This window comes from Pezoporus flaviventris, unplaced genomic scaffold (genome assembly GCF_033815535.1).
Source record: "Pezoporus flaviventris isolate CSIRO_AGI_PZ_B2104156 unplaced genomic scaffold, CSIRO_AGI_Pfla_v1 ptg000001l, whole genome shotgun sequence".
Lineage (NCBI taxonomy): Eukaryota > Metazoa > Chordata > Aves > Psittaciformes > Psittacidae > Pezoporus > Pezoporus flaviventris.
The window spans coordinates 56,680,352-57,710,000 of NW_026892549.1; the positions used below are offsets into that span (position 1 = coordinate 56,680,352).

Consider the following 1,029,649-nt stretch of genomic DNA (forward strand, 5'->3'; position numbering starts at 1 on the left):
GAGCGGGAACAAAGGCCGCTCGTGGGCACCGAGGGAGGGGGCGCGAAGGGGATTTCGGCTCCAGGGGTTCCCGTTGTTGCGCGGGGTCACAGCCGCTCCCGGCTTTGTCCTGGCTCCATCCGTACCCCCTCCTCAGGGGCGGGTCTGTCACCCCTTCCGGGTCTGCGGGAACGAGGGAGCCGGGGGAACCTGCGTTCTCCTGCGGTGCGGGACGGGACGGGAGGGCACAACCCGGGCCAGCGATGGCCCTCGGGGCCCGTATTGGCGGTAGGACCCTGGCGGCCTCACGTCAGTGGGTTTTGGTCTGTGGAACCTGCACACCAAAATCCTTCAGTGAAGGTGAGGAAGGTGTTTATGATCGTTGTGTGCAGGAGGATGAGAGAGCATTATTGTCAGAAAAACAGTGGAGGTGGGGAAAAGAATAAAGATTTAGTTCTTCCTCCCTTCAGCTCATGTGCTCGCCACGCTGCACAGGTGATAGGTAATACTCTCCTGAATCCACTGTTTTGAGCTACAGGTGGTCATCTGGAGAGGGGCTTTGGGCAAGGGCCTGTAGGGTCAGGACAAGGGGAATGGCTTTAACCTGCCAGAATGGGGGAGACTGAGATGAGCTCTTAGGCAGAAGTTCTTCCCTGTGACGTTGCTGAGGCGCTGGCACAAGGTGCCCAGAGAAGCTGTGGCTGCCCTGTCCCTGGCAGTGTTCAAGGCCAGGTTGGACACAGGGGCTTGGAGCAACCTGCTCTAGTGGAAGGTGTCCCTGCCCATGGCAGGGGTTGGAACTAGATGACCTTTAAGGTCCCTTCCAACACAAACCAGGCTGGGATCTTTCAGTGAGAAAGGAGCTCCTCCCTGCTTCCTTTACCTACAAAGCCCTGAGCTACAAACTGACTAGAAACTACAACCACCACTGTGATGAGAATTGGGTTAAAGCAATATACAGGCCCCATCAATAGGGTTTTACCTGCTTTTCTCCCTCTCCACGTGGCGTTGGGGAGCCGTCACGTGTTGCGGAGTCACGAGGTGGCACAAAATTTGTAAGCAATCAGCCTTTGTGTTTCCTGAGAAATAGAACAAAATCTAAAAAGCAAGATTGCAGTGGCTCAAAACACAAAGCAGATTGAGCCAGAAAACAATGGTCAAAATCTTGTCATTTAAAAGCTAATAATTGATTGAGAGGTAAACTGTAGATAATCTGTTGAGAGAATTCCCGTGGTTTGGCTGTTTCGACATATTGATCCATAGTCTAAAGCTGTTGTAACAGTTTTTAACAGATAAATATCTTTTGATAAATCCATTTCAGCTAGATTGTTCCTACACCCTAATCCAGAAGATGGCACTACAGGAAAAGCTATTCCTATCGATGGCCCTGCCTGGAAGGACTCCAGCCTCTTGAAGGGTGTACGTGTATTCAGTGTGATGTAGTGGCAATGCAGAGAGCTGTCTGTCTGTCTACTTACAGCCAGAAGCACCCATGTTACTAAACCAGTTGCAGGCTGAAAACTTGTGCTATGTTTTCATTTGGGTCTGATCTCGTATTTTCAGACTTAGGCAGGAGGAAACCATGCAGGGGCAGTTGAGAGGAAAGAAGTGAAATAGAGTCTGGTGGGAATTACTGAATCTGGGTGCCAAGAGGTAAGATTTGGGCATTGTCTGTCAGATAGAGCCTCCTAGGGAGTGTCCTCCTTCGGCTGACATAGGCTACCAGGTGAGCCCATCACCTTGGCCTTCGGGCTGTTAGCAGGCAGGAGGCTGGCAGGGAGGTTCACATTCCCGGGGGTGCCAGGTCACCCAGTTCACTGCCTTGTACAGTCAGCTTTGTTACAGCAAAAAAAGATCTGTCAGGACCTGTCTCATCACCCATGCACAGGGTAAAGTGATGAAGGAACTGAGCGATGGTAGATCCTGCCCTAAGCCACAGAAAAGCAAACTGTCCAGGTTGCAAGTGTCAGTTCCTAGGGTCAGAAAGTACCTCAAATGGACAATGACAAACAGATTGACATTTTTTTTATACCATTTTTGGTGGGAGAAGGTTGGTTGTTAAAAATTGGTCATTAAGAATAATGTTGAGGTTGTTTTGGGTTTTTTTTTTGCATGTGCTTGCAGAAAACGGAGAAGAGATAGATACTGTAGCAAGGCAGAGAGTTAAAATGCATTCTTGGCCTTCTCCCAGATGCTGTTTCCAGTGCAGCAGCCTAATGGTACTTTCCAGAGACACAGCATAGCCAGTGTTAACTGACAGTGGTGGACCCCTTCCTAGTGCAGGCTGGTCCTGGCACCTCCATTGCTCATGTGGGTGAGCTTGTAATGCTGATTTTCCCCTTTTTCATGGTGCTGCCTTCTCTTTGTTGTGGTTATCTCCACACTAGTAAATGGCCTGTCCATTCTTCCTGACCTGTAGTATAGATGGATCAGGGGAGAGGAACAGTTTGCCATGTTATTGGGTGCAAATTCTCCTGAATTAGTAGCTCTGCTGCTGTCATATTGTGTGGTTAGTGGTAAGCTTTTTCCTTTGAGACTCCAAACTGCTGGAGATCTCTGTGTTACACTGGGAAACACTGCATTCCCCCAGTCACACCCAGAACTAGCAATATCCACCCCTCTCATATTAGAAGTATTGAGAGCCTCATGTGAAGGCACCAGTCAGTGGGCTCCTCGTGTACAGAATACTGCCCTGACCTGAGGACTCTGTGACATTTGGGCTTTGTTACAAATTAGTTTTGTTGAACAGTCTCTTTTGAGTAAGATACGTTCTTTTTCATGATTTTCAGTGTAAATAGCTAATTGCTACAGCTGGAAAGGACGTATCCTCTTCAGTGCCTGCTTTGTTGGGAAGAATGTCCAATGTGTTTAATACAGTGAAAGTAACTTAAAGCATTATCTTGCTGAAAAAAAATGCATGTCTTGTAAGACACAAAGTTAGCAAATAAGGGAGTTGTAGGTTACCTGGAGTAAAGGTGTTCAAGTAAAGCTCTGTGAGTAAGGCAGGTTGAAATGAAATTTGCTTTGGTTTTGATCAAAATCAGTGTTTCTGTTGTTCCTCTGAGGAGTACCTGTTTTCCAGACATGAAGACTGTACAAGTATATTCAGATCAGAACAGCCATAAAGGATGAATTGTCTTTTTTTTAGGAGAGATACTCTTTGCTGTATCATTCCTACAGCAACTCAAAGAAATGTTAAAGGAATTGAGCACACAAATCTCATTGCATGTTTTTTCTGTCAGATAAGTCACCTACTACTCTCCAGGTGTGTTCTTGAGCTGGGACATCATTAGTCCTATCACATCTGCAGCAGCATCTGTTCCTGTGGAAGAGTGTTCTCCTCCAGGGTTAGGTGTGTTGGATTTGGGTTTGGTAACAGACTGCTTAATGTGGAAAACTACCCTTGGATGCAAATGTCCTGTTTTTATTCAGAGCTTTTCTCGTGCCACTGGAATGTACTTGACTTCTAATAATTTTTGATATCCAAGGTACAAATCTGTAACGGAAGAACTGCTTATAGGTATGTTCTTCTTGGCTGATCAGTCATTTAAAAGAGATCCTCTGACAGTTGATAAACATCATATACAAGCCCTGCAGGTGATTTCTGCCAGATGGCTCTCTGTGTATTTGGGTAATAGAGACTCCTGTTAAAAGAGCCATGGTTATGTTTATTCCTGTGTGCTACATGTGATGATGATGCTGCCTGTAAAGCCAAGCTGTAGGATCTGACTAGAAGTTTTGAAAACACAGCAAGAGTCAGCACTGACTCCTCTCACAAAGCACTTTATCCCCTTTTTAGACTTCCAGTCTGTGTTGCGAAGAGTGTGTCCAACTGTTCATGTCTGATATGAATAGCCTAGAGGTCTGGTTTCTGAGGAGGTTATTTAAAGCTTATTTGCTGTCTTCTTTCGAGAAGAAGGGGACCTGTGTGCTCTTCATCCAACTTTTTTATGTTGGCATTATAGCACAGGGCAAGCTGCAATAAGATGCAGAACTCTCAGCTTACTTCTCCGTTGATACGTGACTCTCCTTAGGGTGCCTTTGCATGGGGTCACGCAATGTCAGTCATGTGGGTGTGACATGAGGTGGCCAAGAGAGATAGGCTGCAGCTGATGGCTTGTTCCTTCAAGTGGGTCTCCTTAGGGCACAGACCCCTGGTAACCACCTCACCTTCCTCCATCCTGGCCTCAATTCCAAAAAACTGCTCCATTTGGCTGGTTTAATAGAGCTGAAATGCTAACGCTGAGATTAGCCTTCATGGAGTGCTTTTTCTTTGTAAGTGATAAGTAACTTTGATGCTACGGTTTCCTAATCCTAAATTTTGTATCTTTACTGCTCTTTTAAGAGTCTTTTATGTTTAGAGCACATATGTATCCTTTCAGTCAAGAATCACTGGGGGTTTGGATATAATAGCTCTAGTGAGATGCTGTATCTACTACTGTGGTAGTTAGCTGTAATGGACTGCTCATCATTTCCTCCACATGTCTTCGTCTGAAATTCAGCCATTAACTAAAGCCATTCTCACCAGTTCAGAGTTGGTGTTGTGAAAGGAGCTTGAGAGGTCTCAGCTTCATTCCCATCCTTTGTGCTAGTTGTGTTACACACAGAGACCAGGAGTTGTTGAGCAGCCATGGCTGCACCTGTTTGTCCAGGCAAATAGAAAAGTTTTCTTATCCACAGTTTAGCAAGGGACTGAGAGAGAACTGGTCTGCGTGGCAGAAATGGTGTGAAGGAAGCAATTATTGAACTGGGTGAATTAATGCAATGGGTTTAACCTGCCCTGAGGAAAGGATTTCTTTAACAGGTGCTTTGCTGCTTTCAACAGCCTAGATTAGATGAGTACCACTCTTGCACAGGTGTAGGTGTTGAGCTCAGAGGATGTAGAAAATTATGCTGAATGGTTGCATTACTAATGTAGGGATTAGCAAGGCTGCCTTGTGATTGTAGGGATGTACTCTGAGCTTGTGTAGGTAGTGGCATGCCTACTTTGTGGGACTTGTTTCACAACCTTAGCAAACTTGCTGAGAAGGTAGATAACTCCTGCTCTTCTGAAAGCATGTTTTTGCTATGTGTAGTGTAGCTTATATGTATTCAACTAATCACTGGGTTTTATTCTATCAGGGATGTGTGGGAGATTCAGATTAGAAGATCAGATGCTTTTCTGGGTGACTAAGGAACAGACCAGAGGAAACTTCGTATGTTGAAGAAAAGCAGAGGTGTTTAGTTTGTTGTCTTCTGAAAATAACCTTAGCTTTTTAGATATACAGGAATGTTACAGATGAGAAACTCTGAATTGAAACCACTTTTTAAACTAATGAGGCATTAATAAGCACTGTCATTTGCATGGAGGAAAACAACTTGAAAAACGGTAATATTCAGTATAGCATGGAGTAAAAAATGGATCTGTTTCAGTCTCACAAAGAGCCAAAGAAAATGCTTTCCTGACCAAACAGTTAGGAGAGCTGATATTGAGAAAGATAAAGAGAAAACTTGTTTGGTTTTTGTGCCTCTGAATTGGTAGAGGTGAGTTGTGTAATAGCCTAAGGAGTGTAAAGAATATGAGAATTATTCGTGTCAAGAACTTAGAAATCATTGTTACCAGTGTACCTATGACGAGTGTACCATGTGTGGAATGTATAAAAAGGACCTTGATTATAATAAATGTTGGTGTCAAAGTAATGATGGGAAAGAAGAAGAAACAAGGGAATAAGCTAGTCCCCTCTTTAATCATTTAGACTGTTAAAACAATAAGGAACGCTTTCAGCTTCGTTTAGCTGCTTGAATGCTTTAAGGGGGTTAGGTAACCAAGGAGATGCATCCTGTTAAATATACGGGTCTAAGATTGTGGTTAAGCTTGTGATAGACATCTTTCTGTTAATGTATTACCGAGAAGTTTCAGTATGTTTCTTTACCTGGAGAGAAGACCACAGCAACGGGACAGAAACAAATGAAAAGGACCCACATCGAGTTTCGGGCAAAGAAGACAACAGGATTGGCTGAAACTCAAAACCAGTAACTGAAACCCTGGACTGAGAAGTATAAGAGACTGTACCCCAAAAACCCTGGTGTGCGTTGTTGGCGGAGCGGAGACTCCCCGCACACCCAGTGCTGCTTGCTTATTGCCTCTTGATATTAATCTATTGTAATAAAATAATTAAATCAGATCATGGCCAAGGCTAAATTTTTATAACAGGAGTGTGCATAAAATTCCCATCCTCACTTTCCCCTGGGGTACCAGGTGATTCTGGCGCATTAAAATACTCAATGCTTATGTTTTTCCTTGAATGATACCCAGTTTAGGATATGCACATCTTCTGTAACAAGAGCGTAGGAAGCAATTAATCCCTTTTACCTGGAATGAGGTGTAGCTTTCTCTCCTTTTTGCTGGGGCTTTTGGGATTCTGTGGAGCATGTGTTTGTTTGAGCCCTGGAAAAGTTTACTTAATGGGGACTAAGAGCGTGTGAATAGAAGCTTTCCCGTCAGAGCGAAGAGACCTTCTATGCGCCTTAAGTACCAGGAACTCTGGCAAAAAGCCTAGAAAATTTGCCTGCTTACTTTAGGAAGCAGATCTCTATACTATTCTGCACTTTAATGATGGGGTGGACAGCAGTTTCAGTTTTAGTAGCTATTTTAAAGCCTTATTCTGTCATAATTTCTTGTAAATTAAACTTTAGAACTGACCCACAGGTGCTCTGTAGCGTCTCTCTAAGCATTTAATACTGTATGGTATCTCCAGACATAAATTTACTGCAGGGTGGCTGAGGGTCATGTTGTTACCACTAGCTACTTAGCTAGATTGTAGGAAGCGCTCTCTCTCCAGCTACCTAAAAGGAGGATGAAGTGAGGTGGGGGTCAGTCTCTTTTCCAAGGAAAAAGGGATGGGACAAGAGGAAATGGTCTCAAGCTGCACTAGGGGAGGTTTAGATAGAGAATAGGAACAATTCCTTCCCCGAAGGGTGCTCAGACATTGAAACAGGCTGCTCAAGGCAGTGCTGGAGTGACTGTCCCTGCAAGTGTTCATACACCGTGTAGACAAGGCCCTCAGTGACATGGGTTAGTGGTGGCCTTGGAAATGCTGGGGAACAGTTGGACCTGATGTTCTTAAAGGGCTTTTCCAACCTGGTTAAGTCTATGAAACTAAATACCACCGTCCTCACTGTAGGTGTGGGCAGAGATGATCACTGTTATGTTGTTTTGGAGCATATGAAGAGAATATTGAACAAAGGAGACATCTAATGAGGTTTTTGTGATAATAAGCTTTAACTTTTGAGGTTGTGAACCCTGTGCTATACTGACCTTCCTATAAGCTACACCTGACTTCAGTATTTTTTTCCTTATATTCTGCTGTGAAAAGTTAAATGTGGCTGTGTTGTAGTGCTTTTTAAACTCGAGCAACGGTGCCAGTTCAGGAGGGGCTTTTATTCTGAAAATTAACTTCTTTTTTTAATTGGCCTTATCACAAGGCTCCTTCCATGTAGTGGAAGCATTCTGTGGCTCCCAACTGCAAGTCTACATAAAGTTTCAAGTGATTGGCTTAAATACACAAGACTTGGTTTTCCTCAGGTATAACGAATGATGGGTGCTTTGTTTCTTCACCTGTCCACTTCTAAGCCTGTTTCACAAGTTTAATGGCAACCATGACAGAGAGAGAGAGAGAGGTTTACTCTTTTTATTTCATGTGGTGCCTGTCACTTGTGACCTCCTAGTCCTTGTAGCTGAGAAAAATAACCTCAAGTGTGGCCAGATGTGTTGAGGTAGAAGCACTCCTCCTTGCTTCTGCTTCTCTTAAGGATCTGCCTTTGCGAAAAGTGGATGTGACCTGTACTACATAGCACTGTCCTGCTAACTATGCTTAAAAGTGGTTGGAAGTTGTTCAGACCTATGTGCTCTGATGTAGACCAGAGGCACAGCAGTCTGTCCCCGGCATACAACAGAGAGGCAAGGAAGGAAAAGGTCAGCACAGAGAACAGTGCCCCCAGGGAGAAATGTTCCAGATGGCTGTAGAGAACATAACTGAGGAGCCAGTTTGAGGTGCTGCTTTTTTCCTTGGCTTTCTCAAGATTTTGTGCTGTCCACCTGTCCTGGTTCCTCTGTTAACATGCTCCTCATTGCCCAGTTTTACTCATGAGACCATGAAGAGGCCAAGTGAGCTTCAGCAGATGGTTGTGAGGTTGGGCAGGAGCTGAATTCCCTCAGAGCCATGCCACTGGCTGCAGTTCAGCCCCTGACATTTCTCTGTGCCTGAATGCTTTTCACCCAGCAGAAAACTGTACGCCATGAAGGAAGTACACAACGCATGTAAACTGTGGAGACACAGTAAAAATAAATTTGTCTGTTTAAAAGTATAATGGCAAATAATAATCATCATAATTGTTCCTTTTAACCAGCATAAATAATCCCTCTTGAAATCTTTTTCATGCACATGCATTTTCATTGCTTTTATTCACCTCCCTCATTCACTTCTTAGTGCAAGGCCTTTCCAGAGGATTTGCTATAGCCTTTCTTTTACAACAAACAGTTTGATTTAGGAGTACTGCTGCCTGTTATTGCTACATTGGTGGAGAAATGAAATGTTTATGGACCAATCTATACCATTCTCCCAAACCATAGATTTTGGTAATGGAAAGTGCAGGTTAATGCTTTAATAAAGCATGGTCTGATATGTACTGTGCCAATTAATCTAGAAGGTAGATGTGAGAGCAAGATTTTATATTTTCAGCAGTATTTCAGATTTCATTTTGAAGTAAATGTAAGTGCCTTGGTAAATGAAAGTGTTGCGTTTTTCATTATAAAATAAAGGAGGAATAATAGGTTGCTAAGGAAGCATTTCTTCTTCATTACACATTTGAGCACTTCCTTGTACCCCTGTAGAAGTTAGCCTCCCCAGCATAAGAATGGAGTAGACTTAAAGCTGTAGAAGATAGTACTTGGAAGAAGACTGTTTGAATGTGTTGTGTTTAAAGCCTGAGATTTGGTTGAAAATCTGCTGAAGTGGAGCAATTGTTCTTGTAATAATGATATGAAATACCTGTAAGAGGGGAGCTATGGGAAAGGAATGTATTTTGGTATGGAAGCAACTTCACATCACTGTGAGGGTTACCCTTGTGGAGTTTGTTCAGACAGCAATCTTGTACATGCTGTGGCTTTTTAATACCTCAATAAAAATGGAGAGAAGATGGATATGAAGGCTTAGAGGGCTTAGTGGTGTGAACAGCCAAGTTTGCCTACCAGAAAGAGTATGTCTTTTTGCCAGACTTTCTCTTCTTGGTTTTGCTGTCACAGCAAGAGGGCATGAGACTAAGCAGATCTGTGTGAAGGACCCAGGTTACCTTATATAGTGATGTCAGACACCTCAGAAATAGGGAATAATCACGTATGCTGCTGTTGTGTAAAAGTATTGGAGATGTCTCCAAATAGGTGGCAAATTTTCAGGGCCTTGGTCAGCTGCTGTGAGGTGGCAGTGAGTATATACGCTGGTCCTGCACTGTTTGGGTCAAGTGTTCCTTCTTGCTCTAGGGAAAAGTGATGCATCTGTTGTGCTTCCTTGGTTTCTTATTTTGTAGTTAGGCAGGAGAGAGGGTTGTGAGGAGACATGTCTGAACAGCCTTTGCCCAAATGAGCTTGGGGCAGTAGGTGGAGTGTGCTGTGTACAACACTCAGGTGCTGTAAGACCAGTAAATAACTCCTGCACCATCAGGCACACCTGACAGCTGTGTTTTGTTGCCATGGATAAATTCGCCTTCCTATCCATCTGGTCTCTCTTTCTGCACAGAACTGCACCACCCACTGGCTGGAGACCATTCTTCTAAAATAAAGTCTGGTTCAAGACTAGGGAGAACATCGATGCAGTGCAGAAACAGCTCTTCATTTTAAGAGCCCAGTGTCCGTGATTTTGACACGCAACTCCTGCATGTAAGAGGGAAGCACCTGTAATGTAAGTGGGACAATGTGGACAGGTGACTGTGTCTGATGGTCTCTTTGGCGGGTGTTGATACTGTGGATGGCTGTGCAAGCCCATTTGGGTCTGGGATATTTCCAGAGCAAAGCACTGTGAGTAGTGCAAAACAGCTTCTGCCTTTTCCTAGCTGAGGATCCAGACCCTCAAGTGATGCTAGACAGAGGGTCACTGTTCCTCTTTGCAGTTCCCTGCCCTCTGAAATTCATCTTGCTCAGTGCATATGGATCCCCCTCTTGGAGGGGCTTCTTGGCTATCCCTGACCTGGCAGAAACAGCTGTGGGGATGTCTTTGCTCAAATGTGTGGTGGTAGCTTGCTCTCAATGAATACAGCCTGTGTCAAGAGCAGAGTTGCATTCTTGGGCTTGGTGACCACCTTTCCTCAATTGTTCTGACCTTTCTGCCTAGGTTTTGTAGAGTGCCTGTTCATGGGGCTGGTCTAGGGCTGCATACCAAGAACTGGAGTTCTGCAGCTTGACCTTTCTCTGGGGATTTAGCCCTGCTCCTGAGGAGATAAACTCAATTGTGCTGAGTAGTGGAAAGTATGTATATTAACAGTGTTCTATTTAAAATACAAAGCACATGGAATGATGGCAAGAGGTGTCAGATGGCAGGGACTGAGAATTACTTTTTCTATTTGGAGCCTGAGCAGATGCAGGGCAGCCTTCCCCAGCTGCTCTCTGTGGGTAAAGGAGGAGCTTGCTCAATGGGGCATCATGTGCTGTATGGGACTGAGTGGTGGGACTTGTATTTCTTTCCTTTGGTGAACAGAAAAGCAGCCTTTTTTGAGGAACTTCCCCTGTGACAATGCTCATGTTTCAACCTACTGTCTCCATACTAGAAATAAGTTCAACCTTTAAATAGGTTGGAGGCAAAGCAGGAGGTTTCCCTGCTCTCCTGTAGATGAAGCATTTCCAAACTGTACTTTCAGGTTGGGTATCTCCTGGATGGGATTTACTGATGAAATTCAAGCTGACTGCCAGAGAAGGTTTGGTGTGTTTCTCAACTAAAAAATCCCCACACCATGTCATTAAAGTTCAAAAATGCCTTGATTTTACATTTTCAAAGTAAGTAACAAAAGAAATTAGTTTGTGTTGGAGCTGTCCCTGGCTCAAATAAGCTCCTGTATAAGGAGTTTGTAAATGACTGAATTAATTAAAATCACACCAAAATGGTTTTGTCTTGTAAGAACATGAAGTTTTTTTTTTTTTCAGATATTTGCCTCTGTCTAAACTTGGGATCTTGTAAAATCGCTAAAACCTTTGAATAGTGTCAAAAATCTATTCGTTGTGCAGCTCTGTGAAATACTTTGAGACTCGGTTTATTGGGAAAGGAGTATTCTCTTTGTTTTCATCTGTTTTGTCTGTCAAAATGATTTCTGGTTTAATTTTGGAGAGTAGAGTGTAGGTGATGTTACCTTCATTCCTTCAGTTATCATTCAGAGCGATGTCTCGTCACCCAGTTCCAGCCCCCTGCCATGGGCAGGGACACCTTCCACTAGAGCAGGGTGCTCCAAGCCCCTGTGTCCAACCTGGCCTTGAACACTGCCAGGGATGGGGCAGCCACAGCTTCTCTGGGCACCCTGTGCCAGCACCTCAGCACCCTCACAGGGAACAGCTTCTGCCTTATATCCAACCTGAACTTCCCTTGTTTCAGTTTGAAAACATTACCCCTGAACGTGAGCTTTTACAAATGGGTGGCTTAACAACCTGTATACTTCTGCAGTGGTGAGGAGTCATCCCATTTTGCTTGTCCTGAAGGTTTGGGCCCCAAATAGTTTAGAAATTTGTAAAACTTGTGATTTCAGCAAGGAAAATACAACGGAAATTTCTGCCTTTCCTTTAGGGCTGTCCAGTCTCGGATTAGGCTGGTTCTGTGACTTCATGTCAATGCAGTGTGACGGAGCAGCGTAAAAAGGAGGCTGACAGCATATATGGTGAGATGTTTTGAGTTTTGTTTGTTTGCTTTCCCAGCAACTGAGATCTGTTTGTGTGTGTGTGTAGGCAATATGTTGAGGAGCAGCAGGGTGTCTAGCAGTCCCCTGAGAGAAACACTCTATAAATAACTTGCTTCAATGTGTATCTCACTTATTTTGGCTGCCTTTTCAGGATGAGGTTAAATAGCAACTTCTATCGAGTGTTACCCAATGTGCATGTGGCAGCTGTAAGCCCCTGTAAACTACCTGTCTTTGGGCAGGTATAATTCAGAGATTCATTTAGCCCTTCCTACCAGCACGGTGAGGGTTTAAATGGGAGGTGATTTTTGGGAAGTTTCAGGAAAGCTGCTGTTTGAACGGCTGCACCTGCTGGAACTTGAATTATGGTTATCCCATTCATAGTAACTTCAGATGAAATTGGAATGCAATAGAACAATCTTGACACTCAGATGGGGATTAAGGCGGTTTCAGGAGTGCTTAAGGAAAAGAGAGGAGCTACATTTAGGGTTAGGGTATGTAGGTAATGATTTCCCTGAGTGATAGGAGAGTGTCACTGGAGAAGAGGTAGTTGGACTCCTCTTGCCGTGGCCCAGGGAGTGATGGCCCCAGGGCTGGTCCTTTGGGGTGGTTGGCAACTCTGACTGCTTTTTCTAGTTGTCCATAAAGCTGTAAACAGACACAGTATCTAGGATCCTTTCGTAGTAGTGCTGTGGGCCTGCTGTTACAGCATTTTGGAGGAGGTTTTGTAAGGAAACCCCACAAAATCTCTTCATGGGCCACCCTGGCTGGGTCTGGGTCTTGCCTGGTGCACAAGGTGCCACACTGGGAGCTGTTCTGACACCAGCTACCAGGTCTCCTTCTCCTAAAACTTTAAGTGCTGATGGAGGTGATAGTTCCCAAATTACTCCTCTTCCCAGTCCCCAAAGAAAACACTTTTCATTCAGATTAAGTAGAGTGACCTGGAGATGTCTGTCTTTTCCTTTTTCCCTTTTTTTCTGATAAAACTTTATTTTGTGAGATACAATATACAGAGAAAACAAATCAGGTCCTGAGTGCATTTGAGCAGCTTTAGAGGAAAAAAGGTACTTTATAGCCACAAAATGACCACAGGGATGTATTGATGCTTTATTTTTTCCAAAAGATTCCATTGTTTCAATGCAAACAACATGGAAAGAGATGCTCAGGATGGATGGATCCTGGATGGCAGCTTGCCTTGGTGAAAGTTCATGTTTTTGAAATGAAAGTGTATGACCCAGAGGTGATACCTATGGATGCACAGGTAAAACTGGTGGGGTCGGAGGCATATATCATCCAGTTCTATCCAGTTTCCATGTCAGTGGTGACAGACTGAGCAGACAGGCAGATCTCGAGTGCCATCTGGTCTTCCTGAATTTGGCTTGTTCTGGGAAGGAATGGGAGAGTTGGACTTGAAGTTGGCTGAAAAAACATTTGCAAAATGACAAACTGAGCCCTTGATTTCTGTTTTAAGGCGTTTGTTGCTTCATACGAGAGTTGGCAATGTATCTTTCTTGGATAGAATAACTAATAGGTCAAATAAGACCACACAGACATTTTAAAGACAGCTGCTGGGTTTTACTTTGGACAAAATAGCGGCATATCAAGGTTGTGTGAGGGTTTCTGTTTAGGGTGTTTTTTACCTCCTACTTGTAGGACAACTGCTAAATGATTAGGTATTTTTGAAGCCCTCTTTTTGCTGTTGATCGTGCCTGTCAGAATACTCTTTTTCAGATGATTATTGAAGAGCTGTTCTGAGTAGTTCACACAACTATTCAGGCTACATAATTTGTTACAGATTTCTGTAACATTATCAGAAGGTGTTGCTTTGATTTCCTTTAGAAAACCAAGCAAACCACAAAATCTCAAGATGCTTATAGAATAAATATGTTAGGCTGTCAGTTTGCATAGCTCAAACTCTTGATTTTTTATGACAAGATCTAGGGTGATATTTAAGCATGAACATTTCCATGCTTGTGAATAAAAGGAGCATTTCTTTTCACAGTTTATGTATGTTTGAAAAACCCACTAAACAGTTTTCAACTACTTACAGAGCTGTGAACATGACCCAGGGATCTGCACTCGTTTGCTGTTAGACAACAGTCTCATTTTGTTCTATTTGGACTATTGAGGAGAAGGTGTCATCTTGGTTTTGTAACTTATACTTGGCCCATGGGCATGTAGAAAGCTTTAAGCATAGCAAACGTACCAGGTTAAGTGTGCACATGAGAAGAACATACCGTGTGGCATCTGAGGAAGTCCACTTAGACAGACAAGATGTGCTTTACAAATGCTGTGGCAAAAATACAGATATGCTAGTTAGAAAGAGCAGCAAATGTTAATTTGGGAAATACCTTTAAAAATAACAACTGTCCCTGAGCTGGTGGCATTAAAATACATGATCCTGATCATATTTGACCCAACAATGTGATAGAAAGTTGTAAGTGTCGTGTTTGTTGTAAAAATATATTCTCTTCCTGCTTAAGTGTGGTAAGACTAAATCTATAATGAATAGAGCACTTTTCCTAAGCATTAGCTATAGGGTTGGTTCCAATCACTGCAACTGCTCTACAGAAAGCCGGAGAGTTTAGAGATACAGTGTTGATCAAAGTAGCCTTCTCAGTGACTGAATCTAGTCCTTTCAGTGGTGTGACTGCAGGCTAAGCATGTTGCAACAGTCATTTCCACACATAAGCCTTTCAACCTAACTCAGCTGTAGTTGTGTATATTTGCCTGAGAAGCTAAAAGCAAACTGCAATGAAGCTCTGAGAGAGGAAGAAGAAATGTAGGATGAGAGGGTGTTGAGCTCTTGCACCTACCCTCGTAGTTGATGCAGCCGTTGGAGTCTTCCTGACCTTTCATGAGTTCGTCTACTTCCTCTTCTGTCATCCTCTCACCTGAAGAGTTGAGAAACCTCTGTTAAACCTACAGGTTTTCCAGGGGCTTTCCTTATTTCCTGAGTTAGTATCAAAAAGACCTAGACATGAACTGAGTGTTAGTAGTCTTAACTTTCAGTAGCAGTTTTACATGTGCTTATAGACACAGGGATTCCAATTATTCCTACAGAGTAAAGAAATTATGCAGCAAATCCTCTGCCTTTGTCCATGTGTGTTATGTCCCTGAGGTATAGAGCCTTTTCTCCCTATTCTTTATATAACGAGCACTCAATACTTCCTCTGAATTTAGAAGTAATAAACTAAGCCTTTTCCTTTGGGATTTCTACTGAGTTTTGTGTTTTGTGGGTTACCAGTTAGGAAACCCAGTTTTGTTTGGCTTTGTAGGCTCCTACTTCTCCAAACTGGTTAGAACATCCTTCCTCCCTCTCATGCCATCTACCAGAAGCAATTTTTAAAGTGCTTGTAATGAAGATAATCCCTTACCCAGAGTAGCCAGTACGTGACGGAGCTCAGCCCCCATGACTGTGCCATTGCCTTCCTTGTCGAAGACACGCAGACCTTCAACGAAGTCTTCATAGGTACCCTGCTCCTTGTTGTTAGCAGCTGCTTGCAACATGGGCAGGAACTCCTCAAAAGTGATTTTCTTGGCATTCATCTCTGGAAAGAAAGCATCAGTTGCTGCTACATGCTAGACACTTCAATGTGTGTTCTTTTGGCATATTTGCCCCGAGCCTCCCACCTCATTTGCACACCTCTTTCAGTCCTTTACTCTAGTCTTTGCCTGGGGGTTTGGCAGTTCCTCTGCAAAACCTGCATTCTCTCTTATGAGAGTTAGTTTTCACATCCATCTGATTTTTCACCTACTTGCTCCAGCGCTCTTCTCATATAACTTTATATGCTTACATGCACATCGTATTTCTCTTTCAGAAATGAAACTAGCTGGCTGAGTTGATCTTTGAAAGGATTTTATGAATGGGGGAACTACAGAATACAATAACCAGAAATCTTGAGCCCAAACAGTGGGGAAAAAGTAGAGAGTGCGGTGGACAATTGAGATGAGCCCCTGAGGTTGCTGGCATGTTAGTGACCTCTTCAGGGCCTCTTGGATGTGGTAGCAGAGACTATTAGTGTAAGAGCATAGCAACTATTAGCATAAGAGCAGAGACTATTAGCATAAACTAATTGAAAATATGAATGTCCAGTGGGGGTGGTGTCCAGATTTACTACTGACATCTTCAGTGTGGAGGCTTAAAGACTTGCAAGCTCAGTGCATCTGAGCCAGATGGTCTTATCTCTAAGAGGGGACAAAATGAAATGGAAAATGACTGCTACGTAAGTGGCCAGCATATGCCTCAGCATGCCCTGGTTTGTGTGAGTTTTGAGCAGACCACCTCAGCCAGCAGAAATTTATGGGTGGGTTTCCATTCCCAGGGCGTGTCTTGGCTCATGTAGAAGATCCTGCACTAGAAGCATCTGAAGAGAATCAGCTATTGGAAATGGACTTAGCAAGGGCTGGGGCATAAATGGACTATGTTGCACCTACGTCAGATTGGCACCAGAATGGTTCCTACAGGAACTTCTGTACATCTGAAGGAGGTTTTTCTCCTCATGAGCATGGATTTCATCCTCTTCAAAAGAAACTAGAGAATTTCCACTCCCTTTCAGAGCAAAAGATCTTCTCCCTCCTGCTGCGACTGCTGATGTTGCCTAATGACAGTTCCCAGCCTCAGGAAGGGCCCAGCAGAGACTATAGGGTACTTACCCTCTTTGCTGGGGTTGCCCAGGATCTTGTTGATCTCAGCATTTGTAGGGTTCTGCCCCAGCGCCCGGATAATATCACCAACCTGGCTCAGGGTGATCTTGGCATCACCAGTCCTGTCAAAGAGGAGGAAGGCCTCCTTGAAGTCTGCAAGGGAAGAGCAACGGTTAAACTGGGCCAGGCAGCTCCCTACTGACAAGTTGTATTGACAAAGACGTGAGCCTGTTGTCTCCTGGCACTGCTCCACGGGAGTTAACCAGGGGAACCTTTGGCCCACAGTCGCAAGAAAAACTCCTCCCCTCTGACATTTTGGTTTCACTATTTTTAAACTTTTATATCTACATTTCATGGCTCTAATAGCCATCAATAGCTTTCCGATTGACCCCATGGTTATTTCAGGCATGGGGCAAGATAAGCTTTCTACAGACACTGCCATTCAAAGACAGGTGTCTTTGCATGACACAGAAGCAGAAGGTACCTCACCAAGGACTGGGATTCTTCTGTCAAAGCACCTTGCAGTGCAAAACATCTGGCTGTTTCGATGGGTCCTGCCTGCAGTCCCAGCATTTCAACTACACAGTGCTAATGGGAAACAAGAAGGTGGATTTCAAATGCTTCTACTTTCGTTTGCCTTTAAAGTTGCCTTACAATAGCAGTTCTGCCCCTGTCTGCTCCCTCTCTTCTCTGCTCTTTGTAGTCCATCCCTGCTTCCTACACATGCACAAATATCCAGCTTTTCCAGTGGTAATACTTGTGTGATGCCTTATTCCAGTGCATTTCCAGTGTGTACACTTTGACACTTCGTTTCTTTCAGTGCTGCCAAATGATCAGCCTTCACTTATTTCCCCCTTGTTGCTGACCAAAGAATTGAGGCACACACATTTCTACTACAGAAATCAACCCAGGTGGTTGCCTCATTGCATTGCCAGTCCTCATCTTCTGTTGCAAAGCTCCATGTTAATCACCTTACTATATTTGTTGCAATGAATAAAGAAATGTGCTGAAGGGGGGCAAAATCCAGGGTCCAGCTGAAAAAGCATCCTTGAAACTCATATGTCAAGAGCATCTCAAGACTGCTGATGATCTTTCCTGCACTGCAGTATCTGACGCTGCTGTGTTTAAGCTCCAAGTAAACCAAGTGAAATGTCTCCTGTGGTTGTGATATGCTTCCAGCAGCTAGGCAGGCTTTGTTTCACAGCTCGTGTAGGTGGAATGTTCTTTCTGCCTTGGGGCATGTTTAGAAGCAATAAACCACATTTCAAATCATGTCTTCATTCATCTTGTGCTGGGGACAGGTGACGCAGAGGTATTTAGGTTCTTGCTTTAGCCATCCATATACCTATGCCTTAGTGGGGGTGTTGCTGGCACCAGTAAAGCTGCTGATACACAATGTTGGCCTGCTAGGCTGTAATCTAATACATCTGAAACTAACCCTCTTACTGTCTGATGTGAGAGACCTATAACCCTTTACTGTGAACCCTCTCCCCTTACAGCTTTTATTGCAGGGTATGAAATCAAGGCCTTCTGGACCTGTGTGGAGCTTCCCCTTACAATATATCAACTTAATATCACGGTCTGCTTTAGCGGCTGAGGTCGATAGGGCTGTAGTGATTTATACCATATGATCCCATCTTTCATTCAGTGCATTAATGACATTTAGCCAGACTGAGGTATAAAACAATGCCAGTTTGCTATTAGCAAAGCCATCAGGAGAGTTTCTCGTTTGTAAATCCTATGAAGTTTTATCTTCACTGGTTCTGAACACTGGGAGAAAAGGCCTGATTTTTTTTTTTGTGTGTGTCTCAGGCATGCATTTCATTGAGTTATCTTTGCTGTGGGGTTTATCTTTTTAGGTTTGAGTGGTGTGTGTATATATGTGTATATACATATCTATTCCTAGTTTATACCTCTGCTGGAATAAGCATGTCTCAAATCCCTCTCTGAGGAGGGTACCACCCAGCTGCTGGTGCATCAGCCTGTGTGGATGAAGATAGTTATGGAGGGTGGGACATCCCTTTTCCTGGGAAATTCTGCCTCTCAAGTAGCTTTAATTGCTCTGCTGCTTGGATCAGTTACCACAGCATTACAGCAGCCGGATGAGCTGAAATATGTAGGGAAGCTGAACAAAGCCTTTTTCTTTGTTATAAATGCCAGCAGCTTGGGGTTGATGGCATTTTTCCATAAACTCTCCCAACCCTTTGGTAAAAGTTTTGGAATTAAAAAGTGAGGAAGAGTCCAAATGATCTTTTTTGTGACCAGGAGTGTTCAGACTGCAGGAAGAGAAACATTTCCTGTCTCACTTACTGCGCTATACCTGTCCTTTATTGCTTTGATAGTGTAACCCAGAGCAGGCTGATGTTCAGGAAGTTTAGGTTTCTCCCTTAAGACCTGCTTCTAGCTATTCCTCTCCCTCTGGATTTCTAGTAAATCCCTGTATCTTCCTTTCTAAGCACTTTGTTCACAGTGAGAAGTCTACTATATTTGCTACTGAATTTTTGACATTTCTTTAAAAACTGTATCATTTAATATAGCCTAAATGCATCTCTTGGAATATTTGAAACACTCCAGTATAGATTTCCAGAGCTTCAGTGGGGATTTTTGTTCATGCCAGAATTTTCAATCTCTTTCTAGCAGATTTAAAAACCAATTTGTAACTTGCTGGTGAAGCAGAGAATATAGCAAGATGCTCAAGAATTGCAGCATAGCCACACCGCATTTGTAAGTAACAGTTTAGATAAGTCACTTATTTGCTAACTATTCTCATGCGTAATGGATGTATTTATAGTAAAGCAGCCCTTGTTCCTTCCTTCCACAACACCTTCTAGTAAAAGTGATGTACAGGACTCCTACATCTTCTGTTCATGTAAAATTGCAATGTCATTGGAGCTAAGTTAAGTTTTCAACCCACTCCCTTCTGCTGTCCTTCATCTGCCTATTCCCACTGTGACTTCCAAATGCAAGACTTGTTTTCAGCATCCTTGTGAATGGCCAGTACAGGAGCACAACTGAAAAATGTTTAGTAGGTAGAGCTGGTAACATGGCATAGACTTCTCAGCTTAGGCAGCATCTAAGCACCTAGATAAATGATATGTAAATCTACAGTCACATTCTTGTTCAGCATAAGTCAGGAGTGTGGTGATTTATAGCAGAAGTCTTAGCTCATCCCTTCATAAAGGTTGAGCTTCTGAGCTTGTAGCTCCTCTCTGAACCCATGTACATGTAAAACACATCAGGTCTCTTGTAACTTACCATCCTGTTGCTCCTTGGAGAACTCGATCTGTTGGAAGGAAATCAATCACAAAAAAATAGCTTAGGAGGGGGGGGCTGGGGGAGAACCTGTTTGTTTCCTAAAGCATCCAGCTCAATCCATGAGTCATCTTCCAAAACAGCAAAAATGGGTCTGTCAGATGCGCAGAAGTAATGCAGATAGCAACAGAGCTGTTAAGGCTAGTGAATATTAGCATTTGGTGGCCATTATATACCCCCTCCTGCCCCATGTTAAAGTTTAACTTTTATTTCACTTACCGTTAATTTGGTCAGGAGTGAAGGACTGCAGTTGGGAAGAAAAAAAGAGAAAAGAGAACTAGTACTGCTGAAAATGCACTGAGGGAAATCAAATAGCACAGAGTAGTTGAGTGCTCACATTTGTCTTGCCTGGTCTAATGAGGCCATAGCAACCTAAGCCAGCAACTTCCCTTGTAAAAATGCATCACCACGTCTATCTTTAAAGATTCCATTAAAATCTGCATCCCAGGGTAAGCCAGGGTTGTGGCTAGAAGTAGCAAAAGTCTAAAGTCTCTTAGCTAACAAAGAAGTCACTAATTAGCCTTTTACTGTTTTATCATAGACCCGTTTCCTTAAGACCATTTGAAGCAATATTGCTCAACAAGCAGCTTGGGTTTTTTACATGAACATAGCAATTAAACCAATCCTTTGAAGTCTGTGTTTCAGATTACTTTTTTGGCAGTAAATTGTTACATAAAGTACTAAAAATTACATTTTCTTATATTAAATATTACTCTGCTCCTTTGCCACTTTAGCAGGTTGCATCTGATCTCAGAACTAAACTAAAATGCGTAGCAGACAGCAGTAGCAAATTTTAACACTCCTGTCTGAAGCTATAGGAGCTGCACATTTACCACTGCCTGGTGCAGAACTTGAGACTAACTGAAGAACCTCGCATAGCCCTTTAAATTTAAGGAGGAAAGCCAAGCAAACCTAAGCTGTCTTCTGGTCTGTCCTTCCCCACCCCAGCACTACCTTGAGCAAGAAGCCTGATTTACTTAGGTAAAATACACTGGCTCGCTGCTAACCATTAGCTTTCCAGTGGACCCACCATAGTTGAGTTGGAAAAGCAGAGCAGCAGACGGGCAGGAGGGATTAGCTGAGAGGTCTCGAGAGTGGTCCTGCTTTTCTGGCCTTTCTTCCCCTTATTTATCCAGTGGCGCTGACGGCATCGCCTGGATTAGGTGTCAGAAGGAAGCAGTCCCTCCCCTTGGCGAGTTCTTTAGCTTTCTTAGGGCAAAGTGACAGAAGACTCCATGTCTTGATGGACATCTGATGATGGCTATTTTTAGGAGGCTGGAGAGGGGCAGGGAGTAGCAAGCAGTAAGTTTGATTCAGGTCAGCAGTTTCTGGATCCATACTGTCAAGAGGAGATATTTCTTGTCCAGGCCTAACAAGATTTCCTTCTAGGGAAGGACTCTTATTTCTCCAATAAGCTATAAAGTCAGAGAGCAAGGAGAACAGAAGATGAGAGGTGCCATGTGTTTGTCCAGCTGACTGGTTTTACACATGGCTTGCAGGTTGTATTAGATGCAGCTGGCTGGTCCTCATACCTTTGCTGGGGTTTGCTCGGCTTTACTCAAGCCCTTAGATGATAGTGCAGTGCCGAGAATTAGGTGAGTGGTGCTGCTGCTTGTCTGCTCAGTGTGATCCAGTTGTTGGCGTTGAGCAGAAGATTAACCTGTTGATGGAGGTGGTATCCAACTGTGAAGCTCTTCATCTGCACTCATTACATTGTCCTGTTTCCCAAAGCTGGAATGTTTAAGGAAGAATTTATCCAGTTTTGGACCCAACTGTTGCTAGAGGCTAGCAGCTGATGTGGTGCTGGGAGAGCCTGTGCTCCCTAGGACACTTCTAGGGCTGAGGTTAGGCAGGGCACCAGCATGCCAGCTTCAGAGCTCACTGGTGTGGTGAGAGTAGGTATTGCTGAGGTTTTTGTGATGTGGAGGCAAGGGAGAAACTGTGATAGGAGCTAAGACCCCCAAAAGCTTTGTGAACTGGGAGGATTACTATTCATGGTGCGGCGAGGAGTTGCAGAGTGAAAGGGCCATGGTAGAGCTATAAATGGTGAGTTTCTAGGTAGGTTCCAGGAGATAGAGTTTGCACTTTCTTTGGTAGCAAAGACCTAGTCCCACCGTGTAGAATCCTCCAAGGCCAAGGTCAAATCTCTGAACTGATGCTGTGAGACATTGTAAATATCTTTGAAAACCTTACTCCAAACTTCTTCCTTTCCCTGTCACCTCAACTGGGTCAAGCGTCTCATGGAGCCAGGGTTGGAATGGTTGTGTGACAACAACACACTCCCTGTTGCAAACTGAAATCCCCTCACTAAATTCTGTTAATTTATTTTGTTGAGCATTCCCTGCTCCAGGTTTTCTAATGACAAAATGAAATTAGTGAGGGACATTTTCTCCTGTAGCTCGCTTCGTTACCCGAAGATAAGCATAGTGCTTGTAAATGTCTCTTTGCAGTATATTGAGGTCTCTGAGAGCAAGAATCAAACCCAAGCACTGGTTTGGTTTGGTTGTTTTTTAAACCAAACAATCAAAGTCAAAATATTTAGTTGGATTTGAGACCTAAACTTCCTACCTGCTATTTTAAAACCTAAAGATACAACTGCAGAGAGTTCTCAAAGCTCAGCATTTTAGCTGGGAAACATTCTGAACCAACAGATTTAGTTGCATTTTTGAGAAATAGTTAGAAAATATGCTGAATAGGGAAAAACGCTCCACTGCCAACGTGCATGTTTGTGTTTTCTGCTATTTGTAATCTATGAACCTGTGGGACCAGGTATGCATTGAGAACAAAGCTTAGCTGTGACCAGGTGTGGTTGTATAGAAAAGGGCATTGATATTTTTGTCTGAATTGGCTAACATAGGTTAAGTTAACACAGTGCAGACCACCTGGTTAACGCTGGCTGGAACTCAGTGAGAAAGCTAACATGGATCTTGGCCATCAGTCCCACTGCATTAATAGAAGAGCTTTCTAAAGGCTTTGGCAGAGCTGAAATGTTGCCTGGGTCAGTTCAGTGTGTTGTCTTTGGCGGAATTTTCCTTCTGCCCTCAGTCTCTTGCCTCCCCAGTGCTGCTACTGGGAAATGTTCCCCTGAAAACAGGATTTAAACTAAATATATATATGTAAAAAATTAAGGGAAACTTAGAACAATTTTCTTCAATGTTTTTTCTTCCTTCTAGATAATCTTTATGATTGGCTACAGCAAAACTTGTCCCAGAGGACTTTAGATGCCAAGCAGAAAATAGTTTGGGTGTGTTTGGCTTGGGCATAGAAAACTGATACCTGGATTAGCCATGTGGCTTGAATGGGCTATCAAATATGTATAGATTGAGAGAAGCCCACATGTAAACTGTGAGACTTTGGCTCAGAATTTAGATGAGGAAATACTAGCACACCACATGAGCCTTTTATAACTGATTCTGAATAAAACCTCACAAGAGTTTTGTTGGGGAGAAATATTCTAACACGGGCATGTTGCATTCACTTGAATTAGGAACCACCTTGCTTTAAGCCAATAGAGTCAGTTGGGTGCTGAAAATGCTACTTGCTTTGAGTAAGGCCACAGTATAGAAAATATTTCAGCCTTAAAAAAAACTAAAGGTAGGGTTTCTGATCCTCTAAGGGTCTCTCATGAGCTTCAAGAGATAGAAAGAAGTATTCTGCAGTGATCTGATCTGTTTTAATCCTGGCAATGGCCTCTGCATTATCAAAGAATGTGTCTTGGGTCTTCAGGGAAGATGTTGAAAGTTTAGGGAGCTTGGCTTTACAAAAAAAGAATGCACCTCCCCCGGAGGAATAATGAAAGGTTGAAGGAACCACAACATGTGGAAAGATCACAATGACCTGGAGTTCTGTAACTTGGCGTAGCCCTTGTTTATGGGCAAAGTTATTATCCAGAAGGTTATCACCAAGGGGTGGGGGTAGGAAGTGGTGGTGTTTGGGTTGGGAATTTTGTGATTAAGGTTTCTTTGATGTTGTGTTTTAAGGCTTTTCCCTGTATAATATATGACCACCTTATAGTCATCTTGTTGCTTGATAGAAACATTTTGACCAGGTTTCAAGTTGTATAGGGTGGGGTGAATAGGGTTATATGCAACTCTATTGACAGCTAAGCAGAAGACCCAATCCACACACATCTTTATTTCCAAATTATTACCAAAGTTCCTAATTTCCCAACAGGTCATTAGTTCATGGGCCTTAGGGCCCTGACCCTTGCAGCATGGTGATGTGCTCACCTATTTACCTATGAGACTAATACAGGCCTGCTGAGTGACAGTCACTTTGTGCTCCTTGTAAATGTGTAGGTGTCTGGCCAGAGTGAAAAGCCTTGGGAAAAGATGCTGCTGGGAGTTAAAGCATTCAGCTGCTCCATCCCCTTGTTACCCTTCGGGTGAATATAAAGAAGGGAATCATCTTAGCATTTTGTTAGAGAGTCACTAGGTATTTCAAAGTACTCTCTCTGTAGAAGAGACCAAGAACGTATCAGATGCCTTGGAAAATCAGAGAGGGGAAAATTTGAGAGTCTGTCAGGATACTCACTGTATACTTAGCTTTCTGTTCAGGACTGGTGGGATTTCTCTATTTTTGGCTGGAGATAAGGTAGGATTGTGCCTACAGCAGTTCATGTGATACCTACTCACCATCAGTGCCTGCTCCATGATTACTACAGCTGCACATCTTTTCTAGTAGACATCACTGAGTGCAGGATTACACAGCTCTCAAACCCCTCTGCAAAGCAGGCTGTGATTCCCCTGTCCTTCACCCCAGTTTGATAGCTCTTGTGATCAATGCCACAGATCTAAGAGAGGCTACTTCTCATTTAAGTAGTAATCAATGGCCTGATGGATTTAGCCTCATGTCTTTTATGAAGCAGAGAAATATTAGGAGCACGTATGCCTTGAGAAAGAGAACTCTGTTTTGAGAACAGAGCTGCCTGGCAGCACAGTTGAAGAAAGAACAAAACCAACCACCTTTAATGTAGGTGAGAATATTGCACATGGAAGGCACCATGAGGTTTGGAAGAAGAGTTTGAAACCTCCTTGAGTTTAATGGACTTAACTGCAGATGAATTTGACCTTTTTTTCTAAGCATTCCATATAACTTCCCATTTTGTTTATTTTGAAAGGGTTTAGTATTGGTTTGATTTGTATCAATGCGTGTCGGTGGGAGGAAACGCGAGGCTCTGGAGCTCTGCTCTCCAAGGGATTTGTTGTTTTAACGTGCCTCCCAGCGGCAGTGTTGGAGTACTGACAGTATTTAGCCTACTGCTGCTTGACATTTAAGTGCTATGTGGCAAATCAGCCCGCTGAAAGTGCTTTTTGGCAATGGGTATAAGATGTAATAAAGCCTCAGTGACATGGGGTGAATTTCCAGATCGGTTGTTTCATATCTCCTTACAGACAACTTCTTTCTTTACTTGTCATTGGCTAAATTAAGTCACCTTCTTGCCTTCTGTAAGATGAACTCAGATATCTTGTTACTGTCTGTTACAATCTCTCTGTGCTCCAAGGGGGCTTAAAACAGTGTTTTAGATATACTGGGGGGTCGTTTTGATGTATTAGTTGATAGGAGAAAGGCTCTTCCACACAACTGGTGTTAACACTTGAAATTACTCGGTGAGCTCTTGAAATGTTACTAATTTGCTTTAAATTCCACACTTTATGCCAAAGTGTGTTGCTCTCCAGACTCTCCAAAGCCTATAGCTAACACTTTAAAATGCTGCCAAAGCTGTGAATTACTAAGAATGGATCCTGGAAACAATTCATTTCCAAATGATTTTTCAGGTTAGTGAAGTGTCTCCTATATGTATGGACATATATATAGTAGTATATATATAAATTGAAGGATTCCTTGTTTAGGAAGAAATGGAGGCAAAGTTCTTCTGGAAACCTTGTAAAGAAAACTAAGTGGTGGCTGTTCAGTTTGCTTTTCCTTCTGCAGTTTTCAGCAGTACCTGAAGGGACGTCTTGGTATGTTGCTGAGTCTGATGTCCAGGTTGCTTGTCCTGGGATACCTTCATGCCATGCCTTGCCCATGCAGTGATTTAACAACTGCCACCAATGCAGGTCTAGTATCAGTAGTGAGATTCATGGGGGCAAGGGGGTTGGCTGGGGTGGTCTGCTCTGGGTTGAACCCTGAATGATGCTGTACCTCAGTGGTCAAAGCAGTAGCAGAAAGATGGTCTGGATGGTGTCAGATAGGCACCTTTACATTTCTTAAGGCTAAGCCATGTTTGCCCTTGTCCCCTTCCTATCTGAAAGAGCACTTGGTACTGGTGACCTTGTGCAACAGGTATATCAGTCCTAGAGGATCCTTCTGGAGTCATTGCTGGAGCTATACCAGGCATAATCTGAAGACCTGAGCCAAAAAAATTCAGGGAAAAACCTGCCAGTTACCAAGAAAGCCCTTAGCACTCTGAGCAAAGCTGCTGTTACCATTCCTGTTCTGACACCACAGCTTCACACTGAGTTTGTCTGCAGTGTAATAGTGTCTTGCAGCTGCAAGTGCTCCTGCTGACATTTGCAGCCCTGCTTGCCCTCCAGCCCAGAAGGTTTCTGTCAGTGCATTTTAGTGAGTTTCTCTTTGGTTATACCCAATGAAATGTCTGTTCAGAGATGACCTACTTGAGTAGTGAATATCATAAGAATTAAGGACACTTGGTGGAACACTTTCTACTGCCTTAAGAGCTCTGTATTTAAAACCAAATAATCACACAGGTTTGCTTCCATGCAGCAGGCTTCAGCATGCATCACACAGTTATACAAGGTCTTTGCAAGCCTTTACTAGTTGATAGCTTCTAATCATTTTTCCCCTAAAGATGTAGGTAGCTTATCTGCAGTAGGCCATGGAGTCCTGGCATTTTGGTCTTGTGAACACCAGCATGGGAAGCCTTGTGTAAAGGCTGAAGTAGAGGGCCTGGTGTGACACCACATCCGGGTGCTACATATTCAGAGCACCATGTGCAGAGCAGAAGCCTTAGGAGCACTGCACTCAACATCTCCAGCACCAAAACATCACAGTGCTAGGAGCCTGGGCTTGGTCCAAGGATAGGTTGTGTGTGCTGGGAAAGGCCCTTAGATTTCCCATTAAAAAAAACCCCACATTTAACATGTTGGTGATAGGGACAGAGTTAAACCAATTTGGGCAATATGAAATTTATCCATTTCCTACTGCTTCTATTGGAAAACCAAGCATGAGACATCTCATCCCAGTTATTGCAGACACAGACCCATAGTAATGCTGTTCCTCAACTCAATGTTTCTTCTCACTCAGGCTCATGTGGGAGAATGAAGTTAAAGCAGATAAGCTGTCTTTTGGGGAATGTCCTTGGCTACAGTTTTAAGAGAACCCCAAGAATTCTGTAGTTAAGAAGAGGAACCATACAGTCGTTTTGCCTTCAGTTGCAGTTGGTTCCTGGTGGTAATGCTCAGACAAATCCATTACCCTGTTCTTTGCTTCTCAGTTACGATTTAATCTTTGATCTTTGTATCTATTGCTTAAATCCAGGCCATGCTAGTAATAAGGAAAACTGAAGATGTAAGTTTGGTCTAGACAGATTTGTGCAAAGCAGATTGAGTTTTATGTTATTTCCTGAGTAGGGGAGAAAAGGCTCTTTACATCTTCATTTAAACCCAAATTCTTCCACCCTGCCTTGCCTCTCTTCCTGTGATTGTTGCTCTGTAATCTGAAGTGAGCCGAGAAAGGGCTGAGTTTAGAGATTTGAACCCCTAAGTTACATCTTCCTGTTACTCAGTTTTATAGTCAATAGATGGTGCTCAAAAATAGAAAATCCGACACCAGCTGCTATCAGTATGAACAAATTACCAACTATTTGCTTTAACTGGGTTAATTTAAAGTGGGGAAAAAAGAACAAAAGAGGCTAAAAGACCTGCCACAACTTCTGCTGGTGACAGGCAATTGGGGGTGCCTGTATTTGCAAGAACACAGCCTGAGTCTTCTTAAGAGGGGAAAGAAAAAGGTACCTAACTTTCAAAGTGTGCACTTCAAAAGGCCCACAAAACCAGATTCCCTGAAGATGGAGGGGTACCGTTGAAAGAATGGCTACCCATGTTTGTAAACCACCTTCTTGTTTGTTTTGAAGAATATTATGATCTCTGCTAATTTAAAATGAGGTGCACTGCCAAATGTGGCTGCTGTGGCTGCTGTAAAACCCTTATTAGGCAGCTCTACCCTTACCTGCTCCAGCTGTAACAGTTAAAAGGGGGTTGGATGTCTCCTTATAAAAGCTAACAAAGCCTTTGTGTGTGTTTGCCTGCTGCGTGACTCCCTAGATCATCCTGGTGCTGCAGCCTGGCATTCCCAGACACCTCTCATCAGTAGCAAGCTCCAGCATGGCTGCTAACTCCCCTGCAGAGTGGAGGGGAGCCCCTTGATGCCCTTGTTCAAAGTGCTGGAGGCTCTGGCTCCACACCTGGTAAATCAGCGCAAGGAGCCCCAGGACAGGATCATTCACTGAATCTCAATCAAAAGCTTAGCTTTAAGTACTCCCTGGCTCCAGAGGTTTGCTGGAGGTGGTGCTGTGCCTTTTCTCATGCTGAGACTTTGGTGCTTGAGCAGAAGGCTTAATTAATGCTGATTAAGAGACTGGGCTAAGACTCTGCCACATCTCCCAGGAAATGGCTTACAAGAAGACATTGTTTCCCTTCACTGCCTGAGCTCCCAGAGATCGAAAAAGGATAACCCAGGCTGGCTGGCTGGGACCCTGGGCGGTTGTCCAGTCCCTGCCCTGCTCCAAGGCAAGGTGGAAAGCACCATGGTTGTTCCTCGTGCCTCTCAAAGAGCCCATCACTGGAGGTGCCACAGTCTGCCTGGGCAGCCCTTGACCATTGTGGGGTCTCAGGTGAGAGGAGGATCAGGGATAGAGGGGATGTGGGTTTCTGCATCACCTTGCAGCCATATGGTTGGGTAGAGTCCCCTGCTGAAGCAGGGGAAGTTCATTCACTCCTGCAGCTCTGAGGCACCCTGCTCCTTGCCTGGTAAGGGCATGATGAAGAGTGGAGGAGATACTTATAGAAAGAGATCTGGTAGTGATAAATATGTGGGGCAGGAGGCTGTGCCACCCACTGCATTGCAGAGTAGTACTGTAACCTCCATCGTGCTTCTCATGTCACAGAATGGTTTGGGTTGGAAGGGACCTTAAAGCTCATCCAGTTCCAACCCCTGCCATGGGCAGGGACACCTTCCACTGGAACAGGTTGCTCCAAGCCCTGTCCAACCTGTCCTTGAACTTATCTTCACTTATTCACAAATAGAAATAGTAATGTTTATGTGTTGCCATTAGTGTTAAAAGACTAGTTTTCCCTTACAAGCCAGTTCCTTACCTCCCTTTCAAGGAGAGATATATTTTGTCTGATATTAGCTTTCAAAAGAAAGAGACTTCAGGGAGGCTATCTTCCTTTAGCAGTCTGACTATGATAAAACCTGTGCTACCAGGATGCATTTCCTGCCATTACAGAGAGCTGTCTGGGTAAAGGAGTGAACAGAGATGTCTCAGGCTGCAGCCAGCCATTGTTTTTTTAGCTGGTAATGTGCTATTAAGCCTATTTATGTAAAGATAGATTAGGTAGGATCACTGGAGTTGAAAATTCTATTTTCTCCTAATGAACTGGCCATAGAAAGCTATAAAATCCCATTAAATTATTTAGTAGGAAATCTAGCTTGCATTCCCTTTCATTTCTGGAGATGAGTGAAATGTGAGGTCTGATCTGATTTTCAGACAGTATTCTAAGAAACCAGTGGGCTTTTTATATAGCCTTTACTATGATCACCCAAAGTGTTTCAAAGTGTCTTTTTTGCCCCCTCTTGCACTTATTTTACTTTGCCAGCAGGTTCAGCTTCTGTCTCATGGGAAGCTACAGACTATCCCAGAAAAACACTGACTGCTGATTGTGAAAATTAAAGTAAACTTCAAGAAATCTCATTAAATGGGTCATAATCCTGGCACTACATGTATTAAGATGCCTGAAACAGAATTCATCGTAAGATGAAAATGAGTATGTCCTATTAGGAATCTTTGTACTCCTTCTTTTCCCCTTAATAGGCATGATTCCTTATGTAGAGTTCAGCAGATAGGTCCCAGGACCAATCAGCTTGGTGGGTAGGTGGAGAATAGCTATTTATAGTCCTACCCAGAGAAACTGGTCTGACTTCATCTCTTTAACCATTTAACCTCCTGCTCCTCTTTCTCAAGTAAAGAATTGCCCAACATGGAGGAGTTTTCTTTGAAGGGGTAAGGCAGCAACCAGAGATGCAGGTTGGCATGCGAAGCTAAAGACAGCATGAGATCAAATAGAAGTTCAGTCAGAGGGAAATCTCCAAAAGACTCTTCCTCTTTGTTGCTTTCAGTTTGCAGCCAATGACAAATTCTGAGCAAATCTGTAAAGGTGAGAGGAAATCACTTCCATTCATGGCTTTCCAGCTCATGGTCTCGACCAACCAATGTTTGTTGTACAATGCAAATGGAAATAGGCAAAACTCCTAATTCATTGAATGGTTCCCTCCTCTTAAATCTGTTTTCTTTCTGCTTTTAAAGATAAGCCATGCTGACCTCGAAATACATGACCAAAGGGTCATCAGGTGCTAGCAAAAATTTGAGAAGGAATTGAGGGCAAACTGCACAACAAGATTTGGTTTTAGTACACCACTATGGGAAAACATTGTGCTTCAAGTTTCAATAGCCCCTTCCTGTCCTCATGCACCTTTTCTGGGGGGGGGGGGGGGGGGGAAGTGAACAGGGAATGGGGATGTTGTTGCTGTTTTTCATTTTCTTTTATATTTAGTTTTACCAAACAGATCAGACTGATACTGATTTGGTAAAAAGTTCTAAGGGCCACACTCCAAAATACCTTGGAAATCATCAGGTTTCCCTCTTGTGTTAAATCATGCGCCATGCCTTACACCCATCAGCTACTAACACAATCAAAAGCTCAGGCAGGTCAACAACTCCATCCACTGAGGTTACTCATTCATTTCACTCCAGTCCCCAAACCGGAACCAGCCACACACAACGTTTCACTGCAGGTCTCTGTTAGCTGGGACTCTGCTAGCTTTCCCCTTTGGAAGGGCTTTGGCTCCATGATCAGCACGCTTTCATCCATTTACCTTGATGCTCTTGAGGTCGATTGCGGGTTGTTTGGGTGCTGCTGGCGCGGGTGCTGGTGCTGGCGCGGGTGCTGGTGCTGGGGCTGCTGCTGGCTTCTTTACGTCCTTCTTTGGTGCCATTTTGTGTTGCTTAAACTTGAAAGTAAAGGTGCCCCCCAAAAAAACCCTGCAAAACCCCTAAAAGTGATTCCTGGGAGAGAAGCAGTGGTCAGAATGAGCTACAGCCTGTGCCCTGGAGGTGGACCCAATGTGTTAAACTCTGTAAGGGCATATATATATTTCACTTAGTGCCTCGTACAGTCCTGACACATCCAGCTGGATTGGACAGCTTGCTAATCAAGGGGGATGTCATTCCAGCTCGAGCTATAAATGGAATCTAAGAGTTCAGGGCTTCGTAAGATCAAGGGACTTCAATGGCTTTCCCCCCCCTCTTTAAAAACTCCAACCACCTCCCCTGTGTGTATATGTATATATATATATATATATATATATATATATATATATATATAATTATTTTAATGCAGGCAAAGGAGAGGGCAATACAGCAAACCCAGTTTTGGATCTGCTGTTGATATTCGGGCATGGATTGAACAGTCCTTTTTCTCATCAGAATTTCAGTTCTGCTTAAGTAATAAATCTTTCTTTCCTTCCCTCCTCTTTTACCCCCACGCCGCTGTAGTGGTTCAGGAGGATTCAGTTTCAAGTAGGAATTTTGACTTTCATGGCTGGGAAGATCATCAATTTCCACCCTCATTTGCCTATCTCCCCACAGCCCCTCACTCCTTCTCTGGTTCCTTCTTTTACAAGGAAGTGTTGATCAAGCAAAGGCTCTGCGTGTTTAAAAATAAAGCAGACAAATATGGAAAACACTGCAGGACCTTCAGCCAAGGCATCTGTCCTAGACCCAGAGTGTTCTTACTATTTCAGCTCTTCTTACTATTCCTTTCTATCATGTTAAGACTGTACTTAAAATTGAAAATCCTTTTAATGATTTTAATCTTTTCCTTTAATCTTTTCCTGTCACCTTTCTTCTCTCCTTATGGATAAGCTGTGCCCTGATAGACTGGAGATCAGCTGGACAGTATGTTTTCGTACACAAAGGCTTCCTTTTATAATGTAATTATGACTGGAAACTAGCCATGAAGCAAAGGAGGCACTTCTGTTTTCACCTTTTTTGCTTGCCCATCCTGTGACTTTTGTGTCTCTTTCCACTCCTAGGTCTCCTAATGGACCTCCCTGTTCCCCATGCTCTCCAGGAGACACAGCTTTCAGGAGAAGATGGCTTTTCGGGTTTCAGTAGACTTTTTCCAGCACAGCAAAAGAGCTTCTAACTCTTTAAAACCTGATGGCTCCCCCAGGTTGGTACATTGAGATTTCCTGCAGGAAAACCCAGGCCAGCTGATTGTTGCTCCCTTGCCCAGCAGTCTCTCCCCCATTTACTCTCCAACCTCCTGAAGTTCGGTGCTACTGAGTGCAAGGCTTTTGATGGGCTCCTTATTTCTGTCTTGTGAACACTGTGTAGTGTTTTGTAATGAGAAACAGAGCCTGAAGTCTTGGACAGACACTTTGCATCCAAAGGCTGGCAGTGTATCCAGGCACGTTCATTTTAGATTAATGGGCTTTAAGGAAGGAAAACTTACAAAGATGCACACCAAAAAAAAAGGATGGAGAGTGGGTAAAGGTGTATTTTCATGTAAGAAAACACGTGCTCAGGTTTAGCAAAATCCACCAGATCCTGGAGGTATGGAAAAATGGATCCTGGAGGTGTAATTTGAGGGTGGAAGTAGGCAGTGTTTACAAATCGTGGAAATAGATCTACACCTATGAGAATTTCAATTGCAAGGAAGAGCCAGTGATGATCTAGTCACTTCTACAGTCACCTGAGGTGACTTGAAGTGAAATAAGACTGAAAGCCACCATCAAATATATTTTGAAAGGAAGACAGGTTTTCAGAAATGAACTATGAACATAGTCCTGGCTCTGCACAAGTAAGAACTTGGATGTGTCTGAACATGCTTTATGCTGCCAGGAAAGGAGGGTTTGTGAGGAACTGCCATAAAATAAGTGTGTATTGATCAGGTGAGAAGATAAACAGGTACAGAGGAGGGTGGCAGGTCACTGCTTCAATTGCTGGGATAAGGATTTGGATCCAGTCAGTTTTTTGAGCTTGGGACAGGGTTTATCTGCCTGGTAAGTTTAGATGAGTCCCAAGACATCTCTGGGAGTGCATCGGGTCTGTCCCTAGGGAGCAGAGTTGTCCCAGGTGATGCAGAGATGTGTCCCCGTGCTCTCGCATGGAAGCTGATGTTGTTGTACCATCTCATCCAGGGCTGCAGCAGGAAGGCTCCTTTCCTGCTTTTAGCAGCAGCTTGGTGTGAGCAGAAATACAAGCACAAACCCCTCATGCTTGCTGGAACTTGCCCAGATCCACTTCTAAGGGAAAGCAGCAGCAGCTGAGGATGTGAGTTATCACTGGCATCTGCCTTGTCTGCTGCACAGCTCCTAGGGAGTGCATGGATGCCCCTCTCCTGCAGGAGAATCCATGTCAAGGGGAGGCATAACAAACAATGACAGAGCTTCAGATTTCTTAAGGCCCCAGAAAATCCAGTAGTGAGAAAGCTGCTGATTGGAAACCATGCCCTTGTAGTCCTGCTGCTCACTGAACTAGGGGTCAGCTTGCTTGGGGCTTGCCAGGTTTTTACAAATGGTTTAATTGATAAGGATGAAGTTCTGGTCAACACAAAACTTCCATGCATTTGGGCTGCATTTAGTTCAGTTAATGCAAGAGAAGTGTGTTTTCCACCCAGAGCATTGATAGGATTTATTCTGAAACTTCTGAAGTGGAATATGTTCCTCTTCTCAGGCTAAAGTCACACAGAAGTGGCATTGACTGCAGCGCCAGAATGGGAGTTTCATTGGACTGCTGGATTGCAGTTACTCTGAAGTCTCTGCGTTTCTGATCCAGTTTTAAGAGGATGCCTCTGTCTTCAGGTTTACTATAGCCCAGGGAGTCAGGCCCTCCTCTGTGAGGAGTGAAGTAATGGTTTAAATCCATGCAATGAAGTAGGAGTCTCGATCTCCCTATTTCAGGGGAGCGTGCAAGTCATGGAGCTGTTTGAAAGGGTGAGCACTGCTGCTTCTGTTTCACAATGAACTTTGAGACTTTTGCCTTTTCCTGTCCAAAGTGCCTAAAAAAGCAATTAACTTCGCATTTTGCCAGCAACTTAAAACCAAAGTGTTTGCTTTTTCATTATCCACATAGCAGCTTCTCTTTCCTTTTACACTGCTGATACGTCCACCAAGCCTCACATGCTATAGTGACTGCCCAGCAGACATTTGTGCTAGTTAGTGTTGTGCAGGGGTCAGAAGATAAAGCATGCTTCTTTCAGGGTAAATTTGCTCAGAGGAGCTTAAGCCAGTGATTTCTTTCTGGGCGCTTCACTTTGCTCAAGGTAGCCAGAGTACTGGTTTAGGAGGCCACAGAGGAAAAGATGCTTTTTGGGCAAGCACACGCTAATTTATATGCTATGACCAAAAGGGCCACTGCAAGTTTAGTGCATCTGTTTACCTGTTTCAAATGCGGTTTCCTTGCTTGTTGTCAGGTTGATCCCAGGGTGTCAGATCAAGCGGCTGGGGAAGTGTTGGTTACTCAGAAAGATCTGGTGGGAGTTTCCTTTCAGACAAGGTGAGTACCAGTGAGAATACAGACTGTTTATGAATACCAAAGAACAGTCAACCTATTCCGGTCTCTTCTTGGACCCTTTCTCCTGTCCCATGCACACTTATCTTCTATGTTTCAGCTGTCTGACATGTTCTGTCTTTCCTGTGATCAATTCCTGTCTGACACCTGTTGCTGTTACATATTTGCCATGCTCCTGTACTGAAGGTTGGGCGGCTGCAGTGTCAGCAGGAAAAATCCGAGTGTACATGTACCATGTGGCAAGTATGAGCTTTGAGAAGGACCGCAATGGTTTGGAGTTACGCCGTGGTACGACAACCTGCTTTATTCAGCCCATTAGTGGGAAGCAATGCCATTATCCAAAGTTACAAGTGCAGGGAAAGTGCACTTGTAGAAGTGCAGGGAAATTCATGGAAAAGCCTTTTGAATGCAAATAGGGGGAGGTTTAGTGAAATTGAAAACTAATACATGGGAATTGTTTTTTTCTAGCACCAGTGTCCTGGTTTTGGCTGTGATTGGGTTAATTTTAGATTGTGAAACTCATTGCTGGGGGACTATTTCAGGCAAAGAACCTAATAAGAAGCAGGAAGGAACTGGCCATTTAGGCAGTTATCGAGATTATCAGTGTTACTGTAATTCATAACAAATTTGGAAGGAACATATATTCCATTTCATTGAGCTTAAGCAGTTCTTGAACTTGATAGAGACTGGGTGCATTTTCCCAGATGATGTAGAGATCTCTGTGTTCTCTCTTAAACATGTGGGTTTGGTCGTAAGAGAGAGCTGACCACCTCTGCTGGATGCTCCTCTCGTTTGAGTCTCACACATTTCACCACACACTTCAAGGAACAAGGGACCTGCTGCCGGAAAACCATCTCAAGACCTGGGATCCAGGCTGTAATGCTGTGTGCAGCAGGGTGCCTAATTAACCTGCTAATGATCTGGATTTGTCAGTACTTACAATGCGTGAGGCACTGTCAACACAGAAAGGCAAAGCCATTTGCTATACAAGCTGCTCGCAGCTGCAGGACATCCTGATGAGTGTGGAAGCTTGTGCAGAAGAGAGTCAAGCCCAATAAATGGCCAGGTCAGCATGTTTCAGTGATCTTTGTCCAAAAAGGGTTGTCCTTGGGAAGGTGATCTGGGAGCAGGGCACAGCACAGGAGGTGGTGTACACTGGGGTGACAGTGCAGGAATGTCACCAGGAAACAGTCAGGGCACCATGGAATTTGCAGGTGGTGGGCAATAGGGCAGTGATGGATGAATGCTGGAGACAACATTGCATTTTATTCTTTCACTGTGAGGCTGCTAAAGCACTGGCACAGGGTGCCCAGAGAAGCTGTGGCTGCCCCATCCCTGGCAGTGTTCAAGGCCAGGTTGGACACGGGCTTGGAGCAACCTGCTCTAGTGGAAGGAGTCCCTGCCTGTGGCAGGGGGTTGGAGTTGGATGAGCTTTAAGGTTCCTTCAACCCAAACCAGTCTGGGTTTCTATATAATGCCACAAAGGCTGGATTATGTGCACAAGTGAAGGGCTCCGTTGGTTTGAGGGAGGTGATGAGTGTGTTCTGGACAGATTCACCTCTTGGCTTATTCAAGTGCTGTGTAAGGTGTTGGTAGCCTGAACGCAGCCAGGACCATGAGGAACCACTGGGCAGAGTAGGGCTGAAGGAGCAGGCGCAGGAATGAGTATGTGAAGAACGGGAAAGAAGGCACCAACTGGAGAGCCTCATATAGCCTGTGGCTGACTTAGCACTTGTGCTGCATTGCCCTCCTGCTCAAGGTTTTCTAATTCTGTCCCAGCCGATGTCAGTGTGTCCCAGCAACTGGCAGTGACATACAAGGCATTCCTTGGGCAGCCTGCAGCATCTCAGTCACTGGCTGATGGTTGGGAGCAGCTTGCTGAAGGTGTGCTGCTTCTCACCTCTGCTAGGTGACTCGGGGCTGCCTTCAGGTCACCTTCCCAATGACATCGTTCCCAGAGGAAGAAGATGCCACCCAAGTGCTCTTTGCAGCTTACTTTCCACTGCCCTCTAAAGCTTTCGATCATTTCTTTGATGTCTCGGTTTGCTTTGCATGAGCAGCAGTTTATAGATCACTGAGCAGCCAGGCTCTGAAGTACACGTGCCTGGTTGAAATGCAACTGAAATATGCAGGACTGTGCCTTGCTCCTGTTGCCCAGCTCTTCTGGCAAGGGCTGCTGCTGAGGGAGAATGTGTGTATCAAATCCTACTGCACAGGACTCTTTACCAAGTAAAACGCAGGCTGACAGGCCCAGAGGGATACTATGTAATTTTAAACATAAAGGTTAGGCACTACATAAGATGTTAATCTCTGCATGCTTTCTCACACTACATAGGACAAAATACCCAATGGCTGCATTTAGAAATTGGGATTCCTGCAGCTTCAGGGTCCCACAACCTGTGCGTGAGCTGAAGAGATTTGATGCCTTTCACCTCCTCTCTTTTCCCTGGAGCATGCGGCAGAGGAGTTAAATTGGTGCCCATTTAAAAGGAAATGTGTCTTTCTAAGATCCCACTCTTTGTGATCATACATTCTCTGTCCCTGTTGTTGAAATCCTGTCTCTGGCAAGCACGTGGTCTGCATTTGCTTAATATTGCTAAATGCCCAAACACTCCAACATATGTTCGATGTACCAGAACACCCTGCTTTCTAACAGCATGAATATGTCTTGCTGTTGTATTAGGGTTTAAGTAGCGTGTAGCTCAGTCATGCAAACCTCGAGACAGCCCAACAAGAATAAAGCTGTAGGAACTAAAATTTTCCAGCTATTTCCATGTCTAGAGGTAAGTTCTTCAGAGTTATGGAAGCTGTGTAGGTTTCAGACAATACCTGTGTGTTTTGAATCATATCCATGAAGATGATGTTCTTTGGGCAAAGTTGTTCTATGATCAACCGTATGTATCTCAGAAAACTATTTGAAGAATCTAAGTAGCATTGTCAAGGCTTAGTAAGCCTGATGAAGATCCACACAAATATCTAGAATATAACGTGTACCACGCTTATCTGAGTGAACACAAATGGGCATATCACATTTGATGAGCTCCTTCATTCTCATGAATTGCTATGAGAGTGTTTCTGAGCATCCAGTGTAAAAAGTGTCTGCATGTAGAGACTGACATGGAAAGATTCTATAATGCTAAGATGGAGCTGACATCTTGCTTTTGATGTTTGGGGATTTGAGGCAGAGTGTTCTCTTTGTCACTCCAGCTGCAGCATCCTTGTATAATTGACACAGCACCTTTGGTCCAGCCTCCCAGACAGGCTGGATGTGGTTCTGGGCAACCTGGTCTAGTCGAAGATGTCCCTGCTCATTGCAGGGGATTGGACTAGATGAGCTTTGAGGGTCCCTTCGAAGCCAAACTATTCTATGATTCTGTGGTGTTCAGCTCGATGTTATCTATGGACATGCAGTCTTCCATAGCATTAACAGGTGCTTTCTAATGGTACCGTGTCCTATTATCCTACTAGGATTTCTATTCTCAGTGCCCAGCCCGCGACTGGAGAGGCGTCCTCCAGCCAGCAGGCAAAGATGCTGCAGGGCCTGGCAGGGTTTCCTTGCACTCCTCTAGTCAGCCAGGGATAGTGACCATCAGCTTAGAAGTGTCGTGAGAAGATGATGTGGGTCCCTTAAGGATTTCGGTGGGAGAGGGGATACTCAGCAACCAGTTGTGCTGTGGACCAAGGGGACAGAGCACACAGTGAGCTTCCATGTGCTTCTTACAGGAGGCAGGAAGGTCTCCCTGCTGCCAGCGATAAACTGGATAAACCTTGCCAAGATGTGTAAAAGTAGCTGTGATAGATAGAGCTTGGCCTTTTGTGCTGTGCTCATGACACCTCTGTTCCCTCTGCATGTGAAAACAGACCTTGGTAAAGCACTGCAGAACCCTCCCATTGAAGCCGCTCGTGAGTGCGAGGCCGCTGTTTGGGGAGCAGTGATGCACACACGTGTCACGTCTGTCCTCCAGGATGTGTCAAGTAGCTGTGCTGGCTTTCTTTAAATAGCCTGCTACTGCTGCACCCCTTATTTAGCTGTAGGGAGGCAAGTGGCATGGTGATGCTCAAGAATGTCATTTTGCTGCTTGTTTGACCTATGAGATCAGAAGTGGTTCGCAGGAGATCACATATATGCTCTCACAGAAGCTGCTGCTGAATTGAGGACCTGGAACTCATGTGAGGTTGGGCAAGATGTCAGAGCACAAGGGCTTAAGGGGACCCTCTGAGAGGTCCCTCTGGCCCTAGGGAGTGACTGAGCACCATAAAAACCCTAATGAAGCTTTGTGTGCCCCATGTTTGGCAGCCAGTGTGAGCTGCCTCCGCCTCCATCTGCAGCTCCCTGAACTATTGTGTTTAAAGATGATATTTTGTAGAAGATGCATGGAATCAGGACTCTGGAGGTTTGCTTACAGAGTGCAATATGAGCAAGGCTTCAGTTCCAGCCACTTCTGCTTGAAGAGCCAGCCCTGAGAGCTTCTCTCCTGCTTGTTAAACCTCTGTCAAAGTCAGTTGCTTTGCAATATGAGATGCCTTCAGTGCTGCTGGTGAGAAGCTGATGACACACTATATGAAGACTGTTACCCCCAAAGGTAGTTCAGAAATGCCTGTTATTTTTATTAGATACCTTTCTCCCAAACTCATCTCCCCCAAGCGACTCTGCTGATAGAACTGTAGCAGTTGGCTGTGGGCCGCTGTGTGTGTACGTGCGGGTGTGACTTAACCCTTCTTGCTTACAAGATTCTTTCTACCTTTCTCCTTGAGAAATATTGGATCATAGAATGGGAACAGCAAGTGCAGCTGCACCCTAAATGCCAAGCTGATTTGGATGACTCTTTGTAGCAAGGACAGCTTAAATGACAGTGGTAGGTACTGTGGAAGAGGCTTTCATTCACACCTTTTGGGGCTTTGAGTTAGGTGAGAGATTGGATCCCGAAAGGTGATGCTGCCATGCAAGTCTCCTGATAGCAACTCCAACCTCATGATGTCGAATCAGTCAAATCACCCTATTTCTTTGGCAGCGGTCAAATTTGATTTCCTCCCCCTACCCCAATTCATTTTGGCAAATGAACTTTACTTTCCGGGTTTGTCAAAGAGGGTTAAACATAACTATTCACAACTGAAAATCCAGCCAGGCTTGATTAACAGGTAGACCACATAGTATTTTTACTTCCTGCCTGGTTTGTCTAACTCTCAGCATATGGTGATGATAAATTTCTGCAATAACAAGTTCATCATGAGTTTTAAGCAAATATTTTGAAAAGCTTTTGTCAAGTAAATAGATTTGGAGAAGACTTTTGCTGAAGAATATAAGACATTTCCACAAAATGGAAGTGATGTATTTAGTAGTGATTTCCCTGCCGCCGCCACCACCCTGTACTCAAAGAGCAGCATTATCTACGAAGGTATCTAGTGTGTTTTACAACATTCAGACACGCTTTTCACCTCTTATGTAGAAATGAATTATCAGTTTCTGATACTGACTTGCTATTTCAGTACCAGTCTGTGGCACCCTTCTGTCCCAAGAGAGCAGATTTCTGGTAGCGTTTTGCAACTGGTGTGATAAAATGAATTAAAGTTGGCTTCATCACAAAGGAGCTTCCTCCACCTTTGCCAGTAGCTCCCTTCCGTCTTTTCCCAAGTTGAATGTCAGTTTGGCACAGCTTTTAGGATAGCTTGGAGAAGGGGGGCTTTTCAGAACGCCATAGCTACCAGCCTGTGAGGTTTGAGGCTGTAATGTCGCTTTTCCTGCCCACTGCTTTTGGAGTTGGGAGCATCTCTCTTCCATTTGTGCTTTTTATGGTCTGAAATCAATTCAGTCCCTTAAAATCAGATGGCATATATGCTCCTTTAGAGCATCACTGTGGAGATGCCTCCAAGGAAGCCTCCAGTGTGGATGCAGTCCCTACCATCTTCTCTTGGAATTGTTTTTTCTTACTTCTTACAGTTCCCTTCTGTTGTCATTATGAAGGGAAACAAACCTTCCTGAGAGCTTCAATTTCCACAAGGATTTTGCTTGGCTTTTTCATCGTCATTTTGACAGCATTTAAAGAGGAACTGTAACCAAGTCCCTCAGTCTGCTGTGGGGTTTAGCATTTAATACCAGCAGGCTGCAGATCCTGGGTAGCACATTTGCTTCTCTACCTGAGGGTGGTGAATGCTCAAAAGCACCTTGCCTCAAAAGTCCCAGCACATCTCATTTAGCAAATCTGCTTCCTTCACAGTAGAGTTCAAACCCGACATTCGTCAATTCCTAATCCACTTGACAAGTGTGTTTTGTCCCACAAATCTGTCCCATAAAGGGAAGCAGAAACCCAAAGCTACATCACACTGTGAACACTTGTGGTCTGTCTGCTCTGTGGGAGGAAGAGGAGCTGTGTGTTTGCTGCAGCTCAGGATTAGACAGCTGAGGAAAACAGTGGCAATGGTAGCTCTTGGGAGAAGGTGACATCTGCTAGCAGGAACGTGGTGCTGGTAGCTTCAGCTGCTCTTCCCCTCTGTGTGCTCTGATGCAGACCCACTTTCCCTGTCAGCCTTTGCTTGGTAATGAGGATGGTAATTGTTATTTATTGGCCAAGGATTTCAGTAGTCACAAGTGATTTTGAGACCAATTCTGGCTTTTCAGACAGTGATGAACACTCTCCTCTTTAACAAACCCAAATCAAACTCCTCAAAGCCCCCCTGCAGCCTCTTTTCATGGATGTTTAAGCTGAACATCCTCCAAATCAAGGTGTCTCAACTCACTTCACTTAGAAAATCTGTTACTGCAGATGGGATTTTAAAGAGCAAGTGATAGCTAAGTCTGCTTCTAATGATGTCTCTGGGGCCATGAGGATGTGTAGTATACTATACATTGTATGTTGCATGATCAGGGTTCAAATTAAGGAGAAAAAGAACCTAATGGGAAACAGTAGTATGAGGAGGATGAAATCAAAGACATAAATACAGCAAGGCCTCAGGTAAGTGGGTTCAAGGGATAGGGAGAGCTAGGAAAATATGTACAAACAGGATTCAGGTACCCAGCACAAAGGTGTTGCCTGTGAATGCTTGGGTGCTGAATTGATGGGACCAGGTACACCTTTCCTTTCTGAGCTCTGGGCCCAGAGCAAGTCTGTGCAGTGGCCACACCGTGGGGCCTCAATTCCCATCCCAGTGCTTTCATGATTAAAACAGAAAGTGCTCTGTCCCTCTGGAAAGCAGAGATACAGGGCATTTCATTTCCAGTTCATTTTAAGATCACAGTTCAGTGTGGTTTCTAGCTCCCTGTTTTAGGGTCAGAAGAGACTCTTAGTATGCTGCCTTCTATTTCTTTTTAATGCATTTCTTACCACCTTCTGTCTGGTCCTAAAGGATGCCACTTTTCACCTTCCATGGCCATTGCAAAATGCCAGTCGGACTCTTTTCCCTCTGTGTGTTGTCTTTTCATCCATTCCTAAATTTGTGTTCATGCAGGCTCCCAGCTCTGTGTCACATCTAAAGGTTATGTCCAGTGGTTTAGCTGGAACTGAAGATGATGTGCCCAACAGCTACCGGGGCTCTTGGGATGCTGTAGAATGGATGGCCAAGAGAGCCTTGCTGTTTCTATCAGCTCTCTGACAGTTCTGGCTGGCAAACGTGGTACGCTTCATTATAACTCAGTTTTCCATGCAGGCAAGTGACCTTTGCAGTGGTTAAGTAAAGCCCCTCATGGTGTTTTTAAAGACCTGATGATAGTTTCCTTGCTGTGTGCTCTTCAGAGCTCCTATGGGGTAGGCTTGCATGTAGGCAAAGGGCAGGGCTGTGATCCATATCCTAACAGAGAATACTCCACCTCAGTCTAGTTTCCTGGCACCTACCTTCACTGAGCACACCTCCTGCAAGCTCCCAGGACTGGGCAATGCTGGCTGGGAGCAGGGGGTGTTCTGCCCACCTTTCCCCCCCTTCTAGCTGAGCTGGCAGGCCTGGCCAGAGGCAGGGAGAAGGGAAGTTTGCAAAGCAACAGGGCTGGCAGCTATCTGTGAGATGTGGGATGCTGCTGCCCTCCTGATGGCTGTGAATCCAGTCCCAGCTGCAGGGCATGATGGTAAAGGGTTAATCATAGGAGAAATGATTCAGATGTTTCTTTGCCTGGGAAATGAAGCACTTTTTTTCCCCAAGGTATTCTCTCACAAGACTCGAAAGGCATAATGTTGGAGACAGAGCATTAATTTCGCATTGCTTTCAGTTCTGTATTTGTACACTTGGGGTTTTGGGTACCGATTTCTTCCTTGGCAGCTTGTGAGCATTTTGAAGGTGCTGTAAAATTGTTACTATTTTCAATATAGCAAATGCAAATGTTTTCAGAGTTCAAGCTCTAGCTGGGGTCTCTGTGATGTGCAGACACCAGGAAATAATGAGAAACCCTCCCTCAGAACTGCTGGGAAACAAGCAATAGAAATGGGAGAAAACCAAAGCAGAGAGCATCTGAATCACTTGTTGGAGGAGCTCAGCTTGGCAGTTGCAGACAGAGGAAGTCGATTTGGCTGCTGAGTCCCAGTTGAAGGCAAAGCGCATGGAATCATAGAATAGTTAGGGTTGGAAAGGACCTTAAGATCATCCAGCTCCAGCCCCCCTGCCATGGTAAGGACACCTCACACTAGACTGTGTTGCTCCAAGCCCTGTCCAACCTGGCCTTGAACATTGCCAGGGATGGAGCACTCACCACTTCTCTGGGCACCCTGTGCCAGTGCCTCACCACCTTCACAGGGAAGAACTTCCTCCTTATCTCCAACCTGAACTTCCCCTGTTTCAGCTTGAACCCATCACCCCTTGTCCTATCACTGCAGTCCCTGATGAAGAGTCCCTCTCCAGCATCCTTGTGGCCCCCTTCAGACACTGCAAGGCTGCTCTGAGGTCTCCACACAGCTTCTCTTCTCCAGGCTGAACAGCCCCAACTTTCTCAGCCTGTCTCCATACAGGAGGTGTTCCAGTCCCCTGATCATCCTCATGGCCTCCTCTGGACTTGCTCCAACAGCTCCATGTGTTTCTGACGTTGAGGACACCAGAGCTGCACACAGTGCTGCAAGTGGGGTCTCACAAGAGCGGAGTAAAGGGGCAGGATCACATCCACTAGAACGAGCTGCCTCACCTGAGCAGCTTTCAGACATCACCTCCAGCCCCTCTCCTCCAAGTTTTTGTTCTTTTGGTGAAATTATGGTGATTAGAGCATCGTTAGGGCATCACATAGAAACTTTTTAGGCTGGAGCCCAACCCTATGGTCCCACATGCGTTGAGGCTTTCTCCCAGTTCCTAGTAGAGCTCCCAAAGCTGCCTTTGGAAGTGGTCTGAAGGCACCATCCTGAACTGATCATACAGAGAAGACAGCTGCTGGAGCAAACCTGAGTTTTCCATGTGGATGCTGCATCTCATTTGGATCAGAAGTGGTGGCAGGATGGGATGTGAAACTTCCATCATCTGAAATCATTAAAGGGCTCAGCTTGGCCTGCATGGGCACAGCATAAACCTTTTACAGTAGAAAATGTGTTTAGGCTACTAATGCTCCCAAATGGTGCCATTCACTGGGGAATTTATCCCTCATTTTATCTAAGGGAGATCCAAGCTGCACATGGATCACTGAAGAGTTCTGTTCAGGTACATCTAATACATTTGCTAAGCCAATAGTTTGGCTGCAACTTCCATGCTCAGAGTAATATGATTCACTGTTCTTGGCCTGGTTTCCTAAGAAGGTGAGGCTTAAGGACTTGCCTTGCTTGTCCATATTTCTGTATTCTCCCAGTGATGTTTGTGTCTTTTGGACTATTTCAGCCAATTTAGAAAGGACAGAAGTGTAGGAAGGTGATCACCTTTCTATAGGCTTTGTGAGAACTGCTGCTGGGAAGAGTCCCAGGTCAGGCCCTCTTATTATAAAGCATATATTTAAATCTTCAAGTGAGAAAAGCAGGGTAAGAGAATGTCTTATTTTACCCTTGCTGATATCGCCTGTCACAAATCAGGGGTATGGGAACTAAGTGCTAATATCATTGCTCGTTCGTTTTACAAGGCAGTAATTCAACACTGGCATTCATGGACTATGCAGTGCAAGGCTAAATGGTTACTGGAGTGAAGGGATGAGATTATTGCTGATGAAAACCAGGGAACTGGAGCTATTGGTATTGTGAAGATAATAAAAGAGAGGGGAAAGGCAATTGTCCTGTTTTAAAAGGGTCTGTGTGCTGACACATCTGTACTCATTTGGGATCCCTACATCAGTCTCTGTCTTCTCTGTGTGCTTGTAAAGCATGGGCTCAGCCCTGCTGGAACAGGATATTTCCCAGCTTTGGGTGGTATAAACACCCTGGAATTTATCCATCCTCTGTGGTGATGAATCACCAGGGCTTCCCAAATGCTTCCACTGGCAACTTCCCACTTCTGGTCCAGAGCCCAGCTTCCTGCACGTCAATTTGTCAGGCTTTTAAACACTCAGCACTGCAGTCTGGTGGGTGGTGAGCCCTGTTCTGGAGCTGCTGGGCTGTACCTTGGTGTGGCTTTCACCTAACTGCAACCCACTGAAGCTGCACCCAGATGGGGTTTGTCCTCTTTCCCACGGGGATAAATGAACTATGAATTCCTGATAAGGGTATCCCTGGATATAAGAGGTGCTCTCATCCAAAGCTTATGTTTCATGGTGACCCTCTTGCAGTCTCTTAGACTTTGTCTTCTGAGGTTTCTCTCTCTTAATTTTCCCAGCCACTTGTAATGATCAGATTGATCCCTTCCTGTTTACTACTGGGAGCATCAGCATGGAAGAGGAGCACCTCAGTGACAGAGCAAAGTGCTACAAAACAGCTCCAAAAAGCTTCTGAGAATAGGGAGTACCTCTGCACCTTAAGGGGTACATTGGGTATCCCCTGCAAGGAAGCTGTTTGGCACTACTGGGGTCTCCCCTGCACTAGTGAGGACTATCCTTAAGGAGGAATAATTATAATAGAACTCGGCCAAATGGTGGAAATATGATTGACTCCTCAAGCTGATCAGAGCCAACAGCCGTTATGTGGAACATTTGCTCCCACCCTGCATGCAGCTGCATGCTCCACAGTAACTATTTTTGGGCCCGGCTCCAATGGGATTTAGGGATGGTGAAGTACTACCAGTGGATTCAGTTACTGCCCGAGATCACTGCAAACGCTGCAGCAAACTGGCTGCAGAATGAGCTTTTCACAAGGGCTGCCTCACACGTGTCCTGCCAGCAAGAAATGCCCCAGCTATGAGGAGATGGAGCTAAATGGCTCCCCACATTCCCTTCCTAAGGCTTTCAAGTTGGTTTTGGTGCTGCCTCTGTGCCTTCTCCATCACTGGCTGGAAGGAAGCAGAGCAGTGTACTGCCATCCACAGGCTTCAAGGGTGGCTGTCCATTACAGGATCTGTTGTACTTTCTGGCTAGATTTGCCATCTTTCACCCTCCGGGAGAAGCAGAGGGAATGTGCCTCTGGAGTTGAGGGCATTGTGAAAAATAATCCTCTTCTCCCCTTTCTGCTGGCAACTCTTAGCATCTAGATGGCCCAAATACCGCCCTCGGGTGGTCCTGGGCTGTGTTCAGACGCTTGCTCCCTGTGAGATATGCAGGGAGGGCACAGGTTTCCTTGTGCTAAACTGGTTCTGCCTTCCTCCCGCATGGCGTTTTGCCTTCCACTTGCTGTTGTGCTGTACACTGGATTTGTGCTGTGTAAAATCCACCACCCTTTTCCCCAAAAAGGGCAGCATGGAGACAGAAACGAGTGGGTGAAGGGGTTGAGGAGAGAGGTAAAACCAGAAGTGTGTTCAGGCAGATCTGCTGCAGGAGGAAACAGTAGGGACCACTATGCTGGGAGTGAAACCAACACTTGGGAACACAAAGCTTTGTGGGTGAGGCAATAGCAAGCTTTGTCTCAAAGCTGCAGCTGTAATGAGAGCTTTTGTTCTGCTTTTCCCCAACAGCTTTTGAGGAAGTGGTTTTGATTCTGAAACAGCAAAAATCCTGTGGGATGCCAAGATGTGACGGTCCTCTTTGGCTCTCAGAGCAGCTGTGCCTTGTGCCTGACACAGAGACCTTCATCGTCTGCTTTCAAAGGTCAGTTGTGCCATTGGGTTGTACCGTGATGGTGGGAACCTGCTCTAAGGACATAGGACTCACTTAAGAGGCTATGCACTTTTGAGAGGTGTCCACGTTTCTCCCATCTCTGTCATCCCACGCAGTATTCCAGTACAGCCTCACCTGTGTGTGCTGTCTGGTTTGAATGACATTCCCAGGGCTACCCAAGAGCTGAACGACAACTCTCAGGTGGGATTTAGCTGCCAGGGGTGCTTGGCAGTGGCTGGGTGGCTCCTGCTGCCGAGCTGCATTGCTACCTGCTGGGTCCACCCAGCCCTTTCCAGAGGCCACCAGGACCCAGTGTTCCTGCTAGGGGCCAGCCCAGCTGTGTCCCAGCATGTTGACAAACCATGTGGATGACCCCCTCAGTGCCATGGGTTAGTGGTGGCTTTGGCAGTACTGGGGAACAGTTGGACTGGATGAGCTTAAAGGGCTTTTCCAACCTGATTGATTCTGTAAATGTATCCTTCCTCAGATGCTTATTTTGGGCAGATATGCTGCCTCCTCCTCTACTGGGTTTTGTCTTCAGTCACTTCACAATGTTGTAACTCTTGGGGTTTAGATTTCCTGGTCTGGGTATAGGTTTTCCATTCAGGCTTTTTTGATGCAGGGGACACTGTGGCAAAGGGGCTCAGGCATTCTGGGCAGGAACATGAGGAACCTGAGTTGTTCTTCCCTGTAAGAAAAAACTTATTTAAACATAAAATCTCTTGCAACAAATCAACTGCACGTGCTGGGACACAGGGAAAAATGTGAAATACTCTTCACACTCAGGGTGGGTGGGAGGCCAGTGAGCCCCCAGAGCAGCTATTGTGGCATCTCTTGATCTCTTTGGACATGAATCCTCATCATAAAGCTGGGGGTAAAAATAACACAAAGTTCAGTAGTTTTGGTGTTTTTATTAAACAGTGCTCCACAAAACACTTGTACACCAATACGCATGGACCCTGATGATCCCCTGACCATCAGTGTACCAACCCTGGGACTTGATGCTGCCATGGCACCAGGCTGCAGGAACTATTTCCTTTGCAGCAGCAGTGCCCAGAAGAAACCCAGGCTCAGAGCAGTGTCCTGCACTGCCATCACACCAGCCAAGCCGGAAGGTAACTGACAGCAGACCTCATGTCCTGCAGGATCCTACCCCCAAACTGTCTGATTAGCCAAATCCTGCCCTCAGGGCTGTGCTTCCTCCTTTCCAGTCACCTCCCTGTGTTGTTTAGGCTCTGTGAATGACAGGGAAAGGTTTGCACGAGCTTGAGGCTTCCAACAGGGATGCCCAGCCCAAAGCAGATAGAGCTTCTCTGCATTTCAGGCCGTCTTTGGATGAACTTTGAGAAACATGTGATGGCAGCAGGAGGCTGGGTTTTGAGGAAACAAGTAGCCTTCCAGGAATGGTTTCTACTCTTTGCTGGAGCAGCCCATCCAGGAGGTTCTTGAGGGTCTGCCTATGCTGTGGCTAGGCTACCTTGCATTCAAGCATGGGAGCTAGCTGTGTTAGTGTGGCAGGTTTGGTCCTTCTGCTTCACTGTCACTGGTGCAGGAGTGCTGGCTTGGAGGCTGCTTGTGCAGGCTGAGGAGCTGCTCTCAAACAGCATCAAGCACTATGGCTGCATCAGTAGCTTTTTCACTGTGCTCAGTGCTTAGCTTATGCTCAGTGCTAAGAATGTCCTTTACAGGATCAAGTCCCTTGCAAGTATCTGATCTGCTCAATGGGTCAAACCTATTTAACCTAGAGCAGATGTTCCAGGTGGGTAGATGTGTGGTTGCATATCAAACTACAAGAAGCAGTAACAAGGCAAACAAGTGATTCAAATTATCCAGGTTCAGAAAAGCTTATAAAAGCATGTAAACAACATCCATACAGGGAATAGGTTAAAGGTGGCAGAACTCAGTGGAATACGTTGCTTTTCCCATGCTGCTGCTGGTGGGCCTGGAACCACCTCTCACCCATCATATTCATATACAACTGTAACAAAAGACTTCATAAGAAACCTTCAAAGCTAAGCAGAAGAGACCACACCAGCAAGCATGCTTAGCTCACTTTTGGAGTTTACCATTAGATGATCAATGGCCTTTTGCAAGGTTTAGCGTAACATGGCAAATAGGCACAAAAGCCAGTGGATTATTTGTCTGTCACTGGGAAAAAGTGCACAGAAGTTATACATAGCCTTTGTCTTTAAAGCAGGTAAGTGGAAATTCAGGACAGACCCAGCTGTGCCACTTGCAATTTGATGTTTAAAAAACATATACAAACTCTCCACAGCCCATCACATTTGCTTTATGTGGAGCAGCCCAGATACTGAACTGCCTGTTCCCTGGGTGTTCAGGCAGGAAACTCTTACAAGCAACTTGCAGGCCAATAGTCCCAGTTTTTCATCTTTTGTTTTCCAAAGGCAACCAAATCCCTGCTAGTATTTGTCAGCACAAAATAATAAACAGCGAAAGATGCATTCAATAGAAAACTTTCACCCAGGAAACAGGATACAGGAAATGGGATACAAAAAACAGCAGAACACTCTAGCCAACAGAATACTGTGTATCTTCTCCCTGCTCCCACCTGCAGCCCTGTGTTTTTAAGACACCAGCCAAACCTGCATTCTGTCTTTTAAATGGAAACAATGCAATGAGATGACTAGAAGTATTAGAGAACTCAGGAGGATGGGTTTCCCTTCAGTTAGGTGAACAACAATGACTTCGGAAGGAGAAAGCGGATCCAAACTGCATTTCCAAGTGCAGACGGATTCAGGCATGAAACTGCCAAGCTCAGATTTAGAGTTCAAATGCAGGGAACTTGGCCTTGGTTGGCACCAGCAGGTCAGCAAGGAAATAAATCGTTCCAGCCATTCCTGAGGGTCAGAAAACACAACGTGCTTCAGAGAGATTCCCCATGGGCACCCTTCCTATCAGGGGCTGAATGGGTCATAAAGACAGAAGAAAGAAAGATGTTTTCAGATGGTCCTAAATGACTTCCGAGGTCTGAAGTTTCACAAACAATTTAGGTATGCCAGTGGGGAAGCATCTTGAAGTTCATCAGATGTTGGAAAGCACCTGAGGGATCTTCCCCCCCTCCTGCTTTACTTACCCACAGGTTTAACAATACGACTGTCTATGCAAAACTTTGGACCCTGTGACATTGCTGCCTCAGGTCCCTGCTGAGGTAACTGCCCTTGTTCCTTGGCCTGTGGCAAAGGCAGGGAGATCCCTGTTAGCTGAGGAACCTGCTCTTTCAGTAATACCAGGTGATGGTGGATTTTGGGGGGAACTGTTAGCAGGAGCCATAAGGTGCCAATAGGAACCAATGAGTCTTATAAAAGCAGCCCCATTTGTTACTCACTCACCTTTGGAATGGCACTGGAAAGCTCATGAAGGATTTTAATCCTTAAAAATGCATGGAAAAGAGGCTGTCCAAGAAACCAGGATACAGATTACTATAAGGCAGGCTTTGGCCTGTACCCATTACGGAATTCCCCTTGACACCTGCGTGCAGGATTTGTACAAGAGGCCAGAGAGGACAAGATGCTCCAGCTAAGACAGCCTGTGCTGAAAGCAGACTGCTTCTGGGAAAAAGGGTAAGAACAGGGAATACAATTTCCTCCCCATCTTCTATACTGACTTTTGCAAACACTTCAGTGGAGCATGTATTTGGGTTTCTTTGGTGCTGTACTGGCTCAGACCCAGGAGCAAAACACAAGCCTAGAGATGAAGGTTACCTTCAAAGAGAGAGAATGGAGTGTCTGGAGTCCGGCACCCATGCTGGCCATAGCTTAAACACCACTCTGCAAACTGAGGAAAGAGGAACAAAAGGTGTTCAGGTTTTGTTAACAACAGATCTTACAATACCACCTTCATCCTCACATTATTCCTTCCAGAGCAAGGCTTCTGCAGGATGTTCCTGCTCTACAGGCTGTCAGACAGTGACTGTGCTGCTGAAGGACTACTCTGGTGGAGCTGCTCAGATCTGAGCTGCATCTCTGCCACACTAGAAATCGGATTTCAAAGGCAATGGCAGTGATGTAAAAGGTAGAAGAGAATGATCCCCTCTCCCTTTCTCACACAGGCTCTTACCTTGCAGGCCCTGTAAAGGTATTTCATGTTCTGAGTGAGGTTATACAGTGCCAGGAAGCTGTAAGCATTGCCAGCTGTGCCATGGCACAGTCCATAACCTTTCTTCAGTAACCCATACTGCCAGATGACTTCTGCACACTGCAGGGCATCATTTAGGTACTGCTGTTCCCCAAAGACCTGTAGAGACAAGAAATATTCCCCCTTACTGAGGCAATCTCCTCTATACAAAGAGCATCCCTGTGTGATGGGGAGGCTTGGGTTAATTGGTCGCTCTCCTTCTGAAGTCTTAATGCTATGACTTTGCTCTCTACTTTAAAGGAGGATGGTTTTGATATGATGAATGGGGCTGTGTGATCATTACTTTGCACACTATTGTCACCAGTCAGCTGCAACAGGACACCCCATGCAGCTGATGGCCATTTTCAGATATAATTTTAAGAGACTGATTTCTCTATCAGCCAGTGGTCCCCATGGGATGATTTCATTTTAACCAGCAATCCTACTCTCAGGCAGGCAGGGTCTCAACAGAGCTTTCTCCATGATGGAGTTTGACATTTAGGGATTCCTAAAGGGTCTCTGCAAGATTTCCGGTACCTTGTAGGCCTGGAGAAGCATGTAGATAACACCTGGTGCTCCATGGCACCAGTGCACGAGTAGGTCTCTGGTGTCATTGATGCAGGGAGGGTAATTGCCAGATGGGAACTTGAGCTGGCAGACGTAGTCCACGCTGGGTTTTACTGTGTTGTGCAGTTTTACTTGACTTACTCCAAGGCCAGGCTAAGAGACAGAAAGCATTAAATCAGGCAGAATTACTGTTCTCTCTATCTCCAAGAGGCCCAAGATCTTCATGAAAGGCAGAAACAAAACCAATTGTGGTCATGGTCCCCTCTTGCTCCTTGTAAATGAAGCACCTTTTTCGTTCAGGCTTTCACACATCACAAATACTCACTTGGCCTGAGGCTGCTCTGCCCTTCTGAAAAGACTTATCTCCAGTCATATGCTTGCACCCTCAGAGACAAAGACTGCCCTGGCATGTAATCTAGCCCTCTAAGGAAGGGTGCTTGCTGCTGCTTCTCCTGAATAGTTTCAGGTACCCACACTTGGAGTAAAGACAAAAACTGTCTAAAATCAGAATTAAGTATGAATAGAAGGGCATCCTTTTACAAAGGCCTGTAGGGACAAGGGGAATGGCTTTAACCTGCTAGAGGGGAGATTGAGACGAGCTCTTAGGCAGAAGCTCTTCCCTGTGAAGGTGCCGAGGCGCAGAGAAGCTGTGGCTGCCTCATCCCTGGCAGTGTTCAAGGCCAGGTTGGACAGGGCTTGGAGCAACCTGCTCTAGTGGAAGGTGTTCCTGACTGTGACAGGGGTTGGAAATGAGTGAGCTTTAAGCAAGGGGGTGACTTCACTGCTGACCTCAGATGGAAGCAAGGGAGTGACTTCAGTGTCCTCTTCTAATGACACTGCTGCATATGCAATCTGTGCAGCTTAATTTCCCACTGCAGGCTGCACTGAGCACTCCAATCTAAGGATCACACTGTTCCCAGGTTGAAAACTTGAAAGTTAAACATCAATACTTGTGCTGTAAAACTATTACAGATAAAAGTTCAATGCTGTCCTCTCCATTATTTCCTGTGTTTGCTTCCCCCAAGGCTTTCTGTGCATCCTGCTTGGCTGATCCTGGTTCCCTGTACATCATACAGCTGAGAAGTGTGAAGCCCATGCAGTATTTTATGGGAGACTTACAATGATTTAAAACATCAGCCTGGGAACAAGTGCAGGGACTTGGTGCACATTTGAGCTCACAGTGTATTGCTGCCTTCCCTGTTCCCAACTAGCTCTTCTGTACAGCTTGCATCCGCCTCTTGTCAAATCTCCTTCTGTTTAAACACCACCAACCACTCCTTCCTCTCTGAGTCATGTGAGGGGGTTATATTCACAGGAACTCTGCTTATCCTGTGTATGGGCTTGAACTTTGAGGGCCCTGAAGCAAAGTACTTGAAACCTGGTGGCATATTTTCCACCTGCTGTGAGACTTGGGTCTAATAAAAGATCTCACCTATTTCGATGAACATTGCTACGCTAAGATCATCTGCCTTGCTCAGTGGGTGCTCTTAATGCTTTGAAAATGCAATGTTATTTATTGCTGTTGTTCTTCTAAGAGCTTAAGCACTGTAAATTTATGCACAGCGACCCACAGAGGGGAATTACCACCCTAGATACAGGCCCTGATTTGGAAACAAGGGCATTTCCCACATCCCTATGATGAACACAATCTCTGCTGGTATAATGCAGGTCACATTTCTCTACGCCCCTCCGCTCCAGTGCCTTTTACCTGCATCAGATAGTAGTAAATCCCAGCCAAGCCATGGGCTGCTCCTACATAGTACTCCTGGTACCACTCATACATCAGTGGGCTCTTTGCTGTGAAGTTCCTCCTTTTGGCCAAGCTCTCTCCTGAGGCAACAACAGCTTCACAGACCTGTGGATGGGAACAGGTGCAGGTGAGGGAAATGCTGCTGCCTTGGACACAGCACAGTCAGTATCCCGACCACAACAACAGAGTTGGTTTGCTGCCCAAGCAGAGGGAAGAGTGTGGGTGAGGGAGTTAAGTGTATGGCCTATGGATTTATATGGATGGGGGGGTGGTGGTGCTTTATCCCTTTGGAAGAGCAGCAGGAATACCATGGTGTGGTATATACCCTTGTTGCCACCGTTCTCTACATCTAGCATCGACTTTTACCTGCCCAAAGATGAGCTGCATAGGAAGGGACAGCTAAAAAGTCAGAGGAAGCCGTAGTACCTGCTGAATATGACTCTGAGGGATCTTTTCCTCTCCGAAGTGCTTGTTCACAAACATCAGTGCATAGAGATAGCCCATGCGCCCGTACAGCAGCTCATCTGGCACTCGGGGGTCAAGCTTGTGAAGGTGGAGCAAACTGCAAAGATAAATTCACATGGGAGAGATTAGAGGCCACTCAAAGCCACTTAACTAAGCAGTGAGACTGGAGCTCAAGACCATGGTTTGTTCCTTCATGCTGCCCACACCCTGGGAGGTGTCAGTCCCGTCTCTGGGTCTCAGCCTTCCACCTATGCAAGGTGTGAAATCCCTCCTTCCGCTCTGCTTTTTGTTTGGCTTATTGCTTTATTCTGCTCAGATTTTACAGTGTACTCATACTATGTGCTTGGTTACTTGTGGGGAAACCTGGGCTATAGGAAACGTTCAGCATACAGCTGCTGACTGCTCAATTCAGCATGAATTACCTCCCTATGGTGCTGTTGACAAGGCAGACCCTCAGCCAAAAATGACTGTTTTCAAGTAAAACTGCTATCTGTTTAACTTGGCTGTTTGAGGAATGCTAAAAAGTTAAACTAGTGCTGACAGGATGTGGGAAAACTCTCACCTCTTGTGCTTATAAATCCTGATAGGAAAGCGCCTTTCTCTCCATGCCTGCAAATAGGGCTCTACTGTCAGTGGAGAAATAGGTGTCTCCATGAGCTAAACAACTAGGTAAGAGGTGGGGAGAAGCAGCTGAAAATGATGTTTAACATCAAGCCTCTGTGGTACATGTAAGCAATTGTCTCTAGGAAGAGCTGAGCAGTAGTGAGGACAGCCTAGCAGTGAGTGCTGTGGGCTGTGACTGTGGTACAACCCCACACCGAGGAGGTTGTTGCAAAGGAAAGAAGCAACTAAACATTCAGAGTACCCTCAGAGCAGAGAGAGGATGCTGGGCTGTGACTCCCCACAGCAGGACACTTTCCCTTGGCAATGGACTCAAAGTGAGCAGGGATACTGAAGGAGAAAGCAATGTCCCAGAGTGGATGGGCCTTGTCTCCTCCTGTATCACTTGAGATGTGTATTGCTCCATTCAGGAGATTTCTCATGGATTAAACTCAAGAGACAGATTTTACATCCAAGACTAGGAGGAGTAAGCACAAGGTCCCTCTCTCAGCTGTGTGGCCTGCAAGGAAAGCCCTGCTACCTCCTCATGTGCCCTGTCCCCAAGTCCAAGGAAAGCAGATGAAGTTTCCAAGGAGGAATAGTGTTTCAACAGATGGACTCTCTTCTGGCTGGTGATGTTGTTCAGCTCTGAGATGTCAGGAAGATGTCAGGTGCAACAGAAGGAATGGATGGGTGGATAAACAGTAATACCCGCAGTAGGGATTTTCTGAGGTCTGGATGTGAGATCATTTTGTGGGGAGATCTGGAGCTACTGTCCTTGCTCTGTATGTGTTACTGCTTCTAACTCTAGCTGCTTTTTCAGGCAGTATCATCAGGGGAGGAAGCCTGCCAGTGATTTCTGGGTTTGAAATGTGGCGCAGGGCTGCACGGCATGCGTGCAGCAAGAGACTCCTGGGATGCTGCTGGACTGACTGCATGCACAATGCATTTCTCAGGTGTGAGGGGGTAAATCAAGGTCCCTGAAAGGAAGAGCCACTCCTGCTCACATATTGCCTCAACTGTCAAAAATCACTAGTTTCTGGCCCCAGGGCAAGCGAGGCAGCTGTAGAGCAGGACGGGATATTTGTATCCACCAGCTCTAAAAGCAAACCTTTGACCTTCTGAATTGGTGTAAGACTGGTGGGAAAAGAGGACTCCTGGACCATGGCTAAGATTTTCACAGGCTCTTGGAAAATGGGCTGCCCTGAAGCACTAGTCTCCAGAGCATGAAAACACATTTGTTGGTCATGAACTTATTTAGGCAAGAGCAAGGAGCTAAGGAAAAACAAGCTTCTGTCTATTCCACTGCAGGTAAAACCTGGCTGATCGATTCTCTCCTCGGGCTCTGTAAAGATGAGGTGCTTTAAAAGACAATAAAATGGAGAGAGGCCTTCCTTCTCCCCAGCTGCAATGGAGGGGAACTTTCTATGCACCTGCACTGCATAACTTAGCAACTGTTCTGTAACTAAACAGCATCCTCCAAACCCATTTAAGAGTTGTGATTAAGGACGCTATTTCTCAACAAAATCCTCTCTTTTTAAAGGTAGCATGGTCAGGTTAACTGCTCTGGGAATTGGTAGCACACAAGGACAGTCTAACTGCTCCTGTGAGAAAGCCACGCTCGTCTTACTGCCTCCCTTCAAAATGCATGAAGAAACCAGTTTCCAAGGCTCTGCCTTCATCCTGCCATTAGGTGGCAGTGCAGAATTAATCATGAGTTTCCATTCTGCCACAGAACTAACTGTAGGCAGAAGGGATACAGATACAGAAGGGAGAGCTGCTACAGCAAGAATTAGGGATTTTTCACAACTTGGGGCTTATGCATTGAGCACAACTGACCAGTACTATTTGACGGATTAGATCCTTTTTTGTTAGCATTTAATCATAGTGAGTCACACTACTCACTATGGGATTAAGCAAAACCTGAACAATAGATTATTTCAAGGACAAAGAGGAGAGTTCTGTCCTCAGACTGACCGTATCCATGTAAACCAGGGCATTAAAGGGTGTTCAAACCATACAGGCACCTGATTCCCACCCATGGCTTTCTTTAATTGCTACTATGCAGCACTTGCTCATGGCTGTTTAAGGGCACTCAGTGTGTTCTGAAGCGTCAGGGGTTTTGTCTTGGTTTTGTGCTGACCACAGGTAAATGGAAACTCTTTACAGGGCTGTTTCTCACATTCTTAAAGCTGATCTCCCTTAAGCAAGAAAAGCTTGCAACTGCATCTCCTTTACTTTCTTCCTTCCTCTGCCACATGCTGATCTGACTGTAGGACTGCTTTATTTGTCCTTTTTTTGTCTTAAGTACCCAACAAAAATACATTTGAAAATAGTTGAGGAAAGGCAGGAAATAGAAAGAAATGAATCATAACCAGCTGCATTCAGCAGTTGAAAGGATGCTGTCAATCTTAGGTTTAAGTCAAAGTCAATTAACAAATAGCAAGTGGAAGCAAGTGACAAAATTTATCTAATAATCCGACCACTTTCCTCCTCTTCATCAGAATAGCTGCAAAGCTAAATTGAAGGGTTCTGAAAATACATCAAACCTCACCTTCTGGGGTTTAATTCAGGCATTTTTGTCTTCCTGTGTTGATCGGAACTATTTTTAAGATAGCAATAGCAGCTGAACTTGCTCCCCAGCCTGCAGGCTGCCAGGCAAGCACGTCTGTCCTTGAGCTAGCTCTTTCCCCAGGGCACAACTAGTTTGTGTTACTGGATTATCCCACTCATAAGGTTACAAAAAACTTATCCAGGCTTGGCAGAGAGTGCCCGGTACAAGCCCAGACCAGCTCTATGAGCAAGAGGAACACTAGGTCCAAGACATAACCAAGCTTTTTACCGAGTGATACAGTCCTCTGACTGCTTCTGGTTCTGCAGTTTGTGGTAGACAACAGCAGCTACTGCCAGGGGCCCGGCATCTCCACACAAGAATGTGATGGATCGTCTTGTCAGACAGCTCAGGCTCTTCTTTACATACTCATGGGCAGCTTGAAGGTAGGCTGGGTCTCCATACACATCATAGAGGTGCAAATACAGCACAGCAATGCCTGCAAAAGGAACATAAAGGTTGCACTCGCCAGAAAAGTTTACCCTCCTTGCTCTCTGTCCTGGCTGTTGAACCTAAAAGCCCAGCCTCATCTAGGGCATAAGCCTTCTAGACAGGTTTCTTGAGCACATCCAGGGGCATAACCCATAGCTGCACCATCCACAGCTTCTTTTCCTGCTTTGTGACCTCCTTGTACTTGATGCTGCTTATGAGTGGACTGCAGGTCAAGACAATCAGCAGTGTGTGTGACCCAGGAGGATCTGATCACTGGTCAGTGCTGATCCTGGAGGACAGCAGAGCTTCTGATACACAGGTTAAACACAATTCAGCAAGGAGCAAAAGATAAGATCTCAACAAACCCACCTAAATCTATCAACTGTACCTGCGACTGTTGCTAAACAGTGGAGGGTAAAGAAAGAATCATCTCTGGGCAGGACAGTACTTGTGGCAGAGTAGAACTGGATTGTTATTATCCTTTATTTTTTGCCAGGCCATGAGGTACAGGGCTGGGTCTCTTAGCCTGGACTGGATTTTACAAGAAGTGACACATCATCAGCACTTGGGAGCAGCACCCATAAGACTTGGCTTTTCCCCACCACCTCACTCCCACTGGGAAGCACCAGTAAGGTTGTTACAGCTCTGTGGACATTACCCCCTGCTGCTGAGCAGGTCCCAAGCCCTACACCAAGGACTGGTGTGCCCTACAAAAGTCAGGGCTGCTTGACTCTCCTCTGTGGTACATCATTCATGCAACCAGCCCTTGGGTGAAACATGAATAGCTACCTGGAATGCTGGAAAAGGCTGTGTGGCTCTCCCTGGAGGTTTTCAATGGGCTGGCCCGATACAGAAACAACTCTGCTACATCAGTTGCTGTCCTTTGCCTGTCTGCAGCCAGCTCTTGAAGCTTTTAGTAGGTGACTGAGGAGTCCTTAGTCTGTGTCTGAAGGGTCTGCCACATTTGAACCATCCTTCAGATCTGGAAGGTATCCTCAGACACGCACAGAAGAAAGCTATTGGCCTACATTACTTTGAGAAAAGCTTATTTCTCCTTTTACCAGCATCCATTTCTAAGACACTTCAGCTCCTGCATTTAAGCCTAAATTAATACAGCCCATCTCTGCAGACTTTGCTGAGGTAAGGTAAAGGGGGACAAGATGCTGCAAAATTAATTTCCATGGTACTGAGAACAATTTTAAATGTAGGTTGTTTTCTCATTTTGCATGGGTAATCTCCAAAGGCTCATGCTATAGACAATTCAATTCCACGTGTATATTAAGGGCAAGTTTCTATTTCCTGCTGAAGCTAATAACCTTGTCCTCTCTCTAAGCAGTTCAGTGTTAGGTTAGTATTTCTAGAGAGAGCTCAGACGTACGGTGCCATCACTCAAGTGCATAAGGATGTGCATATGAAGCCCATCTTTAAAGGGGAACCCTCCTCTTCCAGCTTGCAGATGATTTATTTAGCAGCTAGCACAGCTTCTAGACTTTAACAGGCCTGAGAGCTGTCTGAGCACAATGTGCACTCTTGACTTACCTGCTTTAATATACAACTTTGTGCTTTGTAAGTAGCTTCTATTCCCACTGCTGTCGTACCACCCTTATTACATATGTAACTACCACACTAAGACCACTTCCAGAACTGAATTCTTAGAAAGTCAATGTCTCAGCATTGTTTTCCTCTGCCTTCTTTTGCCTCTCCTCTTTTATAGTGTTTCTCCCTCCCTTTCCTCCAGGCCCAAGCATCTTTGGGAAAGGCTCTGAAGAAACACTGACCTATACTAAAAGATGAAAGGGGTAAGTTGCTTCCCCAAATCATTCATTTTCCCTTTTACTTCAAAACCAAAGGCCTTATAAACTGAATCTAAAGCAAATTTCCTCAATTCAGTCCTGAAGGAATTCATACACCCAGGCTGATTAGAAGGCCCAATGCAGTGCTGCTTTCAGCCCACTGCGTGCTCTATTACTAGGAGCCCCAAAGTAGGGGAGGGCAGGCCCATGCATGAAGAGACAATGTTTAGACATGTAGAGGAATACAAAATGCAGTCAGCTGGGTGGGGATTCTCCTATATCCTGTGTGCCAAGATACAGGAAGTGTATTTCAGAGCTTGGAGACAAGAGACTTTCCACACCTGATGAACTTGGCTCAGTGAGAGTGTTGTTCTGCAGAAGCTATTCCACAGATCCCTCTAAAGTAATACCTTCTTCACTCTGACTGATGGGGTGTTTGGTATGCAGTAAGTGCTACGCAAACATAGCATCATCATTCAAATGTGGCTAGATAAGCAGTGGATCTGCTCCATTTCTGTGTTCAGCGTCTCAGTTGGAAAAGTGACCTATTTTTGAGACCTCTGAGTCTCCTGGTTGCTTCCAGCAGAACAGTGGCTGCCTGTGGCCTGCTACTGCCAAAGATGTATGGGCTTTTATCTGTTTATTGGTTACTCTTGGACCTTTTTCTATGTAGTTTCTCCAGACTTCCAAGGTTTTTTTGCTCCTTGAAGTGCATGAAGCCAAAATACTGCTACATAGCCACGTATGAAGGAGACTGTATCAGACATCACTTGATGGTGCAGGACTGCAGCAAACACATGTGCTACTGGCATATCCTTCAGCAGGGCTCTGATGATTGAAACTGTCACCTCTAGTATGCAGGAAGCCAATACACTGGAGTGTTAATGCTTGAGGTGCTTGCTCACTGCAGGGAATGAGGAGGCAAAAATGAGTTCTGCGTGTCTCTCACAAAACCTGTTTATTTAACATCTTCAGTAGGATAGTCAACATCTTTTGCCATCCTGTATGAGGAGTACTGTAGATGCAGAGGGGTGATTTGCCTTAGAGATTTCTTCTTAGGTGGGCAGAGGAGACTTAAATCTACATAGTAGAAATGGACTTGTCTGCACCAGTTGGCTAGAGCTGATGGCCCTGACTTTCAACATTGCTTTCAACAGAGCAGACATCACTGGAGGTACCAGAAAAGTTCTTGCTTGAGAGCTAAAGCTCTATAGCAGGGTGAAAGAGTAGCTCCTCCAGATGACTGTTCTGCTGATCAAAGCGCAGTAAAGATGCACCTCAGCTTCCTTGCATTACCACTGCAAACAGTTCTGCTGGTGGGAGAACAGCAGTAGTGAGACAAAGCTTCCCCTTCACGCTGAACAGAGAGGATAAAAGTGAGAGGTGTCAGCACCACTGCAGTCCCCTTGCTGACAGCACCAGCAGATATGTCCATTAGGCTGTTCTGAACATGCCTCCTTGTCCATTAGAAGCTAAGCTGCAAAGTGGTCCTTTCACAAAAGGCACTAGGTTGTCATAAGAGGATTTCTTGACCTAATTTGGACCATTTCAAAACCTGCCATCTGCAGTAATAAAGAGCTCTGAGATCTTGCACTGATCCAGGGAAGTAAGCACCCTCACAGCACAGTGTCTAACACAGAGAGCAAAAGTGGGAACCCATCTCTGCACATAGTGATGGAGCCTGATGTCATTTTAATGGGGTAAGTTACAGAGGGGGTGGCATAGCTTTACTGCCCAGCTCAAAGGAGAAGAAACATCTTTTCTGGTGCAGACACATGGGATATTGTATTTATAAATACGTGCCAAAGCCATGCTGAATGGGACAATGAGACATCTCTGGAGAACTGTATTATTCCATGTCCAGAACTGTCTGGTGACCCACAGGTGCATTTGACTACTGCTTACTTTTCTAGTGCACCGTGGGACATAGGGCATTCCTTAGGGTGCCTCAGCTTCTCCAGCCTTAAAACCTGCATAACAAAACTTCTTTTGTAAAGCAGAAGAAGCATTTCACTAAAAAAAAAAAAAACAAAACCAAATGAACAAACAAACAAACCCCAGCTCAGGCCAAATCAAAACTACCCATTACCTCATCATAGAACCCTGCAACATGTTAGGTTAGAAGGGATCTATGGAGGTGATTTGATCCAACCCTCTGAAAGTAAGGCCAACTTCAAATTTATATCCCATTGCTCTGATCCTTGTCCAGTCAAATACTAAGCCCAGAAACAGAGATGTCACAAAAAAACAACTCACCAAACACTTGGCAGCAATGTGGTTTATGTGGGTGACACAAGGCACTCTATTCTCTCTCATCAAATGCAGCCTCACTGGCTCTTACTCTGTAGGGATTGTCTGAGGATTTCTGTTTTCCTGAACAGAACTCTCTGTTGATGCAATTTCTCTGGGTTCCAAGATGAAAACAAAGATATTAAACTAAAATGAAGGAAAGGGTTTTTTCCAGAAGCTTTCCTGAACTGGTCTGGTCAGGATTTCTATCCATTCTTAAATGGCTTTTATTTCATCTGGTGTGTCTTTTGAATAGCCCTTTCAAAAGGTAACTCAGCCCTGTTCCTTGTCTCCACTTGTCAGCCAAAAGCTCTGGATGGGGCAGGCCAGGTGGACTCATCAGTCTCAGAGGCCCTCAAGCTCCAAAAGCCACAACTGCTAGAGAAGGGAATGCTCACATGGAAAACAAGTTCCCAAGGCACTGCCATAATGTGGAGGAAGGGGAATATATACCTTATATATACCCTTATATACCATTTCAGATGGCAGATCACCTCATTGTCTGAAAAGGACACAACAGTCCAGCAGGCACTGGACTTGGGAGCTTCCCAGGTTCTGCAGTCAGCTAGGTGACAGGAGTGAAGTCAGTCGCCTTCCATTCCCTTTTCATTGTCTCTGCTTCCAGCCAAGGTAGTCTTTGGTGCAAGGCCCCATGCACTATAAGAAATACCAGCACACAGAGTATGTGCTCTTCAGCATCCTCATGTGAAAATCGATGAGGTAGCTGTACTTCTGCCAGGATTTGAACTGATTCTGATCCAGGATTAGCTGATGGCAGTTCACCTTCCCTCAGTCAACTCTTTGATACCAGTGAAACAGATTAAGACCACAAAAACTCTTACAGCAGTCTGGCTAAACTGCTTAAAAGACAGAACATAACAGCCAAGTCTGGTCTATACCCAGCCACATACCTCGTGCTGCCTATGGACCTTAGTCTCTATGGAGAACTGAATGAAACTAACAAGCCAATTCAAATCTGTTTTGAGGGCATTCAGCCGTATGCTGGATAATCTTGATCCAAAATGTGTATTTACTGCCTCTGAGCTGAAAATATAAATTCTTCCCTCCCTCTGCTCCAACTTCACGTGCCAAGAAGCCGTGGCTTCCCTAACACAAATGCTGGCTGGAGGAACAGGGCTCCATCAAGTGTGTTGGGAAAGAAGCAGGCACCAAAGTAAAACGCCAGCATATGCTGTGTATTACTGGGTGTAATGTAGTATACTCAAGTATGTTACATTTCACGCAGAGTTTGTGCTGAGAGAGCCATATTTCAAATCTCTCTTATTAGCAGCCACAAGAGTGTGGGTTGATTTCAGACTGCTGGGCAATGATTTACATGAGAAGATACTCAACAAGCCTTTTCTACATAAGCAATTACAAGGAAAAGCTGCTGTCTTGGCCCAATTAATTTTGTCTCCAGGAACCAGCACTGAATAAATTAATGTAGCCACGATTAGAAAAGAAGGGAGGGTGGCAAAGATACAGTGTAATATCTGCAAACTTCCCTTCGCTGGCTGGGACCTGCAGGAAATCTGCCTACAGGGTTTTTTCTAATCCTATTAGCCAAGGTAGGAAGATTGTGTTCCAATGGGGAATGATCCCTAGGAGGAAAAGAGAAGAATCCTTCTTGAGAAACTCCCTTCCAAATAACAGTGAGCTGAAATCCTGACAGTGCTCTCAAACACTGCTTCAACAACTGCAGTTACTTTCCAATATGAAGCTCTTTAAGACACCCTAAGGAAAGGAATACAGCCTCTGGGCTTTCAGAGTACTCCTAACATCAGCTAATTGTCCTCCTCCTTTATCTCCTGGCGAGAGATAGACTACCATCATACCAAGTAGTACCCTCGTGACTTCAGACCATCTTTACATATGGGGTGCTTCCCATCTATGGGGACCTCAGAGCAGGGTCACACAGACTGTAGGACTGAACCTGCCTCCCAGTGTAAAATCAGCAAGCACTGAAAAATAAAACCCTTATAAATTAACAGGCAGCAGCAGACTGCTGTCAGGCAGCAACTGATGAAAACAGTGTTCTCCCACGCTAGAATTTAATACTAGCATCCTAGCGTTTCTTAGGAACTGCTCTAGAGTGCTCTCAGTCTGTCCACCTTACTAAAATTGTTAAGCTGTCATCGAGCTGCAGTTATTTTAGCACCAACACAACAAACACCATTCTGCCAAGCAAACTGTTGGCATCAAGTTCCACAGGATCCAAGCACAAGCCAGCCACACCCAGATCATCATGTAGAAAGTTGTCCTTTAGGATTGCAGTGCATTGCCAAAGGAAAAAGGCAGCAAAAAATCTCGCAGTAAGCATGAGAATAATACAGGATTAACTGCAAGCACTCCAGAGTCCCTCCCTAGAGTCTGGCTCGGTGCAGAAGTCAGGCAAGCTGACAAAGCACACAGCACTAGCCAAGGATCAGGCATCAGTGAAAGGTGCATGCTCCCTGGCTCCAGTGGTAGGAATAGGGAGGGGAAGGCAAGGCATGCTCCCAAGGAAGGAAAGCCAGGTTGAAAATGCAGAACAGGAGAAAAACAAGCTCCTGGAAGCTTTGCAGACAGAACTTAGCGTGAGGAAGGCTTCCATCCTTCATTATACTCACATTTGCATTTCTGCTCCCTCCAGCAGGTACTGGAGCAGAATTAGCCCTGGCTATGCGGAGGGGCACTGCCTGAGGAACAGGAATGCAGCAACCTGCCCATCAGACAACATCATGAGGTAAAATTCAGTCCAAACAGAGAAGGCAGACATCATCTCAGGCCTTAAGTTCACCGCTGCCATGTGCAAGGACTAAATGATCTACCACATGCATCTGCCTACTTCAGGGAGCACTGGTTTACTTGTCATCATCCTCACTGGGACCAGATTTGGAACTAGTCCCTTCGAAGGCTCCCATGTTTGCTCTCTGTTGTGTAAGTTTGACTCTATTAACCATGAGAAGGCCCTGCAATGCTACAGTCTCTGCAGCTTCAAAGCCGCTCCAGAAACAGGGAGTCCTGGGAAAGTCAGCCTCTTATTCTAATGGTTTAAAACACACAGAAGCAGCACCGTTCTTGACTGGTATCTACGCTGATCATTCAAACCCTGTGATCTGCCTTGGCCTGACCTAGAATTCAGCTCTGGAGAGCTCCTGCTCCACATGATCTGCTCGGCCGCACTACCTGCCCAGCCAGTGTATGCGGTGCAGTCCTGCGGGTCTGCAGACTTGAGGCCCCTCTCCATGTGCTGGAGCAGCTCCCGGATCTTGTTATTCAGCCTCTGCGTGAATTCGGGGGTCAGCTGTGGAAATAAAAACCCCCAAGCTACTAAATACGAAGGAAACACCATCAGGCGGGTGGGGTTTTGGTCAGCTGGGGATGCCCGCAGGGAGCACAACCGGGCGCTCTTTCACCTGACAGCCCCCAAGGGTACCTCAGGGCCGGGCTGGCTCCCGGCTCCTCAGCCTGGCTTAGCGGCCCGGGCGGGAGCAGGCACCTCCCGGCCCCAGCCCACCGCGGCCACACTCACCCTCCCGGCAGCATCGAAGTAGCCGGTGGCCAAGGACTTGTCGTAGTCGGCATAAGGGTTCGGAAGTGCCCGCTGCGCCATCATGGTTCCGCCGGCCCCGATCCGCCTCGCTCCGCTGCGGCCCGCCCGCGCTCCGCCCCGGAAGGCGGCGGGTGTCGGTGTAAGCCCCGTCGCTGCTCCCGCGCTCCGCCGTATTGAGGCGCCGGTGCGGGTCGCGCCCTAAGGCAGAGGGAGCTGTATGGGGGATAGGGAGCCCGGTGTGGGTTAAAGGCCTCTTGCAGCCGCCTCTGCGGGGTTTAGAGGCGGTTTTCGACTCGTCCTGTAGGGTTTAGGGAGTGATTTAGGGGTCCCTTGCTGCACCTCTAGGGTTTAGGAACACTTGTTTGTTTGCTGACCCTGTGGTACTTGGGGTCCTATGTTGCTGGCTCTGCGGTGGTTAGGGAGCTGTGTGGGATTTAGGGGTGGTATGTCAATGCTCTGTGGTGTCTAGGGGTCCCGTGTGGCTGTTTCTGTGGTGTTGAAAGTTCCGATGAGGCCAACGTTGCGGAGTTCAGGGAGCTCTGTGGTGTTTATGTTGATGGTTCTGTGAGGTTTTGGGGGTCTTGTGGTTGGTCCTGTGGGGTTTAGGGCTCCCAATGTGGCTGGTCCTTTGGTGTTCAGGAGCTCTGTGGTGTTTGGGGTTGCCATGTCATCAACTATTTGATGTTTAGGGAGCCCTGTGCAGTTTGTTTTGGCTGTCGTTTGGGACTTGAAGGCTCTGTAGGGGTTTGGGGCTTCTTGAAGCTGGCCTTGGGGGCTTTGAGGTCTTGTGGGAATCGGCACCGTGGTGGGCCTATGGGGCTGGTGGCCGTATGCATGTGGTGGCAGAAGGTCATTCCCAGGAGCGCATGTCGGGCCCTGCTCCTCTCAGCAGCAGTAGCTCCTCATGCAGGTAGGGCCTTGATGAGGGACAGGAGCTCTTCCTTGCTGCCCCTGCTGAGCTGCTCTGTCTCACTGTGTTGGCTGAGCCATGTCTTCCTTGTGAGGGCTGATCCCTACAACTCAGTCCTGAGCAGTGCTTTGCTCAAATTCCACTGGTGTTGGGGTTCTCCTTGCAGTCATCCTGTGGCAGTGTACCCCTGAGCAGCCAGCCATGTTGGCTGCATGGCAGCATTCACTGGGCAGTGTAGTCCTTATGAGCTGTATTTCTGGATCCAGGCCTTGCTGCCTTTCTGCTTAGTGTAACTGTGCCCAGCTCCCCTTTTCCTGACCCTGTAGGCCTGAGATGGGTTGTAACATCCCTGCTTGGGGTCTGGCTTGCTGAAGTGCAGCTCTGGAGCTCCCCAGTACTTCTAGTTCTGCAGGAAAGCCCAAATGAATGTGGCTGAGCTTGAAGCTCTTGGGTAGGTCTAAGTATAGTGATGCTGACCCTTGCAGGAGCTGAATCCATCTGGGTGGGTTTAAGGGAAACAGGTGCTGTAAGAATTTACTTTTTGGTAGTGATCAAGAGCACTCATGGGAATACTGCATTCATGCTTGAAACAATTGTATTATATAAGGGATTCTGGTTTTCTACCCATGTGTCAATTCTTTATTACAATCTGTAAAAATCAGAGCTCAAAGAAAAGAAAAAAAGATATTATTGCAGGAGGTGGTGACAACCAAGCAGCAAAGAGGGAATCCCAATTGGATTTGCTTTCAGTTCCTTTTCACTCAGCTGTTTCTTGTTTAGAGAGTTTCAATCATGTCATTGCCTTGCATTCAAGTCTGGGAGGAAGGTTATACAGCTCTAGCATCAGCAAAAATAATGTGGGGTCTTTTGCTTATGGCTAAATTCCCAGCCCTGTGGTTTCCCTTCCATCTGCAGGTCAAAACAATACTCTCTGCTGTCTTTCCCCCAGGCACAGTTCAGTATTAACTTCCAGCGCAAGGCATTTCACCTTTAGAGTCTTTCTTTTGTCTTTGATTCCTCTTGTATTCTCTTTTTCTTTTTCCAGATCACTTAACGACAAAGATACTTCTCCCAAATTATCCTGCCTGTTGCCAAGCAGTTTCGTTTCAGTATGTTGTTTTCTAAATGGTTATGGTCAGTTGGACCTGCTGCTGCCCAGGATAAATCCAAAGTACCTGTGACTGTCACCCAGAGCTCAGGTAAGTGACTCATGATTCATCCTTAGTAACCTGCCTGTGCAGAACAGGGAATGAAAGAAGGAAATGAGCCTGAGAGGGAAGCTGCTCATGTGTTCTCATTGAAGTCTGTGTCACATTGGGGTGTTTGGGGTGAGGAACTTGTTTGTTTGCTTTCTCTGGAAAGGGTCATGCTGGATTTGCTGAAAAAAAGACAATTAAAGCAGGTCTGCTCTTTTTCAGTCATCAGAGTGGATGGAGAAAATGGTGAGAAAATGGGTGCAGTAGCCTTCCTGGCAGGCCCGTCACAGCCCTAGAAAAACCTGATTCTGAAGTGACTCATCATCAGTGGTTGAAAAGATGTCCCAAAATCTTTCTGCCTGTGAGAAGAGTCATATTTTCTGCTCCACAGCATTCCCTGAAAGACAGATCCTTACTGAATTTTAACAGCATAATGATCCTGCCTGTTGGTAGTCTGTACTGCACTGGTAGCATGTCTGTTGGTCCTGGGACTACATGGGTAAAATAGATGTTTCACAGTCTTTCTTGAAGAAAACCTCAGGATGCTTGGGTGTCTGTTCCCTCCTCATTCCAGTGAGGATGCAAATCTCTGCCAGGTATACAGCTGCCTACAGACTGGCATCCTGCCTGAGGACTAACTGAAACACCTGCTTGAGAGGAGATGCTTCCTCCTGGTGTTACTGTCCTTCACTGGCTATGGGCATCCATCAGGTCTGTAATCTCACCTAGTGCTAATCTCGTCAGCAGGTGCCCACATCGGGCAATGCACATGTGGAATTGCAAGTGGCCTTTCCAAAATGGTGCTTTGGCATCTACCCCTCCTCATAGCCTCCTCTCAGGGTCGGATTGACCTGGCACAGAGGCCTCCATGCTGTGGGCCAGATGGGCTTGGCATGGTAATCCCATAATAATAAATGTGAAGGTTGCTTGTTTTGCCTTTGTGAGTGCATGCTTTATGTGAGGGGAGTGCAGTGAGCAAGGATAAGGTGTCCTTCATAGACTTGTCAAATAGAAAATGGGATTTGGGAGGCTGTGTGTGGAAGTGCTCTACAGAGCATAGCTCTCCTGGAAAACTGTACAAGCAAAGCACTTGGGCAGTGGGAGAGGTTTTACCTGCTGAAGAGTTGCTCCAGGGGTGTCTTGCCATGGTCACAGAACAGCTGCAGTACGGAATTTTTTGGACAGTTAAGATGTCATCAAACCTGGGGCATTTATCTCTCCGTCTCTCTTTGTTTTGTCTCTTTTTTCTGTTGAATTCTTTGTGTTCAAGCTTCAGACAGTGCGGAGTAGAAGTGAGAAGCTTCCCAGCTCCGTTTGTTAGCCTCTCTTTACACGTTGTTTATTCAGCAGCAGCATGGCTAAAGGTATTACGTATTTAGGGTGGATATCCAAAGTGTCCTAAGAAATATGAAAGATCAAAGGTGTCAGTTTCCTCTTTTAAAATAATAATTTTGAATATTGGTATTATTTCAGCTGTAATGCTCTGTATAAACCAGGAATGATTCTAGAAACTTTGCTGTGCTTTCCTATTAGAGCCATGGCTCACTGTATTTGCTCTCAGTAAAAACTCAAACCTATATTAAGAGATTGAAAGCCTTAGTGCCATTTGAAGCTAAGCAGACTTGTTTTTGGAACGTAAAACAAGTGTTATATCTTGGAATTATGATGGCAAAGTTTTTCATTTTAGGAGGATATCCAGGAGAGGGAAAAAGCCTCTTATTTTATTGGATTCTTTTTTCCAATGCGCAGCAGCCATGATTGCAGGTGGCATTGATTGTTTTAGCACCTTCTATGAAGAGCCCAAAGCCTCAATGTTGGTCACAGTAGCTGAACTAAGCTAATTGATTATATTAATAGTATGTGTGGGGCACAGCTCCCCTATATCCTGCCTGCATTTATTGTGGTCATAGGTTAAGCTAAGTGTTCAGTAACAACAGATTGACTCTGTATACACACCATAGTAGACTTTGAGCTAGCAATTCCCATTCACATCTTGGGGAACATAGTGGGTGATTCAGTGAAAACACCTGCTCACTAGAAGGTAAAAGAAAGTCAATTGACACTGGGAAAGGAGAAGAGCCGAAAACTAAGAATGCTGTTATGTATGTCTGTGGCTCACCTGCATCTCACGTATTTGTTCTGATCTCAAACAGGACAGCAGAGCTAGAAGTGGTACAAGTTGTAGAACTAATCAGGCCAAAACAAAGGTCATCAACTGTATGGAATGGCATATGTGCAAGCACTGAGTAGCTAGGCTAGGACTACTCAGGCTGAAAAGAGACATCTAAAGAGGGCTGTTGTAAATGTCTGTAAAGTCTTGAAGTGTCATGGATGTGAAGAGGGGAAGGTGACACTTTGGCTTTCAAAGCTAGCAGACATCAACTGAAATGGCTGGAGTAGCATTCAGGGGTGAAGGAGTTAAGTCATGACAGGTTGTCACTGTGCTTGTGTACAGGAGGTGCCTGAACCACCAGTTTCTGGGAGTTATGAGAGCATGTTAGGGGCAGCTTTCCAATATCTGAAGGGGGCCTACAAGGATCCTGGAGAGGGACTGTAGTGATAGAACAAGGGGTGATAGGTTCAAACTGAAACGGGGGAAGTTCAGGTTAGATATAGGGACGAAGTTATTTACTGTGAGGGTGCTAAGGCACTTGCACAGGTTGCCCAACGAAGTGGTAAGTGCCCCATCACTGGCAGTGTTCAAGGCCAGGTTGGACAAGAGCCTTGGGCAATATGGTCTAGTGTGAGGCATCCCTGCCCGTGGCAGGGGGTTAGAGCTACATGATCTTAAGGCTGTTTCCAACGCAAACCTTTCTATGATTATATGATTCTGTGATTTGGTGTTACTGCATGTGTTTGCTGATATACTGCCTGAGCATCAGACAGGAAAGGTGGTATTGGAGGATTTCCTCAGAGCTGGTGTGCCTGATGCTATGGGTTTATATTTTGCTTTATGGCATGTTAGCCTGAGTAGAGCAGTTAATGGCCTAACGGTTTTGTTTCCAACATCTGTCTCCGTGTCGGCAGCAGCTGCATCCCGTTTCAGCTACCAGCATATCCCTAGTCGCACGGTAGCTGCAACTTGTGTTGCTGTTGCTTTACCCTGCTCTTCTTGTTCTCAGCCGCTAGATGTCCCTGTCCCACAAGCAAGAAGCTGGAGGAGCCCTGCTCTGCCTGCCATCCAGGGAAGGCAGCTGTATACTGCTCAGTGCGGGCCATGTGGCTGGCTTCTGCTGCAAGAAGCAGAGGTCAGTGGTTCTGAGCATCAGGCCAGAACTCTTTGGAGAAACGCATGTAGCAATCCTCTGTGACATTCTGCCATTTTCTTTCTGTACCGTAGGAGATCTACTCCAATACAATGGGAATCCATCTTTCTTAGCAAATGAAAGGGAGAGGTTGGAAACTGAGGAGCTCAGTAAGGGCTATATGTGGGCAGGAGGAAAGAAAAACAGACAGGAAACTGCTGAGAGCTGGATTAAAGACTGTTTTGGTGATGAGGTCATCTGGAAGACAGTAGGGTTTGTTGAGACTTTGATACACTTTGATCCCTGGACAGGACTGACGTCAGATTTCTTTTGCTTTGCTGCAGTGACTAAAGCAGTCTGCATAGGGCACTTGCATCCTTAATTCTGTCTTTAAAGTTCAGCATGAGGACTGGATATGATTGCTGGTGAAAACATGATGTGGGTTACGGCTGATTGCTCACCCTGACTTTGTATTTGACATCCGTCTGCCCCTGCATTCACCTTTGCATGTCTACAGGACGAGCAGTGCACAAGCATGACTATTGACTTGTTTACTTAGTGATGTGAGCAGTTTGGAGTGGCAGTGACCAGGGACTTTGTGATACTGAGCAATAAAATTAAGCTGTAGAGGTGATCTAAGGACTCTGAAGGGCACTGAAAGAACCCTCTTTTTTCATTTGGTACCCTATGAAGGTACATATTATGCGTTCCTTCTAGTGGAATCTGCTATTGCTCAGAGTGTGCTAATGGTTTTTCTGAGGGGTGAAACTTGGGTGTCATGTTTTTAAAGGACCTTCAGTCTTGAGCATTGTCGTGGTTTAAACCCAGTCAGGTAACTCGTTCGCTCACTTCCCCCCCCCCTTTCTTGCCCTCCCCCTGCTCTCGGAGGGACGGAGAGGAGAATCGAAAAGAATGCAACTCCCACGGGTTGAGGTAAGAACAGTTTAGTAACTAAGGTGTAACACAAATCACTACTGCTACCACCAATGATAATAATGATAAAGGAAATAACAAGGGAATACAACACCTCACCACCAGCCGACCGATAACTTGCCCCCCCAGCCCCGACCAAGCACCAACCGATACCTCCTCCAACCCTGCAGTCTCCCAGCCCTTCCAGCTAACTCCCAGTTACATCCTGGGCATGACGTGCTGTGGTATGGAATACCTCTTTGGGTCAGTTTGGGTCAGGTGTCCTGTCTCTGCTTCCTCCTGGCTTCCCCTCCCCCCTGGCAGAGCATGAGGCTCACAAAGTCCTTGGCCAAACCGAAACATCGCTATCAGCTCTGTTCCCAGGCTGAAAGTCAAAACACAGCACTGCATCAGCTACCAAGAAGGGGAAAAATGACTGCTACTGCTGAACCCAGGACAAGCATCTATACCATCAGCAATGGAGACACCCAGGCAGCATCGCAAGGTCTGTTCTGATCTGGCAATGCTTTGGCACCTCTGCCAGTATCTTGATATTCATTCTCTGCCTCTACCTTTATGGTAATAGGTTTGTCCTGGTCAGGAAGTATGTGCCATCAGACCCCTGCATCTGGATTACCCACTGAGTTCACTCACTTTGACTCTTGTCCCCTGCCCCTGCAAGGCTTGTGGCTGACTTGTGTTTCTGTGGCTCTTTCCAGAGAGAGAAGGGTGGTGGCTGGCTCTGAGGAAGGACTTCTTCAGAGCTTCTCATCTCCTTCAGGGAAACTTGGTAGAGGCTGATTCATTTCATATTCCTCAGTATGAGGATGATGAGGCATTGGCACAGGATGCCCAGAGAAGCTGTATCTGCCCCATCCCTGGCAGTGTTCAAGGCCAGGTTGGATGGGGCTTGGAGCAACCTGCTCTAGTGGAAGGTGTCCCTGCCCTGGGCGGAGGATTGGAAGTGGATGAGCTTTAATGTTGCTTCCAATCCACACCATTCTGTGATTCTGTGATACTTGTCCCTTATAAATGTGTAATGCCACCTAATCAACCTCCTTTCCTACAGATTTCTGTTTCCTGTTGAATATCTCAGCGGCTATTAAGCTGTGAACCTTTGCTGAACTCTTTCTCATGGTTCAGATATTCAGAATGGCCCTTTGCAAACAATTCCAATGTCTGATATCCCCCATATGCAGCTGGGCACTTCTTGGAGTGAAGCTGAGCACTGTTTCATGCCTCAAATGTGTCCGTAACTCTACATGCTTTCATTTTCCCTACAAAAATCAAGCTGATGTGCTGAGGCTTTCAGAGGGAGGGCTTGTCCCAGCTGGTGCAGGGCCAGCACAGCTGTCTGTCACTCAGCCACAAGCCATGCTCCAGTGCCAGGAGACAGAAGCAGGCTTTCTTCTCCAGAGTGACATCTCTTGGTGGGTGGCTGCCTAGAACACAGGAACAGAGCTTGCCATGTGTGCCGCAGTTTCTTGCTCTCCTTGTCTGTTATATATTTTGGCACGGTTTTGTTTTCAGAAAGGCTTTATAAAGCTTAGCTTTTAAGGACTGAAATAGTTTGCAAATTCATGATGTTGCTCAAGGCAAAGGGGCAGTTTCCCCACTACATTCTCAACCTTGTGGCTTCCCACTGTGCAAGGATAATGTTTCATCTTAGTTACTTTCTTGTGACTTCTCTCAAGATGCAGATGAAAGGAAACTAATTGCTCAGAGTACCAGTGTACATGTTATACTGAAGATACTCTTCCTTTGGGATTCTGTTCTGCAATTACCTCATTTCTCACTTTCTAATTTTCCTGTTCAAGGAGTTCTCAAAACAGTATACAATGGAAACAAGAGGAGATCCTTTGCACAAGGAGGGAGCCTTCCAAAGTAAGTGTCCTGGATTTGGTGGTGCAGATGTTTGGCACTGAAAATGTTTGCCACTCTGCAGGTTATTGTGTGCTCATGACCCCATGTGCTAGATCAGTTGATGTGCTTCACAGAGAGTGTGCTCAGGTGCTGGAACAGGCTGCCCAGGGCAGCGGTGGGGTGACCGTCCCTGGAAGTATTCACGCAGTGTGTAGATGAGGCCTTAAGTGCTGTGGGTTAGTGGTGGCCTTGGCAGTGCTAGGTAATGGTTGGACTTGATGATCTAAAAGGTCTTTTCCAACGTGGTTGATTCTATGATTTTACTGCTTCCAGTTTGAACAACTAAAGATACATTGACAAGGCCCTTGCAGGCAACTCTGTGTGAGGGATATGAGATAGGACAGATTCCTGCATTTAGTCAGTAGCAGCACTGTGCTCGAGCCGTGAAGTTCATGAGCCTCTATTTTGGCCTTGTCTTGTTCCGAATGGTTCATGAATGCAGGCAAAGCAACCGCAGGCTTGTCTGTGAAGGACTGTCTAGACTTATGGTAAATGACACAGATGTGGCTTTAATGCTTATATATTCCTCAGCCATGGAGCAATATGATGGAAATGTCCCATCTGTATTGTCCCACTATTTTAAGCATGTGGAGGGTAGGGAAAGGGTGTGCATAACGCCCTTTGTGTTAGGTGGTGAGTTTGAAAGCTGATGACTGTCAAAACATAAAGAATTTCTTATTTTACTTGAGTGATTTTTAGTTATTTTTTTTACTTGCTCTCTGGAGAAGCCTAAAATGGGTTGTACTATGGCTTTTTCTTACTGAAGCAGGAGCCCTTCCTGCCTCTCCCTCCCTGTTATTGAACCTTCTTGTGCCTGTGAAATCACAGTCCATCTGTTGTAGGAAGTTGATGGGAGGGTGGTGGTAAACAGACAACTGGAAGCATTCACACCATACCAGCACTGCTGTTCTACCTGCTGGATTGCACAATTAAATGTATTGGGGTCAGAACTCTGATGCAAAAAGGTGTATTTTGCCAGGATGAGGTGCTGTAGTAAGGGAGATGAGAGGAGAAGGGCTAGGGCAAAGCCAGACATTTGTGTGGGTAAGGGTTTTGAGCTTCATGCGGATCAGCAGAATAAAGAGTTGGAGACTTTTCCGAAGTCATGACTTGAGACCAATTTCTTGTGCTGTTGATGGTGGAAATCAGACCCATGCTGCCTAAAATGAGCCTCTAAATTCTTCAAAGCACGTTCCTGAGTGTGCCACAGCTGCAGGGGGATTGCTAGGGGCGGAAGGGAAGCAGAGAGATAATTAGGTTGTCTGGAAAGATAAAATCTGATTGCAGGAGTGCATGACTGGCTTGACTCCCTGACTGAACAGGAAAGAGTGAAACTTGTGTAAAGCACTCTTTGCAGATGATGTCCCTACCATCATTTCCATCCACCCTGCCTACCAGCTGATAGGCTCTTTCCACTATATCATTTCTAAATGCCGTGTGCTCAGGTCAAATGGTGCTTTCTGTTTCTGTGACTTTGTGTTGCTCAGAGGCACTGTGTGAGGCTCATACAGTGGCAAGTTGTATCCTGGTTTCCTGTGGCTCTTCTGCATTGCTTGAAGCATTGCTGAGCTCTTCCTTTACAAAGCTGTCTCTAGATAAGCTTTCTCACTTCTAGGAGTCTGGTTTAGAGAACTCAGTTTAATTCTTTTCTGTGCCAGCCATGCTGTGACACTTCAGATGCTAATGCTGCAAATAATCACCTCCTCCCTTGCCTCTGCTTTCATGTATCAGCTTTGGTGGTCCTGTTCTGTAGCCTGAGAGTCTCCTGTGCAAGATGACCCCGTTTCTAGACAGTTGTCTGAGATAGAGAGCTTATGCTTGCAAGAAGCCTGTGTGGCAGGGAGTAAATGCAGTAATATACAGTTGTTTAGGCAAAGCAGCACTTCAGTGTATTTTTGTTCCATATTTGAACAACCTTGGCTAAGCTTGAACCAGAGATACAGCATGTCAGCTTACCATGGATGACAGCCAGTGATTTTGGATGCCTCACTGTATGGATACCTTCTATTGGAGGGCTTCCAGTTCTGAGGGGTCTGTATTTTTCAAGCCTTATTTTCTCTCTCAAGTTAGAAATGACAAACTGAAGCTCTTCTTGACCACATGGCCCATATGAGCCGGCTCCTTATTTTTGCTGTGAACTCCAAAGCACATGCTGTTGTTGAGACCTCTGTGATCAAAGTAATGAAATGAAAACTTTCCAGTTATAATTAACTGTCATGAAATTTCATCACTTTAATGCGATTTCATTGCACTGGATGTGGTAGTTTATGATTGCTTTGGTTATAATGGATTGTAGCATGATGGAATCCATGGGAAGTGGGAATAGGTGACTAGAATTTATTTTGGTTTGTTTATGGCAGTGGATAAAGATGGAAACCTGAGTATTTAACTTACTTAATCAGTACTGGCAAGTGAATAAGCTGCCTTTATACTATTCTCCTTTAAATTTGATTGCTCATTTTACCAAAAATCTGGTAATAGCTTAATCACATCTGTTCATGAAGTCAGCTATTTGTACAGTAAAACCTGTGTTTAGTGTTTTCCTCCCATGGGTTGGTTAATTTAAACCCTGCTGAACACCGGTAGGTGTCAGGGTGAAATGAGTGATGAGAACAGTACAATACAGAGTATCTTCAGGGAAAGGGCATCTTAACTTCACTCAAGGCCTACATTAGTGGTCCCACTCATTTCTGCCAGGGTTGTGTGTGATAAAAGCCCCTGATCCAAAGCACAGACTCTCTTTAAGCCAGCTGGTCTTTGTGGGCAAGAACCTGTTTCTGGGGGTTTTACTGGTGTGAAGAGCTGTATTTGTTGAAGTACAGCAATGTATATTGCTGGGCATAAAACTGTATCAGTGGTCATTGTCTTATAATTAACTTTCTTTGCTATTATAAGAAAACTAGCTGAATAGACAGTTTTGGAGTTGCGGGGTTAAAGTCCTGAACACAACCTGACAGCATCAATTACTTCTTCAAACATCTTTGCTTTCCTGCCCTAAAATGTTTTTCAGTCAGTCAAAATTGTGTCCCATCTCCTACTTCCCAATCAAATGACATTGCAGATCTATATAGCAAGAATTTGTTGTGCTATTTGAAGAGAGATCTTCATCCTCAGGCATGTTGTCTGCTTAATCTGTAGGTTCAATGAAATGCTTCTGTGCGTAGCCCAGTGTACAAGAGCCAAAACTTTTGTCTTTTTTTTTTCCCCAGGGTAACCACAGGAAGGTTATAAAAAGAAATAAAAAGACAAACAAGGTTTGCAGGTCCTTCCAATCTGGAGCTCCAGGCATGAAGCAACAAGGAAAATGCTGATTGACCAGGGATGCTGGATATATGGTGAGAGGCCAAGGCCATGTTAAATAGCTCTTATGAAATGTTAAGGCCCCCTCCCACCAAAACCAGGGATATCCAGCCCTTCATAGATGTGTGCCAAAGGGTAAGAAGCTAGCATGGGGAGAAATGTGATGTATTTCCTTTTCAAAGAATAAACATATTTATTCCAAAGGGAATATTAAATCACTTTTATTCACTTGAAGTTAGGGAAGGACCTTTGTGTGGAACACTTTCTGTGTCTTCTCATATAGAATACTTAAGTTGGAAGGGACTTGCTGTAAGCATCCAGTCCAACTGCCTGACCAAAAGTTAAAGCAGGGTATGAAGGGCATTGTCCAAATGCCTCTTAAACACTGACGGGCTGCGGCATCAATCACCCCTTTAGTAAGCCTGTGCCAGTGTTTGACCACTCTCTCAGTAAAGCAATACATCGAAATGTCAAGTCTGAACCTCCCCTGGTGCAGCTTTGAGCCATTCCTATGTGTCTTGTCACTGGATATGACATCTGTTGTAGTAAAAAAAAATGTTAGAGCACATAATTATTAGACTATTTCTTGTTCAGAACAAGCTTGATTGAATAAGGCTTACTGTCCAGAAATCCTGAAGGTACTAGCTCAGAAGTTAATCATCAGGACTCATCTTGTGCTCCACTACTGCAGTGGAGCTGCTTTTCTCCTTGGAATGAGCCTAGCTTTAGGCCTGACCCAATAATGTGCTAGGAACAAGAACTCTGGTTTTATTTGGGCTGTTTTATAGTCTGGGGAATGGGTAGAAGTTACTGTGAATCATATTCCATAGTGCCTACCTGTGATGACCTGTTGTTCTAGGAAATATATAGGTCTATAGCATACCCTTCTGATCTGGTGCTTACCATCTTCTGATGGATGTTTTATCTCTCTACTCATTTCCTTACTTTCCTTTTGGGTCACCCTAGTCATAGATCTGAGATCACAGGGTGGTGTGTGGTGCGTCTGGCCAAAATCTTCTGTAGATGTCCACCATGAAGGCTGGACCAAATGGTCTGTCCCAGGTCAAAATGTCCATGAAAACAATTTGGTCATAGAAGTTTTGATTTTAGCAAACTTATATTGCACTTGGGGGGGGTGGGGAGGAAGGGACTATCAAGTCAAATTAAAATGACCAAACTGTCCAGTGAACACAGTATGTGCCTGTGCAAATGCACATCTGCAGTTTTATGTGCATAAATTAGCAGTTTAGGGGCAGTTTCTGTTGTAGCCTTCATTCTAGGAAAAGCTTATTTACTTATCATCTAATCAAGGGCGAGTCAATTTTGTTTTCCTTTGCTACAACAAACACACTGGGCTATGATAACCTATCAAATAGTCACCCATGACAGGATGGCCACAGAAGGCAGCGGGTGGAACATGAATCCTGAGCAAATGTAGCTAATCTTGCATTGTAAGGTCATGTTATTCTTAAACTGTGTAAAGAATGTGCAGCATGGGGGAGCCGGTGTTTGTGTAGCCCTTTTGATTTGTTTTTATTTCATAAAGCCAGTTTGGCCTTTTTAGTGATCCATGGGAACAAGCCAGCGGAATGCCTGAGCCTCTGGAATCACAAGGGAAAAGGTATGACTCCTAATCCTGGCCCCTATTTGTAAAGATGTCTTCTTAGAAAATGTCAGGGAATGAGAAGTCTTGCTGCCTCCAAACATCTTCCAGTAAATAGAGTTGAGCTCTGGACTGAAGTCAGACAATGCAGACTCCTATCTGGCAGCTCTAAGATTCCTGGCCCCGTTTCCCTTGGTTGCATCAGCATGGACATAAGACTCGTGTCTGAGGTGTGGTGTTCAGTTGTGTCACTGGGAGCAAACTGCACTTTGTATAGTCATTATTACCCCTCAGGCAATGCTCTTCTGGCAGCATTCAGTTTTAGCTACCTAAGGGGTTTCAGAAATTGGCCTTTTGGAATAACATCAGTGTCTTTCAGTAATTGCAAGGGTTCTCTCTTATTTCTTCCAAGTCAGCTGAACTAAGAGGAACTGATAATCCCAGTGGCAATGGAATTTGACCCATTTTCAAGACATTGATTCTTTTTTCTCTTGCTGAAGATAAGGGCCTTATCTTTGTCAAGTTTGGGTGAAGCATGGGCTCTGTGTCCCAGACAGCAAATGAGTATACCCTGGGCTGCTCAAGCTTTAAGGAAAAGCTTTAATCTTCTTGAAAATGGATTTTCTGCGACCTGGGAATAGATACATAAGTCTTGTCAAGCATTATAGAAACTTTATTAGTCAAAAGGCGGTCTTGGTTACTGCTTATACACAAGATATGTAAAAGAAGAGATGTGCAAAGATAGGCAATTCAGAATCAATAAGAAATTTGCCCTTTTTGTTAACTCTCTTTCGCATGGCCTTGGTTTGAGATTTTCTTTTGTTACAGTACTTTTTTCATGTTATAAGATGAAAAGCCTTTATTAACTTTTCAAACTCTCGCATAAGGTGTGAACTGAAACTTTTTCACAGGGCCTGTTGGTTGATGGTTAACCCTTCCGCATCCTGAATCCCTTTGGTACTTGCAACCACCCCTGGATGCTTTGTTTTCAGGCATATTTCCTTAACTTCATAAAACTGAGCATTGGGCATGAGGGTCTGTTTCCACAACTGAGGATTTGCCTTGCAGAACTCAATTACTATTAGTTGTCAGACAGACTGAACTAATATTTGTGAAGAAAGGCAAAATTACATCTCAGTTTGAGTCTGATGCTTTTTGACATTTTAATTAAAGTCCTGAAAAGAAAGTCTTCATTTTTTTTTTTTTTTGTTTTTAACCAAAATTCACTTTTCAGTTTGTGCTTTGAAAACACACAAAAAAAGAAGGAAAAAAATAATGAAAAAGAGGGAAAAAATTGATTTAAAAGAGGAAAAACATGTTTCTCTAAAAAACCCAATCAGTAGTTCCAGTAACTGCTTGGAGTATGTCATAAAGTGAGATTTTGAGCAACTCTGTTTAAAACATGTCTTTATACTTTTTGGTTGGTTTGGACTCCCAAACAAAAGTGACATTCAGTCAGAATTAGGAAGATGTTTCAAGTTATAGTTACAGTATGAATGTAGTTTAGCACATCTTGTTCAAAGCACACTTGCACGTTGTGTTGTCCATTGATTCTTATTGTTGGCTTAGGGCTCAGTTCTTTGAGGTCTCCTTCACCCAGACATGATGTTTTCAGTGAGCAAGGACTGCAGGGCTGGGATTTAAGACTGTAGTCTTGTTGTGTTATTAAAACCAGGTTTCATGCTGGTTTTCATATTGATTATTGCCTTCTGCAGAAAATGGTTAAGGTTTGGTAGGATTTTTACTGTTTCTATTAGCAGACATGGCAGTCATAATCTGGCCTTGCAGGAAAAAAGAAAAGTATATGAAAACCAAAGAGAAAAGGTGTAAAGACAAGAATTGATTCTGCTTTTCAGGCTTATTTATATAATCCAATTACAGCTATCAATATTGTCTTTGGAAGCAGATAAAACTGTCCTTATATTCTTTGTTCAGTAGATACAGAGGATAAATAAAGGAGTGTGAAGACATAAAAAGGCCCCAAAAGGTTAACATCTGATGCTGTAACTGATCTGATATGAACTTGCCATCATTCTGGTGGCTGTGAGGTGATACTTGCCACGTACTCTTCCTAATAATTTTAACTCCACTGTGTTATTCAAGAGGTGCTGATCTTCAAGAGGAGGGCCTTTGTCAACATCACTTGGAACTGAAAAGAGCAGGATTTGTGACACTCTTGCAAAGTAAAATGGTTGGCATAAGGAAACAGTTCACTTGTGGATGAATGTAGAGTGTGCTTCCCTGAGACATCTGAACCTGCATTTAAAGTCTTATGGTTGTCTGATATCATGCTTGCAAAATGGAGAACAGTTCCTGGTGAAGTCAGCAGACCTATTTGTAAGGTAAGACACCAGCTGCCACATCAAGCTGATGTGTTACATATTGATAAATGAGATTTTCAGGGAATTACAGGAGAAATGCCTGCCACTACCACACAGATGTATATATAAAAATATATATTATAAAATGTGCAACAAATGGTTTGTTCACTCTTATTTTTGTTCCGTTCCTGTAAGTGAGTACTAATGGGGGAAACTGAACTTCTGTAGATGGGAAGGGTGATTTTTTTTTTTTTTTTTTTTTCCTTTGGAAGTGTGCTCAAGAGAAAGCAGCTTTCAGGACCCATGAAGTGTGATTGGCAGGAGAAGTCCCATCACGGAGCTGGGAGAATGGTATTCATGCAGAGAAACTGTGTAAGGAGGCAGAGATTAAAAAGCCAGGACTCGGTAGTAGAAAGGATTAGGGACCAGAGAGGAAAGGGGAGTTTACATCTCAGAAAGGCACTGAGTTGGATGGAAACAAGCTTCAAGCAGGAGCACACCTATAAAGACACAGTGGGCAGCTAGGAGCAGTCTATTTTTACTTCTTACTTCTTCTTGCCTTGTCACTTGGAATTGTTTCCATCTAAAAAATAAATCATGTGAGTTTATGTTCAATCATTCCTGTCACGGTCATGAGAGTTGCTAAGGGTGAGTCAAAATGCAGCACCCCAATCTAAAGATCTGCTATGAACCTCTCCCATTAAAATTTAAAATACCCTTTCCCCCAGACCTCCTCTAAAATAGAACAAACTGTATAGAAAAAACCCACCTGTTCTGGCTGTGGCTTAAATAACAGAATTAAGGAGAGCCAAAGGGCAAGATCTCCACTTGATTCTTATTCCTTTCATTTTCCTGCTATACACTCAAGCGAAGATCAGCCTTAGTTTTGGAATCCTTGGCTTGTTGCACTTTACGTTGCAATTACTGTGTTTCCTAGACATTGTGAGTTTTGTTTGAAATGCTTCATTTAATCTGAGATTGGCTCAAAGCCGCCCATCTGAAAGTGTACCTGAGCTTGCTTTCTGTCTTGGAGCAACCCAAGAGGGTCAAGTTATGGGGAAGCCTGGATGCTGTTAGTTCATTTGCATGTGAAAAAGAGAACTTTAGTTTAGTCCCCCCTACATACTGCAAAAAGACTAAGTTGTGGTCTCTGAGGTAGTGGAGTTGTTAGCCATGTGCTAAGAACAGAAATTGTTATCTGGCTCAAACCTATTCCTGTATCCATTGCAGTGATATTGCTTGATAAACTAACACCTGGTTAGAAAATACATAGCAAATCTTAATATTTTTCAGGTACTTCCCAAACTCTTCCTGAAAGTTCCTTGGAAAGCACGTGGAGCTTGCCTTAAAGGCAGGGTTTCCAAATCACTGAGGGCTTTTCTCCTAGCTGTAGGGATGGAGAAGAGCATTTATCTTATTCCCTGTGGCAGCAGAGGATTTCTGTTGTGCTGCCACCTTCAACTATTCTGCTTTTCCACTCAATATTTTTGAAATGTGTTAAATATGTTTTAGTTGGGGCAGGACAGAACCTGACAGATGGCAGGAGTGATTTCTGAAAGCATCTGAAGGACACTTAAAGGGGGAAAAAAACTCCTCTCTGATCTCACAAGAAGGAGAGTCCAAGCAATTCACATGGACTGCTTGTTACACTGATCCCAGTCCAGGAGAGATTTTAGCCTCTGGAGCTCCACTGAGCTGGAGGCAGTTACTTTGGTCTTGCACTATCATGAATCTGGGCCACTATGCCCACAAATTGGCCCTGATCTCTGGTCTTCCAAGCTTCTCTTCTGGAGTAGCAGTCCTGTGGCACCTAAGCAGGGCCGCAAGTGCTCTGAGCACTTCTGAAGATCAAGCAGTTTGCAGTTTGTTTTAAGCCTCTGAAATGTAGGCACTTAGCTTGCTTTGGATCTCTTGGCCCTGGGGATTTGCAAAGCCATAGACCACTGATTTTGTTTGATCTTTACAGTTCAGTGGGACTGTGTGACAAATTTAATTCCTGGTGTTTTTTTACTTGTAAACAGTAAGAAAAAGCTCCTCATTTTAATGAGCGCTTTGCTGTCCTTGTCCTACTTCCTATCTGTGTAGGATATAGTGTAAATGAATATGAAACAAAAGGTAGTTTGCCTTTTTCTAAACACCTATGCCAAGTGAAGACCCTGTTAAGGAAGCCTGAATTGTGAATAGTTCCCCCTCCACTGTTTGAATTGGTCTTACAGTTCACAGAAGAGTGACTCTTCTGCCTTTGTGGCTTTACGTTCCTGATTTCTCTGATGAGAATCCTTCTTCCGGAGCCCTGCCCAAACTTCCTTTCCTGAAGGGGTGATACAATTGCAAGTCATGTACTGGCAGGCAGGTTTTAAGCTCAGGCAGCATGGTTGCACCTCCATAAAACCATTTGGTTGCTGCTCTCCTTTTTCCACTCTTCTATGGTTGGTTCCGTTTTCCTTATTGATTCCCTGCAGCAAGCGAGGAATTCCAAAACTAAGGCTGAGTTTATAGAGCGAAAGTGAAAGGAATACGTGATTCTGCCTCTTCTGGTCTTTGTGTTAAGCAAAGCACATACATAAGATCTGCGCAAACCACAGAAGGCTTGTTTGTATGTTGACAGGTTTTTGTGAACTGGGGCTTCTCTCAGGAATACCTGGTATATTTTCCTGGCCTTAGAGTCAACAGTTCATCACCTCTTTTTAGCATGTTCGCAGTGAGACAAATAGCTTGATTTGCTGGCAGAGGGAAGTTCCTCTGTAATGGTGGAGGCTTTAAAAGGGAAGGTGGTTCATGGACTGGAAGGATAACCTTGCTAATCTCAGAAGGTCTGAGGTGGGCTTAATTTTGATAATAAAACGTGGGTGAATGAAAGGGAAGACAGCAGTGTCAAATCTATAGCAGTTGTCAGTGAGGCATCCTTGCAGTGGAGAGGAAAGCATTTTTTGCCTATTATTCCCCATATAGCATTTTGTCCTTAACATATATGTCTATGTATGTATTCCAGATCCATAACTGAAGCCAGTTCATTATGTGGTTATGCAGCTCTTTTCACCTGGCAAAAGATGCTGCTCTGCCAAAAGGCATGGCTCTTCTTCCCCTCGCTCCTTATGTTCATGAATGGCCTAGTGGCAGAAGGCAAGGGTTTGTTTTAAGCTGGATCTGTCTCCTTGTGTAGCCACACTGAAACTCAGGTGGTGGAGAGAGGATAGTTGGGAATTAGCAGTTAGGGTGCTAAAACTGCCAGTGTGAATTGGTTCTAGTTCAAGCACATCTATACCCAGGGCCAAAATAACTGCCTCATGTTGGCAAAGAGTAAAATGGAGTGCAGAATTTGCCCTTCAGTATGGCCATAACAAAGGGTAGCGTTTGTAACCTTCCAAATGCTGTGTCTGACATTCCTGGTGGTGTAAAGCTAACCGAATGTGAAATGTGACTTTGGAAGAAAGCTGGCTGCTGAATTGCATGTGTGAATGCACGTGTGCTTGTATATTCAGATGACCTTTCCAGTACAAGATACAGGTCTTTGCCATCCATTTGCTTGTAAGCATGGCTTTGCTTTCTGTACCTTCTGTCTCCTGTGTGTATCTCCAACCTGGATCTCTACAGGCTGGACCCAAACAAATAGAGCTAAAAACCCAAACCAACCCCCATTTCCCAGTTCTCTGTATTTTGTTGTTGTTGCAAAAAGCAGAATCTGCGTGTCTCGAGCTCCTTCTATGAATCAGAATGATTGTCAGGTATCTTCTTGTAGGAAAAACAGTTCTGTCTTTTCTAAACTGCACTCAGGTTACCAGAAAACATTGTGGACTTGCTTCTCCCAGCTCTGCACACATGGAAAGCTCATATTAAAGCAGTGAGCTCCTCCACACCCAGTCTGTCTTCCACCCTGTGTCTCTTTCAGTCACCTGGATTCGGGGCTTTCCCATGTGTCTTTCTCATTCAAGTTTCCAGTAAGCTGTCCGTGTACCAGAGAGTACCCAACCCCACTGCCCTCTCTTATTTGTCTTACTGTGTGCATGACTGTTCAACCTGGTGCTAGAATGAGCTGTGCAGGAAATATTTGTATGTGATGCTGGCATGAATTTTGACTAATCTCAAACCACTGTGTACAAAGAAGTCCTGATTATTATTGTCAATGATTAGAAAAGGTCAACTAAATCCTTTACAACAGTATGTGTCCAGCTGCAAAAAAGCTTATATCTCTTGGTTTGCTTTCTTTTTCCTCCTGTGTCTGAGTGAATTGAAGTTTTAATCCCCTGGGTTTCAAAACAGGCCTCACCAGTTTTTGTTCTTGAAGAGTATCAGTAATGTACATGTTTCTCCCAAAGCTTTTGCCTTCATTAGGCGTTTTCATGTCTGGATAATGAGCAACATGTTTCTTATAGTTTAGGTGTCCTGTTTTCAGAAGTGATAGTCACAAAGGTCTGTAGTCAATCAGGGGAAAGCATATGGAAAACTTCACCTTATTTCAGCTGCTGTCCATTGAAATTTACCAAGAAGAGGTTTTTCTCTTGTAGCCATTTATTTTTCGTGGTGATGTGCTTTTCATTTCTTTGGGAAGGGGCAGAAAGGGACCTGTGCTAGGGCTGGTGCCTGTCTGTTCTCCAAACAGAATAAAAGACTATGGCTTTCCACAGAATTTGGTGGCATTTGTACTTCCTTTAGTACAAATAGCTTGCAGCAGCCTCAGGCTGTCCAACTAGCTAATATGCAGACCCCAGATCGCACATTGAAGAGCACTCAAAAGCACACTATGAACAGACTCTTAATTTCCTCAGACCATGTGCTGTGAGGAGAACAAGTGGTGCTGTTGTCTCTTCCTGAAACATAAAGTGTTTATTTCAGAGTGAGAACTGTCTTCACTGCTGTAGCTGTGATTTCTCCAGCAGGTTTTGCCGTCTTCCAGCAAGCCTGGCCTATGATACAACCCCTGCAGCAGTGCTTAGAGACCAGCCTGAAGAACGTGTTGCAAGGGTGTCTAAGCAAGCCCCTCTCTGAGGGGCGGGAGGAGGTGGGGCTGCACCAGAGGTGTTTGATGGCAGAATAAATGGGAAGGTGTTGGGCAGCTCTGTACAGTCAGTCCACGACACTCTCTGTGTCTCTGTCCTCTTCTCATGTGAGCTGCAAGAGTGTATTGTCTGCACCAAACCCTGAAGAAATACCTACAAGCAGACTGTTGTTTTGTCTCATCTTCTGTAAACTTCAGCTGCCCATCAGCAACTTTCAAGATGACAAGAATTTTGACAGCTTGCAAAGTGGTGAAGACTTTGAAAGGCAGATGGGAGTTTTGCAATTTGTCTGCTGATCACTGGAGTTTCTCAAGGGCTGCTACGAGGTTGTTGAGCATCAAGGTAACAGTAACTGAGCTACTGTGGTTTAATAGATGGCTTTGGTATGCTGAGGGATAGCTTGCTACAGATAACTGGGCTTATCTGGACCAAAGCAGGTTTGTCTGAACCCTGAGCAAAGGAATTGCTTGGCTAGATGCTTATATTAGCAAAGCAAACACGCTTTTTGTGTAGTCTGGAATGGAAATTACAGGGTAAATTGCACCAGAAGGTGGAAGTTCAGGGTTTCAGTTAATTACTATATGGTATCTTCTTTAGAAACAGCCCAGCCTTCTATAGGACTGATAGCTAATAGAGCAGGTCTTTCAGTCCATGTTAGCATGAATCAGATTTAAAAACATGCATCACTTGAAGCATGTGATTAATCCCGTTGGATTCACAGAGGATTTATTTTTGATGTATTGGGAACTATGGTGGCTCTGAGATTAATTAGAGAGGTAGACAACTCTTTGTGAATGCACGAGTGTATCAGCTCTTGATTTACCGTGGCTGTGGTTATAAGTATGCTGTGGTAAAAAGCATCTTCCACTGGCAAAACTTTGTAGGCCATGGTTAGGATTGCTGCATCGCCTTTTGAACAGACACAGGATAATTCTGGTAGGCACCTGAAGTAGGCTGGATCTGATGAATTCTTACACTGACGGATTAGCATCTGAAGTTTGGATTTGGCATCTTAAATGACAGATTGATGGTGTTAGGTACGTGTTTTGTCACTCATTCAAGGACTACACGGTGGTAGACCTACAAGGTCACATTTCATAATGCTGAGGCATCCAATTAAGAAGTTTCATGCTTGTGGAAAACTGCTGCCCTACTCTGATGGAGTTAAAAGTACCAGCTGTTCTAGCATCTACCTAATTCTGTACTTGTAAAGCTAAAGACTGATGGCTTAAAGCCAATGACACCAATGCTGAAGGCAAGGAGAATGAATACCTGTTAAGAAAGCAATGCCAAGTGAAACCCCAAACCCTATTTTAACCTTGCTCCCAGCAATTGCAGATATACCTGAAGTGGGTCAGAATGAACTGGGCCCCTCTTCTGTTTCAAGGTGTATGACAGGATCTATTGCAGTGTGGCCAAGACCTGCTGTGCATCTGAAATGCTGAGTCTGGTGAAGCATCTGTCCTGGCACTGGGCTCACTAGATGTGGTGCTAGCCAGCCAGCCCCAGAAGTCTCTTTCTGACACGTATTATGTGACAACTCCTGCCTTGGCATTACAACTGGGGAAAGCTGTTTTCTTATTAGACTTGGTTATATGAGTTCAATACCTGCAGGAGTTTGTGCTGTCAGAGTGGATGCTTGTAATCACGGAGACTAAGAAGGCGAATACCTATTGTAGTTTAAGAGCCTGTGGCTCTTGAGATCTTGGCTGTGGATTTTTAGTACCACCTTTGCAGGGGCTGCATGATTTCATTTGAATACAGGATCTGGAATACAAAGCCGTGAAGCTTTCCTGGCCTGGGGATTTTGCTTTGAGAGAGTGACTGGCTTATACACTTTTTTTGCCACGGTAGCAGAAGTACAAGAGACTCTCTAATACATATATGAAGCAATAAAGCAGCAGACCTGAGGGAAAAGTTAAGGAAGAGGTCTTAAAAAGCCAACCTATTGCATGGCTTTGTGTCAAAGTGTGGAAGTTAACTGTATTTGTGAGACAAGTGACCAAGTAGTGACTTATGGCTGGGTTCGGGGTTCCAGCCATCATTAGAGGTAATAGATATGTGTAAGAAGTTTGGAGATGGAGTGAAATGCAAAGTAATTAAGATGTGTAGGCTAATGATGGTACAGGTAATGATCCCATTCTCTCATTATCGCAGGCTTAAATGAGCTTTAGTTGCCTTTTACTGCTTTTTCTCAGTAGGCTATTTTAGGGAGCATAACAAAATACAATGAAAATGTGTTTCTAACCAACATATAAGCTAAGTAAAGTATTAGAAAGCATTAGGGAGAGGAGGTAGTTATTAGAAAGCCTAATAATTCTTTTCCCAAGTCCCTTTTCTGTCCAGTTAACTCAGCCTGTGTGGGGAAACACAACTGTAGGTGAGCAGTCTGAGGTGTGGGGACACGCGGGTCCGTATTTCCCTATTGCATCCCACCCTTCAGTTGTAATGGAGAGATGAAGCATCCAGGAGTGAAAGAGGGGCACAGACAAAAGATCAGAGAGCCCTATGGGCTTTCTGAAGGGGTGCTTAGCATCACTGGTGTGGAGGTAACCAAGCTGCTTGCTAATTCAGGAATGGGCAGAGAGACTGCAGCTCAAAGCTCCTCTCATTTAATGCTCATCTGAGGCCAATATAGTTAAGTGGGGATGTAAAGAGTAGTACATGCAATAAATAGGTGGCTTGTAGGAGTATAGCTGGATGAGTAAGGAGAGGATTGGGAGAGCTATAAAAACCACCAGGAACAAGCTAAAAATATAGTTAAAAATGAAAGGGAGAAGAAGGAAATTTTTGAGCTCTGGCTGTAGAAACTATTTCAGGTTACTGTAAAAGGGGCTTTCACATGTATTTTGAGACAGGTGAAAAGTAACTGAGAAAATAACTCCACTATTCTCCCTCTGGAGGTGGGAGTGAAGGGGAGGTAAAACAGGGCCTGTTCCCTTAAAGACTGGGGGAACTTAGTGAGCTGCTACAGTGGGGACACAGAGGGGTGCTCATTTCCTTGGGTGCTGAGTGGCTTCTCTGAGGTGCCTCTACATTCCCCCTCCTCTGATTTTTGTCACAAATATTTGTGGCATTGGTGTGAACAGCCTTAAGAAGAGGTTAAGTTGTAGGAGCTGTGACTTTTCTACCATGGTACTCGTGTTGCCTTTCTGCTTTGGTTTGGATGGTAAAGGAACTCATCCAAAGCTTCTCCCCAAAGTTAGCATAAGCGACTCTTCTTTGGTTTATCCCAAGATCCATTCTTTAGTCTTTCCCTTTCTTCTTAATACTAGCCAGAAGCAAATGTGCCAAAATAAAACTATATATATATAAGGGGTTAGCAAAGGAAGTCTTAGCAATGTTCAGACAGTTTTCCAGAGTACTCACAAGAGGAGACATTTTTCTGTCGAAGAGAAATAATCTGCCTTTGTTGCTGATTATTTGGTCTTTAGACAGTGATGTAGCACAGTCCTGGCACCATCTTTCTACTGTAGAAGAAGTCTGGTGTCTTTTGGATGCTTCTGTACTTGTATTTTGGCTGTTGTGTAGCCAGCCAGAACTGTACGCCAAGAGGCTATCATCCTGCATGGAATCATGGCCTGCCTTAGACAGGAGATGTTTTGCCATCTTCTACTGGAAGGAAAGAAACTGGTCTGCACTGAAACCAAGACCCAGCTGTGTCTCTGCTGTACAGCAGTGTCCATTCTGGCTTTGGCACTCTGCATACACGCAGCTCTCCAAGCCAGCGTTCAGTATTTGGCTTGCCCTTGCCAAGATAAGCTGAGGGATTTCTTTGGAGGGGAAAGACGTGACTTCCTTGGCTGGTTACTTTGTGAAGCAAGTAGAAAAGAGGAGAAATAGCCTGTTCACTTTCCAGTACAGGGGGTTATAGCAGACATACTTTAAGAAGTAAATTGTACTGCAGATATTTTGAGCTGTTGCAAGTCTCCATTATCCATTGTGTAGATGGGAAGGGCAGGAAACTAACTGCAACTAAGTTAATCTGGTTTGTTACATATTGTTTTGGGTTTGTTTTTGAACTGCTACAGTGTTTACTTCATGTGGGAAGTCCTTAGTGAAGTAGGGCCTGAACTAGTTAACTTTGGAATCTGCTTTGACAAAATGCACCAAATATAGCAATGCTGTAGCCAAGACCATGACCCTTTCTGTTAGCCATCTCCATCCTCAAAGCTCTTCAAGAGCCCAACAGCCTCTCCATAGCACAGGGAGCTCTGCTAAAGGTAAAGCTACTGGCATGTGGGAGGGACAAATCAAGTTGCAAACCATGTCTCACGCTGGGGGTGTGTGCGGAAGAAACATTCCAGTTGAGACTACAACAGAGACTTGAGTGAAACTTCATGGGGTTGCTTCTGAGAAGGCTGGAGACAAAAGGTCCTCACAGAAGCTTTAGGAGCTTTGTTTATTTCTTGTTGGCTTTGTGAAAGCAAAAATCTCTCTCAGCTAATCCCTGACAGAGCCAGCTGGCCTTCTTGCTAGCCTGTAAATCACTTTCCACATTAAAACATAGGTGCAGAGGCAAGGTAGGCTGGCAGCGTGGGGAGATGCTAACACCTCCGCTAGAAATCTAAGCAGGAATAATTGCTTCTAGAATGCTCAACAAACAAACCAGCCACTTAATTAAGAATAATAAATCAAGTAAGGGAGGGAAGCATTTGAACATCTATCCCTTGCGATAGCTGAACTTGCAGGCAGGTTATGGCTGCTCGGGGACATTCTGCATTACTTAAACACTGTGTAGGGGATCTAATAGTACAATGGGGGTTTCTGTTCAACAGAAATGGGTTCTGTGCTAGTGTGTAGAAAGGCAGGTGGTCTGTGGTGGGAGTGAAGACATGCAGATTTGTGTCAAATACTAAAAAGAGAGTAAGGTTCTAGAGGTCACACTGATTGCACTAGGTTTTGGCCCCTCAGGATTTAGATGGATCTTAACTTTTCTGGTCATTCCACTATTATGGATGTTGCTTCCTGAAGGATTTTCCCAGCCTGTTTGCAGTTGGGACTGTGATTCAAATCATTATCCTAACTTGTGCCAGCAAAGGGCAGGACTTGCTTGAACTGGAGCTGATGTTTGGGTGGGCTCAAATAATGTGGCCTGTGGGGGGAAAGGGTCCATCTCTTCCAAGGCTGAGGAAAACCAGTTCTTACAGCCAGTCTCCCATGTCTGCAGCATGGGCTTGGCTTTCAGCAGGCTTCAGAAAGGGCAGGGGGCCTGTCCAAAGCCCAGTCTGAGGCACCCAAGTGACCTCTGTGCTTTGTAATGGTTTAGGCTTTCTGTAATAAGAAGCTTAGTGAAATATGGGAGCTGACCAAACTGTAAGTTTTATTTGGGCTAAACCTAGGGGACGTATTTATAACTGGGGAGGGAAGGGTTTTTGGCACTGCTGACACTTCAGTGATTTCTGAACCTTTGGAGAATGCCTGGATGTTTGGCATTAATGAGGAAAAAATGCAAGGCTAAAAGCATCCCAGATGCACAGAATTCAATTACCTGTTGGTGCAGTTTGATTTTTACTATGTTTTTCAGTACATTAGTAATTGATCTGTGCAGTATTTGTAACTGCAGAGGAGCTCGAGATGAATGTTTGCCATAATTGTTACAAAATGTTCAATGCTGGGAATGAAATTTCTCCTTGCTGTGATTGTTCGTCTGATTTATGGCTAATGGAAAGTAGTTCTGCTCCTTTCTACAGCAAATTGATCTTGATTCTTCTTAAAATCCCAGCAAGAGGAATTGTTCTGAAACAAAACCCTAGTATGAAGTTAAATCATGGTGAGAGCTGCTGCCTGGTGGACATGCTTGGCACATCCCCTGTGGGGTTTTGCACTGGTGGTCACTCTGTGACTGCAGCTCTGTGCCCAGGAGGCAGCTGTGCTGGCATTCCAGAAGAGAAGTTCTCAGGGCCCAAAAGGTTCATCATCAAGTTCTTTTAAGCCCGGATCTATAGAAGCAGATCTATTTCCAGCTTTGCTTTCTGTCTCCCCCTGCATGTCACCGGTGATGCTGCTGTGTGAGGGAATCTCCCAGCTCATTCTGTCATTTCTGGTGTACATGTACTCATTACTTTTTTGGTGGAAGCTGGAGTTCCCAGGTGGTTTCCCAACCAATATGTGGACAGGCTAAGCAAGCCTTGAGCAAAAACTGGGAGGAGAGGTGATCCTTTCTCTACACCTGGTTAATTCCAAGGTATAATGGGGGGAAGAAATTAAAGTGATATGGAAGGGTGATCCCACAGTGATAACAGCACATGCTCTGCTCGCGCTGAGGTTTGCCTTGCCCTCATTAGGAGCATGATGTGTCCCAAGTGTTGGAAGGAAAATGAGCATCAGGAGACTAGTAAAGGAAACTGTATCTTGGGAGCTGGATTGGGAAAGGGGCATGAATATTTGCCAAGTAAGGCATAAAAGGCAGGTTTCTTGGGTATTACCTCTATAAACATCAAGCCTGTTCTTGTGTTTGAGTCTTTTCATGTGCCTTTCTCCAATTGCAGACTGCGAACTTGGTGCTGGAAGATGGGATGAAGATGAAGGGCTATTCTTTTGGCTATCCATCCTCCACAGCAGGGGAAGTTGTATTCAACACTGGTCTTTCTGGGTAAGATAAAAGCAAATGAGTGATAAGCACAAAAATTTGTCTGGGAGACTGTTAAAGTGTGAAAGCTGCTTTTCCCAAGCTTGTAGGGTCCTGATGCAAGCATGTAGAACATACTCCAGTGTTGTGTATTGGGTTTCTATAGTGTGGGGCTACAGGGGTGGCTTCTGTGAGAAGTTGCTAGAAGCTTCCCCTATATCCAATAGAACCACTGCAGCTGGCTCCAAGATAGACCCACTACTGGCCAAGGCTGAACCCAACAGCAGTGGTGGTTGCCTCTGTGACAACATATTTAAGAAGGAAAAAAGCTGAAGTGCAGAAGAAATTGCAGCTGGAACATATGAGAGCAACAGCTCTGCAGGCACCAAGTGCAGAAGGAGGGAGGAGCTGCTCCAGATGCCATAGCAGAGATTCCCCTGCAGCCCGTGGTGCTGACCATGGTGAGGCAGGCTGTGCTCCTGCAGCCTTTGGAGGAGATACCCACCTGCAGCCCTTGGAGGATCCCATGCCAGAGCAGGGGAATGCCTGAAGGAAGCTGTGGCCCTGTGGGGTCCCCACACTGGAGCAGGTTTAGTGGCAGGAGCTGTGACCCTGCAGGGGACCCCAGCCTGGAGCAGCCTGTCCTGAAGGACTGCACCCCATGGAAGGGACCCACGTTGGAGCAGCTCATGAAGAACTGCAGCCTGCGGGAAGGACTTGTGTTGGAGAAGCTTGTGGAGGAGGGACCCCTTGCTGGGGCAGAGGAGGAGTCTCCCCATGAGGAAGGATTGACAGAGAAAATATGTGATGAGCTGACTACAACCCTAGTCCCTGTTCCTCCACACTGCTGTGAGGACAGGAGATAGAGAATGGGGGAATAAAGCTAAGGAGGGGAAAGGTGAAGGGAGGTGTTTCTAAGGTTTAGTTTTATTTCTCATTACCCTTTTCTCATTTGATTGGTAACAAATGAAACTAATTTCCCCAAGTCAAGTCTGTTTTGCCTGTGAGGGTTATTGGTGAGTGATCTCTCCCTGTCCTTATCTTGACACAAGAGCCTTTTGATGCATTTTCTCTCACCTGTCCAGTTGAGGAGGGCAATGACGCAGCAGCTTTCATGGTCACTTGTTATCCAACCAGGGTGAATCCACCATCTCCAGAGATATATATATATATATATATATATAGTGATAGTTAATGAAGAGACTTCAGACAGTCCATTTGTGTCATAGCATTTGTTGTGATGAGCAACTTTAAAGACTGATAGAGCTAACCATGATAGTGAGTTATGTGTGGATCTGATCACCTCCCATTGAAATGCAGCCATTGCAGAGGAGCTGTCTTTGTTCTTCCAGCAGTGCCCTGATCAAACAGAGGTTTGAATCATTTGCAGCCTTTTGAGTAATGGAACTTGGCTTCCAAGTTGGTCATGACCTATCTCTTATGACATTCATTGGCTCATACCACAGTTAAGGATGCATTTAAGCTCTGTGTGGTTTCCAGATAAAAGGTAGGATCAGCCTCATGCCTAACCTTGCATGACTCTCTCCTCTTGAGGGATAGAAGCCAGTGGCTGACTGAAGATGGCAGCCAAATACTGCCAGTGCTTTTATTGAACTGCTTGAGTGGAGGAAATCTGCCCAGAGGAATGAGTGTTTTGGGTAGAAGAGGGACATGTCCCTGGGGATGTGAAACAGCTCTGAGGTGGCTGGTGCTTGAGCTTTTCCTGCAGTCATTCATAGCTGTCTTTGTCCAGCTGCCTTGCATTTCCCAAGTTCTGCTCTCCTTTGGAGAAACCTGCACTCTGAGGATGAGTTTTTAAATGACCTCATTGATGAGAGTGTTCAATTGCTGTGGAGGGGAATCCGGTTGCAGGGTTTTGCATTAGAAGGCAATTATTTAAGTATTCTGACAGCACTAATTACTGACTGTGTTAATATACCCGCCAAAAAGCAAGTGTTTAATGTAGAGCAGAATGATGCAGGGCACCAGAGTTCTTTTCTTGGTGATAGATTATAGGCAATAAATCTTGTCACATCACAAAAGTCAAGGAGGACCTGGTGGGTTAATTTCCTCTCCACATGTTACTGTGGCAGCAGAAGCTGCATTTTCTCATTTTCAAATGATTTGGAGAAGATGCCTCTGAAAGAGATCTCTTCTGTGCTGGGGAGCATATGGGCACGGAGGGAACATTCAAAATGTAAGGTTGTATCTTCAGAGCGCTCCAGGAACATGATCTTGATTGATTCAGAGAAGAGAAAAAGTTTGCAGCATTGCTGCAGATCGTAGAAGTGACAGATTTGCTATTAGTCCAAGGATTGCTGTCATAGAATCCTGTACTGGTTTGATTTGGAAAGGACCTTAAAGCTCATGCAGTTCCAATCCTCTGCCATGGGCAGGGACACTTTCCACTAGAACAAGCTCCAAGCCCTTGTGTCCAACCTGGCCTTGAACACTGGCAGGGATGGGGCAGCCACAGCTTCTCTGGGCACCCTGTGCCAGCACCTTAGCACCCTCATGGTGAAGAACTTCCTCCTAATGTCTAATCTCAATCTCCCCTCTTTCAGGTGAAGTACACAGACTGGTTTGAGTTGGAAGGGACCTTAAAGCTCATCCAACTCCATCCCCCTGGCACAGGCAGGGACACCTTCCACTAGAGCAGGTTGCTCCAAGCCCCTGTGTCCAACCTGGCCTTGAACACTGCCAGGGATGGGGCAGCCACAGCTTCTCTGGGCACCCTGTGCCAGTGCCTCAGCACCCTCACAATAAAGAATTTCCTCCTTATATCAAAACTAAATCTCCTCTGTAGCTCTGCCCAGTGCTTCTGAGCATAGAGATCAAGACCTTATGTATCTAGAGGAACCCAGCTACCTGTTTACATTGACTGAGTCAGAGGCTAAGTGTCTGTGTGAAAGACGTGCCCAAGGTTGGGGTGTTCTACAGACTGTCGGGGTCCATAGTGATTTGTCAGAATAGAGAGCAAGAGGCTGCTACAGAGGTGCTTTTGCCATGGCTGCTGTTAAGCCTCAGACCATACTTCCTGTGAAGCAGGCGTTTCTAGATGCTGAGTGGGGTCAGCCTAAGCTCTGTGCTGGGATGATTAATATGCTGCTCTGCACCTTGTCTGCTTATCTGGGCTCCTACATTTTGACTCATGTCATAGAACTGAGAGACAGAACACTTTATGTGCATACAGCTTTCAGGCTTGAAGTAGCTAAAGCTGTCTGAAATGTTGTCATTGCTCTGGAATAGAGGGCAGAGAGCAGTGTTTTGGGGGTGAAATGGTGAATTTTCATTGGAAAAGCATGAGAAGGAACTTTTCAGAAAGATTTGCTCAAAAAGAAAATAAATCCTGATATTGCAGCCATCTGTTTGGTATAGGAAGAAAAAGGAAGAGAGATTTCCAATTAGGAAAGAAAAAGAATTACAACCTATAAAATGTCCCCATGTTTGTAACAGCTCAGTAAATGCATTTGCCTCTCATAAGTCTGTGTGTGTTCCCCATGATATTCTAGCAAGAGAACTGATTAACTGTAATTTACTGAACTCAGGCAGGCCTTTGGGCAGGCACAGCAAGGATTAGACCTTGCAGTATCTTTGGAGCTTGTGTTCCCATCTGCTCTTCTGTGCTGTACGAGGCGTTGTCCCTGCTTAAATGCCATTGTGTCTCAACACAGGGCTGTCTTCATGCCCTACCCAAATGCAGTGGCTCTCTGTACTCGCTTGCTGATTACCAACAGCATGCAAAGGTTAATTACATTAGCTTTGTCATTAACAGAGTCTTTTGGTAGCATAACCAGTTGACTTGGAAGGAGAGAGCAATGCCAAATGTGCACATGTCATGCACTTACTGCAGCATTGTGATCACACTGCACCTTATGTGGTTGTTTACCTGCAGCAGGAAGTATGGATCTGAACAGCAGGAGAGGCTTACCTGAAACTGTTTCATGGCCATTGTTCATTTGATGATTCATTTGTCAGAGCTGGCTGGTGTGCTGTGTTGTCTGTATCTGCCTGCAACCATTCCAGGTTTTGTGAAGAGTTTCCCAACATTTAGTAATGAATCTTCCGGCAGGACGTCTGATGTTCCATAAAAAATGTCTCTTGTGACTTGCTGATATCTGGTAGATGGCTGAAGTTGCCAATTATGTATTGTTTAAACAATAATAAATTATATTCTGTATAGGGCAGATTAATGCTGAATTGTCTTCATGCATTTGGCTGAATATTGGTGTGGATAACTTCATTTGTTGCTAAATTACAGCTGCTTTTGGGTTAAAAGACAGCAATTGTGTAATGGATTGCCATATCCTGCAGGATAAGGGAGAAAGTAAAGGACTGGTGTTAAGTTAAAGCTGAGGAGCAGGAGCATGGGCATGTAGACCATGTTTACTCTGTTCCCCTCTACTGGATCCAGAGCTGGTACTTTGCAAAGACCCTTGGTTTGCTCCTCCACTGCAGAACACTGTTTCACCACACTTCTAGATCTGTCCTTGCTGAGAAAGGTATTCAGGCAGGTGCTCAAAGCTGCTGTTCCTGAGGCTTCAGCCTGCGCTAGAGATACAAGGACATGCTCTGGGGACTTGTGACCAGGGAAGACTGCTGAATTCTAAAGCATTGCCTTCAACCTGCCTTCTTCCAAACCAGCTTCCAAGCAGTTAGGAGTCTTGTCAGGTAAAATGTATGGTGGAACCTGGAGATTGCTTAGGATGGAGGCCAGGCCTCATGCTGTGAGAAGCTGCAGAAGTGTTATTATGGCAGGGCTTGTTGACAGAGCAAGTAGGAGAGAACACAGAGCAGTAGTGAGGAATCACAAGGATGGTTCACAGCTGCCTTACCAATCCCCAGACAAAAAAAGGTAGGCACAGATTTGTCTACCTGCTTCCCCACAGCAAGAGCAGTTACAGCCTTGAACATCTCAAGACCTACAAGCTCCAGAGCACGAAAGGGACCAACTCTGGACAATTTACTCTGTTGGCTTTTCAGTTTGAGCTTTCTATTGCTGCTGAGAGGGATAAGTTCTTACACCTCATGAAGGGAAGGACACAGCAGTGCCAAAGTACTGCCCACACATGGGGAATGACCAAGCCCAAGCAATAGCTTGGGTGAAGCAGTGGGCCATGCAATTACTGCAGCTTGCAATGGCTCTGCACTTTGTGCATTTGTTCGCCTTATGTTATATCACAAGGAGCCTGAGTTTAACAGCTCTTGTGCTTTTCTTAAATGAAACATGAGAAGCCAAAGCCTTGCCTTGTTCTCAGTATCAAATGTTTAATCACAGATGGCAAAGTCAGAACAGATTCATGGATGTGTTTGCTTTTATACTGAGACTACTTTCACACAAATTCCATTTCTGACTTTTTGTCATATAGGAATTCAGACCTGTCTTGTTTTAATGGCTCTTTTGTTTTTCTTTCAACTCCAACAAAGGTATTTTTCTTCTATTGCTTCTTCATCTAGATACACCGAAGCCTTGACAGATCCCAGCTACAAAGGACAGATTCTTACACTAGCTAACCCCATAGTTGGGAATGGTGGCGTGCCTGACACAGCTGCTTTGGATGAAATGGGTCTCAGGAAGTTCCTGGAGTCTGATGGGATCAAGGTAACAAGGGGAGATGCAGACCTGATCAAACGGTGGTGTTAGCAGCCTGAGCATGTGTGTGTGCAAGAGTTTACTGCCAGCCTTATAAAAGTTAGAAGGAATCAATGATACTTAGCCTTTCACTTTCTTCTTCTGGATAGTGTTCTTTGGAGGAAGGTGGGAAAAGATAATCCATCTTTCTTTCTGTGCTGGGCTCTGTGCTGTCTGAAAGCAGTATATTTCCCGTCAGTGATGGACATGCTACAGTTCTTGTGAACTGCTGTCTTGTGAACTGTTGCCCCAGAGAGAACAAACGCCAGTGAGAATGAGAAGCTTCTGCATACTGAGACTTTCCTCTCTATGTCTGCTCTACCATAAACAGGGGAGGTGACAGTTGTGTGAAGAAGGCTGTATGTACTAGTGCAGGAACCAATATTTACACTGTGGTGACGGGGAATGTTGAAGTAGGGCTGTGTCCATGCAGTGGTGGCAGTACTGAAAAATGGAGCAAAACCGAGTGATTGCAGAACCTGAGGTGAAATGGCTCCTTTATAAGCTAACTCCACTGGAAAATGGAGCTGATGTTTGAAATGAAATGTCACTTCAAAGTGAAAAGCTTTCTTAAGCAAAAGATGAATCAAAATAAAACATTTTGTTTTGTCTTAAACTTCCATTTTCTTTCTGATAAGAAGTGTTTTCTCAGTTCCATGCAATTTGCAGCTTTGGTTACCTGGAAGCCCCATTACTCTACGAATTTCCTAAGTAAAATGGCCCAGCTACAATCACAGAATGGTTTGGGTTGGAAAGGACCTTAAAATCATCCAGTTCCAACCTCCTGCCAAGGGCAGGGATGCCTCATACTAGACAATGTCACCCAAGGCTCTGTCCAACCTGGCAGTCATGACAGAACATGAAGTCTTTAGCCCTTTGCAGGGTGCACTCTCTCTATGAAGACTCAGATCTGCTGTCTTTTTGTTATAGAAGAGCAGCCATGCCATGCCTAGCCTTGTGTCCTGTCCATGATACGGTTTGCTGTGGATGAACAGTGAAAACTCGGGAGGTGCAGAGCAAGTACAAAGTGATCCTTCAGTGCAAAATGACATTTCTTCTCTCTGTAGGTTTCAGGTTTGCTGGTGCTGGATTACAGCCATGAGTACAGCCACTGGCAGGCTGCTAGGAGCCTTGGAGAGTGGTTGCAGGAAGAAAAGGTGAGTAATCTAGGGGTAACTACATGAGAACAGAGCTGTATGCATGGGAACAGGGGGAAGAACTGCTGCCTTTTAGCTGGTAACAGCTCTTCTCCTCAGGTATCTTCACCAGTCTGTACTGGGTTCATTCTGTGCCTCTTAGTTCTCTGATTCTTCATCCATTTCTCTTTTTCAGGATGCCGTGGTATTTCCAAGATCTGTCTAGAAGGAATGTTAATTAAATGGGAATGTTTGCTTTTCCATGAAAGTGATACACATTAGCATTCTGTCAATTGTTTCTGTAGAGCTGCTCCTAGTAGTGCTGTTGTGGTCATAAGCACAAGAGATGTTGGCTGCCAGAACCCCACTGGCTTGGAGCCAAGGGGGTCAAGGATGTGTCAGTAGACTGCCACTGACTTGGGACAGCTGGGAGGGTTAGGTGCTTATAAGTAAGACAAAATGGGGCTCAGAAATGAGATTGCTACTTGCCACATGAGCTTTTTCATTTAGTGCTTTTTAGGGCAGAAACTAGACTTGAAGAACTAGGCTATTTTTGGGTGGAAATAGGGAGAAGTGTATAACAGGAAGGAAGGCAGCCTATGTAGGAATGCTGCTCTTGCCAGAGCTCCTTAAAGGACACGTTCTTCTCAGCAAAGTGAGCTGGCTGCTATCTTCTTCTGTCCTAGCTGCTTGTTTTCCAGCTTACCCTTCTCTTGTGTTTTCTTCAGGTGCCTGCACTGTATGGGATTGATACCAGAATGCTGTCGAAATTAATTCGTGACAAGGTATGATCTGCTTCCCTTGATCTGGTGTGTTAACCTTGCTACTTCTGGGCCTTTTTATTATCAGAGCAGCAAACCTGGGGTAGCAGTGTTACTGCTGGGCTGCCTTGACCTCAGATGCTGCTCTTCCTGTGCCCTGTGCTCTTCCAAAGGCTCCCTATCCTCTCTACACAATGGTCTGAGGCAGAGCAGATCCCAGGGAGGCCCCTCTTCTTTGCTCTGCTTCGAGTTTTCTGTTCCACATAAGTGAACCAGTGTAAGCTGATGTAGATGAAAGGCCTCAGGTAGCTGTGTCTGACTAGTGTGCCAAACACAACAGGTACTAGTGTCAACTGCATGTTGCCTTGGATAGTGACAAGAGAGAGCGACAGTTCTGTGAGGCATTTTGCATATTAGGTCACAGACAGCACCTTTGGTCAGTGGAACTACTCCTGCTCCTCAGAGACAAAAGAAGGCCTACAGTAAACTGATCTGGCTCCCTAACTCAGGCTGAAGCCTGTTATTATCTTTAATAGTCATTACTATTCTCTGGTTTCCAAGAGCTGACAATTGAAGGACATGAGCAGGTTTATGTTACTGAGTGGAGGTTAATGTTAAGGTACACTTCACACTGGTTAAAAGAGTGATCAAAGCCAGTCTGAATGTAAATGTGCCTTGGAGGATCTTCTGTAATGGATTATTTAAAGTTGCTTTTTTCTGTAGGTGATCAATTTGCAGTCTGTAGTTCCAGCCCACACCCCCTTTCATTCCAGAGAGCAAAATGTGAATGATCTAGCTTGAACAGATAAGTAGCAGGAATGAGCTCTGGCAGGAAGACAGATTACTGTCCTGCTCTTACAGACTGCAGACAAGTGCAGTTTAATACAATAGAAAATGGCAATATGTTTTCTACTTTCAGAAGACCTACTGTTTAATGGATCAGCGTTCCTTTCATCCAAAGTGAAAGCACTTCCCATGTTTACCCTGTAACTTAGCAGTGCATGGGAGTAATGCCCATTATACTGGGCCTCTGAGTGGTATTGGTTTATGGCTTTTAAAATAGTGCATAATGTAGCCTTTTCTCCCATTCTGAAAGAAACAGCACTTCACTCCATGTCTGTTTATAAATTGAGGGGTGAGAACAGGGATTCATTATGATAAATTACAGAAATGAGTGGTGACTTGTTAAATTAGTCTCCAATGGTAAATGCAGGGGAACAATCTGGCAGAATAACCTGGCAGCAAGGCAAGACATGGGGTTCCTGTTTGAGAGCAAGGGCTTTAGGGCTTTGTCATCAGTGTATATGGGACTGACTGGTGGCTCTCATCAGCTTCTGTGGGTCCCAAGAACCTGACTTGTTTAAGGTGATGCTGAATTTCTCAGCTCTGGTCCGTGCAAAGCAGCCTGGAGTTGCTTTTGTTGTGCTACTCAAGATGAGGTAGGATGTCAGATACTGATATACTGTCTTTAAAATTTACCCATAGTAGTGTGCATGGCAGTGCAGGATGCTGTCTCCATCTGGCCCTGACAAGGATATTTCAGGTATGGCCAATGATGGCAGTATCTCATGGAAGTGTCACCAAACCCAATGAATAATCCAATGAGAGTGCATGCTAGTGTGATGTCCACAGGGTGGACTAACATCTTTTATATGAAAGTTAAAAGTTACAACAAAACATTGACTTATTCTGTGTTACTTTCCCCTTCCATCCTTGAAAAGTTCTGTACTGCACACCCTGTCCCCATGCTGAGAAGAGGTTAACCCTAGGTTAATCCTACTTATTTCAGGAGTGGGGCAAAGCCAAACCACTGAGAATTTGAACGAGCAGAATGCTGCTGGCAGAGCAAGCGTGGCCTGGCTTCTGTGAGGTGCTAACAGCAATAAAGAGTAGAGCTTGTGGAGGTGTTTTTTTTAAGCAGTTTCTTCAGAAAACAGTGTGCAGACCTGCCTCCTACATAGCTTTGCCTTACACCAGCTCTACTTCCTTGTATCTATGCACAGGAGGTGGCTAAAGATCTCACAGTGAGTTTCTATAAACCAGAAAGCTTCAAACTGCTTTGTGGATTACTCCCAGATCTATGGGGATCTGAATTCTAACCCTCTTGGAAGGCAACCCATTTCACGCTCACTAGACAGCTTGCCAGGCTGCCTATTAACAAATGTTACTGCTGACAATGCCTCCCCTGAATGAAGGATTTTAAATAGGTTATTTGATACCAAGTAAGGTTCAGGAACTTCTCTAAGATGCTAGAAATGGTTGTAAGCTACCAAGAAGCCATCTCTAAACAGCTGTTTCAGTTGCTGTGCCTGTCAGCACCTTGTCCCTGTGTTCACAGCCTTTCCTTTGCTAGTGCTTTTTTGTTGACTGGTGTATTTCCACAGGGCACGTTACTTGGGAAGATTGAATTTGAAGGTCAACCCGTGGAATTTGCAGATCCAAATAATCAGAACTTAATTGCAGAAGTTTCAACAAAGGTGAGAAATTCTTCTGTGGTCCCAAGGCTGTACACTCCAGGTGGTAACTGCTCCCCATTTGCTCTGGGGATTAGCCAGTCAATTTGGGAACCTTTTATATACCATGTACCTTTCCAGACCTTTGAAGGACTGTTGTCTCAACATCGTCCTTGCAGAATCCCCATGGCTTCTCGGGTACAGAGCTGAAGCTGTAAAATGAGCTGCGTTGAGCTAGATGTAGTCTGAACAGTACTCTGATCAGAGGACTGTGTGTTACAAAGACAGGATTGAGAAGTATTAGTGATAAGTTAGACCTAGTATATAGTGGGCATTTTCAAATGGAAGAACTACTAGTAAAAAGAATGGTTGTTTTAAGTTTCAGGAAAGCTCACAAAAAGATTTTGATAATCTGTGTTCAGGCATAGCTTTGTTGAGGTGACTCCAGAAGATATTTCTAGATTTCAAAAAGAGACCAGGTGAGGAATCCCCTGGATCTAATATTACTGGTGTTAGCTGGTTTGTCTGTGGATGTGTACAGATAAGCAGTTAAATTCGTGCCTCTGTTAGCTGGATATACAAACTATCTTCCACCATGAGCTGAGAAGAACATTACCAATCATGAGGACTTAGGAAACCAGGCCCATACTAAAATTAGTAACTATTCTTGTACCAATGCAAAGGCTAACATCTTAAATTGTGGACCCTTTGGGGTTTAAAGTGGGATAAAGTGTGTGTTTGGGTGCTTAATCCCATTGAAGTGAGAACAGGGTGTATGAATCTCTTCTACAAATTCCATGCTTACTGCAGCTTATTCCATGCTGTTTGCAGCTCCTTCAAGATCAGTGAGGCTGTGGAAGAGCTTTGCAAATAGTTGCTTGTTTACTGTTCTGCACACAAGCTGATATGAGAGTGAGCATGTGTGAGAAGCAGTCCTAAACAGGCTGGTCAGTGAGCAAGTGGGAATTTGAAGCACAGTCTCCATTCAGGCTTGGATTTACAGCAGTACCTGGTTACCTAGGATGCTGTTGGAATCAATAGGCCACTTCGTGAATATCACCTTCAGGGATCTCGCCAAATCATGCCAAAGCCTCCACTGTATTTTGAGTCAGGGCCTTGTTGCTACACAGAAGGATGGCAATTGCTTATTGAGATTGTGATCTATGATTGCAAGATGCAGGTGAAGCCATTTTGAGCAGTAACTCAGGAAAAGGTAAGGTTGCTGATGCTGAACTCTGCAATTACTAAGACAGAATTGCTGTAAAGATGCTGAAAATAGCTTCTCAGATGGAGATGCAATGAGATTAACAGAGCCTTGGTGGTCTCATTATGTTCATAACTTTATTTTATAGACTTAAAAAGCAGCATTGCAAATAAAGCTGAAAATGAAGTTAGCTGTTCAGTGTTGATAATTACTGGACGTGATAATCTATATGTTGCCAAATAACTATTTTCATGTAAATCAGGATACAGTAAGATCAGGAATCTGCTTATCAACTGTATATTAGGAGTGATTGATTCCCCTCACCTCCCCACTTCTTTAGAAGGCTGATGGTATAGCCCATATTCGCCAACATTGCCTGTACAGGGTGGGGAATATAGAAAGCTGCCAGTATTCTGCAGGGACTTCTGTCAGAGACTTATTTTGGTGCACGTGGTGATCAGGGTCCCAGAGCAGATGAGAAGTATTTAACCACTTGAGCCTAAAAGGCTACTTCCATCCACACATAAAGATAGCCCTATTCCCACATCATCCTTTCAGACTGAGGCAGTTTCTTATAGGTTGTGCAGTGAACAGATGAGGGAAGTCCTCTTGCTTTAGAAGGAATATATTTGAACAGCTCCCTGATCCAGTTCCCAGTCTGGTTTCTGTCTAGGCATACTCTGGGCCGGATGCGGAAGTCAGAACTCTGCCGTACAGAGGAATAAGAAGTGTGAGAAGAGGGGCGAAGGTTGTGAAGAATTTGGCACCTACAATCAGCCTAGCTGCTGAAGGACATGTAACAAATCACAACCTAAGTAATTAGACAGGGAAGAGCTTAGAGAGTGAAGTAATTAAAGTATCTCAAAGCAGTTTTGTACCTCAACTCCCTCTGGCCATTAGAACAGCCAAGGAGAACATCTGAGAGAGATCTTTGCCTCATAATGTTTTGAGACTTTAAAGTATGGATGTTGTGAAGAGTTGGGGGGTCTCCAGAAGCCCTTTTGAAAGATAAGGTGAATTTATTCTAAGGGACTCTGGCACATGACAATAAATTAGTTTCTGTGGAAACTGAACACCTTAATCTTGAGATTATTGAAACCCACCTTCCAGAAGCCTGAAGGTCAGCAGGTAAAAGACCCGTACAATTCCTGTGCAGTGCTGCAGTTCCACCATAGACTATGGAAGTAGAATCTACTTGTGTATTGGTGACTGTGAAGACATTGTCGTATTTGATGTCAGGCATGGCTTCATGTCAGAAGTCTTGAGTGATCTAACAAGACCCAGTTTCAATATGATTTCCATTCTACTCATTCTCAAAAAGAGATTGTAGGGTACTTTGCCATCTGATGTAATAGCATGAACTACAAGGAATCTTCAGATACAAAATAACTCCTTTCAGCATTGCACAACAGGAATTATGACAGCAGTCATGTCCTCACAGGTCAGCTAGGGACCATTGGTGACTCATGTGTTGTGTTGCTGCTCAAAGCCTTGTAGTGAAGAGAGGTGGCTCTTTGCAACCCATCTCTTCCACCCTTCCTCCTTAGATGTCAATAAGTCACTCCTGTTAACGATCAGAGCTTGCCTCACATGGGACATGCTCTTGCATCCTAAAACTCTGCTTCTCAGTCTTTGAGCAGGTAAAAGTTCAAACAAAAACTGAGTTAGGAGAACACAGGGGGAGGAGTTGTAATATTCTGCTAACAACCTTCATCTTGAGTTCCCTGTAGGGGGGATGTCTCTCCTTCTGGCTGGTCATAATCCTCCCATAAAAGGTTCGGTTTGTCACCCTGCAACAGGTGTATTGGGCATGGATTTTAGCATCTCTTCATAAAGGGCCCAGCAGTGAAATATGAATGCCAGGGAAGCTGATTAAACAGGAGTTACTTAGTTTAAAAAATTAAATAGAGACTTTATTTTCAGTGGTGTGTTGCACGAGAGAAAAGCCACTTAAAGTATGCTTATCAATATCAGCTTGCAGAAGCTGAGTGTAACTAAAGGGAAGCACAGAGATTTTTACAAGGAAGAAGACTGCCTTATGTGCTTATTGATGAATAACATCCCAATGTGGTGATAACAGCAGTCATGTAACAAGTAAAGTATTTCAACAAGCTTCAGAAAGAAGCTGTCTGTAAATAACCTTATATTAGTGCTACAGCCATCTGTCAGTATATCTGCGTGTTGCAGTATCAAGGCCCATATGGTGGTTTGACCATTTTTTTTTTCATGACTAAAAGATAAGTGGATGTACAAAGCATAATAGTTCAGATTTGGGACTGGTGATGATTAACTTTGTGGACTGGGTTAAGGAAGAGTAGCTGAAGGAGGAGGAGAAATGTTGTCTGACATGTCAAACTGTCAGGCCCATATGAGCAAAAGCCGTGCTCTGTGACATGCTTAGCCTGGTCTGTACTGCTGTGATGCACTGGAGGTCACCCATAGGCGATCTCCAGCTGTGCTATGCTTTGGTCTTACTGTGATTGGAGGGTCAGCATAGTGTTGATGTGGTGGATCTGCAGCTGGTGTGGAGCAGCCTCACTCCACTGGCATTAGCAGGATGACTTAACTGCAGCTGAAAGTCTCTTGCTGTGTATCTGGTGTTTCTCTCGGGCTGCACTAATCAGTGAGAACTGGCTTGCTGCTTCACTGCTAATGAGGTAAAACACAGGAAAAAGCTTGTCATTAGCTATGGAAACAAGTGATTTCTTAGGAATTGCTGTAATCAAGAGTGTATAAAAGAGCATTATAACTTCTGGTCTCACAGAAAAATGAAGGAAGTGCTAATGCCTGCAGTGCTTCCAGAGATTTCCCTGTGAATTGATTGTTAAGTACTAGTTCTGGACGGTGGTGAAATGTTACTCTGCTCCCTGTCTTCCCTGTGTTCTGTGAGCAGGGGGTGATCGGTCATTTACAGCATGGTCTGTCTTTCTATAGGAAGTGAAGGTTTATGGCAGAGGGAATCCAATTAAAGTTGTAGCTGTCGACTGTGGGCTGAAGTACAATATTATCCGCCTGCTAGTAAAGGTAGGTCAGTGCTTTATGTCCTTCATCTCTTGTTTTGCTTTGTCAAAAGCCTAGACTGTTCTCATTAGCCTTCCTTCTACCTGGACACATCCATTCCAGTAGCAGTTGTGCTCCTAAAATGAGGTACACTTTTTAGGAAGATTTTTATGGGAATGTGGTGCACTGTATTGAGGAGGTAAGGAGCAGGACCTGTGCAGCAACCTCTCAGCCATGAGAGGAGTTCCTAGGTGAACTTTAAAAAAGACAAGGCATGGCTTCTGTAAAGAGCAAGCAAGGAAAGTCAAGCCAACACTGTAAATAACAAATAAATGGGGATAAGATTTTGCAGTGAGGGTAGTGAATAGCTGAAACAGGCCCAGAGAAGCTGTGGAATGTCTGTCCTTGAAGATAGTAAAAACTCAACTGACCAATGCTCTTAAGCAACCTGCCAGCAAGCTGAACTTACCCCTGCTTTGAGCAGGGATTGGAGCAGGTGACCTCCTGGAGTCCCTTCGTCCCAAGTTATTCTTTAAGCCTATGATTCTGTGAAAATCTTTTCCTGTTGTTAGCGCAGTGATTGAGCAGTCCTCACTTCTGTAACCACACAGGAGGATTAAAAGGGGTGTCCTCTCATTCTCCGGATCTACTGGGTTTCCCTGTTTTTGTTCTTTAGTTTATGTGGATATTCCCATTTTTCCCATTTTTCATGTGCAGGATCATTTTTCACATGGCACAGAATGAGGTTGTGAAGTCCTAATTTAGCATTTAGGATGAATGCACTGTGTAAAAATGACCATGTTTTACATGTGTGCATGTGTTCACATGTGTGTATGCTTTGTTTTTGCATTCCATTAGTAAGTTTTGATCTTGGTGAATTTCAGACAAACTTGACAGACATCGAAACAGCTCAAAGTTACTAAATCTACCAGTTTTGTGAAAATAATCTGGTCAGATATGGAGAGAAACCTTGTTTTTGTCCCTGGCAAAGGGATGACTTGAAATCCAAACTCAGCCTTTGGGACATAAGAGCACAAGAACAACCTCCTCACAAAAATGCATTTCTTCCCCCCCTCCCCATTTCTTGTTCCCTGTTCTTTTTCTCCTAGCGAGGTGCAGAAGTGCATTTGGTTCCATGGGACCATGATTTCACCAGCATGGAGTATGATGGGCTCATAATTTCTGGAGGTCCAGGAGATCCCATGAAGGCCCAGGAGGTGATTCAGAATGTCAGAAAGGTACAGTGTAATAGCCATAGGTCAATTGTTCTTCTTTGCCCCTCTTTTCAAGTGCCTGACTTCTATACAGTTGATGGTACTAACATGTTACAGACCAACTGTTAAATGATTTCATCTGCCTGGGATATTTCTCATCTTCATCCCCTGGAGTTGCCTTCAGACCAGTAGTTACAGTAAGGATATACAGACCTCGGTGAGCAATACATGATTACTGTGCTGACCTTGCCGGTGCCTCAGAGTAGCCTGTGCTCTTTCAGGACCTCTGTGACCTTTTGAAAGGACACTCCCAATTTCACAGTGTTCCCATTTGAAACAATGTCACACACTGAATGGCTGTAATGCAGAGTGTCACTGCATGTTCTCCTCGAGGAGACCGAGACATCAAACCGTGTTCTGAGGCTTCCCTCTCAAAGGAGAGGAGTAAACTTTTCCTTTATAGGCTGTTACCACCCATACATTCAGCTTTGTTGTGAGTTTGTGAGAGAACTGGCATGGTTTGTGCTGGAATTGCTGAACACAAACACTCCAGTGTCTCCTGAAAACCTTTTTGTTTTAGGTCCTGGAGAGCAATCGTCCACAGCCTTTGTTTGGAATTAGCATGGGGAATCTAATCACTGCGATAGCAGCCGGAGCTACTTCCTACAAGATGCAGATGGCCAACAGGTATGGCAACTCTTCTGCTTCCCAAGACCCAGACAAACCAGCTCAGCATTGCAAAAGGCCACATAGAAGCAGTGCATTACTTCTGAACTGACTTAATGAGAGCTATCATGTCGGTAACATTACTTCTTCATTCCAGCTGTTCTCCTTGCCTTTAATTTAAACTGCCATGTCATGTATTACTTTTTCTGAGGGTATTTTGAAAGTCTTTGATGTAATTGATCCCCATCAAACTGAAGAATAGCAGAACTTCTCCTAGGATTTATCATTTTGAGATTGGCTTCCAGTATTGAACAGCTAGTATTGAACTGCTCTGTATAGCCCCAGAGTTATCTGCTCTAATAGTGGCATTTGAACACATCTGACTCTTCTGCCCTTGGTTCTCTGATCTTTTATCTTTCAGAGGACAGAACCAGCCTGTCCTGAATGCAGTGAATGGACAGGCTGTCATCACTGCTCAGAATCATGGTTATGCTATTGACAGCTCTACCCTCCCACCTGGCTGGAAACCTCTCTTTGTGAATGCCAACGATCAAACGAATGAGGTGAGCTCATGCTTTCCAGGAACCTGCACATAGCAGCCCCTAGTGAATGAATACCCTCTCTTACTTTATTTCACCTCCTGGAAATTTGCTGTCAGATTACTATTAGTTATTAGGGCTAAACTTGGTGATCTGACCATCTGCTTTACTTGGGGTTTTGCCTGACAGGCCAAAAGGGGCTGAGCCATTACCACTGTTCTCCATACTAGCCCAAAGTGTAGGTTTGCAACACTGACCATGTGATTTCTCTTGAACAGCTGCCTTATTAACTTTTGAGATCTCCCTGCTATCAGTGATGCTCATTCAGTTACTGTCATCTTAGGACTGGTACCATAGGTGTCACAGCCTGGGTCATTATTCAGTTGTGTTGCTTCTGTGTTGCCCAGCACAGAAAAGGAGTATTATTGCAGTCTACTTTGGCCTGTTGTTGTAATTTATATCAGTTATTTAGGTATTTTCAAAAGAAATTTCCCCCATGGAAAGGAGCAAGGAAGTATCTGAGACAATCATTTTCATTCCTGCAGGGAATTATGCATGAGACCAGACCGATTTTCACAGCACAGTTCTACCCAGATGCAAATCCTGGGCCAAGGGACACAGAGGTACTGTATGAGGGCTGATATGAACTTGGTTTCAGAGGTAGCCTAGGGGGTTCAGATATGTATCAGCTACAATTACAAGTCTTTATGTTGGTGACAGTCCCAAATCTTGGGGTTTGAAATGTTGGGATCCTAACAGAGGGCCCAGTCATGCATAGGCTTGTGTCTGCTTAGCTTGATCCCCAGCTAATTCAATCAACAGCAAGGCACCTATTGACTTCTGTATGCTTTGGATCAATGATTCCATTCATAGGATGTGTATGCTTGGAGCCCTGATGGGATTATCTGTGTGTTCGAAGTTACTGAAGTGTTTAAGCCTTTGCAGGATCAGGCTCAAATCTCTTGAGGGGTAATTGCAAAAGGAAAAGGTTTTGTTTTTTTTTTTTACCAGGAAAATACGCTAGCCAGATGCTTTGTAATAAAACCATTAACTTTCTAGTATGTTTTAGTTCCACTTTCAAATCTTATAATTACCGTAGAGTTATGTAAATGGATTCACACTTCCTCACTCTGGTTCTCCTAAGTGAAATGAAATTTTAATCCCCCATCTGTGACTTTGCACAAACTCTGTAACAACTGGCTGTGTAGCTGCAGAGTATGACTAAGCAGCAACAGGGGATGTGGAATGCAAAGGGGGCATGTCTAAACATAAATAAACCATTTAGCATTACTTGAGATAGGAGGATGGAAGAACGTATCGAAGTGCTTATTTTAATCTTAATTTCATGATATTGATTAAACCTTCAAGTAAATATCTTGATATCAAGAAGTTTCATAGCAATCTGATTGACTAGTGAATCTTAGAGAACTCAAAACAACCCTCAGCTGTACCTTTCCCCAGTCTGTGCACTCTGGCTGCTGGCATGAGTTCTATAACACAGTGCCTATCGTGATGGTCATGCAGGACCCATCTGTGCTCCTTCCATAATTCCCAGCAGACAGCTTCAGGAGTGGTGTGGACAAGGCTCTGCAAGTGTGTGGTCAGATGGGGAGCCTTTCCCACTGTCTGTAGCTTCCTCTGGAAGGACAGTACTGATGTAGCACAACTGATGTTTAGAGATACCTGTTCAGATCCCAGATCTGCAGCAGGCTTCATTTGAGATGGTTCCTTTGAGCTAGTTCATTCATTGCATTGCCAGCCATATACAAGCAGAGGATACAGATGTGATTGATATGTGTTTTCTTCCTGATATGATCTCACTTCCTTGAATTCAGCTTTGTCAAATACATCAAACTTGTTAGACAAATTTCAGGCAATGATCCCCTCTTCTCTGATGGTGTAAATCTACCTTCTGAAGGCAGCAGAGCAGAGCTAAGAGCTTGGCATTTATTTAGTTCCACTTTGGTGATTAAATACATGTGTTTATTTTTCCTAGTTCCTATTTGATTCATTTATTGCACTGATTAAGAGAGGGAAAAGCTCAGTTTCCTCGGTCCTGCCCAAAGCTGGAGTGACAGCTTCCAGAGTGGAGGTCAGTGTATAGACACTCATTATTCATGCCTGTCAGTGAGGCACTTGTTAATTCCTACTGAACCTATGGTACAAAATGGCACAAAAAGCTGACCAAGGAAGTCAGAGGAGGCTTCCCTTGCAAAAGACTTGTCAGCTGCCTATCTCACTGTCATCAGGGGTTTCATGTGTTAACAACTCCTTTTTCTTTGAAGGTTGTAAGATCTGATGTTTCATGTGGGGTACTCTCATGGCAGTATTCGAGGTGCCCTGGGATAATCTGGCCTTGAGATTCTGTGCCAGCAGCATAATCTTGGTGTTCTGTTGCTTAGCAAATAAGTCTGCAATTCTTAGTGTGAGCTGAATTTCACAGTGTTGCTGTCTTAGAAGGCAGCTGGATTTTGCGGGCAGCCAAAGTTAAGCTCATGATACAACTAACAGGTTTACTGTATGCCCTGAATATAAGTCATGTGTTTCTCTAAGCAGAGATATACAGGACAAGTCCAGTAGAAATATTCTTGGAAGTAAAACTGCAGTGGTTTTGGACTTGACTTTTCTCTCTTTAAGACTTCTGTTTTGTAATTTGAGACCGTTCAGTGCTGAACAGTGTCTGTTCATTCCAACATCCTCTATGATAGGACTGATTTTTTTTTTCCATGCTGTTTGACATTTCTAGGTCTCCAAAGTGCTCATTCTAGGATCCGGGGGTCTGTCAATTGGTCAAGCAGGGGAATTTGATTACTCTGGATCCCAGGCTGTGAAAGCCATGAAGGTGAGAGGATGCTCTGAAAATACTGACTTCATGTGTTTCATTTTTCCCCTCTCCCAGCTAACTCCTCCTCTGACTGGGGCAGGGAAGCTGGTGAGAAAAAATGACTAGGAAAATCTAGTCATTTTTTGTTTGTGGACTTGTTGGTTCAGTGATGTGAATTAACCGCTCGGAATTATCTTCCAAAGAGATATGTTCTTAAGCTTTCCATTGCAGTCTTTGAGCAGTCTGTTGTTTGGGATATGTGACTGGTGACTCCAAGCTTGTAAAGATCAGTGGAAATGAATCACAGAATAGTTAAGGTTGTCAAGGACCTTAAAATCATCTAGTTCCACCCCCCCCTGCCGTGGGCAGGGACACCTCACCCTAGACCATGTCACCCAAGACTCTGACCAGTTGGGCCTTGAACACTGCCAGGGCTGGAGCATTCACCACTTCTTTGGGCAGCCCATTCCAGTGCCTCACCAGCCTCACAGTAAAGAACTTCCTCCTTCTATCTAATCTGAACATCCCCTGTTTAAGTTTGAATAGAAGGAATAGGGTCAGCAACACGTGAGCTGCAATTACTGAAAGTTTTGTGGTGTGCCAACACATTGCAATGCAGAGAAATAACAACAACAGCTAAGATGGTTGGCTGCTGTCAAGATTGTTATGCAAAAGATTTTGAACCCCTTATCAAGGCAGGTTTTCTAAATGCTATTTGTTTTAAATGGGATGAACTTTTTAAAGGTCATATATGCCAAGTTTTGTTTCCAGAATAGATTGATAATCTTGAAAGGAATGAATGAGAAGTCATTGCTTTGGGTGAATTGATGAGAACTTGATGATCTTTAAGAAAGTTCCTTTCAACCCTAACCATTCTGGGTTACATGCTATGGGAATTCTCCCAACTGTTCTGAATACAGGTGGGTTTACACCAAAAGAGGAATGGAACCCTCCTGGAGTATTAGTCATGCACTGTCTTAATTAAGTTGTAACAAAGGTCCCCAGTCAAGATGGGTGGCCGTTGTGCAGAGTGCCCTGTGTTTAAAAAGGCAGAAGTTGGAGGAAGGGGTTGCAAGGGCAAAAAGTGAGTGGATTAAAATCCAACATCCCAAACAATGTGTTATCAGTAAAATGTGTCCCTCTTAGCAACAGTGAGCATTAATTCTCTCATTAATTGTCTTCCTTATCACTGCTAGCTGGTCCTTAGACACCCTGCCCCAATAAGTAGGGAAGAAAGGGCTGAGCTGTACAGATACACTGTTGTTGGCAAGTGAGGTACCTCTCCCTCCCCCATTCATTACTACCAGAATTATAGCTATGAATTTCTGAATATGTTCATTAGAGAAGATACTTTGCTCAAAGATCTCCCCTTTTCCTTCATCACTGCCGTGAAAGCTACCCAGTTTGGGGTCATTTCTCTCAATTTTCCATAAGGATTTTCTCCCTTCTTTCCCTTTGCTGCACCACACATTTCCAAGGAAAGTGTTTCATGGGGCAAGAAGGTCAGCAAAAATTTACATCTGGTCTTCAAGGCAGTATTTGAAGTTATCAAAGGACAGAGCAAAAAGGTTATACCTGAACGGAGGAGTCAGAGCTTTGAGTGAGAATCCCACTGCTCTTGGCAAACTGTGTGTTTGTTCCCCCAAACCAATGGGTCAAACACTCACAAGTTTTAATCAAACACAGAAAAACCCTATGGCATTTTCATGCTTATTGTAAGCTGGGCAAAACCAGCAATTTCTGTACTGGTCCTAGGAAGACTTTCATAGCATTTACGTGAGGAATGGCTGACTGAATCCAGCAACATTCTTCCTATCCTTTATTACTCTTCACAATTCCTGTTTTTATTACAGTCACAGTTGTTTCTTAACCTCCACAACTTCCATGTCACAAACCTTTCTATTCAGGTGTATTTTGCATCTCTAATCAGCATAGTTGGCAAATGGTTTGTTTGTAGAAGTTTATTGCTTTCCAAGAAGTTGATGGAGATCAGAGTGAGTCAGAAAAATGAGGCCACAGCCTTTGCTCTTCCCAACCCTCCTTTGCAACAAAGCACTAATACACTTCTTTATCTGCTTGTGGTTAGCTTGGGTCTGTTTTTGAGCTTGGCCACATTCTGGTCTCATCATTATTAGTAAAACTTAGTAGGCTTCCTCATTACACTAATATTCACTATATGAGGAGAGTTGATCTCCCTCAGACTTTTTCTACTAATGAGCCAACTGCAGTGAATGTCTGTAACTGTCCTGGGTTCAGCAGTAGCAGTCATGTTTCTCCTTCTTGGTAGCTGGTGCAGTGCTGTGTTTTGACTTTCAGCCTGGGAGCAGAGCTGATAGCGATGTTTTGGTTTGGCCAAGGACTTTGTGAGCCTCATGCTCTGCCAGGGAGGAGGGGAGGCTGGGAGGAAGCAGAGACAGGACACCTGACCCAAACTGACCAAAGAGGTATTCCATACCACAGCATGTCATGGCCAGGATGTAACGGAGAGTTACCCGGAAGGGCTGGGATCTGCAGGGTTGGAGGAGGTATCGGTCAGAGCTTGGTCGGGCTGGGGGGGGGGGGCGAGTTATCGGTCGGCTGGTGCTGAGGTGTTGTATTCTCTTCCCTTGCTATTTCCTTTATCATTATTATCATTGGTGGTAGCAGTAGTGATCTGTGTTATACCTTAGTTACTAAACTGTTCTTATCTCAGCCTGTGGGAGTTGCTTTCTTTTCGATTCTCCTCTCTGTTCCTCCGGGAGTAGGGGGAGGGCAAGAAGGGGGGGAGTGAGTGAACGAGTTACCTGACTGGGTTTAAACCACGACAGTAACCAAGAGTGGTAAAACTCCCACTGGTATAGCAGGAAACAGATAAACTTTATCATCACCCTATTTCTTATATGTGACAGAGAAAATACAGTGTGAAGTTTTGGCTAACCTTTGTCCTGCGTTTAAAGGCAGAGTTTGTCTGTTGAGTACATGCAGTATCAAATAAAAATGTAATAGGACAAGATTCTTAAAGCAATGACACCGGGAAAAGTAAAGTATGTTTAAGGAAAGTCAGAGCAAACAATGTGGGTTTGTACTGTTACTAATTGGTACAAAAGCTGATAACTACCTGGATATCCCATCAAAGACCTACTGCTTGGCAAGAAAAGATTGGGTTTTCATTAATTTTTGGTGACTTCTAGACTGACTTTCAACAGAACACAGACATGAGAATGCTGGAGTTTGTTCCTGTCTCCCCTGTGTAACTCCTAAATGTACTAAGCAATTTCAACCATGTTTCTGAATAAGGTGGGAATCACCATTCCCTGAAGAGCCATTGACATGCAGAGGCACGAAAGTAAAGAATTTCCATTAGCTCAGCCTGTTACAAGAAACCAGGGATCCCTTATGGGAGAGTACATAGGGAACCGGACTTTTTAAATGCTACTGTTGGTAAACAGCTTGTTGAGCCCCATCTCTCCTTGCTGCTGCTGTTAGATCTTTTTCCACATATTCTTAGTTTTAATGCATATTTTCATTTTTTCAGGAAGAAAATGTGAAAACTGTCCTCATGAATCCCAATATTGCTTCAGTGCAGACCAATGAGACTGGCTTAAAGCAGGCTGATGCTGTCTACTTCCTCCCCATCACTCCACAGTTTGTCACAGAAGTCATCAAAGCAGAGCGTCCTGATGGATTAATTCTGGGCATGGGTGGCCAGACTGCTCTCAACTGTGGTGAGTACAATATAGGCATTTTGGCACTCCTTGCAGGCAAACTCATGGTTTTTACTATGTGTTCAGCAGGCTTTATTTGTGCAGACATGCAATACCCATGTGCGTGGTACATTGTCTAAGTTACTAAGGACTACAGGCAAAGATACTGACCATGGGGGAGTGAGTAATTGCTGAGTTGTGAACATAACATCGAATTGCTGATTTTGATACTTGTAGACCACCTTGAGGCAGAGATCAAAAGGAAAAGTTAGCTTCTTCCAAACACTGCACTCCTTTGCTTTGTGTTGGAGGTGATGGCCAAGCAGTAACTTTACTGATATTCCAGGTTTCATAGATATGAGGACAGAAACTTTCATGTTATGGTTCTGAGTTCTAATACTGACAACCTATAATAAAATAGCTGCTGAAGAGGCCAGAAAAGTTGTCAGCTAGTCAGCTACCTTTTGAATACTTTCTTCTTCTTCTGTTTACTCTGCAGGAGTGGAGCTCTTCAAGCAAGGAGTCCTACAGGAGTATGGTGTGAAGGTCCTAGGTACATCAGTTGAATCCATCATGGCGACAGAGGATAGAAAGCTTTTTTGTGATAAGCTGACTGAGCTAAATGAAAAGATTGCTCCTAGCTTTGCAGCGGAATCGGTAAATCAGATGATTTTGAAGATGTGATTACTATTACTGTTGTCCATTGGAGTTGCTAAAAACTAAATCTAGTTTTGTTGAGTGAAAGCTGAATACAACTGTGGCTACTGTAGTTTGTACGCTTTCACCATCACTCCCCACTGACTGATGCTGGTTCACCAGGATTTAGAATGAGTGCAAATGCAATTAAGCACTCATTTACTTGTTGACAAGAAAAAGAAATTGGGTTGAGGTGGCTTCTGTACTGCTCTTGTTGGAGTTTGGAGGAAACTGAACCAGGATGTTTGTTGGAGGGGTTATTTCATGCTAAAAGTCTGTGAAGCCAGACCAGATAAGGACTTTGTCAATAAGGAAGTCCACACATAACTAAGGACAGAAGCCCCTCCTTGAGTCCATGTTCCTGTTTCCTGCTGTTTGGCAGAACAAAGCAGTATTATAAAGCCAACTGTTACTCTTTTCATCTTATAGTGTCTTACTGATGTGATTTCCAGTTAACAGTGTAACCAGAGTTGAGACTTTGTTCATTTGAATTGTTATTATACCTCTGAAAACTATTTCCATGTCCTTCAAGGTTGAAGATGCTCTGAAGGCAGCTGAAAAGATTAGTTACCCAGTCATGATACGTTCTGCTTATGCCCTTGGTGGTCTAGGGTCAGGAATATGTCCCGATAAAGAAAGTTTGCTGGACCTTGGTACAAAGGTACGTCTGCAATTGCAAGCTCCAGGAGTAGACCTGAACATCCGGTTTTCTTAGATATTCTTCTGATAGTCACAGACACTGGAATTGTACATACCCCACCTTTCATCTTACCTGTAAATTGTTATCCTGATTCCTTCTCATGCCCTCTGTTCATGATTCCTGCTGACTCGGATAACAAACATGTTAAAATTACAGATCTATTCAATTCATGAGAAACAAGTCATTACTTGACTGTTTCAGCAATTTGGGTCTGAAAATAAACAGATTGGACTATATTCACCTACTTGCGGGAGTAAATGGCACATGAAGGCTGTCAAGGAAGTTGAAATGTTTTAAATGCTGAGTGACAATGCATTATCAAGGACAGAAGATAGGCTTGGGCCTCTGTTGTGTTTCTGTCTAAAGACAGCATTTTTGATGGTCAAAAGCTCATGTAGGGATTTAATGGGATGACACTTCATAATTTGACATCTACCAGCTGTCTCTGGCTATAGAAACAGCTCTTCCGTAGGAAATCTGGGATTGGTTTTATAAATTTGCTGTGAAAAGTAAGCAGATAATTGAGGAAAACAAAACGAAACCCAAAAAGCTTTTTCCTTGGCAAAAATGTGGAATTTTAGGAAATAAATCTCTGTTTCTTAGTTTTTTTCTTTCCCTGATTTGCTGAACCTCTTAATCTTTCATGTATCTCTAGGACAAAACACAGCAGTGTTTTGTCTCCAGTGTCTTACTGGGGCCAGTAAGATATGTCTGTGAAAATGCCATTTGTGTATCCTTCCATGCTGCTCCCATGCAAACGGACTTTGGGTTTAGTGTGCTTAGTGCTGAGCAAATATCTGCTCAGGCAGTGTCAGTTGCAGGGAGGCCCAGTGGACAGGACTTGACAGATACAGGAGGAGACATTGGGTGCAGTAACCCCACCTCACAGATTGATGGCTGAAGCTGGAAACACTTTGCTTGCCCAACACACATGGGCTTTGTTCAAAGAAAGCAGAAATTCACTCAGGAACTCTGGGAGTGCAGCTGTCTGAAAAAGTTGATATCCAAATATTTTTCAGTAGGAAAACCTGGTTTTGATCAGTGTTTCTTGGTGTTCTTTTAAGGTGATTTTGAACATCTCAGTTTTTCCCTGAGATCTGTAAACCAGCTGCTCTTGATAAGCATCTTATTAGCTATGAAACTTCAGAGTTGGGCAGTTCATATCTTTAGTAAGTGTTTCACAGTTCTGAAACTCTTTCTTTGAAAAGCCTGATTCTGTTTTACTTTCTAAATAAATGTTTTCATTTTCTCAAAAGTTATACTAAAAGAACTTCGGCATTTTGAATTGGAGTAGAACAGAGTATTTAAGTTGGAAGAGAGCTACAATGATCATCCAGTCCAACTGCCTGACCCACTTCCATGCTCACCAAAAGTTAAGGCATTGTCCAAATGCCTCTTAAACACTGACAGGCCTGGGGCATTGACCACCTCTCTAGGAAGTCTGTGCCAGTGTTTGACCACCCTCTCAGTAAAGAAAAGCTTCCTAATGTTAAGTCTGAACCTCCCCTGATGAAGCTTTGCAGAATTCCCATGCATCCTGTCACTGGATACCAGGGAGAAGAGACCAGCACCTCCATTGCCACTTCCCCTCCTCAGGCAGCTGTAGAGAGCAGTGAGGTCACCTCTCAGCCTCCTTTTCTCCAAACTAGACAAGCCCAAAGTTCTCAGCCACTCTTCATAGGACTTTCCTTCCAGCCCTTTCACCAGCTTTGTTGGCTCCAGCAACTCCTGTCCCAGTTTATGCTTGTGCCTGGCATTAGTCCATCCTGGGTGCAGAATCTGGCATTTCATCTTGTTAGATTTCATTCCATTAATCACAGCCTAATGCTCCAATCGATCTAGATACTTCTACAAGGCCTCCTGTCCTTCAAGAGAGGCAACAGCACCTCCCAGTTTGGTATCAACATTTCAAAATGTGCAGCGGAAAACAGTTTGGGTTAGAAACCTAGACTCATAGATAGGGTTGGAAAGGACCTTAAGATAATCCAGTTCCAGCCCCCTTGCCATGAGCAGGGACACCACCCACTGAACCATGTCATCCAAGGCTTTGTCCAACCTGGCCTTGAACACTGCCAGGAATGGAGCATTCACACCTTCCTTGGACAACCCATTCCAGCGCCTCACCACCCTTACAGTAAAGAACTTCTTCCTTATATCCAATCTAAACTTCCCCGTGTTTAAGTTTTATCCTGTTACCCCTTGTCCTATCACTGCAGTCTCTAATGAATAGTTCCTCCCTAACATCCTTATATGCCCCTTATAAATTAAATGAGTTAAATTAGCTCAACTTTGGATGCTCGTGTCTACAGTCCAGCAGAAACTCCCTTGTTCTCAATTACAAAGGTGATCTGTAGTAATTGTGTGAACTGGGTTTTCAGACATAGGACTCTGAATTGTATGTAATTCAGAGGACTGAACAGTGGATGTTTCATAGCCCACATACTTCAAGTAATCTGTTCGTGTTTCCTGAGACTGCTCATTTTGAGTGAGAGAAGGCAATAGACAGTAACACAGGAGCAGCTTGGATTGTTTTACAAGTGTGATTGGGCATTCCTGCTACATCCCCACAGATTCAGTGTTTGTGCTGAGTGTGAATGTGAAGTGCCACTCCTCAAACTACTTTTGCTTTTCATTTTCTGTGTGCAAGTTTGACAACAGAGCTAAGGGCAACAGCTGACTAACAGCTTGAGCTAACTACAGAGGGCACCAGGCTGCAGACTGATGGATGGGCAGCATTAAAACAAGAAGCTTTGCTAAAGGATGGATGGATAATGTAGCTCTTATTTTCTAGGATTTTAGGAGACAATTGATTAATGTTTTTTATCTGCTAATATTAAGGCCATTTATTCACTTTGATTATGCTTGTTTACCAACAAGCTGTATTTTTCATTTTGTCGCTTTCACTGAGGAGTGCTCTGAAGATCTGCTTAAGAATAGATCATGAATCTTGCTTCTGGTTAGTATGCCAATGATAAGCAGCATTATTAATACTATTAATTACATAGTGTTTGCTGGAACCCACATCCCCATCACTTAGTCAATTCAGTCTTCTGCAGTTCTGTTGAAGTCCGTGGGGCTACCCACATCCACAAAAAAAAACCCACGTGTCTGCTGCATGATTGAAGCCTTAGATGTTTTTATATTCCTGTTTGTTACTTACATGCCATTGCAAGCTCATGTGCCCTGCCTTTGTTTTCCCATCAGGTCACATAAATATTTTCCTGTACTTTTCAAATGAAGCTAATCTTTTTTTTTCCTTTAAAAAAGAGAAATATAAAGTGCTTGTTGTCAGTGCTGTGAACTTCACTTGCCTTTATCTTTCAATTTTCATGTTGGTCTGGGATGTCTGAAGATAAGCCATAGAAGTCTTAAATATGGAACATGGTCTAATAAGTTTTTCTTTTTTACTGTTTCTTTTCCCTAACATATTCCCAGGCATTTGCAATGACTAACCAAATTCTGGTGGAAAAATCAGTTGTTGGCTGGAAGGAGATAGAGTATGAAGTTGTGAGAGATGCTGCTGATAATTGTATTGCTGTCTGCAATATGGAGAACATAGATGCTATGGGAGTCCACACAGGTAGGCTTGGCCACAGGCTGGGTAACTGGAAATTAGCTTTTTTTATGCCATGCCCTTCTGGCTGCTGTTACTGACATAGGTTTGTGGTTGATGAAGTCACTCTAGAAATACTCTTCAGATCTTGGGTACAGCCAGCTACAGTGTGAAATGGACCCCTATGATCCCTTTTACTGTGTGACTGCCTGACCACTCCAACTCTGGGCTTCTGACTATCTGTGCTTTTCATCAACTGTGCATCCACAGGTTAGAATGTCTGTGCTAACTTCATTATTGCAGTGGGTTAGCAAAGAAAGTGACCTGTGTGGCTAGAATTTATCTGCCACTGAGCAGCTTCTTATTTTCCTTTTCTGCTACCTTGTGACAACAGGAGATTCTGTTGTAGTGGCTCCAAGCCAGACACTCACTAATGAGGAATTTCAGATGCTGAGGGATCGTGCCATCAAAGTCGTCCGGCATCTGGGCATTGTGGGAGAGTGTAACATCCAGTTTGCTCTGCATCCAACTTCCCTGGAGTACTACATCATTGAAGTTAATGCCAGGCTCTCGAGAAGTTCAGCTTTGGCTTCCAAGGCAACAGGGTAAGATTATTTAACCCCCCACCCCCCAAGAAAAAACCAACACAAAACTACAGAACAAACAAATGAATAGGCAAAAAAGGAGGGGAGAAGAACAGGAAGAGAGAATTCTGATAAGGAAATTGGATCAGTGTTTATTTAAATATATGGGAGACAGCTGCAAGGAAGAAGAGCTCCTGCATCTGCTTTCCATTCAGTTAAGACAAGGATGTGTAAGCCTGATTTGCAGCAAGGAAAACTGAAGTTGGTTGTTAGGGAGAGCTCTGGAGCAGTCAGGACAGTAAGGTGCAGATTTATGCATGAGAAGCTGCTAAGAACAACTCTTGTCAGCATCTGCTAGGCTTGACCCTTGGAGAGTCAGTCCTGCTGGGAGATGGAAGAAGGGGTTAGTGAGCCCTCCAGGTCTAATCCAACCTGCTGCTGCTGTTACTACAAGTGGAAAAACTCCCAGGAGGTGTGTGTGGGGGAGCCTAATAGCTGTCCTTACAAAGCATATCCACTGTATCCATATGTTGGCTGCAAATCATCTCTAGGACCCAGAGGACACAGTTATTAATGAGCTGTCTGTCAGATTGATGCAAATGGTGTTGCTAGCTGCCTTTGTTTAGTTGGCTAATCATAAACTAATCAAGATAAGGATGGTCAGAGCAGGCTATTTAAAAATTGGCTTAATAACACTTTGCAGATGCTGTAGAGAGGCACAAATTAATCTCTACTTTTCAGTTCTCAACAATTCTTGTGGTTGTTGAAGTGCCACAGCAGACTGGAGGTAAGCCATGATGTTGGATAGTGGACATTTGATTGGATGCCATTCTTTTTGGATGGTAGTCTTGCAGCAAAACAGATCTCTGTGTGTGGTCTCACTGTGGGCATGACAGGTACTTAACACAGGTGGCTTTGCAGATAATAAGTCCCAGATCTCGGTAGGTAGCTCTCCAACTTATTAAGGTAGGAAGCTGGATGAGCCTGCCTGCATTCAAGCACAGTAACCTTCTGTTGTGTTGAGGAGGGAAAATCACCTCACATGTGTTTAATTTGATCCATTCCTGGGATTTGCAAAAGCAAAGTACTTCCCACTCTGCTATTCTCTACTTGTCCTCTATGCCAGGTATCCATTAGCGTTTATTGCTGCCAAAATTGCCTTGGGGATCCCTTTGCCAGAAATCAAGAATGTGGTGACAGGAAAAACTTCTGCCTGCTTTGAGCCCAGCCTGGATTATGTTGTTACCAAGATACCCCGCTGGGATTTGGACCGTTTTCAGCATATGTCCAACCAGATTGGAAGTTCCATGAAGAGTGTGGGAGAGGTGAGTGCAAGACTCTCTTTTTCTCTTCTTTTCCACCACTTGGGAAACTCATTTCTTTTTCTTGGAAACCCTCATATCATCTCTTTTCAGGGACCTAATGGCTTTTGAAGGTATTTATCCAGCTCAAATAATTTTTATCCAGTACTATAATTAATGACAATGAGTTAGGATTGTGTAATCTTGGATATCACAGAGTGGATTCCTAAATGGTTTGATTCCTAAGGGAGGAGACCACTGCATCACCTGAGGTTGACTTCATTCATTCTTCATTCTTAACACTTGCTACAGGACTCTCAAAATTATTTTTGTTGAGGGTTCTGTAGTAGTGGTGAATTAAAATATAACATCAAGAGTTGTGGCCTGTTAAGATTACCGGTGATGCTGATGAGCTACAACTCTCATGTGTTCCCATAGTCATTTGTCCTCTCTGTTAAAACCATACGCCAAGTCTCAGCCTAATTCTGCTCTTGAAATGCACATGTATGTAAAAATACGACCCGAAATCTAGTTCTGAAGTCTTGACTTCTCTAAGTGATTAAGTCTCTTGTATCCTGAACATGACAGTGTGACTTTTAAACCCTTATTTTAAGGTGTCTGGGACAATAATAGCATTTTTAGGCCCTTACTTTAAAAGGAAAGAAATGAGGGAAAATGGCACATTACCCACTTTGTTAATTTCCTACCAGCTACCAAAGCAAAAGAATTAAAGTGTATTTTTTCAGCTGCTGTGTTTACCTAATGCTTTTCAAGTAGCTCTTTTATTAAATTGTTTTGACATGTGAAACCTTCCTGACATCAGTTCTACCTTGCTCAAGCAACAAGCCATCATACAACTGGAAGGATTAATTAGAACTTGATTTTCCAGTGGCAGTTTTGGCTTTTAATGGCAATGAGTTTGACTTTTTTTTCAGTGAGTTGATTCTTACTGATAATAACTCTCACTGCTTAGGGGTTGTTGGACTGTTCTGTAGAGCTGGGGTTCTTAAATACAGTTGCCTTGTGCACCATCAGCTGTAAACACTTCCGGGCCATTCCCATTAGGAGGAGGAAATATTGAGTCTTCGCAGGTCATGTATCACAAAAGCAAAACTGCGTGAACCCCGTGTCCTTCTCAAGGCCGTTTGCTGGGTAAAGGGAGGAGGGAGATGCAGGAAGAGTCAGTGCTCCAACAGTGCAGGTCTGTGACTGCTGGGGGGTGAACTGAAGCAGGGATGGAGAAGTTTAAGAGATGCAGTTTGCAGCTGGTGGAGCTACTCAGTAGAAAGGTTAGTCTGCAGGACCTGGGAGCAGGAGAGGGTGTCTGAAGCAAAGAGCTTCTTGCTGCTATGTCTATATTGGTATGGCACAGCCATCTCCCCTGGCCTGAACTTGAAGCCAGATTGCAGCCCCTACTGCTCTTTCATTAATCAAACAGCCTGGCCTGGTCTCTGTTTTTTTCCTGAACTCTGTTGGGCTGGGCAGTGGGCCTGGAGCAGTGGGAAAAGAGAGAACAATGTTATTCTTTTGACATTTTCAGTGCTGTGTTTGGGAAGGGTTTTATGCTGTGAGGGTTTCACTGCACTGGGAAATAAAAATGTAGAAACTGGAGAAAGAGCTCTGTTACCTCACAGATTTCCACAGAGAAAGGCTTGCTTTCCTATTAGATGTGATGTCAAGATTGAAGGAGGGAAACCCCAGTCCTGCCATGCCTAGGAGGAGTAATCCTTTAAGAGAGCCCTCACAGGGGAGAGTCACTGTTAAATGTAATTTAAAGGAAGAGGCGCAGATTTGATCTGAACCTTAAAATTCCCACTGTGAATTTCTATCTCTAACAGGTTGTTGAACAGAAATATCTTTCTATGTTACAACACCCATGCTGCAGCATATGTTTCCCTCTGTAAAGTGCTTCAAAGGAATTTACAGAGGAGAGCAGCAGCTTCCTGTATTTTACAGATAGGGAGATGAAAGCAGAAAGGAATCACTCATCCGAAACTCCCTGTTGGTAATGCTAGCAGTCAGGCCTAGAACTGGTACTCCCAAAGCTCAATCAGCTGTGCCTGTCTTCAAGTTAGCAGGACTATCACAGGGGGAAGGTCCAAAGGCTGTAATCTTTCTGAATGTCCATCTTCATGGTTTAGATCATAGAATCATAGAATGGTTTGGGTTGAAAATGACCTTAAGATCATCTAGTCCTAACCCCATGCAATGGGCAGGGACACCTTCCACTAGAGCATGTTGCTCCAAGCCCCTGTGTCCAACCTGGCCTTGAACACTGCTTGAACACTGCCAGGGATGGGGCAGCCACAGCTTCTCTGGGCACCCTGTGCCAGCGCCTCAGCACCCTCACAGGGAAGAACTTCTGCCTTATTTCTAACCTAAATCTCCCCTGTTTAGGTTTGAACCCATCACCCCTTGTCCTGTCACTACAATCCCTGATGAAGGGTCCCTCTCTGGCATCCCTGTAGCCCTGTGTAGGCTACTGTGAGGTCTGCACGCAGCCTTCTCTACTCCAGGCTGAACAGCCCCAGGTATCTCACTCAGCCTGTCTTTGTACAGGAGTGCTTCAGCCCCCTTATCATTCTTGTGGCCTCCTCTGGACTTGTTCCAACAGTTCCATGTCCTTTTTACATTGTCTTATGTTTTTAAATTGTCACTCCTCTGTTATTCAGAGGACAGCTGGGCAGCAGCTCAGCACTGCTAACATGGTCTCCATAACACTGCTCTCCATTGCAGGTCATGGCTATTGGACGTACTTTTGAAGAGAGCTTCCAAAAGGCCCTAAGAATGTGCCACCCCTCTGTAGATGGCTTCACTTCGCATCTGCCTGTGAATAAAGCCTGGCCAGCTGTTGTAGATCTCCAGAAGGATCTCTCTGAGCCATCCAGCACACGAATATATGCAATAGGCAAGGTAACAAAAGACAGAAAGCTCTTGACCTGGGCCCCCTGCATTATAGCAACTAGATTGGGCCAACTTAGGTGGCAGAGATTGAGTATTGTTTATCTCCTGGTTTGCCTCTGTAAGCACACTGGGACCACCTTGTGTAGGATCCTTGATTTTGAAGTACAGATATTCTGTCGCATGTAATTTCCTCTGCACAACACAATAGCAGGTGAATACATGACTTCAGTTTGTCCCACTGACATCTGTATTTTCCTGCATCTTCTGTACTCATGTAACATGTTTGTCTTTTGGTACAATCTTAGCCAGTGCTCATTGAATTCAGGTGCATTCCTGTGTTCTGGTACTTTTAGCTGAGTGTTGATGGAGACCTGGACCGCTTTCCTTTGTTTGTTCCTATGATATAATTGTTTGCTGAGTATTCAGCCCTGATTTACACTAGTCTTTCAGTCAAAGTTGGCTGTTTTTGCAGATTACCATTAATTTATAGGAAGGGAGGAAAGAGAAATTGAAGATGCTTTTGAGAATTGAACAAAGGATGATAAAGCATGGCAAGCTGCAGTCTCCTGAGAGCACTGCCTTTTTGCAGTTGCCGTGTTGGCATGGGCTTGAAACAAACAAATACAAAAAATATAATTCTATCTGAAATTTAGCATACAGGAAATTTCCTATTCCTTGAAATAAGATCAACTTCCTTTATATTCTTTTAACCACTCTCCTGTCGCACTGGGCAAATCACTTCATCTTTCAGGGTGTCTTGGTAAGAGGGGAAGCCTGGGTGTGAAATGACTTCTTCCTTCAGCTCCATGGTGTTTTCCTGTGTATATCACACGGCAAATGTGGGATTAGTTACTTTAGAAAGTAGGTGCAATTGCATGCTGTGGTTTTGCTGCAGCTAACTTGTCCATCTGTCCATACCCTCTATGAAGAGGATGGAACAGTTGCCTTTTATAGCTCACGCTTACCTCTTGGTTTTTTCAAGATTGCAAACCTTCCTGGCGGGGAACACCTATTCACCAGTTTTTGTGCCCCTAACTTTGTGTAGTGGAGTCTTTAAGCCCTTTGTGCTCATGTGTTGATATATTTCATTACATCCTTCACATGAGTGTAGGGAACTGAGGTTGTGCTGTATTTGTAACAAGGTTTTCACATAGCTTGTTCCTTTTGTGCTGCTTGTTCAGGCCATTTATAAGATGTTCTGTAAATGTGTGGCTTTGTCCAGCTGTTGACTCTTGGTTTTCAAGCTGGGGAAGTGCTTAAGTGTAGAACATCCTTCAGCAGCTGTGCTTGGTCTTTGTTATTGTGGCTGAGAGAGAAGTCTTGCTTCTTGTCTCTGCGTGGCTCAGAGAGCTTTTATGAAAGGTTAATCTTAGCCCCATTGTAACACAGGGGATCTGGGGGGGTAGAGGTGAGTTTGGGTCACACTGAACACTCTGGGTGTTCCCAGCTGGTGGCATTTTCCCTGGGAGCTGTTGAAAAAAAGCAAGATCAGAGTCTTAATCCCTCCCTGTAAAGAGCTGCCTGAGCCAGACACAGTGCATTAATTCATCCCTGTTAATAACAGGCAAGTAGTATCAGTGACAGGTAGTTCTGGCAGCTGGGGCTGCCTGCCTGGAAATCCCTTTCCAGCCTGCTGACATTTAAAAGCCAACAGTTAGTTTCCATTATCCGTCAGCTTTGTTTGGAACAGGATAGAGCTCCTTGTATGTCTTCTCTTCCCCCTTAAGCCCCACTAGTCAGCTCTCCAAGGCTTTTTACTTTTTCTCTCTCCTTTGTCTGTTGGATGATGAAAACAGTAACTGTTCAGGTGAAAGGGACGGGAGTTCAGCTGCCATTCAGAGCGATTGCTGTTGTAATGGGACTCCCTGTTGTAATGTGAAAGAAGGCACTAGGAAAGAGGCTGAAATAGATGAGACTTGTTTCTTGGCCAGAGTGGCTAACTCTGGGGATGGAACTGCCTGATGAGCAGGGCTGCTCAGGTTATATCACATCTTTTCTCTGCCCTCTTAAGGTTGTATGCAAGTGGCATCAGAAAACATAGGCTGTGGATTTGGTCCATGCTCTGTTTCACACCAGGGCTTTGGTCTTCTAGCTGTTCACTAAAGGAAGCTAAATACTTCCTTGTGTGAGGAGCAAGGATGGGACTGAAGGAGCAAGGGTACTGGCCCCAGACACAGCACAGAGCTCAACTGCCCTCCCTTGCTTTGCCTGCAGACCAGGCTTGCTCCCTCACTCACCATGTGAAGGCAGTCCTATAAACTCCTTTGCTTCCTAGCATGGGGCCAGTGTCTACTGGGTGGGATGCTCTTGAAGGTGAGGAGGGATCTGAAGTCATGCTGTCCTGCTGTGGCTCCCTCCTGTCTTTGGAAGACCAGTGGCTGGTGGGTGCTAAGCACTAGCTGAAGGTTCAGTGTGTAAGTGACTGGTTACTCTAAAGGAACAAAAAGTGCATTGGAGATTTTCACTGCTGCTTGTAAGCAAGCAGGATATTCAAGTCAGTACCTTCTTATCTCTCAGGACAAGAGAAAGGTTGTGAGAAAGATACTCGGCCAAGCTGCTTGGAAACCCTTTAGTTGTTTGTTGTTTTATCAAGAGAGTTGTAACTGTGCACCACTGGTGAGACCCAAGGAATATTGCTGGTAGAAAATACAACTGTATCATGCTAGGGGGCTCTCTAGCATATATATATATATATATATATATATATATATGATTGTAATCCACTGTCTTATGAATAGTACCTCTGTGGGGTTCCTTTTTACCCCATGCTTGCAAATAGTTGGATCAAAACAAAAAAAAAATTATTGCCCCAGCAAGATAATGCAGGTAAATTTGAATGATCTTGACATTAACTTGAGATACAGTGAGAGAAGCTCAAGTTATGCCATAGCTTTGACATTTTGCAGTGTTGCCTCAGGACTGGACTTACATAGAAACATAGAATCCTAGAATGGTTTGAGTTGGAAGGGACCTAAAGCCTCATCCAGTTCCAAGCCCCTCCCATGGGCAGGGACACCTTCCATAAGACCAGGTTGCTCCAAGCCCCATCCAGCCTGATCTTGTACACTGCCAGGGATGGGGCATCCCTTTCCCTTGCTTCAGAGGTATTTCAAGCCCACGTGCTTTGATTCAGCTTTGTATTTCGATGGTAAATCAATATTTATGCTCTAAAGCAAAGAGTTCCTTTTTAACTGAGAATCTGTCCTTCCTGCCTAGCACTTGCAGCTAGGAGGTTGCCAGAGGGTCTGAGATTTAGGCAACTTGACTGGGAGTAGGTGCAGGTGAAGGAGTCGGCACTGCAGGTTGCATATGCACCCCTGTAGTTTCTTAAGGCATATACTCAGTGGTCACCAAGCCTTGTTACCATCAGTTTAAGTTTGGCTGCTGACTGCAAATTACCTCTCTTGCTTAAACAGAAGCCAGCTTTTGGTACGTGGTGCCTCTCTACACTGCTTGAGGGCCCCATTTTCTGTTGCTGCAGGAGACAAGGTGGGTTCGATGAACCTTTATTTGTCCAGCTTATTCTACAGTACTTTCTATGTTTTTGTGCTATCCAGTTGCTCCTACCTATTTGCAGACTAAATCTCGATTTATGAAGCATGTATTAAAGGGGCTGTTTGGTGCTGTCTTTTGTTTGGCAGGCATTGGATAATGAAGTCCCAGTGGATGTCATTCACAAACTCACAGCCATTGACAAGTGGTTCCTGTATAAGATGCGTGGCATTGTGAACATGGAGAAAATCCTGAAGGAAGTGAACAGGTAAGAAAAACCCACCAGCTTTATCCTAGGACACAATGGTCCTTCTGGGCATCCTGTTGGGAAGCCCATGGGAAGCCCTGAGCACAGATGTAGTCAATGCTAAGAAGTTTATTTCAGTGCTTGGAGTAAGCAGTGTTGTCTTAAAACCCAGTTCAATGCCTCACCCAGGCAGAGGACATTTCTGAGAACACTCTTAGGCTTGTGCTTAGGCATTAGCTGTTCCTAGGGATTATGGAAGTTCTGGTTTACTTTGGAAAATCCTCATTGTATCTCTGAGACTGAGGCTGGGATTGTGGATGGCCTGCAGTGAGTAGTCTGCACTCATGTGCTGAGGGCAGAGCATCCAAACACAGGATTTGTCGTCACTTACTACACCTGAAGGTCAAATACACTGTCTTTTTCCAGCCTGGCCAGTTGATTTTTAAGCTTTTCTGCCTTGCTGTGATCATGCAGTATGTGCTGTTTTGTACTTTTAAACGTCTGTAATTCCAGCCATATTTAAATATAAATCTTCTTTCTTCAAGAAAAATGACCGTATAAAACTAAGCAGGAGAGGTAGCAGTAAATTAACGTGCTGGGCTGTATTTCAGTTCCAGCTTCTTGCTGACTTGAGCTTTGCCTTCATGGTTTACGAGGTAGGGAGAACCTCCTTGCTGAGTTATGGGTTGTGTGTCCGCCGGCTTTTCTGCTTCGGGTACCCCTTGTGTTAAGCACATTTCGCCACACGATGGCACTGGGAGCGCACCGTAGCCAGTGCGTCACTGAGGTGCTTGTTAGTTCATCTGCTGTGATTTTTGCTTCTTTGACCAGCTGCACGTTTTTAATTAAGCAGCCCTTGCTCTCCCTTGCCCCCCGGAACAAGCTGGATGTGCAGCTAAACAAAAATAAATGTGGAGGGAGGTGGAAGAGAAGGAGTAGCTTAGTTATTTACTGAGATCTGTTGTTTGGCCTTGTGCCCGCTAACATCTGTGTCGTGTTGCGTTTATCTGGAGCACCTTAAATATGTATGTGCAGCTCCTGAGGAAGAAGATCAATATATCCAGAATCACTTTGATTTCCTTACTGTTGGAGTGGCTCTGGAATGAGGTGCTTCGGATCCTAAATCCAGTATTGCTTCACAGGGGCTAATCAAGCTGAACTATCCTATATCATTGAGGCTGCTTTCCCTTTCTCTGCAGTGGGTGACAGGCCATAATACTACTAGTAATGTGACCAGTAGATATCGTTTTTCATCCTTCTGGTGACTAGGCAGCAGACTATAGGCAGCCTGCTACAGAAAGCCCTTTTGCATTATCCAGTCTTGCATTTGTATCATCCATAACCACAGTTGTGTCCCTTGCAAGTGGATTCATGCAGTTCAACCTGGATTGCAGACTGTGCAAATTAACTTAGTCTCACCCATTTATCAGTGAAGGTTTTCACTCTCCTATCCTTACCTAGACCTTCCCAAGGAAACTATCTTACCTCGCAACCTCCAGTGGAGGGAGGGGATGGACTGTCTGGCTGCGTTATGTTGAAGGCACATTGGCACAAGGCAAAGGGCCAGGGAAAACCACTGCTGACCTGAAGTAAGAGCCTAGTCCAGTGAGCCCCATCAGGAAACCCATCTCTGCAATAGCCGAGGGAAAGCTAATTGAGTGATGCAAATGAGACTTGGCCCACACACATGCTCTTCCTGCAGCCAGCTGTTTCCAGTCTCCGGCATGCCTGGCATGAGTTTTACCTGTGGTACAGGATTATTTCCAATTGAAAAGAATGAGCTGTGACACTGTCATTGCTTTAAATCTTTATGATGTTGAAATACAGTTACCAGAACCAGAACTAATTGTCCTGTTCCCAGGCACTGTTGCTGGTTACATGCTCACTCTCTGGTCAAATCCATCCCTTCCTTTTTGAGGTTTTGGTTGCAGTTGGAGTAACACCTCTGCCAGAAGTCTTGATTTGAGCCCTGCAGAGAGAGACTGTAGAGACTGATAACGAGGAGAATGTCTCTGCCAAGAGGAAATTTAGAGCTTGAACAAGTGGTTATGACAGATGTGAAAGGGGGATCAGAGGCAGGTGGAGGCCTTTGTGAGCAGTTCAGCAAGCAGCATTCACACACCGCATGCTGCCTCACATCCTGACCACATGGAGTGATTCAGTTGTGAGCAGAAGGCCTCACCAATTTGTGCAGGGAGTCTTCTTCCACGTGTCGAGGTTGTATGGGATAATGTTAAGGGGCAGAAAAATCCTTTCTGACCTATCAGTATTTGTTCTCAGTGGTGTGCAGGCAAGCCCAGTTATGTGCAGAGAGAGTAGAGACTGGGAAGGGCACCTTCTGCCCTATAGGCATTTGTCGCAGTGAACTTCTTTCCAAAGAAGATTGGACCTGGTGATGGTGACACGATATAGTTGTCATGCTGCAGCAATGTTTCCATTTGACTCAGCCTCTGGGCCCTCTGAGATGGTGAAAGAGTTGTTTTGCGTTGTGATATGGCTGCAGGGAAGTGAATGGCCTGAGCTGAATTGGAAAAAGAAAGCCATTTTGAGAGTACTTGTGGGAATATCCAGTCGTATCTCACACATGTCAAACGTCCCTCTGCTGTTTCCCCTGCAACCTATGTATTCTTCATTTTAAGTAGAAACTTACATTGTGGGGGGTTTTGTTGTTTTCTGACCATTTACCTTCATACCTTCAGTAATGTAATGTAATCTTAACCATTACCTTTCCATCACAAACACACAAAAAAACCCACATATACCTACACACACAGAAAGAGTAAGTGCCATCCTGTGCTATAGGTGATGGTGTATGGAACAGGGGAAATGCAATAGAATATGCTGTTTTCCAGAAATTTTTTCTCTGGATTTAGCCTCACCTGTCCTGTGAGAGGATAAAAGGGGAAGGGGGAACAGAGTGGAAGGGAATATCCCTAGAGTGATCCCACTGACTTAATCACACTGACAGATCATGAAGGAGATGGGAATTTGAACAGACCATGTCTAGCTGTCTGAGGCAGCAAGGAGGGAGATGTGACTTTAAGCTCAGGGTTATGGACCCAGTCCAGAGCAAGGCAAATTTGCAGTAGTGTCCAGTAACACCATCATCCCCAAGAGCACAGCTGAAGCCCAGACTTGGAAGTGATATCTGGGGCATATTTGACTCAAGACACTGATGGTGTGGGTGCAAGGGAATTTGCATCTGTTCTTTGTCTGCAGTGAGTATTTGTTTGCATGTGGTCATGGTTATTTTTGACCTGTTCCTGATTTTGTGATCCCTGAGAACTCTGGCTGAATCCAAGCAGAATGTATGCCAACTACCATTAAATACAGGTAATACATAGTATTATGTATTATAAATAGTTATTATATTATTATAATAATCATTATGGTACTATAAATTATAATGATAGCTATTATTATAATATTATAATAATATTATATTTTATTTTCTTCTTATATTATCTTTATTATTATAATATTGCTATAATTATTACAATATTATTATAAATAACGCGTAGTATTATGTATTATAAATCCATAGTAGGCAGCTATGGTGAAATCATCACTTATGCACAAGTGACACTCGGACAACTCCTTGTTGAAAATCAGTAGAACTTGTAAATCAGTAGAAAATAACGTAAAAATCAGTAGAACTTGTCCTCCTAAGTTGCTTAGGCATCTCCTTAGCAATTGAACTTGCAACTCCTTGTATTTGCCATTACTTGGGAGTTCTTGTGGGAAAAGGAGAGCTAATAGGGTCAAGTTCACTGCTGGAGAAAATCTGAGGGAAGATTGGGCTCTCTAGCAAGAGGTGTGAGTATATTGCCCAATGAGGAGCATTTCAAATTGATAAAAGGATGTAAAGTAGAATTCCAAGTGAGAAGAGGGGAGCACGATAAAGGCCCATTTTGCAGTTGAGAAACAAAGCATGGAGATGATAAGCTTGCCCAAAGCTCAAAGGCAGTCTGGCAGAGCAGTGAACTGAACTCTGCCTTCTCAAATCTTAACTCTTCAAATCAATGAAGAGTTAATTCATGAAAACAGAAGATCTTCCATTTGGTGGATACCAAATTAGCCAGTATGCTAACAGTGGGAAATGGTGGCACCAATCGTGTATTGGTAACTTTATACTTTGGAGCTTTGTTTTGGAGGAGAACATGTCCTCGGTCTGTGGGCATTGAGTGAAAACACCTCCTGACCTGTGGTTTCCTTGAAAGTGCAGTCCTGAGTATTGCTCTTGTCCTGCCTAAAAAGACAGAGGTTGATAGAGGGGAAAAGAAAAGAAAGCGGGAGGATGCAGTCCTGCTTCAACCCAGCATTTGTAGCCAGGTGCTCTGCTCAGTGGCCCGTGGAAGAGGTTGCTTAGTGTGAATTCCTTTTCGAAGCTCATGTCCTTGGGTGTGTGAAAGGTGTGCTTTGAAAGCTGCTTGCTGGAAGTGTGACTTGATTTCAAAACCTGATCGTGGTGGAGTAGCCACAGAAACACAGGTGCTGGCAATAAATCCCAGCTCACACAGGGAGTAAAGGTCAGACAGGCCATCAGTAACGTGCTCTTCCACAGCGGTGGTTGCACACCCTCTTTTCTCAGCAGTGGTGTTTCTGCTGACTTGTGCGCTCTTGGGACAGGTCAGAGATCCTAAGGCAGACCTTGTGTGAGTGTAAAGCAGAGCAGGTCCGGTGATGCTAAATGAGGCTACAGTGACTTACACTGAGGAGCTGTCACTGGCTTATTTATAGTACTTGCTTTTAACTAACTGGGAAGTTTACTTTTGTCTTCTTGGTGAACTGTGGAGCCGGAAAGACTCGGGAACAAACCAGGAATTCAGTACATTAGGAGAATATCAATTGAGCAGCTATTCAGCGCTGTGTGTGCTTTGGGTGGATCTGACATAAGATACTTTCTATTTGTTTTATGGCTCTTACTTGGTAATTATTGCCAATGGCTCTTTGTTTTATAGAGCCATTGGTAATAATTTGTCAGTTGCGTTTTCTTTCAAAGCACCTGTACATTTGTAAAAACACAGTATGCATTTTTCCCTTCATATAGAAGGCATACAGACATCACCATTTAAAAGCCATCGGGCAATCTCTGTAACCAGTATGTACAATACCAGAAGCAGGAATCGCATGACATCTCAGCAAAGACCTCAAAGCTGTCATTTGCTGAGGGTACAAAATAGGCTTTGAAGAAGCATCTATGACCTATTTTTTCACTATGTTTTGGTGTGAGCTGCTGCTTCAGCACATCCCTTAATCCTAGGTGTAAGTCATTTAGGTCTTAGGGGGTCTAAGATTCATATTACTTATATCAAGATGTCCACAATGAGATTTGTTAGCCTAGGAACCTGGATGTTGAAGATATAGAGTGCTGGAGTGATAGTTGTTCAGTGAGCAAGATTTGTTGGTTTACAGCTCCTGCTCCCCTAAACACTCTTTTGACAGCTTTTTGTCAGTCATGTCATGAGTTTCTCAGGAGGGGAAGAATGGTAACAATCTGTCTCCTTGAGAAGAGAAACGGGGAGAGAATTTATACGCCGATCTCATTATTTTAATTGTAGCATGTTCAAAATCTCGTAAAACATCAGGAGCAATCAAGGAAGCCACTAGGAGCCTTGGAGCAGAGCAGGACAATGAAGAGAAGAGGGAAAATATGTCATTGTACATAATCCAGCCTGAAATCAAGTAGGCTTTTGAAACCCTCCAGGTCTATGACTACTGAGAGAGGAAGAGCGCTCTTGGGACTGGGCCTGAAGCAGTGCTTCTTGCTTTTGGTTCGCTTTGCTTGCCATAGTGAAAATCTAGTCTGGGCTTAAATCCACTCCTTCCAGCTTTAGGAAGAGTTCAGTTTAAAGCTATTGGGCTGAGCTGAAGTGTGCTCATCTTTGCAGATCCTGTGTGTGTGTCCAAGCCACATGAACTGCTGCTGAGATAAACCAGAGGTGACCAGGGCTGAGCCTGTGGGCTTACTGGGCAGATGTTAACTGACACAATAGCTGTGTCCCAAAGGCTTCCACCTCAGGTTTTGGCCCTCAGTTCACAAAATATCCCAGATCCTTTTGATCAAGACCCATTAACATGCTCCTGAGTAATATGTGGATAGGCGTAATCTTCACAACACACCTAAAAAGAAGCAGAGCCTGACTTAGAATCATAGAATAGTTAGGGCTGGAAAGGACCTTAAGATCATCCAGTTCCAACCTCCCTGCTGTGGGCAGGGACACCTCACACTAAACCATGGCACCCAAGGCTCTGTCCTGGCCTTGAACACTGCCAGGGATGGAGCATTCACAACCTCCCTGGGCAACCCATTCCAATGCCTCACCAGCCTTACAGTAAAGAACTTCTTTCTTATATCCAATCTAAACTTCCCCCATTTAAATTGGGAGACAAGGAAAAAAGTGCTTTTTCCCATGTCAAGCTGGGCTTTCTGCTGGCATGTTTCTTTAGCATTACTGCTAAACTGGTGGATCAGATGAAAGCCAGTCAAGTGGAAGAGAGGGCTGTGCTGAAGCAAACAGGCTTTCCTGTTAATTGCAATGCTGCCAGTGTTCTTCCAGTCACTTACTGCATTTGCCCAGGTCCTCTGTGCCAGGTGAAAATTTCATCATTGGGGGAATTTATTCCATTTCCTTTTATCATTTGTTATTGAAGAAGTGAGTGGATGGAGTTCCAGAAACGACAGGGTGGAATCAAAACAACAGCAAATCAACACTGGAAGCTGAAATGGAGGCATAAGCAAGGATTGAGAAAGGCCCGTATTGTTCAGAAACTGCAAAATGTGCAGGGGACTTCAGCCTTCTGAGGAAGTGAGCAGCCACTTAATGCTCATGGCAATGTGCAAAAGTCTGTAAGGGTCTGATGCTCTAAAACATCTGACTGTCATTTTACAAAGGCAAATGCTAGGGAAAGGGAGCGCTGTAGGAGTCTGGAATCACAGCCACGTAATCGTCCCTTGTTTCAGAAGTGATTCTAAACCAGTGAGGGAGTTTAAGCTTTGGGAGACATTTTGCTCTGTGTTTGAAAAGTAAGTGACGCTCCAGGGGGAAGTGGGAGGCAGTGATGTAGGACTGGGTCATGTGTTTGGGAATAGCCAGAATAGAGAATTTTTGTCTTTTAAGTGCTGGATTTCTGGTGAGCTCTTGGAAGGGTTATTTGCACTCAAGCATTCAGAGAGATCAGCCTGGTTGTGCTCTTGCTGGCTTTAGTGTCTCCAGCAAGTCGGAAGGGCTTTCTTTGAGTAAAGGCAGTGGGAATGCTGGATCTTAAAAACCACCACCTCTTAACCTCTGCATGTCTCAGTTTTGCTATCTGTATGATAAGCATCACCCTGCCATGCTGTTTGCATCTTTTCTTATATTCTTTCCATGAAAGTTGAGATATAAATACTAAAAATTACCCTTATTACTAAATGGATATTATTCAGATATGAAGATGTGTGTCCAGTACATGCAGGGGGGCAGCCTGATTTCCATACCAGTGCTGAGGGTTTGCAGCTCTCTAATCCAGTTCCCTTTAAGTGTAGTGGAACAATTCTGGTGGTTTGTTTACTCAGCCTGCTCCTTCTGATTGTGCCTCTGAATCCCTGGGAGCTGCAGTTTCTCATCTCATGGTAGATTCTGGTTGCAAGTGCTTGGAAAGCAGCACTCCTGCGTGTTTGACTTTTGCCTGTTTTGTGTGAAGGTATTAAATAGCAAATAGAGTAAGAGAAAACCCTTCCTGTCTAGGTGCTGCTGGAATAGAGGTTCCCACTGCGTCTTTCCTATTAGCTACACTGAAAGCTACATCTCTTTACATCTCCAATCTTTTTCATTTGTCATGTGTTGGAAGCAGCAGAGGAAATAAATGTACAGTTTCATTTCCCCTTTAGGTACTCAGCTTTTCTCTTGCGCGTTGGTTGTCCTGTACAAAACCGGTTACCTTTTTGCATGGATTAGTAAGTGTCTTAACCTAATTTATCCTGCTAGCCCAAGGCAATAGAATCATGTCACCAATCACTGATTCTCTTCTACCCACCCTGCTGGGGGGTATGACAGTGAATGATACTCTTATAATGAAATACAAAGAAACTGAATTGAAACAAGCTGCAAATGAAGGCAATTTTCTTTCTCTGTCAGTAATCAAATGACAGCCAGCGATGTGTGTTTCTGAGGCAAAGAGTAAACTGCACTAAACAGGCTCATTTTCTTGGGGTCATCAGGTTGCTCACTCATACCTAGGGAATGCTGGATCTAGGAGGGAAATCTGACGTGGCTGCATTCTTTTTAATAGCTGGTGATGGCCAGTTTTTGTTTTGCCAGAGAACTGGTGGATTTTGCTTTGTTTCTTTCTATAAAAGACACATTCATGCCCTATGCAAAAACTCCTGCCTCTGAGCTGGGATCAGAGAGTAGAAAGGGCTGAGAGGAAGAAGAGGAGTTACGTGGTGGAGGCATTAGTGAATGGGAACTGCAGGCTTTAATGTACTCCGGTGCTGCAAAGTGGGTCTTACTTTGGGAAGTCTTTCTGCAACCAGGAATAAATCCAAAACCTGGGAATCTCAACCTGTTGGATTAGGTAGGACTCTTTCCTTCTGATGCTAGCAAAGAGCAGGATCTGCTGGACTAGAAGGGTGATGTGGTGGAGGGTTGTGGAGAAAACAAAGGTGTTATTCTGGCCTGGAGTTCCCTGAAGACAGAGCAGGCTGGTGTTAGTGCCAGGGACACAGTGCAGAGGACAGTAGTTACGAGGGCTTCCTTTCTGAAGATCCCCTCACTAGCTGCCTGCTCTTGCTATTGTAGGGAGGTGGAATACCCTGTTCTCATATTGCAGGGGAAGGAGAGGTGGCATTGGGGAACTCACAGAAGAAAACCCAGGGATCTGAACTGAACTCCAGCATCTGGACCTCAGTTCTGCTCTCACAACACCTGGTTTGAGGTCCCTTCCAACCCAAACCATTCTAGGAGTCTGACATTCCTGTGACTCTTGCTTGTTTTATGCTAGCCTGACTTCACCAAGGGCAGCAGAGCTGCTCTGTGCCTAAGCCAGAGTGGAAAATCCAATCCAGTGACTCTCTTTCATGCTTCAGCTTCCTGACAGATTCCAATAAAGCGGTCTTACCCCTCTCCTCCCACTCAAATAACATAATACTATTTATTTAAAAATACCATCAAGCAAAGGACACAATTCAAAAGCTCTGATTTAGGAAAATTGCTTGTTTGCTAATCATTTCCTTTTCCTGATTCAGAGCTTGCTTGCTCATAAAATATTGATATATTGGGCAGGCAGGGATGCTCTTGGCAATGAAGATGAAAAGCAGAAGTGCTGATAAAAATACATAGGCTTTTTTATGCTTGTGCAAAAGCTAAACTTTGGAAAGGTAGCTTAGAAACTGGCAGGCAGAAACTATGAGGGCTACAGGTGAAGTCAGACCAGAGTGGAACGAAGATATTGTGGGACAGAAAAAAGTGGAGGGAGTAAAAGGGGAATGGAGATGGAAAAAAGCAAAAGCAAACCGGGCAGGAAACTGTTGAGCTGCAGAGATGGCTGGGGAAAGCAATATGTTTGGAATAAACAGCAAAAACTAGGAGTCTTGAAAAGCCAAACCAGGAGAACAGAAACAGAGTTGAGAGAGCCTGCAAACATGAAAAAAAAGGTGTCCCTGCCTTACCCTGGCTATACCACTCTCCCCATTTTCATAATAGGAGAAAGAACACAAATGACATGGAAAAAAGTATACTTGAGACTGTCAGAAGGAAAAACCTACCTCACATGTGAGCTGTGCTGGTTGTTTCTGCTGTGTATCTCTGAAAGTCTGCTGCTTTCTCTGAAGAGTGGCTATTTCTGAAGGTAGAACATCCTCAACAACAGAAAGAAGGTCTTCTATGGAACAAATTGTAGGCCTGTATTTTGCAATTTAGACTGGGAGGAGAAAAGATGGAGTTAAAGTTTGGGCCTGGAAATGTGGGGATGCTGAATCCAAGAAAGGAATCTCTGCAAGTCCTCCATGGAGGCTGTAATGCTAAATGACCAGAGTTGTTACGGATATGGTGACCTTGTGCTAGCCTCATGAAGAATGCTGCCTAGGAGGTGATGGACTTCACCATGAATCACTCATTCTGTCTCAAAAATGCAAGGAAAGGAAGTGTTTCACTTCCTAGCATCAGTAGCCTGCCTGTAGACTTTCCCTTGTATGTGCTTATGGAGGGAATCCAGCACACCGAAGATCTTTTATGTATGAGGGCTGCATAAATGAGCTGGGTCTTCTTCCCTTTCTTGCCTTTATGTGTACTATGCTATAGCAACCCTATTGCAGTATAGAAGACCCAAGCACTCCTATATCTTCTAAGTATTCCTGTGAGGCCTCATGCAGAGGTGTTTTTCTTATTCAATCCCAGTGAAACAGTTCCAGAAGAGACACTGAGGAGAGCCAAACAGATCGGGTTCTCAGACAAACAGATTGGGAAATGCCTGAAGCTGACTGAAGTCGAGTGCCGTCAGCTGAGACTGAGGAAGGATATAGTGCCCTGGGTGAAACAGGTACGTGAGAACATCACTCTTCAGTGGAGGCCTCCAGAAGTGCAGGGGGCAGGAGATCTCTGTGTTAGAAACAGATGAGGTAAACCAAGTGGAAGCCCTGGCTCTGTTAACATCCCTGAGCATTTTGACATTGACATTAGAGAAGAACAAATTTCACCCATGTAGCTGTGACTTCCGTACTGCAGGCATCAATGTAATGACATGATCATCCCCATGGAGCGACTCAGAATAGTCTCGTTCATATTCTGTGTGACTGGGGGGAAACACAGCTCTCTGGCTTCAGGGAAAGGCTGAGTGAGAATGCTGACCCTCCATGGTGTGACCATGAAAAGTGTCATATGTCTTTTCTTTTGGTAGTAGCTTTTTACAGGCTAATACTTTATTTTCATTATGCTGTTGTTATGGGTTCATTTGCTGTTCATTGTGACAGCACAAGCATAATGAGCTCATCTAGTATTCATGGCAGTGTCATGAGTGCTTTGCCAGGTGTTCTGCTGCTGCATTTAAGGTATGTTGGTATTGAATTGCCATCAGTTGTTTTTTTTTTGCCCTTAAAAAGGGAGGAAAAAACCCCAACCCAAACTACTGAATGTATCTGAAAGAGCTCACATGTATCCTCAAGCCCAATTCCAGGTGACATGAAGTACAAGTTGCAGTATTAGTAACAGTGATGAGCAGCAGACACGTAGTGCTAATGACATAAGGTCACATTCTTCATTAGTCACAAGGATTGGGACAGGCAGTGGAAATTCCTGAGAATACCTGGGACAGGTTTTTAAATGGTATAACATGTAAAAATTCATGTCAGGACTGCTTTACTACAGCTTCCTGATCAGTATTCTGTGTAGAAATGGTTCAGCTCTTCATTCAGGGAACTTCAGCAGTCGCTGCTGACCTAGATGGGCTAGTTACCATGTATAACATGCAATAAGTAGTTGACACAAATAGATTGTGAGCAGTCTAGCAAGCAATTATTCTTCTGGGTTCTCTGGTGACTAATTGCATAAGAAATTGTTGAAAACTACATATAAGGGGTGGTTGAAAATCCCTCTTGCTTTGTGTACCATTTAATTATCAAAGCATGAGTTATATTGTAACATAAATACATGGTACTTGCACTGCTTGCTGCTACTTGGCATGATCTCAATGTAATATTGTGTGTGTGTGTTAGTATTCAGCGTGGGAGTGAGACGAGGTCAAGAGTATAGTGTGAAGATCCCAGAGCAGCTAAAGGGGGCAGGAGACCTGGAGGAATGGAGACCTGTGTAGTTAGTAATGCCAAACTAACTAGAGAATGAAGGCCTCAGCAAGAAGGGATGGGCGGGGAAAGTTCTTGGGCTGTGAAGGTATTTACCAAAGAGATGCAGAGCTAAAACTGCAGCTCAAAAAGAGGTGGTAGACTGTCCTGCTGACTGCACTGTGAGGTCTTGGGGGAAAGCCAGGCATATGCTGTGTTGCCAACCCAGATCACCACCTTTTGAGGAAAGACATGATGGGAAAATAATAGGGGAGAACTAGGAGTAGAAAAGGGTTAGTATGTCTGGGTCTCTGAGCAAAAGCAATCCCACGAGTGGGTTTGCGTTTACCTGAAGCAGGAATAACCCAGACTGCCTTCCCCAGCAAGTTCTTTATATGCACAACTGGGACTTTCTTTATCCTCCTTTATAGTATGTAAAAGTTCTGACTGGGCTGGGCCAGCCCTGTTGGCAGATCCTCTGGTACTGACCAGCCAGGTGGCTTTTGGTAAATGTGCATCCCAATACTCGAAAGTCCCACCACTCATTGCTCTCAGTATAGTTTTTAACAGCCCATTGTACCTTTCAGTTTTCCCAGAGGCTGGTGTATGGTTGGGGATGTGATATACCCACTCAATGCCATGCTCTTTGGCCCAAGTGTCTATGGGGTTGTTCTGGAAATGAGTCCCATTGTCGGACTTAATTCTCTCTGGGGTGCTGTGTCGCCACAAAATCTGTTTCTCAAGGCCCAGGATAGTGTTCCGGGCAGTGGCATGGGGCACAGTGTATGTTTTCTGCCATCCGATGGTTGCTTCCACCATGGTAAGCACTTGACGCTTGCCTTGGTGGGTTGGTGGGAGTGTGATATAATCAATCTGCCAGGTCTCCCCATGTTTGTACTTCAGCTGTCCTCCATACCAAAGAGGCTTTAACTGTTTGGCTTGCTTAATTGCAGCATGTTTCACACTCATGAATAACCTGGGCAATAGTGTCCATTGTTAAATCCACCCCTTGATCACGAGCCCATCCGTATGTTGCATCTCTGCCCTGATGGCCTGAAGTGTCATGGGCCCACTGGACTAAAATGTTGCAAGCCATGATGGGAAAATAATAGGACATGATGGGAAAGGGATAGGAGAGAACTAGGAGTAGAAAAGGAAAGAGGGAAAAGAAAAAACCCAAAACACTTGCATGTAAGAAAGATCTTGCACTGTCCAAGTTACAGTCCCTCCTCTTCTTCCCCATACAGATTGACACACTGGCAGCAGAATACCCAGCTGTAACTAATTACCTCTACATCACCTACAATGGGCAGGTAGGCACGTTTGGAAACGGCAGTCTCGTTGCTGTCTAGTTTGATCTCTTTCCTGTGTGCTGCATTATTTCTGGAGATCTTGCAGGGGTGTAAGTGTCTGTAGCAATTATTCTGGATGGTGTTACTTATGATCCCCTTACAGTGGGCCTGACGCCTTCTCTTGCTCAGAAACTGATCCAGTGCATTTAATGTTAATGCCCCTTTCTTGTTATGATCTCTCATGTATCACCTGTACTTGCATCCTCTCTGCACAGGCCAGGTGCTGGGAATACAGAACTCATGTTTCACTCATCTCATCCTAGCATTCATTTTCGTGTGAAGCTTAATAGCTTCTTGCACTGCTCAAATGGCCAGGTCAGTGATGCTGTGTCTCCTTCGGTTTGGGTGCAGCACTCTTAATTCCAGTAGGGTTGCACTTGACTTACACTGCAGTAAATGAAATCAGACTTAAAGCCTGAAGAATCAGACTGTTAGATATGGGCTGAGCACCAGAAACTGTTCTGAAAAGCATGGAGTTAGGTGCAGTGGAATACAGATCCTAATGACTTTTCTCCCTCCCTTCTCAGGAACATGATGTAAAATTTGATGACTGTGGGGTGATGGTGTTGGGCTGTGGACCATATCACATAGGTAAATCTTTCTTACAACTCCTCTGTTCTCCTTGTACCCTCGAGTCTTCTTTGGATATTCTTGTGGTTCATTTGCTCCTCCTCTTATATGGTGACAAAACCCTCCAGAGCACAGTGCACAGGACATCAATTCCTAACACAAGGTTTGCCTTTTACACTTACTTGGAGTCTTCATTTCACACCCTGGAAAAAACAGGAGAATTTTATTACTTTTCACTGAGTCACCAAGTCGTGATTTCCACAAAGTTTTAGGGATTTATTTTTAATCTCACTTTTTGTGCATGTTAAGGTTTTGAGAATCTGATACCTCGTGTAGCAGTTTATTGCTCCCATACCTGTCCTATGTGTTTACTGCCAGCTCCTGACTATGTTGTTACATACTATACGTTTTACTACTTTAAGTATAGGTGACTATGACAGTGTTTGGATACCTTCAGCTGCTTTTGTTCAAGCAGTTCTCTCTCTGTTGTTTTTTTAGCCCACTCATATGATTATGCAGCATAAGAGTTTCCTCGTGGCTATGAGTATTGAGCAGTCAGACTGCTGAATCCTCTCTATGGTGAATTTCACTTATTCTTTTAAAGAATCTTTCCAAATAGCTTGCAGTTATTGACAAGAAAAAAACTGCTTGTGATTCAGAAATATTTTTTGCTCTGCCTCTCACAAGCAGTGGTGATGGTGTTTGAAAGCTGAAATGGAAAACTGCATCCATTAGTTTCGCTTGGATGGACAGGTCACGTGCCACGCTCCTGGTGCTCATTGCAGGATGTGTCTTTTTGCACTCAGTTTCCAGTAGGAATGTTGAGATAAGTGAAATCAGGAGGAACACTCCATGGTGATGCTTATTTTTTTTATAAGCATTTCTGCCAGTCAGGTGGGGTTTAATGATTTGATCAAATGTATGTGAATATATTTTGCCCTTTTCACCTAAAACTCCCTATTCTGATCTTAGTCTTACCTGTTCTATAGCTTTGATTAGATCGAGACAATGTTTTGAAAGAGGTTACAACTAAATAAATGCTGCAGAAGAAAACCATTCCTTGAACCTCTAAAAGATTTCCTTTCTAGGTGCAATAGCCAAGTTGATTTTTTTATTCCTTTTGCAATCCTTTGAAGGCAAGTGAGCAGCGTGCTTTTCCTCTCTGCTTTCAGAACTGTAATCATAATTCAGTGAAATCAAGTTAGTGTTCCCTGTGGATTTACATTAACAGAAGAGGAACGGGTCAGAAAAGGGCTCAGTGATTTAGATGGAAGATAAACATGTGATGTTACTTTTATTTTAAACAAGATTCCTATTTCCTTTGTGAAAACTGAGAAACGTGATGTGAATCTGCTCAGCTGCACACTCTTGAACTTCAGAGCTGGCTTTGAGGCACCTCAAAGCCTGAGCTGCAGCGTGTGACCTGTGCTCCATGGCGTATTGCTCTTCACTTGCTGCCTGTCCTGGAAGGGGAGTTTGTTTGTGTGAAAGTCAGCCCTGAAAGCTGTGTAAAACTGTTTCACCAGCTGTGTGGACCAGCAGCATGCTCTGTAAATTTTAAGGTGTGCATGTAGGTTTAACATGGTTGAAACCTGAAAGTGAGTTCAAAACCATGACTGTATTGATGTAGCAATTATCTTCTGAGGAGCAGTGTCTGTTTATGTTGCAACAAACGCTACAAGTATTACTAATTATTTGCTGTCTTCCCTTTTCCTACTGTTTAGACTTGAGCATTACCAGATGTGACTGGAATATATTTACAAGTGTTCAGCTGTTTTCCCAGGTTGTATCTGAAGCAGTCAGATGGGGACTCCAGGTGACCATTGTGTCCTAAAGTTGAGGTTTCTTACGTGTATAAAGATTTGATTTCCCTCCTCTTCTGTGGAGTTTTAGCAGAGGCCTAGGCATGTTTTGAGGTTCGTTTTTGAAGGAAGTAGGGAAATAAATTTTGTGTTTGTGAGTGACCTGTGACAGCCATCTGTTTGTGACTAGGTACAATTAAGCACAGGCTGAATTTCCAACATATCTTGGCACACACTTACATAAAAATAGTATCGGTTGTTATCACGTAATGACTGTGAATGCATCACGATGAGGCCAAGGTTTGTTTTGTAGACTATAAGCATTACTATTTAGCGATGTTTTCTAATATGCATCATTCCGTGGTTGTGGTACTCCTCCTAGATGTTTGAGTGTTGAAATTTATGGGACAGTAGCTGTTAGAACAAGTCTGAAATCCAGCACTGCCTGAAGCCTGCAGCATTGCCTGAGTCTCAAGTCCTGCAGCTTGCCCAAGACCAAGCCTCAAGTTCTGGTGCTCACCTCGCCTCCCTCTGTGCCTCTTTCTTTAGAGGTGGCTGCAGCACTTACTCAGGGTTCAGGACAGTAAGGACATGCTTGCCTTTCAGTGTTGCCACAGTCACTGTGGCCTTTGAACAAAGATAAAAGGAGCACAGAGTGGCTCTAAAGGTGTTGTGCTACTGATTTGCCTCATCTAGGGTCACCACAGAAGTCAAACCCACTGACCTGCAGTTTTTCTGTTGCTAGGTTAGCTATACTCTGCTCTTCTGGAAGGTACAAAACACTTCAGTCTTCTGTTTTTTAAACCATATCTGTACAAATATTTTGTGCTTCCTGGAATAAATGTTACTATCTTAGAATAATGGGCACTCAATTTGGTCACCTCTAAGCTTCTGCCTCGTATCTCAAAGCTCATTGGTTGGGAGGCAATAGTAGTGGGATGGGCAACAAGAGCAGACAGAAGTATTTATGAGCACAAGATGACAGACATAAGTGTTTATGAGCACAGGATGACAGGCATGTTATAGAGGCCTGTCACTCCTGAGGAGCTGAGCCAACTTAGCAGTTGTGCTTGGAGGCTCACGTTTGTGGATCGTTAGTTTCCATGGGAGGACAATTAGATTTCTCGTTCTGAGATGACAGGAGGGAATGCTGTCCTGGTTCTTTTTCTTTTCTAAACTTGAATGCTGAAAATGTCTGCTTATGTATTCTTCTTTGCATCTTTCCTTTCCTTGCCCACTTTTCTGTCTCCTGGCAGGCAGCAGCGTGGAGTTTGATTGGTGTGCTGTCTCCAGTATCCGCACACTGCGTCAGCTTGGCAACAAGACTGTCGTCGTGAATTGCAACCCAGAGACAGTGAGCACAGATTTTGATGAGTGTGACAGACTGTACTTTGAGGAGCTGTCACTGGAAAGGATCCTGGACATCTACCAATATGAGGTAAAGGAAAGCAGAAGCACAACAAAAAGCCATGAAGCAAACCGAACTTCAGAATTCATGTCACTATCTTGCTTTGGTGGAGCAGCTGAGGGAGAGGGGGAAGAGCTTGCTAGTAAAAGCTGTTTGGTTTGGATCCCAGTGTTGCATTTTACACATCATTGATGTTCCTAGCAGCCTGCTCAATAATGAATGCCAAATAAATATTAAATTATTTTGCAAGATGCCATATTGTGCAATATTTACAAGCAGATTTCATTTGCTGCACAGTCATTTATCGCACAAATTGTTCTGCCCTTGTGGTGCTGAGCTGTAGCACTTAAGCATATCCTTGACTTTATGCACAAGTACTCCTCCTGAAGCAGTAGAATAAGTGATGGGCGTAACACTAACGTGTGCTCAAGAACCTGCAGTCTTGGGCTTGCAGTACAGTGGTGATGTGGTCCAATGTGCAGGCAGATCAGGCAGGGGCATTAGAATGGCCATCAAACAAAAACATGATCCAGCTCCTGATCCAGACATGGCACTTGTCTGTTAAGGAGTTTTCAAGTGTTCAGAAGTGCTGATACTAAGAGATGAAGAAGAGTCCCAAACAGATTTGGTCATGGGAAGATATATATTATAAACAGCTGGTACCAGTATGATAAATATTTCTAACTGGTAACAAACTCATTTTGATTTGTGGCTGAGGGTTTCAAAGGTATTTACAGGAATCTCACCTCCCTTGAAGTTCAGTGTGAGTTGACAGTATAACTTAGTGAAGCAACTCTGCAGAACCCAGCCCATAACCCAGGTTAAATCCATAACTTTTAACTTACGATTCTCTTATGCCTATTTTCCCCAATATATGACAATTTGAGCTTATCTCCTTTATGAATGGCTGCAAGTTTCTGAAGTGTTTTCTATATGTTTGGCTATGTTTGATCAATCCCAAATTTGGAACCAAGCAAAAGCACATCCATATTCAAGGCCCAGTCTCTAGGCTCTGTTCTTAAACAATTTGCAGAATACTGTCTAGGACCATCTTTAGATTGTGTGTTCACACTTTCCTATGTGTACATGTTGGTTTAGCTCTTTAGATTTTCATAAAATGAGACCGTCCTACTGGAAAGCATGGATTTAGGACAGGCCAAAAGACTCTTGTGGAGTCTTCAAGGCTGGTTTTTGAGCGAGGCTTTGAACTCTTGTTTGCTTAAGCAAAACTGAACTGCTGAACTTGAGGCGTGGAAGAAATTGCTGGGAGTTTGTCAGACAAATAACGCTGATGAAACACATCATCTAATTACTGCAGGATCAAAGAGGAGGTAGAGATAAGTGATGAGGGAGCAACTACTCATTTAAACACATAGTGCTAGTAATTAGCAAGTTGGGTAAGAAAAATGTGTGAAAAGAATAATGCATATATATTGAAACTTGCATCATCCTGCTTGTCACAGGAGAGCTTGGTGAGTTTGATGGGAGGTGTTGCAGATCTCAAGGTCTAATAGCAGCATCCTCTGGTACCCCAAGCTGAAGAGGAAGAAGACTCTGGCAGTTTCCACAGCTCAGCCAGCTGTGCTCATCAGAGGGACTGTACTCATGCTTCTGGGCATGCACTTAGCCTGTTTTGCTTGTGAAGTAAGCCAATAAGTGGTTGTAAGAGCAGAGAAGGCACAGAGAAGCCAGCAAGAGGTGGTGGGAATGAGAAGGGACAGAAGAGATGTGCTGAGAGTTAGCAGAGGATTCTCCTACTCTGACTTCAATCAGAAAACAGCCAATTTGATATTTACTGTGGAGGTGTTAAAGCCATCAGGGGGTCTCAGCCTCAACATCCAAAGTTAGGGTTGTGCAGGCTAATAAATCCCAAGATGAATAATAAACAGTTGTTTTACAACACTTAAGTAGCAACAGAAGGGAATGGCATCATTATGCCTAGTTTGTAAGTAGGGAAATGGGGTCTGTGAGGAGAGGCTGCAGAGAGTCATGTAAAAGGACATAGGCAGACCTGGGGACAGGCTTCAGACCTCCAGCAGAGTGTAGTCTAAAATACATTATTTGCTATGGATGAGCCAAATGCTAATATCCTGTTAACAGAATACTCCCTCAGGCAAATGCAGTTGGAAGCCAGTCCCTAAGGAAATGATCAAATTAAGAAGTCAGGATGCAATTCTGAGACTCCTCACCAATCCTGCAAATAACCATCTCTCCCAGCTTCATAGACAAAGCATGAATAATGCCATGCTTTCAGACTGATCTTTTAAATAGTCCTGCTCATTAGCCTCCTCTGGTGTTCCAGTCTACAGTGAAGAGAGAGAAATACTCTGAAAAGTCCTGGATCATTGGCAAAACGTAGGTAAAACCATCACAAAACCATGGAATCATAGGACCACAGAATGGTTTGGGTTAGAAAGGATCTCAAGATCATTTGATTCCAGCCCCCTGACATGATCCACTAGAGCAGGTTGCTCCAAGCCCCTGTGTCCAGCCTGGCCTTGAACACTGCCAGGGATGGGGCAGCCACAGCTTCTCTGGGCACCCTGTGCCAGTGCCTCAGCACCCTCACAGGGAAGAGCTTCTGCCTAAGAGCTCAGCTCAGTCTTCCCTGTTTAGGTTTGAACCCATCACCCCTTGTCCTATCGCTGCAGTCCCTGATGAAGAGTCCCTCTTCAGCATCCTTGTATCCCTCTTCAGACACTGGAAGCTGCTCTGACATCTCCACGCAGCTTCTCTTATCCAGGCTGAAAAGCCCCAGTGTTCTCAGCCTGCCTTAGTATGGGAGGTGCTTCAGCCCCTGATCATCCTCTGGACTTGCTGCAACAGCTCCACGTCCTTCTTCTGCTGGAACACTGGAACTGCACATAGTGCTCCCCATTTCCCTCTGTGCAGCAGATACATCAACTCCCTAAACATTTTTAGGTTAGCAGCAAACCTTTGACGACTGTTTAGCTCAAATAAATAGATGTATTCACTTGTTCCAATTTTTCTGATTAGATAAATGAAGCTCAACTGGGAAGCAAGGTAACCACCGGGATGGTAGGCAGGTTCCAGCCACCTTCAAGACATAGCTTCACACTTAGATCTAGTCCTACCACAGGGATTTAGTCAGCCATCCCTCCTCTTTCTCTTGTGTCCTCCTTTTACTTCTCCCCCTCCAGTCGACATTCATAGCTCCTGTGACACTGGGGACAGCACAGCCCTGCTTTGGAGGGAAGTTTAATTTACTGTCAATGTGCAATGTTAGGTGGCAGTCTATGAAGACAATAACTTATAGAAAAAAACTAATCCTTCCTTCAGATTTATTGGCTCTTTGTTTCCAGAGAAGATGTTCCCTTTTTATTTTAATATCTATCTGCTTGAGGGCCTCTTCTGATTCTTTTTCAGTTTCTAGGATCATTCTGAAACAATTCATAAAACTAAAGGAGGCTCTTAGGTACAATTTTAATGGTCTAATTTGTTTTCAAACTCATGGAAGAAGAAAACCCAACTGTATTACTAATGACATAAAAGCAAGGTAGTAATAAAAAGACTGATTTTTGTTATAAAGGGGAAAATAATTCTCTCCAGGCTTCTTCCACGAGATTATGTATAGCATATATCTTAAAGGTATCTAATGGCAAAGATGTTATTCATTTTCTTTATAATTAAAATATGGCTGATGACAAAGTGGTATGCAGTGAAGTCTATTTCTGCCTGTCCACATTCCTCAGTGGAGCAGTCCTGTTGCAGGGCAGTGGGCTGCTCTTTGTGTGAGAGTATACTTTGGGAAATAACAGTGGAATTTTAAAGGAAGATGGAAGCAGCAGCTGGGTCTCAATTTATGGTTCTTTTGGAGTAAAAATGAGTGTATGATTCTTTGCTATCTTCTTGAATAAGCCATCTCCTCTTCCTCCTTGGGGCTGGAGTCCCCATTGCCATTCCAATTTGGAAGTAGGCACTATTTGGACTTTAGAGGCTCAGTGACTTGAATTGTTTTAAAGGAAGAAATATGCAGCAACTGAAGAGAAACTGTTAGCTGGGACATTCACATTTCCAATGTGTTGAGGATAAATTAAGATGGTTGACCTTGGCAGCAAAGCTAGGTTGACCTGTTATCAAACAGAAACCATTCCAAGCTGCAAGAAGGGGGTTTGCATATTCACTGTCTGGTTCTTGTCTATGTGGGATGATAAGGGGCCCAGGGACTAGAGGTAAGTACTGTATTTTGGATGGGTCTGGAAGCAGTGAGGAATCGATTTTTCTTCTGAGTTGGAGATAGCAAGCTCTGATGTTATCAGAAAACCCCATGTGGGGCCAAAAGAGTCTCTGTCCTTGCTTCACCCTCTACTACTCCCTATCCTAAGCTCTTTCAGGTGGCACTGTTGGCTGGCAGCAGCATGTGTTCCCATGACTGCATGGTGAAAAGGAAAAGAAACTGTCTCCATCACTGTATATTAGCATGTAAAGCAAATAGTGATCTTGCAGACCTTTGGATAATAAGTGCTGCTTGAATGCCAGACTTTTTTAGTGGAGTTTTATTATGGTAGGAAATTAACCACATTAAAGTTGAGCAGGGTTTGTAGTAGCACTTATCATCTGGTTGTTCTCAGTCACTTCTAGTCCATCCTGCTCTCAGCTTACAGATCTGCCACTTTATATCCCTTTCAATCCCTCATTAAGAAGTTCCTCTTTCAGGAAGGCCAGTGGGGCAAACCATCTTCAGGAAAAACACACTTGTTAATTAAAAGAACACTGGTACTATAAAAGAAAGAGCCAAGCCATGAATCACTTGATTTATGTTTCTCATTTGCTAAAGGTGGGTAAAACTGTGAAATACATTTGGTTCCAAAGAGCTTTTTCACTGCAGTTGTCCTGTGGGTCTGGTTCTCCTTTGGGCAAAGCTTCACCAGCTTTAATTTGGAAGCAAAGTGCCTGTTATTGAATTACTCGTACTTATTACGCAATCTAAATGTAACTCAGGGCCACATAATTGTTGCAGGTTCTAAGGCTTTTTTTAACTATTGAAAGATTTCACACCAGACTAGGTTGTGCTTGAAAGCATTAGGGGCTCTGTGTAAAACTAAAATGCCCATATTTGCCCTGAAGAAATAGTTGTATTTGCAAGCAAGCTTACCTGGCTCGCGTTATTTGCTGCTTATTATTTCCTCCCTTAAAATGTGCTTACCCAGTGACAGACATGAAATGTGCCATCTGTGGCTGGAGGATGCTGTGCCTCTTGTCTTGCCTTGTTCAGTTCTGGAATTGATGTGCTTGCAAATAGCGGAAAAGAGCATATATGGTAGTTTGGCTGAAATAGTTGTTTCTAGTAAGTGTGCTACCAAAAATGAGGAGCGAGGTAGGAGTAATGTGATTGAATTAAAAAAAGGGGCTAAGTGTGTCCAGAGTAATTCGCCATCACAGGCTGTCTGATGGATTGGGCTCTATTGAAATAGACTCGTGCTTTGCACAGGCCAGCAAGGAATCAGCAGTGAGCACTCCTTAAAGACTGGCTTCTGGAGCTAGGGAAGGTTGGTTGCTGAGCAAAGTACAGTGCTGGCAGAAAAATAAAGATCCAGTTGTTTCCCATTGTCTGTCTGCTGGAGGTTACTTCCCTTGCAACTCTGTAGGGAAAAAAAACTTTGGGTGCATGTCTGTTACTGTGGAAGTCTCTGACCATGAGCATGGGAGAGGCTGTTTTCTTGTAAGAGCTTGACTGAGAAAGAAAGGGAACCTAAAGCATCTCGTTTGTTCATGCTGCTGGGTTCAAAGGTGGCAACAGGCGAGTGGAAACAGGCTCAGATCTGATGGTCCCCATATTCACATGTGTAGGAGAACACAGAAAGGAGACCTGACCCCACCAAGCAGAGTTTTGAGTTTCATTGTGGGATGTCACACTTTCATAGCACAGCGCCCTTTCTGTGTGAAGCAAGGGAGCATATGTCAGATCAACGCTGGGAAAGCAGCAGCAACACCTAAACATGACATGAAAAGAAGGTAAGTCTGGCTATAGCAGAAGTTATAAAGTCATGGCTTGGTGTCAAAAGGCTTGTGAACACTGCATTTTTCTTTGGTTTCCTGGGGAATTTGACCTCAAGTTACTGTTGGGTTTTGAGAGGATATTGCTGTTTTAGAGAGCCTACGCACTCTGAATCACACTTTGTAGCCTCTGGGTCAGCACAATTATGATCTACCTTTGCTCATAGCAACCTGAAGAGTGATATAATCTAAATATTGGATTCCTAGTTATAGCAGCTCTTAATGTTAAGCTGACTTGGACATGACTGTGCCCCTTTCTGTCTGCCAACAGGGATGCAGTGGTTGCATTATTTCTGTAGGAGGGCAGATTCCCAATAACTTGGCAGTTCCACTGCACCAGAGCGGAGTGAAGATCCTTGGCACAAATCCTTTGCAGATTGACCAAGCAGAAGATCGCTCTGTATTTTCAGCTGTTCTGGATGAGCTGCATGTGGCCCAGGCTCCCTGGAAGGCAGTCAGCACACTGGTAGGTTGGGATATGCATTTGGGAAACAGTAGAGCAGTGGGGCTTGTTATGAGCATCTGCTCAGGGTGGACCAACGTACTGATAAGTTTCAAGATTCCAAATACGTTTGACAGCTTTTTACTGCTGATGGTAAGGAACTTTTTGACCCCTGTAAAGTGGTGCTATAGCATCTCTGAGAGTGGGATGGAAATTGGAAAGGAAGTGTCTTTAAATCACCTTTACTCAACATGGCCTATAAAGCCAGCAGAAGTCAGCACCACTCTCAGGCTACTCTAGTTTACCCAACTGGCCTTGAAAACTGTTCCAGGAGGTGGAGGTGGCAAAGAATTGGAAATGTGTCAGCGCTGCTCTTTTTTTCCTGGTGAAGCTCTATGAACAGGGAGGATCTGAAGATGACAACTCTGGAACTAAGAAGTGATGTATTACGTTCAGGCCAGGCTGTAGTCCCTGATTTTCTCCCTCACCCCCCAAGTCTTAATGGCTGATAAAGTGCAAATGCAGCTAGAGGTGAAATTTTGGAATGACTTCAAAATATTTTCTTGTTCACAGCATGCTTTTCCTCCCTTTCTTCTAGAGAGATGCAGTTGAATTTGCAAGCTCTGTGAGTTACCCATGTTTGCTGAGGCCTTCCTATGTTCTGAGGTAAGGCTTAACCATCGGAGCTCATCAGTTTTGGGGTATGAACTACCCCAACTACTTTGAGACAATGGAGAGTAATTTCAGGGAATGTGTGGAACATACTGTGCTAGGTGCATGTGGCATAAATCTTAATGCATGTGCCACCATCTTAACAGGGATGGCAACTACATAAACCAATCCAGGAAGCCAGTGGATCCCTTATGTTCATCAGGCACAGATCAAAAGTAGAACATAAGTGTAAGAATGTCTGTTTAGCTGCATTATCTTTTCCATACCTTAAGGCTAAACCCACAAGCCATTTATGTTACTTAAGGTTCTTGAGACTACTACCTGTACGATTGAGCCAGAAGATTGTTTGGCACCAGGAAAACCAGAAGGGAACATGCTGAGGCCATTTTCTGGGGTTGGTATCTGTTTTCAGAATATGACTACACATCTTTTGAATTCAGCTTCTTATTTGCCAAGCTTCTCTGCTTACAGGCATGTTTTATGTCCCTAGATTGTGGCAGCTGCTCCTCATTAAATAAGCATTGTGCAGCGCCACACACTTCCAACAGCTTGACTTTCTGAAGACGTTACAGCAGCGCATACCCACAGCGAACTTGTGCCTTCTGAGTGATCACTCTTCTCTGCGAGGAGTTTCTTCAGAGCTGGATGACTAGGCACAGAGAGACAGTTTGCTGGGCAGTTTACAAGTGAAAATAAATTGGAGACAGGATCCTTTCCGCATGAGAAAGAGATGCATATCAAAATGGAGAGGCACTGTTCATTTTCAGGGGAGAAAAAACAAAACCCACACCACCTTTGTATTTAAAAAGAGAAAAAGGAGAAGGATTTATTGGGTGTTCAACCCTCAAGGAAATATCCTTTAGGAGAGACTGCTGAATGTGATTTTTCTATCCAGTTTCTCAAGTTTGCAGTGGGGTTGTGAAGCAAAGCTAAAAACCAGCACTCGGATAAAGGGGAGAAGTTAGAAACAGCTCCTGACGTAATTCTTCAGGTTTTTAGGGAACACTTCTTTTAGCCTGCTGTTTCCATCTGTCTTAAATCCAGTATAGGCCTTCTCCCTGTAAGTGTTTGCTAAAGGGTGTTTGTGCAGGTTAGGGCGACTTCAGGGAGAAAGATGGAACTGGAGGATGTAAAACTTGAGGAAAGAGAAAGTGAAAAGCTCTGGCACAGCACACTGCCTGGCCTCTTTTTGCAGAACAGCAGCAGGTCCACAGTTAGACTTCATCATCCTTTGAACAGATACAGCCTTTAATATCTGCCAGTTGCCTTGGAAAACTAAATGCATTTTTCCTACCAGTTATTTACTGTGTTTACCAGCTTGCATCCTTAGCAGTGCTATTGACATAGGTCCTTGGATTTAATTGAACACTATTGATTTACACCAGCTGAAGAGGTAGTCAGGTAAGTATAATCACACAAGTACTTGTGTCTATTTATCATAGGCTGAAGTGACTGATTTTGTAGGATAGATCCTTCCTGTACTTTTCGCCACAGCTTCTGTGAGTTTGCCCATCAAAACAAAGAGGAAGCTGAGCATCAGTGGTAGAAATGACCAACGTGACATCATTTTCAAAGGGACCTGAATCACTCACTGGAGGTTCATTAGGTATCAGCTCTGCCTTTCTTTCAGTTAAGAGTGAAACACGTGACAAGTCAGGAGCTTGCTTGGCTAATCTGTCATATAAAGGTAGTTGGCAACCCCGTGCTGTGGTATCTAACAAGCTGGTCTTCTCCCTCAAAGTCACAATGGAAGCTGATCTCGTTTCTTTGCCGTTCGTACAGTGGATCCGCAATGAATGTTGTATTCACTGAAGAGGAAATGAAGAAGTTCTTAGCAAAAGCCACCAGAGTCTCTCAGGTACCAGTCTTTGTGCTGCTATTGTGTTTTTTGTTTGCTGTATCTGTTCTGTCTCTGCTGCGTTTTCCATCTCTCTGTTTCTGTGTTGCATCTTCCTCACCCTTTCCCTTGCTTGTTTGGTGAGGAGGCAGTGAAATTAGAGTTTGACTCCTCTAGCAGGCAGACTATGGGAGCCTGTGCAAGCATCCTTAACTGACAACACTGAGATGCCCACATGGAGCAGGGGTGGAAGTCAGCTGTTGTACCCAGGCATCAATTTCTGAGCAGTTAATTATGTAAATAGATGTAGGGTAGCTGACTGGCACCCTTCCTACCCCATGCAAGCTCACTAGTAGTACGTTGTGCCAGCCAGCACAGAACTCATAGCATCTTTCACTCACTTTCTGAACTGTTTTGTCTGGCTTCTTTGACCAACTTCAAACTTCATCCTGGCATCTTCTCTCTCACCAGTCTCACCAATGACTTTTAATTTTTTAACCTTTTTAAACGCAGCAACATTTGCAAGCTTTTGCTGTGACCTTTAACTCTCCAAACCATGTGCTGAGAACTGTTTTCCTCTGATACAAAAGCAGGACTGCTGCCTGCTTGCTGTTAATCCAGTGGGATTATTGATCTGCAGAGTACACAATGCACAAGATGAAAGCTCTGGTTTCCATTTGAAATGTTTTTCAAAAGCTAATTTGGGGATTTTTAGGTGTCCTTTTTTTCCTATCAAAGGGAAGGATTTGGTTTAATACATTGAAATTTAGAAAAGAAAAATCTAAGTAATTTCCCAAAGACATAAATGCCTCAGAACATAGTAAACAACTCAAACCCAGAATTTCTTCTATACCTTCTGTCAGTGTTGTTGTACAAGGGATGTTTGGGGAGATGAGAATATGGCAGGAGAAGAAAGTTAAACACTTGAGGTTGAATGAAGACCATAAAGAATTCAACAGTCTGACCTTTCAACAGTTCAGAACAGTGCTGTAGCACCATAAACACTGCTGTCACAGGAATCTTGGAGTTAAAAATGAGTAAGTCAAAGATGAACTCTCTGAAAACACAATTGGCTGTGGAAGCCAGACATATTACTGCTTATTCAGGGGATTTCTTAGGTGATTAAAGCTTGAACAAGAGCAAAACCGTGTGGTTTTTAAGTGTATGAGGTAGCATTTCTGCAAGAAAAGATGGAATGAAAGAGAATTTGCAAAGTGATAGTATCCTGAAGGATAGGTAAGTGTGGAAGCAAGCAGACCCCTCATCACCATCTTTGAACAACTTTAAAGGGATTTTTGAAAGCAGAAGGGTATCGCTGTTACTTCCATCAGAAGGAATTCTAATTCTCAAAAGCCTACATGGTCAACCACTGGTGGATTCTTAGCAGTGCTCAGCCTCCCAAAACACCTTGCTTCCTTCTGTACTTTATCTTAAGTACTCTGCTTTGTGTTTCCAAACACATATACAGAAGCAGACTTTCTGTGCTGCTGGATGGCTTTGTGATGGCCATGGATACTCTATAGGACCAGGAAAGTGACCCTGTGTCAGCTTAACTTGTCACAGCTTGATTGACTTGAATTGGGCAGTGTTGTTCTGCATTGCTGAGGTGTTTTGTCCCTGGTACAGGAGGCCCTGCTGGGAGTAGAAGTTAATACATGATGTATTCCCAGGGAAGAGAGTGGATGTTCCCATGGGATGCTTGCATCCAGTTCTGCCACACAACATGGCACTGACGCTTGCTGCAGACATGAGTGGTTTTACACCATGAGTCTTCAGATGCTCTAGCCCTGTTCCTGCTGAAACTTACACTAGATTTCAACACTCAATTTTTCCTAGTGTAGTCAGACTGCTATGGAAAGACTCCTTTTTTCATCCAGTATTTCATATTGACAAAAACTATAGCATAGTTGAAGCTAAACCTGCAAAAGGAAAACCAGAACAAAAGTACTGTATTCTGCTTCTAAATTAGGGAGGTTTTTTTAGTCTCATCAAGTCTTTATGGCCTGTGAGTGGTCCCACTATTGTTAGCAGTGAGCATACAACTAAACCTAAGTACATGTTCAGTTTGTGGGACACTGGCTTCGTTTTTCTGCTTGCAAAGCTTCCCCTGGTTGTGCTCCATCCAACCGAGCATCTCCAGATAAAGTGCCTGACCAGCGGTGGTCTGTTGTTTTAGCTACTTTGCTGTTAGTTTTGTGTCATTATGGCATTTATGTTGCCAGTCATGTTCAAAACTTCTTGTGTGAGATGCATTGGAGTAAGCAAATGTCGTGGTTTAAACCCTAGCCAGACAGCTTGTTCACTCACTCCCAGTGAATGGTGCTGGGCGGAGAGCAATCGAAGCCCCCCTGCCTCCCCATCCCCCCCCCTTCCCCCCCCCCCCCCCCCTTCCCCCTCCCCTTCCCCGCTCCCAGAGGAACGGGGAGGAGGATCGAAAGAGTGCAACTCCCAAGGGTTGAGACAAGAACAGTCCAGCAACCAATGTACAACACAAATCACCACCGCTACCACCAACGACAGCAATGATAAGGGAAAATAACAAGGGAAGAGAATATGATACCACCAGCCAAGAAACGAGTCCCACCTGGAAGCCCGTGTCCTTCCAGGTAACTCCCAGTTACCCCCCACCCCAGGCATGATGTGCTGTGGTATGGAATACCTCCCTGGCTAGCCCGGGTCAGGTGCCCCGTCTCTGCTTCCTCCCGGCTTCCCCTCCTCCCTGGCAGAGCATGAGCCTCCCAAAGTCCTTGGTCAGGCTAAACATCACTTAGCAACAACCAAAAACATCGGTATCACCAGCACTGTTCCCAGGATGGAAGTCAAAACACAGCACTGCACCAGCTACCCCGAAGGAGAAACTTGACTGCTACTGCTGAACCCAGGACAGCAAAGTTCTATGGACATATAAAATCTTCTGGTGGAAAACTGTAGCAAGACAGCGAGTTACAGGACACAAACCCCAAAATTTATGAAACCGTGTAGGCTGTGGCATTGTCCTTGCCTGTGAATTTACCCTTGCACTGATAAATGTAAGGAATTGTCTTGCAACCTTTGGAGTTGCTCTGTTTTTTTTTTTCTGGAGGAGCCTTTTGAGCATGCACAGGCTGTCATTTAGTCCATTTTATTCTCTAATAAATAACAGGCAGTTAACAGTGGCTGGGACAGGTAAAATGTTGAGACATAAAGCTGGCCAGGAAGAATGTAGATTACATTTTTAACTGTCTGTTGGAGCCAGTGTCTGGAAGGATAAAGCACTAGAGGAGAGTGGGAAGTGTGTGCTAGCATCCTGGAAATAAGCAGGAAGAGGAAGGAAAACAGTGTATACTAGGCAACCTACTGGGAGTCAGGACAGGTTGCTCCTGGCCAGCTGTAATTAGGGCAACTCTCTCCCTGGGAGGCTTAGGAAACCCAGCAGAGAAATGAGAAAGGAATGGATTGGTTGCCTAAAAATTTCTTTAAAGTAGTAAGCACTACACAAAGTCATTAAGTCTGCTAAGAATCAATTACTTTATGAAGCAGTTATGTACAGGGAGGTGCTGGGAGGCTCAGAGGGAAGGAGAGTTGAAAATCATGGAGGTAAGGACCACTGGATCCATGCACATGTCCCACTCTCTTCTTTCTGCCATGATCTCACCTGAAAGCTCTTTGTGGCTTTTGTCCCAAATTTCTATGTCATTGTGACTTTATGGAGAACTCAGACTAATTCATCAGTGGCTTTGGGGAAATCACGACAAGTTCCCCTTCATTATTTCTTTGCAAAGTTCACTTATCTGTGGAAATAAAGATATTAATAGATTGGTCTTGTGCGATTCTGCTTCCAAAGGTTTTCTGGTAGTGAACAGTGGAGCACTTGGATGATCCCCTGATTCTCTCAAATAAAAACTGTCTTCTTTTATCTTGTCTTGATGACAGGATCACCCCGTGGTACTCACAAAATTCATTGAAGATGCCCGCGAGGTGGAAATGGATGCTGTAGCTAAGGCAGGAAAAGTAAGAACTTTGCTTTTCTTTAATATTAAGCTTGTTTTTCAGGATCAGAGATTTGTGAAAATGTGTGGTTTCAGTGATTTACTCTACAGCCATGGAGTCATGCTGAGAAGAGCAGAGAAACAAGTAAAGATGAATTCATCTTAGCTTCAAAAACATCGTGCTAGGAAAGCTCAACCTACTATATTGTATAAATAGGGGTTTTTTTTAAAGTATTGCTTAACCATTTGAAGGAATCCTTTAGAACATAATTTTTACTGGATTGACAAATCATTGGCTTCACAAATGACTTTGGTGGGGATTGTATCAGCATGTGTTACGATATTACCACAGTGTGTTAGAGAGGAAGGTAACTTTAGGAACTCCAGATGATGGTAGGTTTTATCATGTTTGCAGTTTGTTTAACCAGAGACACTAATATCATCCCCCTGTTTCCTATGTCTTGTGTCTGCTTCAGGCCTAAAATATTGGGAAATTCCTTTTTCTGTCCCTCCCCCCATTTGTATTCTCTTTTGAATACAGCTCTGTTCAGGAGACTGGGCTGGAGATGGGAAAACAGTTCATGGGAGAGGGTGAGGTGCCTAACTGCTGTCTTGTTACTGTCTGCAGGTTATTTCACATGCTATTTCAGAGCATGTGGAAGATGCAGGTGTTCACTCTGGAGATGCCACCCTCATGTTACCCACACAGACTATTAGCCAGGGAGCCTTGGAGAAGGTAGGCATTGGAGTAGCACTGAAAAGAGAGAAGAAAATCAGAGTTTGAAGCTGATTTCCCCTTTTGCTTGGGAGAGCTTGGTCACCAGCAGAGAAAACAAACCACCAGTGGTTTTTTAAAAGCCAGTGCAATAGGTGCAAGTGTAGGATGTCAGTGTGCTCCCTGTGTTTTGCTATACTGTACACAGGATCGTCTGATCATCCTTTAATTTAAGTATTAGACAGACACACTTTCAGACTCACTGTTTTTTTTTGTTTCATTGGCTTAAAACCAGCTCCTGTAGCAATAAAGGATTGTCTCATTCATTTATATGCCACAGTTCACTTTTGACTTCCTTTTCTCCCACAGTCCTTAAATGATTAGATCAGGTGTATGACTTTCTAGCTGCCTGCTTTTCCACAAAGGATATCAGGATGGATGAACTTCACCTAACATTGACTTTTCAGGAATAAGCATAGTGATACAGACTTAGTTGTCAAAATGCATTTTCTAAATGAAATGTGCCAGAATGAGGGTAGAGAGAAAAAATATGCTAGAGCAGAGAGATACAACATTTAAAGGAATCCAGATGTGAGGTGACTTTTTGACACGATGCTGTCTATTTTATGGATTGATTGATTCATATATATAGACACACACATTTTTATTTATTTTTATAGGTAAAAGCTGCTACAAAAAAGATTGCAAATGCCTTTGCCATCTCTGGTCCATTCAACATTCAGTTCTTGGTGCGAGGCAATGATGTGCTGGTAAGAGCTCTTGTGGCTATTGGAGGAAGTCAGGCTCTGCTTTGGCTAATTAGGTGCATGGCTCCTGCATTCCCTGCCATGGAAACTCTGTGGCACCTGTGGGTTTCTGACTGTCTTGTCTGATGATGTGTGGCTCACCTAGTCACACAGCTCTCCCTGTCTATGTAGGGGAGAGCATGGAGGGTGAAGTGAGTCTGACATTGTCAGCACTGGATTTGTTCACTGTGGGGTGCTGTCCTTCCCAAAATTATCAGTTTTGAATATGATGGACAGCAGTGGGACCCGTGCCTCATCCTATGCACTGAACATCATTGCTTTTAGATTTCTGATATCCTCTCTCATTTTTAGCTATTTGATCATTAAAATAAGCCTCCCATAGCATTGGAAAGAAAGCAAGAAAATTTAAGTGTTTAAGCCTTTAATATAAGCCATTAAGATGGTTATCTAAATTTCATAGTCCTAGTAGCTATCACCAGCAGAAGCACAGCCCTCTGACCCTTCATGAGTAACAGCTGACTTTCTGTTGTTAATGGAAGAAGGTCAGAGGAATGTGAGCAGGGTATGACTGAGGAAGTGGTGAATGGGAAGAAAACCTGATGTGTGGTATAGAAGAGATGCATTATTGGTGAAAGATCCTGTTTGAGCTATTGCTTGAGAAAAATGTACTTGCCATTCTTCGCCTTGATTCTGTTTCACACATAATTATTCAGAAACTCTACAGAGGGGAATGCTGGAGTATTTCCATCCTTACTTTCCCTCAGCTGTGCTTGCCATTCTATCTTAACTTACCTATTCTTGCCATCCTTCATTCTCACTCACAGAGATTTCTCTTTTGCTAACAACTCCGTGGTGCTCTTCTCAGCAGAATACAGAACTTCTTTGTTTCTTGCTTGGGTCACTGAATGACTTCTGCATGTGGATGAGGCACATTGGTAAGGATTCTTGTCATTCCTGAAGCGCCATTACCATGGAAAAAGTACAAAGTGGGCTTCTTAAGGCTGTAACTAATGCCTGTGCATAAGTTTCCATGCCTCTTGCACGTTACCTGAGGGTATAGTGCAACACATTTTCCAAAGTGAATTTTGGATTACTCTCAGTTCTAATTTTCATATAACAGAGATGAAACTCAGCTGCAGAACATCAGGCTCCTTGTATCTCAAGCTGGGTACTACCCATCCCTCACTGCTGTTTGTAATTCAGTTTCTGTGTCTTTTAAGTGGTAATCTGATGAGCATCTCTACTAAGAGGAGTAAGGACTAATTTCCAGAAATATGAATCAATCTATTTCTTCACTGCACAGTGTCTGACCCTGGTATTTCTCCTTTTTAATCCCGTCAGGTGATAGAGTGCAACTTGCGGGCTTCACGTTCCTTCCCTTTTGTATCCAAGACGTTGGGTGTGGACTTCATTGATGTGGCCACAAAAGTGATGATTGGAAAAGAGATTAATGAGTCATCCCTCCCCACATTGGAACATCCCATTGTTCCATCCAAATATGTCGGGATTAAGGTATGGTTTCCAAAAGAACACCAAGAAAACCCCACAACAGAGCATTAACAGGCAATTAGTACTTTAATGGCCAGAAAGATTAATTTACTCATTTGCCAAAGGCCAAATTGACCTTTGTAGTTTGTATGATGGTAATGTATGTTGGAAACTTTAGAGACAACTCTAAAGGGAAGGGAAATTAGCCAGTGATTATTAACAAAATCAATCTTCCTTTATCTCTTACTTCTGACCTACTCTGAATCATGTTTATGAACTACATAATGAATATGCACTTGCAGAATTGAACACTTAAGTTCAGGCTGTTTCATAATACTATCTAATATATGCGTGGACATGTGTTTTGAATGCCCCTCCAATTTTATCTTCAGGATCTGGGACATGGCCTGTTGAATGCGTGGAATCCCCTTTATATACACCACCAGTTAAAACAGGAGTGAGTTTTTTAATTTCAGGTCCTTTAATTTCAGCTAAGATTTTATTTTTCATAATTACTAAGCTTATATAGCACCCAAGGTACCAATGTATACTGTAGCTGTTTTGAATACTTAGTGGAAAAAAAAGACTGAGGTTCATCATCATAAAAATCTAGAACAGCAGAGCAGAAAATACAACAGATAATGAGAATTGTTTCTACAAACACTTTGAAGCTTTAATATCTTCCATATCAAGTGAAAATTAAGGGCATAGAAAGCACCTAATGTTCTTCTTCTGATAAAAGACCTATTAAAATATAAGCCAAATCTGTAGCCTAAGTCAGATCAGGTTATTGCCAAGCCAGTCAGTCTAGAAGTAGCTTTACATTTGATTTTGATGCAACAGATATGTATTATCTTAAATTCTAGTCTGAGACCTTTTTATTTTTGTGAACCTCATTTATTTTTATAAATGTCTAGTATTAAGAGCTGGGGCTTCTGCACTGTGGTTAGTTTAACAGTCAAGAGTTTTGTCTCTTCAGGGAATGCTGGCTACAGAGTGGAAAACCCAACTATATTCTGAACGCTTCCCTACAAAGCCTTTTATACAGCATGTATTCTGTGTGGATGTTCTGCTTCAGAATGATATTCCTAAAAATTATAGTGATAGTGGGCTACCACAGATTAGAAATCTGCCATCAGAGTGTGAGCAGGACTGCAAGAGTTAGAAGGATGATATATTGGTGAAATACATGTTTATTTGTTCCAGCCCATCATCAAGATGCTGAGGGAGCTCATTTGCCAAGTGCTCAGCTGCTTACCAACCTTGACCAGTGCTGTTTTTTGGATCGATTCATGTCTGTCTCTTTCTGTCATTTCCAAGTGTAGCTGGATTTTTATATTTTTAAATGATCCATTAAATTTTCATTCTCTCACTCTCCCCCCTCTTCCTTTCACCAGGCTCCAATGTTTTCTTGGTCCCGGCTGAGAGATGCTGACCCTGTTCTCCGATGTGAAATGGCCTCTACTGGGGAGGTAACTTTTGATTTGTTATTTTTTCTTAAACCAAGGGGCCTTAAACATCATGAATCTTTGAAAGTGATCTTATTACTGCCTGAATCATGATGGCATCTGTAGCTTCTTCAGAAAATTGAAAGCATCTTTCATAGCTGTAAAAACACATTCTCCTGGAAAACCCAGTTTATTCAGCCACTGGATGGCCCTCTTTACCTGCATGTCAGCTCCATGAGCTGGACCTAATAGGTGTGACAGCCTGTAATAAGTTTATCTGAGAGCTGTTGGGTTCTGGGAGGTTCTTGGTGGGTCAGTCTGTTTTATGAATCATCTGTTTCTGGAAAGACAAATGCTTACAGCTTTCAAATCCCTCCATTGACACATACCAGAAGAGCAGTATCAAGACTCCAGGTCATGAGCGTTTGGCCTTGGAACGTGCTGGTTACTTAAAGGCAACATATATGTGTGGTGATATTTTTTCTTGTTGCCTTGTAACCATCAAGGCATGTCCCTAGGTGCAAAAGGCAAGGAAGAGTGAATAAAATGTGATGGCTGCAGTACTGGCTGTCAGTAGGATGAGGGGGAGACTGGGCTAGTTTACCCACTCTTTCTATAGCAGGGCTGCGAGTTGCATCTGACATGTGTGCCAAGTGTACACCGGAGACACTGTGAAGGCACAAAGCTGCTCCTCTTCCTGTGTTGGCTCAGCACTGATGGGAGTTCTCACCCCTCAAGGGGTACAGGTTTCCATCTGTGTCAGTTGAAGAGATATTAACTCATGTAGAACAAAGAGGTTTGTTTATGAGTTATTGTGAGCTGTCAATAGTTTCTGTAGATAGACCCAAGCTATCTTTAGACTTGCTTGTTCTGTTACTTGTAAAGAAGAGTTGAAGTAGCAAGAAACTTGTTCTGGGTTAGAAAGCCAACTTGGGAAGTGATTAAATGCTGAGGCAATTAGATTAGGCTTAACTGTGCTCTAACACAGCTAGGCAGGTGGCAGAGCCTGGGCTGCTCCATTTGATGTGAGCTTGGGTATGTCTACATGAGTTGCTTTCATTAGGAAAGCCTTATCATTTTAGTATAAAAAAGCACTATACCCAGATACAAGGTAAGAACAGCCATAGGTTTTCTACATCTCTCTAGAATTACTTTATTTTACTCTTCAGAATGTGTAGGAAATCAGTACTGCAGAAGATTTCAATGTAGTTAATAGGCAGATAAAAGCCAAGTGACTTCATGACTTCCTTATTTTCAGAACAAAATTGACTACAGAGGCATCCCTCCCCCCCAAAAAAAAAGAGAAAAAGAAAAAAATGTAACTAAGGGCAAGAATTATTTTTCTGAGCTTTATATGGAGTTAGCAATTACCTTGGTCATAAAGAAGGGATTATTAACTTTTACGAGTTGGAAAGATCCATATTCACAAATGCCATAAAATGTGACAGTTATGAAAGTCTTTCTTATGAGTAAAGTAAGGATAATAGCTTGCTTTGGGTAAAGTGCTCAATTATTCCTCAAAGACTTTCTTCACACACACACGGCTTGGATTTGTCACATTTGTCTAGCAGAGATGTATTTTGCTGGAAGTCATGGTTCCCACAACAGTAGAAGACACAGTGCTTGGGGTCCCTTGGTGTATTATGACTGTTTTGACCACACCATGATAAACCTCTCCTGGCAGACTGGAAACCCCTGCTCCAAGCCTTACAAGGCTGTCTACTGCCCTGCAGTCCAGGACATATGTAGTCCCTCAGCCAGATACACTGCAGAACAGCCTGAATACTCAAGGATGAGTGTTTAGAGAAAAGCTGACATACTAGTTGTCATTATTTGAATAACCTGCTCTAGGGGAAGGTGTCCCTGCCCATGGCAATGGGTTTGAACTAGATGAGCTTTAAGGTCCCTTCCAACCCAAATCAGCCTGTGATTCCCTAGTGGGATGTTTGTTTGTTTCATTGCTCTTTTATTAATGCACAAAATCTGGCAAATCATCAATTATTGTTCTCATACCATGAAATACTGGTTTCTGCTCACCATGGTAATAGCCCATGAATGTGAGTGCTCACTTTGTGATGGGAAGGACCATAAGAGGAAAATGGGACAGCAATTCTTCATAAGCCCCTTTATCCGATCTCTGTGTGTAGATTTGTTATTTCAAAGGGAAAAATCTGTGGCAGTTTCTGCTTCTGGTTTTCAAGACATGTGTAACTGGTCAGAAAAAGTGAGGATTGGTTTGGTTGGCTTTTCATTTTGTTTTCTTTTTGTCATTTTTAATTTTCACAAACATTTGTGCATTCCTCTTTGTCATCAGAATCCCAAAGTTTAGAAAGGAACACACTTCAGTTCCTTCAGAAGATCATTACCACCTGTGAGCAACTGAGCTCCACAGGCAGTTCTGAATGATGGTGAACTGCTAAATTATTTGTATTGATTTCTTTATCAGGTTTTAGTTTATATAAAATAAATTACTATGATTTAGCATGATTGCTTTGTTCTTTTCTTCCAGTGCCTAAAGGGGGCCTACAAGGACACTGCAGAAGGACTTTTTACAAGAGCATGTAGTAACAGGACAAGGGGGAATGGCTTTTACCTGTCAGAGATTGAGATGAGCTTTTAGGCAGAAGCTCTTCCCTGTGAGGGTGCTGAGGCGCTGGCACAGGGTGCCCAGAGAAGCTGTGGCTGCCCCATCCCTGGCAGTGTTCAAGGCCAGGTTGGACACAGGGGCTTGGAGCAAGCTGCTCTAGTGGAAGGTGTCCCTGCCCGTGGCAGGGATTGGAGCTGGATGAGTGTTAAGGTCCCTTCCAAAACAAACCATTCTGTGTTTTTTACTTGAATTTCATACATCTGTGGACTTCAAATGGAAAAGGTATCTTTTTATAACGTGGTTTACTCACAACAAAGTCCAGAAGTACCTGGCAGCACCAGTGCCGTCTTAGCCCCATTTGCAGTGTGCACACAGTGCACCACCGTGCCTGCCTGCAGAACACTCACTGCTGTTTTAGCATTATGTAATGTTCAACAATTTGCAGTGTGCTCCCAAAGATCGAAGCTGTGTACAGCATTCCCATAACTCAGCAGAATCAATTGTTGTTACTCCTTGGTGTGCTGTTTGAAACTAAAGCGTTGCTGATTCCTCCATTATTGCTTCATTAAAATGATGAGATTTGTCTGCAGCAATTTTCTGATTCCTGCCCCCCCACCCCCCCCCCATGCAGGCTCCATACAAAAGCTGTCTGATTTTACATGGAGCAGTCAAAAGAGCCTATTTAAAGAATTCATCCTGTTTCTTTTTAAAGCAATGGGGTTGGTTTGGGTTTTTCCCCTCATGCTGCCTTCTTTGTTTCTTTGCCAGGTCGCATGCTTTGGGGAGGATGTGTATTCTGCCTTCCAGAAGGCTATGCTTGCCACTGGGTTTACATTCCCTAAGGAAGGAATTTTGATTGGAATCCAGGTGAGTCCTGAAAATCAAATCTGAGGAAGGACTGACACAGAGAAACTCAGTAACTGTTGCCTTGTTTTCATTCAAGTGTATGGCTTAAATGTGTTTCTCGGCAATCCATCTTGAAGAAGATACTCTTGAGTTCAGAGTAATGTCCTAGCTAGAACTCAGAGCCCCTTCCTTGCTTTCTCCCAGATGGGCACCCTGAGGATGCTACTTTCCAATCCTAATATATAAACTCCCTTCATATGCACATTGTCTCTTGCCTTTTGGAAACCAGTCCTCCTCCATCCCCCCAGAATGGTGAGGCAGTTTCCATACTGCAAAGCTAGACCTGCTGAGCTTTCCATTTCATTCCAGGCAGACCTGTAGCCTCATCTGACTATAGAAAACATGATATTGCCATCATGCCCTCAAAACAGGTTGCCCAAGGAAGGTGTGAATGCTCCATCCCTGGCAGTGTTCAAGGCCAGGTTGGACAGGACTTGGAGCAACCTGGTTTAGGGGAATGTACCTCTTCTGTCCATGGCAGGGGGGCTGGAACTGGATGATCTTAAGGTCCTTTCCAACCCAAACCATTCTGTGATTTTATGTTTTTAGGGTGTTATGGGATAGTTTTTGGTGTTTATATATATATACTATAGTTATAACACTGTCAGGCAATAAGACCTCCACCAGGTACGATGCTGTCATGATCCTCTCCTTGCTGGAGTCATGGTGGGAATATATTTGAGTGCAGTAGGGCAAGGGATTAAAGGACAGCAGTCTTCACCCTGCAGCCTGCTTTCCTGGCTGCCTAGAGGCATGGCTGCCACTATTCCTTTCCCTGTTTGGTGATGGTGCATGGCCAATATTGTTCCCTCCCATGCAGCTCCTGTCAGCTAGGAGTCAGTAGCTCAGAAAAGAAGGACCAATGCTACATTTGTGAAGTAGTGTTTCTGGTTTCTGTATCTTGCCTCTTTGAGACTTCCTCTCAGACACATGTTCTGCAGGTCCAATGATTCCATACCAGAGTAGAGCTTGGACTTTAGGGGGTTAGGTATTACTGCTTGTAAGAAGCTTATGTCCTACAGGATTGCATAAAGCCAATAAAACAAAAAGAATAGATGAATTTTCCTGTCAGACAACTGGGGTGTGAAAAATGTGTTGGGCTGCCTGTGCCAGCAGAGGATGTGAAGGAAGTGCATGAAAAGTGACCAGAATGGAACATGACTTCTGCTAAGACAGATTACTGCTTTGTCCTTAAATATACACGTGTGTACACACATCTGCAGATTGAAGCTGTTGCTCTAAGATACCTCAGGTTAGCAGAAAAGTCTTTGCTTGCTGCCTAGATAAAGTGTAAAAGTTCAGTATGAAACTCTGGGCAGTTGTTGCTGTATGTCTGCTGTATATCTAATCACTGCACATTTTAAACCAGAATTTGAAAAAGGGGAAAATAAAAGCCAGGAGAAGAAAATAAAAGGATAGAGCTCAGTGTTTAAAATTTAAGCTTATTTTCCTTATAGCAGCTAAAAGTGAGCAGGCAGCAGAGAGTAATTTTAGCTATAGAAAGCATTTATGTAGGTTCTGTGTCAGTATCTGCTAAACTGAGCCAAATATTTTTTGTACAAAGGTCTTAACAAAAATAAGAAGGGGAAGGAAAAGGTAAAACAACCCCAAAAGCTCAACCTCCCAAACCTTTTAAAAGGAACAAGATTTTGTCCTCTTTAATGAGTGGTTTACAGTTCATTTTCTTGAAAAAAAACCTTGGAAACAACAGATCAATCACATAAAGGTCTCTCTTCATCTCAGCATATTTCTTACATAATTAAACTCCAAAACAAGAACTGTAAAGTTAATGCTGAGAACCACGGATTGCTCCCTCACAGCTCTGGAGTTTGTCACCTACCTCCTTTTCAATGGTTTGTTTTGAAACAGAGGGGAAGCAAAGCCTTGTAAGAAGGGAAGGTTGAAATCCTGACCTAGACCTGAAGTGTAGCCTATGAGTGGTCTTCCTTGAATATTAAGGGCTGGAGAAAAGGGGAGCCTCTCACTGCAGAAGCAAGGAATGGGGCATAAGGTGGGTTGTGAACACCGGCAGCCTTGTTCTCATTTTAATCACAAACATGGGGTCATTTACCTCAAAGAGGCAAAGCTGTCAGTGTATCCTCAGAGGGGAAATACAGTCTTAGAAGGACAGATGCCAGGTCACCCCTCTCCACAATCAGTATTTAAATGTCATTGCTGTGAGGGGGTGACAGGGTGGAGGTGTCTCCCCAGGCAGAGGTCCTTGGCTTTCTAACTGCAGGATGGTTTCTGCAAGCTGTTCTGCTTCACTTGCGGCTGATTCTTATCAGGACCACATACATCAGACCACTTGGTTGTCCTTGAGGAAGGTGCGATGTTCCATCTGCAGTGGATGGTGAATTCCAAACATATCCTGCTTTTGGAGGTTTCATTGCTCCATGACTAGCAGCTTGCTCTGATTTTCAGACTGGACTTCTAACATTTGCAGGCAGAGAAATAAGAAGCCAAATGGGTGACATGGTTTAGTGGGAGGTGTCCCTGCCCACGGCAGGGGGGTTGGAACTAGATGGTCTTAAGGTCCTTTCCAACCCTAACTATTCTATGATTCTATGAAATGGTCTTGAACTCTGTTTCCCTTAAAGGTGTTTAGACTCAACGTATTTGTGTTGTTTGGTATCCTGCACCTTGATTACGTTGAGGTGAGAGGAGGCTTCCTTCTTGAAGGCATCAAATAGATGTAGTTAACCATAGTAGAGAGGGAGATCTTGATTTCCTTGCAAATATTTCACTCTGGGGTAGTTTGCAAATCAAGGGTCCAATGACTGTGCTGTGATCTGCACTCCAAACAGGTTGCAATAATGAATCCAGCCTTACTGAGGGGCTCCCACATTGATGTGCTTACAGGTTGCAGTTCCAGTGGTAATCCTACTAGGATTATGTTGCTAACAAAGCAATCCTCCTCAGGGTCAAACAGGCGAGCACTCACTGAGGTCTGTGGGACAGCACAAGGCAGGTTGGGCAGCCGGCCAGGACCATGAGCGCACTGGGGTGTCCTTCCCTTGTGAGCACTCTGACATTGCATGGGTCAAGGTTCCACTGGATTTTAAAGGCCTGAGACTCTCCCATGGTAAACGGAGAATGGCTTTCTCATTAGACAGATGAATCTGTGCCAGTTTATACAAGTTGATGGTCTGACCTCTTTTCACAATCTGAAGAAATCCATGATGCTGAAACCCTGAGCCTGCCATTAAGCAATTTATATTTTATGCAAGAGGAGTTGAAAAGCTCATTTTATTTTCTTCCCTGATTGGGCTATTCAGTGATATCTCTGGGATGGAATGCGTCTGTCTTACATCTGTGCTGGTGACCACGAGATGCAGAAAGCATTGATGGAGTATTTTATTTTTAAATCTCAGCACTCCCAGTCTGTTGTTTCAAGGTAACCTTCTGCCTTGGTTCCTTACACAGCAGAGTTTCTGCAGGCTCCATGCTGCATTTGAATACAGGATTCAAGATTATCACAGGAGATGAGTGGGCTTCATTTTGAGTTGAATCTCAGTGAGAACTGGTGTAGTGGTATTGAATTAACTGAAGATGTAACCCTTCACAAATAGCAAGGCATGCTGGAGAGAGGTTATATGAGATAGAATGTTTCTGATAAAGGAAAAGGGTGCAATTCGCCTACAATAAATATCTCCTACTACATAAATCTGCTTGTACTTTTCACCTTTAGTAACTAATGGTTTCTTACACAGGTTCTTTCAGGGAGCTTGTAAATCTGAGGCAGCTCGGATGCAGGCTGACAGCTGTAATTTCTTTCCATGGAGAGGCTGTTTTATGTGTCACAAGTGTTCAGTACATGTTTGATAGAAGTTTATAATAGTGTTGTGAAAGCCTGACCCTGACCAGAAGGCAGAACCATTCTCTCTGACTGGGAAGCTGCCAACCCTCTCACATTGTGTATTTATATTTTCCAGTTAGTGTACAGAATGAGGTGGCTTTCAGAATAAGGCTCTTTGCAGAGTGCTCAGAAAACCCTTTTTGTTTCCCTTTCTTCGTAGGAAATCATTCACCCTTCAGAATATCAAAATATTGAGCTCTTACCCATAAAGGTTAAGCTATGAATAGCTCCAGCAGTGACAAGGGAGCTTGCAGTAATCTTACTTGCAAATGGCCATGCTAGGCTAAGGGTAAAAGCAAGGTTTGCCCTGCCTTGGCGTTGAGAAGTGCATGTGTTGCATCCGATCTTTGCGTTGCTGCACCTCCAGCATCCTGAAGAATGTTATGCTGGGTGCAAATTTTCACTCACCTGTAGCTCCAAAATGGTTTGTTCAAGTGCAGATGCCTACATGAGGTCCTCTTATCTTTACTTCCAAATGCTGTTAGGTGTGGGTATGTATTATGAATTACATATTTCCTTTTTCCAGAAGTCCTTCCGCCCCAGATTCCTCAGTGTAGCGGAGCTGCTGCATAAGGAAGGCTTTAAGGTAGGTTCTTTCAGTTATTTAAAGCTAGAGTGTTTTCAAAATCTCAGATGACCTCAGCCTGCTACAGAAATGGAGAACACTGAAATTTATTTGGAGGTAGAGGAAAAAAAGATGTTTTTTTGAAGTATAAGAGGTTTTTTAGCCAAGTGATCCGTAAACCAGAAGTTTTCGTGATTGTTTAGTTGAACATAGGGGACTGTCATGAGGGAAAGAACAACCCTGGCTCTGCTGTCAGCCTACAGCCAGGATTTTGTTTTATAAACTTGTGGTTTAAGCCCAGCCAGCAGCTCAGCCCCACACAGCCACTCACTGCCCCCAGTGGGATGGGGAGAGAACTGGAAGGGTAAAAGTGAGAAAACTCATGGATGGAGATGAAGTAGGTAAAGCAAAAGCTTCCCACACAAGCAAAGCAAACCAAGGAATTCATTCACCAGTTCGCATCACAGGCAGGTGTTCAGCCATCCCCATGAGAGCACGGCTCCATCACCCATAACGGTGACTTGGGAAGACAAACGCCATCAATCTGAATGTCCCCCCTTCTTACTGCTCCAGCTCTATGTGCTGAGCATGATGCCACATGGTCTGGGATATTCCTTTGGTCAGTTGGGGTCAGCTGTCCTGGCTGTGTCCCCTTCCAACTCCTTGTGCACCCCCAGCCTGCTGACTGGTAGGGTGGTGTGAGGAGCAGAAAACACCTTGGCTCTATGTAAGCATTGCTCAGGTGTACCAAAACCATCCCTGTGTTATCAACACTGTTTCCAGCACAGATCCAAAACATAGCCCCATACCAGCTGCTATAAAGAAAATGAACTCTATCCAGGCCAAAACCAGCATAAAACTCCTCTAAGCGCTCTACAAGATACAAAAATGCCAACAGGATGCCACATATGGTAGGGGGAGAGGAAGGGGAAGCCTTTTGTGTGGAGAAGGTCTTTCCAATGCTTCATCTTCAGTACTACTCCCAAGCTGCAGACAGCTTTTGGTGGTGTTTACATCCCTCTTGTAACTCTTCTGCATAATTTTGCATCCATATCCCTACTGAAACATAACTGACAACGCAGCCACAGAAGATTGGTGAGAGTATTTGAGTGCTATTTTCCTCAGTGGCATTAGTGTAGCTACTGGATTTATGGATTTACAGCTCTCCCTTTCAAAGCTTGGTGCCTAGGCCAAAAAAGAGCAAAATTACAAGAGGCTGAACTTAAGCCCTGTTGAATGTCAGAGGGATTTAGGTTTTACTAAGCCACTTAACTGCTTCTGAATGTGTTACGACCATTCATTGACTATCATCCATTGGCAAATCACAGACAACAGAGAGATGGGAAAGTCATGCTGTTCTCTGTGTGTGTCCCTGTGTGGAGAGACACCCTTGTGATGAAAAATGCCCTCCAAAATCAGCTCTGACAAGCAGGCTGTGTATTGGATCAGACCCACATGCAGTAAATGAACAGTTTGGGTATTATAAAGCACACAATAAGTAACCTTTTTTCCCTTAACAGCTTTATGCCACAGAAGCAACCTCAGAGTGGCTCAATGCTAATGGTATCCCAGCAATTCCTGTGGCATGGCCATCACAAGAAAGCCAGAGTCCAAGCCTCCCTCCGGTCAGGAGGTAGGAGTAATACCCACCTTGTCAAACTTGTGTTAACATCCAGGACCGCAAATAGAAGGGGCAAATTGCTGGCTCTATGAAGATCAATGATAGTGATCTAACGGAACTTCGGAGTGAATCTAAAAGTCTTGCTTTATCTGATTCTGTCTGGAATTGCCACAGCAGGGAGTTTTCAGCTTAGTTAATGAACATCTTATTGAACAACCCTGTTTAACAGGGCTTGGATGTATTGCTCCGTGTTACATTTTCACACAAGGATACATGACATCTGTATATTTTAGTCTCTAATGACAGTCATTCATGCCTTTAACAAAATTGTGCTGAGCTTCTTGCAGGCTGAATATTGCTTTGTATCACCTAAATAGAACAGAAATAAAGCCTGAACTCCTGAGCCACAACTTAGTGCCTTTAACTCCTCAACCTTCCTCGAGACTAAGCTCAAAGGAACATTTTCAGTGTTGTTTACCTCCATGGCTGTCTTATTCATCATAGGTTTCCATTACACAAGACACACTGTGATGCTTTCTTGTGCATTGTCTCTTCAGGCTGGTAAGGGATAGGAAAATAGATCTGGTCATTAACCTGCCTAACAGCAACACCAAGTTTGTCCATGATAATTATGTGATCCGGAGGATGGCTATCGACAGCGGGATTCCTCTGCTCACTAATTTCCAGGTACTTCCCATGTTGCTCTTTCTCCTTTTAGCTGTAAGAGCTTTCAAGCACTTGTGACCTCAGATTTCAGTGTGTTGGGACCCTCATTATCTCTGACAAATAGCAGCGTGCATGCAAACCATGGCAACGCAATGGTTTGAATGTGTATTCTTTTTGCTCCTATACAAAATAACATTGCTCAAAGTTAAACAGTGGCACAAAATGAAGACAATCTTGAGTCCTGTAGTGCAGCTGTAATTGTTCCTGTATCATTTTGACTTCTGAGCAACCTTCTTGCAAAGGATTGCCTGTAACATGTTTAAATTATGCATAGGAACAGTTCTTTTGTGGGATGTTTTTCCCAGGATGGTTCTTAAGCCTTACAGCAGGATGTAGCAAGGCTTTCTTGAATGAGCCTTGGGGCAATCCAGTTCCAAAATGCCATCCAAGTGGAATTGCTGCCTGTGCTGTTGTAGTCCCCAGTTGCCAGTCATTGTGTGTTTGTCGATCCTGATAACCCCCTTTCATATACTGATAGGGGAAGAGATATTTAGTAATGCAAAGTGGGACTCCTGCTGCCAACAGTGCCTTGACTTCCTTTGCAAATGGCTTTGACTGTCACAAGAGCCTCATCTGGCTCTCATTAAGCACAACAGCCAAATTCCCATTGATTTCAGTGGGCACTGACATGGAACCCAGTGACTTGAACTGGTGTCCAGCTGTGCGAAATCTTCTGCTGTGATTGGAGTGAGTGGAGAGCATAGAGAATGCCAAGCTGCAAATTCATAGGCAGGATAATGCCAAACATCATTAGCAGGAATGGAAATCGAAGACCCATCCTTTGCCTACCAGTGAAACACACACTGACAACCAAAGCAGGGGTCCCCATCCAGAATTGATTACCACACCTGCTTGATGCATTTCATTGAACCCTTTTGATGGCGGAGTTTTAATTCCCTGAGCTTGAGAGAGGAAAACAACCCTGTTTTCTCTTTAAGGCTTGGGCTGTAGGAGGAAACAACAGCTCTCATGGGACAGAGCTGTCTTCCCAAAGCAGCCCAGCACCTCTACATTTCTCCAGCAGGACAAGCAGGCTCCAGAGGGCTGGAGGAAACAGCCATGAACAATCACCTTGAACCTGATATTGATTTGGAGGGACTCAAGGACTGAACCTTCACAGGGTAGTTTCAGGGTGACAGTGTAGAAGTGTGGACCCTGCTCTGTTACTCACCCTTCTGCAGAAGGCTTTGCAATGCTCAGTCCTCCTCTGCTTTATATTGACAGGTGACAAAGCTTTTTGCTGAAGCTGTCAAATACTCTGGGAAATTGGACTCCAGGAGTCTCTTCCACTACAGACAGTTTGAAAATGGAAGTACTGCATAGAAGAACTATCTCCAACCTTCAGTCTTACTGCTTCTGGCACCACAAAACAGAGGGGTTCTCACATCAGTCATGTAACTGATAATACATAATACATAACCATGTATTTTATACCATCTGTGCTGATTGTATTTCCACCTCACATAAGTAATTCCTAGCCAATACTTCAGATGGCTCAGTGGAAAGCCATCCTCTACGCAGCCGCTCCATCATCTTCTTCCCATTTCCACAGAGGATCAGGTATTAATTACTTGCTAGGTCCAGTCACCACCATAGGAGAGGAGATGAAAGGAGATACAAATGATACTACATGGGCTTGGTTCCTTCTTTTCATAACCAAGACTGCTCCTCCTTAGAAATGCCTTCCTTGGGCCTGAACTCCCAGCTATTCTCATGCTGGACTACTAGAGCCTGGCCCCAAACTCCCATAGAAAGACACGTATTTTTCCCTTTCCATTGCTGATTATTGAGGATGTTACGACTTTATGTAACAAACAGTCTGCTGTTTGATCCACCCAGTGGTACCATGGATACCTGCCACAATGATATATGATAGGAGCTCTTTAAAGGCAGGGGAACAGGAATTCCCCATGACTCCCTACAACAGCTGACAGACTTTATGCAGCTATGTTTTGCTTGGTTTGTAACCGTGGCCAAGAATCATCATCTTCAGCCTATAGATTTGATAGAGAAGAAGGCTGTTATGTGTGTGTCTTGGAATTGCTTCCAAGTTCTGCTCAATCCTTCAGGCTGTCGTTACCATTATTAATTCTGTTTCTGAATTCAGGTAGCTCTCTCTGTATCATAAAGGCTGTTTCAGCTTTGTATCAGGCTCCAGAAGTGGAGAACTCCCCCCAGACTTCTGTGTGTGGCTGTCCACCATTTTGTCATGACATGGGAGCTGGGTACCACCCAGCAGTGCTTTTTCTGAAGCTATCAGCTCTGAAAGCATCATAGAATACCAGGTTAGAGGGGACCCTAAGGATCATCTGGTCCAACCTTTCTTGGCAAAGCATGAGCTAGACTCGATGTCCCAGCATCCTGTCCAGCTGAATCCTGAGTGAGCAGAGGCTATGATGCCTTTGGGTACCATGGGGCTCTCTGAAAAATAGGTGCTAAGTGCCAAGACCAAATTTTGAACCAGGTGTGGACTTCAATTCTGATGTGGTTGATATCCCAAGTGCTCTTGTCATGGGCATTGCTTCAGTACTAACTCTTGTGGTGAACACAGCCCTGCCTGCCATGCGCAGAGCTTTGCACTGTTAGAGGTGTTACTGAAAAAAACAAAACAAACACACAAAACCCCAACAACAAAAAAAAAACAAACCAAAACCCATGCTTTGGGCAGAGGAGCCCAAAGCCATCAGTGTTCACCCGTTCAGTTGTGAAATGCATGTCTAATGGTGGTTGGAGAAGCAGCATGGAAGTGCATCCTGCATGTTATTTTCAGTGGCAAAAATCCCACTAACAGCTGGTGTCATCTTACAGCCCCCCACCCTGCTTTATCTCTAGGAGTGGAGAAAACAACAGTGCAACACATCAGAATTCTCTTGTTCTTCCTCTTCTATTTTGTCACTTCTCTTGTGAGCTGAAAATGAAATAAATGCCTTGGATTGTGACAGCTGCTCAGCTGGAATTCTGCATGGCCTGGATTCTCCTGTTTATTTCTTTAAGTATTTATTTATACAGTTTTAAGTATTGATGAGCACTGGCCTGATGAAAGACCATTATTCTTGCGTTTGACAGTGAATGCATCATTTAATGCAAAGCTGCTGTGTGCCTCAGGTGAGGAAGCGAAGGGGAAAGAGCAGCAGGACAAAATGAATACTCTTCCTCTTCAGCTGCATGTACACAAGGGAAAGGAGGAGCCCTGGTTCCCCAGGAGGGACAGTGAAATGTAAATGAGGAGCCAAGTGATAGAGCAGGGGGCAAGGAAACATCGGAGAGATGGGAACTTTAAAGAAGGGGCTGTCAGTTTTGGAAAATGGGAAAGCCTTTACTGCTTCTAATTCAAGTTCTTAAACATTCTCCTGCCTATACCTGACAGTGTCAGTGTATGTGTATCTGCGTATACATAGCACCATAGAATGGTTTGGGTTGGAAGGGACCCGCAAAGCTCACCTACTCCAACCCTGTGCAATGAGTAGGAACACCTTCAACTAGCTCACGTTGCCCAGAACCACATCCAGTCTGGCTTTACACATTCCTGTTGTTACTTATTGCAGCAGCTGCAGATACTTAAACTGCAGCTGCTTTGGTGTCCACAGACTCTCACATAATTAGAGTGGAATTTAGTAGAAAAATACACCAGGTCTGAATATGTACTGAGTACTCTGTAATTATGTAGTGATAATGTTTTGTTTCTGGTGCTAAACACTGGTCACTTCCCCACTCTCCTGAAGCAGGTGACACTAATGTCCTTCCACCCTTAATCAGACCCATCTGTATCTACACTACCCCCTGTGCTGTCTTTTCCTCCACCTCCCTTTGGTGTCTCATCCACTTCCCCAGTTCAAGAAGCTCTTTTTGCTCTGACTGATGCAAGATGGAACTCATAACTCCTACCATGGGCAAAAGGAGCCAAGAAACCATCTTCCAGTTTACAGTGTGCAAACATTTGAGAGCTGGTTGACTTTGTTTCTCAGTAAGCTTTCCTTTTTTGTGTAATGAAGGTATGGACACTATAGGGAAAGATTTTGAGGTATCTATTGTTGGGATCAGTGCAGAGCTGAAAAAAAAGGTTGCAATTAATATCCTTTGTACAAAGCTCAGCATTGCTTTCAACAGATCTTCTTTATAAATGTCTGTTTCTTATTAATCTTGGGGAGGGTGACAGTAACAGATGAAAGGGGATGCTGTTCAGAGCAAGAAATTCACTAATCTATGAGCAGTCAAGTAACTTTATTCTTTTTTACTGTTGATAAAGAGACATATGAAGATGCGGGAGACAGTCCAGAGCACAGCTTTTGAGATAAGCACAAGAAAAGTTGGCAAGAGCCATGGTGAAATGTGAAGGGACCTGAGTTTTAGTAAGAGAGACTGGTTTCTTTTTCTTGGTAGTCAGCCTGGAGCCATAACTCTCCAAGTGTGCCAAGGGCTGGGAGGCTCTGGAGACTCTGTTTCCCAGGAGGCACTGCTTAATATTGAGGCCAGGCCCTTTACCCAGTTGATCACCTTCTTGGATTTACTCTTCTGCCATTAGCACCATTTAAATCACATGGAGATGGCTCAGGCAGCAGCTGCAGGGTTAGTAGCAAAGCAGTGGTAGTTCAGCATGTTGAAGGCAAGAAGAAAAGAATGAAAGAGAGTGAAGACAATTTATTGCTGCCTGGTAGAGGAATTAAAACAGGGAGATGAAAGGTTATGCTTTATATAAATGGGGAAAGAAATAGTAAAGAGCTCTAAGAAACCTCTTTACTCTGAGGCCACTTGAAACAGTGAAAATCAGGTTTCTGAAAGTCCTGGGAAGTAGTCAAGTAGGAAAGACACCATGATCTTGGCAGTGAGCAGAGAAATAAGTCTTGTTTGGCTTGCAGGTCTCTGAGTTTTCCTGGACTGGATATTGCCACCAGGCTGGAAGGCATCTTTTTCTCCTTCCCCCACATACCAAGTGTATTTTGCACTCTCAAGGATTAAAAGCCTATTTGTGCTTTGGTTCTCTGTGCTTGCATCAAAAGCATCTTGGTGTCTGGCTGGGAGCTTAGCACCTCCGTATCTTGTGATCCATAAAAGCAGGGAAGGGGTTGGAAGCTGGCACTATACTAAACCCCACAACCACAGTGTGTGTGCAATACCAGCAGCTGGATGCATGCCTGCTGCCTGTATCCCACTCAGATGTGAACAACCACTAGCAAGAGGGTGGGCTCATGCAACAGCCAAGATGAGGTGGTAAAAGGAGACAGCATCTCTGACTCCTGCTGTTTATGGTGTTTGTAACACCAAATTGTAGTTAGAGTAGCCCTGGACCTTGGGAGCCTTTCAGCAGACAGAATTAGTGCTGTTGTCATCTCAACAAAGACAGGAGGTGCTGCCATGCTGTATGAAGCACACGAACGCTACTGCTATAGCCAGGACATTGAAATCTGCTATTCTACAACTGTCAACTGCCAAATAGTACCCAAAGCTTCTGCTTTTAGTTCCTTCTGCATCCCAGTGTCTAACATAGCCTAATGTACTTTTTAGGGAATAATCTAGTTACGCTGTAACATTTGTTTCACCCTTACATTGAAGAGAATTTAAATATGAACCTTTTAATATATCCTAATTAAATGGAGAACATGATATTCTGTCATTAACTTGGTGTAGGCTAAACTCTTACCCAGCCTCATAATTAAGTTATATTGAACCCTGCAGACTGATAATAACAGCTGAGAGAAACTCAAGGAAGTTTGTCATAGATGAAACTGAGAGACAAAACCATTTGTTAAGAATGATATTCAAGCTTAATGATAATGTACTTTGGGGAAAAAAGGAATAATTGCTAGGGAGCAATGTTAGTGCTTTGGGATTACCATAATCTTGGATAAATGCTCTGGATCACCAAAAAAACAGTACCCAAGAGTAGCAAGTGCCTCTGTTTCACGGGGAGCTGCAAGAAGTGCTAAGAGTTTGTAGTTCTGGCAGAATTCTTTCTCCAAGGGAAAGTTTCTTGTTATTAAAGGTCAAGTTTTTTCTCCTATAACATGGAGTTTCTTCAGCTCTGTGGATGTGGTTTTTTGTCAGTCTTCAGAGTTGCTTACACTACTGCAAAGCCAGCATAATGTTGCTGTGCTGATTTTTACAGTGCTTTTAACCTCTGGTATAAATGATTGCCCAAGATACTCATTGTAGAGAATCAGGTGCCTTTGCAGGAAAAACTTTTGCTCTTCCAGCTCTAGACAATCTTGTTCTTTTTCCTGACTTCCTGAGCATTACTAAATGCTGCCAAGCTCTTGCCCTTCAAGATCTCTTGTAGTAATGAGACCTCATTATAGCTTAAAACAGCCCTCTGCTATTCACTGTCTTTGAGAGGCATTACAATCCATCCCCTCATGACAGAAGCACTTGGAACAACTCTTAGGAAAGTGGGTTATGTTCTGACTAAGCATCATGGGGCATGGGTTGAAGTGTTTGCTGCCTTTCAGGATTCATGGGAGACAGAATGCTGGAGGGGAAGAAGTCAAATATGACCTTGAGGGTCAAACCTGAGCCTTTAGTCAAGTTCTGAATGCATTGATGTGGCCAGCTGGAAGCAAATACATAGTGTGTTCTTACTGCCAGCAGGTCTGAGTTCTTAGTAATAAGCATTGAAATCTTTCATAGTGGTCTTCCAACAGCTATAAAGGTACCAGTATTTATCTAGTTTGCAACTTGGCCTGAGCTGTTGATCCTGAAATGAGGGCCTTGGCAACTCTGTGCCATTTATATCTCATTTGAATACCCAAGCACATGATGCTCAGCAATACTACCTCATGGGGAATCCCTCCTATGCAGTTTTGATACAGACAACAAAACATGGTTGGCATGAGGTAAGCAAAAAAGTAACAGTGTGAGAAGGAAGTATATGCCCATGTCATCATGGACATCAGTAACGTATAGTAATGCCATTCACCATCTGAACACTGTGCAAACCACACAGAGAAAATACAGGCTCCTAAGAGCACTTGGGCACAGATAGAGAGTACAGGGGAAGAAGGATTGACATTGAAGTTGCTGGGCAAATCCCAGATTACTGGCTTTCATTTGTTAGTAAATGCTTTTAAGTCATTTCTGGTAGATATGATAGTCTCAGAGGCTGTTATACTTTGAAAGGGCTGGAAGCTATTCCAAGTGCAAGGGAAGTCATGCTCTGCAGTTAGCTGGGAGAGAAACAGATGGGTGCAGCATCAAAATCAGAAATACCAGAGTTCAACTGATAGTCCTTCTCCATCCTCCTGCTCTCCTCATGCAGTTCAGGCTGGATGAGATGTGCTGCTAGGCATGTTTCTGTTTGAAACTGCAGCAGCATCTGATACAGAAAGAGAGTGAACGTGGGCCACAAGCAACATCTGCACAAAGCAAATCACCTGGCTATGCTGTGGTCTGAGCTACTACCACTGTTACTCTCCAACTACAGCACCTAAATGAGTGCATGACAAAACAACCACTTTCAATTTCTGTTTTCACTAGCATGAATATACCTGAAATGAAGCTGGAGACATCCAGCTGTTCTGAGATGAAAGTACCTCTGAACAGTTAATAAAGATCTGAGACCTCAGTGGAGAGGAGAATGGCAATTATATAAAAGCATATCCAAGAGTTCCTCGAAGATTGCATTTCTGTCCTGTGGGATCTAAACTTGGCACAATATCACTGTTCTGTATATTAGTGTGAGCCTAGGCATCCTTAAGTAAAAGCTGATATGTTTTTAAATTAACTGCAGGAAAACCAGCCTCAACAAATTCTGCTCACTATCTGCCATCAGGAAAAGCCTATTAACAGTAATTGCTGGGGCTTTAGTTTTCAAAGAAGCCATAATTAGATTTTATTGTCTCATAAGTGATTAGAATTAATTGCTTCCACACTAGCTCTGGTGCTCTTTATCTGCTTTAAACTGGGAGTGGCTCTTCTGCAGAATTCCTTCATTTACCACAATCCTTTTCTGTTATGTTCCTTGCCAAAGAAAATCCATTGCAAAGGCTCTTCACTCTAAGGAATTCCTAGAAAGTGGCAGGTGTTGATTTAATACATCTTCTTCAACAGATCAGGATTAACTAAACAGAATGGGTTCTCCCACTGTTCAAACATGAATGTTTGTCAGAGAGGAGGGTGAGAAAGCCAATTCCACATTAGTTACACAGAGGGCTGTGTGTGAATTCTCTTTTAAAAGGTTTTCTGGTGCCAATCTGAGAACTAATCCTGTGTCGAGGGGAGGATGTATTACAGATTTACCCATATGTTACAATAAATAATGACAGTTGTCTTTAGCTGCTGTTATGCTGATTTAAGACCCTTTTCTCACAAAAAGGGCTTGAGTCTGACCTCCCAATCATTAGAGCTGTGACTTCTGTTAAGCTTGATTTGGACGCTGGGTGGCACTTGCAAGTCCTACAGACTTCCTAAAGGGCTACAGTATGCTTTGTTGGAGACCGCCCACATGTCATTCTCTGTCCATAGACATTCCTTGCCGGTTGGGATTTGCCCAAGCAGAACCCCTGGCCACTGGACTTGCAACATTATTCCCCCTTTAGCAATACTCTCCTGTAAGGGTGTTTCTAGCCAGCACGAAGGGATCAAGGTGTAACCCCTGGTCTCCACCTATTACACGACCTTCCTTTCGCTGCTCAGGGTTTGAGTTTGTTTTCCCTTCATGCACAGTAACTATTTGCATCAGAAGGTATTTGGAAAAGGAACTTGCTTTTATCCTGCATTAGTTCTCAGGTACTATGTGGCCAGGCCAAGGTCTCAAGCCTCATGTCCAAATGAATCTAAGCCATCAAAACACCTTCCAAAAGCTGCAGGTTAATGACTGTGCTCAGCAGCAGTGCCCCTGGGGCTTACCTGAAGAATAGGTCTCATCTTCTCATGACTCTTCTCGTGGGTCACTCTCTGAAACACAAATCCCACAGCCTTTCCCTGCCATGCACGGTGAAGGTGTTTGGACATGTCTCTGATATTAACCCCTAGCAATGGGCAGCTGTATAAATCCACTTATGCGAAGAACCTAATCCAAATCCAGCCTCAATTCTACCCTGGTGAGAGAATGACTTAGAGGATGCCCGCATCCTTTGAGGGCACTGTGTAAGGCATCTGGTGAATGGGCTTGCGTAAGAACTGTATAGATAGAATACTACAGTGCTTAATACAGTGTGACTTCACTCTTAGGCTGTATTTTTAGGGGGTTGGAGTGCTTCAGAGGATACATTTATAATAAGGACATGTTTTCTCTGAATTCAGGATGCTGCTTTTATGGAAAAATCCTATACAAATTTTGTACACTTGTCATTATACAAATTATAGAGAGTATGAGGCCCTTTGTTACAAACCTTGAGAGTTTAGCGGACAAAGACTTACTCCCTCTGAATTGTGCTAACTTCTGGAATTGAATGGATTTAATTTAATTATCTCTCATGGAAAGTTATCACTGTCTATTCAGCTCCAGGATACAGCAGAAGGTAGGAGCAATTTGCGCTGCAGAAATGGGAGAATTAGCATGTAGGTAGCGTAGTCACAGGGAATTGATGTGAACAGTGTCTAGTCCAGCTGAATTACTTTATGTATGTGAAAATATTAATGAAATGGATTTCATTAAAGTGTGTTAATAGCAGCAAAGAATGCTCTCAACTTCTCAGTTCAGCAGCTATATGTCTATAGGTGCTTGCATAAGGAAAAGCCTCAGGAAGGCCAGGAGGTTGTGCTCTATAGTGACCCTTGAAAGGCTGCATGGGAGAATGTGTACTTACAGCATTTCATAACTGATAGCACCACACATCACCTTGATCCCAGCTGGAGGGGATCACAACCTTGCACTCCTCCTCTAGGATGCTGTGATTTATGTTTCCCTCCTCTTATTCCCTGGGGAAGCTGGATGACCAGCTCATCAGGTCTGTCTGATCATAGCTGCTGCTCAGTGGTTTCCTTATATGCTCATGGGTGGCTTTATAGGGTGAGGGAAGATTTTTTTCTCCAGGCATGTAAATTGTGCCACTAGCAGCAATTCACCTTCTCTGCAAACCTGGCTCTGGGCAAATGACTCCTCTGAAGGACTGATCTGCTGTTCCTGGGGATGTACACCTGGTAGTAAGTGTAACCTAGCAGCTGGGTGCTAATGAGGGGTAATCCCTCTGATGACTGCTGCCTTGAGCAGGTCAGGAGTTTAAATTCATACCTGGGGTTGCAGAGATCTTTGTTACTCTGGGTAAGGATCACAGAGGAAACCTGCTGAGATTTCTTTGCTGGCTGGTTCCCAAGTGCCCTGGACACATCTCTTCATCCGTGGTACTTCCTGCAGGCTGCCGTGCTGGCGTGCCCCAGTGGGTCCTGAAAGGGGAAAGTATTCACACAAAGAAATCTTATTTCTTTCCATGGGCTTATTTCAGTGTTTCTTTTTTAGAAAGAATACAAGAAAAGAGGAAAAATATTTAAATAATACTTTCTGGATCATTTTTGTCTACAGTTGTGTTAAAAAACAAAGAAAGAAGCTCCTAAAACCAGACTCTCCTCATAGTAACCCAGGTAGCAAATAGTGCCACTTTGGTAAATGTTACCATTAATTTTTCAATAAATTACCAATTTATACTTCTGAATGTGGTAATAAAAAAGAGATAGAAGGACAGAAGAAGGGGGAAAACTTGGGAGGTTTATGTTTACTGCCAAGCATTTGGTTTTATGTTGATCTCATGGAAAGTAACTGTATATATCATGATAATTGACTTCACCAAGTGCCTTTGAAGAAAAAAGCTTTGCTACAATAGCATCTTGTGCTAGAGAAGGTTTTTTTCACTAAGTAAAACATTCTCTTTTGAATCAATGGTTTAAGCTTTTTGCAGTGTTCCTATTTTGTCATTCATTTGCCCAGTTGGTGGCTGAGAACAAGCAAGGTCATGGCATAAATAAAAGCAGAATGTTTATAGCTCCCTTAAACCCCAAACAAATCATCTCTTATCTACCATCACTCCAGCCTGAGAACTTTGTGGGGTGAAGGCTTCCCCCACACACACACACTTCCAGCTGTTTGCTTGTTGCCATTTTAACTGTAGTGATTCACAGGCAACTCTTCTGCACTCCTGATCAGGGATTTTGATCCACCAGACTTCTGAGGGGCCACCAGATTCTTCCTGGGACAGGAAATAAGGACTGTCAAGCAGCTGAGAGTCTGAATTTTTCCATCACTTAACACAACAAAAGCAAGTTTCATCGCTGATCTATTTTGGAAGCAACATTTGTGGCAGTTCCTCTCTGAGTCAGTCAGAAGAGCAGAGGATGGGATTGTGGCAGGCAATAAACAGCCCTGCTGCTACTATAGGGACTTTAATTACTCACATCATTCCAGGTGAGACCAATGGAGGTTGGCAGCAATGCCAGCTCCAACACAACTGTGAAGGATTTATTTTTCTCAATGAGGAGTGGAGAAGGCTGTAAAAATACTGTACAGGGTTGGCTAATAAACTGTATTTTATTAGCCATCCTTATTATGAGTGTTTATAAGCTAGTGTGCTGATAGGCATTTTGATGAGATAGTATTCCTTCATTGCAATTGTTTTGGGATTACAAAACAAAGCATAGATAGGCCAGAAAGCTGGAAAACATAGCATTTGCATATGTCAGGTCAAGATTTATAGGCAGATAGTGAGTAGTGAGCTTGGCAGCAGCTACTCTAAATTGTTACAGTGCTGGCATCGTCAAGGCATTTGTGGCTTGTTCTAAGCAGATTGCTAGTGCTGATTTGTGGATGTTGGTAATTGAGAGGAAGATGTACGTGCTTTATCCATGGATCTCCTTGGAACATCTTAGGCTATAAGCTATGATAGCAGGCCAGTGATCTGGCTGCGTTCCCTTCCTCTATCCCTGGTTCTTCTTAGGGTAGACAGCCTCCCCATGCCTTCTGATGTAACAAGCCCCTTGCAAAGTTAAGACTTAAACTTGGGGGGTTTGATTCCGATTCTAACACCACCAAGCTCTACTGTGGTTTTCTTTGTGTGGAGTTACAGCACAATTCCCATTTCGTAGTGCCTGCTTAGCAAACTGGCATCTGGCAGGTTGGAGCCATTTGCTGGAGTGCTTCCAGCCAGTAGTAGCAGTGCTCTTCCTAGAAATGATGCTTGGTTAGGGTTTACAATGTACTCCCCTCTTGGCAGCGTTACATCTCAGGCTGTGATACACCAATAATAACAGTCCTATAATCAAAGTAATGACAAGCTAGTGGGAAATTAAGGCTAATCTGAGAAGAGGTTCTGTGAAAATGCCTTTGTGCTTATTGTTTTTGGCTCTCTGTTGCCTTTCAGTCACCCAACCAAAAATGTGCTCTGCTTACAAGCAAAAAGGTTTTACTGATTTGTAGTTTTATTTTATTGTGCTTTCTTCTTGCCTTCCCCCTTTGCTGCCAAACCTGCAACTCCAACCAGATTTGCCAAGAATTATGCTGGTTTCTTTACTTTTTAGGTCTAATATCCAGTAGTAAATGTTCTGCAGGCAAGCCACATCCTCAGTGGTAACAGTGCCAGCCTGTTGTAGGCTGATCTGTCCAGTGTGTCCATGTGGTGCTCGAGTACAAGCTGTAAGTGATGCATGATGCATCACAAAGAAGCAACTTCATGCCACACTTAGCCCTGGTAGTGTGGCAGCTCTGACAGCCAAAACAGGGAAAAGGGCTGTGGAAAGCAGGGAGCATTAAGAGCAAGGGTCACCTAGGACCAAATTTGTCAGGAAATGAGGTATGTAAGGATGTAGGTCAGGGGAAGTTTCCTAATTGCATGCTTTTGTAAATCATGCTTTGTACCAATTTCCACTTTAGGAGTCTTAATCCCATTCAAACCTTGCCTTTTATTCCATTCCCTCCTTGATAAAGAGGAAAAACCAGGTATGCACTAATCTGTGGGAGTGCTGTAATAACACGTCTGTGAATATCCATGATAGTGATGAAGTTTCTGACTTCTGGCCTCCTGAATACTCTTGGGAAGCTTTCCATTAATTTCTTTAGGGCTGTGGAGATCCCAGAGGATTATTTCCCCAGATATGAAAGGATCAAATAGATTTGTGGCTTCTCTTCTTCTTTCCCTGAGCTCCCTCTCTTTTCATTGTTTGCATCTGGCAAAAGTAGCAAGAATACATATATCCCCATATTTTAGGACATAAGAATGGCTACCAGCCATCTTGAGAATGTAATGCCTTTATGAATGGCAAAGTAGGTGTTCTCTCTCTTTTGCCCTGAAACAAGTAGCATCAATGAGGAAGTCATCCAGCTACAGATGTGGTCCATGCTCCCAGACATCTCTGTGCTAAGGCAGGATAAACAGCATCCAATTGCTGGCTGAGCTGGTGGGGAAGTTGGATAGAGTGTCATTATGCTCAGCAGACTTTTACCAGAACACTTCTGCAGCATTCAGATGGATGATGGATACTCTCTCTGTTGTGAGGGCTTTTTTGTCTCCTTTTGGCAACATTTTAGAAATAGTATGTGACTACTCTGTTATTTTGAAAAGAAACTTCTGTTCTCATTATACTTCCAAAAGCAGTCATGAAAATGGTTTGGGTTTTACAAACGTAGCAGAAAAGCCCTCCTACAAATCTCTTGGTATGAGTAGTGTTAAGAGTGTTTGTGAGAAGAGGAAATATCTTGAAAACTGATAAATTAAAGACAATTTCAAACAGCTTTATAGAAATAATTTCTTTTGTGCCCAGTGGTTTAGCATCAGATCTTTGAACAATACAAGCAGGCAGAATAGCTTGACCATCTCACTGTCACCTTACCAAAACTAGTCTCCAGCCTACTGCAGACCTGGATACTGCTCACCATTAACTCTGAGAGTAAAGGAAACACTGTATTGAATCATTGATAGCCTATCTTTTAAATAATGAGTAAATGCAACCTTATGTAGTTATATGGCAGCTGAAGAAGGGTTTTTTTTTTGAGAGAATAGAGCATAAAAAAAGAGAAATCCAGCAAAATTGCCTGTCTGCATTTTGTGCAAATCAGCTGAGTGCTTATTTCCTAATGAACAGTCTTCCTGCTTCTCTCTTCAGTTCAGGGAGTGCAGTGAGTGCAGTGTTCATTTGTCTGGCTGAACAGAGAAGGAAAATAACAAGCAGGGAAATTAGGGTTAGGTCTGTCAGTCTGTAAGTACTCTAAAGCTTGAAGTTAGGAACGTGATGGTCTTGTTTGTTCGATGAGCACAGTGAGGATAGTGGCCATATGTGTTAACATCTGCACTGGAAGATCTAAGACTAATCATACTGAATGAATGAGACTTGCACAAATACAACTCCATCTCCCTCCATATGCTATATGTAAAATTGCAGGTGGCCATAATGATGTGAGAAGGGGACATATGGCAGAGGAGAGGTTTGTCAGACCTTAAATTTAGGATTGAAATTTAAGAGCAGGAAAAAATTGAGACTAACCCTTCCGAAGGTGTATACACTCAGTGCAAAAGTGGAAGGTCTGTCTGCAGAGTATGCTGTATTGTGTCTTGTGGTTCCCACCAGTGTTGACAGCAAGGGAGGAGAAGGGAAGTCTTCTGTCTCCGGAGAGATAAAGGGCTGAAACTTGCATTTTTTGAGTACTACTCCAATACTAATTCTAACAGTAATCATGTTCTGCCAGGAATTGCAGACCCACTTTTCTGTCTGGTTGTATACAAGGGCTTGAGTTCACAGGGCCTTTCTTATGCCTTCCTTCAGGAGCTTGGGGAGTAGAGCTCCACAGTGGCATTCATCCGGCTTAATTTTTGTTGTCTAAAAATTGCACATCTTGTGCAGAGCAAGAAGCTTTCACGTCTTGCTTACCTGAAACATGTCTTGGGAAGGGCCTGCCTCTATTCTGATGGTACAGAGTTACTCAGGGTAGGTGATGAAGCCTCTGAATATCTTCATGTCATGAAACTTTGTGACTGAGCAGTGAAGTGTGAGCTAAAACACAATGTAACGATGCCTTTAGAGAAAATAAATATCTTATGTAAACTGTTGGCAATTCCAAATGAGGGAATTCTGTTACGGAATTCCAAATTCCATTAGGGCTGCAGTGGAAAGTCTAATGCAAATTTCAGCCCAATGCTTTGCAACCTCCCCCAGAATACTGGCAGGAATGTGAGAGCATTAGGGGACATCTCTGTGGCTGTAAAAATCCATGGCTCATCCATACCTTGAATCCTGTAGGCAGCTCTGGTCTTTGTGTCTCATAAAGGATACAGCAGAATGGAGGAAGCTCAGGAAAAGGCTGATCAAGAGTTAAATTTTTATAAGAGGAGTAAGAAAGCTCTGATTTTCTGTAGTGGAAGCCATAAAAACCTGCATGGGAAAGAGAGGATGAGTGGGAATTAGTCACCACAGGTTTATACATATTCAAGGGAACTTGGAACATGTTCATGAGGAAGAATTCCGCTTCATTATAAATACACAGCAACCTCATGCAGTGCTGGAAGGTGATGAGCTGAAAATAGTTGGAGGTGCAGCCATGTTATGTTCTTACATTAATAACAAATTATGGCAAAAACCCACTGGGAGGTGATTCTCTGGCTAGATAAGGTTGTGCTCTTGTATGAGGAACTCGTGTCTGTAGTGGTTTGGTGGTTTATAGTTCATGAGGGATTAGTAGCAGAAACCATGTGCCTGGCTCCACTTAAGATCCCTACAGAATGCTCCCTGTAGAAGTCTCAAACATATCAAATTAAATTAAGCTCCTCTGATAGACTGAGTTTTTAATATCCCAGTCTGTGCTTACAGAGACTGAGTCTTGGAGCTGTTATAGGTTGTTACAGAGATGTCACGATTGATGTTGGCTTAATGGGACAAACTGTAGGGTCATGGGACAGATTCCTTTCAGGTGTGGATGACCTCCTAAATGTCTAAAGACAGGAGTTTGCCTCTGTGAAAAGGTTGCATGTCAAAGGGAAGGGGATGTGCTATTGTAAAGACTGGATTTGCAGAAGGTAGATACCGGGTCTGGACCTGGCCATGGGCTTCAGCAGCCTTCTCTCTGTCTGGTATTCTACATTGCAGACAAGCTTTGGGACTACTGAGACATTTTGAAACTGATGGTCTGATTAGATTTGAAATCCCTTCCCCAGCACTATTCCTGCTTAAAATTCCTCGCTATCAAACAGCTACTTCCTCACAGATTATTGGCTTTTCATGTTGCTCAAGTGCAGCCTTTTCATCACATCGCATATGTTCTGATCACTTTCTGGCAATTTTTCTTATTGTAAATAGAGCCCATTCAGCCACAGTTTATATAACTACTATCCAGATAATACCCTCCTAATGACCACTTTTCCTGGAGAAACACAATTATATCTCTTTCCCATTTCTGCCAGTTGCATTTGAGTTGGCCATGGAGCCAGCCATGGCCCCTGTATTGTACTAGTGCAGATGGGTGGGAGCCACAAAAGACTGAATTGGAAAATTCCCAATCCCTGGGCAGGAGCTTTGGTGTACCTCTTTCTGCTGTGGAGGTTCCACTGAATGAGTTGGACAGAAGAACTATTTTGTACTTCCGGGCTTTTTCACAAGCTTGAAGGGATATGATTACAAGGGGGTTGTGGAAAATTAGGAGGTTTGTGTTCAGGTAGGATTGCAGGTGGGAAATGTACCCAAAATCTTACCTTATAGTCTTGTCTGCAAATAACAGCATGGGCCACAAGCTCACTTTTGCCATAGGTACTCAGTGTTCACTTTTAAGACGAGTGGGGCCCATTTCAGCTGCTACAGATGCCTGCAACCTAGGGATCGGGGTCAGATAAGCATTGAAGGACAAGTGAGAGGCTATCACAAGGAACAGCCAATAGCTTTGCCAGCAGTTGGTGGGCAGTAACAACTTGTATTGGCAGACGTAGCCAAAATCCTGCTAAATTCTGTGGTATTTGATACTGCTGGGTTTCCAAAACATACCTCTGGAGTGAGGAGTGGTACTGAGTGTGGTGCAACTGCCTTCTGCAAGTGTTGACCCCCAAAGCTAATGTGCATGCTGGGTAATGTCTGCCTGCCTTTCTCAAGGTTTCTCTGTAAGTAATTTGGGTGATTGTGTGCATCTGTCCTGAGCCTTGTAGAGAAATGGGCAAGAATGTCCTTGTTGCTGCTTTCCTGCAGGCTTCCCTGAGCTCTGTGACATGGGGAGGGAAAGGGGAACACCACCAAGAGATGCTGAATGAAATGCACATCTCCAAGCCAGGATGTCAGTGTTCCCTCTCTCCACCTCCCCACCTTGTGCTAGGTGAGGCCAGTAAAGAGTAGGTCTTCGGCAAGATGACCTCTTGTGGCTTGGAGACTGAATAAACAGTTTGGGAAACCAGAGACAGATTTCAAAGGGCTTTCACCAAGCTTTCCAGGTGTGTGCATGTTCAGGCATCTGCCAGAAGGCTCAACACAGGGGCTGTATTTTCATAGTGTTTCCTAAAAACTGTTGCTGCTATGAATGCATTTGAAGTGAAGAATCTTAGTGAAGGTTGTTAGTTAGGCAGCAGTACTAGCCTGCAGATTTGGCTGCTTCAAAAGAGACATGAAACACTCCCAAGGCTGCTGCTGTTTCAACCCAAGTGATCTCGGGTCCCCCAGAAGACATCAATATTTAGCCATATATCAAAGGAGATGCAGCTGTTTAATTCTGTAACTTGTAGACTCAGATAGAAAAATTGAAGGAGGAGGACCAGAAAAGTCTGAGTGAGGATAGCGCCTTCCCTCGGATGGTGATGGATATGGTAATACAGGTTTAGTGTTGTTCTTGCACAGGTAAATGACATTTGGCTGGTTTGGGATAGACATGGTGACCTTGATCGGCTTACAAAAGATGATATGGCTGTATTCTAAGAATAGCCATAGGAATATGCACATGTACATACATGGACCTTCAGAAAGCAAAGTGTCTCTCAAAGAAGTACTGATGTGTTGAGGATTTATTTTGGTTTTAGGGAAAGAAGACAAATTGTACATTTTTTCCCCCTTCACAAATAACTATCACAGCTTAGATATATCCCAGTAAGGAAAGCTACCGGCAAAATGCAAAGGCATGCTCTCAGATCAAGCAGAACAGAAAGAAAGGAGGGGGAGAACCCAAAATGTCTTTCAAATGCCTTCATGTGAATCAGACGGACAGGAAGTTAATTATCCTTCTGTCTTTTTCTGGTGGGAATAACATTATTTGTTGCCCTTTGTGGAGAAAACTCCAGGCCCCTTGCAGGCAATGCATGTTGTCCGTGCTAGGAGAGCACAGCTTGCTCTTTTTAGCTGGAAGCACATTGACAAGGTGGAGCTCCCTGGCTCAGGCTGGATGCATGGCCCAAGGCTCCCTGTTTTGCCAGGGGACCACATGTACAACATAGACTGACAGCCTGGCTGGAAGTAATACATGGCAGAGGTTTCCCATTAGGCAGTGAGAGAGAGAAAGGGAAATCAGTTCTTGGTATCTTCAGTAGCCTTTGTTCAGCAGGAGAGCCTGCCCTTCCACTGCCCTTCCTCATGTTTCTTTCCCGGCAGTTCATTTCCTGCAATGATCTCATGGACTGAGCTGAATGGGTGGGTTGTGGGCCAGGAGTGCTCTGTGCTACATGCCATGCATAGACCCCAAAGAAGACCATTACTGCCCACAACACATGGGCAATTGAGAAATCACACACCTAGATAAACATACCCCGAAACTGTGCAAAATGAATCATCCATTGACTGTATTAAACTACAGGAGGAATCTTGCAGACTGTGAGCAGTGAGGCTTAATGTGAAATATTTATAAATTCTTTTATGTTTTTAATATTCTCTGGAGATTGGGCTGATACTGCAGTTCTTAAAATTGTACAGAAACATGCTCCATGCCTTATTCTGGACTAATATATTCGGTGGTCCAGAATATATCAGCATGTCTCTCCCAATCACTGCCAGCACACTGGGGATGTTTTCAAGGTAAGTCTGTATGGGAAAAATCACTGCTGGCTCAGTAAGTATCAATGCCAACTCCTGTGTCATTGGATCACAGCTTTCATTGCTTCCAAATGGCCTGATTCTGCTTTGTTCCATTGCCAGCAATGCCCCCTGGCTCTTTCTTGGACCAGATGGCCTCTCAAACCTGGAGGTCAGGCTCTGATCTTGCTGACATTAGGCTGGATCCACCATGGTGTCACGCCACCCTTCATCTTGCTTGAGTCACTCTGGGCTGATGTAGGTGGCAGAGAGTCCTGGGTTTGGCTGAATGCTCACTGAGGCCTTTGTGGCTTGCTGCAAAGCTTTAAGTCCCTCTGTGGGCCTTGCAGTGAATAAAACCCTGGCAGAACTTAGCCCCACATTACTAAAGTGGCTGGCTCAGACAAAGGAGTCAGCAGCACTTAGACTCTCAGAGAAAACAGTAGTAGGTTTTTGGTCCAGAAAAGAAAGGGGAAGCGAAGCACAGGACTCAAAGCTGACAGCCTGGTAGAGAAAATACATCCCAAACAGCAACTGATTTAACAGGCATGCTGATTTTGCTGCTCTCTTGTGTCAGCACCATCTATCGACTGCTTTATTTATTTATTTGTAAGTAAGGGATTTGCAGGGTAATGGCCAAGCTGTAGAAGCTCCCAGAGTCTGCAAAGATTGCTCGTGGCAGTGGGTCCCACCAGTTGGATCAGGCTTCGGCTGGGGAGCACTGGAATAGTAAGAGCAGAATCTGACCTCATGTTATCTGTGCTTTGCACTGTGTGGTTCACATTATGCAGGGTAGAAGCTTATAGCCACAGGTCAGCACAGTGATTGTCAGGCAGATCAATATCGGGCAGATGATGCTATGGAGTGTTTCCTGATCATCTCAAGAGGTGTCAGAACCTCTTCTGTACACACAAGTCTCCATAGAAGAGCTGTTTCTGGACCTCCCCTCCAGGCATCCCCAAGCCAGCTGTAAATTACCACCTTCAGGTGTTGCTACCAGTTAGCACTGCAGCCCTGGCACTGCCTGCATGAGGTTTAACCTTGATTTACCCTTTGTTTTATAAAGTCTACCCCTTATTAGAGTGCAGTGCCTCCAATCAATCCTGTTTAAGATAGGTACCTCTTCCCAGCCTTGCACTGGCTGTAAGAGAAATGAGTGATGATGAAAATACTGAGTTTGTCCAACCCTGTTTGGAATTTACAGCACCTTGTAAATGATTTATTGCAATTGTAATAATTGATGCCTCTGGAAATGGACTCCTATTGACAATACATTCAGACCCAGGCCTTCATTTCAGCCTCATGGTGGCAATATGCATTTAATGGGGAAATTGGTCCGGTTCCTTTAGGTTCTTATTTATGTCTTGAAAGGTGCTTATATACCTGGTGGTGGCTATTGCTTCTGTGAAAGGAGAACTGTGTGGAAGGTGCAGGAGCTGTAGTACACATCCTGCCTGTGACTGACCTGGACTGTTGCCCTTTTGTTAGATTCAGTTCCCATCTGCTTCCACCAGTGCCAACCACTCTTCTACTCACAGTCACTAAGTTCCTTTTTGCCTACATGAAACTACGACACTTTGGGATCATGGAGAAAGTGGCTCTTCCCCTGTAGCTGTGGTCACAGTTGCTCCCACCACAGAAAACATCAGTGTAGAGAACATCAGCATGGAAAACAGGGGGATGTTGCACTCATTCCGTAGCAGGCGTTTGTCTGTGAACTCACAACCACCGTGTGAACTGACTGCAAAAGAGGAATTCCAGGAAGGAGAGGTCCAGGAGGCACAGATCTGCTGAGTGAGTTGCCCATATCTGCATTCATAAGTCCATCCACCCTCTTGGTATCTAGAGCTTCAGCCACACAGACCTCTGGTCTCAGCTGTGACAGTAAGTGTAGTTCTGTGAAGCACATTGCTTATGTATTTTTGAAGTAAGGGTAAAAAGCTTGTATGGATTTGAGACTAAACGTGATAGAGAAATGATTCAACTTATCCCTCTGAGTCAATAATCCCAAATAGCCAGAGGCTGGGTGTTTCACCTAATGCCTGATTACAGTTTTCAGTCATCTCATTAAGTGCCTAGTTTCATAGAGATGGCAATGCATTGTCTCCAAGGGGATTAGCACACTCAAACCAGGCAAAGGCAGACATTGCCATCGTTCTGTCACAAGTATCAACAGAATGGAAGAAAACCTGATACCTTTTTTAAGCAAGATCTTCAAGGGAAGGAATTGCCTTCCAAAAATAGAAGCCAATACTTTCAGAAGTCACTTGTGATTTTCAGGTGTCACTGCTGTCTGATACGTGATTTGGTACATCTGAAGGGCTGCAGGTTTTAGAGAAGTGATGTCTGTCTTTACTGTGCTATTTACTAAGCCCTGTTTAGGGACCAAAGAGCAGTGCAGAGGGAACACACTTCAACTTCCTATTAGAAAGGCTGACCTTGGAAGGATGAAGTCTCTTCTAGGTATGACCCTCCAGGGTGCCCATGGCCTGACACTCTTAAGAAAGCCCTATATCATGTCTGGAGTTGCCTGAAACAAGGTGGGACAGACTTGATGCTCCAGATGGCTTTTTCCTTTCCTCTGAGATACTCCTAAAGCGAGGTATTTTTTTTGCCTTCCTTTTGCTTGTGGCTTAGAGCAAAGCTACCTTTAAGCCCACAGCATGAAGAGAGGAGCTGAGGTTTTCCTGATGGGGACCCTTCTCTCTCCCTTCTCCCTTGGCTCTCCTTTTGGGTTATTTCCTGGTTGATCAAGATCCAGTTTTCATTATTTTCTGTCACATGCGTTGTGCTGGTGGGTTCTGTCTTTATTGCAAGGCAATCTTCACTCTTACTAGGAAGACTGAGAGATGGTGATGTGCTGCTAAAGTCTTGGGATATGTTTGTGTGACTGACAGATGGAAACAGATAGGGTTTTAGAGGCTAATAAGGATGACATGACTGCAGGGCCTGCTGGAAACCCCTGCAGGGCAGGGGAGTCAAAGTGAATTCAGGATGTACCCAAAACCTAGCTGCAAAACAAGTTGGGTGAAACTGCATCACTAATCCAAGCAGAAGGGAAGGAGGAGGTTTGATGGCATTGCAGCTTCACAGGCTGTCAGTGACCGTTGTGCCTGAGTGAGCCAGCTGAAGGGCAGTGGGATTTAATTGTTCTTTGGAGCAGAGGAGAAGGGCGAGAGGGGTTGGGACTGTGAGATGCTTTTAAAAAACAGTTCAGGAGGTGAGGTTAGAAGGGTTAAAGGAATGGAAATGGATACGTGCCTTTATGGAGTGGGATGAAGCGGCTTTAGAAAGCAAAGGGAATGCTTTGAGGCATTTGTAAGTGGTTCTGTGGTAGGTGGTCAAGATGGGTGGTCAGCTGCCACAGACGGCCTTGGGAAAGGTGGAACAAGGTAGGTTTGCCCTGCTGAGAATCTGCCCCTCTTCTCTTTGTGTTCCATGTCCTTCCCACTCCCCAGGGCTCCTTATCAAGGCTGCCAGGTCCATGCTGCCTTTGGGCTCCCAACAAGTTTGAGACCTGGGGGACTGTTTCACACTGTGCAAGCCACAGAAATCACCCAGTAACTTAATGTGACTCCATCTCAGGTGATCTGGCTCTGTCTCTGCAGGAAGGAAACATCGGGGGTATTGGCAAGGCAGTGCAGAAGTGAATCCAACCCAAGCAGTAACAGGGAGCCCCTGTCCACATGGCATCTGGCACCAGCACCAGCTCTCAGTCTCCACCTTAACTCCCTCTTTCACGAGGAAAGAAAAAGAGACATCTTGGTTCCTTTCTCCCCAGCAAGCACCCTGGCAATGGAGAAGGTTACTACTGCTTTCCCTTCCTTCTTCTTTCCTCTTCCCTTTGTCTGACATGAGGAGCCCTTGGAAATCTCATTTATTCTTTCATTTTTAATTCTTGGTGGTGCATTTGAAGCACAAACTGGTGCCAGGGGAAATGAGCTGTGGTAGAAGCCCACAGGGCCCTGGGGTTGTGCAGGCATTGATGGACTGTGCAAGTCAGGAGAATAAGGGAGCTGCTCTCTTCATATTTAAAGGTATCTCAAAACACACTGCCCAGCATAAGCACACCTGATTTCTTCTTGGAGACATGTTTATCTCAGTTACAAATATTGATGGCTCCCTGTTTTGAGCAACTCTTGCAATTTCCCTTATATAAGAGCTGGGTAAAGGAAATTCACTATTAATTTGAACATTTGTTCCAAACAGATTAGTTTTAACATACTAATTTAAGCATTTATTCCAAACCCACTTTTTCCAACACAGGTTTTACCTACTTGCTTCTAGGTCATGGTTGCATTGTGGTTTGCTTTCTGGTTTGTTGATTAACTTCAAATCAAACCTCTTCTTTTTCCATCTAACCAGGAGATAATGAGTTTGTATGATAGTCTTTTATTCTGTCTGTCAAACACCACTTTTGAAGCAAGCTAAGCTAATGACACGGGTAATTAAACCTCACACTTCAGGACATTCAGATGATTGGAGGCAGACTCAGGATGGCTTTATTCCCTCCCCTCTTCTACCATCTGGCTATGCACAGATCCTAGGGCCAATGTGTAGGGAAGTGTCACCTTTCTCTGGAGCAGTGAGATTCATGAGGAGACTAGGGTTAACTAATACATACCCATGGTCTGTCCCAGTGTGCCACAATTCATGAGTGAGGTCTGGGTGCCTCAGCAAACCTCAGTTCCCTGAAATCCCAGTCTGAGTCCTGGCAAGGGGATGGAGTGAGTCCCACACGCTTTACTGCAAAGAAGCATCTTGGACAGGCCCTTGAAATTAGAGGGTGACTCTTCCTGTGTGAACATGAAAAGTTATGGAATCTCTATTAGCCGAAAACAGTCTTCTTGGCCAAAATGAATGTTTCCTTCCAGATAGCTCTTCACCTTGCTATGCAGCTGGATGTGCTCCTTTCTTTCCTCATCTTGCATTTGCTGGGCTGCACAGACATATAGGCACTGACATGTACCAGAAGCAGCCATGCATAGGCCAGGGATCAGTTGATGCTTTGCTACCAAGAGCAGAGCAGTGACAGTGATAAGAATTTGTGGAAAAATACGACCTTGGAGCTTCCATTTTCTGTCTGCTTCAGCTCTGAAATGAGAAAGAGGAGCTCACATTCGTAAAGCATTGCTTAGTAAATGGGTAGAGGTTAATTCCCATCCCACAAAAGGTGTAACTTCAGCATAAGAAGGCAGCAAGCAGATCATTAGCTGTTAGAGATACGATAAGTTACTTGATGGGGAAAGTCATATGTTTGTTTTCTTGCATATTTGCACACTTTCCTCTTACCTCCTTCCCCAGATAGTTAAGACTGTTTAAGGGCAGTTCTGTGACCCAAGTATGTCAGTGATGTGTGTTGGCATGAGCTGACAAGCACTCTGCAACATATAATGCAATGGCTTATTTTTGAAGAGCTCAGTTGTAGGGTACCTGTATCAAGCAGGCACTATCTATAGCATCATTTAATTGTTCAAAGCAAAGAGAAAAAACCCAAAACCAAAAAAAGCACAACCCAAGGGAAAAGATAAACTGTAGATAAGTTTATATTTTCCATTTTGAAAAACAGATCAGAGACCTGCTGTAACAACTGCATCAGCATTTACTGCATCTCTGATCCAAAAGCTGTCTGATAAATCCCAGCTGATCTCCACAAGTGGTTCAGAACAAAGCAGCAGTCTCTTCTGAACCTCTTTTCTATGCCCGTTTTTACTGTAAAGCCATAAAGTCATCTTTATTTTCTTTATGATTTGCCTTTTAATGTCCTGCAGCGTTTCTGCCTTTGCTCGTCCATTAACAGCCACCCTGGCCTGACACACTGCAGCCCAGCTCAGTTAATGCTGAAAGGCAGCACCAGTTGATGCTTCAGGAGCCACAAGCTCTGTTTCAGAGGTGATGTAAAATGTCACATTTCCATGACAGAGAGTAGACAGCCCTGGTCAGCAGGTCCTCTGCAGGACTGAACAACAGGCCCTCCTTGGCAGTGCCATTCAGGCTGTGTCTTCAAAGGTACTGACTGGACTGGGAATTTATAAGCCCTGAGGTGTGATGTGTATTCCTTTAACTGAGTCCTCCCCTGGCTGCAGCTGCTAGACACTGTCCTCATAAGAATCATACTCAATAATATTTCCTAATAAAAATAGCTGCAGTTTTATCTTGTCATGATTTCATTACAAGTACTTGCAGCAAGTATTTTTGGACCATATTCTGCTTTAAGAGTTTGTAATTAATTTGGCGTATTAACTCTTGTCATGTATTTTCTTAAATGATTTTGCTTTTCACAGTTATATGCCCCACACCTTGGAATTATCCATTATTATTATGATTTCAGTCAACTGTTCTTACCAAACTCTGTTTTTATTGTGTGTCTTGTGCATTAGCCCCTGGATTCAGGAGCCAAGTGTCTTCCAGTGTTGCAGCATAAGTGTTAAAACCCCAAAGTTTCCAGTTTGAAAACCCACTCCCTTTTCTCTGATTTTGTATGGGAAAGCCCACCAGGAGCCCCAGTCTGAGACCAAAGGGAGCACTTCCTTGGGGGCAGAGAACGCTGCTCACTGAGAACCCTGACTTGCTTGGGGGAAAGGACAGTGATTTGGCTGCATAACAGTGCCCTCAAGAAATCCAGGGACAAGAAATGAAGCAGTGGGTTCATTTGGAAGCCCCAGGCCTGCAGGCTGGCTGTTGGCAGTGTTGTGTTATCTATCTCCAAATGGCTGCAGTCTAAACACAAGATAAGCAAATGTTCTCCTTCCCCCTGCCCTCCTTCTCACACAGTCACTGAACACTTTCACAGGGGATTCTTCAATACTGGTTAAAAAATAGAATAAAGAGAATGAGCCCTTTCAAGGGCTCTGTTAATGGCCCAGGGACTGAGCTATATCCCAGGAGATGGAGCTATCTGTCTTATACCAGAAAAGCACGTGTACCCCAGAACATGGCCATTAAGCTCTGCACTGATAAGCTGAAAGATAAGGACAGAGTCAGGCTAGTCATGATTTCCCTCTCTTTCCTCCGGCATTTGTTTCCACACTGAAACCTGGAGCTCCTGGTGAACATTTTTAAGGCAGGAAATGTGGCAGAGCAAGTGATCCTGTGTCCAAGAGAAAAATCACCTTCTCCCCCTTGGTGGGAGGTTCTCACGTAAATGAGCGTGATTTTGCTGGTACCAGATCACTTCAGTGAAGAAGAATCTGATACTATTGAGATTCGGGGGGGAGGTGGAACCACCACTGATGACCTGTTGCTAAGGACATGTAACCTGATTAACCCTACTTCTCTCCCCCACAATTGGCTGAATGCATCAGCAATAAAGCATTTCTAATCATCCCCCTCATATTGCTTTGCAGAGTTCACATAGGTTCTTTGGTTTGGGAGTTCTGTAGTGCTGGGGACTGGGACTACATTAGCACAAGCTTCCACCTCGTGGTTCCAAGCCCTGGGAGAGGTGAGTGATAGTTTTCTTCAGCTGTGTATGAAAGAGATAAGCCATATATTAGAAAATCAGAGCGTTGGATGGTGTGAAGATGGTGTCACTTCGTATGTGATGAAGAAGTCTGAGGGAACCCTGGGCAGTCAGCGCTCGGAGAGCAAGGGCAAGCTTTTTGAAGTGCTCAACAAGAACATACACAACGTTCTGTACTGATGGCTATTCAGAGAGCCATGTTTCTGCTCCTGGTACCCTTCACCTGCAGGGTCCCTTAGAAACTCCTGGAGAGAACTGGAGTTCTTTGGATTGGAAGATGAGTAACAAAATCAATGCAGGGTGCAGAGGCTGAGAAAGAATAACTTTGTGTAACCCAATGTTAGTTTTGCATGTGGTATTTTCACATGGAGATAGTGATGAGCTGGTGATCTGGAAGTGGCACCATATCCAGTTTAGCTTAGACAGAAGTCCTAGACTCAGTGACATCAATAAAAAGCAGATGCACACTTTTTAATCTAGTTATCATAGAATCATAGAATCAATCATAGAATAGTTCGGGCTGGAAAGGACCTTAAGATATCCAGTTCCAACCCCCCTGCTATGGGCAGGGACACTTCACACTAAACTATGTCACCCAAGGCTCTGTCCAACTTGGCCTTGAACACTGCCAGGGATGGAGCATTCACAGCTTCCTCGGGCAACCCATTCCAGTGCCTCACCACCCTTACAGTAAAGAACTTCCTCATATCCAATCTAAACTTCCCCTGTTTAAGTTGTAGCCCGTTACCCCTTGTCCTATTTCTACAGTCCCTAATGAAAAGTCCCAAACCAAAGTTATCAACCATCTTTGATCAGATCAGTGGGTTCTTGTGAAAGACCTAATATAGTCTTGTGATCAGGTCTCTCAGAGAGAAAATATATACCTAGAAAACACTTTTCTTCCTCTCATTTTCTGCTGGTTAGTAATGATAGCAAATGAGAAGCAATTTGAAATGATTTAGGCTGTTATGCCATCATCAGTGGTGGCTATTTTGCATTGGATGTTGGGATAAATTTCTCTACTGAAAGGGTTGTCAAGCACTGGAACAGGCTGCCCAGGGAAGTAGCTGAGGCACCATCACTGCAGATACTTAAAACATGTAGAAGCAGCACAGAGACATGGTTTAGAGGTGGACTTGACAGCACTGGGTTAATGGTTGGACACAATGATCTTAAAGGTCTTTTCCAACTTAGTCGATTCTATGATTCTGTGATAGTAAAATGTCTCATGGTTGAAGACAGGAAAGTCTCGCTTTTGTAGCATGGTAGTTTGGTCCCAGTGCTGAGCTTGGGAGGGTAAGGCTGACTTTGAGCCTCGCTACTTATCATAGAATCGTAGAACCCCAGTCTGGTTTGTGTTGGAAGGGACCTTAAAGCTCATGCAGTTCCAACCCATGCCACGGGCAGGGACACCTTCCACTAGAGCAGCTTGCTCCAAGCCCCTGTGTCCAACCTGGCCTTGAACACTGCCAGGGATGGGGCAGCCACAGCTTCTCTGGGCACCCTGTGCCAGCGCCTCAGCACCCTCACAGGGAAGAACTTCTGCCTAAGAGCTCAGCTCAGTCTACCTTAATCTCTGTGTCTCATGAATGTTTGTAAATGGAATTCCTGGTGTGGCATTTCTGATTGAAATCTTTGGCCGTGTAGAGCTAAGAGTGGGACAGGAGGGGGGCTTAGGCTTTGGGAATGCGATTTTGCTTCCAGCTGACGTTTAGAAAGCAGAGTGTGTTCTCTGAAGCAGTTACTTCTATAGATAATAACCAGGTCTCACCCAAGTGAAACCTCCCTGTGCCTTAGGAACTGCCTTCCCCTCCCGGGAAATGATGGATTAAGTAATCTGTGGTGCGGTGCTGCTGCTGTAAGGTTGTAAATTGCATGCATGTGCTGCTGGAAAGATCCCACATTGGTTTTTAAAGAACTGCTGCCACAGTAATGCTGATAAAATCTCCCTCTCGCAGGGGGTTACGCGCTGAACCAGAGTCTGCTCTGAGACAGGCCCATGCATCAGTGGGTGATGAGCACACGCGCCTGACAGCAGATGCATCCCTTGAAGGGCTGCTGAGCTGAGTGAAATATCTCTTCCTGAGACATTTTGCGGTAGCTTGGCATGTTACTGTACGTGAGCTATTGCCGAGCCCACTGCAGGCAAACAAAAACCATTTAGAAATCAAGTGAGAATGGAACAAATCATAGGCACAAAGCCTCAAAAGGATGCCTCTGTCCCCCTGCCCTGGGCATCGCCAGGGTCAGGTCAGTAGCTGGTGCAGCAGTGTGTCGCTTTTGTTGGCTTCAAGCAGGTGATGCCAGTTTGTACTAGTTTTGGCCCAAGATATTCATGTCAGCAAAGCAATAGAAGTAGCAATGAGAGAGCAGCCAGCTCATTTTTACCATCCTTTAGTGGGACCTTGGCAACATCTGACTGGCAAGGAATAGGCTGAAGCTTTGAATCTGTGCCTCATGCTGAGTGCTGCCTTTCTCTGGCAGCAATAGGGATGTTTGCTACCTCCTGCTTAGTGTCATCCAAGTAATTGCGGGGCCCTGCTCTCCAGTTATAACTGTGCAGTGATAAAGGTTTCAGTGACCTTCAAAGACTTGTTGGTTTGGGTGTTTTTGTTTTGTTTCAGTGTTTTGTCTACAGCAAAACCTTGCAAGCTGTTGTACTGGTGTAACTGGGGAGCACAGTCAGGGGTGGGCCAGCTCATCCACTGACCTGATGTCAGGAAGAGAACAGGTTACTAAGTTGAGCTGAAAGGGAAGAATGAAACTTGCCTTGCCCTGTAAGCCCCGCTCCTTGGACAGACAGCTGCCTTGTCTTCTGAAGATGCTCTCTATTTGAAATGTGCTTCTCTTCCAGAGTCTTCCATTTGGGTTGCTTATTCATGGCTACATCCCATTTTGTCCCTGTGGTTGGTCTCCCATGTGCTAAATGCTGCATATTTCTGACCTGCTCAGAGGTCATGGTCTTACCTGCAGCCAAACTCATGTTTCAGAGGGAAGTAAAAGGCAACAGACATTGCAAGAAACCCAAAAGCCTTTACAAGGTGAGATGTGGTTTCCGCCCTCTTGGGTTGATGGAACCGTACCCAAGAGCTGCTCATCTCAAGCAAAGCCAATCTCCATTTTGAAGCCTGGCGGCACCCCCAACACTGACTCTCATTTTGCTGGAGATGGTGTTTTGGGCTGGCAGCAGGAGCATTGCAGAGCTGTGTGACAGCAAGGGGAAAAGGCCCCTCTTGGCATTTGTTTCTGAATAAAGTGCTGCAGGGCTCTTCAGAAACAAAAAAAAGAAAGCAATAACAAAGAGAACTGGCTCCAGTTTAGCTCACAGTAACCCCAAAGGTGTCTGTAGCTCAGCTGCAGCTTAGAGAAGACAGTACAACTTGGACTAATGGGGAAAGGGCGGTAACTCCATACTCTGGGGACTGGGGACATCATGGCTTTTTACTCAAGGATTGAGTTTTGACCTGGTTCTCTCTGGGAATGGCTCCTGGTGTGAGCCTGAGGGAGGTTTCCTGCAGGCTGGCCATCAGCCGAGGGGTTTGCTGTCCCCTGCCACCCAAGCGTGGTAGGACAGTTCCCAAGGGAAAGCCAAGCAGTCTATTAGATGCCTATTTTGCAATACAACCCAGAGGGGGATTGAAGGAGTCCAACAAACTCCCTGTTTGCATTAGTGATACAAGGTGGAGCGTGGCAGCAGCAGGCAGCAACCACACTGCCCAGTTGTCGCTGCTTTGCGAGAGCTGGAGCAGGTAGCATCCTGTGCCTGCCTTTGCTCCAGAATCACTGCCTGCTCCAGTGGTTCCAATGCTAGCTGGTGAAGGAGCTGCCTTAGCACTGCTAGAGGGGGAAGTGACAAAGCTACAGTCTAAGTATGGCTCTTTCGAGCTCTCTGAGTGACAGAAAACACCTGACATGCTGCGCTGGGGAAGGCTGGCTCTCTCTTCCCGCATGCTGACAGGGGCATTAAAATGTATTTATAACAGCTGGGGATGGCTTGCCCTGAGGAGTGAACTTAATTCTTAGTCTGCCAAGCACTCCTTTGTGAGTGACAGTGATTTGTCCCCTGTGTGTTTGTTCTTCTTCTTGCCCTCTTGCATTCCCTTTGCATTTTATAGAGCCGTATTTGACAGTCTAATTTCATATAGCTAATAACATTATGTAGTGAAATGAGCTCAAATGTCCGTTTACCTCTCCAGTGATGAACTACTTGGTTGGTAAACACTGCTTTTCCCACCTCTTCTGTTGTGCCTGTGCCGTGGTTCAGTTTTTATGATCTCCCTTTAAAACAAACATCTTGATGAGAGAAGTGCTCTGACTTCTATCTGCCGCATGACTAATCTGGGAAAGTGCTTTATACAACCAAAAGAGGCCTTTTGGTGACAAGCTGCAACAAATAACTGAATAAAAACTAACCTGAAATTGGTTATTTTAATTTGTTCAGGTAGAAATCTTGACAATGCATCTCAGCCCTCCCCCTCATCTTAGTGTGGAGCAAAATGAATGCAGGGAGATGCCAAGGCTGACTTTGACAGGCACCAGGTTTTGTCCCTGCAGCTTCTCGTCCTTCCTGTTTGCCCTTGATCTGGAGCCACAGAGACCTAGACTGCTCTGTCCAGCCGAGAGGGACCTTTCGGGTCGAGGACTTGGAGGCATACGTTACAGCCCCCTCTCAGTGGGGGCAATGTGGAAACGCAGAGCTTCAGGTCAGTGCAATATGCCTGAGACAACTGACTGCTCTGGTTGCCTAATTAGAGGGATTCTCTTAATAAGACTCACCAGGAGGTTTGTAGCTGAGGATATATATTGCACACAGGCTATGATTGCATGCAGGTTCCAGTCACCCAGAGAAATGACTAATGGGTTTTGTAACAGCTTTGTAAAAAGCTTTTGCTCTTGGCTACCAAAATACCTTGAGGCAATTAGTTCCACTGGGTAAATCTATAGGAAAACTTTTCTGCTGGTAGCTCATCTTAATATAGCAGACAGATACAGCTCCTTGGTGGTGGGTGGAAAAGGCACAGACAAGAGTGTATGTGCCATCATCAACTTCTTTACCAACTTGATCTTCAAAACCTGTGTCATCCCCTTATTGTCTTCTTTGGACATCCCCTCTCCATCCTCTCTTCCTGCAAGGAAGAGTTGATGCAGGTCACTTCTGTGGAATCCTACATTCTAGAACTGTTTTGAAGCTAACACTTTTAAAACCCTTTTTATTTTTATTTTGAATCTTTGCTTTTTCTCTCACATCACCACCTATGAATAGCTTATGGTGGTCAAATAGCCCACCTGTTTCAACCAGGGGAAGGAAAGCCCTGTGATTGAAAACTGCATCTTTTACACTGTAATCCTGGACCCTGGCCTCCTCTTTCCTCAGCCGTGGCTCAGCTGTGGTTTCTGCTGTTAGCATGGATTTTCCTGACAAAATGAATTCTCAGGAAAATGGAGGGAAGGGAAAGGGGGCACAGCTCAAAGCTTATGGCTTCACAGACTTCATCCATTCAACAGAATCAAATGACTCTGCTTATTACCTGGTTTGCAGAATACCATAGCACGTCCTTCAGAAATGGGGGAAGCAGATGTTTTTCTACTTGTTGCTTGTTCTTTTTGCACATGTGAATGAAACACCTGGTAACTGCAGCATAACTTACCCACCCGTCCTTTCTCGTACATATGAGGTGGGTTAGCCCTATGATTGTATATGGCACATGATAAAGCAAGTTAAAAGTGTGGAGGAAGGTCTCCCACGTAGTGGGGACCACCTCAACAGCAAAACTGTTTGCTCTCTCACTTGGCTTTTGCTCCTTGTCCACATGGGCTGAGTCCTGCACTTGGTGATTTAAAGCCAGGGGAGAAGAAATTACTTCAGTTTATGGTGAGGAAGCAGAATGCTAAAGGAAATAAATGACTACAGATGAAATAGCAGGTCAGTGATATATTTCAACTCAGACTTTGGAGTACTGCATCTAGCCCTAAGATCCTTCTGCTCATGTTTTGCCTTTTCTTTTCTTTACTACACCATCAAAGTGAAACCCAACCAAGGAACGGTGATTTCCCTTCAGGGTAGAGGAGGAGGGAGAACATCACATGGGTAGCAAGTGTGTATTCCTCATTCTTTCAGCCCATATGGAGTGCAAACTCAGTTCTGAAGAAGCCAGAAAAGTATTTAATATTTTATTTTTAATAATAAATATGGCCATGTGGAGTAATTAGAAAGATGGCAAGTGCTAGACCATGAAGGGTTTGCTTTCTGATGTTTCCACTGGCATCAGTTCTTTTGGCTGGCCTCAAAATCACAGTTGATATGGCCTAAATTAGCAGAATTGAGCAGCAAAACTGGGAAAAGCTGCAGATATTTGGCTCAGTGGGTTTTTTCCTCTCCTATTCATTATACATTTTAAATGCTTAATTTAGAAATGACTGCAGTCCTTGATCACCTTCCTGTTTACATTTTGACGTTGCACTCAGAGCAAAGGGACCCTTCCTGTACTTCTTCTCCCTCCTCCACTGTCTGAGCTTTGTCACCCTCCTTTGGGATCTCTTTTTCAAAAGATCAAGAGTAGAGAAAAGGCTTCAGATGCCATAAATATTGCAGGAACCAGTGTTCATCAGAGAACGGCCTCCTTTAAGATCAGTGTGTCTTCCTGAGGGGGCATTCAGTCCTTCAAAGTAAACAAGCTGGGAACATTAATTCAAATGTTTTTCTACTAAATACATATACATGAATTAGCCTGTGTGGCTGTGATAAATAAGTGTTATATAAGTGAGGCTTAAAGCAAACCACACCAGAAAAAAGCAGACTCTGCAAGGCTAGGCACAAGCCAGTCCTTCCTGCTCATCTCTTCTGATGGCCAAGAGAATGTTGTTAAAGGCCTAAGAAGAAGGTCTCTTCACCTCTGTGAATAGCCTGTTCTGGGCTATCAGAATCTTTTTCTGAGGGGAGGAATGCCATTATGCTGATGTGTAAGTCAAGATATTTTGCACAATGTGCTGAATCAACATTTTGGAGTCTGTAATTGCCTGAGTTTGGAGATGTGGTCTGGTCTTGGGATGGGGAGAGAAGTGGAGATGGGGCTACCTCCATCTCGAAGTGGGAAGCGATGTGTCCTTTTTTTCTCTATATCAGACATTGAAAACTGTCTCAGGCGGATGTCTGGCTGGTTATAACCTGCCAGTCCTCTCCAACGTGGGCAGCTTGTGGAGCTGTAAGTGCCCTGCAGTGGGACCAGGAGCCTGGCAGAGATGGGGCTTGAACTAGAGGTGGGTAACAGCATTTGTTTCTTTCATGACTCTGATTCCAGCTTCCTTCCTTCCAATGCCAAGAGAAATCAAACTTATTGGAGAAGAGGTCCATGGAAATTCAGGAAAATTGGGATGGTACCCAATTGACTACTTGGGTCTGTTCAAGTTCAGGATAGCCGCTGTCCCATAGTGAAACCAGAGCCTCCTGCAACCCTGGAGGAGGTCAGTGTTCTTCAGAACATTTGAGTCTCTAGGTTATTAACTCTGGATGATTCATTGATGTCAATGAAAGTACATATGTTTTTATCCCTTAAAAGAGTTCAAACCTTCAAAATAGTCAATGAATTCATTTTTCTGCACTATTTCATTCCTTTTCTGCGAGGTGCTTGTATCCAGGGTCTCTGATCTTGGGTGGTGGTGAGCAAGCATATTTGTATCACAGTATGGTGTGTTGAGCCACTGTGACATGAGGGTGTGCCTTCTGTGCCCTCAGACAGTGGTAAGTCCACCTATTTTTCTGGGTAGTTTCCTTCTGAATCATACAGTCTCCATCCAGCAGCCTGAGTACTGTGACTGAGACTCATGAGCACTAGGACTATGCATTGCACAAGGGCAAGCTTTGCTGGGTGGTTAGTAGAAAAGAGCTTTGTAAGGTGCAAATCAGGACAGGCAGCTAAAAGGTTGCAGCTGAGAGGCAGTCTTGCTATTCTCCATGCTATTCTTCATTGAAGGGTGAAGTCCACCTTCTAATTGCAGATGGTTTTGGTAAATGATATTGCCTGCTCACAAGTCCTAAGGCACCCTGAGGTTTCCCCAGCTAGCCTTGGAAATGGAGTTTCCATCTATCTTACTCTTTACCTTTGGACTAAGGGGCTGAAATCTCCCAGTAGCTTTCTTCTAGTCTTTCCAGTCTGTGGGTGTGATTCTCTGAAAGGAAGACTAAGTGAATGCAAAACTACCAGCCAGGAGGGTCAGTTTTCACGTGGGCATTCTGGTACTGCAATGCAACAGGTACAGTTTAAAGGGATTTCATACAGGAGGGATGGAGAAGCAAAAGGTAAATCCAGCAGGCCTGGTAAGGCTGCTGTGAGTTATTCCTTGACCTTGGGGAGCTTCACAATGTTTATGTGCACTTTGTTCATGGCCTTCCATCTCACAGATCCATCTGTGCAGCCAGTGTAATGGGGATAATAAAGACTCCTGAGACATTTCCCAAGGGCTCTGATACAGAAGCCACAACTCCTCTCCATCAACCTTGTTCAGCACTGTTGAAATTGGCCTGTTTGTTTAGGACTGCATTCACTCTTGTTCCTCTGAAAGTGTTTGACCCTGGTGTTCCTCTGAAGAGTGCAAAACCAGCCATGTTGTGCAGAACATGTGCATGATCAATTCAGGCTAATCAGGAACCAGAATAAAGCAGAAGTATCCAGACAACTTGGAAGTGAGGTACCTCCTGCACAACACATTGTGCAGGATAAATGTGCATATCTCCCTGAGCAGTGCATCATAATTTGTCCTTTCATTAACTCCAGCTCTTGTGCTCAAGTCATTGTTTCACTTCAGTGAAAGCTTTTGATAGCTGCAGTACTCCCCCTTCTTCCCAAACCAAATTCTGATCCACAGCCTCCTGTTGGCAATTCAAAGACCTTAGTGGATTTTTTTTAGACAAAGACATGCAGTTAGAGCTATTCCATCCCTTTGCCTACTCTTCCTCTTGGTGTTCATGGTTCTGAGCCTGCAGACTCTTCTCTAATGGGAACCTTTCTTTTTAAATGAGGTGTTCCCTGTGGTCCATACCATACCATACCATACCATACCATACCATACCATACCATACCATACCATACCATACCATACCATACGGACCACATGTCTGTATGGTCAATATTGACATGAAAAGCCAATTCTACATGAGCAATGGGCTAATATAATATAAGTCACCTGTCTGGAAGCTGTGAAGCAGGTGAAGGTGGGGTTGTGCTGAAGTGATTTAGTTTGCTGCTGGAAATCTGTTCCTCAGGTTTAGCAGAGCAGTGTGGCCCTGGTACCAGTCCACTGGAGAGCAGAGCAGGCTGCTGAAGTTGTGCAAAATGAAGCTGTGGTGTACTTAAGAGCTTGATGAGAACAGGGTGCATCACCTGTCTGGATTAGCTCTGTGCAATGCTTCTCTTGAAGCACAGCTTCATCTTCTGCAGTTTGGGATTTGCAAAACATAGGGAACTGGGCTCCCCAGCCCTTCAAGGCCAGGTGAGGCAGGCTGTTGCTCAGGAAATGGGACCTGGGGAAATTAAAAGTGCAGCAAAGGTTTTCCTGGAACTTCTGTTGTAATTCTGGTTTATTTAATTTGGCTCCTGCTGCATCTCAAGGTGGAGAAGACACAATGCAAGCAGGCAGGCAGCAGAAGAAAAGGTTAGCTTCAGAAAGAGCTGTGGGTCTGTGAACAAGCAGAAGCTGACACTGAAAAAGGTCAGCTGTTTAAATGGCCTGATTTAAGTAAGGCACACGTCAGGCTGTACTGCCCCCAGAGGAGGTTCTTTGTGTGGGTTTATGAACCCTGGGAAAGGGGCCAAGTTAGCCCTCATTATATTTTGTTTAATCAGCTATTTAAATAGCGAACTGTTTTCTTGGCTCTCTTCCCCGCCGAGATCACATCTTTATACTCTTGACCTTTTCATTTTATGCAAGAGGCTCTTTTATTGGTTTGGACCATACTTCTGAACCCCAGGTAAGTCAGCTGCCCTTAGCTTGCTCTTACATCACCTCTCTTCCTGGAGGAGAGAAAGCCCAAGGTTATTTATTTCTCATGTTCTCAGTATTAAAGAAATACAGAATTTCATTTTTTCTCCCCATTTTCAGTACGCAGACTCAGGAAGGCCCTCTGGGATAAAGGGAACTATGTTTAAGGATGTAACATAAGTAGATTTGCAGACAATAGCAGGAACATCTTGTGGTTTTGCTTTGAACAACGCTGGGAGAAAAACACAGCTCAGCTATTTTCAACATAGACATTACTCCTCTCTTCTAAAGCTCCATTTAGCTGTAAAGAGGTGACAGTAGGGAAGAGAAATTACCTCTCTGAGATGTCCATGCTGTGTGTTGCAGAGGACTGTTCTCCAGCATGAATACTGAGTTCCCTTGAAATTCAACAGGGTCTTGGTGTATATTGATTGAAGAGTAGAAGACTGAAATGATGCTCATGCCTTTCCCACTCCTCAGTTTGGGAAGGAGTGAGAGCTGGGCCATATACAGCTTCTTTTCTAAAGAGCTAGTATCATAGGTTTTAACTTAGAACCCACCTGTTATCGCTGGAAGATGGAAACAGTTATATCACAATTGTCGTTTCCTTCAGAGCATTTCTGAGCATTCCAGTTACTTTTCAAGAGCTTGGAAAACAATTTAATTGCAATTGTGGATTTAAAAAGAGCAAGGCAGTACCTAACAGCAGCCAGGTGGATTTGAGTGAGGAACATCCTGGCCCTTCAGTTTATCTTGCTTCCCAAGTGGACAAGGAAGTTTTAGCAGCAGCCTTTCAGCTCTTTTGCCCTTGGCTGGGAGCAGCTCCTCTGGCTTTCCCTCTTTATGTATGGCACCCTCACACTTTAGTCCCTGAACTAGCCCCCTCTATGAGAACTCTCTACCCTCTCACCTCCATTATGGTGTGTTTGTGGTTACAGACATTTTGCAGATAGGGTTGTCTAAAAGGTACCACTGATGCTGTGGAGACCTGTCTGACTGAACCCTGCTCCTTCTCTCGTGCTGATGTGCGCCCAGGAGTGGCATCTCAAGGAAAGTTAGTATTGTTTCTGCAGTGCTGGTAAATGCAGTTGTTCTACAAGGGGAAGGCCCATAATTCTTTGGCACCAAGTGCCTCTGTCTCCTCACCCCTACTCAGCTCATTTGCGCTCTGGTCCTGAGGGGACAGACAGACTGAATGGTAAATCAGCACCAGTCTTTCCTTGGCACATCTTGGCTTTAGGAGGAATACCTGAAGGCAAAGACAACTTGTGTCAAAGGGGTCCCTGGGCAGGGGAGGGAAGTATCAGTAAAAATCATCTGCATTTGGAAACAGCAGTTCCCCCTCCGCTGCACATTCCCCTTCAATGCCTCTGTCTCCCAGAGGGAGACAGCTCCACACATCCCAGATTGCGAGAGCCTGTATGAGTCAGATCTCCTTTTCCTTCTCTGGTAAGGTAGGGCGGGCTCTGGGATTAGCTATGCATCTGATTGTGCCTCTAATAAACTAAATGTAATTAAAAAATAGAGCAGGGCCATTGCATTTTAACAGCTTAGAGCTTTCCCTTTGGAAGGATCATCAAGCAGTGAAAGAATATGAAGATTCGGCTCCCCAGCACCTGCTGGGCAGCCTCTGTCAAGATTAACAGCATCTCACCAGGTTATTAGAGTGAACATGAATACTTTGGAGGCTCTGTGGGTAGTTATGGTATCACATTTTATTATCTTTCGCTGAAATGAAATTACTTATTGTAATTGCTTGTCAGTCACAGGCTAACAAATCTGACAAAGGAAAGCTTTTGTGCTGCGAACAGGGAGCAGGAGACAGAAAGGGGAAGGTGGACTGAGCAAAATCCTGCTCTGATTTTTTTGGGAGGGGAGGGGAGGATTTGAGCAAATGTAACCATGCTGTGCCTTGCATAGCAAGCTGTGGCAAACAGTCCTGGCCAAATCACCTGAATTGAGGAAGCATTTTAAAGAGCTGGGGAGGGAGTGAGTGAGCTAATCCAGTGTGATGCATTAGGCTGGGTGGATTCTTTGTGGGTAGTGTATCAGCCACATCGGCTCAGCAGTTTCTTGATAACATCAAATATTATATCTCTTGGAGACATGGCTGAAGTTTGATGTCTGGGGACCGTAAGTCAGCAGAAGGTAGAAGCTTTGTACGTTGCAGAGATCTGAGTCAGACAAGAAAATGATCCCTTTGGTTAGTTTGCTTATGATAACAATTGGACGGCTCAGTCTTTTATGTTAGGCTTGGAATTGAAGGAGGGAGAATGGTGCCTGGGAACAAAGGTGCTGGGAGAAAGGGGAGAGCAAGGGAGCTCTGCAGGTATCTGGAAGTGAAGATTGCTGCACCACTAGACAGACATGCTCTCTCAGCTTTGCACCAGCACAAGCCAAAGGGCTTAATGTGTAGTGAAGATGGAAGTGCGCCACTGACAAGGCAAATGGTACCAGTGTTTGCCATTTGCCACGAAATGACAGAAATCCACCAAGTAACCATGGTACTCAGCTGTTGGAAAGCACTATAGTGAACCCTAATGTGGTATGGAAAAAAGAAGGAGGAGAAATGAAAAATACAGGCCCAACCTCAAAATCCCCAAGTAAATGGGTGGCCTTGAAAGGACTGTCTTATGTGCAGCCATAGTCAGCACTGGGCACGTGACTTGGTAAGACCTCAGGAACAAGGCAATCATTCCCCACTTCCTTAGTCTCCATGCTGTTTTCTGGCATTTGGAGCTCCAACTTCCAACTCAGAGGTATTATATTTTCTTTTGTATCCATGATGTTGATATTTCATCACTTTTGGAATCTCTATATATTGTCGTATCTGTAGCCTTCTGCAATATTTGAAGTATATTTCTCCCTTCATGTATTCTGAACTTGTTACTTCCTGACTTCGATGCCTCCTCGTTGCTGCTTCAGAAGAGACTGAGCAGCTGCTCCTCGTGCTATGGCTCTTGCTACTCACAAAATGCTGACTCAGTGACCAGGTAAGTAAGTCAAAACAGTTATAAGAAAAGCAGGAGAAATAGCAGCTTCTGGCTTCATCATGGGCATAGAAGCAAACCATAGCAGTGAACATCACAGATCATGTTGAAAGTCCAACATCATGTAGATCACCCGCCCAGATGGTTCACCCATGCCACAGTTGAAGGATACAATCCTGCATTTACAGAAGCATAAATTTAGCAGGTTACCTTCCAGAAACAAATATGTTAAGCTCTTTAATTATGGTCTTGTCTACTGCATCTAATTTCCTAGTGCATGAATCCCTGTCTTGAGATAGGTTTTGTTCTGTAATTGCTGCTAACGATTAGAGCTCAGCATTAATTAAACAGATTGGTTTTCATTCTCAGACAGTTCAGTTAAGATGCCTTCAGGCTATTAGACTGGGAGGGGGGTCTTTTCTTAAGCTTGTCTTCATTAGAGCTTATGTCTCTTTTATCTGCAGATGAGGATTCTCTACCTCCTTTGTACTACAACATCAACCAGAGTAGCATCAGCTTTTCCTGATGAACTGAACTCCAGTACTTTATAGAGACAGAAAGGATGCCTAGTGATACAATTACAGCTCATACCTGTTCCTATTGTAGTTCCTGTCCTCCTGGCTGCTTTTTGAATCATGAATGATAGTATGATATTTACATACTAGTTTTACAACTTAATCTTAAAACTACATGTATGCCATGCACTGGTGTTTTCAGCTGAGTTTAACAATATCACTTCCTCTTTCAAGGTTTATTCTATGATGAAGCATCTAAATTTTGTTAACAGTAAAGGCAGCCATTGCAATTGTTTGGATATCATGTATAACACCAAGTGAAAAAGGTCATTTAAATCCTATTTTGCTTCTGTCTTATGTGTGAGCTACAACAGACCATTGGCAAAGTCATTCAATCTTTAGTCCGAGCAGAGGTGAATCCACCACATTCCTGGGTTCCTGTAGTTAACAATCTTCATCGGTGCAAATGTGAATCTTAGTTTGAATCACAGCCTGTGCATTTTCAGGTTTGGGGCCCTGAATCTTGAAATTTCCCTGCCTGATACATGTGAAGTGCCCTAACCTGATGGTAATCTTCACTTCCATAAAGATAATTATAGGTGCTCAAGTGTTAGGTCCAATTTGAATTTCAAAATGGAAGTGATTAAAACTCCTGTAATCATTAGTGAGGAGGTTTGAGCTGTTCTAGATGTTCATGATTTTAGGCGAGATGTTTCTGCAATGAGTTAATCATCATCCTTTTCTCAAATGTAGGAATTGGCTCCATAGGTCTCTGATCAGAAGATCGACCAAATGAACAGAGTCAGGTAGATTTCGTGCAGTGTATGCTGGTTAGTGTGAAGCAAGTGCTATAAAGGAAGGTAGGCTTTTATTTTTGCTGCTTGTTATCTTCATTTCCTACTGGTCTTTGGGCTATAGATGAGTCATTTTGCTCTGGATAAAGTATATAGCAATGTGGATGGGTGTTATTCTATGTAAAATAATCTGATAGCCTCCGTGGTATTACTTCATCAACTGTGCTTTGTGTAGCTTTTAGAATTTTAGCCTTGAATAAATTAATAAGAGCTTGGGTGGGACTGAGGGTGTGGAAGAGGGTCCAGAGTTTTTGCACTTAGCAGCAACACTTATCCTAAGAGTTCTCCAGCTGGCAGCAGATACCTCAAAAGCTAGTAGGAACGAGAAAACATGAAAGCAGCAACAAAATATAACCGTGCCTTGGTTTTCTCTAACAAAGGCCACCATGAAGAAGCAAATCACAGAGCTGGCAAAATAGTCCTGAATGCCACTTGTCCAGCCATTTGCGAAAATGAACGGTTCTCCTTGTCATGACAGACTCGGAAGTGCATCATCTTCTCTTGGGTGTCTGTAAATCCTTTAGCAAATCATTCCTGTTCCTTATTAATCACTTAAGCATATTACCTAATGCAAATCACAATTTATCTCGTTTTTGTTTCAGTCCTGCTACAACACATACAGCTTGGCCATATAGTGGGATTCTTCTCTTGAACAGTCATGGTTACTTATACCTTTATCTCAGTTTTAACCTTCTCTTCAACATGTCCTCATGCTTCTGGTCTTGACCTTTTTGGGGAGGTAGCATCAGAGTTAAATGATAGGTTTGGTTTTGTTGACATGGGACAAGGCTGGGTTACAATTTCCCCTCTCTCATTAATGCCAGTCTTTATGTTCACACCTACTTACATTAGCAAACAAACATGTCATACAGGGTTCCGATCCTTGCTTTGCCCAAACACTGTAACCAGGACAGCCTTCACCATCACAGTGTAGCCCTAGGGGCCTTTTTCAAGGCTCAGTTAAGTCAGCTGGGACCATTGATTTAAAGTGATGAATTGGCTCTTCATTGCTCATGTGGGTGAGGTTATTCATCTGCTTTGCAAAATGAAGTCCTGTGGATGGAAATAATGGCCAGGAGACATAATCCCACCCCGATTCCCATATAACTTTCCTTATTTGAAAAGATTTATGTGATTTTTCTTTTTTTTTTTTTAAATATAATTCCCCTCAGAAATGAAATTGTAACCAAATACACTGTGATACTGATTTCAAGGCTCATTTCCTTGCTTGATAATCTTAAATCTCTATTGCTGTAATTCTTTAACACTTTCAGAGTCAGTAAATTACGATTTGGAGACAGTAGGTTTTGCTCAGAAAGGTTTTTCCTCTGTAAGGTGTCTTCATAGCAAGGGGGCTGCAATAATATATTAACTGTGTGGTATTTTAAAATGACTGCTTAAAACTGCTTTACCTCATATTAAAGTGGGTTGTTCTAAAGAATGTTCTGTTTAAACGCTGTTTAAAAGTACATATTTAAAGCCCCTAGAAGAGCAGCTGGCTTTTTCCCCTCTACACTACCTAATCAGATTAAGTGTAATATACAATGGCTTTCTGTAAAGGGAAGGAGGATGCAGTTCCCATCGATTTCAGAGGAGCTCAGGGTAGTATTTGAAAAAGATAATCAAAATTACTCTGTTCAGAGAAGCCAGCCTAAAGCATAGATCCTCCTACGTGTCTTTGCATTTCTAAAGCCTGCCTTCCAGAGACACTTCTCCAAGATGCTCCAATCCAGCCCACTTGCACTGATGGTTTATAGGGTTGTCAGAGCAGCCCGGAAGGGCAGTGGGGGACCAGCCTCAATAGGGAACACTCTAGAGTTACTGGTTTGGTGTTTATTATAAAGCTCCCCCCTATTTTCCATCTTGGATCAGGAAATTTCACCTGGGAAAATGTGAGCATTTGTAAATAAGCCTCTTCAATGCCATCTGTTGCATGGGGCTTCAGGTGTTTGCTGTATCACTGAAGCAAAATACACAGCAGACTAGGCAGAAGTAGAGAGGAAAAGGCCAGACTGCATAACAAAGTGAATTGCACATATCTGACAATCAAGTGGGACTCTGAAGCCCTGAATTTCTCGTCTCAATGCTTTTGGGCATGGGCAATGCATTTGCTCCCACTGCTTTGAGTAGTGCCTGTCTCCCTGAAGGTAATGAGAAACCATTGCCGTGCTGTCAGCTGAGCATTTGGTGTCCAGAAAAAAGGGAAATAAACCAAGTCATTCAAAGCAGCTGGTGATTAAGAAACACCTCCTGCTTTTTATAGGATTTGATGCTCTTTACTGGCTTCTCTTTTTCTTTCTTTTCTTTTTCATTTTGCAAGGTGAGGTTGTGTTGTTGAAAGCATGTGACATCTCACTGCTGAGCGCAAGGGGACAAAAGCTGTGACTGAGAGATGTTTTCAAGGAGACAATGCAAAGAATGCATGAAAGGAGAGAAATCAAATAAGTGATCTATCTAAATTCAGTAGGTCTAGTGGGGGATCCTGAAGAGCAGCATGAAAGTGAAAAAAAAGCCAAAGAACTCGAGCAGCCTTGAAATTGCTCCATACTCCTCTCCTCTTCCTGTTCCAGGGCTGAGGACACTGCATTTACACCAAGCGGTGTTCTCTCTAAAAGGAAACTAAATGGGGCATGAACAGCAATTGAAGTCCCTGGAGAAATATAAGGAAACTAAATCAGATTGAGCATGTAGGAAAGAATTGTCAAAACCATCCCAGGTGATAGAGTTATGGGAGAACAAGGAAGGACGCAGACAAATGTGGGATGGAGAAATAGATGCTGAGTGCTGTGAAGCCTCCTGCGTCAATCCAGTTGCGACCAAGGGTGTCCTGACCTTCCCAGGAAGGAAGAAAGCTGCTCGAGAGACTGGTGGCTACTTGTCCTCAGTGTCTTCAAAAAACAAAGCTGGAAAAGACCTAGCTGAGAGCTGAGTACTTCTCACTGTGTACTAAATGAAGCTCATAGCCCAGGATTTGCTTGTGCCAGGTAAAGAAGTGGATCGGCATATTTTTCTTGTAATGGAGGGAATAAGAGGTTACATGACATTACACTGTCCCTAATCATGCCACTGTGAGAGTGAGCACTAGCAGGTCAAGTAAACCCATCTGAAACATTGCTCACTGCTCTGCAATCATTTTTGGCTTATAAAAAAGAGTATTTTGTGATGCAGCCAGGAACCTCAGTTAAGGGCTTCCTACTCATTAGCTGCCTACAGATCCAGAACCAAGAGCAGTGCATCATTTGTAGCCATGACTGGGAGCAAATGGAATTGAACAACTGTCAGTGAAATGTGTCCTTTGTACTGGAGTATCTGAAGACCTATGTGTCTTGTAATTACCACCTAAAAAAGGCCTTTGCCACTGGTGCAAGTTTTCCAAGCAGTGCTGCTTTATGTAAATATTCTAATTCAGAAAAAAATATTTTTTAGGAATGCCATGCAAACCCAATACAGGGAATAAGAAAACAAATGCCAAATAGGTAGTCTGTACTGGGAGAAGAGCATCCTAAGGTAATCCTAAGGTATCCCAAGGAATACCATTAATGGTATCTTTGGAAGAGAGGAATGCTGGGGAGAAAGAACAGCTAGCCATTCCTTGGGAGCTACTTAGAGATGACATTTTGAAGAAAACTGCCTATAATTGAAAGAGACATAAGAGAATGAGCATGGAAAAGGACCGTGCTGTAGGTGTAAGCAAGCAGGTGCAAAAATGAGAGTGGCAAATCCCTCTGCCTCTCCTCAGCATCCTCGATCTGCAAATATGTTACAAGATAAATTGTTTAGAAGGGAATAATGGACACGACAAATTAAAACTGAAGTAACAAAGGACAGAAAAACAATGCATAGGAAGGAAAAGAAATTAAACATACACCTGACTCCTGTTGTGTGAAGATCAAGATCCGTCGTCTAATTACACATCTGTGATATGTATAAGGGATGGTACTAGCAATGGCTTTCCGAGTTTTCAGTGTTGTGTCTATGTTCAGAGCTGGCTGCAAGCTGGCAATTGGGTCTTGCAACCAAGCCCATCTATGGGTGTATGTGAGATAGATAACCTTTTCTTTCCCATCAGAACTTAAATGAATGATAAAAGGCAGGTATCTATTCACACTCAGGGCAAGAGAAGCTCAAAATCTGGGAGGAAAATGATTGTTTTTCTGTGCTCAGGACACAGCATAGAAAAGGTACAAGAAAGGCAGAGAATATATATTTATGATCCCTGAAGGATAAAGGTTTTGTCTCAGTCAGCGTTTACTTTCTGGATGAAGGAGATGAAATCATCCCAAATGTACAAAGTGCTCTGTCTCTTCTTTTTGCCCTTTCCCATAGGTGCAGTCTGAAGTGATTCAACCTGCAATGGTGCTATTAAATTACAGAATACGAGGATTTTCCTGTGTTTCCTTCCCCAGCAGGGAACACACTAGGCCATGGAGAGATTGTTGCAGCATGGATAAGCTCCACAGTACCTAGACAAAGCGCTGCTGAAAAGCGGCTTAGTAGAGTGTGAATCCCTTTGATTCTGTTCCTTGCCCCAAGTGATTCATTGATTTATGAACAGGGAGAATCACAAGTCCACCTGTGACAGCCTAGCAAGTAGTTTGGTGAAATGTAGAAGAGGCTCAAAACCACCAGATTTTGTGTTTACAGGGATGCTTTCTGTTAAATATTTATGTCAAACATGCTTTCCTCCCCCAGAAAAATGTTCTTCTGTCAGTGTGAGTGAACATAGCAGGGGACTCTTGCCTTTAAACTGTCAGTTTGGTTAAAGGGTGATGAAATCCTGCAGAACTTCTTGGCTTTGCTGCTACATCTCTTGCTTTGGAGAATTGCAGGAAATTAGTCATGTGGAGCCCTCCGGCCACAGGGCTGGTGTAACTCATGTTCACCTGGTGCTTTTGGCTAGGAGAGCTGCTGGACTGAAAGAGCATGGTTAGAAGAAGTTTTTATACACTTACTGTAAAGCTGTGAACCAGATGTTCTCTCAAGTATGTATTTCTAGGTACTTTAATGTTGTTTCACGGCATTTGGATGTGTAGAGCTGTGCCTTGCTGCTTCTCTATTGCTGTTTGGATGGCAGAGTTGAAGCCAGCATAATTTCTTGATGATTTGTTGGTGTTGCTCATGTCCAAGAGGAGTGAGCTAAGGTTCTTTTCAGAAAGGTTCCTGAGGTGTGTGTTGATCACATGTATTTCAAGCAGAAATTTGCACCCAGTTTTCCACCTGCTTATCCTAAATACCCAAGTAACAAGATGTCTGAGAAGCAGCATGGGTTTTGTCCATGTTCTAGGCTGTGACTCTAACTATGCAAAGTCTGCTGCCCTGGTGTTTAAATAAACAGTAGATTATGTCATTGTACTACAGAGATAAAAAGGATTTCGGCAGAGGCCGTGGTTTTCCTAAGAGTTGGAATTATGTATTTATATGTATTTAGTCCCTGTCAGATCTCAGTGAGATTTTGGATACTCACAGATTCCCCAAAACCTATGTCTGAGTATTTCCCATGTTTGCTGCTGCTCCCTGGTCCAGCTACCTACTACTGCACCTGCCTGCACATCCCTGTGTTTATTCAAAGAGATCTCCAGGCTTTATCCAAATGAAATAGTTTGGAATATGCCCTGACACTTTTGAATTAGGATAAACCAGACCAGGCAATAGGAATGACTTGTAAAAGATGGTTGAATGCTGTCTATGCTGACACCACTGGAATGGTGAATTTTGAAGTAATGGGCTAATAGGGAAACATTTTCAGAGTTAATGTATTCATATAAATATTGTGCAGTAAATTATTTGCCAAATAGCATTCATTACTTTGCAGCAAAGGTCAAATAATGGAGAAGATGTATTTGTGAATAAATTATTCAACAATTAATGCAAAATGTAGCAGCTAAATTATTCACAGAGACTAATTCCACCAGTTCTAATTGATTTCTGCTTTGAAAGCGTTTCTGGGAACGTCAGCATGAGCATTTGTGCCTGCCTGTGGCAGGGGCTTGGACTAGATAATCTTTAATGGTCGCCTCCATCGCAGAGCGTTCTGTGATGCTGTGATTTCAGCTGGGGTCATAAGTGCACTTTTGAAGTGAATCTCCCAGTTGCCAGCACTCGAAGCAGCTTCAGCTCCCGTTGCTGCGCCACCTTGCAGCATGTGAACAGGATCTGGAGAGGCCACACTGGGAGTTGTGCTCCGGGAGGGCAGTTAACGTGTTTCCTCTGTGGCATGTGAGGGTCAGTCCTCCTCCATTCCAGCACAACCACCCTGCAAAATGGGTGTGATGGGGCTGCCATGTCCTTGGTGCTGGCTGCTTCCCTTGTGGATCTGTTTCTGTGGTGCCATGCGGCTGCTTAACTGGGATGTAGGCTGTGCAGAACCCACACACCACAGCTGAGTCCTATAGGAAAGCTGAGGTCCTGGAGTTCCTTTGTGGTGTGAAAAGGGAGGAGGAATGAAACGTGAAATGATGGGAACATGGGATTTGTGTAAGAATGCTGCCCTGTTTCACCCACCCCAGCACGGAGACCCCAGGTGATGGGAAAGGTGTTTAATGTGAGTCTAGAGGGGTGCTGGAGAGCCAACTTGCTGTGATACTCTTGTAGTGAGCAGCCAGCAGAGACCATTTACTCTTACCCTCTGCATGCTGCTGTTAACTGAATTTCATCCACTAAGGCCTGTGTGGAGCCTGGTAAGTTGTGCACAGCTCCATAAATCCATGAAAGTGTTTGGTTTTGTCTTGAAGACAGAGATAACCTATTGCTTGCCTGGATCATTTTTCCAACTGTTGACTACCCCAGTATTAAGAAAACCCCAAACCAAAACCAAACCACAACTGGAAATTATTTTAGAATTGAATTTGGTTTCAAAACCAACTTCACCAGAAGTCATTATGCCCCATCCCACCAGCACAAACCTCTCCTGCTCATGGATTCTAATGTTGTTTTTCAGTTAGGTGAGCGGTCTGACCTGCATTAGCTTCAACCTGAAGACCATTTCTTGATCCCTCGAATCATGCATGTGCAGAAGAGACTCAAACTCCATCGGGTATTTAATTACCTGTTTGACTACTAACATAGATCTGGAATAATGGCACTGGTTGTGCTAATTAGCTTTTCTTTTTCCTATGGCAGGGAATGAGCAGCACTGGTTTGGGATGGCACCATAGTCAGTCCCTTCACAAAGGACCCCCACATCAGGGTGGTTTTGAGGGGCTGTTGGACCCGCTTTGCAGTGTGGCAGCACTGATTGCAGGACCCGGGAAAGGCTGGGGTTTCCCTGTAATGCCAGTCAAGTTAATGGAAGTGCAGGAGGGAGGTAAGAATTACGTATGTATTAAGAAGGTTAAGACATATCAGCAAGATGACTTAACAAATGTCATTTTTCATAGATAATTGCAGTTTAGTGTAACAAAAAGTACCGCATACTTCCTGAGGTAAAATCTGAATGCAGAGAAACACAAAAGAGAAATGTGGTAAATTCACGTATTTTGAGCCCTCATGGTTCCTTCCTATGCTGTGGGAAAGCCACTGAGCAGAGTAAGTCAGGGGACATCAGGCTTGGCAGGGGTCTTTCACCCTGGTCAGAGGCACCTCACAGGCACACAGGGTTCACTCATGGTGTCTAGCATCTACCTTGAGGGTGGCTTTTGTTTGAATTTCACTGTGTGCAGTCATGATTTCTGGGTGCACATGCAGGACTGTGAGCAGGGGCAGAACGTGGTGTGGGTGAAGGAGGTGATGGAGGAACAGCAGGTGATGTGGATGCAGGAGGTGATGGAGGAGCAGGAAGTGGTGTGAGCGCTGGAGGTGATGGAGGAGCAGGGGGTGGTGTGGGTGATGGAGGTGCTTGGAGGAGCAGGAGGTGATGTGAGTGCAGGAGCAGCATTAGGTGGTGCAGGAGCAGGGTGTAGTTTAGGTGCAGATGTGGTGCCTGTCCCAGATTGCCTGATGGCCCAAGTGGGCTCAGTTGTGCACCTCTCCTCACCCATCCCTCAGCTCCATATTGCCCAGGCAGGCAGGAGGTAGCCATACCACGGGAAGGGTCCTTGGTGGGCTCACAAGTGGTGGGGCCTGCCTTGGGGTCACTGTCTCTGCAGTGGGGGCTTGCAAGTCACTATCCTGAGGGCTTCTGCCTTCCTCTCACCTCTCCCGACCTGAATCATCACATTCATGCAGGATTTGGGCTTGGAAAGATGCAAGAGTGCAGGTCAATCACTCCTGTGGCCGGTGGCCATTTGTTGGTGTGAGGCTAGGGAGATGGGTGGAAAAGGACATAAAATGGCACCTGAGGGTGTGGAGGGTTGTGGGGTGAGGTAGTGCTTGGGCTTTTCTGAGAAGAACAAGGGGGGGAAGCTTTTCTGAAGTGAAACTGGTACATTGGCAGCCTTTGCCATGATGGGGCTGCTCTGAAGAAGTGAGACACGGTGGGTTTCTCTCGCGCAGTATGTTAGTGGTCTGTAAGCAAGCTGCCCAGCAAGGGTATGAAAAATGCACCATTAAAGGAGGTAAAAGTTTCTGTGTTCCTTGTGTTTTCCTTCCTCAAGCAGCAAACTGTGATGTTGGGGGTAGTTGCTATCAGCAGGCTTTATTTCCTTTGGAGCCCTACTTAAATCAGCCTGCTAATGCTGCTTGCAAATAGAGGGCAATGTCCTCCTCCTAAATAAACCCAAACATTTTAACCCAGCCATTCTGCCAAAGAGCCAGGTTTGTAAGTTCAGAAATGTTTGAAAATCAGAATCTCAATGAATTTATGGTCTGTGACAAGGTGTGAGAGGTATCTGTTGATAGCTGCTTCCAGTGCAGATGGAGTACATCAAAAATACCCAGACTTTCAGGAGCTAGATCTGTGGTGCTTATTTGGATTTACTTTTGGAAGATGGAGTTTAACATAGTCTTTGTTTAATAGTGTGGAAGTCTTACCTGAAGTGAATCAACATCTTTTTCAAGGACATACTATTTTAAGATGGCTGTCTTTTAATATTCTTTGCTTTTTTTCTTTTCTAACATTTTTCTCCCATATAACCAGAAATTTGGAACAGGTCACTTGTTCCATTGACACCATTTCTTATTCCCCCTGAACTAGAATCCCCAAATCTGCAGTATTCGTTTACGCCTTCATTATGTGCCACTGAAGTGTAATGAATACACTGATGCCTCAGTAGCAGACCCAGGTGCCTTGAGAAATAATCATGAAATTTAACCAGCTCAGGCATAAAATGTACTCTTGCCCTTACCATGATCCTATTGGTATTAATCAGGCAGAAAAGAAGCTATTGACTGACTCAGAAATAGTATGACAGAAATTACTCATTTCCAGTGAGTGAGATGCTGGCGTTTCCACTAGAAATCTGTGTTTTATAGTCTCCAAAGGGTGACAGTGGGTGCTGATGCCCAGCCCCTGCCTGCTTGTGTCCATAGGGACTGGGGGTGAAGTTCTTCTGCAGGTGGGCCTGGGGTCTGGGTGTTCAGTGCCTTTGGGGCACCAGCACCAGGCTCGGGACTTGCTGCTTTGTTCCATGTTTTCATGGGAGGTTTAGCAACAACTTCTGCATGAAGCAAATGTGTTAGGCTTTGTAGCATTTCACACTGCATCTTCCCATAGTCTCCCAGGGCTAAGTCTGCTTTTGTGTTGCTGGAGTAACTGCCGATGTCTCTGGTGCTACAGCAATGAAGCATTTCATTGCACCGTGCACCTGAAAGAGACAGGGTTTGACAGAGCTCAGGCTCAAAAGCAGGTTGCCGTGGTTTAATGAATTATCGTGCGTTACCTGAGCAACGTGTACCTTTACCCCAAAAGTGAGATAAAGCCGCGTTAGAGAATGTCTCTGTCATGAAGGTTTAAAGCAGGTAACCTGCTGCTTGCCGGGTTTCGAATGCGTGCATGGCAGCTGTCTGCCTGGCGATGAACAAGAGATGGCAGTGTTTCTGTGCGGTGGCAGTGTTTCTATTGCTGACTCTTCATTTACCGCGGTGTCTGACAGAAGGGCGTTCTGACTACACAGAAATATACTTCTTATAATCACCTCTAAGAATATTATGACAGACGATTAATAATCTGACAGCAAAGTAACTATTTTTAATGGCTTTAAACGAATGCTTTATTTCAGCTTTGAACCAATCCTTGCTGTAATCCCATTACTGCAATAAAAGTTTAGGTAACTGAATACATGCTGGCCTTGCTCTGCCTTGCTGAGACCTGTGCTGGCAGGAGCAACGTGTCCAGCGCCAACACAAGAGCCCCAGGGCCTAGTTAACCCGCTGGGGCATGTAATGTGACAGCAACTTAGTTATAAAACATCTTAATTAGCCTTACAGCAGTATCTGTTTGGGTTTAGGTGGTGAGTTTTTGTTTGGAGAGAGAATTTCTGAGGATATACAGCTGGTTTATAAGGGGGGTCATGGAGGTGTGTACTGTATACTCCAGAGGTGCTAGTTTTCCCATTACACAACATAAAACTTCATCCAGGTTCTGCTGAACTGAGTTTAAATAGGTTGCAAGGCTAACTTGAAGCATTCACAGCAACTTTTGTGAGCTTCAGATGATATTTTGCATAGCTGACAACTGTGGGTGTGTAAGCATCCTTGGTGAGGCTTATTCTGCTGATCATAGGTACAGGCTTCCTTACTCCTAGTTTTCACCTACTGCAGTTTTCATTTGAGCATCTAAAACCTGCTGTTACTGAAGTCCAGGGGAAGATGGTGTCTTATTATTTTTCAAGAGCTATATCTAAGGATAAATAAAGTCACTCCTTGACTATAGAGAAGGCTGTATAGCATTCAGCTAAAACTATGGCACTTCAGCTAGATGTCGAACTGTACAATAAATTGTTTTTTCCTATACTGTGTGCTAACACACAATGTGTGTATTTGAAGGTGGGTTAATAGAATATTTTGAATGATCATTGGTAAATGTTACATTGTGCATGGCTTAAATCCAGTATGTGACAGATACTGCAGCTGGCTGTGATTCAGGTAAGGAACATGAATGATTCACGAGGTTGATAGAAGTGGGGTAAGTAATTCTTTCATCTTGATAATTTTCTCCCTGGAGCCAAATAGCTCACATATGGTGACAGCTTTGTAAAATAGTGAGATGGCCAGTAAGGATAGGGGGAGCTTAGAAGAAACCTGCTAAAAAAGATTTGATTTGGATATAAGAGATGGTGCCTGTGTCTGTGTTCCCTCCTTCCTTCCTTCTCCCTCACTCCCCACCCCCTATTTTTTCTTTCCCTTTCCCTGGCTTTCTCTTTGGGTATGCAGGGAATTATTAGGAACAAAAGGTAGCTGGCCCAGTATGCTAATATCTCTGCTTTGATAAGTCTGAGAGATGTTTTAATTAGGAAGAAGATGCAAAGACTTAGAAGAATGTAGTTACTCATGTAATTTGAAAACCCTGGAAACAATCCTGAGGGGCAATAGCCTGAGGAACAAACACATTTTTTTTCGCTGGGAAAATACAGCCGGATGTAGCTTGTATGTGGGCCTCTGATGTGGCTTTATAGGAAAATACCCTTGTGATTCAATTTCAGTTGGTGCTTCTCCAGACAGAAGAGCCCTAAAATGCACTTAGCATGTTTTCAACTGCTGCTACACTGGACCTCTCGCTTGCTTTAACAATATAGATAAAGAGCATCTTTACCTGAGCCAAACCAATAATCTAGTAGATGTGGTATGTAATCCACAGAGGAATCCTTGCAGTTAGCTGGAAGAGAGGAGATCACTTCTTATACTACCAAACATCAGTGTGATTCATTGCCAGCAGCTGAATCTTGCCAACAAGGCTTTGTAGTGCCAAACCTGGCCATACGAACCCACTGGGGTGCAGCAAGTCACATAAAAAGAGGAAAGACCGTTCTCTGTGCCAGCCCCAGCATAAGTGGCTAGAAGCTCCCTGTTCCTATGATCATGACCACCCCAAAATTGCAGCCAGACTTGGTACTCTTGAAAGGATGATTTTATCTAACTTAGAATTGACTTCAATACCTGTTTCTACCTTCTTTCCTCTCTGCATCTCTTTGTCTGTTCAGTACAGGGAAAGAGCAGAGGCACTGGCCTTTAAGCTTACCTGTATCTGTGTCCCTTATTGTCTCTGGCCACAGAGCCTTCTGCGTTGGGATGAAAGCTGACCTTACTGGAGAGAAAGCAATGTTTCTCAGCAAATCCACTTGCAAGAAAGCCCCAAAGCAATTACACTAGGTAAACAAGAAAGGATGTTGTAGATCTTGTTCCTTTTTCTAGCTGGGTACTAAATGCAAAGCTGATGGGATTATTTGATTTCACCCTTCTAAATCCTACTGTGTGTTATCTTTGCAGAATGACTTTTATGTAATCTTTAGTGTGCATAAATACATGTTAACGAGAAATGATGCAATGAAAGCAAAATGGCAAGCAATGAAAGCAACTCGTTATCCTGCAAACATCATGATACTAGGCTTGTGATTTGATTTTGTTTATTTTCCTTGTGAAAGGTAAACCCATTGGCTTGGGTACTACAGGAATTCATTATGTTCTTTCTCCAGAGTGCAGATTCCTAATGTAACACGGAAGCTGGACACATATTATTAGTTTAAAGGAATGAAGGTGGCTTTTTGTGGTTCTAACCATGATTTTCACCAGATCTAGTTGCATTTGTTCTCCTGGTTTCTATCAGGTACTAATCAAACTGGAACGAACTAGAGTGATTCTTGCTTTCAGAGCACCACCTCTGATTTTTTTTGTATGCGTTTGTCCTTGTGAATCTTGTCACTGTATACCATACAGCTCCCCATCTGATAATGAAATATATGCCCCGTTTTAGAGGGCATGATGAAAACTTTCGTCAGAGCTTGTCACCTTGTCTTCAGGGGGGTTCTTAGCCATCAGCAGCAGAGAAGGAAATGTAAAGAGCTGTGTAGCAACTGTAATGATTCTTCATTTCATTGCAGCTGCCATTCAGAGGGGCTGTTGTCTCTCATTTCACATACCAAATGGTTCTGTGGCTTCTGTCCTGAAATTTTGAGCCTCCTTAACACTTCTCATAGACATTTCTGAAGGAAGTAAATTACATCCTTTGGAGCTAGATGTGCAAGAGGAAATCAACTAGATCACTTCTCATTTCTGCATTTCAGGGAAAGCAAAGTACTTCAAGAATTTAAAAAGTGGTTAGCGACTTTGTTTCTATACTGGCTAAGTCAGGTGCATTAACCATTGAAGCAGTAGGCCAGCTTCTGCCTGTGACCCGCATTGTATTGCAGTGGGTGTGCAACCACTTTCTCGGTATTTGTTGTTCAAATACCAGCCTGGCCTAACCTTCCTTACCTACGGGCCCAGTGATGTCCGTAGGGAATGAGAGCACCCACTTTCAGGTGAAAGTTGAGCCTTACGTTATGTCTCACATTTCTGACTGTGAATTTACTTCTGTGTTTGTGGAATATGTTGAGGTGTAAGGGCTTGCAAAATGCCCTCTTTTCCAGATCGGAGTGCATGTTTGTTACTCATTACCTTGTGGTATGAAGTTTGCTGTACAGAGTAGCAGTAGTGCTAGCACTAATACCTAGTATAATTAACATTGGAAGGTAGGAACTCTGGAATCAGGCCATCTAAGTCTAATTTTGCATCTTAGAAATGATAAACAGGAAAATGGTGCCTGCATAAAAAAATGTCACCTTAAACTTGGGCAATTTTCTAATTATGGCATGATGGAGCTTCTGTTGTAGGAATAAATGGGGGTTCATGTCCCTCTTCTACCTTCACAGGTGGGAAGATACATCCTGAGTATCTCACTGCAGGAATGGCATCCCCATGCTTTTGCAGTGTTCAAACCATTCATAACCATGCTGTGCAATTGCATTTCCACTCAGCCCCGTGTGACATTTAGACATCTTGCAGTAGGAAATTCCATAAGGTGCCCACGTGCTGTGTAAAGTGGCATCTTTCATTTGTTTGACACTGGCGTGCTGGTAATTTCATTGCTTGAACTCCTGTTCTCATATTGTGAATCAGTAGAAAAAGGAGAGATGGATCATTTTCATATTATGCCCATCATAATCATAAATACTTTAATAAAATTGCTTCTAACTGTACTATGAAGTGAGAATGCAGATTTAATAGTGTCTTATAAGAGAGCAAAAAAAGGTTGTGTCTTTTAAAAAGAAATCCTTTATGATGGTTACAGAACGGGAGAAAGGATTGGAGATGTAATGTTTAACTTAATTGTAGCTGGAATGGAGTTAGTGAGAACACTGTGGATAAAATAACAATTCAGTCAAAATGTTATTCAGTCAAAGCTGGAGAGTTTTGCAGAGGCATTGCAGAGCTTCATACATGTTCTCTTAGAAAAACGTGCAAATGTCTTTCTTCATTTAGCAGGAAGGCAAGATTTGGCATGTCAGCTTTTACATTGAAATAACAATTGTTGCCTTTTGCTCCAAGTACTTAATCTTTTTTGGGTTTGCTGCGGAATTCTGTAGAGCTCTGGGAGGATACTGCAGCACATTCCCAGTACCAGGGTGTGTGTGTATTTAATTGTTTATGAAAGATTTCCATGGGTATTTGTTTTAAAGTAGGGCCCAGGCACAGTTTGGATTCAGTGATGCTACAGATGCTGCAGAGAAGGGTGTCCTTTTTCTGAGGAATCAGAGTTGTAAAGCAGATGAGGCAGTGCATGACAGGAGAGCAATGCTCTTGTTTTATAGAGATGTGGAGATGTATAATGATCACCTTCAGCTTCATGGGAGCCTGCAGTAGAGTTAGAATGGCAGATCTAAGGTTGCCCAAAGCTCAGAGGAGTCCTTCAGCCTCTCCTCAAGCCTGGGGCACTCCTTTGCCTCCTCCTTTCCCAGAGACAACAAGGTGCTGCCTTGCAGTGAGCCAAGGCAGGTGCTGGGTATAGAAGATGTTCCTTTTATGTTTAGTGCCTGTTTCCTCACGCTGAATGAGGTAAGTGATGCAGAGTCTTGTAAAGCTTCTAATGAAATATACTGCTAGATAGTAACTGTGCTTCACAAACCCTCCTAAGCATCAGGCTCTCATTTCATTAAGCGCTGTTCAAATGAAGAGTCTTACTACTACCCCAGAGCAGTGGAGCCCTCCACTGTTCTTGCTAGGGAGAGGACAAGGCAATATAACAGTGATCCACACCTATGAAACGGAGAAGTCTTAGCTTACCCCTTCTTGCGCCAATTCCTGGGAATCCTTTGTAGGCAATTGCCAGACAATGGAGCTCAATGCAATAGGGATTATTAGTATGATAGTAAACTATGAATATAATGCAAATAATATTTAATATAATAGACTGAGTAGTGCAACAGAAGGTAAAGACTCAGTAATGAATCCACAGCCTTTTTACCCCCATGTAGTGATATACTGAAGTTCTTCCACCAGGACACATCTGGCTATTACCCCCTATTGTGGACTACCAGTGTCTTGGTAGTCTGCACCAGAAAGACTTCTTATTTCTATGCTCAACCCTGCAAGAATTTGTCATGGACTTCACAAAGCCAAGACTGCAATTTTATGCATTTTCAATGGTGGTTAACAGCTTTCAGAAATCCTTAAGTTGGGTCAAGAAGCACTATGCCAATGCAGCAGTGCTTACAGACCAGGGGCTAGTCTTTCCTAGTGACACTGGATTATACCAAGTAAGGAGGGTCTTTGTCCTTTCACAAGAGCTGGGAGAGTGACAGCTCTTTGTTACTGATTCCAAGATACCAGTATTGATGGAGGGAGGGAGAAGTTCACTGCTGCTTCATTAGATTTGTGTTCTGCTCATCTTGCTTGGTGTGAAATTCTGCTTTGCTGCAGTCAGTGGGGCTGTTAGCACTGATGCTGAGATGACACCCTTGGTACTTGCAAGGTGACCAAGATTTGTGTTTGGTTTCCATGCAGAATGTTGAAGAAACTGAGAGCTGGAGGGAAGGCCTGCAAACCTGCTTCCCTTCTGCCTTTTTGCAGGGCTTAAGAGAAACAGCTCCTTCTCAAAATACCAGCTCTTCAGATTCATTGCCTCCTTGCTTAACATGAAATAGTCTTGATTTAAGGGACATTGAAGCAGCTGGAGTCAGGTTGATTTTTAGACCTTTCTGAATTGTTTCCTAAATGTAATGTAAGTTGCAGTGAGAAATTTACAGCAGTATGAGAACAGGTATTTCAAAATGTCAGATTGTGTCTGTAAATTGCTGTGTCTGGTAATAAACCCACCTGTCAAGTAACGGGCAGTCGCAGCCTCCTGGTGAATCTGATTTTGCTGTGTTCTGTTTCTGGAGTAAATCACACACAGAGCAAAACTAGTGATTCCTCCTCATAGTCTCAACAATTATTTGGAAGTTCAGGAGAAAGCAAACCCTGAGCTGTTAAAGCTAGATAAAGGCTGGTCAAAGGAGATACAATCTTAAAGCTATACAGTTGAACACTTAAATCAGGAATTCGTTAATATTTGTTCTTCAGACCTGCTCCTTAGCATGGTTATATGCATAAGAAACAGTAGCCTCCAAAATCTTCTTTAAAATATTCAGTTTGTCATATATTGAGTATTATACTTGCTGAAAGTTTTGAGCACATATCCAGTGTGATGTCTGATGGGCTTTAATTCTTTTGGCTCAGCCATCTGATCTGAAGAGGGAAGCAAAATTATAGCCATAAAACTGTACCCTCTGATTCACCTTCCTGTTCTATTTATGATTTCTGCAACCAGGATGAATAAAGTCCATACTCAGCGTTCAGATGGGTGGGTGTATAGTTAGCTCATTGCTCTGCACGTGTCCTCAGAACAGAATGGTAAATCTGGCTATTTTTTGAAAACACACTGCTGCAATATGGTAACTATAATTCTTTTGGCATGTTTGTGTTCAGGTGTGGTATATGGGGTGAATGAGACAGATGTTCCTGGAGTGCTACCCGTGAAGGTCATGTGGAAGTTCGTTAGATGTCAATTGTATTAAGGCACCGAAAAGTTATCAGGGGTGCAAGACTCAGGCTTCCAAAGGCTTGGCATCTCTTCCTCACAGGTAAAACCACAGCAAAACCCCTATCCCAAGCTGAGTGTGAAAGTTGTACTTTAGGTACCAGAGGCTAGAGGGGCTCAGCAACATGGTTTGAAGCTATATCCTCTCTGAGACTTCACCTGACTGGCGAATCTTAGTGTATATTACCTGGTGGGGAATGTTGTAATGTGTATCAGTTTGTGCTGGAGTTGCTGATATGCAAAGCTCTATATTCTTCCAAATAATTTGGTTTAGCACATCTTGATCCTGGAGTTTTTTTGACAAATTGCATGACTTCTGGAGCATAATTTACTTTAGCTTCCATCCACCCTTTGCTATGTGGTAGCTTCTAGAGCTCTTCAGATTTCCATTAGCATGTCCATGGGGAAATCTTCAGAGGAGCAGGGGAAAAAAGACCTGTTTTCTTTTTAACTCTGCATCCAATTTGGCAAGGAAACTTGATGTTTAACCATAGCTGAAGTATGCTTGTAACAGGCCACTAATGTAATACTGAGTGTATGTTGACAGGTATATTTGCTAGAGATTCGCGCTGGTGTGGATGCATGACAAAATAGATAATTTCCTTAAGCTGTTTTTAGCTTTAAGGTCATAAAGAATGAAATCACTTCTCGTCTTTTAAGTGACTCTGGTTTAATCTAGCTGAGAAACAATACTAGGCTTTATCGGTGTACAGGGACTTTTTGCCTGTATAGTTCCTGGTCTAGAAATCAATAAAACCCAGCAATATTTATGTGGCATCTAGAAGTCCTCTACACAAAAGCTCTTTCCAACAACAAATATATGAAAACTCCCTCTACTTTCTGTCTATTAGAGCCTTCAGCAGGGAAATCTCAGCGAAGGACTGCTCAGCTGAAACATGACCTGCAGTTTTTCCTGAATGAAAGAGACATTGATGTTGCAGAGTATTGATGCCTTTAGAAAGATGCAGTTAAAGAGCATTTTTATTTACTTTACAGCGTCAACCTTTGTGTCCATAAATGGAGTCATCATTTACAAATGACTCTAACACAGAAATAACCAGCTCTTGCAGCAATTTTCTCCTTTGAGAGTTGGGGAAGATCTGTGTTACTCCCCACTGGAGGAGCACTGGGAAGGAAGATGGGAAGCTTATTTATTTGGACTTTATTGGTAAGGACCTAACGTTACTAAAATGTTGCCTTGCGCTCTTGTTAAGGTTCTTGGTTTGGTCATCTTCTATGGCTGTTTTCCAACTGCCTCTTTAATTGTGTAAATTAATACTAACTGATGCTGATTCTGGTTTTTATTGAGACATTGCCAGAAAAGGAGGAGGCAGAAACCCCTTCATGTCCTCATGTTCTGTGTTCAACTTAGCCCATTAGTTCTAATGTTCTAAAGTGATTTTAGACCTAGCTCAGATTCAGCCATTACAGAAGAGAGGTGCAATATTCCTGTTTGTTCTTTAGCACATACTGTGGCATTCCAATTAAACATGACAGTGTGTTTTCAAAAGCTGCTGAACAGACTATTTTTAGATAAAGAATCTGGCACAGCCCACTAATGAGAAGTTTGTTCCTTGCTACTGCTAGCCACGGCCCCTATTTTCTTTTCAACTTCGTTTGAAAGCCATGTAAGTAAATATTGCTGGTCTCTTACCTTTTTAATCTGAAGATCAAATCATTCCCATGAGGAGCTTCTGCTTCTTCTGGTACAGCTGTACTCCTTCATAATCAAGGGCCAGTGTTTTAAAGTCACTGGTAACATTAAGTGCTTTAAATTCTGGGTGCTCCATTTGACATGTTCAAAACGGCTGATTTTGAAAAAGTCCTGAGCCACCCAATATTAAAACATGAGATTCTGCTAGCTGCCTGCAGAAAATGCCAGGCAGCATCCTCCTGCTTTATCCTGATACTTCAAAGCAAGATTCTTTAACAAGGAAGATGGTATCTTCTGGAAATGGTGCCATGGATTTGACTTTATCACTGAGGCTGCAATGCGTATCCTCTGGTTCTGCCTCCTTGTTACCAGATGCAGGTGAGGAGAGGGTGACCTAGAGACTGGGCTGAAGTCCTGTGGCTGTCGGCGGCACCACAGGGTGGCCGAGTACCAGGACAGGGAAGGTGAAGGGAGTATGCAGGAACTGAGGGCTGATCTATTCAGTAAAGTCAAACAGGGCAAGCTTGGGCAAAGACAGTTTTTGTCTTTTCATTTCAGTATCCTTGCTTTCTTCTCAAGCATACCAGTTAGATACACTTGCATATGTGTTTGTTTACTGCTCCGTTGCTGTTGTTCTACTATTCCCAGAATCTCAGTAGAGGAAGTAAGTTATAAACCGCCACTCAGCAATAGGTGGTCACAAGCAAAACTCAGTTCTGTGAGCAGAGCATGTCCATGCCAGTTGCTGTCGGTTTTGCCATCAACTTCTGAGGCATCTGGCAGTGACTTCAGTGGAGCAAATTAGCTTTTAGCCAGCTGATGGTTTGCTTTCTGGGCACTTCTCTTTGCAGTGCATAAAATCATCTCTTCTGGCAAGATTTTCACCTGCACTTCCATCGAGGTCAGCATAGTTGTGCTGATTTATGCCAGCTGTGGATCTGACCTTTGCAGTCCAACCTGCTGAATTTCTTCCTCAGCAGCACCTGAATTCTGAAGGGACACTGCAGTTGCAGAAGATGAGGGACATTGCTTATAGTCTGTTATAAAGAGTCCAAAACTTTCCAGGGAAAAGTCATTCATTTCAATTGCTCTCATATCTAACACTTCATAATGGAGACAGTCTGTCACTGGTGAGGCTTTTTGCTCATCTCCTGTTTTTCAGAGCTAAACATTAAGTGTGGCTCTTGGAAAGAGGCTTCTGCTGTTAGGGCTATGACGGTGATTTTTCAGTCTGGATGTGTTAAGATGAGCAGCTTTTAATTTGTCATGAAAATTAGTCATTTAAAATAGATGTTTTCATAGTTAAGTGGACTCGCTTAGTGTGAATCACTGTATGAAAAGCCACACAGAGCCAGCCTCACTTGATGTTCCATATGAAGCTGGAGCAACACTTCATCAACGTCAGTAAATTTAATTTAAACAAAGTAAATCCAATGTGAATGAGTCTGGAATCAAGTCTCATGTTTTCAGACATCTGCGGTAGTTTCGGACCTGACTGGAAGCTATTGAGAAACTGCCACTGGGTGATTTTAATGGCCCACAGGAGAGTGCTTCTATAAAAATGATGGAGTGGCACAACTCGTTAGCTGCAAGCTCTGAAGGTGAAAGAGATAAACTTCACAGAAAAAAAAAAAAAGTGGGTCTGCAAGTCATTTGTAGGATATGTATATACTATGAAGTTGAGGGTGAGAAAGCACCCACTGAATTGCCTGTCTGTATATATATACAGTGTGGGGCTGCTGCGTCTGCCATGTGCTGCTTCCCTGCGCTGTGGCACAAACTGGCTGTAGGCACAGAAGAGGTAACGCATTCAGATCCTAGATGGTTTGACTTGTAAAGGCAGCTAAGTTATGTTTGGGCCATAAGGTGAGATTTCAGGTAGATTAAGTGATTTACGGGCCGTGTCCTCACCACTTCAGGGACCACCACCATTAGCAGTGGGGGCTAAGTTTCCTGTGCTGGAACTTCAGGGCTAGAGAATATTCCTGTTACGTGGCCAGGAACATCTGTGTGGGCCTTTGATACTTATTAAATCTGTAACTCTCAGATTTCCAGATTTTCCATGCTGTTCACACAAAGGGATATTTCACAGGTACTCCATGCCTTGTAGGATTTATAAAGGTATCTTTGGGGGTTCTACTAAAGTGCAAGGGCCCAATTTACTAATAGGAGTGTGAAGAAAGTGAAAAAGCTGGTTATCCAAACAAGAGGATACAAGCTTCAAAAATTTGCGTATTCGTTTGAAAGTGTCTGCTACCACCATAGTTTCGTAGCTCCTGCTGCTTAGCCAGCTGGCAAGTGGATTAGTAGTCCAAGGAGCTCTGATGGCTTTTGCTAAGAGTTTATTAGTGAAGAGGTGCTGTGGATTTGTATTAATTTCTTCCTGCCTTGCTGGATGCAGCAGCAGAAAGCTGATAGCAAGGCAAAGCAAAGCATATTCGAATGCCTTCTTTTATGGGAGCAAACCAGCATTGCCAGTTTGTTAGAGGGTTTCTGGTTAGCCTTGACTTTTCTAACATAAACCTCCTCTCCTCCCAGCTCATGTCCACCACTTTAAGGATCTGGCATGTGTGGTTTTATTAGCTGTTTCACCTGTGATATTCATATTCTGTGTAAATAAAAAGCACTCTGATGGGGTGTCGTGGTTTAAACCCAGTCAGGTAACTCGTTCACTCACTCCCCCCGCATCTTTCCCTCCCCCTACTCCCGGAGGGACGGAGAGGAGAATCAAAAAGAATGCAACTCCCATGGGTTGAGATAAGAACAGTTTAGTAACTAAGGTATAACACAAATCACTACTGCTACCACCAATAATAATAATGATAAAGGAAATAACAAGGGAAGAGAATACAACATCTCACCACCAGCCGACCGATAACTTACCCCCCCAGCCCAACCAAGCTCTGACCGATACCTCCTCCAACCCTGCAGTCTCCCAGCCCTTCCGGGTAACTCTCAGTTACATCCCAGGCATGACATGCTGTGGTATGGAATACCTCTTTGGTCAGTTTGGGTCAGGTGTCCTGTCTCTGCTTCCTCCTGGCTTCCCCTCCTCCCTGGCAGAGCATGAGGCTCACAAAGTCCTTGGCCAAACCAAAACATCGCTATCAGCTCTGTTCCCGAGCCAAAAGTCAAAACACTGCACTGCACTAGTTACCAAGAAGGAGAAAAATGACTGCTACTGCTGAACCCAGGACGTGGGGTCAGATAAAACAGGTCTTTCTGGAAGCGTTGCTTCATGGAGATAATACGTAGCAAAATTCTTCCTCACCACTTGTCTTGTTGAACTCCATTTGGAGTAGACTGGATGGACTGGGCTGACACTGGTTCATCATTGTTATGTTATGGTCAGCAGAGGCCTCAAAAACCTACATGTTTCTGAAAAATTAGGTGTTTCTGAAAAATTAGGTGTATATACCACTGGCCTGGATTAAGTATGTGCTGGTGGTGAGACTGTTAACCCTCAGCACTGTTGAGTTAATGACATGAGTCTACAGAGGAAGGTTTGCATGTTAGGTCTCTGTTACCAGTGTTGACTGTGCTTTGGAGACCCTCCTATGGGAGAACCCGGTCAGTCGTCCAGACAAAAGGCAGAAAGATACAAGTTGTCTTCTCCTCACACATGATTGCTTCTTGGCACAAATGTTCCACCCTTGCATGCTTGGGTGCCTGGTGATTTCAGCAAGTGATAGACAGGAAGCAAGGGTCAGATTTTGACCTTGCATCTTATGCAGTTTTTCCTCTGTTTCAGTGTTAAATTCCAGGCCCAGTGGTGAGGTGAGCAGCTCCAGGGAAATCACTGTTCTTGAGTACCTTCTCCCTCTGTTATAAAATTAAAAGGCTCTTGAAGCTTCTGATCCTGCAAATGAGCACTACTGAGAATTTGAGTGCATCATTGGCTTTATTAGAGCTAGTCCTGAAAGTAAATTTACTTAGGTGTGTTAGTGTTTGCTAAGGGAGGTTTTGATCCTGTGAACTGTCATACAGGAGGAGAGGCCCTTCCAACCATTTCAAGAGGAATGAGCCAATAACAATTGCACCTCTAAGTGATTTATAGAAGCTTGTAGTCTTGCTGTAGCATTAGTACTCCAGAAGAGTGAGCTTCCTGTGCCCAGTGTCTGACAGTGCTTAACTCAGGGTCCAGTTAAATGCAGCTGGGAGGAAGGAGCTGGCTGAAAATGTCAGCTTGAAAACTGCATATGCTCTATTCAGTCTGGATATTGTTGACATGAATATGGATGATGAGTGTCTCTACAGCTGTCAGTCCGTTTACCCCAGTGCAAAACCAGCGTGACAGCTATGTCTGGTGTCTGTCATGAATCACATTGCTTAATTTTTTTCATGTCGGGGTTGTTTTTTCACTTTTGAGTTTGATATGCCCAACATTTCAACTTACTTATTTCTAAAAAGCCCCAAACCTTGGATGATGAAGGTGTCGTTCTAAGGGATTCTGAAGTGTGAGATATAGCAAATCTAGGGTGGTCGATGACTAAGATACTTCTGATTTTTCTGGGTCACTGTGTTATTTCTTGGAGTTATGTGTGGGCTGAAATAAAGCAGGTGTTTAGTCCATTCTGATAAGGAAATGTCAGCTTTAGTCTATGAGTACAATAAAATCAATAAGCTCAACAAAGCTATGAAAGGGAGAATTGGCCACATAAGCAGAGGGTTGATTCCCACAGCTCTGTTTGCAAAATAATGATGTGGATGTTTTCTATCTAGGCTTTAGTAAAGCCTTTGAAACCATTTACTACAGTATTCTCTGGGGAAAAACTGGCTGTACAGCCGTGGCTTGGATAGACGGGTCAAGGCCAATTGTATGAGGTTCAGCAAAATTCAGTGCTGGGCGCTGCACTTGGGCCACAACAATTCCATGCAAGCTCCAGGACTGGGGAAGAGTGGTTGGAAAGCTGCTTGCAGAAAAGGACCTGGGGGTGTTTGCCGATAGCCAGCTGAGTATGAACCAGCAGTGTGCCAAGAAGTTCGACAGCATCTGGCCTGTACCAGAAATAGTGTGGCCAGCAGGATGAGGGAAGCTACTATCCCCCTATACGTGTCACTGGTGAGGATGCAATTTAAATACTATGTTTGGTTTTGGGTTCCTCACTAAAACACTGAGGTGGCCAGAGAAAGGTAACAAAGTGGATAAAGGGTCTAGAGGACAAGTCTTCTGAGGAGCAGCTGAGGGAACTGGGGTTGTTTGGCCTGAGGAAAAGGAGACTCAGGGGAGGCCTTACTGGTCTCTACTGCTACTTGAAAGGAGATTATAGTGAGGAGGGTGTCAGTCTCTTCTCCCAAGTGACAAGCGATAGGATGAAAGGAAACAGACTCAAGTTGCACAAGGGGACGTTTAGAGCGGATATTAGAAAAAAATTCTCCACTGAAAAGGTTGTCAGGCATTGGAAAATGCTGTCGAAGGAAGTGACTGCAATCACTGTTCCCAGAAGTTTTTAAAAATGTGTAGATGTGGTGCTTGGGGACATGGTTTAGTGCTGGGTTAACAATTGGACTCGCTAGCCTTAAAGGCCTTTTCCAACCTAAACAATTCTGTAATAGCTGTTCTCTACAACTTCCAGGATGAGAGCGTATCCTGGGTGTTGCCAGGGACTCACAAGAGGGTGTGGGAAAGCTGAGCATGCAGCAGCAAACCAGCTGGCATCAGGCAGCATTTCAGCTCGGGTATGAGAAGACCTCTGAAATGCAGATGTTACTTCAAAGCTAATGCAAACTTCAAGATGTTGAGAGTATGGGAGAAGGCAAAAAATGTTCCACAGATGTCTTCTGCAATGCTTTGCGTCCCTCTAAAGCCAGGAAGTGCAGAGGCCTTTAAAGTAAGATCCTTTTTAAGGTTTCTGACTACATTTGTTTATAGCTTTCTAGAAAATACAGAGGTAATTTCAGAGCAATGGGTGGTGATAACAGTCTCTCAAGCTGTTCCTGCCCTGGAGAGGGAGCATGAATGCGGACTCATCTCCAGGGGATGCAAAGGGCACAAGCAGAGGGTAAGGACAGCTCTCAGGATCAGCAAAGGTCTCTTTAGAAGTTTGAGGGAAAGGACTTATGCTGGGTGTTTCACTGCTGGGCAGTCTCAACTCTGCTGCGTTTAGGCAACAGGGAGAGGAGGTAAAAAGCTCAGATCAGATTTGTTTTAAGGAAGAAACAACTGTTTGTGTCAGGTTTCAGGGTCTGCTCTGACGAGCAGAAGTTTGTTGCACTTCGTGTGACCCAACCATGTGGTTATAATGTGGCTTCATATAGGAGAAACCACCCTCAGCTGGTTATGGGTGGCCTGACCTACTGTTACAGAGCTCAGCACAGGTAAAATTCGGTCACTGAAGATGATTATTGAGCTGCTGGGGAAAACAACAGCTTAGGGCTAACAGTGACAATACATGTTATGAACCAAGGTTCTCCTGAAAGGATGGGTGCTGTGGACAGCAAAAGCGCTTGTGACTGGTATCTCCAGCCATCCATTTAACAGGAGAGAGGAAAAAAAAAATACCGCTTTTCAGGCCAACTCTTACTCTTGGCTTTTTATCTGTGTTTGGTTTCTGTGCATGGCTGGTGGCCTTGTTTGTGCCGGGGTTTTGCCTGCCTTGCTATGCCAGGTGTATCAGGTACCAGTCCAGCCACCAGCTCGAAGAGGTGGCAATGAATGGAGGCACCTGCTCAGTATGGAGGATGCAGCACTTCAACATGGAGTGGTGCTTGAAGGAGGGGTGCTTCAGATCCTGGCACCTGGTGCACACCTTGTACAAATTTGAGCACTGCGGTGATCTCCTTTCTAGTGTAGGAAGCTAAGGGGATTTCAGGAGAACTACTCACTTGAAGTGCATAGGAGGCATTCGGATGTGGGCGGCATTATGTCAGTTGACCCTCTCTCTCTGACTCATGACTTTGTCTCATGAATTTTTTTTGAATTTCACATAACAACTTCAAAGTGTGGATACAACTTCTTTGTTGTGGGTTCCCCCCTTCTTCCTTTGATAAAAGTCCTGTGGATTCTGTGTTGCATCCTGTGTTCACGTTCGTGAACTTAATGTGCTTGTTGCTATGTGGATAGCAAAAGCATTGCTCTGGTTCACTCTTGTGCAACTGGAAACAGAATCAAGCCTTTTATCTGTAGCTGGATTATGGGACTCCTGCCAAAATAATTGATTCCTTTTTTTTTTTTCTTTTTAATACAGTGCTGATCAGGGCCAAATTCTGGGATTTTTTTGTTCCTTTTTTGACAACCCTTGGGACAGATGCTACCAACCGCGTACAGCTTCTTGAAACAGTAGCGTAGAGTGTGTGGCTCCTGCCATCTGCACGGAGGGCTCTCAGCAATGTTCTTAGTGATATGCAGTGATTCCCTGACTTTCCAAACCTCCTCTGCATGGGGCCAGCACTCAGGTGAGCGTGTTTAGACAGCACCAGGCTTTGGTGAACCACTGACCACAACAACAACTTCGCTGAATTTACTGACCAGTTGGCAGTGCTGCATCATTTCTTGCCAGTGTGTGGTCTTTTGTATTGACTAGCTGTTGATGCCTGTGTGCACTTGGGATCACCCAGTCTGCAGCCGCTAGAAACATAAATGCCCAGAGTTTCATACACCAGAGTCAGGAGGATAGGTTTCACACGGTAGGGTTGTCTTAGTTTCTGTTTCTTACACTCTCAGTTCTGTGGGACTTTGTGTAGTTTTATTTAGTGGACTCTTTAATCTGTCATTTCTCATGTGATACACTCATATGCCTACAGAAGTGCTGTGCTTATGGAGCACACTCATAGCAGGTTTATGAAACACAGCTCAGTAGATTAGATGTCTTTGTTCATGTGAGGCCATGTCTGCTTTCCTTCCAGCTCCTTCATTGCTGCGCACTACTCCAAAGACATGTCCTGTTGTTTTCCCTACACTCGCATCTTAGGTAGGGTTTCTTTGCCTTTGCCTTTTTTCATTTACTCACCAGTTTCCCTTTCAGCAGGACTGCCTGAGGGTGGACGAAATAGTAATACAGAGGACTCTTAATAAAAGGAGGTATTATAGCTCCAGAATTATTCTCTGACATTAATATATCATAACCTCATTCTAATTTAGTTCCACCTTCTTCCTCTTTGCCTTCCCACCCACCTGGCCTCTTTTTATAATCTCCAGTGTTCTTACACAGGAGAATGTATGTGATTTCGTCACAAAAGCAATTTCTTCTTCTTGGGCAGTAGAGAATTAAGATTTCCCTCTGCATCTGCAGTAATAACATAATTAAATAATAATAATTCTGATGGGTTACTGTGAGAACGTGATGGCCATTGCTCGTGTGAGCAGCATGGAGATGTCCCTTGCTGCAGTTAAATACTTGTGATTAACACAGAGCTCTGGGATTTTGGGTTTGGGCTTTTTTTTTTTTTCCATTCCACATTAATTCTTTTATTCTTCTTTAATTTTATCTTTAAGAAATACAGAAAAAGCCAGTAGAAGACTTCCAATACTATAAGTATTGCCCACCTTACTCAAGCCATGAAAACTGAATTCCAGCCAGGTTCCTCTGTCTGTCCTGCTTGCTGGCTGCTCATGAACCTCTGTGGCATGAGGTCTTAGGCACTGACCTGCTGAAATTTGTAATGAATAGCCATTCCTTATGGATGGCCTGGATGTTTTTCTCTCAACAGAAGGCTTGAGTCATTCGTGTTTCACATGCTTCCCAGGGGACAAGGGGCTGGAGTGACCTTGGGCAGCATGTACTCTGTGCAGGACAGGTAATTAAAACCAAGAACTTAGCAAACATCTATGGCTGGTTCTCAGTCATGTGGGAAAACAACTCACAATTCCATGTTAGATTTCTTCGTGGATATGGAGAGTGTGCACAAGCTTAAGCTCAAGCTCATCATGTATTGCTGAATCCCCAGAGATCATCAGAAAAGATGATCTCCTTGCTCTCTGCTGAGACAGAGGAAAAGGTGATAGGACATGGGAGTCATGGGCCTCTGCTTGGAGAGAGGCATGGGCAAGACTGCAGCTCCTCTCATCTCCCATGGAAGCAGTGGGGTCTGGTCCCACTGTATGTGGAGGCACCATGGTTATACGTGTATCCAGGGGGTCTGATTTCCATAGATGCTGGATGTAAAGGTTCCTATCAGCCTCTGTGGTTGCTTTCACAGCTTAGCAGCTTTTCAGGAAAAGTCAGCAGGGCGGTGAATGGCCCACGTGGTGTTTTCCTTCTGCTGTGCAAATGAGAGGGACTGTGGCGAGGGGGTAAGTGAGGTGGTGGGGATGGGCAGAAGGAGTCCAGGCAGCTGTCTGGCACCCACTGTCCTCATGCCTTCAGTCTTCCACCTGCGTGCCAGTGCTGGGAAAGTGGGAGTCTGGCCCTGTAATTAAATCTCAGCAACTGTGTGTGCTGTGTTCAAGAGCTTGTCCTCCCAGCCCATCAAAACCCCATCACTCGAGAGAGATCCTGTTAATTGCCCATGGGGACAAGCAGGAGGCATATGAAGCAAGGCATGTTGAGCTTGCTGCTTCCAGCCCACCAAAATTTGCTTCGAGAAGGCTGCGTTTAGTCAGGCTGATGTGTGGGGCCAGCAAGGACTCAGAGCTCTAATTTGCACCTCCTATCATGATTCAACGGTAATGGGATGAAATGTTATGGCAGGGTATTGACCTCTCGCTGCTGCAGTTGCTCTGGCATTGGGAGTAAACAAATGTTAACATGGGGGAGGTGATTCTCTCATAAACAGGCAGCAGGGATGCTTGGATGCTGTTTTGTGACAATGAATAGATCACACTGAAAACAACAGATGCTGATTTCAATAAAATAATAGCATTTTCAGGCAATGGTTTTCTGCAACTCCAAAGAGCTTTGTAGGCCAGAATTAATAAGCTGGTGTTACTGTGGGTTGTTGCTGCACAGCAACAGACCTGTTTCATTGCTGTCTTTAAGCTTAGCCCCTGTTCTTCACTTCAGTTAACAGTAGAGTGCTTTGCACAAAGGTAGTTTAAAATAAAATGTACTGGCTTTTTGAATGAGCAGATCTCTGAATGACAAGAGGTTTGATGTGCATTATCTTATTTGGTAATCTGACTGATGGACAACCCAGTATGGTACTGAGCATGATGTACTTACCTGCAATTAATAGAGTGGTCTTTTACAAGTCCATGCATTTGGAGAACACTGATTGTTCCAGCCTCAGTCTGCAATCTGGACACTGCTTTCAGCTGGGTGAATTTGTGTACTGAAATTGTGCCCTGCCCTGAGTCATTGTTCCAAGATCTCTGAATCTCAGACATTCCCTGGAGAGCGACAAAAGGCTGAAATGCAGAATTGAGCAGGACAGTGGACTGGAGAAGACAGAATGAGAACATCTCTTTTTCCTGGTACCAACATGGCAGCAGGTTTTCTCCATTTCTGTTTTTCTATTAAGTTTGGAAAGGGACAGATAAACCTGCTCTTATGGGGTTAGGCTTTAAACACACTGCTGGCTGAACAACTGGTTGGTAATTAAGTTGGTAGAAAAGCCCAGTGGAAGACAGTTTAAAGCTGTGCATTACTGCAGGAAAAGAAAAGCATCAGTGAGTGTTTTCTTTTCCATGCACCATTTTACTCATCCCAGTGGTGTGGAAGCCCTCTATCTACAGTGTAATTGTTTTCCAATACCAACACCACATGGTTAGTGAGTCTCCACTTTCCAAGAAATGCCTTCTCCTCCCACATCTGTTCTACAATGTGAACACTGCGGGGATATGAATAGAGGACTCGGTATGATGTTTTGGGTCACCAAGTAAAGCTTTTTGTTAACACGAACTCCGTGTTCTGCAGTCCATTTTCTTGGCCATGAGGTAGATTTTCTGACCCTCCCTGGGAGGTTCTTCCAGATCCTCATTGCTGCAATGGTTGGAAAGCTTTCCCCTTTTTTCTTATGCTGGTGTTATGTCCTCTCTTCCCTAAATGGTGGTGGTGTGGCTTTTGAGGTGATTTGAAAACAAAATGAAATCATTACTCTCACTTTGAAAGGTCTCATGCTCTTTGTGTACTGACATCCCTCCTTTTTTGGTTTTCTTGCTTAAAGATCTGTCATTACTTGCCCTAATTTCCTTCAGAAGATGTGACCTGGTTTGGTTGTTGGGCAGCTCTCGTTCTGCACGGGGAAGTGCTCTTCTGCCACGGCAACAACTTTACCGGCTTTCAGAAATAGCAAGCTCCAATGTTTTCCGAGCCCTGCAGATGGCACTGCCTTCCTGGGCTATTGCAGTGCCCGGCGCACGGCCCTGTGCTGGGCTCTGAGTAATCTTCAGAAAGTCTCTTCTTGCAGCGGGAGTAAACAGTTAGTGCCACCCGTCCGGGCTTTTATCCCAGGTCTTCCAGCCCATTTTTACATCATCTTCCCTCCTATACTGGGTGCAACACAGAGAGGCTGTGACTTATTCAAACCTGCTGACATTGCAAATTGCAGACAAGCAAATTAAGATCTGTTTTTCTATGTATGCGCTCTCTGGGGCTTCATGGTGGGTGAGACAATTTGTTTACTGTTGGCAGTGTTTAATGGAGGCAGCAGCTGTCACATGTGAGGGACCTGCCATATTTTCCAAGAGTCAAACTAAAATTCGGCCATGGCGATGGGTTGTCGGTTGCTCCCTGTACGTAAATCCTCAGCTACCTTGCTTCAAGGTCAATGAGGTATTTTCATGCCTCACAAGTGGTTTGCATTGTCAAGCGACTGGGAAGTAATGCTGCCCAGACATATCAAATCTCTGATTTCACTGCTTCTATTTCTTCTGTGTGGAAACACTTGAATTGTGCTTTGCTTCATCACCAGTATGACTAATCACGTATGCACACCAGCAGCTCTGGCCAAGCTGCTTGCAGTCATTTGTAGGGAACTCCATTTTGTGATTGCAGGTGGAATGGCTATTTGAAATGCAGCAGCTCCTTAGCACTCTTCACTTGGAGTATTTGAAAGGGAAGTTCTTGGTCTGTGCTGCCAGCAAGCTTGGCTGAGCTGGCTTTTACATTAAGAAGTTTAACCTGCAGCATGTATGGCAGAATTTCTGGGTTTGATGCTTCAGTAGTTTTCTTGATTTCTAACTATATTTTTAGAGTAGTTCCGTACGTTCATACATGCAGTGTTAGGTTTGAGAGATTTTTTTGTGCATCTCAGTTCCCAGAGGCAAGTGATCAATGTTCAAACCTCAGGCCGGGAATAAAAGGAAACTAAATCTCTGGACTGTGAAGAAAAGCCTGAAAGCCAATGGATGGTTCAAAATATATAAGGCAGTCAGGTGTAAACTCAGAAATAATATTTTGGTCTGAGTGTAGTTCTGATTGTACAGCGAGACACAACGTATATTTCTGGGGCATGTACACATGCAACAGCGTGAGGTCTGGTTGGGGGAACATACACAGTCTGGGTTCCTGGCTTTGGTGCCCCAAAGTACACAAGCTGTGCATCAAATCTTCATGATGGGATTAATTAGCAAAACCATCATCATGTTACAGTACCTTTAGCATCAGATTATTGAAAACATCTCTGTTGAACATGGGTCTCTAATGTAGCCAAGTTGATGTTTTTATTAGAGTTGGTCAGTAATTAGAGGCTAGGTTGCTCTTAAATAACACTGCTTTACTTCAAAGACTTCATATTTCTTTGCCAGATTTAGGTGGGCAGTAAGCTGTGTGCCCCTGCCATGGTGGCTGTTTGAAGGGTATCAAATCCATGTTCTTTGATACGGCGATGATTGAATTTCCTGCCAGGAAAAGAGCCATTTCCAGAATAATTAGTATTATTTTTTAATCCTTATAACAATTTCCCCTCTTAGTACCACCCCACTTCAATCTGAGTGGTGTAGAGCTAATAACCAAACCAGGGCAATGGTGAAAGACATTGAGAAACATGAGCATGTGGAAATATGTATTTAGGGGTCCCAGTGTCTTTAGTTCTCCTGACACCAATCTCACTCGTTTATTTGTCCATGACCCTTGGCCAGGTCTGGTCTTTTCTATGCTCAGTGTGTAGAGTGCATGTAAATTTGTATAAATTTAATGTGGGAGCACATTTCACCACAAAATCCTCAGCTTTCCACTGCCTCCTCATTGTCCTTTCTTTTTTCTTGGAGCATGCACAAATAGCAGTGTGCTACTGCAACACCTTGTAACCTTCCTGTGATTCTTGCTTCCTGTCATAGCTACTGCACAGAGGCAGTATACACATTTCATGAAAGAAAACTGAATCGGCAAAAGAGTCAGAGTGCACAGAGGAGTTTCTCAGGAAGTTCAGCAAGAAAAAGTTCTGGCAAGCAGAGGGGCACCAGCACCATAGTTGTAGCTTCAGGGAGACTTCCACCAAGGCTGGATGTGGTGCTAGGCAACCTGATGTAGTTGAAGATGTCCATGCTCATTGTAGAGGGGTTGGCACTAGATGATCTTTGGGAGTCCCTTCCAACCCAAACCATTTTGTGATTGTACAATTCTATTCTATAACTTTCAGGTATTGGTGTTCAAGGGCCATTTCATGCCATGCTCATGTGAAGTTTCTAATGCAGACCTCTAAAGCACTACATTAATGCTGTAGCTTCAAGGCACTCCACAGCAAGTGCAGATAGGAGTAGCTGCAGGCAGGGCAACAGGACTCTCCCCATTGCCTGACAAACCAGTTCATGGTGGGCTTCGAGCTACCCATTTGAGGATAGGGATTGCCTCTCAGTGGTTCACAGCATATCTGCAGAAATGTGCCTGCCTTGGAGAATTTTTGATTTGATGCTTTGGGATGTTCCTGGTTTGGTAGACATTTTAGATGTCAGCAAATGGTACAAAGATGCTGACAGTGCTGGTATAGCCACAGGTATTCTCTTTTGGCTCTCAGCTAAATCCAAGGAAAAATATCCTTTGAAGAGTAAGTAGGACCATGCCCTTATTTTTATTTCTGCTTAAAATCTTGACTTATAAATGGGTTCCTATTATATACTACTCTAAAAGTTATATATATGCATTTGAGCTGCCTTTTGAAGCTGTTGACTTACCAGCCCTGTCACTAATCCAGAATTGAATCCAGCACCTCCTGATTGTTATCAGCTGTTCCTGGTTGGCTCCAGTGCATCTTGTGGGAATAAAACTAACAATGCTTTGGGTTTTGAATCTGGAGAGATATTTATCTTTTCATCTGTAACTGTCATTTTCTATAAAAGAGCATTTCCAGGTCTGTAAATTCACATGACAATTACACATTTCATTTTCTACCAATGATTTTCCTTGGAAACATTGGGCAAGATGGTGGGGTTTTGTTGTACAACTTTTCCCTCTGCTCTTTTCTGTTCCTGAGGGCTAATGGATATCAGTATGTGGGATACTGGGAGATGGAGAGGGGTAGAATAATTTTACACCCTAAGTCTTCATCATGTGTCAGAATTATATGATGATTTAGGTTTTTATTGCATATATATTTTATATTGTATTTGGGTCAGATGCTATTTAATGAGTTTACCGACTGTCAGGTTTATGGACCTATCAAAAAGGGAGGAGAGACGTGAATGTAATAAATAAGCATTAGTATTAGTTCATCCTATGCCGTGATGTTTATTCAGATGGGGGGGGTTGCATCAAATTTGATCTGAAAAAGGGGAGAGTGGTCAGAACCCTTCTTTTTTTTTTTTTTTTTTTTTTTGTCTCATTTTGTTCCTCTGATGCCAGGGGAGGAGATTCCTGGAAAATGGAGGGAATGGAGCAACTGCAAGGGAGGGGAATAGATCCCTCCAGGTTTGTTTCTGTTATCCTTAGCAATCCCAGACAACAGGGTGCTTCAAGACTATCTTACAGCTTTGGTGGGGTGAGACAAAAAGAGGGATCCAACCTGTTTGCTTTAGCTGCTGCTTTGATTCCAGCCTGGGAGAGTTTGCTGACCTGGATGAGTTGCTGCTCCCTTTGGTAGATTTACCTCCCTTGATTGCAGGGGCATGTCTTGGTGATCGTGTCATCCATGGGGTTTGTCTGCTTGACTTAGGCAGGTACAGGCTTGGATAACCACACAGGCCTGCATCAAGATACAGATACAGGCGCGCACCCTGAAGTATTTCAGTGCATGAGTTGGTGATAGGATCAGTCTCAGATTAATGGAACTTGGGATGTACCAAAAGATGGATCCTGGCTTAATGGTCATTGATATATAGTAAATAATATGCTGCTTCTAAATTCATGTATATGCGATAACAACTTTTTACTCATCTTATGCCACTTCCAGTGAATAGTAATTTAAACACTGCCTCCCAAAATACCAGAACAATTTTCTTGCTGACCTGTATAGAGAGAGGAATAGTAGCCAATTTTCTGGGAAAGGAATTCCCTGAAGTGTCAGTGTCCTGGAAAGATGCATATTATGAAAATATCATAAAGTGACCTTCATATCGCACAAAATGGAAGAACCTTCAAAATGTTGGGCTATTTTGTGGTTCAGATGAACAACTATAACATTATCACATGTCAGGAATTGACTGGACACATCCTCCAGATTATCACTACTGAAGGGACAGGAACGGTGGAAAATAAAGGCAGCGCTCACAGTTTTGTGGTGCACCTTTATATTGCTGCATAATGCTGTAAGATAGTCTTAATGATAAGCAAATCAGGGGGGAAGAGGAAACTGCCTGGAGGAGGCTGAGATAACAGTTACAAAATACCTCTCAATTCTGCATTGCTAATGTCTTGAGTTTGTTTGTATGCACAGGGAGGTGCTAAAACAAGACAGGCTAATCTGAGTAATTGCTGTGAATAGAAAAACATGCAGTGAGGAGATATAATGAGAGATAGATGGTACATTAGTGTGAGTTGCAAATGTTATCAAAAGGTTCTGCTTAGCTGCTGGAGCAAACACAGTGGAAATAGCAGCAGAGCTACTGAGATGAGAGCTAATGCAGGAGAAGAAATTAAAAGAATAGTCCAAGTTCCTGATTTTCCTGAGCTTTGCATGTGGACTTTGGGAATTCAGACAACTTTCCCTGTGTGAGAGGTTTGACTAATGAGAAAGGAGACAAAGACTATGTCTTATTGGCTGCTAAGGGAATTCCAGAGTGGTGATGCTGTGCTCTCTGCTGCAAGTACAGTGTAGGTCATTATTTGGTGAGTGCTGGGAGCTGTTAACAGTCTAACTTGCTGATAGTTTCATTGCCTATTGGTGGAGGAATAGGTTCTTGGGATAGGACATAATTACATTTGTAGGTTTTCCTTCAGCTTCATGGATGTTGGAAACTACTTTTTAATGAAAATGTAGTTTCCTAGTCCTGTGAGTGTAGGAGCTGAGGTTTCAAAACTTCTGTGAGAGCTGATGTTAAATGTGTGGCAATCAGGACCACTGACAATTAGCTGTGATCACTTTGTGTGTGTTCAGCTCCTATTAAGAGCAACCTCCCCTGTAAGAGAACAGCACGTAAGTCATAATACAGGCTGATAAACCAAGGTCTGTCCCTGCACTTAAGCATATATATCTCAGGCAGTGACAAAAATTTCCTTACTTTGCAGCACTTTCAGTGGGTAACTTGTACCGGAGTATTTAAGACAGGTAAAGGCAGACATAGTTTGGATCAAATCTTAAGTGAGGTTTCAGCCACTCTGAAGTGAAGTTTGATTTTACTTGAACTAGGCACCCAAAGTTCCAGAGTAAATATGCTGCTGTAAAGTTTAGGAGTTAGCATATTGACTCATCAAGCAAGTCTCAGGTTGGTTTCTAGCTTGGTCTAAACTCTCCTTTTGCTGTCACTACCAGAGAAATTTATTATCCTGGGGCAAGGTGTCCTCAGCCTGTCTCTGGTGTTGTTTTTTCAGTAATCAGTAGGCATTTACAGCAGTTGGTGCACAAGCTTCTAGGGAAGCGTCCTATTCACTGCTGCAAGGAGTCTTCCTCATGCTATCTCTTCATGACTTTCTCCATTGCACTGAGCCGGGGTGGTGAAGACCATCTCCAGCACTCTCTTGCAGAAGAGTGCTGTCATCCACACAGAGGTTAAAACACTCGGATGAAAGGCAGACTCCTAGGCAGAAGGCTTTCCTGATCTGCTTTAATAAAGTTAGTATTTCATTTCCATTTCACACAAGCACATGGAACAAAACACTTCAGAGCAGATGGAATGTCAAATGAAATTATTTGGTGGGGGGATTCTGTTTGATCCAGGGCTGTTTGTTTAACTTCTTATATCCACTCTATAGTTTTTTGGTTCAGCAGCTGAACCAGAAAACCAATTATTCCTCAAGCCGCTGCATAGAGAGGAGATACAGATGCAACAAAAACCATATCATTGTAATCTGAGCTTGTGATTTAGAGGTGGCACTAAAAACTTTAGAGGTACACAACTGTCCAAATACTACTTTCAAGAGAGTGATAGAAAACACTCATGTTTGGATTGTTGTCACTTGTAGATTAATTGCATATAAACAGATCACGCAGAAATCTTATATTTGAAAATGGGAATTATGGCATTTGATCCTGATCATTTAAATTAGTTTCACAGTCTTCATTATCTGACTTGATTGTGATCATACGCATGGCTTAGCCCACCCGAGAAAGGGTTGTTAGGCACAGAAATGAGGTGTTTCTGCAAAACACTGTTTTGTTTTAGGTCTCTGCAACAAATGGAGCACAGAGACCAAACTGAGATCAGTACCCTGCCTGCTGTGTTTAGGTGCAGAAGTGGGACCCTGGCCAGGTAAAGGATGAGGATGAGGAGACAGCTGCTTAGGTGGGATTATCAGGGGAAAGCATGTTCTAAAGACATAGGTTGCGGGTAAGGCTGGGAGCAGCATAGGGTTGTGGATTAGGGGTAGAGCTGGAAATGTATGGAGTTCCCCAGGTGCTATTAAGATCCCAGACAGGATCTCGGGTGCTATTAAGATGGGGCTATTAAGATCCCAGACAGGATCTTGGGTGCTATTAAGATGGGGCTATTAAGATCCCAGACAGGATCTCAGGTGCTATTAAGATGGGGCTTCCCCAGGTGCTATTAAGATCCGAGACAGGATCTCGGTTGTCCTTGTATGTTGGGTTTTTTTCAGTTTCATAATTGCTTTGTAATAAAGAAGCCATAATATATTTGTATTGAAAAGCCTGGTACCCTGTAGAGCTAAGTGATGCAGCCATGCAGCAACGCTGGAGCAGGGGAATCAAGACTTACTGGTCCAGACATCCCAGAGGCACAGGCCCTCTTTTAATCAATGCCAATTTTTTTTAAGAGTGTCTGTGGCTTCATTGTAGATAATTGCTTTGTCCCTCTTTTACAGCCTCTTTGTGACTGGTTTAGAAGCTCTTTAGGCTGTTAGTGTAACCTGCGGAGAGGATCCTTCGGAAGGGAGTTTCAGAATGTGATTTGTTTTCAGAAAGAAGCTGATTTGTCGACTGATAACAGTAGTAGTGTCAAGAAAAGCTGAGTGAACGCTCCCCAGAACAACCTTCTCCAGGTCTTTGTTGTATGACTTTTCCATGAACCTTTATGGCCAATCTTACCACTGGAGGATAGAGTAGTCTCACCAGGTTTCAGGTCAATATATTTGGTGTTTATAGTTTTGTTAAACTTTTTGCTACCAGGAAGCTCTTTAGCTCTTACCCAACCAGAATGCAGTCTAAACCGCAATGGTCCTCTCTTTCACATAGGTATTGGTGACCTCTGCTGGTCTCAACAACTGATTTGGACTTTCTGGAGCTGCCTTTAAGTGTTGGCCCAAAGGTGCACAGAGGCTGAGATCTATCCTTAGCCTAGTTTCTTCTCGTGCTCATGAAACACCTTTATCCAAGCAGTCAGTTGGTGGCCAGCTTCAGGAAGTGTCCCTGCTTCAAGTCCTTCCAACACGTTATGTTGGTGCCTGGTGTGTGTGGCTGCTGGCAGTGGTGTAGGCACTGGGTGTCGCTCGTGGGGTGGCTGTGAGTTCAGCAAAGCTTCCACCTCTTCTTTTGAAGGAAATGAAAACTTGAGCAAATAATTGAGCATAAAGAAGCACAATTGTTGGGTTTGGTTTAGTATTTTCCAGCTTAAATTGAGCTGTATGTGAGGGCAATATGTCACCCTGCTGGTATCGCAGGCAGGTAGGGTTTAGTCAGTGGCTTGTAGGAGAAGCAGTGTTGACTTACATTTTTCATCTGAGTCTAGAAATTCTGCTTGAATTCAGTATTCCAAGGCAACTATTGAAACCTGCAGAAGCGCAACTCCTGCTTGTAAGACACACTTAATGTAGTATAATATTCCCAAGTATAGCACAACTTACTGTTGGCAGGTCTTCCTTCACTTACAAAAGGGTCTTTTTCTTTTTAAAACCTTTCCATTACTATCTAACTACACTGGAACAAAAAAAAAAAACCCACAACCCTCTCTCTTTAAAATTTGCAGTGTACTTTAGAAGAATATTGTGTCATTTATAATGCTGTGAAAGCCCTATTATTGACTCATGGGTAGTTGCCATTAAAATGTGAAATTACAGACCATGTCTAAAAAATCGCGGGAAAGATGCATTAATTTTGAGTATTTAGATGGGTCAGTGTGGCCTTAGCTGCAGTGGTGTGTCACTGTAATCCCAATGCCATCACATGGCTTTTAGTGACAGCAATCCAGCTCCCACTTGATTGAAAAATAGAATTTCAACATTTCCAAAACTCAAAGCCCTTGGGAATCTTACCAGGCTCAGTGAGTTCAAAAGTTGGAATCTGTTGTTCCTCATTATTCTGTAATAATTAGTGATGCAAATCCCACTTGGGGAGGATCTTCCCTGTGCTTTTAGAAACTAACAACAGAAGACAGAGCCCTCAGAGCTCTGAGGTTCAGTGCTCAGTGACATGATTATGCAGTTAAGTTAGTAAAGGATTAGAAAGGGCAAGTAAGTTGCCTCTGCTGCTCCTGATAATGCACGAGATGGTGTTTTCTACTTGGGGTGATTTTTCAAGACAAAATGCAAAGTATTATGTGATGCATCAGTAATTTACAGCTGAGCAAGTCTATATGGACTAAATAAATGATCATTTTTGTCTTGAAATCTGCAGCTCCCACCCAAATTTATGATGTTTTACAATTAAAACTAATTAAAACTAATTGTAAAACTAACTAATTAGAATGATTTGATTGACAAAATCCCTCTGATAATGTTGTTCTCAATGATCTTAGCTCACATGATGCCTGTCAAACCCAGCCATGAGAGGATTTGGGTCCTCTGATTTCAGTATTTTCTGTAAATGTTTATCTGAACTTGAACATTGTTCTTGTAAAATAGAAAATTATACCTTGTTGTACAGTCACAGTAATTTACAGTATCTCAAGAGACATTGCGGCTCATTCAGAAAAGGAGGAATACTGTCTAGCAACAGTTATCTTTAGAGTCAGATTAGCATGGGTAACACTGGAAGACCGTGCATTTTGGATTATGAACTAAAAACTGTGCTGCTGTTCTTCTTGTTCCCAGGGAGAGGTGGCTCTCATTTTTGTGCTACAACTTCCAGATGGGTACCTGCACTGCCCTACCTCCAGTGTCATTGCCAAATATTTCTTTTCAGAAATGACTGTTGGGTTTTCCAATAGGGAGTCACTGCTATTGCTGTTTGGTCATGTCTGACCACCCCTCAAGCCCTTTTTCTGTCTCTCTTCAAAATTGCCTCTCAGTAATGTGCAGACATGATTAGACCCAGAAGTGATCAGCTGTCTAGCTTGCATCAGGGAATTTCATATTCATGAAGTAACTTCAACATTTTTTAGTCTCTCAGATGATTTACTTTCAGTGTACAATTTATCTTTGCGGTGTTTGACTCTTAATGTCTCATGAAAAAAACAAGAGGTCCCAGAATGGCAGTGGTGGCTGGGGGAGCTCTCTGCAGGGCTCTAGTCCAGCCTTCTGCTTGGAGCAGGACAGTTGCCAACCCTAGACCAAGCCAGCCCTGGCTGTCTCCAGCCAACTCGTGGAAATTCTCCAAGGGTGCACATTCCACCACTTTAGAGGCACCTATTTTAGGGCTCCACTGTTGTCCTGGTGAAACAACTTTTTCTAGTGGCCAGCCTTTATCTCCTAAGCTACATCTTGTGGCCATCATCCCGTCTTTCACTATCTGCCAGTACTGGGAAGAGTTTGGCTCTTCATAACTCCTTTCAAGTAGCTCTGGGCTCCACTTTGTCAGGCTAAACAAGCTTAGTTCCCTCCAGTTCTCTCTTATACCCTGAACCCTTATCCCTACCTGCCCTCCCCTGGATTCTGTGTTTTCTAAGGATCCAAAACTGGGCACAGCATCACAGTTGCAATGTTGAGGTACCATGTAAAGGACAGTATCCTGCCAGGATCAGGCCATCCTAGTAGGCAACTTGCCTTGCTTTTAATGGAAGCCCACCACTGCAACTTTGTGTCTGCCACAGCCCCAGCTGCCCTTTCAGGCAGTGGTGATGCTGCATTGGGTGATTTCACCCCACCTGCCCAAGACTGTCCTTCTACTCTCTGAATTTTGTGTGGTTTTCTTCAGCCCACTCCTCAAGTTTCTCAAAGTCCCCTTAGTTGAAACAACATGGGATACAGACAGGCCTCAGTTCTGCATTGACTTCTAGTGTGATGAGAATGAGCCTGATATCTTCATACAACATCATATGATACCAAGGGGAAGTCATGCTTGACCAACCTTATAGCCTTCTATGAGGAAGTAACTAGGTGGCTGGATGACGGTAGAGCAGTAGATGTGTTTTTTCTTGATTTCAGTAAGGCATTTGATACTGTCTCCCACAGCATCCTCATAGATAAGCTAAGGAAATGTGGGCTTGATGATCAGGTAGTGAGGTGGATCAAGAGATGGTTGAAAGGAAGAAGGCAGAGAGTTGTGGTTAATGGGGCAGAATCTATCTGGAGGTCTGTGACTAGTGGAGTCCCGCAGGGGTCGGTGTAGGGACCAGTGCTGTTTAATATTTTCATCAACAACTTGGATGAGGGAACTGAATGTACCCTCAGCAAGTTTGCTGATGATACTAAACTGGGAGGAGTGGCTGACACACCAGAGGGCTGTGTTGCCATTCAGCGAGACCTGGGCAGGCTGGAGAGTTGGGCGGAGAGGAATGTGATGAAATTCAACAAGGGCAAGTGTAGAGTCTTGCATCTGGGGAAGAACAACCCCATGTACCAGTACAGGTTGGGGGCTGACCTGCTGGACAGTAGCAAAGGGGAAAGGGACCTAGGGGTCCTGGTGGATAGGAGGATGACCATGAGCCAACAATGTGCCCTTGTGGCCAAGAAGGCCAATGGCATCCTAGGGTGCATTAGAAAGGGTGTGGTTAGTAGGTCAAGAGAGGTTCTCCTCCCCCTCTACTCTGCCTTAGTGAGGCCGCATCTGGAATATTGTGTCCAGTTCTGGGCCCCTCAGTTCAAGAAGGACAGGGAATTGCTTGGAAGAGTCCAGCGCAGAGCTACAAAGATGATTAAGGGAGTGGAACATCTCCCTTATGAGGAGAGGCTGAGGGAGCTGGGTCTCTTTAGCTTGGAGAAGAGGAGACTGAGGGGTGACCTTATTAGTGTTTACAAATATGTAAAGGGTGAGTGTCAGGATGATGGAGCTAGTTTTTTTTCAGTGATGTCCAGTGATAGGACAAGGGGCAGTGGGTGTAAACTGGAGCATAGGAGGTTCCATGTGAACATCAGGAAAAACTTCTTTACTGTGAGAGTGACAGAGTACTGGAACAGGTTGCCCAGGGGGTTATGGAGTCTCCTACGTTGGAGATATTCAAGGCCCGCCTGGACAAGTTCCTGTGTGATGTACTCTATGTTACCCTGCTCTTGCAGGGGGGTTGGACTAGATGATCTTTTGAGGTCCCTTCCAACCCTTGTGATTCTGTGATACCATATATATGTATCCTACTTGAGGAAGGTGAGCCATAGCCACCACTGTGCATGCAGAAACGAACACTATTTATTGTATATAGCATGCAAGGGCCAGTAAAATAGCAGGGCAAACATTTTCAATGCTTGTTTTAAGATTATGGTTCATCATCCACTTTCCAAAAGATGTCACCTTTGTGCTGCAAATGTTCTGGCTACCACCCTTGGCTTGTTTGAAGTGTATCTTAGCACTGCCTTGTGTTTTATGAGCCATGGCACATGAGGTGTCCACAGTCAAAATATCTATACAAGAAGCTAATGCTCGGTACTAGATGCACACCTGAAACAGTAACCATGGCTGTTAATTTAAGACAAACAAGAGACCTCCATCTTTGACTTGCTCAAGTTACAGGGAAAGTAAGTCTGCCTTTGCCTTTGGTGGGGTTTGGATCTGTGCAAGATCACCACATGAGGGGCTGATTTTTTCCTGTCCTTGTGACTTAGATTTTGGAAAACCTGAAATTCTTCATGCAGAGAGCAAGCAGGACACCGTGCTTTTTCACTTAGACCCTGAGCAAGACAGAACAGGGGTCATGCGATCAGAATCCATTGCCTGCATGTTACACAATGAACTTTCCTGCCTGCCCAGGTCAGCCTGGGCTTAGTAACCTGGTCTCTGATATTGCAGGCAAGTGCTTTAGCTGCTGTTTCTGCTTTGCACCTCTCTGGTTTTGATCAGCTATTTCATTCAGGACCTGAGGAATCCAGACAACCATAAGGCCCTGTTCAAACTTGCAGTGGTAAGTAACAGATGCAATTCCGATGAGTCAACATTTCTCTGACAAAAGCAAAATGTGATCAGGAAGTCCCTGACCTGATCTAAACCTTCCCAACGTTTTGGTCAGTGTATAAATTTTCTTCACTGCAGAGTTGTAAATCATCATTTTACTGTGGATGTTGAAAAATTCTGCTCTCCTGATGCAGAAACAGCACTGCCATCTCTTCCAATTAATTTTCATCATCCTCCTCATAGGAATTGTTGGTTTAAATTTCCTTCACTGAAATTCCTGTGACTATTGGCTTTTTTTATTGGGTTTGGGGGTTTTAGTTTTGTTTTAAGACATTTTCTACCCTTACAACAAAAGAGAAATAAAAACTCCAAAGCCCAGTTGAACTGTATGAAGCAAATTCCAAAGTACAAACAAGAAGAACAAATAGCAACTCTCCCCCTGGATTTTTCAGCCACTTGAAGACATTTAAATGTAGATACTGATATTATAACACAGTGTGGGCTCTATCCTCATACCTCCTGTTGGTGTAGGACTTGGATGGCAGTATAACCTGTACGTCACCTGCATCATCTGCATTTTACCAGACCAATGCTTTATTTCTCCAGCAAGACTGTGATGTTTTCCCTCTTAACTGTTCTTGCTTGCTGCTGGCTGGTTTGATTGCATAATAAATTATTAAAAGGGGCTTTTTCTGTCAAGGTATATGGTCCAGCCTTGGCTCTGCCCTGCTGCTGTTGCAGTGAAGTGCACTTCCACAATTAACCATTAAGCTGGGATGTAAATGAAGCTGCTGGACTAGCAGATAAATGAAAGTGTCACATGTATAATTGCTAGGCAAAGTGGCTACAATTTGAGCAATTTTCATTGGCCTATTATTGCAGCTTTCTATTGCTAAAACAATAAATCATTGTCTGTGTAGAAAGAGGTATGTACCATATGAGAGAGAGGTAGAACTGTTGCATATGCAATCAAGTAGGATACTGGGGGACTTTTTGAAGCAGTGGTTTTGTATAGGAGAGCTTTGGCAAAGCCCCAGGTCCATTGTAAGTTAGGAAATAGTTGTATAAATGGAGTGCAGTGCTGTGCTGGATGCTGTGTGTGTGTGTGTGTGTGTGTGTGTGTGTGTGTGGATAGCGTGCTTGAAGGAGATGCTGAAAGCTGAGCCATGGGGTGTGGGCAGGCTGGGGAAGCACCAGGCTGGTGCTCTACCAATGCCTGTTCCCTGGTGGGACCCAAGAGTGGGTCAGTAGCTCCACATGAAGTCATCCTGTCTTGTCTGTTCAACTGTGAGCCTGTTTAAGGGACCATATCTCACCATGTGCACATGCCAGAGTTCACTCAATGATTTGCATCAGGACATGTGGCAGTGCTGTGATATAAACCACAGCAAATAACTTTAATAAGTATTGGCAAGCTTTCATTTTTCCCCAAAGTAATTCTTCCTTAATGTTTGTTTCTGCTTAAAAGAAAGTATGGGTGTATTTCATCATTTCCTTTCTTGTATGACATCCAAGAGACTTATTCTTATGCCAGGTGACTAGAACATATCGTTTACTTAGAAGAGAAATGAAAACAACTTGGGACATGCTTTTGATGCATTTTTCAAATTGTTCTGTGTAACTTTGGCCTGTCTGTGATTGTGCAAGTGTTTGGAGCTGTCAATAGTACTTGCTTTGGTGTATCAACTGGATGTTTTGATTAGTTAAAACTTCCATTTGGGGGAAACCCAAGATTAGAAATTCAGTTTTTATTAACTGTGCCTACAGCAGAAAGTCACTGGAGTTTCAAATAGGTCTCATGAGCCCAAGAAGCTATAAATCACTCAAGCTCATTAGGAAGTCACTTAAGCTCTTTTGTTTACTATCCTAAAATATCCTGTTATGCACTGTTTTATCCTATATATGAGTCCTTCCAACTCCTCATTGTTATGAAAACCAGATCCAGGTCTTTGTTCTGTCCTCGTGGAGGAAACTTGAGATTTCACATGAAGGAGTCCAGGACTTATTGCACATTAAAAAATACCAACCCACAAACCACCAACACTTCGGGCATTTTTTGGACAGAGTTTCTGAGGGCATTCAGACCCTGTAAGATATGATAGGCAAGCGATGGAAGCCTCATCCTTAGTAAATCACACCACTGTAAGGAGTATCTGGTGGGTCGCTCAAATATGGTGTCTCCTTCTAAAAATACTGACCTCTGTGTCTCTCTTTAGCGTATCCTGGACTGAAATCCTTACTTTTAATTGGAGAATATCACATCTGTGGGCTCTGGATAGGTCCCTCAGAGTTGCAGATCCAATTCAATATAAGTGAGGTGTTTGGTCTTTCTGCGATTTCCCAATATTGCAATTTTTCCAGCAATATTAGCAGGTAAAGATAAAGCAATTGTAGCTGTTCCTCAGTGGCATCCTCTGTATGGATTTCAGGCTCTTCTTGAAATGCTAATATATCATCCTCACTGCTGTGCTCTTGCAGACTGTGCCCGAAGGGGATTCGGATTGCCTTCTTAGTAGCAGATTATTTCCTGATCACATTTCTCATATTAGGGAATCCATGTATTCAGCAAGAGACCAAAGTGCAATGATCATTTTACAATTTAGCTTTACCTAGTCATCTATTAGCAAGCCATATGATATTTCAAGTCATTTTAGCTTTGATGAGGAGGAGAACTCGCCAAGACATTAATCATCCAGTAGTTTGAATACAAAGCAAAGCAGCGCCTCAGTGCATCTAAATAAAATACTCTTTGCCTAAAAATCCAGCTATTCTTGCTATCAAGGGCACTGGAGAATGTTTACAGATGCCTTCATATGTCTACTTTGCTGGACCATTTAATGCTAATCTAGTGTTAGATTACCTTTCTGAAAGTGCTAATAAAATCTGTTACGTTACTGTGTTTAGCTGAGGCCCCAGGGCTTCAGAGACGAGGTTTCTATCCACTGACAAACCACAGCTGGGTGGAAACTCAAAGCAGATACATTTCTGCATCAAGTGTGAAACACACTTGCATCCTAATCCTACCGAATGATATGGTAATGCAGAGAGGTGCAGAAGGTTTGTCTATTCCACAGAATAGATTTCACCTGGGGATGAGGCAGGGGAAATATGCATCCTTGAGCTATATGCAATTGCAGGAAGGCCAAACTGAATGTAAAATGTTGTTTGGCATCCAGAGAATTCAGGTTTCAAGGTCTGTACACAGTACACAGAGTGGTAAGGGCCCTGTGTGTCTTCCCAACCCTGCTAGTCTCATCAGTGCAGACAGTCCAGGGAATTCAAAGAACACTTAATGCACCTCAGCAGAGAGGGGCTTGAGAAGAGATTTTCGGTAGCAGAAATCCATGTCATTCTCTTATGTCCCAGTGTAATTATGGCTGTTAAACTTTTGGGTCAAGGACTGCAAGAGTTGGTGAGTAGAACAGACCCTGGAGAGCACCTCTCCACATGGCAGCATGAGTGAAAGACTGAGATTTTTCCAAGACTAATGTGATCCATCAGAGATTTGTGCTCGTGTTATTGATGGAGTTACTCTATTGCATGTGTTGCCCAAATGTATTCTAACAAATTACAAACTGTATTTTACAACTGTTGGTATTCTTGGAAGATTCCCTTGGAAAACATCTCAAATTCCTTTGTGTAGGGTGCCTTTAGGGGACTTTAATGTTTTGGATGGATAGTGTTGGCTAATGCCCAATGGAAATGCAATTTGGAAGGAAGCTTGAGTTTGATTTTTCAGTGTTATATTTTGTGCAGCCCTTAAAATCTGGACACTGAGAGCAGGCAATAAAACACCTCCCATTCAGAAAACCACAGGAAACCACACAGACTTTTGTTCTGTCTGTGGTGCCACCCAAAACTGGAAACCAGTGGGAAAGAAAGCCTTCTCTTTTTGCTTTCAAACTAATGCATCCAATTCCTTCTACTTCGGATGGCAGCAGATGAGATACTTATCCAGACTTTATAATCACTGCTAAGAAACAGGCATTTCTAGAGCATGATTCATCTGATCTATTTCAGATGTTTGCCTTAGGAGGAGGTGGGATGCACTGCTTCTCTCTGGCACCTGTGAAGGGGGGCTCTCCAAGTCTAGTTTAGAGGTATGCATCTAATCTTAGCTGACAGAGATCCTAGCCCATATTTTCAGTCCCTTCCCCTGATAAGCTTAGTTGGTCCTTCTAAAGAAAAAGGCCTCTTCTGAGTCAGACTCAGTGTGAAGTATTGGCAGCCGAGTAGTGCAAAGACACAAAGCCCGGTGTATGTCCTCCAACATAGAACAGGCAATTCCCAGATTAAAACTACATGTTTCCAAGGCTTGCTTCTGTTGGAAGAAATGCTCAGTGATGATACTCTTCCACCAGAAGCACTGAGCTTTAGCACTTTTGTTGGGGACCACAAACCTGGAGGGACATTGGTTCTCTTTAGCTGCTCCTAAAAGGAGACAGCAGTTTCATTCCAGAAGCAAGTGTGAAAAGCAATCTAGGGCTTGGCTCCCAGTTGGCTGCTCTTATGGCAGCAAGGATCAACTCTGCACATAGCAGCCTTCTGCTGTACCTTTTGCTTCAGTTGCCAACCCTCTCTCTTGGGATATTTTGCCTGGGTGACCAGATTTTCAGGCTTACCCCTTGCTGTGACTCTAATGGGAGGAAAAATGAAGGATGGCTTAAAGGCACTAACTGTGAACAGAAGAGCCAAATAGCTTTGTTTATAAAAGGGGAAAGAAATTAAGAGTTTGTCTATAAAAACAAGGCGGGGAGATGGAATGAAGATAAACTAGAAAGCAGCAAGCAGTCCCTAAACTGGATGGATGAATATGAATACTAATGATCCTTGAAGGATCTCTTTGACTGGACTATTCTAACTAAGTGGGGAACACAGCAGCATACTTTTCATAGATCCTAGAGACAAGCCTGCTAGCACAGGCTCAGTAGCAGCTTGCATGGCTCTTTCTAACCTCTTTGCTCTGCTATTAGATGTTCTGGAGTCTGCCAAAGAAGGGATAATGAAAATCAAGCCTATAAACCTCACTCTATCAAGGCCGGTGTCTGCTGTGTCAATTGTCAGGAAAGGTTTAGATGTTGGCACAGTCTTTTCTCCTGGAGGCAGGACAGTCAGGCTACGGAATCCTCCATAAATTTTCCTGTCATTCATCTGCCAGGAGTGTTTTTCAGAAAGGCTTCTGTTCCATCCAGATATTCCCCTTATGTAATCGAATGATGATTTGTTATCCAAGCAATGAAGAAAAATATATTACCTTGGAATTTATGAACACATAATGATATGTAAGCCATAATAATAAATCACCCCTTTCCCTCCCCTCCCTTCCTCATGTATATTTGGATGTTTATTTCCATATGAATTTTCATTTATTTATGTCCTCCGAAGTTCTCCTTCACAAAGGGGAATTCCCAAGTTAAGGTGTTGGAGAGTTTGAGATATCCGAGTTAAAAAACAAGCAAACAAACATATGTCTTCCAGCTTTTTACTTCCTTGTTGACTTGCTTTCCCAATGCTTGCTTGCTCCCCTTGTCTGAGCTGTTAGTATTGCCTGCCTCCTTGCAGACTATTTCCTTAAGGTCTTGGTGTGGAGCACTGCCCAAGCCTGAGCACTAACTAAGGCAGGCCAAGGTCTTTCACCACTTTTGCTGCCATTGCTTGGTTCAGCAAGGACTAGTGCAGAGGCAGAGAAGTGCTAGATCCCCTGAAGGTTGTCCTGGTGAGTGGTGCCAAGGGGTGACTCCCAGGACAGCAGCATTACGTGCCTTAAAGTCTTTCTGTAGTCCACAGTCTTTGGTTTTCCTTATATTTGAGTAAACACAAAGGAGTCAGTGGTTTAATGTAATCCAGGATAGAGTAGGAGGAAAAACCCTGTTAAATCCTCGAGGGAGCAGTGTTAGAGAGAGAGACTGAAGACTGTCATGAAATAAAATGAACCTGATGACATAACCTGCTCGAAGTAACTCTAAATATACGTGCCGCATTCAGATGTTGAACTCTGCTATTGTGATGCCTTCACTGCAAGTTTGTTTTTTCCACTTTAATGCATTACTCCGTCTGGATCATGTTTGGAAGACATGTTCAAGACATCACTGTGGTGGAACCATTACAAAGTAAGAAGTCTATCTGAACAAGATTGAGAAAGGCATGGCCTTAGCCAGTGCTATATTCTACGAGATGGGGTGGATCAAGAGTAGTTCCATGATGATAGGTAGAGGTGACACCAGTTAAAGCATACCTGATTTCCTTGCCATACATTCCCCAAACCTCTGCTACTGTTTGCTAGAGAATCTTCTTGCTAAGCTGATGATTATGTTTATTTTCTAGAATGAGTTGCAAGTATTTGTGTACTATTTACAAGCCTCCTCAATTAGTTACTATTAGGCTGTGCCTGAAATGTGTTTGGCAAAATGCATTCTTTAAGGCTGAAGACGTTAAAAGAGCTTTGTGGTGGTTAGAGACCCAGATCTACTGCAATTCAGAAGGAGCTGGATATCTAGCTCACAGGAATCTCATTGAAAATCCCAGCGTAGGCCATTTATTATACTTGGTACATTCAGAGCATGTCACGGAAAAAGAATTGTTGCCCAGAAGAGCCATAGGGAACAATCCCACAGTTTTGGCTGCTCTGTTAAAGTCTCATAAGGCGCTCTCATACTGCAGCAGGCTTCCTCCCTCTGGGGCTACAACGTGTGGTTCTGAAGGGATTAATAAACCCACTGTATTTCAATGAGTGCTGTAACAAGACAGTATTGCAAAAGTGTCTCAACTACAAAGCAGGACTTTGGCCAGAGGCAGACTCTGTGTGTCTGGAACTGCACACACACAGGCGCTCTTGGCTCGCCCAAGACTAAGTCGGTCTTCAGCAAAATGAAGATGTTACTGGAAAAACATAAAACTTTATCCATCCTTGCAGGCTGCATTTACATTTGAATGGGTTTTATTCTTTTCATGCACATAAAGTGTTATATTAAATATTAATATGGTATTTTTCTTGTGTTACCGTAAGCTTTCCACACACCTGGAAATTAACTCCATTGTAACCACAATAACCCCCTAAAAGAGGACAAAAAGCCTGTTTATACTAGTGGAAGAATATTGCAAAAACAGATTTAAGAGTTTATTTTTTCCTAGAGCCTGCCACATTCCTTGACTGACATCACTAAAGATACAGGCATGACTATCTCGATGTTCCTTTATTATTAAAATGCAGCAGAATAACAGGGCAAGCAGTGCTTGGTAAAGCACAGAGAATGAACTTGTAAAAACCAGCTCAACACCTTTATCTTATCTCTGGGAGTTTTGCTCTCTCAAGGTGAGTCCAAATGAGCGTGAAAGCTCTGAGCTGAGCTGCAGGCTGGAGTGGGACATGTATGTGTGTTGTGAGATGAGATGGCAGAGGGACCACATGAACTCTTTTGCAGTGGCTGGTGCCTTGAAGGTACACCAGAAACATCCTCATTAATGTTGCCATGAACTCAAGGGCAGGCAGTTGCCACTGATTCTGGAGCAGTTCATTTTTCATTTACACTGTCTTGAGCACGATTTGGTGCACTTTATGTGGCAATACCTATGCTCTGATTGCTTTCAATGCTTTCAGCATTAGTTTCTGGCATTTCCAAGCCAGCTGTGAATGTGTGAATTTGAACTTGAATTTGGAGCAACACAAAAGGAAGAAGGAAATTTTCCATAGGTACAATGGACTTGAGACACATAATACCTAAAAGCACAGTAATTACATTTTCACACTGTCAGTATGAAGTCGACTAAGGTATCTTGTCTGTAGTCCCTCATTAAACTGCTATTTTATCTGAAGGTTTGTCATGGCAGCTCCATGTCAATCTTCAGATCTAAGAATGTAGCCTCTCTTCTTCTGAGGTGCAGTGATTTCTTAGGCTTATGTCAAATTCTTCCTGCCAGTTGCTAATGATTAAATAGGGAAAAGATTCTCTTGCATGGTCCTAAATGACTTTCTTATGGTGTTGCACAGCAGCTGACTGGTCATCTTATTGGGCTGACCTTACAGAGAAGGGACAAGCTGAAAGAATCTAGATCAACCCTACCTGATAAGACAAGACCCGCTGCCTCAGCTAAGCTAGGTGTTTGGATTGCACATGCTAAGCTAACAGACTATAGTATTTACAAGAATTCACTAAACACTTGCATCTATTTTGTAGACAAAAGGATTTTAAGTTAATTTATTTTGTTGAGTGAATAACTTAAGCAAGTTAGCATTGTGTTGACAGAATTATGGTGAAATTAATTTTGCCTACATAACTGATTGGGCAGTTAGCTGAATGCATTTTCTCCACAGAATCAAGTATGTGCCAGGACTGTCAAACAGGGTTTTCTCCATGGTTTCAAGTCAGTTTGTCAACAAAATGAACACAAAATCCTTTTGTCTACAGAATGAACTTAGGTGTTAATTGTTTTTCACTGAAGAGTGCAAAGCTAAATGATCCTCTGTCGATCACTGATAAATAAGGGGGGGGGGGGAGTGTGTGTACACAAACACACAGAGCTGTGTACCTTGTTTTGTTGTCAGAAGCCAAATGTCTCAAACCAACTGCCTGGCAGGGACCAGTGTCCAATCCGAGCTGGGACGAGACATGATGTGGATATCATGTTCATGTTGAGAGCACCACAAGGAATTAACTGGTGTGGAAATGCCAGGCAAGGGGGCTGGAAAACCATCAGTGTTGTTTCCAGCAGGGATTCAAAACTTGGTGTCAGCTCCAGTTCTACTTGGTGTGATACAAGCACATGTGGGATGCAGTGATTTTCCTACCTTAAAAGAATTGTATCACAGATAGATGTGGCAGATGAGGAACAGAGAGAGGATGTGTTGTATTCGGAGCGTGCTGGCTGGGAGCTGAGGCATAACGAAACAAACTCATTATCTGGAAGTCCTATGGGAAAACACATCTTGCAGACCAGAAATAGATTTGAGTCTTCTTGACCCTATAAACCACCCTCTCCTTCTGGACAGACGCTAATTAAGGTGGTACACCAGCAGCCATGTGCCCACCTGAGATGGAAATTTCCCTTAAACCTGGAATCAAAGCACAGCTGGGCTCATCTGAAGTCCACTGATGGCTTTATTTTCTTTTGCCGTTGTCATTTTTCCCCTGGTTTTGCAGGTACAATGTGGCTGTAAGTATTCCCAGGGCTCAGTTTTGAAGATGGCTTCTGCAGTGTCAGCTCTGAGCACCTCTTGGGTAGACGTGGGAACGTAATGGGAAAAGCTTTGTGTGTGTTAGTCTGAAAATATCATTATATTTTTGGAGCAGTCTGCTTAACATTAAATATCTGGAAAGGACTAAGAAAAAAATAAATAGTCATTAAATATGTCATGAAAAATTGCACAAAATCATTTTTTCCTCTTCCCTCTCCTCCTTTGTGCTTTTAAGAGGGTTAAAGTCAGTGGAGGGTAGGAAAAATACAAAATAAAGCCATTAAGAAGTATGACAGTGTCATAGTGCAGCATGAAAGTGCAGCCCTCTAATCTGTTTTCATGTTCATTCAGGAGGAAATGACCAACTAACCCCCAAGTTCATTTGTCCTGTTCAAAGTACCTTGGCTTTCAGCTCTGCTAATTGTCAGCAAAGCCAAAAGGAATGAAAATCAGTCCCTTTTCAGCTGTGTTTTCTCTAAATATTCTAGTCACTGCCAGAGTGTTGAAGTAAAGGAGAAGTACATTGGCAATGCAGAGGCAAGGTTAAAGGCATAAGCATTGTTTCTTTTAATGAGGTTTGTCATTTACAAGGGCATAATCATCTCTGGTTTCTGCAAGGGAACATTTATGTCAGGAGCACTCTGCAAGACGCCGTTTTCACATTCTGTTGCAGAATGTGACCTTTCAGAGCAATGCAGCCACGTATCAGAGGGTTTATGACTGCTCAGACACTGCACACATTGAAGCAGCTCTGGCTTGTGATGAGGCCTTCCAGTTAACATTGGACACAAAGAGCAACTGGCTTCCCATCAGGAGGCGACAGACTTGTTTGGGCTTCAGTGTCCACTGGTCTTTGAGCAATTTTTACAGTGCTTCCAAAATGTTTCCTTATTGGCTTTTGCCGTTTGCTTTCTGGTGTGAACAACTGACCTGTGGGGCTGAGCAGGAGCAGCACTGGTGTTCTGTAGCTCTAAGATACCATTTCTTCCTGCTTTTTCAGTTGAGCACATTACGCTGTGTCCTGCAAAGAGCCACAGTTGCTCTTGCTGCAGAAGGTAAAGGAAATCAGAAGTGTCAGACTCTCTTGTTGCTCAACAGTAACTAATGACTGCGGCATATGGTGCTTCTTCGCAGGCCACTGGGAGCTCAGTGCATCTGGTACTCTTCCAGGAGCCAAGTTCTCATTGTCGATACCATGATCCCCGTGCACTTAGTCAGCAGAACCGTGGTGGTGTACCTGGTTCCAGGCCAGCAGCAATGAAGCTTGAGAAGGCCCATGCTGGAGAGGGGATGGTGGGAAACCTAGGGAGAATTAGGTAACAACTGGGGACCATGATATGCTAATCTGTAATACACAAGCGATGTTAAGTGTCTTGCAGAAATCCCAACCTGGAACTAAAAAGGTTGCAAGTTGCAGATGTTGTATTAACAGGGGTTCATAAGGTACTGACTAGGGGCTACATGCATAAATTTTCCAGGTAATAAAAACCTGCAGTGCTAGTGCTGAGGGAGCTCTGGAAAGCCAGGATTTTCCAAAGGATGCAGTACCTGTAGCGTTGGATGTCTGTAAATCTGGCCAGTGTGCTGGGAATGTAAAGCTGGGAGATCACATTTGAGAAATGGCCAAACTGACAAAAAAAAAGCCTTTAGTCACCTCTGTATTTCAGATATCTTTTCACTGCTCACCACCTTACATATTTACATGCTTCCCAACAGATCCCACTGTATTTCCATTTTACCTTGAGGTCAACTCTGTGCTGTAGGCATTCAAAGTCACACCTATTCATAAAACTGATTTTGCATCCCAATAACTCTTCAGGGCCAGGAAGAGGAGCGTGGGATTTTAATGCAGGCAAAGGCATGACACGTGGCAAAAATCAAAGGTCTGTGCTATGTGCTATAAGGAGAGTAGGGAATGCTTACTATTAAACTTATAATGTCATACTGTATAATAAAACTGAAATTTGAGCCACTAGAAAGGCCAAACCCTGCTCTCTTTTGCCTACATGCATTTTCTTTGCTAATGTAGTTACTTCTGCTGCTGGCTCTAACACAATCATCTCCTAAATGACTTGGCCTACATTACATCTCACTTGTGAGGGGAAACCATAAGTGTCATTTCAGTATGTCAAGGTGATGTAACAGACATTCTTCATATGTAAATTATTATCAGCTTCATTTAAAGCCCTAAGAATGTAGTGCATGAATGACTAGAGATTCTTAGTAAGGTCTGTCTGCAAAGGTCACATAGGATTATTTTGAGTCTAAACTGCAGAAATGGTTTCTGGAAAGGTGTGTGGTATTTTGATATGAGGAGTATAAATGGCACTAGTTATTCCACCTATAGCAGAAAGAATCAAGATATATGTGGTTTACAGCTTTGACTGAAGTAGAGTGCTGTAAAGGATGCTTAGATCACCCTCACTACACTGGAGGCTTCTGCTGTTCAAGGTATTTGCTCTTGTTTTGTCCAACAGAATCCCAGACAAATGGAGCTGTCACTGTAATCTGACAGGTAGCTAACATATAAAAGGGGGAAGATACATGACTCAGAGCTGCACTTGTTTGGAGCTCTCTCATTAGTCACATGCAGGAAATCAGAGTGTGGTGGGGCTCTCATAATTCAAATGAAATAAAATATATGTGTGCATCATAGTCTATGCAGATAGCCATTTTAGAACTATGCTGGAGAGCTTTTCTGGCTCTGAGGCTATTTGTTGTGGTATTCCCACAGGGACTTCTGGGTGTAGAGATGTTCACAGTACCTCTGCTACTCTGCCTGTCCTTGAAGAAGCGACAACAGGGTGAAGAGTTGGTCTGAGTGCTCTGCTGCAGGAGCACAGAGGGAAGCGGGGGCAAGGCTTCCTTCCTGGGGAAAAACCAAGCTGGTTTATTGCACAGAAATACTGGATTTTAGGTAGCCTGAACCTAGGATGAGGGCAGACTGCCTAGGAGAGACCCTGTGGATGGGCAGAGCCAGGACTTGGGGCCAGCCTGGGATTCAGAACAGGGTTGCTCTTCTCCCATGGCCTTGGAACCAAGTCCTCGCTTGTCTACATACTGGAGCCCTTGTGTATGTCTAGGACGATTCTGTGCTGCACTTGTTCGTTTTACTGCTTCTAAGTAGTCTGGTCACCTTTACTCGCCAGCAGCCTCCCTTTTAGTCTCCCACTTACTTGGAGCCATCCATTAAACGCTCCTGGCACTCATCATGCAGCAGATGATTCCCTCTCTGGACTGCTCAGAGCAAGATGAAAGTCCTTCCACCAGATTCCTCTGTCTGAAAGGAGTAGATAGAGGTGCTAGAGATGTATTAAATTAAACTCCTATTAAAGCTTACCTTTAGCCTGATTGAGCCCCTGTTTGGGAACAGATTTCATTCTTAATGACCAAAGACAAATCCTACCTTTTTTTTTTTCCAGAGTTCAGTTGTGTCAACTGAAGGGGCAGCAGCAGCAGTGTTATCTTTCTTCTCTTTTTATAGCCTAATGAAAAAGCATAAGAATGATGCTTGGAAACAATAGGGTTGACTCATAAGGGATGACTGTATATGACTCATAAAATGTGAGATTATTCTAGAGACTTGAAGTACATATACATGCGCTGAGGCTTGGGCTTGTGTGTGGGGGGAGGTATTTTTCATAACCGGAAGAAGAACGTTTGCTGTGTATTTGAAGATGTGCCTGACACATAAAATAACGTGTCCTTTGCCATTGTATATGTGACTTTTAAGTGGCCTTTCTAAAATATTTCCAGACTCTTGAGGAAATCCAGAGGTAACTTTTTCTACATCCTTTGCTTTAACTTGGAAGGCTATGGCTGATAGCTGGTACAGTGGGAAATCAAAATCACCAGCTTTTGCTAGAGACAGCCTCAGAAGGAAGGATCCCAAACCAAGGATTCCCGGTGTCATCCTGGGATTTGTCACCGTTTGAAGTTGTCTCTGCCATTTTGTTTTGAAAACCAGTGAAGTCCAATTCAGAAACGCCTGTGCAAGGGACAGACACCCTGAGAATAAATGGCTTGTCCGTTTAAGCAGCACAATTAAGTACCAAGTATCCCTGAGTGACAAAGATGTGCACTTTCACTGTTACAGCCTCTCTAACAAACCCTTGTGATCAATCAGCTGTCCTGTTCAGTTAGAAAAGAAAGATGTCACTTGCTTTCCCTCCTTGCCAAAGGTGTCCTTGCAGTGAGCCAGCTGGAGGCACTAACCTGAGCCCTCCTGGAGCAAGACTCAGGGTCACTACCAGACAAGAACTTGTTCTTTGCCTGGGAAGCTTCATTGGTTTCCCAGGCAGCTCTTGGTTACTATGTTCTGATAAAAAAGGCAGTGTGATGGATTACTCATAGAATCCCAGCCTGGTTTGGGTTGGAAGGGACCTTAAAGCTCATCCAGTTCCAACCCCTGCCATGGGCAGGGACACCTTCCACTAGAGCAGGCTGCTCCAAGCCCCTGTGTCCAGCCTGCCCTGGAACACTGCCAGCGCCTCAGCACCCTCACAGGGAAGAGCTTCTGCCTAAGAGCTCGTCTCAGTCTCCCCTGTTCTGGCAGGTTAAAGCCATTCCCCTTGTCCTGTCCCTGCAGGCCCTTGTAAAAAGTCGGTCAGATCTCCTGTAGGCCCCTTTAGGCACTGGAGAGCTGCCTGATTGAATGGGGCTAGTAAGCTGTCAATGAGTTTCCCCTATACCTGCATTATTCTCCTGAATTATAAGCAAAGCTGGTTTTTCCCTTGAAATGAAGAAGGCTCTTGGGATTACACCTGCCAACGTTCTTTTTATCTAATACTGTGGTGTGGTGGCGTTTTGTCCCATTAATTTGCAACTTGGAGAATATAAAGATCTTACAAGAACATGATAAAAAGGGATGTTTCACACATCTGAATTTCAAGGGCCTGTTAGTCCACAGAGAAAGATCTCTCCTTCCAGCTTGATGGTTTCCTTTATTTGGCCACACATAGCTCAAAGAGCAGCTTTTCGTCATACAAAACTAGGTCTTTATTGCTACAGAACTCTCTCACATGCTCCAGTTATTGAAGTGCCTGAACAGCTTAAATTAAAAGAGCACATCTTTGGCACACTCTTTATTTAAAATTGATGAGTTTGATGTGTATCTTGTGCCACGTATGATTGTTTAACCTGGGCTGGGGGCATGCCTTCTGAGAACTCCCAGCAGCTTCACAGTTGCTGCAAGCAGATGAGTTGTTCCTCTGCCTTCTCTTCTTTCTGAAGAGCAATCAGGTGGAGTAGCAGGGAAGATGCCAGTGTAGCTCAGATGGTCCTTTAGGCCAGATCCTAGGTGATGGTCCTTTCCAAGATTATGCTTGCATGAAGACAGGCTGAGAAAGTTGGGGCTGTTCAGCCTGAAGAAGAGAAGCTGTGTAGTGACCTCAGAGCAGCTTCCAGTATCAGAAGGGGGCTACGAGGATGCTGGTTTGAGGGATTGTAGCGATAGGACAAGAGGGAATGGGTTTAAACTTAAAACAGGGAAGTTCAGGTTAAATATAAGGAAGAAGTTCTTTACTGTGAGGGTGCTGAGGCAGTGGAACAGGTTGCCAGGAGAAGTGGTAAATGCTCCGTCCCTGGCAGTGTTCAAGGCGAGGTTGGACAGAGCCTTGAGGAACACAGTCTGGTGTGAGGCATTCCTGCCCATGGCAGAGGGGTTGGAACTGAATGATCTTAAGGTCCTTTCCAACCCAAACCATTCTATGATTCTGTGTTGTGCTGTGCACATGCGTAGGTGGAAGGGGGCATTCAGCATTTTCTTTTGCCTCCAGATTAGCTATTGGGAAATCAGAGGTTGGAAGATTGTTTTATTGGGAAAATTTCACATTGTACCAGTCTAAAGAGCCCCAACCTGCTGAGGTGGTTCCCAGCACCCTGGGGCTGTGTGTCCAAGCACTGATCACCTATTCTTTCCATACTCACAGCTGTTTATCAAAAGGAATGTGAAGAGGTTGTCCTGAGAGCGTGCTGTACTATAAATAATGGATTTGCTGTGCTGAGTATGAGCCATTCAGTGACTGGAGCAGAGACAGCTGTTGACAGAAGGCTGAATTGTTCAGCAACAGCAGACACCAGGATTAAGTGTGAAATTTGGAAACCACCTCATGACTTGCATAGGAACATGTGACATCAAAGATTATTGGTGTTGGCAGGCGTGCATTCTCATCAGGAGCTTGCTTTGGGTAGGATTTTTCTCCTGGAAAAAGATAAGAACAGATTTGTGTAAGTCTTCCACAATTCTTAGCCTGTTTTGAAGCTTACAGTCTGTCACACCCCTCTATGGCTATGACTGAGAGAGACAAAGGAAAGAATAATGCCCAGGAGTTTAAGAGATGAATAATTATTGTTTGGAGAATTAAATCTCATTTCTTTTTAGTGTCCCACAGAAATGCCTGGGCTTTGCAGGAGGAGGGATTTTTGTGGTATGTTTGAAGTCAAATGCCTCTTCCTGACTGGGTTACTTCCCTTGAGTCCAGTGTGTGTGATTTAGCAGAAGATATTGCAATATGTGTAATGCATCATGTGGCAAGCAAGAACTTCAAAACAGGGATGGTTGCAAATGGATACTAGAAATGCAGCTCTACTGAATGGTTTGTCTCAACCTCAGCGACTGTGTACCTTCTGCCTCCCTGTTTTTACTGGACCAAAACTGGATCATCTGCTGCTGTGCTTGGTGGAAATCCTCTTTCTGAGGGACAAACACTCTTTTAGATCTTCTGAAGCTAGAAAGCTGAGCCACACATATCTTTGTGGGTCTTACACGACTTGTTCTGTGGCCTGCATTGGACACAGTCTTGTCAGCAGTGACTTCAGAGTCTGCCTTTACGTGCTCATGGTTTAAAGCAGTTCAAACTAGTTTCACAGTATAGTAAACCATGACTCTGTCATCTACATACAAGTCACATATTGTATTTATGTAGTTGTGCATGTATGTATTGATATAAGTAACAAAATATTTTCAAATCATAACTTTTCTCTTCCAAGCACATGGCTATGCCTCCGTATGATTTAATGATGTATTTACTATCTTAGCATGAAAGAGTAGAAGGCCCTTAATAATACAGGATGGAAGGGAGATGGAATTTGAATAAACAAGCCTTAATGGGAAAACTGCAGGTGGTATAAACACAGGGGGAGGAGAAGTGGCTCTGAAGGCCTTATCAGATGCTCCTGTTTCCATGAGTGTCTGCTCTCAGCAGATAGGCAGGGAATATATGAGAGCAGGGAAAAGGCAAATGTATTCAACTGGGATCCGATTATGCCATGAGTGAGAGGAGGATGCAGAACCATTCCCCTGGAGAAAGCCTCCGCAGCAGAAGTGACCTCTTAGTCCCACAGCTCATTCCCAGGACTCCTGCCTCGCATTTGCAGAGACGTCTTCGATCCTATGGAGGGCTTGACCCTGTAAGAGAGGATCAGGACTCAGGAAATTGATTAGGGACTTGTCTCCTGCTTTTTATGAAGGGTTCAGAGAAAGGCAGCAAGAAAACACCTTGCAGTGGGGGAGAGGAAAGATCAGGCTATTGCTCAGCTGTAGCCTGAGATGCTGGAAGTGCTAGGACTGTGGAGCAATGAGGAAGATCACTGCCTGCTGCCAGCTAGGGAGAGGCCCCCTTCCAAGCTCCTCTCCTTTTGGCACTCTAATGTTTAAGGATAGTTTCTCCCCTTGTAAAGGTACACAACTGCTGCTTGTGGCAGGGAAAATAGAATTTACATGTTATGTATATTGAGCTTCATAGTATCTTACCTGTAAGGGAACTGTTGTCTTGTTTTCATTGCAAAATTAGACAGTCCCAGATAGGTGAGGGGGTAATAAAACCTATGCAAGCAAAAATAGCTTTGCTGTTTATGCAGGGAATGAGGAGCACTGCAAACAACCGTGTGTGAGTTTACAATAGATATGTCAGATAGTGCTTTGTGACTGTGGTTTCCTGGAAATTGCAGGGCTGGTTTTAGCTGTTGATCATTTTGTCTGACTGTAATTGCTCGGGTTGATCTCTGCAAACACAGCTGTAGACTGGTCTTCTAAAATTACTATTGTTTTTGCCAAGTCTGTTCACCTGTTTTTGGAAACATGGCATTGAGAATGCTGCTTTGATCTATATGTAGTAAAAAGTGCTGGGAACCTTTCCCTGCACAGTTGGGGTGATGGTGGCTGTCACATCACATCCAGCATGTGGCTTTCGGCTCTGCTGCGCAGACTTAGACTAAGCTTGATGAGGTGTTTGGGGAATAAAGCTTGCACATGGTGAAGAGGCCTGTTGATTTTAGCAGGGAAAAACCTCCAAAGAATTGAAACTCTTGGAGCATGCGTCATCCCTTTCCATCTGCTAGCGGTGGCTGATGGGTGCAGGTTTCTGCCCCTGCTTCACCCAGGACTACAGTGCTAGGTCACTGAATTTACTGCAGATATCTGCCCTGGGGGGCACTTTTATTGCCTTGTGAGTTTGCATTTGTGCATCCTTCTTATGTCTGTACAGTGCAGGCAGTGGAGCTGTACTGTTCACACGCAGAGCAGATGTGGGGCAAGGAAAATTAGGCTTTAGTGCTGGTGTTCTGTGACCTCTGAGCGTATGTAGCAGTACTAATAATGATATTTCCCATGATCTGGAGCTCATGCACAGTCATGCTGGTGTCAGCTTTCAGCAAGTCATTTATGGTGCTGAAGTTCTTTTGAAGCAGCTGGAATGGGAAAGGGACAGTCACAGCTTCAGAACATTTCATTCACTTGTGCTGTATCAAAGAGGAAAACAAATTGAAATACACAGGGGATTTGAATTATAGATGTCCAAAAACTGCAGAAACCAATGAACCCATCTCACTTATCATTCTGTATCAACATATCAGAATGGTCTCTGATTCCTCAGAGAAGGTCCTGAACACATGTTGGTAAAATGTCAGACATGAGGAAGGTGTCCAGTCTCTCTGTCTTCTCACTTCTCAATATTGATTTGCTTGTTGATATTGCAGATGGCTTGAACTTTCTAACACACTTGCACTATGGATGGTGAGTGCCATTTGCCTGTGGTGGGATGGGTATGCTAACTCCTGCCACACACACTTGGCTGCTGTCTTCTGCTTGGCTGATTGTTCCAGATCAGCCCATTGAATTGAGTATCTGAAAACCCTCCTGAAAGCAGGAATATGCAAACTGTAATCCGTGCATGGGCCAGAAAGGAACTTCTATAGAGCCAGAGGAGGACTTTGCCTCAGAGGGTCTGTAGGTGCACAAGCTGAGTTTTTCACCTCAGACTGTGGCTAGCTGGGCAGCCAAGAGTCTGCATTCTTCTAAAGAGAGCACATGAGTGGAAACTCCTCATCACAGCTTTGTTTTCTCTTCTGAGGAAAGAGAGTGAATTGCTTTCTGAAAGGCAAGAAGAATGGAGATGCTAACCTGGCATTTCACACCCTAAAGCTCTGAGCAACCTCATGATATGTCATTGCTGACCCTGCTTTGAGCAGGGGTTGGACTAGAGACTTCCTGGGGTCACTTTCAGCCTGAATTATCCTGTGGTTACTACATGCAACAGCTGCCTTAGAAATTTCTGTCCCAGTTCACTCACCTTTTCTGCCACAGGCTTTGCATACTGAGCTGAAATGATGCCAAAGAAAGCTGGAATTGCAGGCAAAGTATGAGGGACTTTCACCAGGTCCTAGTTATCCTGGCAGCCAGAACCACAGGAGCATCCTACAGAGCCTGGTGGCTCTTCAGCCTGTGCTTCCCTATAGGGCTGAATTTATGGCAGAGATGGAGGAGAAATGGGAAGAGAGGTTCCAGTGCTGCTCCATACCCTAGGTGGAAATGGGTTTTGCTCTCTGCTACAATCTCTTCTCTTGCATCCCAGGCATTTGGTCTGATATTTGTGATGCAGCTGGATTGAGGGATGCACAATGTGATTATTACCTGTGATTAAACCCTGAAGGACAGGACAGCTGGAAAGTATGGGCTGCTGGTACCTTCTGCTGTGACCAAAAAGTTAGAGTTGACCTGTTGAGAAGCAAATCCGTCTGGATATTTGTCACCCTTGTGGAATATTATTTTCTGGCTCTCTGCCTGCAGTTTATTCATTCCTTTAGTTCCTATTCATCTTCCCTCCTTTCCCTTTTTGTAACATTATTTTTCAGATGCCTAAATGAGTGCCTTTGCAAAACGCACAGTGTTTTTCCCTTCTGTTTCTTGCCCAGGCTAAGAATAAATTATAGCTTAAACTTGGGAATGCTACATCTGTCACCAGTTGTAAAGCGGCCTTGGAAAAACTTTGCCTTCGCAAGCCATAATTGCTGATAACTGCTCCTTTCATGCAAATCCCAGTGTGCGTGGGACTGCTAATGTGGTGGTGGGCTCAGTGAGACATGCAGCTGCAGCAGGCAGGGCAGCCTCACAGGCACTGCTCTGCATCCCAATGGGATGCCCCAGGAAGCTGGTTTTTGAATGATCATTAGTTTACATACCTGCAACCAAACCATGTGGTGTTGAATCCACATGAGCTCCTGCTCATCACTAATTTAGTCTGCAGGATTTATTTTTAAATACAAGGAAATTGCCTTTTGAGCTGTGTTTACTTTTATTGCCTGGCTCCCTTTGCCTTTGATGGTAAATACAACTGCAGTGTGATCCTGCTGCCTGCCAGCTTGGCCTGTGGGACTCTCATGAAATACTACCCCACCTTACCTGATTTTCCCTTATCGTAGAAGCAGTTATTGCTTGACAGAAACTGCAGGTATAAAGTCAAAAGGCTGACAGCACCATCCTTGGCCCCCAGATGTGGTTATCGTGCTGGGTGAGCGGCCTTGCAGCCGCTGAGCTGTAGTAACCTATGTGCACCTTGCAGGAAATAAGGTTACTCACTCTTTTTCTGCTGCTTCAGCGAAGGGGTCACTGCTAAAGGGGTGGTTGCGGGGAAGAATATTAAGATAAGTCTACATGCTTTGCTGAGCATCCTATAGAGTAGTCTCTTCCTGCTTTAAGGCTTTACTGAAGCATACTCGCACCCCTGGGAATCTGACCACTCAGTTAACAGTCCCAGAGATGGGTACTGTCACAGCAACAACACTGAGCATAATGTACAAACTGTTAGCTAGGTAGCATCTAGCTGCTGAGGCTTGCACTGCCTAAAATGGAGTGATTACAGAGCACAGTGGGGCTCGGTGCAGCTTGTGAAGCATATGTTCAATGCTACATGGCTAATAGTACAAGTTGTAATACCTGACTTACCTGGAAAGGTCAGCAAGCAATGCAGCTGGGTGGCTGTCTTGCAGTTGGCATGGCTTTCTCTGCAGCCTGCTGTCAAAGACTGATTCCAGCACATGGATGCTCCAGTGGGGCTGGCACTCAGTTGGCTTTTCCATTTTTCTTCCAGATACCACAGAGGTCCTCACTCCCAGTGTGGTACATGATGCAGAGATGCAGAGCCCAGCAGAAGGCAGCCCAGGTTTGATGTTTGGTTTTGGCTTGTTAACAGGGGATGATTGAATGATTATTTGTTGTTTGTGCAGAAGTGGTACTTCCCTGGATGCTGATGTGGGAGAGTCCTCAAGCTGGGAGGTGTGATAGGGAGCATGGATGCCTTATTCAACTGGGGGCTGGGCACTGAGAGAGGGCTTTGTGCCGTCAGCCTGGGACTGTGTCCTTCAGCATGGCCTTGCTGGGAGGGCTGCTGACCAAAGTTTTCCTGCCCTGTGACCCTTTTTGACTGTGTGTAAGCTGGAGCACAACAGAAATCTCAACACTGTCCTGCACATCCACGTGGAGCAGCTGCCACAGGGAAGGAGATGAGGAGGTCACAAAGGGAGCCTGGAATTGAGCATCAGCTGGATATTTTGAAGGGAATATAAGCCACATTGTAGTAATCACTTAAAAATATATCGGCAGAAAGATGCTCTCCTTCTGTTTTACAAGTGAAGTTTTTGAAAGTTGTGCTGGCACTCTGATGTAACACTGAGTTGTCGGTTCACGTATCTAGGACTTCTTTTCAGGTGGCACCATGTGCATTACCAGCAGCTTGCAAGAGCAGTTTTGGAGGTGTGGTTATCAGTGCCATAGCCTGTGTGTGGGTCCTCTCATTTATCTGGTTTGTGGTCCTGCTACCATGTCATAAATTTCACTTGCTGAAGAAGAAATAGGGCTTTAATTGCATTGTTCAGAGTGTACAGGGACCATATAAAAGTGGAGAATTCCTGCAGGCTCCCACTCTGTTTCCATCACCTCTACTGCTGTGAGCTCCTTGCTCAGAGTTGCTGTCACAAGCATGTGTGACACCACACTGCAGACCAACTTGGAGTACAAAGACTGCAGTAAAATGCAAGTAACACATCTTACTTTTTCTTGGCTCTTTCCGTCCTTCTGGACAGATGTGTTTTTCCTCTCTGTTTATGGAACAGCTTCACGAACACTTTGGAACAGCAGGAAAACCGGATCTTCTTATGCTTTTATGATCAGTAATGTTGGGTTGCCTCCATTTTGAGTGCCTCTTGAGAGATGGGCTCACATTTCATATTTGCCACTTTTGGGTGTTTTGTAGTTCCTGAAGTCACTTTCTTCTAGAGGATGTTCATTGAGAAGTACAGAAACTGACACAGTCTGAGATCACTGGTGACTGTTGAAAGTTTGGGCTTACGTTCACTCCAAGGTCCTGTGGGATCCAGTATAGTTTGCTCTGCATGTGTATTGCCAGCTGAGGCTGCTGCCCCTTGGTGTTGGGCTGTACACAAATATGACTGTAGATATCCTCCATAGTCACAGGCAGTATTGAACAAGTCATCTAGTTAACAGGGACTGTACATCTGAAACTGCTTCAGCCACATGGATGACTGGGTCCTTTCTATGTATATAAATCTGCAAATGTGTTGTAGGTTGTAAAATTTATGAGCACTTTAGTCCTTATAAATTTTTATCAAGTGTGGCCTTTAAAAACAAGGGTTGTTATTAGTGTTTCATGCAGATCTTCATTATTAGTAACCTTCTGCTCACTCTTTGCCTTATGGGGGGTGAGGGAAGAGAAAAAATAAACCTTAAGGAAGGAAAGAGAAGATATAGTTCATTGGATGAAAGCAGTGAAATCACTTTCAGGTCCCCAGACTGGTGTAGTAGATTGGGTAGTAAAGATTATATAATCCAGATGGTAGTAAGGATGATATAATCCAGATGGGAGGAATTTGAAGGAGTATATTCCCATGAATTCTAACTGCCTAAATGCAGTGTTGCTAAAATAAAATATGTATCCCGTAAATCACTGTTCACTTACAGCAAGATGGAAATCAAATGGTTTTCTTGCCAGAATTTAACTCAAGAATGTGGGACATCATGCTGTTGAAATATGCTGGACTGACATTATGAGGAAGGAATTGTTAACTGCAGCCTTGATTCTGCTTCTCTGTGCCTCTTTTTCCCTTTGCCCATGGGTTGGATGTTGTCCATTGCAGTCCTGTGCAAGGCTGGAGCATGCCTGGGACCAGGGAAGGACGAGGGGCAATGCAGAGCTGGGCTGCAGAGCAGAGCCACTTTACAGATCTACAGGTACCCTGGGAGAGTCACAGGAGGACACAGGACTCCTGATTCTCATAGGCTTGTCGGTGGGATATGAGAAAGTATCCCAGTTCAGTGTAAGGGTATCCACATACCATTGCAGGCTTTGAACCAGTCCTTATTACCATCAGTGCACAGTTCTCACTTCTGTATTTTCTTCTCTCCTTCCATGCTTTCTTTTTTTTGGCATGGAGTCCTTTTTTTCTCCTTTTTTTTTAAAAAAGGAAAAAACTGCTGCTAGGATTATGTCCTATTACTTAAAGTGCTTGTTCTGCTACATGTACATGTAAATTTAATTATATTGGCCATATGAAAGATGCATGAAGGTTCACTTTTGGGAAGTATGCCAGAGATATCTTCTGAATGTGTAGCTGTCTGATGTAGGCTTGTGCGTGGTAATTGAATTACTGATCAAGTACTGTATCAATGAAATAATCTGGTTAAATTCTCTGTACTTAAGTAACTATAGCCTTGAGGTTGTGGTAACTAGAATAACCCTCTTATTGATTTTTTTTTGAATATGCATAATTTATAACTCTTAATAAGACCACCCATTACAAGCCGTTCCTGTGTCCTTCAGAACAGAGGTTTTTCTTTCAGTCATTTGTGAAGGGATTTCCTGTCACTGCTTATACTCTCATGTCCTTCTCACAGCCAAGGCAAAAGAAGTAGGATGTTCTCTTTCTCTTCTCACTGCTTTCTGTACACAAAAAGTCCTTGCTCTAATTCTGATGGAGTTTTGTGGAAAAGTCCATTTACGTCTTTCCATTGCTTCTTCATGGTCTATCCTTCCTTATCTACCCATCATATTGTCAGGGAGACTTAAGATCATGGGACTAGGCCATGACAGTAGCAAATATAATCTGTCCTTGGTATGTCCCAGGGACCAAGAGAAGTGATTCCATCAAGACCCTATTAATATTGTGGATTCAAAGTTAATTGGTTTGTCTTTCTCCTCCTTTCTTGTGTGTTTTTTGTATCTCCTCTCCCATAGGCTGCTCCATAGTTAATCTGTGGTCCAAGGGGCAGCTGAATTGGTGTTCTTCAGTGTTGCTATCAGTTTACAGGAAAAACAGCTGAAGAAATAGCGAGCATCATCTTAGGATCATCTTCTGCAACAGCTGGTGAAGGTGCTTTGAGACAGCATAGGATGGCAAATACAGTAATCTGTAACACAGTAAATCCATGAAAATACGTCCCCACCCACTTATGTAGAGGGACATGTACAGTACAGAGTGGATGATGGACCTGAGTAGAAGTTATGTTGCAGACCTTCATTTTGGAATCCCAAAGTGAGATCTCAGCATGTGCTTCCCACTTTTCCTGGAACAAAGCTGTTTGCTTCACCCTTGTCAGTACTACACATGACTTACAGTATAGATGGCAATAATATAAATGACTGATACAGGTCATTCAAACTTGGTTTGGTGTACAGGCATAATATATAAACTCCTATAGTATGGCATAAGAAAGAAGCTCAGACTTTAAAACCAACCCAAACCTTCTGTCCTGAAATGCATAATTTATGAAGCCCACTTAGGCAATTCCTTTTGGTGTTTTTGAGACTGACAATTTTAAAGCATTTCTGACTTGCCTGAGATCATTCATTGTTCACTGCATTATGCAAGGTATTGTTACAAGTTGGATTTGACATGCTCTGTTAGCAGCTGTAGTCTCCAGTGGCCTGTTCCAGCAATTCCTCTGTGCTTCCAGGAGGTTTTCCAGTGAAACTGAACCCAACATTGTGCTCAGGAGATGCGGTATGCAGACCCTGGCTTTGTTCATCTAGAGAAACAACGCTTGGGATGTATTAAGCTGGATTTGACCCAGCTGATGCATGGGGAATTGAGCAACTGCTGTTGAGTTTCACGGAGAAAAGCTGCATTATCACTGAAAGAACTCCCTCAGTGATCAGAGTCTTCTGGCAAGAGCTGAGCAGGTCTTGGACTGTGTAGCCTGGCTCACGAGGGAGGAAAAGCATCAGTAGATGTGATGAGACCTCTGCTAAGCATGCACTGCTCTATTCAAGGGAGAATCTCACCCTTCACTTTGAATGCTGCCAGTGTGTCTTTTCTGGCAGCTACATCTGCCAAAAGTAGAAGGCCGGTTTTACAATTATTCTCCAGGGTCTTTTGTGTCTTTTGCTTTGGCACTTTTTAATTTAAATAGAAAAGAAAAAAAAAATCAAAATCCTTGTACCTGCCTTTTTCCCAGTCTTGTGCAGTTCAATACTTGCATTTCCCTGACCTCTGCTGTACAGTTCAGCTCCAACTGCACTCAGCCCCAGCGACCAATTAGAATCATAGAATCATAGAGTAGTTAGGGTTGGAAAGGACCTTAAGATCATCTAGTTCCAAGCCCCCTGCCATGGGCAGGGACACCTCACACTAAACCATCTCACCCAAGGCTTCATCCAACCTGATCTTGGACACTGCCAGGGATGGAGCATTCACAACCTCCCTGGGCAACCCATTCCAGCGCCTCACCACCCTAACAGGAAAGAATTTCCTCCTTATATCCAATTTAAACTTCCCCTGTTTAAGTTTGAACCCATCACCCCTTGTCCTATCACTACAGTCTCTAACGAAGAGTCCCTCCCCAGCATCCCTATAGGCCCCCTTCAGATACTGGAAGGCTGCTATGAGGTCTCCACGCAGCCTTCTGTTCTTCAGGCTGAACAGCCCCAACTTCCTCAGCCTGTCTTCATACGGGAGGTGCTCCAGTCCCCTGATCATCCTCGTGGCCTCCTCTGGACTTGTTTCAATAGTTCCATGTCCTTCTTATGCTGAGGACACCAGAACTGCACACAATACTCCAGATGAGGTCTCATGAGAGCATAGTAGAGGGGCAGGATCCCCTCCTTCGACCTGCTGGTCACGCTCCTTTTGATGCAGCCCAGGATACGGTTGGCTTTCTGGGCTGTGAGCGCACACTGAAGCCATTTCATGTTAAGTTTCTCATTGTCCAACACCCCCAAGTCCTTCTCCGCAGGGCTGCTCTGAATCTCTTCGCTGCCCAACCTGTAGCTGTGCCTGGGATTGCTCTGACCCAGGTGTAGGACCTTGCACTTGGCATGGTTAAACTTCATGAGGTTGGTATCAGCCCACCTCACAAGCGTGTCAAGGTCCCTCCGGATGGCATTCCTTCCCTCCAGCGTATCAACTGAACCACACAGCTTGGTGTCATCGGCAAACTTGCTGAGGGCACACTCTATCCCACTGTCCATGTCAGCAACGAAGATGTTGAACAAGACCGGTCCCAACACCGATCCCTGAGGGACACCACTCGTTACTGGTCTCCAGGCAGACACTGAGCCATTGACCACAACTCTTTGTGTGCGGCCGTCCAGCCAGTTCTTTATCCACCGAGTGGTCCATCCACCTATCAAATTGATGTCTCTCCCATTTAGAGACAAGGATGTTGTGGGGGACAGTGTCGAACGCTTTGCACAAGTCCAGGTAGATGGCATCAACTGCTCTACCCCTGCCCATCACTTCTGTAGCCCCATCGTAGAAGGCCACCAAATTGGTCAGGCAGGATTTCCCCTTAGTGAAGCCATGCTGGCTGTCACCAAGCACCTTGTTGTTTTTCATGTGCCTTAGCATGCCTTCCAGGAGAATCTGCTCCAAGATTTTGCCAGGCACAGAGGTGAGACTCACTGGTCTGTAGTTCCATGGGTGATCCAATTTCCCCTTCTTGAAAATGGGGGTTATATTTCCCTTTTTCCAGTCATCGGGAACTTCACCTGACTGCCATGATTTCTCAAATATGATGGCCAGTGGCTTAGCAACTTCATTCCCCAGCTCCTTCAGGACCTGTGGATGGATCTCATCAGGACCCATGGACTTGTGCACATTCAGATTTTTAAGATGGGCTCGAACCAGTTCCTCTCCTACAGTGGGCGCAAGGTCTTCATTCTCACAGTTCCTGCGTCTGCCTTCCAAGACTTGGGTGGTTTGGTCAGAGCCTTTGCCAGTGAAGACAGAGGCAAAGAAGTCATTCAGAACCTCAGCCTTCTCCAAATCCTGTGTAGCCAGTTCTCCTGATAGTTTCCGGAGAGGGCCTACGTTCTCCCTAGTCTGTTTTTTATTTGCTATGTACCTGTAGAATCCCTTCCTGTTATCCTTAACATCCCTAGCCAAGTTTAATTCTAACTGGGCCTTAGCTTTCCTAACCTGCTCCCTAGCTTCCCAGACAACATCCCTGTGTTCTTCCCAGGCTGCCTGTCCTTCCTTCCACTTACTATAAGCCTCTTTTTTCAACTGAATTTTCCTCAGGAGCCCCTTATCCATCCAAGGAGGTCTCCTGGCCCTCCTGCTGCACTTCCTTCTGGTTGGGATGCAACACTCCTGAGCTTGCAGCAGGTGATACTTGAATATCAACCAACAGTCTTGGGCCCCTCTGCCCTCTAGGGCTGTATCCCATGGAACCTTACTAAGCAGGTTCCTGAAGAGACCAAAGTCTGCTCTCCTGAAGTCCAGGGCAGTGAGCATCACATGTCGAACGAGCCCTTCCCTGTTGGTGAGCACGAGCTCAAGCACGGCACCTCTCCTTGTCGGCTCCTCTGTTACTTGCAGAAGGCAGTTGTCTTCCACACAATGGAGGAACCTCCTGGATTGCTTGTGCTGGGCCGTACCGTCCTTCCAACAGATGTCAGGGTGGTTGAAGTCACCCATGAGAACAAGGGCCTGTGAGTGTGAGGCTTTTCCTATCTGTCTATAGAGTGCTTCATTCACAGGTTCTCCTTGATCAGGCGGTCTGTAACACATCCCCACAGTAATGTCTCCCATCACTGTTCTCCCTTTAACCCTGACCCACAAACTCTCTGTCAACTGCTCACCTGTCCCCAGACAGAGTTCCATACTCTCCAGCCTATCCCTAACATAAACAGCAACAGCACTCACCAAAACACAGCACTGCACCAGCTACCACAAAGGAAAAACATGACTGCTACTGCTGAACCCAGGACATCCCCCTCCCCACCTGCCGGGCCTGCCTTTATAAAAGATCAGGCAGCATTAGCTGAAGAGCAACTTCTTCCAGCTTTTTTGCCACAAGAAAACATCCCTGGTAGCCCAGACCTGGGAAGTGGGTGGTATGAAACTTCCCCTAAACCTTTGTTAGCCAAAGGGAAAGAGGAGTGAGACTATACCTGACTTGCACCCTCTTTGTTACATCTGTCCTGTTGTTTAGAAGAGAGGTGGATCCCTTTGCAGGTAGGCAATCTTGCTGCTGTAAGAACATGGAAGTTAATTTGCTCAGTGTTAATCAGATTTTGAGTCCCTAGTAAGTCATGGGCTCTCATTTTAATAGCAGCCAATTACCTGTTTTTGAAGAGGCCTCTTAAAACCATGCCTTCTCAGAAGATCTCTATGCTATTTATTTTTCCTCTGAATAACAGGAAAGTTTTCCTCAACTCCTGCAAATACTCCACAATATTTCCTATTGCCTTCTAACCAAAGAAGATGGAGAAGGGATGCCCAAGATGTTGAGTGCTGTTTCCCCTTGTGGAAGCATGATGAAGAGCGGGGCAGAGCTGGCACTGATGGAGCAGCCCCTGCTCTGGCCTGCAAGGGACCCATCTGTGCCCAGCAGAGATGGGTTAATGATAGGCTGCCCTTGAGGCATGATGTTCTTCATCATTATCTGCAGATTTTCCTGAAGTCAGGATGACTCCCATTCCCTCTCAGTGAGCAAACTGAATGTGTTTCATTTATACTCACATAGTTATATATGTTAGTATATATGTTAGTATAACATAGCTAACTTCATTAATTGTTTTTGAAGATAGAGGGAAGGAAAGAGATTGCAAAAATGGTCAATAATAGAGGAGAGGGAGAGGAGAGCTCCCCCCTGAGGAAAAGGTCATGAAGAGCAGTGGAACAGGGAATTGCCCCTGTATAGGAATTCGAGGGATCTACATTCTTCTGTGATTACAAAGCACAGTAAGAAAGTGTACTGAGTTTCTTAAAGATTCTATTGATGTTCTCTGCTTCAATTTCTAATTTAATTTTGTTTAGAAGTGCCATAAAAGCAATCCTTGAAATGTTTGCTAGTGCATATTGAAACATTTAAGAAAAGAAAAAATACCAGGCCTTTTATGTAATGTAATGTATAAGGTATTTTGCTTCAGAAAGATTATTTAAAGTAAGTGGTCATGTTTAGAAGCCTGTGTGAACAACACTCTTTAAAATGCTGTGGGAGAAAGGTAGTCCATGGAGATTACAAATATAGAAAATACTGTGCTACTAACACCCGTATACGCTTTCCTCAGTAAAATGTGGCTAATTGAGACCACTTCAGCTTCCAGTGCTTCCTGAATGCTAACTCCATTGTTAAAAACCCAACAAAAGGAGGAGTGGGACTGTTACTTAATAAGAATCGTGAGCAGTTGGTCTGTCCTGTGGAGAGCAGTTGCTGATGCAGAGTCCAAGCAGTGGTAACAGGCATGTTTAGTGAAGGGAAGTTATCATGAGTGGTTTAATTTCACATGCAGATTAATAACCTCATTTTCTATTCTTTCTCGTGACATTAAAACTGTTACAAAAGCAAATAATCTGTTTTTATGGGGTGAAAAAACAATGGCAAATAGAAGTTCAGTGCACACACAAAGAAGAAGGAGGTGAATATCTTGAAGTAACATGTGCAGAAGGACACAGTATAGTACAGGTAGAGGAAAGCAGTTAGCTTCTTGAGCTTAGATCTGACTCAGTATAAAAGTCTTAGTTAAATATATCCTTGTTTGTATGTATGTGTTTTTAATAAGTTATTTTCTGATGTTGTTCCTCCTTGCAGTTGTGAATCAAAGACTGGGATCACTGATCAAATTGAGGACAGCAATTTAACAGCATCTTGCATAAAAGATTTGGAGGCGAGTGAAATTAAATCGTTACTTGAATTAGATGTTTTTGTGGCTCTGAAAGCTCAAAAATCCTGATGTCACCTGTAGGCATGTTTTGGATATTCCAGAGTAGCAGGATCCATAATGTTGGGAACAGATGTAGAAATTAAGGACTGTGACAGCTCCTGGAGATCCTAACTGATGTTGAGGCTCCATTGTGCAATATCATGCTCTGGGCCTGGCAGCTTTTGGCTCTAGTTTCTGATTTACCACTGAGATCAGCTGATTAAAGTGACAGTTTTCTTCCAGTTTAGTGGCTCTGAAATGATTTGGAGCTAAGTTGAGCCTCAGGTCCTTTTGGCTCAGAGGTTACAGGGGCAAAAATAAGAGATTATAATGTCAGCTGGACTGAGGCAGACCAAAGATACCTGTCTGGATTGCCAGTTTTGGGGATCAGAGCTGGGAGGTATGCTGGAAATGTGACATGGTGGAAGGCTGTGACTGGGAGACTCTGGTCCAAACCCCTTTTTGCTGACTACAGGCTGCAGAATCTGAGTGATGCTGCATCCATCTAGGATGTAAATTGTTGCTGGAAAAAAGGTACAGTGCTCATAGAGGATGCTAAAGACAAATATTAAAGTGTCTAAAGCTCTGACAGCCAGGAAGTTAGGGCAAGAGTGTTTTGTGAGAGGCTAGGGTGGGGGGGGAGGACACAAAGGTGGGAGGTGCCTGGGATCTGGTCTCTAACCCAGCCAGTTACAGCTTTAGGAGAGTGGGGCCTTTGTGATCAGCACTGTGCTTGCTGTTTTGGATGGAGTTTGGTTTTAAGATGAAGTTGTCCCAGGAAAGCCAAGAACTGTTGTGGGCTGAATTTTCTTCAAAAAAAGAGTTGTTTGCATGTGGTTGAAAATGTGACAAGTGAGAGTGCTGATAATACAAGAAGATATACAACTGTGTAAATTGGGATGATGTTTAGCTTATAAACTCAAATATAAATTAAAATCAAAACTGGGAGTATTTTAGGGTGTGCAGGTGAATGGTTTTGCTATGAAATTTCTGTTGGTGCCCTTTTTTTTTGATTGCCGTAATACAGTAAAACATCAAGGGGCTACACGTTCAAAAAGTGCTCTCCATCTGTTCTCTCTGTTTTACTGTTTAAAAACCTTTCTCTGTTTAAAAGCTTCTGAAGTAAGAGTCTCAAAATAGCTGGAAATGCAAATTAGTGAAATTCTCTGTTGTATTTTGGTCATTCTGAGCAACTCCAAATTTCAGTGGTGTTACAGTCACTGCTCTGGTTCATGTCTGACCACTGATTATCCAAACAATAACTGCTGATCAATACAGTTTGTGGCTCTTCTGCATTTCTTGTGCATCGTTGTGCAGCATAACACCAGTTCACAATCTTTATATCTCAGTTCTCTATTTTGGGGCTTGAAAAATTAATACAACTTTCTCCTCACTAAATGCTGTCATCACCATCTAGTTGTCAGAGTGGTGTTAAGTCTGTTACTGGAGTCAGATACATTAAGAAATGCTATTAAAAATCTGGCATCTCCAAAGAGATATATACAGCAAACGTAATGACAGTCATAAGCATTTGATTTTTGGACACTGCCTTCACAAACACACCTCAAACACCATTTTGCTGCAAAACCGTAAGCCATTGTGAAGTGCAAACTTCATGTCTCTCTCCAAGTGATAGGAGGAAAAGAATAAAAAAGCCTATCAAATCTGGCACATGGGTAGGTAAATGATGGGTGACATTGAAGGCATTTAATAGAATAAATCCTGTTCATCAAAGCCTGCAGGCATGTAGTCTGGCTCAGTGTGGGTTAACTGGGGTCTTGTAGCGCATCAGAAGTTGATTTCTTTCTGCCTATGTGATACTTTGCAAGAGTGCAGGTACTTTGCATTAAGATCTCTTAGAGGACTATCAGTAATAACAGCATGAAAGGCCACATTTTAATCAGTACTTGCTGGCTCCCTAAACCCATCTGTACTGTTGTCTGCTAATTGCTTGTTCCCATTCCCATATGACTCACTTGTCTCAAAGTCCCTCAGTCACTGATGAACCGGCTAGTGAGGGATCCCCCACTGAAAGCATGTCTCAAAATCACCTTCTGCTTTTGCCTTTTGGGCTGTTTTTAAAGATCTTAGGGTGTTTTTACAAATCAGCAATGATTATTAGTCATGCTATCATATTAATGATGTTACTCATGTTCACAGAGAGGACCTCTTAGAAGCACTCCTTGCTATGGTCTTTCTCTTCTGTTGCAACTTCCTTTAAGGCCCTTATGTTGTTAATTTAGCACAGTGATAGTCCTTCAGTCCAACCTTTAAAAAGATGCAACAAATCAAATCTTTAGGCACTGTAAAAGATGGACAGGCACTGTAAAAGGTTGTTGAGCGAATGAAGAACAAGGGAGGAATAAGCTTCTCCATCAGTACCCATACCTTGTCTGCATAGGCTGCTTCCTGGTACAGAGCTGGGAGCCCCATTCTGTGCAGTGGGCTGCTCTGCCCTGTGTAGTGAAGCTGCACCTGCTGAAAACTGAGTCTGAATTTGTTCAGAGCCTGCTGGATTATAACACACTTCTCAGTCTGGAGGGAAAAAATCACTGTCCACAGGAAGCATGCATCTGATAAAATGCCCTTTACAGACTCTCACAGCTTTTCTTCATGGTATCAAGCTTGAAAAGAAGTGTTAAGGCAGTCTGAAGCAAAAGAGACCATTTCCAGTGGAGTTTGCATTTCTGTTGGCTGCATATACAATAGTAGGCATAGTCTGTAAGCCTAGTGGGAAGGGTTTGCTACTGAAAGGTTGTAAAAATAAAAGGATTTGTAGAGATTCTGTCCTCTCTTGTGAACTCACCGGCTTTGTGATCAACGTACTTTACATCCACTGCATGCTGCAGTAGTTTGTAAACATTGGAATTGCTTATTTGACCAAAGCAAATCAATTTTTTTTTTTTCCAGGTGAAACAAGAGAACTGAGCAGATTTAGGCCAATCCTTGTAAAGAGACACAGCTAAATCTGTGTGCAGAGCCTTTGTATTACCCTAGTTGGGCAGAGGGCTGAAGCTGTAGGACTGGGTCCTGCGCTGTCGAAGTGCTGTCCCTGAAAAGACATCAGGCAAAGGGCATTGCTGCTGTTGGTATTGTGGCCCTCTTCAAGAACTGCTGCTAACCTACTTCCCTCTCCCTGTGTATTACCAGAAGAAAGAAAAACGGCAAGAACTGCCTGGTCTTTAACTGTAACTTAACTGGCTTTAACTGTAACTTAAGCTTGGCATCAGTGTGTCCTGTTTTCCCTGTGTATTTTCTTGATTGCTTTATCTAGTGGTGTTTAGTATTCTTCATTCCCGTATCATCTGATCTGCTGGATGATAATAGCAGGCATCAAAAGAGAAGATTTTGTCTCAGAAACGCTATTGAGGACAGCATGGGCTTGATGTGGCAGAAGCAATAAGCTCTGCATCTGCTGGGATGCTCTCTTATCAATTTGCTCGTCACTCACAGGTTTGTGCTGGCTTCCCAGACCCACAGCGTGTGCTGGTGACAGCAAAGTAATGATGGAGATAACTCTGCTTTCTGTATTGAGTAAGTTATTTTTGCTGTAACTGTTTCCCCCTTCATTTTTCTCTCCAGCTTTTTGGGCAAAGGCCATCTGTGAATTGTGCAGAGGACAGTGTTCATCTGCTAAGAGTTGTGTGCAAAACACTTTGGTGGAGCTTAAACATCAATGTGTGCTTGACTTCAGGTCAGTTAAGTAGTCCTGGCCCCTCCTTGTTTAGCAAACCACCCCTACAAGAAATCAGGCTTAATCCCACACTTAACATTCATCACAGGCACAGGAGTTTTGCTGCACAGAACTTGATTCTCTTTCTGATGTAAATGGCAGATCCCAATATATAATAGACAAATTTGACAGAGGATGGGCTCTGCCAGGGGTTGGGCAGGTGCCCAAAAGATGGCAGGGCAGGGGTGGTGTGTGCTGTGCCCATGTGTCTAGGAGCTGGGAGTGCCTGCTCCTGCATCCCAGCACTAGCCCCGCTAGTGACAAATGAGCAGCCCTTCCTTGTGTCCTGGGGCAGGGGTGCCCCTGCAGGCTGGTTAGACCCTGCAGGTGTGTTGTTCATAAGCAGTGGTTGATGCAGATTACGGGTTAGAAGTGCCTTAACTATAAATGGTGTCTTGCAGTTTGCTGGAATGAGTGGCATTGTGTGCTCCAAAAGCCCTTCCCCAGGCCAAACATCCTGCACCAGCTGGGAATTAGGGACTGTGGGTAAAGGAGGGTATCACCCTTCTCTGTCCTGGGAGTAAGGCTTTGGGAGACAATGGGAGGGCTCAGGAGGTGCTAGAAGGCAGCTGCATGGCAGAGAAAGGCAGTCATTCATCCCAGCTGGAGCAAAAGCATTGGGGTTTGAGACCTATCTTCTATTTTTAGAAAAACGAAATACTGAATATTGATTTTTTTCTGCTTTTAGAAAATTGGCAGGTTTCTGACATGTTCTCTGAGGGTTATAACCTAGTAGCTTGGTTTTGTGGCCTTCAAAGAAGTAGCCTGTTCCTACCTGTAGTTTTAGTTCCTACAAGGTGAAAACCGTCACTTTCAGCATTACTGCATAGAAGAATAGAATGGTTAGGGTTGGAAAGGACCTTAAGATCATTCAGTTCCAACTCCCCTGCCATGGGGAGGGACACCTCACACTAAACCATGTCAACCAGGGCTCCGTCCAACCTGGCCTTGAACACTGCCAGGGATGGAGCATTCACAACTTCCTTGGGCAACCCATTCCAGTGCCTCACCACCCTCACAGTAAAGAACTTCCTCCTTATATCTAACCTGAACTTCCCCTGTTTCAGTTTGAACCCATCACCCCTTGTCCTATCACTACAGTCCCTAATGAAGAGTCCCTCTCCAGCATCCTTGTAGCCCCCTTCAGACACTGGAAGCTGCTATGAGGTCTCCATGCAGCCTTCTCCAGGCTGAACAGCCCCAACTTCCTCAGCCTGTTTTTGTATGGGAGTTGCTCCAGTCCCCCTGATCATCCTCATGGCCTCCTCTGGACTTGCTCCAACAGTTCCATGTCCTTCTTATGTTGAGGACACCAGAACTGCACACAATACTCCAGGTGAGGTCTCACAAGAGCAGAGTAGAGGGGCAGGATCCCCTCCTTCGACCTGCTGGTCACGCTCCTTTTGATGCAGTCCAGGTGAGGAAAGTATTTCTTCTCAGCTGAAAACAAGGGGCTGCAGGGTTGGGACTACAAACTGACCTACTTCAAAGAGCACTGAGCTCCCTTGAAATACAGTGGTTTATAGTGTTGGTCAATAATAGAAAGTGTCGCAGTGTAACAGTATTAAGTGCAGCTTGGAACTGAGCATTATGGGCTGCAGTCTAGACAAGCTTGCAGGCTTCCCCAGATCAATTCCATTCAATTCTATGCTGGTTTACAATGTTTTTTGTAGTTCCTACAGATTATATGTTCAGAACCTTTTGAAAAACATTAAAAGCTGAACTCAGCCAGGGTAATGGTAGACAGAATTCCTGCCAGAGTTTTAGTTGCTTTGGCTTACAGGTCTGTCCACAGAAAAATGCTGCAAAGTGCTTAGCCAGATGCTTATAATACTAAAACCACCATGGGCAGAGTTCTATCAATATAAACATGCTTGGTTTAGGATGGTTATTCCCCTCTCGTTGCAGGTAGAGGGTCCAATAAAACCAGTATACTGCTTGTTTTCTTCTTCACATCAGCAAGTGGTGTTGGCCCAGTGTGCTCTTTTAGTAGGCTGTCAGGGATCTGTCCCTGCTGTGGATGGGGAAGCTTGGGCTGCCTGCACAAGAATTACAGGGCTGGAGGCAGCAAATACTGGGCCCAAACACCTCTGACATGGTTGTTCTGCACAGGGTTACACAGGTTGCCTTCATGTTGCAGCTTGCTTTAGCTTGACTTTTGTGTCTTCAACAGGGAACTTTGGGCAGAATGATATGTTCCACATTTGAGAAGTACCCCCCTCTGCCCTGCTGTCTGGGGAGCTGAGGAGCTGGGTGGCAGCTATCTGTAATGCATAACATGCTTCTCAGCTGCTGCTCCTCTCTGTGCTGCAACTTGCTGCTCAGGGCAGTAAAGTCTTGAGTCCAGATCAGAGACCGGATGATCACAGCTAATTGTGAAATGGTCACTTTTGGTGCTGCTGGTGAGGATTCTCATATAGCACTGATAAAGTGCAAATGACAGACAGTCAAGGGAAAGATCACTTTCACCCCCTGTATGGATTTGTTTTAAGGATGTTGTGCTGGCTAAAGTTGTCCAGTGAAATGCTGGATGTTGCTGCGACAGTTACCAGGATTTACATAATTCTTTCTAGAACATCTGAATTCAATTGCTTATCTATAATATAATTTAGAATAATATCTCTCTGTCTGTTTTATTTGCCTATTCCATGGTGGTAACACTATTTCAATTCCAAAAGCAACCCAGTGGCCAGCTCTCTTCATCGGAGAGATGGTATTTGAGGAAGACTTCTTTGCTCTCTGTGTGTTCTTTGACCACGGCCATCCAGCCCACACTCCTGGCTAAGCTGTGCCAAGACATAACACAGCTCCATCATGAGCTCCTGCAAACATGCTAACTGGGGATGTGAGATGCAGGCAGTCCTCCCAGGAAGCTCATTTCCTGAGGCTGCATCAGGGTCTCAGCTTGTCCCATCTGCCACCAGAGCTGTCCTTCCTTGCATCAGAGCAGATGCCTGTTGTGCTAATTGCTGGAGACCAGAGCTGCTGCAAAGGTCTTCATTTGCTTTAGGACTGGGAAATCATCTTTCTGGGACACTACAAAGTCCTGCCTCAAAGGCAAGTGTGTTCTTTTCAAGGTGTAGAGGCTCAAAGCCTGCTGTGGACTCAGATGGCCATGTTCTGGTTGTTTGAAAGGAAATGGGGGGAGCGGGAGAAAGACTCTTGTTGGCAGCTTTGAAAATGTGTGTTGAAGACTGTGGAGTCTCGCTAATAGAATGTGTTGCATCTGTTGGCATGGAAAATGAGAGCCTTACTTTTGAACTAACTATTTGACTAATATGATGTGCTAGAACTAACTATTTGACTAATATAATATGCTTCCAAACTGCTTTGTTTCTAAATACCCAAATAACGTGAAATTTCCAAGGAAGTACTGTGACTTTCTGTAAAGTTTTCATGTCCTTCATGTTTTTCAGCCTATTTCCTTTCCCCTTTCAGGTCTGTGTTATTTGCCAAAGTTGCTTTTAAGCCTTCCTCTGTCTCTGATTCTGTGCACTAGTAATACAACTGTTTCACAACCCTGGTATTTGTTTGTGGGAGAAGCTAAAATGCTTTCCTGGCATAGGAGAATTCTCTGCCCCGAGGAGTTCAAAGACTAAGACTGGAAAGCCTGGACTAAGAAGATAACAGACCATTAGTGGTTTGAGTATTTCAGCCTTACTTGGGTGACCAGATTATATTCTTCCTGCAAGCACAAACCTGGGGCAGGTCATATGGATTGAATAGTTAAAAATATGCAGGCAGCAGTGATTTGGGCATTGTATCACCCTACTCCTCCATGTAAAATAGCTCTGCTCCAACCTCTGTGGAGTACTTCAAAAACAAATATGTTACCAACAGTAAAACCTCCAGACACTAGCAACAAGAAGCAGATTAAGTGCATGAGCTAGGATCATGGAAAGGGAAGCTCCTGCACAAAGGACTGTCATTTGTTGCAAGCTGGAATTAAATCTTAAAACACAATAGAGGTGCTTACACTGAGAGCTCCTTCACAAAACAAATTGGCATGGACTGAACTTCTGCTAGCACTGCTGAACGGCCTCTGTGCTGAAGGGATTCGTACCATGTCCACAGGCTGGACAGGAGGAGGAGGCTGCAAAAAAATGGCAGGAGTACAAGGCAGAAAAGTCCAGCTATGATGTGAAAACTCACAGGAAATGCTAAGGAGGGAGATGAAGAGGTGACCAGTGATTTTAATCCTTGAAAGGGATTTGTGAGATGTTCAAGCCAATGATGTATGCTCAGCAGAGGTCAAATCTTCTGCAATCCTCTATCTTTCTGTGCTTGCCTCAGTGAATTTTGATGGGTGCACTGCTGCAGACCCTGCCCATCAGCCTGGAATTGCCCGTGTTATGGTTGGACTTGATGATCTTAAAAGTCTTTTTCAACTTACTTGATTCTATGGGTCTAGCGGAAAATGATCCATACAAATAATGGCATTACCTTTTCAATCTAAGGATAATACTGTGTTTGAATTTCATGCTATGCAAGATACCTGTTCCTTTATGAGGCAACTTCAGAATGAATAGGGTTAAATGAAGGCCAACTATCAGGGAACAGATATGTTAATTTCTGTAATACAGACTGTCCTGCAAATCTCTTATGGGGAATGAAGGACAAAACTGGCAACATAATAGAATAGTAAAGGACTACTTAATCCAAGTAGAATGGTAGCACAAATAGGTCCAAGGCTAATGCTCTGCTTTTTATATATATAACAAGAATTGCACCCTCAGGACTACTAGGAGTAGCATGTAGGAGGTGTATCAGGATTTCAGTGTTCCTTTGAGCTTCCAGAGACGACTTATATTGGCTGGGGAGACACTGGCTGTGGTGAACAGGCTGGTGGACGATGCGAGATTGCCACTGAAAATCAGTATTTCTAGCACACTGCTCCCTCTTGCACTCTATTCAACAGCTCTGAGGATGAAATGGTTTTGAGCACTCTCCTGGTCTATAACAATTGATTAAGCATGTATTAAAAGATCTATTAAGAATGTATTACCCCTTCCTAAACCATTTGTTAAGGACTGCTTGAGTCTGTGTGATTGTGTTACAGTTGCTATCCATGTGCTCCAGCAGAGTTCTTTGGGATGTAAAGATAAACAAAGAATAGAAAGTCTGACATTATAGCCATATACATCTTGCTTGTGTTTTCCACTCTAGATGACTCTAGTTAGCAGAACAGGGAGGTTCAAGGAAAACATGCCTGCAGCAAACTGCCTCTCAGATAATGTTCCATGAAAGGGGCCTTCAGTTCTTGTTTTAGCGCAGCATGTGTGTGCAATGAATGAAATCATACTTTGGAGTGCGGTGTATTTAAAAGGGTTAGAAGGGACTAGAAAGTCAAACTAATTTTTTGGTGATATATGTTCCACTTCTACCTTGTGTTACTTAATGAAATATGGTGTTTTTGTTATGGTGTCTTACCCACTTTAACTATTAGTTACTTGATCTCATATAGGAACCTTTGAAATATCTGTTGGCAAAACCTGATGAGAAGACAGTGATGTGCTTGAAACAGAAATTTAAAGAACAAAAGCTGTGGCCATTTCTGGGAGATGATAAGAAGATGACGGGACCTATAAGTGTCTACAAGGAAAACGGGTAACGGGCTCTCTTATAAGAATTGATCATCACTGCTTTAATGATACAGACCCAGTGCCAGCACTGCACAAGCCATGAACACTGTAGCCTGGTGAAATCAGGGACACCTGCCCATTTGCCCTGGGAGTCTTCTGCTTCTCTTGGCACCAAAGAGTGGGTTGGAGTGTTTGCCTTTCCTAGAGCTCAGCTATGACTAATGGGACAGCTCTGTGCAAGCTGTGGTTTTAGTTATGCTGAACATTTACACAGAAATGAGCAAAGTGCCTCTCAACACAAGTTTTTCTGCCCAGCTGATGGGCAAACTGTGTGGTTCAGGGGTAAGAATATCCAGTCCGTCCTAGACGAGATCCTGACACCTACCCAACCTGCCCCTTAACCTGGGCATACTGAAAGGTGGGAAGGGGCTGGTCCCATGCTCAGTCCCCTTCCCACCCTTTCTTCCTCTCCCCACTGGTGACTGCCTGCAGGAGGTTCTGACACACTTCTCTTTACTCTTCCCCATAAAAAAAAACCTCTACCCACATGCCTCCTGGATTCACAGGGTCCTCAGCTGCCCTGTAATGCCTCTGGTTTTAGAGGGGCAGCTCTATACCACCATGGGCAATCTCTGTCCATACACAAGTTGCTCATGTTGCATGGGAGCACAGTGGTACCATGTGCTGCCATAGGTGGGCTGAGGTCTGAGGTACATCTTCTCTCTTATATAACTACAGGGACTGATGCAGAGGGACCTAAACTAAGAAAACAAGGAAAAACGTGTCAATTGCTCCCCCAGAATTTTATCTTAATCCCTACCAGAAACTACAGTAGTTCAGTGGTGTTGTTATGACTGACTCAGTCATAATCAAAATAAAACCCAACAAAACAACATAACATAAAGTTAGGAAAAGGTGTCCCTTCTGTTTTATTATGAACATGTTTCCTCCTTCAACATTTTCACCCACAGGGTGAGTTAAATCTGAAGTGCACAGAAAGCAGGTTTGCATCCCCTAAAGGGTTTCCTTCCTCGTTCTGCTTGAAAGGACTGTTATGGGATGGGAAAAACCTGCAGCAGTGCTGCCCAGGCCTTGCACTGTGCTGTAGGCACAGGCAACTTATGGCTGCAGCACACAGGCCACACCAGGCTGCAGTATGCCTTATGAGGCAGAGGTGGGAAGCATGTCATGGTTTGTCCATCCTCACTCTTCAAGGACTGGGGCTGTCAGGAGTCATACCCTTCTCCTTCTGGGCAAGAGCAGAAACAGCCTGTCATAATTAGATCTTCATTAGACATTTGCACAACAGAACTTAATTTATTGTGCATGTAAGTGTGTGAGTTTATCCTTTGAGTTTATTCCTATCTCTCTCTTTTAATGTCTTCTACAAAAATATAGCTGAAATCCAAGGGATTTTGGTTAAAACCATCAATGTAAGATGTTGGAGTGCAGAATGTGCTCTGTGAGGAGGCTAGCAGTGAAATATTCACAGGTTTGAGGTTATTTGAATCTATTGAATAACCTGCCTGAATTTCCAGCGCAGCTGATATAAACCAAAACAAAGCAAGCTGAAAGCAGAAGTAATTAAACCAGTAGTTAAACCCACACTGATGGAACTGTGGGGGGCAGAAAGTCACATAGCTTGCTTTTTTTATTTCAGTCTTCCTTTTGTTGCTTTCTTTTAAGTGATTTCAAAGGCTTTTCAAAGGGAAGATTAGTGCTGTTCCTGAGTTACAGTCCAAGTCAGAGCAGTTCTATAGGATATGCGTCACCTGGAGTGCCTTTCCCAGCCTCCCTGGGCTCAGGTTCCCTGCCTTAAAACCTTCCACACACCAGGGCATCCAGCTGTGTCACAAATGGTGCTGTGTTCCGTTGTCTCCCTATTTTCTGGGTCAGAAGAAAGGATTATGAATATATATCTGTTCTGGTTATGCCTCTTGCAAAGGAAGCTGCAAACAAGTTTACTGCCTATTACGGTTTTGAATCATAGATCCAAAATCCTCCTCTGACCTCCTCCTTTTGTGTGCTCTACAATAGCCTTTGCTAAGTTAGTAGCTGGAACCTTTAGGAAAACTGCAGAACAATATACCCTTTGCCTTCCTTACTGTATTTGCCCATATGGATAGTGCTGGGGCTTAAGGCATGGCAGTCACAAGGGGAGAGGAAAGAGACTGAATATTTTCTTGGCTTATAGGACTCAGTGTGCTCTCAAGGAAAAAAAAGCATCAGCAAAGCAGGAAGAACAGTTAATAGAGTTTGTAGGGGAGATTTACAGAGTACGAATTAGCTATTGTGCCAAATATCTCATTTGATTGTTTTGTCATGCACTAGTTTCCAATATTGCTATTGCTGGGACCGAGCAGGAAATAAATGAAAACAAAGATACAAAAGGAACATTTAAGTAGAACATTTATGTATGAGTTAATTCAGTTGCCTCCAAAGCTCAGGTTGTTCTTATAGTTCAAAGCTGCCAAAAATGCCTGAATCTTTCTTTTTTTTTTTTTACCCTACTTCTACAAGGTTATCCGTCGTGTCGTTCCCCCCCCCCCCCCCCCCCCCCATATATATAAGTGAGCAGATACTGCTTAACCAGTACAGAGGAGTGCAGCTCTTGCTGGAGATAACTGGAAAGAAACTGGTGGGATTTTATTTCCCTCACAGTGAAACCTTATTATCCCTTTTTGGTGCCAGAGAAGTGGTCGGGGGAAAACCACAAAAGCTTTCACAGCATCTCAAGCTATTGAGAGGTAGATGATAACTGTCTTTTGGGTGATGTCATTTTGGGTGGAGAAGAGATTCAGAGCAGCCCTGTGGAGAAGGACTTGGGGATGCTGGTGGATGAGAAACTGAACATGAGCTGGCTTCAGTGTGCACAACCGTATCCTGGGCTGCATCAAAAGGAGTGTGACCAGCAGGTCGAAGGAGGTGATCCTGCCCCTCTACTCTGCTCTCGTGAGACCTCACCTGGAGTATTGTGTGCAGTTCTGGTGTCCTCAACATAAAAAGGACATGGAACTGTTGGAACAAGTCCAGAGGAGGCCACAAGGATGATCAGGGGACTGGAGCACCTCCCGTATGAAGACAGGCTGAGAAAGTTGGGGCTGTTGAGCCTGGAGAAGAGAAGGCTGCGTGGAGACCTCATAGCAGCTTCCAGTATCTGAAGAGAGCTACAAGGATGCTGGAGAGGGACTCTTCATTAGGGACTGCAGTGATAGGACAAGGGGTAACGGGTTCAAACTGAAACAGGGGAAGTTTAGGTTAAATATAAGGAAGAAGTTCTTTACTGTGAGGGTGGTGAGGCACTGGAATGGGTTGCCCAAGGAAGTTGTGAATGCTTCATCCCTGGTGGTGTTCAAGGCCAGGTTGGATGGAGCCTTGTGTGACATGGTTTAGTATGAGGTGTCCCTCCCCATGGCAGGGGAGTTGGAACTGAATGATCTTAAGGTCCTTTCCAACCCTAACTGTTCTATGATTCTATGATTCTTTTCTGGTCTTGACACTATATTCTAGAGTCAAATACATCAGTCCAGCGAAACAACCAACCAGGTAATATTATATAGGTCATATGGATAGGGGCAGGAATATTTTGTACTGTATTCAGGCTGGTTTAAATTGAGAGAATGTGCAAGTAGAGTTTTATGGAGCTTTTACTGAGGGATGTTTGGGAGCAGAACTGGAAAGCTTGGAAATTTGTCTTGAGTTCATTTCTTGCCTGTTTGTTAGATAGTTTTACATTATTTTTGTCATAATGTAATAGAATTGATGTATCTTTATTCTCAGCTCTTGGCAGAGAATTGAAATTTAGTGGTGGTTAAAATATTTTAGTAGTAGCTGCCCCAAAAAATGTTTGAAAGAGAATTATTTAAACAACATCATTTTATTTCAGTAATGACCATGTATATTTTGTAGATGCACTTACCAATACAAAAGTGAAAGAGAAACGTGGTATTCAGAAACTTGTAATCTTTGGGTGTATCTGTTGTCAGTCTGTATTGGGAAGAAGACAAATGCTGACATATCCAGCCATTCTGCAGCCCAGAAATCCTATCGTCACGCCAGGGGTACTGGTTACAGGACAGAAAAAAAGAGAGAAATTAGAAAGTAAACCTGAATGAGAAAATCAAAGTCTGGGAAAGATGAGAGAGGTACAACAGTTACTTTTTATTTGACATTAATAGTCACAGTTAGGCAAAACAGCCAGTGAGAGAACAGTGTGGTATTCCCAGGAAGAATCAGAAGTTCAGTTCTGCATTTGTACCCTTTTTATGTCATAGCCAAAGTAGATATTTACCAGATTTATTTATTTCTTATTAATGAGTGGTGGCTGGATCCTGCCATGTTGCTTGCAACAAGTGAACAGCTTTACTGAAGTTGCTTTTCACTGACTCTGTGGTCTGTTTACATCAGCCCACTTAACTTAGATCACTTTAACACCCCCAAAGAGCTGGTAATAACAGTGGGAGACCCACAAAATACAGGTGAGGGAAGCAGCCTTAGATACGGTTTAAGCCAGAGGCTCTGCACTTCTGCCTGGCAAAGAGTGTTAAATAGCATTCAGGAGAGGAATTCAGTGTCCAAGGTGGGTGTTTGTGGATCTGCATGTCTCAAGGTCTCTTAACTCTCAAAATGTCCCCAGGAGAAGTTGCTAGCAGAGACTTCAAGTGGTAGAGTCAGTTTCAGCAAGTCATCCTTTCCAGAACAGCTCAATATTAGGACTCACAAAAAAAAAAAAGTATTAAAAGAAAAACTACTAATCCTTTTTACTTCTGACTTTTGAATGAAAATTGAGGTAATCTGCAAATGAACCTGATTTCTTGCATCCAGATGTCCTCTAAAATAGAAGCAAATGGCTCTCATCACAAGGGGCTTTTCCCCTGCTCAGTGAAGTGTGTCCATGTTGGAGGTACAGAAGCAACACATAGTCCTAGTTTCTGTCTGCTCTCCTCCAAATGCAGGTTAAATAGACAAGTGCTTCTTTCCCATGCAGTTCTCTCTTCTTTGCTTTTCTTGTTGCCCGTGTTTCTCTCCCTCTGCCTCCCAAGCAAGTCTGGTGTTGTGGAACTGGTTTGATAGAGCAGCAGTGGAGTTTTGAAGAACAGCGGGGTTTCTGGACTGTCTTTTCTTAGCATATTACAAGTTGATCACTACAAGACTGAATTGTTTCAGCTGAACTTCACACCTACCTGATGGATAGCAATTAGAAGTCAAAACAGGAATAAAAGGATTAATTTGAATCAAGTGGAGTTTCTCATATATTCCTTGATGACTGAAAACTGAGTGAGCTAAAATGAAACAGACTTCACTGGGCCTTGTCTATACTACAGGAAGAGAAATTTGGAATCTGAAGTTTGAGCGTGAGAACAATGTAGAGGATTGCTGAGGAATCGAAGAGGTAGGCCACATGATATCTGTGCCATGGTTATTTCTTATGAGGTAGTTTTCCTTCATTCTTGCAGTCTTGATTAACTAACCCACCCTTTTTTGAATGCTGTTACTCTCTTCTTCTCCCAGATTTATTTTCTGGGGGGGTTTTGAAAGGTTTTTTTGTTGTTGTTGTTTTGCTGGGGGTTTTATTCAGTTGTCCTTTTCATCTGAAGGTAGGGTGGCAAGGCAAGCAGTCATTACTCATCCAGGGAAGGGATAGACACTGAAGACTGTAGCAAGTTCCATGCATCTTTTTCTCTGCACAAGTGTAAATATATTACTTCCCTACATCCTGTGTTTCAGAGCTCTCAAAAAAATAATGTTTCCATCCTTTACAGCCCTTCTTTTTTGCCATCTGTTTCTCTCAACCTTCGCTCTTGCCGAGGGTTTCCTGCTTGTTCCTGGGAGTTCATGGAGAAATGATACCTACTTGGAGGTTGCTGCGGCTGGGGAGCCAAGTGGGGAGTCCATGGTGCATGGACCTGTCATGTCCATGTCATGGTCCATATTGGCTCTATGAGGACTGTGGTTCTTGTGTGTCACAGGGCAAGCCCCCATTTCCCCTGTCCTCTCCTTCTGCACAAACCCAAAGTTGGTGTTGCAAAAGCAAACGCGAACAAGTTTTGTTAGTTGCAGCCAGCTGGAAATCTGGCCTCGTACCAGATATCCAGGGTATAACTCAGACCACTTTCCATTCTCCCCTGCCTCCTCCTCCATGAGTTAGTAGCTGTGGGCAGCAGCAAATCTTTCTATAAACTGCCTTCCAGAACCAGGTAACAATCCAGGTTTCTCATCTTATCTCTCTCCCCCTTGTTCTTACTCTTTTTTAGGGACAGGTAACAATAATACTACACATCGCATGTTCTCCTTACGATTGCCATTGTATCTCTGCCAGAACTAGGTAACTGCAGCACTTTTCATTATCTATCTGTCTTAAAACCAGTAACAGCAGTGCTTTAAATTATGTACCTTTCTTCCCTTTCCTCTGTCAGGCAGGTAATTGTTATGCTCATCTTTATGTGTCTTTCCTGGAGCTGTAATAGTTTTCATTGTATCTCCTCAGAGCTTATTATGGTAATGTTCCTTACTGTATATTTCAGAGTCATAAGCTGATATCTTTTAGAGTCACCTCTGTAGCAGTTTGCCATCTGTATTTCTTACAATTTGGGTAATTAAAATAGTGTCCTTAGGTTAACAGCATTGTCATGGTTTAAACCCAGTCAGGTAACTTGTTCACTCACTCCCAGTGAGTGGTGCCGAGCTGACAACAATCGAAGTCCGTGTCCGTCTCCCCCCCCCCCCGGCACCGGGGCTCTCCCCTTCCCCACTCCCGGAGGAACGGGGAGGAGGATCGAGAGAGTGCAACTCCTACGGGTTGAGACAAGAACAGTCCAGCAACCAATGTACAACACAAATCACCACCGCTACTATCAGCTAAAACAATGATAAGGGAAAATAACAAGGGAAGAGAATACGATACCACCGGCCAAGAAAACGAGTTCCACCCGGAAGCTCCTGTCCTTCCGGGTAACTCCCAGTCACCCCCCACCCCGGGCATGACGTGCTGTGGTATGGAATACCTCCCCGGCTAGCCCGGGTCAGGCGCCCCGTCTCTGCTTCCTCACAGCTTCCCCTCCTCCCTGGCAGAGCATGAGCCTCACAGAGTCCTTGGTCAGGGTAAACATCACTTAGCAACAACCGAAAACATCGGCTTCACCAACACTGTTCTCAAGCTAGAAGTCAAAACACAGCACTGCACCAGTTAACACAAAGGAAAAACATGACTGCTATTGCTGAACCCAGGACAAGCATTCAGCAGGGTTATGCTTTTCCTCTGAGGAGCTCTCTATCAGGCTGTCTTGGGGTTAGAAGTGTCCTGTCCAGCTCACTCTTGATCTGAGGCTGAATGGGGCCATTCACCTTCTGGGCTTTAGCAACGTGTTACTGCCAAGGCTCCACGACTGTGCATTGAGCTATGGAATATGCTGAGAGGGGCTTGGCCTCCCCTCCTACTTGGGACCCACCTTCAAAAATCAGGTTGTCCTACATGTCCTCATTTTCATTTTTGCAAACTGAGATGCTGCTCTGTTGAGAGGAACAGGCTGCTCCTTTACACTGTCTAGCACCATTACTCCTGAGTTTGATGTCACTCTTCTTTCTTATCTCATAATATAGATCTGCTGTGCATGGGTAACTAAGGCAAGTCTCAACAACTTGGCTATGACTCCCTGAATATTCTTAGGAATTACCTTTCTGGGACCTCAGTGTTTGCTCTTCAGTTTTCGTGTGACAGTACAATGTCTTCTGTGAGGCCTTGATGGAACAAAAATAATAGTGTGTAGTTTAAGTGATTTTTCTCCTTGCAGCATGTACACTAAACAGGTTAATAAGCCAGTAGTTGTTGATCAAGTTATGTAAAATAACTCCAAGCAGCAAGGCCAATTTGAAAATCACTTGCTAAACTATTCAGTAAATGCATCTGCATAAATAACACATGGGAATAAATTTGAACTGGTTTGATAGCAGAAAAGGAGGGCTACATTTGCAGCATAATTCAGGGAGTGTAAATCAAATCAAACCACTTTTGTCTCCTGTTCCTGCTTTTATTAGAGAATCAAAATTCAGATCAGTCTCATGAAAACATTTCCTTTTACCTCTTAAATCTCGTAAGTAACCCTGATTCTACTTACAAGTGAACACCGCCTCACTGTGTTCATGCTGCCTGCCCGCAACCCCAACATGAAATAGCTGAAAACTAAAATACATCTCAAGAAACATTTTTTTTGAATTTTGACATAAACTGCTTAGAAAAGCAATGTGATGTTAGGGATATAACATACAGAGAACTCTTAAATTTAATGGGAAATTAATAGGTATAGCTGGAGTGGGTAATTTCAGGAGTGCAGCTGTAGAAGTTGATGCAGACCTGTGAATAACATTACATCCAGGAACTGTGTTATTAAAATTGCTACCTTCTTGACTAGCATGGAAAAAAATCACAGAGGAAATCAGTCGGCAGTATTAAGGTCTAATCATGACAAGCCAGTGAAAATGGAGGGCATTCTGCAACTGGGAAAAAAGCTGCCAAGTTCATTGCAAGAGCGCTGCATTTAGGAGAAGGGCTTCTAGCAAAGCCAATCTAAGTGAAGTTGCCTTCAGCTTAGATGAGAAAGATATGCTGGCAATATTTTTTCATATAAAAGAAAATTGAATTCTTAGCCAGAATAAGGAGGAGGAAAAAAAGTTGGTATCCAGCGTGATTATGAAATTCCCTCTGTGATAATCTGATCTGGAGACCATCAGCCAGGGGAGGATTTATCTGTCATTGCCTGACAAGGAGAATTTCCAAAAGAGTCAGCAGAGGTGATTGTGTCAGCAGCAAAGTCCATCGATTGTCATGAGAGCAGATCTGGGGTAGTGTTGAACACCTCCCAGTGCAATAGTTCATACATAAATGAATGTCATGAGGTATTTGGTATAAATTGGTGTAGATTTCAGTGTGTGTAAAACCAGCCCCTCATAAAAAGCTTGAAAGTAAGAGATAAGTAGGTGCTGTCCAAAGTGTTTCATTTCTCTGTGCCTCTGTTTCTTGGATGAAATGTTTTTACATCTCATTTCCCCATCCATAAAACAGGTGTGTGGGCACTCCTGCCTTTCCCTTGCATACTGAGAGGATGATGGGCAGTGAGAGGCTATCAGATTGCATTGTAACTTTAAATGTTCAATTTATCAAATTGAGCCAGGGAATGAGTGCTAATGTGGTATCTGCAATACAGTTTTGCACAGCCCATCACAGGCTGGTTTTAAGCTCCCCAGAAACTCAACAGACCATGAGTTCACCAGTACTGGCAGTGGTACACAACACCAAACAAGCAGGCTCCCTGTCTTAGATGAAGTCTTTCTATGTTACATAGAACCCTGAAAAAGCCCCTGCTTAGTACTTGTTACATTGCCTTGACTAGTTAAAAGAATAATTTCTGTCTACCTGCTAATATAAGGAAAAATAAACTGAGCCATTCTGTGTCTCACAAGGTCTATCAGTCTCAGACAGTAACATGCAGCACAGGCAGCTGTAATGAAAGCCAAACAACTTATCGACAAGGGGCTGAAGGATTCCATTTCTTGTAAAAAGAAATCATTTACATTGAGGCATTCCTTTAATTTGTTTCAGCTGATGTCAAATCACTTGATTCCTTCTTTGAACAGCTGGGAAGCTTTTACAGATTTCATAATGTGTTCAAGGTAGCTTATGCTTTTGCAAGAGAGCTGCTTTCAGAAAGCTGCAAATACTTATGTTCTGATGGAGGTGGTACTAAACAAAGAAGAGTTACATAAATGCCTTGTAGCATAGGCTTCATGTGTTAAGAATATTAAAAATAACTCCTCAATGCTCACAGGGTCTTATTTCAGTAAAGTGTGCTCCGTTTTCCATCCTGTTATGCATGACTTCAACTACAAAACCATTGTAGAATTGAAATGTATCTGCATATCCAATACACAATGCCCCTTGGCAAAACCCATGTGAAAATAAGAGGGCTGAAGAGGGAAAATACATTTAATATTCATATATGAATTGACTAGTTAGTCAGTACTCTGGCCTGCCTTTTTGCTTAGTCTTCAGTTAAGTGTAACTGTTTTGTGTCTCGTTTCCATCAAGCTTCAATGAAGCAGGATACAGAAAACAGCCTATTCCTAAACAGAAGAGGTCCCAAAGGTAAACTTGACTTCCCTACATTTGTGGTTGGTAAGATCCATAGTTTGGGGCTTACTGCTATGAGACCAGGCCCAGCTTTGAAGATCGAAAGGAGGGTCTTGAAGTCAGACTCTCTTAACTCTGCTTTCAAGTTTTATATGAATCCATAGCAAACCTCTTCCTGATCTTTTAGCCTGGCTTCTCATACAAAATGTCTCTCTGGATGGGACAGTCTGTCTTTCGAAAGTAGCTTTTGAAGTTGCTCAGTTTCAGTGTCTCCCAAGGAACCAAAAGCCTCAAAACACGGCGTTGCTACAAACATAATGAATATAAACAGCTGGATAAAGGAGAAAGAGAAACTATTCCCCACTAGAAAAATGAGGCTGCAATGGTCTCCCGCCTCACAGCCATCCAGGAGTTGTGAACCATGAGAAAAGCTCGGGATAGAGCCCTGTGCTCCTTAGACATCAAAAATCAAAGCACAAGACTGGGACTCTTGGTGAAATAGGCTCTTACTCAGCTAGATGGGAACTCCCGCTTGGTTTTTTTTTTTTTTTGCTAGTCTGGGGAAAGGTTTTTAAACCTTTACCGTAAGCTTTGCTCCTATCTGAGACTGGCAAACAGGATTTGCCAGGGTGGGATAGGAACCTTTGAAGATTAATGTGCACATGCAGACCAGATCCTCAGATGCACACTGGACACCTGATTGACTGAGCATGCAGGAGTGATTGCAGCCAGCTTGCACTCCTGAAGAAAATGAAATAGTTTTGTGAAGAGTTCAGGTTTGTTCTTTTGTTTTGTTGTTGTTGGTTTTAAATCTAATGAATTGGGAGGAAGAGAACAGAGAATGGGATCTATCAGGGCCTTTCAGCCCTCTCTGGAGAAGAGAAAAAAAACCCAAGCACATAAAAGCCTTGATTATTAAAGGCATTTTTAGGAGTTGCCAAGAAATTTGAATACCAGAAATGACTTGCGTGCAACACGAATTCCCATGTTTTTATAGTCACAAAGGTCTTGAAACTAATGTGGGAAACTAATTTTCCTTAATCTCACATACAGTATGTAAATCAAAGACAGACCTGTATTAATAGAAACAGTATTTCTGCACTTTGAAAACCTCTAATATCTTCTGACTGCTAAAAATTTCCCTGGTGCCTGTGTGTGTGCTTTCCTAGGAGGGCCTCTTATCTGTCTCCTCCCAGTGGCAAACACTGGGTGTGAGTTCCCAGTTTTCATCAGGTATCTCTGAGCCAAACTGCACTGGGCAGATTTCAGATGAGATGCTGTGCTCATGTTTAATGTACCAGCAGAAACCGTAATGGTATTAATTATGAAGTTTTAGAAATGTGAGGCAAAGTTAAAAGCTGTTTCATCTTATTCACAGCATGTGAGAAAGGGTAGAGAATACTGAAAGACAGATTAAAGGAGCAGCTTTGGGACAGTTTTGGTGGAGGTAGCACCTGGCTGGCATAGCTTACTCTCAGTTCAAGCTGGGTTCCCACTATGTCATATAGGTCTGGCAGCCTAAAATAAGGCTGAATACGTGTAAGGGGAAATCTTTCAAGCTTAGTGTTGCAATGGAAAATAGATCATCAAGATAGTTCAGATTAGGCACGGTAAATCTAGGATTTCGGAAGGGAAGGAATGAAGAGATTAGTTTTCTTCTGAGTATGTCATGGTGCACAGAGCAATGAGGAGAGGCAGGCTTTTTCTAGGGTTGCAGATGTGTCCATCATGATGATGGGTCTTTGAAAGAGAGTAATTGGACACCAAAATTTGCAGTATTTTTTTTGTGACCCTAAAAGCTAAACTGGGAAATGGCATTTGTAAGAGAAAATGGCTTTAAATGAAGTAACTTCTCATACAGCATTGTTCATTTAGGTTTCACTTATTTAGTGTTAAGGGTTAAGAATGGGATTTCTAAATGAAAAAAGGAATTTTTTTCCATATAGGTATATATATCTGTATGTATCTCCATATGGAATTATCCATATATATATAAATATATATAAATATTTGTTTATAGGTATGCATTTAGTCTTCAGAATTGCAATGAGAAGGGCCATTTTCCCATGTTTTCTAGCTCTTGATTCAGAGACTGGTTATTGTGGTGTAGTTGAAGTTAAGGGTGAAGGGTAGAGTTACCCCTGCAGAAAGGCAAACATGAGGAAGGAGTGTTTCTAGTGATGGGTTTACCAGCTATAAAGATAGCAGGAGAACAGCACATCATGGGAGGGCATGACTTGTTGTATGCCTTTGTAGAGATATTGCCGAGCCAGTAGATTTTCCTGGTTCTGAGGTTAGTATGAAAGCAGATGAGATTGTTTTCTGTAGAGTCTTAGATAGAGCTATTACTATTGTGGATATGGTTTTCTAGGTAACTAGAGACAAGGTTTTTAAAATGAAGGGATGTGCAGAGCAGTTTTCATCCATGTATGGTACTGTTTGGAGGAAGAACAGTCCTTGTAGAAGCAAATGCATTTATATAAAATTTTTGTCTGTAGACACGCCTTACCTGGATGTGTTTTTTGCTAGAGATTTAGAAAGAAGGCAATGAGGTGTGCAGCTTCCTACTGATTATGTTACAGCCCTTGGGGTTAGTAAGAAGAATGGTAGGATAAGGCAATCTCAGATTAGTTTCAGTGCACAGACTGCTTAACTGGTTTCTGCTAGCACAGGGGCAGCTAGAGCATGGTTTCTGGAAGAAAGCACTCAGGAGGGTGATCCTCCATGTGGATCCTATTGTGCCCAGGGACCTGGGTAGAGGAGTGGGATTTATACAAGCAGGAAGCAGTCAGGAGAGTAGGTTTTTTTTCTGATTCTGCTAAATTTAGATCAAGAGGTTTTCTAGAAGCAAATACTGAATTGCCCTTTTGGTTGGAGGGAAGAGGAAAAGGAAAGGAAGAGGAGAAGGAGAGGAGAGAAAGGTCTGCCGTCATTTTAAGGATGTTTACGGGAAAGGCTTCATGGTTCTGTCATAGCAAAAGCTGGTTTGGGTTTGGTTTGGTTTGCTATGGTCTTAGAAGGGAAACTCTAAGTGTAGCAGGTGCTCTCAAATTCTTTCACGGTCTATAGATTTAGAAAGGGGGAACGGGAGAGCATGGCTTTGTATCAGTATTGGTGTAGACTGGATTGCTTTCATTAAGTTTCATACATGTCAGGTTAAGGTTTCAGAAAGGTGACATCATGAAAAGTACTTTTTTTTTTGTTTTCTTTACCTGATGTTAGACTATGGAACAATGCTGTATACAATTGGATATATACTCTTTATTTTTCACATAGATACTCTTCATGGTGGTACATTTTGGTCCAGTAGAGATCAGGTTTTAGAAAAGAAGCAATTAGGAGAATGGTTGCCCACTGAAACTTTGTTTTGACCCACAGCACGGACCAGTTTTGACTGAAACCATGATCTTTACTTTCTGCATATGGTGGTTACCCAAGTGCCGTTTTCCTCAGAATTTAGGTTACGTGCATTAACCTTTAACATTTTGAAAAGCAAATATTAAGGAAAGACATAGGTCTGGGGTGAAGAATCATATTGGAAGGAACAAGTCATTTTGATTCAGCTCTGGGAGCAATATGTTTTACATTGGGTTTACGATTAACATTAGGTTTTCAGACAGGCAAGGAGGACTTCATCTTCCTATGGATTTTTCAATGTTTCACCAACATATGGTGGAACAGGGTAAATAGCATTTATTTAGTCTGAAGTAAATATCAGCTGCTTAGGTTTAGAATTAGTGTAAGACTAAGGCTCTAGACAGAAGAAAGCAAAACTCTGGTTTCCTACTGCCTCTCAATTGGGTAGGGAAGGCCAGAGAATGGAGAGATGCAAACATGTGAGAGTCATGGCATGGCTGAACACAGGAGTTGTTTGTTACTAGGACTCTTCTTAGATTATTAATTGGCTCTTGGGTTACTAAGATGCGCAGTGTGGCTCAGTAAATCCTACCCCATTAATGCAGGGACTCTGTGAGACCTTGAAAGGTGTGTTGCTGTTATAGCTCTACTTAAAAGCTTAGAGGTAGTAAAACTTCCACATTGGCAGTAGATCTCCAAAAGTACATCAGTAAACACATCCAGCAAAGGAACTGAGTTCACCTCTGTCCTAACCCCCATGATTACAACAGAGTAGCATCAAATGTGCTGGAGTGAAATAAGATCATAAAAAAATAGCAGTAACTGAGCAGCAGCAGATTTGTCAGCCTGAGGAGGTTGCAAGAACTACAGTAAAGATGGGCAGGGTGATGTGGGGACAGAGCCTGTGATACCTGGAGCTTGCGCAAATGGTCATCATTTTTAATGGGAACTGATGGAGCTCGGTGGCACTAGAGCTTGTCATATCAGAAAAATGCTGTACAGGTAATGTTATGCCCCATTTCTGAAGGAAACAGCAACAGTTTCCCCTTTGGAAAAGACTCCCCAGAGCCAAGTTGATGATTGAGTTTTGCATAAATTAAATGATATGCAGACTCATTCAGAGGGGCCACTGTACCAGTGAAGGGGAGGAATAAATCCCTCAGAGGCAGAAAATAGCAGAGACAGATGTGGTGTGTATGAGATTGGCAGCCCTGTACGATGCAGTACAGGCATGTGGCCTGCCCAGAAATGTATAGGCTGAGTCAGAAGGCTATCAGTCCTCATCACAGCACAGTCCTCATCATGCCTTGGAGATCAGAGGAGCTCTTAAGGATGGAGCTAGGCAGTGAACCAGTCTGCCAGCAACATTCTGCCAAAAATGCTACACCACATGTGCTTGCAAGGGTCAAATAGCATTGCAAAAATATCTCCAAAGGGAAACATCTGAGTAAAGAGAGATAAAATGTGTCAAGCATATAGGCTGTGTCTGAAAGAGCCCTTGGTGGCAGCAGGCTGCTTCCAAAGCATGGGGCTGGGATCTGCCTGAGTCAGGGTCTCTGCTGCCAGGACAAAGGTTGCTGACACTTTGCCATGGAGGCTTTTGATCCTCCACAGTGGGAAATCACATGCCAAAGGACCTGCGTTTCTGCTTCCTGCTGCATGAGACTTCCTAGGTTGTGCAGAAGGTAATGTATTCCTCCTGAAGACCAGCAATGATCATGGCAGGCAGAATCAGTGCCAGAGGGACACTCACACTCTGTCCTGAAGTGTGCTTCTCACCCCAGTGCAAACTGGGAATTCTGCCTTCTTCTATATACAATACTGGGAAATTTCTGTTAGAGATACCCCTACAGTGTAGATCACCTAAGCATTACAGAACATGCTGTATACACCTGTGGTCTTTAATACAACATTCCCTTCCTGGTTTTGTGCATTTCAGTGGGAATTTGTAAGGACTGTTCCAACAACACACGAGTAAGGCAGATAAATGTGTCTGTGATTTCGTGTAGCTTGTGCAGCTGGTTTTCTATAGAGGTTGGGTGTTATTTTGGATAATACTCATAGAATCATAGAATGGTTTGGGTTGGAAGGGACCTTCAAAAGTCATTGATTGGTGCTATTTTGCTTTTGAGACTGGGCAGGGTTTTGTAAAATGAAATGAAGTCTGTGTGAAATGAAGTCTCTCCTTTAAGGCTATGAAGGGCTGGAACAATGATGAAAGAAAAGACATTTACGCTTTTACATTCTCCACAGAGCTGGAAAGCACTGTGTGCTTCTCTGAGTGGAAAGCTCTTATAAGAGAAGTGCTTTTGTGCCCAAAATATGAAGAAAACAACCAAGCATCCTTTCTGGCTGTTCCTTGGGCTGGTGAACTCCAAGAGGAGCTTTCCGTGGGGAAAACTGAACACTGTCCCCAGTGAGGGGCACTTAAGGACAGTTCCCTTCTGTGTTGTTCCCCACTCTGCATGCAGTTTTCTTTATGCTCTGTTGCTTCTTCAGGCGTAGGTAAGGCTTTGGCTTGTTAGAGACTCCACGTCCTGTTTCAGCATATCCCACCTCAGCCTGACTTTGCAGAGGGGTAAATTTTGTTTACATCTGAATGGAGAACAACTTTAGATGGTTTTTGCATTACTTACATATGATACTAAATATATTAGTTGTACCTACAGCCAGTCTGTTTCAGAGATGTCTCATTTGGCCATAATCATCTGGGTAACTGATCTGTGATGTGTACATAAAGAGTCCTAGAAAATCTTTTATTAGCAAATAAGACTTAACTCTAACCTTAGCAACTGGGAAAAATGGAGAAAAGAACTTAACAAGTATGTATCTTTGTGGGGTTTTCAGTGGTTCTGTTTTTATTAACTCAGTAAAACAATTCTCAAAATCATATTTAGGGACTTTGACCACAGAGCAGAGTCTGGACAAATCATTGTCTTTCAGCAATTCAATACATTTGTACTGCATTTTCTGCACAGTATACATTTTTAGCTCTTTTTTTGTGCTTGTTGAGAGAAATACTGATTTAGCCAATGAAAATTAATTGGGGGGGGGGGATGTCATCCACAAGGGAAAGAGAGAGAACAGGAATATTTGGACAATGCTTATAGAGTAGAAAACATTCTTTGTGTAGTTGACTGGATTGAAGTTAGAGGGAGTATAGTTCCTCGCTGCTCTGGAGATTAATTTCATTGCAGACTGAATATAGGTTTCCTGTATCGTTTTATACATGGGCAGTGAGATGGACATTGAAATGCTGCTGATCCATGTCAGGGTCACAAATGCACTATATGTATGTGTGCATTTGGTGCCCAATCCGGTCAGTTGTGTCCTTCAGTGTGTTTCAGAGAGGATTTTAGCCAATAACTTGAGAAGGAAGGAGTGGAGGAAATGCTTCCCAAGCAGCTCCTTCGAAGGCTCATGACATGAAAAGTCATGACATTCTAAACTCCCAGGGGCTGATCGAGGGTGAGAGACCAGCCACTCTTCTGATCATTGCACCCCCTCAAGCCCCATTGAGTGGTCTGCATCCTGCGGGTTCAGACTGCTGGTCTGAGGTTATTCTTTGGGGTATTGTGCCTTCTAGTGGTTTGGGGTGGAAATGATGCAGGCAGGGAGGTTGAAACGGCCTGAAAGCTTGTTCTTGCTTTCACGTGCAGGCAGATGGCTGAATTTAAGAAGACAATGAGGTGCTATTAATCTGAATTATTGCTAATACAAAGTACAGACAGAACTTTAGATGTTGGTATCTATATGTATTTTAATATATAGATGTATTAAAATGCATATATATATATTATATGAATGTTCTTAAATTTGATCCAGCTTTGATCTTGCAAAATAGCCAGAAAGATCTCAGGTGGACTTTAAGGCCATGTAAACATCCATCTCCTACGTGGCTCTTGACATGCCTCTCCAGCTGGGAGATGAACTCTTCATTTGCATGCAGGAAAGCTGCAGTTCCAAGAAAACTTGAGCATGGTTCTTGTTTGTTTATATCGGTATAACTGGGATTGGCACTGAAGTCAATATTACCTGCCTACTTTGGAGGTGCGTATGCTTCCCACTGAAGGAATTTGGGAGAAGGATATGAAGAAGGGTGATGAGTTCATGAAAAGTCCTGTCTTGAGGCAACTGGGTTGGATCCTGAGGCTCACTGGCTCAAAGGCAGTAACTGGGTCTCTGAGAGCTTTGGGCACAGACTCCCCTTCCACAGTGGTGTGCCTGCAGTCCTTCTTACTGGGCTGGGAGGGGAAGAGAGTGATGTTCTATCAATCACATGAATCCCCTGCTCTGCTCACTCATGAGGTCAGTCTGCACAGCAGGCTTACTGGCAGCTGGAAACCAGGAGAAGAAATATCCTCCATGCCCTCCTGTACCAAAGCCCCCATCTTCACAAGCCATTTCCCCAAATCCCTGCATCTGAGCTCCACAGGTACCTGAGCTATAACAGAAAGTGCTGGAAAATTGTATTTGTCTTTAATTCTGTGTGTGTGTTGTCTTTTCTCTTCTTAGATGAATGTTTGTTCTGTTTTTCCTTTCTGAGGAGGGAAATTCTGTCTCCTGGAGAGATGAAACTTGACATGCTGCAATAAACAGCCAGTGGGCTTGCTATAGAGTTAGACAATTTTGAAAGCTTGTTGTACTGCTTGTATTTCGGAGTCATGCTATCTATCGCATCAGGTTAGCAGAGAAGTGCTCACCGCACACCAGGTGATCACATTAAAATCACCACAGTGACAATGGACACCAAAACATTTTCAAATGCAGTGTTTTAACGTGACCTCCAAACCAAACCTAAGTAGAGGAGCGTATGAGTTTAAGGCACAGTGCAACTGGAATGAGTGGCTCCTTAGCCATGCCCAGAAGCTCCTTAGTGCCCAACAGTTACATGGGCAAACTCCTCTTCTTCATCTCAGTTGCAGTTGTTGAATCTATTTAGTTTTGGTCCACAGTGAAAATAGCAGCCTAAGGGGACTGTCTCTGGGATGTATTTAATTTTGCTTTCTGAAACCAGACAAGATTTTTCTTCAGCCTGACCTCTAAAGCATAGTACAAAAATGGGGTTAAATTTGCTCTTCTGAAAGACCAGTATATGGTCCTCATTTGTGACCAGAACAGTTTCTCCTACACCTATCACAGTCCTGTGGAAATACTGTCACAGCTGACACAGATATCCAGTATTTAGGATGGGGCTTTGAGTGCCCTGATCTAGTAGGAGGTTCCCCTACCTGTGGCAGGGGATGGAACTAGATGAGCTTCAAGGTCCCTCTTAACCCAAACCATTCTATGATTTGCTTTCATGCAGATGGTTGTTTTTTACCTGCATTCTCTTGACTCCAGACCAGCACTTTGAGTGTCCCATCTTCCTCTGCAAATGTATGGCTTGGAGGTGTAAGAAAGATAATCTTTTTTCATTCCCTGAGATTCCTTTAAAGTGCCTTTCTCCAAATGGCTCCAACTATCTTTCCTACAATTACAATGAAAAGAAAACTAGCAGAAGTTTTGAAACACAAAGGCAAAGGAAAATGAAACAAACCCTATCTGCCTCTGCAAAGTCGCCTTGACTAAAGCACATCCTTTCTTATGAAATGTAATTTACCAAATATTCAGATAAACAGCAATACTTAGTCTGCTTTGCAACATCAAAGGATTTCCTACATTTCTTGATCTTACTTCAGCTAGTACCAGCTCCTCTCATTAATTTAAACCTGAAGGGACGACTTGCCTTTAGTGTCTAGGAATAAAAGTATTTTGAAATAATGCAGTAGATCCACTTTTCTTTCTAGTTTTGTGTGTATGAGACAGCCAGTGGCATGTGTCTGACCTGCTGAATCCATGCACCAGCTTGAATAGAGCAGATGGGCAGGGTCCAGTGGACTGGGAATGTTCTTAGTAGGAGCATAATGATGCCCAGGGGTTTCCTAGCCTTTTCCTTGGGAAGATTCAATGTGTCTCATGCTAGAAGACACATCCCCATTTCACAAGGGAAGGATCCAGTCTGTGGAGAGGGCCTTGTCCCAGAGAGCCAGCAACTGAGCGCATGCATCCTCTGCTGTTGTCAGCGAAGTTTAAATACTCAGTGACTTCCCGGGGAGAGAGGAGAATGCACTGGGAAACTAAATAATTTTGATGCATACTGAGGATAATAATATTTTTCTTCTCTCTGGGTCCAGGCAGCTGGGATATCAGGGCAGAATTCAGATGCTCATGGCCTAGAGCCTGGCTGATGTAAGTAACAGCAGCTCTCTTGACTTCAATCACAACTGCTCATGGCAGCTGAGAATTAGGGCTCTGTTTGCAGAGCTCTTTAAACAATAAACCAGCCATCTTTTCTCAGCACTGCTTCCCTCTGATGAGAAGCCATCTCCCAGGGAATGGCTGGGAAAATAAAAAACAGTCAATGTATAGAATCATAGGATCATGGAATCATAGAATCATTTAGATTGGAAAAGACCTTTGAGATCATCAAGTCCAACAATTAACCCAGCACTGCCAAGTCCACCTTCTAAACCGTGTCCCCCAGTGCCACGTTTACATGTCTTTTAAATACCTCCAGGGATGGTGACTCCAGTAATTCCTTGGGCATCTTGTTCCAATGCTTGACAACCCTTTCAGTGGAGAAATTTTTCCTAATATCCAATCTAAACCTTCCCTTGTGCAGCTTGAAGCCATTTCTTGTCCTATTGTTTGTTACTTGGGAGAAGAGAATGACACCACCTCAAAACAACCTCCTTTCAGGTAGTTGTAGAGAACAATATGGTCTCCCTTGAATCTCTTTCTCCAGGCTTAACAGCCCCAGTTCCTTCAGCCAAGGTGACAGGAGTGCAGAGGAGCTGCTCTGTCGTCAGGGGTGGCTGTGTGGGGAATGGAGTTTCTCTAAGGCAAACTCCATGGTCAACTCCTTTTTGCCATGCTGGAAAGCGAGGCACAGCCAAAGCCTTTCTGCATGTGGTTCTTGTGATATAGATGAATTGAGCTTAGATGCAGATACCTTCATGGCAATATCAAAATGCAACTACAGTATTTCCAAAGCAGAGGGTGGAAGTTACTTACAAAAGCTTTTTTCAAGGGTTAGGGGCTCTGTACCTATTATCCCATGAGCTTCCTCAGGTGACAGAAATAAAAACGACAGTCTCCTTTGTTCAGCAACAATCTGTGAATGGAATGAACTCAGGAGAGAGACTTTGCTAAGGCAGCACAGTCCTCAAATGTTATGGGCAATGTGCCAAGTTCAGAAGAGCAATTGCATTCACAAAGCGAACAAAGATAAATGATCACTTAGTGTACAAACAGTGCTTATCTTCTCTCTTTCTCCTTCCCTCTCTTTCCCATGAAGTGTGAAGAAATGCACTCTTTTTGTAATGTTTCTGCTACTTGTTTGGGTTTCTGCATGGAAATCTGAGGGTGTAAGGGTATTTCTTCTTCTTCTCATCCTAATGCCAGGGCGGTTGTCAGCTTAAGGAACATCTGTGTAGAAGTGAATTGAATCCTTTCTCTGTAATTAAAGAGTCAGTTTTTAGGAAGGCTGTGGCTCTGTAATGTGCTCACTGTTGTGCTACCCTGAGTTTTGCAGAAGTATTGTTATTAATTGGGAAACATTAAAAAATAGAAAGACTGGTGATTGCATCTGATGAATACATAACTTCTAAAGAGGCGTCTGTCTGCGGTTTGAAATGGCTGTTTCAAACTCCGGATTGTTGTGCTGGCTTTTTCCATTAGTTCAAAGAGTCCTTCAGTGCCTTAGGTTTTCTACCCGTACAGTGGTTTTTCGTATCCCTGGATCAGTTGTGAAATTAAAGGGAGTCTCCTCTCTGGCACTGGGTGAAGATGTAGCACTAGAGAGTCCCTCTTCCCTGGGCTGGTGCTGTGGAATAACAAAATATCTGAATCAGTCTAAATGGCTGGCATGTATCTAAAAACTCCGGTTGGATCCTTTGAGTGAACAGCCCCACTTCTTCCCTATAGCAAAGTGAATCCTCTTTTTAAGGGAAGGGTTAAAAGTTCACTCCCTTGACCTAACTGACTAGCACAAGAAAGGATTTATTACTTTCTGTTATTGAGCCTGTCCCAGCCTACATGTTCCCACATGGAAGTATTAAGTTCTGTATTGATTTGTGAGTGGCAGTTGCAGAAGTCAATGCATGGCTTTGGGACACACTTCTTAAAGAGAAGTGGCCACATCCTTCTGCTAATAGCTTGGGCACTGCCAGGCTGAAACCCCTCTGGTTTCAGTATGAAGGAGATGCTAGAACACTCTCAAAGGCATTTTGAACTGTCATACACTTTCTCCTTTGAGCCTATAAATTCTAGATGATCAGTTCCTAAGTATGCAGCAAAAGCCGTTTCCTCTCATAGGCAGGTATAAAGATGGGCCACAAGGCTTGAAAATGTAGTTGCCGATTAATTAGGACTGGCAGAAATGATTTTAATTTCTCAGCTTTTGTAGATTTAGACTGGTGAGTTTTGGTTTTGACCCCTGGTAATGAAAAACTATGAAGATTTCAAAGGACAGTAGTTGGGTGTTTGATACTTCATTTCAGCTCTCCTTTGTGAACACCATCAGGGACTGGTCCATATTGGATCATGTCTGGTTTGGAGGCTGCAGAAGAGAAGCTGGTAAGCTGGAGGTAGTCCAGTGGAGAACCATGTAGATGTTTGGAAGCTGGAGCTCACAAGCCAGGGAGTGCTTTACAGGCTTGTTCAGCCTAGAGGAGAGAAGGCTTTTGGTGTGGGGGGAGCTGACTGCAGACTCTCACTACTGAAGGGGGATCGTTATAGGGGTGGAAGTGTTAAAGCCTATGCAGGGGTGTGCAGCAACAGGACAAGAGGTTGCACAGGTTGCAACAAGAGCAATTCTTGCTGGGTAGAAATAAAAACTTCCGACAACAGGAGCTGTTAACAAGGAGCAGGTAGTCCCATGTGTTAGGCGTGGCTGGCACAGCTTGGTGCAATTTCTGTTGCTGTAGGTATGAGAATTTGACTGGAAAATGTGCTGAGCAATTGGTTCCAGGTTTGAAATTAGCCCTGCTCAGAGCAGGGGATGGACTAGAGACCTCCAAAGGCCCCTTCCTACTTTGACTATTCAGTGATTGCATGCAGTGTATGCATTGCACACATTACAATTATGCATGCTTGGCAAAGGAGAATAAAATCTTAAACCAGTATTATCATCATTCCTATTGAATTCACTTGTATGATTATTTATAAGCATTCAGTTTTCACTATGCAGTATTGTATTTTCCTGAAGATCTCTGGTTAGAAACAACAGCATTAAGAGCTACCCTGTCCCTGCTTAACATGGCACTCTTGGCTTGATAGCAAAACCTGCCCATTGAGTGCCCATCTGTATTCGTTCTGTCCTCCTGAAGTGCTAATCCTGTTTACCCTCTCGCCATAACCTCAGTAAGTCTGTTTGTTTGCTGATTAGCTCTAGCCTTGATTATTCCCTTTAAGCACTGAGAAAACATGCTGAAAACAAGGTGTACACATGACAAAACTCAAATAAACAGAATTATCAAGGAAATGCAAGAGAAAGTCCAGAACGCAGTACTGAAGATGCAGAGACGTCCGTTCAAAGACATTAGTCTTAGATGGAAATCAAGAGGAGATTTAGGTGAGTAATGTGGAAAACCTGGGAAATATATAGGTGCCTGTGATAAGGGATTTAGGTTTTTCATCTTATGATAGCTTATCAAACACCACTTACTTCAGTGGAGCTGCACTGATTTATTCTGGCTCATGGCCTTGTAGTTTGTAAAATCAGCAGCAAATACGCAGTGGGCATGGTTTGGATTTCTTCAGGCAACACGCAACCTTTTAAATAAATACTCAACACAGTATGTTGCTAGAGGAGGACCAGTTGCAGGAGAGCCAAAGGGCTTCACACAGTCTCACACAGTACAGCTCATAAAAATGGTGCCACTTTATTTTACTTATGACTGATCCCATGAGTAAAACAGCCCATAGTATTTTGTCCTATGCTTATTCCTGTGTTAAGCTGATAACCCTTGTTTAGTTGCCACAGAGCTTTTGAAAAACATGTCCTGCCTAGTTTTAAAGATATCAGGTGCTTATATCAAGTCCCTAGGCCAATTGTTTCAGTCGTTAATTACTCCTCAGTATTAAAAGAAAGCAGTGCTTAATGTGGCCTGGATTTATGCAGCCTTATTCCCTGGCCATTGGATCTTTCTGTGTCTTTGTGTGCTGGGTTAAGGAATTGCTGGCAACTGAAATGTTCTCCCTGAGAGTTTAGAGACCAGCAAGATTTGCTGAAGCTTTTAGGTTTCATTGTGGCTTTCTTACCAAAGTCCATGTTTCCCAAGACAATAGTCTAAACAGCTTTAAAACAGACTCTGCAGCCCATGTTTATCTGGCTAGCTTTCCCCTGAACCCTTGTTCCTGTTGGCTTCACCATCTCTGTTTCTACAGAAGTGTCTAATTGATGAGAGTGACCAACAGAGCTGTAGAAGGAGTTTAGGCACACTGCATTCGAGAACATCTTTATAGAAGGATATCAGGGTCTATCCTAAGCAGGGTTATGTGTAACAATATCTGGGATTTCATTTGATTATTATTGCTGGTTTAGTTACAAATAACACATAAAATAAGTTTATGAGTATACGTACAGACAGTGTGCAGTAGTAATGAATTCGTATCATTAGTGTGATGAAAATAGCGGTTGTCTAAATGAATATGGAAACATGTTCATTTAATGTGGACTTCTGGTGTCAGATGGCTGAAGTTTTTAGAAGTAAGTATTAGATGTGTGTTATCTGCCCAACACACTATCTTCTATTTTCACTTGTCTGGTTTCTTTGGTAAATTTATGAGATTGAATGGTAAACCCTCCATGGCGGGGGTTGGAACTAGATGATCTTAAGGTCCTTTCCAACCCTGTTTATGATTCCATGATTGGAACAGTTTCAGTCTGTCCTATAGAGCAAAGCTGAATCTTATAGGTGTTCTGCTTTGCCACAGACCTGTCCAAGGGTATTAGCACATCTTGCCTACTTACACTCGTATTGTCTGTTAATGCTGTTAACAAACTTCTAAAGATGTTCCCTGCATATGGTGCCACCTTTGGAGTCAGTGCTCAAGTCTGTTCCTATTGGGCCATCACTTGTTTGTAGCAGAGCAGCTGATAAATACCACAATGCATTTTTAGCAACATGGCACATTGTTCTCCTGCCATGTGTATGAGGCAGGAGAATGCTGATCTGCTCTCTGCACAGTAGTAACTCCCCCAATGACTGTTAGGAGTAATTAAAATGGCTTTTCCACAATGAAAAACACATTGTAATACCTAATTAGGAGAACTTTTGGACAAAGAATCTCATGCCTGATGCTATCCCATCTCCCTCTGACAAAGGTGGTACTGTGGGACAGGCTTTGCAGCTTTTTAACTTGCACACAGTCCAGCCTCTCTGGCAGATCAGCAGCAGGCTGCCTGCCTGCAGGTCACAGCTGCCTCTGCCTCTTAAAAATGCAGCACTGCTGGAACTTCAAGTGCTAATTGCTGACACAACCTGAATTACAGAGTCATATACTGAGAACTTCTACTGTTGCACGGGGAATTATTTACAGTAGAGAAGTGTGTGAATACTGAATTCTCTGAGTGATTTCTGGGTGGATTTCATATTTAACTTACAATAACTACCTTGATAAAAGCCCTGAGAGAATAATTTTATCTTGTAGCTTTTTCATGATTGCTATTGTACGGGTTATCGATCTTGCACTTTTCATTTAGATATGTTAAATAGGTTTTTTCTTCCATTAATAATAAGAAAAATTCCCCTTTTTTGCATACTTTTCAGAATTAAAATTACTATTAACATTATTTGGCTCTCTGGTTGTGAAGGGAATTTCAATGATGTGAGCAAGAAAGTTAATTTCAGTTTTAGAAGTCACTCAAAGGAGAATTGGTGGGATGGGTCTTGCCTCTGCAGATACATGAGTGGTCTGCAATGATAAAATCCTTTTATTTTTGCAGAAAAAAAGTTTTGGAAACTCCAACAAGTTCCTGCCTGCCCTAAAATTAATGTTCTTATCCTGTTAAACTCTTAACATTTGGGCTGTTAATGTAGCCACAGTTCTGTAGACTCTTTAGAGACTTGAGATTAGTGGTGGTAGAAGGTCTAAGCATCCCAGCAGGAATGAGTGCAGCAGTTTGCACTGCAGGACAGCAACAGGTCTGTTCCTGGGCTTTCCAGACTGACTGGGCGGCTTCTTTTGCAGTTCATGTCATCTTTGTGTCCCTGTCATCAGTGCTCTCAAGAGGCAATCTGCTTCCTGTGACATGGCTGGCATGGTTTGAACTAAAACAGCAGTTAGGAGATACGGCAAACTGGATTTTGGTTTTCTGTTGTGAAACAACTGACTCTACCCCTCTGCTCTTTGTCTGGATTCTTCTTTCAGCTCCCATATGGAAGCTACAATTCTTCTCTTTTTGAACCTTGTCTGGTCCCAAATTACTGCACAAGCCTGCTGCCCTTTTTCCTCCAACACCAACCCTACAGCAGGCCCAAATGGGCTTACAGATATAACCCAGGTGAAGCATTTCTAGAGGCCAACTTTACCTTAAGGAGGCTAATCTCACAAGGTACCCTGTATGGTCCATGGAGAGAAACTCAAACTCTCCCCAAGGAGCCCAGTGGGGAATGTGTTGTGGGGTTAATAGTTACTGTGTTAGTCCAGTGCAGTAGCCTCTCTTGTTCGTTCTGAACCCCTCTCTGAAAGGCCTTGCCGCATCCATCACAGAAGTAGAAAACTGAGATTCTACCATAGATAAAGAATGTTATTGGGTCCTATCTCAGTTTTCCCCTTTTAGGTAAAGTATGCAAATTCTTGCAGTGATTTCCACATAGATTTTGGTTTTGGGATCTCTGATCCTTTTCCCTGCTCCCTGCTGAAGAGAGCAGGAAGATTGTTTCATGTACCTCACAGTCAAAATAAGGCCTCAGTCCTATTTAATTTTGTGTTAATAAACAAGTCCTGTTTTATTTTGGTGATTGGGGGTAGAGCTTTCATTTGTTGAATTGACTCATTGAATTGAAATCATTTTCAATTCCAAGTCTGTTCTCTGATGGATGTGTTGCTCTTCCCTGGTTGGTGCAGATTTAATAAGCATGCTATCTGTTTTATCATCCATATCATTAGTGGAAATATTGAATAGTCCTAGACCCAGGGTAGCTCCCTGTGGAACACATGGGTCCATACTGCTATTTTAATGCTGAAACATTCATAACTGCTTTCCAAGTACTGCTTTTAACCACTTTTGCATTCTCTGTGCAATGTGAAACTCCCATGCCTCTTTAATTCAGCTATAAGACTACTATAAAAAACAGTGTCTAAAGTCAGGATATGTGACATCTGCTCCCGTTCTTATACCTACAAAACCTATCACCCTCTCACAGGAACAAATTATTTTAGTTTGACGCAATTTGTTCCTATGAAATCCGTGGTGGCTGCTGCTCAAGCCCCACTTCCTGCTCGGTGTACATATTCAACATGCTCGGCTATTTGTTCCAGTTTGTTTTTTCTTTTCCCAGGATTTCATGTTGCTTTTATTTCTTTTTTTTCCTCTCAGAGAAGGAGACAACCAAGAGCTGTGAATCTGGAGAAGCTGACACTGATAGTGCCCATCCCACACGTGAGTACTGTTTGAGATAGAGGGAGGGATGGTTTTGTGTGAGGACCCGAGGCAGAAGCTCTCTCCTTCAGTCTGCCACGTTTCCAGAGTGACAAATTTTAGTGACCCAAGGCTCTTTGCAGCAGGTTTGCAGATAGGCCTTCCTTGCTCACACAATTCTCACTAGCTTTTGGGTAGTATTTATTTTGTACATCGCTGTGAGTCAGGGACTACTACTAGCTCAGAACTGACCCTGATTTTCAAGTCTGATTTACTTTCAGGTATAAACCTTACAGGCAGTTAGAAAATGAAAGCTATCTTATAGAAAGTGGTGGTGTTTTCTCTCTTTTCCTCAATTCCCTCCCCTATAAATGAGGTCAGGAATGTTATGAAGCTAACATCATTAATGGTTGCAAAGTGTTTTGAGATCCCTGAATGAAAAGGCTTATATAAGCGGAAAAGTCTTATTAGGATAATTATAATTGCCAACTGTACTGGCACAATATAGATCACTTAATGAGTTATTTGGCTTTTCCTTTCTCTTTTCCCCTCAGCTCCCCAAAGCAACATAAACAGACTGATTTTAATTGGCAACTTTCGTTTCTAGCAAATGGACTTTCACTGAAGTTCAAGCTCAGCAGCAGCATTTAGAAAATGCAAGTTGGTTTCAGATCAAGTGGAATTTGCAAGGCTATGGTAAAGAGGAAAGTTTCTATGCTCTTTGAGCTAGAGAAGCACACACTGAACCTGCCTTTTGAATTATGAGCACTTTTCTCTCCATTACCTTGCAGTGTGTTCACTGCAAGAGCTGTGCTCAGCTGTTGACAGATTCTTGCGACTAGTATGATGAAGGTGAGTTGATGACTTAGGCTGGCAGCTAACATGATATAGCTAATGGTCTCTGGGGAGGGAAAGAAATCCCCTTTGTATTTTGATCTCCCACTGCTGTGATTTACTGTCTTGTTTTTGCCAGTGTTTCACTTGTGTTGGTTTGAGTATGTGGCCTTCTGGAACTGACCCAGAGGTGGGATAAGGAAACCAGCTCTTGCTGTTTTATTAGGACTTACAGGACTATTGATAATCATCTGGCTTCCTTCCTGTAAAACTTCAGCTGCAGTAACTCATGTTCATCCTTGTGACTGAGAATTGGCTTCTTAAAGCTTTATAAAAGTGGATTAAGAAAACTGTTAGGAAATGATTATCTCCTTGTAAGTATCATTATCTTACAGTCAGTAATACCAAAGCTTAAATCAGTAGGAGTTTACTTTATTATCATTACTGCTATAAATACTTAGCTGGAACTTAAGCTATAGATCTGTCCTGTTCTGCTGAATGTTTTTTCAAACACACAAGGGGTGAAATCTCCACCCTATAAAACAATGTAGCTCAAAAGGTTACTCCCCAGCTTTTTAAGTTCACTTTCATTCCTGCTGTCAGCATGGGGGGAGAACAGAGCTCTACAAATGAAACCAGGGGCTCCTGAATCCTAGTGTTGAGGAGAAAGTGTCTTTGCTCAGCTGGGAAACCAGGCAGAGACTGGTTCCTTGCTTACCCATTGCTGATCCAGGTTTAGTGCTTAAGGGGCTGTGACAGGAATCCTCAGCAAACAAGAGCAGCCCAATGGACTGCTGCCCCACTCATGTTATGCTGCTGAGTTGACAAACCCTTGTGGAATACCCCAAAGTGAAATGATGCCCAAATAGGCACCTTTATGGCAGTGTCAAAGGGTGGCGATAATAATTCGTTACATCTTGAGTGAGTAGTGTGGCATAGCCCCACCACACTGCATCCAGTTGTCAGGATGTCAAGTCCCAGTCTATATTTGCTGCTTCATCAGTATTTTGTTCTGGACAGTGCTGGCAACCATCCCACTCAGCAGTGAAACAAAGCCACAGCTACTACTCAGTTCAGCTTTCAAGAGCAGCCAGAGTTTTTCAGGTATTATTCTTTAGGATGTCATGTTTACCTCTGGATAAATCACAGTGGACTCTATCATGCTTTTAGTACATGGGGGATGTCAGATGCATAAGTCCTGAGTTGTGCCTGGGGGTCCTTCTGAAGCAGCAGAATGGGCTGGGTTCTGCCTGTTTCCCTTCCTAGCCCCCATACACTTGTTGGATAGGATGGCTTACGCTAGAGCTACTGTCAGGTTTTTGCTAGAACAAGTTAAGAATTTAAATCTTAACTGCTATCCTTACCAAAGATAATGCTGATGTTTACAGCCCCTTGAAACCCTTAGATAAATGTACTATGCCCATAATTCCTGCCTTGAATCCAGAATGTTACAGCAGGAATTACATCCCACGGAAGAATATCAGCTATATGCTTGCTACAGCAGAGCCCTATGGCATGTTTAATTAGCTGTATATCTTACTTGTGCATGTGTGTACGTGTTGTGTCAAACAGCACTCTGACACGAAAGTCCCGGGTCATCACTGGGTCCCTTAGGGGAATGCTGCTTCATCTCTGCTCTCTGTTCAGTCTCAGACTTCCCACCCTTGTGCTTCATACTCAGTATAACGTTCCCAGTCCTGTTGGGCTGGAACATTGTCACCCTTGGCAGAGTCTAGTTGGACGTTTTGGGTACAGCTGTGGGAACTTTGTGTGTCTGTTTCTGCAGTTAGCTGTTGTGCTGGCTAAGCCCGGGGCTGATGCGATGCCACACACTGCAGCATGCTGCTCTGCACCACAGCCCTGCAGTAAGCCCTAGTGGTTTGGCACTGCCCTAAGAGTCTTACCTTGCTCTAGGCCTCCTCAGCTCTGTACAGCATCTGCATAGCAGCCCTAAGAAGAGTTTGGGTATTTTAAGATACCCAATCTGAGGTGCCTTTGTTCTGGTCAACCATACACAGGAGGAAAACCAAGACTTAAAACTTCTGTTCTGTTTGATTCCCAGAGGTGTGATCTCAGTGTGCAGAACATGGCTTTATCTTCACTAGGGCATTTTCCACTGTGACAAGTGCCTTCAGTCTCTGCCTTGAGCAAGTTTCCATTAAATGCTTCATCTCACCAGCCTGGTGGCTCAGCATCATGGGGACCTGTGTGGCAGAGTGGATCATTGTTGTTGCAGACTCAGTGCCATTCCTGGGGGCTCTGGGTGCCATGTATGAGAATGAAGAGGCATCTATATAATTTGGGGAACATTCTGCCTTTTCTTGGCATGAAATGTTCCCATTCCCTTATTTTTTTTTTTAATAGCATCCCTCCTCACCTCTTTCTCCCAGCTTTTGCAGCTTTATGTACAGACTTGGACCAGGACTCTGTGGATGAGAAGAGTGCTGATGCGTGGCAGGTCCTGCCTGCTACTGGCCAGAGACTGCCCAGAGTAGCAGTAGGAAAAGCACTTGACAAATAGTGAATATAAAAGAAATGGAAGAGAACTGACATCATGTGGTGGTTGGATACTGGAGAGAGACTTTTCATCAGGGGCTGTAGTGATAGGACAAGGGGTGATGGGTTCAAACTAAAACAGGGAAAGTTCAGGTTGGATATAAGGCAGAAGTTCTTTACTGTGAGGGTGCTGAGGCGCTGGCACAGGGTGCCCAGAGAAGCTGTGGCTGCCCCATCCCTGGCAGTGTTCAGGGCCAGGTTGGACAAAGCCTTTGGCAACATGGTCTAATGTGAGGCATCCCTGCCCATGGCAGGGGCTTGGAACTGGATGATCTTAAGGTCCTTTCCAACCCAAACCATTCTATGATTCAGTGGGGATCCAGCAAGTCCTAATAACCCCAAAATGTGAATGGAGAAGTTCTGAAACTTCAAATCTTTCTGATTTTCCCCTTTTTATTTGTTAAAGAAAGAGGAAATTCTCAGTTCATTCCTGTGGTTTGCAAACAAAAACGTGTTCGATGTTTTGTTTCCTTTCAGAAAGGTATTTCTTTATTTCAATATTGACCTACCAATTTAAAAAGAGAAGGGGTTTAGAAAAAATATCGATAACGTGGAAATGAGGTGAAGGATTTTGTGTTGGACTGAAAGGAGCATTTTACCTAAAATGACATTTGAAGTATTTCCTTGTTGAAAGATATTTTCATTTGGACTGGACATAATGATTTTGTTTCAGCATTACAACCTGCTGCATAATTCCAGAGGGACACAAGCAGGGAAGACTCCAATAGTTGTTTATTAGCTATGGACAGTGAAGCTAAGGGGGTTAATTCTTGGACTTGGGATTTCTTCTGCTGTTTTCCCATGTGTTACGTGTTTTGGCTAATCTTTGCTCCTTGCTCCCTCACATTAACTCTTCTTTAAGCATCAATTTAATTGTGGACCTCACAGCTATTTTTGTTTTCTCTGTGTGTATTTGCTTTATTTTAATTGTTCTGCCTACAAATTATTGAATCTCTTTGGGTATCACCAATGAGAGGGAAATGTGGGTCAGGACTGGGCCAGCAAGTGCTGAAGGCTCAGCTGTGGCGTTCCTAAAGGTGTAGCAAACAGGAGACATTAGCAATGAGTAAGAGAAATGATGATCAATTTGCCAGGACTCTGAGGTGCCTAGATTCAGTTCAGGGTAGTATTATGCCAATAACTAGTGTGAGAAGTAAACCCCGCCATGGACACCTTGTGGTCTAGGTAGACATGCCAGAATAAACAGGTAAAACAGCATATTGGACAGGTCTGAGGTGGGATTGCAGTACCAGGAGATAGAGGTACTTCCTGGGAAGTAGGGGACTGTCAGCAGTGCAATGCTGGCTGCAGGGGCCCAAGTGTGTGCCCATACCATCAGGAGGGATGGGGCACTGGGAGGGACCTGTGGGAGATCCCTGCTGCCCTCACTGACTGCGAACAAAAAAGCCAGAAGGCAGAGTGCCATTTTGTACAGTCAGTCTGCTGTTATCCTGATCTCGCATGACAAATTGGTGTTCCCGTAGTGGCAGCAGAGTAATCAGACTGTGACAAATGGTTTACTTAGAGCAATTTGTTTTCATTTTACTGAAAATTTCCACAGTCTTAACAAAAGGTTCCCCCCGCCTCCTCACTCCCAGTGCCTCCTTCTTCCTTTAATGGCATTTGCATGATGCTGAGAGAGGGACTTGGACCTGTCCTGTGGCCAAGAGGGCAGTGTGGCTGCTGGGAGATCGATCACCTTTCCAGGGACCCTGGGCTGTTTGCAACTGGCAGTGGTGGCTGGAGGCAGTGCAGTGGTGAGTGTGAAGCTCCCCCTCCATTAGCCATAGGGCTGTACACTCTTCTGTCCATGTTCCTCAAATGGGAGCTGAGCTACCTCTCATCTTTTGCAGGTTGGTTACTTGTAGATGAACGGTATGTGGGAGCATGGGTTTCCCTGAGGGTCTGAAAAGGGCATCTGTCAGTCTAGCACCTCTCTCCATTACTAAAACCCAAGCACAGGCCTACAGCAGTGATGTAGCTGGGAGAGTTGCGTCTACCTGAAGCACTACCAGTCACATCTGTCCTGTGAGTGATGGGGCAGCTGTGCAGCACAGCTGGATCCATCTACTTTAGCACACTTGCAAACCCCAAAGAATACAGAAAGAAGAGGAAAACTGTTAAAAAAATGAAGCAATGCCAAAAGCTGACTAGAAATTGGAGGGTTCAGGTTGTCACAGTGCCTTCAGTTGGCCCTAGAATGAGGACCTCACTGCCTTTCCCTGCTTGGGTCTCAACCCAGTCTTGCACAGGGCTTTTCAGTACTGTATGGCCAAAGCAAGGTTAAAACTTGGATGGATTCACCTTCCTGACTTTCCTGGCAGACATGAAAAATGGGTGAACTCTGCACTGCTCCATTAGCAGAACTTAGGGCAGGGAAGTAATCACCGTGACACTCACCTAGGGGCAGGCTGATGTCAAGCTCCTCAGCTTCTGCTTACTCTTCTTGCTTTCATGTATGCTGCCTCCAAGTGCAGCTTTTGCAGTTTCGGTAGCCAGTGTTTTCCATGGGCTGAAGGAAAGGGAGACCAGCTCCTTGTGTAAAACAAAAAGGTAGTAAGTAGTGTGCAGGGGCTGGAGCCAGGGGCTCTGTGCTGTGGGGAGGAGACCGGGAGGGCAGAGAAGAGTTAGGCTGGTGGCAGGGTCTCTGCTGCTGTTGGCCTTTAGGCATGGGTTATTGAGATGAATACTGAGATTGCCCCGCTCGATACCATACAGTGGCATCGGCTTAGTGGCAGCCTTGTGCCATCCAGCTCTTTTTTAGTTCTAGCTTCTTTCCTGCTTGGTCTTGTCCAAAAATGCATCTCTGCCCAGAGCAGAGTACCTGGGGCTCTGCAGACATGACAAATGCTGCTGCACTCCCTTGAACCTACACCAAAGCTGGGAAAAAATATATGTGGCCTTCTGGGGTGCAAGCCTTGCTTTGGGACAAATGATGGGCTGGAAGCATTAGAAGGTGACATGATGAAGTCAAGGATTTTCTCCATCGTGCTGCTGTGGTTGCTACTTTTTATATCTGCATGCAGTTGTTTATAGATTCCCTCAGTAAGGGCTAACAGGATGAAATGTTCAAGCCACTCTCATTTGGGAGGTTGAACGTGACATTCTGTAAATGCTCGCCTTTGACTCCAAAGGTCTGCCCATGGCCTCAAGGGCTTGATTTGGCATTCTGCTGCATTAAGTGCTGGTACTACATCTTGCATCCTTGTGCTACTGCACAACGCTCAACAGCGTGATCCAATTTACTGCTACGTCCCCTGTCCAGCCACCAGAGACATTCATCAAGGTCTGGGGAGCAGCCAGCTCAGCCCTCTTCCTGCACTTTGTTGCAATGGCAGTTGTGTCTGAAAATAGCGTGGTGCCACTTAGAGAGCCTGGCAGTTTAATGGCTTTCCTTAAATGAAATCCCCACTCTGCTGGCAACTTTGCTCTTTGCGGGAGCCCTTGGAAATAGCATACCAGCGTGTAACTAAACTGAAGCCCACTGGAATGTGTCCCTGGCCTTGGGTGGAATGAGCTTTCTAGTGTATGCTCATACAACAAAATAAGACCATTATCACAACATGATTTTCATAATGTATTAGCAAACATAATAAAGTGATGGAAAATTACTTGCACTAATCGGACATCCATAAATAGACTCAAATAGTATGTTTGACTCAATTGGAGTGAATAATTTATCAGCTGATTAAATCTGATCATTTTGTACAATCTGCCAGTAGTTTCCCAGTGCATGTTTTTACTGTCCATATATCTCCATTAGACTGACAGATTTGGGTGGTTCAGAATGGTAGTAGTTGGGGAAGTGCCACGTATAAGTAAATAAAGCTGGATTTACAGCACTGGGGCATCACTCTCACCAAAATGAGATGCTCTTACATATTTGAATACTAGCTGCTCTGTGCCTCACAGATGATGTCTTAAGGTTGAGGGAGAAAGAATAAAAGAACCCAAACCCTCAACTGCCAACTGTAACCTTCCAGATGTTGCAAGCGGGGCAGGAAATCTGCCCAGAGCCCCCACAGCTCTTCTGGAGTTGCTCAAGGAGAGCAGTGGGGTGCAATGGCAAGTGGAAGAGATAGCAGCACTTGGTGTTTCAGTCCTTTGTCAGGGGCGGTAAGTCCCAGTGGTGAATACCCTTCAGACACCATCCTTCCATGACCCTGCTTCTCTGTCCGTGTCTCCTCTCACTGTGTTTACTATCATCTGCACTTGCACCTACATGGGGATTTTAGCTGAATGTTTTGGTGTTTACTTTCCTTCCTTGATGTTAAACAGTAATTCTGCTGTTTTGATGTTAGGCATTTCCCTTGAGGACCCAGTAAAATCTATATATGGCTGCAGAATCGCACATGTTTGAAAAGCTTCCAAAGAGATAAGATGAAAAAGAAATGACAATTGTGCATAAAATGCCTATTAGATAGCTGCAGAGGTCTTAGGCAAAGGCTCTGGGAAATGCAGTAATACTAAAGACCAAGCTTTGGCTTGCACTGTGCTGTCCTGTGCCACACAGACCTGAAGTCACTGCATCCCCACACCTTTGACGGCTGGTTCAGGATCCCACAGTGCAGGCGCTCCACACTGGTGCCAGGAACTGCACCACTGCAGGACCAATGGATTCCCCACACCTCCAATATGTGCACCTCACATTTAATTTGTGGAAATCAGAGGTTCGTCAGTTGAAAAGGGTGATGACAAAGCTTAATTGCTCTTTGCTCTGCAAACAGGTAACAGAAGTGTAAATATAGTTGCTCTCTGGATTTGTTTGGCTCCTTTTGCACTAAGGGAACGTGGCAACAACCTGTCATGAACCAAGGAACACTGGTTTCTGTGCTCAGAGCAGTAGTCCCAATTCTTCTCTCCTTGGAGAACCATACCAATGAAACTCCTGCTGGTTTCCCTAGGAGGCAAGGGAGGCACTTGGCATCAGACAATTTGCAGGGTTGCTTAGCAGTAATTTAAAGGAATTAAAATGAAAAGCACTGAGGGGATGAGCCAATCAGCCGGGGAGCATTCATAGGGCTAGCTGTGTGTGAAGCTGGGATAATAACTGTTGTCTTTTCTCTTCAAATTTGTAGCTGAAATGTCCCTGTTTATCCCCAAAGGTCATCAGTTCAGTTCTTGACTAAGGAAGAAGGAGAATTGAGAGAAAGAGAACAGATTTTCAGTACCAGATCAACACTTCAGGGAGATAGAAGGGTGAGTGTAGGAAAAGTATCGGAATTACTATATATTAGCACATAAAAGTAAGCACATGAAATAGATATTTTGGTAAATCAAGAAAGTTAGTATTAGGGTTGTTACTTTGTACTCAAAGTATTTCTTGTGTCTCGGGGTGGTGGCAGATTAGGACCCATAATCAGCAATATCTTATAGGAAAAGCATTTTTTTCTGTATTAAGCTGCTGCAAGACTAAATCCCAGCCTGCACTGGCACAGAGCAGTGAAACCTGGAGAAAACCTAAAAAGACTTAGTGGTTTTTTGAAAGAAGAGAGGGTCTGCATTCACCAGGAACACAATTTTCCTTTTTTACTCAATGACAGTGTTGCTTGTTACTTACAGAACTAAAGGAGTTTCTCTTGCATTTTCTCTTGTGACTCTTCAGACCAGCTTGGGCTCAGTGTGGCATGGGTGAAGGAATATGGCCAAACAGGGAAAGAATGGCCAAAGCTTTGGATTTGACAGAGCTTTCTACTGCTTGCATTTCTTGAGTACTTTTGTTACATTCAGTGGGACCAGCTTTTGTCCAAGCCTCTTGACCATTAGTACTACTGGCAGCATTATTCTCCTCAGATGATGCACTAATCCAAATAGCACTGTTTTACAGCTCTAGGTTGGTAAGCTGGGGTGTACTGGGGGTGTCATTTGGAGGCTGAAGCTGAGTCTTGCCTCTTGTCAGCCCTCACACAAGAAGAATTAGCTTAACCCCATATTCACTGGATTGGTTCTTTTGGGAAGGCACAGTAATGCTGACCTACTGCAATTTCTGTTGTAGCTTGTTCAGGTCTGTGATGGTCTTAAAGGTCTTTTCCAACCTAGCTGATTCTGTGATGTTGGCCCGAGCACACACCTCTGTGCCTTGTAGCACTGGCCATGATTATTGTGATAGAAGGACTGGTTCTTCCAAAATGTCTTGTCTTTCCCAGCTTGGAATGGACAGTGTGGTTATCTTCCTTCTCCCCTGTGAATAAACCCCAGGTTACTCTTGTACAACTTGCTGAGTGGAATGGTGGATGGGAGTACGTGCAAAGCTTGTTTTGAAGGATGGCATCAAAATTCAGGATTGATATTCACAAAATCCAGTGTTTTCTTTGCACCAGTAAATATCAGTCTTGAGGGTGCTCCCTGGGTTTTGTTGTTCGTGCATTGCTAAGGTGATATTTGACACTTCAAGTAGAAAAGATAAATTGCAGTGTTTGGCAAAGCTGTTAAATGTTCATCGCTTAGTGATGAATTAGTTAGTGATAAGAAATCGATACTCAGGTATTTGGGTAATATCCAAAGCAAGCGGATAGGGTCAAATCCTTTACCTGTCTGCATCAGCATCCTTCTGTTGACTTAAGTGGGGTCAAGACAATTTACCAGCTATGAACCTCAAAGACTACTTATTTTCTGGTGCATTAGCAGCAAGATCAGAGCTTAGGAGAATTATTTAGCTGTGAATACACAGTATGTTCAGTGCCGGCTCCCTTGTGCATGCAGGCAGAGCTCACTGCTTGCTTGCTTGCTTCCTTGCTCACCATCAGCCTGCTCTTCCTTTTGGACCCATCATGCCCTTCAGCATTTGTTGTTTGCTGTGGGCTTTTCTCTTTCAAGTCTAAAGTGGCCACCAGTTATTTTATGTGCACCTTACCTTCCTACCCCAAATAAGGAGACCGGGAGCTTCTTAATCAACAGTGTTTCATTGTCATCATTTTGAAAGTAGAATAGCTGCTGATAATGCCACAACACTTTCTGACACCATTTGCAACTGGAAGGGAAGATGGTGATGTGAGGGAAAACACTAGGTTTTACTTTCCTCCATCATCTCACTCAAGGAAGATACTCCTTTTGAAACGCAAGGAAACCGTGAATTACCACAGCTGTAGAGCACAAAACCTGAGCCATTTAGCATGGCCAAAGTAAAAACCTCTGAGGACTGAGGAAAAGGAGGAGGAGAAGGAAGGTACAACCCATCTGCCCTCCCCCAGGCTGTCTGGTGGTTGTAGAGAGGTGCACCAGGGAATGGGGATACGGGGTATATATCTCATCCTAGTAACACCCCAGTTACCTGTGATCTGAGAGCTGCAGAAGGAGTGCTCCAGGGACAAAAAGGAAAACTGTTTTGGGTGAGTAGCATCAGTGCTGTTTTCTGGTGATTGCTAGAGCAGGGCTCTGGCCTGCCTCTAATAGAGTAACAGCTGGAAAGGAGATTGATACTCATGACCTAAGGCTTGACCTGTTGTCTTCAGCCTTGTACATTTGTCTAGTGTATAATCTACATCCTGGTCTCTCCAGTGACCTGTTGATGCCACACTGGCTTAAGCACAGCATTGCCATCTTTTTACCTTGCTCTAAGGCTCATGGCTGCATGAAGCAGGGAAGAGGGAACACAGGAAAGCCTGGTTTCCCCAGACTGAAACAACAAGATCATTGGAGGGCTCTTGAGGTATCCCTAGTAATAATGGTCAAGTCTGTGAGTTTGCTGTTTCAGCTTTTACCCACCGGGATGTCTGAGTGTTCCCAGGAGATGAATACCCAGAAGCAGTGATTGGGTATGCAGTTGAGCCTTTGTGTCTCCTAAAGATTCATGAGCAAACCAACCATCAAGTCCAGAGGAATATAAATAACACTGGAAAATCCAGACAGATACTCACCTTCAGTCCCTCCAAAGTGGGGAGGACTGATTGTGTGGAATTCCACCTGAAAGAAAAAAAACCTCATTTTTACTATTTATTACAATAAAACTGAAAGCAGCCCCCATTGTCTCTGAAATGGGAAGCATGACACAGCCGTTACTACATTTTCTTTCTGGATGCAAGAAGATGACCTTCATAGCTCACTTGAGGCTTTGTCTCCTTAGAGTTATATGCCATTCCCTTGTTAATGGTAATAAACTGCATTATATTCCACTTCACACTGATGGCTTTTTTCTACATACTGCCAGAGAAGACTAAAAAAAAAAAGGGGGGGGGGGGGGGGGGGAAGAAAAAAGGTCAGCGAGTTTCAAAATGTGCTTTATTACAAAGGATATGAAAGGGAAAGAGCTCATATCGCTTCTCCTATGGTATGTGTTACATTAATAAGCCATTATGTGTTGAGCACTATTTGTAAGTGTTGCATGCCCGTAGTTTGGGATGTCATTAAACCAGACACGAGGGTACCAGATGTTCAGCATGCAGAACGGACTGGGACAAAAATCAGAGGGACCCATGGAGAGGGTGGCTCAAGGAGCTTGGCATCTGAGTCAATGGCAGCTCCCAATACCTCAAGCACTCCCAGATTTTTGGCTCTGTTTTAAAATAACCCTACCTGAATAACAGAGCCCTGGACACTGTTAGTACAAGCCAAAAACCCCACTGAGGTTGATGCTGTGCCTTTAAATAAAGCTCAGCAACCCCCCCCCCCCCCCCCCCCCATCTCCCCGCTGCACTTTTGGCCTACGGACAGGCTTGTAATTAGCACAGATTTTTCACATCCGTGGGTAGATTGGAAATTTGGAAGCACTTAATGAAAAAGGTCAGTTACCTTGACCAGCCTGAAGGCGCAGTTGGAGGACGTTTGCTTGCTCCCAAGGCTGGCAGCATATAAATACATGAATATTAACATACCACACGCAAAAATGCAAACACTGTGTGTTGTGTTTGCAAGGATAGGACCTGGCGTTCAGTGTGGCTTTCTTGTGTTTTGGGGGCATTTCCTCCTAGACTTCCTAAGGAAGGGCTTGCACACAATCCCCAGGTCTCACGATGGTTTAGGACATGACTCCAAATCCAGATTAACTAAGAATTCAGATTACCACACACCCCCCCGCCTCCCCCATATGATTTGAGCCAAAGACTAGGTCCAGCACATCACCCCCCCAGCTATTGCATTTGGTGGTAGTGCCAAAGCCTGTGTTTCCAATAGGTTTTGTCTTGGGAAGTTAGTTTTGTAGGAATGATGCTCCAGACCCTTGCTCATTCTGATAGCCCTTTGCTGGACTTGCTCCAGGAGTTCCATGTCTCTCTTGTACTGGGGAGCCCAGAACTGGACACAGTACTCCAGGGGACTACAGGCACCTCCTGCAGTTGCCTTTGCTGAATTTTGAAAGGTTCTTCTTTGCTCATCTCCCCAGCCTCTCTAGATCCTTCTGGATGGCAGCACAGCACTCTGGGGTATCAGCCACGCCTCCCAGTTTCATTTCATCATCAGACTTGCTGAGGAGAATCTCTAAGGATGCTGGAGAGGGACTCTTCACCAGGGACTGTAGTGACAGGACAAGGGGTAACGGGTTAAAACTGAAGCAGGGGAAGTTTAGATTGGATATAAGGAAGGCGTTCTTTACTGTAAGGGTGGTGAGGCACTGGAATGGGTTGCCCAGGGAAGCTGTGAGTGCTCCATCCCTGGCAGTGTTCAAGGACAGGTTGGACAGAGCCTTGGGCGACATGGTTTAGTGTGAGGCATCCCTGCCCATGGCAGGGGGGTTGGAACTGGATGATCTTAAGGTCCTTTCCAGCCCGAACTATTCCATGATTCTATGATTCTAAGTCATTGATGAATAAGTTAAACAAGACTGGACCCGGTATTGACCCCTGGGGGACACTGCTAGCTGCAGGTCTCCAACCAGACTCTGCACCACTGATCGCAACCCTCTGAGACCTCCCATTCAGCCAGTTCTCAATCCCTGTCACTGTCTGCTTGTGCATCCCACACTCTCTGGGCTTGCCTATGAGGATGTTATGGAAACCATGTGGTGTCTTGGTCTGGGGTCAGGACCAGGGCCTCAGAGATCGCTGCCTATTTTGGTTTTATATTCCTGAAACAAGGAAGTGCAGGAAGTACCCCACCTGCAATGGGCTTTGGGGAGACTACAGGAAAGGAGTATCCATGTGGCAAGAGACTGGATGGTTTTGCTCCATGGCATCTTCTGTGATGCCTTCCATTTGATATCTGTGGGTTGGATGACAGCAGAGGTTAGAGGAGGTTGTCTCCAGTACCTTACGTTCTGGCTGGGAAGTGATTAAAGGAGTCCTGTGGAAATGGAAAAAGGTATGTGGAGCACAGTGTGATTTCTTGTCTTTCCCTATCATTTGAGTTTGATGCAGGTTTCAACGACACTGGGCAACAAGTGCATAATGCATTTTTATATATCTTTTTGTATTTTTATCTATCTCAGACTATGTTAAATTATGACAAAAGTAAAATAAGAAACATACAGAGCAAGTCCTACAAACAACTGTTAAGTTAAGAAAGCATAGATCCTTTCAATTCTGGATCTCTTAGGTGCAGGTAATACATAATGGGAGAAGAAGAAAGTCCCTGGTAATAATTGCACAGTTTGCATTGAAGCTTATGATCAGTAAAGGCAAGAATTCTTACCGTAACATGCAGAGCAACATCTATACTCATAAAAACCCACCCCAACTGTGTGCCTTTTAAACATTTCTTTTTACTCCGTGTGTTTAATACTTAAAGTATTGCTCTTCATCTTAATTGTTTGGCAAAAGTTATACTGTAAAAGCAAATCCCTCTCTTGCACTTAGAGAGTGCCATGACATTGTCATGCTGCCAAGAAACCCCTGCAAGATGCTGACAAGAGCACCCTCCCTGAAGCACAGTTTGTGAGCATTTCATAAACCTCTCCACACAGAGCATCCCTCAGGGACAGGGGATTATTTTATTCCTACTTCTTTACACCTGGAGAGCTGAAGTGCTGGAAAAGCCCCAGATCCCTTATGATGCTCAGATGCATAAATCCCACGGGTTCTAAGTTCATCCCACCTTGACAGGAGGGTTACGTGCCTTTAAAAGTCAGTTCTCAGCCACCACTTTGTTGCTTCCCCTTCCATCTCTCTGTATCCCTAAAGCTGTCTTGCCCACAAAGTGCAGAGCTGCTTCTCCAGCAGTGCAAAAGATGTCAGTGCCAATTATGTGAACATGTGGCACCATTTGGATCTAGTGTTTCTTTGGGTTTGTTTTTGAAAGAAACTGGGCCCTAGCATGTGCACCATGTGTTCATTAGCATGGGAGAAAGACAAGTGTGATGAGCTACTCTCACCAAGAGCACAGTAGGACCCTCAGCACCTCCAGAGCTATCAGAACTGGCATCTCTGTGATATGCTGGATGGACAAGGCAGGGACAGTTGGGTGTTTTCCAGGACCAGCTTCATCTCTGTCTGCCTGTGAAGGTGCCAGTGGTGAGACTGCAGTAATATGTATAGATCACCATTAGGAAAGGAAAATCAGGACCTTCAAACTCGTTGCATGCGTGGAAGTTAGTGCCTGGCTGCTGGTGCTCTTTGCTGTTGTGTGCTGGTTCTCATTTATAGAATGGGGAAATAGAGCTGTTGGCATCTCAGGAGGTGCCTGATGCATTGCAGGATGAGGTTCTGGAAATAGGGAATCTATATTATATCTCAGTGACTGTAACCTGCACTCTCTGCTCCACTAACCGGATTTATTGTAAGGCTGCATCAAACAAATGGAGTCATAAGCTGCACTGTCCCCAGGGCGACTGGATGAATTAAAATATCCAAGACAATGACAAATGCTGCCAGAGGGTGTTGATATGGGGCTGCTGGACCTGTGATCTCTGGCAGAGCCCAAGAAACAGTCTTGTCGCAGGGAAGCTCCAGAGTTTATCGTTCTCAGCAACAACAGGGAATTGGCTTCCTGTTTCCTCTCCTTTGCTGTCAAAGGGGCAGCCAGGCTCTGCGATAAAGCGTGCTGACTCTTCACACTTTCGAGAGTGAAAAGTTCCTTATCTTCAACTTTAGCTTTCACAGGTCTCATCACCTCCTTCCCTCCACTGCTCCAAAACTCAGCTAAATCAAATATAGATCAAAACAGGCAGCAAAATATTGTGGGCCCTATGCAGCTTCTGCTGAAGTCAGCAGTGATGTTCCAAGATGATCCTTGTCCTCAGGCCCAGGGTTATATGTTTTGGCTGCGTATTGTTATAATCTGCGTGCATCCATGCACATGCATTTTATGTTAACATTTGCTTCTACACTTACTTAGGAGAGGTCAGGGCCTGTTTGTCTGTAGGCAGCAGATATGTGTCTGTGTGCTGCCAACATATGTTTCAACTGGCCTAAGTGCAGGACTGTGTGTCTTTGTGAAGGGTGCATCCCCAGATGTATATGTAAAAGCTACTCTGCTTTTGTGTAAGCTGTGATGGAGACCTTTGATTTACAAGGCGCTCTCTCTTGGTGGCTCTTTGTGTAGGATGTCTGTGTGATGCAACATCTGAAATAGGTGGTGGATTGCTGCCTGCTGAGCTGCAAGGTAACAGCTCTGCCTGTAACCCTGTCAGGTACAAACTCCTTCTATGATGCCATTGTATTTTACAGGTGGGCAGCCATCCGAGGGGAAGCTTTAATTTGAGAGAGTCTGTACTTAGCAGCAGCAGCAGCCCAGAGCCCTGCCATGTCCTTTCCATCGACCCCTTTTGTTCCTTTCTAAAATGAGCACTGTCAGGAGGTCCTTCACAGGGGAGAAGTCACGGAGGGTAACAGTCTATCTGCTTGCAGTAGCAATGGCCAGCCCAGATCCTGGCTGATGGCGGCCTTGTGCTGACAGCCTGGCAAATGATCCCAACCCAGAAACAGAACGAAGGACAGTGTTTTTTTGGCAATGCCATCCTCAGGCACTCAGGTCCCATGGGGGAACTGTGACCCTGGGGAAGGCCAAGAGCCACCTCTGCTTGCGGGAGGAACAGAGTTTCCACATGGGTCTTGGTGCTTGGAGAATGACTCGGAATCAGAAGAAGGTGAGCAGTGCATCTGTTCATACCCAGAAATCCATCCATTGCACCTGTATCAGCTGTACCACATGCTGCTGCATGCTCATACACTGAAATAATACAGCCCCATCTCCAGCAACCCCTTTCACACCTGGTGTGCACCTTCCCTCTCCCCAGCCCCATCCTCCCCTATTTGAGGCTTTCTGTCTCCAAAGAAATCACTAAGGGAGAGATGCATTTCTTCTCAGCATCATGCTGACCCCCTTTCTCCTCGCTCCAAGCCCTGAAATTAATTAAATGATGTCACGCTTGATTTTATCTGATTTGGAAGCAATTCATCACCCTTTTGCTGGTTCTATTAGTCCAGGCGATCAGCACATTAATTCATTTGCGAGACTAAGCTCAAGGGTAATTACAGTGAGGAAGCTTAATGCCTAAACGTGTTAATGCCTGTAATCAGAACTATTTTCTCAGTGCCGAACAATTGTTAGACAATTACACTTGGATATGATTGCCCTAGTAGGCAACAGACGCTGTGTCAAGAGGGGAATAGCAGAAGCTTGTTTTGCAAGTAGTGTATTATCAGCAAATTTGACTCGTTGCAATCTCTGTTCTTCTGGATTCTGTACAACTCATCCCTTCCGTAGGTTTTGCACTGTTAAGGAAGTTGAAGAGTCACCCCTTGCTCTTTTTCAGGCTGGGTTGTGTGGGAACAAGAGGACTGAGTTGTCAGTGCCCCTGTCTAACCAGAAAGCTTCCAATTTTACGTCAAGTGTCCTAAATTTGTCTTTTATTTCCTTCATGTTGAGGTCCAGAAAGAAGTGAGGAAGCTTACAGCATGGATGGTACACAGCGGTGATGTCTGCTGACACACAGTCATGTGGGGTGAACAAGCACACTGCAGACTGCGTGGATGCCGTGTTGCAAAGGGGCTTTGAGGAAGGGTGTAGCTCTGGCTCCTTCCTTCACAGGGAGGGCAGTGGTAGAAACCAGTGTTGTGCATCCATAGAGAGGCTGTCGCCTCCATGCAGCAGGAATAGGACAGAGCATGGTTAGAGGTAAGGATCAGGAGTGTAGCAGTGGGGACAATACCACAAGGAGGAGCAGTCATGCCCACAGCATGGACCAAGGGAAGATGGGGACAACCCAGCATTTGCTGGTTCAGGGCAGCTGAATCTTATGGGACTGCTGGTCCCTGACCACCTTATCCGTTCCTCTAGCTGGCGTATGGCATTTGAAGGCAGGCTTTGTTCAGCCTCTTGCCTCCAGACAGAGAAGCCCTCTGAAAGTGAGGATGAATTTGCTGCAGTCTCTGTGAGCTAGATGGTGTGACCGGGAAGAGGGAAAGCCAAGAACCCTGCAAAGTCATTTCCCTTCTCCCTGGGTGGCCATAGAGATTTCCATTGTTGCTGAGTGAGTCCAGGCCCTTGTGCTTTTCAGCCAGGGAGAGATTTTATTTCAGCTCAACCTGGAGGTCCTCCAATGCACAAGGCACTGTACCTTGCAGAAATTCTCATTTGGGGTAATGTCCCATACACCACTGGGCTTGAGAAATGCATTTCTTGGTAGCTGAAGAAAAGCCTCTGGCTGTGCTGCATTGGTAGTGTCCTCAGAGGCCCCTGTGGTAGTCCTTAGCAGCAATCCCAGCCTCCTGCCACAAATGAGGCAGGAGAAGAAATGAGTTTTACAATGATGTGTTTGGCAGGCACAGTGAAGCTTGTGCCAGTGACAACCACAAGAAGAGGTGTGTGCTCGGATGGTTTCAGAAGGCTGTCTGCACTGAGAGGAAGGTAAGAATAAATCTAGTTTCTGTTGTCATTAGCGGTACGGATGAAGAGCAAATGGTTTCTTTTCCTCAAGACAGCAATCTTCTCTGATCTCCAGCTGGACTTGCAAAGGGGCTGTGGCAGTGATCTCCTCCTGCCTCCAGTGGTATTAGCACCTCCATGCTTACTCCAAAACCTAGGCTACCACCAAACCCTGCTGGGGTGCCCTAAACAGGTGTAAGACCTCTCTTAAACAGCAGAAGAGCAGGGAGGCTCTGCAGATGGGAAAGACAACATGATCAGGGCAGTTGTGAACCAGGTGGTGTCCCAGCCACTGACTTGCTTCAGTGTGAACCTTTGCCTGTTCAGGCTTGTTCCCCCTCAGACTTGGGGTTCATTCAGTTGGGAGCTTCCCAGAAGGGAAAACCAGCATGTGTCAAAGGTTTCACACAGCAGAGAGCAGGTGAGAAACCTGCCCAAGGGGATATGAAAGCTGCTTCTGCCAAGGGGAGCAGATAGGGCTGAGGCACGGCACAGGGACAAGACAGGCACATTTCTCCTGGTGACGCAGCCCAGAGCATGGTGGTGGCTGGGTTTGCTCTCTGTCATCCCAGGGCAATCTTGTGGGATCTCACTGCAGCTTTGCAGCAGTGTGGTGTGCAGGTGGATTTTGAGAGAACGGTGTGAAACCAGCAAGATACCTGCACTGCTGAATGAGTTAAAACATCATTCAATTCAGGGCAATCTCCCATTTGTTCTCATCCAGCTATCAGGTCTGACAACAGGGACTCTAAGCTCAATAGGATGTGTCATGGTTTAACCATTCCTCAATTCTCAACACTTTCCAGCAGAGATACAGAACACAGCCCCATACTATCTACTGTGCAGAAAATTAACTCTACCCAGGCCAAAAACAGCGCAGGATGTCATGGGCAGAGGTCTGCATTTTTGTTTCCCTGTCTTTGTTTCTTTGTTTCTTCCCCTTTATGCAGGAACACCTTCTTAGCAGTGTAGAAACCCCACTTCTCACCCTTTCATGTTCTCCTGGCAGGTCTTTGAATGTTAATGCTGTCACCAGCTTCTGCGAGTTGATCTGTGTTGGTTTGATGAGTGACGTAGGACTTGAGTGACATTCCCCTGCCTCCTCCTCTTCGGTGCAGACTGTAAGCAAAGCCCCAGGCTGCAGTGGTATTGTGCTGCAATACAGGATGCTTGCCTGCTCCTGGGGATCAGAAGGTTGAGATTTATTTGTTGGCACTGGTTTGCCAGGGAAGCTTAGTCAAAGCGTGCCATCTTTTGCCTGCCTTCCAGTTTTAATCTGAACTCCCTCCAGTCCTCACTCTGCTGATGGGGTTGCAAGCACATTGTGTTATTCAGAAAGGCAGTGAAGACTGGGATGGCTGAGACCATTGTACCATCCAGGGCCTCCAAATTTTCCCTCTGCTCTCCAACTTGAAAGGAGCTGCTGGAGACGTAGCTTGTCCATTGTGTTATGGATGCTACTCCTCAAAATTAGTCTTAAGTTACTGTAGATACCATTTGAAACTGTGATATTTGAATAATAGCTTCTAAAATATTCACCTACTCCTCTTCTTTTTGTCTTTATTAAAAGCTATGGAATCTTTCTAATGTGACAGGAAACATGCTCCATTGTTTCTCCTCTATATTTGACTGAAACGAAGCTGCTTCCCTGTACAAAGGTACCCACCTCTGAATAGTTCGTTATTCAGAGCCCTGTTAAATTTGGAGTCTAACTTATTTTAACTATTGCATTCTCAGACAGCCACCTTGTAAAGTTCTTCCACACCATTAAAGCTTGATGGGTCTTTACCCCATTTACAAACAGAGATTCAGAAGAGCACATGGATTCCAATGAAATACGAAGCGCAGTCAATCAGTTGAATTAATTAGGTGTTTAATATCTCCATCCTCTCTCCTGTGTTTAGTGGTTGGATGCTTTGAGATCCTTTCTGCTCACCAGAATGCACTCTCTTTCTCCATCACATTTAGCCAGGGGTGATGGGGTAACAAATGTGGTAAGAAGAGAAAGACTGAATTGCCCAGACCCAGAGTTCAGACCCGTGTGCTCCCAGCAAAGCCTGCTGAGCCTGGCCATAGTGCTGGGGTGCAAGCCCCATGCACCAGAATCCCCCATCTACAGCATTAAGGGATTGGCTGCCTAATGCTCTTCCCACAGGCATGCTGGTCAGGGAGGTAATGGACAGGTACAAGCCAAGCTGCTCTGTGGGTACGGGTCACTTGGAGCAGTGAGTTTTTTGCTGAGAACAAATTGGTGCTTGTCAGGAGGTGAAAGCTTGCTGTTGGTCTTACCAGCCTGGTTGAGATGAAGGGAGCAGAGGCAGACCTCTGCAGTGCCTGGGGAGCCTTCACAGCCTCAGGTGTTTCAGCCTCTGTGCTGCAAAGCAAATAGCTGCCAGTATTGATTTACATAGCAAATGCACAACTTTAAGCCACCTGCAAGCTTCTTTGCAGATCTGCCTGGCTGCAAAACCCATCAGAAGAACCAAACTCCTTTTATGGTGCAGGAACAGTAAAGTTACTGAGATTGAGCCATTTTTCCTTGTCACACAGCCACACGTGCAGGAAGACTCCACAGGAACCCCACTGAGCTTAAACTACCTGGAGACCACAGGGCTGAGGGTAGAGCAGCAATCATGCTCAGCAGGACACCTGAGGCCTCCTCCAGCCAGAACGATCCATCACTCCCAGCCTCACAGATATGCACAGCTTTGCACTCACCAAAGCTGACTTAATAAATCCATGGACCATTTGGAGTGACATGTTGGCATGCTTGCTGGGCCTGAGCCCTGTTCCCTGAAGTCAGTAAGTGTATTACTGTGGGCAAGCCAGGGCTTGCCAGGGTTAGCTCATAGTTCTCCTGCTGCCCTTGAGGACTTGGAGGCCAGCTCAGGCCGTGGTAGAAGCATGCTGTGGACCAGCACTTGGAAATTATTCAGTGGTTACTGCTACCTTCCATGCATGAGTGTTTTCTCCCTCACGGTTATAAGTACATTCAATCAAAAGGAACATGTTTTACTCTTCTCTGTAAACAATGCAAATGCAATGCAAACATTTCACTGTCTGCTGCTTGGTGTTTCTGCATAATCTGGCAATCCTGCAGAGGGCAGATAAAGCGGTAGAGAAAGAAAGTTCTTACCTCCTGTCTCTCTTCTGGCTAAGACAATACATCTAATGGCAGCACACGCAATCTGTCTGCCCCAGATATGCAAGCATTTCATGTCTATGTCGGGCTAATATCACCTCTGCTGGGGTCCTGGGGAGCTCGTGGTCCCCAGGTCCTGGTTGGAAGCTATCACTGCTCCACCAAACACTGATTTTAGCAAATCAGCAAATTCAGACAAGAATGTTTCTTGAACAATTTCTCCTTTCCTGCTGCCCTGCTCTATCCTCAGGTCCCAGGGGCCACACTGCACAGCAGGATGGGGCTTCGCTCGTGGGCAAGTGCCCATGTGTGTGTGTGTGCGCACATCCCCCCCAACACATCCAGTTCAGCTGAGTAACTCACCTCAGCACATCTTAGGAAGTGCAGACTTGCAGCAGAGAGGAGCCCTGACAGAAATAGGCTGGGGACTTCTGCAGGCAGGGTGGCCTTTGGGTAAGACTGACATAGAATCATAGAGTATCTGGAGTTGGAAGGGACCCACGGGGATCATCAAGTCCAACTCCCTTCTCCTCACAGGAGCATAACTGTACATAATTGTGCATAACTGTACACAACTGTACATAACTTCACATAACTGTAAAAGATTACAGTTTGCTTTTAAATAATCTTAAAGATTTAACTATGACAGAATGTGGTGACTGCCATTTATTTCAGTGGTGGTTCCTGTATTAGTTTTCTCCTGTCTAGAAACCAGGAAAAGGAATTTATTTAAGTAGACATTAGAAATCTGAGATGCTCTGTCTTTAACTGGAGTATGATCTAATCCAATGGCCTCTGCCACCTGTCCTCCATCGAGCCCCTGCTGCCTGCATTAGCTGTTGTAGCCTCTGCTGGCAGTTTGGCAAAGAATACTCCAGAACACTTGTATTTCATATGGGTGTCCTTTTTGGATTCTCTCCATGAGCCATTTGATGAAAAGGAGAGAGCAGTTAGAGAAGGAAAGGAGCAGGTTTGAAACCAGTAATGGGAAAAAGCTGCTATTCATATATTTGCAGTACTGAATTACTGAATGCCATGATGACAAACCAGTGTTTTTTTATTATTTATACCCTCTTAAAAAACTAAACACACAGACATCACTGTTAGATAAGCTTTAAGGTCCTTTCCAACCCAAACCATGCTATGATTCTATTCAGCACCAAGTCATATTAAGTACATGTTCATTAACTATAGTTTGACAGGATTTAGGGGTGCCATGAGTGCTTTGAAACACAAAGCAATGATGTGCCGTTCAGCGCAGCTATCAAGTAGGGAGCCCAGTCGTGCCATCTGCTATGGTAGAAGGTAACAGAAGAAGGAAATAACTCACCTCTGGAAAGCTACTCCCATACATAGCAAAGGAGGAGTGAAGGGCAGGGCATTTCCATCCCCAGGTTTGTGCTCCTCAGAGGCAGTGGTGCACAGGACCACTTGCTGCTGCCCACTGTGGTGTTTGATCAGTTGGGGCCCATTGGGGCCAGCAGGACTTCGCTGGAGCTGTGTCTGTTTGCTCTGGAGCGTGCCTCCCTCCCTGTGCCGTGCTGCAGCGCGAGGTGCCTTCAGCTGTGGTTCAGCTGCTGAGGAGGCACCAGTGCCAAAGCAGCAGGGCACAGAAGAGATGGGTTTGCTTCTCATGCAGTGCAGTCACGTCTTCGTCCCTCCTGCCCTCCCCTGTTCCCATCCTCTCCCCAGTCCTGGTACCAGCCTTGCTAGGAACACACGTAGGTACAAAGGTCTGAAAAAACAGGACCATTTCTATTCTGTGGCAAAAAAAAAAGGTTTCCTTTGTTGTAATTCCTCTGTTCAGCTCTGCACAAGGTCCTTGCATGAGGCACAGCAACACATGCCCTGTACAGGGACAGGGACAAAAGCAGATTGCTGTGGGCATGCCTGAAAGGAAACCATGACTCGTTGTCTTGTTGCTGCAAGGCAGCAGGTGATTTTGCAGGTGATTTGCAGGGAGCAGTTTGTACAGACTTTCTGTGTGTAATAACAATAAAAGCTTTTCTTGGTGGGGAAAAAGCAGGGGATAGGGACAGATGCAGCCTTGCCAGAAACAGTTCATACCATTTATGCAACATACAATGATTAGTTTCTGCTTCCCAAATGTTGTTTCTCCGTGTTGTGGCTCTGATTCAGCACGGTGGAGAGGGTGATGGGAAGGGCTGGGGGCCCTAAGGCCATGTTAAACCTTTATTTCACTGCTGGCCCATGATAGGAGAGTGTGGGAGAGAGAGGACAGCAGAGGGGCTTTGCTAAGACCAGCCTGCTACACGACTTGACTTGGTGCTGGTGTTTGTTTCCTTCTTTTTAGTACTTCTTTTTGCATGTATGTGGCAAACAAGTAGGCCCATGATAAAAGTCATGATTACACTTGACACCTTCTTGGACTTCTGTAGCCTGCTACTGCTATCTGCATGTCAGCCTGCTGTCCCAGGGCCTCTGTGGCCACTCTGGTGGCCTCCAGCATGGTTCTACTGGAGGGTGCTCTCACAGGCATCATGACTCTGCCCATGCAATTCACTTCTGTCACCTCCCCCATCCCCACCACATCATAACCCCCATCTCCTGTGTTCTTTCTGCCTGTCTCAGCTGAGCCAGTCTGGGTGTTATGTGGTTGCCCACAGAGTGGGACATCATTTGAGGCTCAGAAACTGTGGTCCCCAGGTAAGTGAGAAACAAAGGCCTGAGTTATTTGATGGTTCTGTCTCCTTTCTGGCCAGCCTTCAGCATCAGTTTTACCCTGGGAAGGAACAAAGTGAGACTGCAGGAGAACAGATCGCCCCCTTGGGGCAGGTAAGAGGGAGCAGGGAATGCTCTGGGGCTGCACCAGCACTCCCGAGGTGTCCCCAAGGAACCTGCCTGGAGCATCTGCGGAGGGCGGTTAAGAAGCCAAACAACTTTCCCCCACCAATCCCCCCCGAAAAACCAACCCCAAACCCATCCCAGTGTTCAAAAGTATCAAGCAAGTATTTCAGTTGACTTAAGCCATTAAAAAGCCCCCAGCTTTTCAGCTGGCAAACAGTGCAATGGCTCAGGAGGGCACGTTTCAGGCTCAGCCTTCCTGTGGAGTGACGGGAATCGCCAATACAAATCCACCTCTTCAGGTAAGATCCCCCACCCGCTCCAGCTCACAGCACTGGTCCCAGCTCTTACAATTGCAGGTGTCTGGTCCCACACCGGCTACTCCAGGGATGATCAGGAGCTGGAGAGCAGCTGAATTGGTGTGGATGCCTTTCACAGCCTGTCCGTGCCCATGGGATGGGTGCTTCGGGATCCTGGCAGGGAAGTGGAGCAGTGGCCGATTTGTTGGGTTTCACCTTTCTGTTCTGTTCCTAGCTTCTGGCAGTGATTTCCAAAATATTTGCTGGCCCAGTTTGAGCTCTGAGTAGGAAACACGTTCAGCCGCTGCCCTGAGCAGTAGCCACAGCCCTGCTGGTGCAGCTGAGTTTTATCTGCTGATGGTTTTTACTTGATACATTCTGTAATGCATGAGAGGGTTTGTTTTTAAAATGGGATGATGTTCATTGGGCCTCTTCAGTAGCGTTACAACTATAGTATGATGATTTGCAAACAGTGCAAGCTTTTAAGCACTCTGACTCCTGGGGCTGTTCCAGTATTACTCAAGCTGGTACAATAGCCTGGATGGTCCCAGGCCTTAGTGGAGGTGTTATAGTGCCAGCAGCAGCTGCTTGGTTTGCTTTTAGAGAGAGCAAAAAGCATTCCCCTGTTCCCAGTGCAGAGGGTTGCAGTGGTGGGACAAACCCAGCAGTGTGAGCCACAAACCTGAGGAGTGATGGGGGGGGGGGGGGGGGGGGGTTAAAGCCAGGTGTCAGTGTGCTTGTGTTGGGCCCTACCAGCCCTGTGGGTGTTTTCTTTTACTGCAAGGTCAGCTTTCATCAGCAATGAGTCCTCAGCTTTGAGTAATTTCACAGGTGCTGCTTGCTAAAAGCTGAACTGTTCTTGTCAGGAGCAGCTTAAAAGACAAATTCAGTGGCCTTGGCCAGGCTATTCTGAATGAGTGGCACAGGGCTTTAAATAAAGTGGTTCACTGGCAAACACTTGGTTGATTCATCTTTGTCTGCTTCCTTTTTGGCCAGGTAAGTAAAACCCACTCTTGGGGCAGGAGTGAAGGGTGAGGGGTGTTTATTGACACTTCTCTCTTGTATTGCTCATGAGTTTATTTATTCTGCAGCCTTGCTGAAGTTTGTGATTCTCTGACTCTACAGTGACCCTGGTTTTGTCAAACCCCTGCCTTGGCAGCAGGCACCCTTTCCTCTGCACTGTATTAAGCTTGACTGTCATGGGGTGTTGTGTTTCCATTTTGCTAATGACCAGTGAGTGCTTTCCCTACCCATTCCCCTATGTAACCCCCTAAATAAGAATACAGTTTATAACAGGCACAGTTGTAAAAGCATGAATGGTTACTAATGTAAACCCGCCCGCCACCAACAGCGAGGACCAGGTAGTAGTGAACTGTGTGTATCTGTGCCATGACCTTCCCACACTGTGGGGTACCAAATGCTGAGGTAATTCCTCAAGCACATAGGTGCAGCTGACGGAGATGGGAGTACTTTAAAATGCACCTCAAAGAGCCAAGTGACCTTTACGGGTTCTGGCTAAATGTAACCAGCTTTGGGGAGCGCCGGGAACACCACTGGCAGGGAAGTTCTGTGACTGGGGTGTGTGCCCGGCCCTGGGGGAGTAATGTGGCTTCTGAAGTGAGTGATGTGCCAGAGGCTGGGGGGTGTATGTGTGTGTCTGTGTCCATTTGTGTCTGTGACTGCGCATCTGTGTGTCTATGTGTCCATGTGAGCCTGTGTGTCTGACCCTGTATCTGTGTTTGTCAGTGTGTCCGTGTCCATGTGACTGTATTTGTGTGTGTGTCTGGTGTGCCCATCTGACTGTCTCTGTATCTGTGTCTCTGTCAGTGTGTCTGTATCTGTCTCTGTGTGTGTTTCCGTCCGTGTGATTGTCTGTCTCTGTATCTGTGTTTGTGTGTCTGTGTGTGTCCATGTGACTGTGTCAGTGTGTCTGTCCGTGTGACTGTGTGTCTCCATGAGTTTGTCAGTGTCTGTGTGTGTCCGTGTGACTGTCTGTATCTGTATTTCTGTGTCTTTGTGTGTCTGTGTCCCTGTCTATGTCCATGTGTGTGTCTGCATGTCTGTCTGTGTGTTTGTGTCCGTGTGTCTGTCTGCCTCTGTGTGTTTCTGAGTCTGGGTGTCTGTGTGTCCGTGTGTGTGTGTGTCCCTGTCTGCATCTCTGTGTCTGTGTGTCTGCACGTGTCTGTGTCCATGTCTGTATGTCTGTGTTCATGTGTGTCTTTATGTACAGCCGTGTCTGTGTATGTCTATGTTTGTGTATGTATCTGTCAGTATGTGCCCATGCCTGTCTGTCCATGTTTGTGTCTGTGTCCATGTGTGTGACTGTGTCTGTCTGTATGTGTCCATGTCTGTGTATCTGTGCTTGTGTTTGTGTCTGTGTGCATCTATGTGTGTCTACATGTGTCTGTATGTCTGTGTATCCCCATGTCTTTGTCTGTGTGTGTCCCCATGTGTATGTCTTTGTGTCCGCATGTCCATGCGTGTCCATGTTCATGTGTGTCCCCTATGTCTGTCTGTGTGTCTTTGTTTCTGTGCCTGTGTGTCCGTGTCTGTGTGTCTATTTGTGTTCCTGTGTCTGTCAGTGTGTGTCTGTCTGTGTGTCAAGCCCTGGGAAGCCATTTTAGCCGTCACACGGAGTTTGTTTCGTATTTTATTGAATTTCATTTATATTAAATTAAAAATATATTTCTGACAGATTCATGTAACAAAAAGGCAGAACAGTTTCAAATTGTTCAGCTGGGATGAGCGCGGGTTGATGCACGGTGGGTTGCAGTCTACATTTGCCTCTACAAACAGATAAAGCCCAAGGACCATGAGGGGAAAGTGTGGGCTGCACAGGGGTGGGGATGTAACCACATGAAGAGGATGCACGGGTTCTCCCCAGACTCCAAACAAGACAAAAGGGAAGGAAAAGAATCAAAACCAAGAAACCATGAAAAGAAGGGAAATTAGGCTAAAATATGTACCTAATATTAACCCAGGTCAGTAAGTATTTAACCATGTATAATCCTTGATAGCTAACGTATGAGAAAGGAAAGGTTAAAGTAACATTACGCCACACACAACTGGCATACCCTACTGTGTAAGCAAGTGCAGAAAGTCTGAACACACCACAATAGTGCTAAAACACAGAATCACACAGAATGCCAAGAATGGGACTTCTAACCAAAACCAGGGGGTGGGAAGGGAGAGAAAGAAAAGGGGAGGAGTGGCTTAAATCACAAGCAAATTACCTATATACAAATCAACCCTAAGGACAATTATGTTCCAAATAATGGTGTCCACAAGGAAAATAAAAGCAACATTATCCTTATTTACAAACGCAACCAGCTGTGTCTTTAACAAGCTATAAAAATACTATTCACATTTTCAAAGTAACATACAGTAGTTTTTGTAGTTTTTATTGTTCAGAAAGGCAGCTAACTCTGAATGCATCACTGCGAGAAATGAGCGTCTTCCCCAGCGTCCTGATGCTTCTCTTCCTCTGAAGGTACCTCATAAGGCAGAAGTATTGTTGGTTTTGCCTCTGCACTTTGAGATCATGGAAAATGGGATAAATCCCAGACTCTCCCATCTCTGCCTCTTGCAGGAGCTCCATGCTGGCCCTGTGTCACACCCCCACCCCCCTGCCTCAGATGAGGCTCAGCCTTTGACTTTGAGGGGACAGGAATGTCATCCTCCAGGCCTGGGAATCTCAGCCTCATCAGAAAAGCAAACGTCAATAGCTTGTGACTGCCAGGTCAGGAAATGCATTCTGGCTATCTCTGGTTTTACGAAGAGACTTCTGTTTCCCCTCAGTTTCCCCTCCCTACACTCAGGTGCTACCTCTTTAGGAATTCCAGCTTATGGTGGTGGGGAAATCACAGAAACTGCAAATAAAGAGATCAAAACTACTGTGAAGAATGTATTGAATGGGTACCCATTTCCCACGTTAAAATGCCATGAAGACTTGCGTGTTGTCATCGACCTGCATTTTCCTCTTAACATCTCCCACCCTAAAAAGACAAGTACCCAGCAACTACCCAACTGAGGCCCCACCTCAGCTGGTGGAACAGTGTTTAGTGCATTCAAAGTTAGCTACCCCTTACACAGCTGCTCAGTTAATAATCGACCCATTTAACAGCAGTACCAGTTTATGCTACATATGTCATAGTACCTTACCTCGAAAGAACGGCGTACATATCTACACCTACTTATAAAATACCATTCACAGTTTATTACTGTGGTTATCCCAAAAGGGTTTAGTCTTCGGAGTGCTATGGACAATACAGTGTTTTCTCCCTAAGAGGGCTCAAAGGTTGGGCAGGGCAGGGCACAGCACAGGGACGGTGGCAGCCAGTGCTCAAGGGCAGCGCATAGCTCCATGTCCATGTGTGCCCTGGTCACACCTGAGCCACCAGCGAGAGGGGCTGTGCGGGAGGCACCTCTGCCCTGGGGGTTTCACCCACACCACGTCTGGAGCACGGTTTCATGGCTTTTTTACTGGGGAGGAGAGAAGCACTGCGACACAATTACTCACCCTGGGAAACCTCACACATCTCCCCTTAAACCCCTCTCTACCAAGGTCCTCAAAGCTCACTCTGCAAATTAAATAAGGGGGAAAGAAATGCAGCTCAGATTCCTCCTGTTTTCCTGATGGGGATAACATCCACAGGTTCTCCTCACCACCCCCTCCTGGCACAGACCCCCGTGGGAGGATGCCCTGGGTGGAAGCTCCTCCTCCATTTAGCTCTGGCTAGGAGATGCGCTGGTCCCACTGAGTCCCACCAGGGTCAGTCAGACCTGAACACCTATGTGCTCCCCCTGCACTGATCACCTGCACCTCGGGCAGCTCCCAGCCGGCACTGGGAACATGGAGCCTACCAGCACAACGTCTTAATCCATGCAGCAGTACAGGAATATGACCTTGTGCTAAAATAAAACTACAACAAAGGTGAGAACATGATTTTTGGATGTTTTTAGAGTGGTGTTTCTAACCACTGAGTTTGCTTTCTGTTCTTTATTCCCAACCTGAAACCCCCATGTCTAACGGTGACCTTTTCCTACCTTAGTGAAAGCCAGGAAACAAAAAAGAGAGGGAATTTTCCAACCACTGTGACGCTGCAGAGGCTCCCTCATGGGATGTCACAGCTCCTCACACGTGATGGAGCACAAAAGCTGCAGACAACCAATGCCACCCTGTGCAGCCTCGGCTCCCCCCCTTTCCTCCCCACCCCATCTGAACCCAAATTCAAGATTTTATTTAACAACAGACAAGCAGTTTTCTCAGCAGCACAGGTCCAAAATCCATGGGAATAAGGATATTGCAAGTGACAGAGCTAGAAATGAAGGGATGCAGTCTTCATGCTCCTGCCATAACACCACCCTTTGACAATACCTGCTGAAGGGAACTCAGGGTGACACTGGCCCCTCTGAGGGGCTCCTTAAGAGCCAAAGAGGTGACTGATGACCAGAGGGCTAAAGCCTCTGTTCCAGCTGCTACCCTCAAGCTAAACAGCCTTCAAAGCAGGAAAACACCTACCCGAGCTCAACAGTTCTGAAATGGGAGTGGGAATCGGTGGCTGCCCCAATACACCAGTTGTGCAAAGTGAGGGAAAAATCCATCCTGACAAGCAAGGTACGCCTCAGCTGTCAGTCCCAGGGGAATTCGTGTTACTCCCCTCCACCTAGAAGGGTCAGTGTCCACGTGTGTGCATACATGGGTGCTTCCATAGAGCCTGCCCAGGGTGCACAGTGCTCTGTGGGGAAGCAAGGCTGCCCAGACAGATACCTTCAGTTACCCTGGAGAATTACATGACCAACAAACAGCCTAATTCTGGCCTGTGCCAAGGTTTCCTCATCAACCAGGCAGTATAAAGGAGCCTAACACAATCCTTTCATTCCCTTGGCTGCCACCATGCCACAGGACACCGATGCAGACACCCCAGCAGGCACAGAAAGATCTTCACTTCCATATCCTAGTTTCCCATGTAAGTCCATTTCCACACCCCCCAACCCAAGCAGACTTACCTCGCAGCTAATACCTTACACCACCCTGCCCAGCTCTATCTGTAGCTGTGGAAACAAGGGATCCAGAGAATCAGGATCAAGATGGTCTGCCAGAGTTGCCATTTTCTTGGCATCTAAACTGGTATTAGTGGTGGTTGAGGGTGGGGCAAATACTGCCCCTCAAATCCTTAGTGGAAACCAGTGCCAGATTGGCTGCCCTGCCCCAGCACCCACTGCCCTTCGCATGCAGCCGCTGGGCTCACTGGCTATGGGACAATAAGGGAAAGGTCTTCCCCCGTTAATCCAGGAAATGATGGGAATGGCGTCATTACATACAATTCCTGCAGTCAAGAAATGCATTTTCTACTAAAATGGTACAACCAGGGTTAACGTAACCTTTCTTTCTACATAGAAAAGGATTTCAGGGCTGAACTTGAGATACCTGAAACACAGTGGCTCCTACTCACTTGGATTTCTTCCCATTGCTTGCTACCTGTGAGAGATGACCTGTTCGAAAGCAAACTGTAAATACTCTGCTACATCTGAGTGAATGGCTACAGAAGAATCCCTCCTGGCTATTCTGCAGGAAAAACTGAAAAGAGCTGAAGGAAGAAGCTTAAAAGGAGTTGGTTTCAGTCAATTATGTTCCAGCAAAGTCAATCAGACCCAGCATCCATGTCTGTTTGAAATCACCCTCAGGTAGACAATAGCAACTCAGATAAATATCATGAGAAAGATTAGGAAAACCTAAGCTGTTGCTCTCTCATTCAGCACGTTGCTTTGTGCCTTGGACAATGGCTGGTACACACTCAGGCATCTGCTCTTGAGAAGTTAGTCACTGCTCTTCCATCATGCAGGCTATGGTAAGGGAAAGGAAAACCTTTATAGATAGGAGACAGCATTATAAGATCCATCAGAACTGACAGTGCTGTGTACAGATACCACTGCAGAACTAGAGTATTAATGATACCCAGACAGAATACTACTGCTGATGCTCGCCCCTACTGCTCTGTGCTGACAGAATGCACTGGGTGTGTGGAAATCCCTGCTTACCCCCAAACCTGCCACTGGTTGGTATTAAAAGACGCAGCTCAGCCTGGATGCAGGGCCGAGCCAAACAGTAAGGGAGCTGCCGTTCCGGCCTTCAAGCAACCTCTCCACTTCCATGCTACTGAATATGCCACGCCCACAGTCAATGATTAAAATGAATAAATAATTCAAGTTTTGTGAGAAATAAAGTGTTCAATGGTTAACCCCCCCTGTTATTTACATTTTGATCATATGACAGGCTCGTTTCCAACACCAGAGGAACAAACGGGCCTCACCTTCTGTTAGCAGCTACCTCCTGGCCCCATTCCACCCAGGGCTGGAGGTGTTCATCCTTCTGCACCCTTTCGAACTCAAACACATCAGCTGTGCCAGGAGTTTATTTCACTTTTTCTCCATTAGGAGTTACTCCGCTACCAGACTTGTTCAGGGACAAATCAACCCCTTTCTCCACCTACCCCAGCTGCTTCTGTGCTGGTCTTTGTCTCCCAGCAGCATGGCAACTACAACCCAACCTGTCAGACCTTTGCCCATGTTTCAGGTGACACCCTGTGAGCACTACTGCAGGCAAACCTCCCCTGGAGTGGTGTCTGCAGGACCTCCCCCTGCACCCCTACCCCTGCCCAATGCCTGCCTCTGTCTCCTGCAAGACCATGAGGAGTTATGGAGACACCAGGAAGAGGCAAGGCCTCTCAGATGGGTGATGGCTTTGTAACCATCTATCCCACTTCGGTGATCTGGTGGTCATTTTGTTCTGCTACTGTGAACCACCTTGGTACCACCTGGCCCAACACCTCCCTCGAATAGATTCAAAGTTCTGCACTTATTCTTGCTGTTTTCAGACTCTTCAGCTATGCACTGGGGTTACAGGTTTAACATCCACCCCATGGCTGGTTCAAGCTGGCCTGAACACACTTGATGCAGAAACGGGCTGTTGGCTGGACCAACCTTGACCTAGTGATCAAACACAATTTGTTTCCCATCTACAATCACACCAACCAACCAAGGTTTGAAATCTCTTCATACCTTTGTCAAACCGACCCTCAGCCACCAAGCTTTGGGTTAACTACTGCTTGTTTCTTACTCCTTCCTCTGCTTCCCTACAATTCAAGGTGGCGAGCCGCTGAGATGGTAGGAACTGGGGGCACTTGATGCTGTTTCCGTACCACGGGTTGTTGCTGGTTTTGTTGCCAGGTTAGGTCACCCCAAAGATCTTGACTTTAACAGTACTGAAGCGCATAAACTGAAATACTGTTGTACCACCGAAGATTGGCATCCATCAGGTACTGTTTCTTTCCCTTTAAAAGCCTTGATGGATAAAGGCATAGGCAGGTCTCCAAAGGTACTTAATAGTTCCTTAAGATTTTGGGTAGGAGCTAGGTACACGAATGCTCTTACACACATGGGTCTTGGCGTGTCAGGAGCAAGCCATCAGTGTCTCTGGCCCTTACGCCTCCCTTCCCAGCTCCATCTGCCTCAGGTTGCTAAAAACGTCCAGAACTCTGGCTGAAAGTTATTTCCAAAGAGAAGCAGGCCAGGGGTGGGGGATATCTACCTAAAAAGTGAGGTTGATGAAAGCAGAACTAAGTGCAAGGAGACTGACTCATACTTATTTACATTTTTGATGGAAAGCGCTGCGAGTCATGCACGGTTTGAATCCTCACACCTCGTGTGCACCATCTTCTGTGCCAGAGTAATCCTCCTGTTAGGAAAAAAAAAGTATTCCGTACTGTGCTGCAAGCCAGAGCAAGACATTTGTCTCCTCCAGTCCCTTTCAGAGCTTGCTCTGCTGTCCTTCCCGTGGCAGCAGTTAGAGCTAGCTGCTCTGTCACTGTATTCTCTGAAGCAGTCAATGCAATGGCCTCTCAGAACTGGTCGACATTGTTCCAAAGACTTGATTTGCTTCATTTTGGCATTTCCACAGTCATCCTTTACATAGAATTCATCAATTTAAAATGAGTATTTTGTATTTTGCTGGTCACTTCCATATTGCTTCATTCAAAATCCAGAAAACAGTTCAAATAAAATCAGAGCAAAGTGCAAACTAACTTTCCAGTGAACTGCTATGTGAGTTTTCTCCAGTCCAGTGTCTGTTTTCCAGTTTAAAGGACCCTTCCCACCACCGCCCCACAGAACACCAGCAGACTTCATGACCCAGATCAAACTGTCCAGTTCTCTGTCTTGTCCTCAGTGTTGCCTGACAGCATCCCCAACTCCCTTCATGATCATGGAGAAGAAAAAGAGGGAAGGAATTGTTTAGGTTTTAGTATGTATTTATACTCAGCAGGTATAAAACAGGAAAGCAAAGCGTTTTGCATACAAATCTTGGTTTCTTGGCCTTTTAGCTTCAAAAAGGACATGTTGAAGGAGTGGTTTTGTTACTCCCTTCTGAAAGGGTTTTGTGTTTGTCATGTTGGCACATGTACAAAAATGGTCGTGTCACGTCCCAGTTCTAAGTGGGAGTCTCTGTGGTTAGAAATTGGCACAAAATCATGGTGTGGCTCAGAAAAAGGGTTTAGCCATGTATTAGAGTCCCATCATCATTTCTTGGAAAGCCACGGTGAAGGTCTGAATGGTTATGAAAAGCCAGGTTAGCCTTTTTCAGTTGCTGGGCTAGAAAGTGTTAGCGAAAGAAACTGGATTCTCAATCTCAATTACTATGCTATCACACCTGATATAAAAATTGTCCATTTTCCCCCCTGATGGAAACTGCATCGAGATTTCCAGGAATGCTGTACAGACTCTCACTAGATCCTGCTGGAACAAACAGCCTCTCTGTGGCTTTCCCTGCAGCGTGTGGGTTGAATCACTGAGAACTAACTTGACAGCAGGCGACACTGCCACTGGCCTTTACTGGTACTGTCTGGCTTCTCCGACCATCCGAGCCTCCGGATCTGCAGAAAGTGAGAAATGCCAGGTTGTACGTGCCTTCTTTCAGTCTCTTTCCTTCCTTCTTTCCAGGTTCCCAACCCAATCTGCAAACAACTGCGAGACATCCTTTCACTTAGAAATATCAAAAATGAGTGAACTGGCAAGAAAAGGAAGCTCATGGGAGAAAGAAAGGGAGAGAAGGAGGGAGAAAGGGGAGAGAGAGAAAGAGTGAGGCAGCTAGAAGGGGTTGCCTTTCCACTTGTGTAAGACGGCGGTCACTACACCACTGTGTTCCGGTGTCTGTAGGGTGGTGGGGGCAGCACAGTGCCAGGCTTCAGGGAGAACTCGGAGAGGTATTCAGGATTCTCTGCCACAATGGGCCGGATCCGGCCGTTCTGTTTGTAAAAGTACTTTGTGCTGTACTCTTGCAGGTAGTCCGGGTGCTGGAGGGTGCTTCGTGGCGGCAGGCTGTGGTTCCAGTAGTCTGGGTTGTCAAAGGCCTTCTTGGCTTTCTCTGGCAAATTGTTCTTCAGGTACTCAGCTTTTTCCAAGGTGTTGGCAAACGTGTTGAGGTACAATGGCTCGTTCACGTACTCATCCTCTGCCTTGGGCTGCCCGTTCAGAGCATTGTGATATTCCGGGTTGTCCACAGCTTGGAGATCTCCGTTCTTTCGCCGGGAAACAAATGGGTTCTCTTCCACCGGGTTTAGGTATTCTACGGAAAGATAAAAAGTAAATCAGCAACAAGAGGGAGTAACCCATCCACATAGCAAGTATCATGTCTATGTTACTATCAGGTGGTGCTTGGACTTGTGCATCCTCCACCCAGCCATTCCTAGAACTCCATGTGCTGACTATGTTGAACACACACTTGCTAAAAGTGAAGAATTTGCAACCTAAACAGACCATATGGGCTAAACTGAAAGCTCTCACTGATGAAGTGACTCATTACACATACTGGCAGATCAAGCTACACATCTCACTGAGCCATAGCCCACGTGTCTTGCTTGATCCTGGACTTCCCCTCGATGTATGATCTACAGAGCCAAACATGATGAGCAGCTTCTGCCTCTGCTGCTGACCCTCTCTGCAACCTTGGGCATTATCAGTCAAACCCTCTGCTCTGCAGTCTTCCCATCCAGAAAGCTCTCTAGAAATCTTAGTTAAGCCTCTCTGCACAAAAGCCATCCCCAAGGGCTAACTTCTAAGCCAGTTTCATTTCGAACAGAACAATTTACCTTATTAAAAACCTCCCATCCCTGAAGAACAAAGGGCCTCAAAGCATTATGACAAAAATGATTCAAATGAGCCCTGGAAAGGGTACAAGAGACCCTTACATCAGCTTCAAACCAGGAGTTGGAGCAGGCTGCAGTTACTTCAAATCCGTTTCTGTGAATTAACACCACAAAAAAGAAGTGTAGCTGAACTGCAGCAGGTTTTATTGCATATAGAGCGTGCACAGAAAGCTGGACAGGAGGTGGGAAGGGAAGAGAAACATGAAGAGACTGGCTGTGCTAGGTTAAAAATGCACATTTAGTAAGGTCTCTGCGATGGTCCCCCACAGAAAGCAGAGCCATGGAGCAATGGATTTGTTGTGCGTCATGTCCTGCCTTGCACTGTGTGTAATGAGGTCTGGCTGCAGAACAGAAAGCCAATCAGGTGGGCAGGAGGGAAGTCACTGACAAAGTAAGTGGGCTGCAAAGGGACTGGCCTGGAGGTGAGATGGGGACAAGAGTGGTGGGGTGCAGGAAGATACGAAAATCATGCAGTTGACTGAAGGCTGGAACTCATCAGATCAAACCCACTTCCAGTATTAACTCTGCCTTTCATCTCACAGCCCAGAGGTTCCTCACAAAACAGGGTCCCCAAGCCACTGCCACTAGTGAGGAATGATCTCTCAGCCTGCCTGTGGCACACAGGGATGTCAACAGAAGGGCTCCATTTCCAGTGGCATGGCTCTGGTCATGGGCTCTGGAGACACCTCCACACAGAGGAAAGAGGACCCTGCCTGTTGTAAGAAGGTGGCTATGGTCCTCATTCAGCTCTGCTTGTACCCAGGCTGGGGCCAGTACTACTGAATGCAAAAGTTCAAGACTTGGTGAGTATCTCTGAACACAGCTAAAACTTGGTGGACAGGCACACACACTTGTACCAGGAGCACAGATACAGTGATGACAGCCAAGCAGTGCTTTGATTTGAATCCCCCAGCTGACAGACAGCACACAGCATGGCCACACCATGACATCCCTGGGTCTGTGCCCAGTGAGACAGGGAGGAGGTGCTTTCTCCTTTTTCACTACCACATCTCAAGAGCTGACGTAGCACCTCTGAAGTGTTAAGCTCCTGCAGAACTCTCAGGATCTCCAGGGTGAACCTGTTTGTGAACACGTATGGGTTCACATCACATCATCAAATCTCTTATTGCAAGGGTGACTGCTGAAGTGTAGGACCATGAATGCACTTCTACTATTGCTACTGCTGTGAGTCGAGCCCCAGGGCTCCCTCTGTTTCCCTTGTGCAACACAAGCAGTAAGTGGCTCCCAAATTCTTAGCAAACACAGTAGTTACTTGGCATTTACATCTGCATTAATTAATTTCTTTAAAGCTAATGCAAAGGTTTGGAAGCAAATTACTAGTGACACATCCCTTTACATCTAAATGACTGCTGTCACTGTTGAAAAAGGAAGAAACAAATGATGGCGAACTGAGGAAGTGTAGCACTGAGCTGGCACAGGTCTAAACAAACTTCACCTTACACGGATGGTCTCTCTGAAGCACATCTTGCTCTTTCAAACCTAAACTTCTCCAGGGTATAAAACGCCAACTGTATCAGTTCTGTGGTGGTACGTTCAACATGACATTTACCAAGCACAATGCCATGAAGATAAAGACGATCAATAAACAAAGCAAAGTGGTGACTACAGCTGGCCAAAAATAGATCCTTTTCTTGGAAATAACTGAACTTTTGGGCTTGGGTAAAAAGGGGTTGTTTGGTGGTTTGTTTTTTTTTCATTTCTCTCTCTTGTTATTTCCCAGAATGAAAACTAAAAGGGGGAATTACAAAACTTGGCACATTTGAGCTTTTCAAAGTTGAAAATCAAGCAAAGAAAAACAAGTCCCCATGCAAAGATGTATTAACCTAGTCAGAATGTTTCAAGCTTGCTGGTTAATAAAGCCATTTTTGGTGAAAATCTGCTGATGCAGAAAAAGAGGGAATGCAGTCAGTTTAGAGCAGGAGCATTTTTTTACCTGTTTTAGGCTTGTCTCGCATCGGTGTCATGTACCCATCCTCATCCAGCTCTCCCCGGACAACCTGCTCAGGTATGAAGACTGTGGGATCAGCGCTGTACCTCTGGGTGCTGCTGTCCTCTTTTGCCAGGGTTGCCACTTGCTTTCGTAGTGTGCCGTTACAGCAAGTATCTTCAAAGATCTCCGCTGTAGCCCCTTGAGCAACTGGGGCTTCTGGTATTATGCAGCCAGGAGCTCTGTAGGGCATCGGCACTTCTCCAGCATAGCCACCATCACGATACACAAACTGGTTCTGTTGGAAAAGAAAAGGCAGCATGAGAAAGGAGGCTCTGAAGGGAGAGAAGACTCAACAGCAAGTCATCTCTGTGGCTCTTGTGTCTTTCCTGCCACACTTGCTCAATGATATATTTCATCAGGCAGGTGAAGCCTTGCCCATCCTGCAGCCTACTGCTTGTCCAGTGCTGCAAGATCAGCAGCGGCACAAGCACTGTTGTACACCAGCAAAGTATCTGACTGCCCAGGGAGGCACCATCAGTGCAGAGGGGGGAGAAGGGAAGCAAGCTGACTGCTCAGGGCTGGAAATGGGACTGGAAAACTTGTCTCTTACCTAGACATGTGGAGGTTGGATATACACAGCTGAAAGAGACAAACACAGTATCTCCTCTTCTACCACTCTGTCAATCTCCCCTGGTTTCTCAACAAACCCTTTAAACCTCATGTTAGGGAAACCTCCTTCTTCAAAGGGGACTGGGGATAGAGGTTCATCATCTCTGAACTCTGTTTATTTCAGGGGGGCCTACTTTCAGGGTGTCCTGCAGCAATGATGACACTGTCACCCAAACACTACATCATTCCATCAAGTAGTGTTTGAGCTGCTGAACTGCATTTGTACTGACACCACAACTCAGTGGTTTGACTCTATCTACCATTTTGCTTGTCAGCAAGGGCATGCAAGGGATTTTCAACATCATGACCTATAAATAGGAAGGAAAAATGTACAAATTCATCCAAGCCTGTTACCTAAAAGCTTCTGCAAGAAAAGTCGGCAGCTGGCAGAATTCTGGGTGTGGGTTCACAGAGCTTGCACATGAATCCAGGCTGAGAGTAGAGATCTTGACTATCTGACTGCTTACACACACACTTCATTCACTATTGGCTCTTGAGCCATTTACGTAGGAAAAAGGGGTTTGAAACACAAAATACATAGTGAAGGAAGAAGGAAAACCTAAAGGATGAAGGCTGAATGTGAAATACTTACTCCTGACATAGGGGTGTAGGCAGGAGGAGGGCTGTGTCCAATTTCACTCTAATAGGAAAGAAAAATGGAATGATGGATACGTAATAAGAGGTCACATGAATGAAACAAGTCACATGAGCTGTATGAGCTAACGGGGGAAACATGCACATCAGTTAAGACTTCCTAACTGAACCCAAAAGTCAAAGAATTCTATCAGGGCAAATGTCTCACCAACATCAACAAGCTGTGTGCTCCACCAGCCTTAGGGAGGGCTACCGAGTGCCTCTTAGTGGTAAGGGCAAACTACCATGTTACACCTGCTGAGAGCTGTATATCTTGCAACTGTCTCGTGTCCAAATACAGATTGTACAGAAAGAATGACAGACAGTGCACTCAACTTCAGAGGAAATACAAGGCAGAACTGCAGATAACATCTAGCTCTGAGCCAAGGCTTCCTTTTCCTGGGACAAAGCAGAAAGGAATAACCAGGAGGGCAGGAGGGTGCAGGACTGTCATCAGACTGTCACAGCTCACATATCACAGGAAGAACAGCCCCTAAGCTTTGGTAAACCCAGATAACACAGCAGCTCCTGGATCACAAGACTGCAACGTGCCATGGTCCTGCTCTCAGCAGGTACCAGCCTTCTAATGTCACCTCTGTATCACAGGCTAAGTGTGGAATATCCATGCAGAGATCTTCATTTTGATACTAGTTTCTGGAACCATCTTACACAGCCCTGGGGACCCTGAACTGATGTACCATCACCAGCACTGTGGCTGCATTTATACCTATTACTGCTACCCAAAACCAGCCTGGTTTTCATTGAGGAAATTAACACAAACCAAAGAACCCTTTATTTTTCTCGTGTTTTTCTACTGCCAAAATGTTTTTGTTGAGTCTACAAGATCAGTTCCTTGTAATTACTGTATTTCTCCTTTTATTTCAAAAACTTTACTGTATTTCTATTATCTCCTCACTGGGGAAGAGAAAAAAGTCAGGACTTGAAAAAAAAGTGCAAACTTAAGAGAAATTAGGAAAACCTGACTGCTTAAGGAGTCCAACCATCCCAAGAATAAGTTATAACTCATTTATCAGAAACATATCTACATCAAGAAACACACTGAAGGAGAACGAAAAGACAACATGCATCCTCACATAGTACGGATTGGACGTACTACGGTCAAGCCTTCCTTATAAACCTCTTCCCAAAACATCAGGATGGAGGTGATGGTCACTGCCAAATATCTTACTTTGTTTAAGCAAAATTCCTTAAAAGGCATGCTGTCTGTCTGAAGACCCTTTTCTGGTGATCATCTCCTGTTTGAAATAGCCCTGCAGCCAGCTTGTTGCTCAATCTAGCCCCTCGTGTTTGAGACGCAAACATGGTGATGAGCCATAGCTACAGATACACTCTTCTCCAACCCTATAAAAATTAATCCATATTTAGCCAACTTACGACCCTGAAAAAGGCTCCAGGATACAAATTACAAAAGCCCAGGAAAACCTGTGCAAGCTGAATTGACTGTACCATCCATTAGCAAGGCTTGAAGCAGGCCTCTCTCTGTAGTTGTTTTTCCTCAGGAAAACTAGGAGCTGGAAGGAAGCATAGGAGATGATCTATCCTGTGGTCTCAGTGATCCCCCTGCCAGTGCCTGAGGGAGGAGAAGGAGGAGGAAACAGCAGTCTGAGCAGATGCAGAGGAGTTGAGAGGCTTGCAAGGAAAGTGATGGTGGAAGAGCTGGCAGCAGGGATGGTCTGGAGCCAGGGAACGGTGGCTTGTAAAGGAACAAGAGGGCAACGGCAAGTGGGAGAGACTGTGAGGTGCAGGTGGGGAGAAAGGGTTGGCATGTGGCAGGAGGCTGAGTAGGAAGGGAGAGATGGTAGCAAGACCTAAATACGACAGGAAGAAACGGGAGGCACAAGGACAAAAAGTAGCCTGAAAGCACTGTAGCAACAGCTTCTCCAGAGGCTGGAGCTGAACTTGAATCTCCTTTGCTGTCAACAAATCACTTTTGAACCAAATGGCCAAATGCAGGCCTGGTTCAGCTGAGGCAGAGTGAGCTGAGCAGCCCCCCGGCCTCTCCCAGTACAAATAGCAGAGCTCTGCTTCATGCAGGCAGTGGGAGCTCTGAGGGCTCTGTGCACGGGTAACAGTGCTGAGGAGGAGCCGAGACACCACTGAAATCCGGGCTAATGGTGATCAGGTTCATTAAGCTTTTGATGAAGAGCTCATTATGTCTGAAAAGCAGTGCCTAAACTTAAGTCCTAGGCCTGGGAACAGCTTTGGCTTCTCTGACCCAGCTGTGGCTTTTCTGACCCAGCTGTGGCTGCTGACAGGCAAAGCAAGGATGATGCCCACTGCAAAGGAAGTGCTGTCTGAGGCAGTACAGAAAGAGATGACAGAGGGCTGGGCTGGACCAGCCTGGAAACCCCAGGGCTGCCCTATCTGTGCATGGTCTCTTATTCAAAATAAGTGTACTATCCAGAAGAATAGCCAAGCAAATTTCAGAAGAAGGGAAGGAAAAACCAAAGTCAGCAGCTGCCTGGCTGAGATGATCCACTTGAGAGCAAAGGCTGTAACAGCAGAGGGAGCAGAAGACATTTTACCAGAGATAAGATTTTTAGAGGGCACAGACAGCAGTACACATCGGGATACAGCCTGTGCAGCAATCTTGTAACTTAGCAGTCTTCTAAAAAAGGGTTGTTTGGGACAATTGGAAGGTCTCTTTAAACAGGGAACACTGTGGAAATCAGAGATGCTCTGTAATGTAAAATTCCCTCTGAAGCCCTTACCTTTCTTATGTACCACAGATTTACAGTCCACTTGTAATGACACATCAACAAGGACAGGTTACAACCCAGTATGTGTCAGAAAAATGGATAAAACCCATCCTTAAGCCTGCCAGATGCTACTTTGAAGACTTGCTGATGTCTATAGGATGTTGCATTGCCGGAGACTTAATCTTCCTTCTCCTTGCCCCCCAATGCTGTATTTACTTGAATTCAGGCAAGTTTTCTCTCTACTCCAAGAAGATAGAGAAGGAAAGACTGAAGATGGTAAGTAGTAAACTATAATCCATGGAGGGTGATAAAGATTCGGGCAAACTGATGATTACCGGTAGGATCCAGAGAAGAAATACAAAGTGGTGACTGGAGAGAATCAGCTCTTAACAGCAAGAAAACTAAAGCTCTGCTGTGAATCCTCTGCCTCCTTTGTAAAGCTTCCCAGCTTCCTTCCCTCCACCTGCAGACTGCAAAACTCTGAAGAGGGAATTTGCTGCTTTTGGTTTCCAAGGTTGCCACAGCCCTCCAGACTGCAGGAGTGGGGAAAGAGCTGTAGCAATACTGTGTTAGTATTACTATGCAGGGGATTGGAGTTCGCTGCTGTCTGCTTTTCACAGACACTAAACCAGTGACTGTAACCACTCCTTTCCCATTCAGTATTACACCATGCTATATTGCACACCTTTAATTTACATCTTTCTGTTTTCACAGAGGCACTCCCATGAATTTCAATCTGTGGCTCACTGATTCTGGATGAATAGGAGGACAGCTGTCTTGAACTACTTTTAGTTCACAGCCCACAGTGATCTCTTAAAGGTAACTTAGAAAAGCAAGTCTTTTGCCAACAGGCTTGACTTCAGTAAACAGGGCTCTGCTTCTCTGCCAGTAGATGTTTAGATGATTAGCAGCTTTAAATAATACCAGGATAGCCACATTATCTATCCATGGGTGTGTTTTGCTCCACTCTCACAACTAAAGGCTAAACCCACCCTCCTATCTTTAGATCTTCTTGGCTGTGACTCTTAACATTTAAATACATACTATGCAACTGTAACAACATAATAACAGACCCTCTAAGAATGGTCCTGTCCCAAGATGTCAGGAGAGAATCGGCCTAGAATTAAGACATCTGTTGCTATTTTTGCTGACAAGATCCCTCACAGTCAGTGACCTGCCAACTAAGAACACAGTAATGGTATTTTCTTCATGCCTCCTCTTCAGCTCTGTACCAAACATAGCTGCCTTGCAACACCCTTAACACAGAACCTTACAGCTTGGCTCCTCTCCAAACCACTGGTGTCTGCACATTTTCTTAATACATTACTATTTTCCCCATGAGTTAATACCCTGTGGCCACTGCTCCAAAAACAGGAGGCAAGAAAACAGCTGTGGTTCCAATTAGTGCAGGTGAAAATGTAATATAATTGTTTAAATGTCTTTAAATTGTCTGCTAATTGCAATGTGATGTCATCATTTTGTAGGCTTCCAAGATAACTACCCCCAGCCGATTTACTGGTCAGGACATGTATCTCACTGAGAAGAAAACACATTTGGACCTCAATGAGTAAAACTTAAATAGAATCACAGAATGGTTCGAGTTGGAAGGGACCTTAAAGATCATCTAATTCCAACCCCTCAAACATGGCCTTGAACACTGCCAGGGATGGGGCAGCCACAGCTTCTCTGGGCACCCTGTGCCAGTGCCTCAGCACCCTCACAGGGAAGAGCTTCTGCCTAAGAGCTCATCTCAATCTCCCCTCTCAGCTTAAAACCATTCCCCCTTGTCCTATCACCTCCTTCAGGTACTGAAAGGCTTCTGCAAGGTCTCTCTGGAGCCTTCTCTTCTCCAGGCTGAACCAGCCCAGCTCCCTCAGCCTGGCTCCAGAGCAGAGCTGCTCCAGCCCTCACAGCATCCCCCTGGCCTCCTCTGGACACACTCAAACAGCTCCACATCCCTCTTGTGCTGTTGTCCCAGAGCTGGATCAGGACTGCAGGGAAGGTCTCCCCACAGCTGCTGCTCACACTGCTGGCGTTTTTGCCTGACTTCCTCTTTGCTGGGATGCATCCCTCATGAGCTTGGAGGAGGCAATCCCTCAGTATTAACCAGTTTTCTTGGGCCCCCCTTCCCTCCAGGGCTTTATCCTATGATACTGTACCAACCAGATCCCTCAAGGGGCCTAAATCTGCTCTCCTGATGCCCAGGGTAAGCTTCCTGTGCACCCTCCTCATTGCCCCTAAGGATCTCAAACTCCACCATTTCATGGTCACTGCAGTCAGGCTGCCCTTGAGCTTTACATTCACCACCAGCCCCTCCCTGTTGGTGAGAACAGTGTCCAGCGTAGCCCCCCTCCATGCTGGTTCCTCTGTCACTTGGAGAATGAAGTTTTCATCAGTGCATTCCAGGAATCTGCTGGATTTCTTCTGCAAAACAAGCAAATGTCCCCTGAAGCCTTTTTAGAGGCTCTTTGGTATTAAATACCAGTGACATATCAGTTATTATAACTGCTAACATTTGTGTAAAATGAGCCTTGATAAAAGAGAGGCAAATAACACTTTTGTGAATATTGGCTTGTGTTATCACTTTCTATTCATTAATTTCATTTTCCAATTCTTTGCTTCTAAAATCTCCCAAAGGTAAATATCTCCTCCTTTATAGCAGGGACATAATATTTTCTGGCTGCATGCTGAACTGTAATGAAATCAAAGCCTTGTTGGGTCCTGCTGCTTGTATTTCTGTAATTGTGTGAATATGCCTCTGCCTTGTCTCTTTTTATTTCAGTCTGGTGTCATGCCAGGACTATGGCACCCAGGGCTGTGTCACTCCCCATGCCTGCGCTACAGCTGATCCCACACCACCCTATGGTGACCATAACTGCCTTCAGAGCTGCACCCACAGCAGATGAGAGGTGGAAGCAATGCTGAAGGTGCTCAGTGATGTGATGCTGCTGTCAGGCTATGGGTGGTACAGCACTATCACCAAATACAAAATCAGTGATCTGGTACCCCCTTGCTTTGGTTGCCAGCACAGCCTCCCAAAAGCACCGTCTGCTGCTGCAGAGCAACTTTTCCTTGCCACCCACCAAGATGTGCACACACATCTGACAGGGTTGCATAATTACTAGTGTTTCTTGCTCTTAAGCAGCCTACTAAGTGCATGGAACTGAAAGATTTTTCCTTACTAAAGGCAAGGTTCTGTCAATATCAACGTACACACACACAGTTTCAACCCACTCTGACACTGCTCCTATCTGCACAAAAACACCATTCCCTTTCACTCTCTTTCTGTCCTCGTATGCAAAAAGCACCAAACCACAAAGCAGGAGTAAGCATCACTCCCACCTTCTCACTGGGGTGCTCCTCACACGACCTCACAGAAGCACCTCATTGTCCATTCTTCAGGCAGCTCAGTGATTATTTGTCCTGATCAAGCTCTGCAACAGTTCTTTTTGCCAGTTCAGTCCTGGACTGTGTGCCCCCAGAAATTACTCACTTTCCTCCTTCTCCTAGAAACTGTTTACTTGATTCAAAACTAAGGCAGTATCCATCCTGGAGTCTCCTAGCATTCCAGGCCAAGGACGCCTTGCTACAAGCTACAAGCACCAAGATTTCAGCAGTTCTCTAGGAGGAAGGACAGCTGATTTATGCAAGTGGATCTGTTTGGGATGCTCTGGTGAGGCTGCAGGCAGAGCACACAACACAAGAGGTGTCCCACCAGCCCTGAGCAAGCTCCAGCTATGTTTCAAGGGAGCAGCCTGGAATTTACAACTGATCTGAACTGAAATTCAAATAGGAAAGACCACCCCAGGAGAGCAGCCACCTCTGCTCAGGAGCAGACTTGCTTCCCTCTGACCACAGAGCTAACAGCTTACTCTGCCTTGCTTCAGAGAGCCCACAGCAAACATGTCTGAAGCAAAAATCAAAGGAAAGAAAAAACATGTGCCATGAGATCACTGTGTAATGTTAAACAGAAATGAAATGGTGTTTGTACAGTAATAGCTAGAAGGCTTTGCCTTCCTCTGGAGACTTCTGGTCCTAGCCCTTGCTCAGAGAAGGGCCATATAGAAAAAGAAAGGATCAGATGCCCCCTTGGCCATTACAGTTAAAGTGCATCTGTTCCTCCAGTACACAGCACTTGACAAAGGTCTGGCATTCCTTGTACACTCTTCCTCTGAAACGTGCGTGTGTGTCTCTTACATCACTTATTTCAGTCACACAAACAGCAATGTGACCCACCTAAGTTAATGGAGCAGGACATACATTTTTCCAGTGAGAGGAAAAGGGAGCCTATTATTCTACAACAAAAAATAAAGGTAGGAATAATATACACAGGTTGTGGACAGTAGCTGTGCAACAATTTACAATGTCCTTAGGTCAGTGGTCGTAAAGTTCCATTGGGGATCAATGGATCTTCACCGGAAATTAGGAAATCCCAGTCTCTTTCCCAGCATTACCTCATACTGGAACTTGAATGTTGGTACACAAGTGCAGAAGAGGCTGTAAGCGTCATCCTGTGTTTGCTCCAGTCTCGACTACTCCTTCCACAATCAAGACACAAGACACCCATTTTAATCAGTAAGGGGAAAAAAGATGAGTAAAGAAGGAGTAAGTCTTTCCTAGTCATTGTCAGCAAAAGGGAAGATTTGCAGTTGGCCTGAGCTCTAACTCAGTTCACGCAGGCTGCCTCTATCATCTGGATGTGATGGATCATGCCCTGGCAGTATGGGTGGGGTTAAGACATCTCTGAAATTGTTCAAAATCCATATGGATGTTTCACTGGTGACCTGGGTTCACATCAGTACTGACGTACTTCACAGCTTCAGATGGGTCATTTAAACCTTCTCTTGCACAGTTTTCCCTCCTAACTGCTCTCTGTTTTTCAACTTATAAACTCCCATATGCAGTGGGATACCCAAATCAGAATGCAGCCTTCTAGGAGACCATGAACAGTGAAATGGCACATACTGCAAACAAAACATGCCTAAGAGTCTTGGCACAGTGGTAATAGGAATTTACACACAAGATAGATTTTCAGTCTAACACTCAACAGTCTAACTGTTTTCAGCCTAACTCAAGTAGAGGAGTCAAAGATTACAAGATGACCAATGAAAATAACCTGTGAAGAGATGCACAATGTGGCCACAAAACTCAGGATCCAGGCACACTGACAGGGAAGCGTAAGTGAAATGCTTTTCCATAGACTCGTCTCCTATACCTGGGCTGGGAATGAAAGCATTCTCCTTCTGTACAGCATCAGAAACTCTCCCTGGAAACTTCCCTCTCCTTTAGACCTCAGAAATCTTCTCCCTTCCAACCTTTGGCAGCCAGCAAACAGACTTCAGCTGGCACAATCTGATCAAGGCAAGACACAAAAATGAAGATGCAATAATTCCTTTTCCCTATTATTTTGTATTAATGCACTGTGCGTTTCACACACACAGGAGAGGAGGAAGAAAGACAGCTTGCATGTGTCTGTCTTTCCCTTTCAATCTCTCTTACTCCCATATACTTCCTGTCACCCATGACTAGCTTTCTGTCACTCCTTTTTTAATACACTCTCCAAAGACATTTTTACAGTAAATGGCACCTTCTAACATTGCGCCAATTTCCCATAGTTTGGAAGAGACAAATACCATTTCCTAGGTACTGTAACAATTCCCCATGGGAGAAAAGGGTCAAGGTACTGCTCCTGCTCATATGCTGTAGCATCGGTCCAGAATACAGGAGTAGCAGAAGCTCCTTTTCTATATAAACCTCAACCTCTAAAGCCCAAAACAAGGCAAAGGATGGGGAATGGGACCAGAGCCACAACATGGCCGTGATTTGTGATGGAGACGCGGCAGACAGAAAGAAAAAGGCACAAAAGAAAGTTGATGAGCAATACCGGGAGCAGCAGCCCCCTCCTATGCCACACGCTGCATTGCCATCTTCCCCAGTCTGTTTTATACAGTAATCAAAGGATATTCTGAGCCTCTCAAAATGCCATCAACCCTCATTGAGAATGAAATAGAGCACATCTCCACTGAAGCCTTTACAGCAGTAATCATTACAGCATGCTGGCCTGAACAGGGAGCTCTTACAGACAAAGAGGGGTTTTAAAAATAAAATAAAAAAGCCTTCCTAAAATCTGAATAGAAACTTGATGATAATCTCCCAATTTTATTATGCAAGGGGGAAAAGAAACCCATAATTGTGCACTCTTGGTCTCTTATAGCAAAGAATAGGCTTCTTGATGAAATGCTGAGTTGATTTAGAGCAGGGCTGAGGTTCTGGTGGCAATAATACACTAAAAGAAATAACCATCCAGCTGATTTGGATAAAATAATCATTTTTTAACATTCTAAATCTAAACTCATCTGTGCCTCCTCCCACTTCTCCCCACCGCATCTTTTGGAGAGTCTTTTTATAGCTTTGAGGTTTTTTTTCCCCATCCCCTACCGCAGCATTTATCAAGACAGACAGACTCTTTGCTCTGGCTAACAAAGGACATTTTAGGCTGTGCTGGCATTTATCCCCATCGCATGGATGTTTAGGAAGTACAGCATTTGGCACAGGATGCTCCAGAGTCCCCCTGTTACCTTACTCTCTAAGCATTATCACCACAGACAGACATGTAGATGGCACTCTCTGGCTCATGAGCCCCAACCACTGTGGGTAGGCAGGTGTTTAAATGACAGCTCCTTGGTGCATTTCCAAATCCCCTCCCCCCCACCTTGTATCTTCAGGTGCTTTTATTAGTTTAAGGAAATTCACAAATAGGATTGCTCAGAAATGAGTGTTTAACAATTTCTGCTTCAAATCCAGTCACTGAAGGAAATTTTTCTCCCAGCTCTCATAATTATTTCCTGACTCTTAGTCCACTTTTCCATCTCCTAATTATGTAGAGTTGTTTAGCTTGCTGTTTTCCAAGAATGCCTCATCAGTGCAATGTAGAAATATTTATTACTTGCTCTCTTTATATCTATTGACTTTTTTCCTTTCAGGAGAGAAAAGAAAATGGATCAGCTGTGAGCTCTCTTGACTGTTAACACAGCCAGCAGCTATTCATGGATTAAGCAGATGCTGCCTGATTTTAAACCAGTTTATATTAAAGCTCAATAAATTTACATGTCACACATTAAAGTTTGAAGCAATATACAGCTACAGTCTCTTCCATTGATTCCTCTGAGTGTTAACTCACACTAGGTCTCACCAGGAAGTGCTGTGAGGTAGTAACTTGTTATTAAATATATATTAAATCTGTAGACACAAAAATGCCATCCAACACTTTTGAGAAGTCTGATGAAATCAATATGCCTGTATTCAGGAGCCTAAATGTGACAGAAAACAGCTAATGCATTAAAAAAATCCTATTTTAAAGCACTTGACCTGCAAAACCATGAGCCAATTTGACACGTTGGTCCTGATAATCTATTCAGGCTGAGAAGGGCTTCCTCCTTGGGAAATACCACTGATTTCATCTGGCCTGGTTGCAAAGCAAGAAATTAATTGCCATAAAGCACTTTCAAAGAATTCTCTGTGAAGAGCCAGGCATCATCTATTCTGTTTGAGTCCTTCATATGAATTCTTTTTCCTTCTCCTCTGGCAAACTTGGCACATTTTAAAGAGGTATTTAAATACTCATATTCTAAATCTACATATTTTGTGAGAAGCTTTCCTTTTTCATGTAAATTATTAAGACTGAAATGATCTCCCATCTAATGTATTTTACAGTGTGTTTTTGCGTGTTTATTCTTCATTCACCTTCATTCAGCAATGAAATCAGGCTGACTGGTATCAGACTGGGTTCACCCCCTGCTTTTCATGGACAAACATGGTCTTGTACTATCTACAGTTCTAACAAAGACTGGAAATGGATACAGAAAAATTTCCCAGAAGAGAAATGCTGCAGTAGGTAAAATATTTGTGATGGTCGACTAGACACCATCAAAACACTAACAGCTACTGAGAAGTGCTTAATGTAAAAGACACAGCAGAACAGACAGGAGCCTCCTACCACCAGGATGTCATTAAAACTTAGGGAAGCAGAAAATGAGACTTTGAAATTCAGAGAGCTTGGTGGAACTTCTAGAACTACCCTAAAGGCTTGATGGCAGCAGCTGCAGTATGCAGTACACCATAGGCTGTACTAGGAAAACACACAAAACTTAGCATTTAATGAAAGGCATACAGAATGCATTCATACAAACTTTCTTAACTAATAGAGCAGTTTCTAAAGAAGCAAGAGAGCTCATATAGAGTCGGTGTCATCTTCTGACATGTTATGTTATGAAATGCTTTGATACCATGTGTAGTTATCTACCAAGTTCATCTGTTCTGGCACTGGAGATTCCATTGCAACACTTGCATGAGGAAGCAACAGAGCCGAGAGGCAAAAAAATGACTACTGAGAAATTTTAGGATTACCTTCTAAGGAGAAGGAATTAAAGAAATGGGATAGCAATAAATCAAAAAGTCCACAACCTGACAGACAGCAGTAATAAGCATCAAATTTAAGGCAAGATTTTGTTGTATTATTTTGGGGAAAACAAAGGGGCGACAAGCACCACAAATGAACCAAATAAAAAGGACTCATTGGTGTTGTCCTTTAACACAAACACATACAAATGGTACTATCCTACTCAGCCCCTTAAATAGAAAGAACTTCTGATAACTGGCAGCTCCTTAACCTGGCACAAAAAAGAAGCAAGGCAGACTGCAATAGGATCCAAACCCCGCTAAAGAGTCAGTATTAACTGCCTATTAACTGCCCAGTGAGACTTTTCTACACCGTGATGAATTTTCCATTCCACCTGATACAATCAAGACAGCCTTTCTAAAAGAAAAACTCCATCTCACACAGAATTTCTGCACCTGATGCAGGAATGAAGAGACAAGAGACTCTGACCTAAGTTATGCCAGAAGATTAGATAAAATGCTTGCAATGGCCCCATCTAGCCTTGGTATCTCTTCATGTAAATTATTTATTGACTTTAGGATGGAAGTAGTTTTACTGCCATCAGCCCCACATGGCCAGGACACACCTGGAGAAGTAACTCAGCTTGAGAGCATGGACAGGAACAGTCAACTGCCTTTTCTCACAGAAAAATAAATGTGGACCAGTAAGGCATCATCTGCTACTAAAGCTCATGTCATAAGGAGAATCATGAACAAATCATGACTCCCTCCTGCCACTTTCTTTTCCAAGAGGAAAGGATGCTATAATCAACTGCTAGCTCTCCCCACCTGCAATGACAGTACCTCACATCACCAGCTCAGCTGTGCTGACAGACCGGGAAGTGCCCCTCCAGATTGTGATTGCTCTCCAAAATACCTCCTTCCAGATGCTACTGAAGGCAGCAGCGCTTGAAGTCCCCCACCTTCCAAGTCTGTGGCATTTCAGTATGTAAAGCACTCAGACATCAGATCAGATCTTCCACCACTGAAGCACTGCAGGTGCCTAACAAATTCAGCTCTGTTAGTTTAATCTAATGAAAGTCACTTAATTCTAGTAGTCAACCCACTAGTTGAACAGTCCCTGCTGTCCATGATAAAAAGAGGCCGTACTGATGTGAAACACATCTGAAAACCATTAACAACCATTTCTCTTGTAATCTTGTGATTTGAAAATGGCTACCTTTCATATTTAGAAACCAGAACAAATGAATCATTAAGATAGCTTCTTTCCTGGCTTCTCTCTGGAAGAATCTTTTTACACACAGATATATACAGATGTTGAGCCATGAAACACTACCAGACCTAATGACACACTAGGACTGCTGCAGTGGCATACCAGATACTACTCAGGGTATTTAAAACTGGCTTTTGGTGTGCCAGAGTCTGCTTTAGCCAAGTAGAAACGTCTCCCTGGACATATGAATTAGACACCTCTGAAAAGAAATAGCTTCATATTTAATTGCAGGGTTGGCATGTGCTTTCATGTTTATAGCATATGGAATAAAATTGCAGGGACAGGATCAGCAAGTAATAAACAGTATAGATGGTTTTCAGCAGGAATTAGCCAAGGATCTAAAGCAAAAAGCATCATGGGCTACACAGAGTGCTTTCTGTATTAGTACTATCTCTGTGCACACAGGACAATACTCATTACAAACACCTGAATGAATCATCTAATGGTGGAACATAGGACACTCAAGCAGTAGCTGGGGTCCTGTGCTCATAGAAACACTGCTGAGGATTCAGCTTATCTCTCAGAAGCACAGAGCTTCTAGAACTCCACATTTCTATAATATCTCTAGACAATGGAAAAGGTGGAAAAGTTGAAGAGCTGAAATTGCAGCTGAAGAGTTTCACACGTAATGAAAGAATTCAATTTAGCTTAGGATGTTAATTTTTATTTAAAAGCTCAATCTATCACAGGCTGGACTTCATAACAGAGGCCACTGTTAGGGGCCACAGTGCGTGCAGGATTTTGCTCCTGGTAGCACAAGTCCCAGAGATGTGCTAGTAGAATCCAGTGTGGGTGAGATGGAAATGCTGAAGCAGTGTCTGAGCCTCGCAGCTTCATCAATCTCAGTAATCCCTGGAAGAAGCAGGATGTCACAATTCCTGGGGAGCTGGAAACTCCCCAGAAGCCTTTCCCCTTTCCAGCCTTCTTTAATAGGCTACAAAGTTCTGTGCTATTGGATATGAATTAATAGTAGGTCTGTGCTATTAATTCCTATCCAATAGCTTTTCCTCTCCATATGGGAGGGAGAAGGAAGAGTTTTAAGCAAACCTCATCCAGTGGTGCCTCTCACAGGCAATAAGCTGCAAGGATTCAGGACTGAGGTCACCCTAGAGAAACTTCAGAGCTTGCTTTAGAAAGTAAAAGCTCTTGCTCTTCCTTAACTCCCCGACTTGAAAGCCTAAGTGTGAGCAGGGCCACAATCTCCCTGCTTTCTTCCTGGGGACTCCTGTCCCCCATAGAGCTGTACTGCTGTACTGCTGAACTAAAGTTGCCAGTACAACGCACCCAGAAAAGGAGTACAGTACCTTGCTATCACATAACTGACTTTCATTAAACTACAGTCAGAACAACTAAGATGGGAAACCCAGCATCTTTCATCTGATCTCTGAAAACGACATGAAGATCATGTAGCTCGTCTATGTGTTTTCCTTCACCAAACTGGCTGTCAATGTCACCATAAAATTAATTTCCCAGAGACAGTGAACACAAACTACTTAAGCCGTACCAATTCATTTGGCATCTATGGCTACAGCAGCACCATGATGAGTTTGTATAATATTAATATTCACTACACCAAACAAGCATAAATCACTAACTTTCCAAAGGAAACACACAGAATCAGACAACTGCAGATAGAGAGCTCTGACAGCATTTCAATTCTGTGTGATTCTTGTAGCTGACATCCATCTGTACTGAACTATACACAGCAGATGCACTATTACCTTAAAGGAGCTAATATGTGTTTTGTTTTAAATCAACATGAATCTTCACTGCAAGAATAGTTAATGTACCAAGAACCCGAGTGCTTCAGAAAAACAAGACAAGTATGTAGCTTTCTGCACAGAGAGGAAACAAATGTACCACATTCAGAATAAACCTCTCTGCAAAGGAAACCAGAAGTGCTAAGATGCTATGGGGCTTTCAACTTGACTCCAAGCTCTTCCAGCAACACAGTGCTGTGGCATTTCTGCAATCTAGATGTAATCACCTCTACAGCAGTACTGGCAGTACAGGTAGAAGATGCAGAGTTATTAGCAAAGCTGAGACTGGAACTAATCTGAGATGCTGGAGAAGCATCAATGTTCTACTACAAAATAATCCTGCAATGGACAGGAGTCAGTCTCCCGTGATACCAGCAAGTGCTATCAAAAATCATCTGTTTTCTCAATGGCAATTCCTTTGTCTATCTCTTCTTTTGGCCTTAAAAATTCCCCCTCTATAAAGAGGTTCCTACAATGAAGAAAAACACTATAAAGATGTGCAAAAATACCACGCTGGGTGCAAACTTGCTTTTCCCCCATCTGCCCTTTTTTGAGGTTACCTGGGTCAGAGAACTTGGCTCAGAATGTGAAAACTTTTGGCAAAGGATAGTTCCAGATTTGTTTAAGTGTTAGATTGCTGTATGATGCCAGAGAAAAATTTCCCAGCAGTAGGAGTTACTGAAAGAAGGATTCAGTCTTGCTGCTGTCATTAAATTGAATTGCAAAGCAAAGCTCCCACTGACTTTAGTGGTCCAAGATCACAGTCTCAAACCAAGACAAGAAATTGTGAGCTGCAGAGAGGAGACTTCACATCAAGAATGTGATAGAGCCTCTCTGTGTGGCAAAAATAAAGGCACCGGGTCTCTTTCTGCAGCCTTGCTGATTTCAAGGGGATCACACACGTGCAAGCAGCTGAACAGTGTGGCTCAAAGTTGGGCAAAGGCTGTGAGAAAGGTAGAGTTTTCAATATAATAATAATAATAATAATAATAATAATAATATGTGTTTGCTTTCCATGAATATCCCAGTGAGAACGCTGGCTGCCCAACAGCACATTTTACACAATTCTTTTGGAATATTTACTCTAGGATTTTGGTTGGAATTAATTCCCTCAGCTCTACTGGACGATTCTGCTTGGCTGGCACTAAAGACTAGGGGCAAAAGGAACTGCTGAAAAAGCAAGTACGTTATCCTGCTGATCGTTTCTCTTCCAAATGTGCCCCAGCATGTCTAGCAAACATGGGTGTGACATGAATATAGCAAACCTTATGGGTCTGACTCTGCTCTCTCAACCCTATGTTGGTGTAAGTGGTAATATTCCATTAGTAAAGCTTCACTACAGTGATTTACATCACTGTGACAGCAAGCACCTTTCAAAGGTAACTACTGTTGTTTCCTTTCTTACTCAGAAGTTCACAGCAAAGGAAACAGAACCTCCCCAGAGACAGCTAGGAGTAAATCTGACTTATTTCAGACCAACATCAACACTAGAAATTAACTCTTGTGTCATAAAGAGGAAGTTTCTTGTTTACTGCTAAACCGTGCATCATCCCCTCCTTCATTGCCTTTCAGTGCAGGAGAAATGCTATGTGAATGCAGCCTAGCCCTAGTAGCCTAGTCCAGCCTCTTCTAAAGACCTTTCCAGCCTCCTTCCATTTTGAAATAGTAGCAATTCCCTTATGAACTCTCTGGATACTATTTAAGATCACATTTTGTCTTTCTTATTCCAGAAAAGCACAGATTTACTCAGGAGAGGCAGAAGAACTTCATGCAGCATGTGGTCAGATCATGAATACTGACTCAGTTTACACACTCTTAGCTGCTTTGCTTACCTCTTCCCTGCCTCATATTGTGTCATCACTTCAGCCAGGTTATGAATTTGGAACTCCTAAGGAAAAATCTCAACAAAGGTTTCTAAACCATGAGGAATAAACACCAACATTTCAATGAGACTCCACTTAGTATTTAAAATGGGACTTTCCACTAAAAGGAGCATGAGAGAAAACAAAGAAACAAAGAAGACCCTAATTACTAAATACAACTGATGTTTGTGAGAACGTCCTCACACTCGTAATTCATTTCACCAGCTCTTAGCTTTGTAAGAAGGGATGGCACCTAGACTGTTAAAAGGATGGAGCCAAGTGCAGGAACAGGCAGAGGTCAGAGCTATGGGCAGGTTGCTCAGGAGTGACAACGACCTCTGCAAACCTGAACTCATGTCACCACCAGAGCTCAAACACCAAATCTGGGACTATTCTGAAGCTGCCCCTAGCCAGTGGAGAAAGACACCTCCAGAAAATAACTTATCTGACTGCAAATGTCCAAGGCAGACAGTTATAATCACCCGCTCTTTTCAGATGACATGAACTGAAGTCTCGATGAAAAGCTTAGATATCACCTGAGACATCATCCTTTTGATGGTTAGAATTCTGTGAGCTGAATTCCTCCTGAACGATCTCTGTGCCTCAGCTCCCCTGTAAAATGACCAGCATTTCTGCCCTCAACAGGGATGTTAAAAAGTTCAACATGTTAAAATCTGTGACATGCTCAGGAAAAACACATGCTTTTGAAGGAGGGTTGTGAAAGCATCTTATACAGACAGGAAAAGGGTCTGGGTCTGAAATCTGGCTCCAGACACAAAAGCAGCATTATCTCTGTATTCCAGGTGCTCTCAGTTACATCAGTGCCAACCCTGTCAAGACAACAGGACTGCAGGACTGGGAGAATCAGAGCTATGCACTTCCTGGCTGGGCTGGTCAGCAACTAAGAAACAACACTGCTTGACTTCATAAGCCTCAGCTGTGCTTTCAGGACAGGCAGTTCAGCTCCAGCCTTTGTTCACTCAAGGCTGAACTATTAAGTTAGAATTCACTGAGCTACAATGAACAGGGAACCCAGTGACAACACTTTTATAGTGACTCTTTTTACAATGGGAGCTTGTAATTCCCAAGGCAACTCTGGCCTGTGTTTGATTAGTGTACTTAAATCTCCACCTGTGCTTTTAAGATAACCAGTATTTTCTGACTGAGACATCTTCTCTTACCCTGTTGGAATCAATTCTTGTCCTGGAGGTGTAGATGGGAGGAGGAATGTTGAAGGCTTGAGGGACAAGATACTCTTCAGCATCCATCATATCTTCCAGGTCTTCCTCATCGAGAAGGTTTTGGAAGAACTTGCTGTCATTTGGGCTTGGGAGCTTCATACGGTCATCTCCCTAAATAGGTTGTAGTGAGAGAGCAAAATGGTCAAAAGATGAAATAATTTCCTAAACAGGGAACTTCAGCCTCCTCATGCCTTGGCAGCCAGGCTGCAGGGACCACACATGGCGTTTTGTTTGTTCTAAAGTTCCACAGCCACATCATTTGTTTTGATTTTTTTCTTACAGGGAATATGATGACAGAAAGGGAATAAGTGCATAAATCAAACCAAACCATTTTTTTTTGGCATTCTTGTGATCAAGCTTTTATTCTTTCTTCTCTCTTTTCCCCATAGAAGCTCAGTTTCTGACCCAAGTTCTGTCAAGGCCTGATGTGTTTTGTGAAATATCTCGGCTACCCGGGCTTAGATGGGGAGAGGGGAAATAACATGGAAACTGCTGTGTCTGGGCATTTGTTTTGTTTTTATTTGATTTTTAGGGATTTAGAGGCTAAATTTCCCTCTCATCCATATGGAAAGTTCTGCAGAATGTAACAGAGCTGAAAGCAATAAAAATCAAACCAGGGAACAACAGCAACAATATGTGTTTTTATTGAAATAGCATCTACAAGCTGAAGAGGCAAATCAGGGCTGCACTTTGCTTCGTGCTACAAAAGATCACAAAAAGCAGCCCATGCCCCAAACACGTAACAGCCCACAGAAATGATGCTAAAGTTAACTGCATGGCTAAAAAATGGCCTCCCGCTCTGCAGGAATTATTATGCCACATGTAGAATTCAGCAGGGAATGATGGTTGTGCTAGGGGGGTGCATACAGACCAGTTCAAAAGCTCAACATTAAGCTTGTCATTCTTGCTTGCATCTGGGGGAATGGGGAGTCATGAGTCAGAGATACCAGTACAATGGAGTTACCCTGGTTTCTCCTCAGGAAACACATGGCCTGTATCGTCTGCAGGAGAAGCATCATGGGACGAAATACCCACCAGAGTATATAACAGAGGGAATGGCAGGGGAGAGAAAGGGATGGAACATGTATTTGGAATAGGGAAACATATCCTAACTATGCAGTTTAATCAGACTGATTTTTCCAGAATCACTTGCATGAGCTGAATTTACAATTTAACACAGTGGGGAATACTGCAACAGAAATTCCACCTTCTGCACCACAAATCCTCTTGGCTACTATTTTACTTTTCAAATATATTTTACTTCACCCCAAGTTGAAGGTGAGCAGTGTACATTCACACTGGGCAATAATACATCATGAGTAGGTTAGCATGATGGGAAATCAAACCAGTGCAATGAAACACCACACATTGAGACTAGCACTAGATGCTAAGCAATCAGGAGACATGAAATAACAGTGACTGTACTTCTGGAGGCTCTTCAGCTAGGAATTCTTATGTCAGTGTGGAGCTAAGGACCAGCTGGACGTCTCTCTGCTCTGTAGTTCATGGTGTGGAGCAGATATAACAAGATATATAGCATGAGAGTATCATTACCTGGGTCAAACTATTTCCATGCTTTGGTGTCTGGTGTTTCATCATCACCATGGGACCATCAAAGAACTTTACCCAAAAGATAGATTCATTTTCTGTGGCTTGAGTCTGAGTTGTAATCCACACAAACACAACTCTAGGCTTTTGCAGAATGTAGGAGTGAAAGGACAAAAATTTCCAGGTGTGGCTGTACTCAGGGCATACACAGCTCCAGCCAGGTGCAGTCAGCAGATATGGCTATACTGGCATTGCCCCTTGTGAAGCACTACAGAGTCTATACAGCCTAAAGAGGACCAGAGAGAAGCTCCCCTCTAGCACGAGAGGTACCAATCTGACACAATTCCCTGTCTTCTAAGAAACCTTTACATTTAGGCTGTGAAAAGAAACTTTCTTATGATCTCAGCAGTGCAGGAAAGTATCTCTTCAGGATAATCCCCTGAGAGTCAGCCTAAGCAATTACAGAAACAAGCAACTCCTTGGTCTAAAGTAAGTCCACCTTGAACTTAAAGAGATTCAAAGGCAACTCCCTGAACAGTCAGGTTTGGCTGACAGAAGTCTTGTTTCTTTCCCCTGATGTTGCAAAGTTGCTTACCTGAATGACTAGGTATCGCTGAGGGTCTCGAGCCATTCTAGAGAACTCAGCAGCCAGCTCCTTGAATTTTGGCCGACTGTCAGCATCAATCATCCAGCCTGGGGACAGATAAAATGATAAAGAAAGCAGTTAATTGTCAAGGGAAGAAATCATTCTGTTTTTAAAAACAGACAGGTTTGAAGTCCTTGATAGCTCTGGCCTAAAGAAAAGTTGCAATAAATAGACCAGGAGAATGGAAAGCTAGAACTCTATGAAAACACCTGGTCTTGGCCAGAGAAGACTAGGCTGCTCAACACTGCACAGATGTCTCCTTTGCTCTGAGCTCCTGTTCCTCATTCCCCAAACAGAGACACTAACAATGCCTTCTGTGTTTATCTTGCCCATTTGTTTGTCAGCTCTGACTGTGTCTTCTTATGGATGTGTCCAAACTCTGATATAATGAATATCATCTCATCTGAGTCTAGTAGGTTTACCACACAGTTACTACCAAATGCCGAATTTTATTAACCTACTGTTGCACGATGACTTAGATTAAAAAGAGCTGTTCAACGGCTCTACAGGATGACTGACCTCGCCTCCACCTTTCAGGTAATTCTGCAACTCATGTCTGCATCACTAACATAGACCTCACATAAGGCACTAGATGCTATTTTAATTGAGTAAGGGTGATTCTTTTGTCCTTCACTCTAAGTGTAATGTATGTTATACATTAGGAACAACAATTTTCAAACCCTGCTAATGTTTTCTGCAAAACAAGGAAGTAATATAGGCAGTTACCACCAGCAACTAGTTTATCTCAGTGTCAGCTTTTTCTAATGGAAGATCCTATCAGCAGCTTCCCAAGAATATGGTCTTGTTTGCCAGAGAGGCTAAATGAAACAGGGCTTATCTCCTTCATGCTGTTTAACTGAAGAAGGAAACACAGGAAAAACAACCCTAGTATAGCGTATGAAGAATTTCACACAAACATTAGAGGACTAAGTATGTACACCTAGCTGTAACTTTCCATCTTTCACAATACACCATCTACTAGAACTTCCTTTTGTCCACTGAGATCCACTTCATACTCATTAGAAATCCTATCAGATGGAACATTTTTTGCACTCAACCAACATAAATCCCCTGCACTAGTCAGACAATTACCATACCTGCATGCACCGTACAACTATTTTCAGAAGATATATTATTTACCTCTTCTATTTTTTTCTTTCAGTGTTTTTGCATATGAAGCAAAAGGGAAAGGACTATATAAGATGGATGAGATGTCTCTATGCTAATCTCTCTTAAATTAAGCCAGAAACACCAGAGAGATGTTCCCAATTCTTTTTAAATTAGAAGCATAGCTTTGGAGGATACTGTCACTAGTGTGGGCATCATGGAAATAAATGTAGACTCTTTTCCTTTTTTTGCTAAAGTAAAAACATTCATAAATTATTCTACTGGACTAAGAATGGTAAAAAATGTCCTCTCTGTAGCACTTCTTGTATTAATTTAATTTTACTTTTTATTATTACTATTGCAATCATCATTCTTGTTACTAACAATAAAACATTCACGTTTTCTTTCCTCAATATTTGGAAGCAGCATTTCTCTCCATAAGCTTCACCGGCTGAGTATCCATGTACCATGATTATGTTTAATACTATCTTTTTTAACATCACAATCAATTGTCATGGAAATGACAGTGGTTTACAATAACAATCATACCATTTTGACTTCACAGCAAGAATACAAGATACCATCTGACAGTAATAAGAAGCTAGCTCAACCCTTCATGGCTAAATTAATATCTTTTGCAATTGTGAAAAATGTGTATACAGTATTTGAATGGAATCTACAGTCTTGGGAACTTACATACCTTCGGAAGCTTTTGTTTTGAAGCAGCCTGCCCTATTATCCAGCACTGACGGAGACCATAGATGCAAATGTTCTAAACCAGTGTCCCTCTTGCACAGAGCACAGAAATGTTAAAAACAGCAAGTACTTACATTTCACCATCACCATATAAACGTCAATGGTGCAGATTGGAGGTTGGGGCAACCGCTCTCCCTTCTCCAAGAGGTCAGGGATCTCTCGAGTTGGGATTCCATCGTATGGCTTCCCACCAAAGGTCATAAGCTCCCAGATAGTGACTCCTAGACGGAAAAAAAGAGTGAGTGTTAATGTCTGAGGTCATACTACTCATATCCCTTTGCAATTTCTTACAGCACAGTATTCTAGCCCAGTTCTGGACTGCAATCTCTTCTTCATTAAGAGTGCCTGTAAAAACACTGAAGTTTGGTCTCCCATTTAAAAAGATCAAGAAAATGGTGAAACAGCAATTCATGTTAATCTTCAAAAACAAATTCACTCATTTTTATTGGTGTAACGAGCAGCACAATAGATCTGAGGCACAAGAGGAAGGTCCAAGACAAATAAATGGTGGCAAAGTAAATGGATGCAATAACAAAAGAATGCATTGTGCTCTTTTATCATATCGAAAGGGAAAATGAAGGGCTGATGTACTCTATTATTTTTAGGGCAAAAAAGTGCAGATGTTCTCTAACTTAGAGCATCAATTTCCCACAGTGGTACAGCACTGAGTAACATTATGTCATTGTCTTTGCCTTGTAAGTCATCCAGAGCCACTTGTATTACTTTTTTCCTTAAATCACTTGGTGGATTTGAGTTATGATAGTGCTGTGCTACAAAGCCCGGTTTCTCTTTTTGAATAGCCATATGATTTCTTTTGTCATCAGAGCTGGAAATAAAGATAATATATCGTAAGTAACAGAATCTGTCCGCAAACAAAATCTTAATTATTGAAAATACTGCTCTCAGACCAGTTTCTTTAAATTCTATTTTTATTGCAAAGGTCATTTTAAACACACCTCCAGATTAGTAACTGTATTTTGCCAGCTGTCATGCTAATCTGAAAGGTGATGGGCAAAATTACCATATATATATAAACCATATATTTATTTCACCCTCATTCATCTCTTTGTTGATATTCATAGAATCATAGAATCATTTAGGTTGGTAAAGAACTTTGAGAGCATTGAGTCCAACCATTAACTCAGCACTGCCAAATCCACCACTAAACCATGTCCTCAAGTGCCACATCTACGTATCTTTTAAATACCTCCAGGGATGGGGACTCAGCTACTTCCCTGGGCAAAAGTGCTGTGCCTGCACACCAGTATAATATAACATAGATATGCAGTAACTATAACTTGTTTTGGTCTTCTCCTTTCTGATTACAGGTGTTCCGGGCTTCTCACATTTCAAATGAATTTCATAAAGGGAAGGGTATTTTTTTTTCCTAAGTGATATAGGGGATATAGAATTTGAGGAGAAAGAGTAGCTTTATAAGATTGATTTAATTCTCATCTATTTTTCTCAGCTGAAGAGAAGGCAGCTAACCAGTCACAGCAAACAGTGTCTTTTGCTGCTACCCACAGGTAAAAGTGAGTAATGAATAGAATTGTACACCTTCTTGTTTAAAAATTATATGGCAACAGTAAATGCAAATAGGAGTCTATAGCCCTAGATACTGCTAAGAAATTCCACTTATAAAGGTATACAAGAGTTATTAGTAATATCTACACTGGATAAACAGGCAGACAGCCCAGCAGATGTGGCACAACAGCTTGTCTAGATAACAATTACCAATGTTAAATGAACATCTCCTTTCTCAAATGTGACTTGATTTTTAGGGTGTGTGGAGTCCACATGAGCTGACCTATCTAACCAATTCCAGGTTATCTGTGAAATTGAATGGATGCTTGTTTTAGTTAGCTTGGAATCACCTTCTTTTCTCTCTCTTGCTGTATTTGCTCTGTATTATGACAAATTCCTTTTTATCTGACTGTAGGTACAGAAAGTCCCATAAGCCTGAATATGTTTTTTTGACATTCATGGCTTTTAGAGTTGAGATTTTCAAAGGACTGCTGAGAATTATGACCTGCAGCTGTATTTTTATGAATCTGTGGCTGAGCTGAAAGAGGCCTTCTTCTGTCATAATAATCAGCCAAAATGCTACCAGGCCAGACCTTATGGCAGTCATCCCAGCAGGGACATCACATTTTAGTGAGCAGAGGAGTAATGCAGGAGACAACTATTGCTGTTTAGAGTTACACATTAAAAACCAAACCAAACCCAAATACACTGGAATTAACTCCCCTAGGAAAAGAGGCTATCTTTAACACAGTAACACAACTTGGTATAATGCTTTACAAGAGACCGTTTTTTTAATCACATGAAGATTTACCATAACTCCAAACATCACTCTGATGGGTAAACTTCCTGTAGTGTATGCACTCCAGAGCCATCCATTTAATTGGCATCTATGGAAAGACAAGAGAAATGTAATCTTTAAAATACAATAGTAAAACAATACAGAGAGATCCTGTATGTAGACTTCCTTCCTGCTTCTTTTTTCAAGCTGAAAGAAAAGCAGCACTATCCAGCAGAGGAAATGGCTGTTCCTGCCCTCTAGAATGGGGCTTTGCCTCATAAAACATACAGAGAGGAGAAACACAAACCAGTTATCCACAGAACTTCTTATACCACCCAAAATTTACTGATTCAGATGTAGTGGAACAACTCACTTTTTCATCATACCTGTGTAAAGATGGGACCAACACAAAAATTACATCTAATTCCTCTAAATCTGAAGAGCAGCAGAGAAAGTGGAACACAGAAGCTCTTTTGCCTCAGCACTTTGCAAACCCAGACACTGTTATCTCAATTGCTCTCTAATGAGGCTAGTTAATAATGCAGCATTCATAATACTTTTCAGTCCATGTAATCATCATCAGGGTAAACAGGCAATGGGGAGAGTTTACAGTGCTTCATTTCTAACTCCTAATATTCGTTAGGAACTCAGCCCTCCCAGTTCTCCATGTCATTACTGCAGCAAGTGAAGTTGCTCGTGTAAGAAGTCCCAAGTTAGCCTCTGGCTATGAATCACCCATGGGAGGAGCTCATCTCTTCTGACAGAGAAGTGTGTGCAGGCAAACACAAAGCTAGGTTTGGCATAAAGGTCTGCCCTTTTGAGTTTATGTTAAAATGAGATTCATGATGTTTCCTATTCCTGAGCTGTGCCTGTGAGGAACAGTCTTGCAGTCCATTAATTTCTAATGGACAGAAACTTGACAGATTTTTACCTGACGTGGACTTGTACAGGTTGCCTCTAATTTAGAACTACGGAAAATGTACTGTAATAAACCAAAGAGATACGTAAGTGCACGCATAATCTGAACAGATGGTGGGTGTAAAAGCAGAGGATGTGTCTTCATTCAAACCTCTATGAAAATACCTTCCATGAAGTTGACTAATGAACATAACCTATACAGTTCTGGCAAAAATAGCATTCTTTAATAAAGTTTGGCTTAGCATTTGCAAAGACAGTTCATCCTCCTCCACTAAACTCTGCAGAAGTATATCGCTTTGATTGCCATTAAATTCAACTGGGTCATTCCAAATGTGAACAACTGCTGAAGAAGCAAAGCTGCATCATTCATCATGGAATAACTCAGATTGGAAGTGATCTTAGAAGGTCTTTGGTCCAACCTCAGGCTTACAGCAGGCTCAACTACAAGATCAGATGGAGTTACTCAGGATTTTAGCCAGACTGCACTTGAAAACCTCCAAGGATGGAAACTACACCGCCTCTGTGGGCAACCTGATCAACCACTTTATTATCCCACGGTGAAAAAGCTTTTCCTTTTATCCAATCTGAATCTGCCTTAGCGTGCTCTCAATACAACTTGAAGATGCAAACACTGTCTGGATTTCTCTGAACTGGCAAGTGATACATCTGACATGTAGATCCTGCTCCAGAACCCCCAGCATAGTGACTGGCCTCACAAGTCCAAGACAACACCTAACAGCTGGTTTGCAAGGACCTTACTGGGGAAGAAATGGGAAACAGCAGTAACTCTTTTCATGCTCTTCACCTCATAGACTGAAATGCCAATGTAATCCATGCAATAACATGTCCCATCCAGGGCAGCAGCCACACAAAGGCAGCAGCCCATCCAGGAGGAAAGCACACACTGGCAGCAGCTGTTTGTCCTAGCCAAGGGCAGAAGTCAGCACAGAAAAACACAGACAGCAAGCAGCCATAAAGGAAACTGAACATGTAGGAAAGGAGTGACAGGAGAGGCAGAATCCCTTGGGATTTTATGACAGGTTGAAATGGGGAATTTCAAGACATTAAAGGATCTGCCAGCAGCAGTATGTACTTACAGCCTTTACTTACAGCCTTTGGAATTCTAAAATGCATTAATCTGAAGGCATTAGAAATGAGGTGAGGCACTATATGGATGTTGTGCAGTGTGCTCAAAAGCAATATGGGAAAATGCCTGGTTTCAAAATTATCCTCAACCTAGCTTTTTAGTGACCTGGCATTCAGCTTGGTATTGGAGACGTGGATGAAAGAAATAGCATACATAGGCTTTTCCAATGTGATAGAAGAGGTTGCTCTTTGCTGAGCATAAGTAAACTCTCATATGCTACAAATACAGGCACATTATGTGGCCTTAGTTTTTGTATTCTGGAAAACTAGTTGCCTGGGAAATGGGACTGCAAGTTACTGAGGTCCATACTGACCAGAGAAAGGGGCTTGGCAGGAATGCCCCAGAACATCTGTCACTCATTGAACTGACTTCAGAAGTCTTCAAAGCAAGAATGAAAATGGAGCATATGAACAAAACCTAATTTTGAGTGTTAAAACTGCTCAGACAATTATATTTTGGCACCTGGAGAAGCTTACTGAGCAAAAAAAGAGCAGCTTTTATATGTGCTGTCACAACACAGTTGTTCTAGCAGACTGGCTTTGCTAAGTCACTGACAGACTTTCTTACACAGATAATAGTCCTGTAGGTATACACTGCCCTAAAGAGTAATTTCAGGAGGTTTGTCATAGTGTGATACATTTACTTCCAAACATATTCAGTACTCACCTTCCCTCCATCAGCATTGTACTCCTTTTCATCCCCTTCCAAAAGTCTGGCCAAGCCGAAGTCAGTGATCTTCACATGGTTTGGTGATTTTACCAAGACATTACGAGCTGCCAAGTCACGATGGACAAGTCTCCTCTCTTCCAGGTACATCATTCCCTGAAGGGAATAATCTTAATGAGTCTTACATGATTTTTTCAGAACTCCTTTTCACTAGTGACATGTAAAACGTCTGGTTCCCCTACTAGTATTCACAATAAGATAATGGCCTAGAGGACTTGCTCTGAGCAGGAGATGGGATTAGAAGCACTCAGGTTTCTTCCAGTGTGAATGACTGTAAGATTCTATGGTAATTGCCCAAGGGAAAAAAGCAACAAAACCCCATGTAGATATCTGCTTTGCACCAGCAAGTTTAAAATCTGGAAATGTGAGACAAAGAAGAGAAATATGACTGCCTTTATTTTCCAGACAGAAAATCTTAAGACCATAAAAAATACTCAGTTTAGGCAGAGCTCCATAGAAATTAGGCCAGACTGAGAAACAATCCTAGCTCTTCTACATTCCAGGCAAGTGTCTACAATTCAAAATGAGTTTTCTTATCCACCTCCAAATGTTTTTAAGCTGGACACAGATTTTCACTACCTTCAGTGGATTAGAAGGAAAACACTTCTTTATTCCAAGTTCTGCAACCCACTAGCCTTTTCACTCCTTTAAAGTTTTGCATGTAGTGTTATAATAAGACATTGGATCAATGGCCATTTTTTTTTCATAAGCATATATATTCTGTTAGAAGTACTTCTGTTAACAAGCCCATCCAGCAGCCTTTAAAGATAAAGTAACACATACTCAAACTGCCTGGGCTTAACCTTATTCTTACTCTGATGAGAGCCTAACCATTAGTATGGAAGTTTACATGATGCCTTGTGACACTGAGATGAACACCAAAGCTTGCACTTATTAATTATATGACACACGAAGGATAGTCAGGCAGGGTTACAAGCCTACAATTTCATTAAAAGGCATTTATGACATTAACCATCATTGTAAGAACCTACAGATGAAATTACACACTTGATAATTACCCTTAAGGTAATATGTTACCTCTGTATATTATAGATGGTAATTTTTTAAAAGTCATTGCTGAATACTGAAGAGATCATATTATCCCATAACACAGATGATAATTTGGGGAGTCACAGAGAGTGATTAAATAACCAGATTACTTAGTCTCATGGGCTGGATTTTATCCCCTTTCACAGCATAAGAAGCTCGCATGTACCTATGCCCATACATACCAGGACAGTGCATATGGGTAAGACACCACTCATAGTCACTGGGATGGAATGTAGTCCTTTCTTGATAGAAAGTGGATATCTTTACAAAAAGCATCAAGGGGAGCTCTGAACTGCTATGGCTTTTAGGTGAAAAAAATCAGTGCAAAAACTGCCAAAAAAGTTTGAAAATCTGTGGGAGAACATTTGGCATAAGCACTAGTTCACTGTTAATGTGGTAGGCTTTGCTTCAGCCAACATGAAGGTGGTTTGAAAGGGGACAGCGGGACTCTTTTGCATAAAGCAAATGAAATTCTTTGTTAAAAACACTGCTAATTGAAGCAAACACACCCTCCTGCCAATTGCAAATCAATACTTGTAGCTGTAGAATATCAAAACTGTTAAAGTCTTTGAAAGCATTTTACTTTTTACATCAAATTAAAACCTGTAGAAAAAGGACAAATAAGTCTCATAGCTCAAACAATTGTGAGTCACACAACAAACGCACCGTGAAATCAGAGGCACCATGACTTAGCACAACAAGTGCCATCTGAAGAAATCAAACCAGAAAAAGACAACACAGTCAATAGCAATGACACCGTGTAATGGATATAAAACAACCACAACAATCACCCTGTAAAATTCAGACACATTAGGAATTCATATAAATCCTGTTTCACATCTCTAACACTGAAGCATAACCAGAAAGGTCTTCAAGGCAGTGTTAACACTGCTCTGAGAAATAGGCGGACTACAGCAATCTTCCAGTCTCATGTCCCTCCCTTTCACTTGGGGGTCTTGCAGTGAGTCTACTGAGGTATCTGCAGGTAGGTGCCAAACAACCTGTCTGGACATGGCTCAGAAAGCTGCTTGAGAGAGCACCATGCCCATCCTGTACTGGGCTGAACAGTGTGTGCAGGCATGCAGTCTTTGCAGCCTTTGTGAAGCAGCCTCTGGCCCACAATCATGCATCCAGATTTGCTGATCTTCAAGTGATTCTAATCTTAAGGGTGGCTTCAGGGTGTCCTTTAAATACACCACACAGTCATTTCTCACACATTTAAAATGATACTGGGTCTTTAGAATCATAGAGTAGTTAGGGTTGAAAAGGACCTTAAGGTCATCTAGTTCCAACCCCCCTGCCATGGGCAGGGACACTTTACACTAAATCGTATCACCCAAGGTCTCATCCAACCTGGTCTTGAACACTGCCAGGGATGGAGCATTCACAACCTCCCTAGGCAACCTGTTCCACTGCCTCACCAACCTAACAGGAAAGAATTTCCTTCTTATATCCAACCTAAACTTCCCCTGTTTAAGTTTTAACCCGTTACCCCTTGTCCTATCACTACAGTCCCTAATGAAGAGTCCCTCCCCAGCATCCCTGTAGGCCCCCTTCAGATACTGGAAGGCTGCTATGAGGTCTCCATGCAGCCTTCTCTTCTCCAGGCTGAACAGCCCCAACTTCCTCAGCCTATCTTCATACAGGAGGTGCTTCAGTCCCCTGATCATCCTCGTGGCCTCCTCTGGACTTGTTCCAACAGTTCCATGTCCTTTTTATGTTGAGGACACCAGAACTGCACACAATACTCCAGGTGAGGTCTCACGAGAGCAGAGTAGAAGAGCAGGATCACCTCCTTTGCATTTTCTGAAAGTGCTGCCCTTGAAGTCAAGCCTGCAGTCATGTGCAAACAGATAGGCACCCTTGTGCTTCCCTCAAACACTTCTCTCCTGCAGTTGACAAACTCTTCTTCCACCTTCCATTGCATTAACCACCTCTCTTCAGTCTTTCATCTTTCACTGCAGAAGAGCTCCTCCCCAAATAAAAGGTGTCAAGGTGCTGCTGACACTTCCTTTCTGCTTAGCTTAGGAAATAATCCCAAATTTTTAGAATGAACAGTACATCATAGATTTAACTTCCAATATCCTTGGTCAAAATTCTCAATACATCAGAATGAGGGAAGAGAAAAGAAAGGTCCAAATCTGTAAATAGATCTTTGTGGGCAGAATCTGATGAGGACAGAAGAAACCAGAGGATTTGATGGGGGAATTTTGTTAGTATCAGAATACATTAGGCCTAAATAAAATCATTGGTTTTAATAGATTAATTTCCACCTATCAGCTCTAAAATGATACTAAGATATTACAGTATTATTGGGGCAGAAATGAAGAACTAGAATTTCTGTCTCATTAAAATCAAAACAGATGACCTATACCAAGGCTTTAGCCTTCTGTCTTTAGCTAATGATAGCAGGAATGGATGGCAATGGGTCCAGAAACATCCTTTACTGAAAGAGTTAAACAATCAAACCCTTAGTTGTGCCTCTTTGGTCTTATTTACCTTCTATACATATTTAATTTCCAAGCATTTTTTAAGCATGTAGGCTAACACTGCAGGATGTTTTGCTGTTTATTCTACTCATTCGTTTCCATTCATTTACATCATGTGTTATTATTTAATATAATTTTAATAAGACTAAATTTTATTCAATCTAACCTCATATTCTTAAGAACTAGAAAGAGTAATCACCAACCTGAATACTGCTCCTAACCAATACCACAGATGGTTTTCTTTTCCATCCAGAAAGGGCAGAAATAGCTGTCTGTGTACTGCTGTACTTACAGTTTACTTCACCTCTGTCAAACAAGTTTCTTGGGGCTTTTTCTCACCTGCATTATCTGCAAAGCTAGAAACAACCTGTGCAGGGTTTACAGCTACAAAACCCTCTGCAGGACCATGACGTGCAGGAATGTAAATCCTCTTTGGAATAGACAGTGTAAACATGTTCCATTTTCCTGATACCATATCAACAAGTTTTAAAGGTGGATGGTGGAAGTATAAGAGAAAAGGCATATATATGTGTAAATAAATGAGATAATACAAACAGAATAAAACCAGTCTAAAAATGAGAATTCTACACTAGTCACTACAGCAGCACTGTCTAAACATATCCTATGCTAAGAATCATCATTTGAAGGCATTTTTGAACGTAGCAGGTAAAGTGCTCTATGTTCATCTCCAATCTTTTTAAATGACACAGAAGAACGATAACAAAAAAACCCACAGCCCTCTGCATTACACAGCTGGTGCCATCAGCATCCAACAGGCCCACAATCAAATACCAACAAGGCAATTCATGAGAGTTACAAGATAAAACTACAAGTGACCCTAGACTGTGACAATGGAAAAAGATCTGTTTGTAAAAACTAAACTTGAAAGCCCAATCCAAAAGACACTATGCTGTGCTATTTGCGGTGTGATCTGTGAGGCTTGGGAAATGAAGTGCCCCTCAGGAATTCTCCAAGTTGGAGCTATGCAGATGCCATATAATTATCAAAGTATAAAATGGACAGGCAGCAAGAAACTCCATACTTTAGTATATGCATTAGAACAACCACAACAGGGTGAGACTTTCATGCTGAAACCACCAGGAGGAAAAAGTTCAACATTAAGCCATTAATGACCAGTTGTCGCATTATCTCTGAGCCCAGATTCATCTCACAGGAATACAAGAATCAGGCATGACCTACCTGTCACTGACACTTCCTCATCATAGTCACGACAGAGGTCTCCTCACAGAGAATGTCATTAGAAATGCAGTTACTGCTAGAATCCCTTAGCATAACATCACTCAGAATCAGTGCCTAATACTATTAAGAAGTCAAACAGCCACTGCAAACAGCCAGAACACAGATCAGTTGAGGAAATGCCTTTGGAACTTCAGAATGAGTAAGGAATACCATTTTATCTTTCACAACTGTGCCTTATAGCACAAGTCATTGTACCTGCGCTATATGGAGCTTTACTTAGACATACATAGCAGTAAAACTGCCTGTAGCCTGGATCCTTTCTACTCGCGTGATATGAAACTGTGACCATGTAAATTCTCCTTTCAGAAGCAGACACAGATGCCCTTTGCCAGGCTTCAACTAGTGTTAAAGGTCTTTTATTCTTGCCTACACAATTACTAAGCTGACCTGCCCACATGTTTATATGTTTCACACAATGCTTGCAACAGCACCAAGGAACCTAATAGCAATGCTGAGGGTAGAATAATAAGCCAAGATGTCTTTTTCCAAAGAGGGGAGGTGAACAGGAAAGATGTAAATGGCCACAAGGAGCTTAACACCAGGAAAAATTTCCTGCCTGTCACTTCTCAGCCTTGACAGTTTTCTATGTAATAGCCAGGGTGAAAAGAAAATCAGCAGTTCCACTTAGCTGAGGTGAATCCTGCTCTCAGCCCATCAATTTACTCTCAGAGCTGGCTTAAAAATAACAGAGAACAAAAATTACCTCGTTGAATTGACTAAGTTAGTCATTAAGAGCTATAAAAGAACAAAGTCCTTCCAAATTTTATTACGGAGTGTTTGTGAAGTCTCTGGGACTGTGGACAGACAGATTTGGTACGGTCAGTTCAGGCACAGTCAGGTAGGCTCATGCCTCATCATGAGATAACATGTGCTGGCAACAAGATGAAGTGAAACAGCAGAAAGGAGATTTGGTGTCAAAAAATCCATGGGAGGAGAGAAGACAGTGAGATGGGACAACTTTCTGATCCTTCCAAGCACTGAATTGCAGCAGAAAGTATCAAATTAGGTTCATAAAGTATTAGGACTTTCAGAGCTGCAGACATCTAAAGGTGGGCTGGGGGTGGAAATAAAAAACCAGATTCTTTAGAAAAGCAAAATGAAGCTTTTCTGGAAAGTTGTAGGTTTGTCCCCTGAGATCTCCTGCCTTTAAGACATGGTCATAATTCGCTGTTTTGTTACTTTACTACCAGTGATATTTTCTGCTTTTGTTATTTGTCTCCCAGTTCCTGAAGGCAGCTTCTGAGCACAGCCTCCATTTGTACAGCTCAGAGTGTAAGAGTTGCATTCACATTACTGGACTTTTCAGAGTCCCACCTCCCCACTGAGGTGTTTGTTTCATAGATGGTAGCCGTCATTCCGGAATGCCCAACTCTTGGAATTGCATGAGCCTTGTCTGAAAGCTCTTTCCATTAGGTGCCTGTGCCTTATTCCCAGGAAAAAAAAAAGGTATTTATTACTCAGGACAGAATTTAAGCAGGTATGCAAGTCATTACATCTAAAGTCCTTTTGGGATAATTACCAGAGGTGAACTGCAGTGTGTTGAGTCACTAACTTAAGTATCTACATACGTCTTTGCACGATGCAAGATATCATTTTGTCAAGGAATCCATGTTAAAAAGAAAGCACAAAAACCTTCACCTGCCCCAGCAGAGAGGAGATAATCCTCTTTTTTTTCAGTGTAACTTTTTGCTATATTCTATAATAAACGTTATCTCCCTAAACAGAGGGAATGCTGATATTATCCCATGCAGAAATGAAGAGCAGCCTGACTTCCACCCACCAAAGCCAGCACACACGGCAGACTCATCAAACAGGTATGAGAAGGAAGAAAATTTCAAGTCCAACTCAAATCTCACAGACATTAATCTCCAGCCTTGGAGACTGCCCTCTTTTCATCCTAATAACTTGAGGCTAGCTTAATAACAGGAATCACTACAGAAAGCCTCAAATGATCATCTTTTCCCCCACTTACCCCATAGAAAAAGTGTAATTTCACCTGGGGCTAAATATGCTTTCAAGGAAAACGCAGTGCCCTTTGTTGTCAGGAGCAACCAGAATCACCTAAGCAGCTGTTACTCCAGAGATAGCTGTGGGAGGGAAAAACTGACACTGCTCTGAAATACACTGACTCAGCTGCAGAGGTGTGATTTGTTATGTGGGTCTGCTTGGGAGCTGGGACTGGAGGTCATCTGCACAGCTGAGGGAAAGTGAAGGATGCTAACAGTGCAAAGCTGCCAGACTGAGCTGGGGACTCACACCTTGTGCTATGTACCACGTGAGCTGCCAAGGCTGTCTAAAAATGTCCAGAGCTCTGCAGCTCCAGTAAAGCTGACAAGGGAGACTCATTTCTGCATCCAGGACTGTGGTACAACCCCCGACATTTAGGAGTTAATTTCCCATTTATATGGGGTAAGTTAATACCTCTCTCTTTGGTAAAGGGTAGACAAGGGAAAGCTTATGTGATAGCAATATATTTCTTCCCATCTACTATTCCTTTGACTAAGCACGTTCTCACTTATGCTCCCCCACTCCAAAACCTGATTTACAGCCTTGCTGAGCTATGGCCCAAGACATAAAATTAAAAAGATGCTAAGGCGTAACAGGTCAACACAAAGTCAGAAAGCAAAAGGGAAGGGAAAAAGCCTATGAAGAGGTAAAGTTCAGATGAGAAAACACAGGTTACTCCAAAGTGACAAAGTGATTCATAAAGGAAGAAAGAGTAGAAAGACATGAGAGGATAAGCAAGTTCATAAGCTTATGATATTTCAAGACTTGACTGGACTGAGTAGACATTTTGATGGGTCCAGACCCACTGTAATCCTAAATTAGAATCTTCTAACCTCTAAAAAGCACAGAACTCTCTGGCTCAAGATTCTGAGGTTGCGGTGTCCTTAAAATTAAGCTCTCTATCCTGGGTGGGTGTTGAAGCTCCTCAGGCACCACCAGAAGGAGAGTTTGCTCCACTGTCATCATCAAACATGTCCTTTGTCTGAAATCCTGGGACAAGTATGACTTGTCTACCTGGTTCCCTCAAATTATGCAGCTAGCTAGATTAGACAGTGCTGAACATAAAGAGTTTGTGAAGCACTGTATGTTCTTCTGATGGTAGATGTTACACACACATATTAAGTAGCATAAGCAATGAGATGCAAACCAGGTATTTCAATACTGCCCATACTGTATGTGCCTCCAAGTTCTGGTCCCACATACAGTCACATCTGTGCAGCTGCTACATGGGCTGTTTAGGACAGGAGAAAAATTCAGTTTATTCCTAAACAGGACATTCCTGAGGGATCTCCATTTTGCAATTAACTCAAGACTACTGCCACAGTGCTTCCTGAAGACAGCTGGGTGCAGGTAGGTACTCTCCTTTGCCATATTTAGTGCCTTTAATAGGCAAACTGGCTTATATTGGTTGTGTTACCACTTCAGTTAGGCCAAGTGTCCCAGTGATATGTGGACAGACTCCATAACTCATTAAAGTTGTAAAGTAGGTATGCTTTTATTCAGTGCTGAGGCGCATGGGGGAATCACTCCTCCAAAAGCATGCGCACCTTTTCGTTGCCACTCAGTTTGTTTATATTACATATAATGATTACATAAACACAAGATTACTTCACGCTTAATACATATGCAAAACCTATTCCCGTCTAGTATTATAATTAGTTTTCTGGCATTCATCCCATTGATGCGCTTGCGCAGTGCCTCCTGGTGGTGGTCGTTAGGGGTTCGTGAGGATGAAGGCCTGTAGTTCCTCTTCATCACCACAAGTAACCTCTTGCTTTCACGCAGACTCAGTAGGCTTTCAGCTCCTCTCCAAACCTCAGGTTTGGTACAAGCTGGTTTTATGTATCTTAAAGCAGAAACTTGCCAAGTTTGCAAATTTTGTTACTCTGGCTATCTTTTGTTCCTTTTCTTTCTATGGATACTATTTAAATAAGAATGTCTTAAATGTTAAGTTATGAATCTTATCTACTACAATTCTGCCTAGCAGCTGTAACTCCTACAATTCTGCTTTACCATTCTAGCAACTTTGACTCCTATGGTTCTGCTTCACCAAGCACAATGACTGCTTAAGCAAGCAGGCACAATGTTAACCCTTTATTCCCAGGTATCACCAGCTTCCTGGGCTGTATGGACATAGGCTACATTAATCTCCTGCAGTACCTTCTCTCTACTCCCAAAATGCTCAAAAGGACAAGGACTTTCTCCTATAATCCCTGAAGAAAATCACAACTCAGCTTACAGTACTCTGCCCAAAGAGGTGAGAGACATAATAAATATATCACCAGTAAGGACACTGTAACCTGAGTAGACAGAGCTTTGCAGTTCCTCTCATACCCTCACTAGGCCAACACAGATGCTACGCACAAATATACATTGCAGCAGAAACACACCAAGAGACTTTCTGACCCTCTGATTACTGCACAGGATCAAGAGCTGTAATAGGATAAACTTTAGTGAAGTCAGGGACTTGTGGTTAAACAGTCATCCCCAACACTCTCATAAAGTATTTAGCATCTGATGCCTCCCTGCTAGTTCTACAGTATCTACTTCTCACAAGGGTTTCTGAAGGTCAGTGTGCAAATCAGGTGTTTTCAAGAGACTGTCCATTGGGTGCATTGCCCCACACAGGAAGAGAAAAAAGCAAGGCAGAAATGTACTGATGGTGCCTATATTAGAAGAAGACTGGTCAGACTTTGATTACTGTTCCACTGCAGGGACACGTTCCCAAGATATACCACAGGGCTTGGGCTCTGTGAGCCAGAATTTAACACTTGCTGTGGCCACTAATGCTGACACAACTCAAATTTGTACAGGAAGCACAGAAGTACTTGGCACCATTTTGGCTGCAACTGCAGCTATGTGTTGTCAACACCTTTTTCTGTAAAAGAAGCCTTTAAATAAGAACCAACTGTCTAAAGAACAAACTTATTACTACAAAACTCTCCTTGCTGGGCAATAAACATTCATTGCAAAGTAACTACAGTTAAGAGGCTGGCAGGAACACAGCCCTTATGACAAAGACTGCGAATTACTGTTTCAAAAGCAAATCCTAGTAACCTGTGCCAGCAGGAGGAATTGGAAATCCCTCTGATTTGGGGAGTGCTCAGAGACTTCAGGTTTCAGCTCCCAATGGATCACATACTGCTGGAAAGTGTTTGATGCTTTTCAAAGTGGCAACCAAAGAGAGAGGTATTGGTGCATTAATGATTTGAAAGTGCTTTTTGAATGCTGTTCTTTTCTCTTAGATTGCTCCATCTCCTTCCTCTGAAGAGGCTGACAGGCTAAATGTGTCCTATAAAGGAGCTCCCAGTGCAACTTCAACAGTGAAGCTGTGACCAGTGCTTTCTTACTATTCTGTAGTTATAAACTGCTCATGAAGGAGATAACTTGGCTTTTGTGAAACAAAGCCTTTAGAGAAGCCTGCGCTTGGAGGGCCAGCAGCATACTAAACAAGAGGCTGCCTTTCCTCCACCCCAGCCTCTGACCTCTTGCCAATACAATTACAATTGGGAGAGTATATTGTGCAGTGCATTCCCTCTCTCCAAGAAAGTGTATTTAAAATGGATTACTTCTGCTCCTTAGGCAGGCGATCAATAAAGAGGTGTATGTGGGCTGCAGCACTTATCCTCCGTGTCTCTTCAGAAATTAATTAAAAATCAATGAAGTGTGCAGCCTATTAATAAGGAACCTCCAGATTAACAGATAGAAGCTCAGCCTTGCCTCAGGTTCAGAACAAATGCAGCCCCAGTGCAAACACATTAGACATTCTCCAGCACTTCAAACACCACCACAAGAACTGTGACCTTTCACGGCTATGCCCTGCATCCGGCTGACCTGCAATATTCTCAACTTCATGCACCCTTAATAAATTCTATGCTATTTGTTTCAAGTTGTTTAAATGGGATGACTTGAGGTAAGCATTTATAGGCTTCACGGTTACTGATCTGGCTTTCTAGAAAATGGCCTTATGATAAAGCAAGATCACCACCAGGAAGATGGGATGCAGCAAACATCTAACAGAGGGAGCAGTGCACTTAGTAACTCATGGAGGTCACTCTTGGGATTTAGCAATAACTGGCAAGTTCACTTATCTGGCTTCTTCAACAACAACCTGAAGACTGAACCTTGCAACCTGATGAATGTTAAGTTTCTGTGAAAGATGGAATTTGCCTGGGTTTAAAAGCAGCTGGGCAGGGGCTGGAGAAAGGCATTTTTCTTGCTGGTTTCTGTCAGTCAGGACCTTCATCCCTACTATCCTTCCACAGCCTAGTAGCGTTAACATGCAGTGCACAGAATACAGAGCAGCTTTTAATACACCTAGAGCTGCCAGCCCAGGTGAGGGCTCCTTCTGAGTAAAGAACAGCACATACCCATAGAGCCTTCCCCTGCCTTCCAGGAGATGTTATTCTAACGAAAACCCCACTATATATTAATAAACATAGCAATATCATAATAAATAAAATATGTAATAAAGCAAGCTGTGCTTCAGAAGGAGAAATGTAAAATGACCTGCCCAAGATCACTGTGCTGGGACAGAGGCAGGAGCTGCTCTGAGGTCTCAGGAATCCCTAGTCCTATGCAACACTTACCTTAGTTACAAACACACCCTTTCTAGACACTTTTCTTAGGAAATAAGTACTGACCCCATAGCAGATAATAGTTTTCCACTGGAAGCGCACTGACATGTCGCACACTGGATGCAAGGTTTTCCCAGTGTTCATCTTATGTTGCACATTATGATAATAAAACCTGTATTCTGTGTACTTGGCTGGTTTAGATAAGACAGTAGTTTTGGACAGCTGAGTTTTTTATTCTCTCTTTCTCTTGGTGGACAGTGCCACCAAGCATGAAGAGGACATGGTAGTGGCTGAATACTACCTTGTGTATTCAGATGAAAGTCCTACAAGAAGAGCACGCAGCAGCCCTCTGCTTTGCAAAAGCCAAAGAAGTACACAGTTCCACTGATCCCCCTGAAATGCTTGAGACACAAAGTTTTTGACCTCAAGACACATGTTCCATAGGGCACTTTCGGTCCAATTTAAAGCTTTCAGCATTATGTGTGTTCACATTAAATTCACACATGGATGGTTTTGTTTTCTCAGCAGACAGTATGACTGGGGCTGAATTTCTGAGGTAGGCACCTTTACTTGAAAGATGCCCTTGAAGCACAACAGCTTTAGGCCTCAGTCTGACCACTTCGAATAAAATCCTTCCAGTGCAAATAGGAATACAACAGGACAATGGAAGCATTGCTCCTAGAAACCATTGCCTTCACAAGCTATTCCACCGACAGTGGCCTCTGCAGGAGAAAAGTGGAACAAGGGCATATTTACACTCCTGCTCCTATTCTCACGTGAGCAGAGCAAGCAGTTGGTCTGTGCGACAGCTTCTGCTTAGGACTGCAATATTATTCTACAAAACAAAATGTTCTGAATTTGTTCTAAATGCTTTTGATACTGTGATTCAAGAGAGTTCTTCAATAAATTAAAGCTTTGAACTTCCACACTCTGCTGCCACTAGGTTTCTGAGCACTTCTTACAAACCCACATCACAGCTAACCATAGCTACCTCTTTCATACTTATTCCACACCCCCCCCCCTCCTCCCCTTCCCTCCAGAGCAGGAGAGGCCAGTCACATAAACAGTGTGCTAGCTGCTAATGGCTGGAGAAACCTGCTAAATAATCCATTAACCTTATTCACTAAATCCAGATGAATGCCAGAGTGGGGTGGGTGGAAGGCAGAAATGTGGTTTCAAGAGACACATATTTCCCCCCAGCTAAAACATCACATTAACAGTTCAGAGCATTGCTGTGTTGACAGTGAGAGCCCACAGGGTGTGAGTCAAACTGCCACTGTGCCCTACTAGTTAGGTGTATTCAGTTTGAATAGCCTTGGGGGGGGGGGAGGGCTTACCATTAAATACAGCCTGTCATTTTTTTTGCTTCATGATGCTGAGGAGTATGGTTATAACACAGATAACTTATCCAAGAATATATATATGAAAGGTCCATATGCTCCTTGAGTGTACGGAAACAACAGCTAATCACTTTGCGCTGGTAAGGGAAGGGACAGCTGAGCACTGCCCATTGCACTGAGGTGCATGATCTGTCTGTCCCCTTCCCTGTTCCTCGGGACTTTCAGCTCAGCTCCATCTAGACAGATGCTACGGAGATGTAGAAGATGAAGAGGATGTATAATAACCAAGATAACAACTGAGAATTCCCATTCTTGGTGGTGTTCAAGGCTAGGCTGGACGGGGCTTAGAGCAAACTGGTCTATTGGAAGGTGTCCCTGCCCATGGCAGGGGCACTGGAACTAGGTAAGATATCAAGTCTCTTTCAACCCAAACCAGTCTGTGATTTCATGATTCTAGGTGGGGATAATGCATCCAAGGCCAAGTTCTGACAAACCCTCACATTACTTTGTTACAGGTTACTCACACAAAACATAGCATAATTCTACCCTTAAAGTATATGGACTCAGATAATTATGGACTGTAGCAATATTTTGTGCTATACATTGGTCCATTTGTCTTGCAAAGTGGTTCTGCAGTTTTACCAAGGGATCACAATCCTACACAAAGAAGAAACTACTTCTGAAGTTTTAAGTGCCTAAAAGGTAACTTTCGTTATGTCCTCAAAACAAAGCCGATTCTTCTTTTTGCCTAGATCCCAGAAACACCTGAATGTGATCTGGCTCAAGATTTCAAAAGCCAAATTAATTCTGAAGGTGAATCCAAGCGCTGCAGGTTTCAGTTCCCAAATCTGAGCAAGTTACAACTGTTTTAATTGATCTCGGTACACTTTCCAGCTCCAGCAAATACTTCAGTTACAGCTCTGTTTTTGTCAAGCTGTCTCTGGAGCCATGAATGCCATGATTTACTGAGAAAGAAAGAAGAAGACTCATGACTGTGACATCTCAAGATCTGAGCATGTGGGTGGGTGAATACATTGGGAATGTTGCAAGCTGCTGAGCTGAAACAGGTGACCTGAGGAGAGCAAAGAGGAATCAGGGCAGGTGTATTTCCACTGATACTAACATTTCAAGTGTCTTAAAACTCAATTCCTGATTCACTGAACATAAAGGGAGCTTTTCCCTTAATTACAACCAAGGCAGGTTCAAGCCTTTGGTCAGTGCTAATACCACTGCACAGCACCCAGCTCAAGCATGCAAAGCATGCTGGAGAGGTTTATAACCACTGACAAAGTAATTCACCAGGGGAGCAAAGGAAACCTAACACCCTGGGCTTCTCTAAAATCCCAAGTCTCTTTGAGAAGACTCCCATTTGATCTTTCTCCCCAGGAAGGAACCCAATGTCTTTTTGTCTCGCACTCTAAACTACAGCCATGAATTTCTCTATGAATTACAATGACAAACTGCTAGCCCTGGCTATGGAATATGAGTGGGGCATTGCCTGGATTAGCCAAAGGCAATTTAAGAGGAATCAACTTCTTCCTCCAACCTGTGACCAAGACATTCTGGGGACTGGCTGCTATCACCCTGCCTAAGAAGTTGTTCCCATTCCTCCTGTGGTTCTGCAGCAGCATTTCCATGCATAGACTATTGCTCCAGCACTGCTGATTTGCCATGTAGCCACAACTGGTTTTGTTAAATCACCATATAGACACATGAACCTTCTTTTTCTTAGTATTGAAATGAAAAGATTCATAAACAAAAAGGTCTGCTGTAGTAAAATAATTTCACTGAGTACAAAAGTCTGTTGATTTTGGTTCATTTGGACCAGATCCAAACATACGAGGAATCTCTGAGCACAATCTCCACATGTCTCTTGGCTGGAATGTTTCGGCTTTACCTCTGTTTCTTGGCTGCTTCATTCAGTTACTTTCCTCCCTCTTTTAAACTGCCTAGATATTTCAAACACTCAGATGTAGAAACTCACTATTTCCCCAAGGACCCAATCGTGCTGTGTTTTTTTTCTCCTCTTCAATTAAAACTAAGTGTCACCACGCTTAAAATATTTCTGTATCTTGACTGAAACCCACTGATTAAAATACAGGCATAGGTGCAACACGACCCCCAAACAGAAATATCTTTAAAAAGGTCTTTACAGTACGGTTCTTTAGGAGCATGGCAAGGAGAACCAAGCTGCCCCTGAGAAAAGCGTAAAAAAATCAGGTCAATAAAAGCTGCACAGTTGCCATGTAATGGACTGTAATGGAAGGAACTTCCAGAGGCACTGAGATCACATACAAGTACCTATTAAGTAGCACACACAGCACAGGTCCTATGCGCACCTCCAGTCCCAGGTTCTGGAAATATTAGAATTCATGCATAAATTTCTAGCCAAGCATGTATGGAATGAATGGTACTAACATCTCAGAATCTACACTAGACCTGCTAAGAGTCACGCCAATGGGTTGGGATGGGATGCAAAGGCTGCAATTCTATTCTATCACAAAAGCTCAGATATGGCCATTCCCTGTTTTCATTTACTTTTTAGGGGTTTTTTTTTGGACACTTAATGTACTTTTAGCTTGGCTGTTGGTGATACTGGGATTGTGCTTATTTATCTTTTAATCTGTCCCTCTCTAATAATTTTCAATGCTTTTGACTGTTTCTAGGCTGATTTGCCTCAAAAGTTTTGCATTCTTATGAGTTTCCTGAAAACAGGTAGGCAAGGAGAGGAGAAAGACTCTAACAGTTTTCCTGCTATTGTAATTACAGTCTTTCCTGGGCACTAGAGACTCCATACAAGAGAGATTATTGTGGATACTTTAACTATCACTAGGAACATATTAAATTCCAGACAACCTGATCACGAGACATAAATCATAGGCAACCAGCTCTTGGTAGCTCTACTACCCATAAAACTGCTTTTCTGAAGAGTTCCAGGAGGCCTCATTGATCACAAATTCCATGAAGTTCTTCCAGAGAAAAAAATGCAGCCTTATTTACATACACTTTGCTAGACTTAAACTAGGGCTTGGAGTCCCTGCTCTGGGGAGCTGCAGACCAGCACACAACTACCCATGGGATGATGGATCCTCTTTGCCTTGAGCTGCTGAACTACAGTAAAGGGCAGCTAGAGAGACACTGGTTATGGGGTCAGAGAGAGCCTTTCTTCAGGAAAACTACTGAGTTTTGTCCTTCGCATGGAATTTTCCGTGACACAGCCTCATCCAGCTTAGCACACGAGGGGCTGAATACTACCTGACCTCAAACTTACAATTGCTATGGTCACATATATGATGGTGTGTCTTATGGACAGTAGGTGCTGAGGAACGGAAAGACACAAGCCGTTTCCCCTCACTAACTATGAGGCTGGAAGCACAGAGGAGGACATACATCTTAGGAAAGCCCAAGTTGCCTACATGTTGCAAAGGCCAAGGCTGAATGTAGTGTAGCTCTTTTAGCCTCACACTGCACATATGGAGGCAGCCCAGGTCTTACCCTGGAAATTCTACGGCAGCAAGTCAGGACACTGAATCTGGACCAGACTGGTAACTCCTGCATGGCTCTCTATTGCACTATACAGTCTCACTTGCATGTCACAGGTTCCCACTGACCTGTATATTCCTGCACCAACCTTGAAGCAATGATGACATCCTCAGACCACAAAAAAAACTTCTTGAAGCTTAACACAGATTAATTCACTCCTCTACAAGGAGCTCAAAGCCTCTTTCAAAACTAATGGAAAGCTCACTCTGAAGTATAGAGGGTTTGAGATTAGCTGATTTTGTGGGAATTAGGTACCTTCCAACACTGAGCTCTGTCTGAACATCCCGATGTGTCACACTGATGCTGCAAGTGCACTGGTATCCTGCTCTAACACAGAGGCAATACCACTATATGCACACCCAGGACAAAAAGATACGGTTTTGTTTCACTTTGCTGTTTTATCACTGGGATTCTGGGTGGCAAAATAAATGGGAACAGGATCAGGCAAAACTCTCTGAGACAGTCTGAAGGCAGGTTTTCTATGGCAGTCTCCCACATGGACTCTCAACTGTTTAATAATGTGGTTGAGCCTACAGTGCCTTTTTTTTTTTTCCTTTAGCAGGATTACTAATCACACTCTCATCTATCTCGATGCCTATTTTTATGAAACTCATACAAAGATAATATCTTTGAGACCTTTTCTCCCCTGTCAAATCTGAATAAATTCAACCAACATTTGAAAAGTTATTGCAAGGGAAAGTGAAGGCAGACACGGAGATTGCAATGAGGCTCATTTCCATAGGAAACCAGGCTAGGGCCAGAAAGTTTGAGGAAAACTCAAGCCCTCAGACACTCCTTTCTTTTAAAGGAAAATAGCTTCCCTTTCATTTTTTTTCAAAGAAATTTAAAAGAACCATCCAGCCCTGTCCTGAGGGGGAAAAGCCTGAACTATATAAATACACTTTGGGCCTCATTTTATGGATGGCAAACCTCAAGGAGCTGATACTTCTCATCTGCTTCATCTGAACTGTGAGCTGTTGCTCAGGAGAGAGACTGCACTGGAGCATCTTTGTATGCCAAACTGGACGCACTGGCATGTCCAGGATGGCAAGCTTGGGCAGGATATATTTTTCTTATTTTCAGGGATATCTTTCTGATCCTTCTGTAAGTGTAGCAATACTGTAATTCCCCAGAAGCCAGACCAGAAGTAAGTCCATCAGTACTGCAGAATGTTCACCAATACACATATACTATGGACAGATTTCATGCCTTGCTATGCAGTGGAATTACAGCCAACGTAACAGACACAATACTGACAACCTCAAACACTGAAAAATCAAGGTAAATAAAAGAGACATTTACTTATTTACTTACTAAATTCTGAAGTGAAAAACCCTTCAAGGGTCTGTTTTTATAAGGCTATACTTCAACCCTGTGTGCAGGCTCAACCATTCTTTTGCTTTAAATGAAAGCAGAAAATCTCAGAGTAGTCTGACTGGAGCTGGAGTCTACAGAATGTCCTGAGGAATGATGCTTTACACCACAACTGTTGGCAAGAGGGTGCATGTGTTAAGAAAACTTAGCTAGAGAAACATCCCCAAACATCTGACTCCCAAACTTTTTCCTGAAAGGTCTAAAAGTTTAGTTTATCTTGACATCTATTGTAATTTCTACTGCAGCATTCATACTCTCAGTTTATAATGTAAACCTCCTAGCCCCACAGCCTAGGCCACCTTCATCCACCAACCAAAATACAATCCCAGACCAATATTCATGTGTGTGTTCCATACAGCAGAGTCTTGGTATGTGTTGAACAAACAACAGTCAAATCACAATAAGTAACTGACTTCAGCAAACACTGAATGTTTTGGGAGCATCACACTGTGTGTATTTTAAGTAGGAAGTTACTTTTTTGATGAAAGAATTAACAGTGGCAAAGGAGAATGGATAGTATTATTCCAGGAGCTATATGAAACAACACGGAACCAGCTTTCATTCAGTATGAGAGTGAGAAAAGATTCAGTCTGCTGAATGTGTTACATGGCTGAAGCTAGAGAGGCCACCGCAGGAGCCCAGCCAGGAAGCTCAGGTATCTCCTGCAGGGTCAAAAAAGAAGTTGGAGAAAGAAGAACTGCCTGAATGCCAAATGGATGTCTGTGTGAAGCTAAAGGATGCTAAAGGATGTGCTAAAGTGACTTTTCCATATATTTCTAAACCAACTAACATTCATTAAGCAAAAACTTGAATACATAATCTCTTTGCTAGGCTCATGAAGACAGCAGAACAGATCTCAATTTCAGGCTGAGTGGGTAAGCTGGTAGTTACTGATGTTCAACTTTAGCACAACCCTGTGGTTCCAAGGCAAGAGTATGAAACACTGTTCTTGGGAGGGGGGGACAAAAATACTTACCAGAAACAAAAGGGACAACCACTTGAATACAAACAGCCTGAGCTGCCAAAATGCATGGGATTTCTCCAAAACAAATGCAGACTTCACAGTGAAGATTCAGGAGCAGGGCACTCTTAGTCCCTTTCCCCCATGTTCACTGACTCTCCCGCCCTGGGCACCTAGACTGGGTCTGCCATACTGCTGGGTCTTCTACTGCAGGTAGCTCCCAGCCTGCTACCCTGTGCAGTGCATCAGTCCCTTTGGGAATGGTGAGAGCAAAAGACTTGGCAAATAAAAAGCAGGGGTTCTGTTTGGAGCAGAACTAGAGGGATGTGGTTCAGTAAAGCCACCAGAAGAGATTGCTCCTAGGTGAAAAGAAAACCAGCTGAAAATGGAAAGGGAGACAGAAGAAAATGAATTTACAAGCACAGTGTTCCCAGGTCAGGTCACTTTGAAGGAAATGTTCATATCTTCTCTCTCAATTAGCCAAGCATTAGAATCAAAGCTATCCTACTTCCACAGTTGCAATGTGGCTACTCTTCTGGGTTGTGTTTTTTTGTATGTCTAATGTAATTTTTATACTTTTAAGACAGGAGTTGGTTCAGCCAAAATAATCACCGTTTTAACTTTTTCTTAGCCACTCAAATCAGTTCTGTCCATCAGTGCAGAAACAGCAAACATCCCCAGTCCATCATTAATTCCTACTGGTTTCATTATGATAAAGCAAAAAAAAAATCTCTATGGAAGATTTGTACACAACGACACTGTAAGTACATATCTTAACAGAAAGCTATAAAGCACAAACCAGACAAGTCAGATTCTGAAGTAAGATTCTGGTAAAGATCAGCTCTAATTTGGTAGGAACTTAATTTTTCACTCTGCCAAGCCATTCTTATGCTGCTCTAAACCCACTGAAATTAACTGCATCACATCTGCCCGCAGAAGAATGAAGCCTTTAAAACTGTCCTAACAATGAGTTCAAAGCTTATCCCCATATCTCAATCTGACAGAGTTCAGGGAAATGTCAGCTCCAAATGCTGTAAAGACCTATTTCTATAACGAGCATGATTTGGGATTCTAACTCCAAACAGCTCTTCAACACGGGGGAAGTTTCGTTGGGGATCTGAACCTGAACTCATTTCTAGTTCGGACCATTTCTAGTTCGTATCTTAAGCCGCTTTCACAACAGAAGCCAAATCAATAAACGCCACTGCTTGAAGACCACATCTAGAGTAACAGAGATCTAAAGATGGATGAGATTTTCAAAGGTATGAACAAATTAGAAACATTTTAACTGACCCAAGGGCTTCTGATCTCAAATGGAAGCACACATGCCACAATGTAAAAACCGCATGTCCACATTTCTCAAATGGAATAAAGTTCAGCACATGCATATATAGCACCTCAGAGATAGCAAGTTTGTTGTAAACTAGGAAATTCAGGAAGCTTAAGGTGATGTGGATGACTGCCCTGCACATATACATCCAAATGTGAAAAGAGAATCAGTGACATAAACACTGTGATATTTCACATCTCAAAGTGGTGAGCGTTAGCTAAAAGATGCTGATGTGCACAGTATTGCACAGAAGTCTAACAGTTCCTCCAAGCTGAGATTCCATTGAATACTGTTCTCTTTTTGAACACTGGAAGAGGCAACGTAAATGACCATAATTAACATGCAAGATAAAGATACAAACGGAAAGGATTTTTGTGTCCATTCCTAATCCAGCCCAGAAGCTTTCTGGCTGGGAGTTACCCCTGACTTCAATTCATTTGCTTCCAAACATTAAGTCTTCCAATAGTGGGAAATCAATGTGAATAGACAAACAGAGAAGAAACTCCAGGGATCTTGTTAATGTTCAAAGTTTCCTGCTTACTCATGATTATTTTAAATGCATCCAACAGAAACAAAGAGGACAAGAACACTTGGCATTCACGCTAATAATATAGTCAAGTAAAATCAAACCACAAATTAAAGCAAAACCAGGACCAGAGAAACAGATTCTTCTATTAAAAGAAATTAAATTTTCTTCTACTAGCCACCAAGTTATTACTTCCTACAACTAACAACTGCTTGTACCAGGATATTATATTTGGTCATATCCTCATTACATTATATTCAGTTCAACTACTGAATGACCTAACAGGCATGTTATTAGATGTCACAGAATCTTTTTCAGATTGTGTGCAGCTCTGGTGTCCTCAGCATAAGAAGGACATGGAGCTGTTGGTGCAAGTCCAGAGGAGGCCACGAGGATGATCGGGGGCTGGAGCACCTCCCGTATGGAGACAGGCTGAGAACACTGGGGCTGTTCAGCCTGGAGAGGCTGTGTGGAGACCTCAGAGCAGCTTCCAGTGTCTGAAGGGGGATGCTTGAGAGGGACTTTTCTTCAGGGACTGTAGTGACAGGACAAGGGGTGATGGATTCAAACTGAAACAGGGGAAGTTTAGATTGGATATAAGGAGAAAGTTCTTTACTGTAAGGGTGGTGAGGCACTGGAATGTGTTGTCCAAGGAAGTTATGAATGCTCCATCCTTGCCAGCGTTCAAGCCCAGGTTGGACAGAGTCTTGGGTGACATGGTTTAACGTGAGGTGTCCCTGCCCATGGTAGGGGGGTTGGAACTAGATGATCTTAAGGTCCTTTCCAACCCTAACTATTCTACGATTCTATGATTTCTATGACAGAAAGGGAAAAGCTTCTAGCACATATCTTTGCTGATTAACTGATTCTAGCAGTAGTATCTGGAGCAACAGTGACCAGTCCCAATAAGTCACTGAATAATCATTTTCATATATATATATATATGTGTGTATATATATATATATATACACACACACATGCACAGACAAAAAAGCAAATATGAAATTTTTACTGTCATACTGAAGGTTTCTTGAGAACTTGACCTGGCATTAATGAAGACTTTTCAATGCCCATTGCCTTTGAATTAAAGTTAGTAAAGTGAAAAAAGCTAGAGAGCTGCTGAGGAAAAAGCATAATGTACCTTCACACTGACCTTCAAATTCTGCATAACCAGCAGGCTCAGCTTTCACAGATCAATATTTGAAAATATAAACCCTCCAATTCTGCACTGCTGCTGGATACTTACTGTCAAGTCCTCATCGGATTTTACCTTATAAAAATCATCATCAAGCTTGACTGTATCACCAGTGACCAAAACCATTAATGGGAACTGCTGTGTAGGGAAACAAGCATCTTCGCTGCTTTTGGCATCTCTGCTGGCTACCCAAATTACACTTGGACTGTTTATACTCGGCCTCTACCCCTTTGGCAAACACTTCAGGAACATGGGCATCAGGAAAGTTAAATCTCCACTGGATAGGTACAAGAGCCCCAAGTATCAATCATGTCTGCCTGTTACTGCAGTGGTACCACACCACTTCCTTTGGCTTCACAAGATGGAGCCAAATTAGACCTTCAGCCACTTCTGCTTCTACATGAAGCCCAACTGGAGGTCACTAATGGACTGAAGAAGAACCTCTTGGCCTGAGTTTTACTTCAGGCCTCAGGCAAGTCTGAGCAGTAAGGCAAAGTCTGGCAATGACTGCAGGGCTACCATCTACATGGAGGCTCACTGGTATTGGGCAGGGTAACAGCTCAGCCTGGTAGGACTACAGTTGGATCTGCTAGTAAGGACTAGAAAAAGCATGTCATTAAATGGATGTTTTCTAACAAAAATTGATCTCTACAGAAAACTGAGCTCTGCTAGGCCTGACTACCTCCTGGCTGAAGCTTTACTCTCCTTCCTGATCCCAATTAACTACATTCTATGATCAAAAGGCTGGTCAGACCCAACACCCAGGAATCAAACAGAAGACATACAACTGCACTTCCAGCGTGGATGTAAGACCAACTGAAATTGTGGAACAAAATCCATCCCCTACTGGACAGAGAGCTAAATTCTGCAGCCCAGATTGATTTCTGCACATTACTTTCCATGGGAAGTGGCTGGCAGAATTAACATAGAGACTTACTACAGAAAAAGCAAGAGTTTGTACAATAAGACCACCAAAAGTGGCCTTGAACCGCCTCTGCCTGCCTCTGTTTCAAACAGCCACTTACCTCTTTCCATAGGCACCCTGTTTCACAAAATCTAGTGAGGCTTTACACAAATAAGAAGTGACTGGGAAAGCTGGCATAGAACAAAACTGAAAAGACACTACTTCAGAAACCCTGAAGCCTGACGTATCAATAGAAAAGGACTGTTTTTTAAAGACATAAACAGCCCAGAGGTTTTCAGTCATAGAGAAAATAGGCAGAAGAGAGGCTTCCATGGCCTTAAATGTAAGTATATTTACTGAGGTACAACAAGTTGGAAAATTGTAACTTTCTTTTAATCTTTGTCTTGTAAAATAGGTTTTACTTTCTTACTTTATTTTTAGCCTCTAGGGCTCATGACTGATTCTGAGCAACATGAAGAGCACTGGCTTGCCTTGTGGCTGTCTGCTGGACTGTACAAGGAACTCTTTCCCTTTTCTAACACACAGCTATTGTGAAGATACACCAGAGTAGGGACTATCCAATGTTTAAAACATTACCACTCTGCCCCTTTCAGGCAAGGACTCCCATTCATATGGAGTGGGACTATGTGTACAATAAGCAAACTACCCATGTGCTAGCAGGATACAGGTACTACACTCTTCTGGGGATGCCCTGCAAATGGCACCAGACACCTTCCTGATGAAAGACGCAACCACAACAAGTACCTCCCTACCAGTATTTCCCTGCCCATTGCCATTTCACATGGGGCTTTTTGGGTGCTTTTGAACTGCTATTCACCAATGGCAGATTTCATAAATTTCCTTCTAAAATGAGCATGGAAATGGGGAATTTAAAGGCCAAATAAGCCATCAGGAACAGTAATGGGCCAAGACTTACTTATTCATCCCAAAGGACCTCCTCTTCTCCCCTTGCCCCAGTTCTGATTGGGACCATGGTAATTGCACTCTTTAGCAGGAGGGGTCCTCACAAGCCTTGTTGTTAGCTTTCTGGGGATGAGTGGCAGAAGTAGTCACTTTAGCTATTAGCAAACAAAAAGAGCTGCCAGTTCTCACAGGGCTCGTGAGACCCACCCGAGCTGCTCTGTCCCCTTCCTTTGCTCAAGTTATTTGCGGGCTGGCTGGCAGAAGAATGCCATCAATGTTTGCTAGCTGCTTATAAAACATTTTTGCAAAGGGAAAGAAAGTGTGATCCCTTCACCTCTTCCCTGCCACTGCCCCCCTCAGCCCAACCAGCCATTCAGCACCTCGGCTGCTTGCTTTCCTCTCTCCCGCCCCTCTGTCTGCCTGTTTTTTAAATCCCCTTTAGTGTGTTTCTTTAATGCACTGTCACACATTTTAATTCCATTCTTAGTCTGTCAACAATTAACTCTGCCAGCTAAATAGAGCCAAAACTGCTTGCAGTTGGCAGCAAAGATCTACTGAAGTGGGGGGTACTGTTTTTTCTATAGCAGGCTTTCATGTAAAATACTAAACTGTAGTGCAGTCTTTCTATTATAGACTGCGATTAAACTGTACTGCCCTGATAGACTTATAACCATGATTTCCTACCAGCTGGCCTGGGAAATTATTTCTGTACTTCACCCAACAGAGCTGTTATTTAGATAGCACACACCAAAAAATGCACATCCACATTTGCAGTGCCCATGTCTGGATGTGAGGAACACGCCACAGCTCCAGCTGGGGGCAGGTTGACCCAGTGGATGGCAACACCCAGTAGCAATGAAGCTTTCAGGGGCCAAGCAATTCCTGCAACCCCTTCCTTCTTCAATGTTATTTAATTTCCACACATTCCCCATGCCAGGTTGTCCTCCTTCCCTGGCACACCCCTGGGTGTAGTAACCTTAGCTTTCTTTCCAAAAGCCTTTCTTGACAAACTCCCTTTCAGAGCGAGTCGTGCTCAGCTTGTTCTGCTGGTCATTTTAGACTTCCAAGCACAGTCAGAACAGACAACTTGGTCCTTTGCTAACTCTCTTATTTGTCAGATGTATTTCATCCAATAAAAAGAGAACAGTACAACATACTCTTCAGGGCACAAAACTTAAATGGGCTTTGTACTTCACTTGCAGCATTCATGAAATGAAAATAGAGAAGCAGTAGCAGGTAACACTAACAGATTACAGGCCAAAGGAAATGAGATGTGGAGAAGGAATAAGCTCCAATCAACTGTTCTTAGCTTTGGAAACTGAAAGCACAGCACAGGCTGAGGAAGTTGGGGCTGTTCAGCCTGGAGAAGAGAAGGCTCCGTGGAGACCTAATAGCAGCCTTCAAGTATCTGAAGGGGGCCTACAGGGATGCTGGAGAGGGACTCTTCATTAGGGACTGTAGTGATAGGACAAGGGGTAACGGGTTAAAACTTAAACAGGGGAAGTTTAGGTTGGATATAAGAAGGAAATTCTTTCCTGTTAGGGTGGTGAGGCACTGGAATAGGGAGCCTGTGAATGCTCCATCCCTGGCAGTGTTCAAGACCAGGTTGGATGAGGCCTTGGGTGATATGATTTAGCATAAGGTGTCCCTGCCTACGGCAGGGGGGTTGGAACTGGGTGATCTTTAGGTCCTTTCCAACCCTAACTATTCTATGATTCTATGATTCTATGTTGTCTTTATTAGTCTCCCATTCTGACAAAGAAGCATCCCCCTACTCGCACCAAGAATGGGACAAGTTTCCCTCTGTATCAGTTCTAGCTCTTTCCACACACTTTCCTCCTGTCTGTGGCTGTGCATGCTCAGCTCCAGCCTGCCTTCAGCGACCTGTTACACGTGTGTGCATCACATGAATGCTTCTGGATTCCCCTTGTGTCAGAAGAACAGTAACCACCACCTTTCTGAACTGTTCCAGCCAGCTTAGGTGACGTAGGCTTGAAACCAGCACAAGCACTGCAGTGACAACCACGGGGGGTTACCTCTTCAGACAGCACAAGCACAGCAGAAGGGGACTGTGTCCCCCAACACCTCTGCCTTGCCTCTTGTGGCTGGCAGGTCAAGGAGCAGTGCATTGTGCAACCACCATGCAACAGGGTGGTTGCATGTTTGCTACCACCCACAGCAACACACGTGCTCCCTTGCATGCTCAAGTGGCAGTAGTACAAGGGATCATCACACTCCCCCAAAACATCGCTTGTACATCTTTAATATGGAGATAGGAGTACTGAGGTCCTCAAAAAAAGAAAGTCTTCTGCAGAAGACACGGAAATGAACTCACGCTTTTAACAACAGAGAAACGACAAGGCGTGTTGCTGCACAGCAATTGTCTGTGGATGCCTCTACTCAAGGTGAAGGGCTGTAAACCAAAATCCACAATGACCCAAGGAATAGCTAGCAATGGTCACTATATGAGGCAAACCTAGTTTTAACCAGAGAATAAAAAGACCCAAACCTGCAACTGTAAAACTTCTCACTTGTCCTGACCTTTTCCTAATACTGCCTTTTCAAACCTCATTGTCTTAGTTCATGCTGATTTGGCAACAAAAGCGTTAAAGACATCTGCGGTGACTCGCATACATGTGTGGAACAACACAGAGTATTTTCTTTTTCCTTCAGGTTTCTTTTACTCCAATGCACTTGAGGAAAGTATAGTAAGACAATATGAATGGGGAGGATGAGTACTACCTGTAGTACTATCTTGCAATCACATTTCAGTGTGTATAAGCTCATTTTGTAGTACAACTGCAGAAGCCATTTCTCCTACAAATGAAGATGGGAGGGGTTGTTTTCAGATTATGTACCTCATGCTTTAATTTTAGGTCTCATACTTTGTTGGTGCATTTCTAAGCGTTGTTTTAAGTGCCCAGACCTCTCTGTTTTGCCTCTGGCATTCAGAGGTGGCATGGTAGAAACCAAGGACAGGGAAGAAAGGGAAGATAGCACTGTTTGCTGTGGCTTTCATTCTGCTCCACTCCCTTTCCCAGATGAATGCAGTAACTTTCACTGCCACTTTGTCGGTGAGACAGAAATATGCAGCATCAAACATGCTATGCTAAAGCACTGTCTGGGATATGAGCTGAGGGAGCTTGAGCCTTTGCTTGTGTCAACAGCATCTTTCACATCTCAAAGGCATGGGGAGATGAAGGTCACTGAGAAAGAGGACTGGAATCAATATAAACCCAACTGACTGTTTTGCTTGAAAGGAAAAACTGCTCCTCTTTTTTACTTTTTTTCCCTTCATTTTTGACCAAAAATAATAGGAAGGAAATATCTATTTAAAAATATCATACTGCTAACAGCCACTCACCCCCAAACCACCTGCATCCTTAATATAACTATAGTCCTGTGCCTCCCCAGGAGCTTAGCAGTGTGAACGCTGCTGATGTACTTGCCATTTCTGGCTCTCTGCAGCACTGAGTTCTGGGGTTGGAACTTGCTTTGCCCTCCCTTTAAAGCCACCTTGCCAGCCAGATATTTGCTGCCACTGGAAAAGATCTCTGTATGAAATACCAAATGGCTTAGCAGAAAGTGATGGGGACAGAGAGAAATGCACACTCTAATTCTGATCCATGCACCATACCACCACGCGAGGGGCAATCTGAATGAGCTGAGCATCAAACTCCAGCTGTTTCTTTTTCCTGTGTGCATGGAGGTGAGTTTTGTTTTGAGACGAGTCTCCAAATACATCTAGTTTTAAAAGACACAGTAGATGGCTTCCTCTGGCAGAAATACTTACTCCTATATTATTTTCCACAAATGAGCTCAGAGAATACGAAAAAGCTCACTTAATGAATTACTTTCATTATACTTCTATATTACGTACGTAAGGACTCCCCCCAGTATAACACAGAAGGGATGAAGAGGCCTGCAGAAAGAGAGACAGAAAGTCCATGGGTGAATCAGGAACACTGCTTCAATCTTTTGCTGTTCTCACTGTCTGAAGACATCCTGCTCTTGCAGGGCACTACTATGTGCTCTTAATACAGCACAATGTTAACACCATCAAATCGGTAGCAGGGATATTGGTCTTCTAAAAGGATTGGGAGTTTAGTCACCTCCCTTATAACAATCAGCACAATAGCTACTTGAAAATAGCTGCAGACACATTCAGAAGATGGTAAATCCCACCACACTATTTCAGGAGAAGGTGAGACAAAGGCTAACAAAGAAACAACCCAGGACATTGATTTTTCAGGTTTACAAGATGTTTCAGACAGCTGGCACTGTGGAATTTGGCATCTAGTAAGAGTTTAGCATTGAAATAATCTATAGTCTCTGCCACATATCCAACTTCAAGTATCCATGGAAAATTTTTATGATGGGAGTGGGAGTTTGCTTTTTTTTTTCATTATGAAATTCTTCATTTGCCACAAACCCAGAAAGAATAAAATTATGCTCTAGATAATATTGCCTACAATTTCCCTTTTGTCCTACACTGGATTCTCCTATGAGATCTGTGCTGACTGGGATTCCACTGCTAGAAAAGGCATCTGAACTGGACAGACAGCCAGGGATCCCCAACCAGAATCACAGGCACTCCTGTACCACTAGACAGAGGATGAATATTAAAGCTCAGTAGAAATTCCAAACCCTCTGGAATACATGCCAAAGTAAAGTTAACCTTACTTGTTCCTTAGCTAACTAGTATCTGGAGACAGGAAGATAATAAAGACACACTTCCAAGACAGTTTCATCATCAGGGCTGTGTCCCAACACTATTTAGGCTACATCATTATGGTCCTTTTCTGCTCCAGATTAAAGGAGAGCACATACAGCCTCCAGACAGACACAAACTCAGTCCTTCATACATTCTCACCTGAAGGAAAATTCCCATTGCAAAGACATGCCAAGCTGCAAAACAGTGGGAGTTTGGAATACTTGGTTCAGATAGTAGAAACTTGCAGTGCACACTGGAACATGACACTGAACAGCAGTTCAGCAATACACCATTGTGGTCATGCAGGGTAACCACATACTGAGCTGTATGAGCAAGAAATAGCCAGCAGCTTAAGAGATGACATATGAAACCTCACGTATCTCTCTGCGGCTCAACAGAGATGTCCACAGATCAGAGTCCAGCAGAGGACTGCTAAGATAGTCAGGGGAATGGAGTAGACAAAATGCAAGGGGAGGATGAGAAAACTGGGGTTTGTTTACCCTGGAAAGGAGGTGGCCAGTGGGGAAATCACACTTCCACTGCCAAAAGGGAGGTTAACAGAGACAAGAGGTAAGTGTCCTAAGGCAACAGGCACAACCTGCAAGAAGGAATTTCAAAAAGGTAGAAGGAGGCATCAAGGTTATTCTCATTTCTGTGTCTGCTACCTTTCCCTTGCAGACTGCCTTACTGCTGAGGTGAGGGAGGTCCAAATGTTTACTCCACTCACTTAATCCAATTTTCTCATCCACAGAATGCCCATCAAAAATTGAGAGGGGGAAAAAGAAAGATAAACATACAGAGCATAGCCCTCTAAACTTCCTTCATGTGTGACCAACACAGAGCTGCGAAAGAAACTGTCCCTCTTTCTGGGACTACCTGTGTATTTGTCCCTCACAGTCAGTGTGAGCTGGTGTGGCATGGTGCTGTCAGTCTGCCGAAGACCCCTGAAGAAGGATACGTCTTACCTGTAGGGCTACCTATTTTTAACAAGTTCATCAGGTGATTCAAAAGAAGATATTATTTATCCCTTCCCAAATCCTTCTCCTTGTAATTTGAGCCATTATGGGCATTTCTTTTGAAGTAGAAGAATCCTGGCTGCAAACCAAGAAGGCTGAGAGCTGTCATGATCGTGGAACCAACCAGGCTTCTTCATGCTCAAGCCAGCCCCAATATTCCACATTTACCCACCTTGAAAAAGGACATCATCCTTAAGCTACAACAGCAAGCTGACTTTCATATCGTTTGAATTACAAAAAGAGAAATACTGCAACACCCAAGTTACTGCAAGTGAGAAACTGCAAGTAGGTAATAACTTCTGACACGTGGAAGTGATAGTCAGCATGTAAACCTCTAACATTATCAGCTTATCATTCTTATTATGAATCAAACACCCACTTTCCACTTTTATGTAGTCTGTTTGTGCATGATACTATCAAAAAAAAAGACAAAGATTACATTAAATCAGCACACAGTAATGAAACACTTCACAGAGAGAAGCTGTTAGGAATTTGGACCTGTTAGAGTTACTGGACTGGTCAAATGATGGCCTACTCCAAGAAAATGTGACCTCGGCAGTGCACTTCAGCTTTCTGCCTTTGAGGAATGGTATTTATTTGAAATATGAATATTCTGTAAATCAACAGGGATCTCCAAAAAGCAACAACAAATGAAGTTTCTCTAAGGACAATTTCAGCCTTCACTATTTACAAATCCAGCTTCATGTAGTAAAGGTCAATCCCTTTTTTCCTGGAAACCCTGCCCTGTGGCAGGACTGACCTGTGTAAAAGTGTTTTTCGTGACATTTGGCTAAAGACTGCAGGCTGCAAGGCTGAGTCATAGGCAAGAGGATGGGTGACTGTAAAAATCTGTGGGGGTGTTTCTTCCAAGCTTTCCGTGAATAAAAATCCCAAGACACTTCAGCAAGGCAGGCTTAGCACCGCTTGAGAACGATTCTAGGAAATCTTTATACAGAATTGCTTTCCCTTTCTAAGTTAGCATTATTGTTCAACACAATGGCCTTCACTTAGCAGGAGTCAAGGGTCAGCAGTCTTTTTGTGATAGGTAAAAAAGGTGCCTCACAGCAGTACAAGGAGTTAAGTAGATAAAACAGTTGAAAGAGAAAATACCTGCATGCAATGACAGATGAATGGTTTTATGCCCTGCACTTCATGTGCAACTGGAAAGCAACTCTGAGGTCTTCTGAACAAAGTCATTCAGCGCTTACGAGAAGTGTTATGTCTATAGCTTTTGCAACTTCATGAGGTCACCTAAGCTGTGTCTGAGGTTACAGAGTCAGTATACAGGAACTCCCACTGCAACCAGGCTTGCCTTTTGTCTGTTCTACCACTGGGTCCTACAGTTTTGGGGGTACAACTAACTGCCTCCTCATCAGTAAGAGCCTTGATTTCACCTTATATTTTCGAGCAATTTAAGTTTTGTTCTGTTCCCACATACAAAATCCCTCAATTCAAGAAAAATGAGAGACTGAGATAACCAGGCCATTATCACAATTACACTTGGGGGAGGAGACATAGCTTTCATAGCTGATATTCCCCTATATAAACCTTCTGCAAAAATGCAGTAACACATTTAAACAGCATTATATGGGATATGCCTTTCTCTTTCCTAGGAAGAAGATGGTCTATCAACAGACTCTATGAACAGTTAACCTTAAACTGTTCCTGAGTTTTGCTCCTGCAGATCTGAGCAATCAAACTGAGCAGCCAGTTCTGCAGAGTTACAGTATAAACCAGCAGCTCCATTTCAGCATTTCCCCCTCGCCTCTCTTCTTAATGGCTATACTCTAGTCCCATGCATCTGAACTTTGTAACTACCCCACAGAACAACTTGCCTAGTTAAGAGTTTGCATTACCTACATAAATGTCTATTAGCACCTGAGATGACGCACAGCAGACAAGACTTCCCAATGAGAGACAAAAGGCTGTTAATTCTATTTAGTTTCACACCAAAAATCTACAGCAAATAAGAAACATATACAGGGACATGCACTGCCCTCCCAGAGGACAAAACTCAGAAGTAAAAAACAGGAATGACAGGGAAAAAATAGCGTTGCTGAAAAACATTAAGCTTCAGAAGTAAAGATCAAATGTGTGCCTGTGAGAGGAGGGAAAAAACCACAATAGGATCAGAGAATGCCCTGTTGTGCGTGGGATTCCTGCTATGATATGGAGCAGAGATGCTCAAATAATGTTATTTTGACAATAAGGAGCATTGTGCTAGTAGGTGTTTCATAGGAAAAGCAAGAAGTACTCCCCAAATAACAATAATAATAATAACTTCAGGTGTCTGGTTGCTAGCACTGGATGTCTGCTTTGCTGGTTGTATGTTGGGCAGAAGGGGTGTCTACGATATTCACGGGTAAAAGAAGTAACCTGTAAGAAGTTATCATTACACATCAAATGATAAGAAGGTCAGCGATATTGACTGACTGATTAAAAATGAGTTTTATCAAAAAGAAGCAGATGAATAGCTCATATACACGAAATGCTGCAAATAACAGATAATGCACCAGGGGATTTATTACTAAAATCAATTTGATTTTCTAAGCCTTAGGTAATTTAGAACCTGCAAGCAAATAAGAAAAGGGCTGTTCTCCTCTGGAAAATATTTCTTCTGGCAGAAAAATAGGAAAAAATAAAAAAAGAGGAAAAACCTGCTAAACATTCTCCCCACAGAAACCAAAACAGAAAAGGAAATAGGAAAAAAACTCCAGCCCTTAAGGTAGCAGAGCTCTATGCTTCATAACTTCATGTACTGCGTTGTCAACCAGACTGGCAGATATGAGGAAGCTGACAGCTCTCCAGAGGACCCTGCTGAAGCCGCTGCGCAGAAGACTGGAACGGCACAGACCTGATCCTGCATGCAATGAGAATGAGGAGTGCTGGAAGGTAAACTCCCTCCCCCAGCCATGGGGAAGGAGCAGACAGGCTGTCTGCCAAGCCTCACATGTGCCCTTCTACATGTGCAAAAACACATACACAGGCACGACCCGCCCCTCCTGGGAGGTTTTGCTTGGGGGAGGCACCCTCATGGGAAGGGGAAACCGAAATGTCAAGGTTCTGTTTGCCACAAATGCACTGCAAAAAGGCATGAAATTATATTACATTTAGAAAAAAAACCAAACTCCAGCTTGCACTCTGAGTGTCTTACTCATGAATCCAGAGGATATACAGTCCAATTGAGGAAATACTGACATATCTGTCCTCCTTTTTAATGCCTCAGGTTAGACACACTGGAAAAGCATCATTAACTGGTGATAGTTTTAGCTGGAGGTCTTGTGCACCAGCCTGGCTGAGAATATGAGGCCTCATCAAACAAAATAATAATTAAAAAAAAAAAGGAATAAACATAGCTGCTCTAATACTCCATTCAGTTTGTCTAATTCCACTTTAATTGGTATCCATGTAACTGATCTCTTGCATTCCTTATGGAACCATCCCAGACACACGCACTTCACACAACTGAACACAACAAACACAATCAATGCTTTAATTTGCTCCTGCCAATTCTAGCCCAGAAAGACTCTGAAGGCACACAGGCACATTCTCCCTGCAGGTGAGGCAATCCAAAACATGGGGCTGTGGAGGCGACCTGGAAAGTGCACAGCTCAATGTCAGATGCCAGAGGAGTGATGGCTTGTTGATAGCTAGTAACTTAATGTGATCACTGCATGAGACAACGTACCACCACTTCACCATTTACTACAAATTCACTGCCACTTATAATGAACAATCAACCCCTAACAAAAAACTATGTGACTTCTCTTACTGAATGTATACTACTACCATGGTGAGGTCAGCTCTCAGCAAGTTCAGGTTTACCGTGATCCGTATTTAAAACAGATGCAGGTCATGTACTCTGAAAACCCAGAGTAAACCTGCTGAAGAGGTTGAGGGCAAGCTAAAGGCAAGCTAAAGATAGCAAGCCAAAAGCTGACACCGACAGTTGTGTGCTTGCTGCCCGTGGCAGGAACTATCCTGTTATATCATCATACCATTTATGACTTAACAGGATAAAGGCTCAACAAAACACACTGCAAAGGACAACTGCCACCCTAATGCAATGCAGACGTCACATCAGTTCTACTTCAATAAAGCATTCTTATTACTAGTGGTATGCTGGTGTAAAAGGTGCAGAATGGGAGTGGGTTTGCAATCTTCATACTCCTGACAGGAATGCAGAAAAGGGCCTGCTTTGCAGGATGTGGTACCACCTCCAAATATGAAATTCATAAACATACAGCTGTACATTAATACATACACATATGTATATGCAGAAACCCAGGGAGCATCAACAGACAACAGAAAGGAACACGTCTTATTCTTTGTATAATATTCAGAGATGTGACCTTGGGTTGTACCTGCTCTGATTGCATTGCAAAGCGGTGGTACTTTAAGGTGCATGAATTCCTTAGGAAAGGTGGTTGCGACAATAAGCAGTCAGCATCAAATGGAGATGCTGCTGGCTTGCATATTCTTAAAGGGAAGTATCTCATTGACATTCCTTTGTGTCCAGTATACCTCAACTAAAATCAGCCACTGTGCAACAATAAAAAAGAACAGAAATACCAACAGAAAAAAAAGAATGATTTTATAGCCTCATGCCTGTGTTGAGTAGGATATGTACGAGGATTATGATAATTCTGGGAAAATTAATAGGTATTTTACTACCTAAGAAAAAGCACAGCACATTAATAGACCATGCTGGCATTTTTAAACAACAGACAGAAAGATTATGGCCAGGTCTCTGCTTCCCCATCAAACCCTTGCAGCTGCAACACAGCCACATAGACCCTGCTGACACTGGCTGCCAAAGCTCTGGTACCTCCTCATTCCAGTCACCTTCTTGGGAGGTTCATCTACCAAAAGTCTTTAAAAGCAGTAGAAGGAAGAGTCCTTTTATTCATGAAAAGTTTAATCTGGTAAAGAAATGCTTGAGAAAGCGAAGGACGTAGAGCTTCACATTCCAAAGTGCTGAGCAAGACTCTTTTACTCCAATAGAGAGAGCTTTAGCAGCACCGGAGAGTGACTTAGAATAGAGGATGGGAATTTTCATTCTGTTCAGCCTGAAGCACCTAAAATAGGTGACACAGCACAGGCTTTTTCCTGCACATCATGAAACTAAACTCCACAGCTTCCACTCACACGTCCATTCTTGTTCTGCTCATTTTTGCTAATGTGCCATACTCTCCCCTTTTGCCCTGCTGTTCTACCATGGTGTTTCCATTTCCAGGCAATAATTAATGACTGCATGAACTATAGCAAAACTAAGCAATCAGAATACAAAGAAAGAAGCAACAGTGCATTGGAAATATATGAGTTATTCCTTTCAAACATCAACCCACATACTAATTTAAATTGCACTAGCCAGAACCAGTCTGGCCCCTGCAACTTGGTCCAAGAGGACACTCCTCCAGAACTGATGTTCCCCAGAGTGCTCTGTGTGGGAGAACGTGCAATGGTGATGACTACATTTTGACAAAGACAGCTTTTCCATCTTGTCACCTACAATCAAGTGATCTCAGACATTCACCCTCAGCATTCCCCAAATCAATCACAGAAGTTGTAATATGCTTACCCTCTTCTCACATCCATGGCATCCAACCAGACCAACTCTTCCATACTGGAGTCTTTGGGCCATGTTGAGTGAAATTCCTGGCCCATGGAGATTATGGCTTATTGCTTACCTCCACCACATGGTTCTCTGCCTTCCCTTGACTTAGCAGGTCACTCACAAATGATGATGGTGTCTAAAGGCGGTTTCTCTCACTTTGCTTTCCTCAAAACTAACAGATACAGACACTTTCAAAGGACTGCTCAGAGCATGACTCTGTTTTCTGCTGTGTACTTCTTGTCCCTCTCTTTCTCTATTAACTAAACAGGACCAGGAGAGCTATAGGGCTCAACATGAGTTACCTTTTTTCACACCCTTCTGTAATCTTCAGGAATCTGCACAGCTTTATATGCCATGATGTGACTCCCTTCCCGACTCCTCCACACTCAGGCATGCAGACACAGACATACAAGCAAGCATTCCCAAGGCTTCACTGCTGCAGCCTAAGGGCAGATGGAAAGAGCAGCTTCGTGGAAAACCCCTCTGGGACTGACTGTACATTGAGCAAAACTGCCTCTACAGCAAGTAAATAAATAAATGAACAATGTGATCCTTAGGTTTGATTTAGACTGTAGTTTCCTTTTTAGTAACTATCTGCTTTCACAGCACATTCACCAACTCAACAGTATTTAACAGGAGGCTCATACTATTTTCAGGGGACTTCAATTATGAATTAGACTGTAAACTTCTTCCTCTTTTTGTTTTTTTATTTCCTCTAACACTTACTAAGTGGCAGTATATTCAAATGCCTCTTCAAACAGATGCATTGCTTCAAGATTTTACATCAGGGAATAGTGTTATTCTCTTCCTGCCTGACTCTACGGTTTTCCTCATAGCCATCAGATTACAAAAGAAAACAAAACTAAATAAACACAACAAACAGCACGCTAAAAAAGCCCAGGCACTAAACACATTGGCTGAGATGAATCCCATGTTTCAATTCTGCAATGATCCTTCACCTTGCTACATGTAGCATATTTAGTTGAAATAAATAGAAACACTTAAATTTCACAGTCACCTCTGCCCATTTCAAATGCCCAAACACATCTGACTTTGAAATGAAGTGCAGACCTACTTATATAGCCTCTATGTTCTAGAATTAAGCAACAGACCCCATGAAATCACTCATTGCCACCAAGTCTCCGTATTAAAGCCTCAGGCAAGTGTAAGGGCAGTTAACTCTGTAACACCACAACTGCCTAGTCCAGTAACAAGTTACTTCCAAGTCTTTCTTCTATTAGATATGCCACTCCTCACAGACCAGAGTTTTTACCAAATGCTTTAGAAGTTACATCTCCAACTGATCATTCATTAGTAAACATAAAAAGTAGACACATGGGGTATAGTTACTGGCAGAAAGCTGTGCCCTAGAAGGGGCAAACAAGAGAGCCTTCATTTAGAAGTCAGAGCCCCAGCCTCTAGGCCTGAGAAAGAGGAAATACTGTCACAGAGAATGGGCCACCACACATTTGAATTTGGCAAAAGAGGTCAGGATCCAAGTGATTCTCTCAGACTACTGCCAATAGATCCAGCTTGGCATGATGGGGAGCCAGCCAAATCTTGTGGCTTTCCACTCCTACAGACACAGAGAGCAAAGAAATTCCTGGCCATTTCAGCTCCTCTGTATAGTTCACATGTCAATTGGGATTGCGTTCAGTTGACTGTTTCTTTGGAGGTCAAAGTAATAACCCTACTCCCAGCTTTGGAAGAAGGCAGAGATGTATTCTGATAATGAAAATGAAGAAGAGTTGAGTTATGCTTCAGGAACTTGTACAACACTTGGTCTAAGCTTTGAGAAGGGAGATGTGAGAGGGTTTATATTTCACTTCTTGCTTCAGCAGCATCCAGGTGATTAAAAGGGACTCTGTTATCTGTTGTCATCGTCAGCAATGTGGTTGGATCTGACTGCACCTAACAGGCCAAATTCTGACTGGATTTAGGAGGATTTATGTGGACAGCGAGAGGCCATTCATGTCTTCAAGAATGGCAGGACAGCGACTGCTGCCTTAATTGTAAAGCAAAGTTCTGCTTCGCAGATTTACAAGAGCACCTTCAGAAAAGGATCACAGGCTTGGTTCTCAGCAATGAATACAGTCAATAAATTATTTTGATCATTTTATATTTAGTTTGTAAGTATATATTTAATTATACCCCATTAGGCAAATATTTGAGTATTTATATACTTCGTATCTTTTGTGTATACATCTGTTACAAAAACATTCTGGCTTAAGTTTATTTAAATGAAGAAAGAAGACTTGCTTTTTCACACATGCAAAATTATTTTTCTATTAATATAACCTCTGAATGAGATGGAGAATGCTACAACTGCCAAGCTCTTAAGACCCTGGTTCTACGGCTACAACTACCAAGCTGTTAAGACCGTGGCTTCATGTAAGTCTATTTTCAGTTTTTCTGTTACACACCCAGAATCAATTCCATTTCACACAGTCCTGATACTGGTGTTCAGACTGCTTATCAACTGTAAGTTTAATATCACACAGTAACATCACTGTGTGCTGTCAATGGAGTCAAAATATGAATATACTGCTAGACAGCAGGAGGATTTATTTTCATATCCTCTCTAAACACACACAGGCACAGATGTATGTATCTGTTGTACAGGAAGGGAGGGAGGCAGGGAGGGAAGTGAGCTTTTCAAAGACACAAAGAGAAATTAGGTGGCCAGTACCTTTCCATTATATATGTCTAAGCGATGTAGAGCAAAAACATACCCATGCACTTTAACTGCTTTAGAGATTAAAATATTTATATATATGAAAAAACCACAAGCTAAACCTAAACCTGCCCCCCCTTGCCCAAGCCCCCCCCCTGAACCTGTAATGCCTACATTCTACTAGCACTTTCAAACTTTTCTGCTAGGAAATGAAGCCGAGGTGGTGAGAAGTTCCTATTTTTACTCTGCTACTGAAATGGAGAACAGTTGAGAGCAGAGATGATACAAACGTATATATATGTTAAGACAGACACAGAAACAAAATTCCTTGAGTTCTTTAGTACACCACAACTTCAAGGAGTTGCCAGTATTAACTGACGTTCATGTACCTTTCCCTGTTCTGAGTGCAGGTTGCCACTCACGCGAATGCTGTCGAGCCTGATAAAAGAATAACGCCGCCTTTTAGTTCCACGTGGGCTAAGCTGGAGCAGTTTTGAGAGCATTATGCTATTGCTTCAAATTACACTGACAGGGGAGGGCTGCTGGGGTTATATGGGATAAGCAATGCTACACAGCCACCAGTAGTAGAAGTAATTAGCTGGTGTAATGAAGAGCAAGAAAAAGGAGAGAAGCATTGGACAGCAAAGCACTGTACTGTCAGCATTATCATTCTCCAAGGCTTCCACAGAACAATGCACTGCTGAGCCTCTGGTAATCTCTACACATGGCTACCCATGAAGAGAGTAATTAAGAAATGTCATTGCCTCCTTGGGAAAATACCATCCTCTCTCAACAGAATGATGATAATCTCCATAACAGCCCCATTCTCTCTCTCTCTCTCTCTCTCTCCTCTCTTTGTTTTGGTGGGGAGTAAAAATGCCTGACAATGAACTCGAAGCTAAAGGCACTTTTGTTCTTCATTTTGTTACACATCAACCCAAATAGAGCACTGTGGTTGAACCAAAACAAAGCTAGATTTAGAAGCAAGCACTTGCACTCCCGAAGTCCGTATTACCAGGCAAAGCCAGATCTGCATAGAGCATCCCTACTGAAAAGAGTATTTAAAATTCAAGTATTGAGCATAAGAGGGGCAAAATCTTACAAACTCAAGTCTGCAAAGAGCAAGGCCTTTACAGGAGCTTGTGGATGACAAACACAGAATGATCTGGTGAAAGAGGCAGTGCTAGAGCCCTTGTCCAAGGGCCAGGAAAGTAAGTCTGTGAAGGACTGCTGTTTCAGGTCTGACTGCAACCAAAAAGCAACATTCCTGGAGGGGTGTGCAGCCATCTTACCTAGGAAAAAGATCAGTGCTTCCAGGCCAACATAAACAAGACAACTGCTATTTTTCCAGCACTGGGCCAGACTCATGTCACCCTTCACTAGGTGACCTTTGTATCATACCCATTCTTCGTCAATCAGACAGAAAAGACTGGCCCTGTTAATTGACACCATGCCTGAAAATATATACATAAAACTGACCTTAAAGGTTATAATCTATTGTTTTCTAATAAAGATTTTCCAGAGAGCTCCATACCGCTGAGGATCAAAGCGGTCTGCACTGTCAGACAGAAATGCAAAGGCCATTGCCATGAGTCACTGGGGAAGCTCAAAACATCTCTGCAGTTCTTCCTCTCCCTGCCTACTAGATGTGCATCCCTGGAAATGCATGAGAGCTGAAAGATATCTTGCTTGTCACATCTGTACCTGTATAAATACCAGAAATCCCTTTACAAAAGGTGTGATTAATTACATAAGGAAGGATTTCCGAGAAAAGGGGTTATTGCAGCAGTCTGCTAATGAGGCTGATCAAGTCAAATACTTCTTTTTTCCTTCCCCAAAATTTCATTCCAGGTTGTTTACTCTGCTCTCTGAAGTTAAGCAGTTGTGTCTACACAGCTAACATACCTTTGATTCTCCAATTCACTGCACATTTGGATTGTACTGGAGGCAAATATTTGCAGCTAGAAAGTAGACAGCGGAGAGTTTAAATGTAACAACTGCTATTTCTGTTGGTTTCAGCCTGTTTCCCTGATAAAACTGAACAGATGAGATAAAACATAAAAGGTGTCTTTGGGTTCTGTGTTACACAATGCAAAAGGCCCAGGTTTCCAACCCAGGGTTTTCAGACATGAGTACAACTCATAATAAATACCACTACTCACGTGTTTTATTCTGGAAACCCTGAGGCAGAAATACAACATTGATTAGTGTGTTCTGAGATTCTGAGCAATTTTTTCTGCAAGCACAATTACATACAGAATGTTGATGCTATTTTGAAGGAATAAATAAGGAAAAATAAATCAAAATTAAAATATGTATTTTTTTTCTTCACAGTCTGCACTGATTGTGGTGACTGTCATTCTCCAAAGGAGCCTGATGGGTCTCCGTTAGCTATCTGTAGCTTCCCAATTTCAAGACATTATCTGGAGACACTGTTGGATTTGTCTGGCATTCCCCCTCAGGATACAGCAGAAATCAACCAGGTAAGTCATTACGCAAAAGATAATCACAGCGAGGTTAAAAATATAATGGAAAAATGAATATTTAAAACCAGCTGAATACACAGTTTGGATGAAAGTGGAAGTGATTGAAAGTCACAACTCCTCATGGGCAGGTTCAAAAAGAAAGGGTAGAAAAAAGGACGGTTTGTGTAATGGCTTTTACAAGAAGTACTCAGTATTTTTAATTCTGAAATTGAACTATGGCAAGGGTAGTAAAAAAAAAACTAGAATCTGTTAAAAGTCCAAAAGGAGAACTATGTCTGCAGTAGGCACATAACCCTACCTGATAGGGATGCAGTCCCTGCAAATGCTTGTATTAAGTTTTGGTTTACTCTATATCTTTTCTTTGTCGCTATCTACAGCACATGACAATTTTCTTCAGCTACAGATTGGTGGGTTTGTTCAGAGGGCATTTTTTACATGATTCCTATATAACAATATCTCCAGGTCTTTTATTTTTTTAAATGAAAGTTGCAGAAAAACGTAGGTATGGCAGGGACATATTCAACTGACACATACTGAAAAAGCTGCAAGGATCCTAAATCGCCTTTTGATAGAATGTGCAATATAAATTCTGAAGCAATGGGCTGTCCCTTTCTGCCCATTTATGTTGATCTCAGCTGTTCTGTCATTGACTTCAGTAGACCCTGATATTAATCCAGAAATGCCCACATGTGACAAAATACAACCATTTTTGCCTTGGATTATCAAGCCTAAAAGTGAATATCTCACCAAGAATTCTTCTGCAAAAGCTCCTGAACCAGGTGCTGACACAACCAGCCCAGACAATGCCATGAAAACTCTGGCTAACTTACTTATTTGGCTTGAAAAACATCCCAGAGATGCTTTGAATCCAATAGATTTTCCTCAAGGGGGAATTCACTCAACATGTTTTCAAAGGGATTTACAAGTCCTCTCTACTGTTTGGCTAAATACCTGACTGAATGGGAAGATAAAATTTCACTCTCATTTTTCTGTAAAGCCACTCCACTTCCTAAGATGGCTCCCAAGGAGCAAAGAACCAGAGTTTCAAAGCAATGGAGACACCACAGAGCTTCAAGCAATCGGCTGAATGTTCCAGGCCCCAGTTAGTCAAGATTTACTTTGTGGGCTACTTTGCTATGGTGCTGTAAAAAGGAAAAAGAAAGAAAGAAAAACGCATGGAGAGGAGTGGAAATCACCTTTATAAGGCGATAAAATTCTGCCTGACTCAGATCAAATGCTTGTGTCATTACTGCCAGGCAAAATTATGGCAGATCAGTATTAACAGTGCATTCTTTATTGCAAATCTATAGTCCTTCCTCTCACATTTACTTTTGGCAATGGGTCAATACAGAATCCTTAAAAAGTACATATATGTATATGCACATAAGAGTCATAGCCAGTAATGCTAAATTTGTGTGCATGTGTGCATTTCATTTCGCTCCCATTTGCCACATGAATGTCTTTTCAAACACATTCATTATTGTGACAACAGGTTGAATTCACAATTCACCATCTGCCTGAACAACATTAACCTTCATGTAACCTCGTATTATTGTTGTTAGGCTTTGTCTGAAATTTAAAATCATCCTAAAATAGGCTGGGGCTCAACCCTTGCACTTGACATCATCCCTTCTATTATAAGCACAACCATCCTTCTCTACTGTAGTTGGAAACTTGCATTTGGGATTGATTTTACTTACTGCAACATGCTAGATTCTTTTAAGACAGCACTAGTGTGTTAATAACTGCCTTGTACCATGGTACAGTGTTCGGATCCCCCTCCCTCCCCACCTTTCAGAAGGTGTAACTTCCAAACAACACTGCTGGGCTGCTGCAGTATGTTGCCAAATTCCCTTTTCTGCTAGAGGTAGAAGCACACGATTTGCCAACCACTGTAAGTACACAGAGCTCTTCCTACAGAATTTCTTCAAAGAACATTGAGTTTCCACTGAAAAATACAGCCAAGTCCCTCTAGCGGGAGCATTAACACAGCTTGTGGTGCGACCTAAGCATGATAAGGCAGTGGACATTGCATCCAGCACTCGCTTCTTGACAGCAAAAGTATGGAATGAGACTAAGAAAGTTCAGTGAATGACAAACATATCACACATTCATCCTACTGTTTTTGTGAGAGCATTAAGCCTTTCCATACACCCAAATCTAACCCTCCTGACAGAAAGCTGATTATTCATACACTTATAGTATGTGCACAGCTGGGTAACGGAGCAGCTTTATTACTTTAAAAAATATCTTGTATTAGAGAGAGCATTTTAAAACAAAATCCATTTCAAAAACTCTTTCCTGAAAGTATGTCACCGTTTAATAATTGAGGCTACAGCATTTCTGCGCTTCTCTTCCAGAGAATCATAGAATGGTTTGGGTTGGAAGGGACCTTAAAGCTCCTCCAGTTCCAACCCCTGCCCCCAATGGGCATGTGTCCAACCTGGCCTTAAATACTCCCAGGGATGGGGCAACCACAGCTTGTCTTGGACCACAGCTGGCACATCTGTCTGCAAGTGGCATTCACTCCAAGCACTAGTCAGCCATGAGAGAATCCAGTTCAGGAAAAATTCCATGTATGTGAAGCGGCCCATTAAGCACATGCTTAAGTTTGGGCATTTGTTTAAGGCCCTTTCCTCAATCACACCCAAAGTCAAAACACATTTTTCCATTACCTGATTTGGGGGTGCCTGGGGGAGGAGCAGAGCTTTGCTGGAGAGCCTAAGAGTCAGAGTCAGCCAGAGTCAGCTGGAGAGCCTAAGAGCCCCAGCTTCATAGACTCAGGGTCTATCCACAATGAAACAATGACAGTCCTGCACACACCTATCTGCTATTGCCCTCATATTTCCAACTCAATTTTTTTAATATCATTTGGGCAATGTGTGTCAAACAAGACCACAGAAGACACAAGGAAAGAAGCCCATTAACCATTTCATGGTTCATGTCATGGTTTCACTCTTAAAACTGCCAGTGAAGCAGTTTTTCTGAGATTTAGAGATTTCTTTATATAAGGTATCTTTATATAAAATATATCTTAATATAAAATATATTTTTAATACTTTAAATTGTTGCTTTCCTAATGGCAGTAACTTGTATTGTCTGTCAAGTAGATACTCAGCTATACTTATGATCCAGAAAGGAGAAATCTGGGTTTGCAGCTACAAGCATTCTGAAATATAATACTTTGCTATTTTCCTTTTTATTATTTCTGAGAAGAACATGCTGGTTCCTTGGCTTCCCAGAAATGTACAGCTTTTATCTTGTTTTCTCTCCTCACAGACCACAGTGCTTGGGGCTGTCAGTCATTTGCTTGGTTCTAAACAGACCTTTCTACTGTCAATACCAACATCCATTAACCAAATATTTTTATATATACTGTACAATTTATTTCATCATCCAATACCACTCTGTACTTAGCATTCAGAAATTAAATTGGCAGTCAATTAATTGGTCACCATTGCTACTGCCTTTGAAATCTAACCTTTTACTGTGGGGCTCAGATGGGTTTTCTGCAGTGATGAGGTGAGCCCAGTTGCTTCCATTTTATCTTTTTCTGCTTCCCCCCATTTCCTGCAACAGCACTGACACAACAGAAAACTGGTATGGAATGAAAAGAAAAGGTAGCCACTAAAATCAACATCCTTGGATACCTGAGGAAAGCTGGATATGGGTCTGAATGATGTCATTTCTTCTCTCTGGTCATGGCCAGGGATAAAACTTCCTGCCATCAATGAAAACCATCACACCTACTAGTAATAACTGCAGCACTGGGAACACTGGGATCTCAGTCCTGTAGAGGCTGAATGATGCATCTGAGGATTCAGATACCAATGAAGGCAAAGATGTGTCACTTTGAAAATAAACATCTTTGTTTTGTTTCTACATGCTTGTTTGCTATAAATGCTTTAGCTAAGCCTCAATAGCTATATTTCACTGGGAGAACATTATCTGTTGACAATTATGCAGTTCTATTAACATCATTGCCTTTTTAATCTATGAAAGGTTACATTAAACGGAAAGAAGGCACACAGGAGACTACAGGAAGGAAAGTACCTACCCTTTCAGGGGAAAAAAAAAAAAAAAGATTATTCAAATGATCATCCTGACATTTATTTTTGTACAAAGGAAAATAGAATAAGAAACATAACCGGGTATTTTGGTGACCTGAATACCAACAGAAGGTAAATTAAACCTCACACAATAAATGCAAGTGACAGGACAGATTCTTCCCCCTGCTTACATATGTTTACAAGGGTGGGGTAAATAAGATTATGTGGGAAATAGTTATTTTGTGGACTTCTCTGCACCAATCATTGCTGGCCGGCCTGACAAAGCACAGTGAAGATGGAAGAGGATGATCTAATCTATGCTACCTTACTATAGACCCTTAGCTGTCTAAAGAATGTAGGAAAATCTAATGCAACCACTACATTTAAAACCTTAGCAGCGTAACAGCCTTCAGAGTCATAGGATTAAACACATTTACCAACTCACATTTATGCCGAGCCCAGAACTGGATGAAAATCCCAGCACAATTTCCAGCAGCCAAGCTATTCCTGCTGCAGGGTTTTTGCAGAGAGCAGAGCTGGCTCAAATGCACCCCGTCCCATGGGCACACACCCCAGACCCATACACCCAAGTGAGTCAACTAGAGCAAAGAGGAGCTGCAGGCTTTCTCTGCAACTGGAGTTGCAGTATTACAGTGCTACAGTACCCATGAAAACATGACAGGGGGAATTAATTTATTTATTTCTTTATCACAGAGGGGGAGAGGGGTAATGGCCCTAATTAATTTAGTGGGTTATACACTGAATACTGTGCTCAGGTCTACCCAGAAGGCTCCCTCCTAATCAGGACTGCAAATTTGTCTGTGACCAAACATAGCACTTCTTTAGCTGTGCTACTTCCAAAATATTGCCTTTCAGCCAGATTCCCTGGCCAGCAGGATACATAGCTCTGGAAGCTGGTAAATGCTTCTTTGACTTCCCAAGTACTTGTGGGTTGTGTTTTTTAATAACTCTGGGAGGAGGACAGGCAAATACACGAGGAATAATTGTGTACTCTGCTTGCTAAAACTGAAATGAATGTGCACATGTTTCTGATCAAGCACAGGCAAAGGACAATTGAGACAGCACAGAACTGACGCTTAGGACACTGCAACTGACTGAGTACCCATTAGTTATTAGGAGATTTCAGAAACACCTGTTTACAACCATCACCTGTTCAAGTACCTCTGGATGGGCTTATGACCTTTATTTAACTATCTCTTCGCATCACTCAAGTACTCTTTACCTTCCCTTTACACAGTGAACACAGTGTAGGAGAGATCTGTAATCACAACCCAGAAAGTAGAGAGAAAGAAGGTTATTTTTTGTACATCCTGTCAGTGCTTGAGAGGTTGTACTCTAAATGGAAGGGGAACCTGAAGCAGAACACAAACATGAGGACATCTTGCTTAGGAGCTGATGCTGCTGTTTGAAGTTGAATATTGGCCAAATTGCTAAGGAATTCTAGCAATTCCACCCCTATTTGACCTTAAGACAAATCACCAAGAGCCAGATTATGACTTCTTATGATGGGACAATGCTTTGCTGTATGTGTATGAATAGACGTATTACAAGCTGGTCCTTGGAACTCAAACTTCTACTGAGGAAATCACATTTCCTATGAAAATGTGCATATTCACCCCTTAGATTTTTCACTGGTCTTCACTTGGTCTTTTCCTGATTTTTCTCTTGAGAGTTGGGCTCCGCACACAGGTACTGTCAGACAGAGGTAAAGAAAGACTAGTAGTTCAGTATGCAGAGCCAACGTAAGGCATTAAAGTACAAGAAAACTTACTATATTTTTTAGCTATGACAATGTGTATTTCTAATGATGCTCCTCACAGAAGTATTTACTTGCTCTTTACTAAGCAGTCAGGATTACTTTGTGTAGAACTACACTTCCTTACCTGTTTTGTCTTCATCTGAACTGACTGATTAGAAGATTGTATTTATAATACAAATAAGGGGTAATGCCTGCCACAAGTCAGTATCTAGAAGGACCTGACACTTGAAAAACCCTGTACAGAACTGAGAAACTTACACTAGCCCACATGTTCTCCATGGAGAACTGTTAACAGACATTTTAGTTAGAAGGAACCTCTGGAGGTCACCTTGTCCAACCTCCTTCTTAAAGCAAGACTACCACCAGTGTGGATTCTACTTCTCCAAGTATTTTTAAAGCAAACATAATTTGCAAACACTGTATTTTCTAAACAATTCATTTTTTTCATAGGCAATTAGTAAAAGATCTGTAAATAAAACCATTCATGAAGGCACGAGAGATCACACATCTCTGTCTAGCTATGAGAAGACCTTTCACCAAATCTGTGAGTTGACCAGCTGTTACTATTACTTTAACTTGAGCTCAAACCACAAACCAGCCTTTGGTTGGCCTTTATTCACAGGGAAAGCTGGTCATGGCACACAACTGTTTGTATGAAGACAGTCCTGCATTTCTGCATGAAGGATAAGGCCACACCACTGAGAACTGCCTATGTTCTGGTCAGTCACCACCAAGCAGATCCCCAGTAAGTGGACAAATACATTTGCTATGTATGTGGGCCATTTCTATGAACTTGAGAACTATTTCTATGAAAAACAACACTCCATTTGCAGTTGTGTTATTTCTACCAAAGTCTGCTCAAAATAAAACTGAGGACTGAAACAAGTGGTTGCAGCAAGATGCCAGAGTTACATTAAAGTTCAGAACACCATATTTTCTGTACTTTAGGCGGACTTCTTACAAAAGCCTAAGCTATTCAGGCAGTAAAATTTCGTTGGAATTCTAACAACTGGTTTAGAGAATTGTCACTAACTCACTAGCACCACCTACACATGCCAGTGGCCAATAATGATACACTTGGGCAATATTAATGCAGCCAAGTAACTGCAGAAAAGATGATAAATTAGTCCCTGTGGCGGTATTATGGAGCTATAATTTCAGTTCAAGTCTCTATGACAGTACAAGCCAAGAGACTGAAGTCTGAATCACACTGAACCTATTAGAAATGGAAAGCTTTGGAAAACCACCTAAAATTTTCCTTTTAAATGGCATGCTGTACTAATAAATCAAATGGGTTTACATGCCTTTTATTAGTTTCCACTAAGACTAGGTCAATTTCGGAACTCATTCTTTAACTGTGATGTTATCTGGATAGACTTTCCAAATGCCAAGGTAAATAAGTATCAGCAAGGTCATGGATGAAAAAAGGAATGTGCTCTGCAGACAGACGTCAGTGTATAGATACAGATTCAATTAAGTAACATTTACCTGGGCTCTTATGTTCCAGTCCTGCTATAAGATCACCACGCTTAAGCTCAGACATCTTCAAAAGAGTGTAGCTGGCCAGGAAAATGTGCTTCTGGGAATGGGAAAAGCTTTGGATACATAAACGTTCAGATTAAATTTTCCTCTGACCGCTAACTAGAATGAAGAGAGGTGCCATCCAGCTCCATATGTGGTACCCAAGTACATCAGCAGCCTTGAAGTAGGACTACCAGATACATTATATGGCATAGCAAAAAGTGTGACTCTTCTGGAGACTGCTGATGTTTGGAACTAAGGGCTGTCGTTCCTTGGGGGTTTTGCTTATGTTTTCTATTTTCCCTTTCTTCCTGAAGAATTGCAATAAGTACTTGGCAATAAGCCAGGGATTCTGTTTGAGAAACTGTACAGAACCTGTACTGGCTATTAGAGACTTTAGAAAAAGTACTGTTACAGATATGCTGAAGCTGAAGTATCTGCTGTTCCTAACAATTTCCTATTTGCCACTGGACTCAAAATACCCATTAGCTGCCTTCTCTTCAGGGCAGTGAAAGCTTAGATTATCAATTATAAAGCAGACTGCTTATAAGTCTCTTCCATCCATGTCCCGTAAGTATGTTTCTTTGGTTTCATAAACCAACAACAGGCCATAAATGACATGTTGTTGTCTGTGTCATCTGCACCTGGAAAGCTGAAGATTTGAATTAAGTGGTGCAACTCCAGATAAATATGTGTTCCTAATCATTCTTACAGTATTTGTGAGTTGTAAGTGGCTCAAACACTTTAGACTTTGCCAAGCGATGTTCCTGGTGGGAATAAAGGGACAACAAGAAAATGGTTGAGATGGAAATGAAAGTATGTCCGCATAATTTGAGAAAACTGGCTATGTGACATATTCAACACGCAGATTTCATCCTGGCTTTTATGCATATTCCATTTAGACAGAAATTATTACATCTCTGACTTACCACCTGTCAGCTCTAATTTGATTAACACATTGAGTGTGCATGCTACAGCCCACTGCGAATGCACAGTAAAACCAGTTAACATAAACCACCTTCATCTAAATGGTTTACCTAAAATGGGCCTCACCTAATCCCATTGTTGTGCAAGTAAAGAAAGCTGTAACATAGAAATGGCTACTGGATGTCAGCCGACAGCTGGCAATTTATTAAGACAGGACAATTTGCAGGGTTTCAGGGCCACAAAGGTGAATGCTTTGTCTGAAAGCTAGAATCTAACTATTGCATGTATCTTCAGAGTAACATAAATAAACAAACCTGTGACAGGTCTGGTGTATATAATCTTCTGAAATCTTCTCATTCTCAAGCAATTGAGCATAACACCTGGCACTTACTTAATGTTTTTCATTACATCTCCAAACACTTCATTTCATTAAGGGTTGCAAGTCCATTTTCTGAACACAGTTTAACTGATGTGTCAAAACCTCATTAAAAAAATAAAAAACTTCTATAAAACAGCCAGAAGCAGAATCCAGCCCTTTCTAACTGTGGCTTGTCTTCTACCATAGAACAGAGCCTCTCATTTGAATCACTGCCTTCTGAACTAATACCAAGTACAGACACCACTGAAGAACAGATGCTAGCAACTGGCTACAGTATATCTTTGCTTAAGAATCAACAGCATTTTGTCATCTACTGCTTCAAAATGTAAAGTAATCTTTGCTTCACCTTAATTTGTTCTCGGGAAAACATTCAAGATTAGAAGCTGTATACCTTCTCACTGCATGCAGCCTGGGTGGAGTGAAAGACTATCATTCATGGAAATGATGAGAAACTAGAAAGTACCTCCTGATAGGCCTGTACACAAACTGGCTATGAAATAAAAAATGGCCTCAGGTTATCTTTATTGTAAGTGCCAGATGACTTCACATGGTTTACTCTTTGGCTGCAAGCTACTATCCATGCTTCTTTAGCATAATTCCTGCATAAGCATGAGGCACACATTTGGCTCTTGTGCAAAATTCTCTGCAATGCACCCGGCTTTTCTGCTTCTCATTTTGCACATTTCCAGCTTAGACATATTCATCATCTCAATAACAGAACATTGGATCTGACCAAGAAAACAAGTTCAAGAGCGTCGTAAATAATTCTTTTCTTTGTTTTCTGGGCAAAACACCAAGAGGCCTAACACTTAGCTGCCAGTACAGAAATGTACATGTCCATGCACTTAAAAAGGAACTATCACAGACCAGGTTGTTCTGTTTCTCTAAGCAGCTTTCCATGTAACTATTACAAATATTCTGGTATACGGTACGTCAGTGGTAAAATCCTGATATTAATTATTCATATTTTTAAAAGCTTTTAACTTATTTCTCTCCCTTTCCTTAAATCAATGTGTATTATTTTACATTGTTATGACACACCTACTCCCATAATCATACTGTGACACCATATCATGATAAAATACATAGTGGAAGTATCAGTCTTTAATGAAATTTTACAATATTAATAAGCATTAAAAGCAGCTACTAGTTAAAGAAAATGGCAATAGCTTATTTCTTTGTTAAAAGTATCTCCTTGCTTGTTTTGCAGTTTTATAGGGGCTACTCAGAAGTATCTGCTAAAGTTTTCTAATTACATTTTAGTATTTATATATTGCATTATGTCAGAATCAGGTATGTTATCATATGACACACTTGTCATGCCTTTCAGGAAATAAAGTAAAAAATATGAGATGAATGTATTTAAAATGACCTTGCTTGAGTTTGTTTCAAGCTCTGCAGCTTCTTGTTGAAAGTATCATCTTATTCACTACTGAAATGTTGGAATTCTGATAACTGGCCAGCTCTGTTAAGCAGAAGGAGCTTCTCATATGTTTTTCATCAATTCTTTAAACCCATTCATGCAGCAGCCAAGGTAAAGACTGGAAGTAAATTGAAACCAGCTCCAAAGAAGGTCAAACAACCACCCTTGAGATATTCACAAAAGCACAGATCACTGGCTGAACTGGACAAAACCACAAGCTACTTAAAACTCACCCCACATCTTAGACATGATTTTGTTCCACAGAGGAAGACTTCCTAACTCATTTGTAAGAGAAAACACAGAAAATAAGCATCATGTTGGACTTTAATGGACAAAGGGTCAGAAGCCACCTTACCTTACAGGTTGCTTATTTTTATCACTTTCTGCAATTTAATCCTAAAGTAAGTGTTTCATGAAATCAGTGGCTGACCATCACTTAACTCTGTCCTTGTTCCTGAGGAAGAACAGTTCTGAACCAAAGACAGTCTTTTCAGTCACAGAGGAGCAGTTCAAAGCCTTATCCTAACAAAGCAAATCCTGGGTTTCTACCTAATAAGCATGACAATTGGGGGCCAATGGACTTCAGCACATTGATAAAGCTGTGGCTATGTCAAAGATGTATTTTACCCTGAAATTCTGACTGAAAAGGGGGGGAAAACAAGGACGTGAGAGAGGAACCAGAGCTGAATATGAAAGATACTTGCTTTCAAGTAAAATCCTGCCTTGAGAAAGGCAATAATAAGGACTTTTGACTGCTGACAGGGCTGGGACTTACACAGAGATAAACCCCCAAACACCAATTCTCTAACATAAAACAGAAGAGTCTAATGATATTATATATCATATATATTTTTATAAATTTCTATATTTATAAGGAAGAAGTTCTTTACTGTGAGGGTGGTGAGGCACTGGAATGGGTTGCCCAAGGAAGTTGTGAATGCTCCATCCCTGGCAGTGTTCAAGGCCAGGTTGGACAGAGCCTTGGGTGAGATGGTTTAGTGTGAGGTGTCCTTGCCCATGGCAGGGGGGGTGGAAGTGGATGATCTTAAGGTCCTTTCCAGCCCTAACTATTCTATGATTCTATGATGATGCAAAGGCAGGATGTTCATAGCTAACTGAACATTTTCCTCAGATTGCTTCTACTGTTGTAACAGAGTTTTCTGTGAAGGCAAAATAAACACTTCCTCAAAATTGTCACCTCAAGCTGAGTTAAAACACAGCAAGAATACAGTAACAAGAGATTCAAAGGTAATGGCTAAAAAGAAATTAATAGGATTTAATTAACACACCAATTAACAGAATAATGAGAGTGACCTCTGATAAATGAAATCAAAACAATGATCAACTTGGTGAAGCAGAAGAGCTTAAAGAAGGCTGAAGACCTCGCAATGCCTGACATATAGAAGACATTAATGGGAAAAAACTTAATCTGTTACAAATCTCCAATTCAAGTTGGAATGTGCTCCTAAATAAGGCCTTGCTGAACACACAGGTACCAAACATTCCATCCTGTTTATGTCCTTCTGCTTGGTTTTGATTTTTTCCTTCTTTTTATGTTTATAGAAACGGATTTAAAGAAAAAGTGGTTCCGTTAACTTACATCCCTGGAAAAAACCCTGAATCCCAGCTCTTCAAGTGGCACCGCTCAGTGAGGTTCCATTGCCCATGTGTCCCAGCTAAGAGCTTGCTCAGAGGAGCACATTACGGGAATGCAACAAAGAGAAGCAATGACCACTTAACGCCAACCCAAACCAAAACAGTAAAGCCTCCCTCAGGTTTAGGAAGCCTATTTAGGATGTCCCACCTTGCACAGAAGGATGATCCCATGTAAGGGCTCCAAGAACTGAAACCTCCATGTGTAAAAGAATAGGGAAACACAGGTGCCGCTGGGCACACTGACGAGGTACAGGAGAGGACTGGGGGTCACAGCACTAATACATTGAGGCTAAACTATATTCATTGCTGAAAGTCAATTAAAGCTACATCAACATCAACTGCAGACTTGGGATGTCACACAGATTCATTGCTACACTGATGAATCTTAAACTTTATGGCCAAGAACCCACAATGTGCACTCACTCACTCACTCACTCACCTAAAAGGGAAGCTCTCAACCCTGGCTGCAGACGCTGCTCTGAGGCGGCTGACTCAAAATGGCGACCATGGGGCTCCTGCTATACCCGAATGGGATCTGAGCCGCTGGCCCTGCGCGCCCCAGCGCCCCCGTGTGGCTGGGCACTGCCCGGCAGGTGCTGAGCTTTTGCACTGTGCATCACTTGGGGCTCCTGAGTGTTCATTGATCCTTTTGTTGTTCTCTGTATTTTTAGTACTTCTATCATTAGAATATTTCACTTAATTTCAATTATTAAGGTGTTCAATTCAAATTCCTCCAGTTCTCCTCCCCATCCCACCTGGGGGGTGGAGTGAGCAGCTCAATGGTATTTAGTTGCTGGATGGGCTTACACCAGGAAAGCTCTGCTCACCTCTTGGGCTTGCTGGCCAGAAAAGGGAGAGGATCCTTCATGTACAGCAACAGCTCATGCTGCCCAAAACACTACTAAACACACAGGGACCTTAAAGCTCATCCAGTTCCAAACCCCTGCCACGGGCAGGGACACCTTCCACTAGAGCAGGGTGCTCCAAGCCCTGCCCAGCCTGGCCTTGAACACTGCCAGGGATGAAGCATTCACCTGATGAAGATGTCCTTGCTCGTTTCAGGGGGTTGGGCAAGATGACCTTTGAGGTTCTTTTCAACCCAAACTATCCTATGATTCTGTGGTCCATACAAAGGTCTGAATCCAGCCCCTCAGTAGCAACATCAAATAAGACCAAGTCAGTACTAAAGGATCTGAAACATCTTCTCAACTGTTAAGATCTGCTTCAGAAGCACAGGAGTCAATTCAAAGAAGTGGGTTGTTTCACTTTGTTTATCATAGTGATGACTACGAATGCCTTTGCAATTTTCTATGAAAAAACCCTTGCCACAAATTAAATCTATGCTTACCTCCGTTTGGGAGGCAAAGCACAAGAAACCCACAACAGAGTACCAATATAGAGCTGTCACAACAAAGTTTTTCTACCATTTCTATGATGAAATTTCCTTTCTAACATTCATCGCTTTAAAAGGAGATGTAAAAAGAATTATTATTAGTCTTGCACTTCAAGATACACAGCACTGTACAGAGCATAACACCATTATTAAGATTTTAATTTTTAAAAGACAGAACAGCATATGGGAAAGGAAGTCAAGTAAGAGCAAAATTGGAAAGATTACAGAGGAGGAGGTAACAACCTGTACTTCTAAGAAGCAGATTAGAAAAGAATTCATAAGTAATGGGAGGGACAGAAGAACTGTGGCAGATGAACTATGAGACATTATTGTCTGAATAGAGGTAGTCGAAGAAGACGTGTAGGTCTGACTATCTTGCAAGAAACGGAGTTAGAAAAGACTGGAAGAACATGGAATAAATTCCCTCTTCAATGAAATATTGTCCAGGTTGGTGAGCTCTGAACTAGAATGAATATTTTTAAACGTAGCCAAAATTAGAGACACTATTATTTTGTCTTGTCCCTGTACCACCAGTTTTGCAAAAGAAATGTTGCAGGTCATTAGTCTCCAATACAAACTAGAACACTTCTGTTTAAATGTAATAAAGCCTTCATTAACTTCTGTTATGTGTGTTTTCCACCTACTGTACACATACTATGAATTACTGATAGCAAGCCTTAGGCAAAGGCAAGAGGAAAAAAGAGAGCTCAAGTGAAAGCTTCATTATTTTTTTCTTAGGGTGAAGCAGGCTGAACACACATGAGATTGATTCTGATATGTTTACTCACAAGAATAGCATCATCACTGCATGAATAGGCTGGCTAATTTCAATGAAAATGCAGAGTAATGCATTATTCAGTTCAGCTAATGGAATCAGAATCTGATTTAATTTGAATTAAGAATGAGTAAGGTGAGCGAGTAAGAAACAGAAAAACAAGAAGCGATCCAAAGTGCAAAATACAACTCGATCTCTTATCTCCACATTTCAGACCTGGGCTGTCTCCCAGCAAAGCGTGGGAATATTTCCTCTCATTGTTAATTCCTGCCCTGTTACTACTCAACTGCAAACCAGGGAACTAAAAGCAAACATGCCATCTAATTCTGCCCCTTGAGAGCAAACGTACCATTCAGTCCAAATCTGCTTCATAAACTTATCAAACTCCATCTTAAAAGGCATTCATTATTTTGTCTCCATTATTTCTACTTGAAGGTTTGAGAACCTTACTTATGGTGGCTATTAACTCTCTTCTAATCTCCACTCCAAATTTATTTGTATCCAGTTAAGACTTATTCATTCTCATGCCAGTATCGTCCTTTACCTTACATACTTGTTTCTCTCTTGGGTATTTAACCCTGCTAAATGTACAGCTAACACCCACCATCCAAAACCTGATTTAGTTAAACTAAATGCACCCAAACATTTAATCTCTTCTCCTGTGCTGAACTTTGCGTACCCCCAAACCACTACATCTTTTTTGCAATGTGATTTTGCTTTTTAGATACAAGTGGATGCTTTTCACTGTTATCTAGAGGAGGTGAAGTCAAGAGCTTCATACAGTGGTAATGACACATCCTGTTTTTATCAAGAGTGACCTGGCTGGCATATTTTAAACTTAGCTTTATGTTTATGCGGGACTTCAAATTTTGTATGTAAGTGTGAAAAAAACCTCAACCCAATCCAAACAACTCCCTCCCACCCAATTGTAGAAAGAGTCATCAATGGTCCTTTCAATTCAGAAACCCCAAATCCTCCATTTGTCTTGTCTATATAAATCGCACTTATGCCTTTTGGAAAGAAAGATTGAAGGTTAGGAAATGAACCCTAAATTTGGAAAATAAAGACAGCTGCTCCAAGCAGAGTCCTGACACATCATCTACTAAGACAATGACATTCCCCTGCTTTGCAGACACAGGGACTGCAAGGTAGAAGGTAGTACCATTTTAACGGTGCCCAAGTATGACAGGGTAGAGCAACAATGATAATGCAAAGCACAGGATACGACGATTCCAAGCTGAGCTGCTTTAACTCTAACATTCAGAAATGCTTGCAGCCAGGTCCCAGTGGTTTTCACATCACAGCCCTGCAAAGTTCTTTTATGTCTTAACATGCACATGAGGATAGGCAGCAACAGGCCAGCAAACACGAAACAGGACTCTGCATCAATGTTTCTCACCAACAGAACCAGTGGTGCACATAACAGTAGTGCACAGGGATCCCAGCATCACCCACTCTCAGGGAGCACCTAAGATTCAGTACCACATCCTGCACCACACATGCCAATTACTGAGTTGACACAGTAATTCCCAGGAGTCAGTAAAGTTCCTCTTACCTGTGCCATCTCCAAAAGCTCTGAGGTAAAATCACTGCCACCTATCATTCAGTGTTACTGTTCCAGTCTACTCACAACATCAGATTCCTCCTCCAGTGACACCTAGCTCTCAAACTATCTCCACTCTCAAACATAAAGAAATTAATGTACCTTTGTCCTGGGTTCAGCTATAGCAGTTATTTTTCTTCTGCCTTCTCAAGTCCCCTTCTGATAGCTTACATTTCATTTCTGCCCATCTACTTTATCATTCGATCATGCCATTTCTATTGGTTTACTGAATGCTGACATGAGAGATGTAGCTATAGGCAAGTCCCTACATAAGAGTTCATGATGCAAGTAATGCAAGTTTAACCTAAACACAAACCCAAACTGTATTACAGTGTAGCAGTTTAATTATAGATTTCGTAAGCAATGTTGGGTAAACAAATATTTTTTGACAAATAAAGTTACCTTCTCTAAAACTGACCTTGGTTTTATGTGTGAGGCAACCTGGCAAAAAAAACAGGTCAGAAAAATCAGAATAAAAATAAAGATCAGCTGTACTTTTCTGGTTTGTTTCAAAATGACTTGTTTTAAAATTACTTTTAAAAAGTCAGTAGTATAAATCCAAAGACATTTCAAAGGTCCTGAAAAAAGTCTTCCTTTGGAAAATTCAGAACTGTTTCAGCTCAGGACAATGCATTCTTTTATAATGCTCAATGTTTTTCATGAGATACATAGAAGCACAGAATGGTTTGGGTTGGAAGGGACCTTAAAGCTCATCCAGTCCCAACCCCCTGCCATGGGCAGGGACACCTTTCACTGGAGGAGGTTGCTCCAAGCCCTGTCCGACCTGGCCTTGAATACTGCCAGGAATGGGGCAGGCACAGCTACTCTGGGCATCCTGTGCTAGTGTCTTACCACCCTCATAGTGAACACAATCCAATCCTGTTTTGCCTCTAATCAGAAGGTATTAATGCATTGCAGGACTTCAGATTTAAGCCATGCATTGTGTGGAATATGATCCTCTCTGTTTGCTAATATGGACAGTTAGAAAACAAAAAGAGAAGCAGCGAGGATGTTGCTCTGGCCCACAGACAAGGGCAAAGTTTAAGGAAGCGCAAAGGTCACAGGATGAAGAAAGAAAACCAAGCTACAGTGAGAACCGCTGCTTACTAAGAGCTAATTTGCACAAAGAGGCTAGACAGAAACAGATGGGATGTGGGAAAGTGGGAGAGGGTTGATGGATGACACCTGACTGCCAGGTGACCCTGCAGGTTTGAGGGATGGCATGGCACCTGAAATGGTGCCAGCAGCCACTTGAACTGGCCTCTCTTCTCTCACGTTTCATTAGGCAGACTCACCTTGGTCTACTGCACCTCAGAGGAGCACACACAGAGATCCCAGCATCCCCAGGAATCAATTACCTTCAGCTACCCCAGTTTATTGAAGAGCTGTTTCACTGACTGCTGTTCACTGCTACGGGTGTACTCCGTTGCTGTAGTTCAGGGCAACTCTGTTTCAGAAGATTCTCTGTGTCACTTATCCTGTTCTGGTGTGCCTGTAAAACTTCACTTTGGGATGGAAGGCACATATCAGCAAAGCACCAGAATATGAAGTGTTTCCTTCAGGTCTCATTTATGGCTGGAGATCTACCTCAGCAGGGTTTCATCAAAAGCTAACAAGTGACTGATGCTCTGGTACGTTTTTCATGGGCCCCGATAAAGCAAGTCGTGCTAGGACGGAGAAATAACAGGCTTCAGTCCACTGCTACTCCTTGCTCCCACTTGGAGACAGAAACAGGTATACACGGAAAATAGACAGTTCTGGGGTGCTTGAGATACATCTAGATTTAGGCCACGCAGTAGCTCTTCTGCTAATAGACATCTGCTACATTTGATCTGATACTTATGGACCTCAGCCCTCATCTGGAATGGCTTCTGCTGAGCATCTTCTTTCCAGTAGGCCAAATCTCATTTCTTGTGCAAAAGGCTACTTTAGTTATGCCTGAGCATTGGATTGCACAGGAGAACTTGGAGATCTGGCAAATTGCAAAAGCTAAGCTCCATTCAAATATAGACATCCTTTAGAGACCCAGAAACTTTTGCAAATGGCCTTGCAGTTTCCTGAAGATCCTTCCGTGGGTTTGGGAGTAGGACTTTATGGGGCACATGCAAACTGTGGTACTCTGCAAGAATGTGGGGGGTCCTAACTTTAACCACCAATGCTTTGGTCATCCATTTTTAATAGTTATCCAAGCTGGTAAGTTATCTTATAAAATACAGCGTTGAAAGATAGGTATTCACTAGGGAAAAAAAGACATTTTAATGCATGGGTATAGACAGAGAAAAATCCAGCTTTTGTTTCTGAACTCCAGCAACTCAAAAATAGCCAAATACATATATCTCTTGAATAATAATAATAATAAAAATGCTTTGGGCTGAGACATTTTATGCCAAGTCACAGCCCAGAGAGGAATTTCATGGTCAAGTTATAGACCTGAAAAATATGGGCTTATAATGGAAATCCTGACAGACCATAGTAGGCACGCCTATAATATCTTGAATTTGATTTAGGAGTGGTTTTCAATAATGCTTTCCCAAGCCAGTCTGTCGGGGACTGCTAGGAAAAATACCTAAGGTTTGGTGTTTCTTGACGATAAGCTGCTATGCTCAGGCAAAGCCAACCTTTCAGGCTTCTGTAGCCTCCAGCTGTCAGGTCCCCAATATCAGAGGCCCTATAAATGTCAGTGCTAAGTACACCTTTCATTTAACAAAATAGTAAGATGTCTATCTCTGTGCAATAAATTGCTGATTTCTGTGCCTTTGCAAAGGCTGCTGCGATTTGTAAATGGCTGGAAATCTGCCTCTCTGTTTTTTCCAATAACCATGAAGCACGGAACACTGGATTTTTGGGGGAAGGGAAGAGGAAGTCTAGATAATCCAGAAACCATCAGATTAAGACTGGAGAACAAATGATTACTACCCACTACAAACCTCTCCCGGTCACTGTCACACTGAAAGCAAATCAACACCCTGCTCACAGGACCTTACTCAGTACAGAGGGGTACAGCTCTCTTACACAATATGCAAGATACAGTGCAGAAATCAGACACTTGTGTCAGTAGTTCCAACCGTAGCTTAGTCCTCCAGTACCTGTTTTGTGTGACCTTGTCATCGCCAGCACCCTTCACATTTATCCCCCTGCAAATTAAGCTGTCAGAAAGCTACAGGGTTTGCCTACCCTTGTCTTCCAGACAGTGTCCTGAGTGGAGAGAGTCACCTTCAAAGGTTGAGTCATTCCACCCAGCTCTAGAACTAATGACCAAATACAGACACACTGAAGACAGCAAACAGCTGAAATGCTATCATAGTGAGTTTATTACAGTGTGCAAAAGAGCCTTTGAGGGTCAGAGGTAAGAGCACAAAGCTGGGAGAAAGATATCTCTATAATTTTTATATAAACCCAAGCTTACATTTTTGTTCCTGTGATTCTGATGCAAGTTTTCACATTCAAATATCCCTCCCCCAGAACAACACATGGGTTCATGGAGTCATCAGTTAGCTGGTATTAAAACCCTCAAAACCAAATACATTACTATGAGAGAAATGAGGAAATTGAGGTGCTTTCTAAACCCTGTGATGAGACACAACATAAAAACTCTGGTGGGTAGCAGGCATAATGCTCCTGTGCTCTTTTAAAACACTGGATGGGTACCAGCTAGAGGGAGCCAAGCAGCCAGAGAATGAAAATGAAGAAATGACAACTCTGAAGAAAGAGCAACAGGGTACAGAGGTTGACACAAGACACTATAAAAATACAGGAAAGACAGGAGTAAAGAAAGCAAGGGACAAAATAACACAGAAAGACAGAGCATGAATTTGGCAAGTGGACAATCAGTCTGAGATGAGAAAGAAATGAAAGGAATGGGAAAAACTTGTTCAACATTTAACTTGATGAATTTCACTGTGCCTGCCTTCATTTCAATACTTTTCACAGCAAACTTCTCCTGTTGACAGCTGTATTTGGTAGAAAAGATAAATGTGTTACTAAACCAGTTCAGTACTCCAGATGAAATAACTGGTGAAGAAAGGAAGGAACTGAATGGGTATCTCCATAAATAGGTACATAACTACACAAGAAAACATGGAATGCTGTGCCCTCCAAGGAAACACGTGAACTGCAGAGATGCTGTAATTATTTTTACTAGGATCAAATTCCCTGATTTACTTGGAGAATTATTTCCAGCCACAGCAACTAGCAGTCAAGAGGAGAGTCACCAGGCCCTGATCCTATGTATCAGTATTCTAGTAATGACTGCATTCAACTGTGCCCCTGTTAATCTGAGCATGGAAGGTCAGACAAGATGAACAAAGTCCTAACATTTGTTTACTGCTCTGTGTTGATGGAAAAATCCCCCCAGGCTTAATATCTGAAATGATCAAAGGAAACCTCTTCAGTGCCTCACAAAAACCCAACACAGTGCAGTTAACCTCAGCAAGAAAGGACACTGCCACCTTCCACCAATTCGAAGTTAAAAGCTAGGATATAGGATTCTACAAGATCCACCTGTATTTTGTTGCAATAGCTTCTCAAGTTCAAATGAGCTTCTGTAACCCAGGGAGCTACCTAGCAGGTACCAAAAAAGTCCTAGCATATGGACAAGGTGGGGTAATTCCCCTCTGAGACTTGATGGCAAGCCCTCTTTCAGTGAGAGCTCTCCCTAGCTACACTAGAAAAAGGGTCCTTCATTTCACTCTGCCATCTGGGGATATCCAACCTTTCCAGCACAGTAAGGGAAATGGTCAGCATGAACAGGAATAAGAGAAGAAAACTGCACCGAGGGGTTCAGGAGAGTAAAATGGTAATTTCCCCACCTCTTTTGATTTTGGGCCTCCAAACAACTAAAGCCTTGTTTCAGTATGACTACAATTTCATAGCCCTTGGTTTAGATTCTACTCTTCTATACACTGCACATCCTAATAAAGCAGACCCATTAGTAAACTACATTTATGTTAATGTACTCGCTTGCAGTGATAATTATCGCAGCCCTTAGCCCTGGTCCTTGCCAGTGTGAGCACGTCAGGAGGGGTTGGTATAGCATTATAATTATACAATTAGCCTTGTCATGGCAAGGAGCTCTGGGAATAGAGACATCTTGAAGCTTAAAATGTGGACAGCTGATAGATGACTGTCATTAAACTCCTTTGTTCACTCTACGATGGAATAGTCACTGAGCTGCAGGGTAGGCTTCTTTAATGAAAAAGAAAGACCTTGAACCACAGCCACTATCCTCCACCTCTTTCCAACCTGTCCTGCCACCCCCAATTCCTCCCACTTCATACAGCTTCTCTCTCACCCCATCTGCAGCAAAACAACAAAAGCTGTCTCCAACAAGTCATTCCTAATCTATCAAGTCTTGGTGGATGAGAATGGCTCCTCACCTCACAGCATAGGCAAGGGGACCTCACTTGCCTTTGCCCTCTATGCTCAGAGCCTCCCTCACTCCATAGATGACGAGTGCATGCCGAAACCATTTGATTTTGGATGTGAGGTGAGTGCTGAACCAGCTTCTGGGTCAGCTTCTCAGTTGCATAAATCAACATAGATCCTTTGAATTCCACATAGCCTGTGAATTTAGATCTAGTTGAGGAGCACTGCCCTGGGGAGTAATAAAACACATCTTTCTAAAAGGCCTGGCATGGATACAGGCTTTGGAAGCAGGCAGCGGACAAGCCCCTTTGCAGAAGGGCACTGAGCCCAGTAACATGAACTAGCTAAAAGGAAAGGAGAACAGGATGGCAGAAAGAAGCAGTACAAAGCCTTTGCAAAGTCCCGTTAGCCCGATAGCTCATGGAGACTCCCAGCTGCAGATCTGCACTGCCTGCAGGGAATTCTTAGAGCAATGAGAAAAGGAGGCTGAGAGGGCACCTTACCGTTCTCTACAACTACCTGTGAAAAGGTACTTGAAAGGAGGTTGTAGTGAGGTGGAGGTTAGTCTCTTCTAGGAAACAAGCGATGGGACAAGAGGAAACATCCTCAAGTTGTGCCAGGGGAGGTTTAAAGCCTGGATATTAGGAAAGATTTCTTCACTGAAAGGGTTGTCAAGCATTGGAGCAGGCTCCCCAGGGAATTTGTGGAGCCCTCACCCCTGGAGGTATTTAAAAGACCTGTAGATGAGGCACTCAGGGGACATGGTTGGGTGGTGGACTTGGCAGTGTTTTACAACTGGACCTGCTGATCTTGAAAGTCTTTTCCAACCTAAATGATTCTATGACTGCAAGTGTGCTGGAATAATACTCAACAGGACTGAAGATGTGCATCTGCTTCATTAAAATTCAATCCCCAAGTTCCTCTCTCTTTTTCTTTCCTAGAGTGTTTTCAAATGTTGTTTTCCTGCATACCAGGATAACTGCTGCTGTGCAGGGCTTTAGTTAAGGTAATTTGAGAATTCTTTTATATTGAAAAGGTATAAAAAATAATCCCCTGAAGTACTTGATTTTCCTTCCACAACATTCCACTGTATCAGCTTACTTCTGCTTTACCTTGTTAGTATTCTGAAGGGCTATGAATGAATTATTACATTTCAGAATGCAAAAAACAGGTCTGGCAGCCCCTGGGGGATACAGAGTAGAACAGAATGGGGCACTGGCTAAGACCCAGGAGAGCTGAGCTCCTTCACAGGCTATGTGGTCACAGGGAAGCTGCTCTGCTTGTGGAAGACTGCTTCCCTTCTCACTCTTCTCTACCTTCTTTGGGGCAGGAAAAGTTCCTCTGCATTCAAACACTGCTCAGCGAAACTGCTGCAGATGTAAAGCAAATCAATAGCTGCAGAATAAAACCATAACTGACCCAAAAAAACCTCAAAACCAACACAGTAAAACAGTAGATGGGGCTGCCTGGGTTGAATTTCCATGCTGAATTTAGCAATTGTTGCATGCAACATCACAGAAGCAAACATGCATTGCTATATGCCCTTGAGAGAGAGCCTGGCAGCACCAAGCCCCATGAAAATAATTCCAGGATCTAGGCTACTTTTTTCCACTAGAGTAACAGTGAGAGGTTACAGCCTCAAACAAAGGTGCCTTACAGTTAACCTCACCTACCAGCAGAGTATAACCAACTCCTTCTGACTAGAATCCACAAGATGATTCTTCTTTTGAACGCACTTCCATAAGAATGTCACTCCCACAACTCCAAGTTGCCAGGGAGTGTGTCTGGGCAGCCCTTGCTGAGAGAAATTACATCAAACATATTGAAATGTCAATGCACAGTACCTTTTATTGCTGCATGGGGACCTCAGAGCAGCTTCCAGTATCTGAAGGAGGCCTACAATGATGCCGGAGAGGGACTCTTCACCAGGAACTGTAGTGGTAGGGCAAGGAGTAATGGGTTCAAACTTAAAGGGGGCAGATTTAGGTTGGATATAAGGCAGAAGCTCTTCCCTGTGAGGGTGCTGAGGTGCTGGCACAGGGTGCCCAGAGAAGCTGTGGCTGCCCCATCCCTGGCAGTGGTTAAGGCCAGGTTGGACACAGGGGCTTGGAGCAACCTGCTCTAGTGGAAGGTGTACCTGCCCATGGCAGGGGACTGGAACTGGATGATTTTAAGGTCCTTTCCAGCCCAAACCATTCTGGGATTCTATGACTGATATGCATCTGTCATACACCGGCTGATGCGGGTATAATTCACTAATTGAGAATTCACTTCTAGGCTTGTGCTGACCTTACAGAATTTGATTCTCAATCCATTCCTCAAGTAGCCAACACTATGGGCATCCATAAAGCATTATTCCATCCTTTCATACCCTAAGGCCACCAAGATTGTCACTCTGGCTCCCACTCCAGGAATTATCTTCATACATGGGCATAGTTTACTGCTTTAACTGGACATCAAACTCCATATAAAATTGCTGTGCTGAACTCAGAACAAGAAGGTTAAGCATTCAGTCCCTAAGTGAGACGGTACCCATAGAAGCAAGACACAAGGAGATGCCTTGCATATTTGCAAAGCACAAGGGAAGAAGCCCCTTAGACGCAGATGCTGTCTAACAGCCCTGTTTTATGCAGAATGCTTGGAGGCTACTCTATTTTTATAACTTCCATCCATAAAATAAGAAGCTACAGCTTTTGGAAGAAGAACACAATTACCCTACAATGATACAACAGTCAGAATAAATTCAACACAATCTGCATATACAAAACGAAAAGGCATCCAAGCTTCTTTCAATTGGCAGTAGATAATACTTAATAACTGCCCTATTGTCAACCTTCACAAATGATCTCCAGAGCCATATGCAGGTTGGCAGCCAGGCATAGAGCCTAACTACTTTTTGCATCTAGTTGTACAGAAGTCGAGGCATATGGAAACGAGCCTGGCAGAACAAGTGAACTCTGAAGCAATGACTCTGATAAATAAATGCTTGTGAACTGGCAGATGGAGAAAAGCGCAGTAGGGAGGAACTGTATTGCAGCAGCAACTTGATTTTAAACCATTCGTAAAAATCAGCCTGAGCTTGGGCATGGAGGCATTCCCCATTCCTTTAGTCATTGTCAGGGAAAATGCTCACCATAAAAAGAGGGAAGACGAGAACAGAAAGATGTATCCAACAGAAGATACCAGAAAGTGATTCAGGGATCAGAGAACAGGACTGGAAGGTGACTGATCATTTTTGTCTCTTACTACATTGCTAATCATGGTTTTGGTAGCTTTCAGAAAGATACAACCAATCATTACCTGCAATGTAGAAAAGCAAGATGTGGAGAGACATTCTCAAGCTGTATGGCAGATCCTGAAACATGAGCACAGTGGATACATGTACATGGGATACACAGACATTTCCCACACTGAATGGAAACTCGTACTTGATGCAATAGCCACCTTCTGTACTCATTCCTCTGGAGACCAGTCTATTTGTAGGCAAATTGAATCTTTCCTATTTGCAGACTGCAGACTGATTCCCAGTCACTGTTAAATGTGACAGATGAGTGGAAAACAAGTGTTACTGCTTCCCTGTTGCTAGCAGGGGACTAGCACGTTTATTCCATTTTTTGTGATAAGGGGACTCCTTGTCTGGTCATCTCAAAGATGATTTTTCCTACCAATTCTGAAACATTTTCTCACATTTTCCTCTAACCCCAACTGACATTACAATCTGAGAGAGCACAAGGGAACAGGCATTCCTGTATCCCATCAGAAAGCACAGTGCGATGCAGGAAATTCTGTGCAATATTTGCATTACTCATACACTGTGTAGTGTGCACAGCCTCATATGCCCCTATCTCTCTCCTCTCTTCACTGATAGCCTCCTTGGCATGGTGTGCAAGTATTCAACACTTGTGGTGCCCTCCTCAAGGATAACAAACTATCCCTACCACTACTGTGCACACTAAAGCAGCAAAATGCAGAACTCCCTGTCAGGTGTGCACTGATTCTCTTAAGCCCGGTACCAACCACTGGAGAAAAAATAAGAGAAGTGAAAGAGACACATGAAGAAATCGAGGAGAAAATAATCCAGACAAACTGTGATGGCCCAGAGTTAAGAGGCCAGCCATATGTACCAGTTACTGCATTTTCCCAAGGAAAAAGCCACTTATTGCTGTCCCCTTTATGAGTAGCCAGGTGGACGAGCTTCATGCTATAATGTGAGGCCAAAGCAAAATTAACTTCATCATTACTGTGATGCAAAAGAAGATGAATTTAATTAAACTTCAATAAACTTCACTAAAATTTCTCTCAATATTACCCCACCTTTTGTTATAGACAAACTCCCTTTCTCTTCCTGACACTTCATCAGTTAATATTACATGTATAATCTCACTTCTCTGCACTGCTTGGTTACCCATCATCTCAGAACTCAAATATCTGTAATACTTCATCTTCTCCTCCCACATAACACAGTGATCAAGAAAAGTGGCAGGCAACGATTTTCAAATCATTCTACCCAAATCCAATCCCCACATTACACTGAAACCATTTACAACAGGAATCAGTTTAGAACTTGTTTCACTTTGATAGGAATCACTGTGGGGAAACCATGACCTGCCTTCCCAGACCCCCCCACAGACCTGTCAGCTCTGTAAGCCTCTACAGTCGATCACTAAATCAGCTGCCCACATGAAGTCCACAGCAAAGCAAGTCCAATGAGTCAGTGGCCATATACATGTACAAAGTGAAAATAAAGGTGGGTTATCTTTTCACATATGCCACTGTGTAAACCTATTGTAATAAATATTAACAGCCACTATCAATCAAGAAAATGGAAACAGATGGGAAGGAGGTTGTGTTGAGAGAAAGGACTCAAACAGGAATATGTATTTTCTCCCCCACCTTCCTCAGTCTGATAACAGCCCTAAATAAATCTTTGCACATCCCCAAAAGGGTGTTCCGATGTTCCATGCAGCTCTGGCTGCTTTACCACCACAGCACAGCAGAATCACAGATCCTAACACACCCACAAAATTCTGCAAAACATCAGAATGTGGGTTTGGGATTCCCCCCACCTCTTTTATGGATCACCCCCTCCATCCAGTATCATTTAATTTACTGCAACCTTCAGGCAGGTTTGACAATGGATCTGGTCCTGGAAAGAAAACAGTCCCTGTTAATAATGAAGCTCAACCCTCTCCTCTCCTTGAACAAAAAGTCAGGGCTCGATGAAAAACTATGTCCCTCTGCAATGCCATGTCTTGTTACTTTTTACAACTGATTGGCAATAACTCGTCCTTAGTACAACACAGAATACCTGAACGTACCTAAAACACAGATAAACCACTGTGCAAGGATTACATTAGGCCTGCATACATGTTTCACCTCAGCTGAAGCACAGTCTGGATCTAAATGAAAATAGCTTCACACTTGCTCCCAAAACCCCAGAGGAAAGCAGAGAGCATTATATCATGGCAAGCAAAGCAGGATCCAGCCCTTGAGATTTCCCATTCTGCAGAGAGGAGCGGTATTACACTCCAGTCTCAGCTGTTGTGATAGGTCTTAAACACTGCAGAACCATGATGGTTCCCAGAGGAGTGACACAAAATGAATATTTATCTTCCTGGCAGCATGGGGGCAGACAATTGATGGCATATCAGAATTTAACTGGCAATGCAGATTCAGAAAGGTTGAAAACTACAATCAGGCTAAATCGGTACCTATGAATAGTGAACAGTAGAAGAGACTGAAACATCATTCTGTGTGCAGGCCCAGATGTCTAACAGGGCACTTCTTCCTCCACTTCATCCCTGCAAGGACCCCCTACATGTATTTCAAGACCTACCCAACCTTCCTGGAAGGAAAACCATGCCTGAATACAACCCAGAGACAAAACCAAAAACCCAAACAACGTTTTTGTATCTTCTTTTTGTACGTCATGTTTTCCAGTTAGTTATGTAAAGGACACAAAAAGAACAGCATGAATTACATACCTTAGCTATTTGGACACACCAGTTTAGCAGCAGCTGGGAGCCAATATTATCCTTATGTTCATGAACATAATCCAACAGGCAGCCGTGAGGCATCAGCTGAGTGACAAGTTGAATGGTCGGGCTCAAGCAGACACCCAGGAGTCTCACCAGGTGTGGGTGGTCCATGCTGGCCATGATAAGAGCTTCCTGCAACAATAAAAGTGATCCAGTTACTCCAGTGTGCTGAAAGGCTCTAACTGTAAGTCATTTCCCATCTCCAACAGAACATCTAAAGGGGATCAGCATCCTCTTGAATATATTTTCCCAACTTGTGGTCAATCCACCAGGCATCAGGATTTATTTTTTTTGATGCAAGCAAACTATGCCACTCGTCCACTTGTGTACAGTAAAAATGACCACTTAGGCCTAATTTGGCAAGATATTTGATTAAACTGTGCTAAAATGCTTTAGTGGATCACAGATTTTATGCTTAATATTTTATAGGCTTAAGCATGGAACGCTTATATGCCAACTGAAGCTTTCCCAAAGTTCAAACTGCAAAGGGTTAAGAATCAGGAGGTTTAGTGTGAGCTTTTCAAATATGTCTGATGCTCATAAGTCCTATTCAAAGTCAGCAGATCTGTTAAGCCCTCAGATATGACCATTTACCATTTCTATGACTGTTGTACAGCAACAGCCTAAACTAGCGGTTGTGATGGTGCAATAGTAGCCCAGTGGCAGCAGCAGTCCTACCTGTCTCCTGTTGCCACAAGTAGACTACTACAGAAAGCAGAAGCTTTCTAATCTGAGCCTCTTAGCTCAGCTCCTCACTCTTCCAAAGTCTTCTCCCAATAGATGAGTTATTTCTGGTTTTACCATACTTCAACTTCCCACAGAGCAAATGGGAAATAATATTCCTTTCTTTCTTCTACACTTTATTTCCCAGATCATAAGTTTTCAGAGGTTTCCAGCTAGCGAGCTAGCTGTCCAATACCAAGGACCAGTGGACTTCAGCTTGGCTATGCTATTTGGCCCTGAAGTTCACATCACTGACAAAGAGCACAGGAGCACTCTATAACAAACCCTGCATAACTGTTCTTGGAGGTAATGTTGCCATTTCAAACAACTGGCATTCAAAAAAGGCAGAGAGAAAGCTTTTCCCTCTTTCACCGAGTCCTCCATTTCAAGACCACTTCATCATGGCAATGGAACAATGAAAACTGAGATGAAACTGCAGCTTTGTAAAGTTATTTTGGTTCTCTTTCTTTCTTTAAACCCCCCATACGACAGCTTCCTGACAACTTAAAAGAATAACAGCTGTAATAGTGCCAATGGAAGAAAAAAAAGGATGAGAAAAAGTTGGCATCAGAGGAACATAGCATACCCCCAACTCATCGAAGTTTGGGGGTTATTGCCTTCCCTATATTAAGGCAAAAAAAAAAGTCCTGGCAAGTAGGCTGAGTTTGTATTAAAGGAAATTGCTCATCACAGTACAAAGAATATTTGAAACCAAATTGCAGAGTATTTGCATAATAGTTCTCTCTTTCTTTCCCTATTTTTTTTTGTTAAAATGAAAAGATGAAGAAGACACTAATTGTAGGGTTCCCCCCCCCCGCAATAAGAAAAGAGCAGATGGCCTCCACTGGGGGAGCATCTCCTTCCTTTTTCTTCCTAAATGTATGTGAAGGAATAAAATCAATAAAAGAATAAAGAGGGGCTATTTGATGGGATGACTGGAGGAGGAGCTCCGAGGAAGATTCCAAGCAACAAATCAGAAAAGGGATCTGAATTCCAGTAGCCTTATGTTCTAATTAATACAGGTTTTGCTCATTCACCTCACATGTGCAGGGTCTCCTTGAAACAATTTTAGCCTCTCTCGGGCTGTCACTAGAAAATCTCATTGGAGGCCACCAGAATAAATACCTGTTGACACCTGCATTATCCAATTTCAGAGCGCAAAATTATTCTGCCTTCTGCTTGCTTTTTATCCCACGCGTTTTTCCTCGCGCACATGCAAAAGGGAACAGTACTGTTGCCCTTTCCCTCTCTGAGTAAAAGTAAGACTTCCTCCAGGAACTCAGAGCAGGAGGGCTTTTCTCTATAATGAGATTGCTCAGAATATAGACAACAGTATATCCTAAGAGACCAGACGGAAAGCTTTGCAGCACGTGCTCCATTAGTCTCCAGCTATTTACTATTTACAAGTCTGAGTCCAAAGGAAAGACGCTTCTGTACAATAACAAAAGCAATCAGTGCCATTTGCCTCATGCTGCTGTTAACAGGAAAGCACATATTCTTCTAATAGTTTTGGGCAATGGTTCCAGAAAATACTAAAAATGTTGTTAATATTATGGACTACTCTGTACTGAATTGAGATACACAACAGAGAATAAGGAAGCTTTCATTAGAGATCTAAGTCACTAATGGATACTAATTTAGCATGAATCCTGGCTTCATACAGTTATTCTCATTAGTAATAGGTATTGTTACTTTTATTGCACTTGCATCTACAGGAGAACCAAATGCAGGGGTACGTCTACCCGGCCTGGCACAGACACAAAGTAAAAGAGATTGCAATTGTTTTGCTAGAGACCAGTTACGCAAACCAGACAAACAACAGCAACAGAAACATTGTGACTTAGCAGCAGTTCAAAAAAATCTCTTCGGCACATACAAACACGAGTCCCCATTTAAAGCTCTAGTTGGACACAAAAGACCCTGGAGCTCCAGTCTCCATGGCACTCGGGCAAAATGACAGCCTGGTTCCCAATTACGTTTTGTAGAACATTTAATCAGGTAGGGCACCAAAACTCACAGACGTGGCTCCCTGACACTGGCATCCTTCAAAACCAGCCTCTGCAATTCCCCACATCTTTTGGGAGCCTCACAGCTGCAGAACTTGTCTCTATTGGCACAAATATGCAGGTGATTTTGACATTGTGCTTATTCTGATTTAGTGGAGAGGAAACTGAGGTACAGAAAAGCACAACCTACTATCCACAGTCACACAGGAAGTCTCAAGCAGAGGTAGGAACTGTGCCCCAAATCGCTTCATCTTTCTCTCCAGTCATTTGAAGGTTGAAATAAGAAAGGGAAGGAGGACAAAGAAATGATTAAGATATGGTATTTTCTCTTTCCCTCAGAAGACTTTGTAACATCATGTCCTCATACTAGCATCTGAGAAAGGCCAGGAGTGGTGACAGTTTTGAAAGGCTCCTGTTGGACATCAGACACTTTATGGATCTGCAGCAGCAACAAGTCTTATCACAAAGAGTAACTCACCAGCCAAACCAAATCTCTTCCTGGAGTTTCTTTATGCTGTTGCTACTCAGGTATTTAATATTACAGCAGTGTGTGGCAGCCATACACAGGGCAGCTATAAACCAGCCAGTTTAGGCACAGGTAGCAACTGCAGACCTCAGCTTGCCCTTACCTCTAGGACATATTTTGCAGTCTATGGTGAACCTTGACCAGCTGAGGCTAGGATACTACAAGATCTCAAACGAGTTACCTAAAACCAAGGCTGCCTATGTATATTCTATACACAGCAGTGCTTATGGTGTTAATTTCCTAGCGGAAGGCTGGTAAAGAAAGGCCTTGATGCGGAAGGCAGCTAATCCCACAGGTAGCTTGGCAGGGCCATTGCTGTGTCCTACCAGCCTCACCACAGAGAGAATAGCAAGTGACTTCAATTGAGCTTCCCATGTTCAACTCAGTATTCTACTTCTCAGACATGCCATTTTGTATACAGAAATCATGTCACACTGATCATTCCTCTTTGCTGTCCCTTTTGAGTGCAGCTGAGTTATTGCCACGTTAAGCTCAACTCCCGTGATTTATATACACAACCCTACATTAAACAAGACATAAATGTTATTTCAATGCTTTACGCTGATCCATCGTGTGCATTTAGTAACACAGTAGCATACTCAAGAAGAAGGGGGACTTCACAGATTCCAGTCAGACATCACCAGACCTGAGACTCTGATTTCTGTCAGCACAGCTATGTCAGTGTGGGTCTGAGGAGGTGCACTTGCTATCCCCACAGCAAGAGGCCAGAAGAAGCCCTCAGACTGCCAAAACATGCTTAGACAGGTAGAGCTCAGTTAACTCATGAGAGCCGTCTGCCACTGTGATGATACAATGCAGGGTTACATCTAGCTAAAAGCACTTGCAACATAGATCATGAAGGGAACTAGCCACTTGCTTCTCACAGGTCACTTAAGTCACCTTCATTCCTTAAATAGCTTTGAATATCCTGCCTAACACTGTTTCCTGATTTATCTATAATCTGCAGTCATGTTTGAAATATCTTTAATTCAACTGCTAATTCTGAAAAGTAACTCAAAACTCCAGCTAAAGCAGGATTTTCATTTCAGCCTTCCAGGGTGAGGAAGAAAAACCAGTTCTTAAGACTAAGAAATAAAGGGTGCTCTGAGTAACACCTGCAGCCTACCTTTTAAGATAATATTTAACTTCCTCCTTTCCTACCTTGATGTGTTATTGCTGACATTTATAATTGACAGCTGAACATAAATATTAGCCAGCATGATCACAGAATCATAGAATGGTCTAGTGTGAAGCATCCTTGCTCATGGAAGCAGATTGGAACTGGATGATCTTAAGGTCCTTCCCAAACCAAACCAGTCTGTGATTCTATGCTAGAGGTAACTCTGAGACCCCTGAGGTCTTGGAACCAGGCAGATCTAACAGTGGGCCATCACCCTGCTGAGTCCACAACGATGCTCCAAAGAAAATCTGAGCATCAATACAGATCAAGAGACCTTTCCTCAGATGCCTCCAAAGGCTCTAAACATGTTTAACAGGTTGTGTCATTAAGAGTCCTGCCCTGTGTGGTGGATCCCAGCAGCTTCTAATGCAGGGCTTGGTAACCTCATCTTCTTGATGCTGAACACTTCACTTAGCAAAAGAATTAGCATTTGAAGCAATACTGATGATGCCCTTATATCAGATTTAAATATCTGGCAGACAGGAGAAGATATTCCTTCTGAAGACTTGTTCTTTAACACTTGAGCTTCCTGAGCACCCATGACCATACAACACAGAGCACCAGGAGAAGCTAACTTACAGGTAGCCAATGTTCCCTTTTAGTGTTCTACATACATGTGCTATCCTGCAGAGCAAGTGCAGGAGAAACATCACAGACCTGCTGCCCCAATTCAGCAAGCCCAGGGTCAATGTCACTGCTCCAAATGAACATACGTAACCAATAAAGAGTTCAGTAAGCAAAGTCTGAAAAATCTTTGGTTTCCTTACCTTCTAACTGTCCTCACCATAAAATGCCCTCAAATAATACAAAACAAGCCAGAAAAGCACAGTCCTTCTGTTCTTCCTAATCATTGTAGAGTAAATAAATGTATTTAAAAGCTGACTTCGTACTGTGCTGGGCATTTTCCTGAAACCAGGGGCTGCGCTGTGCTAACAGGAGATACTACAGTGAATACACTGCTTTTTACCTTAATTTTACAGCGTTTCTGATGGCCAGGGCAAACACCTGTCTGGAATGCAGGTCTGGTCCAATTCAGGGCAGATCCAATGAAAGCCCAACACATTTTCAATGCCTTTCATTTGCGAGGTCTTAGACATCTTTTAGGTTACAGCTGACTTAGCCTATGCAGTCTGCACAAGTACTTAAGCTGAGAGACAGCACAGCATATACACATAGCCACATCCACGGCCACATTGATCATATACGACAACGATCCCTACTACTTATTTCCCCTGTATTTCCTATGCAAGATTCTGTTTTCAATTACTTTACAGCACTGCTGCAGTTTTTCACCATTCAGGCAGATACTCTCTGGGAAGCTTCTGTTGAAATGTCTCAGCCATTTCTGAAAATGAAAGACGCAGTCATAGAGCCCAACAGGATATCAGAGCCCATAGTGGGATAGTAGCAACAGTGGGACAGTAACTGCACCAACTGCCACAGCTGCATTTCCATGAACTGCTGTATACTCATTAGGAGCAGACACATTGGGGAGGGGAGGGAAGGGAAGGAGAGGTCTCTGGCTGAGGCACTGCTAAGTGGGTGCACAGCCTTTTCTGGAAGGGGTGTGTGTCTTTAAATGCGCTGCATTTCTCAGAGCAGACATACCCTCTGAGACTCCTTTGCTTGTCACAGCACTTGCACACAGCACAGAGGGTATGTAGTCTTCCTGACTCAACACCGCAGAGGCCCAGACTGCACTCTTGACACTTAATTCAAACACATGCAATTGCCCCATGTGATTCAAATTTCACTTTCCTCCAAACACTTAGGTGAAACTATCCCAATTCAGGGATCTGAAACTCTCCCTCTTGCAGGTGATGCTTACAGACTACTAGGTCAATATTCTGTGCCTACCTTAGAGAAGCAGTAGGTCCTATTAATGCAGGAATAGATACCTTCACTTGCTTATACAAATGAATCTGGCTCTCTATATTATCTTGAAGCAACACAAAGTAAAAACAAACAAAAACCAGCATCATGAACCCTGCCCTGCAAACACTGAGGGCATAGGCAACCATCTGACTCCATGGGGCCTCAAGTGCTTACAGTTAGGCATAGGAGATGCATTTTGTATAACCCACACACCGCATGCTCCTTATTTCTTCCTGCTGACTTTGTACCAAGTAAGCCTCCCAGCTCATCAGAGATCATGTTAGACAGCTGAGGAAGAATCTCAGGTCTAAAGGAACAGACCTCTTTGCACAAGCAGCAAAGTGAAGATCTTCCATCAAGCATCCAAGTCAGGAGACAACTCCCACCAGCCTCTGTGAACTCTGCCTGAAAACATAGAGTTTTGTGATAAGAAAGCACAATGTAGCCCATTTTCATTTCACTTTTATGCAAGAGTTATGTCAAGAGTTCAGGGCCTCAGCAACCAGAAATGTTTCCACTGAAAGATGCCAGAAGTAACACTGGGTTTCAGACTGGCCACTTTGCAGAGCGGATGCAAGTGCTTTAACAGTGTGCACACATCTTGGTAAAACGTATTCTATCATACTGTGACAAATGTTTTACTTACAGTTTGTGACATGCGTCATTATTTCAGAATAGTCTGTCAGAAGTAATTTGTTTCTTACTGTTTTCATGTAACTAGCAAAGATATCTGAAGTCTTAAATGTACAGTCTAATAAAGCAATCCTTTCAAACAGACCTTACCACTGACCAGCATATAAACATGTTCAGCCTTAGCTGCAGATTCCTTTCAGGAGGAGGGAACTATTGCTCTGGTTTCCGATTTGAGTGATGGCAAGGGCTAGAGAGTGAGTGATAGAGAGGGGAGAGAAAAATCCAACAAGATCTCACTCCTTTCTGAGGAGTCTTGGGACATTGCTTTGAAATTTTCTGGTTATCACTGAAAAGCTACACTTCATAATCACACACTTGAAGCTCCCTCTTCATTCAAGATCAATTTAAAGGTATAGCATCTGACTGAAACATAATTTCATCAAGTGTACCATCAACATTAAGAGTTGCTTTAATCAAAGATACATTTTGTGCATAATCCAGGTATTTCATCTCCCACAACTGAGAATTCAAAGTAGACTCATCTCCATGTTTCCCTCATCTGTATTCAGCTGCGTAAGAACATCACACTCAAGACTCAAACACTGCAAAGGGACCGTGATATTTAAACAAAAGTTTCACTGGACTGTTTGTTTCACTGTTAGATTTATTTTTTAACAAGCTGGCATCAATGAACCACAAAGTCATCAAAAGCTGCCACAAATTTCCTGTAGTACAGAGCTTTCTTCCTTTCAGTATCACTCCACCTGCTACTTTCTCCTGAGTTTCTACAGTTCTTCCTCCACCCTTTTCTTCCCTACTTTCTTTTACCATCTCATTGACCTACTCTTCTCCTAAAGATGAAATTAAAAACCTATGTAAAATAGGCTTGAAAGAAGATCACTGCTGCCACCAAAATTCATACACCTCCCATCTACATCATCTCTTCCACGTGCTCTGTGGCTGAGCTCTGCCCTGTGCTTCACCTGCCATGGCAGAACTTCCATCCTGGACGAGTCCTTCTTCATTCAGTGGCATGGTCCTTACCCCTGCTGGTGGGTACATCCCGCCCAGCCTTAGGACACTGCTAGAACAGTAGATATAGGAAGCACAGGGTGCACGTGGCAGGGCTGTGGTAGCAGAGGTGCTGCAGAAGGAAGAGGCTGAACAGTACAGAGCTGCTGCAGGTAGCAACCAGCCAGGAACAGCTGACTGGAGTAGGGCCAGGCAAAGGGGGGGAAGGTGGGGTTTTTCCGCAGATGTTCTAACGTGGGATTGGGTTTTTCTGTTTCCTGAGTTAGCTATTAAATGTTTATGTTAACTGGCAATAAATTCAGCTCCCCAAGTCAAGTCTGTTTTGCCTGTGACAGTTATCAGCAACCAATTTCCCTATCCATATTTTGATGCAGGCTTTTCTCCTGTTCCTCGTGTTTTCTCCCCAATCTTGCTGGGGCTGGGTGGGATAAACAAGTGGCTGCAAGCTGGAATAGCTCCTCCATCCCCTTCCATGGCCACGTATGGGATGATGCCCACCCAGTTCAGCACCCTGGCTCTGAAAAACAGCCAGAATTTAGGAAGTCAGTGCAAAGGAGAGCAAAGGCAGCTCACATCCCTTGCCTCTCTACAGACACATTTCTGGGAAGGGGCAAAAGGAGAGGGGGATGGCGTATGGTGGTTCTTACAAACCTTAAAGACTGGCAGCTTGTCTTATGCTCAAATCATAAGGTTTCATATCCATCCCTAATATTTGAGTATGTCCTACTGTCAGGGCAATACATATATAACAATATAATAATAATGATTTTTTTTTTCATGTGGATAAAATCTTGACATCTGCAATAACCCCCACATCAAATACTGACTGATCTGCGATGTGTGGCCATGTTCAGGTCCAGATTTCTGTCACGGTGAGCTAAACAACTCCAAGAACAAACCTACATGAATGAGTGGCCAACTGTCTGCTTTCAATACAGAAGCCTCAGACAAATCAATAAATACAACTGTATTTATTAGTTTGTCTTTGTGGCTGTGAAGGCACTCTTGTAAAGACAAGATCTCACCGAAGCACAGAAGTCAAGAACATAAAGTTATGGACAAGCATCACTTAAACTTGCAGTATTGCAGGAGTGAATGCTATTTCATAAATAATCTGTAATTTCAGAGTGGTATCAATAGGGAAAATAATAATTTACATTATACTTTTGTTCTCTTTTGAGAATTACCACAATCATCCCAGAACATTTAACTATGCTGGTATAATGGCATGGTATCAAGATCCAGAACTTTTGAAGGTCTGTTCAACTAAAAGGACTCTACAGGTCAAAACCCAAATGTATTTTGCTAGCATTTCCTACAGCTAGCTTTGACAAGGCTGACCAGGGTGAATCTGCTTTTCAACAGCCATTGGTCTAGGAAAGAGAGCAAAAAAGCTCTAAGTGACACTGCCAGGGAAACTTCAACTAGAAAAACTGGAACCCCTGGCCACATAAGCAGAATGAGCGTCACTCACTTTTCCAGCACCAGCTCAACTGCAGGCCAGAGGGCTGGTCTGCAAGTTTTAGTTGAGCTAGAAACACGTCTATGTTGACAGAGTGTAGTTTAAGATACTTTCTGGAGCTCTGGGACGCTTTGAGAGCTTGCCAAGCTGTCATTACCATGACATCAATAACTTTAGGCAGTCTAGAGTTTCACTTGGATCTATGTTCTCATCTGAATGACAGCACTGTCAAAAATGTAAATTGTGCTCTCACCTGATAGATTAGTCACAGAGGAACCAGAAGCACCTCCCTGCCCTGCTTAAAATCAGGCAGAACACAGTATTTAGCCCCTCAGACAAGACCCAGCACTGGAAAACATTCCCCATCCTGTACTCAGCTAAAGCCAAAGTGCCCAGTCCCCCCACTCCTTCTCCCAGCTGTCCACAACTTAATCACACATGAAAAGGTGTAATATTGCAATTTGGATTTGACAGCATTCCTGCCTAATGCTTATTAGAGTCTGACTTGTGAAACAACCAATGGCTTCAAAACAGAAACCTCCCGGAGCTCATTTAGAAAATGACAAAACAGGTATTTCAATCACTATCATATTTCTAAAACATCTCCTAGCTGAAGAATTCACTGGAATTTATCTCCTGCTGAAAAGCTTCAGCAGAAACTCATCCTTTTCATTCCTGCAAATTAATGTATTTTACCAAGAAATATCTGTTCAATATCTTGCCAAGAAAACATTTAACTAAGGAAAAACCCTTTCTTTCCTCATTTCAAACCCCGTTTCTTTCCACTTTCATTACTAACATAACTTCTCAGAGGACTTCTATTTTTAGGAGGTGACTGTAGCCACTGACCTAAACCAACACTTCATTTTAAAGAACAACAATTTGCTTGGCATTACAAAACCTACAAAGAGCTAAAATTTGCTGTTATATACACATAAAAACGATCCCACTGAACTCCACCAAAAGACACTGCCTGCCCACCAAACATCCTCAATCCCAGGAACATTGCATAATAGATTCAATCTGGGGGCTGTTTATCCACTGACATTACCTCCACTCAGTAAATTGAAGCCTGGGGAACTGTTTCATGTTCTCCTACTTTATTATGTAAGACCTTTACTGAGGTCCTACATATCCATCAGATAAACTCTGATTTAACTTGGCTATGTCCTACCTTTGCATTGATAGTGCTCTATATAACAGAATTTACCTATGCAAGTGGATCAAGGAATGCCTCTGAAGCTCCTACTAAGCAAATACAACACAGCTGCAATTTCTCAGCATACCTCAAAAATCTACATAGCTGAATTTGCTTAAATATTTTTATATCATTTGTCATGTAAACCATTAAGATAACAACAGGCCCTAGTCTCTCTGAAACCCATGCAGTTCTATTTTGTACAGTGCATATTTGTCCATGTAATTAAAAACCTGATATTCTGTATAAAGCAGAAATCTTCAGGATACAATTGTAATCACATTGTAAGTAACCAAGAGGTAAGCCTACCTATTCTCTCTCTTCTGTTGCTAATACACAATTTGCCTTCTCTCAAGTGTCATCCAGCTTCTTTAAAATACCTAACCTGGGGAAAGCACTGACTGCTAATGAGGTGTTTGAAAAGAACACTGGAGACATGTTATTGGTAAGTAGGTAACACAGTTTTGTCTGAAAACAAACCTCGTACAGTATCTGCTTTTCTAAGCAAACACTCCAAGCCAATTCAAAACCAGAACATGACTCAAAATAAGAACTAATAAAGAACCCAATAAACAATTAGCTTACAGGTGATGAAACCTGTGTTGCTATTCACATTCTATTCCCACCTAGAAGCGGGTATAACGAAAATAACAATTTCTCTATCCTTTATCTGTTGTTATTAGCTTGACTGAGAGCCTTTCGAGGCAGAGACAAGCTCATCATGTTTCACAGCACAAAGGTTTTCTAATCTGAGTAGGTCCAAGAGATGATGTATATTACAATGGGAAGCAACACCAAAGTTAATACAGAAAATATTGCTCTGTGAAACCTTTTCCTTTTGGAACTACATTTTCAGTATTGAAGGACCAAGTATTTCAAACCAGCAATTATTGCTCGGTGGACTGCCAGCCACGCTGTGACCCCAGCTCTAGCTGTTTGTCCTAGTTATTGCAGCGAAGTCTAAAAGGTACCAGGCAGGGTATTACAAAGAGTATCAGCAATCCAGCCATGTACCAGATTTCCTTGTCTTATTTCTTCCATTCCAACTATGTGACAAGCAGCAATAGGGACAGCTGACTATCACTCGTAAATAATATGCAGAATATTAATATGAACAGATGTTAATGATTTAATTTTTATTAATCTGTGACAGTTGCTGACGTATCAGAGGTGTCTGGATCAGCACTGACATATGGAAAACAATTTTTAAGGGTAATCACTAAGGGAGAAGTATCCTGAACTACAGTATCTTGAAGATAAAAGATATTCCAACAGTGATACTTCAAGTTTAGCTCCTGTAAGCCTGTGCTTCTGTACCCTTCAATGTCTATTAAAAATGGACACAGTGTGTGTATTTGTATGTATAAAACAGTGTTGGATTGTTTTTCCTCACTACGACACAAACCCCCTTGATATCTCTTAAGCTGACTCGGCACTTTGGCAGTTTAAACCCAAGTACGACAAATACGATGCCTTGATCCTCCAGTGCCCTTTGCTCTTGCTCACTTCGTGCACTGCTGCTGATCTGTGAGTTGCAGCATGTGCTGGAGCTCACACACAGCCCCATCAGTCTCCTTTCATGAAAAAACTGGGATGTAATAGCCTATCCATTTGGCACTGAACTAAATCACAGACAAGTGTACTTCAGAAATGATTACCCAGCATACACATGCAGTTTTACAGCTGACTTAAATCAAGACATTTCTTCTTCAGTCTTCTCCTGAAACCTCATTAGGCTCACCATTAACCTCGAACTAGTGATGGCTTGTTTGGGATGCCTTACAGTAAAGCCTGTGGAAACAGTACCTCTTTTTTATTATCACAGGTCCCATAAAAACCTGCATTTTTTAATCAGTGTGGCAACATTCTGGCATAAGCACTGCCCTTTATGAACTTAAACATTAATGTATGCCTGTTTTCTATTCCTAATGTGAGCTAGGGTCAAAAAGCAAAAACACAAAGCAACATGAAGTTTCTTAAATACAAGCTTCTTAAATTCAGTTTCTTTTATTGGTTAGTCAGCACCAGTGGTCCAATTCGGTGTGCCCAAGTCTGCTATAAAACTGGATATCTGTGTCAGCTTCTCATAACATACCAAGTATTATTCAATAATCTCATCTTCCACCTTGCCAAGTTTTGTCAGTTTCAGTTCTGCATTTTGCATCTGAAAGTCAGAAAGACTCTGCAAAGAATTCCAGTATCCCAGTCACTTTGCTGACATTTAAGGAAGGCTGTTTCTTACTGTTATAGCCCGTCAGCTATAACCTCCACTGCTGCACTCCAGCAGGATCTGTTCCAGCACAGGTAACACCTCCCCCGCTCTGCCTTAAATAAAACCATCCACCGGTTTTGCACAGGAGAAGACTAGCACCTGGAGGCACTATCATGTTGGAAGCTGAGTTCCCCCAAATTACAGTATCCAGCAGATTTTTTTTACTGAAGTGCTAAGATTGCTCTCCTAAAGGCACACATCCAGATACAAAGCATGGAAGTCCTGGGAAGTCCTGGAGGAAAGCATTCCTGCTCAGAGCCAGACCTGAATGTATAGTATAGGGTGGCAACATGAAGCACAATGCCAAAAACTAGAGACTCATAGTATCATAAGCAACAGAAAACTCATAATGGAAATACAAATCCCAAGAGCTTCTGATTAAGTCTCCCAATTGAACTCTATCACTCTTACCACTGCTTCTCTGCCTAATCTTCTTTTTTTTTAGTATTTCCATCTTTTGCCTGTTCAGTTTTCCAGGAAAAAGGGACAACTATGGGATCCCAACCTTCATAACAATAACACATACAGCGAAGCAAATAACTTCATGTTTCAGTAATGAAGCTCAAATGTACACTTCAAAGCAACAAGTATCAACCATGTTATTGGTGTACCTCATACCTTTAAAAAGAAGTCATGATGTAAGATGGCATTTTGAAATGTTTCCTTCATATGTACACAGATACATTTTACAGCCAAAACTACATCTTGAGGTTGATTAGGATTTTTAGTGGTTTCCGTTAATCCCCAGCTATGTTTTCCAGTGAATAAACTAACACTCCTTCCTGATCTCCCCACTAACAGGTTTAAAAAACCTCATGCAGGGTTTCCAAGTCATAATGCAATACGAACTCTCAGATATTCTGCCACTGCCCTCAACAAAAAGCTTCTCAATATACTTCTGAACTCATTTAGGAATATGTTATACCAGCAGTCACTCTCTAAAGCATGTGATTCTCCCTTAAACCTGTGGCAGACTTGGAAGAATGAGTCCAGAGGTAAAGTCCTGGCTCTGCAGAATTCACTGGCAAATTCACAGCTCCCATTGATTTCAATGGGGCTCAGATTTCCCCATCGCCAGCAGCAGGCAAACTCTCTTTCCCTCACTGTATTTTCCAGTTTAGTGTTATGCCTGCAGAACTGTTTCCAGACAGACTGTGCTGGCTGGCTGTGCTTGTACTTCATCCCTTCTGCGTATATAGTTTCTCTGTACAGCCACATGCTCTTGCATATGGAAACCTGACACACACGCACATCTTACCCTTGCATACTGTAGAAGGAAAAATTACTGATGTAAACATATAAAGAGAAAATTACTACTTAGGATGGAACTAACACGAATGTGGCCTTGAAACAGTTAATCTTTGGATGACTCAAAGCAGTCAACCTTCAGTAGTGATCAGATTTCCAGCTTCTGCAGAGGCTGATCGCTCTGGGGGCTTGTGCATGGTATGCAGAGCTCTCAAGGACAGCTTGATTTCTGGCATCTCTGGACAAGCTGGAAATTGTAATTGCAATCACAGTGAGCTTCTGTGCCTGGAACTGACAAGCAAACAGTGTCCCCTCCTAAGTGGCTACACTTACAGCGTAAGTGGGAGGAAAGAGGGGACACTGCACAAATGGGAGTCTACAATCAGATGAGTTAGGTCAGCCCTTGCTGCCCAACCCCAGCAACTTCACATGATAGAGAGAAAACCTGTCTGAATCACAGATGAAGCACACTGCCAGACAGGGCAGCAACACTGCTGTTCATCATCAGCTATTCTCACAGGGATGCCTGGTAGAAGGGAGGATGTTTACAAAAATGACAGCAGAAGAAGATAAGGGAAAAGTCTCACTGCTGCCATAAAGGATTTCATTTGATCCTAAAGCTGCCTTTTAAATGGAGGTTCAAGATTACCTCAGTTGTATTTCTCAGGCAGCCATGCAGCCAGTGGAATGACTCTGGGGCTCCTGGATCCCCACTACTGTTAGCAGCAAAGTCTTCTCAGGCTTTCAGAAGCATCTACACGGATTGTTGAAGAGCTGGGTCAAAACTTGGCTAGGGAGCCGGAAATGTATACAAGGAATTGAAAATAATTTAAGGGACAGGCAAAAATATTTCTCCAGTCACCTACACAGTCCTGTACAGCAGAATCTTCCAAGGAGACTCAGTGTAAATGCATCTGTCAACTGAGAAACTACATCACAGTGTCCACAGGGAGCTCCCCAGGGCTCTGTGAAAGCCACCAGGTGCCAGAGAATGCAAAAGCTTCAGCTTAGAACCTTCTTACGTCTAACGCCAAATGGTCTTGAGGACTTGTCTTTACTGTAAAACAGACTTGCAATTTAGGAAAAGCTGTTTCTTTTTGCAGGTCAAGACATCCGACTGCTCTATTAATTCAGTCAATTAGGCAGACATAAAAAAAAAGATGGGGGTATCATTCCCTTATATGCAGCTTTAATCTGTTTGCTGCACACCTGGTGGAGGTCATTGTCACTTACTTCCTTTGCACTTCACTTAACAAATGCTCTCCCGCACAGTGAATACTGCTTCTAGAGACAGCGGGGGACTACAGTAAGTCCAGGCAAAGTCAAGAAACCCCCTAGATCTTAATTATAAAACCATAAAAGAAACCAACTGCCTCGGAAGCTCTCTTACTAGGAAACAAATGAGAATGGGAAATTTATTTCCAACCATAAATCCCAAACCCTTCAGTTTAATTTTTCCCAAGTTAACTTTCTCACCTAGCTAAGCAGCACTGCCTTCTATTATTAGCTTCTGGCCCAGTATCAGCTGACCACCATCAGTCAAGCTGTCTTCATCTCAATGAGCTCAGGGACTCCCAAGGAACTCTGCGTATGCTGACTTGTGCTTGCAGCCTCTAATTATTTTCTAACAGATAATGGAGCATTTAAGTTCAGAGAGGATAGATTAAACTTGCAAGTGGATCAAAACCCTGGACAGATTCACCGCTCACAGGATTACTTCTTGGAAACATCTGAATTTAGAGGGCTACAGAGGAAAGGCCCTCATCAATTGTCTGTTTCCCCATGACAAGTTAGTTTAACTGGGTTTTTTTTCAGCCTCAAAAATGGTTTGTTATGCTTTCCAACTGCAGTGTGACTTTAGAATGTGTTACATTATCAGTCAAGCATCTGGTGTGATGTTAAACCATCCCATCAGGTCAATGGCTACTTGACTTGTTAGACAATCATAACAGCCACACAATTTGAGGCTCAGGAGGGAAAACTGTTTTCACAAGTGAAATTGTAAGCCCCTGTTTTACTACCAAGTATCCTCTCGGCTGCATATTTGCCTTCTTTCCCCACAAAAAGCCTCTTCTCTCCCTAAAACTCAGCACCCTCATATATTCTGCTACCAGCCCTAATGTGAGGACCAGAACACCCTTCTCTCCTGACACCCCGTGGCCACTGCCTAGTCCCCTCCCACACTAGCAAGAACAACTGCACCCTCAATTCAATTTCAGCACCTCCCTAGGGATGATGAAGTGTGACCAGCAAAGGAGGAAAAACTACGCTCCACAACTTAAGCACCTACCCATTTCAACACCCAAGGGGAAATTCTTTAGACTGTGAAATTATTACAGAAATAATATGTATTCAGACATACGTGCAGAAAAAACAAACCTATATTTTACACACAGTAGCAATAACATTTGCATGGTGAAAACAAACCCACAGAAGTCACAGAATCATGGAATCAAGCAGGTTGGAAAAGCCCTTTAAGCTCATCCAGTCCAACCATTCCACAGCACTGCCAAGGCCACCACTAACCCATGGCACTGAGACCTCGTCTCCACGGTGTGTGAACACTTGCAGGGACGGTGACTCCAGCCCTGCTTGGGCAGCCTGTTCCAATGCCTGAGCACCCTGTGGGGAAGGAATTGTTCCTCAGCTCCATCTAAACCTCCCCTGCTGCACCTTGAGGCTGTTTCCTCTTGTCCCATCCCTTGTTATCTGGGAGAAGAGACTGACCCCACCTCACTACAACCTCCTGTCAGGCAGCTGTAGAGAGCGATAAGGTCCCCCCTGAGCCTTCTCTTCTCCAGACTAACCCACCCCCCCCCCCCCGGTCCCTCAGCCATTCCCACATGTACTTTCTGCTTCTGTCAGCATGGGTTACTTGGTACACTTCAGACTGCATTGTTGTAACGGACACAGACTACTGCAGTGACAAAAACTGAAAGCAGGGAACAGTGTAAAAGAACTAGCTGGGAATGTGTGGAGAAAGCTGGGTAAACAAGATTGCTGCAACTCCCCAAGTCAAAATTCCGAACAGTGAAATAGTACTTTTTGATGATGGTCAATTCACCATCCCCTCATGGAAGGAGGGTGGGAGGTGTTTGGCCGTAGCAGGTGCTAACATCATGCATTATACATTATAGTCATTACAGATCCAGTAGTAGGTGTTCAAGATGCTGAAATGACAGCCCAGTAGCCGAACTGTTGTTCTTTACTCTTCTCGCGTAACATTTAGAAGAATTTCAGGAGCTCACAAAGCACTTTTAGACTTACATTCTGCCAACATTAGAAGTTCTAACCAGAGCCTATGGACAATGCCACTAACATCTGTATCAGCTCTTTCTGTAGACGCTGAAGTGTTCCAAGTACTCTCTCTGTACACAAACCACCGGCTACAGGAGGCTTTGCATTTTCCAGAGCCTCTCTAAAAGTATTGCTAAGTTTTACTTGCAAGTACAAGGACATACACAATTGAGTAAGAAGTAACTGTTGACAAAATACATCTGTACTTGGCAAGTCCAAAATATGAAAGTCAAGGTGAGACTCGTAAATGACCCCAGCTTTCCTCTAACCTCCTCTTCCTATTCACAACCAACATGTCAGACACTTACATAAGAACTAACTCCTACCATGTTCACAATGGCACTTGACCACCTCAATACCTGTAAAAAATCTGATACAGCTGTTTTTAACCAACAGCAACTATTCATAACACTCTTTTACTGGAATCACAACAGATGCATTTTGCTTTCACATGTACGCTTAAATTTTCCTCATAATGCTCTTTCTGGAACAGAGAGGAGCAGTCACATTAAAACCATTGATCATTCTCTTTAAAACAAGGTGGGCTGCTTCAGGGAATAACTGCCTAGCTTAGGAGGTGAGGATGGCAGAAATGTATGAATGATTGTCTGAGCAGCTATTTCAAAAGAATGAAATTAAATCATCTTAGCAGAGGATGTTACAGACCACTGTGCCTATATCAAATGCAGCATCGATGCAAAGCATCTTATTTCTCCTATTGTCATTATCAACTAATGATGAAATCCAATTCTTCAAGTTATTATTAACCTCTAAGGACAAAGAAATAACTTTAACTTCTCTCACCTTGTTACAACAAGGTCAGAGCCTAATGAGAAACTGTTAATTTAAAGAGAAACCATTCCTAGTGTGGGTGTACCTTACATAGCTGAACTCCCCGGAGTGTCCATAAAACCTTCCTAATTTCTGAGCCATTTATCAGCTCTTATGATGCGTACACCGGGGGGAAATGTGGTCCAGTGAATTCTGTCAGCTGATCAAGCTGAGCTATGAAACTTCACACAAGTAAATTTGTTTCTGACCAAGGATCTTACATGTTCTTTGTAGAGTGCTTCAAGGTTAATCAATACCAGAGGAGGAGATATCACTATTGTTTTGCTATCAGCTCAGGGGTCAGATCCTCAGCTGGTGGGATCCTCCAGCAGCCTTGCACTCTCTGCATATCCACTTCAAAACATGCTGAATACCAGCTCTCCTCTTTCTGCAGCTCTGTCATTAACAATACTCTTGACCATTATTTTTTTCCATTAAGCAAACATCTAATACTCTTTATCCCTTTAGTGCAATTCATTCCTTTTGGAGAAGGCCAAAATGCCTTCTTTTTGTGAAATTTGTGCACAATGATTATTTAAGGCCATCAACATAAATGTGCAGTGCTCTGTAGAAAAGCAAAGGAAATCCCTCCCTCTGTACAGCCTTTGTTCAATTGCTTAAGAACTCACATGTGGTAATTTGTCTGAAATACCTAATCCACAACTGTTCATTTCTATCCATTTCTAGATGGAAAAATAGACTATAACAGGCGTGCATTCTCCTTGTGGTTTACACTCATTAATGCTAACCAAATTAAGCCTATACACTGAACACACCCTCAAGACTTACAAATCCTATGCAATTTACAAGCTCACAAGAGGGATTTACTAAAAAGTACAAATGTCCATCATTTGTCAAAAAATGTCACTGAATGGGACATGCACACTCACAGTGTCAGTGAGGCCTGACCTTGACACTGAGCTAAAAACTGTGTGAACAGAGAGCATTCATTAAAATGATGATCTTGACCTCCTATTAACAATATTTCAGATTAGTAAACCAAACGGCCTTTAAAATCCAGCATTCTCCTCACTGATAGCTTTGCTGCTGCTGACAGCTCCAGACTCGGTGCTTAGTTCTCAGGAACACTGAAGCAGAAGAAAGCTGAGGTTAATTTCTGTTTCTGTGAGTTCTGTACCAGTGAAGACTCGCACACATGGTAAGATGCTCCCTTACAACTCCTCCTCTCATTTTTCTCCAGCTTCTCTGCCATGGAAAATAAAATATCTAGCATGAGTCAGTGAAGTTCCAGCCTTCCACTGATGGAACAACTATTAGGAAGAAAACCCCAGGCATCTTAAGGTCCATCACATCTGCATAATAAAAAAACCCAGACCTTCATTACCATGGCACTGACTTTACCCTGGTAGCCCAGGGTTCCAGAAAGAAATTACCTACATGGTGAGCTCTTACAGCTTCAGAAAAGCGGCACTGACCTACCTGCAGCTGAGGTGTAACCTTGGTTGGTTGGTTTTGTTTGTTTGTTTGAATTTGCTGCAATAGAGAATGATATGCTTTAATACCGAGACAGCTTCTCAAAGACTAAGAGGAGGGAAATACATAAAAAATCTCCACAGCTGAGTTTTTGCAGGGACATGATATTGTAGTACTTATTGAACATCAGCACAATATTGGTCCTGTGTACAAGCCTACCTCTACTATTTAAATGAGGAAAGAAAACAGGCCGAAATTCCTCCTTACAATCTCTGTGGAATACAGGAAGACAGCTCCTTGCCCCACAGACAACACTCAAAGACACTGATCATCTCTTACTTACATCCATAAACTCCACATTGGCTTTTGGACCAGTGGTCTCATTAAGGATTTTAATAGCCACAGGAATCTTTACAGTTTCTCCCTCAGGGACCCAAATACCCTAGAAAGAAAAAAAAAAAAAAAAAAGATGACAGAAGACTATTAAAACAACAATCATAAAAACTGCATTCAGAATTACAGTTCCTTTTGATGCATCGTCACATTATGCAGATGAGTTTTGAACCTCAGAAATAAGAACGCACAAAGCTCCAAAATAATATATCCCATAAAACAACTTCTTACAGCAAAAGTATATCCTTATGTAAAAGGAAAGATCTTGTGAACGTCCTCATCAGGCCCCCTTGATTTTCTTTTCTACATTCCTAGAGAGTAATGTCAGCACATGAATGATGCACATACTTTTTCCACTGACTATTGATTCTGACGAAATTAAATATCTGGACTTTCTATCTGGATTCTGATGCTAAACTCTCGGAATCCATCAGTAAAGTCTCAAAACTGATTATTACAGGTCATACTCTCATGCAGGAACAGGAGGTTGCTGCACTGACCTAACTCATCTGCTCTACTTAAATGGAAGAAACAAAATGTATTACAGTTTAGCTAATGGCTAATGGAACTCACTGCTGTATAATGAACACTCTTACCTTGTAGACAGTTCCAAAGGCTCCAGAGCCAAGAACCTTGACTCGTTTAAGCTCAGTTTCCTTCAGGATACGAAGCTGTGCTTGGTTAGGTGCTGTGCCACTTGGAGTCAAGGGTTCCACAAGCTATGAAGGAAAATCCAACAGTCTTAAATATTTCAAAACCCATCAGAAGTTTATACTGAAAACAACCAATCCAACTAAGTACTGGACTAAGACAGTGGTGGGGTCTATCGACCATTGATCTGCCAGCTTGAAGAGGGATTTCTCATCTACAAAACCAAGAGATGTGGTAAAGAAAATTCTCACTCAACATGCAACAATTTCCACCAGAAATTGTATGATGGGATTATGAACTAGAAATTGAACTGGTATCACAACAACACACCCAAGGACTCCTGCTAATGGAGGCAGTACAAATATTTTCTACATGACAGAAATACAGCATTTATTATCAGGGCACCACATTCTATTTTTGCCCATTTTATTGTCTTTTAACTTGGCCATATTTCTTTTTAATAGCCCTGACTTAATGGCTCATCGTGTTCCTATTCTGTTTTGGGGAAGGGAACTTCTGTTACACCACACGGGAGGACAGCTGTAAGGAAAAGAAACCTCTTATAGCAGACCATTAATTTATAACAGCCACTAATTTGCTAAAGAAAAAAGGCACAATTAAACAATTTTCTCAAGATGCCCCAAGAAACTTTTCAAATGAACCACAATGGCACAGTCAGTTAAAAGTGTTCTCACATCTCAACGTTATACTGTCTCTGCCAGAAAAACAGTGCTTCTTTAGAAAGAAATACACATGGACAGGACAAGTCTCTAAATGAGGAGAAATAGCCTCTTCCTTTACAGGAGAAGGAAAATAATTTAGGGTTACTCCTACTTGAATTGGTTTGAAACCACCACAGCATTTCAAAGTTGTCTGTTTCCAAGGCTAAATGCACCATCCTCTGCAGTTTGAGAACTACTCCTATGGCAGAGCATCATGAACTACTGAATTAGCTGACCAGACTAATTAGTTGTGTTTAAAAATACCAGTATCTGGAAATTATCAGGGTAAGAAAACAACAAAACCGAAGAGCAGCAAGTCAGGTTATCACTAAAATAATGTGTGCTGGGCCTTTTTTAGAGTCATTTCTCTTTCCTCCTTCCTACTTTAGATGTCCAGTATTTACACCATGAAAGAAAGGTTTACTGTAAAACAAAGTAGACAGACTGGCAGCACATGTCTGTATTTTCAGTTTGTGAAGGGTGAAAACAATTTCTGTGCCACTGTCCACCAACACAGGTATGGCAAGGAGAAGCGTTGTGGGGGTCTAAAAAAGGGCTTGTAGAGTTTTATAGAGAATGATCCATAGTTTGTAGAGTTTTATGGAGAATGATCCATGAAAGAATAGGTCTGGTACAGCCTCCAGCTAGAAACAGAAACTTTAGCTGAAGTTATAGTTGCTTGTGTGTTTGTCTCTGGATTCTCCTGATGTAATCTTCATTTTCTAAGCCAAAACAACAACTTTCCCACATGTTCAGTAGAAGGCCTTGGTCCCTCAGGAACTACTGCCAGCTGCAGCTTTTATCCGACCAAATGGAGACTGAGAGCTGGACTTCAAAGCAAATACTTCCTAAATGCTTAAAATAATTTATGCTTAAGAAGGGGCTAGTACACTGGCAAGGCACTATTGAGCTTTCTATATAGATGAACAGTATTTAGCAAGCAATACAAATTCTACCTAGGTATAAAGATACTCAGACAAACAGACTGAGGATGCATAAATCATTTGTTTCCAGGCTCTACGGTGGAGATGAGCGTGAGCAGGACTCTTGGAAAAGCAGCTGCTAATTCTACTGAAGAGCCAGGTTCATCTGACCAATCATCAACTGAAACAAGTTCAGTTCAGAGAAGGATGGGAATTCAGAAATCTGGTGGAACATGCCTTTGTGATTATGTGGATCTTTTTTTGGTCTTCAGATACCATGTACCAAAAACTACCATCTTCAAATAGCTCCATTCATCCCATCAGTTCAGTCCTGCAGAGGTTAGCAAAAGGCTTTCCTACAGAGGTGAAGAACTGAGCATCTTGAATAGAAAAGCAGAACAGCTCTACCTATATTTTCAAATGCAGCCTCACCTCAGTCTCCAGGAATCTCCGCAGTGCTCTCTTCTTCTTAATGCTTTTGCGCCGAACGTACACAGCAAACGTCAGGCCCAGAATGACGATGATGAAGAGGCCACCAATAACTCCAGCAGCGATCAGAGGGGTTCTAGCAATCAGAATCACAGACTTTATTTTTAGGTAGAGCAAGAGACCAAAGAATGGTTGGGTACATAAACCACAATACTTGGAAGGCCTATTAACTGCCTTATGACCAGGATTTCTAAGTCAGTCCAAACAGGAAGTCAGGGGAAACACATTTACATATGGTACTACTTTTCTAGTCTTAATCAATACACCAGTTCTACTTTCTTCAAACCGCCATGCACATGTGAGGAGTCGTGTGGACAAGGAGAGACAACATGCACTTTGATGGCAAACACAAATCTGCAATGGCAAAGTGAGGATACAGGTATCTGCAGTTTTCCTGCAGGAGCTTTAGCTATGCTTACCCTTCGGCTCCATCTAGGTTAACTCATGGGCTGGGGGATTTAGGGGAAAACAGACTACTGAAAAATACCCAAACTACCACTGTCACCTTCCTGTCTGAGTATGGAAGAAGGGAGAGGCCACTTCAAATGTGGTGTTTCATAGACATATCTGGAGGTGTCATATTCATACACCTTACTCAAGTAGAGAGTATTTACATTTAAACAAGACAACTCATGACTAGAACCACACACCCTCTTGCGACTCATTACTATTACACACAACATTTTGGTCAGGAGTTACGATTACACCCATTGGTTTTGCTGTGGCTCTTCAGCACAGCCAAATCCCAGACCAAAAGACTCGTGTGTTGGAGCCAAAAACCTCCTGTGAACAATGCCAAGCAAGGCTCAGCTTTTGCAACAAGACCTGTCATCCCCCCACTACTCTTTTCAGCTTTCCAGGCTCTTGAGCAGCATGAGCTACAACTACTACTTTGTTTTTTCCATAGCGATAGGATATAGTAGGCTGGCATCACGGTAGACACTATACAAGCACAAACCAAAAAGACTGTCTCAGAGAGTCACTCTGCCTTAGGTGCCCACATTTGGAGGTCGCCTACACAGTCAGTGGAGAGAAGCAAGCTCTCTCTGAAGAAGCCAAAGCAGTAGGTGCTCTGATGCAGTCTTCTTTCTGCCTGCTTCATCTCTAAAGAGTGGGCAGCAGCCTCCAACCCAGACGCTTACATAAGGCATTTTCACAGCATCCTGACATAAACACACTCACAGCATTTAAAATGTCTCCAACAGCGGCTGGAGAGTAGCTTAAAAGACAGGTAAAAACAGACAGCAGGACAACTGCAGATTATAAACGGTGCCAAAACCACTGCCTGGTAGCTACAGGAAACAGGTTAACTACTGTCAAGACTGTGGAAATATCACTGCTATGTTTTAACAGCCTTTCTTGGTTATTTCTGAGTGATGATGAAAGATACATTATGGCCTACTAATAAAAGTGTACCACACAGCTACTGAAATTTTAAAGGACTCTCCCACAGAAATAGCAATTTGATTTATCTGACCCTTTATTCTTCTTTTTACATTCTACCACAAAGCAGAGCAGTGGGAAGCAGTACCATCTAACTTGGTTTGCTATATTAAGGTGTCTGCTTACCACTGAGTACCATTTTGAAGCCCATCTCTAAACTGTCCTGTCTGTTGTCACTGCAGTTTGTTTCAGAAAGGTCTTTAAAGCAGACAACCTGGAAACATTTCAGTCAGAAACCAGAAGATATGTTTCTGGAGTGCTCCCAACGTGCTCCAACCTCTAACTGGCATTAAAGTCCATAGGATTAGACTACAGCTAACCCAAAGAAATACCCCTTGCAGCAAATATAGCCTAGATGTTAGGACCATTACATATTTCATCTTCCAGATCCAATCCCATTGTGTCACTCACTTCACATTAATAGAGACAAAGCCTCATACTCCCACATCTACTTATTAAAGCACTGTGCTTAAAGCACCACTATTATGTTTGTCCAGGGAAAACACATTAACCTTACGCATCACTGTAAGGCCTGTTACAGTTCAAAGACTTTATGATGGAAACTATAAAGCCTGCAAATAAAGAAAGCCAGATGCTGTCCGGCTGTGAAACTGATTATGATGTTTGGGAAATAGAAGTCCAGTACCACCTACTCCTCAGGCAGAGACACTCCTCCTTCACCTACTTTGGCCTTAAGATACATTACCCTTTCTAATTACATTGGTTACTAAGCTCATTTTGAGTGCAAAGCTCTAATTAAAGGACCTGGCACATTCACCCAAAACAACGCTCTTCATTTGCATGTGCTTTCCATGATGCTGATGCAACAAACTCTTTAATAGGCAATTATCAAAACCAGTGGACATCAAAAGATTCTATGGAGCTAACACTGATTAATGCTCTTGAGTAGAGGAGTTTTCTTTTAAAGCTGTATGAGCAATCATGCTAACATCACCAAACAACAGACTGACGAAACAGACAGGAGATCTCTCAGCTTTAAAGTGCATATTAATAACAATCATAACAGCTGTCAAAATAAATAGAGTTACATCCCAAACAATGTTTACATGATAGACCATAATAAGGAAATGGTTCCAAAGGAGACCTAACATCTAGTGAAGAAAATAAAATGAAGTTACACATTCCTTGCAGCCCTTTCATTGTTATAGAGTGCAAGATGAAGCTTTATGCTCTATCGTGATCCTCTCACTGACTTTAAAAGAAAGTCTTCATCTTTTTAGTAGTCAAATGAAAAAAGGCAAATAATTTTCAGAACCTTCACCAAACAGGCATTTAGTCATTCACGTGAAATACACTGTAACTGCATTAAAACTGAATTTTCAGAAGGTAATCCTTTAAACACACTATTAAGCAAGATTAAAATGGGAGTGTAAAAGGAATGATACAGCAGGTGAGAAAAAACACATTTAAATGCTAAACAAATAATTGAAATACAGAAAAAGTTCTGTTTTCAACTCAGTGATCATTTGCCTTCACTCCTATGTCCACTATCCTTGCATAAGAATCATCACACACATCACAGACCGAAATGGCTGATGCTGTGATTGTATACCATGCAGCTTCTCCTCACTCTGCTACTCAGCTAAGCCCCAAAGTCAACAAACATGTGTTTTATTTGCTACCCTACCAAATGACAAGTCACTGCCTTCAGTGCTTTTTGGCATCACTGTTGCTTTCAACCACACACGGATTATTTTCCAAGCCCAGATTTCCAGGTGTTACCACCTTTGGGTTAGTTTTACTTGTATTTGTTAGGCTGAATCTGCCTTTCATTCTAATATTGTCAATTCTGCTGTATCATTCCTCTACTATTTTCCTGTTTCCAGTGTCTTCTATTTAATCCCCTGGTGAACATCATTTACATGCTGTTTACCTTTCTTTTGCCTAATTGTTAGGGTTGTTTATCAAGGACCCCTGCAAGGTGGCACTGATCAGAGACGCTGCTGAAGACACAAAACCTTTCTCCCATTTTGTTTTTTTAATCCACTCCTTTCTTTCTTTTTGCATATGCACCTACTATCAAGGGTTCAGCTTCACATACAGCTGGACACACAGATCTCCTTATCTCTAAGGCATTAAGGGCTTAAGCCACTTACATTTTCATTACGGTACTGTCCCAGACGACCTCTGTGAATGCAATTTGCCCACCTCAGACTACTGTCCTCTTAAAACTAACTCCATTTAAGTTAACAGGAGCAATGTTGTTGCAGAGACAAAAGTTTCACTACCCCTCCCCTCTTCCCCCCCCATGTTGTTAGAAGTAAGAAGCCCCATTTGTCTGTTAAGGCTCAGCAAGGCTAAAGTCAAGCAAAGAAAGGTAGCTCCGTATCAGTCAGGCACAAATAATGACCAGGCAAAAGTCAACCCTAGATCACACTTCTTTCACCTCCACCACAAACCCAATAGGAAACACCTGATAAAGTCACTACTTCCCTTTAAACACTGAAAATCTACTCCAGAGGATGAAAACAATCTCTGTCTCTGGACTTCCAGGCTCATCAGATAGACTGAGCAGTCCAAGAAATATGACCCTGAATCATAATTCACCCCCACAGAATGAATTTGCTGTCCCCCACTGCTTCCCTCAGCTGAGGACAGAATACCCTATTAATAACTGTAGAAGGTGCATCAGGGGAGGCAGTGGGAGGGGAAAGAAAGAATAAATAAAATCACAATATGGGAAAAGTCCCGCCTTTTAAACAGGAAACTGTGCATCTGTGGCTAAAAGTTGCAGGGAAGACCCTAGTATTCCCTTAAATGAATAATGCATATTTCTTTCTAAACATGTACTGTGTTTTCATGTTTAGAAGCATGCAACACCCATTCCCACATACCACAACTGAGGCAAAAAGTTCTAAGTTAGTATTCTAAGATGGACAAGGATGCACAACAGAAGGGCTCGTATCATTCCATCCACTCCAAGGCAATTTGCAATTCCCATGGTGCTTTGAGATCAGGTATTAAAGCCTAATTACTGATGCAGATGAGTACATGGTCTCATACTATTGACTGGTGAGTGCAGCAGAAGGGGAAAGGAAAGAGAATGAGGGTCCGTGGAGTAAAGCTGAGAAACAACGCTCATTTTTGTACATTTGGCTTTAAACCACGTAATATGATAAGTAAATAAATCGAGCTTTGAAGCTGAGTTGTTTGAGGGCGTTAAGTTCCTGCCTTGACCTTCCACACCTTTATCTATATATCCAAATAGGATTCATGACATCCCTGAATATGAGCTAAGCAGCTGCTTCCTGTAAATCAAAGCATGATTTTTTCCTGATGGACAGTTCATATGTTCTGCATCCCTCACCCTTCCCAGCAGTGGGGAGTTCAGCCGACTTTGCAGCTGCGCTTTTGAGATCTAACGGATTCTGCTAATCCTGGAATGGTAATCTTAGTATATAAAATATACAAGATAAACAACCAGACTGGGAAGCATATTTGTGTACATTTTAACAGCTTCTCTCTGCTGTGCAGCACTCCCCTGGCAGAGCTCTACAACCACAACTGCCAGAGTGTTCATGAAACGGTGCTCCCCAGGGGTGGGAAGAGCTCATCTAATGTTATTCACATTAAGATGTGCTTTGCTTTCTATTTTTCTTTTGCAAGAACAAGGCTCCCTTCCTCCTTTATACACCTGTTCTGAGGCTGTTTGAACACTGGCAAATGCCAACATTTTGGCAGATTAGGAGTTTTTATCGTGTAAACACAATTTTAACTCCCAGCTGATCTCACGATTACTACCAATTCTGACTTTAATCTAGAAGTGGGCAACCTGCATTCCACTGTCCTGGCAACGAGCTGTCATTATACTCTGGTGGCAGGCAGTTCTAGCAATAACTTTTCAATATGCTGAATGCCCATAATGTTGCAGTCAATGTCCAGGTCCATTCAGCTGTTAAACATCAAACAGGTTTTCACTATCTCGGGTCAAAACTGCCTTTTTCTTTACCCACACTGGTTCATACATTGAAGCCTTCCTCAAGTAAGTATTTAAGGACGTTTCTAGATCGCTGTAGTCCAGTTACCTGTATGCTCAAAGTTTCTTCACCAGCTTTGCCACATAAGAACATGTGCAGAACTGAGACTTGCAATCTCTAATTGACAGTGCACACCCTTTCCCCCTCTACTGTACCACTAACCAAGATGCGCTGTTGAGAGCAACAATTAGGATACATCAAAATATTTAAGACAGTTAAGAACTTGCACAAGGACTTTGTTTTGAGGCTTGCGCTTTAAGTAAAAAGATCGATGTTCCTTGTAAAATATGCCAAGTCAGGCACAATACAATGTAGATTGATTTACTTGTGACAGAAAGGCAGTTAAATGCACTAGATTGGACCTGCCGGTGAACCCAGTTCACCAAGTAAAACAACAATCCTCTTCATAAACTTGCCCATGTTCTTTGGGAAGAGTAGCATTTTGCTTCAAATAAAGACAACCAGATCTGTAATGATCATGGGTGCTGACGGACTGCTCTGAAACTAAGCCCATCAACATTAGCCCAAAGAGTTTCTCTCTGCATAAAGTATTCCTGTTAGAAGCAATAAAATTAGCCTGCTTCTCAGCAACCAGCTGCAGTGAACTGGCTCCAGGATTATGTCTGTGTACATGAAATTATTAATAAGAAAACCTGCTTTTCTCAAATAGAAACATAAAGCACATTATGATATTATATGCTGAGAGACTACTTTGTCTGGTGGCACTGCTTTCTATTCATTAACTGTCAAATCCCAAAGTACGACAGAGCAGCACAGTCTGGGACAGTGTGTTACATCGCTTGAGGAGCTGGAGAAATACAAGGTAGTGCCCATATTAAATGAGTAGGGAGCCAAAATATTCAGCGGGAGCTGGGTCACATAGAGAATACAAACCCTAGCACAAAATTGGCTATTGAAACTGTGTAGGAACATTCCTTCACTCTGCAGCAGGTGTTCAGGGCAGATTTTTATAACATTTTCTTGACTGCTACATTATGATTTCTATTATATGTTCCAGCAGACGCTGGCAGGCCAATTACCTTCACCCTCCGTTCTGCACATCTTCTCAAGCAGAAGGCTGATCTCGAGCCTAAATAGCACAGAAACTATTTCAAACACATCCTCTCCTCCCTCCACAGCTTTGCTCCACCAGTGACTGTACACCTCAGTGAATACTGCATTAACAAGCATTCACTAACATTTCAGGTGGCAGCTTGAGTCAGTCTAACGCATGATGGTTTTTCTTTACAGTTAACTAACAATTATGCAGATAGGGGTATGTTTGGAAAAAACAATCAGATCTCTGAGGACACACATTCATGATGAATTAGACAGTCATGACTTTGTTCTCTAAAATACCTGGTACCCAATATTTGGTACAAGACATGGAGGGAAATTCACTTCAGTTTAGTAACTCAAAATACAAAGAACAGAGAACAGGAAGGGATGTTTGAGAGTATTTTAAACAACAGGAGGAAACCTGTTAGAATAACTGTGCTCTTCCTTCTGCTATTTTTAACAAACACTTTCCAAATTGCAGTGGTGGAAAAGTGCTTGTCATTCATCTGAGTTTCACTTAAGCATTTGCTGAAATTGAGCAGTTTAACATACCAAATACCCAGGAGCTCCAGGAGTATTTCACATTAGGGACCCTTCATTTGGTGACCAACTCTGAGATTCTGTCCTGGATTTCCTCCTTTTGATGTCTTATGACTTTATGCTTCTCCTTTGTGAGAACAGATTCCGTACATTAAAAAGATCCCTAATTTCTGTTGGACCACTTCTGGACCAACTCTGCATCTAGACTCCCATGAGCCACCTCACCAAGGAGAGCAAGCCTTTTCAAATGAGTGAGCAGTCACGCTAAGGTTCAGCACTGGACATTGGCAGGAAGAAAAACAACCTCAGAAACATCATCAAAACAAAGATGGGACATGATAAACTGATGAGAACAGAACTGCCACACTGCGTTGCCAATCTTCAACTTTCTGGTCATATACAATCATTTCTTTTGTGGTAAATGTAGAGCTTACATGGGTTTCAGCTGGGCTTTTTTTTTTAACAAGTGGTGGTATTGAAGCCATCTTTTGGACCTATGTTTGAGACTAAAGTTAGAATGCATGGAGGATTTCTGTAGAATGTGGTTGGAAATATGCCCCCATATATCCTGCATGTATTACAAACATTGATATATACACACATCCGATTAACATTTTTTCCTTTAAAGCCTAAATCCAAATAGTAACACTTTGTTCTGCACTGGTATAAATGTATATATAAATATAGCATTTGAGACATTTATTGGAATACTAGTAATGGCCATGATGCTGTTAACTTCAACATATATTTTAGCTACTCCTCATTTGAGTTCTAAATATGCAGAATTTATCTTTGTGGAGCACAGTTGGGAATAAATGCAGTCAGTGCTCATAAATATCAAAGAAAAGCAATGGTAGGTAAATAGTGGGGTAGAAGGAATTTCTTTCTGAGTGTGCCTGATACCGCTTTCAGATTTATCACTAGTCTATTACAAGGATAGAATTCTGTCTAAATGTCTATACACACATTATATCTATCATTATAAAATTCCATTTGATTATGGGGAAAAAAATCACATGAAACTGAGGCCTTCCTTCTGACACAAGGCTTATACAAGATCATCTCCTCTACAATAACATGCCCCAAAATTCTTCTGTGTCCCTAGCTTATCTCCCAGTAGTTCTAATGTTACCAAGTGGAACAGAGAGAAACTCTGGTGTATCTTGCAACTCCTCTTTGTTCTAATCATCATCCCACTGCCAGCATTTCCCCAGAGGCCATTCAGGAAAAAAAAGTTCAACTTTTAAGTCCTGAACCCACTCACCTTTACTCCTCTCCTCTGTACCCACAGCCACCCAAAGGAATCTATTTTGCTTCAGTGGCTGAAAGTGAGCTAAGGCAAACCAGTATTTGTGAATATTATCCTCATTTTCTACTCTCAGCTCTGCTGAGGATTTTTTTTTGTGTCTATGTACACAGCAACCTCCTATCATCTTGATAGTCACAGATGTGACTTGATTAGAAAAACAGCTTGTGTCCATGGTGAGGATACTGCTCAGAGTAACCTAGACTCTGTAACAGCTGTTTCATGATGATTATTTTGCAGTACAGTATGGCCCACATAAAGGCAAATGATAATTTAGTAAAACAGCTCTTCCTTCTCCCAAATTTCAGTATGAAAGAACATCCCAGAATTTATTGCAGATACCGCCTTTTCTATGCATCTTATATCCTCCTCTCCCAATAGCTGCTCAACTCCCAGAACAGAGCATGCTGAGAATCTGGGGAAATCATGATCCAGCTTTAAAACCTCTTCTTCGTCTTTCAGCCACAACCCCCTACCTTCTCTCCACCCCACCAAACCTCCAGACCTAAGCACCAACCTCTCTGGCAGACAGTGGGTCCTGCTCACTTCTTGTGCCTTTATGTTTCACAGCTTCTGAAGCTCATTAAGGCTCAAGAAAAACAGAAGAGAGAAGGCTCAGACATCTTTTTTTTCCCACCTCTATCAGAAGGGAGCATGAAAAAGTTTATGAAACTAGCTAGAAAGAATACACACAAACATACTGCTACTGCTATAATTTTGGCTCGCTGTCTTAGTAATTGCCTTTTCCTCACTAGAATTTTCCTGAAAACGGGAAGAGCTTCCTTATTTTAAAAAATCCCTTGATAAAAAGGTGACTCAAACATCCCAAAGTTTGGAATTTGGAGCCTGAGCCACTGGTCGATCCAGGAAATCAAAGCAAAGAGTGCTCATGCAAAGCTGCAGTGAAGACAGCACTGAACTGCATCCATGTCATTTACATGCAGAGGATATTGCTGCCACAAAGGAGGGAAAGACGTATCTACAGGAGAGGGGACTATTATAAAGCTAGATCACTATCCCTTCAATCTGTTCTTTGTCTATTACCCTCACTGTGATTGTGACTATGCATATTAACAACCAGTGGCCCATTTTTAATGCAGGAATACTTTCTACTTGTTTTTTCTTTCCCTGCATCAGACCATTCTGGGCAAGGAAAGCTGTAATACCTCAAATACAGATATTTTCCTTCAGGAAGGCTATTCAGTCAAATAAAGTAATGCCCACTGATGCAAACCATTGAAATAAACTGAAAAATACACTATGGGCTGATTCAAGCCTGCTGGGAATTTAGAAGAGACCAGTTTGACCACTGCCACACTGGTGAAATGCCCAACTAGAATTAGTCCTCTTCCCTCCAGTCTACCAGGGCATTGTTGTCTATTTGCTTCTCACCAACCAGCCTGCAGGATTCTATATCATGGTCCATGCTCCCAGGATTGATTTTCAGATTGATTTTCAGATTAACATGCTATATTGCCAAGAGTAGGGATTGCAATGTCTCATCTCCTCTTCAGCATGACCTCTACAACTATACTCAGCAACAGGGACATCAAGCCTCCAGGTTCTAACCAGGTTTGTTTATCTGGAGCAAAACAAACGGCAACAACTAATTAAAACCACATTCTCTATCCTTTTGTTTGCTTCTAATTTTCCACTGTAACTTCTTCTTTACACCAGTGCTGCTTCTCAGACTCTGTGCCTCCTAAGAATTACCTGTGTTACTTAATCTCAGTAACATATCTAAACATCATTAGGTTTACTACAAGTAGACAGCTGTGAGTTAAGTCGAACAGCGAGTAAAATCACAAACATGCAATGAAAAGCCAAGCAAGCATTTTAAGAGGCGAGTAACACCTTGGTGCATTCCTTTGGTGGCCTGTGTTTTTAGTGGACAGACATACTGGGAGTTTAAGACAAATCACCTGAAGAAATGGTTCACACTTCTTAGTCATTTGCATTTCAGACAATTTTCTTGCCACTACTACCACAAAAACTTCATCTAATTTACAAATGAGGAATTATATCATGTCTGGATCATGTTTAACCAAAGGCTGGCCTTTGTCCTGATGATAAGGGTGAATCTGTTCTCAAATTTCTGCATAAACATCCCAGCTCTTCAGGATAAGCTGCTGCAAACTGTCAAGAGATGTACCAGAACAGACAAATACACAGTAAGCTCCTCATAACTCTCTGCCAATGAAAAGCTAATCAGAACTAGCCAGCACCCAGTTTTCACATTACCCCCATTCTTTCCTTGCCTGTTTGAGCACCTGCTCAACCTCAGATAACTACAGAAATTACTTGCATTATCTTCTCTTGATTAAACAGCCAGTATGTCTGCAAAAGAGCTTGTTCACCACTGTGGAAAGATGTTGTCATCAAACCTTTACAACAAACTGAAAAAAACATGAAGTTTTTTGACAAAAGTGCTGTCATCACTACAGAAAACTTCACTTTCAAAGGTAACACACAAATAAAACCAGTATCTAGATACCACACCTTCTAAAACTTCACAGGACCAAAGACGTGGTTCCACCAAAGCATCTTCCAGGAAAGGAAGGGAGGAACAATAAGAGGGAGAAAAAGAAAAGACAAGAAAAAGAAGAATCTGCACTGCAGAACACTACAAGATACTTCAGTACTTCACTAGTATCTAAGGCTTAGAGAACCCTATAGAGATAGACAAATTTGACCTCCAAATTTACATCATTAGTGAAGAAATACAGTAATGGGAACAATTTGCCTTCAGCTGTAGGACATCAAACAAAAATGATGAACCACTGACACACAAAAAATGCTACTCTATTTATTCAAAAGAAATCTCATTCAAGTGAATACAGGCACAAATGCAAGACAGTTCAGTCAAACAGGTAAGATCTGAAAGAGTTTCTCCTCTCTGGTAGCAAAGGACAGTCTGAAAACTTAGAATTCTAACTGCTAACCAACAAGGATAAGCCAGCATAACAGAAGCCTTGAGGAAAGTCATGTGGAACTCTCACTGTGCCTCACCATAGCTGACAGAAACTAAAGCCCAGTATTCAGCAGCTAGATTTGCTTGTCTGTGTCCAACTCGGTACTAGGAATCAAAATTCAAATGAGGAACTCTAGGTCCTAATCTTACAGCATGAGCCAAGAGCTGATTGTAGGTGGAAACTATCATCTCGGACATGAAAGTGCTATGTCACACACTGTAAACAACCACTCAAGGAACCAGCGAAATCCTCTGGCCTGAGTATCCCTACAACACAGCCCACGGCTTGGCTCAGATCCATCATGCTTACAAGAGAAAGTTCCAGGCTTGATTTTACAAGTCTAGTGCTGGAGAAAGGAACATTAGCAGGAAAAATCATTCCAGGCATTAATAATCCTCATTAGATAATGCACTGGCATTTTGTGGCTTTGCATGTGTCTTCCCTCAGATTTGACCCGTTTCATTAGTTCACAGCTCCTGTTCAGTCTGCTAGACCAGTACCATCTTTAAGCAAATTTTTGTTCCTTATCTATCTACTTTTAGATGACAGTTAGGCTCTACACTTCAATCTTCAGCCAAAATAAGCTTTAGCTGTCTGAGGTCTCAAACTTCTTCACTACAAGGCACAATGTGCAAAGCTTTAATTATTGCTGGTGGCTCTTTCCTAAAGCGTGTTTAACATACGGTCCTAAGGAAACAGTCTTTCTGAAGATACAGGGTCTACATTCTTGTCCACCTCTATCCACTACCATTACAACAAGGTAGAGAAGAGGCAAAATATCTCTATTTTACAGAAAAGAGATGGAAAGTAAGCTGAACTAATGGAGAGAGGGCACGGAATGAGAAATGAGTTTAGTATTAGGCCCTCTTTCCCACTACAATTTGAATGTAGTTATTTGAAAGCCTTCATACAAAAAGCCCAAAGGCACAGAAAATTTACATGACATTTTCCCACTCTGTTACTTCACTTTACAGCATGACAGGAAAAAATTATAGTAAGATAAAGTAATTTGGTCTGATGGCTCAATTTACTAATACTGTATTCCTGCATGGTTTCTGCTATTAGTGGCAATGCTTCCACTTTTGGTAACTGCTGCAGTACAACTTCCCACGTGTGGCACCAATGGACAGAAGCTTGTTAATTCCTTCAAACCTACAGCTTGTTTTATAAGTTTACCCTTGCGCTTGCAGGCTACACACTGGTAAAACTGGACCCTGTGTTACCAAATTCAAAGCTGGTATTTCAATTGCTGCAAAAAAAACAAATGAAAAGACCCCTTGTGAACTGTATTATCAGCATTAAGAAGTTATCTGCTCTTTTTGATCTAATGCTGGTAAAACTGTTGCAAATTAACTGATAAGTAGAACCTACGCTTTTGTGTGCAAAACAAAAAAGGTAATGGCAATTGCAGAGTTCAAGTACAAATTCTCATCAGCATCAAGTCATTCCGCCAAATATTTAACTGGTGTTAAATAGGCAATGGAAAAGTATGCATGAGAGAATATTCCGGCAAGAGCACTTCATAGATACCAGAAAACAAGAAACCTATCCCAACCCAAATGTGGTCGATTGCATGGCTTGACATACTAACTTTGATCTGAAGAGATCTAATTAAGCAGGTTTGACTCTATACATGCAACACAAGCACATCACTACCTGTCTACTGTTCTAAACATGCCAACCAAGAGCTTCCCATTTTATGCAAGAATTACAGCTCCTTTATTATCTGACATGTCACGGTGGGTAAGCCGGAACACAGAATTAAGTCTTGCCTCAACTCAAATACATTTGTCACGTCCACTGTATACATACAAGAGTGACAAATCCTGCATTACACAGGTAGACTGAAGTAAGGCTGCAAGCTTTAGTTCTGATTTACTGTATGTTAAATATTAATGAATTATTAAGGAATCATTCACTGAGGTTTAAACAACACTACCTCTTATGTATTTCTAAAGCTCTGCTAATGTATTTTTAATAACAGATAATTTATAACAATATTAAATCTAAAGTAAATCCTCATTTCAAGCCATAAAAGAAACCTATTGGAGAGTGATGAGATATATACTGTTGGTCTATAATAAGGTCACTTCTTCATTTTATTTCTGCATGATATACCACTTGCGTAGCCAAACCAGCACAGACACATAACACAAAGCTTATAAAGCCCGATCAGGAATAAAAGCAGGGGCCTCTGCAATAGGGTTCTGTGTTGCTTTCCATTCTAACAGTCCATTTTCAAACTGCATTTCCTAATGCTTCTTGTCCTTCAGCAGTGACCTACCGTGTCTGGCTTAATCACTTATTTTTTCTGCTCATTGTTACAGCACAAATAATTTAGTTTTCTGAACAAATAATCTTCTTATTCTAAATGTATCTGAAAATCTATTTTGCAGCTCCAGTGCTTGGTAAATATGGTGTTTAGTACATGCTGTATATTTTCCATGACATGCTTCATAACACTGAGAAGCTTGCTGTTCAAGTGGGTCTGAACCTATGCATACAGTTCATCATGTTGGACCTTACACTGAAGCCACAGAGGGGAAGGACTTCATCAACACTTGGCATGAAGTTCTGGATGACAGAGATACTACGAAATTCATGATAAGCCAACCAAAGGCAGGAAGTGCCTGCACCTGTTCTGCGATAAACCTGCTCGCTTGCTTTGTGAGACTGGGTGCTAATGTCTATTGAGAGCTCAGTGGCTGAAGAAGGCACAGGGTTGGGACATACCAAATGAGACAGTAATGACTGCCACACCTATATCCACAAGAAGACATGCATTTCTCTGTTTCATAAGCACCACTGCACGATCATGAGTCTTAACTAAACCCATCAAACTCTGCTGAGAAACTGGTCTATAAGCATCAACAATCTCAACATACTGCAGGAGTGTTTTGCTCGTATTTCACTCCTTGTGTAACAAACTACTAGAAAAAACAGATTTCTGGCCTTATTCTCTCCTTTGCACACTCAACAAGATCCTCCAACTACTGAAGCCACAAACCAGATTTTAAAAAGCTCTTGCATGACAACTGCTTCTAATTTTTTCACTCTTCCAGCCTTAAGAGTTTATTTCTCTTTGTACCAGCAGAATTTACCAAGTCCTCCCATACTATGAGACCACACCAGCCAGCCCTGTTGAGTAAAGCAAATGAAGTGGAAACCTTCAGAGATCCCACACAAATCTTTCTGAACAGAAGTTTTAATACAATGAGAGTTTTTTTATCTGTGGCAGAAAAGAAGGAAAACCTTACCTAGCCCCTTTCCTAAGGAAACCAGTTTCACTAAGAGGGAGTTGTGAAAAGTGGGAGAGACCAAGAAATCACTGCAGTTACTTCCATTCATGTCACAGGGGTACTCAAAGCATATTCCTCCTAAAGCTCCAGGCAGTGAAATGCTGTGACAACAGAAGTGCCCACAGCAAAGGTCTGTTTGAGAACCAGTTCAGAAGCAGCAAGTTCTTGCATAGAACAGGAATTTTTCTATCGGCATGTCCTAAACAGATGAAGGGTAAGCTCTATCCAAGCCACAGAGGCAGGATCAGAAACAGCCTGTTTTTCTAGTCTTACTTCTTAATAAAAATAAATCTGTTTCTTCCACTGCTCAATTCTAATACAGCATCAGAAAGCTCCATATTAAGTGTCTCTAAAGAGTAGCATCTTTTACCAATCAAGTAACGTAGCTTAGTTTATACTTAGATCCTATTTTAGCTCTTACTTTAGAGATTCTCTTCCTCTTCCCCTCCAAAATGACCATAATTGTACCTATAAAAATACAGAGCATATGGAACGCTTTCCTCCAAGCAATGGAACAGAGTGCCATAAAAGCAATGAACATAAGCAGTTTATTAGAGGTGGATTCCCTGCCCCATCATCTACTCAGAGCTGCTGTGAAATTCTATTGAAGTCATACTGTGCAAGGGTACAAAACAGCTATGAAAGAATTTGCCTGCATTACATAGGGTTTACTGTTAATTGGCTCTTGTACACACACGCAGTACATAAAGACTGCTTTTTTCTTTGTTTAGGAAGTGATGATGTGTTAAGAGGATGTCCTTTGTTGATATAAAGCTCACATCAGGATTGTAATTTGAGTTAACATCTACACGTCATTTTATGTAACCACTTGACAATGGTGGTCCTGGCTAATTAGTTTCTGTTAGTTAAAAGGGAAATGTGAATGACATTTTCTTAGGGCATAAAGAGAGAAACATTGGCTTACTCAGACTAATAACATCAAGGTGCTAGTTCTTTCCTGTCATATCCACCACATGCTTCTGATCACATTGTCAGATCTGCAATCTCTTACGCACTGGAAAACGGAACCTTCACTCCTCCTTTGATGATCTCTTCTCTCTTAGTATTAACCTGAATGAATCACAGGAAGGATGAACTCATCTAAAAACTGTATTTGAAGTAAAAACTTTGTCTACAGCCTTGCTTCAAGAACAGAGTTAGCCAAACTTTTCTGGTGCACTTGGAAGCAGTGGAGTGTGGAAGAGCCAGCCTTCCATGACTGCCCAGACTCATTTTCTTAATGAACAGCAGAGTATTACTTTTACTGTTTTGCAACCTCCCTTTCAGGCAATGCTTATCCAAACCCTTGAAGCAGCCCTCTCTTTGCCCTCTGCTCCAGAGCTAGTAGGTATGCTATTCCACTTGAAGAAGCCACCATCTACAACTGCCAGAACAAGGAGTGTCATTCTAGTAAGGGATGGGAAAGGAGGACAACTAATTCCTTTGGGCACCCTGGGAAATTCAAGCCACCATCTGCTTTCCATCTTTGCTTTAGTGATTTCTAGGAAATTTCGATAAAGAGGAACCCAAAGTGACGTCTTAAAGTAACAATCTAGTACCTATTCCTCTGACCCCCAAAAGGCAGAGAACAACAGGAAATGCTATGAGCAGCTAGAAAAGCTGCAACACAAGGCTCTTGTCTCCTCTCTGCTCCCTGAGCTGAGATTCTCAGCACAGCAGGGAAGGAAGGAGACAGAAAGGACAAGAAGCAGAAACATCAGTTACATGCCACCTCACATAGGGCATTCTCTGCTGGCAAGGCCTGTCCCATTCCTTCTGGCCTCTGTATCATCTGAGCAGCCTGAAGAGGTCAGCCAGAAAACCTGCTCAGCAAACTGGCTCCGTGATTCAAATGAATTACAACCAGACAACACTGTGATAGCAGCGATATGCATTAAACATGGTACAAATACAGACGATGTCACAAATGTGAGGAAAGGCTCTTCCTGCCATATCATTTCAACCACAGTAAATCAAAAGCTACAATAACAATAAGCAGAATTTGCAACTAACCAGCAGCAGAAGAGGCACTCATTTCTCCTGTGACTTCTACATCTTTACAGTTTGAACTTTTCCTGGCAGTTAGGAATACAGTGAAAGCCTTTGTGAACAGAAGCTCAACACATCGAAAATAAACATGGGTCCTCACACGGAAACAAAAGAGGCACATGAGATCCAGGAAGTAACCTAACAGTCACTTGATGAAGTCTACTATCAAGTAGTCTAGAGGAAAAGGGATAAAATAGCCTTTATTCATGGCACTGGGCTGGAAATAAGAAAAGGGTTTCCTCCATCCGTTTGGATGGAACTCTACTGAAGCTACAGGCTTTTAAAACCCAAAATACCTATGCAGAAAGATATACAATCCAGAAGTGAGGATTTTTTTCCCTACAAAATATAAGGGACCAAACATAAGCAGAAAAGCTGGAGTTTCTCCGGTCACCTGGAAAACAAGCCATGTGATGCACATCTGATTCATCTTTATTAAACACGACAGTAAGAATCCCTTTGCTATTCTACCAGACTCTTACAAAAACCCTCAAGTCAATGGACCATGGCAAAACCAATTTGCAAACTGCAAAACTGGAAAGAAAAGCCCCACTGGTATGAAAATGGAAATAAGTGAAGATGAGAAATATCTCATTGTTTCCGGTTAGAGCCCTGCTCTCACTTCCAGCTGCCTAAACAGCAGAAAACTCTGCCCTTCAACCCACTGCTAGTTCACATCAGCGGAAGAAATTCAAGTCAAGGGATAAAGGTAAACCTGACTGTTAATTGCTTAAAGGTCTGTAAGTCTAGGGAGGGCGCACAGTTGTTAAAGGGACATGGAAAAGGTTCTATCTCAAGTGAAACACATCCATTTTTTATTTACACCCCTAACATAACAAAAGCATCACTTTGCCAGTGCAGTTTTCGCCATTTTTAGCCCAAACAAAATGAAGCATTTCCAGACACACAAAAAAAGAATTTAAAAGCACAATTTCACTAATCTAATAAAGGCATGAAATTTCCTTCCTTGGCTTAAAAATGATGGAATACACATACACTGATACTTAAACATACTGCAGTAATTCTCCTAAAATAAATTCAGGAACAAAACAAAATAAAATCCATCACATGTAAAGGAAGCACGTGAGGCTCTTCCCCTCTGACTGCGTGGAGCTGGATATCTTTCACTTGAGCAGAGTAAAAGAATGGCTTTAATTTCCATCCCCCTTAATAATTTGCTTTAGAACCTTGACAGTGAATTCAAGGAGACAAACCCCACTATTTACACAACATAAAATACCAAATAGGCATTGCCTGCTGACATGTGGCTTAAACCTGGCACCCCACTAGACAACATTTTATGTTGTGCCATCATGTTTGAGGTCCCACTCCTTTAATTCCACTTTTAAATACGTGACCCAATCTAACATCCAGTGTGATTAACAGGAGTCTTTCCATCAAATTCAGAGGGTATTCGGCAGTACCTCCAGAGGCTTTACTCCTACCTGAACATTTTTCATGCAAAGGCAAGTTTTGGAGTTACACCACTGAATTCAATGAACAAGGTCTGGCTTTTGGGCTAACAGAGGAAGCTAGAGCAAGCAGCCTGGCATGCTGTAAGAGAGTTACACTACACCCAGCGAGCCGTCTTCCTAGTATAAAGCCCTCATATTCCCTCAAACACTGATTAAAAATCCAACTTGTTTTTAAATTGGTTAATAAAACAGAACTTCAGCATGGCCTTTGTTCTCTGTCGTTTAGTAAGCCCCTTGAACTTAGAATACTACATGTTCTGTATCTGTGCTTTGAATGAAGCACAAATGGAGACCTTTAAAACCAACTGTTTATTTTGGGTGGCTCAGTTTGGAAGAGTGCATCCACAGAAGTATTTCAAACTGGATATCCCAGACCAGAAATATTAAAACAACATACTGAAATATTCAAAACCTCCTTCATTGGGTCCATGAATTAAGACAGAATTGATACCGATTTACTATACTGATTAATACAAATATACCATTTGATAGCATTTACAAAGTATTGGTTTTCAAGTCTAAACATGTTCTCTGTCAGCAGTTAGAAACAGGAATATTCACATTAGGCACACAACTAAGAAGGAAAAGCATCTTAAAATCTTTCTTTCAAAGACAAGGAAAACAGCCAAAGTAAAATCCTTAATGAAGTGAAGTTGATTGAAATGATCTATTTTTTCATCCAGTCTTAGCTCAGGCCAATAATCCCAAAGCCTGGAAGTCATACTAACCAGTTTGAATTCGAACATCAACTGAATGGCAATAAGGGCTTTCATGAAAAAGAATGCAGAGTGTAACTGCAATGTTTTGGGAGTCTTCCTACCTTCATTTGTTTTCATCATCATTACTGAAAAATAAACCCGAAGCAAGGTTAGGATTTCTCTTTTTCCTAAAGAGAAGGAAGAAAAAACCCAAACCAACCCAATCAAGTAATAGTGTTGGGTGAGTTAAGGAGGAAATTAAGTTTTGCCGAAACATTTACTTTTTCCCAGAGAAGTATGGAATGAAAAGCTTCATTTGCTTTTAAGCACTGCCTTGAAGAAAAAAATGAATAAAAAGGGAAAACAGTGAATTCCAATTTAGCCAGTTTTCACCATGTTTACTTTGAGTAAAACTGCATCAAGAAACACGTGTGTCTCCAGAAAATGCCAGAATTAAATCCTTATTGATTTCACCTAAAAAAGGCATTTTCCAATCAGCCTGAACAATTAAGATATTGAATAGGCTTTTCAGAAGGAAAAGTAAATTTGGATGTTCATATCTCACTTCAGGATGAATTATATTCTCCCTGTCATTTGTATTTCTGAACAAACTGGATAGTATAACATTCCTGTGGTAACCCTGTGTGCAAAAATGGAGAAGTGGTGGATGTTACCTAGCATGTTGTGGTAAAGTGGACTGTCGTGTCCATGGATAGTAAATGCAGTCATGACTAGCGGGACCTCTACACCTGCAGGCAATTACAGAACAAAAGATGTCATTTGCCATTCACAAGGACATGCACATGCATTCGCCCTTGTCCACACGTGGAAGATGGAAGACACACAGGGAACGATCACTCAGCAAGTACCTATCCATCAGGCCGATGCAGTCCTCAAGACGTGGCCCGATGCACCTGCAGCAAATCCAAATTGAAAATAGGGAGAGAAAGAGAGAAATCGGTTATTTACAGATCCTATATACAGCAGGAATCCCCTCTTTGTCACAAAATCTTAATTGCAATTCTCAAAAGAGACCCAAGTCACCACAAAATTATAGCCTGTGATAAAAACAGGCTTGCAATGGGAACACTAATAGCAACAGCACTCCAAGGTTGGACATATCTTGGCTCAAAGGCAGGTTTCAGTTGCATACGTGGGAGTCATGACAATAGAGCTGCTTTTTCTGGATGTTGTCTGAATCATCAAACCAGTGATTACTGCACAGAAGCTGCTCATTTGCAAGAAGAGACCCCCAGGAGCACAACACAAAACCTTCTTGCTTTCTGTAACTGATGCAATTGTTCATTCTGCTCTAAGCTCCCAGTTCAGGCAACTCTAGTAATATTTTGGAAGCTGACGGTACTTGCATCAGGCAAACCCAAAGATGAACATCCAACAGCAAAAATCAGAGCAAAACAGTATCTGCTGATTCAGGCGTTTTATTCTGCTTTCTTAGGTGCTGCCAAAAGTCCTCCACCTCCAAAAATCAGCAAGCGCTCATCAAACAAAAATGAAGGGAATCACTCTATGCAGCACCACTAAAGCATAACCATAGGGAAAGATACTGCAAAACACAGCTATGCAAGGATTTTCCTTGCCCTCATGACGCACAGTACCTGAAGTGGTGCCCTATGCCCTCTGTGTTCAAATAGCAAGTCAGTTACGTATTTATACAGCACTGTCAGGATTCTCAGAGACTTAAAGTTAAGCTTTTAGGGGTTAAGACAACCTGACACCCTTGTGTTGAATGTCCAGCTAGCGCATCTGCAGCCATGGAGTGTACTGAGCTCTCTGCATTTTAAGGACATGAAACCACTTATTTATCTCTTTTAAGATCCCAGGGCCGTTTTATTAACAGGCTCTTTGGCTTTAAGTCCACTATAAGAGCAGGTGATCTGATGCTTTCATAGACTGAAACTCACTTCTGTTGAGATAGTTAAAATTGAAGGTATGATCCCCAACTCCTTTAAAGTCCTCTATTTTTAGTTTGGCTTTGATAGAGGAATATGCATGTCAAAAAGCTGAAAGAGTTCAAATATGCTCTCATGGGATCTTCTTTCTACCTCACCATCACTTGCCACTCATCAGCTTTTGCTGCTTTTAAATTAGCTGTTGCTCTGCCATTGTAAAATAAACTCAATGAATTCAATTTCCCCTTACCTGCCCATCAGGGAGAGCAGAATGATAGAACCTTACCTCTTGTTTGTTTACTTGAATTCTTATTTTAACATAAAAACTGTGACATGCAAACACAAATTGGAAGGATTTCCTCAATAATGGTTTCCTTCAGCAAATGTGCAGACATGAAAAGGATTCATTAAATACCCAGGTGGCCAGATAATGCATAAACGGAAAGGGAAGATTTAACTGCAGTTCAAAAACTTCATAGAGAAAACTCCTGACGGGTGTTTTTTGAAATGTGAGCTGTCCTTGGCTTCAGGACTTCAGAGTTCAGGACTGTCTGAATGCTAACCAGCCTGAAACGCATCCAGCACGTCTTCCTTTCATGGCATTCTCAGCAATTTGCAGATAACCAGTTCAGTAATGAAGGAGGCTGGAAAAAAGTTGTTCAGATCTTCCATTTCCGAACACGTCAAGAGAAGCTGAGCTCTGACTCTTGCCATAAATAAAAAGAAGGTCCTCTACAAATTAGAGGTCCGAGAGCCCATTACTACTAGTTCAGACAAGTGGCAGACCAACATAAAGAACCTACTGTCTTGGAGGCATTTTGCATCTGTACATTTATTCTGTCTGGCTTTTGGAGAATAGGACTTGGATCCAAGGAGAGAGTGCTGTTTGGACCTCACCTACTCCAAGATGAAATACCACTGATTTTTATTTAAACCTGTTGTCTTCTTCAGTGGATTTCCCAGCCCCAAAATTCCATCCAGGTGCAACTTCCATTATTCCAAGTCATGTTGAACAGCTTCCTACTCTCTGACTGGCTGTCCTGATTACATGCGGTAAAGTACCACACTGAGTAACGGCAATAGCTGTCAGAAAGCTATTTTGCACCATCAAGTCATCAGTTATTTTTCCTCTGGAAGTAACTTCCTTGGTTTGAGGATTTTTGACAAAAATCACACACAACATTGGTACTCCATATACCCCCCAGGGTTCCTTTTTCTGCTTGGATTCTGGATGATACTTTCACTTCCAAGTTGCTCTGTAAAATGAGCTCATTAACTAATACATGCCAATTTACTAATGATATATTCAGTACCATAGAACAGTCCAATACAACTTATACAATATCATTACACTTGGAGCTGATCTTGGCTTCACAGATAATCATCCCCTAAAAGAAAATGACAAGTTAAGATAGTATTAAAAACTGGAATAACTAATGTTTTTGCCTGAAACAATCCTTTTCCTCTCAGTCACAAATACTGTCTTTCAGCAATTTTCATTAGGATTGAAAGGCAGGGTCTGAACTGTTCACAGATGTGGAGCACTGAAGCCATTTGCAGTCAGATGAAGTCTCAAAAATCTTTGCCATTAGAAACAATCACAGAATGGTTTGGGTTGGAAGGGACCTTAAAGCTCACACAGTTCCAGCTCCCTGCCACATGCAGGTACACCTTCCACTAGAGCAGGTTACTCAAAGCAACCAGACTGCACAACTTCTCAGATATGATGGATAGTGGCTTAGCCACTTCATCCACCAATTCCCTCAGGACCCATGGATGCATCTCATCAGCTCTCACGGACTTGTGCACCACCTTCAGGCTCCTTAGATGGTCTCAAACCTGATGGTTTGATGGGTGGTTCTTCATTTCCCCAGTCCCCACCATTATCTTCTGTGACTGGGGTAGTGTGGCTGGAGCTCTTGTTGGTCAAGACAGAGGCAAAAAAGTCACTGAGTATCTCAGCCTTCTCCATGTCCTGGGTAATCAGGTCTCCCGTTTCCTTCCGGAGAAGATCCACATTTTCCCTTATCTTCCTTTTATCCCCTACGTACCTATAGAAGGTTTTTTCTTGTTGCCCTTGATGTCCCTGGCCAGATTTAATTCTATCAGGGCTTTAGCTTTCCTAACCTGATCCCTGGCTGCTCAGACAATTTCTTTTTATTCCTCCCAGGCTACCTGTCCTTGCTTCCACCCTCTGTAGGCTTCCTTTTTGTGTTGGACTTTGTCCAGGAGCGTCTTGTTCATCCTTGCAGGCCTCCCGACATTCCTGCCTGACTTCCTCTTTATTGAGATGTGTCACTCCTGAGCTTGGAGGAGGTGATTCTTGATTATTAGCCAGCTTTCTTGGGCCCCTCTTCCCTCCAGGGCTTTATTTACCCCATGGTACTGTACCAATCAGATCCCTCATGAGGCCAAATCTGCTCTCCTGAAGTCCAAGGTAGAAAGCTTTCTGTGCACCATCCTCACTGCCTCTAAGGATCTCAAACTCCACCATTCTAAACAAAATTGATTATACAACAGCATAAGCAGATTAACTCTGAACCCTTAGTTCTGGTGATGACCAGTCATGCAACTACTGCTATGAATAGTCAACTGAAAACCAGGCTGTTACTTAGCTAACAGGAAGAGATTTCCAATAGTGACAATAAGAAAGTTGAACTGGGGCAGGAGACTGGGGAACCTTTTGCATCAACAAAATATTAATAGTTTCTTATTCAGAGTTTATTGTCATTAAATTTGTAGTATTTTTTCCTATGAAATTCATAATGCCTTCCTAAAAACACACCTAACCCTTAGGGGCAAGGCAGTACTTCTGCCTTCAAATCCCTTCTGGGCCACACACATTGATAAGGTTCCCATGATTTCTTTGGTCTTGGCTTAGAAGGAAAATAAAGTTTTGAGGAAGAGTAATACACTTCTTCCAAAAAGCTGTGTGAGAAAATTACTTTCTATGAGGAGGAGAGGTGTCCAGTGAGAACTCCCACTTGTGTCAAATGCTATTATATAATTAGCATTTTATGTCTGTGAAAGTGCTCCATTTTGGCTTGCTCTGCAACAAGAGGTGCCAAGTGCTGTCTGACTCTTGAATTAAATGGGACAGCTGTCCCACATGCCCCCGATCTGCTCCAGACTGGCTTCAACTAGCTGATGTTTAGCCTGGGGATGTAAGGCCAAGAGCATAGCTGTTACTTCCAAGGAAGTCACTCCTTGATGGTTCTCCTAGTCAATGCAAGATCATTAACAGGGCTGGATAATTACACACCTATTAACCAAAGCAGCCATTATTGTTGAATAAGGGAGGAGAATGGTCTAGGGTGTAAAGCAATCATCTGCAAGGACCATGATGAAATATGGTAAGACGCTTCCAGGAAACACAGGGATGGAACAGACATCTTCCCTGGTGACAGCAACAGGTAGGGGTGACTAGAAACAACATATGGGAACAACCCATTCTAGCAAGCAGCCAGATTCAAAGAAAGCAGCACTGCAGGAATGAGATAATACCACACCAGGAGCACTGCTCTGCAGCAGCTCAACACTTTTTGATGATTATCCAAGCTGCACTGAGAGGGCATCAGTTTTATTCCAGCAACTGATCTGACAGAGAGGAGAAAAGACATGATAGATAAAGCAGAACTACAGTTTCTCTGTACCATTCAGTCATGAGCCAAATATCAAGATGTGTTCCCTCCACAATCTATCTCACTGAACAATCCTGACTGAGGGGAATTTAAATACTAATTTTTAAAGGAAGGGTATGAAACTAGAGAATTCTGTATTGAAGGAGAAAAGGAACAAGAGTTTGCCTTCTCTCTGTGGGCACATTCAGCCCCTGACAACATTGGCAAGAAGAGATGGACAACCCGTAAGACTCAGACATCTTGGGCAGTCATTAATGTAATCACATACCAGAAAGTCTTTAGGAACACCAGAAAAAAAGACCCAAGTACATCCAGACTTGGGAGGTGGTCATGTATTGTTTTTATGAGGGATAACTAAATACCTAAGAATAGATGCAATAACTCTTTAATAAGAGCATGAGGATTTCCATGATGAATAGTATTTTACTCATGGCAAAGGGATAGCTCCTCATCTAGGAGATAACCACACCTTTTCCTATGTAACCTGGGTGTGAAACCTCTGGCCCTTTCACTAGTGGCAGTTTATCAGTTCTCTGGGGTTTGACACACAATGCTAGATGAGACATTCTTCTACGTTACCAGCTGCAGAAAATAAGAAGGGATAACTGCAAGTTCAAGGCTTAAATGATAACAAAGGAACACTGTGTCACCAAGGGTTGCCAATGAATACCTGCTACAACTGCCTAATGCTTTTCCTGTTTGTTTATGAACTTGAACATCAGATTTTCATCACAAGACATAAAAGTCCTCCTTCTTGATCCTGTTCTATCCAGGGAGATAAAAACAAGTAACACTTGCAAACTACTGATGCCTATGAAGAAGTGGAAAGGCATGGAAAACATTCTGCTCTCTTTCTGGACTAGGAGAAACAGTTGTGACATAAAGATTAGTAACACTTAGACCTCCCTAGAAAAGAGGGGGGAATGAGACGTAGTATTGCCTCCTTGCCTTCTGAGAGCCCAGCAGAGCTGCAAGGCACTTCTTAAGTAGGGTGGACAGTAAATCTATCATAGACTGCTGGGCTTGTCAGACTTGATCAGAATTGTCACTTACACCATTTATTAAAGCCAGGACCAGAGCTCCTGAAGTGAGCTCATCTTTTCATATTGTTTCTTTTTACTTTCCTCTTCCACAGTAGCATTTTTCTTATTGCATAACTGATTTAAAGGGTCTGAGAGGAAGACAAATCTGCAACAGACCCTGGCTGTGTCTTTGCGATCTCACTTTCATTTCCCTAATGGCTCTATTGTAATTAGATTTGCAAAACCAGAAAAAGGTCTCATTTTGAATGGCAACAGCTGTTGACATCAAGATTACATTGAATAATTTACTGGTTTAATTTTAGCTGCTAAACAATAAGAGCCTCTTGTTGAAGATTATTTCACTGTCTAAAGTTTGCTCTTTTTTTCCCCTGGCTGCCTTTCCCTTCCTTTGTTCCATATGCTGGACAGACACCACCAACCATCTCATCAAAAAAACCCCAGCATTTAACTTGTGTGGCCCATACAAAACAATAGTTGTGTGACTACTATTATTTTGTGGCATAGATCCTTAATTTTGGCTCAGATACATGGGCTGTATATTTCCAAATGGAACAAGTGATTTTAGGCACTTAGACAGCACTTGAGAAGCTGACGTTCAGAATCAGACTCCTGTACAAAGCCTGGTTTCAGACAAACCCTTTGCATCAGTCCCCATATGAGAGAAAGAGCATTAACGCTTCCATCTCACAGTAGTGCTGCCAGGTTAGTTCACCAAAAGCAAGGAGCAGAGACGAAAATTCTGTCAACAAGTGAATACCAAAAATAAAGGCATTTTACAGGCCTACACTGAAGTGTCACTAGCAGCATTTGCTACAAACCTGTGGTAGGTAGAAGGAGAGCTAAGAGCACTGCTGTGAAAAGCTGTTCTCTGTGGTTTTCAGAAGGGCTTTAAGCTTTTTTCCTGATAAACTGCTGGACATTCATGACCAGAACCTGAAAGTCATGAGACCCCTGAAAATCAAAGGTCACACTACTGCTGCACACACTGTTTTCAGGAGCGGGACAAGTGCTTTACCCATTCAAACTGTATGTAAACAATCATGTGCTATAAGCAGTAAAGGGGATGGCTCACTTGACAGAACTGGCACTTACCCTTGGGTGCAGTTTGGATGACACGGATGGCACTCACGATCCTCATCAGCATATTTGAAAATGAAGCTGTTGGTCCCCTGTAAGCCATCAGGACATTTTTCCACACAATTTGGACCATCCTTAAAATGGAAGCACTTTGTGCAGTGGTCAGGTCCCTGGAGACATGGGAGGAAGAAATGCAGTGCATTCAAGTTACTCTGTCTCTTCCTCCTGCGCTAGAATTTGCAAGTCCTCGACTGGCGGCACACTCAGCAACAACTGTTAATAGCACTTATTAGTTAGAGTTGGAAAGGATTACCTTAAAGATCATCTAGTTCCAAGCCCTCTGCTATGGACAGGGACACCTCCCACTAAACCATGTGACCCAAGGCTCTGTCCAACCTGGCCTTGAACACTGCCAGGGATGGAGCATTTACCACTTTGTTGGGCAACCTGTTCCACTGCCTCATTACCTTCACAGGGAAGAACTTCTGCCTTATATCTAACCTGAATTTCCCTGGTTTAAATTTGAGCCCATCACCCTTTGTCCTATCACTACAGTCCTGATGAAGAGTCCCTCCCCAGCATCCTTATAGCCTCCTTCAGATACTGGAAGGCTGCTATGAGGTTTCCACGCAGCCTTCTCTTCTCCAGGCTGAACAGCCCCAATGTTCTCAGCCTGTCTTCATATGGGAGGTTCTCCAGCCCCCTGATCATCCTCGTGGCCTCCTCTGGACTTGTTCCAACAGTTCCATGCCCTTTTTATGTTGAGGACACCAGAACTGCACACAATACTCCAGGTGAGGTCTCACAAGAGCAGAGTAGAGGGGCAGGATCACCTCCTTCGACCTGCTGGTCACACTCCTTTTGATGCAGCCCAGGATAAGGTTGGCTTTCTGGGCTGTGAGCACACACTGAAGCCAGTTCATGTTCAGTTTCTCATTAACCAACACCCTCAAGTCCTTCTCCACAGGGGCTGCTCTGAATCTCTTCTCTGCCTAACCTGTAGCTGTGCGTGGGATTGCCCTGACCCAGGTGTAGGACCTTAACACTTGGCTTTGTTGAACTTCACGAGGTTGGCACTGGCCACCTCTCAAACATGTCCACGTCCCTCTGGATGGCAAACAAGCACCGAATAATCTGTATGGTTCATTTAAGATGCATGAAAAAAATTACCTATTGAAACAACCAAAAAGGCTAACCTAAGTTTGAAACAAACAAACCCCCAAACGTATTGTTCAACTTAACTCAGAAATTGAGACAAAATTCCATACTTTTTTTCCACGGGGAAATAAAAAAAAAGGAAATGGAAACTGCAAAGCTGCAGTAGAACAGGACAGAGCTAAGTATAAAGAATGACAGCAGTGATAAAGAGGGCACTCAAATCACAGCTGCATGCTAGCTCTCATCTAAAAACAAAGTCTGTCTGTACCACTAAGGCATTAAAACAACTCAGGAAAGAAAAGGAAAACTTTTTAAACATTTTCTAAAGGGGGCCGATCCAAGCAAGTTTATTCCCAGCACCAATTTAACATGAGCAGAATTCTTTCCCTATATGCAGAGATTGCATATTTTCTGCTTTTGTTGACGTTAATTTTCAATAGCTGTTTTAAAGTCTGTAAGCAGAAAACGCCTGTGCTTCAGCACTCTTTAACCAGCCAGCCCATAACACACCAAGGTTTGTTCTTACCGGCCCGTAGCATGTGATCATGTTTTCTTCCATCTTTTCGCACTGGGGATCACACTCCACACAGACAGAACCATTTGCAAATTCCCGAAATTCCCTAGGAAAATATTTTGCAGGTGAGTCAGGAGAGAACAGAAGCAAGACTGAAACTGGGATGGAAACTGAGACAAAATGGCTGCTCTTCAGCAAGTGGAAATCACTTCAGCTGCGTGCAGGTGAGCAGACTGCACAGCTGATATCACTTCTGTTAATGACATTATGTTGCTTTGCACCAGCTGAAAACCTCACTCACAGGCAGGTGAAGCAGAAGGCATCTTGTTTGCCAGTATAAAACTATAGTAGGGTTTTGCCCTCTTAAGAAATAAGGACACCATTAATAGGACAAAGTAACTCATTTCTGGATTTTTATCTATGGAATTGTCACTCCTGCTCAGGTTCAGGAAGCCACTTGTTATATGTTGGACACCACTATAAGGCAGGAAAGGATTAGAAAGAGCACTGATCCACAGTGCTGCGCTTGTTTTATTTAGTTTTCTATGAATACTCTCTTTTTAAAGCCCATTCTCTAAAAGGCTTGTAACTTATTCAACAACACTTCCAGATCGAAGTCTGAATCTATAAAACCTCAAAACAAATCCTTTTGCTCCATTAGAAACTATCATCTTTTTATTAACCCCTTACAGGGGGTGGGAAAGTAGTGATAGCACGTGGGATTTCTTCCTTCAAACACCAGGTAGCTCATTTTAGCTGCCAGTTACAACTCACAAAAAAACCTATAGCACCCTCTCAACACAATATATCCCTCTTCTAGGCTGAGATAAATTAGCATGTGAAAAGGTTGTTTTTTCTCCCACTAACCATGGACAGAATCTATGCACCTAGCTCAGACTGGACACACCAAAGCTTTGTAGATGGATCCCATCTCATTGCATTAACCAGTTAAAATATTTGTATTAACCAGTTAAAAGATGTGCTGCACACTCACAGCGGGCTCCAGTAATATCCAGGTAAAGGGTGAAGGCCTCTGTGCTTAGGTTATGGATGCTCCTTTACAGCCACTAGGTTCTATTGCAACAATACAGCTAAGTAAAACCCCTACTTGCACTACTGTGCAAATGAGCACACCCTTCCCTGGCTTTTTTTGCATGCATTCTCCATATCGAAGAGCTTAGGAAGTCTTCCATGTTATATGGGAGTTCATTTTATACTCTTTCCTTAACAGTTACACAAGTTGGCATCCAGTGAAGGAAAAGAAAGAGAACAAAACCATATAGTGACCTTATTTTCAAATAACAGTTTGAGTTGAAAAAGATAATTAATACCATTTAGGTTTTTTATCTTGACTTTAGAAGAGGTGTTGGGGAACTTGCTATGCTGTTAGACACGGATTGAAATTCCACCTGCTCCACTCCACAGCCTAATTATGAATTTCTGCTGCTGCAGCTAATATAAGCAGTTCAGCTCTATTTTGTCTGTCATGAGGCCAATTTCTCATTCCTACATACTGGCTGTACCATATGTAGGAATTCCCCTACCCATCCTCCAGAAAAGATGGTGCACATGCATGAGCAGCAGAGGGAAAGGAGGGGAGAACTCATGCTGGGTTTAGAGTTGTGTGTACACATACATAGTGCATTATGAAAAGAGAGTGTTTCTACTTTGGGGTCCTTATTTAGAGAATTTCTCTATCAAATGCCTAGATCTAACTCATCTGAAAGAACATAAGTGTATGTGTTTTGGAACAGGAATGTTTATTCAAGTAGGGCTAAATGGTGGGGGCTTTTTTGTGTAAGTCTTCACCTAAATCAAAGTGTTCACATCATCAGCAATGCAAAAGGTGCAATAAACTTGATGCTGCATGGAAATTTTAGCAGAATACTAAGTAAAACCTTCCACACAAGTTCAGATTAGGAAATCTTTAAAACTCATCCCATAATACATTTCACTCAAAATCAGTACTACTGGCAATGGAGACAGATATTGATTAATTTTAAACCAAAATAACTTACTCACTGAAGGCCTGAACAATGTAATCAGCAACTTGAAGGCAACGTGCAAGAGAAGTATCTTACCCATCATACAGGTTACAGGAGTCTATGCAGGTCCTGCCTCTGATGAAGCGCTTGCAGGAGAGACACTGGTCTGGGCCTGGCCCCCAACAGCCATCACTTGAGCATAACTCATTACACACCATTCCATCAGCAGCTGCAGAGAGTGAGGATACTGTCATTAACTTACACAGTTCTCTGAGATCCAAAGGAAACCACTGCATTCAGCATTCTGCCATACTCAGAGAAGTACATGGAATGTTCAGATTTCCCAGAAACAGAGTAGAGAAAAAGCACATAACTGTCATGATACCACTACAGAAACATACTGTGCACTCACAGTTTGAATTCTATCACTTCTGGTTTCTTTCCTTTCAGAAAGGATTTAGTAGAATGAGAAAAAGGTTTAAGAGAGGGCTGCAAGGATGAGCTTCTATACCAGAAGTAAACAAATAAGTAGCCTTAGTTATGGGTGAGAAAAGAACATGATAGAGGTTTATAAAATTGTGAATAACAGGAAGGTATGTAAGCATGAAACAACTGCTCACTGCTTCTTCCAAGTCCCTCAGGGGCATTCAAAACAACAGGAACCCAACAGGGTTCAAAACTGAGAGTTTTCATCACAGAAAGTATAGATCAAGCTGCAGAATTCCCTGACACATGAAAAATGCCAAAAATCTAAAGGATTTGAAAAATCAATTGTCCAAATCCACTGAAGGGCTATGAACCTAAAACATAAACCACTACCTCTGAATTGGAGGACTTCCTAAAATAACATTTATGGATGCTGGGGAGAAAGACGAAAGAAAGTCACCATTAACTGTGATTTTTAATTGTTTATTGCAAAAGCACCTGAAAGTGCCATACAACCGTTATTATAAACCCCCAAATAAATCATGAACAAAGGGGGAAAGGGAAAGGTTGTTTCAAACAGTGTAACTAATTCTGTATTTTACATCAATTCTCCCCTACATAAAATCTGGATGACTGTGACAGATGGAGAAAATGACCAAAGAGCAAAAGGAAACACAGGTAAATCTCCCCAGCATCTGAGTGAAGTCTAGCTGTGCACTGTCAGACAATCCCTGGCACGTGAAACTGTAGGTCTCTTCATCTGAATTCACTCTTGCACAATGGAATGTTTTATGCAGATGGATTACATACTAGACTTGAGTAGATGAAAACCAGCAAAGATCTGAAATATCAGATATGGAAAATACATAAACATTTCTTTAATTTTGGAGACAGCTTGAGGGGAGTGTCAAATAAGAAATTAATAGTAGGTTTGCTGATAGAATTCTACCACCCCCACCAATGCTTCAGCAACAAAGACGTCCAGTTGGGAACAAACACATGCGCCTGAACAATTAAAGAGCACACTATGTTTTATTACCTGAGAAGCACAAAGCCCTTCTAAATCACAAGAGCCAGCAGAAAGATGCTTTCTACTCTTCACCGCATGTTTAAAAACTGGTTATTCTGTGCTGTGGTGTGTATAATGTCTGACATTTGAACCACTGAATGCCTATCAGAGTAGCTTACTGCTCAGGAGAGCATGCTGCTTCATACAGCACCTCATTCCTTAACCACTTTTCATCATCCAGCATAAGCCCTATCTTTCTCATCTATATAGCATGCCTAGTCTATATGTCCTCCTCTACTTCCAACAAGGCAATTCCTGAAACACCTTTTGCCTGCTGACATGTAGGAAGTTCATGTCACACTGGCAGGGCGCTTTCCTTTCATACATATGAGCTGTTCTACCCTCGTCACCCTGCTTTTTGACCACTGAATTTATTACAAAGCACTTAGAAAAAACCATGCAGCACCTGTATGCATGGTTCCTCTCTCCTAGCCCATGAAGTGACTAGGCAAGAAGAGTGAATCTTCTTCCATGTTTCCCTTCTTCTTGCAACAGGACATTCTGCTTTATTGAGACTGAACATGGCAGATCCTCACCTACTTGTTTGGTTTTCTGCCTAGAACAGTTCCAGAATTCAGGATATTTCACCTTTACACCCTTATAAGCAGCACAGAAGCCCACCAAAAATTTCATGTCCTCCAGTTCTTGCAGATAAGTGATCCAAGAACCAGACGTTTGCCAGCATGACTTCTAGTTGTACATGGCTCTGCTGTACAACACGTGTAATTCAGCAGGAAGAGGAGCACTATCTTATTCAATACTATACAGCAAATAACTTTGGACATGAAAAGCCTGCACACTCATGTTTTATCAAGGCGGGAACGCTTGAATACATATATATATATCACACTCATTTTCTTAATGACAACATCCAGGTGGTGTTCAGAAGTATCTTTTTGATTCTTCTTTTGCCTCAAAGCTCAAAGCAGGTGTAGCCAAACATGACACAATTAAATGTAGGAGTAACTCCAGGTGATCATTTAATTTCCTTTTAAGTGTATTAATTATCACAGATTCCAGCACAGCAAGAGAAACCTGCACTGTTTAGCATGCCATTTCACAGAGCTGTCTCCTTTTCTTCCCCTGAGCTCTGCTGTACATCAGGAGTCATTCTATTGCAGTCAAAGGAGCCACACTATACAAAGTCAGTATCAGCAGAGACCAAAAATCCAGCTTTTCATTATTGTCCTAACCTCCTTTTAAACAACGTTTTTAGAAGAACTAATAGATGTCAGTAGTTCCACTGTGCTGCCACTGACTGAACTTCACAGAAACCAAAGGAACCAGGCAAAAGCTTTGCATTACCAAATGCTACATGTGTAGCTCACGCAGCTCCTTTTTGCACGTACTTTTAGACATCTTGCGCATCTCAGTCTCCTGCCGACTCCGTGCAGTACAGTTCAGGAGGCGCACTGACTTGGTATTAAAGGCTGGTTTGGCCTATTTCATGTACATTACCTATAGAAGGAGCTAGGAAGAAGTTCTGGATGATACAGCTGGATATTTTAGGGGAACCCCAGCTATGCCTTAGGATACAGAGCACACTTGAGGGCTCCTTCAGAATCTTCCAATCTCCCTTGATCTCACCTAATCACATGGTGACCTTGACTGACCAGAAAAATCCATGAATCCTGCCTCATGCTGCCTCCCACAGGGACAAGTTGGGATTAACAGACACTAGGCAAATAAAAACCAGCAAAAAAAAAAAAAGCAAAACCAAGAAAACAAAAACAACCCCCAAAGCTACCACAGCTCCATGTAAGCAAGTTTTTTCTATGAATTGCTTTCTTTTCTAGTAGTCAGTGACTCACTTCAAGTACATGGTACGCGATAAATAAACATACCCTGCTTTGGAGATTGCTTTTTTGAAGATCTCAGTTTCAGTCTTAAAAGTATTTGCGATCCCTCAGATTTTGTTTTACACACTCTTGCCATTGAAAGGCAGTTTTCTGTTTGCTTGCTCACCTTTCTTGTAACTTGAACCTGCGCTTTTGTTACTAGTGATTTCCTTTCTTTTCCCTGTTCTTAGCTGTCAGAGTACTCTGGGATCAGAATTCGTTTACACACCCAGACACATAATATTGCTGTGAAATATCCCTTCAAATAGCAAGTGATTCTATTACAAGGTAGCTCAGAAAATACACTGAGTAACCTTATGCAAATAGAGAGCTTTTCAGTACAGAAAATCAGGATTACTCTACTGAAATCTGGCCAACGCAGCACCTGTAGTCTATGAAAAATGCAATTAAAAAACCCCCCATTATTTCCTTCTGCTTATTTCTAACTCATAGAAATGTTTTTACAAATGAAACTTGGCAAGAAGCAAGTGGGGTTTTTTGACAACTGATAAACACCCGTTATGCTTGTCTGTCTTCCTCCTCTTTAATTATAGGGATGGCTGAAAAAATATTTCAATTTTGAACACATTATTTAGCATTTCCATGGGTTGAGAATGTTCTGAAGCTCCAGCATACAACAGGGCCATATGTGGAATGAACGCACAGTAATGCTTTTGACAGGAACTCATTCCCATTGGGAGTTTTAGAACAAGTGTTCATTCTTTATTAATGGGGTCACACAGGTTAGAAACAGAAAGGTTCCATGTTTTTCCTAACCTAGACAGAACACAAGAAAATCTGCTATCTAAAAAGGAAGAATTATGGTCATCTGCCTATAGAGTTATGGGCCTGTTCCAAAGCTCTGGGAACTCTAGGAAAAAGCTTTGCAGGTTTCAGTTAGCATCATGCCAGGTAAGGAACGGAATCATTCATACAAGTTGCTAATTGGAGGCAAAAGTGACAAAATTCATAACAATCACATCTATAGCAACCTTTGCCTAGAAAGGTTTCTCTGTACATTGCAGATGTCACTAAAGATGAAAGGTATTACTTAAATAACTTGGTATAAAAGAAGATTATTTTTTTTGCTACATTTCTTTTGTGTGCACTCATATTGAACATGAGTCACCTCTGACTGTTCCATAAAAATAACACATGCTGGGAAAAAAAAGGCAGATTCTTCCCTTCAGTAGGGAGCAACAGTAAAATCTACCTACTAGAGCATATGATGTAGCAAATAACTCCACAGTCATTCTTTCTGCATTAGTAATATTCATAACAAACTGACTTTAACATTACACTTTACAGTAGTAGACAAAAATCTTCATTAGAGGAGAGCTTCATGCACTGCATTTTAGACAAACGCTCTCCAATTGATTTCCACTTGACTGCCCATGGCAGGTGGATTGGAACTGGATGATCTTTAGGTCCTTTCCAACACAAACCATTCTGTGATTCTATGATTTATCAGTTTGAAGATCACAGAATTACAGACTGGTTTGGGCTGGAACGGACCTTAAAACTCATTCAGTTCCAAACCCCTGCCACAGGCAGGGCACCTTCCACTAGAGCAGGTGCTGGAAGATTTAAAGAAAACCCTCCCAAATCCCTGTCTGTTGGCCTTTTCTGAAAATCGAAGATGTTTCAGAGGATGCTGGACAAATGCATCTGGCCCTAAGGAACAGTTCACCCTTCCTCCACATAACTGGGAGCATTTCAGTTAGACATCTAACCTGCAGCAGAACCCATTTAACCCCAGAGAGATGCTGACTGGCAGGCAGAGTTGAAGCAGCAGGATCGCTCTTCTCATCTAATGCTGGCTCTCAAAAAGCTACAAAATATTAATCCATTCACATAGATGTGCATAGAGAGAGAAAGCCACTGTTCCCCATGAAGGTTCAGGAAGTCAAAGACACTGTCTTCTGATGGGAGTGACCTGGCCACTAGCCTACATTCATTACATACAGTCCATTTAACAAACACAGATTAGAGTCCATTTTTAAAGCTAATACCTTGGTACTGCAGCTTACATTGTGACTCCTTTAAAATGAAATGAATGAGATCTGTTTTCCTCAGGAAGATCCCCTTGGTGTTACATTTCGTGAGATACCTTTAGGAGATTTTTTCCTTCCTGGAAAAATAATGAATCTCTATTCTAACAAACCCTCCATAACCTAAACGTCAAACTTTACATTTCCCCTTTGTGTGCATACATACTGACAAGACATGCAGTGCAATAGGACGATGTGACAGCACATCCAAGTTTCCAATTGCCCTGGAAGCCCATGTTTCAGCAGTTGCGGCTGCTTCAAAGGGACTCAAACTTGTGATCACAGGAAAGGGCAAGGAGGTCTTTGACAAAGGAGTCCTGACAACTAATATGGGAGTATCTTCCCAACTACCATGTTCAGCTATGTCCCCAAGCTCTCAAAAACAATGAAACAAATGGAACACTATTCCACAAAGAAAAAGCACATTATGAAGCTCCCTATTGAGTAGTTTTCCATTGTCTTCTATCATACTGTAAGTTGCAGACAGTTTGAAGCAAAGTGGCAGCTTTACTGTATGAGCCATGAGTCCTATGTTCAACTTTATTTCTGCCTATTTTATTTTTATACTAAATCTCTAGGAATTGCAGTGAGCTGGTTGTCTTTCTATCAAATGATGATCATTATCATACAGCTATAGGCAACTTGCTGTTAGAAAACATCAAATAGCACCAAGAGCAAGATTTTCTTCCAGAGTCAGCAAGTTTTGATATGGCAGAGAGGAAACCTCTGGAAGGTCCTCAGGGTCACATATCTCCCAGCAAGATGGGACCACAAGGATCTTGGAATGTAACCACAGAGACTCTTGCACAGTCATCTAGACCTTGTGCTTTTTCAGACAGATTCTGTTCTGTCAGCCCAAGAAATTCCTTACATGAAATCTCAAAGGGCTAATTCTTCCTCTCATGACATACAAAATACACTTGTTACTAGACTGCTAGCACAGAACTAGCTTCCTCCTCACACCTTGAGCCTATTAAACCCCAACCCCACTTCAGAGGAAAGCAGCTAGCAATCCACTGTCCCTGGGCAGATGTAATTCTCTTTCTTGGCAACACCTCTATTTGCCAAATAATATACCATTTCACATATATTTTAGTTTCTATGTGGGGGCAGAAAAAACAGACTGCAAATCATCCGCAAACGCTCTAGCTTTCAAGACTGAAGGCACTAGCTGTTCATGGGAAGTCAGGATCTTTCCTCCAAGTTTCAGAGGAGCTGATTGGGCCAGAAATGGCATACTGACTCCTTGCAAGGCTGATCTTATCTAATGGTCAAATAAGATTCACACTCAGAACTCAAAACAAAGAAAAAGCCTTGAGACAGAACAAATGAAAAACAAGAGAAGAGTAGCCATTAAGATGATACAAAGCTCATGGATGTTGAGAAACTGGGGCTAATTCAGAACCAGATGAAGTTGGGAGTGTTGACAACAGAGACTTTGCAGCCTTCTTTGGTCCTGCAACTGATTAACTCATTTCATTATTCAGGACTGTTCTTGGCCTCTTCATCAAAGCTTCATTCCTACATGCCATTATCAGCACATGATAATCATCTTTGATTTGATGACATTCAGTCACCTCAGGATGACAAAAGAAAGCTATGCTACTCTCAACAAACAAATCACTTGGATTCATTTACTCATGCCTTTGTCACCTCTTGGCTGGGTTTACAGTAGTAAGGACATCAGTTCAACCTATAGGACACCCTTTGCACTTCCTCACCACAGAAGTGGCAGCAGCCACTGCAGCTCTCCTCTGACTTCTCTACTGCCTTCAGACAAAATGCTCTACCAGATATAAGGGAGTACTCCATAGTTTCATAGCCTATGACAAGGACATCTTTGGCAAACATACACAGAAACTTCTACCAAGGAATCTTCTGTCACATCCTTCTGTCTCACATAATAGTCAAATACTAATCATGACAATAAAACCCCCAGAACAATAAAACCCAGAGAGACCTACTGTAAAGATCTTTCCTCTTCATGCAGCTCTGGCATGACAGAAGAAATGAGAACAGTAACTGAGCAGCAGTGATAACTGTATAGCCTATATTTCACCTAACACTGGAAGGTATACTCACACTACAATGATGGGCACAGCCATAAACTCTCCCAGAGCAGAGCAGAATACCACTTCAAAGGGAGGGAAGAAAAAAATAAAGGAAGAAAAGAAAAAAAGCAAAACAAGAAAGCCAAGAAAAAGAACTAAAAGAGTAAGTTAAAAGTAGAACCACAGCCTGGAAAAAAAAAAAACAACAAACCAAACCCAAATCAAACTTTTCTGGCTGGTCAAAGCACAAACCCCAGAAATACCACTTAAACATTTAATGAATGCAGTTCATTAAATGCAATTTAATGAATCTCCTCTCTTCTTAGTAGTTTAATAGGCACTTAAAATCAGCTGTACTGCTGTTACAGTATGACTGTATTGATTCTATTTGCTGCCTGTTTTCTGTATAACCAAATTGTTTCATCTGCCACATAGTATTCATTTGCTTTTCAGTACTATGACCTCAGTCCAGGTTCTGGCACCTCAGCATTCCTGAAAGACAGGCCCAATTAAAAGTAATCTTTATCAGGTAAGTCAAATACAGAAAGGAGGAACTCAGTGATCAGAAGCAGTCTCAAAAGTGACCTTTCTGGATTAAGACTGGGCCACTTTGGTAAGGCAGCGCAAAGAAAGCAGAATGTGCTAATCTATCTCCATAAGGAAAGGGCTGTAGTTTTCCAATCTGTAAAATCAGTGCCTTTCATGAACACTACAGTTGCTCCACGTTTATGGCCTTCAGAATTCCTATTTGTGAAAGTGGATCTCTGACCTGTAAATTTCACATCATGGTAAGGAAGCAGCTTTCTCTCTTTCCTCCCTTTTATTTGTTCAGACCTTAAAACATTTCATTTGCCTATAAATCTGCTCAGAGACAGCCTGGGCCAAATCCTGAGATGATCACAGCCCGCGCTCAGAGTCATCAGCCAGCTCTCACCACACTGCATCCTGTCAGTAGCTGTACCATTTACCCCCAGCTGATCCCATCACAGACAAGATTTGCTCTGAGCTCCAGCACTTACTGCAGTTCTCTGCCTTTTTGTTTCGATGAATCACTGTCTTTTGACTGGGTGTGCTGAAGAGGCTGGACCAGTTGACTGTGTGGTAATAGCACAAATTGCTGTTGTCTGTTATGTAGATGTTGCCAGCACTGATCTGCTTCAAGGACTGAAACTGCAGAGAAGTAATGCCTTGTTGCTTTAGGATGAGTAAGGAAAGACCACTGTGATGAAAAGGAAAGAGAGAACAGGAATTAGCTCCAGAAGGCAGAACTGGTTGGGAATTTCACACTAGAATTAGTTACTACTGTCAAGATGATCTTTCTTGCAAAACTGAAATTTGGTCAAAAACCTATTTTGGGGTAACAAATATTCAACTCCTTCCAGTTCAACCATTAACATATTTTTGAGATAAATCAAAATCTTTTTCAGTTTCCTCAATTTTGCTGTTGAGGAAACTGAATAAGATCCTGATTTCCCCCCCCAACAGAATTAATGCTATGATAGTTTCTATGCTAAGGAGAAACTGACAAAGTCATGCAAAATGTATTAACATCTTCTGTCAGGCATCAAATTAGTATCATTCATACTAATACAGGAAGAAATTGTTATTTTCAAGGAAATTTTTCCAGCCCACTTTCTACATTTCATTTTTCTTTTGTTGTAATATGTGGTTATCGCCTTTCTTCATCAAATGAACAGTAAGTGATTGTCTGTGTAACATGGAAATGACTGCACATTTTTTATGACTGAAGATTAGTGAAGACAATATCCAGTTTCTGGGCATCCTTTAAGTTATTGTATTTTAATGATTATAATTGTTTTCCAGCTGTTCCAAATAAAAATTGCTGCTTCGAAACAGAATGCTGGGCTGTAACTCAACCTCCAGGTTTCACTGCTATTCCTGTTAAGCTTGGCTTGCTGTTTAAGATGCCAGCAGAATCCCATGACTGCTTTCCTATATTCACACAATGGGGAATGAGGGGTTGCTGTACGTATCATTCAGGTACCTTCTTGTGCTTCCCCCGTTATTTCTCACCACATATTTTCTCTTCAAACCAATTCTCCCATAAGAGCTTTCATTTGGAAACATTTCTGGTAAAAATGGCTCTATAGAGCTAACGTATACCCCACATGCCAGGCACCTCAGGATCTCAGAATTCAGATGTACTGATCTTTTACTACTTCTTAGGACCACATTGTTCTGTCGGCATGTGAACCTGCACTTCCAATCACAGCCACTTAAACTTACCAAGAATGCGGTTAAGCTCTCCTATTAATGTCTTCTAAGTTGTTTTACATTCACAAGGTATTTTAAACTGAAATGTACTTTCCAGACAATGTGTTAATAGCTGCAGCAATGAACCAAGATGTTATTTATTCATTTTTAAATCATTACATTCAATATGTATTATCCATTATAAATAACTGATTAGCAAAGATACTGTTCATGAATACCTCAGTTACAGAGAAAAATATATCAATTTATGATGCCCTTCCCAAAGGATCTTGCATTCTGTGCTGCTGCACAAAGAATTACTGAATACTAATAAAAAATAATTTCATCAACAGAGTAGGTACCTTACCTATAGAGGGCTCTTCCACCAATAGTAACTAAGTTAGAAAACACCCTGAAATCTGTCATATTCTCAGGCCATGACTGGATGTTCAAATACCCTGAAGGAGAAAAAGGCAAGCACATGCATGTCAGGGATTTCAGCCATAAACATTGCTCTATTGCATACATGAGTTAGGACAGGTTTAGCCTATAAATGAAAGACAGTGCTGGTTTGAGAAAAACAAATAAACAGGTAATGAATGCTGCAGACTAATGTCTTCGAATTCATCAGGTTGCTCTCCTCCAAGAAAGCAAATGAAGTCTCATCACAGCAGCATTACATTCACTTTCAACAGCCACAGTGAGGGTGAACCCAAACACAGGCTGGAATCTTGCAATGCCTCCCAGCCTTTTCTGAACAGCAGCAGCAGAAAAGAATGAAGATTTGCCGGAATTAAGAACATTCCATTTTAAAATGTGCTAGACACTTTGGACAGCAGTTGAGAGATCTGTCATGATTCATTAAAAGATGACAAGGCTTTCCTAAAACAAAGACTTTGCATTCACTTCTATGAGTGTGTGAGGACTCTTCATCACCAGAGAACATTCTCTGCACAAGTATGTGGGACTAACGATTTTGTGCTACACAGACCTCTATATACTGCAGTTCCCTATGATTTTGATTCCGTAGTGGACAGAAATGCAGCACATCTTTAAGGACAGGAGTAATTATTACTTAAGTAGTAGAACTGAGACTGTCAAATAGTGCGTTTACGAATGGGAAATGACACACATCCAGTTGTCAGGTTATCTTTGACATTCATTAGGGAGAAACTGAGAGTTTACTTGCATTTTTAACCCCCTTGCTTTGCTGAAATACACAGTTTTTGAGAGCTCCCACGAAGCACATGCGAGAGAAGTCATTTCAAATTTGTGGCAGCATCTTCTGCTAGACCAAGAGAAGTAGCAGCAAAAGCAGATTGGCTTTGTTTTCCAAGGCATATTTCAAATGCTTTTAGGTGAAGACAATACTTTCCCACATTTCAGCACCATTTTCCTCACCAGGTGCCCCTCTTGCAACACTTGCCCTACTTTGTTAGCATGGGACCAAGACCCCTGGACCACTTAACAAATACAAGATTCATGAATACAGAATGCCCATTATGTTTGGGGTACACAAACATCAGAAGACCAAGACCCCAAACATAATGGGCATTCTGTATTCACAAATCTTGTGTTTTTCAGAAAACCCAACAAATGACAACCACAGAAGCAAAGTGAGAAGTTCAGATTGTAGGAAATCAGAAGCGTGTTACCTGTTATCTCTCTCACTGTTTGGAAGATATTTAATTTCTCTGGATTGATTGCAGCAATTGTGTGATATGGGTCTCTGAAAGATTAAAAGCACAAAATGTGATGCTCTAAATAAAAAAAGAAACAGATTCTCAAAGACACAGCATGTAGAAAGCAGTATTCAGGAGTATTCATTTTGCTTTTAGGCACATGTGCCAGGTGTCTTTAGACTGTTTCCAACTTCTTCAGACTGTTGATCCTGTAGAACCTGTATCTAACTTCTCCCAAGTCATCTTGAATGAAAATAATGGTGCTTAACAACTTCAAGGTTTAAATTACTAGTGTTTCAACAGATATTTCTGCTCATGAAGAATTAAGGGATTCTAAATAACCACGGGTAACCACCCTAAAGGAAAGATGAATATTCAACATTTTTCCCAGGAATACTAGTTCAGCTGGGATACCATACTACCAGTGACAAAATATAAGCAAAACAAACCAAAGAGCATGCCACCAGCTCCTGACACATAACATTGCAAGGGTAAACTGTTTAAAGGTGTTGAACAGAGAACATCAAAAGCACAGATCCATGCCAAGCAAGTTTGCCACCTAAGAAATTAAATACCCCATCAAGCTTTAAAATATCGAAGTTAGATGTGCTACAGTGTAAAAAGGCAAACCTGATCTTGATTTTGAGAGTGTAAGTACATTTAGTAAGTAGGTTTTTTTGTTTCCCTAATTTTAAAGGAGTAAAGACTCTCCAACTATTTAAGAGGCCAACTAGAAGCTTAACCTGAACAAATATCCTTTCAAAATCCTTCTGTAACACCATGTTACAGTATGTATTGTGTTTTCTGAGTGCAGGAAACATGTTCAGTAAATGTGAAGCATGCATTACCACTTCTAGACTATCTACACTAGATAACAAGTTTTTACTATCTAAGAAAAACACAGAACTTAGCTTTTAAAATGTATTACTGCTGAATATTGAAAACCCTTGTCTGCAATAAACATAAGCTTGCTGAATTTCACCTCAAAATCCTAAGATAAAGCAGTCTTTAGAGATACAAATATACACTTAAATCCCTTAAACAGCCAAATGTCTGCTATGTTTTATCCACATATAGAACTGTAGAATAATGAAGTCATCTTCTATCATTCTTATTAGCAGAGCCAGGATTTTTCAGTACAACAGACACAGCTTCAGCTCATTGTGAAACTGGAGACGGACAACTAAAAGGAAAATAAAGAGCTAGTGAGCACTGAGGGTTTGCTGCAGGGCAAGGAGGATAAGGTGGCAACATTTGCTGTTAGATGCATCTGTCCATTCTCAAAACTACAGCTCCCCTTGGTGTGTCCCACCCGTTCACAGGCAGCAACACAAGCAGAAGCAGCTTGGTGTTTCAGCAGCCCAACCAGAAGAAAACAGTAGAAAGAAGGCTACATCCAACCTATACAGGTCCTACCCCTTTCCCAGCCACTGTGTTTTCTGTCCCAGACAGCAGATATGTGTCCTAATAAAGATAATTTTATCCATACACTTTAGCAGAGCATTACCTTAGAAGAATGAGTACTACTGACTCACCAAATTTAGGTCTACTTTCATCACACTTAACATCTGGACATTAATTAAGGCCAGATCATAATTATTTGATTTATATAAGAACTATTACAAATGACTGTGTATAAAACAAATTCATAATGATATGTACAGTAATTTATAAAATAAACTACAAATTCACAAAGACTTGAAGTTCAGGTACTTGGGAAAGAGGCTAAAGAACCACAGGCTTAAAACCATGATGAGATCAATTGTAGTATCACAGTTCCCTATGAAAACAAACCCCCAAAATTCACTCAGCATCTTTCACAAAGTTATTTTCTGACACTACAAGAAAATCTTTCAATTCCCCACAGAGAGCTAGACTTTAAAGTCCCTCCAATCTGAAACACTGGAAGTTCATACTTCTGAAAGCTGCATTTCACTCTGGGTAACAGAGTGAATTTGTAACAGAACTAACAGGTTGCAGTGGAAATAAATATATTTATATATCTACATCTATATCTTTATCTATATTTCTATATCTATACCTACATCGGTATCTATATCTATTACTGTTGTTGCTCTGTACTGTCCATTTATATAACAAACTACTTGTGTTGATCCTGTCATTCACTCAAATTTCTTTCCTGTATCACTGATGTGCAAAATATAACAGAAATGTTAAAGAAAAGGCTGTTTCAGAAATACAAAGTTATTTTAATTAATTCTCAACTCTTCTTCCCTTCTTTTAATATGTACTACTGGAAATATTTAGGGTTGCAGAATTCAGTGTCCATATAATTAAGACCTGTTGGAGTGAGTTTTCTTCATAGAGAATGAAAGACAAAGTGCTACACAATTTAAACATAACATGTCCTAGGTTTATATTCTTCCATTAAGCTAGAACAAAGTATTTTAACCCTCTGCTTTATAGTCCATGTTTTAGATATCTTTTTCGGATGAATATGATTTTACTCAAGGTTGGTTTGGATTACTTGAACTTAGATAGATCTTTTAATAAGACTTACCTTGTAACTTTGCAACTAATAAAAACTTCTGCAACAGTTCGCATGTTCAAAATGACATATAATGCACTGGAGTAATCCCTACAAAATTGCTCATGTGCTCTAGACACTTGCCCTGCATTTACTAGAGTGTTCTGTCCTGTGAGATTTAATAGATTTACACTCAGCCCTTCGACTGGTCATTCGGCCGTATCAGAAGTGTGATGGTCTGGGAGCTGAGTGTGACCTTCTCCAGGGTTTCAACAAGTTCAAAAGCACCACTGCCTTAAACCACTTGAAACAAAGTCCTTCTTCCTCCCTGTGTTACATTAACTTTCACACTGTACTCCCTGCTGGAGAGATGAGAAGATGAACAATGCAGTCAAAGCTCACATTTGCTGGCCTTTTGAGAACCATTGAGCTGTAGGGCCCTGCTGAAGTGGATTTTCAACTCTTTCTCATGGCTGGACTCAAGCTGTAGGAGAAGCATTATAACCAATAACTATATCAAATCAAGGAAACAAGCTGGTTGGTTCCACCTCACCTAGTAGGGAAAAACCAGCCAGGTAGCCTAGTGTCAACCCCATTATTATAACCTAAGCATACCTCAATCTATAGAAAGACTAAAGAAAAATCTGGTGGCACTAATGACACCGGAATTCCATGTCAGATCAACCTACAGATATTCAGCTAATCACATCTTCGCTATGCCATAAAGGTGCAAACATGGAATTGGTTTGGGAACTATATTTAAGATATCAAATGTTGACAACCAGTTGCAAGCAATGTTGAAAGCTCTGAGGAACCTAAAAAACAAGTTAAAATTTGAAGCCTACGCAGTGGTAGAAGCAATTGAGTACTTCACACTGTTAAAGTACCACAAAATATCTGCATACTTATCACAGTAAAGGGGAAAAAGGCTTTAATCTTATTTGTGCATTTTGACGACCAATACCTCAAAGTGTCACATGTAATTCACCATGGCTGATTACAACACGAAAGCTTGAATTAGTAAGAAGGTACAATCATATGCTTGTTCTCTCGATGACAAAGAACACAATGTAAGAATGCAGTCATTGCATGGGACCTCACCTCACAATCAAAACAATACATCTGTCTTCCCTAGACACATCCCACCCTTACAGCATTTGCACCATTCATGCATCTTTGTGATAAGGGTTAGCACACAGTGCACCAAACCACCAGCAGCAAGGCACTAGTGTTCTGGCTGAAATACTGTCCTTTAGAAGAAAACCTTAGTGTGACTTTGTAAACACTGGTTCTGTAACTCCACATCTTCAACCATTACTAAGACTTGTGCAATATACAGTCGTATTTAAACCAAACTACTGGATTTAAATACCAGTGGGTATTGTGTACCTCTGCAATTGAAACTGGAATATATACATCAAAGCTCATTGACAAGAGGGAAGCCTTTTCGCATGTATATGCGGAGACAGCCACTCAGGCTACAACAATTTCTCTTAGGTGAGGGGCTCTCTCTGCATATTCTGCACATTAGACCTGCTGGTCATAGGAAACTTCAAACAAACTAATTGGAGGTAACTTCCCTTTCTCCCTTCTATTCTCTAATCAGCCGTTATTGTAAGCTGTCCTGGATTCAGCCAGTTCTGAGGATCTCATAAGGTAACAAAGATCAGTCATCTTTTCTCTTTCTAGTGCAAACAGCCTACTTCATCCTTTCTTTCCCTAGAAGTTGAATCATAAGAATCAAGGTAACAGTTTCTTTCATAATCGAAGGCAGGAAAATGATTTATCCTGGATCTGCTATCACGTAAAAGCAGCCTGAAGTCATCATTAAAAGGTGGCTGCAATTCATTTCAGCTGGCACCATGACATAACATCTTAACATTTTGTCACTTACCCATGAATCCCAGTAACAAGGAAGATAAGGTTGCCATTGATCTTGGTGCAGTTTATGAACTTGTCAATGTTGCTGGAATCCACTGTCTGAGCTGACACTAAACTCCCTGTTCCAATGCCATCACATGCTGCCAAAACAAGGAGTTTGTGTAAATAACCAGGAAAAACAGTCATTGAATCAGAACACGAGTCTTCATTTCTTTCAGACATGAAAGCAGCAGAGAGGTGTTAAAACAGCACCCTTTACCCATATTCTTAAGGAAGCACATGTCAATTTAAAACAAACAATAAGCTAAATTAGCTCTCACAGAAGCGCATCCTGGCATACAGGTTAAGATATTTCACACTGCACCTAAATGCAAGTGCAAAACGCACAATATCCCACTCAAGCCTTCCATCACGTAATGTATCCTATCTCCCCAGCTGGTCTCCTCTAATAGCAACTACCAGCAGTACACGTGAACATTTAAAAAACCTGTGATAACTTCCCTCCTCACAGGCTAAGAGCTTGACAGGAACACTACACATGTATTTTCATGCATGAAACTATTTATCCAGCAAACATGTTATTTGTTGAAATTAGGTTAAAGGGCTGGATATCGCCTTCACTTAGAATTCAGCATGTCAGTACCCTGCCTAGGCAGAGATCTCTGTGTTTGACTGTTTCAGCCACACGGAGTTAACTGATGATTTACACCATACTTCAGTAGCTTCATTGTGAATCCCTTCCAGATACGGCTTCCACTAGGACTGAAAAGTGGCATAGGCCCATGTGGGAAAACTGATGGTGCTTTGCTCCTGAGACCTTTGAGCAGGGAGCAGAAAGTCTCCCCAGTGGAGCTTTAGACAGCAAAGTAAGCTATAGATTTCAGTCTTCTTAACAGTACCATCACTGAAAAAATCCTAGCCTACATTTTAGACATTTCGGAAGGAGGTAGAAAATGCTCAGAGACATTTTTGAAAACCAGAGGAAATAAATGGAAATCTAACATTACATTGACAAGTATGAGACATATCATACATTGAAGCCAGTGCTTTAGAATGGCCCTCTTTGGAATGACAAAAGGACAGCTCTGAAACACTTCCAGGAAATACCTATCATTAAAATACCATAATAAAGAATTCTTTCAGATTTCTGTAAAACCAACGGAGAAATACCCATCATTTTTATCTAACCAAATGTAATTAGTTTGGTTATATTTCTATTACAACATCATAGATTTTAATTCTATTCATATTCTTCACACAGGCTATACAGCTCAAAGTTCTGTGTGCATCCAAAGGCTATTAATATTCTTCAATGTATTCATGAAGGGTATTTCAGGCCAAAAAAATACTCCGCTTTGCTCTGCTACAGCATTGACTACATTCAAGGAAGTTTATACTGAACTACTGCTTACCTTTAGGACAAATGTCAGTGCAGGGCTTGCACATCTTAATACCATTTTCTTCAACCTCCATCTTGGAGCTTGGACACGCACGGACACAAGAGCTAGAATCTACCACAAAGTTGTCTGAAGAGAAAAGAAGGTATTGTCAGAAAGTGAACCACTGGGCTAAATAATACTGGGACACATGGTTTTGGACTCTGTCAATACATACTATTAATCACCTCAGCACTTCCACACTGACATTAATGTTTCACGTTCCGTGTTTTCAGAAGTGTATTACTATTTGTAGCAAAGGAAGCTACAGTAATTAGAGAGAAATAAACAAGATGCTCTGCCCTGTCTCTTTCATAAACACACACAAACATATACATTTGGGATAAAATACTGCTCAAAATGACAAGTATTTCAATTTTGCCTTGTAAAAAAACTGCCAAAGGGGATATAGACTGATCTTACCTAACTGTCAGCTTAATACTGTCAAGAAAGGAAAAATAAAGGGAAAATTTTCAACTAAGTATTTGGACAAAGACTCGTAGCCCTTAAGTAGTGCATAGTAAAAACACCAACAAAAAAAATCTTGCTTCAAAACCCCACCATTCTATTATAGACAGAACTAAGCTTTGACAGTGACAGCTTCAGCCCACTGTCAATCTGAACTTCTCCACAGAGATTCAAAATCTGGATTTTGCTTTCAGTTCAATTATGGTTCCATTTATTATAGATTACTCATCCTTCTTATATGTAATTTATGGATAAAATAATTAATGCACAGCACAACTGTAAACCTTGGTGGGAATGCAAGAGAGGCCAAGAACACTGTCTCCCTTATTTTCCTTACTAAAACAGCACTATCCAACTGCATAAGTGATGACCCTCTATGCTTTTCTGTTACTTGTCATCATCTGTCTGGTATCTCAGAAGCATGTGGCTTCTAGATATACGGGATTATTCTTTTTAACTCCCACTTCCTTTCTAATTTTACTCTGGGGCTTTAAGATTGTACAGTCAGTACTACATGGGTTTTCCTCACTGGGACAGCACTGCTCAGAAAATATTTATGGTAACTTTCTGTCACAGAATCACAGAATGGTTTGGGTTGGAAGGGACTTTAAGATCACCCAGTTCCAACCCCCTGCATATGGGTAGGGATGCCTCCCGCTAGAGCATATCACTCAAGGCTCTGTCCATCCTGGCCTTGAACACTGCCAGGGATGGAGCCTTTACCACTTCTTTGGGTACCCTGTTCCAGCACCTCATCACCCTCACAGTAAAGAACTTCTTCCTTAGATCTAACTTGAACTTCCCCTGTTTTATTTTAAACCCATTACTCCTTGTCAAACCATCACTGTTCCAAGTTAAGAAAAGGGCCTCACTCTCATGAAAGCATTTGGTACTGGCTAGTACAGGTGGTAGTGCATTGTTACTTTTCTGAAGCAGAAATTTATAGCCTTTTATAATCCCAGTAACTATTTTAACAGTTCATTTAGATCGTGCTGATCTAGAGCATAAATGCTGGTCTAATGGTGGTCAGGAAAACAAGAAACCTAGTGTATTCCCTTTTTGTTTTTTTAAGAAAATCACTATAGGGTAAGTGGGAATTGTCACCAACCCAGAATGTCACTGCCTTTAGTTAACACATGACTTATTACAGGCTGCAAGCACATGTGGATTTGAGATACTGCACTGTGCACTTAGCTCTCATTGTCTCACTGTTTTGTTCAGCTCCTGAAATGTAACTCACACTCCCCATCCCTGCAGGAAAAAGCAGGTAACGCAGCACTTACGTGGGCACTTTTTGACACAAAAAGCCCCATAGGTGTACTTGGCATTGTGATTGTGCTCCAGCTGGAAGGTGGTAGGATTGTATACAAAAGTCTGGGGGCACTGTGTGACACATGCACCACTGTCATTGAAATTCATACAGGCCTGCAAAACAAGGGAGAAGAAACCAGTAAAGTCAATCATATAGCTGCCTTTGTTTGGGTTTTGTTGTTTTGGTTGGTTGGTTGGTCTTTTTTAGTTTAAACCACAGTCTTGATGGTTCAGACTTGCTGCAACAGTGAGGAGTGCGACATATAGTTTTCTGGCCTTCATTTTGGCTGCTTAGATTTCTTGCTAGGATCTTGGCTAATCCAAGACTTACAAAAGGGGACTCACTAAGCCCCTTTCGTTTGAAATACAGTTGACTGTTACAGCACTTCCCACAAAAACATAACAACACTGTAATTTGTTTCATAACTGTTGTTACTACCAGCAATTAACTAATTCACAACTTGATAGGACATTCTAAAACTGCCAAGAGTGAACTACTATTTATCATAGTCAGTCTAAACAAATGCTAATGACTTTTCAGAGGTCCAATCTTTAGATTTCTTACAGCATGAGTCCATCGCCAGCTGAAAACTGAAATTCCCAATTAGAAAGCAAGAGGGATAAAAACTTCTTTTGAGCTAGCACAGGAGGGAGTCATTTCCCTAAGTGGCAAGTTTAACAAGGTCAGTTGCTTCACACACTGAGAAAAGAAAATAGGACTCTGTATCACTTAGCATTCAAGCTCAGCCACCCACAGCTGACAGAGGACAGGGCCCTGACAAATGAAGAGGCAAGTGTGTGGATAAAGAAAGTAACGGTATGCAGGGAAAATAATTGACCATGCAAGACTGATAATTACTAATAGAAAACCCCCACTGATTTTGACACTCCTTATCACCACATATTGTGTCTATGGCTTTAACCACAGCTTATATAAAACTGTTGGAGTAATATTCACAAAGCATACCATAAATGAACAAGTTCAGATGAATATGAAAGCTGTAGCCAGGCTTGGATCCCTCTAGCAGTTTAAGCAACCGCTGCTACTGGATACCGCTTCCCCACTAACCCGTCTTCCAGAAGCCAGGGTGCTTTATAAGTTTAATTAAGGGATGAAGCCTTTTGGTATGTTTCCAGGTTGTAAAACATACAAATGGTTTTGACACTTTAGAGTCAGCAATATAGCAACATGTGTCTCCTCCCCTCCAGGGCTGGGATTGCGAGAGAAAAAGTGGAAAAGATTTCTCTGTTCTGCTGCTTTTATCTACATTCAGATCAGGACCAGCAGGACTGAAGGAAGTTACTTGTCATGTTAAAAGATTTCAGAAGGGAGAAACTAATAATGTAACCAAGGGAGAAGGACAAAATCTGCTGCTGAAAGGGACAAACAGGGAGTTCCATGATGAACGCACTGTCCTATTTGGAGCATGAGCTAAGCCAAACTGCTGATCCTGTCTTTTCTGGTTCTTTACAACGCGTATTATAAAACCAGTCAGTTTCTCACTGAACCAGTTTTCCTTTCTTTCTTACAAAGACAAATACAGTCAGTTATGTTTTTACTAAGAACTGGATGGGAAATCCTCCCTAGAAATAGGGTTGTGTCACTTTCCTGGTACGATTAGGCACTCACAGACCCTCCTATACGTTTCACGTTTTAGATCCAGTTTGGGTTTGAATGCAGCAAAAGAGCATCTCTAAAACTTTGGTTTAGCATGTTTGCTTGCAGGATGTCAGATGATTATTATTGTCTTGCTCTTAGAACTGAATATGTAAATGATTGTATGGCAGCATATGGAGGAGGATGGATGAATTTTATCTAGAAATATTAAAACCATATTTACAACAGGACGTTATTGCAAGCTGCTGTAATACGCTAAAGGATTTGCAATGCTTCATAAACTGAGCTTCTGCTTATTAATAACTACCGATTTAGTTTATTTCCTCAACACATTTTTTACATCCACTGTTGACTTAAAAGGTACTTCATCACACATATGACAATCCTTTAATAATGGTTTAGCAATTTCATAAAGTAAAGCACACCAATACTCTTTGGAGAGATGGCATTTCTCAGGAAAAGCTCACCTAGAAGATTTGGGAACTTGTAATTTGTGACTAGAATACTTTGTATACATTTGTATATGCAAACTTCTAGCATTTGGTGCTTAACGCTGCTGATTAGTGAATGAAAGCACAGGAAAATACACAAGGCAAAACTAAAGTTCTGTACCTCAGCTGACAGCTAAGCACAGTTGTCTACAGCCTAAAGGGTTACACTTTTCTCCCAGTGTGTACTAGGCAAGTAATGATTAGTCCTGAAAACTGCCAGACCCCTGCTGAATTTCTTTTACATTGCTCTTGGGCCAGGAGTGAATGAGAATAAAGCTCTGGGTGCTTCTCTGCTGGATCAGAACAAACACACCAGTTGATTTTTTAGCATATGTATTTCTATAACTGCCACAATTGAGAAAGTCTAACTCATTTTCTTTCAGGCTGCAGTACTACAGAACTTATGCTGTGAATAACTTGTCCTTGACCTTTGAAAACAGACTCATATCAACACGTAAGATTTGAGGATGCTCCTCAACAGACATATGGGAACAGTAACTGCATTCTTCCTCTTTCCTTTACCTATTTAGATTGTACATGACTTGGGAAAGAATGTTATTTCCCCATCTCTCTAGTCCAAATACAACACAGTAGTTCCAGTGAGTGCTGGATCAGGTGTACCACATGTATGGAATATCTACTTGTGCAAACCACAGCCACAAAGATCAGCTTTAGTAAAACCTTAGCAGTTAAATCAAGCCATCACTCCACTTCAGCAGCAGCAAAAGAACAGCATTTAAAATGTGGTTTTGAAGCACAATACCTACTGCTATCAAATGATACCTGAACAGCGAGCAAGTTTCAGGTCCAAGCAGGGGAAAATTAATTTTGGCCCATTCATTATGATATGCTTGTTTACACTATCAACACATCTGCAATTTGCCCTAAGATCCCTCCTCCCAATCCTTGTAAAAGGAGCCTACTCAATTTCACAGATACTTGTCTGTTCAGTCAGTTGGGTACCTCTGAAAATCCACCTCTCTAGTTCTAGGCTTCTTCAGGCCTAGGTGTGCTTCGCTGAAAACATTAGCAAAACTTGCCTTTGCGTGATGAGCTGCACATTTTTTGAGATCAGTGTTGGATCTGAAGCTGCCTTACGCTACTCCAGATAACTGACTACATGGAAGACAAATTTGTCTAAAGGCCTCTATGTTCAGACTATTTTTTTTAGGAAAAAGTTAGCCTCTTCCTCTTTTCATCTAAAGCACATGTAGTAGCACACATTTGAGGTAGAGTTTTTTTGAAACCTATTTCCTTCCATCTCCACTAAGAAGCATGCCAGTAAAAGAAAGCTGTATTTAAATCAAGCCTGGCAGTAGCAGGAAATACCTTCCACAGAGAAGCTAAATTGTATTCTTGACTTTCAAATAAAAAAGCACACAGAGCAGCAATAAAAGCCGTGCTCAAATGTAATGATAAATACTTCTAAAAATTCCCTATAAAAGTTAGAAAAAGCAAAAGATAAAAATCACAGAGATTAGCATATTAATGGTTCCCAATCTGTATTTACAGATCTTATAAATCTGTTAATGGGTAATATTAAGTAGATAATGTGATGTTAATATAATGTGAGAATATTAAATGCTAAAATTGGCAGTCTGAATCTGGGAGTGTGCATGCAATACATTAAAAGGGACAAAACTGTAAATTTAATGGATTAAAGCATTAAGGATTTGCAGTGTGACTGCCAGGAAGAAGAAAAATGAGAACTCTCACACATACAAAGCAATCAGTGTCTTTAGGTCCAGAACAGCCTCCAGCGCACTCCCGGTGGCAGCAGTCGCTGACATAGGGCCCGTAGCACCGTCCATCACATTGCTCTGCACACACTGTCTTCGTTACTAGGAGGAGGCAGGGAAAATAATCATGTCAGAATCAGAGCTAAGAAGAGAGCTCTTCAACTGCACATTGAGAAAGAGAACAAACCAAACAGCATACGGAATAAAAGCTCAAGTTTTAAGGGAGTTGCTTCAATGGCACTGGCCACTCATATCCACCTCCACTCTTTAGGAACATACACTTTGCTCAAGGACTGAGGAGGACGAATTTTAAAGTGTTTGCTCTCACCCTTGGAAATTCATGTGGAATATTATTTTCACATTAATAGTTTCTGTAAATGGGACATGAAAAAAAAAAGGCCCACAAAACAGAATAAACTTCCACCAGTTCCATGTGAGTTTTCCCCCATGAAGAACAGCAACATTGAGTACATGAGTGAAATTCAGAGGGAGGCCAGAAATCCCAGAGTCAAATACTGCTCGTGATGGCAACCAATCCGACAAGCAGTCAATGAGGTAACAGAACAGAAAACAACCTGCAGATTGGAACACATTTGGAAACACCACCTACCTTTTTGAAGTAACACAGTCCTGCCTTCATTCATCGAGGGCAACAACTACATTCTACCAACTGGAAAGCACAGCGATTGAACTGGTACCACACTACAGTACTTGAGGGCTTAGTCTTGTGCAAAGGATGGTGAACAGGTGGAGAATCTCCCTCCCTTCACTCACTTATAGCCTCTATCTTTATTTTACAGAAAAAGCAATTATTATCCACAGGACTACACCAGCCACCACTTGCAGAATGCCAGGAAGCTGTGCTGTTGGCTGCCTTTTGATAAAAGCAGGGACATTCCACTTCTGCAATTAACCTTTAACATATATTTTGTTAATTACTCCTCTACAGAAAACACTTTTCAAGAAGCCAGAGAACACAGAATTCCGTCCAACTTTCTGCTCTACTATTCTACTATTTCATGTATCAGTAACTCCTTTATAAGTACTTTCCAATCCAAATTCCCTCCACTATTTGCCAGAAATATTTGAGTAATGCCAAAGCTTCTTGATATACACAATATTTATTTAGGACATAAAAATGAAATAACTGAAGAGGGAAGTCATCATTTATAATCTATGGAATAAAGCAATGTACTTTTAGAATAATTCCATCTTGCTGGTACCAGAGGCAACCCCCCAGACAGAAAACACTTCTGTGCCTTATGCAATCTAATTGAAGAAGTACTGGAAATGTCTGTAAATGCACTTGCTGTCAGCACTGCTAGAGAAACAGATTAAAAGGATTTGTTTATTTGCGTAACACTGTTGATAAACGTTAGGACAGAAAGATGAAACAGTGGCATATGTTAAGCAAAACACACATCGCAGTGTGGTGTTAAGCAAAACACCACACCACTAGCTGATAGGCACAGAGTCTCATCTCATGAAAACAAAGACCTCGTTTATTCAGTGAGTGCATGTTGTTTTCTGCCAGTTGAGAAACTGGCCCCTAGCACCTGGATGTGCCCTGGACTAGGCACTAAATGCTTCCTATCTAACTAACTGCTAACTAACTGCAAAGGGAGGCAAGGCACAGATTTATCCTGACATCTGACTATTTGCCAGTCTCCCCCTCTGCCAGCAGCGAAGAGGCACAGAAGCAGAGGACATTCATTTCATTTTCCCCCACAACCCAAATCAAATAGAAACAGGGGAGACTGAGATGAGCTCTTAGGCAGAAGCTCTTCCCTGTGAGGGTGCTGAGGCGCTGGCACAGGGTGCCCAGAGAAGCTGTGGCTGCCCCATCCCTGGCAGTGTTGAAGGCCAGGTTGGACACAGGGGCTTGGAGCAACCTGCTCTAGTGGAAGGTGTCCCTGCCCGTGGCAGGGGTTGGAACCAGATAAGCTTTAAGGTCCCTTCCAACCCACTCTGTGATTCTATGAAATCCTCTGGGCTTACCTGTGTCACTCCTCAGTCACGGAGCTGTCCCCTGAGCCAAGAGGACAGAATCCAAACACTGCCTCCCTTTTGCACAGCAACTGTTCGTGGCCTCATTTGTTAAAATGCCTCCTCCTCTGTCACCTCCTCTTTCTGCCCCTCAGGCTGGTGCTACCGCAGCCATGCACTGGAACGCTCCTGACGGCAGCCCCTCCCTCATGGCACGCTCAGGGCACCCCTCTGTGGCACACAGGCTCAGTGCCCCCTTACAGAAGGTTCCGCAGGCAGAGGGTGCAGTGCTCGGGTTCCCCTCACCAGCACACACACCCCTCCATCACACCCTACAAAACTACTGTGCACCAGCAGCATATTTCTGTCTTTATTTCTTTTTGGGTCCTTTTTGAGCCTAAGGAGCTAAATTTCGCGTGGACGCAATCAATGTTGTTACAACAGGAAAAGAGGACAAGACACACCACCACGGGCGCTCACTGGTGGGATGCTGTTAAAAAGCATTCCTCACCATAGCTCCACAGCAACTTCACACTCTATTTAAAGCTGGTGTAAAGCAACTCTGTGCAGTCAATGAGTACAAGCCACCTCATTAACTCAATTATAATTTCTTTACCTCAGTGCCAGCTGCTGTTGGGAGTTGGTCAAAGTGTCCACCATCACCATATAATCATTGCTTCCCTGCGGAGGAGCTTTCCTGGCAGGCTTTTAGAAGGGCAAAGGGGCTGAGGCCTAGCAGCATGTCCTGTACCATCGGCTGCCAGAGGCACTGGGAATCATCCACTGCTGCTTCCCAAAAAACCAGCCCTGAGGGGGATGAATCCCTGCCTCTCCCATGCTTGGTGTCCATGCTCGCAAACCATACTGACCAGCCCTGGGCATATCCAGCAAAGGCACCCTCTTCTCATCAGCCCACAAGCTATTACTTCCAGTTGCCAAGACCTGTATTTGCAGGATAACACACTCCTTTCAAGCTGAGCTGCAGATAATGACACTTCCCAAGGCTGAGCAGTTTAAACAGTGGTGGGGAACAAGCTCCAACAACAGCAATGGATTTAAGCAATTTACTGATATCTTTTCAGCAGTTTTCACACTATTAGGCTAGGACAAAGCCTTCGCCATTATTCACCTTCCTCTAGAGCCCCACAGGAAGCCTTGTGCAATGGATAAGGTTACAGATATTGTAATTTCTATTCTTAAAATTCCCTAAGAGACTACACCAATGTATTCCAGAGTAAAGCAAGAGAACCCCCTGCACCAAGGCTGACTGGAGGGATATGGCTCCCTTTTCAACACAGCATACTCTGCTTATGATTAGATGCCAGCTGAATGAGGGCCTCTATCACTGTTCAGGATAGGGACCATTTGGGGTTTTTCTCAAGACTAGAAATAATAAATAGTTTTGCAGAATTTACAATTACAGCAATGGTTTGTCACTGTTCTTCCCTAAGTGTTCATCTTGCTTGTAACGCAAACAATGCCAACAGAAATGCCAACATTTCACACTAGGAAAAGGCCACAACATACTGTATTTCTCTTCTGGTTCAGGGCATGCTGAATTTGCATCATAAGTGCGATTGAGGATGAGGTTCTGGAAGGGCCTATCAGATACTTAAGTGATAACACGCACCAAGACAGAGAAGAGCTTAGAGGGCTCTGAACGTTTTTAAGGGCTCATATTCAAGACAGTTTGCAGTGAAGGGTTTTCCCCAAAGCAAATCAAATCAAAGTCAATAGTGGGTATTTTCTGAAGACCCAAACCAATCTGATTGTTCAGATTCCAATGAACCTAACTCACAGTTCAGGCTCCTGCAGTCATTATCATGGGGTGACCCTATAGCAAATGTACATAGCCACACTGGTTTCAAGAGATAGAAAGCTTTTTCACAACAAACTTTCCTCCAAATGAATCAACTGATTTTATAGCTGTGACTCAATATATGAAAGAGTGAAACGCATAGGTAAGTATTACCCAAAATATATCAAGCTACATGCTCAGACTGATGAATGTTGGTGAGTGGCTCCTAGAGGGGCCACATGGCTTGAGAGTGCCAGATACTTGTTTCTTCACCCAACATAACTGCTGGGTGACAGCCAAGTCAAATCAGACTTGAGGCTCAGCACGACTACCCGCCCTGACACGCACTGACCCTCTGTGGGATCCCAAGATACCTGACACAGAACTGTCACAGCTGGAACCAGGACAGCAAAGGGCAAACACCAAGGTCTTGAAAAAGCGTGCCATGTGTTGGGATGGGTTTCAGTGATGAAGTAATAAGCTGTGTTGGGGACAGGGTGGAATGAGCACTTCTTATATGTGTGCAGTTAATCAGTCTCCTTAATTAAAGATTAAGGGAAACAATAATGTCAGGGCACTATAAATCTATGACGAAAAAACGGGAAGTAACTGAAATCAATGAAAAAGTCTTCTGAACATGCACAGTTATTAGAGAAATACAAGGATTTTAATTAAAGATGTTGGCTCCAAGCAAAAATGCTGGGTTACCCTGACTGATCTAAGCTGCTGGTTCAGCTCTTTCGCTCTCCCCCCACCAGGCTCCCGCTTGCTTTTTGCTGCTCTAATTGGGTACTTACTGCATCGGCACCTTCTTTTCTCAGCAACATCAGCTGCACAAAGACTGTATAAACACAATTATGCTCAGGCCAAACTCCTGTACACATACACAGTCACAGAGGGTTTTACATTTGATAAATATTTATGTCTCAAGTTTGATTTAAAGGCTCTTTGCCTGTTTTGCATTCCCTATTTTAATTTGCATTTCTCTCTTTGGTTTCAGTTATGTTTCTCTAGGACAAAGTACATAATCTGTCCTTTTAATAAAATAATGTATTCCATTTGTAAAAGTTCCTACTTCTTTTCACAGAAAAAGTTAAAAAAAACCCCAAACAACAAAATCTTAACAGACATCAACAGCAAAAATAGTAACAATGTAACTACAGATTTTCAAATTTGATTAGTAACTTCCCAAAGCATTTGTTCTTGTGAGGTTATTTATGTTCTACTTCGTGGGTGCCCAAGACTCTTCCAAAAATAGATTCTTTTTAAAGTACTTTTACATTAGCCTTTCCTGACACTGAAACAAAGAACACCACCTGCCTTTTAGATGTTCAATATGAATATTTACTAATATTTTAATCATAAAAGATGACTGAATTGTTAAGTGCAGAGAACAGTGTGCTGAAATTACATCTTCTCTGCCTCCTGACAGAACAGCTTACTTTACATTTCCTATTAATTGTCTTCTTAAATGGATAAATTCTCTTGTCACATCAAGTGATACATTAGGACCGAGTCAGATGCAGGTGGTGTTTCAGACTGAGTCGGAAGTACAGAGAGACATTGCTGGAAGGCAACATAAGAAGAAGGTAGGTAAATGATATTCATGCAAAAAAACAAAAAGATTTGGATTCTTTTCCCCCATGCAATTTGAAATGAAAGATACGGATTAAGATCTTTCATTTTTCATCCTTTCCCAGGAAAATAATTTAAATCTTATCTTGGGAGGGGGGCTCATTAGAATATTTTGCTTCAGTGATTTGATAAAAAAAATTACAATATTAAAATGCAGATGTACCTCTGAGTTGTTTCTAAGAACAAAATAGTTTGACACTGGGATGTAGTACTGCTGAAGTGTTTTCCTACATGCTTGCAAGTCCTGCATCCCCATGGTGACTAGGTTAAGGTACACACTATGTTTGTGATACCATTCATCCTACCTAAGAACAGCGTTTGTAAGCTTGAAAGACAGGGATGTTTTTTAAAGTCAGAAATGAAGGCAGCAAAAACCTTCATATCACCACTTGCATTTTTATGTTGAGTCCCTACTCTGCTTCAGTCTGCAGAAAGTGCAATGAAGAAATGCCCACTGCCAGCCTAATACTCAGGTTTTTTCCTTCAATCCTGCTGTTAACCCAAGGTGCAGCAATGTCAGGGAAGCAAAGAGGAAGTAGATGATATAAAATTAACTCCTGCCCCTGACAATCAGAGGCTGCAGAGTCTGCTTGAAGGTAAAAGGCTGTAGAGTAGCTACTTCAATCAGAAATGTGTGATCTGTGTACCTCCCTGGAACTTAGATGCCATATGTCTTTCCAGAGTTTATTATTTTAAATCCACAGTTGTGCCTTAGCCTGTCCCCACTATTTGGAATTGAGAGGGCAGTCACTGTAAAGAGAGAGAGATAGCTGTCACTGCTGGAGCAAACCTACCATGCAGCCCTGCTAAGCTTCTGACTTCACAACACTACAGATAAAGTTTCTCTCTCTGGTATTACTACATTAATCCACAAAATCAATTCAGTCATCTGAAAGGAGTGCTTTGTAGAGGTTGAGACCATGGGAGCTGATCCTGCCACGTGGACTCCTGCAGCCACATCGAGTCCAGCTGGACTTCCCAACTTTACACAAGGATGGAGTCTCGGTTTGCTGGAGCCAAAGCCTGAGCCAGGATCATATCATCCTTGTATAACTGCCAAGGTTTTACAGTACTCTTGGATAAGCTAGCCACATAAGGCTTGAATAAGTGTGCTCAAGTCTGGATGCATTACCCAGGTTCTAACAGTTACTCCCTTTAACAGACAAACTGGCCTCTCATTAGGACAGAGAAAGAACCAGCATTAAATAATTCTAACCATCGTATAAAATAATTTGGTCAGCTAAGGTTTAAGTTCCTTTCCATTACTTACTTTAGCACCTAACCTTGACGTAAGGAGGCTTTCTGAGCACTGACTTCTTTGGGGCTTTCATAAAGATTGCCAGCAATGGAAGGAGACATAATAGCTTGATTCAGATAAAGAAGATTCTGCTTAGCACTTCTGTACTTAGTTCGCTATACAGTTATTCCTACAGCCTGTCCTAAAGCACTTTTAATCACACCTGCAGATAAAGCGCAATATGAAACAGTAATATAAGAGCATGTTAACTTTAGCAGAGCTGCAGCTGTCATCAGTTTTGCCAGCAATGCCAGCAGATGCTCCCGAATAAAAGTAGTGCTCAGGAGGGTGGCAGAGCCTCTGCAAGCATCCAGCTCTGTCACCTCTGCCCCTTGCTATGCCACAGAAAGGAGGTCTGTCTGGATTTCCTGCTTGTACTCGCTCATACAATGCTCATGCCAAGCTCTCTGCCATTTCTAATTGCCTCTTATCTCCTGCTCCATGCAGTCAAAAAGAAAAAAAGAAAGAAATAAAAGGCACAGTTGTACTGTTCCTAATATTTCCAACAGAAAAGGCAGATGACATTGGGCTATCATCACTTGAGAGAGTTACCTGGTATGCTCGCTTCATAGTGGTTAATTTGCCACAGTCACTTCCTCCTATCTACAACTCAGCCAAGGAAAAAAGTGCAAGCTGCAGCAGTGCTTTCTAGGGGAGATATCAGCAACAATTTCATTTTGTAGGAAGAGTGACTCCAGTAAACTCAACCAATTTCCACCCTAGGAAATATCAAAGAAAGGAAATGTAATGGATAGCTCCACTCCTGCAAGGATGGCGGGCAAGGAAAGACTTGTGGGAAAAGACAGCTCTCTGTTGTTCTTCTCTTTTATATTTGCTAATATTGTGACTGCACTTCCAGCTCTTCCATGCCTATCTGAAGGAGCTGAAAGCATGCAAAACAGAAACTCTCTCAGTACAGTTACCTTTGATTCATTTTAATGCTCTCTAAATTCAAGAGGACAGACAGATGTTGTGGACTACCCTTCACTTACTCCTTCCTTGACAAAAAAAATCCTATTATTCTCTTTTTCAGTACAACTCAATATATTCTTAAATTGTTATAAAGAGAACAATTCTGCAAGATGAGTAATATTTCCAGGCTCCCACTGAAATTAACAGAGTATTTTGGCATTAGGAACTTTGCAGTGTCAGGATGTCATTAAAGATCTCCAAACCCGCCTTGTAGTGTTTTTGATGCCTGAAGTATTCATTCCAGCGCATTCCAAAAGAGCCATCAATATTCTCAGGAGCCATGCTCCATGTTACCACCAAGAAGCGAAAAGCAAATTCAGCTTAGCTTCAGCATTTTAAGACAGCACAAAGGAAGAAAGAAAACCAAATTCACAGGGGTGGAAATAAAGCACATCGTGTTGGTAACAACATATGGAAAAGTGTGTCCCATACCAAACCCAGAATTTAGAGTGTCCTTTCACAATTACAAAAAGCCCCACAGGATCCCTGGTACAGTCCTCTGTTTCTCAGTCTTGCATACTTACAGGTCTGGCAGTGATTCTCTGTGGGTCCCCAGCATCGGCCTGTGCAGGACTTGTGGCATCGACCACCTGCAGGACAGACAGAAAATGAGACAGATTAGAAATGTGCCTTCCTTTCATTTCTTCAACATCCAGCAACTGCTGAAGAGGAGGGTCCATCTGGTCTTTGGAGTGGTTTTATGCTCTATCAAGGTTGAAACAGTGCCTGTAAAAAAAGCCCATATAAATAGCTAGAATTGGTGTCATATATGTATGAAAGAGGGTACGTTTAGATTATATATCAGGCAGAAGCTCTCATCTGTGAGGGTGTTGAGGCTCTGGCACAGCGTGCCCAGAGAAGCTGTGGCTGCCCCATCTCTTGCACCCTGCTCTAGTGGAAGGTGTCCCTACCCGTGGAAGGGGTTGGGACTGGATGAGCTTTAAGGTCCTTTCCAACTCAAACCAGTCTGTGATCCTGTGAAATACAACCTATCAAAGCGCTTTATACCCCAAATACCTCTCTGCTATGTATAACGACTGGGACATTTTAAGCAAAAAACAGATGAACAAGTCAGGAGGACTGAGAAACAATTTCATCACCCAGGGCTATTACTATTGCTTTCTATGTCCCATATAAGACCCAGTCATTCTTCCACAGAAGAGACATCAGTGCTAGAGAGGATGTCTGTCTGTCTGTCTATCTCATGCGAAGTTTCATCTGAGCAATGGGGTGATATATTTAATGCCCTAAAAGCTTTTCATATCCAGCATCACAATAAAGGTAATGTGCCCTGTGCAACCACTTAATCTCAGCAACACCTAAGGTCACAGGACCTCTCCTTTTCTGGCTGCTGGTTCTTTAGGTGCCTGGGCTTGTGCTTCTGAAGGAGCCTCATGTTCCTTCAGAAATTAAAGGTGATGCTCTACAATGTCATTTCACATACTGACAGGCTTAGTCCCTTGGGAAAGGTATTGTAGGTGCTTCCATTGTAAAATACAGACAGCGGAGGAAGAATTAGCAATAGCAACTTTTATAAACCACCTAGTAATTAGTGACTAAAACTTCAGCTGGACTGAAGAAAGAGTTGAGTTCACATCTTCTGTTTCATGATTAAATGCTGACCACTGTGCATGGAAATGTAAAACCAGTAGAATGAGCGGCACATTCTCCTGTGGCAGCATCTTACACTGTTTGAGAAAACATTTGGACAGGGAAGACTTCCCATGAAGTCCTGACTGTGAGTGAATGGAGACCTCATTCTGCAGCTCTCACCCAGACATAGCCAGAGCTCAGTCACACTCCTGCTTATAGTGATCCGCCCTCCTTAGTGCCAGGTGCTCCTGGAGCATACAGGAAGAGCCTGCCTTGCTGCACCCTGAGCCCCAACTTCTAAAACCCAGGGGAGGAGTGCCTGAGGCATAGGCAGCCAAGCCTTTTATACCCAGCCACACCTGAAGGGATGAAGTTGAGAAGCCCAGCATAAGCCTTGTTGAAGACAATGTTATGTGATAAGGAACACAGTCCTTATCACTGTTCTTTGTAACCACAGGAACCTAACTTCATCTTTGATTAAACTTTTATTCATCACTGAATGCTGCTGAGATTCCATTAAGCAAGTTTCCCATTTGAACCTGTTCCAGCAGCTTACCTTTCAATCCTGTATTAACAGCAGCTGTTGTTAACACTGCTCCATTACACTAAATCAAATACTTCCCACACGCCCTGATGGGAGATAGCACTGGAAAGTGCAAAATGTCTCCTGGTGAAGGTTGGATCACCCCAAAAGGAACCACTGCTCCTCTGCTAGCAGTGTGTTTATAGCTGTGAGATGTTCCACAGCTGAGCAAACCCACTGTAATAGTCTTTCTGTCACAACTTTTCAAAGCCAGCATTCTTCCCTCAGCACTTGTGGTGCTACTGATGATGTTGTATGGTAATTACCACACTGTATGCCAACTACCTTGTTAAAACTACCAGCTCCTCGCTGCATTCGTGTTCATTTAAAGCAATTATACTCGGGAAGCGTGGTTGCTGACATCACCAGCACATAATTTGCTGTCACATTCTGCCATCTGTTTGTTTAGATCACAAATGTACTATAACTACATAATGCAAACTCATTCTGGCTGACAGCGAGGGGACTCCATCTGGCATGAATAATGCAACTTTAATCAGTAATAACGATTATTATGATTATTAAGAGACTACTGGAACCTGCACAAAAAGCAAATACATCCATATTGATTTAGAAGAATGAAAGTTTAAAGAGAAGGTGAGGTAAACAGCAAATTAAAGAAAGGATTTTAACAGAGGAGGCTTGATAAGATACAGTTTGTTTGTTGATTTTGGTGCTCACTCAACTGAACAAAAATGATCCCTAGGAAGTGGGTTTTATAAACTGGCTACCCTGACCAACAGAAGTGGGAAGGAGAAAGATATGGCCCTGGATGCATGTTCAGATAATCTTTCCACCACTTGCTTTGCTTGGTCCTCACCTGAGCTGGAGCATCCCTGCTGGGGGTAGATTGGGAAGAACTGCAACCCATGGACAACAAAGCCTCCTCTTTCAAGACTCTATTGTATGCCAAATCCTTCTTTGTCAGTCAAATCTCATGCCCATCTCACTTAAGGGGTCTGGAGTTTAGGGAGAAAGCCTGAAGTCTGGCAGCTAGATGCAGTATGAAGCACTGCACACATCACTTGCAATCACATATTCCTAAGGAAGAATAAGGCAGCAGTTTGGCTGCTTCTTCCTCTTTCTGTCCCTGGATTCTATCCCCTTCCAAAACATACTGTATGCACTGGGCTATCCACTGCAGTGGATATCCATATGCAGTGAGGTAACACAGAAGACACTTCAAGCATCCCTCCAAGTGATCTCTAACCAAAGAACCCACACACGCTTCTACAGAAGCCACACTTAAAATACAAATCTTCATATTTGCAACTCCCAGGTGCTGATCCTCCGCATGCAGTCAAAAATGTATCCAACCACCTTGATTCCTCCTGGAAACAACAGAGATCCAGCATCTTCAAAAACCATTTTACAAGTTGGATTTTCACTTGCCTGCCTGCTTCCTGGTACATGACTTTGTTTGGCAGGGTCAGAAGATCATTTGCATTTAAACAGAGATATTTAACAGTAAGGCAAGAAAAGGCTGCCAGTTCCCTTTTTTCTCACTGGGAACTCCAAGGGTGTTTTTCATTGGTTTCACTTTTCTCAGCCGCAGAGAAACAACAAGGTGCAGAGCCTGTAGGCAGCACACCTCCGAACTGCATTGCTACATGTCCTTTGGAAGGTCAAATATACTGAGAATTCAAACCAAGCCACAAACTCCCTGCATACAGTGTGTCTGCATTGGTTTGTTTGTTTAAAGAGAAAAATAACTTTCTTTGCCCTCAGGATAAACTGGTCCAGGTTCTGCCCTCACGTAACTCAGTATTTCACCTTGTTTCCCCACCGTAACAAGGACTGATTGCTACACATCAAAGATCAGCTCCGTAAGTCTAACACAAAACCAGTCCCATGGAAGTCAACAGAAGCAGTCAGAAGCATTCATGCGAGGAGCAGGTCTCACTATTAGATTTGCATGTCAGGCTTAAATGATAATAAATCTATTGGCCCTAAGACTGACAAGTAATTCTATTCTCACAGAGTTCTCTATGCATTTGAGTCTTCTCACTTTCACCCTCCTGATTCTCTCCCCCATCCCACTGGGGGGCAGCGAAAGGCTGTGTGGGGCTGAGCTGCTGGCTGGAGTTAAACTATGACATCTCTGAGCCAGGGAAAGTCACCAGCAGAAAACATTTGCTCTCTAGCTTGGGAAAGACCAAGGTTACTTCCTCCTTGTGCTTTCCTAAGAATTCAAAAGGGCTTTCCTTCAGTTCCAGACTGACTTTATTATTTCAGGAACAGTCAAACCACAAAGGATTAAGTTACTGACAAGACAAGAAAAATGAAGTCCTCGTCTTAGCTCTCAGCTCAGTATAGTACAGAAAAGAAACACTGCTTCTTCCCCAGCAGCTATGCCAGCTGCCTCAAGCAGACCTCCCTTGATAGGAGAAGGAAAGCAGAAATAAGAAAAGAAATGGTCTCATTTTGCACAAAGACTGCATTTACAGATGGTTTCTATCGGGTTAATAAATCATTAATAGATGTTAGCATACCTGCAACACACTGATGCTGAAGTGCGAGGAAACACAGACAAAATAAAGGAGCTCTAAGGAGCTCTGATGGTTACAAGCCACGGTTATAAGCCACCTCTTTACTTACCTAACAGTCTAAACTTACTGATTAACTATCAAAAGACCTATGTATCATTTATTAGCTTCTGTAAGATACTCCTAAACTCATGCTTCACCTAAATAATCTACTCCTGCAAGAATGCTAGAGATGTCATCTAGCTGTTTCTAGACATAATGAGCCCTAAGGACCAAGAAGTTCCAGCTATACTGTGCAGTAAGAGTCCCAGTCTCTTCTTTCCATTGTTCAGATGGGACAGAAGGTTTAAATACACTTGTGTGTTATTTTTCTAGGCAGCTAAAACTCCTTAGTTTTATGCATGAAGAGATAACAAAATCAAAATGTAATTCAAACATGGCAGCACACCATTAACAAGAATTAAAGATACTATTGTTGTGATGGATTGTTCTGCCTGTATCAGGCTGTAATGCTTTCCTTGTCTGACTATTCCTATTGTCACACATTCATTCATTCATACTTCTTTGTTAAGCAAAAATAATTGAATCTTCTACCAGCCCTGTGCTAGCCTTCAGATCTCTGTTAGTGATTTGAAACGTAATTACCTAACAGAAACTCATACTTTTCAGGATTCCCCTTTCTTTACGGCAGGAGAGACGTATGTCATACGAGAAAGTAAAACTTCCTGTAGTAGAAGAAAGCATCTTATAGAGAAACCTAGTGCCCATTTTATCTTCCTCTCTGTAGAAGTGTTATGGGATACAGAAAGCTAAGGGTCAATTCCTCTACTGCTCTCCAACTATGTTGCTTTCACTGCTGTCAGATGAGTTCACCTTGGGATGTATCACCAAATAGTTTTCCAACATGGAATTAGTCCCATAAAATTCAGGTTTTTCTTTAACAAGCTGTAACTGCACTGATATTGCCACTTTTATTGTGGTAAATGGCAGCACTTCAGCTGACCTTTCTGTCTCATATCTGTATTGCTGCTCTACTCTGCAAGTCTCCATGCCCAATAGAAGTACCCTGCACAAATATTAACAGGATCCCTTTACATTAAAAACTCGCATTGTGTTCTTCAGTGATGAATGCTTACTCTATGGAAAAGCACAGCACGTTTTGTGCATGCCAGCACCATCCATAAGTTCATGTTTTCTAGCACCCACCCTCACCGGGTGTGTGCATCTGGGGTATGGGGACCACTGGGGCTCAGGGACAGTGAAAGCAAACTCCCCCTAACAACTGTGTCAATAGCGACTTCCAACTCTGCACTTCAACGCCTCGATCTTCCCCTGATCTTCCTCAGCAGATAAGAAGAGACACACACACAACTGGAGAGGGACTCAGACACAGGCAGCTGAAAAGAAGCTGGCATGGGAAATAGGTCTGAGAAATGAAAACGATCCAAGAGATATGCCCTGAAAGACAGGCGTGGAAAGAGATACCGGTGCAGTGTGAGGGAGAGGGAACAGAGATAAAACTGAACCAGCACCGCAGAAAACAAAAACTGAATACCAAAGGGAGAGGCATTTTCTTGAGTAATGTGGGATGGAGACAACACCCATACGTGCGCAGGGACCAGAGATCTGTTAAAAACTGTGAAATTACAGCGTATCACCAGCTATACTGGTGGCAGACAGTTCTGATTTGAAGAGAGATTGGCCACCAGGGGTAAAGGAATAAATGGGAAGTCAAGAAGAGTGTGTCAGCAGCACCGAATGAGCTCAGGCCGCTGGATTCATATCTACTGCTGACAGCTCTGAGCCGATAGGAAGCAAACTGTAACGTTACTTCAGCTGCTACAGAAAAATGTCTTCAGGCCACAGTAATGACTACAGAAAGGGACCTGAGGGGGCTAATGGTTATTTTTCTCTGCCTGGAACAGACAGCACTGGTAAGGCTCTATGACTCGATGCATTAATTGGGGGTTTAGTCATCCACACAATATAAAAACCTTCACGTGTGACATAGTCTAAAACTTTACACTGATTAAACAATTAAGAGCTATTAATTATCACTGCTTATAGCTGTTAGCACAGAGCAATGTAAGTGAATTCCCCCCACTGTGATGGTGAATTAGTTCCAATCAGCATCAAATGCCTTGCTGAACATACACACAGGGGTCCTGAGCAAATGGGGGGATACAGCTAAAGGGATAGGTCAAGTCATACCTGCTGCTAGGCAGGCTCACTGAAACAAGAAGCCCTCAGGAATCTTTCTTGTAATCATTACTGTTAAAAGAAATACATTCCCCTCCAGTAAGCCATACATAACTGCCCATCCTCACCCACCTCTGATCCTGAACAGCAGAGCTGCTCAGACCCTGTCTAACAGGGCTCCAAGGGGAACACCCTGCCCCTCGCTCTGCCTGGGTGGCTCTTGGGCGAGAAGCTAGATGACTCCTAGTGTCACATGCAATCCACAAGTTTCAGGCAGTCCTGCGGAATAGGGAGCTGGACCCAATGATCCTTATGGGTCCCTTCCAACTTGAGATATTCTATGATTCTGCAGGGACCATCCTCAAAGCACACAGATCACAACCCCAGATCTCTTCAAAATACAGGGGTAGCTCTTATTTTCCCTTTCCTCTGGCAGAAGGAGAGGGAGATGCTAACATTCAACTAGAATGCAAGGTTATGCATGCTGCTTTCTCCTTCGCTTACTACGATGGAGACTCTTGCCTCCCATGATAGCAACCCAAGAAATGGTCTACAGGCTGTTTTCTGGAAGGGAGCTCACAGGCCCTGAAGGAAGAAAGCTGGATACAGAATGCATCCATTCTTAGTTACTTGCCTCACAGCTCAGTGCTTCTAAATCACTGCAGAAGGAGTACATCTAAGTATCAGTCTGGGCACCTAAGACTATTTCTCTGTCATACCCAATGATTGCTTAATGCTCAGAATTTCAACATGAGTAGAAAGGACCGCAGCTCAGACTAACCTGGGGCAGTTACCCCTGGGATGTGGGAGACTCAAGGGACAGATCTGAATGCCTTCAGCAGGCAAGGTGGGAAGCTGAACCCTGCTCCCTCACATCCTGGGCAACTCCTAAGCTGCTAACGTATTTCATAAAAGGGGAAAAAAGCCCTTTTTATTTAGGAAATTTGAGTGTGAGCAAAAGACACATCTGTGAGTGGAAGGCAGCAGGCAAGTAGGCACTGCAGATTCCCAGCAGAGACCATAAAAAGTCAACATCTTCTTTGCCTTTATGTTCACTAGAGCATTCTCCCCTGGTTTGCTTCTGGCAGGTATTATTTAATGGGCTCCCTCCTCTGCATCGGGGTCTCCAGAAGTGCATGAATTTCACATCTAAGCAGCAGGCACTGTGACACGTAACACTGGAACACCCCTCCTTGCCCTACGACCCGTCAGCTCTTTTTATTCTGGCTCATGGCAGTATGTGCTTCTGTTTGTGCTGTGACAACACATGAAGTTAAAAGCCACCAACGAGCTGAGCAGCAGCGACTCCTACCAAACACAGCAATCAGATGTGCACCCACATCAGTGCCTGTAAGAAATCTTAAGCCAGGTAACAAGGATAGTTACAAGGTGCAGCAGCACACTTACCCTGGGATGTGTAACCCTGGCTGAGAACCAAAGGATGCAGATATAAGGTTTCTTTTTTGGATACAGTGTGTAACACTGGGTCAGAAATCTCTGCACTGTTCAGTTGAAGAAACTCAATGACACGCTGAAAAGTAAGGGCCAAAGCTAAGGGTATTCTTGTGCTTGTTTAATACCAGCTCCTCCACCCCTCAAACAGATCAAGTCAGTCAATACCACGGAAGTCAAAATAATGTCCTGTAGTAACTGAAAGAGAATTTTACTTTTGCTTGATATCATGTACTATTCCTAGAGTCTGCCTGGGTGCTGCTAGGTGTGCTCATGTTTTAACCAACTTTTGACTCAATTAAATGGAAATGCTAGAAAGGAACTCCCCATCTCTATGAGATCTGGAGTTCAGTTTTAGACAAACTCTAGATAAGCATCATAATATGCTTATTCAAATGCAATTGCTTATTCAAAATGTATCTCATAGCTGTTTGAAACAAAACTGATTATTACAGAACAATACTTGGATGACAGAAGCCCTTTCTCTGTTGGAAAACAATGCTTGGGCATATACTCTGATATTTAGTTTCAGCGATTGCTACACACAAAGATTCAATGAAAATGATCATACAAACAAATTTCAGGCTGCAATTTCCTGGCTAATCTTCAGCTATCAGGGATCTGCACAGAGGTGATGCTGTGGACATCATGCAGGCTTAATATGATGAGTTTGGTATGAAGTTTTCCTTTTTCATATCTGGCAATTTGTATAAAACCACTTGAAAAGCTTGCATTAAGTATCTTGCTCTGTAAAGATTTCCAACATTTCCCCTGTGTCAGAACACTTCACTGATGATGGCTTTTATGAGTTTTCAAAAGTAAATTACAAGCTCCTACAAGAGGTCCCGAAAGAAGGCTTTGAGATGTGAAAGCTCCTTTGAATACCAGCCTGAGGAGATCCTACACACAGGGACAGAAAGTGTGAGCGACTGCAGGAGCATAAAATACATTCTTTTTTTTGTGTTGCTACTTCCTTGTCCGTTGCTTAGGAGACAGAAATTTCCCTTCTAGTCACTCAGCTTCATTTGACACCACAGCGCTGTCCTCTCCCCTGCAGGAGGTGTGAAGGGATCAGAGAGAAGGCCCTGAAACAGTCCTGGGTTTAGCAGAGCAGTGGCAAGAGCCCTTTAGCCAGACTGTCCACAAAAGCAGGACAGGAACTTTAGTGACAGTTCTGAGAATGTCTGCCAAAAGAGGCACGTGTAATAAAATCCTGACATGAATGCAGGTGTGACAGCAATAAAGCTAAAAGGGGAGGGCTTACATTTTACAAGCAGCAGAACAGTCTGTTGGGAGAAGCCCATCACAGTGCTGGCTGCTGAGTCCCAACACTGCACCCACCCACTGTGCTGGCTGCTGAGTCCCAACACTGCACCCACCCACTGTCACCACCCCTCGTGCTCTGCACAGCAGCACCAACCAAGCTCACTCTGAGCTGGTGGCTGGGCTGTGCATCATCGCAGATCTAACAATATATAACTTAAAAAAGGGTGGGTGGGAGGCCCACAGCAGCTTCAAGCACCAGTAGATGCAATTAAGTGGATGGTTTGATAGTCTTTCTTTTCCTCCTCTTTCCCTAAGCAGCTCTTCAAAGGCAGGTAGCTGGAGCTTGCTGTGAAAGACCAGTTCCACCCAGCCACTCAGTACAGATCTGCCAGCTACCATTCAGTGAGATTATTTTAAATATTTGGAGTATTTGGGGTTTATTTCCCACTTCGAAGAAACACTGGTGCCTGTTAACAAAGCAAGCTGCTTGTAATGGACAGGGATTCGATCACTTCAACTGTGATTGCACAAGTCTCTCCCTTGTGCAATATCCTGCTTAAATGCCACCCTTCTTGTAAATAGGTGGTATACTGTAATGCTTTATACACACACAGGTTGCCATTAAGAGATAAGCATTTACTAACAGTTACCACACATGTGGAGCACTGTAATTCTGCAGCCACAGAACAAGCACCACTGTGGTATCATACAGCAGCACAGTGACCTGTGCCACTTGGTGGGTGACTTTGACCCTGGAATTGCTTTAGGGAGGAAGGAAGCTCCTCAGTAAAACAGGTCAGCACTTTGGCAGGGAGCTTATCTTTTGAAATCTGTATTTTCCACTGCAAAGAGATGCCCATGTCAAAGGTTCTTCAGAAGCTGCTAATGCTGCCTTTTGCAGTGCCCTGTTTTCTGTGTCTATGACTCCTTAAGATCCCTGGCTTTGTAGCAGTTACCTTGCTCGATCCCTGGATCTGGCAGCCCAAGGACTTCTGTTCCTCACGGCATTCTTCATTTATATTAGCTAGGTACACCTGTGTTTGTTACTTACTTTTTATTCAGTGAACTCAACTGTTAGGGGCTTTGTATTTCCATTAAATGCCACGTCTGCCTGCCTTTCAGATCTGTTCCAAGGGCGTTCAACAATTGACAAATCCCTTCTGAAAACACTGGCTGAAGGTATTTATTAGGAAGCTAAACTGATTCCCTTTATTTAAAATACACTGTTCTGGGGTGAGGAAAAACATTACAGGCAACTTCAAGCACTTCAGCTTGAATTACTAATGCAAAACAAGTTCATTATGTCACTGGATATCCTGTATTCCTCCATCTTCAGTTACATATGCTTGGCAAAACTACTCTTTAAAATCAATTTCTTCTGTTATTATATTTGTCTTTTCATTCCAGGTAAATAAATAGATTCTCTTCTGACTAGAGATTCCTTAACGGCAGAAAAAGCAACCTCCACATACGCTGAAGGTGGCTGTGGGACTTTCTGGCTGTCTGTATTATGCTCTGATATAACTTATCTTTCCAACTGAGATACCCACGAAACTGTAACTGCTGCTAAGACGAATGCTGCAAACCCTTGAAGTGTGTCCCACATGGAAGCAGCTTTCACAAAGCCGGTTAGCTATTTGTGGCTTTTTATCAGCTTCTCATCCTAGCTTTGCCGTGGTGAAACTGGTGGCAGGGAACGCATTCTGTACTGAGACCACCTGCCTGTAGAGGTCCCGCTCACCAGTCTCCAAACATACATTTAAAACGTTAATTGAACTTTAAGTAATATCCTCAATGACAGGTTATAATTTAACAAACTCCGCAATAACAAATGTCTTCAGGGTACACTTTCTGGAATGCCATTTTCTCCGTAGGTAGTTTCCAATTGAGATGTACACCTGCAATGACACACTAGCTATTCTGAAAGTTGGCTTTAAGCGTGAATTAATCACTGCCCTCTTTTCTTTTCACCAGCATACACAAATACACTGCTGTTACTCTGGACTTCTGTTGAGCTAAATCCTGGTGCTCTGAAAAAGCACAAGGTACCTTGCAGGAGTAAGCAGACAAAATGTGGTTGTCTCACCTGTGTCTTGGTATGAGGGCTGGGGGTTGATTTGCACATATTCACTGTTTACATGGAATTGTCTCCCATAACAGGAGCATCGACTCATCCAAAGGAAAGCTTTCCTTGTACTTGTATTTCCCCTGTGTCCAGCTCTCCTGAATCTTTACTATCTGATGGCATGTTTCCACTGAAGGGAAAGGACTCCATCCTCCCTCCACTCTGACCTAGGGCTCCCCACTGCTTCAGTGTGTCTTTCCAATGGTAGCAGGACTGTTTTGGACGAGCCAGCTGGAAACACTGATGTACACATGGGCAGCATTTTATACAATTTAGCCACAGCACAACTGAAAACTGGTGGAAGGCTGAGACTTTTGGGAGAGACTGCAAGGATCTGAGGAACCCCTATTCTTCAGAACTGTCACATAATCACTTCAGAATTAAATACCCACTGGTTTGACCCAAGCATAAATTTCAGATAAGTCACTATGTGTAAAAATGATCCTTTTCTAATACTGTGACTCCTGGCCCAAAAAACGAGTTCCTGTGCTCTGTGAAGAATTACAAGGTCACCACTGAACATTAAATTAACAGGCTGGCTACCGTCAGACTCCATTCTGTAGCTGCAACAAATGGCCCTGCAAATTCACCTACAGCAGCTTCAAACACAGCCTGTTAACACCCAGTGGAGAACAAAGCTTATCATTTACACAAAACTCCATGCAAATATCAACTTATGCTTCACACTACAAGAATAGACTCAGAGAATCATGGAATAGTCAGGGTTACAAAGGACCTCAAGATCTCCCTTCCATGAGCAGGGACGTCTCACCCCAGACCATGTCGAATATACTCTGTAAACTGAAAGGGAGGTACGTGTATCCACGTAGTGTATTTTGTCCTATACCAATTTATACCATGTAAGGAACTTTTGTCCTTAAACCTGTCTGACTGTCATGGTTTAAACCCTAGCCAGACAGCTTGTTCACTCACTCCCAGTGAGTGGTGCTGGGCTGAGAGCAATCAAGCCCCACCCCCCCCAGGCTCTCCCCTTCCCTGCTCCCGAAGGGATGGGGAGGAGGATCGAAAGAGTGCAACTCCTACGGGTTGAGACAAGAACAGTCCAGCAACCAATGTACAACACAAATCACCACCGCTACCACCAACGACAGCAATGATAAGAGAAAATAACAAGGGAAGAGAATATGATACCACTGGCCGAGAAACGAGTCCCACTCGGAAGCCTGTGTCCTTCCAGGTAACTCCCAGTTACATCCTGGGCATGACGTGCTGTGGTATGGAATACCTCTTCGGTTAGCCTGGGTCAGGCATCCTGTTTCTGCTTCCTCCCGGCTTCCCCTCCTCCCTGGCAGAGCATGAGCCTCACAAAGTCCTTGGTCAGGGTAAACATCACTTAGCAACAACCGAAAACATCGGTATCACCAGCACTGTTCCCAGGATGGAAGTCAAAACACAGCACTGCACCAGCTACCAAGAAGGAGAAAAAATGACTGCTACTGCTGAACCCAGGACACTGACATAAAGAAGCATTGCTACTGAACTAAGTTTCTACCAAATTGCTCCCATTTCTGTAACATTTTAAAGAAGTACCTTGCTAGAAACTGTATTATTCCTTTTGCCAGTGTGTGGAAAACTTGTGGTAGAACAGCCCAGCAAGCTCTCAGCTATGTGAGTTGATGGAGTAGCAGGTTAACCTAAATAAAGCAACTCTCAAAGATGGTGTAAACGAGAACACGAAGGGAAAAAACTGATTCACATCAACCAAATACATACTATACACAGATAAGCATGTCAAACTGAGCTAGAGTGCTTCCAAATACACCTGCACCCAGGTAAGGTCAATCAGAGCCTGGACTGTCTGCACCAGGAGAACCCAGAGCTGACATCCTAAGCAACTGTGTGGCCAGCTCGTCCATGTTTGTTCTTTAAATTACAAAGCAAGGAGCAGCCTACATGGTAAACTTCTAATTAGGTTTGTCTCTACGTTTCAATATTAATAAACCACATGAAAAATGCATTAAGAGCCAGCTAATTGGTGGCTCTTTAAAAGTAACTGTAAATGAGCCATTACAATACAACTGGGGTGTGATTCCCCAGGGATCATCACAGGACTGATGCATTTAGTATCCCAGGCAAGGGTTTAGAAATTATTAAACAATCCCAAGCAATAAAAGATACAGATGACAGGAAGGCTGTAATCCCAGCAAAGAGCAACCAGTGCTAGAGGCTGAGCCAGGCTGGTAGGTAAACTGGAGTCACTCACACCTAATGTTCTTTATACAGCCAAACAGAAGGTTGCATGTTTTGGTATGAAGCATACAGACTATGTATGCTGGAAAACAGGGAGTCTCTAAAACACAGAGGTGTCAGAACTGCCTGAAAATCATCTTCCTCACGTGGAGCTGAAACATAAAGGATACAATTTTTACTCCTAAAGGATATTGGTTAACTCAGCAGCAAACAACTATATCTATTTCAGTTTCTGTCTCCTAACTGCACATTGGAAAATACAGATATTCTACTTTGATAAGCAACTAAAATTATTCTGGGGCTGGAAAGAAATTCCTCACTTTGGGACTCTCTATCTGTTTAGCTTCTGAGAGTAGTATTAGGAGAGCTGACTGTATGGGAAGTGCTATTTCAGCATGGGGAAGATGCTGGCTACAAGACTGCTCTTTAAGCTACCTGGAGAAGGTGTAAGAAGCAACATCATCTGCATTTAAACCCGTTCAAATTAGAAATAAGGCAGCTAGCATTATGTGTTTTAATGCTAAGAAACTAACCAGCCTCAAGGGATGGCTGCACATCTGCAAAGCTTCAGGCCAGTGTCAGGAGAGCAATCAGAGGACCAGAACCCTGTGCTCACCCATCCAGTGGCTGCAGGAGCTCCAGCCAAACCAGGGCTGCGGCTGTTCCTGAAACTCAAAGCCAGGTTGGAAGACAGGCTGCGGGTAGGAAAGTTACTGAGCTCAATGTCAGGCAAGATGATGATGCTTCAGAGCCTCTGCAGACAGGAAGACAGAGCTAATGATGTTTCAAGGCTTCTTTTGCCCTTGAAAAAAGTTGTTAATCAATAGGTAAAAAAGAACGAAGACATCTTGAAGCAGTGTTTCCCTTGAATACATCATGGGATTTACTGAATCCCAGGCACACAGCTGAAGACCAAGCCTTTTCTTCCCATGCATCATGTAACAATGTAGAAGTACTTCTGCACAGCTCAGAACTTGGGTGGTTTACCTTACCGGGTGCAATCTGATACAAAGTAATGGATAGCAAGTAACTGAAGTTGTTCTGCTTGAAAAAATGCCTTGCCAAAAATTCCACCTTTTTTTCACAGCTGAGAGGGTCTCAGTTGAAAAGCCAGATCAAGGCAAGGGAGATGTACCCCCAGATTCCACTGCACTTCAGAGTCTGAGCAGAAATTTCAGTTCATGGGAGTACTTTAAAATGGGCTTAATTTCCACAGACTTTAGTTTTCCCAACTCTGGGCGCAAACAGTCATAGAACAGTTTGGATTGGAAAGGACCTTAAGATCATCCAGTTCCAAACCCCTGCCATGGGCAGGGACACCTCCCACTAAACCATGTCCCCAAGACTCCATCCAACCTGGCCTTGAACACTGACAGGGATGGAGCATTCACAACTTCCTCGGGCAACCCATTCCAGTGCCTCACCACCCTCACAGTAAAGAACTTCCTCCTTATATTTAACCTTAACTTCCCTTGTTTGAACCCATCACCCGTTGTCCCCTCCCCAGCATCCTTGTAGGCCCCCCTCAAGCAGTCCTGCATCAAAGAGACACAGATCCAAGCAGCAGTGTTCTCACTGGTCTTTCCCTAAAGCTGGTCAGAAGGGAGCTGTCTAACAAGTTAGAGGCATTTTAGGCAAGCAGTCTAATCCTTTTTTCCTGCTTTGTTTCTTGCACCATCACTGGAACTGGTGTCTAGCTCTGAACAGGAGAGCTCTAGTTCTTCAGTTATTAAGGGACCAAATCCAACAAGTGGATGTGGTACCAGGGGAATATGCTGTTGCAAAGCATGGCCTTAGCATGCTTGGCCAATGTTGTAAGTCATGGCTTATTTCTGGAAGGAGAGAAAACCCATTTTTAGCATTGCAGAAGCAAATTCAGCAACATATACCTAAGGGAAAATCATGTTTAGCATTTTTGAGATTCCCACTGCAAGGTGCCCAGCTTAAAAAGCCCAGGCTGACAATGTTCATTTCAGGTAAATAGAAGAGAAGGCTGCTTTCAAATTACAATTAATAGTAAAAGCTTCAGCTACAAGATACCAGTATGGGAAAGGCTCTGCAAACAGTATATACTAGTAGTATTGCAGCCAGGCACAGATGTATCTGTCCTTGGAGAGCTGAGGTACACATGGTCCCTGCTACAACATTTGTTGATCACATTTCAGCAGCACACGCTGAGCTCAACGTCGGCAGCCACAGGCTGCGTTCATCTGAACATGAGACCATGTAATTCAAAGGCCCCTCACACGAGCTTTTTTGCATGCGTTTGATCACAACTTGAAGCAAGGGGTAGAATCCATTTCAAGATAAAGGGAGAAGCAGCATTTAGGATTCCTATGTCTGCAGTATTTCTGTCTTAGTGGTTAAGATGTCATGGCCTTTTCAACCAGCTTCTTAACACTGACAATAAAAGTCTGTGAAGAAGGGAATCAGAAAAGCTTTATTCCCAGAGTTCACCAGCCATGTTACTCTCCTGTCTAGCACTGATGTAAATGAAGGGGATTGCCTGAGTTGGCAGATACAAGGTACCAAACAAGCACAGAGGCAGGGGACTGATTTTATTTCAAAGCATCTTTGTCTTACTCTGCCCTTTTGTCTTCTTCCTCTGCTGATTGCTTTGGAGCAGCAGGGAGGGTGGCAAGTGAAATTATCCCTGAAGTGGGACCATTATCAGCTCTTCTGTCTGGCTGGGGAAGGGAGCAGCAGCATCGGCTCCCTCCTGGGAGAAGACAAGCAAGGAATGGGGCAGAGCCCTGAGCACAGGCTGATGCACAAGCTCACAGGGCATTTATATCAACTTGCTGGAGTCCACTATGGCATCAGCAGAAACCTGGCAGGAGTTGGGCTCTTCTCTGAGGGTGGGTCCTTGTTCTGTCGGACAGGTTAATATTTTGGGAGAGATTTATGTCTGCTACTGATGGTTGGAAACAATGCTAGTGATGCCAAAACCAAACTGCTGTTTAGGCTTTAAGACCTGCTGGAGTGATGAAGTATCTGATTCTGATACAGCAGTTTTCAGCCTTTTGTCCCTGAAGTATTGCCTGCCAGGGAGCACTACTGAGGTGGTCACAGTGAAACACCCTCAACAACAGGGCATAAGCCACCCTCCAGTCCTGCCAGCCATGGCTACTCATGGCACACAGGCCGATGCATCTACCCAGGTCTTACATGATCACACATTTACACAGACTTCCCCAAATTACTACTACTGTGGACTTTGTCAAACTTGACAGAGAAGGTTTGGTTGGTCTACATTCCCAGACTGATGCAGCCCCTCTGACAGACCTTCTCCCTCTCCTGGAAAGGTTTTTAGATAAGCAGTAAGCCCCACTCATTCTTTCAGACACAGGAAGTCCCAGAGGGCTTTCCTTGACACCCCTAGCACTTAGGATACTCTTACTATGCCAAGCAAAGCATACCTATTCGGTTCCAATGGATGCAGCCAAGATTTGCATTTGATAGGAGGCACCTGAGACTTTATGCAAGGAAACAGTCATGTAAAATAAACAATAGATATATATACATGCTGGTCCAAAGGAGCATGAGTCACAGTCTATGCAGAAAAAAGACCAATGCACTGAGCATAATGTGCAGCAGTGGAAAAATAGCAAGGCTGGGCCCAGCAAGCACTCACATTGCCTAGCAGATTCTGAAAAGTGACAGGTGAGCCAAATTTGAGAAGCATATACCTTATTTAATGGTACTTTATAACCCGACTTAATGATACTTTATGTGGGTTTCCATTCTAGGGTTATAATTTGATGTTCATTTCTCCAAGTCCTTTCTGCACCAGTACAAATAACTTGTCTTAATCCTTTGTGAACTACCAGTGTAGTACATTCCCTTTTCTCCTGCTTCTTGACAGGTAGTAATAAAGTTCTACATTTGAGTGACTTCATTGGAAGGCTTTATATATATATGTATATACACAGAGAGACCTATGAGTGCGCGTAACAGTGCATGTGCGCACATATGGACAGCTATTTAATTTTAGGCTATTTTAAATGGTGATTTCTGTACCTGAATTCTTTGTTTCCCCAAGCCTTAACCCCCCTGTTAAACCACTTTAGCCATTTGCTGGCTTTCTGTATAATGGGGTTGATATCTTCTCCTGTGTAAGTTGTGAAGACAGAAATGGTTTGGATTAGCTAATTCAATCAAATTTCACACAACTCATGCATAGCACTGAGATGGAATCTGGTTTCTTGGACAAGGAAACTTCTGTTTATTAAATTAAATATGGCCCAACTGTGCTCTGCTCTATCCCAAGTAAGGAAAAATAAAGTAAAATCTGGGTGGCTATCTTAGTGAAGCTGCATTGGGATGTAGCTCTCAGTCATGACTGAAAAGAAGCTGTTATCAGCTTTATCAAGCACAATTTGTTCCTTCCATATGCTTCAAAACAACTAAAAAAAGGATGAAAAAATGGTTTAAGAAAACTGGACTTGCTGTGGGAGCTAATATTTGCCTTTATTACTTTCTGGGTGTGATTCCAAAAGTACTTGGCACTGATCCTGTTCTGATTCCTCTGGAGTCACCAGTATGACCTTTGTCCGTTCAAAAAGATAGTACTGATGTTGGTTGTTTTTTTAAAAGAGCTTATTACCTTGGTGTTGCAGAAGCATTTGTCTTGAAGAACTGGCAAAGGTTAAAAGAAAACCCAATAACAGAACAAAACAGAGGAACAACCAAGTCTTTTTCTTGTTGAAGTAATGACTCATAAAAGCATACAGGCATTCCCTAACCTTCAAAGGTTTTATCAGTTCTGCTTAGAATTGATCATCAACAGTGATGAGGGGTTTTAATATGTAAATAGGATAGCTGGCTAAATTACAACTGTGTCAGGTTTCTAGCCAGAAGGCATAAGAGATGAGCCTCAGCTCCAGAGCTGAGAGATCGAGGAGCAGTGGAGTTTAGCGGGCTTCTGGAGGAAGCTGTATCTCAAGGAGCTGTGCTCTGATTTAAGGGGAGCAGGTGTAATATACAAAAGCAAGTCAGCCTTATATAAAACCTATTATTCCACAAAGCACTTGGTTAAAACCAAGGTGCTGCTCAGGAATTATGGGACTTACCAAGTGGTCTTTCCCCAGAGGCTAATCCCTATTTATTTTTCTGAATTCATAGCATACAACTGAAGAACTGAAGTTGTTTCTTGGTTGTTGTGGAAGGTAAAGAGGCAATTGGTGATTTATACATCCTCAAGGGACACTTTATGATATGGCATGCAATCCAGAATGTCCCTATATCCAGGATGCTCAGAACATGCCTGTTGTGGTGTCACTTCTGACATCAGATATAAACTTCTTCCCAGCCTATAGGTGAATTTCAATGCTGATACATCCCAAGGGTATTGTTTAATAGAATGGTATTATTCTGAATGCTCTTTATTATGGAATATTTTACCTAAACACTTTGTATTACAGTCACCACCATTCAGCACAATTCATTATCGCTGCAAAAATCATCAAAATACAACTGAAGGTGAGTAACTCTATGGGAGGGAAATGGAGAAATGCATCAAACAAATCCATCAAAGTACTCCAGGTTTGAAACTGAGAACATTAAAATGAGAGGACATAATTAAAACCAGAGAAATATTTGCTATATTATGAAGAGCACCCCATACCCTGCAAATTCAGTCTTCATGATACACACAAGACAGCAGGATATCTACTTCTTTGAGGTTCATTTGTCATCTAAAAAGAGAATATCCATGAGCTGATACCATAATTACTTTAGCAGCTAATTATGATGCCACAGACAGACCATTATGACTCAAGGACCAGCCTGAGCAGCAGGAACAAATACAAAGCAAACACTAACGTCTGTGCTTCCACAGCAGCACAGTGGCTTTAGCAATAAATAGAAGAAAGAATACGCAAAAGAGAGACAACAGATGAGAGGCAATTCAGATGTTCACAAATACTCTCTGCAGACAAAGTGTTTTTATGATTAGACCAAGTGTTCCTATAGGCAGCATAGAAACTTTGAAGAATGCAGGGAAAATTTACAAATACAATTCTCCATAGCAGAGGATGAGGGAAAACTTGACATAAATCATAGAATATGTGTCCATATTTATACCATTTCATGCTGAGCAGATGCAATGCTAAGAATAAAACTGATACTTACATCCTGAGCTGCCATTTGTTGGAACCAAAGTGAAGTTGGAGGCCCAGGGGTTACGCACGATATCCTGCCAATGAATGGTGTCTGCGAAGCAAAGGAATTTGTTCTGGCCAACATACACCCCTCCATTGAGTATTTCTGCATTAAAAAAAGAGATCATACTTGTAAGACTTTTGTAATCAAGTATGGAACAAGTGGATAAAATAACCTTCAAGACTGAACTGACTTCAAAACCACAATCAATCAACCTCACTATGCTGTATTTCATTAATATGTGCTGTCACTTAAACTGGGGTAGGAATTTTCTGAGCCCACAGCACATTGAGAAGGTTCCAAGTCACCACGCTATCTGAATAAGCAGGTTTCCTGATCCGATTGTGCTGCTGTAATACCATCATCCAAAACACCCAAATACTCAGTATCTACGAACCAAATCGAGAACTACCACTGACACGGCTTGCTGGAAGCTTTGTGCTGAAGGGAGATGCTTTCTGAGCAGATGAAAGTTGGTTGGTTTTTTGTTGTAATTTTCATGTTTACATCAGTTTTTTTAAACAAAAAAGGATTGTTGCCCTGTCTCTAAAGACTTGATTCATCAAATCTCAAGATGAAAATGATCTTACAGTGTTGGTTGTAGCCCAGGGTTTCCTCTGGAGCAATAACTTGGAGGGTTTTACCCTCTAAACATTTGTTCAAATTCACAGTTTCTCTACTTAACCTGGCTTTCATATTTCCCAAGCCGAGGACAATCCATGTGACTTCCATTACAGTTAACAGGAGCGATGCAGCTAAAACCTCCCGCACTGCTTAGTGTCAGAGATTCAAGCCTCAGCAAAGAAATGTTGAAGGTTACTTACTAATGGCACCTTAGAATGACATTAAGTGCTGCTATAAAGCCAGGAGTGTCACACTTCTCGCAGACACATTAAGAGTAAATCATGACCATGGTGGCAATGATTAAGGTCATCTGATAGTCCTCATCTGCAAGAAAACCTTTGAAAGCTGTAGTGGGGATGCTAATATTGACAAACAACAAGGAAGGAATTAATGCATCTTCTTTTAAATTGCAGGGTTTACAGGCCACAGCGTGAAGAGGAGGTAGCCCTCAAGAAAAGAAGATATTATATAAGAGATGATCTGTAAATACATCTTTCCACCATATTAATCAGTTCAGAGTATTACTATTTCTTAGAAACCTCTGGTTTAAAAGCTTGGCTTTTCATTGAAAAGGAGCTTAAAAATAAAAACAATAATAATAATAATATTATACAGAAATGAGTTCAGATTAGAGCTATAGTAATAATCTGTCTGCATGATATTCTTATGATCCCTGAAAAAAAACTCATGCAGCATCTGTTAGCAATTCTGTTCTGGGGAAAAAGCAGGACTCGAAAACATGACTAGTAATGACTTCATAGCAACCTTCCAGTATCTGAAGGGCCCTACAAGGATGCTGGAGAGGGACTCTTCATCAGGGACTGTAGCGATAGGACAAGGGGTGATGGGTTCAAACTGAAAGAGGAAAAATTCAGGTTAGATATAAGGAAGAAGCTCTTCCCTTTGAGGGTGCTAAGGTGCTGGCACAGGGTGCCCAGAGAAGTGGTAAATGCTCCATCCCTGGCAGTGTGCAAGGCCAGGCTGGCTAGAGCCTTGGGTGACATGGTCTAGTGTGAGGCATCCCTGTTTACGGCAGGGGGCTGGAACTAGATGATCTTAAGGTCCTTTCCAACCCTATTCTATGATTCTACAATTCTCTGTGTTGTCCCCTCTATACAGAATTACCTAACCCATTACGGCCCAGATTTCCTGCTCTGTGGGATCCAGATTCATTCCCTTTCTACCTTCCTGTTCCAACCTCCTATCCTTCTTTATGCTGAATCCTGGGCATGTGTAAATCAGCGCAGATGCATCGGCTTCACTGACTTGAACTGAGATGCATATTGCACTTCTCTGCCCTCTCTTAGCAAGAACAATGTCTGCAAAGACCTAATAAACCCTGTTACATGTTAAGCAAATGAAGCACAAATGTAATCAATATACACTAGAGTTACACTATAATGAACTCATCATCATAAAGTCATCATCTCATTTCAATTTACAGCACTGAAAGCGAGAGATAAAGTTAAACAATAAACAGGAGAAAGGCAGGCATCTCTGCCTATGCAGATGAGCTAGCAAAGCAAGCCAGGCAAGAAGAGGTTTCTTCTCCTGTGTGCAACACCTGAGGTGCCTCTCTGCTAAACGCTTTCATAGGCTGGAATAGGAAAATGAATGACAAGTGGCCCAGTGAATTTTGTGATTTCTACTGTGAAGAAAGAAGCTGTTCCTGCCGAAGAAGCACTCAGGACTGTTCACAGTGAAAGGTATTTTAAGTACCCTTTTGGGGAGAGTATTTGTGTCTTCTAAACCAATTCTTTGTGACACCAGAGAACTGCTGGTCTGAGTACAACACTGCTGCCTGGGACAGGAGGCTGAGCACTCTGCTGCCTGAAACACTGACTGTGGCTATGCTTGGGCTTCTGAGCTGCTCAGGGACACAGGAGCTACAAAATGGGATTTTGAAGCACAAGTCCCATTAGCTTTCATTGAGAAAAGTTCTTAAAGGTGTCAGTTCATTTGGGAGGCCTTCCTGTAAGGTACCAATGTCGACACATGAAGAGTACCATGGTCTTCCATTTTGGCACCAGGGCTGCAGTGGGTGTTGCAAGCAAAGGAGTAGCTCCAAGGTCTTTTGCTACTTGATTCTGAAGTGAATGCAAAATCTTATCGTCTTCCTTATTAGAGCTATTTTACTGGCTTAACAGCAGTATAATTGTGTAACCAAAGTTATATGAAAATAAATCAGCCAGTGCACTTGACACTGACTTCGGTCATTATTTTGCTTATTGCTGCCAAATGATTGTGAGGAACTTATATCTGCATGCTATTAAAATTCTATTAAATGTATATTTATTCAGGAAGCTAAATCAGAAATGTATTATCTGTTGTATCTACTATCTTTTTGCTTTCATGCCAAACCAAGCCAGAGCCATTACAACACAACTTTGGTAACCCACCTTACAATACTAACAGAAGAAATGGAAACATAGGTTACTGGAAACCATGAAACACAGGTATCTTACACTTTCCATGAAGTGGCATGGCACACAGGTAGGTACATCACATACAATTTATACTTAGTCTGCCAAGTTCAAAAGGGGGCTAAATTCATAACATCTAATAGAAGGAGTTGGACTGAAGTCAGTGAAAATGCATTACAAGGCACCAGAAACTGAAGATCACAGTAAAGAAGCAAAGGGACAGTATCTCTGCAAATGTGTTGCCTGTTTGAATGAGAGATGGAAATAACTCTTCTTCATCCATCTGTTAAAAGGGCATTTTCTTCAGCTGACTTTTCCTTGTGTGCAGCCTAATCCCTCATGGTCTGTTATCTAAATTCTAATGTGGATTAAATTGGCAAAACATGCTCACATTCTGCAACGTGCCCTGAAGTGCAAGTAACTTGTGTGTGTTGATATGCACTGGGGGCTGTAGGCACGTATTTAGCAGTAGATTCTGGTTCTAAAATTGTTCTAAAATTTGTTATAAATGCTACTGCTATTCAAGGTTGCAAATTAACAGCTCTTTGGTGCTGTGAAGCCAGCTGGCACGATGAACTGGAAGAAGGCATAGTGAGAAGGAAAAGAACTAGCTCCAAAGAGGGCAGAGAAAGGGGAAGGTGTTATTTAGGAGAAACTGCTAGGCATGTCCACTGTAACCACTTCAATAGTGAAACAGAAGATATCTCATACCTTCAAAGCTGACTGTCTGCTAAGGAAAGAGCAATCTTTTACACTACAGCACATACAGGTACTCTCTGCACATACATGTTATACAATGCATGTTGATGATACCTTAATTTCCAAGGTCAGCTTCCATTAGAGCTGAAGCACTATTGCATGCTGACATTCCTGCATCTTCACCTTCATCATCCAGGTGATGGGCAACTGTTGTCAGATCACTCTCAAAACACTGTCATATTCCATCCAAGATGCTGAATGTATTATCCAAAACCAGCTTTGGCCTAGAAATTTCATGCCAAACCAAGTCTTTTGATCTCTTAGCACAGTTGATTGCTGATGACCCACTGGGAAAGCACTTCAGGTCCATCATTAATAAGCTATGTCTTAAAGGGTAATGAGAACTGGGTGCTTTAGAAGACAATAGCTCATCCATCATCAATCAAGATCTGAGGTTTTTATACAGATGATTTAAGAAGAATTGGACTGTGTAAAATTGAAATGTCACATCTGTATTGGGAGATGAGGGGAGCTTGGTAATGAAAATGAGAGTTTTAACCTTCTCCATTTCAGCTCAATGACCATACTCAAAAGCTCATGGATGTGGAATCTGTGTACCAGCTAGAAGCCCCGGACAGCCTTCGATCTCAATTATACAATTTCAAGTAAAGATTATTTGGGTCATTAGCTGGAAGTCAGTTTTGGGGCTTGATAGTAACAGCAAGATATTCTTTATCCCTATCAAAAGCAATCAGTGTTATGTGCAGCCTGTGGATCTGTACTACTAACTGCTCAATAACTAAGAATACTGGATTGTAGCACCTGAACATAAATCTTCCCAATCTAGCTCCCTATTTTACTGCTTAAATAAAAATGGAGTCATTTGATTACCTTTCACTGAGTTTGATGGGGTACCCTTTTCACAATTTCACCCCAAATGTGCGTGAAGATGGGCTCATAGGGTCCTTGTGGGTCACGTAGCCACTTCATCAAAGGACAACGGGGTCTGGTCAACTCCTCCTTTAGTGATCTCCCCAAAGGGAGTATCTGTTTCATGAACGAGTACAGCCATATTAAACTAACTCAGAGAAGACATTTGTATCTGCTTGGATTATTCCTCTGTGCATGCCCTGAATTCTACCTTCTCACAGCCTTATTCAAAACAAGACCAAATCATCCTTTGTAATAGGAAACAACACTGCAAATGCTCCCTGCCCTTTGTGTGTAACACACCAGAATTACACCACTTGTTCCATGACTACCCTATTCTCAGGGACATGCAAGCCTGTGTCAGGCTACTGAGCCTCATTTCATGCTGCACCCTGAGCAGTTACTGAGACCATCGGGCGCTTACAGTGCAGTCACGTGGCCCCAAAGGGTTCAGTGCATGAAGAAAGTAATATAAAATACTATAGAAAAGAGTAGAAGCAGCTGAATCAAACAGAAAAAACTCTCACCCATCCAAAAGGGAAGAAAACAGCTGGGTATAAACTGAATTTAAGATGTGCTTCTTTCCACAAGAAACAGTCCTGTTCTTAAGTATATTTGTTTTTTCAACACACTTGGCTGTGCTAAAGGAAATGGTCTCTCTCCATAATCCAGTAGATTCACTTGTCCTAGTGGCTGCTCAATTTAACCCATCCTGCAACAATCTCAGCAGCTTCTGCCTTCTTCATCCCTGACAGTATTTAGGCCCAGGTTTATATTTAAATGATCTCTTTCCCCTCTATTCTGCAGGAGGCTTCCTGCTGCTGCTGCAATAATTACTCTGCTTTGACAACAGAGGATAACAGAGATGTACTGATTCCAACCAACAGCACTATGGTTAACCACGCACCTGCCATCAGTATCACATACTCTTGATTTTAATTAACAGCAGGGTAGACACGCAGCTGCATGACCAGCCTTAGCTCCACCACTTCCTGTGCAGAAGCAGCAGTAGCTGTTTACAGTGTTACCCGCCTCATTTGTTTGCTTCTGTTTCCATCACTACCTTCAGAAAGCTGTTTGACCCTGCTGTCTCTACAGGCAAGGAGCTTTCATGTACCATGTTGACTCTGCTACAGGGATATTAATTTTCAGAAGGAGATGCTAACTGCCTCATTTCTTTGTCCAGTCAAATTCGGATCCTGATGTTAGCAGCCAAGTGCTTGATTTACTGTTTTCTTCATATAATTTTGCGCCTGGGAGGTAGATTAAGAGATATAAAAACATAACACTGCAATAACCCACACGGCTTCCTCTGGGTTTCTCTAATCTCTGGCAAGAGGCAGAAGAGAGCATGGTGGTCCTTGTGGGTGGTAAGGTGGACGTGAATCAGCAGTGCACCCATGCAGTGATGAAGGGTGATCACACAGCGGGGTGCAGAAGCAGAGCCAGCAGCTGAGGGAGGTGATGATGTCCATCCATTGGGCTCTCATGAAGGCACATGTGAAGCACTTTGGGTGCATTTTGGTCACCCCAGTGTAACACAGCTGTTGCTAAACTACAAGGGAGCCCAGGGAAGGACCACTACGATGGTTAGAAGCTGAAGGATTGCCACATGAGGAGAGATCTAGCCTGAAGAAGAGATGACTAGGGAGGGCACACCGAACTGCAGGCTGTCTCTACCTGAAGGAGGACTACACAAGAACATAGAGCCAGACTTCTCTGAAGGGCATGGCCTAAGGATGGCAACGGGCACAAGCTGCAATGTGGGAAACACTGATCAGAGAGGAAAATGTTCTTCCCAGAAAAAGCAGTTCTTAAGCACAGGAGCAGAGGGACAAGAGAAGTGCTATCTCCAACTCCAGAGATTTTCATAAACAACAAACTGTCTGATTCTTGTCTGAAGTTAACGCTGCTCTAAGCAGAAGACTGGACCAGATGTGACCTCCAGATATCCCTTCCAACCTTAATTATGCTCATTAAGCATCTACTACCACAGTAACACTCCATAAGCAATCCATTCTCTCAATTTTTCATAAAAGCATACTTAATTTTAAACTTTTATCTACTCATAAGTACTTGGTGATGCAAAACAGCCACCTGAAAGATAGTGTATGCTTAAAAGCACGTACAAACAAGTGCTACAGTACTTGAAATACAGAACCTATGTCACCATTGCTGTCCCCCATTCCATGCAAAGGGGACATCTGGACTAAGAACCATTCACTATGAAAGAACTGCTCTTTTCAATCTTTTTACTTTTGTTAGCAGAAAGAAAATTGTATTCATTTAAGTCACTGTAATGAATCACTGATGAGTTTCAAATTACTGTCTGTGAAGAGCATGACGGATCTCTAGCTACTCCCCAGAAGGCACGCTCTTGAGCTCAACAAGAGCAGCAATAAGCCAACAGTCAGGAATGAGCAGTCACTTCATTCACAGGAGCCCTGGCTTAAGATTCAGGTGGCATAGCACTACCTGATGGGGAGGCATGTCTGTGTCCCAGTCAGCAGTGACCGCGTGTTCAAGAAGAGGGGAGCTGCTCCTGCAGTGCGCTGCTATGTGCCTTTCAGTGACTCCTCTGATATTACACATTTACTTCGCAGTGCTATCCTTCATTTGTTCCAAAACCAGACCTCGGAGTGTGGATTTCAGCAAGGGGACACAGCTGTGGGCATCTGATCATTCAAAAGTTACTACAATCTTCTGAATCAGAAATAAATCATCTCTGTTCTGCCTGGTTCTTGTTATTCTGCAGAAAGCCAGCAGAAGGTGCAGAAGGGGAGATGACGTGCAGCATACTGGGTGTCCCAACAGGGCCAACAAAGGCTCCCTGATGTCCCAGCAGAAGCCAGAAAGCCTGGAGGCTGTGACAGATACTAGAATCCATTTCTACTGTCTGGTCACCTTTAATGGCAAGCATCCTGTGGGACATAATCTGGTGTAATAACCCAAGGCAGCTGTATCAGCACTTGCCTTGTAGTCTTTCATGATCCTGCTGCTGCTTTCTGTGTTAGGCATCTTCCAGTTTGTTCAGTGAAGGCTGAACAGCCCACAGTGTCATTTCTTCTGCCCTCTTGAAATGCTACCCATGCTCTATAGCTGCAAACCTCCTTCATCTGTCACACTATCAGCCTTATAACTTCTCTAAAGCTTTTGCTGTAATTGAAGCAGTTCTACAGATGAACGGTTTCTGCTCCTGAGGGGCACTGTGTTTACTTGCCAGCCCTACAACAACATGAGGGGCTTCCAGCAGTTTACTAGTGCCTCCAGGACGTTTCCATTGACTGCAGATTCACCCACAAACCCTACAGAGAACCATCAGTCCAAACTTCCTGGGCATGAGACTGCAGACTGATCCTTCGACCGTCCTCCTTTGCTGGTATACAATATGGAACCTAATCCTCATGGCCCCACTACTCCAACAGGGACTCATCCCACCTCCTTCCTTCCCTGATCTCAAGGGCAGGAAAATCAAGGGAGTCTGAAGAAACATGGGGTAGCAGTGGAGAGAGCATCCTATTCCAGACCAGAAAAAGTGGAAGCTGGTACTCAGAGACACCTAATAGGTATGAGGTCCATCATGACACAATGAACCCTTAAGGAAACCAGCTCTCCATTGAAAGCTACCTTACATTTCATGTCACCAATGTGGGCCAAATTTGAGAAATGGCACTGACACTGCTTATTTTTCCCCCTAAACTTCTTACAAAGTTCTCTCCTCATAGGATGTTCATATTATTTCTCCGCCCAGGATGAGATGTCTTTGATTCATGTCTGTTGCCAAGAGAGACACAAGCTTTTAAATGCCTTTCCTTGTCAGGACATTTCCTATACAACATTTTGATCAAACCTGTAATGTTTCATGTCTGCAGCTCTCAAGCTCTCTCTTCCAGCTGCTGAGATATGGAATTGTGAGACTACTATGTTCCTGTTCTCTTTATAAGAGGCATTTTGTGAGTCAGTGTTGCATGGCAGTTAGTTTGCCACTGCTGCTGCACCCTTTCCAAGTGGGCTTTCCACATGGAAGTCAAGCATCAATCGGAACAGAAACCTCTGAAGGGCCAGGGGCATCTGAATGCAGCCAGGTTTCCCTGCAGCATCCCCAGGAGCTTCAACTCTGACATAATCCAGTGGTATATTTTTCAGTTCTCACTCTACAACCAGTGACAAATTCCAGAAGCCCGCTTTCTATCCCAAGCACATCTGGCACTCGGGCCATGCACTTGGCAAACAGACTGATAGCCTTCTGTCTTGGATCCTAAGTGCCTCAAGTACATCCTGATTGGCATCAACATGCAGAAATTCCTTCTCCCTTCGAAAAAAGAGTAGTTAAGATCTGGATGTAGTGGTAATTTCCTCCATTTTCTGAAATGCTGTAAAAAATTACTGCCTCCATAGAGCCCTTCTCTTTCAAAACTGTCATAATGTGGCTTGGAATAATCCTGGAAGGGTGCCCAGACCCACGTCCAGCTGCATCCTGCGTTTCAGTACAAGCATTTGCATTCGGGCTGGTAATTGGCATGCAGCTGGGTTGATGCCAGCTCCTGCAATTGCATAACCTCACTCATCCTTTTTCTAGGCTCCAAAGAGGAATCTGTGTCCACTAAGCTTAAAATGCCTGTATGGGAGCTGTTCAAGTACTCTCTCAGATTTCCACACTGTGGTGTTCACCTCTCCTGAGATATGGTAACAACTCTTGAAAGAGGAGTTTTCATTGAGGTTAGAGGTGGGAAGTGCCTGTGCCTTTCCCTGGCTCTCCTGTACTGAAACCCTGCAGATAACATGCTAAAAATCATCCTCCTGCACACAGGATGGTGAAGTGACTCTTATTTGGCTCTTATGAGCCCTAAGGACCTTGGATTGCATTTGCTCTCCCAGTGCTGTGGCTGGCAAGAGCCAGCTAGGCAAACGAAGCCTGTGAACTGAGGCCCATGCATGTTAATCACAGCAATCAGCAATGCTTCTCTGTAAGTTAATGAGTTTGATAAGGTCTGAGCCTCCAGTATCCCAACTCCTATTTTTTTCCTTTAACTGCTATAATTGCTAAGAGGTCACTGTCAGCCCTGCTTTGTGCTTTTGCATGCACACTTAATTCAGGTTTCCAATCTGATGGGATGGCAGGGAGCCCATCTATGCTGCTGAGCTCCTGACCCGTTGGAAACACATCCAAGCTGTTCCTTCTAAACTGTTCTACCTCCCCAAAACTCACTCATATATCTTCTGTTATCATGTTTGACCACATCCTTTTTACCCTTAATTATGTCTGGTCTCTGTGCATCTATTATAAGGTAGTAGTGAAACAGCGGCAACAACTGTGTCCGTTACACTAACAAAATGCAGAATCCAGGCCAATTGTCCTTAAACTACTAACCTCAAACCAGACGCTTGGGTGAGGCAAATAAGCACATAGGAATGCCTGCCAAAATAACCATCCTGCATAGTGGAAGCTAATAGGTGACAAGGCACTAAGTACAAGGGAGAGTTCAGAGTAGTTCATCCACTTTTTAAGACTACCGTCTCCTTCCTCAAGTGTTCCTCAGTTCTTCTACCCACTCTTAAATAAGAGCCCTTCTCCTCTCCTACCAATCCTAATATTCCATCATGCCTCATCTTACACACTTAGCTTTCTAAAAGCCACACTGAAAACACCCTCTTCTTTCTTTCCTTCAATATTTAATTGCAACCAATGTGACTGCAAACACTCTCCTAACACACATTCCTCTTTTCCCAGCAGATGAATTGCATTGAACCCGAGCTGCTCCCAGTTATGATGCAGTAGATCAAGAGTGATGCTGTGGCCTGGTGTGACAGGGAAGCAAAGCTGCAGTGAGATCTATGCCTTCATTAACAGGGGACACACTCGGCTCCCAGCAGTGGCTTGTCACATGGTGGACAGTCTGTTTTCTAACTCGCTTCTGCTCTGTACCCAAGGCAACCTTGGCCAAGGGTTGCTTTCCTTGTCATAGTTGAGAGCAGAATAGACTTTCTTCCTGGAAAATGGATCAGTTTGCTTCCAGCATTTTACCGCTCTGCAGTTAAACCAATCCAAGTAGTTGCTGTCCGCAGGCAGCAAACGTGCACGGTTTGTCCTTGTCTACACTCCAGCTAAAATGCACCTGGCACTGATTGATGATATTTATTTCAGTGAGATCATTTTTAATAATGTAGACAACAGGAGGGAAGAGCAAGTGCCCCGACCCACCAATTCTGCTGTACCAACTGCTATTCTTTACAGTAAGAACAAGTAATTCTTTTGCCAGAGAGCTTCCCAAATAATTCTACGTGAAGGGGAAAGCACACAAACAGACCATGGCTGTGAATGGAGTCACTGAGGGTGAAACAAAGCACCTTGGCTTCAGGGCTCGGCTCCCTGCCCCTGCACTGCCCTTGGCTACCTTTGGGGATTTTCTTACCATTGGCTTTTGATGCAAGTCTCAGCACAATTTATAAATAAATGAATAAATTATCATAAAAGATACCTTAAATGATAATTTCTTTCTTGATCCACTGAAGGCTGCACCCCACAACTGAATAAATGTTGGTAAAAGGATAGGAACAATAATCCCATCAAATATAGGGCAAATCCTCATATTCTTCTGAGTTATTGTACCACTTTACTTGGCTTTAACAGCTTCTTTTTCTCTTAAGCTTCAGAAGTTCTTGCTTAGGTTGCACAGGCAGTCAGCATAAGGCTACAGAAGTCACACACCTGACTATTTCTGGGCTTCAAAGGCCAAACATCTGCTGGTTGGCAAGAGCAATTCATTAGCAACATTGAAAGGATGGTTCCTTTCTACAAAAGCTTGGATGACACAGGGGAGGGAGAGAGACTCTTGGAAAGTGGAGCCTTGTGAAGGCCTGTAAGCTGCGTGCCTCTGGGCAAATTCCCAAGGCTGAAATCTCCAGGAATTTAATGGTTCTTAATTCCACAGGATTTCTAATTACAGCCAAGAGAAGGTAATGAGATGTGATGGAAGTGTTTAAATGAAAATAAAGAAAATAAAAAGCCTGTCAGATTTACTAGCCAGTCTCCCAGACACAGCCCCTCCGCTTGCTGCGCATCCGTCAGGGTACTCAGAGCAACTAACTGCTTCCATGGACACAGTGACAGGAGAGGAAAATCAAATGGCTCTCAAACCATGTTAGAGGCTGTCTCCTAACAAAGGCAGAGAGTTCTCTTTCAGTCCACCTCTATGGGTCTGACAAACTTCCCTGACTACAATAAGCTGCATCCTACAATAAACTCATCCATGTCCGTAGGAAGAGCTCCTCCTTTCCATCCCAAATCTCCCCAAACAGCAGCTCCCTGATCCTCCCCACTGTCTTCTCCTGCCTCCACCCAGCGCTTTGGAGAGGATGGATGAGAAATCCGTTCCAGGGTTTGAAGCCCATTCATCAACCTCATGAAATTTAACCATGCCAAGTGCAAGGTCCTACACCTGGGTCAGAGCAATCCCAGGCACAGCTACAGGTTGGGGAAGAGAAGAGATTCAGAGTAGCTCTGCGGAGAAGGACTTGGGGGTGTTGGTTGATAAGAAAATGAACATGAGCTGGCCTCAGTGTGCGCTCGCAGCCCAGAAAGCAGCACTGCACAGGTCACAACCAAAGCAGATCCCAGTTGAGGATGTGCAAGAGGAGAAGAGCATAATCTCTGCCACATTCATCTCTCCTATGAATTTGCCTTGTGTGAGACTGTTTCTGAGGGGGTGGGCTGGAAGACAAAGCTCAGCTCAGGCTCCTCTTACTCCTCCAGCCTTGTGAAGCATTCCACCTGCATCAATGTCAGGGCAGCCTGAGCTAGCTCAAGCTCTGCCCCTTCCTGTAATGTGAACAGAGGAGAAAATGTCCTTGACTGCCTACCAGCACTTGTCACAAGAGGGACAAAGTACTCAGGGATCCAGCAGGGCTCCAGCAGGTACTCTGAGATCTCTGGATTCACACATTTACTGGTCTGGGATGCAAAATATAGCTCTGAGCAGCTCTAAGAGCACACTGTCAGGACCTGAAGGCTGCTGTCAGAGGTGCTGACATCTCTCTTGCACTTGCTCTTCACATGCTTCTGAGTTACAGAAGAGGTGATTTAAGTCCAAGCAAGTCTGAACTTGAACTTTCTGTTCATAATTGCCTAAATCTGATAGAGAGATGATGGCTAGTTCAACAGAGAAATGCAACTGCTAAAACACCAGCTGCTTCTCCAAAGTGCAGTGTGTGCACTGGACACAAGCAGCAGGAGGCTGAACTCTCTGGGATGGTGCCCCCTCTCCCTGCACCACACAGTGCATTGATAACTGCAACTTACTGTGAAGCAAATCCTCTGTTTTAACACTCTGGCAGAGCAGACAGAAATCGGAAGTCCTGGCTTTACCTGTATCTCACTCTCAGTTTGCCCTACTGAGACTTGAACGTGCGTCCTTCAGAAGGGCAGCACCAGCAAGCCACAGTAGCACCCATCCCGTAAATTAAGGCCACCGTATGGCATACAGTACTTGGAGGGGTCTTAAAGAAAACTCAGCTGAGAAGAAAACATAAAAGTACTCACTGAACTCATTTACAATAAGACAGAAGAAAAATATGGCCACACATCAAATACACTGGAGAACAACCTTAGGATGATGAACCAACTACCTGTAATTATGAATTTAGGACTTTTCTTTGGTGATTTTGATTCCTTTTCAGGAATACTTATCCTTTTCCTTTCCTAGCATATGAAACGTTTCTTGCCAGGCAAGAATAAACAGAAGACTAAATATGTCTCAAGGCAGAAAAAAACCATCCAAATCAGATCTTCTGCTCAGTCATGGGGCTCCTGTACATTTTCCCATTAAACCCATAACTCAGTTTTATATTTACTTTGTTAATTAAAACTGAGATTTATTAAAATTGTAACTTAAAAATCCAATAAAGAAGAAACCACCATAGGCAAAAGCATTTCCCTTGGCATAGATGTTATAGTAAGCTATCAATCAGCGATGAACACGGATACACAAATTGACTGTGCCTATCAGAAAATGATAAAACAACGTCAATCCGATGTAGGAAAGCTTGGCTTATCAGCAGCATGTGTCATTATTCTACAAAATACAGAACTACGCATACAGGCAACTTCAAGGATGAGGTCTTTTTCCTCTGAGGTACTTACTCCCTACGCTGCATTATTATTATTCCAATAATACCTATGTCAGAAATAAATTCAGTGCAGGTACCCTGAATGCAGAGAAGTTGGAATGGATAGCACTTGATACATAAGGGATATCAAAACCATGCTGTTCTTTACCTGAGAAGTTCTTCCAATAATTTTGAGCTCTTCATTAAATAATCAATGCTCTTTCCCTGACCAAGATGCTAAGCCAAAAAGAAATCCCGAGGAGAAATAGTGCAAACCTGCCCTGAGAGCTTTCATGTACTTCCTGTTGCTAAGGAGTACAGCGAGCGCTTGTTTGGGATGAATATATCACCAGGCTCTTTGGAAGAGCCTGTTGGGCCAGACAGGAGGAACAGCTCAAACTGGACAGGGTGTTAAGATGCATTTCTTCTGTGCTCTTCTCTCATGTCTTGAAAAACACATAAGAAAGAGAAAGGAGTCCTTAACTTTTAACCTCGCTATATATTTGCAGAAGGATTTACTGACTTCAGAACTGCTGTCTGCTTGTTGACTCATTGTGTAATTAACATTGTGCTTAGGATTCAATGAATTGCTAACCCTCCCCCCCCCACCCCGTATGTGTCAGTGCCTTTATAAATAAAATACGTTCAGTGTATTTAAATGGTCTTGTACTAGCAGCAGGAAAACCCAAACCATGGCCGAATTATACAAACAGCTATAGTGAGTATTCAGGACTGAGTATGGCTTTTGTATGGTACTCAACAGTGGTAACATGTAAGAGATGAAACTTGTAATGAACCTTATCCAATCTCCTGCATGAAAAAGTAACTTTTGGGCTTACAGTTTCTTCAGACCCCATGCAAGCGAGATTTCTCAAAGCCTACAAACATGTTTCACTGTAGCTCCCAAGTGTTTTCATTTATTCACTGTGATTGTTTGTGCAAGTAAATTCCTGCTCGGGAGAAAACCAGAACATCTTAGACACCCACATAAAAGAGCTTGCCTATCACTTCAAACGGGAAGAATCCATGTGGGTGACCCAAAACGTCTCTCACTGCCTACTGCTGCATATGGGAGTTTCAATCACTCCACCAAGGACTAGAAATTAATGCCATGCTCAGCACCACCAGACACCATGCCCCTTCAAATAACAACTAGATCTGACTGCACTGCAATGATTTTATCAGCATCTCCTAGCTAAACCTGACCAGCAAACATAACTGTTGTGTTATTCTGACTGAAAAATAAAATCACGTTAAAAACATTTTTACAGTGAAACACCAACAGGGCATCAACCTGACGGCAAACTATCCTGAGCCACAGTTCCATATCTGTGCTCATATATATTATGAATATATTACTTAATCCTAGCATGGTTTGGGTTGGAAGGGACCTTAAAGCTCATGCAGTTCCACCCCCTGCCATGGGCAGGGACACCTTCCATTAGAGCAGGTTGCCCTCTTCAACCTGGCCTTATTAGTACAGAAATATACTAATAAGCATACTTCAAGTACAAAATGAATTTGAAGGCCAAGAAATGGAGTGACCCATTTACAGGCTGACAAAATGCATCAAGGCAAATACAAAGACAAGAAACTCATGTAATTTTGAAAATAATGAAGGCCTTTGGGAAAACAAATTAATACCCAAATAACTGTCATTCCTGAACTGTTTCTTAGCCAAGATAACTTAGTGACTCAGCTCCCAGCCTAGCAATTCAAAATTGGCAAAGTACTTGATTGATACAATAACAGTACTTACATTAATGAAGCAGATAACGCCTATAATCAAGGAGAAAAACCTAGAAAGTGTCTAGGTAACATGTTATTATAGCACAAAAGAGTTGATTAGTTTTGATTTCAGTTGTGCCTCAGTATGTTTACTGAATGTAGTTCATTTTACAGGGACTTTCATCTTTCTATGCACACAGCAGTTACAACGCCAACTTGGTTGATGATGAAACCCAGAGAGTTTTCATGATTTATGGGATGTGAAATCTATAGAAAATGGCAGTTGCTGTTCCCTAAAAGCTGACTGTTTAGTGGCCAGAACTTCAGAACCACTCAGATTTGGTGCACATAGACAATGGCCTGATGGATTTGTATGTTCAAAAGGAGCTCTCTGGAAACTGTCTCCTTTCCTCAGTGACTTCAAACTCTGTTTCTGACCACTTAGCACATCCTCAAATCTAGGAAAGCATGCAGTGTTTTCATTCATGAGGGATCTTAAACAATGCCTGGTGACGAGGGAGCATGGTGTCTGTTCCCAGGGACAGGAACTTTCAGTGGACACCAGTGGAGCCACAGGCTCTCACTGGGGAATATTTCAGAGCTTATTGCAATGGGCCCTTTGTCAGCTTCCCACAGAGAAAGCTTGGCTAACTGAAAGATGTATCACCAGCCCCTGACACTTCATATTTCTCCATCCCTGGCAGGACAATCATCCTGCAAAAGTCCATTTCCAACTCAGCTGTCTGAGAATAATGAAAAAGAATTCTTCTAAAAACCCTAAGAAAGTAAAAAAAAAAAAAAAGAAAAAAGAATAAACTGATTTAATCTAATTTAAAAGTTGTTGAAGATGCAGAATGACATGAGAAGACACAAGCACTAGTTTGTTTAGGAGAGCAGCCTAAGGCATGGGCTTAAATGCCCATCTTTGGTAAACGTTCTTTTCCAAAGCTTAACTTCTATGAAGGACTAATATTATAGAGATAACCTTGGGAGAGATACCATGCCCTTTGCTCTAGCACCTGTCACAGATCCACTTTCTTGTCCTGCCAAGCTCTCGAGGGGCATGCCTGCTCTGTGGAGTAGCAAACAGAAGGCATCTGTCAGCCTGCCAGAGGTTGTCATTAAAACAACTGGAGAAATAACAAGAAAATGAGGAAACACCCAGTGCTTGGGAACCTGCACCAAAACCTCTCTGGGTTAAGATGTCACTATTGCTGTAACAAAAGGACTAGATGAAATGCACTTACACATGCCAATGTTGCTACCTTCATAAATTGCTGGATCCATTCCTGGTTGTGTTAATAACCTAGTGCTTCACGAAATTCAGAGAGCGAATTCCACTGCTCAACCCCTGCCAAAAGAACTTCATAAGCTCTGCTAAAAGTATATTGTTCAAAGGATGCAAATCCACACCTTTTATCAAATATGTAAACCAAGTATGACACCTAAGCCTTTCAAAATCAGTTGTTACACTTTATTTATACACACAAAAGCAACAACAGCAAGACACATCTACCAAAAAGAAAGAGCAAGAGAAAAGGACAATTGTGCAGGCACTTGGAGCTCTGAAATACTCTGTATCTATATTACACAGATGGAGAAACCCAAAGGATTCAAACTACACAGCTCCCCCTCCCATAACCCAGGAAGATTGCATGACCAACACATTGTGACAGAGAGGATCAATTTGGATCACAACTGCCATAAATGTATGGACATGCAACAGAATCACATGAGCTATTTGCTGGTTCTGTTGCCATGGCTCTGCTGCCAGAAGCCAACTAAGAGCCCTGGCCCTCAGCTAGCTTTGCCATGTTGCTCGAGCCCTCCCTTCAGTGCTCACACTGCCAGGAGTGGGAGCAGAGACCCAGATGCCCAAGGCACCCGGCTCTACCTACTTATGCAGAAACACTACTGTGTGCAGGCTCCACGTTTTGCGGAAGCTGCGTTTTCCTCAGCATCTGAAGTCCCTGAGACATCCCAGATAGCAGAGTCAATGATACAGTTAATAATGAAAGATCCAGTTTCTTCTTTTCCACTGGTAACGTGGTGTACCTTCAGCTCACCATGCAAGTGCTGCAGCCTCTCCTCACGTGTCTCTCGGCTACAGTTCTAGAAAGAAGCTCCCATTAATTCCTACTTTCTACAGACTGCTGGATAAAATATTGTACCTCCTCATTTACAGCCAAAGGTTTTTAGGTAATAGAGTGAAGCAAATCAAAACAAAACTCAAAAGCCAGAAACCATCCTATTTTCTCCTTCTCCCTTAGCAAAACCCTTCTCACTTAGTAAAACTTCAGCCCAGGGACATCTGAAATCCATTCCAAGTTATCACTCAAAACCGCATGTTTGAAGCAGGATAGCTACAATTACAGTATTCAATACTGTTAAGGCTTTTGGCTTAACATTGGGTTTGGTAGACCTCTGAGGTTTCTAGTCCAGAAATCTAAACCAGCAGCATTCTGCCCATGATACTGCTCATGCAAAGACCACAGAGAAGATGCTTTTTGCGATAAGAACCATTGCAAGGCAATTGCTGAGACCACCAGCTCTTTCAGCATTCATTTCATAGCACACAATGATGAGCAATGAAGTAAGCTGGAGCTGTGGGATCTCATATCATGAGAAAATGCTCAAAACCTACAAAAAGGAGTTTCCACGTCATGTTCCTTCCCTCTCTCAAATTCAGACTGAATGTTATAACAAGAAGCAATTAAAATAAGCTCCTGAAACGTCAGCAGTGCCAAGAATGTGGGTGTGCATAGAGTCAGGAACCCACTACTTCATCAAAAGGAGGCTCCTCTTGGCAAGTTTTATCAATAGGTGATGTACAGTGTTCTCCTAATGTTATAGCTGACTGCAGTAAATAAAGCTGATTGCTACTTGTAAGATTTTATTTCTTGATTAACCACAGGCATAAGTAGTTACAGTTTGCACACTGATTTTAGCCTTTCTTTAGGACTATGCACAAGAAACTAGTAACTTTTTGCAGCTCAGGAAGAGGTGAAGCAGCTGATGCATTCAAGGAACCAGATGTTCTTGTAAGTACTTGTAAAACCGAGTTGAAGCCATCTGGTCTCAATGCTTTGCCACTTGGAAGATGTGATACTGCATTCTCAGTTTCCTGTCTTGATGTCACTGATTGTAATTGAGGTTTCCTATTCCTCTGAGGGTCATGGGGTGTTAAGTTTCTCCCAGAAATCATGCCCTGGTTCAAAAGTGACACTTTCCAGCATAAAATGAAGTTAAAACAAAAATGAGCAAAGAACCCTGTGACCTTCTCATTCCCTGTATGTCCCAGAGCTGGTACCATCAGTGAAACTGGAAGGGGACAGCTAAATACCCATAGAAGACCGACTTTTCCTCCAAACCTTGAAGCCTGCTTTTGCACTTCAGTTACATTTGACACTTCATAGTCTTGACACCACAAGCCTGGGAAGCAATGAACTTTGCCTCGCAAAATCCAGAGAGTTATTTTAAGACCTTCTGCTCTGTGTCTAGGCCGCCCTTAAACACTTCTGGCTGCCAGGCTGTCCTAGTGGAGGCTATTATCTTGTACCAGATTCCTCCTTCACAGGGATCCCTCATGTGGTGTAACACTCCCAGGGCAGCCCTGCCCTTCCCCTCCCCATGTGCCTGCCATGGGTTATCACCACATAAAAGGGTTGTGAAGACAAACCTTGGGGCTCATTAGGATTTGGCTACCACCTGGCCCACTGGAGGCCATCACCATGCAGCTTTAATCAGAGCATCTTTGAAACCAAGAGGACCTGTGTGCCCCTGTTTTATCAGTGCTGGGGCTTAGCACGGCTGAGGATCACATTTCAGTCCATGGAGCCACGTAGACTTGACAGCAGTTGCAAACTCAGCCTTACATCTTTTGCTTTGCCCTTTAAGCGCATATTTTTGCCTTCCAATGTACTCGCCCCTCTGTGAGGATAAATGCCAACTGCCCTTTCAAGATCCTTGCAATAAAACAGCTTTTCTGCCGGATATTCCCTGCATTCATTCTGGAAGTGGGCTCTGATTCGGGACTGCATTACACCATACTTGCTCGTATTGGAGGCAGTGCAGAGCACACCTACTTTTTTCAATGTGCTCTGCTTGGAACACCAAGTGCTTTTGATTTCTGCTTTTTTCCTATCAAATGGGCTACAAAAAGTGTCATCCTAATGGCTCATGAAAGCACTTTCCTGGAGAACAAATGTTAACTGTTCATCATAACGGAGCACAAAAAGTTCCTGCTTTGGATGTACACAGGCTCCATACCATACACAGGGCTGTACAGAAAAGCCATTTAGAAGCTGGAGTTTGCATCACACTGCCACCTGCTAAACAGTCCCACAACTCCAGTTGCAAAGGGCTTTCTCTAGCCTAGCTTCAAGTAAATCAGGCCAAAGGATTTTTGACACTCCTGAAGTCTGTGTCATACACAGGCTTTATTACGGGAAAAGTTTTCCTACCTACATTTTTCTGTGCCCAGTTTGTTCTGTTACTTCTAGTTATAGCTCATTCCCTGTGCCTGGGCTTTATCTTTCTGAAGCAAAGCAAAGAAACAAGCTAAGCTTTCATTGCTGTGGCATTCACAGCCCTCCACAGTATTTCATGCAAAATTGAAGACTTTCCAAATCTGGATTCTTTTTGAGTTGACAAAGTCCTACCAACATGAAGCATTTTCTAGTATTCCCTGCTGCCATACCATTTCTGCAATGGCAGGCTTGCTTCCTTTGTAGTTTCTTATAACAAGCCAGAACAAAACCCATTGCACATCAGGACTGTAACTGTTGCCTGTGTATTTAGAACACGCTGCTGTTCCCACATGAGTGCATATTGTTTCAGAAGAGCTTTGATGACATGGTGTCAGAAATAAACCAGCAGAGAGATTGCTCCTGTCAAGTCATCACAAATACCTAATTTTAGTACTGCAGGATGTTGCAGCTCTAACAAGCCCCTGGACCAACCCAAGCAAAAGCTGTGACATTGTAGTCTTTCCGCTGCTGAGCTCAGAAGAACAAGGTAAAACCTAAGGTGGACTGAAGTCACTGGCAGAGAGCAGTCTGTGCAGTGTCAGAGTTTTAGCCTCTCAAGAGTCAGCAAACCTGATGAGCACCCCTTGAGAATGCCACACATTGTGCGTATTGTGCCCAGTTGTTGCTTTCTCTAGGGAAGTGGGTTGGAGAGGTCATGGTAAAAGTCAAAGGCCTGATGATATGAAAATGCTTTTCTTGGATGCCTGTGGAATTTAGTACAATCCTGCAAAACATTAGGAGACAGGGCTTGAACTTCATGGTCCATCCAAGGCCTCCCCATACTCCAGTGGTGCTCCATGTGCTGCAGACCCCAAAAGAGGAGATTTTACCATCACTGTAAAGTTTGTGGGCTCACTTCTCATGGCAGAAGGAGCACACTGGAGATGAACCCCTCATTCATTTTTTCTGCTATATCACAGAAGATTCAAATCCAAATAATCATTCCAATAAGAAGCCACCTTGTCAGAGTGATTAATTCCAGAAATCAGTTATAACCCTGGGAAGAAAAAAAACACGGATATAGCAAACCTGAAACTGTCTTAGATGAGAGTTTTTCTCCTAAACCAAGAAATGAGGGAGGCAAATGAAAAATGCTTACAGAATCTACAGAAAAGTAAAAGAAGCTGATAAAAAGCCACGACCATACCTGCTACCACATGGTTAAATGCTCAGCCAAAAGCACAAAGCTCTAGATCCTCTCAGAAATACCAGACCAAAGAGTGAAAGACCTGACAGACAAAGAGCAGTGCAAAAGAGGCAAGCTAAAGAAACACTTAAAAGGCCCAGAGTGCCAGACACACGGCTCTTTTGGGGTTATCCGTGTGTGGTACATTGTAAAGCAAGTTTTGCTCACCTGTAGTGCATAGTCTAATTGTCAAATAAATGTAACTGAGAACTGGTGTTTTACTTATTAGACTAATGCTCACCAGTGACTGATCATCCGGGACTGTAGTGACAGGACAAGGGACAATGGGTTCAAACTGAAACAGGGGAAGTTCAGGTTAGATCTAAGGCAGAAGCTCTTCCCTGTTAGGATGCTGAGGCTCTGGCACAGGGTGCCCAGAGGAGCTGTGGCTGCCCCATCCCTGGCAGCGTTCAAGGCCAGGTTGGACACAGGGGCTTGGAGCAACCTGCTCTAGTGGAAGGTGTCCCAGCCCACAGCATGAGTTGGAACTGGATGAGCTTTAAGGTCCCTTCTAACCCAAAGCATTCAATGATCAGCAGTCAACCGCTATTCAGTAGGTAGTACAGCTCTGGGTACTACTGCAGTACAAATAAGGATATCAATGTCCTTTCCTGGCTGTTTTACAGTGAATACTGTAAAGCGCTAGTGAAAGAACAGAGACAGCTCCACAGCCAGCCACAGCCACTGACTGCTGGATCCTGCAACATGGGAAAAGGAAGTGGGAACATTTGCACAAACCTCTCAGAAGACTTGGCCTACGCAATAAATCAGTGCAGGAATTTGATGCCATGGCATTTCCAGGAACTCCCAAGCTGGCCATCCCAGCAAGAAATACGGCTATTCTGTTAGTTTTAGTACTACCAACACTGTGTAATTACACAGGGCTCACCTGATTTAAAAACATTAGGAGCTATGGGCTTGGCCAAAGAAGTTAGTGGTGGTGCAGCATGACGACCAGAGCCCCAGTGGAATGGAAGATTTTTATCATTAGTGTGTATTTACAAGCTCTTCTGACAAATCCTACTGCATCCAGAGAGTGCAAAATAGCTGTATTAATTCTGTTTGTCAGATAGTGTTTTCTGCACTAACTAGTTTGGCCAATGAAACATCTGCACCTCACAGGACTGAACTGCTGCAGGATGGAGATAAACCTATGAGTGATATTTTGATTTGGGATTAAACCATTAGTATTATCTGGCCTTGTTTCTCAAACCAGAAAGTGAAGACGTGTTGTTTTAGAGCAGAAAATAATCCAGCTGTAGAGCTGCTACAGAAAGAAAACATGGGAAATGGTTTCATAACCATGTTACATGAAGACTCCAGGACCTGTTTTCAGGGGATTTGACATCCTGAAGCCTGACTTCATTGTCTTTTAAGCTGAAAGTCAAAAATTTCAATTTCTCTGGAAAAAAAAAATCTGTTTCTCAGATTACTTGAAGCATTTCATTTCAGCAAATGTAAATATTTCCACTTGATTTGCCCTTAGAAAAAGTTAATATATGTTACAAAGGAAAATATTCAAAGCAAACCATATTTTTAAAATGAAAAGCTGAAATTCTGCATCATCAGAAGTGTCTTGGGAGAGTCAGGCAACCGCCAAAGCAGCTCCTCTACAAAATCACTCCACTTCCAATAGAGGCACACGCTGTCACTGAACACAGCTGAGCTGCAGCTTTGCCAAGGTCCCACTTAGACATGGCTTGCGCACTTAAGAAGTCCACAGCATAAGCCCCGAAAAGATGTGTTCGTCCATCAGTGAGGCTAAAAACATTCTCTAGGGCATAATGAAGAGTGGAACAACATGTTCCCAGCTGAGACTGAAAGAGAGAGAGATAACGGCTAAAATGGGCTACTGTAAAGGGAGTATTAAGTATATTACTTCGGTAGAAGTATTTTCTGCTCTTTGTCACTAGTTTTCAGTACTCAAAACGTCTTGCAAAAAACTGGAGTGTATGAAATCTGAAATGAACAGGTTTTGCATTTTCATCATGTTCTGAACTAATTTTAATTAAGATCTTGCCTCTCAAAACATGCAGAATCTAAAAAGAAAACCCATATTATCTTGGGAAACTAGAAATATGCTTCTCTAATAGCAAAGCAACAGCAAAGTTGCCCTGTTCAGAAAGCTCCCTCCTGCCTTGAAATCTTGACAAGAGAATATGATGATGAATGAGTTATTAGCCAATGCAAAGATGACTGAAATAAAACATGTTATGAGAGAATCAACCACTTCTTCACGTCCCCATTTTGAGTTGAAACATAAAACCCCCAGGAAACGTCTTCCTCATCACCTTCACAAAAAAAGTCATGAACGGGTTTCCCAATGTCTTTAAGCCAGGGGGTCTCAGCAAATTCTTATTCTCAATGTGTTGTTCATGATATTTGCCTGGAACTTTCACATCTTTGGAAAGTTTGGCATGTTTGCTCTGGGTAAATTCCAAGCCACTTGTTACAAATAATACACAAGGATTTTACACAGCAAGGTTTCCAGTTTTCAAGGAGATGCTGTTTTCAGAACTTTACTACTTGTCTTCATTACCCCAAACTGAGAAGAGAAACCAAAATAGCTGTCAGGGCAGCTAAGAAAAGCTCCTAATGTGATGATGCCTCTTTGGCCCTAATAACTTGGTGACTGACATGCTCTCACTATCACTAAATTCACCTCCATTTTCACTAACAGAACAAGAGCTGAAGTTGTAGTCACCTGAAAGACTCAGTGGTACCTCCTGCTCCCCACCAGGGTAACTGCAACATTTCTGCCGGGGAAGGTTAATGGGTAACATGGTTCCTGGATGAATTCAGGAATGAATCATCATTTAAGCAGAAAATCAGAAAGCTTTCAGAATTCATAATCAGTTTCTGTCTCCTTCCCAGTGTAAACCAAATAACCACACAAAGAAAATGATATGGAAAGTGGTGCATGTATTTGCAGCACTAAATATGAACTGGGCACTTGTGGGAGGTTGACAATGTGTCTGTTAAGTACCAGAAACATCCTGCTGGCACATACCAGTGGTCCAGCCAGGCTGGTCTGTCTTCCTGCATGGCAAAAGGGCTGGTGCTTAGGGAGAGAAGGAAGCCTGGCCTCTCCTACACCCTCCCCCATCACCTCCAGCTGCTTTGGGGATGAGACCCCTACTTAGCCGTTTACAGACCTGTCCTCCATGATCTTTTCCAACCCCTCTGGAGCCTGCTGGCAGTGCTGTTCTCCCCAGCCCTGTGTGGCAGCACATCCTGAGTGTTCATTACCTCCTGTGCAAAGAAATTCTTTGTTTCTTTTCTCTCTTACAACTCAATGTCCTCCTTATTTCACCAAGCACTCCTCACTGTAGTATCGCAGAATTTGGTGAACAACAATTCTACATGCAACTTAGCCATCACCTCCCTGATTTTGCAAACCATATTCTCCCCACAGCCTTCAACTCTCCAAAGTGAAGTCTCAGCCTTTTTAGACATCCTTAAAAGCAGCTGGCCCATGCATCTGATCATTTTAGTCACCTTTCACTGTACCTACTCTAATACTACAACAGCTTTCTTGAAACGGTAAGACCAGAACCAGCAGGCACTATTCTGTTTGCTTCTTAATTGTTGCTCTACATGATCCTGTTCAATACAAAGTGTATAATAGAGCAGCTCTTACAGGGCAAATAGATGCACATTTATTGCGTTCTTGGTCTTTATCTACTAAAGCCAAACCCTCTCTGATCTTTCTGATGAAGAGAACCTCATCTCCTGAGTTAAAATCCCAGTTGTTTCCAGTGGGCATTTGGTTTACAGACTCTTAGGTCTCTTCCAATTTTTGTTGTTGTTTGTTTAGTTTCCTACATATCTTGTAGTTGAGCAACTTTGGACATCATGCTTCCAGAGGAGAGCTATAATTCTGAAAGCAGAACGTGGTGTTGGCTGCAACAGGGTCTGGAATCCGTAAGATTCAGGTGTAATTTTCTTGCTATGCCACAAAATTTTCCATGCCCCTGGACACACCATCTTTGTCCTGGTCTTCAGTAGAGCGTTGTACAAGTGGTACAACGGATATAGCAGCAAGTCTCTGACTCCTCAGGATGCTGTAAAGCTACAGACATTAACAACTACGAGATCCTCTGTCAGCCAAAACAAGTACATAAAAAAGTACCAGCTGCTTCATCAGAGAAGCAGCTTCCTGTCTGGAAGGCTCCCATTTTAAACCCTTTGTCAAATGGTAAGACTGCTCCCTGGGGTCAGCAGAACAAAGAACATTATCTTAACCTCAAATCATAAACAGCTCCTTTACATTCTGTCTGTGGAAAGGCTGTTCCACAGGCTACTGAGGAGCTGGAAGAAGAAATATGCTTCACTGTGTGTGCAATGGGTGGGGGGAATGAAATCAGTCTCTTGTTCTTTATGATGCACTTTGAGATCTACGTAAGAACCACACACTAATTATTTATTGTTTCCATTCTGGAAGTGCACGTCACCGTGGCTCTGGGGAAGATCTTTCATCTTCTGTGCCGTCTATTCCTCAGAGCGCAGGGGCTCTAGAACCGCAGCATCACGAGACCTTGGTGACACCACAACAGAGGTTCAGCACTAAAATGGAATTATTATGTGGTCTTATTAACTGGCAGGTTTGCTCTTTGGCTAATCAACTAATATGCACCTTGACCCCCTGCCCCACAACATGTCTTGCTTTCTTCAGTGCCCTAAGAAACTGGTTCATTCATACATTGTACTGTGAAGGCAAATGTGATTGCTTTTAATATAACATTAATGTTATGAAGTTCTGATTAAAGCTAACTACCATTAGAGGAAAATCACAGGGGTTTTGTTGGTTTGGGTTTGTTTTTTTTTAATAGGTTGATTATTCATCTGTGTTCAGAGCCTATAAGGAGTGTAACAGCGAGCTATTTTAGAAACTAGATGCATATTTACTCTCAGTATAGGGCATATCAAATTTGCAAAACCAGAAGTGAAAAAGCAGGCATCACCTTTCAGAAAAGAAATGTCACCAGAAAGCAGCATATGAGACAGTTCTTTCCCAAGACCAAAGAGAGAAATCATGCACTTCTTGCATCTTCCATTAACAAGCAATATCCCCTTTAACCTCCTCTCCCAAAGAGGCACCCAGTGTTCTGCAGTTGTTCTCAGAGGCTGATTTCCACCTCAAAGCAGGCTGCAAACTGCTGTATGCATAAACATTTGGTTTCTGAAGTTGTTCATACAAGAAGGAGAGAAATGAAGGATTAGTTAGTGGAGCAAGAAAAAGCCCAAAGAAATGATTATTTGGATAAAGCTGGGTTTAAATTAGGACCATTGTGTTTCTTTTCTTACATTTCAGAGGTTTTTTATGTAGCTGAAGTTTTGAGCTCCATGTTTTTGGTTTGGGTTATTTTGTTTTGTTTTATTTTTAAAGACTGATGACTCTGCTATCCCACTTCAATGATTTCAGTGCAGAAAATACACAAACTGCCCTTGGGAATTTCAAAACTTTTTCTTCTTTAATCGAAGACAATACTCTGAAGCTACCCTAGGGGGCTAGAGTTTGAAATTAATGCTTCTGTCTTCTTTTGCTCAAGCTCTCACAGAAGAAATGAAGCAAGACTCCTAACTGTAAATCTGAACTGGGTTTTATTAGTATTATTTTCATGTCTATAAAAGAAAGAAAAGTCCTCTAACAGTGTAACCTTCAAATAAAAGCTGTTAAGCTTGCAATCAGTGGGCTAAAACAGCATTTGGAAATACAGGAATGACTCAGAGAGGTAGGAGCAGAGTATTTGCCTAAGAAACAAAAATTACTCATATAATATGTTAGATACAACATTATTGACTTGCCAACCTGTAATTAAATCCTTTTAAGTGTTTTGATTGTTTTAATCTTGCTGCTGGATACACAAAATTCTCTGCTGCTTTTTCAAAAGATCAAGAATAATCACAAACGGTAAAATAAGAAACAAAAATCTAGAGGAAAGAAAAGCCATACAAAGTAAAATAAAACCTAAAAGCCAAATGCTAACCCACCAGCAGCCTATTCACTGCAGCTCAGTAAAGCAGCTGTAGCTCCCTACAATACATTAGGGAAAGCTTAATGCTTCAGAAATCTGTGCGCTGCTCTAGCAGCGCTCACCAGATTTACCAACGATGTGACATAGTAAGGAGGAGTTATGAGATGTCAGGGGAAGTAAGGTCCCTTCCAAATGAAAAATCCCACTATTTCTCTTCTGATTCCTTCCCAGAGCCTTACTAGCAGTGCACATGAAATATGCTGTATGTGCCATAACAGCATATCCACACAGAGCACCTGCGGCTTCTACTCCAGCGCAGATAAGCAGGTCTGGATGCTGAGAAGAGCTGGAGGCTGCACAGCCAGAACCTTTGTCTTCCCCATCTCTAATCATGTTTTAGCAAGACCCAGAGGGTGCCCCCTTTAAAGGAAGAAGCCTCTGCAAATAAGGTTGGTCATCAGATAAACATATTTCAGCATCACAGGCAGAACTGGGTAAGGCAAGACAGCAAATGCCATAGGCTCCTACTGATTCACAAGAGCCACCTCTCCAGCACGGCTCTCCTACTCCAGCCCACCCAGCACACCCCTACAAGTTCAGTGCTTGAAGCAATGGCCACTCAGCTTCCCAAGTCAGGAACATGATGCCACAGTCCTTGAAATCACTGGTCCAAGGATAAATAAAAAGGAGGAATTGTGTTCTGTGCAAATACACCATTCGGATGCCAGTGGCAGAGCACAGAAACACTTCAGGCAGCAAACACTACCTACTGGCTGTTCTGCATCACTTGTTTTCAGGTTTTTTATCATTCAGCAGCTCCCCAAGTACTTCTCATACACTTTTCTCTATGTTGAGAGAACTGGCCCTTGCAAATGAAAACTGCCCACCTGTCTGGTCAACATAACCCTTGGGGTCTAGCCTTTGTTCACACTGCAGTGGATTCTGCTCCAAGCCCAATATGCAACTGGTGCAACTGGTTAAGCTGTGCAACTGGTGTAGTCAGTGATTCTCAGGAGGGGCTCAGCCTGTGTACAGCAGCAAGAGACACAGCATCTGTGGAAACATCCCAAGAGGGATCACAGCATGAAAAGCTACCAAATGACAGACTTCAGGAGAAAAGAATCAGTGCCAGCAAGGCAAAGGGACATGGCATACAGATGCATGCTGTAAGACCAGAGAACCATAATTCCAAACATCATTATGTCTAAGTCAAGTGGGATGTACTGGAAAAGGACAGTGTAAATGTAGACATCACCTTCAGACAGCAGAGTACAACCTCTTCTCGGCAGTGCTGGAGGCTCATGTAGTCTAAAGTGGGAAAATACTTTGGTTTACTTCCCCTAAAGGGTAGTAGTAGTAGTACTGACTACCATATTTCACATCGAAGTCAGCCAACCCTGCAAAAGGAGGAATTTCACACACCCTGTATTTTCGACTATACACATTTTCTTCTCATAGTTACACCCAGATGGTAGAGCAGAGTTGTATCATGCATACCAAAATGGCCCACTCTTCTGTCAAGGACTAAATGAGATAGCAGCCTGCTTTTCTGTGTTTACAAAGCTCACGGTATCATTCCTAATGCAGAGGTAGCATCTTGATTTTCTGGTACAGACTATGGCCTTAGGAGCTTGGCTTGTTTCCTACCTTTTATTTCTTAACTGCATTTTCAAAGAGTCTTTATAACAAAACCATTTACTCTGCAAAAGAAGCCACCATGCCCCTTGCTAGGAAAACATTAGGTGGGTTTATGCTGCTCTGGCTGCTGCAATCCGGAACTATGCTAGCAGTGAGAAGACGTGCCTCAAAGCCCTCAACACAAGCCCCTTGGAAAAGCCTGGTGTCAGCTCAGTGTGTCCCTCCCCATACAGATCCCCCCTGACATCTGTAGTTTGCCTCTTCACACAGATCCAAGTGTGTGCCCATTTTGGGGAGCATTAGGTCTGTCAAATCACACTCGCCACCTTAATGAGGATCGCTGCTCTGCAGGAGATCAGAAGTGCTGATTCCAGACCAGCGCTCTACCCAGGCACTCCTTTCTTCAGCCTTGATTAAAGCATTTCTAGTGTCTGTAAGTACCTGCAGAAAGAGCTGCTGTGCCTGGAGAGCTGCCTCCCACCAGCCAGTCCAGCAGGAGAGCATAAAGCATCACAGAGGCACTCACCTCTGGAGCTACTGCCTCATGCCAGAAGGCCAAAACGTTAAAAAACACGAGCATCTCTTTAGAAAATACACATTCTTCTACTTGAGATGGAACATACAGATGTCCTGCCTAATATTCTCATAAGCAAACTAGAGAAAGACATTCCTGGGAAACCCCGGAGGTGGGAGAAAGCTGTAGCTGAGTGCATGGAATAGCTGCCAGTGGCTTGAGGTAAAGATGGAGCCCTCCTGGGAGTGATGCTGAGGAGCTGGTCTGATTTTCCATACCTACAGCCTGAGTGATGGACAAGAATGTATGCTCATAAGTTTCCAGGCAACATCAAGCTGTCAAATAAAAGGAGAACTAAAATTAGAATTCAAATGGTCCTGGCAAATTGAAGAAAATGCTCTGAAAAAAACAAAATTCCCAGGGACAAGTGCCAGGGACTACCCTTAGACAGACAAAATCCACTGTACAAACACTGAATGAGAAAAAAGGAGAGGGAGAAGTTCTTCAGGAAAACATTCTGATCCGTAGCCCTAAGATATTGTCACAAGCCAGCTGTGACACCTTGCCACAAGAAGAGGTGAACACCATCCTGCAATGCGCAGAGAAGCACAGAGACCGCAATGTCTACGAGATAATCCTTTCACACTGCTCATCCCTGACAAGATGGCAGCTCAAGCACTAGCTGAGTCTGAGCACTGCACTTCAAAATGAGGTGGAACCACAGAGAAAACCTAGAGAGAGAAAAGAAACACAAGTGAGCAGAGACCTGCAAGGGCAGGTAGAAAGAAAAGGGGTTGTTTGGTCTAAGGAAAAGAGGACTGAGGCGATAAAAGTCATTCCTGCACAGAGGAGGGGAATAATCTTCTCCCCTGATCATGGTCAACAGACACGATAGCGAGCTACAGCAGAGAGAGGAATGGTATAGATGAAGTGAAGCATGGGGACCAGCTCCAGCTTGCCTTTAGGAGTCATTTGGGTTCTAAGAGCTGCTTTCATCTGTAAAGCTGTGCAACCCTTGTTAGATCACTTAACTCACTGTATGAGCTGCCTCCTCAGCCCACCAGCCACTTGACTGCGCAGGAGATGCAATACCCTTTGCTGAAAAGATGTAGTGCCTGGCTAAGAGACAGATACAGACATCAAGCTGTGAAGGACCTCAAATAAACAGGGTCCTGGAGACGGGAAGCACTTAGCTTCCCATCCACTTAAGCTTAAAGTGAAGCAAAACTAAAGCAAAACAGTGCTTGCAATGAACGAAATCTCACCTATCACAAGATCAAAACTCATTGAATCTTGCCATCTGAAAATAAAACAGTACAAGTCTGACTGGCGAAGCTGGGTGACGCTTTCTGTTTTGTTCTATCTGGAGCTGTCAGTACTTGGAAATAACAACATGAACAACCAAAGGAAACGTATGTACAGGTAAGGTAACTTTTTTGACACGTTGTGACTTTCTGGCAACTTATCAACTGTAATGCCATCCAATCCTGACAGTTCCTCTGCACAGGCAGGAGACAAGCAGCAGTGTGTTAATTTACCATGTTTAATTCTCATCCCTTCCTATTACACACACCAAGAGCAACACCCTTCCCAGCACCACCAACACTAGGAAAGGTTCAGCCTCCAAACAGAAAGGGGACTGCAGTCCATAGAAGGACTTTGCAAAGCCACCAGCAATAATGATTTTTTGGTCCCTGAACTTTATTCAAATTTAAATCTTATTATTATTTGTCTGTTTAATTTCTTCTTCTCCAACTCTTTTGTGATCAGAAAAGCTTAAGGCAAGAATCTTGCAGTAGTTTAATACCTCTAATAAAAGCAGAGGTTTCAAAAGAATCCTTGTTTATGCCATCGGGCCAAGGTTTTCAGGAGTGATAAATGGTATCAGAAGGGGGAAGGTTGACTTACTGAGGAGGGGACCCATTTTTAGTGGGGAAAATAGCCACTATTCTTGGAAAAATAAACTATTCGGAGGAATGCCAACTCAGACCTCCAAAAATAGAAGTACCTTATGCAAACCAAAGTACAAAACTGACCACTGTGCTGAGCTATTTGAAAAGATGTATTTTCTGTTTCATGACAGCAAAGGCTTGCTGAATGTGTCTGACAAGAACAGGTGTCACTCACATGCCTAAACAGGAAAGGGTATCTTCTGCAAAGCTGGCTGCGAGCCTGGATCATCAACAGCTGATATTTCAGGTGTATCAGTTTTGAAAACCCACCATTCCTTTCAATAAGCAAGCTTAAGGTAAGTGAGGCCACAGCCCATTGTATAAAGCAATATCACAGTACAGTTAAGACACAGTAACTGAGGCAAATCAAACAGGACCTACTACCCACTTGCCGTTGAGTTCAACAGTGTGCAAGGAACCCTTTAGGGGATCCAGGCTGGCCCCTTAGAAAATGGGGGCTCAACTCCAAGACCTCCTCTCTCTATAGCAGGTTTTATATCCTTCCTGTAAGCTGAATTAAATTTAGGATCAAAATATGCTACTTGTGGAGCTCTTACAAGCACATTTTGTATTGGAGCAAGTTACCGTAGAAGCAAAAGGAACCCGATCCTGAGTAAGATGTCTGATTAATCATATCTATAGAAGTGACAAAGGCTTTAAAAGAGAAACCAGTTTCCTGTAAAACAGTGATTGTGACCCTTAAAATATTCTGCTTTCTGGACATGTATCATTTCCCAGTAATTAAATGTTCTTTCTTCTTTTCACCCTAACTGTATTATAATTTGTGACACAAAAGATATGAAAAGGACAATTGCTGTGTTGCCTGCCACAGCTGAGAAGAAGGCAAGTTGGAGAAACGTTGTTTCGCCAAGTTGATATTTTGAAGATTTCAGACTACATTTGAGGGTAGGCAACATATCTGCAGAGAACTGATAGGCACTGCTGCCTCCTCCCTTCCCAGGGAGGCTGTAGATCCCTTCCCTTCTCCTACTGAGTTTCTCCTCTGGCCTGCTTCATTTCCTCCCTTTCTGCTACACACGATAAGCCCAGGGAGCAACAACATCCATTAACAGGGTTAGCAAGGCTGAGTTTAACTCTTCAATGTAAAAAGGCCCCTAAACTCCCATGAACGGTTCAAAAATGGGAAGATTTTGGCTTTGTTCTTTTCTGTCTTTTCACTGGAGACAGATTCTGTTTCTCATCTTGTTTTTGAGCCTTTGAGATACATGTTGCTTTGTTCCTTCTGCACCACAAAGCCTTTGTTTTAACCCAAAAGCTAAGCATCACTTGAGCCCCACAACTGCCGCCTGGGCTTCACTGTGACAACCATACCCCCACTTTATAACAGCATAAAATCAGAGAATCCAGGCAACAAGAAGGGGAATATTGTTTTCAGAAAGCATTTTGAGACTCAACTTCACAGTTCTCTTATAGCAAACTTGGACATGAATATATATCACACTGCTTTAAATCTGCATTATTCCTGCACCTTTGCCATGATGTTCCCCACAATTTTCCACATGACATTAATAAAATGCATTCACCTGACTTCAGTGACCTGTGACTCCAAATTACAGACCAGATTTACTTGTTGGTTTAGCACAAACATCTAACTGTGTTTAGAGAAAGTTTAATATGAGAACATTAGCCTGGGCAAATCTTCATTTTTAATATGTGCCACAGTGCCAACTGTGCATTCTGAGCCTATTAATGGTTATTTCACACAGCATTAATATCTGCAGCAGGAGTTGCAGTATTATTTTGAATGGGAAAACATTTGACCCCTCTATACTGTAAATTGCTTATCACCAGCAGACTGAAACTGAGGGAATTGGCTATTTCAAAAACAAACCTATGTGACCCACCAGAATTACGTGATGAGCTGATTTGGTTTGCTACATGCAACTACTGCAGAGGGAAGTTGAAGAGCAGGCCAGCTCCTGGACCCACGGAAGCAGGGGGGATCACTAAGCTGGCTTTGCTGCGAGCATGACAATGACAGCTCGGTTCACACATCCTTACTTCACAGCATGGAACAACACTCTCAGTCATCTCCCATGCCTGCCCTTTCTTTCCCATCACAGCAGAGCAGAGGTCAAGAAAGAGCAAAAAGCTCGCTAAAAAAATATTGCCAAAGGACCTCAGTGATTTGCTTTGTGGATGCTGGTACAAATGAAGGCATGGCAGGATTAATGGATTTCCTTTTTTTCTGGGCAAAAATAATTATGATCCTCTATTTTTTTCATCCTTTAGCTCCTATGAATTACAAGAGCTCATTTAAATACATGGGACTTAAGGATCTTTTTTCTTCCAACAAAAAAAGGATGTTAAGCTCCATCTCCATAAGCATTATCATCAGAAGCAAAGCACTGACAGACACAACAAATCCAAATATGCATTATTAAAGCCTAGCAGAGGAGCGTGATTATCCACAATTGCTTAGTCAAATATATGTAGAGCTCTTACTTCATACTGCCCTATCTTGGCATACTGGTCAGTACAAACCAGACAGTTTCACCCGTGTTGGAAGAAGAATGTGTAATGGAGAGTAAGAAAAAAAGAGTAATGAAAAAGCTACCACTTCAAATAATAACCCCAAAACCCAAACAAGCTTTGCTACATTCATGTCACAGGAAAGACTGATGCAGGAGGCTAGAAGGGGAGTTTGGCCATGTGCTATCACTGCATTGATGGCATGTTGTATTTTCCACTCAAATAACATGGAAAAATGTTGGCCTTTGCATGCGAGAGCCAAAGTTTCCTGCGCTGATTGCTTACATCCATCAACAACTGCAAAAAGAGACCATACGTGCACCCAGAGTGCTGCTCAACTGCATCCCCCTGCATATCCAAACCAAAAACGGTTGAGGCACAAGGCTTAAATGGCAGAAATGGAGTTAGTGAAATGGCAGCTCTTAGGCCAGGATTTAACTGCTGAGGATGAGACTGGCAGATTGAACCAGGCCTCTTTATTCCTTCCATTTGATGCAGCGTTTGCTGCAAACAGCTTCAAAGGCATCCACCACTTTCTGCTGTGTATAGATAAAGGAACAAATAGAGAATCCAACTGCCAGTGCACTTTATCAAACAGAAGGTATCTGGTTAGATACAAAGGTACCTGAAACACACTCACAGCACAGGCTCAGCTCAGTTCAAGACTAAGCGCACACACACAGAAAGCCAGTATAAATTCTTGCACTTGGCCAAGGGAAGCCCATAGGAACCAAGGCTGTCACACCATTACACCACTTAGATTCCAGCTACAAACAAAGCTGTCCTTTTTCTCACGGTATAGCTCTCTTTCTGCTTCTGTTGCCAGAAAATGACGAACAAGCCGAAGCAACATAGCGCAGGGTATGAAATTTGCCCAAAGTCAAGTGCATATGGAATGACTACTACCAATGTCTCCATTATGAACAAAAGGTCAAATTTCAATCCAGCTCTAAACACCTCATGGGATGTTAAAGAAAAAAAGTGGAAGAACAGCCATGCACCTGCAGCTCTGGTCACAGGTCATGCCTAACTTGAACTGTGCAGTTCAAGCTCCATTCCAGCTTGGTTTTAAATTAAGCCAGAGGTTTCACACACACACATCAATTTTCCCCTTGCATTATTTTGCTGCTGTCTTTCCCCAGAGCAAATTTCTACCCTGCCCCTACGGCTAAGGGGCTGCTTTATCCTGAACAAAACCACTCTGTACTTAGCAGTGTTCTGGAGGAATTTACCTGCCTGCACTGGATTTGGAGAGACTGGTATTTAGAAATACCAGCAAACCTCATCCACCTACTCCAGACTTGGAGGAAAAGCCTCCCTCCCAACCCCATGCTGTGTGGCTCATCAAAAGCAGCAGATAGAAGAAATTAAAAAGTTCTTTCCCTAGGCATTCTTTATTCCAAGGCTGCTTTTGTTGTTCAGCTCTTTAGTTCTGTTCTTGCTGCTAATAGTTTGTAAAGCTTTGACTAGCACAGGAATTATGCTAAGCAGACTTTAAAACAGTGCTACCTACAAAATAGCAGCTTTACCATTTCAGAACCCTGGAAACAAACACTGTTTGTATCATTTCAGAACAACAAAACAATTACCACTTGGTTTTGCTGACACCTCAGCCACAACAGCATGTGGCGAGCTCTTGCTCGCACAGATCAAAACCAACTAGCCAAAAGCCATTCTCCATCAGCGCTGCTGTGTTTGCCTTTTGCTTATCATGTGCCCTGATCAGACTGGAAGTCATTTCTTCAGATATGCTTTGAGGTTTTGTTCAGCTAGGAGAAGATTCTGAGAGGCAGACAGCATTTGGTAAAACATGCCAGACCGGGAGAGCCTGTTAAAGCCTGAAAGACCTCCCTTGATTTCACAGTGCTGGGGAGGGATTTTTTCCGTCCTGAGGAGATGACAGCATTGTTTCTGTGTGCAGCTACCTTGAAGATGTTTACTTGCTTCTTTTTCACCTGCACATAGAGTGGGCATTTGGGCCTATTGATATACAGCATTTCGCACAAACAGACAAGGAGTTTCCAGTCAGTACCACACTTTCACAGCTCCCCATAGCTCTGCCATGTTTACGCATAATGCAGAGCCACTTGCCCTCTGTCTTGCCTAAAGACAAGAGCTAAATGACTTTCATCCCTTAGCTAAATCCGTCACTTACTCTCTGTGCTTGCTGAAGTCCTACCTCCACTGCTGAAACCCCTTTTGCAAACACAGTTGCTGTCTCCATGTCTCCTGCAGGAACTTTAATTTTAGGAGTTAAAGATTCCAGCATGTTGCCCACACTCCTCACTGCTGAGGGAGGACAGAAATGAGTGACTTCTGTGATCCAAGTGTATGCAAGTTACTGCTCACTCCTTCCACCTCATCAGAAAACTGAGAGAGAAGAAAGGAAAACCTCACCCTCCCCCATAATCATTTCAGATGAGTTCTTCTTTTCAATTACAGCACTGTTTCATTCCAGCTCTTGCTAATATCCTCCAGTTGTTCACCTGCAGAAGCAACTGTCTCTTACATCTCTTCTTTCTTGTCCCCCTTGCCCTAGGGTTATATTGGCTTAAGATATACTGCTTGCTAGAACAGACAAGATTAATACAGCTTTCCCACCAAATTTAGGCAAGAATATTCAGATGCTTTAGCAGCTGCCTAGGCCTCTTAAGAACTCAGTAATCCTTTAATCTCCAGATACTTTTCCCACCCCCCCCACCCCTCCCACCCCAAAGCAAAACAAATGCAATATGGATCAAAAATTCAACTGGAATTCTTAAAATGCAATTACATTCGTCAGGGTTTTCTGTTAGGTTGGGTATTAAATCTGGGGCTTATACAATAGCCTCCTTCTATTATAAAGCAGCATTTTTTCCACTCTGTAAATCACCTGATCCCAAGGCTAAAGGCCTCTGCCCAAAACATACACACAAAATAGTGGTGGTGGTGGGAGAGCTGGTTATGAATCCCTGTACCAGACCACTCCAGTGGAGATATAAGAAAGAGACAAATAAGTGAGCGAAGACATTTCTACTGAAGTAGGGAGGCTAATTTCAGAATCTGAGATTCTGCACTTCTGGCTTTAATAAGTAGTTGTCAAATGAGTTCCTTCTTTAACTCCGTTTTCAAAGCAAACCTGTGTGTCTGCTTGCACCTCTCGGTGAGCACTTCCCTGCATCGTGCAGGTTTAAAGGAGTTACAAAATTTAACCGCATTGTTTTGCACTGGAGCTATGTGAAGATTTTCCAACCCAAAAGATTTTTCGTGTGGAAATGCCAGTCTGTTTATATCAAAATTTGTCTGAAAATGCAGCTTCAACCAAGTCACAGAATCATCACAGAATCCCTGACTCGTTTGGGTTGGAAGTGACCTTAAAGCTCACCCAGTTCCAAACCCCTGCCATAGGCAGGGACACCTTCCACTAGAGCAGGTTGCTCCAAGCCCCTGTGTCTAACCTGGCCTTGAACACTGCCAGGGATGGGGCAGCCACAACTTCTCTGGGCACCCTGTGCCAGCGCCTCAGCACCCTCACAGGGAAGAACTTCTGCCTAAGAGCTCATCTCAGTATCCCCTCTGGCAGGTTAAAGCCATTCCCCTTGTCCTGTCCCTACAGGCCCTTGTCCAAAGCCCCTCTCCAGGTTTCCTGCAGCCCCTTTAGGCCCTGGAGCTGCTCTAAGGTCTCCCCTTAAGGAGCCTTCTCTTCTCCAGGCTGAACCAGCCCAGCTCTCTCAGCCTGGCTCCAGAGCAGAGGTGCTGAGCATCTCAGAGCATCTCCATGGCCTCCTCTGGACTTGCTCCAGCAGCTCCATGTCCCTCTTTTGCTGTTGCCTCAGAGCTGGATCAGGACTGCAGGGAGGGTCTCCCCAGAGCACAGCAGAGGGGCAGGATCCTCTCCTTCAAACTGCTGGCCACACTCCTTTTGATGCAGCCTTTACCATGCTCAGTGCATGGACAAAGAGGGTCAAGCACCCACTTGCTGCACACAATCAGAGAAGGCCACGGATGGTACTGGCCTAATGATTTGGATAATCTGCAATTTAGGGCTCAAAATTTAATCCAACCAACATTTTATCAGTGTCTTTAGTGCTATGAGACTGACTGGGTTAGTGGTTGGAAGCAGTTAGACTGGCTTGGACAACATCAAGCAGGGTATGAGTGGGATCCCCCCTGCATAGACATTAAGTCCATTATGATTCGAGTTGTGCAGTGCTCCAGAAGCTACAGGAAGTAACCTGAAGAGTCTTGGTAGCTCCATACACCACCCTACAAGTGTTTCTTTACAAAACTAAGTTGTGAAGCTCTTAGATACCTGAAATTCACTGTCTTTTATGACAGCTTGGTGCAATTTGGTACTGCCACATGCAGCAAAGTATGATGGTATTTTACCCACTGACATTCATCTGAGCTTGACTGACAGCTGTCACAAACCAGTGCCTGCAATCCCTCAGCTGGGCACCATGGAAAGGAGTGGAAGCTCTGTGAAACAGTTGTGTCTGAGCACACTTCACCAAACTGCTTCCGTTCCTTGTGCAAGCCACTGACCAGCAGTGCTCTCACTGCCAGTTTTGAGGCACACAGCATCAGCATCCTAAAAGGTCTTTCAGGAATCTGCAGTCAGGCTTTCAGCTTCCCAGATGCCCACTGATGTACCCTCTGCCATCTGCGACAACCCCCATTTCTCTTCCTGGGCTGATTACTGTAACTCACTACTAACTGGGAATACTGGAGTAGAGATTTCTGAAGAAGACTTTAGAGGATTCTCAAAAATACATCACTGATGTGATTACAGGTTTTGTGCCAATTGGAAGACCATGTTTGATATAATGCTATAGAGAGTTCTGTTAACCTAAATTAAGATTAGTGGCATTTCCGTTTCAACAACTTCTTCAACACCAAAAGTCATTTTGGGTGATGCTCCTATTTTTTTTTTTTTCATTTAAAATACTTGTTAACAATTAAATTCCCTTAAATGAGGAAAATTCATCAAAATCTTCCCCAATCTACATAATTTTGACTCGATCATCCTGACAATTTTGGGGGGACACTGTGTCACCCTGTTCCTGGTATGCTTCTCTTCTGGTTGCAGGGAAGGGACACACAGGAGCGGATCCAGCACAGAACTGCCCCCAAGCCCTGGGAGATCAGGGCTTTCTTGTCAGCTCTTGTGTTGAGAAGGATGAGAGCATTTTGCACAAGGGAACCATGACTCTCATTTCCAAATGAGCAATAAACTATAAATGGTGTCAATGTACCAGATGGAACAATTTGTACATTGCTTCCAGTTAAAGAAACTACTGCTGTTCTGTAATGCTCTATTTTTTTCTTTTCCCTTTTGTTTGTTCCAGAAGATGCAAAGATACTGAATTAGAAAAAGAGCTTAGGTCTCCAAGCAAACAGCTCTGCAAGGGGCATAATAAAGATGCTTTTCTATTCTCATAGCTGAAATCATATATAGAGAAGATGGAGAATGTTTGCTTTCCAACACAGATGCATTAGTGATCAGTACCAGTGTAAGTGAAATGCAGAAAAATATTAATATACATAATCCTGCATGTTTATAAATGTAAAAGATAATATATATAAAATCTGCTAAATATGGAAAGAATTCTTTGAGGAATTGGTTCCTAGCAGGCATAAACCAATCTTAGCTAAAACCAATAGCTCAGAGAGTCTGTCTTCTTTCCCCTCTGATGAAAATGTAAACCTTTTCTTCAGCTGCTAGGTTATTAGTGTCACAAATGGAAATGGCTATTCCTGATCTAAAGACACAGTAAAGTCCTTGTGACTTCTAACAAGCTGCCTTGCAAAAAAATAGTTTCTTGTTTAATTAAAACAACAAAATATTCCATGAATTTAAGTGAAGGTTATAGACTTTTGAAAACCATATGTAAAACAGGCTCTCAGAAACATGAATATCACATTAGGGCTCTTGCGTTAGGTTGGTGGATTGCTCCCATAGCACAACCAATTGCAAATCCTCATTCAATTGTTTGGGGAGACAAGGATGCCCTGGAACAGCTAACACTTCAAATGCAAGGATTCACACCATGGGAAGCCCTGCAGCAGGGCTTCAGGCCAGTCACATAAACCAGAAGGAGAAGGCCAAAAGAACACATTCGATGTAAGAGACAAGTCAAGGGGAAACGTTCGTTTGATTTCAGTGAGGGGTGACACACCAGTGCCTAATTTGCTACACTGCCTGTCTCACAGAGACAGATAATACTAACGCTTTTAATATGCATGTTTCCTACGCCGCAGCTTTAGCTGCTCACCTGCATAACCCCACAAGATGCATTAAGTTACCTTTGCTTCATTTTACCTTTGCCCATGCCATCTCCTTCTCTGCTGATTTACAGTAACATCAATGAGGATGCAATCAAGGTCCATCAGGAGGTCAGTCTCTCCACTTTCCTGACCCTGTAAGTAGGTGTTTCCAGTGACCACAGAGCAGGCAATTGGGCAGCACTTCAGGCCCACTTCACACTTATTTCAGTGTGATCTAAACGTGCACAAGGTCAGCTTTCACATATACCACAGCTCTGTTGCTCACTGCTCTCCAACTCCTGCAGTCACCTTTCTCTACTGCAAACAGGAAAACATTCTTAAACCCAAAAAGCAGCCGCCACATTAGCTTAATTCCCTGCTAGCAAAAATCACTGCATGACGTCATAGACTGGTTTTGTTGGAAGGGACCTTAAAGCTCATCCAGTTCCAACCCCCTGCCATGGGCAGGTACACCTTCCACTAGAGCAGGTTGCTCCAAGCCCCTGTGTCCAACCTGGCCTTGAACACTGCCAGGGATGGGGCAGCCACAGCTTCTCTGGGCACCCTGTGCCAGCGCCTCAGCACCCTCACAGGGAAGAGCTTCTGCCTATCACCTAATCTAAATCTTCAGCAGTCCATACCCAACAAACTGTTCTCGCCACGAAGTCCAAGCAGGGAGGGTGATTCTGCCATGTCTCCAACAGTCTCATTTCCCTGGCAAGTTTACACCACTCAGGTGTTACAATAGACAAAATAGCCCACGCCAAATAGCCTCAGAGTTAATGACAATTGCCATTACTATACTTATTAAGTATAGTAAGCAGATGAAGGATGAAATCAGATGCTCCCTGCTTAGACTTCACCTTCCGTGGCATTCAATTCACAAAAACTTCCTTTATCTTGCGCTTCATTTTCACATCCCTTGCTTTCTCCTGCCTGAATCTTTATTTTCATTTCTGTCATGATCGTTGCTGAAATCCAATTAAATCATAGAAACGAGTGAGAACAAAAGGGAGAGCAACATAACCAATGTAGACTTGAGCATGTGACAATTGCAGACTGGAGCTATCACACAAGGTAGCTTAAAAGTATCACGTCAAAAAACTGAACATGCCTTCAGTGAACACAGGGCAGTATTTCATGGCAGAAAAACTCTACATGTAACATAAATCCAAAGGCAGGAAGAACAGTTTGTACCCAAAACATAGCTCCTGAAGCTGTATCTGGAAAACAACGTCACTTCAGAGTCAAAGGCGCATTAATGGAAGGTAAAATGCAAATAACAGCAAAAACCTAGTCAAAAACAAGAGATTTACATAGCATGTAGCTAACTCAGCTCAGACTAGGTTTTCTTTTATATACTTCCTTCTTCTGTTGTTAAACAGTGTTTGGAAGAAGTATTTTGAAGGAAGATTGATTCCTACCAGTGAGGAGCTGCAGCAGTTTCATGCTCTGAAGACCGCTATCATGGTGAAAGCTGTTACTACCTGCACCCAGAGCTGCCCCATCACTCATGCCTGCTGCACTCCCAACTGCAGCAGGTATTGCAGCAGAGAGCTCCACAAATCAGCCAGCTGCCTACAAACGTATTTATTATTCCTTGTTTTATGCTTGTGATGTTAGTCCTTCTCATCTATGTGATGAAAACCTAGGAAGAGGAGAGTTACAGAGAGCATTACTCTGCCATTGCTAAACTGAACACCTGCCCCAGTACTTCCACTGGAAACCTCCCTCTGAACAATTTTCTTTGGTCTGCTTCAGTTTATAGCACAGAACACAACAGATTTAAATACAAATCTTAAGCCTCTGTACAAAGATTTGTATGAGGTGCCTGGAACAATGCACACCATTTTAGGGATGGACAGGGCTTGGAGCAACCTGCTCTAGTGGAAGGTGTCTCTGCCTGTGGCAGGGGGTTGGAACTGAGTGAGCTTTAAGGTCCCTTCCAACCCAAACCCATCTATGACTGTATGATGAGTGAGCATTTTGAGATGGTAAAAGTGTTGCACAGCACTGTGAACAGCTTGCAACAGGAGCAGAAGTACTTTCTGAACTACTTCAATAGTTGTTCTTTATACACACTTGATATTCTTTTCTTAGAATAGCTTTGGGTAAAAAAACCCAGATGTCTTCACTGAATTGTTGATCCTTTGATAACAAAGCAAGCAATTTCTGGAATAGCTTCAGGGAAATTCACGTTGGTTTTTAAGCAATAAAGCAAATTAGTCCCATAGCTTTAAAGGTTAACAGACAGAACACTCCCAACCAATAGTAGGGGAAGAAGATGTAATGATTAAAAAAAATCGATTTATTGCTACATTGTGATGCTGTTTATTATCAGTGGTAGTATAAAATTAGCTCCTCTGCATTCCATAAAGACCTGACTCCTGCACACAGTTACACGTAAGTGTCTCTGCTCTGAGCAGCTGTACAGAGGATGGACAGGAAGGTGAAACCAAGGAACGGAGGCACAAAAGGGCACCTCACAGTGGTTCAGAGTGGCAGTGGCAACACCGTGGCCAAAGCCACAGCCTGTGAATGTGCAATGCAAGCCCTTACATCCCGCAACCCACGAGCCTTTCGAAGACGCCCAACACCACATAACTAAAATTCCCCCAAACTGCCTGTCCCATGTCTGTGGAGAGCAGTGTAGTACAGACCAAATGCTTTTTCTCCGTCACAAAGCATCAGAAAAGATTAGGTGGTCCGTGAACATAACACAGAAACACTTCTCCCTGGGCTGGCAGCAAAGGAACTAGCTCATGAATAACACGAGCTGACAACCTGTTGCACATACAAGCATTCCAAATTGGGCAATTTACTATGCTGCAACAGCTAGGCTGCGCTTGGTAGCTAAACTGGTTCATTTTGAGCTTGTTTAGGTGCCTTTCTGAGTAGGTACTCCTCTGATACAGACGAGCAAGCTTTCTCCATGCTCCAAGTCCCCTAAAAGCTATATAGCTGCTTTAGCACAGTACTAGACTCAGGCTAATACACTGTGACGCCCAACTCAGCACGGTGTTACAGAGACAGCTCAGACTCAGCTGTAGGCACGAGCAAAGCAAACTTACAGTGACCCACAAAAGACTGCAGACATAACCTCAGCCCCCCTGCGGTTAGCAGTGTAAGCAGATCTCTTCCTAAGGAACTGAATCTGACTAATTCTCTAGTACTCCCTCACTGAAACACCAGACAGAAAACAAGACAGGGTCATTCTCCTCTGAAAACCATGAAACACCCCCCCCCATTACCAAAACACCTTCAGAGTATCAGCTCCCATCACAAATGGACATAGCTATCACTGCAGCCTCTTAGAAGATAAGGCACATTCACAATAACAAAAAAGAAAACCACAAATGCTAACCAATCTCCTTTTCCCCAGACCCATCAAACACACTCTAAAGCATACCCTTCCTTTTTCCCACCACAGCTCACAGGGGTTTTCTGACTGCCAAGCCAACATGAGTTCACATCTCCTTTTCCTCCAGGCCCCTAAAGCTTCCTCCTCTTCCACCACCAAGCACTCAGAAAGGACGATGGGGCACAGAAACCACAACACCACCTCTGCACCTCTTGCTGCAAGGCTCAGCTAAACCACCTTCCCTTGACAGCTTCAGGCAACCAAGGTGGTGGTAGAACAGAGGTTGCCCTGCCTTGCTGCTGTAGTTGGGGGTGACTCTCACCCAACACCCTGCAGCATGTGGCATTTCCCAGCAGGTCTCTCTGCGTGCTAACTGTGCTTCAGCCCACTGCACTGGGGCCCTGATGAAGCCCAAGCCTGAGGGGCCACAGTTTCAGGTGATGCAGCAGCTCCTCTGTGCAACGATGCTTCCCAGATACCAGCTCAGCAGCTTCAGATATTCCCACTGGTGCTGGAGCTTTTCTTTTCTTTGGTCTCTGGATAAGCAGCTGCAGTTCGAATTGTACAAAATTATTTCAGTCAGACTTTGGGCACCGAATAGGCTTTGGAATGGGGAACTGCACCACCTCTGTGACACCATGTCCCTTTAAGGCAACGGGCTGATGTATTCTTTTCTTCAGCCAAACAAGTGGTGGTCACAGAATTACTGGTCTTCAGGTGGGAGGTTCAAAAAGGTATCTTGTCTGGAACACTTAAAAGTCTGGTTTTCCACATGGATGATTTTACCAGTCTGAAAAGTGCTTGTTCCAATATCCCACAACAGCTTGCAAGTCGCAGTGTGCAAAAGTTACCCTCTTCCTTAACAGATGAGATATGCTTGTCCTCAAGAACATGTTTGCATAACACAAAGTACCAAAACATGCTTTCTTTTCCTTTTTTGGATTTATTTTCCACATGGAAAGGACTCCTAGCATTGCCTCATATGATGGAAAGAGAAAAAAAAATCAAGAAGGAAGGCAAAGAGAGCAAAAACTGCCATAGAAGGGAGAAAAGAAAATGTTTTCTTTGGCAAAACCAAAGTTAAGTGCAAAGAACAAGCGAAAAATGAATGACAGATTTTGAAATGTAAGGTGATAGGCATGGTAACATAGCTTATAGAAACTGTTAGTTTAGGAACGAGAAACTGCTAGATGTCTGATCCAGCTTCACAACCATGAATGAAGAGCAGTGCCCTAGCCTCTCTTCTGTTCCTCATTGTACTGTGACCAGTTTGATACCTCGCTGTTCCTTAACCTTAAGGCTGTTTGCAATGAGACTTGCAACTCGGTACTCTTCTGTGGTGGGATCCTGCATGAAAACACATGTTTATGTGACTCCCTGTACCCCTAGCACACCTTCAAAACCTTCCACATCAAAAGACGCAGGGAAAGCCTTTTCTGAAAGTGAGCTATGAGACAAACTGGCTTCATGATCCACCACCCGCATTTTCATTTCAGCTGCTATGTGGAGTGCAAAGACACCAAGTGGTAGCTGGGTTCTTCTGGCACTCTGAAGTTGACACAGCCGTCTTACGTTCACTGCTTGTTCCGGAAAGACAACACTGTGATCTCTAGTATGGAAATGAAGGTAAGGATTCCCCAGGTGAGAAACTGTGGATTTGCCGAATTTGCAGCAGAAAGACATGCCAAGTATTGGTCTACTGCTTTTGCTTTTAATATGTGATGAGCAAAGGTATTACAAATTAAGACACAACAGGAATAATGCAACATTGCTATGCTATTTTTTTTGCCATCTGTCACGTCTGCAATATTTTCACAGTGCTCTCAAGTTAATTACTAATTCATCAAAACATCTCTCTTCCCATCAGAGGACAGAACAGGATACAGTTGCTAATGCAGTACATTTAACCTCTGGTAGAAGTTTTTATATTTGTGCGGAACCATAAACTGGTTGTTAGTGAGTGCTAGAAGGCTTCTGGCAGCCTTCCTAAGGATTTGTCAAAAAACTATTTGGATCCCCGTTGCAGCAAACGTGGAGCCACAGACAGACTGCGGCTGTATGTCAGGATCTTGTCAGAAGCAGCCTCTGCTGATAATAAGAATCCAGGGCTGGCGGATTTATGGCAGTGGACAAAAGTATCTCGTTGTTGCCCAGCGCCTTGATGAGTATCATGCTTTTTCCCTCAATTACCCAAATCACCTCCTGATCTCCTGGCAGGCTGTGGACTGCATTCCAAGGCCTCACCTCCTGCTTTACAGCTACTGAGATGGCTAGGCAATGTCCTCATTCACAGGCGGAGGGCAAGCTGAATCATGTCCATTAAATCTCAGGATTTAAGAATGGAACGGCATCCTCCTTGGAAGAAACAGCTGAGCTCATGGCTTTTTGTTTTCTCTCCTTTCCATGAAACTAATAGAAGCAGTTTATTTGTGGCCAACTTTCGATTAAAAACAGATTATTCTTGTGAAGTGTTAAAGCAAACGCAGAATGAGTCACCCCAATTGCTGTTATCTGTGGATTTTACTACCCATGGAAGTTAAATAATTAACTAACCCTTCTATTCTGTAAACTCTTCACACATCTTAGTCTGCAATTTTCTGCTTTTCTGCCCCCTTGCTGATGCAATTTTATCTTACAAGTTTAGTGACAGTAAATATCATAAATTTTTATATTCTCAGGAGAAACCACTGGTGCTTTGGACCCTACTTAAGTTGGGGCTCTTCAGGATGACATAAGCTTTGCATAATGAGTTACTATTGAATATTAACAACTGAAATACTAACAATTAAGAGAATGCCAAGCATTTTCCAGATTACAGCCACCTAAGGATCAGTACTGAATAAAAGGGAAGTTTGAGCTTGAATAGAGGCTTGAGTCAAAGCAAAGCTGTGAAAATGGAAAGGGTGGAGAAGGGAGGAAAAATTGATTCAAGGTAATAAAAGAAAAATCTGGCAGTATAATTGAAAGAGAAGTGCAAAAGCTAATTTCATAGAATCACAGCATCACAGAATGGTTTGGGTTGGAAAGGACCTTAAGATCATCTAGTTCCCACTGCCTGCCATGGGGAGGGACACCTCACACTAGTCCATGTTGCTCAAGGCTCTGTCCAACCTGGTCTTGAAAACCGCCAGGGATGGAGCATTAATCTGATACAAAGCATGCTTCAGTTTTGCTTTAAACACTAAACAGTTAAGGACATGCTTGCTTCTGGTATGCCCCCAAATCCTTTATGTGTCACAGAGAAAAACTAATATATTGCAGGTTATGGTTTTAACTAAGAAAGCTGTTGGACTGACACATATCACAACCACAAGTGACCATTACAGCATCCAAGACTGTGTCATCAGTGAGACCAAGAAGAGATGAAAATAAGAAGTCCATGTGCTAAACTGAGAGGGCAGGAGGTGCTAAAGCCAAAGCAGCACTGAGTTGCAAACTGAAGTAGCGCTGGCTTTACTGCAAAATTGGCAGAGGGCTACGATTAGAGAGCCCAAGGAGTAGGAGATGGGCAGTAGGTTGCCGAGGATTGAAGCCAGGCCTGATAATTGAAAGAAAAGAACATAAATTATAAAGCTAGAACAGAAAAATGATAACTACCATGGATGTCAAACATTAATCCTCTGCTTTTAGCGAAGGGCTGTCTTTATCAGTTAAGGGTCTGCTTCAGAACTTCAGGGTCCTGAATCAAAATAGATGAATTTATTCTCACCCTCAGTGCTAAAGGGCATCTTCCATGCTAATGTCGCCTTAAAGTACATGTGTGCATGTGTATACCACCTTCTCACACACTCCCCTGTTCTAAATCAGCTTCTGGGTCCCTGATAAGACCAGGTCTCTGCAGCCTGAAGATGAAGAGAGTTCACCTCACCTCTGCATTACCAGGACAGCCACCACTGTGTGGAGGAACCACAAGGAAAAGGTCACTTGTTCAAAGAAAACTGCTTTACATGGACTAACAAAACCCTAAAGCCCAGTGGAAAAATTCCTGTGGTTCCTGAGATCTTCCAAAAGCTTTTTTAATACACATCAGGGCCCCAATACATTAAAACCACACTATATTTCCAAATACCACCCAGCGTGTCACATCACACAGAGACTGCAATGCATAGGAAAGACACCATTGCACCAGAAAAAGGCAGAAGCAACATTTAATCCTTCAGCAGCAAAGGGGAGTTTTGCAACTGAATTTCAAGGGATGTGGAACTGACCCTTACAAGAGTACATGCTGGAGCTTTGCCCCAGGGCAAAAGTTAGCAAAACATCCCAGAAAAACATTTATTTTTAAAGGGAGATGATAGATTTTGTGTGTGTAAATGTCTGTGGGCTCCTGAGTGTGTTACCAACACTGCCATCACATCACATTACCTGCTTGCTGCTCTCTCACCAACAGAAATGTTCATAGTTAAAAACCCCAAACAAAACCAATCGATATAGAAGAGCAACTCTAACATGTAATGGCACTAGCTAAGTCAGTCCTCCCTCGGCTAAATGCCTGGAGTACTACGTAATGCCACTTTCCTCATGTTTTTTAACAAGCTGCAGGAAGGAATGAATCCCAGCCAGGACAGAGCATGTGAGACCTCTGCTGAGGAGCAGGACAGAGTGTAGAGCAGGCAGCACCAATGCAACAACTGCTTCCACGCTGCCTCTGGCCTACAGGCAGCACACTGAGGGGTACCTCAAAAACAAACAGATCTCCTCCTCTCCCCTTTGGTCTCTAAATGCCTTTTCAGAAATGGTGAGCCGCACCCTCAGCAGACAGAAATTTGCATAGCTCCCTTATAATCAGTGAACCATGTCCGTTTACTCCAGATGAACATCTAGTCCTACACTTTCCATGGCTTTCCAGTTTCAGATGGGCTGGAAAATTAAGATTTCTCAGTTCTAAATGCATTCCTGAACCTCTCTCCTTCCTAATGCGCCTTCCCCATCCTCATTCTCCTTTCCATTTTAACCTACAATTTTTCAGGTCATTTAGTTCAGACTACAAACACAGATGAGTTACTGGGAGTTGAACATTGCCAACCAGGCATGTAATGTGACTTTGTTTCACAAGAAGTAATAAGCATATATTATGCACTAACACAAAATAAGGACTCACAGTTCAGGAAGACATGATACAACACGAGAGGCCTCAGCAATCCAACAAGCAAATGCCCCCTACCTAAAAATTTGTTAGAACTTTCAAGTACTTCGGAGCTGAGGTTATAAGCCGAGAGTAGCAGAAAGGACTTGGCTGGCGAATTAGCTCTAATTTTATGTACTGCCACCACTACATCACCAGGATGAAAGAAAAGATCATCCAGAGGGGAAAGGGTAATAATGAGTGCTCTTCAACGTGTCAAATACAAAACGCTGCAGAAATGTTGAGGCCTGGAAAAGGGCTGAGCTAAAAGGAAAAGTGCAAAGGTCCCCCAGAACTGGAGAAAGTAAGAGCTGGCCCCTAAAAGAAGTGTCATCTATTTTAGACAGGCTGATCCTCCAGGCTCAGAGTTTAACTTGGTTTTACTGCTGGTTTATTACTTTTCCCATTTTGCCATGACAAGCTAATGATTTTTGCAAAATGTACCACGACAAATCTGCCCCCGCAGGTGGTTCCACACACACAACGCTCAGGAAAGACTTTGATCCTTCTTCTCTTTTCACTTCTTCTGCTTGTGTGGTGTTTTCAGGGCTTTTTTTTTTTTTGCCTTCCAAAGAAAGATTAAAGGAGAGAAAAACAGACACTGAGGAACAGATAGGCAGGGCATGATCCAAAACAGCCCCAGTAAATGAAGTGACCCAAGGCCTTCCTTTAGGAAAGTTTACAGCTGACCCTACTTGCAGTACTGTGTGTTCTGGTGTTCCCAACATAAGAAGGACATGAAGCTCTTAGAGCAAGTCCAGAGGAGGCAACGAGGATGATCAGGGGCTGGAGCAGCTCCTGTATGGAGACAGGCTGAGAACACTGGGGCTGTTCAGCCTGGAGAAGAGAAGCTGTGTGGAGACCTCAGAGCAGCTTCCAGTGTCTGAAGGGGGCCTATAGGGATGCTGGAGATGGACTCTTCATCAGGGACTGTAGTAATACGATAAGAGGCAACGGGTTCAAACTGAAACAGGGGAAGTTCAGGTTAGATCTAAGGCAGAAATTCTTCCCTGTGAGGGTGCTGAGGCTCTGGCACAGGGTGCCCAGAGAAGTTGTGGCTGCCCCATCCCTGGCAGTGTTCAAGGCCAGGTTGGACACAGGGGCTTGGAGCAACCTGCTCTAGTGGAAGCCGTCCCTGCCCATGGCAGGGGATTGGAACTGGGTGAGTTTTAAGGTCCCTTCCAACCCAAACCATTCTAGGATTCTATGATATCTCTACCTGTTATAACTGCAGTGGGTTACTGGTAGGCTCCTCTTGCTGGTCGAGGATGCTCAATATGTTATTTTGATGGTCACAAGGCACCAAAGAGAGGAGGTACTCCCACTGAGGAACCACAATTCTGACACATCACTACTACAGCCTGTAATGCTCCCTGCCCTGTGTGCTGTCAGGAACAGCTGCAAACACTGGCAGGATAACTCTTGTAAATGGAAGTCATCTTTAGGAAATCTTCAGGTAAGCCTTTTGCTGCAGGAGCTCTAACTGTGAACTCATTTAATGCCCATCTGCATTTCTGATTTCTGTGCTAATCACACATCACACCATCTCTTGAGCTGCAGAGTTCCATCTTTGAAGCTCCATGTTCTATTGCCATCAGGAGATGCAGTCCAGTTCCTCCCATGCCCTTCGCTAAGGCAAAGGGAGCTGCCCACTTCCACAGTAAACTAAGGCTTTATGACTGGATTATATTGCCTAATATAATTATTACCTGATACCTGTGAATGGGAATGACAACAGCTGTTGGCTTGGAAAAGAAGATGGGGGGTGAGGTGGACTTTATAAACACTTACAACTTCTAAAGATTATTCCTTTTGAGGCTAGATATACATTTTAATCAGTTGCTTTCATCATTATTCATGTATAAATTATTAATTAGTCCTCTTGCCTAAAATATCATTTCCAGCTTGCTGCAAAAATACACACACACGCGGGCACACACACACAAACATGAAAAAATAATACAAGAAAAGGAAGCTATTCCACATCATTAACACTAGAGGAAAGGCTAGGTATTTGATCTCACTTTAATTATGAATGCCTGGTTTGAGAGAACATTTCCACATCAGCAGTCGGTAACACTGCTGTGTGCACTTGGGTGTAAGACACGGTAAGAAGCAGCATTGGCAACAACTTCTTTTTCAGCAGCTTCACTCACTGTGTTAGTGAGTGTGTATGTAAAAGTACCCGCACAAATCCATCCCCTTCATCTGGTGACTTCACATTCAAACTGGGAAAAGCCCAACAACTCAACCTTGTGGCTTATTTCTAGTGACATGGCAATTCAAGGCTTCAGCCACTGTAACAACCCTGAGAAAGAGACAACCTTTGTCCCCAACCTTATGGGGGCACAAGAAAAAAGAAAATCCAGAAAGGAGTACCACCATTTTACTTTACAGATGGGAAAACAAAGTAGACAGTAGAGATAACTTACGCAAGTCAGAAGTAAGGTCTGAGCCCAAGTCTATCACAGAAAACCTATTAAGCTGCATGATTCCTTTCACTCTATCTATCTATCCATCTACCTACCTACCCGCCCATCCCTCCCTCCTTCCCTCCCTCCCTCCATCGCTTTCATCATGGAAAAACTCTCCAAAAGACACACACTCATTCCCTCTCTGACTTCTCCTTGCCCCAAACTGGCACCTACAGACATCTGGGCAGCTGGAAGCACAGTTTTAACATGATGGAACCCATGGCTCTGTAATGACCAACATCACATTTCCCATCACGTACCACCATACACCAAGGAAGCATCTTCATGGTGATGTTGCTCACAGAACTGCTGGGAAGGGGAGGGTGGGAAGAAGAGGGCAGAAGGTGATTATCTCAGAGCCAGCAGGTATGGAAGACTCTGATCATCTTGCAGTGCCTTTTCTCCCCATAATGATAGAGACAACTAAGAATTGTACCTTTTTGTTATCTGAATTGCTTTCCTTGATGAGCATATCCCTTCAGAAGCTGCTGCAATGTTAATTTCCTAAATGATCAAAAAGATTCTAAACTAAGAAAATGCTGCACACTCAGGGAAAGTGGGGAAAGGTTCAGAGGAATTGGAAATGACTTGCTGTTATTCTGAAATCTGGGCCATCCTCTGAATGGCGTTATTTAACAGTTTGTGCTTATGTACACATGGTTGAATGGCTCAAAAAAACCCCTCTTACTTTTGCAGAGGTCTAGCAAAAATGTTAACTAACAGGTTTCATGAACCTTGTATGGGCTATTTTAACTGTTACTACACTACACATCTGCCTCAAACCTACTCCAGTCTCCAGTAAAGCAGCAGTTTCTTAGCGTGTATTAATCATGACCAGGGCAAACTAATTAACATTACCAGTGGAAGCATATGCAAGACACAGCTTTCACCTCAACCTACCTGACGAGGCCAAAGTCAGAGATGTACCGTGATAAACGCGTGATAAAAGGAAAGAGGGATTTGGCACTTACTGTGGAAGAGCAACTGTTCACAGCACCAGGGGAAGTGGCTTGATGAGGAATCTGCTTAATGTGGGTACTTCTGACCTCTCAGGACTAATATGGGCTTCTCTGGCAGTTCCACCTCTTCGAATCCAGACTGGTTTGGGTTGGAAGGGAGCTTAAAGCTCACCCAGTTCCACCCCCCTGCCACGGGCAGGGACATGTTCCACTAGAGCAGGTTGCTCAAGCCCCATTCAACCTGGCCTTGAACACTGCCAGAGCTCATGTTTACAGCTCTGTCCCTTGTTTCTTTTCCCCTAGACCTCCACAGAGATTTTGTTCACTCAGGTTTAATTGTGCCTGGTGTGCTCTGATAGTCCATTTTCAGCTCAGCAGGCTTGTGGATCTTGCTCTGCTGCCCACACCTGACTTTGCTTTACCTGTGTATTCCTACTTGCTTAACCTAGAATAAGTCCCTCCAGGGATGCCATGCTCAGCATGCCCAAGGCAGTGTGGGGCACATGCGCTCTGTAGGGCCTTTTCTGCTCAGAGAGCACAATAAGTGCAAAGCACATTCAGGTCAGGCTTTTTCAAAGTAGAATCATATGCATCGTTTTGGTTGTTATTAATATTTCATTAATTTCTCAGCTATAGTAGTTTCCCCTTGAGAGATCATTAACAAAATACCACCCAAATCAGCAAGATAACAGGCAAAATGACCAAAATACAAACCCAGTTTAATTACCTTGGTGTTACACCTCTGAAAGCACCAGTTTTAAATTGAGGAATCCTATAAACTAAAGCTTTAATGATGATGAGGTCTATTGCTTTCTATGTCTTGTCATTTTGATTACTTCTCTCATTTTCCCTCACTTCCTCTGTTTTCTTTGGAAGAAGAATACAAGCGCCTGTAGACGTTAATGGAGGGTTGCTGGGAGGACTGGAGCAAAACTTCCTCGGCACAGATCACCAGCAGTGGAGCCACCTCACCAATATGCAAACCTCACAGGGAATTCAATGCTGCCCAAAGTGGTAACCCTTTCAGGGATGTAGAGAAAGACGAGATTGCTCATTTAGCTAAATCCTATTTCTTCTGAAGTTACAATATAAGTTTTGCCAATAGCTATCTCAAATTTAAAAGTAACCTAAACAAAAAGAAAAGGAAACAGAATTTTTGAGGTCTACTCACACAGATGACTAAGGAGCATGAGCTACACAAAGAACTAGAGCGGGAGGATGGAGCAGCACAAAGAATAAAGATACTTAATGCTTCCTTTAAAATATTACACTATTCATACGTTATAAATATTATGTGATAAGAATATGATAAAAAATATATATGCACATAGTGGCAGTGCTACACACAACGTCAAATCTGCAGGAGACAGATGCTCCACCTGGCAGGCTTTGCGCAGGGGCATATACAGGTAATGCTTTATGGAAGAGTTGCTCATGTGAATCCAACCAAGCATGAACAGAAATGCTTTAACCCTATTTCATAGAATCATAGACTCATAGAATAGTTAGGGTTAGAAAGGAACTTAAGATCATCCAGTTCCAACCCCTTGTCATGGGCAGGGACACCTCGCACTAAATCATGTCGCCCAAGGCTCCATTCAACCTGGCCTTAGAACACTGCCTATTTCCTTATCTGAAGATGAGTTTCCTAAGTTTCCTCCCCAGGCTGCTCTCCTCACTAACTGTGAACAAAAACTTGTTTCAAACAAAAGTACTTCCCTAACTTGTATTATTCCTATGGCTCTCTGTTGAGTATTTTTATGTTTTATTTTTTCCAGCTCCATCTACTATGGAACACCCCAAATTGGATGGGTCGTTGTCAGCTGAATTCTGTTTTAAACACAGGTAGTACATAGTTTATTTTGGGACAATGATTTTGAATCAGATTTACTCATCACCAAAGCAAACACACAAGCTTCATTTTCCTTAAGATCCCTTAAATCCTCACGATGCAAAATATCATCAGTATAAACAAGATCATCAAAATTTGGCCCATAATGATTCTAGCGCCAATTCCTTTTGTGAGGATACAAGCAAGGGACATGCATTTCTCATCTTTACACTGTCTACTTTTAAACTTAAATAGGACTTTTTGTAAGTACGCATAAATGTACATGCCATGTGCATGTGTGTGCACATGCGTGTCTGGGTATGTATGAAGTTTATTTTATAGAAATTTCTATTGAAACTACAACAGAAACAAATGTTTAATCTTGAGCCAATTCATTCCTGCCTAATTCTTGTAGAAAATAAAGAAGTGCATACACAGATATGTATTTCATAGAATTCCCTTCCTGAAAAAAGTGTTCTCAGTTTCAGCCTGGAATTCATTTACTGCACAGTAGGCCCTACCCAAACTGTACTCTTTTTAAGCCTAGCAAAGGGAAAATGAAGTAGATTTGTTATACAGAGAAGAAGCTGAAAGGTAAGCACTTCTCCTGCCAAGACAGAAAGAAAGTCAATAACTGATTCTTTGATGGTTCACTAAAAAAGCTGAATCCTTAGTGACAGAATGGTGAAACCATTTTGAAAATGTACAGATTTAAAAAGAGACAGCTAGAACAAAGAACAATATGAGACTGACACATGAAATAAAGAAGTAATTGTTGTAATCTTCTCTCAAGCTTAGTATGCCTTTGATCATCTTCAAGAACTCTTGTGATGCACAGTAAAATCGGTTCCAAAACAAATTTGCATACAGGAACTTTTATACAGTCCTCAAGATGCATTTCTTGAGTCACACCAGAAAGAGAGAACAATTTAACAAGACATCAGGCAAAAATGGCACTGATGAAGCACAACGAGACATCGGCAAGTGATTCTCTTTGCCCTTCTGACAAAGTTACATCCAACTTTTGCATAACCAAAAGAGAACATTAACTACAGGGCTGCAATGTGCTGAACCATCTGGACAATCAACAGTCTATCTAAAACCAGGAAGATAGCTCAATGAACAACTTTAATAATGCCAAAGTTGTCAACGTGTGAAGTAGTGGGACTCTGCACAGAGAGGGCTGCAGGAAGCTGGCCTCTCAATGCTGGAGCCCAGCACAGGCTCTCCAGGCAGGGCTGATGAGGTGCTATGCTTGGCCCCAGGACCTTGGAGCATTGTGTCCAGATTTAGTGGCAAAATTCAAATAAAGATGAACGGAATAAGGCTCAGAAATAAGCCATAATGACTAAAAATAAAGGTTTATAGTGAAGGGCTTCTGAATCAACTTGTTTTCTTTCCTGAAGGAGAGCCAAGTGTCCACCTTACCACAATCCACATGTACCAACACAGGGAGCAGACAATGCATAGGAAAAGGCTCTTCATTCTAGTGAACAAATATCCTGAACATGGCAAGTAACGCTACAGGAATTCAGGCAAGAAATCCTGTGTGTGCTCTGAATGGGAAAAGTCACCAGCCAGGCCAGCAAATGGCCAGAGCTGAGGCAAAGCTTCTTCATGGAAGTCTACCTTCAAAAGGCAGATGGGCCATTGCCAGTACATGCAAATCAATGGACATTTTCTGGGCTGTTTCATACAGGAGATGTAACTATTTAATCACACCCCCTTTTCAGGCTTCATAATGAGATGAACTTTGGAAACTAAGGCTCTAAGAGCCTGAGCATTTGAAATAACACGGAGTCTATGGGCCCTCTCCCATAGGCAAACTCTTAACTAGATTGTGCATAGACCTTGCAGGTGTTGCTGGGGCCAGCCCCACATATCCCCAAACTATATGAGTAGGGTTTTCAGCAGGGATCTAGCGACTGTTTCACCAATGACTTCAGTGAAGCAAAATCCTGCCAGTACACCACCAACATTCACTGGTTTAGAAAACCCTGCCCTACGTGTATGAGCATTCATTTGCTTCATCCCACTTTTACTATATAACATGCCTTAAAACACTGCCTTAGGGAGGCTGGGAAAAATACTAAAGTGATTACACAGTAACTAATGCAAATTTCTATGTTAATTTTGAAATTACTTAACTCTATAAAATGCCTGCAGGTTTTAGTGTCCTGCTCAGGGTTGGCTCTTGAAATGCTCCTTCAGAGGTGTGAACAAGCAAAGGTGCAGCAGTCTCTTGCTATGACACAGAAGCAACACAATGAGATGGCATGGGTGGCCAGCTATTTCTCTAACCAGAGAAATTTCTTTTACCACATCTCTTCCCATTAACTCCCTAACTCCTCTGGAAAACTAAATCCACCATTTGCTAGTTTAGACTGGAGATCAGTGAATAACAAAAGCTTTTACCTCCACTACCCTTAAACCAGGTCCCACAGCCAACTCCACAATAGGTACCCCAAAGCAGATGCGTAGGAAACATGTTAATATAATGCAAGGAGACCCGCAGGTACAAAATCTGTTCCCATTTCTAATATGAATTCTCTCCTGTTTAGCTATCATAATTCCTACTTCCTGGAGACGCTTTCAGAGGTTCCTCCTGGTTTCATATAGGTTTGCTGTTAGCCATCGCTCATGGAAAGCTGGCCCGTTCTAGGTCAGCAGAGAAGCAGGATGAAAAGAGGATGGGAGTCCTTGCTGCAGAGCAGAGGAGCCAAGGAAGTCCTGGAGGAATGCCACTCACTCAGAGAGGAGAGAAAATGTTTGCTGACTTTCCATAAAGGAGGAAGAACAAGTTGGCATCCCCCAGTTTGCTGAAATCCTGAATGGTTGGTCTTCATCACTATGAGAGGCTCCACATCCATCAGCTAGAGATAAGTGAACTATTTTGGCCTGAATTTCTATAAGTCCAAATTCTGACTAACAGTAGCTAAACTCACCCATTTACAACTTGTTAGTCGTGACTGCCTTGATGGAAAAGACCTCAAAGAATGTAAGAAGCATCTACATGCTTTGAATAAACTAGGAATAGAGCTTTTCTTGAGTAGCACATTAAAGCAGATGGGCACAGAGGAATCAGCTTCCAGCCTTAATTAATAAGGAAAAGAGTGACCTGCTTTCAGTTTAAAAAACATACACAGTAATAATTTACAGGACACAGAGCATACCATGGCCTAAGTAAACTCTAGGTCTGGCTGGCTGTGAACCATCACTATAGTATGTCTTGCTAATGCTCGAAGTATGCTTTTAATATGCTAAATGTATCCCTAAAAGGATTCTGGAAGCTTCACATTAGCATATTCTGGATGATCTTTGAATATCTGATCAGTGCAAGACAGGCAGAGAGTAGCTGTCATGGCCTAATTAAAAACTAATAGTGTAACATATTGACCTAACAAAAGTAATTTCTTTATCTCAACTTACTTCTCCTGTTCTTTTTGGTCCTTTGGCTGGAGCAATCACTGTATTTTGCTAAAACTTTTATTGTATTAACACAATATATCATGACTTCCAGGGAACAATGTTTAGCCCATGCATCAGATACCTTACAGTGCCTGCAGCACTTGCAGGAACGAGATCTTCCTCAGCCAGGGATCAATAATTGATTTATCCCAGAAAAGGTGTAATAGATCACCTTCAAAGTATCTATGGAAACTGAATTGCATATGGCTGTCAAAAGCAATTCACCCCAAGTTATCTAGATCCAGTTTCTCCAGCCACTGCATATCACAATGCTTAAGTTTACGGTGACCAAGCACAACTTTGTACTTATAGAACCCCTCGACATCAAATCTGCTAAATTTACTAATCCACACATTAGGAAAACCCCATGGAACCTTAGTTTGCCTCCCATCTCCTTGCTATGTGTTTAATTACCACCACTAGGGTAAGTGCAGGGAAGCAACACACAACCACCACCACTTTGCCTGCCCATTTCCTCAGATGTGAAGGATGGAGAGAGGACCATCTCTCAAGCTTCAGCTCAGCCTTAGCTCTACCACATGGTCCCTAGCCACAGATACATAGCTTACATAGTGAGGAAATAGCCCTTTGCAGTGAAAGATGGACAACAAACTTAGATCCCTCCTTTGCCATGGTGACATTCACCTTCCCTCGTCAACTTCCCCCTCTTCCCAAACTATTCTTTTTATTAAATCATAAACCAGGAAAGGTGAGAGAAGTAAATAATTACCAAATTTATAGCTTTCTACTCACACAGTTAGCATTTGTAACTACTTCTTCTCCATTTCCCTTTTCTTTTACTTTTTCAACACGCAGCTGGCTACTGGCATCTTCATGACACCCATGGAGCATGGTTTTAAATCTGTGCCCTCTACAGAACAGTGACAGAGTTGTGTATTTTGTTCTTCTTACACAGGGCCTTGATGCGGAGTTGTACTCAGTTTCAGAGATGTCTTATCACTCTCTGGCACTTTCTGTAACTTCGTTTTGAAGTCCAGCTAATTTAAAAGTCGATCTTTCCATTTGTGTTAAATACCTCGTGCTTTAACAAACATGAGAATGAATGCTGACAGGCAACAGAAAGCAAAAAATGCTGTTAAAAACTCATTATTAAATTACTATTATATAAAAAGTCTGGTTAACTAAAAGCAAATCAGCAGGCTTTGCTAAGCAACAACTTTGCCTTCCTGCTAAGAACAGTGCAGCTAAAAGCTACTGTGTACCCTGCACCATATCATTCAGGTCTGGCTGTATCTGCTAAACTGCTCACAAGGCGTTGTAACATTGGTGTTGCAAATTAAGCTTTCAGGGATATTCTAAAAGCAGATCCCAGGTTTCTCACATATCAGAGCCGGCTGAGAATGAACTGTTCTCTTCACAGCTCAGGACTATCAGGCGCACAAATCACGGACAGCTATAATCTTCAACCCCTGGCAGAGAAAACCACATTTTCAATTCCACCTAAAAGTACTACTTCTGGCCAGTACGCCAGAAATGTCTCTGGCAACTGACAATGTCTCCTGCACACTGGCTTGTTTTCTACTCTATTTTAAATAAAAAAATTGCCAGCTTCCTATCTCTGAGGAAAATAACACCTCGAAGAGCTCAATTCTGCCCTAGCAAGGCAAAATGTACACTGGAGTCAATGAGCCACGAGAGCGTCTCTGATGTTTAGGTTCATATTCTACCTGGGGAGGTATATGTGAGTATTTCGCTTTTGTAGTTCCAAGCCTGAAAACCTGCAAGGCTCCCTGCATGCTGAATGTACAAACACACCCTGGAGTTCCACTGCACTGCACTACAATCGTGCACTTTTCCATACTTGCACGCTTTTACAAAGGCAACTGACACCAATCTCAGACTCAAACCCATACCTAATGATTACCAGGTTTGCATGCACACCTACAGGTCTCTAGCTTGCTTAAATTAGAGATCCAGAGCTTAACTGCCTGGCCATACTGGAATACTGATACAGGGATACTGAAGACAAGAAGTCTGGCTCTTCCCACTATGGTACACAGCTATCTCAAGTGGTGAGCAAATGCATCTCCCATCACAGGCAGTGATCAAGGGAACCAGGTTTGCTGACCTTATGCATTTTCTGGAGTCTATTTTTGATATTTGTATGTAATGCAGCACTTGATATGCAATATAAAGAATAATCCAATGCATGTGATGAGGAACAGGAACGGCAGATTCATCATTTCCTGCAGATGTCCTCAAACCCCCAGAGAATAAGCTGCTTTGAAGCAGGTGAGAAAGCTGCTTATATTTGTGGAGGTATCTTCCCCTCTCCCTGACATGAGTTAGGCCTGGTTGGTTTGAATTTAACAGGATCTGTCAATGAAGTACAAAACTGCTGTTCACACTAGAACTGCCTGAAAAGTGATTAGGCTTAACATCTCCTGAGTGGTAAGATGCACACACGAACTATGAGCAAGATGCACACTCCGTGGTGGCAGGGATGTCCACGCAGCACAACCAGGCAGGTTTTGCTCCGGCTGGGCTTGGGGGAACCCCCCCCACTTTCTCATCTCAGCACAGCCCTTTGATTTTTTGATAGCGGGTTTCCCTGCACCATCCCTTCCCCAAGCTGCTGCGCTTTAGCCCCTGCTCCAGAAGGTGCTGCTCTTGCCTGCAGCTCCTGCTCCAGCAGCAGCCAGGGTCACCAACCAGACCACCAGCAGCCACAAGTGTCCTTGGGCTGAAAGTGATCTTGAACACGAAATGCCTGTGAAGAGTGGGAATTGCTGAAAAAGGCCCTTCTCTTTGCTTAGTGTTCTTGATAAGCGGTATCTATTTCTGGACAGATTACAAACACTGAAGACAGTTGTTGGCACGTTCAAAAATAGCCCTGGAAGAAGGCTTAACCTTTCCGTGACCAGCAGCAAATCATAACTGCTATTCCTAGATCAAAAAGGCAATTATTTAGCAGATCCGATAGAGGAATGAAGGGATCAGGAACATCTCCACATGACATTACTTCAGGAGTTCTTCACCCCACCTAACCCCAAGTCTGCATCCAAATAACTATGCTGGTGTCTGTGTCTTAGAATCCAATCCCCAACTTACTATAAGGCCATAATGACACTGCTTGTGCTGTTCCACTCATGCCTCATGTATTGATAACCTAGGAGAAAACACCCTTGCGTTTGAAGCCCACAGGTACTTCCATTCACCTAATACTTTACTTTGCAGCTCATTCCACCTGTGGCTTTAATACCAACCATTAGTCTTCTAACTCCTATTGACGAGCAAAAGGCTTTATCTGTCTTAAAAACTAAAGCTTAGTGGAGGTACACCACAGCGTATTTAGCAAGGGCAGCATCCTAAGAGCTTGTATACACACGCTGTGCCAGCCCCAGTTAAGGTGTGAACTGAAGGCGAGATAACCAAACCAGACCACAGCCTCTGCGAATGGTCCTACACAGGCATACACGTAGCGTCTTTCACTAGACAGTGAAGAAATGATGAAAAGTTTTTATCTGTTAAATAAAGCTCTCACCTACTGAAATGTAAATGATCATACAGTCCTATGCAACTCTATCTCCAATAGCTTAAAAGCTTATCTAAGTTACACTGGTCACTGCTCTGAAAACTTCCGAGCTCAGTGTTAAGCACTCAGATCCCATTTCCAGCCAAGATGCACCCTGTGCACGGTTACACACACAGCGCATCCGCAAGAGGTGGGAGCCGAAAGGAAGCATCTTCCCAGCCCCACACTCTCGAAATTCCTGTTAGACTCGCATGATGCTGCCTGACCAAACAGTTAAACCCAACGCCCTGAACTCAGCTTGCTGCATGAGCAACCTGAGCCCACGGGTGGATCCAGCTCCTCTGCTCTTCTGGCTCTTCACATTAAATACACTGGAACTGTACACTGAGGGGCTATTTAAAAAAACCTTCCAGGAGGGGTCTCAAATAAATGCTTCCCTTCCTGTGATCTGACTTTAGAAAGGCCTTTTTGAACTACGTGGTTTAGGAGCTTAGCCCTGCCTAAGGGACGCACAGCTTCCTGGCACGTGGAGTGGCTGGCAGGGGCACAGAACGAGTGCCACGCGCATTCCCAGATGCATCCCACCCATCAGTTCCTAGCCCAGCCCAGTGCAGCACCCAGAAAATAGGGAAAAGCAGCTTCCTCACAAGTGAAATGACTAAAACCCTAGCAGCAAGCCCTGAAACAAGAAGTGACATGAGCACTAGATACAGCTAGCCATAGGGCACCGCAGCTTTGGAAACTCCAGATATATGCCCCTTTTAAGTACATCTTCATTTCTCATTTCATATACCTACAGCTTTCAGAAATAATATATACAGAAAAGGGGAAATACTGCATGTAAAGCATTTGCATGCTTTTAATACATATACGTTTTTTAATTTAAGTATGACCAGTAAGAAGAAAACTTTAAAGCCATACCCATGGCTTTAGCCTGTGTGTGTAGGCACATATACACAACCCTTTCTTTTGGTCAAACGTTCATCTTATTTGATTCACGCTGTAATAATGCACAATTTTCATGGAGCAAAGCACTAAAGGATGTGAGTTGTATAAGGAACTCCCTCATTTTCATTTTAAATCATTCTTTTGTCATGGGAAATGTAAAACAATTTAAAATTAAAAGACATAATAGACTAATGATGAAAGGTCTCATCTAAAGTCAATGGAAAAAGTCAGGCATTTAATTGTGTTTTGGATTTATCCCAGACATGTCACTGTTTCAGGACTAACTGCCTTGGCACAGAGAAAGAGAGGTCAAGGCATGCAAAGAGGGCAGCAGGCAAAACCAGTGCTGGTGCAAGTGGCCCAGCCCAGATCCAATGGAAGGAAGTTCAAACTGGATTCAGGCCATTTGTGGGCAAGATTTGCTGGCAAGTGGGAGAGTTCCTGACACAAAAACTGACCCAGCTCCAACTGGCTTCCAGAAAGAAAACCAACTGTAAGCACAGCAACCTGTAAGGTAATAAGCTCATATATATGCCAGGACTGACAGACCCAAAGACTGTAAGAACATAAAGAACCCTATACAAAGCAGGGGAAGTTAAAGGTAATAGATGCAAGGAATCTTGAAAGCAAGGAAGTTCCTTTGAACACACAAATGCTGTGGGCAACCAGACACAACTTTACTACACTAAACACAGAGTCTGTAAGTGGGTCTGCCTAAAGACAGTATCAGAAGAAAATCATGTGTCTGACCACGTAATGCTTCCTCCCTTCCCTGGCAGCCAGAAATACGTAAGGAGGTTGCTCTATACCTACAGAAAGCGAGTCGAAAAGCAAGCTCCTCTTGAACATGTATTCTATAATCAGTAATGACAACAAAATATTGGGATAGAGGAAACACTGAGCGACTGCCACTGCTTTCCTCCTGCTTGAGGCAGGACAACATCCCGCACCGGGAGCTCATGAGCTTACAGGAGTTTGAAACTGCCTTTTTCAGAGCAGAGGAGAAAAGAGAAAGGCATCTTGAGGAGCCTTGAGGACAGTGCCACACATGTCTGAAACGGCAAGGCAAGCAACAGACTTCAATTTCTTCTTCAGTTCTATTCTGGGATGGAGTGTGCTGCTCAGCAATAGCACTGGAGACATGCAGGAAATGACTGCCACGACAATAATGTGAGCAGACTGCGTGAGTAGGGATGCTACTTTTGTCCCTCTTTTGAAAGTAAGCCCATACTCTGAGATACCAGCATCAAAATACATTAGGCAGGCCATAGGACAGCATTCAATTAAACTAGTTTGGAGCATTTGTGAATTTGTAATCCCTTTGATAGCACCATATTTATTTTCTTCACACTGCTCTGGTAATTGAAGAATACTGCTGCATGTTTTGGAGAAAAAAAAAAGCTCGGTGCCACTTTGATGTGTTTGTAGGAAGAAGCATGGCAATATGAATTCGGGAGTACCATAAAGGAAATATAGCACTGTCATTAAACAATTGCCCTACAGAAGGGTGGTTAGGGCCCCCTCTCTGTCTTGGGTACCTCACAGGAAACTTGCTTTTAGGAACTTATAGGCTAAATTATTTGACTGGCTGAACCAGGAGGGACAGCCTGAGGCATAATGAAGAGGTACAACCCACCAAAGGTCATACAGGGATGGGGCCCCTGTACCCACAACAGCAGCCCCTTCTCCAGAGCCTCAGGCCAGCATCTGCTGCCTGGAAGATGTTCCCTGACAAATCTGATTGCAACTCTCTGCATAACACTGACTGCAGGTGAGATGAATTGTCACAGTACTCTGAGATGGCTATGAGCATATATTCAGGCTTATTGAGCCATAAATCTAGGAAGCAATGAGTTCAGGTGATTTCTAAGTTCACCTAAGTTTTATGAAACCTATTTTTTAGCCAAACAACTGCAAATGAGCAGTGCCTGGTGACATTTTATTACATTTTCCCTTATTATGCCTTAGTGGTAAAGTGTTCGCGCCAATCAGCACTGCAGTATCAAAGAGACTGTTAAAGACAGTAACCTAAAGAAAGCAGAGATAACAGATTTGCTTGTCTGTCTCTCTGAAATGGGCTCCTTTTCTTTGCGCAGTGCAGCTTAAAGCACTGATTAAAACAATAAACCAATACAATGGTCAATTAAGAGAGTGGAGAAGCAGGTACGCCACTCAAAAACCAGCAGCCATACCATAGGAATAAATCAAAGTAACAGCAGCACTTGAGAAAGGAGCAGTTTACCCTGAATGTTATACCAAGTATTCTTGAAATCAACGTTTCTCAGTGATGCTATTCAGCATATTTACACCACACTAATGAGGAAGAGCAGAGCACCATGGACTTTTCCAATTACATTCAGTAACAGTATCAGTACCTGATTTATTAATTTACAGTTATCCCTATTTCACAGAAGAATATCTGCCCATAGAAACACCCCTGTTTTTATGGTGCTATTAATGAACAGCACCTTCAGAGAGTTTTCAAAGACTGATGAAAAAACCAGGAGCTTAAAGCCAGAGCATGTTTCTGTTTCCTCCCTTACATTTTAGTTAACGGTGTTGTAAACATAATTGCCAAGAGCCAGCCAGTGGAATGTGTGTTTTATTTCCATTTCTAAGAGATTACCTCAGGGTCACCCATTTTTCCACTTGTGACTTCTGCAGGGCTGCTTAATGAATACCAGAAACCTATTGTGGTGTCCTCCTTCTCTCTCATACATTACGTATGAGTTGGCAGGCCCTGTTAGCCATTTGGAAAGCAGGCCTATCGTGAGGTTAACAGCTCATTAAATGCTGTTCCTCAGAGCTAATAAACTCACATTAGCTGAATTCTACATTGTGAGTGACTGGCAAAGCTCAGCCATCCCTGTTGCATTCCCTGGCCATCACACAGCACGGTGCACTACAGTAATTAACATGGAAACGCATGCTAATTCTCTTGATATTTGATATAAAGCAGCGTTGCCTCAAAGTGGTTGTCAAAACCATGTTTGCTGATAATAAACGGTTCCTATGCAAGTGAATGCGGCAGCCGGCAGTCTCCATGTTTATCATATTCCAGCGTTATGGGCTCTCAACTCTGAATATTCATGGAGGGAAATTAAGCCATCATTTTGGGAAGCTAACAGTAGTCAATGCTTAATGTCATTGGGTTTTGGTAGAGCTTTAGGTTGTGTAAGAAAGAAGAAGCTAGACACATGATCTGTTTTTAAAGCAGCAACTGAAAGGAAGCTTCCTAAATGGCCATGTTTAGTCATCAAAATAAAATACATTCAAGTAACTGCATACTTGTAGGGTTTACAAACAAATAAAACACTCTAGGCCTTCATTCTGCAAATGTTTATACACATGCTTCTATAAATATCTGGGAAATTACAACTTTCTGTCAGTGCTTCACTTTCAAGTTAGTTTTCTAAACACTAGGTCCATGGCCTGTTGAAATACTCCTAAGCAAGTAACTAAACAGGAGTATGCTACTTCCTCTGGGAATGGCTCTCTGCCCTGCTTATGAATCAAAGGGTCCACCTTCCTCCAGCTTCTGTTTGCTAAATGTTCCAAAAGGATTCACTGTTTTCAACAGTGAGAGAAGGAGAAACAAATTTGATGTCTGAGATGTCCATTTGGGACAGAGTAACCAGGGAGTGATGACATGAAGAGCAAAGAGCGGCATTTCTTCATGGTAGTCAGAAGAAGATCAGAGGAGAAGCGTTCCCAGAAGAAAGGCTTTCCACCTCTCTAGAATATTTGACAGATCAAAGTCAGTAAGCGGCTGGTAACTATCCTAATACCCTCTAAACACACACTGTACGTGCACATACAATGGGGTTTGATCTATTGGACTCCGTTGGTCACCCAGATGAGAGTAGAAATGGCACAGCAACAGAAAAGAAGACAGCATGGACCTTGAAAGGCCTGAAAGAAAATTCATGAAAGGCACAATGTCTGCTATCCATTTTACGTGCTCCACCACTTCACTGACCTTCTTGTACACTCTTCTTCCAATGGGCCCTGAAAGGAGCTAAAGTATCATTCCTTACAAACAGTTATGAAAATTAGGAAACAGAAGCTTCTTGTAAGCAGGCTTTCTAGGATGCCTATCCTACTACATCTCATTCTTCCCCCTGATCCTCAATAACCAGTCCTGCACATATGGTTGTTTTCCAGAGCTTGCTGTGCTTGTGTTACCCCAGAGCAATGAGTCTGTAGCTTCCAGTTGCTATGCGATTTGTCATTTTAATATGGGAGTCCTTTCAGGCATTCCTGTGTTGTTAAGGAATGTATGGTTCCTACCCCAGACAGCAGTTTTTCACAGCAATCATATATTCCCTGGGATGAACACCTTAATTAAAATGCTATTGTGCCATTTCTTTCTGCGCGAGATCACAGTTTTGTTTTTAAGAAGAACCCAGCAACAAGGTGAAAGAAATGCGAAAGTGGGCTATGGGAAGCTAAAAGCATTACTAATTCCATCTTCCACCCGCCTGCAATCCTGCGATACTGCTGGAATGTAAACATGAGATCCAGCAGAAGCAACAGGCTGCAAATGGGGTCCTGGGCACTGACCAGCTTCCCCTGTTCCAGCAGAACCAATCCGGCTGACTTTAATAGTTATTCATGCCTTCCAGCTCTCAGTCACAAGGCTTGGACAGAAGGCAGAGATTGATTTAACAGAGAATGAATGTAATATTCTGCAAGTAGCTCAGACTGCAGCAATTAATCAATTACCCAAGTCCATTCCACTTTAACACATCCATTACTATTCTAATCTTTAATCAACTGCTTGTGGTTCCTGCATTTCTGTGTGAAGAACAATATTCACTTTGCAGAGGAAAAACACCGCTTCCAGTGCCAAACATGAAAAACCAGACGTGTGTTGACTGCTGTATAAAGGGAACAATCCTGTAACTAATGGCTTACAAACCCTGCTGGTCCTTGCTGTGGCGTTGTTTCATACACCCGTGACAAATACTTACTGGATATTAGTAGCAGAAACTGATCTGAAGAACATTTTTACCTTCGTATCTCAGCTTGGCACATTCAACTGGAACTTCTACAACCAGCTACTGAATTTCCTGAAGTCAGAAGGACTTTCAAGTTGGGATTTATTTCATGTTTTTTTTTTAAGAGGAGGAATAAAGTTTGAAAATGGATTGAATCACCTCTAAATCTTCAGCCGTATCTCTCCCTTTCTTCCCCTCTTCTGGCTCTAGTGTAGGGTAACTCCATTTCCAGGGGAGACAGCCCACCCCAGCATCGCCTGATCCAAAGCCCATTTAAGGCTGGAGAACCTCTTCCCTGACTTCAGTATGTGTCAGAGTATGCCCTTAACACTGTTGTTAATTTTTTTATCCACTTATTCTATAAAATGAGTAACCTTTATGTTGATTGACCTCATCAGTTCTCTCAGAAGGAGACCTGGTGACAAAAGCCCAGGGCTTGGGGTGGAAATCTCAGATTGAAGATACAAGTGGATCAAAAATTATCTGCAATAGTAAGAAAAGTGCATTTGTTGATAGCAAGTCTGATGTTTGATGTGCATACAGACTTTGCTATCTAGCCTTTCATCAAGAGCCGGAGCATTTATCCTTCAGGCATGAGAGATGTAACAGCATAAAATGGTCAGTGACCACCGAAAGGATTAGCGCATTATTATCTTTATAATCCACAACATTTACTTTTTCAGGATTGACTGAAGTTAATACAAAAGTGATTAGTGTTGTGGGTTTACCAAAGTAAGAGGTTGTTTATGACTTCACTCCCACACATGGCCTGTAATAAACAGGTAGTGCTGGCTGGAAAGTGGCCAACCCTAGAAAGTTTCATCATCTATAATACATCCACAGAAACAGATGTGACTGGTGTGATTCCTAATAAGTACCTGGGCCTTCTGAAAGTAAAGCAAAAGTATGTTACATTACCTCACCCTGCAAGCACACAATAAAAGGTGGCGTGGAAAATCCTTCAGCTTTTTTTGCCTTTGCCAGACATGTGCTATTTTTACAAATGCGGGCTAAGCAGTCCCCAGCATTCCAGGATCTCAGTCAGCCCCCAAGAAGTCATGACTCAAAAATGCTGAGGTGTTAAAAATAATCAATGTTATTTTTTGGATATGCATTCTCTAGCCTCTGAGAATTCAGGATTCATCTTTTTCATTGTCACTCCACATGTATGACGTCTGGAAATGGATTTGGGTTTAAATGAAAGCTGAAAGTCTCAAGCCATCACAAAACTTGAGCACCTAAAGGTTTTAAGCAGAATCCTCAACCTGGCCTTCTCAAACCTATGGGATTTAAGATGTTCAGTCTCTTTTTCAGAATAGTACTTCTGGATTGTGTCTCACCCTTTCCAAACTGGACTTGTGTTCCCAGAGTGCATACCATTGTAAAAGCTATTTAGATGGTCAACTCCCACTAATTTGAGTTACACGCTTCTCTATTTTTATGTAGGTGGTGCATTAGAAAACTGGTAAGCTGAAAGGATGGCCAGACAGACACACGTAGAGAAGTAGCAAACCAGAAAACTTTCTTCTTCCCATCCTCTTTCTTACACCAATCAAGTTTGCTTCTATCTTTGTTTGGAGCAGACTTGAAGCAGAATTTGTTTCTCAAAACCTCTCCAGCACTTAACAGAACCAAACCAAACTCGTCAGTGTAACTAACACCTGAACGCTGCCAATCTTTTATATATGAGTAAGTTTTTAGCTTTTCAAAGACAGAGACACAGGGATGCCCTCTAAACAGCATGAAGTTGCATATGGCAAATACCTTACCCCTACAAATCCCAGACTGGCACAGCTCTGGCTTGCAGTCAGTCCTCTTCAATCTGTTACAAAACCAGCAGTGTGTGCCTTCACACACATGGCCCAGTCAGGATTCTTACTCCGCTTGGAACTTGAAAATAACCCATCCCAGGCATTACTGTATTTGCAATGAATACCCCTACTAAATCTCTCCAGCATGCAAATGTTCCTTTCTTAAGCAAATGGCTAAAATCAAAGGTGAAAAAATTTACTACAGGTTGATTCCTCTAGTTCTTCATTCACTTTGAGGCTGAAGAGACAACGGACAAGTTTGTGAGCACTTTTGAGTCTGGACTGCAGATCAAACGCAAATTACTACAGAACTTTGAAGCTGATTAGCATTTTAAACTATCTTCTCATGTAAAGGTTATGTCTGTATTGCAATCACGGTATCTCAAGTAGACGTTCTGGGCTGGCTTCAGACCACTTAGAACTCGTACTGTGAACAGTGTGACTTGGGTAGCATGGAGATTGGTTTTGGCCTGAAGCCCAAATGTTTACTTAGTATCTGGGGAAGCCTTTGTGGCCTATGCTGGGTTTCCTGCTCCACTGCCAAGAGCAGCTGAGCCAGGCAGCTAGCTGGGGTTTAAATTCCTGGCTTACACAGTGCAGGCATGTGCTTCAGCACTTGTGCAGCCAAGGCAGAGCATACAACCACTTCATGCTGTTAGGCCACACAACTACCAAAGTCTTCACACATCGCGGTTGCCATGCTCCCCTTCCACCTGGGCTGGCGCTTTGTGAGGCAGCACCTATGTTGTGTATGCAACATGTTTTTCATGGGTTAGCAAACACCTTCAGTAACTTGACCTGCTTGTAAACCTCAGCTTCCAGCTCACATCAACCTTCCCCCTCCCTCCTGGCCTTGGCGCTGCTGGAAAGTGCCTGAGCCCAAAGGGAACTAATTCCCTTGTGCTGGGCAGCTGCACAGTTCACCCCACTCTGCGGTGCCAGGGCAGCCTAAACGAGCCAGGGAAATGCAGAGCTGCCCCTGTACACCTACCTACATGGAACAAAAGTTATAAAGGATTTAAACTATATTTAAATGAGTTGTCACTCTTCTTCCACTCTCTGTACGCGTTTCATCCTGCATCTCAGTTTCCATTAGGATCGATCCTTGTAGAGAGAGGCTTTTAAAACAATAGTGCAAAAAGCTCCTGCAAGGATTCAGTTAATATACTTCCCAATCACATGGCAGACAGGTGGAAAACATGAAAGGAAAACAGTCAATAGCTGCTTGCTATCTCACCCCCTCAAAACTGCAAGAATTTCTTCAGGAGCTGTGAATTACTCCCCTATTGTTCTTGCTACATTATTATTTTGAAGTGGTTCATGGCTGTGTTACTTGGTTGCCTGCTTTGTTTGCCTTATCAGTTTGCTGGGTGATGTATAATTAACAGAACCCTGTTTTACCACCTCACTCACAGATCCCTTTAGATAACACACCAAGTGTGATAGTAAGAAAAACACAATATAAACCTCAAGCGCTGCAGCTTCCTTGTGCATTTACTGAAACTCTCCCTTCTGGGATACCTGTCTTTCATCAGAAATGGCTCTGTGCTACAGAAAGCCAGTATTTCTTTCCTGGTGATGTCTATGAGCATGAACATAAGAAAGCACTGACCCTGACAGCAGGTGAGGCTGGACAAGCCTCTCCAAGCACTCAGCATCCACAGTTCCTGACAAAATCTTCCAGGAAGTACTTAGCCTGTGGAGATACACCTGAAGATGGTGATCCCAGGTTTGAGCTAGACAATACATTTCTAAGTTCTGGGCTAGATACTATACAGCTGTCTGCCACAGAGAACAAATTCTGCATCCCCTCTCCCATGTGCACTCTGCCTTCACTCTTTCAGCCCCAGGCAGTGCTGCTGACTGCACCAGCAATCTGGAGTCATTTCTCCTTTCACCTCTTCTCTAGAGTCTCAATCTGTGTGGCACAGTTGATGCCACCTCTGTTGTCACTTTTTAACATGTTTTTTCTTTGTCTGTCACTGAATCTAGCGCTCCTGACCAGGCTTTCCTCATATCTTGACACCAGCATCTCTTCTTTAAGAAGCCATTTTGACCTTCTCTCTTTCCTTCCAAATTCCATTGTGTGACTACTTCTCCAGCTCACCACTCCAAACATGCCTTTTTCTTCTCCCCCTATTTAAGGCCTCCTCACTACATCGAATAAAAGCAAATTTTATTCACTTTCAGGATCTTCCAGAGCGTATCATTCTCTCATACACTATTTATGTCTTCTCCCACCTTCAATAAGCCTGTCATGCCACCTTTCATCAAACACAAGATACGTTTTCTAACATCTTTTGTTCTTTCTTCTGTGCTGTATCTCAAAGATGTGGATGTCCAGCAAGTTATCTCACTGACCTTTTTCAAATCCTTCCCCCCAAACCTTGTCTTCATACAGAAGTGAAACTTGGCTGCCTTGGTAGCTATGGATGCATAGATAGGCACTGATGCTCCCCATAAGAAGCTGCTCTGTCTCCCTGTGTTTATTTTACCCACCTCTCTGAGGGAGGATTAAAGGGAAACCATGTTCCTCGTTGCAGTTCCTTTATTCCAGTGCAGGATGATGATGGGTTAGGTTTCAATTCCTTTCCACATTGTCAGTGGAGCAGAGATTTGGTCACAGGTGTTAGTTCGGGCACTTAAGATTAGCTCTTGGTGGCTGAGGTTAAGATGAGCCTGTCAGCTTAATGTCTGAAGGAACTTTTAAAGAGACACCAAGCTGAAAGACACTGTCTGAAAAGGGAAGGAAAGCTTCACATAAGGGCTCTTATCTGTTCTTATTTGGCTTGGGGAGGCATTAGGCAGGATGGTAGAGAAGCAAGTCTTCAAGTCTTGTTCCTCTTCTTTTCTCCAGACACAAGGTAACAGTGCACTCCGCAGCAAAAGGATTAGTCTTTTTCAGACAGTTGCCTTGCAGAAGGAAGGTACTACTAAGGTATCCAGGCAATACCGGTATCACTGCAAGCTCAAAATGAGGGACAAGGTTAATAGGGCACCCCAGAGTTAACAGTCAGAGGGTAAAAGACACCTTTTCCCCTAAGTTATCACACTGCTCTTCCTCAAACAAGTAGTAACAAATAAGATCAATTCTTCACACAAGGCTTGCACTGATTTACCAAAATCAGTTTTGAAGTCAAGTCAGTTCAGCAGGTAGGAAATCCCAAGTGAATGCACTTAACTTAGTGCATAGACATCAATTTCACTCATCTGAGTTACTGAAATAGATTAAATCAATACAAGGCACTTTTAAATGGATTTAGAAGAACATTCATGCAGGGTTTGTTTCAATTTAACAAGTCATGTTAAGGAGCAATTTTAGTTAAACCCAAGTAAGGCTTCTTTGCTGGCTACCCTTAAACACCAGATTATGACCCTAATTGCCCACATAAGAAAGCACAGAGGAAAGAAACCCTTGTATCTCCAAGTAGGCTACCCTCAGGCTCATCTGAGGATGCATCAGATCTCACAGAGGATGGATGTGAAACTGGCTATCAAAACCTTGTATCATCAAGATCTGTTGCTGGGTCAGTGAAACAACTGTCATGCAATCCCAAAGTACGTCAACACCAGTCACATTCTAATGCCAAGAGAGAGACAGTGACCTCCTCAAGTAACCTCTGGGATGCTGCAAACAACACAGCTTCCTTCTTCAAGGCTATGCCTGTGCTGAGCCAGAAGCAGCAAGGCAGCTTTCTCATACTGCTCAAGGAATAGCATTGGTTTGGACACCAATGACAGACAAAACAGAGTTTTGAAATGGCCCTGCAGCCATTAAGGTCCTCAGAGACAGGACATCATTTCCAAGTCTCATAGTGTCTTTCCTAGGACTGGAACCGTAAGGTAACCTGTCACAACCTGTCTCCATACAGACAAACTTCATGTCTTCCCCAAAACACACAAATTAAAGTAAGATGGAGGGCATCTGGCTTCAGAGAAGGATGCAAGAAAGAAGAAGAGATATTAACATGTGGATGTTAGAGGATATATGCCCCCGGAAGCAGGTGCCCCATTTGGCACTCCTGCTGTGACAAGCAAGCAGTATTCCGCCCCACTCCAATACAGTGGGATGAAATGTCCCTTGAGCAGAGAAGCACAGCGGCAGCACTGCCACTTCCTCAGAAACAAAGCAGTACAGCTGGATAGGCCACTGACAAAACAGTGACTGCAATTATATGTTTTTTCTGTTTATACCAGAGGCTAAATTAATAGATTAGAACTTACACCCTGCCACTGCTACCAACCTGAAGGACAAATGGAGCAGAATGAGGTCAGCAGAAGTCATAGCTCATTCAACCCATCAGCATAGTCAAATTTGCTCAGCAGTTTTGATTATTCTTCCAAATTTCAAGGCTGGTTTCTGGTAGAAAGGTTTTTTAGAAAGGAAGGAATAAAAGCCTAAAACTAAAGCCACATTAATAAATCTCCCAACTAGCAAAACTATTCTCTTTATTTGGGAAGTTGAATGTCTCTGAATATTAAATCAAAACCATCCAGCTCTGAACATCCAAAAGTCTTGTTTCTGGATGAAGAGGGGGCTGTAGTGAGATTTACCAAGCTTGCATAGGGCTGACTGTACAGCCCATGGAATTAAGCTGTTACTGTCACAGTCTTTACAATATCCCTCTCAAGTCTTCTTTTGACACACATGGAGGAGGATGCTGCCCTTGCAACCTTACCCTACACATATTTTAGCTTGGTGCCTCCTCTTAAGACACCAAGTCTCACTTAAAGATCAGCACTGTCTTTAGCCTCCGAGTCCAGCCATTGCTAAAGCATTTCACCTGACTGTCACCTTCACCTGACAGCAGCACTACAACACACACCTGGAACTGGCCTGTACCAGCACTTAAGTGTGGCCACCAGAAGCACAGCTACCACAAGTAACAGTTAACAGAGGCAAAGAAAACCACAGCCATGAGGCCACAAGAGCGTCATTTCAGAATTCCTACACATCCTGCATAGGCAAAGAAAAGAACACGAAGTCAGGACTCAAGTCCTGCTCTGCCCAGTTCACCCTGTACTCTGAGAGCTTCCAAGCAATGATCCCTCCCACCTTCAGGTGCCTTTGCTGCTTCCCTGACACATCCTCCAAGGTGGGGCTCAGGCATCCATGCTGAAAGCACTAGACCAAGCTGCTGCCTGCACCGCCATGGTACAGAGAGCTAAAACCACCATGGGGGCAGCTCTAGGTAGCAGTTGTTACATTGAATCATAGAAACCAAGAACAGTTTGGGTTGGAAGGGGCCTTCAATCTCACCCAGTTCCAACCCCCTGCCACAGACAGGGACACCTTCCACTACAGCAGGATGCTCCAAGCCCCTGTGTCCAACCTGGCCTTCAACACTGCCAGGGATGGGGCAGCCACAGCTTCTCTGGGCACCCTGCGCCAGCACCTCAGCACCCTCACAGGGAAGAACTTCTGCCTAAGAGCTCATCTCAGTCTCCCCTCCGGCAGGTTAAAGCCATTCCTCTTGTCCTACAAGCACCTGTAAAAACTCCCTCTCCAGATTTTTTATTGGCCCCCTTTAGGCACTGGGAGACTGTTGTAAGGTCACCCCTGAACATTTTATTTTCCAGGCTGAACAAGCCCAACTCTCAGCCTGTCTTCTAACTGAAGAGAAGCATACAACCCCTGATAAAGAACATACAAATAATGGTTTGGTCTGTAAGAAGAGCCAGCAGTGTGCTTCCATCTTGGGGGAAAGAAACAAAACTTAGGGAGCGTAGTTACCACCACCTCCAAACAAACTGCAATTCCTGCTCAGTCCTGGTGAGGCTGGCAGAGAGCACCAATGGGGTGGAGACACCAGATTCTGGATGCCCTGCCAGTGCTGGTCTCTGTCCAACTCTCCCAAAAAATAGGTTGTACGTACCAATTCAACACGAAGGACAGTATCTTATCAACCTCTGTTGGTGTCTTCCTCAGCCTTTTCTTACACAGCCTAGGTCACATCCAGCTGCGTCCACCATCAACGAGCTTCCCCTTCAACCACATACACGACAGGGCACTTTGCCTTTATCCTCCCTGTATTTGTCTTATCCTTTTTAACAATACCACTTTTTTATTATTAGGATTGGTTGCCCCACTGCTTCATTACATTTTTTATTAGTATGGATCTTTAACTGGCTGAGGCTTGTAAAGAATTCAAGCATTAGGGTAGATAATCATTACTATATCATGGAAATAAAACACCATAGATGAGAAACCCACCTGCCAGGCTGCACATCCACTTTGCTTCTTATATAAAACCAGTAAAGAGTAAAAAGTAGACTGGGGACTGGACCCTCACGCTTGGTCATGACAGAGTTCATTCTTCAAAGATCACCACAAAGTTTGCCACTAATTCAGGTGCACTATTTCAATGTTGCTTTGGCTTAAAAATAAAAGGAACCAGCATGCTTTTTATAGAAGAAATTACAGCAACAGTAAACCAAGGGCACCACTCCAAGATGCAGCGTGCTTCTGCATTTAATTCTGTACTCCAGAACCAGAGACATGCAGCGAGCCTGGAGTTCATCATACTGCGTCAAGGTAATCAGAGATGTACAGAAGTTAGGGCTGTGGATCCAGTATAACCTCAGAAGTGATTGCTGCCTGCCCTAGGGACACTCACAGTAGCCTGAAGCTAGGGTATTGTCTTAAGCATGGCAGCAAGCAGCTCCCCAGAAAAGACAATTTACCCTGCCAAGAAACAGGTAGCTCATGTCAAACCACACTGACAGACCTGCACCACAACCAGAGCTGAGCTGATTCATTTGCAATTTGCTCTGTGTATCTGTTTGCATTGAACACACTCTTACAACAAGGGAAGTATCTTATGACTGTTACTGGGATGAAGTATGAGCAGTAAACAACTTCTAAATCCTTTTTAAGGTTTTTTATAAACCCTTTCATTTCCCAGACCAGGTAAACAAGCCAAGAGCAGATACTTCAGTGAGCTGAACTCTGATGGAAACCAAAATTCAGTCTAAACCAGATTCAGTTATTATTGTTCAATTAATAAGAATTAGTTTGATTTGCTTGGTTGAACATGTGAGGTCAGTTATAGAAGAAAGCCCAAAAAAGCTATTAAATATCCTAAATTAAGTATCTGTTTAATATAGCTGTTAAATATCCTATCATTTTCACTTTGAAATGAAAGATGGTCCTTTACAATTGCAGCACTTTTCCCCTTGTTTTTCAAACTCCTTCCTCATTTTTTTTTTTTTTTACATGCTGTAATGTTATAGTAGTTCTCAAAAGCTCTGCTACTAGCTCTAACTGATGTCTACATACAAGAGATTAGAGCAGGTGAGCTTCATTCACGCTGCCTTGTCAAGAACATCTTGAACCTCTGCAGGTAAACTCAAGTCTCTGCACCAGGCCCTCAGGTACCTGTGCCCAGAGCCATTTTCAAAGCTGACTGACTCTACAGCCCTGTGATGCAACCAGCTCCCAGAGCTTGCACAGCCTTCAGCATCAATCTGAGTGCGTGCCCAGCTGACCAGTTAAAAAACAACACAACACCCCACCCCCCCCACCCCCACCCCCAATCTTCTCCCTCCAGCACAGGAGACAGAGACGTCTTTGATGCTGCTCTTCCTTCTGTGCCCCAGGGTCAGGAGTAGCTGCTGTTTCAACCCAAAGCACGTGGCTATGCTATTTCTGACGGGCAGAAGCAGAAGCCAGCTCCTCAGGGAGCTCCAGTGTGAGCATGGCGATTGTACGGTGACTGGACGGATAGATGTGCTTTCGCTTCTAAGCCTTAAAGAAATGAAAGCACATCTATGAAAGTTTCAGCAAGGGGAAAAAATAAAGCAGAAAAAAAGGCAAGGCAAAGGAGTTTCAGAGAAGACAGCCCCTTGAGCGATTTCCAAACATCAAAGGCCTCTAGCGTGTTCTCCTCATCTGAAACCTTTGTTCACCCACTCTGTGCCTGCAGGCACGTTCTAGCTATGCTCAAAAGGCTCCGGCAGCGCACGGACAGCTCTGTGTCCACACGCATTACCTGCCTCCAGCTCCGATTACCTCACGCTGTCACTTCAGACCAATCAAAGCTCCTTTTCCGTGGTGTGAAGCTGGGTGGGACCAACCCCGGAGTCTCGAGTCCCAGAGAACTCCAGTAGGTCTGTATCAGACACGGTCCTGCCCAGCCTGTCTGCTCCTTCACCCATAAAGCAGGTACGGTTCAGGTGAGTGCTTCTGGGCACCATTAGGTTGACCGGCACATACCTGGGTGTTTCCCACTTTTCCCACTTCCCTCCCTTTGTTCACACGGTGATTCCTCTTCTTCTAGAGTCTGCATTTCTCTTCTGATGTTCTCCTCAAGGTTAGCTTTTCCCACCCACCTCTGCGTTTGCCTCCACGGCTTTTCCCAGTGTTTACAGTGCACGCTTACAATCCCAGCACGTCCAGCTGCATGGAACTGCTGCCCTTAAACACATCCCTGCCATCATGTGCACTTCTGTGAGCAGGGCATGGGTAGAGAACAAGGAGGGCCACAAAGGGTCTCTGAAGACAACTGTAACTGTCAGTCCCTTTTACTTCACCCAGTCACATAAGGAAAGCTCCTGACGGGAAAATCCTTGTTCCCCATTAGGGATCAACTGCTGTTATCTGTGTGCAAATTCAGAAGCAGTGCTTATGTGGGTGAGCTAACAGGTGTTTTCTTCAGCCTGGAAACTGCAGGCAGGATCTGTCAGCATAGCACTGCAGATGGGTTCAATCTGTTAGAACTTGTTCTTTCATAGACTAACACACCACACATGCTCGTAACAGCAGCATGTCCCTTTCACATCTCAACATACAAAGCTTGTGTGCTCAAACTCAGGTTCAGATCAACTCTTAATGAACTGCTGCTCACTCCTCGCCCTGCACTGCTGAACATCTGGAGGCTGCTGCAGACCTCCTCAGGTTAGAACAACCCCACAATGGTTTTGTTGAGCCTAGTCCCAGTGCTGACCAGGCTGAGACAAAGCACCTTGGGATGGAGCTGGCCAAGCAGAAGGAGGGAGCCTCTGTCAGCCTGCCGGCAGCCAAGGCTACATGACACTTGCCCCTGTGCAGAGTGTTTGGGATGGCTTCTCTGCCTCCTCAGTCTGCAGGGGCTTCCCTGGAGCTAGATGTAGTAAATGAAACAGTCTGGGGTTCACTGCCTCTCCAATCTCTTCATACAGGGTTCCTAGGGAGTTTCTCTCAGTAGCAAATGACATGAAAAGGAACAGGCATGAAAATACCCTAGGAACAGCAATTGTTTCTACCACGTAAACCTAGGGGTCTAACCCAACCTTCTTTGAACTCAGTGGAACTTTTGTGTTCACAATAATAGTTCCCTAGACCCCAACTCCTTATTCCTATAAGTTGGCAAGAAAAGCTAGAAGAGGGAGGAGCTCACTCCTGGATTTGGCTAAGTATGTGCTACCTTGCACATATACACTGCAAAGCCACTGCAATACCTTTGCTGAGCTTTAAGTAAAGCCACTAAACTTGACACCAGATCCTCACAGTTTCATGCCATTTTGAGCCCTAGATGTCAGCAGCCCCACATTGCCAGCTGGTCCCTTCACCCCACCAGTGCTCACAGCTCGCACCACTGCTGTGGGTGGGCAGAGAGCACCCACCACCCATGAGGCAGCCGAAGAAGGCATCATGCTCAGTAGCCTGCCTGTTCCTAGGGAGTGCTGATAGGTTACATCCCGCGTAACACAAGACTCTAATTATCTTACAAAAGCACCTAATTCCTTGTCAGCTGTAGCCTGTCAGAAGGAAATAAGAAAATCAATAAATTCAGAAGACTGTAGAGAAAAAGAGGGAAAAGAAAGAAAAAAAACACACTGAAATGAACACTTTTTTCACTCATCAAAACTGAAGAAGATTACGACTGGAGTAGCAAGCCTACTACCTAGTCAAGACCAGAACTTGGCCTGGGCTGTACAACCCAACTCTGTATTTCTTTTCCAAGCAGGCGGGGAGGTGGGTTATATTTTTTCAGCAGTGCTGTTGCTATGAACTGTGCCATTTCTTCCCGACTGGAATGCTGATTGCATTTTGCTTGAAGTATAGTGTAGCTCAATACAGATCTGTCTGCCAAAGTTGGATGTTTTGAAATGCCACCCATTCCTGACCTGTGTGATTGAAATGGAAGGATTACTGTGTTCAGATGTTTAAGCATGTGGCTAGAGAAATCCCTGTGCTGCTAAAGCTCTCGATTCACTGAAGTCAGGCAAAGCTACTCGCTCCATTACTGGAAGGCTTCAGTATTACTGGATTTATCTTGATTGCCCAAATTTCTAAAGAGCTAAAGGGTGTTTCACACCTCCAGAACATGGAGGATTTTTTTCTTCATAATTGAAAAATGTACAGATAGAGAGAACTGCTGCAGAGAGGCAGAAAGCAGAAACTGCCAAGAATGAATGGCATTATTATTTTACATGCCGTTATCAGGTGACACTGGTAACATAAGTGGATGTATTTTATAATGACATTTAAACTAACATTTGTCACTGTTAAAAGCTGAATTCCACATCACACCAGATCCCTTAATTAAAGTAGGCAAGCATTATTGGCTCTGTTGTAGAAGTGGTGATTCACAACAGAAAGCAGCAGAGGCGTAGGTTCCCACAGGGCTATGAAGGATTTCCTATATCTACTTTAAACCCCAGTGCTTCCTCCCAGTCCTGTACCCTTCTTTACCCAGCAGCCACATAACTATGACCCTGAAAGCCCAGAACAACATGCTTCTGTTTGCAGAGACCACAGTTAGACAGGAGCGATCTGTTGTGTCCATCTTGCTGGGCTATTTAGCCTTAGCACAGTACTCAAGTGGTGCAGTTAACACTGTTTCTAACACAAGCTAGGCTTGATGTTAGCTCTAGGATCCCTATACAGAGCTCTGCTGCGTGGTGTAGACACACCCTGAGTCAGCTGTCATTAGCTGGTTATCAATCCTGACAGAGAACCCTGAACACAACATCTGTAAAGGGCTTAAGTGGGAGTTAGGCACTAGTTAACTTATAAATTAAAGCATGAATTAAATTATCCACTGAAGAAAGTAAAGGGCAATTTAAATTTCAGTTCATTATGAAGTCAAAGCAAGGAAGCCAATTTACACCAGCTAAGGATTTGGCTTAGTTTTTCCTCCGTGTGATTTGAAGCCCTGTTCTGTTGCAGGAGAGGATGTGCAACATGAAGTTATCCTGCTGCATGACACTGGAGACTTACATCAAACATTCTACATAGTACTTTCAATAAACTGTTTCAGACCTTTTGCAATCCACTATATACATTGCGTAGTTTATGTGAAAATACTGGGGGGCAAGGGGATACCAACAAACAACTTTATGTGGGATCCTTTGAATTTCCAGTTAAACACATTTACAAATATATCATTATTATAAGCAGCTTTTTTGTTTAATTCCTTGTCATCATCATTCCAAAGAAGGCTGCCCATTTCTAACACGAGAGAAAGAACTGAAAATAGTAAAATGCTCTGAGATTAGGAAAGCTGAGTATAAACTGTTGATCACTAAGTTGCAAAGAATTGTAGACGTTAGTTATACCATTTAGCATGACAAAAGCATAAAATAAATCCTTCAGAGAGACTGGGTAAAATTCTTACTGTGATGTAAAAAAACAATGTCCCACTCTTGTTACTGAACACAATAAACTCATAGTATTAATCTCATGGGTCTCAAAATCAGTATTTATTTCTGGCTGCATACGATATACCTATTTGCCCTATTTGCCTTGAAAACACCTGCGAGCAACTTTCTGCTAGCTGGAGGCAGTTGCTCCTCAGGTTTCAGGTCCCTTATCTGGGATTCCGCAGGGCCAAGTCTGCAGAGGTAAACTGAGGAGTGCCTGGCAGTGTTCCCAGGCACTGATGCCAACTGGCAGACAGCAGCCTGAATCCATGCTAGTAACTGTCCCTGGGCTCAGCACAGGGTGGCTGTATACCAGCTGCCAGCAGAGATCAGCCTCTATACTGTCCTGGCTGTCAGATCATGCCTGCAATTGTCCGAGGGGAGCAGGACCTGGAATAGGGCAATACTGTTTTCCAGGACATAGTCTCACTGTCCTGGGGGAGAGGAAACAGCCATGCTCATTTCATTTAAGAGCACGGGGGCAGCCACATCCCTGACCTTTCTCTCCATAGAGACAAGGTGAGCAAGGGGAAACCGTGGCACTGTGCCCCTGCAGTCTATGCCACCACACGGATGAGCCCTCCTTTCCCAAGGGAAGCACAGCCATGCTGGAGGTATTCCTTCCTTTTCCTCTACCCACTGGCCAGTCAGCAAAGCTGTGCTGGGATACAAATGCCCCTGTGGTCAGTGCAGCTCTGAGGATACAGGAAAAGGAGCACTCCTGAGTAGTTACAGAGCTACCGCAGCTTCCTCTCCAGGGCAGTCAACAGCAGCAGCCCTGCACGCAGAGGGGACCAGGGGGATGCTTTACAGAAATCTCTCATTCCTGCATGTATCCTAGCAACACCTCTCCGAGGTTAGAGATACAATGGCTTTGCCACCTGTTGCATAGGAAGCCTGAGGCAAGTTACATATTGCTTTCTTCCCAGCTCGTCCCACTAGTATGAAGCCACGGCAATAAAAGAACATGCCACAACGGGCACAGGCTGGCCTCCTCTGCTGGGTGCCACACACAGGTATTCACAGCTCTGAAAATACGTCAGCAATGTGCATGTGGGCCAAGGAAAGGTTCTGCTGACACAGGCTGAGGGCTTTCTGATCAAGGCAAAAAGGGGGTGTACTTAATCCCTGCTTAATTTACAGTCACACAGTGCTGAAGGAGGTCAGGTCCTGAGCAGGTATCTAAATAAGCTCTCCAAAAGGGTTGTAGGTGCAAAAAGAGCACAGTGAACAAAACTGAAAGAAAATTCAACCCCTCCTATGCCCTCCCCTTCAGCTTCATTGTGCTGCAATGTAATTATGATGAATGATACACCACCACAAAAACCCAAAACAAGAGACTGGCTGAGGGGTTGAAAAGGTCACCTTTTCCATACAAGATGACGTTCTTCTCCCATCACCCCTTAAGAGTTTTTATTTCCTCAAGGCGGGGACAGGATATTGAAAATGTTCTAGAAATGATCACAGAACTTAAAAATTCTGTTTTATGGAAGAACTAAAAAAATTGAATCACAATTCTAAAAAATAAAACACAAGACAAACATCTGTAGGAGGGGAAATGGACAATGGATCACCTTTTACACCCAGTGAAGATGGTCCTTTTTCTATCATTCTCCTCCCCATAAAATTTGATTTCTTTTCTTTGGCTTTCACTGAACAAATCCCTTCAGCTACAATATTCACTTGTGACTTGAACCTCATTTTATCTTAATATACCATTTATCTACATTCCTGCAAAACAAGCAAATAAGAAACTATGGATTTTTTTTTCTGGGTTCTTTTTGTGCTACTGAACTAATCACTGCTGAGTCAATTTTATTCTAATATAGTAAAGGAATTCAAGGGTTGCACAGGCACACACAAGGGGAGCCTCTGTCCTCAAGGCCAATAGGGAAGATGAGGTTATCACTGCTCAGTCAAAGATACATCATTTGCTGTAGACCTCTCTCATTCATCTTCACTCAGAGGAAAATATGGGATACTTCATAAGTGGTTTTGGCACTTGTGAGTTATCCCTCTTTCCTCACTCATGAAGATAAATGTCATAATGAAATGCAGCCATCAGGTATTCTCTGTATTTGGAGTACTCAAACTGGGAACAACGATTATACCTTTTCATTGGATAAGTTAAGGTTGACTGCCTGGCTACCTGGGGAAGACAGGAATGATTTGCACTAGCTCACAGGCAATGAATGGAAGAAGGTGGCATACCTTCTCCCTCAGCATCAGTTATTCTGCTAAACCCAGGCTGAACAATACGTTCAGCATGTCAAACCTGCCTTTTCACTTTAAGGCTACTTGGCAGCTGAATCTGCAAGCTGAGATAAGTCCAGCTGAGATGGCAGCAGCCACTTCATTAGCTCAATGTCTGTCTGGTTTTGACGCTTTTGTGGAAACATTAACTGCATTTCTCTAACAAGGGGGAAAAGTAGCTTTTTCAGGTGAGATTTATTGCAAGTGTCATGAGTTTTAGGATGTGGTCCTAGCCTGCACTACACAAACAAAAACCCCTTCAGGTTGACAGATATCAGGAGTGAGAACTGAATCACGTTTCCTGGGTGAGATAAGACTTAATGCCTTCATAGCTGTCACTTCTTTTTATAGTGTATGGGAGGAAATTCAAGCATTCAAAGTTACATTTAAATATGAAAACATGACAGACATATCTGGCAATAAAACACAGCTGGTAACAACACAGCATAAATAATGCAATGGTACCGCACAGGAGGCCGAAACCCTGTCTCTGGCTAAGTCTGAGAATAACCTGCAGGTGACAGCAGCTTCCTCATTTATTTAACAGAGGGAGTGGAGTTTGTATTTGTACACTGTGCAGTACTGGGCAGAAATACCCTCAGGAACCCATCGTCCAGCACTGCACAAACACGAACAGAACTTCCCAAATGTCTGTGAACAAGGCAAAAGTGCTAGAAAGACAGTTCTTCGCACACAAGGCAAGAATTAGGTTCATATTTTACTTAAGTGCAAGACATGCACCATTCAGCATCCCATCTCTTGAAATCTGCAGCGGACTTGAAGGATGCAAACTCAGAGGGGCTGCTTCATCTTAAATTTAATAACAAACCACTGGTTGTGTATGACGTAAATATGGAGCAGTTGGTAGACACAGGATAGGTTCAGACACAGCTGGTTTATCACAGCCGCACCACGCACAAGATCACCAACTCCCATGTCCAACAGTCATTTTTATGCAGCTACTAATGCTAAAGATGTGTAAGGAAAATAAATTAAGTATTAGTATGCTCCAGGGAGAGCATCTGCAACAACAAGCAGGTTGGGGGTTAAAATAGCCAGGTGCATCCTAACCAGTATACAAAATAGTCAAAGAACAGCTGCTGATGAGACTCGGGAGGCCCTGCACATGCTATCTAGAAAATATTAAGAGTATTTTGAAGCACACACTGGCTAATTTTCAGCACCCAGAAGCTATTTAAGTGCTCAGTGGAGACAAGCTAGTGTTACTAGGGCAATTCTCTTTGAAGAGACAACAATACATTTGGAGCCAAATAATCCCATCAGAGGCCTTTGTAAACACCTAAATCAGATGAAGTGGCTGTGATGATCTCATGTTGGGGAAGATTCAGCAGCTGAGCCAAAGCAGGTTTTCTCACGACACTTGGAAAGAAAGTCAAGCTATTTGCTGGGCAGTTTTGGCACCATGCCTATCACATACAAGCAGCTTCTAGAGGGAATCTCTGGAGTATGAGGAACTGCCTAGCTGCCTCAATGAGAAAAACCTTGAACAAAAGACTACAAAATAAAGGTTTTTACCTTACTGAGCAGCAAAGCCATAGCTAAACAAGCACTGAAAGTACAACCCTTGCCTCCTGGCAAAAACAACAGCCTTAGACCCAAGAGGAAAGGGTTCCAGTCTTTCTCTGGCCTTGGCTTCACGTCACCTCTCTGTTTCAGTGTCACCCAGTCTAGTGACCTTTACAAAGCATTTTGAGACCCACAGTCAAGAAAAAGTATATGAAGAAAGAGATAATACTACTATTACCTGATGGTATAGCTCTGTATTATGTGAAGGCATAGTCACAATGAACACCCTAAATCAGAAAGATGGGAAGAAATATAGAAACAGAAGCAGAGGAAATTGGCTTATGACAGTGACAGAGAGAAGAGGATAGCAAGGATTTTCAGATCTTGGAAATCACTCTGCTATCAGCATGATGGTCTCAGTTAAGGAAGTTGTTAAAAGCATGACCAGAAAAGCGAACATGATCAGAAAGAGTCAGCCAAAACTGTTTTAGTTTGTAAAGTGTTTCAAGCCTCCTTTCCCCTCCTCTTTTTGAAAGCTTTGCTGCACAGCCTGGTGAGGGAACTGGAAGTACTTGCGTGCTGCTCTGAATATTGCAACACAAAAAAAGCAAAGGGTAAAGGGTGCCTAAATATAGTTCAGAAGGCTCCCATCTCTTTGTACTCTGGTTCGAACATCACATCCAGCTCAGGTCACTGACTTTGAGTCAGCTTTTAGCCACTAGCAGAAGTAAGGCTATTCCACAATCACCAAATCTTAGGGTAGAAATTATCATAACTGATGAGGAACCAGGTATAAATAAAATACTTTTAGTGAACTCCCTAAAAAGAGTTTGCAAATGTCTGCACTTTATTAAGTTACAGTCCAGTGATATTTAGCCAATTTTTAATGCCCCAAACCACTGACTGCAAATTCTCAGCTGTGAGAAATGAAATGATCTATCCCACATCATGATCCAGCCCTGAGTTTGCAGATGAACATAAACCGATGAACTTGGCTTACATTTTTGTCTTAAGGAAAAGAAGCATTTTCCCCACATATATAATGCACTATTTTTGCTTAGAAAAAGAGTTCTCTACCACATTTTTCCTGTCCCCCCTCACCCTCCAGTGCAGCCACAAAGGAGACACAGCAGCAAGAGCAGAGGCAGAGGGGATACTAAAGCTAAGCTAACTTGGCAGAGAACATGTAACCTGAAGCAGCACACGTGCAATAACCAAGGATCACAAGGAAACCAACATGCTTATGATATCAAAACTAAGGAAAAAAATCATCTACTCTTTCAACAACTATTTCTGTTTCAAATTCACAGCTTGGCATGACTTCCACACACAGCCTTTGATCAGCATTGCAAAAAGTACAGTTGTGAACCAAAATAAGAATGAAGTACCAACAAACCTCTTGAGCAACCAACAGCTGCCAGCCGCTCATGGTGCACAATGCAAGAGACTGAGAACTTTGGGGCAAAAATTCAACAAGGTCACTTGGGTTCTTGCAACTAATCCATCACATTTGCAAGTTTCACTTACCCGTCAAGTTCTTCAGTCCAAGTTCCCTGAGTCCAAAGTTACCATCCTTTCTGTAGTTCAGAAATATTGCCAAGGCATAGCGCTCTTCATAGAGTTTGGTCCCACGAACGATGCGCAGGTTCTCCAGAGGCAAGTATTCAAACTGATTCAAAGCCACCAAAACATAGCCCGTGACTTCTCGGATAGACTGAAATACAAGAATGAAACAAGCACATTAGAAATGGTCCATTTTGAGTTGTTCTCATTTTCTCATTCAGTGGATGGTTTAGTATGATATGCTGGTCCCCAATGAAAGAAAAAGAACACAAAAAAAACCAAACACCAGAAACCTTTGGAAACAGATTCTATTTCAGCTTATTGATTTTAAGCACTTTCTTCTTTTTCAATGTAACTGAGTTTTTAGAGATACTTGTTTGAAAAGTAGAAAATAAAGGGATTCTTTCCAGTTTTCTTAAACTGTAGCAAAAATTCACATTAAAGCATTAAAGCTGCATGAAAGGATGACTTTGTACAACTCAAAGCAGAGAGCAGGTTAAAGGCCCCTACAGTACATAAGCAGAATCCAGTGGGGCAATGGCACAGTTCAGGTAAGATTGCCTGCAAGTAACTTTCTGTTGCACTGGGTATTTCAGGGTGAGACAGAAGGGACACAACATGGGGTAAGAGACACCTCTGGAAAAGCTCATCACTGAACAGGAATGGATGGTAAACATGGGGGACAGGTTTGGAAGAGTAAATAAAGACAAGGCACATACGTATTAACACACACTTTTGTACTTCTAAACGAAATCAATCACTGAAGATTTGCAAAGATTCAGCTTCTGGTTTCCTTTGGAAGTGCTACAACCATATGTGCTATATAACCCAGACTTTGATCAAAACCACTATCAAAACCTTTAGCAAAATGACTGGTGCATCTTTGGGTTGTCTAAAATCTTTGTTTGCTTTAAATGAACTATTCAGCCACCCTCCTGACTGCCTGGGTTGTAAAGGGGAAAAACCACCCCACAATCCAAAAACTAGAGATATTTTTTCAAAGTACAAAACCTTAACAGAACTAAGAGGGTTTTAGAAAGAAAAAAAAACTAAATTAAAGTATGTTCTTTTAGAAAATAAAGTTCATTTTAAAGAATTTAAATAACTGGCCTAGAAATCTGCAAACACCTTTCAACATCCACATAGAGCCCCACCATCCTCAACGGGACTTCATACAGGCTGAGGAATGCTCCTGCTCCCAGAAACTGATCCTCCATGTTGGAAAGAGTGTTTCAAATACAGTTTTCAAACCTCACCTAACTGCATGCCTGCAATAGCCTGCAACCACTGTGTACACGCATGTTTATGTGCGTACTGACATACAGTAGCCAGAAATTGACCTAAGTTGTGTGCTTACATGGGTGCATGTGCTTTTCTCTTCCCTTTGGCAATGTCAATACCTTAAACAAAACATAGAGAAATTCTGCTTAGAGTAATGGGCACTGGCTACAGGTAACATGATGGGGATACCAGTAAATATTGTAATAAACAGGGGAACACAAGCAGGCATCAAATTCAATGTGTTGTGTATGTATCATTGCTAAAGAAAAGCAACATGGATTTGCAGCACAAAGGAGAAGCTTCTGCCTTGCTGGCTCAGTGCAGTTGCCATGATTTCATGTGTAAACGTGCAAGTGCCTTTTAATTAGGTTTATAAAAGTTCACCAGATTATTAAGAAGTGTGGCAGTATATATAAGGAAGGGTTTATATGCCACAAAGTCTACGCATGACTTGTCCTTCTGAAGTCAAACATCTGTACTCAGCTGAACCTGCTGAAAAAGCTCTGGAGCTGTTTCAAGACTTGCTTGGCATCTAAACAGAGCACAGGACTTTGATGAGAACCCAGCTAGGTTGAGAAGTACGGTTCAGTAGCTCAATATTAACTGTATACCCTGGGACACTGATTCCACTATAATTAGAAGCTTCCCAGCACTTTCATGGTAGTTCTCTGCTTTCAGATCTTTCATCTTAGCCAGTTTAGTCAGGAATTTGGTTTTCATTGTACACAAGAGTTTCCTTAGGCTGCCTTTTGCAGCCTCTCTTCAGAACTGAGGGACTATTAAAACTGTATTCATGGATTCAATCTCTCCACTGGTATTCCAGGGACACTGTGATTGCTCTAATTAATTTAAAAGGATGCTTAACTTGGAATTGAATCGAAAAAAACCAACCCTAAAAGCAGTTCCAAAACTGCATCTGACCAAGTCCTCCCTGCCAATTTTTGTCACTTATAAAGCACGTTTTCTATTTTTAGGGTATGTCTCATTCACTGCTGAATGGCAAGTTCACCTGAAACAGCCCTAATTCAGCATGGCACATACACACACTCAGCAGCAAATCTTCATTCCAAAGTTTAAAAAGAGGAGAAAAGGACAGTCTTCTTGCTGATAATTGAAGCCCTGTACTTTGGTTCGTTGGTTTGTCAGACTGCAATGACAACTTATGGCAAGCTTTTTAACAAGCAAGAGGGTCCTTTCCAGTCCCATGCCTTTCATTGTATCGCAATGCCTATTTATTTACCGGAGAAACTGCCACATTAATCCTTGCAAAAAAGAATTAGGAAAATAAACCAAAGGGTTTCTAATTTACTAGAACACAGCAGCCTGACTGACCCAGGCTAGTGGTATCTTATATTAATTTGGGGTTATTTTAATTTTTCATTCAACTATAACTGAAAAAGGCAGAGCATTCACATGCTTTTGCAGGATGGTGTGTTTTCTGACCGGTCCAGCTTGAAAACTCATACAGGGAGCCCAGCAGGCAGCTCAGGTTTTGGCCACTCCTGGCTAGCACTGTCACTTTACCAGTTACTGCAAGTTTTGACATGATGCTTACTGAACATGGACACCTGCCCACTTGGAGCTCACTCCAAGCCCTGCTGGAGTCACTGCAAAGATGCTTCTTGGCTCCCATGCAGACTCACAAATCCTCACCAGACGGGATCAGCCAGCTTGATCTCCTCCTCTGCAACTCATGCTACAGTTAGGCATGATTTGAATATCTCGTTCTGTGAATACACAGCTTTCCTGTTCAGGTACCCTGAACTCAGGTATCCTAATACTCTATTTGAGCTGGTTTTGCTACAGCATTTATCTGTGTTCCCCCAAGGAGGTGGAGCGACTCATAGCAGTGGCAGTTTGAGTGTCACCTCCTAGTTTGATTCTCCTGCTACGGCTGGAGGTCCTTGCAAAAACGTATTTCTCATGAGTCCCTCAGGAAAATAAAAAGGGGAGACAATGATGTAAATAATGGCATTTTGTTCTCAAAACCTACAACTGGAATGAAAGACGTAGATTAATAGGAAACAGACTTAAATATAAAAGCTTCTGATGAAGAAAACCAAATGAACTCTGGCAATCTCTGTTCTAGATTGTTGACCACCATTATCAACCAGGACTCCTCCCAAACCCCATTACAGCATTATTTTGACTGAATTCCTGGCCAGGATGGTCTGGCTTTTCCTTGTCACCTTTCCGTCTCCTGAGACGTGATCTGTTATGTGAACAACTCACCCACTGGGGCAGCAACAGACTCACGCTCGCATAGCACTGCTGCTGCCTCGGTAAACACATTTTGGCTCCCCGAAGCTGCTCACATCCAGCAGCAGGAATGAGCACATAGATTTCCATGATGAAAAAGTGAAACTCACAGGCTCCTGTTGGGAAGGGACAATGGACACTGTTCCTCAAGCCCTCCAAGCACATGCCTAGCCATTCAAAAGCTGATGAGGAGACACCTCTGAGGATGTAAGAGCCAAAGGTGTCTGCTCCTCTGACCAGGCCTGTTAGGTATCAGATCCTGAAGTAATAAAAGGCATGCTTCTGGCAGGAAATAAAAAGAGTGTATGTGTAAGGGGGGAAAGTATTAATCCTTCACAAGTCTAAAGCCTCACGAGCTGCTTTAAAACCACACCAAGCCATAGGATTCAAGTCTGACATATTTACCGGTGATCTTCACCTACATTTTTGGACAGGAGATGAGTACTCGTGCTCCACAGCCTGCTGTCCCTGAGGCTCAGCTCTGCCCTACACCCCAAAAGCAGGCACAGGACCCTCTAAACCAGTCTCCCAACAGCCCCTCCCAACAGCCCCAAACACAGGCAGTTTCTGGTTTTACACCTAAAGCTGCATCACCTTTGCCGACACGGACCCAGCCAAGGCCTCTGTGCGCCTCCAGGCGCGGCGCTGCCCTGCCCCGCCCCAGTGGCTGCTCAGCCTCAGGGCGCACAACACGGCGGCCACCGCTCCCCTCATCCACCTCAGCGGGCAGAGGAACGGGCCCGACCTGACACCAGAACCAAAGGGTTCTTGTCAGAGGTTCTTTTCAGGTGACAAGCTGTAAGAACGAGCTCCAGGCAACCCATGCCTTTAATCAGAACTAGCATCGGCTCAGCACGGGTAAAGCATTTTAAGCTCGCAACAGCAAAGTCAGAATTATGCTGTCAGCTGGGAGTAAAAGGCAAGATTGTTCCTTGCCATCTTTTATCACCCTTCTTCTCAAGTCAAACGAATCTGAGTGTAACGAAGCAAAGTAACAGTGAGAACTTCATCGTTCAGCCCAGAACAACAGATCAATGAGCGATTAAGGAAGCTGATGTTTCTCATAAACGCTACCAAGTCTTCTTAACATCTATCAAGGAAGGTTAGGCTGTGGCTAAAGCACCAAAGAGAGCTGTATTGCGGGGGAGTTTATTTCAGCTGCAGACACAGTATTCATCCAGTCGCTGACCCCTGAGCTGGTAAAGCCCTTGCTGACCTCATCTGACCAGATATAAGTCCTTGGCATGGGAGCTGAAGAAATAGCAACCTGCTGCAGGCCCAGCTCATGTTTCTGGGACCCCCAAAAATTAATTATCTTTTAGGTTATTTTTTCCCTTTTCCATAAAAGCTAAGTACATTTTAAGCCTGCTTTGATGTCACTTTGAAAGTGCCAATAAACACGAGCATGCAAGAGAAGGATCAGCTGATGAATGAGTGTGTTTAATTCACGAACATTAAAAGACAAAGAATGCATATTCAGCATATTCACTTGAGAGACAAAGAAAAAAAGCCTTTGCTTCTCCAGCACTTGTTTGCAATGACACGGAGGCGCTTTACTTGTTTGCAATGACACAGAGGTGCTCTGGTTCCCAGGGGAAACCAGGGTGCTGCTCCTCAGGGAATAAAGAGAGGCAGCTACTTGGAAAAGTCTAGGGAGGCACAGGGGTTTCCGTAAGGGAAGGGGTTCCTTCTCCTTCCACCACACAAGGAAGGAAACAGAAAAGACAACTTTAAATCAGGTATATGTAGGGAACAGGCCAAGTGGACACTTTCCATCTCATCTGTTGCAAATACAGTAATATCTGTTTTCAGGGGATATCCATTTCACGAGGCAGCAGCAAAGCTCCTCACACGGCTCAGCTGCCAGCAGACAAGAGACATCTCCTGACTCTGATCCAAGGAGCTAGGCCAACCCTTCAATGTGAACTGTGCGCTTTGTTGCATTATATCAAATCCTAAAAAGTCTAATTTCTAGTGGTACAAAGAGGAGGATGTTTCCTATGTGCATCATCCTTTTCTTCCTCACTCAGCAAAGGTTAACATCCTGCAGCAAAGCTGTGACGAAAATAACAAATGTGAATAGTCACCACCACATCATCTCCTTCAGAAGCTTCTCGTGCCTCAAGTTGCCTTGAACAGAGCATTACACATTTTGCTTTGTGATCAATTAAAAGCCCACATTTTTATCTGGTTAGAACTGTGCAACATCCAACTGGACAAATTTCCTTCCTCTTGTTATGATAAGGATAAAAAACCACAGCCAGGACAGCACTTGCTCAACTTTAAAGTTCTCAAAGCAGTCAGAATGCCCACCTTCACAAAATGCAGCCGGGCATGTTTGTGAGTGTGCTGCTAACCTAAATCACCATCAATTCATTCTCATTATTTGTTCATACATTTTCACCCATGCAATGCAATACATCTGTCACTGTCATAACTAAAACATTAGAGTTTACTGAAGAGCCACAAAGTGGCCTCTAAGCAACTACAGCACTTGCACTTTCCCTAAGGGAAATGCTAATACCCAAAATGTGGGTATAGCAAGCCTATTGCAATTTATGAAGCTCGATGAGCTGTTCCACGCATTGCTCATCGATGGCTATGAATTTTTGATCAACAGAGAAACTGAGATTTTCTAAGGAGTTCAGGAGATGTATTGATGGGATTCAGGCACACAGCTGTGGGCAGCTTCTGCCAAAGCCCCATCTATAGCTATGAGAAATATGTAGTACAAACTGACACTGCTCATGTCTAAGAGGACAGTCCATTTAGAGACAACATCATAGCTAACACAGAGCATGCACATAAGGAATTTTTTCCAGGACAAGCCCATGCCTTGTCTCCTTCCACACTGTGCATCCTTCAGTTACTTTAACACATTTGAAATTGAGATGTTAAGCCATTCTGAGCACCAGGATTTTTTTCAGTTGCACTGTACAAGCTGCAATAAAAACCCCTCAAGTTTAAGCACACTGGTTAGTATCAGAACATAGATTGTGAGAAACATTTTTCGGGTGCCTGACGTAGAAGCAAGCGGTGCATCATAACTAGAGTTGCCTTGGGAGCCGCAGATAATTCGCTGTCCAAAACACTGAAGTTGCAGCTTAGATTAAAATTTGTTAGCAAAAAAAAAGGAGGAACTTGTGGCAATCTTTCTTTCAGTCTGCTTTAACATGTATTAAAGGCAGAAGGATGGACTTAGATATGATTTTGTTGAGAGCTTCACTTGAGCCTTGCACTGCTGCATGACTGCAGAATCGAACTGGAAGTCAGTTATTTAAGACAGCTGGTACAAACATTAAATCATACTCTTGTCCTCACACACATCTAAGTCTTCTTTGCTAACATGCTTACAAAACATTAATAATATCCTCAGCAGCAGATGGATGAATTGAACATAGCATTCGATTTCCTCCATTTTCAAGGAGCAGTTAAATGCATCTTTTGTTAAAGTCGTTGGAAATTTGTAAGTGAAGATTTTGCTACATCATTTATAGAACCCACCATGGGAGCTGTTGAACTAAAGCTTTGTGTTCTGAATGGCTGGTCTTCACATTTCATTACTCCAGGAGTGGGACTTTTCACAGGAGAATTAGCTGTGTAGTTATTCATTTTCCGAGTTTGATGTAAGAATCACAGTGTTGCATACATGAGGCTGAGCTAATACACCTTATAGAAGGGCCTAGGGAGGGCTTGGACGCAAAACAAATACCAGTCTAGAATCTATTAAACTGCAGATGAATGCTGAAATCTGACATATGGAAAGGAAGCCCCATAAATAATATGTAAGTGATGGTCATAGGCAAAGCCATGGGGAGTCTTTGAAATGTGTATCTTATCTCATTTTGCAAAGTATTGCTGGGAAACCATTGTGGGACATGAAAAATAAAATTATTATAGACAAAATAATAGAATAATTTGGGAATGGGAACATTAAATAGAAATAACTGAGTAAAAGACAGGACCAAAATAAACCGAAATCTTTTGCTTTCAAATTCTGAAATAGTTTCTGAGTATGTAGCCAAGAATTCCTCCTGTTGACTGAGTTAGACTTAAGCTCAGGTGACAGGTAGCACCATGTGTCTATGCCTCCTTTTCAGTTAAAAATATCATCTGATTAGAGCAACTGATCAGGGTGCATCAATATCTGAGAGTCTTTCCAATGTTTTCTGTCTGAAACAGAAATCCTCTGTGTATCTGCTTAGAAGCGTCTGACTTTCAGGTACGCAGGCTCCCAGAAGGCACACAATAAATCCTAAACTGTTCATGTTGAGCATCATTATCACCTAGACAAAGTCTCTACTCTGTAACAACCCAATCTTCACAGCTAACATCTTTCCGCTCTAAGGAAAGCCATGGATGACTACTTAGTTAGCAAGTCAGTAAGAATTTTGACATTAAGCTATAAGACCTGATTGGCCTTCAACATATTTGCAGAGTGGTTTCCAGGAGAGTTTATTGTATCATCTCCCAAGGGAAAACTTCAGTCATAAATTAGATTGGAAAGACTAAAATGAGAGCATTATGCTGTTACAAAAGGCTTTGCTATTTGGGCTGTTTAGTAGTAGCTACATTTTGCAGAAACTCAAAGCACATCAGCTTATAACTGCCCAGTTACAGAATTTCCAGCTGGAGAGATTGATGCTTTTTGCTTTCCCTCCTTTTGGGAGCTTAAATCAAGTAAACCATGGTTTCTTTCCAGGCAACATAAAATTGCACAAACTGCTACTTCATAAACCAAATAATAGCAACGCTCTGGGAGGATTTTAGGAAAGTAATAACCATGGGAAAACACATCCCCTTTTATCAATCTCCCTCAGACAGCCATAGCCTATAAGAAGCTGTGAGCACATTCAAGGGTCTTGAGATGTCTTATCAAACCAATGCCTGTAACTCCTTCAGAGAGGCAGCATGGGCCAGCAGCGGGAGCACTGCACTGGGATGGCTGCACCCACCATCAGCTTTGACATTTCTGTACTTAGACGGTATAGTCCTCAGAGTAGAGGTGCTTTCCCAAGAAGACAAGGAGCCTTGACCCTGGTTGGTATGTTCACTGTACAATGCTTCACAACCGTATTTACCCATCCTGAGATATCAGTGGACAGAAAGAAGTTGGTGCATTCATTTTGGCAAAACAAAATATCATCTACAAAATAAGAAAAAAACCCAATCAGTTCCTCATTGTTCCTATCTGTGATATTCTAAATCATCATGATGTTTTTGCTAGTGTCTAAGCTGAACCAAGTCTTTGGAGGCTGCTTATTTGGTTCTCCAAATCATGAAAATGGTTGGAGAATGGCAGGGAGTCCATCCATGCCAAAGTCTCCTTCCCACAGCAAGAATATGGAAGATGAAGAGGAGGAGATGGAGGAGCAGCAGCAGGACCGGTGGTCATAGTCTCACATCTCAGAAGAATACATGGCTTCTCCAGCTTACATGCACCCAAAGGGATCAAGTGGATCAAGTTTTATGCAGGGAAGAAAAATGAGAGGTGAAAAAGGATGTCTTCCCCACAATGGTTATAAAAGGTCAAGTGTCTGGTCAGAAGTCAAATGGAAGAATACACATGACAAATACAGTGCAGGCTGTAAAAGGATGTCCAGAATTACACACCATGGTAAGCAAGCTGCCTGCAAAGATTGTAGGAATGTTTTGCTTAACAGTAGAAGGAGATTTTATGTGTTCGTTTCATAGAGGATGAGTAACAGGCATTGTACATTAGACATTCTGATTTCCTTTTCCTAGTACACAGCCAGGTTAGTTGGTGTGAATTACGGGAAAGTCTACAGTTAGCCAAATTAATGTGTTCATTAAAATTTCTCCCCCAGCTACTATGGCAGCAATGGGAGGCCCTGGTTGGGATGACTCCCACTCCTCAGAGCAATGCAGAATGAATTAAACATCCCAGAGATCTGATACAGAGGTGGAACTGAACAGTAGGACTTCTCTAATCTTGCATTCAAACTGCAGGTGAAAGTGTCAGGCCACTCCTGAAAGCAAAAGGCTGTTTCGATTTCCAGATGCAGGAACTGACTAAATGTGTTAACCTTGCCAAATTTCAGCTAAACCTCAGTCTGGGCTTTTGGTTATTTGCAAGATGCTAATAGCTGGCTGTCCAATCCTGGAAAAGCAGATCTCTTATTTCTGAAGAGCATTGCTTTCCTTTCCCAAGAAAACATACCTTCTGTTCGCTTCACATGTGCAACAACCACTCTTTAATGAGTATTCTCAATGCATTTCCTGGGAGGAACAGCTTTTATTGGCACTCCAGGGCATTTCTGCACACATAAATTACTGAATATTGGGAGAGCTGGTGACTGTCTGGTTTCATTGAAGAGGAGAATCTTCATCCAAATACCGGATTTTAGCAACTCTTATTTCTAGCTGAGTTTATACAAATACATCATCTGAGCTCAGCATCACACCTACCTATTGAAACTATTTTAGCCTTTGTAAGTCTAATCTCTTCAAGAATAGAAACTCTGGAGAGATTCATTAATTGCTGGCTTTTGATTAGGTTTATTTTCACTAAGATAAAAAGTGAAGAGGCTTCTTGTTGGTTTTAAAGCTGTGGTTTTGGTTTGTTTATCTAGGAGCTGGAGAATAGCTGTTATTCAGGCTTTAATAGATTGTTGAAGTCTCCTTGAAGGAGAGATCCATAATTTATAAGACGGGAGCTATTAGTAAATGCATCTGATTTTCAAATTCAGAGGTATTCTTTAGGAGAGGCATGTAAACTCCAGATTTAGAGATTATGCAGGCTGCCACCAACCAGGAAAACAACCTCTAATCCTCAGTGACTGAACTAACCATGAGATAAGATTTTTCTCTGCATTAATTCCACTACTTTTCTTTAAGGGGGTATGTAAAAAACCTTCTCCCACTCATTCCATTTTCTGTGTGCTTCCTGAACTGAGCAAGATGCACAATTTGACAGGAGATGGGATCTCTTATTAATCTTATCCAGCATAACCAGACACCTTAAATATACCATTGCTCCTACATGCAATTCCTGAAACAATGAATAAACGGTGGTTCCCTCAAGGTGCACAAACAGCTTTTTTTGTTGGAATTATAGGTGGGTTTGTGGAGGGGGATGTTGGAAAAAATTCTACATGCAATTATTTCCCCTTTCCCAGAAGAAAGACGAGGAAAAAGTGGCTTGTTCTTGATATAAAGATTCTAAAAAGCTCCGGAATTAAAGAGTCCCTAAGAAACGGTCATTTTGTGACAGGAAAAGATGAAGCACGGGGCAAGAGATCAGAGAGGAAAGGGGAACTGCTCATCATCAGAAGTGAAGAAGGACAGACTGTGCTTCTCCTAAGACAAGGCAGATTCATTCTGGCATTATCTAATTTCCAAGTGCTTGAGTTTGCAATCTTACTGCTTTATTTTTATATCATTTTGTTCTTTTTTTAGGCAAAGCATGGCAGGAAAAGTGTAATATTCTGTACAAGATATAATTTCCTTCAATACTTATCACCAGCAAATGATTGGACAGGCAATCTTTTGCCAATGGCTTAATTAGAGGAAACCTCTATATTTAATGATGTTCCTTAATGTACTGAAGCACACACAATAGCTTGTTGAAGGAGAAAAAGTTGAGTGGTTACTGTCATAGCTAAGGATGGAAGAAAGGTTAAGTCATTAAAGTCATCACAGAAACAATGTTATTAACTATTCAGGAATAATTTCAAAGTTGTTCCCAGCTGATTGACAATGATAACATAATGCAGCAGGCTAAAAAAGGCTTCCTCTCCTCACCTGTTTTTATTAATACCCTTACTACCTTTCCCTGACAGACAGCTTTTCAAGAACAATTGTCATACTTAATATTAAATACAATTAAACATGGCAGACTTTGCATTATGTCTTCTGAACCCTTCAGCTGGGATGTGCCATTCAGCAGGAGCAGTCCAGCTGCCAGACCCCCAAAAGCACAACCCACTTGTGATCCTGAATGCACTGAACTCGTCCCCTGCAGCCTCCTTCACCTCACTGACCACGCTAAGGATGTATCCTCCATCGGAATGAAGGCACAAGGGCTTCAGCGGTCATCCAAAACCCAAGACCAGGTTTTAGCACATCCAGCAGAGATTTCTCATGCAGCAAGGGCCTTCTCTTCCCAAAGCTGGCAGCTGGCTTGGTAGTGGCCTTGAAAATGTGTCTATAATTCAATATCCAGGGACACAAGGAAAGAAAAGATGGCTTGAGAGAGAGAAAATGGAGTGCTCAAGGACTCAACTACATCAGAAGGCCAGCAATGGCATTTCATGGATATGACTTACTTTACAATCTGTAAACTATACAGAAAGTGCCAGCTGCTGTGAGCTAGGACCGTCAGATTATCATTTAATCATTACAGGAGAGGCTGCTTTTACTTAGCACATAATTGTTAAACCTAAGCACACTCCATATAACCAATAGTAAAATGGATTATTGAAATACTCTTTTTTTAACAAACAGCATCACCATTTTAATTATACCACTATTAATTTAACACTAAGAAGTGCCTGAGGATTGTGCAGAATTAAGGGTTCCCACTCTGGTCTTTTTAAGACATTTCAGATCTGCACGACAAACGTGTCTGTGTGTATGCGTGTACATATATACACACATATCTTTTATACGTATTTACAAATATACATACATGCTTCTGAAAAGTGTGTGTGTTTCTATGCTGAAGCATTTCTTGTCTTTAGATATTTTGGGTGTCTAAAACTGCAATCCTTAGGTAGTTTCCTCCCTGAATTGCATCTTGCTGTGATACACAGGAAAAACCCTGGCTAAAATGACAGGTTAAGCAAACCCAGTTGAGCAAACCCAGCTCTCATCCTCACAACACCCAGCCTGACCTTAAGGCTCAACTGGCAGGGCTAGGATCAAGTTAAAGCTGCAGGCAGTGCTGCCTCCAATGATATTTTTCTCTGTCCAATTCTCCTCTACTTGTAGCAACCAGTGCTTTTGAGAGCCAGTTGGGAAAACAGAAGATGGCAGGCTGGGGGTATTTCACTCCTGGAGGTGGAGTATAAAGTCAGTAAACTCAGTGCCAGCACCTGCTTGGTATCCACACACAAACACACACAATTTCCTAAACTACCACGTCTCCAGATGGTGCAGCCAGACAACTCCTCTCTCCATATTGCTCCACATCCTGTTTACCCAGCTCTTCTTCTCCTTCCTTTCTCGCATGGCCCTAGACAGAAGAGACACACTAACTTCTAATAGCTCTTTACTCCCAGCTGCTCTGAACTGTATGGTCCCACTGGTTGGGTGCTCTGTTTGCCCTTGCTTCCTGACCCACTCTTCCCAACCTGAGAACTCCCTACCAGATGCACCAAGCACACCTTTCAGGCCTCAAAACCATCTTACTGAATGACTAAATGCATTCAGCTTCATTGAATTAATTCTATACCTTCATTTATTGAATAGACTTGTTTTGTAATCATTAAGCAGGGCAGTGTAAGTCCCGATCGCTTGAAGTCAATAAACATCACTTGCAGACTTTGAATCATGTCCTTAATTGGTATTAAGGACATGATTATTATAGATATTTCCAGGTTGCACCAAAACCAGCCTTTTCTGTTCTGTGAGATATAACGGACTTCTCATGTGCAGAGCACACCTCACATGCTTCAACATTTGGAAAAGTTTCTGGATGCAAGTATATAACCAGTCAAACCCTGGCACTTTTAGTTGTCTGTGTGTATGTGTGTAAGTGTGAGCTTGCACATATTGTACTTCATACTCCGGAATTCCCACATGCCGGAGGCACAAGTGAGTCATGTTTCACTCTGGGACTCACAGATGCAGGAAGGTATTTGCAGTATTTCTCCTAATGGGTTTCCATAGATGGCTAACCTTTCGGCTGAATATTTTAGCATCCTACTTTGCCAGTGTCTTTCCTATCCCTATTTGACCCTGCCGGTCCCTGAACATCTGATACTAAATTAAAGCATTATGAAACCAACGGATAAATTCTATCCAGGATGCAACCCTCGCAGACCTTAGTTACATTTCCCAGTGTGAGTATCACTGTAAGAGCTTTAGGCTTTGGCTTCTGTTGAACCAGAGCCTAAGAAGGGAGCTTTCATCTGCCCACACAAAGGGGTTTTACTTTGCTTGACATTTGCTTGTGTGCTGGCGCTGTCCTTTAGTTCAAACTACTCCCAGGTATTGACAGCGATGAATATATCACTTGAGGCTTTGTTTTGCTACACTAAACATGCCAAACTCAGCCTTTCTAGTCTCCTTTTAGAAGCTCCCTATTCCCTTCCACCAGCCCAGTAGCTCATGTCCCCACCTCTCTGTTCCCCAACAGAGGATATAGCAAATTTGCCTTTGCTTTCATAAAATTGCCAGCTTTTTCCCCCCTCTCTTGTCCATGTAGGCTCTAAGCTTTCCAGAAAAGGAAGAAGTCTGTGTCATATGATGTCCTGATGCGGCGTAATAGAATTCTTAACTGAAATTAAGTTGAAAAGTCAAGAACAAAACACAAATCATCATTAGTTACAGAAAACCAGTGACGATCTTTGCAAATCAATGCTTAGAGTTTAATGAAGAGAACTGAAAAGTTGCTGTTCCATATAGGTATTTCTCATGAAACCAGAACTGATGATAACATCTGCACACCCTGTACTAGAAATCCCAGCAATCCTGTCACTACCAGTGAATGGTCACTGGCCTACCCATCTTGTCTTAACAACAGTTCACACAGGGCTCACGTGAAGCCCAAAGACCAAGGTTAATCTCTCACCTGCACCTAAAATCCAGCAGGCACTTCCTATCTAAAGAGATATTAAAGCCCTGGCACTCCAATGGCCAATGCTTTGCATGACCAAAATATTTACCACCATGGTACAAATGGGGACCCCAAGAACCCCAGTGACCAGATTTGCAGCAAACTTCAGGGTACAAAGAACTGCCCCCCCGGGTCTCAACACAGCATGACGGTCAAAGGGATAACATCTGCTGGAGAAACTTCACTATCAGAAGCTTCCCCATCCTCACTGCCAATATTAGATTAAAGATACAGATGTGAGATGAGGACCTGGAAGGCACTGGAGGCTCATTCTCATGTCACTGCATACTCTGGTGTTCCCAACAATAAGGCAAACTGTAGTTTCATTTTCAAAGTCAAAGTTAACTCACAGGACACTTACAAATTAACATGTGTGCTTTGCTCTGGCTGGTCTTGCTGAGATGCATCACTAAATCCAAACCAATTAAACCAGACAGAACTCTACCAAAGCATAGCTCTATACCAGAATTTCATCATTCCACATCGAGAAGTGGAAAATGATACCTGAGGCCAATTGTTCCACAAGAAATCCTTATGTTTAATCACAGGCTGCTTCAAAGGAACTCGTAACAGTTATAATTAAGTATCTTCATGCTGTGCCCTTTCATGGAACAGAATGTATTGCCCTATTCTTACCTTCACCAAGCAAGCCATCACTTTTGGAACTACAAGATGCCTGAGGACCAGGTCTGGTTAGAGCTGAGGATGGGATTGCACATGTCTGCACAAGGGGGAAGGCTACAGAATGAGTGGCCAGACAGTGGTTGTCTTGCTTGCACAGCTGCTCACAGCAAGTATCTTTCTTCTAGGAAAGTTGTGCTTGGATTAATTTTGACTGTACTGACAACACTGAGTGTCTACTTCAATATTAACAACTGGGTGACATGCCAAGTAGAAGGAAATATTTTCCTTTCAGAGAAACAAACAGTCTCAGGACTGATCCAGAGGGCTCCTGAGCTCCAGCATCAGAGCAGGAACTTCCTCTTGTGTACCTAGAAGCTTTGCTGTGTTTGCCACAGCTGTAGCCAGCTCCCCCTCAACAATGACCATCCTCCTCAGCAGAGGCTTGGTCTAGGTTCAGGCAGGGGGACAAAGAAGCGTATTAAGGTGAACTACACCCAGGGGACATCAGCTGATGTTTTCACTGAGAAAAGACTGCAACTTAAACCCTAGCATTTTGGGATGGAGGCACACATCTGTGGGCATGGACTGGAATAACACCCTCATTCTGCAAGCTAGAACATGCTTAAATGCTTCCTGAATAATGCCTTTAAGAATGTGCTCCAAACCGCGTAAAACCATGGACCCGTCCCTGTTCTGTGAAGTACATAACCACACACAGCTGCTGCTGTCGTAATGCAGATGGCAATGTCTTGTTTTCTGCCTCAGGATGTCCTCCATGTCAAACTCCATCATCCTTTCCAAGCTAGCAGCATTTTGAAGGGAAAATGATATAGTCAGAACAGCATCTTTGGGTAAATAATTTGTGGTGTCTTTCTCCGAAGCTATGCTTCATGCAAAACTCTGGCTGTCTTATATTCTGGAGGCCAGTAACTAAAAGGACTGCCACAGTGCAGGCAGTTGGGTTTAGCCCTCTCTTGTCTTGCCATGTTTCCTGCTTTGTTAGGAAGAAATTCCTGCTGTAACCCATCAATGAACCTAGATGACAACCCTGGCTTAAGGCATGAAGCATCCCAAGTCTCCCACCTCCAGTATCTAATTTACCTAGTGCTGGAGGAGAACTTCTCTCTTACTCTCTGAAAACTAAAACTTAATCACAGCACTGCACAGTGCACAACGGTGTGCCACAACCAAACCAGCTCCACCTGAAGCAGAGCAGGAAGGATGACCAAGTTTTGCTATGGCTCAAGGTGTTTGTAAATTATCAGAACCACAAGCTCCACCTTGAAGTCTTGTTCAGAACATAACTACAGTATGATGAGCTCTAGAAATTACTACACAGCCTTCAGATCTCTAAACATTTCCAATCACTAGGAATCAGGCAGTAATGGTAGAAAACTGGAGAGGGACTTTTCACAAGAGCCTGTAGGGACAGGACAAAGCGAATGGCTTTAACCTGCCAGAACAGGGGAGATGGAGATGAGCTCTTAGGCAGAAGCTCTTCCCTATGAGGGTGCTGAGGCGCTGGCACAGGGTGCCCAGAGAAGCTGTGGCTGCCCCATCCCTGGCAGTGTTCAAGGCCAGGTTGGACACAGGGGCTTGGAGCAACCTGCTCTAGTGGAAGGTGTCCCTGCCTGTGGCAGGGGGTGGGAACTGGATGAGCTTTAAGGTCCCTTCCAACCCAAACCATTCTATGGGTCTACGATTCCTTGGCTCCCTATGCTTATCCTATTCAGCATGTTTATGAATTTTTGGAGACAAACTACACAATGTGGAAACTTCCAGGGGAGGTTTAGCAAGTGCAAATGCACACTCTAGAAAGACAGTGCTACACCAGGCATGTGTCTTCATCTTTTGCAGTTCCTGACTGCCTTTCCTAAGCCCTGCTTTTCTGGGCATTAATAGGAATGTCTCTGGCAGCTGCTGAAGGGCTGACTGTGCATGGGGCAGCCAAGTATTCTTCCTGCTCTTTATGCTCTGATTGAACTTTTCTCCTCAAACCATGACACTTGGCTAATCAGCATCATTTACATTTCCATATATAACACTTGCTATTTCTGAGGCACAGCTAAGAAAGTAACTCTTTAGCAAAGCTACTTATATACATGAGAAAACTCAGCACAAAAAGAAGTAGGGGTACACAAAGGAAGGAAGGAAAGAGAGCTGTCTTCTAGGAGGGCAAACATGCTGGCATGACAAATCTTCCCCCTTAATCAACTTATTTACCTCATGAAGGCCCATGATGACAAACTACCAGAACTGGAGCTGATATCCCTCAGCGTTCACTGAGGTAAATTATTGCCTGGCTCTGCTGATGGATCTAGAGAGAGGTGATAGTGTTCCATAACATAGGAGAAATGGTAATACCAACCGTTTCTTTCCACTCTACAACTAGGCCGCTAGTACAAAGTGCCCAGATTAAGAAGTCAGTGCTATTAAAATAAAATGGCTTTTTTCCCTTTAGTTATTTTCTCCCTAAGGTGAACAATGGCTATAAAAAAGCCATGTTTCCTAATAAATACTAAGCCATGATAGAATCAGGTAACAGAGTTTATGCTAAGTTCTGAAATGCGCTTTTTGGCAACAAATCCTCATTTGGTTATCAATGAACATCGCGTACTTCATCATCATCCTGCTGGCTTTTCACCTGGCAAAAGAACTGTTTATGTTATGTGCCTTCCATTCCCAATTGCTGCTATTCCTGCCTTCTCCTCATCGCAGAGATGACTTATGAGGTATACACGGATCGCTACCAAGGCAGCTCTGCTCCTTTGTACTTCTACGGATCACACTGCAGGGAAGCTTCTCCAGAGGCAGGCTGGGGACAAAGCATGGGAGGCAGTGAAGAGTTCCTACCATCCTGAAAATAGTGCTATAACCAGTAGTAATTCCACTTTGGTGGTAGCTGTGGGCTTAATTACACACTCTGGAAGGACACAGCAATTAGCATACGCATGAAATGCAGTACACAGCCTTTTACTAGATGCCTGTAACTACCACAAGACATGAAACATAGTTCAGGGAGTGGGGCACAAGGGAAGAGGAGGTCATGCCAATGCAGTATCAATGTAGCAAATGGAAACAAGGCCAGGGAACAAGATCCCGCCGGTCTGCACTGCTGCACCGAGATCAGCACAATAAATAGGATGCCGTGAAAATGTTGATTAGAAGCAGGCAGGGCTCCTGCTTCACAAAAAGCCCTCTGATGCTTACTGAGAGTAAGCTGAGAGTCTGCTCAGTTTTGCCACTGCAGGCAATCAGCAGGGGGAAAGTGCTGGGAAACCTGCTTCCACCCTCTGCTGTGTCTCAACGTCCCTCAAAGTCAGCAGCTCCCCTGGCAATGTGTAGGAAAGAGACTGCCCAGCACACCCATTCCTTCAGGAGCTGTGTTTGACGCTGGCTGGCACTGGCACAGGCCCTGTGCAGCCAGGTAACCACAGGCATTTACTGGATTTTTTCACTTGGTTAGATACTATTAGAACAGCACAAAGTGCTGTTGCTTTGATCATTTATCATAATCATATTTCTTTTATCTGAATAGCTCCAGGTCCTAGACACTTCAGCTATGGCTACTTATGAGGCATTGGGCCTTTTCCTCTCCTCCTGAAGTCTGCCCGTAAGCGACCATTAGCTCACAAGCTCCAGACAAAGCTACAACACCAGCTCTAACACAGCCCCACAAATTTGAAATGGGCTGCCCACAGCTGGGTTTGCAACACCCCACAGTCTGGTAGTAACATAAAATTACTAAGAGTATTTATAATTTACTTGCCAGGCAGGTACAAAATCACAGGGACCCTCTACACAGAGCAAAGCAAAGAGCAACTCCAAAGCAAATGTCAGTCATGCTGTTACCACAGACACAACTACATTCGACTCTTGAGTGCTCTTAGATTCAGATGACTTTTAGTTAAACACGCAGGTTCCTTCCCAGTTTTGGTAGATACCATGCTGTTCATTAGGTACTATAATGAAACACACAACCCCTAACCTTCTCTGGGGTTGTTTCTTTTAAGTGAGAGAGATTTAAACTGTCCTGCTTCCTTAACTCATGACATCCACAACAAGTAACTTATTTCATGAGCAGCACGAGGACTGAAAATGAGGGCCTGGGAGACTTCAGGGCAAATAAAAGTTAAAAGGGAAGGCAACTGAGGAACAGATACACCTAAACCTTGAATGCTTAAGAAACCTCTGTGTAAATAACAGTAATGAGATAACGTGATGGATCATCTCTTTCTCCAGACACTTCGCACAGTAGAAGGCTGGAGAAACAAGGCAGGACTAGGAGGAGGAAGACTGAATGTGACAGGCCTCTACCTAAAGCATGTTCTGGAGTGGTGAAGGGACACATTTTTGGTATCCTGGCTCCCAAAGAAACATGTGCCAGCCCACCCATTGAATAAAGCCTGGAGCAGGACTGGCAGAAGGAAACAGGGTATCCCCAACCGCGGGCCCAGACGGGAGAAGTAGAATCACTGTGCCTGAAAGTGGCACAACACAGTGCACCATTTGACACGAGTCAACGGCAAAGACACAGAGGGCATCGACTCTGAAGCCAAAATGTCAGCACAATAACAGAATGATGACTTCAAGAATAAGTCTGGCACCTCCATTCCTCAAATGCTAGATTTACTGGATATGCTTTAAAAGCATTGGCAGTAAAGATGGCAGCCTGATTGACTGACCATAAAAATGTAAATAAAAGAGCCCTAAATTGCATCATTTGGGTAAATATGTATTTATACAGTTTGGAAAGAAAAGCCTTGTTATTCAACTGTTGGACAGCAGCAGCGACACAGGAGCTGTTCTGGTTTATAATGCAAATCATGTAATTTGGGACACTCATTATGTGTATTAAAAATGCAAAGTAAGAGCCCTGTGAAATGCTGTTAATTTGTGGTAGCCACGTTTCAAAGTATAATTTCTCAGGCATTTACATATTTTTTCACTTAAAAAAATTAATTAAACACTATTTAGAACATTTGCCATATCTCATCTGTTGGACCAAGATACATTTGAGCTACAGAAACATGAAAATGGCAATAGAAAAATGGTAAATTACTAATAGCCTTTTTATAATCAAATATAAACTAAATACAGGAGTCTCATATTTCTAATAGGCCAAACATTTTTAATTACGAACAATCTGATCTCAATTGAATTATGCGATCATCCTCTCCAACTCCCAACCCCTGGAGAAGCACTGATGCTAAGAAAGCATTCAGCAGTAAGAAGCTCCAGTTGGAAGAAGAGTTGTGCTCTGAAGGTCAGCCCCATACAAGCTGGAGCTTCAGCAGGGATCAAGAGGGACAAAGGATGAGATTTTCCCTCCCTAAAGGAGGGTTTTGATGGCCCTAGCAGAAGTCTCACAGCTGCTCCAAATCTTTGCTGTACTTCTGCTTGTTTCAGATGCTGTTGAGCATTCAAGGACAATGGCTGGGAGGTGCACACATCCATCACACATGATGGTTATCCATTTTTCATATAGTTACCTCAAGAATCTCAGAGCCCTTCCATGCCAGAGATACACACACACACTGCTGTTTTTTCTAGAGAGGGGATTATCTTCTCCCTGCCTACTGAATTGGCAGATTTAATCCCTAAATTTGCAGATCCTTAAACACATCATGGAGATGATTCTTGGGGAACCAGAGATTTTCTTTTCAGGTGTTCTCCTTTGCTTTAATTTTGCTGGAATTGCTCAAAACTGCCCATCTGAACAAGCTGGCACTCAATCCCAGGCAGCTCTCGGCTGTAAGCATCCTTCCTCTCTTAGGAAAACTAAAGGTCTGTCACCACTCAGGCTACCCCTGCAGTCACCAGTAGCCAGAGGCTGATAGTTCTCCTGTGTAGTACTAATTCCCACAGCCGAGATACAGCATGGAAATAGGATCCAAGACCTAATCCCAGCTCTGCTGCAGCAGAGTCGGTGCCTAACCCAAGGCAAGCCGTTCTGGCATGTGCCTCAATTGCTTGCTCTCCACCCCAAACCCCATCGCACACACCGGGAGCGAGTGAACCCACGGGCTTTAACATCTCGATCATGGCCAGTAGTACTCAGTAGCACTCCTGGAGGTTATCAAATAGGAAGTATTATTTAAACCTAGCTACTTTATTATTTTCCCAGTGGCATGTCAAACAGTAACCCCCAAAGTGCTGAAGCCGAGCCGTAATCTTTGTCAGATTAACCTACCTAGAGGCCTTCTAAAATCAATTGCAAACATTAGCTCTGAAGGCCCAGGCAGATGAAAAGCAGTTTCTACATGCCCCTGCTAACTTCCATTTCAAGTTGCAAAACCAATCCTCAGTCCCATTACAAATCGGATCTGAAAAATGCTGCTTGATTATTTTTTAAAGAGCTCAAACTAGGTCACCAAAAATAGAGTCTCTAATGGGCTAAATGCGGAAAATGACTGCTCAAAATTAACAAGTTTCTGGGCTCCAGCACTACACAAAAGCTTTTGGAGTCGACTGCTTGCAACTCCACAAACTGTATCCTCTGCCACACATGGCAAAACCCCAGCCTGCCAGATGCTGAGCGACCATTTGTGCAAAGTGTAAAGCAGTTTTCCAAATACCATAAAGGAATTTTTATTTTTAGTAAATAACTCTCTAGCTCCTTTTCCCTTCGTTAGGAAGTGCTTTATTAACACGGCTCCTGAGGCTGGCCAGGCCAATGCAGAGGCTTTCTGCTCTCAGACTGCTCTCGAGCACGTGGTGGGGGACAGCATTGAGCCCAATAGACTCACCAAAAGGCACAACTTCACAGGCAACAACAGTCGATATGGAGGCATTTTGCTGGGTAGCTCTGATCAGAAGCTCCATTCTACGGTTACAAGTCCTACACCAGGCAGCCTGCTGAACCACCACAATAAAAGCCACATGAGAAGTCAGCATGCAGGGGTAAAAGTGTCTTATTTTCAAAACCAGGATGCCCTCAACAGAAATGCCCTTCAGGTAGAGGCTAAGAGCACCATACATAAGATATTATAGTAACATCAGTGAACGCTGGAGAGTCATCTTCACTGTGATATTGTGCTAGCTACTTTGGCATCAATACTCACAGCATTCCCCCAAGTCATAGCAACGTATATTCAAACCCTAGGATCTGGAGGCTTATAGTAAATAGGAAATACGCTGTTTTTTTCTCAGAGATCCACCATTTGACACACACACAACTCCTATACCAAAACCAGTGGCTAAACCCTACAGCAACAAGCAGGTCCAAGGTGTGCCTACCCCAGGCACATCATAGGGTCCTACTCCAGCTTCCAAAACAAAGGAAAAGCCAGCCCATCACTTCAATTCCCTGCAGCATTGCCAATAGCCTCATTCTTAAACCCATCGCTATTTTCAAGGGAGATAAAGCAATATGAGACATCCTATTCTGGGGGCAAACTTTTGGCTTCCATTTCAGTAGTATCCCTGCAGTGATGTCCAGCCCCTGTATCTCTTCTCGGTTGCTTCTCTCCATCTTACTTCGATTTAATGCAGAAAGCTATGACAAGGGCTCTCAAAGCCATGGTGTGTTAAGCTTTGAGGAAAAAAATGCTATGCACCCTGACTGACTTCTCCCAAGAACCTTCCATCTTTTGAACCAACATTTCTTGTTGATAGAAGTGTTGAAGTGCCTCTGCCCATGGCAGGGGGCTGGAACTAGATGCTCTTTAAGGTCCCTTCCAACCCAAACCATTCTGTGATTCTATGGATAATAGCAAGTTCTGCCAGATTCATGGAAACAGATAGGGAAAACATCCTTCTAAGAAGCACATAGAGGCCTCAGCAGTAAACAGATGTGCTCATGTTTTGGACATGAGTCACCCTCGGCACAAGGCTCATGAAAAATCCATCAAAGACAAGGACAGTCTTCCCTCCAGAAAAGACTGGTGCAGACATGTATTTTGAAGAGCAAACACCCAAAAGCCAGGAAGCTGAAGCAGTACTTCATAGGCCCACATTCATCAAATGGTTTAGCCAAAACATCGAATCTCTGCCTGTTTCCTCTCTGTAACATGAGGATTTTGCCCAACACCTATGACCCTTGGATATGGGATGTTTCTGTACATGCCAAGCAGGATGCTGACTTTACCGCAGCAGCTGTCACTCACAACAGAGATCTGTCTTGGAGGTTTCCAAGGCTGAGTGTGTGCTCAACAGCACAAACAGGGCTGATTTGCTTTGCTCTGCATTTTATTTTTTGCTGTGCATACCTACTGGACAGCATCTCTCACAGAAATCTCATTCCCCTGCAGACAGAAAGACCTCTGAAAAAAAAGCAAAGCATTAAAAAAACCCCAACAAAATCTAGGATTAAAGCACAGCCATATGTTGGAGAGAATGCCACCTCTTCAGATCTATCACCTACATAGTGAGCACCTTACTACACTTGTCCTATTACATCTTACATGATGGAACAAGACACTGATAACAACATGATGTGAAGTGTAAAATAAAATGAGAGAGCTTTAAACGTTCCCCCACCCCAAAAGCACAGGTCTAAGGGTACCAAGATACAGAGATGTTTTCCACTTCTGGGCAGGTGGCATGTAAACAATCTTGTAAGCAACAAGTAAAATGTGGTGCTCTTCGATGTCAGCTCAGGGCTGGCAATGAAGTGACAGGCTGTGGGATTCTTCCCCTCTGCTGCACTCTGGGGAGACCCCCCCACCCCTGCAGTCTTGATCCAGCTCTGGGGCAACAGCACAAGTGGGATGTGGAGCTGCTGGAGCGAGTCCAGAGGAGGCCACAGAGATGCTGCGAGGGCTGGAGCAGCTCTGCTCTGGAGCCAGGCTGAGAGAGTTGGGCTGGTTCAGCCTGGAGAAGAGAAGGCTCCTTAAGGGGAGACCTTAGAGCAGCTCCAGTGCCTAAAGGGGCTGCAGGAAACCTGTAGGGGGCTTTGGACAAGGGCCTGTAGGGACAGGACAAGGGGAATGGCTTTAACCTGCCAGAACAGGGGAGATTGAGATGAGCTCTTAGGCAGAAGCTCTTCCCTGTGAGGGTGCTGAGGCGCTGGCACAGGGTGCCCAGAGAAGTTGTGACTGCCCCATCCCTGGCAGTGTTCAAGGCCAGGCTGGACACAGGGGCTTGGAGCAATCTGCTCTAGTGGAAGGTGTCCCTGCCCATGGCAGGGGGTTGGAGCTGGATGAGCTTTAAGGTCCCTTCCAACCCAAACTGTTCTATGATTCTATGAACAAGAGGAAGACTACAGTATAGTAGCTGCTGCTGGTACAGGCTTTTCCACCTGGCAGTGGAAAAGGGATGGGGATGTGGGTGGTTGAGACATACTTTGGCTGTTTTCTGTAACAGCTGTGGAATTAGAAGGGAACTGAAAATAACTGTTCTGGTGTTGGTCTTAAGGCTCATTACCAAAATTCATGCCTGTTGGCTCATGGTGCAATTTTGGTTTTAAGAGGTCAATAGAAATACTGTTTTATTAAAATTCTATCAGCATTGCTACGTTCACAAACTCTTCCTTTGGCCCCTTCATGCAGGCAGCTGCCTGGTGCTGCATGGAGGCATGGAGGAGCCTGGACAGACTTTGTCCCCCCCAAGTAAACATGAGTGCGGCTTTCCAGTGTGGGCAGCCTACTGCAGAGGTCTGCCCAAAGTCATCACAGGTTAGAGTGCTACAGTTCCCCCAGAAATGCCTGTGGTATTAACATAGTTCAGACCGTAGGCACTAGTGTCATGTCAGCATACTTGTATATGTGTGTGGATACTGCTTAGCTGGCATTCATTTTCTGTATGCAGTTGTAGGAGTATTTATGTGGGGGGGGGGGGGGGAGATTAATTTTACAGGACCACAGTCTGAGGTCTTTTCAGGCAAATCGCCCACTGGTTTCAGAGAGAGGATTGTGGCATTTTGAGATTGTTACTCAAAGACCTCTCTGTCTTCGTAGGAAGCTGGTACCTTTTAATGTACACTGTGATATCCTTGTTGTCACGTATAGAACTTAAGCTTTATAAGCAACAGGAGCTCATGGATGTGATACAGCAAGTCTAAGAGAAGGTGGATGGAGTGGATCAGGTGAGGATTCAAATCCTCACTCATTAGGGCAGGGAGGGGGAGTACAGACACTAAACTGCCCCAATCTCTGCTCCTCCCCTTCTCTCCTTCCATCTTGCAAACAGCACTACCCTTCCTCTTAAGCAAAAGAACCCCAACGTCTTCCATTTAACGGTTTTGGACACAAGCTGCAGCTTTAAACATCAGTGCAGACCAGCAGCACAGAGAAGGGGGAAACCACAGATCCTCAATGAATCTTCAGCAAAATTAACGACTTATACTCTGATTTTACACTGCTAGTTACACAAAGCATTAAAGCTCAACCAGTTCCAACCCCCTGCCACAGGCAGGGACACCTTCCACTAGACCAGGTTGCTCAAAGCCCCATCCAGCCTGGCCTTGAACATTTCCAGGGATGGGGCATTCCAGCCCTTCCACCTGTTTCATCATTTAGTGCTTTGAAACTAAAGACTTGGAAAACACAAGTTTTTACCATACGGCAACACTGACAAGTGCTTACTGAACACTTGGAAGCCCTTCCTTTAGAGCTATGGAGTGAAGTTGCACTTCAAAGTCGCACAAGAGAGACGTGGGGAGAGTGTGAGCACTTTCATTAACCATTTTACTCGCAGGAATACTCATCAATAGCTGCACAGTCAGTTTTGAACTTGGGCAAAGCATGTTCTCTCCATAAAAAGAGTAAATAAATTAGCTTTTCCACCAATGCCTCTTGTTTTCTCACTTGAAAAGAGTAGTTTTTCATTACTCGGACTGCTTTGTGCGTGAGTCACTGAAGTCCCAAACATTAAATTCCACTCATGAGTTTGAGAAATTCAGTCCAGAAAAACTTTTCTTTTGCAACAACAAAAATGTTCTTTCCTGTGGCTCTATTAGGCACACACATCACAGCACTCTCTCATCTCCCCGCAAAAGCCACCCGCACTCTGGAAGGCCCGTCTCCATTTCTCCTGGCTGCTGTCATTAACCAGCGAGCAAAATCAGTCGCTAACAAAACACCAGCATCCAAAGCACCTGCATGTTTCTGCCACACACCAGGCAGCCGCATCCTTTTCTAGACAGCAGCACAACATCTTCCTTTCTAATGCAAACTGCCACCCACCCGCATACCACACATAATGACTCAAAAGCAAAGGCAGCGGATTAATTATGCCTCTGATGTTCTCCAGGTTTTGTTCTCACCATTATCCAATTCTGAAAGCTTGGCATCCCTAAAATCCCAAAAGCCTCTTTCAGTGGATGCCTGTGCCTGTCAGATGGTGGGCAAGGCAGGAACACAGGCAGCAACACTGCGAATGCCAACACAGCAGCCCAGTTATGCCATGACGGCATCTGGCCCGGAATCTTTGCATACCATCTCTTCCACCACATTTCAACTGAAAAAGCTTAACAAAACTGAATCTTCCTAGTGTTTTTTCTTCCCCGCAGAGACCTATTTACTCCAAGATTAGGGCAAACCTACTCTGAGTAGGTTTAATTAGCAATGCAGAATATAAAGGTGACATGGTTTTGTTTGAGGGGATAGTGATATAGAAGAACATGGTTTGTGCTGAAGGGACCTTAAAGCTCATCCAGTTCCAATCCCCTGCCACGGGCAGGGACACCTTCCACTAGAGCAGGTTGCTCCAAGCCCCTGTGTCCAACCTGGCCTTGAACACTGCCAGGGATGGGGCAGCCACAGCTTCTCTGGGCACCCTGTGCCAGCGCCTCAGCACCCTCACAGGGAAGAGCTTCTGCCTTATCTCCAACCTGAACTTCCCGTTTCAGTCTGAACCCATCACCCCTTGTCCTATCACTACAGTCCCTGAAGAATAGTCCCTTGCTAGAAGCCTTGTAGCCTCCTTCAGACACTGGAAGCTGCTCTGAGGTCTCCAGGTAGCTTCTCCAGGATGAACAGCTCAAATATTCTCAGTTTTTGATAACAGGAGAAATGCTGCAGCCCCTTATAATTCCCATGGCCTCCTCTGGACTTCCTCCAACAGCTCCATGTCCTTCTTATGCTGGGACACCTGAACTGCATGCAGTACTCCAAGTGGGGTCAAAACCATTCAAGGTCAAGTCTCTTTCAAGCATCCCTCTAAGTACAATAACCTAAACAGTGGGAAACAGTGGTTTTTCTCTCCCCTCCCTTTTTTCTTTTTTAATTAAGGTGAAAATCATCTCAGAAATATGTACTTAGATACAAAAAACCCATCGCTACTACTGTGCTTTTCAACTTCATTCATGAACTCCAAAAGCTTTCTTCTTCTCTGCAAAGAAGCTCCTGCTTTCATGTTTTTGCCTTGGGCTCTTATTTTTTAATAAAAATAACAGCTAATTCAATCTTGGTACTCAACTGTTTGGGGCTTCACTTCCTATTACAGACTAACTTTGGAGTTTTGCCATCATTTTGCTGTGTCTACAGTTTATCTGAATTTTATCGACTACTTTAATTAAAATGACTTGCAGTGCAATACTAATTGATTTTGTGATAAAATAATTAATAGCAATTAATTCAATTTGGGGGTAATTAGCATATGTAATTTTCCCACCAGCTGTCATTCTCTGCCTCTCGGAGCCATGCCCTTAGGGCAGGAGAGGTCCACCAGCCTTATTTCTTTATCCAGATGTCCACAGAGAATGCTCACCCCTTTCCCTCATCCTGATGCCTCTGTGAGCAGTCTTCAGTACTCTGAGCACCACTCCAGCATCCCCAAATAACTCCTGTAACACTATCCAGTGATTGCCAGGCAAGTTCCCCAACGTCTTCCTGAAAGCAATCGTGAGGTATTTCATGGAGACATTGCCCAGGAAATCCTAAGACACTGCATTTTAATTAACCTCTCAAACTAGAACTGTTTGCCTACTGAGAGCATACTATAAAATGAGAGCACACTATAAAATGAAGGATTTTTCCCCTCCTCTCTCCTAGCCTTGCACTTTGGCATACTTAGTGCAAGCCTCAAATCAATCACACATCCCTGTGAAGCACATGAGGATTTTTCCTAAGAAAGCTCATGCAGCACAAACCCACATCAAGTGCCCACTTTTTCCTATGGGCCTAAAATTACCTGGGGCCTTACATCTTCTTCGTGGAGTGAACTCCCTAATTACGACTCACTTAATCTCTGGCTTCTACCTGAACTCAAGAGCCTAACTCTTGGAGTTAGGCTAATACGGCTCTGCACAGGCAGGTGAGCAGGGCAGGAGGAGGTATACCTGTACACGCTGTGTGATGCTCAATGTGAGGAACATTCAAACAGCCATTCTGTCAATGCTCACAGTCCTGCAGGCTGTGAAGCAGTGACCCTGCTACAGAGACAGCCTATGAACGCTGGCTAAGAAAATTGCTTTAGAAGCATGTGGCACTTCTTAATACAGTGTCAAACACAGGGACCAGACCCTGGCGCAGCGGGCACTTGAGGATTGTGAGTTTTCTATTTGAAAATCTCTTTCTGAGGCAGCAGCCAAGAGAGATTTCGCTGCTATAGGTGTGAAGTGAAGCAGAACAGATTCTGTGGTCTCTGCTACCTAAACCCATACATTCTAAGTAATCCCCTAGACTACAGAAACACACCAAAGAACTAGGAACCCCTGAGCATCACACCATCAAAACTGGGTTGGAAGGGACCTTCAGAGCTCATCTTGTCCAACCCCCTGAAATGAGCAGGGACACCTTCAACCAGATCAGGTTGCCCAGAACCACATCCAGCCTGGCTTTGAATGTCTCCAGGGATGGAGCATCCACCACCTCTCTGGGAAATCTGTGCCAGTGTTTCACCACACTCATTGTAAACAATTTCTTCCTCACACCCAGCCAGAATCTCCCTCTTTTAGTTTAAAACCATCACCCCTCATCCTGTTGCAACAGGTCCTGGTAACAAGTTTCTCCCCATCTTTCTTATAGACCCCTTTTAAGTACTGAAAGGCCGCAATATGGTCTCAGTGGAGTCTTCTCAAGTACTCGTGCTCTGCTGTCCCTGAGGCTCAGCTCTGCCCTACACCCCAAAAGCAGGCACAGGACCCTCTAAACCAGTCTCCCAACAGCCCCTCCCAACAGCCCCAAACACAGGCAGTTTCTGGTTTTACACCTAAAGCTGCATCACCTTTGCCGACATGGACCCAGCCAAGGCCTCCGTGCGCCTCCAGGCGCGGCGCGGCGCTGCCCTGCCCCGCCCCAGTGGCTGCTCAGCCTCAGGGCGCACAACACGGCGGCCACCGCTCCCCTCATCCACCTCAGCGGGCAGAGGAACGGGCCCGACCTCACACCAGAACCAAAGGGTTCTTGTCAGAGGTTCTTTTCAGGTGACAAGCTGTAAGAACGAGCTCCAGGCAACCCATGCCTTTAATCAGAACTAGCATCGGCTCAGCACAGGTAAAGCATCACCACATTGGCAGGAATTACCCTACCACAGTGCAAGACAAGATGCTGCCACAGAGGCTGCAGTGGGTTGTGAATGTGAAGAATGGAGAATAAATGCACTGGTCCCCTGGCAGCGGCCTCTTATTTAGAGAGCTCGGTGGCATGGCTGTGATCCCCCTACCAACAGCATCCAAATCTGCGCCCCAGACACATCGCCGACCTGAGGAAGCAAGATACCTAAAAGTAAAGCACTTCCTGTAGTCAGGTGTCGTGGTTTAAGCCCACGTGGTTTAAGCCCGTGGTTTAAGCTGAACCCAGGACATCAGAAAGCTTTAGGTACAAACATTTTCCTTTTAACTGCTCTACCTTACTAACCGGTTTTTATTACACATTTCTGTGTGTTCTAAAACTCTGCTCTCAAGCTGCTGATATTTCATTTTCAAGGCAGACGTATTTCTATCTGTTGCCTAAAACTAGAGCTGGTTTTGCCTACTACTGGGAACTTTTGACACCCCAAAGGTGAACTAGAATTGCTCTGGGAATTGATTTTCACACCAGCTCAGTTCTTCCCACCGAATGTGTAAATTCCCTTTCTGATGGCTTTTCACAACCCCTCCTGATATTTGTGGCCAGCATTCAGCAGCTGGTACCAGCTCCTTTGCATATATGGACGTTTTTCAAGTGTTGTCTCCTCCAGAAAAAACACTGGCTATCTGCAGCATAGCTGCCTGGGAGGCTTCTGTCAGTGATCCCAGATTTATCACACAGGAATTCACAGCCCATAGGATTTGCTCGCTGCTTTAGACAGGCAAACCCCAGAGTTTTGGGCACGTTTGGATGAAGACACCATGAAAGCTAGCAGTTTCATAGAAAAAAACACTGCCTTTCGCTGCACAGGTTTCATTACTTCCACTGACTCTCTTTGGAGGTTGTACTAAAGCCCCAAAGCCTGGCACTGTGGTTTCCTGTTGTTTTGATGGGGGAACAAAAGATGCTTTCACCTGCCATTTCATACTTGATTCTGCTCAGTTTTGACTCCTCCTAAATATTTCTCTGAACACTAAGGATGAATAAAATCTATTCCTGCTTTGATACAGATTATGTAAAATAGGACGAGAGTGACAGAAATCTCATACCCTGAAACTGCAGCTTGGTTCAGCCCGGTATTGACAGTCACAGGTTTCCTTAAGGATGGAAAGGCAAGGGGAAATGGATTTCAAGCTTTGAGCCAAAACAGCTTCACTGACCCAAGCACTGCCTCTTTTTTTTTTTCCTTTTATCTTTCCAGTTGACTTTTTTTCCTTTTCCTGAAGGAAAACAATAATATTTTGGTTGACCTCTGACTGAAGTGTTTCTGACGAGCTGCATTACCTTGGTTCAGTTCAGTACATCCTTAACTTGCCAACATGTTATTCCATAGCACTTAGAATTTACAGCTTTGCTGAGTTTTAAGCTTAAGTTGCAACTCAGACAACACCAACGGTGCAGCTTGGTGCCATTGCACCTCACAACACAATTCACTTCCTGCCAATACATTTATGTACGGGTATTTCATTCTGCCAAATTTGTGGCTGTTTTACCTTGTCATTCCAAACCAGGCTTATCATAAATGTTGCAAGAGACGAATTTTCCCCTAAGGCTGGAAATCAACCTTGCAGTTTACACTGCGGCTGTTTGTGTGGATGTCTGCTGCTCTTCAATAGTTCATTACCCAAAATCAGTTGGCAATGCATACTTATAATAAAAACACCCAAATAGCCCTGCCAAGATTGAATGACCAAAGAATTGAAAGAAAAAACCCACTTGGTATTCACTGACCCTGCAGATGCTGAAAATCAACACCAAGGTGATGGCAGGAGGAAAGAGGTGTGACAAGATGAAAAACTACCTCTACCTTAGTTATAAAAGAAAAATCTATTAAATGCTCAAGGAGATAAATCAAATCAAAAAAAAGTTTCATGCAAGAATTATCAAGGTCTTATTATATTAGGAGAAAGAATCATTCTCTTCTCCTTTCCTCTCTTTCTCCACCCAAGCCACTAAATAGATGGAAACACACCATGAACTGTGTGAAATGGAGAGCTTCTGGCCAGTTCAGCAAGCAGAAGTATTTTAACTGTAGACAGAGTGATCCAAAGTAAGCCCTTCCTTTTTCAGTTTTCCAAATTAGTCTTTAATGAGATTACAGGAATTGAACAGATTTTAGACTCCTTCCACTAAGCAGAAACAGCGTTAAAAAAGGAACCATGACAATTACGCAGATGTTCTGTTCTCCTCCCTTCGCCGACCAACAGATTCCTCACCAAAAATGTCTAAGCACCTAATAGAGACATAATTACCATTACTGGGACTTACTCTGCCGTTCTTCTTCAAGAAGGCCCTTGACAAAGTCACCAGGGAGCCACAGACAAGGGCCACATAGATATTCCTGAAGCTGTACCACGTGCTGTCAGAGGAGCAAGTCTTGAAAGAGGCGAGTACAGGAGGAAGATGAAATTTTTCATGAGACTAGTCAAAATAGATTGAAATAATTAAAAAGGGCTGGAGGGAGAAAGAGACTGAATGATATAATGAGCTAAGGCACTGGAAGTAACTGTGGGTGGAACAAGACAGAGGCAGAAGATGCGTGCAAGATGATGGGATTACTATCAGTGAGCTGGAAACATCATAAAATTAACACGTCCATTATTTATTCACCCTTTGAATGGTAAAATTTAGGTTCAATCTTACCAGCCAGCAACAAGTGAATCCCAGTCATTTATTTAGGCCACCCTTCAATATGGAGCTGTGAGGGTGGGGAGGCACTGGAACAGGCTGCCCAAGGTGAATGCCCCATCACTGGCAGTGTTCAAGGCCAGGCTGGACAAAGCCTTGGGCAACCTAGTCTAACGTGACATCTCTGCCCATGGCAGAGGGTTGAAACTGGATGAGCCTTAAGGTCCCTTCCAGCCCAAACCAGTCTGGGATTCTATGATTTACAGAGAAAGTTTGGCAGACTTAGTTGTGACAACTCTTTTAGGGGAAAAATAACACGCTTGTACTCAACACCTCTTGGGCTCTGCTTGGACCATGTAAAAGACAGGGTCTGTAATGCTGTAGATGAGGCAAGGTACTTAAATCTACATTAGGAGGCTCTAGATAGTCACTGAAACGTTAAGGACTAGAGCAAGCTGAAAATTTCACACTGGAGACTCAAGCTGAATCAGCCTGTGGGAGCATTGCAAGTGGTGACCATGCCCATGCCAGGCTGGCCACGCTTGTGAGCACTTGTGCTTCAAAGTGCTCTGCAAGAATAATCCCATGTACTTACATATACTGTACTGAAAACACAGCTCCTGAAACACAGACTGTATATTTGCAGTGTATTTATGTGCATGTGGCATTGGCACAGCCCTGGCCCTTTTCTCCCATACCTCAAAACACTTTCCAAGCCCTTCCCAAACCAGCAGCCCTGTACAAACCCAACTCAGCCCTCACAGCCCCACAGCACCCTCCCTGCAGGAGCTTCTCCAGTTCTGGCAGCTCCCTCAAGCTCACCTCAGGCTGGGCTGATCTTGGAATAACACCTTGAGGCTTTCGCCCATGACACACAGGGATCTCCTGGTTTTCCAGCTGAAGTCTGGTGGTTGATCACTGAACTCTGCACCCCCACATCTCTTAGTTGTTTTAGAAATCCTGTCTCAAATCCACACCAGATTCCCCAAAGGAACAACCTTTTCAAAGGCCACGTCGATAAATCAGCACATTTATGTGACAGTAAAGTTCCACAGCCACAAGCCTTTTAATAGCATAGCTACATATAACTCGTGTGTGTACAGAGTTCACATTCAAGTTATAGTCAGTAATGCTGATAAACTGATAAGTAACATCAGATTTGCAGGATGCTGAAGAGGAGCTGCATGAACAGTAAAGCACAGGAGAATCATAGAATCAAGAACGGTTTGTGCTGGAAAGGACCTTTAAAGCTCATCCAGTCCCAACCCCCTGCCACAGACAGGGACACCTTCCACTAGAGCAGGTTGCTCCAAGCCCCTGTGTCCAACCTGACACTGCCAGGGATGGGGCAGCCACAGCTTCTCCAGGCACCCTGTGCCAGCGCCTCAGCACCCTCACTCGGTATCACAGCATCAATTTGCAACTCAGCTTTGTGTTTTCTATTCCTAACAGCGGGCACAGTTTAAATATATAATGAGAGGTTCATCCCTACCTTTGTGAATCATAGCAATGAGTTTCATTCACCTTCAGTTACTGAATCAAGTTTTAAGAGCATTTGAACAGTGCCAAAAAAATCATTTGCACACTTAGTAGTTAAGTGAGTTCTCGCACACATGAACCTCCATTCAATGAGTCCTACAATAAATATCATTTGTCACTAGCAATTCATGCAAATCATTTCATAAACCAGTTGCAGCCAGCCAGTGAGAGAACAGAACTTATTAAGCAAGGCATATATAGATATCAGTGTGATTGAACAGACCTTCCCAGCAAAAAAAAACAGTGAAATATCCCTCAGAGCAGCTCACTGTCAACTCATGATACAGGAAATGTTTTTCCAAAGTACAGTCGATGGCAGATTCTTGTTAATACCAGAAGTGTGCGAAGAATATGACACTGGCGACCAGCCGTTTGCTAACCACATCAGGAGAAGAAACCTCAGTCCCCTAGGAAGTCATCACTTTAAGTAAGTGCTTAAGTTCACCTTTATTTGCATAGTGAAGCATGTACTCAAGTCCCACAAGCCGAAGACATTTACCCACATGCTCTGAGTTAAGCAGATGTCAAAGAGCTTCACTGGATGGTCTGCTATGGAGTCTGGCATGAATGGTTAATGCATCCATGAGATGGACTCTTAAGTGTGATTAGTGGTGGGAAACAGTAGCACAGTGACAAATACATGCAGAAAAGAAAGCGCACAAAAATGGTGTGCAAGAGCCGAATGTGTCCAACATATTTCATGATCTACATAATGATCTACTGCATCTCTCCTTTCTAAACTATATCTAATCCATGCAGAAGCCTTAGCTCCACATGATGTACCTTGCACATGGACAGAAAACTTCTGGGATCAAATTAATGAACCCTTGAAGCACAACAGAAATTCAAAACCCAAGACCTCTACAAGTCTTGTGCCTTATCTGGAACTTGTCCCAGTAACACATGGGAGCTGGTGGCTGCAACAGGAAAGCTTTTCCCACCTCCAGAACAACACTGACCCAGGAAAATCCTTCCCCAATCCAACATTCCCAGTTTCTTGACACATATGCTTAAGCCTGGAGCCATACAAAGTGTAATTTTCCATAGTCTCCTAGTCCAGAACCACCACCAACCACCAGATTTATGAGGCTGGCATGGATTCAAAGCCACAGTTGATCAGAAACAAGCTTTGAATGTAAGACACAATAACTAAGCTAGTCCTGTGAAGCTTCTGATAGATGTGGTCTCCCCTCAAGCCATGAAATCCCATTGACAAACTTCAGCCTGTCATAACCTTTAATGAAATACCCAAATGCTCTCCAAGCACAAATCTCTTTGGAGTGATTTGAGAGCATCATCCACACTAAGGGTTATCATCTTCTCCATGCTGCAAACTCAAGCTACTTGAAGGTTATCTCAGTGCAAGAAGAGAGGCACTCGGACATGAACACCAAACTCAAAAGCAAATGACTTCCCCAAGATGTTCCTCATGAAACTCTGGAGCAGGTCATGTCAGGAGCAGTCAACTCCCCTGCTCAGAGTTTCAAGGAAAAAGTGAACTTTCCTAAACACTGGGAGTCACTTCAGCGCTGATTCAAGTGCCAAAAAGTAGCTCCAGCCAACAAATAACCCAAGAGTAAGAGCTGGGTTCATTTGTATTGATTTATCATCACAAATAACGAGTCCTGACCTAACCCCACTGCAGTAAGCCTAACCACTGCTGACACTGCACCATATATCTTTTCCCTGGGTCTTGGCTTGAAGTCCAGAGGCACTTTTCTTTGGAAAAGAGCAGATTTGATTTTGATCACAAATATCTTTGCATGATTCACTGCCCCTTCTCACAGCCTCCTGAATCCTCTATTAGTCTGCAAAATGAACACAGGTAATTGCATTTTATTTTGCTCATAGCCTTGTTAACTCATTATAAGAGTAAAAACTGAACACTGGCACTCACAGCTATATCCCAAGATCAAAGTCACACACTTTCTCTACGTCTTGAGTCTTCTTCACACAAGTGAGTGAAGAGTATAAAGTCTCTTCTCCTATTTATCTCTGAAGGGACTGACCTGAAAGAAAGCCCCTGTTCAAACCCTAACTGAAACACCAGAACAACCACGTTTTCTTTTCACCTTGTCCACTTCAAACTGCCAGAATACAGAGGTAAGGGTAAATAATCTCATACTTCAGGATCCACCAGAGACATCTGAGCTGAAATTAGGAAGGTCCGGCCTTCCCTTGCCTGTCATTTGGCCAACTTTGGTATGGCTCTGGCATGGCTAAAGTATCTCCCATGGGCCTCTTGGAGGTTTCCTTGCTATTTCATCTGCTCAGAGCACAAAGACAAAAGGCAGCTCTTGTGCTTCCACAAGCAAACAGGTTCAACAGAGTCCTATAGAGTACATGAAAATGCAACACAATCTGGGAGCCCAAATCCAAAGCCACTCAAACTACCTACCCAAGCAAAGGGAAATAAAGCCAGTGTCACAGAAATCTTTCCTAAAATACCATAGGATCAGCCAAGGGGACTGGAATACTGATGGCTGCTGCTTGTGCTGAGCTCTAACTTGACACTAAAGCCAACGAGACAGAGGTCAGTGAAGCTGCAGCTGTCTGTGGACTCGCTTGAGCCACATTTGCTGAAGGCTGGAAGCAGCAAAGTCGACTGCTCCAGGCTCCCGCAGCCCAAGCCCATAAAAGACCAACTGCTGCCATGGACTCCAGGGACAAGAGCTGTGTCTGAGCTGACATTTGGCTTGGCCCTTATGAAACAGGGCTGCTTTGATTAGGTTTGTACTGACCAGAGCAGTCTTCTGAGACCAAGCAAGAAATAACATCTAAACAACCTGCACAGTAAAGTGCACTGTGGAACTCTTCGCTGGTGGCTTGGTAAGTAAGCTCTTATTCTTTCACAGAAATGTAACGGATCAAACGCATAAAGAAGGTATATATAAAAAACGACTAAAAAAAGATTTCATAGAATCACAGAATCATAGAACGGTTAACGCTGGAAAGGACCTTTAGATCATCTAGTTCCAACCCCCTTGCCATGGGCAGGGACACCTCACACTAAACCATGTCACCCAAGGCTTCATCCAACCTGGCCTGGAACACTGCCAGGGATGGAGCATTCACAACCTCCCTGGGGAACCCATTCCAGTGCCTCACCACCCTAACAGGAAAGAATTTCCTCCTTATATCCAAACTGAATTTCCCCTGGTTAAGTTTTAACTCGTTGCCCCTTGTCCTTTCACTACAGTCTCTAATGAAGAGTCCCTCCCCAGCATCCCTATAGGCCCCCTTCAGATACTGGAAGGCTGCTATGAGGTCTCCACGCAGCCTTCTCTTCTCCAGGCTGAACAGCCCCAACTTTCTCAGCCTATCTTCATACGGGAGGTGCTCCAGTCCCCTGATCATCCTCGTGGCCTCCTCTGGACTTGTTCCAACAGTTCCATGTCCTTTTTATGTTGAGGACACCAGAACTGCACACAATACTCCAGGTGAGGTCTCACAAGAGCAGAGTAGAGGGGCAGGATCACCTCCTTCGACCTGCTGGTCATGCTCCTTTTGATGCAGCCCAGGATACGATTGGCTTTCTGGGCTGCAAGCGCACACTGAAGCCGTCTCATGTTCAGTTTCTCATCAACCAGCACCCCCAAGTCCTTCTCCACAGGGCTGCTCTGAATCTCTTCTCTGCCCAACCTGTAGCTGTGCCTGGAATTGCTTCGACCCAGGTAATTTATAGCTCACTTTTTCATAAGCTGATTTATCCCCCATAATGAAATGCAGCTTTTGCACTGTAAGTGTCCATTGAAATAAGACTTCTGAGTAAGCCCATGAATTACACAGATGTAAATTGATTAGAGAGTGAATTAAAGTAGCAGTGGGCACAAAAACCGGCACAAAACCAGCACAAAATTAAAATAAATTAGAAAAGCCCCCCCGAAATGGGGTATTCAATGGAATGTAGGGACAGGACAAGGGGAATGGCTTTAACCTGCCAGAACAGGGGAGATTGAGATGAGCTCTTAGGCAGAAGTTCTTCCCTGTGAGGGTGCTGAGGTGCCGGCACAGTGTGCCCAGAGAAGCTGTGGCTGCCCCATCCCTGGCAGTGTTCAAGGCCAGGTTGGACACAGGGGCTTGGAGCACCCTGCTCTAGTGGAAGGTGTCCCTGCCCATGGCAGGGGTTGGAACTGGATGAGCTTTAAGGTCCCTTCCAACCCAAACCAGGCTGGGATTCTATGATATTCAAACAGCCTGACACAATCTCACATAGGTGGCCTGAATCTTTCCCAAAGAAATGCCATCTCCTAATCAGGAACATCATGCAGGCATCTGAATTTGCTGCTGCTGGTACTCTTTTCTCCTCTTGTTGTGGTACATGGCAAAAGCAGGTATCACAGGACCCTCTTTAACAAAATCATCACCAGATTTGATAGAGGCACTGATGCAAGAATAAGAGAACTGTGAAATATTTAAAAAAGCAGTTAAATATATTTTCCATAACTAAAAAAAGTTTTTTCTAGAAACACTTTTATTACTCTCCAGGGAAATTCTGCCAGCCTTGGAAACACTTTTTAAAATAAAATAAAAATCCCTGGACCAAGTTTTTTTGTTTCATTTTCTTGGCTTTAACAATCTGTAGAGATTTGAGCAGTCAATTTTTTGCCTTTCCCATTTTTCAGGGTTGAGTTGAGGGGACTCTGCAGATACCAACTGATTTCCCTGGAATCTCTCCTCTGGATCACTACAGTTGACACAAGTTCTAATCTGTCTGTTTCATACTTCAGAGATCTCGTCACACCTACAGGGACAGAGACTTCAAAGAAATACTCTTTGGAGACTTCTTCAGTGGCCCTATCTTCAGCAGACACATTTCTAATCTATTCCTAAACCCCGTAAGAGAGTTTTCCATGGATCTGAGTCAGAGATATACCGCTGCCAGCATCTATAAAGCAACTCTTTTTGTACCACGAAGGCTTACATACAAAAACACAGTGGAGAAAGTGAAAATAAACTCATACAGTCTACAGAATTAAGTTAAAGCATAATAAATCCTCACATAGATGCTTTTTTATGGGTAGGAAGGAAGGCTTGAGTTCAGGTGATGTGACTTTGAGCCAAGGTAATGGCTGAGATCCCTGTCTCTTGCTGGTCTGCGGTCTTTCAGGGAATCACAACTTCTAACATTGTAATTTCAGAAGGAGCTATGGAAATTCCCACACCGTGTGTCTCTGCACTGTGCTTTTAGGGTGCCAAAAAGCCTTGTTGCCTTCCCATGGTACAGGCGCTGTTTGGGGTAGGTTATCCATCATCTGCGCAGCTCCCAGCTCCTACAATTAACCAGGATGCACACGCTAAGAGTAACATAAAACTCATTCTTTTAAATGAGGGCTGTTTCCCCTCCCCATACCCTGGCTCCCCATTAGACAAGAAAATAGCAAGGAGGAGGAGTTTAAAACTCTCAGGAGAACCTAAGAGAAATATGCTTTGTTTGGAGTCATTACCTGAAAAAGCAATACAAACCCAACAGTCACTTTTACTGCTTTCAGAAAGCAACACACCCTGGCAAATGCCATCAACTGACAAGATGAGGTTTTAAAAAGGGTAAGGGCAATACTGAAACAGGCCACACATCCGGCCAAAACCACCAGTTCTTAGAAACAGCACCCAAAGCTATAAATCACATCTATTTGGTCATTCAAATCAAGATCACTTGATCAGGTTTGAAGCACAGGAACTGAGTGCATGAGCTATTTTGGAGGTGCTGAGCCACACCACAGCTGATGGCACTACCTCCCACCCCACCAGCTGCTCTGGCAGACCTATAGCTGGGAAGAGTAAGAAACCTTTCCCCTCTTCTTTAGCTGAGGACCATGGAAACCATTTCCTATCAAATAATAGCAGTAAATCAGGATCAGAAGGTGCCACCTGCACTACGAAACCCTGTGGTATTATTTCCCAACTGCCTAACATCAAAGCGTATCCTCGATAAACACAGACCTTGCACTTGCTTCATCTGACACCTAAGCCTTTACCTGACCCTTTTTTGTGATCACTCACTGTCCCCTCACAGGATCCAAGAGAAAAATCACATTTATTGCTTTTGGTAAATATTTCTTACCCACCCAAGCAAGTGCTTGAAAAAGAAAGACCATCCTCTCAAACTACACGACGCTGCTACAGTATTTTCTCACTGTTTCCACACAACCCTGCTCTCTGCCTTTGGAAAACATAAGGTTTTACATTACACCTTCTCTGCAGCTACCAGATTCTTGTTTTATCCTGTTTTGTGAGACAAAGGAATGTTTTACAAAGCAAGAGCAATCCCACTGGTCACAGTTGCCAGTAGGCACTGGAGTGGCCATTTGGCAAGTGGCTGCTGAGAGCCCTCCTCAACCTGCAATCTCAGACCTCGCTCCCAGCTTTTGCAGGGTGAATAAAGATACACGAACAGTGAGAGAGGCGAAATACAAGCAGTAACCCAAGCTGGCAGTGTTTCACATGAAGGGCAACACAATTTACCATTTGCTTGTAATTACTGCCACAGGATTCAGGTAGCCCAGAGCTCGTCATTGCTTCTATCGATCGTGTTCCCAAAAAAGCATTTTGCTGCTGGAGCTTAAAGAAACTTCCAACAGGCTGGATGCAAGTGTCTGTTTAGGTACCAGCCTGTCACTGAAGCTAAATGGATTTAAACTGGCTTAGCCACAGGCAGAGGCACGGAAAATACATCTAAAGGCACAATGGAAACAAACAGAGAAATACTCCCAGATGGCTCCAAGGCTACCACATCTTCCCTGGTGAAAGCAGGCTGGACACCAGCCCTTATCACAGCCATGAAATGGGATGGAGAAACAGCACATCCCCTCACTCTGCAGTTTCCTTTCTTCTGGCACCTCTAAATATTTATTGGAGCTGATACACCAAGCACTGTGCTTCAGCTGCTCTGTGGGCATCTTTATCGTGCTTTTCCACACAGGAGGATGCTAATAATTAGGATCCTTCTGGATTTTGGAAATACTTGCCCATCTCCAGTACACAGGGCTAACCTGTAGCTTTAAAGAAACAGCTATCAGTGACTGCTCTTAGACCAGGGATGGGTTTACTCTACTGAAACCTGATTTTGGCTGATTCACATGAGTAACAGGTAAGCTGCAGAGAGGTTCAAAGAAATCCCTCTGGTTTAGACGCTTACCTGAACTACCCTGGCCTCTTGTGTCTGATGGGCTGCAACAGAAGCTCTTCACAAGCATCTGGAAGTTATGAGAGGTGCAGATGAAAGAAACCAACCTTCAACTTCAGCCTATTGCTGTATGTACTTCTCCTGGGTGCTCTTTATTACCTGCACTGCAGTAGTGGCTGGGAGTGACAGACACAAAGAGAAAGTCCCTCTCTTGGGCAACTGGTAGTCAAAGTCAAAGAAAAACATGAGCCGCAGGAATCTCTTGTGAGAAGTAGAGTAAAAGCTGGAGGGTGAACCTGAGAAGCAGCATCAGCCAGGGATAATGCACTCATGCTTCCCATAGTAAGGAATTGCTCTGCAAGTGACAAGTGTTCAAGGGAGACAGGAATTAAGGCCAAACTGCAGGTTTCTGAGCTTTCATCAAGAGCCCCTCTCCCACCCAATGGATGGAAGTGACATCTGAAGGACGCCTGATGGAAAGGTTGGTAGATTACATAGCATAACAGAGTGAAAAATAATGGGAAGAGTGAGGTTAAGCATTTCTGAGCCTTTAAAAAAGACTGGGGTGTCCCTTCAGCAGAGGGAACACCCTGGGACAGAGCAGACGGTACCTCTCCTGCTAACAAGCTGCTTTTCAGCCTTTACTGTTCCGAGTGAGTTAACCTTCCTGAAGCATTCAGCTCTGCAGCAGCACAGGCACCTTCTCACATGGCATGTTTTGCTAGCAGATCAAAACTGTTGTTTTTAAAATCTCATTAAATACATATGCAGCTGACAGACATTAGCACACATTACAGAAACACAACTGATGGTGAAGACTGAACAGCCAGCCTGATGTGCTGTCCCTAATTTACCCCAGCTATTCCAGCAGGCTCTTTGGAGTGTGTGATCCGTTACACGGGATTCGTTGTAATACCACAACACAAAACCAGACGAGTCAAAAGCAGAATGTCAGGTCAAATTTCCCAGGCTTAACTCAGGATTTAATTGCATTTAGAGGTTTAAGTCACACTAATACAGCCATCTTTAAGGTAATCTCCTCCTGTAGGAGGGGTTATATATGTCTCACACACAGGTACACCTGCTAACCCCCTGTACTTTAACCATCACTCAATACAGCCGCTCTTAGACCCCTCTTTTCCTCATGTGTTACTGACTGCTGCTGAATAATCAGTTTAGCCTGTAAGTCACAAACCACAGGCAGTGCTTGAGTCAAGGCATAGGACTCACCTTCAACTCGGCTAGAGAAACCCATGGAAAACTGCTACGGGGATTTAACAGAAGGAGATGCTCACAGATCACTACAGCTGGGAGCGGAAGTTTATGGGAGCAAGGCATTGGGAGTCTCTGCAGGATTTTGTGTGTCTAATTAGGAGTCAATGGCTAACCTGAGCAGCTTTGAGAGTGCAGCCCACCTGAAACACAAGGTACGTGGTTCAGATCCTTGCTGTGGGCACACCTTCACTGAGGCAGTGAATATCAGTAGTAGTAAAGCTGGTAGGCATCATACGCAGATGCTTCCAAGGGAGAATAGTGCACTGGATTTTCATGATAATACCATGTTGGTGGCTCAGCACAAAGGTTGCAGAGGGACAAGCAATCAGATCCACCACTGGAAGGAAGAAAGTGGAGGCAAAGGCATCTGGAAAAGCAGCACCCCATGAAAGAAGGCTTAGCTGCTGCTTTACAAATAATACAGAACACACAGGCAGCACCACTTCTATAGGCTAAAATATTGACATTTTGAGCCAGGCACCCACTAACATACCTCATAAGTGTCACAGAGAGACAGAATGGTTTGGGTTGGAAGAGACCTTAAAGCTCCTCCAGTTCCAATCCCCTGTCACAGGCAGGGACACCTTCCACTACAGCAGGTTGCTCCAAGCCCATGTCCAACCTGGCCTTGAACACTGCCAGGGATGGGGAATAAATAAATAAGCCCTCTTTTACCCCAATACTGCAAATTCATGGCTCCAAGACCAAGAACCATTTGGCGTGACCAGCAGAGTGCCAGTCTGGACCTTCAGACATCCCCTGCCAGGTCTTCTGCACAGCTTGGGCTTTCTCTCCCTGTTCCCCAACCTCTCAAGCTCCTTGGTCTGTTTGGACTGAAACATCGCAGAGCACAATTCCCTCTTCCAAGATAAAGCTCCTTGCTACAAGACTTAGGTGAAGCTCTTTGGACTATACCATTATACAAATACTGTACAAATGCATAGGACCCATGGTGTTATCTTGTGCATTATTTTTGGCATTAAGAATCCAAATTCTCCCACCCAAAGACAATTATCTCACTTGTTATAATAACTGTTTTTAAAGCACTGAGCCTTCTTTAGCTGTTTGGACCAACTAGTTCAACAAACAGTGAGATTCCTTCTCTCAACCTCCAAATAGCCTTTGAATTAAATACTTGTTGCAGCAAGAGAAAGTTTGGTTTGTTTTTGTCATCAGACTGGAGATCAAGCAGAGAAGAGATGCTCTCGGATGAAAGGCAGAAATGCCAGATGAAAGACTGAAACCCAAAGAAGATTTTAAACAACTGCACAAAGGTGCTGGGCAAAACCCATGGGTAACTCCACAGTGCCAGGCTTGACGCCAGCATATGTGCCCTCTCAGTGCCTTGTGCTGGAGGTAAATAAACACCAGAACGAGCCAGAGGGTTGGTTACGCATGCTGGTTGGGATGGAGCCCATCATCCCAATATCAGCATCACCCCTGCCTTTATGGTGCTTGGGTGGGTATTTATAGTCCCAGCCCTCCCTTGCCCTTTGGCAGAGGAAAGGTTTCATTGCAGGTCTCAGCTTTCTCCTTTTTGGAAACTTAACCCTAACCACACATCAGCCCTGAAATGAAAATTCAAAGCTAACTCTTTGGTTGGCTTAAACAAACTCAGCCTGGTGGCATGTAGGACGCTGCAGATGCAATCATGCAAAGCCCAGCTCCACCAGCGATAAAACATATCCCATCTCCTTTCCTATGTCCAAATTCATAGAGGACAGCACAAATGTCTTTTAATCACCAAATATTCCTCTCGTAGAGAACACTCTCCATTTCAGGGGGTTTGTTTCAAAGTTCATTTTTCAATTTAAAAGCCCCCTACCTACTATTCATCAGCACCACATCAGGGGCACCCTCAGATAATCAGACAGAAATGGGTTAAGCATAGGAAGAGCTCTGACAGCCTGTGGGAAGCAGGCTAAAATCCATAATAATCACAAAAAACAAACTCAAATCAAGGTAAATCAACAAAAAAACATAATAGAAAAGGTGCAGATTACAGATAATCAGCTATTATTGCAAAGAAAATTTCACACCAAAAATGGAAAGGAGGGAAATCAAAAACCAACTTCCAACCCTAGAAGACTCAATCTGGCTCATGTGGGCTCAGCATCTTCACTGCTGACAGATCTAAACCCTTCCTCGGGCTAGAATAGAACACACTGGAATTGCTTGCTAAGGTCTACAGCCCAGCTGAGGCGGCTACAGCAGCAGATAGGTGCTCACAGAAAGCTCAACTGTGATGCTTCAGGGACATCTTCCACTAGAGCAGGTTGCTCCAAGCCGTATCCAGCCTGGCTTTGAACACTGCCAGGGATGGGTCAGTATTTTTCCCATCCTTTGGTTTTTGTTATACCAGACACCTCTTGCTCTAGAATAACCACCAAAAAATGACCTTGTAAGATAGATACCCAAACACTGACACTTTCCTGTGTCTTTGCCTTTTCCGTGTCTTTGCCTTTTCCTCAGTTTCATTTGGTCACGTTGGTAAATTCAGTGGAGGTGCCCAAGGTGCTTCCAAAACACTGCAGTTGGGGTGTCGAAAGTATCAGCACACACTCTGTTTCTTGCAAAACTCCACTACAAGAGAGAACAATGTGCCGAAGAGCCTACTAATTCGAATTTAACTGAAGACGTTAAACAGCTTCTCAGCACCCAAATACCGTAGCTTACAAGCAAACAAACATTACAGAATTAACAAAGAGGTGCCAATCTAATTAAAATCATTCCACAGATATCTCTAAACACCAAGGGAGCCTGATTAGTAGCTGTTTATAGTAGCTGCTTAAGCAAATTGTGGAGGAGTAATAAGTCTGATCTTGTCACTTGCCAGAAAGACTTTTTTTTTCCTCACCTCCAAAATATTCCTTCAGCTTCAATTCATTTGAAGTTTTCATTTTAAAAGAAACCAGCATCTTTTGGGGCACAATTCCTTCTAAATAGCAGGTTTTATTTAGAACAGGCACATTGTAAGAGTGGTTGCTCCTTGTGTGTCATTGCACACCCCTGAGGATGCACACAGGGTTTCTCTTGGTGGGGAAAGGAGGCAGCGGTGTTGAAAACTGCCTGGGACTCCAGCACTGCTTCTTTCTAATACGCTGGCTGCTTCATTGCTTCACAACAGTGTTACTCACCTGCCTCTAAAATAAGCAATACCAGACCTAAGAAAGAGGGCTGCAAGGAAAGAAAAGCTAATCGGTGCTCAGTAGGATGCTAATTATTGCTGGGGAGATGCCCTGAGATACACAAAAGGTGACAGGCAATAGATCTCCTAAGACATGATGGTCTGATCCATTCCTGTAGGCTGGCTATGAATGCGAATGGTGGTGGCTGTGGCTGAAGAACTACAGCACCTGAGCACGTGGCTCATTGGTAACACAGGAAGCATCATATCCTGAATAAAATAAGGACTGTTGGTTGGGTTTTCACCCATCTTCTTTCCAGGGGATTCAAGAATGGCATTTGCCAAAGGGAGAGAAGACAAGAGATCAAAAATCGGAGAAGTGAGAGAAGAATGGAACCGGGGCCAAGACATAACACTTTCAGGAGGAAAAACCATTCTTCAGCAGGACGTTCCAGTCCAGGCTGGGAGAAAACCGGTTGCTGAACAGAGATCTTCTGTAAGTCAGGAGGAAAATGCCAATTCTCTACACACCCTGAAGATTAGTATATCCTGAAAACTCCCAAGAGAAGTGACAACGCTGAGATGGAGCATGGAATGAAGGCGTTTCTTCCATTGCACGACCTGCGTATTACACGACCGGCCTGAAGACAGGTTACGTTAAAACCCTCCTCTAGCAAAAGCACTGAAGGGCAAACAGTGAAGCAGAAGATAAAGGCTGTGCTCGATACTCTTCAGAATCAAGAGATCCTTAAAAAGATGGGGAACAAAAGACAGCAGCCTTAGGATCATGTGGTCTGGACCGTGTGGAGATCTCACAAGGCCAAGCTGATACACAGGACCTTCTTGGGCTGCAATAGACACCAAACGCAGGAGACCCCTCAGCACTCACATACCCTTCCTATTCTGCAATACAAGACCTTACAGCCCATAAAGTCTAAGGGAAGAGATGGCAGAGCTCCTCATGTCCCTGCTCTCACCCCAGTAATTACATATCTGTGCCTGAGATATTTTATCTCTATTAACCACAGGACCAGCAGCCCCAGGGAGATGCCTTCAGAGATGCCCATCTCTACTCTCCCCACCTCCTCCTCCCTCGGCCAAGCCCTCAGGCAGCAAGAGCAGAACGTGCCTCTTCAGGCTGCGCAAGGCCATCTGCAGCCCCAAACAATACTGAGCAGAACAAATCACTCACTGTTGCTCTTCTGGGTGCTGAGTGGGAAAGTGAAGTCTAGAGGCTCATCTGTGGTGCCACCCCTCCCCTGCAAATGGCACAGCTGCTGAAATGCATTTGTTTTTAGAAAGCGGAGAGAAAAGAGTTTTTTCGGTATCCAATTCACAGAGCTTTGCTTTTTCTTTTTTCTTTTTCCCTAATGTGCAAAGTGCTTTGTGAATGGGCCAGCTAAAATTATTTATAATGAGCTAATTTCCATAAAATTGGGCTAATTAATTTCCATGCTGCCTGATGAAAATTGCTAACATCGGCTTTTTACTGACAAGCGAGGTCCTGCAAGCAATCTCGTGCCCATCTGACTGGAAGGATGTCCAGGCTGCATCCTCAGCTAGTGTAAATCAGCGGATACCTCCTAAACCAAACAAAGTAGCGTGCTCATTTACACAGGGAAAACATAGTTTGGGCCACTTCACAGTTTCTATGGGGGTAACTGTGTTATCCACAGTTCAGTGCATGTATAAATAGGGAGGCACAACACAAGTTTATTCTTCAAGCTGCTGAAAGAAAAGCAAAGACTCAGCTCAACTAAAATCCATTTATTCTCCATTGGATTTAGGGAAAATCTCCAGCTTGGTGCAGCAGTCAACTGGGAAGCGACAGGAGGGGCAGTTCAGAGGGACAATGGAGAATAACCTGATGGAACTGCTTCAGTGCCTTAAGATTTCACTAACACCAAGGAATAGGTGTGCTCCTAGCTGGTTTGCTGATGAAAATTGCCACTGAAGGGATTAATATTACCCTTTTTAAGACCATTTCACATGGTACCAGTGGACCCAAGTCCAGTTATGGCTAGTCTTGCTGAGGACAGTTGACCTTGCAAAACAAAACGCTGATGTCCTACATCAGTGGGATTTCACAGGTATAATGAAAGCTGGTCTCAAAAGCAGGAAAATGCTCCTTGTAGCACCCTTTGTGTTGTGGGCTACACTTTGACAACATTTTCTAAATCACATTAAGCTTTTAGTCCCTAAGCCCACACACCACCAAAGGCAACTACTACTGGCATTTAGAAAGATATTACTGAGTTGTAACATGAGCTTCAGATGCTTCTTGGACTCCTAAGAAATATTCTATTAATACTCATATTGCTTCCATCTGTGCTCCCATCTGAACTCTTTCCTGTAAGCTCAGAGGTGTAGAGTTTGTGGCTGTCACTTTGGAATGTCAACATCCACACCTCCAGCCCTCCCTGACAACACAGATCATCTTTTCCAGCCAGAAAGATGTTGCAGGTTAATGTTCACAATCAACTTGTTTATTGTACCACGGTAAAGCTAAGTAAGGCAAAATCAAATGACTTGGTTTTCATGTCTAAACACTGCTAAATGATACTGTATCAAGCTAATTTTGCCTTAGGCTTATTAAACACAAATCGAATTTGGTGCTAATCAGATCCCAAGCTAGTACGCAACATGGAAATGTGTGATCCGCACTGACTGCTGTAAAATAAAGTAATTGTATTTGTGCAAGACGTATCTTTTAAAAAGCCCCACAATTACTAGTAGTCACACAAACGCTGTAACTTACTGGGTGCTGCCTTAAGTAATTTATCTGCTCTTGGCCTCAGGCCTATACTTTCAAACGATCTACATAAACTAGAGGGCAAATGTTTCTGGTTTTGAACTTATCCTGTGCTCCGTCACTTTGCAGACCTTGGGCTCTGCGTGGGAATCTGCAGCTTCCACGTACTGGCAGTGCATGTCCCCTACTGAGCAACATCTGCCAGCAGCTGCAACGTGGTGCCCACCTCCAAAATCCAGACGGGCAGCAATGCAGGGCGGTGTTGTAGCAGGGGGAAGGGGTGAGGAATGTCATGCTGATACCTGGGAGCCTCTATGCACTCCCCTGTCTGAAACAAGCCCAGCTATGTGGTGCCTCCAAGGGCAATACTTCCTTTAACCTGAGTGCTCAAGGCTGACATCTCTTTTTCAGTTTAGCCTACCATAAATGTGGATACTGTTGTTATCGATATAAATGCCTGATCCTTTTCTGCAAAGAACAACCCTTTATAAGAGGAACAGACCTACCTATTTCATTGTGATATGTACATATACACTGCATTTTTAACATGTTTAATAGCATTATGTTAAAACACTCAAGTTTGCAAATGTCTGCAGCGTCCCCACCATAAGGAAATGCAACCTCATGACTCCTGCAACTTTGACATTCAAAACTTATCCCCATCTCTGACAATTAATGTAAACTCTTTAGGAACTCATTCAAAGGCTTCAATCCTATCCTGCCTTTATGCTCCCTATCAGGTGAACATGCACACTAGGCACAACTGCAGTATAGATTTATGTGAATATATATATGATCTAGCTAAAACACTGATATATGTCAAACTAATATCTCTTTCTCCTTTTATTTCCACTCGTGTCCTTATAGAGGCACTTTATTCTACTGAAGCATTAATTATGATTTTCCTGTCCCTGGATGTGCCTACATTTGTCTTGTGCTTCTATTTACTGCTTTGTGACAGCTCCTGACAAGACAGTCAATAACACTGGTTTCCACTCCCAGGCAATTTGAATGGATGACTTGCAAGAAAGGAAATTAAGCAGGGTGTAGGGTGCTGGGGAGGAGGACACGAATACCAGGCAGTGGTTGTGCTCGATGACATTTTCTAAAGGAGCTCCTCTAATTGCTTTTCAAGTTTTTAATTCAGGAAGGCATAGCCTCAGCATGGCTTTGGTGTCAACAGCGGAATGAATGCTGTTTTAGAGAGGGAAATAAGGCCCACAGAAGTGTTTGAATTTCTGCCTCAACATAAAACCTCCTCGGCTGAGCTTTGAAACTCCATGTATGGATCAATAGGGAGGAAAAATAGCTGGAATGCAGCAGGACTGGGAAAAAGAGGATGTTTTGATGGCTGCTACCCACAAAGATGCTGTAATGCACTACATGTATAGGCAGTCTGGGTCCATGTGAGACACTGCGTTCACAATGCTAGAAAGGACAAAGGCAAACTAAGGAAAGCCACAATAAAAGGGTGACCACTGAAAGGAAGAGGAGAGATGATAAAAATATTCCCATGACTGCACGGTGGGGAGGAGGTGGATGGTACAATTCTGTTCAGCCTCCCTCTAAATGTGGAACTACCACTGACAATGTGCAAAACCCACCAAACTTAAACCTCATAAATGGATAGAAAATCTTAATACCAATGCCCAAGCTGTGGCTCTCACTACTCTAAGGTACCATTAAATTAATGCATTTAGAAAGGGATTTCATCAAGGATGTCTCAGCTGAAAAGATGACCAGAGCATCCTCAGGTGTAAGAGGAGATCTTTTAAAGGTACAAATACAATTCCCCCAGGCCTGGAGCCTAGAGCTGTGCCTGTGGGAAAGGACTCACTGATTACACCAGCAGACCAATGGGTTCCTGCCCAGTTTAACCCCATGGGCTCTGTTCCACTGGGCTGGCAGCCCTCCGAGAGCCACCTTTCCTCTGTTGCTCCTACAGCTCCGTGCAAGGAGCAGCCAGCAAACAACCTCTTCTATTGTGATGTCCACATCTCAGTTGCTAGGTTTGGCCCCACACTAGAGATGCAGAGGTAAAGGAATGAATGATGAATATCTGAGAAACAAACAAGTTGAACCCTCCAGAAAGAATCCACTCAAGTGTTGACAAACAACTCCACGTGGATTAACAGGAGTGCTTCACCCCAGGATTTTGAGAACCCTAGACTAAGATCAGATCCTCAAGTTGAGATAAGCTGTGGGAGTTCTTGAGAGGCCTCATCCTGATCAAAGAACTGGACTGCTCAACTTGGAAACATTACCCTGCATTAGTCCTGAGCTATTTGCACAGCATCAGCTGCAATCCAGCAGAAGACACTGCAGCCATCTGTCACTACTGCATGCTCTCAGAGTAAGCTTTCCTGTTTCACTTAAAGGAACTTTTCTAGAGTGCTATTGATAATACACATTGAAGCCTAAAGAGACATGTTAAAGATGGCATCTATGCCTGCAACAGAGGTGCTCCTGGAAATACAACGAAATCCTTACAAGACGGAGATGCGCACTTTACATCAGGGAATAAACTTCTAACAGCCAAAGCCCAACCAAAAGAATAAATCATTCTGCTCAACAGACCCTTTTTTTCCTGCAGACTGAGGCAAATACATTCTAGAAAAATACTAAAAGAGCATTAAAAGCCTTTGGTTTTTTATATGCAATAGCTTTGCTCCATTTTGCCTAGAATTTGTTGCATACGAGATAGGTCCTTTTAATTGTATTTAAGGCTAATTTTTTTCACAGATATGCAAAAGGCGTAGGTGTCTGATTTTCATTCATTTCTAAGAGTAACTGAAACTCTACTCAACCACACTGGAACGCTCAGTCAGAAAGCACGCTGTGCTGGATTAGTACAGATCCATTGAAACACAGCGTGCTGCTAATGCTCAAACACTGTGTCATTAAACAATAATGAATCGAGGTCCTAAACAATGGCATTGCAGATGAAGATACAAGAGACTTAAATCACATTTATCTACTTTACTTCCAAGGCAAAGTCAGCTTAACACACCCGCACAACCCAGTGCAGGCACTGCAAGATGCAACAGCTCCTCCAGCTCCTCTCTCTTGCCGCATCAAAAAAACCCAAATATTGTCTACAGGGTGCATTTAGCCTGTGCTGGATCAAGGTCCCTTGAAGGCAGGACCTGAAGGAGCTTCCTCTTGCTGGTATTAGAAGCATATAATCCCCACTGTAGATTTAACAACCTCCATCCTGAAACTTCACTCGCCATTATGACCAGAAAGATGTGTTTTGGGGCACATCAATATGAAAGCCTCTGTCCTCTGATACTCAAGACGCCTTTTTTTATCATAGAATGGTTTGGAAGGGACCTTAAAGCTCATCGAGTTCCAACCCCTGCCACAGGCAGGGACACCTTCCACTAGAGCAGGTTGCTCCAAGCCCCATCCAACCTGGCCTTGAACACTGCCAGGGATGGGGCAGCCACAGCTTCTCTGGGCACCCTGTGCCAGCACCTCAGCACCCTGATGATCAAGTATTTCTTCCTAAGGTCTAGTCTAAAATGACCATCCTTCAGCTTGAGGACATTCCCCCTTGTCCTGTCACTACAGTCCTTTTACCCTAAACTCAGTCCATTCACCCTGATCACACTCTGTCCTTTCAGCCATCATACTTCTTTTTATACTGTTGTGTTTCTGCCTTCCCCACCAGCAACCTTATTCTCTTCCAGCTCTCTACTATAATACAGTGACTTCAGTCCACCTAAATAGGTCCCTACCTTCACAGCCAAGCTCCAGCAGCTCTGCTCATCCAAATCTCACTTGCTTACACTGATCCCACCCTTCTGTTATCATAAGGTATTTATTCCCACTTCCACTAAAAATACTACATCCTCCTTTTGCTGTATGACAATTTTCTGCCTTAAATGAACTTTTTAATATTTAATTCATTTCTTACTGACTCACCTGGGGAGAGTGGAGAGTGAGTGAGCAGCCGCCTGGTACTTAGCTGCTGAGGTTGTCCTGATGGACCAAAGACAGGGGACAAACCTCCCTATGCTATTAGCAGATGCCACAGTTTGAGTTTAGACTTGACTAGGAGATACCTGGACAAAATCACTGGTGGGTCAAAACTTGCACATCAAAATGGGAATATGATCTTAGAGACACGTGTAAGAATATGTTTGTGGTTAAGCACACCCACATGTTTACAGTGCACTCTGTAGCAGTAAACTAAAGCACCCCTCTGGAATGCGGGAGACAGAGAGAAATTCCTACTCTGGTAATTTGGGGGGAATAGACACAAAGTTGGATATTTAAAAGTAATGCTTACATTTCCATAACTTGTTACCCAAGACACAAGAGCTTTCTTATTAGTTTTGTACTAAGCAGGAACCAATACTCAGTCCATTTAACCAGCAAATGAAAAATCAAACCCAGATACATCAATCCCCTCACAAGCACTGTTCCTTAATCCCAAGCAGCTTTTTACTACTCAAATTGCACAGCCGGGATAGATCTCACATCCCTCTTTGGGGCACATCAATACGAAACCACTGCTCAGTCCCTAAGCTGCACGGCAGCAGTTCCCCCCCTCCTGTGGCCACAGCCTTGTGGATCAGGGTGAGTGATGCTGCCGGCTGCAGATGAGGGTCTCCAGTGGGGAAGGTGCTGAGCTGCTGCCTGGCACACCACCATTCCCAGGCACGGGGCAGATTTGATCAGGCTGGGAGCTTGGCAGCTAGAGCCAGGCTTGTGCTGCTGTTCCCAGGGGCTTCTGGGGGCAGTGGAAGAGAGATGAAGGCAGAGCAGCAGCAAAAGTGCAGGGCTCCAGCTCTCCACCTCCATTTGTGCCCAGCAGTGATGCCCTCAGCAGCCCCCAGCACACCAAAAGCAGCCACTTCAGCAGAGAGGAGAAACTAAACTGCACTTTCGGCAGTGGTTTCGCTCCAGAACTTCTGTTGAATGGGTGCCTTTGATCAGAGGTTAATTTGCACCAGAATCCACTGTCCTTTATTCCAGATACTCATCCACAGATTGATTGCCTCTGCAGCAAGGCGGATCAGGCAGGGTCTTCAGGATAAATGGCTCAAAATAACAATTGCCACGCTGCCTATTTTGCTACACACCCCCCGGCGACTTTCCCCCACTCAATAAAAGATGCACAAGGAAATAGGAAAATAACAGTATCAATACAGCATACCCCCTCCTGCAGCACATTCAGGAGATGGCCCCAGAGTGGGAAAGGCATGTCCTTCAATATTTAACTTCTTCACTCTTTGTTCTCCATCTCAAGTTGAACAATACGTTAATTACCTGATGAAGCATTATAATTACTCTAACAGCTCTGCTCTTAGTTATAATTACTGCATCAACACTTTCTTTTTCATATGCTTCAATCTATACCTATTACATTGTCATGATGAAGACACATTAACATTATAATACCGTATAATTAGCTGATAAGCAATTAAATTATTCCACTGCTCTTGTTCCTCTTTGCCAAGAGGTTGCTTTCCAAGCGCTATTATCTTCCTTTTCTCTGGTTTGCTTCAGAGGTTGGGTGTTTTTTCCCTCCATTTTAAAAAAAGACCTCATAGACGTTATTCCAACAATTTCATTTCGAATTCTGAGGCAGTACGTAGTTGAGGTTCTGGGAGAAACTAATTTGTTGCTAATACTTTACACTTTTTTCCTCTCGAGTTCAAACTGGTTTTGCTTTCCAAAAGCTGCCTGGAATGGGAAAGTGTCAGAGAAATATTTGTGTAAGAAAATAAACGAATCCTTAATTGCTCCTTTAAAACACTTGGAGCCACACGGTGGGATGAATGCGAATAGGGAGGAAACGGGAGGAACGTGAGAAAAGCAAAACTGTTTTGGTTTTCATCCTCATATTTATGTTACTTTATACCTCAACGGAAGAGTTAGAAGTACTTTTTGCACCTTATTTTTTCACACCCTGAAGAAAATCATTGCTAATAAGCTCAGTGTAGCTATTTGAGAAGCCTGACTCGATTTCAACAGCGGCACTGGCAAATTCTCATGGCATACAGGAAACCTCCTAACAAACACCGTGCGGTGCATAGTAAAGCTGTGTAGACTTTTTTATCTCTAGCATTTATGTGGATTATTAGCCTGCTTGTAGGTCTCGTGCTTTGTCCTCTCGTTTGATTTTTGAGGCTGAAAATTGCTCATTTGGCTTTCAGTCAGTGCAAGCCATTCATGTTATTGCATAGCCTTTCCCCTCTCCTGGCTAAAATCCCTTTCATATGGTTGTAGTAAGTCTACAGCACTGCAGCGATGGAAATAACTGGCCACAGCAGTTTTAGGTGGCACAGGGCTGCCTAGTTTCCATGCTGGGATTATTTCCTTTCAGCCATGTTTTGCTGCCAATTGTTTTGATTTAGTAACACAGGAATATGAGTAAAGCACCTTGGTACAATGACAGAGCAGACCTTGGTGATGCAGCCCAACCCCAGACACCTGGGGAATAATCTGTCACTGAACAGCACTGATTTACCCATCCACCTACCAAGCTACCCCCACACAGGGATTTCTCCATCTTTCAGTACCAGAGATGGACACCAGATTCAAACCATCTCTTTTGGAAGAGAGCAACAACTGCTTAAAATCATACCCACCATTTGCTATGTTGATTAAACTCCTCAATTTCAGATGTACCCAGTGAGTCTTCTGCCATCTACCACAGCAAAGCTGAATTTCTTGTCTTCCTGCTCAAGCTGTTCCTGGGCAACATTCCTTATTTGCTGTAGGCACCAGCCCTTGAAGTGCTCAAACCTGTGCTTGCCTTCATCTTTACCCAAGAAAACCCTGAAGGACCTCAGTAAATTTATCCCAGTGAGGATTACTAAAAATCCATGGCATCCGAACAAACATCCCGAGGATGAAAAGCTGGCAGGAGGAATTTTTATGTGCTCTTTACTGAAGACTCCCTGTCTCCACAACACCTGCACCCACCTCATTACTAATAAAGCACTCAGTGGTGTTCAGCATCTATACCTAAGTCTGCCTTGGTCCCACTCACATACATCCCTGCCACCCCAGCTCTTCGCCCTCCAGTGCAGGGACAGGTTTCCACATCAGCAGTCGGCTCACATGAAGGGACAGTTTGCTCACCTCCTCCCTGTGTTTGTCTAATGCTCCTGGGTGAAGTGTGAGACTTTGAAGGCTTTGTCAGATGGGAAAGCACCAGGAACACCAGCATTTATCCTCTCTGATGCTACTGCTGCTTCCCACAGTGCTCAACATAAACTGTGTTAATGCTGGTCAGAGGGACTGACAGCTCAGCTCCTGTGGCCATTCAAACCCGTGATCAGTTTTGGACGCTTCTTCTCGCCTACTGGCAACTATCCTGCATTTAAGTTAGCTTTAAATTGTACAGATCAAGGATGTGTTATTCGCTTTATCACCTCCTTATTATCCATGAAAACTCCTATTTATTTCTGGCAAAGTTCTTTGCAGAGATACTGTGAAAGCACAAAATGGTGCTGCAAGACAATAAAGAGAGCTGCTAAGAAGTTCACAGGGCTAGTGCCTTCCTGTCCTCCTGCCCGCCCCATGGCCCTGTCTCTGCATACCGTGGTCCCAGCACTGCTCCCTGCACAGCTGCATCTCTCCCACCATGACCCTGGCAAGCTCCACACTGGCCCCAGATGAGCCATGGGCTGGTGTTCATAATATCATAGAGTGGTTTGGAAGGGACCTTAAAGCTCATCCAGTTCCAACCCCTGCCATGGGCAGGGACACCTTCCACTAGAGCAGGTTGCTCCAAGCCCCTGTGTCCAATCTGGCCTTGAACACTGCCAGGGATGGGGCAGCCACAGCTTCTCTGGGCACCCTGTGCCAGCACCTCAGCACCCTCACAGGGAAGAGCTTTGGTGTAAGAGCTCATCTCAGTCTCCCGTCTGGCAGGTTAAGGCCATTCCCCTTGGCCTGTCCCTACAGGACCTTGCTCAAAGCCCCTCTCCAGAGGAGCCTTCCTTCTCTCCCTGGAGCCTTCTCCAGGCTGAACAAGCCCAGCTCTCTCAGCTTGTCTCTACAAGGAGAGCTCCAGCCCTCTGATCATCTTTGTGGCCTCCTCTGGACTCAACTGTGTTGCCATCTAGGTGAGTGAATAAGGGAGTGGGACTATCACCAAGGGGCAGCAAGCAGCATGGTGCTTTTTCTTTCTTAATGTCTCTGTCTGGTGGAGCAGGGGTAGAAAGTTCAACATCTTGGCCATAATCTGCTGTTTCAGTCTTTTTTTGGCAGCGCTCTTTCCAAATCAAAAAGCCATTTGGCAGATGTGGCACGCAGACCCAGCCAGCCAGCTCATCTTTACCCATCCTCCAAGGACTTTGCATGAGCACCATACACAGGCAGGCTTCATTACTGCAACTTTACCTTTTAGCAGAGCTTCCAGAGACTGCTCTGGCACACAAAGACAGCACAGGTGCACCCTGAACGCCACTGGAGATGGTGCCTTCACACAAAGGTTTCCCCACTAGCTGCCTACAGAAAAAAAGCTTGGATTTGACATGCTTACCATCTGCCCCTGCAGCGAGCAGCACCCCAGCAGTGCTGGGGTCCCAAACGCTCAGGGGTATGGCTTCTCTTATATCATTGGCTACATACATGAAGAGATTTATAGGCATGTCCTGGTGCCTGCAGCAGTCACCACCCATGGCTGAAGAGCTGAACTTCACGCTTAGCTTCAGAAAGAAGGGTTAGCTTCAGCCTCTGCATCTACACTGGGCTGATCTGACCGCTCTCCCCTCCTTCCCAACATCAACATGCTTGTTTTCAGCACTCACAGCTTTCCAGCTTTAAAAACCCTCTCATCATTTTTGCCCATGCTGTTTATTTCCTGATGTTGTTTTAAACTGTTTGCACATGGCCCCTGGTATCTCAGCGGGTGAGCACTTTACAAATAAAATGATGAGGAGGGTTAAAAGGATGTGACTTGATAATTCATGCTAGTAGCAGCCAGATGTCTTATTGCCTTAGAAAGAAGCAGAAAGGAGAAAGCAGATCATCCTCATGTGGGTTTAGTTGTACATAGAACACTTTAAAAAATGAAAGCAAAATGATATAGCAGATGCAGAAACTGAAAAGCTTAACACAAGTGAGCTGAAAACCAAATGTACAAAGGAATGATAAAACATGTGCTTCCCCAAGCTATTCTCCATCATCAGTACCCTCAGTGAGGTTTTGATAGCCTAAAACCTCTCTTTAAGCTAACAGCTTCTGCATACTTTTTTGCTAAAAAAAAAAGATGGATTTTTCTAGTTGCTAATGAAAACCAGGATATGCACAACTTTGGGGTATGGGGTACAGGAACAGATAGATGGAGTGGGAAGGGCAGGTCCTGCCTTAGTGCACTTCACTGATGCTCCGACACTACGCTTACTGAAAGAAGCTGGGTTTATAGCCTGTCTTTGCAAAGAAAAAGCAGAAAGGGAAGATAAAGCCATGGGCTGGATAACACAGTGCTCCTCTGACAAAACAACACACTGCCATACTATGGTGTTTAAAATAAAACTAGAGAATCACAGAATCACATGCAGCATCAAGCTAAGTACAGCTCAGAACAGGAAGGGAGATACAGACCCTGGCTCACCCACCCCATGGTGGGTGGGAGAAGCAGCAGACACACATGCAGGGGCTCCAGGTTCCAAAGAGGGCAACACCAGAGGGTCCTTTGCATTTTTACATAATCCTCTGACAGTAAACTGACCTCGAGCAGCAAGAAGTCTCATCTTGAGATCACATAATTCAGAATCCTTCCTTAAAATGCAAACCAAGTGATTTTAAAGAATCACTCCCCACTTCCAACCCCCAGCTGAACTGCCATTTGGGTATACACCACACAATGCCTCATACTCGGGCTGTTCCAGTCCCTCCACTGGCAGCTTGAGAGAACTGTGGCCCCACTGTACTTGGAAGGACTGGATATAAAACTCCACCTCTCCAAAGCAACCCAGAGCAAAGCCCGAGCAGGCTGCAGGACTGGCCATCACCCTTCTGTGCTGGGTAAAACTACAGTGCCATCTCCCACTGGCAGGGGGAAGCCTGGTGGAGACAAAAATCATGCCAAAGGCTTTGCAGAAAATGATCTTTTCCTTTATAGGACCTGTGAAATGCCATCGAGCATTTCCAGGAGCATGCATCTGAGAGCACAGGATTTAGCTGTAAAGCGATGGAGGGGAAAACAGCCATGCACAAATCATGGGACTGTAAATGTGATCAACTTCTAAAAACCATCTGGAGCCTGGTATTAAGCCTAAATCTAGTTCTGCCTCAGTAGCAATAAATATAACAGTAAAATACTCCAGGTAGTGGCCAAGTTCAAACTTGTAGGGGAAATAAAAAGATTACTTTAGTATCTAAAGGTGCTCTTTTTTTATCTTCCCCACCACCACCACCTCTTAGTAAAATAGAAAGACATTCCCTGAGAACCTGAGTTAATGCTCCTTGAAGCCAATTTTCCACTGAATTTCACAAAGCTGCAGATTTTGCTCCTGGTGAACCTGGTGGTAGTTTCCAGAACACCCAGCTTACAAGCTTAAACGGGCCTCTGTGTTTATTTAACCCTTTGACAAAACACTTGGGGAAAAATAGAGAGGGGGGGAAATGTCAGTGCTCCCAGGTGCACAGGGACCGAGTTCCCTCTGAAATCACACTGAAGGTTAAGTTTGTGGGGTCCCAACTCCAAGAAACCAGCTGCTTAGCAGATAAAGCCTTGCACAGCACCACTGGCATCAGTGGAGCTCAGCTAACTTATACTGGCAGTAGACCTGACCCTTAGCACCTAAATGTATTTACTGAAATTCCATAGAGCTGTCTGTCCCATACTAATATTAGGACAGGGGTTGCAGTACATCCAGAGAAAATCAGGACATGTATTTTTGTAGTTCTTGAAATTATTCACACTGGACAGAGCTAAAATGTCTGGAATTGGGGGTGGGGTGGCTAGACACCCAAATTAAATTAGGAAACGCTCAATTACTGTGACTCATACTAATAGGATCTTGATAAAACAGGCATAAAATAGCCAATGAAATTGGCTTTTGGGGCATTTCACCCCAGACCTGGCTGGGCCCCCATAGCCAACAAGGCACTCCTGATTACTTCAGGCACATAGATATACACCACCAGACTTGGGTTTCAAGATCTCTGTGCAGGAAGATCTCAGTGGGGCCATCTCTTGCTCTATACTCCACAAACCCAAGGGTTTTGCTCAGTTTAATCACCACTAGAGTTCTGTGACTCCACACTGGGTCAGCAAGGCAGAAGCAAGCCCTCCATGCACAGAGGGTCAGTGAAGAGTGGGGTAAGCAGCGCTTCAGCTTGGCAATTACACCAAGTGTGACAAGTGGCAACATGAAATGTGTCCTCGTGCCAATCCTTCCTCCTTTTATATCCCACCTACAACTCCTTCCTTTGTCTGAAAAGAGTCTAAGCTTCTTACTATGTTTCTTGGTCATGGCACCATTGCTTCGACAAGGGCTACTGTCAAGCAAGAGAGCTCCACACCAGGCTCATTCCAAGATTATATAAGTTAATCTATTTTTCAAGGAGGACATATCCACATGCTCTGTCCTGAAAAAAAACAAGAGCAATGTTGAAATGGCTTTTATCTTTTATTGCAAAGCTGGAACTGAGGAGTAGAAGTAAGTTAAATTGTCAACAGGGACCCTCTTTACTTCTCCGTGCATTGCTCCTTCTAATAACCAACATGGGAGAAACATTCCTTAAACATGTGCAGCAAAGGGAATGTTTTTCACGATATGTCAACGCTTCCCACAGTACTATTAATTTTAAGCAGAAATCTCATCCTTTATGGAAAAAAAAAAAACAACAGAAAAATCTCAACTATCTTGACCCAGCCACCTGTGCTGACCATTAGAATGATTTCCATCAGCACCAGTGTGTCAGACATGGTTATTTTCCAAGGCAAAGGAAATCATTGCCCATTCAGTCAATGAGGTTGTGCAGAGAGCTGGAGAAGGAGGCCCTACCAGGCATCTCTTTCCACCTCCACCACTTAATGCATGGCAGCATGCCTTGACCAGCACCACACCTTCCAGCTCCTGCTGTGGGGCAAGCAGGAGGCCCAGAGACAGTAAGTGATGAAACCAGTAGGGGAAGATGCTGCTCCTCCTTTGGGATAAACAGGAAAAGAAACTGGGGCCAGTGACCAAAGCATGGCAGATGACACAGAAACAAAGGCATGTCCATGGGTTGGCTGCGTGAGGGGAAGGTCTGCCAGTGTATGGTGGGAGACTGAAGACCCCAGAGAAACTGAGGGAGAAGATGAAATACAAGGCAAAACCCCCTGTAATTGGGGAAAGCCTGGCCCCATGCATGGACAGCAGGCACTGTGCTGAGCAGTGACTGCTGGGTGAAGCTTGGAAGAGTAACTAAAGCAATTACCTCCTCTGATTTTTGAATTCCTTCTGCATTCAGAGCAAAAGGGCTTTGGGCAATGACAGATGGTCCCTCGCGAGTCTTGCTGTGCTGGTTTGAGGCTTTGGACGTGTCCAGCCAACCCATCTGTGCTATGGCCCTGCAGCAACGGTGTCAGCAGAAGGTGACCGGGGCCAATGCTTGCAACCCAGACACATCCCAGGTGGAGAATGCAGGCTCCTGACTTAAGCTGCCAATGGAGGTGGCTCAAATGTTGGCCAACCAAGTGGAGCAGTTACAGTCTGAGCCTGCGGGGACTCTGCTGGTGGGACAGCCAGCTGGAGGCAGACGTGTTTTATACTAGCACACAGCAAAGTACACCATAATAGGGCTGCTTGAATCCTCAATAATTTCCATACAACTAAGTGTAACTGAGAAATAAGCATTAAAAATGCCTGTCTTCAAAATCCATCCCTCCTGTTGTGTAAGAATATTGCTAAGCAGAAGTTTGGGCAATGGTTTAGATTAGGAAATAGAGGAAAACGCATGTCCAGAGAGGAGAAATCCCTGCATCGCAGCGCAGCAGGGATTGCACCACACTGCAGACGTGGAATTGAAACTACAGCAGCAGGGCCACCTTTTTTGTGGCACCTCCAGGTCCGAATTCCTACCTTTACACACATCTCCTGGCTCAAGCTGCCTGTGTGCATGGATGCACAGAGCTGCACATACACACTGCACTGCTTGCTTTAAAGCTCAAAGCCTTTAGGCTATGCTATAAAGAAAACATTCCACTTAATAAAGCTAATAACCAGGCGCTTGGTGCCTATTTGAACCTGCCATGTCACTCCCTAGCCAAACAGTGTGCCCCTAATCAGCATTCTTCCTGATAGGTTTATACTGTAATTGGTAAAATTAGACGAAGCACTACTGTGCCAAATGGCAGTATAATTTCAATTCCCTCTGTTTAAACAACTGCTAGCTCTTGCACACAAAGTACTGTACTTGAGGGAAGCATGTTACTTTTAATTCCCTACTTTCCTATTGTGTCAAATATTTTCTTGTGGCTAAGCTCTCAGGTCTATTCTGTTCTGGAGCCCTTCCATTCATCACCAAAAGTCTGAAATGAGGCCCTTGAATATTGTAACACTCAATACTGCATTTTAGTTTATGCCTGCTTATGTATAACCCACAGCAACATGAAGAATAGCCCTCAAGTACACCTTTAATTAAAAATGCAACAGTAGGAAACAAAAACAGAACTGACAGTGCTTGGTATCACAAAGCAATAGAAAAGAGCTAAAATGCTAAACTATCTCCCTAAGAAGCATGGCAGAAACACTGCCATTGCCATCAGTGTGGGGCTTGTAGCAAAGATGATGCTTGCGCCTTCTTGGGGACAAGGAGCAGCCCTGTAAGTAAAACTCTGCTACAACCGTCAGCTCACCCATACTGCGGGGAAAATAACTGGACTTGCACAGAAGCAGGGATTAACCAGACAGAAATACATGATATGGCAGCCCATATTGACAGGTTTCTGTGGAAGATGCTGACCAGGCAAATCCAGCCTTTACCAGTGTCCTGGGTTCAGCAGTAGCAGTCATTTTTCTCCTTCTTGGTAGCTGGTGTAGTGCAGTGTTTTGACTTTCAGCTCGGGAACAGAGCTGATAGCGATGTTTTGGTTTGGCCAAGGACTTTGTGAGCCTCATGCTCTGCCAGGGGGGAGGGGAAGCCGGGAGGAAGCAGAGACAGGACACCTGACCCAAACTGACCAAAGAGCTATTCCATACCACAGCACGTCATGCCCAGGATGTAACTGGGAAGGAGCCGGAAGGGCTGGGAGACTGCAGGGTTGGAGGAGGTATCGGTCAGAGCTTGGTCGGGCTTGGGGGGGTGAGTTATCGGTCAGCTGGTGGTGAGGTGTTGTATTCTCTTCCCTTGTTATTTCCTTTATCATTATTATTATTGGTGGTAGCAGTAGTGATTTGTGTTATACCTTAGTTACTAAACTGTTCTTATCTCAACCCGTGGGAGTTGCATTCTTTTCGATTCTCCTCTCTGTCCCTCCAGGAGCAGGGGGAGGGCCAGGACGGTGAAGAGCAGCCGGACGGCCAGGTACAAGTCCACGGCCACGTCCGTCCCGCCCTGCTGCTGGAGCCCGCCCGTATTACAAGCCAAGTATATCCACGTTTAAACCACGACACCCAGCAATTGCTGAAGTGTAGAGAAATCCCTAATTCACTATTTCAGAGGGGGGAAAGACAAAAAGCTCACTGGAATGGCAACAGCTTCCTGGGGAAAAAGCACCCCAGGAAAGGGATTGCAAGCTTGAGAGCTGGATTTAAGGAAATGGGGGAAAGGGAAGACCTTAGGAGGAGCCCCTTCCTTGGGAAAGATCTACACTGTCCAGAAGTATCAAACACAATCAGTGCAGCATGACTGGGAAGAATAAAACTCTTCCAGATGCAGATCAGCAGTTCTCAAGTTTCTGGTATGTGACTGATGACTGAAGGAGACATGGGCGATCCTACAGGGATGGGACAGAAAAGCTGCTTTCCAGAAGGATTCACATATACGTACACTACAAGCACATAAATATCCTCTTAGTTTTGCTTTTCCATGCAAACAATTGCTGTACATACTTCAGGCACACATGGCTGTGAGCATCTATCTGTGGTATCAACCACAGGATATAGACTAAACCTTCCACTACATTTAGCAGGAAAGACTGGCAACTGTTAGAAAATCCCAGCCTGGTTTGGGTTGGAAGGGACCTTAAAGCTCATCCAGTCCCAACCCCCTGCCACGCGCAGGGACACCTTCCACTACAGCAGGTTGCTCCAAGCCCCATCCTGCCAGGCCTTGAACACTGCCAGGGATGGAGCAATGCTCATTTTCAGTCTACTCACTGAAACAATGTCTTTTCTCAAAGGTATAGATAAAAAAGGGATTGAAAACTTAGCTCACAAAACTGTAATTAAACACCCCGTTGGGCCTCTCTCCACTATGCCTTAGCACCACCTTATTCAATTAAAAACAAAAGAGACTTTCCCTTTTAGACTACATCACACATATGAAAACACCCATTTGGCTGAAACAGCTGATTCTCTGTGATTTGTTGCTTCTTACTTATTCATATCTGGCTGATAATTTATCTAAATGAAATCTCTTTAAGACACTTGGCACTAATGGCAGGAATCATGCATTACCATACATCTTAAAAAGATCTGTGAGTATAAAGATTTCAGCATGGGAACAGAGGCTGAGGAAGGGTAATGCATCACTGGATTGCAAGCAGAGCTTCTGCCCATTATCTATCATGCAGCAGAGATTATCTAAATTACCATCTTTCATGAACCTGTGAGGAGTGGAGTCTGCGGATGATAAGCTGCAGCAAGTCCACGTGTTTTGGGGAAAACCAAGGAGCTGATGTGCTCACCCACAGCAGGTGAGGAGCTGCCCTTCTGACTTAGAATCACAGAACCATTGAATGGTTTGGGTTGGAAGGGACCTTAAAGCTCATCCAGTTCCAATCCCCTGCCACGGGCAGGGACACCTTCCACTGGAGCAGGTTGCTCCAAGCCCCCGTGTCCAACTTGGCCTTGAACACTGCCAGGGATGGGGCAACCACAGCTTCTCTGGGCACCCTGTGCCAGTGCCTCAGCACCCTCACAGGGAAGAGCTTCTGCCTAAGAGCTCATCTCAGTCTCTCCTCTGTCAGTTTAAACCCATCACCCCTTGTCCTACCACTCCAGTCCCTGATGAAGGACCCTCTCCAGCATCCTTGTAAACCCCTTCAGACACTGGAAGCTGCCCTGAGGTCTCCATGCCGCTTCTCTTCTCCAGGCTGAACAGCCCCAAAGTTCTCAGCCTGTCTTCATATCCTGGAACAAATCAGTCAGGAGGACAAAGGTGACCTGGCTTTGGCCACAGCAACGAGCATCAAAACCAGGAGTTTGGATCCAAGGAAAGACAATTCTGTTCTTGACTCCCTGATGGTTGCCTGCTTGGTTTTTAAGCACACACTACCTATACAAGCAGCACTTCCGTCCTATCCCTCTAATTGGTCTAATTATGCATTTCATTATTAAGGCAATTCCTAATGTTATATATTACATTAACCAAGTCTTTCAATTTATTTTCTTCCCTACTTTTCTCAGCTAATAAAAGGAGAGCAATGAAGAAGGGGAAAGAAAACTGCCCATGTTCAACCCTTAACATTTAAATGAGCTCCAAGCAAGTTCACACCTTCCAGAACTAAGGAGGCTTGATTTCATTTTTATTGAGGCTATGGATTGGAAACAACTTCTCTAGAGGTGGGTTTACAGGGCCAACGGGACACTGATTTCCAGCTGGATGGCTGTGACTAGGTTGCTCTGAAATACCTTACAGTCTCAGTAGCCCCCTGCAGCCTGGCTAGCTGCCATCCCTCCCCTTTTTAAAGCCCATCAAGAGGCGGATGAGTAACTTGGTTGTCACTCATCATCAAGAAAGGGGATCTTAAGTCATGGGGCTGATCATATCCAGCTTGTAAATTCACTAGAAACACCTCCCTTGCCTTTCCCTTTATCGCAACCTCCACAGTTTACTTTTTTTAATGGATTTGCCTGTTTGTCAACTGCTACTAATCTTGTGCCAAGACCTTAAATGAGTAGGGAGGCTTAACCATATCTGTTCCACTCTGGAATTGCCCAAAAAGCCCTTCTAAATTCTTGGCAAGCACCTCAAGTAGCATAGGGGCATGCTGCAAAGGCAGGATCAAGTGCAGAGCAGCAGCCACTGGCATGCAGAAGAGTATAAGATAAGACCTTGAGATGTCTCAGCCCAAATCCCTGCAACAGTATGCTGGCACCTGCAAGACAAAGAGCTCTCTGCATCGCTGTAGGTCTAGGTAACAAGGCTTTATTCTGACTTTCTTGTATGGTGCTGACATACAAGCATGGAAGAAAGCTGAAAAACAGCAGTGTTTCTCTGTAATGTTGCTGTCTTGCTAAGGACACTTCACTCTAAGTGATAAAACAAGATCAGTGGTGAAGGTATTCATAACTGAAACCAAACATCCATTATCTGGCCTTCAGTAACTTCCTTGGCATGGCTGTTAAGTTCCCTAATACCTCTATAGAGCTCAGAGCAATTTAGACTGAAGATGCTATTTTAAGCAATTCAACGCTAAACACGTTTTTGCCATCAACAGGAGTCTGGCACCTCACAGCAGCTGTTAAAAAGTTTGTCCCTGTCTACACTGACCATAAGACATACTGAAGAACAAGTCAGTTAACATGATGGAAAACACTCCTAATTTTCACTTACTGATTGCTACCCTCTCCCACTGACTGCCGTCAGAAGGGACCACCAGCTATGCAAAGCCAAAGCCTTGTTCCACCCAAGCCTTGGTGAGCTTTTGCTCCACAACCACGCCACAGCCCCAGCTGGGGATGGCTGCATCCCTTTCCATGCCAACACATCGCAGTAGCAATGCACCATCCCACTGCTTCCCCAGGGCAACACTCTGCTGGGCTTAGTTTCCAATTAGTGCCTCACCACAGACCAAGGTGCATGCATAAACACTAATTAACTATGGTTTTCGGCACCTCTGGAGAACAGGAGAGCGCGAGAGACAGGGAAAGACCCAGAAAGGAAATGGCTGAGAACACTAATAGCAACTGCATCAAGGTGCTGGGCAGTGAAGACACCCTAGCAAGGAGACAGGGCAAGCTGGGAGAGCACCCAAATAGTAACAACCAACTGAGAGCCTCTGATGCTGAGCTGGGGTAAAACTGTGCTCTGAAATACAGCAAAAGGTATACAGGTCTCCCGAGAGTGTCATGTATGATTCCACAGTGCGACCCTGGCCACATACCTCTTCCCAGGCCCTTGGTGCAAAAACCTTCCCCAGAAGTTAAATGTTGCCTAAACACAGTTAAATTTAGGTGCTTGGATTGACTGCTCTTTGCCACGGCATGACTGACAGCTTACAGAAGCTAGGGAAAGAATGAATGTGTTTGAAAGTGCCACAATAATCACAATATATTTACATTTTTCTGACACATTAGTCAAACATTTATCATTTCTTAAAATGCAGCTATGATACTTTGTCTAAACTGTCATGAGTCACAATGTAATTACATGGTAATCATATGGCAATTAATTTATATGATATTCATTTGAAACGGAGAAGAATTAGGCTTGTGATAGCATGCAAAATTAACAGGCACACCAGACAAGGAATGGAAATCAAGCCACTGATAAAAAAAACCCACCACAAACTGCAGGAAAATAAATGTTAAAATCAATGTTTAAACAAATTGCTGCCAGCTTTGGGGAAAAGCTGTGAGACAAAACCATCCCATTTTGTGTTTCTGAATTTCCTCCTGAAACAACCTCTCAAAACTTGGCTTTTTTCACTTCAGTTTAACCCCTTCCATCCACCCAAAAGGACCATTTTTAACCTTCCATCAACATGTATTTTAACACTTCCCAAACTGAACTACATAAGAAAAATCAACAAGAGGCCAAAGGCTACTGCAGGGGACTCAAAAGCTTTTCTGTGCCCCATTTTGGGATTTCAGGTCTCCAGTTTGCTGTCAGGACTTATGACAATTGATGCTACAATAGGGCATGCACTGGTGATGCCCACACGCTAATAGAAAACCAATGGCAATAGTGGAGTTCTCCTTGCTTGAGAGACCTCTGGCCCTGCAATCTCTTTTTCTGATTTATTAGATAACTGCAGGTCACAGTTAGCTGCTTTGGGCACTGAGCTCTGGTCATCAACCTGAATCCTACGGTGATGGAAAACTCCAAGAGGGATGAGGCTGGAGGGAAGCAAAGATGGTTTGGGCACAGTTATACCCAAAAGCCAGAAGCAGGACAACAGAGAACAGGGGAGCAAACGAGAGAAGCTAAAACACTTGGGCAGACCCACCAGAAAGAAGTTCTGAGCTTACGAAAGGCTTTTAACAGCAACCAAGAGTAATTAAAAACTGAAAGCTATTTTGCAGTGAAGGAAATTAAGATGCCTATATGGTGAACTATTCTATTTACAGCTTCCCTTTAAAAAGTCATACTGATTAATGACTCCAGCTCATCTCATTCTTATTCACAAGATATTCTGTATTTATTTTGCAGAGAAAATGTTTAACTGGAATAGCCTACTGAGGTCTTCTTAACTCATCTGCAGCAGTTGTCTTGGGAAACAGCACTGTAGTCGTATTTAATACATGCACTCTGCACAGCAACTTTGATGAAAAGGGGAATAAAGTTATACAATTATTGCATTCATTATACACGATACATTTTTGTTCAGTGGCCGTTAGTGCTTTGCAGAATAGCTGGGTCACCTGGAGAGACACTGTACCAAAAGCCTTCTCATTAACATTGCCAGGGGCATGCCTTGGACACTGCAAGCAGCTGGTAGGTATGAAACATGACGTTTACCTGGTAACAAACCACATAAAGTGGGTGAGGTGGGGGACAGGGGACACACAGACAGATGCATCATCATCTTCTCAGCAATCCCCTCAGCCTGCGTGGGTCAGGGTCTTAGGAAAGACTCTGAAACCCAAAGCCACAAAGACACTTAAGATCAGCAAGTCCAACCATCACCCCAGCACTGCCAAGACCACCACTAAACAATGTTACCGAGGGCCTCAGCAAGGTCCTGGTTCAGTGTGAGCACATCCAGGGATGGTGATTCCACCACTTTCCTGAAAAGCCTGTTTCAATTTCCCTGTCCCATTTGTCCTTACCTCATTCAACCATAGGGTCTGATCCATGAGCTCCCTCACACTGGGAAATGGGAAGCATCACTTGAACACATGTGAAACAGGGCAAGAGCCACCTCTGGCCATTCCCCAGCACAGAGCAGAGGTGACCTTGCTCAGGCCACAGATGACAAATGACACTTGACAGTGTCTCATCACTTATTATGTATCACAACTTCATTGCTGGCTGTCATGCTATGGAGACACTCCCAGGCTCCTCCTCTGTGCTACCAGGAAGAAAAAGGATATTTCAAGCTCCTGATCCCATTTACTAGCAGCTCTCCTATTTGTGTGGAGTAAATATGCTGAGGCTTAGGCAAATAATGAAAAAATAATAATTACCTAATGAATTCTCTGATTGATTTGATAAATGCTCTCCAAACAGAGTAGAAAATGGAATCATAAATAATGTACTCCTCCACTGATGGAAACAGCTTTGAATAAGCTTGCACACGTCTGGCAGTGTTTGCTGAGACAGCTCCCGTATGTCCACAGGTACCATGCCTGCCAGGAACCACCAATGTGAGTTCTGGTGTGTGGTACCTTCATCTGACACAGTGCCTGGCGGTTCACGAACAAGACAGAGGGTGTATAAAGATGCTGAGGGAAAGGGACCTCCTGGTCCAGAAAGGTGAGAGTTGCAGCTTATATCCATCAACCTCCATGAGTACAGCATGAACACAGAACCAGAGCATGGTTTGTGTTGGAAAGGACCATAAGACCATCTAGTTCCAATCCCCTGCCACGGGCAGGGACACCTTCCATTAGAGCAGGTTGCTCCAAGCCCCATCCAACCTGGCCTTGAACACTGCCAGGGATGGGGCAGCCACAGCTTCCAGGTGAGGCAACCTGTTCTAGTGCCTCACAGGGAAGAACTTCTGCCTTGTATCTAAGCTGAACTTCCCCTGTTTCAGTTTGAACCCATCACCCCTTGTCCTATCACTACAGACCCTCAATGACGAGTCCCTCCCCAGCATCCTTGTAGCCCCCTTCAGACACTGGAAGCTGCTCTGAGGTCTCCACACAGCTTCTCTCCTCCAGGCTGAACAGCCCCAGTGTTCTCAGCCTGTCTTCATACCAGAGGTGCTCCAGCTGCCGATCACCTTCGTGGCCTCCTCTGGACTTGCTTCAACAGCTCCACGTCCTCCTTACATTGGAGACTCCAGAACTGTACACCGTACTCCAAGTGGGATCTTGAATGTTAAATTGTGCTGAGTTTGTGTCTACAAATGGACGCAGAAAGACTTAAAGTCATTTGTCCTTTTCTAAATTGTGAAGTCCCATCTGGTTCAAGTTCAAACACAACAGAAAGCTGCCATTTCCAGGCACAAGCTGGTACCCCTGCACAACACCACACATGCACCTCTTACCCTAACAGGCCTCCCTGACAGCCAAAGCCTTCTCCAGGCTCTGCACCAGATCCATTCTCCTCTCCTTGGCACATACCCGAAGCAGCTGAGCTCGCAAGGAAAGGCTGCAGCTGAACTTGGTGTTGGTTTCTTGCTGCCCTCCCTGTCTGCAAAGCTAACCTCTGAGAAGCACAGGTTCAGCTTTCACATTGTACCTATGTGAGGTGCATACAGAACAGGCTGGGAAAACTGTCAGCAAATACATTATTTATGATATTATCGAGCGGGTTTCACTCAGATGATCAACATGAAGAAACCCCCAAATGCTCTGAAATGCTTAACAAGGCAAAATCCTAGGATCCACCAGATCACTATGCCAGGCTGTGCAAGGACTGTGTTCTTCTCCAGTATTTGGGGGATTTCAGGTTCTAAGTAAATTATGAGCTCTTCTCCCTCCTATGCTTTCTGCCACTTCTCCTGCGTAGGCAACTTACCAGTGTCACATCAGTCTCAAAAGGGCCAGACACCCCACATGTCTTTCTGCCTGCAGGCTCCTCTAGGAAAGCAATACCTCCCTGCTGAGCTCTGCAGCCCCCAGCTCCTTCACAGCTTCCTGAGAGAAACCATAAAACAGGAATACAGAGATATATATAGATGATATATATATTTACATATTATAGATATATATGTATTTATTTATATTTATCTTTATATAGGGGTAGGTTTAGATTAGCTGTTAGGAAAGAAAAATTCTTCCCTGTGAGGGTGCTGAGGCACTGGCACAGGGTGCCCAGAGAAGTTGTGGCTGCCCCATCCCTGGCAGTGTTCAAGGCCAGGTTGGACACAGGGGCTTGGAGCACCCTGCTCTAGTGGAAGGTGTCCCTGCCCATGGCAGGGGTTGGAACTGGATGAGCTTTAAGGTCCCTTCCACCCCAAACCAGGCTGGGATTCTATGATATATATATATATATATGTATATATGTACAAACCCCCTAACACTGCTGACTTTTTTTGCACATCTCCCCAGAACCTCCCCATGCTGGCTGGCTGTGGGCCAGAAGAAAAGTATTTTCAAGACTTACCAACATACGTTTAGCCCAGTTCCTGCTTTATATGCCCAAAACAGTGTGCACAGACAACACTTGATGGAAAATGCTCTAATGGACTATAAATTCTGCTCTCTCTTCTATGCCTGCTCTAGGCTCCAGCTAAATATGGCAAAGAAGAACTATTCACACGTACATAAATTATCTTTCTATGGATAAAAGTAGTTGATGTGGGAGATCGGATCCAGTTCAGTTAGTGCCTCCATGACAGTAAAGGGGAAAATACTCTACCATGACCTATTGTAAATCTAAGAGAAAAGGCTCCAGCAGGGACTTCACCATTCCTCGGCTAATTGTATATAATTAAACAATGTTACAGCACCATTTACAATCATTTCAATGAAGTTCAATGATACACACATTTACTGATTTTATTACAACATCTGTGATCTTCATTTTGTTTCATTTATTGTATTTCTTTTGCAGGCAACAGCTCTTTTCAGCACAACAAAAAATGACCTGCATCTTTATGAATAACTTGCTTTCATCAGATTTTAACCCAGCAAAGAGAAAACAGATTTGATAAAATACCATGGAAAAAAATCTATCCTTATCAGGTTGGAGCAAGTTTTCAAAGAATAAACATATCAGCACAGGGGAAAAGAAGAAGATCAATATTTGGTTGACCAAAGTAAATTGAATATTAATCTTGAATGTGGCAAATAGCTCCAGCTGGGAAGGGGAAGGAAAAACACATTTGAAAAAATCCAGGTGCTCACTGCTTTGTAATGAACCAGAATGCATTATTTGAAACAAATTAAGAACTTTGAGCTGAACAGGAAAAAAATCAGGGGCCACAAAGCAACATTTTCCAGTGTTTCTGTTTTGATGAGGGGAAAAAAAAAGCAAACCAGACTTCCCACTCGGGTCAACCCCAAATGACTGCTCTAATTCTTTCCCAGTTCAGTCTCCAAGCTGAAGTGTCAAGTATTTGCATGGACTGGCTTTTACTGAAGTTTGCTTCTGTTGGACTACAAAGCCTCCTCTTTCACACCCTCACTCAGGTGACTGCTGACACTATTCCATGTCTTATTTAGAAAACATCATCCATTACCTTCTTTTCCTTATTGCAAAAGCTTTATAGCATGGTTAGAGTTGGAAGGGACCTTAAAGATCATCTAGTTACAACACCCTGCCATGGTGTGTGGGTTATCATCTACAACAGGACAAATACTGACAAAACATCCTCTCAATGTCACCAGAAGAGCACACACACACCAAGCTCTGCCCCAGCTGAACAAGATTAAATAACATCACAGAGATACCATGAGGCCAGGAGCAGAAGTGCTTATTCTCATCTCTCTGGCATGTTTTCCCTTAGAGGTGCTGGGCTGGGTATCACTTCTCTTTAGCCTCGGTGAAGACTTTCAGCTAACAGCCCCGACAGGGGACAAGCCCCTGAGGCTCTGGCATATGCATAAGGAGCTCAGATTTAAAGCTAAATTAGAATAATTCATTTGGCTTTTACTAGGGGAATAGGATTCCCCGTTCACTGTGATACCCGGTTGCTGTATAGTCTGCATGTTCCAGCCTTCATCAGCGGTCCTCTGAGGTGCTAAAGAAAAACACCTGCCTGGTTCCAATATGCCACTGCTGCAGTGCGTAAGTTTTAGAGGTTGTCGTGAGGTCTCCTGAGGAAGACTTAAAAAGAAAAACAAAGTGGAAACCCCTGAATGAAAACAAGAATTAAACTGGGAATCTTAGAGGCAAGGATGATGATCATGCACCTTCTTCCATTTCTAGGATGAAAATCTCTGCCGGGCACCCAGAAGAGAAGGAACACAGGTCTTAATGTAAGATAAAACAATTGTGTGGCTAAAGGTGAAGGTGAATGGGTATTTTGGGTGAGAGACAGAATGAGACAGGAAGACCTGGATTTCTGCCTCTAAAAAGGCTTTCCAGACCCCAACCACAGGCAGGAGCAAAGCTGCCTGTTACACACAGTCAGATACCAACTCTGCTGGCATCCCTGGGAGAAAAGTCTCTGGTCAGCCATCACCGCATGCAAACCATGGAGCAACCCAGTAAATGCTCTTTGGCAAAAGGCAAAGGGGTTTCAAACCAACAGCCCCAATATAAGTGATTGGGGTTTGTCCCCGCTTTTATTTAGGGAAACAGCATGTGCATCCTACCTGTCCTACTGTTCCTCCTACCAGCCTTGTTCCGCAGCTTGCCCAGCTTATTGCCTCTCTTTGAAGAGGGCAGACCTCTGGGGAAGTGTATCAAGAGCAAATCACAAACAGTCTGCATTAAAACCAACAACAATAAAGCAAAACAGCAAGACAGCCCACAACAGCCGGCAGCTTTTCCTCCATTGCCTGCATCATGCAGATCTTATACTCTCTCTCCATACCTTGGGAAAATGAGGAGACATCAAAAAGGAGGAAAGAGAAACTGAAGTTCAGAAATAATAGGTAATCAATCTGAAATTTGAAAACCACCCCTTTTTTTTCCTGGTTGTATTGTTCCAAGCAGCATGGGCTTGTAGAAGTCTAATCACTTCCCATCCAGCTCATCGATCACTCAAGAGAACTGGCCCCTCACACAACAGTGAGCCTCAAATCGGCTCCCACCAATAATAAAAGGTAGCAGAGGAGGACAATCCCTTCAGAGGGCTGTTTAATAAATCTTGTCTAGACAGGGAACACAAGAGAAATGGAAAAGCTTTCCTGGAAAATCGTGGCCATTCAGTCCCATCCCGCTTACATTATTGGTAGGTACTTGCTGCAAGCAATACTTCCATGTGAATTTTCATATTTTGATTCTTGTTATTCAGCATCATCCAAAATGAAATGTTAAAACTTTAATTATTTAAAACCAGGCCAAGGTAGTACTTGAGGCTGATGGAAATTGCACACTGGCACTATTCCTGATGCCTCCGCTGCAAAAACGCCAAAGAGAAACTGCTGCCACTCCTCTATTTTCAGCAGTTGCTGACATTTTACTGTAATTTATTCCCGTTTTCTCCTCCTCTTCTTAAAAATAACACCACTTCTACTCTAATAATAAACGAAGAGCTCGCACATCCGAAGGACCTTTCGGCAAAGGGCTGTTTCTGCCAGCAAAAGGCACCTAAGCTCAACGCACGCAGCCGGCTTCTGGAGCACATGCTGTATAAAACCCAAGCACTGATCATCACCACATTACGTTCAGCCCTACTTTACCCTTTGATTTCTTAGTCCTAAGTTTTTCTTTCAGCAGCCTGTCCTTTCAAATAACAGAACCTAAACATCAGCTACCAGCAAAAATCCCATTCCAGGCTTTATCTGGTGTATTTTTTGATGGCTTCCTCCTCCACTTTTATCTGTCAGAAGCACTAAAGACTCCCACAAGTAGTGAAGTGTTCCTGACATTCATGGCTTTTAGATCCTTGGTTTCAAAGAACCGCTGAAGGTTATGTTGATTAAGCCCAAAGATGTATTTCTAGAAAGCTGTAGCTTAAATAAAAAAAGCTGTTTTGCTGTCACCGTGATCAGCCGCAACTGTTACTGAACCAGAGCATATGGGAGACAAAAGCCATCAGAGAAGCCTTCGCTGTTGCCGGCTGCTAAGATTTGCTCTCTCCAGCAGAGATCAGAGGCAGCAGGAAAGCAGAAGCAGCATTTAGCTCAATTAGAAAACAAACAAATCAAAACAAAGCCTTGTATTGAGTGAGATGACGGACGATTACCCGCCAGTTAAGCGAGGGCTAAGAAAAATCACTGCCTCTTGAAAGTGCTACCAGACAAGAGCCCTGTTTGTTTTGTGAGAGCCCCAGAGGTGCCTCTGGAGCATGGAGCTGAAGATGTTTGTTTAAGGAAACAAGAGGAGCCTTTACTGGGGGCTTTCCTGAAAGGCAAGATGAAGCCTCCTTACTTTGCGAAGTCCCTGCTAACCGGACACAACAGGATTCATCCTTCTGGCAAACTGACACCCAGTGGACGCTGTCTGCAGCAGATCTCATAAATACCTGCTTCCACTGTGAATTCATGGTATGATGCAGCATTAAAAATTGATGAGAGAAAAGAATATTGGAAATTGCTTAAGGAGCTGTTGGGTCTGGGCTCCTCACAGTTACAGGGATAGTTACAGGCAGCAGACACTGGAAAACTACCAGTTGCTTCACCTAACAAAACTTCAGTCCTTATTAGACATAAAAAGATGGGTCATTTCCTTCCAGGGATCAGAGTTAAAACCCAACACTTGAGCTACAGAAGGTCAGCAAGACCTTTAAGAACAACTAAGAAGTGAAAAGGTCCAAAACCAAAAGCCAGGCTTACATCTCACAAGCTGAAGGCACATTTGGAGAAAGATGACCTTCAGTGGGAGGACCTGAGGGTGCAGAAATGCAACCAAAATAGTTTCTTTTAAGCTTTAACCTCAAGGAGTGTAAGAACTCTATTCAAAGTCATTTAAATGACTAGAATTTTTGTAACTCCTGGCTGCTGGCTTAGAATCATAGATTCACAGAATGGTTTGGGTTGGAAGGGGCTTTAAAGCTCATCTAGTTCCAGCCTCCTGCCATGGGCAGGGACACCTTCCAGGTTGATCTAGGTGGCCCTGTCCAACCTGGCTTTGATGAGAGGGATGGAGCATTTGCAACTTCATTGAGCAGCCCGTTCCAGTGTCTCACTAGCCTCAAAGTGAAGAATTTCTTCCTTGTATCTAACCTAAGTCTCCCCTGTTTTAAGTCTGGCTTAGCAGGGTCCAACATGCTAGTGCAGGTGTGTGAAGATTACCTGATTTGAAAGGGTTTCTATTCAGTACTCATCTTTTTTTGCATTCCTACTATCAGGTAGATCAAGCTGAGGACATGAGTTCCTGGACTAATCAGTGCCATAAAGCCTATTGGAAAGAGCTGTTCTGCACCTCCCAACATGGGGCCATCAGAAACCACCTTTACAACCTTCCCCACTTCCACTGTTTTGCCAAAGGAGAGCCAGGAAACTGCCTAACACAGGTTGTTCCCAATGCCACCTGAAAAGTCTTTTTGCAAAAAATAAATACACTTGTGGCTATCTCACTCCTCTTTGGTGCATGAAAGCATGCAATCATCCACAGTGGGATATCTCCAGCCCATATCAGCTATCTCATACTGCTGTAATGGAAAGCTAACAAGAACAAGGAACGGTATCACAGCCATCAAATCAGGTGCAAAACAGCTGGAGGAAGGGGGATTTTTCCTGCCTCAAGCCATACCCTCTCCATCCAGCCCTTGGGGCACGGGTGTTTGCACTGCAGGATACAACATGCTCCCTCCCCCCAGCATTAAACAGACCCTGCATCCTAGCTTCCAGTGCACCTTCCTGTTCCAAACAGCACTTCTGGGCTCCCTCCCACACTTCTCCCACAGAACAATACATTTCTAACAGAAGATGGAAAAGGAAAAGGTGACCAGAAGGGCGCAAAAACGAATGCAGAGAAAAGCCTTCACACCAGGAATCACAGGCTTTAAATCTCTGTATACCGAAAGCATAACATTGAGGTAAATGACATCAACCCAGTATTTCCCATCGACCCTGAACAAGCATTTCACTCCATCTCAGGAAGACTGGAGAACACAACAAGCCCCAGATGTTTGTTGCAGGAAGAAGTATGATAACGGACATGTGGTGCCCCCGTCACTGCGATCCGTTAGGGGAAAAGCACACCTACAAATTACCTTTTTCCATTGAATAAAAACAACACAGTTTGGTTGAACATCAGGATTACAAAGCCAAAGCAAGAGTATTTTATCATTTTCCCCAAATCTGCTTTTTGAATGTTTCCAGCCAGCTCTACTTAGCACTACGCGGCTGAGCCACATGTCCACCAACACAGGCTGAATTGATCCCAAAGCAGGCGACAGCACGGCTGCTGGAAAAGATGTAAACATATTGATGCTGGTATAGATTTAAATGTTCTAGACCTTCCCTGCCCAAGGAAATGCTGCCTTGCCTGCTAGGAACACCCATGGAGATGTCATTAGTCCGTAATTTGGGAACTTTGTTGTTTCATGAGCTGAGCACGCACCAAATGGATTTCCAAGGTGAGGCATCTTCATTGCAAATGAAGTGAGGTTTCTCAATTTCACTGGCCAGTAATGGAGAAAATTTGGTTCAAAAGGCCATAATGATGTCAAGAAACAGAGGGCACAAAACCACTTGCTTTGCAATGACTGGATTTCCTTGCTCACAATACACAATGCTTCCTGACAGGGTCTAACCATAAGTATTTGGTTTGAGTGATTTGGGTGTCACCCAATCAGGGACAGTTACAGGCAGGCTGAGAACTAAATGCCCTTTTAACTGCATTTTATTCTTATATATGCATTGTTCTGCTAAAATAATTCATTGTACCCTAATGAAAGGAGCACGACTCACTCCAGGAATGAATTTAAACTCCCTGGTGATGGGTATTCAAATGCATGGACAGAGGGTCTGTAATGGAAGATCTATCATTAGCGCCTGAACCCATTTTATCTTCATTTCACATGGTAAGATTGAACTGAGTGTTGGTTTGGGGGTATAATTGATCTGTAGCTGAAACAAACCAGCCACGCAGCTAAGTGAGGAGATGAAGTAGTGGATAATCTGTAGTTTAAAACCAGCTGTTCTGCTGAGATCAAATGATTACTTTGGCACTGAAAGGATGAGCTGACAAGGGAGCGTGCTTCAGCATCCGCCATCATTACTGGGCACTGCTGCTGTAACCTCCAGCCATGCTGATGCTGGGACTGGAGCTAGTTGACAGCATGGCTGGGATCAGTTCCTGGTTTGCTAAATGGATGGACCTCATCTGGCCTCAATTACAAATACCAGCATTCTCAGGAAACAAATAACAGGCAGAGGAGGCGGGAAGGAGGATGCCCACCACCAGGCAGATAACTCTCACTGCAACAAATGCCAGCAAAACTGTTTAGGTTTAAAGCTCTGTGGCTGTCTCTGCTCTCTACAACAGTTTTAACATAGCACAAATATTTGCAAGTATTTTCCTCCTATTTCTCTCTGCTTGCACATCTTTGACAATTATTGAGAATGCAAATTCACCTCATCCCTTTCTGCAGTGCCCTCCCACAGGGATTCCTGCTGTGGCTGTTTGTAATGGGTTTCCCTATTTCAGGCAAGGTACCACCTGTTCATGGGAACATCACACAAACGGGACAGAAACACAAAGGAGGACACAGGTTTGCAGTTTCCTTTTCATTCTTCTTAATCATCTTTTATGCTTTCAACTACATGAGCATTTGCCAAATAACCTGAAGATCACTGAGGTTGCACCGGAGATGAAACACAAATATGGTCACATACCCAGGCTGCAGAGACTGGCTGCCACAGCAGCAGGGTTATTCTGCATTTTGCTCGCTGGCTCGGAGGGTTCCCCTTCCACAGAGTGCACTTCCTTCTACCTAAAACTTCACCAGACTCCAAGGAAATTAAAAGTGGTATTTCAAAAATGACAGCAATCTGTAAGACCTAACAGGTGAGGTTTTCCACACCTATATCAAATCAAGACAGCTCCTTACAACCGATACATTTTCTTCTAGTTTATTACCAGTAACGTCTTCTGCTTCCCAAAGAGGTTACTCCACACTTTTGCAGAGACAGCCATTAATTCCCTGATATTCATTATGGATTTTCCTTTCTTAGGCCTTCACTCTGCACTGTACTTTTGAGGGATGAACTGTTATTACTATTCCTAAGGTATGTATTACACAGGGTGGTCGCTTTTGATTTACTGCGACAATACAACATGTGCCTCACCATTCCTTTCGCTCTTCCCTGCCCTTCAGCCCTTTCTGGAAGGGAAGCCAATGAGTATGGGTGGTTTTCCAAAGACTCCTTCCAATTTCGAGGCTGGAGGGGTATGTATAAATCAGCAACACTGGTATGAAAAGGATTTAAAGCAATGATATTCCATATCTCAAGCTTCCCCATCTGGAGACAGCAATACACCTGCAGGTAGCCACGGGTGTTGGTGGGTTTCCTTGTCATTGGTTCACAGGCTGTCCCCTGCAGCAAAATGCAGATGCTTTCCCCATCACCATGATTACCCAGAATTATAAACCAATTTATATTGTTTTACAGCTGCTTTTCTGGCACTTTAGGATCTGGATCAATCACAAAACATCAGAAATCAGAAAGAGTGGCAATATCAGCTCTGGCCACCATTCAAGCTCTTGTGCCACTTGGCTACAGCCCTTCCATTCTATTCAAACTAAACAGCATTTACTTTGAGGGTCTTATCTCCAGTTTGGGCTCATTGAAGTTGTTTTCTTAAAGCATGAACATAAACAAAATGTATTTTCAGTATAAGCTCTCTCTCCAGTGAGCAACATTAAGCTATCCCTATTATTTTCCCAGCACAAAACAGTGCAGGTTTGTCAAAATCAGCATGATATTTCTACTTTGCCTTTTGACATTTCCAAGTTTATTATGTTCAGACAGTACCTCAAAGCACTCTATTCTTCCACCCTGGTAGGACTAATGACCACCAAAGGGGGGGAAGGAACACTACGCACTATTCAATACAGCAGGCAGATACTACTACCCTTCTACTTAACTCCAAACCCAAGCATTAGAAATCAATGACACCAGTTGTGCTTAACCACCTGCAGAAGTACTGCCTTGAACTAGGTCCTTGCTACCTTAACCGAAACTTCCCGATTCCACCTTTCCACAACGATGTTTGAGACTGGAGAGAGAACATCTCACCTGAGAAGTCAGTGGTACTTGACTTCATACCCATAGGGTTGAGCACTCAGCCAGCTGGCACTGTACAGGAACACACACTGCACATGGTTAAGAGATATCCCTGCTAGCTGCTTGTTGGGCTGGGCAAACTCATCCTCAATCCCAGACAGGTCCATATCACCACCCTGGCCAGCTCCAGTCCCCCTGGCCCCTTAGACCAGCTTTCCCTAGGACACATCCTTGTAAATGCTCCCTTGACATGCCATTTTTAACATGGACGCTTGGGAAGGCCTCTGCCCCAGCCCTCCTAGGCATCTACACAGGATGCCTGCAGGACACACACAGGGCTGTGATTAGGGGGTCCAGCGCTAGTACCAGGTTTGGGGTGGGAGTGTTGCTAAATGCTGCAGTCTGCACAATCATGCTGACATTTCTGCGCTCTAAACACCCTCCAGCAGGCATCTACAGAGGAAACCTTTAAAATTGATCCAGTTTAGCATGAAAACTGTTGGCTAAGCCTCCATTCATCCCTCTGCTCCCCCACCCTTTGACACAGCTTACGGCAAAAGACTTCGCCTTCTCTTTTCATATGGATTTTAACAGCAATTCAAGCCCATTGATCCAGAACTCATAGCTACTGTATTACAATACAAGATTATTCAGCTCTCTGACAATCAGTTTGTTTAATTTCATTTTATTCCAGAGTAAAATGGGACTGGAGGGAGTGGGAGCAAGAGCAAAAATGTGCCTAAATGCCCAGGAAAAGAGGAGAATGGCAGTCCAAGAAAGTATAAAATACTTCCAGCTTGGTGCAGGCTGCTATACCACAGTTTCAGATGTATCTATAGGCCTCGCTATACCTCATCTGTGCCTCCCAACTTCAATCTCTGTCCAACAGACAGAGGGCAGGTGGATGAAGAGGAGAATAAACCAGACTTAACACCTGAGCGAAGCTTGGCAGTGAACGGCATGAGTTGATGCCATCTTCTAGCAAGGATGAAGTCTAGGCTTGAAAACTCGCTGTGCTCACCATTTACACCAACAGCCTTTCTTTCTATGGAAGAAAACTACTTCTTTGCTTTATAACTTCATAAATCCATTTCTAATTTAAAAGAATTTGCAACTAGGTTTGTTTCTTTTCCTGTTGGTTGTTTTAACTTCACTCCACTGCTTGCTTTAGGCCAGCTTCAATTAGGCCACCATTCCCAATCACATCAGTAGGGGAGAGGTTTACATTTACAAGAGGAAGATCATTAACAGCATAAGGTGGTTGAAAGGTAGGGCATAATTGCTTTTACTCACCTAGAGGGAAGAGCAGCTTCTAAGAGAAACAACACCTAATTAAGGAGGTTTGCACTGGTTTAGTTCTAATAATGTCTTCCCCTCCACCACCAGCTGCGTGGTGCCCATCACAGCAGCATCTGAGGTCTGGTTTGGCCACACACATTTTACAGACCATGGACAGACAGAAGGAGGAGTCTGATGAAATGCTAAACAATAAGAAATTAATTAATGGTCTGTAATAGATTAAAAAAATAAAACCAAACAAATCCAAGCCTAGACAGAGTCACAGATCTCAACATTTGCTGCTGTTCATGTTGAGAATTTGCTTCCTGATCTGTATTTTTGCCAATGATCAAGATTCAAGCTGCCAGGACCAGCTGAAAAGCACTAGTTTGTCATACACTTGGCTGGCTGTGCACAGGCAAAGGTAGGCCATAGAGTGGACAAGCAAAGTGACAATGCTGGCCCAGGGGCTACCAAGCCCAACATGGGGCTGCATGGGAAGGAGGTTCACCTATACCTCAAAGATCCCTGCCCAAGAAGTAACATGCTTCCACCAGCACACACTGATCACAAAGGGAAGGGCTGGGGTCAGCATGTGTCCCGAGATGCAGCCCCAGATAGCAAGGAACAAGATCTGTGTTAGGAGAAGGGTCTTCTGGGCTATTGCTGATGCTACGCAACCAAAACACAAGAACAAATCCATTTCACAGACTGCTCAGCAGTTTAAGCTAGGAGCCCCCAGACCTGTCTGTGACATTCACAGGGTGAGGGTACACCGTGCCAGCTCTTCCACATGCTTTCCACTACCATTAACATCCTCCACAAGCTACCCAGGCTGACCTGCTGCCAGCTGGCACCCATCCACCACGTTAGCTCTGCCAAACCTGGAAAACAATCTACCTGGAGTGCTGAACCCCACATCCTGGGTGTATTTTTGGTACTGAGCCCTCTTATACCTCATAATTTCCCAGTAATTGGCCTGGGAATGGGGCAGCAATACTATGGAATGGCAAACATCACCTGCAGCCATAGCTGGCACCTCATCACAAGCAAGAATGCTCCCACTCCAACCTGGGCTTGCAGGCACTCCCTGCAGCACCCAGAAGCTGCCAGAAGGGCTCCTGAGGATCAGCCGGACCATTGAGAAGGACAGATCCCACCTGACATCACGAGGAACAGCTCCTGAGCACTGGGGCTGCTCTGCTCTGCCCAAAAAAGGGCAGCTTTACTTCAACCACGAGAGCAGGGGAGCAAGTGAAAAAGGCATTACTGATCTCCAGCATGTGCATGGGTCTGGGTTACTCTGAATAATTTAAGTCAAGCTTCTTTCATCTTTCTCCTGCTCCAGAATTGCTACTGCTGCCATGCACATGAATCAGACAGGCTTCCCAGGTGGCTGGAGGTGGGGTGCTTCCCATACAATAGAAGCTGAAAGGGAAATGCTAAAAGACAATTTAAAGAGACTCCTTAATCATTCTGGACTTCAAATCTTTACCTCTCATCTTTGCTACGTGTGACACAGCTGAAGGATGCTCCCCCCATCTGAAAGAGACACAGGCAAAGGCTGCGGGAGTGCTGGGGGAGCTCTTGGCTGCAACCAACCCAAGAGAAGGGGGAAACAAAGCCTGACACTGGGATCCATGCCCTCATCCTCCCAGAGCAACGCTAGGAGAGCCTCTCCCAACTCCCCATAGTGGGTGCACATGTGTCAGTGAAGGGCCTATTCACATCACCTACTAGTTGTTCTACACAGATGACAGCATGTGTTTTATACAGCAAATCTATCACAGGGACGCAGACACAAGGGAATGAAGCTGCTATTGCCCCAGCAGCTTTTGCAGCACTCCCAAGAGCAAACAGGATGTGAGGAGCAGCCCAATACCATTCCCAGCAAGCCCAGGCTCCCCTGGAAAAGGGCATCATCTGCAGCCCTCCCCATACAAATGCTTCCTTGGGGGAGCTGTACAGCCCCTGACACACACACAGACACAAAGAGCCACTTCACAGTCCATCCCTGTGCCAATACTGGAGCCTGCATTTGCACAGCACGCGACTCTCTTCCTAAACCCAAGTGGTTCTTCCAAACCATATCTTTCATACAGAGCCACCAAAAATAATTGCTAAATTAATGGGGCAATAGCTAATGTACATATATTTGGTTACAGCTTGGCAAATCCAGCTTGAAGATTAACTGTGTATTAATTCTCTTCTATGTTTGTTTTGCAGAAGCTAAAAATGTAATTCAAACAGAAGAGTACCAGCTTGCAGAGCCTTTAAGTTACTCTCAGTTGAAAGCAAAGCTTAAACTCCATTGCAGAGCTGATCTGGGCTGCTTGGTGGTGGTGCATTGCCGGTAGGGAAAGGAGAGAGGGAAGAGAGGTTGCACAAGTGGGTTTTCCAGTTTATTTTAGGGAGAGGAGGTTGGTGTTGCGTATGAGAGAGGAAGAAGCCTCCTAGCCAAGTTATTCTGCCTGCTGCAATGCCCAGGACAGCTATAAGAATAAGAGAGTAGGGCTGGAAGGAGTATAAAACCCAAGTCAGAATCTGGCTGTGGGGGCCTACACAAAGCATTAGCTGCTTGGAGAGATGAAGCTGCTGGGTTTGTAAACACCATTAAAACAGGCTCTGCAAGAGCCTGAAATAGCTGTGTGGGGAGCAGGGCTGTCATGGCAGGGTGAGAAGGACACGGGAGGTGGGAGCAGGCTCAGGGTCACCCCTCAGTGTTCTGCAGCTCCACCAGGGCCTTAGTGGGAGGGTACCATGGCGTAGGGGCAGCACAGGGGCCACGGACCCAAAGTAGGCAAGGGGGAAGCCTTGGCAGAATAACAGGGATGGGAGCCTGGTGGCCATGCAGGCAGCTTTTTGTGGGGGAAGCAAGGAGAGGTGTGAGCAGGGACTTTGTGCTGCCACACTGCATCTAGTAGGGGAACTGCACAGCAGCACCTACAGCATTACACCAAAGAGGTTCTGCAGAGACACGGATGGTCTATCAGTGTAACGTGAGGGGGATAAGCAACTGAAGCACAATTATCATGTAACACTTCTTAACACCTTCAGGCCAGTAAGCACTAGATGCCTTTTATGTACTAGCTGGGAGGCTCTGGGATCAGTGAGGTCGGGATGAGATTATGTTTAGAGACCATGTGGCATGTGTTACTTGTCTTTAATAGTAGGGACCAGGCACCAACCAGCTAAGTGCTGTCCCACACATCAGTGGATGAGGGTAATGGGAGCACCAACTATCCGAATAGTGCCTGCATCCAGCTACTCATAGGCATCCCATTTCACTACCCGCTTCCCAACACAGGACAAGTCTGGAAGATCCCACAAATCCGTGCCATTCCTCACCTTGGCAATCAATACTCCCCGGCCATTTTGAGACCGGTCTAAACAACTGGTATTACTTCCAGCAACTGTTTCTGAAAAAGAAATAGGAAAGGACAGAAGAAGCTGTCCTGGAAGAGAGCTCTATCACATGTGCTTTCTGCAGTCAGGCTTTGCTTCTCTCCACCCTCTGAGCTGCGATCCAAACCACTTTGAACACGGCTCAGGTTCATCCAACACAGTTGGTGCCTGATCACAGCCAGTGTAAAACATCCTGTCCATGCCAGAAGTATGGCCTGAATGCCACTGGTCTCTTGTAACCCACCCAGCACAGCACTTGTGTTCAGCGCTACGTGCACAGGATGCCCTCAACAGGTTTACACAGCCAGTGGGAGGTGTCCTCTTTCCACCTGGATCTGTGTGGCATGCATAGCCCTGCCCCTCATGCCACTGCTGACACACCATTCACCTCTTTATGCTTCATTTTCTAATGCAGAAGGTCCTGGGAGGGCAATTACAAATACATAAATACATGTATTTGATTTCCAGGTCCAGAATTACTTGGAAATCCTCGCTTCTTGCCAGCCAAGGACAAAACACATGCAGCTGAGGCTCTCCTAATGCAATTCCAAGGACAAATAATGGCTAAATTAAATGCTACAGGACACAGGTTACTCTCCCACCCGCAAACATCCCTGCTCTGTAGGTTCAGACTGCACTTTTGGGGAAATCCCCCCTCCACATAGGCACAGCCACCCCATAACCTGTCATTTGGAGACCAGGCACTACACATCCTGCTCTCTTTTTGCTGAGCTGGGACCTCACTGAAGCCTCTCAGTGGGGAATAAAGATACCATCTTGCTGCAGAAGAGGATGCAGAGCTGTGCTGCCTTCAGGAGCCATCAGTATCATCGGTGAGCTGCTGAGCAAACTAGACAAGGCAATATCCTCCTGTGTCTGTGCTCCCATTCCCAACACATCTATTCAGACTGTAGGCTCTCTCCATGCCTGAGTCTCTGCCAGTGGAGCCTTCAGAAGGGTCTGCTTAGACCCATTTTTCTATAAAAGACCAAAAAGCTTTAAAAAGAATTCAAAATAGGTTATTGTTTTTAAGCAGAATGCCCATGGCTGAGGGTGCTCCAGAGACACCACAGAGGTAAGTGAAACAAGAATGTATAAAGTGGTGGTAGATCATTTTTGAAGGCTGTTGACTGCAGTAAGAAATAAGTTTCATAATCATCTGGAAGAATGATTGCAGGGAACAGAACGTAACTTTGATCATGTCTTCCAAAATAAATAATCTGTACGGTTAAATAAAACCTAGGCATGAGGAGACAATTTACTGACTGTGAATTGCTAAAAGGCTGGGGATTAGTCGAAGATAACTCCAGTTTCTCAAGTGTGCTTAACAGAACAAGAGTGTTTTCAAAGTATTGTTTTCTGGTGTACTGTGTATTTCATTTAAAAAATTACTATGGAGATGCTATTAAGAAATAAGAACTGTCCACAAGACAAACTGTTAGTGAAACTCAACTACCTTCCCACTTCTGCAACCAAACAGTTGTTTGCAATATGAACCAGTCCATGAGCTGAGTTTTTATCAAGATGTGTTCTTCCTGAAATCCAAAGCAGGGCAATAAATCTCTACTCAAGACATGCATCAGCTCAAGCAGCTTCTCTAGTTTCACAGAACAAGTCCCAGCACAAAAGCCTGGCCTGTGCAGTTAGCTGAAGGATGGTAGTGGGTCAGGAATCGGTGGGAGACTGATTGCTGATTTGCTGGCTAAGCCTTGACATGAAACTGGGATAAGGGAGCTCTCGAGGTCTGTTTTCCAGTCAATTATTTGTCCTGCCCAGTTCCATCGTGGTCTTGCAAACAGTAAGTGCCTGTCCTCAATGCCAGTGGAGAGCATGCCTTAGTCAGGACAGGCAGGTGCTACTCCAGCGGTGACATGCTAAATTAATCCAAGCCTTGTTTCATTGCCAGAGCCTGCAGTGGTGGGACCCCAAAGAGAATTAACCCAGTGTACATTTTCTGTGGGGAGGTTGAGCCTCAGAAGAATAACAAAGAAAACCAGCAATCAGCCTACTGTCAGAAACATCCCACCTTTCCCAGCACTCAGGCTTAGACATGTTTTATCACAGAATCCCAGACTGATATGGCTTGGAACAGACCTTACTGCTCATCCAGTCCCAACCCTCTGCCACAGGCAGGGACATCTTCCACTAGAGCAGGTTGCTCCAAGCCCCTGTGTCCAACCTGGCCTTGAACACTGCCAGGGATGGGGCAGCCACAACTTCTCTGGGCACCCTGTGCCAGTGCCTCAGCACCCTCACAGAGAAGAACTTCCACCTTATATCTAATCTAAATCTACCATCCTTCAGCTTGAAGCCATTCCCCCTTGCCCTGCACACATACAAGCTAGGACAAAAACACTGGTACATGCAATCCCTTCTTACATAAATGAAGCTCCTCATGATCTCAAAGCCATGCAGTCACTTACAGGCCTGGGGGTTTAAGTGGTTGAGCACTTCATTCAGGTGACAGGCAGCCCTTCTTAGTCTTAATCAGCAGATATCCAGAGAGCTAACTCACAGACATAAAGCAAATCTATTTAGGGAATAAATGTCTAAATAAATATAAGAGATGGGATGCTGATCTTTTAATGTTCCTCTGCAAGGTAAATAAAATTATGGTGGGTTTTTTTTCCACTTCAATTCATTTAGGGTATTCATTTACTATGGCATGATAAAAAGGCTCAACACGCCTAGCTCACTAGGGCTTCCCTCTGTCCTTGGGCAAGAAGTTGCCCAGCTAAGCTGAGCACTAAGGCGAAGGCAGGCAGGCTTACAAAGCCACAGTACTCATCAGCTGGATGTACAGGCAAACCAGGGGTGCTTCAACTGCCCAGCTGAGGCCCCTTTGGTGGAGGAAGAGGGCAGGTTTTGCAACAGAGTCTAAGTAAAAGCGGAGCAGGCTGGAGGACACTTATCTTGCACGACAAGTTCATGACATTTAAGTCTGAGACACACAAATAGCCTTTCTTTTTGTTTTCTCCCATCTGCCACCTTCACTTGGTCATTAAAGCAATCTTTTAAATGATAAAACAAGTAACACTGCCTAACTAGTGAATGTCAAATCATCAGTGTAAATATGCTGGCATTTATTTATTTATTTGCCTCCCCAAAAACATTCTCCTCTCTTTGGTTTTCTATTGTAATTACTACAATTTACCATATTAACTAGACTTCCAGTTTGCTGGGGTTTGCTTCAACTTCTGCTTTTTGCTGAGACATCTGTGAGAGGGCAGACACAGGGAAGGGAAGTAGTAAAACTAATAAAGAAGTAACAGTAGCTGTCACGAAAAAGCAGAAGGGGCTGAGCCACCTTCCTTTACTACATATGGCCCTTTCTTTTTGCTCTCATTTGCTGATTTTACTGCCCACTTTCCACCAATACTTTACTCTGCTTATGGCAGCTCTCTACAGGGAACATGGCAGCATAAGAAGGAAGGAGAGCCAAAGCAGGAGAACTAATAAGATGAATTCAAACCATGGCCCACAATGGCTTCAGGAGGCATCTGAAACTCCAGCAATGCCTGAGCGTGGGGCTCCTGCCCTCACAGGAAGTATCTATCTGCCGCCTGTCTAATGCAGTGGGAAACGTTAGTCCAGCTGCACCAAGGCTATATCTATTTCAGAGCACAAGCATATGTGTTTTCCCCACCTGTTACAACTGTGAAATGTATAGATAGCATTTACTTCCTAGGCATTCGGCACTCAAATTAACAGGCAACCTGTTAGTCTGAGTGCAATTAGCACCCCAAACTTTACTCCAGACATATCTGGTAGCTGAATTTGGTTTGCAGGGCTTTTTGCAGCCTGATGCACTCTTTGAGTAAATATAGGCCAATGTATAGAGTGGAAACCCTGTGAAATCCCTCACAAATTTAACATGAAGCAAAGCTAAACAGGCTGCTGGAGAATTGCCTCTGCCTTTGTTAGAACCCACACTGGAAAGTTCATGTTTTTACAAACTGAAATTGAGCACCAGGTTCACCCATGAACCAAGTGACTGAGTGTAACACAACCTGCTGGGCTTACTCCTGCCGCCCTCTTCCTGCTGCCGGGTTGCAACATCGCTGCTCCCGCTATGTGCCTGTTAGGAAAATGTCAGTTCCATACAGACACACACATCCTGGAATATGACACGGGCATTCTGCAGAGGTATACATGAGCAATACCATATGATACCAGCAGGGTAAACCCTTATCTGTGCCATGGCTTGACTTGAGCTGGAAAGTACAATCAGCACAGAATGCAACAGCCTGCCTTCCCTACCATGGCCCCCATATGAGTTCCTTCAATGTTGCAGCCACAACATCTGCAGCAACCTGAGATGCCCACCTACGTGCACTGGATCACTCCTCTACTGGGGTATTTCTTCCACCATAACTAGTTTTGAAACATCAGATAATGATGGGCTTAAATTCTTCCAATTCAGCATTCAGCCTTCCCTCCTCCTGGTTGCCATGTTAACAGGGAATGTGCAAACCACATCAAAATGGTCCTTCACAAACCCAAAAGCATGATACTTACTCAGAATTTGATGTAAGAAGGGTTGAGAGAGTGGCACAACCAAGGCTCCACAGTGGCAGGCCAGCCTCCATCTATTACAGACTTCCCCTGGATACTGGAGATTCAAGTAGGCTCACAATTCTAGTCTCTTACACGAAGAAAGTTTGATATTCATTCAACAATCACCTTTTTCCCCCCTTTTTTCTTATAAGCTCCACAAATGTTACCCAGAGTCCTCCTCTTGCTTAGTCTATCAATCAGTCCATCTATAGCATTTTATTTGGATTAGCTTCTCGAAGCCTCCAGTGCGTATCTGCATGACACTCTGACCTTCCTAAACCCTGCTGGCAACACACAGACCTGCAAGGTGCCACCCTCCTGTGCAGTGACATGGCTTTCTCCCCGAGCCCTGGATAAATCTAAACACATCCTCAGAGTATCTGTCACACCAATGACACTGCTCATTCTCTGCACGTGTGACATTTTATTACCCTCTTCTACACACTGAAGCTGATGGGAAGGAGACCTGCCCTTCTCCTGTCCAGCACTTGTAGCTAGACCCTTAAACGTAGAAAACAGAGGGAAGAAATAAGGCAGCCTGCTTACCCTCAGGAAGGAGAGGTCTCGGTTGTGCTCAATGCTGGTGATTTCCAGGTTGCCCATCACTACCTCGCAGTTCTCATAGTACTTGCGCAGAGCCCGATACTGCTGCTCCAGGTCAGAGAGGGAGCTCAGCTTGTTCTCGGTGCCGGCACACACTGCAAGAAACCACAAGGCAAACAATCAGGATGAGTGGGGCAAGGAGCAGAGAAGGAAATAAAGTTTGTGTACAGGCATACGGGTAATTGTAACAAAAACCTGAATTATTCAGAGGACTGGGTGCTGCAAAGAAACCCCAACATGAGTTACTTTATTATCAACAGTAGAGATAGAAAGGTACAAATATGGTCCATGAGCATCTCAGCAATTTAAAGACATCAAATAGGATGAGGTGCTGGTATTCACCACCAAATGTGGAAAGGCTGAAAATGCACAAGAGCAGATAAAATGCAAACCTAAACTGTCAAACCCAGCCCTCAGCAAGGTCCCTACTAGTTCTGCCAGCGACAGAATCAGACACTGAACAGAGATGCACCCATCACAGACAATAAAATGTACAGGCTGAAAAGACCCATGAACCCAAGCTGACCAGGGCAACCCAGTATTCTCCCTATTCAGCTGATGCTCAGAAGGGTCTGTTGGTCAAGCCAAGAGCAACTTGACCAGAAGGCTCATACCCAACATGAGTTTTCCCATAACTTTCCTTAAGACCTCAGCTCTTGCCAGCTTTATGCAATTAAATAGGAGAAAGGCAATAGCAAAACCTACATCATAGAATCATAGAGTGGTTTGGGTTGGAAGGGACCTTAAAGCTCATCCAGTTCCAATCCTCTGCCACAGGCAGGGACACCTTCCACTAGAGCAGCTTGCTCCAAGCCCCTGTGTCCAACCTGGCCTTGAACACTGCCAGGGATGGGGCAGCCACAGCTTCTCTGGGCACCCTGTGCCAGCATCTCAGCACCCTCACAGGGAAGAGCTTCTGCCTAAGAGCTCATCTCAACCTTCCCTCCAGCAGTTTAAAGCCATTCCCCTTGTTCTGTCCCTACAGACCCCTGTCCAAAGCCCCTCCCCTGGTTTCTTGTATCCCCTTTAGGCACTGGGAGCTGCCCTAAGGTCTCCCCTTAAGGAGCCTTCTCTTCTCCAGGCTGAACCAGCCCAGCTCTCTCAGCCTGTCTCCAAAGCAGAGCTGCTCTAGCCTTTTGACCATCTTCATGGCCCTCTTTCCAGATCCATATCCACATCTTCTTTCCACAAGTCACCAGACTATATTGGAGATGTCAAGTGAGTTGGGAAACCCCATCCTAATACAGTTCATTTTTAGAAGACTCCCTTTAGTATTCTACTCTGTTCTCAATTCTGATGTCCAGTTCCAAGCCGCTGCTCAGCTCAGCTTATGAGCTTGGTTTGCATCAAGCAATGACAAAAATCAGTGCAGAACGAATCACAAGAAGTAGCATTTTACAACTGCAGATTGTCACGCAGCTCTCAGCCTGCCAGGGTAGCAATGCTATTGAAATGGTCAAGTGTGGGGTTAGGCATTTTTACTTCTGTTTTTTACTTTTCCTCTTTCCCCTTTCACTCTTCAGTTTGTGGGTTGCTCTTACCCGTGACCAAATTAACCTGAACATATCCAAGCTTTTTTAAATAGGCATTGTACTAGGCAAAACACGAGCTGGATCAGAATAGCGTTTTGGGAGCCATTCCCATTCTTGGATGAGATCAATACAAACAAAACTCTCCATGACTGGAGGCATAATCACTAAAATTGGCTAAAATATGCTCTTTTGAATGATTCAGGGCCTTTTCTAAATATCAAAAGCAATGAGCTTTTTGAGTACTATTACTGACTGTTTACTTACTACACCACCACCAGAAATGGGAAATAACTCTTCATCAGGGACTGTAGCATTAGGACAAAGGGGAATGGGTTTAAACTGAAACAGAGGAAGTTCAGGTTGGATACAAGGAAGAAGCTCTTCCCTGTGAGGGTGCTGAGGCGCTGGCACAGAGTGCCCGGAGAAGCTGTGGCTGCCCCATCCCTGGCAGTGTTCAAGGTCAGGCTGGACAGAGCTTGGAGCAACCTGCTCCAGTGGAAGGTGCCCCTGCCCATGGCAAAGGGTTGGAACTGGATGATCCTGGTCCTTTCCAACCCAAACCTAATGGGAGCAGAAATCTTGTCCTCCTGAACCATAGCAGGAAGGAGAGAAGGGGCTAGTTTCATTGCAAGCTGTGCACAGGATGAAGGCTTCATCACTTATCAGATCATTTTCAGGTTTTGTGTTTCATTTAGCACAGAACAAAGTGAACAGGCACTGTACAGGCCTGACTACATTTGGTCTGGTTGGACCTGGATGATCTTAAGGTCTTTTCCAACCCAAACCATTGCATGATTCTATTGGAAGTCATTTTCTGATTTCTTTCTGTGACCTGGTAGAATTAAAACATCAACGTCCTCACTAAGTTTAAGAGCTTGATATGGTTGACATCTATTCATTGCACTGGGCCGCAGAAACCCAGAACTGGCTGTTTTGCTCAGGTTATAAAAGAAAAACTATCATCTCATTTTCAGGCTTAATTCAAGGCACAACCATCCCAGTTTGAAATTTTACTCATAAACCCCTCCCCCTTAGAGTAAGACATACCACTAAGTAAAACACATCTAAAGAAGGTTTTCATTGATAGTATTTTTAATAGCCATTTGGGGGGATTCCCAAGATGGAAAGAGATGGTCCCACTGGGACCTGAGGTAGCTCTGCTGGTCGCCTGGAAGGATTAACCACTGCTGCTAGGAATGGTGCATCTCTCATTTTGAAATGCAAAGCTCTGTCCTAGCTCATCTTTAGGGCTTTATTTGGAACAACCTCGAGATGTGATGTACAAGCACCTCCACCATTCCATGCCTGTCCCTGCCAGAAGACTCCTAAAACTGTTTGCTACCAATTACAAAGCCAGCTTATTTGCTCCTTCCTTAAACGTGGCAGCATCTATAACAATAAGACTGTGTTTCTAGCTGAATAAGTATTATTCTGTCTTAAGGCTCCCGAGGACTAATAAATAATTTCTGTTCCATTACACAATTGGCGCTAAGGATCAACACAGCTCAGAAAACAATTCCAATAGCTCAGCTAATAAAGCTATACACTGCAACACTGCTATTCCATGTTTCACACCCATTAAACGTTTCCTGCAAGCTAATTTAGCTCTTTGTTTTTGTAAGGAGGAAGAACACCTGGAGCCTCACCTTGCAAGAAGATTCAATGGGGGTGAAGCCCGCCCAGATGTAAATCAGAGCTCCAAGTTTTATTCAAGCGAGGTTAATTTTGTACCACCAAACTATTGAAGTAACTCCTCTCAGCTTTGGATATTGCTGTGGAAATCAATTCCTTCAGATAAATAAAATCTTAAAAGCAAATTTAGAGGATCATGTTGATCCTTTAAATTTGTCTCATAATTCCAAGCACTTTATTTGTGTCTTACAAAAAGAAATCCCTTCTGGTCCTCTGTTACACAAAACATCTCCTTGTTCAAGATCCCTGGGCCTGGCTGATACATGGCAAAAGGTCTATGCAATGTGCCTCCTCCCAGCCTGCTCTGCTGCAAAATCTGGGAAACAAGGGAAAGTAAGCGTCCAGTGACAATCCTCCCAGCCATGGCATGGCCTGGCTCAGCTTTTACAGCTCTGGGCTGTCCTGACAGGTCACCTCCCCTCAACAAAAAAAACTGGTTACAGATTGCCTCTAAATCCTATACCAAAAGTAAGAGCATCCTACATCAACGTAGGGGTACAGCACTGCCACAGGTACCCAACCCAAACAGTATTTGGAGCAGGAGAGCACCCTGACCTGCAGAACAAGTTGAAGTCCCAATGTGAACTTGAATATAACCATGGATCCTCAATAAGCCATTATTATACTAAGCCATTAATCTCTCCGTGCCTCAGCTTTGAGGCACAGATTTTTTTGATGCACCTACTAATTATGCCAGATTCTAAATACAAAAGAGAAAACTAGAGGAGTATTTAAGAGAAGGAGATGAGATCACAACTGTCACTTGCAGGAGGACAGAGCTGGGACAGCACCTCCATTCTTCCCAGAGAGTCTTTTAAAACAGAGAGATTAGATATGGTGGTTTTGTAAAGACAAAATAGAACTAATAGGGTAAAAAGCCATCCCTGCCATGAAAGTGAAATGCTGCTGCCATGTACTATTACAGAGGTGCCCACACACAACCAGGAAGCCAAACCTGGGAGCGGAAAGCAGGCTGTGAACCGGGAGTTAACCAAGTTTTATCCCCCCATTTTGAGACACAGGAGGAAATTCCCAGCTCCTCCGGGGCAAAAATAATCAATCTGGGTCTGATTTGCCAAAATACTTCAGAAGCACTAAAGGGAATTGGGAAGGATGCCGAGATCCCCTGCCCTTGAGCTCAACACAGAGCACAAGCATATTCCCCTCATCCTGCTGATCCTTCCCTGGAATAACAAAAAGAATCCACGTGCTGTAGGAGCTCTTTAAAGCACCAAAATAACATAAACATGTGAAAATAAGTATTTTCAGGGATGCTCCAGCCTTATACAGGCATCAACACAAGCACAACAAAATGCATTTCCTTGTCATGCCACACAAAACCACCATAATCTATATTTCATAAACTCTCTTCAAAGCACTTTGCTGTACATTATTTTAGAGAGCCCCAGAAACCAATGAGCAGCAAGAAAAGACAGGTTCCATGCTAAAATCAGTCCCTGAAGCACAACCTCTCCTGGTTAATTAAAAATACTAATTCCTCAGCCTTTGACAGAGGTCAAAAAAGCAGCAGCTTCTCTCACTGTTGAGCATCTCTGAGCACATTTGCTCTCAACTTACTCAGGAGTTCTTACAGGGATGTGTCAATGAGGGGAATCCTTCAGTGCTATTCCAATACATGCCCAGGAAAATCTGACATTCCCTTACGTTCCCCCTGATGGAAACCCCAGTGAGCTGTTGACTGCCAGCCTCTACCAGGCTACCACCACACCATGAAGCTCTCAAACACATCTCTCCACCAACACAGCTTGACCATTCCATCCCTTTCCACATTGTGGCAACAAGGCTCAGAGAGTATTGTTGTACACACACATATATGTGCACAGAGATATATCCACCCCTTGCGCTATCCCAAAGCTGAAGGATGTGCATCTTCCCCATCTGGGAAGCTCCAAAGTAGAGGTGAGAGCCACCAGACAGGCTGCCAGCCCACTGCCACCGCTCATCTGCACCCCAAGCACAGGGTGCGGGGGCAGAGCACTGCTTGGCCATCACAGAAGTGGATTTCAGGCATTACTCACACATTTACACTTTACTTTCAGCTGTTTGCTTATTATCAGCTACTGAAAATGACAGAGATGAGCTTCAGCTCCTAATGGCCCCAATTACAGCAGTAATAATCAAGAGTATTGAATTGAATTTATGTTTTTCATCAATATTCATGCACATGACTTGGAAATTAATTTTCCATTGACATTATTTTTTATAACAAAGCCAAATCATTCGGATGCTCACTCAAAGGTAGAAAATAATGGAGGCATTTAAAAGAGTCCTTTAGCTTCTGCTTTTTAGGCCATTATTTTGCTCTGCTCTGTTGGTGATAAATCTACACATTAAATTAAGAAATCACATTTGACTCCATCTAGTTCTGTTTCTAAAGGGTTTTATAATCCTCCCAGCTCAGATGAACTAACTTTTGGAAGGAGGTCAACTTGTTTCCTTTCTTATTTAACCCCTCTCCAGATTTGGAGATTTGGGAAGAATGAATCCCATCATCTCTGGCATGGTCACCCCCACCTGAAGCATTGGTGTCTCACTCCTCTCCCACAGTATATTCAGACAAGCAGCGATGAGGCATCCTTTTTGCCAACACCAAGGGAGTTATCTTAAGCATCTGGATATATTCTCCTGAACCGTAAAACATTTATTATTATCTCTTTGGCAAGGACACAGGAGAATGGCACATCTGCCCTGCACCATCTCCCACCTGAAAGCAGCACAACCTCCCTCCATCGATCACTTTGCACACGGGCCAGAAACAGAAGAGGGGGCCTAACCTCTCAGACTGGTTTCAGCAACTCGTTTATGAAAGGAGAATCCACCTTCCTTCACCCCAGACAGGACAAGCCCAACAACAGTGAGTATCTCTTTCTAACACATTCTCTTCCCATACTTCCCACTTATTTACTGAATTAGCAGTGGGTTTACAGGCATCAGGGTTTCTTGAAAGGCAGCTCATGTAACTGTATTAATAATTGCAAACACTTGTGGTAATCTGTTAAGACCCCCAGACGAGGGGAAATACTCCAGCCCCTTAAGGAACAACTAATTACCAGGAATGCCACAGCAATCCCTATTAATTTCATTATGCTCCATGCTCTCAGCAACAGCCCGGGCACCCTGTCACGTACACACGCAGAAGAAGGGGGAAAACACACTTCTAATCCTTTCATTATTATTTTACAGCTTTCCTTGCATAAGCTGCCAAAGCCCCGAATTTCCTCGCAATTAGGCATGTCCTAACAAAGGGAGGGACCACCAGCAAGCACTTCCAGCCTTACAGATGCTCCTCGGAGAAGACAAAACACTCCTGGAGGTCACCAGCCACTTTCCTGTAAACTCAGTGGTTTTGGAGAGTGTTTGAAAATTGGAGGCTTGCTTTCCCTAGGTGAGAGACTGTCACGAAAGAGAGCATCATTTTCTCTGTACTCCTAATTAAAAGCTCAGCTGGCACAAGTGCTTCCCTTCCGTGAGGTCTGCTCTCCCCTAGAAATTACCATCCCAGTTGAATCCGGTTGCATGCAATCAACCCGAGTGCCATGAACCCCCCTGGACAGCTGTGAGGCCCTGAGAAGCTCAGCACTGCCATCCAGCCACCGTTCAGGCTGTCAGGGATGTCATCAGAATGAGGCGACACAGGACAGCGCTTGTGAATCACACTACCATGGCTTTAACCCCTTCTACCTGCAGGCAAATGTGCAAACAATGCATGAACAAAAGCCTGGGAGTGCTGTGGGTTATATGGATTCCCAAGTTATGCTCAGCACAATCCTAAATAAAGTCAAGTTAAAAAAAGGAGCTATAATGGTGAGGCTATACATGGTGAGGCACTGAAACAGGGTGCTGAGGCACTGGCACAGGGTGCCCAGAGAACCTGTGGCTGCCCCATCCCTGGCAGTGTTCAAGGCCAAGTTGGACACAGGGGCTTGGAGCAACCTGCTCTAGTGGAAGGTGTCCCTGCCCATGGCAGGGGACTGGAACTGGATGATCTTAACACACTTTCAAACCCAAACCATTCTAGGATTGTCTGATTTTTATCCATACTTAAAAGGACACTCTAAAACACTTCTACAGCCTTTCTACTCTTTGCCTAGCAAAGAGGTCCCTGGGTTGATAGCACCAGGGACCAAAAGCATTAATTCCCTAAAATGTGCTGACTAAACTCCCAAATATCATTTCATATGCCACTGTAAAAGCTTCCTAGCACTTCCAGGGAAGTGGCAGGGATGTGTATCATCAGGGTAGTCCCACCTCCAGTAGAGGCTGATCAAATGCCACCTACAAAAGGAAGCTCTTTCCCAATCTCATGAACACAAATAGGCACAGTAAAGGCTGACAGTGATTGCAACTTCATCAAGAAGGATTAGTTATGTGTGATAACACTTTTCAGTGCTGATGGCATCCTCTCCTTGCACCAAGCTCTTCAAAATCTGTTTGGTGGATGCTGCACAGTATATTTTACCCATGTAGCACTCCTGTTCATAGCTACCAGAAAACAGGATCAAACATTGGCTAGATCTATACTGTGACATTTCAAGGATAATTACTTGTGCTGACCATGTTAAGCCATTGTCATCTGCTTGCTTTATGCCAGTATTTCCAGCATTTTTTCTCTTTAAAGCTTGTCATATCTATATTATGATACAGAACTGGAAAGGACAAAATGGGGAAAATGTACTGCAGGACCTGTATCACACAGCTACCACTAAACAACAGAAATTAATACAAGAAGCTTTACCAATGGTTCTTTCCCCCAGGCCTTTGTACCAAGTTATTTTCTCTGGGTACTTCTCCTTCACTTTTTCTCCCTACTTTTCACAGACACACACACACTTTCTTCATTTCTATTTTGAGGGTAAATAGTTGCTTCTTAACTATAATGTAGGTACTGGACTTGACAAGCAATTAAAGCAAACAATTTCCACTCATCTAACTTTGCCAAATTAGTCATCTGCCATCTGCTCTATCATCTGGCTCTCCTTGAGGTCTTGCTGTGAATCTGGAAGCACTCACTCTGACACAGAGGCACTGGATAAGCCTCCAAGCTGGCGGGGAACCCGAGGGATAGAGGTGACAGGGGGTGCGACACGTGGCCCTGGCTGCTCATCCTCACCCCTACCAGGCACCTCTGAGGAGCTGCTTGCTGGATCCCGTGGTCAAACTGGCAAATGACCAGCACACAAGTTGTGATAGAGAAGCATTCAAAGGTTTCGTTTCTGGCCACTTGTACATGATAGTTTAGACGGATGCTGGATTTGCTTACTGGGAGCAGGATGCAAAAAATAACCCACCTTACTGAAATGCCTTCAGCATTTACCATCGAGCTCTCAATGAAGTACAGAACCTAAACAAGCAATTAATCAATGTTATCTAAGATAGATTTGAGTGGTCTCTGTTTCCAGCAGCTGCCTTAGGACAGTGAGGCCTGGGGGAGAATTAGTAAAGCCTCCTTTTGAGACAGGGAAAAGGTTTTCAAATAGCTCTGAAATCAACTCTGAAATCAAATAGCTTTTCAAATCAACTCCTGAGCACTGGCAGGACCTCTCTCTTTTACCAGCTTCCCAGTTTGGCCTCCTTACTGGGTCTCCCAGTATGATTATGAGCATCACCAGCACCCCTTTTCCAACTGACCGACATTAAACACCACTCCAGAGTTCAAGTTAGTCCATGCAGATGTTTGCTGCTGCTGCTCTGAACCATCACACGGAGAAATCACTCACCCTGTTCCTGTGAGGGCCACCACATACCAACTATTCCTGAACAACTCTCCAGTTCAGCCACTTGAGTGCAACACCCAAAATTAAGTTTATGAATCTAACTCTTAATGCCAAGAACCAAAATCCTCCCCCTAGAGTACCAAGGCATAGACCATCACCAAAAACCTCCCAGGATTACTAAGTCTGCAGATACATGATCATGAGTATTACAAGCCATGTGCTTCTGGGCAGCTAAACACAGAGCAAAGTGCCAAGCTGAAGGCGTAAGTTTGCAAATGTTGCTCTCCCTGCTTTCCAACCCTCACCATTCCCAAGCGCCATTCCAGCACAGCAGCAATGGCTCGTACAACCCATTTCACTCCATCACTGTGTACCCTGGCTCTCTACTGCGGCAAAGTGGTGGAAAACCCTACAGGTCTCAGCAGTGGGAAGGATTTGGGCTGTTTTTTCCATGCCAAGGAAAGAAGTGGGGGGAAAATGATGGAACACAAATCACAAGCACCAGGTGAATGCATGCACAGGTGGGAGTAGGGGGAGTAGAGGGGAGCCAGGGTCTTGGACCGGGTTTTTGTACATGTGCCCTCAACACAAATCAATTAAGCGAGGGATGCCAGGAACATCTGCTGCACGGTTGGTCCAAAAATCATTTCCCAGCTCATAAACCGGGCTGCTTTACTGGGGACACGAAGGGCTCCTGTCTCCCTGCAGTGCTCTTCTGGGAGCCCAGGGGTGCTCAGCTTGCACAGCCTTGCCATGGTGCTGCAGCAACTGTTGCCTTTCCAGCAGTACTTATGTGGCCCCACAACAGCCAGGGCCCTTTGCCTGCCTGGCCTCCTTGCTTTTTCTTTCCTTCCCCAGAGGCCCCCTGAATACCACAGCATTCACTCAGCTTAAATGCATTTTAATTAACATTGTACAAACACCCTGAGTTTGTGCGTGCACGAGGGAGCGTGTTCATCCAGCCTCTGCTTGATTCTCAGCCCAAGAAATCCAGCAGGAGTGCTGGCAGCCACTGCGATGGGAACGGGATCGTGGTCCTCCCTGCCTGCATGAGGTTTAAAATGCACTTGGCAAAGTGCTCACAAGCTCTTGGATCCTACTTACTGGGATTTAAACACAGCTTAGGTAAAAAATACAGCTCAGACATGGAAGGTGGGACAGGTGCTTTTGTATCTACTAATGTAAGTGCAAGTAATTAGTCACTGCTAAAGCACACAGCAACCACCACGCTGTTACAGGGTACGCAAAAGGCACTTGTGACATTAAAAAAAAAAGAGGAATAAAAGCGGTGTTTCTTCAAGATCTCTCACAGCAATTCTTCTCACACTACATTAGTAATTAGTACGTATTCCACCTAATCAGATGATTAAAATAACTGTGAAATTTAAACACAAACAAATGGACTGCTTTGGATAGAAGAACCTCCCCTAATTCTGGACACCCTGTGAGACAAAACAGCAGGAGGGCTTACACAAAAAGTCCCTGGAAAAAAGATTTGGGTACTAAAGGAAACAAACGTGTAATAGGTGTATTTTATCCTTATTAATATTATTATTATTACTATTATTATAGCAACCTGGTCTAGAGGAAGGTGTCCTTGCCTGTGGCAGGGAGTTGGAAATGGATGAGCTTTAAAATCCCTTCCAACCCTAACCATTCTATGAGATTATATGATTCTATCTCACAGGGAGGTCCTGAGATGGCACGTGGGTGTCCTCATCACATAGGTAAAAGCAAACCCAACGTTTTTGAACTGCTTTGCCCAATTGCTTCAAGGTGACTGTGCAATGCAGGAGAACTATTTTAGCCAATATACACAGGTCTATTAAGTTGAAACTGCATGTGGGTTATTTTTCATTGATGAAAATAACAGGCTCTCAAGCAACATGAGAACCTTGTCAAGCAGACAAGAGAACTGAGCCCGTGTAAGACAGCTGAAATGGTAATTATTTAAACTTGCAAGTGCTGCAGATGAGGGGAACAACACTGGAGTTGCACAGGCAGAGAGGGGCCACGCTGAGGCTGGCTGGGCCCACAGGAGGACACTGCACTTCGGAGCTGAAACACGCCAAAGAGGGAACAGGGACCACGTCCTGGGGTCTGCGGTGGTCAAACATGTTAAGGTCATCAAGCCAAAGAGCTAACCTGAAGTGCTCTGTTACACAAGCCTTCCTTAAACTGATGGTTGCATTTTCCCATTTGCCCACTTCTAAAGGGAATAATACACCTGTGTGTTATTAAACCAAAGGTGTTCAGATACCAGTTTGTAAGCAGAAAAAACAACCTTTCCGTAACGAAAGTCTATGCAAGACCTTTTTTTACTGCTATACACTATGTATAAAAACCAGCCTAGTCTTAAACCAGCATATTTTCTGCCACAGACAACCCTCCATCTCTTGCAATTCACACAAGTTTCACACAAACAGCTCCATACAGGTTAGTGAGTATGCATGGCATTCCTGCTGGGCATGACAGAGGTGCAGGTCAACATCAAACTCCCACCTTCTCAAACCCACATGTTGTGAGCCAAGTCCTGGATTGACCAATTTAAATTAAACAGAAATCAAAAGCTAATAAAAGCCTGAGCACCCAATAAATTCTTCCAAGGCTGCTGAGATCTTCAAGCTTTGGTGAGCAGCAGCACAGTGGCCATTCTGGGGTATGGTCATACTGTATAAAACCATACCTCTACCACTGAGGTATTTTTAAGGAAGAAGCTACTTTTTAAACCTCACTGAGGCTGTGGGCATAAGCTGCTGCTATTAAATCTGCACAAAGGGGGCAGATGCAGAGCTTGCATTTGAATTGATAAACTCATTTTGCACAAGCAGCATATTCAGGGAAAGCACCCGCAGTGCTGATGCATCTGCCTGTTTTACCTGGGAGGTGAGGACTGCATGTCTGCATCTGATGAGCTTCTCGTCAATTCTCTGACACTGAGTGAAGTGGTGGCTGAAAGCACAGCCTGCCTTGCCCCTCTTCATGCCATCCCTACTGAGCCTTTGTAAACAATGGCACTTTCCACGGATGAAAGAGGGCACAGGGGAGAGACAAAGCTACTGTGAAATTCTGCCTTAAATGCACTTCCTTTGCAGTCAAATCTGGCAAAGCAACTTCAAAATACTTAATTGTTTTCCTCACCCAACCTATTGGTGTGCTGCACTAACCATAGGCATATTCGTTATTTTTCTTCCCCATATCTTCAGAAATCATCCCAAAAGGTAAGTTTTAAATAACCATACTTGTCAAAACCGCATTATGAATTCCTTATAGACCACTTTGCTCAAATATGCTCCCTGTTAATAGTTTCTCCTCTTTCTGCCGGGCTTTTTAAGATGTATGCCATATATATTTTATAAATGTTTGGGTTTACTACCACATCCCTGCCCCAGAGACTGCCCTTAAACTTCTGTTCATTGATTGTGACGGTATCAATTTGTAAAGGTCAACAGAAAGCTTCTCTGACAGCTCAACTCAGACAGCAATGTTTAAATGAGCTGTTTCTTTTTCTCTACAAAGCAAGACGCCAACAAAATCAAAACCCAAGGTCTTCATTTCACTGGCCTGACCAATGGCTTTGATAGGCTTTGGATCTCTGATAGCTGTTGAACCCTCCTTGGAAATCTGAGCTTGTTTGAGGGTCTTGAATAACATGTGAACAAGCAGGTTTATGAACAGAAAGGTTTACCCAACAAACACGAAGTCAGGCAAAAAGGCAGAAGGCCTGCACGGATGAGCAAGGAGCTCCTGAACAAAGTCCAACACAAAAAGGAAGCCTACAGAGGGTGGAAGTAAGGACAGGTAGCCTGGGAAGAATAAAGACAAATTGTCCAAGCAGCCAGGGATCAGTTTAGGAAAGCTAAAGCCCTGATAGAATTAAATCTGGCCAGGGACATCAAGGACAAAAGAAAAGCTTGTCCAACAGTGATGAAAGGAAGACTAGGGAAAACATGGGACCTCTTTGGAAGGAAATGGGACACAAGGCTGCCTAGGACATGTAGAAGGCGGAGATACTCGATGACCTTTTTGTGTCTGCCTTGACTGGCAAGTGGTCAAATATCTCAAATATCTCAAATTCATAACCAATGAAAGCAGGGCTGCGCAATTTATGATGCTGTTACATCTGAAGAAAACCTGCCATAAATCAAAGAAAACAGTTGTATAAATGAGTATAAAAGTGCAGGGAAATGTCACAAGATAGCAATAAAGTATCTTCCAAATGGTAAATCCCAGGAGCAGAACTACCATTAGTTTTGAACCCTCCGCTCAACAACAGCAGGACTGGTTTATCACAGGAGTAATCAGTACCAGAGCTTCCCTCCCGTAATAACTCGGGAGAAACCTCATGCTCCTGGTGGGAATCAGGGAACCAGGAGAAACAGACAGTGAATGCACCATCACACAGAGCGGTCTGAAGTGACACCATGATCCTATGAGTTTGCCCCTGCTGCTAACTGAATGGAACACAGGTGTACATCACATGCAGCTATTCCCACATATAACCTGACATACAGAAACCATGGAGGGATGATTCTTGTTTCACGTGCAAGAAGAATGAGATGCCCACCCCAGGGGCACCAGCCAGGTCTCCCCTGCAGGCACTGCAAAGGACGCTGCTTTAGCAAACGGGCAGCAATACAATACAATAATACAATATAGCCTGGGAAGAATAAAGACAAATTGTCCAAGCAGCCAGGGATCAGTTTAGGAAAGCTAAAGCCCTGATAGAATTACATCTGGCCAGGGACACCAAGGGCAAAAGAAAAGCTTGTCCAACAGCGATGAAAGGAAGACCAGGGAAAACATGGGACCTCTTTGGAAGGAAATGGGACACAAGGCTGCCCAGGACATGTAGAAGGCTGAGATACTCAATGACCTTTTTGTGTCTGCCTTGACTGGCAAGTGGTCCAATCACACTGCCCAAGAAACAGCAAGCAAGGGCAGGGACTGGGAGAACCACCCACTACAGGAGATCAGGTTGGAGACCATCTAAGGAATCTGAAGGTGCACAAGTCCATGGGACCAGATGATGGGGACTAAAAGAAACCTGGAGAGGTTTCTTTCTGGAGAGGTTTCTAATGGACACAAACCTTGCCTGGGGAATGAACTGCCCAAATCCACTGGCCAGAGCTCCCCTGGGGATTTGGAGGATATGGCTAATACAGCAGTCCTGGGAGGAAGTCGGAAGATACTCTGGAAGAGCAAGTTGAGGGGTTTAACCATGCAAATGGCCATAAAGCCCTTTCACTGACTTCCCAGGCCCCAGCTCAGGCTACTGTCTGGTACTTGCTCATTTTTCCACAAATGCTACCAGTAGAATGGGCACGTCACAGCAAAATGCCAAGGAATTTGTTAGGGTGAAAGAAAGGCAACGTCTTGTAAAACACTGGAGCTGCCCTGCAAACACTGGGACGATCCATGGACAGATGAGACCTTCAGCAAGTAGCACATGGAGAGGATGGCAGAAGAAAATCACTCTGAGACCAAGCATAGTACAGAGTACTCCCACTGCTACCACCTGTGATGCTTCCCCAAGGGATTCCCTTTCCATGCTGCTTGTGGCAAGGCTACAGGTGAGCAATCCGGAGCAAGCACCAGCCTGTGCTCCAGACTTATTTCTTACCTCTGTGCACAAACCCTTCCCTGATCCTTTTCAACTTGGAGAATTCCCAAGCCTATTCCTGACCTCTTCAGAGCACATTTACATGCACCTTTATCCTGCAAACGGTAATCATTAGCTCACTGTTAAAATAACACTCATGTGCTAAAATAATCTGTTTTCTGGTTCTTAACCCAAGGCAAGGAAAAGACACAGCAGGTGCCTGGTTGCTTGTTTTGAAAACATGGATGACATTCCCACACACCAAAAGAGGCTTTGTATTCCTGACTCTCATAAGCAAATGACAGCGTTTCTGCCCAAAGACCTCCCCACCTGATTTCATTTCCATAAACAAACAGGGAGGAAGGCAGATGAATGACAGGCGCCTTGCTCCTGTCACTGGGTTTTGAGCGGCAGACACATTATTAGAAGCCTCATTAAGACAGAAAGGCCAAGAAGCAATTTTCCCAACACTAGCCCTCAGCAAGGAGGCTGCTGCCGGGGTCCCTGTTTCATTAATACCTTCCTCTTGCTCACTCCACTCCATGATCCGGTTCAGCTGAACCTGGGAAACAGGATGGAGAAGGGAGGGGGAGCCCTGCTGGGGGGGGGGGGGGGGCGCAGGGCACCCAGCATGTGATCCCGGCCAAACCTTGTGCCATGGGCTTTGGCCACAGCTCTGTGCTTAAGTGATGCAGGAGCACGTGCAGCTGGAACAGCTCAGTGCAAATTTACCCGTCCTTGAAGCCTGTGACAGGTAAATGGCAGTGAAGGTCAGTGAAGCTAATGTGATGGTAAGGAGGCCTGGCTCTGCATCACTTGCCCATAAGGTGGCCCTATCCTTTAAAAGACTCGGCCTAAAGCCATCATGCAAGGCACAGAGAAGTCCCCAGGAGCAGGGTTTCCTTGTTTTCCCTCCATGAGGCTGTGCTTACTAAACGCATTTGCTTTTTAATACAACCAACAAAAAAGCAGAGCCCAGCAAGAACGGCTTCATTAATAACAATTAGCCAGAGCACAGTTGTGATTCAGGTGGCATTCTGGAGCATGAAGGAGAAACTTGACACTTGCTTGTGTGCACGGACAGAAGAAATCCCAGGCAAAGTTAATGGAAACGGAGCGGCTGAGCGATGCCAAAATTCAAATGTACTGTAACATTACTAAACGATTTCAATGTCACAGGAAGGTGTCGCGCTGCTTCCAGGATTATTAGCCCTGGCAGAGTTTTAATAACATTTAGTGAAACACCTCAGCAGCACATCCCCGGGATGTGCTAAAATCATCGGGAGAATGGAAAACATTCTCAGGTTTTAGGAAGTGGGGGAATAAGACCCCTGAATACAGCAAAAGGGAGGTGACAGCCTTGAAAATGCCCCTTATGGAGTGAGATGGCAGCAGGTTGGGGTGTGCTGGGTGCCACCCGCTCCCTGCCTGGAGGGTCCCCTCCTCATCGAGGAGAAGGGGAAGGACACTGTGAAATTGCAGTTGTCTAAAGCGCTCCAAACACCTGCCAGTCACTGCAGGTTTATTGGCCCTGCTCCCCGCAAGGGGGGCTGCATCTGAGAGCCTCCACCTTAGTGTCACCGCAGTCAGATGCAATTTATGTTTCAATATATGTGGGGAATATGAAGACAGACCCAGCAACTACTTTCAATCAGGAGGAAAAAGGTGGAGACTTCCAAACTTTTTTGTTGGAGAAGGGAAATTCTTTGCTGGAGAATGAATGGATCCTGCTATTAACATAAGCGTAAATCCCACCCCTGGAGGAACAGCCATGGCAGGCTTTGTTTTACTAAAACCAGATAATCTGACCCTACAGGACCACATTTTGAAAGCATGGAGAAGCACAGGAATCTACATCCAGTCTGCATGCTAAATGTGAGCCCACAAAGGGAGGTTGTGCCAGGCAAGCTAGGCAGCTCCAGGTAAGCCTGCGAAACTCAGCATAAAAGCTGCACGCACGTACTCAGTGTGGTTTCCACAAGGCTTCTTGTGGCTTTGCATGAAGCCATCACCCTGGTCTCAGGAGAAAATCAACATCCTGTACAGAACAGTAAAGTACATGTATTTAAAGAGAACATACCGTAGCCATCTTGCATGCAGAGGGAATTCCAGGTGGCCATACCTGTCCAGGAGGGAATATTTTCGGAGGTTGTAATTCGGGTGTAATGCAGCTAGAAAACCAAGTGTTTCAGGCTCCTTACCGACAGTTAAAATGACATTTTCTAAAGTAGGCAGGCCCAGAATATGTGGGCTAAAACTCAAAGTGAAAGAGGGAGGCCCCAGAGCTATGCAAGAAATCCTACCGCAGCAGAGCACTGCAGCTCCTGCAGAAAGCTATCATCTGCTCAGTAACACACGCTTTCCTTATCATTTAACAAATCCAAGCCTTGTTGTTATAAATACGTGTCTTAATGTATGAAAACTGTTCCAGGGCTTTTGCCAAAGCCTGCACATAGACGGGCCAAAAATATGCCTCCTAGCAGCACGAATCCATCCTACTCATCCCCAGCATTTCCATCCCCAGAGCACACAGCTGGCTTGACATCACCGGCACTACCTAATGCTCAGCAGCCAGGGAAAGAGAGCTCACCACATCATGAACTTACCAGCATATCTCTGCACCTCCTTTTGCCACATGCAGCTAGAGCATGGAACTGATGTCTTTTATTTTCTGTTAAGTCTTTGCAAGAGCCTTCATTTTGCCATGACAGAGTCCCATCAGACTTAAGTATGACAAAATACGTCATCAAGAGACCTAGCTGGGCATCAGTCTCCCTCCTGCTACTGGTAGGGCTGGATGAGAAAAAGCAGCATTTGATAAAGAGCTTTGGATCCTGTTGTGTCACCTGCATCAGGCTGAGAGGTTTGTGGCTCTCCACACCCAAGGAAAGGAAACAGTAGGTAAAAAATATACCTTACAGATCATTTGGACTTAGAGAAAAACTTTCAGGCATCCTTCAAACTCAAACCAAGGCCTCCTGTAAACATCCTACTCACATATCTGTAGTCATTAATGCAGTTAATATCCCTATTTAAGATGCTGCCTTGCTTGTCCTCAAACATATTTCTTCCCCAGGAAGATAACACTGGGCTTGAACCTGAAAATAACTGCCCCTGTAGATTTGGCCTTTAATGTAACAAACCTAAGATCAGAACTGGGTTTGATACTTGCTCAGTTTTAGCCCGATTAGCTCCTTCCCAGAGATGACAACTGTTTGTCATTTAAAATACAATGGCCCTACTCCTCCTGAAAGGTTGCAGGAACCACCCAATGCAGACTCCACCACGCTCTGCAAATACGCCATGTGGGAACTACAAGCACTTGCTGAAATCAGTGGTTCTCTATTAGCATTGTCTCTAGAGGACAGGAGGGAAATCCCTTCCAGTGGGCCTGGAGATAGAGGGAAGCACCCTCCAGAAACCCACCTGAGAGCAGCACCTGCCTGGGAGGAGGTGCAGAGGATGCACCCACTTACCAGGAATGGGATACTCATTCCCTGCTTCAGCAGAAAACACCTCACACTAAGACAGACACACACTGTACTGAATCCTTCCTCTCCCTCTCCCCCTTCCTCCCGCTGGCGCTGTGTGATTAATATCACATCAGATTTGTCTTTGGTACAATATCCCACCGATCTTTCTTTTCATAATGTCCGCTTTACATCAGGTGACAGTTTTAGTGATTCCTCCTTTATTTGCATGTCCCCTTGAAGAAGCTTCATTTCTCCTTCTAATCAAGTCATTAATTTTCACAGAAATCGTTCCCACCCTGAGATGGTTGGATTCTAATTTGTCTCTGTCACACAAATGACTACTATCACCTCATTGCCATGCTGGGATGTTCCTCCACATACCTGTACTGGAGTAGGAAAAGCACTAAGATTATTTTTCCACAGCCATAACTGCTTTTCTTTGTGGCAGTTTAATTCTATCATGAGCCTTCCTTCAGGTACTTCGCAGTAGTATTATACAGCTGCTTGCTTTTTATTTCAAAGCAGATCGTGTTCATAAGGTGCTTTTTTTTTTGTAATGGGAGAAATAGAAACGATGGTGCCCAATTATTTTTCCTTTTTATCTTCTCTGCATCCTGTTTATCCTGTTTACCAACAGTGCTGCCCACCTGGGATGTCAGTGCATATACCCCTGCTGTCAGATTGATGCATCTTCCTCAAACCTCTTCTGCTTCTGTGGCATTGTCAGAGCATGGGGTTTCACATGCTTTAGTCACACACACAGCCTTGTAATAAAAACTGAATGCATCACAGTAAGACAGAGTTTATGCAGTCTGAAATGCCACCTAGGCAGCTCTTCCCAAGTCTTCTTCCAGTTATTTCCCTTGCTGCTTATTTCTTTGGATCCAAAACTGTCCTCCTTAATCCTAGGCTACCAGTTAGGAGAAACATGAAATGCTTTCAGGAAAGCTAATATGAAGTGTGGCTATAAAGGGCGATGCAAGGCTGTAGAGCTTGCAATAAATTTCCTTTAGCACCTGCCTTCTGCCATCAAAACAGAAAACTACCAACTACATCTGCGACTTACCTACAGCACTTGCACATCTCAGTACTGAATGTACCAGGAAATAAGCACCAGAGAAACCCAAGACAAAGTTAGAGTTGCCAGGCTCCTGCACCTTGCTGTGGTCACTGGACCATCTTTGCTCTCATCCTGACCATGAAACTTGCTTCTGACATACATCACTCTGTCACCACCCACTGTGCCCAAGCAGTAACATGGACTCTTCCACGGGAAATACCTTGCTTCATCATTCACAGCAAATGGGCTGGTTCAGCCTGGAGAAGAGAAGGCTCCTTAAGGGGAGACCTTAGAGCAGCTCCAGTGCCTAAAGGGGCTACAGGAATCCTGGAGAGGGGCTTTGGACAAGTGCCTGTAAGGACAGGAAAAGGGGAACCTGCCAGAACAGGGGAGACTGAGATGAGCTCTTAGACAGAAGTTCTTCCCTGTGAGGGTGCTGAGGCGCTGGCACAGGGTGCCCAGAGAAGCTGTGGCTGCCCCATCCCTGGCAGTGTTCAAGGCCAGGTTGGACACAGGGGCTTGGAGCAACCTGCTCTAGTGGAAGGTGTCCCTGCCCGTGGCAGGGGGTTGGAACTGGATGAGCTTTAAGGTCCTTCACAACCCAAACTACAATTCTAGGATACCTGTGATTTTCTTCTGCTGTTTACTATAAGGCACTAACTTGATATTAACATCAAAAACTGGCCTCTCATAGGTTTTAAGAACATTGCTCAAATTCTCTCCCATCTCTTGCTTCTTCTCCTTGCGGAAATGTATTTGAGCCCCCAAACCACACCCCATATGTGGAAAAATAGCTGGGGCTGCAAATTGTCCACTGTCTCTCCCCACCACACAGGGTATTAGATATCAACACATTCCAGGCCAACATAATTGAATAAATCAAATCTTTCTCTTAAAGACAGAGTACTTTTGCTTCATTAAAGTGTCAGGGTTATATGCACACCCTTGAGGATTGCTCTGCCTTTTTTATTTCCTTTCTGTTGTGCTTACGATACCAGCTTGTGCAGAACAGTACCTAAAGTGATGGGAGAAGTGGAATTATTCACTGAGGATCTTAAGACCTTGCAAGGTGTTGTTTTTTTCTGTCAGTTCAGCAGATGATTTCCACCAATGGGCCTGGATTACCTGGTTATATATTCACACAGTGCCCAGGGTTCACGCTGGTGATAATTGGTAACACTGAGTGCAGTGCTCCAGCGAGAGGATTATTCACCTGGTCCTTGCCCTCAAGTCTTTCCACGGCAATGCTTCTTCTCCTTTTCATCTGCCCTTTCCCTTAGCATCCTGCCTTCTGCTCCACCTCTCCCACTGATGCCCCAGCATGGGGTTTAGCGGCATTCCCGGCACAGCCTTCATCAGCAAGAGCACTCTCTTTGCCCTAAAAGCCCTCATCTCCTCCCATATCGAGCCAAAACTACTCAAGAGAAACCTGTTAAACAAGATCAAGTGACCCAACACATCCAAACTACACAGTACCATCAGATGAGAGCACCCTGCCAGCAACCCCATTCCTTCAGAGAGTAATTCAAACCCCGTGCTGGGGCTAATTTTAATGCTGGCAGCAGCAAGCTCTAAGGCACCAATTCAGCAAATTACAGAAGCACATATTCAATTGCAACTGTTCAAGACTCAGTTAACAGGAGTGAACTGTGACTGAAATGATTGATGCTGTGCAATACCATCTCCCCCCTTCTCCCGCTCTTACAGGCTGTTATTACGTTGTGTGCAAAGATTGGTCTCATTTTTCCAACCTTGTAATTGCACAAAGCAATGAAATTCTCAACCAGAACAAGTCAAAGTAGCAGAGGGCTTCTTAACATGCTTCATCATTGCTGAAAAACTCAAGAGTAGATGAAATGAATCACTATATTTGAGCACCATTTCAAACCCCAACTTCCAGAAAGAAATTCATTTATTTCTATTTTAAACTCAGAATTAAACTGACAACAAAGGTTGTGGTTTGCATTTCTACTGTGAAGTCCTTCAAATGCATCTCACTGTTTGATCCGAGATGCAATGCAATAGATGTAGAACATGTGTGGAGGGGGAAAGCACAGGTACTTTTCTATCAGCCCGAAACCAAACCTCTAGAAGTGACAGCTCACAGAACAGCAGAAATGAACCTATTTCCATCTCTGGAGCTAGTACCATCATTTGTACAAGTTCAGTTGTCTTGGAGAAAAGTAAATGTATAAACTTCAGACAATCTCCCTTTTCCTTTCCCAGCTGGGAGAAATTGTTGCCATTCTGATAAAGTCTTGTAAGAATTAACATGAAACAAGAGAGAGCAACAGTACCCAGCAAAAATTCCCATTCACTTTGTGTGATGGATTTATCTTGCTGGTCCCCAGACTAAAAACTTCTCATTCAGTTCTCATTTACTCAGCCAGGCTCCTAATTTTACAGGCACGCAGCAAACTCGACACTGATAAATCACCTTGCAAAGAGCAGACCTGAAGTACAAGCAGACATTAAGGATTTGCTCTGCTGTAAAAGCAAGCATGAAGAGAGATTCCCATGCTTTGCAGGACATTGCATTTAATAACGAAGTCTAATTGAAAACTTGGCTATTTTCTCTTTCTTTTCCATCAGATCACAGAATCCCAGACTGGTTTAGGTTGGAAGGGACCTTAAAGTTCATCCAGTTCCAACCCCTGCCACGGGCAGGGACACGTTCCACTAGAGCAGGCTGCTCAAAGCCCCATCTAACCTGAAATCCTCATCTGGAAAGAGATCAGCGGGACAAACATCAGATTCTCAAGAGCAGCTAATCAAAGACGTGATATCTGCCAAACCAAGGAGGAAAATAAAAGCCAGTGGAGGAATACCTGGTAAGAAAGCAAACCAGATGGCAATGTGGCTTTAAGGTCAGGAAGGTGCATGCCACCACTAAGTCTTAAATCAAAGCATTTTCATGGTTTTAAAGCCTTTTATTCAGTAAGAGCAACCGAGTTGTTTTTTTTTATTTTAAACAGCATCAATTAAATTAATCTCCCTGTAAGAACTCACACCTGATTTTTCATATTCCAAGCTCTTCTTTGGATATTTAAGAAACAACCAGGCATTTAATCACTGCTTGAATTTCAGGTAGTGCAAAGAGCCACAACTCAGATTGAAGCATGGCTTTTTATGAAAACACACCTGGAGAGAAAACAACGCAAAATACAGGGTTTTATGTCCTGTATTTAAAATATCTGCTCTCAGAGTGTCAGAACTTTAGGAGTTCTACAGGTACAAGCATTTTCCAAATGTGATGGAAAATCTCCGCAAAGGGAAGCAGACCTTTGAAAGAATTTGGGGGTCAACGCTTTCCTGAAATTAAAAGGAAATCCAACCCTTAAAACATTGAGTTTTATAAAACTTCCCTCCCTGATAAAAATGCATCTCAATCAGGTTTATAAGATGTTTCTTGGCGATTAATGTTAGATAGAAGCATAGAATGGTTTGGGTTGGAAGGGACCTTCAAAGCTCATCTTGTCCAACCCACTGCAATGAGCAAGGACATCTTCAACTAGATCAGGTTGCCCAGAACCACATCCAGCCCAGCCTGGAATGTCTACAGGGATGGGGCATCCACCACCTCCATGGGCAATCAGTGCCAGTACCTTACCACTCTCATTGTAAACAATTTCTTCCTCACACCCAGCCTGAATCTTCCTCTTTTAGCTTAAAACCATCACCCCTCATCCTGCTGCAACAGGCCCCGATAACAAGTCTCTCCCCATCTTTCTTATAGGCCGCTTTTAAGTACTGAAAGGCCACAGTAAGATTTTGTTTTGTGTTATGTGAATTCCCTTCTGTATATCATATGCACAACATTGTCACACACATCAGTAAGTAGGATCCCCTCTACCATATTTAACTTTGGTTCATCTGGTGAGTGGCAGAATAAGCAGTTTTTCCTCCACTGAGGACAGTAATAGGAAGGATACAAAATATGTACTCTTTGCCTGTGTCTGCATTTATGGTTTTTACTTGCTTTTGGGATCCCACAGCAGTAGTGTTCCCTGAGATTTAAGTTGCAAACCCTTTGTTGCTGCTGTTGATTGATTTTAACTCTACCACCTTTAAAATTCCCACACCCTGAAGCCACAGCTTTTATGTTTTCATCTCTTCCTCTGTGGAAGTTGTCTAGGGGAGAGAAGAAGGACAGGGCTGGATTGAGATTGATCATCCTCCCAGTGGCATTTGAAGATTCAAGCTGCGCCTTATCGCCAGGCACAGCAGGAGGATGTGGCGGCAGCAGCTTTGCAGACATCAGCTCCGGCAACCTATTCAGCTATTGAGTTTCCAGGGGGTTTAAATGGCTTCTGAGAAGTACCCAGCAGCAGGCCAGGCATCCTCCACTGCAGCTCCTCTGGAATCTAATAAAACAAACATCTTAAAGTGATGTCAGCTTTCACCTGGTTAGGAAGGGATGTGATAAGGAAAAGAACAGACAACTGTGACTGTTTTATTCCTCAGAGAAGGTTACCAAAATGATTTTGGGACACTGATGATGCTACCATGATTTTTGGGGTTTAAAGGAAGACTGGACAAATGATGTCATAAGTAGGCTTTAAGACTTATTCCCAAACATTCTTTTCTGTTTCCAACTGAGGGAGAAAGGATCTTTTTCATTTAGTACTTTTACAAGTCCACCAAAGTCATAGGAATGGAGCAATGTCCAACGCCAACAACACTGAAGTATGGTGTCAAATTTGGGTCATACACCTTTGACCACAGGTCACTTAGAGATGAGCTTCCCTCTCCAGATACTTCTGAGAGTCTAAGGCCGACCGAGAACAAGAATGTGAAACACATAAAATTTTCTGCTATTCAGATTATTTCCTAGTAAATCACAGCTCCCACTGCTTGTCCTGTAACTCCATTAAGCAAGAGGCTACATCTAGCTCGAAGATGTCCATACTCAACTGTCAGACCCAGGGTTTCAACACTAGTTTTGAGTGAACTTCCCATCTTCCAAACCTGATACTTTAACACAAACCTCTCCAATACTGTTTATAGTCAAGGATATCGTTTACAGTCAGCCACAATAATTCAATAGCCTCCAAGTCACAGATACGAGGAAATAATATCTCGCCCATCGCTGTATCAAGGACAGAAGTCAATTTGCTCTGGAACAGCATGTATTTTCATTTTGTGAACATAACAAAGGTGAGTACCCTTGAACATCCATGAGCAAAGCCTTTCTATTTTGAAGTTTAGATTCCGACAAAAACTAAAGTGCAAGACTGCTGTATCTTCTGAATGATCCTAAAGTTCAACCTTACTTTTATAAGAGCATGAATGTCTCAGCCTGCGGTTCCTGAAGCCGGTACGTTGGTGAAATGAAGGATACACAGGCACTCAGTTAAAGAAGCTGTTGGGGTGGACACAGAAATACACAGAAGGCAGCAAGGCAAGCAAAACCAGGGAATTGTACAGCAAAATAACTCTCAGGAAACTTAATGACAGAATCAGAGAAGCAGGTCTAGAAGAGGCCCTGAGAGGTCACAGAGCTCTTCCCTCTGCCCAGGCACATAATCCTCCTTCATATAATCTAAAATTCTCTGTGTACATTCACATGCATGTAAAGATCAAGATGACCATTGGATGTAGTTCATTATTATACCCAAACCATAAGACTACCTGAAGCCAACTGTACTGTTAGAATGAACATATATGCCCATGTGTCTCTGCCACAATCACACCTTCTGTTTCCATTTCATTTGTCTATTTACTTGTCCCTGTCCTAATGGCAGTGCTGCAAGATCTTAAGGACTGGGATAACTTTACATTACTTGTATAGCACCTGTGACACCAATTCCCTCAATCAGTTCTTTAACATAACAGTCCCACAGTCAGGAGGAACAGTAATTAAACTAATTCTCCTCTTCCTTCTGCAACTGTGAAGGAGAATACACTGCTTGTTCTTCCTCACCTACCTTGCCTCCCCAACAGCTCTGGTTCTTCCTTTTTCACTCATTTAAAACCAGAAAGCTTAAATCCCAGGCATGAAACACTTTGGTGAAAGTAAGGATTGCCAAAATATCTCAGCATAGCTGCATTTTCCACCCAGTTTAGCCTGGTGCAACACTGACACAACTAATACCTTAAATCCTTTCATGCCAGGCCAGGACTTTTTCAGGCTGGAGCCTTTTTGGGGAGTAAGAGATGCAGGGAATCTCCCAGCTGACTGGCATTTACCCAAACCACCTCTATTTATCCTTCACTGAAATAAAGAAAAACAACCCAAATCACCTCTATTTAGTAGTCACTGAGCTAGAGGAAAACATACACACCAAAATCAAGTGACAGGTTACATTTGAGCAAATAACTCAAATGAAGGATGCAAAGGCACTGCTGGGAGAGCTTCCGGGAACTCCCTGACCACTGCTGGGCAGGAGCTAGCCTCCAGTGCATCCATGAACAGAGGATGAAAGCTGTGCTCTGACTGACACAGTGTGAGTGGCTGTGACTTCCCACGTGCATGGCAGCCAGCAGAGAGGGGGAACAGTGCAGCCAAGAGAGCAGAAAGGTGTCTGAAGCTTTTCCCAGATAGCCAGGGAGATAAAAGACGACAACTACAAAGCATGCAGCCTGAACAGTGAAGGTTAAATATGGGCTCCCACTGCCATTATTTATCCCCTGAAACAGCTGGGAAACTTCCAAAGTAGTTAATATATCACAGGAGCGGAGGAAACGAGACCGACTGTATAAACACACCTCGGGGCCTACTACTGTTCCCATTAAGTGCCTGTCTCCAGAAAGGTCTACTATTAGCCAGCCTCCTGCTGCAGCCGCTCTGATTGAACACTGCAGGTAGAGCAAGAAATTAGAGTGAAACACATCTCTAAAGATGACTCACAAGAAGTTTTTCAGATAAACAACACTGACGTGACAATTTGGGGAGGGGATGAGGTCACTCACACACTCAAACCCCCATTTTCTGCCTGTCCCCCGGCAAAGCTGCCTCCCTCACACCAGCTCTCAAGCAGGGAGTGATGCATAAGAGTTGGGAAGAGGGGGCAATGTCAGCCTATTCCAGCAAGGCTCGAGCTGCAAAAGACAAAGTGGATAAAATCAAATGGAAAGGACTACATTTGAGTTCACACAGGAAGCAGGTGAACCCTGAAAAATTACCAAGGGCTGAGCTCAAAGGGGCCAGAATATGTCAGGGAAAAGTGTGCTGAGGCTAGGAGTCTATTAAAAAGAGGTTTTATGGGTGCAAGAATCTGAGACAGCTGAAACACCTTTTCTTGGTGTTATCATCATACTGCCTGCAACAGAAGAGGGGTGAAGCTGCAGAGCAGTTCTCCAATAGGCTTTGCAAGAGGCAAGGGCAAATACTCCTGCATGCTGGAGCTGTGAATTAGATCACAGAAGCAGGGTAAGGTGAAATAGCGAGTTTGATGTCCTTTGGGGAGGAAGCTTGGTAAGATTACTGTAAACCGTCTACTTTATCTCATACCATAGCCTACAGGAGGCACGTAGTGTTAGCAAATTCCACCGGTTTTGGCTTGGGTTTGCACGCCAAGTGCCATAATCTTTCTGTTAAGTGGTTTGAGAACAAGTGAGTCCATGGGCTCACTTGACCAAAGCACTTTATTGAGACAAAATGCATGGTGGTAACATACTTAAGAGGAGTAAAAGTGAATGTGAAGATGTCCGGAGATGCCAGAGCTGTATGTCCCTGATGTTCCTTGCCATGGGCAGCTCCCAAGCAACAAACATCACATAGCCTTAAGCCAGAAGGTCTGCATCTGCACCGCACCTCTCTTGAGGGCTTCACTTGCTCAGAAGAAATGCCTGAAACAATTCAAGCTAAAAGGAAAATGTTATGGCAAGGTTCAAAGCACCTGAACCGAGCTGAAACCTTCCTACAACCTTAGCCATCACTGTCACTATTGTTTCCAGGAACAAAATGTAATGTAAATGGTAATACAAGGCATCACAATTAGGGTACGTCAGACAGATGCCTTCAAAATGAAGGAATGGTGATAATTACAGTGTATAAGCAAAAAATTTTGTTTTAGTGTTCAGAAATCTTCTTCCCTTTTATATGGGGGAATGTAGCATCTGCTACTAATATAATGCACCAATAATTGAGGCATATAGTGTATACCCATGGGAACCATAAGGCTGTTTTGTTTATTCTTGGCCAACTGCAAAGATAAACAGATTTCACTGAAAGCAGTACATATGGAATCCTATTTTCATGGAGAGGCTATGTATTTCTGCAGGGAGACTAAAACACAACAGAGTCTCAGTTGTGAATGTTAATGGAATTAGATGAAAATGAGGTAGTACCATCAAGTTTGACCTTGAATCCTCCCCTCTGTGTGGAGGAGTAGCATCCAGGTTAGCCGAGTACCTGTGGAGGAGATGGTTTTAAGACTTCTCAGGAGTCCAAGCTCACTGAAACAAAAATGAAGCTGCAAAGTCCAAAACTACAGTAGGCACTTGCTCAAAATGCTAGCAGAGGGGTCTGGATTGAAGGTAAAGAAGCAAAGAGTGAATACCACTCCCATTCCCTGCCAGGCCACCTTGTGCACAAAGAATACATTCATACACCATTTAAAGTACATACACACGCAGACAAGTAAATGCAAGTTACAAAGCCTGGCAGGTGGTCAGCACCACAGATGATGAAGTAGCACTACTGTGCGTGAATTTATCTTGCACACAGGTGTTTCATTTTGTGTTTGTCAGCCAGCCAAAAGTGGACATATTCTGGGGGGATCCCTCACAGTTGTTGGCAGAGAGACTGGAGGGAGAGCTCTCCATGTCAACCTGCACTCATTACAATAATCTTCTTTCCTAACAACTTTAGCACTGCAGCCAGATCTCTTATTTTGCTCTCTTGCAATGTGCTTATAAACAAATCAGTCTGCTGAGGTGTACAATCATTGGGACAATAGCCCTAACACAGTGTGTGCTCTTTCTCCTCTCTCTGTGAAGTTAAATGTGCCTGTCCTCCTCCTTTAGGAAGGGCTGAAGATGATGACAGGAACTCCATCAGGTCCAGCCTTTTGATTCACTCCAGCATGTAACATTTAGCTCCTGGTGTGGTGTGTAAGCAGAGAGAGAAAGGATGACTTTGCTTAAGAAGATGCTAGATAAAACAAGTCCTATAAACAACATTTCCATTGACTCTATAAAAAGAGCTGTTTGGCTTTGCACAATCTCAAACTCCACTGAGTGCAGTGAATCGAAATCTGAGCTAGAAGCTTTCCAAGTACACCCAGGAGAATATCCATTTCTCTTCCTGGGTTGTAAGCAAAACATACACATCAGCTTTAAGAAGAAGAAACTGCATCTGCTTGTGAATGAGTACAGATTACAAGCAAGGTCTTTCTTTACAAAACCCTCACTAATAACTCAGCTTCTGCCATCAACTAGCTGAATGAAAAGCAAGTCATGTCCCCAGAAATTCTCACTGGCTATCAGAACATTATCAGATTGATTTTATTAACCTGTGGGGACTCTTAAACTTTAAAATGATTACCAAGGGGTGTGCCTGAAGTGAGAGATAATATTTTCTAACTCAGATGTTGCTTAGGTTACCTATAGCCGTATCTTACCCACCTTCACCCCTACAGGTTACTGACACAGACATTCTGTATCCGAGACACACGACCATGTTTCGACCAGTTCTGTCCCAGGCATCTTTCAGTGATGGAGATCCCACAGTCCTTCCAGTTAATTTACTGCAATGCTTCGCCATCCTCAGCATTAAGACTCCCCCAGTACCTAACTTCTTGCTGGTATTTAAGATCATGACTCATCCAATGTCCTCCTCTGCAGAATGCTTTCATACACATGATCCTAGCTGCCTCCCTCTGCCCCAGGTCTCTTCTCCACCAAACTTGTCATCCTTCTTCCCTTCTTTCTTTCAGTCTGCCCAATACTGGGTGCGATGCTACAGCTGAGGGGTAACTTCATATCCCCTCATGAGACGCTCTGTTTGTAACACCAAATATGATGGTAGTTTTTTTTGAAGGAGCTCATGCCTACCTATTGACTTACTCTCCCTCATAACCTCCACATCAATAACAGCTACTACAGGGAAAGTCTTTGCTTTTGCATCTGTTCCAACACAAAGTGCTTTTATAGTATGGTATTGCCACATGCAGGATTAGGCTCCAGTTCTGAAATCTGCTCCATATAATGGCTTTTACATCTGAATACATTTGCTGTAGCAGTACCTGAATGAACCACTTCCATTAATACAATGAAGAACAGAAGAAAGAGTTTAGCAGCTGAATCCTCTCCGTGAATGCTTAGAAAAAACTGAGTTTCAGCTACTCAGTTTAGAGATGATGCATTTGTTTCCTCCAGCCTCATCTGGAAATCAACAAGCTCCCCCTTGACCACCAACTGACACGCTCCCAGTGCTGCAGGGCCTCAGCAAAGCACCACTGCCATCACCCGCAGCCGCCAGCCCTTCTCGGCACTGCTCTTGCCTCAGCTCCATCCCTCTACCCCCACTGGCAGGTTTTATCTGATTTACTGATCTATTACCCCTTTATATTAGGAGCTTCTTCAGGGCAAAATTGCAGCCTGTGTCTCCATTAAAGGCTATAAAGAAACCCCCACACATTCAAGAATTGTTACAGGGTGATATTTTACTCTGTTAGCCCATTAAACAACAGATGAAATACCAGGCTAGTGAAATCACAGAGGCGGTGTGGTTCCTAAGACACAACCCTTAAAAGACCACATATCTTTTATTCTCAGGATTCTCAGAAACTCTATATTATATATATATTTTCCAGAAGCCATCATCTGCAGAAAAGATTTTATCTTATCACTTGGCAATGGCAAATGTATTTTCAGTATAAGAACGGGTGTTTAGAGGATACTCATATCACTCACTACTGCTTGCAAATGCTGGTGTTACAACTCTTAATTTCTTCTGAGGGGAAGGACAAATTACATTCAGGTTAATAACTAAGACTCAAAAAACCTTTAAAATGTATTTACCAGGTGTGAGTTCCAAACTGGGTTTGCAGCTTGGATCTGTTCTCCAGTCCCTGGAGTTGTACATTAAGGTCTGTCTATTCAGAGGAAGCACTTCACACTAGAGTAGAAATAATTTAATGCAGCCTAATTGTTTCATGGAAGCATCTTTAAAATGATGCATAGTTTGTTTCCCAGAAGTCCCTGGAAAATAGCTCAAGATAAATTGCACTGCTCTTGTCAGCGTAGCCCAGACAGGCCCCATTCAATTCAGGCTTGCTTCCACCATTGCATTCCACATGCAGGGACTAGTGAGCCCAGGAGCCCACAGTGTGCTAACCTCGGACACCTTGCTGTGCCCCTTGACATGGGGGACACTTGAGCAGCTCAGGGGATCCTGCAGAAAACAGAGTTTGTGTAGCTGGTGAAAAGAGCGAGCCCCAGGTCTCCAAGTTAACTCTTTAATCATCTCCCCCTGCAAGCCCCAGTACATGCCAAGCCTTCAAGAAGCTGTATAGCTCTACTGTGCTTCTACATCACCCTACCCAAGCAAGCTCAGAAATGGGCAACTTTCCCCACCAAGGGCAGGCCTGGTTACATTTACAGTCAACCCGAACCATAAACGTATCATGTTCTTCACCAAATTCCTGCTGGAGGGCCTGACGCTTTAGAGAAGCTTTCAAGCTGCTGGTTTTACGCACCAAACAAGGTACCTCTGAGGAATTCCAGCCAGGATTTATTTTAAACAGTTTTCATACAAGCGACCTTTCTGTATTTCCCTCTCTCCCTGCCTCCTGGAAACTTTGGGCTGCTCAGATAGGTTATAGCAGTTATGTTTCGTGACTGACAATTATCTCATAATGAAAAACAAGTCACAATTAATAAAACTCAAAACTAATACCTGCTAAACTCATTTAATCATTTAATGAAGTAGGAGAGAGCCTTATGAAAAGATTTTAAAAGCAAGGGACTCAATTTCCAATTAGAGCCAACAATCATTTGAGAGCCTGCAGGCTCCCAAGGTAAGAGATGAGGAGGAAAGGAAGGGGAGGGGAGGAAAAGCAACAAAACCCAAAGATTTTTCCATTGTTTTGACTCTGCAGGAGCAGGAAGCTCTGTACAAGTGAGCTGAAGGCAATTACGGATCGCACAGAACTCCAAAAGCAATGGAAGTTCTATTTACAATCCTAAATTTGATTTTTGAATGATGATACACCTTTAAATGTTTTTGCACTCTACCAGCTCTGCTAATAAGCCTAAACCTAATTTAATGTTGTGCTATTCATTAATCACTATTATGGAAGAGGAATGCTGAATGCAGGGACTACCTGACAGAGGAGTTTTCAGTGTTAGAAGTATGCTAAACACAACAGCCTGAGCATCACTAAAACCTGTAATCACTGGAAACAAAAAGCAGGGCTGAAGAAGCACAGAATCAGTCACGTCAGAAAAGCCCTTTAAGCTCATCCAGTCCAACCGTTCCCCAGCACTGCCAAGGCCACCACTAACCCATGGCACTGAGACCTCGGCTACATGAGGCGTGAACACTTACAGGGACAGTGACTCCAGCCCTGCCCTGGACAGCCTGTTCGAATGCCTGCACACCCTCTCTGTAAAGAAATTGTTCCTAATATCCAATGTAAACCTCCCCTGGCTCAGCTAGAGACTATTACCTTGTCTCCTATCACTTGTTACTTGGGAGAAAGAAGCATGCTCTTCACTTGCCTCACGTCTGGGTGAGCTCTCTGCCCATCAGAGTATTATATTTATTAGCCATCTCTAAGATATATCTCATAAAATGAAAAACTCATTCAACACTCCTTCATTTTGAGCATGCCTTGAGGGCTGAGAAAATCCTGGAAAGTGAAACAGAAATGGCATGTACAGTACAAGGTGCTCCCTGTTCCCTCCTGCCCATCCTCATCCACCTCCTCAAACCACTGAAAAGTTCAGAACTTCATGACAAATACTAGGACTCCAAGCCCAGAAAAAGTGGAGGAAGAAGAGCTGCCTGTTCTCCTGAAGTTATTATCAAGCTGCAGGAATGACAGTGGTTCTTACAGATCTGAGGGTATCAACTGGTGATTGAACCAAGCTGAAAATTGCTGAAACTCCATTTACTTTGATAGCTCACGTCTGGCTCAATGATGATTCACACCAGCTCCCATCTTGTCAAGTCACACAGGCTTTGTACTTCATCTTTACTGGACCTACAGGAGTTTCACATACTTAAAAATGGTGCCATGATTTTGGCCGATGTCATGTATGTTCAGCTCCTGGACATATCTATCTCCAAGGCAAAGACAGCCTGCTTCCAACCATATGCTAACCAAACTGAAACTGCAATCACTTTGCCCTTTCCTTCTTCTTACTATGTCATTATCATTATTATTTTCATGTCCAAGACTCTCACAAGGGTTTACAATGAGACAGAGCTGCCAAAAAATAGCAGGTTTAATCCTTTCCAGTTTGTGGGTTCCAGAAATGTCATGGTGAAAGCCTCCAACCCCATACAGAAAATGGACACCTGCTAACAGCAAACCTCTTTCCTACCTTGTGTTTCATGGACCTCTTCACAAAAAGCACATAGGTCCCTAAGATGTTCTAGAGGGATCCTGAGCTGTTCATGGGGACACTGCCTCTACACACTGTACACCTTACGTATGTAACCTTGATATCAAGTGCTTCCTTTAGAATATGAAGTGCTGAACCCCAATTTTCCTTCTGAAGCCAGATGTTCTCCAGAAGAAAAGAGCTGCAAGCAAAGTAAAGATGTTTTCCAAAACCCACATGAATTTTCTTAGCTGATTCAGAAAGCCAGCACTGGGTACTGCCTTGGATGGTGGCAACAACACAGAATCCTGGAACAGTCTGGCTTGAAAAGGACCTTAAAGATCATCTAGTTCCAACCCCCCCTGCATTGGGCAGAAACACCTTCTACATCATGTATTTTGGACCATTCAGCTCCAGGGCAGAAATAATCTCTCCCCCCCAGCTCAGTTTATGACAAATAAGACTCCTAAAAGACTTTATATGGCTAAAACTCATCCTTATTCTACATGCAGAAGAGCAACAAAACTTTGCAGGAAGTTAGGTGGAGTCAGAAGGACACTGTCACAGCTCCCTGCTGTAACCTGGAGCATCTTACACTCCCTTTGCCAGTGAAGGCAGGCAGACGTGTTCAGCAAGTCAGAGCTCCAAGGGGCTTCCACCACACCAAGTCAGTGCCACAAACTTCATGTGAAGGAGATCAGAGTCGCAAATACTCTTCCACCATACTCCAAGCTGCCTGCACAGGGGAACACCATGTTTTAAACTTCAGTGCTGCAAGATACAGATGTAATTTACCTAGTGCTTAACTACACAACTTCATTGACTTGCTGAACCAGGATACATTTACGCCCTTGCTAAAGCGATCTTGCTTAATCAAGGTCTATATTGGATTGGAATTATTACAGAAGCACTTTCGTGGTGCCCAAACCCCTTAAAACAAAAACAAGCACTGCCTGTCCTCTCTCCCATAGCCAGCCTGAGGAGCACCAGGAAATATTTTAAGCAGTTATTCTCCTTCCCTTTTTAATAAAATGTTCTTTCCCTCTACCCCCTAATCAAATTTAAATACACAACAATAAAACACGCATTAGTCTTCCTGTCAGAAACTGCAATCACATCTCAGGTAAAGAACACCAACTTAGCCCCAAGGCTGCAGTTAGGCAGGTTTCATTTGACTATTATGTTCTCTGGGAAAAACAGAAAGAAATCCATCTATGCTGACACAATCAAGATTGCAATAGCCAAAACACCACAGCTGTTCTTTGAATATCTCAGATAATGCTCTGCCATCACTGATAACATTAGGCCCGCCTGTCTATTCCAGTGCTGTGCTACAATAATCAACATGCCAATAGGAGTAGCTGCCACCCTCCCAGCTGCAGAAAAGCTTCTAAAGATTTCATTTGGGCTATTATTTCCTCTTTGTAACACTGGGTTTGCATTCCAGGCACTAGAAACAGAGGCTGTTCAAGAGAAGCGAATTTAGCTACTCCAATGTAACTGTAAAGGAGGATAGCTCTTGGACTTAGTACAGCGATCTCTCGACAGCAAAGGTGTTCCAGCATGTGTTCACATTAAAGCATGTAATTCCACCAACTTCAAAGTGACTTACAATGTGCTTTAAACTAGTTGCACATTTAGGTCCAGATCCACAGATGCACTTCCTATTACTGCCCATGTAAAACAGCTCCACATTGCAGGTGTCATGTTCGACCAGAAGATGGATGCTGGAGGTACCAGTTCACACATCTGTGGTTCAGATGCCATTATTAAAGCCAGTCATCTATTCTAAATGAAGCTTTAATTCTCAAACAAAACTGGAGATGTGTTTACCTCAGTTAAGACTTCAAAGGTCTTTGAGATGAGATGAGATGTGCCTACACCAAGCATTTTCAAAGGCCAAAATCTTTGGGATATCACTGATATTTACGTAAGTCCTACCTGATCTATGGCATCTTTTCTAATGGCATGCAAAACTTACCCGTGGAGCTTTCAGAGACTCAGAGAAGTCTGCATTTTTGTCTTGAAATACCATGTTGCAGTAATCAGAAGTGTGCTGACAGCATGGCCTGAACACACACGACAGGACATCTAAAGAAACAGTCGTGCAAGATGATGCCTCCTTCAAATGTAAACCCTGCCAACTTCCAGTGAATGATCCCAAACAGCAACATAAGACCATTCCCCTCTGCTATTCTCTACTGCAAAACTGCCAATAAGTTGTCTGAATACATAACAAGAGATTACACTACAATATTTAACCATGCCTTGAGAAACCACAGAAACCCCATAGCATATTATCATCTATATAAAGCCTTCAGTAGAAAGGTTAATTACAAATTAAATGGTCATACTTGCTTGTGTACCTTTAGGCTAGTGATTCTTAAAAAGCAGTAATACAATCAGAGAGATACTAATAATAGCAAAAGCGGGATTCCTCCTATGCATATCTTGCCACCCACATGTGCAATACATGGCCACTGGTAAGTTTTGCCTACAGTCTGGGAGAGAACATGCTACCGAAAGGGGGCCATTCAACTCCAAGTGATTGTTTCAACTGGGATAACATCACCCTCAGAGATATCTACTGATGAGAGAGGGAGCCTGGAACACTATCTTGGTACTTAAAATAATACTTTAGCATCTTTTAAACCTAACTGAAGTTGACCTTTCTAGCTTCTGAATATACATTTGCTTAGATTCCAGTTCCTCCCCGAAAGGAACAGATTTGACCCATGAAGTCTTGCTGTAAGGCCACAGCATCACCATGCACCTCAGTTATTTAATTTCCCTCATCAACCTACAAAATCATTTATAGAGAGGAGACTGGTTCAGCTGGAGGGAGGATGCTCTGCTGGGGAACGCACCAGCCTGGAGCAGCACCAGCTGAGCCCATGGGTCAGACTTCTATTGCATCCTGAGCTACTGAATACCTGAACTGATGGGCACAGGGACATGAATACCATGGAAGTTAGGTTGCCTTAGTGAGCTAGTTCATAGTCATTTGTAATTGATTTCATACTCACTGGAAACCATTAATTAGTATCTTTCAAACAAAACTTTCCAAGTATCCTTAAAGTTCAATAAGGATAGTTCCCCCCCTCATCATTAAAGATGATTTAATGCATTGGTTTGATGTTCATTACCAGAGCAGAAGGAATCCTGCGTCCAGAGGACTGGCCACTGCTTCAGTAAATAAACTCTCTCAGACGTGCTCAGCCCACAGAAATTTACTCTTTTAGTCCTGGGATGCTGCAGCTCCTTTCCTGGTCAAGACAAAGATGGCTTTCATCACCCTGCCATTTTAATTTGGGACTCGACTGGCAAGCTAAAATGCCACTTAAAATAGTCGTGGATTCAGTACTGGCAAGCTGAGATTGAAATAGAACAAATAGAACAGTCAAAAATTTCTCCTTGCCTGGAAGTAACATGGCACTTGGAAGAGAAACTGCAGTTTCAGTAAGTTACCATCAAGAAAATCAAGGAGCCCAGTGCCACTCAGGTGACTCAGACTTCTTTAGAGACTTAAAGCTGGTCCCATTCACTGTCACAAATCAATGCAGCAAAATCAGCGCTGCTGTTGTCCTATACCCAATGCATTTTTCTTGAAAACTATCCCTGTGGGCTGGGAAGGAATGCAACATGATATGGAGTTAACAGTAGAGGACTAAGCGCCTGCTTCCATAAATCACTCCTGAATAAATACCAGAAAGAAAGTCTACAGACCTTAATCCTTGAAAAGCCCAGCTAATGACATAGCTGTGATCTTCGGAAGGTTCTTACCACACTGTGCAAAAAGAGTGCATGCAACAAATGTGGGTATCACAACAGATGCACGGAACAATTCTTTTGGACCTTCAGATGAATAGTCACGCTTCAGAATAACACCAGATTTCTAATCTCTGAACACTACTGAACATGAAACACAATTAAACACTAACTCTCAACAGTGGTGAGAATGTGCTGACTGATACACTGAAGCCTATAGTCATTTGGAAGGCAGGCTTGCAAGGAGAAAGAGGGAAACGTGCTTCGTAACAGGATGTAGAAGTCTAACCTTGAAGAGTAAATAGAGACGAAACTCACAGAGATTATTTCAGAAACCCCAAAGCAAACTACCTGGGAAACCCAGCCCCATACAACTATTCCACGCATTTTATACATTCAGAATGTCAGCTGCCCTCTCTTTCTGTCAGCATTTTGCTTGAGCTAGGGCTAGGCTACCAGTGTCATTTCAGTTGGGGTCTTCTTACGACTTCTGCTGCATTTTTACAGGTGGATTCCTTGAAACTGGCTTGTGACTTACCTGGAAAAGTGTTCTCATCTCTGAGTGGGAAAAAGATGAAAATAAAAGATTAATAGGAAGAGAAATACAACAATGCTACACTGGGAAAGGCATCCATTGGCTGGCATTAACTCCCTTCCTACTCCCCTGAAAGAAAGCGACTGTCTTATCCATGGAGGCTCCATCAGGGGTTCCCCAGGAGGACTGAGCAGAACGCAGGCACTGCCCTGCAGAGCAGCTCTATTTCTATTCCCAGCTAGTTCACCTATGTGCTACAAATGTTGCACTTACGCTGCAGACAGATCAATCCTGTGATTTGCTTTCAGCCAGGTGGTGGGAACCCCCTCTGGCACTTCCTATTTTTAAACAACTCAAGTTGTTTTGTATTTCCAAACCCACATTGATCCACGAGGCTAATGATAGGCTTTATTAAAGCTCCCCTTTGTATGCTCCGTCACAGAGGAAGCCTGGAAAATTACAATTAGTGATATGGAAAACGTTTGAAATCTATTTTACTGCCCGGTTCTGCTGCCAGCTCCCGCTATGTGCAAAGTAGAACAATAACCACAAATTCAGTCGCTCCCACATGGAAGCACAGATGGATAACTGTACAAGCAATGGAGAGGGCTTCCATAAGGTACAACAGCTATCATACACCTTTAATTTACACTCTACTGCCAGTTACATAAGTGAACAGTAAAAATACTCCTACAGTTCAAATCCATTGAAATAGATGTAATATAATTTTCAGTTTGCCAGTGGAATGATAAAATGAGATTTATTTTAGAAGTAATACCCCATCCTCAGGGGTGAAGAAGTCAAGATCAGTGCAAAGATCTTAACATAAGGGGCATTTGTCAAACCAAATGTATCAGTAAGAGACTCTGACAGTCAAACCTATGTAAAACAGAAAATCCTCACTCAATCCACGTGTGAATAGGGACAAATTTGAAGGGAAACAGAGACAATGAGCAGTTTTGGGGCACCAAGAGGAATTCTGTCATTCGTTCCACAGCTCTGCCCCAAAGCATGACCCTGGGTGTCCACCCCTTGTCACCTCTATCTGGCAAAAGTACTTGTAACACCATGATAAAACAGTCACTTTGAGGGAAGCGGTTGCCCCCTCCACGTTTTCATCATGTGGATCGAAATGACTGTTTCTCCTCTAGAAATAAATAGAATATGCACTTCCATGAAATGGCACTCCTGGGCATTAACAAGCTAATAAAAAGGACTTTCAGGATGCATTAAACTTGGTTTAGGGAACTCTCTTGCATCTCCACCATAAATGCTAATAAAATTATAAATCTGTTATTAACTTTTATATCTCTGTCAAGCAATAAAGACTTGTACAAAAAAAAAAAACACGTTAAAAGGCTATAGATGGACATTTCAGTAGTCCAGACAATGCAAAAATTACTTACACCATATGAATATTTCATACAGCCCTGAAAAATGCACACACTCATCTCTCCAGGGCAATATGGGCTTGATAACTTTTACATTGTGAGGGCAAGGACAGAAAGAAAAAGGAAAGGAAAAGATTTTCACTTTTCCTTTAAAAGCTGATTAAAGCAGGATCTTACCAGCGTGTGCCTCAGGGGTAAGGACTTCCCCAGGCATCCGTTACCTGACAGTAAGTGGTTTCTGTCAAGCCCTGGCTGACAACAAGCCATGTTCACCCGTTAGAGCCTTACAACTTTCCTGCTGTACTTAACACACCAACCTATTCAGTGCCACTTATTGTTTCAGCCACTAACAACCCCCAGCTAATTGCTACAGGTGGAAGGGAAATTAAAAGGATGGTCCTTTGAGACCGATGTCTGCTTCCAGATGAATATAATTAGCAGAGGAAGAGAAAAGATCGTAATTGCTTCAGACTTAGTGGTATAGGAGGCATTTCAGGATTAGTATTTCGGGGAACAACCAGTCTGCTAGCCTTGTATTTGGGAATGCAGAGAACAGATAAAGGACCTCTCACCAAAACCTGCAATCCTTCAGCACAGAATAATAAGGCAAATCTGCCAGCAACGGAACCAAAGAAGCTCAGTGGGGAGATGACCTCCTGCCATGTTCATCAATCAAACACATCAGAGGGAGGTGCCCAGCCCTGAGCAGAAGCAGGTCCTGAGGTGCCTTGTTCAATACTGGGAGAACGTCTGCTTAGAAGAGATGGGGGAGACTGCATGACCTTCTTTCCAGCATTGAAAGATCTCATGCTCATGTTTGGTAGTGTAGGTGGCACAGAGACAGGCTTGTTATAAAACACAAGACAAAGGTAGATCCAACAACAAAAGACCTCCTCTCTGCTGCAGGAGGTAACTGGTTTCAAGCACACTAAAGAGCTCTCTTTTACAGAGAAAGCATTTTGCTAATGCCCGGGTTGGTGATACTGGGCTAGTGGCTCCTCATCACCTTGTGTAGTCTCATAGCATAGGGACGAGGGAGCTGAGCTCCTGACAGAATCCCTCTTCACCAGCCAAGCAGAGCCACTCACCCAATCCAAGACACCATGAGTACAGACTTTTACTGTCTCCTACACCATGCTGCTGGGGAAAAACATTTCAGAACACATTCTAGATGAGATAAATGCCTCTTTAGGCACCAGAACAGAGAATTGTAGGGGTTCTTTTAAAATCCTTATTAGCAGAGAGCCATCCGAGGTCTGGGAAGTGCTGAGAGCCATGTCATTTTGAAAATTCAGCTCTTAAGTGAATTAATGGATGCTGAGTAGCTGTTCAGGCTAAACTCAGTATTGTGTGCTGAGACTTTCCCCTTCTGCCCAATAGTAAAAACAGTAATACCTTTAATGGACTGACCAATAATAGCAGGAAGAAATAGACAACCAGTTGGGAAAAGGAAGGAACAGCCCCAAAGAGCTGTGTCCATTTTCTCTATTCTGGCTACCTTGAGATTCTACATTCTTCCACAAGAAGAGTGTAAAATCTCAATCACAGTGTAAAATCTCAATCAGAGTGTAGCCCTCAATCACTACGATTTGCTTTGTAATCTCTTGTTAGAACTAGCCCTTTCATTAATTCACTACAAAACTTAGTTAAATGAGATTATTTTACTCAGCATTTCCCCTCTGGTGTCGCTTCAACTAACAACCATAGCATGCTTCAGTTACTCTGACAGGCATATGGTTTACACAGATACTATCATGTAAATCTAGCTTAAAACCCAATTGTGCCTGAAGCTACCTTATTCTTTATGAAACCTGTTTCTTGCCCAGCCCCTTACAGACACAACAGGTGCCATTCCACTGCAGATCTCAAGCCACAGAGGGCACGTTGCCACGGAAACATGAAACCAACTGGAACAGGCAATAAATGCTCACATGGTTACAAGTGCCCTGGTCCATTGGTCCTTCCTTCACCTTCCCCTCCTTTGGAAAAGAGGAGAAAATGTGCTGCTCGCATCATTCAGCCAGGCATGGCTACCTAGAGCTACTCCTGCCCTTCAGAAAGCCCCCAACTTGCTTTGAGACAAGCCCATGTCAAGAAGGCACAGGCAGCAGCGACAAAGGACCTGATGAATTGCAGCCCATAGTGATGTGCCTCCAGCCTTTCCCGAAGGCAGGCCACACACCAAAGGTAGGACCAGCTCTCCATTTAAACACCTGACTGCCCAATATGGTATCTTCTGGGTGCTCAGTACTGTCACACAAACACAGAAATGGGAAAAACCCACCTGCTTTCGGGGATTAAATTAACTGAAAAATCAGAGCTCTGTGCTGGTAAATACTAATTGCTCATGCAGGCTTGGTGTTAGGGGAATACTTTATCTGTAATACAGACAAGATGAATTTCCAGGGTTGTATGTTTTTAATCCAATGTAATTTCATCTACAATGTTTATTTTACCCTGAAATAAGCAACCACAGGAAGCTGGAATTAAAACAAAGCAAAAAAAAGACAGACAAGAGGACTCTTGATTTTCCTCCACAAGTCCTCTCTTCAATTCTCATAATGTTTAAGCACCTAATGCCTGTTGATTAATTCCCCTCTTTATTGCGGAGAAGGACTGGGAGGCGCTGGTCGATGAGAAAATGAACATGAGCCAGCTTCAGTGTGTGCTTGCAGCCCAGAAAGCCAACCGTATCCTGGGCTGCATCAAAAGGAGCGTGACCAGCAGGTCGAAGGAGGTGATCCTGCCCCTCTACTCTGCTCTTGTGAGACCTCACCTGGAGTATTGTGTGCAGTTCCGGTGTCCTCAACATAAAAAGGACGTAGAACTGTTGGAACAAGTCCAGAGGAGGCCACGAGGATGATCAGGGGACTGGAGCACCTCCCGTATGAAGACAGGCTGAGAAAGTTGGGGCTGTTCAGCCTGGAGAAGAGAAGGCTTCGTGGAGACCTCATAGCAGCCTTCCAGTATCTGAAGGGGGGCTATAGGGATGCTGGGGAGGGACTCTTCATTAGAGACTGTAGTGATAGGACAAGGGGCAACGTGTTCAAACTTAAACAGGGGAAGTTTAGATTGGATATAAGGAGGAAATTCTTTCCTGCTAGGGTGGTGAGGCACTGGAATAGGTTCCCCAGGGAAGTTGTGAATGCTCCATCCCTGGCAGTGTTCAAGAACAGGTTGGCCGAGGCCTTGGGTGATATGATTTAGCGTAAGGTGTCCCTGCCCACGGCAGGGGGGTTGGAACTAGATGATCTTAAGGTCCTTTCCAACCCTAACTATTCTATGATTCTATGACTGTCAGCTAATCAACATGCAGCTCCTACTATATCAAATTACCTTAAAATGATAAAAAGCAATGGAGTGTGTTGTTTTTCCCTGTTACAGCATACAAAACCCTACCTGAGAATGATACCAGAATAACTCTAGGAGACAAAGGAGACAGTCACTCAGCACAGAGGTTCAGACCATTCATCTTGATTCCAGTTCTGTTTCAAAAAGTCCTTTGACCAAGCCTCTCAAGAACAAACAAGTAGTTTGGACCAAGTTTTGCAGGCTGACTTCCTTCTCTCTTTTGCTAAGCTCTGAAGCAAGACAGGATCTGTTATTACACATACCATTTAGATTTAAGTAATTCCATAAAGCAAATGAGAAATAAATATATTGATGTTAAGTAACTTGCAGCAAAACACACACCAACAAATTTTCCTGGTGTTCTTGCTGGAAAGCAACTGCAGCATCGCAGAACTCATTTTGGTAGCAGATAAACTGACCATAACTAATGTAGTTATTATGCTAACACTCCTCCATTTCAAGTAATTCACACGAACAGAAAAGTAACACAACTCAGATCAGGACTTTGTTGGCAGTTCCTTCTACTAAAACAAACTGGAAGGGAGCAATATTCACATTGATGGAATTTTGTGACATCATGTCTACATACACGTAAACAAATAACGAGAGGCACATTTAAAATTCCATTAAGGTTATGACAGAAGATACTCCAACTCTATCATGGGATTCAGCAATGCAGTGCACTGTGTGGACGTGGCTCTGGTGTGACAAAGGGACAGCTCTAGGAAAACCTTCTACCGATGATCTTCATGGCAAAAATAGAAGGCACTAAGCTGTAAACATTCACTCCTCCTAAAATGCACAGCTTTTCTCTCTCAAGAGGGGGAACAGTGGCATTATGCCAGGTGAGGCCTGCATGCAACTGGCTCTGCCTTGTGCTCACCACTGCAGCAATGAGGTACACAGCCAGCATCAAACATACATCCTAGGACATAAACCCCTTCATTTCCTCAGTTCTTCTCTGCTTTTTTATTCCAGGACTAGCAAACAATCTTATAGATCAATAAATGGCATAGCACTGGATCACTGTTTCCTTCTGGCTGATCTGCAGAAACCTGCGCAGATGCTTACCAAGCGTTTTTCCAAGATTGATGATATTTAACCAGGACCAGAGGACAGTTCTTGCCCTATATTATATGTTTCTAAGCACATCTGATGAAAAGAATATAACCAAGGTGATTTTTTAATATACCTTAACAGCGTATATTGTATCCCATTGCTGCAACAAAGCCACAGAGAAATGTTGTGGCCATGGCACAGCACACACTGGCACAATCCTAAGGTCTTGGGGCCAGCTACCTCTGTCTTCTTTTAATAAACACTGATTACCTTAGGAGAAGATTTTAAATTAACCTAAGAAGTTGTTTGCAGGCAGCCATTACCTTTTTATTTCCCCAGGCTTAGGGCTTTAATCGACTGTCACCCATGGACCTCATTAGATAAGGCACACAAACCTCCAGCACACAGTTCCTATGTTGTGATGCCACTTTTGCAACCCTCAGCTTATGTGCTGTGCAAATACTTATCCAGAATCACTAAACCCAGGTCAGTTTTGCATCCGAGCCAGGGTAGAGTTACAGTAGATGTATCATCAGAAGCAGTCTGAAAGGCTGGACAAAACTTCTCATAGGAGCACTCCTGCTCCCAGACGTGCAGTTTGCTAAATCTGTCCACCCAGTGTCTGGTCAGAGATTAACTTCCCCGGCCCATCTTGCCAAGTCCACCTCAGTCTCCATAAGCCCTTTGCCAAAATTCAGAAGAAAACCAGAGTAATAGACACAAATAAGAGCACAGATGACATAGGAACTCTAAATCATTGCCAAGATGCTTACAGTCGCATAGTCCTCATCATTTTACGACGGCAACTCTGAGCTGGTGCTTTCAGATATACTTCGGGCCTTGCCTTTGGTGTTCTCGCCAGGTTATTTTGGCAGGACTAGGTCTGGCTCAAGGCCAAGGCATTACTCGGCCTCAAGATCAAGGCAGAACAATATTTGGTTTTCTGCCATGTAGTACCAGCTTAAAAAAAAAAAGCCAAAACACAGACATAATTTCTGCCTTTTTCCAATCACAAGCAAATGAGCAAAACCCCCACCTAGATCCCACAGGAGACTTTGTAGCTTACTAAAGACTTTGCCTTTTGTTTTGTTTTTTTAAACTTCTTTTTCTTCCCTGTGAAAACATCACCTAGGGAAGCAGACTTTGGCCAAAGGCAACCAGCTGCAAAATCCTTACCAGTTTGTTTTTTCTTTCTTAAACAACATTCTTCAGATGTTACCTTGCTGAGTGTGACATTCAGATTTATTACAATTAAAGAGCTGCTGAACTCAAGGCCTAGGGGTTAAATGTGAAGGTACACTTCTTGCTAAGGATAAATAACTCTTCCTCCACACCCCTCCAATGAAGGGTTCTAAGGTGCTACAATTTGAAGACACCAGCTTACACACTGGCAGCTTCTGCCCAATGCAGAGGGAAGTAAAATTAAATGGAAACCAGTAACAGATATGATGTGTTAGACACCAAAACAATTCCTGCAGCGCCGGGCCTGGTGTGCCAGCGAGGCAGAAAACCACACTGCTGGCTCCCATCCTCCCAGTTTGCAAGCCTGGAATTTAATCAACAATGAACTGGGAAAGGCCATTAAAGAAGTCATTAGAAATTATTTTAAAAGACCTTAATAAATGTCCTGAAGCAGCAGCAGCCAGAAACTGTAAGATACGCAGTTTGCTCTATTGGGATATAAAACTAAGGGGTGAGGGCAGAAGGTGAGAGATGGGGTCAGGATAAGCAATGGCAAGTGCGCTATTTGGTATTTTAAAAGTCTATTTCTAGCCATTCCACTGATGCAGCTTTTGTGCACTAGCACTAAATGCAGTGGACAGATTTCATCTGCGAAGCCTTGGAAAGCACTGGGTGGTCGAGGTCAGTGCATAAGGGTTGCTCACCTGTTAGAGGCTTCCCATCAAAGGCCCTGAGCTCACTGCTTTCAACCTGGGTTTCCCCAAGGGACCATATACTCACCACTCCTTATTTCCTCCATATCAATCAATAACCTACTGCACAAAAATGCTGGGAAAATAACTACCCACTTGTAGACACTTTGGATTACGGCTGGGCAGACTTACTTGAACAAAGACCTTTAACACTCCGAAACCCAAACAATTCATTTGAAACATTACAGGTTGGATTACTGGCAATTTCTTACAGAAAATACAAGCTGTGTAGTCCCAGGGAAGAAAAACTCCTTTAACAGCTGCCAAATCAGGCAAGCCAGAAAGTGGAACTCTGGTCCCTTCTATCCCAGACCATTATTCAGGTTACATAAGCACGTTTCTTCTGAAAAGTTTTGTGGCAAGCCTGATGTCTCCATGAAGTATTTAAGCTGAAACAAAATGACAGATAAAGAGACTTCTAAATGCACAAGCCTGAGGAGCTTTTGAAGGCCTTATGACAGTTTGTAACAGAGAGAAAAAAGAAAGCTTTATGGCTGAGAAGAATGACATCTACACTTTTTCTGATCTCTCAAGTACAAGATGAGATGTCCTTTCAGAAGTGACCAAATCAGCAGCTTAGCTTAGCCTGACAACCAGAACCACCAGATTCCCAATTTGACAAAAGTCACTGCTTTATCTGAGTGATGTTACCTTTAACCACCTAATTTTGGCAGAACACAGATGAAATAAATCTTGACTCTCTTTTGAGTTCATTGCGGCTAATAACTTTGAACTTAAGAGTCTGTTAACCCTAAATGGCTATCATCAGGCAAACATTACTGCAGGAAGTAGCAGATACCTTGAAAGAAGGAACTGCACCCATTTATGCCAAGAAAACTCGACGTCAATCAATCTCGTTGGACTGTTCTCTGCACCACCAGGTTTCTGGCCCAGACAAACATGTTTCTCATCTACAGCATTTATCTCCTGCCAATAAAAATTCAGCCAAACTGGCTCCATCTAATTCTCACTCATATGTCCTGCAGAAACACACACATAAAAGAGAAGACTTTATCAAAAAATAGCCCTGCATTATGCAGAGCAACTCTCCTTCTGGCTTGCTCAAGGTAATTATCTCACCATTTTATACACTTCCCTTTTATCATCAGTTTTAGAGGCACTGCTCAGAAAGGAAGGACTGATGAAATAAGGACTGCAACCTAAGAGATAGCTAACACTCTCAAACACAGCCAAAATCACTCAGCATTTACTGGAAGCTCTGGGTCATTCAAAGATAGCACAAAAAGCAGCCTCATTCAAGACAACAGGAATGGTGCCTTTTTTCACAGAGAGGAAGGTTTTGTGCCCAGCTCTTAGAGGAAGTTGACAACCTTGTGTATCAGGAGAGGGACACAGCCTATTTTGCTCCCTGGTGACTTAGATCTGTGACTGCAGTTGGACAGACAGAACCACATGTGCTACACAAAAACAGACGTGGTCAAAAACAATGCCCAAAAGAATCATTGTCGGTGGAAAAAGCTCAACCACTGTCTAAAATACTTCTTCAGGACACTGCTTCAAATTGTATCTTGGTATTTACAAACCACTAAATGAAAGCAAATGTTTGGATCAGTTGCAAACCCATATGTTATATGACCATGGGTGCACAGGAACAATGAGGTGTTAAGGGTCAGCTTTAGGTGGGACATCAGAATTACACCTCTCTCCAGCTCAGCTGTGCTTTCTTGAGTCTAAATCTCTGGATTCTGAGAAATGAGACAATACTGAAGCCCTGTCCATGCCACTGAACACCACAGTATTTATTTCTATTACATTTCATTAAACAGACTCTGGCAGCCAAGTGGTACAGACAAAGTAACAAATGAATTCCTTGTAGATAAACAATTCAGCCACAGAACAGGCAAACAGAAACTGCAAGTTAGACAAAATCACTTCTTCCAGCTCTTCAAGAGCTATTTTTCCTTTAAAGTGTAAAAAAATACATTAATTAGGCTGGACTTTTATCATCTTTGTCTTGTTAAATCCTCCGAGAGCAGCACAGCAACAATCTCACATGCGGCAACATTCTTTTGTCTTATTCCTTCAGTGACATTATACTCACGATCATGCCAAGGGTTTGGGGATTCAACACCCTTTTCCTGAAAACCACCATCCGTGTTAGTACTTTGAATTGACAAGGATCTCCCTAAGCCTGGTTAAAGTTACTAAGTATCTTCCTTCAAATTCCTTGGTAATGTATTGTCTACATAATTTGTGTTTGCTTCCTCCTATAGGGACACATTTAGTGTGCTCTTTGCTGTGTTCTCACTAACGGACCCCTGAGAGGCTTCAACTCCCCAGATGTGTGGGAAAGACTAAATCCCCATTTGTCTTTCATCAGCCATCCTTGCCAGCAAGAAGAACCCAACACTTCACTGGATCTCTCAGTAGAAAACATGGTTAGAAAGCTGGTACTTACATACCTGCACTGTCACCACATTTTAATCAACTGAAATACATCCCATGATTTTATAACAGAGGTCACTCCTCATGGCGCAACTTTGTGCCACTGCTCTCCAGCATCATGCTTTACCCACACCCTGACTGTGAGCTTACAGTGAACTGTTAGTGGCTGTAACACATTCTGGGACATGTACTATCACTGCTTCTGTTTGTGGAGAGGCAAACAGGATTCTTCTGCTGGAGTACTGCCTGGAAGACTTTCTGAAGAATCTTACAGCAATTAAGCTGATTTACCCCTGCCAAGCAGATGCCAGAAATTAAAGCTCACAAGAATGACAGACTTGCATGATAGCTAAAGACAGAAGAAAATTGCAAGATCCAAGATTATCATTCTCTTGCCTGTATAGAAGTGATTGTAATTATTGTTTGGTTCTCAACTATTCTGGGGCAGGCACCAAGGAAAGACATCTATCAAGACACTGGATTCATTTAGGCACCCTGCTCAAAGCGGTAATAAACGCTGGGATAAAAATACCATTGACATTTCAATATTAATAAAGATGTGTGCTCAAGTATCACTGTAGTGATCCTTCTGCAATAGCTTTGCTAAGTCTCTGTTGACTCCTGCCTTGTATTTACCTTCCAGCTTCCTGAAGGTGATCTGCACATTGTTGTAACCTTAGCCATGGGCTGCCCCAAAATCATCACTTGATGCAATTCCAGAGTGTTTTAACTGCCTCCTCCCAATCCCTGTACTTTACATTAGTAGTGTACAAGATTATAAGAAGTTAAAACCTGACAAAAGAAATTAAAGTGGCTGCTAACAAGCTCAAGATCATTTCTACAATCTTATAAAGCAAAGTAAGAGAAAACAAAATTCCTGCTACTATTTGGTGCTTAAAACAACTTTGCAAAACATCTGTAATTTATTCAGCTTTCCCTGAGCTTATAGGAAGCATTTGGAGGACACTACAGAAACTAATTGGAAGGTACATTCCTTGAGCACTACATGCAACTATAGCCCCTATTGAAAAAAAAAAACACCAAACCAAACCCCAACCCTCTCCTAACAGTTTAATTTCATTAATTTCTCACAATATCACCCAGCACTCAGCAAATAACAAAGATACCCATCCTCAACAGACATCTTCAAACCTTTGCAGTCTTCATTAAAAAGTAGCAAATGCACTTTCACAGGCTCTTTATCCTCACCCATTCTACAAGGTCAGCACAGCCACAAGAGAACAAGGCACACACACCAGTGAGGATGCACCTAGCAGTGCACCTCAGCACAACACATCTCCTCTCAAGGTGATGCTGAATGGCTGGAGGTTAAACCCTGACACATCAAAGTACAACCCCCTCTCATCCCCTCGTGGACCTGAGCACATTTGGTATGGTAATGGTTAGGAAATAATCAGCACGGAGCTTGACGCTGCCACTGTTAGAGCATCGCTCCTCCATGTAGAGTGGCACATTAATGAAGAAGCCCCTAGACCTGTCGTAGATTGAAGAGTTTCTAGAGCAGGGCTGACAAAAGCTTATTTATTCACCGCTGCCTTATTTTAATCTCTGCGTTTTGCACATGCCTTGTAATTATGGACGCAGGTTGGTTTCTTCTATATCGCCCTTGCCCAGACTCATGAGCATATTAATAAAAATAAATAAGCCTGGCTTGCTAAAAGAGCTTTAAAGAGGTACATGTCCAATTAAATTCTCAGGCTCCTTTGAAAATCCGAGCATTTTTCACTGTCAGATGCCATTAGAATAAGAAAGGTCACAGCCGAGAGATCTCATCTAATTCCCTGGGAAGAACATGGCCCGCAAGTAGACAGCATTAGGAGAAGTGGCAGTGAATGCTTCCCAGTAGAAATACAAAGTTTGCTTTGCAAATAATATACTCCCCTGCTGAATTTATCCTGGTTACAGGCAGGTGAGGAGAAGCAGCAAATTGTTTGGAATGTTTTTGGAAACTTGTGCCTAAACACTGCTGCAAGACAGAATCGCGAAGGTCTGTCTTTACCTCCTATATTAAAAGACGGCACCAACTCAGCACTCCCATACACTCGACAACCCAGATGATAAATTTAGATGGAAACAGCGACAGGAAGACAGATGTTTTGTGTTTTAACAACTCCAAGAGATGCTTCATGCAACCTGATCAACAAAACCCTATAGGCTGTTTTTATAGCGTGGATCTATCTAGAAGGTTAAGTGAGAAAATTAGCTTTAGAAATATTACTTATCAGTGTACTGTCACAGCACAGTGACTGAGGAGGATTATCCAATGCCAAACAAACAAAACAAGCACCGGTAGAGAATCCCATTAGCAACTGAAAACCCACGGCCTTGTTGTGGGTGCCGTTTGCATAAGATTACAATTGCACCACGTTTAAAAACTGCAAATTGGATTTTGTTTTCCCCTGGCTACCTGCCCATTTTGCTTTCAATTGATTTATTAATGTCCACTGTTGCTTTGCAGTTTTATCCTTTTAGCAGTAATAGATGTAATATATCACACACCAAAAAAAAGTTAAGAGTACATCATTAGAGTGATGTAGCACTGGTAATAAACCCCTTCACACTTGGATGAACTTAAATCAGTTTCTCTTTATTGATTTTTGGTCATAACATAATTTTAAAGTTCAACTCAGTTAATAAAAAAAAGATTTGCTCTGGTGTTGTCTGTAAAACACTTGTGCTTGAAGTTTGCACGTCACCCCTTGCAAAGGCTCTTATGGATTTGTACTTCCCTCAAACAGTGGCTCATCATTATATAGCCTATCTTCTCTGCTGATATCTCCACATTTATCCACTTATCTTTATGGCCACATGACTTAGTGAGCAATAGATCTTTACCCTGTGACCATCTATTCAAACGCTCACAGTCATTTTATCTTCCCAGCAGCATTTTGAGTAACGGTCATTTGCATTATACCAAACTCTTACTTACACTGAGTGTTCTGCATTGACAAAACCATTTGCACAACCATGCTTTTTGTCTTCTTCCAGAAGAAAAAATAATCATTCACCTTCTCCTCTTGGCCTTTTTGACAATGTGTATTTAAAATTCTGCTGGAATATCTGCATCCTTTTTTTCTTCCTAAATACACTTTATAATCTTCCAGAGCACAGACCTATTCTAAGTTAACAACAGGTGAGCTTAGGGATTTATTGATGGAAGCTGCTTGATAAGGAAGTATATGATTTAGATGGGTATATAATCACCTCCACTTCTCTTGCCCCCCGACAATGTATAATGATCATGGTACAGACTAAAGGTGCAGCTTCACTGTCATCATAGGCTCCAAAGGACAGTGAGTTAGTTAATCAGAGAGTTAATTGCCTGACTTGAGATCTTTAGGAAGGGACCATGCTTTCACCCAGCATTTGCGCAGGACCCAGCCCATCACAGTCTCAAACCACAACAAACTGCTGCAATAATACAACTGGGCAATGGCAACTCTGGGCAAAACTTGGGGTTCATTTTTCTCCTCCTCACCCCACTTATCAGCAGCTCCAAGTCTCACGTGGTGGCCTTGGAGCCCTCCCAGAGCTGACTATAACACTAGAAAAGCAACCCTATAGCCTGTCTGTTGCACCAAATACTACCCAAACTACTGATCTGCTTTCCATTTGCTCTCATTTAACACATCACAAAGCATCTCCAGAATGGTCTCCTATAGAAGTAAAAAGAGGGATACTGGTCCGGGAAAAGGTTTTTACATTGGTAAAGACTGATAAGATATGTAGTGGTTTGAAAGAAAGGTCAGACTGTGACCCCAGCTCAGTTTAACAGATGCTATGCTACAAACTTTTCCATCCGAGGGAAAAGTTGGATGGAACTCTAACACTTGGCCTACAGATATCTTTATTAGCTCACTCCAGAAACTTCAAAGAAGTGAACAACAATGACATCAGTTGGAACTGGTGACCCATAAGGAGACTTTATGACTAATGAAGAGAAGGGTTTGCTTATATCCCAGACAGGGAATTACTCACATACACATTCATTCAACAGGAAATTTAGGGCTACCGAGCTCTGTATTTACTGGCACACCGCTTACAAAATTTGTGTGCTTAAAAAGCAAAGAAAGGAATAGGTGAATCACATCATAAACCTTACGTGCCACCCACCAAAAGAAATCAGTCTTATACTTCAATATGTTATCACTGACTTTGAATCCAGAAGTATAATTCATTCCCCAGTAAGCACTTATTTCTGGGTTTCTTTTGCTTAAAGGGCTGTTTGTGTATGGTCTTAATAAACACACCCCCATGCATCCATGCACACTGAACAGCTGTAGGTAGGATTTGGATTCATCCGTTGTCTGCACAGTGAATACAGTGAGATGCAGGGAAACTCTGTGAAAGCAAAACAGCTTGTTATGACTAAATTCCCTTGACTGCTTAAACAAAGGCAACAAAAAAAGGAAGAGGTATTAAGTTTTAGCATTTTAATTCCTAGACTGCATTATCTTCTTTTTTCTTTTAGATGGATTTAAGATTCATCCCTCTCTAGCTCTGGCCTGGAAAATCTGCACCAGTAGCTACCTGTAAGAAAGAACTTATCCTCTACCTGACACCTATTGTACAACAAGAATAAGCACTTCAGGTTTGGCCTTGCAAAAGAAATACACAAGGCACAAACTCAGAACATGACTAAACAGCCCTGGCTATGCCTTGTGTCCGTAGAGAGCTGCACTCCTCCTCGTTCAGCTCTATTACAAGCAAGCTGCTAATGAGGAAATCCATAACCTTTTCACAGCAGGTGCTGGGAAACAGTCTTTCTCAATATGTAATGGTGTATTGATTTTTAATTTCAAAATATGCAAACATGACATTTACAGTCATGACTCCGCAGACACAAAAGCTGTGGGTTTGGACTTTCTGATCTGTAGCCCATGTTGTAAGCATTTGCCCTCAATAAGTAGGCAAAAGAAACCCACCCCTAAATAGCGTCTTCTAAAATAACACATGCTATGGATTTCTCCCTGAATAAAAACTCTTATATAAAAGCTTCTGTAAACAGCCTTGCGAAACGAACTTATCAAACTCCTAGGTTAATATAATGCCACAGTGACAGAAGTATTTCAGATGGGGCCATATCTCTACCTTGGTTCCACAACTGCTCTACATTTCCTGTTACAAGACTGAATCAAATAGCATAGGCTCCCATCTCCATGGCTGGATGCATGCCTGATTTTTCTTTCTTTGAAAGGGTGATGTGGAAATCCCAAAACAAATTCAACATTTGCACAAATGAGATTTAGAAAAATACATTTTGCATCTGTAAAAATAATTGTTATGACTGTGTCCTGGGTTCAGCTGAACCCAGAACAGACTGATTCACTGAAAAACTGAAAGGAATAAATAAATCAGCAGCACATACATTTTCTGGCATAGGTCCTCAGAACTGGGGAAGAGGGAGACCAGAGGGGTCACGCTGCATCAGCAACATGCTTTCAATTGTGGTCATGCTGTGCAGCACAACCTATGACCACACGAGATGACCTTTAATGTTCTTTCCAACCCAAACCATTCTATGATTCTAATTTGAAAGGAACTATTGAGAAGGTCACACTCTGCACCACACTAGCCCCGCTCCTTATTAGAGATGGGTTCTGTCCCTGAGGGCAGCCAGGGTGGGAAACCAGGAGCACTACAGCTGCAGGGAGGAAGGCTGACAGTGGATCGTGGCAGGAGTTGAGGAAAAGCATTGGGTCAGGGAAGACAAATCAGAAGCACACAGCTGGCAAGGCAGGGAATGAACAGCACCACTGGCCGAAGAGATACTAGCTGTTTAAACCATTTACCAATTTACCAAAGGCCACTTTTGCCTGGGTACAGCAGGAGAGGTGCAACCAATCCTCTTCCCAGCAGATGACCGGTGGAATTAGAAATGGATCACTTTTTTCCATGGCAAAGTAAAACTTGTCTATTGCTGGTAAACCACTGAAGGAATAGCCAATAATTCCATTTGTTAGATCATACCTTGATATCTTACAATCATTATTGGTTTAAGAGAGAGACGGGGTAAAAGAAGCAACTCCTTAGTGTAGCTCTTACCTCTGCCTACACTGAAAAGGCAAAGATTTAAATGGCTTTTTGAGTTCCCTTGCCATCTTAAATTACTGAGCCCCTCCTCTCTTCCTCAGATACACCCAAATCATATCTATGGCAGCAAAATCAGCTCTACCCTATGGACAAATGGGAAAAATAACCAGAGGGAACATCTCCAGCTGGGATAAACTGCCATGAGTTTGCCAACTTCAACAGAGTGACATTGATTTACACCAGCTGGGACTCTGGCCTTACATTTCTTTTCAATTCATTCCTAACATAGTTAAAGTATCTTCTTGGAATCAATGTCCTGTAATAAAACATCATCTCAGGAGCGCACACACTGAATGTCAAGAAGAGGGGGGGAAAACCAGGCACATCTTGTATAGACTTATGCCACGTTCATAATCATTCTCTTAATTTTTAAGCAATTCAAAAGGGAAAAAAAGGAGCTGAATATTTCCTGGTATGTACCCTATAATCTTACAACATATTTAGAATAGGAAATCAAAGCTGAGCTAAACTACCAATTGTGTCAGCAAAAACAGCCTTTCATGGCAAAATGACAATTTGCTCTCTTTGAAAGCTGCCTTTCCCAGTTCAAATAAGAAAAAGCACACAGGAATGAAAAGTGCTTTGCCCTTTTATTGTGCAAACCAGCAAAAATATATTCTTCCCTGCAAGACTTTTCCAAATTAAATATGTATTTTTTTACTGTAAATCTCTTGGAGATCACTTATTTGGTAGCGTAAGATCTTGAAAAACAACATTTAAATAGACAAAGGCAAATAATCAAACCATCAACATTTTGAACAGCTACAGGTTTATCCAAATATTCAGTGGGTTTATTTTTACCTTCTCCTAAATGCTCTCACTGTGTGCAATTTTGACCCCATTGTGTAAAATAGCATGAGGCCATATGACTTTAGCCCAGGCTGCCTATTTGTAAGTCACAGTCCCTTACCATAAGGCATGTTTAAGGACTTCTCTGAATGCTACAAACTGAAAAGCATCAGCATGGCACAGACAATTTAAAAGGAACATCACATTATGCGACCTGGTAAATCCCTAATTCTCATCAATGCCCAAGCTCCTGGGGCACTATGAACATTTCAGCGCACATCTTTTGGCTTCCATGATTTAGCAATCAGGAAATTGGTTTTCTTTTTCATTCCCAAGATAACCTGCGTTATTCTGTAGGAAAGGAGACCCTCAACCCTCACAATCCTCCAGGCACAGGACCCTCAACAGTGGCTGCAGGAAGTAGCAAAGCACCACTTTGATTAGCTTTCTATACAGCTGGACACAAACAATTCTCCCTTTGGCTCATGATGCTTTCTCAAGTGTTCAAGGCCAGGCTGGAAGGGACTTGGAGCAACCTTCTCTAGTGAAAGGCATCCCTGCCCATCGCAGGCAGTTGGAACTGGATGAGCTTTAAAGTCCCTTCCGAGCCAAACCTTTCACAGGATTCTGTGATTCTATGTATACACTGTCTGAACCAAAGACCCTGTGAATCAGTTACTTATGAGCAAGGTCTCTTACCAGCTTTGCATCTGTTTGCACTTTTTATGCATCAGAGGCTTTAAGACACCCTGTATGCAAGAAGTAAATGGGACATCCAGTTATTTATCCTAGGCAGCTAAATGCTGCATTAGGCTCCTCTAAGACCTGAGCAACAATGCTTCCAAGTTACTAGTCAGTGAAAATAGAGAGTAACTTGATGAAGCTGAGGCTGTAGATATAAATAAAATGACCTCAAATCGTTAGCTCAGCACAAGAGGGCATAAAAACTAGGGAGAACAGAGCCCCAAGTGTTAGCCTCTGCCCAAGGAATAATAAGGAAAAGAAAAGGCAAAATCAGCACTCAAATCTTGCTGGCCTGACAGGGTCCTGGCAAGTACCTCTGAGGGGCCAATTAAACCACAGCAGTGAGTGGCGGGGAGGCAGCGACCATGGCACGCACGCTACTGGCTGGAGAGGTGTAATGTGAGGTGGCAGTGATGGATAGCCCATCTGCCTGCCTTTGAGTACCATGCAAATCCATTTACAAAGCAGCGGTGCTACAGGGGTTTCCCCTGTGTGCTGCACACTTGGTGGATGGAAAACAAAGCACTGGACTCTTCCTTTCTGCTTCCAACCTGGAGCTTTAAGGTATACTATGGGAAGTCATGATCCTGTGCTTTACAGCAGGCTAGCAGGTTTGCTAGCCTGTGCCAGCAATGCTTCCATACCCAATGGGCAAAGCAGGAAGGGAACAAGCTTTGCACCTGGTTCTGCACAGGTCCCCTCCAGCTTAACTCAGGGATGGGGAGGTCAGGCCCTAATAAAAGGAGGTATTTCTTCGAGTGGCATTTATTCCTCCCCTCTATTGCTTTTTAATGACTGACAATTGAGGCTGTGAAGCATTAGATGGGTCTAAGCACACTATGTCTGAACTGCTGGAAACCATAAGGAACAGCAATATAGCGTCATCATTTGGGACGGGCTCTGCTCCCAGAGTTTTCCTCCACTTCCCAACTGGATGGACACACAAGCTTTGTTTATTCTGCCAGCTGCACTTCAAGAGGCAGACATCAGAAAAGCCACAGCGGCTGACAACAGAGGAAAAAGAAAAGTAGTGTCAGGCTGTTGTGTCAGTAAGTGACGCCTGGCTTTATTTTAATGACTTGCTGAAAACTGTAACACTGGGGAGAAAGAGTCACATCAAGGGAAAAAACTTACCAACCTACCACCCCAAAACTGCACACGTGAACCTTAGCTTCATTTTGCATTATTAAAACCCAAACCAACCCAACCCACAAAACCCAGCTTCACTGATAATGAATTGAGAAGAGGAAAACCCATCAAAATCTCTGTTCACACTGAAGCCTCCTCACCCAGGCAAGGATGCAAGAACCCTCCTACATGTTTACAAACCACAACCTCTCTCTAACCTGCCTCTGCCAGCTGGAGAGGGCAGCAGCTTCGCTGACCTGTCCAGGTGATTCTGGCTGGACTGCACCAGAAGGAATACCACTTCTGGAACCTTTCTATGCCACCTCAAGTGAGTATTCAGTTCTCCAGTAGTGCTTATAGAAGACTCTGAGGCTCAAGAGCAGCTCATGGAGTATGCAGATAATCCAAGGACATGTTTTCAATTGCAAAATTAGCCAAATCAAGGGCAAGAGAGCACTCTCCAGAAGGACCCAGCTCGACCATGGTCTGCCTTTTCTCCCCAGACAGCCTTGTTACCCATTGCCCCTCCATCAGTACCTTCCCCATACCCAACAAACCCCTGATCTCTGAGTTTCCTCACCTCAGCTTGAGTTTGCACAAGGTATCCAAATATACACATCCACACTGTACATATGAAAGCACAAATTATACAGCAAAAGGTGATTCTGCTATATCAGATGGTAAAAAATTCAACTTGCTCCACCATGGTTGAGCCATCTTACTCGAAAGTAAAGTTACTCAGGGCTCCTGTTCTGCTGAATACCTTACATTTAAAGAGAGAGATTTGCTTCTGATTGGATTATAACATAAGTGAAAATTCATGCACATTAGTGATAAAATCCATTATCTGGGGTAAAGATGAATGTATAGGCATGGGGCATATTTAGTTACTAACTTTTAAATGGAGATTATTTCTCCAAATGAAAAGGCAGAAATAATACTCTCTAACCTGCTTCATTTTCAGTACTTGCTGCCAACAGCTAGATCTGCTTGCTTCTGCTCCTGATATACCATAAAACCTTACAGCTTGTAATAAAACCAGTTTTGTGCACGTGGCAGTTGACTTACCCAACAACAAGGGACTAAATCCCAGTCTGCAAAACTCAAAACTGGAAAATCAGCTGTGAAAAACTGGTGATCAGGGAGGGCCCCTGATGTGGGGAAGGGCTGATGGTGCCCTTGCCTGAAGGTAAGGGAGGGCTTGGGGAGCACTGGGTGAGTCCCCCAGCAGCCCTTCCTCCTGGCATCCATCTCCAAGCAGGGAAGGACAAGGAAGAAACTAGGTAATTTTGCAGCTATCAGAACTGGTAAATGTTGATCTGAGCATGCCCTCCACAAATCTGCAGGTGATTTTGTACCACATGAGAGGACAACTCAAGAAACAGCTAGAACCCAACACTAGAGGGACCCCGATAAGCCTTAGGATAGAGCTCACCAGAAACCTAATGTGGTTTGAGGAGGAAAAAGGCTAGTTTCTGACTGGGGGTGCAGACTAACACCATGCAGTCACCAGTGGAACAGCAGCCCCACAGGGAAGAGCCAGAGGGCCACCAGGGACACCAAGCTGTCTATGGGGCTCCTTATGCTGGTGAAGAAGAGGCAACCAGCTGCCCATATCTATCTATACAACAAAAAGCCACCTCAATTCCTAGATGCAGTGAAGCTCTTTGAACCAGCATAATTAGCCTGCTCCAGTGCTGGGGGCTCCCCTGGAGCAGGAGCTTGAGCTGGGTGACTTTCAAAGGGCTGCTCTGGTGGCATTTCTGTCATTCTGCAGCACAAAAACTACAGGGGTAGTAAAGGCTTTAACAGCATCTTTGCACACTACTTATCTTACTTATTCTAGAACTATGCTCTCTATCAGTCAGGCAACAGAATGAGTAAACTTTCCTTCTGTCAAGCAGTATCGACGATATGAATAAAGCATTACAAGGGAATTTCAGCAATGCCGATCTTTGAACTGCACTCTGCTTTCCCATCACTACTCCCCTAACCACAGCAGCAGAAGGAAAAAAATCCCTATTCATCACACTGGGATCTCCTTTTGATGTTGCTGAGAGATGGAAGAGATCGTGCTCAGACCCTACGGATTATTGGTCAGTATATAAAAAGAGTAACTCCTTATGAAAGATGACTTCTGCCTGAAGAGCCACGCACAGAGATGCAGGATAAACAGCAGTCAGATATACAGCAAAAAGCCACTGTGTCCTTTGACTTTGCGCTGTCAAAGCAAAGCCAAGTGAGATTCAGCAGCCCCCTGCCAGCTAGTGCCAGCTAAAGGCTGTGCCACGCAGCCAAATCGTTACACTGATGAAGAGCTTAGAGAAGAAAAACAGGGAAAGCTGTCCATGACTTATTTCAGTCTCTGTCTCAGGCAATTTATTCCTGCTAGCTTTTGCTCTCTTTCTTCCTGGCTTTTCTTTCTTTCTTTTTCTTCCCTCTCTCCCTTTCCTTTTAGGTACCATTTCCAGAAACAATTACTGACTTGCAGTTCTTAGAAACACAGATGTTAAAGAAGCTGAAGATTTAATTCACTGTATGCTCAGGGAAGGTCCAAGGTAGGAGCTATCCCAAACCAAATGCTACCTTTGAGCACACCAGTCTGACTCTTTCCTCACAGGAACAGCAGCCTCAGATGCTTGTTTCTCATTTAAACCAGGTTTTCTTTAAGGTCTCAGTGCTGTAAACACTCAGAGCATGTGAGCAATGTCCTTGCTTTCTGGGAGCTACTCACATGTTTAAAGATGTACAAATGCCCTGGAGCTGGCAGGACCAGACGTGCACAGGCATAGAGCTAGCTTTTAAAAGTAGAGAAAACTGTTTGGTTAATAAATTACTTGTTAACTGATCCTCCAGCTCCGAAAAAAACAACTCCAGTGAAAACAACACAAGAAAATATGCATTTAGAGCCCAGACTTATAGGACCCCAAGCACCTTCCCTCCCCAGTGACTTCCAAGGCGGCTGCACGAGGCACCAGGCCCCGTGCATGAGCGGGCATTTCATGCCAAACAGGATCATCCTTTTATTTTCCCAATTACCTCAGGAGTCAAAGGAACACATCTACAGAGCTGCCATATTCCTGGCAGTAACTAATGTTTTTTCTGCAATAAATTCAGTTAGTTGTTCTTCACAAAGGAGTTGTTTTTAAGCACATCCTGCTGCATCTTAACATCTTATTTGCAAGAGGAAGAAAATCACTTCTGTCCTGGAACTGTACTCTGTGAAATATCTGCAGGCATACAAGACAATGTTTTCTAATGTGAAGACATCTTTTTCAGCAAATAGCATCATGGCATTTTATATGTGACCTTGTTATGCTTTTAATTTGAACACATCAGCATCCAAGACTATGGCATTTCCTCCAAATCATTTATGTTATACACACACGCACACAGATATATCTCTGTATAGATGTATAAAAAACCCTGGAGTTTTCCTTGGCTTGTTTTATACATTTGATGTTTACATATTCCTATTTCTCTTTGATTTTCTTTTTATCAAAGCTGAAATTCTCATAAAAAAAAAAAAAATCACACAGCTCCTGGAATTTGGGTTTCAGGAATGCAAAACAACAAAAAACTGTTTTTAACAGGAAATAAAACTGCAGCTGGAGTTAGGGGGCTCTGCAGATACTTGTTATCTGGATATTAGACCTGATGCTTTGGGAAGACAAAGCAGAAGCTTACACAGTAGTTTTGCACAGTTTAAAAGGGAGCTCACATGTGGTACCTTAGAAACAGATTTAAAATAAACCAGCTGCCATTCTGCTTCATGATTGTTTAAAGTTGCAGGAACTTTTATCCTCAAAGCATCAAAACCTTTCCTCAAACAGCAGCTTTTCTGACCATGAAATGATAATGTCGGCTCTGCTCATACAATGGCAGGAACAGAAAACACCACCTTTTGTAGGAGCCAGATCCCCAACATGCAGCAAAGCAACCTGACCATCTCTGGCAGTCAATATTTCTTTCCCATCAACTTGACTTTCATGAGCATCCTTCCCAAAATGCTACATTTTCATTTTCCAATGACAACTTCACTCATCGGCAAGAGCTCAGGGCAAATTCCCTTTCGTGGGAATTCTTCAGCCCTAGCTTTAACGGCAGTTTTGACAAGCTAAAAGGTTTTCCTGAGGGAAGGGTGCGGTGGGAAAAACCAGCCCCACCAGCACCCATTATCTAAAAAATACAAGCACACTCCAGCAACTGGGGGAAAATGATAACAAAACACTATTGATATTAAAGCCATGAACTCAGACACTGATTTTCTGCCAGAAACCCATGCAAGAGCGCAGTGTGGCATTACTTGGTCACTTGCTGATCTTCTGAGCACGCAGGGCAGCACGCAAGTGTCAACTGCCTCTCTGTCTTCCAATTTTGGGCATATCAGAAGAAACAGCCCTTCACATCCAACCTCTGCTACGAGCAGGGACACACCCCCCAGATTCTCAGCTTGTTTCTCATCTGATGAGATGGGTTTAACATTGTCTGTTACCAGCAGAATTGTTCTGTCATGTCCTCTGTTTCTCAAGGGAGTGGATTTAATGGAAAGCCCTTCTTGTACTTCCCATTTTTTATCCCTCACCCCACCCCTGCACCCCTGAGATACATTCTGACAAAAGAGCAAGAGCGTATCAATGTCTTTCATTAAAACCCTTACGGCAACTTTCTTCTAAAACCTTTACGTGCTTTTAGTAATTTACTTTTTACTTGGAAATAAGTAATTCAATTATATATGAAATTAGTTCTTGAAGAAAAGTGAACTAAAAGAAACAAAAGCAACTTGGCAACATGGCAGGCAATAAGCAGCGTTAATCCTTTACACCAACACAACCGCTACTAAAGGAGAGCCCACATTTCACCCATCGCACCGCAAAGGGACAAGGCACCCCTAACACTAACAGGGCAACGCAGCAGGGAAATAACCTCACGCAATATGAGCACATCTTCTTACGTCTCCTTTGTCAGAAAGGACAGGGGTTTCTAGCTGCACTTCTTTTTGTCCTCTGCAGCACCTTCCTGGCAGGGTGGTAAGCATGAACTCTCTGTCCCCAACACCTGAAGAACAAGAACCTTACTCCTCTCTTTCCTTAGATTAAATAAAATGCTATTAAGGATAATACACTTTCAGTGCCCAATTGCTAAGTATAAAAATGTAACATTCAGCCTTACACAGCCACACTCAGTTTGTAAAAAGCATTGCCAACAATAACCAGAAAGTTAAGTTTCCATTTTAGAGCAAGCACTCTTGGCAATTATTTGTGGTAATTGTGCCTCAAGCTGGTAGGATTTCATAAACAAGGAGCTCTCATGCAGAGCTAGGAATAACACTTTCCTTTTTTTCATACCCCTCATGCAAACAAAGTGAAGAATTACAAACAGCCTCCGAGGGCTAAACTATGCAAAGATAACACAAAGATGTTGGAATAGCAAAGTATCTGTAAGTAAACCAAACACCTTTTTGGAGGAGCTACACAAAAGGCTCCAGTACCGAACCCCAAGAGCATGGCAGTTTTCGCTGCTGAGGGCCAAGGCTTCCGTAAGACCTAAGCAATGGCACAATAGCCTAAAGAACTCAAAAACAGGTAAAATTAATGTGCAGCCATAAGGAATGTGTATAAGACCTTTTCCACCCATGGTATACTCAGGTCCACCACTGCATTTGAAGGTCGAAACCACAGTGAGAATCTAAGGGCCGTAGAACAACAGCATGCAAGTCTCCCTCACTTCCCATGCAGCCTCATTCATTTGATCCTCCATTTTAGTTTATCTGCTACAGATAAGGGAGACTATCCAGCAAGCTTCCTATGCCGTCTCCTGATTACAGGAAGCCCTGTGGTCCCACTACAAGGCAGGATGCAGCACTCCAGGGGGTTGTTGCTGACTCACTTGGGAAGAGGGCTAGCACCCAGGGTACTCTAGGACGTGGGTATAGGACCTGACCATGGCCAAAAGATTACCCAAGAGCTGCTCTGGGGAGAAGAATAAAGACTGTGTGTACCCCCACCCCAACACAGACAAATACAATCAACTTTGGAGCTATGTGACCTAACAAGCTTTCCTGCTCTGCCTCAACACCTATTTTCCACTTAGCTACTTCATAAAAACAAAGAGGTAGCACTGTACACGAAGCTCTCCAGCTGCTTACTGAGTCCCCAGAGGAGCAGGTATTTTTCCAGGCATCTTTAAAGCAACGCTACTTACATAATACACAGAGGCAAATATACATAGGGGACAACAGTATATCTTCTGATCAAGCATTACTATTCCTTTCACCGTCTCTTATTCTCAAATAAAAACCCAACATGCCATGTTAAAAAAGACTCCTGGGAATGGTTGGCTGTAAGACCACAGTCCTGAAGGGGGATAATCTTTCACCCAGTGCTGCTCATCTATGAACGCTCAGGGACTCATCCACCCTATAACGCACAGCAAGTTCACAGCCAATATCTCTGCTCCTCTTTGCTGAGCTCAGCAGTTCTCATGCAGCTGATGGTGCCCTTAAATCATAAGCATATTTTACTTACGCAGCATTAAGTTGTAAGCACAACTTAAAGGATGTTAAACACAGTTAATAACTGAATACTGTAAATCCCATAGTGAATGTATGTAGTCATATATAAATTATACATGCTTAAGAAAGTATAGGGATAGAACAAGGGGGAATGGCTTTAACCTGCCAGAGGGGAGATTGAGATGAGATCTTAGGCAGAAGCTCTTCCCTGGGAGGGTGCTGAGGCGCTGGCACAGGGTGCCCAGAGAAGCTGTGGCTGCCCCATCCCTGGCAGTGTTCAAGGCCAGGTTGGACACAGGGGCTTGGAGCACCCTGCTCTAGTGGAAGGTGTCCTTGCCCGTGGCAGGGGGTTGGAACTGGGCAATATTTAGGGCCCCTTCAACCCAAACCAGTCTGTGTTTAAATCAAATGTCTGCAATAGACAATAGGGATGGGCTATAAAACCAAACTAAAATTGGAGTACTTTCATAGTTTCAGGGTGACTTCTGAGCTTCCACATTACAGCCAAGTCCTGCTCCACAGGGAGAGAGAAAGACACAGGAGTCCTATTGCATAGCAGCACTCAGGATGGCAGAGCAGTGCTGGATCCTGGTTACAGGGCACCACCAGCAGCTACATTCCTCAATGATTTAGCTCTTCCACACTGAGAAGCTTGAAAAATTGTTCTCCATGCAATTTATCTGAAACAGTTTTAGTCCGAACCACAGACTGGTGAGTTCAAGTTAACCATCCTATCTTAAAAAGCCTGGAAGATTTAAGAACCAAATCTATTACACTCATGCTTAAGCTGAGCAGGACAAGCACTCTTCTTCCAAGTAAAACACTATCCACCCTCCTTATTCACCATGTGTTTATGCAACCAATTCTATCACAGAGAGCTTCACAGACCTAGAGGACACATACCATAGGACTGCTAATAACCATGACAGGCACTAGTGCATGTGTCAAGCTCAACAAATCGAACCCCGCATCTCACCCAGGTCCAGGGAACCCAAGTGGTTAAAAAACAACTTAGGGTTTAGCACACTCAAACTCAGCAGAGGGATTGCTTGAGCTGGTTGTCACAGCACACTGTTCTCCAGCTAGTGGGAATGGCTGGAAAACATGCCCACTGTGCCATCATTTAATTTGCAGTGAAAATATTAAAACAAATATCTGTAGAAGTCAATTTACATTTTCATCTTTCAGAAGAAAACACCAGCTCATTTGTCTTCCTACTAATACAAAGGGAATCAAGCTTGCACATAACTTCGTTAGTGCCGCTCCAGCTCTGTATGACAAACCCTAAGGTAGTCCATACAGCAAGCTCCGTCAGATCTAATTGATAGCAAGAAGAGAGGCAACGCGTGAGGTGCTGTAACACAAGCTGGTACTCCAACTCCTCTCCTCGTGTGCAATATGCATGTGTAGTTTGGGGGCAGTAGAGCCTGTTACTGCAAGACAAATTCAAAACTAAAAGGATATGGCAGCCCTCCACACTGTAGTCTGATTGCATTAGACTGAGCACAGCACAAGAAATAAATATTTAGACAGGGTAGATGGCAGCCTGAACACATCAAAGTGTCGGTTCTGATCTGTGACAAGTGAAAAGCACCCTCCTCTTCCTGCGCTCACGTGAAGTTCACCACCTCTTGCTGTCTCATCCAGATGGTGTGCAGGCAGCACTCTTCTGCTCTGTTCCTAGACAGCTAAAAAAACACAGCCAACCTGCCATGCTATGGCTGTCTCTCCCTACACTGGTTCATCTATCACTGCCAGCGCATCTACTGCAGTACACACTCCTGCTCTGCCTGTTTACAATTAAAAAGGAAAGAAAAAGAAATCTCCAAGCCCTAAATTACAACTGCGCTTCAGCTGCACAGTGGATAATTAAGAAATTTGGGAGCTTGCAACTTCCCAGGAGGTAGGGGACTTAATTAAAACTAAAGCAGTTCATTTGAAGAGGCTGGTGTGACACTCTTTCTGCCAGACTTCAGGCCCATGGAAACCCCTCACTGTAAGCTCTGAGTATTAGGATAAATGTTTTCATATGTAAATTGAGCAAACATTCCTCAGTGCCCTGCCTACAGAGCTGCTTTATTGCTTTTCCCATATAGTTGTGCCCAGCAAAAAACAAAAGGCAACCTGTGTTTATAGGGCACTGGCCTGACATTCAAGAATCTGCACTCCAAATACTCAGCTATGCCAAATGTCAGCAATGTGATGTGGGCAGGTCAAACATTGCTCTGTCTCATAGTTCCCCCACCAGGAAAAATGGGAACAATTTGTACTCCTCTCCCACTTAACCTGTATAAAGCCAGAAACTTTTCAGAACAGGGATGGACTCCAATGACACAGAAGCCCAGTAACAAAGGAGGAAGGCACCCTCTGCTCCTTGTCAGTGCCATCTCATACACAATGGAAAGAGCAAATAAAAAGCAGTGGACCACATGCTGCATCATCTATTCACAGTGGCTATGTCTGGTCAGCGCAACACGCAGTCCCAGTCACATTCAGGCTCAGCAGCCACGGCAGGGGAGCCTCTTCGAGAGGGATGCGGGGCGCTGTCCCCCCTGCGTTGTGGCACTTGACCCAATTATAGCTGCCGACAGCAGAAGGAGAGAAGAAAAAGTTAAGCTGCAATTTGTGCCAGCAGAGCTTCTGCTGGATTCAAACTAATTGCCCACCATTAGCTGCAATTGGTGCACATTCTCCAATGCGGGCAAAGCCTGCGTTGGTTTAAAAGGAGAAGCAACCATAGCTACAAGGGGTGAAGCAATCACAAGCACATTCCCTGGAGTAACATCAGTCATGGCAAGCACAGTATCCTCAAGGAGGCAGCCTCAGTGCCAGCCATGTTCCTCTTCCAATCACCCTGTGGAGGGCTTCATCACCCACTACAGGAGATGAAAGCAGTAAGCTGTACCTCCTAAAAACATCAACCAAACAGGTAGAGCGCTAAACATACTGTCTAGTGACAACGCAGGTGAAGCCCAGAGCACTTTAAGTTGGTGGATTGCCTACAAAAGCATCAGAGAAAGATGGTGAAGTGACCAGACGATGTCTTGTGCTAACAGAGTGTATTAAGATGATGCGATCAAAGAAATCCCAAGCTGCAAACAAGGCTCACAAGGCACTTGGCCACGGGTTTTCATGAGGCACATCCTGCCTGCTTGGACAAGACACAGCCTGAAATGGAAGTTGACAGGATAAAGGGAGGAAAAAATGTTGACAGCGACACAACCTGAAGTTGTGGCTGCCAAGCTCCTGTTCTGACATCTAAAAAGCACTGGCCCACAAGAGTGAACCAAGACAACTTAATTGTCCTTTCAAGGTAATTACTATTAGTTGGTTGCTCTTCTTCCAGTACACATTAGCCCATCTGAGCTGGTTTAAGCCCCTATTTGAAGTCTCCCAGGCTCTTTAGCACAGCCTCCTTACAGCTTAGCTTGAACAGGGTCATCTCAAACACCACAGTAAAAACAACAGGATCTGCCAGAGCTGAAAACAGTGGAATGAAATACCCAACATCCATAATTATTTCTTCCATGCAGCTTTTGACCATCACTCAACTTCCCCAGCAACTCTTCGAGTGTTCTCTCAGCACAGCTATTGGTCGCAAGAGGCTGAGGCTCTGTGGTGGAAAGCAGAAAAGATTACAATTGTTGGAAAAGAGGACAGTGAAGTTTAACATAAGTGCTCTAAACATCAAGAAATAAATAAAAGAAGTTAAAAAATCCCAAACCAATACCAGCATGATTTGGAAATGTGAAGGAAAACTGTAACAGAAGTAACGTCTTCTCCTAGATTAACAACACTGGCTTCTCGCATCTTGCAGAGTTGACTGCAGAACCCCATCAGTTCATATCCATTCCCAGTAGCAGCAGCATGACACTTCCAGCATCATATTTACCTTAAGAGAAATACCACATTTTTGGGCAACCCAATACATCCTGTCTTCCGGGACACAGGGTGCTTGCTTCCCTGGTCCATGTAAAAACCCTCTTTTAAGTATGTGGAGAGGGACAGAAAAGCTATATCTCTTTGGATTGACCCACTACAGCTGTTCTTACTCCACACAAGCAAAGCACGGCAAATGGGCACCACCAGTGATGAATCGCCTCTAGTCATTACTTGAAGGGTGCAGCTTCTGGGTACCATTACAGAAGTCAGTTAAGTTCTTGCTAGGAAAATAGGAAAGTTGCCTTTGTAAACAAACTACAACTAGTTACTCAAGTTGTAAGGAATCAAAGCAGATTCTGTATATCCATTTTAATACACAAGAATGTATAGGAGGTTGCGCATAAACCTGCAACACAACAGTGGAAGAAGCTGAAGGAAAAACTATTTTACACCAATAAAATCATTCAGACCAAGCAAGCAGCTGCCAATTACTCTGTTTAAAAAGCCCCCAGGGAATGCAGCAATTTTTCATTTCAAGTGTTTTGATTGTTACTGTGTGTGCTGGCACCTACATGTCTGCAAAGATGAAACCACTGATTTTGCCAGTGTCTGCATGTGAGAGAAAGGAAAAGAAACCTTAGGTTTTCTTTCTTTCAGTCTATTCCTACTCAACTAAGCACTTCACAAGTGTTTCAGAGCGCTCAAGTCCTCTTCAGTCTTAATTAAACCATTTCTTCAGTGAAGTTCCCAGGATTTTTGGTGAGAACACTTTCCCTGCATTGTATTCTGCTTCCCAAGGGTTGTACGACACAGACACCATCTGAGAACATCTTCCAGTGGCCCTGCGAGCCATAGTGTGTGACGTGATGCCACTTCATTGCGAGGACAGCTCAATCACACATTTTTATGTGCTTAACTCAAGGAGGGTGCTTTCATGCTATGTTTTCCCTTCTCAACTGAGGTTGGAGGAAGCCCAGATCACAAAGCAAGTTGTCTGACAAGGCCACATCTTCCATGTCAGTCTCAAAGCAATTCATGTAAAGTGAATTTGACAAAATTACAATGGGAAATTTGAAACTCATCCCCCAGGTACATCACGGACGCAGGGAACATTCAAGGACAAACTTCTGACAAAACACTGCAGTTCTGCCCAGGGTTCACCTGTAGATTTCAATAGTTTCCAGCAAAACTGCTGCAGGGCTGCTGGAGCATAAGATTTCAAAGCTACCAAGTTAGAGGGAAGCCTGGATGAGTACCTGCATGGAAGGCAAGAGTTTATTTCTTGCCTAAGGCCCACTTGAGCCCTCCAGCTGCCTTGTTTGTCCAGCTATTTGCGTTCTCTGAGGCACTGGAGTCAGTGTGTGTCCCCATGGGGCTACAAGCATATTAATGAGCAAGAGACAAATTAGTAACTAATGTTAATCCTCCTTACCTGCTTACAGTTAGGAGAGTTTGCTTTAGATAAAAAGAGTTGCTTTAAGCACATCTATGACAGAGACTTAGCGCCTCAGACTTGGTCTTGATGACCAAAATCCCTACAGTGTAAGGACATTCTAGTGAGACAGAAATGCAAAACTTGGCCAGGGGCTCATTTACAAGGATGCTTATTTACTTCAAATCACTGGTGGCCCCAATTAGCCCATAGGCTGAGGATGCGTCTTCAGAGAGCAGATTTTTTTACTGTGGTCTCCAAAGGAGCACAATTAAAAGAGTTCAGGGCATCTTTGCCACAGTGGGAGCATCAAATCAAATGTGAAATAAGCAGGGAAGGCAACTGGATCACTTATTTCCCCTGAGAGGAAATGAAGCACGCTGTCAGGCTGCTAAAACCTCTAAAAGCTGATCCTACTAGCCGTGTGATAAGGCAAAACAAATCTGATGCAAACCTCTTCAGTGTTTTCCACAGGTGTACAACAGGCAAAACAACAGAGACAAAGATTAAATGAAGAAATCAACTTTCCGATACCACAGGAGCTGAAGGATGCAACATTTCAGAAGCCTTTGAAACACAGCTCCCCACCCAGGTCTTTAAAGCCAAAAATCCACTCCCCAAGAAGCAAGCTCTGAAATATCACACAGGAATTTACAGGCTGAAGAAAATCACCACGCACAAGGTCGCTGTGAAACATTAAATAAGGATGCAACTCTGCAGAGAGAAAGGTTCCACTGACCAGTCTGAGCTTGCCCATGGTGATGAACATGGGAGCATTTTGGCAGAGGTCTTTACAGCCTGCTCGAACGGAGACAGAGCCCATCCTTGGTAACTTGTCCTCTGCAAAATTTCTCTGCCCTGATCCAGATTTTGAGACTTGAGGCAGGTTGCCTACCTCTACCAACCACACTCAGTGTTTGTTTGCCCTGTTAAGGCACTTGGGTTTGGTCTCTATTTGCAGCCTTACAACTGGCTGAGACAGAGGTACTGGCTACCACCTGTCCACTGGCTCCATCCAGACCATGCTTCAGGTCTGAGTAACTTCAGCTGGTGGACACATGACTGAGGTGAAGGTGTCTACACTGAAAACCATGGCAACAGCCTGGTTTGCTTGAGAGGACATGACCTTCCCTCCCACCCAGGAGATGCCAACGCAAGACAGCCATTTCAAGCTCGGTTTTGCCACCCAGCAAGCATGGGTGATGGTTTTAGGCAAACCCCTTCATCTAAACCTCATTTGCATAACTTGCTCCTGTGATGTTGCTCTCCCAACTTCCCTGTTTTACAGTCAACTCCTGAGCTGCTTTCATAAGATCGACAGCAGTATTTCATAGTGCATTGGGTCTGGATGAGATGGGAGTGAATTTTCCCCACAGCAGCCCTTATAGTGCTAAAGATGGTGGCGGTGGTGGTGGTAACCCACAAGTGTTTTGGCTGCTGCTGAGAAATGCTCCCACAGCATCAAGGCTCTCTCTCCAACATCCCCCTCACAAGTAGGCTGGGTGTGGGCAAGATCTTGAGAGGGGACAGAGCCAGGACAGTTGACTCAAACTGACTAAACGGTATTTCATACCATATGACACCTGCTCAGCAATAAAAGCTAAGAGAAAGGAGGGCAGGGCATTAATTATTGTGATATTCAACTTCTGAAGCAACTGCTATGCGTACAGAAGCCCTACTTCCCAGGAAGTGGCTGGACATCACCCACTAATGGGAAGTAGAGAATAAATCTTTTGCTTTCCTTTGCTTTTACACACAGCCTTTACTTTTACTTTATTAAACTACCTTTATCTTCACCCACAAGTTTTTTTCCATCCTATTTTCCACTCCCTCTCCCCCCCGAGAGAGGGAGATCCTGCTGAGGAGGGCAACAACAGAGCAGGTTGGTGGGCACCTGGCATCCATTCTGCCTGCGATGTCAGGCAAACTGCCTGGACTGCCTCTGGGTTTTGGTTCACCTTCTGACTAGTCCACAGTATGTTTGGGATTGACAGCATCTCCTCCTGTGCAAAGAGCTCACATCTCAGAGTGCTTGCATGTTATTTTTAGAACAGGTAATAAACAGTATTTTGAATTCAGGCCATTTATCTTACCAGATTTCCAAAACCCACCCTCGACTTGCTCAACTGGCAGGAACATGAACACTACAGACAGGCAGTGCAGTCACTCCCATCATTAGCTATTTGCGGGGCTTGGATCTGCAATGAAGAAACCCAGCCACAAGCTTTCAGAGTCCTGCTCCACAAGGAGCAGTGAGTATTTAATTACTAGCACAGACCCCTGCAGCAAGCACACCTTGTCAGAAAGAAACCCTTGCAATGGAAGTCTCATGCCTGCTCTGTCAAAATCTGTGCTGTGAATGTGACACACATTCAATTTTCAAGGAACCAAATCGGCTGTGAAAGCTGAAAGCCAGGGCCTGCAGCTCAGCTGGAAGGGCTGGAACTGAACCATTCGGATGACGAAACCTCACAAGCAGCGAAGGTTTCTTAGGACTATTCTCATTTTTCATTGTCAGACTGATGGGCAAACTGGACACTGTCGCCTTCTGTGGGAGCTGCCAGGGGAGGCTGCAGACTTGTACTCAGCCAACTCCTCAGCACCAGCAAAACAGCACCGCAAAGAAACACAACAAAAAATGGATCCTTCCCTTCACTGCCCCAAGAACCTGAGCAGCCAGGACTGCCCCGTTTCAAACTCTATCGACATGGTATGCTTATACCCCTCCCTCTCAACTGGTCTTGTATATAGACAGGAGCATCCTCCTTTGGCGCAGGCACAAAGCTGCAGTAAAAAAGCAAAAACCTCCCCTGAGCTCCTTCTAGCCAGTCCTACTAAATCCTTATCACTTCACCACACCTCCCTGAGACTCCAGACAGCCTTTTAATCCACACACCCTGTGCTCTGTGGCAAGACGGCACACACCTAATAGAAAAAATGTTTCAATTAACTTTTTATAACTTCTTGAAAAACATCTGTGTAATTGTGCAGCACTTCCTTTTAATCCCACTGACAGAATTATGCTCATCTGCCTGAAATGCTGCATTTCACTATCACAGAACATCACTTGGTGGACATTACAGCCCATTACCTGTTCCACTCCATCACTCCAGCACGTGTGTGCTGCTGCACACGGTGCTCTCCTGCAAGAGTCCAGTGCAGTCTCACCCCCACGACTGCCCCACAGCCTCCTGCTTGCTGCCACCAAGCAGCAGAGAATAAAGAGGTTTTGCTTGTACAGCTGGGTACAGGTGATCTTGAGCTACGTACCTGTCTCTCATTGCTTTGTTCCTTTAAACAGCTGTTTATACCCATGCAAAGAGTGTTTTCAGCATTTTACACCCATTTTCGACAAATGCTAAGCAGCGCAGTGGGAGCACAGCAGCCTGGCACACATCCAGACACATGTGGAGCCCTCTAAGCCTCACCAACATCCCACGGAACAGGGCAGAACCCCAGAGGAGGGTTGCAAGCAGGGAGCTTGCAAGCTCAGAGGCACTAGTGGGGCAGCCCCTTCCCACCCGTGCCGGCACAGGGTCTCACTGCTCCCCACTGCCCTGCTCCAGGAAGCTGGGGTATCCCCTCACTCTGCTCCTCGCTCTGCTTTTCTGTTTTGTGTACTGAGCAGGCAAGTGCTCCCAGGCTGTATCTGCACAGCCCTCAGCACCATGTGTCCTTGTAGCACAAGTCATCTTGGCATAAAAGTTGGAGAATGAGGCCACCTCTGCTCCCTTCAACTCTACTGCTAAAAAGGCTTCACCCCCTGATTTAGCAGAGGTATCTTAAGGGGCTGCTTTTACTTTTGCAGTCTTCTGGTGGGTTTTTAGTCTGGACAAGAAATTAAGAGCAAGACAATAGTTTTGAATCCGTATAAAAGGGCAATCGCACAGAACTGGTCCACCTGCTACTCCAGAAGGCATTCTGAGCGTTGTTAAGTAACAGGGATAGCAAAAGCACCACTGCTGAAAATCCAACCATCAGCCAAAAGAAAAAGACTGATGTGGGCTCCAGAGGGTTATGCCTGTCCCCAGGCTCCCAGGCAGCTCCTCAGAGATGCCTGACACCTCCTGGTATCTCTCTATCTGCCTGGCACAGTAAATGTTAGGATGATTTTTGCAAGTGACTGTCACACAAGGGACTTACCCACCAACAATTAAGGTAGTAGTTGTAGTGTGCAAACCTTTGAAATGGAGATTTCATGGGAAAGTGAGGGGTTGGGTGTTTATTTTTTGCTTCCTACAAATCCAAATGCTGTTGGATTGGAATGTCAGAAAATAAACAGTGATAAAAAATTCATACCAGCCCCTCCAGACTACAAGAGTGGCTGCTTATCGTGTTTACTTAGCCACTGTCTGGGAGCCTGAAGCCTGATTTCACCCCAATCCACTCATTAAACATCTACATCAACGTTGTACAGATTAGGGTAAAATACCAACAGCAACATGGATCTGCCTACAGAGATCACGGCATGAAGGAAACAAACCCCCTAGGTGTTCTTTCTTTAAGAAGCCACCCTTTCAGCAGTACCAATGTGCACCTTGCTGTGCTCTCCCTTACCTGCTCTGTTCAGTGCCCTCTGCTGAAGGATCAACAGCCCAAATGAAATCCTGCAGGTGACAGTGTCAGAGCCAGCCGAGGACACTGATGTGTGGCATGTGGCACTGATTTCTCAGGAATCCACAAAATCATTTATCCTGTAGTGCTCTCACAAGAGGCATCACAACATACCATTGACTGTGAAGTTGTTTAAGCTGTTACTCTTGCAAAAGAGGAAGGACTCCTCATTGGAAGATGAGGACTGTGATTTCCCCTGTGTATGTTTCCCCCCTCCTGCTTACACAGGAAAGGTTAAAGCTAATATCAGAGATACCAATTGCTCAAAATCATGACCTGATAGAGAGAGATTATTACCCTGAAATGGCTCATTTAAAAGGAGGTAGCTAATAGCTATGCCTAAACCCTGGAAATTCCTCCACAATATATAGTATCCTTTTATTGGCAATGTGCTGCTCTGTATTTTCATTAACAAAACATCAACAGCCTCAGCTTGAATCTACTCAATTGGAGGTACCAAGGACTCAGCACTTTGACTTTTGCATTCTGTGCTTTTAAAGTGTAGCTCCCCCACACACACACCCCACACCCTCTTTGATGTTGCTGCCTGGAAAACCACAAAACCAAACCCTAAAATAAACTATCTTGGCAAACTGCTTACACAGAGAAGAGTGCAGCCTCTTACCCCCGAGGGTTTCCTGCACCAAAATAGGTTGTCCTATTTTGCATGGAGAGGAGACTCATTGCAAACCACAACTGCAGTGGCAGAAAGGAGCCCAAGTGCTTAAAACCTGAGAAAGGCCAATAAAATAAAACAATGTATCTAGAGCATATTTTTCTCATAAAGAGACCCAGGTTTGTTTGGTAAGCTGGTGTGTTCAGGGTGATAACATATCCCCCACAAATGGATCTCTGACTTGCCCACGTCTGTGGTATTCTAAGGAACTGCAACACCAGCCTGTTCACAGAGCAACTTTTGTGCAGTATCCACCCATCTTCACTAATGCTCTTAAGCTTCCATCCCCACAGCAGCTCAAAAGCTCTATCTTTAAAGGCTGCCAACCCATCCCCTCCAGCACAATACAGGACTGCTGGCTCTCTTTGGGGTAACAAAGGCCCAGAAGGCTTCTCAGCTTTCCTAAAATACCTGATCTGTCCCTCCAGCTTGCAAGCTGAAACCATCTGAACGCTGTAAACGTCAGGGCCAATCCTCATCCACTCACAACCAGCAGTGCTTTCTCGATCCACTCTAAACTGGACTCTTTATCAAGGACTGTAATGATAGGACAAGGGGTGGTGAGATTAAACTTAAACAGAGGAAGTTTAGGTTAGATACAAGGAAGAAGTTCTTTACCGTGAGGGTGGTGAGGCCATGGAATAGGTTGGTCAGAGAAGCAGTGAATGCTCTATCCCTGGCAGTGTTCAAGGCCAGATTGGACAGAGCCTTGGGCAACATGGTCTAGGGAGACATCTCTGTCCATGGCATGAGGTTGGAACTAGTTTTAAGGTCCTTTGCAACCCAAACTATTCTATGATTCTATGGTATTTAAATATGCCAAGGACAGGGCACTTGGTGCCCAAGGTGCGAGATGAGGCCTCCTCTGCCTAACTTCCCAGTCGCGCACATCTGTGCTTGTGTAAGTGGAGAAAGAGAGCTGTGACTTTCATTGCAGTCTTTTGTGTCAAGTACACCCCATTCAACCACACACACACACACACACAAAGTCCTTTCTTAAAGGGCTTTCAGTCTAACTACAGGACTAATTGGCTATAAGCAAGACTTTGATATGAATGGAGTAGTCCCTTGAACAAAAATCTGCTGCAACAGGCATGAGCACCACAAGCTGCAATACAGCCCAATAGAGACAACGCAACAGAAGTCTCCTGCCATAAAAATAAACAGATGAAGGAATGCTTCAAAGAGCTCCATAAAAGCAGAATTGATAATCCAGGTTTCCCACAAACCCATCTCCTAGCCAAGCACTAGCAGAAGCATCTCACCCAGCTGCATGGGAGCCCTGAGCTGAGCACCCTCCCAGGGAGTCACCTTGAGGGGCTCTCCCAGAAGATGGGCTGGCAGCTGCCACCAGCCAGCTGCAAAGCCTCATCCAGAGGCTCCTGTCCTCAGGTGCTTCTGGTGAGGCTTTTGAAAGAGAGAGAACATACCATGAGTAAACAAGGGCTTTGCTCCAGCCCTTTTTGCCACTGTCTTCCCTTACCAAATTCCTCCAAAACTCAGGAGCAGCAGCTGTCCTATGGAGATGCTCAGCAGCAATCTGTCTCTTTTCACAAGAAGGCCTTTCCATTTGCAGCACCTTCTGGGTATAAGCTAAAATATTTTACAGAGAATTCTCATTTTGCAGACTTGAGTTTCTAAGGTGCTCTAAGCATTAAAAAAAACTGCAAACAAACCACACACCAAAAAGACACTGCCTGCATTGCTTTAGACTGTACAACTGAGGCTGTACCTGGAAGGAGAGAAAGATTCCACCTCTCTCGGGCACCACTTGCACCACTCGCAAAACAGATTAACTTTTGTAAAGAACAGATCTACCCCTCCCACGTGTTTCACAGCCTTCAGGCTAGTGATGGACATCTGCTATTGTCTGAAAGAGCAGACGAAGTACAAGATGCATCTCCTTGGTAGCAAGGCCTTCAGCTGCTTGCTAGGTATTAAAATCAAAGAAAGACTGTACTGCCTGAGGTAAAAACCCTATTAATTTGTTGGAGACTTCAGCCTCCAGATCCTCCTCGTTCCCTAATGGTATTTGTTTCCACATTTGTGCTTGTCTGAGGAGGTGTGAAACAGAACTCATTATCAAGATAAACGACCTAAAACACAAGCCTCCACAAGTGACAAAAGCAAAGGTTACACAGCACTGTATAGATCCAGGAACTCCAGTGCACAAATCCAGGTTAATCTAACACGTAAGGTAACCTGGTGGCAAACCAAGTACCACATCATTACATCTCTAGTGAAGAAGACAAGTTGACATGGAATCTTGACAGCCAGCTTCCAAGAAGCAGCCCTGCAACATGTCCATCAACCCTCCTCTTTCCAAACCATTACCAGCATGGATAAAAGCAGATGAGACTTCTGCTGAGGTTCATCTCCACCACACTCAGGTTCAGCAGAGGGGGCATTTACCCACCCCAGCCCCAGGCTACCTAATTAAGCATGACCACATCCTGCTCCCAAGTCCCTGTTGTACAACTTCGAGGAATGCAGGACTGCCTGGCTTTTGAGCATCTCACTTTGCAGATTTTTAGGAGACCAGGCATATTATTGATTGTATGTACCAAACCCCAGGAGTGTTTGATGCCACTGCTGAGGTTTACTTTGGTTGGCTCCATGAACTGTACAGCAACATCACCAGCAGGAAAGAAGCCAAGTCCTGCCAACTGCAAAGCAAGAGAGACATTGAGTACAACATAAAGCTTTTTCAAAGTATCTGAAATTTTTCCTTCCCCATCTTCCTACTCCTACAATTAAATTATACTTCAAGTCCAGAGCAAACTCTATCTGCAAACTTCCATTTCCTCCTTAAGCCATCCAAACTCAAGCTTTTTGGTGCAGGTAAAACCTCTCACCACACAGGCTTTGTTTCCCACTGCATCTGAAGGAGGGTGTTTTCCTTAGACACAGCAAAGGCCTGGCTTGCCTTCAAGCTTTGGGTAAGGACTGTTATTTCATATTTCCCCTGCACTGGCTCACTGTCCCTTAGTCATGGGAGGAATGAAATAAACTCAAATCACCGTTTTATCTTACAAGTCAATGGAGCTCTAAATTGCCTTTAAATCTGAGTTCTAGTCTACCCTCTGCACAGCAAACAGCAGCCTCAAAGCATCTGCAGGGGCTGTAGAGAAACTGCACTCCTGGTTGCTTCCCAGGGCAGACTACCAGTATTAATATCCCAACTACAGCTCAGCTGGGTCCCCTATCAAGGGTCTCTCTTACCTCCTACTCCTCATACAAGAGCTCAGAAACTTCCTCACTGATCTCTCTTCCTGAGGGTTCCCAACACCACCCGCAGCAGAGAGAATAATTATTTCTTCCACAGTTCTTTGTTGCTGAACTATGAACCTTTGTGCTGAGGTCTCCCAGAGTGTATTTTGATAGACTGAAGAGAAAGGTTGGTTGTGCCTTGAACCATGGCAGCAGCATGGCCAGCCTTGAAAATCAGGCACACTCGTCCTTGTTTCTTCCAGCACCCTTCTCCCAGTGACAGACCTACAGGTGAAAGAGACTCTCAGACAGCTTTCATCCAAAGGGAGACCAATAAAACCAGCAGCCACAGCCAAAGACACATAGAGAGTAGGTACAACTTGCATGCATTTGTGATTTGCATGTCCCAGCGAAGCACATGGTCAGGTGAAAATAACTTGAGTGGTGACACATCACTTTATGAATCCTCTATCTGAACACGAAACAGGACACCACTGATGCGCACCTTTACTCTGAGGAAGTCACTCTTTGCCTGCAGCCGCAGGAAGAGAGGTGGTGGCCCACCCCAAGATGGTGGGAACTGCTATTTCCTGCTGTTAAACTTCAGCATGCAGAGAAGGGTAGCTCAGAAGACAGGTCTGCCTACCTCAACTGATTTCATAGAATCATAGAATAGTTAGGGTTGGAAAGGACCTTAAGATCATCCACTTGCAACCCCCCCTGCCATGGGCAGGGACACCTCACACTAAACCATCTCACCCAAGGCTTTGTCCAACCTCTTCTTGAACACTGCCAGGGATGGAGCATTCACAACTTCCCTGGGCAACCATTCCAGTGCCTCACCACCCTAAGAGGAAAGAATTTCCTCCTTATATACAATCTAAACTTCCCCTGTTTAAATTTTAACCCATCATCCCTTGTCCTTTCACTACAGTCCCTAATGAATAGTCCCTCCCCAGCATCCCCATAGGCCCCCTTCAGATACTGGAAGGCTGCTATGAGGTCTCCACGCAGCCTTCTCTTCTCCAGGCTGAACAGCCCCAACTTTCTCAGCCTGTCTTCATACGGGAGGTGCTCCAGTCCCCTGATGATCCTCGTGGCCCTTCTCTGGACTTGTTCCAACAGTTCTATGTCCTTCTTATGTCGAGGACACCAGAACTGCACACAATACTCCAGGTGAGGTCTCACGAGAGCAGAGGGGCAGGGTTAGCACCTCCTTCGACCTGCTGGTCACACTCCTTTTGATGCAGCCCCTGATACGGTTGGATTTCTGGGCTGCAAGAGCAAACTGAAGCCGTCTCATGTTCATTTTCTCAACAATCAGCACCCCCAAGTCCTTCTCCACAGGGCTGCTCTGAATCTCTTCCCTGCCCAACCTGCAGCTGTGCCTGGGATTGCTCCGACCCAGGTGTAGACCCTTGCACTTGGCATGGTTAAACTTCATGAGGCTGGCATCAGCCCACCTCACAAGCGTGTCAAGGTCCCTCCGGATGGCATTCCTTCCCTCCAGCGTATCAACCGAACCACACAGCTTGGTGTCATCGGCAAACTTGCTGAGGGCGCACTGAATCCCACTGTCCATGTCAGTGACAAAGATGTTGAACAAGACCGGTCCCAACACCGACGCCTGAGAGATACCACTCGTTACTGGTCTCCAGGCAGACACTGAGCCATTGACCACAGCTCTTTGTGTGCGGCCGCCCAGCCAGTTCTTTATCCACCGAGTGGTCCACCTATCAAATTGATGTCTCGCCAATTTAGAGAGAGGATGCCGTGTGGGACGGCGTCGAATGCTTTACACAGGTCCAGGTAGATGACATCAACTGCTCTACCCCTGTCCATCACTTCTGTAGCCCCATCGTAGAAGGCCACCAAATTGGTCAGGCAGGATTTCCCCTTAGTGAAGCCATGCTGGCTGTCACCAAGCACCTTGTTGATTTTTATGTGCCTTAGCATGCCTTACAGGAGAATCTGCTCTAAGATTTTGCCAGGCACAGAGGTGAGACTGACTGGTCTGTAATTCCCTAGGTCATCCATTTTCCCCTTCCTGAAAATGGGGGTTATATTCCCCTTTTTCCACGTCGTCCGGAACTTCACCTGGCTGCCATGATTTCTGCATGTAAAAGTTTGCATAAGCTCAGAGCGAGCAATTCAAAGTCCCAGTCTACAAATACCAGTTCAACTGGATGCCACTGGGTGTGGTGGAATTAAAAGGTAAACAGGTGTGCTTACATGCACTAATGTAGTGGGAAAAAAGGGACTTGGACTACACATCAGCTTCTGGGGAGTACCCAAGAGGGTCCAGGGGTGATCCCTGTTGATGACAGGCTGGATGGACACAGCACGAAAAGTGATCTCTAGAAGGCAGTCCCTAAATCATTACAAAAAATAGTTGTAGGCATAACCTAGGCCCTTCTTTTGGTTTTTCTCTGAGTGTGCCCTCATTTGGCATGAAGACAGTGACATTCACCTACTCAAGTCCTGAAGGAATTGGGTAAATGCTAACCTTTCGGGTGGCTGGTTGTTGTAGTGAGACAAAGCACCAATTATCACTGCTGGAACTCCACGCGGTCTGCTGCCAGCTCTAGTTATTAAAGAAATTTTACACATTTGATGAAGGATTTCCTCCCCCAGAAAAGATGAAATCCTCTTTACAGCTCATGTTGTTTACATGTCTAAACTGTTCAGTTCTGCCCATCAGCTCTGCCCAGCATGCCCATTATAACTGAAACTCCTGGTCAGAATAGGCAGACAAAATACATTATTTATGATTTGGAAAATTCAGGTTTCAAACCTATGGCTTTCCTCGAGACTCTTTCCTGCTTGTTTTGATACACTGTAAGACACAGCCCCAGTTTATATTTTGCTGCTTGCCATTTCTGGTTTTGTTGCAAAGAAAAAAGGCATTAAGAAAAATGGTGTTCAGTCTTCTTGGCTTAGACGTAATTAAAACATTGGCTAGAATAGTGCTGGGATGTGATTTTACATTCCCTTTTTTTAATATATATATATTAAATATATTTTTTTTAACATATATATATAGGTACTGCTGAAGGTAATCCATGGCATGTGTGTTACTTATTGTCCTTTACCCATAGTGAAGAATGCCTATCATGGCAAAACAATGAGCGAAACCAACCTGAAAACCAGCTCCCAGGAAACTTGAACAAGCCTTCCTGGTAAAAGGAAGGCATCTGGAGATGTCCTCAGTCTGAGTTCACCGAAGGATTAAGAATCACAGAAGAGTATGGGTTGGAAAGGTTCTTAAGATCATTCAGTTCCAACCCCCTGCCATGGGCAGGGATGCCCCACACTAGACCATGTCACCCAAGGCTCTGTCCAACCTGGCCTTGAACACTGCCAGAGATGGGGCATTTACCACTTCTCTGGGCAACCTGTGCCAGTGCCGCACTACCTTCACAGGGAAGAGCTTCTGCCTTATCTCCAACCTGAACTTCCCCTGTTTCAGTTTGAACCCATCACCCCTTGTCCTATCATTCCAGTCCCTGATGAAGAGGCCCTCTCCAGCATCCTTGTAGATAGTGGATGGCTGCTATCATTATTTCAAAATATTTAATGGAAGAATGGAAGAGTGTGTGTGTATAAAGAGCACACGTAAATCAACGAGGAACCATGACTCTTACAGCAATGCTCTCCATCACAGACCCTGTGTAAGTGGGCTGTGTGACACACCAGGCTGGTCACGTACCTATTTAAGCAAATGGATGCATACACTGAGGCCTAGTCAATGGGTTTGCCAGCAACTTTAAATACCTTGCTGAATCAGAGCTTGCCTGAGAAAGCAGTTTCTCAGGAGAAAAGAATGAGGCAGGTGAAGACCACTCACACTGCATTTGAAAACCATGCAAAATTTAAGCTCTGTGGTCAATGCAGTTCCTCAGATAGTTTCAAAATGCTCAGCACTGTGACCCTTAATGCTCTTTTAATTACATTTATGGGGTGTATTTGTTCTACTACACACCCTCCATCTGCCCAGCAAACAGAATAATGCCCTGGCATGATTTCTTGATTCATCATCCCTGCTTCAAACTGTTCAGTGAATGCTTCGGGAGCGACCAGATTAATTTCTTTCCTCCAAGCAGGGAGGGATGCCCCCAGGAAGGCACTATGTCCATATGAAGAGTGCAGCACAGCACTTTTATCCCTGCAGCACCTCTGGGAGGACCCAGAAACCAAGGCAGCGCAGCTGCAGTGCTATCCTACATTGAACAGAAGGTGACACCATACACAGCTCTCAATTGGCAACTGCCTCAAAGCGCCTCCTATGCTCCACATCCAAACCTTCATTTAGTTCCACAGCACAAAGCTTCTCATCCTATCCCTAAAGCAAGGATAGGGTACCAGATTTCAGCACACCAAAGTCTGTCCTTCAATCTTCTAGACCAGAAGTTCGGAGGAGAATACCTTAATTATTTCCAGATCTACTCCCAGATCTACCTGTCATAGAGAAAATTAGTCTAGAAGGTATATTGCAAAAGTTGTATCTTTCGGAAAAGAAGTACTGCCTTCCAGAACCAAACCCAACAATTCTGGCTACAGACTCACCACCAAACCACTGAAAAAGTGTGTCACCCATTCTGGCCCTGTCCCATGGGAGGCTGCAACAACAACTATTGGCATTTTACTGGAACACCATGTTTCAAGAACGGCAGCAGTGGGGAAGACTGGAGTCCTTTCATAAAACAGAAATAATGCTTGTTTTCAGGAATTGTGACTTAGCCAAATACCTCCTAAACTATTAAAATTTCTTAAGCCCTGGAGCTTTCCACAGAGCTGTGGTGCTGCAATCATTTTCTTACATGGTTTTATTAATAATTAGCCATTTTATTAAGTGACAGAAAACCATGACCAAAAACCTGAAACTACCTTAAAACACATAATTCTTTCTCCAAAAGTAGCTGTGGTGAGTAACATGGGCAAAGCTAAGCTATAAAATAGTCTGATGAATAACCCTTTTGAAACAGCCCCCAGAAACCTGACAACACTTTGGCTCTTCTGACAGCCCTCCTGCAGCATACACTACCACTTGACAGACCTCACCTTCCAACAGCATAGGCTTTCCTGTTGTCAAGTGGAGCACACAGCAGAGATGTGGCACGTGCACAGAGCTGCAGCAGGAGGAGTGCTGCTGTCCCTGCAGGGGAAGCTGCTGCTGAACCCCCTTTTCAGCTCCAGAAGGAGCCCAGCTCAACACCCTCAAGTGAACACTCATCTAAGATCCATCAAACACTGGGTGAAGCTTGGCCATGCACTAGCGATGAACAGCAAACCTGAGTTATGTTGCTTTGCATCAGTGCCACCTGCCTATTTGTTTGGTTGGGTTTGTTTTGTTTAAATAAAAGCAATCAGAAATCAAGTACCTGACTCCCACAAGCAGGCACAGGCTGACCACCCTCATCCCCACATCAGAAACAACCTGGTAGCTACGGGGCTTATGCCATGTCCCATCACACACAAATGAGAAACACTATTTTAAACAAGGCCACTTTTCTGACCATACTGGCAACTTTATGATGCTATTACATTTGCAAACGTGGAAAACTGAAACCATATGAAGATGTCAGAGGTGAGAACTGCTGAGGTTTTTGAGACACTGTGGTTAACAGGAGAAGGAACTAATAGAATCACTGTCACCGTGGTACTGTGGAACACTCTGATCCGAAGTTCCCCTCCTCCCACGTTACTTCCTCATAGTATTAAAAACTTACACTGAAAATCAGCTTGCTTAGTGTATCGTTTTCTGTAATGATCAGACCAAGGTCTATAAATCGCACAATCACAACAAAAAGATCAATAGGTCCATCGAGGTAGAGGAGTGGGAGGAGGAGGAGGACTTTCCCAACATATTACCAATAGTCACACAAATTAGCATCACATGCTTCAGTAGGACTGCCTCTATTTCAAAGAAGCAGAGCGTGACCCATTGATTTTGAAGTTCCTGGCCCAGCACAAAAGAGGTCACATCCACTTCTGGATGCATCTCTTCTCTACACAGTGCAATGCCTTCCAAATGCAACAGGCAGAAAAACGCATATATTGGTTCAATTAAATCAACTACAGTATTAGTGTAGCACTATCACCACTTGCTCTGGAAGGCTTGCAAAGGGCTAAATGTCAAAACCATCTCTACTAGGAAATTAATATTCAAACAGGTATTAAAGCACACATTAGCTGTATACAGTGACTCCCCCCTGCACTTAGCACTTATCACAAGGCAGGGATGAGAAAAACTTCCCTGTAAACAAAGCAAAGCAAGCAGGGGCTGCTCATGATCCGACTTGTTTTGACACAACTGCATTGCTCAACAGTTGCCATCGTGCTTTAGTACGAAGAGGCATTTAGCAGCCAGTGCAGCGAGCTCATGTACCTTCACCTGCCCCCCTGCCATTACGCTGCTGTTTGATGCCAAGCAAGCACTCTGAACGTTTAATTTGCAGGCATGTGCGATTCCCTTTTTGATTATCCATCTCCCCACACAATAAAATCCAGCTGATGCAGAACTCTACAAGTGCTGCCAAATCAAACTGCAGGCAAAGGTTCATTTAGCAGCAGAGAAACACCTCTGAAATTCTCGTTTATTGGATTCTGCTGCCAATCGCATTAATTCCAATACAAATGTCAAAATAAGATTAAAAAAAGAAGTTGCCTGATCAAAGCAGTGAGCAAAGAGGATTCTTTACATATAGTTGAAAACAAAAGGCCTGTTTAAACAAAGCAACGTACTCTTCTACATCTGCAGAAATGGAAACTCTTGAAATCAAGAGGCAGTTATTTAGCCTGGGTAAATCAGCAAGAACTCAGTACCACAATCAGCTGCTTTTGGTGTCTCTAGTCCCAGACTATAACTTCTCTGCAGTGTTTCATTCTGCCTTACTAAAATCGGAAGGAAACAAACATCTATCTTCTTGATTAGAGATTCACCTTATACGTCATCCACATCCCAAAGTCCACCATACCAAAACCTTAAGCATTTAACACCCAGCTTTACTTTTTACACACATCTGGCCAACCAAGGACAAGCCAGGATTTTGCCAAATAGACAGTAACTGGACTCCTTAGCTCAGTGGAAGAGCCACCTACCATGTAGCCCACTAAAACACAAGAGGAAGAATATTAAAAGGGGATGAGTGTCTTTTGCTGGCAATTTACTGATTTCAGCATGCTCCAGACAACATTTTACTTCTACCATTATTTTGTGTGGTACAGGTTTTTGTTAGTTTTTTATATATATTGGGTCACTCTTTGATCTAGAAAATGCAAGAAAATCTATTCCTGAGCAAAGACTACTTGCCTCTATGCTGGTAAAATCTGCAAGAGACAACCAAGAAGCATAGCTCACCATGCATACAAAAAGTGTATGCAAGTATGCACATATTCATATATTTATCTATTCTTTCAGATACATAAATATATATAATATGCTTTGTTTTCTATTATGTATATCTTCATTTTTATGCACATGTTAATAGACATTCCCTACTGAAAAAGACACTTTACTATGGTCAAGCCAGGAAGCACTACAATTACAATAGCAGATCTAGCCACAATCTCTTCTCCTGCATATATGTCCTGATGCCCTCTCTGCTAATAATATCAAACCCATATTTAGGATTCATTTTCTTCTTCTCCAAGCAGGCTCTGCCTTAACCCAGGGCTGCTCAAGGAAACAATCCACGGCTGCTCAGTTTTCTCAGCTGTACATGATGTCACTGCATACACGGAAGTCCCTTTTTCATCTGCCAGCCTGCAGACAAAAGCGGGCTGACACAGATCTCTCTGGCATATGGGAGTGCCTAACCAAGCATGTCTGCTGAAGTGACATCTCTCAGAGGCTCTGTGGGCCATCCAATGCATATCACATCCAACTTGGCTCCTGTTTCTCGTTCAGGCCTTCCATGCTTGCCCCTCAGCTCAGGGACGTGAGAAGACAATGGAGGAGAAGAGGCTGAAACATTTGGACCTTGGTACCTTACCCCAAGAATAACTTGCATTTGCATGACTAACGTGCATAAATCGAAAATGACCTTCCCAGCTCTGAATAGTTGGTTCCAGCACGGACTCTGGACAAGTCCCTGGTGTGGCAGATCATCAGGTCACACAATCTGCCTCACATTTTTCTAGCTCACATGGAAACCTGCCAGGACTCCTCTTTCCAGGGCTCCTAATGGGAAACTGTTGCAGAAATTTGCTCTCTAGCCAGATGAAAGCTCTCCTCTATTTCCCAGGTCAAAGCAAACTCTGAGTACTTTAAAGCATCCTGCATCCACATCTAGAACCCTGCTACCTCTGCTCCTCTCCAGCCTGCTCAAAATTAGCCTCTTTACACCTCTCACCCATGTATGGCAAGGATCAAAGCAGACCATCACACAGACAGCTGTGACTAAATACATCTTCAGAAGGCAAAACACAGCTTCATGTGTCACAGCTGCATAAAAATGCCTTATGCTGTTCAACACAGAAAACTGCATTAAAAGGGACAATCCATCAATTGCTGTCTTTGCCAATTAAGTAAAACCAGAGCTCCTTTATCTTTTAATATAATGATAACTGTGAACCACAGGGGTTCGAGCAACTCCTAACTTCTCTCACCTTCATATCCTATCTCCCAGTAACCACTGAAGCAGCATTTACTATATGGGACACAAAGAGCAGTTGTGCTAATCGGTCCCTGCAGCTCATATGGTGTGCTTCGCCGTTAAAGCAATTTCCATCTTTTAACTCCAACACACTCTAGGTGAACAAAGCATTTTCAAAATGATCTCACAGCTCAAAAGACTTGGAGCTGGTGGCCCTGTGACTTCCTTCCTTCTTCCACCCTTTCCTCCTTGAAATGCTTAAGCTTGTCACCTCTTTCACCCCAAGAGCCGATAAAGGAACCATGGACTGCATAGAACATCTCAGCAGCTTCCCCACTGATGTCTTCTCCCAGTCTCCCTTGTGAAATAAGAATGTGGCACCAGAAAAGAGGCTGGTCTTATCTTGCCAACTTACTGGGTGGGCTGGGTAGCAGGGAGAGAAGGGAGGGAGCTGTGACAGATGTCGTCAGTATGGGAAAAGCCAGACCCACCCAGGTTGCTCACAAGCTTTTTGATACAGAGGTAAGATTTTAGTTTTAATGAAGCAATTTCCTTCTTTCAAACATGCAATTACTGCACTCAATCAAAGCAGCAAATTAGTAGGGTAAACACAGAACCCCCACAAGACTTGAAAATGTTCAGTGAAAAATAACTGTGTTTTAAAGCACATCTGTCCACACTGCATTTTAAACTTAAGTTTTACACATTTCAGTTTCTACCACAACAAGGCACTATTCCCCTTCCATTTTATAACTACTTTCCAAGCTTTTTACCTTTCCCCATCACTTCACTTCTGAGAAATACAGGCAGGTCTGACAATGAAGTCAATGGTTTTGCTCCAGTCTCCCTCTAAGGGCCATCAGGATGGATATTCTCATGCTTATCATTCATCCTTGCAGTTAAGTCAAGAGTTATGATGGGGATGACATATCCAGCCCAAACTTTTGGTAGCTAGGCACAGGGGTCTGGCTTCCTTGGAAATACTCAGCAGAGTATCGGTGTCTATACCTATCCCTAAATGTTCTTTCCAATAACGTTACCCACAGAAACAAGAAGTGCCATTTCTCCTTGCCCAGCAGACAAACAGAACAAGCTGAAATTCAAGATATGCAGGAGTATATTAATCTCACCCTAACAAATCTTTTCCTGCTAAGACAAGCTGATGTCACGAGATCTTCCATGTTCCGAAATGTGCCATTAGGGCTGGATTTGTTACAGCCATGTTTATCTCATAGACATTTTAGAGGAAGTCATAGATGAGCTTCCTGCTGTGGTGATAGGAGCTATTTCCACTATAATGCTTGCTAATGCAACAGCACAGATCATTACTAGATACCACATTTCCAGTTATCATGTCTGGGAGCAACAAGTCAACTCTAGCGCAGACAGGAGCTTTCCGTGGAATTGTGCCGGCAGTAGATTGAACAGAGGTGGGAATATTGTTTTCAAAACACTTTCAGTCAAGCTGCCTATTCACAAACTGCAGTTGGACTTAAAACAATATGTAAGGGTTAAAAAATAAGTGCTCCTTGGACAGTCAAATATAGGAAGTTTATTGGCTAAACAAAATCTTTTAAATTATCTTTATTTTATGATAATAAAATAACAGTAATAATTTCTGTGTTTCTGGTAATTGCTAACATCCCATGCCTACCTTATTAACTCAATGCTTAGATACTAATGTGACATAGCTGATCTGTGCCTTGGAGCCACTGACAGTTGATGGAGTAACTGGGAAGTGATTCACAGTCTATACAGGGAAGTCTTTAGATATTTTGAGACTGAATAGATTTGCTTTGGTATATTTTAAAAAACTGAAGTTTTGCCCTTCCTTTTTAAAAGGCCAGAGCTGCACCACCTGCCTTTCCCTTCTAGTAGAAAACCCCCATGTTACATGTGCAGTTGCACTGATTACCAACAGCAGGGAAATCAAGGCAGGGATCTACGGCACTCTGGCAAGAATTGTGATGCCTGTGTACAAGTTATACAAGTGTAGCAGGGGTAGCTCAGGAAACCCAGCCAGAGGGGATGATATTCATACTAAGGACTGCCTGCTCACAGCAATAGTAATGACAGGGGAGAAGCCCCCATTAGCACACCATGATTTTGCATTCTCTCGTGTTTGAACCTCAGCCACAAACAGACTCTCTCTTCCTTATGGAGGGCTTTGGCTGGCAGCACAAGCACAAGGGTGCTGTAAGTCAGTAGCTCTGTCTTCAACACTGGAAAAAGCAAATTATTCTCATTACCTCTTCATCAGGTCCTTTGTCTTAGCTCAGCGGACCTGGGAGAGAGTGGCCCCTGTGTGTTATTCAGAGCATGACTGCTCTGCCCTGGCTGGTTTTCTGTGCTTCCCATAATGTCCTTTATGAATAATACTTCATAAACATTCTTACAAACACTAAGAAGTAGAGGGAGGACAATCCTCTCATTTAGCCCTGGTTGCAGAGATTGCCAAGACCTGATTGGTACTCAGAGCATGCAACCAACAGATAAATTTATCTCATCTGCAGTAACCATGTTCATTTTCATATACTGCTCAAAAAAGGAAAAGTAAAGAAAAACAGCATACTTTGGAAGCCGCTACCAAACTGCACCAGATATCTGGTTTCTCTTTTCTCATGGTAAAGTCTGAGACTCCCGCACTCCTCGTACAGCCAACAAACCCAACTGCTCCAGCACAAGCCTTGTTCAACCCCTTTGGAGGTATTTATTTTTATCCAGTAGATAAAAGTTAAAATTGGTGCAACAATGAGTCCTATCTTGAAATCCTCCTGCCTGGAAAGCCTGCAGAGGATGCTTGGACAAGAAACAAAAGTCTTTTTCAATGTGGCCATAGAGCACAAAATAAATACAATACACTCAAGGTCAGCCTTTCTGCAGGCTGCTAAACTGAGCCTGCAAGATGGAAGGAAACAAACACCCAAAAATATTTCTCATAATCTCAGAGATGTAGGAGCAGACAGTTCCCTGCCCCAGCAGGCGCTTTACCTTGGCAGGATGTAAAGCTATCACTGGCACACTGCCGCAGAACTCTGTACTCTCTCTTCTATTCTCAAGAGGAAAGAACATCCAAGATTGGTTTGAGCCTCAGGGAACTTATGGGAGCCCCTTGGCCACAGATTCCCCAAACACTGGCTCTGCAGTAGAGGATTTTTAATTTCCAAAAGGAAAAAATAAACCCAGAGAAAATCCCTAAGCTTGCAACCCTTTCCATTGCAGACCTTGTGACACATACGAGGCATGTGCATTTATACTATTAAAAAGAAGCACCTGACAGCTGTGCCCTGCAAAGCATCCTGAAAATAACAGTCCTGCCAGCAAGCTCCCTCAAGCCTACAGCACTGAAGAGGTACCCCAACCCCTTCGAAGCCCTCTCAGGTTACCCCCTTCTGCCCTCACCCTGGGGCAGGCTCCCCTTCTGCTTAATTTTTTTGTTTTCACTATTTGTTTAATTTAATTTCTTAGAAAAGCTAGGTCATAAGCCATCTGATGACTTTGTAAATGTAAAGGGCCAATGTTGTGGAACAGACAATCTAATGACATAGTGCTTAGTGTTCCCTAAAGCGGGAGACAGATGAAAAGAAACTGTGAACCGGCAACCTTAGCATAATTAAGACAAGCCTGAGTGCTTGCTGTAGTGCCATTACATTAATCTCACATCAGTGGCACCTGGCTAAAATTTATGAGATATGTAAAAAGGGCCTTTCTGACTGACCTTGGTAAGACAGTGTTATTTATCACGTGAGGGAGCAGGCAAGGATGCTAGATGGGAGGGGGAGAAACTAGCTAGGAGGTGGATGAGAAGCCATGGACCAAAATCTGCTTACACCTGAGATTTTAAACACTCCTATGCTTGTACAGTAGTTGCATCTGGCAACTATAATCAATCAATACAATTTTGTATTACTAGAACACCACAGAAGATATCAGTGGAGCAACCCAGGCATTCAGCACAGTACAGCCTTGTGAAGCTGGAACACAAAACAGGCAGGTTTTTACATCCAAGGATTCACTCTTACTTTTCAAAATTCTCCTATCATGAAATAAAGTGAAACTTGTACATAAAATAGTGACCTTACATCAGAAAAAATACCTCTGTACTAAAATTACACAGTGTATATAACAGCACAAAATTAATATATATATGATGATTTGACACATTCCAAATATTCTAAAGGTACAAAAAGCTGAGGGAGATGAAACTTTAGGACAAGTATTTACTTCCTACAGAAAAAAAAAATCCATATAAAACCTGAAAGCATTGTAATGAAACTACTCCCCTGGAGCCTGCAATAGCCAGTGACTGTGAGTGCAGACACCGACTGTATGGAAAGCTGGATCCAACATCCCAAAGCATGTCTCTGCAAAAATAATACCTATCTTTCCATTTCAGACTGAACTGAACCAGAGGTTACTTGGGTCCCGAAGGGTGTCCATCCAGAACAGGACAAAGATTAGAAATGTTTTTAGAGGAAAACAATTTGTAAAACAACTGAAGGGATCTAGGCCAAACCTTTCCCTACACAGTAAAACAGGGCTTTAAAGCTGGGCCCTGAAGGCGAAAAGTCCACAAAAACACCATTCTTTATTTTGGCCAGTCCATCTTCAGCTTTCAGAGAAGGCTGCTTAAGTAAAGTCTTTCAGACAAGGCATTCATAAGTAATAGCACATGTTAAGAAGCTTATAGCAGGAGTTACTCTTCATGTCAGGTCAGAAGAGTTTGTGAGATCTGCAATATGTATGTTCTTGTTCGGTCAAATCATGGAGCAATCGATCCTATGCCAACACTGCAATGCTAGAAAAGGGCAAGCGAGGCAAACCATTTATTGCACCAAGTAATTTCTTCTAAGAATTCATCACTGGACATCTCTGGCCTAAAACCAGAAATGAAAACCACCCAGATGTATTTCTTAAGTACTAATATTTTTATCCACATTTTCCAGCAAACAACAGATCTACCTGTTCTTGTGAAAAATGTAACTGTGGTGAAATACCCTGAGACATTCTCAGTTGCTTCTTTGTGTTCTTCAGTTGAAACCCAAGAAACAAGAAAATAATTTGTCAAAGCCTCTACTAGGTCTAAACCAAAGTATTGACCTTCTGGAGTAAATCACAACCTGGTGTCAGTTTTAAGGCTTCTGGCAAATTTACGCCACACAACTAATGTTGCAGATTTTTATTATTATTACAGTAAGAGACCTGTCAGATTCACCACAAAACAAGTTTTGGCTTCTTACCTGATGATTGTTTCTTCCCTGTCATTCAGTCCTGGGCTGCCTCTCCCAGGAAGAGTTTCTTCAGAGGATATTGTCCAAAGACTCGGAAAAAGCAAGTGCATGACCACCATACCCCAGAGACCTCCTTCCTCCACCAGTATCTTCCCCTTGGTCACCACTCACACCCTACCTGCTCGCTAATGAAAACTCAGACCCATCGAAGCCTCTCTGAAACACCCAAGCTCACTTTTCACTTCCCATTAGGCACAAAAGTGAGGGGATCAGAAACATCCCTGTGCTGTTCTTGTCAGTGCTGAAACACAGATCTTTCCTTTTCAAACTGTAATGAACATGAAAGTCAATAGTTGCCCACAGACCTCTTCAAATGCAAGGATGCTGCTCTCATGTAGCAAAGGCAAAGGAATTACCTGTGACCCATACCTGTAAAAATACTAAGCTGGAAAAAAGGAAGAGCATAATCCATTTCTGATGGGTAACTACCACACCCAGACCAGATTACTTTCCCTGGGGAACGCCTTTTGCGTAGATGAAAAAAGCCACAGAATTTTGACTGTTATAGCAGTATTGCTTCAAGAAGAACAGACTTTTGTAACACTTTGTGCAACTAGAACCTCCAAGCAAATGGATTTTTAGCATCACGTAGCAGTACATACAAGCATCCTTGCCAGAAAACCACACTGCTTACAGCTGAGGGGTCTAGCTGACATCTAGAAGACACTGAAGTGTCTACTTTGAATCAGTAAGATTTGGTAGCTAGGTGAGAGACTGGGTCCTCTGGGACTGAAGTGCATTGTTCCTCTGCGTTCCTCCCGCCTCTTTTAAGGGTAAAGGGAGGAAATGCAGGTTGATTTCCTGGAGAAACTTTGCAGGGATGACCTGCACCAAACCACCTTCATTACCCCACAGCTCCAAGACCCACCATAGGCTCCCATCCTCCTGGCACAAACCCAGATTCTTTCATAAAAAAACATTCCCTGAGTGACAAGGTATTACTACCTATCAGAATCAGCATCTCTGAGCATACAAAACAAGAATCTACAGTGTACATCTGTTGAAACTAGAGTTATGTTGTCAAGACACTTCAGAGAACCCTGCTCCCACCTAATCTGGCTTTCAGAATTGGTAGACTTGGTTTCAGACAGAAATTTGTGCTCAGATTTCAGGGAGAAGCCTGAGACATGGCACTCCCTTCTCCCTGCTTCACCAACCCCTCATAACAAGGCTTTATAGCTCCCTCTGAAAAATGACACTTGCTGTCAGATAAACCAGCACAGCTTCTGGTCCCAACTCTTACATGCTCATAATCCCAGCCCTGCTGTCGAAAGAGAAAGGACAAGTCTCCCATTTTAAATAAAACCCAACAAGCACAAAGGTTTGTTTGATCCCCTCCAAGTACAAACATCACTATGCAGCATCCACCAGCAAAATTCCGCAAGGACCATCTACTCCCAGCACAAAGTAAGAAAACCAACAAAAGGAACCCCAAACTGGGATTTGCCAAAGATGGTAACAGCTGAAATGCTGTGGCCTGCCCTGAGCTAGCCTTGTATGAATGTGAAATCATGACAAAGCTACCACGTTATTTCTTACCCAGAATTTCTTCTTTCAAAGGAACTACATAAGGTGCCTACTAAAGGCAGCAGCTGTGCAAAACACAGCACTACAGGCAAAGATACCGTAGCTGGTTGCATGACAGGCAAACCAGGTCTTTTACATGCCAAGTTTATATTGTCTTGAGCCATGGCATCACTTTCACCCCTCTCCATAAGGGTGACTGGGTAACAGGAAAGACCTAAACCTTCTCCTCTTCCCTGGTGCTGCTCTCTAGGCTTCCTGAGGCTAATGGAAATATTTTGGCCAAAGTCTGTTTTTAAACTGGTGTCTGATAAAAAGGCTAGACAGCAAAATAGAAACATTATACTGTGATGAAAAAGTGCATCAGAGGAAGATACCATGAATAGCAAACTGCAACAATGAAGAACTATTTACACAGAGAAGAGGTTATCAAAGTTGCCATTCAACTTGGGCTAATCATCAGGTTCGGATAAGACTAATTCCTCATGGGATGGGCTCCATCAGACCTTCCTATTTAAATAACCTCATTTATAACTCCTTTTCATCACTGCACAAAGCCTCCATTTTCTCTCTTTTCTTGCTCTCCTTCCCTCTTTGTTGGTGCTGTTTACTCCCAAGTCTGTCCCTGAGCTCTCTGTCTAATTAGCTCTTGATAGATCTGCTGCCCTGTTTCCACAAACATTTAATTCTGCCGTCAGTCCCATTTACATTCCAACATGTTGCATTGTCTTTTACCAACCTAATTTTGTTTGAGTGAATGTAAATCCCATTAAGCAGTCACTATATACCTATTAAACTGTGGCATATGAACTCAAAACCTCTTCTTCTTTACAAAAGCAAACATAAGGCCCAATTCATAAAGGATTTCTATTTGTGCTTTCTCCCAAAGTACAGAAAATTCTTAAAGGCTGCAAAACTCTTTTCTTCAAGGTAGTATTGTTGAAGTGCCCAAAACTTGACATGTTCCAACCACTGCATAACTGACAATAATGCTTTTATAATTCTAATGAGTCCCCAGGGAGCGCTCACTAATTAGAGCAGTGATTTGAAGTTGTCATTACGAGTTGCTCTACGTCTACTCTGGATTTCACTTCATTTCTTTTTGTTGTGAGGAATACTTGGGTAAGCTGCCCAACTGTAACAAAGCAAACTCCAACACATCACTTTTTTCCTGAGCTAACTACTGTAGCGCAAGGACAGAAAAGTCTGGATGAAACTCATGGAGGTGATCAATATGGTTTTGAAGTTTCACCTGGAGTGAACTTTCATTCAAAACACAGTCTCTGTTTTGTGAAAAATCGCCACAGCTCAGGTGGAGTCAACTCCTGTGTTTTTCCTCAGGAGGTAAAATGTTCCCTACTCTGTAACACAGGGCAACCCCTAGACATTCCCAAATCCCCAAAACCACCCCATTTCCTCCCGCAGAGACCAAAACAGTAGCAATATGTTGCAATATGCTAGAGCCCACAATCTGAACAACCTCCAGCCCCTGCGTTTGATCTTCACTGCACTGGCCTTGGGTAGAAAGGTGAGAGAGAGTCCCTTTGTGGATGGTGCAAAGGGCATTCTCAGCCACTTCAGTACACGTGGTGTTGGCAGCCTAAAACTGCATTGAGTAAGTGAATGACTGCTGCTTTTTAGCATCAGATTGATGCTTGGTGCTGGACGCCAGCAGCCACCTGGAGTCTCAACCACTCCAACAACTATACAGCACTGTTTATTCAACAGCATGCCTAGAACAGAGCAAAACCTTGGCTGAGGTAAGAGGCACTTGCTATGAAGCTGCCACTCCACACTTGGAGAAGAATGGAAAACACATAAAATTATTAAATCTAATACTATACAAAAATAAAGTCCTCTGCAAGGACAGGTCAGTGTAATTTAATGGAACTACACCAATTTCTAGAAGGGTCTTGCTCAGCAAGTGCAAAGCCCAAACAGCAATAGTATTCCTGCCAGAGTAATCTGGGAGAACTGGTTTCGTCAATCGACACTCTTCTCGCACTGTCGAAAACCCTCCAAATCAAAACTCAGAAGCAGCTAGAGATAAAAATACTCGCACAGCTGCTGAACAAACAAGTTCTAGGTACTAAGACAGCTGGGACAGTTTGGTCCCAAAGACAGCATGGGGGGGGCAGGGTAAAGAACTGTAAAGTTTCACGTAAATTATTATTTTTCTAAATGCTGAAGATTTAAGGCATTTTTTTAACTAGCTGTTGGGTATTCTGTGATTTTGTTTTTCCTTTAGAAGCAGATGCATTTAACAAAAAGGCAAGATAAAAGCATGAAATAACTTCAGAATGAAATGGCATCAGAAAATAATGCATACTTGAAATTAAGCAAATTTTTCCTTGGACACTGAATGGAAATTCCATTACTCACCCACTTGTGTTCCAAAGCAAGAACAGTGAGCATTTAGAACCTTTAGGACACATGGTTCTTACCAACCTTCATTAAGAGTAAGAAGCACAACTCCTTTCTGAACAAAAGCTTGAGACAAGTGCTTTCATGATCTGTGCCATCACTTACATGATCTGAAAGGATGATGATATGAGCTGATACAATAACTACCATGCCAGTAAGTATACAGGAAAAGCACACCCATTTGCTCATGATTTTGTCTGTCTTGTGTGCAATCAGAAGTACCATTATGTAACTAAAACAAATGCAATATATAGCTTTTTATGCAGATAAAATATTTCATTTCAGCATAAGAAATAAGCAAACAAGCTCAAAGAGATATTTTGCCTCCTCATCCACACTTATTTCAGGCTACCTACTGCCTAATTTTGAAGCTGAGAACACAAAAGGCAAGACAACATCTCTGTATGCATGGTACAAACCTGCATTTCCATGCTAGAACACTGATTTTATTGCCACATATGCTTTAATTTTGGATAATGGCCTGACTTCAAATTACAGCTCACATTTGATGGATCTAGCTGAGCAGCATTACCCCACTGTTTATACTGTGGGAAGCAGGCAGGAGTGAAACAGGAAACGTCAATGGGAGGGAAGGTCATTGCACTTGCAGGATTCCCAGGTGACTCAAGCACATTCCCTCCCTCTTGCCCACCCCAGCTCCCTGCCCAACTATTCAGCTTGGGAACAGTATTTACCAACTCCTACCTGAAGCTGACAACTCTCTCCACTTCATGGAGACTACACAGGTTCCCATCCTCTGCTCCACAGAAGTCCTCATCTGGTCAATGCAATGCCAGGACTCAGAAGCACATCAGCGTCAACCCTAGAGCTAATTGTTAATGTCCAAACAGGTTGTTGACTGGCACTAATTTCTTACCTATAGATTACCAAATCCTTGGGCTACTCGATCAGTGTGATGTACTTCACTGTGCTATAACATCACAAAGGCTTTAAAAGATTACCTAACCTTGATGCAGCATTCAAAAACGTTACTGTTATGTAAGAGACAGTTGCTCAGTCAAGTTTTATACATGCAAGAGACATCTACTGGAAATCTTGTAAAGAAATGTATTTCAATGCCTCTAAAAGGAGATTTAAAAGCTAGTTTTATACCTATCTGCAGCTTCCTCCCAGTGAGTCAAATGCAAATTAGATTTGACACCATGGTCAAACCCATCTCTACACATCCCACATTGAAACATTCAAGAATCCATAAAAATTAAAGCCTGCAACTTCTACAGCAGTTCTACAGGGGCAAATAACACTCAGCATAGCCCAGAGAGATGTCCTAAATCTGCTACCCTACCACCATAGAAGGGAACTTATATGCTGCTTTCCCTTAAACCAGAGCTGAACTAGTGCTCTCTGCTTCCATTAAGTTAAATGCAGAACTTTGGAGGACATTCAGGTAGGAGTTTCTCCACTAAACCTTTATCCAGACTAATAACGATTCTCCCCTTTAAGGGGTAAACTCTGATGAAAACAGCAGCTAAAATTGGAGGAAACATCCAAATCAAGGCCTTTATCTATAGTCCTAATTTGGAAAACAGAACTTGAGTAGCTCTTTTGTTTGCCTTTTGTTATCATTAACCTCAAAAATAGCACAAAATGTATGAAGTACCACCTGAACAGTTTGGAGCTCAGGTAACTGAAATCCTCTCCATTTTTTACTACAAATCCATAATAAGAATGGATGAAGAAAAGAGCCAAAAGGAAAACTCCGTCAAAGCCCCTTTCCAGTTCAACTGCATCTACATTCACCTGTGTATGAAGTGAACAAGTCAACAGAAATTTTCCCCTGGGAATTTATACCAGTATCAGTGAATATTTTGGACAATGTTCACTGACACATGAAGACAAAATCATTACTACACTTGACTGGCACTTGTCAAAAGCCTGGCCTACATCATCCCCACTAGGAAAAGAAGCAAGTGATTTGAAGTTGTCATTACGAGTTGCTCTATGTCTACTCTGAATTTTACTTCATTTCTTTTTGTTTTGAGGAATACCTGGGTAAGCTGCCCAGCTGTAACAAAGCAAACTCCAACACATCACTTTTTCCCTGAGCTAACTACCATAGTACAAGGACAGAAAAGTCTATATGAAACTCATGGAGGTGATCAACATGGGATGGGAGCAAGACACCCTCCTCTGTCATCCCTTGACTAGTGTGAACATCACATTGCATACACACATCCACATGTATGCCACTCCAAGACAAGGTGGGCTGCTCTCCAGATGGAGACAGTGAAGCTTTGCTCATAGAAGAGGCAGGATAAGGCAAGTGAGTGTTTTCCCAGTTCTCCCCTCGAAGGGTGATGTTTCCTCCCTCACAGCGCTCACACATCCCCCTGGCTGGTTACCTCCTCAAATCCAAGAGCACTTTCCTACAACAAACTGTATTCTACCTTATTGAAATTATGGCTTTAAACACAAAATTCAAGTTTTTCTGGTCTAGTTGCTTGGCATCAAGAAAAGCCATTCCTAATCCCATCACCACTTCTTAGACTCTGTATCTGATGTCATAAACCAAAGTACATTTTAAAGGCTTTCTGCACAGCAGTTTGTTTGCAGCAAAGCCCATGAACCTCTGATAGAACAGTAAGAAATTATGAGCCTCATATTTCTTATTTTTTGGAAAAGAAAACTCTTGTGTTTTTATTGGGATCATACCTTGAAATACTGTTGCTGAGGTGAAAAATGTGTTTTATCTACCAAAAAACATAGCTTTCAGCTTTCCACCTCACACCTCTGCTGCCTGACTGCATTCCAGAAAACATTTGGGTTTGGTTTTGTTCTTCAGAAAAGCATTTGAAGTTCTACTTCTCTGTTCTTTTATCCTTGCTATCATCTACGTATAATTTATACTGTCACTATACACCATCTCTCTACCATGTATTCTTCATTTTTTTTCTGTTAAGTATTAAAGCTAAACCTTGCAAAATAGACACCTTTCAGTGATCCCTACTCATTCTCTAGCTTTAAAGAAAACCATGCTACATAATTTTGTTTTGTCTCCTGCCTTTTTAAATCCACATTTGTATAGATGCAAAGTAGAGGACACTACAAGGAGAGAACCACACTCTGCAGGCTGCACATGTGCACATCACGCAACTAGGAAGAAACTCTTGGGTTACACTTGCACAGCTAGAAAAGAGAGGTCAGCAAGTGAACAGCCAGAAGGGCATAGTAGGATGCTAAGCCTTGGAAACCTCTTAGAGGCAGTCTTTTAGCAGATTGTTTTTCATGTGCCTTCAGGCTGACACGAAGCCATGCGTGAGAACCCCTCTCAGTTACCCAGTGAAGTGGGTCGTGTGTGACAGTATTAGTTAGATGGTCCTAGGATGTGACAGCAGAGAGGGAACCAGCTGTCCAAGGCTAATGTGCCATCTGTGCCTAAAATATTCTGCCAATTGCGTTGGCAGAACATAAAAAGTGTGTCCCTTTATTGGGCGATAAATCACAAGCAGGTCTTATGCATTGTCAATTAAACACTGATATACTGAGTAGCCCGGATGCTTCATTGACTTACAGCCTTTTGAGTGTGACATTTGGTGGCATGACCACTATGGAGGTCATTACCTACATACTTAAAGCACCAAAGCAGCCTGATCAGCTCCCCAGGTGACAGATCCATGGTTTACTGCCATCTGGGAAAGCACTCAAAAGTCCCATTAGACAATGTGCTTAACTTCCTGGGACAAAGAAAAATAGAAACAGCCACAGGAAAAAAAAATATTATAGGTTTCATTATTATATTTGCCTTACTCCTGAGAGATCGGGTTAGGTATTTTTCCATCTTTCTAGACACAGTCATAGGCAAAGACACCCATTCTGTCTTCTCACAACTGGTGTTTTGGTGGAACAGCCATCAGCCCTGCAGCCAGGGCCTTGAGCCCAAGCTGACTGGCATCTACCTACCTCAGTAAACCTCAGGTAGGCAGAGTTTCACATATTCCACCACATTCTTCTACCAAAGCCTTACTAGTCCTAGGTCCATGAAGGTCAACATGCATATTACAAAACCCCATGGTACAGCTCAGAAAACAGTGACAGCAGAGGTCAAGCACCACTACGACTTACTGAAGTTATGATTACACAGCAGTCTCTGTACTGGGTCAGGAGAAAGGGCCTACTAGCCTTTGCCTGGCTAGCAAACAGCTCAAACACATACCTACAGAGGATTAAGAGTGTCACAAGCAGAAACAGCTCTCCCTTCACAGCAGCCCCCCAACAAACCCCAGCTTCTGAAGCCAGATGTGGGTGTGCACACATCTTTCACTGCCATATTACAGTGTGTGATCACCACCTTCCACCCAACTCTCGGCACACAATTGGTATAATCTGTAATACAATGCACAGATCTTTCAGAACAGAGAAATGCTGTAGCTATAGATCCACTCTGAGTTGCCAATGAAAACAAAGAAGAGGAAAGACTGAAAAGTGAAACTGTTTTCTACAAGACAGCCTCCTAATAAATAGCTACTGACTGGGGCAAAGAAACAAGATACTGCTACCATTTTAGTTGCCAAACATAGTACATTACATAGATAACCAAATAACATTTACATGCAAAATGGACCACGTTTTATTCTACTGTCCCTGCAGTTGACAGCACCATAAAACATAGGACCAAAATCACTGATCCTTAACTTGGAAGTACTGAATATCTGACTGGTTGGCCAATCTGTCTTTTTAGAATTTATTTTCTGATAAGCAGTGTAATGTCATCTCTTTCCCCCCTTTTTTAAATAAGGAAACAACACAAAGTTCAAAAGTAAGTCTGCAGTATCACTTTAGTCTTGCTTTTAATAGCAAGAAATAGTTTGATGCATTTTGCAACTGTTTCCCTAATCCTCTTTGTCTTTCTGCACGCAGAAATGAGAAGTGATCCAACTCAAAGAAATACATTCTCTTTAGACCCTTAGAAACTAAAGAGTTCAACCACAGATGAATATAAGGTACCACTTTTATGTTGCTATGTCAGGAGCTACTGCTAAGAAGATACGTAACCACCAGGGAGGTGCTCTGCCACTCTCATGCACAGAATCTGCACAAGCACATTCAAACAGCTTCTGGTGTTGGGGTTTTAGGGGGCAGGAGGGTGGAGGTGTGGGAAGAGCTCTGGAGAGAACTTTCACAGTGAAATCTCAATTTTTCACTATAAATCCATAATAAGAATGAAGAAAAAAGCCAAAGGGAAAACTCCTTCAAAGCACCTTTCCAGCTCAACTGCATCTACATTCACCTGTGTATGAAGTGTGCAAGTCTGAACAGAAATTTTCCCCTGGGAATTATTATACCGATATCAGTGAACATTTTGGACAATGTTCACTGATAGATGAAGACAAAATCATTATTACACTTGACTGGTGCTTTTCAAAACCCTGGCCTACATCATCCCCACTAGGAAAGGAAGCAAGGGTAATTCTCCAGTTATTCACTGCATTTCTAATTCGCTGTTAACCTCCACTACCTACCTGTGAATGAAAGACCAAAACAGCACTTTAAAGCCTATGTGAAACTCTTCTTCAAAATAATTAAGTTACTTCTAAGTGAGCTAGCTTTTCCTGAGGATTTTTTAACAGTAAAAAAGAAGAGGAAACAACTGTTATGTCACAGACTTGGGAGTAAAGGTAGGGAATTCAGTTAACATCTAGCCTTCAGAAGATTTCTTATCAAAAGGCAAGACTGAGGGAAATCCATAGCGAGAGATGTGAGTAGAACAAAATAAAGATCTATTAACTACTGATGGAAATGTCATAGCATTTATCTTTAATTATATTCTCTGTGCCTGTGCTTGATCTATTCATGTCAGAATCACAATAGGCTGTTGGACTTAGTAGGGAACTCCTGAATGTCAACTTTCAATCCATCTTTTTGTTTTCCTGTGTGTTTTTGTTTGGGTTTTTTTGCCAGCTTCCTGGATCTCCTCATCCTTTGCCAGCTAATATTAAAGTTGAAAATGAAGAAAATCAGAAGAACAGGATTAGGGACGAGTTTACAAGACGTAACATCTCTATGGGCTTACAACACCTACTGCCAAAAACCACTCCAGAGAACTAACATTATGATGCTGCCTGGCATTCCCTAGCTAGCCCCTAGGCTAAGCACAGGGAAATCTGCAGTAACATCATCTGCTGGCAAACAAAAAACTCCACCAAGTTTTTAATTAAGAACTAAATGTCACTGAGTACTCCAAAGGTTGCCCAGAGGTCAGCACCATCTTCCCTGTGCCAGGAGGTGGAAGGAACCAGGTTCAGCCTGAAGCAGAATGTTTTCAAAGGCTCACTCACATGAGGTTAACATGTGCTTTCTGATTTTACCTTTTTAACTCAGCTAAAGGAGAGGAAAAGGGGTGCATTACTTGTTGGCTTTTCTAACACCAAAGCAGAAGCTGCAGTGCTTAATCCTGGGTAGTTTTGTTCTACTTTGGAAAGAAATGTACACACATAAAATTTTTATACACAAAATACATTTAACAATGGAAAACAAAAATACTAGTGTTACTAGTTATACAAGAGGATGGCATTAAAAGGAATTCTGATGACAGTTATTAACAGTGGTAGTCACAGAAATGGAAATAATCCCCAAAAGAGCTAAGCAAAAGATACTGAAAGTCATTAAAGCAGTGTACTTTTTGAAATAGGTGATCATTTCACGTTAGCAGCTCTCACTGGAGGATAGGCAATAATCCCAGGGAGATGTCTGCATTACTATGAATGGTATCTCTTGCCTTTATAACCAGGAGGCGCAGCAGTTTCTAACAAAACATTGTGTTCAAGGGCCGAGTTACACATTTCCATCAGGAGACTCTAGCGCATCAGGTAAATACTATACACTAGTTTTAGTCATTCAAGCCCAACTCTACTATTTAATGAAATCAGAATTATATGCCCAAATCATTACTTACAAACCAGACTGTTCCTTGAGAGCAACCCTCAGTCGACCACACAAAAAGAAAAATAAGATCAGTTTACTATTAAGTGCCGTTTCTATGGAAAGACTTCTTTGAAAAGCAGAGACAAATGGCAGCTGGGTACCAAGTTCCCCCTGATACTCGAGCCTAACTCTCAGCAGGGCATATGGAAATCTCCCATATGACCTTTTATGCTGGACTGCCAACTACTCCTTTTGAGTTCATTTCCAGATGAGCACATGGTGGTTCTTGCATTCATTACCAACAGAAACCCCACAATGTAAAAAGAAAGAAGCCATTTACAGACAGTTCACAATCACAGTTGGCTAGAAGTGCTATCATGTGCAGCTCTACTTTCATCAAGCATGAACAACCAATGGCACCTGCCTAAACCATGCTCTATGTTCACTGATTAATTGCATGCCCTTCTCAAGATACTGAGTGATTTCTCTGGAGAGATCAAATCGCAGCTCATTATTGCCAACTATGTGAGATGGTGTTTGAGACACAGCAGTAATGACATTGCATTATTCAGAGATAACATCCCCAATAATGTCTGTGCCTGATCACTGTAGTAATCCACGAAGCTGAACAGTGGGCTGTAGAAATCCCACACTCCAAGCACAAATGAGCAGGGATAGCTGACAGACATTTCTGTTGTGTGAAGACATCGCGCAGGAGTTGCAGTAATTCTGTTCCTTCCCCCAGGAATATGCTGCTCTTCCAGTTGAGCTAGCTTTATTTACAGTACTTTCTTTGCACACAGTATAACACATTTGGGTTTAGCCTCACAATTTCACTACAGTACGTCCTACATTAGATCAGCCTGGTTGCTACTCACTGCTGATTTACAGACAACAGCTTTTCTCCCATGCACTACATCATCTACATCAGCTCTGGAGCAAGTTGGGTGATGCCTTTACATCAGCAAATTGCTTCACCTAAGAAGCAGCCTCAAAAAGCAGGTTAATTTGCACTGTTCAAACATAATCACTTTAAAAGAGGAAAGGACTCATTACCTTAGTGATGTTTCCTGGTCTACTGCACCATTGTTGGAAACTCTGTCCACAAATTACAGCTAACACTGTGCCCTTCTGCTAAACAGATCTCCTGAGAATAACTTGCTGTGCAGAATGCTCTCTTTCACACCTCTCTAGCTGGCACAAGAACATTAAGTGTCTCCACAAATGCTGGATACTTTCCTCCCATATTTTCCATCTAAAAAAAAGTAAATAAAGTGGGGAATAACTAAAACTCCATACTGAAAAATGCATTTTGAGCAGTAATATCAAAGATTATTTTTTCCTATAGTGGCAGCCACTTTGGGTACATTAACCCACACAGACGAAAAAAAAAAACCAACACTCTTCAGAAAGTGCTGAGGATTCCCTGCCTAAAAAACAAATAAAGCAGATACTTTGTAAATGTCTCCATAATCAGGTGTTGCAGTATTTGGGAGTATTGGTGCATTTCAGAATAACTAGATCAAACTACCAGGCTCACTTCAAGAAGCAGCTAAACCCCAACATCAAGGGCAATTTTCCTGTTAACTGACAGGCAGGCCGACAAAAGCAGATCTCCTTCTGGGAAGTCACCACTGCAATACTGTACTGTTACAGGCTGAAGATGATTTTAAATGACAGATGGAATTCACAAAGCATGCTGAAAGCTTTGTTGGCAAAACAACAATTCCTGTGAACTAAATTTGTCACCAAGTTGAAGGCTTCCCTCCTCCAGTAAACCCTCCATTCACCAGGAGGTTTCTTCAAGAATTACTGGATTTGTTATACTACTTGGTGTATCAAAATAACAGTCAGTGAGAATTAAAAGGTCAAATTTAATTTCTTTCCACTCCAGTGTACTTTTGCCATTGCCGCATTTTGGCTATTTAAACGGATATATTTAAAAAAACGGATATATTTAAACTCCATGTGGAGTTTTACATCAAATCACCCATCTCCCCAGACGTCACCAGAGAAAGAGAGGTTTGCATACCCCATACCCAAGGTAACACCAGCAAGCCCTGGTGATCTTCCCACCTAGCACAGCAGCGTTCACCCATCCAGTGACCACAGCGGTTCCCAACAGGAGCTGGGGGACATCAAGTGCTTTTGGACGTTCAACCCTAACAACCATTTGTTAACCATGAGGTACTTCAAAATGTGAACCTCAAAGAGTCTGTAAAACAAATGCTTAACAACACTTCCCAAGACAACAAAACCAAACATATCTGAAAACTCCCCTCCCCATTTGCACAATATGCCTTGATTTCAAATTAATAGTATTTTGCCTGCAGCCCCTGCTGGCATCACACAAAATACAGAACCAGACTGTATTCAAGCCAGGGATGAGGGAAGAAGAAATCTCATGAGGAAGGATATCACACACTGAAAAAGAAAATTACTGATGCAGGACATGGGTAAGAAAGAACACTTATGAGGAATAAAAATTACTGAACTACAGAATTTCCACTATATGATAAGAAAATGCTCCCAATATTTTCCTCCCCTCACCCATCCTTTGATTTTAAGTGGATGTACAGTGGAAAACAATGTGGCACTACAAAAATCTCTCAGACCTTCAAGAAACAGGAAGGATACAGAGAGCAATGAACACACCATACGGCATCAAAATGCTCCTACATAAAAAAGGAGGGACCAAATAAGATTTCAGCACAGGCAGAAGAGCCTGATTAAAAAGAAAGCTGGATTTAGCTCATTTATATGACTGTAAGTCATCAGTAAAACATCAGCAGGCCTTCATAGGTGTTTGGTTTGAGTTTGGTGTCCCCCCTCATAGCTGAAGCTGCCAGCTAGCAAAGCATTCTTAGTGACCCTGCAGTCTGATGAAATCTCAGGGACAGCTTGTTTTCCAGCTATCCTTCAATATAGGAAGGGTAGCCTGGGGTAGACATCACAAATGCTGCACAGTGTTAAACTTCATCAGGCCCAAAAACCTGGAAAAATCAGCATCAGTGGCAGGAATTGCCAAGACCCTCCAGCTCAGAGGCCAGCACAGAGCTGCTGAAATGAAAAGCGATGTTCACAAATCAGTGTGCAATCATCTGAGCACAATTTGTGCTGTGGTTTGTGAGGCAAGCCCGAGGCTGGGGAGAAAGTGAGCTGATAAACTGCATTATTACACCATGTATATTTTATAATAATCTGTTATAGGGCTTGGGAAAGAAAAAGAGAACAGACAGGACTGAGAGAGGAAGGAAGGATGGAATTAGGCCCCAAAAAACCATTTTCACGTACAGGGTTCTGTCTCTAACCTTTGAAAATGAGAGCTTAGGTAATTAACAAATTTTACAGCAAAACCCACTCATGCAAAATAAGGAAGGGGTTTCCTACCCACTGGTTTCAACTGGTTGATTACAACATCAGAGACTACTCTCAAAGCATGTCACGACCCAATCCAGAACTTGGGAGCATTGGGCTGACCTCCCGTTCTGTCTGCTCTTTCCTTTTATTCTGGATGCCAGCAAATGTTGGTGGACTGCCGATTTTGTTGACGTAAGTTGAATGAACTTCTGGGGAAAACATCTTACCAGGTATTAAAGAAAAAAAAAATAACAAAAACAGGGGATTGCAACAAATGAGCATTTTGTGGCTGTGGGTGAGACAACATAGGATATGAATGCAGCATCGTGCAAATGTGGCTCAGTGGGTTCTTCATCATGATGACCAGCTTTGTTGAGCTACAAAAGGTGTGCTTTGGAGATAGCTATTTCAAGTCAGGCAATCATTTTTAATTGAGTCAAGCTTATTTTACTCACTTCGTACTTATTTTCCTTGGACAAGTACATAACACAAGAAAAACTGCAAAATGTTGCCTTTCTGATATGGTGGGTAATACTGCATATATTCATAATGCATTCATCCAATTCTTCTGACAAGATACATTGACATAAGGGTAATCAAAACATACAGCCATGTCCCTTAACCTCATGGACGCTGGTCCTCAGTTACATCTCAGTCTGTTGTGAGCTGAAAATGATTAATGCCAGAACTATGAATGCTGAGCAGGGTAACTAACACTAGTAGCGAAAAGCAAAACACATCTGAATATGAATTGGTATTCTTAAATTAAATAGCTGTGATTTTGATAGCTAGTAAACATATTTGTAGTCAATTCAGATGCTAAAATATGTGCTTCTAGTTCTTGGATGAATAAACATGAAAGCTGTGCCTGTTGATACGTACTTACACATTCATTTCTTTAGTTGGGAATACAAATCATATTTATAACTTTTTTTCTGTTTTCTCGTTTTTCCCCTTTTAAATTAAATCGGCAGGGATTCTTTTAGCAAGTCCATGGCGTTGTAACACCACCACTGACTATGAATGGTAGTTCTATACAACTCACCAGCAATCTGACAAGAGCCTTTCACACAGGGATAAACCCTCCTGTGTATATTTACTACGTGAGTTGATCAACAGCCTGATTAGTTTCTTTATGGTTTATTATTTTTAATTCTCAACTCAGCATACTGTTGATGTACACATAACAGATTTTGACTATATCCACAAAGAATAATATTAGTTCATGCAGATGGAAACATGGGAAGAGAAGTGGGGAAAAAAGGGGGGGAAAACAAGCAAACAAAAAAAAAAACAAAACCAAAGAAAGAGGTGGGTAATCTTAATTTTTAAGGACATGTTTTCAATGGTTAAATGCCAGAGCAGGAAAAACGAAGGGGAATGCAGCTCCTTTTAAATTTACAAGCAGTTGGAAGAAGGATCACTTGGCATGAAACCACCTTTCTCTGAATCTGAGCAGGCTGAGTTTTACCTCCTATGAGTTTTGGAAGAGGCAGAGCTGACAAGGGAGGCAAAGTACAGCAATCTAAATACGTATTTGGACATAGTAATTTACCTAAGGAAAAGAGCATTAAAATGCAACTGTTCTCGCAAATGCCCTAAGATCATAGAATCCTAGAATAGTTAGGGTTGGAAAGGACCTTAACATCATCTAGTTCCAACCCCTCCTGTCACACGCAGGGACACCTCACACTAAACCAAGTCACCCAAGGCTCCGTCCAACCTGGCCTTGAACACTGCCAGAGATGGAACATTCACAATTTCCTTGGGCAACCCATTCCACTGCCTCACCACCCGCACAGTGAAGAATTTCTTCCTTCTAGCTAACCTGAACTTCCTCCGCTTCACTTTAAGCCCATCACCCCTTGTCCTATCGCTACAGTCCCTGATCAAGACTCCCTCCCCAGCATCCCTGTAGGCCCCCTTCAGATACTGGAAGGCTGCTATGAGGTCTCCACGCAGCCTTCTCTTCTCCAGGCTGAACAGCCCCAGCTTCCTCAGCCTGTCTTCATACAGGAGCTGCTCCAATCCCCTTATTGACCTTGTGTCCCTCCTCTGGACTTGCTCCAACAAGTCCTAACTCCCCCCAGAGTTCTGTGACCATCTAAAACAGGTCAGAAGGAATCTCTAGGAAGTCTGCAGAGTTTGTCAGATGTACAGAACAGGTCAAGGAAAGTCTGAAACAAACACATTTTCTCCCACGGGCCATCAGTCACCTCAGGGTTTTACTTCACCTATAAAATAACTTTTTAAAAATATTAACATAAGTGAGGAAAAAAACCAAGGTAAGAAACTGCTAGAGGAGATGCTTCTGCCCACTCACGGCTCCGTGGCGGAATACCACAGCCAATGCTATGTAGGCAATCATCTATGCAGGCAAGAAAAGAAGCAAGATCTCTCAGTGCTGACACCCACCTGGCCCAGCAGCACTTAGAAAGCTGACGGTTGCCATACCAGTCACTGCATCCTTGCTCCCAGAATCAGATCAGTGCATGGAAGAGAAGCTGGTGATCACTCACTGTCAAAGGCCTAAAGGTAGAGAAGTGCTCTCATCCTCAAGAGTCAAGAGAGGCACCTTACTCCAACAGAAAAATGAAAAATTCTGGAGGAGCCAAAAGGCAAAGGCAGTTCACAAAACAGTCAAACGATGCTCTAACCAATGCAACATCCTCTTCTTCACTCTCATGAGAGCTTAAGTGCTTTACCCTCCCTCTCAGGCAAGTATTTCATTGGAATTATGGTACCTAAAATTGCCCCACAATATCTGACCCTGTCTGAATTCCTGAATCTCTGGAAGAAGGAGTGTTCACGTTGCTTGATATCATGCAGTAAGTATGGTACTATTGAGAGGTTTCTAAAGTCACAGTCTTACAAACAGGCACAGTACCCAACCCAAGAGTCAAGCTGTTCAAAAATAAGTTTAAAAAAAAAAAAAAAATCAAACCGATCCCAAAACAAAAAACACAACCAAAAAGAAACAACACACTGAAATACTAGTCTTTTCATAAATGTTTCTCTTTGCCATATGGTTTTGGAGCCTTTCATTTGCACTTACATTATTTTTCCCATGAACATTAAGTCCAGGAATTACCTCCAAGAAAGCAAAAAGAAAAAAAAAAAAACAAAAAAAAGAAGGTGGCAGCAGAGATTGCTCTGTACATAAACAAATGCAAGAGCAAAGATTCTGAAAGAAAACCATGTACCAAGAGACATATGAAAAAATGGGAAACATTAACAGCAATATCTACACCTCATATTTAGTTAAAGCAATGCTAACGTGATGCTGGGATTTTCTCAATGATGCCAATCCCTCTTCCTCCACCTCCAACGATTAAACCAACAGGAAGTCCAGAATTGATTCAGGCTTGCGTCACTCCTCCTTAAAAGTTCCTGGAGTTCACCAAACTCCACTGCTACTTTTTGTCCCCACACGTCTCACTTGACCCATTCACACAGTTGAAAAACACGAGTACAAACAGCTCAAAAGGGATGAGTATTTACTCCGTCTTCTGTAAACAGCCTCTCACCCCCAGTCCATGCCCACCACCAGGAAGGAAACCCCACACCAGCCTCTGATTTGCCCCTGACAGGGCTTTTTCCTTTAGAAAGGAGGCTCAGTAAGAACAGTAACCTTTGTAGAGACAAGGATGTTTTGCAAACCGTTCTTCTTTCTTCAAATGGCATGATTAATATGAATGCAAATGCAAAACTTCACAATCTAAATTAATATTCAAGAGTAAGAGGGGAAATGTGACACGCTGTATCTTAAAATATAATGTTATGCACAGACTGGACCACTTTTACCAACCAAGCAAGAGATGACATGAAGTTTAATAAATATTCAATAAAAAGGGGGAAGAAATATGAATTTGATGAAGGTTGCAGGCAATTAGAGCAATTTATTTCACTATTAATGTGACACACTAAATGGAAAGCAGCTATGGGTGAAAATGCAGTTTCAGTGCCCAGTTTTAGTGCAGTTTTACCTTTTTGTAGCAATAAAACAAGGGGTAATGGGTTTAAACCGAAACAGGGCAAGTTCAGGTTAGACATAAGGAAGAAGTTTTTTACTGTGAGGGTGGTGAGGCACTAGAAAAGAAGTGGTAAATGCTCCATCCCTGGCTGCACTCAAGGCCAAGTTGTACAGATCCGTGGGTGACATGATCTAGCATGAGGTGTCTCTGCCCATGGCAGGAGATTGGAACTAGATGAGCTTTAAAGTCCCTTCCAATCCAAACCATTCCAGGATTCTATGAAATGGGTGAGGGGTATCCATAACCAACTTCTCCAGCAAGGCAACCATCCATCACAGCCTTGCCTCCTGCCAGTGCAGCAGTGCTGAGACAGTATCTGTGGGGATGTATGTGCATCTGCCTATATGTAACACTGCAGGGGCGTTTCTCTCCACTATGCAAAGAACATTTTCCACATGGTTAGTTTATTCCTGCTTCTGCTGCACTGAAAATGCCAGCTGCATTCAGTCAGTCAATATTTTATCCAATTAGAGACAGAAAGTAAAAAGCTATGCTATCCCCCTTTGCCCCTGATGGATACTCTTTAGGAAACCATGACTCTTTGATATCAGACTCTGTAGAAACAAGGAAACAAGCTACCTTCTAGGAGGCTTAGAGCAAGAGTTACAGATATGCACCAGAACATGAAGATTTCTGTCATTCTATGACCACATGTCCTCCAGAATTCCAAGATAAATTTCACTATTTATATATCTTAACCAGTGCCTGCATATTTCCTTACCCTTTCAGTGACAGGTATGGCTCTGGACACATTCATCAAGTTGGTCTCAGTCACTGAGTCGCTGTTCCTGACAGACTCTCCAGCAACAGAGTTAACAGTCAGTTGTGTCCGACAGGTTGTAGATCTATTTGATGTTAATAAAATGATCCCTTTCTAAAATAGCCACCTTGTCTGGCAGCACACACAGTGATAGATGTGCAAAATGCTTGCTCTAAATAATTCCATCTTTTGACTAACTTCCCCCAAACACTGCCGTTTTGCAAGAGGCTTTAAAAAATAATACTTCAGATACATCTGCTTGCAAGCTTACATCATGTTTAAAAACTAAAATAGGCAAGTTTGGAAGATCTAATTTTTAAGAAGCTTTAAAGGAATTTCCTTTCAGGAAATCTGCATAGTATCTAGGACCTTGCAAATAAAATCTCTTTACAGTGGCTCCAGCTGGTCATCTAAGAACTGCAAATACATTTGAAAATCTCTTATTCATCTATTCTATCTTGCAGCACATAAAATACAACTTGGCTACTAATACCTAAAACTTCAGAGCTGGCCCATCCACTAATAGCCATCACCATGGGAACAAGGAAATAAGCACTAGTGAAAGGGAAAATACTTTCCTAATCCTTGAAAACCTAAAGATATGTGCCTATCTTTCCCCTCACTTGCATTTGGGCCATCAACTTACCGCTGAAGGAACTGGGACTTTGCAATACCAAAATCAACGATATTCCATCTAAAATTAAGAACATTTTTATGGATAAGTTTCAGCTTGAATACAGATACCAAACATTGCTCCAATGATAGGGAACATGCTTTTTACAGATCAATCTCAAACTCGGTTTCAAAGGGGGGGAAAAAAAGAGGGCCCTGAAAGCTTTGATCTGGTAGACCTTGAGAAAACAGGTATTCTGTGGTATCAATATTGCCATCTATTTTCACCATATGTCTACAGATTTTCAGGAAAGAAACAAGAAAAGGAAGGAAACAAGGATACCTACCCCAATTAAACCTACTCCCATTAGATTAATTCCAGCTATGCATGAAACAAATTCACCTATATAGCAGATACTACAGCCAAGTCAATGCAGCATCAATTCATCTTTAGAGCATACACAATGCTGCACCACTGATTTACAAGATATGACATGATTGACTTAATATGTGTATTAGCATATACAGTGGCAAAGAACATGCACATGATCAAGAAAAAGAAGCACATGTATATTTTAACAGCGTTGAGCCAGCTAACATCCCAGTTTGTACTAACAGGTTAAACAATGTCCTAGCCCTATCAAAATATATGGAAAGCTTGCAATGGTCTTCAGCATGGCAAGAATTACAGCCTGGAAATGCTACAGAGGCCAACACAGCACAAAAACCTCTATCACCTCCTGAAATTAGGCAGGCTCCTTAGAAGCTCCACTTGAATTAAACCCACTAAAGGAGCAAGAAACACCTTTGATGTACAAACGAACGCACGAAGGACCTGTGATGCTGATATTAGATATAAAGTTGTATTCTGGGTTTAAAAGCATGTGTGGCACCCAGAGAGAGAGAGAGAGAGAGAGAAAGAAGGCCAGGCATCTTCCATGGTTGTTCCCTTGTCAGGACATCAGAAGGCTACCTCAGTAACAAGGAGCCTGTGGCTATTCATTTTTCATAGGGAGTACGTATCGCCACAACACTGTGAGGAGTTATTGATAAGGAGACATAAGAAATCAAAAAAAGCCAAGCAGCTTTAATCATCAAGATTCCTACATACACACGGCCCACTCCCGGCTGAAAACAGAGAGCACCTCATTAAGACAAAGGTAAGAGGGCACAGCATTGCCACAGGCAGGTTTCCCCGCTGGCACCCTGCAAACTCCACAGGCACAGCAGTGAGAGTAGCGTTACACACAACACACACACAGAACCCAGCACAGCACCATGAGCAGCTATTAGTGGGAGGATAACGAAATGCTCTGCCTGCAGTAAAACAACAGATACCTGCTCTCTACGGTCTAAACAAACCCTTTGTCTGGTTACCAACTATCTTAAAAGACTGCAAAGGAGCAGCACAACAAGATTACCCACACCATCCCTTTCCCTACTGACTGCGTATGAGCAGAACTCATTAGAACTCTCAGGAGCTGCCATCCCCCACTATTAACAGGATACATTAATAATGACATTATTTTAATGCTTTTTCTATTTGCATCTGCATTTATCCAAATGCCATCATGTTAAACGGCGTCAATTACATGGTTCTGTCTGGGACATCAGGTTTACAGTAGCACTTGTTGAGCTTACCGACATGCCAGACCTGAGACATTAGAATGTCTTCCTGTCAAGCATCACACTGAAGAACTTTGTGATGCTTCATTAGAACTTGCCTGAAGGTTCAGAGACACTTCTGCTCTTGCATATTTTTTTTACAGTTTTTAGGGGGTTTTGGTGGTCTTTCGTTGGGATTTTTTTTTTTTTTTTTTTTCTCCATATATGCTCTCCTGTATGGATTAAGAAGTTTCTTGCCCCAGTGGATAAACCTTTGTGGCTTTGTCACTGGGCTCCATCCAGCTTCCCCTGTTGTAAACCCATTCACCCACAGCTGCCTCAGCCCAGGGGACTCCCACAGCCACCCTGTTTTCCTCAGGGCAGGAATGCCTCAAAAGGGCCCCAAATCTCCCAGGGCCCTTTGGGGGCACTGGCACCCAGCCACAATGATATTACCCCCAGGAAAAGGGAGCTGCAAGGCAACATTTGTGTGGCCCATGGCCCTGTGAAGCCCTCCACAGCAGCCCACCCCCGAGGAGGCCATTTCACCCCTGGGACACCATTTTCCAGACCAGCCCTTTCAGGAACAAAATCAGAAGAAAAAATACCAGGGGAAGTACCTGAAATAAGCAGAGAACTCCACAAACGTTCCCAAAGTTGCTGGAGGGCCCTGGCCTGCCATGATGGTGCACAAATATTGTGGCTGTTTACGCTGAGGCAGCGGTGAGCACCCACAGGGACTGCCCACATATCTGCCACAAAACACAAATGGAGGATTCAACCCTCTCACTCACCATCTGGAGCTGAAAGTGGTTCCTGAAGAGAATCCGGCACCGTCCTCGAGGCAGAGCACCTCCTCCCTCCTCTCTCACAGCTCTTGGGTGAGGGGAGCACCTTGCTGTTCATCTCCGTCTCTCAGAGCAGCCAGGTCCCTGTCAGGGGACCCCCATAAGGGCCAGGGCCGTCTTTGCAGCAGAAAGACCAGAGAAGCTCGGTCTATCCAAAACAAGTTTGCAGGCAGCATGAGGCAGACAAGCAGCATGGTATTCACCAGAGAGCGATGGAGGAACTGCAGTGAGGATCTCTAGATGAGTGCACCAAGAAGCAGGACCTCAGCACCAGCAGCCACTGTGGCAGAAAATGGCAGCTGGACAGAGCCAGCCCCATCCCCAAAATGGCCCCACAGGGGGCTGTGGGAGCTGGAGGTCACCAAGGCCAATGTGAAACCCTTCTAAGAGTTTATTATGAAGTACAAAGCCCCTTGTCACATACATGTAAGTAAGGTTTTGATGGGGAAGAACTCATATCTTCTATAAAGGGAAGTTCTAGCCTCAATAACCTGGAGTGATGTGAGGGGGTCATTTGGGGTGTGAATGAAAGGGATTCCCAAAATAATTGGATTTTCAAAAAGCCTTTGACAAAGTCCCACGCAAAGGATTATTAAAGAAACTAAGCTGTCATGGACCTGAAGGAAAAACCTCTTATGAACCAAAAGCTGGTTAGGAAGCCAAAGGTTCTGGGATGAAGACGAGCTAGCACTGTGGTCCCCCAGGGATACATGTTTGTGAGGATTTCATTCAGTACCTCTATAACAAAGGTGGAGAAGCAAGAAACAATTGGATCTCAGAGCCTGCAGGTGGAACTAAACCATTTTGGGTAGTAAAATGTCACAGCAATGGTGAAGAACATTAAAAAGCTGAATGGGCAAAGAGGCTGCAGATGAGCTACACTACATAAACTTAAAGGTAATACATGCAGGGATAACAACCTAAACCATGCATGATGGGAGTCACAATTTCAGATCTCGGGCTCACCACCTTCAATCATCAGCTCATTGTGCAGCGGCCTTCAAACAAAGAATCAACAGAGTTCTGTGAACCACTTGGAAGGAAACTGAAAAGGACAGATGCTCTTTAGCCACTTGACAAGCCCTTGGCATGCCCCCATCCTGTATGCAGTCCTGCTCTTGAGAAGGCTGCAGCAGTTAGGTGAGGGTAACTGATAGGATAAAGGGGACGAGGCTGCCCCTTGCACAAGGAGAGAATTCAAAGGTTCAGACTATACAGCTTGGGGAAGAGAAAGCTGAAGAAGGCTTGTTGTCATTTTGAGGTTTACAAGAATATGGATGTAGCAGATAAGCTGAAGAAACGACATGATCTTTAAGGTTTCTTGCAACCCAAACCATTCTATGATTCTATGAACTGCAGTTTGCCAAGAGCTGCAGAATGAGAAGCAGTGGGAATTAGTAAAATCAGGAAATGAATTTAGAAGAGGTAACTTTGCACAGGAGGTAGTGAACACCTGGGATTTGCTGCCACACAGGGCTGGGGGGACCGGCACTGCCAGTGGACTCAGAAGGGGTTGGACAAACCCACGGACAATAGGCCCACAAACAGGTACTGGGACGGGAAGTAGGAACCTCACATCCCCCAAAACACTGAGAGTGGTAGGGAATGCTACAGGAGAGGCCAAATTTCCTCCACTCCCTAAACACCAGTCCTTTTGCCACGCAGAGAGGCAGAAGACTGGGCTGGCTAAACCACCCAACTGACCCAACAGGCACAGTGACAGAAACACAAAGTGCTATACGGACATATCTTGTGAGGTCCTTCAAATTGCTAAACAAAACCCAACCCAAACAGACCAAAAAACCCTCAACAAACAACACAGACACCAAAATATTAATTATTTACCTTTGAAAGACTTCCCTGATAACCAAATCACTGCAAAGCCCAGGAATGTTTTGCAATGCTGATGTGTGAACAGTACACTTGCATACTTTCAAAGACTTTGGGGTCATTGGTGGTGGTAGATAAAAGAAAAACAAAAGGAAAAGAAGGAACAACGATATCCAGATCTGCCCAAATCATTAGATTATTCCAAATGTCCTCTGGCCAGGTCTTCAGTACCCAGAGTGCTTTCCCCATCCTCAGTATGTCAGTATAAATTATCATCAACATTTATCCTTTTGTTTCTCCCCTCTCCTAACAGATGTAGTAACGGCACACTTGGACACTGGCAATATTTCTAATTGTGTAATGGAGGCAGAGACAGAATTAATTAATGACACAAAATCTGAGTTAATTTCTTGCAGGGTTTTGAGGGTTTCCTTATGGCTGGAGGTGTTCTTGCAGGTTCCCAACTCTGTCACAGGACCCAGCCACACATGTCAATGAGAAAACAGGCACTCTGGAAAGAGAGTAGGCCAGATATTGAAGGACTCACTGCCACAAAAACTACTTTCTTAGTGGCAACAGGCCTGAGATAGCAGCTGGAGTTAATGCTAAGCAGTACTGCCAGAAATTAAATTTCCCTGCTGGGAGCACGGTAGAGTGATTTCATCCAAGTGCTTCTTCATCTGCCCCTACCACCATACCCTGGTTTTCCTTGTCTGTTCACCTATCTGACTGCTTCCTGCGTATCAAAAGGCAGTCGCTTTCCACCAAGGAGAACAACATGAAGAAATCACACATGCATAAAATGACAGGATATTTCAGGGACAACAAAACCAATCAAGGCCACCCCAGTCCTCAGGCAGCTATGTAAGTGAACTGCTAACTGAGAGAGATGAGCTCTGATGTGATGTGGATCGGACGCCCTGGGCCTGTGTGGGATGAGTATACAGCACAGATTATACACTTTGCCAGCGGGGAGGCAGTCACATAACACCTAGCTAATCTATACAAGCACACTGCTGGCTTTTACAGACGGCCACTCGCTGGAGGTATTGTAAACCGCCACAAAAGAGCCTAGCACAAAGGAAAGGGAAGCAGAGCAAATACAAAAAAAGCTTGTTCAGAGCCAGAATCACAACTCCTGTTTTACTCTGGGAGTTTTGTTTAACTTGTTAAATTAATCCACCATAAATTATATGTACGTAAGATTAAGCGTCTAGCAAAAACGAGACTATTCTGCTAACAATGCCATCTTAAATGGAGACTTTTAAAAGGCAGTAATTCTCCATGAGATGCCTACATTTCACAGCTTTTGAGATGAACAACACAATTTACATTTTCAGTGTCTGGTTATTTTGGGTGGTTTCAGTTTTGGGTATGAAACTAACCCAAGAGAGACAGTTTTCAGGAAAAGGCTGCGTCTCAGTTCCGGACTCACAGTTTCTAGTGTCCAAATTCACTAACAATCTCTTTTTAAATGCCTTCTGCTATACTTCTGTATGGGTTTTGGTTGGTTTCTTTTAAATACATAGAATAGTTAGGGCTGGAAAGGACCTTAAGATCATCCGGTTCCACTCCCCATGCCATTGGCAGGGACACCTCACGCTAAACCATGTCGCCCAAGGCTCTGTCCAACCTGGCCTTGAACACTGCCAGGGATGGAGCATTCACAACCTCCCTGGGCAACCCATTCCAGTGCCTCACTACCCTTACAGTAAAGGACTTCTTCCTTATATCCAATTTAAACTTCTCCTGTTTAAGTTTTAACCCGTTACCCCTTGTCCTGTCACTCACCTACCTGAACCATTTAGAAGAGAAAGAGGCACATACACAAAATACTGCAGTGCAACTCTATGACTGTACATCTGTTGTAAAGCTGATATGGTATAACAAGAAAAGACTCTGTATGATCCATCGTCATCACTGGAGCTGTAATTATTCAGCAGTCAAGAACATTTAAATGAATATTGGGACAGCATAAGACCAACTCATTTGCCATTCTGCCACGTGACCAACACAAGAAAGGGCTGCCCATAGTACCCCATGCTCTATAGCCCATGCTTGCAAGGTACAAACAAGAGAGACCAACTCCAAGGCTTCTCCAACCAAAGGCAGAGAGCCTCTTGGCTAAGCTTATGTCAGCTCTGTGTCCTGGAACTGAATCGAGCTCAGGTCTGTACTTAGCCCTACCACTGGAAAATAGCATCTAACACTGCTAATGTATCACCAGTCATGTACACTCGTTAGTGACAAACTGAATCAACTCTGAACACACACAAACCCACACAGGGCTCGGCTTCTCCAAGAGATGAAAGGCCCCCTGAGGCCTCTATGTATATTTTATTACCTAACTTCACTAGTTCAGGTGTTGAATTCCTGTTGTTACTGTCATGACAATTCTTTAACTAAGCAAAAGCTGTTGAAAAATGCTGCACTCGCAGCCTTGCTCAGCCCATTACTGCACTTAAATAACTTCCACCATGCCTCAACTATTGAGAACACAACTTGGACACCACCACCTCGCCCAACAGAAATCGGCTGGCTGTCCTTTTGCTGTGACAAATATTCATGCTCCCCAAAGGTGCTTTTTCACCAGATTCAATGATTGCATATTTGCAGCAAGCAAATACTTAGTCCAATTCCCACTTCTCGCTGTTTCTTTTATCATTAGATTTCTCCTACTCGGTGTATTACACAAGCTGCATGGTAACTCTCGCTCAGGCTGAAACAAGCTTTCAGGCGACTTTACCTTGGAGTCCCCCGTGACTACAAGCAAGTTCCCAATCACTCTCTCACAGAATTGCACCCACACTGCCCCTGGCATTTGAACAGAAGTGGTGTGTCAATAAAGTGCTGAAAGAAAGTGCCAGCTTGGAGCGTGTAATGGCAGCTGATGGACAGGAACTGAGAAACCAGCTTATCCTGACAAAACCAGGGTAATTTTTAAGTGTCAGGAAGAAGGAATTCAGGCCCAGTTAGTTTATTTTTTGCAATATTCATTCAGCATTCCAGTTCAGCCTCTCTCTAAAGAGGACCAGGATATTTTCCTTTCTGGTTTTAAAGCAGTTGTTGATGTTTAACAGGTTATATAGCTTCAGGCGTTATTATTTTTCAAGCTCGTAACAGCTTGAATATGCCTTTTCTTTCACTGTGGCATTCCAGAAATTCCTAGCTCTGACCATATAATACTGAGACAAAAGCCCTGTGTCTTTGCATTAACTCTCAGCTACAACTGCTGATCTAGAGTCAAGGAGTGTTTAAAATTAAGGTTATCAAGTCTAATTAGGGACAGCTTATTGTAACTTTATAATTAGAGCTGCCTAGATCCCTTCCAAAGCATGAGACCTGCAAGTCTGGTTTTTGTTTTGGGTTCTTTCTTATTCATCATTTCTTTTATCCTTTTATACACAAATATGCATACATCAGGTCTACGCTTATATACACACATACATGCAAAGGTCCTCTTTTTCTTGTCAATATTGACATACCACAGCTAAGAGTCCCATCAATACAGGATGACAGTGGTTCTAGGGACTTGCCACAGTGAGAAGGCAGCTCTGATACAAGCACTAGTTGTCTTAGGTGAGGCAGACAAACACTGGCAGAAATTACCTCTTCAAAGTTGGAAGAAATGAATATACAACTACAAATCAAGCATGACGTGACTGAAAGCATCAGCCCTCTACAGAACAGCTTGTAAAACACAAGGCAGAAAGTGGAAAACCTTCTAATACAAGGAAAATCAACACATATGAAATGAAGCAGATTTTAAAACCACTTGAGTTGCCTCAGATCTGAATAGGTTTAAGTCTGTGCACTTCACTCTAGGCAGCACCATAAGGAAGGGCACAGCTCCTAAGATTTATCTTCTAAAACCCTGCGAGTTTTATCCCACTAAACCCCATTTAGCCGAAGCAAAACAAGTGAACTTCTAAGAGTAATGAAAACCTCTTTCCAAGCTCTGCCTCACTCTGTCCTTCAGTTTTACTGCTCTATTTCTCTTCATCACGCTTATAGTGCTTACTGTTAGAATACAGAAAGTGAACAGTCAGCTAAATCAACATCTATCTGCCTGTCGTTAGGGAGCTAGATGACACTCGTTGTCATCCAAGAAGTAAGGGAAGGTACATCTCGATGGCCATCCTTCACCCCAGGAGATGCCAAGGTTGGCAGATGGTTGGAAGGACAGTGGCTCAATGCGCCTTTGATCACCAATCCAAGCTTGGATGAACTGCTATGCCCAGGCACTCCTGCCTTCAGATGTGGGAGCTTGGAACAGAAAAGGCACTTGGTGATTTGACAACACTCACATCTCTCTTTTCTAAAGGACATGAAAAGATGGATTAAGACAAACCTTGTGCCAAGCTTTCTAATGATATATGCTAGAAATCAATTATTCTCCAATGTCCTGACATTTCCTTAGACTTGCCAGTGGAGTGGAAAGCAGATATTCAATACTTGACACAGATTACTTCTGAATGCCACAATGTATTAACAAATATATTGCACTGGTGTAGTGTACACAATTCAGGTCCTGGCGTTTGCTTCAAAAAACAAAAATCAAAACAAACCCAAAACCACACCAGCGATTACAGAAAAAAGAAAGGAAACAACAAAGAAATAACAAAGCAAACACCCAACTGAACTCCACAGTCCATTACTAAGTTCAAGTGTTTTATGTAGGTCTGACACAACCACAGATGACACCAAGGAATTCTTGGCTGGCCCAATTCATCTTGTTAGTCCTATTCTTTCAGCACATGTAATATGCTCTCCCTCCTTGCCCCCCCAGTCATACCCCTAGCTTTATGGCATACATTGTCTAGCTTCTAAGAACAAGACAGTGTTTTTTATCTTTTAAGGAATGCTGCTACCAGCCCTAAGGATAGAGTTCACCTTCTCTCTGGGGGTCAGTACATTAGAGACAGGATGGAAGGAATGTAAAGTTTCCTTAACCTATCATGATCTCTGAGTCTACAAAACCAGAATGTGCAAACCTTTTGTTCCCTTCATTAATCTGGGACAGAGTCGCAGGAATCCATCACATCAAACCAAAGCCAGTTTCTCCAGCTAGGATGCTAACTCCCATTTCAACATGAGGGCTGCACTCTGAGAACTGCTCTGCACATGGGTTTTGAGACCACTGCTACTGATCTTCTAATGCTTATCCACCAGCATGAATCACAACACACCCGTAAAGCAGACGCATGTTGCACAGAAAGCACGTTATTGCAATCCATGGACAAACAGAATTAAACCATCCCAAAGGTTAATACTCATTAAAGTAGTGACCAAGGAGTGGGTGTCTGGCTCCCCGTGAGGTGCTGCTGTGGACAAGGGATTGGCAGTGCTGAGTCAGGTCAGCAGCCGGTGTGGAAGAGAGCAGCCAAGCAGCCCAGATGTCTCCTGCTGAAGGAGGAAGACAACTGCAGGGAAGGAGCAGAGCCAGCTGCCTCAGATGTCTCCTGCTGTCATACAGGAAGGTTCCTGGGTGTTTCAGCACAATGCTGAAGCTGAGCTGGGCTGGCAAGGTGGAAAGGGCACAAAGAAACAAGAGAGACCTCAAGATCACTGTCACCTTCAAAGCCTTCTGCAAGGCAAGTGATGCTACTGTGCAACAAAATAAAGACCATAAAAGCTCCCACAAAACCATTTGTAAAGATTGATAGCACTAGATCATATACACCAGCATTGCTGACAGAGAGAACTAGGGAAAACCCACTGGCAATAGCAGCAGCTTGACTTTTGCAGCTTACTCTCTGCTTTACATAAAATGCTACTTTTGATATTGGTTAAATATTTATGATTCCACATCTATACCCACACCTGCACAGAGATGGGGAGCTTGTGCTGCCATCCAGTATAGCGAGACAGGAAACAGAAAATAAAGATGCCAGGGATGGGTTGTATTTTGGATATATAATAAATGTGATTTTGCCAAGGACATTTATGACTAACTGAAGGAAGGTATTGCAGAAGGGACTGAGTGACTTCACTGACAGAAGCAGAAGAAAGTGCCTCAATATTCAGGCTTTCATCATCGTATCACATTAAGGCAAGCCAGCAAGTGGAAACGTAATAACAAAGCTGGGACTATGCATGTACACTGTATTTCCCTTGGTTTTTATTTATTTATATCTGACAAAAATTATTTGTCCTTTGATTTCAGCCTCTAGTCCTGATGCATTGTGGTACCTAAATGGGAGTAACAGGCAACAGCATTAGGTATACAGGCATATCTTTGCCACAGCATTAAATCAAATTTGTACCCGAGTTAGTAACAAAGATCTCTTATTCTAGCATTTCCCAGAGGGAAACACCCCCCTTTGAGCTACACAGCCTGACATTCCCATTTGCTTTATTGACATTTGAAGAAAGCCATTTTATGTAACAGGGTGAAACACCGTTACTACCACAGAACAGCTGGGTTGGAAGGGACCTTAAAACTCATCCAGTTCCAAACCCCTGCCATGGGCAGGGACACCTTCCACTGGAGCAGGGTGCTCCAAGCCCCGTCCAACCTGGCCTTGAACGCTGCCAGGGATGGGGCAGCCACAGCTTCTCTGGGCACCCTGTGCCAGTGCCTCAGCACCCTCACAGGGTGCTTGTCCAAAGCCCCTCTCCATGTTTCTTGTAGCCCCCTTTATGCACTGGAAGGCTGCTATAAGTCTACATGGAGCCTTCTCTTTTCCAAGCCAAACAACCTCATATTCTTTTTATGCAGAAACTCGAGAAGTGGGGACTCAAACCCTACCTCCTCCATCCTAGGAATTACAGACAGCATTTTCCACAGGGAAACTGCTGTGCCTTTAATACCATGCTTTAACTTTTTGGGCAGCCCTGAAGTGGTTAGACAACTGGACTAGATGATCACTGCAGGGCCTTTCCAACTGGAATATTCTATTCCACAGACTTCTAGTCAGTCTAGGCATTTGCTTGCCTATGCCCTAGGTGCCAGTAAGTGGTGAAAAAGATGTTTCTCTGGTGCTGCTTAATATTTTTTCCATGAAAGTAAGACTCTTCTCTGAAATACTTCAGCTGATCAGTATCAGTGACCGAGCAAAGGAGAGGTCCTGAGCAGGAGTTTGCAAATCCAGTTTTCCTTTGAGAAGCTGACATCCAAGACATCACTCATCTGATTGCCAGGAAGGAAAAATTCTGTATGAAATGCTCCAGATTATGGTGCAAAACGCCTACAGGAGCTACTTGTAAATAACAAAAAGCTAAAATCACTGTGCTGCTGACATACAGCAAATGTTTATGGCAGCATTTATCTACACATTGCGATATCTTTTACAGAAAGTGGGAGTTGCAACAAATCTGAAATGGACAAATCCTTTATTCCTAACTAGCTCTATATCCCTAGAGTACTTTGGCTCCACTGTGGGCCATATTTCTGATGTCTTTTATGTTGATTCAAGTCATTTGACTTCTATGGCATCCTTGGGTCTCATTAAGTCCATCAAACTACAAAACACACATGAAAACGGGCCCAAAATGCCTTAGGGATCTCAAGAGATTGCGATTCATACAACCTGGTCAACTTCAATGGGAGCTGGCCACCCAGCTCTTCTGAAAATGCAAGATGATGCCACTTGACTTTGAGAGAGAAAAACATCCTATCTAAGTAATGTACGAGAAGCACCAAGTCCACCTCCCTATTAGGGGCACTCCCACTAATTGTCTCACTCATAGGCAACCCCCTCCAGGAGAAAAAAGGGTACTTGATATCACCCTAAACTGAGAGTATTATTGCTGTCAGGATGGATCAAGGTTTATACTCACCGTTACCAAACACCAGGAACAGCGACCCAGGCAGTTGAGGCTCTACCACCAGCCTGCCGCATGACCCTCTGGACCTCTTTTTCTTCTCCTTTGTCACACTGCTGAGCTGTAAGTGCTTTGCAAAGGCTTCTGGTCCCTTACTGATTGCCCTACATCTAGTAGCAGACAACCTTAATTTCATTTGGAGAGCGGAATGCAATTTTTATTCCAATGTTTGTAAATGCATACTACATATGTATAAATCCTGCAGGCAAAGTGTCACTTTTCCTCTCACCCCCCTCCCCTTTCTTACCCCAAATTCATTCAGAATGGTAAATATTTAAAAAATAGATCTTTAAACACTTATTAACAAACTAAGGAAGAGGTCTCAATGTTAAGATTGAAGCAAGTTGGACATACAAACATACATGCACGCTTTAGAGCTTCTATCATATTCATGGCATGCAGCGTAACCACCAGGGAAAGCTTTATTAGACAAAAATAAACCTGTTGTAAGAGATTTCCTTGCAGTTATTCTGCTGCCATTATCCTGGCCAGGCATTCATGCAGCTTTTCAATTTAATATGCTTAGTTTCTGAGCAGGAGATCAGAATAGTGGAATTCTACAGGGAACTCAATTACCAAAGAAAATGATTGCTTGAGCATTCAAGAAATTGGAACTACATCTAATTGTGAAGAGTAGATTATTATCTGCATTATGGAAGACACTTTCAAATGAACTCGGACATACAGCTATGTAAGTCTTGAGGATGTTATCTGTTAAGATTTCTAGGGCACCTCTCAGGCACAGAAAGGCTTGCTCTCAAACAGAAAACAGGCTACCAAGGTGGTTTCATTGGGTTTCAGCCAGGAATGCAGGAAGCCAGAATCCCTGCCGAGAAGTTAAAAAGCAGAGAACAACAAAATCACCAAGGGAGTTCTCTTGGGACTTGTTCCTTTCCCGTTTGGTATTCCTTGGTGTGGTGAACATTAGCATGTTGCTCTATGGCTGGCTTTTTTGCTGCTTGAAGACCGTGCTGTCTGGCTGTAGGTTGGTGGTGCATTCAGGTGGTGGCTATACACAGCACAGCATAGGTAATAAATGAAGGTATCCTTTGAGCCCTGATTAGCAAAGAGATGAGCTTAAACAGTGGAACAGGAGGGCAAGAAGAAAGGGGTTTAAAAACCCAAGAAGTTCAGGATTTTTCAGAGCACAAAACAGGACACTTTGTAAGAGAAAGGGTTTGAAGGATTTTGTTCCATTTCTCTGTGAAGATAAGCACTCACTACAGGGGAAAAAAAAAGATTATAGTGCTGAGAAAACATCTGAGAATAACAACAAACATGAAAGGATACAGGCTCTATAGGGTGCACACTGAGTAACACTGTCAGAAATGATGCACAAAGTATACCTTGCAGATTGGCATCAAAATGGTACACTAACTAGAGAAGGAGCTGAGAATGCTGCTGAAGCTCAGGCATTGGGTATAAGGACATAACAGCAGAGAGGCAACATAGACAATTCACGACCTGCTGCACGTAAGAGCACACTGAGAAACCGAAGACAAAACTGCAAGGAAGAACTGAAGAAGTTGGTTGGAGGTTCTCTTTTTCCCCACAAACCAAACTACGAGGCAGTATCACAAGCAGGGTCTCCCCAGAGATGGAGAAAAATCAGTGTTAATGACTGGTGAGCTTTCTCTGTACAGATGATTTCAACAGAAAAGAGGCTGAGACACAGACATGTAGGGTAATGAGGGAGCCAACTTTCAGAGGGCAGACTCAGACACGGAACTTAGAAAATCAAGGTTAAGAGGGCATTTACTTGTTTACTACACATACATTACCAAGGAGATAGGATACCTTTCCACAAACCAAACAAACACAATAAACCCCAAATCAAACTTGTTTAATACAATGCTGGCACTGGAAGAAACGTGTAATGCAGGCAGAGTAGACCCAGGTTACCAATAAGGGTTTCATAACATTCTGGGAATCTCAGAACCGCCCTCCCAGAGCAAAAGAAACAGCAAAAAATGACAACCTAGCATATTACAGCATGGCAAGATGAATTTTCCAGAGGGATTACATGGTACAACAGTTTGCCAGAACTGAGAACTAACATGGACAGCCTTCTGCTCCCACTCAGATCTTTCCAAAGGTAAACACACAGCCCCAGTTTCATTCAAAGCAAAGGGCAAACGATGCCTCATGAAATGGAAGCCTTCAATCTACTACTCAAAACCAAGCCCATGCTCCTTAAAAATTCAGGATGACCTCTTCTACATCACACTTCCCCATATACAGCTGCGTATGGGTTCATTCACAGCTGGCCAAAATACAAACATTTCACTACAGAGTTATTGTCATGGCTTAACCCAGTAGGTAGCTGAACACCACACAGCTGCTCCCTTACCCCCTCTCCTTCCCCCCTGGGGAGGGGGAGAGAATTAGGAGGAAAATTAAAGTAGTAAAATTCATGGACTGAGATAAAAACCATTCATGGACAGAAATGGAAGGGAAAATAATAACAGAATTAGAATATACAAAACAAATGATGCACAAGGCAATTGCTCACCACCTGCCAAGTGATGCCCAGCCAGCTCCCAAGCAGTGCCTCCCAGCCAGCTTTCCACCTAGTTTCTCTACCAAGCAGGACATTGTATGGTAGGAAATATGCCTTTGGCCATTGGGGTCAGCTATCCTAGCTGCACCTCCTCACACCTTCTTCTACACTACAGCCTACTCAGTGGCAGGGTGGTAAAAGAAACCAAAGAGGCCTTGACTTAGTGTAAACGTGGCTTAGCAACAGCTAAAACATCAGTGTGTTATCATTAGTCTCATCCTAAACCCAAAACACAGCACTACACCAGCTAGCAAGGAGAAAATGAACTCTCATCCCAGCTGAAATCAGGACCTCTCCCCCTCCAGACTCAGCTCTGTAACTCACACAACTAGCTTTTAAAACCTATCGGAGAGCGGTCCATTCTTTTTACACACCCATAAAACTTGAGTTGTGACCATGTGCATTTTGTCTGCGCTCTGACTCCAGGTAGTTTGGCCAAGCCATTGCAGCTATACAGCTCTCTGACAAACAGCTGACGTTACTCATACGTTTCGAGAGTTACTGCACTGCCTGCCATTTCTTACTGCAGGAATAAACGAGTTGAGCCTTGAGACTTCAAACCGAGTGCCAGAGAGGGATCTCAGAGAAGCTGAATGCAGGGGCCAGTTCAGAAGGAGAGAAAACCCTGTTCATGAAGTTACTCAACAGTAAACGTGTACTTTGAAACAACTTTGGGGTTTGGTTCCTATTTAACTGCTGTCAGATAGCAAAGCTAGAGACCAGAAACAGGATTCCTTAAGGGCTGCTTTCAGCTTCATGACCTCCTGAGACAGAGCCCAGGTAAGTTTTCTGTCACCATACCATGAAACACGTATATAGTCCACAAGCATGTCAATTAAAAAAGAAAACATCTCCCACTTGCCCATAGAGCTCCTTGTTCCATAGCTGCTGGGACTTACCCTCAAGCCAAGCAAATCTGCTTCCCATTTCACCCTTCCCTACTTTCCAGGAGAATTTTTCTTTGCTACAAAGCACAGAGCAACTTAATGAACCTTTTCGGGAACATCTCCTGACATGCTCCCAACCTGAGAACTAAGGTCTCCTGGTACAATGGGCTGACCCAGATGCTCTTCAGCCCCACCAGCAATTATGAAAGTTGCCCCCAGCTGCAGCTGTAGTTGAACACGAATTCTGCTCCAGAAGAGCCCATCACCTTTGTTGATAAGAACACCATTTCTCCAGCCTTTTCCCTTACACAAGGAAGCTGAACTGACTGCAAAAAGAAGCTTGGCGTGGAAAATGCATCCCATTAACTACTCAGGATAAGTCAGAGCAGTCTGTCTGCTCAGCCCTGCTCTCACTTGGATTTCTAGCCACGCAATAGCCACCCACTGCAAAAACACCAGGCAAATCCCACCCACAGATAGTGCTTTACAGACACCAGTGCTGGCCTCTTCTTTGCCGCAAAGACTTGCATCAGCAAGTCCACAGGACACATGCACACAGAGCTTGAATCCAGAACAAACAGAGCATTTTCCAGACCTTGCTAGCAACATCCTGAAGATGTACCATTAAATATTCATTTTAGAGTGGGTATCAGACACACATGACTCCCATAACCAAACACTGGAAGGAAGGATATAGGATATAGGTAGATATAGATAGGATATAGGACATTTGCTGTGGATAGGAAACAAAGATAGAACATCACCACAGCTGACCACAGATGGAAAACCTGCGGGTCAAAAAGGGCGGCTCTTGAACCAAGGTCTCACTTGAGCACAGCAGTTAGGCAATGTTTTGTTCCCACCAAATTCAGTCAGGTTTGCAAATGTGTCCAAAACACAAACCTAAGTGCATCCCTGAGTAGGAACAGCAGACGATCCGCTATGGAAAGGTTAATAAGAGGTTTAAGGAAGATATAAATATGAGATGCAACAGTAAGACTCTATACTCTTGCAGCATCCATTGGCACTGGTGAACCGTCTTTGCCAGCCACATTACAAGGGTTTATACAATAGCTCACACTGAGCTTGCTTGACAGTTACAACTGCTTAAGAATTACAAAATTAGAAACTGGAGTTAAGGCCTGATCCATGCTGATCATCTCATGCCTAGTGCAAGATTAGAGATGTCACAGGTGCCAGCTTACACAAGTTGGTTATTTTTACTTTCCAGTCTGTTATTGTTACTCAACGCTACACAACTCCACAACCCACACTCAATGTTTTAATCCAGCTCTACCCAGGATATGGATTTCAGCCCCTCCAGTTACGCTGCGGTTGTAAGGGCAGGCTGAAGTGCAATTTTTACTTAGACTCAGAAGTACAGACCACACCATGCAAGAAGAAGCAATTTCAAACCTGTTTTCCCTACCTAAACGACTTGATCCTTGCTCTTGCTCTTCTTGCAATCAAGGAGACTGAATGGAGATGGGAGATTTGTAATGTGGGCTTCACAGAGACAGAAAATACTGCTCCGTAATACTCTACGACCCTTCTTCTTCTTTTGTTTGATAAATCCCACAACAGGTGAAATGTACCCAGGCCCTTATGAAGGAAATTGTCTGCTGAGATCATGGAACAAGGTGTGAAAGACAACCCAAGGAGTCAACAACATCAATTTTCATGGCACTATGATATAATATGGAAAGCTAACAGAAGCTTTGCACCCCCCCCAAAACAAATTAAGTATCACCTACTAAAAGTAGCACACTTCTCCCCAAGTTTAACAATCCTGAGTAGGCTCTTCAGCTTTTCTGGTGTATCACAGGGTAACAGTGGAGGAGAAAAGATGGAGGTCTGCCTCACCTCACTATAGCTGACAGAGCAGGAGAATTAATGCACTGAAGTAGCTGCAAGCTCTGTGATGCCATGAAACTTCTGGTTTCCAGCCTATAAACACTCTAAGCCCTCAGATTGTCCTTAAGATAGAACAAGACACAGGATTTACTTCCAAAGTCATGGCTAATGACAGCACATCTCAGAAGCAATATCAAACTGTAAACCTTGGTTGAAAAGGCAGTCTCTTGCTATTAGAGACAAGGGTGAAGCCTATGGCCATATTACATTGTACATCAGCTTCACAGGCTTAACACTTTCCTCCAAGCCTCTGGTGGTGTGGCTCTGAGATACACAAACTGGGGATTTAATAGACTTACATGTGAAACAGGCTGGTTAATATCCTAATTTCTTTTTTCTTAAAAGAAATATATCTAATAAATCTGATCCTTGGCATCAATCTTCAAGGAAGATGCTAGCAATGATGACAGTCAATGAGAAAATGAACATGAGCCAGCAGTGTGCACTCGCAGCTCAGAAAGCCAACCGTATCCTGGGCTGCATCAAAAGGAGTGTGACCAGCAGGTCGAAAGGAGGTGATCCTGCCCCTTTACTCTGCTCTCGTGAGACCTCACGTGGAGTATTGTGTGCAGTTCTGGTGTCCTCAACATAAAAAGGACGTAGAACTGTTGGAACAAGTCCAGAGGAGGCCACAAGGATGATCAGGGGACTGGAGCACCTCCTGTATGAAGACAGGCTGAGAAAAGTTGGGGCTGTTCAGCCTGGAGAAGAAAAGGCTGCGTGGAGACCTCATAGCAGCCTTCCAGTATCTGAAGGGGGGCTATAGGGATGCTGGGGAGGGACTCTTCATTAGGGACTGTAGTGATAGGACAAGGGGTGATGGGTTCAAACTTAAACAGGGGAAGTTTAGATTGGGTATAAGGAGGAAATTCTTTCCTGTTAGGGTGGTGAGGCACTGGAATGGGTTGCTCAAGGAAGCTGTGAATGCTCCGTCCCTGGCAGTGTTCAAGACCAGGTTGGACAAAGCCTTGGGTGAGATGGTTTAGTGTGAGGTGTCCCTGCCCATGGCAGGGGGGTTGCAAGTGGATGATCTTAAGGTCCTTTCCAACCCTAACTATTCTACAATTCTGTGATTCTATAATAATGCCAGGTTATTCCCAAAAAAATGAACTAGCTTTGCAAACTCAAGGAGATCCATACAACAGTGCCCATCTATTTATAATCAGTATTTCTTTGGCCTACTAATGCACACCTCTAAACAGATTTAAACCCAATATTACAAATCCTCCCTATTAAAACATTAACTGACTCCACAACCGTGATTAACTAGCAGAGGATTTGGGAGTATACGGGGAGCACAGGAACCACACAGCTTCCAGTGAGCTGAAAGAAACCCAACAGAAATAACTGACACTGCTACTAATGTTCCTGTTTGGAAAACAGTCCAGACCACAGTTCATGGCAGAAGGGCTGGCTTTTCAGTTAGCTGCTTGTTCATCCCCATTTTTCAGTCCTCCCACTCCAACAGATTTAACTAGCAACCTTTATAAATCAGCCAATAAATTACTGTAGAAGGAGAATATACTTCCTGTCTAAATAAATGATAGCTGCAAAGTTCCTAATGGGCCTTGTACGTGGGAAGAGGCTGGCTTTGTTCACCACACTCCATGGTTTCTTCATGACAAACAGAGGCTTCATTCACTCAGCCTCCTTATCTGCACCTGTCCTCACCGCAGCTTGGCAGCTTTTCCACAGCGGTGTGCCGTACGTTATTGTCTCTGGAAAACTGGAGCTCAAGCCTGCCTATGGGGTGTCAGTGGGAGGTGGCCATCGCTGCATCTCAGCACCACTCCCCTAATCTGGCACTGCATCCCGTGGTCCCCACTGAGCGTGAGCAGACGCCTGTCCTCCCCACTCCACATGCCTGCACCTTGTAGTGCTGGGCTCGTCTGGGTGCGAGTAAAGCATGACACCAACCCCTACAGCCCCCACAACCATGGTTCAGCTCACCCTCCTCCCTCAGTGATGCAACTACTTGGACTGTTGAAAGCCTTCCCCTTTAGACAATTACATTACCTACTGCTTCTGCATCTTAGAAACGGCCCCAGAGGGGAAATATGCCCAAAAAATAATGGCAGCATACATGGTTGCTTTAACTTCCCCAATTCCCTGAAGAGAAAGTGGAAATTAATCTTGCAAATGCTTTCACACAAGTTACCTAATCCTGAAAGGGATACGTTCACCAAGCTGAGCAAAGCCTTTGATGAGTAAGAGAGACTAAGAAAAGGAAACTATTGGCAATTAGCTGCCTTTATTTTTTATCAGCAGACCAGATACTGCTCTCATTAGAGCATGCTCAACTTTGCACCAGCATGGCCCCTTAAAAAGCTCGGCCTTTCCCACATCATTAATATCGCTCATGTCATGTGCCAGCACAGGGCTACCCCTGCAACATAAACAACATTAATGCAATGCAACAGCTACACTTAAAATACACATTCATTGTCAGATTAGCCCCGCTCCCCGCTTGAGTAGCATACGCTCTAATCTACTACAGCAGTTGCAGGCATTGCAAATGCCAAAGGAGCCTAAGTGGAGCATGTCAGAGACCACTGACTTTTCAACTTACAACAGGCACAGACACTGAAGTTTGCTTGAAAAGTGGTCAGACATCCATGTGATTGACACAATGTATGGCTCCTGTGATTATGTCACCAACCCTACGCTCTCTGTCGTCACTGAACTAAAACGTCCCATTTTTGACTAAGCAAACAGGCTCTACAGAGCATGAAATGGCAGTAAAGGAAAAGTACAACTTCAGAGCTTCCTACCAGGAGCAGACGTCACCCTCGGGAGATTTGCAAATACCTTCATCAAGACATCTCAAAAAGCATCTGCAATTAGGAGAAGGGATAAGATCAATTACCATATCCCTCCTATTATAGCTGGAGCCATCCTAATCTCCATGCATGGTCTTCAAGAACTACTCCCACAATTCTTACTGATCTTACGATTGCCTATTGCTTATGTGTATTTGTTTGCAAGTGACAGCAACTCTGGCTTTGTATACACGCTGAAGTTACAAAACACGGGATGTATTCACTCAGGCAGGGATGATGTAACATCACCTTGCCTCACCTCCACCTTAGCTTGAGTATGATAGTATGATCACAGACCTCCAAACTGAAACCATCACATCCTAGTGCCAAGCACTCTCAGCACCACATTTCAGCTCTGGGTAATGTTTGAAAGCAACATGTCACTGTAATCCAAGCTCCTTTACTGTTCAGCATATCGCCTGGCGTGAACAGCTTCTCCTCTCACCCTTGCTCTCGTGCCTTCACAAACGCTTCATTAGCTGTTCTGAAACAGGAATTGGCACAGTGATACAGCTGCTCCCCCAGTCATCAAGCTGCGTCGACCTTTGACGGTAGGCAGCCCCTACTTGCACTGCATTGTCTGCTAACAGAGCACATAATGCACAGCGTGATCCAACCCTGGCTATGAATGTAATTGAAAGAAGAAAAGGAATTATGGCTCAGGTCACTCCACTTCTCCTCCACACCTCTGAGCCTGCTCTCCCACTTTTGTGCCCCCAGTCCAACCTACTTTGTTCCTGAGATGCCTCTTTGACTTTCTACTCCCTTCGGTCCTTATTGAGCCCTTGGCACATCTCTGAGCTAACTATTATCTTTTGAGGTGGGCTGCTAGAGAAAGACGAGAAAACAGGTTTTGGAAGGAAGAAATCCCTGCACACAACTCTTATCATTGCTTAGTGAAGTACAGGAACAACCACAGACCACTGGGAAAGGAGAATAAACTGCCAGATTCCCTAATTCAGCAGAGAGCCTGTCCCTGTCTTTCCTTAAGCATAAAGGCAATAGCTTGTCAAAACCCAGAATTTCTGCCTAAAATCCTATTCTGGAACTTAATGAACTAGAAATGCCAGTGTTCCCTGGGAAGAAACAGAAATGAGCCCCATCCTGAAACAGTGCTGATGCCCTCACTTTGCTGCCGTACTCACCGCTGCCCTGGCCACATCCTGCCTTCAACCTTCCCTCTTCAGCACCATTGTGAAATACAAATACATTTACAATGGGACACTCCAATTCCATGTTTTTTCACTACGAAGCAGGAACTGACAACAATTAAAATGACTGTGCCATGAGTAAAACTTAAAAGGCCTGAAAAGTTATTTCATTTTCTACTGGAAGTGATGGGTGAATTTCAAAGCAAGCAAGAAGGATATTGCGATGCCTGCAGCCACTCCACAAATGATGGCTGCCTCCAAACCTCTCACCAAAATTCACCATTTAATGTGTTAATCACATCTGAAAATGAATGTGTGTGTCAAAAGGAAACGAAACAACTGGCTCAATAGCATTTGGCTAATCAAAAAACCCTTTCAGACATTGCTGTTCGACCCTCTAATCCAATTGGTGTCATTAAAAACTGTTCGTACCGGGCTCTGCTTAGAGGATGGCACGACTATGAGAGGAAGTGATCTGCATTAGAACAAACAAATACACCTGGTGTGAAAGCAGCGAACTTTAAAAGCCTCTCAGAAAATCAGAGTATTATTTAGTCAATCATATACCAGGGAGTTACCCCCAGAGCTCTATGGCATTTTGACAAATTAACTTGGAAAACCGGGAGCATAATAAAGTCAAACCCAGACCCCAGACTATGGCAATCATGCTTGAACGCTGCATAAAACATTTCCCACAATACAAGTCACGCTTGCCACTGCTTAATGTTTAAGATGATTTTGAACCTGATCAAGGTCACTGGTTGCATAATGTGTTTTGGCTTTGTTGGTTTGCTGTGTATTTAGGTGCCCACAGTAGGAGTGACAGTAAAAATGTCAACTTGTGGGCAATACCCATCTCACCCACAAACACTGCTTAGGACTTGGTATCCCTACAAGGCAGCTTGACAAAAAACAATTAAATACATATATATATGTGTGTGTGTATGTATATGTATATATATGCATATAAAACAGGGTTATTTTTCAAGGAGAATCACTAAGAATATAGCACTTTTTCCCCCTGAATTCCTCCATAGCCCACAAGAGATCAAGCCATGCTGCAGACAGAATGGTACTCATTTAACATGGGGAAGAAAGGAAGACTGCAGAGAAAAGAGCATGCACCCTAAGTACAAATACCCATTGTGGTGGGGAGCCCCCCAAACACAGCACCCCATTTCTCCCCAAGAACCACTGAATCTGAAATGATCTGGGAGACCAGAGCTCCATGAGCCCTCCAGCCCTTGCTGGGGCATTGTGCCCTTGTTTTGACTTCGTTTCTTGGCTCAGTTCTGACGCTGCCCCTCATTTTGAGCATCAGTTGAGCCCAACTTGCCAGATGCTGCTGGTGCTTGCCAACTTACAAAATCCTTTTCATGTCTGTCTACTACTTTTGACTATTTCTGTTCCAAACTCAGTAAATAAGGCATGTTGCTCAAAGTCTAACGAGAGCCTCCATGGCCAATAGTTTCTCTTTCCATCACTATTTCCCCACTCTACTGCTGGTGGGCAAATTCCCATGCTCAGTGCCAGGAGCTGCAGGAGGAGTGAGCAATGCTTACACATGGGCAAAGGCATAACCTCAGGGAAGGGAATAAAGAGCATCCCCATTCACATAGTGAACCACTGTCACTGAGTTTCTAATCCTGGCTAATTCAGTGCTGGAAGAAGGAAGAAAATACAGCAAGTTTTTCCTACCAACTTTCTAAAATAATCTAGTATTTGACCTGCCAAGTTTTCTTCACCTAGGTAATACCTCCAACACCAGACCAGAGTTAATCTTACGTGAGCTCAGCAGCTCTTGTAAGGAAAAGACGTAGCACTCTACCCATCACCCTAACAAGCAGCTGGATCTCGGACACTTAAGGCACATTAAGAACTGGAGTCCCAGTTACCTCATTTTTCCACTTGACTGTGCGGCACAATCAAAACCTGCTCTGTTTTATTTTGCATTAGACTTTGGGCATTGCTTCCCTGCTTCTCGAACGACAGAAAACAGAGAGGGAAAATAAGCATCACTGCTCTCTGCAGAGCACTTGTAGCAGATGGCTGTTAGTAGTCATCGAGTTTTATACTCCTAATGCTCACTTCTCTTCTTCCCAAAGCCCTCAAACACTGTGCATTGCTCTGCCTTCCACAGAACCCTCCTGAGAGGGCTGCCTCCCTTCTAAATGGCTCCTTTTACTACCAGGAGACCACACAGGCTCTATGGGCTGCCCTAGGTGGAAAAGACACTTCCCAGACTCCACATTTTAATCACTGTTTGCTTAATTTACACCAAGGTGAACTTGCTTGCTCTCTGGCCTTGAATGCTGTGTGTGGCAAGTAAGGTAGCTCCACCTTCCAGAGCTGGTCCTGTGCATCTTTCCTACAGGTGGAAACATGGTCAATATCTTCCTCAGGTGGCACCTTCTCTCCATTCCCCATCACCCTCAGGCAGCAAAACAGACACTTCCCACACATGTATAGAACCTGTACTCAGCCTCCAATTTACCTCTTCTTACACCAGAATTAATGCCAGAGCACTGCAGCTGTGGGTTATCTATGAACCTTAGAAGACCATTTAAAGTAGTTCTATTATCTTCTTTTATAAAGATCCTTTTTTGGCCACAAGAGCCTTATCTGTAAAGAATATTAACTTGACACAAATATGCAATCAAAGGACAACACAAGAGCATTTCATAAAAGCAACACATGCATCCAACTGCTCCTCCACCCGCACGTCAAAGCGCCTAGGAAATGAAATAGATTGATTTATCTAGGCTTCCTGACGTTATTTGTGGCTAAAACAAACAACTACATGGGATTATTTACTCAAAAATGCCTACCCTTGGGAGATGCCATTAGTCTCTGCATACAGGGAGTGCTTTGCCCACTTCTGATTTTCACAGCTACTCCTGGTCACAACTGGGGCTCTTTCAGTATCTGATGCAGCATGACCACATCCAGCGGCTTCCTGCATTTTGATTTAGCTTTGCTAAATGCACAAGTAAGAAAGGGGAGAAAAAGTGAGATTAATCTGCCCAGAGCCACAAAAACACCCTTCTTGCACACTTTTACAACAAAACAACCTCCATACTTGGGTTTCTGTTTCCCTGCCCTTCAGCTGGGCTTTGGTAGACAAATGCCTCTTCCCTGTGAATCGGCATCTGTGCCAGCCAAATCAATAGAGGTCTGTGCACAGAGCGAGCCTGTGTCAGTCCAAACAGAGCCAGCAGTGGTGGTTCACTGCTGCACTGCAATCAGGACTGGTTTCTGCTCACTACTGAACCCTGAGTAGGTTAAAATAAACCCTCGTTAATTGGGGAGGAGGGTGGAAAGCGCTGCACAAATATATGCATTTCCCTGAGCATCCTCATGCTGTGGCAAGGGATGCTTGTCTCCTCTCCCTGGGAGATCAGAGCTGGAGGACAGGCTGTTGTTCCAGGTTTTATCTCAATTAGAGAAGACTGGTTTGCAAAGGCCTTGGACAGCATCATCAGCAAGCTACGCCTAATATTACAGATCTGAATCCGTGCTTGTACTTAAGAAAGGTTAGTGCTACATGGCATAGAACAATAAGCTTATTGTTCTTGCTAGTGAGCAGAGGCCACTTAATTTTGCTACCGATGAAACGACAAAAGGGACGTTTCCATAGGAAATCACAAGAATTAATTAACCAGAACACAGGGACCCTCATATCCTGCTTTCAAGCACGGATTTCACTTTGAACTCAAGGACGTCCTGATTCCCATACCTCGAGCACCACGTCTCAAAGAAACAACCCTATTTTAGGTTTGCATGGAGAGACAGAGGCAGTGATGCTCGGCATGCATATTGCTGTGCGTGAACTCACCCACTGAAGTCATGTTTATTTATTAATATGCATCCCTTCCCAAAGCACACTTGCTCAAGGTTTTCCAGCTACTCGCTGTACCTAATATGTCTTATCTTTGCTACCTGCGTGGTGGATTAGGCACCAACTTTTCTGTTCCACAGAAGCCAAGTAACCATGACTACACTTCAGTCCAGGTCTGCAGCCTTCAGACTTTTCCACCAAGCTTGAAAAGCTGCTCTGGTTTCCATTGCATTGCACTGGACCTCTCAAGTGTAATTAATTTACAGAAATGACCTTGATTTCACCTAAAAACAGTTTTAGAGAAGATTCTAAGGCAGACAGCACTTGAGCTTCAGGACACAAGGACATCCCAGCCCATCTCTCTGGGAAAGCGGAAGGACCACACACAACTCTCAGCTTTGCTTTCAGAGATCACATTCCCTCACATGATAATTACTGCCCCAAGACTCCTCTGTGTTGGACACAATGAGCAGAGTGGCAGGAACAGTCAGACTATATCGGCGACATGCACAACCTATTTGGGCTCCTCAAACCAGAGGGGAAGCCTTTGCGAGCTCTGGAGGCAAAACATATTCATGCAGTGAAAGCCAGAATGAGATGGAGATCATTTCTGCTTGTTCCAAGTAACGTAACAGGCTGGGTGCTGTGCTGCTGGAACTACCCACAAAATAAGGTGTAAGACTTAGGTTTTTACGGCTGGCTTGGCTTAAGCATGGTTAATGCTACTGAGTAGAAAAATACTACTATTAATAGGCTTTACTGAATCCCAACTGCACTGTTCGCCCACAGATTAGGGGTACTGAACAGTTCACAGCTCTAAACCTCTTTAAAGGCAGCAAGATCCTTGTATTTGTGCAACAGCTTTAAAAAGCCAACATTTGTTTGAGCTTACAAACATACTTAAGTCTGTTCTTCAAACAGCAGCTGATGAAAACAGCACTTCTCAATTAAACTAGCATATATTAACATTCATTAATTTCCTCTCACCCTTTTGTTTTAGCCTCGGGGTGACAAACAGGCCACATAGGCATCAGCCAGCTCCTGATGCCATGGCCGCAGAGGAAGCCAGGAGGTCCATGCAAGCACCTATCTTCTGCTGGTGTCACAAACACGTGTTTTGCAGTGACGTTCAACCAGGATGGAGATGATTCCTTGTGCCCCTGACAGTGGGATGTGTCTTAGCTCAGGGTAGGACACAGCTTTGGAAAAGCCATGTCAGGTTCAGACTGCATTCACAACATGGTTCTGATTCTGCAGCCACAGTGAATGGTGGGGCTGCCTGATCACCTCCAGCAGCGGGGCAATGCAGGCACCCATGGCTGCAGCTCATTGCTCTTCCTCCACAATGCAACCCCTCTTTTTCAGCTGGTAACCCAGCTCTCTTCTGCAGCAGTTCAGTGGGCATTTGTTTCTGTGGCGACACAGCACTTCCTCCAGCAAGACATCCAATCTGTGCCATAACTGCACACACCATTTCTTTTACATTCAGAACAGACCCAAGAAAAACCAAAGCACAGACAGAAATATATTTGTATTTTGGCAGCAACACATTTGAACAATCAAAATGACTTTTCCATAGCACAGTCTGAATCTACAGCACAAAGAGGTAAACGTTCCCATACTCAGGTGTGCTGCCTGCTTGGTGGCCACTGTGCCATAGGGTACAACCCCAAGCCGCTCATTTTAACTCCCCAAGGCAGCAAAAGCAAGCTCAGACTAACCTGTGATGCCCTGAAATCCAGAAAACTGATCAATACAACTGGAAAACCACAAGCAGCACAAAAAGAAGTGGTAAGACATTCCTGGTAGGTGATGAGGTGCTACAGCAAAAGCTCTTTCCATACACACAACTTAGCCATTTCTACTCTATCAGCTCACAGAAACGTGACCAAGTCAGGAAGCATGATGGAAAACCAAACAAAAATCCAGTCCGTGATGTGCTTTTAGATCATGACTCACGCACTAACACACAAGGGTAAAGTTTCCCCTTTCCTTTTTACAGTGAAGGGGATTTCAAATCCAGCTCCAGCACTGCCTCTAGTTCGCTGCTATTTGTAGAACAAAGATGCTGCTGTGTGTAGTGCCAGAAACACGTCCACAACAGCGAGTGACTGAAAGGAAAAGGTGTTTCAGGAGCAAAAGGGAATAACATGTTTACTGTATAATGACATGGTGTATATGCTTAAGAGGAAAAGAGAACTGAAGGGCTCTTTTCTTTCTTTACTCTTAAGTCAAGAAGGATAGAAACCCTCTCTCTATCAAAATAAGTAGCTTTGCTTGCCAGACGGCACCAAAAACTGCAGTCACTGAAAAATGTACACTTGTAGATGACCAGAATATATCTTGTCCTGAGGGAAAAGAGAGTGCCAGAGAGTTTTAAGGTCTTGTTGAGAGTCAGGAGAGCATCTTCTCACTTTCCTTTAAACTACCAGGAGAACTGTAAAACTGATGTATAGCATCATCTACAAAACCGAAGGCTTCCAGCCATCAAGAGTACTGCAATGTAAACTTAAATATTTGATTCCTAGAAGCAGCCATATAAAAAGGGAACATACCTACCAGTGCAAAGTCATCTCATAACCGCATCATTTACAATTCTGCCCCCAAGCTCCTCTATTTCAATATAGAAGACAGAAAGATCATCTCCATATGGCTTTCGCTTTAGAACTTCAACAAAAACATGCCAGAGCCAAATGAATGCATTTTATACCCACTTGGTATGTTATTTCCTACCTCATATTGCAGAGCTTCTTTTGATTTCCCCAATGGAGGTGCTACCCCTCTGTACAACCTCAACCAAGGAGGTTGCTGGCCTATAGCCGTAAAACCTCCCTCACAATTAGACCAACAAAGAGGGAAGATTTTGGCCAACTGGCATAACTGCTCGCCATACAAATTGGGAAACCCAAGCTATTAATGTTAATAAAGCAGCAACATGAATTAGGGGGAGCATTGCCTTGTTCCCAATTAAGCCAACAGCCATTTTATCACTGCCCATGATGGGGTAAGGACGTGGGTCATTGTAATTATATTCTTTCTTCCTTTTTGAAGTTTGGGCTGCAATATATTCATTTACTGTTCGTCTGACAGGACATTCTGGCAGCAATTTATTTAATGAGGAGAATTAGAGGAAGAAACAAATGAGGCAGGACAGCAACAGAAAATTCATGGTGGGTTGAAAAGAGACGAGGAAAGCAGAGATGTGATTATCTCCCTACGTGCCTGTAATAAGAACTGCAAACCTGAGCTAAAAGACAGACTTTATGAAACTGGAAGATGGAGCTGTAAGATGGGAATCAGTCTGCTTTCCCCAAACAAAATCAGGTCAGGTGGACTTATTATAGAGGCTTTCTTAGGATCTCAGGAAGTAGCAATGAGCAGAGACGACAACAAGCAGTAAAAGGCTGTCTGGAGTGAACAGACAGCATGCGAGGAGATGCCCTCTAACACTCTTATACCATGTTGGATGGAAATATCCTGGCACAGGAAAAGCAAAGACAACTAGAGCCACTCCTTTTGCCCCACTGGACATACGGCATGTCATGGGGTGCATGTACACCATCGACAGCCGTGCACCTTCCCTTGTGCCTATGTCAGCGAATGGACTTCAGCAATGCCAAAGGACCTAGAAAATGAAACAAAGCAGCAGCCAGGACCCAACACTCACAGCACATATACGTGGGCAATGTTAATGCAGACTTGGTTCAACCCAATCCTGTGGGCTAAATGCTTGTGAGCAGCCAGAGAGCCTTAACATGGATTCGGAGCACATCACCCACTAGAGTTTTTCATAGAATCACAGAATGGTTTGGGTTGGAAAGGACCTTAAGATCATCCAGTTCCAAACCCCCTTCTATGGGCAAGGACACCTCACACTAAACCATGCCACCCAAGACTCTGTCCAACCTAGCCTTGAAGAGCGTCAGGGATGGAGCATTCACAATGTCCCTAGGCAACCCATTCCAGAGCCTCAGTGTTCCAGTTTCAGCCCAAAGAAGTTGAGCACAGGCATCCTTGGGCAGCTCCACAGCATGCACCCAAGCACAGTAAGTGGGGTCAGTAAAGAAATCCACTTAAAAACATAATCCAGATGTGACCAGGAATAGCAACAAGAAAAAATGTTTCCCTAGGAAAAAATACATATGTATGCCAAGGTGGCATAACTGATGGGTGCTGCCCGAGGCTGACCTATCCCAAGACAGAATGCAGCCGCTTCAAATTGGCTGTCATGTTTAATTACTATGAAGAGTGCCCTATCCACAGCCATGTACACAGGGCCAGCCTGGGCAGATGATAGTATGGTTCAGCTACCACAGTAGCCATTCAACAGATGATGTGATCTCTGTGCAAGCAATCACAGTAATTTACCAGCTTGACACTGCAGTGGTCAGCGCTTTGATTTATTCAGGTAATATCAATTCAGGCTGATTGCAACCTACTGAAATGGCAAGTACTGGACCCACACTGAATTTAACTATCTATTGTGACACAGTGATAAATTCAGAGTGCCCCCAGGACCAGTGCTTTGTCTCTATACGTCACTTCACAGCAAGGCTCTACACCACCGAACACCTCCGGCAGTCCTTCAATTGCTGCTGTGTCACCTTATCCCAAACTTAGCCTTTTGAAGGGCACTAGAAAATCCTACGGAAATGAGGGAAAGTGTTACTAACACTGCCTGGACAGGGACAGCCATCGCTGCTGGCTTCTCTCCCTGTTAAGCACCCACCTTGCCTGCAACACTAAGCCATCTCCATTGTTTTCCTATAGCACACACGCGAAGTAACTAAACCAAAGGAAAAAGGCCATCTAATGCTACAAAACCAGCATCTACAGTAAGTCTACATGCTTGCAAGGCTGCCCACTGAGTAAAATGGGGCTTGTGCAGCACCAGGGGCTCAGGGATGTCTCAAGTGCTGCTTCTTCCCCTCCCAGCACCACCAGGCTGGTGATTCCCACATGTGCCATCCACAGGCTCAGAGTGCACCTCACAGAGCAATCAGAACACACTGGAAACAAGTGCTTTCCATTGTAAGGGTAGATAACCCCATTGAAAAACCTTATAACAACACAAACCTTACACCTCACATTTCTTGCACGTGTTTTCACATATGCTACTGTTCTACATGTTTAAGCAGCAAACAAATCAGTTGCTCTCACAAAGGTTTCAATATGGCAATTAGCAATAGTGAATTTACTCAGTATGTGGTCTGTGCAGTCAATAAGCTGTAAGAAAAGCTTAGATTTCATAGAATCCCAGACTGGTTTGTGTTGGAAGGGACCTTAAAGCTCACCTAGCTCCAACCCCCTGCGACAGGCAGGGACACCTTTCACTAGAGCAGCTTGCTCCAAGCCCCTGTGTCCAGCCTGGCCTTGAACACCGCCAGGGATGGGGCAGCCACAGCTTCTCTGGGCACCCTGTGCCAGCACCTCAGCACCCTCACAGGGAAGAACTTCTGCCTAAGAGCTCATCTCAGTCTCCCCTGTTCTGGCAGGTTAAAGCCATTCCCCTTGTCCTGTCCCTACAGGCCCTTGTCCAAAGCCCCTCTCCAGGTCTCTTGTAGCCCCTTTAGGCACTGGAGCTGCTCTAAGGTCTTCCCTTAAGGAGCCTTCTCTTCTCCAGACTGAACCAGCCCAGCTCTCTCAGCCTCACTCCAGGCTGAGATTTCTCAGGTTTGCTCCTCTTGGGAACCAGCAGTGAGACACATGGTACCCAGGAACACAAGGATGCTCTCTGGCAGTGTGGTTATTGTGTTAGTAAGGTGAACACCAATACCTCTACTTGCTCCTGCCCTGCTCTGCCTGTTGGTCCTGCACCAATCAGTCTGCGCAGCTCTTACATGCACAAAATCACAAATGCATAGGAGGAAAATGAATGACCTTATGAATTTCTACATCTCGCACCAACTCAGGAATAGTGGACAAGACTTAACACATCCTCTACAAAATGTTTTGGGTGATAGTTGGATGCTTGGGGTCTTTCTGGTGCAAGTCACTTTGCTTTTCATACTAGAAGTTCACAGTAGAGCTTTGCTATAAAGATTTCTGTGTGTTATACTGCACTGCTGTTCTGGGGAGCCTATACATCAGTGCAATGCCCGTGTACCAGCAGACCTACAAAAATTACAACAACATGTGATAGAGAAGGTAAAGTAAGATCTTAGGTTGCACTGAAAATGCATTTGGCAGCAGGGCATTAGACACAAAAGATCTTCCTTAGAGCAGAGTACATGAAGCGTTTGTGTAGTAATGTATAAAAGGTTAAGGGTAGTTATTGCATGGTTTCCACAAACCAGAGTGCTCGTAACGGCACTACCACCTCATCCAAGCTCCCCCCACCATGGCTTTTAACTAAGAGGTCTGCAAGAAGTCACCACAGATCCTTTTGCAGGAGATGTTACTCACTTACTTACTTGTTTCTTACTTACTGTACAGGAACAGGACCAACCCACATTCACACTTCTACCTGCTGTTACTTGTTTATGGTAGGTAAAGAAAACAGATGAGCAATTCCTCTCATGCTGCACCTCCAAGTGACAGCCTCTCCATGCTTTACCTCTCCAAACCAATGTGATGCATGGTCCTTCGGCAGCAAGTGATGCCTCTTCTGGGAACACGAAGAGATGTGCTGATGCCAGAACAAGGTAAGTTACTGATGGTTTTAATTCCTACTGGTTACAACATTAGAGACAAAAAGGATAGCACAGGCAGTGCAAGGCTTGCAGGCAAACAGATGTGGGGTTTATTATCTCAGCAGAGGGTTTCCCAGCCACGCCTGAAAAATTATCCATAGGATCATCTGCCCTGCCAGGATCTCCCAAACCTGCTGCTCTGCCAAAATAACCCAGGTCTACAATGGAGCAAGAAGACGATTGCCCAAAAACATCCTGGAAAAGTACGGATTTACCCTTAGAGCTGAAAAACATGCACCGTTAGCAATGCCAAAACGTAACCACCACTGAGTACATCTTCAAAATGAACACTCGGATGAGTTACAAAAGGAAAAGGACCCCACTGTAATGAGGAAAAGCAAAGTTCAGACTGCAAAAGCAACACCCATTACACATCAGGGCCAGGATATTCAAACAGGCAACCCCTAGGGATGAAACCCTACAGAAACATCCTCCTGAAGCCACACTGGCTTTGTTATGGAGCAAAGGGGGCACCTTCTTCCCATGGCGTTAGACAATAGCAGTACTTGAGCTGTGCCCATGGGAAAAAGGCACCTTCAGGAGATGATAGCTCAAGGTTACCACTACCTCCACCCTGGTCCTTTGCTGGAAGGGCTGGAAAAGAACTTCTGCAGCTTCCCAATCAGACTACTCAAACATTGTGGCTTGCAAAGAGCAGGTGAGCTGAGCCTGCTCTCCGCTACTTCGGTGAGCAGTTTGTCTCTAACTAAATACAGCAACTTTGCACACATTTGCTGACAGCTGGCTTTCCACTCTCCAAAATTATTCAAACAGTAAAAGGGAAAAGCCGATCACTTAGGAAGAAAAATACTCTTTACAACAGTCATTTAGGGAAAAAAGCAGCCTTTGAGCAACATGGCTGCATGTACCACAAGACAGCAGCCTACCAATTTTGAGGGACTACCTGGGTCTATTGCTATTATCACGGCCCCACCACCAGCTACCTCCACCACCACCATCTGCTTCTGGCAGCAAACACCCTCTGGGCATCACAGAATAATAGACTGGTTTGAGTTGGAAGGGACCTTAAATCTCATCCAGCTCCAACCCCCTGCCATGGGCAGGGGCACCTTGCACCAGACGATGTCACTCTGCCCAGCCCGGCCTTGAACACTGCCAGGGATAGAGCATTTACCATTATCATGTAGCTCCAGGCTCTGGTACGGAGGCACCTCTCATCTCCCTCTTGCACCCTGCTCTCCGGTTCCCCCCCAGCTTTCCTTTGCTCTTTACTTCTTCCTCCCCTCCACCACCTAATGCATTTCCCTCACCCCAAACCAAGTTTCTGCTCATTAGGAAGCTGGGAGTTGGTCCCTGTTATGCTATATTTACTTTAATTCTATTATTTAGCAACCAGGTGTCTTTGTAAGCTGTGAATTCTTCCATGCCAAATATATTCCTTCATAATCAAGGGAGAAAAAGTTGCAACTCCAGCTGTGACTCAAGGAACTTAATTTGTTTCCATTGGTAGGTGCTTATTAAACACCTCCTCACTGAAGAAACCTCGGAATAAACATATCAGTACATTTATTTTCATTACTTGTGGGGGTGTCTCTGCAAAAACAGGATTTGGATGTCAACAACAGCCTAAGATTCCAGTGCTGTACCAAGAGGATGCCGTGGCCAATGATGCTAACAGAGAGCAGCTAAATGTAATCAAACACTACAACTGGATACTGAAGTCAACTGAATATTGATCACATTCTTTATGCTAGCATTAAACCTCTTGAAGATATTGTAATATCATCCCTGAGCTCCTGGAGAGAACCCACTGTCAGGGAGGTGATGTGGAGCAGTGATTACCCACACGACAGCACATAACGGGTTCAGACAGATGACTGCTTGCTTACTCCCTCCTCATAGGAGCAAGAAGCCACTAAGCACAGCAGGGAGAAGAGCCCCTCTTCTGCTAAGTGCTAATGTGGGTAATGGATACAGGCACTGGAGGCTGATTCCACCTGATGCACTCTGTGGCTTCACACAGGAGGACTGTTTGCATGCTCCCATTCCATTATTGCTTTCAGAACCAATTGTCTTATTTTTATCCAGAGGTCAGACCCTGATGGCCATAGTTCAGTTTCTTTAATAGTTATTCCATGACTCCCAGGTCAAAAAATGAAGCTAAGTCCTAGGATCCAGCCTCAGACAGGGCCAGAAGCAGCACCTCTGGTCTCCTGCCCAGAACAGCCAGGGCAGAAGCCCACTGCCTGCACCAAGCACTGCTGGTACTGTATGGTTTTGAGCAGGGATCAGCCCAAGCCATGGGCAGATGAAGGGATCAATGAGACATCCTCATGGGCCACAACACAGCTGCAGATGGGGCAATGCTCAAGCGACTGATCCTTGCTCTCTTGCAGAAACAGACAATGCAGGACCATAAGAGAGAACCAGACTTGGAATAAGCTGGGAAGAGAGAAGGAACCCAACTTAAGAGATGGCAAAAGGAAAAGATACTTCCCTTCCCCCTCATTTCATAAATCAACACACGGGGGGGTTATGTTGATTCAATTACATCACATAATGATGCACTTTGATTTCAGAACAGAAGGGGAAAAAGGAATAGGACCTACAACTGTCAGGCAATTCTCTCCCCTACCTGGGGGATTTTACAAGCAAGGTACCTGCACCCAGCAGTGAGGACGTGCCAAGAAGCCACAGAAATAATACACACCAAACACTGAACATGGATTTCCAGGCTTCCTGTTGGCTAGCACAATCCTGTTCCCCACTTCCCAGCAATTCCACCAAGAGCAGAGGGCTGGAAAGCACTGCTTTTAATTATCACCATCAGTCTCCCAGACAAGGCACTTAAGAGCTTTAGCTGCTGTAAACACTCCCTTGATAAAGAATCTGCTGAAAGAGGGTTTTCCATGAGGAAACCTCAGGAGTGTAAGGGTCAGTCTGAGGAACACGCAGTGAAAAACCTCAGCTGCCTTCACCCTGCTGTGCTGCCTCTGAAGCCGCCAAAGATTCCAATCCCGCTCCAAACCAGGCACGCGTTTGGAGCAGGCACCATCATTCATCCCTCTGTATTCCTCAGAATCCTTCCTGGTCCCCAGCGGCTCGTGGCAAGGGACCCCCTGTGCCACTGGTTATTTCTCTGCATCCCATAACCCTCTACGGATTTGTCTTCTTATGAATGTGTTCCTCGCTGTATTTCAAAACATGTCATTGATTTGAGTGGTGTTTAAATGAACTCGGGAGCTCAGGCTTAAAGCTGTCACCACCATAAAGAAGTGATTGATACCAGCGATGAGTTGTGCCTCCTCCTGTTAGCGATTAATTTGGCCATTCACTGCAGACAGACAAGCCAGCTTTCCTTGGTGTCTTCCCATGTTCAGGGACAATCCCCATCTTTGGCAAAAGCACTGCAGCAGAGCCCAACCTACTCCAGCTCTTCATCCCAGGAAAGCTATGAGGATGTGGCTTTCCCAGGGTGAGATGGGGAGATGGAAAAGGAGCCCTATCCCCTGCACTCACTGCACGTGCTCCACTGAAAAGCCTTTTGTCTCGAGGGACCTACACGGGTACATCCATGCACCTCAATATGTGGCTGATGCAAACAAACATCCCATTACAAGCCAGGGAACAATGAGCCCCGCTTTGTCCATACCCCTGAATCCCACCTTTATCTGTTCCAGTACAACTCAAGTACAGTAGCACAAAACTCACCAGGTTTCTTCAGAAACACACTGGTAAATCTCTTCTTCTCTGCCCACTTCCCTTGTTATTCACCTTTGCTTGAATAACTTCTTTAGTTATTCGCTTCCCCAGTTAAAAAGTTAAGCAAGAGAAATAGTCACACATCAGCACTAGGGATGTTTCACAATCGGTAACCACAGTCATCTACAGCCTGACAGTTTCTATCTATAGGCCAACCATGAACAGCTTTTTACTGGGTGAACACCACAATGCTTCAGAGCTTCAAAATCTTGTCCATCTACAGACAATACTGCCTGTGGTCTTGACACTGGTGAATCCTGCCCTGAAGCCATATGAGCATATGTGCATTTTCATCCCTCCTGCAGCACAGCAGCACATATCTGCATGCCCATATAGCACGTGTCATAAAAACAGCTATAACAGCTTTACTTTGAAGGCAAGCAGGTGAAGATGAATGCTGATAAACAGAAACAGGGGAGCCAAAACAGGGATTCCCAGCTCTTGCTGCTGCTAAACTTCCCAGTGACCTGTGCTTAATGAGTAGAGCATCATGCAAAGAGCTTGACTTTTTATAGATAAAACACTTAAACCAGTTAAACCAGACTCTAAAGCAAAGGAATCAAAACACCAGTGAGCATTCTGAAGGGGGGCTCTAAGAAACCAGTGCCTGAGCTGGAGCTGCCACATCCACAGCATTCCCCAGAGCCATCCCCAGCACTGCTGCCTCTGCCCTGTTCCCAGGTGTTTGCAAGCAGAGCTACTACTTTTATCCATTTTACCTATTAAAAACAACAATATGCATTTCTGCCTCATGCCTCTGTCACCTCTTGTTACCAAGGCAGCCTTGGTCAGCATCCTCACAGGCTGCTTTTGTGGAGTGGGTTAAAAAAGACACTGCAGAGAGGAACTAAAAAGGCTGATGAACAAATTCACATTCTCCCTTGAGATTTCTATGGTTTTCACTTTAAAAAACAGAAGAAAATAAAAGAACCAACAAAATCCTTTTTTTTCCCCTCTTCCTGCAAAGCCAGCTGCATCAGCACCTCCACCACCACTGCATCACCCCCATTTATTACAGCAGAATTATGCTGGAGCCATTTAACAGAGGGACAGAGACAGTGTACAGCTTCTTCCAGGGTGGAAACGGTGTCAAGACCACAAACGCAAGACTGAAAGCAGACCATGCAACCAGGACACATCAGTCCAGGACGGCAGGGAGAGAGGCCAGTCCTCCTGGGACAGTCCCTGAAATCTGTATTTGAGGTGTTCAAGGCCTGGCTCTACGGGTCTTGGAGCAACCTGCTCTAGTAGAAGGTGCCCCTGCCCGTGGAAGGGGGTGGAACTGGGTGATCTTGAGGTCCTTTCCAAGCCAGGCTATGATTCTGTGCCCAGCTGCTCCAGGGGCAGAGTTTCATGGGTACAGGCTGCTCCATAAAGCCACCAGGACAAACATGCTGAATCCATCCTCCTGCCCACAGCTCTGTCCTGGGCACCAGCATGCTGCCAGGCACACAGCTTTGCCATAAACCTTCAAGAAAAGCAATTACCTACATCTGATGTAAAACACCTTCCCTCCTTCCTCCACTTGCTGTGATAATTTGCTGCCGCACCATCACACCAAAGTGTCCCAGGATTTTATAGGGAAGCATAAAACTTTACGAGTGGGGAAAAAAACCCAACAAACCACCTTCGAAGCACAGAGAGACACCTCCAGTTCAGCAAGACCACTTTAACGTTTCCATGATTCTCCATCACACTGCATCACCTCTTTTCGTTATTGAAATGCCCCCAACATTTCACGCTCTAAGGGCTATGACAAGGTGGAGAGCTCATCCCTTTCACAAGCACCTTGATGATCCATTTGGGTAGAGCAAGGCTGGAGGTGTCGCTTGCAGGAGTAATTTTATTGCTTTTGTAAAGGTTAGGACAAAATTAAGATCAAACTTTCATGTTCTCGCCACTTCCTTTCTTTCTTCTTTTAAAGGTATTTGGAAGAAATTATTGCTGCAATAAAAGAAAGGACAAATACCTGTCAGTAATAGAAAACAAATTTATACTCCTGCTGTGACAAATGGCCCGTGCTACGCTGCGGCCCTTGGTGGAGGGGAAGCCCCATCCTGGCCTCGCTTAATAGCAACTTCTCATCCTCTCCTGCCAGGCCAAGTTTCCACCTGGAGATTTGATATTTGCCTTCATGGCCGGTTCTTAATCAAATAGGGTACTTTTAGACCGAAATTACCGTGGCTGTGTTAGGGATGTAAGACATCTCGCTTCAAGGGCATAAGCCAACCATTAAAGAACAGACATTAGAAAGTTTCCTTGCGAGCAAGTTATTACATCCCAGCAGTGCCACTCACGTTTCTGCTCAGAGCATGACACTGCAGTGTCCATCTTCTCCCATGCACTTATATCCTCTGCATCCTACCTGTCATAGAGACTTGGTCTTTCTACACAGTCCTTTCCTATGGGGGACATATTTGCAAGCCCCAAGCACCCGACCCCCTGCAATACCTCTCCCCTTGCAGAAAAGCAAATGGGGGTCACAACAAGGACCATGGTAGAGGACGAGACTATTTGTATTTAGCAGCTCAGGCCTCCCTGCCAGAAGAATAAGGGGTTCTCTAGCCCTGATCATATACTGAGGAAGCTCTAAGAGCATTGACACTGCCTTCAGACACATCATGATAAACCTCCATGCTGGTTTCTGGCCCTCAGAGGCACCCGATTTCCATTCTCAGGGATATGCTGTGATTTGGGAGGGCTCCCCTCCTTGGAAAACACTACTTTATCCACATGCCATGGCTCTTCCTTGCTAAAGCCACTTTTTTGGTTTGTGAAACCAGCCAAAACCGGCACCAGTGGCTGTCTACCAGTCTGTGTGCCCATCACAAGTCAGATCTGCTGCCCAGCATTCAGATCTGCTACCTCTAGGGAAGCCTTGCTGAGATCAGAGGAAGGAGAGTCCCCTTCCACAACACTAACGTCATTCAAACTGCCTTTAAACCTCCACACTATGGCAGGCTCCATACAAATAATGCCCTGTTACATGCACAGGTAAAGCAAGTGGTACAGCTGAGAAGGCAGGGATTGAGCTACAAGTTACGGGCCACTGTTTTTAGTGGTGTTTCTGTGTAGTTACTCTCAAATTACCCATTATCCCAAGATGTTGTTTTCTTTTTCTCCCAGCTTGAGGATAATTCAAAAGTAACCTGATTCCATGCACTTCCCATCAGCAGCAATAGTAGTGAAGAAAAGAAAAGGAAAGGTTTTCCTTGTTATTGCCTAGTGCTCAGTTTCCCGATTTGATTTTCTCACGCATTTACTACAGCTTGTTAAGTAGCAATATAATACAGAATGGCAAGTACGAAGCCCAGTTTTACAGCGATTAAATCATCTCTAAAGCAACAAGCAATAAAAGAGTCAGAAAGAAAATCTGATCCTGCTGGAAATCCATTCCTTTTAAAAAGGACAGGCTCGCAAGAAAGGGCACTGAATAAATCAGCTGCGGCACTACATAAAATAACTGGGTTTGGGGGAAGAGCCTGCTTAATTGTTATGCTCCAAACATTATTATTGCAAACCTAAGGGTTTGCAGAGCTTACAGTCAGGTATGTGTTTTTCCAGTGATGAGCCAGCGAGTTTTCTGTCTCCAACAGCAGGTGTATATAACATATACAGACTGTACATAACATACAGTAATTAAAGAAACAGCAAACCCAAATCCAAGGGTAATGCCTCCCAGCAGCTATTGCCATGAAGACAGATGCAACGCACACAGAAAACAAACCCTTGCTGCATGCACACAGAGCACAGCCCATGCTGAGGAGGGGCAGATTCCCTTATCCAATGCCTTTCATCTGCAAATGGGGTAAGAACACTGGTATTTCCTCTTCCTGGTGAAGCTCCTGGAGATCCACACATAGGGAAGCACAAGCAAGGCACTTGCAGGACTACTGATACTCCTTCCTTTACCCACGTCATTGTTTTTGATTAACAATGGTTGGAGTATCTACATTATAAATGCGAGCACAAGGGATAATGGCATTATTTGCGTGAAAATGCTGCTTTCTAAAGGTTTTAAAAGCAGACATCCTGGAGTTAGGCAAGTAAATGCTTAATGTGTATAGAGTTCTTCAATCTTGCAAAATTCAGACTCTTACAACTCATCTCTTGTATTCCCTTTCATTTTATGAAGAGTTTACCATACTGTTTTATTATAAATACAGCCTACACACCATTGGTAGGCAGCCCTTCAAATCAGAAAGGTCAATCCGAGTACGCATCCCCCTTGAAACAGAGATCCACCTCCGTATCATAGAATAGTCAGAGCATCTGATTAGCAACAGGTCTCTAGGAAAACTATTTTGACTGGGCAGGTTATGTGTACTTAATGTTTATACATAGATAAATGCATACACAAACACATGTATACATGTTTAGTTACACAGATACCGAACTGTTGCATGAATTTTAGGGATGTTAAAAAAAAAAAGGAAAACACAAAGATGCAGACTTGGAAAATCACAGATGACAAAGAAAAAGCTGATGCTTTTCCTTCCTTATGTTTTGCATGAGACTGCCAGTTCTGCAATCCCTCATCTGCCTTTAGCAAGGGGAGAAGCTAGAAAACGGTAAGGAGGAAAAGGTGCTCCAGTACAAAACACAGCAAACAGCAATAAAAAAACATTTAATATAAAATAGAATAGCAGGATGGTTAGGGAAGCACTGAAAGATTTCCTGTGCTTCCAGGCCTTCCTACAGCTGCTCTTCTTTCTGGAATTCCTCCATAAAACAAATGGCATCTTTTCATAATATTAGCATTACTTTCACAGCATTACATCCTATCTTGGTCTTCTGGAATGCAACACCTTTCTAAGGCACTCCAGGACATTAAGAACCTAGAAGCTAGAGTGCCAAGGTGCAGGAAGGGACTCCTCCAAAGGCATGAGAAGTTAACCTGCTGGACACAACCACAGGCTTTCCTGTTTCCATTCAACACATGGAAAACTGTAACGGCGATAGCAAAATGATCAGTTCTTTAGTAAAATACAATATATTTACATGCGTGTGCCCCTAAGTACACACAGTCCAGGGTAGCCCATATGTGAGGGACTCCCCGTCCAGTGGTGGAGTCACCACAGTGGCCCTCAGCATCCTCCACAAGGACCAGGCAGGGATGCTCCCCTGTTTGCTGGGGGGGGAGAGCATACCCAGCCTGTGGCTCAGAGCTGCCTTCTACAAGTTGTCATTAGCACCCTACTCCTGTTTTCCTCTATTTTCTGTCTATCTGGGTCATTAGCTTAAGAAAAACTGCAGGGAGGATAGGAAAAAGGCTTATAAGAAAAATAAACACATCCGTGTTTGCTCTGAAAATGGAAACTATAGGATTAAAAGTATCTGTATGAAAACTAATATCACAGATGAGCTGGAAGCTGTTTTGTTTTTTAAATCAAGACAGTGAAGATCCAAAGATATGCTGTGCCCTGTTAATCCACCAGCTATTTGGATATCCTAATCCTTTACTTTGTTCACTACCTTTATTTTCCTACCCTGACTACTTTGCTGTGTCTTCATAAGCAGCAATCTTTACCTGTAGCACAGATTTCCTTTCCCATTGTTAGAAATACTTTACAACTTCATGCTGCTCCTGATTAGCTGCAAAGATGCTTCTAGGCCTAAAATCTGGATAACTGCAGAAGACCAAAGTGAACGAGCAAACACTGCCCTGCATTACATGAACTGGCTCATCCTCAGACATACTGAAAGCCAGCAGCGCCTGGGAGCCTAAGGCAAACTTCCTTGAGCCACAATCACAATCTGACTGGCATAATGTTATCTACAAGGGCATTAAGCTCTGTTACTCGTTCAGGGAAAGGAAGCAAGAGTCACAGGTTCAGAGGTGCTATGCTATGAAGTTGTTATTGCAATTTGGTGACTCTGCCTTCTTTGCCTCTCCTTGTTATTTTGGTTATTCCTCCTTCAGACATGTCACAGTGAGATGCTAACAGGCTGCCAAATAAACCCTTTGGAGAACATAAGGACGTTACACGCTTCATGATTCCTAAAGAGAACATCTAGTACTGTATTAAGGATTTTACATAGTTCCATTTAACTCTTGTGTACTAGCATTAGGGCTCCCATGAATGACTCCCCACAAAGCTGTGCCCTCTGCTTGCTTTCTGCACCCTCCACTCAATCTCTGCTTCTCCTTCCATGCCTGGGGTGGCTGCAGCAGCACAAAGGCCAAGAGCATCTCGGGATGACCACAGTGGTCAGGCTGCCTGACCCTCCAAGGATGCTCAGATTCCTGCCTCAACAGCAGCATGCTGCTTTGGGAGCAGTGCATGTAAATGCCACAGAAAAAAAGCCCCTTCCAGTCTCAGAAATGATGCTTTTCAACTGCTACTATTACATTTAATAAACTACACTTGTCCAAAATGGCAGAGTATTTAAGAGAAAATGACACTAATTTATGCAGAAGTAAATGATGTAATTGCAATATTCATTTCCACCTCAAGTCAATTTTCAAGGTGGTAACAAACCACTATGGCTTGAATGGGAAACATCTGACAGGCAAATCCAAGGAGAGAGGCTCAGAAAATGCAATGCTTACAAAGATACTGCTGCAGTACTGCTGCAGAGCAGAAGGCACACACCATCACCACCCTGTCTATAGGCTGTCCAGAAAACAAGGCTTGTTTTCCCGACCCAAATAAAACCCAAGGAGGAGAAAAACTTGGAGTGCTGCCCATGTGGCACCCCAAACCAGCCCTTCAAGAGAGATGTGTGACTTGGAAAGTACCACCAATGGCAGTGGCAGGAGAAACCACCTTCCTGCAAGCCATTTTGCGCCATGTCACATTAACCGCCATTACATTCTCTCCCTCTCCCCAATCCCCTTCTGACACCAAAATGTATCCTGGTGCCCTGGATAAAACCTCCTACTACAGAACTGGCAACCAACTGTAGTTTACTTGAAGCACCTACCAATTACTCACTTGAAGCAAAGAAACAGAACAAATCACAGTTTATGTGTGTTTCTGCTGTAAAAACAAACAATTCCTTCAGTTGTTAATGAAAAGCTGTATGGAACTGTAAAGCATTTTTGACCCAAACAAGCTTACTCAGTTACCTCTTTTTACACTAAAAAGCTGAGAGAACCCCTTGTATGAGAAATCATAAGGTACCAGCCTAAACCTGGAAGAGGGGAATTTCTGCCCTGCTTCAGGGGCAGATATTTCCTGCAGTATCTGTGAGATGCAGTATCAAGGCATAAATAAACCTCACAAAAGCATCCTGTGATGATGCTCGTCTCTTCTTGGAGAAAATTAATGAAAACAGCTCTTTCTTATGTACATAAAACCAAATTCATCTAAATGATAGTAAAGTCAATTAATAGCAGCTATTATGGAGAAGACAGACAGCAACAATTTACATTAGCATTCCAGATGGTTTTTCTTCTCTTTTCTAAGAGAAGGACCCCACATAACCAAATAAATAGCACTGGACAGAAAAGAGGGATAGAAAGGGCCTCAAGCCTGTCCATAAGGAAGGAAGATTCACACATTCCTATCTTAACAAGAAAAGGGTGCTGGAAAGAGAAGTCCTAAAGCCTTTTGTTGACGAAAAGTCAGTTGGTGGCTTTAGGACCTTGAAGAATGCTTGGTCCATTTGAAATTCTGGGCTGAAGTGTTCTACTATCCAGGTTAGGGAAAGCTTGGATGAATCAATATTCCTTGTGCATCCACTGCACAGTTCAAAGCTGCTTGTCTGGATTTCATGGCTGCACACACGCCTGTCAAGAACTCAAAAAGCTATATGGAGAAAACAATGGAAAAAGTTTAAAGCCTGCATTAGTTTATCTTTACTCTTCCCCCCCCCCCTTATTTCTCCATTTTCTTCACCATCCTGACCATCCCTACAGCACTCTCTCAATACATCTAACAGTTTCTACGTACCTAACAGTTTGCTTCCTTATCAAACAGAGTATTATGGAATCATAGAATAGTTAGGGCTGGAAAGGACCTTAAGATCGTGTAGTTCCAACCCCTCTGCCATGCTCAACTCATACCGAGCATGTCTCGCTTATTTCAGGCAGAAAAACTCAGTCCTACAAAAGTCCTATATAGAGCACTTCTGGCAGCACAAAGACCTTTGCTGGTAGATTCCTTTGAATCATCAACACCTTTTATGCCTAACTCTCACTTGATCTTGATCTGGAGTATCACCTCAAAGTCCTCTGACAGTTGTTCCAAGTTAAACTCTCCAGGTTAAAAACTAATGAGGCACAGGGTTCATACGTGCATGGAAATTTAAGGTCAAGAACGACTGCACCTAACATAAAACATGGGAACTTTTGGGATTCCCTGCCACCTGAGAGGAGAAAGTAAATCCCGTGGATGACAGAATGGTAAGATTACGACGAAGCAGTAACAAAATGGGCAATTAAATGAGCTTTAACCCTTCCAAGAGAACTGTGGAAATGGCACACTGGAATTTAGCTCAGCAACTGCACCAGCAAAATCATGGGTTTGATTCATTATGGGAATGAGTTAATCAATCTGGTGCTGTTCCTGGAGAGAAAATGGGCACAGAAACAGAGGTATACTCCAATCTGGAGCATTACCAAAACAGCTCCACTCTACAACAGGCTCTTACAAACCCAGTTTTGCAGGCAAAGCCAATGTGAGCCCAGCATCCTCTTAAAAAAGTTTCCTTTTCCTGATCCCAAGTACATGGCAAAATCCTGACAACTTCCACACCTTGAAAATCACGAGAGTCATGAACTTGTACCACAAAGCAAGTATTAATATTTAGAGTTTCTGACCTTCCTGTTTCCTTTGGTGAAATCTGAACCTCAGACTCAGCCTTTCACCCAAGGTGGACTTAACTGTATTAAAACAAAGCAGCAAACACACTGTTTTTACTCTATTTTCCTTAACAAAGCACAGGAGCTAATGACTGTGCTTACAATACACTAAAAAGAAGCTGAATTGTTTAGGTAAACACAAGATTTAACTAAAGAGAGTTTAGAAAGGATACAATCAGCAGTTTAGCATCTCAGCCTGTTACAAAAGCCTTGGTCATCACCAGGATGGTACAGCAGAGGCTGGAGTTGCAGTACAAGTTTTCTGCTTTCAGCTAGTTTCTAATTGCACAAATAGACACTGTAAATGTTTCACTACCTGAGTATGCCCCTGGTGAGGTACATGGGAGCTGGGGATGTGTCTTTGCTTATTGACAACATCAGTGCATGGTCTGGGACCAAGCCAATGGTCCCCACTGACAGCTCAGCCAACAACCCTAAAGTCATCAGTCAGTTATGACAGAGCAACGTAGTGATCACATTCACATTGTGGTTTCTGAGGAGTCATTCTAACCTGGGTACATCCCTAGGTCCTCCTTCATCACAGTTACCCGGTGAGCAGCAGGACCCTTAGCAACTTGATGAAAAGTCCACGTTGGCCCCACTTTGGGCCAGAGTTGGACCATTTGACTCCCGTGGTCCCATCCAGCCTAAGTTGATCATCTCATTGGTTTAAGACTAGAGAGGAGGAAGGATGGAGACGACACCTGGTTGAAGACCCACACACAGTCCAGGAAGATGCCACAGCTGAAATGGCTGTGATTTGAATATTCAGGCTACCCTCCACATCATACAGTGATTGTGCTAACTGCAGCCTCAATCAAGTGCTGTTTTGACAGCTTAAAATGAAGGAGACCGTTCTTCACGAAGGAATTCAAGCTGTACCCACTGAATCGAAAACTACCTTGTTCACACTCTGCATCTGCCAATCTTATCAGTGCGCCTAAACCTTGGAAAGAAAGGAAAAAATGAGGGTAGTGTGATGTGACAGGATATTTTTTCACATTAAATGTGTGCCATGTTGCTGATTCATTTATAATTCATTACAAATTGCAATGCAAGTATTTGGCTAGAGTGCTACAATGCTGGGAATACAACTTCCCTTTATTTATTGTTTTCTTTCCTTTAAACAAACTGAGACCAGAAATAATCACACTTAGGCCAGGGATGAATCCTAGAACCATAGAATCAATGAGGTTGGAAAAGACCTTTAAGATCAAGTCCAACCATTACCCCATGATGGCCAAGACCACCACTAAATATGAACCACAAGTTCATTTCGGGACAGACATGAAGGACAGCCAACTCCCAAACCCTGTAAGTAAACCCTTGGGGTAAGAAATAGAGATCAAGGAACTCTCCTAAGTTGGAAGGATAACCTGCTGAAGATACATGCAACCGGTGCATGCCATTACAAACTGGCAAATGCCTTCACATGTTCCTGCATGCCATTAGACGAGAAGGATGAACTCATTGGAATATTCTACAAAAACTGAGCTCAAACAAATGTATACTGCTATTTCCTTTATTATATTGCCACTACCACCACTACCGAATTCCCTCCAGACATTCAAGCAGATGGGTTTCCAAGGCCTGAATAAAGATGGGAAGCTTGTCCAGAATGTAGCAGAAAGCCATTTCCCAGACTACAGGGGCTCAAAGGTGGGCAGAAAGCGCTTGCTTTCTGTCTTGACAGATCCACATCTGCCAGCAAAATACGTGATGTTATTATCTGCAGCCTACAGAGACCTCCAGCAACACCAACGACCAAGGCAAAACAGAGCCAGTTATAATCCCTTGTCCCCTGGGGAACAGTATCCTTTGGTTCTTAAGCTCCTCTAAGTTAGATTTTGTTTAATTATGATTATTATCACTCTCTGTATGCTTTGGCTCCATTGGAGTGATGCAAAGAAAGAACAGGCACAACTTGAAAATCAGATAACACCTCAAAATGTCTGGTTTAGACATATGGGGTTTTACTTGCAGGTCCAACTGCACTGGGTAGGAAAATCCATGGAACAAAGCCCAGTACAAACATATATACATTTTTTCTTATGATAAGAAATTAAAACTTCTATACACACCAATCTTTTAACCTGAAGCAGTTGTCACAGCTTGAAAATCTTACAGCTGAGACAAAGAAGATATTTAGAGATGCTATTATTAAGCAGTTGAATAAATGACTATGCAATTGCTAGACATCAGTCACGCTAAGTTCTTAAGTCCAGACATCTAAGAGGAAATCTCCCTCCATCAACAGCCTAAAGCAGATTCAGAGAACACTGGCAAGAGGCAGCCACAGCTGGGAGATTTCACTTGTGTGTCCTCAGACTGCAAGGGCAAATCGATGGCCAATGCCAAAGAGCAGAGAGCTGAAACCATCCAGGCTGGATGTGGCTGCAGGAGCTGCTGTTCAAATCGCTTCTGGACATCAGTTGTGCTTTGCCACTGAAACTTTGCTGATGGGAGGGAGAAGGCTCCTCCAGCCAGCAGGAAAAGTCAGAGGGAGAGAGCAAAGAGGAGCCCTCATGGATGTTTAAAGCCTTTCCCAGAAAGGCCAAGAAGAAACCATCCCAACTCTGTAAAATCACCCTTTATTTTACCGTGTGCAGTTAAACAAACAAAACCCTATTCTCTTGCTTCAACAAAATCAGTTTCAGACACTGAGGAAATACTCGTTCACTCTCTAAACACAAGAGATGAAAGCTCCACTGATCTCATTGGAAAAAAGCTCCCATGACTTTTAACAGGGCCAGGATTCCCCCCCTCTATTTCAAACATCACCGCATCACTGTGGTGTGCAGAATGGATTACACCAGCCTTGCTAATTCAGGCAAGCTCTGAATAGCGGCGAAGCCGGGCTGACAAGTTAGTGCCTTTTATTATTCCCCCTTCACAGCTTCCTTAGTATGCGACCGAGCGCCTGTGGCAGAAACCATCAGCCTTTTCTTCCCACTTCCGCGCGGGGCAGCGCTGTTGTGGTTAACCCCGGCGGCATTCCTCCCAAAGGGAAAGCTGCCTTCATTCAGAGAGCGTGCAGGTGGTCCTCCCTTCCCGCCAGCAAGGGCGGCAGCTGTACCAGCGTCAGCCAAAAACACACAGTCCCCAGTTGGGCATCCTCATCCCTGCTCGGCCCTGCCAGAGCCCAACACCTTGCCAGCCCCCAAAACTGCATCCAGCACTCGGAGATGGTCAGGGGAGACCTGGCACCGGGTGGATGCTGACGGAGGACAATGATCTGTGTGTGTGTGCACATTTCATACCCCGTGATTATGGAAGAAGCACTCAGTGATGATTTTGGTCATCTTGGGATAGAAACAGTTAACCCAAGCCACTCAATGGGTTCTCTGCTAAAGAGGTTATCATATAGGCTGTTACTGACTTAGGGGTAGTTTTCTCGGGATGGACTGAAACCAAAAATAATCTGATTCCTCCTATTTATTATCTAACCCAGCTCAATTTCATTTTCATAAGCGTCTTAGCTGCTGGAGCAAAATATCTCCTATTTCTCCCAGTGCTCTTCAACAGTTTAGTCTTCTGCATGGTCAAAGCCTACTTCTGGAAGATAAATGTATGTGCTAGCACACACATACTTAGACATGCTCAGACTGTACCAGTGCCCCTTTGCAGAAGAGCTCTGCTAAGAAGATAAAGCATTTAATAGGTAATGGCCCAACAGCCCAGATAGCTCCTTCAGAAACCATACAGAACATAAACCACGTGCTTCCTCAAAAAAAAAAAAGCAACCACTGCCTTCTTTTCTATATATATATGTACATATTAAACATATATATAAAATACACTTCTGGTTGTATAAATATTGCTCTCATTTTTAAACTACAGCTCAAATAAGGAATATTTGCTTTTGCCTATGATTATTTGGGGGTTTTGTTTCTTCCTCCAGAATGACAGACGATACCGTCTTTCCAAAGTGACAGAGCAAAGAGATTACAGGGATAATAAGGTTACCTTAGCTAGAAAGAAACGTGAGATTCAGACATACTCTTCTGCCCAACAATCCTCAGACTTAATATTTTCATCTGCTGGGTGAGCACTATCTCTGTGAGGTTTATTTGAACATATCACTTTCGCACTAAGGCATTTATACTTTCTCTAAGGATTTTCAGCTAAAAATAGGTTACAGTTTCAAAGCACAGACCTAACGGAAACTGGAGGAGATATATCATGGTAATTGTGTTTACCTCCTAATAAAAGAAAATGAGGAATATTCCACCTACTTGAAGTGGAATTAAAAAGGTTCAAAAGCACATCCCACACTAAGCCAAAATGAACCAATGTCTGTCCATGCCCAACAAGTCTATAACCAATCACTGCATTAATTACCAAGACACAAAGTCAGCAGCAGAGATTCATGTTCCCGTGGCACATACAGAGTCCAAGGACCTTTGAGCCATGCACAATGGAAGTGAACACAATGGATGACCCATCTCCAGTCCCATAGCCACAGTTCAGCTTTGCTTTCCCACATTCCCAGATGTGGGAATTTCCCATTCCCAGACCTCCAAACCCCAACTGGGCTCCCCCCCTGCCATTTTTCATGTTCAGCATGGAAGACAAACCATGACTGGTGCCACAAGGCCCTGTCTAATATGCATCTGAGGATAAGAAGCGGGCAGTGTCGGAGCAGCATTAATAGTCCTCTAGGATTGGGTTAAGTCCCAGAGGACAAAGAGAGCTAAAATAAACCCATGTGCCCACCCCACAGCCCACAAGCCTTTCAGTCAGTGTGCCTGACAAAATGCTTTCACAGATCTAAAGGAAACAAATAGCAAGGAGAAGATCCTACTTCTCGTCTTTCCAGACTCAGCAATTCACACCTGGATTTAACACAAAACCAGCATCAATAACACGAAACCTCATCTGCTACCAGACAGTTAAAAATACAATCAAGCAACAGGGGAGCTGCCCATGAGCATCTTCATCTGTGACAATCAGCAAAACCTTAGGTCCATTCCCAAGGAACACTGATGGACCTCATGAAGCTTGCTCACCTACATCGTACTTTTGCCTTTGAAAAGGGCACATCCTCACAGATGAATTCCTAGGACATGTCAGACCATTTCCAGGACCAGGAACCATAATAAGGCTTTGCAAATTCAAGATCCAAGTTAAATTTGCCTCTCAAAAGTGCACTTGTTCTGAAACACCAAAATCCACAAGAACAAAAGGCTTACCATGTGTAACAGTTAACAAACAGGTAGCGTTTATCAACCATACACACGCAAATCTCAGTATTGTGGGGCTGATTTAAAACATTGAATAAATTAATATCAATAATCCTGCAAATTACAGCCATTTAGAAATTAATACCTTAGAAAATAAGTAATTTTGAAATGGGTAGGTATCAAGTTAGAAATCTTTAAAACGGGGCAGAAGCAACACAATGGCAAAATACCAAGCCAGAGCCCTGATTTGACATTAGAACACATGTAGGCAAACCTCAGGATGTCTCTCTTTTGTCCATTAGAAAAACCAGCCCTTCAGTTCACCTTTTATTCTCCTTTTTCTCTCCAAGACGTATGACAGCCTCATCAGCTTTGTTTCCCTTTTACTGCTTTTATGAGCACATTATTTGTATTCATAAAGGCAGCCGGAGTGTCAGCATTAGAAAAGTAACTCTATTTATGGAAAGGGCTAGTCTAAAAACCACCTTCAAGCAAAGCATCCCAGGCCTGCCCAGCATAAACCTGCAGCTCTAAATTAGACCAAGCCAGGAACCTTGTTTCGATAAAACATTTCCTTTTCCTTTGCCGAAAATGCTGATTCCTCAAAACCCAGACAACTGTGTTTGAGGAAGACTTTGTTAGAGAAAGCCCATGATTATTGGTCAAAACCAGAGCAAAGATGAAAAGGCCTCTGAAAGCCAAGAATGTTGTGGGATAAGACAAACATTGCCTGCTGCGGAAGAAACTCAGCACAGGCGACAGGCATGAGCCCCAGACCAAGAACAAGGCGGGCAAGACAACTCTAAATGCACACGCTCCTCATGCTGCTGCTGCGTGGGTGCTCATTCCCAAATCCTGGAGATTTAACAGATCTATGAGTGCTGGAATTACAACCATACTCCTGTTCCAGAGGTTGAGCTTTCCGCTTTAATAAAATCTGTCCTCTTCACACAGTAGCTGCTTTTGAAGCCTTCGATGAGCCATGGGTAGGATAACTCTAAAGGTGAAGCAGTGATTTCCAAACGTAAAATGCAACTGATGGAGTCAGCATTGACACCATCACCTGAAAAACATTGTATCAGATGAAGCCAAATGACCAAAAAATGATTTCTTATTGAATTTCATTTTACATTTCCGCACATGGTAATTAAAAAGCTTATGACCAAAGATATAGGAAGCACTAAAAATGATGCATACGAGAAGATCTTACTGAACTTAATGCAGCATGAAATTATTCCACGGGACGGTTTAAATACTTTGCTGTAAAAAATACAGAGCATAAAAGCATGTTTCACTGCTCTTTATTTAATAGTTGAGATGATGGGGGGAAAAGAAGAGTGTTTCCAAATATTAAAGGAAAAAACAACCCAAACCTGAAGTATTTCTGTTCTCAGAGTTCCTAGAAGTACAGCTCACTCAGTGCAGCAGCACTAGGCACAGATGGAAAAGGCTAGGGACTCACTTCTCTCTTTTAATTCTCTGAAACCATCTATTTCAAAGCAATATGAATCACCATACAAGTCATATTTCTATTCTGATTGACTCTTCATTTCACCAGGCTTGACATGTTTAAACCACTGCCTGGTGTGACCTGAAACACTTCAGGGTTATGGTTACTTTACAAATGATTATCAAGAGCAAATTTACAAATTAATCCTGAAGTAGCAAAAAAAAAAAAAAATAAAAAAATGGCCTGATGAATAATTTCAGTGATGCTCCCTGATGTTTGCACAATTCTCTGCTTAATTCCCACTAGCCCAATGCTTCTGCTGGCACGGAGAGCTGAGACATAGCACAGGCTGCATCTACACTGCGTCTTCTGGCCAAATAAAGGGGGTTTTGGGGGGTTGTAGATTAAGTTTCAATCTATTCTTAACTCTTCCAGTGCTGATACAAAAACATTCCCATTAAACTTTCCTCATTAAAAGTTAACAGGACCTTCTTCAAACAACCCACTGAGAAACCACTGCATTCAGGGAAGGACACAGAGCACCCATCGACACAGAACCATGTGTGTTTATACAGCAATCCATTTCCTGCCTCTCAGCATGTCAGGTGCTCATCCCCTGCCATTTGAAATGCTTCCCCGCCGTCTTCCCGACATGATCAGCCATGGGAACACTGGAGGTGAAGCGAATGATGCCTCTGAAATGCAGTAGGAGCAAAGTGAACGCAAGATAATTATTAAGAACCCCACTTAAGGAGTTTTGCTCACCAAGCACTCCAGCAGCAATTTTACACGTGGTAAAAGCTGTCAGCTAGTACAAGAAGCTTAATTTCTTTTAAACACCTTCAAGTTGATAGAATACCATAAAGGTGATTTGTTGAATGTTTTCGGGATCACTCCATTGTATGCAAAACCTACCCGCTGGGGTTGTTTTAAAGTATGCTTCAATGTGCTTTTCTGTATCCCCCCCTCTTCTAGGACAGGGATAGAAAATAATGCTGAGGATACTTATTTTCCAGCATACCCTAATGAAGTCAGCGGAGACTCCAGGAGCTCGGTACCATAAATAGAGAATAGAAACAGAACATATCAATCAAACCAACACAGCTTGAGTTACATCTATAACGAAGGAGAAAAGAAGGAAGCAACAACCTATTCAGCAGGGGAATAGCAGAGAAAATACTGATGAGTTAAAGAGAAGCTGCAGATGTATTCTGAGCTCTGAGGTGGCTGTAATGGTTTCTAAATAAAGCTAGAAGTCCAACTGCATGGTCAGCCTGCTCCTGAAAGCATTCATATTGCTCATCTACAAACAATAGGTGGGATTTTTATCATTCCTCCTCTGATTTTTTTCTTGGAACAAAAATCCCTGTAACTGCTAAGTTTCAAAAGGAAATACAAGGTGTACATGCTTGTACCTTTCTACTGGCCACTGAAATACTTCTGTATTTGTACTGCATGTCATCTCTGCTTTTATGGACCTTTTGGGTGGCCTTAAATGAGTCTGAACTATAACTACAGTCATGCACAACCCCACAATGGTTTCCAATGCCCCGAAGTCCCTCCCAAGCCAAGCTTCAGTATGAGCTCAGGTAGAAGAAACCATGAAGACACGACAGGGAGCAGCATCCTGGGCAGCACTGCACAACTGGGGAAGACAGATACTTGCCACTTTCATGGTACTTACACATGAACCATTCACAACTGCCTCTCTAAATGAGTTTAGTTTAGTTGCTGGCACAGAATATTACTAATTACTGGTAGGACAAGCGCCATGGCCCTTCTTTTCCTCCCAAGATGCCATCCCTCCTGCTCAGCACCGGGCTCCAGCAGCCGCATGCTGGCTGAGAGGCAGAGAAACCTCTTCTTTTTCAAGTGGCAATATAATTCTCCTTGTGACAATAAAACCCTTTCTGTGATTAAATTTCAATCTGAGCGGGCTCATTTCCTCATTTGCAGAGATTTTATTAGTTTGTGGGAATGTCTGCTTCCCTCCTTTGAATTTAGTCTTAAATTACTCTTCCTTTTTGCCCTTTTTTTTCCCCCCTCCAAAATCCCTCTCTTTCAAGTGACATTTGCCAACATTAGTCTGATTTAAGACCTTTTATCCAACCCATTGCCTTTTACTTAACTATATTGCTTCCAAGACCACTGGGATCTCCGGGCATTAACCATCAGCATTCATGCTGAAGCTGGCTTCAGGCAATTTCCATGGGGAACACCGTGCACCATAAGCTGACATGCTCCCAACAGTTTGCTCTGGTAAATCGACTCTAAAAGCAAACCTTCTCTCCATGCTCATCAATGCCCCTCTTCTTAAAACACCTCAGATCAACTCCACAGCTAAGACTGGCACACCCCATACGCAACCTTATCTAACAGAATGGTTTAGGTTGGAAGGAAACTTAAAGCTCATCTAGTTCCAACTCTCTTGCCTTATATAAGACAGCTTCCACTAGACCAGGCTGAATTCTGGGTCTTCTGTGTAACACATTGGGAAAATTAAGGCTGAAGCGAAGGTAAGCCCACTGTCCACACTATGTCTTGCAACAACAGGCCAAACCCATTTGGCTTTGCTACATCAGTCAATGGCGTGGTCTCACATCCACCAGCAGAGTTAAAGCTGGATCATCTCTGTTAGAGCACACTCTGAAGCCAGTGAGATGTGAAAACCCACACATCCTCAGCTCAGAAGTGCAACATGCTACTGGTGTCTGATAAATCTGTAACAATCCCTTCCTCAGGGACTGTAGTGATAGGACAATGGGCTCAAACTTAAACACAGGAGAATTAGGTTAGATAAAAGGAAGAAATTCTTATTTTCTTACCACTGTAAGGATGCTGAGGCGCTGGCACAGGGTGCCCAGAGAAGCTGTGGCTGCCCCATCCCTGGCAGTGTTCAAGGCCAGGTAGGACACAGGGGCTCGAAGCACCCTGCTCTAGTGGAAGGTGTCCCTGCCTGCGGCAGCGGTTGGAACTGGATGAGCTTTAAGGTCCCTTTCAACACAAACCAGTCTGGGATTCTATGATTCTAAAAAGATGTCACAAGCTCAACAAGGCCACTCAGCCTGGCAGGAAGGTGACAGAGATCAACCAGATGAGCACAAGGCAGGGAACGCAACAGCTCTCAATGTAGACAAACTCCAGCGGGTACCAAGCACCCCATCTGAATAAAAGCAATGAGAAAACCCCAAACAAACCCACACCACACCAAAAACTGCCTTGGTTTCAGTGTTAGGTTTACTACCGCAGCACAACCTCCATGCAGCGGGGAGCTGGGCCCAGCTCTTGCCATTACTAAATGCTCTGACCACTCTGCCACACTGCATCTGAAGCCATTGCTGCATCAGAGGCAGCTATGCACCTATAAATTACTGTCATCCAGTATCTGCAAAGAAAATAGCCAGAGGTGACCCCTTCCACTGGTCTGAGCTCAAATCCATCCTTCATCATGGCCGTTTAAATCAACGGGGGGGTTGCATTTTGCAGAACAATCTCAACTCCATCACCCTGCACAACTCAGGGGAAATCCCCCACCATTAGTTTTGCCAAGCACATGGAAATTTCCTAGCTGCTTTTGATTATTTTGGGTAGCACTAGGAAATACAATGGGAATAAGATACTTCAACAACAGCCTCACTTAAATCCAGTGACATTCCGCCCAATGTAGCTATGTCCTTGCTTTCAGTTTTAAGCTGCATTTTGCGTAAGTGCCAACCATAGGGGCTGTGTAAGCCTACACCATTTTCAAGCTGTCCCATGAAAGAAACGCCGCAGGAGATTTCCAAGGCTCCCAAGGATGCATTAGGCTCCCAAAGACGTCCCCTGATCACAAAGTCTTTGTTCTTGGGAACATACACGAAACATCTTGCACTGGTTTTATTTGTTTCCTTGGTGCTTATTATTACAGACCTGAGGTCACATTCACAGTCAGAATAAATCAGTGGCAGCACACACATTTAAAGGAGGTGAGCACCGAAGGTCATGTTTCCAAAGGCATCAGGTACAGCGGGTGCCAGCATATGCCCAGCAACGCTTTCCAAATGGCATGAGCAGGTCTGGAGCCTGACCCTCATCATCTTTCACTGGGATGGAGGGCTGGTCTACAAGGTGAAATTGTGCCGAATAAGCCAGAGCGTGAATTTAACATGCATTTGTAATTCCCTGCAAATACCCTATATGAACTGATTTAACCTGCATTACAAATGTCTTTTCATGGCTGAAGTCAACTCCGAGCTCTTCTTTCAAGGGTAGGAGAAAGCTGAGGCTCTGTTACACATTTCAGCTCAAGTTTCTGGCTCTAGGAATCTGGACTTAGAATATACTCCTATTTCTGCAAATCTAAAGCAATAACATATGTAACTAATATTCTTCGACATCTAACAATGCAACTCAGACATGGTACCTATACATGTGTGTACATACATATAGACACTAATGGTATTCTTTCAAAACACCATTAGCAGGCTTTGAACTTAATAGCCAAGTTTTTTGTGGTTTCCCTATGATTATAGGGTAAGGTTTAAAGCAGCTCTCAACAAATTCAGTTACTTCAAGAACATCAGCTGTACAGGCCAAATAGCCAAACATACACATATACACAGACACAATTAAAATCAAATACTTCGATGATCATTTCAGCTTTAATTAGATTTTACCAGCCCTATGAGTTAAGTCAAGGCTGCAGGCTGAGATGTTGATTTAAAGCTGTAGCTAATGTGTTTTACTGCCAGATTTGCTCATAGTCAAAGCTAATTATCCCTATTATGCCTACATGATCTTTCAAACAACAACAAAAAAGAGGCATCACAAAAAGGCGAGTGTGTAGAAAGCAGATTGGCACATTAGTGTCTATGGGGGTGCACATGCCTCTGTGTATTTACTGCTTAAAACATAGATCTTCAGTCATACAGGGGAAAAAACACCCCAAGCAATTAGCAAATGAAGGAAGTGTGGCAAAGTTAAACAAACATCTCATTTCAAAGACCCATCAGGAAGCACTAAATGCAATGAGAAGATCCTGTGCTACTCCTAAATACGGCAATACTGCGGAAAGTAGGATCACTTTTACAAGGCAAAGAAATGCTGAGTAGCGTTTTGTAATCATATCTTAGCAATAAGGGGTGTTAAAAGAGAATTTTCTGTGGTTTTATACATGGAAACTCAAATATTGGTTTGGCTTTCTTAATACTTCTCACTATTAATATTTCCTTCTTAATTTCATCTCCAGGAAAATGAAGATGGGGAAATGTTGACGAAAAAGAAGAAGAAAGTGTTCAGTTTGAAGCTTTTTACATTTTTAGTTCTAAAGAATCCCAAAGAAAAGATTCCAAAGAGACAGGAACTGGCAAAAAGCAACCCCTCACTACTCAGTTTGAAGCGAAGCCAAGCCTCTTTTAATCAGAAAGAGTTCAGGTACATCTTGAAGAAGCTTTCATCACTGCTCTTCCTTCCTCCTTGAGGAAGGACCCAGGAGTGTTCGCTCTTGGTTTCATCTCTCTGTCCATCGCCTCAACCTTGAATGGGTCCCTACGGGTCTGCCATCCACCTTCTCTTTCACCAGGGTGCCTCCTGTGATGCACAAGGCTTCTAAAAGACTTCCAGAAAGTCCTCTTCCATGAGTTAAACCAAAAATAGCATGCAGACAGTCAGCCAACACTGCTGGGTTTGGGTTTTTTTTCCCTCCTGTCAGAACAGATTTTGTTTTGTTTCTGGTTTGATTTTCAAAGGAAAACATTCTGGAGAGGGGAAAAAAAAAACCAAAAAGTATGCTTCCCAACTGGAGAATGTCAGGTTTTGTTAAAAAAATAATGAAAACACTCAAAAAAAACAACTGTTGAGATCCTGACAAAGGGCTGCAATGCCTCACTGTTTCTTCTTGAAGAATCCTCAATGCAGGCAGGAAAAGCAGAGGACACACACACTGGTTCTTCTGAGTCAACAAATGCTCAGTTTGCAAGTGTTTTGTCTGCCCACTGGAGCTGCTCCTCACTTCTCCTCCTAAACTGACACTGCTTTCCTTGTGTTTTGGAGGAATGCAACGAGGGTCTCCCAGCTCCTGCAATGAAGGCTCCTGCAGTGGTTGTAAAGCTGGAGCACAGGTGGAAAGCCCACATAAACAGTGTGGTTCAGGGCAAAAAGCCAGAAAGAGATGTTTCATCTCTTCTAAACATAATGCTACATTGCTAAATATGCAGATGGATTTCAGTACTCACCTGCAGCCAGGTTGCCTCCTATTTATAACTTCTGCTTACTGGTAGTTACTCCACCACATACAGAGGAATTATTCTTTCCCAAATCCTTTCTGTTGAAGGAGACACCTGAACTTTCCCTGTTTCAGTTTGAACCCATCACCCCTTGTCCTATCGCTACAGTCCCTGATGCAGAGTCCCTCTCCAGCATCCTTGTAGCCCCCTTCAGACGCTGGAAGCTGGTCTGATGTCTCTACGCAGCTTCTCTTCTCCAGGCTGAACAGCCCCCAGGGTTCTCAGCCTGTTTTCGTATTGGGGGTAAATATGAGCCATGCCACAGAGCTCAACACATAGCTCCAGGAACACCAACCCCAATGCAGGTACATCTGTGGAAGGACCTTCCTCAAGTAAAGAGACAACTGCAGATAGGCTGACTGCTCACTCCCTAACCAAGCAGCAATGACCCTGTCACTTAAATGCTTCTAAGGAACAGTCTGCTGTAACAAGCAAATCACCTTCTCAACATTATTAATAGAATAGCAAAGCACAGAGACTGCCTGTACCTCACATACATCACATACACAGCATTAAAAGGCATCCAGCGAGTACGACAGTAGTGGACTATGTAAAACCTTGTTGAAAGGTTAAACAACAAGAAAGCTGCCTTAAATAGTAAGTGCCCCCACATCAGACAATTTTAGGCCTTGGCTAGAAAGAGGACCCCACACATACTCCTCCTATTAACTTCTTTTGGGCTGACAGTCATCAGCCTCTTTAACAATTTTTATGAGCAATACTCCAAAACAGTTCCAGATTTTCTGAGTTTTAGCCTTGCTTAAAAACAAAACAAAATAAAAGGGTAAGAAAGCACTCAAAACACATTGATGTCTTGCTAAAACCAACTCCTGCATTGTTTCAGGTCAGCCACACTGCTGTTCCAAACCCAACAACAGAGCGGAGTGCAGCCTCCTTGCCAGAGCACCTCTAATGTTAATGACCATGTGAGTCCTGGACACACACAGCACAGCCCACCTGGCTTCAAGGCATGCCCAGAAAATGATTTCTACTTCTTTCCCTAAGGTGTTAAAGCCTGCCCTATGGTCTCAGCAGATTTTGGGATGATATGACCATCACGAGGACAGGCACATTTGCAGCTGCGTGCTCATACCTGCATGCTGCAGCTCACCAGTTAGTTTTATTTCCTGATCCTACCACCACTTGCTCAAAGGGAACAGATAGGCTTGCTTCTTTGGTGCGCCTATTTCCAAGCAAATCAGCCAAGAGTGGCCTGTGAATACAGCAAAGAAAGACCCCTCCTGGAGAACCTCTCCTTGGGCATCCAACAAAAGAGAAAAATGAAGAGCTAATACTGGACAAGACCCAAGGGCTCTTCATGTGAATAACCGTGAATGGGAAAAAGATGCCCCTGAGAGACAGAGTTGGAGGCAAGTTGTGACAATGGCTAATAACTCCTGAGACTGGCAGGGCTGGGGATTATTTAAGAGCCCAGCACTGGGTGGACACCATCACCTACTGAAATCGTGAAGGATTTGGTTTAGTCTGCTTATAAATTACATCTCTGGATGAAGACAGAGTTTTTTGGTTTTCTGGCATAACACAAAATGCCCTTTCAGCAACACCTGGCCAGGGTTTCTGCTTATGCCTCACCCTCCTGGTACCTTGTCGGTCAAACCGAATCCTGCAATCCCTTTAGCTTTCAATCTGCAACAGGAAGGTCAGACCCTGTGGACAGAGGCCAAAGCCTTTGTTTGCAGCCCCAAATAGGACTGCATTAGCTAAGCCTTAACTGCCGTTCCCTATTTTCTTCATTCACACTACACACTGGCCACCGATTCAGTTGAAAGAAATTTGGCAAATGCTCTTGGACCTTCATCCTCCACTGTTCCTTTTCCTCCTCAGTTAACCCAACTGTTTTCCTTTGCTATTAATGACAGATCCTAAAGCACCTCAACTAGTGCCTAAGCAGAGCAAACAAATGAGTGCCTGTTCAGGAACAACTTGGGTCAAACCACGAGAATTTGATGGCAATAAATGCCTATGCAGAGACTTTTTCCTTTGTATTTCAGTGTTTTCATACAGCACATCACCCTCCAGCATGTAAAAAGTGACAAAGAACACAGGATTATGTATCTATTAAACTAAATAACACAGGAATTCAATCCCCAGGGGGCTGCAGATGGACAAACACAGGAGGGCATAATGATTGGCATGACAAAATCCTTTAGCCCTCTGCATGCCTGGTAGATTTTCTCTACTGATCAAGTCGATACTACATCTGTAGGGTTTTTTTTATGCAATGGTTTCAAATACATACCATTATCAGTTCTATTTAGGACTTTACCACTTCAAAAGCCACCTTGAAATACTGCTTTTCATTTAACACAGCCAACATGACCTGGCCTGACACTGATCAGGATAAAACTGAACTCCAACATCACCAGATCTCCTGAACAAGGGAAGAAAGCACCTCTCTGAAGAGGCATGGCAGGTATTTCTGGCACACACACCCTGCAGTCACAGGTGCCTTTGTGCAGGCAGAAAGCAGGTCTGCATCACAGCCTTTACAGCACTGAGCTAAAGGAAAGCTAATAAAGGGCTTTACAGATGGGTATATTCAATGCAATTGTAGGAATACAGTTTAAAGATCTCAGGGTGAAAACAGATGGGTAAGAACCACTTAAGGACACTTCACTCTGGAGCAGACCCTTCCTTTCTGGAAGGGAGGTTATAAGCCTCCTGCTCACTATGGCCTTGCTGTTTATACAGGACAAAAGCCCTGCAACAGTGGAGTGCCTTGACCAAGCACATTCAACTGCTCCCCCTCCAGACCTCAGGTCACACAGCAGAGGAAGCACTTCCAAGGCCGAAAACTTGTGAGAGGATAAAGAGCTTTTATCCCAGGCAGGTCACACCTTTCCCTGGATAGGTTCACTCAGTGTCATACACTGGTACCATACCTTTGCAATGACTTGCAAGAAGCAATGGACGTATCATCTGGACTGCATCACCAGCATGCACTTCATTACTACTACTTGTTTCTAATGGGTAAGCAGAGCCTGTATGAACTGACATAACACTCTTAAGGTGGCAATCCCATGGAAATCAGCCCTGTGAAAGGCGCATGCACAGAAAAACCTTTGTGTGTTTAAGTCCTGCAAAGGTCATGAAAGGCAAATGGCTTCGAACGCAACTAGAGCTTTAGTTTACTATATTCCATTCAAAAGCTGCCTCGAGTTGGGTTAATCAGATTCACTCTGCCTGCATTGTTTTGTACAATCCTGCCGTTTTATTTACCTCTCTTCCATGTTAGGAGAAGCAAGACACTGGGTTATCCATGGGTAAATAAACACCAATACATGTCAGGGCTGGAAGCTGCGTTGTTCCCCCAGCTCAGTGATGTTCGTAACAAAATCATTCAATGCTGGCACCACTTACTGACTTTGTAAAACAACCAGCTTTCTAACTCGCCATCATTAACTGATCCCATGGAAGTCAAGCTTAAAATAAAGACTCATCCTAACAGCATAGCAAGGTTTCCCACTGCAGCTCTCTGTCAGCTGGGTTACAGTAACAGACACAGGTTATCCTGCACAGGTTTATCCTACCTGTGGCAGAACTTTTAACATCCCAAAAATGTTTAAAATCCCACTGGCATTTTTTACTTATTTTAATAGGAATTGCATCCAGTGCAAAATCCACCTTCACCAAAACAGGAATATTTCAATGGAATTTATGCATTTTTAGCTAAAACGTAATGGGTACAATTCCAAGATAACTGTTTCTGCTTTTCCACTGCAACACTGTCAAAACACGTCTGTTCAATAAGAACAGAGCAGCTGTGTTTCAACTTTGTCATTTTAGACATGTATATTAATGGAGCTGTATTTTCATCTATGTTACTCAGTATCCTTGTGTTTAAACATAGCCAATGACTTCCAAATTATTTCAATCCTATTATATTCTGTACAATTTTAAAATACTCCATTTCCTTTCTAACTTTGAGGCCTTGTTCAATGTCTAAAGACAAGCTGCAGAAGAGAAACTACATTCCTCTGCCAGTCCCAGCTACTAAGCTTTATACGCTATGGGTTTTGGAATCAATATAACTGACGGGGGTTTGCACCAGGAAAAAATACAGCCCTGCTCTGTATTTGACAAGCACTGAACATACAGGCTACCAGAAGGAAGAAATAAGGAAAAGCAACAACAAAGGATCTAAAGACCTTTTTAAGAGTCTGAAGAGAGCGAAACGAGGTGCAGTGCTCCCTAGGTACGTCCTGCATCCCAAATAGCGTCCTTTCCCTAACGGGCAGCCAGACTCCGTGTCTAAAGACACATCCCAGTGGGCTCTCCACACCAGCAGTGCAACTGCAGTCTCATGCAAAAGGATTTCTCCCTATAACGCTTCCCTGCACCAGACCGGGATCAAAAGCTCAAGCCCAAGGGCATTTGCTCATTTTAAATGAGTTCACTGTGCTCCTTCCCTCCTTACTCGGAAAGCTGGACATGAGATTTATGTTGAAGGAGGAGCAGAGTTAACGCCTGAATGACTTAGCAAGGTCATTAAAGTGATTAACCTTGACACAAGCTAAATTCTGCTGAAATAAACAGAGGGTTAGGAATGGTTTGGGCCAACACTGGGTCCTCTGGAAAACAGAGAAATCAGACTCAGAGAAGATTGTAACAAGTGTAAAACCATGAGAAGCAGTGGGTCACCCCCAAACATCCCCAGCTGGGAGAAGAAGGAACCTTTCTCCTCAGATACCCATCACCCAAAACTCAAGCCTCTCCTCTAAACAAGTCCTGTGTGCTCCTCTATAGTCAGCACCTCAGAGGTGCCTGATCCCATGAAGAGATGGGCATCTTAAAGCACATACAATGGTTTAGTCTGAGGACACAGTTGTTCTTGCCCACAGATGGGGCCTTGCTGATGGGTTTAGATCCGAGCCAGAGTTTTGAACTCTGAAATGAGATGGATCTCATTTGAGACAAGTGATCTGAGCTATTCCAATCAGAGGGCACCACAGCAGCTCACAACTATAGCACACAAACAATGAACACAGACTGCACTTGAATACTTCTGCTGTTCCTACCAACACCTCCCAGTAGCTTTGCCAGCTGGTTTCCTCATTTTAAACAGTATTTTCCCAGGAAAAGTCCTTCAGTTTGGAAAACACAACAGATTAATGCTGAACCCATCAAAACCTTAACCTTTACAAAGCCATAAGAACACCATTCTGTTTATTAGGTGACATAACCTTCTAACCCTTGAGCAATAAGTATACCTCACATTCAAAATCTGACATATAGAAAGAAAGGCTTGGTATTTTTCCTTGGATAGAAAGAGTCAGAATCAGGTATGGACTCCTAGAATGGTTAGGAAAGGACCTTAAGATCACCAAGTTCCAACCCTCCTGCCATGTATGCTGTTCTTCTACATAAAAAGTCACTTTATGAAGGCTTTGCAAGCCCCTGAAGTCACCTGCACTGTAGAAACACATTCCTATCATTTTTCTTTGACCACCAAAGTAAATGCTGTGTGCAACAGAAGAAGAGACGCCCATAATATCAACCACAGCACTGAAATAAGGTACTTCAGAAACAACATGATGCAGTGAGGCACCTTCCTGGCTACTCTTGAAAATGTCGGGTGTAATTCAGACTCGACATCCTTCACTGCAGGCAAGGCAGCCACCAGGTTATCTTCATCAATAGCAAAATACAAACCACGTGGCTTCAATCTCCTCATATAGAAACACAAAGCGGATGCTCTCAAACTCCAGTGCCACAGCCAGGCAGGCTGCCATAGGGCATATATCCTGGCTCGAGACAGCAGTGTCAAATCACCCTAATTATTTTCTTGGAACCAAAGTTGTGAAGAGTTTTGGTTATTAAATGCTGGTCTGTTTCGTTTCCCTTTGACAGCTCACTGGCCCAGTGCCGCCTGGGAGAGAATGAAGGCTTCTCCATAGCAAACCTTGCTCGCTTCTAAATGCTTTGCTATGTTTGTATTCAGAAAAATACCAAAGATTTGAACAGCACACACAGGGAGGCACTTTTGTCTTATAAAAAAACCATGAGACATGACAGAAGGAGCAGATCAATAGGTCAAAACCATCTAACGCAACAATTGCTTAGAGCAGGAGGGCTCAGAGTGGTCCATGAGCCCACCAGCCTGACTCCATGGGTGGACTAAAGGTGCCTGCAGGACTGGTTTAGACTCTCATCTCTCAGGGAGTACATTTGGCACTAGCATGAAGTGGAGCGTCAGACTTTGTTTCTTACATAGGAAGTTTAGGATACCTGTACCAAGGACACACAGCATGCCAGTTTGGATCACAGTAAGTGATGTTGCTGGAAGGATCTGTCCTAAAACTGTGCTACTGCTCTGAACCTAAATGCTCCCCTACATGCTACCAGAATATGAACTACAGGGAAGGTGTAACAGCATTGTGTTTGCCGAAAGCTATGGCATAGCAGGAAAACCAAGCCTGCTGATGGACTACATTGAGGAGACAGATTTATAGCTGCACATAGGCTTGCAAAGCCATTAGAGACCTAAATGCATTTACAAAACACAATGATAGAGTCAAAGCGATCCTTTGGGTTGAGAGGGTATCTTGGCTTTTTTGTTTTATTAAAAACATATTTCAGCTGCCGATTCTTTCTCTCAGATTTGATTACTGGCTTTTCCATCCTATAGAGGAAAAAATTCCCTCTGGATACAAATACACCTGAGGGAAGGGGCTCAACACATGAGCCTGGGTCTTCACTGCATTTATTTGCTGTTTTGATCACCATGAAGCCCAACCAAAGGATACGACTGATGCGTTTGATTCGTTTTCTGTCAACAGAGCCCTGGCTTCACGGGGCAGGGGCTGTCAATTTACAAAGACCTTAAATTACTGCAAGAAGTAAAAATGACAACTGAATCTGAAGATTTCTCTTTGTGTTTACCCACAGACATGAAGGCATTCTTTGATGCTGAGATCTGCCCTGGTAGGTCCCAGGGAGCCCATGTCAATTCTAGTCCTGATCACAAGTTTGAGCCTGCGACACTGGATGGGATGCCCAAGACAGGAGGAGTGATTAGCAAGTTAAGAGTGTTCTATAAGGGAAAAGAAGAATAAAGAAGAAAATAGCAGTTAAAGGTAGTACCAATAAAGGTATCACAAAGTGACATCTTCAGTGGTGGGATAAGGAGAAGAGACACCCAGCTCCTCACACCCTGCTTTCCTGCACTCATTCTTAAGTAATAAGAGACGAAGATGTAAGGAGGAGGAAAACGCCACCAATCTGTGAAACTCAGTTCTATGTAGAACACAGTTTTCCCCAAGCCACGAGCAGCCGAGCTCGCTGATAATATCTGCTCCCATAAAACGTCACTAACACAGCTCCCTTTCTTTAGGGGATGTTATGTAAAACTTCGCATGAGACAGGTTCATGGTCCTGTTCACAAAAGGTCATAAAACCCTGTATTCTCATTTCCCGTCGCTCTAGCCAATAGCTGTGATTTAGAGCCTGCAGTTTGGCGGCATGATTGCTGCCACACAGAGGAAGAGGCTCCATGCATACCGATATCGCAGCTCCAATTTGGCAGGCTGAAAAAGACTCCTAAAACTGTGAAGTGCTGCCATAACTTTATATGACTTCCTTCCAAAACCTCAGCTATTGCTAAAATAAAGTGCTTAAAGAAATTTCAGGGCTCCAATTATGGTATTTAAAAGGAAATGTACTGCTGGAGACCTTGTGGCGCTCAGCCTCGGATCATCCTCCTGCAAATGTGCACTCAAATGCTTCCAAATTGGTTCCCACAGAGTAAAGTTACTAGAAATCCAGGCAGCCTTTTTCACTTTATTTCCCAATGGCTTTATAAGGCTGGGAAGCAAGAAGCATAGTGCATGGATTTATGATGATGCCCAGGGATGCTGTGATGCAGGTTTTGTGGCTATCCTGCTGCAGGTCCCCATGCTTGGCCAAATCTGACACAGGCCTCTTAGATTCCATTTTAGAGAAATGGGTGGAAAAGAATAAATAAATAAGAACAAATACAAGAAGCTACGTCCCAAAGGAGGCTCCATAAGCTGGGAGTGACCCCTTGCTCTGCCTGAATGCAGTCAAGTGCCCTGAGCAAAACCCTCTGCTGAGGGTCAGGCTCCTGCAGACCCTCTGCGAAGGTAACACTCATCTTGGGCCTCCACCAATCTATCCGAATCCCCTATCAGAAACAGCTGCATGTACAAAGCTCAAAGGAGGAAAAACAGCTGAAATCCTTTGTTGACAAAGATTATATAAATACCTACAAGAAACATAGAGCAAGTATTAAATTTACCATAAAATACAGGGACTTGATGAATAGAAAAGCTCCCATCAAGCCTTCCATCCTGGAAAAGAGCTCTTGTAACACAATAGAGGGGAAAAAACATTCTCTTTGCTTTGGAGTGCTTGGTTCCTAGAAAGGGAGAATAACAAGCCCTAAACTAAAGGCACTGAACATTCTGACATGGAAAAGCCAAAAAACCCAGGAAAGTGTTTGTTGGGGGTGTTTGCAATAGAATAGAAGGGAATATTTTGGGTTGAATATTTGTTTTTCCAATTTAGTACCTCTCAGATGTTGTCAGCAATCCATATCTGCTGTTACACTGACAAATACAAATACATGTAACACTAAGAAAACACCTGCAGGATGCAATAAGCAATGTGCTTAATATTATCCTGCTAAACCCATCATCATGCTGCTTTCCAGTGCTGGGCAAGCACAAACTTGTATCCAAAGAGATAGGTCCTGACAATCCATTCACGTATCAACACCTGAACTGAAACCATCAAGTTCGGACACCCCCTGGCATTATGCTTTTGGCACTAAAGCCCAGGGGCGCTCCATCCCTTGGAGTTGGGCTGATACTGGAGAACACTATCCCTAAACAGAGAGCCGCCCTTCCCAGACTGCTCAAGTCATGATGCACAGCTGCAGAGGAAATAAAGGCGATTCCTAAATGATGGCTGGAGAAAACTGCTTTTCAGCAGCATTTCCCAGTTTAACAAATGAGATAAATATCAGCATATTGGCACTCTGTGCTTCACTGACTCCCACCCAAAAGTGATAAGCTGGATTTGTTTCAGGTTCCTTTGGTCCACACAGTGCTTGGAATAGCTCCGGTAAGATTTTACCGTGGATTATTTTTCCTGCAGGGAAAGAAAGGCTGCAGGAGTACAATATAGAATTGTCTGTGCTAACAGCAAGTTGTCTGAATCTTCCTATTCTCACAAGGTAATGTTGAGGGGACTTGGAGACACAAAGAGCTATTGGTCGTCTTGGGAGCTCTGCTTTTGTGGCTGAAAGGTTATCTAAGCCCAAGTAACTCCAAGTGTACCTCTTTGTCTCCATTCTTTCATAGCTCTGAAAAGTCAGAGGCATGGGTTGTACCTGGTCCTGTCTGCTGGCGCATCTCTGATGGCAAGCATCTCATAGCACATCATCCAACCTCACCTCCTGCAGTGCCAACCACTGCAGACAGCACAGCAAGCAACACAAAGGCATAACCTACACCATGACAAGGTAAAGATTATTAAACCTAATTCAGTCTCTTCTGGACTATCTGACAGGACTGAGCACAGTATCCTCACACTTAATGTCTGCAGAAGGGTTACAGAAGTAAAAGCCAATAATTAAATACACTTTCTGAAGGTGTTCCTATGAATATCTAATAAAGTTCACAAAACCATACAAGCTGGCCCATAACAAGCTCCATGGGGTTGCCCATAATAAGCTACATGTCTTGCAAGTGCCTGATCACTTACACTGAAATGCGGTGTCTTTGCAGAGCACTGTATTTGGCTACTGTAGATGATGGTGAGGAAAATGCACACGAAAGAATGAGTCCTTCTCCTGAGTTCAGCTGTAACAGTTATTTTACTCCTTCCTAGTAGCTAGTGCAGTGCTGTGTTTTCAACTTTAGCCAGAGAACAATGCTGATAACGCATCTATGTTTTAGTTTTTGCTCAAGCAGCACTTATCCTGATCAAGGACTATTCAGTCCCTCATGCTCTGCCAGCGAGGAGGGTCAGGGGAAGCCAGGAGGAAGCAGAGACAGGACACCTGACCCAAACTAGCCAAAGGTATTCGATATCACAGCATGTCATGCAGTATAGAAACTGGGGAGAGTCACTCGGAAGGGACTGACCACTGCTTGGGTCAGGCTGGGTATTGATCAGTGGATGGTGAACAACTGTATTGTGCATCACTTGTGTTCATTGGTTTTCCTTTCCCTTTTCAGTTTTATGTTCTCTCCCCTTGTTATTTCCCTTATCAGTAGCAGCAGTACTTTTATATTATACTTTAGTTATTGGACTGTTCTTATCTCAACCTGTTGGGTTTACATTCTTTTGAGTCTCCTCTCCATCCCACCCAGAGATGGGGGGAAAAGGGGGAATGAGCAAAAGGCTGCCTGGTTCTGAGTCAAGCTAGGCTTTAAACCATGACAGTCCTTCCTGTGAGGCTGTTCCTGAGGAGTTAGCTGAGAGAAGGTAAAGGAATACATAGATTTTGTATACACGGACTGCATTCTCCCATTGAGATGCAGAAGTCTCTCTTTTACTGCACATTTTCCACAGTTTCAAGAACATTCAGGATAACAGGTTCTTTGAAGCTTCATAGCTTTAAGTTATTTAGAATCAGCCACTTTTTACAAGGAGCTGCTGCTAAAGGTTTTTCTGAGAAAGATAAGGTTACCAGTAACTATGGGAAAGCTTTTAGTGACAGAGTTGAGACAGGGATGAAGGTAAAGTGAAAACTGTCAGACCAAATCCAAGGTGAAATGCCTTAGTGCATCTTCATGCTGTAAGTCAGAAGTAGATGCTCATGCTTCCATTCTTGTCTTTATCTCTATTAAATGCTGCAATTTGCCTTTTGTTCACTGGTTCAACAGTTAATTTAATCTCTCTCCACCATACTGCCTACCACAGAGCACTGTCCAATTGTTCTTAGAAGCAAGTTTTCATCTGCCTTTTTTCTACTAAAAACAGTGTATTTGGGGGTGGAAAAAGTACTTCTTAGAAAAATTAATCAACTATCCCAGCTCCTTCTGATTCCCATTTTAAGGAGCACATTTACTTCCCAACCCCTGTTTTAGACCTTAAATTTATGATGAAAAGCAGCAGAAGCATTTGCAGGTTGGATGTTTACCTAATTAACTATAGTTAATGGAACCTTTTATACAAAGCCCAATTCTGGTCCTTCCCCAACAACATCCTTCAAATCCAGCTGTTTAAGAGGAGATAAAACCGACACAGAGAAGCTGCAATGCTTCACCCAGCACCACATCACCCTTGCCAGGGCAACCTCCATGCCCTCAGCATCAAACCTCACCAAAATATGTTACGAAGTGCAGATGACTTCAAGGTCTGCCACCTTCAGATCAGACACAACAGCTCCTCATCAGGTATTATGCAAAATCAGAACACGTTAATGTCCAAAAGCAATGTGTTATGCACTTGTGTACCTTGAGCTAAGTCTCCTACGGATATTCTACTACAGAAAATCCGCTGACGGACGCTGCGTATCTTGGAGTGCTTAACAAAATAAAACCTGCAATGCCAAGCAGCATTTTTGCATGTCTTCAAAAGTACAGCCCTGAGTCATTATGCCACGGGACTAATGTTTATCAATGTTTCAACTGTGTTGTATTGGAGTTTCTTAATAACAAAGTGGTTTTATTTCATTCACAATAATGTTCAGTCAGAGTCATTGTCTTCCATTCCTGAAAATGGCTGTGAAGCCAAATAGGGAAGGAAAGGTAAAAGCTCTGCACAGCACGGTACCAACAACTGTAATAGCTGTCATCTATTATTTGTTCTGTGTTCTTTCTCTTCTAGAGAATTTTCACTTCAAAATTAACTCACCCATCACATTTAGGATATAGCTGTGTAATTTCTATGTTTTGCATATAAAACATAACAATATTAACCTGTAGGCAGCCCTGGGATCTTCAGGAAACTAAACATACTAGAAAGCTGCAGCAACAACTTGTCTCTCTTGTACGTTAACAAGCAGCAGGACGGCCCCTTGTTTCTGAACAGAGTTGCACATTCAGTTTGTGGGCTGGGGTGCCCATTTTGTTACTCTTTGCTTCTTTATTTAACAGCAATCAGTTGTAAACGAAATAAGCATGAAGTCCCCTGAACCTCATCACCTTCAATGACCAAGATGAGAGTAGTTTCCTGCGCAGCAGCTCTTGGACAAACAAGAACATGATGTCCCATGCATGAAGTGCTTCAAAAATCCACGTGGCCGTTTGCTCAGTGAAAGCCAGGATGTGTGTTGCTCCCTGGCTCTATTCCCCTTTCCCTACTGCTCACACTGGGATCCCTTTCCTGGTTTGTTACGAACGCACCCCTTCAGTGATATCTCACCTCTTTTCACCTCTAGAAGCACAAAGAGCCTGTGCCAGCGTCTCACCACCCTCATAGTAAAGAGCTTCTTCCTCACATCTAACCTGAACTTCCCCTGAAATTCGACCATTTCCCAAAGCAGCTGTTTCTGTTTCGATGACAAACTCTTACTGACTACCAAACACAGCAGCAGGATCTCAGCTGCTCCTGCTACACTTACAATGGAAATGTTCATGGTAGTTGTGCAGATACACAACTGGTATGAATCACTGCCACTCCAGGGAAGTCAAGAGGCCACAGCCCCTGTTCAGATTAAAAATATATAGATCCCCAGAGTCCCCTGCTGGCTTTTATCTGCTGGAGATCTAGAACAGTATTTCCTGAGTAATCCTTCAAAGTCCTCCTTTTTTTCCAGCCTCATCAAATTCCTCAGATCCACTGTGTCTTCTGGGACGCTGTAACTCACCCTAAGTCTTCACTCCTTCTATACACGACTCATCTGTAACCCCATTTTCTTCCTTTGTCTGCTTCCCCAAGTAGTACCGAAGATAAACACAATGCTCTTCCATTAACTGCTTTGGGGAAGTGCTGTCCTGCCATAAGTTTAAGGCATTGGTCTAGCTGGACCAATTGATATGGAAATGAATGCAATTACCGGCGTAAACAATCTGTTATTATCCATACAAGTCAGAGCCCTAAATCACCAATGGTCCACTACATTACCATCTGAATAGGAGAAGATAGCTAATGGGCCATATGTTAAAAAGCAGGTTACTTGCACCTTCATTTGCAAATGAAAAGCAAGAACGACAGCTGGATAGTAAAGATTCGACCATAGATCATATTGCCATTCCCAGGACCCCCATGCAGAAAACATGTATCAAGCAACCACAGAAGTTTTTCAGCTCTGAATGCTGTCCGCTTTAAGGCAAGGCTCCAAAAATGACTTATGATATACCATAACCATCTCCATCACAAGTGTCCCAACTAAGTTCATATATCTCAAGAAAGTATTTAAGAAACTACATTGCAAAAGCGACACATCTGCCTCCCCAGGTTGTGATATACATCAATGGACCAAAGGTTCCCAACAAAGCTGTAGGGAGGAAACGGAACACCGAGCATCAGCAGGAGCTCATACAAACCATCAACTACATAACAAATACACCAAACACTGCCCCATCTCCAGTTCTCCATCTCAAACCCTACCCATGAGCTACATGATGCCTTCAGAAGACCAGTCGCGCACAGCTAATAGGCTGAAAGAAGGGGGGCAGCAACTACATATCCTGACTTTGTACCAGGAAAGGCACCATAGAGCCCTTGCTTAAGCAGAAATTAATCATCAACTTCAACTGGATGGGAGGTGTTTAATGGCAAAGCTGAATTAAGGAGTTATCCCTCCCTACGCTTAGCTGCTTGTGGTCTGTGGTCAAAAAAGAAGAGGAAAAGAAAAAGACTGGTTTTAAGCCCAGTCAGTTCACCCACAAGATTTCTGGAGCAGCCCTATAAAGAGCTGCATGGACACAACAACAAGGACACACAACTGATAGACCCAAAATGCCACCAAATCAAAGTATCAACCCCCAAACAGCATATTCTGATACTGCAGTGACTGAGGTTTCATCTTTATCCACACTTCTGCAACACCAACACTAGGCAGGACCAGGAAGCCAGTTCCCAGCTCAAACAGCAGCAGCACATCTGGTCTGTGAACTAGCCAGCAGGCAAGGCTGTTTGCCTCAAAGCACATCCCCGCTAGTAAGGAGAAACTGCATGCCACAGGGATGATGGGACTGATGTCCCTGTCCATCCCTGACTGATGTCCAGCCAGACTGATAATAGCACTGTGTTCTGCCTCAGTAGTGCTGCAGCTATTAGCAGTGTTTATATATCCTTGCAAAGGTGCTGCTTTGTTCTTTAGGAACAGGACTTTCTCCTTCAGTGCCCTGGTTTTCCCCTGTCCTCCTATGTATATTCTTGGCTCTGTGGTTAAAATAAACTAGAGAGTCAAGCCACTCTTAAATGCATATGCATTAGAGCTTCCAGAAAGCAAACTAATTATACTGAAAATGATGAGCTCAACAGAACCAGTGTGACACCAAAAATGACCATTCACGATGTGCTAATAGGCTCCAATACATACACTATTTCTCACTCAAAATAAGACTGGGAAGCTTTAAAAATCAGGTTTCTTTCTGAAAATACAATCCTGCCAATGATGGCATTTATAAGGCAATATGTAAGTGAAACTCTGGCAGCCCTGGTTTGTTTGGCTTGGCTCCCTCACTCCACCATCCCTATGGGAAATCCCAAGGGATGCACACACACAGCACTGTGGGATGCTCCAGAGACACACCAGTCCCTCCCCAGAGGCAAACTGAAGTGATAACCCTGGGTGAAAACTAAAACTACCTACACACTCAATTATCCCTTTTTCCCCACAGGAAGTTTTTCCTCATTTTTTACTGACTTCAAGCATTATCTAATACATCCTATTTCAGTAGGGAAGAACAAGGCAGTCAAATCACAACATCCTGGCATTTGTAGCGACTAATGCATATAAACAGCACTTTCAAGCCTGTCAAAATAATTTACAACCTCTCCCAAAGTTTCCTTTCAGTACATGTGGTTGCAGAGTTAAAGGGTTTTACAACTGCAAATCATTTTGGGGAACAGTGGAAAGAATGAGAGTATCCATCAATGGCTTTATTAATATGGAGAGAAAGAATAATGGATGCAATATCTGCTAAGGAGGTATCACATTATGATACATGCTTTAACTAATTTGCAATCTAAAAAAGCCAAAGAGTACATTGTATCCCAGGGAGGCTCTTATTTGCCTACTGCTCTCTCTTTAGGCACTTTTAGCACCAGATGAATTAATAATTGTTGCCTGGGTTGTGCTGCTCAGCAACTTATGCACCCTGGCTGTGAATCATAATCTGGCACTAAAAATTTAATAGGTGTATTGCAACACTGTGCGAGATGCACCCCGTTGAGTGTTAAATAACTTAGTTTTTGTAAATATAGTATTTTCACCAACTGAAAGCAGCATTAGGCTTTGATAACTCTACCTGTCACCAATTAGCACTTGTGTGGCTTCACCGAGAGATTACCTGATAGAATCCAATTAGGGATTTCCCCCCCTTCTCCCTGTTGTTTTCCTAAAGTCATCACCACACTTGGCTGAGCTGCATTTTCATGCTGTGCAACCAAGTTCATTAAACACAAGTGGTCAACTGAGAGGTGGCTTTTTGGTGCTGTTTACAAGGCTGAGCCCTGGGAAGCCAGTGGTGGCACCACAGACAAGAAAGCTTCCAAGGTTTTCCCCACAAGAACCGTATCAAAAACAAGTTTCTGGGACAAACAACAACAGAGACTGAGAGAGCCCTGCTGTATCACCACTACAAGTAAATAACAGCAGCAGCAATAAAAGCAAAGCATCCATCCTTCCAACACCAAGCCCCCAGACAATCACAGGGATCCAAATAATGGGATGAACAACAGGTTATTTCAGTACTAAAACCGGCCCTGGCCAAAATCTTCAATGTGAAAGACACAGTGAGAGTCAGATTAAGATGAGACAAGTGCAGAAGTGCCATCATCCTTAATGCAAGGCAAGGACATGCGCCGTGACCCATTTTGGGATGATCACCCAAGGATACAGATGCCTAGCAGTTACCCACAGCCCACCAGGACAGCATCCTTGACCTTGGGAGGGTCTATCCCATCACCAGGACTGGCCATGGGAACCAAGCAGAGCTGGTCAATGATCACCTTCCATCACCACGGAGGATGGCAGTGACAAACAAGGTAAATCCTGACCTTGCAGCAGCAATCCCACTGAGCCCAGCAGCTTCCCAGTGGCTGCACAAGGACATCAAGCAACATCCACTGGCTAAACCAAAACAGGCAGGGAGAGCTGAGGGCCACAGCAGGCTCAGGAAGACATTTAAAACTGTATGTTTGTCCCTGCCCTCTGTGAAAAGCACTCTTGGTGCCCTTCAGCAACCACCATCAGCTCTCCTGGGCACCGTCTGTAGTCCCTGCCCTGCGGTTCAGCAGCAGTGGTAGGAGCAGCAGCTCTTTAAGGTGGAAGAGGGTAGATGTATGTTAGGTACTTGGGAAATACCAGGAAAATAACTAGGTATTAGGAGACATTAGGCAGAAGCTCTTCCCTGTGAGGGTGCTGAGAAGCTGGCACAGGGTGCCCAGAGAAGCTATGGCTGCCCCATCCCTGGCAGTGTCCAAGGCCAGGTTGGATGTGGCTTGGAGCAACCTGATCTAGTGGAAGCTGTCCCTGTCCGTGGCAGGGGTTGGAACTGGATGAGCTTTAAGGTCCCTACCAACGCAAACCAGCCTACAATACTATCTGCCTCACCGAGTAAATGCCCCAAAGCTCCAGGAAAAGGGGCAAGCATTTAGAAGGACCTTGCAAAAGGGGGATTCTAAGAGCCAGCTCAGCCTGGCTGAGCTCTCTTCTCTGGAGTTAGTTCACTGACCAGACTGGACCACTGTGTCCTCCAACTTAAAAAGTCATTTGCTTTCTGAATTTGCACCCTATTTTTGTAGTATATGCAAAGTAATTTCTGCAAAAAGCAACAGCAACAGGAGGTTAAAGCAGGACATCCCACGAAGGATGATTTTCAATTCAAACCTCATGAAAGTAGATGAAGGAGAGCAGCAAGTGGCTGTGTGCTGCCCACAGGTTCTGCCATCCCCCATACATCTCCATCAGCAGAGCACAAGGGCACTGAAAATCAGTCTCTATGTGCCATAAGATAGGTAGCAGTTACTCTTTCTTTGGCTTGTAACAGGGTTCTCATGGGGAAAACAAACCAACCACCTACTAAAATAACCATAACAACAAATTCCTTAATAACCTCAACCCACTCCCTCCACTTGGCACAGGCACCATTTGCCAACAGCTTTTCTGGGCAGAGCTGAGCGAGCACTTGAGAAGCGCAGGCTTTTGGGATCACAAAGAATCCTGGAGATGCTGACAAGCTGTGCCAAGAGGTCTGAAGAACAGCACCTTCGTAGAGCATTCAGGATCACAAATGTTTGCCTTTGCCTTGCTATCACTATGATGGAAAGAGAACAGGAAAGAGTAATAAAGCTTTTAGTAGAACTAATTAAAATTAACTTCCTCGCAATTTACAACCTGCTCCTTCTCTACCCCCAAAATTAACACCAATAAAAAGACATACATGCTGAACTCTATTAAGGAAAAAAAGGCTTGGCTTTCCCTTGCTTTTATATGTCAGCCAAAATATAAAGCACTGCCGTTGTGCCTGCATCTCCACCAGCAATAACTGAACTAACCCATTAATCATGAAAAATCTATTCAACACATTTTGCCTTTTCTCCTATGTGCAAATAACCCACAAAATGAAAGCAGACCAACTAGGGTTACCACTGCGATGATTAAAAGCTTTGGAAGTAATACAAATGCTTGTGTTTCAGGGCATGTGCTGACCTCTAGTTAAGAGCAGCTGGGAAGAGCTGAACCACGGCTGCAGCAAGCAAAACCAGAAGTGCCTTCAGGAGAAAGGCTTCTCCAAACAGCCACCAGCACTGCCCCTTGCCAGAGGTGGACCACAGACCTGGGAGCTACTCAAGCACACTTGAAACCCCTTCTGTACTACTACTTGCTGTTTCATGTCCTACAATTCCCTGACCCCAGAGCAGCACTATTGCTCTCAGGGTGCTGGATGGGAGGAAGTTTCCATGCTAGTAAGTCTAGGAGGTACCACAAAGGTTTCTAGACAGGCTTTCACACGGGGTTCTGCAAACTTGCACATCACCACCTATTTCATACGTACATACCCAAACCAACCACTACTTGCATACACACATACAATGGAAGCCAGTCCATCCACAGGGTCCTTTCACAGCCCAGGCAATTCCCTACCCCAGCTTCATTATAGACCAGGCTGTCACAGGGATGACACTGGAGATGCCTTGTCTACAGGTGACAAGATAAGTGCGAATTTTGGGTAATTGCCCTTCTTTTTCCAGCCAGAAGAGAGTGGGAGATGGAGTCAACAACTCAACAAAAAATGCTTCTTGCTGCGTTTGGGAGACAAGCAAATTGGTGAAGAAGTGAACTCTCATCATCCCGAGGACCATTTCTCTGACTTCCAGCCAAAAACCCATAGTCCATGATGCACGAAAACCTCCTAGAACACATAATTCAAACAACAGCACAAAGCCAGAAAAATCCCCACAATTTTGGGAGTGCTTTTCAGGCCAGCAACGGAGCAAGTAACAAGTATATGAAATGAGATGGAGCTAAAATGAACTTCTGACAAATGTTAAGCATCGAGGTAACAACTGAGGACCAAAGCAAAAGCAGAAATAAAAAAGACCTCTGATTAACAGCTCTCCATTTCCTACTCAGACAATCCCATTAATGCTGCAAACATTGTCATGTCCCTTTTGAGGAACTAACAGGAAAGGAGCAACCTCCTTTCTGCAGGCACAGCAAGAACACAGAGGTTTGGATTACATTTACAAGAGGACATAGCTCAGCTTCCCAGTGGTGCAGTTGGGTATCGCCTCAGCTCTTTATAGAGAGGCTCTCAAAGCACACTGTATAGTTTGACAGATGGGGAAACTGAGGCACTCCTGCTTGTAACAGTAAAACCCAGATATCAGGCCTTGAGCTTTTTCTTTAAATGCTTCTCCTTCATGGAAAATATAAATACCCCCTTCTATCACCGCTACACCTCTCCTTCTCCCCTGTCTCACCTCTGCAGCTCTTGTACATGGAGTCCTAGGACAAACGAAGGAATCAAAATCACAGTGTCAGAAAACAAGGGATTGTTCATCACAGATTTAAAGCAGACACTGGCTGACCTCTTCAGCACCATGAGAGTATTTTTATCTCTGTTGCATTTGCTACACTGTTTATTATCTCCCCATTTATTTTCAGCCCTGCTAAGCCCAGTGGGGAGGGTTTGCAGTTTATACTGTGCTACAGGGATCCTCCTCCTGCTTGTTCTTTGTAGCATATGGCCATTGAGGTTATAGCCTCTCTTTCACTTTGGTGTCTAGCATTATTACCTTAATTCTGTTTTAATACCAAAATCTATATGACATTTCTCTCTGCAGGCACCTCTTCTGTCTGAACTCTGATTTTATCTCCACCTTTTTTCCCTTAACTCCTCTGGATGTCCGCCAACACACCAGTGCAAAGCCTGTACCACCACCAGAGGGTTCAGATGACAGGAGGAGAAATCAGTGCTTGTGCTCCGATTTTCCATCGTTACTTAATAGAAACTTCTTATCAGTAGCATTAGCCCTATTTGTTAACTGCTAATAATTAGCTAATGTTAAACCTTAGTAATAATAGCAATCTTATTTTACCTCCACTCTGTATCTTGTCACCAAAAAAAAAAAAGAATTCCCACCCAATTTTCCACTGTTATTTCCTGTTGCAGGCAACTTTCTTCTCTTTGTCCACGGATAATTCATGACAGCTCTTTCTGGTGTGACAGACACCCATTCTTTTCACAGACCAGTCATCCTCAGAGAACCAGTGCCTTCACTGAAAGGAGAAGGACCACGGTTTCATCCGTTAAAAACACTTAGACCAGGAACATATCCTAAAATCAACCTTTCAAATTGAAATGACAAGCAAAGAACTCATTCAGTTTTGCTTTAGATGCTACTGAGTGCTCCACCGTTTCTGCAGACGCATCCATATCAGTTTCTTGGTTAGCCCCAAAGCAATGTGATCTGAGCAGACATAGTGCCACACACCTACCTCAGACCTCAAGGCAGAGATGGCTCTTGTAATGACTGGGAATTTAGCACCGAGTGCTATTTCTTAACAGAACTAATGGAGTTAAACAGTTAAGGCTTGATCTTCAGGTAATGTATATCAGAATAGCTCCACCAAAGTAAAATGTATTTATACCACCTGCAGTCCTTGTATCATGATTTCAAAGCATTCTTGTCATCTACTACTAGCTTTACAAGGGGCAGAAGGCAGAAAATTTACCAAAAGCCAAAGGAAAAAAGATAATAATAGAGATGTCTCAGTGATGATTGCAGAATCAATACAACGACAGATATTAAATGACTATGAATCATCTTGTTAGTTCTAACTGATTTGCAGGACTGCCCTACAACAGCAAGCACACAACAAAACCAACCGCAGTTGGTGCCCTGCAGCTACTAAACCTGTGCAGAGGATGCGGTGCTGGTGCCGTCCCAAGTGCCACATCAATGGGATGCCACGGGACACGCCAGCCTTTGCAAGCCCCCAGCTGGCACAGCATGCCATGCCCTCATGCCTGCCCTGTGTCCCTACCATGGAGCCAGGCTTCCGGGGCCAGGCAAGCTGCAGATGCCCAAGAGGGAAAGCGGAACAAGGGCAACCATTGTTCCCTGTACATCACTTGGGTCGCTGGAGTTCACATGGCTTTTTTTTTTCCCCAAAAGCTTGCTTATAGGAGGCAGTTACCATCATTCATTTCAACTTCAGAGTAAAATAATAGTAGCAATACAAAGTGGGGGAGCAAGGGAGGGTGCCCAACGATGACATGGGCACAAAGGTATGCAGGGAATGAGGAGGAGGGAAGCAGCCCAGCCGCCCAGGGCCTATAAATCACACCGGTTGGACGATGACCTTTCATGTGCTGCCTACTGCTAAAGGTTTCTGACGTGCAAAGTCCTCCTCCTTGCTTTGCGGGGACAACTGGGGCTCACAAGTTATTAAAACAGGGCCTGATCATGAGTCAGAATGAATAAAGCTGTTTGGGAAAGAGGGAGGTAAAAGGTATGAAAACTTTACATAAGCAAGGATGCAGGTCAGAAATTCCCTGAAGAGATGGGTGTTTTGGGGCACATCTATTTTATGTCTTTGTGGGTGATGCTGCTGCAAAGAGGGGCTGTTAACATCAGCTGTGATGCTCATGCCAAAACCCAGAGAGAGGGCAACAGGTCTTGGCTGCATAGTGGTTTGTGAGAAAGAAAGCAATGGGAATTTCATTGTCACTTTATAAGAAGTCGCTTCTGATCTGAAGGAGAGCTGAAGAGGTTACTTTCTTCTCATCCTTTGCCACCATCACCCTCAATTGTTTTAACCTGTGTTTCTAAGAATATGAAACCCTGAGATCACTGAACCATAAAGCTTATTGTGTGCTTTCTCTGCATACATAATCAAGCATCTTTGGTGCCCAACTGGAGTAATTCAACAGGACAAACCAAAGTTTCTTGTGTATGTAAACTATATATAACTCATATGTAAATATAGTTACAGTATATATACAGTTCTAGTCTGAAAGGTCACATTTTAATTTCACTCCCAGACAAAACCAATTTCCCTGGCTTCTTAATTTTATTTTTGCAAAAGGGAGCTTTTCTACAGGAACTTGCATCTAGCTGATGATTTCCCAACAGGAAGGGCTGGGTGCCTGTGTAACAAACAGATGGGCAGCATTTTCTGCTTGGACCTTGTTTTTAAAGGTGACAGGTCCATCACGATGTTCTATAGTAATTGTCACATCACGAATTCTTTGCCTGCCACAGATCAGGAACTGTAAATAAGCTCCTAAGGCAATAGGTATCCTAGTGCAGGCTTTAATCTATCAAATATGGTAATTGTTAGCACAATCTAAAAACTCACTGGCTTGCAAATTAATCACTCGGTGTTAGCAGCAAGGTGCATCTTTTTATAACTAATGCTTGGCATATGAAGTGTAGCTAATAAGGTGCCTCTAATTTAAGTCTCACAACATCCCCCTTAAGGGGATAACTGCTCATATTGAAGGCTTCAATTGTGAAAAAGCTGCAGAGGACAACACCCACCACCACTCACCCACTGCTCCCTACCACCAAAGGGGAGGGCAGAGGATCTCCAAGAAGGAGATCATGGGCTATGAAAGAACCAGTATGGGATTGTAACTCATCAATACATATGACTTACTGGACCAGAAAGGTCATGGTCATACAACATAAGCTCTGATCCAGAAACAGATTATTAAAGAATTTTAAACAATTATGACCTAATAAATTTGAACAATACATTTTCACAAAATCATAGAATAGTTAGGGTTGGAAAGGACCTTAAGATCATCCAGTTCCAAACCCCCTGCCATGGACAGGACACCTCACACTAAACCATCTCACCCAAGGCTTTGTCCAACCTGGCCTTGAACACCGCCAGGGATGGAGCATTCACAACCTCCATGGGCAACCCATTCCATGCTTCCTTCTAGTATCTTAGAGTTGTTTCCTTCTAGTATCACCATACCCCTGTTGCTGTCCAGACTTAATGAAACATCAAAGCCTTTCCTCACACAGTCATCTTCTACCCTTAGCCAGTGCTCATCTCTGCCTACCTGGTCCAGCTCACTTCTCCAGCTAGTCCCCATCCATGGGCTTCTAAAGGAGGCAGACAAGGTCTCGTGGTCTTCAGCCTCAGGAGTTTTGCTACACCTTTACCTGCATTATTGATAAGATTAAGTATCCCTTCTTGGTCCCTCCTGTGACCCATCTCAGACATAAATTAGTTTAAAAGACAACAAGTTTCAGGCAGAGAACTCCTCTTCTTGGTTGAAGGAGGAACTCAACCACGTTTTAGAGCACCACAATGTTATAAACGCCAACAAGTAGGGTTTATGCCTTTCCTATACAATGTCTTCACAGTCTGCAGTCATTTCAAATAGGGTAGTGAGAAATATGAAGAGAGGAAACAATTCAGTACAGAATACTAACACCAAAAATATAGGTTCTGATGCACTTGGGGCCTCTCCCAAACCAAGCTGGGGAGAAAGGCAATTTACTGCATACCTATAAAATTATAATTGGCCAGTAAATGCACCAGCACAGTTGATGTGATGACCAACTGTGTATTTGCATGAGGTCATTCTGACAGCAAAATGAATGTATTTGTTAAGAACAAATCCCTCCAACATCACAAAGATGTAACAGTGTACCCTGTAACTCAGTGATGTGACCCCAGCCAAAGCAGCCTGAGTCCCCCGAAGCACAACATGAACTGAACAGTTCAGAGATCCCACCTGCCAACCGCTTTTATCACTGAAGTTGGTGAAGAGCACAGACACTCATTGCCTCTCCATTATTTGTCAGTAAGTGGACTTGAAGACCACCAAGACTCACCAAACAAAGCTCAGGCTGGGTTCTGGATAAAATGCTGAGTACCTGTGAAATCTTAAAGGAGCTAAAATCGGACCCTTTTGCTCCTGATCTACTTACTACACACAGCTACGTAACAAGCCTAATTCTTCACTTCTGAGTCTTTGTAAATACAGAGGCATTCAAACCTCAGCATGGGAATGACACATCCCTTCCACTCTTAGGTCACACAAGCGGCTCGAGGCTTATGAACGGCTTCTAAAGTCCGCTGCATGTACAAATCACAGTTTAAGGAAATAAGAGGAGGATCATCCAAGGCTATGGTGGGTATCCCAAACATTGCAATTTGAGCACTTCTGAGAACTAAACCATAGCTTAAACCATACAGTAGTGACCAGCACCAGTGAAACCTCCCCATACAGCACCGACTTTTCCCTGTTTTGTCCTGTTTTCACTGTAAGTCATCAATCCACTTTGAACATGACAGCAGATCATTGCCAACCTGGTGAGACTGAGCTGCTTCTAAATCGGGAACTGCAACAGAAGAACAGCACAGCGTTGAGGCTTATCTGAGGAAATGATTAAGTTCTATTAAATTCCATAGCTGCTTCTCTCATTGAAGAAATTGATACACTAATTAACACAACCACCATTATCAGCAGTTTATAGAATTGTAACCTAGGTATCACTATATATAGTTAAATAACTGATGTACAGAATCAAGCTCCACTACACTTGCTTCTTTCAGTATATAAAATGCCTAAGGAAAGAAGAGTAGACTGATCAATTAAAAGTTCAAGGGACTTGTATTTTTGATATAGTATTCCATTTCTTGATTAAACTTCATTGGCTACCTTATCTGTATCAGCCTTTTAGCTCCTTAAAAAGCAGGAGGTACTGCTTCAGTCAGATGTACTGTTAGAATAATATCACCCTGTCGTGGTTTAAACCCAGTCAGGTAATTCGGTCGCTCACTTCCCCCCCCCTTTCTTGCCCTCCTCCTGCTCTCGGAGGGACGGAGAGGAGAATCAAAAGAATGCAACTCCCACGGGTTGAGATAAAAACAGTTTAGTAACTAAGGTGTAACACAAATCACTACTGCTACTACCAATAATAACAATGATAAAGGAAATAACAAGGGAAGAGAATACAACATCTCACCACCAGCCAACCGATAACTTGCCCCCTCAGCCCGACCGATACCTCCTCCAACCCTGCAGTCCCCCAGCCCCTTCCGGCTCACTCCCAGTTACATCCTGGGCATGACGTGCTGTGGTATGGAATACCTCTTTGGTCAGTTTGGGTCAGGTGTCCTGTCTCTGCTTCCCCTCCTCCCTGGCAGAGCATGAGGCTCACAAAGTCCTTGGCCAAACCAAAACATCCTTGTTATCAGCTCTGTTCCCGAGCTGAAAGTCAAAACACTGCACTACACTAGCTACCAAGAAGGAGAAAAATGACTGCTACTGCTGAACCCAGGACACACCCTTACTTTTTCTTTGCATCTTTCCTTCTGACATCAGTGTGGTCCAAACCTCTCTCCCTGCTGCAGCTGCTGAGTAGTAGCCCAAAAAAGGTGTACGACTGCTTAGCACACTCTCTCCCCGTACATTAAAAAATGGGAAGGAGACCTGGATGGTCCCATAGGACAAATCTGCTTTGCTCTTTTCAACCCATGTTACAAGGGGAGGAGTGCAATGGCTTCTCCTCTGCAGCTCGTAACAACAGCACAGTAAATAAGCTTAGAAGCAGGATGGTCAAAATTGCAGTGTCTGGGTAGAAACAGCCAGGCAAGATCAGCTCCAAGTCCTCACTCCTACAAACGCATGGATTCAAACACATCCCCTCTGCATACCCTTCTGCAAATGTTTAACTAAATGAGTTTCATTCACTCCTAACTCTTTACGAGGAGTTAGGGTTTTTACAGGCTCTGAGAGCAAGGGAGAAGAAAAGCACAGGCACAGTTTATGAAGCGAAAGATGGTGAGGCTGCAGGCACTTGGCTTAGCAACCTTAATGGTGGAGAAGCTGGGAAACAAGCTCCATTAAGGCCACGAACTAATGACACCTCAAACTGGAGGCAGCAGAGTGTCCCCTAAAAAGCAATGTCCAAACTGGTGACAAAATGGGCGAGACAGCACACAGCTCTGCCCCAGGACAAGCACAGCCCCGTGCCACTTACTGGTACTGATAGGACCAGGCAGCGTGCCACCCAAGTGCTGTGCACAGCCAAGATGTCTTATGTGACCCCCTCGTTCCAGAAATGTTGCTCCAGGTAAATCTGACAGAGGAAAGAGCTATAGTTTGTGCAAGGGGAGGATTCCACCATGTCAGTGACCTTTCCAGAAGCACAGAGAATAGAATAAAGCATCCGTCTCCTGTTAGTAGCCCAATGCCATAAAGCTAAAGATCATCTTTCTGCACAAAAACGCTTATGATGTGCCATGGAAGCTTTGCAAAGTGCTTCTTGGAGAACTCGGTCCTTGACTGCTTGCTGAACTGGGTGGGCTAGGCATTAAAAAGGGCCATGGCTACCCCAGAAGGACTGCCACGAACTGAAGCATCAAAAACCCCCTAAACACATCAAATCCAAAGCTCTAGGATCTGGTACAAATGTTCTTCTAAATAAACTTCTCAAGTCTAATCCCAATGCCCTTCCATCAACTTCTAGCATGACTGTAACAGAATGCTAGCTCCACACAGGCTACTCCTAACTTCATGCATCCCACTCCCATAGACAACGATGCAAAATCCATCCACTGGAAAGGGTAGGACCATGGAGCAATCAACTGAAGACACCCCAACACAGGTTTCCCATGGGTATATGCTCATCTCACACTCTGAAATTAGGTTCCGTCCCTCCACGCAAGGCTGTGGCACAGTGCTATCACATGATAAAGCAGTAACACAGTCACTTATTGCTCTAATTTATTACTGTTGCAGCAGCTCATTCAAAACACCATCTAGACCCAAGTTAGGAGCTAGGTTGCTAAATATGCTTTAATCATAATATTCTTCAAAGAACGAGAGGCAGGGAGACAGGAGCCATTTTGCCTTCATCTGTCTTCTCTTGTCGCCAAAGCCCTCTCAGATGCTCACCCATTTATCACTTCGATAGCAATCGTTAGGTCTTTTCATCCCAACTCCTACAGACTGGTGATAGTTGTTAGACTTTTTATTTACTTCTCTAACTACAGGCAGAGTTAGTGCTGCAACAACTTCTGTCCTTTTATTAAATTCCTCATTCAAAGGAAGAGCACTTGAATATCATATATGATCCTATGCAGGCTGTATGGAGACATGCTCCTGGGTAATGAGCAAACAAGGAGATTTTAAAGGAAAAGGTAAGCAGTCAAATATTGCAAGTCCACACTGTTTACAGAATCTGGATTTCACTCTCCCAACATTTCAATAATCTTAGCAAATAAACACCTCCAAACAAGTCATGCTGGGTTAGTTGTAGTTGTTTGCTCAAACTTATGAAGCAATTAAACTCCAAAGAGTATAGGAAATGTGGAATCTGAACCACTAACTGCTTGCGCTAGTCCCACTCAATGGCTAATGTATTCACCTTTTTACCCCAGACTTCAGGAGACCAGCACCAGGTCCAAGCAGAAGAGAGGTGGGACATGGCTGGAGGAGCCATCAGCAGTATTCCCATAGCAGTGTCTGCTGAGGCAGTCTGAAAACTCAACTGTTAGGGAAAGAATATAAATAAGGAAATCCAAGAAGTTGTTTTCTTCCAGAAAACTTTGATTTCAAGCAACCCAAATATTCTGGGGAAGTTATTCGTGTGAAAAAAACTTGACCCACTCTAGAAATAGCTGAGGTATCATCACAAGCCACTAAAGAGAACAAACAAGGCAACCAGCATTGTTTAAATACACACTTGTGGATGTTAATATGCTCAAGGCCATGAAAACACATGAGCTGAATAATCATCACCTTTAGCATCCAACCCACCACCTCTCAGCCCAATTTCCCACATTAACCCAAGATCAAATGGTCCTTCAAGGCCAGGCTGGATGGGGCTTGGAGCAACCTGCTCTAGTGGAAGGTGTCCCTGCCCATGGCAGAAGTTGGAACTGCATGAGCTTTAAGGTCCCTTCCAGCCCAAACCAGTCTGGGATTTGCGAGTACACCAGGGAATCCTGTACCTCATTTCCCACAGCTCCATCTACATCATCAGATCTCCCATCCCACCACATGAGGCTCAGTCCTACAGTGCAGAATCTCAGACAGCAGTTTGGGCATTTATTGGGAACAGCAGGTCCCTGCAAAGAGTCCATTTCTGGGGTATGACAATGGGAAGCAGATTAGGAGAAATTACCCAAATCCCTCAGCCAAGAAAGCATCTCATCAAAAAAAAAAAAGAAATGAAACGTCTCTCTAGGCTGAAAACTGCTGACTTACATCTGTTCAGCTAATGCTCAAATACTATTACATGAAGTTGTACATGGCAAAAAAAAAAAAAGGAGTCTAATACAAAAGTTAATGAAAACTAAATATATTACAAGAAAGTTACCGAAGCATAAAGTCAGATACCACACTAGGTTTCAAATCCAGGGACACCAACATGGGAAAAGCTGGCATTCATACAGGAACAAGTTCTCAGAGATGGAAGAAATGTAGCAAGGCAAAAACTTCCAGAAGCCCAGTCTCATGATGCTACCTTTATATTCCCCCTCCCCCCCAGGCATACATTTTAGTACAACATGGGGCTTTCCACACTGTATTTAAAACCAGTTTTCTGTGCAACATTTAGAACTGAAACTTCTTTCATCTCCCAAACATTTATTGGCAAAGAGGTTTGCATGGGGGGGGGGGCAAAGAAGAACACGCTGCGGCTTCCTCCCTTGCAGCTCCAAATTGCTGAGGACTAGAGATGCATGACAGCAGACAGGGTTCAACCTCTCTGCAGCTCCCTGTCCTGCATCAATAAAATGGGTAGCAACTGGTGACATTGCCTGCAATCATTATGTTTTTTACTTTGATTTTTTCCCCTCTATTATAAGCTTAATAAAAGCCTCTGCTGCACTTCAGTGCAGACAGATTTCATTGCTACTCTTTTCACCAACTTCAGCCATAAAGCCACACTAATTACTCTGAAAGGCTAATGGGAGGAAAAAAGAAAGATACACGCAAGCAAACACATATTCCGAGTGAGCCGTCAAGGGTACAAGAGGGCTACAGCCCCCCAGCTTGGCCAGCCCTATTGACAGAACAAAGGGGCTTCTGGCCTGGCAGCAGCAAGCAAAGACTGTGGATGCAGAGAGCAGAACGAGGAGAAAAAAGGAAGAAAGAAAAGGAAGTAACACTCATTCTTGTGTTGTGAGGTCCTTACTATGCAAAGCTTTCAGGCTGCAAAGAAAAGTGCTATTGAGAGAAGGTGGAGGGGACCAAAATCCTGGGAGGCGAAGGAGCAAACACACTGCTGTGCCCTCTGCAAGGGGCCCAGGACCCTTCAGCAGCACTGGCACCAAACACAGAAACCAAACAGGAAGTCAGATGATGGGATAGGCACCTGTTTTATAACAAATAATGCTTTCTTGACAGATTTGCTCTCCTATGCTTGCGCACACCACCTCTGAGCATCTTGCAGAGCACAAACACATACTGCAAGCCACCACAAGATGGATCATCTATCCACCTGTCCTGCATGCACATGCACTGTTCAGAGTAGCCACCAGAATTACATCTACTTTTCCATAAGGAATGGAGAAGAAAAATGGAATTCTCAACAAATACACTTCAATATAATGGGTAGAAATGCCGGGGCAGCTTAAGTCATCAGGGCAGCCGTGCTGAGCTTCCTATGGGCTAGCAACAAGAGGATTTACCTCCTCACTGCCTCACAGACAGAAACCTGTCTCTTGACATAGTCATGTTTAACTGCATACCCCAAACACTGCAATTTTCTACAGACACTAATAACCACAGGCTCTCTGCTTGTCTGGAATAAATGACAAGTCTAAAACTCTCTCTCCCCACCATTGATCCTTCTTTTCCAAAGAAAAGGCCTCCAAACTCACATTTACAGCCCACCAATAGAGACGAAAACATTTCATGTGCTGGGACGCTTTGCTCCCTGAAATCTTCCCCTGAAGCAATGAGTATGGGAACAGGACCTGTAGATACCAGGCGCTCTCACCCAGTTATAAAGCCTGCCATCTTGGAAGTTTTCCACGTTTTTCTGTTGGATAAAACACTGGGAAACACAAGGCACAGACAGCATCATGCATTTTCTACCTGGGTCCAGCTCTCAGTGAAACAAGAGCATTTTAACCAAGTAAGGACCACCTCAGATCACCTTTCATAACGACTACTACTTGGGTTAGGATGATTTTCACCCACAAATCTCAGAACATGAGGAAACCTTATTTTTATCACTTTCCTGTTTGGCAGAAAACAAGAGGGAAAGTGCATGAGATACTCCTTTTGGAGAGGGGAAATCCTTTGCCAATAGCCTAGACATGGGACAGAAGTGTAACCCAGGTCCCCCATCTTGCCACACTTTGACTGGAGCCTCACCAGTCAAAGTGTGATCTGAAGGCGAGAGGAAACCACTCGCCTTCGGATCACTTTGGAAGTGCATTTGGGAAGTACTCCATGAAACCTGCACTATTTTATCTCCCTGTTCTTAAACCTTGTTATCTTGACAAGTAACAAGTAGCCATTTTCTGGCTCTCTATATTAATTATACTTTTAAGACATGTAAACTTTAGTCATCAGAGGAAAAAGAAGAAGAAGGGTTGTCCCTGTTACAGTAGCCACACACTGACAACCTAGCAGACACAAGCTAATTATTTTGTGTCTTTCCCAGCAAGTTCCATTCAATTAGCTGCACCGCGGGGCTCAAAAGGTGATTAATTGAGGTCTATTCTGGTTTATGGAATTACAGTCCCCAATGATGTATGCAAAGACAGGGGGAAATCTTAGACTTAAGCTGAGCTGCCTTGGCTAAATATTGAAAGAACAGCGGAGAGGTGAGGGAATTTGGCATTCACATCTTGTCTGCAGTGGAACAATTAATTTCCCACTCTACAGTAAGATGACCAATGCAGTGTTATAGCACACACACAAATAGTTGTCTATCAGCACTCAAACCTAAGGCAGGAGAGCACCAAAACAGCTCCTTGATGATGCACTGTCCTGCAATGGCCACTCACCAGCACACCCAAAAGCTGGTCCTTTCAACCATATTTTACAATTACTTCCCCCTCCCAGACTAATGACTTTTTTTCCTGCCCTAAATGCTTTTTTCATGATTTTGTTACATTCTTAAGCAACTTCTTAATCTTCTTCCTTTGCTCGTCCATCATGATGGGGGGAAAACATACACATTGGTGTGATTTTCAACCAACAAGTCACTTAGGATGCTCAGGGCACTGCACCTTAGGCTGAGGATTAGAAGGGCAATAAAGAGAAACATAAAATGAACTTAAGAGTGATGATCCCAATCTTTTCACCGACACCTTACAGGAGGATTGCTCTGCCTGCCCACAAAGCACCACACCCAGCCAGATGTGTACCGATAACCTGCTTCCAGCATCACCTTGAGGTCTCCGACTCTATTGCATTAGGACAGATTTCCAAGGAATTGAAGAACTAGGACACATTCAAGGGCTCCTTTGGTCTTAAATACCACTGAAAACCCATCCACTTTGGAAGGGGACATCTACATTTTCAACTTGCCATATGTTTATCAACAGAAGCTCAGAGCTGTGGTATGGCACTGAGACCATGCCACACCATGCACACATGGTCAAAAAATGATTCCCTAAATCTGTAGGTGAACGTTACTTTCATCTTCATTTTTCCCCTCAAGTCTGCATGACAAGCACACAGGTATGCAAAGGACCAACTGTATTTCAGATAGCCTCTGATTCAGAATATGTAACCACTACTATAAAGTGTAGGTGTACTGCTCTAACAAATTATTTAAAGCCCAAACAGCTCTTAACAAACATAACAGTCTGGACTCAATGGCAGATGCATTTTTAATTTACTCTTTTCTGTTAAAGCAGATGCAATGTTAAAAGAAACAGAGAATTAAACAGATGAGAGTAATACGTGGTAAAAAGGTGCCACTTAATGTACCACTAATTAAAATGATCTTTCCACTATTCTTGTTTTACCGGTATCGTTCTTTGCCCTTGGAGTTTTTGCCTTCAGTAGCTTAGTATCTGTTTGCTTCTACTTTCTTCGTTCCAGTATAAGAAATTCAGCATCGTATAATCAGAGGAGACAATAGGTTGGAAAATAAACCTGTAAAAAGGATGCTTATAGACAATGTGACTACTACCTGAGCCCACTTCTTTCCCCCAGAAGGTTTATGCTCAAGTGAAATGGAATAAACACATCTAACCTTTACTGAAGTATTTTTCAGTTGTGAGGTAATGAATAAAACCCACCGAGATAACAGACATGTTGGGATTCTTATCATGGCAAATCACACTACAGCCAAAACAGCCCTTCTAATGATGTCAGCCCTCGTCTTTCTTTACATCAGGGTTCACTTTGATTAGAGAATTCACACTGCACTGGAGCTTTTCAGATTAAACTGGCCCGTTATTGAGATATGAGGGGCAGCAGAGAAGCCCTGTGCCCAGTACCCAGGCAAAAGCAGCAGAGCAAGCCATTTCAGCTGCCAGTACATGCAGCAAGCCATGCTGCGCAGAAAAGGAACATTTACTGCCAAGGACCTGTAAGAAAACATGGATGCAGTTAAGTGTGCAAATATTTTGCTGTTGACAAAAGAAATAATAGGGTATTTTAAAATCATTTTTCCTTTTGGTAAGAAGGGGCTCCATTTCTCTCTGTAAAGGAATCAAATCGCAACACCATAAGCCTACCATCACCCTTGCATCTGACACTTCAAATCCATAAGCGTAGAGAAATGCAGGTTTATATCCCAAAATACCTTCCCCCTTTCCAGACATGAAGTACCACTTTTAAATATTTCCACTTTACTTGCTTTGAATTGCCCGAGATCAAATGAGTCAATTAAGTGCTGTGTCTTTTTTGTTCAGAGGCGAGATGAAGGTAATTTGCTGCTCAGTGCATCTGTTTCCTCATCAGCACAGTAAGGACCAGGCTAATTAGGGGAGGAAAACAATATGGTCATATGGATAGGCCAGATTGCCTGTCACTCAGTTATTCAGCAGGCAGGTTGTGCTACGAGGACAGCAAACAGATGAGGAGCCTTCATCTCCTTTTTCACTGTGCATCACAAAAAGAAGAAGAAAGGACTTCAAGCACTCAGATGGTTACCTGGGTATTTTTAGTATTAATCCCAAAAGGTTCCTCCCCAGGTCCTGCCTCATGCTGCAGAAAGCACAGGCAAGCTGCAGCACTGGCACGTGGAATTTATTACCCATTAAATGGGTGATGCTAACCAAGTCATTGCATTCCCTCTTCTACTGACCTTAAATCCACATTGCAAGGCATCGCTCAGCTCTCTGGCAATGGAAGCAACTGCCTGCGCTCCCTGCTCCAAGACCTCCCCACGCAGCCAAAAGGAGGGCACCCATATGGAGAATGGCTGTTTTTTTACTGCAACCAAATCTTGACAATCTCTGCCTCCTTAATGCCTCCCACACCAAGAGTTTGATTTTCAGTACATCTTCTGAAAACGATAGAAACTTGCAAAAAGGCAGTGCATGACCAAGGCCCATCTAAAGCTGTTGCTGAGACTCCCTTCCCTCTCCAGCACTGAAAATTCCCAATTATTTCTCATCATTTCTAGTTTCAATAGATTCAATTAGGCATATGAATTCATTCTCAAACACCTATGAGTCTGCAGCACTGCAGAATCACGGACCCTGACTCAACAATCACATGGGCGAGTGCCCAGATTCACCTTTAAATCCCTAAATCTGATACCAAAAATTATTTCCTTGATAAACTGCAAACATGCAAGTGCATGAGAAAAACAACTTCCAGAAGACGAGCTGGAGATAAGTAATTCCCAGTCACTCACATGCAATCCCACTGCAGCGTTTCTGTTTATTATGAGAAGATATGGAATATCAGAGGAAGTTCATTTATTCACTGGCCTGTAAAATCAAGCAGCAGTAGACATTACATTTATTACATCTAAGCTTTATTTGCTATGACAAAATGAAATGGTATAAGGTACAGAAAACAAGTTAACTCATATCGAGCATATCATGAAGGCAATCAACCTAAACACGGGCTTTCACATCTCCCCGTCAGCTACCACAAGACACAGACCGAGTGCTAGATACTGCAAAAACAGCTCCAGTTTCTTAATATCTAAAGAGAGTAATCCCAGCAGATCTCTGGTTTTACGTTAATCCAAAACATACCCATAAAGTCACAAACGTACTCAAGCAGGGAGTAGTTTTGCAGGGCTTCCTAAAAACCAACCCAAACCCCGTGAAACCCAGAACAGACTGGCTTTCAATGGAGACCACCTTCTTTGCATACCAAGGGGGACAGGTTCACTCACAAGCCATTTAAAAAGCCACCAGTGAGCATCTTTATATGCCTCAGCCCAAAATAAGACAACTTCCATCCCAGATTTTGGCAGACTCCCACACCAGACTTGACCCAATGACTTTGCTTAAACTGAAGGAGCTATTTGCTCCCATTCCGCTTTGCTTAAACTGAATCAGCTCTTTGCTCCTATTCCCAAAGTTTGGGGTGGGTCACCATTTAATGCAAATCCATAAACAAGTAAACATCCAAAAACATGGATCAAACTGCAGAGCTCCCTCTGAACTTGTATTTACCCTTGCACCCTCAAAGAAACTGTGTCTCTTCCTTACCAACTCTTTACATCGTTATTTGCTCAAGACTCACAACATAGCCAACCACTCAAACAAGTGGATGTTATCTGATGATGCACATCAAGAGATAGGAGGCTGTATTTGAGAGCAGCTATGGTTACAGCAGCATAGGTGAGAATAAGTGATGTCATTCAATATGCCATGAATTCAGTAGGAGTGCATAAACTCCTTTAAACACAGCTTTGTTGTCCCAGTATCCCACAAAATTAAGGGCAGTAACTACAATTCAGATCTTCCCACTTCTTAAAGTCAGTTAAATTGCTCCTTCTAACAGTGTGCAAATATTAAAACTTGTCCAAATGGCATAATCAAATTTAGCAAACTATGCAGAAAACATTAAGTGGCTGGAATAGCAAACCAGGCTATTTGCTCCATTGGGCAAATCCAGGCAATAAACCACGTTCTCTCCAAGGAAAAACACTGGATGGGGCTGGCCGTGAGTCACACAAAGGGCAGCACAGGGCAATGAGGTGGTCGGGCTCATGAGCAGCAACCCGTGCTCTGGCTCAGGTGCCCTACTAAAGCTTTGCAAAAGCAACAGAGAACAAGTTGCAAGAGATCTGTTTTGTGTAGTATGCAAGCTGTACCGACAACTACGCGCTGGAAACTTTATAGACACTGTAAACACAGAGGCTTTAACAGCAATGAGCTAAGCTGCAACAGGTCTCAGAGGGCTCTGCAAAACCCCTTTAAAAGTGTCTTAAATGATCAGAGCAAGGGGGAGCGTTGGGAAACAGCACATAAAGCACAATGCATGCGAAATGCCGGCTTGCAGGGTGCTGTGGATGCCAAAGTTTGCATGGGTTTGAAAAAGCAAACAAATTCTCAGCTGAAAAGCCTCCATTGAGTGCAATTCAATGCAGGTCTCCACCTCCCGCTCAGGGTCTGAGCCAGAAATCAGTGCGAGCCCAGTAAAGTCTTCTGGGGAGAGTTTTATATGCGGGTCTTGCTCTTACAGCCTCGAAAAGGACAAGAGGTGTCCACTCTCAGAGCCAGGTTACTGGACAAGAAGGCCTATGGCTTGACCCAGCCAAGCTCTATGTTCCTATTCGAGCCATTATACCTTGCTTCATGCTTGCATTCCGCGCAGGTTGATCCCACCCCATCGCTCAACACTTCCTCATTAAGCACCAACAAAAGCTGACCCACTGCGAAGGGGCACGCTTATTTCCCAGCAATAAGTGTGGAAGAGAGGTTAAACGGGGGCTAGCACTTCAGCTTTGTCACTGTAATTGTAACAGACTGTAAGCACCTAGATAGAGCAGAGCTAGCCTCTGCAGTAAGCGTAAAGAAATACTCTGCTCCAACCTGGCAAACCATTGCATCCAAAAAGCCAGAGATGGACACGCCACTTGATTTTGGCACGGGAAACTGAGAAGGCTAAAACACTGAGTGCAGACCTCGGCAATTTTAGCAATGATGTGCATTAATCAAAACCCCAAACCACAAACAGCAACCAACCAAAGGCAGCGCTTGAGTTTTTAAGGGACGCCTTAAGTCTGGCCAACACTGCAAGCATTTAAATGCAGGCAGCTTCAGAAGTAAGTGCCAGCATGAATTTAGATACTTGGACACATTCAAAGTCTTCCAGTTGCTGTTTCACTAGCAAATAATGAAAGCATACACAAATCATTATAAATAAAGTTTGGGGAGCTCAGTGGAAGATAACACTGATGGATTCATGATCTGTACTGCTGTAATAGAGCTGCTAATAACTGTGATGCATTGATTCAGGGTTTTTTCCTTAAAAAAGAAATCATAAAATCTGGATTTCTGCAAGGAATGCGTGCTCAGGAATTTCAGCCGAGCTGAGCACTGTATGTTGCTGACATTGTCACTATGCTTTAAGTCAATTAGGGAGATTGGAGCCAGATGGCTGAAAACGACCAAAATTACACAGTACATTCTGTTTATTAGTTAGGATTATTATTCAGGCCATAATTGCTTTTAACAGATTATTTATCATTATTAAGATTACATTGATGTACAAGGAAAGTACACAAGTTATGAAAAACATGATTTTTCAATTGCATCTGCCCCTTCTCTGTTCAAAACTTCTCTTAAACGTCTGAGCTAATAAATTTAAACCAAAAAAGACAGACAGGAACCCATCCTACTAACAAGATACACTGACTCTGAGACGTGACCAGAGACTGCAGAAAGATGCCAGCAACAGGGAATTTCCTGCACCTCTCACAGGAACGGGAGGATGCTCAACTCCTCCAAAGCTGCCTGAACCTCACTATAAACGCAACCAAACCTCCTTTGGAAAGTCCCACCTCTAAAAGTATCATTCCTCCTGAGCTCCAACCAAATGAGCAAACATAGGAAAGGCAAGTTTCACAAGGACTAACAACACAAATATCAACTGGGAGAGGCAATCTGGACCTAATTTAAAGCAGTGACAAGTACTCCTCTCCACAAAGGAGTTTGCCCAAGGAAGTAATCTATTTTGTACATGACAGATACCAGCCTATTATCCCCCTCCTTCAGCAACTGAGATGGTTTGTATCAGATGAGATGGCATATATATGCTAATATATATATATTAGCTAATACATATTTAATTACTCAAAAAAACATCATGTTAAGATGGTCAAATGCTTCCACCCATAAGATATCTGCCACTCAGGAAAAAGCTCTTCCAAACTGCCTCCAGTATCACCAGCTCTGGAAATCTGTGTCCTATAACTCTGAACCCTCAAAAGGATAAATCCAAGAGTCAACAGCTGGAGATCAGCAATACATTACAACCAGGGAAAAAAGGCATGTACTCATATCAGAGCCTACCCTGGAAGGAAAAAGCACACAGCAAACACACTGGTGGACAACAGCCTCACATAGCCAAAAGCCTTACTCCTTTGATGCGGCTAATACTAAGAAAAAAAAAACATACACAATATGGGTCTTTTTCTCTGCCAGAGGTCTTAAGAAGTCAAGCAACAATGAGGACAATTTAAGTTGTGCGAATCCAAGTCTCTTAAGCTTTTAACTTAATATATACACCGCAATTATCTGAAGAGTTATCTTTATCCTAAGGCCTTTGGAGAGCACTTAGGTTTAGCCACCCACCAAAATCCCAGAATGTAATATGCCACATTGCAGCTACAATTCAGCTTTGAAATATGGTCCTTTTGAGTCAGAAGCATACACTTTGGCACTATTTGTGGTTAATCCTGCATTAACACTTGGGCCAACCTCTGGGTTAGACGGCAGCAGCATTCTTCTTCCTATCTATACAGACAACATCTCATCCCACCAAGCCATGGTATTCTCAACGCTTCTGGTTGCTGCTAGGTTGGGGTTTTAAAACTTGCAAAAGGAGAGGAAAAGAAACAGCATTAGTAACATGCATAGAGTCCTCTAAAGTGGACAAAATACGCAGCACCATTAAGAAAAAGGGCATCAGACAAGAAAAGCATCATCTTTTCTCACCATGATCCTCGTCATTAAGCTTTGGACAGAACGGTGAGGAATGAAGGGAAGAAGCAGACTGGCTAATCAACAAGTACATAGTACAACTACTCATTAAAACCATATTGCATTTGCTCAAAATCCATCGACTTCCCATGTTACTCCATCTCCCCCCACACCTACCTCCTCATTGCCCTCAACTTCTAACAGCAGTAATGCCCTTGGCACATGGCATTTCCTTAGAATTAATAGCTGGCTGGTGTTAATGGCCCTTGGCTACACCTTGGGCCATCAACTCCTCCCAGACAGTCATTAATCCCAAGGAAACCTCAATCCTTATTACTTAATTAGCTCCACACAATCTGTGGAGCTGTAACACCACACCAAAGGCTTGTCTCGTAAGTTATGAGCAAGAAAACTTTCAAGTCAAAAGACTCGAGATACTGCACCAAAACCTAATTAAAGGCATTTTAACGTCCTAATAAATAAAGGATAATTATTTGGGGGCTGAATCAGCTCTTTGAGTAAGCAAAGCAACTGCTTTGATTCAGTGGAGAGTTAGAGGAGCTCCTTTATTTTTCAGTGCTATGGTGCATGCCACAGCAGCCAGCTAAAGCACAAACCCAAGCTCGTACTTCAGTGACAAAGTGATGGTTTTTAATATGCCATGAACTGCACCAAGAAACACTTTGCTTCATTTTGAGGAGGCTGCACACAAACAGGATTTGGGACCTCTGCAACAAAATCCTGTCGTGAAAGGCTCTCCCAGGCAGTGGCGAATACCCTACAGAAGTAGCCTGGGCTGCTGCTGCAGCTCCTCTTTCTGTTTCATTGCTCCTCTCACGTACTCCTGCCACCTTTAGGGCAGGTTTCTTTCCCAGATTACATATGTTCTGCAAAGCCAAATATGATTAATTACGATCTTTCATTATCAGAGTCACCCAAAGTGAAGACAAGCCTCATATTTCATGAGGCTGCATTAATATCCCCATCCCAAAGGGGACCCAACCTCATCACTGGCTAATTCAAGCCCAAAGCCGCTTCCACCTCCTTCCCAGCTCCTCGAGGACAACAAGGGAACAAGCTTTTGGTAGCAGCAGAGCCAAGGGAAGATGAACAGTCTCGTCAAAATAAAACACAACAAAAGACTGATTCGCAGAGGAAGAGAAGCCTGAGGAAACAATTCAGATTCAGAGGACACCCGATGATTTAAACGTGAGGCTCAAAGGGAAAACGAGATGCCTATAATTATGAAAGCAGTATCTTCTCATTGCCTGGACTGTTATTAGCTGGGATAGCAAACAAGATGACAGCCAGAGACTTCATAAATCAGCCAACACCGCATGTTGCCGCTCCTTGGCATTAAGCAAACATCTGCCTGCTCCTGCACAGGGAGTTGGGAGGATCCTGCAGTTTGCTTGGGGGCTGGCTTTCCTTCCTGGCTTGTCTCCTTCCACTGGTGAACTCCACTGGGCTAAGAATAAGCATATACAGCTAGCAGACCACCAAAACAGAGCATCTTCCAGAGCTCACCTTCCCTCCCCTGTGCTACAATCACCTACCTGCCAAACAGGCATTTTAAAGCTATTTATCAATGCTCACACCAGCAAAAAGAGAGCTTGTGCATCATGCTGCCCCACTGTGCATCTCCTCCTCTTTCCCATCACACTGCTTCTCATTTTTGGTTTGTTTTTATGGGTTGTCCTAATAAGGATTCATTTGCCCATGCCACTGAGCATTCTCTCTCCTCCTCCCCCCAGGCTGGCTACCTACCTGCCATAATAGCTGCATAAAAGGAAAACCATTCCAGGTAATTGGCAGGCTCTGCTAATTGAAAACTGGGGAGGTAATCATTTGGCCCAGGGAAAAGCCCCACTCACATGCTGTAATATGGACCACCATCTGTTTGCTAAATTAGCTGCAGTGAAATATTAACATAAAAATGACTGACACTGATTACTTTTTGAAGGAGTTTGCCTTAACACAGAGGACATTTCATCACCTCAATGAAGCTCCTCCTGAAACAGAAAGCAATTTGTCCTCCAAAGGGCCAAGATATAGATGTAGTCAAACTTAACTGAGCATAAACCCATTAGCTTACCAGTGATGGACCTTCCCAGTAGCATCAACTTGATGGGACAAGCATCCTCAGCTCTCACTGCCTTGGGCCTGCATTCACCTATTGCATGGGACATGCTGGTCCTTATCTCTAGGGAGAAGATGTACAGACCTGTACAGGACAAGGGCAGCCTCACATCCAGGGTCACTTAATTCACTGTGATTAACCAAATTTTGGGTGATTGAGGAGCTCTCAGAAGCTCTGGCTGGCTCAGGTAAAATGGGATAGAAACAGTACTCCTGCTTTATCTCAGATCACAAGGCTGGATCAGGGGTGATCATCTGCTTCTCTTTACAATTCCCAATCAAGCCAAATCTTCCCCATCTGGGGCAGAAACTTGTCCACTTCAGCAGCCTGCACTCAAACCCCAGCCTCTGGAAGCAAACACAGATGAGGAGAGCACCTCGTATGGATGATGGGCACACACATCACATTGCCCAGAAGAATACAGCAAAAACTGCTCACCACAAGATACAGGTAAAAACAGCAGCTGACCTCCTCAATTCCATGAGATTTATCCTTATATTGCAATCATGGCAACTGTCTCCCTAATGTTCTCACCACAAGCCAAAATCCACATGGCACCATGCACAACACCACATGGGGAAAAATCAAGCACCAAAAAGCCTGGATCTGGAGCTGCAGTGAGAAACCGCATCTGAGGAGGAGTAGGGCCCTTCTTCCTCTCAGACCTTTCACACCAAGTGCAAGGTGTACCACAGTAAATTAAAACAAAGATGCTGTTCAAGCAAGGAATCCAAGCTCACTGATTAAACTTATAGCAACAGCTGTCAAACAAAACATTAAAGCACACAATATATTTGCTACTACAAGTTCCTATCCTATACCTTCCCCAGCACTGCTTATTTACCTAAGGGAAGGAAAACACACAAATATGCTGCTTCTTCTCCTCCTAAGCCTGTATTTTTTCAGTGAACACACAGCCTTTGTAGCATAACAATAGCAAAGAGCATCCAAATACAGACCCCATCACTTGCCATACTGATACACAGCATCAGCATGTTGCATACACACATGCATGTATTGTATATGTATAAAAGCATACACAGCAGGACATAGGAAAATGCAGACACACTGTTATGCATTTTATAAGCCCAACTAAAGCTGCACCACTGAAGCAGTAATCAGAGGGGCTCCCAAGTAGCCCCAAGGGTCCCTTTTTGCCTTTAGCAGGGAAGTGCAGGAGGTCCAAATACTGCCTGTACCTCTGCTAGCCCACACAACCGTTGAGGGATAGAAGACTGAAGGCATCAAAGCCACTTCCCTGAACCACACAAGCCTTCAAACTCACAGCAAGCACGCTTGGAGGAACTTGGAGTCACACTTTAATTCTTTGACACATGATAACGCTGGCAATCAGTACCATGTACAAACTGCTTCCCTCCAGCTCCTTGCACTGACTGTTTTGCTGAGAGAGGAATTTGGATTCTCCATTGTCCTTCAGGGCTTAATGTAAAAAAAAGCACACAAAAACCACATAAAACTGTTTTAAAACATCACCCATGATACTGACAATTAAACCTGAAATCCTTTACATCAAATATCACAATTACAGGGGTCACGTCACATCATTTCACCCACACACACACCCCTTTTGCAAGAGCTCCGTTTTTACTTTTGCTTAAGCATCAGAAGAAGCGATGGAGAAAAGTTTGAGGAGAAGCCATACGAAGTTCCTGAGGCAAGAGCTCATTAGTGACTCACTGCTATAATTAACAGTTAAGCTGACCCCATCAGGAGTCAAAATGCATTTTTCTGATGGAAATGGAACGGGTCTCTAGAAACCTCATCGCAGCAGTTGAACACACATACACACACAGATGGCACCCTCAAGAAACACAGTTTAATCACTACGGACTGGTTTCTATATTAAAGACATAAGTAAACGACAGCAAATAAAGCAAATAATGTTTTTGCAATGCCTTGATACATTTCCCTCAGTCATCTTCAGGTGTCAGCTGTAACAAATGAAGCATTTACTGGGTGCAGGCTTCACTTTAAACAAATCAGTGCAAGTCCCTAAAGGAAACAAGCAGCAGCATATTCATAGTAGCATTTCATCATTCCGGAGCCGGCAGAACGAAGCTGACAAGTACACAAGATAAATACTTTGTTCTGTCATGCTGTGTCATGTTGGGGAAAACAAAGTGTTAGATGACCTTTGGAGGCACAGCCCACAGAAGCCTCCCTTCTCGCTTCCACACCGCTGTCGAAAGGATGGGAAAAAGGAAGATAAAATAGGAACACCCCTCCAAGGCACTGCTTCACAGCAGCTGCAACTCAAGGGAACTCACAGCCACCTTCCTGGCAGAGGTTTTGCTGCTGAAGCCTGAAAAGCCATCAGAGCAGGAGGCAACACCGCTGCACCTCTGGAAGTTCTGCAGTAACAGCACCACACTCGTCAAAGGGGAAAGAATTAGAACTGTGCAAGTTAATTACTATTGATCACTGGTTCCCACCAGCAGAATGCGTGTTCACTTTCTGTGCTTCTTCAAAAATAAATGGAATTACACCCTTTTGCTCTTGGTGGGATTTAAAGGCACAAACCTGGTTCAGCAGAAACCAGCCCCGCTGCTCTCTGCAGAGGATGGCTCCAGCACAGCAGCACAACCCAAGGACAATGCTTTCTGCACCAAAATCACTTCATTGGGCCAGGCAAAATCATGCGAGGACACTTCCCCCCTTCAACAGGACCACGGTGTGCCCCAACTCCATGGCCCATCCAGTTCTAATGCAGACAGACATGCAAGTAAAGCATGTCAGTGGTGATGCACTGAAAAACCTATGTACACCAAATGCCCATTAAGGCCCTTAGTAATTTTCTGTTCATTCCAGCCACTTTGAAATTCTACTTGTGTTTTAGTTTATTTTCCTTTATTTTTTTTCCCCCTGATGTTTCCAGGAACATCCCGCAGGCTCCCCATCCCCAACAAGCAATGCTGGGAAACACAAACACATCATCTCCACCACATTTTCACATGGCAAATAGCCTCTGTGTGGGTACTTTTGAGACTAGGGAAAGGAGAATACTGAAATACTTTGGATGGGAGTATTAATAAACACCTTTGAATACTGCAGAACTGGTGCAATCAGTGTTTTAACTAGTAAAGGCATCTGATGGGACACACTGTCCTGTCTCCCCTTACCAGGATGTGCCTGCTACCCTCCCACTGCTGAATCTCACAACAGCACAATTAAATATTTTATTGTTATTTTTTCCTAAGAGTTCCCACTTTTAAAGTGCCACGTAAGCAACAAAACTAATTCAATAAAATACAGATGATTGCAAAGACCCAAAGAATACAAGGAGAAGATGCGGAGCTGGGTTGCGCAAAACTAATCCGAGGCCCTTTTTATTAAAGCTAAGCATCAAATATATACTTTCATTTAAAATAAATCACTTTGTGTTCTCAAATAACTGTAATAACTAACCATAGATATTGTATTAATTGTAAGCATGGGTATAGTTGACATTTTCCTCCTCCCTTTTCTCCCATGAGAGATGGCAAGCAGCAGACTGTCCTCATTAATTACACTGTCACTTTCCTATAACAACCCGCAGTTACAGAATCTCCATAATAAATTATATATATATTTACATCAACTTCCTAGCTTTCACACTGGTGCATCTAATTACTGTGAAAGAGACAAATAGGTAATTAAGCTATTTGCAGCTAAAGAAGTCTGGCATTACCAGTGTAAAAAGACAGGTACCGGAAAGCTGGCCCTCTAGTATACATAGTAAAAAGCAATAATGCTAAAAAGCAGATAAGGTAAAAGTGCATCTGTAATTATTAACAATATGCCTAACATTTAAGTGTCACATTATTATGAATTAATTTAACATTCATTAGAGTTGCTCTGATATTAATGAATCCGTTTGCCAATTGCTTTGCCTTCAGATAAGACTCCTGCAGTTCCGTCACAACCCAGTTGTTAAGTATTAATTAACAAATGCTTAAGAGTGAAAGGCTGGAAAGAGTAGTTAGATAACAAAGTGGTTTGATACATCAAATACACTGTATAGAAGAGAAATAATAACGGGTAGACCTACAGAGCCTCTTCTATTAATTTTTAGCCAGGTTCCTTTAGAAAGTAGATTTTTGGATGGTTGCAGGGTACTGCATCTATCCAAGCGCTCCAAATCTTTGCACTTTTGGGCCAGCTTCAACTGCCCTGACCTCTGAAGTGACCACAGGTCTAACTAGGCAGAAGAGCTCCCTAGACAAGCTGCCCACCAGAGCCAGCTACAAAGCAAGGACAGAGAAACACCCATCTGCACGTCCAGATGTGTTCATCACAACCCAGGCAACACCCTGCCATGCCCCAAGGCAGGCTGGGGTGGAGAGCAACACCCACCTCCTCGCCCCAAGCCAAACCCAGTCATGGAGATGTGACAGCATCACTCCAGTAGCACCTCTATGTGTTTATCCTTCTTTCTCTGTAAATTACCACCCCATGATGTTTTAAGCATCATATGGACTAAACCAGAATGTTACTCTGCATTAAAGAAAAATAGTTGAAAGACATGAGAAGCAACCCAAGTGCTAACAGTTTATTATAAGAGTTCCTTAACTAAAGCTGAACCACAATGAAATATTTTCAGAAGTACACGTGGCCTCCCCAGGAATACTAAGTGGCTTCATTATTTTTCCCGATTATAGGCTGAATAGCAAATGAGTTTATAATAGAAACTGCTGCAGGAATATTTTACCCCACCAAGAAACAGAAGCACTATAGAGAACTACACATCTTCCCATCCCATGGATCTGGGAAAGTGCAAGAAGAAAGCATTATACATCCCAATCCTATCATAATGAGAATTAAGAAAGAAAAATAATTTTCATATATATATATTTCACATACATGTATAAAGTGTGTGTGGTTTTTTTATATACACACATGTACACTCTTTTCCCCCCTGCATTTCTGTCCCAAAGCCTCCCTCAGGACATGCTGCCAGCATGCCTCACATCCCACTAGGTTGCTTTTTGGGGGACCACCCTGTATTGCTGCTTCGTTTGGCAGAGGCTGACTCCCCACAGAGCACCTCTATTTCCCCACTGGTGGGAAAGGATGAGCCTGGGCAGCGCACACAGCACCACAATAGAGGTTTCTGTGTGGTTTTGAGGGGGGTGACTTACTGAAGAAGATGCACTTCAGAGGGATGCAGCCACTGACAGGATGCACATATCTATTTCCTCTAGCAAGCTTTCGGGAACCAAAGCCCTTCCCAGCAGTGGGAAGCAAGGTTTCCTGCTGCAAAACCTGCATTTTCTCACAACGAGGAGCCTTGACCAGGCATGCTGCTGGGGAAAGATAACCAAGAGCAATTTCATGGACACCAGGCAGGCACACTTCCTCCGCTCAGCAAGGAGCGGGGCCAATAACTGTATTTACTTCAGGATGACCCGAGCTGATGATGATGCTCAGCAAGCAAAGCTTGCCTGATACAGCTTGTAAAAAAAAAAAAACAAAAAAAAGCCCAAAAGAAAACAACAAACCAGCAACGACAACAAAAACACACTAAAACCACCCAAACCTAAAACTGGTTTGTGTTTTCTCTCCCCTATTGCTTTCTTCCCACTGCATCCTTCCACCCTTCTCACCTTGCCAGGGGAAACCACATTTTTACAGGCAAGAGCTATTCTCCCTTGTCTCCAACACACACCCGTGCAGTTGTATATAGACAAAAGGCAGGCACCCACACTAAAAATAACACAGCACTGCGCTTCAGAAGTAACCTGATGCTAAAACAACATGACAGCTGCCATTCGCCTTTCCCAGGCGAATCGAAGGAAGGGTTTAGTCATCCCGACCTGCTGGATGCTGCAGCAAGCGCTGGGCTATTCCAGGGGAATCAGTAGCTCCCACTGAAGGTTACCAAAAGGGGGGCACAGGGGTTCAGCAAACGGCTGCATCCAGACCCATAGGATCCCAAAGCTTGTGCAGTCATGGGGCTGTTCCACAGGAGGAAATGTGTGTCTAATGACAGCGCTTCTTCTCCTCCTGTCTCCCCACTCTCAGTGCCTGGAAACTTCCTTGCTATCCCAGCAGAGAGAGGAACAGGCAGAGTCTGCACAGGGAAAGCAGAGGCACCTACTAATACAAAACCAACTCTTAATATCCCTAAAGTGTAACATTCTTACCAGTGCTTCCTACAGACTCCAGAAATCAAATACCCCAAGGAAAAAGCAATAAGGCAAACCATCCACATATTTCACAGGAAGTGTTACAAACTGAAAGATGCACATTTCCATCAGTCTGCCTTCCACCAGCACTCAAAGTTCTTTTGCTTCCCCCCTCCCCTTTTATTTAGTATCTACTTTAATTTGCAAGAAAGCTTCCAAATTACCTTAACTTCATACCAAACTGTGACAAATCAAGGGCATAAAAACCAGCAGACTGCAGGGAAGCAGCCTGACTACACTGCACCTCTTTACGGTATAAAAGTTTCTCTCTTGTCTTCCTTCCCATTTAAACATTAAGCCTTCCAAAGCTGTGTCTTTTGCCAATCCAGAGCTCAGCTAACTACACTTGAAGGCAGCAAGAGAAAGACACAGACCATACTTCATGCACTCAGGGCTGAAAAGCTTTGCAGTAACACAGGCAATACGTCGCCTGCAAGAACAGCCAGTAAAACTTCAATCTCTTGCTGGTAGACTGTTCCCTCATAGTAAGGAGCAACTGCAAGCCAAGGTCAACTCTTTCCTTTAATTCTCTTCTTTATCCTTTCTCCCCCAACCCCCCTTCCCAAGGCATGGGAAGAGAGCTTAGTTATTTCTGCATGGATGCAAGGTGAATGAGGCTGTCGCTTCTCATTGCAGTGCTATTTATTACAGGTCGCTGACATAATACAACTTCCACACACACAATGGAAGAAAAGGCAGTGGGGGAAGGAGTTCTTCAGCACTGCCTCACTTCTTTGAAGGGAATAACAACCAGGCTTTATTTATTTATATAGTGATCTGACAACAGAGATGCAGCAGCTTGTTTTCGGAGGCTGCCTGCTGACAGAAGGCAAGTTACCCTGTTATTTGGTGGTTTAAGAACACACACACACAACAGAAGAGTACACACTGGGAGAAGAAACTACAAGCTTAACCAGACACGCCAATGAAGAAGGGAGAAATGATAATGAAATCAAGACTGGGGGAGTATCATAAGCTTGCTCCTGCACAAGCTAGATTCACAGCAAGGAAAGAAATAGGGTAATAAGAAATTAAGCTTCACATCCTCAGCTGGTGTGAATCAGCATCATCCCTCTAACTCCCCTTGCTGCAGCAGGAGACCCATTCCAGAATGCCTGCCTAGTTTAGGGGTTGGTTCTAGTCTCTCATCAGCAGTTCCTCCCAGTTTAATTCTTAGTTTCAGATGAAAAGATTTTATAGACCTCTGTTCTGTCTAGAGATGGGTTTGCCTAGAGCTCCAAGCAATAAATTGATGAGAAATCAATTTTTCCTGCACTGTGCTTTGTAGTCTTGCTTTTTCTTTTTTCCCCACAGAGCACTGAGAGCTGTTTATGAAATACCACATTCCTTACTTGTTTTCTAAAGGTAAGCTAATGCATTTAAAGATCAAGAATATCCACATCCTATTTTTAGGTTGCCAACGGTAAACTAGAGCTGCCGTAATAAAAGGATCTTTTAATTCACCTCTCATTTTATTTCACACCCAGATTAAGAGATAAATAAGCCTGTACCAAAGGCAGTGGAAGTTGCAGCAGTGACTCTGGAGGATGCAGAGCGACCCAAATGTGACTGCAAGAAGGCTTTTGCAAGCTTCCCCTAGGGCTGGCTTTCACCCACAGACCCCACAGTGCTTCCAAGTCACACAGCCAGCTCTCACCCATAGGAACACACAATGTGGAAGAGTGGTCCTGTGTCCTCCTGTACATCATTTATCACTGAATTACACACTTAAACCCCATCATCAGCATTCTCTCGCAGCAGCATCTGTAACGGAGCATGGCAGTTGCTATGCAGCGAGGGCAGCTATTAGCTCTTCTGCTGATAATATAATTAGTATTATAATTTAAGCAGCACATTTTTTATCCTTTCCTACCCCCAAACGCTTTATGGATTAATACCTCTACTCAAAAGGCTGTCCATCTCATGAGCCTGAACTGAGACCATGGAGCAGAAATTCACGCCTCTGGAGAGCTCAAGTCTTAAAGACTGTGTTTCCCAATCCTCAGGGTGCCAACAGCAGCAAGGTGAGCTGGCAGTCCCCAGTGGTCACAAAAGCCTTTCCAGTAACATCCAAAGTGAGTCCAACAACACCAACCCCATGGCTGCTGCCAAGGGGCCACCAGATCCTGCTCACAAATCCCCTACCAAGGTCCCATCCTCCCCAAAGGCAGGAGGCTGGTGAGTATTTACAGAGAGGAATAAAGACAATGCAATCACCTGTGCTGGAATGTGGAAAGACTGCCTGCACAACCCGCAAAGAGTCAAAGGATTTTTAGCTTATCAAACTGTGCCAAGACAGAGCTCAAAAAGCCTCATGTGCTCCAACACTGCTCCTGGCTGCCTCATTTAAGCATCATTTCAGGGGCAACCCTCCACCTGTATTTTTGGCTGCAGCTCAACTACAGACTGCTTTCCTGTCACCATCTCCTTCACTCTCTGTGGATGTGTAATCGTTATCAAAGCTACTGGGAAGGCACGAGGAAGAGCTTTGCAAGCTCTGGATTACATGCAAATGTAACGCAACCCTGTCCTTCCTCCCCATAGCCTCACCTCCCACAAACAACAACCAAATTAATTAAATGCTACACAAGCATAAACAGAATGAAAATACAATGGGCTTCGATCATTTCACCCTTTTTACAGCAGTTGTGCTTCTTTAGCATGGGAGGGAATGGTGGCTTGTTAGCCTGAGCTGGCTCCTTCAGTTCAATTGCTGAGGCTACCCAACACACTTGCACTCTTATTTGCTCTCCTTTCTACTGTGTCCCAAGCTGTGAAATTAATATGCACAGAGGACATAAACCTCTCACTCAGGAATAAAAAGTGACCTTAATATGCTCCTGCTTAATCCTTCCCAGGCTCATCGCTCTGGGAAGACAACCCAGCAGGAAACTAAAGTGCCACTTTGCCCTCTGGTGAAAGCATCCATTCCATCTGTGACTCCTTGTGGGAAATCCCTTGCTAGGAGGGAGCACCACAGCAGCAGGAGCAGAGGTACCACGTAGGGCTGCTAACTAACCCCTCTCCACACCAGCTACATCCATGCCTAGACAATACAGTGCAGAAAAGCACAGAGTGCAGACCTGACGTGAACATAACTACTCAATATAGCTGGCTTTCAGGGAAAGTCAGGGGGTTTGGATCAAAAGGGCCAGGCTTTAATGAGGAGGCACATGTGAGAAACTGCTTTTGCTTCTCAACCCACCTATGCAGAAGCAACGAGCACTTTGCACAGGAGCACCCATCCTGCCACAGGCACACACAGGGGCATAGTTGCTGCTGAAGCAACTCCATCCAAAGCTTATTTAGGATATATGTAATTTATGCCTACCTACACTCACTCCACTGTCCCAGGTGAGCCCTGGGGCTTCTCCTGTTAAGAGTTTCAAAACTGTAGGCCCCCAGACAACAAATCCTAAAGACTTCTGCCATATCCACCTTTTCATGCATGAGAAACTGCCCCACTGAGCCCTGAAACTAGAGGTTTGCATGGTGAAGTTGGATGATGCTTTGGATGGGAACATAGCACCCTGCTCTGCAGTGAAAAAGTAGGATGACACTTTTCCTTCACCCCAGTCTGGAGAGATGCTTAAGTGCACATCTTTCTCTAAAGGGATGAAAGAAGCAGCACCAAATTCTGACTACAGAGCCCTCACACACAAACCAGTCACACAGTAATTCTAAGGGCTTTTTTGGGACTACCTTAATTCTCCTTTTCCTAACATACAGTGGCAATGGTCACAGAGACCAAAATCTTGCTTTTGTGGGCATCCAGGCAAATGAGAGCTTGCATCAACTGCAAAGTCGTGAATGCAAGGAATTCCACAGATTCTTCAGCTACGGGGTTGAATTCTTTCATTGGAAAATAAATATTTTGACAGAGTATCAGATAAAGGAAAAAAGTATGAATATATACAAATTAAACAAATTTTGCATTGACAGAAGTAGCCTATTACATTTTCAAAGCAATAAACTCCAGAGCAATGAGGCTGCATCCATGTTAGTAGGTCTTAAATTTAATACCCATACACACACTGGTGTAACACACACATACCCACCCCAGCCTTTTCAACAATTGTCACAGATCCAGAGCACAAGGCCACAGCAAAAGCAAAACCTAAACACACTGGACTCATTCAGGAGAGCCCAATGCTGCTTCTGGCTTAGCCCTCAACTTGTACAAGGGTGGATCTGTCACTTCAGTCTTCAGCATTGCAACATTTTTTCTTTGGATTTAAATCAGCAAGCCTTTGGCACATGGGCTACCCACTGTATTCCTCCAACACTTTGCTTGCATGCATTACACCAATTGCATTACCAGCCTTCTGCAATGTTACTGAAATCACAATTGTACTCACATCCACAACTCCACTGTTCAACCTGCTGCCTGCTCACTGAACACCTCCATGTAGCTTCAAGTGGCTTTTGGTTTTCCCTGTTTTATTTATCTGGTGCTTACCCGTATCAATCAGGCAAAGCCTCTAGGATGCCTTCTGCACAGTAATGAACTACCATGCCATAATCTGTATTTTGGGAGCATTTCTCAACAGACACTCATCTTTTTTTACCACTGAAAATGTACTGATATGTATTTATTTTCAAGAAGGAAAAGACACTTCCTTCAGAGGAACAGAGATCTGTTAGTAACATTAAAGCAAAGACAAGAAACCTGGAAAGGGACTTTTTACATGCATGTAGTGACAGAGGGAATGGCTTCAAACTGACAGAAGATGGATTGAGATGAGCTCTCAGGCAGAAGTTCTTCCCTGTGAGGGTGCTGAAGCGCTAGCACAGGGTGCCCAGAGAAGCTGTGGCTGCCCCATCCCTGGCAGTGTTCAAGGCCAGGTTGGACACAGGGGCTTGGAGCAACCTGCTCTAGTGGAAGGTGTCCCTGCCCATGGCAGGGGGTTGGAACTGGGTGAGCTTTAAGGTCCCTTCCAACCCAAACCAGTCTGGGATTCTACAACAAAATGCACAAGGAAAACACCAATGGGAGGAAGGGGAAGGTGTCACAAAACTCAGCCATCTCTAGAAAGTTGTGTTTTCTACCATGATTATTCAGAGCACAATTTGCAGAATTTGTTAATTTGACATGCAAATAGTCAGTTACACATCTAACTGACCATTCATGCAAGCAATGACACCCACGATTACCTGACTGCATAATTGTCTGGGCCTAATTTTGAAACTGGGTCTTACATTTTCTGTTGAACACAAGCGCTGTGTTTAATAAATAGGTATCGAGTAGTTCTGAGGCAAAGTCATCCAAACCTACTGACTCAAAACCAAATATTGACAAAACACACTTAAATGAGTATTTACCCAAAAAGAGCATCACGTAACCCTGGCCATAAAGCTGCATGTGCCCAAACTGAGCCATAAGTTTCCTTGCTGAAACTTCTAGTGCTTCGAATTGCAACTCGCAGCAAAATACATAATCAATGTAGGCACAAGTATCCGTACAAACACACCAGATAGACAAAAACTATCAAGCTCCTTATTGTCATTTTTTCTTCAGAGGAAGACTTGTTCTGGGACATTCTTGCTGCTTAAGTTGTATTCTAGGGAGGAAAATCAAAGTAAAAGCACATTAAAAGAAACCTACACTTAAACAAGCCAGTCAGCAGCTTGTAAGCTTAGTTTCATCAGGCAAACCCTGAAGATCAGGCAAAACTCAGGCTCTGAATGATGAGGTGATGCAAGCTTTTTGCATGCGATCTAACTGATTAATGTCCCAGGTCTTCACCTTGCTGACCTCCAAGGAGAGGTTTCCTTGTAAACTTCATCATCTTCAAGTACTTTCAGCCAATGGTAAGGAGTATAATTCTTCTATGGAATAATCCTAAAGACAGTCAATTTTCCTGTGAATGTCAACCACAAACCTCTATTTTACATGTCAACCAAAAGCTCTTTCAGATTAGCTGTCAGAGTCCATGAGTTTTGGCCAGATATCAATTTTCTGTGTGGATGATGCATTAAATTTAAGATGCTTGTTGCTACAATGGGCAAAGGAATACAGCAATTACCAGGCCATTTCTGACTTACGAATCCATAAGTAATCATATTGTTGGGAACTCAAACTTAGTGGGAAAGAAATGAAGCAGTGTTAAAAGCAAAGACTATCACTGAGATACTAACTGCCAGCTCCCTCAAGATGCATGTTGGTGGAAAGACCCGATATCACAGTCCCTGAGCCATAGGTACATTTGCAGAGGCACAGGGAAAAGCTACTCCAATGCCCTCAAGCCTGCATTGCATCCATGATACCTACACTTAGACCACAGAGAAGATTTGAGGTAGTGCTTGTTTCTCTCTCCACCACTCCCTGATACTTTGGTACCTGCTGCTTATGTTTATTTCTGTCATATGCTATTAAGGCCCTGTATTACTTGCCCAGAGACACCCTTTTCAGTATTACTAAGTCAGGCTTGCGTGATTGGAGAAGTGATGTTGTTCCAGCACTTCATACTGCTGACTCGCAAGGAGAGACTTATTTTAGCTGGTAAAACAAGTCTCTGAGCCTGTGCCACCAAATAAAGAGGTTTTACTCCAGATATTCTTAGAAACACAAGCATGCTCCAGTCCATACGAGTTGTCAGAGAATTTAGTCAACAACTGATCTAAGAAAGAAGATGAGCTTCAGTGATCTTAGGTGGGTTCATCAAGAGTTAGCAGGGATCCCCCCAAAATCCTAGCACTTTGGTTCACATCAGCACTATCCAAGTCAAAAGGCAACAATCCAAGTAGCACTGCATCCACCCTCCTTGCCTGGCCTTGCACCAGCACTCATCCTCCAAGAGCATGCAATAGTACTGCCTTCATAAACTGCTCTAAACACCATCCGTGCCCCAGGGAGACACTGGCATCATTAACAGGACAAAGCATAAAAACCTCACACTGCCCCCAGAAGGCAACACAAACAAATCTAACCCTGACAGAGGCTACCCGATGCCAAAGTTTCCATAGACAGTGTGGACAGAAAGTGTTTGGAACAGAAGCTTTTCTGCCCAAATGGATAGAATCCGTCTGGGATAGACGCGACCTACAGAAATCACACACCCTCATATGGCACTTACTTGGAGAAAGCTATTATTCACAACGCTTTTTTCTCATTTCTACGGGCCTTCAGTGAGACTGAGATTATTCAAGTTGACAGTGAAAGTTTGGCAAGATCATTTTCCAGTATCAAAGGACACCTACTCAGTAATTGCTCTGCTGTAGCATCAAGCATAGCAAATATTTTAATGCCTTAACCACATGTCATGGCAGCAACTGGACTAAAGCTATTAAGAGTCTTAATAAACCCGTGTTTCCATCCCCGAAGTCACCAGCAATACTTGCCAGAAGTCAATCAGCCCCTCCATAAAATCTTACAAATGAGTTATAAACCAAGGCTCATAAAAGCAATTCTTGCACTTTTTATCCCGTTTCTTCAGCTACAGGAGTTTTAACCTTTCTCTGCACACAGAGCAGCCAAAGCAGCTTCTCTTTCTTTATGCAAAGACTGAGATCCTCACAACTCCAAGATACTAGGATAAAATGAACACAAATTTGCAGCCAGTAACGCTGTGTGAATCTATTTGTAAATCTTAAAAACAAGAGGAAAAAAAGTATCCTCCTTCTGTCCCCAATCTTTAGTTACTCCAAAACAAGTAAATGCTATTAACAGGTTATTTACAAAACTATTTTATTAAAGGTTTGAGCTGACACCAAAACCCACAGGCAACCAGAAACAGCCAGCACAGCCCTGATATTGCCTCCTTTATGAGGAGCTGGACCAAGCCACAGAAAACAAAGCATCACTACAGAAAGACACCCCCCCCTTGACCTGTGCCACAGGCACCGCATTATCAACACAGCAGCTGTTTATTATATCATGATGTAGAGACAGCGACACGTGAAGCAACACTAGAAGCAAACCTCACCCTTGACTTCAGTGTTATGCAGCAACGTAAATGCTGTAAAAGTTATCACTACTATTTATAGACTCTGATCATTTTATATGTTTTGAATATGATCTTCCCAATACAAAGCAGAGCCCTGGGTGACACCCGGCTGCGTGAGCTGGCAGCAGTTTTAAACACCTTGCACAAGAGGACCTAAACGTACATGATTCTAACTCCCGGAGATAAAGAGAGATCCTTTGCATGGAGAAAACAGGGAGTAACTTGCAGGAACAGCCAGCGCAAAAGTCCTCCTCTGGCTCAGGGAGCAGACGAGAGAGAAAGGCTGCGATGGCATCACATTTGCTTTGAAGAATTCCATCTCCTGTTAATGGGATATCAACTCCCTCATTCCTTTGAGCTCTGCTGGCTCTGGGGGCAACGATTCCCACCTTAAACACCACCAAAGCCCCCTGCAGCTCTCCTGGGTCCCCAGGCAGCTCGCCGAGACGCTGCACTGAGCGACTGAGTCAGCTCGCACAGAGGGTGTGAAACTGCAGGGATCAGATCTCAGTTTGCTAAACTGTATTAGCTGCACACTATTCTGTTTGCCTATCAGTTTCTCCCACTCACGATGCGCTAACTCAGGCTGCAATACACACAGATAGGGTAATAAAGATGGCTTTCTAATAAAGCAATCCATATACATCATTTTTTGCTTCCTTCCTCCACAATTCCATGGCTTTTTCCATACACTCCATTGCGTATGTCCTCTGAGCATTATTAATAGCTACTAAAGAATATTATCTGCCTACCAATCACTTCAGCTTCCTACTTAATGACAAGCACATTTTTAGAGCTTCAAATATATCAACAGAGACAATGGTTGCTAAATTTGAAGTCAACAACAACTGGAAAACGTTTGCTACTTCACTGGTATTTTTACGCGCTACAGAAATCTCTCTGGAAATAAATGAGCCCTTTTTTATCCTTTCAAAGAGACAATAACATAATAGCGACTTCTAAATACTGTCACATATCCTCAGCAACAGCAATTTAAATTTAGAGATATACATTTTTACTGCCAAAGATAATGAGCAAAAATATCCACAATTCAACTCTACAGAGTGGCTCGGATAAAAAAGGACCTATCCTGAAATGATAGCTGGATGGCAGCCACAGTGCAGACGATGAGCAGTCACCAGGACGTGGACACTCTTAGAAAAGGGGATAAAGCAAAATATCTCCTAAGAACAAATGCTTATCGCTGCATCTGGCTGCGATGCTAGCCTTAAAAGATTACTAAAATATTCCATTAGCATACTAACCATGGCACATAAACTTTTATGCTTAAGATGTTCAATATTTCAATGTAATTTCAATTAATGGAAATTGGACATTAGGATATGTATCAAGTTAAGCGTGATGATTTTTCTCCCTGTCCTTGCACCAAAGCAGCTCCATCCTGCCAGTGCTGCAGCTACATCCATGGAAGAAGGTCCTTAGCAGCAAATTCGGGTTCAAGTGAGCAAAACGGCACCGCAAATCCCTCCCTGATACATTCAGCTCTGCACATAGAGGTTATTTAAGCACAAGCACAGGCAAGAGATGCTTTCTTGGGAAGCACCCTTGGTAGTGGACCAGGGGGAACAGCAGGAGCCAAGCCATGCCAGGCCAGAAGTCCATAGGACAGACAGAGACAGGTTTCAGAGCTTTACCCGGCATATCATCACCTGCCCCAGATGGAAGAGCAGTGTGACCTCTTGCAGCCAGGGTGTGATGGCATTTCATAGAGATCTGGGCTTTCCAACTTACTCAAGAACTGATTTTGCAGCTTTGTTCAGAAGGGGGGGAATGGGTTTTGGGGTTTTTGTTTTGTTTGGGGTTATTTTTACAGTGTGCAAGCTTTTTCCTTCAACCTCCGACTTGAGCCGTTTCCTTCCATGAATCACAATGCCACAAAACTCAGGGGAGGGCTGAAAAACAGAGAGAGGTCAGGTATCACAACTCCTAATAGACATTTATGAGGCAATTTAGTGGAGCAGCTGCAGGCAGAGGGTCAGATAATGTCCTGCAGCTCCACAGTAGCTTCCCCACATGAATTTAAACCCTATCAGCAGCATGTGCCACAGCTCAGCATCCTCCCCAGCCACACTAGGAGTACCGCAGCACAGGGCTGAGCTCTGTTGCAGTGGTTTGCGGCACACTCCAAAAAAGCAGAGGCATTAAGGTTTATGATGCCACCCCACATACTAGCAGGGGGACAAGATGTTCTCCCCATTCAGCGGTCAATGCTTCAGCATCACCCTGGCATGGCTTGAACCGTTTCACCCCTCCCTGGCATCAGCTATAGGCTGGTCCTGGAGACCAGTGCCATCCAGACAGGTACTTTTGGAAGGTTTCTATAAGCCCAACACCAGCTTGCAACAAGATAAAGAGTCATGTCACCATATGGCAAGAGCCCATGCTACAACACCAATTTATTAAGGAAAGATTAAGAAAGATCAAGTGCTCATTCAGTTAGCGTATGCCTATCTACACAGGCATCAGGAGAAAGAGGAGCCAAACACTAAATGAATATATCTTAGGAATCTCTAAAAAGGACTTAACAGTATACAATGACTGATCATTTCTTACAGCTCAAAAAACTGCATTCCCTAAGTGCTTGGGGCTTACTTTCCCATTTGTTTTTCCGCCTCCTCCTTTGTCAGGAGCTAGATTTTTACAGGCTTGGAAACAAAAAGCAGGAAAACAGAAATACTTCTCAATACTCTTACAATATGAATTCCTCGTATCTATTTATACTCTCAGTATTTTTACAGTACAAGCTTACAGTGTGACTAGTATGGTCTCTTGCAGTTTGAATTACAGGCTTTGCTGTCCAAAAGTCTTGGCAGTGTCAGACCCTCAAGTATCCCGATGCACAAGCACATCCTGGACTTTGCAGCCCCCTTTATGCAAAGTGGGAAGAAGGATGAGTTTCCCTGGCAGGCTATGGAGGAAATAAAAAAAGGAGATACATATATATATATAGCAGCATCTGTTCAAAGGCTTCATGAGGCTTGGCATCTGCCCATATGCCCAGCAGATGTAGTGGACAGTGCAGAAATGAGACCATGTACCACGTGAACACACGGCTCATCACAAGGAAGTTGCCACTGAGCACAGCTTAAAGTGTCTATCCAGAGCAAGAAACCGCTAAACAAACATTAAGTAAAGTTGCTGAAATGATAGATCTTTCTGGCAGACACCAGTGCTCCCATGGGATAACTCAGCTTCAGCTACGTGGGGACACATAAAATCCACCAACAGCTTGTGCTTGTTTGCCAAAGGAAAACCTCTAAGTCAGTGAAAACAAGACCCACTGCACACACCAAGGACATGTCAGCACACATGTGTACACATGGGAAACCCAGACGCAGTCACCTCCTGCCTTAGGTCATGCCAAAATGAAAAGTAAATCCTGGGAACAAGCCCCGACTCCTTTTTCCAGCAAAACAGCCTCAGCACACTGAGAACATACAGAGTCAGTGGGGGCAGACCTGGCTTAGCTGTTCCTACAGAGCTGCCATTGCTTACCAGTAGTCTTAAGAGCCTAAATGTCTGTTTGCATAGTGTTAAAACCCCCATCAGCACAGGCAGGACACAAAGCTAGTTCAGAAGCTTCCAGGGAATCAATCATCACATTGCCCTGTACCAGCTACACTTACTGCCCTAGAGAAACTGGGAGAGGGCTCGCTGTGATGCTAAAGCACTTGGAGAAAAGAACCAGAATGAACATTAAAACAAAGGAGAAAAGGAAAAATAAAAACCTATGGGCTACACAGTCCTTCTGAGCAAGTATATGTATTTTAGAAGGACCATCTGATCTGAGTTAATGGTGATGAATAACAGCGTTATCTTCTTCTTTCTCTCCTAGCTTGCTACAACAGTTACTACACTAAGAGCATGCACTTCATTCTTAGATGGAACTTGCTCACCTTCAGCACCCAGTCATCAGCTTGGTCCTGACTTACTGACTTAACAAGTCCTCTACAGTATAAACCCAGAAACTTGCTCCCAGTTTTAAGCACCTCCAAATATGACCAAATCATCCTTAACTCCTCCTTCAAAGCCACCTGAGCTCTTTTGGACACTCATTCGAAGCACTTTATAGTGTTTGAGTTACTCTCCCAGTCTGTTATCACACCTCCCCAATCCTGCAAGCGAGGGCATAGGAGGTGGGAACAGGACCCCAAGGACGACCAATTTCCTGCATCCCCTCCCTCCACTCCAGGCATTCCTGTGGCCTGGGAGAGGGAGACTGAGCAGCAGGACCACAGCCTGGGAAACCACATCTCCAGCTCCCGGCTGAGAGTCCTGCTGTCTGGGAGCTCCTGGGGGCTGCTGCCACCTAGAGATGCTCACACAGCAAGGCTGCGGGCAAGCCGCCCCGCACACCCCACCGTGTCCCATAGCAAAGGCACACAACGCACCCGAGCAGCTCACCAGCTCTGGCAGTGACTTGCATAAAGATGTTTTTCCATCAAGCCGCTGAACAGAAGCATGCCGCTGATGATGGGCTGTGCTTTAGACACAGTGTGAGTGAACTTGCTGCAGCTTTCTTAAATTTATTTTGGTTTAAAAATTAAAATAAAAATATTAATAAAAAATTAACATCCCTGAAAACTAGGAAAAAACATTTAGCTACATTAAGGGCTGTGGCTAATTCTCTGCTAGAGAACTGAAGGCACATTTCAGATCAACTCAGTATTACAAACTAAGGTCAGGAGTGCAAAGCAGCGCTTGCAGACCAGCTCAAGTGCACCCCACAGGGTGCTGGGCCCTCTGCTGCCATGCTCCTAAGGGAGTGGGCACGGCTTTTCCTGCTACCCATACAACTGTGCTCCTGTGCAGCTTCAGAGGGCTTTTTCTTTTGTGAGCTGCTAATGCCAAGTCTCATTCGGTTTACTCATAGGCATGTATTTCAGGTCTTATTATTAGTGTTTTCATGTTAATCACAAGCACAGCTCTTCGTGCCAGAATCCATACGCATACACATCAGTTACCACCTCTTTAAAAGAAGAGAAGAGTCACAGCTCAGTCACTGGGACATTTTGCAGTGCCGGTATCAGCAGGCAGGTGCACACACACAGGCTGCCTAGTACAACCTAGTGCCAAAGCTGCTCCCTGGGAATGCCTCAACAGCAGAGCCAGATCCCATCTCTTCTGCCCTGCAGCAGCGCTGGGGACACATGGGGACAGCGGCAGCCTGCCCTGTTTCCGATGCAGAGACATCCCCACACCACAACTCTGAAGCATGGAGAGGAGCAGGACTCCCAGGAGGGATGCAGGGTCCATGACAGCACCCACTCCCCTTCGGTAAGAGGAGCTGGGACAGGACATCCTCTTTGCAGGGTCTGAGTCATTCGACAGCAGTTCCAGGCTGAAACTCCCAGTCAATATTTATCGTGCCTTTGCAAAGGCACTCGGAGCTCAGCCTAATTTTAACCATCAAATAGACATCGTGGCGGAATAAACGGGAGAAATGCCAAGGAGGGCTGCTGCAAAAGAGAGGAGCTGCATCTCTCCAAAGGTATGTGGCATGTCCCATCTGACATGGCCCAGAGAAGAGCAGTGGCATGAAATTAAAGCTTGCCCCTACATCTGCCTGAACACACTCTTCACTGAAAGAGAAAAAATGAATGTAAAAAGCTGTGAAAATATCTGAAGTACAATTAATTTCTCAGAGCAGTCTGAATACTTCAAACAGCACTAAGTTAATTTGGCTCTAATTATTTAACAACTCGCCAGCCCTATATATCAGAAAAAGGAGTTAATTTATCAGCTATTCCCAAGCAGAACAAAGACTTGCCAGCTTCCAGGTAACAGCCCAAGCTGTTTGGCACACGTGACCCTGGCTGAGCTGTGTACTGCAAACATTATATGCCCAAGCATGGAGACAGAAGAAATCGAAAACCCCCAATGGATTCACATATTTACATCTTAACCAATGGATAATGAAATCAAAAGTTTGGCCAAGAGCATGAGCAAGGGCATCACCATCTCCCTTGATGCTGCTGCCTTTGTTTTCAGCACCAGAGCCCATCCCGATACCCCTGAAAGCCAGGGGAGCCCGAATTCTGGAGGGACCCAAATACTTGCAAATCAAGGCTCCCCTATACCCAGCCTGCTTCACTATTTCAGCAAGCGCCAAGAGTCAATCATTAACAGCTACCATTACCCAGAGCTACGCCCAAACCCTTCCAAACAGAAAACATCACTCCATGCCTGTTAGTTTTATAAATGGGTTTGGGTTTTTGCACCATGCAGGGCACTGAGGCTTTTCTGCAACGCAGATCCAGGAGGATTCCCCAGAGGCAGCAGGAAGGAAGGAGAGCAACTCTGGACCGATGCCTTTCACTGGGGTATAAATCCAGCAAGGGAGCATCTTTGTGACTGTCCACTCCAAAAGCCATGTCCGAGCAATGGGGAAGGAGGGTTAGAGAGCACAGAAGCAGCCCGGTGGGGATGGCTGCTGCCCCTACTCAAGGGGCAGGCTACGGGGAAAGTCTTAGACAGAAAAGCATCAAGTCAGAGGAAGAGACAGGCTGCATGTTAACAGGGAGGCAAGCAAAAAGGTCCAGCAAAGCAGAGCTTGCAAAACAAGGCTCCTCCAACTGGGATTTACCGATTCCAACTGTACGAAAAGAACGTATGAGACCAAGAAGCGGCAGCCGCACAGCGTTTTACCCCTCCCGATTTCAAGGAACACAAAACAATCACACGCAGAAAAAGTAAACTGCTCACCAAGATCAAAAACCGCCTCGCAAAGCTTAACCTGGAGAGCAAAGCCGGGACACTCTTCTTGTGCTGCTCATCAAACGTTATCATCTCAGTTACATAAAGCCCCAAAATACAAATCGAATTGTGAGAATGAGGAGCTGTTGCACCAGTGCCGCCCAAGCATCATGAATTTTGCATCACCGGGGAGGGGAAAATGGGGAAGAAAAGTTACAAGGATTGAAGAGATTCCCTTTTAATGTTTTATTCACAGCAAAACGCTCCCGAAAAGCGCGATGCGGCGCGAGGCGATCCCGGTGCCCTCCCCGGGAGACTACACCAGCACAGCCCATACTACGGCGGCGGCGAACTCTGCTCCGATGCCATATAAGAATGTAAAATACCCGAGTCAGAGCCGCAAGTTTCCCTCCAGAAAGTTAAACCACCGGGATAGAGGAAAATGCGCCTTTTCCGGCTTTAATTTCCAAGCCGCCGGCTCCTTCCCTGCCCCCGTACGCAAACACCCTCAGACCCGCGTTTATGTTGCACTGTTTGGACACACCTTGTAGACACAACGTCTACGTCTGACGGGGGGAGAGCAAGCTTCCTCCTCTGCCCGGTGCAGCGCGAAACCACGGAGGACGCAGCCCCGTCGTGCGGCAGCGGCACCTGACGGGGGGACCCCGGCGGGGAGGGAGCCGCTGCCGCACGGGAGCTTCCCGGCCCCACTCATTCGTAGCGATAATAACTACGAGAACCGAGACCCGCGGGCGCCGGGCAGCGGCGAGAGGTCCGCGGCCGCACGGCGATTCCCGCAAGAGCTTGTCGCCCTCTGGCCGCCGCCTCTCCGCGGGACCCGAACAAACTCCCGCACCCCCGCGCCGGGCACGGGGACCCGCAGCCCCCCGCCGGGCTGGAGGAAAAGTTGTGGGGATGGCTGGGCTCCGCAGCCCCATTCCCCACCCCTCACCGCGGACCGGGCCGCTCACCCACCTGCCTGCGCCGCCGCGGCGGCCCGCGGGGCTCCGGCCGCCGCCACCACCAGCACACAGCAGCTCCACCACAGCAGCCCCCCGGCCGCCGCCGGCATCGCGCCGCCGCCGCTGTCCTCAGCGCCTCCGCCTCAGCGCCGCCACCGCCGCCATCCCCCGCGCAGCCTCCGCCGGCTCCCAAAAGTTGCCGCCGCCGAGCCGCCGCCCCCAGCGCCGCCCCTCCGCGGGCGCGCCGCGGCGCCGACGGGGCGGCCGCCGTTTGAGCCCGGCCGCGGGGCGCTGCGCCGCCAGCACGCGCGGAGCGCCGCGGAACGGAGCGAACGGGAGGAGGAGGGTTTGAACGGGAGGGGAAACGGCGGGGGGGGGGGGGAGGAGCGGCGGGACGGAGCGAAGGGGCGGGCGGGGGCCGAACGCCGCGCGGGACCGCCCCGTGCGCTGCCCCCCCACCACCCGCCCGCTTCTCACCTCAGCCCCTCCGCACCTGCGGAGACGTGCGGTGCGCGCGTGCGCGCGGCCTTCCGCTTCCCGCCTCTCCCCCCCCCACCCCTTTCCCCTCACAAACGAGGGGCAGGTGCTCGCGTCCTTTTCCCTCCTCCCCTTTTCCCAAACGGGGAAAGTTTGTCCCGTTTCCGTTCGTGTTCCCGTTCCCGTCCGTTGGCAGCGCGCGGGCCCCGTCCCTTGGGAAGGGACACAGCTCCTGACAGAGCCAGGAGAGGGAGGGGACACCACAGCCGAATGGCGGAGGAAGGGGTCTGAGGCGAACGCCGCCATCTCGGGCCCAACCCAGCCCCCGGTGCGTTTGAGGGTGCTGGCAGCAGTGGAGCGCTCCGGCGGGGCAAGGCGTTAAGGGTGACAAGGAGAGGGGTGGTGGCAACCCGGAGCTCGCTCACCGCTGTGGTGGGTGCACTGGGGAGGGTGGTGAGGGGGGTTCCAGCCTGCCTTACAGAGCTGTGGGGCACGGGGGTGCCATCTTGGAGAATCAGGGTGGGAAAGACCTTTAAGCTCATCCAGTCCAACCATTACCACAGCACTGCGAAGGCCACCACTGCATGTGTGCCCTCAATCGCCTTGTCCTGGTGTTCAGTAAGGATATTAAACAACACTGGCCCTAATACTGATTCCTGAGGGACATCTCTCACCCGTGTGCTAAGTATCCACCATCTTGATGGCTCCTGCCAGCACCTTGACACCTTGTAGCTGCACCCAGATGTGGGCGATTACAGTGCAGGGGTCCTATGAGCACCAGCCATGCTGCTGCGGCATCCTCCTCGCTGTCACCCACCCTGGTACAGGGGTGAGATGCTGACACACACATCCTCCCTAACATCCAGGGGATGGCATTTTGGGAAGGCTTATGCTGGCAAGATAGAAACTGCAAATCTCAGTATCTCATCGCAGCTTTGAGACAGTGTCTGCCATTTGACATTTGCCTATAGTGACAGGACAAAGGCAAATGGCTTTAAACTGACAGAGGGAAGATTTAGCTTAGATAATAGGAAGGAATTCTTCCCTGTGAGGGTGCTGAGGCACTGGCACAGGGTACCCAGAGAAGCTGTCACTGCCCCATCCCTGGCAGTGGTCAAGGCCATGTTGGACACAGGGGCTTGGAGCACCCTGCTGTAGTGGAAGGTGTCCCTGCCCGTGGCAGGGGGTTGGAACTGGGTGAGCTCTAAGGTCCCTTCCATCCCAAACCATTCCATGATCCTGTGATTAATCTCTCTTGACAAGTTGAATGGTATCCTCAGAGCCCCTGTCAGAATGAACTGAGCTCTGCAAATGTGCAAGAGAACATAGAAACATCTTTGTTTCTTCTTTCCCTGAAATATGTGCTCTAAGATAAGTTTTTGCTGCCTTCTCACCCCAGCCCAGCCTTTGTGGATCTCAGTATGAAGGTCCTCTCCTTACCCTTTTATCTGGTCTACAGGATGCTTCCTGGAGCACTCCTCTTCCCAGTGACCCTGGCAGCTTTCCCCTGCACCTGGAGCAGGTTTAGTGGAAGAGAACAGTAATGAGCATCTTCCCTCCAGCTGCCTCCAACCAAAGAGTTTTCCCAGCTCAACTTCATCCCCTCCCACCAAACTGCCTATTTTCCAGCTAAGCTGGAGGCTTGCTTGTCTTTAGAAACCAAACGAGATATCCCTGGATCAGGACAGTACTGCAGGTTGAATTACAGCTCTTTCTCCAAACGGCCAGAAGTTTTAGCTGAAAAGAGTTAGCTGGGCTCTGCAAAAAGGAGGCTGTAAAGAAGGAGGTTTTACTGTTCCATCTCGCTGCGTACATCAAGTGGTGGCAAACTGGCAATTCCACCTGACAGGAGAATGAAGAGGCAGGGGGGAAGCAGAGCCCTGACACATGGAGTGTTCAGCACCTTCCTTAGGGTATCCCATGAGAGCATCACTTGGGTGAGGCCACCCGAGAGCCAGCCCTTGCCCTTGCCAGCAGGGTTAGCAGCAATGCTAATCGTCCCCCATTGCCACCCTTAGGAAAGAAGCGTAATTCCTTCCTTTTGCAGGAATGGATCCAACGGGAGGCTGTGAGACAAAACTTGCTCAAATATTGAACTAGAGAATTTTTGCTCTATCTGCCTTTCAGTAAACAGTGACTAATTGCTCTGGCTGGAGCTGCCGTACCTTCAAGATTGGAAGGTGCAGATGGAGCAACGATAGCAGAGGCTCCTTACCTAATGTTGGCTGTACATTAATCACAAATGTTTGCTATGCAAATCTTGTCATACAGAGCAATTATTGCTGTTCCCATACTGACCTCATGTTTATTTATTACATGAGCTCTCTATTTGAACCTTGTCTGGTCTTCTCTTCCCTTATGAGCATATTAGCGTGTAGCTTCCAAAGGCACCCAGCTGAGAAATTGTACATTTATTTGTAGCATGGAGGCATGGTGAGCACCACACCGCCTACAACGGAGAGCCGAGAGCCTCGGCTCTTATGCCAGTGGCTTCTCATGCAAAACATTCTCACCTCAAGGTCTTTTGTTGGGATGAAGGATGCTTTCCGATAGCACAGGGCCATGACACTGGATTTGCTCTGATTCGACACTATTAGCCGGTGGTTAATGACACTGTCAACGCAAGGAGCTAGGCAATAAAACTCTCGTTAGGCTTTCTTAGGGCCCGCTTAGTAAAAGTAGAGTTTTACACAGTCCTTTGTCCTTGGCTTTGCCACCTTTGCCTAGATCCAGGATGAGAAGTTGCAAAAAGATTTAACTCCGCCACTGAATAAGTTGCATTTGTGTTGCTGAAAGAGCCGGCATTTGCGTGGCTGAAGCACTAGGTATTCTTAAGCACCAACTATGGTCTTGCCACAGGAGTTTTCTCCATGTGATTTAATGTTGAGCAACAGTGGCATCCGGTGGGCAGAGGGGTTCCTCCCTGACAGCTCACATCATCTCGCTCCCTTCCTTTTATCTTATGGTTTCTATAGGTTATCATTAAACAGGACATAAATGTAGCTGGAGTTAGGGTTCTTGTTTTCTCCCCTCTTTCTTCAGTTGGGCTGCCCAGCAGGCAAAGCCATGTGTTAACTATTGCAGCATTACAGGTTTCTTCCAAACACGCTAGAAGATGCTGTGCTCTATAAAGTGGAAGTAGGCAGACTGAGTAGTGAGTAGGGAGTAGTGACTTCTGAAATCAGCTGCCCCCCACCCCGAGCCGATCAATCTGGTTCTGCAGGGACCCTGCCTGTCTCATACCACAGGCAAGGCTCCATCCTTCCCGTGAAGGTGTTGGGAAGGGTCTCCTTATGTGCCTGCTTCAGACCAGACCCTCCTGTCTGACCTCTCATCAGCTCTCTCCCCATCCATACTCTATTGGTGTGTTTTTATCCCTCAGAGCCTGAATCAAATGGAACTAACTCCCTGCTGTATCCCTCAGCCTTCCCTGCAGCCTCCCTTCATCTCTTGCTGCTCTTTTTTCTGCTCTCACTGCTAGTTTCAATTCTTCCCAGTGTAGTGTCCTTTTCCAGTGTGATTAAAACAACATTTCCCATTGCATCCACATCATTTATAAAGCCAATAATTAACAGCAGGCCTTACGATGAGCCCCGCGTTGCCATGCTGTATCCTTTCCCCTGCCCAAATTGCCCCTCTCCAGCATGGACCATGCTGGGAGCAGTCAGCTTGCTGCTGCCTTTCTTCCCTCTCCAAGAGGAAAAGGAGGAGTGCCTGTAACAGCAAGCGGGGATTTAGGGAGCTGGTGAGCGTCTTGATCCTGTTGGAAAACAGCACCTTTAACCCATAGAGAGCTCTGCCGCTTCCACAGGACTGTTAGAAAAGGATCAGACGTTTAAGGGCAAGAAGAAGAACCAGGAGCGATTAAAGGCTTTTGTGGTTCAAAGCATAAATCAGCCTTTTACTGCTTCCCCTTGCAGGGAGTGCAGTCGTGAACATTCAACTCAGGGAGTTTTATATCTCCTTGTGGAATAACTGGGGGAGAGCAGCACCAGGGAGCAGACAGGGGACCATCCACCCGCATCAGTGCTGCCAATACAAGGATGCTGCAGCATCCCGCTGGCTTTGGGAGGGAGGCTGAGCCTGTTGGCATGAGGAGCAGTACTTGGGTGTGCACAGAGCTGGTTTCAATGGCTGCTTCACCCCTGCTCCCCTCTCCTGGTGGTAATTTATTGCTGGTGCTTTCCCTTTGCCAGCGCAGAAACTCAGATCTAATGCCCAGATCTAAACCTGAGCTCATTAAACAGTCACGTTTTACACAGTAGCACAGCCACCCTATCCAAATGAGTGCCTGGCTAATTGCCTTCTGTGTGAAATTGGGTTTGTGGTTTCCCTGGGGCCATGCGTGGTTTCCTCTTCTCCTCCCCCAACTCTTTGGTTATCTTCCCAGTTGCTGATGAGCATTTGAGTTGCAGAAAATACTGCCATAAACGTGCTTTCCAAACCTCTGGGTTTCCTTATGGCATGGCTGGTGCAGAGGCAGGAGTGTTGCAGAAAGTTCAATGTGGCAGAGCAACCAATGCCACACTGGGCTAAACCTCAGCAGGCAGTTTGGGAGTGCAAACACCTCCTGAGATGTCACACAGAGTAGGTTTGAATCACACGTGTAAGGCTTTAGGTCAAAGCATCACTTTGTTTTCACCACTTCTGGCAGTGTCAAGTGGAACAGAGCTGGCCAAGCTGGCACATGTATAACAAGCACTGGGTTACACCTGCTTGCTGGGCTAGAAGAGGATAGATATACATCACAGTAGTAAATTGTTTAGCTGAAAGCATGGGAGAACCTGTGCCTTGCACAGCAGCATCTTGTGTCATTAAACAAAGCAAGCATGTGTCAGCTGTGGTGACAGAGATGCTCCTTGTCAGCCACGCTGAATGAGAAGCCCTGGTCATTAGGCAACACGTGCTGGAGCACATGAAGCTGGAAGCAAGCATCTCTGCACAGACAGGGTCAGCAAATCCTTGCAAACAGTCCTGAAACACGTCACATGAGAGAAATACTAACTCAGGTACCCCGTCGTCTACCAGCACAGCCTTGCCTTATGTGTGATGGGCAGCCAAAAGCTAGTGCAAGAAGAAAGCTTGTGCAAGAAGATGAATTTTCAGCTGGGACCCTTAGAAATGCCAACCAGGCCACCTCAACCTGATGCTGAGGCAGTTACATGTGGAGGATTTTTTATAGGTGCAGGCTTTTCGCTTCATGCATGAACAAACAGGATAATAAATATAGGATCTATGTTCACATTCCCATGTGATCTGTGCTTTGGAGGTACGTTGCCTTTGTGGATAACAGTGGTGAACATCTGTGGGGAGAAAGAGAGTGGCATGGAGGCATCCCGACCCCCTGCAGGGAATATGCTCTGCTGCTTGGCTGCAGTCCCCAGCTCCACATTTAGAGGAGTGGGATCTACAATGGGAGCAGTGTGGAGCTCAGCTGTGTTTGCAGGACTTGAGAGATGATATCATAACCCCAGAGGCAGAGCAGAGGAGAGCTCTGAGCAGCCTGTGAGATGTGAGCTCAGCCATTCACCGGGGCCAGTTAATCCAGCATCAACAGTGGGCCTATTGTAGCATGGTGCAATGCACTAGTTTGTCTTCTTTTATTTCCTCAGAATTATTGTTTGGGGAGTAACAAAAATTCCCCTGGAGCACAAAGAAGGGTATTCTGGGAACCTGGAAGAGGCCAGCCAATCAGATCATATTAAAACTAAGTTATAAACATGAAGTTTCAGAAGTAATAGGTAGCCAGTGTAACACAGGCTTCATAACTGTGTTATCTGGAACTAATAACTGATCTCAAGAAAGCATCTTAGATTGTACCTGGTTCTAGCAGTGTTTGTGTCTCATTCATAACAAAAGGATTTAAGTGCACTCCCAATTTAAGGAGACCTAAACCAGGTTTACAAGGTCCCCTCTTAACTAGGCCATTATATTTATTTTGGGGTTTTTGTGGTACTCCTGTGTCTATCAATGTCCTCGGTAACCTGCCTTTCCAAGGGCCTGCCTCGCATTTCACAGCTCCTCTTAAAGCAGTCTGGTTCTCAGCTCACTAGAAGATGCAGCATTTTTTATCGCCTTGTCCACATGCAAAGTTGGGTGTGTTTGTGTTTTCCTCCTATGAGAATCATATATTACATCCAATACAACATCCTTTTCCCTCGACCTCTCTCATGTTTCTTTCCCACCTCTCCCCTACCTTATTCATGATCCTGAAAAAAGGATAAAAGAGACAAAAGAATCTCTTTCCCAACAGGCATTAAGCAAAGGACAGTATAGACAATATAGAGGTCACGTGCTTGATGTCAGAAGAGTTTCTTCTTGTTGGTGGTTCATCATGCTTCAGTCTGGTCCTGATACATCACTCTCAAGATATACAATGCCAGCACATCAGCATACTAACAACATTTGCATTTGCTCATGGGGGACTCAGTTTTGCAAGATGACTGAAGGCAGTACAACCCGTGGGTCAGCATTTAGCAAGCCTGGTGCTATAGACTGACAACAGCAGAGCTGGGATTTCTCCTCCAGGGTCAAAGCACCCCACTGGTTGCAACACATTCAGGGTTGCATATGGAACATCTTCAGGGTGCCTAAAGGATTTTCCCCCATTACCCAAAGCACGTTTGAAGCTCCTAGTCACGATTATGAAGCAGTTTCTGATGCCTTATACAAACTTTTCCAATGAAAAATTCATTTACACAGCACAGAATGTGTCTATAAATAATAGACACTCCAGCTCACCTGCCTCTTTACCTTTCGATAAGTGATGCAAGCTCTACTTACAGCAAAATAGAGAAAATTATCTCCACCATGTTATCAGCACATAATCCCCAGCCTGGCACAATTTGCTGGATGGTCCCATTTGCCCAATAATTCATTGTTTCTATAGCAATCCCTCCAAGAAGAGTTTCCCATTGTGCTCAAGAAGGGCACTCCCAGGACTGTGATAGCTTTATTAGCTCCAAATACCTTACAAATAGAGCCTCATTATCAAAATCAGCTTCCAAAAATCACTGTTATTTATATATATCTTACTTATATCATAAGTTCTTCCCTGTAGGTTCTGGCACAGGGTGCCCAGAGAAGCTGTCACTGCCCCATTCCTGGCAGTGTTGAAGGCCAGGTTGGACACAGGGGCTTGGAGCAACCTGCTGTAGTGGAAGGTGTCCCTGCCCGTGGAACTGGATGATCTTAAGGTCCTTTCAAACCCAAACCAGTCTGGGATTCTATGTTTGGTCACTTTTAGCTTATAAGTGCCTGGGTGGGGGTTCATACTAACTTTATTTGTAGGAATGACTGCACCAGTCAGATTCTTTCAAGTTGTTGTTCTTATGTTTAATAGTTCTATTAGTCCTTAATTTTCTGTATAGCTGGAGAAGTCACAAAGCTATCGATGTGAGGGAAGCGCTCAATACCTTCACAAGTTGCACCAAAGGTGATTTAAACCCTGGCTTGTTATAAGTATGGCTGATGAAATCACTTGTCCAAGAGGTAAAAGCAGAAGGGAAGGGGCTGTGCTGACCGATGCCGAGGTATTGGTACCTGCTGCTTGGCAGGCACCTCACATGCAGATGCTTTCACATGCAGGGCACCCACCTCCTCCCACCGCCATTGCCCACGGGGAAGCGCAGCACAAAGCCAAGTAGGGCTTAAGACACTGCTGCCAAGGCAAGGGCAGAACTTCCGCTGGCAGGCCAGGAGCAGGCAGCAGGCCAGCGGGTCGCCTTGTCTGCAGACAGCCGTGCAAATCTCTGCCCAAATTTTCCCTTTTTTGCCTTTTTTTTCCTTTGCTTTTTTTCCTGGAATCCAGCCATTCGTGAGGGGAATGCTCTCTTCTTGCACTGCTTTTTCTTCCTTTCTAAGAGATGCGCTAGAAAAATAAACTTTGAGCAAGTACAAGGTACTGTATAAATCTGATTTGATTTTAAATGTTATTTTCTGATTTATTGTTAATCTCTGCTACTGCTTCTCTGGATCTTTGGCAGTCCAGAAGCAAAAAAAAAGGTGCTACTTCAAGTTATGACAAAGGTCCCAGCACCCTGACAACACTGAAGAGGAGAATAAATTTGGCATGAACAGTCACAGGAATTAATTCTGCTTCTTTGTGGGCCTTATTCCATGTGTGTGTTCCTCAGAGAGACATTGCTTGATGACACTGAAAAAGGAGAATGAAAAGCATGGGAGAAACCGCAGCCCCTTCATGTTCCCTCACAACTTCCCAGCTCTTAGAAGAATTTGCATAAGGAAATATAAGGTCCTTTATAATTAACCTTTCTCTCTCCATGTTTTTCCTCCCCACCATCTCTAGTTCAGCAGTTTATCTCAAGTCCCACAGTAGTAGTTTATTTTATCTCAATAGATTGATTTATCCAAATTCAGAAGCTTTTTTCCTTTTTTTAGGTAAAACCAACAATGCTATTGTTGGGAGGTTTCCCAAGGGAAAAACAAACAACCTCAAACCACTCCATCCCGATTTGGAGTAACCCTTGTAGGAAGCGAAAGCCCTTTCCTTTCAACCCATCAAGCCTTCCAGCCCTCCCATATCACCCTCTTAATTTCCTCATCAGCCTGCTTTGATCACACAAGAGGTGATTCAAATCCAGATCTTGTCCCACATGATACAACCACTTGACCACTTACTGTGATCACTTCAGGTTTCCTCATTTGAGTAGTTTTCCTCTTCCGTATAAAAACCGACCTCAAACCGCATCCATCCTTATGAGAGGGAACAGTATGCCTCTCTGCTAAGGTTTAAATTAGGATTTAATGAAGACTCAGAATTCAAGATTAAATGTTCATCCCCTGGCTAATTCTGTTCAATTTGCTTGGCAAGCATCTGAGGTAAAACAATGAAACAAACCCAAAAGAATCCCCAAACAATATTTATATGCTAGAGAACACAGTGAAATGGCAAAAGAAATCCCTGTCAAGCTCTGCTATGCTTTCAGGCAGCCTCCTTTTATTGTAAAATCATCCAATTTCCTGAAAAGAAAGGGGAAAAAACCCAAGCTCGTTCTGTTTGTGATTGAAAAATAGTGAAATACCTCAAATATTTGTGCTTGTCTCTTCTAGCAGTTCCCAGGTGCATTCCAGCTATGCATCTAGCTATGCTTCTATTCCACACCCTGACATACGTGAAGATCTGGAGTACAGATCCCCTTTGCAGCTATTATGCATCGCTTTTCAAGAGTTACATTTAAGGAATGACATTAAGCTAATGTTTACCTTCCAGTTAGGTCTTTCATTATGATTCCAGCCATTGGCTGGATCAAGTTTTCGTGTAATATTTCTCTTCCCTGTAGCTATGTCTTGTAAACATCCTACTTACTGATGACTACGAATGAGATGGAAAAGCCAGTAAGTATCTTGCAGTATTAAGATTAAAAAAGATAGCTGTGTTTGCTGCCTTACACAATGCACTTGCTGAATGTGAATAATCTGAGGTTTTATTGCAGCAGTCTGAAATAAAGAGCTACAATTCCCCTTTTTCTATTCTTTTAAATAATGCACAGAAGTTCTAATAAACAATTTCATCTGAAACACAGTGAATGAAAGGCTGTTGGGATGTAGTGACTCACTGGATTATTGAAAACTCTGTGGCTGCAACTGTTTTGACTTGCCAATATATCTTTTCCCTCTGTTTTTAATAACAGGATCACTGTAGTGCTGTTATGAAAAATGCAATTTCTTTCTTTTCCCATTTTTGTCGGGGTTGGAGAAACACAGCAAAAATGATGAGACCTTTAACACAGCTGAAGTCTGACAGGCACAGATTTTTACCTATGTGAGTTGTAGAACCCTGTCTGCCCATCTTAATTCTCCTGGCTTATCCCCTAGTGTCCTTTTTCCCTTTCCTCCTTTGTTACAGATATACCCCCTTCAGAAATCAAACACAAGGCTTGTAATATCTAGGGGACCCTTTGCTGCCACTGTGTGTAAAAGATGTGAATTGAAAGGCTGTTCTGATGTGGAACATGAAGTAGATGATGCCTCCTGCCATGCCAAAAAGCGCTGTTGTCAACACTGAACCAACTCGTTCATAGTCAGCTACCTCCTCCCTCCCCTTTTTAAAGTGGATCTACAGTTAACTGCAGGAAAAAGAGATGCCAAATATGCCAACAAAGGTTCCCCTCTTAAGGGGTAGCACCTAAGTAGATGCTCTGAACATCTCATCTCTCCATAGGTATGCAGATGCATGGCGGTGTCATCAGATCTCCAGCACCATTGCTGACACCACACGATGTTTGAATGAATGAATGAATGATTAGCTGTGGGATTCAGAAGGAGATTGTGTGTTTTGTCGGTGCTTGACACGCTGACAAGCAGGTGAAAAATGTTGCCCTGCAAACATAGTTTTCTCTGTTGATAGAGAGATGCGCCTCGGAAAGGTATTAGTCACTGTAAACCCCGAGATACCCAACAAAGATGAATTTCAATGAAAACAGAGAGTCATTGAACTAAACCATCATCTCTTCGCAGGCTCAGGCATAAAGGTAAATGTTATATATTCACTTCTGTTGATCTCCATGCTTAAAGCCCCAGGCACATGAAGCAAGTAGCATTTCTGATACCACCATGTTCCTTTTAACTACTCTGGAAAACCTGCGCAGGGTTTGAGCCCCTCTCCCACTGAAACACCACTTTAGCATCACTGAGACAGGTAGATGGATATTCCCTCCATAATATTTTGGGAAGGTGTTTGTTTTAGCTGAGGATGCTAAGGGATTGATGCCTGCAGTGCATCAATCAATTCAAAAGCAAGACTCAGTCCCAGAGATAATCCTTTTCCTCTCAAAACTTGAACCTAAGGGAGCCCAAGGGGAAAAATAAGAAGTCCTCTTCTGTTGGTCATTAGTCATTTGCTTTACTTAGCCTGACAAGCATAGCAGAAGAGGTGGCCTACAGCAGAGTATGCTTCAGATAAAGAATAAATCTTGATCTACTCATTGCTGGGGCTGTTTAGTTCAAGTTTTGGACATACTAAGGAAAGCCTCCACAATGCACACAATTGCAGTGAAATTGAAGGTTGGCTGGAACATTAAGGATCCACTTAGTCTTTGTGAGCACAGAGAGATGACCATACTGTTTGCCTTGGCAAGACCTGTCTTTCCACCCCACTTGGTGCACATCCATCAACTGCAAGGTGCAGGACTGGTCCCTCAAAACTTTGTCTTTCCCTCCCACTCTTAATTAATATTCTTGTCATACAGAGTAGGGATTGAATGAGATTCCTACAGAGTAGGAATGAAAATGAGCAGGTGGCTTCTTAGCAGAAGAAAAAACATCATCTCTTTGTTTGACCTTGTGAAAGAAAGGCGGAGTACCTGGAACTCCTGTTTTCCCATCTTGAGGTGCCATTTATGCCTTTATTTCCACAAAGGAAAGGTAATTATCTGGGAGTGCTCTGCTGTAATGTGGATTCATCTGTCCTACAGCACCAGGTAAAGGTTAAGGCAGCTCACTACCCTGTGTGCTCAGGAACAATAGTTTGCATCTGTTTCCATGGGATATGTGGGGCCTTGTGGGCATCCTGGCTGGGGAATAACATCATAGAATGAACCAGGTTGGGAAAGCCCTTTAAGCTCATCCAGTCCAACCATTTCCCAGCACTGCCAAGGCCACCACTAACCCATGGCACTGAGGCCTCATCTACACAGTGTGTGAACACTTGAGGGCATCTGCCCACTGAACAGGGCATGTTCACCTGATATAGTCACCCACCACCCTCGGTTGCTCTTATAAGCGCTGCTGGAAGGCCCGGGTGCTCCCAAAACAGAGAGTTGCTTTTGCAACAGAGAGTCTATTGAAAGTATCACGGCTCGACCCCGAAAAACCACAGTTAAAACGCTCCTGCTGTACAACACTGCCCTCTCACGGATCCTCTGCTGCCAAAACATAACATTTACGGGAGCATATAGGCAACCCCAGACAACCCCCCCCCTTTCGTTATACCCCCTATAGCTCTAGCACTGCTGGAGGATGCACCCCATTATATAGAGCTGCAGGGATTCCTCCACCTGCATCCCTCATCTGCTCCCCAGGCTGAAGGTGGGATGGTGGGTTTGACACCTCATCAATGACATGGGGGAACTGAAACCAAGGGGAGAGCTGAGCCACCAATGCCTGGCATGGTCCAGCACCCTGCTTCTACATCAAACTGAGCAATGCCACCTTCTCCTCAGGTTTACACACCCCCAAAACCAAACCCCATCAACTGCTGCTGACACGCATCCTCCTTGCTTTCACCTCGCCATGCAAACAGGAGAGAAGCAATTTTCCTTCTTAACATGGAAAACTTCCCTTGGTAGCATCAGTTGGGTAGAGGAAATGTTTGCCTGGAGCGGGTGTACTGGATGGGTGACAGGGTAGCAGGATTTACCATTGTGGATGACTGGGAAAGCCAAGCTGCGTCCTGTCCCAGGCCCCTGAAGTATGGCTCAGGGTGTCAGAAGCAGACACAGTTGGGATGGAGGGTTAAAGACCCAAATTAGCACATTCCATGGTCTCCCTGCCCCTTCACCCTGGGTCCAAGAAGGGTAAAGTGGCCCCCATGGCATTGCCCGTCCTTCTCCCTCCATATTACCTCTCCCCAACACTGACCACAGGGTCTTAACCCTTCTTTGGCTGTGCCACAAAGGGTTGCTCTCTGCTGAGTCTCATTCCCACCAGCTCATGCACATTACTTTGGCCCAAGCATATCAATCCTGTCAATACCAAATAGTGTGTTTTCAGCCTACCTGAGCTGGCAATCAAATGCTTGCATCCCCAGCAGGTAGCAGTGCCCCCTGAGCTCTGTTTTGCAGCTCCCCTCTGTATAAGCAATTCCTGGATTCACTTTTCAAGCAAATAACTCCCTGTGCACCTCAGGGACTTTTACCAGATACAAAGAGTGTAAAATGTAACTAAAAACTCACCATAGGGCCATCTCTGTGTGATGCTCTCACAGTGGAAAGTAAATAGATGATGGGCTAAACTATGTATGATAAATAGTCCATTACTGAATATATACTTCACAAATTAATCACTAACGTCAGCTAATGACATAGTGTCAAAGAGGCCTGAATCAGTTTTACAGAGGCAACCAATCCTGATCTCTGCCATCTGCAGAGTCCTCCCACTCTTGTTCTTTCCAATAAAACCTATTTTGCAGGTGCAATTATTCAATGGCTGGGGTTAACCCAACGCTCTGAAGGATGAAAGTAAGGTAATCAGCTGTATTCATCTTAGTCTGTCTTTTGAGAGCTCTGGGGTTATAAATACGAGATAAAACATTGTTGCAGGAGGCAAATATTTGACAAGGTATCAGCCAAAGGGACAGGACTTCTAAATGCATAAGGATGCTGTTGCTGAGAGTGGGACTATTCAGGAACACCGTTACGCACATCAAGGCTAATAATAGGTAATTTCATCATCTCTGCCAAAATGTGCCACATCCCTGGCTGCCAATATCATTCCCAGCACTGCAGGGTTTTCCCTTCTCTTGTGGGCTGGAAAGAAGATATCCTTTCTTTTCGCTCCATCTTCCTGCCCTTGGTCTGATCCAGAGCCCATGGGTCCTGCTAGCGAAAGAGTTCGGAAGTCCAGTGGGAATATGGGCACTACCTACAGCCTGGGGATGCAGCTAGTCTTGGATGAGACTGTGCATCCTTACTGCAGGCCTTCAGAGGATTTGCTTTCAGGCACCTAATTCCCTTCTGCCTTCATGAACGGAGGCTTGAACAGCCACATCGCAGTGGGTTGAATGTCTCCCTACCCCCAGTGATGCACAGGTACTGCAGCCCCCTCAAATGAGAGCCCCTCATTAGTCATGCTGCCCCATATCATCCCTCAGGTTGAATTTATCTGCCTGCCCTGCTGCTTACCTCATGGTTTGGTATTGCCCTTTGCCTCCTGCACAAGCATGGCCAGGCAAGGTTTTTGATGTCTTATGTCTCTCAAACTAATTACTCAGTAACAAGGGGCCACATCCCCTTGTTGGATGGCCCAGGACACAGTGCTGAGCTCCATGGGGACCAACAGAACAAATGTCAGCACAGAGCCATAAGACCAGCATGGAAATGGAGAGCATTCGTAAGGTCCAGGTAAGAGTCCATACATGCAGTATCTGCAGTCATCATATGTACATCGTACGTATCCTCTACACAGTGATGAAGTGGACCTAAAGGAAAAATGGCAATGCTGGACTTTCCCACTACCAGGGGAAATTTGCTGCACCCCTAGGAGATTTCCACTGGGAAAGGAAAGTTTAGCAATGCTTTGGAAGTACAAAAAGGTATTACAGCATCCAATCCCTGTATTTAATGGAAGTAGCTCTTCGACTTGATACTCATTGCTCTTTGTAAAATAGGCATTCCCATAGTCTTCTTTTTCCTACAGCTCCATTCATATAGACTATATAGATCTATATGAATGGATTTATACAGATTTGTATAGATTCATAAAAAGCTCAGAGGCATTTCTAAATCAAGAGACACCAGAGCACGCTAATGGAAACCAATGGAGTGCTGTGCTCCAAGGTTTCCTCAGTGAGTTCTCTCCTGGCAAATCAATCTGAGTCTTCAGCTAACCCAGCAAAAGGTCAGCCAAGCCATCAAACATCTCAAAGCACAATTAAGACCCCAAATGAGAGAAGTTACAGTTTAATGCTGAAGCTTCACTGCCAGTCGATGCTCAGCAATTACAAGGGTCACTTGAAATACAATCAGCAGAACCACTGGATGTGTCAGAAACCTGTCTCTGCTGATGGGCATTAGGAAATGATTTTGATGAGCAAATAATCTTGTTATTTGCTGCTGCTATAAAGAACAGACTACTACTACTACTAATAGACTATATAATAAGAATAGACTAATAATAGACTGCTGCTATTAAAAAAGAAAGGGGTGGGGAAGGTAAAGAAAAAGCAATTCAGGCTGTAGCTGAGAAAGAAGCTGCTTTGAGTCTGAAGAATTCAGGTGAGGGGAGGGGACGGGAGGGGGAAGGAGAGGAAAGGAGAGGAGAGAAAAGGAAAGGAAGAGGGGAGAGGAGAGGAGAGGAGAGGAGAGGAGAGGAGAGGAGAGGAGAGGAGAGGAGAGGGAAAAAGAAAATGCAGACTTTAAACTAGGGATTATCAGTCTCATAATGGAATGAAATTCAACTTCGGGCTTTTTATCTCCTGCCTAAAGAAATGGCATAAGGAAAACCAACAGCAGCTATGTCAAATGAAAACTGACTGAAGAACCAACAGTGAAGCCAAAAGCAAATCTGAGATTTGCTGACACCATTTCTTATTGATGGAAAACAAGTGAAACACCATTGGAGATAATTGAGTTTGGCTCCTTTTTTTTTGCCATGACAAAAATCTGGCTCATTTATTTCATGTTCTCAGATGTAGTGTATAAAACTCCAACAGATTCCCAGCTGAAATGCCACCTCCACACGTCAGCAATCTACTTTCATTCACTTGGTGTATGTTATGAATGTATCATCTAAGTCATAACATAAAGGTTTCTCCATTATAAGGTGAGATTATAAGGCATTACACTGCAGTTTATAATGCCAGTGGAATAACTCTGAATCAAGGGTTACAACAAAATTCTTGATAGGGAAAGATGTTATGGGAAGTAAGTGCTTCCCGTATGGAAGTAACTACTTCTACCCCAAGCTGTTAAGCTTCAATAACTCAGATACGACTTTGGGTATCCTGAAAGGCTGGCTGACACAGAAGGTTTCTGTAATTCCTATATTTTGGTACCCAGAGCAAAAGTATATAGAACATGTTTGCTATTTCATTTAAACAACAAGAGATGCAAACTAAATACAAAATGGGTTATTCATGGCAGAGTGAAAGAAATCCTTGCTCCTGAGATTAGATTCCAGATACCAAATCTCATCAGCCTACCTGCTGCCTAATTCCTTAAATGTACTTCTTTAGACTAGAAAATGCAAATGACATAGCAGAAATAGGAAGATAAATCGAGGATATACTTAATGGACTATACAGAAAATGAGCAAGAAATGCCCTATAATTATTCCAGGCTGTTGAGCTGGTTTCCTAGCTGATTTAAAAAGACTTAGCTACCTCCTATGGAGCAATAACTATAGACAACTATTGGTATATGTGTGTATATATATATGTGTGTGTGTGTATATATAGCCAATTCAGTGTGGCTCCCAGCACATACTCCAGGCTTGCCCTTCTCCTTCTGTCAGCTTATCAGCACCATACATCACGGGCAAGGTAAGGGCCTCTGAGAAGCCCAATAAACCTCTTTTAGGCAAGCATCTCCACCAAAGACATTTGTCTTCATTCATTATTGTACCTGGAAACACCAGAGTTGCCTGTAGAAATAACACGTGAGTTCATGTTTGCCTTGCTGTCTTCAGCACATGGAACAGTTTTTGTCTGTTTGGGTTCTTTGTGTTTAAAGACATTGAGGTCAATACAACTTAATGTGGATTTCAAATGCTCTGTTATGATGTGGAGGTTTGCAGGGGCAGAAGAACTTGTGCTTTTATGCAGTTTAGCCACTGGAGTCTGACCTACAAGAAAAGGCCTTCCAAACCCCTCTTCATTTCTGTGCTTCCTTGGCGGACTGAGCTGTGCATGTCTACACCATTCATCTTGCAGACTACAAAGAGCTACCACATTAAGCATAAAGACAAGGGAAAAGGGAGTAAAAGCATGAAGTGGTACCAAAGCAAACCAGAGATTACTTCTGCCATTTCCACAATGGTCTTGAAATGCCCATTAAATAATAACAATATTAAAATGCTAGATAAAAAACAGTAGGCAGCCCTGATTTAAAAACCATTTGAGGACCTCATGATGCCTGGTAATAAAAAGCATCATACGAATCAGGAAAGGAAGGCATTGTAATGATTCACTTGACAAGACAGCCATCCCCTCAGGGTTAGGGTTCCAGCTCTCAGACCTGGCCCTCAATGGCCACTTTATGGACTATAGCCATTTCTTGGTTAACAGCTTTACCAAGGAACAACCTGACCCTGCAACTCCCTTTCATCTGCATCAGTAAGTATCAGTAAGGATCATACAATCATGGAAAAAAAAACCTTCCCCCCTTTTTATATTCTGTGTTTAAATGTGGTATATTACTACATATTAACATATTCCTATTAAAATCCTCATGTATTCAAAACAATAAGAGACAGTGCATAGATCTGTTTTTCCTGGTGTTTGACCACCCCTACTCTGGCATCCCAGTGCAACCAGCTCTTACTAGACAGAGACCTTCATCTCCCACCCTGTCTCACCAGCTGCATATTGTAACCAACAGCTTCCTTGCATTGATCCAGAGATAAACCATAATATTAATATCTGTAACATACTCCAGTCCATAATATTAGTGAACAGGCAACATGCAGCCTAGAGGCCCAAGAATCGCAGAGCGCGTTTGGATGCTTTGTTTTAGGCACTAGATGTCAGTGTTTTACCTACTCTTACATTGCCAGCTATGATGGATGAAGTTATCAATAGCTAAAGATGTAAAGCATCCTTAGTTTAAAGAAGAGGAGCCAGTCACACAAATGCATGACACCAAAGGTACCTGCCGATGTTATCTAGAGTGTACAAATACACATAAGAGCTGCTTAAGAGACCTAGCCAGGAGTTTTTAATAGAAGGAAGGAAACACATATGTTTCTTCAAAACTTTTTTTCTACATTGCACATCATTCATCAAGGTTTTGACCTGGAAAAAGAAATTGGATAGTTTCTTAGCTCTATGGAAAAGTTTTGGTGCAAGCAGTTCTACTAAGGTCTTAAACTGGTTTTAAGTCCAGGTAATAAAATGGGTTCAAATACATTGACAAATACATTGACAATGTACTTGAAGCTGGTATCTTCAATATGTGGCTCATGTAACTAGGACAGCCACCTGAACTAGAAAATAGAAGAAGTCTCAAATCAAGTTATTAAAACCATTTTAGCTAGGTACATTGTATCCCATCATCACCTTGATATCAGATGAGCAATATGTTACATAGTTCAAAATACAATCCTACCCCTTCTCCTCATACATACAGACCATTTGCAGAATCATAGAATGGTTTGGGTTGGAAAGGACCTCAAGATCAACCAGTTCCAACCCCCATGCCATGGGCAGGGACACCTCACACTGAACCATGTCACCCAAGCCCCTGTGTCCAACCTGGCCTTGAATACTGCCAGGGATGGAGCAGCCACAGCTTCTCTGGGCACCCTGTGCCAGTGCCTCAGCACCCTCACAGGGAAGAGCTTCTGCCTTATCTCCAACCTGAACTTCTCCTGTTTCAGTTTGACCCCATCACCACTTGTCCTATCGCTGCAGTCCCTGATGAAGAGTCCCTCCCCAGCATCCTTGTAGCCTCCTTCAGACTCTGGAAGCTGCTCTGAGGTCTCCATGCAGCTTCTCTTCTCCAGACTAAACAGCCCCAATGTTCTCAGTCTGTTTTTATGCAAAACTTCTTTTAAAAGAACTTGGATTTTAAACATCATGGGGAAAATAGGTAAGGGAAGGAAAACAGCTCATAAATGAGCTTTCTGCTTCCATCCCAACACAAAGGAAAACACTCCAGCATTTTTGTTTAATTCAAACACTAATGACTCACCCTTTTTAGCTAATGTATCAGTGTACCTAAAATTCTACCTCCCACATGCTTGTGATGGCATGGACCACCTTCACTTGGCTAAGGTGTTGGCTGAGATTTATAGCCATTACAGTTAGGAGAGGGACTGCATTAACCCTGCTGCCTGCCTGCCTAGACCTATGGCCTCAGCCTAAACACCCAGGGAGAGGAAACACCTTCTCTGGTTTACTGGACGCTCAGGCAGGGATTTGAAGCTGATGCGAGCTTCAATCGTGAGCTTTATCTGTTCACAAACAAAACAACAGCTAGTGCAACCATGAGCCATGCAGAGCTGAGATGTGGACCTGCAGAGGCTTTTCCCATACAGCAGGGGCCCCAGGGAGACTTGCACAGCCTTGTGTTTCCTGCTAAGCAAATTGTTGTTAGCCAGCATCAGAGATGGTGTGTAGGGCCCCAAAAGTGGGATGACTGCATATATTTGGATTATGGTTTTTAAGTCCGAAGCTGAAAAGTCTTATTGAAGAGAAGCTGTCTGCTACTGATGCACACTCACTGTGAGGTTACTACTTAATTTGAGCTTCCTTGCAGATCACCCCATGCACGGCTGCCCCTGCACCAGTTACAGTGATATCCTCCTGAAATCAAGTTTTCCAGTCCTTGAAGAAGAGCATTTCTAAAATAAACACTACAGCAAGTTACCATGATGACTATTGGTTTGACTGGGAATGGACTTCTGCATCAGCACAGCTTAAATTAGCCTGTGCAACTTCCCAAGACACCAGTACCTGCAGGAATTTGCACATCTCCTTGCCTTCCAGGTGGTCCTGTCTCTGATGCATCACATTCCTGCTCCTCTCACCAAATCCTTGTTGTTTCCACTTTTCCCACAACACAGGGCTGAAGGAATGGGCCTCACAGCTCCCTTTTTGACCATCAGAGGTGCTCCATACTGGACAGCCACAGCAGAGTGCTGTTTGCCCTTCGGAGAACTCATATAATAGAACAAAGAAGCAACTATGACTTTCAAAGAGAAAATACTTCAGGTTGAACACCATCTGGAAGTTTTCAAGGTAGTTTTTGTGTTCTCTTTTGTCCTTCAATATACCTATGCTCTATCTTACTTTGCACGTCTTCAGAGCATGAGAATTGTGCACCACAAAGCAGATATAACAAAAATAAGTAAATCCACCTACATTTTCTTTTCCTTTTTTTCCAGTCTACTTATGTATTAAGCTCAATATGGAATCTGAAGTATGTGCTGCTAGTTGTATTCAATGGCAGCCTATGGGCCTTGGGGGAAAGGGAGAGAGTACCTTTGCTGCAGAAAGGTCCATGTTAATCTTGCTGTGTCAGTACTTGTAAATGAAGTGTTGCAAAAGTCCTACAAGTAATGTGCAAAGACATAAAGGTCTTGCTGGGCATCACCTATGCATGGTGAGCTCTGGAGCAGTGCCACCAACATGGATATCTGCTAATGCTTTTCCACCTAAGATTCCATGGCAGGAGCCAGCGGGTGAAAGAACAGTCTGTATGGCCCAGGTTATAGTAGGTGGCCTTTGTATGTTCCTGTATGGCCCGGATCAGGTTCTGGAATTTTGTACATATGGAGCTGGTTTCTGGGTCACCGGAAAGTGCTGTGCAAGGAGGCTTTACATAAAGAAATAGAGTTTTAGGTGGGTAAGTAAGGGAGGATATCCATGTTGGTGGCACTGTTCTGGAGGTGTGTAGGTGATGCCCAGCTCCTGTTTTTTGTCCTAACACATCAGGCTTAGGAGCAGGGTCTGGACATTTGCACTTAGGGAGATGGTTTCTTTGGCACCTGAGAGTGTGCTATATGTGGGCAGTACGCAGATGGACTTTTTATGTCTGTAAGTAAGTGAGGATATCTCAACCTGCTCTAGTGGAAGGTGTCCCATCACTCCATGGAGTGATGCTGCTCTCAGCTGCAGTCAGCTTAACTAGGAGCTTATAAGGCTTGCTTCATGTCATGTAGGAGGCTTCTCTTCTCCAGAAACATAACTACATGTAGACAAGCACTGGGGGTACAGACTGGTGTAACGCTTCTCCAACATTATATGCAGCCCTCACTCCCACCTGCTTGCTTCCACTGGCTTTTGTAGACCCCAATGCAGGTATCAGACTGTGCAGTTGGAAGGGCCACGCCTTCTTGCCTGCCTTTCGCCTTCCACGGCTGCACAGATCAGGTGAGGACCAGGAGGTCAGGCACTTCCAAGGCCAAGTATCTTTATGGCAGCAGCACCTGCATACAGGGAACTGCGGCACCAATGTACCTTTAGACACCATTTCTTAAGGAAGGCTGGGCAGAGGTGAGTATGCACCTTTATTGCTTTGAAGGAGTGGAGTGTTGCAGGTGAATTTGGATATTCAAAAAGGGCTGGGAGGAAAAGCATTGCTTGGAGACTGTTTTTTTTACTGCAGCCAGAGCTGGCATGGCATAAGCCTATTGTTCACAGTAAGACAACGTACAGTAAGCACCATTCAAGGCATGTCATTGTAGATACGTAATACGGTGTGGGCTACGGAGAAATGCAAGTCTACAGGGTCAGGGAGCATGATACAGAAACAGCCACGGACTTTTACTATGTCAAGCCAGGTAGGTTAAACCACATGTACCAGCAAGTTCCTGCATCAGGTTTGACTTTTATCATGGATGGAAGTGGTGCAAATAATCTCTGAGCTCAATGATGTGCACTATCAGAGCTTCTGCTACACTGGCTTGTGCTGTTGGATTCACGTTGGACACTGTCTCTGTAGTTTCAAGAGCACTGTCTCTGTAGTTTCAAGAGCACATGTATCTATTTTGCTTAAAATGTGCCTTTGATAACACTGACCGCACACATAGTACTCATGTACGAAACCATTTGTTGCTCAGCTCATAGAAGGAATGACAGTGGTTCAGCACCCCACATGCTGAATCCAAGCATAGCAGTGTTGAGCACAGAGGAAGCACTTTTCAAGCTGGATTTGCTCAACTAGCAGATACTCAACCCAATGAGATACTCCTATCCCAAAAGTTACTCTTTGTTGCTAGAAATGGGTGCTCAAGCTGGGGCTGTTCCAGAGTCTCCTGTTCTTTGCCAGTCATGCAAAACATGATGATATTGACTCCAGGACTTTGAGATTCATTCTTGGAGCCATAGAACTGCTTGGCAGTGATTGCCCTGCTGCCAACTGAGGGGGTGGCCAGCCACAGTAGGTACATCACAAATCAATGCTGCTGTTGCGCTTGGGCTCCTAAGTGATGCTTTCAGCAGAGGAGGAAACTCAAAAGAAGGAAGTGGAAGTGTTTCTTGGAGAAGCAGGCATGCAGAGGAACACTAAATGCAATACGCGTAACTACTGCAAAGGGATGAAATAACGGTCCCTAATAGCTGACCCCAAAGATAGCCCTTATCTTCTTTTCCTGGGTTCATGCACTGTATCTATTCCTATGCCTACACGCCAGCTTTGTGGACAGGTTCTGTTCTGACTGACAGAACAGTAACGGTCCCCTGTAGTTCACTCAACTATTCATCTGTTATATATTGGAAAGGCTGCTTTGATATGAACGGGCACACTGACAAAGATAGTCTTGTTTTCAGCCCTATAACCCAACCTTTATGAGCTCTTCTGGAATTAGCGATTCCCGGTTAAACTAATCTGGCTGAAAGGTATGGAAACAGCTTTCAACATACAAATCTGCGTGTGAAGAGGAAATCTGAAGGTAAACCACTCGAGAAGTAACCGAGAGGTTTGCAGACGATGCCTGCCATTAATCTCTGGATGTTCCTCTCAGATGGGAACCGCAGTATGAAGGTGGATATAATTCAGGGACTAAAACGTACAGACCTGTCTAATATCATGGAGGTCTGCCAGTGGCCACAGAATTAACATTCGTTAAGACCTAATGCCCAGAAGCTGAGGGCATCAGAAGAAAACCTGCATTACCAGCTGCAAAGACAGCCTTCGGCAGCAAAGCAGGGCTGGCCAAAGGTGCCTGAAGGCATCTCCAAGCCCAAACTGCCCAAGGCAAGCCCCAACCTTAGCCTGTAGGCTTTATGTCCCAACTCTTGTCTTCTTTCTCCTGCAGAGCTTGCAGTGGCCCAGTGCACACAGCGCCCCGTTGACGTTGTCTTCTTGCTGGACGGCTCTGAGAGGATTGGGGAGCAGAATTTCCACAGGGCCCATCGTTTTGTGGAGGAGGTGGCCCGACAGCTCACATTGGCCAATAGCAACAGCGACAACATGAATGCCCGGGTTGCACTGCTGCAGTACGGCAGTGAGAGGGACCAGAATGTGGTCTTCCCATTGACCTACAACCTGACGGAAATCTCCAACGCCCTGGCACAGATCAAGTACCTGGACTCGTCCTCCAACATCGGGTCAGCCATCATACACGCTATCAACAACATCGTGCTCAGCCCAGGAGATGGGCAGCGACTCGCGCGGCGCAATGCTGAGCTCTCCTTCGTCTTCATCACTGATGGCATCACGGGAAGCAAGAACCTCGAGGAGGCCATCAACTCCATGAAGAAGCAAGATGTCATGCCCACCGTAGTGGCTCTTGGGAGCGATGTAGACATGGATGTCCTGCTGAAGCTTGGCCTTGGGGACCGGGCAGCCATCTTCCGGGAGAAGGACTATGACAGCCTCTCTCAGCCCAGCTTCTTCGACAGGTTCATTAGGTGGATATGTTGAATGAAGGGATGCACATCTTCCTCTCAGCACTATACACCCCCTGATATTTCCTGTTTTATTTTCTTCCCCCTGTATGGTTGCTAGCAACAATGAGTTGGCCCAGAACAGCTGCCTCTGGGTCCTCCTTTCTCGCCAAAATCCAGAGCTCTTTTGTGATTTTCATGATGAAAAGTTGTGTATCTTACATTTATGGTGCTAATTAAAGCCAAGATCAAAGCAGGACACAGAGCCATATGACGTACTTCTGTAAAGCTTTACACACACCAAGCCATGACTTGTATACATCCTGTCACCCTAGGAGGTCTTATCAGAGAAGCGAGAAACCCTTCCAGTGTGGCAGGACAAACGGATCTCTCTAGTTCTCAAAACCCCTCAGTATCCCTCAGTGTCCTATGAGGAGTTTTGTGGCTACAACATCACCTGTTCTTTAGCAAACCTTTTTCCACATTATCCCATCTTTTTACTTCTCTTGGTACTTCTGCCCTGAGAGGACTGAGTTTATGACACATTCAAATGCTCAGCGACTTGCTTTCCTTTTGCGTGGCACTTGATGGTATGCTCCCCTTTCCCAGGAGTAACAGGATGGTGAGAGGCTTTGCTACCTTCTACAGTTGTCTGCAGATGCTCTTTTTGGGGTTCTGCCTACACTAAAAGTCACAGAGGGGCCATGTCCCACTTGCTCCCTACTTTCATTTCAGCCTTTACCAGCACCTGTTCATATATTACTGCGCCCAAACTCCTGGCTGAGAGGAGCACCGTGCCTCCCAGATCTCACCAAACACTGGGAGCTGCCTCCCTGTCATCCCAATGTGTTCAAGGCAACCAAGTGCTGAGCAGTGCCCAGATTTGAACTTGAATTTTGCTGTCTGCAAAAATAAACAATCTCTTTTCACCCTACCCTGAAAAAGCCTCTTTATTCTGTGGTTTGCCTCTGGTTTTAAATACTTCTAACAACCAGCACAAGCTTTCTGACAATGCATGTCTGCGGATGGATGTCGGCACCTTGGAAGACGATTTCTGGAGCACCTGACAGTGCAGTCTATGTAGGCATTAATGGACTTTTATGCCAGTAAGTAAGTGAGGATATCCATGTTGTGGAGGGCACCATGTGTAGCTGATGCCCAGCACCAGCTTTCTGTCCTGGCACCTTAGGCTTAGGAGCAGGGGCTGGACACTGGGACTTAGGGAGCTGGTGTCTGGGTCACCTGAGTGCTCTTCAGAGATGTTTTATGCGGATGGAGGTTTAGATGGGTAAGTAAGGGACTGGTACCGGGGCTGCGGGAGCAGCCTGGGCCGAGCCGGCTCCTCGCTCCTCCGCCGGGAGCCGGGGACCTCGGGGCGTCGGCCGGTGCCGGGGCTGGGGCTGCCGCCGGCTTTGCTGCTCGGGGCGCTCCTTACGGGGGTCACTGCCCAGAACCGGCCCCGCGGGGCTCCGGCTGACGCGAGCGGCGGGGATGGATCCCGGTGGGAGGGAGAAGCGGCTGCCGAGAGCCACAGGCGGGGTTAAACGGGAAGAGAGGAGCGGTGCGGGTGGGAACCGGTGTGGAACCGCGGTGCGGGGGCTTTGGCTGGAGCTTTCCCCCCAGCTCCGCGTGTTCTGCCCGGAGAGGAAGGCAGGAAGAGAAGAGATCAGACGCTCCTACGCGTACGGGGACGGCGGCTGCGGACGATGGGGTTGCGGGGTGCCGCTGCTCGGGGATGAGCGGGCGGTCGATAGGACCCGGGGTGGCCTCGTTGTGACAGGCGGGGCCCGTGTAATCAGGGGGCGGGGCGATGTTGGTTGTGGGCGGAGTCACCTCTATTTGGGCGGAGGGGTGAAGGGAGGGTATAAGCGATGCGCATGCGTATGTAAGGCCAGGCCAGGGCGGGGTAAGCCGGGGCGCGGCTCCAGCGGCTGTCTCCAGCGCGGTGGGAGTTGGGGCCCCGCAGTTCTCCGGGTGCCGGGGAGTGCAAGCCCGGAGGGGTCGGAACCGGGCGCCGTCGGCCGAGCCATTTCCCGGCCCCTTCCCGAAAGTGTTTGCGGGTTCTCAGCGGGCGCTGCGGCTGCGCCCCGAGGCCGGGGAGGGCACCCGGGCTCCGGCACACGTGGCCGAGCCCTGGGAGCGGAGCCTGAGGGCTGAGCCTGGGCTGGGGCCGCGCTCGGAGCTGGGCAACGATGTCCTGAGCGTTGCAGTCTGGAAACCAAGCGGGGCCGCTTCGGGCTCTGAAACGGAGACCGCGTCCCGCGGGTTGGGGGCTGGACACCGGGGTCACTAAAGCCGGGTTTGGGGCTCAGCAATGGCGATCCGGCCCCGCGTGTTGGAGTCTGGAGCCCGGCGCATGTGGTCAGTTGTGGGGCTCAGACGGTGCCTGAGTTGCCCAAAGCCAGGTTCCGAGCTTAGAACCAGAGCCCTGTGCCTGGAGGTCTCGACGTGAGCCCTCATTGCGCTGATGCTGGGGCTCAAACACAGACCGCGTTCTGCCTTTTGCCGCTCAGCACCGGCACCCGGCTACGCGGGGCTCCGGCTGACGCTAGAGGTCGTTCTGCGTCCCGGTGGATGGTCGCGGCGTGGAACCGGGATGTCCCGGCGGGGATGGGTACCGGTGGAAGGGAGAAGCCGCTGCCGAGAGCCACAGGCGGGGTTAAACGGGAAGAGAGGAGCGGTGTGGGTGGGAACCGGTGTGGAACCGGCGCTGCGGGGCTTTGGCTGGAGCTTTCCCCCCAGCTCCGCGTGTTCTGCCCGGAGAGGAAGGAACGGAGAGGAGAGAGGCGCCGCCGGGCACGGGGCTGCGGGATGCCGCGGTCAGGAGGATGAGCGGGCGGGCGGGCGATGGGACCCGGGACGGCCCCGGCGGGCTCCCGTTGGCACACAGGGAGCTGGTTTCTGGGTCCTGAGAGCGAGCTCTGTGCAGGCCGGACGGAGATGGACTTGGACGCTGGTGGCACCGTTCCGGAGGGCCCCGTGCGTAGGACCTGATGCTTCTGTAAGTCCTCATCAACCCGTTGGGTTATTGGTGGTGGCTTCAGCTCCAGAACGAGCCGTGAGGTGAGTGGGAGCAGTGTGCTCCCAGGTGGGCTTGGTTACCCTCACCAGCACCAGCAGGTTCTCTGAGGCTGTTGATTGTTCTGAGAGGGCTGGGCTTGCAGAGGAAGGTGCGCAGGGAGCTGGGTTCGTTCCGTTGTGCTTTCCTGAGGGGGAAAGGATGAGTCGAGTTTGGCTTTGCTTTGGGAAGAAGCAGTTCTGGTTTTGTTGGAGTGCTGGGGTCTGCTGATGTTCACGGGCTTCTGCTTGACTTCTCCACTTGCTGCCTTGAGCCTTCTGTGTGCTTTTGAGGCAGAGTTTAGTGCTGCCCTCTTCCTCGAGGACTAGGAACAGCAGCCTGGCAGGGAAAGGAGGTAAGGAAAACTGGAAGGAATTTGCCTGCTGCCCTTACAGTGGGATGCAGGAAGAAGGTTGGCTCTTTGCTGAAGGTGTTACACCTCTGAACTGTTATTGTGTCCTGAGAGTACCCAGTGATGGTGCCCTTCTGGGAGCAGGGTTTGTCTAAGCCCTGTGCTGTGCTGTGGATAGCCAGCTGTGCTGTGCTGTGTGCTCTGCAGAAGTTGCTTGCTATGTTTTAGAGCCTGTTTGTGCTGCCTGTTGTTGGTGTGAGTGATGCTTGCGTTAGCACCGCGCCATGACTCAGTGTACGTTGTGTCTTTGTTAAGGGATGCTTTTTGCTTTGCTGGGTGATCGCTGTTCCTGGCACCGAAGCATGGAGGAGTCTAAAACAATGACATTGGGCTCCGTGCCTTGGTTGTTGCTCTCAGCACTGACTTGCTGAGTCCAAAATCTCTTACTTGGCCTCTTCTTTAAATAATCTGTATGTTCTTTGGACTGTGCCTTGCTCACAGCATGCAGCGATAACAGGAGGTGTATCTAATCATGACTTAGTGCTTCAGAGCATCTCGTGTGAGTGGCTGGTGTCAGTGTCAGCGTTTACAAGGAGGGAGAAATAAGCCCAGAGCAGATAGAGAACATGGTTAAAGCTTGGGTATTACAGTTGTTAGGTTGGATCTTGTAGGTGGCACTTTGGGACTGGTTGGGTAGCATAGGTGGTACATTGGATGTTGGACTTGTCAGGCTAGGTAGAGTATGTTGCACTTGAAGTAGTGTAGGCGGCACTTGAAGGGGTGTTAGGTTGGGTATTGTAGGTGGCACTTTGGGAACCAGAGGTGCTAGGCTGTGTATTGTAGGTGGCAGTTTGGGTACTGTAGTTGTTAGGTTGGATATCATAAGTGACACTTTGGGTAGTGTCACGTGATGAAAGTTTCCAAATGAGTCTGAAGAGGAACTGAGTCTGAGCCCTTTCCATGAGTCTTGTGCGTCAGCTGCTACCCCAGGCTGTGATAGCCCAAAACAAAGAGAATGATTTATGGGGTACCCAGGTGCTGTAGAAACAAGTGCCTGGGCCAAAGGGCTGATGAGGTCTCACCCACACCTGATCTCAGCCTACCCTGAGCCCCCTTGCTCTATCTGTGAGAGGGTAAACAGGCACGGAGCTGCTGGGTCATCTCCAGGGCTTGCAAGGTCCCTGCTGGTGCAAGCATCAGGAAGATGCCTGCTGGAAACTGCAGTGCTTGTAATGGGAGGCAGAGTAGGTGCTTCCTTGTGTTGGGCATTACTGGCATTAAACTTGTGGGGTTTTCTCCTCTTCTTTAGTACCAACAAGGAAGCACCTTCCAAAGGCTTTTTCTCCTATTTGCATCTGTCCCATCGTCCTTATCCAGACACTTGGAAGCTGGTGGATGTTGTGGATTGCTGGAGAGGTGGGATTGGTTTTAGGCTGAGGAAGTGTGGAGGATCCTGACAGAATTCCCAGATGAGTCAGGCAATCTATTTCCTGGTCCCCACAGTAGGGGTTTCACAGAAGCCTCATCCTGTTGAGTGTAGCTGTAGTTGAGCTACACGTGAATAATCCCTGCTGCTGGGGCTGCTGTGGAGCAAGGTGGTTTCCTGAATGTGTGTAACTCAGCCATGCTATTGAACCAGTTCGTTTACCTGCTTGTTTACCTGCTGGGGCTGCAAATACCCCCCAATATGGTCAGAGCTGGTGTCAGAACATGCGAGCATGAGAGGTTCGTGTCTGTCCGAAAGAGCCTTTACCTCTTCTTGAATGGATCAGAAACCCTTTGGACAGAGAGGATGAGGCGAGCCTGGTTTGTTGAATGTGGCACTCATGCCTCAGCAGGGACAGTGCTGCTGCTCTTGGGTCTGTAGAACAGAGGCACACTCAGGTGTGTCCTTGTAAATCCCTGCTCTGGGTCTTTTCCAAGTTCCCATCTTTCCCCTTAGAGCACTTCTGGAATGATTTCAGTGGTCGGTGCCTCAGTTTCCCTCCCTGTGATGACGCTGGATTGTACCAGCAAACAGGTTTAGGCCACTCCAGCAGTGCTTTTGCTGGGCTAATGTTGTCATTTCTTGTTTGTGTTCCCTCAGCCTTGCTGCTGCTCCTGTCTGTATGTGATCATCCACAGCAAGACTAGAGGAAATCCAGGGAAGACTGCTGGGATGCCTTCCACCCTCTCCCGACGTACCAGAAACGGGATCATCTGACAGTAAGTGACACCTCTATGCTTTTACGCATCATACAAAACTGTAAAATTGCTTTAGTTCCAAGTTACCACCATGTATTACCCAAGCAACTGAGAAATTGTGGTTTAGCTTTGTACATATTGATGAGAGACCTGAGTCTCGCTTCTCTGTAGAAAATACCCATGTTTATATCAGACTCAAATATGTCAGGAAAAGATGCTGTTCCTTGTGCTGCTGCTGAAGTGTGTTTGGAAGAGGTTCCAGGCAAGGATGGCTCTGTCTAAATAACAAGCAGTATTTGTTTGGGACCACTTTATTCACTGGAAAGGCTTCTGGAGAAAGATCTCAGCCTATTGGGAATGTGATGGGAGATGTAAAGGGCTTTGCTGATGTTTACTGGGACTTGGATGCGTGTGGTGAAAGGAGAACAAGAAGCAGTCCTGTAGTTGCATGAGCTGAAGCAAGTGCGATGGGTGCCTGGTGACTTTGAAATGACATTGAGTTCTTCAGGCCTGTTCTGAAAGAGGTTTCATTGCTCTCCTTGGTTAAAGGAGGGGTTTCTGTGTCAGCCTGGGAAAAGTATTTCTAACCATTGCAGGAACTGGTAACCCCCTGATTTGAAGTGTGGCACCTCTCTGTCCACCTTCTTTTGCTGGCAGTTCATCTGTTGGTCCTGGTTAAGCTCTGCACTGGGGTTTGCAAGTGATGTCCAGAAATGCCTGCTCTGGTTGCAGTGATTTCTCTCTAACCTGGAAGTGCAGAGGAGTGGCCAGTGTAGGCTGTAAGGGTTGTGTTGGTCAGAGATGCGTTCTGTCCTGGGGAGCTTGAGGCTGAGCTGGGAGGTTGCAAATGGATGGAGCAAGTGCTCATGTGCTGATAATAGCTCCTGTTAGGGATTGTGCAAACCAGCTGAGGAATGGTTTCTGGATGTCAGGGTTTTAGCCACACCATGGGTGAGAAATAGAATGTAATAGGAAGGCATATACCTTTCTTGTGGAGTAGTCAAGCTGTGAGATGAAAAACAATGTGGTTTAGAACACAGAAATGAATGGATGCCCCGGGGAAGGAAATGACCACTTTCTTGTTCTTCCCTCACTGTTTGAGAAAATAACTTAAAACCCCTTGAAATTCTTCCCAGAACTTGAAGTTTCACAGCAATATTCAAATGCCATGATCAGCTTTGCAAAGATTAAAGGGAATAACCAAGTGGAAGGTGATGGAAATGAATGGATGCTGTGGTGGGGTGATGTGGAGAGGGAGAGTCAGCTGAGGTTGAGGTGCCTGTAACCCTGAAGCACGTTGAGGGAGCATATGAATGTGTCCTCTGGGCCATGGTAGTTCCCAGAGTGTTTCCCTTGAGATGGGACTGAATCTTTAAAGGTAATAATGCAAGAGCAAAGTCTCAATGAGAGCTGCTGGCAGAGTGTGATGGGACTGTGGTCCTGGGGGGAGATGCTCATGCTCACATGGCAACTGAGGTCATTGAAGTAAAGAGTGACAATCGAGTTTGGGCAGTGGGCAGGAGCCCTTGTTATGATGGAAGGCATTGATATGGGAAGGAAAAAGGGGATGGAAGAATTCGCTGGTGAGGAGCTGATGTGGGACAGACGAGCAGCGTTTCGTAGCTGTTCCAGCTAACTGCTTGGTTGCATGGCAGTGAGCCCATTTAGTTTAGCAGGGGCTTCAGCAATTAACTAATGCAGTCTGGGTTTGTGAAATACGCTTTTCACCTTCATGCTCTCAAAGTCTGTGCTAGAGCCGGGTTATTCTGCAAACACCTCAAGCTTGCATCAGAGATCAGAGGTTTTTGGGGTTGGGCTGTGTATGAATGTGCGGTGAATGTTGGTGGAGCTGTTCCAGTGCAAGCCATGTGTAGGTGATGCCCAGCACCAGGTTTCTGTCCTGAAGGGGAGGCAGATCCAGCGCCAGCCCTGGTCCTCTCCTCCCTCTCCCAGTGCTGCACCGTTCAGTAGCTGATGCTCGGGGGGGGGGGGTTGCTGGATGAGCACTGCCCTGATTCCCTGACTGTCACAGAGCAGAATGGAGCTGGTGATTCAGTGTTGAGGCCATAAGAACAGAACTCAGGCTCAGGAAATGCTGGCAGGGTCACATCTGTGAGCTGAGTCAGCTCACCTGCTTGAGCAGAGCTGATATTGCAGAGATTGCCACTGTTAGAGGGCTGTTATCATCCCCATTGTTCACATGAATCAGTTGAGGCCCAGGGAGAAAACAAGCACAGGGAGCCTAAAACTGGCCACGCATCCTGGTGCTGAGCCCTGGGTGTGTGCTGTTTAAACTGGGATGCCCCCTTGAGGTGATGGCTTAAGGTACCTCCTTTCTCCTTGCCCTGTGTCCGGGCCCTAATAGCATGCAATCACTGTCCCTTGAGGTTCTGTGCCTTCAGTGGAGTCTCCATGTGATTTGCCCATAGCGTTCTAGCACAGTTACATCCTCCCCTAGGTCTAACGCTGCATTTTGGCTTTAGTTGTGGGCTCCTTCCACCTTATGGGACATTTCCTTTTGCAGTCACTGCAAGTGATTTCCTCCTGTTAATGGCGATTTCCATTACTGTGCCATAGATGTGCAAGGCTGGGTGAGCGCTGGAGGCATACTGGTGTGCTGGGATAGCCCGGAGGACGTGCTCTCTCTCGTGCTCTAGTGCAGGAAGAACTGTGGGAAACCTGAAGAAATTTGGGATTAGAGCTCGGAGGAAAACTTCCTTCCCAGCAGCTTTTCCCTGCAGAAAGAGGCGGCTTTTGTCAAGAGACCCTGATGTGTGACACATCAGTGCCATGCTACAGAAAGGGGGGAAAAGATGCTACATTATTTCCCCCCTCCTTTTTTCTGCCTCTTACCAGCAAAATGGGAATCTGTCAAATTGTGAGCGTATGGGGTGAAAACTAATAAAAGGATGAATAAAGTGAAATGATTTTCTGGCTGGGCAGCTCTTTTGTTGGGATTGGTTTCATGTGTGTGTGTTGGAATTGGGATGGGAGGGAATAACGTAGCATCTGGACCGGTGTAATGAGAGTAAACCAGGCAAAGATGGCCTAATGAGATGGAATTAATTGGACGTGGAAATAACACCGTGTTCAAGAGAGTAAATGTGAGAGCGGTGCCACTGCCTGACCTGCCAGGTCCATGCAACCCCAAATCAACTCCTTTGCATTAAGGGAGCCTCAAATCACCCCTCACTCGCCAAACCCCATTTGTGAATGCATTGCAGTCCCCTTGAACTGGAGCAGGTTTGATTGGGGTGGTGGCGAGGTGCAGAGCAACCCATGGTTAGAGCAGTCTCCAGTTAGAGATGAGCACTGGGCATGGAGTACTCTTAGCAGATGCCATGCTGCTTCACTTGAAGTGAGCGGTGATGTTTCTCTGCTGCCCTAGAGGAGCAGAAGGGATAGAAGCAGGAGCTGTGATCCTGTGTCAGTGCAAGCCTGTTAGGTGGACATTCAGTGCCTCTTCATCTTCTCCCCACCCTCTGTTTGAGCAGTGTGGGGGGATCTTCTCCCATGGCTCTGCTGAGCTTCTTCCCCAGGGCTGGTGCCACATTGTGTGCATGGGCTGTGGGGTGCTTGGCAGAAGTGAGGGCAAGGCGTTGGGTTTCTCCAGTACAGGGCTCGGCACTGATGGTGCTCCTGTGCCTCTTTGTCATTGTCCCTCCTTCCTGCCGACAAAGTGGTCCTTACGTTTCAGTCACAGGAGGAATCTGTCTGCAGAGCTTGAGAGGGGAGTGGGAAACAGATCAAAGCTTGCAGGAGAGAGGTGGGATGTGTTAGGCCCCCCTGAATCTTAGTGACAGCAGTTAGAGATGGCCTTTGCCTCCCGGTAGCTGAACCTCCACCATGTCCAGCCAGTGTGCTGATCCTGGAAGCCATCTCTTTGCTCATGGTGTGTGCCCACATCTCATGTGGGTCATTCTGAAGGCCTCCTTGGAGGAGCAGAAAGCACCAGGGGCTTTAGTGCAGCTGAGAGCAGCAGACCCTTAGTGCCTGTACGAGCCAGAGCATCCTGGCTGTGCTGCCCTGCATGCACCCAAGGGTGCTGTGGTGGCCCAAGGCCCATGTGTGCAAGCAGAGCTGCTCTGCGCTGCCCATGAAGATGAGGCATGGGCACTGCTCACACTCCTGGCTCTTAGGAGCAACATCCCAGATTCTCCTCATGCCTCAGCATCCTGCAGGCAAGCTCTCCTTCCCATAGCCTCTGTGCCCAATCTCCCAGCTCCATTCTTAGCTCTGTGAGGCATCTTGTTGGCATCACAGGGATGAGGTCCTCTGCTTCCCTGCAGGCTGGAAACTTGCCTGTGACCCCTGTTGCCTTCAGAGCTGCAGCTTCTGCTGCTCATTAGCTCAATAGTAATGTGGATCAGCAGTGTTCAGTGCTAATGGATGTTGTGAACTGAACCAGGGTGAATATGAGATGAGAACACATCCTCGCTTATATGCACAACAAACCCCTCCAACCAGGGCAGGTTAAGAGCTGACAGAGGCCCTCAGAACAGGCCCTGTCTGGAATGAATGAATCAGACCATTGAATGAATCCTTTAATCTAAAGCATCCCTTTCACTGTGGTGCTCTGTGAAGCCAAGTGCCTGCAGTCCTGAGGGCAGTTTGCCATCCCTGGGCTGGCCTTGGATTGTGGAGCCACGCTGGTGCCGTAGCACTTTCCTCCCTTTTCTCCTCTATTAGGAAGCAAAGTGGGGTCAGAGAGAGCAACAGAGTGGGGCAGAGTGGGCACAGGGAAGAAGGGAGCTTCCCTGCTCACTGGGTGTTATTTACAGCACGGGCAGAGAGTGCTTCTTGTCTTAGGGAGCAGAAAAGGCTCAGGAAGAGGCAACTGGGGCTATGGGCAGATGGGAGGGAGGTAGTGAGAGCTGTGGCAGGGCTCTGATCCCTGCTGATGCTGTGGTTCCGTTTCCCAGTGGTCACAGTGTGACCCATTGGATGCCAGGGGCTGCTGCTGCAGCCAGGGAGGCGAAGAAGAGGTGTGAATGCTGTGGCTCCCCAAAGTAGGAAGTGTCCAGGACAGGGTGGGAAGTGAGGAGCCGGGGCAGGAGCATGGCTTGCTGTAGGTGGGATGGTGTCTGTGGAGGCTGTAACCTTTCCACTGAGTGCTCAAGATGGGATGTCCCCTTCTGTGGGCAGGGCCTGTCCCTGGAGCCGAGGTGGGCAAGTGCCTGTCATCTGCTATTCTGTATAGCCTGTAGGTAGCCACATGTCATCTCACCCTACTAAAAGTGAGATGATTAATTAATGGATTAAGAGGCAAGGATGTGGAGGAGGGACATGGGTTGCATGTGTCAGCTGCAGTGCTCAGACAGGCTCTGAGGCATCCATCAGGAATGATCTGGTGGCTAAAAACAGTCCAGGGCTGCAGTGAGTGGCTCTGGTTGGGATCAGTGGTAAGGAGCAGCCAGGAGATGACTCAGCTCCTGTGTGTTTGTGTGCACCAGCATCACTTGCAGTCAGTGCTCACGCAGTGATTCCTGATGTGCTGGATCTTCCCCCATGGTTCAGCAGGGAAAAGGGATTGCCATTGGCATGGTCTGGACCTGTGCTCCCTGCTGAGGTGGTGGCTGTCCCTAAACACACACCGAGGTGTCAGGAAGAAGCATGTGAGGTCCAAGCTCTCCGGATGCTTTTGTCCCCAGATGGGGTGGCTGTGGAGCAAATGTGGAGCTTGTGCCCAGAGGAAGTGCGTGGACTGGTTGGATTTGGGAATGTCACAGGGATGACTTAGCTATCTGCAACCACTGGTTTAGGGATGCTGTCAGTAGGGAAATGATAAGAACAGCATCCATAATGATGCTGATGGGCTGTGGGATACCAGCAGGGCTAGTGTGGCCCATTGGGAACCAGGAGAGCAGTGGAACTGGGCACCCAGCCCTGATCCCAACCAGTCCCCATCACAAGGCACAGCAGCTCTGGCAGGATGTGCTCGTCAGGGCAGATCTGTGAGTGCTTTGGCTGCACCAACCTCATGGTGTTTGCAGGGCACAGCAGGTTGGTTTTAGCTGTACAGTTGTTTTTGGTGCTGGATCCATCCCTCCTGCCTGCGCTCGGGTCCCTGCACGTGCCTGGCTCCCACCCACTCATCCCATGGGATTAAACCTCCTGAAGGCAAAGCCAGCGCACCTTTGAGATGCCACTGTCCTCGACAACCTGGCTGGTAGGATCTATACAAATGTACTCAAGGTCTTTAGGTGTTCTTCTCCAAGCCCTGGTAACCTCATAGACAACAATGGCTGTCATGGCAGGCTATGGGGCTGCATGTGCCCCCTGTGTCAGCATCCTTTGCTAAGGGAGGGGTTTAGGGCTGCTGAATGTATTTGTGTGGATGGGTGTTTGCTGACTGGGAGCACTGTGGCCGTAGTGGCATTTTCCTGTGCAGGAGCAAAAGTATTTCTGTGCCTGGGAGGAGAAGAGGCTCACGTCTGTGTCCAGAGCTCTCGTCTTTGCATCTCACTTTGTACGTGGGGGTTAGGAGTTAGGGCATGGGAAAGGGATGGTGGCTGTGAGCTGGGAGAGAGCAGGGAAGCTCCAGCTTACACATTCCCCCCACCATGTGTGACCCCTTTTTTAGCCTGGCAGAGAGTGGCCCTGTCCTAGGGGTACTGCCAGGGAGAGCACCCTGAATGTTTGGGGCTGGTTTGAGCTGTCCTGGGCACCCACCTTCCCCTGGCAGTGCTGCTTTGGGCTGGGAGCACGTCTGTCTGGTGAGAGTGTTAGAAGAGGATAACATCTGTGCTGTGTATGGGGTTTTATTCCCTGTCGTCCATGCCTGGCGTAGCCTCTCGGGGAGCATGAGGTGAGGAGCAGGGGTCATCCCACAGGGGTACCCAGGGAGAGTGCGATGGCTGTGATTTTGCTGGCCCTGCATCACTCTTATCCTGCTCCACAGCTTCTATAGGGAACAGTGCACCTAGGATAGGTAGGCTGCCCTCTAGAGCAGGGGTGCACATCCCGGTGTCCCTCTGGGTGCTGCCCTTTAGGTCTAGCACTGCTTTGTGAGGAGCACTGGTTTGCAGGCCTGTGAGTGAGTGACAAGTGCCCAGTAGTGGGAGGACTTTTCTGGGATGACTTTGTTGGTTTCAGGTGTTCCTGGTACCTGCTGAGGTGCTGTTACTGACAGGGCAAGGTGCAGGGATGCTGGCAATAGGGGATAACGTCATCTCCTGGTCCCAGCGAGGAAGTGCTGTCAGAGCTCATTGGAGTCAACTGGCACCACTCTCAGCATTAAATACATATCCAGCAGCGCATACTTTCCATGCATCCCCTCATGAAGCACTTAACCAGGCTTCTTGCTGTAACAGTCTGTGTGCTTCTGTATCCATGTGTCAAGGTGTTGGGCTATTTACTGCTTTGCAGGCTGCATCTGCCTGCAGAGACCATTCTGTGTCCCCACTGTGCCTTGTCCCACTCTGCCAGGGAGGGAGGTGGTTGGGAAAGCAGGTGCAGGATGTCCTGGTTTAGGTGGGATAGAGCTCATTTGCTTCCCAGGAGCTGGTGCAGTGCTGTGCTCTGGGATTAGTCTGAGAATGATGCTGATACTATCAGCAGTGAGGTTTTACCTGTTGCTAAGTGGTACTTAGCCTGATGCAAGGACTTGTCAGACTCTTGTGCTGTGCCAGTGAGGAGGGACAAGGGAAGCCGGGAGGGAGCAGAGCCGGGACACCTGACCCAAAGGTGCCAAAGGAGCATTCCATCCCACAGCACGTCATGCCCAGGATAGGCACTGTGGGAGTTACATGGAATGGACCGATTGCTGCTTAGTTTGGGCTAGGTATCAGTTGGTGGCTGCTGAGCAATTGCATTGTGCATCACTTGTGTTTATTGGTTTTTAACCTTCCCCTTTTAGCTTTATATTCTGTCCCCTTGTTACTTCCCTTATCATTATTAGTAGTAGGAGTAGTATTATAATGTGTTTAATAAATATTATACATTTTCTATTGCATATTGTTAAGCTCTACAAGGGAGACATGGAGGGGTCTTGGCTGGTGGGAAGGGCAGGGGGCACAGCACGTTGCACTCTAAGCATCATCTTGTGTCTTTGAACCCTGTAGGTTACCAATGGGCTGGAGGGTGTGCACATCGAGAGCAAGGGCTGCCTGTCCATGCTGACCTTCTGCAGCATCTGGGAGGACTATGGCAACTACATGTGTATGGCCAGGAACAAGCTGGGCATCACCAGTGCCAGCATCATCCTGTATGGTAGGTGCCCTGTTGCTTTTGCAGCAAGGTGTAGTGAGGAGGAAGAGGAAGAAGAGGAGAGGAGGATGAAGAGGAGGAGGATGGGTGGCCTGCAATAAAAGGGAGTGGGTTTTCTTTAGCAATGCCAGCCCATTGAGGTGCAGAATGGCCAAGCTCTGAGCAGTGAGGATACATGAGAGGGTGCTGAGGAGATGCGCATTGGCCCATGCAGGAGGGTGCTGCCTGGTGGTGGTCACGGTGGGTATTTAGGGATGAGCAGCAGACGCTGAAGAGACAGACAGGACGTCGTTGGAACGCAGGCTCAAGGAGAGGCCCCATGCAGGTAAGGACACACTCTGGGGACACAGCATAGGGTATTTGCAGGTTGTCCTATTGGCAGGGATACAGGCAGTTGTTAAGGGGTGCAGGCAGTGGCAGGTTGAGTTTTGGTGGCAGGCTGGGTAGTTGCATGTGGCAATTTGCCTAGCGTAGGTATCAGGTTGGGAAGCATAGGTGTTAGATTGTATAACAAAGGTGTTAGGTTGGGTACTGTCAGTGTCACTTTGGGTATTACAGGTGTTACGTTGGATCCTGTAGGAGGCACTTTGGGAACCATAGGTGTAGGTTAGGTAGCATAGGTGGAACTTTTGACTCAGGGTTAGCACAGCTTTATTAGACTGGTGGGTTGTGAATAGAGACAGGGAACATAGGAGTAGGAGGGGATAGAGGGAGGGAGAGCAGGTTGGAGGGGAGAGGGGATGGAGGGGTGGGAAAAGGGGTGTGGGGGGGGATGAGCAGGGACCCGGGCACTCTGCCCTCCAGATGAGACATCTCTACTTATATAAAGGAAGCAGTACAGCACTTCCTTCCTTCATCCCCTCTGCCCGGACAGAGTTAGGGGGGAGGCTTCCCTCCCCCCTAACTCCCTCCCTCCCCAGAGGGCTTAGGGAGGGCAGGGAGGGGCTTAGGGGAGGAGCAAGCCCCACCCCTAAGCCCCTCCCTGCCTCCCAACCCCTTCCCTCTGCTCTGGAGGGAAAGGCCTAGGAGGAGGGGGGCGGTTCTTATACCTGTCTGGGACCATTCTGAACGTTGTGTCCCATCTGGAATTGCAGCTCTTGTCGTGGACCATCCCGTGGTGCCCGACCTGTCCCCTGCAAAGAAGAGCACCCATCACCACCAATCTCTTCATGCGTCTGCTGTTAGCCACCTTTCCTAACCACCACCAAGCCAACCTGCTTCCTCCCCACACATCTTGGCCTTGTGACATGCCTAGCCCCACACCATGGTCATGTTCCATCCTTATATCTGTCCTTCATCATCACTTTCTGCTTCTCCACTGGTATGTGGAGCATGGGCAGACTCTTCCTGGTCTCTTCTCCAGGCCTTTGCTTCCCTGGCTTTTCCCAACTGGCACCCACATGCACACAGCTACCCAAATCCTCCCCAAATAACAGCCTTCACCCTATGAGATGCAATAAACCTCCTTTCCACACACAGACTTCAATGGCTGCCTCCTACATCTTCTTTGTCCTCCTCCTCCTAGGAACCCCCTCACACCATGACCACAAAACATAGCCATGCACCTGACAGTCCACACGTCTGGATTATGCCATCTCCCATGTCAGCCTTTAGTGCTGAGCATGAGTTGTCCAACTTCCAAGCACCTCTGATGGGACCAGTCTAATAAAGCTGTGCTAACCCTGAGTCAAAAGTGCCACCCATGCTACCTAACCTAACACCTATGGTTCCCAAAGTGCTCCTTCACAACCAGGCCCGATACCTACACTACCCAAAGTGTCACTTATGATACCCAACCTAACAACTACAGTACCCAAACTGCCACCTACAATACACAGCCTAGCACCTCTGGTTCCCAAAGTGCCACCTACAATACCCAACCTAACACCAATGATATCCAACCTAACACCACTGCAAGTGCCACCTGCGCTACTTCAAGTGCAACATACTCTACCTAGCCTGACAAGTCCAATATCCAATGTACCACCTATGCTACCCAACCAGTCCCAAAGTGCCACCTACAAGATCCAACCTAACAACTGTAATACCCAAGCTTTAACCATGTTCTCTATCTGCTCTGGGCTTATTTCTCCCTCCTTGTAAACGGTGACACTGACACCAGCCACTCACACGAGATGCTCTGAAGCACTAAGTCATGATTAGATACACCTCCTGTTATCGCTGCATGCTGTAAGCAAGGCACAGTCCAAAGAACATACAGATTATTTAAAGAAGAGGCCAAGTAAGAGATTTTGGACTCAGCAAGTCAGTGCTGAGAGCAACAACCAAGGCACGGAGCCCAATGTCATTGTTTTAGACTCCTCCATGTTTCGGTGCCAGGAACAGCGATCACCCAGCAAGGCAAAAAGCATCTCTTAACAAAGACACAACGTACACTGAGTCATGGTGCGGTGCTAACGCAAGCATCACTCACACCAACAACAGGCAGCACAAACAGGCTCTAAAACATAGCAAGCAACTTCTGCAGAGCACAAAGCACAGCACAGCTGGCTATCCACAGCACAGCACAGGGCTTAGACAAACCCTGCTCCCAGAAGGGCACCATCACTGGGTACTCTCAGGACGCAATAACAGTTCAGAGGTGTAAGACCTTCAGCAAAGAGCCAACCTTCTTCCTGCACCCCACTGTAAGGGCAGCAGGCAAATTCCTTCCAGTTTTCCTTACCTCCTTTCCCTGCCAGGCTGCTGTTCCTAGTCCTCGAGGAAGAAGGCAGCACTAAACTCTGCCTCAAAAGCACACAGAAGGCTCAAGGCAGCAAGTGGAGAAGTCAAGCAGAAGCCCGTGAACATCAGCAGACCCCAGCACTCCAACAAAACCAGAACTGCTTCTTCCCAAAGCAAAGCCAAACTCGACTCATCCTTTCCCCCTCAGGAAAGCACAACGGAACGAACCCAGCTCCCTGCGCACCTTCCTCTGCAAGCCCAGCCCTCTCAGAACAATCAACAGCCTCAGAGAACCTGCTGGTGCTGGTGAGGGTAACCAAGCCCACCTGGGAGCACACTGCTCCCACTCACCTCACGGCTCGTTCTGGAGCTGAAGCCACCACCAATAACCCAACGGGTTGATGAGGACTTAAAGAAGCATCAGGTCCTACGCACGGGGCCCTCCGGAACGGTGCCACCAGCGTCCAAGTCCATCTCCGTCCGGCCTGCACAGAGCTCGCTCTCAGGACCCAGAAACCAGCTCCCTGTGTGCCAACGGGAGCCCGCCGGGGCCGCCCCGGGTCCCATCGCCCGCTCGCCCGCTCATCCTCCTGACCGCGGCATCCGCAGCCCCGTGCCCGGCGGCGCCTCTCTCCTCTCCGTTCCTTCCTCTCCGGGCAGAACACGCGGAGCTGGGGGGAAAGCTCCAGCCAAAGCCCCGCAGCGCCGGTTCCACACCGGTTCCCACCCACACCGCTCCTCTCTTCCCGTTTAACCCCGCCTGTGGCTCTCGGCAGCGGCTTCTCCCTTCCACCGGGACCCATCCCCGCCGGGACATCCCGGTTCCACGCCGGGACCATCCACCGGGACGCAGAACGACCTCTAGCGTCAGCCGGAGCCCCGCGTAGCCGGGTGCCGGTGCTGAGCGGCGAAAGGCAGAACGCGGTCTGTGTTTGAGCCCCAGCATCAGCGCAATGAGGGCTCACGTCGAGACCTCCAGGCACAGGGCTCTGGTTCTAAGCTCGGAACCTGGCTTTGGGCAACTCAGGCACCGTCTGAGCCCCACAACTGACCACATGCGCCGGGCTCCAGACTCCAACACGCGGGGCCGTATCGCCATTGCTGAGCCCCAAACCCGGCTTTAGTGACCCCGGTGTCCAGCCCCCAACCCGCGGGACGCGGTCTCCGTTTCAGAGCCCGAAGCGGCCCCGCTTGGTTTCCAGACTGCAACGCTCAGGACATCGTTGCCCAGCTCCGAGCGCGGCCCCAGCCCAGGCTCAGCCCTCAGGCTCCGCTCCCAGGGCTCGGCCACGTGTGCCGGAGCCCGGGTGCCCTCCCCGGCCTCGGGGCGCAGCCGCAGCGCCCGCTGAGAACCCGCAAACACTTTCGGGAAGGGGCCGGGAAATGGCTCGGCCGACGGCGCCCGGTTCCGACCCCTCCGGGCTTGCACTCCCCGGCACCCGGAGAACTGCGTGCCCCAACTCCCACCGCGCTGGAGAGAGCCCCCGGACCCACGCCCCGGCTTACCCCGCCCTGGCCTTACATACGCATGCGCATCGCTTATACCCTCCCTTCACCCCTCCGCCCAAACAGGTGTGACTCCGCCCACAACCAACATCGCCCCGCCCCCTGATTACACGGGCCCCGCCTCTCACAACGAGGCCGCCCCGGGTCCCATCGACCGCCCGCTCATCCCCGAGCAGCGGCACCCCGCAACCCCATCGTCCGCAGCCGCCGTCCCCGTACGCGTAGGAGCGTCTGATCTCTTCTCTTCCTGCCTTCCTCTCCGGGCAGAACACGCGGAGCTGGGGGGAAAGCTCCAGCCAAAGCCCCCGCACCGCGGTTCCACACCGGTTCCCACCCGCACCGCTCCTCTCTTCCCGTTTAACCCCGCCTGTGGCTCTCGGCAGCGGCTTCTCCCTCCCACCGGGATCCATTCCCGCCGCTCGCGTCAGCCGGAGCCCCGCGGGGCCGGTTCTGGGCAGTGACCCCCGTACGGAGCGCCCCGAGCAGCAAAGCCGGCGGCAGCCCCAGCCCCGGCACCGGCCGACGCCCCGAGGTCCCCGGCTCCCGGCGGAGCTTTGTGTGCTCGGCGCTGGAGCCGCTGCAGCACGGACTCGGCTGTGCATGGACAGCCTGGAAACGCGATCCCTGCTCCCAGGAAGGACCGGGCCGGGCTCCATCCCCGGGTGGAGGGCGTCTGAGCGCGCTCCCGCCTCGCTCCCCCATCGCATGACCCGCATCTCCGCAGGCACCGGTCACACAAACACCAGCGAACCTCAGAACCGCTCTGCAGCACCGGCTCCGCGGCCCCGCGTGTCCCGAGTCCCGCAGCCCCTCGGCGCGGTGCCGGGGGTCCCGCAGCTCGGTCCTGGAGCGACGGGTGAGGAAAGGCGGTCGGGGCACAGCTCATGAGGGCTCCTCGGGGATAGTGCGAACGGGGCCATGCTTTCCATAGCCAAACACAGCAGCGAGGAGCCGGCTCGGCCCAGGCTGCTCCCGCAGCCCCGGCACCAGTCCCTTACTTACCCATCTAAACCTCCATCCGCATAAAACCTCTCTGGAGGGCACTCAGGTGACCCAGACACCAGCTCCCTAAGTCCCAGTGTCCAGCCCCTGCTCCTAAGCCTAAGGTGCCAGGACAGAAAGCTGGTGCTGGGCATCAGCTACACATGGTGCCCTCCACAACATGGATAACCTCACTTACTTACTGGCATAAAAGTCCATTAATGCCTACATAGACTGCACTGTCAGGTACTCCAGAAATCGTCTTCCAAGGTGCCGACATCCATCCGCAGACATGCATTGTCAGAAAGCTTGTGCTTGTTGTTAAAAGTATTTAAAACCAGAGGCAAACCACAGAATAAAGAGGCTTTTTTCAGGGTAGGGTGAAAAGAGATTGTTTATTTTTGCAGACAGCAAAATTCGAGTTCAAATCTGGGCACTGCTCAGCACTTGGTTGCCTTGAACACATTGGGATGACAGGGAGGCAGCTCCCAGTGTTTGGTGAGATCTGGGAGGCATGGTGCTCCTCTCAGCCAGGAGTTTGGGCGCAGTAATATATGAACAGGTGCTGGTGAAGGCTGAAATGAAAGTAGGGAGCAAGTGGGATATGGGCCCTCTGTGACTTTTAGTGTAGGCAGAACCCCGAAAAGAGCATCTGCAGACAACTGTAGAAGGTAGCAAAGCCTCTCACCATCCTGTTACTCCTGGGAAAGGGGAGCATACCATCAAGTGCCACGCAAAAGGAAAGCAAGTCGCTGAGCATTTGAATGTGTCATAAACTCAGTCCTCTCAGGGCAGAAGTACCAAGAGAAGTAAAAAGATGGGATAATGTGGAAAAAGGTTTGCTAAAGAACAGGTGATGTTGTAGCCACAAAACTCCTCATAGGACACTGAGGGATACTGAGGGGTTTTGAGAACTAGAGAGATCCGTTTGTCCTGCCACACTGGAAGGGTTTCTCGCTTCTCTGATAAGACCTCCTAGGGTGACAGGATGTATACAAGTCATGGCTTGGTGTGTGTAAAGCTTTACAGAAGTATGTCATATGGCTCTGTGTCCTGCTTTGATCTTGGCTTTAATTAGCACCATAAATGTAAGATACACAACTTTTCATCATGAAAATCACAAAAGAGCTCTGGATTTTGGCGAGAAAGGAGGACCCAGAGGCAGCTGTTCTGGGCCAACTCATTGTTGCTAGCAACCATACAGGGGGAAGAAAATAAAACAGGAAATATCAGGGGGTGTATAGTGCTGAGAGGAAGATGTGCATCCCTTCATTCAACATATCCACCTAATGAACCTGTCGAAGAAGCTGGGCTGAGAGAGGCTGTCATAGTCCTTCTCCCGGAAGATGGCTGCCCGGTCCCCAAGGCCAAGCTTCAGCAGGACATCCATGTCTACATCGCTCCCAAGAGCCACTACGGTGGGCATGACATCTTGCTTCTTCATGGAGTTGATGGCCTCCTCGAGGTTCTTGCTTCCCGTGATGCCATCAGTGATGAAGACGAAGGAGAGCTCAGCATTGCGCCGCGCGAGTCGCTGCCCATCTCCTGGGCTGAGCACGATGTTGTTGATAGCGTGTATGATGGCTGACCCGATGTTGGAGGACGAGTCCAGGTACTTGATCTGTGCCAGGGCGTTGGAGATTTCCGTCAGGTTGTAGGTCAATGGGAAGACCACATTCTGGTCCCTCTCACTGCCGTACTGCAGCAGTGCAACCCGGGCATTCATGTTGTCGCTGTTGCTATTGGCCAATGTGAGCTGTCGGGCCACCTCCTCCACAAAACGATGGGCCCTGTGGAAATTCTGCTCCCCAATCCTCTCAGAGCCGTCCAGCAAGAAGACAACGTCAACGGGGCGCTGTGTGCACTGGGCCACTGCAAGCTCTGCAGGAGAAAGAAGACAAGAGTTGGGACATAAAGCCTACAGGCTAAGGTTGGGGCTTGCCTTGGGCAGTTTGGGCTTGGAGATGCCTTCAGGCACCTTTGGCCAGCCCTGCTTTGCTGCCGAAGGCTGTCTTTGCAGCTGGTAATGCAGGTTTTCTTCTGATGCCCTCAGCTTCTGGGCATTAGGTCTTAACGAATGTTAATTCTGTGGCCACTGGCAGACCTCCATGATATTAGACAGGTCTGTACGTTTTAGTCCCTGAATTATATCCACCTTCATACTGCGGTTCCCATCTGAGAGGAACATCCAGAGATTAATGGCAGGCATCGTCTGCAAACCTCTCGGTTACTTCTCGAGTGGTTTACCTTCAGATTTCCTCTTCACACGCAGATTTGTATGTTGAAAGCTGTTTCCATACCTTTCAGCCAGATTAGTTTAACCGGGAATCGCTAATTCCAGAAGAGCTCATAAAGGTTGGGTTATAGGGCTGAAAACAAGACTATCTTTGTCAGTGTGCCCGTTCATATCAAAGCAGCCTTTCCAATATATAACAGATGAATAGTTGAGTGAACTACAGGGGACCGTTACTGTTCTGTCAGTCAGAACAGAACCTGTCCACAAAGCTGGCGTGTAGGCATACGAATAGATACAGTGCATGAACCCAGGAAAAGAAGAAAAGGGCTATCTTTGGGGTCAGCTATTAGGGACCGTTATTTCATCCCTTTGCAGTAGTTACGCGTATTGCATTTAGTGTTCCTCTGCATGCCTGCTTCTCCAAGAAACACTTCCACTTCCTTCTTTCGAGTTTCCTCCTCTGCTGAAAGCATCACTTAGGAGCACAAGCGCAACAGCAGCATTGATTTGTGATGTACCTACTGTGGCTGGCCAACCCCTCAGTTGGCAGCAGGGCAATCACTGCCAAGCAGTTCTATGGCTCCAAGACTGAATCTCAAAGTCCTGGAGTCAATATCATCATGTTTTGCATGACTGGCAAAGAACAGGAGACTCTGGAACAGCCCCAGCTTGAGCACCCATTTCTAGCAACAAAGAGTAACTTTTGGGATGGGAGTATCTCATTGGGTTGAGTATCTGCTAGTTGAGCAAATCCAGCTTGAAAAGTGCTTCCTCTGTGCTCAACACTGCTATGCTTGGATTCAGCATGTGGGGTGCTGAACCACTGTCATTCCTTCTATGAGCTGAGCAACAAATGGTTTCGTACATGAGTACTATGTGTGCGGTCAGTGTTATCAAAGGCACATTTTAAGCAAAATAGATACATTTGCTCTTGAAACTACAGAGACAGTGCTCTTGAAACTACAGAGACAGTGTCCAACGTGAATCCAACAGCACAAGCCAGTGTAGCAGAAGCTCTGATAGTGCACATCATTGAGCTCAGAGATTATTTGCACCACTTCCATCCATGATAAAAGTCAAACCTGATGCAGGAACTTGCTGGTACATGTGGTTTAACCTACCTGGCTGGACATAGTAAAAGTCCGTGGTTGTTTCTGTATCATGCTCCCTGACCCTGTAGACTTGCATTTCTCCGTAGCCCACACCGTATTACGTATCTACAATGACATGCCTTGAATGGCGCTTACTGTACGTTGTCTTACTGTGAACAGTAGGCTTATGCCATGCCAGCTCTGGCTGCAGTAAAAAAAACCAGTCTCCAAGCAATGCTTTTCCTCCCAGCCCTTTTTGAATATCCAAATTCACCTGCAACACTCCACTCCTTCAAAGCAATAAAGGTGCATACTCACCTCTGCCCAGCCTTCCTTAAGAAATGGTGTCTAAAGGTACATTGGTGCCGCAGTTCCCTGTATGCAGGTGCTGCTGCCATAAAGATACTTGGCCTTGGAAGTGCCTGACCTCCTGGTCCTCACCTGATCTGTGCAGCCGTGGAAGGCGAAAGGCAGGCAAGAAGGCGTGGCCCTTCCAACTGCACAGTCTGATACCTGCATTGGGGTCTACAAAAGCCAGTGGAAGCAAGCAGGTGGGAGTGAGGGCTGCATATAATGTTGGAGAAGCGTTACACCAGTCTGTACCCCCAGTGCTTGTCTACATGTAGTTATGTTTCTGGAGAAGAGAAGCCTCCTACATGACATGAAGCAAGCCTTATAAGCTCCTAGTTAAGCTGACTGCAGCTGAGAGCAGCATCACTCCATGGAGTGATGGGACACCTTCCACTAGAGTATGGTGCTCCAAGCCCCTGTGTCCAACCTGGCCTTGAACACTGCCAGGGATGGGGCAGCCAAAGCTTCTCTGGGCACCCTGTGCCAGCGCCTCAGCACCCTCACAGGGAAGAGCTTTTGCCTAAGAGCTCATCTCAGTCTCCCCTCTTTCATTAAATCTGACAAAGCACAGTAGGGAGCTTGGCTTTACATGGACTATCTGGAATACATGGCTTACAATCAGACTCAGACATGGGCTGATCCTTTTGCCTTCACCTAAACCGCCAAGCACTCAATGTAAAACTCTCCAAACTCTTTTCCCTCTGTTACATGCCAACAGCAGAGCTCTCTGGACTCCCTGTCCCTACAGACTAGAAGCAAAAAGCATTGAAACCTTAGGAGAAGGATTATGTTGTGCAGCATATTTGATGTGCACATGTGCTGACACAAACACTTCCCCTGCATCCCACACAGCTTTAAGCCTTGACTGGCAAGCCCCAGATGTTGAAGCGGAGGTGGAAGAAAACTGCAGTAAGTTCAAAGTGGGCAAGTTCCTCCTTCCATGGGCTCCACTTTGCACATGAGGAAACATCACAGCCCAAGCATGTTTCTGAAGACCATACATCTCCCTTCTGCACATTAAATATGACATTTGTTCAGTATACTTTATTGTAATAATATCATGCCACTTAGAGAGGCTGCAAAATCCACTTGCTGGCAGTAAACACTTCTACTTTTGTGCCTGCACACAAGATGCTGCTCTCTTATGGATTAAGAGGGCAGTAGTTACGCTGGAGGCAGGAATGGTTGATACCTGCCTGACCTCCTGTGAGTACTAGGAGCATCTGAGCTTATGGAAATACCACCCCTCATCTAAATGCACACACCCACAGCACAACTGGTGTCTCTGAACCGAACTAGCACTTGGTATGGATTGAATCAAGTTGAAATACTTGCTTTTAAATAGCTCACGTAACACATCATAGAGGTTTGACTGCACGCAATCTCTGTCTCTTGGCTACCAACAGGTACACGTTGCTAACTAAGACAGAAGAAACACAAATGTAGAAGCAGAGAAAAAGGCAGAGGGAGCTCACACAGCTTCTGAGAGAAGCACTCCCCAGGTTTCGGTGCTCTCAATGGAAAGCCAGGCTTGCCCCCTCTCCCATACCTCTTGCTGCTTCCCTTCAACATTCCCCACTGCCCCTTGGATGGTCGTACAGAGACACTCACTGTGGCAAGAGGAGATGCACCTTGCTTTGTCAGTCTTGCCACACAAGACCTGAAGAAAGCCCTCATGGTAACCCAGTGAGAGGATGCAGAAGAGCTTCAGAAGCAGTTAGCAAATGCATATGTATGAAGGCATGGAGAAAGTGCATCGCTGGTCCCTCTGTGTACGAAGGGCTCGCTCTGGCCCTCAGCCATGCGTGTGTTGGGAGCCTCATTGGTAGACCCTGGTGCTTGCCTATGGCTGAGGGCTGGGACACGCAGCTCCTCTGCAAAAAAGAAGTGGGCAAAGCAAAAGCATCTCTTGCCATCACTGAAGAAAGCTGCCATGCTCATCATTCAGCCAAGCCAGAGAAGACTGCCCCTCATGTCCCATCCCTCACTGAGCGCAACCAAGAGCTGAAAGCATGTACCAGTCTATCTGCCCCCTCTGCCCAACAGGCACATGGGGAAAGACCATTGCCACCTCCTCTCAACCTCTGCCTCTGCTCTCTTCACATTGATCCCTAACAGAGATGTCAGCAAAGCCCTAGCACGGTTTCTGGGTCCCCCACAATCTCGCTGTGCACCATTTTGAAGGTGTCAATGAACAAGTCCATCCACTCTTGCCGCTCATTTCCAGTGGCAAACTTGGCTTTTTCGGCGGTAAAGGCCAAAGTGGCCACCAGCTGGGTGTACATGCTGGGGTCCTGGGTTTCCCGCGTGGAGTTTAGAAACTGGGCGATGGAATGTATGGTGCTGGGGAAATCTATGTTGACTCCCTCTTCCATGGGGCGGAAAATAAGTGGATTTACGTTCCCAGGGTTCCTGTCATCTGCAAGTGAGCGTCAAAAGAATATTTTCAGGGCTTGCTAGTAACGGCTCTGAAAGCTGCCTGGCTTTCCTAGGTGCACTGCACCAGGACAACAGGGATAATGAGGACAGAGAAGTAAAGACCAAAGCCACATTTTACATCCTTCTGACACATTTTATGTCTAAGGAACCGTGGGATTTGGACTGAAATCACTCACACATCAACTGAGAGACCTCAGAAAATGACATGGAAACTGAACTGCCCAGCTCCTTCCTGTTCATCTGGCATAGAGGCACAATGGAGGAAGAGCAGCGCTATGGGGTCCAGCTTCTTTCTGCATATGCATATTTCTTTATGCATATTTCTTTTCATACATATTCTGCCATCATGTAGCTGTGAACTCTCCTCTGAGTAAACTATACACATGATGCTATACAGCCAGAAACACAACTAAGGGACAGCATAATGTGAACTCCTCGCCTGGCACTCAGCTCGCTGCTGTGTGCAATGCTCCTTTGTGGTGTCTGGGCTAATCAGTACTCCAAAGCCTCCATCTCCACCTGGCTGTGCTGAACTTCAATGTGAATAAAACCCCTCAAGGCTCAAAGCAAAGCCTTTTGCGTGGGTTAGAAAGAGCCTCACAGAGCATCATGCGGTTTCTATCAAAGCAAGTGGTCAGTTCAGATTTGCTGAGCATTCAACCCATTCTACATGCCCATTAGCACCACAGCAACTGACGGGCGGTGACATGGGGACAAGGGTCTGCCCTGAAAACAGGATTTCCTTAGGCAAAGCACTAAGGCAGATGTGAACCCAAAGTGACAACGTGCCTCTGCAAGTAGGAAGCCAAGGTGTATGTAATACCTGTCCCTTTCTGTGCTCTTCTGGCAATACCCAGGCTGGGGTACATGGCACGAGCAATAGATTTGCTTCCTGAAGTGCCAGGACTACAGCTCTGGGGGTAAGAACAGAGCTGGATGTAGCTGCCTTCCTGACCTGAACCTGTCTGGCCTGTCTCTCACTGGACACACGCATTGGATATGCATGAAGCTCACTCACACCGCGTGTGAATGCACCGTCTCCATCCAGAGGGTTTACACACAAGTTGGCACCAGCTCTTGAGATGCTCTTGGAGAACCAGAGGAAGCTGAGCACTGAGAAAAGAAGCCCCAGGCTCCATCACATACCTTAAGTCACATCCCATCCAATATGTTTCCCTTGCCATTAAACAAATGTGGTCATTGCAGATCCTTCTAAATGGTGCCAGCAATGCATCACAGACCATCCAGTGCAGTGGATGGAAGGTGGTTTGCTCAGAGGCCCCTGAATCCCTGGGCATCACTGAACACTTGATCTACCAGGCCTAGCAGGGATCCTTGCACACCAAGACAACTTTTGCCCACGGTGGGATAGGTGCAATGGCACTTTGACAAGAGGCCCACACCTACCCAGCCACATCACCTATACCTATGTCCTCTGGGGCACAGGTATAGGGCCTGCCTACAGCATGGCTTGAGGGATTCCCAAGAGGGAACACCCTCAGATGCCTCCTCAAGCCATTTCTGTTCTAGTCCCCAGGACAGGTACCAGTGAACTGTTCTCACCTTGCATCAGGAACAGAGACACCCAAGTGCACTACATGGAAAGAACCACCAACTCCGCCTTGCTTTGGAGGCCTTCGATGGCCCAACCACTAGTGCTTGGGTCAGCCTCTCTCCTGCAGTGTTCTTCTGAAAAGGGGAGGCTGCAGGGACCAAAACCTTTGAAGACACCAGTGTGGCTTGGGGAAGTCACCTCCTTGTGCACGGATCTGCAGGACAAAGCTCCTCAGAGGATATGGCAGAGGAGCCTGTGTGCGTAGCTCAGCATCACTGTTGGATGCTGTGTTCTCTGCATGGCCAATATGCAGAGATTTTAGACAGGAGTAATTGTGGCTTTTCTGTCTTTGGATTTCTGAGCATCCTGTGTGCAGTTTTCCTTTGCTTTGCATGGAAATGAAGGGACTTCTTCTTTGCCATTTGAAGTTCTGGATAATACTGAGTCAAAGCTGGGGACTTGCGCAGGAACATTCATGGCAAGAGGAGAGATAAGAACTGGAAGAAGTGGCAAAACTTTGTCCCTGTAAGCTTTGTGCATACCAGCAAATAGCGCATCTATTGCCTTTAAGCGGGCGCAGAATGCAGACAGGATCTACAGCAATTCAAGTTGCAGATCTGCCCCTTAACATGAAAAATGTGATCAAGTGAAACTACCTGCAGAGAGCAGCAGCTGTCTCCTTTGTACCATAGGATCCTCAGAGCCTTTTCCCTTTAATCCAACACCCTCAGTTAATTGTTAATTAAATACAGCCAGCGTTAGAGAAGCCAAAGCCTTGGGTCCACTATGGTGTCATTTTCCGTATGGTCCCTACCCCCTTCTCTGCCCTTGTCACTCCTGAGGAGCTTCCTGCCCGGTGCTGCGGGTTGGGTTCTGCATCCCAAAGGTCAGCATGGGTGGGAGAGTTTAACAAGGGGGTTTTGACTTGATGCATGATAGATACATGGAACGAGTGAGCAATGGATTGCTGAGTTTGGAGGCCAAAACCTAGTCAAAACCTCTAAGGAACTGGGTCAGGGCTAAGCCATGCTGGTGCACTAACACAGTGCACTTGTACCTACCTGTGCAGAGAACTCGGAGAGGCAGGAAAAGAGCAGGAGATGAAACCCTGGAGTCTCTTCTCATGTAACTTAACAATAATTCCCTTAACTCCTGCCCCCCAAAGCAAATGAATGGGGTTGCACATCCCATTCCTGCTCCTGGCCCTACCACTTTGTGCAGATAGCATGAAGGTATTTGTTATGTTTACCTGTCTGACAGGGCAGCTCAGGGCAGACGACCTGTGGATCTGGAAGGGAAAGAAACAAGGAAAAGTGAGTGATGTGCTGCCATCCCCCCTTCACCCAGCCGAGGTGGCAGGGCAAGGTCTCTTAGTGGGGAAAGGACTCCAATGGACTACCCCTGCTATCTGAGAAAGGACTGCTCATCCAGGGCTACATAAAGGCATAACCCAGCTTATGAGCTACTGGCCAACCTGCTGGGACACGGTGTCTCTGCAACTGCTGCAATGCACCATATATACCCCGAACCCCAAACCCTGGGGCTGAAAACCTCAGTTCCACTCAGAACTGTGCAAGGAGAGGTACAGACCTGGGCAGAGGACATCTTCCATCTTGTCAATGAATTCCTCTGCCACCAGGTCTGAGAAGAGCCTCATCTTCTGGACGCGCTGGGGTTCATTGCAGGCGATGGAAACCAGAGTCTCACTCTGTTCTGGCTGGTCAAACATGTCTCCAATGCCAATGGTGTTGACAACCACATCTCTACCGCAAAGAGCCCCGAGGTTCTTGTCATCGTCCCGAGGGTCATAGCGCCCATCCGTGATTACCACAGCAAACACTTGGGCTTTCTCTCGCCTGCTTTCCTTGATGAGCTTGTTATAGGCAAACTGAAGGGCAGAAGGTGTCCAGGTGCCTCCAGCAATCCACTCCAGGCGCTTCACTGCTTCCTTGAAGCTCGACAGTGAATCAATGCGCTCATCATCAAGCTTGATGGCTTCAAAGGTCCCCTCATGACTGTACTGCACCACCCCAACACGGGCACCTGCCAATGAAGCATCAGGTCACTTGGCTTTGCATCCTCAGTGAAAAGAGGAGGTCAGCAAACTTTCACACCAGCAAAGAGCTCCCCGATTGGCCTAAAGAGCTGGGAAGGGAATAGGAAAGAGCTGCGGAAGTGCTGGATTGATGAATCGCAGCCCAGGGCAGCTACAAACGTGGAAGCTGGAGGAATCCAAACCCCATTTCTCTTCCCTGTGCCCCACACAGTCCAGACCTGTCTGTGACTTGGGGTCCTTGGCAATAGAGCCCAGGCGGCTGACCACATTGACCACAAAGTTCTTCTCCAGGGTGAAGTTGGTGTAGCCAATACTCTCTGAGCTGTCTATGACGAACATGATGTCCAGGGCACCGCAGCGCTTCTCACAGTCTGGGGAGAGAGACAGAAGGAGAAAGACACAAAGGTCAGTGATGGTGGGAACAAGAGACCATCTATGGGAAGATGAGACAGCATCGCACCAAGCATCCACAGGGCTTCTGGACTGGATAGGGAGGGCTTCGCATGCATCTTTCTGTTGATGTATTTGATACCCTCAATATACTAAATCTGTTCGCTATACTCTGTCCTATCATCTGGACCATGCAACTCTGTATTACAGCTCATTGCTCCTAAAATAATCAGGAAGTGAGCAGGGAATGACTTTCCATGAAGGAGGCAGCCCCTGATGACCCCCTTTCCCCATCCCTCCATTGCTCATTCCCCTTCCCTGGGGAAAGGCAATGGTCTGCTCACCACAGCATCCGCATGTCTCCCGCACGTAGGTCATCACGTCGCAGTCCTGCCAGCAAAGGGGTGCAGGGTGAATGCCTCCCTCCCTTTACACAGCATCCGTCCCCTCTAAGGCAAAGGTTCCCCTTTCCCTTCCCACCCCTTTTTCCTTGGCTCCCATGGGAAGCCACAGGCCACCTTTGCCAAGCAGCATCAGGACGGGATGCTCTTTCATTCTCAGGCTGTGCATGGCAAAGCCATGGCTGCCCCAGGAGGAAGAGCACTGGGGGATGCAGAGAAGTGCTACTTACAGTCAGGCCAGGATCTCCTGGTGGGCCTGGGGTCCCCTGTAAGAAGAGCATAGGGATTTCAGGCACAGTTTTCCCATTAGCTCCCCGTGTGGGAACTACACATAAGAACCATTGAAAACATGGCTTTTTGCAGAGGGAAAGGTAGGAAAGCCTTGTCTGGCAGCTCCTCCATCAAGCCCTACTGCAGGGAGACCCACTGGGGTCCTCTGAGCTTTAGAGCTTCAAGGAGAAGTGGGGAGGAAGAGGAGGGAGCTGCAGCATCTGCTCACACACAGTGTCATGGTACGGTACCTCAGGGCCAGCTTCACCAGGGGGACCACGGGGTCCGGGCTCACCTCCTGGACCAGGATCACCCTGGGCAAGAAGTAAAGAAGGGTCAGATATTACCCCAGCAAGGCTGGTGATGCAGGGACAGTCCTGCTAAACATGGTCCCACAGCAGAGCAGCACTCTCTCCAGCACATCTATCAGAGGTGTGGAAGGGGGACACTGACCCATGGGAGGTCTGCTTACCGGTTCCCCCTTGTCTCCTTTGGTCCCTTGCACTCCTTTTGGTCCAAGCTCTCCTCTTGCTCCCTGCTCGAAGGAAAGAGAAACAGATCCAGCACAGAGCACATCTGGATGTGCTTAGGCAGAGGTGTTACTGCTAGAAGCCTATCAAGGATACTTGCCTGGCCCAGGAGAGCACCCTCTAAACCAGCACAGAGCAAACAGTGTTTACTTAAGCTTTAACTAAGAACAATGAGGTTTTGCACAGCGTGCTTGGGAGATTCACTCCAGCTCTGCAGCTGCAGCGAATGGCTCTTGGCAGATCAGGCTTCTTGGCCATCATCTGGAGAGCTGGGCAACGGCTTCTGCGCATTACAGTCACTACTGAATGCAGGTGATGGAGACAAACACACTCACCTTGGGTCCTGGCTGCCCCTTCTCACCCTTGTCACCCTGTGGAGGGAGAGAGGTGGATGTCAGCACCCAAGCAGCACTGGTCCTGCAGTGTACATCTGCAGTGTGATGGTTGGAGTGGTGGGCACAGCCACCTCCCCATCACCACTGTTGAGGCTGGGGTCCACAACACCGCTGCTGTGAAACTGAAAGGACTGTGGCCAGGTTCAGCCCTGGTGTTAACCCCCTTTGGAGGCCCCATGGTTTTGGGGGCCCTGGTCACTTTTATTCCTCCTTCCCTCTCCTCCCAGCCTCCAACAGCAGCCACCACTGATACCGGCTTCTTTGTGGCACGTACATCTGATGGATGAGGGATATATACCTGTGGTCCTCTGGGTCCAGGGTAGCTAAAGCCAGGTCTGCCTCTGTCACCCTTTGGGAGGAAAACATAAGACCTGTCAGAAGCTAAACCTGGCCATGACAGTGACAGTCATAGAATCATTATCTGTCTATCTATCTATCTATCTATCTATCTATCTATCTATCTATCTATCTATCATCTATCTATCTATCTATCTACATATCTATCTATTGACATATCTATTGACATATCCATCTATCCATCTATCTATCTACATATCTATCTGTTGACATATCTATTGACATATCCATCTATCCATCTATCTATCTACATATCTATCTGCTGACATATCTATCTGTTGACATATCTATCGACATATCTATCAACATACCTATCCATCCCTCCCTCCCTCCCTCCCTCCCTCCCTCCCTCCCTCCCTCCCTCCCTCTCTATCTTTTCCACAAAAGCACACAGCAATACCCTTTCAAACACAGAGCTGCATTCAAAGGCCTTACCTTCGGTCCTGGTGGTCCGGCATCACCTCTTGGGCCCAAATCACCAGGATCCCCTCTTGATCCCTGCAGGACAGTGGAGGGAGTGGGTGAGGATGTTCCCTGCAGCTCCCTGCCTGCACATGGGACTGTGCTGGAGAAACCAGCACTTGAGAGGATGCTGCAGGACAATCTTCCCTCTCAGTGGGGTCACTGTGATAGGGTCTGATTCAGCACTTGGGTCCCTGTGTCCCATGGAGACACACATATGTCACGGCACTACTGGATTAACCACAGACCCAGGATGAAGACCACGCCTGGGGAGACCTTTCCCTTCCTTCCATATTGTCATGGGAACATGTGGGACCAGGAGCAATGGAAGAACAGAGATTCCTGGGTCTTGCCATTTCTCCTTGCCCCATGGGCTAGCTGGGGCCTTTGGAATAGATTTTATACTCCTTGGGAGGGACAGTGCAGCCAACTTATGCCATTGGGACAAGCTCTCATTTGAGAGGGAGGACACAGTCATACAGGTGACTTACTATCCTGCCTGGCTCTCCCACAGGACCTGAAGGGCCTCGGGGTCCTGGCATTCCTTGGTCTCCCTGGAAAGCAACACACAAGAACATGGAGAGGAAGGCACAGGAAGGTGTGCATGAGGAGGAAAGGGTGAGCTGCCTTGGATGGCAACAGCTCTCTCCTTCTCTTTATGCTTACCCTTGCTCCTTTGCTTCCAACCTCACCAGGCAGGCCACGAGAACCCTCTGGACCAGGATCTCCCTGTGAGGAGGGTAAAGATATTCCCAGTCAGGGATGTCTCTAATGAATGGAAGAGGAGGCTGTATGTGATGCCACTAGGACACATGCACAGTAGAACATCACTCACACCACTCCTGTGCCTCTTGGGCAAACTTGCAATGGTCTTGGGGCAGTTCCTTTACTCACCCTTTCTCCTTTGGCCCCAGGAGTGCCTTTGCTGCCTTTTGTCCCTGGATCTCCACGTCGACCCTTGGCAAACACAAGAGAGCCACATAAATGGGATTTGAAGATGGATGCTGTCCAAGCAGTGATATGTGGCTACTCTGCCTTCTGCTTCCTGGCTCAAGAGTGGTCTCCTTACCCCCTTAGTGCCTGTCAGGAGGGAGCAGGGATGCCTGTGCTGGCTCTGCCTGGGGGATCTTGCCTTTGGCTTTTGGGAAGCCACAGCCAGTTTTCTGTCAGGAGGTGGTCACAGCACTGGCCGTAAACACTCATGGTTTATTCCCTAAGGGTTCCCCATGGTGGCCACCAGATCTCCACTGCAGGAAGCCAGCAGTGTGCGGAACTTGCTAGAGTACAGCCCAAGGGTCCCTGGGACATCCCAGGGAATACAAGATGCTTTTCTGGGGTGGAATGGTTAACATCACGCTTATGGATTATGGAAGTACTGCTCTGGGAAGATGGAGGAGACGCCCTCCATCAGGAGGTCAGCACCTGCACAGTTTTTGGAGCAGGCAGGCTAAAGAAGGGAAGTTTCTCAGCACTCATCCATGAAACTGCATCCACCGTGCACAGCGTTCCCACCGTGCACAGACCTGTTCAGACACTTACAGGCTCTCCTTTGGGTCCAGGAGGTCCTGGTTCACCCCTTCCTCCCTTTCTCCCAGCAGGCCCTTGAGCTCCAGGGTTGCCTTGAAGTCCCTTGGAGAAGAAAAAGAAACACAATTTGTTGGAAAGAGAGGTCCGGGTGCACACATCCCCCTCTTGTCCCGTACCATGCACATACACCCTTGAGCAGAGGCACGTATGAGCACACAACTCATGCTTCCACACAGCCACCAGCCTACACACCAATGCTATGTGCATAGACTCCAGCCTCAGAGAACTGTGATGCTGTGTCACCCTTCTTCTAGCAACTAGTGCAAAGGCTGGTCAGCTTATATGGTCAACTTTTATGTTTCTTACAGCATCTATCCAGCCCTGCTTAAAGCTGGAGGGTTATTTCAGCATCCTCCACTATGTCTGAAGTAACTGGCCAGGAGAAGATGGGAAGAGGAGGAAGGATACAGTGCAAGCAATCCCCTTTGTGCTGGAGTTGCTCCATGACCAACACTTGGTACCACTCCATGCCACAAGGAGCAGACCCTACTAAGACACTGGATCCACTGGAATGCTGCATTGACCTACCGGGCTTCCTTTTTCTCCTGGAGGTCCCGGCGGTCCACTGCGACCAGGCCGGCCAGGATCTCCCTGAAAGAGCCATAGAGCAATGGTCACTACCAGCATCATCAGGATGTTGCTGTGCTCCAGCGATGTACAGCATGAGGAGCATAAGGACACTGTTATAATGTCTGAGCCTTCACTTGTACCTTTATGCCTTCATCTCCTCTTTCTCCTTGGTTTCCTGCATCTCCTGGGTAGCCATCAGGGCCCTAGGGAGGGAAAGCACAAAGAACCACACGTTTTGCAGTGGCAACAACATGCACTTTCCCTGGAGAATGAATCAAATGGCTTAGAAAGTTGCTTTAGAGACTACAATAGTTCTTGCTTGTTGGTTGGAAAGGGCCTTGAGATCATTTGGTTCTAACCCCCTGCATCATGCAATTTGTAGGAAAATGGGCCAGTAACTTCGTTAGCCATCTTTGTACTATGTGCAGCTGATGTGCTGAATGAGAGTAAAGCATTCCTACCTTGTCACCAGGGTCTCCCTTGCAGCCTGGTGGTCCAATTCTGCCCAGCCTGCCCTGGAGAGATAGAATTCCAAAGAGAAAGACAGAGAAGCTGTAGGTGTCCGAAAGGAAAATACAGCTTTCCTTCACTAATCTTTAGCATCTTTTGCTGACCATGCCTGTCATCAGCTAAAGAACGAATAGCAAGTGTATTCCTTAAACAGGAATGTGGTGTGCAGAGACAAATGGAAGAGGAGAAAATAGCCTAAGAGCCCCAGCTTGGTGGAAATTCAGGCATGCTCATCCTGCACACGTGCCCTGGGTGATGGTCACATCCCTTGAGGCTGGATTTGGAGGTCATTCATGTTGTGGTGGTCCTCTGTCCTGCATCTTGAGTTGGAACAGGTCTGTCTGTAGCCCATGAGAGCAGTGATGCCTTGTTCTGCATCCCAAAATGGATTTGCTGGCAATGCTTACACAGCTTGTCCTGGTTAGAGAGTGGTGGGGACTGAAGGAGTGTTTTAGAGCTTCAGCAGGCATTTGAAGAGTGGGAAGAACTGGTATTACCTTGCAGCTGGGTGTATGAGACAGTGCAGAGCAAACCCAATGTGTGCTAGGCAGTGGACAAAGTCATCTGAAATCAGCTCATATTAGGCTATTCTGCTGTGCTACATCTGCATGGCATGCAGACCTAAGGGAGGTCATGGCCCTCTATGCTCAATATAGAGGTTTGGGTTTGAAGGGACCTTAAAACTCATCCAGTTCCAATCCCTGCCACAGGCAGGGACACCTTCCACTAGAGCAGGTTGCTCCAAGCCCCTGTGTCCAACCTGGCCTTGAACACTGCCAGGGATGGGGCAGCCACAGCTTCTCTGGGCACCCTGTGCCAGCACCTCAGCACCCTCACATGGAAGAGCTTCTGCCTAAGAGCTCATCTCAGTCTCCCCTGTTCTGGCAGGTTAAAGCCATTCCCTTTCTCCTGTCCCTACAGGCCCTTGTCCAAAGCCCCTCTCCATGTTTCCTGTAGCCCCTTTAGGCACTGGAGCTGCTCTGAGGTCTCCCCTTAAGGAGCCTTCTCTTCTCCAGGCTGAACCAGCCCAGCTCTAAGCTCAGCTCTTTGAACCTGGCCTTTAGCGCTTTAATATCAAGAATAAGCAGCAGCTGAAAGCTGAGATTTCAGATTTCTGACGAACTGCCTCGAAACCCGCATTTCTGCAGAACTTCCTGTTTCCTTTAGGGGTCACTAGCACTCAAGATGAGATATCTCCAACCCTGCATCGCCTCCTGTATCAGCAGCACAGCCTGGGTTGCATATCCATTTCCTTGCTTGCTGATGAAGGGATAGCGCTCCCTATGTCATCTGAGTAACTTCATCTCCAACTTTCTCAGGTATTCCTACATTCCACGCGGAACAACGTGTAAATAAGTTCACAGAAACCTCAGTCAGAGCAAAAAGCATGTGGGATAATGGGAGAGGAGAAATGCAACCAGTGGAGACAAGGGTGGGTAAAGAAATAGAACAGCAGCAGCTACATTACTAAGTCGTGTTACCTTTTGTCCATCGGTGCCATTCCTGCCGGCCAAACCAGCGGCGCCCTGGGATCAAGAGGGAAAATAGAAGGATCAGTGATGAGTTAACGCACACGCAAGGGTTGGAAGCTGGGGCAAAGTGTAAAGGTGCTTTCTTACCCGCCGTCCATCGGATCCAATCTCACCCTGGGGGAAGAAGAGGACAAGAGTCAGGCACTGAGTACGTCCACCACCCATTTACCTCCCTCAGACATCTTCACTTTAGGACACAATGCCTGAAGGAGGAGATGTCCCTGGAAATCCCTGCTGATGTCTGCATTTACATATGAATAAGGCTGTTATTCTCCCCATTACAGCTAAACTCTTCTTTGCAACAGAAAGGTGTCCACCCCACCCCACAAGTGCCCAGATGTGGTCTCTTTTTTTCTCACCTTCTCTCCTTTCAGCCCTGGGACACCCTAGAAAGAAAGGACAATGATGTGTTAGTGCCTGGGGATGAGCAGGAGCTGGGATCTCAGCTGGGAAACAGATGACAGGGAGAAGCAGAGCTCCCCACTGCTTTCGCATAACTCAGTGACTACAAAGAGCTCAGTCACTGGCTATGGGATTCTTACCTTGGGACCAGGGTATCCGATGGGACCTTCGATACCTGGGTCACCCTTGAGGGAAGAAGACACAAAGTGTTAACTCCAGTGTGGCAGAGGTGCAGCCCCAGCTAACACAGGAGCAACACTGCTGGCTACGATGGTGGGGGGCTTGTCACCACTTACCTGTCTTCCTTTCAGCCCAGGGGAGCCTGGTTCACCCATGTTTCCCTTTGCACCCTAAGGAAAGAAAAAAACCCCAATATTGAGTCTAAGCTTGGCGCGGACTGTGAGAAAATGGCAATTTCTGGGAGCATCAGAAGTGGTCTTGCAAGTCCTGGGGTAAAGGTTGGACTTGATGAGCTTAAAGGTCTTTTCCAACCATGTTGATGCTATGATTCTGTGCTGGTTCTGCATCACCAGATGCTCCTACAGAGCTTGGACAGCAGGACCTGCTTTATTCCAGGGAAAGGCTCTATGGGGAGAGGAGCACACCGGGCTAGGGGCAGGAGAGTGGGACACTGGCGCCAATGCATCATCTTCAGCACACCCATGAGCAGACACCGGTGCTGGATGTGTGCTCCATTCACTCCATCACAGCAGTCTCCCAAGGCCAAGGCAGACGTCGGGGAGCTGTTTTCCACCTTGGTGAAGGCTGCCTGCAGCTGAGGGGGGGTTTATGGCATCCCACACTGCCTGCATTATTCTCTTCCCACAGGCTGAGGGTGACTTACCTTCTGCCCTCGGTATCCCTTGGGACCAGGCGGACCTGCAATCTCCAGGCAGCTCATCTTGTAGCACTGAAATACAAGGGATGGAACAACAGGTATAAGCACCGTGGCTCTCCACGCATCTCTCTCTCCTTGTGGACATGGTGCTAAAAACTACCCCAACCCCAGCTATGGGCATAAAGTTGCCACAAGCACATTCATTATGGCTTGAGCCTGTGGCCAAACTGCAAGAACAAGACTGTTCAATGTCAGATAAGTTGGGGTGAGCTTGCTCTTCTGAGGCTATTGGGGTTTGTGCCCTTTAAAGCATCACTTTGCACATTGGGTATGCCAAACCATGTCCACATGGTACCAGCAGGACTCCAGCTTGTGCAGCACCTACAGAACTACCCAAAGTGATGCAATGAGTCTACTCTCAGGAGGCAGAAAGTGAAGAGTCCATTATGCATTTCAGACATAGGATAAAGGGACAGGTCCTCAGGCTGTTGCACTGATGTATGGGTAGGCAGAGACCCATCCTGCACAATCTGTCCTGCTACTTTTGGGATATGAGTTGGTCTTTAAGTGAGACAACTTAAACCTGTGTTACCTGGCAATGGCACAAAGTTGCTGCTCACTCACCTCTCCATAGGCTTCATGTTTCTGCAAAGAGAAAACAGGAAGGACAGAATCAGTGAAGGTCAACCCCAAAGGAGAACCAGCACCACAATCCTAGAGGTCCATGTGATACTAAGGGAGAGGAGGTGGTAAAGGTCCCATGGCTTTAAAGAAGTTCTCAGAGCAAACAGTGCGTCGCAGGTGGGACCTCAAAGGCTATGCTGATGATAAGTACACGTCTCAGTGCTGTTTCATGCACCCCTGGATGGGGAGCAGGCTGGGTACGGGTCTGGCCTTCAGCAAAAGCCAGGCTAGGGGGGCAGCCTGCACATAAATCATAGGCACAAACCAAGGAGTCCTGGTTTAGCACTTAAGCAGACAAATCCAAGAAGCTTGAGATTCCATTTGCCCCCTAAGTGCTGGAAGGCCATGAGAAAGGAAGAACAACAACGTGAAGGCTTCTCCCTGGCTCAACAGAGCCCTGCCAAATCTCACAGCGCGGCTGCTCAGAATGCATCCCCACCACCCATATGCTGCTTCTCTCCCCCCGTTCTCCTCCCATATCATACCATAGCTTGGATTATCCTGTCAATGGTGTTCACATCAATCTCCAAGGTGTCCTTTTGCGTGATGGCATAGTTATTGCGGTACAGCTCGTGGGGCAGGTTGGCGATCTCCCGCAGCCCCTGCTCATAGACATTCTCACTTGGGGCCACTGCAAAGAGCTTGATGCCCATGTCTCGTGCCCTCTCTGCCTGCAGCTTCATGCCCCCACAGGGGCTGCCTGTGACGTGGCCATCAGTAATGACTACTGCGAAGTTCACGCCTGAGGCCATCTGGGTCTGGATCTGCTCCGTCATGTTGGAGATGGCGCAGTCTGTGAAGGTGCCCCGGCCAAGGTAGTTAATGGCATTCAGCCTGGGGAGGTAAATGTCTTTGCTGCTCGTTAAAGGGCTGTATATCTCCACCACATCCGAGTAATGGAGCCCACCAAACTGCCAGGTGATGTAGACTTGGTTCTGGTAGAGCTCGTTCTCCAGTTTGTCAATGAACACAGGGATGAACCGCTTGATTTGGTCCACAAGGCTCTGGATAGGCACAGTCTGCAGAGCTACGCTCTCCGAGGTGTCAATGATGAAGTACACATTGATGGGGCAGTTCCTCTTTTCTGCATGGAGATGATGAGGCAGAACATGTCAGAGCACTCCATACACCTCCTTTATTGCCCCCCAGAAACCTGGACTGAGAAGCTTATCTATTCAGCACATAGAGGACAGCACATAGAGTTGTGAAGAGAGCAAACAACAGCAGGAGGCTTAAGCTCCAGCTTCCTGTGAGGGTGTTGAAGTTCTTGACAATTAGGAGCTAATTCCACCTGGGCTGGAGGAAATGAGGGAGCTGAGGATTTAGGCCCAGGGTTGAATGAAGAAGGGTAAACGTGTGACTTCTGTTCTTCTGCACTAAATGAATGCTCTGCCTAGCATGCTGCTGGTTGCTCTCTGGTTTATAATCATTGTCAAGAAGACCATACCCAAGCATGACACTGGAAGAAGTCCCACATAGCTTTAGCACCTCACCATCCTCAAAGGGGAGGGCTTCTCCTTTATATCCAACCTGAACTTCCCCTGTTTAAGCTTGAACTCATCACCCCTTGTCCTACCAAATCCAGAGTGTGTAACTCCATTACTTATGGATACAGAGCTTATTACTGCATCAGCTGGGAGAAGGCACCACTGGCAGACCCCAGCTCTTCAATCCCTACCTCTCTGCACTCCAACGCAAGCCCAGAAATGGGAGTTTGGGTGGACAGTGTTCCTTGGAGATGAATTACTATCACAGGGCCTGGGAGTGCAAAGGGCAGGAGAGGTTTAATGTACCACTATTCCTCATGAGCAGGCTCGCCAGCTAAGCATGACTATTGCTTTTAGTGAAATTACTGCCTACAAAGAAAAGAGGCACCCATTTATCGGGTTAATACCTGCACAGGAGGTAGGGCTGACATCTCCAGGATCCCCATCAAGCTGAGCATGGACAGAAACCAGAGCCACACAAAGGAGTGTGGTAAAAAAGGCTCGTCGGAACATCTCAGCAGTTCCTCTGGATATTGAGATGCCTGTGGGAAAACACAAGTTAGATGTTAAGCACCGTATACAGCCTCCTAGTGCTGCTGGGGAAACACGAAGCCAACCAAGGATCAGGTGATGGAGCTATAGACAGTGCATCTTGATTGTTTGATTTCATGGTTTCTCTTTATGGCCACCCCATGCCCACATTGACTCCATCACCCCCAATCCACATGGACATAAGCATCCATGCTCCAGTTTGCCTGCTTGGCCACACCACCAGCAAAGGTGTGCAGCAGCGGGTCCTTTCCATCTCACCATATGAGTACCAAAAGGACACAACATCTCTTCCTCAACAGCACTGCTTTTCAGCCCACACAACCCATGGAATGAAGGGATGAATAAACAAGCACTTGAAGAAGTGCACATCTTTAGCAATGAACCTATCACACTGGGCCTACAAGGTCCAATTGCATGCAGGAGCATATTTTGTGTAGGGTTATGATGACTTAAGCAGCAGCAGAGTTGGAGATCTTGTCTAATGAGCTCTTGGGAATGTATAAGGATATTCACAGCCAAAATACAGGCAGCACTTTTCAACAGCAACATTGTAGAATCATAGAATCAACCAAGACCTTTAAGCTCATCCAGTCCAACCATTCCCCAGCACTGCCAAGGCCACCACTGACCCATGGCACTGAGGCCTCGTCTCCACTGTGTGTGAACAGCAGGGACGGTGACTCCAGCCCTGCCCTGGACACCCTGTTCCAATGCCTGAGCACCCTGTGGGGAAGGAATTGTTTCTCAGCTCCATCTAAACCTGCCCTGGTGCAGCTTGAGGCTGTTACACAGAGGAAGAGGTGATGCTGGGCTTTATGTCTTGAGGATGATAGCTCTAACCAGCATGGCCCCTTGAGGGCACAGGCCATAGATAGGGCATGTGTGATCTCTACTATGAAAAGAAGGCCGGAACCCAGTTCAGAAAGAGATCTTCTTCCTTGAAAAGTTTTTTTTGGGCATCTCTTGGAAGACTCCAAGTCTTGAATGGACACCGAGAGAGTATTTGGTTGCATTGGTAGTGCAGGGGGAGAGCAAGTTATGCATCTGAGCTTTGCCCTAGTGATGTCCCTGCGTAGGTCAGTGTGGCTCAGTTTTCATTGCACTGCAGAGAACAGAAGGGCTATCGTAAGGATGAAATACTTTAATGCTGACGGGGTGTTTTAGTTAAGATTAAGACTTCCTTCTTCTGCCCTTGATACAGGCTTCCCTCATCTTGTCTGACCACAATGCAGAGCTGCAGAAGATCCTGATCCTTGGTAGGACACAACAGCTTTGTGCCTTTACTGAGGAAGCTGGAGGCACTAGCTTTTGGAGAGGCTGGGAGCACTGGAGGCTTTGGCCAAGTGTCTGACTCACTCACAGATCAGCACTTCCAAAGTTTAACCATATCCCTACCTCCAGCCATGTGTGCACGGGAGCTGCTCTTGGCAGAGCATAGATAACCAGGGCCAGCTATGACATAGGACTGCCTCTACAGCAGTCCTGGGGCCTTTGAAATTGGTCAACAAACCATAGAATCCCATATCATAGACTGGTTTGTGTTGGAAGGGACCTATTCTGTCATCCTCAGACTGCTATAAGCTGTTGAGATGCTGTTGTAAATCTCGTATCATCTGCTGTTTCCCTTCCAGCCCCACCTCCTGCTGTGAAACCTCAGGTTTTGCCAGCGGAAGAGTGTATTTCTGACACATGGTCACATATGCAAAAGCATATGGAGTTATCTACACAGAGGTCTTTCAGAAGGACCCAAGTTCTCTGCTTGTGGGTATCTCTTCCCACCCCAAGCAACTGAACCAAATGTTATATTAGGGCAAAGAAATGACTTGCATTTATTCTTTCCAATGTGTATGTTACAGTTATTTGTGCTCTCACATCTGATTATCACACACAAGTTCCTCCTGGTGCACTGTGTACTTCTTCAATCCCACAAGACCTCTTATAGCTGAGCAAATCGGTCCCACATTCCCACAAATTCAGGTGCTCTGCTCTCTAAGTAAACTCTGCCTGCAAGGAGCTTATTTCAAGCCACAAACATTACACTACCCTCAAGCAAAGAGAACTATTCTACCTATGGCATATACAGAATGAAGTTAGAAACTCCACTGCTGCTCTGACACGGACCCGGACCCAGGTTTGTTCATGGCCAGTGGGAAGTGCCTGCTAGCCACCTGCTTGTATGGCACTCCAATGCTTGCTAAGTAAAACCGGGGGGGGGGGGAATCACCCCAGAAACATCCTATTTGGTACAAAAGCTCTCATAAATGCACCTCCTTGTCCTCCTTTGCATGTGGGAACAATGTCAGTGTCGGTCACAAACGTGACCACAAAGAGCCCTGTACTTTAGTTCCTGGGCACATCACCCAAAGGGGAAGGTTTCCCAACATCAGCAGGGATCCCAGCCCTTCTCCAGCTCTCCTATTGCAGCCCCACTGGGAATTCAGCCAGGGAAAGCCCAGGAATGCTGGATGGAGAAGACAGACTCCAGATACCAAACTAATAGAGGAGCCTGTGCTGATGAAACCCAGCAAAACTCAGAGGCATGAATCCCAGGTTCGTTTAATCCATATCTTCTGGAATCCTGGAAATCAAGGAGGAATCATGCAGCACATCGGTCGCTCTGCTGCAAATCAGCATAGCTAAACTCTGCTTAGCTGTCCCACGGATTTGGCTCAATAGTTCCCCCCCTCCAATAGATTCTCTAGGCCTTTGGCCCTTGTAGATGAGAGTCCGCGGCTCACACTACCCACAGTGGACAAAAAGCTCATGGAAAAACACCCAAACTAGCCAAAAGCAATAGGGAAACATACTCTGCTATAGTAGGTACTGACTAAACATGATGTGCCTGAACGGAGCAGCTTGCTGGTGAGCCCATAAGCAGCAGCACTAGCTCTGCAGCCTGCAGCTGGGGTTTTAGAGGGTAGCTCTTCTATTCCTCATTGGAAATCCATCAGAAAACAGCCACATGCCACCCGTTGCAAGGGGAGGAAAATTCTGCCTACCTGGAAAACGAAGTCATCAAAATTCCCTCCAAAAGAGCCTCCCAAAAGCCAGGAAGAAGACTTGGTCGAGTTGCTCGTATCAGGAAGGCTCCTGCATCCCAAGCTCTGCGTGCTCGGGGGGTCTGGGGAGGAGCAGCAAAGGCGTCTCCAGCCCAGTCCCTTCTATCCCTGGAACTGCCCCTTCTCTCTTCCTCCTCCTTCGCAATCCTCCCGTGTAGTAGCTGCAGACATCCACAGAGCGTCACTGTGGGTCCACCAGCACCTCGGGATGGTCTCCTCCTACCGCTCCCCTCCCAAGGCTGTCATCTTTGGGCCTGTAGGCATCTTTCTTCTAAACAAGCTGGAAGAAGTCTCGTTTTTCCATGATGAGAGGCCCCATTTTCGTGATTGGCATCGCTGCCCCACATATTTATACCATCAAATAGTGTTCCTCTTACTTTCCGCCTCCTTTTCCCGTCCTAGTAACGTATCCTGAATGGAACAAATAAAACAAGAACAGCTCAAAAAAGAGCAATTTACATCTTTAGCTTTTGCAGATATCCAAGTCTTGCTCAGAGTCATCCAAGTCTGAGTAGTATCTGTTACTATTGATAGGTTTGGGTGTTTTGTTGCTGGGTTGGGGCTTGATGGGGGACTGGTTTTCCTTTTTTGTTTGATTTTCATATTCACAGGCAATTTTTAGCTCTGATGAATCAAAAATAGTGGGAAACGTCCCAATAAAATATAGGGAACAGCAATGACTTTCATTAACATGGCCTGTTATCCATTGAGTTATCACTTTCTGTAGCCCAGAGAGTGAGCAGCAGGTCAAGAGAGGGGATTCTCCCCCTCTGCTGCAATCTGGGGAGACCTTAGAGCAGCTCCAGTGCCTAAAGGGGCTACAGAAAACCTGGATAGGGGCTTTGGACAAGGACCTGTAGGTCCACAACAACGTAGGGTCTCTGGGATGTCATCATCTCCTAAGGATCTAGTGAAGAAACACAAGGTCATAGATAGGGGCCTGGACTTGGCAAGGCTTCAATAATGCTGTAGGTTGGGAAATCCTTGGGGTTGTTTAAAATAGAACCCTAGAAACTCCAAACAGTGCTTCCTTACGTGGTAGCAAACAGCACTTTGTGAGCACGCAAATGCTGTATATATGTATAAGAGTGGGGTGTTAAGTAAATAAGAACAGCAATAGCAAAGGGGACTTAAAAGATAACACCAGAATGTTAACATTGGAAAAAGTATGTAGAGCCCCCGATCGCCCTTGTGTGTTCATGATGACTCTCTAAACATCCTGGAGCAGTTGACTTTAATGGCCTAAATCCCAGGAAATGCTGCTAAAATATGGGATCAAATGAACATTTGCTTTTTTTTGTCAGAAAGATTCGCCTTTGTGTCTCATTTTACCACAATTCAAGAATGTTAAACACAGTGGGGGCTGTTTGCAAGTACATGACCTGAGCTAAGCTAGAAAAGAAATGGGTTTGCTTCTTTCATTTCTTTAATAGATGTTTTAATAGCTCTATTTGAAAGATGTTGGAATAGATGTATTTAATAGATGTTTTAGTAGATCTATTTAATAGGTGGTGTAATAGATCTATTTAATAGATGTTGTAATTGATACATTTAATATTTGGTTTAATAGATATATTTAATAGATGTTTTAATAGATCTATTTAGTTGATGTTTTAATGGATGTCTTCTCTTTAGCACCAGTGACAATGAACAAGACCGGCCAGGGATGTCTCAGAGCCAGCCGAGCCTGTACCCAGTGTGTACACAAAGGGTGGTGAGGATCAGAGGGTAGACCAGTACATGCGATGGCGTAGTATGTTTCTGCTCCAGACCTCCTTATATACATACAGCAAGCACTATGTATAAAAGAGGATCAGCTGCACACAGAAAGAAATGTCTTTGCCCATTTGATGAGATTATCATTCTTCTGATGAAGAGGTGGATGAAGTTTTCTTCAGGCACTTGAAGGAATCCTTACAGTCACAGGCCTAGGTACTCATGAGAGGATTTAACCATCTCGTTGTCTGCTAGGAGATAGCAGATCATGGTCATGATCACCACAAGGGGTTTCTGGAACGGTTTGAAGGCAAGTTTGTGATGGAGGTGATGAATGAACTGACTGGGGGAGATGGTCTTTTGGACCTGCTACTCAAACACAGGGAAGAACTGGCTGAAAATGAGAAGTCTGCAGGGGCTACGAGACTGTGACACTTAGAAGGCAGCAGGGCAAGCAGCAGAATTACAACCTTAGAGAAGCAAGGGTTTACCTGCTGGGGGGAAGAATACAAATGCATTGTATGAATTGAGTTAGGAAGCAAACATTTCAGGAAACGAGTATAAAAATCCATCCTTCTGTTTGTCATCAGTGAAAGTGCAGAGATTTATCAACTGCATACTTACAAAGATATGAAAACCAGCATGCATTGTTTTCACTAAGCACCGTCTTGGCCTTGTTTTTGGTTTTCTTTGCATATTTAGAAAGCAAGACCCTTGGAGACCACTGCATCATCTCAGAAACACATGAGGGGTGGATACAATTGCAGGCAGACCCAATGACAGTGCAGTAGCTCTTATATGGAGAAGCACAGCAGTCCCATAAAGCTGTTTCAGATGGATGTGATTTAAAACCACGAGATTGAGATTTAGT

General features: G+C 44.0%; 5 protein-coding genes and 3 long non-coding RNA genes across 17 annotated transcripts; 3 read left to right on the forward strand and 5 right to left on the reverse strand.

Annotated features, from left to right (window-relative positions):
• Positions 1–4,827: 4,827 nt before the first annotated feature.
• On the forward strand, positions 4,828–46,719 carry LOC133268433 (uncharacterized). Its single transcript, XR_009743074.1, has 3 exons — positions 4,828–5,008; positions 5,101–5,174; positions 46,586–46,719. It is a non-coding gene; the product is annotated as an uncharacterized LOC133268433 (long non-coding RNA).
• On the reverse strand, positions 12,973–31,221 carry MYL1 (myosin light chain 1). Of its 3 annotated transcripts, none has more exons than XM_061459476.1 (7): positions 30,964–31,221; positions 19,792–19,819; positions 16,546–16,689; positions 15,267–15,440; positions 14,706–14,783; positions 14,127–14,179; positions 12,973–13,273 (listed from the first exon to the last, which is right to left on the reverse strand). In XM_061459476.1, the coding sequence occupies exons 1-6, from the start codon at positions 31,081–31,083 to the stop codon at positions 14,151–14,153; spliced, it is 573 nt and encodes a 190-aa protein (XP_061315460.1). In that variant the 5' UTR covers positions 31,084–31,221; the 3' UTR covers positions 12,973–13,273; positions 14,127–14,150. The 3 variants fall into 3 exon arrangements, with proteins under 3 accessions (XP_061315460.1, XP_061315469.1, XP_061315477.1); XM_061459485.1 differs by lacking the exons at positions 19,792–19,819; positions 30,964–31,221 and adding exons at positions 20,068–20,092; positions 20,879–21,016; XM_061459493.1 differs by lacking the exons at positions 19,792–19,819; positions 30,964–31,221 and adding exons at positions 20,068–20,092; positions 20,856–20,970.
• A 904-nt stretch (positions 46,720–47,623) lies between the features above and the next one.
• On the reverse strand, positions 47,624–65,049 carry LANCL1 (LanC like glutathione S-transferase 1). The gene is made up of 9 exons (XM_061459506.1): positions 64,883–65,049; positions 64,537–64,654; positions 57,086–57,293; positions 53,605–53,740; positions 53,137–53,283; positions 51,399–51,581; positions 50,805–50,981; positions 50,450–50,522; positions 47,624–49,585 (listed from the first exon to the last, which is right to left on the reverse strand). Exons 1-9 carry the CDS (start codon positions 64,964–64,966, stop codon positions 49,509–49,511), a joined length of 1,203 nt encoding a protein of 400 aa, XP_061315490.1. The 5' UTR covers positions 64,967–65,049; the 3' UTR covers positions 47,624–49,508.
• A 1,436-nt stretch (positions 65,050–66,485) lies between these two features.
• On the reverse strand, positions 66,486–91,908 carry LOC133272372 (uncharacterized). The gene is made up of 2 exons (XR_009744397.1): positions 91,804–91,908; positions 66,486–67,020 (listed from the first exon to the last, which is right to left on the reverse strand). It is a non-coding gene; the product is annotated as an uncharacterized LOC133272372 (long non-coding RNA).
• CPS1 (carbamoyl-phosphate synthase 1) lies at positions 66,888–175,911 on the forward strand. Its single transcript, XM_061459519.1, has 39 exons — positions 66,888–67,012; positions 85,508–85,658; positions 91,802–91,905; positions 97,339–97,483; positions 98,581–98,670; positions 99,378–99,434; positions 101,795–101,887; positions 106,002–106,091; positions 107,177–107,305; positions 107,862–107,968; positions 108,369–108,510; positions 109,032–109,109; positions 110,483–110,578; positions 111,233–111,328; positions 114,825–115,014; positions 115,493–115,650; positions 116,222–116,350; positions 119,825–119,969; positions 120,337–120,547; positions 121,653–121,851; positions 124,564–124,740; positions 128,373–128,491; positions 138,847–138,988; positions 141,473–141,538; positions 142,105–142,168; positions 145,206–145,387; positions 151,647–151,841; positions 152,416–152,483; positions 154,272–154,347; positions 158,239–158,316; positions 158,923–159,030; positions 159,690–159,779; positions 161,118–161,288; positions 162,662–162,736; positions 166,068–166,166; positions 170,591–170,650; positions 172,150–172,262; positions 172,808–172,937; positions 174,201–175,911. The coding sequence occupies exons 2-39, from the start codon at positions 85,530–85,532 to the stop codon at positions 174,297–174,299; spliced, it is 4,500 nt and encodes a 1,499-aa protein (XP_061315503.1). The 5' UTR covers positions 66,888–67,012; positions 85,508–85,529; the 3' UTR covers positions 174,300–175,911.
• A 145,873-nt stretch (positions 175,912–321,784) lies between these two features.
• LOC133268460 (uncharacterized) lies at positions 321,785–342,642 on the forward strand. Its single transcript, XR_009743092.1, has 4 exons — positions 321,785–321,850; positions 338,954–339,029; positions 339,850–339,934; positions 342,503–342,642. It is a non-coding gene; the product is annotated as an uncharacterized LOC133268460 (long non-coding RNA).
• Positions 342,643–355,180: 12,538 nt separating this feature from the next.
• On the reverse strand, positions 355,181–960,968 carry ERBB4 (erb-b2 receptor tyrosine kinase 4). Of its 7 annotated transcripts, XM_061459538.1 has the most exons (29): positions 960,644–960,968; positions 731,925–732,076; positions 642,991–643,177; positions 557,511–557,645; positions 537,988–538,053; positions 529,759–529,877; positions 525,900–526,041; positions 524,125–524,238; positions 522,726–522,852; positions 518,317–518,390; positions 517,029–517,119; positions 515,467–515,666; positions 507,109–507,241; positions 505,040–505,133; positions 503,371–503,525; positions 496,554–496,598; positions 496,359–496,433; positions 476,789–476,921; positions 474,657–474,779; positions 474,011–474,109; positions 453,897–454,082; positions 386,996–387,151; positions 384,298–384,373; positions 382,037–382,183; positions 380,049–380,146; positions 377,846–378,016; positions 360,612–360,659; positions 359,354–359,645; positions 355,181–356,819 (listed from the first exon to the last, which is right to left on the reverse strand). In XM_061459538.1, exons 1-29 carry the CDS (start codon positions 960,738–960,740, stop codon positions 356,383–356,385), a joined length of 3,972 nt encoding a protein of 1,323 aa, XP_061315522.1. In that variant the 5' UTR covers positions 960,741–960,968; the 3' UTR covers positions 355,181–356,382. The 7 variants fall into 7 exon arrangements, with proteins under 7 accessions (XP_061315522.1, XP_061315545.1, XP_061315529.1 ...); XM_061459561.1 differs by lacking the exon at positions 496,359–496,433; XM_061459545.1 differs by lacking the exon at positions 496,554–496,598 and having other exon boundaries at positions 960,644–960,967.
• A 43,391-nt stretch (positions 960,969–1,004,359) lies between these two features.
• On the reverse strand, positions 1,004,360–1,023,990 carry COL6A2 (collagen type VI alpha 2 chain). Of its 2 annotated transcripts, none has more exons than XM_061459612.1 (27): positions 1,023,859–1,023,990; positions 1,022,450–1,023,048; positions 1,021,905–1,021,925; positions 1,021,287–1,021,352; positions 1,020,739–1,020,792; positions 1,020,583–1,020,627; positions 1,020,400–1,020,426; positions 1,020,128–1,020,154; positions 1,019,990–1,020,034; positions 1,018,460–1,018,513; positions 1,018,139–1,018,201; positions 1,017,957–1,018,019; positions 1,017,381–1,017,470; positions 1,016,736–1,016,798; positions 1,016,508–1,016,570; positions 1,016,333–1,016,395; positions 1,015,815–1,015,877; positions 1,015,321–1,015,371; positions 1,014,963–1,014,998; positions 1,014,570–1,014,632; positions 1,014,349–1,014,411; positions 1,014,058–1,014,093; positions 1,013,771–1,013,816; positions 1,013,255–1,013,407; positions 1,012,571–1,013,023; positions 1,012,230–1,012,268; positions 1,004,360–1,005,189 (listed from the first exon to the last, which is right to left on the reverse strand). In XM_061459612.1, exons 1-27 carry the CDS (start codon positions 1,023,962–1,023,964, stop codon positions 1,004,582–1,004,584), a joined length of 3,060 nt encoding a protein of 1,019 aa, XP_061315596.1. In that variant the 5' UTR covers positions 1,023,965–1,023,990; the 3' UTR covers positions 1,004,360–1,004,581. The 2 variants fall into 2 exon arrangements, with proteins under 2 accessions (XP_061315596.1, XP_061315605.1); XM_061459621.1 differs by lacking the exon at positions 1,004,360–1,005,189 and adding an exon at positions 1,008,245–1,009,405.
• Between the last annotated feature and the right edge of the window lie 5,659 nt (positions 1,023,991–1,029,649).

Coding starts and splice junctions, on each gene's coding strand:
- MYL1 (XM_061459476.1), bottom strand. CDS start 31,083: ATGGCACCAAAGAAGGACGTAAAGAAGCCAGCAGCAGCCCCAGCACCA. Junction 16,690..19,791: donor CTCCAAGGAGCAACAGGATG/GTAAGTTACAAG, acceptor CTTCCCTTGCAG/ACTTCAAGGAGGCCTTCCTC. Junction 15,441..16,545: donor GGGCAACCCCAGCAAAGAGG/GTAAGTACCCTA, acceptor CTTTCTTTCCAG/AGATGAATGCCAAGAAAATC.
- LANCL1 (XM_061459506.1), bottom strand. CDS start 64,966: ATGATGGCGCAGCGGGCACTTCCGAACCCTTATGCCGACTACGACAAG. Junction 64,655..64,882: donor ACTTCGATGCTGCCGGGAGG/GTGAGTGTGGCC, acceptor TTATTTCCACAG/CTGACCCCCGAATTCACGCA. Junction 57,294..64,536: donor CGCATACACTGGCTGGGCAG/GTAGTGCGGCCG, acceptor TTCCTTTTGCAG/GCATTGCTGTGCTGTATTTG.
- CPS1 (XM_061459519.1), top strand. CDS start 85,530: ATGACAAGAATTTTGACAGCTTGCAAAGTGGTGAAGACTTTGAAAGGC. Junction 91,906..97,338: donor TTCAACACTGGTCTTTCTGG/GTAAGATAAAAG, acceptor TTCTTCATCTAG/ATACACCGAAGCCTTGACAG. Junction 170,651..172,149: donor TGCATAAGGAAGGCTTTAAG/GTAGGTTCTTTC, acceptor TTCCCTTAACAG/CTTTATGCCACAGAAGCAAC.
- ERBB4 (XM_061459538.1), bottom strand. CDS start 960,740: ATGCCGGCGGCGGCCGGGGGGCTGCTGTGGTGGAGCTGCTGTGTGCTG. Junction 518,391..522,725: donor CTTGTTACTGGGATTCATGG/GTAAGTGACAAA, acceptor TTAATCTTTCAG/AGACCCATATCACACAATTG. Junction 380,147..382,036: donor TTATATGGTGATGGTGAAAT/GTAAGTACTTGC, acceptor ATCTGTCCCCAG/GCTGGATGATTGATGCTGAC.
- COL6A2 (XM_061459612.1), bottom strand. CDS start 1,023,964: ATGTTCCGACGAGCCTTTTTTACCACACTCCTTTGTGTGGCTCTGGTT. Junction 1,018,514..1,019,989: donor ATGGCACCGATGGACAAAAG/GTAACACGACTT, acceptor CTATCTCTCCAG/GGCAGGCTGGGCAGAATTGG. Junction 1,014,999..1,015,320: donor CTGGACCCAGAGGACCACAG/GTATATATCCCT, acceptor CTCCCTCCACAG/GGTGACAAGGGTGAGAAGGG.